This window comes from Penicillium soppii (assembly GCF_028829465.1).
Source record: "Penicillium soppii strain IBT 18220 chromosome Unknown utg000001l, whole genome shotgun sequence".
Classification (NCBI taxonomy): domain Eukaryota; kingdom Fungi; phylum Ascomycota; class Eurotiomycetes; order Eurotiales; family Aspergillaceae; genus Penicillium; species Penicillium soppii.
The window spans coordinates 1,087,885-2,160,564 of NW_026643231.1; the positions used below are offsets into that span (position 1 = coordinate 1,087,885).

A 1,072,680-nucleotide genomic window follows, 5' to 3' on the forward strand; every position below is an offset into this window, starting at 1 on the left:
GCTAATGACAGTATAGAGGAGTATAGGGATTTTGTTTGGAATGCGCAATGCCCAAGGAGTCCGAGGGGAGGCTTGGAATGCCAGGAGAGGGGAAGTATAATGAACTTTAGCACATACACGACAAGTATCAGGTAATCAGAGGTAATCAAAACTATAAACAGAGCCAAACAAACTTCCTATCGAGGAGTTCGGAACATCCAAGGTCCAGCCAGAGGGGATGAAGAGTCGCAAATTAACCCTATATACCAAGATAGGGATGGAACGAATCAACGTGTGGTTGTCAAATAGTAATATGACAATTGCTTCTAAGGGAAATTGAAGCAAGTGATACACTATTGAAGATCGCAGCAAGGACTGCAGAGATCCACGAACTGACAAGTGACGAAGGAGAAAGTTCCCCAATGAGGTCGGGGTACGCAAGGGCGGAAGGGATAATAAGAAATGCTAAGAATAGCTTTGCAATTGCCACCGGCAGCAATTATAATGGGTATAGCAAAGAGTGGAATATATAATTTCAAAATCGCTGAAGCAAAGAGAAAATCATGGAGAAGATGGAAAAAGAGGGAATTAAGTGGAATAACAGCTCTCTTCTAAGGTTGAATCTTCTTAGGACTCGATCGGGACGATCCACGCTCCACCATGTAATGGACCCGTATGGGTACTTATGATATAATGTGACGGGTATAATACAGAAAAGTACCTAAAAATGCTTTTTATTTATTTTGACATTTTTTCCTTTTTTATTTTTCTCTTTTTGGGGGGATTTATGAACTATCGGACTTATACTTCATGGATTTGCCCTAATTGAATGTTCATTACTATTTCATACATTTATATCTCATAACATATGACATTTGTGTTAATAGAAGACTATAAGATTACTTTATGACTTACAACATAGGAAAGAAAAGTATACCTTTTAAAAAAGAAAGGGGAAATGGGAAATGCCCCCCCATCTCCCGAGCAATTGGCCTGTGTACAATACTACAGGCCGTGAGCACCTACCACTAGTACCGACAAAGAAGGTACCTTAGTCACCTTGATTCAGGCTAGCAGGTACATCCTTCAAAGGTACCAAACTGGGTCTAGCACATCCACCTTGCATCTACCGAACGCACTTCGTTCCAGACCTCTCACTAAATATCCCCTCCCAAAGCGCAATGAATTCTCTATTTTAATTTGTTTAAAAATGAAAACCGCTTTCTATTTCAAACCAATCATATCACTGATCTAAAATAAATTCTGTGGGGTTAAACAGGCCATGTCTTAAGGCATTGACCGTCCTAATTGTGTTGTAGCCTGCAGGGGGGCGACTCGATCAATCATTAATATTAATTAATATATTAAAAGTGGCGAGGGGCAGAAAAATGAGGACTTTTACTCCTGTCAAAGCAATATCTCTCCGGGATGGGATCGACAGCGCAGCGACCGGCCCCCCAAACTGACAGCAGCCAAAAGTCTTTTTTACTATGACCGTTATGGTTTAATTTCGCCTTGTGATTTAATAGTCTCCCTCGGTACCTACAGTAGTTCCATATAATTTCAAAGCTATCTCGGAAATTCTCTGCTACCTCCCCCTCTTGTCCCCCTCCTCCCCTCCCCCGGGCTCCATCGCGAATTGCCAACCAGACCAACCTGAACTTCGTAACGAGATCCCCTCCATTTCGTTCTTTTTTTCCCGCGTGGGGCAGCCAAGGAAATAGATTCGCGTTGGCAAATAGGATCCACAGACGCGCCGGAGCTGTCAACTCCAACAAACACAGAGGCTACACGAGGCCTGCATATATAGTAGCGAGGCATTGGTGTACAATTGTAACAGAATGTACCAGAATGCAAACTTCAACCGATTTTCTAGACCCGCTCTTGTCTAAGACCTGAATGGAATAAAGATAGGTGCGAGGAAAAACCGCGAGATTGCTTGGCGAATGAAAAAGTTTTATGTACTTTTGCCCAAGATCCAGAATAGAACAGACTCCAACATGCAGCTACTATCTGCGAATAGTTTGAACCTTTATAAAAGTATAACTATATTTTACAAATGAGAGATTGACCAGTTCCCATTCAATGCAACAAGAGAGTCCATATTAGATCACTTAGATCATAGGCGAAGTCCCAAAAATGAAAATATGGATAATAGGGCTATTCCACCCACTACCACGATCTAGATTTGGAGTAATAGAGCAATTAGTAGTCCCAAAACGGGTATTGCGCAAAAAATGATCACTGTAGTTGCCCTCATGGTCATTCGCACGTCCTCCCGGCGCATCGACCAACAGTCTCGCAGAACTGCATGGCCTCGGTGATTCTGCAGTCGCCAGTCGAAATCCCAATGTCTGAAAACCCATACTTATTTCTCCTACGCATGCATCGCTCAATCGTCACATGTTCTGGAATATTTTCCTCGTCAGGGAAATACAGAACTACTAGTTTCTACCAACTAATGTGTGACTAATGTACGTCAGCAAACAAACCCCTCCAAATAGCCAACGAGAGGTCGACGTAGCGTTCTGTCAGCTCTTACGAATGCAACAATAAGCAAGAAGAAAACCCTCCGATGTCCCCTCGTGGCGATCCAATAGCTGTGGTTATATCTAATGCAAGCCCCCTCCGCCTTATCACATCGGGACGGGCGAGCATCCATAAAGTGCCAAATGCGATCTGCAGACCAAACAATGAATTGGTGGGAATTCCGTGCCGGCAAGTTCGAACCATGGACCAAGTCTCATATTACTTTACTTCTATTTGATTGTGTTTGATTGAAACTAATTGCTTTTCACGGTCGCATGGAAGTACTCCGTAGCTTGTCATGGTAATGCGATTGCTCAAATTTTAGGTTATGTTATGTGCTAAGTTGTATCTACAATTACTTAACCCTCGATGGAAAAGAAAGAGAGAGAAAAAAAACTAGAAAATGGGAGGAATGTCGCACAATGCAACCTGTAAAGTGATACCATTGACGGGCCAGCCCGCCAGTCTATCGGAAGCAAGTCTGTTTGCTTTTCTCATCGACATGGCCTACATACAAACAAACTTAGTGCCTTTCCCTGCTTCTCCCAATTCGCTTGGCTGTAAATCTCCTCGTCTGCGGCACACAAGCACATCGCGGCAAACCTGGAAACTCGTGCCCAAGGAGTGGGGCATGCACGTCCATTCTCCCAAAGGACTTTGGTCAAATATCTTTGTGACCATCATGCTGCAGGGCCCATCAACTTGACAAGAGATCGGCAGGAACGTGTGATTGTCACGTTTCGTTCATGCGCTCACCGCGGTTGAGAATGAAGCGTGCAAATTCCGTATTTGGTAGGAAATTCGCTAGGTCGAGACTTGGGCTGGATCGTCGACGTTGGCGATCGTGTGATAATTATGGGTTGGGCTTCTCGGAAGTGTCACTGATATCCTTTTGCTCAGAAATTAGGCATTATCCCTCGGATAATGCTCCAGCTGAAGATGTTTTCTTCTTCCTGAGGTTTTCAACACACACTAGTGTTCTAGCGGTAGCCATAGGTAGGGATACACGGCTCACCCGCGGGGTAGAGTGAACGAGACACCAAATTTTGGGTTGTTAGTGATGTACTCCGTACGGCATATCATTCAGTCTCATGTTGGCTTCAAATGCCGACCCAAGACAGGGAAAGCGAGCTGAAGATCTGAGCCGATGTCTTGAACTCGGGCCTTGGGTCAAGAAGACCGAGGTTGCTATCCGGGAGTCAGTAGAACGTGATGAGTAGCAGAGTATGCAGGAGACTTACCCAAAATACAGGCTTATTCTTGACTTTACATTTTCTTGGATATAGATTATGTCACAAGGAGGCGTGGTTGTGAGGCCAGTAAATATATCCACGAACACACGGTGATCTCGTGATTGGATACTGCGAATTACATGAAGCCTTGTATTAAACTCCGAATTATCGATCTCGTGCTGCTTAGCAATATGGTGAATATTTCTCTGGAGCATGTCTTCAAATTTCAAGACCATGCGGCTGTACGATATGAATTTCCAATGGCATGGGATTGGGCTATGCAGAACGTGGAAATATCAAAATGGAGAATCAAGGTGTCTATTCTAGCCAAGTCTTGGGTTCACGTTGTGTAGCCTCGTGGGCTTGATCTTGAAGTTTGATGCGGTGCGGTGTAGGTGAGGCTGATTTAAAACCGCAGGATTAGGTGCATATGCCAGCTCCGATTAGACCCCGGTAGCTTTGGTACCTGCATCGGCTGCAAGATCGCGCTCCGGTGCTAGGAACTCTAGGCTTTATCTCAATAAAGTCGGTCTGTTAAATCTGTGATTCAAGCTGCAGACGAATCCTTTATGTAATTCTCTGTATTATTTCCCTCACCGAGTCTTTAGTTTGAGTTGAATTTCAAACCTGCTGCTTGGTTCCTGGTGCCTGGTGCCTGGGTCTTCTTCCCCACGAGAGCGATCGTGTAACCACATTATTACACCATTCCAAACTCATAGCGTGAAGCTCGCCACATATCTGGTGTATAAGGTAACTATAAAAAATATTTTCACCATAGACTTTGACTTCAGTTCTTGTTCTGTGCAGTATATACTTACACATTTGCATATGTAATTTTACATGATATCCCGACTCTAAGCTTTCATTAAAATAATTGTCATAGTAGCATATAGAGTCGTGTTTTCTTTGGCCTCGAAGACAGTATACGTCATTCTATTGCGACACGTAGTAGAATGATATGGAAACCTGGAAAGAATTTTGGAAATTGAATATACATAGTGCAAGTTCATCCACGAAAATCACAGCAGCAGATGACGAAAGGGAACAGGGTCCATCTACCGTAGACATGGATATCAACACGTGGTCCAAAATCCAGATGCGTAAATAGTAGATAGGTACAGAAGATTCGAGCATGTGGATCTGGCCCCAATATATTAAAGTCGATAGACCCAATCAGCAGCCTATAGGGATCAGTCCAGTCGGTGAAAAAAGTACCATGCAAATCTGCACAAGGTACCCGGCCTCGTATGGTAATTCGCCAGATGGTAACAGTCAGTGATACATCTAGTGTATGAGCTCGCTTCCCTCGATACCATCTCATTACCTTGTAGGCTACGGCATGAAAGAGAACGGCACAGAAAATCTCTCCGATGGGGCGATATGGGCGCCATGGACAGATAAAGATACTGTACGGAGTACTACGTAGCTATCAAGATAGCTTCTCCACAATTCATTCTCCACAGTTCATTTCGCCCTAAGAGACAAAATAAGTAACGAAATTCTCGCCGCTAATCAATGTCCCAAGCCCTACTTAATCTCTCCTAAACCCATCCGCGACATATCTAGAAAGCCATCAGAAGGCAAAGTCGGATGCACGGCTGTCGGATTGGCTCGCACGTTCCCGCGCAACGGTCAAGCCGGTACTATATGATATGGTATTTTATGAAAGATTCCGTTCCGCCTCCTCCACATCTCCAAGCCCCATAATTCATCCTCTGACACCACCAAACCTTCGCATGACAGCTTGTATTACCTCTCGCGAAATCTGGGGCCCTAATGAGCGGCGCAGTGAGCTCACCGGCTGTATATTCCATGTCAGTGGAGAACGGCAATGGTACGCTGCAAAAGCGACCGGGATCTGGCGCCACGCACGAAGGATCTCTTTGTTACGTTTGTTCGGGATCTGAGATCATAATTTAGAGCGGGATTATTGAGTCCAGACGCGGTGAGGCACTGGTCCCAAAATTAGACCGCGTTTTTTATTGCCTTTCATTTTCGGTATAGCCTGGGAACTTTAGCGTGGGCGGAAAGTCTTCCGGTGCCAGAGATAAAAAAAATATTAGTTATGAAAGTGGACGTGTGAGTCTGGCAGACTCAAAGATTTGCATTGCGTCGCTCCATGCACAATGTGGTCATCAATCCACTTTGTGAAGTATAATTCAGATCATTATGTGAATAAATTGAAATTTTGTCGTGATATATTGTATGAGATAGTTGGATAATTGTTTAGAGCTTGTTTATCTTACCAGCTTGCTTTGCTTTGAAATCAATAGTTCAACGTTCTCTCTAATGCCGAAGAGGGCCTGTGCCGCAATTCTAGAGTTTCCTTAGAGTTTAGGGCGAGAGCGTATAACTTAGGAGTATTACATCGGTAAGCTAATTTAAAGATCATTTGGAGACGTGAATTGCTTTCGACCTGCGGCTGTTCGCGTTTTATTGTTCAATGATTCACGTGCTGGAACACTATGCGGGACTAATGTAGGAGTTGTCACTATCCTTGGAATGAATTTAGCTGTTGCGCAGTGAACAAGGGTCCAGATTGTGTGGGGAGGCTAGAAAAATAGTCTGACCTATTAAGAGAGATGATTGATGAGGGAAAATTATCACCAAAGAGTCTTGGGGAGTCGTGGACCAGAACATAGGTTGCTCAGAACAGGCGGAATAACAAGCTTCCATTCTGATAGTCCAGCGTGGTACTCCGTAGACCTATCGATTTCGTATGATAAGTACAAAATTCAATGAATAGCTAGATAAACGGTACATATACTATCGATAACCTTGTGTATCGCGTGCTTCCGGCCGTTGAAAGGATCAATAGTTTTCAATTTTCCAAGTTCCTGAATTACTTACTAGGGATGGAACCTCTCCACATATCCCGTGGTCTGTTCCATGGTTTGCTGGGACGGGATGAAAGGGGATTATGATAGGTTTCTTTGGACTTTTCCATCATCGTGTGGGACGGCACAATTAAAGATCAACCCTCTCACCCTTTGCCGACGTGATAGAGGCGTTAAGTCATTTTGGTCCTTGTCAATAATACTGTTCATTAAAGCCATTATTGGCATCGCACTGGCCTTAATATTGAGATTATTGAGAGGGATTATTGAACTGGAGATACCTCGGTGAATAGAAAAGGAGACATGTGTCTGGGGATTCAGGGGTGTTGATGTCACGTGTACTCATCAGACGTATACGTCTCTTGTACTTTATGAGTTCATAATAGTTATGAGAATTTAGTTGACTAGTTAACTATACAGAATTGAATTTACATTCAACGGTTCATTATTGGTTTGTTTTCCAATTAATCTACTAGGCTTACTCACTGAGAGAGATCCCATCAACTCCACCGTTTCCGAGAAACCCAGACGTTCAGTGTTCTATCTATAGCATGATTGGTAGCAATCATGAACGGTTATCGAGTTCTCAGCTACTACATCCGTTTGTGGGGACAGTCTTTGAAGTACAAGTCTCGAACCTCTGATTTCACATCAATACCTTCGTGCTCATTTCCATGACTAAGTTTACTTGCACTCAACTCAAACTCATAAGCTTCGTTTCAACGTTGTTCTAGCAACGATTTCGCTTAGCCGGAAATAAATTACGAACCTTCCTTTCAGTGGAGCAATGCATCGGCGATCGAGTAGTTCAATGATTCGAAGTCCGGCAAGTACTCCGTACGAGCATGTACTGACTTGGCGGGGCTTGGGGTTTTCCTTTTATTATATTAAACGGAAAAACGTGCTACTATTGTACTCCACTCTGTTTGCCGATCGTTTCTTGGCCGAGTCTCGGGTTATATTGGAGTGCTCATTTGCTGATAAAGAAGTGATGTGGCAGGGGACAGCGACATTTGAAATTTTGGAATCTGGAACAAAGAATATACATTATGTTTCGAAGTTCCCCGGACATGGTCCAAACAGGATAGCCAATCCGACTCTCGGGGATGCGACCCGAATCATTTCCACAAACACATACTCCCCACTTGGGTGATTACCTCATGCGGACATTTTCCGAGCGATCCTGATCCTCTGTCTGCGATAATATGAGAAACCTCAGGCCGACAACCAACAATTGGCCGCGGGAAAAGAAGCAAATGTGAAGAAAGGCAAAAGAAATGCCCTTAAGCAGCCCGGCTCCTGCTGAATTGAGTTCAAAGAATGAGTTCGAATATGAGATCGACAGATTCTAGGTTCTTCACTGCGCCAAATCTGGTCTTGAAACTATCACATCGTGCTGAACTCTGTCCCTCGCGGGCCAGTTTCCACCCTTTTGCATTTACACACGGTAGCGGACACCTCGTGTACTGGAGTGGAACGATTCCTGAATTCAGTTACCCACTGAGCAAAATCAGTCGTGAAGGTTCCATGTTGTCGGTGCACAACTTGCAGCATTTAGGCAATGATGTTCGTTGAGGAGAGCCCAGTCCTGCAGGTTGGCCTCGACTCGGGCCCATTACATTCCGTCATTTACGCTTGACTTTAATACTCGACGATCCGGTACAATCCAACTTTTAATCCTTTCGTCGGGGACCAGCAGCACATTCAAACGGGCGGAGGCTGTCCCTTCCTTAATGAGCGACCTTGTCGCGAAGACCCGATTAGGAAGGTGAGATAATGTGTCAATGCGGTGCGCCCCGGGAAATCTTCTCCAGTGCACGAACGATGCACGTTCTCGACGGCCGCTTGGTCCAGGTGCTGTAATCTTGTCACATTGTGGATACAGCCAGAAAACACCAACCTTGGATTAACTTATGAAATCAGCGACAAATATCTCAATGATTGATGTCGGCAACTGGCGCGCGACACTCGGTATTTGTGCTTGAAGAACCGACCTTGAAGTGACTACTTGCTATGACCAAACATTCCGCATATCCTTGGCATATATGCCAGGTCGTGCAAATCGCTTGTTTGTTCGGTCGGTCTTCGAAGGTACTGTCGACTATAACTACATGCCTGCATCATATCATGTGTATTTGCCAGCACCATTCACTTATCATTTTAATGTTCTGGTTGTTTTGAAGTAGACAAATGTTTTCATCTAAATCAGTTCGTATGGATATATATATATATGCGGAAGCCACGAGTATATCACACCAATTTGGCAGGGGTAAAATGTCAACAAAGGGCCTTGTTTTGGATTCGGTCATGGTTCTAGACCTTGACAACAACAAGGGCTTCCAAGGTTTATTCCAAACAAACCTTGAATCATTTTATGATAAACACCTAGGAAGGCAATGACCATGGCCAGAGCGCAGGATATTGATGGATCTACCTTGTGCCGAACTTCGGGAAGTTCCAAGGTTAGATGTCGTGAATAGATATTTGTAGTCATTGAGACCATTATGCATGCCAATCAAATCGACGGGTTTGCATTGCTTGTGTTATCTTGGTTAGTGTCACTTGAATGTATCCTTTTGTTGTGCTGATAGGAATTCCAGGGATATAGACTGACATCCCTTGCGTCATTGTGCCCTACAAGGTACCAACCGGCATTATATGTCACAGGAGGTATCTTTATCACTGATAGTAAGCTAGCAATGCCCTTTCAAACCACCAAAGCAAGAGAAATATCATATTAACGTACATACAAGACTGAAAAACAACAAAACTGTCCGAAGTATACATGAGTTGCTCATGTTTTTTGACCGTACACAGCATCAACGTGTTAGGCACGTCGCGTATCTTAAATTCCCCATGCCAAAGGAAAGAGTTTTCGCGAACTTTTCCACAGGAATGAACTAACACCGTGCTTGTGATACACTCTACGATAAAGGGCCTAGCCCAGGGCCAATGAACACACAAGGAGATGTATATAAAAGGGCGAGCCAGGCATGCACCCTGGAACAAAATCGCAAAAACCCACCCCCGATTCTTGAGTCCGCATCCCTCGCTATCTTCTCCGGCCCAAAAGTAAGAGCGGAACAAGTCGTTAATGAAATCTTAGGGACTGACATACTCACATGCATAGCACCAGTTGGTATTGCACAACACAAGAGCACTACGAAGCCGAGCCCAGTCTTTCAGATAATTCACCAAAATGAAGTTTACCACAATCCTTGCCGCTCTCACCTTCTCTTCTGCGGTAGTAGCAGCCCCTCTTTCGTTCAGCCCACGAAGGCTGCTTCCATCCCCAATGCAAGCCGTGGACGCACTTGTCCCTGGTTCGGGAATTCCCAAGCTTACAGGGAAGCTGATGGGCAAACTTGGTATTTGTATGTTCTTCATTATGATTGTGATAAGATGCCAGATCGCTAATGGATCTTTTACTGTCTCCAGGATGAAAGATTCGGATAATGAAATTGAGTACGGTTATATGGGACTCAACGTGTTATGTATGATGATGTCCTATTCTATTGATACTTCTTTGCGGGGAACTTTTTCGTGCAGCTATACTTCTAGACCCGTTGATAATATTATGAGATATAACATTCTAATACAGTGTGCGTTTCACCTCAATCCATGGACACTACATGTAGTTAATGGTCAATCGGATGCCGAGAATGCCTTTCAGGAAAGACTTATTTCTTCCGCCGTTCTTCTTATTCGTTGGCAGATGGTCATCGTTAATGCCGGGTTTTGCTTTTGCTTTTGCTTTTTCATCTTCAGTATGTAAACGAACAAACTTCAACATTATCTGCAACCTAATCGGACAAGAATCACACAGGAACGCCACAAAGCCAAAGGCCAAAGAAATAGATGCTATGCCAAATCGAAACAAAGCAAATCTATAGACACAACAAACTCACAAATCAAACAGATCATGCGATTTAAAACATCCCCTCCATATCCAGATCAAGGAACTCAGGGTTTCCAACCGCCATATCAGCGGCATTAAGCACATCATCAATAGCATCCATCCCGGCACCAGAATCAAGTCCCATATCCTGCCCAACCATGCCTCCATCCAAGCCACCATCCAAACCACCATCCATGCCCGCCGCAGCCGCAGCCGCAGCCGCATTATCAAGCATTTGATTGATATTATCCGAATCATCCTCAACCGTGTTACCCGCAACATCAGCAGCAGACGGCTCAAGGTCCATGCGATCGCCCTCGACACCAAGCGCCATATTCTGAATAATGTTGCTGACATCGATATTGGAGACCTGCGACGGCGGCGTAAGAAGCACGTTCACACGACGCGCAAGACGAACAATGACCTCTGCGCGTAGCGGATCCGTCTCAGAAGTCTTGGGAACATTCTCGTGCAACAGAGCCAAGGCATCGCGCAGCGTGAGGACCACGCAGCGCGGAACGGGTTTATCGGGGTGGTTGTTGTTTTGGTCTACGGCGAAAGATTCCGGCATGGGGGCGCAGATCATTGTTGTTGCGATATCGAGGGCGATGTGGCCGCTTCCGGATTCGGTTTGCTGCTTGACTTCGTCGACTAGGGCGGAGAGCACGCGGGTTGCGCCTAGCATCCGAATGCCGGTGATAATTTGTCGATGTGTGTATGTGTGCGGGGCCATGTTGATTTCTGGGTTCGAGGACCAGAGAACTAGGGCTTGGAAGGTTGTGCGGATACTGGCGAGGAGTCCACCGGTTGCGTGGGTGGTCCAGGTATCTAGTTCTGAGCGGTGGCTACTGCCAACGCGGCGGAAGGAGAGATAGGGCTCCAGTGCGTCCAGGATGGGTTTTATGTCTGTGCGGGATTGGTGTCTTGTGCGCACATTTTTGAGTTGTTCTTCTAGGGGGCGCGCAGTTATGTTCAGGACTGTTTGGTGGATGGCCTGGGCCTCACCGGAGATCGAGCTGGGTTTTATGAGAGAGTAGAGGGTTTTGAGAGGGATTGTTGGGTCGGTTTCGGATTCCCAGATATGGTTGCCCAGCCAGGTGAGGGCAACGACTAAAGATGGAAGGAGAAAGGGCTCGAGAAGATCTATGGATGTTAGCAAGATGGATGTGACTGGATAATCATACACTTACATTCAAACCCACCCTTCAGGGTGTCGAATTCTAGCTTTCCAGACTCGCATGCGCCCAGACTTTGATCAAACAACGTTGTCACGAGCATGTAAAACTCGTGTGGGCTGCAAGAAGACATTGTCTCTTCGCTGATGCCCTCAGCAATGAATAAAGCACCGATCCAAGCGCTGAGATCATTGTTCTGTTTCTCACTCAGGTCTGCTAGTTTCTGGCTGCAAGCGCCGCGGGTCAGAAGCTTCAACAAGAACGAGTCGTTGGTCGAGATACCCAAGTCGGAGGGGGTCAAGTCATAGCGATATTTGAATGCGAGTACAAGTAACAAGATACTGCCAAATTCATCATAGACGGGTTGGTTTTCGCCCTGGTCCTCGTCCCACTTCCAGGAATCAAGAACAGAACACAGAGGCTGCAGGACTTGTTTCGTAGTTCGGAACAGTAAGATGACATCCAGAGTCTGCGGGCGACGCGAGAGCGAGTTACAGATGTTCTTCAGCGTCATCGTCTCTTTCTGATGACACAGATTATGCATGACCTTTAATGGAATTAGCTGGATGCTTGAGACAGCAGTTGACGTTCCCACATACCTCGACCACCGCGCCGACTATTGCGCCTGCATTACCCTCCATCGACTCGATCTCACCAATGAGCTGCTCCGCCCGCTCATGATTATTATTGATCTGGGAGACAATGTCGTCTTTGACATAAGGACCGCCACTGGGCAGCGTCTGCATGGGGTTCTCTCCCAATAGTTGTTCAATGCTGGATTCCTGGATGAGCTTGTGTGATGCGCAGGCGAAGAGGAACTCCTGCCGAGCATCCGATAAGATGCTGCTACCTTGCATCGAAAACATTTGAGAAAATGAAGGGAAAGCATTCGGGTCGAGCCGGCTCAAGGCTTGACTGATGCACATCTCCATGGATATCGGCACCATAGATGCTGCAGAGATGGCAGCAAAGAATGCGGGGAGCTTGTTAACTAAAAATGATCGAAAAAGAAACATTGTTCTGCTGGATTCATTGCGGTAGACGCCATTCGATAAAACGTCAAAGGTGGCTGTGATGATTTCTTCAATGAGGACATCATTGTGGCCCTGACCAGTTTTAATAAAAAAAGTCTTTCGCAATACCAGGCTGTCTGAATGAAGCCGCGCAAGAAGTGAGTGTTAACTTACTTGATACCGGTTGGTGAGATAGTTGATCAGAATGGTATCGTCAACCAACGGACGTCCAACGACCTGCAACTAGTCAGCCATTAGCATAACGCAAAGGATGAGAATGACACACCATTGAGTTGATATAAATATAGAGTCCAGCTCTAGTATTGACAACGGGTCCATCCATAACAGACGCCTCAAACTGAAGCGCATTGACATTCACGCCATGGATAGCGGGCTCATCCAACGCCTTGGACAGTTGAACAGGATATAAATTAAACACCTTCTGTAGCTCTTCCAAGCGATGCCTCAGTGGTAGCGAAACGTCAACGCAGAGCGGCAAATAAGAGGACAAAGCCTGGCCCAGCTTCGATTTCAAACCTAGAAGCCCGTCAGCACTGAACAAAAGCCCCAACCACACCGCATCATTTACCTTGGTTAAAGTCACTAGATAAGACCTCAAGCCCCTTGTTCGTCCCCGAAAGTGCCGCAAGCAAAATACCAAGCGACTCAAATAGCGAAACCGCATCAGGCGAGCCCATTAGGCCACCCGTCTGCTGCGACCCATCAGCGCTATGATGATGCCAAGCAACAAAAGCGACAATCCAATCAACAGTAGCAGAGTAGATATCTGCCGCCTCAGCAGCAGTCTTGGGAATAGACCCAGTAGAAATGAACATCATAACATCTTGCACGACCTTAATATCAGTCATAAGAGTCAAAGGCCGGTCCGAGACTCGCCCCAGCTCAACGTCCTGAATGGAAGAATGTCTCAAGAGACCAGCAAGCGCAGAAGAACTCTTCACCCGCCCAGCCCTGCAAAGCCCATCAACATACAACGGTAGCAGCGGGTCCCAGGAAATGTTCGAGTCGTCCCGAGCCTGAAACAACAGATCGAGAATTTCGTGCTCTTTGACCGGTGCTCGCGCAAGTAATAGCTTAGACAGATCTGTGAACTCGTCGATGTCTATGCGATTGGCTAGACACTGGCGGAAGAAGGTCTTCCATTGTTCGAGGGCCTGCGCCGGCAACATCATCGCAACATACCACTGCGCCCGTTTAATAATTTCAAGGTCACCTAAAAACCACAATCTTGCACAAGGCTTCAAATGAATTGAATTGGGTATCGAATTTCGAGTTTGAGGCTGGAGTGATGGCTTTGCTTCAACGGGCAGCCGTGGAAAGCACTTACGTAATGCAAGCGTAGTCACGTGATCTTATGTCAGATACAAATGTCTCAGGCGATGATTGGATAGATGTACAAAATAACGTGGGGATGGATATTTTGTAAGATTTGACTGATTATATTTTATAGGACGCAGAAAGCAAGAGGAAAATAGGAATGAGTCAGGGTGGTGATATATCTAAGCCTCAACATGGTGTTTAGATAAAGCGACATGAAAGAGCCCGGTCAAACAAATTCAGCTCAAACATAATTCTACTTTGAAGTTTACTTAAGGGTACTTTAGGGGTGTGTATGGTAGAGACCAATGAGACCATTGGGGAAGTAGATTGCCCGACCGGGCGCACATTTTACATCCGTGAACGGTAAGTTTACATTTTCATACTTGTTACAGTTTAAAGCTTGAGAGTAAATATTTTAGGATCATTCATTCAATCTCATTATCGTGAATCCCAGCAGCACAAAAAACAGCTCAAGTGGGGATATCAATCAAATGCAGAAAAACCAGCGCCTCTATCCAAAACCCGCTCAAAAAGGGTAAAAAGTGAAAGCTATTTGACAAAAGAAGAAAATGCATCAAAGCCGGCTCAGAGAGCACGGAATCATCAAAGGAAGCGACTGATCTACCACCAGTCACCGTGGTCCTTCATAGCCTCAGCAACCTTGGTGAAGCCAGCAATGTTGGAACCAGCAACGAGGGAAGGCAGAGCGCCCTTGGAAGGAGTAGCGTACTCCTTAGCGGTAGCGAGACCGTTGTTGAAGCAGTCCTCCATAATTTTCTTAAGACGGGAGTCGACCTCCTCGCGGGTCCAGTTGACACGGGCGGAGTTCTGAGCCATCTCGAGACCGGAAACGGCAACACCACCGGCGTTGGCGGCCTTACCGGGGGCGTACCAGATAGCCTCGGACTTCTTGGTGTCACGGTCAGCCTCGAAGACATCGATGGCATCCTGGGTGGAGCCCATGTTGGAGCCCTCGGCGATGAACTTGCAGCCGGCGGCAATGAGAGCCTTGGCCTCGTCGCCGGAGACCTCGTTCTGGGTAGCGGAGGGAAGAGCAACGTCGATGCGGCCGACGATGTTGGTCCAGGGGCGGGCACCGGGGATGTACTTGAACTTGGAGCTGAAAGCCTCAGTGTTGGCGAGCTCGGAGATCTGCTTGCGCTCGACCTTGATGGCGGCAATAGTGTTAATTTCCTCCTCGGTGAAAGAGCCCTCCTCGCCCTTGAGGACAAGAGCACCCTGGGAGTCAGAGAGGGAGACAACGGATCCACCAAGCTCAATGACCTTGAGAGCAGCGTACTGGGCAACGTTTCCGGAGCCGGAAATAGCAACACGCTTGCCAGCGAAGGACTCCTTGCCCTGGGTGGCATACTTAATCATGTGCTCGACGTAGTAGACAACACCGTAACCAGTGGCCTCAGGACGGATGAGAGATCCACCCCAAGATCCACCCTTTCCGGTCAGGACACCCTCCCAGGAGTTGCGGATCTTCTTGTACTGGCCGAACATGAAACCGACCTCGCGACCAGTGACACCGATATCACCAGCGGGAACATCAGTGTCGGCACCGATGTGCTTGCACAGCTCGGTCATGAAAGAGACACAGAAGCGACGGATCTCGTTATCGGACTTGCCCTTGGGGTCGAAGTCGGAGCCACCCTTACCACCGCCCATGTTGAGGCCAGTCAGGGCATTCTTGAAGATCTGCTCGAAGCCGAGGAACTTGAGAATGGACAGGTTCACCGAAGGGTGGAACCGGAGTCCACCCTTGTAGGGGCCAAGGGCGGAGTTGAATTGGACGCGGAATCCACGGTTAATTTGGACCTAAGACGGGATTAGAATTTTTTCTTTCTTTCCTTGGGATCTGTGGCGATGCAGTGGCTTACCTGCTGGTTGTCATCTTCCCAGACAACGCGGAATTGAACAACGCGCTCGGGCACGGAGACGACCTGGAGGGCCTTGCGGTACTCAGGCTTCTTCTGGAAGAGAGTGGAGTTCTCGAGGGTGGAGGCGAGCTCTGTTTTCGGGATTAGCTTAGTCACGCCGAAATTATGGAGCCACAAGCCGAGGATGCCGATGGAAAAAGGATTAAGAATTGGAGGGGCTTGGAGGGGCTTGGAGGGGCAGATTTCGAGATGATATTGCACATACCCTTGTAGGCCTGCTCGAACTCGGGCTCGTAAGGAAGGTTGGACATTTTGGGAGATTTGTTGTGTGTAGTCTTGTTACTCTGCTTTAGGGTGAAGATAGATCAATGCTTGGCAAAGATCTAATATATATTATAGAAAAGTAGTAGATGCCCAAGAGCAGAGTGTAAGACAATTGGATTTAGAGTAGATGAAAGAAAGTTATTCGAGGGGGATTGAAGAATATTATATATACAAGTTTGGGAGATGGAAGAGTGGAGGGCCGGAGTCGGACGAGAGAGTCCGGACAACTACGGGGAAAAAGGGCAAGTTGCAACTGCCTTACAGTGTATACCAAGACTTGTAGGTTGTACGGATTGGGAGGAGTAGAATAGAGTGAAACACCAATGAATTCCGTGGGAAGAAAGTCCGAAGTTCGGGGGCCGGACAATGTTATCTTATGGATTAAGGTCACAGAATTGGTTTCTTATCTAGGGTGGCGGGACTACCCACTTCTTTCTATGCATTTAGCCATTCAACGTCGTACTGAGTCCAATTATTATTACTCGACATGCATTACTATATTTTATTCACTAGGCAATCAGGAGCTCTCATTTGCTTCCTAAATCTTCCTTTGCTTTTTTTTTTTGTTCCGACTTTATTTCGTAGATCCCATCGGATCGGTCCTCTCCGATACGACGGAACATATTGATTTTTAATGTAACATAGTTAAACTTGTAGAAACACCCCAGGCTGAGATCAATGAGTTTGGAGAGTAAAAATAATAAGAAATTGAAAACGCGTGATGCAACGAGAGTGTATAAGAATGTAATTCCACAGAGTATGCTACTAACTAGCTATAACTAATGATTCTAAAAATTAGAGGCAAAGGGGATCCGCCACCAACTGCCACCTTCGGCAAATTGGCTCGGCTGCAAGGAGAGTCACGTGCCTACTATACTGAAAACGGCGACTGAGCCAAAGAAAGTGGGACTTTTGCTCCACCGACCTTATCTGATCGACTGATTTCCTTTTCACATCGTTTTATTCATAACCTTACAACTGCTTTATCTCTGACCTTTTTGATCCCCCACCTTATAATGAGGGGTTAAGAGAGGGGAAATCTCAGGTCCTGAATCTTTAATTCCCTAAATGTTTGATGGAATTATATTTAAAAGCTACTCTTGTGCTACATTGTACATACATACATACATATAAGTAGTACCTTACAGTAAGTACCAAGACTGATTTACTTAGTACCATGTACTTTCTGCAGAACCCCGTAGGCACATAGATCGTCCAGTAACCTTGCCTCTAATAGTCATCTCAGTGGACTCGACCAGAATCTCAGGGGTCCTCTTCCCCGGGGGTTAGGCACAAATGCCGTGTGATGCCAAGAGCGGTTAACTGCCTTTGACTTTGGCCGATGGTCGGCCTACCAATTAGCCACCTATTACAACCTGAGTTCTAAGACCAAGCTGACGTTGCATGTTGTATACAATAATTCTAATAATTCTAATAACACTACAGCACTATTATACCAATGCTTGCTTATCTCCGTGGCGCATTCTTGACCATCAACCTTGATCATACAACGGAATAATATCGACGGCTACAGCGTCCACCTCCAACCTCGAAACCCAGCATTTTCTGTACATCCGATGTAGATATTTAACGTACAACGTAAGCAGGCTATGCAAGATGAACACCCCATACTGTAGACCAATTGCCCCATGTTTGGGGTGATCGTCCGCATACGACCAATCTGAGGTTGCAGCGGATCATCCAGAATGCAAGGATCCCCACTCCTTGCTGACTTGGCTTTAAGTTTCTGGGGGTGCGGGTTGCTCACCGGCTATCCGGATCCAGACGCAGGTTAAATGCACACGGGCCATGCTCCGTGCGTTTATTTTTTCGTATCTCCAGGTTTTGACAGTTGGTTATTACAAACGAGAGTTGGAAGTCACATGAAGTTTGGGCACGTGTTTTGCTGCATGTCATAGCTATGGAGTACAACGTACGGAGTACTATAAACTGATTTCCTTTTAGAGCGATGAGTCAAATCGATGAATCTTACACGTGTTCTTATCTTAGGCTGAGCTTTGACAGGAGCTAGTTGAACGTGCTTGCAGTACAATGTATTTGTTGCATGAAAATTCAACCATAGATCCAGTTCAGTTTCTATGTATGGTTAGGTTTTGGGTGGGCAATCTCTTGATGCTCTCCGATTGGTTATTTGTCTATAGGAATGGAGGCTCCGGCATAAGGACCAGTCCTTTGAATGTTTATTGAGAAAACTATGACGTGCTGTCTACACCGTACATATCAGCATACATACCTTACACTAGCTAGCCCTTCCACTAAAACGACTTTATTTCGACTCAAAGGGCCAAGAAGCCTTTGATCTGATATGATGAATTGCTCTTCAACAATACAAGAATGCGCGTAATCTCTGCTCAACTTTTTCCAGTCTACAATATACAGTCAACAGTCTTTTCATTTCTCCATTCCACCCCCTAGGTCTCGCTATATAGCTGGAATTCATGCATTTCTTTCGCTTATAAACTTTAGCGAAAATCTTAAATGGTACTTTCTACAAGCATTTTGCATATCGCTCTATCAAACCTCTTTCTATTCTATTCTTGGACCTATAGATATGCAACAGTTGAATACTCTCTGATAAAAAGATAGCAGATTACATGGCACGCGACCTTATTTCACTATGATGTCCAGTGCTACCCGGGTGGCTAGTGAGAGAGTGACACCAGTCCCAGTATCTCCCACTAAATAGGTGCATACATTTGTATGTAGTAGCATATCAGCAAGATCCAAAATCCATCAAGCTACTCCATCTGTGCCAGTAATCTACATCATTCCATTGTGATTTAGATCCCGAACAAATCTAGAAAGAGCCTCAAGCCACCGCCCCGCACTAACCTGGTCCACCTTGAATCCAAACAAAATCAATAAATAATAAAATGAATAATCAACAGATATTTACTACTTCACAATATTGTACTTTCCCATCTAGCGCCCCGTGAACCATAAACTCCACCCCGCCACCCCGCGCAAAAATGGAGATATCAACCCCAGGTCAGGCCATCGGCGGTCTCCGCAACTTGCACATCAACCCGGACAAATAGCGCGCTTCTCATTCGTCGCTGTCTTGTTTCCCTATCGATAAGTTTTATGACTTCTTTGTTTACTCGAGATCAAAGTACCGGCCGAGTGCTACATCGGTGTAAACTGTCCGGTTTATTCGCGTGGCGAAATGGGTTGGTTATGTTTATGCTTTTCGTTATTCCTGGAGTATTAATAATAGCTCAAGATGGAGAGGATGTGAATAAGTGAGTGTTTAGGCCAGTGGAAAGGGAGATGGTCATTTGTATAGGATCAATGTTTCGTTTGCTTTTTTGTCTGTGCATCCCATTCTGAGTACCCATCAATGTATGTAACATACACATGTACGTAAGCTCGAGTTAATGTCTGTTGGCTACAAAAGGACGTATACATGCAGATTGTGCTGGGGATTAGCTAACCCCATAGGAGAGGATTGGTAGATGATTCAGCTATCCATGACCGTTGGGCCGTCGCATATCTTCTCATCGGAACCATTGGTGTGCGATTATGGTCCCATCAAGACCAGTCCAGTTAGATGAGGTCCAAAAAGACTGCCATGCAGACACCCGTGTACTTGATGCCCCAGCTCATTGCAGCCCCTCAGTATGAGTGTATGAACAGCCGCTCTAAAGGCACAAGCCAAAGGGTGACTAAAACTGGTTACAATGGTATCTACACAAGCTTCAAAAGATAGGTCTTCTCAGACCTAATGTCGAAGCGAGGCTCAAATGCCTTCTTAATTATTTCAATAGGTTCCCTCTCCCCTACTTGACCAGAACCAATTTCCCGGGCACAGCTTAGGATGCTCCACGCCCTCTGCTAGACCGGGACTGGTCCCGGGATCCCTAAATAATCCCCCCTATCATACCAAATTCTAATTTATCCCATCCTAGGATGGGAGAGAAGTGCCCTAGATCAATAAATCCTCTTGCGTACCATTGAATGCATTGCATCCTTGTATTGTCTATGCCATAATCTCTGATAGGAAGCAGGCTATCTATAGGTAGGCAGAACAAGGGAAAATGGGAATTAATTGAAGCTAGATATGCGTAAATGTGGCCAGATTTTCTATACCCGGTATAGCATTACGCATATGCTACATATCACCATGGAGGGGGGGGGGCGGGTGAATCGAATTGAGTGGATTGGCATTTTATCTCGCTTCTTGTTTTGGCTAGGCTTGAGCTATCGTTTCTGATTTGTACTGCGACCTCGACGGTGAGCGCTACGCACTGTGGCCCGAAGCTTGCTGGCAAAGAGGGAGCTCTTCTTTCTGTCACTTGATGTGCTCTATTCTTTCGAATCCAGTGCAGAAAGCGAGAAATGAACCTTACCTCATTGGTTGACAGCCCCGTTCTTCGTCTGGTTAGTGATTTGGACCAGACATGCTGGCAAAGGATGCTAATGCACCTGAAAATTGCATTCACACCGAGCAACTGAAAATAATTTCCGGCCGCTGTGATTGCCAGGCTGACTTGGAGCTAGTATCATGTAGCTCGGCAGTTGGGCAGCCGTGAAGTTGATAGATCATGTTTGACACTCGGTTAGAAATAAGCGCCGACGATCAATTTGAAAGAGTTTAGGGTCCAACTTCTTCGCTTACACATCCAAAGCAAATCCGACTCATTGCCACAGTTGTGGGATGTGACGGATGGTGTTGGCAGAGAGATTTAGTAGCAGAGAAGTTCTGACACCGACCGAAGAGGGGGATTGTGTTTTCAACGACCAGGAAACGATTTGGATTCTTCGTTGCAGCTCGGACTCGGCGGTCAGGGGCAAACACATGGCTAGCGCAATATAAGTTGATCAGCATTACCGAGGGAAGTATAGTTCCCGCTTGACAGCGAGCACGGTCGCTGACTCGCTGCATCGCCTTGATACTCATTGACCACGCCCATGCATACCATCATAGAGCAACATAATCTCCATAGCGACCGGTTCGTTTCAAGTCGCGTGACCTACGACACAGCGCATCATTGGACAATGCGCGCAGATTCCCCAACGCACGGTCTGCCACGCCAACTTCCTAATCAGAGGTATTTAGAACCAAGTCACAGGCAGGTTGTATTCCAAGGTTGTGCGCATCGGGGTCAAGGAACGGGTCGGGCGACGCGCCCGCTTCGGGTACCACGATGCCAGTCCCCGAATTGCACAAGCCGGAGAAGATGGTGTAATTGCTTTTCGCGAGTCTGTTCAATCAACGGAGAAAGCAGAGCCTTGATGTACAGGGTGTTAAATTGCACTGAAAAAAAACCTTACATGCATCGGTCGTCGCTGCCTATAACGGAATCTTTGTGCGTGCCATCGACCTTGGCAAGAGCAAAAAATGACAGCCGCGATCGACTTCGTGCCGTAGTCAGTTGATAGTGTCGTGTTGCATTATCTTGTAGGGGTCCATTCGAACATCATTGAGCACTTCGGCGTCTTGACTGGTGGGTTGGCGCTGCAGGTTTGAGAGGCATGGCGACACAGGTCATATATATTTATACAACGTTTGCGCGAAAAACTGCCATCTATTAGAAATGAGTGGGCCTGAACTCTGCATGTGGCGAATTCCCAACTTCGGGGGGATGACGGAGAAAGAGAATGGAATCAGATGACTCGAATTCATATAATCATATAATATAGATTAACTCGTTCGGCTTGGCGACCTATTTCAAATTTGCAATCCCCGAGCCTAAAGGATTAAAATCAAGATATGTTAATAGAGAACTCGAGAACCCCCCTAGTGCGGCTGTGTTGATCCATAATCTAGAAAAGGAGACAAACAACCCTTTCGCGATTCGTTATCGGATCCGAATATGAAGACCGAACAGACGCGCATGCTCATTCTTTTAAAGATCGGCTCTGTCATTTCTTATCTTGGTGCGATCGGAGCTTGATCCCCGCTAAAGGGGGGGCTTTAGTTCTCACAGCTCGACAAGTGGCCCTAGCTCTAGCTATGGCCTTTTAGTGTCGAGATTCTAGTGACGCCATGTGTTCGAGAACGCGATTGTATCTTAACAGAGCCCCCTGAATATATCCGACGGGGTTGATTGGAGGCTGAAACAATACAAGATCAGCAAGGCATGGTTTTCGGCTTGTCATCGACAGCCGAAGTGGGTTTCGGGTCTTCTCGGTGCTGCACGCGATCTGAATATCCCGGTAGATGGGAGCTTGGCAAAGGAAGAAAGGGAGTATACAGGTCAATCGCAACATTCACAGACATTCCAGCCCACTATAAAAGCGCCACCACTGCTGTTATCATGACTTGCCGCTCGGATAGAATCGTCAGATTATTACAATATACGTGAGACCATGACAAAACCATGACTGCAGGGACGCATGGTCAATATATTAAGTAGAACTGACTAACTATTTGATAATCTACTCTTGGGAGTGGGCAGTGCTGACAATAGTAAAAATGTTTAGGCAGTTGTCCTCGTGGACTCAGATTCCAATCATGACTAGGATACCTTGCAGCGAAGAGACGGACTTGGGCTTAGATTGGTTGAGCACAAACCAGGAGGGCCCAGCCTTGAGGGACCCCCCTCCCCCTTTTTTTGGATCCTTTGGTCTCTTTTGATTCTTGATTTGGGTATGATCTGGTAAGTTCCTACGATGGGTGTCATAATGGTCGAATAGAATCAGCATATACGAAGGGAAAAAAGGAGAAAGTGTTATTAGTATCGACGCCATCCCGATTCCGACAGCCAATTAGATGTGACAAGTGGCCGATGAGATCTGTCTTAATATCATTAGTGCAAATTGAGCATGAGAACACAATCCTTACCTAGGATATAAGTTACCAGGTACTGGGGACTAAGGGACTGTATGATTATAAATATCATGAAATGTCAGGAAATGTCATAAATATATAAAAAAATTAATATATAAAACCCCATTTAAAAATAATAAAATAAAAACAGACGGGCCTCTTGCCTAGATTGATACTTGTACCCGCCTTCGACCCGTGGTCAAGTAGATCTCATATTAATTGGCCTGACCGGATAGACCCGTCGTGAGGGATCCGATTTAGAAAAAAAAAGCTCCGTATAACCCATAGGCTCTGAGGTGATGTCTTTCTTTATTAGACCAATCTCTCTCTTCTATGAACATTCCAGAACAAACTTGCAATTCTGAGGATCCATTATTTCTGTCTATTAATCTCTAATTCTTGTGACTTCTACTTCTTTTATCTTTTTACTTACTCCTTCTCTCTTCTCTATTCTCTTCTCTCTTCTCTCTTTTCTCTCCTTTTGGACAAAATCACATGTATGTCTAACGGTTCTTTTACTTCATAAATATACCCCCTCAATGGGTATTCCTCATTGAACAAATCCCCCACATCCTCAACCTCTCGATGGATCCCTAACAGATGTCCATGGATAAGCCTCAACCTCGTGGCGGACTTGGTACCATCAGAAATCTGTTTCGCTTTTCTACACCTTCCGCCTCCCCTTCACGGCGCCGAATATCTCATCTGGTCCGTCGAGGTAGGCATATTTTTTCCAAGTAACAATCCCTCCCCCGTTGTACCCCTCGAGTTCATCCCAATTCGGGGCGCAATTCGACCCCACTGAATTCCCAGAAACCGGGAAAAGAGACGCACCCCAAAAGAGACCGGAAAAACAAAAGAGAACACGAACTAAGCAAAGCCATTGGGAAAAATATAGCAGACCAGTAGCTCCTCCTACACCTTCACCTCCAACCTCAACTTCACCATCCATGAACTCCCGTCCCCAATTCGATCCGGCCACAATGATTGGCTTAGCCGGCGCTTCGCCAGGAAGAACCGACGACAACTTCGATATCTTTGAATGGTATCCACGCTATCAAAGCTGCCAACGCTACTTCCTAGACCACGCCCAACACAGCGTTCCCGTCCAAGCCCTCTCAGCATTCTTGAACATCCGCCTTCCCTTCCAACGCCAACCCTCAGTCGTGAACTCCTCGCCAACCTCCGCATCCCACACCCCACCAACAGGCACACAACCACCAGGCCCACCTTCCGTCTCATTGATCCCCTACATCCGCCGATTAGTCGCAACGGGAATGGATTTCCCAGGAGTTCTGCATGGGTTTTTTGGCGACGACTGGAGCAGCGGTGTTGGCCCACTTCACGAGCAAGAACGCCGCAATTACCTATTCGCCGCCAAGAGCGGCGGCTGGGCATCTGTCAAAAAGGACTACGACATGCCTCCGCTAGAGACTATTCCCTTCCTCCGACCTTTGCAGGGCCCGCTCGACGCCGAGATCGAGGCTGCGGAGCGCAGTTGGAGTGAATGGCTCGCTATGGAGGATTGGATGGTAGGGCCGCGGGCGCCGGATATTCTCCAAGACTCGTCTTCGCAAAATTCACGACCGCGGAGTGCACGCGGATAGCAGGGTTTTTTTTTTTGGCTCTCGGAGTTCGCGACACCTTGGAAACTTCTCATTCATACCGCGTTGGCGAGACGGCGTCTTGAAACCCCATCATCTTATTTTTTATAGCGATTTTTGTTTTGCTCTTTGTCTAGCGGCTTCATCTGGTCACAGCATTAATACGGAAATCTTGTTACGACTGTGCTGGCGAGTTCTGGGGGGTTTCCTCGCTCGGGGGTTTGTTTAGATCTATGCATATGGCACCTCTATACTGCATCTTACAATCACATTAATCTCTTACGAGATTTCGTTTCTCCAAGATGAGTTCATTTATTAAATAATCTCGGATCAGAAATGCGACTGCACAAAGCTGGGTCGCAACTATTGGGCCGTACCTTGAGCCGTTGGGGGAGAAAAAAGCGAAAAATGAATGATAAAAAATAATTACCCAATGGCCGGAGTAAAGCCGACGAATCCCACGGAACTGCGTAAGAAAATACGAGCCTTGGGGAGTATAATTGCAGCGCGTCATATTTTTCACCCTTTCCTTCCGACCGAGTTCAATTATCAAAAAAGAGAATGGCCAGCACTATTTTGCTAGTTGTCCCACGAACGTACTACATCAAGACAAAGACCCCCAACGTCCGTACCAACAAATGAACCGTGCCGTTATTTGTCTACAATTCCAGCCGATCGAACCACAATTCTTGTTCGACCCCACTAGTTTGCGCTCGTTCCGCTGTGGACTCCCCAGATCCAATCCGAGACTCGGCCATTGATGGAGGTCCCTTGGAATTGTGACTCCAAGGTGTAATTGTGCGCGTCTTTTTCATCGGTACTTATCGCCAAGAACTGTCGTCCATGGAACTAGGCCGGTAATCGAGATGGATATGAGATTAATGAGATTAACTAGATTAATTAGATGTAAGGATGAACGGTGGACTACCTGGACTAACTAGATAGTTGGTTGATAATCGGACATGTGAAAAATCCATGAATATCATGGAAGAATCAGGCAGGAGTCTAGAATCCACTTTGACGTCCATTACTACAATATATGGCAATATATGGATTGTAGTAGTGCACCAGTAGTTGGTTTCCCCCTATAACTTTCTTCTAGATGGTTTTGCTGCCCAATTTTAATAAGGCCGTGTTCTGTAAGGAGTAATAGTAAAAGACGGACTTAGTTATATCAGCCCCATAAATGCGTAGGATCACCATATCACCGATCTACTCCGAAAACGCCAACACTGTCCAATACGAGCACTGTCCAATACGAACACTAGAACAAATAAGGCGATTGTAGGGAAAAGAGCAAGGTTTGTCCAAAAGCCTGGAGTTGTTCAAGGTCCACCAGATTGGCATAGTTGTTTCGTTAGCTTTGCTAGCCCTATTTAGATGGCATGTCCGTGCCGCGAGAAATCTCGTGGCGTAGCTGAAACCGGGGACGCTAGCTTGCCCTTTCAGGCAATTCTCAGGCTGTCGCGCCTTTAGTTCGGTCTTTTAGTTCAAGGTTTGCTCCACTAGCCCTTTGCCCCTGCGGAGTCTGCGTTTTTTCCGCCCCCATGACTGGTGTCTATCAGAAAAATTCTCCGAGATCACCTTTTTTTTGACCTGCGATCGCCACCTCGGAGGCTCTGGCGGAGGTGCACTATTGGTTTTTATTTACGAGCTGTCTCTTTTCCCGCGTGGCTTTTTGATTTTTTTTTTTTTGGAAAAATGGAAAGCTTTCATTATTTGGGATAGGGAATAATGTGATAATATTGCCCCTGATGGTACCGGATACCATTTCCGTGAGGGTTTCCGGGTGTTCCTGAAACCCATCAGCGTACCAACTTTCGGTATATCATGCTCGTGCATGTAAATCAGTGGACTCTTGACTTTCAAAAGGGTGCAAATCCGGTTTAATGGCCCTATTATGTTCATTAGAGTTGGTGTTATACTTTCCTGCATTGCTCAGATTGGGGGCTACTTAGGATGTCACTTTCCGCCAGGGTTCGTATCGAGGCACGCCTCTCCGAGATCCTGCAGAACTTTCAAACAACACACATTGTCCAGATCGAATATCACTAGAAGATGGAGTTACAAACCATCAGAGTATTTTTTGTTTTTTCAGCGTACATTGAAAATCGTGTTCTTTTTTGGGAGAGCTAAGAAACAGGAAATCTGCCAACTCCCTGACAAACCCGTTTCTGTTCAAGTGGACCAAGGTCGCCACCACTGTCGAAATCTTGGGTCATTTAGGCCGGCTGCAGTATCAGTTCGTGGGATCAGCTCAACTTTGGTCCGGAAAATGAAGCGCCGGCCCTAGGTGGGTATGCGCTAAAGTAGATTGGCTAGTCGCAGACTCAACGGTGTTGATTGACGTGCTCGAACCATGGATTCCTGTCACGGCCGGGTTTCGTTCGCTGCGATTTTCGTTTATGAAACAGTGGAATTGTGTGATTATGTCGGCTGATGTGGGTAAAAGGTCTTGAACAAATTGGAGATTTGGGGGTGGAACTCGGGGTTTGAACATTTCCACCGGGTTGATATTTTTGAAGTGACCTATCAAGATGTGCAGTGCAGATTGGAAACATGCTAAAGAACCAGCTGTAGGGTTGGCGGGATCGACTGCATGCAGATTATGCACATTATTTGGAGCTAGCTGGCAAGCTAAAATATTCTTAGATCAGGCGCAATTCTGGTCACTTTCTCTTTCGAGATATTTCTCCGTGTGTGATCAACTAATTACTTGCACTACTTGGTCATGCTACGAAACGAGACTGTGTAAGGCTGGGCTGATTGAACACAGTTTAAAGATGTTTTCGACCGAGGCTGTCCACCGAAACCCAGGTTCCATTCATACAGAGTTTACCGGAATCTTCACTTAGATGCTCGTATGGTTGAGTTTTGATATATTGAGGGTTTCTCCACGAGCCTCCGGGCGGTTCCCGCAAGACTCTTCATTATGCCCATGTTGACAGCCTTGAGATGGCGAGCCGGCTAGACGCCAGAAATGGGTTTGAGATAGCGGACAGAAGGATCCATACGCTTTGTCTCCATACCTTTTGGACAGACTTTCGATGCTATGAATTGATGCAGCCATGAAATCGTACCCTTCAACTAGAGTATTGCAAGGCGATGAAGGTAAAGAAGAACTTTTTCCGATCATCACGTCACCTTAATCAGAGCAACAGAGGCACTTAATCTCGTTCATAAGTTATGTCCAACCGAGGCCTCTTTCCCGAGTTTTGTTCTCATTAGCCCGATTTTGGGGGGTCTATGATAATATCCAAAATTTCATATCAGTATACCCTTGGCCCTTTAGGGGCGTGCACTGTAGCCTTTGATGATTATGAGTTCTCGAACCATGGTCATATCATCCCTGGAACTATCAAGGACAAGCCCACTCTGATCACGCAGAGCAATTAATGAGACAAGACCACTGTCTGGACCGGGAGTACCTGTAGGTGGGGGTGAACAGTCGGTTGCCTGGCAATGTTTGAAAAGCATTTAAGATAATTATTGGAAGAATTGAATTGAGTAGTGATGGAATGTGAGCCCTACCTGGCCACCTAACGCCAAATGGGACGCTGACTGTGGGACAAGTTGTAAGTTTGCTCCACCCCAGCGCCAACTGACAGGTTTGGGGCTCGCATCTGAGAGGTGATGTAGGGCACTTCCACAACGGCCATGCGTTAATTTCATGTTAACATCAGCATCTGCTTGAACAACAGCTTCGACATTATCGGGATAATCAGCAGCAGTAGCAGCTAGGGGACTGCCATACTCTCCATGTTTCAACTGCATATTTGACATTACTACCCGCTCGAACAAGTGCTTGGATGTTTTGGACAGAATGAGCCGCAGCAAGAGCACTGCCATAAGTCCCCTTTGTCGGCCCCAAATTCACATCAGCTCCTCGACTGATCAGAAGGCGCATCATATCTGGGGCGAAAGTTGATTTGTATTGAGTAGCCACCTTAAGGGCCGTGCCAGATGGGCCCTCTTTCAACTGCATGTTGATATCTGCTCCCGCATCGAGTATGATTTCTATCATCTCCAGCCATTCAAAGGATACAGCGGCCGTAAGAGGGGAATAAGAACCCTGCGGACGACATAGTAACGCGTGTAATCACAATCAAGCCCACGCTTTATCGCATATACCATAGGACACGTTCTGTTTCACCTCTTCGAATGGCATTGTTAAAGGCCTGCGCTCGTTAGTTGCCAGGTAGTGGAGGCTCATTGGATTTCTTGGGAATAAAAACATAGACTCCCGACCTGCCTGAAACTATGTTCACAGCCACCAGTCAATGTATGCATAAATCCATCGGAACAGATTTGTTTTTTACGCTTACCTGCTGCAGCTTTTGTGGAGGATTTCTAGTCGGATCTTCCATCGCGTGGCCTGAGTCCTGGAAATGATACAGATTGCTTCTTTTGCAAGAATCCTGCCAGCTTGAAGGATCGTTTCCGTCATCCATAGTAAGGAAAGCCGGTGTAAATGATGAGAGGACAAATTGGCCAAGCCAAGCCTGCTTTCAAAAAAGATCAAGGAAATGCCGCTGAAGGTTTGAAGTGAAAAGGCGGGGTCTTTCGCATGAGGCTTAAAGAAGATGCCAGAACCAGATGAGTTGGCAAGATGGGTAGTGGTGGGTAAGGCAAGACTCATCATCCATTGAGTTGCCTCTACTGCAGTTGTGATTGGCGATCGTCGTTCGATGTCAGTGGAAAGGGAAAGCAGACAGATACATTATCGGAGTTCAGTAGTGAGACCAATGATCAGGCATAAAGATTTGATTTCATAAACAAGCCCAATCAATGTAGAGTGAGAATATTGTATATTATTAATGAATCGAAGTATTTTGGAGGGATAAGCAAGACGAATCACCAAGCTTTTGATGTAACACCATCGCTGAAATGCAGAAACAAAGGACTGTAGCCACCAAAAGTACACAGAGAAAGAAAATATACGCATAAAAAAACATCACAAGTCCTAAATGGATCCAAATGGGTATCTTAAATGATCGCAGTCAAGAGCGCGGTATGGCTGTCATCGAATGTCGGTATGAGTAAAAGAGAAAAATCCAAGCGTAGCTACAGCTAACTGCAGATACCCATGACTAGATCGAGAATCCCACCCAATGGTCATGAATTATTGCTTCGATCTGAGAATCGGTTTTTCGAGCTCAAATTCCTAGACTCAGTCGAGTCCCGACTGGAGCTGGAGCTTGATTTTCCACCGGGAAGATTATGGGCAAGGGAAGAGCGATGGATATCCTCTGGGAGGGGCAGATCGGGTAGATGGTCGGGATTCGAGACCAGACTGCGCGGGCGGGAGAAGACACCGCCGAGAGAGGGATTGTCCTTTTCACGCTGCATAGTGTCGACGTGTGTACGAGTTCTCCTCCGATGACGACGAAGATACTCATTCGGAACGGGGTCGACTTGTTTCTTGACGGCGGGGACGAAGTTTAGGTAAATGGGGAAGATAGCGCCGGCGGAGAAGAGCGCGACGAGAACGCAGAAGGAGTATGCTTCGCCACGGGATAAGTATGCGGCGTACTCGGCGAACGGGAAGTAAGTACCGCCACTGATGGCCATTGTCAAGAGGATGGCTGCGGTCTTCGTATGTTGTGCGGTGCCGCGGAGGGAGATGGCGAAGATGATACTGAATGTACCGCTTTCAAAAAGGTAGAGCAGCATTGCCATGACAATTGCCGCGGAGCCGCTGGTTTTCATACAGAGGACCCCGCAGACAATCATGCCGATGTAATTGACCATCAAAATCCAGCGGGGTTTCAAAAACCATTGAGCGAAAGCGGCGAGGAACCGGCCCACGGCGAAGACACTATGGCCGATTGTTAGGAAGTCGAAGGGTTTGAGGGAGGAGTCTGGGCGAGCGGCGAGGACGAAGCGGTTCAGAGTTGTTGCGAGGACTTCTTGGCCGGCACAGTAGAAGAATTGGGACCAAATTCCCAGGCCTAGGGTCAACCAGACGACGGGAATGCCGATGACTTTTGTCATGTTGTCTTCTCGGCGACGATTTGCTAATTCTTCGAGGTCTTCGTCTGAGGCTTCGGGGACCGGGAGGTAGTAGAAGGCCACTGCTAAAAGGACGTCGAAGAGGGCGATGCCGAGGTATGCCCATTGCACATCGACTAAAGATGCGACGTCCTGGACATCTTTGAAGAGAACTCTCTTGGCCAGAAGCGGTGACAAGACGCTGCCGACAGCTTGCACACCCTGCGAGATGTTTAATCTGATCTCCGAATTTTCCAGTGGTCCACAAAGGGCGATGAACGGGTTTGCCGCGGTTTCCAAAACAGCAAGACCAAACCCGACAATGAAGTTGGATAGAATGAAGGCAGGCGTCGAGGTGAGAACAGCAGAAGGCCAGAAAATAAGCGTACCGCAGGCATAGATGCAAAGGCCCGTCATGAATGTGGCTTTGAAGCCCCAAATTTTCAAAACGGGGCCACCAACACATAGAGGTCCCAACACATATCCACCAAAGTAGGCACCATGAAGACCCAATGAATGCCACGGGCCAAGGTGAACGATGGTCTGGAATCGAGAGTTCAAGATATCAAGCAAACCATATGCGAAACCCCACAGGAAGAAAAGGAGCGTGGTCAGGGCGATTGGCGCAATTGACTCCCTAGTGTTCAGCTTAAGCATACTTTCTGGGTTTTTCATGTTGACGAAGTCAAAGAAGGTGATATCCGGCGGGTAGCTCGTGCTAGTACGTGTGGCTGTTTCATTATCGAGGGGTGCTGGGCGACCAAGAAAGTCCAGTAAGTCCATGGGCTCTGACTCCCCGGAGCTTTGTCGCGCAGCAGAGAAAGTTCCAACATGATTTTGCAAAGCTTTGTCTCCTTCGCTGCCCGGTGACGCAGACGCAGACGCAGACGCAGGACCAGCTACTGCGGCGGGAGGGGGTACCACAATCGGACTTTCCCCAGCTCCATATCCAGCGGTTGTTGTATCATTGGTGTCTCTAATCAACTTCGGAACGAGACGAGTGACGAGCGGCTTGAGACTTGGAACACAACCGCAGATAATGGAGACGTTTACTTCGACCACAGACCACATGAAAGATAGCGATGCGTACCCTGTAAAAGTCCACGGTCAGCTCAATTCCAAATCCACACGTAGTATTTTTAGATGGGAGATTAGGGTCGTACAGCTAAAATCCACCCCGCCAATGTTTTGAATATGAATCGACTTGACCTCCAGTGAACGAGATATGGCAGCTTGTTGGAGGAATGCAATTCGAATCACATCCACCACAGCTACAAAGAAACCGAAGGAAAATGTCACGACCAATATTATTTTTTGCTTGAAAGGTAGGCGCATTTTCGTCAAGAGCGGCATCGGAAGAAAGAGGATTGCGAGGTCGGTAATGATATTCACCGGCGAGGAGGACAAGTAGAGAGTAACAATATCGGTACAATGCGCATAAGCGGGAATGTCGGAGAGAAACGCTGCGCCGATAGGACTGCATTGGAAAACATTTACTAATGTCAATGCAAGGCCTGCAGCATTTACGACAAACAGAGTGATATAGTTTGCGTAGCGAAAGACTTTTTGATTTCGTGTCAGGGTTAGGTAGAAGATAAGGATCGAGGTCTTGACGGCCATTAACGCCGGGTTCTGAAAGACTGTCAGTGCACCAATTCCGAAGTCACCAAGGGCAGTTTGAGACTGACGTAGAGAACCGTAAATGCATAATTGGCCTTGTTAAAAGCGAGCTCGTCTTCAGGTTTGATCTCGCTGGAATGTAATCCCAAACCTTTCTGCACAGAAAAGAAGAGTGAGAACGAGAAGCCAAAATCGATGATCTGTAACCTGATTAGCCTCCGAGCTTCAGCCAGAGCTTCCCAATCATGTTGCCAGGATGTTCTGATCGTGTCCATTGTCTCTCCAACTCCGGGTACATGCAGGGATCAAGCCGAGGAATCCTACATACCCATGCGACCAACATCAGCCAGTCGTGTAACCCAATTTTTCTGACCACGAATATTCGCGAAATGAACCGGAGCGCGACGAAGATGCTCGCGATTGTGAAGAAGGTGATTGAGACACCTAGTGTCGCTGGTTGTCGACCTTCCATCATGACAAGTGGACTGCCCTTCGGACAGCCCTGTTGTGAAAATCCCTAATTGCACGGTTTTTTCCAATTCCTAGTGTATCGCAGTTTGAGGCGGGCTAGGATGGCGCGTGTGCGGAGGCCCCATATCGTCTCGATCGCTATTCAAATTTTGTAAATTCGTATGGGCGACCGAGGGAAAATAAACGGAGGGAGAAGAGGTGAAGGAGAGAGAGGTGGGAAAAAGCAGCAGACAAAAAAGTAAGTGGGAATAAGAAGTCCAGAAGTTGAAGTTGGAAGAGAGAGCGGGGAGGAAAAAATTACTAGACAATCCGTTTTTACCCCGGTTTTTCTCCTTTTCAACTAACATTCCCCGCTGTTTTCATTATTTTACAGCGTTCTAAGTCACCTATGTCACTATTGCTCTCCTATTATTACAAGTACTACATGCTAATAGTCTGTGCAATAAACTCGCACTGTACAGATATGAATCATCTCAATTCATCCCCTACATAATCACATCCTGGTACATAAGATGAGGCAGACGCCACTTACCCACAAAATAATATGACTGGCCGTTCAACCAATTCGAACTCCCCCCTGAGATCGGATTACGTCCATAGTTCTGACTGCCTATATAGGCAATTCATCGTCCATCCACATCTCCCGTTTTTCCATTTGGCCGAGTTGCTAGAGTTTGCGTACGCGTGGCATCCAGTCTCGATGAGCATGAAGCGTGTCTTACCTCGAACCAGCTTTGAGGGATTTATTGAAAACCATATATTATAGGCTCAACAAGAGATGAACTAGCATGCTTGGGATCGACATTGATCTGCTGGGATCATGCACGGGACCAGGAATTACGGTCTGTGTCTACACCGCAACCTCTAGACACCAGTTTGAATCTCGAACTTATATTAGCCCTTTAGCGATCGCATTGAACTTCAACTCATCTTTTATGATCTCCAATTGGATGATTAGTCATGTTGGAATCTGGAAACACAAATATCCACCCTAAACCCTTCCCCTGCAGGCACAGAGCTTGGCATGTCAGATCGATGAACGCATCCACTAACAATGATCTGATCTACCATTTGATGAGCTGGATGGTCTGCATAAGCTTTTCACTGTTTGATTATAGCTAGACAATCTTATTTGAACATTGTCACACTGGTCTCAGATTTTGAAATCCTCCGAGTCTATGCGAGCTATGCCAAGAAGACCCCACGGCATATAATCAACCCCCGAGATCAACGGCTGTTGGGGTACAACGTTGCAGATGACAGCTTGCTAGTTGCTTGGCCACTCTGTTTCCAGTATACATTTGCGAGAATCCCTCTCGGTAGACCGATCGGTTGCTACCTAAGTCCGATGTCCACCCCGAGCTTTCTGACAGTCAATTTATGCAAATAATATGCAGAAAAAGTGGGCATCTCAGCCCGAGATGCGTTCTCAGTCAACAGAATTAGTACTATATCTTGCACTTATCACATGGCAATACGTCGCAAAAGCCGAGCTGAAGAAAATCCTCGCTACGCGAGATCCTACGTTCGTTCTAAGCGAGCTGCAAGACCTCCTCTAGCCTAAACGCTATCTATAGAGTAGGTTTTGACCTATGGTATAAGATGTAGTCTTCTCGGGTCTTACAATAAGTTCCTTAGGAAGGTACGGAGTTCCTAGACCGTTTGACTCCGGTTTAATCCTACCTTTCGGTATCGTCATCTCATCGACGTTTGTCAAGATGAGACTGGACATTCTGTTCGTCGCTTGTGGGCTCCTGGTATCTTTGCCGGATGTTCAAGCTCAAGCCACCCTTGAGAGCGCCATTTCCTCTATCTGGGAGGACTTTAAAAATGCCGTAGATTGCGGAAGTTGCCAGGTGGAACCCCCATCACAAGTACATTGTTTCATATGTACTTGAATGACTAACCTTACTGCATTGCCCAGGCTCTTCTCGGTGGTCTGAAATTTGTCTCAGGATTTGGGGAGAACTTTATGATCGATGTCTTGACTGGGTTGTGCGATATCAGCAAGGTACTGGTGAGCCCACGAACCCTTGAAGTTCCTAGCTGATTTTTCTATTTCACATAGGCTGAAGATTCCGATGTCTGTGAAGGGATCATCAAGAAGGAGGGACCTGCACTTCATGATGCTTTTCAAGCTTTGAAGATTGGGTCTCACTCCACCAAGACGATGTGCGCCAACCTGATTGGCCTTTGCCAGTATCCTGCAGTCCGGCCCCATACTCTTTCGTTTCCGTCGCCCAAACCAAAAGATATCATTCTGCCGTCTAGCGGCAAATCACCGATCAAGGTTGTCCATTTCAGCGATACACATGTGGATCTTTCGTACAAAACCGGCTCGAGCTATGAATGTTCCAAGCCTATCTGTTGCAGAGTTTTTGAAGACAAGGACGCCCCGGGGATCACAAAGACCCCTTGTGGACCATTTGGAAACCCTAAATGTGACCCGCCTCAGGCGCTCCAAGAGAGCATGCACGCTGCTATTGCAGAGATTAACCCAGAGTTCTCCATATACACAGGTGACGTGGTATCTCACGATGTCTGGTTAGTGGATCAGGCCGAGGCTCTGGAAAGTTTCAATTCTACATATGGTCAAATGGAAAAGTCGCTTGGTATGGTTTACGCCGCCATAGGCAATCATGACAGCGCACCTCTCAATCTATTCCCACCAAACACTATCCAAGACGGAAACAACCAATGGGCATACAATGCTCTCGCCGAAGACTGGGTCGCACTAACCGGAATCTCATCCGTACAATCTGCCGACGAGTACGGCTCGTATTCTGCTATCCACCCAAACAGCAACTTACGCATCATCTCCTACAACAGTATCTTCTACTACAAGTTCAACTTCTACATGTACCAAGAACCAATGGAAACAGACCCAAATGGCCAATTACAATGGCTCATCAAAGAACTCCAAGCAGCAGAAGATGCAGGCCAACGCGCATGGCTAATCTCACACATCCCATCCGGAGTCGCAGATCACTTCCACGACTACTCACAATACTTCGACCAAATCGTACAGCGATATGAAGCCACCATCGCAGGAATGTTCTACGGCCATACACACATGGATGAGTTTCAAATCGCATACTCGAACTACAATAATCGCAACTGGGAAACTGCTACTGCGATGGGATATATCGCTCCAGCAATGACGCCCACAGAAGGCCCGCCGTCTTTCCGTGTTTACGAGATCGATCCTGATACTTTCGGTGTCCTCGATTACACACAGTATATCGCCAATATCAGTGATCCGACGTATCAGACAAAGCCAAAATGGATCCCGTACTACTCCGCCAAAGCGGATTACGGATCGAAGCTTTCTCCTCCGGTTACAGACCCCAAGGCCGAGCTCACGCCGGCTTTCTGGCACAATGTCACTGTTACTATGGAACACGACCAATCTGTTTTCCAAGATTTCTGGGCGAGACGTGTGCGTGGCTATAATGTTACCGGATGCACTGGTGATTGCATGACAGCAGAAATTTGCACCCTTCGCGCTGCGGATGCGCAGTATAATTGTGTTAAGCCGAAGCCTGGACTCAACTTTTCTAAGCGTGATGGAGAGACTGTTGCTTTGCCGGAAGAGGAGTCGCAATCTCATTGCGATCATGCCGGATTGGCTTCTCTTTTGGGCAAGATCGCTTATCGGGCTAGAGTTGCGAAAAAATTGGAAGACGCTTGAGGGGATGTGAGAATTGTAGCTGCTTGATCCATGCACCAATGACAGAAACTACGTAGCTATATCTTTTCCAATCCAAGTTTCCTTACAAAGCACGCTTATAAAAAATCCGAAACGCCTGGACTTAGTTGATACTAGCCCAATCATACTACTTAGATATAGAGGGTAAGTTATCGCTCTAGATCCATAGTTTCAAGGGGACTGTGAAGAACTGTGCCAAGTGAACAAAGAGAAGACTATCAAACAACATTCACCTGTGTCGCCAATGATTCTCGGCTTGAGTAACATACATTCCTTGTGATTCAATTGCCTAAGCCACCGTGGAGCGCCTTAAAGATGGGTGACTTCATTGAATGGCGCCTAGATAATTTTAGAGCCTGATGAAATACCTGGGTATGCGGCTAGTCGAGCTGACTCCCTCGTGAGTTACATAAACTCCCCTCCATGCCAGAGACTCGAGCAGTCAAAGAGCCGCTTCCCAGAGAGTTTACAGCAATATAACCCTGCGGCACAGCGTGCTGCTTTCGATTATTTCTCGCTCATCACTCATTCCAACACAGCACTAAATGAACACACCATCCTTTTCGAGGGTTAACAGGCGATCACTTTGAACACCACCGCATTCCCACACCGGGAGGCGAATTTGCCCATTGCGCCGGTCTCGATTCACAAATCTGGAGATCAAAGGCTTAAGGCTGAAGCTGTCAATATGGTGAAAAGCTGCGTGAAATCATCTTTCAAGGAAGTAACCAGAAAGAAAACATAACTATGTTAATTATGCAGTCGGTAATGAAGGGCTGCGGGGTTGGTATGGGATGGAGTGAGAACGTTGAATGCGAAATAAGATTCGAATCATCGGCTTAATTCCTACTCACATTTTTTACGATGAAATCTGGGTGGGAAAATAAAAGGGTATTACTTACAGATCAAAAGACGACCATTTTGAGTCCATGGGTAGAGAACGCAGGGATGCGACCAATATACTCGGCCACATTTCTTGATAGGCTCGGTTCTGTCACAAAAAACAACAACAAACAGAGAAAGTAACCAAGCAATGCCCCCTATCAACAAAATCCTTTTTTACCCTTCTCGCCTACGATATGGCCGAGAATAGATTCATGGAATAATCTGATTATAATGAAACGGCCCAACTCTAATATCAGGTTAGACTTGCAGCCCTACAATGCGCTTAGCTGGGACGTAGCCACAGAATACAAAGATGCCGCCTGCGAACCTGGTCGTCAATTTATACCGATTTACCTTACGTGCGACTTGGATGTATGTATCCGGCGTGTCGACAGCACTGAGCGCGTTACAGGCAGGACTGAAAAGTAGACGGGCGTTAAGTCGCTCCGATCTTTACGTGGCAATTGCAAGCTCTTCTGTTTTGACTGCTGTCCCGGCTTCACCGTCGACTCTGCAAAGACGTTTCTTTTGGAAGCGGCCACGGAAACATTGTCACTCATTCAGGACGAAGAAAATGAATGGAAAGGAGAGGAATCTTGAGATATCTAGTTGGAAAATAGCGCGCGTAGACGGACTAGTGTTTCATAGATATTATAGTTAATGAAATGATTTATGTATACACTATTTCAACAGCGACCTATTTAGAACATATGTAACTCATAAAACCGTTAAGGGGATTGATTACCCGTATACATAACTCCATCATCCACCTCCATCTGAAGAAATGACAATTTTAGGCGGAGGCGTGGGTAGAGATTGGAGCCCAGGTGATGTTGTCGTCGGGCTAACATCGGAATTTGCTCGACTTCGACTCAACATTCCTCCACTAGACTGACTCAATTGCGGGGTCCATTCCCGAGATGGGCTCCTGGGGGACGGCGGACAATAGAGAGGAGAAGAATCGAGCAGCCCCCCTCCTGGGAGTGACCCCGAGTGATCTCGACCTGGGCGAGAACTTGCCCTTGGAAGAGATGAGACTGGTAACGATTCATGCCGTCGCGTTTGGCTCCGGGCCCTGTTGGGGGGATTAGAGGGACCTTCGCCATTGTCGAAGGAACCCCTACTGCTTCTGAAACTTGGGGCTATTGATGACCCTCTGTATCTCTCGATTTGTTTTTGTAGATGGGGATTCTTGTAACCTTCTCCTGGGGTTTCCGGGTAAGATGACGAGTCCCGTTTAAATCCCCCCTTTTCAATTTGCTTGTGTGCATGGGTGGCGAGCGCGGCACTAGCCCAATTGAGAAAGCGAGCAACCTTTCTTCTTCCACCTTCGTCTGTGGTCTGGTTGGTATGTGTTTGGTTGGTAGTGTGGCGGCGCATGCTCGCTGTTGTCATTTCGATTTCACTCACTGTGGCCTCGCCACTTGTATCAGACTGTCGTCGGGAACCGTCTTGTGTTTCTGATGCTGTGCACTCCACGCAACCTGGGCATTTTATCTCGGTATCCCCTTTGACCTCAGCATCCATGTCGGCTGCGAGCAGGAGATAGAGCGATCCTAACACAGCGAGACCGGTACCAACGATCGGTGCCCATTGACCTAAACGTTTGCCGGTCAGTTACTTGAGGACCCATTGATTTAGGCAGCACATCCACCTACCGATGCTTGTTATTGGTTCTGTTTGGTAATAGACTTGTGGACTCCAGAAGTTCCTCTCGCCCTGTATAAGAATTGCTAATACGGCTGCGGCCATGACTGGTACCTCGATCAGAGACATCCACTCTTTTATTTTCTCGCCAATTCCAGTCATATGGTTGATGGTAGCACCATTAGTTCCTTTAATAGGATCATCTGGCTTCACCTCTTTCTTGGAAAATCTCTCCCAATTATGGTCCAGAATTTTGATCCATGTCGACACCAGCGACAGGATTGCGGGGATGCAGCATGCAGCAGCGAGAAGCGTGGCGGTATTGAAGGATAGCTCACTAGGTGCTGGTACCACGTATATATTGTTCGTTGAACCTTGTCGTAAGCTTGATTGGGGACCGTTGTCAGTGGTACACGTGAGGCCGCAAGATTCGCCATACGAAAACACTTTTCCAGCGCTTGGACAAGGAATAGCCTCGAGGCGCATGAATTCCACGATCAAACTCAATAGTCCAGCAAGAAGTAGGACTGTCCAGATGAAGATGATATCCCGACCGGGATTGTTAAAATATGTTTGAGATATCTTTACGGTCGCCGGCGCTGTAAGAATACCGATTGCGCACAACTGGAATGCTCCATAAATATCCATGTCAACGGCACCTGCAGATTGTTAGAGCTTTGATCATTTGAAAAAGTCACACTTGGAGTCTTGGGTAACAAACTCACCCTCAACGTGGAGTACGGCAAGCGCAATCGCATGGAGGGCCGCGACAGCGGGGAAAAGTAACACGGCAGCTAGGCAGGCGTTCCGAATCCATTCCACTTTTCGAGCAACCACGCAAGCTGCAATCAAGAAATAGTACCTAGAGACTGTCAGAATATCATCGTAGTGTTGTTTTTTATCTGTGGGGAAACGTACAGGGCCCGTGTTCCTGGGCCATATTGACCGGAGACAGGCCAGGCGCAGATAACCTCAAGCGCCTTTTGGGTTGCAGCCGCAGTCACGTTTGGAGAAGCAAGGGTATCACGGTGCACAAGGGCATTTTCTAGGAAGGAGGTTGCAGAGGGAATTGCGGGCATTGCATGTTATCCGCCTCCGGTGACGGGAACTCTAGGATAAAGGAGCAGAAAAGGCATATATATTGAGGTGTTGTACTCTATCACTGACAGTCACTCCATATAATGCAACTTGATAACATGAATGACGAAGAGAGAAAGAGAGAGAGCAGCCCCGGGGACCGTCTTATTCGCGAAGAATACAATGGAAATCATCAACAAAGGGAACAGGGCACGCACCCGGGCGTGAAGATGGTTCGTCAGCAATACAGCCTCATTCTCGGATTCAGTTACATCAAGTACGTTCGGTCTACCCTGGGATTGGACAGTTTCAAGTCTTCACTCTTGCTTCAGCATCAGTCTCTCGAAGCAGGGAGTGCCCCCGTGATGATGATCTGGGCGGGCGCAGAAACCCAGGCGAAGAATACGAGACGGGGCGATACCATCTCCGCTGATTGGGTACTTTTAAGTCCGTACGGTGGCTGTGTCTGCAAAGTAATTTAATTGAACACGGCGAGGGATGAATATGGATGTTAGATAGCAGTCAGTAACATTCCACGAGAATCGCGGGAGAAAACGAGAATAGGATCCAATGTTGGCAAATCGTTGGTTAATATAGACCGGAACCATGGTCAACTTCACATAACAACGACCTTTCGCCAAGAAACATAAGTGCGGGGCTTTTGGTTCTTTCTTACAAGATTTTCATTGGCATTTCGTTGGCATTTCTTGTCCAAGCCTAACTCTAGGCTAATCACAGTGCCCTGACTTGTCTCGTGCATGCCTCGCTTTTTTTAAATTTTTTTTGATTTGGCGATTAAGACCCTTAGACCTCTTGGTATGAAATATTGATAAAATTCTCCCATGGTCTTCGCTTTCGCTTGGATGCGTGAGCAATATAGCGCGGAAGATTGTTTGCTTCGCCCTGCTTCTAGTTCAACTTTAATCACAGCATAACTAATACCCTACCACCTAGGTAATTCGCAGATCCCGCTTTCAACACGGAGTGCTAGCTTCCACAGCCTCACTGCCCTCGCTACTTCTTTTATAGAGTATCATTGCTCTTACTACTCTTCATTAAGGTTGGCCTCCTATATCTGCTCGCTCAAGCTAGTCACGCTCTTCTGAAACCGCCAGGATATCATGAGGGAGCGATAGTCCGTCCGGGTGACCCACATTCCTACTCTTTCTTGATTTCCCCAGGTCAAGTTGCGAAGCGATCACCGCGCAAATATCTTCGCTGCAAATCTTCGATCTACGGGAAATAGAAGGAAACAGTTCCGATCGTCCTCCCTTACGAATTACCGCGCGAAGGAAATGTATGCGCGATAAGTCTCTGGCAGAACCTGAATTTCTCTCTCTGCATTCCGGTATCTTATCCATCCATGCCTGACTGCGGCTGAAGCACGATACTGACGTGGTGCCTGATCATCGTAACAGAACCCAAGTACTCTGTGCATGTTTTTTTTTTTTTTTGTAGCAAAAATCTGAAGCTCAGCCGGCCCTCACAAACGTTGGAAGGAAGCACACCAAAATATTAAAAATGACGGAGAGTCTCGATACTTCGAAAATCAAAAGTTGGCGCTCAATCATTACTCTAATTGTTTTTGTCATAACTAGTAAGTGCGATTGCGCCTTGACAAAGATGTTAAGACTGACGCTCGCTTCCTTGCACCATTACAGATATCATCGTCCTTTTCCCCTTCCATGTCCCCGTATACCTGCCTCGATGGCTCGTCAACGGATTTCTGGACTTATTGAGTACCCTGCGCATAATGCCCCGTCGATCCCGTTCTCGATATAATACCAAAAAAAGCGCATTTGTGAAGCTAAGCTTCCCCCTGAACTTTGTGACCGTTCCGTTAATCGCGGATCTGTTTCTTCTTGCGATCATAGCTATCGGTCGACAAGAAGTGCACGATGGAACGCTTGGCGCAGACGGAATTGTACCCATCGATATCATGGCCTTCTTCCTCACACTTGCATACATCGCCATTTCGATCGATGCGTCGGGTCTGATCAGATTCTTGGCCTTCAAGGTCTTGCAAAAAGGAGGTAAGGTCGGTCACCGGCTCTTTTTCTACCTGTACGCCTTTTTCTTCGGGCTCGGCACTTTCATTGGAAATGATCCGATTATCTTGTCGGGTACCGCCTTCCTGGCCTACATGACTCGTGTGTCAAGCAATATCGTCCATCCTAGGGCCTGGATCCACAGCCAATTTGCTGTAGCTAACATTGCATCTGCAATTCTTGTGTCTTCTAATCCAACGAATCTGGTCCTCGCTGGTGCTTTTCAGATCAAGTTCATTGTCTACACTGCAAACATGATCGTCCCAGTAGTGGTGACTGCCATCGTCATTTTCCCTTTTCTGCTATACATCATTTTCGCCGATGAATCTCTCATACCTCTATCCATCGAGATGCATCAGCTCACTGAGGCAGAAAAAGCCAGAGCGCCAGTGAATCCCAACATTCCAAATGCCAGGGGAGTAGCGGAGGAAGAGGAGGAAAACGACGATGAGCAGGGAAAGCAACTCTCGCTAGAAGAGATCATGAACCCGTTTTTGGATAAGAAGGGTGCTGGATTCGGCGCATTTATCATGGCCGCCACCCTCATCACTGTCCTTGCTATGAACGCATCGAGCCAGAAAGACCACGAACGTCCCGTTTTTTGGGCAACAGTTCCCGCCGCGTTTGTGATGTTCTGTTGGGACGTTGGATTCGGCTGGTATCATCGCCATGATACCCGTGAGATTGCCGCAAAGGGCCGACAGGAACTTGAGGACGCACGGGCAGAAAAAGACATGCGCAAGAAAGAAGAACAAGAGCTCCAATCGGAAAAGTCAAGTCCCGAGATGATGGGACTTGATCGGTCGGAACAGTGTGATGCTTCAGACATGCGCCATCGCAGCGAGCACACTGACGATGACATGTCGCTTGGCGCTGCCGATAGTAGTTTAGACACCAGGACTCCTCACCATGACAGCGAAACACCCTTGTCGGGTTCTGTGCTCGTCGATAAAGAGAAGTTTCCTGAACTTCAACAACATGGTGTTATTGCGATGGACAGCAAGCAGCTGGCACTCACATCATCCCCGGAGGCATTGGACACAAGACAGACTACCGACACAACCGATGTGGAAAAGCGCGAGCATTCAGACCAAGAAGAAAACGGTCCGCGCACATTGTTTTCTCTTTCCGCAGACTTATACCGCTGGTTGCAGGAGACTTTCCCAACCGTGACGGTCGTTGTTTCGCACATGCCATTCCCACTGGTCCCCTTTGCCTTTGCTATGTTCGTTCTTGTTCAGGCACTCGTTACCAAAGGCTGGGTACCTGTCTTCGCGTATGGATGGAACCATTGGGTGAATAAGACCGGGACGGTGGGAGCTGTCGGGGGAATGGGATTCCTATCTGTGATCCTGTGCAACGTAAGTACTAAGCAATATTCGTACTGATCCTTCTTGATATCACCCAGACCTGCTAACTTGTCTCAATCAGTTTGCCGGCACAAACATCGGCACCACAATCCTTCTTTCCCGGGTGATTCAGGCTTGGGAACAAATATCCGTCGAGACAGGCATTCCAATCAGTGATCGCACATGGTGGGCGACTATCTACAGTATGGCCCTTGGTGTCAATTTCGGAGCATTCAGTACCGCGTTTAGTGCATCCCTAGCTGGCCTGTTATGGCGTGATATCTTGAGGAGGAAGCATATTCGTGTTGGCAGTCTGGAGTTTGCGCGCGTGAACCTTCCCATTATTGCAATCGCTATGGTGGTTGGGTGTGTTGTTCTCATTGGAGAGGTCTATCTTGTCAGAGGTACGCAGCCACATCAGCCTGTGTAAAGTATGACTTGCAAATTATCGTGGCGGCTTTGTTTTAGATGTTTATAGATTACTATGCAGAGTATGCTTGCACGAGGTGATCTACCTGTCGCCCAACAAGCAGATGAGGTTACGAAGTCAATGAACCATTTTCAAAGGATTGTTTTACCATCCGATCTCTGTAATCTGCGTTCTTTCAATACGCATTAGTATGGGATTGAAACCATCGTAGACATCATTTCTTTGGTGAGTCCAGGCGTGCTATCTGCTTCCATAGGCAAGGGATCTTGCTTGCTCCATGTCTATTATTGAGATTTATAGTTACTGTTACTTTGTATTTTGTAGGTCCTTATCTCGACACTCTTACCGACCGCCGAACACTGATATTTGAGACACTATGTTACAGCATAGCGATATATTACTGACTCGGCTTCGGCTTTTCCGGTACTAAACGCACTCGGTGCTCGGGGTGTGTGTCAGAATCGTGGGGTTTCCTAAGGCGGTGGTTTATGTAAACCTGCGCCCTGCTTATGGGCGCACCATAAGCGATCCTTCCAGGTCCATTGCCTATATATTGTGAAGATGACTCTGAAAGTTCTCCAAGTAAATAGAGATTGTACACAACATGCCATGGAGGTGCGTGTCTATACAAAAAATGACACCAGATCATTCTAATGAAGTCATGAGTCGGTAGCCTCCAACTTATCCCAGCAACTGCCTAGCGTTCTTGACCAATTTATCAGCCGACGAACGATCCAAATTTGCGAGGATCAAACTGAACATAATTGTTGTGGGTGCTGGAATCGGTGGGCTAGCTACAGCGATCGCTCTCGCGATTTCCGGCCATGAAGTAACAGTTTATGAACAAGCCCAAGAGCTCGGGGAAGTAAGCCGCCCCCTTGGTTTACTGCATGTTGTTGATATCGCCTAATGCATCTCAGGTCGGCGCTGGTATTCAAGTACCACCAAACTCAACTCGTATTCTGAGCAAACTAGGCTTAGATCCCTACTTGAAAGGGTACACGACCGAGCCCGAGTCCATCTCTTTGCGACGTTGGCAGACGGGAGATGTCATTGGTCTCACGCAGATAATCCCGAATATCAAGCGAACATTCGGCTCTCCGTACTACGTGATCCATCGCGCCAACTACCAGTCAGCTTTGTATAGGCGGGCGTTGGATGTAGGTGTCAAAATCAAATTCGCTTCGCGGGTTGTTGGGTACGATACTGAGGTACCGAGAATTGAGCTTGAAACAGGCATGTCTGTTCCAGCTGATTTGGTTGTTGCAGCAGATGGTATGTATCTCTAAACTATGCTGCGGACCGTGATAGTAACCTTTTCACAGGCGTCAAATCGGTTGCTCGGGGAATTCTTGATGACAGTGGCAAACCTGCTTTCCAAAAGACTGGGTTTGCAGCGTATCGGGCCACTGTGGACGTGGAACGCATTAGAGATGACCCGGAGCTTTCGTGGCTACTGGATCGACCGGCTATGAATATCTGGTGAGTTTAGTGGGCCGAATGTCCAGCTTTGTTTAACGTCCGGTAGGATCGGTGATCAGCGACATGTGATGACATATACCATCGGAGCTGGGAAGTCTTTCAATATGGTTCTCTCGCATCCAGATGACAGTGACCCTTCCACCTGGAATCCAGCGACGGCAATTACCGAGATGAGGCGCGAATTCATGGGATGGGACACCCAGTATGAGTATACCTGTTTTGTGCATATCACTTTTTGCTTACACGCCTCTAGACTCGAAAAGCTTGTTGGACTAATTGACAAAACGCTCAAGTGGCCGTTGATTAGTGGTGTCCCATTAACCCGCTGGGTAACTGGTAAAGTGTTGATTCTGGGAGATGCAGCACATTCAATGCTTCCCTACATGTCTCAAGGTAAGCGCCCTTATTCAAACTTACAATGTCAACATCCAAACCCCTCTAATTGTTGGCAATTGACAGGCGCAGCAATGGCCGTGGAAGACGGTATCGCACTAGCACGATCTCTGTCCGAGCTTTCGGATGCAGCAGATCTCTCCAAGGCCCTGCATATTTTCGAACAGGTTCGTAAGGAACGCGCAGAAAAAATGCAGGAAGCAAGTCTTCTGAATGGAAAGTTGTTACATTTTGCCGACGGACTACTTCAGCGAGCCCGTGATACAGGTATGAAACCGGAAACGCTGGGCCTGCAATTCCTCCATAGCCCTAATCAATGGAGTGATCCGGCCACTCAGATGTGGTGTTATGGATATGATGCTGAGCGAGAGATCGACCGAGCCTGGGAAAAGTGATATGCCATGGTTTTATCTAGATGTGTAAGGTTTTGTTATAGGAAGCATAATGTATTTAGTTGATTGCCTTTGCATTATACATTACGCGTATGGTCAATAGCGATACTCTTGAATCTAAATTACTGATTGTATCCTGGGCCCGGCTCGCCTGACTTTGACGGTGAGGGTTGGTTGCATATTTGGACTCGTATCCTGTGCAGTTGACTACTTCGGAAAAGGGTGGCGTAACTGTGACGAACCCTGGAGGACGCCTAGAGTGGGGCTTTTCTTTTCTTGTGCTGTTTGCTGATTGTTGGGTTTATTGGGGCCTGCGACTGCTATAGCCAAGGACATGCTACCAAGGCACGTTCAATGACTTGGTTAGTTCGTATTTGGTGCTGGCGCTGGTTTATGCCGCCAAAGTACCTTGCTCCTGGTCCACAGATGGATAGTTCCATTGATGGTATTTGCATTTGGGGAAACAATACTATGTTTGATTGATTTATTCGGCTACCTGGTCGTCGGTATTGAGAATCCCATTCACCTGCCGTGACTAGAATCATTATGGTAGATGCATAGGACAATAGCGTAACTTATCATCAGATCATTTTGTTTCTCAATGAGACATATCTAAGACCATGCTGCTAATTCTATACATAGCAGGGGTTCAAGGCCGAGATTTAGCATCCCAAGCAAAAACGAGGCGCAGCTGTCTCAAAGCATGGACCAATACATCTCACTAGCCTTGCCTCGTCGTCGCTCTTTTACTTCTTGCGGCAATTTTCGAGGCAAATCTCAAAAGTACAAAGGAGAAAACAGCGCTATCATAACAAAAGAGGCAAGAAAAAAACCAGTCGTAATCTTAAGGGACACTCGAAAATTACGGGCACACTTTATGTAGGAATTGAGAAGTAAACGAATTTCATTGCAAGACACGCGTTTGCGATACGCGATTCTTTTTGATTTTCGTCGAGCATAATCATCGTGATCATCATTCTCTGACGCATTAGCACGCGGGAATCTCATCAAGAGAATCGAACCAGTGCAATTGCCAGCATGCGCAGGAAGCTTTTATGGCCGAATGGGGTCCATCATAGGGTAGTATTGCACACAAGAAGAAAAATCTATCAACAGGGGTAAATGAAAAAGCGGCCCGCTAGGGGCTCGCAGAAATGGTAAAAATGTCGAAGGAGTGTAGACGAGATGGAAAAAAAGGGCCCAGTCTCAGACCGAAACCGGGAAAGAAGAATAAAAGATGAACCAAAGATGAACAAAAAAGGGAAGAGTCGTCAAGACCATATCCCGCATGTGCAATCTACCAGAGATGTTACCAAAACGCTTTAGTTGATGTACCACTTGGCACCGGAGACACGACCAGCGTCCATGGAGGCGAGCTGTCCGAACAGGTGGCGGGACAGATCGATGGAGCTGTCGTCGCAGCCCATGCACTTGTCGACGACGGTACCGGTGGCGGTCTGGCCGTTGTAGGTAATCGTGACAGTCTTGCCGCAGTCGCCGTCCTTCATGATACCGTGGGGCAGGGCAAGGACATTCTCGGTGGCGCCGTCGTTGGTGGTGCCGCAGGAGCTGGGGTTGGTGCTAGTAGTAGCAGTATCGTAGTAGGTGATCATGCCATCGCAAGGGCTGCCCTCAGAGCAGGCGCCGGAGTAACCGCTGCTGGCAGTGGACTCAGTGCTGGCAGAGCGGGTGTTGGCAGCGACGGCAGCGGTACTGGTTGAGGTGGTGGGGGCAGGGGCCGGAGCGACGGTAGCTTCGGTGGTGGTTGGAACAGGAGCGGGAGCTGCGGAAGAAGTCTCCGCCTCAACGGTGGGAGCGGGAGCGGCCTCGGTGGTGCTAGTGCTGGTGGTAGGCGCAGCCTCCTCCTCTTCCTCCTCGGGAGTCTCGGAGGGAGTGACGATGGCAGCAACGGCAGCAGCAGTGGTAGTAGGGACAGCAGGGGCGGCCACGGGGACAACGGTGGCGGTAGGAACCTGGTTGGGGTAGAGAGTGGTGGTGACATCGACGGTAGTCCAGACGATGTCAGTGACAGTCTCCCAGACGACAGCGCGCTTGGCGACTGGAGCGGCATAGCCGGTCATGGCGAAGAAAGCGCCAGCGAGGGCGAGAGTCTTGGTGATAGGGGCCATTGCGATTGAATCGGAATAGTGAAGATATTGAGATAAAAGATAATGAATGTGTATTCAAAGGACTGATCACTGCACAGCAGGAATATTCAATTGGGCAACTCTAAAAGGAGCGAGAGTGCGAAAAAGAAGAAATGGACCGTTGAGGCTGAAAGGGATGGGAGAAGAGAGAAGAGAAAGAGCGCTCGGGGAAGTCGAGACTATTAAATACCAGAGGAAAGATTTCAATACGCAAGAGTTCAAGAAAACCAAAGGAAACGCAAAAGTCTCCACAAAAAGAAGGCGCAATCCACTTTGACCAAACCCATGGTCGAGAGTAAGCCACATCCAAGATCCGGTTACAGAATTCTTTTACACACATCTCAAGCCCCCGTTTGATCCTCCATCCTATCCTATGGCTTGTGAGATATTACAATCACAACAGGTACCTGAACCGGACGCCCCCGGGATTGCAGTGGTTGAAAATAAACCAATCGAGTTACAGAAACACAGAAATAGGGGGTTTGTGCGCTGACTGGTCTCCTGGCGCTAATCTCCGTCGGGATTAGTCCGACGGCCCCTTCAGCCGATCTAACTGAGTTTATTGGGTCCGCTGGTACCTGACAGACACAGCCTATCACATTTGTGAACCTTCTGAAAAGCTGAAATACTCGTTTTGAGGGAAACCATATCCGCTTTCAGTCTTAGAATTTTAAAGAGATTTCTGCCGGTTTCTCATCTCCGATCAATTTGATACTTAGTCGCCTTGGGAATGACGTGTGCACTCGGCCGCAAGATCAAGGGACTGGTCAGATCCTTCTTGAGGTTGGGCTGCAGGTTACCTTTGCACTGTCTGACGTGTGTATTGCGGGTTGCCGGACATCACCATTTGATTGGACTTTGACACAGAGATCTTTTAAGTCAATTCAGCTTTTGTTTTACATTACTGTACAATGTAGTATTGGGTTATTCTGGAGGCGCTCCACTGAAACGGTCTGGACTTACAGTATTGTCTGACCGTTTTTTTAGTGGGAAGTAGTGCCGATCCTAGGCGATTTCAACACAATTTTGCGTGTTTAATTCCACCATATGAAAACTACCTACAATATCCACAGATATTCAAAGGTAGAGCTGTCAAAAGAACAATCTCAAAAACGACTCTCCCGTACTGTGCAGTATGAAAAGCCCAGTCCAATGTCACACCCAACCCCCAATTGCTCCCAGCCCTAATGCAGGGCACAGTAATACCCGCCCGAGATAATCTCTGTACTGTATTCCCGCCAACTCACCACCGCATCGATACCTGCTGCTGTACGGAATATGCTACATAAATATGTCTATACAAGTACCTGCCGGATTCCAGGCCCAACCGTCCCCTCTTTCAGTTCCCGAGCGGGGTATTGGACCCTGTCGCGATACATGGTACAACGACATTGGGAATTTGGATAGCATCCATAATTCCACATTTTTTCCCCGTTGTCCAGTCCGCTCTGCTCCGCTATGCCGATCCCGGATGAAATGGGGTCTGGTGTGCATGGTAGTATTGCATAACGAAGGATTTGCTTTTGTTGGGATTGGAGGGGTATTTTTGTGCCTTCTATAGTAAACGCGAAAGCTATTATTGTTTTAGAATACGGAGTATGCTTTACCTTGCATGAATCAAGGGAATCAATGACCATATCATTATGTAACGATCGTATGGTCATTGTATTTATCTAGCATCAAATATATGAGTGTCAAGAATGTGACAAAGTCTTGAAGTAACAATGTGGTCTATCAATGAGCAGTGCATCTGTAATTTGGATGTTGATACTGTGTGTTTGAATAATGGCGCTTATATGGGAATTGGAAATATTATTTTGAATATTGAAGCTAACGTCGTTTTGTTAGTTATGGGATGTTCTTGAAGGCAAAAGGCTATTCAAGGACGTTGATCGATTCGAAGTTCTAGAATGTGACGGGCTTAACCATCTTAGCCATATCTCTGCTCTAGGCCCTTCCTCTAGAGAAACTTCTAGACAAACGCACTGAAACTGATATCTTTACGAATCTGATGGTGGGTATATTAATGTCTTGCCAAAGTTAGCAAGTTTTCGCTGATTTGAATCATTAGGACAATCCCCACCTTGAAATCCAATCTCAAGAATGTGAGATCAAGTTAGTGCTTCCGATAGAAAATTTCTGTTCGCTAGATTAAGTTCACTGGAATGACACCAAGAGTAAAACCAAGAATTTAAAATTCGGAAATGACTCAATGATCGAGAGGTTCGTGGCAAAACCAATAGAACCTATGAAGCATGTGGCTTGCCAGGAACCCACAGTGTCGACCAGATGACGGATAACGGCGGCGTTTGAAAACCGTTTCAAGTTTCATTGATCCACATTCTTTTTTCCCGGGGGATAAAAGATTGGTTTTTTGTTTTTAGCATTTTGTCATTTTGCCATCAAACATCGCCGGATGGGGAAATGGTTCCATTTGGAGCTGCCGAGGCAAGGTGAGTTTTCGTTTGGACTCCAATTTTTTAAGAAAATTTGTGCAAAATCGTATGATTGTTCTGAGTTGGTTGTTATTGAAGCCCAAGGCCCAACGACTCTTGGTACTATCAACTCAGCAGAGCAGAGCGCGCTAGTCGTTGCTAGAGTTTACTGGCAATCTTCTCCTGTTCCCAGTATCAAATTCATGCCTATGAATATCTATTTGATAGTAAAACAAGAGCTCTATTTCCGTTTCAAAAACCATCAATTTCCACTAGGCACACTTTTGATAATATTTGTAATCCACAGGCAACTTGCAGATGGAGTGACAGGCATAGTACCTGATTCCAATAGACTCACATCCATGGCTTACATGATCTGCTCCGAGAATAGGCTGTTATGCAGCAATATTCATTGTCATTGTCGGTGTCGGTGAAAAGATATTCGCGATAGGCACTTTGGGGTCATATCCCGCATACGAGCGGGTGCTAGGATTGGATTCACATGTGAAGGCCTTGTTTTCAGTATGTCCCCGGAACGGATCACCAGAGTGACGGTGGCCTGCGCTGACTTTTGCGAGCTGGTCCAGGCCATCAGCCTGCATGAGACCTACTTTGTGGTACCACTCATCATGGTTATCGTCTGGTGAATCATCGATGTGCCAGAACGTATCTTAGATGAACAACGAAATAGAGGAATAAAATACCAAGAAGAGCAGATCCAGGAAGTGACTGATCAAAGCCGATGGGCTCATGATTCCTAGAAATACTCCTTGCTTGTACTATCACCATCTTCCACAATCAGTGGACCTGCTTCTTATCTTCCACCGGCTACTCCGATAGTCTGGGCATGGGAATCCATGACCTTGTCCACCCAGCCCTAAGTCAATTTGCACCAAGCAGAATGATGACAAGGCTTAAAGCCCGGTGGTAAACCGCTCCATACACCCCCAGCCATGAGGCACCAGTTTCCCACGCCTTCAGAGCTATAATCGACGTCGTATAGGTCTGGCCAGCCGAAGACGAGGTGGCACAGTTCATGAGCAGCCACGCCGATGGTGGCATCCTCTGGAGTTGTGAAAAAGGCAAAGATGCTAGTATCATTGAGAAGGATAGCATTTGGTATTGTCCATTTGAGGGACCAAATGTCGTCCTTACTGACCGTTTGCTCAGCACCCTGTCCGGCGTGCACCATAATAAAGGCATCAACATACCCATTACGGTCATTGTCATATTGATCAAGATTGACTTGACCTCTGAGAGCATCCAGTGCACCTACAGTCATGGTCTGAGCATTTGGTGTATCGTCGGTCATCCCGCTGTTACCATTTGCGTAGGCTGGTAGCGCACATGGCATACGTAGTGGGCTGATAACCTCGCCGTTGAGGCTGATCTTGCCACCGCTGATCTCATTATAATACTCAGTGACACTGCCAGTTCTGAATTTCTCAGTCGAGAAGAAGAGGTCCTCAAAAGGTTGGGCAGCGTCGGTTCCCATTTCGTTGACAAAATCGACTCCATCAGTAAGTCACTGTTAGCTAGGGAAAAGGCTCTCGCTCGTATATTGACCAATTTGCCTACCGAAATGTGCCACGCAGAGGATTTCTTTCCAATGCACCCCTGCTCAATTGATATTTTAAGACAGCACCATGATAATGAGATTCAGAAAAGATACATCCATCGTTCAAAACCGTGCGCGTTCCAGTCCTGGCACTGAAGGAGGCACTTCCGGCGGCATGTGTGGTGATTGAGGGCACAGTAACGAAAGCTGGCTCACGCCTGAGTCTTTTAAGAACGTCTGAGTGTGGGGGAACAGGGCAAGGTCTTTAGTCATCACATCCATGTGCCAAAGATATACTGACGTTGCTATGTTCACTTCTGTGTATGGGTTCGCAATAGGGTAGGTGTGGAGTGGATAAGAGATCAAATTCTTTTCTTGATGGAGGTTGTGAAACTCATGATGAAACACTTCTTCCAGCGACAGGGAAAATGAGTTTCCATCAAGGCGTGAAAGAGATATTGTTCCATGCATGCATCAAACTGGAGTTGGAAATGCTTGACCATTAGATTGTTTGCCACTTGCCTTAGCCTATCGGTATGGCCGGCGAGAGGAGCCTAGGGGTTCAAAATGCAGTTGAGGGAGATAAGTAAAGACAAGGCTCGGCGAGGACTATCCATAGAGCCCCGTTCTCTGACAAGCATAGCCAACCTGATCTCCATCTGGATGTTCTCGGATCGATTTTTCGGTGCGCTCAATCTTATGAGAGCCTCCTTGGCCAGGCAAAAATAAGGATTGTCCGAAGCTTTGCCGCATCGTGCCTCTTTTATAGAACCGGAAAATGAGGAGATGATATTGATGCTGAGTTTGTAAGTCTCATTGTGTCAGTCAAAGGCCGTTTAGTTGGGTCTTTTAAATTGCCGGTCAATCCTTGTATACTGTACTACCGCTGTAAGTATGATCAACGCGGTTCACATCACCAGAGTGTTAGCAGACTTTAGGAAGACATTTAGCCTATTATTGTGTGAATGACCTGTATATTTTCATCTAGTATGGCTTGGGTTCTTCAACGACCATCATGATTCAGCTGGCATATCAGAATCACTAGCTAATCACGATCGTGTTATGGAAAAGAGATTAAGTTGGTCGATCTCACAATCTTGTGGATCAAAGTAAATAAATCTGAGCACCCTAAATAAGATCCTAACCGAACTATAGAATTTAAGTGAGGAAGTACGTAGTACATACATACTGACCGAATATTTAATTATTGCTTAGTGATTACTCCGTAGTAGGTTACTTGTCACATTGTTACTTGTCACATTGTAGCCTGTCAACATGCTCTCTGTCTCTTCTTTTCGGTCTTCGCACATTATAGTGGCTCTCAGCAGGCCGCACTAATTTCCACGGCCATTAGAATCTCACGATGACCCGTGGCTAACTATAAAACCCACAGTGACGGGTTAGATCTGTACAAGATCAACAATCCCTGCCGATCTTTTCTCCTAAATGCCGATTCTTTTACGGAAGTGTTTCCTATACCACATTCCCCCCTTTTTTTCCCAGGAACAGTTCCCACAATAGTGTCTTGACGGCCTCCGAGGACCCGATGTATCGACGCTACGGAGTATATTGGTCAGACATGGTTGGGATACGAAATTGGTAGGTCGATCTCATAGTGGAAGTGAAAATTCAATGCTATAAGAGATTTACTTGCCCGGCTTCGATCAAATTGTTAAATTTACTTCACTGTCGCTCTTTCTCGTTAATTGTCACTCATTTCTTTGATACCACACTCATTATTGTCGCTCTTTTATAGTTTTTATAGACATGGTCTACTTGTGGCCATGGCTTGGTGCCTTAATGGCCCTGCCTCTCGCTCTTGCGGGAAAATCAGGCGATGCAGTGCCTAGTTCATATATCATCGAATTTAGCGGCGCTCATATTGTGAGACTGCATAATAGCATTTTGTTCTTTCTTAAGCTTACCTCTGCAGTCCGCCCAATCTTTCATCGACTCGCTCACTCATAGAGGCATTCCTGCCAATCTCAAACAAGACTTGTCCTTCTCCCTCTTCCATGGAGGATCATTCAGCCTGACAGGCAACCCGCAGAATGAAGATGCTACCATCAAGAGAATCTCTTCCTTGGCATCCGTAAAATTCGTTACACCCGTTCGCGAGCTTCATCTCCCTCCTCGTCAAGTCTCAACTGCCCATGATACTTCATTCCAGCGTCACCATGAAAATATTCTCAGCCGCCGTGGCCAGAGCTTCGCTGTTGGTAATAACGACTTCCCTCACGTCATGACTGGTGTCGACCGCCTGCGCGACGAGGGTTACCTTGGCAGTGGACTGAGAGTGGCCGTAGTGGATACTGGTATTGACTACAAGCATCCTGCACTTGGTGGCTGTTTCGGCGAGGGTTGCTTGGTCTCGTTTGGATGGAACCTTGTTGATAACACCACCGATCCTTACGATAATTGCGACGGCCATGGAACACACGTTTCCGGTTTGATTGCTGCCCAGTCAAACGCTTACAACTTCACTGGTGTCGCGCCTAATGTGACACTTGGTCATTATAAGGTCAACAAATGTAAGCAGGGTTCTTCCACCGACCAAATGATGCAAGCTTTCAGAATGGCCTTTGAGGATAAAGCCGACATTATCACCGCTTCTATTGGTAGCTACAGTGGTTGGTCAGAGGAGCCCTGAGGAGTCCTTATTTCTCGCATTGTCAAAGCTGGTGTCCCTTGTATGGTTGCAGTCGGAAACGACGGGGCGTATGGTATGTTCTATGCTTCAGACGGAGCAGATGGAAAGGGAGCTACAGGTGTTGGATCTGTTAACAACGTAATGGCTCCCATGCTGCTCAACAAGGCCACTTACTCGACAAAAAATGGAACTAATGAGTTTGGCTGGTCGCTTTCTGGAACTGCGGACTTCAAGAACGGGACCTATCAACTTTACCCTCTCAGCCTCAATTCGTCGATTGTGGGTGATGGTTGTGAAGCGCTGCCATCTAGCACCCCGGATCTCTCGAAAAAGATCGTTCTCATCAGACGCGGCGGCTGTGCCTTCTCCTTGAAGGCAGCCAATGCCGCCAATGCTGGCGCAAAGAACATTCTCTTCTACAACGATATCCCTGGCGTCGACCAGTTCTCTTTTACTAACGACAAACTGGTTGGTATCGGTATGGTCGTGCCCGAAAAACCACACCCTCTACTGTGGGTAATCATTGGCCTGCTGGATTTATCAAACGATGCCCAAATCTCTCTACTCGCCTCTCTCGGAAATACGACGATCAGAGAGCTCTTTCAGAATACCCTCGAATCATCAAACCATGGTTTGATTTGGTTCAAAAGACAATTGAAAAGTGGGGTATTGCTTTAGACGATATCTTCAACTTTGATGAGTCTGGTTTTGCTATGGGTATTGGCGCAACCCAAAAGATTATCACTTCAGCAGAATACCATGGGAAAAGAGCTCTTCTACAAGCTGGAAATCGTGAGTGGGTGACTACGATTGAGTGTATTAGAGCTTCTGGAAGTGTTCTCCCTCCGCTCTTTGTTTTTATAGGAAAGAAGTTTCCGGAGCATCTACGCCCCTATCTTCTTTCAAATCAAAAAGGAGCTCACCTTACTATGAGTGATAATGGCTGGACTACCAATACAATTGGTTTATAGTGGTTGAAACATCATTTTATCTCAAATATTGGGACAAGAGTGGGAAAATACTGCCTACTAGTCCTTAATGGTCATGGGAGTCATTTAACCCCTGAATTTGACCGACTTTGTGAAGAAAACCATATTATCGCAATCTGTATGCCTCCTCATGCTTCTCATCTTTTGCAACCTTTAGATGTGGGTTGTTTTTTGGTTTTGAAGAGGCTTTATAGTGGAGCGGTTTCAACTTTGATACGGAATGGAGTTAGCTCTATTGACAAAGAAGATTTCCTTGAATTGATTACAGATGCAAGAATGGGTGCTTTTAAGACTTCCACTATACAAAATAGCTTTTTAGCTACTGGATTAGCACCATTTGATGCTAATAAAGTCTTGGAAAAGCTAAATGTGCACCTGGATTCTCTTCCGCCTCTAGAGACCCTTTCCCAGCGGCCACTCTCTTTTGGCAGCGACAGTGATCCAAATACTCTTTAGACCCTCTCAAAATTCGCAAAATCGCAATCTCGGATTAAGAAAGGTCTAGAATTTTCTTCTTCAATCCTCTCTTCGCCAACAAAAAGAGAGCTTCAACGGACCTACGATATGACTATAAAAGTAGTCCACCACCACATTTTTCGCCAGCATCGCTGTACCTAATTGGAAGCTACTAATAAGAAACAGGCTAAAAAACGAGAGATAAAACACAAATTTATTACCTAAAAAGGTATCTTTGGGGGTCTAGAAGGTGGTGAAGATGATGTGGTTGTTAAGGATGAAGATATAAGCAAAGATATATCTTTACTAGAGATGCCTGTAAAAATAGTTACTAAGCCTACTTTACCTTCTATGCCGTTGGTTCGGCGGCAGGTGACATGTTCTAGCTGTGGGATAAAAGGACATACCTATTCTAAATGCCCTACACGTGTTCAATAGCTAGATTTATGGTGTTTTTGTTTAATAGTGGTTAAAAATTGAAGGTTTTTCAAAGTTGGGTGGGGTCGCTCGCGCAACCGGACTTCACGTTACGGACACAACAAATTGCTTACATAAGAAGATATATTACGTAATCTCGCATTTTCCATGAATTACTATAGCAACTGCATACACTCAATTATTATCCGTTATTATCCGTTATTTCCCACTTAGTGTTGAATATTAAGTTATTGATCAATCAGTTCATATATTTGACTATCTAAACACTCCCTTTACCACTCAATTTCAACCATGGCAACCCCATTTGATCAAGCGTACGATTCCCGCGAGGAAATGCTTACAACTCATTGCAGCTATGCAGTTTCTCAAGGTTACGCTATCACAACGATTAGTTCAAGTACCGGAAGGAATATCACTCTTGGATGCGATCGTGGAGGGCAGTATCACGATCGCATATATGCACTAGAGGGGGCAAAGCGCCGGAAAACTAGCACGAGGCGAATTGGATGCACCTTTCGTTTATATGGTAAGATCTCTAATGGTACAGTAGCTTGCAAAATCGCCTTGCGCTTTTACGCACTCTCTTTGTTTTCTAAATCCAGTTGCCAAGGCCACGCTAACCGTAATGGGGTTGACCCAGGAAAGGCCCTGGCTAGAATATTTTGACAGGTAGGGTAAGGAACAAGACCATGACAACACCGGCTGCGACCTGGGCGCCCCCCTCCCCCCCCCCCCTTTTGTCCCTTGCCATCTAAGGTCTTTCCACTCAACACCCACTGTTGATAGTACGAAAGATGGCTCCGAACTTATCCCCATCGAAGCGGCAGCTGATATGTGATATGATTGAGAGCAATATAAAAATTACTGATATCGCTAATGCAGCGGAATGCAGTAAACAGTCTGTTAGATATATTCGTTCTAATCTGCGGATGTTCGGCAGTCCCAAGGCGCCTTCAATCCCCCCCGGCCGACCAAAGAGAATCACACCACTTGTGCTTGAGGCTCTATGTTATCACCTTTCCGAAAACCCCGGGCTATACCTTGATGAGATGGCGTGTTCCTTCGGGAGGAATATGACGTCTGCGTGGCCAACTCTACCATCAGCCGGGCTCTGGCAGCAAAGGGCTGGTCTAAGAAGACAACACGGAATCAAGCGAAGGAGCGAAATGCGGATTTGCGAGACTACTATCTCCATAATCTGTCGGAGTTGAAGTCATATCACCTGGTCTATGTGGACGAATCTGGATGTGACAAGCGGATAGGGTATCGGCGAACAGGCTGGGCCCCCCGGTCCAAGTGGCCAAGTTTCATCGCGGCCAGCGATACCAGATCTTGCCGGCATATTGCCAGGATGGTGTACTGTTTTCTCGCGTCTTCCGAGGGTCGACTGATGCTTCTATATTTGAGAATTTCATTGGGGAGCTCCTTCATCACTGTGGCAGATGGCCGGAGCCTAAATCGGTATTGTTGATGGATAATGCATCATTCCACCACTCTGAGCGGATTAAATGCATGTGTGTCCAAGCTGGAGTTGAGCTGGTGTATCTTCCGCCTTATTTCCCTGATCTGAATCCCATCGAGGAATTTTTCGCGGAGCTCAAAGCTTTCATTAAACGCAACTGGCAGTTGTTTGAAGATGGCCCAGATGGAGATTTTGAAAAATTTCTGGAGTGGTGCATCGATATGGTGGGCGCAAGAGAAGAGAGTGCTGAAGGCCACTTTCGTCATTCGGGTCTGATAATTGAGCATTGTTGATTGACCTGTATAAATATATAGAGCTCGTATATTTCCGGCTTGTAATTCACTCCTTTAGTAGATTCTTTCATGTTCGTTTTTCTTTTTGCCAAATCACGTGGGACGCTCTCTGGTAGTTTCTGCCTTTTCACGTCGTCGGAAACGGCAAGTTCGATAATCCGGCTTCTTGCCATACCTTGTAGGCTGCTGGTTGGTTCTGCTGCTGCGCAATCACAACTTAGCACGCGGTATCTCCTGCGGGTCGACATCCTTATAAGCATAATGATTGGCTGGGTTACCTCATTCGTTGATGCGGGCGGGCGCTTAGGCCATGCACCCCATCACTCATATATTAAGCTGATGGCGAGTTGTCTCTGCGGTCGCATTCATCCCTCTTTAACCCTCCCCGTCCCTGATTTTGTTGAATGGCCGAGTCTACAGCCTACGGACACTTTTGAAGCCAAGCGATACACTTTATTACTGCCCATTCATTCTTATATTCGTGGCGGCGGCAGCGGCAGCTTATGCCAGACATGTGTTTTTCCATATGCCCATTGAAGAATTGAAACCGGTCCACGTGGCGAGCATGACATCCGCAATATCTTTTATGGGTTCAAATTCGGGGGCCCAGATAGGCGTGAGCCACGGCCCTGTCACTTACCACTTCCACGCGCCTATTACAGGAATGAACGAGACAGAAAATAAGCCTCGTAAGTCAATAGAAGCCCCAAGTACAACATTAGATACCCTAATACTCTCCAAGATGATCAGTTTGTAGTCCATTATGTCATTCCATCTTTGGAAAATCGACACTTTACTGGTCGTGAATCCACGCTGGATGAGCTTAAGGAGAAGCTATTTCTGGAACCGAATACGGAAAGACTAGCGCTATTTGGACTAGGTGGCATCGGCAAAACCCAAGTTGCTCTTCAGCTTGCCCGGTGGGTGAGGGCGCATATACCAGACTGCTCAATTTTCTGGGCTCCTGCCCTGAGTCTCGAGAGTTTTGAGCAGGCTTGTTCGCAAATCGCGAAAGAGCTGCAAATCCCTCCGAATGCAGACGGTGAAAGTGCGATGGAATCAGTACAGCGACAGCTAAGCTCTGATAAAGCTGGAAAGTGGCTTTTCATTGTCGATAATGCCGATGACGTGGACATGCTTTTCGATAAGCTTGATCAGTACTTCCCCGCTAGCAACAACGGCGTTACTTTGCTCACTACTCGTTCCCGCGAGGTGGCACTGTCATTCGCAGGAAGGGACATAGTTGAGCTCCAAAAGATGACAACAGAGGAAGGGATCGCTTTTCTTACTAGAATTGTAGGAGAAGACTCGCTTTGTGACCAGCAGTCCACAATACAATTATTAGAGGAGCTAAACTTCTTACCTCTAGCTATTGTACAGGCAGCTTACTATATTTGTCGAAATGGTGGAACGGCCACACGATATCTTCAGCTTATGCATAAAACCGAAAAAGATCGGATGCGTCTAGCGAGCAGGGAGTTCCACGATAGCACTCGATATCGTAGACTGGCAAACGCGGTGGCCACCACATGGCTTATCTCATTTAATCAGATTGAAGTCTCTGATCCCTCTGCTGCTGATTTATTAGGATTTATGTCTTACATTGAGCCAAAGGCAATCCCGCGATCTATTCTCCCCACCCTCGATTCAGAAGAGGAGATGGACTTTTCAATTGGTACGCTGTGTAGCTATGGATTTCTCACCAGGAGGGACGATGGAAATATGTTTGATGTGCATAGCCTAGTACAGCTATCAACTCGAATGTGGATAACAGACGCACGGAAGACACAACAAATCATCGCGACCTTGACGCGACATATGGACAAGCGTTTTCCATCTGATGAATACAAACATCGTGACACATGGAGAATATACCTACCACACGCTCTTGAGATTCTCAGACGAGAGGAAAGTCAAGATTTGAGTGAAAGATATACCTTACTTTCCAAAGTTGGAAAATGTCTTCTAGCCGATGGCCGAGCGAAAGAAGCGGTTAGTATTTTTGGGAATGTGTGTGCATGGAATGAAAGTCACTACGATGAAGAACATCCCTCTCGACTGGCATCTCAGCACGAGCTCGCAGGGGCATACGAATCCAACGGACAGATCAAGCAGGCCGTGGAGCTACTTGAGCATGTGGTCACAGTGCGAGAGAGAACGCTAGATGAAGAACATCCTGATCGACTGGCATCTCAGCACGCGCTCGCAGGGGCATACAAATCCAACGGACAGATCAAGCAGGCCGTGGAGCTGCTTGAGCACGTGGTCACGGTGCGAGAGAGAACGCTAGATGAAGAACATCCCTCTCGGCTGGCATCTCAGCACGCGCTTGCAGGGGCATACGAATCCAACGGGCAGATCAAGCGGGCCGTGGAGCTACTTGAGCACGTGGTCACGGTGGAAGAACGAACGCTGGATGAAGAACATCCTGATCGACTGGCATCTCAGCACGCGCTCGCAGGGGCATATGAATCCAACGGACAGATAAAGCAGGCCGTGGAGCTACTTGAGCACGTGGTCACGGTGCGAGAGAGAACGCTAGATGAAGAACATCCCTCTCGGCTGGCATCTCAGCACGAGCTCGCAGGGGCATACGAATCCAACGGACAGATAAAGCAGGCCGTGGAGCTACTTGAGCATGTGGTCACAGTGCGAGAGAGAACGCTAGATGAAGAACATCCCTCTCGACTGGTATCTCAGCACGCGCTCGCAGGGGCATACAAATCCAACGGACAGATCAAGCAGGCCGTGGAGCTGCTTGAGCACGTGGTCACGGTGCGAGAGAGAACGCTAGATGAAGAACATCCCTCTCGACTGGCATCTCAGCACGCGCTCGCAGGGGCATACGAATCCAACGGACAGATCAAGCAGGCCGTGGAGCTACTTGAGCACGTGGTCACGGTGGAAGAACGAACGCTGGATGAAGAACATCCCTCTCGACTGGCATCTCAGCACGCGCTCGCAGGGGCATACGAATCCAACGGACAGATCAAGCAGGCCGTGGAGCTACTTGAGCACGTGGTCACGGTGGAAGAACGAACGCTGGATGAAGAACATCCTGATCGACTGGCATCTCAGCAAGTACTCGCAGGGGCATACGAATCCAACGGACAGATAAAGCAGGCCGTGGAGCTACTTGAGCACGTGGTCGCGGTACAAGAGAGAACGTTGGATGAAGAACATCCCTCTCGACTGGCATCTCAGCACGCTCTCCAACGCATAAAGAAGTCGATCAAAGTCGCGACCATGGAGAACATATTCTCACCACCCCCCTTGGATATTGAGTATTAGTCAACCTGCTCTTCCTCGAACAATGTTATTGTATACAGTCTCACCAAACACCGACTTTTCGTTATATATGCCTCATGGCGGCATCTATAGTAAACAAAATTGAAGTAGCCGGGAGAGAGCTCATCTTGTAACGAACCATAATACAGTTTATGACAATACTATGTAATATACAGACCTAAGAATAGGTCAACAGCTAACTATATATGGTTAGAGCAGCTTGGCATTAACGGTCGAAAAAAAAGAGTGAATGCGAAAACGCAGGGCGATTTTGCAAGGTACTGTAAGTGGCATCTAAAAATCAGTAATCCGCACCATACCCACGAACTTGAAGATAATATGATTGCCCACCCAGCAGCGTATACGATTAATCAAGAGCAGCGGAATACTATTTGGAACCTTCTTGAGCAAGGCACCCCTCCACGGCAGATTATCGGATTGATCAAAAATAGCGATCCTATTGTTTTAATAACACTAAAAGATGTGTATAGTCTACATGTTCGAATCCGAAGAGGGTGAAGCTTGCTGCAAAGAACACAACAATTACTCTTCGCATGACAAGCAAAGCTCATTCTTCTTCTCTCTTCATCAGCGAGAAGAACAAAGTGGCAGGCGGCTACGTCAGTGACTTCTCCCAATGGGGTCTTACAAACGAACTCGTTGCGCTGCCTACCATCAGTGCCCCTGGTGGATTCATGCTGTCAACACACCCTCTAGCCCTGGGTGGCTACGCAGTTGAGTCCGGCACCTCCATGGCAACACCTTACTTCGCCGGCTGCATTGCTCTCCTCTTCGAAGCCCGCGGAAAGATCTCATCCTCAACCGTCCAGTCCCTCTTCGCAACAAACTCGAACCCCAATGTCTTCCACGACGGTGTCTCAGCTTATCCGTGGCTCGACTCTGTCGCCCAACAAGGCGCCGGTCTGATCAACGCATACGACGCTGTCCACGCAAAGACCGTCCTGAACGTAAGCAGCATCAGCTTCAACGACACCGAATATCTCACCCCGACCTCCTTTAGCCTCAAGAACACCGGCTCACAGGACGTGACCTACACCATCGACCAAGTGGGCAGTGGAACAGTCTACACGCTTGCCAACGACGGCACCACGATCCCCGTTTTCTTCGACGCAGGCGACTTCATGGAGACAACCGCCACCTACGCCTCGCTGAGCTTCAGCTCCAAGCGCGTGGTTGTTTCACCGGGACAGACGGCTGTTGTGCGAGTCTCCGCTGCGCCACCCAAGGGCTTGAACGCCAGCCGGATTCCTATCTACAGCGGATACGTGACTCTGAACGGAACGAACGGCGATTCTCTGTCAATCCCATACTTGGGCGCCGCAACTTCCATGCGCAACGTCACCATTCTGGATACCAAGCATGGCGACAACGTCCTGAAGTCCTCGGTCAGCAGCAAGCCCGTGACTGCAGGCCAGGTGTTCACTTTTGCTGGACCTCATGGCGCTGAGACTAACACTAGCTACCCGGTCTTCGATCTGCTTCTCTCCATGGGAACGCGTCTTCTAGAAATCGACGCTAAGTCGAGCAATGGAACTGTTCTAGGCTCTATTGCCCAATTCCCTCAGGAGTTCAAGAGTCGCTCTGCGACTGGTGCTTCTGGTGTCGAATGGCAAGGCTATATGGCTGACGGTTCCAATGTTCCTGCTGGCTCTTACTCTCTGCGTGTCAGAGCTCTGAAGATCTTTGGAGACCCTGCCAAGAATTCTGATTATGATGTTGTGGAGACGCCTTGGTTCAAGGTTCGCTATGTTGAGGGTGGTCTCACTCCCCATCGTTTGTAATTTTTTTCACCAATACAAGGTGACCACAAGACAGTGCATGTATAATATAGAGATGTTTTGATCATGACTACCAATCCAAGTCATAGATTGACAGAACATGCCCGATCTGTGTGATAGCTATTGAATTCACCTTGCATCCATGGACTAGTCAAAGGTCCGCCAGCCCTAGAAGGAGCAGCAACCCACGCTATTACGACTTCTATCACTGTGCTGAACTTCCCTCGGCGATCAAAGAGAGGAACGATGCAGACATGCAAAGGAGCCCAAGGCCTACCATACAAACTTGATGTAGTCGATACGAATACAGTCTACTGGGAAATATGAACAGCATAACATGTTGTTGAATTGTAAAAAGAAAATACAGAAAATCATGAACCACGCCGAAACACACGAACAAAGGAAAAAGACCATCACTATCATAATATGGGTACACGTGGAAACCACGACCATGCGAAAATACCGAAACCAAAAACATAATAAGAAATCACCGAACCATCTAGCCAGAGCACATGAGACAATCCTCCTTGTTCTCAATGCTGCATTGCAGAACAGCGTCGGAGTAGATATCAACCTCGGTTTTAGCATCGGCATCCTTAGGCTCGACCTCGGCCGGGACCTCAGCAGGGACAGCAGCTTCAACAACAACAGTGCGAGGAGCCTCCTGGATGGGGACAACAGAAGCGGGGACAGCCTCGGCGCGAGGAACAGCGGAGTAGGAAGCAGCGGCGTTGCCACCGACACGCTTCTTCGAGCGAGCGACATTGGTGTCCTCGACCTTAAGCTGCTCCTGGTCGACGGTGAACTGGATAGGGGCAGAAGCGGCCATGGTACGGAGGTAGTACATTCCAGTCTTGAGACCCATCTTCCAGCCGGCGAAGTGCATACTGGTGAGCTTGCCCATGGTAGGCTCCTTCAAGTGGATGTTGAGGGATTGAGACTGATCAATGAAGGCACCACGGTCAGCAGCCATCTGCAAGATGTTACGCTGGGAAATTTCCCAGACGGTCTTGTAAAGGGCCTTAATGTCGGCGGGGATGTTGGGAATGTTCTGGACGGAACCGCCGTCGGCGATGATGCGGTTCTTCATGTTGTCGGACCACAGACCGAGGTCGACGAGATCCTTGAGAAGCCAAGGGTTGACGACCTGGAACTCACCAGCCAGGACACGGCGGGAGTAAATGTTCGAGGTGTAGGGCTCGAAGCACTCGTTGAAGCCGAGGATCTGACTGGTGCTGGCTGTGGGCATGGGGGCAACGAGGAGACTGTTGCGGACACCGTGCTCGGCGATCTTGGCCTTGAGGGAGGCCCAGTCCCAGAGGTCGGTGGGGGTGCGGTCCCACATGTCGTACTGCAAGATGCCCTGCGAGACGGGAGATCCGGGGTAGGTCTCGTAGGTGCCGAGCTTCTTGGCGAGATCGCACGAGGCAGTGAGAGCACCGTGGTAGATGGTCTCGAAGATCTGGATGTTCAGCTGCCTGGCCTCGGGGGAATCGAAAGGCAGACGCAGAGCCAGGAAGGCATCGGCAAGACCGTTGACACCGAGAGCGATAGGACGGTGACGGAAGTTGCTCTTCTTTGCCTCAGGGACAGGGTAGTAGTTGACTTCGATGATCTTGTTCAAGTTGTGAACGAGAACTTGGACAACCTCGTGGAGCCTGCCGAAGTCAAACTCGCCACGGGCAGCATCAACGTAGGTGGGCAGGGCCAGGGAGGCCAAGTTGCAAACTGCCACCTCATCAGGGGCACTGTACTCGATGATCTCAGTGCACAGGTTGGAGCTGCGGATGGTGCCAAGGTTCTTCTGGTTGCTCTTCCTGTTGCAGGCATCCTTGTACAGCATGAACGGGTTACCAGTCTCAGTTTGGGCCTCCAGAATGGCGTACCAGAGCTTCTGAGCCTTGATGGTCTTGCGACCACGGCCCTCGCGCTCGTATTTCTCGTAGAGTGCCTCGAACTCGTCACCATAGACATCGGCCATGCCGGGAGCTTCGTGGGGACAGAAGAGGGTCCAGTCACCGTTCTGCTCAACACGCTTCATGAACAGATCGGGGGTCCACAAGGCATAGAAGAGATCGCGGGCACGAACTTCCTCCTTTCCGTGGTTCTTGCGGAGGTCGAGGAACTCGAACACATCGGCGTGCCACGGCTCAAGGTAGATGGCGAACGCACCAGGGCGCTTGTTACCACCCTGGTCGACGTATCGAGCGGTGTTGTTGTACACACGCAGCATAGGAACAATACCGTTGGAAGAACCGTTAGTTCCACCGATGTAAGAGCCGGTAGCACGGATGCGGTGGACGTTCAGACCGATACCACCAGCGGTCTTAGAGATCATGGCACAAGTCTTGAGAGTATCGTAGATACCCTCGATGCTGTCTGCACTCATATCGACCAAGAAGCAAGAAGCAAGCTGGGGCGAAGGAGTAGCGGCGTTGAAGAGGGTAGGGGATGCGTGTGTGAAGTACTTCTGGGACATCAAGTGGTAGGTCTCAATGGCCTTCTCGATATCTTCACCGTGAATTCCAACGGCAACACGCATCAGCAGGTGCTGAGGACGCTCGGCAACGGCACCGTTGATACGGAGAAGATATGAACGCTCCAGCGTCTTGAAACCGAAGAAGTTGTAGTTGAAATCGCGGTCGTACACGATGGCGGAGTTGAGCTCCTCGGCATGCTTCATGACAATCTCATAATGTTGCTTCGAGATCATGGGAGCAGCCTTGTTGTTCTTGGGGTTGACATAGTGGTAGAGATCAGAAATGACCATGGAAAATTGCTTTTTTGTCTGCTTGTGGAGGTTGGAAACGGCGATACGGGCAGCCAGGATAGCGTAGTCAGGGTGTGTGACGGTCATGTAGGCCGCAGTCTCGGCAGCCTGAAATTTTGTCGTCAGTGGCTGTCAAACAGAGGGACGAAGCACTGAAGTCAACATACCAAGTTATCCAACTCAATGGTACCGACACCCTGGTAGACACCAGAGATAACCTTCTGAGTGATAGCAGCAGCATCGACGTGCTCGGGATCAAGGCCGTAACAGAGCCTCGAGACACGTGCGGTAATTTTGTCGAACTGCACGCGTTCTTTGCGTCCATCTGTTTGTTCTTGCGTCAGCCTTTGATCAAACGTATGTGGCAAGACAAATTCTTTGGCAAGATGCATAGATCAAAGCACAAGCTATTGTGCCTCTCCGATGGTGTAGCAAAGTAGTGACTTACCTCTCTTGTAGACGAACATTTTGGATAGCGAGGTAGGGGGTTGAAAAGGGGAGAACAAAAAGTATGAACGGGGGTATCAGGTATTAAGATCACAGGTAACAGAATTGAGGTAGTATTAGAGGGGTATAGCACAGATGAATGCAAGAAAGATTCCCGAAGAGGGGTGTGAGAAGAAGAAAAGACCAGAGGGGCAGGAATCTTTGGTTGCCGAGCAGACGCGTTGCCAGGTCCCTCGCGTTGCCCGCGTTTTTTCTTAGCTTACCAACCGGATCCACTCCCCGGGCCAGTTTCTTTTGCCATTCTGCTGCGCAGAAAACTGTACATTTAACCACTTCTAGTTAGTGTGTCTGTGGAATTGAGATTAGCGTGGGGTAACTAGTGTACAATTGGGAAGGCGGTAGGAGTGACAAAAGAGGCGGTGAGTCTCGACCTGCAGGCGCGTATTGTCACGTGAACACGTGCGCATCGATAATCAATCGGCTCACGGCAATAGCATCGGAAGGATCACCGCCGAGCGGCCTCAAGTATTCCGGACTCGGATGATCTTATTTGTTTGTTTGTGGTTGTGTTTGTGTTTGACAATTTCGGACTGAATTTCTTCTGCTGGTCAACATCGTATACAACACAGATGCGGCTTGATCGCAGCCCTTGCTGCATCGCCGTGCATCAATGCGATAGATCTACGAATCAAGTGGCCAGATGGTGCAAGATGACCTCAAGAACATCATGATACAGGCATTGACCCTCCAACATGAAATGTGAGGTCAAGTCAAAGCATAGCAGGTTCTTTCGAGGGTGACGGTTGATAGGGTCAAAAATTTCCTACATCTATTGGAAGCTGAAGGGCGCAGAAATCAATGAGATTTTGGCAACTAAATAATAAGATCCAGGGACACAGGTATCGGTATGAGACGAGCAAACATATTAAAGAAGTCAAACCAGATCCCGGAATAGCGAATCAAATCAGATCGAAAGCAGCGATATCAGGGCCAATAATGTATGATTGCATCGATATTCGCATTTGAATGCCTTCAGAGCTTCTTACAGCAAGGCGGCAGCGCCCATGAAAACCGCAGCAAAGAGGGTGGTGACACCAAACTGGCGGTCGGACGAAGCAGCGTTGAAGGTCGAGGTAGGGGACGAAGCGCTACCAGAGGCAGAGCCAGTGCCAGTGTGAGAGCCAGCCGAGCCAGAACCAGAGGCAGAGCCGGAGGTGCCAGTGGCTTGAGCAGAGGAACCAGTCTGTGTAGCAGAGAGGCCGGACGAGGCAGCGGTAACGAAGCCGGAGGAAGTAGCAGCGCCCGAGGTGCCGGTAGCGGTTGACTTCTCGGTAGCGCTGGAAACCTCTGCAGAGATGATCATGATAAGTATCCGAGTAAATGATGTAACGAGATCGAGTGTCAATTCTTACCAACTTTGTGACCGAGCTGGGCGCAGTTGTTGGCGAAGAACTTCAGGGAAGCATCGCTGTCGGCACAGTTCTTGGAGATCTGGGACTGAATCTTGCTGGCGTCGGTGCCACAGATAGCCTTGGAGTCGGCAGGGTTGTCGGTGCCGCTGAGGGGGTTGGTTAATTATGGAACTTGCCGAACATTCCTCAACTCCTTCCATTCCTTCGAACTTACCCGATGATCTTGAGAACGCAGGCGGGGGTTTGGACATTGTTGCTAGCCGCGGCTGCGACGTTGGCGAGGGCCATGACGGCCACGGCGAGGATGGACTTGTTGAACAACATGGTGATTGAGGTTGAGATTTGATGGAAGGATTGGACAGATCGCACAGCGAATCAAGGTGCTTAAAGAGAGTGGGTTAAAGAGCGTAAAGTGAAAGACAAAGAGTGACGGAGTTGGGAAAGTTGATGAAGGTCTAAACCAAAGAAAAACAACGGAAGGAACTCGGGCGGTTTGGGTTCCCCAATTTCGGAAGCCGCGATGGGGTTCCAGTGGCACAGGGTCTGTAATATTACCTACCTACGTATTAGACCCTTTTTGGCAAGTACTTTTTTGCCTGATCTCGACATTAAATTAACTTTACAATACCTGTCATATTCATATACATTGTATTTTACCCCTAAGGCTTGTCACACCAATTTCCCCAAAGTGGAATAGCGTCAGGGACTTGTCCCCCAGATACTGACTGAACATGCTGAACATGTTGTACATGGAACAACGAAATCCATAGTCGAAGTAAATTGTATGTGACACAAGAGCTACACAAGAACTTAATTATGTATATATATATATATATATATTTCATCTCAAGGGCGGTATTAGGAAGATTTGAGGAGATTGTGGTGAGACTGGGACTTATTTTTTTATGTCTTGGATATATGGAGCCAGAAGGGGGGAAATTAGATATTGAACAGTCTCTCAAGATACTATTCCTACATAAGATGGCACCTTGTTACTCTAAAAAGAGATGTAAAAAGAGATATAAAGGAATAAAATTTTGATACGAAGGCTGAACGTCCAGTCTGTTTGGTCTAGTAAATAATAACGGACAGTGATTGGGTAAGAAATATGAGTCTAGGAAATACTGTTTTGAATTTCGAGACTCTATTTCTAAGTCTACTTTCTTCTACTACGGCAATGGCCGATGTCAATTGCGTGTGAAGATAGCATCCAAAGTTGATGGTTCCACGGTAATCTCTACAAATTTATAGATGCCTAAAGGGGACGCGTAGCTTCCCAACCTTGAGCAAGCACGAATGATATCAAGCATATAATATTGACGAAATTCGAAGATCGTACATGTCACAAAGCAGCCAAGCCACCCGTGGACATCACCTCTCCCAGACCGGGTCAAAGATACTAGAAACAACCTCCTGAACCGGCAACCGACAATCAACAATCTCCTTCCCATTGACCAAATCATTCTCCCTGGCCCTCTTATCCGCCTCGATCTCATCCCTTGCAATCCCCGCAATAACATGTCTAGCAACCAATCTCTTCCTCGCAACCTCAAAATCAACATCCACGAACCAGAGCTCATCCATCAACGCAGCAGCTGTGTTCCAAGGCTCCTTGTCCAAGCTCAAATAATTCCCCTCGAAGAACAAGACCCGACATTCAGCTGGAATGGCGATATCACCATCAACAGGATCCTTGACGGCGTGGTCGAAACTCGGAGCGTGGAGAGATCCAGTCTGGTTGGTTATTGGTGTCCGTAAGGCCCGAACAAGAGATAGGAATTTCTCTCCGTCGAATGTGAATGCTGCGCCGCGACGGGCTATCGCGAATGCCGGGTCTGGCATTGCTGCTAGCTGTGCGCGCGTGAGGTGGTAGCCGTCCATTGGGAGGGCGCTTGCTATAGGTGTAGGTGAGGTTGGGTTTTCTGAGGCGTAGATCTTGTTGATTCGGCTTGCGAGCATGTTTGCGAGGCCGGTTTTACCGCTGCCTGGGATGCCGCTGATTGCTATCATCAGGCGCGCGTCATCTGCTGTTGAGCAGAATTTTGCTGGAGGGCTGTTAGCTTTGGTTTTGACGCGTGTTCATGGAGGCTAAGGGTGAGGCTTCGGGTTTCGGTTTCATGAAGGCCCTGTCTGAGGTTTGGTTTATGTAGATGCGATACGATGTGATGCTTACCCCAGGTCTTGTTAACTAGGTGCTCTACCTGTCGATCCATGGCTGGTGCGACGCTCGTGGTCACGGTTGGCTCTGGTGCGCGTGACAGCGAATTGGATAGGTCTGAAGTGAAGTGAGAGGAAGATTCCTCTGGCTAATTGAGTTCTTGTGACTGTTGGTGGATTCGGAGGTATCTTGTGGTTGCGCAAAGTCTTGTAGTACAGAGTGTTTTGAGTGTCACGGGTGTCCGTTGCAATTGCGCACGTCAATTGTCCAGCGGATTTTTCGTTTGGTAGTAATTGTTGTCTTTTGGAGTTGTCTGCAACAATCAATTTCCTGATAACGATTTCGCGGGGCTTTGATTGAGTGGGGACTGCTGTACTCCGAGGCACCGAGGCATACGTCACTGTACCAGTCGCCGCAAAAATGTGTATACAAGCATTTCTTCGTGAATTGCAAGAGCTTCGAGTTATAACATATACAGTATCGGAATTTAGGAACATAACACTGGGCCAAATATATTGAGAAAACTTCCAAAAGCACTAAAGGATTGATTCTCAAGAGAGTAATGGGATATACTGGAAGAAGGTTGATGATGAGCTTGATTGGCCAACGAATTCACTATCCTTTGCCGTTGTCCCCTTTTGTTCAATGCAAGATACATGTCAGTCAACAGTACTAAATCAACAAATATGGATACAATAGAAGAAGGCCAATGCAACGCCTGAAATTGGTGGTGCAACCGGTGCAACACAGCCACGAAATAATTGAGCCCATGAAGAAAGATGTCAGAGATGATTCCAATCAACGCCCCCGAAGTCGCATCCCGATTAAAAAAAAATAGTCCAAAAGTCAAAAAATAGTCCAAAAAAAAAGAAAAAGGCCAGAGAGAACGCCATTACCATTAGTCGTGCTGTTCAGATTCATCAAAAGCTGTGCTCATGCTCAATGGCCGCCTGATCGGGAAGGGCCTTCAGTATCAGTGGAATCCATGCTAGCATTAAGACCACGATGAAGTGTGCGTGTAAGACCCACTGCCGCCCACAAATCGTCAGGAATGTCCTCACGGCGGGCAAGTCGATCCAGGATGACCTGCATCTGTTGAATTTCATCGCTTTGCCGGCGCTGGTCGGAAAGAGAGAGTGGGATTGGGAGGAGAGGAGGATGAACACTCAAAGTCGAGTTACGATCTTGGAAACGTCGAAGTGCCATAGCCCCGCCTGGGCCCATGAATGAGTGGTAGTTGGCAGGCGTATCGTCATCATCCGAAGAAGAGAAGTCGCAGGGGTTGAGGTGATCCGGATAGGGGTCAAGCACCGCATGTGCACGAGGGGCATGTCTATAACCCAACGCCGGGGGAGGGGAAGGTCTGGAAGCCGCAGAAGCTGAGGTCGAAGCGAAGGAAGTATCGGTCGAGGGAAGGTTGGCATCGGGGGTGATGGTCGACAACAAAGTTTCCCACGCATCAGCATCACCTTCGTATAAGGTTGGGCTGCGCTCGCGGTCACCCAGTCCATCCATGGCACCATCTGTGCCGGGCCCCCGATTTTGAGCATGAGAACTGGCGGACCGGTATTGGCGTACGTCCGGCGGCATGCTGGACTGCATCAAGGCGGCGTCATCGCCATGACTGTCGGTGCGAAGCAAAGGCGGAAGGCGAACGCTGCTGGAACGAGTAGCATTGGTATGGTATGCGAGAGCAGGGGCGAAACTGGGGGCGAATGAGCCGGTAATCGGGTTGATAGGTTCATAGCGATCGAGGAGATCTGTCAAGGCTTGATCGCGAGTACTCCTGTTCTGTCGGCTGGGGGCGTCCAATGCTCGGTGCATATGCACACGCGGAGGATGGGGAACCCGACCAAACGCCTCACGTCGACTTTGTTCCAAAGTCATTCCATCTTCACTGATGCCATTGGCCAAAATAGGAGACCGAGCAGGGGTTCGATCCGCACTTGCACTGGGGTTTAACGTAGTACCAGAAGTGCCGCCTCGGAGTTCATTGATTATTTGTGAGTGAAATGAAGATAGAACACCGGAGCGACGCGCTCGATAAGCACGTCCTCGGCGACCGATGGACGAGCGCGCAGCAGCGGAAGAGTCCTTTTCGATTGCAGTTTTGTTTGCCGTGGGAGGCTCACGCCACATCCTGTATTGATTAGATTGGCATAACGTGATGCAGTGGCGCATGCGACACGTCCAAGGAGCAGATGACTTACGGAATTCCCATTCTGATTTTGATGCGAAACAACTGGAAATACTGATAGTAAGGCAAGTAATGACAAACACAAAATGATTAAGAAAGTAGAACGCGACTAGGTGCGATAGCGCCGTTGTGGGGATGGACAGATGGAGACGGGGAGATTGGGGAATTTTCCAGGAGATTGGAGCCTGAGGCGTGAACGAATACGGCAAGTTTTAGCCGTAGGTCGGTAACCGCCTTGATCACCGCCTTATTATAGATTCGAGTGTTTCCCTTTGTAAAGTTTCATGTGAAAACACACACATGTATAGATAAAAAGAACATGTACAAGGTATATTGGAATCGACCAGTAGAAGAGAGGGGCAGAGGGCGAGGTTGTGCGAAAAGAAGTTCAAATTTCATCTTACAACGGTAGGAGCTGCAAGGTACTTCTGCCAGAAGAACGGCATATTTCCAAAAGGCCGCTAAACTCTTCTGTGATCAGTCACGTGTGCTCACCCGTAATCGTAAGCCTTAGGATCAACAATAGCCACATCTTTAGCTCTATTCTGTTTCCATCGTTAACTATGCAGCCTTGAAGCTCACTGTCACTCTTCGATTGATGTTGTCCTGACCATGTCATATTGACCATACACTTACATTACCTGTTATCTGGAAAAATGATCGAACTAGGATTGAGCCGGGTCGCAAGTCTGCTTCAGCAGACTCCGCTCACATGGAAGGCCATTCACATTGCTGGAACCAATGGCAAAGGCTCTATCAGCGCCTACCTATCTCATCTGCTATCTACCGGCGGAGTGCGTTGTGGAAGATTCACTTCCCCGCATTTGATCGATCGATGGGACTGCATTACAATCGGAGAGAAGGTGGTTCAGGAATCACTGTTTCGACAAATTGAAGACAAAGTCAAACTACGAGACCAAACACTAGGTATCGGAGCCTCCGAATTCGAGCTATTGACCGCAACGGCCTTCGAGATATTCAACCACGAGCGTGTCGAAGTGGGCGTCGTTGAGGTGGGAATGGGAGGGCGTCTTGATGCTACCAATGTCTTGAATAATGTTCTTGTGTCGGTAATATCAAAGATTGGGATGGATCACCAAGCTTTCCTTGGATCCACGATCGGGGAGATCGCGCGTGAAAAAGCGGGGATCCTGAAGCCTGGAGTTCCTTGCGTAGTGGACAACACAAATGATGCAGAAGTGATCGAAACTGTGAAGAGTCATATCCAGGAATTGGGGATTAATTCATCATTTGTCTCTCCTGTGCAGTGTGCCGAGCTTGCGCCTTTCTTTAAGGATTTGGATCTAGAGCCCCACCAACAGCAGAATATGTGCTGTGCCGTGTCCGCCCTCAACCTTGCCCTACCCCAGTTGAAACCTCAAATGGGGACTGCGGATGTTTTCTCGCTACTCCCACGTCTTGCCGATGTGAGATGGCCAGGCCGTTTGCAAAATCTTAGCCTTCGCCCTCTCATTGATCGCACAGCCCCTATTTTACTTGATGGTGCTCACAATGCGCAGTCTGCTGAAGTTCTCGGCAAGTATGTTGACCGCAGGATGCGTTCTCTAGAAAAACCTGTTACCTGGGTCGTTGCTGCGTCGAGTGGAAAAGACCTGGCTGGAGTCTTTGGCTCCATTATCCGCCCCCAGGACCGTGTAGCCACCACAGAGTTTGGTCCCGTCGATGGGATGCCCTGGGTGCAGTCAACCGATGCAGCAGAGCTTGCCTCTTCCATTCAGTCTATCCAAGATCTTAGAGAGGTGCAGAGTTTCGGAGGCGATTTACTCTCTGCTATCCGATGGGCCAGCGGTGAGGCCCAAGGAGGGCCTCTTGTCATCGCTGGGAGCTTGTATCTGGTCTCTGATGTGCTGCGCCTGCTCCGCGAGTCCCAAAAGTGATACCCTTTATAGATTGACTCTATGTTCACGATCTATAAAATTGTAAATAGACGAACACTTTATGTCAAAAATACAACTTTCCATTGTTTTTTTTCGATCTATAGTTGATTCTCTGCTATATCAGGGCTATGCATCAAAATCTAATATAAATTATCAATAGTAGAAAGATCTAAGGTAATATGACCATAGGGCTGATCGGCGATGCGATTGTCCAGCACAGCCGCGGCGGGTGGAGCACGAAAGTTCAAAACAACCATTTCGTTGCGGTCATCTCCCTTCACGCTTTATTGTCGCCTTTAGTGAATTGATAGTCAGCTGAATTGCTCATGGTAATTATCTGATAATCTTGCATGCGCCTCGATTCAACGTGGAAACGGCTCTCCAGGGCGTGAGAGCTGAATCCCTCCTGTAATGTCCGCTTGGTGAGATCCTGATCCCCAACATTCGTTTTGGAACGGTTCCAGTCCATCGTCGTTTGCGCTTTGATAAAATCAGCTTATTTAACGACATTCAGCTAGGACCTGCGGACATGACCTCTGAGACCGTTGCTATTAGCACTTGCCTCCTTCCCTAGCTTCCACCCCACCCTGTACCTGAAACCACATCTTGAGACCGACAGATCGCTTGAGCACGACCGGAGATACGCCGGACTTGAGTCTGTTCCAACATGGTCTCCCGATCCGCCGAAGGGAGCGAGGGACACACTCGCCCTCTCACCCCCTCGTCGAGAACACCCGGAACCCCGATAAAGCCGCGATTGCCACGAGTCGGAACGAGTCCGACGAAGCGGGATGAGAAAACAAAGGACGATAAGGTTTTGAAGTCGTCAGCGAAAGATGTTGCTGAGCTCAAGGACTATGTATGGACATTTCCCCGCATAATCAATGGGACAGGTGCTGACATTGTCCTTTGATATGGTAGCAATTGGGCGACTGCCTGGGGAAAGGAGCGTTTGGCTCTGTGTATCGTGCGTTGAACTGGAACACTGGAGAAACTGTCGCCGTCAAACAGATCAAGTTGACGGACCTCCCAAAAAGCGAATTACGCGTGATCATGGTACGGTATCGCATCGTACGCAGTCGTCTGATGTTGGCTAACACGGGGCTATAACAGCTTGAGATTGACCTCTTGAAAAATCTTGACGTGAGATACCCCGTCAAAACGCATCAAAACACATATTGATATCAATCGCAGCACCCCAACATTGTCAAGTACCACGGTTTTGTGAAGTCTGCGGAAACGCTCAACATCATTCTTGAGTAAGTTCATCCGATATCTGCCAGGGGAGCACGGAGGTTAATGATTCAAAGATATTGTGAAAATGGCTCCTTACATTCGATTGCAAAGAACTTTGGTCGTTTCCCCGAGAACCTCGTGGGTCTGTACATGTCCCAGGTTCTTCATGGCCTGCTCTACTTGCATGAACAGGGTGTCATCCACCGAGATATCAAAGGCGCCAACATTCTGACCACAAAGGAAGGCTTGGTTAAGCTCGCAGATTTCGGTGTGGCCAGCCGGACTACAGGTCTCAGCGAATCAAGTGTGGTTGGTACGCCATACTGGATGGCCCCTGAGGTAATCGAGCTTTCCGGTGCAACCACTGCTTCGGATATCTGGAGCTTAGGATGTACTGTCATCGAACTGCTCGAGGGAAATCCCCCTTATCACAATATGCAGCCAATGCCAGCATTGTTTCGTATCGTGAACGATGACCACCCTCCATTCTCACAGGGTGCTTCGCCGGTACAGTCTCCCAAGTTGCCCAATTTTATACGAAAACAACGCTAATTTTACTCAGGCTGTGAAAGATTTCTTGATGCAATGTTTCCAAAAGGATCCCAACCTTCGAGTTTCAGCACGCAAGTTGCTCAAACATCCATGGATTGTCAATGCCCGGAGAACTGAATCTGTCATCCCAAAGAAATCTACAGAATACGAAGAAGCCGTCAAGAGTGTTCAAGAATGGAACGAGGCATTGCGGTCACCCGAAACAGTGACTTCAAAAAGAAAGCCTAAACACGAAAACTCCAACAATGCAGGCCTGCCATCCACTAGAAACAACCCATTGGTCGATACCTTACCGTCACCAACTTCTATGAGGTCTGCAGATCGTTTCCGATCACCCACAGTTCCCGGCGAGGACAATTGGGACGATGACTTTGCGTCCGCAATATCCCCCAGCGCACTCAAGCTGCCGCATCTACAGCCCCAGGATAACTTCGGGGGCATGCTTTCTTCGGAGAAACTCAAGGCCTTTGCTTCACTTGATGGGACTATACTTAAAGCGGATGACAGCTTTGATAGCTTTGATGACGGCTCAGTGTTCTCGGACGATGTGCAAACGATCCGACCATATCCTACCAAGACTGCCGTGGCAGAGCCTTCAAAGTCTCAAAACCCCACACGCCCCCAGTCTATGTCTAGCACTCCAGTTTCTGCAACACAAAATGTTCCCATTCTTACTCAAAATCCCATGCCAAGAGGTTCTCGGCCATCTGCCCGTCCAGCTACTTTATTCAAAGAGAGCTCCGTCGACGATTATTCCGACCTTATTAAGGCCAATGAAGATGTACTAGATCAGAAACTAGGTGGCTACCAGGTAACTGATACTGCAATGCTTGTGGTTTTTTCTAATTCTAACATCTTATAGGAGTTTGAAGATGACCCATCATCACCTATTCATGAGAACATCGGATATAACCCGCCAGATGAACAGTTTGGCTTCTCTCAACCCCAGCTACGCAAACAGCTTTCTGTAAAGCGAGACCGCTCGGGAATCGAGATCCAGAGGTTTGCGGAGAATGAGAACGATGAGGACTTCTCCGACATTCTTGGGGCTGGTCAAACTGCCATTCATCAGACAAGTGATGACAGTGGCTCGGACCAAAATACATTGATGCTGAACTCGAAGCTTAATAGTAATGCATGGCTAGGAGATCAAGATGACGAAGATGATCCCTTCGCTCAACTGGAAGAGGCTTTCGATGAGGTTAATCTGGAGGAAAATATTGCGCGTGATAAGTATGCACGTCTTCGGAATCAAGTCGAGGGTCTTGTCGACTCTCTTAAGACATCCCAAGACGAAGAAGTCCTCGCGGAGATTTCTGAGCAGTTGTTCAACATCTTCTGTGATCTTCCGGAAACCAAGAACATTATCATCAGTGCTCACGGCATGCTACCGATTCTCGAGATTCTTGATACTACTCGACGACGCGACATTGTATTCTGTCTGCTGAGAGTCGTCAACGCAATCATCTATGATGATTATGAGGTCCAGGAAAATCTCTGCTTCGTTGGTGGTATCCCTATCATCAATGAGTTCGCATCGAAGAAGTACCCTCGCGAAATTCGACTCGAGGCTGCCGCTTTCGTGGAGCAGATGTACCAGACTTCTACTTTGACCCTCCAGATGTTCGTAAGTGCTGGAGGTTTGAACGTTCTGGTCGAGTTTTTAGAGGACGATTACGAAGACGAACGCGAGTTGGTCTTGATTGGTGTGAATGGAATTTGGAGTGTATTTGAGCTGCAAGTAAGTGTTTGGCTGCCATTGCCCCAAAGTTGCTATTATGATCTAACCGTGCTCTCTAGGGGTCCACCCCCAAAAACGATTTCTGTAGAATCTTGTCTCGCAACTCCGTTCTTGATCCATTGTCTCTAGTTCTGAGTCGCGCTCTGGATGAGGGTGGCGAGCTAGCGGAAGTTATTGAGGGTCGTATTGCCAATATCTTTTTTATATTCTCGCAGGCCGAGAATCATGTCAAGGAGATGGTTGCCGAGCGAACAGTCTTGCACAGTGAGGATTATCTTTACCAGACAACCTCTGTAAAGCTCTGTACTAATGAATTATCACAGGAGTTTTGAAAGAACTGCGGCGAATGAGCCCAGTCCACCAAATTACGATGTTAAAGTTCATCAAAAACCTGTCCATGCTTTCAACAACTCTTGATTCACTTCAGAACTCCAACGCAATCGATGTCCTGATTGATCTGCTCCGATCAAACTTCAAGCGAGTTTATTCCCGCGAGGTCTCGAATCAGATCCTAAACACCATCTACAACATGTGCCGTCTTAACAAGTCTCGACAAGAAGACGCCGCACTAAACGGCATAGTGCCACTTCTGCAAAAGATTACTAACACAGAGCGTCCTTTGAAAGAGTTCGCTCTCCCAATTCTCTGTGACATGGCACAGTCTGGAAAGGTCGGTCGTCGCGAGTTGTGGCGCAACAAGGGTCTAGCCTTCTACATCTCTTTGTTAGAAGATCCATACTGGCAGGTCACTGCTCTGGATGCTATTCATACCTGGTATGTATCCTGTGGAAAATCGTGAAGATTTATAATGCTGACAATAAACAACAGGCTTCAAGAAGAAACTGCCAAGGTCGAAGAGCACCTGCTGCAAGGTATCTTTAAAGATGGCAAGACATTTACTGATGCCGTCGTACAATGTTTGAAGCTTTCCAAAGCTAACGCATTCGAAAACACCCTTGAGCCTCTGCAAAAGCTCGTGCGTCTCAGCCCTCAGGTTGCATCCACATTTGTGCGATCCGACCTGTTCACAAGACTGAGGCAGAAGCTCCACCACAGCAAAGCTGCTGTTCGTCTTAATCTTCTACGCATAATTGCCAGTATTTGTGACTCCAATGAAGACCAAGGCGGGCTACTCGCAACATATGGTCTTCTTGATTCTATCCGAAATATGGAAAATGACCCCGCTATCCTGGTCAGAGATATGGCAGGCAAGCTGGTACGATCCAGCGAGGCATTTGTTGCCAAACGAAGACCGACTACGGCTCGGCGACAAAGCACATCTACCACCCCACCAATCTTATTCTCGGGCTCCTCTACCCCCTCCACTCCCTCGTCAAACCGCGCCGGTCAGTCCAGAGGGTATCTGGAAGGCCGCGAGACACCCCGACATCCACGCAACTCCCTTGGCGTATCCTCTCTGGCTATGAGACCTGGCAGCCGGGATGGAAGTAGCCCAGCCCTTGGGTCAGCCGTGAACTCGAGCAACGCGGCCGCAGCCAGGCCCAGATCTGCACGACCTCTCTCTAACCGAATGTCTCAAATTGAAATGCTGCGCGAGGAAGATGATAGTAGTACTCCGAGCTCCTTGAGCCGCCGGCCTTCGATCATCCCTCGACGCCGCCGTCCCACCCTGGCGGACTCTGAATGGACGTAATCTGACGCCTGGAAGAATCAAATGTCGGACTATATGTTTGTGTCATTGCATTCGCAATTTTCATTGTCCATCGGCCTATCATCATACTGACCCACATGGGAAACGGCGTTCTTGACAGGAGGACTCGGATTGATGGATTCTGGTGTTATATCTTTGTGTTTGTGTAAACCCCCTTTGTCATTGTGGAAGCACAAGTTGCTGCACATAGAGTACACTCAACCTTTTTTTTGTATCAAACATAATTATTTCTTCACTTTATTATTGGGCTTGGAGGCGTAGGCTAGACATGCACGTAAATTACCACTCTCGTCCATATACTTGTATATATATATGTATATATCATATCTCTGCATCACTCAACTCCATCCATAGCGAGTTCCATCCGGCCATAACTTCCAAATAATCAAGAATGTGAACTCCCTCTATTATGGGCCGATGATATAAATTGGGATCACGTGGAATGCCGAAGGCCGATTGGCGAGAACCTTGAAAAATCTCCATGGAGATCATACGATGAATTGAACCAAAAGACGTCTGACAGTACCAGGCCCCTTTTGCTTAACTTTTCTTTTTTTCTTTTGGCCGCAGGCCCTCGCTTCGGTATGACCGTAGCGCATCGCGTGCCGTGGCGGGCATCCAAGATTGATCCCCTCGCAGTGATCGGGAAAACAACTAAAGCCTCAACATTCGGTTCCTCGTTCGTTCTGCCGTCGAGTTCGCTGCTACGACCATCGCCACTATGTGCCGCATACAATGCTCCGTCATGGGCCTCGCACGGTCGTCGCTTCTTCTCCGTGAAGGCGCCTCTTTTGTCAGAGATTGGGCAACATCAGTCTAAAGAGAAAGCCAAGGCGGGATCACAACGGAAGTTGGTCAAGTGGTTGATTATTGCTGGTGTCATTGGTATGGGTGCTTTTGCGTTCTCCGAACAAGCAGGACATGTGTTTGGTGCGGCCAAGCGCAGTGGCCGTGTTGTTGGCACACTGGCTGTCTGTATCAACGAGTATGTTCAATGCCTTGGCTCCATATTGTGTCCATGTGCTTTACTTTGACGACGTCGCTAACATGGTACTGACTCGCAGCTATCGTGTCACCCTCAAACAAGACGCCTCCACCCCCGAAGAACACGCGGCACTGGTTCGCGCATGCCACAAACGCTGCGCCGAGCGCACCCTCCGAGTGCTAGAGAAAAACGGTTCAATCTTCATCAAGCTAGGCCAACATCTCAGCAGCATGGGCTACCTCCTTCCGATCGAATGGACCTCGACCTTCATCCCGCTCCAAGACCGATGCCCCGTCTCATCAATTGAGTCAATTGGCGATCTATTCCGCAAAGACACAGGCCAGAGCATAGACGAGCTATTTGACTCTTTTGAGCCGACACCCATCGGCGCCGCCTCCCTGGCCCAGGTACACATTGCCACTTTGAAAGAAACCGGACAGAAAGTCGCTGTGAAGGTCCAGCACCCCGCGCTGGACGAGTGGGTGCCGTTAGATCTCGCTTTGACCCGGTTCACTTTCTCCATGCTGAAACGCTTCTTCCCCGAGTATGATCTGGAATGGTTGTCCAAGGAGATGGATTTCTCGCTGCCTCAAGAACTGGACTTCCGCATGGAAGCGCAGAATGCGACTCACGCCAGCGAGTATTTTAAGAAGCACTCCAACGCCCCATTGGTGATTCCTGAAGGTACACATCTCTCCGTCGCATTCAACCTATAAAGCTAACAAAGTCTAGTGAAATGGTCCCAAAAACGCATTCTAGTAATGGAATACATCGCAGGCCGCCGCCCAGATGACCTCGCCTACCTAGACGCCAACAAAATCGACCGCGACGAAGTCTCAGCAGCCTTCGCACACATCTTCAACGAAATGATCTTTGGTGACAACGCCCCTCTTCACTGCGACCCTCATGGCGGCAACATCGCCATCCGACCTAACCACACACGCTCCCATCCAAACTTCGACATCATCCTCTACGACCACGGCCTATACCGCACCATCGACCGCGACCTGCGCCGCAACTACGCCAAGCTCTGGCTAGCAGTCATTGATGCGGACGTGCCGCGCATGCGCGAGTATGCACACAAAGTCGCCGGCGTGACAGACGAGCAGTTCCCGCTCTTCGCCAGTGCTATCACCGGGCGGGACTACAGCGTGCTCACGAAGCAGAGTGTTGTTTCTTCGCGGACGGCAGAAGAGAAGGATGAAATCTCGGGCGCATTGGGCGAGGGAATGTTGCAGCAGTTGGTTGTATTGCTTGGACAGGTTCCGCGGATTATACTGCTTATCTTGAAGACTAATGACCTCAGTACGTATTGCGATGACGAATTTGGTTTTACTGCAATTGCTAATATTCCTCCAGCACGCAGTCTAGATGAGAACCTCCATACCCGGCAGGGACCGATGCGCTCGTTCCTGATTTTGGCGCGGTATGCTACGCGCACTGTTTTCCAGGAACAGATGGAATTCATCAGAGAGTCTGGCGGTGTGTTTGCTAACTTCTTCCGCTTCTTGGGTGCCTATGCCAATTTCCTTCGCGTTGAGGTGAAACTGTCTGTATATGAAACTTTGCTGTCTCTCAAGACTCGCTTCGGGCTCCGGAGCGCCTAGAGGGTCTGTTTTGGTGCCTTTTCATTTTGTTAACATATATCCCTTGTTTTGGTTATGGGCACGGATTGTCTGAAGTGGTCCATCTGTGCATCGGCGATGGCGTTTTACCTTCGTTTTTCTTTCACTTCCATCTCTTTGCGATGACCTGGAAGTGTTGTTTTTCCGTTCTGAAAAGAAAAGATCCTATGTGGTTTTGTACAAATAGATAGATTGCAGATACACAATACATTAGACGGGATTATACATATTTATCTTCATTCTAGTTTACTTTGTTATTGAATTGGAGAGACATTCTGGTTTCATCGTTTCATTAGAAACTATCAAGGCGCTGCTTTTCATAAAATCAAGATGAGAGAGTATCGATCAAGGATCCCACCGAGGCGCCGTCACAGAAAACAGGAAAAAGAAAAAACGTATCGAAGAGTGAAAAGGAAAAGGGAATATGTACAATCAAACAAATCGGGCAATTTGCTTGTTTTCATCTCATCCATTGCCAACCGAGGCACACTCGGTGCCATCGGAAACAAGACAAATCCATTCCAAATTGGGGTTTGTCAAGTCTGTCTGACAAGCAAGACCATCCTTGATCAAAAGATTGTGTACTAAACAACCTCGAAGTCGCAGATTTCACAAACGAGTGAGTTGCGTACGGAAGCGGTATCCGTCGAGCGCACTGGGAAAAAAAGAGCAAACTTAGATAGCAGCAGGGCTGGAAGCAGTCTGCTCCATCTCGACCTTAACATCGGGAATAGAACCACCTGTTCCGGAAAGATCTGTGACGCGGGTGTTGGGGTTCTTGGTGTAGTAGTTGGCGATGGCAGACTTGATGGCATCCTCAGCGAGCATAGAGCAGTGGACTGAAAAGAAAGAACAGTTAGTATAACTATATCAAAACATCCACAGATAGTACGAAGGATAACATACGCTTGACGGGAGGCAAGCACAACTCTTTCGCCACATCGGTGTTCTTAATCTTGCCGGCCTCATCGAGAGTCATACCGCGAACAAGTTCGGTCAAATAACTCGATGAAGCGATCGCACTGCCACATCCGAAAGTCTTGAAGACAACATCGTCGATACGGCCGGAGTCCTTGTTCACGCGGATCTGCAACTTCATAACATCGCCACAAGCGGGGGCACCGACGAGACCAGTGCCAACATCCTGATCACCCTTCTGCATGGATCCCACATTGCGGGGGTTGTTGTAGTGATCGAGGACCTTCTCGTGGTATCCACGGCGCTGGACGGGAGCAGCAGTGCGGCGAATAGCGGGCTGGGTAGATTGCAGGCTGGCGAGAGGAGAGAGAGTGCTGCGAGTAGCAACAGAGCCCACGCGAGGGGCAACAGTGGCGAGACGCTTGAACATGTTGATATTATAGATTGTGTTATTTGGTGAGTTGAATGTGAGTAGTTGGGTAGCTGTGAGGCAAAATGATGGATCTGATAGGGAGAAAAAGTGATGAATTCATAAATAATCTGATCCATTAGATAAGCCACGCTATTCCTAATGGGGTAAAAGCTAGGTCCGGATTCGCCGGTCGTCGGAGATGACTTCATTTCCTTCTATCCTTTGCTATTCCTGTATTATTGTTCCGATGTTTTATGGCCAGAGTTCAGACTGATGCTTTAATTGGAGACTTCGTTCTGTATGCCAGTCAAATTACTTGTTGATGATATCAGTTATCAGGGGTGGCGACCCTGATGCACCACTCAAGTTGTCCGCGGTGGACTCTTCCGGCCATCGTCTTGTTTCCCGCGTCTCTATGACCAATTGTTGAGCGATGATATCAAATTGTGGAGTTGACTTGAATGGTAGTGATGGGCATTATTTCATCTCAATTCTTACTTCTTCTATTTGATAACTACTGTACATTGAATTACATGTGAAACTATTGAATATCATACACTCCATTTTGGCACCTCATGGCTTATCCCCGCGGAGCTTATCCCCGCGGAGATAGCAACTCGGAGACGGAAACAAGCCTCCGCTTGTTCGCCCGGACCGGGATATTCAAACCAAATCAAGAAATACAATATTGTAATTTCTTGTAGTTTACAACGTTGAAACGCTTTTAACCCCTCACTATTAAGCATGTGCATCTGCAAAGGTGCCCTAACGTCTAGACCGGCTTCTAAGAAGATGCTGAGCGGATACTATATTGGGGGGAACGGTTTCGTGGCCAAAATCCATAAAATTGACTCCATAGTTGCCTTTCTTTTAATAATATAGAGAGGAAACTGACTTCCTCTACTTTTACTTTCCCCTCCCTATACAAGATGCGCCTCACCTCCGAAGAGCTCTTCAATAAAACACCCGGGGTTACCTTTGCACGATACACAATTATACCAGAATACATGGGTCCTCCGAAGAGCTCTTCAATAGAACACCCGGAGTTACTTTTACACGATACAGATATACCAGAAGACATAGGCCCTCCTTCCAGAGCTCTAAGTCAAATCCACTAATACAACCAGAAAGATTAATAACCAATGTTGTAATTCATACTACTACACAGGTATCAACCAGTCCAATACAATGCAAAGCTAAACCAAACATGCCCATGCGACCTACAGAGCCTCCCGAACAGCAGACTTGAACTAAACAAACAAATCAGATTAGCAAACAGCAGCACACTAGCTCAACTCCCAACCTCATGGTTCCAACATACCGGAATAATCTGCGCATTCTCCATATCCCACACGCCAGAAGTGACGTAAATATCCTTGCTCAACAGCTCAAGAACCTGCTCCTTATTCTCCGCAACAGCCATCATCATACTACCCTTGAAAGAGGGAGTCTCTCCTTCAGCGGGGTGAGCATTGAGCATTGCGCCTAGTTAGAAGCATCAGGTATCAGCCGACCACCGCTCAAAGGCCACAGCGTCTCAATTCTCAATAGAGCACCACTTACCGCCAGCAACGATAGCGCCAGATGCGACGTGGGGTTTCACGCCCTCGAGATGCTGACTAGGAGAGGATGGATTAGCAATCAACACAGGCCACACGGCTCCGAGCCAGTACAAGGCACTCACGGGCGAACTTCCAGACGCTTGGCCTGCGCGCCGGGCTTGTCGGGCAGGATGCAGAGGAATTCCTTCTTGGCGGGTGAGGTGGACATTTTGCTAGTTTGGAGGGTGTATAGGGAGGATTGGGGGCGGATTGCAAAGGCTGAGGAGAGGTGTGGTGGGACGAATTGCCGAACGTGGGGGAAAGCGGGGAGATTGGTTGGTAGGCGGGCTAGACGGAGGACTGTCATTTTCTAGGGGATCCTCCAGAGGAATTGGGGGATTAAAGGGAAATTGGAGGGCAATTGAGGGTTCTTTATGGAATGCGGATGGGGGTAGGTTTGTTTGGCCGAGGTTTGATTTTGGGTGTCTGCCAAAGGGCGATATAGCCGTGGCCACCGGAGACTCCATCTACAATTATTGTACTACAATATTGTACACTGGTATGTGTACGTTCGGCAGAACCATATTGAAGCAATTTATTATATACATGTGAGTAGTTCTTTAACAAGGCAATGCTTATACAAAGCGGAAAAGGAGACCAGCAGAGCAGAATCGATACCAAATAGACTTGATAAGAAAAAAAAGACATGACAGTAATGTTCCGGATGTCGGTCCCTATGATTGCGTAAGAAACAAAACGGATGATGAAAGTAAAATCATTCCAGTGTACATACATGCCCGGACACACAATCCAGTTGGAAAGGGTCTCTCAGAGGCACAAATTCAGTATATCAAAAGGCCTGGAGAAAGAACTCTATAGACCTGCGACCCGCCAAACATTTTCCCCCGTAGCGCCAAGGTAACAAATACACACACTCCCTAACGCGAAGACACAGGATTAGGGAAATCATAAGGCTTTCCGTTGCGAACATCCCTCCAAGAGAAAGAGAAAGAGAGAAAGAGAGAAAGAGAAATGTGGGTCACAAGGGAAAGAAAGTGAAAGCCGCCGCAGTTTAGCCTGATGGCATTGGTCGGCGGTGGGAATGGAGATTGGATGTTCGAGAACGGGGCGGAATCAAAGATCGACTTGGATCCCAAGCGGTGAGATTTCCGACGGTCGAAATGACTGGAATCTAGAACGCTTTGCGGTCTCCCAAATTACCAGGTTTCTCCTCGGTATCGATGTGCCAGACCACGTAGTTGGGAAGTCCGATCACCTTGTAGCCAGCGCGCTTGGCCATGCGAGCGAATCCTTCCGTCTCGGCTTGGTTCTCGAAGGCGTAGGCCGGGAAGTTGATGCCTGAGCGGTGGACATCGGCCTTGACGAGGATGTTGACACCACCGATTCCATCAAGCTCCACTTCTTCGTCTTTGTTCTTGCGCCAGTCGCCCATGCTGACCAGGTAGGTACGGCCGGTGTTGTATTCCTTGTAGCCTTCGGCCAGAACGGTGTCGGTGGGCAGAGTTGCACGTAGGCGGCGGCCCTTGTCAGATTCAATCCATGAGTTGTAGTCGACTATAGAGGGCAAAGTTAGCAGGTTGCATGGCACGCAGGATTTCGGTGTAACTTACAGCGACCTTCGATGTCATGATTATCTATGTAACGGTGGAACCAGATGTCTGTGGATTGAATGTTAGCTGGTTTTTCGGCCCCAAATTCAGAGACAAGTCACATACTAGGCACAAGGATGTCTTTATCGTGGGCCATGAAGTCCTCCAAGATCCGCTCGGGGCAGTCTGTAATATCCACATCCCGCCAGTACACCCAAGAGTGATCGGGCTTCAGAGCGGAGTACAGGAGGTAGTTACGGGCACGGCCTATAGCTATGCGTCGCGGGCCCTGAGCGGCAAACGAGTGACGCTCAGCCACATCCATCTCAGTGCTGGCACCGAAATCCTTCCGGATAACGGTGGCACTGCGGAAGCGGACTTTTTCATCGGCGTGGTTCTGGATACGATCGAGTTCGGAGGCAAGATTGGCCAGGGTTTCGTCTTTGCAGTCACCGACGAGGAAGGCCAGATCAATCAATTCGTGGGGATAGGTCAGCTTGTACAAGAGGTCGAAATATTTGGCCAGATAAGGAGCGGCGTCGCGCAGAGGGGTCAAGATAAGGACACGTTCACGGTTCTTAACAGCTTGGATGGTAGACTTGATCGGGTTCAGGTCTACATCTTCGATAGAGGTGGAGTTGACTTCATAAGGTTCGTGACGGTTGAAGAGGACGGGGGTTTGGGCGTGCGCATTCCACTCAACCATTTCGTTGATGGACATTTCCATCGGTGATTTACTGGAGCCGTAGCAGTAGAAACTAGTGAGATCAGTATGAAAGTCTTCGAAGCCCTCGATTCGCAACGGTTCACTCACTTTTGCATCTCCGAAGCCGACTTGCTGACGCCGCGCCACATGAGGAAGAGCAGCCCGGTCAAGGCAATCGAGACCAGAAAGCGAGTCCTTGTTAATAGTATGACGACTGCCCTCCATGGTGGGAGTCTAGCCTTGGCCGACTTCCAATTTACACCACCCTTTGGCAACAACATGACGGAAACGCGTTTGAATTCAGGAGTAACAGGGCGATCCGGGGTGTCGAAGTTTGGCCCGTCGATTACCCCCCGACCGAACGAATGTGGCGAAGAGAGGGCGGGAGGACCACGGTGGTAAGAAGCAAAATGCGAAATATGAAGGGTTGATAGGGAGAGAAAAGAGGAGTGACGGGGATCGGGGGAAATGAATGCGCTGCCTTTTGCCAAGAGGGAACGGCTAAAATCAGAAAATCAGCAGCAATGCAAAAAACAACTACACTTCACTTTTTACTGGCATTTTTGTGAAGAACTTGATTGAATTATCTATTGGAATCAATTCTACGGTTTGAACTTATAACTTCAATATATCATAGCATATGTAGTCACTTCGATAGAATCTCAAAGCCGAATCCAGCCTTATTTCAATGGATTTTGACAGCCTCGAAGACCCTTTTTTTTATTTTATTTATAGTCTCAATGTCTCGTGTGATCGTCCAGATCTTTACTTACTAGAATTTGGTGGATTAATTCTAATCTGTAAAAAAAGATTCAATCACACAATATACATGTGTAGATTCTAAAATTTCAAAGAAAACGTGTATTGTGCGTGTGTACAAATTCCGCGTGTCAGTGTACACGCAATCCCGTAGAAAAAAGTACATAAAATATTGTATAAGGGGCTACGGGGCTACTCACAGTCACACATCACGGTGATACTGCGTGCTCAGCTTATTTATGTTCCCCTGCACAATTTGGTAATTTGCTTCATTGGATATTTGATTATAATTATGTCTAATAAATGTGTCCAAATTTAATTGGAAATCTAAGACTTTTATTGAGCACTGGAGGAAAAAGTGAGACAACTGCACGAATCTAGAGACCATATCGCTTTTCTATATATTCTTTGCATATGTAATTTAATACATACTTACATAGATAGCTATCAATATAGCTAATCTGATTCACATTCTACTTTGTTTTCAAAGGAGAACAAGCTGCATGCAAATTTACAAATATGAACCATGGAGACACTTGTCCATTTCAGCAGTCTCGACCGTCTCCACTGAGATCGACAAGCCCGTTGTTCATCGACGCCTGATTCGTCCATTCATCCTACATCTATTACATCGTACGTTGTATAATAGTTAGACATTCTGTGCAAGATTTGTTGAATTCCTATATAATTAGGTACTCCCAAAGAGTATATGTATACATAGGCTATAATGTGACGAATGTATCAACATATCCTTCTTAGCTTGGAGTAATATAGACATATAGACCTTATAGTAAGAGCGGATGGACGAACATACCAGGTAAAACTCCGGGTACGAGGAGCACTTCATTATGGAGATATTACCAGACTTACAATGTATACTGAAACTTGGATTGAACTTTGAAGTGTAATTAGGCTGAGGGGTCAAGACATACATATCGATGTTCATAGAGCAGCCTAAAACACCAACGGATTATATGCTGCAAAAATCCTGGATTGCTCTCATGATTCAATTAATTCTCTTCCTTTTAATACATTGCAAAACCAGGGTTTGCTTTTGATAGAGACTGGTGATTCAAGGTTCGTCTTAAGGACCGTCTTTTTTCACCAAGCTAACATGTATCTTTTAAACAGCGTAGTAAGCCAAGGAAAAGAAAGCAAGAATATCAGGTGGAAACAGATTGAGGTTACAACAATCCACTCTAAATATATGGCTCATATGCGTGTATTTAGTTATTCCACAAGGCTCTTGGTTGTCAGCGTTTGGGGCTCAGTCCAATGGATCCGGCTCAAAGTTGCGACAATCATCACCGAGGCTACCACATTCGTTAGGAAATGGATCGAGCCATAGGACCAACAAGTGCACATCGTTGTACACTATGTATTCGTCCAGCCAGTAAGTATTCTGAATCAAACCATACTGCGTAGAACCATATCAACCGGCGAGAAGGAAAAGAGGGAAGATTTGGTGACAAAGAGGCTGGGATTATGAATATGGCACGTCCATAGTAAAGGTTCTGCTGTTTCAGTATGCTCCCATTGCACAACCTGGGTGACCAGGCAGCCTGACTACCAACCAGAGGACACTTTATAATTTATTCACGGTAGGATGATCAGTGGAAAAGGTGCACCATGTTCACTTGAAAAAGATTCATTGAGTCGTAGCTATAGACATGAAAAAGTAAAAGTGACAAAAGAAAGATAAAAATAAACAGAAAACCAAAATATATCCAACGAATCATATATCCACACGGTCACTGACGCCAAAAGACAATAAAAATAAAACAAATACCCATTTTGTTGAAGCAAGAAAAGTGACAAAAGGAACCTGGCGGGCACCGAAAGCAATCAACAAAGGAAAAGGATTCGAGCAAAATGGGAACATTGCGTTTATCCCACAGACAAAAGCAATATTGTTACAATGCAGGCGCTAGATGCACATGGACGGAAGTATCGAGCTGAACGCAAGAGTAAGGGACCGCTGCCGCAAGGGATTCATGGAAAGTGGAGGGGATGGAGAAAGATAAAGTTAAAGAGGAAGGAGTCATGATATCATCAGAGCATCGGGCTCCATCGCGTTTCTATGGAGACCCGATGAGAGAGTGGCGACGAGGCCCAGAGGGAAATGTGAAGGAGGAAGCGTGGGAAGGAGGGAAGGCAGGCGAGGAAGGACCAGTCATGGGTGGAGTAGCAGTGAGGTAGGAGCTATTGAAAGACTGCGAGGTAGAGCTGGGCAAAGAGTCATGGTAGGCAACAGCGGATGAAGGCTCGGAGCCCATGTTGGCAGCAATCTCGCCACATAATACCCGAAGACCAGGGAGGCCGTTCTTCTTCTGGCGCTTGTGCTCCGGGAACTCGAGAACAGGGCCGGGGCTGGTGCTTTCAGCCTTGGGGGAGCGGAACATCTGCTCGTAGGACTTGAGCTGAAATTCAAGGGCGCGGTTGCGGTCAGCGAGCATCTCATTCTCGGCCTTGGTGGCCTTGAGCTGCTGCTGGGCGGTCTGGTTCTGTTGCTGCAGGGAGCTGACCAATTGCTGTAACTGCATGCAGCGGACCTGGGGCTGCAGCTTCTCTGAGAGCTGCGGTGTGACCTGTTCCTGGCGGATGAGGTGGACAATAATGGCAAGCATGAAGTCCACTAGGTAGATGGCTCCTTGCACAATGTGTTCCTTGGATTGAGTAAGGCTCTTGGAAGGGTTCCAGCCTGCACGCTCGAGGAAGAAGTCGTGGATGCGGCTGTCCAGCTGGCGGTGCAGCTCGCTGAGGTTGCTACGGCGATTGCCCTCGGCGATGCGGTGCTTCTCGCGCTGATCATCTTCGTTAGATTGAGCACTGCCCTTGCGCTTACGGCCACAGAGCTGCTGTAGTGGGGCTTTGCGGTTGAGGTTCTGCGGGGCCACAAGGGCCATGATCTCGTTCGGAGAGAGGTCATTGGGCCAGTCTCCTGCACCAGACTTTTGCATGGCAAAGGATTCTTGCCAGGAGCTTTCGGCCGAGTTAGCCGGTGAAGGAGGAGCGACAATGTGCTCGGCAGCTGCCCATGGTGACTTGAATTGGAAGGTATCCTGAGGCCCGGGGGTGGTGGGAACTAGGGCATCTTTGGCGTTGAATGGGTTGAAGGGACCACGGGAAGGAAGAGGCAAGATTTGAGGGAGGGGAGGCAGTCGACGCTCTTCACCCACGTCGGAGGATCCCATGCTAGTCATGCTGGTAGATGATTTGAGAGAACTTGAGACCATGTTAGATTTGACTGATATCAAAAGGATATCATGGAAACGGCTTACGGCAGAGAGCAGCGGCGAGGAATCTCTTCAGTCATGCGGGCCATCTCTTCATACATTGCTGGAAATATTCAAGTAATGGGCGATATATGCAATGCTGGATATGTCGGAGTGCACGAAGTATGGCGAGGAACTATATACTGGTAGATCAGGGCTGTTGGTAGTTCCTTGAATATATGTTCAGATGGGTCGTTGATGAGTCGTCGGTTATAGCAAGGGTCGAAGTGCAGATAAAACAATGGCGTTGTATATATGCACAATCAAGGTTATGAACAAAAGGGGAGTTATGGACAAAGAGGTGAAAGAATCAAAATCCACACGAGGCTGTATACAAGGAGTGAGACAAAACAAAACCATGCGGGCTGGGATGCATGTTTATATGTAAACGAGGAGGGTACTTTGGAGTAGACCAAACTCGTACCGCTGCAGACCTAGGAGAGGGGAACCGTGAACGATCAGGGCCGATCCTCTCTACAGAGACATCAAGCGCGGAATCGGGAATGTCATACAGACAGCAGACAGTGCATTGTCTGCCCCACCGGCATAAGAACGGGGAAGAAAGACGGGCATCCCGGGTGGATGCTCTGGACCATCTGCTAGTGCCCGCTTGGGCCCAGAAAGAAGCACCAGAGAACGATGCAAAAATATTTTGTATCACAGAATTATCTGTCACATCATGCACAGACCGAACCTCACATACAGTGCTCTCAGATCGACAAATCATAGCAGTTCGATCAAGCCCGAGTGAAAGGTTCATGATGAGGATCCAGGGCCCTTGATTTGTCACCGGGCTGTTGGGTTGTTGACGATCGACACGGGGAAGATTTTAGGGGCAACACTGTTAGGTCCTTGCATCAATAGTTATCCCAATTAATGACATGGGAGATCTTTGGAAATCATATTCTCCGGCCATTCTTGTGTTAGAGAACCTAAATACTCATAAATCGAATACAAAAGGATTAACAGATTTACTCAAACGGGTAAAAAGTAGAAGAAACTAAGATTTACACTATATTGTACATATGGACATATTCCAATGGATCTATATCGAACCGTCCCTACATACAACATGTAGTATCACATCCCCGCTTCGATCTTGGTCTTGAAACGCCCACTGCAGCAAAACTAAAGCATGCACCTCGATCTGTTGCATGGATATTCAGGAGAAGCTCCGGTGGCTATAGTAGAGTATCAAGGGGCTACAATAATAAACCAGACGATCCCCCTCGTAAGAACTTCTGGCAAATTCTAATTGACCCTAAAGTCGCTAGAATTAATAGAATCAAGCAAGGACCTCAAAGTGTCATCCTCCAACAATGCGAGGAGGTATCTAGCTCTATACAAAGTTGGGCACAAGAACGGATATACGAAACGTTACAAAGTGGCAAGGGTCAAGTTTGAACGTTATGGAATTAACGTCAAATTTCATTTAATCATTATCGTCGCATGTCAAACGAATCATTTGAAGTGAAGAGGCCCGACCGAAATGATCGCTCGAGGAAACCAGCAACTTGGGACAGCGATTGACCCAAGCACCGGGTACCTTTGCTGTCAGGCAGCGAATCATTAAGATAATTTGGAATTTCTCTCAACACACAGACGTTAAGGAAATAGACGAGTCAGAGGGGATGGATATTAGTTTTAAATTCGGAATAATTTGACTTAAGTTGTTAAAAGGTTAGCTTTATTGATTATTCTTAGCGAAGGCCCTAAAAATGACACGTTCCCCTTGTGGACATAGCCCTATGTTCTAGTGACCATCATCCTATTTTTTTGAGGGATTTCTCGATTAATTTCTGTACACTTGTATTTATTCTTAATCTCAAATACTTCCATAACTTGATATCTATCCCTTTATAACTTAACAACCCCATGCCGCGTTCTTTGTTAAGGACCAGAGTGGGTCATATAGAATTAGAGCTGTCATATTCTCCGTCCCGTCTTGAATCGAGTCTCATGTTAAGCCCCATCAAAGACACTAGTCCCACGTTCTGGTCTTCGTGTTCATAATATTCTGGTTCTTACTATTGAATCGTGGTTATTCAATGCCTTGACAGAAAAAAAACAATATAGAAATTAGTTGCCATTCCATGCATTCCATGCAGTGAGTCCACTCTATAGTTACCGGAAGAGATATCCCTCGTCTCTAGTCTCCTCTTTTATCTGCAGACCCCTATCAAAAACCTATTTCCCTGCCTTTCACGTTTTCTAGTTTGAATCTCACAGATGATCCCGATCTGGGTCTCCCACTAGGTTCCACGCCTGCACCTAAGAGCCATCTGCAGACGGCATGCAAAGAGTGCAGTAATTCGAGGGGAAACTATGTAGACACGAACCATTTTAGCTGGCTCCAACTTTACAGCTGTTCCGGTAGTTCCCCGGACCCATCTGGGCCCAGCGATCTTCACGCTTCAGATCTGTTTTCTGCCTCCCTACTTACCATTTCAAGTGACGTGCATCTAGTGTCTCCTCTCCGCATCTTCCGAATGGTAAATCAAAACATAAAGTTTATGAGATCAGAGATCACGCCCTACCACTGGGACCGGCTTATGCTCTTGAACTCACTTCGTGCTCGTCTTTTATGTGCCTGTGTGCGTGTCATTATGAACATATGCATCTATTATCCTTCATGTACCGAGATCAATCGTAAATTGCTTTTCAGTGGGCTCCAAACCTAGTCTCCTCTGCACAATCTAGGTGGTTGTATGTACATGACTAGGTGGCCACTCATTCTGTAACCACATTTCTCATATCATACTGAGTACAGCCTTTGCAATAGCCTCGGATGATACTTCCGTCCAGTGCGGCTATCAGGTGCAAGGAACCCAGCCACCTCGTCAGTCTGTCCAATTTAGACGCTTGATTACCACGGTGCTAATCAAAGCTAACGGTAGCCTCAGAGCCAATGATAGTGCTGGGTGTCCTCCTCGCGCCAACGCGCCAAATTATTCCCAATAGTAGTACTTAGTTGAGTCAGCCGCTCCCGTGCCGTCCCTGACCTGTCAAGTTTCATCTGTCGGCGGGGCAGTGTAACGACTATGGGATTTTAATTTTCTACACTACTGCATGTGTCCTATAGAAACGTCAAATATCTAATGATATGGCCATGATTTCAGATTGATTTCTATTCAGTTTGGGTATCACCGAGTGTGATTTAGAACGAAAATCATCTACATACAATATTGGCCTAGATCTACGCCAAGCCGTTAAAAGTACCGGTTCATGCATAATGCAAGATTCCATTCCCTGGTGGCAACAGGGTATAGGGAATTTGGTGCTAATTTACCTAGACGCATGAATATGGATCCCCCAGGTTGTAGCGTGCATGGCTGACTCTCTTCCCATTGTGCGTTGTTACTTATTATGTGCGATTCGATCGGGTTTCCCCAAATGCATGATCGACCTCTTTGCTTTTCCGTGTTTTTGGATTGGATGACTTGTTCCCCAACTTAATAACACGATACATAGAAAATTACTTTATTCACATTTTTCTCTTGCCCCTTTTATACACTGCACTCGGTACGTACGTGCTGTCTTCCCCCACGGGAAACGCAAATGAATACCACTTAAGCCGCTAGCATAAAATTGCAGGCTCCCGCTATACTGAGTGTCATTATATGAGCCATGACGGAGGAGGCTGTGTATACTTCCGGTCTAATTATTGGGGGAAGCCTATTACCGACAATTGCTGACCATCATGGCTTGCCCATGTACGAGCTAGGCAATAATTGTTCTCTCGTACATGGTATCAAAGAGGACAAGATTAGCAGCAAGGGCAATCATGATCCACGGTCCCAAAGCCATGTGGATCTTACGTCTTACCATTTCTCCTTGTACGACTTGACTTAGTGCACTGCCGACTGACTACCTAAACCGGTAGTGGGTTTTAAATGTGCAAAAGTACGTTAGAAAAATAAAAGCCAAAATATTCAAATGTTCACGAGGCGAGAACCACCCCAAACAAACTCGACGGCGATACTCTGATCCCTGCGCAGGTACAACCGATCTTCTGGGCAGGAATCTATTTCCCGACTGGTGCAGCCGCCACCAGCTCCTGCAAGGATAACTCCCTAGTATACAGATCTAGCAGGCGCCCGCGGTGCATAGTACGAAGTAACTATTCTTGGAACTCAAATTTGCCGCATCTGACAGGTCTCACTCGGAGGACTTCTGTCGTCCCCAGCATACATGTACATGCATACGCATACGGCTTGCCCGTGGAGTTCGCGATCGAATTTCTGTGAGGTACGAGGTTTTTTTGGATCTATTTTGCGATGGGATCGATCTACTTGGTGCAGTGATTTGCGCGCTCAGGTCTCGATTTCCCCATTACCAGGAACACTGGTTGCCTCCAATGCAAGGCGGATGTATACTTCGGTGGACGCGACCTTATTCAGGTACCGATTTTTTTTACCGCTATGCATCATATTATATTCGTGTGAGATTTGAGCTGACAACGATTCAATATAAAGTGGTGGACTTTTTGGTGGGATTGCTCCGTTGCCACAATCTCGTATGCTGCACATAATCTATACTACGGAGTTGCCAGCTCATCCCATGTCTTGCACTTACTATATCCACTTTCTTACGCACAGCAAAAATGAAGACCAGCCTGGACTCGGTGGAGAAGCAAATAATGACACACATACATTGCAGTACAATGGCTTATCTTCGTAATTTGACCCATATTTTCCTCTGTTTTTTGTCATGAAAAAAAAGGGTCAAGGTCAGTCTACTCTATTGTTCAACCCCGCAAACAATGTTCTCTGGGTAGTTCCCCGACTCCCCGAACTTACAATGCCGATGTAGATCTAGAGCACTAAGTAATATATAGATATCGATCAAGCGTTCCGACCAATTGAGCCTCGTTCGGTGCTATTCGGTGGATGTCAGACCCCGTCAAAGTCTATTATTTTGAGTAAATCAAATCCAAAGAGATCAAAAGAGCCAACATCTGTGAGAATCCATGATCCGAAACTCAAATAAGCATGTAAAATTGTACTCCATACTTCGTACTTTGTGCAGAAAAGAAATGTATATTTATATATATAAAAAGAAATATAAAATAAACGCCATGAGCAACCCGTGCATCCGAGTCGCCCCCAGCCCCATAGTTGATATATGTCTCTAATCCTCGGCTATACCTATATTTTTCCATAATACCCTTCGTCATTTATGATTTTTTGTGGGTTTCAGTCACGCAGGCACGGTCGATTCCTGTACATCGACACATGCGGCAATCTATATATGCACAGCACATAGCAAACCCTTTCCACAGTCGTCATAAATGCGCCATAATGTAGTTTAGTATTAGCTTTCACTTCTCAGATTCAGATCTTGTTCCTGTTCCTTGAATTTCCTAAGATTGAGTGTTCGTCTCACAAGATAAGATTCTCGCGACCGAGAACTAATGCATCCGGTTCGTCGAGATCCCCTCTTCCCAGCTCCCCGCTCCGTCTATACATTTTATAAAAACCAACTTTTGAGGTCATACCACAATAATTGAATGATTGAACATCCCAATAGTCTAGCTGGATAGATTTTTAGTACTCTGTAGAATGATTTGATATCATACTATAATAATAGTGCAAACATTTCTTTTTCTCATCTCTCACCCCTGATTGGTCTCACCACACCAGGAACTATGCGCGTCTACCTAGGTATCAAAATTTTCCAAGTCCTGCCCTTTCTTAACCCCACATCATAGAAGAACGAGGCTACCAATAACTAAATCGTGGTTCCTACTGGTCCCCGGGCCCTGTTTCAAGTTAGCCACCGCGCTCGAACCCTTCGTTCATACTTTTCGGAGAGGACGAACTTGACTAGGATTGCAAGAATGGGCCCGATGCTGTGGATTCGACATATCGATTTTCTCCCGACGGGCTGGGTTGGCTTTGTGGCTAGTTGGAATTTACACGCGAGACTCCCGATGTAAGGAAATATAATCCGTAAATAGGTCCTTTACTATTATTGGCAATATCATATTAATATTATTTCCCTAGCATTACATATGTACTTATCGCTATCTCAATATCGTTGTCAACTCACATACAGACACATGTTTTAACACTAAAATCTAGCATACCTCCTTTGGAAGTGAACATCGCAGATCGTACACGGTTGGCCCACATCCAATGCTAGTCACTTTCCCTCTATCTCTAAATTTCATCTCTAACCATCCCGATCTTGAGGACCCAGATCGGATCAAAAAAATCCACCACGAAAAACAACCCCCCCCCCACCGAACACCCCCACCGAATCCGCCTGGCATCGTTCATCCCACGGAACCAAACGAACCAACGGCTACAGCAGGCCGGAATCGACATCCTAGCTTCGGATACATGTTTCCCCTCTTTTGCCATGCCTTTCGGGGGATGTCGCAGGACGTTCCGATGAAACTTCATCCCGCTACTAAGGTAGCTAGTGGTTAGTACCTATCATGGACCAGCGCTCCTTCTGGTATCTGCTTTCTAGCGCGAGGGCTGCCAGCATATCTAATGGCGAGAATCCCCACATCGGGATTCAACATCGGGGTCTGCATTCGCAGGATGGTCGCAATGGGGGATTTGCGGTGATGCTGATCTCTGATCTCAGACTAGTACGAGGTGAGGGGATTATCAAAAAAATTGGATTTCATATTTTTATACTTTTGTTAGTACTGGTCTGGCAAGATTTCGTTCTACACAGGTGGATGCTTCGGGGTTTGTTTCGTAAGTGAAGTGGGAGGCTGGGTGTAGTGATTGAAGAGATGATGGGTGTTGCGGGGACGTGATTTTGGGATCCGATAGAATAATTTGAAGGCCTGCGTGATCAGGATATTCAGCTGCAATGGTAATAGAATATACTGAGCTGCTATGTACACAGTGATCGAAACCAAATCGGAAAAAAAGTTGAATAGATATATATAGTTACAAAAATTTACGAGACATGTTAAAAGCGTATCACAGACTGACAAATCGCCAGACTTCCTAGTTCTATGTCCGAATGTCGATTGAGTAAATGGATGAGTCTGTACAGAATAGTTGTGTAGCAATTTGTGTTTTCTATCGATATCGAATCGTAAGAATGAGCGGAATGGATCAACTGACAATGCGAATGGATACATATATATGTTTATCCTATACCACTTGAGCACTTTACCAAGTTCGGCGGAACCGACCAAAAACGTGGAATGGACATGGGCCTAGTATCATAGTCGACCTGCGGACAACCATTTAGTTGTTAAGACTTCATGGCACCGACGGAATGTGCTTACAAAGTGAGAAATAGTCTTACAACAGGCAACATCTGGGTAAATATATGAGATTACAATCATTAATCTGCGCGCATGAAACAAAAAGCAATATTACTACTAGCATAAGGGAAAGCTGGAAAGAGTGTTTACAAGAAATACAACGTGAGCAAAGATCCCAACCACAGGCCCGAAAAGCCTCGCCTCGCAGGATGAACAAGCAGGTTACAAAGTGCAACCGAATGCATTAGGACGCGATGAGCGCACCATAGAACATAACAAAACAAGTAGCACAAGGGTAAGAAAGACTCCTGCCTGTGAACAACGACGGAGGTGCGTTTTCCGAGGCCAGGATCCATATTGCGAATTTTCTCCACAAAAGACCGAATTATTATCATGACTGCAGTGTGGGACTTGGTAAAAATTTGTACAAATCCTCAAAGTCAATTGACTCCTCCACTAACCGACCCCTTACAGGAAAGAGGCGAGAGCGCCGAAGAAGGCGGCGATACCGACGACGGGGACGTTGGCGCCGGTGAAGAAGGCAGCACCGGAGGAGGTGCTGGAGGAGCCGCTACCGGTGGAGGTACCGGAGCCAGTGCCGGAGGTACCGTTGGCAGTGGTGGGGTTGTCGTTGGTGGCATTGCAGCTGAACTTGCCCTTGATGACGTCCTCAGTCTTGAGCTTCTTGAAGTCGGAGCAAGAGAAGTTGCCGTGGGTAGACTGCATGTTGAAGGCACCCTCAACATCCTTAAGAGCACCGAGAGAGACCCTGTTTCACGTTAATATTTGTGATTTCTGGTATTGCGATGTAGCTTTTACTTACTTGTTGAAGGTACCGCTGAAGTCAATGGCACCCTTGACAGTCTCGAGGTTGGACAGAGAGATGATGTTGAGCTCGTCATCACGGGCAATGGTGAAACCACCGTTGACGGTCTTCAGGACGGGCATAGAGATGTTGGACAGCTTGGTGTTGTCCTTGAAGATCAGGTCACCAGTCTGGGTCAGGTTAGGAGCGGAGAAAGTCTCGAACTTGGTACCCCAGAAGCCGAGCTGGCCGGTAAGCTTCTCGAGAGAAGGCAGGGAGACAGCAGAGATGTTCTGGAAGGTCATGCCAACACCAGTGCCAAGGTTGGGGAAGTTGACCTCGAGGGTGTCGTAGTTACCGGAGAAGCTGATAGACTTGGTGGCGTTCTTCAGGTTGTTGATGTTGATGGTCTTCAGGTCACGGTTGTTCTGGATGCTGAAGAGACCGACGGTCTGCAGGGAGATACCGTTCAGGTCGGTCAGACCAGTGTTGGTGATGCTGACATCACCGGCCTCGGTGACACCCTTGGCGAAGTTCAGGGACTGGAGCTTGGGGAGAGCATCCCAGTTGATGGAACCAACGCTGTCCAGCTGGGCGAAGTCGAGGAGGGTGAGGGTGGTGAGACCCTCAAGGTCGAAGGTCTTGCCGATGCTGGTGAGTTCGGAAGCGGTGATGGAGCTGACGTTGGCACCCTCGGAGCAAGAAAGACCACCGGTAATCTTTTCGATACCGCTGAGAATAAGGTCACCACTGTAGGACTCGTCGATGGTAATGTCACCGCTAATGGTGGAGCAAGTGTTGATGCCGTCAGCGTCGCTCTGAGTCTTGATCTTGGTATCACCGCAGTCGTCGGCTGTTAAGAAGTAGTGTTAAGTGACTGATTTATGACTGTTTCCAGGAGGTCAGAACTTACAGCTGGCGAAGACCATCTGGCTGGCGGCCAGCGCGGGGAGGATGTACTTGAGAGACATCATGAATTCTGCAGCGCGTCAGTAATGGAGATAATGATTTCACTGCGATGGAAGATGAACACGTACCGATTAAGGGATATGGAGTTTAGTGAATTCGCAATGAGTGGAAGAAGAAGAAGCGCTTCAAACGAAAGGGAAGCGGTAATACTGCCAAGGACTATAGGCAGGAACTCTCGAATGGTAAGAACGAATGGACAGGGTTGGAGGAGAATGAAGAAGAAGAAGGAAGAGGAAAGGGGAGTCAGTGGATGTGGTGGAGATTGTATCTTACCAAGGTACTGGACCACTTTTTTTCTTATATGTTTACTTTTCAAATCTTGGTATTGATACGAAGGGATGAGAAAAACACACACAGTACCGCATCCGGTGTTTATGGTAGTGCCTGGTATTTTATTGCCGCTTCCAGTCATACTTTTTGGCTGAAAAATACCACGACATTACAAGAATTATGACAAGTTGTCAAAATTACCCAAATTACCAGATTACCAGATTACCAGATCATTAAATTACTCTAAGCCAAACTCTGCCAAAAAAAAAGTTGAATCAAGAGTCAATTCCTGCTTTTGACTGGCGCTAGTGCCTACTCGTCCCACCCTACTCCCCGCCCGATTCGTCAACCCCCTTTCTACGTATCTAATTTTGGTATTCCTTACACACGTGTTATTCTATGCTTGTTTTGTTAATGCGGAAAACTATCATTGCAAATCAAACTATTTGATAGTTGGATGTTTCTTGCCTTGTAACTACAATCTAAGTTTCTGTTGCTTTCAATTTGGACGATGCAATCAGCAAGGTACACGGAAATTAGCTGTTGATCAGGTATTGCACATTGTATAGTTGTCACAAATAGTTGTTCAAATTGCAGTGCCACTTGTCTTGTATCTCGCTTCGGCCTATCAAATGTAATTGTGTAACCACGCTTGGTATCTTGGATATGCACTTGTGCCTTATAGAAAACAGTCTCGAGTATACAGGACCTAAGAATAATGCTTCATAAATACTAGCTTGTTACCAATGTTAGATGCAAATTAGAAGTAACCAGCTAGACCAATTTCCCACGGGCCCATCCTATCTATCACCTGTCAACGTCATCTATCTGTATAAGCTTGAGAACTCCCCTGTTGATCTCTAAGACAAATTTAGTTGATTGGATACAAATGCAGATAAACCCCCCCCCCTATATAAGTACTGAGTCAATCCAAATCTCATCTATCGGGTTCAATTCTACCAGAATAAGACGCAATCTTCAAAATGTATTTCGAGCTTCAATTGATAGCGGCCGATCTAAATTTGCGGGATTCCAAGCCTTCCATGGCCCCGCCCCCCTGCCGCTATCGTCGATTGCCCCCGGCATGCGCGACTTCTAATTGGCACGTTGGAATGACTCCTGGATTAGTGTTACTGGTTTTGAATTATTTTGAGGCAAAATGATCGCCCCTCGCGCGATATGCAAATGGTGTCAAAATAAAAATTCTATCCTTTAGGAGCCACGCGATCCCCTGAGCAACAAGCCCCTTTTTATGCATAAGTACAGTACAACGTAGTTAGCTGTTATACGCTGTACATCCAACGTATTCTGTATGTACGCTGCAAATACCCTTACTGGCTCTTCTATAGCAGATCGTCCACCGCGACTGCGAATCTTCGCTACATTCTGCGTCTAGAATTTCCATCGCCAATATTCCTTGCCTATAACGTATATAGTACCTGCACAAGGATGTCATAAGACGAACGCAATGGTCTGATATCTTTGATTGCTGTGCGTTATATGCCGTAATGAAAATTTCAGTGCACAGATTCAGAGCTCGGCTATAAGTTTGGCTCCGAGGTTGGAGCTCCTGTCACTGAAACCGCGACGATCAAGTCATGTCCAGAGCTTCATCGGCCCGAGTCTTAGGAAAACCGGGTCGCATCCCGCTTTTTCTAGATCCAGTGGAATCCTCAGAATCGAAAATTTTGAACCGATACGCAACTCACCTATTAATTGTACATTGTAACCAGTAAACATAGCGGCTTTTGTTTGGGTGGCAACAAAGTCATTAATGTCTTTAAGTGCCTAAACAACGTTACAGTGTAAATTTGGAAATGTTTCAGAACGGGGCCAACTGGCTCCGTACGCCTCGCTCCACTTTTTGTAACGGTCCACAAGTGATCGATATGTTTTTTTTTCAATCGCTTAGAATCATTCGAAAACTTGGTCGCTTCAACTTATTACCGAATGGCCGCGTTGCTTTGCAAAAAAACTACCGGTACAAAAACTCTGCAGTCACCACGATCACAAAAGCATCTGTTTTTCTGATACCGTCCTCGGACGCCACAAATATGGATACCGCGCGGCCTTAGCCTAAGTCTGTGCTGTCTAGTTAACCTTAGCCGTCACTTGTCACAGTACCAGAGACAGATGTACGAATCTTGCTCGTGGCATTCAGGTCGCATTCCTGACAGTCTAGGTCAAAGGGCTGAAGACTGGCCACACAGTGGAATGCGTGGCCCGGTTAAGTGCGGTAGTACTATTACATCTCAATCTACAATGTAGGGGCAAAAATGGCTACATTCCCGAGCGCACGAGACCACTGCCCAAACACAAACCACATGCCCAATGGTTTTTCCCGGCCACTCTGGGGTATGTACCTTTATACCTATTCCGCCGAGTTCTTTTGGGTAGACTGGGGCTGTAGTGCAAACTCATTTGCCTTGGGTATTGGCTGGTAACACAGACTAGGATTGATGCTTGTTTCGAGATAATCTAACTTGGTTCAACGCTTCGGGCTAAATGTTAATCTTTGTTCTTACTGGTTGACCAATTACACTAAATGAATGGTCGGTTCATCCCCACTGCATGCTTTTTTGCGATCAAGTAAACTGATTAGTGCAACATAGCTGATGGGGTTGATAAATGCGTAGCGTAGGACGCTGACGCAATCTCCGAAAAGTAGGTATCTCCATTTTTGTTCTGATGATCCATAATTGACTGTCTGATCTCGAAATTAATTTTGAGGCTCATGATATCTTTGTTTATCTTCGGTTTAAGCCGAATTTTTCATATTTGGTTTTGTATTGCTGTATTGCCACTTTACCATGGCTCTGATTCCAATCCCGGTGTTCTTAGGATCGTTCCTTGGAACTGTACTACAGCGGAGTATATCACATCCAATCGCACGGCTCTTCAATAAAGATCCAAGGAACATATATGTTCATGCTTGTCGTGTCATTGTTGATTCGCTGAATATGCTCGGTGCTTTGTGTTTGGTAGATTTGATTTCAACGGCCGAGTATTTATAGTAGCATGAAATCAAGGATTTCTGCGTACTTTTTTCGACATATCAACCATGAAAGTCTGAATTGTTGTATCCTCGTATTTTACTCTCTTTTCCTAGTAAAGTTCATTGCCGAGGGTCGTTTCTTGTTTTTTCGATGAGTGATTGGCTTTTATGTACCTACATATTTATTTATGTATCGAATGATCTGACCGCTCGAACAATAGGTGAAAAAGTTAACTCTAATGACCCACGTTATAAGTCTTAGGCTGAGCTAGCCCAAAGTAGGAGAGATCAAAAAGTAAGCCATGTAGCTCCACACAGGCTTAATGGAGAATTTACGCTCCGTTCTGGACCTCGGGTACCCTCGATACTGTAGAGCAGGTGCCGAAGGAGGAGAGTATACAGACCCGAAATCTCCAGCTCTCCACAATGAAAATCTCGCACTTGGGTCACTCTAAATTGGATTTATGTTAGCAATATAAATTTTCCTCACTTTGGAATGCTTTCTCTGGCGTGGTGAGATCCACCACAGAGGGTACCGGGATAAACTGAGCATCAAAACATAAATCAAGTATAAGATGGTTGAAACGATTTCAATCTTGCCGGACGGTCAGTGATTTTGCAAGCGAGAGTTGACAGAATCGAGACCCTCTAAAGAAGGGCTGCTAAGGTGCGCCGCGATCCGAGACTCGGCAGTGCCAGGAAAGGGAGCAGAGAACCTGATAGAGTGAGTCATGTTTATCCCCGAAAAATGTAGGCGATGATTCTATATAAGAGTCCAGATACAGGGAAGCCGAATCTATTATAAAGTGTTGGAAAATGGAAGTTTGAGAAACAAAAAGCTGTAGGCAGACCAAGCAACGGAAGCTATGTCTCGAAACTCTAGCGAGACTCTTTAATTTCACTTTATTGTCATCTTCTTATGAGCCCTTCATCTATACTTCTTTCTACTGATCTTCCCCGTAAATTCTTACCACATTTCCTCGATCTCTTTGCGTTTGAGGATTTGATAGTCTTGATAGCAACTATACATTTATCCTTCAACCTCAATATCAGCAGCTTCCAAGCCTTCTAGCGATTTTTTACTAGCTTGTTTCATGGATAGTATATTGGCAAAGTGTTACGATTTTCCAGTCGAATCCAGTCAAATCGATATGATTAGTTTTTTGGGTGTGACAACTTCAGAAGTCAAAGCCACCGGCTTCCACAGCTGTTATACCAAAAGCAATGATTTTTGTCAGATAAGAATAAAAGGCGCAGTATGCAAGTAAGCTTTCAAAGGGGGCTTTTAACAGGAAGGTCCTGCTTTTAGTAAAGTATTTATTGGCCGAACTAGCAATGTTTCATACTTTGAGGAGACACTCTGCGTTTATCGTGCCAGTGAACAAGGAACTATCGATGCAGACGACAATCTGTGAGTAGAAAATCTCAACCCCCGGCGGGAATGCACGGCAAATCCCAAGCAAGGCATATGGATTTGAGCTTGACATCGTGCCGAGGAAGTCTTAGCCTGTCAAGCCTTTCGGAGTTGCTGCCAATTGAGGAATGAAGAGCATTTGGTAATCGTCTCTTTAGGTGCCAAGAGTAAACCAGAAGTATGTCGCCATTTAAGCTCCGATATACAATTGCGATGTGATTATTACCAAGCCAGCTTAGCTAGCTTCCTCATTGACTTCAAATTACAGCTAAATTTTGGCAACGAGTGAATAATCAAATCACCTTAAACCAAACTCGACTAAGTCCTCCACCATGTCGAAATAATTTCTACTGGGAAGGCAAGGTGATTTATGACGCTCATGACTGATGTTCATGCGGGATGGTAATCTCTGGAAGCATGAAGCACGCAATGAAAGTCACGTATTAGGTTAACTGCCTATCTGACCACCATGCCGCTCTAGCACATCACAACATCCAGCGCTATCGCCATTTGAAAAATAACATAATGCGGGGGTTATGTCCCCAAAACGTCTTTTAAGTGGTGTGGTTTTCCTAGATTGCTACAGGTTTTGATGAGATACCTTATATGACAGCCGTGTCACCTGTAATATGAGTGCAATTAACGGAAAGACCACAATGACAGTGACCGATAACTTGCCTGAGCGCAAGAGATCATATGGCACTCTTGAGCCGCAGGGTGAGAACACTGATGCGGAAAATCCATTTCTAGACCCTGATATCGCGGCCCATTGGCGACTTGTGTACGAAAAGGCCCAATATGAATGTCGGCATGTGTTTGACCCTTCACTTAATTGGTCGGAAGAGGAAGAGAAACATCTGGTGCGAAAGCTAGACTGGAGGATTTGTCTGTGGGCTGTATATTTTGCTTCGCTGCCATTGCCCAAGAGCCGCTCGCTAACACCTAACTCTAGTGTGTCATGTTCTTTGCGCTTCAGGTTGATCGAGGAAATCTTGTTCAGGCAGTTTCGGATACATTTTTGACGGATTTGAATCTGACTACAAATGGTAACTCAGGTCTCTCCACAATTAGCTTCAAACCTTTCTTCTAATCGGTGTTATCTCCAGACTACAATTACGGCAACATTGTCTTTCGACTAGCATTTCTCATTGCGGAACTGCCCTCACAGCTAGTGTCTAAGAAACTCGGACCGGATCGGTGGATTCCCATTCAAATGGTGCTATGGTCTGTAGTGGCCATTTCACAGTGCGCCTTGACCGATCGCAGGACTTTTCTGGTCACGCGCGCCTTACTTGGTGTTCTCGAGGTTAGTTTCAGTACTAGGTACGAGAACCGTTTGCTAATATTGCAGGGTGGATTCATTCCCGACATTGTCCTCTGGCTCTCCTATTTCTATACTGCTCGTGAACTTCCCGTGCGCTTGAGGTATGTCTCATCTCTTCTGATATGTGGCTCTGCTAAGCTGGCTCTAGTTTCTTCTGGACTTCACTCTCTGTGACAACCATCGTGACCTCCCTCCTGGCCTTTGCGGTATTTCACTTGAGTGGAGTACACGGCTTAGCGGGTTGGAGATGGCTTTTCCTCATCGAGGGTCTTATCACCCTTGCCATAGGACTTGCTTCATTTTTCATGATGCCAGCATCAGTGGTACAAACAAAGACCTGGTTCAGACCCAACGGCTGGTTCACTGACCGTGAAATTGCCATTGTGGCAAACCGAGTCCTTCGTGATGACCCTTCTAAGGGCGACATGCACAATCGTCAAGCTATAACACCTACCAGACTCTGGGGCGCCATCAAAGACTACCATATGTGGCCCATCTACTTGATTGGAGTGGTTGCATACATCCCACAGTCACCAGTGAGCTCCTACATTACGCTTACTCTTCGTTCGGCTGGGTTCAACAAGTTCAACACGAATTTGCTTACAATCCCAGCCAGTGTCTTTCATATTTTCAATCTACTTCTGATCACATGGGTATCCAGTCGGCTGAACCAATGGTCGCTGGTTGCCATGTTTCAGGCCATCTGGACGTTACCCTGTTTACTTGCGTTGCGGTTCTGGCCGGGTGTGATTACAAATGCCTGGGGAACGTACGCTGTAGTGACGGTCTTGCTGAGCTATCCATATTGTCATGGTTCGTATACTCAACTGTCTTTCATAATTTGCAGAATACTGATTCCGAGTATAGCAATTGTAGTTGCTTGGGCATCAAGAAATGCTAACAACGTTGGAAACCGATCTGTTTCGGCTGCACTTTATAATGTTGGTCATCAAAAATCATATAGACAAAATGTTTATGCTAAAAACCTTCGCAGATGTCGGTCCAGGCGGGCGATATTGCTGCCTATTTCGTATACAGAGATGACGACAAACCGAAATATCGCAGAGGAAACACATCTCTCATTGCTATCAATATTCTTGCGATCATCATGTTTCTAGCAGCGAAAGCATACTATGTGCTTGAGAACCAAAGGCGGGAGAAAGTATGGAACGCCATGTCGGAATCAGAGCGAGCTGATTACATCAAGCAGACTCGGGAGCAAGGAAGCAAGAGATTAGATTTTAGATTTGCACACTAGGTGCGATTTTCTGGCCTACGAGTCATTTGGATTAACAGAACCGATGTTTATTCTAAGGCATATATGGCTTTCACTTACTCTGAATGTGATATTGACTCGCTGAGGGTCGCTGGTAATATGTCGAGCAGTATACATATAACATATAAGAGCATTGAATTCAACAGCTGGTGAAAATGTTATTAGCCAATATAGTACTCCGTAGAATACTCTGTAGAATATGTATAGGAAGCAGGTTCTCTTGGCATGTGGGTCCATATTTCCACCTCCGCACCTCCGCAAAGAGCCGCTTAGCCTGACCTTATCAACTTCCTCGGAGTCGAAAACAGCTCTTTTGTTTGAAAAGAATGTCACTTAGACGTTCAGCCCGACTGGGCTCTATCCCAACTACCAAACCACCAACCATATCGAGTAAAGCAAGAGTCGCAAAACCTCGCAAAGCAACAAAACCAAAAGCACAGCCAAAACCAGAAGCTTCCTACTGGTCTCCGGAGCCACTCGCAGCAGAAAAAGAAACAGACCAAAAACCCACGCCCACTAACCCCCCTCACTTCAGACCATCGACGCCTCCTCCTCTGGACCGCCCCGTCGACCCTCACCGAACCAACGCAACCCTCCTCACCCCGCACGGCTCAGCAGTAAACGCCTACCCTGCCCACATAGAAGATGCCTCGCCCACAAAAACAGGGCTCCCCCGACCCCTCGCTACAACGGGAACTATCCTCGATCAAGCAACCGCACATCTGATCGCCACAGATCCCCGCTTGGCAACAATAATCTCACAGCATCCCTGTCCACTCTTCTCGCCCGCTGGCCTGGCCGAGGAAATTGACCCTTTCAATAGCCTGACTAGCAGCATTATCGGCCAGCAAGTCTCGGGTGCAGCGGCGAAGTCTATTCGAAATAAGTTCCTTGCGTTGTTTGATTTGCCTGACGCTGTTGCGCCGGATGGACATCGTCATCCGAAGTTCCCGACTCCGGACCGGGTTGCTAAGTGTGATATTCCGACTTTGCGCTCGGCGGGTTTGTCGCAGCGGAAGGCAGAGTATATTCAAGGTCTCGCGGAGAAATTTGCGAATGGGGAGCTTGGAGCTAGGATGCTGGCTAGCGCGACTGACGAGGAGCTTTTTGATAAATTGATTGCCGTCAGGGGGTTGGGGAAGTGGTCTGTTGAGATGTTTGCTATCTTTGCGCTTAAGCGCATTGATGTCTTTTCTACTGGTGATTTAGGAGTGCAGTGAGTTGAGCCTAGCTTTTGCCCTCCATTTTACCCATGAATGTTTCTCTATGTACCTGGCATCTGTGATTTAGGGCATTGAATAGGGACTCGCTAACACTTTTTTAGACGAGGCTGTGCTGCCTTTGTTGGCCGTGATGTGAGCAAACTCAAAGGCAAAGGGGGTGGTAAATTTAAATACATGGCAGAGAAGGACATGTTGGAGCTTGCTGCCAAGTTTGCGCCTTATAGGTATGTCCCATGATTCATCTGCTTTTGCCTACCCAGGTAGATATGGCTGCTTACATGGTTGACGCAGGAGCTTGTTCATGTGGTATATGTGGCGGATTGAGAATGTCGATGTGGCAGTACTCAGTGGCTGAAAAGTATAAAAGATATGGGCTGCCGTCATTCAGGTCGTCATGATACATACGACGCGATATCATGCCCAGGTGCTGTTCATAGGAGGTGGGCCTTATATAGTTGATTAAATGAAATGAAGCACTTGCGGATATAAGTGTGTGACTAATGGGAATTGCCAAACCCCTTGGATGGTTCCCAGCTAGATACAAGTGTCATTAGGCGCCTGGTGCCCAAGCTGACTTGAGATCACAACCCGCATGAGCATTTTTCAAAACCAGGGGAATTACTGAGTACAACCATACATACATATGTACATGTACAACAAGCTAAGTGAAGCCCACTTGCTGTCTACGGTATCGAGCACATATAAAAAGCGCGAAGAAAATCGATTTGTACAATATCAGTACACTCAGGCTGCGTAACCAAGCCATGGGCTGCCGACGGCGCCCAATCCATTACGAAGAACACCAGGCGTCTATTTCATGTAAACAACATGCTCCCCCAATCCCTTTCCAGATCTATTGAAGCAAGCAGATACCGCTTACTTGCGGACAACAAGGTTGTCGAGGTCGGCACGCTCCTGGACCTCCTTCTCGATCTCGCGGATGATAGGGCTGAGGTACTCAACGTCCTATTCGATTGGTTTTATTAGCATTGTATTTGTTGTGGTGGGTATATGTAACCAAAGCGAGTCGGGGTGCAAGTGACAAATCCGTGCAACAGGATTGGCCGATATAGAGACTAATGCGGGGAGGGCGAAATTTGGATATTGGGGACTTACCTCCTCGGGCTTGATCTGCTCGTGGGCGGGAAGAAGAGTGTGAGAGATGGAGCACTGCAATTGACATCTTTGTTAGACTTTGCGCGGATCCGATATTGGGAAGGGGCTTGTCGAACCTGGAATGCACGGCGGATACGGAAGACACGGTCGTAGGCCTCCTTGGCAGGAAGACGCTTGATGGCCCGCTGGACGTTCTCGCTCTCCTCGGGGATCAAGTCATCGAACCTAAGTGACTGTTTAGTATGTGACTCAATCCAATCCTGTCGCGAGTGATATCCGCAGAACCGGGGGTCCGGGCAAATTCGACACAATTGTGATCGCATCCAAAAAAGGTGCCACCTGACTGTGACAAATTGGCCCAGCCAATCCCCAATCCTTGTTTCAATTGCTCGCGGTCGGGTCGTGGGTGGGCAATAATTACTTGAGACCGAGACGTCTGTAGCCGGCGGCATCGGTGTACCAGTGGGAGAGAGGAGTCAACCAACTCTTGAGCCATGGGCGCTTGACGATGTAACTGGCGAGCGAAGGGGCAGACATTTTGAATCCCGGGTATCACAATTGACGGTGAGGTGAAGGGTTGGAAGGGCTATCCGGCTGGAACACGAGATGACCCGATGTTGCGAAGTTGTGCAAATGAGCTAGAGCCACTAGTCCTGAAGCGGTATACTTACGCCTGAGGCGTAAGAAACACGTGATTATATGATCTGATGCCTCAGGCCACACTGAGTGGGAATGTGAATCGGTGCTCTCCACCTCACAGATGGGTTCCCTATGTCATACCTCCTTCTTGACCTTTTCACTTGTTTGAGGAGCTCGGATTTTGTTGGCTTTCAGATTCATCACCAATCCCTGCTTCTAATAAGAAGCTTGATTGTTCCGGCAACCCCGCTTACGTCCGTGCTGCACAGATAATAGGGCATTGCATCGAGAAACACCGGGTTCGGTAACCATCGGCTCCAGAAACTTCCCACTCAACCTTACAAATCGACTTTACTTCCCTCACACCATATCGAAGTCTTGAAAACTCAGACGAATCTACGCATTTTCCAGCCCATATTGAAATACGGTTCTTGGGTTCCGGATCGAGCACGATATGCTCGCGTCCGGGGGCCCTCGTTGATTCAATACGGTCTGACAAGCTACGTGAGCGCCGGCCACCAAGATGAACTCCAACGGCCGAAGCGCTTCGGGCAGCTCCCCAGACCAAACTCGGTCATACCATGTCGACAATGCTCCCCACATGCCCGCGCGGAGCTCCGATTTCCAGACTAGGCTGGAGATCTTTTCCACCAAGATACCCAATTTCTACATCGCACCTTTCTGCGGAGCCAGCGCTGGCGTGGCTTCCGGTATTGTCACATGCCCTCTCGATGTCATCAAAACAAAGCTACAAGCCCAGGGCGGGTTTCGGCGAGGGGGAGCACAAGAGGTTGCCTCCGGAGCACTGTACCGTGGAATGCTCGGCAGCGGTAGGAGGATTTGGCGGGAAGATGGTATTCGCGGTCTCTACCAAGGACTTGGTCCAATGTTACTTGGATACCTCCCCACCTGGGCTGTTTATCTAGCGGTTTACGATCGCAGTCGTGAATATTTCTATGATTCAACAGGTTGGTACTTCCCCTATATCTCAGAGGTCGGACTTTTAGCGAACTGACTTAGTCCCAGGAAGCTGGTGGTTATCCCGCGGCTATGCCTCGATCACTGCGGGCGCATGCTCCACGATTGTTACGAATCCCATATGGGTTATCAAAACAAGACTCATGTCGCAAAGTTTGAAACAAAACAGCGAAGGAGTCCGGGCCCCATGGCAATACTCAGGCACATGGGATGCTGCTCGCAAGATGTATCAAATTGAAGGTATTCGATCCTTTTACTCCGGTCTCACTCCAGCATTACTGGGGTTGACACATGTGGCAATCCAATTCCCACTCTACGAATACTTGAAAATGGCATTCACCGGCTACGGCATCGGCGAACATCCCGATACTGGCAGTTCACACTGGATTGGAATCTCAGTTGCTACATTCCTGAGCAAAATCTGCGCAAGCACAATCACATACCCCCATGAGGTCCTACGCACCCGACTTCAAACTCAGCAGCGGACGGCCCCAGCACCATCCCCCGAGCAAATTGCTTTCCGCGGCGGATTGAACCATCCGCATGATCGCGGCCGCTCTGGGGGTATTTCTTCATCTGACGGAATGCGCAGTCGCCCACGCTACAATGGTATGATTCGCACGTTCCAGACAATCCTTCAAGAAGAGGGTTGGCGTGCATTCTATGCAGGGATCGGCACGAACTTGTTCCGGGCTATCCCGGCGGCTATGACGACTATGCTCACATACGAATATTTGCGGAAGCAGATCAATACCTACCAACATGAGGGAACGTTGAAATTACAGATGGAAGCCGAAGCTCAGCTCTCTATTTGATACCCGTCATCCATCGAACAAGATGATCCATACTCCTCTCTCAACGCGTCTCAACTTCTCTATCGCTTCCGGTCATCAAGTCCTTTTTCCTTTTTTTCTCTCGTACTGTATAGACATGGATAAGGCGGTCTGCTCGAGATTTGCAGATACTCTTTTAGCGAGTTACCCTTGGCTTCTGCATACTGAAACCATCTGTCTCGGCATAGATGGCACCTCCATAATTTGAGGCCCGGACATGTGAAGATCCTATCACATGCATTCACGTGCTTACTCTGCCCTAAAGACTGTGGCTTCAAGCATATTTTCTCCTTTGCTTCTCAAACTGTTTACCATTTTACTGGCTTTTGCATGTTATTTCTGTACATACATTATTCTACATGTTCTCGTGAATACACTTGGAATACTGCAAGTCTCCATCTGGAAAAGGGCAGGCGGATGTAATGTCAACTCAGAACAAGAGATACTGGGCCACAAATTGTCATCTACGCGGTAACTAAAGTAACCAGAATTTTTTGGGTAATGATTGCATATATGCCACTTTTTTTCTTGCCGAGCTCTCTGGCATATGGCCGAGCATTTCAAGAAGGCAGATGGCATGTTGCATGTTGCAAGTCCATTGACCCTAGGCGGCAAGACGCAGTACCTTTTCTGGCAATTGAGATCTATTCTGCAAATTTTTTATGAAGAATCCTCATTTTCATTCTTGTCTTCTTATGTTGATTGACAGCCAGACCTTCGTACAGTATTGTATGCTTTGATATTGAAACGACTTGTAAAATCTGTGGGGCAGCCACGTGACACACTATTTAAATTTCCTTTCGCGCAATTTTTCATTTCGGCTTCTCTTAACATTTTCGACTCACTGTTACTTAAGTAACCCTTGAACTGGCTCATACCTGTTCTTCAAGTGTATTATGATGGCACTATGAGGATCAAATGATCCATTTCTTATTTCACACTAATCATCCCATCGAGTGAAGTTGATCGATTCATTTCGTCAGCTCTCTTGAATTGTTCAACATTTTGATGTTGCGCTAGACAAATATCTATGTCTATTCGAAACTCGAACAGATCTTCTTCCTATCTTCTCACATTTAGCGATTCCTCTATACCCAATTGGGCTCTTCTCTATTCGCATGATGAACAATTTCAAGATTGAACTGGGTTGTCAATACACTTGGACTCCCGGTGCATGATCATTCATACACTGAAAATTCTGATTGAATACGAAGATGCAAATCATGTCCCTGTTCACTTCCCGACTTTGATACTGTTTTTTATAACAGTAAATATACTTAAATGAGTTTCAAAATGAACAAATAATTTACATGCAATTGGTATCACAACCCTATCAAACCCCGATTTTATATATTCTCATGTAACACCAAAGCTTTTAATCATCTCCCCTTTCCTGAATTTTGTGCTCGACTCTCTTCAAGAGCCTGTTGTATCCAGGACTCGTCTTTCCTCTCAGATGGTAGGGGCCGCTGAGAAGATTTAGGTCCTGTTAGAGCTTTGGATTGCGCATCTCGTCGGGCAGCGTGGATTGAACTGAAACAATAGGAACAAAGAATGACTGCCATTGTAAAGGCTGCAATCGGGGCATGAAGTGACTTAATTAAGATCGGTGTCAGAAGAGCAATGTGATATTGATTTATAACTGCAAAGCTTGTTCAAGAAATCAAAGGGGCCAGATGCAGGTCACATACCCCTGATGGCTTGCCTAATGTCTTGGGATTTGGCTTTTGCGTCATTACGAATTTTGGAATTGTGTTGTCCAAAGTTGGATGTGGAGGGAGCTGTCGGGTAATGTGGAAGCTTCTGCTTTCCTACCTTCTGTATGCTTGAACTCTTGAGGTTGACAGCTTATTAGAGATGGTCGTCTTTATCTGGGTTTGGGCAGCAGTAAAAAGGTACAAAGCCCGGAATGAAAACAACGTAGGAGTAGCTCGGTGCGATGTGAAGTTCAAACATACGGACAAAGGTTCAGGTATATATAAGTTGTGTGAAGTACTTTTGAATACAAAGAGCTGCGTTAAGATACCTAAAGATACCTAAAGATACATTAAATCACCCCCCTTTGGGATTGGTATGCAAACTGATCAAACACCCTTATCGCATCGCATCGCCGTATCGAGGCTGACGTTCTCAGGCCGTCGACATCATTCATACACAGCAGCCATGGCTTCCGAATCGGCCTCCAAAGGGGGCCGCAAAGGTGGCATGTCACTTTATGCAAATTTACTTGGCGAATCTACAGATGCACCAGTAACGATCTCCCGCGCGCCGGTCGTCTTCAAGCAAAGCTCGGAGACCGAGCCGCCAGCCGACGACTCAGGCAAAAAACAACAACTCAATCCTGGTAAGTATCTTGAACTTGTTTGACCTAAGGAAGGCTTTTGATCTCACCTTCTCCTCACTGAGCAGCTACTCTCCGCTTTCAACCTACCAAAAGACCACAACTGTCAGCCCAAAAACCCAAGCCCAAACACACTTTGCCCAAGGCAGCGCCACAGCCAACAGCCAAGCAATCTTCAGTACCGGCAACAACTACCATGGCCGATTGGACTTCTAGAGGCGATGATGACCATGAGTACTACGCAGGAATCAAAAGGCAACGCGGTGGAAGGAAAAAGCGCAAGAAGAACCCCCATGAACAAGTTCGCATTGAAGAGAACTGGGATGCTGTCTATGACCCTACATTGCCAACCGGCTATCACGAATATCGGCATAGTGACGAGAAAATTCGTGAAGTCCGCGAGTGGAAGGACCGCTTGTATAGACATCGGATGAAACGTTCTCAGAGCAGAGATTCGGATGAGGATTATGACCGGCCAGCAAACCGTATGCTTTGCATAAACCACAACTGATAAACCAGAACTGACTGCTTTTACAGGACAATTCGCGCCCCCGAGCAACTTTGCACCGCCGCCAAACATCAACGATGCGCCCCCGCCCCCACCGGCTGCTGTTCAGGTCCTGAACGATGCATCCGGGGAGGATGCATTCGCTCGTCGCGCAGCCTTAGCACAACAGTCTACGCAACCCCCACCACCTCCACCACCTCCACCAGAGGAGCCAGCCCCGGGCCTGAACGACTCCATCGGCGAAGATGCACGCATGCGTCGCTTCCAAAACCCGCCAGCAGGACAAAACATACCCCCACCTCCTTCATCCCGCCCTCTCGACACCTTCCAGCCCAGCTCCGCAACTATTTCCCGTGCCCCAGTCCGATACACACTCCCACCACCCCCAGAAGACATACCTGCATCAGAAGCCGAACTCGAGGCCACGTTCGCCCAAGAAGAACAGGACGAAGAAGAACCAGACGAGGATGCCCCTCGCTCTCTCCGCCCTGGCCAAAAAGGCTTCGCAGAACGTTTGCTTTCCAAATATGGCTGGACCAAGGGTTCTGGGCTTGGTGCTACTGGTTCTGGCATGGTGAATCCTCTGCAAGTCCAAGTTGAGAAGCGCAAGAAACGACCTGACTCTGAAGGAGGTGGCTTTGTGACACCCGCCGGACGGGGCAAAATCATTGGCAGCAAGAAACCCGGTCAGTATGAAAGCAAGTTTGGTCCTATGTGTGAAGTCATCATTCTTCGGGGCATGCTGGATGGAATGGATATCGACTTGGAATTGGAGGGCAGTCAGGGTGGCGGTTTGATGCAGGAGATCGGAGAGGAATGTAACGAGAAGGTGAGCATCTTCTTCCTGCTGAAGCTTACTTTGGCCTTGTACTTACGATTTTACAGTATGGAACCGTGGAACGAGTTTATATTGCTCGTGACGCTGGTACCCCAGTCCCGGTCTTTGTGAAATTCGTCAGTCCGCTGTCTGCTCTACGGGTAAGTACTTGGAATTTACATCCTTCTACTTTGTGTATCTAACCTTCGGGTGTACTTTTAGGCTGTCAATGCTCTCGATGGCCGAGTTTTCAACGGCAATACTATCATGGCACGGTTTTTTGACCGAGAGAAATTTGACCAGGGTGTTTATGTCGAGTAACAGCTAAGGTCCATACACATTCGAACACGATGATGATAATGTCATTTCTGTTACCAGAACAAGCCTGCTATTTCCTTTCAGTAATGCTTCCAATGCCCAATGCAAGGCAAAAATACATCATACGATCAAATAATTCCATCATAATCTACTATCCTTTCACTCGCTTGCCAGAAAGGGGAAGTAAAGATTGAAACCCCGGGCGCTTCTTAGGCTCACTTTTAATCAAAGGGTCATTCTCCAACACATCATCCGCATTAACGGAAACCAATCTTTGGTAAGATCGTGCCTGTAACAATCTGGTGGGAAGAGGAATCCAAGAGCGCCAGCGTAAACCGCGCCTCACCTGAGCCTCTTGGACCACAGACTCGGGTTCTTCGTTCTCGTCCTCTTCCCCATCATCCTCGAGATCTTCAATAAGAGCATTATATGAAACAACAGGGGCTGTAGGAATAATTACTTCAGTCCTCCGAGCCAATCCATCATGGAGTTCAGCCCATTCCTCCAGCCTTTCAATGGTATCAGCTGAATTGGGAGGAGCAAAATTCCGGAATGCAGGCATATTCAAATCGATACCACTTTCACTCTCGGCCTCGCTGTCAGAGATTTCGTCTTCTTCACTATATTTTGCTTCATCGTTGATATTATCCAGTCGTTTCCTGGTCTTCAATGTGCGGAGGAGGTTCTGTCGACTCAAGAGTTTCTTAATTTTGCATTCTAGACATTGCCCGAACAATGGGAGGTTAAACTCGGTAGCATAACCGTCCATACATTCGTAACCTCTTCGAAGGGCTTTGTCACATGGGTTTTCTGAGCTTGAATCTGGTTCTTCGTGAAGACATTTGCTATAGTACCAGGTTATTGAATGACACATGGTTCTTATCGATGGTTGTGGATGTGGAGTATGTTTAAAATATTCAGCCTGCTGATTGAGATACTTGAATGAGATGAGTGGTGAATTTCATTTCTCAGGTGGGCACTAGTCTTTTATAATTTTGTCAGATTTAGCCTCGAGAAAAAGGACGCTTTATGCCGACAAACTTCCTTGGGATCTCACTCGCTGTTTCACAAAGTCACGGTCAAAGTAGTTGTAGCGCTGAATAAACAGTTCTCTTTGAGCTCTTTGTTTTATTGTCCAATTAATGACATTGTTTACAAGGGGTAGATGGACATTACCCAAGCTTCTTTACCTCCTTGGTGTACATCGTTGTTGAGGCACATCTAAACATAAGTTTGATACCTTCATGGCAGTTTGAAAATGGGTGATGGGCCACTCCGGGGCCTGGCAGCCGATTTGGACGTGACAGACTGCCGGTGACACCGCAGGTGGGGGATACTGAGTCGAGACTTTTGCAAGACATCTGTTCATCGCTTCCAGTGGCAGACTTGGTGCATGCAGTTATGATATTTATCTTCATCTAGACTTTTTGCTCAGTACAAGGTCTCTTGCCGATTTAAGGCTCGGTAACGGAGTCAATTTGTTGGGAATAGAATCCTCCGCCGCTATAGTTATGTTTCTCTTTCCACTATCGAACCACCAGCTACGGTACGCCAGACTATGAGTAGGGCGGCAAAGGATCATTAACTGCCAGTTCTTGTCTCCGGCACCTGGGCATCTCTTTCATTATCTTGATTCCACAAAAGCCCCGCCATGCAGCCACTCCTGTAGCTGACATTGTGGGGGTTTAACAGATAGGAACTAAAGCCAGTGGGTAAAGCCTTGGAATACACAAAATTGAGGCTGATCCACCATCATAGATCGAGAATTGTTGACGACATCGTGGGCTTTGGAACATGAAACTCTTCCACCACATCTATAATGCCGCATCAGCATGCTGGTTGCAATCTGCAAATTATCTGGATTCATTCAGAAATCTCTAGAATTATGCCGGTCTAATTGAGTGACAGACAAAATTTGGACGACGCGGTGCTTGGACATGGTGAGGTACCTTAACGCTTAACAGGTTGAAGCAATAAACATAATCAAAGACAATATGTCTGACCTGAAGTTTCCCAAATTGTATTTTTGAGTTGCTTGCTCAATGTGTTCGATAATCTCGAAGAGAGATTCGTGTAAAAACATAGTGACTAGAAGTATAATGACTAATTATGTAGAGCAGTACTAGAAGAGGTGTTAAAAATCTGAAAATTATGTAGGCAAACAGAAAACAAAGAAGGAAAAATCATTTTCAAGTAGTTGTGGTTGCTATTCCTACAAATGTGAGGCTCATCGCAGAAGGCCGTATATGTATTACGTAAGCAAGTTTGTAGGTGAATCCATTGCTCCAGATCACCTCCGGCTTTGACGATTGCCACCTTTAATTTCTTCCTTTCACACATCGTGTCACGGCTTCCTCTTCCACATTACACGGCGGCCACTTTGCTTGCTCTGGGACTCAGCTTTAAGTCGTAGGAGTTTTTTCTAGCTTCATAATCCGTACACCTTCCCGCAAGCCCACTTCTTTCTATCAGCTACACCCCGCCCAAATCACCCGAGATGTCTCTATGCCAGAACCGTCTTCAAGAAGAGCGGTAAGTGCCTTTTGCTTCCCGCAGAGTCTGAGATTATGCGCATCATTTGCGCCACGCTCTTACCTTGCGCTAACCCTTACGGATTCAAGAAAGCAGTGGCGTCGCGATCACCCATTCGGGTTTGTCGCAAAGCCCGCACGCACTAGCCAAGGTGGTCTTGACCTGAAGAATTGGGAATGTGCGATTCCTGGCAAGCCTAGCACCCTCTGGGAAGGTGGTCTTTTTAAAATGAGCGTGATTTTCCCTGATGGTGAGCGGCGCAATACATTCCATTCAGTCGACGATCCTTGTACTAATCAAGGTTTACCGCTCTTCTAGAATACCCTACCAAGCCGCCCAAGTGTATGTACTTCCCTCCCATGATCCAACTCCAGCCCCAAAATATTGTGCATGGCTTCAGTAGAGTCTTGCGCTAACTCCAAACTATCCAGGCAAATTCACACCTCCCTTGTTCCACCCCAACGTCTACCCCTCTGGAACAGTTTGCTTGTCGATTCTTAATGAGGAGGAGGATTGGCGTCCCGCAATCACCATCAAGCAGATCCTGCTCGGTATTCAGGCTCTGCTTGACGATCCGAACCCCGAGTCTCCTGCTCAGGCTGACGCCTATAACCTCTTTAAGAAGGACCGCCCTGCGTATGAGCGCAAAGTCCGCCAGGTCGTTCGAGACAATCCGAACAACTAAATGCGGGTGTGCCAAGCAGCATCAATGATGCTATATTGGTGATCACTTTCTTATTTATTTTGCAGCATGGATACCAGAGATATTGTGAGGAGATCATGCATTTACTTTTGGCGAGGGGAGCATCTTACGCTTTTTCTATCGCAAGCATGGCGTTTCTACATAACCCAATGGATGGCGTTTTCTGAATTAGGGTCAATCAGGATCAATGATATCACACCCCAAGCTCCCTATCCCGATAATTATTGTAAAAGCATACCATTGCGGAGGACTTTCATTGTTGAGAAACTTCTTGGGTCTGTAATTATGTTGTTCTACTCCATATTGGTCGTCAGTTCGACAAGGCGTTTTTTCTTCGGGAACCTTCCATACAACAGTCCCTACAGCATATAGTTATCACATTGACAATGACCTTGCAAAGCCAATTAACAATTGCCATGCTCAAGAACACCCAGATACTGGCCATTATGAGACTTCCGTTCTGCAATCTAAGCTCCGCCTCTCTTTCCCATTGGGCAGTATCTGTCAACTGATTTATTCCTACTATCCAAGCATCCTTCAGCTAAAGGAGTAAGGTTTTCAACACAATAGAAAACAAAGCAGGGCATCTAGTGGGGGACATCTCCAAAAATTCTCCTGAATCAAGCGACAAGCTCCTTAAACGCCATTGTTTTTACCGGCTCATATGTAGACTTGCAGGCACCAGCTTTAATCGTAGTGCAAGCCTTCCGAAACAAGACAAGGTCACACCCCTGCACCGGAATGTAAGTATCCGAGTCGTGCCTTGTCTATCGGGCGAAAAGCTCATTTCCCCAACTCACCTTAAAAACTGCCGTCAGCCCATCTGCCTCCTTGCTCATTCGTTCATGCCCAAAAACAATATTTGTTCTCCAAATATTTTACAACAAACATGGTGCATAATTTAGCCCATCCTTATTGGCCCCTCAATACCAATATTATCGATTATGTCCCCAATACAATGAGTGTTCCAGCACTCCTCGGCAGCTTTGCTCTGGCAACCTTCATTATAATAGGAGTCTCCACAATTGCCATGAAGAGGCTAAGTCCGATATTATCTCGTGGAGATAAGGTCTTGTTCGGGTGGTTTGTCTTCTGTGAGCCTTCCCATTATTTTGGTTATATATGTCGGTCTTGGATGAGCGCTGCTAATAAAATACCCTAATCTTGGCAGCCGGGTGTATACATCTGATTTTGGAAGGCTACTTTGTATACAACCACAAAACAATGCCCCGTATGCAAGATCTGCTTGGCCAGCTCTGGAAGGAATATGCTCAGGCAGATTCTCGATATTTGACCATAGAGCCATTTGTGCTTTGCATGGAATCAATCACAGCAGTATGTGTACACTCTTGTTATCTTGTGAAAAATATTTCGAGTCTGACATGTTTTGCAGTTTGGATGGGGGCCACTTTGCTATTTGACAGCTTGGATGATCGTCGTCAAGTCTCCATACCGCCATCCAACACAGATGATTGTCTCCATGGGTCAGATCTATGGAGATGTTCTGTATTATGGGACGAGTATGATGGAGGAATATTACCACGAGGTATCTTATTCTCGCCCTGAAACCTATTACTATTGGGGATACTTTATCTTCTTGAATGCATTCTGGATATTTATTCCAGCCTGTAAGAAATCACATTCCAGTGAGATGCTTCTTCTTGGCTCTTCCATGCTAACCTTTGTCATAGTATGCATCTATCAAAGCTACTCAGCAACCGTTAGGGCTTTTCGACAATCTTCAGCTGATTGTGTTAATAAGAAAAGATTGTGAAGAAAAAAGGAAGATCCATCATAGCGGATATCAAACTATGTGACATAAATCAAGGCTATCATATTGTTGAGATTAACTGCGAGCAACCAACCCGATTGATTATATGTAAGAAGGACAGAGAAAAGATTGAAACATATTAAATTCTATGCTATTATTCGATAAAATCATTCACAGTCAAAGTTTTGACACATAATTCGGCTTGAGCCACCTCATCAGGCCATCATTCTCAAGCCTTTCCATAAGTATTGGCTCCAAAGTGAGCCTTACTTCCCAAATCCCCGAACCGTCTTTCCCAGTGGCTGGAAGTATCCAGTTTACTGCATCGGATCGATCTTCTAGTAGATCAAATTCTTTTTTGGTCCAGGATTTGGTCCAAGATTGGGCCCAAAATTAAGCTCGTATACCTAATATGGCCGCAGCACTAAGAATGACACCAAACCACGCACGAATGAAGCAAAGCCATACTACAGCCATGGCAATAGTGTTGCTCGATACTTTTCGTTGTAGTAACTTCATACATGAATCTTTGAGCTATGCAAGCCTTTTCGCTTTCATGCCAAGTCTCCTAGATACTGGAGCTTGGGAATCATTTCCTGGCGCGGGATCCCAATCTTTGGAAACCCGCGGCTTTTGTGCTGAGAGAAGATGCAGCTTCAAATATCTCTCACTGGCATTTCGCTTCCTGCAAACTATCGATTTCGACCGACTTTAACTTTGGGCTCCTACAGCATGATGCAAGTGCCTTTGAGTAGTTGACTAAACTGACTGATTGACTGTGGCATAAATTAGCTTTAGGATTATGTATACAAAAATGTTGGACTTTGATAAGCAATCCCATGTGGTGTAGGGGTTATCATCGCTCGTTTTCATATTGGTTCTTTCCATAATTGATCCGTGCAGACCGGGGTTCGAATCCCCGCATGGGAGTTTTCTTTTTGATTATTGATTTTTGTTAATCAATAATAATATTAATAACCCTTTCTCTTTTCCATATACTTGCTCTCGTTTTTTTCTTTTATATTTAACTATAGAATATGGAGTAGGTAGTTATTATTATCATTGTTATTGTTATCATTGTTATTGATTAGCATTTAAGTATGGTCTGTTTTCTGATGTCTTCTGGATGTTTAGCTGTGATGTAAAGGTTTTGCTGATAATGTTGAACAAGTGCGAATTTCTATAATCACATCCCATGTGGTGTAGGGGTTATCATCGCTCGTTTTCAAATGGGAATTGTCCTATATTGTACCGTGCAGACCGGGGTTCGAATCCCCGCATGGGAGTTTATTTTTTATTTTTTTATGCATTCCAAATGCGTCCCTCAGTCACATTGTTTGATTTTTACTTTGACTTAAAAGACTTTCATTTTCCTGTTAGGCTTCCAACTTAAGTGGTGCTTTTTAAGTTTGTATGTATTGGTCTTTGTATGGGGTGCGGGTCAAATTCGGCCTTTGCTCGGTGCGCTCACTTACCTAGGTACTGATATGATAAGTTTGCATTGGGTAAGGGCTCTGTCTGATTGCTGTCTTGTTGTATATATTGGTCGGGTTTATTTGAGACTTCTGCTGTTTTGGGTACGGTGGCAAAAATATTGTGGAGGAGGTATTCAATGAGACATGGCGAGGAGATATATCTTTGCCTTGTATGTCAATTTAGAAAAAAGTACTGAACGATCATATTTACAAGTATATTGAGGAAGGTTAATCGAATACTAATCATAGTCTCAAATCCACCATCAATAAAACTTGTTTATATCCCTATATCAACCGTGTACCATGTTGAATGAATATATCGCAAGCGCAACCTTGGAATGCTTCAATGGCCGTGGCTGTATCATCTTTTACAACTGCTAGAAATGGAATGATCCCTTTAGATACAAATCTGAGTATCTGTATAATATTTCCAACTCACATTCACACCTAGGTACGTATGATATTTACAAAGTCATTTATTTAAAGCATACCCGACATACGGGCTACGGGCTTGGCCACTAGGGCTACGGAAAAGTATATTGAGGCCGATTACTGACGCGATCACGTGACGAGACCGACAGAGTTCTGCAGAAGCCCTATTCTCAGCAATTTAAACAGCTAAAAGACCGAAAGAAGAAGAAGAAGAAGAAGAAGAATTAAAGCCTACAGATATAGAGAATAGTTATAACTCGATATTATTCTACAATGTTTGTAAGTAGAAAACCTTTGAATGTTGGCGAATGTTGCTAATAGAGGTTATCTTATCGGTGAGTCAGTGACTGCCGACATCGCCCCGCCAAGTGCGGGCAAATTTGAAAAAAATCGCCGGGTCTTTCCCCATATAATTACGATTAGTCAATTGCTCTCCTTCTTCCTTTCCTTCCGATTCAATTGATCTTCATCCTTCACAGAATTATCAATTGCCCAACATGTGTGGAATTTTCGCGTGTTACAAGTGCGTTTTGCTCTTCTCTGCCCCGCCTCCATAGTGCGATATAACTATGGCGGGGCTCATTGAATGCATGCTAAGTGTCATACAGCCACCCCGATGTGCAGAAGTTCAAGCCCACCGCTCTGCGCATGGCCAAGGCGTGAGTATCCCAATTGCCTCATGTTTGATTGCTACAAAAACGCAATTTATACAATTGTCGCTGACCTGATAATAGTGTGCGTCACCGCGGCCCCGACTGGAGTGAGTCACACTTCGAGGCGCAAACTTGCGCGTTATACTTGGGAGACACAGAGTTAACAAAGGGTCTTTGATAGGTGGAAACTTCTGTGCCGAGAAAACCAGTGAGTTAATCACGCATTGAAATATAATGTCGGCCTCGCAATCTAACACATAAATCATAGTTCTGGCTCACGAGCGTCTGAGCATTGTCGGTGTCGGTAGGTGGTCCCTGTAGAAAAGTCACATTGGAAGATCCATGCGCTGATATGACTTACTATAGACTCTGGTGCTCAGCCCCTTGTCAACGATGATAGCACCCTCGCCCTCGCCGTCAACGGCGAGATCTACAACCACCGCATCATCCGCAAGAACCTTCACCACAAGTACAACTTCAAGACCCACTCTGACTGTGAAGTCATCATTCCCCTGGTACGTCTTCGATGATCCACACCGTTAGAACGTAAGTGCTGATATCGACTAGTACGAGGAGTACGGTCTTGATGCCCCCAAGCACCTCGATGGCATGTTCTCTTGGGTTCTCTGGGACAAGAAGCAGGACCGTGTTATTGCTGCCCGTGACCCCATTGGTATCACCAGCTTTTACCTTGGTCGTTCCTCCACTGCCCCCGGTGCTGTCTTCTTCGCCTCTGAGCTCAAGTCTCTGCACCCCGTCTGTGACAACATCATTGCCTTCCCCCCGGCCATGTCTACGACTCCAAGACCGATACCTTGACCCGCTACTTCGAGCCCAAGTGGTGGGATCCTGCCAACGTCCCCTCTACCCCCGTTGACTACAAGGTTATCCGCCACAGCCTGGAAAAGGCTGTCCGCAAGCGTTTGATGGCTGAGGTTCCTTACGGTGTTCTGCTGTCCGGTGGTCTGGACTCATCTCTGGTGGCTTCCATTGCCCAGCGTGAGACTCTCCGCATGGCCGAGGCTGCCCGCAAGGCGCCCCAGACCAACGAGGATGGAGAGCTTGTCGGTGTTGACGATGATAACGAACTGTCGAACGGCAGCGGTTTCAACAGCCAACTGCACTCATTCTCCATCGGTCTCCCCGGTGCCCCCGATACTGAGGCCGCCATCGAGGTTGCCCGCTTCCTGGGAACTAAGCACCACCCCTTCACTTTCACCGTCAAGGACGGTATCGATGCCCTCTCCGACGTGATTTACCACCTCGAGACCTACGATGTGACCACCATTCGTGCTTCTACCCCCATGTACCTTCTTTCCCGCAAGATCAAGGCCATGGGTGTCAAGATGGTTCTGAGTGGTGAGGGTTCCGACGAGATCTTCGGCGGTTACCTCTACTTCCACGCAGCCCCCAACAAGGAGGAGCTCCACAAGGAGACCGTCCGGCGTGTCAAGAACCTGCACTTGGCTGATTGCCTCCGTGCCAACAAGTCCACATCCGCTTGGGGTCTTGAGGCCCGTGTGCCCTTCCTCGACAAGGAGTTCCTCGAGACCTGCATGGGTGTTGACCCTAAGGACAAGATTATCACACCCGAGCGCATCGAGAAACACATGCTGCGCAAGGCTTTCGATACCACTGATGAGCCCGAGACCGCTGCCTACCTGCCCGACAAGATCCTCTGGCGCCAGAAGGAACAGTTCAGTGACGGTGTTGGCTACAGCTGGATCGACGGCCTGAAGGATGAGGCTGAGCGCCAGGTCACCGATGAGATGCTGAAGAACCCCAAGCCCGAATGGGGCACTGATGTCCCCGACACCAAGGAGGCGTATGTTCTCAAATTTTCCACACTCAAAAGACAATTGAAGGCTAACTTGAATATAGATACTGGTACCGTACCATGTTCGACGAGCACTTCCCTCCTTACTGTGCCGGCACTGTCGAGCGCTGGACCCCTACCTGGTCCAAGCAGACCGACCCCAGTGGAAGGTGAGCGATAAAAATATTCCATCCCATCTGCTGACTTGTTTCTAACATACTTGACAGAGCCATCTCCTACCACAACAAGAAGTACGATCAGGCTGAGTAAAACGTTGCACCGGAGCAGCACAAAAGGATCTGAACTTTATTCTCTGATTTAGCATTTTGTTTTGGGGATATAACACTGGATAGATTGTATATACCCCGATGGCGGTATCTGTCGGTATAATGTTATGATCTCTGTATTTCATTGAAGCAATAGAAGCAATAGAAGCACTAGTTTGATATACCGTGTCCGCCTCAGGCCTCAATGCTTACGTGATGCACCGGCGGGTTTTCCCGGCAGCCGAGCAACCGCCAATCACCGGGCTCCCACCAACCCGTGCTAAGCCCCTAGTTCCCCCCCCAACATCATCGCAAGTCTTCTTCCCTTTCCTTTGCTTCATCTCTCCATAGAACCACTCTTTCCTCCTCCATCTCCCAACGTTTAGAATTTTCTCTCCTCAATATGTCTGCCCCCGCTGCTTTCTCCGATATCGCCAAGGCGGCCAACGATGTACGCACATTCAGGAACAAAACTCGGTGCTCCCGAAATTTGGCTAATACCTTATTCCAATAGCTCCTGAACAAGGATTTCTACCACGCCGCTGCCGGTTCGTTTATCCACAGATGGCATTGTGCCAATTTACAAGCTTTGATAGCTAACTGAAGCTCTCTAGCCAACCTTGAGGTTAAGTCCAAGGCCCCCAACGGTGTCACCTTCACCGTCAAGGGAAAGTCTGCCCACGAGGGTCCCATTGCTGGCCAGGTTAGTTAGCTCTCATTTCATCCAAACATGCAGATTGTTAATTGATCCGCCCACAGCTCGAGGCCAAATACGTTGATGCGCCCACTGGTAAAGGCCCCTCATACAAAAAACCCCCCGATCCCGGCGCGCGCAAGGCCAGTCCAATGTCTTTGATGTTTGGATGTGGCCTTCCAATAGCGCGCCGGTTGAACATGTTTATTTTTTCGGATGCCGCTGTTCTCAGAACCAGGCTAATATATTTCCCCCGACCAGGCCTCACCCTCACCCAGGCGTGGACCACTGCCAACGCTCTCGACACCAAGCTCGAGCTTGACAACAACATTGCCAAGGGCCTCAAGGCTGAGATTCTCACTCAGTACCAGCCCGCTAAGCAGTCCAAGGGCGCCAAGCTCAACCTCTACTTCAAGCAGCCCAACCTGAACGCTCGTGCCTTCTTCGACCTCCTGAACGGCCCTACCGCCAACTTCGACGCTGTTCTCGGCCACGAGGGATTCCTCGTCGGCGCCGAGGGTGGCTACGACGTCAACAAGGCCGCTATTACCAAGTACTCCGCTGCCGTTGGCTACAGCGTTGCCCAGTACTCCGCTGCCATCACTGCCAGCAACAACCTGTCTCTCTTCTCCGCCAGCTACTACCACCGCGTCAACGCTCAGGTTGAGGCCGGTGCTAAGGCTTCTTGGGACTCCACCTCCGGCAACGCCGTCGGCCTCGAGGTCGCCAGCAAGTACCGCCTCGACCCCTCTTCCTTCGCCAAGGTATGTTTCAAGTTGAAGCTTTTCGAAAACTGGGTGGGAAATCACGACTAATCGCGCAATTTTCTCGCAATTTAGGCCAAGATCAACGACCGTGGTATTGCCGCTCTCGCTTACAACGTCCTCCTCCGCCCCGGTGTCACCCTTGGCCTCGGTGCCTCTTTCGATACCCAGAACCTCAACCAGGCTGCCCACAAGGTTGGCGCCAGCTTCACCTTCGAGGCTTAAGCGTCTGAATCTCTATCTTCCTCTAGGGATTCTGAGAGATGACATACTGCCTCTTGGGGAGATTTTGTAATTTTCTGTTGCTAGCTCAATTGTCTTGCTGATGTGTCAGAACGATGATTATGGTGGCGGGGATTTCGTCCAAGATAATAACCATGTGTGTGTCGTAGAGTTTCCTGCTCGATCACCCTTTGTATATCAAATCCAAATTTTTCCTTTGTTGATCATTGCGAATCGTTACTATAGATCTATGTTGTACTCGGTGCGCATAACCATAAAGTAAAGTGATAGTTATAATGTTCAAAAAGCTAAGTACATCAACCGGCAATGTACTCTAAGTATTTTACTCTACAAAACGTATTTGAGAAGCTACATACAAGCCTCCAAACCAATCAAGATATACTCTCCCTCCGCTGCCTCGCCATCTTCACCTCATCACGAGGTGTCGTCGAAGGCCACAGACCCGCCGAAGCACCCGCAAGAACCAAACAACCGGCAGAAACCAAAAACCGCGTAAACGACACCCCACTCCCAGCCCCAGGCTCCGGTCCCGGCCACTCAGCATCAGAAACACTCCCCCTCCAAGCCGTGCTAGCCCTCTCCCTCCTCCTCTTATCCTCCGCCGCCTGCGTCCGGAAATGTCCCCGCGCATTGAAATGATGCAACGGATTCCGCCGAATAAATCCCTCCCAGTCCTCCGGATCCGCATACCGCCCATTAGCAGCAGCGCCAGCCGCCGAGCCCGTACCAGACGCAGAAGGACCGGTTTTCCCAGCTGCAAACCCATCGCCCTGTCGACCGGTCGCACCATACCCGCCCTGATCGTAGAAACTAGGCGGCGGACCGTGGAACGCGGAGCGCCGCTTGCTGAGCCCGCTTGCTGGGCGCGACCCTGCGTAGCTGCTGTGGCTGCCCATTGGGTGGGCGTGGGTATGGCCGGGGCTGGAGGAGGCGTGGACTTGGTGGAAGCCGTTGTCGCGGTCGTAGACGGCGCGCTTGGAGGCGTTGCCTAGTACGTTGTAGGCTGCTGAGATGCGGGCGAAGCGTTGGCTAGCATTTGGGTCTTCGCGGTTGCGATCGGGATGGTGGCGCATGGAGAGGGCGTAGAATTGTCTGGTTTAGGTCAGATATGGCTTGTTGTGGGGGCTGTGGTGGGTTGCGGAGTACTTTTTGATTTCTGCTGCCGAAGCGGTGGTGGGGAGATCAAGGATTTCGTAGAAGTTTTGCTCGCGGGCTCGGACGTGGCTGGTGCTTGTGAATGGGCGCTTAGGGATCGTGGACTTGGAGTAGTAGGGTTTTTGGCGTGGCCTCGGACGGATGGGTTGGGATATGATGTGGTGGGTTGAGGGGGTCGCGTGCGGAGCGAGGCGAATGACTGTTACTCGGGGAGGCATGATGGTGTTTGTTACATGAAAAGAGGAGATGAAGGAGTTTATAAGTGTACAGGAGCTGAAAGTCTTGGTAGATGTGGATTGAGGGTGAGTGAATGAGGAAAGGAGTGGAATGCGGTCCCGGAGATGTGCGTGAGAGATGATCAGACGGGTGGCGTCACCGGTTTCGAGGCCAACATTATTTATGTGCACTCTACATACGGTGTTTTAAGCTGGATGTTTATGAAAATAGTTAGATATCATACATGAATATTTGAATATCCCCCTTTTCTTATATACCTTTTTTTCATGTCTTGATTTGATCTGTTCATTGTTGCAAGTCGATTTGGGAGCTGATGATCAGATAAGATAAAGCGATCCTGCGCCATGTCGGGCATCAACTCCCGAATCCACACCGCTAACAACTTATAGTACGGAGTAATCTATCACGTTATAGCAGATCTTCATAGCTCCAAATTGATGGGCTATATGTATATATTACAAGGTTATAACTCATCTGGTTTTCACTGAAAGATGTGCAGATTTGGGAGAATCCCAAATTTTGATGTCGACATTGACTAGCCTGGTTCATCGAATCTATGGACGCTCCTTGATATGCTTAAGCTGATAGATTGGTAGATCCATAGGTGTGGATCATTTAGATTTCTATTTGTGTATATGATTGGCTGGCATAATTGGCTAACATGCTTGACTAGCATGGTTAACTTTGATCGTATCAATAGAATTTTTATGTATAGGTTGATTCAGTAGAACAACGAATATACCAATATACAATCTAAAATTCAGTAAAACCTTCTCGCAAGTTCAATAGGGAGATGTCAGTGCTTTCCCTTCTCTTCCTCTCTACATCTCTTCACTCTTTTTTGATCTTCTCTCATGTGTTATTCTTCTCTTATATCTTGTCCTGCTCTCAGCTTTCTTTTGCTTCTTTCGATATACTGTCTTTGTTTCTATCTTAACTCTGTTTATGCATTGATCACAGAAGAGAGGTCTGCAAGGAAATAGCAGGTGGAGTCGTGGGCCTTCCAGGACTCCTGCCGTCGGCTTGCGAAAATCACAGCAGGGCGGCCAAAAACTAGAGGGCTGTGGTGGTACTCTCGCCGTGATCGGTGCACCATTATGATACCTGCTCGGGTTTAGTGCTTTTGGGTTGTCTCCTGTTTTGGCCTGCTCTCGTGTTATGACCTCCTTGTTTTTGTTTTCTCTGCTTGTCCTGTTTCTTCTACTTGTTCTGCATCTCAATTGGCAAATGGTATTTTCAGCTTTTGAGCTTCAGAATACAGGAGTCAAAAAGAATTTCCCTCTGAGCTCCCCGAGGGAAATCTCTTGGCGCATCTACTGCTCACCCTGGTCGGCAGCCCGTGATTCTGTGGTGCCAGCCCGTACGAACCGGGAAAGAAAAGCTGAGACGCCCCGTCAAGCAAATTTGCGGGTTTGCTCAGTCTCCATTGTTGGAGCCAGGTCACTCATGTACTGTTGAGATCTCCGTGACACCCGACTAACCCCCTCATCGGGGCCAGACTTTTCTGGATTTCTGACCTCGATGACAACCTGGTGAATCCATCACTCCCCCAAAGCTCCATATCTGCAATTTTCTGCACTTTTCATGAAACAGCCTCTGTTTCTATTCAGAAACCATCGATCTTAGGCTTGCCCTTCTTAGGTCATCTCTATCTTCACACCCCTAAGCTTAGGGGCTATGGTGATATATGGAAATGATGCTCGGCGTGAGTAGAGATATTGACCTTGGGACAAGGTGATAAAGGTTGATAAACCACAAGATCTTAGGCGAAGATCTGATAAAGACGATCACTATCTCGTGGCAGAGATATTACTGTGATTAAAAATGATCAAAACTCTTTGAGACGGGGCCTCATAACCTAATGAATAGTGGATACTACGATAGCTCATGGAAATGGAAGAACAATGGGGATGAAAAAACTATCTAAGATGGTGGCCTGGATGCACATTTTATATGAGCATGGCCGACATGGCAAACATCAACATGCTAGCATGACTTAACGTAGGTGCATAATGCATCACAATTAGCAAACGGCACATGAATAGAGAAACATCAATCTAAAGTGAACATTTGACGATCCTGATTAAGAGTCATCGCAACATTCCTTTGTTGACGTAAAGTACTTCACTAGAGGACAAAGGTTAGCATCCGATATCATTTCCGCTTCCTCTTCAGTCTTGCTCGGATTGGTCTAATTTATTGCGTGTGGCATTGATAGATATCCGTTTGGCACTGCAGCCCTCGGTACGAAGGGTTATTGGTGTTGCTGAAGGGTATCTCGCCCCGCGAACAAACAAATGCCGGAATGGAAATCTTGCGGCAAATATCTTTTTTATTTGCTCGCATGAAGCCCTCCCATCCTTTTTTATACATACAAAAGACCCAAGTAATTGTATCACCCATCGCCAAGTTTCTCTGTCCAGGGGCCCTGCTTCAAACCCTTACGCATGGGGTCTGAGCCTGGAGATTCTTTCTCACTCGCTCCATTCTTTTCGCCCCTAAAGACCACCTTGCAGACGGAGCTTTTTAAGAGACTCATAATCTTTCAACCGTAGTTCCTATGTCATATTAGGTAAAATTGAACTCTTTGAGGGGTTCGACATATTCCCACTTCATGAGACTCATTTGAGTATTTTGGGGAAAGTACTATACTAAAGTATCGATTGATCGTACCACTCGCGCTCGTCCTGTCTTTCTCTTCCATGAAAAAATCCCTGTCAAGTACACAGTTCGTATCAGCGAGCTGGTTCCAAGCACATATATTGCAGTTCGAGTATGTCGATTTAAATCGAGCTCTTGTAATACTAAAGATTTGGAAACGTAGACCAAAAAGAAAACAGAACTAAAGGAATAGCAAAGAATAATAATGAAAAGAATCACAAATTCAAAAGAGGACAAAAATAATTCCCTGATGTTTAAGACAATGAGAGAATTGTTCGGACCTACCGTTGAGAACTGTTGCTCGGTTGAGTGACCGGCACCGTATTCTCACCTTTGCGTTGAGGGTTCCCAGAAGTCAGAAACGAGAAAGGGTTTGGCTGATTTGAAGACGGCTTGCCTGAATCACCAATTGAAGACCCATTTGTGGCAGTACTCAAGTTGGGAGTTCTGGCCGGACCAAATAGTGATGATGTATTAGAAGAAGCTTCGCCTTTAACCCCGGACCCGCTGGAGCCAAATGGGCTACGACGCTTGGCATCCAGGTTATGAGCCCTACCATTCACGGGTTGCAAGCTCTTTGGAGTACCAAAGAGGCCCATGTTGCCAGTACTTGTGTTCGCGGTGAATCCCACCACGGGGGATGGAGTTAACGGCGCCCCTTGTCCAAACAAATTGAGGTGCGACCCAGGAAGGGCAGCTTGAGAAGCAAGCGCTGAGCTTGGTGCACTCGCACTGGTGGCTTCGCGGGCTATTCATATCAGATCATGTCCACTTCGGTGAAAATAGTGACTTACTCGACTTGGTCTGAGTGATCGAGTTGACAAGAGCGGGTTGCGCGACGACCTTCCGGATATTAAATTTGCTCAATGTCCGCGAGCCGGCTTGCAGCTTCTCCAACTCTCGAATCAGGCGTTCTCGCTCATCCAAGATAGAGGATGGCTCGGCTGCAAGGTCCTGAACCTGTTTATCCTCCAAATTGTTGATTGTCTGGCTTGTAAGAATGCTGCTGAGAGGATCAAGTAGACAATTTTCAATTCCAAGCGTGGCAACATTATCAATGAAAGTGATAATAGCAGTCTATTGTTATTAGCACTCAAGCCGGCGTATGATTGACCGATTAGTTGAGACGCGAACTCACATCATAATATGCTTGCATCTGATCGACAATATCTGCTGCTGCGAACTGATTGCTTGTCGATTCCAGCTCATGACTGGCTTGCCGAAGCCGCTCAATAGTAATAGAATCATCTCCGGAACGAGATCCTGATTGCAAAGTCTGTTGCAGTCTGTCGATTTGGCGATCACTCCTGGCTTTCTGGATTTTCGCAAGAAAGCCTTTGCCTAAAGGCAATGGATGGCCTCGCTTATTATATGCGGTCAACTCATCTAGCTTTGCCAGTAGACGATCCTTCATTTTCTCCAGCTCTGGATCAAGAACATTACCCAGCAAGAGGGAGTAGGTGTGGTCATTGGCGAGATATTGCAAGAGGAGGCTGATGAAATCTCTGGCAGAATCCCAAGACTTTATCAAGTGCTCTCGAGCAAGTTCTTCCCATGGCTTGGATTGTTCTCGAAACAGCTTTCCCACCAAAAGTTGATTGGCGCTTCCTGGAAGCTCAATTCCTCGATTTTGACGTGCTTGTACGCTGACGTCACTTTCGATTTCGGACCTGGTTATGTATTTCGGTGATTTGATATTTGTGTAGGGGTTTCCAAACATGGACAGCGGATATCTTTCACCATTGAGCTCGCGGATGTATTGATGGCACCCGACATTATCCATGGCATCGGCAAAGTATTCGTTCAGTGCACGGATAGTGGCACGAAGACGCCGAAGATCTTGATAGAGAGGCGGCTTTGTTCCATTATCTAAATCGCCAAAGAACTCATCTGTGTACATGCCATTCAATGCTTGAGCGGTGATGCGCTCGAATTTACTGCTGATATCGAGCAGGAATCCCTTCTGTTGCTGGAGAGTGCCTCGAGGCGGACCCAATTTGGCCAGCCTCGATTGTCGATCCAGCACTTTCTCATTGATATCAGCGAGGAGATCTGGGAGGTTGCGTTGAATGTGCTTCAGCAAAACATTGCTCAGTCGACGCCGCAAATTATCGATTCCCATACAATCTGCCACGTTCAAGCCCCAATTTCCTGCGGCAAAGAATTCCTTCTCTTTGCTATCTCTTTCGTCGTCCGATACTTTCCGAGTTTCAAAGGATCTATTTCGCAATGCATGCCACCCGAGCTTTAAAGGGACTTTCTCATTCTTAAGAATCCGCAACCAAGACGTTTCTTCATCTGAGTGAGCTTCAAGCGTGTCAGGCTGCGTGATTATTCCGATAGTGCGCGCTCGCGATCGATCGAATTCCTCTGCCATATTCAACACTGTTTGGTTGTGGTAGTCGTTCTTTGCCGAAACTACAGCCAGAATGATGCTGCGCTTGTTTGCCATGTAGCGTTTGGTAATATCATGGACAATCCTAATCCCCTGCTCATCCTGAGATGTGCTGTGGGATGTATAGAGGCCAGGCAGATCGACAAGTGTCAATTCTGGTTTGTCAGGTCCCGATATCTCGACTTTGAGAACGTCGTCGCTAAATCCCTCGCCAGTAATTCCCATACACTCCTTGGCTTTCTCAATCAGGGACTCCAACTGGTTACCGTTGGTGACCTCGGCTGGTGCGAATGCTTCGATCGTCTGACGACTTTCTTTGGTCGTCCGAGATGACCCAGGCTCGATAGACACTTTGAACCGGGGCGCTGGATGACGACGGAGAATGACCTCCGTCGGGAATCGAGTGCAAACATTACTCTTCACTGGGAAACGCACTCGAGAAATAGCCTCAAGAACAGAGCTTTTACCGCTGGATTGGTTTCCACAGACGATGAGCTGCGGCAACTCGACAAGTCCACCAACTCCAATCGTACGAAGTTCGTCAATCTTGTCAAGAAGAGGGCCTTGCTCTGTCTGCAGTTGAAGGAGGGCGATATCCTCTACCTCGGTCGAACCAGCCATGGTGATAAGAGTATCTTTATCAGGCAACTCAGAGTATAATCAGACAGTTTGCACTTGCGAACAAGCAGAAATCAGTTACTAGGGATTAATTTTCTTTCGAGTCACAAGCCCGTGATATTGGGGGCCGTTTCTTGCGGTGCAGTCACTTTGCATCGCGCTAAATACATCTAGTTATCTAGCTCGTTGAATCCCTGTTCCGCCCCCTTTCGATTGCACCATGGAGAGGCGAAAACCAATTAAATCACACCCAGAGAGATCAAATGTATATAAGAAGAGTCCGAGGAACTTCCAAATACAAGCAGGCGCTTATGAGGCCTTGAGTCCAAGGCCCCGCTCATCGCCCAAATGTGTACATCTTCGCACTTGCACCCGTAGCGTGCGAATAAAACACTCAAGTTGTCACGCCCTTCTGGGCTAATTAATTTCAATGTAGCTTTATGAGATGAGGACTGAAATGAGGATAGGTAAGAGGAAGGAACATCGGCCCTTACACCGTACTATTTGTCGAGTTCGTTTTCTCTGGTGTAGAAAAGACCTTCAACTTGGGTGGATCTCACTAGGGGACGTGGTAGTGAACCGCGTTTCGAATAGTCACTTCGTGCCCGGGTCAAGGCCAGAGACCGTGATCACGTGGTAAACAGATTACACCTCTGTGATACTTTAAGGATCAGATGGTTTTCATTGGATGCCCGAGGCACCGAGTATATAATAGTAAATTACATAATAATGCCAAGGCATCGCTTAGTGAGAAACCCAGTTTTACTTGTAGCAAGCAGTGCCTAAGGCATCAGAATGCCTTAGGCCCACTTCCGCTCTCAGGTTCTGCTGACACAGCAGAACCTGGAAACCTTAGGGGATCACACCTCGAGGTTTTGACAGTGAACTTCCTCAATAAACTGGTGTCTTTTCACAGCCCCCTCAAAATCACAAAGAATAGTTTTGTCACCTGCTGCAATTGCCTCATAAACGCGGGCCAAATTTCTGTTTATCGGACCCATTTCGGTAAAAGCCCCGTTCTTAAGCGCAATTTCCACAATTTCGTCGGTGGCAAAGTCGTGAAGCTGAATGCTGTTTGTACCGACAATCTCGATGAAAGCACTGGGACCTGTAATTCTGATCTCTCCTCTTTCGCCGTAGATGCTCCACTCAAGTCCAGGGGATCCCTTGAATGGTGCTCCGCCTCTAATCATAGCCGAAAGTACGGCACCTGACTTGAGCGAACCCTGGATCATAATATGATCTGGATTTGTCTTCTTGGCGTTCTTTTTGGCCACGGAGCCATCGACTTTGATAATTCTGACCACTGGTCGTTGGTTTGAAAGGAGAGATTGGAAGCTTGAGAATTCGCCAAGGACTGCGATCGATTAGCGACTGATGACAAGTTTCCTAACGTGTTGGGACCTAAGACAAACCTTCCTGAACGGTGTCGAGCAAATGTAAAGCTGGAATTGAGAGTAAAGAGCCACCACTTTCACGGTCAAGTAGGTAAGTTTGACTTTCAAGCTCTGTCTGTCCTGCAATCAATCCTTGACTAGTGATTGTAGTGCTTAGAACTTTGCCAATTCTTCCTTCTGCTAAGACGCCTTTCAAGGTTTCGACAATGGCATCAAACCGGCCTTGAAGGCCAACCGCAGCGAGCTTCACCCCATTTTCTTTTGCCACACCGAGGAGCTCCTTCGCTTCTTTTAGGCTCCCCCCAAGGGGCCACTCGACAAAGACATCCTTGCCAGCCTTTAGAGAAGGAAGAATAGACTTATAATGACGATCTACTCGCGTAGCGCAAACAACAAGGTCAATGTTTTTATCGTCGGCGATACCTTGTCATAGGAGTCAGATATTTCACTCTACTTAGGGAAATGCACATAGGGAGAATAATTTTGTTACTTACCTTGCACATTTCCATACGTCCTTACGTCACCTGGAAGCTTAAGTTCTTTGACGCTCCTCGCAGCACTTTCCACAGATGAATTGCAAACAGCCACAATTCTGAACTTTGAATCGGCGCTCTGCAGATATGGTAGATGAGCATTAGCTGCCCATGAACCAGGTGAAAGACCTATTATGCCAATGCGAATTAGGCCCATGGTGATGGTTCGATAATAAAAGAAAAATCGGTCGAGCAAGTATTTTTAAGTAATTGAATAACCCAGCATCCCCTCTCTTCAATTATATAGAAACTTTTGATAATCTGGATTCATTCCATCGTGACTAATCGTCCAAAGAATGTCAAAGAATGCCCACCCTACAATACTATTGTCATCGGTATCCCACCGGTATCCCACCGATACTGTTGGTAAGCTAATTGATGATGACAATTTGGGTACAGTTGTCCTAGAGATTGAGGTTTCAGTGACTTGAATCCCAAGTGAGAGTAACCCCGCGATTCCCGATGCGATCGAAAGCGGTTCAGCCATCGTGAAGTTGACTTCTCACTTACGATCAGAGAGATGTTAATAAGATGGATGAGAGAGTGACATTCTAGAGAGATGGAAAGAGAAAAAGGTATAGAAGGGAGAGGTTTCTGCATCAGCCTCATGGAGGTCGGGGCGGGCATTATTGATGCCCGACGTTGGTCGGCGTTTCAAACAGACGGAGCCTCAAAGCATGGTTATGGCTATGTTTCGTATGATTCAATACAATAAATGACGACAGGGATATATAGTAGAGCACTTCCAGAATAGACTAGCCTGTCTTGGCATTAGGGTTCGTGGAACAATCGAAAAGTATAGATGGTGACACCAATTTCTGGAAGTACTGTACTAGAGTTCAAAGGGATATCAGTGTCTGGGTGCTATAAGTCAGCAAGGTTATATAGATCAATCTATTAAAGTTAGCCACCAATTCCAAACCATATTTGGAAATCGAGCACAAACCCCTAGGAGCCAGTATACCTCTAGGTAGGTCGTTAGTTCAGTATAAGAGTTACAGGGAGAAAGAGTTTCCTGCCAGATCCTCCAGACGCGCTCTAGCTCTTTGTGTTTGATTTACTTGCACTTCAATGGATATTTCCAGCTACCATACCCATACAGATACAAGACATGATATCACCGTCTAGGCGGAATGAAATAAGGTAGAGATAATGATACAGGACTACCTATTTTCCACCCCTCTTCTTATCGAGTCTAGTTAATCCTGACATTAGGGTTACAGAAAGTATGAAAGAGTATAGGCGGTAACACCGAGTTCCGGAAATATTGTAGAACAACTTCTTTTTTTAGCGGACATTTGGGTGAATTTCCATCGATTTTCGCCCATCAATATGTACAATATGTACCTAAATGCCATTCTATTTACTTTAATATTTGAGACAACATCTGTTTAAATCCAAGGTGGTTGAAATCTTCGGTCTTCGGTCTTTGGTGCATTCGGTGTTTGATCGGTCCTAGAAGTACATCTATCCCCGAACTTCACACTCGCCATTCCACGACCTTAGTTACTACCACAATGTCTTCATTTGATACCCTCAAAAAGTACCTTCCATGGATTCAATCGCCTCTAATAGCAAACGCTCCTATGAGTGGTATCGCCAAAAGCAACCTCGCCACGGCTGTGACCCGCGCCGGCGGCCTCGGCCAAATTGGCTTCATGGATAGCCTCCAAGACCTCTCCAAAGAGCTTGAGACCGCAAAAGAAGCACTAGCGGATCTTGAATCACAAACATTACCAATTGGTCTTGGTGTTATAGTCTTCGGATCACCCATAGACGCCTGGATGACTCTGTTCGCAAAATACAAACCGGCAGTCGCGTGGCTATCCTTCGCTAGTGCCGACGAGCTTCAAATATGGACAGAAGAGATCCGGCGCTCTTCGCCGCAGACTCGTGTTTGGATCCAGCTGGGGAGTGTGCAAGCTGCTGTAGAAGTTGCGCGAGCGTGTCGGCCGGATGCGCTCGTCTTGCAAGGGATTGACGCTGGAGGCCATGGACACGAGGACGGGGCTAGTATTGTTTCACTAGTTCCCGAGATAGCGGACAAGCTTTCCGCGCTTGGTTTCACCATTCCTCTTATTGCCGCTGGTGGGATTGTCGATGGGAGGGGTTGCGCTGCGGCGTTGACTCTCGGCGCTTCGGGGGCGATTATGGGAACACGGTTCCTAGCTGCAGAAGAAACTGCCATCCCTACTTTCTATCTCAACGCAATACTTGAAGCGTCTGATGGAGGACAGGTGACCGCGAGATCGAGGGTATTCGATGAGATCTGGGGCCCGAACTTTTGGCCGGAAACTTATGATGGAAGGTGTTTGAAAAACACAGTATATGAAAAGTATAAGGCGGGGGGTAGTATCAAGGAGATTAGGTCTTGGCTTTCGACAAGGATGAATGACCCCGCTGCGGCTCTGCATGTCAAGGATATGGGGAGTGTTTGGGCTGGGACCGGCGTGGGCTTGGTTACAAAGCAGGGGACGGCGGCAAATATTATGCAGGAGGTTAGAGACGATACACGAAAACACCTGAATCGAGCGCGTCTCTCGTTGTGAATTGGTAGGATATTTGAGAGATCATCGGTAGCTTGCGCTCACGCTACTCGAACAAAGAAAACGTTCATCGATTCAATTTGATAGGCGTTCATATTCTGATCTCGAAATTAACTCTGCATAATTGCTCTTGAAACCCAGAATACCTTGCGAATGAAATTCGATCTCAAGAAAATAAAGCACCAGCAGACCTGCATGACGGATGTTTCAAGCATGACTCGTTATTTAGCTGCATGTGGCTGCATATGAAGGTACCCCTAAGCAGGCGTTTCTTAACCAGAGTCTATACAAGATTGCATTTTCTTTCAACCGAGGAACAATGTACCAGATCACAATGGCTAATTATATGTAGAGCCTTTATTTCTGGTCTTTGTACCAGAGTTTCGTACAAAGGGATCGCTTTCAAGTCTATCGCTTGGAGCCCCCAGAAACCAACATATATATCTCCCTTTCCCCAACAATAAACCACAATCAAATCAAACGAGATGTTTCTCTCTGACCTTCCAAACGAAATGCTGCTATGGATCTTTTCTAACCTCGACGAGTTGAGTGATATGAATGCCTTCTCTCAAGCTAGCCGGTACTTCTACAACCTCACAACCGACGATTTATACCGCATCTCCGAAAAACGCCATCCGGGACGAGCGATCCAATGGGCAGCAAAGGTAGGCAATTTAGCCAGTGCAAATAAATTGATCGAAAAGTGCAATAATTGTTTAAGCGCAGTTAAAGACAGACAACCCATCATCATTGCCGCAGAGAATGGGCACATGGAACTGGTTGAATTATTCCTCAGTCACAGCTTTCCGAATGACACTGCCAAAGAAGAAGATCAAGCCGAGGCAATTGCGTTCAGAAAATCAGTGATTGGAGCAGTCCGGTACTGTCATGAGAATGTGGTGAAGCTACTTTTGAAGTATAAACCCCACATCGCATTTTATAAGCGAAATTTCTTCGCCGCATTTCCTCTGTGCGCAGCCGCCAGATATAATCGACTCTCACTTGTGGAGCTCTTGATTAAATCTAAATGCGGCGCCAATGATCACCCAGTTGGAAAAAAGACACCACTAGCCCATACTGCCTCAATCAGACCCACAACTCCATCAGAGTCGAAGACTGTCTTCGAGATTGTTCGACTGTTAGTTCGCGCTGGCGCGAATGTCGATAACGATGGTGACTCCATGCTGGAAGTTATAAAATCGAGGAATATACCCCTACTCCAGCTCTTGATGGAAAATGGGTTCAGCCCACAGAATCTAAGTGCGGGCGATATCCTTAATGAGTTCTCGCGCACCAGACGCAAGGACCAAGAAATGGCTTCTCTGCTACTCAGCTGGCTTGATGTGGACGCCGTCATTGCATCGGGCAGTCACCAGCGGTGGAACCTTTTCAAAGGAGCGATTTTCCATGACTTGGATGAACTGACGAAGACATTGGTACAGGAGAAATATTTCCTCGATAAACGTTACCGGTCAGAACGAGCAGCGATAGGATGCTGTCCCATTAATCTGGCTGCTTGTTATGGCCGTGAAAAGACTATTCAACTATTAGTCGCTCATGGTGCCAGTCCCAACGGCGAATCACGGAACCAACGGGCGTTGGAATTGGCTTTAAACAGAAGGCCGAGTTTGGGGACCGCAAAGATTCTTCTTGATAGCGGGGCGAATGGTGCTTTGGCTTTGGAAAGCGCTATAAATAAAAAGATTCGGCCTGTGGTTGAATTGATCGCTCCATACGTTCCGACTATCGTTCTATGATGGGAGGAGAACCTTTCGGCAGGGGAAATTGTACTATGATACGAACAGCACTAGAGCATAGGATATCCAATGAAAATTGCGAGTGTCATTACCTTGTGTTCACCAGATATGCCCACGAATCTGCCCCAAAGCCACTCTGTATCAAGTGATATGCCTCGATATTCAACGTTTGCAACATATATATTCGCCAGTTGGTGTCTAAATTGTGGAGACGAATCTTCAATCCTTATCTTATCAGCAAAATTCTTTTCCCCGACATCCCGACAATATTCCCCTCTTTCGCCTTTCGACAAACCACTTGAATCGCCCTCGACTTCAATATGGCAGCACAGGCAGCAGAGAAGTTGGACCAGCTGGACCGTGAGAATTCCCATCAATTCGTGGCCTCATCTCACCCGTATCTGTGTGACTGATAAGATACCAGTGAATGTCCAAGCTGCCCCCACAACCAACCAGGCCCCCGCCGAAGCGGAGGAAGACTCAGACGATGGTCAAGAAGAAGGCACCCCAGAGGCTGGTGCTACTGGAGGTATGAAATCTGAAATTGATACCTTTCCTTTTACTTCGCCTTCCGAGTTTTCGCCACCCCGCAGAAGTAGATGACGCTAACTGAAAGCCGAACCAATATAGCCGACAAAAAGAAGAAGAAGAGAAAGCCCAAGAAGAAGAAGAAGGCCAGTGCTAAGGTGCAAAGTGAACCTCCCCGCGTTCCCGTCGCCAATCTCTTCCCCAATGGCAAATACCCCGAGGGCGAGATCGTCGAATACTTGAACGAAAATGCCTACCGTACCACCGACGAAGAGAAGCGCTACCTCGATCGCATGAACAATGACTTCCTGACGGAATATCGCCAGGGTGCTGAAGTCCACCGTCAAGTCCGCCAGTATGCGCAAAAGAACATTAAGCCCGGCCAGACCTTGACCGAGATCGCGGAGGGAATCGAGGATTCAGTGCGCGCATTGACAGGCCACTCAGGTCTTGAGGAGGGCGACAACATCAAGGGAGGCATGGGTTTCCCTTGTGGTTTGAGCATCAACCACTGCGCGGCGCATTATACCCCGAACGCTGGAAACAAGATGGTTTTGAACCAAGGAGATGTTATGAAGGTCGACTTTGGTGCCCAGCTCAATGGCCGGATTGTTGACAGTGCATTCACCATGTCTTTCGACCCTGTATACGACCCTCTTCTGGCGGCCGTCAAGGATGCCACCAACACTGGTATTCGGGTAAGTACCTTTCTGCGATATTCAAATTGAACGGAGCTGACTGTCTTTATAGGAAGCCGGAATTGATGTCCGCATGAGCGATATTGGTGCCGCTATTCAGGAAGCCATGGAGAGCTACGAAGTCGAACTCAATGGCACTATGCACCCTGTCAAGTGTATTCGCAATCTGAACGGTCATAACATTGATCAGCACATTATCCACGGAGGCAAGAGTGTGCCCATTGTCAAGAACACTGACCAGACCAAGATGGAGGAAGGTGAAGTCTTCGCTATTGAGACTTTCGGTAGTACCGGAAAGGGTTACGTGCGGGAGGAAGTAAGTTGATGTTGTGGCCTAACGAGGCTCAGAAAATTACTAACATTTCTCCAGATGGAAACTTCGCATTACGCGCTCTCTCAAGATGCCCCCAACGTCCCATTGCGTCTTTCTTCGGCCAAAAACTTGTTGAATGTCATTAACAAGAACTTCGGTACTCTTCCCTTCTGCCGCCGTTACCTCGACCGCCTCGGCCAAGATAAATACCTTCTGGGTGTAAGTGCACGGTCAAATCCATCCGTTTGAACTTTCTAGCTAACTTAAATCCAGTTGAACAACCTGGTTTCATCTGGAATTGTCCAGGATTACCCCCCTCTTTGCGATATCAAGGGCTCATACACTGCACAATATGAACATGTACGTGTTTCTCTTTTCGTCTTTTTAAATTATTCACTGACTTATCTCATCAGACCATTGTGTTGCGTCCTAACGTCAAGGAGGTTATTAGCCGCGGTGACGACTACTAGTCTAGGTACTTGTTATATAGTTATAAGCAAATACCGAAGGCAGCAAAATTCAAGAAATAATGATTATTTGTAATGCCTTCACCGCAAGTAGAAGAAACATTGATATCAATGGGTCGATCCTGCCAAGCCATAGGCCATCAAGCATGTGTGTCGCCCCACGTGGAACCACCATCCTCCGACTTTTTTTCTTTAATTTGGCCTCTTTTCTTGATGGCCTAAACTTCAACATATCATCAATTCATATTTACAATGACAGCGATCATTGAAACAGCTTCGCCGCACCTCCGGGTGTCAGCCGCCAAGGCATCCACCAAAAAGGAACCCGAATCAACAAGAATCCAGGCACCAGAGGCCCTGGTCGAGGACCACTTCTTCTGGACCTACACCGAAGAACCCCATCGTTCAAGACGGCAAGCAATTATCAAAGCTCATCCGGAGGTATGTAACACTGTTTTGCAAGCGCTCGTTGTGGACTAAGGGGCAATGCCATACTCCGTGCGGAGGTTTTGCGGAGATCCCCTGCGTTACCTGGCCACTTTTGAGGAGGGGCGGAGGACCTCAACAATTGCAATTGCAATGCTGATTTTCTGATCTTGTGAATATAGGTTACTAAACTATGTGGCCCCGAGCCTCTCACGAAATGGGTCGTTCTTGGTGTCGTCTCCTTGCAATTCACCTGCGCCTACCTCCTCCGCAACACCTCAATGCTCGACTGGCGGTTTCTGGCAACGGCATACGTGATTGGTGCAACTTGCAACCAGAATCTGTTCCTCGCAATTCATGAGATCTCACACAATCTGGCCTTCCGGTCCGCTATCGCCAACCGGTTGCTCGCCATCTTTGCCAATCTCCCCATCGGACTGCCGTATAGTGCTGCCTTCAGAGTATGTGCTCCGCCCTTATGTTGCACACAAGTCGAATATCACAGAGAAAGCAATCAACTAATACATAAAACCCTTAGCCCTACCATCTGACACACCACAAGTCCCTCGGCGTCACAGGCCTCGATACCGATCTCCCTACAGCAGTAGAAGCCTTCTTCCTGAACTCCCTCCTCGGCAAGACCTTCTTCTGCACCTTCCAAATCCTCTTCTACGCTGTGCGTCCGATGTTCATCTACAGCCCACCCTTCACCTACATCCACCTTCTGAATCTGGGCGTCCAACTGAGCGTCGACTACGCGCTGTCCCAATTCTGCGGCTCCTTCCAACCAGTCTTCTACTTCCTGATGAGCTCCTTCCTGGCAGGATCCCTGCACCCCTGCGCAGGCCACTTCATCGCGGAGCACTATTTCTTCTCGAACGTCGAGAACGGCGGCACCGAGTCTCTCACGCAGCTGAAGAACGGCGAGAAGACTAAGAAGCCACACCCGCTCGACTCCCTCCCTCCCCCGGAGACATACTCTTACTATGGTCCGCTCAACATACTCACTTACAACGTCGGCTTGCATAACGAGCACCATGATTTTCCTGCTATCCCGTGGACTAAGCTGCACAAGCTGCATGAGATCGCGAGTGACTTCTATGAGCCACTTCCCTGCCACCGCAGCTGGGTCTGGGTTATCTATACCTTTATTCTTGACAAGAATGTTGGGCCTTGGTGCCGCGTGAAGCGTGAGCAGGGCGGTCGTATTGTTGGTGGCGGAAAAAAGAGTGACGAGAAGGCTGCTGCTCAGCAGTGGACTGGTCGTGGTGGTGAGGGGATCTCGGCTGCGTCGGCGGGCCCGGCGGGTGAGGAGGGTGATGGTTGGAAGGAGAGTGAGATTCAGTGCTAGATTTTTGTTCTTCTGTTGGGTTTACGGTCTGGTGTTGATTTCAGCGGATCTATTCTATATTATGGGCGGAGTACTGGTCACAAATTTCAAATAAAATGCGTTCATTACTGTGAGAGTTCATGGTTTGCTGTAGTATATGTGTATGATTTGAATCATGTCTGATGTTTGCATATACAGATCCCAACTGCCTGGCGCTATTCACTCAACGTACAAGGGTGGGATATAGTTAAATATTGATAATCAATTACCAAAATTGAAAAGAAACAATCATCAGCTACGACAAGGTTCGATGGCAATGACCATGAAATATCTCGCAAGCTCGAGAATCATTTATGGGACAAAGAAAACCGAATCAACACGCTGAGTCTGTTCACCACGAAATGATATTAGACAAGACGGAAAAAATAGAAAGAAAAAAAAAACAAAGGGAAAGCGGCGACAGAGTAGGATGAGGCAGACGTCAGTCAGGCCTCAAGAGATTCGGAAACCCAGAGGGGGATGGTAGACAAGATATCGATACCGGGAAAAATCAAAGCAGACGCAGAAAAAGGCTGATGCTAGAACAGATAGAAAACGGCATGCTCTTCAAGAGAAAAAGAGTAAATGGGAATTTGGGGGCGTCAGCGACGTTAAACCGAAGGCATGAGCACGGCAAGCGTGCAGCCATATTAGACCGTTAAAAAGCGACAGAGAAGACCAGCTTAGAAAAAGAAGTAACCGATCAAGAAGCTCAGCAGACAGAGCATCGAGACAAATTGGATCGAAACTCCACCTTGTGTCTGCGCATGTGACTGCTGCATGGTGGTGGGTGCGGCGGAGCCAGCCTCGGCACCGGTCTTGCGCTGCCGCAGGCCTTGGTCTGCAAGTCGGTCCTTCAGGCGTTGAATCTGAGCGTTGGCTTCGGCCAACTGGGACTTCAAGTCTTCGCTTGAGGGCAGGGCATTGGCCACGGCAGACTTCGCGCTTGAGAGAACGGATGGGGCCTCGCGCTGAGGAGACTCGGTCTTGATCTTCTCGGAGAAATCGGGGCCGGGGATCGGGGAGGCTGGGTCAGAATCGAGCTTCTTGGGGGCAGGGGTCTGGAAGTTGGCGCCACTGGGAGAGGTGTATGCTGGGGGCTCTTCGTTAAGGACCTAGAAACGGTTAGATCGGCTGTATGAGAGTGGCATTGCCGCAAGACATACGGAATCATTGGCCTGGTCTGAGGAGTCATCTGATGCTAGGTAGACAACTCGGATCTTGCGCTCAACAACATCAGCCTTGGCAGTTTGGTCGAACTAGGAATGAATTGTTAGTGTGTTGTGCGAATGGTTGCGACTGGGCAGAACTTACAATCTGGGTAACGCTCGCATCTTCAAAACCAGAAGAGACTGTGACGGCCTGAACCAAGAACTTGTCCTTGCACTTGGCATTCGGAGCAGGCTCCTCCTTCAAAGCCTGGAGCAGTACTACGACAGACAATTAGCTTTGGTCTCTTTGAGTGGACTTGAATATCGACCCACCCTGAACTTCAACAGTCTGGCCTGGGTTGATGTGACCGGAATTAGGGCGCACACAGTAGCTAAAGTATCGTCAGACAACCAAATTTTACTATAGGAATTGCGCAAGGAATCTCCGAGACGTACTGCTTGGGAGCGGTGGTTTTGACCTAACACCGAGGACTGACGTTAGTACTGTTTGTGTTTCCGCGACAAGCGCCGAGAGAGAGCAAATATACCTTGAAAACAACGGCTTCTTGGTTCGAGTTGCTCAGGCGAAGGACCTGGCACACCTCATGATTGAAGGGGCCTATTACCGAAACATGAGCCTTGAATAAGCCAAGTTAGACGTTTGGCATCTAGCACTCACGCTTGAAGCCCAACTCAGAGGGCTCAATTTGGATACTCATCGTGCACGGGGTCAGAGTAAAAGAAGAGGGGAAGAAAGCAAAAAAGGCAGCAATACAGAAAACTTTGTGCGATCGGGTTGCGACTCGAAAATGGACGTGCGGGAGGGTTATCAAGTCCAAACAGGCCGCATTACCTCAGGAGTTTGATTACTGTCCACTTCGGGGGAGGCTTAGTCACCAGTCAGGTGATGTCACCGATCTATAACTCGAACAAGTACATCATTCACCTTAGTTGTCTTTTCTTTCTTGGCAGAGATGATTTGCTTTAATTGTTCTTATTGCTCTACTTGCTTCTTAAACAATAGTGGAATCTGTCCACTGGAGCTCCTCGTTTTCACAGTTCACGGACATCGCATCCTCGGATGTGTCCCACATGTGATGGATGATGTTTCAGTGGGGTCATCCCACTTTTTACATAGTTAGATGTATCTTTCATAGATCTTATTATGTTTGATCTTATATTTGTTAAAAAAATCCAAGCCTTTTTTGCTCACTACACGAATCCAAAAGAAAAAAGGATTTGAGTGAACTATGTGCTCATACACACCCTTCCAAGCCTCATTCATCCCTCGTGCCGATCCCAATGTACCACACACAGTACGTGAACATCCAGTATGTACAATTTTGTAATTTGAAATTATCATTGAATGTCCGACAGAAAATTGGTGGCTAAGTAGACCCATGTACAATCAACGTGGTGTCATCAAATATATCATATAACTAGCTGCAGTGTGTTCTGGCTTCCGCTTTTCTGTGCACATTACAGTGTTGGGCTTGTTATACTCATTCGGATCTATTTACGGCAGTAGGATGTATCCATTGGTTTCCTGCCACATTTCCCCAGGGTCCAGGATACCTTATGCATTGCGCACCTGTCTAGTCAAGTTACGTGCTTGTTAGGATCTATTGGTGAAATTGGCCTGAGCACCAGGACCAAGTATACATCAGCAGTCCAAGGCAAATACAAGTATAAGTAGATTGTGCCCCAATCAAGTCTGTTGTACTTCCAATTAAGCATGAATAGCACCATATATTCATTTAGAAGAACAATATTAACAGCTCCAAGCCACACAAACCCGGGGGAAGGTGAGTGGGCCTTATCGCTTGCCGCCTTTCTGATACGTCACCCACTCTTCGCGCGCCGCCTGAGCTCTTCACTTTCTCTCAATTTCAACTTACTGTGTGCACTTGTTTCCGGTGCTTTATATTACTCACTCCACTACTTATCATCATCATGGCATCAGACCTGGAACAGCTCATTGAGATGGGCTTTGACAAAGAGCGCGCCCAGATCGCAGTAACAAAAACCGGCGGCTGTCAGTATCTGCACTCGTCACCAATTTGAATATGTTCTGACAAATTTTATAGTGCAGGGTGCACTGCAGTGGCTCGAGGACAACCAAGACAAGACTTTGGAGGAGATTCAGGCACAGGCACAGGTACAAGACGAAGAGAACCCCGCACTTCAACCAGGCGAACAACCACGAAGCTTGGTGTGCAATGACTGTGGCAAGAAATTCCGAGGCCAGTCACAGGCCGAGTTCCATGCATCCAAGTCGGGCCACGTCGATTTTGCGGAGTCCACAGAGGAGATTGCTCCATTGACCGAAGAGCAGAAGAAGGAGAAATTGGCAGAGCTACGAGAGAAGCTTGCCGCGAAGCGGGCAGGAACATCTGAACAGGACAAAATCGACAAGAGGCGAAATGAGGTTTGTATCTTACTATTAGGTCTATTGACCAGTGACTGAAAGATGTGCTAAATTCTTCCCTAGGAAATCCGAAGGAAGAGCACCAAAGAGACCCAGGATGCGAAGGAGGACCTTGAGCGCAAACAGCAAATGAAGGAGGCAGCAAAGAAGAAGAAGGAGAAGCAGGACGAGATTGAGGCGAAGAAGCGCATCAAGGCGAAGATCGAGGCTGACAAGGAGGAGCGACGGTTAAAGGCCGAGCAGCAGCGAGCGGAGCGTGCCGGTGTGGCGGTTCCCCAGCCTGCTGCTCAAGCACCCGCCCCATCTAAGCCTGCTTCTGCCTACACTGAATCTCGTTTGCGATTTCAATCCTCCAAGGGTAACATCATGAAGACATTGCCCGTGGACACCACTTTGTTCGAAGTTGCTGCCGCCTTGAAGGAGCAGGATGGAATTGAGGTCCAGAGCTTCTTGCAGAACTTCCCCAAGAAAGTGTTTGATGCCGAATTCTTTGGCGAGACCTTGAAGGAGCTGGGACTTGTGCCCAGTGCCAGTCTCATCATTCAATGATCGAGCACTGTACTCTCCCAACATAGATAGATGCATTTAGCTTTTGCTTATTATGAATGAGACATGAGATATAAAATTGCATTGTGCATGCAATTTAACTTTTGCTTTATTTTCAACTGAAACCGACGAGCTTAGCCTAAATGAAAGTGTAGGGTCAATAACTGTTCCATTCATTCTGTTTACTTCCAAGACTCGAGTCCGAAATGGTTGATTATCTCTTATCTTATCATGTTATCATCATGTGATATCGTGATGAGCCGCGTCTTGGTGCCTGACGCGCTCGACACGAACATTACATCCAATACCAAACACGACACAACCCATTCAGGATATGCCAGCGTGAGACCCAATACCCATGATTCGGAAGTTTTGTTCCCCATGAAATCAACAACTGATAGTGATATTCCCAGCGTTGGTGATCAACACCGTGGCGGTGCGGGCTCAATCGTGATGCCGAACGCTACAGCCACCACAGCGAACCCATTTGAGGAGCCCCAACGCCGAATCAATGAATACACTGCACAGGAAATTGCAACATTACAAGTCCGTCTTGACAAAAAGTTGGGACCCGAATACATCTCTGCACGACCCGGTGCCGCGGGGCAAAAAGTACATTATCTCTCTGCAGATAAGTGCATTAACCTGGCAAACGAAGTGTTTGGATTCAATGGCTGGTCTAGTTCGATCCAGACTATCCAGATTGATTTTGTACGTTCGTTGCAAGTCTTTATCCGCCGAAGAGATTCACTGACGCTTCTCGATCAGGTTGAGGAGAACCAAAACACAGGCAGAGTCAGCTTAGGCTTATCAGTGATTATGAGAGTTACCCTGCGAGACGGAACCTTCCACGAGGTAAGACAGAGCAACAGTACATGGAACAGGAATGAACTCTTGTATTGATTGTAATCATTTGCCAGGATATTGGCTATGGGCACATCGAAAATTGCAAGGGCAAGGCCGCAGCCTTCGAAAAAGCCAAGAAGGAAGGCACAACAGATTCTTTGAAGCGTACTTTGAGGAACTTTGGCAATGTGCTGGGCAACTGCATCTATGATAAGGACTACGTTTCCAAGGTTACCAAAGTCAAGGCAGCGCCAGTAAGACACCTGACATTCTCCATCATGTGTCGAATTAACCACCGAAACAGGGCCGATGGGACGTGGATGATCTACATCGCCACCCAGATTTCGCACCAGCCGCCAAAAAGCAACCTCCTCCACCCAGACGTGAACCCGAAGATGAGGAGATGCCGCTTCCTCGTCCTATACAGCAAGCGAGAGGAAATAACACAGGGAAGTCGGGCTCTTTTGATGGCGAGGGAGAGTTTGGCAGTATGTCATGACGAAACAGCAAGAGCATTCTTAGATCTTGGCTAATCACACACAGGTGACCTTTTTGATGAAGCCGATTTTGGGGTAGCCGAGACGGGCAACCCGGACGAGATCGTAATAGACACAGAGTCCAACCAAAACCAACCTTCTGGACCAACAAACGTTCCGCCACAACCAGTACCACCTGTTCGGACACATATCAACCCGTCTGTCGTAACCCCTTCAAAACCGGAGCGATGGAACCCTACAGGTCCAGTTGCACGACCTCTTCCCCCGAATGCACGTCCAAACCCTGCAGTTGTTTCTGCAAATCCAGTGCTCGGCCGGCCAGTTGTTGGCCAAAGCCCCGCCCAAACCATCTCAAACCCCAGAGCATCAGTTCCACCACAGCAACCGGCTGGCCCGGTCGCCCCTCACAACAATATAGGTCAACCTCCGATCAAGAGAGAGAATGGCCCAATGGCGAACCAGGATATGAATCCTCCGCAGGGCACCCCGTCCGGGGGATTTTTCTCTGCCCGAGCAGTCGATCTCCTCCGCGAAAATCCAAACTCCATTCCGCCAGGGGCCCCTCAATTTGACCCTCACGCAGAGAGCCCGTCCATTCGCAAGACAGCGGGTGTAGACCACACCAAGAGTATTCCGATCTCCAGACCAATGCTATCATCTGCCTCCCCGGCACCCAAACCCAACAATCCTCGCGACTATGTCAACCCTGCAACAGATCTCCAACGCAGAGTCGGCGCCCCCGGCGGTGGAGTTGGCAGTCCCATTAACAGAGGCCAATCAGTGTCATCATATAAGCCATTAACACGGCCCAACCCCGATAAAAGGAGTGTTTCCAACCCAGTTACAGCGAACCGAGGCATTGTGCAACCCGACCAAAACATCAACGGAAAGCGGCCACCTTTGGTCGATGTCCCGAATAGCAATGATTCATCCGGCGCCCATCCCGGGGCCCCGGTTTCCGGCCCAAATGATCCAAAACGGCCCCGTGTGTCGGATGCGGACTCCTCGGGTCCTTCTTCGGGACCTCGTCCGCCTACCCAGTAATGAACATGATCTGATTTTCCTTTTGTCTACGTGGGCGCATATGACTCTTCAATTTTCAACCAGAAGCGTTTTGATTTCGTTCTTCAACTCGGGCCCACGGCCTATTTTGCATGTTTACCATTGAGAAGTATAGGAGGCGTTTCAGAGTCTGCAGAAACCAGGGTCCTCAGGATCCCTGGGGACACGTTGGCTAACCTCATCTTGATACATTTCATTCACATTGGCGTATTTTATTATTTTTAGTCCATGACGCAGCTGAACCACACTCAAGCTCAGACGTACATGACCAGACTAGACAGACATCCTACCATTAATCAAACAAGAGATTAATTATACCCAGGATGAATGCCTTGGGCAGTCAAATAATTACTAGATTTAGACATGAACCGTTCTGGTTGCCAAGATTCAACGACAAGGCAAGCGTCTGCCTAGGAACGATGTCTGATCTGCTCCTTCAAGACGGTCGCTGTGCCAAGATCTGCGAGAGGAGTGCCGTGTCCGAATCGAAGACCCCGGAACAGCCAACAAATCACGCAGGAATTGTTAAGCGTGGCGCTAAAATCTCCCGTTTCCCCCTGATTTGCAAATAGGCTTGATCCAAACAGACACACTATATACCACATCAGAGTATGCCAGAATATCTTTGTCCTCTCAAGGGCAAACAAATCCAGAATGAAGGCACTAAGAAATTGACCAACACATTCATTAACCCGTTTCTAGGTAGTCGTATATATGCCAAGGAGTATAGCGGCATAAAAGCTTATAGACTTGATGCTGGATATCAAATCTGTGGGTAAGGTAAGAAGAGACGAAAGAAAACATGATGAAAGAATAAATATATGTAGAAATGTACTTATTAAAGATGGGAATGTTTATATACATGGCATCGAACGGTGTAGAATAGGCCATCTTCAAGCATAGATCAAATGCATTTGACCCCTGGCCGCCATACACCTTTGCATATAAGACCAAAAATTACTGCTTTACAGCTAGGAAGCAAGTGACTACCAGTAAATCGACATTCAATTACACATTAAATCTAGACAAGATAGACATAAAGCACGTAACAAGCACAAAAAAGTCGTGGGTAAAATGAGTAGAATGCTAACCATTGCAGATGCCCCAAGGAACATCCAGAAAATCTGTGATGAGATTCATCACTTCAGGCGATTGGGATTAAATGGCTGGACGCCGATAACCTTCACCTTTGGCACATTATCATGTGGTTTTGTCCGTGTAGAATCAGAGGCCACATCGGCCCGGTTTTCCTTGGACTTGGATGCATAAATAGAGTCATTCAGACTCAGAGCTTTCTTGCTCACCGAACGAGATTGTGGGACCTCTTTGACCGGAACAGACGCCATTTTGGCAGGAGGTATGATAGTATTTGGACCGCGGGATATCGTTTCGCGATCGATGGGACCAAGAGTTTTATTTGCAACTTCCAGGGGCTTAACAGAGCGGACCCTTGAGACTGCCCGACCAGTATACCGATCCGCAAACTCCCGTTTATCATTGTTTGTCGGGACAGAAGCAGGAACGCGTGCCTTGGACTTCTTGACCGGAGACGGGTCAGGCGAAGACTCACTCGGAGGCCGTGAGGGGAAGCGGTGCTTGGTAAAGCTAGCTGTCCGGAGAACGTCTTGAATACGAGCGGCTTCACGGGGGTCAGCCTGCTTGAGCCATTCCTCGAAGTTGAGTCCTGTAATGCTGGGACTGCGCCGTTCTGGAACAACTTTCAATCTTTCCTCGATACCCTTGAGACGCTCGTCCAGCATATTTCGAAGATTTTCAACTTCAGAATCAATCGTCTTGGATGATTTGATTGAGGAAAGCTCGGTGCTATCGTCAATATCTTTGGCATACTTGTCTGAATAGAATTCAACGCCATCCAGATCAGCAATCGCTGGACTTGGAACCGGGATAAGAACATCGGATGCAGGACCAGGAATAGGAGGGTTGGCGGTATCAAGAAGAGAGCCGCTCCAGACGTTACTGTCGCCTTGTTTCTCTGGAACCACCACTGGATCTACCTTTGGAACGACCTGTGGCACGAAAGGAAGGGACTGCTTCGTTTCTTGCTTGGTTTCCTGCTCGGTTTCTTCAGGTTCGATTTCCTGATCGATAATTCGGCTTTTATTCCTTGGTGCCAAAGGTGTAATAGGCCCGGAAATCAATGTTTCCTTCTTCCGTGGATACTCGCCGGGAGAAACCTTCCACTTAATTTGCAAATCAGGAAAACCGACACCAAGAGGCTGAAGAGTCTTGATTGGAGTAGTTGGGGCCTTCAGCCTGGATTTCTTGAGCGGAAGGATCTTCCTGGGAGCGACCGAGCGAGCAGGGGGAGTAGGTGTTTCCACCGCGTAAGGTCTCATGTGGTCCACAACATTGTCAGATGCAGTGGACCTGGCGTTTGGCTTCGTAAATTGAGTGGTCTTCTCAGGAGGGACAGTGATAGACGATACACTTGGGGATTTAAATGGAGGCGATGCGTGGGTAGATGTCACCTTCTTCTCAGGCTTGGCAACAAGAAGAGGTGCTGGGGGTTCCGTAATTTTGGGTTGGACCGATGCATCAGTAGACGTTACATTTTTCTCCTCGGGTTTGGCCATAGGGAGAGGTGCTGGAGGCTTGGGGTCTTTAGGCTGCGCCGAGGCATGGCTAGAAGTCACCTTCTCAAGCTTGGTTACGGAAAGGGGTGCTAAAGCCTCGGGACTTTGGGTAGAGGCAACAGGGAATTCAACTGTCCTCCGGTAGGATGACATAAAGTTCGATGGGTCCACGATTTTTCTAGCAAAGTCAATGACAGGTCGCTGTGGTCGCTGTGGCTTCTGAGGCTGCCGAGCGGGAACGGGGCTGCGCTGCTGTGGACTCCCTCTCGCTCGTCCATTTCCACGATTGGCTTTTCCCCCTCTTCCGCGGACACGAGAATCGTCCTCACTCGGATCATTGTTGATGTTCAAAGCAGGGTCTAAGCCGAATGAATCCGTAGCTGAACGATGAGGTGGCCCAGCACGACCAGGCTTGGTAATTCCTCCAAAGCTTGTAGTTCTGTTTGAAGCTGAAGGGGCAACATGTCCCCTAGCCCCAAAGGGTTGACTCCCACGGACTGCGGATAGCATAGACTGAAGGCGATTACCATGATCTCCTCGCTGAGAGGATGCACCTTCACGTGCGCGCATCGCGGCATGCAAAGCAGCACGATGTGATTGACCAGATGCGATGTCGGGAAGATCTTCCATTTGACCGGTATCACCAACTCTTTTGTGCAAAGCTGCAAAACGAAAGTTAATCAAAGCAAAAAAAAACATTGGCATTTGAAAACGAACATTTCCACTGGCTCAAAGCAACCTCGTCAATCTTGGATTGACGCTGCGTACCGCTCCCTTGAACATGAATCAGTCTTTGAGATTCAAGTCTCTGCACATTTGCGAGAGCCTGTGAGGAATCGGCGGTCGTGCACATATCACGACGGGCCGTGCCCAAGTCAGCCTGTAGAAGTTGTGAGAGATGTGATAGAGAAAAAAAGGAATGAACGACAAAGTAATTCTCACCATCATAATAGCTCGTAGAACACGTTCACGCTCAGCCTCTGCCAAGTCTTTGGAACCAATTTCGGGAGCCATGGTAAATCGGGTTCAGTCTAAGCGATGTTCAAGTCAGCAAGAAGGGTGTAAGGAAGTGGTGGAGGAGGTCCACAGTGAAAAACTGTAGCCACCGATCAAATGTCAGAAGACTGCAGAGAACGATTGCGAGAGTGAAAGTTGGATTCACCTTTGTAGAAGTATTGAGTCCTTCTGCAAAGGAAAGTACAATTTGGAAAGAGGATGGACAGCCGTCTGGAGAGAGGTGTGGAGAAAGATATTAAAAGAGACTGAAAGGCCAAGAGGGCCAAAGCAGTAACCAGAAGGGACACAAAAGACTGTGCGGATACCTCAATACTGGTGGCTCCTAAGAGCCAAGAGCACTGGTGATCCAGAAAACAACCAGGCTTTGATGGACGTGATAAAAATCGATGAGAACAAGACGGAGTACAAATGTGAGGAAGTGGAGAGAATGAAGATTGGAAGATTGAAGAACTCGTAGACAAGATGGGATGAAAGAAATCATGTCTTAGTTCAAGTGTGTGAATGTGTACATGTAAACAAGATACACAATTGACTTAAGGCAACGACCTAGGATTAAGCTTACTGCAACAAGTCGGTCATACCTTCCTTCAAAGGCATTTGCAACTTATAAATGCATGCGATGCCCGAGACCTATCAAAGTAGAGAGAGACAGACTAAAAAGAAATGTAAGCAGAATATTATTCGAGACGTTCGGAATCTGCCAGAGCTAGCAGTGATTATAGATTATGTAGATGGAAATAGACAATGGGGGCATCAAGATCAGGAACTTACACCCCGAGCACAGATGAGATGGGCGAAGAGAACAAGGTGAGTTGTGAAGGGAAGAAGTACGCGTACTTTGTTTGCGCTTTAAAAAGGTTAGTAGTCAACCATGTACGAGCGACCTTAACGGAAACACCGCCATAATTGAAAACCGGAACGAGATTTATTGCAATCGATGACAACACTAATCTCCCCGCTATGTATATGTACATTTGATCTTGTTGATGAATACGCTATAGGCAATTTCAAGGATGAGTCGTCCATGTCTGGACGAAAGACACGGAAGTCTCCCCTCTTTCTATGGTGCACTGCATGAATGAGCTTCGCCGTCGTCTGCGAGAAAAACATCCGTTAGTATTGTATGTTGCACCCAAGTACATTGGACAGAGCTACTTACTTCGAATGATCTTAGCAACCGCCTGGACTACACTCACACCCATGACAATCACACCAAAGCAGACACACAGATACGCAGGGATCTTCTCCCGCCGTGAAGCGCTGCTGAGTTTGATATAACAAAGTGGAGGAAATATGTAGGCCAAAGCGGCAGCACTGGTTGCCCCAATGAGCTCAAACACACTTCCCAAATCACAGGTTATCAAGGACAACCCCAACGATGTCACAACTAGCGCTGTCGTAAATAGGATATGCCGAGCCGGGTTGTACGGTTCGTCTGGGAAGTAGTAAGTCGTCATGACGGAACGGCAGACGAAGGCCTCGAGCGGGAGAGTAGTGAGCATATTTAAGCCAAAGCAACTAGTCAAAGTCAGCAGAAGCCCCAATGTTGAGGTGAATGGTGAGGTCGTACAATCTGGCAATGTTGACAACAATATTGTCAGATGGGAAGTTATTCAGAACATTGCCTTGGGTCTTGGACCCGAAGGAGAGAAACCCTGCTATGCCCATGGCAAGACACATGACCAGAGATACTCCTGTCGAGTAATGCGTGACTCTGGTGAAACGGTCGAGGGTGGGCCTCTTCAAGGAGCCGTAGATGAGAAGGCTGTTGTGATCTGTGAGGATTAGCAATGAGCCATTGATCAAAGCTTGACATGAACATACGGCAAACAAATGCTGCGAAAATTGTCAGTGAATATTCCTATGGGTAGCAGAGAACAGTCGAAGCTCACCAAAGGATATAACGCCAACAGCTTGGAAAAAGCCAGAGTTGAATATAAGCTGGCTTTTGATCTCTCCGCGTGCTTCAGATGGGACCCGAAAGCCTTGAGTAATAACTGTGATCACAATGACGATCATGCTGACCAATGCTAATGCAGATGCTTTCGCCAACTAGCTCTCTGTTAGTCTAATGCAAATGACAACGGAGAAAAAAGACTCCCACCTTGGCAATGTCTCTATACAAAGAAAGTGGGTACGAAACACCCAAGACGAAGATAACGATAACAGCCCGGCGATCAGTGAGGAGCCACAAAAATGACATGTCTCGAAGAGCCGGGAACAAAGCTCCCAGGACATGCGGTATAGTGTCACCAACAATGATACAGAATGCCACCATGCCCCCAAACGCGAATGCCCACTGTGCGATCGAAATCGCAATGAGGCCACTCTTTCCGAAGCAATATTGCATGGTCGCCTGGAATGAATCTGCCCCACTCAATTTGGAGTTGATCACAATCAATCGAATGGTCCAGTCCACGGTAAAGGTCAAGGCGGCCAACAGCAAAATTCCCGTTGTCATACCAGCTTGACGAAGCGCATAAGGTTGGCCAATGATTCCAGCGCCAATAATGCTGTTGGCCATGTTCATGAATGCCATTTTCATGCCACTCCTTGGCCGCGCATCCTCTAGATGCTCTTCGGGGAAGAACTCGTCCGATGTCGCAAGAGTCACACTAGGCGCTTCAATGTTTGTGAGAAGAGGGATTGATTGTCCATTGTGGTGTGTTCCCGGGCCCCGATTTTCCAATTCGTAATCTTCATCATCGAGCCATATATCATCGTCTGGACTCGTAGCACGGTCAATGGAATGGCGTTCGGGGGTTTTAGGCTCCTCCTCCAAATCAAATCGAACTCGGTTCATGGTACGCGGTGTGCGGCGCTGTCCATTTAATGTGGGCTGGGAGATCGAGGAGTGGCGTTGGCTATTTGTCGCGTTGCGTGAGGGGATCGGCGACGGAACGGGCTTCGGTTGGAATGCTATGTCGTCCTCCTCCGCCGAAAGAAGGGATTGAGCTTCATGTTCCTCCTGACCATGCTGGGCAGACAGGTGATCCTCTGACGTCTCACCCCTGGGCATCGCTGAACGTGAATAGTTGCAAGTTGTCAGTTGCTTTCAGGCCACCTGAATGAAGCCGCACGTGAGATTACTGATAAGGCTTTGATCCGATAAGCGATAACAACAGCTCTTGTACACCACATACAAAGATGTATGTATGTACAACGTAGGTAGGTGCATATGAAATACTACCTGCATATAGGTAAAGTAATGTAACGAGTCAGATGTTAATCAAATCATATCAATGTGATTAAAGTGATTAAAGTGATGAAGTAATTGTTTTACCTTAGAGTGAGTTTTATAAAAGCTCACCACCCCTACCACCACCTAACTAAATCAAATCACCGATTGCCTGTTCTAATTTGTCTGTGATTTCTCATAGAGTAGTTTTCGAAAGCAGATTACCCCCGGTCACTCACGCTTTGTTTCTCAGCCCGTTACTCGAAACAACGCTAGGCCATATAAGGTTACTGTGAACACAACCCCTGCCTAAAGATATCGTTGTATAAAACGTATTAGGCTATAATATACTATGAGTCACTGTAAACTACCGTTAGTGTGTGTGTTATGTTATAGGTAGAGTGTTCAAACAGGGTGGGGGAATCTGGCGATCTGGCTAATCTCTGGCTCGTAGAACGCTTCTTTTAGTGCGAAGAGCAAATACTGTCTTGCAAGAAGGAAGCAACATGAGCAATTGCTGTACAAAAGGCTTTAAGTGGAAAGGAGAGTCTAAGGGTCGCGAAACGACTCTCTCGGACAATGCAGCGTACGTGACAGGCTCCAACAGCGAGGTTGCCATCCTCGTCATCCACGACCTGTTCGGCTAGACATTTCGCAATATCCGATTACTAGCAGACGCATACTCCGAAGAGGCCGACGCTACTGTCTATGTCCCAGACTTGTAAGCAGAATCGTGCTTTCTACTCACGATAAGGTTATTTACCAGTATCTCCAGTTTCGGAGGCTTGGTCCTCCCCTCCGACATTCTCTGCAAAGAACCCTCGGAATGGGGACCCCTCGATCTTCCTAATATGACAGCTCGCAATAGCAAGGACATACGAGAGCCTGAGATCTTCGCCTGTGCCAAAGCCCTGCGCGCACAGTACAAGCGCGTCGCGGCGATTGGGTTCTGCTACGGCGGCTGGGCAGTATTTCGTCTGGGTGCCAAAGCAAATAATGGATTGGTGGACTGCATATCGACTGCGCACCCATCTTGGCTCACAAAGGAAGAGATCCAGGAGATTGGCGTGCCAATACAGATAATGGCGCCAGATATCGATACTGTGTTCACGCTCGAGCTGAAAGAGTTCAGCAATCGCATTATCCCCTCGCTGGGGGTGGACTATGATTATCAGTATTTCCATGGCTTAGAGCACGCGTTTGCTGTTAGGGGGAATCGAGCGAATGGGGCTGAGATGAAGGGGTTGGAGAGGGCGAAGAATGCGGCAGTGTATTGGTTCAAGCAGTGGCTGCATTGAGAGCAGGAGTGGGCTTTGTAAGTCTCTTATTCCACCTTACAATGAATTTGTGTCAATTTGCCTAGAGAAATCCAAGCAAAAAGCTTGGAATAACGTATGCGCATGTGCGTTGGTCAAGGTTTTTCCTTCGCTTCCTTTTTGACATTTTCGAACGGCATGGTAGGGGAACATTCGTGAATACTATCATGACTGGAACCAACGATCAAGAAGTTGACCAGGTCAACCTTAATATGGATGGCCTTTTAGGACATCGGGCTCCAATTCTGAAAGAAGCTGTTTGTGGGGAGAGCATGGAATGTCCTGTGCAGACATTCAGCGAATGGACCATGGATTATACCTTTGATCTTGACGGCGCACTTCCTGCGGAGAAACCGAGACGAGATGGAAGCTTGTTGGGAATGGTAGTGGCGATGAAATTATTTGTGCAAATGTTCGATTGAAGATTGCTTCAGTCAGAGGATAGCCGTACGCTAGTGGTTGTGTTTCAGGCAGGGTGTTAGCCATAGAAAAATGGCGTACTCGAGTATAGCAAGTTAGGCCACAAACAAGAGTCGACATTTCGTCAGCGTGCATCTTTATCGGTGAAGAGACTTTGCGTTACAGATAACTCTCCGCTGCGGATCATGTCGTGTATAAGCTCATTCTTTGAAGCGGCTAGGTTGGGCGCTATCTTTGTGTAATTACCATGTTTAATAAGGAACGAAGACTTCCAAAGTGATGCATCGAGGTATTCCCGATTAGGCAAATATAGTTCCTACCTCAAAAAACAGTTTCACCTGCCAAAATCCAGCAACTAAGTGCCATTTTTTCTACATTCCGCCATAACAAGAGACCTCCAATATTCCCCCTCGGAATCAAGAATAAAGAATGATAGTAGTAAAAAGAGAAGAAGAAGCAAATACTAGCAATGTTGTCCCCACCTCTAGATTAGACTAACGCTCACCTTCATGACCCACTAAGCCAAGACATCAGAATAGCTAGGTGGGTCGTAAAGGCTCTACTACTGTGACTTCAGGGTATGAAAATATGTTAAAGAAGTGAGAACAATCAAATTTTTCTGTACAAGGAGGAGGGGGGGAACAAAAAGGTGGTGAAGCCTCTTTTAAGAGCTTCGAGCCGGGGACCAGCCAGTTGAGCACACCCACCGTGGGAAAGCACCGCAAGCAGTGTCCCAGTGACCGCGGTCACTCTGCTAGGCAGAGGATTCTGTCAAAATGGATCCCTTCAAGAAATATTATATGGACACTTCCTTACGTCAGCATATGCAAGAATCACATACAGATCTATATGCAAACAGAGGTGTATATACATAGGCTTGGGTATGGTCTACTCGTAGAAATACTATTCATCCAGCTTGATGACGTTCTGAACAAGCCTATCCAACCCAAGGATTCTTTATTCGAAATCTATTCTTGTCTATAGATTCATGCCACTGCTTCATACTGCGCTCTTTTCTAGACATAAAATATATGCTGATATCATCAAGAGCTTTGGGGGATCTGCTCGAGAGTCGGACAAGACAATGAGAGCAGCTAGTGAGAAGCCTCGTGAATGCAGGAGATCAGAATGGAATATCAATCGAGTTTTTAAACGGAGATCTTGTAATAGAAAAGACTTGCCGTTCTAGACTCATATAATGAATGGAAAGTCATGTGCGCACGAAACTATAGGGGCTGAGTCTTGAATCATGTGAATTCCCCATTTCGTTCTCCAGTCATCCCAAGACACCACGAACTTTTACTCAATTGACAACTATGATTTGGAAGCCAACTATGCGATGATTTGGCGATGAGATATCTCCCCAATGACGCAACTCGACTTGGGTCGAGCCACCCTCCGAATCCGGGGCTCAAAGCTGCAGCTTCACATCACCGCAACAGCTCACTTCAATCAATTACAGACCAACAGTAAGATAGAAAGACAAGAAAGCCTCTCCCAACCGTCTGATTTTGAAGGTATTTGGGTCACAGAGGCACCAGAGATGGAACTGCGCTTCTTCTTCAACAGTGACTGGACGCTGAAGGACACAGTCAACACATTCGTTTCTGAGCTGGAAAACAAGCTTTGTGGGCTGAAAGTATGTCTATGAGATGTCTACTATGATCTTGTACTGATTTCTTCATCTTTTAGGTTTGGTCGGACCTCGGATTCTCGGCTGGACTCAACGTTGAACATGGCGGGGGGATTGATACTTCAGGAACCCAGTGTCTCAAACTTGTCTTACGAAGAGAGCATAAGACACAAAGCCATAAAAGGGGTTGGAATTTGCCTATTGTGATGGCAAATCCCCCAGATGTGTGCCCACCTCCGGATGTGCTGTCGGCTACTTTGGTCTCAATTAATGTCTCTCTGGAGTATTGCCTTCAGGATGAGAACATGATACAAACCCAAGACTTTGTCGACTATGGGTTTGGAATTTCCCAAAGAAATTTGCCAGATCTTCTTACCTTTGAATCAAGCGCCGAGGCGACATTGCAGCCAGAAATCTCATCCTCGATGCCTGGAAATATTTGGCTCGATACAATGCACCACGAGACACTTTCTCAATCGCTCGAATCCCATATCTTTCATACATCGGGGAGCAGGCCAAACCCATCCTGTGATGACTTTTTTCAACTCTTCGAGCTCGGCATGCGAATGCTGGTTATCTCCAACCCAATAAAGGACCCCAAAACTCGCATCTTCAAGGATGCAACACTCAAATGTCTTCCAGATATAGCCCCTGCAGCGTTTAACGCTGGGCATCGAGAGGTAATTATTTCTTTCATCCGTGCCTGCGCTCATAGTACTGATGTTGTTTAGACAATCAATCAACGAGGAGTTACTATCCCAATTATCACAAAAGCAATCTCGATCATGCTCAATGGAAGCCAGAGCCGCTCCATCGAGGACAAATTGCCAAATCTTCTACTGTCTCCTCCCTCGTACGTTAGTTACCCCGCGACAAGCCCCCAAGTAGCAAGTTTAAGGGCTGCCATCCATTTTCGACTTTGGCGTATAGCCCAGGAAAATACACGCAAGTCGAAGCCCCTCCAAAGAAAGTCATTGAAGTTTCCTACTACTCCATCGGACAGAAATATGGATCCGCCACAGGATACTGCATGTCCTTGGTTTCTGGATCAGCAGAACCTTAACAGCTTGTCTGGTACATGTCCCAACTACCAAATTCGGCAAAGCGAGGAGAGTGAAGTCAACTTTGCGAGTATTTTCAGTCATTCCAGCTGCCAAACTGAGTCCGAGGGTCAGCTTTTGGACGATTGCAGTGAGACGAGTTTCACAGACATTGGTGAATCAACCCAAACATCTCTTGATACATTGTTCTCCGCAGCTTTATCTTCTCAGACTGCTGAGATTGATGATGAGAATATGCTGTTATCGAACTACAGGGGACTGGCAAAATATGGGGACGGACTTGTGACTGGCTCGTATTCTCGAGGGAAAATGGAGACCCATGATGCAGATATATTGATGTTGGATGGGTTTTAGGTTCATTGTGTGAGACTTCAATTGTCATATAGCATAATGCTTGATTTCATCGGGCTGGGATCGTTGCATTGTCTAGAGAAAAAGAAAAAGCCACTGTTGTGCAAGAATTATTCTTGGAATCATGATTATTTCATAATGTGAGAAACATATTTCCAGTTCAGTCTGTTTGCATGCCTCGGTCAATCAATTTGCGCGTACTTTTTTTCACGTCTTAAGATATTTTGGGCACCTCACAAACAGAAAGTACTCCGTTTGATCGCTTCTCACGCATGATCGAAGAACAAACATGCCAATATTGTCTAATGGGTGTACTTGCAAATCGTTTGCCAGTGAGTTTGGCAATAAACTCAGATTCTAGTCTAGCTAATCTCGAATCATGGCGACTCTTCGCCCAGTCCAAACATCCTGATCGAGTTATTCCAAGCACTGTCGTAGAAGAAGATAGTTAGCATAGCCAAACAGCGGACGGTGGTGGAATCTTACGCTTCGCAAACTTCCTCTACAGTAATACCCTTCACGCTAGCAATAACATGAGCAACGCGAGCGATAGCAACGGGCTCATTGCGTCCCTTCACCATACATCCCTTTTGCCATTTCTCCTTCTTAACCGCCTTGGGTAGATCAGGTGCGCCGTTGAGGTGCTTCGCGGACGCATGAGAAGGACGAATTTCACACTAGAAAGAGTCAGCCGATGCACAGCTAGTCTGGCGAAAGTACATACCCAAGGGCCGTCAGTTTCAATTTGAAGCCTGTCAAGCGGAATAGCTTTGACAACTTCCAAATTCTCCTCAGTCTTCATACTGCACCCGTTAACGCCAACGTCCAAACCTAACGCAACCATCCGATTCATCTCTTCCATTGTCCCCGTGAAGCTATGCACAAGCCCGCGCTTCGGAAGCTTAGCAAGTCTAGGAGCAAGAAGCCTTTCGAAGTCCTCGCTTGCAGCGCGAGAATGGAGGAAGAGTGGCATTTGAATCTCGACAGCCAGATCTAGTTGGGCTTCGAAATACTTGAGCTGGGGCTCTTTAGGACTCAAAAACAGACGGTCGTAGTCCAGACCAATTTCACCGAAGGCAACAGCGTGACCGGCTTGCTGTGATTCTGTCGCTAGAACGCGGAGCTCCTCTAGCATTTTTGATGGGCCACCAGGGTATTCGTCAAAGAGTTTTGCTTGGCATGGATGCACACCAACGGTTGCATAGCAGAAACCAGCTGTAAGAGCGTGTTAATAGAGTCTTAGGGGGATTTCTGGAAACGCGCTTACGGTATTTGCTGGCGATTTGCACGGCATGCTTTGATTCTTCGAGATCGGAGCCTGTTACCATAAATTTGGAACATCCAACATCTTTGGCGCGCTGGATAACATCGTCTGAATCGTCTTCGTGGGACTGTTTGCCATGGTAGTGACCACGGAACATGGGGTCACTTAGGTTGATACCGATCTGATATTCTAATTAGTCACTGGACTAGAACATATTGAAAGGCTGCAAAGTGGACAATCATACATCGACATATCGGAGAGGTTTAGATTCAGATTCAGCCATGTTTGATAAGGAGTTTTGTCTTCTTGTGGAGAAAGGCCTGCAACTTTGAGTAGATACTGGATGAGCAGCAGATAACCAAACCGAATCAGGTCTATTATTAGCGCCTGGAAATTTGATCAGCTCGGATTCTGGATCAACACATTGCTTTGCATAATCGAACTATCTATATTCTGGAACTCGAAACCAACCTAAAGAGACAGATCTATCAATCCCCTTAACTCTCACAGTTGAGGCAATATTGCGGCCAAGATGTTTCCAAACACTGCCCCAAGTAGCAAACTTTTGCATTAGATCAGTCAATCCAAAGCTCTTGCTGTTTCGTTGTCGATAAATCGCTTCAATTTCGACAAATATTTTGTGTTGACTCACGGTCGGAACGGATGAGCCACACCAGGGCTGAGGCATGTGGCTGATTAGATGTTGATGCCTCAGAAATAGGGCGCCATTAGAGACCCGCAACGGAGAGAAATCCGCAGTCCAGTCGGTGCAACGCCGATTCGTGACACTTCAGGGTTTGGATTGATGCAACTGATCGGCGCGGTACCAGCGCAATTGAAGATTGGCATCTTGTTTAGGCGGTTTATGTCGTCCTGATCTTCTAAACAACAACTAGCTGATCTGCTGAGATTGTCATGGACATGGCATCTATGCAATATCGGGCAATGTCAGTGCCAACAAAATAAGAATATAACCAATCAGTCATGGGAGATTGTATAGCAAAATGTTTCTGGAAGTCGAAGGTCTTGGGCCGTGCCATCTGGGGTAAGTCCGGGGACATTACCGAAGGTCTTCTCCGCCCGGACCCCTGCTGAGTATTTAACTTATCGTGGATGGCTGCTTTACCTCCTTGATCCCCAACATTGACGATTCCTGGTCTACATTAAACGCTCTGGGGTGGTGCTGTATATAATCAATTGCTGACGCCATAATTCGACGATCTCACACGATCTCACACGATCCCAAAATGGCAAAACAAAGGCTGTTATCTACACAACAGATATCAGAGCACAAAACGCCCGAGGATTGCTGGGTTGTAGTCGACAACCAAGTCTGGGATGTGACTGACTTTCTTGAAGAACATCCAGGCGGATCAGCAAGTACGCATTCGAGCAGGTTTCATCAAAGCAATATCTAACTATCTCCGCATCAGTTATCTTGAAGTATGCGGGCGGTGATGCAACAAAAGCCTACTCAGAAGTTCATGCACCAAGCGTTATGAAGAACAATCTCGATGCAAAGAAATTCAAGGGTGTCCTCGATGAATCTACAATCGATGCCGACTGGGCCAAGCCACCGCCAAATGAAAGCCCCAAGGTGATGCACGACAACGAGAAAGCACCACTCCACACCCTGATCAACTCGCACGATTTCGAGATAGTAGCCTCAAAGACGGCGAGCAAGAAGACATGGGCGTTTTACTCCAGCGCAGCTACAGATCTACTAACGCGCGATGCCAATAAAACATGCTTCGACCGGATATGGTTCCGGCCGCGGGTTCTCAAAAATGTCCGGTCAGTCGATGCTCGAACAAATATCCTCGGCGGGAGCTACAATCTCCCTCTGTTTGTCAGCCCAGCTGCAATGGCGAAGCTCATCCATCCGGACGGAGAGTGTGCCATCGCCAGAGCCTGTGCGAGCAAAGGCATAATGCAAGGTGTAAGGATTCCCAACTCGTTCCTAATCCCCAAACTGACTGGATAGATTTCAAATAACTCATCGTACACGATGGAGGAACTGCGCACAGCGGCACCAACGGCAGACTTCTTCTTCCAACTATACGTCAACCGGGACCGGGAGAAGTCTGCGGCGCTACTGCGCCAATGTTCCGCAAACCCGAACATTAAAGCGATTTTCGTAACGGTTGACGCCGCATGGCCCGGCAAGCGCGAGGCAGACGAGCGTGTCAAAGCAGACGAAAGCCTCTCCGTGCCCATGTCGCCGTCCAAAGCTCAAAACGACAAGAAAGGAGGCGGGCTTGGCCGCGTCATGGCGGGATTCATCGATCCCGGGCTGACGTGGGAGGATTTGAAATGGGTGAAACAGCACACGCACAAACCGGTGTGTTTGAAAGGTGTGATGTCAGCGGACGACGCGCTGCTCGCGATGAAAGCGGGGCTTGATGGAATCCTGCTCAGTAACCACGGCGGTCGCAATTTGGATACCAGTCCGCCGTCGATTATCACCCTGTTGGAGATTCACCGCCGGTGTCCGGAGGTATTCGACCACTTGGAGGTTTATGTTGATAGTGGGATTCGTCGCGGGACTGATATCCTCAAGGCGGTTTGTCTTGGTGCGACTGCTGTTGGTATGGGGAGGAGTATGCTCTTTGCTACGAATTATGGCCAGGAGGGTGTCGAGCATTTGATTGATAGTAAGTTGCCCGGCTGTACAGTTTAGGGTACTGTGCTTTGCTAAATCCACGCAGTCATGCAAGATGAATTGGAGACTTCGATGCGCAATGTTGGCATTACATCCCTGGCGGAGGCGACGCCTGATCTTGTCCACACTGGGGATGTCGACCACCTGGTTCCAGCATCGCGCGTGCACCCGTACGCTCGGACCATAGCTAAAGGACGGAGAACGGGATCGAAACTTTAAGTGTAGGAGTACGGGATACTTTATGGAAAGACGAGATATTGGTTGGGGTTGCATTGATCATTGGTCGCATAAAGCATAGCATGTGAGCTGTTTTGCTACTCCAATAGAAATTAACACATCAAGATATACCGCATACCGCGTATGCATGTAGAAGGTACCTTGATATTGATTACAGCAACAATAAGCGACCCTTTCCTAGGTTTGCCAGTGGACAATATTGTACGGAGTACGGAGTAGAGCTCAACCAAAACAAATTTCCCCGAAACGATACTCCTATCCCTAGATTCTGCAGGAAGAATTCAGGGGAACAGAATGCCAAGATTGATTAACAGCTAGGCCCTTACAGCTATCAAATGCCCCCCTTTAGCCACAATAGTTAGCACAGCCGTGTTAAGGTCTGCTGATCTCGATTTCGATCCGGAGCTTCCGCAGAGAGATTGCGGGGTTGCGAACAAGATTTTCAAGCATGAAATGATTTACAAATGGACACGTAGCACCATACAAAGTGTGGCAATCTAATGTGTGTACAAACCAATATGTACGTGCATATTGAATGTACGTATATAGGTGACGATGTATACCGTGTAGAGTAGAGAATAATAGAAGATCGGAAGGCGGACCCAACTCCGGTGTTCACCGCTCCACCCTTTTGTGGGGAATAGCTGCTCCTTGAGAGATCCCATGACTTAGAAATCTAAGAATAATCCAAGACCTCAACAAATTCTATGATCGGCATGCCCCAAAATTCATGCGTGGATGGCGCAAATAACTGACGTGTTGACCGACTTCCGAAAGGAGGCCCACTCAGGCCACTCACAATCAAAATATTGTAATCTTATGCACAACCCGTGGACGTTTCGCAGTCTCCGGGTCCGAACTCAGTTTCCCTAGGAGAATTAGGTACATAGAGGAGGGGAAAAGTAACTTACATGTATGTAAAGGAGGGTAGCAGTACGGAATAGGGCTACGGATAACGGGAAAGTACACCAATAATGGCTAATGCCTGTGATGGTGAATATTCAATTGGATGATCTACTGCCAAGAAGGTAATGATCACCAAGTTTCAGGAGAGGACTGAGGGGGCATGTCATCATGCTCAATTGTACATTTGTTACTCCGTCCGGAGTCACTTGGGTCGATTTAACTACAACTGTACAGTATTATGCCCGGGGGAAATGATGTACCGGGTACATCTTGTCACTCCTTGTTCTGGTGGATACGGGGTAGCTCACAGTCCCGACGGCTGGGTACCCGGTACTTACGCCGTAGATCTCCGAACGAGAAAGTGTTGAGGGAACCCTCTTCTCCCAGTTGGAAATATATAAAGAGAACAGGGGGGAACCAAGGTTCTTCTTTATCTTTTCTATCTCTTCTCTCTACGAATCATATTCTAAAGTTGTTCTATACAAAAAAAAAAAAGAAAGATAACGATCCATATTTTTCCAGTGTTGACGTCGTCTACTCCATACGTGCAACAGAACTATCGATAACGGGTCAAGACCGCCAAGCCCTGAAGTGCATAGCTCCCAACCCGTTTCAACTATAAAGTTCTCTGTCCTGTCATACCACTTTTTTTTTGTCAGACCTATTTCTTGTCAGCCTTCTTTTGATTCTACCTGAACCCCTTCCTCCCCCCCCCCCAACACACAGACCAGTATAGCTCAAAGCTCTATACATCCACACATCTACATCATGTCTGCTCCTCGTACATCACTCCGCGCTATTCGTGCTGTCTCCAAGCCTACTGCTGCCCCCTCTGCTCGCCGTAACCTACACATCACCGGCGTGCAATCAGCTCAACCCGCCAACGGAAGTGAAAAGGCCATCTCCAACCATGACCTCCTCCAATCCCGTGCCTTCAGCATCGCTATGCGCAGAATCAACGGCAGTGCCTTCTCAGAGTATGTATCCCATATCATCCCGTCTACATATACCCATCTATCCATCCCAACCAAGATCCAAATCTAACAACAACCCAGCTCCCCCTCCCCCCGCCAGTTTAACACATCTCGCGCCTCGAAGGCCCTGAACGACAGCTCGTCCGTTGACTTCGTCTACATGCCTTCCATGGCCGACCTCGACGTTCCCACTCTCCACCGCGGCATTCAAGTCCCGGTCCTCCCCGAACTCCCCTCAATCCGGGGCCACGCCTCACCCTCCGCCCCACCCATGAAGCCACAGATCTACACCGTGTCCGGCAGCGGCGCTGACGTCGCTGCCAGCGCGATGAGCGAGGTTGTTGACAACCACGCTGTCGATCTGGACCCGTTCTCGCTTACTGAGGCTGTGGGTCGCTCCCGTGTTGGCGAGGAGATGAAACGTCAAGAGAAAGGTCAGCCTGGTGCTTTCCGTGAGCTTTGGGCTGGTTTCCTTGATGATGTTATGGGACCCAAGGAGAGCTTGCAGAGGAAGTAGCTGCTCTTCGATTGTTATTGGCCTGTTGACGGGCTTATGATGTCTTTTTTTTTGTTTTATACTAGCGTTTCGATGTAACATTTATGGAGTGTGTACTTCGTACCTCCTTGTTGACCTGTCGGCTTCTTTTTCTACCAATTTTACTCATTGCAACTCAGTGTTGATGTTTGCCAATTGAACAATTCATTATTTCCAAACTCTGTTTCTATCTTCATGTTGTTAAGTTTGAATTGTCAAGCTGCCTTAGCCGCTTACTGTCAGATCTAACTGAATGCAGGTAAAAGGCCATTTGTGGTCGTCACCCACCACTCGGCCAAAAACAACCTAATTGCAATTATCTAGATCCCTTGGATAGTCCAAATGACTCACCCATCAATTGAAGAATTCATACCCGGAAAACACTAAAAAACACACAGTTTTCGTTGTGCCGAGGCAGTCGATCCGCAATACCCACAATGATCTACGACACGCAAAACAGATCTAGCGAGCACTCGGAATATCCTCCGACGAAGATTATTCCGAGGCTACCAAATCCCAACTGAAACATACATTATAGTCACCATCTCGCCTTCCTCACTAGAAGCATGTGAACCACACAACTACACTACTTATCCAGAACATGAACATCCATTCATATGATCCCGATCCCGACACACAGGCTAAATTCCTCTCGGCAAAACATGCTCGGCACGTCATCTGACCACGGAAACCGTACTATACCGAAAACAATCTGGCGAGAACCAGTCTACAAGTTCGCTTGTCCCGCTTCCACTTATGGGGTAATCTCTTTTGCTGGGAACCCGAGGTTTGAATTGGGTATGGGGTTCGAGGGGAGAAGGTCGGAGCCCGCTCGGGCTGTTTCGGGACGGTCTGGGGTTGATTATCTGATTGATTTATCAATCGCTTTGCAATTTGAAGGTTGGTACCTTGCGGATGTGCGTCACTGTGGCTTTTCTCGGTAATTGTTTGAGCGTTGGATATGTGGCTGGTGTAGTTTTGTTTTGCTGTAAGGGAGATGGCTAGATCTGTGTCGGTCTAATGATTTTCGTTTACTGCATGATGAGAGTTCTTGTAATTTGTTTGACATACACGGTAATGCAGGCTCAGTGGAAGAAATCTTGAAACAACTACACTGAGCCCAGGGCCTTTGTGTCCGCTGAATACAGATACGTATGCATCCGGGGATGTTTGCTACGCCTTCCCTAGCTACAGATAGATGGCGTTTCCTCTGAGATCATATATCTGTTTTTTTTTCCTTTCTCCTCATCTCTTGAACTCGTATTTTGACGTCGTCTGTCTCGCCCTTTGCCGCTAGGATACTGTCCTACCGACCTTGGCTTGGACTTGGGCCTGTTGATGCTAGAGATCATGGTCTCTTGCTGATCATATCGACAAGTCTCCATGGGTTTGTTCTGCATAGTCAAACACTAGTAGGCTCACAGGTGATTGGGAAAATACCGCAATCAGCTGATTTTGAAGCTACTCCGCTGCCCAGATGGTGTTTGAGGCTCAGCTTGTTTTTAGTCTGGCCCCCTTTGCTAGGCGGCTTACTACTTACAGTTACATCGCCGCTCTAAAGTCTCTTGGATATTTCATTTACGTCTATCTCAGATATGAGCCCTCCTCCATGCTGTGGTCAGCGAGATAGTATTGGAACTTAGTTAGGCTTGTATATAGTGTGCCTGTATAAGGCAAATTGAAGATATGTCAGTTGCTGAGAGTCCGTAGGTAGCCACCACAGATACCAGCTAGGGCTTCTGAGAGCTGTTCTTCCGATGGAGAGACTTGGACAATGCCTATCTAAAGAGATAGTATTTTGACACTCAGTTTCCGCTCCATCACCTGTCTTTGTTTGCTTTCCTTGGTCAGGTGCGCTGCTTTTTTACTAGTTGGCATGAATACCCAGGTACAACAATGAGAAATCTTCGTTCTCAGTCTCGATAGATGACAAGAGGAATGAAGTCGATTCCAAGATGTTTCGGTATTCACTGCGTATTTCGGTATAACCCGAGATTCCATTGCCACAGGCACCCTTTGAAAGCGTACAGTCCAAGGGTTTGTGTTACAGTACTGTTTTCATAGCATCTGCACTTGAGTAGAGAAAACATTGAATATACTCTGTTATCTCCTTGCTGGTGGTGAGCTTGGATCTATACTGAAACCACCAGAGATCGCTACAAACAAGTAGTCTTTCTCGATTGCGCGATACCCGCAATAACTACTATGCAGCCATGCATGTTCTGGACGTGTTCGATTTGAAGATTAAAAGTGTCCACAGTTCGTAAGAAGGAGTCGTGGGGCGTTCATGATCTGCATGATGGATCGAATTGTTTCAGGTGCCTGATATAATTACGCAACACGGTTTCTTTGACTTGGGCAGTTGGGATAGCTTGCTGAACGGTCGAAGGCTGTTTGATATATATAAATCTTAACAGTCTTACAGACATACGACGTAGTGACAAGTATGGGGTACTCAATTGTAGTACTATTGTGAAGTGACATGCCCTAAGTACTCAGGGTCTCGACCCATGTGGAGTCCGAGTTCTAGACCCTGTGTGGCTTTGGTATACATACTGCTGTTGTACACGGTCGCATTTACAAAATTTTACAAATGATTTCTCTCAAATAATTTAAAGCATGGTAGTGTACAAATTATGCGAACTTTTGAATTTCGAAATTTTGACATCGTGGTTCGACGCTATAGAATAGGGGTTGAAAAGTATAATCGACTCGTTTTTATGAAGCTGCTGCTACATACATACAGATGAAAATATGTACAATGTAGGTTCCTTCGACCGAATTGCCTCTATATTATACACACAAGCACAATCATTCAATAGTCAAGATAGAAATAGAAATAATAAAATGGATCTCTTCAAATGATCATCTTCAAAAATCAAGGTGGAAGTTCCCACTGGAGCATTGAGCTTGGTTTAGCGTCTATCTAGCCTGGACAGACAAGCCGATCAAGACTCGAATGAGCGTTAGAAATTGAAAAAAAGTGGATCATAGTTCCTGCCAGTGGCGAGCTAGACCCATAGTGGTTTAGCAACAACTGGAGTTAGTGACAGTTACCTCTCGTCAGGGGGAAGATTTCCCTCAACTCATATTATTTTAGTAGTGGACCCCCATGTCCGCCACCTTCTTCCCCCCTCACATCTTGCCAACCTCCACATCCTTTCGTTCTTTGTGTTATATCTTCTTCTGTTCTTAGTATCTGTGTTTCTTTGATTTATTTCAGTTCAATCGTTCAGCCATTCAGCCGTTCAATCGCTCAATCGTTTAGTCGTTCAATTCAGTCTCTCAACTCGTTCGAAATTCGCCGACTCCACATACAGCGAAACGTACGGCCATATCGAACAGACCAATTGAATCCGGATCAGTCCATCAAATGCAGGATCCTACCTTTTCTCGCAACTAAACCCCTCCGGGATTATGCATCTCTCACCATGTTTGGTCTTCATTGCCGGCATCACAGGCGTGCACGCCTTCTACCCATGGGAGCTGCGGGTGGAACTGCGCGACAATGACGACTCCCTTGAGCGTCGCTTTATGCCATGGAGCTTGATCGAAGCGAAGACCGATGACGATATCAAGCCTCCGACTCTCAACTTGAAGAAAATCCCCGTCCGCCGCGACGATGGCTACAAAATCGTCGAAGCTTATACGCCCTCATTGGCGAACAGTGCACCGCTAGACCAGGATGGAACAGACTACTCCTACTTCTCGTCTGTTCTGGTGGGTTCTCAAAAGCAAGAAATGTGGATGGCGCTTGATACCGGTGCGCCCAATACCTGGGTCTTTGACTCGGATTGTACCGAGACGGTCTGCACCAGTCATCACACTTTCGACACCTCCAAATCAACCAGCTATTCCACCGATGGCTCAACGTTCAGCCTTGGCTACGGTAGTGGGAATGTGATCGGAAAGCTGGGAACTGATTCCCTTTCGATTGCGGGTCTTGATGTTTCTCAGAAATTCGGACTGGCAAAAAACGCCTCCATGACCTTCAGAAATTACCCATTCGATGGAATCCTTGGCCTAGGTCGATCGCACACGAATGGATGGAATCTACCTTCGTTTATGGATCTTGTCGCTCAAAAGAAACTGCTCAAGTCAAACTTGGTCGGATTCAGTCTTTCCCGGGCAGCAGACGATGGCAAGGATGGGGAGGTCAACTTTGGTGGTGTCGATACAACAAAGTTCGATGGAACCATCTCTTACACTACCACCGACGCCGACATTTGGAGCATACCCGTGGATGATGCTTACGTGAATGGCCAGAGTTGCAAGTTTGTTGGGAAATCCGCCACCATCGACACCGGTACCACTTATCTCCTGATTCCTCCATCAGACGCTGCAACACTCTTTGCTCTAGTCCCCAATGCCTCGAAACAGGCAAGCAATTCCAACAACTACGTGCTTCCGTGCAACTCAACAGCAACCATTGAATTTGAGTTCTCAGGCGTCAAATATTCCATCTCCCCCAAAGACTATGTCGGAAGTACCGAAAAAGATGGCTCGGACTACTGCATCTCGACAATTGTCAGCTACGCGTCCAACGGTGCAAACTGGCTCGTCGGTGACGTCTTCTTAAAAAACGTCTATACCGTCTTCGATTTCGACAACGGTCAAATCGGCTTCGGCCAACTTGCCTCAGCCTCAAAATCGTCCACCAACTCTTCCTCAACTACCACATCTGCAGGAAATGGCACATTCACTGCACCACCAATCACTGCCACCGGCGCCTCTGCTGCAAGCGCTACCGGTGCCGCAGCAGACCCCACATCATCCTCTGCCATGGCCGCAGCCTCTGGCAGCTCCGCCTCGCACCTCACCCGCAGCATTAGCTGGTCTATGCTCCCAGTCATCCTCGGTGCCTTCGTTATCTAAGGTGCTATTCAGCGCCTCTTTCCTTTCTCGGCAGATTTGACTCGTCTTCATCCCTTGCTCCATGTATTAATTAATGTATACTCCCACCCACATCTGTCCGTGCATATTATAAATCGCTCTCTACGCACATCTTTCAATTATGTTCATACAACAGGGTACACATACGAAAACCCACCTTTCCAGCACATGTTGGCGGCATTTTGTCTGTCCGGTTTTTTTCAGCTGCATATATCACTCTTTCGTGCCGAACAACACGCACTACACATCCAGCTTGGACTCGATCTGGACATGACTTGCTAGAATTATCATTTATACTGAGAAAAGTCTTCTACAATACATTGGCAACATCACAGAATTTCTCGCTGTCAACAAATGTCACAATTTCATCGTATCGAACTCGATACGGCTCCCTGTAATAAGTAGACATTCACATTACTTCTTTTTACAACGTCTTCTGTGAAATGAGTGAATAGTTCTTCGGGTCCGACTCTGCAATTCAATTAGCAACTCATCTTTGAAAGACCCAGAGACCCAAACTACTCACCAAGCATAGTCTGATCAAACTCCTCAACCGAGTTGAACCCAGCAACACCCATCAGAATATCCAAATCTGCCAGCAAGGACTTCATGACATGCCTCACCCCATCTTCGCCATGAATACTCAATCCCCAAATCCAAAGCCTACCCACAAACACAAACTTCGCACCAAGCGCAAGCGCCTTAACAACATCACTCGCCCCCCTCACCCCCGAATCAAACATAACGAAGATCTTGTCACCAACGTCCTGAGCAATCCTCTCCAAAGCATCAAGACTAGCAACCGCCCCATCAACCTGTCGCCCAGCATGATTACTAACGACAATCCCATCCACCCCCAGCTCAACACACTTCCTCGCATCCCGCACCGACTGGATGCCCTTGATAGCAAACGGCCGCCCACCACTAATCCGCTTCCAGGTCTCCATCAACCAAGGAATCTTCTCCCAAGACCAAGCCCTTCCATGCCAAACAGAATCAATCCACTTTGCACTAGCAGCAACAACATCGACATCAGGATCGATTCCAGCCTCAGCGCATCTCTTCCTGAAAACAGGATCCGTAAGACCAAGATCCGCCCCAAACCCGCGGTAAAACGCATAATTCGACGACGCAACATCGTCATGTCGCCAGCCAAGCTGCCACGTATCCGTCGTGAGAATGAGGGCGTCGAACCCGTTTTCCCATGCGCGCGTCAGGAGCGAAACCGTAAGCTCGTCGTCATGCGGCATGTAGAGTTGGTAGAAGCGCGGTCCGGACCCGTTTGCTTCCGCCACTTTCTCGATCGAGGTGCTACCTGCCGTCGAGAGGCAGTAGGGCAGGTTTAGCTCCCCGGCGACTTTGGAGACGGCGGCTTCGCCGGAGGGGTGGTAGATCTTGTTGATTCCTATTGGGGCGAAGCCGATTGGTGCTGAGACTTTGTGGCCGAAGATTGTCGTTGTGGTGTCGCGGTTGTTAGTGTCGATGAGTTGGTTAGGGATTATACGGTGTCTGTAGAAGGCTTGTCGGTTTACCAGGTGGGTGTTGGACATTCCGGCATTGGAGGAGGCGTAGTACCTTTGTTGTTTTCTGTTAGGAGGTTTGTTGTTACATGTTATATAGGGGTTTAGGTATATACCAGCCGCCTTCGCTGAGCTTCTCTTTAGCTCTTTCTTCCATTTTTCGAGGGTCCGTATTGAATAATGGTGTTTTTCCTTCATTTTGTTTCCAGAATTGCTCGCGCTGGTAGAGACCCCATTGGGGTGTGGTGCGCTCTTTGATATGTGGGTTCGTGGGGTCACTCATGGTGGGCAAATTCCAATTTCGATTATTTGGATAAGTTTAATTGAATAAGAAAGAAGATACTTGAGGTTCAGTTTTGTTGCGGCTTTTTTATAGTTATAGATCAAGTATCTTATCAATGACTTCATTTTGACGCTGTCTGGCCGTTCTCGGGCGAGAGAACTTCGGATGGTCTGACTTCGGGCCAGGGGAGCTTAGTTTACCTTAATTGGACTTCATGCGAGATGGCAGGTTTTGGTTATGATCTTCACTGGCATTTGTGTTGAGCCAATGCTCTTACTGGCTTTACTGGTTGTGCCGTTGTGGTGTGTTGGCAATGCCAAGTCTGATTTCTGCGATGAGGTTCCATGTTCACTGCAGGAAGTGATTTGCGTATGTGACATTAATCTAGATTTAATCTTGTTCAGCAGATTATATCTGAGTCAGTTAGCCTTTCTAGGCGTGGTATCCCCGTTGTTTGCCCACTACTAAGATGGAATACAAGAACACGCTTTTTCGTGGAATTGGGAGTGTATTCATCGGGAACCCTAAGCGTTACTTGAAAGTTGGTCTTATTGACAAGAAGCAGATATTTCAATTACAGATAACATTTGTATAGAGATTTCGAGGCAACTTTGTCGCCATGAGCGCGCACGGTTGCGGTCGAAGAGCCAGCAGAGTACGCCATGGCCAATGATATTAATGAAGGCTAGTGATTGCATTGACAGACAGAGATTCTGATACAAGGCTTTCATTGGATTGAAAATAAATTCTCTGGAAATTCTGTGATGCACTCTTTTCATTCGATCGGTCTGATGGGTCAGGATCGTATACACCGACAATGAAACATAGACCTCTGCAATTAGTTTGCCATGAGTCTGGAATCTTGAACAGGGAATGGATAATTGCAGTGAAGAGGTGACCTTTTCGCCTGTTCTCTTCCTCTGTCTCCAGCTGCAAAGATTCAGGCTCGAAGAGTTCATTGTCGTATAAAAACATGGCGACGCTTAAATTGAATCTACAGACAAGAGATTGCTTGTAAGTGTTGGGTGCCATGTGTAAAAATTCTTTTCGATCCCTTTAAATTGCGGATATGAGATGATTTGGGGGTTCGAATGTATTGAAGTCGTCAACAACACTCGGAAGCGGTGACACATCTCGGCATTTATTTTCGTCGGCATCCGAGAATCCCCGCCGACCACGGGTGGACCCTCGGGACATCGTCATCTTTGCCGACTACATTTGTATCGCCTTCTTTTGTTTTACAGATTCTGTTCACATTCAGGATGTTTGGCATCAGAAGATCGGCGCTGGCGCGCTCAAAATGCCTGGCATCTAAGCTGCCCGCACGAACTGCAGTTGCAGCTAAGCCTTCATGTATCAATGCCCAGAGTTTCCACTCCACGACGGCGCAGGCGGGATCTCGAGCTACATGGATGCCTATGCGTGTTAAGACACCATGGATTGATGCTTTGACTCAAAGTCGCGAGGCCCAAAAAGCTGATGCACAGCAGAGTGGTCAGCAGAATATAAAGCCTGACCTGACGCCGAAGAAGATGTCTGACAGTTATTACAGCGCTGTACGTACATCTCGTTCCGATTAACGTCAGAAAAAGTTATATCTTGTGTTGATTCTGACTTTTCCTCAGGTCCTTCCTCTAGCCCAAGACAAATGGCTTCTAGACTCCTACCTCAACGCCGATGGGCATATCAGGTAAGTCTTAGATTCTAGACAGCAGGAACATGCCATTAACGATTTCGTTAGATTGGGATCATTACTGATGGACCTTGACGCCTTCTCCGGAGTCATTGCTTACCGCCATACAGGCGATGGAGTGTCAACTGTCACTGCTGCTTGTGACCGAATCACCATTGAGAACCCCCTAATGGAAATTTGTGATCTCGAGTTGAGCGGCCAGTGTACCTACGCTACGGGACGATCAAGTATGGAAATTTCGCTTCAAATCACCAAGGCCCGTCCGGAAGGAGTGGAAGCCAAGCCCGAAGATGTTCTGATCACCTGTGCGTTCACCATGGTGTCGCTGGATCCCGTCACCAAAACGTATGTTGTTTCTCGCCCTTTTCCCAGCAACAAAACTAACACAGCCAAATCAGTCCTGTTCCCGTGGCTCCACTTATTGTAGAGACTGAAGAAGAAAAGCGCCTTTACCAAAAGGGCGAGGAAAACTCAAAGGCCAAGAAAGCTCTGCGCACTCGCAGTCTCCTACAAAAGGCACCCGACGACGAGGAGAGCAACCTGATCCACTCAATGTGGACAAAAGAGATGTCCTACCTGAGTAAGTACCAACCAAGCCATCCAACCAACCAATTAGATAACCTAACAAAACCAGACCCCCAATCCGGAATCATACGCCCAGACAACCAAGTCTTCATGAGTGACACCGTCCTTAAATCTGCCATGATCATGCAACCCCAAGACCGCAACCGCCACAACTTCATGATCTTCGGTGGCTTCCTACTAAAGCAAACATTCGAGCTAGCCTTCTGCTGCGCAGCGTCGTTCGCGCACGCACGACCAAACTTCGTCGCACTAGACCCCAGCACCTTCGAGAACCCCGTTCCCGTCGGCAGCGTGCTCTACCTGCGCGCGACAGTCGCCTACACCGAGCCTGAGGAACGCGAGGGCGATAGTACCAAGTACACGAAGGTGCAGGTGCGCGTTGACTCCAAGGTTCGGGATGTTGAGCACGGCACGAAGAAGTCTACTGGCATGTTCAACTATACTTTCCTTGTTGAGAAGGATGTGCATGTCATGCCGAAGGGGTATGGTGAGTTTATGCTTTGGACTGATGCGCGTAGGAGGGCGCAGAACGCTGCTGCTATTGATCCTGCTCATAAGATGAGTGCTCTGAGGAGTATCAAGGATAGTGTTACTGAGTAGATGGATGGGTTTTCTTTTCTGTTTTATGCGGATATTTCCGTTGGTGCTTTGCATGAGTGAACATTTTTATGTCTCGGGGCATTTGGTCATAGATGCATGTATATGTACAAAACAGCATTTGATTCTGGAGAATGCATTCTCCTAACGCCTTAGATATCCCTAAATAGGCGCCTCGTACACTTTTTCTTCAACATCACTCCAATTTCACTTGTTATGTTACTGTAAGTCGTGGATGTCATTGAAAAGGTAAAATTTTATATAAGGCTACCATGCAAGAGATTTCTATATACAACGCCCTTCCATTTGCCACAGTTCCATCCATCTGTATAAAGCAGGGCGGGGAATATGTATAAAATATGAGCAGGGAGAACAGTAGAATAGAAACGCAGATATGTCATCCGGTCCGACCGGGCCTTAACCATGAAACCGACTCCATGTAAAAATGAGAACGAGAATGATCATGGTGATGATGACCGTATAAACCCTCCCAGGTCATTGCAATGCAACCGGGGTATACACATATTTTGATTCAAGATTCAACGCAAAAGAGATCCCTGTCCCGACGTAAACTCCCGTTTCCTCCCTCTCCAGTCCTTGGAAAAGGAATTGAAATTTCAAAATGTTCGTGGATATCATAATTTCGGGTTTTGTGCTTTTTGCTTTTTGAAGTGTGGCAACTTCGTTTTCTAGTGTTTTGTTTCTGGCGTTTGTCTGCTTGAGATTCGGGTATAGCCCGGTATGATGAGTATTGAGATAAAGGATGACGAGGATGAGGTGATAAGTGATGTGTGAGCTGGCAGAACTTGATCAACAGCAGAGAGTTGATTTTTCCGTCCAATGGTGGTGTAGAGGATTAGGATCAGATGCCCGAACAAGCGAAGCACGACAATTTGGTTGTCATTCTTCACTGAGGACTTCAGAAATAGCATTTGACGTCAATGACTTCGACCCATTCCCATTTCCACTCCTATCAATAGGTTCCGGCGGCTGCTCCTCCTTCATACAAGCATTCTCGAGGATATTGGTCCACTTGCCGCTGGTACCAGCATGGCTGTGCTTGAGATGCTGGCGGAAGTGGTCGGCGCGGAAGAACTTCTTGGCATTGTTGCACTCGCCGAATTTGTGCACCGTGGTCAAATGTTCGAACCGGCAATCCCAATCTGCCTGAGGGAAATTGGGGAATTCCTCGCCGCAGTAACCGCACGTATCGTGTGATGCCCCGGCGCTTGTTTGGCAAGTTTGGGCGCCTGATGCGTGGAATGCGGCTTGGTAATTCACCAGCGCGGCACAGGACCAGGAATGACGTCTAAGGTGGAGGGAGTTCTGGTGTCGTTCAGCTTCGTTTTTGTTCTTAAAGCGGTTGTTGCAATATGCGCATGCGTATTGCTTTTCCATCTCGTGCGCACTATGTTAGAGTTAGCTGAGGGGGTTCGTTAACCTGTATGATTGGAGACTCACCGTAAATCATCTTGGTTGTCAAACTTCTTGGGTTTCTTGGGACAACAATCGCAGATGAACAGTCCGCCAATCTTTGGCACTGCAGGCTTAGGTACGTTCAAAATGGTCGTCGGCACAGACAATTTTCCTGTGGCGTCCGTTGGAGGCGGTTCCAATGATGCTGGGCCAGGCAGTCTTGCAAGTACAGGCTGGATCACCGCAGCTGGAGAGCTGGGATTGAGAATCGACTTTTCGTGGAAGGTGTCGAGATCGGAGCTTGGCGAAAGACCCCCCGGGGATAGCCGGTCGTAGGGAGAAAGACTGGTCATACTGCTTCCTCCAATAGACAGCGTAGATGAATAAGATCCAGAGGTTCGAATGCTGAGGGATGATGCGGCAGATAATGTCCGCTGGCTTCTCGGATAGTTAGGGTTGACCGATAAGCTATTCGTGAACGGATGGCCGCTCAATCTTCTCTGCGACAGATCGCCATTGCTCGTAGCGACATGCAAAGTGTGTCTATCATCGCTCAACGGCTCGCGCGGTGGCGAAGATGCCCGTCTCTTCATACCATGTTGTGACTCCTGATAGGGTGGAGTGGGTTCTCGAAGGATGAACTGTCGCGGTGGCGCCGGCTCATCAGTCGAGAACTCGCCCTCAATATCTGAAAACACACCCTGGTCATAGCTCCCACGATTCGATCGACTTGGGAGACTGATGCTGTCCTCTCGTGAAGGCGTTGTTCCACGGTAGCGACGCCGGTTGACCTCCCGCAAAGACCCCTGGTCGTAATCGAGTGCTGATGACGGTGTGTTGCTCTCCACGCTTGGGCTTCGGCGTTCGCCATAATCTCTCCAACCAACCCTGGTTCTAGGGGAAACGCCTCCGGACTGAGGGCTGTTGTACCACTTCACATCGAGTGTTGATCCTTCCAACGGCCCTGGTGATGGCAAATTGCTTCGTGACGGAACAGTGAGAGCAGATAGTGAGTTTCGGTTTTCTGTTCCCAGACTGATGGACCCTCTTGGTGATACTGGCTTCGCGATTTGTGGTTTGCCGATTTTTGATAAGAGATGTTGATCGTAGGCATTTGATGAATCTTTAACGCTCCGCAATGAAAAGTCGCGCTCGCCACTCAAACTGTTAGAAAATTAGCGATCCATATAGACCTAATGAATGAAAAAAAGAAATTGCCAGGCTGCAGGCAATCGCAGATTTCGCGCATTAGGCGCTTACATTGAACCCGTAGGATTTGAATTGACAGCCATTGAATTTGGGAATCCGTCAGTAGCAGGTGGAGGCGGTTCAATCGTGATCTGAGTTTCGGGGCTTCGCGAAATCACACCGCTCTGCCTCCCTTCCAGTTCATCGATTTGCATTGGATCTCCTTGGGAGGCTGCTTCCAACCGTCGGTGATTTCCAAGCAGACTTGAGTTCGGGTTGATAGGTGGGAGAGAAGTCGATGGTTGCGAATTTGCGTGCTGCCAGCCTGCGTCATACCCCATATCCAAATCACGGATTCTGACAGGTGGCGGAAGTGGCGGAGGAGCAGTGTTCATGCTATTTCTTGAAGCTATGGGTAAAGGGCCGTGCGATGAGAATGAAAACTCGGGCATAGCGTGAATGGATCTTTCGGAATAACGGCGTCTATGTTCTCTGAAATTATGAAAGCTCGAAGAAAATCGAGATTCCATTCTAGAACTAGAGCCAGGATCGAAATCAATACGGGCCGGCTGTCCACATGAACCCCAAGCTGAGATGGGAAAGAACCACGAAAAGTGAAGGTTTTCCACTCTCTTTTTTTTTTTAAAAAAAAAAAGGCTGAGCTTGAAATCGGAAAGATAAGTCAGGTCAAATGAAGAACTTGTAGCAGCAGTAACCCAATCCAGTTGAGTGCAAACGTCGGTCGTGGAACCAGCGCGGATTCTTAAGCGGACCGTTATCCAGCCTCACGATGAAGAGTTCTCAGAAAGCCCAGCTTCTATATAGTTCAGGTGCGACAGTCACGAGAAGTATGCAGTGTAAGTCTATATTGCAAGTCAGATGGCGAACGGAGAGATAATTAAAGAGCTGGGGCAATAGGGCTGAAGACACCTACCTCGGGACCCTTGGGCGATTCGCCTCATAAGATGAAACGTTTCCCGCAATAGTCACACGGAGAACCGGGTTTGTGTCCCATAGAACTTGGCCTGCAATTCAGACGCGCGCGCACATAATTGAAATATAGTGGAAAATAGAACAGATGAATCACTAATGATTGTAGAAATTTTTGAAAAGGGATGGCGAATTTTAACATCAAAAGATGTATCAAGACGTTCTTCTAGTTCATTGGCTCCAAAAAAAAAGAGTGAAGCTGAAGTTGGGAAGCTGGAAGCTAAGAGAGCTGAAACTAAGATCAGTGAGGATTTGAAATGCGCGTAGAAATTCGGGCGGCGCAAGCGATTGGATCCAACCAAGTAGTAGTAGAGAGAGAGAGGGGGCAATTTAGGTGATCTCATCCTCACCCAAGGGAGAGAAGGAAAGGAAACGATGGAGAAGTTCAACTAATCAGAGGCAAAGAGGCAAAAAAAAAAGAAATTGAAACATACCACAGGTCTCGGACTTTTAATGAAAAAAGACTGACGTGGAAGTTGGGTATATGTGTATATGTATGTATCGTGTGTTTGTTTGGTAAAACAGATTACATACGAATACAGGGGTTATTTGAGTAACTGGGTATCTTTAGTATCTTTCTAATAGAAATATAATTAGGTATAATTATTATTTAAATCTTCTTCCAAGGTATAACCTAAATAAATAAATAATACCAATCACAATATATATCAAAAATAATGATACAACGTGGAAATATGCCACGTTGGGATCGAAAAAAAGGGCGTAGGGCACAAGGCTGGAAATCAAACCCTTTCAGCCTTAACGGACAACGCCGGCTCTCGGTAATTTTTTCTTCTCCAGTCGATCCATTGTTCCAGGTGCCGTGGTTTCGTTCAGCTCTTTACCTGGGTACCATAATAAAAACATCTAATTATTGTACAGCCCGTTAAGGCGAAAGGGACAAACTACATGGTCCAGCCCGCTGATCTATGTGACGCTCTCTACCCCATATGGAGTCTTCACGGTTGGTATGGACGGGAAGCCAACCAAAGCATCCCAGAAAAATGACCGTGCGGCCAACTTTAAGGGTGGGGGGTCTTTCGTATACGTTGGATTGGACGCCTCGCAAATATGATCGGGATAATAGGTGGTGAGTGAATGTCAACTAAAAATAAGTATACTAGTCATACACTTTACGATTGAACTACTCTTTCAATCCCCGTCCCAGTAACAAGTCGCATGCAATTAGATTGGTTTTTATTGGCGGTCTGCGAGGACCAAAGGTGCCGACAGAATAAGGGGCCTATGATTTTCGGTAAGTAAAAAAATACGGCTCGGTCTAAGTTGGACCAAGTAGAATTAGACCAAGTAGAAGCGACAAAGGCTACGAGGAACCATGGTTTGTGGGTCATGGTTATTATGGTTTGATGTAGATTCGGGCCAAGATGACCTTGAAACCCATAATCTTGTGCCAGAGAGGGGTATATGCGGAGTCACGCCTCACGCCTCTCCATGAGAATGAAGTATAGATTGGCAGGGCTTTGAGCAAAATTGTACCAAGTACAGTAGCCAGTGATAATATACACCGGAGGGCTTAGAGGGCTTGGCATTTAGGCTTAATATTTCCCGGGGGCGCATACGACATGAGGAACCCTGTTGATTGGATTGGGGGGGAGAGGTTGGATCCTGGCCTGAACTGCACAGATGATCATGCAATCTGGTAATCTGTAGCACAACGTACACCACCTAAAAGTCACTGAGTGTTCAAGAGCACAAATGTATATTGTGCGAGTATCAAACGAGATCTTGTGCAGCGTCGGAGGATTCGGCCCTACATTCAGAACATTCTTTTGCCTCCACAAAGAAAAGAGCGGACAATGCTGAGTCGTCGACCTTTGACCCACTGATTTGCTAGCGTACCCCACTTGGCGCTCTACATTGCATGCACTGCCACACTGTCGGTCCGCCTGTCATTTGGCCGCAGGGGGTGTGAATTTTGACTGGTGTAATCAAACATTCTAGGTCGAGTCAGACATGTAAGGCTTGAAGTCCCTACCCAAAAAAGGCTTCCCCAAAATGGGCTGATCTTGGATGAAAGGGAAGGAAAGGAATAAGAACGTTAGAACAACCTTGGAAACCCTGATGTGCCCAGGTGCCCAGAGGTGCAGGGGCAGGCTGAGTAATCGATTGTGACCCACATCAGCTTCGAGAACAAAAATCTCTGAGCCTTTTTTCCCAGAAAAATAAAATAATTTCTGGTGCCTCGGATACAACAGACTTGTTATTGTACACTCCAGGTTTGGGTCTACTACAATATTATACAACATTGTATGTAATAATGGGGTTTCAATGAGATGAACTCTATGGAACTTTATGGTTAGCCCTACACGTATGACTTCATACTACAGGTGGATATGAGCAATATTAGATCTCCTGATTCGAACACTTGGGATTTACTGCGTTTCCCTTGTCTCAAATATAGGCTATGATTATGCAGTGTGTTTAGGAGTCCACAATTGGCTCCGCAAGTCAGGTAGAACACTCAAAATCGGGAGTTGTGATAGCCGGGCAGTACAGCTTGGCAGACATTCTTGATTCAACTCATGGTGGATTCAAAAAGGTCTAGTTCAATAAAGTTTTGTGACTTCACACTGATCGTCGCCGTCAAGCACCCCGCTGGTGTTCCAGGAGCCGCCCTTGACTCATTTAGGCAGTATGACTGTGCTGGCTTTTGGTAGGTGAAAGCTACCCAGCAAAGTCATGGAACCCCATCACGGCGCGTGTTTCTGCACTTCGCTTAAAGAGGTGATCATCGTGATGACAGGCAATAAAAGTCCCTGGCGAATAGATGCCTAAGAAGAGGCGTCAGCAAGACCGAGGTTACGTAGTTCATCCCACTGATGACTTGGAAATTGCCTGGATGTCCGAAGGGCATTGTACACGAAAGTTTGTTGCATCACATCTGAGGCGCAGCCAGCCTTAAGCCCTAGAGGGCTGCAGCCTAGAAGCGCGTGTTACACTTTTTAATTAACAATGCAACGTGACACATGTCAGCCTCCTTTAACTAATTAGTTATAGTAGGGCGGTTGCTATAGCTTTATCCCCTCAATGCTCCATGGCCCATTTGGGAGTTCCCCGCGGTAAGTCTAAAACTTAATTGATTTGTTTCACTGGGATTCCCCCTTACAGCAAGTATGGCAAATCAGATCATCGGGTGGCGAGGTTAGTTGTCGGGACTAAACAACACTCGATATTGCGGCGTGTGTCGCCGCTCGGCTAGACTGGTCTTTGAGTTTGAATGTTATACATTCGGAACTACAGAATATGTACTTCTGTTTAATTCCAATCGCACATTACAACCCTAGATTAAAATAACTGGGGTGGGCGACCATCTGTGAATTGTGAAGGGTATGTTTCATAGCGGTGAGGAAGGGTACTGTAATTGCACCTGCAAGCGAAGGTCTAGCTGTTTCTAGGTGAGTCTCGACCTCAAATAATTATCCAAAGAATAGGGATTGTCTAAATTTGGTAGATGGCAAGTCTCAAGTTATTAACAGGGTGGTATTCTTCAACAAGCGTCACGCCTCACCATCTTGCATCTTGAATCGCCATGATCAGATCATAGGTCATCTCACTAATCCCGCTCGGACTATAATCGTTCATGCTCATGAAGGGCATGCTAACAAATTATGACACCGACAATGGACAGTGACAAAAGATGGTCATCATTCTGGAAGCTATTCAGACTCTCACATTGGGTCACATGACCTTTTCATGAGGTGAATTCTATATAACAGTGAATATGGATCAATTCAAATTTTCCGATCAAAACCTTTGCTGGATGCAATTGAACAAAATTTAGATTGTAACGTCAATTATTCTTTGCCTTAAAAACCATAGATAAAGTACAAGAAGCACATAAAAACTATATAATTGCCTGAGGCAGCAAAGTCACCTGCTTTGTCATACCCTTGCCCTATCAGACTTTTTGAGTTTGGCAGGTGCCGAGGCTCAACCTCCGCCTTTGGGATAGAAGAGTACAGTCAGTGAATACTTGGACCTCAAGCCTCAAAGATTTCGACTTCCAAGTTCCATTTTGTCTATCCTCACTGCCGAGTCGCAGTCAACCCAGTCCAGAATGGCCATGAATCAAATAAAAGGCCATAATATCTATATTGGAGGGTTGGTCACACTTCACTGATATCCATTACTGGGATGGTTATTGGATATAAATCGGACCAGCTCCATGTTTGGATGTACTTGTTGGTCTGTTGCTAACCTGCCATTTGTAGTATTTTCAGTCTCAAAAACCAAGCAGCATTGACACGTGCAGACATCTCGCATGTTCTGTCCGTGTTACATTTGAATGAAGCCGAAAAACAAGAGACATTTGAGCCATATCAGCATCTTTCCATAGGAGTCGATGATGTCGACGATGAAAATTTATTGGAACATTTTCCTGCCGCTATCAAGTTCATTCAGTCCGGTCTAGACAGCGGTAGAGGTGTACTTGTGCACTGGTAAGTCAAAACACAAGTTTTCTATGTTTTACTTGCCGAAAGTTTCTCTCGGCTCTTCGATTACTCTTTTTTCCTGTTTGACGCACACTTATCAGTGGCTTCATGCCCCCTACGTCATCATGTGTCTATCAATCATGATCTACACGATGCTGAGTTTCCCGCCTAATTTCTATAATCGTTGGACCCTGTTTTTGCTAGATATTTACTAGTCGTGCCTGGAATTGCCCAACAAGGAAAGATACGCAATGGCTGATATGATGGTCCAGTGCAATGGGGAAGTCCCGCTCCGCAACCATTTGCATCGCCTACTTGCTCCACCGACAGCCGGGGGCCCTCACACCGCAATCTGCCCTTGCCCTGGTCCGCGAAAGCCGGCCACTTTGTGAGCCCAACGATGGCTTTATGCAACAGCTTGAAGTATACCATGAAATGGGGTGTCCAGATGATGTCACTGATCACCCAGCATACAAGCGCTGGCTGTATCGCCGCGAGGTCGAAGAAAGTGTGGCCTGTGGCCGTGCCCCAGAGCTGAAGTCGGTTCGATTTGAAGACGAACAACCTATGCGTTCTCAAGAAAACACTGGTCAAACGGTCGAGATCAAGTGTCGCAAATGCAGGTTAGTCCCACAATTGCAGATCTGTATCCATACTTTCGAGACGAACACTAAATTTTCAATCCCGTCTAGATTCAAATTGGCAACTAGCGCATTCATCGTCCCGCATGAAGAAGAGAAAAAAGACACTGCCAAGACCTCTGCGACCGCCGAGTGCGGCCATGTATTCCTTCACCCCCTAAAATGGATGCGCTCAAGTCTCTTCCCATCTGAGGACGCCGAGGCTGACGCGGATGCAATCTACGGAGCGCATCCCGACGACGCTCCTCTCTCCGGGCGACTTACTTGCCCCAATCCTGTGTGCGGGTCCAATGTCGGCAAGTTCGCGTGGCAAGGCCTTCGATGCAGCTGTGGTGGTTGGGTCGTACCCGCCATCGGTCTGACCAAAGCCCGAGTCGATATCGCAAACCAAGTCAATGTGTCTCGGGGACCAAGGGCTAATCCTGCTATCCGCCTCCCTCCGGGCATGCGGGCTCCGGAAGTTGCCCATGACTCTGGACGTGGTAATCTTTGAGATGACAGGACATGAACGCCATGTATGCATAGTTAGATTTACGATTCATGAAAGCTTAATGTGCCAACTTGCGTTTCTTCACATTCTCATTCTGCTTATGGTTTATGTTTTGTTTATTTTTTTTTTCTTATGGTTTTTTGGTATCAAATAATCATGTGCCAGTCGAAAGCTTTCGCTGGGCTGGTTGCAATAGGGGTATACGTCCCAATTCGGGCCTGAAAACCCACACGGAGCGCACAGCCATATTGCCAAGTTTCGAGCAATTCTGTTGTACATTTCGCTAGTACCACGTGCATTATGTGGAGAGTGGGCATCATTGCGGAACGTAAGAATTATCCCTCTGGGTTCTAAATCTAGAATCAGCGAGAAAGGCGATCAGATAGCGTGGCTTTTGAAACACTGCCTCCTAGGCTTCCAGATCATCCCGAACCCGAGAGAAGGCTCCTTCCGTACGGAGTACTCTTGCCCAGGTACGATTAACAAGCCAAATTAGGCAGCAAATGGGCAATATGTTCCTGCCGATCCCTATTGCTTTGATGACACCAAGGCCGCCATGTCTCTCAACTCTAACCTCTGACGTGCTGCAAATAGAAAAACATACATCTTAACATAAGCTCAGAGACAGATATAGAGTAATACAGCATCGGCTGAACAAGACAAAAGTTCTATTTCGAACCCATAGTAGAATTGAAATCAGGTCCGGCTTATCCTAGGGCTGCACCGCATATCACATCTACATCCAATATATACTGACCGGAACAGATCCCGTCGAATAACCAACCCATGGCCAAAGAAGTGTGCCCATTACAAGATTTTATGGCACTTACAGTAGTCGCGCGGCAGGAGCGAGTTTCCCGAAGCTCAAAGATCCACCAAACACATACTCCACTCTTCTGTGCATACAAAATATTGTACTCTGTATTACTATTGTATATTGTATGTGAGAGTTTCTTAGCTGACCCACCGCTGTCAGGTCAAATTTCAAGGATCAGAGTCACGCTCAATGACGCCTTGGATTTCACTTCATTTCATTCCATCCTATTATTTTTTTTCCTTTTTCATTTTGTTTCTCCCTACCGACTCTTCCAAGGTTTGGAGCAGAAGGAGGCTGTGCAAAGCGGGTCTGTTTCCTATGCTTCCCGATTGGTCTGTATTAGTGTATTGGTTTTACCGGTATTCGGTTTGTTTGGATTTGTTACTGGGGTATTTTGGGTATCTTGCTCTTACTTTCAATATTTGTTACATGTACTAAAATGGAGTTTATATAGTCACAATAATGCTAGTTGATATACACTAGGCTACTTTAATTTACTCTTGGCATCACATCATTTATCACAATAATCAGAATATCAAAACATACATATGCACGTCGTACTCTAGATGTGATTGGCAATGACCCTTCCTAGTGGGGGTGGGGCAGTGCACTACCTTGCAGGGGGGAAGCTAACGGGTGGAGTTCCTATCTGGGCTGGCTTGGGACCGAACAATAATAACTTACTTACAATCCTTCAATCTGCATCGTTACATAGTTCATCAGGCCGTGATCGCCCGGTGTCGATCGCCAGCATCTCACTTTGTTTGAGGCTGTCTGGGATTAGGCTATGATCATTCGGTAATTGATGCTCTTGTATGGTAGACTTTTGTATAATATTGTAGTTCTCTTGACGGGAACATGCCTGCGACTAGACCTAATCACATTCGAATAACCCGAGAATGTCGTTTTGAATGCCTTTTTACTTGGAAATACGTAAGTTCATTATTTACTCGTGATGTTATATGACGGCCTGCTCCATGTAGAGTGAACTTTAGTGTTGAACAAGCCCTGCGGCCCAGTTCGACCTCTATCTAGCCGCTGGGCAATTAGCCAGCAGGCTATCACAGGTCAACAAAAATAGAATCTAAGTTACACTCAGTTCATATCTCTAAATTGAATGCCTGGGCAATGGACGCGCATATCATGCACCGTATACCGCATGCAGCCGTGAAATCAACAACAAAAATGGCATTAAACCCTATGGGTGCCTTGCTTCTCCTCTTAGCGGCTTAGCGTAGCGCTACGTCCTTTATATATGCATCTAGAGCATATAGAGTCAGTCTAATTTACCCCAGGTGCATTAGTGTAGAATCCTTTACCTTCTAAATCAGTTAGGCAGCACATTACTTTGGCTCAAAGCTTTGAGAAACAAGTACATACTTGATAGTGAATAACTAGTGAATAGTTACAGCTAATATAGATCGTGGCATTGCCAGGCAACCTGATTGTTCCTTGTGCCGCGTAAGGCAGACATGCAAGCTTTAAGTTGGAAATGGCAGCAAGGTTTAGTAGACATTCCATGCTGCTGACTATCAAATGCAATATACTCGGAAGAGTGTCACAGGCTGCTATGATGTCAACGATCTATCCTCCGCTCGCACATAGGCATCCAAATTGATAGGCAGTGCCCCAACCTAATCACAAGATCAGAGGCCAATAACCCTCAAGCATTTGAGATAAGTCAGGTATTGGTGATGAAATACGCTTGTATTAGTTGACAGAAGGCTAGGTTATAGCATGCTCCGGAAACATCGGGGGTAAGAATACCAGTGTTGTATTTTGAAGTCGTGTATATCCAGGTGTCTGTATACTACCAAGATAAGTCTGTGCGTCAATAGAGTCGGCCTAGTGCCGCATTAACTTCCATGGTTAGCGATTTCGTCGGAGAGGACAGGAACAGGGCAAGTAAGCAGCCCACTAAGGCTGATGTTGTCTTCAATAATGATGGATGCGTGAGCTTCGCCTCAGTCTTAGGCAGGACCCGCTTTAGTGCTTATCCTCCCCCGCCTTGTGACGACGGGCAGGTCATGCAATACGGTATTGTCGTGATAATAAACTATTTGTTTATAATAATGCTGACGGTTTCTTGTATCAAGGTATGTGTAATTGGGCAAAATACAGTCAAATATAGTTAGAGTAGAGTATGAAGGGAAAATAGATATTTCGCAAAGAGGCGGTTTGAAAGTTTGACTAATGGATCCTGCAGGATTAGCTACTTGGTTGAGAAATGAGTGATTTCTACTGTACATGGGACGTAGAGTTCGTGCCCGAGTCTACGGCGCCCTGTGCACGGATCGGGACCATACAACATCACGAGTTTGAGTTAATAATTCCCCGCTAGAAGTCGTATGACTCGAAAAGGTTCGCTCGGGAAATTTAATGAAAGTTAAGTTGTACAAAGAATCGAATCGAAAGGATACAAGGGTTTATACCTCGATTTGTCCCGCAAGGCTGCGGCACCATTTCCTGCGGCTTGATCTAAACAAACAGGGTTGGTAGATAATTGTCTGAGCATTGTAAGAGGCAGTGCTTGCCGTAGACATCGACTTCCAATTGAACCTTCATGGCTCTGCGGTACATTGTGGTTTCCACGAAGCCGAGCTGCCCAATGTCGACAAAGACACAGCCGAGCCAATATAACGGGTGTGTTCGGGCTTCTGATGTCAAGCCATGACTACACGAGAACAAAGGGAAAAAAGTGTTTAAGGGCTTCCTGATGGAACAGAGGGGAACAGTGAAGGGTTCTTCAATCTTTCCTGGTTCCGTTTGGCCATCTCAATATTGCGCAGCCGGTCGGTGCGCATCTGATAGAAGTTTCTGTGTCCATTAGAAATTGAGCCATGATAATTTCCAGCATACATACTTATGCAATGAGTAGATTCGAGGCGAATCATCTGGTTTTGTCTCCGTGCCATTATCCTTTCGAATGGAAGCAATCTGGTGAGGGTCAGTCAGCGGTTCGCGCAAGGATATGGTCTTTTATCGAATGCAATCACTCACTTTTTCATCTCGGTCTTTTTCATCATCTTTCTTTGCTTCGGTGCTAGCTTTGTCCTTGTCTTTAGATTCGTCTTTGTTCTTATCTTTATCCGCTTTATCGTCCTTGCTAGAGGCCTTCTCGCGCTCTTTCTTTCGACGCTGCTTTTCTTCGTATTCTTTTTTAACAATCTCGATCTCCTTAGCCACCGCCTCTTCCTTGAGACGTTTGGCTTGACCTTCTGTGTCGATGATTGGAGAGCAGAAGTGCCGGTCTTGAAGATGTGCGGGGCACACATAAAAGAAGTCCTAGGAGCTGAATTAGCCTCTTAACATACACAATAAATGAGAATTCGAGTAGAAATAGAGTAGAGCAATGGTCAGGTTCGGTTTGAAATATCACAAGCCACCATACCTTGTTATCCGGTGTGATCATCACAGTGGATGATGGCTTGTAGCAGATCATGCACGCCTTTGCGGATGTATCCGCGACGCGGCGCACATGGTAAACGTTGGTCAATGACATGATCTAAGGCAGAGGAAGCTATTTTATCCGCACAAACTCAGAAGCTGCTGTTGCTCTCCGGTCTACGTTAGAAGTGTAGATGGACTTGTTGAGTTAGCGTTAGTGTCATGTGACCCCAACTTGCGCGAGCAAAATATATAGACGTACTACACGAGGAAGGTATTGATGGAGACGTTGATGGAAATAAGGTATTGATTCACTAGATCTGGATTTAAACCAGCCAACACCCAACACCCATCTGAACAGAACGCCTGACCATGCATTTGTCCACCGAGACCAACCCCAATAGAAACTACAGATAACAATACATGAGGTGGTGTGAAAGAAGATCATGAAATATAGTAAGCGTTAAAGAACTTGAAGCAAACGGATCATAGCGGCAACTACTCTGATTCAATGCCAGCAGCTTCCTGCGCCAGCCTTAAATCTTTGCCGGCAACGCCGATATCCCGCAGATAGGGCTTGAAGGCTTTCAGCACATCGTTGAGACCGCCCCGAAGGGTAGCCAGCAAAATCTCCACATCGGGGACCCGACGAGCTTCTACCTGTGCTTCGGGATTGCTAGGTGACGGAAAATTGACATCCGTCCAATGAGCATCTAAGCCACCCTGGTGAACAAATGCATCCAAGGAAAGAATAGTTTCCGTAAGAAGTCGGACGGAAGACGGCACATCGGCCTGGACTTTACCATACGGGTCTTCGGTCAAGCTGGCAATAAGGAGTCGGGTCAAAGACTCCACAGCATCTACGACCGGTGACAAGGAAGACTCGGGTGTTCCAAAAACAATGGCACACAGGCGTTGGGAATATGTTTGCCGGAAAGGTTGACCAATGGGCGAGCGAAGAAATTGCACCAGAATAGGGTTGATGTCCTCGGGTTTATGAGTCGTAGAAGGACCGCCAGTAAGAAGCTTGAACTTTTGAGAGGAGCCAATAAGTTTCTGCTTCTGCTTCGGGCTCAGCATGGCTGACGATGCCCGGTCAAAGACATCACGGACTCGGGCCCGCGCAGTTGGGGTCCAGTCTTCAGACTGACCCAAGGATTTGGCCGTTGAGCTGAATGCATTGCCAAACTTATCTTGGCGTGAAGTGGCCTTTGGAGCAGTGGTAAATATGTTGTCATCCTTGATCGGATCGGATAGTCGCGGGAGATTGTGAAGGACAGGCTCTTGTTTCGCGGCCTGTGGCGCTGGTTTGGTAGGAGCAGGGTTCTTGCTTATCTCGATGCGAGTGTTGACAGCCCGGATAACCTCAGTGGTTGCAGCAAGGACTTGGGACCAGGCAGATCCATTCTCGCGATCAATTTCATTGAAAATGGTCTTCCGGCGATCGGGAATGCGCTGGCTGATCAAACCGAGTTCCCAGAGTGCGAAAGTCTTCACCACCTCCTTCTTTGCCTTGAGGCCATTGATTAGACTGCCATTGGGATCCTTGGCATCTGCTGTTAGTGGCTGGCCCCGCTTCAATGGCTCTTTTCCAAGGAAAACGGAATAGAAGAGGTTGGAGCTTTGCCAGCAAAGAACAAGCAACAATCCTGGTAGTAGAGTCCGGAAGAAGAAGTAGGGGAAAATTGTAGGAACAAAGCTCTGAGGTTCGGCTGCCGACCTTTGGAAGCTCCAAAACAGTTTGGCGAGGTACAAAGACCAGCCCCAGGCGATCCGCCTGAAGAAAATAGGGTATATCACGAGGGTGGCCGCCGCAACAGCGATACCTCGGAGAGCTCCATCCGCCAATTGTTGCGGCAAAACGTCCTGCAGATACTTGGAGGTTGGCCGCACTGGATGAGTACGTTCATCATTCGTGTTAGAGCTGCGCTCCGCGACAGGCACAGGCACACGGTCGTAGTCATAATACAAGTGGAAAACCGCCTGCACGCATGCGAGAATGATATGGAAGGAATGGAGGTAGATCGGGCGTTCGTTCAAGGTCGGGCGCTCGTGTGGCTTGCCGTGCTTCACAAGTTCGAGATTGGCATTCGGCGAAGATGACCACACGTAGATCAAGGTGAACCACCATGCCGAGAAAATGTACCAGCCGAAAGTTTGCGCAATTTGGAGTAGAGAGAAGGATCTGAAAATTCCGAACGATGATCCAGCTGTTCTCGAGCCAATATGCATTTGACTAACGCGAAGGACGAATATGGTAAGAGAGGAGATGAAGATCAGAGCAGTTCGAACACCGCAGCTACCGATGGGGAACCATGACCAAAAGACTAGAAAATGATAAAAATAAGTTCTCCGTTCGCCTTTTGGATTTCAGTTCTTGGGCGGGGCCCGGCGAACCAGACTCGGTTCAGTCCGACGAGGTTGCGAAATACTCACAGGATGATTTCTCCCCAATCGCAATTGCAATGATATAACACACCAAAAGAGAAAGCGTAGACGCATGAACAAATCTTCGGTGTAAGGCCGAGGTCAGGATTCGCCTATACGGCCGAGTCTGAGTGACAGCCATGATGCAAGCTTAGGAGTGGGATGCGCTCGTGAAAGAGAATGAGTTAAAGATTAGAGCATGATCAGAATGACCGTTGTAAAGAAAGCTTCGCGAGCTGTAGAACAGAATTGGTGGACCGGCGACAAGGTCGACGTAGGGTCGCGGCTGACAGCAGGTTGTAATGAGCTGGTCGGACAAAATCAATCGACGGTTTAGGTCAACGGGGAATATTTTGAGGTATCAAAACACATCAGCCACAACATATCATGTGACATGTGGCTTTTGTAAATCAGCGCCACACAACTTAGTCCCGATAAGGCCTAGCTCTTGACAAGATAACGTCATGTGAGGGCGGTCTGCAGTCGAATCATCCACACGGGTATCGAAGGCAGCAGGGACCTGCAGATAACTCGGTTCTTATTGATTTATCTTCTGCTTTTGTTTTTGACACTCGCTTACTTCTTCTTGAATCTACGCAAAATGTCATATGACCAACTAAACTCGCTGGAGTCCCAGCCTACCACTATGCGCAGGGATGAAGACCCGCAGTACCGTGACGATCCGGACTTTGATCATCTGGCCGAGCAGCTTTCTGATCAATTATTTACATTGACTTCAAACATATCTCGCCTATCCAACCAGATCGCTCTTCTTGGCACCAAGCGAGACACCGAACGTGTGCGCGAGCGAGTCCATAATCTTCTCGAAGAGACCCGTACGGGGTTTAGGGATGTAGGCGAAGGCATCAAGGAGATTCAAACATGGAAAGATGTCAATGTATGTTCTATCGATTACTTTCATATTGATGATGTCTTGCTAAATCTCGGTCCTACCAGCCCTCTCAGAAATGGACGCAGCAAAAGCTATCGTCTGAATTCAAGGCCACTTTAGACGAGTTCCAAACAATCCAGCGCCGTGCGCTTGAGAAACAACGTGCTTCAGCGGTTGCTGCACGTACCGCAATTGAAGATGGCGAACAACTAACTGGAGATAACGACCTACTGCTACAAGAGCAGCAGCTGGAAGAGCAACATCGCATGGCCAACCAAGGCGAAGTGGACTTCCAGGAATCCTTGATCATCGAACGTGAGGCAGAGATCCGAAATATTGAACAGAGCGTGGGAGAGTTAAACGAACTGTTCCGGGATGTTGCGCACATCGTCACAGAACAGGGTGGACAGTTGGACATCATTAGTGAGAATGTCCAGAATGTCACTCAAGATACTCGGGGTGCCAATGTTGAGTTGCGGAGTGCTAGTCGGTACCAGAAGAATGCACGCAACAGAGCATGCTGCCTGTTCGTGATTCTTGCTGTCATCCTACTCATCATTGTGCTCGCCATCGTCCTTGGATAGACGCTTGCTTCGACTCTTTTCAATTATGTTTACTGGAACACTGTGGCTTTTGTCTCTTTTTATGTCATGTATGCGCACTATATCCCTCTCGCATGATTTCACTTCATTTGTGAAGCATCCCGCCGTTTTCCTGTCTCACCCTCTTGCTGCTTACGCATTCAATGGCAATCTCAACTGTATATGGAATGGAGAACATTAATTCATCGCTATATCTCAATCACGTAGCACTATATCGTACAGAACAAATGTGTTATACATGCAAAATACACCCAATTGGGTCCCAAATTCCTAGCCATGCTCCGTTGTCGCCTTTCTATGTGCAGTGCGAAAGTATATCTAGCCAAAAGCCGATCTTTGTCGAATCTTATAGGCCCGTGAAACGATTAAAACGCAGCCTCCAACCTTCATAAGTGTTCAATTTGGGCCTCACGTCGAGGAAGAAGCTAAGTTTCCCAGGACCGGCATTGGCAGCCAGGCCCGAACCTGACTTGTCAGACGGCTTGCCCTGGTAGAAGTCGATCACGTATTCCACCCGCTCACCGCCACAGCGCTCCACAACCCAGTCGTGTCGATCGAACGGGTGCTGGTAACCGAGCCATCCATTGATGCGCGCACGCGGACTCAGGTACTGTGGATCGACACCGAGTCCTCGGAAGGAGTATAGTTTAGGGCCTCCGCACTTCTTGCTCCCAGGATCTGAAGAGGGGCCATTCTTCTCCCAATCGAGGATTTGGTCCCACGCGCGCTCATTGACGGCGTTGTGAATTGGGATGATGGAGGCTACAGATGTCGCGAGTTCGGAGGCGGTTTCAGTCGATCCAGGGGTGTTGCCTTTGCGCATCAGGGCCTCAAAGAACTGCTTTTCTGAGGGGTAGATCCAATTTCCAGTGGCTTCGTCACGGCCAGTCTCGGTTTCGGCGTTCGATGGGCCACCATGCGACGCAGCGTATGGGGATGGAGCAGCCTTGTTAGCCTCAGGGCAGGCGCTTGCTGAGCTGAAATCACCAGCCCGAGGAATACTGCTCACTTCCCGATCTGTTGATAGTGGTCGTTGTGACTTGACTGGTGGTGTTCCCTGTGCGGGTGCATCGGAATTCGGAGGATGAGGCGCTTTGCCATTCTGTTGCAGCCAAACCTCACGAGTCTTGTGGTCAACAGGACATGTTGCTGCAGGGGGTTCTGCAGAGGGTGCAGAGGGTTTACTTGCTCCGGCACCCATTGTTGAATAATTGGGGATCAATGACTGGAGGAGAATGATCGGCGCATCAACAAGAACTAGAGATAATTTTGCCCTCACCGCCTGGAATCAATATTAACACCCAACAAGGAAATCTCCCCTTTTGCTCTGCATTGGTTTGGAATTTGTTTACAATTTCTCTTTATATTTTCATTTGGAGCAAAAATGGCGTCTGCATCCACCAATACTGTTTACCGGGCCACCACCACTGCCCCGGTTAACATTGCTGTTATCAAGTAAGTCAATCTCAAGTTGCCCCTCATCCCCTTGATGCTCCTAGAGCTCCTGTTCTAACAGACATACTTTAGATACTGGGGCAAGCGTGATACTACTCTTAACCTTCCCACAAACTCTTCTCTTTCGGTCACCCTCTCTCAAAAATCTCTTCGTACCTTGACTACTGCCTCTTGCTCTGCCGAATACCCAACTACGGACACCCTCAACCTGAACGGCAAGCCCCAGGACATCCAGTCTTCTAAGCGTACTCTCGCTTGTATCTCCAACCTTCGTGCTCTGCGCAAGACTATTGAGGATGTTGACAGTTCGCTCCCCAAGCTTTCCACTCTCCCTCTCCGGATTGTCTCCGAGAACAACTTCCCCACCGCTGCGGGTCTGGCCAGTTCCGCTGCCGGTTTCGCAGCCCTAGTCCGTGCCGTTGCCGACCTGTACCAGCTGCCTCAGTCCCCTAAGGAGCTGAGCCGTATTGCTCGCCAGGGTTCCGGATCTGCCTGCCGTTCCCTGATGGGCGGATACGTTGCCTGGCGCACGGGCGAGCTCGCCGACGGAAGCGACAGTCTGGCCGAGGAAGTTGCTCCTGCGTCTCACTGGCCTGAGATGCGAGCTCTGGTTCTCGTCGTCAGTGCCGAGAAGAAGGATGTTCCTAGCACAGAGGGTATGCAAACCACCGTCGCCACCTCGGCTCTCTTCGCCGAGCGCGCCCAGAATGTTGTTCCCGGACGTATGGCCGCCATCGAGACCGCCATCCAAAACCGCAACTTCCATGACTTTGCTGAGATCACCATGCGTGACTCGAACACTTTCCACGCCACTTGCCTTGACTCGTGGCCTCCTATCTTCTACATGAACGACGTCTCTCGCGCGGCTGTTCGCCTTGTGCACGACATCAACAATGCTGTTGGCCGTACTGTCGCTGCCTACACCTTCGATGCAGGCCCCAATGCTGTCATCTATTATGAAGACAAGGACTCTGAGATTGTTGCGGCTACTGTCAAGGCCATCCTGGGCCCCAACTCTGAGGGTTGGGACGGTGCGTTCTACGACAGACTGGCCAACATCACTTCTCCTGGTGTCTCCCTGGACAAGATCGACTCTCGCGCCGTCGAGGTTCTGAAGGATGGCGTGAGCCGCGTCATCTTGACCGGTGTGGGAGAGGGCCCCATCTCGGTTGAGGATCACCTTGTCAGCGAGACTGGCGAGATCCTCAGCACCCTTTAAATTATTGGAACTGAGCAATTGGTATAGCCAAATTGGCCAACCTCGGAAGGTCCTACGACCCGAAAGATACCCCACCGTTCTCCTTGCATGGGACCAATTTTCCTTGGCCTTGCAACTTTGATGCAGATATTCTTTTCGCTGTATCTTTTTCGATTTCTGCGGATTTCTAGAACATAATAATACTATCGCAGCGCGATTTCAATGACCACTCCACGCGAAAGAGTACATTCCTTCCATTCATACCTCATACCTCATACCTCATATTCACGTGGTTGGCGAATTACTGGCGTAAGAATCACAAAAGCACACGCTTCAGAATCCAATAGTCCCCTCGACATACTTTGCAAGATTCTCCTAAGCATTCCCTCAACATAAATGACATTCATCGCATCGCATGAAGCCAAACCAAGCGTTCCGCAGTTCTCAATGAAGTTGGCTTGCTCACTACCTGCATAAATACAGCATTGCGAAAACCCCCAGCCGCCTTCATTGGATTTGCCCCAGTAGAACGGCATGCTGGACGACAATGTTTGGTAGTGCCGCTGCAAGCGCATTTGATAATTGATTAGTTCGCAATAAGGATGAGCATGGCCTGGAGATATCTCAATCGACTAGTTGATGTTAGCCCGCGGGCTGAGACTATGGAAATCTAATAGTACGCGCTTACTATTCAGTGAATTTATTGACCGAGGTATCTTCTGAGTATTCGTTTGTTGATCGCAACCTTGGAATTCTCGAGGGCCAAAGTCATAGTCAATTTTATACCCCAGCTTTGGATACCTGATAAACTGGCCATATAGGGAGTGAGTACAGCAGATCCACGTAACTTCTTTGTGCAACCAGGTGACAGCAGCGTGTCTATTGTACTACTTAGTTTCTCCAGATGCAGTAGATGGCTTCAATTATCCAGGCTGTTCCTAGTAATTTGGATTCAAGACGATACCAGAACGCTTGCTTCACACGGCCAGTAGCAGCTTTGCAAGTAGCACACTCAGCTCGTTGCTATAGGATGTGCACAATCAATAGTGATACTCAACCTCTCCCTCAATCTTCCAGAGCCAATGCTTAGGCCCGAGATCCGTGCCCTGTGCACACAAGCTTGAACCAGGCTCTTACCCAGAAGCTGCTGCAATTTGGAACTGCTCGACGAGTTTGAGCAGAGACATCGGGAAGAGGCGGAATTTGAAGAAGTCTGGCCTCAGCGCGCCGCCTCCCAACAAGAGACCCTGTATATCTTTTGTCATCTTATCTTTTCCAGTTCACCAACCTCATCCCACCTTTATCTCTTCTCTTTCTTCTTCTTCCTCTCCGTCCATCTTCTTTGTTCACATGCTTTTACCAACCAGCCCATAGCAATCCGTCGTTCTGCATTTCATATTTATTCAATTTATCGTCAAGCATTCCAAGTTACCTCAGCTAGAGATACAGTCTGTTACCCTTGCCTCACTTGTACCTCACCTCAACCTTAGTTCCCCTCAAACTTCTCCACCAATTTCTTTTACTTTCCTTATCACGTTGACTCCTCACACCGTTGACAACCTTTCAAATGGCTCCAAGGAAGTCGGCGAAAGGCAAAAAGGAGAAAGCCAAGGACTTACCGAAAGAAAAAGCTGAGAGGAGGTCAACCTTACGACCTAGCAAGTCAAAAAACGCTATAGCCAGCAAGGCTTTAGGCCACGACTCAAGGAAGGCTACCGCCGAGCTCAACCTGAAATGCGCTGACGGACTATGCGTTTCCTCCGAACTGTAAGAGATCGCAGAAGTTCTGTGCTCCTGCCAGGTCAATTCAGCCATTGATCGTCGAGCCACCCCGCACATGCCAGATCAGAAAGTTTGTTTGCCACTCCTAGCGCTTGTAATGGAGAATCATGAAGATATCATTGATAATGCCGGACTCTGGATGGACCCAGCCACCGCTCGACAGCTACGGAAAGTTTCTAATCCATCCTATTTTCTAAAGTTGAATTCCATCTCGGAGCGGTGGTCGCGTCAAATAAAATGCTCAGGAACTGTCATGAGATTCCGTTCGACGACAAGAACCGAAATTACACATATGCCCAGGACCTGTCAGAGATCGCCCGGGTCCTACAAGATTTCGGCGGACCATTTCAGCTAATGCCATTGTGGAAATTCTCCGTTTTACAACCCAGGACAGACGCCAAATCCAAGCCGATGTCTATCGAGAACTGGAGAGGAGGAGACTCACCAGTTCGGTGATAACCCAGCGCAGTACGATCCCGACTGGACAGCACAATCGGAGTTTACAGCTCCAAGCATCCGTGACAACTTTTCGTTCTTGCAAGGACAAAAATCTTACCAGAAACACGGAGAACACGAATAAAATGGGCATCTTGATCGACTGCTTTACTGCTGGTCTTAGAGCTTGAGTATAAGCAATTCATAGACGATCGTACCCAGCCCTTGGTTCTAGGATTACGATTACGATTACGATTGTGCCGCGATCTCTGTGGGTGGGATTGAGTTCATCTGTGTCATTATCTAGTCGTTCTGTATTATAGTAATGCACTCCCAGAGAGTTGATGTCAAGGCTGGGAGTCCCCGACAAAGAAACCTCGGGTTCAAGTGTAAAGGATAAGATCGAAGAACATGCTGCTGTGGATGACCATCCAATCCTACTTTAAGCGTCAGAAACGCTCGTAGAAACAACCATGAGCTTGTTATTTTTCAGATGCTTCGTATGAAATTAATAAGGAATGATAGAAGTCACCCACTACACTTGAAAGAGTACTTTATTGAGTTGTCGATCATAGTAGAAGCTATTCATGAATACAGGGATCTTTCCATGGAGGAGCTCTGTGTCAAAAGCTGAAAGTCCCTGGAGTTTGCTTTTTGAGTCATAAGGTTCGTTGGAAACAGTCGCGAGTACAGAAGAATTAGTGGTATGACCATTTCAGTTGGAATATATCGCCTTGGGGAATAGATTCTCGAACAAAAGCTGGAAGGCTGGCGGGGATGTGGTACAGAAAGCACCTAGTTGGTGAAGAGACTGGCGTGAATCGTCTAGCACTCCAGGGCTGCTTGGTCGGAGATCGATTATAAATAGTGCGAACGCATACCTGCAAGTTCATGGGGAAACAGAGGACGATACAATTGGGTGAGTCAATTTGAGTGTCGTAGCACTGTATGTAATTCTCCGTCCCATAACATCTCTTTGGGATCGGATTTCCATTTCCCAGTTCGCTATTACGTGCTTTCGAAAGGCGATAATGGAACAGAAACACTTTTTTATATTTCATGATAGTGGATATATGAACAAGGAATGCAAACTCTCCACCAGCTACCTATGCAAGCAGAGAAGATTTCTTCATCTCTTTGACGATAGGAATGTCCTTAACATGAGCAGTACCATTACCTTCAACAATGGCAATGCTCTCAGCCAAAGTATTTTCGCCTCTGCGAAGAGAAATAGTGGGCTGACCATCGTCATTTTCATCTTCCTCTTCTTCATCTGTCTTTGCCTTGGGAGGAGGAACCTCGAACACCTCGTCCCGGCAATCAGCACACATAGTCAAGACTTCCTGCAACGCCTTCTCGATGGCAGCAGCACGCTCGCGCATGCCCCGGCGCAGCAGGGCATCGACAAGGGTCTCAGTCTCCGCGACGCTGGAGTTAACTCGCTCAATGAGTCGTCGAGAACTGTTGACCAGGTACTCCTCTTCGTACACGGTGCCCTTCTTACCACGAGCCCGCTTACGCTCCTCGCGACGACGGGTCTTGGAAGTGTGTCGGGACATTCCAGTCTTGCCGGTTTTACCGGTGTTTCCTGTGTAGCGGGTGAACATAGAGCGGCCAGCGAGAGTGGATGCATCTGTAGGGGCCAGTGAGACGTTATCTGGGATATCAACGCCCCCTTCGCCGCCAGTGGGATCACCACCGTAGAATGCAAGCGGATCGGCAGCGCGGAGCTGACGGAGCTCACGGAGGCGTGGAACCTGGGCATTGAGCTGGGATCGGCAATCAGCAAGCAGATCGGTCATGTTGCCCATTGCTTCGGCAAGACCGGAGTCGACAATGTCGGCGACCATGTCTTGTTTGCCGTGAAGAGTCAGAAGGCGAGCGGCATCGGCGAATTTAGATCCCCGGCAGAGAAGCCGTGCAGCCGTGATATAATCTTTCAAGTGCTCGGCATAGATTGTTGCCGCTGAGACGTAATCTTTGTTCTCGTCAACGAGAGTGTTGATGAGGTTGTCAATGTGAGAAGTCAATTCCTCCTCCGGCAGAGATGCCAACATGGCACAATACAGCGACTCGCGCCATTTATGTGCCAGGTTGTAGCACTTATAAGCACTGTCATAGAGTGCGAGAGACTCATAAGCAATTGCCGCGTCCTTGTACTTGGACTGATCTTGGAGATAATCGGCATAAAGCTCGGTAACTTCCCGTTGTTGCTCGTTTTGGTATTTGTAGAGCTCTAGAGCTTCCTTGTACAAGACATGCTTGACAATATAGGCCCGGATCTCATCGTGGGCATTCAGAGTGTGAAGATGCTTCAAAGCCTTGGTAAAGCGAGAGAGATGGTTGTCAATCTCGAATTGACGTCGGGTCTCGGGGAGCTGTTGCAGTTTACGCAAGAATGGAAGGTATTCTCGAGGATCCATTTGAGCCTGCTGGGCAACCAACAGAGTGAGCTCAAGATCATATACACCCAGCGCGTGGGAATATAGACGGTGTGCATCAGTCAAGAAACACATGTGTTCAATGGCATCTTCAGCTCGCTCGGGATTTTGTGTTCTAAGACCTGCTGCAAGTGCCAATCCAGCCTCCATGTCCGGTGGGGACTTGCAAACATGCGCTGTGATCATGTTCTGCAGATTGGTATCGACGCGCGATTGGAGAGTCGCCAGGAATGCATCACAGATCTTGTTAATCTTGCTCCCAACTTTGCCTGACTTGGGTACTGGGGGACCTGCTGGGCCTTGCGACTGAGCAAAGGCTGCTGATACAGTCTGAGAGATTTTGAGTGTGTCTTTATACAGTGTCTGCGAGACATCGTCCTCAGACAGACGTGAAATAAAATCGTCAATGTAATCGATCCTCTTCACTTGATCAATGAACAGAGCGATATTTTCCATAAACTGTTCGGGGGCGTAATCATGTAGAATGTTAAGATCAACCATTTGACTGCGACAGGCAAGGAACGCAGATCGGTATTTCTTTTGGTCGATGAATGTACGAATTCCAGCCAAGACCAAGGCTCGGGGGTAGATGGTCTCAATGTTTCCTCGGGGAGCTTGGAGAACAACGGCAAAAATTGAAGGCATCACCGACACCAGCTTAGAGCCACGTTCGATGCTTCTGCAACGTTCGTCGGTCTCTGGTGTGTCATCTGGAACTTCCATCTCATCCACATGGTTCAAATGAACAAACTTCAAAAGGTGCTGAGAAGTGGTGAACAGAAGATGAGACGGTGTCACGAGGAAAGATGTGCAATTCCTTGCAAGGGCTCGTTTGTTCGCATACAAGCCACCCGTTCTCGTCATGGTGATCAAGACGCGCTCGTCGTCGGAGATAGAAACAGCGCGGGCCCAGTGACTATCAACATTAGGGCTCTCGGTCCAAGGGGCGACAACCACGCTCTCTGTTGAGGTTTCAATGCTAGAATAGCTGACAGGGCGAGTTGGCTGAATGACATGTGAGAACCAGAGAGTGTGGTGTCCAATACCAGCGAAGATCGACGCCAATTGCTCGGTTTCCGCTGCCTGGTACACAATTCCAGTGACTCGGGTCTCCAGATTGGTTCGCTCGATCTGACTAGAGTTTGGCCCGTTGTGCTTAAGCACATATACCTCGTTGTCATTCAGGAACGCAATCTGCCTTGGGCAACTTGCTGTGGCATCTGACAGGGGATAGCTCGACTCAAGAATAGGAGCTGGAACAGGCCGGCTCTTCAAAGACCAAAGGAAAATAGAGAATCTGGTTTTTTCGAGCACAGCAATCCGAGTTCCCGATTTACTGAACGCCACATCAATGACGTTGGACTCCAAAGCAAGCTCGTTATGCGCCATCGGAGGTGGTACACCGGCGAGTCGCAACGGGGTCAATTTAAGGTTCTCTAAGCTTTATGTCAATAAAATTCTCATTCAACTTGACATAAGAAACTTACTCCCATCGATGACAGCGGTAGCGCCGACATCGTCTGGAATGGAGGTAGATCCATGAGTGATATCAAATACATAATCCACATCCACGATCGAGCCTAGTACAATTAGCTGTTTGGTCATATGCTGTTCCTGTGATTTTATCATACCTGAAGAACCAGCGACCAATCGCAATGCTTTCTCTTGGTGCCACTCAAGAGAGTAAGGAAGCGAGAAATTCGGATCAACGGGGATGGGGATATCTTGTTTTAGATACCAATGATAGTTGCCTGTAGTCCAGAATTGTACACGATCTTGGAACTTAACAGCAAGTACGGTAGAGTCCACATTCCAAGCAAGCTGGATACGAGAAGCCCATGAATTCATCTCAGCCTCGGTCAAGCGAAGAGAGAACTCGCCGTGACGGAGTCCGTTCCGTTCAAAGAATACAACATCAATGCGGTTGTCAAGTCTTTGAATTCCTGCGATGAGACTTCCGGAAGGACGCCAGCTCAGAGCACTTTCCAATCCATCGACTGGCTCGCTCACGCTATCCAAAGTACCCTCTCTTGAGTACACTCTGATCACGCGGCGAGTGTTTGCTTCGATGCTGTTCACCGCAACGTAAGCACCATCTCCTCGCCAGCTGATCGTAGTGCTGCCATCATCATAGTTGCTCAGAATTCCTAGGTCGATCTTCTCTGGAACAGTTGGGTCTCGGAGAGCCTTGGCTCGCTTTCCTTGGAACTGAGTCTCTTTCTTTCCCCATCCAACGGACACGTGTTGCGATGCTTGCATATCTTTGGGGGTCAGATTAATATCGGCCACGTTCTCGAAGTCTCTAGTCATATACAAGAACGTCTGGGCTCTGGTGGTAAGGACCAACATTTCCTCGTCTGGTGACCATGCAGCAGCTGTGATTCCCACATCAACTGATCCGACAATTTCAATCTTGTCTTCACCGGGGAGGGCCTCCTCGCGAACGACAACGATATCGCCTCCTTCTAGCACCAAGCAAGTAGTCAAATTGTCCGCGAAGTAGTGCAGAGAAAGTATGCGGTCATATGCCAGGTCCGGCAGAGGGCATGGGGCATCCCAGGAAGCAATGCATTCGAATGCTTCGGGGGAGAGGGGATCCGTTGAGTTAATCTCGGGGCGCTTGCGCCGCACCTCTATAATTGGATTGTTCTCAGCGGGACCAAAGGTGCATACCACCGAGTCCGAGGAGGTGTCCCATGCTGTAGCAGTGAGAGGCAATTCGCCCTCAATCTGCGTCTCAACGAGGCGCACGTTTCTCAGGTTGCGCATCTTTCAGGAACGGGGTATCTTTTTTGAATGCTTCTTTTTTACCCCGCCATCAATCGATAAAGGGTATAATATTGTATGGAATCTCAAGGGCAAGAAAATAAATACCAATCTTGGAGAGCAGCTTTTTCTTCTTTGTAGAAAAAGCTGTCTCGTTACTTGAGAGTGGTTGTTGCGAACTGATATATGAATCGCGCTCGACCCAGAGAAATTTTGATTTTCCACACCCGCTCAGCCAATGACTTCATCCATATTTCAACGTCTTTTAAACTACGCATTCCGACAGCTACACAGCTACAATGGAGTTGTTGTGAGGCAGAGCCAATTGTCAATAATAATCTCTAGCTTTGTACATGATATCCGACTGCTTCGAACCCGTTCCATTTTGAACCATCCAGTCGCCCAGACTGTTACCGCAAAAATATAGCGTAAAGGGCAATCTATTTGGTCTTGTAGGTTTGCCAGACTAAAGAGATGTTAGATCGTTTGCATCATGAGAGGTTGAATGGGGTTATAACTCACCAGCAATGGCGAAGGGAGTACCGAAGCCGGTAACTAGACGATATCCAAATTAGTTGTGGCTCTGCGCATATGTCCAGTAGGGATCACAAACTCATGAAGGCCCAGTAGCGCCAGAAGAAGCGCTTGGTGAGAGGGTTGAAGGGGATGTTGGTGCGAGGACCCTCGGCATAGTGGTAGGGGCTGCCGAGCTGGGTGCGAGTGGTGGAGAAGCCACGACGGGCAGCAAAGGAGGTGGCCATACGGGCCCGGATAGCGGAGGTGTACATCTGCAGTTTGAAATGGACGTTAGCGGTTTCCACAAAGGCAATTGCGACAGGGGAAATCTACCTTGAGGGACTGGGAGGAGAGAGTGGACGATCGGAAAGGGACGGACGAAGCCAAATCGAACATCGCGAGGTGCGGAATGGGATGATCGAAATCACGTGATTATCGGAGAGGCTTGATCCGTATTGGGCTAGTGCTAGTTTGTGGAATCTCCACCGCTTACCCCATCAGGAACTTTCAAATTTCTCAACCAGAAAAAGTGCAGATCAGTATTCACATTGCTCATTCTTTTTCTGAGGTTGATTTACCGATCCCAACCCCGGAGATGGATGAGCTCTTCGATGTTTTTGAGGACAATCCTCAGGCGGTCAAACCGTCCGAGGCGGTCCCTAAGCGCTCCAGAAAAGACAAGAGCAAAAAACGACAGGTGAATGGCGACGTGAAGAAACCTGAAAACTCCCAGACTGAACAGAAGGAGGATACTTCGATGCCAGATGCACCGGCTATGAAATCGGAACCACTTGACACCGATGCCCCCGCGCCCACCGACCAAGCGACTACCGACCAAAATCAACCCGATGCGAAGCGGCCTCGTTTGGAGCAGGAACCCGAGGCAGTACTTGCCGACTCCTTCGAAACCGAACAAGAAGTGCAAATCAAGTCCTCTGGAGGACTCACAGACTCCACAGAAGACTCCAAAGTGGTTGTAGCTCACCAAGTGCGTCATCAAGTCGCGCTTCCTCCAAATTATCCATATGTACCTATTTCGGAGCACAAACCGCCAGCAGAGCCGGCAAAGACATGGCCGTTCACACTTGATCCCTTCCAGCAGCTGGCTGTTGCTTCGATTCAAAGAGAGGAGAGTGTGCTCGTTTCCGCCCACACCAGTGCAGGAAAGACTGTAGTGGCAGAATACGCCATTGCGCAAAGTTTGAAGCAAAACCAGCGAGTCATCTATACCAGTCCAATCAAGGCGCTGAGTAACCAGAAGTACCGTGAATTCGCTGCAGAGTTTGGCGATGTCGGACTCATGACTGGTGATGTGACAATTAATCCTACTGCTACCTGTCTTGTTATGACCACAGAGATTCTTCGTTCCATGTTGTACCGGGGCTCCGAGATCATGCGTGAAGTTCAATGGGTTGTATTTGACGAAATTCACTACATGCGAGATGTCAACCGTGGTGTGGTGTGGGAAGAGACCATCATCTTGCTGCCAGACAAGGTCCGTTACGTGTTCCTTTCTGCCACTATCCCGAACGCCATGCAGTTTGCCCATTGGATCGTGAAAATGCACCATCAGCCGTGTCACGTCGTTTACACCAATTACCGACCGACTCCACTACAGAACTACTTCTTCCCTGCTGGTGGAGAGGGAATACACCTCATTGTGGACGAGAAGGGCAATTTCCGCGAAGACAATTTCCAAAAGGCCATGAGCACTATCTCTGACAAGAAGGGAGATGACCCTAACGACGCTTTGGCTAAACGCAAGGGCAGAGGCAACGATAAGCAGCTGAACAAGGGCGGAAACAAGGGCCCGTCAGACATCTTCAAGATCGTGAGAATGATCATGATCAAGAACTACAACCCTGTCATTGTTTTCAGTTTCAGCAAGCGAGAGTGTGAATCGGGTGCTTTGCAGATGGCGAAGCTAGCCTTCAACGATGATTCCGAGAAAGAGATGGTGTCAAAGGTCTTCGAAAGCGCTATTGAAATGCTGTCCCCAGAAGACCAACAACTGCCTCAAATTCAAAACATGCTCCCTCTTTTGCGACGGGGTATCGGTGTTCACCACTCAGGATTGCTTCCCATCTTGAAGGAAACCATCGAGATTCTGTTCCAAGAGGGTCTCATCAAAGTTCTGTTCGCAACTGAAACTTTCTCCATCGGTCTCAACATGCCCGCGAAAACGGTAGTCTTCACCAGTGTTCGCAAGTTTGATGGAACCAGCCAGCGCTGGGTCACCCCATCTGAATTCATCCAGATGTCCGGTCGTGCCGGTCGTCGTGGTCTTGATGACCGGGGTATCGTGATCATGATGGTTGGCGAGGAGATGGACCCTGCAGTCGCAAAGGAGATTGTCCGTGGTGAGCAGGATAAACTCAACTCTGCATTCCATCTCGGTTACAATATGATCCTCAACTTGCTGCGTGTTGAGGGCATCTCGCCCGAATACATGCTTCGACAATGTTTCAAGCAGTTTCAGAACACAGGAAGCCTTGCGGGTTTGGAGAAGGATCTTGAGGAAATGGAGGAGAAACGTACCAACATGGTCATCTCTGATGAAGGGACTATCCGTGAATATTACGAGTTGCGGAAGCAACTGGACGCATTTGCCGATGATGTCCAGCATGTCATTACCCATCCGAATTACTCTTTGGCGTTTGTTCACCCTGGGCGGCTGGTCCATCTCAAATACAAGGATGCTGACTACGGATGGGGTGTGGTGATTAACCAAAAGCCACGTAAGCAAGCAAAGAATGCCACCGAGAAACTAATGCCTCACCAATCCCACATTGTCGACGTTTTGGTCAAACTTGCTGAAGGGTCAGCCATCGGCACTAAATCTTTCCAAGATATTCCATCTTCCATTCGCCCCGCCCAGGAGGGAGAAGCGTATCGCCATGAGGTTGTCCCAATGGTGCTAAGCTGTATCAGGGAGATTTCTCACATTCGCATCAAATTGCCGAATGATATCACCGGTCTGGACGCTCGAAATTCAATCATGAACAGTGTCGGCGAGGTGAAGAGGCGCTTCCCAGATGGTATTCCACTGGTTGACCCAATTGAGAACATGGAAATTAAGGATGACAGCTTCAAGAAGCTGCTTCGAGTAAGTGAACATCCTGTTGCGTAATATTTTGAACACAATGCTAACTGTAACAAAGAAAATCGAGGTTCTTGAGTCCCGTCTCCTGAGCAACCCTCTCCATAATTCGCCCCGATTGGCCGAATTATACGAGCAATATGTCGAGAAGGTGGAGCTTGGCGTCAAGATAAAAGACAAGAAGAAAGAGATCAACGAAATCATGACAGTACTGTTGCAGGATGAGCTAAAGAACCGGAAGCGTGTACTGCGTCGCTTCGCATTCATCGATGACAAAGATGTTGTGCAATTGAAAGCTCGAGTTGCTTGCGAGATCAGCACAGGTGATGAGTTGATGCTTAGCGAGTTGCTGTTCAACGGTTTCTTCAACAACTTGACTCCCGAACAGGTCGCTTCTATTATGAGTTGTTTCGTATTCGAGGAGAAGGTCAAGGAGGCCACCCCCGTGGCCAAAGAGGAATTGGCGAAACCATTGCGGGAGATCCAAACCCAAGCCCGTATCGTCGCCAAAGTGTCTCAGGAATGCAAGATGAAGGTCAACGAGGATGAATATGTTCAGAGCTTCCACTGGGAGCTGATGGAGGTTATTTACGAGTGGACTCAGGGCAAGTCCTTTGCGGATATCTGGTAAGCATCTATCCTCGACCATATCACCTCTATTAATATACTAACTATTTCTAGCAAAATGACTGATGTCTACGAGGGTAGCTTGATCCGTGTCTTCCGCCGGTTGGAAGAATGTTTGCGGCAGATGGCGCAAGCTGCCAAGGTCATGGGCAGCGAGGACCTGGAGAGCAAGTTCGAGGAGGCCTTGACCAAGGTCCGTCGTGACATTGTTGCTGCTCAGTCTCTGTACTTGTAGATACGATATCCCTTTGTTCATTTTCCTTTAGTCAAAAGCATACTTGATGACAGCCACGTTGATATCATTAAAAGCATCATGTTTTCTTTCAATAAAGATTCCTTGTTACATATGTCAATATCAATATACGCACCTGGAGCTTAACGTCCATGGGTGGATAGATTGTGGACACTCTCACCTTGAAAGAGACATTCAGAGCCCGCAGTTATTACCTCCTACATAGGTAGTTGCTCTTCTCTTCGTCTTCGGGCTCAAAAGGGAATTATAACGTGTTTTCTCTAGCGGCGTCTCGTTCTTATCTAGTATCATCATTCCGTCATGGATAGTATCAACCTACCGGTGCTCAACGCCCTGAACGTGACTTCTTCGATCCGAATACTTGGCGATCTACCCATCGCTGAGTAAACCCAGAAGATTGCCTGGCTTCAGTGTCCGCAAAGATCAACAACTTCGTTGTGGTATGGAATCAGACAGCCGAAACACGTCTTCTTGCGGTGGAAGTTTGGTTGCAACGCACCCACTTCGCCTTTCACCTTAACAACGACCAATATGACTACCAAATCGCTCATGAGCATTCTGTTATTCTGCCAGTCTACTTACTTCGCTTTTCTTCGAGAAGCTGCACCTGGAAGTTTTCACGATACCAGCGTCAAGACGTTTCCCTAGCAAAAAGAATCGCTATCTTGCATAACGCGAACGGCCATAATCCACTTCCCTTCCTCGAGGACCACACCAAAATTATCATTCACTACACACCTCGCTCTAATACGCACCACCCTGATGTTACGGAACAAGATATTTGACTGGACACAGTCACTCTCGTTCTTCCTCAGAACTGTACTTCTGGTGAATCTAATATATGCTCTTTCTATATTGCTCCACGTGCCTCTCGCATATCGTCAGTTAGTAATCTCTGCAGTTCGAGCTCCTATGAATCTACGTTATTATATGCGACTGAAGATTAGCCTATATGTCTCCATAGAACAGCCAGAGTCTAGTGTGCTCTTAAGAGCATATGGCGTGGTCCTAGGAACCGTCTCTTTGGTCTAGCACATGGTACTTCTCCTAGAGGCCTACGAGGCGTGTGCAATTCTACTCAGTGATCAAAAAGTGGCAAGATGTGAACACTAGCATAGAAAGGGAAAGCCAAGGAGTGGCAGAGGAAACCAAGTACCTGAGTAGAACAGAGAAAATGTTACGGAGTCGAGAAATCAATGTAGTAGATGATGCGGGTATCGTATAGAACACCCGAAAGCAGTGGAGAGAGTTCATCGTGACACAGTCGACATTCGACTTTTTCTCCCCTAGATTTGTATGAATGAAACATCAAAATTACATTGATTTGAAAGACTCAATTCTCTTCTTTAATTTTCTTTTTATAGCCCATATCAATAACTTATAATTATTTGGTCAATCTTCTTGAAACCTGCACAGAGGGACTGCGTTGCCGCCCGCAACGCCATACTTTTTCTCCACCGCTTCTCTGCTTCTTTACCTTTCTCTCCCCACTTCAAAACCGAGCAACCTTCTATCTCACTTCACTACTCTGCTCTTTCATTCTTTGGGGTTTCGAGTCCTTTGGACTCTCATACATCTTCTGCCATCTGGCTGTCATCATGAACAGTCTGGTGGCCACACCTCCTGTTCCTCCTCATTTCTACGAGAACCGATTCTCTCCCTCCCGTATGAGTAAGACATCCCTTTTTACGAACCTCTTTCCTCTTTTTCTGGCTCGATAAGAAATTTCTTCTTGGTACTTTCGTATACTAACAAAATTGCTAGTGTCTACACCTTCCTCTTCGTATTCGAACCGTAAACGGAAAGCCGACGATGATGGCAACGATCATGATGGACGCATGTCTGCGTCTCCCACCAACTCTCCTGCCTTCACTCCCCGACAGCTACCTCATAATTACCGCAACATGAAGCGTGCCCGGCCGAATGTCTCAGGTCGACCACTAGCTCTTCCTCGTCTCCTAGAGACCCTCGACACCGATGCTCTCCGCACGGTGGTACGGACCATGTGCGAGCGCCACCCTCAGCTCGCCGATGAGGTTGTGCACACCTCTCCACGTCCAAATGTGTCATCCACCCTCCAGGTTCTTCGAAACTACCAGGCGGCACTCCAGTCATCCTTCCCGTTGGGTGGCAACACCGAATCTGACTACGCCTACAACCGAGTTCGGCAGCCACTCACCAACCTTCTTGACGCTCTGAGCGACTTCACACCCAACTTCCTTCCCCCCAACGAATCTCAGGCATCCACATCCTTGAGCTACTTGGACGGGGCAACCGATATTATCCACGCACTGCCTCGCTGGGCCACGCCACAGAACAATATAGAACGAGACTCTGCCTACGACGAGATGTGCAAGGCATGGATTCTGGTAATCCGGGAAGCGGCCAAGCGTGGTGGCGGTATCCAGTTACAATATGGAGGCTGGGACCAAAAGCTAGCCAAGCACAACCAAAGCTCGGGAGGGAAACTCCAGGGAGCTGTCAATGAACTCGGCCAGAGTTTGGGATGGATGGGTGGACCTGACACACCTTCCCACGGAAATAACAACGATATGGGCTCTATCAGGGATCAGCTTTTCTCCGGCACATACGGGCTGGGAACTCCAGTCAAGGTTGGACCCTGGTGATAAATCAATCCACTCCGACCTCATTATGAACGACCACCATTAAACATCCACACCTGCGTGCCGGCCTCACGTCATCCATGCCGGCTCACGCTTAAGCTTGACACGGTCCATACCCCTTTCGACCGCCCAAATTTCGACGTATGTCACGATCACGAATACCTGCTGCATGACCTTAGAATCGACATGGTCTCAGATGGCGTTATATTACTCAAGGCGAACAACCTAACAGCTATTTCTTTTCTCCTTTATTTTTTCCTCGGTTGGAACGCTGGAAGACGAATGTTTTTATGTCTTGTTTGATCATCAATTTCTTCCAATGAGCACATTCTGATCCCAGTATACCGTTTCCTTTCCTCATCCTTTCTTTTCTCTCTTTTGTCTCGTCTCCATTCTGCTTTCTTACATTTAAATCTTTCTTTTTTCTACCTTGCTAGGTAAATCTTGGGCATCCGTGTATCTCATCCAAACTCCGATACTCTCATTTCATATCTTCCTTGCCCACACTGTCTTCCGCACTTTGTTTTCTTTTTGTATTTTCACGGCTGTTTCCGGTTGCCTATTTCGCCCTTTGGGGAGTTCAATCTCTAGCTTGTTCTTGTCATTCTGCTACTTGCATATTCTGCGTGTCAAAGGGGACTCATTGGGGTAATCCCGTCTCAGCCTTTGTGCTTTTGGGTTTGGAAAAGTTGGCGGGAGATTTGAGTCTGTTTCCACAATATGGAAGACTTCGCCATCCACCTCAGTCTACGGCTTACGCTTCATTCTGCCATCTCGTACAACATATCTCCCGTGTTGTGCATGTTTGGGAGGAATTTTCATTTACGCTAGTTATCTTGTGCATTGAAATCCAAACAATTTTTGAAGTATTGAATCAAGTAAATCGGGACTTTGTCCGGTAATACTTAGTAGATTTTGAGATTTTGACACTTGGTAGACACCACGTACATGAAGTCTAAGCTCTCTGTAAACTTAGCTGACGCTGAACACGAACGAAGATGATCAAGAGACAGTCATCAAGTGTCACCATAATTTATAGACGCAAAATATGTACTTGCATCCACGAACATTCTGGGAGATTAAGCTGAAAGTAGAGAACGCAAATCAAACAAAAGCTATGTACAGATAGTCTTGTAATGTAACCATCTCATGTAAATCGTAATTCATACCAATGCCCGCTTAACAACTCGGAACAACCACCCCGCATCTTCCCATCCACCCTGCACCCCAGGCTTCTCAACAGGACCCTCATCAGCAGTAGACTCATCAGCACGAGAGCCATCCCCATCCGAATCCTCCTCCTCAACAAGCGAAAGCGTATCTTGATCCCTCTCCCCAAGCGCGGGCTCCTCAAACGTAACAGTAGTAGTAGTATCAGCAGACCCAATCCTCGCCGCAGAACCAGCAGCAGGCACAGGCCACTCCTCAACACCAAACAAAGTCCACTCAACAAGCCGATCAATCCAAGACCCCAACCCGAAGCCCCTCTCTCGTGTCAACCGCTGTAGATCCGCCTCGTCAAACTCCTCCACTGACTCATCAGACACAACAGAACACTCATCCTCCTCATCCCCAAACCGCTCCCACAACGACACATCCTCACCAAACCGCTCCCGCTGAAGCGTCTCCATCTCAGCGCGGATCCGCTCGTCCACGAAATCGGGCACTAGGGCGCGGCCCCGCCCCTCGGGACTGTTAGTTCCCGTCGTGCCGGGACCCGTCGAGACTCGCTCTGTGTCCGGCGACGAAGACATACCGGGGATCGTGGTCATCGCCAAACCCACCCGGCTACCGCGTCTACTGGGTGCGCGAGAGCGGAACGGCGTCGACGCGCCCGACCGCGACATGCGTGACGCCCCGGATTTCGTCCGCTGGTGGTGGCGCGGTTTGTCGTCACTGAGCTCGGCTGCGAGGCTGGTCGAGCTTTCGCGCTTGTGCAGCCAGCTTTGGCCTTTTTCCTCGCGGGTTGAGGAGGCGAGCGCGATGCCTGCCCGGAGCATCCATTCTGCGTCGGTTTTGGTGCTTGGCGGGTCTGGGAGGGGCCGCCGGCCGTGGGACTGAGAGATGCTGGGGGCTTTTTTGGGGTGGATGTGGTGCAGTGGGTGGGTGAGGTCCCGGCTCTGGAGGTTTGTGTCGCTCAATGGGGCTGTCAAGGTTGAGCTTTTGCTGCGGTTGTGGTGGCGAGTGTGGGAGTTGCTGCGTGAGTGCGAGAGGATCGGGGGTGTGCTTGGGACGGAGATGCTGGATAAATAAGATGACGATTCATTGTAATGGTGGTCGAAGTAGTCTGTTGGGTCTGTGTCGTCGTCGATGGGGAACCGTGGGGTTAGTGGTGCTAGAGAGACATGGTTGAGATTTGGATATGAGCGGCGGGAGCGGAACCCTCCCGAAGTATTTGTGAACTATGGGGGTGTTAAATTTGTTATGCATTAATGGTTTGTAGTGTACTTACCTCCATGGTGAGGTTCAAAGGAGAAGAGAAACGAGGAAGAAGTTGAAATGCGGAGTTGCCCGTTCGGTTTACATGTGAAAGTGGCCGAGCGCCGAATTGATTTCTGATTTTTGTTTTTTTGTCGGGATGTAGTTGAGTATAGTGTGGTTATGTATGTGTTGAGATGAAATATACATAATTATAAATTCAGATCGTTGTATGTGGTTTAAATAAAAGTAAATCCTGTGAATACCAGTGAGCTCATTTCGATCTATAAAAGTCATCGTCAATCATACGACTGTGGCGTGACAATCAGAAGTAGAAGTAAACATAAACCCCTTTATACAGTAACCAAAACTGATCAAAATATATACAAATTCATATAACCTTCAGAGGCGTGAGTCATGGAAGCCCAAAACTCCCTCGCCGTTTCCCCGCAAGTCTTCCAAAACATTATATTCCATAATCCACTTCATGCGCTCCGTCAATGCCTCCGGGTTGAAGCTGTCGGTCATCTGATCAGGCGAGTCAGCACTAGCCAGCTTTCCAGCTTCATAGCTAGTTTGCGTAACACGGTCTGTCCGGGGCTTGCGGAGGCCTTGGTAGAACTTGAACGCTGCCTCGAGGTCATCAGTCTTCCAGTGGCGAAGAATGGTGGCAAGAGCAATTCCAGACTCAATAGCCATGCACGTTCCTTGGCCTAAAGTCATAATGTCAGTGAATGCCCCGAAATACAATCAAGTGAAATTATAGATCAGAGCTTACCTTGGTGAGGAAGGGTAGAGTGCGCCGAATCACCCAGCAGAATGATGCCTGCATCCTTCTGTCCATCCTTCATCTCATACCACTTATCGATCGGGTCACGCACATACAGTGCCTGCTTGAGCATCTTGCCGTCCTCCGAGCTCTTACGGAGACCAGCAATGATATCCTGCACCTGCGGGCACCAGTCACGGACATGCTCTTGCAGACTGTCAATATCAGAGCGGGACATCCAGCTCTCAGAGTCCCAGGACGCTAGCGACTCAGACATAAATCCAATAACGGCAGCGCGGTCAGTGCCAGTCTCCTGATTCCCAATAGGCAAGACTAGAACATGGCGCTTGGGACCACGGAAGTTCACTGTCTTGCGCAGCAACTGAGCCGTCTCCTTCGGGAGATCCTTGTAGTCAACGAAACCACGGTAAACCACCTGGCCCGAATAATTGGGATCATCGCCGAGACCCATATCCCGACGCACATTAGACTTTATACCGTCACAGCCAATAACGATATCCGCCTCGGCAGTGCTCCCGTCCTGGAAGCGGAGCGTGTACGGAGCAGCACCGGCAGCGGTATTGCGGTCCACGAATGCAAAGTGCTTGCCCAGGTTCAGACTTGATTGGGGAACGCGCTCCTTGAGCGAGTCCAGCAAGTGGGCGCGGTGCAGCAGGCGAGCGGGGGGTTTTGAGAACTCGCCGATCTCGCCGATGTACTCGCCAGTCTTATAATTGTGGTATTCCATATAGCAGGGGAGCTTGCCAGATGACTTGCGGGTCATGCTTTCTTGCAGACCGAAAGCGTCGAGGACGCGGTTTGCATTGGAGGTGATGTTCACTCCGGCACCGACTTCGGCGAATTGGGGTGCTTGCTCGTATAGTTGTACGTTTTTCAGGCCTGTGTAGAGTGCGGCGTTGAGGAAGGACATGCCTCCTAAGCCACCGCCCACGATGGCAACTCGCTTGTCTTTGAAGCCCATTGCGGATCTGAGGGGTGTTTTCTTATAGGAATATATAGATGACTAACCAATGGGGTATATGAGAAGATAAAGATGACTATTCCACGTTCTCGAGCAGGTTATATGTATGTTGGCTCATCGAGCTTTCCCCTGCCTGTACCTTTACGGTTCCGAACATTAATCGAACTGAATATGTCCTTTCGGACGCGGAGTAAGTGTGGGGAGAGGGTTAAGATGTCAGTGAAACTTCCGAGTGTTTTACTCCGGATTTCCCCCATTCACAATGGATTGCATAGATACATATAGTGATGCAAAGGTTGACTACACTGATCGAATACTATATTCGTCTACCTTACTCCTACAATTCATACAGTCAATATCTTATCCCCTCATGTTTCCACGATGATTGCGCTTGCAATAATACATTTAGGACAAATGCGAGACAATTTCAACCCGGGAATCGCACTAAATGTCGCTAGTAAAACAAATGACTAAAGTACTGGTTATAATAGCTATAACTACAATAATGTAGCTAGTACTAATAATTTTTTTACAAAATTTCCCGGTGATCTGCATTGCATAATCAGGTCACATACAACCAAGTACATCCATCGGAAGCGCAATGTTGGTGGTTGGGCATTGTGGTGATTGAACACTTCCGAAAACCCCCTCGGATTATCCGATGGGCATGTATTTATTACGTATCGCGGGCCCCGGAACCGGAGCCCTAAAGGTGGGATATGCGGGTGGCTCGGCTCTCTTAGATTAATTGTCGAATCATCATGTCTGTCATTGGTCGGATGCGGAACATAGAATTGAGCTTAATTTTGGATTGAAAAAAAAACTAGATTTTGGTCTAATATATACATGGGTTTCCTATGCCGAATTGCCGTAGAGCTTTACTCAGCAATCTTGCCCTTCTTCACGACGAAGCCTTCCAAAGCCGCAATAGCCGCCCACAGACGGTTTTCGGCCTCGGGGAAGACCAGAGAGCGCGGGCTGTAGAAGACCTCGTCGCTCACCTCCTCGGGGTGACGGGGCAGGCAGTGCATGAACTTCCAACCTTCATTGGCACCACCACGCTTGGCAAGATCAGCAGTGATCTGGAAGCCCTCGAAGGCCTTCATGCGTTTCTTGGCCTCCTCTTCCTGGCCCATGGAGACCCAGGTATCCGTAACCAGAATATCGGCGTTCTTAACCGCCTCCTCGGGGACATTGGTCTGGGTGAGTTTGCCGGCGTTGGGGACACCCTCACCAGCTCGCTGGATGATGTCAATCATATCAGCCGGGATCTCGTAGCCCTTGGGTGTAGCGACGGCCATGTCGACACCCATCTTAGTAGCACCGATAGCCAAATCGAACAGGACATTGTTAGCATCGCCAACCCAGGCGATCTTCAGACCCTCCAGGCCAAGACTGGAGAGCTTGTGCGCCTTTGCGGGGAAAGACTCGTAGATGGTGAGGAAGTCGGCGATGATCTGGAGGGGGTGGAATGAGTCACACAAGGCATTGATGACAGGCACGGTGGAGTGCTTGGCCAGGTCCGCGACGTCCGAGTGCTTCGCGACACGTGCGACGATGCAAGAGACCATGGAGGAAATCACAACGGAGGTGTCGTACAGCGACTCGTTGACACCGAGCTGGATGTCCTCTTTTCCGAGGAACATGGGGTGGCCACCCATCTGGACGGTAGCGGCTTCCGTTGATACACGGGTGCGAGTGCTGCGCTTGTTGAACATCATGGCCACGGTCTTTCCGGAGAGGGATCCTAGGAGGCTTTCGGGGATTGCGCCGGATTTGATGGCGCGCTTATGGGATGCAGCATTGCGAACCAAGGTGGCAAATTCCGTAGGGGTCAGGTCTGCAATGGAGAGAAGGTGACGGGGAGCGAAGGGTGAGGTAGGTGGTGTTGTAGATGTCTGGTGGGCAAATCGTCGAAGTCCATTAGCCTGGAGTGTTTGACGCAAAGAGGTAGAGCCGGCCAATTGAGTTACACTTTGGGTGCCATAACGGGCAGCAGCTGTAATACCACTAGCCATGATGGGCTGGAGGTTTAATATTGAATTGGGTGTGTTGAGGAAAGGAATTGGGAACGGGGAACTTTATACGGTGAAGAAGCGGGTAAGCGGGCAAATGACTCAATTAGTTGGAGGATGTGCGGATGCCTTGTTGCCTTGTTGCCTGACTCTATCTCTGACGCTGACTCAGGTGTCAATTTCTCCACACTTCCGCTATCATCGTGCTTATCGTCATTGATCGCCTCCTTGTATCTTGTTTCTCTCTCTCTCCCTCTCTCTCTGTCCATTATTTGTTCCGAGGTATTTTGTCGTTCTGATTTATCTTTCTTTTTTGGCATTTAGGTAACACCAGATTATAGCTTATCATTATTTATCAAACCATTCTGGGCCGTGATGCCTGATGAGGCGAACCAGCCTCTGTTGGATGGGCATTCCAGTGAATGGCCCACCGATAGATCATCTACCGACCAGCCTAGGCCACCACATGAATTCTCAACAACCATGTCGACAAATACTTCTCAAAGTCAAGATGGTTTGACGGTGTATAGTACCGAGCAAAGACTGTCGCGATCATCTTCAGGCCGGAGTTTGCCTGACGATACATTCCAGGCTGCAGTGGCTGACGAAGCTAATCGGCCCCTACTGGATGGGCAACCAACCACCGAACGACCTATGCTATCAGATGCATTATCATTGGGGTCAACCAAGATGTCGACACACTCTTCACACAGTCAAGATGAATTGACGGTCTACAGCTCGGAGCAACAATACTCGCGCTCTTCTTCGAGCGGGGTTGGGTCATCATCCCGGACAGTGGTTGCCGATGAACCAAATCAACACTCCGAAAGCGCATCCGCCGACAATTTCAGATCATCGTACCAACTGTCGTCGGAGTCAACACCTCTCCTACACCGCCGTAACGACGAATTGACGCCCTACGGGACCGAGCAAGTACTATCACGTCCCATTTCAATCAGATCGCAAATTCCACCCGAAGATGTCCCCCAAAAGCGAAGCCGTGTACCATGGGCGACGGTGACCTCCCTTGCCGTCCTAACGCTTACCGTTTTGTCGATACTGGTGCTTGCCTTCGCTGCCCCAGCAGCAGTACAAGAATATGGTCAGCAAGCTGCTGTCTTCAAACCGACGGCGGTCTCAATTGATTCCACGACGCCCAGCGGTATTAGAGCCCGTGTTCAAGGTGATTTTGTGATGGACTCTGCTCGCGTGAAGAACAAATCGGTTCGAGGCATTGGTCGATTTGCAACATGGATTGCCAGGGAAATCCAGACGAATCCGACCGAGGTTGAAGTTTATCTTCCGGAGTATGGAAATGTACTTGTTGGAACTGCCGCGGTACCCATCATCAAATTGAATATCCGAAACGGCCACCATACCACCGTCGACTTTCTCACCGATCTAGAAGCTGGTGACATCCGAGGGATTCACGCGGTTGCACTTGATTGGATTGAAGGGCGACTGGGCCGCCTCAGTATCAAGGCCAAGGCTAGAATCGAACTCAAATCGGGTTTAATTGCTTTGGGGTCTCAAATTTTGACACACAACGTCATTTTTGAAGGTATGATCTTGTTGTTGCTACTGTCTTGCTATATGACCTAACCCCTGCAGAAAACGATTTCCCTGCTTTGCCGGATATCACGATTCTAAAGTTGAATTTCCATGATTCCAAGAGTGGATCCATGGCAGTTGATGTTCTACTGGCATCATTGATTGATTCTCCTGTCGCTCTCACTGTCCCTGCCCTCGGGTTTGACGTTTTTGTGCCAAATTGCTCACCCGGAGATCCTTATATATTGGTCGCCAATGCGAAGACCAGCGAAGTACAGGTTCATCCTGGTCGGGCGACTCCACTTGGCGTCGAGGGCCTCATCAGACAATTACCTAACGAGCTGATCTCCAATTGCCCAGGGCAGGAGGGCTCCCCTCTGGATTTCTTGGTTTCCAGCTTCATGAAGGGGCTTGAGACAACCATTTACGTCCGTGGATCTGACGCACCATCGCCTGATACCCCGGCATGGATAGTTGATTTGCTACGCAGCGTGACCATGCCTTTGCCATTTACAGGGCATGCATTGGACAACCTGGTGAAAAACTTCACCATGTCTGATACTCATTTCTCTCTTCCCGATCCCTTCGCAGAACCAGATTCTCCAGACTCGCAACCCACAATATCTGCCTTGGTAAAGGTTCTCATTGCGCTGCCGGACGAGATGAATTTCCAAGTTGACGTTCCGGAAGTTCGCGCACTAGCGGACGTCTTCTACAAGGAAGAGAAGTTTGGGTATTTAAACATCAGCGAATGGCAAGACGCCAACTCCACCATTGTAGACGACAAAGATGGCTCTTCTGCACTTCTTGTGGAATTCGCTATGAAAGACGCGCCATTGGAAGTCACTGATGACGGACTGTTGTCGGAGGTCATCCAAGCAATGCTATTTGGTAGCAAAGGAGTCGAACTGCGAGTTGCTGCCACCGTAGATACAAAGGTCTCAACTGGCTTGGGCCGCTTCGCCGTGCGAGGTATTCCCGCAGAAGGGACGGTACCAATGAAGAGTATGTTCTCATGAATTAGATGATCTTAGTATAAATCAAGAACTTTGGCCATTGACCATATGATAGCCTCCTTCGGAAACCCCTTTGACCAACTGAATCCGCGTGTGGTATCATTGCAATTAGGAGATACGACTGAATCCTCAATGGTGGTATCTACACTGGTGAATTTCACCAACCCGACTCAGTACTCGGCCACAGTCCCCTTTATTGACCTTCTCATACTCTACAACGGCACCTCTGTGGCTCATATCGCTGCCCAGAACCTGTCTATTGTACCTGGCAACAATAGCTACGTTCCATTTGACTTCTTCTGGTCCCCACTAAGCTCTAGTGGAATAGATGGAGTCGAGGCTGGCCGCGCATTATTTTCATCGTATATATCCGGTCAGTATCGTATGAATGAACACCAACAGGTGATTCGGTCTAACATTTGTATACAGGTTTCAATACATCAATTGCCATCAAGACCCATCGAAACACGATTCCATCCCTCCCAAATCTGGGCGAAGCATTGTCCGCGCTCAACATCACAGTCCCAGTCCCTCGTATATCAATGCCTGGCTCCCCAGCAAGCGGCGACGAAGACAGCAAGCCACATTTCATTCAAGACGCAACAGTATCGCCCATTTTCTTTGACTATATCCCTCCGCTTACATAGCCTATAAAGACTTATACTAACAGCCAGACAAAATAGTTCTACCTCTGGTCTTCTTCAGCAGACTTCACTCTCGCTTCGCCCCTAACAGAAACCAACATTCTTATAACCTCAATCGACGCCACAGCCTTCTATGAGCAGAAAGAGCCCATTGGCCGCATCACAAACCGCGACCCCTTTGAAGTCCCACCTGGTATATCCCAGACCCCGCGCTTACCCGTCAATCTCAACATGGGCGGCGTTGGATATGATGCTTTGCGGAAAGCACTTGGTCAATCGTTAGAGATGGATGCCATTGCCAACGTTGGAATCCAGATAAAGAACTACGTGGACGTCGTATTCTACCATGGGAAGGGCATTGCGGCTAAAGTACGCTTTTAAAAGATGTTGGCCGGATATAGGTGTTTCGAAACCTGCTATACCCTGCAGGATGGTGATTTGAGTATCTTTATATGAGCTTATTGCTGCTGGATCGGCAATCCACGTTTTGAATAGGAAGTGTTCTGCTATACGGATATTAATATTTGATTGTCCTCATACTGCTGTGCTGTATCACACAAACCATGACTTATTTCGAACATATAGCAACGGTAAATTTTAGTTCAACCAGTGAGTAGTAATGTTTAGGTGGCAATTGGGAGCAAGCATTGTGGAGTACCTGCATGCTAGGGCTCCGATCTAGGCGACGCCATGGCAGATCAGAATCAATGTCTTGACGTACACCGCTAGTTATATCAAACGGGTTGCTATAGTACGCTCATTTGATCATTGGAAGGAGACGAAGCTATAGAGACTCCAGGTAAAAAGTATTTGTGCCATTTTACATACAAAGGCTAAGCCATTTGTTTCAAATTCGATCAACTCCACAGGAAAGCTAGAAAGACATAAAACCAAGAAAGTAATTCGATCCTATTCGGGTATGGACGTTTTTAAATTGGATATCCCATGTGAGAGATTAGCCAGGAGGCAGGGTGCTAGCATCGACAACGTCGGCGGCATCCTTCTCAATCTCCTCGCGGGGCTCACTAAGAGGAGAGCGGGGAAGGGCCATCAGACCAGTCCGGGTGGACTCAAGAATACCGAAAGGACCGATCAGCTTGAGGAAAGAATCAATACGGTTGGGCTTGGCGGACCTAGGAGAGCACAGATGAGTCAATTGTGATCGAAAAATGAGTCAGGGCATGGAATACTTACACCTCGACAATGCAGTTGTTGGTGCTGATGTCTAGGATCTTGCCACCGAACTGGTGAGTCAGGCGGGTGATAGCATCCAAATGCTCGTGCTTGTGGCGCAGGGCCTGACTCTGGGGAAGGTGGCGGGGGTGGTATTGCTGGGTAGAATGATCCTGGTGGGCGTTCTTGTCCAGGGAGTCGGGCGAGGTGGTGATCTCGCGGTGGTGCTGGAGAAGCTCCTCGAAGAACTCAGGACCAAGGATAGAGACCTTAGCCAGGAGCAACTCACGCTGCACAAGTGCAGATTCAGTATAGTCCAACACAGCCCAGACTGGGACAAGGTCGTCCAACTGGCGGCGAGCCTGCTCGACGACACCATCCTGGCCCTGCAGCACGATGGTCATGCGCGAGAGATCCTCAACCTCAGTGTTGCAAACGACCAGGCTGTCAATGTTGAAACCGCGGGCGGCCAAGATACCAGATACGCGGGACAACACACCGGGCTCGTTCTGAACGAGGCAGTTCAGGATGTGCCGCTTGGGCGGGTTGCTGGGAGCCACGGGAGTCTCGTAGAGAATGGACGAGACAGCGGTGGGAGCATCCCATTGAGGGGAGGCATCGGAGACCGGCAGGGGTAGGGGAGAACGACGGTGCAATGCCTTGTAAGCAAGTGCTGAGGTTGAGCTCGACGATGCACGAACAGAGGTGAATCGGGGGAGCACAGCAGCGGTGCGGGACCGAGCAGTAGCTGTGGTAGAGGACAGCAAGGACGCTGAGCCTGCGGCCTGCGTCAATGGGCGCCTGAAAGCCATGAGGAGTGCAGGTGTTTGAACAGGATGTGCGATGAATCACTCCAGATTTCGCCCCGGGGATATTCTTTTTGGTTGGCCGACCTCAGCGACAACTTGCTGACTCATATGGGCTAGTCCAAATGCGGCTTAGTTCCTATGTATATCCCAAATTCTATAACACGTGATCCCACGTGACTTTATCATTTACTACAACCTACCCATTTGCTGAAGAATGCCACCTGATATTTGGAATATATAATATTTCAGGATCATCTGTCTGCTCCCTGCTTTTCAATTCACTCAAAATCTACTAGGCTTGTCTTCGGTGGTTTTGTTGTGTTGTCCCGCTCGACCTCCGCCTCTAAAACTCCTACCCGCGAATCGATCTGGACATTTTGAGCTTCTCTTTCACGACTGATCCACAAATTTTTCAATTTATCTCATCATTCACCATGGCGGACGATGAGCCCCGTGCTAAGCGCTCGCGCTTTGACCAAACTGAGCCTGAGCCCCGACGCTCCCGTTTCGACCGCCGTTCGCGATCCCCATCCAACCGCCAGTCAGAGTCCGCTCGCACACGCAGCCCTCTGAGTCGCCCTTTGAGTCGCAGCCCCGGCGCAGATGCTCCATCGAAGCCAGCGGTATCCGACCCGGCCGCTGCCGCAGGTACGTGATACGAGGCCGCACGAATAAACCAGATACATGTTGCTAATGTTTCGGACTTTACAGCGGCTGCTGCTGCCAAGATCAATGCGCAGCTTCAGGCTAAGAAGGGCATCCAGCATGTTGATGTCCCTCCCATTCGCTCGGTGACTACGCGATCACTTCCAATTTGTCCCCATCCACGCCTAACATTTTTGACAGAACGACGGCCCCGCCGAGAACCCCGAAGGGCTTTCCACTGCTGAGGGCTCAGCCAAGTTGAATGCTGAAATCTACGTCGCGGACGGTGATTACATCAAGGATATTGAAATCAATGATTTGCGCAACCGCTACACCCTGACAAAGGGATCTACTCAGAAGATGGTAAATACTCCCAGTGACTTGCTGCTGATACTTGATCCTCACAGAAGATTCGGGCACCCTGAATTGTTTTTTTCTCAGCGTTCTGTTTCTTCTTTGTGGACCGGATGAAGCTTACCCGTCACTGAATTAGCATTCTTTTTACCCTCTGTTGCATCTGCTGACCTCCGCTGCGTGACTTTAGATTCAAGATGAGACTGGCGCCGGTACGCCTTCCTTTTACTTCCTTCTGTTTATCTAATTTCAGCGATGAAGATCTGACTCACTGTTTCTAAAGATGTTACCACCCGAGGAAACTACTACCCCGACAAGAATATGGCGACTGCTGCGGTAAGAAGTACTTTGAACGTTCATTCGGTCAGTTGCTGATATGTTGTTTCAGAGCCCTCCTCTCTACCTCCACGTCACAAGTACCAACAAGGATGGTCTTGAGAAAGCTGTCGCTATGATTAATGACCTTATGCAAAAGGAGCTTCCCAATCTTGTTGATGAGCGGCGTTTCCGTCGCCGGGAGCCGGAGCAACAAGTTGAGCGGGATGAGTATGGCCGCGTATGAGGCCCTTTGTCCTCGCTTTATAGTCTTTTTTACTAATGGTATGCAGCGCAAATGGCCGGATGAGCGTATTCCAATTGACCTCGAACCAATTCCCGGCTTTAACTTGCGCGCTCAGGTTGTTGGCCAGGGTGGTGCTTATGTGAAGCACATCCAGCAGCAGACTCGCTGCCGAGTGCAGATTAAGGGCCGTGGCTCTGGATTCATTGAGTCAAGCACTAACCGGGAGAGTGACGAGGCAATGTACCTCCATGTGGCGTGAGTTTTCTTCTTTCTTTCACTTGTAAGCTCCTATTGACAATCTCTCCAGTGGCCCTGATGCCAACGATGTCCAGCAGGCTAAAGAACTTTGCGAAGATCTGCTCAACAATGTGAAGGAGCAGTACCAGCGATTCAAAGAGAACCCGCCCCAGCACAACTACGGCGGGTACCGCGGCGGTGATCGCGGTGATCGCTACCAAGGCGGTGGCGGTGGTGGATACGGTGGTGGATACAACAATCGCCAGCAACAGCACCAGAACAACGGCTCCTCTGCTAGTCCATTGGGCCAAGCAGCCGCTGGGGCTGCTTCCCCCAATGCTGCTGGCACCCAGTCGGCCGCTGACTACAGTGCTCAGTATGCTCAGTACTACGGTACTGCAGACCCCTACGCCGCTTATGGCGGTTACCAGAACTACGTCGCCTACTACCAGTACTACCAACAGATGGCTGCCGCCCAACAGCAGCCGACTGATGGCTCTGCTGCTCCCCCGGCTCCTGCTGCGGAGGCAGCACCACCTCCACCTCCGGGGTCAGGATCACCACCTCCTGGTGGTGGTGGTGGCTACGGCGCGGTAAGCTAAATTCCTCCGAAAACCCTACGAGTACTGGCCACTGATCGCTTCATTGACAGGTCCCCCCGCCCCCTGGTCTTTAAGACAGGAGCTGTCGTAGCCAAATGATGCTATGTATGTGCTCTGCTCTACAGTTGCGATCTATCTGAAAAATTTCATGGTGAACAAAAGCACGTTTTCTAAATGGAGGAAGATACAGCGATTTGATTTCAGCAATCTTTGTGGGATATTTGTCTTTGCTAAAGAACCTTTCTAGCCGTGTGCCTTATTCTTAACCTTTTACATTGCGTATTTCTATTCACGGTAAACTTGAACATTGTGTCGATAATATTAGGCTCACCCATTACCAGTGGATCGTGAATTGTTTTTGAGACTGCCTACATATATGTAGGTAAATGTTGCATTGGGCACTAATCACTGAACAAGGCCACAATAGTCCGGTATACATATCTGACGCCATAAGACATGCAAGATACAAACAAAAATGCCTTCCCCTCAGGCTGACATCCAGAAAGCGAGGACAAACCCAAAGCTAACGCCTTTAACGATGTACAGGGAATCCCCAAAGGAAAAGTAAGATGACAGGGGAAAAAAAAACATTTCAGTGTAATCGCAGAGGCTAGGATCTCCTTTAGTCACAATCTGCGTACAGGACAGCCATCTGGGTTTCAGACGCCATCTTCTCCCGGCGCTTGGCCAATCCTGCACGGCCCTCTTTACAGAAATCGCACGCAAAGTCACAAGGTGACGAGCTCATAGGAACACCTCCCACAGAAGGCCGCTGTGATCCCATTTCTTCAAGCTCAAAATCGCCAAAGAACTCCTTAATGAGTTCGTGCCGACATCTTGTTATGCTTTCGCAGTATCTAATCACCTTGCCAAAGCTTTCGAGCTTGGCTTCTCGGTTTTGGGGTGCGTCCCGATAGATCATATTCTCGATGAAGTTCCTCTCTTGAATACCATAGTAAACAAGGGATATAGCAGCACGGCCGTCTCGGCCTGCACGGCCTGATTCTTGGACGAAGCTTTCGAAGCTTCGCGGTGGCGTCCAGTGCACGACAAAGCGGACATCCGGGTTGTCGATGCCCATGCCGAAGGCATTCGTTGCGACGATGATGGAGAACGTAGGGATTGGTCGGCCATCTGCTGGCTGGAAAGAATGAGATGATTTCCATGTAGACTGAATTTGCGAGCGTCTGCTGGCCTCAACGCCGGCGTGGTACGCCACGGCCATGATGGTCTCGTCTGAGGACAGTCTGTGTGCAAGATGTTCAGCCATTAAACGCTTTCCCACGTAGACGATACCTGACATTGGCGGTAGCTCGCTACCCTGCCGAGCCTCGCGTCGAAGTCGAATAGCCTTGAGCCAATTGAACAAGTTTAGAAGCTGACTGTTCTCGGCTTCGGCTTCGTCACCGCCGAAGTCTGGACGGTATCGAACCTCATAGTGGATGTTAGGCCGATCTGAAGGGGTATTGAAGAGTTTGAGTCGATTCAGGTCAAATCCAAGGATATTGATGATGTCCTCGCGGACTCGGGGTGTAGCAGTGGCTGTCACAGCCGTCATTGGGATAGTTGGATTGATCAAGTTCCTTCTAAACCAACCTAGCTCTTTGTATGCTTTGCGGAAATCATTTCCCCATTCACTGATGCAATGTGCTTCATCAATTGCAATACGAACGAGCTGGCCTTGCTCATGGACCTTGAGCAAGCGACGGCGAAAGTGATCTTGTTCACATAGCTCAGGCGTGACATAAAGAAGTCTGGTACTGGGGTGACCACAAAGCATATCCTCCTGTATCCATTTTTTCTCATCAAGGGTGGTATTGGAATTGAGCGTTGCCACTGATACACCGAGACCTTTCAGGGTATTGACTTGATCCGTCTACCAGGCATCAGCTGGTCACTTGTAAAGTAAAGTGAAAAAGTTAGATCTACTCACCATCAATGAGAGGAGTGGACAGATGACGATAGTCACTGTAAGTTCGAGTCAGCCTGGCTCACCTCCTTTTGATGACGAGCAATGAACACTCACATCCCCAATCCCTGAGAATCGCAGGTAGCTGGTAACACAAGCTCTTTCCAAATGAGGTTGAGGCTTGAAGAAATACATCATGCCCTTCAATGACAGCTATGATCACTTCTCGTTGGAGTGGACTGTGTAGTTGAGTAAGTGAACTAGCCCTTCTGTCTGAGATTATCAACCCACCGAAAATCGGGCTTTCTGAAAGTATTTCTCAGCAACCATCGCATGTTAGCCGTTTGGCGCGTGACGGCCGAAACGCGACTCATCTTCCTTCATAGCAATATTATGAGAATTCGAATGTGAGTGGGAAGTTTGAGTGCTATCAGAGCGAAGAGACAAAAGCGCGTTCCAAACGCGGTGTCACGTGGATTTCTTCTTGCTTTCCTATTTGGGTTTGATCAATGGATTGCAATTCGGAAAACAAAATGGAAATATACTATGAGTATTGCAGACTTGGTTTGAGATTGGTTATAGTGCAGAGGTATTTAAGGTGAAAATTGTAAGTAATACATTGGCGCCAAAGACACGCTAGAAATCGAGTCGGTATATGGCAGATCTATGTGATAAAAATAATGTACAAGTGTAAGATTCCTTCCCATCCATTCCTTCTGGTTTCATTCAACGCCTCCGAGGTGGATCCCTGGACATCTGCTTATCTAGCTCTTCCTTGACAGCAAGAACATCGATTGCTTTGCGCTGTTGTGGATGCCACAGTCGCTCAAGTTGAAGCCAAACCTCCAGGACCTCTTTGGGGCCACAGCATGTTCCGAATGCTTGCAAGATTGTGGTAATCATCCGACGCCCGATGAACAGGCCATTTTCAATACGCTGCTCAGGATCCCAGGGGATTTGTTCAGGCTCGTCGGAAAGTTCCGAGCGTGGGAAATCCGAGCTAGGACCAAAGACCTCGTTTGCATCAAGTTCCTCTATATCTGAGTATTCATCTTCTTCGTCCAACCGAGATTTTGAGCCTTCATCATCGAGGAGTGGGTCAATTGTGGTAGAGCTTTCTGCTGTTTCTTCGGCGCCTTGTTCTGTATTCGAGGCTGTGTCTTCTGACGGCAATGACACATACAGCCCGTTGGGAACATCGGTCACCGGAAGCTCATCGATTAAATCACTTGCCACGCTCTTGGCCAATGGATTTTCCCACTTTATCTTTTGGTTATTCAGATATAGGCCACGGAGTCTTGCATTTGAGTCACGCAAGGCTCGTATGTAAGCATGCCATGTCAGCCGGAGATTTTCCGCGCTCCATTGCTTCTTCCTCCGACCATGAAGAGCGAATCCTTCAAAGAGGAACATATAGATGATCGAGCGTGGGGGAACCACAAAGGTCTTTTCCATGTCCCGCATGACAGCCATGAAACTATCAAGCTGGCCAGTATTGTGTGCGTAGTGCCGTAGGAATATATGGAAAGTTCGTGTATCCGGCGTCATAGAGAGAGAATCTTGAAGAGCACGGTGGTATTCGGGGAACTTTTCCTTCAGTGCTGATGACTTCTTCAATACGCGGCCCAGCTTCCGGGCTCGTTGCCGATACCGGGGCATATCATAGCTCAAATTAGGTCCATCGATGTGATTGGATGAACCATCGTCAGAAGGCAAAATGTGTTTGTTCTTGCTTTGTTGCTGCTCCAGCATGCCGGAATAAAGCTGCTCTGCCGTTTGGATCTCACCGGCTCGGAGAAACGAGGCAATGAGACAGTTCATGACAACTGTATCAACAATTTCTCCAGATTTTATAAAGTCATCAAATGCGAATCGAATGCCTTCTGCATCTCGCAATAGTCCAAAGTAGTAAATTTTAGACACCTTTCCGCAGCGTGAAAACCCCATGCCCCTCTCAGTCATCTCCTCCTCCAGGTGATCAGCAACTTTGAATGCTCCGGCTTTGATTGCGATGTCAAACAAGATGTTGAAAACCACCTCGTCGGCCTTTACTCCTGCAACATGTTCCATCTTCTGCCATAGACCAACGGCTCTGATGAGATCTCGTCTCGAAACTTTGCCATTAGCCCGACCAGCAAGATGAATAGCGGAAGACCAAAGTGACCGGGATAGAGAGGAGTCTAGCCAAGACCATGTCATCCACCAATGCCAAGTAGCGACGAGCATCGACCCATCGTCGGTCACGAGGATGCGCAAACAAACGCAAAAGAGCACCGCGGGTGCGCTGTGAAAGCACTGCCACACCGGGTGCAGGGAGATCTCTGTAGAGTCTGAACAGGTATTGAGTAGAAGGGTCCGGTTCTCCCCACAGTGTTCTGACAAGCTCCGCCACTGACTCGATGTCTGTTTGATCGCGTGACGTGTCTTTCTGTGGTTTTGAGAAACGCGAATATGGAATCACAGCATTCACTGCTTCTTCCCAGTCATGATTGGCCAATGCTCGTTGGTACAGTTTTGAGATGGAGAGGTGCTTGTCTTTCTCGGGGTTCCGCCATGATGGAAAGGATTGGTGGGGAAGTTCTTGCTCCAATATGTCGACATCTGGTTTGGTATAATCTGATGGATGTATCCTCCGGTCCATATCATGTGTGAATGTGAAATCAAATCTTTCTGGTTGCTTTTCTGTTTCGGTGTCCGCATTCTCTGTCGGCCACAAGGGTATATAGTCGTCGTCTGTTTCCGTTTCCTCCCGCGGGTCGAATTCAATATTATCTTCCTCTGTATTATCGTCTTTCGTGCGTGCCAATCCATGGCTTATCAATCTTTTAGGTTGCGACACATGCAAACTGGAGCATGCATATTCTGGCGGTTGTCGGGGTGGTAAATGTCTGCGGCCAGGTGCCCCTTTGCTCCGCAATCTCTGTAGATTATAGGTTGAAGGGCTCCAGGCTACTGTACACATCCCTCGACGGTTCGGTGAGTGCTCATGGCAAAAACTTGCCAGGACCAACGAACCGACAAAAATATCTGCTATTGACGCGACGGATGGGCGAGGTCGACGGGAACAGAGTCTTCGGACGGAAGAGTTGTGGGAAGGGGGTGTCGTGAGAGGCATTGGGGGTTTTCGAGGGAGAGGAAGCCCATCCAAGGCCTGCTTGGGGTGATTTCGCAGGCTCGGCGAGCTGGGGGACCTATTTGGATGAGGCATGAGATAACAGACATTGTGGCATTGAATAGGCCTTGCGCATCCAAATAAGGGCCTTAAGCCACTCGCACAGTAGATATCTGTCAATCTCCAATATTAAAAGACAGAAAGAAAGAAAGGGAGAGACACAAGACTTGGAATCTTCGTAGGTGTGTTTTTCTGAAGATGAACGGCCTGCACTTTCTGGCCTGGCGGAGTCCACTCTCGTCCAATCGGAGCCGTGCTTTGCCAATCCCATCTTTTTCGCTCCCGCATCAACCAACTTCGTCCCTGCAGCGCTTTGTTCCCATTGTCTCTACGTAATCCCTCAGTCGCGTCTGAATTATTCTCCTCTGGGTTGCCTTTGCTAGCCACTGGCTGTGTTCGACTACCATGGGCAAATTGAATTTCACTGCCCTTCGGGTGCGACAGACAGCCATCTCACAATTCGCCAGTGGAAAGACCAGCAAACTGCCACAATGGGTCGACGTGATCGGCGAAATTCCTCCTGCTGAAACAATCATTCGTACCCGTGCTCCTCAGCACCAGCTTGTTCACCAGCGGATGAAGACCGTCGAAGGATCCTCGAAGCCGCAGGTCGTCTTCCAAGTCCAAGAGAAGCGCAGAAAACCAAAGAAGGCCAGCCGAATTTTCCAGCCCGTCGAGCTTAAATATGAAGAAGACCAATTGCGTACCGAGTTCTTCCGCGATCACCCCTGGGAACTTGCCCGACCCCGTGTGCTTCTTGAGAGTTCTGGCAAGGACTTTGAACACTACGATTGGAGCCGCCTTCAACAGCCAGGAAAGCGGTTAGATGGTGAAAAGTGAGTTCTTGACCCTTGTGTTCCTGGAATTTTCGTTGATTTCCCGCTGTGATTTCCAATGCTAACCATATGGCCTTTTTTACTCTAGTGTTGTCCAGCGACAGCTATGGCTTTTGAACAACGTCCCAGACATGACCAAGAGTAACGCCTACGATATTGCTCGTCGAGAGTTCTACCGAGTTCGATTGCAAGAGGACATTCAGCGTCGGGTCGCCGCGGAAGAAGCCTCGGCATATGGCGCAGAGTTTGGACCTTCATACTTGGATATTGGTATGAAGTTGGAAGATCAACAATACAACAAATGGGTTGCTTGGGCCCGTGAAACATCACAAGTTCAAGATCAGCGGAAGGCAGCTCTTGTGGGTGCTCCAGAGCTGGGAGATGACACAGTGGAACCATCTGAGCTCGAGGGTGAGAACGAGGAAGCCCAAGAGGAGACGAAGTAGGAGTATCCGCCACTGGAATGGGTTAGGATCAAGCTTTGATGTTACGACATCTATCGTTTTTCAATGGGAGGCTTTGATCTCCCAGTCTTTCATGTTGATCTATGTATATTATTTGAACCATTCTACTGGATGGTTTACCTCCCTAGCTCTATTTACGCGACAGCACATGCATTCTTTCTTATTTTGTCTTCTCCAGTATGTTCTTATCATTAAAAACAAGACGAATTTATATTGTTACTTACCTAAAGACAACAAATAACAACATACGACGAAGTAAGGGCGACAACAAATCGCCAAGTCGCGGAGCCGCAGGAAGTTGGACGTGTTTCATCCAATCAGAGGATTTCCAGCCTCGCCAACTTCAATGTGCCGATTTCCTTTCGAAGAATCCTAAGCCTCGCCCTTCACGAATTACATATTGAACAAGTATTCAGCCTTGCGAACTTGCCCTTGATCCATCGATAACGGCATTCCTCGGCTTGATTCCCATCGCCAATCTCTTTATCGTATCCGCGATTGACATCCGTGAGCATCATTGCACCGCGTTTCCCCTAGCCTTCTTCCAAGAAGTCTCCTCCGAGTCTTACAGCCCTATTTTGGCCGATTTATTGTTAAGCGACTCCGAATTTCGTCCTCCACCCCCAACCCCATCGAGAGGCCGCCTCGAACTCCGTTGTTAGTCCCCGGACGTCGAGATCGCCCCTCCGACATAACATCAGGCCAACCAACAATGCTTTGCGCAAGTGTCAGAAGTGCGTTCATATGGTAATGGTAGCTGTATCGATACAATTTGTCAGTATTGGCAGCGTATCAGTTGTTGCACGCAATTGCGGACTTGGGCTTCCTTGATCGACCTTTTGGCCTTTGTCCATCATGACATCTGCGATGACTCGACCGGAGGACACAGTGCGCGGGCCGCGCTTGTATCGCGGCGAGACAGATGAAGAAGAAGTAGAAATTGGAACGCCCGAATCAAGCAGCTTCCAGGCACTGTCGCAGAATTCGCAACAAGATGACTCTCTATACCCAGAGGAGGAAGAAAGCAGGCCAGGCACTGCTTTAGGGGATGCTCCAGCGAATGTTAGCAAGCAAACGGCCGGACCAAAGATGCTCACTCCCGAAGAAACCATCGAGCTAGCACGAAACGCTGTTGAGAGTGGAATACAAGATACCAAGCGTTCTTTGGCAGGCAGTGAAGCTGTCACAGACGTGGTCAAGCCGAAATTGACTATTGATCTTGGTCATTCGAACATTGCTCGCATACCCGAGCCAGTCGTGGACTTGATCAAAGATGAGGTTGAACGGTTAGTCGGTATCCGTTTTTGGACTGTTTCGTCCGAACCCTGCGCTGTGATCTTAATCCACAGCAGCACAGCTCCGAGCTATACTAACCATGACGAAGATTATCCCTATCCAACAATCAACTTTTCCATATTCCCTATCGATTCGCGGAATGCTCGCATTTACGTTATCTCAACATCAGAGCGAACAATTTCCGTGAATTTCCAAAAGGAGTATGTATGACGATACATCTTAGTGCTTTCATCACTGACCCTGCTAGGTTTACAAATTACCATTGCTCGAAATTCTGGATCTGAGCCGAAATAAGATCAAAGAATTGCCAAATGAGATTAGCAAATTGAAGTCGTTGCGGGTTCTGTCGGTGATGCAGAATCGTCTGAACGACCTTCCAATTGGCCTTGCTGAAATGCACAAGCTACAAATATTCAAATGTGCTGGCAATCCTCTTCGACAGCCACTTCGTGACATTTTGGAAGAAACCGAAAACGAAATGACACCATCGGGGTTGACCGATAATGAGAAAGAAGTTGCAGCCACTACCAAACTCAAGAGATTCTTCATGAAGTCTAGGCAGTCCGTGACTACGCCCGAACCAGAGGTGTACACCGATGCAAGGTATGTTCGCTAGGAGGTTTGAGGATAAACGTAAACTGATATTCCACACAGCGATGGTAGTTTCGAGGCCAAGCCGATCCCAACACCGGGACCTTCAAAGAGAAACCTGAGTGGCCGGTTTCCAGTAATACCCAGCACTGGCGATGGCTCAGCAGCCTCATCCCGGTCCCCATCAATATCGCGAGCGCCTCCAATCCCCGCCAAATCACATTTCCGGATGGCCTCCGGGCAACAAGGCGCTACTTATCATATGCCCGGTCTACAAAGGCCCCCCATTGCACCCCACAGCGTCAATGAGCGCAATCGAAGCAACAGCGAGGGCATCATTCAAGGATCATCTGCTGCGCGTAGCAAGAGGATGGGGCTGATAACTCGCAAAAACACTGATTTAGGCACGTTGGATGAAACACGCCCGTATCGAAACAGCCATTTGCGGGGTCTCAGTCACGGCTCTGTGCTACGAGCGCGTCAACCTCCTGCGCCAATGGCCACAAATGACAGTACTCCTCAGAGTCCCAGCAGCCCAAGAGAGCGTCGACGCCCCCGAGAGGGATGGGTCAATCGGATGTCTAGTCTCCCTGAACACAAAGGCGAGCGTGGATCTGATGACCCAATAATCAAAAGTGCGAAAGGAGTTTTATTTGCATTGTTCCAAGTTCATTCGCATATTGATACTTTGATCAACGTGATCAAGCATGATGACACAAGACGTCACAGTCTTGAGCTCGTCTTTTACAATGCTTCCTCGCATGTGGATCAACTGAATGATGTCCTTGAGAAAGCTGCATCCTCTTTATTCAATGACCCAGATTCGACCCATTCGGTCATAGAGACAGTTAAACGTGAATGCGAGACATGCATAGCGGCATATATTCACGTCGGCACGCAACTGCGCAATAGCGCTGCCAAAATAGTCTCTAACGGCGATCCACGCTATGTGCGCTCGTTGATGATGATGATTTATGGCAGCCTAGTGGAGCTACGCAATGCCTGCCTTATTCTCAGAGCACCACTTCAATTTTCCAGCAAACGCTTATCTGCTACAAAGCGCCTCGTTGGCCCAGCCAACCCATTGCCCTCGATCCCAGATGGATCCCAACTGCCGCTGGTCACCCCTACAAGGGAACCTGTTCCACCGACACGACGGATGCGAAGTGACACGACAATCCGGCATCCTCAATACCCTATGACCATGACGGCATCCAGCCAGACTGGTAGCAGCTCCCCCGGCTTCTCCACGCCGTATTCCCGTAGTCGCTCTAGCAGCAGGTCAAACTTGACCAACGTATCTGTGCCCCACGCGTTAGCAACCCCTCGCTCGGGCGAAAGTTTCCCTCCTATGCCCGTCTCTGGGGCTCCTCGGGTAAACACGTTGACTGGGCTGGATGAGAACGAAGAGGAGCGAATCTTCGAAAGAATCTTCCACCAGCTCAATTCTACACATACCGCTGCACATGGGGCACTCCCGCTCGCCCGTCGCCAGTTCATCAGATGTCTGGAAGTAGCTCAGCAATCCCGCGACTCGGAGGGGCTTCAGCTGCTTTGGAACAACCTCATCCGCCGAGCTCAAGTCTGCCAAGAGGTATCGGATGCTTTGGGGCAGCGACTCTCCACCATGAAAATCAAAGAACCAGGCGGTGGACTCCGCAACCAACGCGAATTCTGGCAACTATGCAAATCGTTCATGCAATCATTCGTCGATTTGGTGAACGAAATGCGCGAGGTGAGAAGCATGCAGCTTCTTCCCTCTGACATCATCATCCTCCTCCGGCCAGTCCAAAAGGCAAGCCGAGAAGCGGGCCGTTTAATCGAAGTATCCCCTTGGGCGTACCTCGCAGATCCAGACCGTCACCCCCATCCCAACGTCTTATACGGACCTCCACTGCAGCCCCCGTACTTGCAGCACCAAACATCTGCCTCTACATCCGCCATCACCAACCCCTCTTTCCAACATAACATGATGATGCCCCCACAATCCATCACCGTCCCTGCCACCCCACTGAGTGCGGCGCTCGGTCCTGCTGCGCAGGCCACAGTACCGTCCACGCCGGCGAGTGCATACAGTGACAAGTTCTTTGAGGGAGATGTGTTCCAGCGTGCTGACGCGCTCCTTTCGTCGAATCAAGCACCTTTCTTCCGTCGCTAGGCGACTCTGAATTGAATTACTTTGTCCTCTTTAAGAGAATATGTTTCTCTATGTGTCATGATCTACTCACATGCTCATGTTGCATCTTATGATTATGACTATGAACAGTATCTCGTGTCGCCATCGACGTTGCTCAAGCGAGGTGTGTCTTTGTGATACCACCTCCTTGTCCAGGCAGTTCGATGCTTTATTTGTATTGTTTTTACTTTTTATGAATTAGCGGGTTGATCTATTTCGCAATATTCGGGTATCACGGAATCTATCATGCATGTTATTGGATGTTCTTTGGTGAACTCGGAGCTGAAACACCATCTCATTCGTGTCTGGCAGTTCGGGCTGGTATGTGATATGATATGATCTTTGCCGAGTTCAAGGGTCAACTAGGCATCACACGAAATAAACTGTTTTTTGCAATCCACAGAGGTTGTTTGTAAATCTCTACATCTATGTAGTTTTCTCGCCTGGGTTACCGGTCCTTGGAAGAGTCTCTCAAATATACTCTGCGCCTAGTACTCATTGAATTAATATCTCGTAAGAAGGATGTATAAAAACAGCCCCAAGATCAAGATGCATGCCTACCCACTCATCTTGATGCATCATGAGTCATGTTGGCTCATAATGACCCCTCATCTACAAAGACCGACTAATCCCCGAGTAATCTAGACTTAACATTACACAAGAAATATACAGTTCGTATCATATTTTTTCATAATACTATGCTCATACTGTGGATATGCGGAGATCGGGGTCGTGTAGGACTCACGATGAATATCAAGTCCGCTCACATCTAATAAAAGATTTTTTTTGCTTTTCTAGCTTAGATATAAAGCAGATTGAAATGCACGAGCAGTAGGATCTATTAGAATCATGTCTACGAATCTCCAAAAATCAAAAACTAGAAATTCGAGTATATACCCTATTCAACAACGCGCACGCAGTAAGTTTGAATATCTGCTCTTTATTTCCCACCGGAAGCGGTCCTTCTTTAGGAGAAAACAGGCATGACGAAATCCTTCGCTGAATCATTGATCACCTTGCTTTTGGTGGATCTCCTAAGTGATGCAATAACTTTGTCGACATCGTCCGAAAGCCTGCCACATGGCTACAATCACAAAACAAGCCTGACACAAGAAAATCAAATGCTAACTTCTTGATTATATTCGATATAGATTGGGACTAACCCAAGAAAGAAATTGTAACCGAATGCCTACAAAATATGAACAACCCTAGCCAATTCTCCGCCTTGTCTCTCAACCAGCCCTCCGAGCAACGACCACATCTCGCACAAACGAAAACATCTCGCGCGGCTTATTCACAAACACGCTATGACCAGCCCCGCGGAAGAGATGATACGAGACACCACGCTCCTCACCCCATGTACCTGCAGCAGAAGCCGTAGCAGTCGCAGTCGCGAGAGTGGTAGCAGGTTTGGACTTCAACACCTTGGTCTTAGTTGGAGCTGCATTATCAGCATAGAATAACTGATTGGGTTTCTTTGCAAACCCCTGCGCACCACGCCACGTCATATTCTGCAGCGACAGCTCCGCGCCGAAGTGGTTGATCAGCATATCCCACTCACCGGAGTAGAGATGTAGCGAGATGTTGTATTCAGTAACCAGTGATGGCAGAATGGAGTATTCTGGTGGCACGGGGGAACTTACTGCAAGAAGAGTTTCCAAGATGGTTGAGTTGCAGGCGCTATAAGGTCCACTGTCCTGGACATGCAGGGCAGCCTGCACATCTGAACGGCTGAAGTACTCTGCCAGTAATGGCAGTGCGGAGATGGAACTGCAATCATGAGAGATGTCGTAGACATCGTAACAACCGCGAGTTGTGCTCGTGGTGGATATGGTGGTCATATGATCCATGGCTGTGGAGAAGGTAGCGCAAGGACCATAACAGGTTGAATTGAAGATTGAGGTACGAATTTCTTCTGGAGTCGTAGGTCCTATGTCGCACGTAGCATTGAGGGCGTTGGTCAAGTCCCGACGTTGACGTTTCAGGTTGAAGTATTCTGGGTTTCCCGGGATCTCAATCTTTCCCTGGGGAGGGTAGATGGCGGACTTTGCTAGTACGCCATTGAAGCCACAAGTTTCATCTGCTTCGGAGAAGACGGAGAGAACGTCCTCGGGGATTCGAAGGAGGGATGATTGTGACCTGAGGTACTGGCCCGTGGCGACGGAGGACATGGCTGCCCCATTTCCCCACGAGCCATCACCCAGGGACATTGAACGGATGTCGAACGGCACAGAGCTGTTGCTTTTGAGAAGCTGGGACGCAAAGTATGGTATATAAATTCCAGCATACGATTCACCCATAAGATGAATCTTCTTTGATCGTAGATGAGGGAACTTTTCGAAGAAATCGATCAACCAGGCAGCAAAGTCGGTTGTTACCTGGCCGTTGTCCTTAACAGGGTAAGGATTGCTGGCCGTTGAGAAGCCGGTACCGACAGGCTGGTCAACATACAGCACGTTGCCCAGGTGCGTCCAGGAGTGTGGATTGCGAACGAGGTTGGTCGAGTTGCCGTTAAACGAAAAGGGACCATTGCCTGTCGCCAGCCCTATCAAGGATGAACAGCCAGGACCGCCATTGAACCAAACTATACAGCGTTAGTAAACCACATCCTGTCCCTTTCCCCAATTCATACGTACTGATCAAATTTTCATCATATGTCAGCGTCTCTGATCCAAACAGCCAGAAGAAAATCTCATTCCCGCTCTCGGCTCCTGGAACTTGGAGGCGACCAGCCCAACTAGCCGGCAACGAGGCAATGCCTGGCAAGGAATCCACTTTGAATTGAGTATTTTTTTCAAGTCCTCGTGAGAAGACAACGCTGGGAGTAGCCCATAGCAAATTGAAGAAATAAAGGAATGCCGAGATATTCATGATTGAACTTCGCCGCGATCTGCACAACTATGAGGCTTTTTGCTCGCTCTTTCGGTAGATAAACGATACTCTCTGGAAACGAGACCGGGAAAACTCAGGATACAGATGCAGAACAAATTCCACATGGAATCCATGTTTCCTTTTTATCTTTTTCTTGTGGAGCATGGTGTGGAACATGGGACCCATTTGGTGTTATTGAGCGGGTGGTGGTTGATGCCGGATATGGGTGTGAATAAGATTGGGTGCCAATAACATACATGGGCTAGATCAAAGAGACGGACGGGAAGGGAGAAACACATGTGTGGGGTCTAGGACGTGAAAATCAATTGTGAGGAGCTTTTTGGTGAGCTTTTTTAGCGGCCTATTGAGTGGATGACCTATTGATGGGCGTTGCCAGTCAACTGTTCATCCATGCCGATTGCAGAAATAAGATTGGGATTGAGAACCTCAAAAAGATAACATGAAAGGCTTGTTTATATCAACAATTAAATAATACACCACAGCGCTACCCTGGACGCTGGTTTACCTAGGTGACCTCCCTTTTTGACCAAAACCCTAGTCATCACATCGTGACGTATTGACAGCGAACTGTCTACCTTACTAGGCAAACTTTTGATTGGCTTTAAATCATCTTTTGCCTCTTCTAATGGTCGATTTTCAAAGGTAGATTACCAAATACTCACTACAACTAGTATTTGTTTCCGCCGAAGCTAGATGGAGGCAGCGATTTCCTCGTACATATATAACTATGACCTCCTGTTTAAAATCCAAAGAATCGAAATTCGCATCAAAATTATCCCATGCACCAACGTAGCTTAATTACTAAGTCAATACCAGACCTGATATATCTATCAGACCGACGATCCTAAGATGCTTGCGACCAAAGACCGACCTCACCCCCGTCGCTGTACCATATACCACCGGCAGTGGTTGCCATGACGCTACTCCTTGTCTCCGTGCCATCGGTCCCATGATTTGTAGTACTGGCACCATTCCTAGTCGTAGTAGCCATGGCGATATAATCCATGGAGTGGACAGTGACAGTATATATATCCGTGCTGTAGGCCAACATAGCAATCAAAACTTGCTCGGCCAACAGGCATAGAAACAACATCCTTAGTGATACTAAGAGCTTTGATACCGCTCTGCAAAAATTCGCCAGGGTCCAGTTCCTAGGTATGCGCACCGCTAGCATTTTCTACCCTAATCTGGGAAATCCTTTTAGGTAGGTTCCCGATGCAATCGTAAGCGTCAATGTAAAGTGCACAATCAACCTTGTCCGGTATTCTACTAAATCAATCTGAAATTCAGAATCACTCTCAATCCAAAGCTCCCGGGGGCCTTCATGTGAGGCTTTCTGATATAGCATGAGCATCCATTTGGTGCATTCTGGCGGCGGCCAAAGGTGCACATCAGCAAGACACTACTTTTGGTGGAGAGCAAGGATCTTCTACAGTCTGCATTAATAGAAGCGGAGCGGGGGAATCTACCAGTCATCCCTTTTATACAAAGATCAAAAAAAGTCAAATTGGAAGCTACGGAGTAGACAAGAACAAAAAGTAGTCGCGCCCGGGATCGAACCGGGAACCGTCTCGGTGTGAGCGAGAAATCATAACCATTAGACCACGCGACTTGATTATTAATATTTTCTTAAGACATTGTTATATTACTGAGAAGAGGAGCAACCCTAGGAAAGGAAACCCATGATTTTAGAATTCCAGGATAGTACGTCCCGAAATTGGTGCGACCACTTCCACTCTTTCATTGATTCTCCAGCCACAACCCCAAGGCAAGCAAGTCTTTATTGGAAGTCTCATCGGACTATTGATATTCCTGTACTAATTTCGATCTAGTACTTTACCATAAGCACCATGACCGGTGTCGTAATTGCATCGACAGAAGTCCATACAGTCAGCCGGATTATGGGTTTTCCGTTATAGGGCAATATGCATGCCCGACGGAAGTAAAGCCTCGCACGGAATCAGTTTGTGCTATGAAAGTCAAATAATTCTAGCGTCTTAGCATTATTTGATTTATATAATTTTTAGAGGGTCTTAGAGTACGATTCTCAATTTGAAGATACAGTGGAATTCGAAAACAGTTTACCCCTCAGGCACATATGCTCTGTTTCTAGCAAATACGGAGCTTACCTGAATCTAGCGATGTTAATTTACCACTCATCTAAGTAGAGAGTATAGTTTTATCAGATACGAGCCGAGAAACAAAGCGCTTGCGTCTGAGGGCTAAACTGTTTCCAATTATATTGATATACACTTCTTATATGATTGATAGTTTAAGACACCAGGGCAGTTTATTATGCCGCATTAAGCCCATGACCTTTCCGACATTAGACACGACATTACCCGGCAATCTCACCGACTTTACTAGATAATGCTTGTGTGACCTGGGTGAAGACTAGATGCAGATTTCGCGCTCACCACCCCAATGATCACGTCACTCTGACTAAGTTCTCTCGAGATTTGTAGAATGTAACAAATACTAAATAGGAGAGATCGGCAACAACCCTGCTTCAATGATACCACGATTGATTGATTATATGGAAAAGATATAACAAAGTAGAAGTAAAAGTAAAACGAGCGGTTCAAGGAAGCTGACGGGAGACGTCTATACACAATGCGTATCACAAGTAGTCTTCGATAATCTCCCGCTTTGGGTAAATGCGGTGCGAGTAACACTCATGCCATTATAAATAGCCATCATGGACACTCCAGATATGTACGAATATCATCGCTTAAATTATTCTACTCTGCTGAATCACCAGTCCAAGGACACTAGCTATATTTTACAAGTACAACTGTGTCAATATGAAGGTACTGTCTCTTGCAATGGCTTTTGTCTTGGTCGCACTTGCGGTACCAGGATCTATGGATGAATCATCTGGCAATAAAGCAGTTGAAAGAGAGGTATGAATAGTCCATTTAGTGAACACTTCAAGTTACATTCAGGCGCTGACTGCGATGGACGTGAATAGTGTGAAAGTGACGACCTCCGACAATAGAGCGGTGAGTTTAAATATACAGTGCTAATTGCGATGGCCGTGAATAGTATGTGAGTGATGGCCCTTCACTAAAGATTTGAGTACCCAGTACTGAATGCGATGGACTTGAATAGCCCGTAAGTGATGATCTCTGACAATGGAGAGGTGACTTTGAATATACAGTACTGACTGAGGTGAACGTGAGTAGTGTGTAAGTGATGATCCTTGACTAAAGAGCGATGACTTTATATATAGTGCTGACTGCGATGGACTTGAATAGATTGTAAGTGATGACACTAGACTGAAGAGCGATGATATCAAGCATTAATTACTAACTGCGATGGACCTAAATAGCCCGTAAGTGATGACCCCTAACTGAAGAGCGATAACTATAAGTATAGTGCTAACTGCGATGGACGTGAATAGGTCGTAAGTGATGACCTCTGACAACAGAGAGGTGACTTTGAATATACAGAGTGCTAAATACGATGGCCGTGAATAGTATGTAAGTGATGACCCTTTACTAAAGAGCGATAACTTTAAGTACATAGTACTGACCACGATGGACGTGAATAGTCCGTAAGTGATGACCCTTAACTGAAGAGCGAATGACCTTGAGTACATATTGCTGGCTGCTATGGACTTGGATAGCGTAGATGATCTGGGCTGATAGAAGAGCGAAAACTTTGAGTGCACTATTCTCACCGCGTTGGACGTGAATAGGCTGTAAGTCGAGACTCTTGACCGACAAGCGTTGACTGAGTACACAGTGCTGACTCAAAGTGGCCTATGGGCTCTACCCTCGATTTATTTGCTCTTATTTTCTTTCAGTCTTGGTAAAGGTTTTCCCTTATTTAGGGTTTTCGCTACTGTTATGCGAATGCAAAGGCTTTATTCACAAATTTTCAACTAAAATTTCCTTTTGATTCACGTAGTAGGTATGATTCATGATGTCAAAACCTAGATACAAATATGAATTTAATAGAGTTGAGAACGATTTATTTGATAAATGTAACAAATGAGCAGTCATCATCAATCAGTCGCGTGGTCTAATGGTTATGATTTCTCGCTCACACCGAGACGGTTCCCGGTTCGATCCCGGGCGCGACTACTTTTTTTGTTTTTGCCTCGTTGCTAGCTGTCATTAATTTGATTTTCTCTACATACAGAACATCTCCATCAACGAAAATATACTCCATACTTTTTACTCCATACTAAACAAACCCTTCTCCATAGATAGCAGGAACAGCATTTAGGTTAGTTAGCATCTCACCTGTAAGTAAGCCTGACAGCCATCCGAGTCGCATTGACCGAATACATAAGTAGTTCTGCCTAGACCACTATTTCGTTTTCTTCTTCTGCCCAAGTGGCTTTTAGGCCTTAATGAGGCCCTTCTTAATTAGAGATACTGTCTTCGGGGATACTCGGTGATGCTGTATCCCAGAAAATCACAAACTCCCCTCTTAATTGGTTGAGGTTGCAGCTGTAAATTGTTGGCCAATTGGAGTCAGTTGGCACATGGTTGGAGTGTTGCATGATTCGTATTTCATCTGGTAAGATTATCTGTACCTGGTAGTCAGGTTGAGAGGTTCAAGATATGGCGCCTAGTTCCTCAGGCACAAAGGCATCAAGACCATCACCAAAACCAAACTTGAAATACATTCCGATCTCAACGAGTAGACACCCGAGTGCCTCACTCGAACATCTCGATGTAAATCCGTGGAGTTGCCAAGGTAATCTGCAAACCAGCTGCATCCAGTGGTTTCCCGAGCAAGGAGAACATTTCACGTGGCCAGTGCTGGTTTCAAAGCTCAAAGTGAGGCGGTTTTCCCCCCTTTTTTCATCGCACTGGAAACAAGAAAAAACAAGCTCAGATAAAATCGGATACCCCGAGATCGGATCAGGAATGGAAGCTCATGGTACAAGATCTCAACTGAAACGATCAAATGGTTCTTTCTGCTCGCGGGTAGCAGCAGTTGGAATGTGAGTCTGGTTGCGTCCACCCGAATCCGGAGGTAGATCTGGGGGATACACTCACTATATCAGTTCATCCCAGTCGTTTTACCAATTGCTCCTTTTCTTTTCTTTTTTTTCGTTTCTTGATTTGTTATCTGCACGACTTTTGGGTTTGTTTGCCCTGAGTAATCCGTATACCTTTCTTTTTTGGGAGAGAGTCTCTGTTTAATCACTTTTCTGAACAGACTCTTTGTTCCAATTATCTCCTTTTTATTGATTTCTTATACTTGTTTTTTGTTCTCTTTTGGACTATTATCCTATTATCCTATTACTTTTTCATATTAATTTTTTTAATATCTTAATTCCCCCTTTACCCTTCCCCTGGGAACCACGAGGCGAGACGCAGATCCAGGCAAATCCTCGGCTCCACTACAATTGACAGCTCACTTGCATCACTTTTTGGCGACTGCGGATTGGCCGAGGCAAACAGGGGGTTTTTTCTTCTTCTCGTGTGAGTTGCATATTCGCCTCATCTGGTGCCAAAAATCCTTCTTTATCTGACATCCTTAGCAGGAGAAGTTAGACATCGTCTCCTGGTGATGGATCTACAAGGTACAAAAGAAGCCCGAAAGGAGGAGGGCGAAGGTTCTCTCGAGGCATATGGTGCTGGGGGTAGTCGTTCGAAAGAGTATCACAAGAACGAGGGGCGGGATTCTCACAACCGCGATGACCGAACTTCTATTCATCCGCTTCGTCGACGTCAACCACCATTCGCCTATCCTCATGGATCTCAAAGAAACAATGCATCACCAGCCACCGCCGTGACTCGGCCTCGAGAGCCCTCGCCTTCACCGGAAGCTATCAGTATACCTCAAGCGTTGGGACTAAGCTCCCGCGACCAGCGACTACTGCGCAAGGCTCGGAGATCCCCACCGGTTACGAAGAAGACGCTCAGCGAACTTGACTTGCCATGTATCATGGGCAACATTAACTTACGCATGGACGCCAATTTCGACCGCGATTTGCACTTCAAGCCTGATCTAGATGGAGAAAAGGGCAAACGGAAGCGGAAAGAAGCTACAGACTATTGGGACTCATTGGCCTCAGAGATTGCTATTTACGCTTTCCGTGCTGCCAGTGCGGATATCGCTGTTGAGGAAGTCGAGTCGATTGACGGTACTCGACGCACTTTTGATCCCCGTTTGCCTGCCCTGTTCGAGACATTACAGGACGTCATCAAGACCCTCGTCCCAGAACGAGACCATCCGACTGTGATGCAGAATTTGGAAGTTCCCTTACTCATGCAACAAATCCGCAAAGGCGTTCTTGACATGCTTGCCCTGGCGACGTGGCTCGCTGCCCTGCTCAAAACACATTGCGCCCCGATGCGTGATGATTGGGCAGATTGTATGGTTAGCCAAATCGAAAAGGGTTCAAAATCGCAAGACCCGCGGGAGATTGTCAATGGTCTTCAGACACTTTTCGCCATCTTGGAAGCGATGAAGTTGGTACGTCACCTTCCAAAGTCTTCTCTAATTTCGCAAACTTACATTACTCTAGGACGTCGCTAACCACCAAATTCGAGCATTCCGCGTCCTGTTGATTGAAGATACAGTTCCATTCCTCCAAGAATACTTCCAGGGCAAAATGAATCGCGGCAGCTTCCAAGTTGAGCCCGCCCGCGAGTGGTATCTTACCGTGCGATCCCAAGCCCGTCAAGAAGACGAGACCGACCCCAAAGCCCAGACCGAAACAGAAGATACACTCAAACCCCTCGAAGCCCTCTTTCGCGGTATCTCCGACCAACTCCTCCAATTCTCTCCACCAAAGGATTTTCCCGAAACCTTCCTCTTCGACTCCGAGCGCCTTTGGCAACTCCGCTCCACCGTCCAAAACCTAATCAACCTCGACATCTCCTGGTACATATTTGAATCATATGTAAACAAGCACAAGCGGTATCTCTCAGCCCCGGAAGAAACCTACTCCACGTTCCGCTCGCGCATCTGGTCCCTAATGGAAGACGGCATGGATCTGGACAACCGCATCGCCGGAAACCCGGGCGACAACGACGACGACCCCGATCACCGCGGCGGAAAACGCTGGACCCAGAATATGCGCTGCATCGCGCTGGAAATTGCCCGGTTTGCTTGCGCGGCGCTGCAGCTTGACGCTGTCGTCGCGGATGAGGTTATCGCGCCCATTGAAGAGGCCCTCGAGTGGCATCTCTCCAATGAGTCTGATCTCTTTGCTTATTTCCAGGATAGCATGCGTGCTAAGGTCCTCGCTGCCACGTTGTCCGCAGCGAAACGGTACTTGCCCCTTTCGCCGCTGGCGATCTGTGAATCGCAGCGGGTACCGCCGACTGCGGCTTCTGGGCCAGTCAATACAGTTGCGGCTGGGTCAGGGTCTGGGCAGGCCTTGACGCCCCAGCAATCAGATATTGAGCGTATTGGTATGCGTCTTGCTCATATGGGTGTTTTGCACTGGCGTGTTTGGGCGCCGCTGTTATACCTTCGCGATGAAATTGCGATGGCGGAGCTTGAGCCGGCTTTGGTATAGTTTCTTGGTTTTTGCTTATGTGTTTTCTTTCGGATATTTTTGTTCTTTGCTTATTGATTCGTCTACAAGTGTTCTGCTCTTCAGCGCCATGCATATTATTCTTTGGGGGGGACTTTTGTTTAATTTTGGCGTTTACGGATACAAGAGCGTTGTCAGACGTCTCCACCGGATTATTGGTGTCTGGGAAATAGAAGGCGCATATAGTCTTTTTTTTTATTAATTCAGATGTATAAGACATCAACTATTCTAATATGATCAAGGCGAGATGTAGATTGTCGTCTAGAAAAACATACAAACTAAACGTTTCGATCAACCAGGGAATCCAATACCGGATCCATGGTAGACGCGAACGGAAATGGCCCGTGCGCCGACCAGGACTCTCGACATCGCCTCCCTTTCGAGATTCTATAAATACGTTGCACAAGATAGTAACCGTTGCAGATACAAGGGTTCCGACATCGGAATTTGGAATTGCACCCCGCACAGCAGCCCAAACACTCCCAATGCGTCTCTCCGCAGTCCTGTGTTCCCCCCACTGGCTTGCATGCTTGAAATCAGCACAATTGCAGCGCATAGCGCGCGCAACGGGCATCCAATCATCTGGACCAAAGGGCGCTCTGATTGAGCGCATTACAGCAGAGCTTGGGTTGCATTTGCCTCACAGTGATGGGGATGGCGTTGCAGGGGGGCTTACTGGTTCCAGTCCAAGTACCGACCCCAGTCAGCGTCAAGATCAACATGTCGACTGTAGGTCATCATCAAAAGACAATTGCTCGAGCAAGGGCCCGACCAAGACGAAGGGCTCGCTGAAGGCAAACACTCATGCAAAGACAAATGAAAAACCATGGAGCATTCTCAGCATCGACATGGGAATCCAGAACTTGGCATTTGCGCATCTACGCGTCCCCCGCTCTGCCCAAATTGACACGGCGAATCCGCCAATACCAGAGCTCACAGCCTGGCACAGACTTGCCGTATCCGACATCTCAAGTCTGAACCTAACAGGGTTAGGAGACACCATTGAAGCAAATTCGCAATTTACATTGGCACCATCAGATGCTCTTCCAAAGCAAGAACCTACAGAAACCAAGTCAAAGAAACTATCCAAATCCAAACCCACAAAAAAACAAGAATCGTTCTCCCCTGACCTCTACGCCGTAACGGCCTACAAGCTAATAACCTCCCTTTTAACCGCCTACCGCCCAACTCACATCCTAATCGAGCGCCAGCGCTTCCGCACAGGCGGCGCAAGCGCCGTACAAGAATGGACGCTGCGCGTCGGCGTCTTCGAAGGGATGCTGTATGCCATTCTGCACGCATTGCGCATGGAAAGGGGCGATGTGATGGCAATCCATGGCGTCGAGCCAAAAAGGGTGGTCAGGTATTGGCTTGAGCCGACGTCTAATAAAAACGAACCAGAGCAAGAAACAGTGAAGCTTAACTCTCGGGAAGTCAAAAAGGCTAAAATCGATATCGTGGGGAGATGGCTTGCTGCTGCATATGATGCAGAGACAAATGCTCGGAGCACGCTGGTGCCTGGAGTTGGTGCTTCTGATAAGATCTTGTTGGCGGATAGATCCGAGTCGCCTGTTTTACATGGCATTGCGGGTGCGTATATGCGGAAATGGGGCGGATCGCAGACTAAGAAGGGGGCTCGTGCTATGACGGGTCCGTCGGTATCGTCGTCGCCTGGCTCTCAATTAGCAGCGGAAGATGCGAATGTCGATATTGGGAAGCTGGATGATCTGGCGGATTGCTTGTTGCAAGGCGTGGCATGGGTTGAGTGGCAGATCATGCGGGAGCGCATTGCAAGGGAGGGAGTTGAGGCCTTGGGCGTGGATGAATTTTTAGAAATCAAGTCCAAACGCAAGTCTAAAACGTCGCCTGACAAATCGAGCACAACATTTCATGACCAATAGAAAGTATTTATCATAATGCTACAGATAATAGCTTCCGCAATTTGGGCATCCCTGGCGCGAACTGTGATCCAATCAAGCATGGGACATAGTACTTCTGCAGTTGAAGCCGGATAACTGTATAGTATTTTGACATCGACAAATAGATACTTGACGCAGATGATTGTGTATCCAAACTAGAGGTCAAGTCTCATCTAGTGTGATCCCTTCCTGCAGAAGATCGACAATGATCAACAGGCCTATACTTAAGCTTAATTTTTACCCAGGATGACATTATATAAGACTTCATTACAGCAGTGTCGTAACTTACGAGAAAAGCACTTGAAAGCACTTGAAAGCAAAATCCTCAAATCAAATCAATTCTTTCCCAGGGTTTACGGATACCGACATTCTCATCACCCATCGGCCTTCCACCTGGAGCAGAAGAGAAAAACAACGCAAGAGATCAACCAGATGAGAACATCCATAAAAGTAAGAATAAGTTTTTTAACCCAACAAGATGAAGGGACTCTACTTTCAAAGCAGAAGCGTCACCCATCAACACGATACGTAAGAAGATGTTCCGAGTGCAATGGAAATCGGTCGTATGAATGGATCCATTTCACATTGGATAAAAATGAAACGCAAGGAAATGACACGTCAGATGTGTAGAAAGTCGCTGTCCAGTTGAAAATGGGGTTGCAAATCCTAACACAGTCCAGCATGATAAATCCAGCGGAAGAATAGAAGTCGAAAGGAAGAAAGATGGCAAAAAAAATAGAGCGTAAATAAGAAGTGAAATCGAAACCGTTTGTACCGAAACTTGGCAAAAATAGGTACAGCACCAGCGCGCAACAGCGCGAGTAGAAGGAAGTCGGAGCTTTCTCTCAGATCGTCAACAGGCTCATAACTCACCGCTTAGAGGTAGCGTCCCTCTCACGCGAGCGATGTGTTTAGAAGAAGTGGCGCCTAGGCTTGCCACTGGGAATGCCGCTGGGAGCAGGCTTGCCGGCGGAAGTGGGGAGCGGCTTGATGCCGGCGGAAGAGGAAGGGGTGCGGGTCGCGAATCCACTGCTTGAGGGAGTGCGAGTGCGGGTGTGAGGGGTGTGGGTGTGGGCACCAGGGGCAGGGATACGAGTGGACACGCTGGTGGTAGCAGGGAGAGGAGCGACAGTCTCGGTGGAGGTGCTCTTGGAACCCTCACCGTTGCCTTCACCAGAACCGCTGCCATTACCGCCTCCCTGGTGGTTGACGGGAGCAGAGGTCTCGGTAGAGCCCTGTAGAGAAAAAAAAATCCAAAGTCAGTTTGCAATGTCAAAATTGGGAATTGGAAGCACATACAGCAGTCACAGTCTCAGTGACAGTGGCGGTAACAGTAACTGGCTTGCAGGCACCGGAGTCGCTGCCAGTGCCAGCCTCGCCAGAGGAGGTGGGAACCTCAACAAGAGTGACAGTCTCAGTCTTGGTGGAGTGGAGAGTAGAGGTGACAGTGTCGGTGGTGTCCTCAGTAGGCTTGGTAGCGGTAACTTGGGAGTCGGCGCCGGTCTCAGTCTGTGACAGTGTTAGTTTGCAGTCCAGAAGCATGAACTGCTGAGATAATACTCACGGCAGTGACGGTGTGTTCCTGGGTGTAAGTCTTGTAGATGGTGGTAGTAATGACGCTAGTCGAGGTGCCAGAGCCCACGGTGTAGGTAAGGGTGACAGCGCTGGTAGTCACAGAGCCTTCGCCAGGAGCGGCGGTGCCAGCAGGAGCAGACACGGTACTGCTCAAGCCAGAGGAGATACCCGAGGGACGGCCGGAAGGAGTACCAGAAGGCTTAGTACCAATGGGAGTGCGAGTGACAACAGGCTTGCTGGATGAAGCAAGAGAAATACTGGCAGAGGGAGAAACACTAGCGGAAGGACCAACAACAGTGCTACCGGGAGTGCTAACGGGAGCAACAGAAGCAATCACGCTGGGAGTGGAAGCGACTGAGGTGGCGCTGCTGGGAGCAACGACAGATGAAGAAGCACTGGATGGAGCCACGGAAGGAGCGCTAGGAACAACGCTGGGAGCGGAGCTAGGAGCAACGGGAGCCACAGACGGAGTAGAAACAACGGAAGGAGCAACAGAAGGCTCAACAGACGAGGACTCAGCGGGAGTAGCCACAACAGAAGTGGGGGCCTCCGGGGCCGGTGCAACAGGAGTAGGGATAACGAGAACGGTAGAGGTAGATTCCTCAACAGCGCTGACCGAACGGACCTGGTGGACACGACGAGCGTGGAGACCCTCGTGAGTAGCCTGGCCCATAGCAGCCAGAGCGGCCACAAGGGCAATGGAGACCTTGTTGATAACAACCATGATGGAACTTGGTAAAGACGGTGGTGGTTGCAAAAAGTAAAAAGTCAAGTTGAGATGAGCAATTCAAAGTAAGCGAGTGTGTACGTATGTGTGCGAAGTGAAGAAAGAGCGAAGTCAATTCGCAAGAAAGGAAGGAACGTAAGGCTTCTCACAGAGAGCGAAATAGAATCAAAGTCGAGCTACAAGCTTGAAGAAGTAAAGAAAAAGAAGAAGAAAGATGCCCAGGTGGAATTGACCAGGGTAATATTAACTCATTTCCTTAGATTAATTTGATATCGATAATATCAATAATTTTCAATTAGTTTAGTTTAGTTTGGTTACTTTAATCAAATTAATCCCGAAGGCTGTCTCGGTAATACCGGTGGATCTATAAACCTGTGTATACAAAGTAGATATCTTGTCGCAAGTACCCCTCGGATGGTAACGGTCGCTGGGAAAAGTGGAGTATGCGGTACGTGCAGGGTACCCACTGTCTCAGGCACCAGTATCCCATTGGTGTACGATTTATCTGTCAGGGGTCCCTGCCAATCAATCAGTGAAAAAACTAAGAAAAAAAGACCTTTAATCTCACGGGGAAAAAGAGACAATGTGTGATATCGGCGGCGCCCACGAGCCTCTCAGCGGCTTGAATTGAGGTATTAAGGTGGCGCCACTGGCGCCACCTGCTGACTCTGCTTAATACGCCCCTATTTTATAAGGCGATAGGAGGACTTCTAGCACTGACCTAATGTCGCTAAATGGTTTTGGAGGGGCACGGACACGTATACATGGTGGGACATTTGCAAACTACCCGGGTAGCACGGTCATTGTAGCACAGTGTAGAATATAATAGTAAATAGTAATCGAATTCTGTAAAAAAAATGTACTTACAAAATATGGTCTCTAGGTAGACAAAATATTCTAGACTGGAGAGATTCTTTCCCAAGGTTTACATTGTAGATCTAACGTTTCAAGTGCCTTTTGGTAATAATGATACATGTATACCAGCCCCGACAAGCCGATTGTTTCACATAAAACACCGCCACCGATATTTCGGCCCGCTTCTCCAAGCGGGATATAGATTACTTCAATAAGAATTTCGGCCATTTGAGATTCTGGACTTTGCTGATCGGGACACAGATGAGGTTCCATAAAATGAAATTCTTCTTTATATCTAAATGCCGTGTTGGTGGAGCATATTTATCAAATTTGGGCTTTCTTTATATCAATTAAGATGATTGAAACTATGACACTAGTTCTGACTTGGGAGCACGACCCCTGGGGTTTATCAATTTTGGGTTGTTTCATTTCCCTACTCCGTACAATATACAATATCGCATGAAATTAGGGCTGGGTCTTGAGCCATCTCTACCCCCTTCCCAGCCGTTTGTATTCCGCCAAGGGATAACATTTATGCCGCCATGTCTGACGGAAATCCCGCGATAGATTTCAAAATCTAAGCACTGGATTCTTTGGAATTATTAGGTAAATTGCATCATTGCCAGGGTCCCGGGGCACGGAGAAGCTTTCCAACATGAAACATCCGGGCCAAAATCCCAATTGCCTCTCTCCTCACCACCCTGCACCGATTGCTGATTGGTTTTCAGGTTCGCTTCTAAAATAACTCAACGAACCATCAATGATGAATCTTAGTGTGTCTGATATATTTCTTAGTGTGAAGCTTGGAAAGTATATTTCCGAGGTTCTCTTAGATATCAAGCCAAGGCGGTGACGATATATCTCTTATGGCGATGACAATTGACCACCTGGGCACGTACACCTGGGCGTTGTAACTACCATTGATAGATACGAACAATGACTTCATTTCAAGCCCTCCGTACCCAGTATGCCTCCCTACTGAAACGATTCCTCGCATCATCAAAAGAATTCGATGTTCTCACAACAATTCCACCCGACCACTCCGCGGAATCAGAGACGTTGTATGTCTTAGACTCCTCCTTCAATCCCCCCACCCGCGCCCACCTCCGCATAGCCAGCACTGCCCTTCTGGAAAACCCCAAGCCCCGTCCCCGCCTCCTACTCCTGCTCGCCACCCAAAATGCAGACAAACCATCCAATCCCGCCTCATTCGAGGACCGGCTCGCAATGATGGAGCTATTTGCACGCGATCTCCGCTCGCGCCTTGCGGAATCGCCAGCCTTCGCGGCATCGGGCCTCACACATGCCATTGAGTCTCTCCCTCTAGTCGATATTGGCGTCACGCGGAAGCCATATTTCGTTGATAAGGCCGCTGCTATTGAGGCGTCGGACTCGTATCCTGTCGCGCTGGAGCAGGTCCACCTTACTGGCTATGATACTTTGATTCGCATCTTTAATTCAAAATACTACCCCCCTGCACATACATTGCAGCCTCTGGAACCGTTCCTCGCGAAGCACCGCCTGCGTGTGACTATGCGGCCGAGCGATGAGTGGGGTGGTAAAGAGGAGCAAATTGGCTGGGTGGAGGCTCTTGCTAGAGGTGATCGGGATTCTGAGGGTGGGCGTCGTGAGTGGGCACAGCGCATTCAGCTGGTCGAGGGTAGGTCTCCTAGTGAGAGGCCTGTGAGTTCGACTTTGGCTAGGGAGGCACTGCAATCCGATCCCAAGAACCTGGAGTGGTTGGTCCCAGAACAGGTGCGGCAATTTGTTCTGTCGGAACGTCCGTATTCTGGAAATAGCAAGGTGTAGACATGGATATATCGTAGGGAGGAGCTATTGGAAGATCATATCCAGTTTACGGTATGTGTAAGTTAGGTTGGTATTGATAAAACATGAATTGCATGTATGCCACCGACGCCATACACGTCCTTCTGAATAAAGGCACAGCCGAACAACTTTTATAGACAATATATTACATGGCAGAGCGTGACGTCCGACAGCGTCACAGCCCTTCGTTCGTTATGAGTCGTCTCCATCACTCATCCTCCTCTTCCCTCTTTCCGAGGGTATAGGCCAGTCCACCACCAATCATGTTGACCAAAGCCAGACTCATCGTCGCGCCACGCACAACACCCCGAACACCGAACTTCTTCATGAACGGTTGGCGACGGCGAGCTGCAAGAAGCAGATACAATCCGGACCACGCCGCGCTAAGGCCGGCAGTGTCGGTCTTGAAGCCCTGCAGGTTCGCATAGCTGGTGAAGAGCAAGGCGGGAGGGAAGAGCATCGGGAAGAATTGGAAGGGCTTCATGTGCTGAGCGGCGATGAGGGAGGCGAGCAGTGTGGGCGGGAATGAGTTTTCTGGTTCAATATCAGAGAGTGCTCGTTTGCGGGCGGAGTATAGCTCTTGCTGAGGCCAACGGGCATGGGCTACTTACCACCCCAAGCGCGGAAGCGCTGGATCAGCGTCTGCTTCGCGTCCTCGACAGTAGAGTCGTCTGCCATATTGAGGTAGTGTGAGTGAGTGAGGGATGGAGGATTGAAGTCGGTTTGGTTTATAAAGACGGAAACGTCAGAGCTTTGACAGCCAAGGATTGCTGTTGCTGCAGGTATATTAGCAAGACTGCACGCAAAAAGATCTCTAAAAACAATTAATTCACTCACAATTGAAGTCTGCGCACTAAAACAAGGAATTTAAGCAGGGTTATCGGAGAAAATGAAGTTATGTACCTTATCGCAATGTCTAGTGCAACTGACGTTCCAACGCTTGGCAAAGACACCTAACACCACGCTTTTCCTTCGGTTCAAGCCTACCGAATCAGCCACACCTGTCGCTCATATTCCGCTTCATTTTCATAAGGCCGACATTCACTTGTGCCAGGCCATTTCATAGCACGTTTGATCTTTCTATCCCGCCCTCTTTACCGGGTTAGAACTGCCTCCGCAGTCCCACGCCACCCTGCGCCCTCCAGATTCTCTCCGCCCCCTCCTCTCTCTCACACCTCAAGCGCTGCTCAGAATCACGATTCCTCTCATATAAGCTGCCATGCCCTCAGACGCCAAAGGCGGCGCATCGCGCGACCACAAGCAGGGAAACCAGGATCGCAAATACACAGACGAGCAGAAGGCCGCCGTCCTTCGGATCAGAAAATGCCAGCCCACTGCCTTTTACGAGATTTTGCTAGTGGAGCGCTCATCGACAGATAATGAGATTAAGAAGGCATACCGCAAACAGAGTCTGTTGACGCACCCCGATAAGAACGGTTACGACGGTGCCGATGAGGCGTTCAAGAGTAAGTCGAGATGAGTCCCGGCGCGATGCCCAACCTAGGTCCATTCGATACTTACACGTAGCAGTGGTCTCGCGTGCTTTCCAGATTCTCTCCGATGAGGATAAGAAGTCCAAGTACGACAAATTTGGCGGCGATCCGGACAGCAGGTTCCAACCCGGGCCGAGCGCTGCAAGCGGTGGCTCTCCCTTCAGTGGGTTCGGCGGCGGTGGCGGTGGATTCCCCCGCGGAGGCGCAGGGTTTGACGAGGAGATCTCCGCCGAGGAGATGTTTAACCGGTTCTTCAATGGTGGATTTGGTGGAATGGGCGGTGGGTTCAGTCCTTTCGGTATTACTTTGCGCAGCGGTGATTCGGTCCAAGCGTACTAATTGTCTCATAATATAGGTGGACCGCAATTTGTTTTCAATATGGGAGGAGGTCCTGGGTTCCGCGTGCACCAGTTTGGAGGCCAACAACCGCGCCGTCGGCCTCGTGCAGCGGCTGGTGCACAGGAGACTCCGCTAGACGGCCGCAGTTTACTGCGTCAACTGCTCCCGCTCATTATTTTGTTCATTCTGCCGCTCCTTTCCTCTCTATTCTCTGGCTCCTCGACACCATCCGGTCCTACTTATCGATTTGATACCCCTGTCTCCCCGCATACATTGGGCCGTACGACCCCAAAGCTGAACCTGAACTACTTTGTGAACCCGCTTGATGTGGACAACTTCAGTGCGCGGAATTTCCGGGAGCTGGACAATCGTGTCGAGGTGGAGCATATTCGAACATTGCGAAACAAATGCGACGCCGAGGCACATGAGCGGGAACGCAGGTTGCAGGATGCGCAGGGGTGGATCTTCCCCGATGTCGAGAAGATGAAGAAGGCTCGGGCGATGGAGATGCCGGCTTGTCGGCAACTGGACTCGTTGAGGACCAAGGGGAGGTTCTAGATGGAGATTGTGGATTTAGATCACATCTTCTTGTGGCATCTTCAGTTGTCTGAGGCTTGCTTTGGAAACTACTCTAATATTATTAGCACACCCGGAGTTCGAACTTCATTTTGTACATTGATTGGACTTTGACTGGGATTTTGAATGCATCTCATACTGTGGTCACCTTGAGTTCTCCAAGCTTGTTCATTTTATTACTGGCCCGATTTGGGGTAATCTTTTTCTTCGAGGCTAGTCAATACTTAGTTCGACTTTCCATACAAGTTTGCTTCGGTAATATATAGATGCATACAGTGGTCTACTGCAAGAAGAAACAAGTATATTTGAACTCTACCTAACTTCCTTACTGGGTCTGCTGTAGGCTTGTGCATGATGTCTGGATTAGATATAGATATATAACTACTCCGTGAATTAATGAACATGACAGCATTGATTTTCAAGGAATAGACTTTTGAGGTACATTATTCACCGCGGACTCACCACCGGCTCTTAAGTACCTCGAATGTATTTCACCCCCCCCCCCCCCCCCCCCCAACTTTTTCCGCTTAGTCAAAAACCCCATGGCCAGTCAATCAGAACAAATACTGTAAATGATCGAAACGAATCTCGGCGATCACCACAGAATCGCCAGCTCCAACCCAGCTCCGCCTTACTTCTCCTTCAAAACTCTGGAACTCCCAGTAGTCTCCACTTCGATACTTTTGACCCTCGTTCCACTTTGACGCCTATGATTTCCACACGATTGAAATATTGATATTTTGCCGATATACCGTCGATATCCTCGATATCCTAAGGTTGTTTTGTCTTGACTTGAACGCAAGATGTCGGACACTCTCTCCGACGCGGACAAGGTTAGTAACTCGTTGCGTCCAGCACACGATCCCATTTTCCCCGCAGCGACTCGACAACTGACATGGCTATGTGATGTCAAGATCCGCAACAAGCGTCTAGCAAAGCTCTCAAATCCCATCCAACCCACCGGTGATGGAGCCTCAGAGTCAGCGCAGAGTTCGGCCAACACTTCCCCAGCACAATCACCTTTATCCGCACACCCACCGACAAGTCTTCACAACGCGCCACCCCCCCGCAGCAGTCAGAAGGGAAACGGATCAAGATCACACCCGCTGCTTCTACGCCTGAGCGACCGCGATCTGCCGCTCCTTCGGCCCCAAGTACACCCCCGCCACAAAAAATCGAGAGCATCGAGACTTTTGAGGACCGGACTTTGAGCGCTGTGTTCAGATTGACACTCAAGGAGGAAGGGCAACGTGATATTCACGGCAAGCGCACATACTTGCCCGGTCTGCGGAGCGAACTGCAGGATGAGGGCCAGGATCTGCGCATCCAGCTCGCGGTCTTGGACCAGGCTTTACTGGAAGCTGCCTCTATGGCTGAACGACAGCGTCCCCTAGATTATTTGCTGCCATGCTGGAAGCGCATCACAAAGTTGTCGAAGGGCTTGAGGCGGACCGGAGATGATGACCCGAAGTATCAGGTTTTGGTTGAGGCACGGCGGCTGTGCATGAGTTACTGTATTTTTGCGATTACGATGCCAGAGATGTTTGGGTGCGTTTTGCGAATATGCCGTTCTTATGTGTTGTGAATGCTGACGTATCGTGGTAAAGGAGCGAGTGGTCTGCAGACTCATCGCTAGCGTCGTACCTTCTCGTGGACCCCGAGGATGACAAGGGAATTGATTTCGAATTCATCAACGAGGCTGTCCGGAGATTCGACGAAGACGATACTGTCAAGCCAGCTTTCATTTCTGCCATCGAGCAGCTCAGTACACAGCTTGCCCAACTGGACGTCAATGACGATTATAAGCCCTACACTATTGTGCGTCAACCATCCTATTCCCCTCAGGACCGGCTCTAATGTTTAACTACCAGGCTCTTCGGAATCTTGTGCGTCACGGGTCAATTGCGACGGCAATCACAGAATCGTCTATCTTCAACCATTCCAAGGATCCTGCTCAATTTGAGAAAATCACTCTTATGGGCCCATGGTTCCGCTTGTCCCCCCTCCAGGCTAATGTTACCATGTCCTATTTCTCCAGTCCCAAAACCCGCGATCAGGCATACATTTCCAATGCCCAGCGGTCACTTCGTATGACACAACAGATGATCAGCTCTGACCTTCTCGATGTGATCAACCACCTGATTCGCGCCTCCAAGGAGGCTCGGGATCGTGTTCTGGATTGGTTTGCTGCTGCTATGAATATTAATCACAAACGGCGTGCCATGCAGGTCGACGCCGAACAAGTTTCTTCTGATGGATTCATGTTCAATCTTACAACTTGCCTTGATCAGCTATGTGAGCCGTTCATGGATGCAGCTTTCACCAAAATTGACAGAGTTGATGCGGATTATCTTCACCGAAGCTCTCGGGTCGAAATGCGTGATGAAACCAAAATCAATGCCGACCAGCATGTTTCGGATGCTTTCTATTCCAAGAAGGCCGAGGGGACATCTAACTTTATCACTGAAATATTTTTCCTGACTGTTGCCGCTCATCACTACGGTAGCGAATCATTGACTTCAAAATTGGAGCAACTTGAAAAGGACGTGCGACAGATGGAGTCCACAATCAATAAATTCGAGCTTGAGCGGGCCCGTTGGCTCAACAATCCAATTCAACTGCGCCAATTCGACCAGGCAGTTAAGAAATACAAAGACAAACTCGATCTGGGAATCGCTCTTAAGTACAGTCTCCAGGGTGTGCTATTTGATGACCAGTGGCAGGCCCGTTCTATGCTGTTTATGCGATACGTCACTGTGTGGCTGCTGAGACTTGTATCGGGCAAGAACTTCCCCAAGCAACCGCTTACACTCCCTCTACCGGAAGAACAGCCAGAAGTTTTCAAATGTCTACCAGAGTATTTCTTGGAAGATATTGTCAGCAACTTCAAATTCATCATGTGGTGCATGCCGCAAATCATCACCGCCACCCAGGGTGATGAGCTGGTAATGCTGTGCATCACATTCCTCGAGAGCTCTGCCTATATTAAGAACCCCTATCTGAAAGCCGGATTGATCTCCATCCTGTTCCGAGGCACCTGGAAACGCCCTGGTGGCGCCAGCGGTGTGTTGGTGGATCTGCTTAACTCGATGCCATTTGCCAACGAGCACCTCCTTCACGCAGTTATGAAGTTTTACATCGAGGCAGAGCACACAGGAGCACACACGCAATTCTATGACAAATTTAACATCCGTTACGAGATCTTCCAGATCATTAAGTGCATCTGGCCCAATACCCTTTACCGGGAGAAGCTGTCCATCCAAGCAAATCAGAACCTGGACTTCTTCGTTCGATTCGTCAACCTCCTCCTGAATGACGTGACCTACGTTCTCGATGAATCTTTCGGTGCCTTCAAGACCATCCACAGCACCCAGACAGAGCTCAACACTCAAGGACACACGATGGACGCCGCAACCCGCCAGCAGCACCAAGAGAATCTTGCATCAGCGCAGAGCAAAGCAAAGAGCTACATGCAACTGACCAATGAGACAGTTGCTATGTTGAAGCTTTTCACCGAGGCGCTCGCAGATTCCTTTACAATGCCCGAAATCGTACAGCGTCTCGCAGATATGTTGGACTACAACCTGGACGCAATGGTAGGCACCAAGAGCGCCACCCTACGTGTTGAAAACTTGCAGGAATATGGGTTCAATCCTCGTGCTCTTCTCAGTGAGATTGTCGATGTCTATCTTAATCTGATGGGCAAGGAGAACTTTATCTTGGCTGTCGCTCGTGATGGCCGATCATACAAGCCGGCCAACTTCGAGAAGGCGGCTGATATTATGAATAAGTGGTCGCTGAAGTCTCCTGAGGAGCTTCGCCGCTGGAGCCAGCTTCAGAAAAAGGTCATGGTTGCGAAGGAAGCCGATGACCAAGCTGAGGAGGACCTCGGCGAGATTCCAGACGAGTTCCTTGGTAAATTCTTCTTTGTAGACTCTGCATCTACGACATTTGCTAATCTCATCCAGATCCCCTTATGTATACTCTCATGGACGACCCTGTTATTCTTCCCAGCTCGCGGATTTCGATTGACCGCGCGACCATCCGTTCGCATCTTCTGAGTGACCCTCACGATCCGTTCAACCGTGTTCCTTTGAAGATGGAAGATGTTGTTGCTGATACCGATCTCAAAGCCAAGATCGAAGCATTCAAGACCGAGAAGTTGGCCGGTAAGCGGAGGGAGATGGTACAGAACCGAAGTGATTCAATGGACACATCCACCTAGTCGCATTCAGGAGTACCAAATTTTGCATGAATCAACTGCCTTAGGCATTTAGCGTCTCTGAGATAGATTGTCGTCAAATTAGTGATCAAATTGTCTGAATGACATGTGAATGTGACTTGACTAGAAACTGTCGTTTTTCGCATACATTGAAAGTTTATATCCTGGCAGATACCACTTGCCAAGATTGAAGATCCGACCTCCCATTGGATATTAATTACATGTAGCCCTAACGCACGCCACACTCCACCTAAGCACACCATGACCCCAATCACCCCAGACGAACGACACGACAACTGCCGACGGGGGGTTCGCTCATCTGTAGGCCTTTTTTCACCCATATGTAATGTGCATACTAGTCCACAGCAACGAGATCGTGGACCGAGGCATGAACGGTATGCGACACGCTGAATTCATCGTCATTGCCCAGATGCTAGAGAGCTACCCCAGATCTGCGCTCCAAGAAACAGATCTCTACGTCACAATTGAGCCGCGTATTATGTGTGCTTCGGCACTGGAGCAGTGCCAGATTCGAATTGTTTACTATGGGTGTGCGAATGATCGCTTTGGCGGCATTGGAAGGGGGAGGGGGTTATTTCTTTACATCAGAATCGCTCGATTGATCCTCCTTTCCGGTTATTAAGGGGGGGGGGGGGGGGGGGGCTTTGTTTGAAACTGAGGCCATTGACCTGTTGAGGAGGTTTTATGCGCTTGGGAATAAGAATGCTCCTCTGAACAAAGCGAGGAAGATCTCCAGGCCGATGGTGAGAGTGAAGCCAGTGATGAGTGAAATGAGTGAAGTGCAAGTGAAGAATATCTCGATCGATTACTCCTGATCGGGACCCACCGCCTTTTACGTCACTAGGTATAAGGTTTTCTTGTTTACTTCTTTCAATTCCGCAACCTTTTCCTCTTTGCAACCCTACAGAGCTACTCTCTACATTACTTCAATATGGGTACTATTTCTTCTACTCTCTGGCATGCTCTGCCTTCTAGTTCAGACCTTTCTCCACCAGCTCCGGGTATCTACACTGCCATCCTGGGCTATTTCCAATACTTTCCCCTGGTATGAACCCTTTAACCCCCACAAGATGTCAAAATTAAATGAACTCAGATATCAATTGTGCAATGGATTTTGTCATGGCATCCAGCAGGGAAAACATCCACACAGTCCATCTTCAACATCCCAGGCCGAATTGCCTGGTGTGCCATGGAGATAGTTGGCCCTATCAACTTGATCTACAACCTAATCACCCCATCAGCCCACTCGCCTTCTATTGCCAACCTCCCAGCATCCAACATTGTAGTCGCGTCTCTCTACTGCATTCACTATCTCAACCGCGCCATCATCTCCCCCTTTATCTCAGCACCAAGCATGTCCCCAATCCACGTCTTCATCATGTCTTCAGCAATGTTATTCAACTGGTTCAATTCCTCCTGCCTAAGCGGCTGGTTGCGCGGTTACGCAATCCCGACTATCCCAAGATTTGATCCAAGCACTACCCCCTCCCCAGTGGCAACTTTCCTCCCAATCGTAGGCGTCATCCTCTTCGCAATTGGAATGACAGGCAACATCTACTCTGAAACAGCACTTTTCCGACTCCGCCGAGAAGAAGCCGAAAAACGAACTAAAAAGACAGACGATGCACAGCCAAATAAGTTCCACAAAGTCTACGTCATCCCCCCTCCCCGTGGTGTCTTCCGCTACATCTTGTATCCGCACTATGTCTTTGAGTGGCTGGAGTGGATTGGTTTCGCTCTTGCCGGAACAGCTGTGGTTCCTTTGTATGCACTGCCATCGTCTGGTGCGGCTATCACTCCTCCCCTTCGTCTTGCCCCTTGGTTGGTCCCTGCTGCTTGGGCAGCTGGGAAACTCGCTGTGCCGCTTCCTCTTCCGGCAGTCATTTTTGTCGTCAATGCCGTTACGAATATGCTGCCTCATGCGCGTTGGGGAAGGGTTTGGTATGTGGAGAAGTTTGGAGAGAAGGCTGTTGCTGGAAGGGGTGCTGCTGTACCTGGGTGTGTGTGGATGTGATGATGGCCTTTTGTGTAATCTTTTTCGTGCGCTACCTTCAAAAAAATTGCTTATGGTTGTTGCCCTTTTGCTTCCTTTTCTTTTGCTGTGATATAATTCCTTGTCTTAGCGGCATACCTAAGACTTTTCTTTTTAATGTCCAAATATTCAATATGATCTACCCTTTTGACTGAGATTGAGTTCGTCGTTGATGAAAAATACATGCCTGGAACAGTAGAACTACAATCCTTATTACTTTTGTTAACGGCCAACTCGAATTTGAGCAAAAGCTGCAGTATTCAGGGCCACGTCGTGCGCATTCAAGGGATGACATTCGGCCACCGCTCAATCATTCTTTCTCGCTCAAAGTTTCGGAACAGAGTGAAACCCTTTTCTTAATATGGCAACAAGTATATTGTCCATGCAAGATACACTACCTGATGATATCCAAGCCGCAGTAGCTCCTGTTTGCATATCTACTGTTCCGGATCTGGAATTGAAGTCGTATTATAAAGACCAGAACTACGAAGTCGAAGGAAATCCCTAGCCCGACAGTCGCTCGCAGATAGTGATCTACCGTTTTCAAGAAAACAAATAGTGGGTCACAGTAGCCTTCAAGGGCGCGGTTTCGTTTTCTCCCCAAGAGCAAATTGTATCACAACGGGAACGACGAGCAGAATTTCAACAATCCGTCAAGCTGATTGATTATCATTCACCCTTCTGGTGATACCGTGACAGAGGTGGTCGTGAGCGAGGGCGAACAAGAACAGAACATCTCAATTGCGTAGCGAGTTGGATCATATAGCGGTGGCACTTTGGAAAGTGCGTTGAATGAAAGCCGTGTAATGGAATTCTCCTGGGACCGATGGGCGATCCAAAATGGGAATCCTATCGGTGCTACTCACGACGCGAAGAAGACCCATATGGATGCCAAGCCTGCAAATGTTGTTCTCGACGATGAAGGCAATGCAGTCCTTATTGATATCAGTTCAGTGGTATCGGTGGAGTGACGTATGGTTGGCGTGCTCCAAAGATATAGGACGAGATATCACTCTTCGACCTTCCATTCGAGACACGACAGTCAAAAGATACCTGGGCCTATGGCAAGCTTTTGAAGGAGATTGGGTCGGAAGCCGGGAACGGCCCTATTGTGAAAACTGTAGTGGGTTGCGGATTAGTTAGTTGACGAAGATGTGAACAGCCGGTGGACTATACCCGAAGCAATCTCTTATTTGAAACTTTTCAGCATCGTGATTGATTGGATTAATTTGAATAACTCAACTAAGACGGCTAGTTTTTGTGGATTTTCGTTGCAATTGAATCGTACTAGTAAAGTTGTTGCACCACAAGGTGGCGGTGAGCTCTCCGATAGGGCTGGCATCGCTGCTTCATATGTGATAGAATTTTTCCTCTCTCCCAATTAATCAAGACCCTCGATTCTTGATCTTCAGGGTTCGATGGACCGGCTTTCCTGATGTGCGATTGGCAAAAGTGGACGGCTTGTCCCGCCCAACCGTCGTGTTAGTGGAGAAAGCGGGACGTTAGCCGAAGCCCTGACTCGCCCTTACCTTCTAGCCTTGATCATTCTGGGATAACTTCGTCCGGACGGACACTGTCGGAGAAGGAAAGTGGCACCCATGCATTAGCTCAACTTAGGCATCCCTAATACAGGGTTCGTGCATCTGGGTCCCGCCTTAAAATCGACCATCATGCCCGGATTCATATTCGACCTCTGTCAATATTTTTCCTAATATCTTGGCGTGAACGTGCTGGGCTTCAATCATTGACAGGAGTTCCCACATTCACCTCGCCAAAATGGTTGCTTTTTCCGCTTTTGTCGTGGGAGCTTTATTTTCACAGACATGGGCTATGCCCGCTGTCTCTCAGAACGCAGCGGTGGGTTCAGCTGCGACTCCCACCGTTGCGTCCACTTCGCTGCCGGTCGCTGCGGCCCAACTCGACCAGCTCGCGGAGTTGGCCTACAAAACCACGACTGACAATGTCGCCGGCGATTCTGACCTTGAGAAGCGTAGTGGCTGCACGCTTGGAAATCTCCGAATTCGTCGTGATTGGAGGATTTTCTCTGCTAAGCAGAAAAAGTCCTACATCAGCTCTGTCGTCTGTCTCCAGAAGCTGCCGTCGCTGACTCCCCCAGAAGTGGCTCCCGGTGCGCGGTCTCGTTACGATGACTTTGTCGCAACGCATATCAACCAGACTCTGGGAATCCACTACACTGGAACCTTCCTGGCGTGGCACCGGTACTTCATTTGGAACTTTGAACAAGCCCTGCGCAACGAGTGTGGCTACACCGGCGACTATCCGTAAGTCCAAGATCTCCCCAATCAACAAGCAATACGATCGCTAACACAGCCACAGCTATTGGAACTGGGCTGCTGACGCCCACGACCTTGAAAGCTCCGAAGTGTTCGATGGCAGCGACACTTCGATGTCCGGCAACGGTGCCGCAACCAACACCACCGGCGACATCCAGCTCAGCCTGGGCACGTACCCAGTCATCCAATTGCCCACAGGCACAGGTGGTGGCTGCGTAACCAGCGGTCCATTCAAAGACTACAAAGTCAACCTTGGCCCGGTGGCATTGATGCTTCCGGGCGGCAAAACCAGCTCAGCAGCCAACCCGCTCGCGTACAACCCGCGCTGTCTGAGCCGTGACCTGACCACCGCAATTGTCCAAGCATATGCCAACTACACCTCAGTTGTGGATTTGATTCTGAGCAACGACGATATCTGGAACTTCGAAATGAACATGCAGGGTGTTCCCGGCAGTGGCTCGATCGGCGTGCACGGTGGCGGACACTACTCTATGGGCGGTGATCCGGCTCGCGATGTCTACGTGAGCCCTGGTGACCCTGCTTTCTGGCACCACCACGGTATGATTGATCGTACTTGGTGGATCTGGCAGAATTTGGACTTGGAGAAGCGCCAGAATGCTATCTCTGGCACTGGGACCTTCTTGAATATGCCCGAGTCGGCTAACACTACTCTTGATACCGTTGTTGATATTGGTTATGCTGGTGGTGAGCCTATTACCATGCGTGATCTCATGAGTACCACCTCTGGTCCATTCTGCTATGTTTACCTGTAAAGATAAGTGACGATTATACAAAGTGGGAACGGTTGGAAACTAGTTGGAGATTGGAAAGTTGACCTGGTTGTGATTATGCGAGTATAAAGACAAAGTTGTAAATAATCCGCGATCTAAAAGTGAGATGATTGATAAAGATGCTGTGTCTCCATTATCCAGGGATGCTAATAGCCAACCTACCTAAGTATGTATGAAGGAGCAAGGAGTGGCGTGATCCATATACGAGGCTTCAAGGGAATCCTTCCCTGTCAGATGCTAGTGGGTAGCTTACCTCGACACAATTTGCGGGAAAATCAACAATCGTAGTTCCTGGGTAAGGTACAACGGTATTATCGCGAGTATAAACCGCCCCTCCCCGGCCCCCAAACATGAAATTCTACCGCATGTGACTTTATTGGCAGACTCATGAAGAACCCTGGAAAGCCCATCCTACATAGAAAGCTTGGAAGGAAATAATCCTGTGTCAGTAGCAGGATATGAATAAAATTTCCACCCGGACACCATGATTGAATCATAAACGCCTATATCCATCCACAAGATACCAGAATCACATAATCCATCTCCAAAGCATCAAGAAAGGTACCCAAAGCCAAGAAAATGGCACCAAAGAAACATCGTTATGAACGCTGGGCCTGCCAACATTGCTGACAGCAGTATAAGGATCCTGCCCATAAGTCGTATTCAGCGTAACATGCGCCTGAACAGTCCCATCCTCCAACCGGATCCATGTCTGAGTATCCTCAGCAAGATTACCCTCATTCAGCAGAATCTGTCGTCCACCACGCGTCAGATCGCCATACCCACCATAGCCCGTATGCCGACCGTAGCACATATTAAGTCCGTTTCCAACTAAATTGTGATCGACGAGGGCACCGTCCCATTTAAAGCACCTGGTCGTTGTTAGAATCGGACCGGCCAAGGCTGAACATACCAGAGACTCGGGAGAACCTCTTACCAATCATTCTGGTGGTCATGGCCACTGAATCCTGCGATCAGTCCTTCGGTGTTGAGGAGCGCTTCCATGAACTTGACGTCTTGGCTATTATATTTCCATTCACCTGTTCCTTGAGGGTTGACGCGTTCGCGGTTCGCGCCTGGTGTACGGTGCGGGTCGAGACGGCCTCGCTCTTGGGCTTGGAGCATTGCGTGTGCGGGGATGTGGTAGAATGCTAGCGAGGGGATGACTTTGCCGTGTTTTTTGAGTAGCTTGGTGTTTGTTTCTGTGAACCATTCAACAACCTGTATGCGGTTAGTGCCCATGTGGAAGATTGGCTTGAACTTGCGTCGTGGCGTTCATACAGACTCGTCGATCCAGCTCGGTCTCTTGACCGATGGTCCCTCTTTTCCTTCTTGTTGATAGTAATGGCCACCCTTCGAATCGAAAAACCAAAGAAGGAGAGCGGGCGTGCTAGTATTCTTTGCTCCGTGAGAAAACACAGGTAGGTAGTAATTTGTGATGCCGGCCTTATCGCCAGAGATAGCGCTCTCGGTCAGGCTGTTGATGTACTTGTGTTCGGCTTCGTACATATCCTCTTTCGGATTGAGATTGACTTCACTGTCGTGGTTGCCATAAGTCGATGCCCAGCGGTACCCGCCATTGACGAGCGGAGAGACAACATCGGCGATGTATTTCTTCGAATCAGATTTGTGAGTTCTTTCACCTGAGACCAAGTCGCCATTGATCACTACGAAATCGATGTCTTCTTCGGACAGAATGTATGACATCACCCCCTTGGACTTCTTGTCCTTCTCTTCATCTGTGACGGGTTAGCCGAGTTCGCTCCACGAATGATGGACGCACCTTCGGCAAAATGCAGATCCTCGAAGACTCCAATATGGAAGCTGCCATCCTTTCTGAACCGTAGGGTTCGATCACTAGGTGGCTTGAGAACAGTTTGGCCTGACGCTCTGAGGATAGTTGCAGGTGCCATAGTGAAATGTGACAACAATTAAGTGCGGGGAGACCCTGCTTTATGATTTTTGCTTATTATTATTAAGCTCTCCAGGATGTGCACATGGGCAAGGCGTAGACCCCTAAGATCATTCACGTGCATTAGCTCCGTGGCTTCTCATTGGTCAATTTTGAAACAATCTGAAGTCGCACCTTCCCCGCTTAGTGGGACTATCCCCGAAGCGGTTACCCCAGTGCCAAGGCGCACATCCCTTGCTTCTCTCTTTCTTCTACGGAGAAATCCATACATGTATGTACATGTAGTCAACTATCACGCTCCAGCATGATTTGATTGCTGACATTAACTGCAGATGCTGTGTATCGCTGACTATATATATCTAGGTAATCTGACTTTCTGCCTGTGTCAAGGGACCCTGACTTTTTCCTCCGACTAAGCAAACTAAAAGAGGGGAATCCATAATATTACCTTGAAGCAAACGGGGCGGTTCCAACCCAAGATAGTCGCCAGGGCTAGCCAAGTCCAAACACTATATAAACGGATAACCCAACAAACGCCAATGTCACACCATATCACGTGGCCGCGCGATGGGTAACTATAACCGAGCCTATCTGACGCCAGAAGGCGCAACTTATATAGTAGTAGTCCAAAATATAGATATCTCATTTGAATCAGTTTAATTGCTCGGATCTCAAATCAAAAAGCAGAAGTGCCTTCCGCGTGAAAGATACACGGCTAGCTGAAGTTGATACTCCACGATTGGCGAGTAGATATCAGAGGTTTTCGCTCCAACAAACATCTCACACTCTTTCTGATGGCTTGTAGACCCATATCCCAGTAACTAGGGAAAATTTGAGGGCCACCAGATTGCGTACATTTGTGTATTGCTTTCAAAGTGACCACACACGAGCCACGAATGAATTTATACATGTTTAAAATTGGGAGAAAATGCCTGCCGGACCGAGTTTCATCTTGAAACGTATAAACGCGAAGGTTTGTCCGTTATGTGAAAGCCATTTTTGAGTTGTGCGACCATGGAAAGAGTGTCTGACAATAGACGCGATAATCGGAAAGAATTCCATTGACACTCTTGAATGCATAGCAAGATCCAACGGGGGTTTCTGCCATAATTCCCAAGCCCCAAAATAATCTCAAGTGCCTGCTTGAACTCACTCGAGTGTGAGCGGTAATCTTTCCCGTTCTCAGCCTGAGGAACTTGTTGCCTTATCCTCTCCCTTTTGTTGCCTTTCCTCGTAGGTTTTCATCACATATCGTACACTTCGATAGTACCTCAAAGTTACCGTGATCAAAACCAGAAGTGCACAGAAGGACACGATGCGTGCGACGTGTCTATGGCACGTGTCTTCATCACAGAATTTGCGACACGCAAAGAAATACATAAAAAAGAATGCCACCCAAGAGATCACGAACCTGGAGAATACCGTGTCAGTTGTGCTCGTTATAGTATCATGTCGTATGACTATACATAGGTTTATTGGTGTAGAAACCAAGCTTTTCTAGCACGCGTTCGGGATAACCAAAGTTGGGGTCCGCAGTTATAGCATCCTCTCGTTGAGACAAGGCCAATATTTCATTGGAAGAGGAAGTGTGTTTTAGGTCCATAGTGTAAGAATCACCTCGAAATTTACGAAGTGCACCGGATTTTTGCAGCTGTTTTGAAGATAGGCAGGTGTTGGTATTGGAGATTGGAGAATGGGAAGGGGGAAGTGCAGATGGGAGGAAAAACGCATCTCCACCCTATATTGTATAACATTTTATATTATTCCCCACACACCGCATAACTCAGCCTACCAGTGTGCTATTGATTTGGAATATACCAAATGGACCACGGTAAGACCCTGAGACTAGCTGCTCTGCCCTCAGCCCCACAGAACAGTAGAGGGTTGGAAAAATAAGGAAGACCAAGAATTTGAGACATTTTGAAAATTGGCACCCGCACAGCTCTTGATACATCAAGCTCCGGTAGTGGGACGAACTTGGGGGCCAAAATGCCCAGAAGATAGTATCAAGCCTCGTGAAAATTTAGGCAACTAAAATTGAGCAGCCCGTAGCGAGTTTAGCCCCCACCCAGGGGCCACGCTAAGCTTCCGGGAAAGACCGCCCCAAGCAAGCCAATATCGTGCCAAGAGGCATGATCTCGCAGCGGGCTTAGTCCCACCTGTAGGCTATTTTTTATGCATTTCAGCCACTCATAGACAATGAGAGATTGTCCACTCAGGGGCTCTTATCTAGATTTATGCCCTCGCGATTCTGTCCACTTTGGGTTAAGCTCAATATAGGGGGCGGTATTGTGGCCCCCGGAGTTACGGCACGATTAATGTATGCAATGAGAAAAATTCATGCTCATCCTGGCATGGGACCATATGGAAGGCAAGACAATAAAACAGCATCTTCTCGTTACTCCGGTGCGAAGTTTCTAATCTCTGCAAATTTGATCTAACTGTTGCCGAGTGATTTATGCTTCCCGTCTTTTACACTGTGCACGTTCTATGAATTCGTGGTACACCGAAATTGATATTTCGGGTTGTTACCCACTTGAAACCACATCATCGTTCACCAGAATAGGCTGATCGAATGCCCAAAGGGTCGCGTATACACTAGACGGGGCCCTTCAGCGCCCCACAATATCGTCCCTGGTTCTATAAGGTACCCACAACCACGCTTAACTACCTACAATGTAAAGCATATCTCGGCACCGCTTTCAACCATTCGTCCTTTAGTCAGGCCTTACAAGCCCAACCAATTTTGCATGTAGCCTGCTCAGCAGAGTGACTAAACAAAACCAACGTCTCAAAGACAGAACACCCATTGACACTAGCCATGTATAAGCTATGTACGTTGCATCAGCAATTATCCCGCACAGCCTTGCCCCTCCATCCCCCCGTCACAGAAAATGAAACTTCTATGCCCACAACACGGCCCCCGAAGCAGGAACTGATCCAATCAACTGAGTGTGGATGCGCATTAGTGCTTCGCCTGGCCGGATGTTAGCATGAAATTTGCTTAAACGCAATCTTTTCGGTACCCATCTGATGATATCCCATTTCTAAATCGGTAGATGACTGTAAATGGACCCCAATATCCAATATAATGACTGATTTTAGCTTGCATGAGGCTTTCGATATGAGGGATTTTTCAGGATCCAGGCTCGATATTGGTGTGCTCTACACGATTATTGGACAAAACCAAGTATACGACAGAGACAAGTGGAAACTGCTCTACCCAACACGATATGGAAATCAAATTTAGAGAATCATCAGTGCAATAGATCGAAAGGTATAAAATATATGTGTCTCTTCCTCCGTTACATCCTCATCAAGCATTGTTCTTTCCACTTCCAATTCCCTACCTCCTCAAAGATCTGCAACATGAAGGTTCTTTCAACTATTCTTCCTTTGCTTGCTCTCAACTCTGTTGCTTTAGCTGCTCCTACTGCCAACACAGTAGTCACATCCAACGAACATGAAATCAGTGCAATCAGTCACGAGCTGCAAGTTGCCAATCAAACTCCCCATATTGAAGGCCTCGCGCAAGCCGGGCTTGAGCAAAGAGATGTACTGCGACAGTGTAAAGCTGTGGTGATAGGAGTTGCTGCTACTATTACTGCTCAGGCCGCGTACGTGTTACCTTTGGTTTATCCTGTTCACTGGCTTTATACCTCAAAACTAACATTTATCTTGAATGATGATGCAGTGTTGCTTATGTCGATACCATAACGGATTTTGTTTCTATGGTCTGTCATGGCGAAGGTTATGAGAAATGCGCAAGATATACCAACTATGTCAGATTGGGTTTCCACATGCTCTTGAGTCTGAGCCACAAGGTCGATATCGCAGCGGGAGTAGACGCCTACCACGCCGCGATGAGAAATAGCGGCCGCCGCTCGATTGAGGGCAATGATCATTACTCTAACATGATTGATCTACTCAGCCAGGATATCTATAGCTTTGACTCTGTCCACAAGCTTGCCCTCCCTGCTGGTGAAGTCAAACGCGACAACCAGCCAGCATTGGCCTCTTCCATTGTGATCAAGAACCTCAGATTCCAGAATGAGACCGAAGGCCATGACTTTGCGCTCCATCATTGGGACAACGGAATGGGTCAGCTGCACCTTTCGCACGATGGATTTTCAAGCAACGGAACCAATGCTTCTCGCAACCACAAGCGATTTGATGGCAAGGGATTCAAGATTGCGTTCCACAAGGTTGCGAGCAATGTCCTTGACAGTGCTTTCGTTGACCAGGCCTCAATCGAGCTTTCCCGCCAATGGTACAGATATACCAAGTCAGGAGCTGATGAAGTCTTCGGTTTTGTCGAGGTCAAGAATCAGCCAGACTCTTATTTCCGAACTATTGCTGAGATTAAGGGCTTCGGTCTGAACTATGAGGATGTGAGTGTCTGCGGTGACATGTCGAAATATGTCGGAACATACTTGGGACCTAACTAGGTTCGAAATTGCGCATGTATATATTTATTTTTGAATGTCCATGCAAGATATGAGATTGAGAGCATTGTTCTGCAAGTGTTTCTAAAGATGGAGCAGAGGAAATCGAAGTTGAATGAACAATTGAGTGAAAACAGAGAGACAGGAATCTTGACTAAAGTTAGCACAACTCTGTGGGTTGACTTATTTAACTGAATTCTGAATATGGTGTTTTACTTGGCCTAGTATTTTTCTGGATTAGATAAAATAGGGAACATCATCATCTCATCATCGTGCATATACTTGTTGCTTTCAATGTGACCAATCACAAGCCACCACCATATAGACACACCTCTTTGGCATAAAAAGTCTAGATACTCAATATGATCTCCTTTTCTTCCAATAATTTACTTGTTTGATTAAATACAATTCCGGTCATCGCCTTGAGAATGTCTTTATCCGCCTCCAACCTCACTCAAACCTTCCACCATTCCACCACCACCCATGCATACCAGATTCGCTGGACATCCCTTGGCAGTCCAACCTCACCACCGCTGATTTTTATCCATGGTACTCCATGGTCCTCACGCGTCTGGCACACCCTCGCGCAGACCTTTGCAAACTACTTCCACGTCTACATATTCGACAACCCTGGATTCGGCGAAAGCCCCCTTGGCGAGCCACTTCCTACAGCACAGAAAGCGGGCCTCATTAGCAAAAAGCTTGCCTTGGATGCAGATCTCGCTCAACAGAGCGAAGTCTTCGCTGCGCTCTATGAATTCTGGTCGCAAAATTGGGCACCAGCAGTCAAGGCACATGTGATTGCGCATGACCATGGTGGTTTAATGAGTTTACGGGCTCATCTCATACACGGTTGTGACTTTGCAAGCTTGTGCCTGATCAATGTCGTTGCAATTGGGCCATTTGGACAGACCTTGTTCAAATTGGTAGCAGAGAATGAGGGTGTTTTCACTGCGTTGACGGGCCCGGTCTTCGAAGGAGTGGTCGAAGCTTATATTCGGGATGCAGCATTTAAAGAACTCAGCAAAGAAACGATGAATATGTTGAAGAGTCCATGGATTTCTACCGATGAAGGAAGACGGGGCTTCGTTCGACAAATGATTCAAGCAAATAGCCGGAGCACTGATGAGGTTGAGAGGAGATACCCGGAAGTTGGACAGAGGATGCCGGTGCAGATTATCTGGGGAACAGAAGATCAATGGATTCCTGTGGAGACGGCGGAGCGTTTGAAGGAGAAGTTGAATGCCCAGCGTGTTGTTCGCATTGAAGAGGCGGGACATCTGGTTATGTATGACCAGGAAGGAAAACTGGGGGCTGAACTCGGGTGGTGGCTAAGGTCTCATGTGTAAATCAAATATAAGCAGAGTCCTTCAAGACCCCCAGCGGAAATATCTCTTGGTTGTGTGCTGTTATTGTTGAGGCTGTCTCTACAGACACAAATTGAAGGTCATCTTAAGTTCACGAATTTTCTAATTTGTTACTTACACATTGACGACCTTCTTAGTTTGAACCTTCCACTGCAGACTCGAAGAGAAGACTAGGAGACAATTTGAGGCAAAATCGGCCTTAGCTCACCCGCCTTTGGGGCCAAGGCGGGGCTATTACACAGGGAAAGAGAGCCTAATACAAACTTCAACACTCTTTCACCACAAAGCACTCAACATGCATCTTATCACTTTACCTGATATCGATACCTGGGCAAAATTTGGTCGTGGTGGCGACCACGTGGATGACGAGCTTCAGCTCCTGATTAATCAGTTTGAGGGCGCGAACAGGGTATTTGGAGATTATAAGAAAGATGACGAATCTCGGTTTCTCACATCATTCTGGGGACACTGTGGCTCCCTCAAAGAAACTGTATCTCTGAGGTGTCGAGTATGGAAATCAGCCTCTTGCTTTACCTTGCCGAAGGTACTAGGGTTAACCCCGGAGGAGAGGGGCGAACAAACCTGTTTGTTAACCATCACGCATCCTTGAACCCTAGAGTAAACTATATTGTAAAGGGCAATGTAATGTTCGTCCAATTCTGCACGATCGTTGTTCTCAAGTTGTATAGAAGAACAGCTCTTCGTCTTTGGAACAATCCAATCTTTTTCTTGTCTAACATTCCATTTAACCCCAGAATAGATACTCCACAAGGTCCATAATAATCCATTTATCAATCCTTGGCCGGCCGATTACGATTGATATCCTTAAGAATAGCCTCAGCCCCAGCCCCAATCAACCTCTTGGCCATGTCCTCCCCAAGCGCCGTAGCCTCATCCTCACTCCTCACCGGCACCTCAACAACATCATCGACGCTCTGGGTCCCATCCAAGCTAACAACAATAGCAGCCATTCTCAAATCCCCAGACTCAACCCACTCCGTCTCAACCCCAATAGGAACACTGCAACCACCCTCCAGCGCCCTCATAAGCGCCCTCTCAGCAAGACAAGCAAGCGTCGACCTCTCATCACCCAACCCATCAAGTAATTCCCTCATTCCCTCATCACCCTTCCGAATCTCCAACCCCAAAGCACCCTGCCCAACAGCATGAAAAATACCCCCGTCCCTAGACCGCAGATACTGATTGATCCGCCCCTCCAATCCGAGACGCTCAAGTCCCGCCGCAGACATGATCATGCACGTGTACTCGCTCTCTGGGTTATCGACTTTCGCCATTCGAGTGTCCACATTCCCGCGCATATTCGCAAAGCGGAGACCTGGGTACAGACGGCGGAGCTGCGCCGATCGCCGCACTGACGATGTGCCTACTACTGCGCCTGCGGGGAGGTCTTTCAGGCTTGTGTAGGGCAGCCCGGACTTGACGATCAGTGCATCTTGGGGGTTGTCGCGCGGCGGGATTGCGGCCAGCTCGCAGGTGTCTGGGAGTGTGGTTGGCATATCTGGGGCTGTTAGTTTGGATGCGGAGGGGTGGGGTTAGGTTTGTTGACCTTTCAGGCAGTGCACGATTACGTCCAATTCGCCGGATACGAGCTTTTCCTCTAGCTCGGTTGTCCAGAGACTCTTGGCGTTGAAGTCGTATAGTGCTGTTGATTTGTCTCGGTCACCTAGTGTGTGCAGGGAGACGATTTCATAGGATCGGTGTGGTGCAATTTTCTTTAAATTATCGCGGATGCCCTCCGCTTGGACGATGGCTAGGTTTGATCGACGGGTGCCGATTCTCACTGGCTGCTGAGTGGGAGTAGAGTCTGCCATATTGAGAAAGTGTTTATATTGAGGGGAATGGAAAAAGATGTAAGTGGGCTATTAAAGAGATAGCAAAGTTTCGCAGTGAAATAAATACATGCAAGGTTTAGTGCTAATTTAGAGCCGTCGGTAATAACCGACGTTGCTACGTTTTCTGGTGGTTCTTCCGTCTTTTTCTACCAATCCTGGGCCCGAGAAATGAAATCTAGGGTGGGCAATGCGTAAAAAAGTGACGCCGCGAGGAAGCCCCGGACCCTGACCAGAGCGGCCCGGAAAGCGACCATCCGCCGGGCGATCGTGTGGGCTGACCTATACCCGCTCGCACTAGTCTGGGGATCGGGTTGCCAGAATGTTCCCAGGCTCAAAAAATTCACAGCTGGGTGTTAATAGAGCAAATAAGAGAGACGAGAAACTACGGCGGTGCATTGCTCAAGCACTATTACGCTGTTGTTACGAAAAGAAGTAGAGTAATGTGGAATAATAATATTGACAGCTGGTTCTATACGATCATAGAAACAGTAGACCGGATTTGGCAATGCAAATCCAGTCAAGCAAGGTTGTAGACCTCGCGCATGTGGAAAACCACACAATGTTGAAATAGTAAAACCAACACCACCCAGCTCCACAGCGGCAGTAGGCTGTGATGCAAGTGGTGCCAATTTGAAATCGTCAGTCATGTTGAAACTCCAGGCCCGCTTTTGGTATCCTCTAGAAACCGTTGAAACCCATATGTTGAACTTTTGGTATCATCGTCGTAACTCATCAGAAAACAAAACTCCTCAATCCCGAGGTGACAGGTTGATTGTCACCTCCTCATTAAAATAATGTATAGTTGAATGCATTTACTGCGCGTACTTCTGGCGGAAGAACTTGGCAGCGTTGACCATGTTGGTCAGGGCGGCCTTGGTCTCGGGCCAGCCACGGGTCTTAAGACCACAGTCGGGGTTGATGTTCAGCTGCTCAGGAGTGAGGTACTGGAGCATCTCCTCGATGCGGACCTTGATCTCATCCTCGGTGGGGACACGGGGAGAGTGGATGTCGTAGACACCAGGGCCGATGTGACGGGGGTACTTCTCGTCAACAAAGACGCGAAGCAGCTTGGCATCGGACTTGGAGTTCTCAATGGAGAGAACATCGGCATCGAGAGCGGCAATGGCGTGGAAGAAGTCCTGGAACTCCGAGTAGCAGAAGTGAGAGTGGATCTGAGTGCCGTCGGTGACACCGGCGGTGGACAGCTTGAAGGAGTCGACGGCCCACTTCAGGTAGGCGACGCGCTCGGAGCCAGAGCGGAGGGGAAGACCCTCACGGAGAGCAGGCTCATCGACCTGGATGACCTGGATGCCGGCGGCCTCGAGGTCAACAACCTCGTCACGGATGGCGAGGGCGAGCTGCTGAGCCTGGATGGACTGGTGGACATCGTCACGGGGGAAAGACCAGCGAAGACAGGTGATGGGACCAGTGAGCATGCCCTTCATGGGCTTGGGAGACACGGAGGCAGCGTACTTGGACTCCTTGACGGTCATGGCAGCGGGACGGGAGATGTCACCGACAATGATAGGGGGACGCACGCAACGGGAGCCGTAAGACTGAACCCAGGCGTGGGTGGTGAAGACGTAACCAGTGAGGCGCTCACCGAAGTACTGCACCATGTCGTTACGCTCGGGCTCTCCGTGGACGAAGACATCGAGGTCAAGCTCCTCCTGGATCTTGATGACATCACGGATCTCGCTCTCAATGAACTTCTCGTACTCCTCGGGGGTGATCTCGCCCTTGGTGAACTTGTTACGCTGGATACGGATCTCCTTGGTCTGGGGGAAGGAACCAATGGTGGTGGTGGGGAAGAGAGGGAGCTTGAGGGTCTTGGTCTGCTCAGCGAGACGCTGGGGGAACTCAGAGCGACGGTTGTGCATGTCATCAGTGACGGCGGCCTGGCGGGCCTTGACGGCGGGGTCGTTGGTGCGGGCAGATGAAGCACGAGCCTGGACAGACTTGGCGTTGGCCTCGAGCTGCTCCTTGACGGCGGCGGGGCCCTCGGTGACAGCCTTGGCGATCACAGTGACCTCAGTGGCCTTCTCAACAGCGAAGGAGAACCAGTCACGGACCTCAGCATCGAGGGTCTTCTCGCTGGCGAGGGTGTGGGGGACGTGAAGGAGGGAGCTGGAGGTGGCAACAATGACACGCTCCTTGCCGAGCTTCTGGATGGCGTTCTCGACCTTCTCGATGGCGGCCTTGAAGTTGGTCTTCCAGATGTTACGGCCGTCAACGACACCAGCGGAGAGGACCTGCTTGGGGCCGAGAGCGGCGACGACAGTGTCGAGCTGCTCGGGGTTGCGGACCAGGTCGACGTGGATGGAGTGAAGGTTCTGGAGGTTGGCGAGGACATCAATGTTGTGGACGATGTCACCGAAGTAGGTGGCAAGGGTGATGCGGGGAGCCTTGGCACCGAGGCTGCCGAGCTTCTCGTAAGCGGGCTTGAAGGCAGCCTTGTTCTTCTCAGCAAGGTCGAAGACGAGGACGGGCTCATCAATCTGAACATCCTCGGCACCGGCGGCCTTGAGCTGGGACAGAAGCTCAACGTAGAGGGGAAGGAGCTGGTCGAGCTGGGAGATGGGGTCGACGCTCTGGCCACGGTCGGCCTTGGCGAGGGTCAGGAAAGAGACGGGACCCAGGATGACGGGACGGGTGGTGATGCCAGCAGCCTTGGCCTCAAGGAACTCAGCAACGGGCTTGGGCTCAGCAGCGAGCTTGTACTGCTGGTTGTCCTGGAGAGTAGGCTTGACGTAGTGGTAGTTAGAGTCGAACCACTTCACCATCTCGAGAGCGGGAACATCGACACCCTCCTTCTGGAGACCACGGCCCATGGCGAAGTACTCATCGAGAGCGTGGAGGTTGTACTTGGAGTAACGCTCGGGGATGGTACCGAAGAGCTGGTGGTGGTCAAGGACCTGATCGTAGAAAGCGAAGTCGTTGCTAGGAATAACATCGACACCGGCATCCTGCTGGATCTTCCAGTGCTCCAGACGGAGACGCTTGCCCTCAGCGAGGAGCTCATCACGGGAGATCTTTCCACCCCAGTAAGCTTCAGTGGCCTTCTTGAGGTCACGGAGCTTACCCATGCGGGGGAAACCCAGAACAGATGATTGAACCATTCTGATGGATGTGTGTAAAAGAAGGAAGGGGGGGAGTTCTCAAGGGTAGAATTTTCACAAATCCAAGCCTTTGAGAGAGAATGAAGAAGGAGAAGAGAAGGGAAAGGAGGGAAAGCACGAAAAATAAATGGAGGGGGAATGCTATACGCTAATCCCAATGGGGAGTTACAGCATGGAGGGGCAATGTATTGTATGGAACATGGCTTGTACCAGTTTAATACCCGGGGTTCAACCAGTTATGCGGGTAATGCCGAAGTAACTATTTGGTGATCATGTAAATTACAGTACTAACAAAGTATCAACAGACCCTAGTAATCTCCGGGATCGGGCCCTTTTGGTCGATCACGCCATTGGAAGATGATCAACGATAAGTCAATTCAATACTTATTTCTGCGCTCAACATTATTTTATTACTTATACACCGTAATGTGTGTTTATTTCATAATAGTTCTCCTATTACGGTTATATTTACGTTTTATACTCAGTAGACACAATGTTAAATGAGCGGTCAGCATATCTCAAAATTGGCAAAGGCCTGGAACTAAGCTCAGGGAGCACGGGGCAACACTGTCAATTTGACCCCGCTACGTTAACCCCCGTACGGAGTACTTTGGACAAAACATGCCTGTAAGCTGCACTGCATGACTTCCAATATGGCTCACTGCATAATCTCATCCCTTGCGATAATGATACCAATCAATTTCTGCGCCTTCTAAAGTTTCTACCAATTTCTGCCAATTGCCAAATTCTGTCAAATTCCATCAGAAAACCTATGAGTCAATGGCTCCGAACAACCCCCCGGTCTCGGTGTCCGTTCGAGCAATAGATCGCCCCACGTGATATCGCGATATTGGAAAAAAGTTAATTCATGAAAAGTTTTTTTAGGGATTCGAAGAATTGGGTTGTCCAAGTGACTTTAAGTGACGTGCAAATCAGAACATGTCATCTATCATGGCATCCATCGACCCTGTTGCTGTCGAAACAGCCAAGAGCCAAGCTGCTCAGACTACCGATTATCAGGTCCAAAACTCCGACTCCGACGGAGTTTCTGTGACTAATGAAGATGATCACGACCTCCTCAAGCTTGGCTACCGCTCCGTATTGGCGCGTGGTTGGGGCACATTTGATAACTTCGCATGCTCCTTCTCAGCTCTGAATGTTATCGGTGGTATCCGTGTATTGTTCTATATCGCCCTGAGCGGTGGTGGTCCTACTGCCATGTATGTTAAACCATTTCGGTACCCGGTGTTCGGATATCGGCTACCGGGGAGTTGTTCGAACAAATAACTAACAATGTCTCAGATGGAGCTCTTGGGTCTCTGGTAGCATATTGTCCGTTATCACCGCCGCCTGTCTCGCTGAAGCCTGTTCGAGCTACCCCGCCGCAGGATCAATCTACTACTGGGCTTTCCGATCTTGGGGAGGTGGCAAAGTCGGACGGTTCGTCTCTTTCCTGGTTGCTGCGTGGACACTCGTTGCGTGGACAGCTTTCCTGGCCAGTGACTCGTTCGGCGTTGCCAACTACTTGATCTCGGAGGTTGTGGTCTTCGACCCGCAAACGAGCTTCCCCTATGAAACGTCTGATGTGCGCGCCCGCGCCGTCGCATGGGCTTTCTCCCTGCTCTTTTTGGCCATCGCTACTTCCTTGAACTTCCTGCCTCCACGCATGTACTCTTGGGTATTCCGCGCTGGTGTCACCGTGATCATCATCGATATGCTGCTCAACTTCATCTGGCTTCCTATCGGTGTGTCGAAAACGTACGGTTTCCAGACAGCTGAATATGTGTTCACATCCGAATACAACGGTGGCAATACTAGTCCTGGACTGAATTGGGTTCTTTCGTGGTTCATGGTTGCAAGCTGTCTCGTGGGACAGGATGCATCAGGCCATGTCGCAGAAGAGACCGTGTCTGCTAAGAAAGCAGCCGCCAAGGGCATCTTCTGGGCAACAGTTGCGTCTGCGCTGTGCGGTTTCCCGATTATCATTCTGTTCCTGTTCTGCATGCCTCCCATCGAGACCTTCTACGACACCAGCGTGCCCCAGCCGTTCATTAACATGTATGCCATGGCGCTCGGTCCCCATGCTCATATTGTGGCGACCATTGTTGCGATGATCGGCGCCATTCTGAACACCTCCATCTCCTTGGTTGCGGTTTCCCGCCTCGTCTTCGCCGTGGCCCGCGATGGCGTATTCCCCTTCAGCGATGTGCTGTCGCGGGTCTCGAAATCCAAGCAGCCCCACAACGCAGTAATCTTCATTTCGACCATCGCTGCGCTTCTGCTTTGCACCCAGCTCCCGTCCCAGGTTGCCTTCTCCAGTCTGATCTCCACCTCTGCTGCGGGCTCGCTTGCTGCGTACGGATTGGTTGGCGTCGGCCGTGCTTTCATCACACGCAAGACCTTCCGTCCCGGTTTCTGGGATCTTGGCCGCTTCGGTGTGGCCGCTGCTGTGGTTACATTCTTGTGGAACGGATTCGCGTTCGCTGTTCTGTGCGCACCGATGTACTCGAACAGTGAAATCGACGCGGACTCCAGCCTCTTCAATTATGCGATCGTCATAATGGGCGGCGTCACTATCATTGCAATTGCCGAGTGGTGGCGCAAGTCGAACGACATCTGGTTCTCCCACCTCAAGTTCGTCGACTCGGATACCGAGACAACCCATGCTGGTCAAGAGGAGAAGCCTGGTCTCCCGACGGGCGCGGTTTAGGCCGCAATCGGGCAGCTCTACGGGTAAATCGCTCTCTGGTAGTCATTGCGATTACTATGGAGACACTGTAAAAAAGGCGGTAATTTGGCATCCATATGGGGATGTGCTGGGTAAGTGTATCTTTGTTTTATGCAGCGCGCATGACGGGTGTTCGAGGTTTTGTGCTTTTGGTTCTCCAAAAGCACATGCCTCGTTCTGAGATATTACCGTTAAAACTTGATCTGGACAATACCAGCGAAAGGACATGCTTGCTTCATCCCTCTTCTCCTCTTTTAGTGTTGGCCTTGCGGATGCTATCTCAAGGCCGGTACTGCTGACTGCCTCTTTTGAGCTGTAGATGCGGTTTGCTACTGGCAGGTGAGTCTTGACAGTTGGCTCATTCATTGCTTGGGCTGGTTACACTCCTCGCAGTGAAGCGGGGCCTGCCATGACTTTGTCATACCGGACCCTTTTCCAACTGCTTTGAATTGCCTTGTCTGATTGCAAGGCAGTTCATGTCGGTTTATCAAGCTTTGCTGCGCCATGTCCACCCCCTTGGTGGTGAGATGTGGCAGTTTAGTCTGCAAGGATGACCCACTGTCTACTGGACCCCCTTGACTGGCGGTTCGGTTCTTGTAGTTGGTCAGTTTTAGCAAACCGCTCGTAAACTCGTAGATGTTAATCCAAATGGACCCTTGTACCTTTGACCAAGTGCTTAACTTTGTATATACAAGGGTTTGTTGATATACTGGATGGTGCATTCTGATTGGTTCGAGCTGTGATCAATTGAGTTTTGCTAATCCGATAAACGTATTTAAAGTATTGCCCTAAACTGAAAATGTGAACCAATGGGATTGGAACTTTTTCCCTTAAACATGAAGGGCAGAACAACCTTGTGGACGCCAAAGATATTCGTCTAATGCCAAGCCCGTCTGACGATCATTTCCGATTGCGTTTGGTTCCCCTCAATAGAGATATGGGGTAAATCAACTCCACACCTTCATCTTTTGACTGTCTTCTCCCATTCAAAAGATTCGAACTAAAGAAATTAGTTCGAAATATAAACTTGATAGACTCCATATGCAATGGCATTCACTCGCAGACTGGCCATTCTTCCTGGAGGCCTCGGTAAGAACAAGACATATGTTTGCAGTACACCAATATCTAATCTATCATCAAGGAGGTCTGGGAACCAGCATAGGCCAAAAGCTACGCCAACAAGGAGCCCGTCTCGCCATTCTTTACGCCCCATTCGAAGCAGCACGCCGTGATGAGCTCCTGGAATCAGGCTACGGCGCAAGCAGTAGCCTAGACGACATCCACACCTACGAATGCGACATAACTTCCCCAGACTCAGTCCAGTCGGCCTTCAACTCCCTCGAAAAGGAAATCGTAGAACCAACCTCATCACCCGAATCCGGACGGGCCTTTCCAAGCATCCTCATCAACACAGCCGGCTACGTATCTCTCAGCGACATGGAGCTCACTCCACCCGAAGAGACCCTCAAGCATCTAACAACTAACCTCTACGGCCCAATGCTCTGCTCACAAGCATTTGCACGGCTGTACTTCGCGGCCTCAAAAGCTGCCTCGGCATCACGGAGCCCGCCGCCCCCAGGAAGGATTGTTAGCATATCCTCCCAGGCGGCGCATGCTGCTCTGCACCGCCATGGCGCGTACTGTGCATCCAAGGCTGGATTGCTGGGTTTGACGCGCAGTATGGCTTCTGAGTGGGGTGGTAAAGGGATCACAGCTAATACAGTGTCTCCTACTGTTGCGTGGACGGAGCTGGGGAAGAAGGCTTGGGGGGAGGAGAAGGTTCGGAATGCTTTTTTGGAGGGTATTCCTACGGGCAAGTTTGCGCTTCCCGAAGAAGTTGCTGACTCTGTTCTGTTTCTTTGCCAGGTATGTTTTCGAAGGCGATGGTGATCTTGGTGAGTTTCTGACCTTTGAACAGGATTCTAGCGGTATGATTAATGGGGCGGATATTCGAGTTGATGGCGGATTTACTATTCGATAAGTTTAGACCTCAAGATTTAACCATGGGAGACATTTATATCCATTGGTCTGAAGCCAACATAGCTGAGATGGCTCCGTTTGTATATGCGCTTTTTGTTGAACTTCTTAATTCAATAATCAATTGTGCATATCATGTCTCTTCTACTGGAGCAGAACTTTGCATCAATCATCACTCATTATCAAAATGATCATAGCCTGTTTCTCCTCCCCGGATGGGAGGCCACGTATATCAGGGGGCAATCTGAGCCTCGGGAAATTTGAATGATCCATATGATCGCATATGAAGCTTCGGTCAATGCGAACTCTGTATATTTGGTCAGTGTGATTAGTTCAACACCTCGGTGAACGAATCAACTTACGACCGAGATATGTCCTGGGCCCTTCATGGAAGGACATGAACCCCCAGCCGACACAGTCTAGCTATGGACCAAGCCACCTTTCAGGCCGGAACTCGTTCGCATCCTCACCGTAGAAGCTCTTTAATCTGTGCATGCGGTAGACCGAGTATCCCACGCCCGTATTTTGGGGTATCAGCACCGGCGAGTTGCCATTCGGGTCTCCTCCAATGAGAAGGACTGTTGTTCGAGCAGCTATTCGGACGTTGAATGGTAGTTGGAACCATAGACGCTGGGCTGAAACGGAAAAGAGTGGTAGCTAGAAAAAGAAATGAAAGATATGTCCTGCGCCGAGTAAGCTTACTTTTATTGATCACGCAACGAAGATAGTTCATGTCGTCTGACTCATTTCAGATTACCCACTAGTGACATCTTGGATCTCGATGTGCAGTTTCACGAGCGCCTCGTGTTGTCACACGAGAAGAAAGAATGCCTAAGACAACAGACATGCTGTTGTATCCCTTCCGGCGTTAAGCACATGGACCAATTGATCCCCCAGGAGAGTTGCATCCTGCATGCCTCTATATAGGTCGATAATAAATGCGTATTTCTCGGAAGCCGCTTTCTCTCCATCTTCCTTCATATGCCCTTCTTTCAATCTCGCTGGCGCTAAATTACAAGCTTACGTTATTGATGGAGCAGATCCGAGAACAGGTGCTCCAGAACCCTTTCCGCTGCCTAGATTTAGCAGCCGAGGAAACCACAGCTGCTCTGGCTCGCGCTGATATTCGCTATGGCTTTATCGGCGGATATGCGACGTCCCTCATTGGTGGACCGAGGATGACGAGCCTTCCCTATATCTTTTGATCTTTGCCACGATCCTTCCGGCTGATCAGACTCAGGACATTGATATCATCGTTGATGCAGAACCAAGTGATACCCAAAACCTGCTACTTCAAGCTTTCTTTCAAATTCAGACAGTCCCGGACCAACCAACCTTTTTTTCACTCACGGGGACGATGCCGTTGTGATCGAGCTGCCCCGTGGTGGCCGCACTCGACAGTTGAAATTGCCCGACGTAAATTCGGTTTCTCTTCACTATGTCAACTTCCAGAACTTTGCTGGTGGATGGGCAACAACTTTGGTCAGCCGAACGTGGAGTGCACCTGAGACGGCGATCTTCGACTGTTCAGGCGCGTCGACAGTCTTTTTTGGCTTATTAGCCGGGCTTGCTTGTGCAGAGCTTTTTCGCTTTGCCATTGTGTTGAGTGAAAGTCAAGGTTAAGTGAAAGTCAAGGTTAAGTGAAAGTCAAGGTTAAGTGAAAGTCAAGGTTAAGTGAAAGTCAAGGTTAAGTGAAAGTCAAGGTTAAGTGAAAGTCAAGGTTAAGTGAAAGTCAAGGTTAAGTGAAAGTCAAGGTTAAGTGAAAGTCAAGGTTAAGTGAAAGTCAAGGTTAAGTGAAAGTCAAGGTTAAGTGAAAGTCAAGGTTAAGTGAAAGTCAAGGTTAAGTGAAAGTCAAGGTTAAGTGAAAGTCAAGGTTAAGTGAAAGTCAAGATCAAGTGAAAGTCAAGGTCAAGTGAAAGTCAAGGTCAAGTGAAAGAAAAGACGGGTTTGAGGTTGTGGAGGTAGGGAGAAAGTGAGAGAGACTTGTCTCAATTTGTCTCTGTCCAGTGTGTGCGAGGCAGCTAAATAAGGCGATGCGACTTTACGTTAAGTGAAAGATAGGCAAACTATCATGAAGGCTGCAAGAGATGAATAGAATTGAAGATACCTCTCATCACCATCGACATCATGGGTCCAAAGCGAAAGTCAGCGGATCCTCGTTCCAGCAAATAACCAGTTCGTAAGCAGCCGAAGCGAAGAGCTGCTGCCGTAGCGGAGATAGCCATGGCCACTGTAACCGAATCGGTGAAAAAAACAAAGTAAATGTTCAGACGACTTAAGAAAAAGTCTACCAAGGCAAAAAGTCCGACGGAATAAACAATTTTAATAAGTTCCCGATGAAGTTGAAATTAACAGCTGTCTGTGAGGCCGATTCTGTTTCTCAGTCGGATGTTGACAGGCCCAGAGCAAAATTATTGGCCGACAGAGCTTGAAGTCGCATGCGCATGTCTCGTATGGGTGTTACGGAAGGTTAGACCGATGATCGAGTCTACACCACCTGACAAGCCCGCTATCGTATTCACTCACCATAGTGCTACGGTGGGTATTTCCACTAGCACTTCGTTGAAATCAGTCGCCGTCGAGCGCCTAAATCTTCTGTGGGCCCGTTGTCTAAAGGGATGGTCGTCGGCACCTACTGGCGGGATGACCTAAATAACCACGGCCTCAGCAAAGAAGAGCGAGTACGCTGTCGACGACTGGTGATGGTCACCTTCGACGCCTACATGAAACACAAATAGGGCTCACTGCCTTAAAACATCCACGGAGAAGTCGTTAAGACCTCGGAAATCTGTCTACCACGACAGATGACCTTCAGAAATGAAGACATCGATTTCTTCGAGGAGTGGACGCGTTAGGTAACCATAGGAGTACGAGGAGATTCACTGAAGATCGTAAGGTTCTCTTTCACCGGACCATCTCCACATAATTCAATATGGGGTGGGCCCTCAATCCTCCGAGCACCGAGTATATGCTTGAAGAGCCTGGACGCATGCATACACGAGACGCCCGCCTCTTTCGACTGAAGGAAAATGACCTGCTTATCCCATACTTTGACAACATTTGTTTTCCTGATTCAGATGACGTCCAGAATGATCTTCTGAAGACGTACCACAAGCTCGACGGGCGCGCAATTTGCTATGATGCAGCAAATAGCCCGTCTAAGTGAGATCGTGAAGAAAGAAGGGCTTATTCCTCAGTGACTGCAAGATCGATTCCTGATGTTCTGTCAATCCTGCGATATTATGAACACCATACGTGATCAAGTGAGCGCCGCCTGCGGACATCACAGATTCCACACGAAGAAGGTCATTCGCAAATATCACGATAGAGTTCTTGTCGACGATCAGAAGGAAAGAGTGTCGGGGTTCATCTACACTACCGAGTCTACTATTCTGTCCGTGGTGGTAATGTAGGAGGAGAAAGAGAGCAGAAGGAAACCGGAAGGGGGAGGAGAATTTATAGTCGCATTGGGAAGGTGTGATAAGATACAGATATTTGTGATACAGGTCATAGATCTTCGGTCTGTTGTTTATTGTCTAGTTGTGGTATTCCTTGAACTTGAACTCTTTGATAAGTCCTTCGCAGCCCTCGACGTTGTCCTCTCAGATCCATTGGTCTTCCTTCGCCGATTTTCGACCCAAGGTACCCAGAAGACACCGACAGGTACGACGACGGGCAAATCCTCGCCAAAGAACGCCGTCCAGCCCCAGGGCGACCAAGGTCAGACGGTACGAGGAAACACACAATTTACTACCTGGCAAGATGGGCGGAAGAGTCTGTTTCTTCTGTATTCAATGGGATTAATTTTCAATTGGCGCGTTGGGTGGCTGGGTTATATGGGTGAGGGCAGCAGCGTGCCTATAATTTTTCTGCTAACGTTCGTGGAGTATGAGATCCACTAGTTTGAAGGAATCGCTTAGTGAGATATGGTTATTGTAATGAAAATTTGGCCGTTCGTCGAACAATAATTTTAACGACAGCCTCGGGGAACTCCGTATGTTGACACCCCTCAAATCAAGATATCGAGATAGATTCATCAAATTGCGAATTCGTTTGCAATAGAGCGGAATTAAGGTAAGTTCTCGACCTGCTCTTACTGAAAGAACGGGTACAAGAGATCGCACGGAGCCTGATGAATGTCGCCGAATTGGTTGGCCACTCACTACTTGCCGGTTCAATTTCGGATTTTGCCGTTTGAATAGAGATTTTCGGCATAACAAAAAGCTTCAATATGGCCGGCAGAGTGATATCCCACCCCTTGTACACCATTGATGGCACTAATCTACCATGTGGTTTTTCCCACCAATAGTTTCCTCAAATCAACAACGCGGAGAGAAACAGTCGATGCACCCCGAAGTTCCCCGCAATTTCCCCGCAACAATCTGGGTTCGCTTAGTGAGGAACATAGTGTGGAGATTGATCTTTGCCGGCATATCGCTTTGCCTGACCGAGCAGAGATCATTGCAAACCCCGCCCTAAGTGAAAATATGCTTGACCTCGCTATTATTTTCTCGATTTTTATGGTCAATGACAGCCATGAGTTTGATGACAGAGCGCTTTCCCGTCTCAAAGCATGGAGAAATCGAGATTCTGGGGAAATATATAAGGGACGCTATTGTCCACTGATTTTGACATACAAACATCTTTACCCATACCTCTTAGCTCTGGTCTCTGTCGCTTATGAAGATGAGATCTTTCAACATTGCCTTCTTGGCCGCAATACTCTCATTAGAAGCGCATGCTGTCCCCCATTCCAACAGAAAAGTCAGTGTGGGAACTGGTTTGCTAGTCGAAACCACCTCTGGAAATATCCAAGGCTTCATTAATCACACAGCTCCTGATGTGCGCCAATTTCTAGGTGTGCCATTTGCAGAGCCTCCTGTGGGACAACTTCGATTTGCCAAACCACAAGCCAAGCAACCCAATGGGACGGTTAAGGCGCTCACGCTTCCCAACTCTTGCATGCAGCAATTTGATTCTAGTAGCTCGACAATCTACACTGAATACGAAACTGGGTTCTTGGTCAGCGGGGGAAATTCTGAAGACTGTCTTTATCTCTCTATATGGGCACCGAAGGTTGAGAATATTCAATCACAACAAAGACCACTTCCTGTGCTTCTCTATATTCCTGGGGGCGGGTTTACCAGCGGAGGCCAAGCATCGCTTTACAAAATTCCGGACAAGTGGGTTCAGCGAACTCAATCTCATATTGTTGTTATTATGAAGTAAGCCGCCTTTTCGAGGTTTCTGTGAAGCTATTATTCTAACATGTTGATACCAGCTATCGTGTCAATCTGTTCGGTTTCCCGAATGCAAAGGGCCTAGAAGATCAGAATGTCGGGCTACTAGATCAAAGATTGGCGTACGTCAATTCAACCCTACCATCTACGCACTTGGAAAACTGACACATCAATAGTGTTGAATGGGTCAGAGACAATATCGGAAATTTCGGTGGCGACACGAAGAGGATAACACTATGGGGACAGTCTGCCGGAGCAGGCAGCGTTTCAGTCTATCCCTATGGATACCCAGAGGATCCAATTGTCGCAGGTCTTATCGCAGACTCAGGAGGTCCTGGAATCGTCAACTATGATTTAGCCCAAACAAACTTCACAACATTGGCTGGCCTTGTCGGATGCGATGGCCTGGGCTCCGAAGAGGAGCTAAGCTGCGTTCGGAAGGTGCCGGCCCAAACACTTGAAAACGCCCTGTCTTACTATTCTGGCAATGGTACATCACCATCAATGGCATTTAAGCCAGTAGTCGACAACAAGGTTGTGTTTTCGAACTGGACAGAGAGGCTCACGAATGGAAAGGTTGCCAAAACAGTCAGTTTCTTCTTCTTGATTCACGAGGTTCCAAACATCTGACAATTTTTTATTATAGCCAATGATTATCGGTAGCAACACGAATGAAGGTGCTGGCTTTGTATCTTTCACGCCCGAAGGTCCCGGAGACGAAGCATTGGCCGCAGCTACCAAGATAATCAGCTGTCCCGTCGCAGCAGAAGCACAGAATCGGTATATTGGAGACCTCCCCACGTATCGCTACCAATACGCTGGAAACTTCTCCAATATCTCACCACTGCCTTGGTTTGGTGCCTACCATAGCTCAGAGTTGCCTCTGCTTTTCGGTACACACTCGGAATATCGCAGTCAATCCACCAGCTTTGAGTGGGATGTAAGCTACGCAATGGAAGCCCTGTGGCTCAGCTTTGCTGAGGATCCCACGCGTGGCCCGGCACGTTTAGCTTTGGGAAACACCGCGGCGAACCCTAACAATGCTAGCTACTTTGCGTGGCCTAAATTCCAACAGGGGGCTTCTGATATGCTGCTAATTGCCGAGGGTGAAAAATTGATGCAGCTTGTATCATCGGAGAGTATTGATACGTCTTGCTCTGTTTGAAGTGTGATTTGGCACCCGAGGAAAGGGAATTAGGAATATGTTAAATATAAGTGACGCACGGGGGTGTATGCCTGAAAGCTGAAGGGGCATTGATGCCTTCGGCTGCAAGCCTCTGTCAGAACCAAAATGTATCGGCCAATCAGGACCGTTAAACACTCTGTATCTCCTTATTTCTGACAATTTATATAGGGATTCCTGATTACGATAAAAAAAAAACATAACAAAGAATATGAATGAGACAAACAACCTGACCAAACCGTACCGAGAGTTCCGACGGTCTCCCCCCTGCTGAGCGCTCAGAAGGGCGGTCATGTGTGGACACACCCTAAGCCGCATCCGCCTTGAGATGAAAACACATCTATCCACGGAATGTTTCGTCATCTTTACCATACCATCAAATGACCACCGTACTTACCAAAGAGTCCTACCATTTGAGTTGTATTGAATTTAGGTGACCGGAAAATGGAACCTCCACCCCAGAAAGAGACATCATCGCTACAACCTCATGCGCCCATCGCGAGGGTCGCTACGAGAGCTCTAGCTGAAAATAATATCCCTGTGGTGGAGTACGGGCAGCAGGTACAGTGGCGTAATGGAGACCCTGTGGTTCTTCTCGTAAGCAGCGAAACAATTTTCTGCTATTCGGCACTCTCGTTGTTGGGAACTACTAACTTCTGAGTCCTAGCTGGTCGAGTGGGCAGTCCCCGATGCACTGCTCTCACTTTCATCGCAGATACTATCAGACTATGGATTCCCCTGCGTTCCCCCATCCACAAGGGTCACTGACATGTTTGGAAAATGGGAGCGAGCTAACATCAGCCACAGGCTAGATGAGAGCGGTCCAGTATATCTCTACCCGCTGTCATTTGTCGGTCTTACGCTCCAGGACACTGTCGAAGTCACATCTACCTTTGATCGCATGCTAAATATCTTGACGCCCAAGCCTCACATGTATATGGTGTCGTTGATTCGTCATCTCCTAAATCACCCGGTTAGAGACACCTTCAGGCGTCGAGTAGAAGATGATCTACTGTCTTTCATATCCTTTCATATTATGCGAGACGAACCGCTGGATACCAAGGATCCTGGATGGAGTGAGAATGAAAACGAGAACGAGAGTGACGAAGATTTTCAAAAAAGACTTGAAGATGCAGTGAATGAAATGAAAACTTGGGATTGGAATGCTGTGGGAAATGAGTATCTGGATATTGCTCAATCTGTCGTTCGTGACTGTCATTCTATCGATCAGCTATCTAATTGTCAATGAGAGCAAAATCCTCCGCTTTCAAAGTATCCTTAAGCAAAGAGCGAATTGTAGTATGCATCTGGTGCAACTTGCGAACCACAGAGAGCAGATCCTCTTTTGGCTTTTCCGGGTAACCTTCAAAATCCACATGAAGATTGTTTCGAGCCAGCCAATCCAAGATCACCTCAATGTCCTGAACATCGCTTTTGGCCTTTCTGATGGTCTTGGGACGGGTGGATTCGGCTAAGATCGACCATCTTTTGATCTTCGTGATGACAAGAATAGAGGGTGCAACGATAGGAACTGCAGTCAGATGATTAGCAAAAGCTCACACTCCAATAGAGAAGAGAAAGGCGAAAAGGCACTAGCTTGGTGTATTTCCAACACGACCTGGTCGGTCGTTGGCAGTAACAGAGAGAAGAGAAACCGAATTTGCGTCGGGCAATTTCAACTGTCGAACGCGGCCGCCACGAACCAGCTCGATCATAGTGGTCTCACACACAGTGGACAGACACAAAGTGAGACAAGGCTCTCTCTTCTTCTCCCTACCTCCACAACCTCAAACCCGTCATTTCTTTCACTTAACCTTGACTTTCACTTGACTTTGACTTTCACTTGACCTTGACTTTCACTTGACCTTGACTTTCACTTGACTTTGACTTTCACTTGACCTTGACTTTCACTTGACCTTGACTTTCACTTGACTTTGACTTTCACTTGACCTTGACTTTCACTTGACCTTGACTTTCACTTGACCTTGACTTTCACTTGACCTTGACTTTCACTTGACCTTGACTTTCACTTGACCTTGACTTTCACTTGACCTTGACTTTCACTTGACCTTGACTTTCACTTGACCTTGACTTTCACTTGACCTTGACTTTCACTTGACCTTGACTTTCACTTGACCTTGACTTTCACTTGACCTTGACTTTCACTTGACCTTGACTTTCACTTGACCTTGACTTTCACTCAACACAATGGCAAAGCGAAAAAGCTCTGCACAAGTAAGCCCGGCCAATAAGTCAAACAAGACTGTCGACGCGCCTAAACAGTCGAAGATCGCCGTCTTAGGTGCACTCTACGTTCGGCTGACCAAAGTTGTTGCCCATCCACCAGCAAACTTCTGGGAGTTACATGATCCAAACTCAACGACTCCAACTTCCTTTGGCTTGGTGACAAGTTTCTCATCGTCGCTGTCGTAGGTCTGTCCTTCCGCGTGGGTGGCCGCTGGTCTAGTTGACGGGCCAACTGTTGACGGTCTAGCGGCTGGGGAGGTAGTGTCTGTCGGAATTGTATTGTGATGTTCTTTCTTCAGTGCCGACTTGAGCTTGTGTCTAGCCGCGAATTCCTCCCCACAGATATCTGCATCGGCTGGCTTGGCGCACCCAGGATGGTATCCTGGGTCTTCCAGAACGGAGAGACCGTCGGATCCATTCTGTCGCGTAGGTTTGGAATGTACGATAGATTCTCAGGGCGGATGACTAGCAAGTCAACGTTGTGAGCTTGAGCGTCGGCTTCGCGGGTAAATCTGCCATCTTTTCCGGGTTTCCCACTGTGGAAGATCGATTGTCTCATGAATGGGCGGGGCAGAGCGACAAATGCACGGAAGGGTATCGTATTTAATATGACTACGTAGAGAACCATCACACATCACACATGACAACACCATGTGTAGACTACACCCACTCCCGGGCCCGATATTCCCTACGCAGAAAAGTCTCCCAAAGTGCATTCCTGATATTTCCGCTTTCATAAACTCCTAAGCCATGCTAACCCGTGGTATCGTATCAAGTGCCGGTTCCGCATCTATTAGGCTGTTCCGCTGAGGGCGTCGAAGCAGCTGGCAGCGGGGAGCTTTGCGTGCTTGTTGGCGGCGTGCTCCATAAGACTATGACGAGAGAAGCATTAGTGAATGGTCAATACAAGGGAGATATGTAGGGTAAGGACCACGTACGCAGGGGCCTTGGTGGTCTGGAGGAAAGTCTGTTTGCAGATCTTGCACTGGATGTTCATGGCTTTCTCATTCTGGCAATTGTCAGCGTCGAGCACTTCATATGTACGAAGGATCCACTCACGCTGTCGCGCTGCGATCCAGCAGCCTTAGTGGTCTTGGTGTCCCGCTTGCGCTGGGTGAGGGTCTTGGCTCCCTGGATTTAACGTCAGTGTTAGGGTCGATCGAGACAAAGAAAAAGCGCAAGAGTGCCTTGTTGTGTCTGGGAGGGGTTTGGAATGACTTACGTTGCCCATTTTTGCGGTATTAGACTCGAGGTCGGGAATTAAAGAGGGTAGTAAGTGAAAAAAAAATGCAATGGGTTGAAGTGAAGATCTGTATTTTTTTGTAAAAAGAATTGGGTCAGCCCCACGGGCACGTGGGGCGCGGGATAAAAAAAATGACTAAGCAGATCTATATCCCGACTGTTTTGTTATCTCGGAGAATTACTGAAACTTTTAGGAAATATAGATTGAATGGGAGTGGATTGTTCACAGAAAGACTTGAAAATGAGGGATAGGACAAAGTGCAGAAATTATACAGGACAATTCGCAAACTACCTCGAGAAACTCTGGCATGGAAGAATGCGTTTATTGCTACCTAGAATCCAAGTCCAGAAGCTGAGCCAACCCAGAACTCACTTGATAGGCTGCATAATTTGAATAAAACATCTTGACAACTCCGTCGCTCCACTTGCTATCAATAAAACGGAAAACATCAAGACGCATAACCCGGGGTTGTGCCAACTTAAAGATAAAGCATCAGCGACCAAGTGATCGCCGCAACACAGATGTAGATCGCCGCAGCATAATGACCCCAATTAATTGCAGGTGGGGTATAGGTTGAAGCCGCTGCACCCTTTGATGTAGTTGCTGCTGGGATTCCCCCTCCGGTGACTTGTCCTGTCCCAGATACGCCGGCCTGACTCAAGAGCGATTTGCAATTTCCAGCCGGACCCTTCGCTGATTGAAGGGATGCAGCTCCACTGAAATCACACGCCTTTTTGTCTTTCTTCTGGTCCTGATAATAGCGATCAACGACATATGAAAGCTGGTCCTTGCTTGAACACACGCTAAACGCGCCGTACGTTCCACTGGCTGAATTATCCAGGATGCCATCACAGGCGCTCTTGTCGTTTCCGCACACCGTGCCAAACAGGTCACCATATTGCTTCGGTGTGACAGAGTCAGCGACCACACACGACAGACTGCTCACCATACAAGAACATAGGTCTTGGTTTGGGGAAGGGGGCAAGGGGCTTGATATAGCCCGCCACTTGTCATCGACAGTGGGACACGGACGGGGCGAGTTGCTGGGAGAATAAATGCCGCTGTTTATGCCGGTGGGCGTCGCGCTCTCGATCGCCTGGGAGTAGTAGTTGAAAGCGTCCTCGGTACTCACAGAGTTCCCGTCGACAGACACGAGACCATAGTCATTGGTGCTCTGGAAGTACATGTAGATGATGCCACCACTCCAGACATCGTTCATGTCAGAACCAAACAACACAGGCACGTCACTGAATTTGCGAGGCTTGACCGTATTGCATCCATACTCGGAGAAGAATACAGGAATAGAATAGTCTTTGATATCCTGGGTTCGGTTTTGGTACCCAGAAGCCTGGAATGTGTTGTCACCACACCACTCGTAGATATTGTAGGCGAAGAAGTCAATAGCACTCGACTGATCACCACAGTTGAGATAGTCCGAGAGCTCTGTCCGGAAAACAGGTGAATCGGTGGTTGCGTATCCAAATGACAATGATGTACGATATCCCTTGGCCTTGACATACGCTTTCATGTCTCGTGTTGCGGCTTTCACAAAGGCCGCCGCCGTGGTCTGGTTCCCATGGTTGACAACCTCATTTCCGGCAAAGAAGCCAATAACATTATCATACCCTTGGAATGCATCAACGACAGAGGTATACCTTTTGTAATGGTCGACGGTCCAAGCAGGCAGATCAGAGACGATAGAGACATCGGGGGACGCAAGATCGGCGATCACGTAGATGCCTGCATCCGCCAACTTGCCCATGCAATCATCGTGATTCTTCGACGGATCAACGGCGTAGGTGCGGATTACGTTGGTTCGTAGCTGTAAAAGATATGGGATGTCGCGCTCGCACTTGGAGCCGTCGGCCAAGGGATCTGTATAGTGTACGTCGCTCGATTGTCCAGTTCCGTTAGCTCCTCCGGCGTTGTAGTCCTCTGTGGTTAAGTTAGCTCTGGTGTGGAAAGAAATTTGGCCCAGCACGTGTACCCTGATAGGCAACACCGCGGATGTAGCTGGTTCTGGTCAGTGCCTGGTAGATTGTGGTCTGTGTAAGATAGAAAACTTACAACTGTGTTCCGTTGTTTGCGTAGAAGAACTTGGAGCCCTAATGACAAAAATGCTTGGTTAGATCTTCACAACCCTCGAGCAAGCAAAAACCTTGTATTTACTTGCCTTGATCTCGATCTGAGGAATGCTAGCCACTGCCGTTGCGGCCAGCAGGAATAGCCCTGCTAGAACAAAAATAGCGCGCATTAGAAAGTACAGTATCCGTTCAAGTTTGAATACAGAGAGATGGACGAAAGAGCAAGATTTAGAGATGAAGGGTGAATGTGAAATAAAGAAGGTCTGTGTGGCACTTCGAAGTCTTCAACTGTACACATATGTAAACAACACGGGGTGAGATTCCCTAAATGGAAAGAGCAATTACAACAAGTAACACACCGAATTTCTTTTCTTTGATTATTGCACATTGTATTGGTTATACATATAAATTTGTATGCCTAGTTGTAGCAGTCTGTTCAATTAATCCAAGGTTGCAATACATTCCATATACATACATTTCATGATACCATATGGTCTCACTTTTCCGTCGTCGCTGGTGGTGGTTTTGCTGTTGACTGTTCTTTCTGCTTCTTTCTCTCCTTTGCCTCTTGATCTTCCTTCTTCCATGAGCCCTCATAATGATGTGTGACAAGAACATCTCCCTGATCTGTGGGATTGCCATTCTGAAGCGCGGCAAAGGCATTTCCAGGCATGATCAGCACATCACCCACCAACTTAGGCTGTTTGATGCCTGAGAAATCACGATCATCAACAGGCCGATCAAGCAACTGTCCAAGACTCTTCAGGATCGCAACCGTCATAATCTTGGGACCTGTCACATCCACCACATCCGAGAGCATTTCAAGCGTAAGACCTTCGATATGGACACTGTTGGCCAGAGCTATCTCCTTCAATTTGGCGATCACAGTGTCGACAACTACTTGGAGATTGCGTGAAGACTTCCGTGCAACAAAGACCCAATTACAGAATTGAGATGCGACAGCCTTGCCTGGTCCTCGCCATTCAAAATCGAATTCTAGCCCGACGATCATGTCGATCGTTTGATTCTGGTACTCAAGAGGGACCCACTCGGTGACTTCTTTCTCACAAGTAACATCTAGATCACCCCAGATGCCACCCTCTGCAAGTAGAATTAAATAACGGAGAAGATCAGCCCGCAGAATCGGAATGGGGATCGCTTCATAGACTTCAACGATATCCGGTCGGGTTTCGTTGTAGTGAGCCCGAACAAACGTCTGCGCCGATCGGTCGGTCAGCAATTCTTGGCGGCAAAAGGGGTTCGTCTTTGTCCAGCTTCTGATTCTTTCACGTTGGGTTTCTGTGAGATTATCGAATTTCGCTGAGTGCCACACTTTATCGGGGTGTTGATAAATTAGCGCATCGTTGTAATGACTTTCATTGTCGCTGGACGGTTGTGGCGCCACAGAGGCTGGGTTTGGGTTTGTGCCGGTCGCAGTTGTCTCTGAAGACTGAGATAGTGTAATCTTGGGACTAATTGATGTTTCTGGTATCCAGTCTGTGTACAGATAGCAAAAAATAGAAAAGGGGATGATGAGGGCAAGCACTAAGCCAATGGGCCGCAAAGTCTTCAAGTTGGATAACATCGCAACCCAGAGAGAATGCCCCCAGCAGGGCTAGAGTATTTGGTGAGAGAATAGTGTCAAGATTAAAAACGAAACTGTGCATGATTGGGTACCTATGTGGCGTACTTCTGCAGCTTTGAGACAACGCAAATCCTTTTAGCGTGCGACTTGGCTGGAATTGAGGATTTTCTACGCCCCGCTAACGGTAGAGCTGCAGAGAATCAATCTACCTATCATCATGTCAAACTATTGTATACGATTCCAGATTCATTTGTCCGGATCAGTGGCCTTAATTGCCAAGTCAATGGGCAGAAAGCTGAGGATTCTTATTGGTAGCGCCATTTACTTCGGGTTCACCGGATATCCTGTGTATGGTGGGTTTTTAGGGGACACAGAAAGTATGCATAGGTATTTGCACATCCCTGTGTTACCGTGATTATGTATTATGTAAAGGCTTCAGTGAAGACTTACAAGATAATTTGCCAGAATGTAGAAAAATGCAACCTCCGATGATAATACCGCTACCTACACAGCTTGAGTGATCAAGTCCTTTCCTTCACTCCAAAACCGGAACCGTAAGCCTAAACACATTGTCTGGATCAAACCTCTTCTTTAGTTCTCTCACTTGCTCCGCCTTTGTTCCATACAACACCGTGAGTAACTCAGCCGGTGAAGCTGCTTGCCAGGTATTACACAATGAAATATAGCAAGTCGGCAACACATTACCCAGATCCGCTCGCATGATGTCTTCGAAGAGTCTCGCGGCCCAATTTTCAGACTCCTCTTTCAAACTCTCTCTCGTCGCAAATCCCAGCAACTCAACCATATAATGTGGTTCACGGGTGACAAATACGGATGGACGACTCTGCGGCGCTGCCGACGGCCCACGCAGCTGATGGATAGACAGCATGGCACCGGGATCCGCCGGCATGAGAGCAAAACTTCTTCCAATTGCCTCAGCCACAGCCGGGGTAATGGCTTTGATGTTGTGAGTGAAGGCAGAGCCGTAGACACTATCTGGGGTCAAGGCGCCATTGGCAGCTAGCCATTCTGGGATTGTAGTGACCGCGACTGTGTTCATGAGTGCTGGGGCTAGGTTGGCGATTTTGGTGCTCCAGCGCTGGCCTTCCTCGATATCGGCGCCACTCCACGTGAATTTGACACCGAAGAAACGGCCGTGTGGGGCGTTCACTACCAGTTGTTGGAGTGTTAATTCGGGGGGAATGTCCTCTGAGTCGATGAGACGTTGGTGGGCTGCGTTGAAGTCTACGAAGACTGTGGCGATGTCGGTGGAATCATAGAGTATGGTTCCTGCCAGAAGCTGGGGGGCTCGGATGGTAAGTTACGACGTATTTCAAAGTAAATCTGATTCTCTTACGCTGGCGAATGGGTAAACCTTGATGGTGAGGTCGATGATCACACCGAATAAGCCGCCTGCCCCTCGGATACCCTCTAGAAGAGATTCGTCGGCCGTGATTATCTCGCCATCGGGGTTGATAACGGTTGCACCAAGAATCTGATCCACTCCGAGTCCCCATTTCGAGGAGAAGGACCCATACCCGCCGTACAAGGCCCAACCCACATATCCCACAGTCGGAGTGGCTCCTATCGGGGTACAGAGACCCTCTGCCGAGAGCTTGGTGCCGAGCTCCTCTAATATGATGCCGCCTTGAACAGTGGCAGACTTACGGTCCGGGGATATGCTGACGTCTGTCAGCGTCCGCAAATCGATAAGCAGGGCCCCCTGGGCCACAGAGCGACCTTCTAGGTTGTGGCCGCCACATCGGAGAGTGAAGGGTATAGACTGCGATTTAGCATATTTCACAAGAGCAGCGACGTCAGAGGGAGACTGTGGTTGCACTATGGCCAGCGGGGTATCCCGGTTGGAGCTAATGAAGATTGTTCGGGCCGATGTATAGTCAGGAGAAGAGGGTTGTATGTATTTGACGGTGGGATAGGATTCAAGGAAAATCTCCAAGCTGGACAATTGAGTGTTCTCAGACATATTGTATTCAATGCTGTGGCTTCTATTGACGTGGGTGATATGTGTCCTTTTCATCGTGGAGATCAGAGTCTCCTTATATATGATTCACCTGCGGCTAGGTGAGTGACGTTAGTGCTGACGAGAATCGCAAAGCCACCCCCTATTAAAAGCGTATGTGCTCCATTCTTGCTTACTCTAGCCTTGTCTAGCCTTCCGTAGTAGGCTTGAGTTGCGATAGCTTCCTTTAGGGTGGAAGCTCCGGATCCCGGGGTGGCTCCGTACCCCGGGACACTCATTCTATTCGTTCATAGCAAATACACGAGCTTAGAAACCCCACTAGCATCACTGTAGTTATCCAGAGAAATGATCCTTCTGGGAGCAGAGAAGTGTGATTCATGAACAAAAAGTGGCAGGGCGGGTCAATAGTGGAGTCCTCGGGAAGATCCGAATACGCGCAGTCAACAACTCAGCCCCAAATACGGCCTCAGGAATCAGAGAGCTGAGATTGAAGTAAATAACGATCAGTTTGTGCAACGAATGAAATAAGATTTTGTGTCAAACGACTCCACACTCAGGTGTATAATCCATCAAGGTCATGTCGACAGTTTTTTTTTGAGAAGATCCACGGATATATGGAATAAAACGAGTGGAAATTTTGATCTCGCGTGGACAGAGCAATAGATAGAGAGATATCCGAAGAAGAAAACAACAACTATATATCCAGTCATAACTACAGATCCGATGCCATCGATAAAGTATGCTGCAGTCGGATCCAAAGTTCCTCTTTGTTTTCCAGCCCCGCAGAGATTCGCACAATTGTCTCTCGTAAGCCATGGCTCGCTGCCCATGGTTTCTCGCACTGCAACACCATATGCTCATATGACTGGGCTAACGGCATATTAGCAGCTATATAATGGTCTTTGTGAAAGTTGAGATGATTAAAAAAAAACTTGGCGGCGGCCTCCACGGTTCCAATTCTATTGTGAAAAGGCAACCCAACCCCGGGTGGAGGTCGTGGTTGGCTGTCGCATCTGCTGTGTGTAGCTGCTCATTGAGGGACTTCCATTTGGATAGAAGGGTTGCCGCCGCTCACAGGGTTATGCAAAAGTGGGCGAAGAAGATCGAGTACCTACCTAGGTACTCGGCCATCTCATTCATGATAGCTGAGCGTTTCATGAAGATTTGACTGCTGGTTTCCAATTGTATGGCGTCTTCAATATATAGTGTGTTAGTATAAGATGTACTGGGTAGACCTTTGTAACCGCCAATCCAATTTATCTAATAAATACGAGGCTCTATGTGGTCAACTGAGATGTTGGGCCAACAAGACTTGAGTAGGAGTCTGTCTCACCGACCTACTTTCTATCGCCAGGTGTTGTAAAAAGCAGTGAGTAGCGTCAAAATTACTCTAAGCTAAGATAGAGACTGCTTGGTTCCGATCCAAACCATGGATCTACTCTTATATACTCAATAGATGGCAAGAGATGGCAAACTGAAAGAGCTATTGACATTCCATGTTGCCTTCTGTTGTGCTCTTTCCTCGTACCAAAAGCAAAATCGTATAGCCATTAAGATCTTTTCCGCATCCTGCAACTATTCCAAAGTTCTGAGTCATGTTTTTATTCAATTGCCCCCGTCTTCGTAGTGGGCATCGGGCTGTTTCTCCCTCTGGCTTTGCGCAATCGTACCAAGAGGATCAAAATGGGAACGTGGATGGTCCTGGGGAGCAAGTTCACGGCAAGAGTCAACGTCACTCCTGATAGCACATCGTCACGATCTAACATTTAGTCTGAAGGGGTCACTCAGGCTCCACACAGAGAGAATCCAACTCCCGTTCAAAACCAAAGAGGTATCTCCGCAAGTTTCTCGCATCGCCTTCGCCGTCGATTCTCTCGAGAATCCCGACCGTCCACGGAGCACCGCATCGTCTTTCCTTTCTCTCTCAAGCCAAATCCAAGCACGCCAAAAACAGCCAAGGAGCTAGCCGTTTTTGAAGAAAACGGAAGCAGCTTGATGAATGCGCAAGGATATGACAGCGATGCCCGGTGTATCGGAACCCCACAGCGTATTGAGAACGTAAAAGGATCATCCAAGAGCCCAGCCTTCCGCAGAATGGGATTGAATGATATCATAGAGCGCAGTCGGGATTGCATCAACATGGAGAGCTGGGCGAGCGCCGGTGGTCAGGATCGATCTGAGACTCCGAGCGCTGGCTTTGGAATGCACTTCATTCCCACTCCACCAGGAAGTATAAGAGGTATCTCTGGTGCACGTCATGTCAAGCATGGAATCGAAAGCACAGGAGCCCGCTCTACGCCCGCATCTAACACATCGCTCCCCAATCAACGACCAGGAGAGCAAAGCAGCTTTGCGAAGTCTCTTCCAAGTCTCCATGTCAGTCAAGAAGAATTGGCTCGGCCCAAGCGGGAAAATCTTCAACCTCGAACTGTATTGACGGGTAGCAGTGGTGAGAATCTTCAGAATCTTGTGGTGGACTGGGCTCAATATATGGATGCAGATCACAATGAGTATGGAGCGGCATCTTCAGAATCGCTGACCAGGCAAACATCTGACATCATGGTCTCAAAAAGACGGCAGCCTACGAGCTCTCCTAGATCCCAGTCGGAAGGCAATCCGCCATACCTAGGCGGCGCCGATCTCTCATACAAAATTACGGGGCCTAACATAGCACGCGGACCACCGTCAGCCAATCCATCTGTCTCGGATCTCCCACGGGCAAACAGATATGGGGCGCCCATGATCTCCTTAGAAAACATTGGATCATGGGAGACATCTGATATCTCAACGATTGTTGGGACAGAGTCCCAGAAGCAAGCTATTATTCACAAACGAGACGTGTCTTCGTTCTATTCACGTCAAAGCGATGAAGCCTTGGGGACGGCCTCCCCTGCTGTTCATTCGCTCAGAGTTCATGCGGCGAATGTTCTGGATCATTTGCCTAACATTCGCGGAATGATGACTGGAGAGTATGCTTGCATTGAGGATGGACGAAGTCCTACGGATGAGGTCATCAAAAGCAAACTTGTCGACCAATTCGAAGCCGCTAACTCGAAATCCTTCTATACCCATTCCACACCGAATTCCAAGAATGGCATGAACGGCATGGGCTCACCCCGCAAGGTCAGTTCCGGGTGGATGACTGACGGTCGGCGAATGGGTTACGGCTATAGTTTGGTAAACGATGTCGACGAGTCCCCATCAAAGGGTGATGGGAATGACAATCCGCTTTTCAATAGAGGCTGGGATTGCCAATCCCCCTCGCCAACCACTGGTACCGCCCATGAAGCTGGAATGATTGGATCTGTCAAGCAGCGGAACAAGCTGGAACCTCAAGCTCAGCCAGTGACTCCCAGGGCATATTCCATGAGACCCGACAGCCGGTGTTCATCCACCAAGCTCCCGATCGATCTCAAGGGTGAGCCCATTCTAACACCAAGCATGTGGGCGAAGATCAAAAGCCACTCGGTTCGAGGCCATGGTCATGCCCCTCTAGCGGCGGACATGACAGGCGAGGCAATGTCCCCTTCAAACCTCCATAATGCAGGCTCAGTTTATGCGCAGTACAACCGATCTCCAACCCCTGCAACTGTCGATTATGTGGAGGACACGGATGGAAGATTTTTGCGTCGATGGTCAAGAGGCAGTCTGTCGCTGAAACAACAACCCCAGACAGATAAGAATGATGTTCTAAAGTCGCGGCGCAGTTCGTGTACTCCAGAGACTTCCCTAATTGCAGATCGCCGATTATCAATGGATCAGACAGACTGTCGTCCATCTGCTTACTTTGATCCGTCAAACGAAAGGAGCGCAGACAAATTAAACGGACAACCCTCGCGCTCTCGAAGTGGGCGTTGGGTTTTGAGATTCTCCAGAAACAGAGAGAGCAAGAAACGCTCATACATGCCTCCAAAAGAGCCGTCTGAAATCTCTCCGGTCCAGTACGAAGAGTGGCCGCCCAGTGTTGACCGAGAAAATTCTACCAGAAGTGACATAGCAGCTGAATTAGCGAATGATTATCAAGAATGCATTCAAATGCCCGGGTCTTTTTACGGCAGCGGTTGGGCGAGTCGAACAAGTCTGGTGGTGGAAGCAGAGTAATGGTGATCAGCAGCAAACTTTGAGCATGAAGAAATGGAGGAAATCCTGTTAGGTGCAAGCAAAGATGCAGTTTTATTCATGGCCCCAGGGCCAGTTTGCATGTATTTTTACCCGTGAGGATATCGAGTTAGTTCAATTATGAGTATGCCGCCCAGTCTGATGTCATTAATCGTACAAAACAATGGATAAAAAATCCCGAATACATCTTACACTTCTCGCGCACACTATTCCTCAGTAGATCGTCTACCTCCGCTGACGCTTGTTGCTCTTATCACTTACGCCACTAAGCACACTGGCAGAACGCTTATGATGAGCTTCTCCTTCATTGCTCGCTTCTTGCGCATTGGCATTTGGTGCACCCTGGCCATGTTGTGCCGCAGGAGCCGCAGAGTGCCCAGTTGCATGGGAAGCAGAAATGCCCGTGTCACCATCTTCAGCCTCCGTCTTCACCTCAGGATGAGGCAAAGCGGGTAGACCGGCAGCTTCACGTGCCTTACGCTCACGCTCGAACTTGGCAGCTTCGAGGACACGAACTTCGCTTTCGACTTTCTCCGAGATCTTCCGCGCGTCGAGAAGCATGTTGACGGCTTGTATGAGTTTCTCGAAGTCCTTGCACACACGCTCGGTAGGCATGAATAGGCGCACGGGGATCTCGAGTTCGGAGAGCGCGTTGGCCAGTTTTTGTGTCTGAACGTTGGACTTGGCTTGTGTGAGACGCTGGGCGCGATCGCTGCGGAATTGCACACCTGCGGAGACACGTTCGTGGTGTGTGACGCCGTACTTGGCTTCCTCGGCGGGTGTGAGGGTCCGAACGGCTTGATGGGTTTCTTTTGAGGCCGTGGACCCTTTTTTGTTGTTTGCCGCTTGGCTGACTGGTGTTTCAGCTCGGCCAAGACCGCCGGCTGTGGTTGGAGTTTGACCGGCGGGACTGGGGATGGCACCGTCGCCGAGGATGGAGCGGCGTTTCTTGGTCTTGTCGGCTTGTAGTAGGGTTTGCAGGAGCTGGGAGAGTCCTGCGCTGGACTGGTACATTGTTGTGTTTCCAACGCTGATGGGAACTTCGAGGCGAGAGTAAAGTTCGCGACGCTCGGTAATGAAGTTCTGCTCGTTGCTTGTGATACGCTTCAACTCTTCCAGTAACATTGCCTCCTCGCGCACTTCGTCTGCTGTCCGGTTGATTTGCAAGGCGGCCAAGTCTTTGCGGTCGCGCTCGCGATTGGGGTCGAATTTGAGCATTTTCTCGTGTAGTTCGAACTCCGCCTCGGACATCTCTGAAGGTGGGTGCTCTATTGAAAGCATCGTCGCAGCAACATAATAATAGCGCGCCTTCATTTGTTCCATCGTCCGATACTGCTTAGCTGGCACGAGCGCATTTCCATCAGGCTCGGTTTCCAGTGGCGGTTGATAGTCATAACGATCTACGATGATCACCCAACGAATATCATACTCTGTGACGATATCCATCAAGTAGTCTGTTTCCTCACGCGACCAGTCATCGCTTTTCAGAAGTCGAGCGTATTCGTCGTCCGTGTATCGACGCGGTAGGCGCGGTTTGACGTTGTACTTGGCGAAAGCGTAATCCTGCTCTACTGCTTTGGGAGCCTCTTCCTTCGCTTCTTCCTTCGCTTCTTCCTTCGGCTGATCCACATCCATTTGCGATTCTTCGATTGCTGGTGCGGCCACCGGCGGTCGTGCCGTTTCATACTTTCTCTGCCAGTGGTGCAAAACCAGGCCATCGGAACGAGCGCTGTTTGTAAAAGGTGCCATGCCCCTAAATAGGATTCAATATCAGCCTTCATCCATAGGCTCTTGATGTGAATTCAATAACATACCAGGGTCGAGGACGTTGCTTGTTCATCCATTTTGGACGCCCCTTATATTTATTCTCATTAATCGCGATTGGCGGCGCCCTTTCGCCCAGCAGCGCGTACAACTCACGGGTGATACCCTCTGCAACGATACTGTTAGTCAATCCCACCACTCCTGACAACGCGCATGACACCAACCTGGTCGTTTTTCAACCACTTTCTGCTTCTTGTGTGGTCTAGGCTGGCCTTCTGCGGGCAAATCCAACATGTCGCGAACATCGCCGGCGGATGCCATGATGGCAATTTGATAGATGAGATCGGCTCAAAATTTTCGATGTAGGGGAAATCAACCAATTAAAACTGCATCAGGGAGAAATGAACCGGCTTGTCTTTGATGATATAGAAACAGTGCAGTTGAAATTGAAGATCACCGTCGATAGAGGTTTCCGGTTGGAAAGGGAGGATTCCGTATACTGCAGGCGGTGAGGTGCGGTCCCTGGATGTTGACACCTTCACGGAGTACGTTGGACTTGATCGATTCTACAATTGCCCATATTCTTTTACTATGGCTTTCTCTAGGACCTCGTCGTCATGGCTGGCATCAGTCTTGACTCTGTTTTCCTTCTTTTCTCTTCTTCTCCCCGCCAATGCCCTTTACTTCTATATGGAGGGCCGGCAAACGAAGTGCTTCTTCGAAGACCTGCCCAAGGATACCCTAGTGGCCGGTAGGATCCAACCTGCGTTTTGGTTGATGAAACACAAGCTAACTCGATGTTAATGAACAATAGGTCGCTTTGAGACCGAAGTTCTCAATGCGCAGTCCGGTACTTACGCGATCGACCACAACATGCATGTCCTCATCACCGTCGAAGAGACCTTCGACAACGACCACCGCGTTGTGTCCAAGCGTGACAGCCACTCTGGCCGCTTCCACTTCTCTGCCGCCGACGCCGGCCAGCACAAAATCTGCTTCACACCCGAGACTGATGCTGCCTCCAACTGGTTGAGCACCTCCCGGGGCGCCGTCAAGGTCACCGTCGACCTTGCCATTGGCGAGACTAGCAAGATCGAGACCGAGGATAAGGATAAGATGAAGGATATTGTCCAGCGTGTCAAGGACTTGAACAGCAGGTTGCACGACATCCGTCGCGAACAGGTGTACCAGCGGGTAAGAATTGGCCACATGAAGCCTCTCGGGTGTTTGATAGCTTGAATCGGACGTATACTAATATTGTTTTATCAGGAGCGCGAATCCGAATTCCGTGATCAGTCCGAGACTACCAACTCCCGTGTTGTGCGCTGGACTGTGATCCAGCTCGTCGTTCTGTCCGCCGCTTGCGCCTGGCAGCTCTCGCATCTGCGGTCATTCTTCATCAAGCAGAAGTTGACCTAGATGGATTTTGTCTTGTTACCTACGGCTTACCTCATTTTAATGCTTTGCATCTTCCTCCTACCGGTCAAACATGCCGGTCTACGTGAATATTGATCAATGTTTCTTGCATGGAATTATACTATTTTCTTGGCGAACGGGAAACTTGCAAATGCTGGCCGGGAGTTCTCTGGGCCTCGCTCTTTTGATGGACCCCGCCAGCGTTTCAAATGAAAAGGATGCGGAGCGTTTGGAGCGAAGTCAGATGTCGATTTTGATAATGGATGTAATGATAGCTTTTCCTTCCAGTTTCGATTTCCTTGTATGCCGTTCTAGACGTATGCGTCCAGGTTTGTTAATTGATCACCACCAGGTTTTAGATAGACTCAATACCTTCAGCCTTAACGTCGTTAGGATTATTGCACTGTCCAATATTCCATTAAACATCAATTGGCGTCAAGCTCAGTTCCCGCAATCAGCTCCTCCACTCCCACCAGCTACAATGTAAGAGATTGAGCCAAATTCACTGTGTCTGATTCCATTGCATCGATTTTCGGTACAGCAATCTTCCTGTTATTGTTGAGTACTTCACCACTGGAAGAGGCGGAAACTACATATGTACGGGTTTGAATACTATCCTTAAATCCCTACATTGGCTGTTGCTACTGGAACCTCGAGTGCGTCTGTATATCCATGGAGTCGGCGTGCGCACAAACTTAGAGTAAGACTTGTCTCGAACTTCATTATATGTAGCCTGATTTTATTATTGGGATTTTATCATCACCCTTGTTCATTTCAATCCAAATCACTTTATATCATCACTTTGAGGGATGCAACCGGGTACGTCATGCAAGCTTGTTTCCCACGTGTTCTTCGTACTGGATTTGTTCCTTCTGCTCCACGATCTTCTCGCCCATCTGTTGTTTTTCGTCCTCTCCTTCAAAGAGATAAGCTAACTCTTCAAGGGTAGGGCCGGCCGTCTCAACGAAAAAGAAGTAGACCACGAGGAAGACGATAAGCACCCAGACACAGTAGTAGATGTAAAACTTCCACCCAAGAGCCTTCAATCCGATGGGGTTGACATAACTTCCGAAGATGGATGCCACCTGGATGGTGAGAAGAACAAATGCCCATGTTTTGGCGCGCATTTGAAGGGTTACAATCTCCAGTGGGTATGTCACAATCAGATTGGTCCAAGCAAGAGTATAAAATGCCTGGAAGACAAAGATGCATGCAATCACAACGCGGCCAGCGGCCAGTGAGCTATGTTCAAGATACTGCTGAGCGGCAATGGTCCAGACAACGAATACGACAACAACACCACCAGACCCAGTGAGGAAGAAGAACCGGCGGCGGAATTTGTCGATGACCAGTGCAACGAAGATTGCGACAATGTACTGCCAAAGAGTGACCATCCCGTTGATAAGAGTAATCTCATATTGCGTTTTCAACCCCGTGTCCTTGAGGATCTGAGTAAGATAGTTGGAGACAAGAAGGTTACCGGAGCTCTGGCTGAAAACGGCCGTGGCAAAGCAGAGGAAAAGACGCTTAAGGTTGGCTCGAGAAGAAAAGAAGTCCTTCCAGCTCATGTTGTTCTCTGCTTCTTTGTCAATGGCCTGTTGGATCTCGGCACACTCGACTTGGACCAATTCTGAATTGGGATCGCATTCGCCGTGGAATTTAATCAAAATCTGGCGAGCCTCCTGGTGACGACCCTTAGCGATCAGCCAACGAGGTGATTCTGGGCAGAACCAGATGAGACAGAATTGGTAGGCCGAGGGAACGATTTGAATCAAAGTTGGCAATCTCCACGACCATTGACTGCTAATTCTGTAGCAGCCAAAAGTTGCCCAAGCTCCAATCACATATCCCAGGACGATGGAGGTATTGTAAAAAGTGGTAACCTGCACACGCTCTTTCGGATGAGACAGCTCTGTGATCAAGACTGGTGCGCCCATTTGAATAAGAGAAGATCCTATTCCCAACACGATCTTTCCGCCGATATACATGTTCAATGAAGTAGCGAAGAACTCGACGATGACACCGGTGATGATGATAACCGACCCTAGAGCAGTGGGCAGACGACGGCCAAACTTATCCCCAATCCAGCTGAGGAAAATGAATGGGATCACGCCTCCAATTGCATTGGAAGCTCCAAAGAATCCCAACTTGGCACCTTCCGGATGTCCGAACCGATCTTGCCAAGATTCCAGAACTTGCATGCCGTTCGTCATGGACTGCAAAGACCTATTAGCGAAATACGATGCGTGGTTGGAGAGGAAAAACTTACTCCATCAATTCCGAGGGCAGCACTTGCCAACAGCGACGAAGTTAATAGAAAGTATAACAGAATACCATTTTTGCGTCGCCAAAAAGGTGGCATAGAATCCACATCAATGGATGACACAATGCCCTCGGTGGCGTGGGCAGCAGCAGGAGCCATGATTACAGAGAAACAACGACTCCAAATGAAAAAGAGAAGATAAGTGCAGTTAACTTCACTGCCAATTATCGAAAACCAAGGTCTCAGCTCAATGGCTTCCCTGCACCTCTTATAGAAGTGACAATTAAGTGGAGACGATGAGATTGATGCATGCCGACAACCCTAAAACTTCGCATATGCACACGTGGGAAAGGAAATTACTCGAAGTCTGCATTCTGCGGGGAATTGCCCCGTGGGGAAAGAGAAAGTTTCAAGGAAAAGTATCGGGGAATTGTCATCGGCCAAATCTGTATTTCCCCGAAATGTGCCTGGTGATCAATCTCCGACGGGACAACTCCAGGGCTCGCTTCGTGAATTATTTGAGCGCCACAATTTCCCGGAAGCTATAAGGCATAACTCTCAATCCTTCCAGTATCCAGTGTAGCTGGTCTTTGTATTCGATTGCAAGTTGTCTCCCGGTTCATCTTCTCTGTACTCAGTATGTCGACAATCTCACTGCCTTCGGATTTTGAATGGGGTTTTGCAACAGCATCATACCAAATTGAAGGCGCAGTAAATGAAGATGGGCGCGGCAAGTCTATCTGGGATATATTTTGCCATCTTGAACCTACAAGAACAAAAGGGGGCAAATGGAGATGTTGCTTGCGACCACTATAACCGATTTGAAGAAGACTTCGACAGTCTCTCTAAATACGGTGCAAAGGCGTACCGATTTTCAATCTCCTGGTCTCGAATCATTCCTTTAGGGGGTAGAGATGATCCGATCAATGAATCGGGTATTGCATTTTATAGCAAACTCATCGATTCCTTGCTCGCCAGAGGAATTACACCATGGGTTACTCTTTATCACTGGGATCTCCCTCAGGGTATTCATGACCGGTACGGAGGCTGGTTGGATGTGGAAGAGTCGCAGCTCGACTTTGAGCGATACGCGAAAGTCTGCTACGAGCGATTCGGAGATCGGGTCAAGAACTGGATCACACTCAATGAGCCATGGATCGTTTCTATATTTGTAGGTCATTTTTTCATTCATGCTTTACGCAATTTAGCTAATTGGTCTTTCAGGGATACGCCACTGGAGGCAATGCACCTGGAAGGAGCAGTACGAACCCTCAGTGTGCTGAGGGAAATACTGCCACAGAGCCTTGGACCGTCGGCAAAGCCTTGATCATGAGCCATGCTCGTGCCACAGCCCTGTATAACCGGCATTTCAAGGCTTCTCAAAAGGGGAAAATCGGGATTTCTCTGAATGGGGATTACTACGAGCCTTGGGACAGCCAGGACCAGCGCGACCAGCAAGCTGCAGAACGCAGGATGGAATTTCATATTGGATGGTTCGCCAATCCGGTTTGGTAGGTCTTCATTTATGTTTCGCTCACATACAATACTGTGCAGAGGAACATCGCTGACATTATGGCAGTCTAGCACAAGACTATCCAGAATGCATGAAAGAGCAGTTGGGGGACCGACTCCCTAGATTTACAGGCTCTGATTTTGCCCTGCTCAGAGAGGCCGATATGGACTTCTACGGAATGAACTATTACACCTCCCAATTTGCCCGGCACCGCAACGTGCCTGCCGCCGAAACTGATTTCTTGGGCAACGTGGATGAATTGCAAGAAAACAAGCAAGGTGTATCAATTGGAGAGAAAAGTGGAGTGCATTGGCTCCGGTCCACCCCCGATCTTTTCCGGAAGCATTTGACACGAGTCTATCGAAAGTATGGGAAGCCAATTTACATCACAGAGAATGGATGCCCGTGTCCTGGTGAAGACAAAATGACTTGCGAAGAGGCTGTCAACGATACATACCGAATTCAATACTTCGCAGATCATCTTGATGCGGTTGGTAGATCGCGCGAAGATGGGTCTGATATCAAAGGATATTTTGCGTGGTCTTTGATGGATAATTTGGGTATGTCTTCGTTGCAAACTTGATTATTTCGAAGCTAATTAATTTCCTTTAGAATGGTCCGATGGATACGGGGTTCGCTTTGGCGTTACCTTCACTGACTACAAAACTTTGGAACGGACTCCGAAGCGATCTGCCTTGCTTTTGAAAGGTATGTTCGAGGAACGTATGAATTTGGATACTTCCAACCCGCAATCTCGCGCAGGTGATATAGGTTCAGACGAGCCTAGGCCACATATTTGAATGATATTTCAGAACTGCTTTTAATTATCATTTACTTTTATTGCTCAGTGATATTCTTTTGTTTTCTTACTCCCAATATATTGGCGTTGTTTTATTCCAATTAATCCCGCATTAGGCCCTAATACAAGCTCTCGCATTATCAACTTTGACACATAATGACTTGTTGATCCAAATAAACCAATTTCTATCATGCGAAATCTTATACACGTGTTTTTTGCCTCTAGTACCCGGAATGCGGGGCCAGGACCGGGGAAACTGGAGTATTTGACCGAGGCCCATCCCCAACTTTTCAACACCGAGGAAATTCCCCGTTATCTCACCTTGTACCTAATGGCCACTTCCAGCCCTGCATCTGGCTCGCGATCATCTACTAGGGCATGCGATCGATGTCGTCGGAGAAAAGCAAAGGTATGACATGAAACGGTAAAAATCGACGAATCCAAAACTAAACTGCAGCGATTCAGTGTGATTGCTCCAGCCAATCGTCAACTTGCACCACTTGCCGTCTGGCTCGTTTGAACTGCACATTTGATTTGCCGATTGCAAGAAGAGGTCCCAAATCCAAGCGGCAAAGATCCCATGATGTGGTTTATCCGAATGTTTTGCAAAGTCCTTCAAATTCATCCCTGCAACTCTCGGAGCACGGCTCTGCATCTCAAAACGCATGCTCCTCTGTCCCGGCTGTGGTCTCACTAGATGTGTGGGACCCGGCCCTGTCGGTGCTTGATCCGGCTTTGTCCCCTGCAACAGTGCATACAGTTCAATCGTCTATCTCCAATCCGGCTTCTAACAGAGTCACCTCGGCTTTGCAACGATGGCATGGCTTAGAGCGAGACCTCGCCTTACAAGACCCGTCCACGAGCTTAGAGCAGACCGTCAATCATTGTTTCGAACTATTTTTCGAATATCTATACCCCTTAACTCCACTCGTTCATGAGCCCAGTCTCCGAGATGGACTAGGATTTTTCGTGACACAAGGACGAATCTCGAGATCCGATGGCCTCATCTATGGACTCAGCAGCCTCAAGTACCCAGATATGTGGCCTGATTTCACATTTACTTTAATCACAGCCGTCTGCGCAGAAGCGGCTTTTCTTCTTCCGAAGGATATTTTTCCAGAGGGTGAGAGAATTGCAGACCCATTCCTGCAAGCCTCTAGAAATTGCTTAGCCACTTATTTAGAGGCCGATCTCGAATACCCAAATGCTAATTCTGTTGCCATCCGATACTTCCATTCCAACTGCATGCATGCAGCTGGCAAGCCGAGACTATCATGGCACATATTCGGGGAAGCGACCCGATTGGCGCAAGTGATGCAAATGCATGAAGAGGAATCCTTACAAGGTCTCACTGTTCTCGAGGCAGAATTTCGCCGACGGGCATTCTGGATTGCCTACATCGGCGATAAATCAGCGGCCATATTGAATAATCGGCCGATCACGATTCATAAATATTCTTTTGAATCTGGTATCACCATTGGCTATCCGACCGGCATTGAAGACGAGGCAATATTAACACCGGGTAGTGCTGTTCCGGATGAGGAGGGGGTTCACAAGAGCTTCATTGCAGGTTTCAATGCCAACATTCGGCTCTGGCAAAGTGCTTCGGATTTGCTCTTGGAAATGCGACTATTAGACAGTCACAAAACTGGAAACTTACTTCCGCGTCAGCCACCCACATCTGAAGAATGTCATCGACTTGACCATCTTTATGTGCTTTTTGCAACGGCTTTGGATGATCTGCCTCCCTTCTTGCAATATGATCAGCTCATGGCAGGTTCCAATAAAGATAATCAACGGTTATCCAGATTGACTAGGCTGCATACCATACAAGCAACCAATGTATATGTCACATTGCATTGTCTGAAGATGGTGATCACACAGAAATTCGAGGAGTTAAACTATTATCCACCTGCACAAAGCGAAATGCTGCTTCTCAGGAAAACTGATATTGCACGCGATCTTTTGCGAGTAATTCGTGATGCCCCTTTCTGGGCCTTGCAGGTGAATGGCGAACCTTGCGTAGGTCATCCCCCGTTAATCTTGTCATGAATCACTGCTGATGTCTATACAGGTCGAAAAGATCAGACTAATTGGAGCTTGTCTCCTCGAGATCATTGATCAACATGAGACATCCCCTCTATTAGCTCGAGCGCGTAACGATCTGTCAGTTCTTCTTGATATACTGACCCGCCTCGATTCAAAAGCGTCGGATACTTTGCGGCGGCTATTGTGAAAAAAAGCGGCTACTTGTTTTATGATGAATGAAAATACTATATTACGGTTCAAATGTCTAGCGAATGTTTTCATTATCTCGTTTTCAATTGGCTTTCTATCATTCCTACTTCTGTATCTCTCTCTCTGTATCTTTTGCCGAGTTCCTATTTAGGTTCTAGATATAGTGCGGCGAATCATCGCTTAAATGAAGTGTTCAACCCTTTTAGCCACAATTCACCAAGAACGAATCTTGATAAATCAACTTTCACCCGAAAGCCAAAGTCCACATTAATATTTTTGACTCGGGGAAATTCCCCGCTTAATTCTTTATTTTCCCGATTCTCCGTCTCAGCCCACTCGGGTGTTGGGTAATTCTTCCTCAAATCCCGATGCAAGACCGAGCCCGAGGTCTAATCCCGCCTGAGTGGTCATTGATCTTGACAATTAAGCTTGCCAACTTCAATATCAAATCATTGGGCTAAAACATCATGCAGAAGAGAGGATGGGTGAACATATCTCAATCTCATTGGCCAACTAGTAAATCGCCAGGGGAAGTTTCTTAGCATGCGGGGACCCCAGATAAATTTCTTGGTGTTATGATTCGTGGACATGGACCTCGGACAAATGTACGATTCCCGCTATATGGTAGAGGAGCATAGTATTTATATGATCCACGACATCGCCTTCTCCGTGGTTTTATAGCCTTCAAATCGCTTTCATTGCTTAACTACAGCATCACAATATGCTCCTCGGTGAGAAACTCAGTCATGTCTTGACATGGGTATCCCTAGTCAAGGCTCTACCTTCATCGTCTGGCCAACACAGAGAGCCTTCATGCCGGTTCGCATGTCATTATTCCCAGAAGCAGGTTCTCCAAAACCCCAATGCCTTTGTGAACGACCTGTTGTACTGGGAGGGCAAGTTCCACCAGAACAATATCTCATACAACAGCAACAATGGCATATCCTATGATGGGACAAATATCGACTGGGTGACTGGTGAAGCAACAGCTAAGCACCCGTTCAGTGCAGCTAGCAAAGAGGTTGGCTTCTTTTTTCTGCATTATCGGACCATTGGCTAATTTTGTTCCAACAGTCACTTCAGATTATGCTCTATACGCATGCTATCAACGGGTCTCCAGGAGCTGCTCGGTTCCTTTCCCCTAGTAACACAGCAGCAGCACCTGAAATTGCCGCTTCCATCATGCAGACCAAGTTGCAGACATACCTCAAGTTCAATGAAACGTACCCCGGCTTTGGCGGCTTCTTGCCTTGGATCACAGCGGACTCTCAAGATCTGACTCCAACATTGGACTGGGTCAATCGCGTGCCCGCGCTGGACAATGGGTGAGTATTGATTTCTGGCTTCGGTGGCTCTCAGCTAACGCGAGTCTGTCTAGTGAACTCCTGTGGGCTGTATATGGGTTTATTCAGGCTCTAGAGAACACAGGTGATAAGTCTTATCTTGAACTCGCTCAAAAGTGGCAGGTCTGGATGGACTATACCAAAACTACTGCTGCCAAGGTACTTCAACTACTGTCCTTGTAACTATCCAGTCAGAGCAGTTGAACTAATCTGCTTCAAAATAGATATTTTATCACGGCAATGGCCATGTTTGTGCCGTCATAGATATCAAAGACCAAACTCTCGCAGTCAACCACCCAGACCAATCATACTTATGCGAAGGCGATGGTCTACTGAACGACCCTTTCGAGGGCGAGATCTTTACTTTCTGGCTCCAATTCTTTGGCGGCTTGTCAGATGCCGACAAGAAAGCTCTTTGGGAAGTCAAAAGACCGCAGCTCGTGAGCGTGGATTACCAAATGGGCAAATTCGGACCTATCACTGTGCAGAAGGGTTTGTCAATGACCAAAAAACCCCCGAATTAGCAATATCTAATACGAAACAGGATACTGGTTCTCCAGCCACGAGACTTGGAAAGTAATGGAAATGCCCTACTACGATGTTGACATTGTCCGGTATTTATAACGACGCAGACACGAGCTATCAAAAGCTAACATTTGCAACGCAGTCGCCTTTTCAAAAACGCTGAGCGAGTCCGAACTTGTAACTCAGTCGCCACTAAAGTACCAGGCATGTTCGCCTCAATCAATAACATCACCGACCCTTCGACGGGCGATGTGACAGGCTACATCTCCAATGCCGGCATCCCCTCGATCTCGAACCAAACCGTACAAGAACTGGATGTAATTACGCCATACAGTGTTTTCCCGACTATACTCATCGACAAGGCTGTTGGGTTGGCCTGGTGGAGGAATATGGTTGTTGCCAAGAAGATGCAGAGTTAGTGATAACCCCTATAACTTCTCGGCTTGATAGAGTGCTGTGGTACTAATTGCTATTTCAGATATCTATGGCAGCACTGAATCTACACGTGTTGATGGCACTGGTGTTTCTGCGCTTCTCACTTGGGATAGCAAGGTTACCACTGTGAATGCGGTTTTGGGGGGAGTGACTGATTTTGTTCGTCAAAAAATGAAGGCCGATGATATTTACACTGAGTTTGTGGATATTATTGAGGTTTGTTTTCTCTGCTTTCTTAAAATGGTTAAGTATGGGTGAATATCGCTGACTATTGGCTCGTAGGCTGAGTACTCTCGAGTCTTCACGCATCTCAAAGGAGAAAATGTGGAGTTGTGTCTTCCAACAGAGACTGTGCCTGATACAGGGTTGGTGGATTTCACAACGTGTAACTAGGGTGGATGTTTACAGCAGATGATAGTCATAGCCAGGAGCTCGTGGCCTTGATCCTTCTTGCTGAGTATAAGGGCTTTTTTTCAAGCTGAATGGCTACCAGAATGGAATTTCGGTATATCTTAACTAAATGATGTTCATTCCAAGGTTGCATGATGCTATGCAGTAACGGGTGATCGCTATATATATGTAGTGATCTATCATCAATCATTATATCCAGGATGGGGATAATAAACATAATAGGGATCAAAATGCCGATGATGGTATATGGCAGTAAATGTGAAGTGAAGACTGGGATAAGGTGCAGATGAGCAACAGCAGATTTTCCCGCTGAGCCATTGCATGGTCCATCTCAATAGGGCCAATGTGCAAAGCAATCAATAGCAGTATTAGTGCATGAGCAAAAGATCCACACCAACGGGTATATAATGGTCTTGGTGTGGATCCAGAAAGAAAATTCCATCGTCTGACGGCGGGCCCGCTATACTGGAAATGAGGCAACGGGCTTGCCGGCATCGCCACAGAATTCAAGAATCAGTCGTTCAAGGTCGGAGAGTTTGTAGGGTTTCGTCATGTAGCCTTTGATTCCAACCCTGGAAGCACGGTTCAATGCTTCGTCGGTGACGTCCGCACTGACGGCGAGGACGGTCGGAGGTGGTGGCGCACAGTAGGTATTAGGGGTTGAATCCATTTCCATGGAGTCGGGGCTGTTGCGGTTGGGCTCAAAGGCGGCGTGTTGATTGCGATTATCGTTGACCATTTGGAGAATGCGAGAGGTGGCTTCATATCCATCCATTTCAGGCATCCAGAGATCCATCAACACAACATCGATCGCTTTCATTTTTGGTGCTGGAGGGGCCTCGTTGATGACACCTTGCATTTTGTTCGAGGGGTTGGAGTCGACATCAACCTCATTAGAGGTCTTTGATGCAGATAGAATGCCTTCGACGATCTGGACAGCTTCTTTGCCATCTGCTGCTTCGAGGACATCTCGGTAGCCAAGTTTGCGTAACATGTTCACCAGCACACGCCGGTTGATTCGATTGTCTTCGGCGACAAGGAAACGCAACGGGTATTTCTCTCCGAGCTTCTTATCGTAAGCATCTCCGGAGATATGGGTCCGATGCAGACGGGGTTGGGATAATGGTCGTGGAGGTGTTGGGCTTTGAGACATGTTTTCGTCGCTAGAACTTGGGGTCGGTTGCTGCAGCTGGAAATTTTGGGGGAGGATGAATGGGGAACTGAAGGAGGGAGGATCGGACAAAAGGCTGCTGGTACTGCTATGTCGAGTTTGGTCATATGGGTTCTCGCCAGGTGTTGCGGGATGATGTTCCGCCTCGCGTTGGTTAACCGGGATTCGAATTCTGAATTCTGTGCCTCGCTGAGGACCCGAAGTCGACGAGCGAACACAGGTCAAGTCGCCACCCATTTTGCGAGAGAGACCTTTGGCTACGAGAAGGCCGAGGCCGAGGCCGTCTTTGCTCCTGGTGGTCGAAGCATCCTCACGGGCAAATGGCTTGAAAAGATTTGGTAAGAATGCAGCAGGAATTCCCGGGCCAGTATCGCGGACAAGAATAAGCACGTCGTTTCTTTGAGGGTCGATGGTTGCCCACACAGTGATAGTACCGTTGTTTGTGAACTTAATTGCGTTCAAGAAGACACAGGAGATCAGCTTGGCTAAATCACGGTCATCGGCAAGAAGAGTGTCGGGCAATGCTGGATCCACAGACCAGTCTACGACTTTGGTGAACAACTCGCCATTTGAGGATCGTGACCGGATCTCGATTCTCTCTCCATAGTCGGTTGCATTGCTAACGGCAGAATCTGGTCGGCCACCAACGTGAAGAGATTCGTTGATCACTAGGCGGAGAAGATCCCGCAATTTGGTGAAGCGCAAAGCAGAGCCCCGTAAGTTGACGTTGATACCTTCCAGGAGTAAGTGCGGTGCAGATCGACGTACAGCAATCGAAGGGCGTGGGTCGACCATGTTGGCCATGACAGCCTCGATCTGTCGGGCAGGCGTAGCATGGACAATCTGATCGCTTTCGTGCACAGCATTCTTGACTTCTTCGCTGCGAGGCGAAAGCTCCTGTCGTGACGAAGCAGCACGAAGTCTTTGTTTGCGTACAGGACGTGTATTCGTTTCCAGCGGTAAGCTTCGCCGCCGTTTGTATGGGTTTACAGCGATGTTGCTTCCTTCAATGAAGATGCTCGGGCGAGTTTCGGGACCATGGGTTTCGGGAACGTGGGTTTCAGGGATTTCAGGTGGGATTGCAGGTTGGCCCAGAATTTCAGCTTCCTCACGGAGCGGTGTTTTAGGAATCTGCATGTTGAGATCATACGCATGAACAACGTTGTCAGCCGCTTCGACGGCACGTCTCGCACTATCTTGGACCATCTCGATCCCTTCTTTGAGAGCTTGGAAAATCCCGCCCGACTTGATAGGTGTCTTGCTCTCCATAGCCTCTCGTACTGTGGCGTGCATGACATCGAGCATACCCACCACCCCTTGCATTGGGGTTCTGAGTTCATGGGACAAGCTTCTTGCATATGGTTTGAGGGGCTGTGAGGTGAAATCGGAGGGTTCATGGAAGGCGGCGGTGTGAGGGTTCTGGAAATCCGGGGTGTGCGTCATGGGTGAGATCAATTCATCTAGCATCATTTCTCCGGGTTGAAGTCGTTGTACGACGAGGTCTTCGAGTGCATGGAGGATCATCTCCAGAAAAGACCATGACAGGTTTCGATGCCGAAGGCCTTCTTTCGACCACATCAATCCGAGGTGCGCCAGGCACTTTCCAGCCGAAAAAAGCGGAATCGCCAGATATCCATCGGCGGCAAATGGTAATTGATCATCGCCGAACGAGACAAGTGAGCTGAGATTTTCGGGGATCAAACATGGTCGTTCATGATCCATATGCAACAAGGGGTTCCCGCCCGCAAAATACCTGTTCCGCTGCAGACCAACATTTTGGTAGCCATCATTGAAGTAGAAAGCCGTACCAAAAAGCGACGGGCGCCGCCCGTCTAGTTCTGGTAAAGGATCACTCCCATGAACTCTCCGAGCTACGAATCCATACTGGGCTTTTGTGATCGATGTGACATCCTCCATGAGCCGTTTCCAGAACAGCTCTGTGTCGGATATCCTCAACCCCTGTTTGAGTGTGACCAGTTGTTCAATGGCGGCGGTCTGGGCCCCATCGTTCCATGTTCCCGTGTCCAGTCTCACGTCTCCGTCATCACGAACGTTTAGTCCGTCACCGGGGATGCACTCGGATTTGCAGGAGGGGAAGGGCATGGTGGGACAAGGTTGTACAGGATTGGAGACATCCGGCTCGGGCGTGTCGGGCATAGTCCATGTGGCAAGTGAAGGTGATTGTTGATGTGTAAATTATGAGGTCGAGATGAAGTCGCTTTTCGAGGTTGATTTGAGTGTATTGATATGTTATGAGATGGCTCCTTTTGTCTCTTTATTCAAGGACAACGATCATAGCCTAGCAACTCTATGGTGGATGACGGTGGATGAATCGAAATGTCGAGGTACACCCACCCGATGGAAATATAGAAGAAAGAAACGAAAGCCAAAGCCAACGAATCCGAGAAGGAGGGGAGAGGGGATTTTCCGTTAGTTCAAATGGGGGCCGGGCGGTCTAGACACGGAACTTCTGAAACAGGAGGATTTCTATCAATTGATTTCACGAATGGAAAACAAAATTAGAAGCTAATTCTCTCTATGTATATTACATAGGAAGTTTGAGCTTCATTAGAGCTTGAAGTTTTTCCTTTTAAATCCTTTTCTTTGTGTGTTGCGGTTTTTTTATTTTTGCTTCAATCCCTGCGGAGGCGCACGGAGGTGCTGCAGGATCGGCGGATCTAGACTTCTAGACCAAGAAGGTACCGGGTACTTCGGATTGTCACGCGACAACACTGAATTAGTCAGGTACTCGGTACCTGAAGAGTCATAACAAAGCCTTGCCCTAGTTAGTATAACTTGCCCGGGTGCATGGCCACTCTTACTGTATCTACATATTTACATGTTTACATGGATGATCCATACTACATTTATTACCTTTACTTTTCTACTGAGTATTGAGTCTGTAAACAGTATTGTTATTCATGTGTTTAATACTTTCTTTTTCTGTTTTGAATTTGTTTTGAACTTGATCTTCAAACACACTTCAAGGTTCAACATATATATTACTGAGCCTTGACCAAGCATGGCCCACAATAAGCTTTATAACATACTATATTTGTCGTTCGATCTCAATATGAAACAGAATCTGATAAGTTTTCTTCTGTGGGTCTTCATCAAATGCAAACTCATCCATTTTCATGACGAAAGAGATGGACATTTTGATACATAGCAATTACACGGGTGATTGACAACCAAAAAAAAATAATTCTCTGAAATACTTTATGCTAGCGATGGTGGGTAATAACCCGTAGGCTTCTAATTATCATCATACGATAGTTAATCAAGATGTGGGTCGTTTTGTTAGCAACTGGAACAACGGTGCCACTCAGCCCATCTGTACGATTACTACGATGATATAGACTATAGACTCTCTTACCCAGTGAAAGTGCATCTGCGATCTTGTCCGGCTCTTGATGCCAACTGGTATGACTCGGACTTGCAGATTCAATGCAGCCTTCTGCAATTTGAACGGTGAAGTCTTCCCGTCTTATTTTACAGCACTACAACCATAGGATATAGAAGCCCCGGGGTTCGACTTATCTTTGGTTGATTGGATCAATTGCAGATTTATACTGAGTGCCTACCCAAGTAGGTAGTATCCTTGCTCGATATATACATGTAGTAACCATTGGAGTTGTCGAGAAAACTTCTCAAGTTGCACCAGAATACATACCTTCTGCCGTGAGATTCATACTTCATGCAGCCATTTTTTTGGCCGATTCGCGAGTACTCAATCGACGATTCAACTATTTGCCTCATGGCTACACCTAAATTCTTGATATTTTGTGCGATATGAGCCGTGAAACCGAGGTAAATATTTCTCCGCAATGGCCGATCATCACGGCATCGTGCAAAGGCCCAAGCGCGACTAGGGCAGTATAAATGCAACTATATCAAGACAACCAGCCTTGAAACGTGGATCAAAATTCTCCGACAAACGCATCTATGAGTTCTATCACCCCATACAAAATTGCCGTTCCAGACGAGCAGCTCCAGCAACTTCGCCAAAAATTGGAGCAGACCAACTTTCCTGATGAACTCGATGCTTCCGGGTGGGATATGGGTGTTCCTCTCCATGAGATCAAACGGCTTGCTGCCGTATGGCGTGATGAATTCAATTGGCGCGCGCAAGAATCAAAATTGAACGAAACTTTCAAGCAGGTGAACGTTCGAGTTGGCGTGGATGGTTTTGGAGACTTGGATATCCATGCTGTGCATCACAAAAGTGGAAATTCGAGGGCTATTCCATTACTATTTATCCATGGATGTATGGGCCTGAGATTATAAGTTTCAATCTCCAAAAAGCAAGAGCTGATTTTTTCTTTCTACGAAGGGCCTGGCAGCTTCCTGGAGGCAACCAAGCTGATCCCACTACTCACTAAAAGCGACGGAGACGGACCAGTATTCGATGTCGTAGCGCCTTCATTACCAAATTTTGGATTTTCCCAGGGTGTCAAAAAGGTACGCTGGAATCTGTATCACTGATCACGTCAATCATGCTAATACTTGAACTAGAGAGGATTCGGCCTGGCACAATATGCCGAAACTATCCACAAAGTAATGATAGCACTGGGTTACGACGAATACGGCAAGCGTCCCCTATTCTAGTCAAAACAACTCAACTAACATCTAGCAGTGATCCAAGGAGGGGACTGGGGCAGCATGATCGCACGCACCATAGCCCAGTTCTACTCTCAACACACGCAAGCCATTCACCTGAACTTCATACCCGTCACACCACCCTACCCATGGCGAAGCCCGTACCAGTTTATCAAATCGTTAATCTCAGTGCCCTTCTCGGCGAAAGATCGCGGCTTCATCGCCCGGTCAGTGGGATATCTCACGCGCGGCAATGCATATATGAAACAGCAGGAGACACGTCCCCAGACTCTGGGCTACGGGCTCCACGATAGTCCCATCGGGCTGCTGGCTTGGATATATGACAAAATGCACAGTTGGTCTGACGATTATCCCTGGACAGACGAGGAGATTTTGACTTGGGTGAGTGTGTATTACTTTTCGACGGCTGGGCCGATGGCTTCGACGAGAATTTACTATGAGGCTTCGGCGCCGAAAAGAGCGGATGATCATATGTCAGATGGGGGATCTCAGGTGGATCCACAGGAGAAGGTGGATTTGAAATATATGTCGCTTGCGCAGGTTCTTGGAGCTCGGGCTCCTCAGAGCGTACGCTTTGCGGTGGCGCAGTTCCGCGAGGAACTTGTTATGTGGCCCATGGCGTGGTATCGCTCTATTGGGAATGTTGTGCAAGAGAAAGAGTATGATCATGGTGGCCATTTTGCTGCTTGGGAGGTACCTGAGCTACTGGCTGCTGATCTCAAGGAGTTCCTGGGTAGAGAAGGGCCAGCATTTGGGGCAGTAGCTGACAGAGATGGATACTGAAGGAATCACTCAAATGGTCTTCGATCGAGTCCATAAGATTGAAAAGACTGAACTTCGACCCTGCAACATTTATGTATAAGAGGACCTTGTAGAGAATCAGTGCACCGAGCCTAAAAAGCTACAAAGAAAAAATGACCAGCCAATCTTCGGGATATGACTAGTGAATGTCCTGACTGACAAGTTAGGTGGAAGATAGAAGATGCAACATAGAACACTGCCGTGGCGTGACAACGGGGGCCTTTTATTATCGTGATAGGAGTAAGAGAAACATGGAGTCAAAGAACAAATTCGCCCTTTGGCTCAGGTATCGACCGCTCTCACGTTGATGTTGTGCTATCCCGTCCTCGATCGACCGTACACGACATGTATCATCCAGTGTGAAGACCGTAGACGCCGGGATTCGCCCTCAAACCAACGCAAAACCCAAAACAATCACTTCCCCAAATCTAATCCTGTCGTCCCTTCAATAGACGCTGGGTAACCTTGTCCTTCTCTATGATATAAACCTGGGCTCCCCAACCGGAGAGAGCGTCTCGGTCGACGGCACTGAGCAGCGCTTGTGAGATTGTCTCGAAGAGATCCTCGGGGGCCTGCAGCAACATCGGTATTAGCATTAAGCGGAGGTGTCGTAGATCTGCTTGTACATACCAGATCAGGCTCCCACAGACCCTCGCAGGTACCGAAGAGCTGGTCGCTTGCTGTTCCGCTAACGATGAAGTCCTTGGCGAAATCGATACAGCCAATGCTGTCAAAGCCGCAGATGAATGGCTTCCCCGTTGTTGGGTTGATACCAGCCAGCACGGGGCTGACGAAGTAGGGACCGAAGCGCTTCTCGTAAAGCGATGAGCTCACTAGGTTGGCGAAGGTCTGCGGTGCGATGTCGCGCTCCTCGCGCAGTCGGTACATATTGACCTTGTAGCGGAAGAGATCAGAGATGGTGTTCACATCGGTGGCCAGACCAGTCAGGCCGAGGTAGGTAGATGGAGCGTAGTTGAAGATCTTGGGGAAGTTGTTGGAGATAGTCAAGGCCTGCATGCCCAGGCGAAGGTCGCAGGCAATGGCGACGCAGTCCTTGCCCACCATGGCGACACAGGCACCGCCATCTAGAAAAAGATTAGTATTTCTGTTGATTAATCACAAGGATCGGGTTTCCGGCATACTGATGTCGAAGGGGTTGGACTATGATGGGAGAAGTCGGTCAGCCTTTGAGATCCAGAATACTGTAGCCGATCGGGGGAAGGGCGCTTGTTTCATACCATTATTGCGATATTTCAAAGCAATGTAATATGACAGGTAATTTCCAGAGCTAATTAACAAATAAAAAGAGGAAAGAAGGTGGTTGAGAAGGGGGTAGATTGGGGGAGGTGATGGAGGTGAGTTGATGACGGGGAAGCTCTGAGGTACGCGAGAGAGCTCAGATGACGCCCGCACCGCTGCCTGGTGTTTCGTATGCTTCGACTACCTTCTGCCCTCTTTCTCCCCGCATTCCTTTTTTTTTGAAACGTCTTTCAAGTTTCTCATTTTACACTTGTAATCTTGTATAGGGAATACTGAGATTACATTTTCTGTTTCATTTGAGCTTGTGCTAATAAGTCATAATGAGTTCCCACGTTGTGGTGATCGACGCGACAGCCAGGCGGGCAACGATCAAGACCACACCTACCAAACACTTGACTGATATACTGCAAGAAGCATGTTCAAAGCTTGGATATAACTCCAGTCAATATGGATTGAAGTGAGTGGATGCTTCCTACCTTACAAGGATGACAACTCTAACTGGGACTTTTCTACATCGCAACAGGCACAATCGCAAGCAGCTTGACCTTTCTCTATCTTTTCGTCTATCCGGTCTTAGCTCTGGCGCAAAACTCGAACTTGTACAAGCATCTCGTTCCCCGTCCGTTGTCACTGTCGGCCTACAACTCCCAGAGTCTGAAGCCCGCGGTGCCCCGAACGGCCGTATACTTGATAAATTCCCTAGCACCACAACGCTCTGGCTAGTACTACGCAAGTTTGAGGCTGGAGTTGCAGGCAGTGGCCTGACACGGAACTTTACTTCACGTGCGGTACCTGTTACCGATGACGGAGAAAGTTCGGGAAGTTTGTACTATGAAGCTCCTGTACTTCAGATCTTAGAGCGTAAGCTCTCAAGCTTCACAGATCTACAGAAGTCCCTGGCCCAGCTAGGATTCAATAGTGGAAATGTTCTCATTCGGCTCAGCTTCCGACGGACAGAACAGCGGATCGAAGAAGCAATGCTCGAAATTGGCGAGTTCTTCAAGTCTGAAGAGGACGATACGCCAGCGCAGGACAAAAGCGGCGCGCCCACGGTGGATCCTACCGAGGTCAAAACTGAGGAACCTGTTCAGCAGCTATCTGCTGCAACCCAGCCTGAGCCCTCTAGCGTCGCCGCCTCTGAACCAGTTACTCCTCCCCCAACTACCCTCGAGCCGGCCACTTCAACAACTGAATCTGGTCGGACTATCACCGTCTTCTCCCCTCCATCGGAAGACACACCTTCGTCAGCTCAAATAGCGTATAATGAGAACGACTACATACCCTCCATCGAGCACGCACAGCTGCACCAGCGATTGCTCAACGAATCATCTCGAAACCAACGCTTACCGACGCATGCGGAGATGGCCGCCAAGGCTAAGGAAGAAGAGGCGAAACAAGCAGCAATCCGCGAAGTCGATGTCAAAGTCCGCTTTCCAGACCAGAGCCAAGTGGTCGCTAAGTTCGGGACTTCGGACACCGGACAGTCGTTATATGAGTTCGTGCGCAGTTGCCTTGCTCCGCCATTTGCCAACGAGGACTTTAGCCTCACTGTTCACACTGCATCTCGCTCCCAACACACAAGCGCCATTCCTTCATCAGAAAAGAGACGGTTGATCAAGGATATAGGGTTGACCGGTCGTGTGCTAGTCAACTTCTCTTGGGCTGAGAACGCTGCCTCTTTCGTTCATGAACGCCGAACAGAGACGCTTCGCCCAGAGCTTCGAAGTCAGGCTCAACAGCTCAAAGTTGAACAGCCACCGGAGCCGAAGGAACAGGAGACAGTCCCGCAGCCTGGTCCAAGTAGCGCCCAAGGTGATGCGAAGCCCAGCGGGGCACGGAAAAGTGGTGCCGTGCCTAAGTGGCTGAAGCTGGGCAAGAAATGATTGAATCAAGAATGAACGACATGTCTCTCTGATGATCATGATTAACTACGTGGCGCATCTTTTGAATATCCGTGAGTTAAATTAGATGTGCGATTAGAACTGAATCACATGCTTCAAGCTTCATTTAGGAAGGAATATATAGTGGCGGGATCGAGGTTCTGTGCCAGTGTCATGGTAGACTAGTATGCTCGCCAAGCTCCCAATTGCCTAGAGGTAGTTGCAGGTAAAGAAGCTGCTCAGTTATACACATAGACTGTATCTCTTCTAGCTCAGCAATTGCTCTGCAACCGCTGATTTTCCATATATACGGGCAATTTCTCGGCTTAATAGCAAAGACGATAGAAAGAAAAATATCATGAAATGGTTGAGAAATTGTTTTCATTATGGTTTCACTAAAGGAATCCCATGTTTGCCTTCCCCTTCATGCACACCCCAGTGGCCACAAAACCCCCCTTTCCGATCCGAGAATCACGCTTTTTGTGCGTCGAGTCGTTAAAACGATAGAAAAACAGGAACGGGTTGAGACATTTAGTGAGCAGCCTGGGCGCGACGGGACTCAGCAATGACCTTCTGCATGCTCTCAACCTTGGCCTTGCCGCGGCCGAAAGTACCGAGCTAAATTTGAAGTCAGTAAATGTGCACTGAAGTATTTTGACAGTGATCTCTGGCTCCAATGAATCCATGTGGTTTCGAGCACGGGTTTGATCATTGAAATGTGCAACGGTGGTTGTAAAGGTCCATCCAAGTAGCGATCTGCATCAAATTTTGCCTGCAAAATCGACTCGCGGGACCCTTTCAACACCATCACACGTAGCAACACAACCAACCATATTCCAAAACCAATGTAATCCACGGAGCAGAATTTGTCTGAGCCGCAATAGAGAATATAAACATACGCGCTTCTTAGCGAGCTTGCGGGCACGCTTGTCCTGGGCGTTGCGCAGCAACTCAATGATGCGGCGCTCGTAGGGGGCGAGACCGACGACCTCCTGGGCGATTTCGCGAACGAAAGCGGTGCGACGGGAGCTCTTGCCCTTGGACCGGCTGATGCGGGTCTTGGGGGTGTTCAGGGCAGTCGTGGGCTATATCGAGGGCAGTCAGTACATGGTTCATTGAGTCATCAGTACAGAGGCCAAAAGGATCCAGAGTCTCTCCTGTTCAAGTCTGGAGTCGGTCTGTCGGTTCGTTCAAATGCGTAGTCGGATCAAAGGATTGGGTGAAAGTTGGGTGAAAGTCGTGTGTTTATTTCGTGTGCCGAAGATCGAATCCAAAAAGTTTCCCGTCATATCTCTAATTTTTTCTCCCGGCGTCCTTGATTTTGTCCCATTGTTTTGAGCAATTGCAATCCTTGTGTCGTGATATTTCGTGTTTTCGCGATAAACCGTGACCCGAATGGCCTTGAACGAACAGACAGACCGAACGAGAAAGAGACATTGGAGACCTTCAAAAGACCCAGCAGCATGAGGAAAGAGACAGGGATAAACGTACACGGCCGCTGTTAATGCCGACGACAATTCCGGAGCGTTGCTGCACCATCTCGGCGGTTGTTGATTGAAGGGGTTGGCGGAGGTTGTCGAAGAGGAGGTGAGGGAGCCGTGTGAAAATCGTCCCAGTTCTTTTGCCTGGAACCGCAAAAATGGGGTCTTGGCGCTGGTTGGTGCGGTAGGCGAAGGGCTAGGGCTAGGGCTGTGGACTAATTTAGGACTAGCGTGTCCGCAACTCGACACCTCAGGCTTAAACCTCTGGCGATCGCACGTGACACTTTATGCCCTTCTTAATTTTGACGTTCTTGAGGCTGCGTCGATTGATCAAAATCAATGCTTTGATGGATATGGTTTACATGTATTCTAGCTGTGGATGTTCATAGACACATGACTCATTTCGTACATTCCTTGACTCCCATCTTCAAAGTTTGGTAGCCAACACTCCATCAAGTGCCTCCTCCCAACTCTCCCTTAAGTCTCCGCAGAACACTTCGAGCGCAGAATCATCCATCATTTTTCTTAGGACATCTTGAAGGGGCTTCTCATATTCGTCAGCCGGATCACCTTGGTTGACAAGATCAATCAACGTGCTAAGAGTGGCCGATTCGCTAAGGCCCTGTTTCAAAGCTCGAGTGTTTGAGCGGATATCTTCGAAAACTTCACAAACAAGAGTATGCAATCGATTCAAGTGTTCAACTGGAAGCTTAGCAGTCTTGATTGTCTTACGAGAATCGAGATCAATTACCTTCCACATAGCCTTGAGGGTCTCGACAAGAGTCCAATTGGCGTGGAAGTATTCCCAGGTCGGTGCGCCTGTTGTACCTGGGACGAACTCGATGGCAGTCTCTGCGATGAAGGCAGACTTTTTTGTCTCATCCAAAGCTAGGCTCTGTCTCTTGTCCTTGAGCCAAACTTCCATTTCACCGAGTGCACTTTCAATTTGGGCAGTGGTATGAGCCTTGGATCCAGCCATGAACAGAGCGACCTTGAGCAATTTTGAGTGGATCTTAGTTGCATCCTTCTCAGCGGCTGTCTGATCAATCTCAGCCTCAGAAAGCGACAGATCACTGACAACAGGCAGCTCCAGGGCTAGGTCGACTGGCTTCTGAAGGCCGATGCTTGCGAGAACATTGAAAAGTTGGTCAGTAACCCGGGCTGATGAAAGCCAGTTTTCCTACATCGGAATTAGTATTTGTCCCTTAATCACTCCAGCAGAGATACTCACACTGGGAAGCGGGCCTACGCGCAATCGCTCCTCAAACGTGGGTTTATCATAACGTTCCAAGTTCATGAAAGCGTCATACTTACGCTGGTCTTGAGCCGACGAAGCAGTTTGGGCTGTGGAATAATTAGTATCCATATTTTTGGGATATGAATGGAGTCAGCAAACACATACCGACAACTTCATGGTGACTCAAGTGCTCCCCTCTCCTGAGTCTTTGCATTCGTCGTACATCGAGTGCCCACATTCTTCGGCAAATGCTGTCCTTGAGACGAGAGCGGAGTTCCATTGAGTCCTCCAAGTTGGCGTAACTCCCATCGCCGAGCCCTCTGATCAAAGAGTGGCTGATGGTAACATCGACAGAACGGTAGAAATCGAGCGCTTTAACAAATGCAGCTTGGGGATCAAATTCCTTGTAGTCTGCACCTTCAATTGGTGGCCCCGAATGTGGGTGAATCGAGGCGAAGCGGGTGAAAAGATTGTGGGCGACCGTTTCATACTGCATGTGTTTGACAGACAGCGTGCTGAATTTCTTCAGGGCAATCGAGCCGGCGCCGAGAAGAAGATAAATGCGGATCAACAACATAATCGCATTGGAGTTATGCGGAGAATCAATCAGCAGCTGCTCCAGAACGCCAGCGGCGCGAATCAGAGCGGTGTTGCTGACTCTACTAGATAATTCACAGACTTGGTTGGAGCGAATAATGCTCATAGCGGCAATGATGCAGAAGTCGTCTGTGGGACGACTTTCCATCGCGGAAGCACCATTGCCCTCGTCCTGTGACCCTGCATTCTGGGCCTTCGCAGCAAGCGTGAATTTGTTGTAAAGTTCAAGGCATTTGCAGACAAAGTCCTCAATGCTGGATTTGGACACTTTGCTGTTACCAGCAATTTGTTCATGATACTGTAGCTTGTATGCATTTATCAATGGAACGGCATCATCCTTCAATTCCATTAGCTTGAACTCATCGAATTAACCCAATCTTAACTTACTGGTTTGTCTTGGACGTTGTCCATGCAATACTGAGATACTCGTTGCACCACAGAAGCCTCACGGGTCTCTAAAACACCTCGCAAGTCCTGGAAAGCATAGAGTTTGGACTTGTGTTGGTCGAAGTAATTTTGTATGGCAGAAACCAGATCGTCTTCTGTGCGCTCACCCCGTTTCAGCCCGGTAAGGACTACGTCCAAGAGGGCAATATGCGCATTTCGAGATTTAGGGTCGAATTCAATAAACTTCTGGATATGTTGCTGCGCATCCGAAATCACTCTGCAAAGTAAGAAAGTTATCCGTAAGCCAATACTTCAACGGCGTTGGAAAAAAGAACTTACTCCTTGTCTTCGGTCAATTTTCGTGCAGCTGCGATGAGTAGGTTCCAGATCTTCCAATCATCCCGCTCCTTGAGAGCCTTGCGCCCTTCTTCATCTTCGGGTACAGCGAGGAGACCTTTCGCATATGAATAGCCTTCTTTCCAGAGGCCAGCAAGCCCAAGATTGTTAACTTTTGCTAACATCAAGAATCGGTCATTGTTGGCAATACGAGATCCAAGGCCAGTGTTCTCGCTGTCAAGTATCTGTACAGCCTCGGCCGAGCGGTTTTGTGATTCATATATCCGAATAAGAAAGAAGAGGTCCTCGCCAGATTGAAGAGCTCTTGCGTTGCTAGGCAACTCGGTCTGTAAAAGTCAATTTCAATCCAGTGAGTTGTCCATGTTGAAATTCCATTTTCGAGCTGCATCGTTTGTCTCCTGAGGTGTTCAAAAAGGGTAATTGCATACCTGGTTAGAAGGGACCTCGGCAGCCGCCTTCGATATCATACGGTAAGCAAGTGTCCCGAAAAGCTTGCGGTCCATTTCGGAACTAGTTGGATCTTGTGCAATGAGATGGCACAAAAAGATGGCCCAGAAATAATACTTTCGCTCTCGAGGGAAGTTTTTCTGAAGGCCCATTGCAGCCTAGAAGCACCATTCGTAATATTAGCAACCTGATTATTATTTGCCATGCCCATCTCATACAGGCCGCTCCACAACATACCTTCTGAGCGGATTTCCAGTCAGAGGCCTCAAACCCTAATGTGAACCATCTCATCTGAAGTGTGAGATCCTGCGGCTTAGCCTTCGCTGCTTTCTCCCATATGGCGCTCCGAAGCTCGGTGTGGTCGTCCATCTTCTGTAGCGTCCGGTGGAGTATGTCGAGAGTGTCTAGATCCGAAATGGCCGGTTCTGCATTGCACAGCTGTACGGTTTCCGCAATGCCTCGCTTTTTGTGGGTTTCATCCGCATGGTTGAAAAGAATATTGGCTTTCCAGACCTGTACGATCTCATGTGTTAGCGATTTTCAGGTAGCTTTCAACATGGCTGCGGGGTTGAATTATATGATCACTTGCCTTCAGAAACTGCGTATTTTCACCTTTCTTCATGCGCTTCTCAATGAGCTGCAGTGCCTGCTTCATATTCTGCGAGTCAATGGCATCTTGAACCTGGTTGTTGCGGCGCAAGAACACCGCGTCATTGCCGGAGCTCATCCTGAGGATATTGCGCGAAATTACCTAGTTGTCTTTAGATCCCCGTACTTGATATTATTTCTCGGTCACTGCGCGAGGCACAGCATATGCTTAAAAGGTACAAGGATCAGTTGGAGTTGAAATTGATCACCTTCGGCCACTTTTTTATTTGGCGGGGAAGAACGCGAAATGGGAGGCGGTCAGCAGCTCCCCGCAATATACTGCTGGCAAGAAACCAACATCTAAAATATGAGGCGTCATAGGTGTTTGTCGTGCATACAACTGAATTATCGCTGAAGAAACCAAACCCAAAAGCCATAGCAAGGTTTTTAGAGAAATATTAGTATATACGAAAAGTCTGAGTATCTTCTGATTGGAATATTAAGCCATTTTTTTGACATTTTGGACACATTGAATCTTTGTGATACCTCTTAGCTGATTGATATTCAATTCGATGCCTGAACAATATCTGGACTTCCTAGATGGTTTCTAGCGTCAGCGGGTACAATTTATATGAACAATCATGTCTGAGCCCTACGCTATTTGAAAAGAAGACCCAGAGATATGCCATACAAAAACATTGAACTTTAATATACAAGTGTGAGATCATCCAGGAAGTAACCCGGTGCGTCAAGTAGAAGCCACGGAAATAAACCCTAGAACATACGAATGACTTAATTTGTAAATCATTGCCAGACGATTAAGGGGTGCTGCCTAGTAGAATGTCGGTATCCAAAGCAGTCCGTGTGTTTCAAATGTCATTTGCAAATGCACATAAGAATGAATGCTTGTCGCTTTTGTGGATAGAAACTAATCATCAAATTGAGAAAACAAGTGTGAGATGATGGCATGCAACGCTCGTTTGAGTATATCAAGGAATATACCAATCAAGTCAGTCGATGATCACTGATCGCAATATTTCGGCATAAAGGTGACAGTTTATTTTTGAGGCGCAGACACAGAAACCTTCTTCTGGGTGAGCTATAATCATTGTTAGCAGTTGGAGGCACAGCGGGATGGGTCGAAATCCACGAAATCTGCAGACAAAGCAGACAATCAAGATAATGGGAAAGATTCACATCTTTGAACATACCCAGTTCTTTTTGCAATCACGATAGGCTCTAAAAACACCGTTAGTTCCGATGCTGAGTATGACCATAATGTAGAAGCTCGAAAGTTTATTGAAAGCCAAACGCATCAATTCGAAGACAAATCAAAAGGACTTTCAGCATTCATGAAGTTTTGAAACTTACTGGAAATAGTCATGGCACAATTCCCGGTCATAAGCATTCCGCTTCATACACTTCAGACTCCTATCCGCGAAATCTTGGCATGGATCGTAGTATTGACTGGCATGTTTGCTAACCCGTATATTAGTCATCGGGATAAGCAAGAAGTACAAGTATTTAGCTCATTCGATAAGTAAAAGCCTGCTCGGCCTATTTGCCTAGCATGGCTCTTCTCCGGAGACCCCATAGAATGAAGAGGAGTCCGTGGACCTCGACAACAATCATAGATCGGCGAGGATACGACAAAGCATATGTTTGAAGGGAAACAAAGCAAGGGGGATCTCAATATGAGGAAAGAAATGACTTCCTTAACATACTGTGTGAATTTCTTCTCCACCTTCTCCCACGCCTTGTCATGGCCGTCCCCTTGTGTTGACTCATCCGCCATGGTTGCGTGTTTGGAATTTTCTTGTATTGATCAACGATTATTGAAGGGAATTTCTCAATATATTTGATGGAGTAGAATGCCAAAGTTTTGCTTGAGATCGAAGGTCTGCTGAAGGTTGATTGGAGTAGAGAGTCGGCGTTGCCCAGGTGGAAGAATCGGGGATCCGCAGTCTTGGCGCGGAGATCTTCAAACATACCTGGGGTGGTAGTCGCCTCATCTGCATGATATTAAGATTTTTTGTAAATGAATCCCGAGATCATGACTCATATTATTCTAAGAGCGGAAAATAGAATCTCACTCTCGCAGAATGTTGGCTATATCGGAAATGACTTTACATATATTCTACAAGGCAATGTTCTTAGAACTAAATATATATTCTCATAGATTCATCCATTACAAAACTTTAAGTGTAAACATAATGAGATATACTGGAAGCCGGAAAGATGCAAACGAACTACGTATGTAGTTAAAGAAGTGGAAAATAAGCCAATGTGTGATCTCTGGTGCGATTCATCGTGGAATATCCAAGTCACACAACCACGGCCTCTTTAGGAGAACGAGGGTTATGATAGCCCTAAAGTAGTGACGGCTCCTCATATCTCAGGAAACACGAAGCTTTTAAAATTATCTTGAAGATTGCGACGCAAACCAACCGGAGAATATATAGAGAAAATATAGGGGCGTTTATAGGATTACTTGTGGACCGAGAGAGGAATAAAAATCATCACGAGAATAAGACTGACCATTCTAGTCATCAAGTTAAAAAATTCTTTAGGATATCAAAGTAAAAAGAAGTGCCAAGCGTGTCTCTAGAACAATACCCAAGCGCCGCGCTGAAGTTGAAGTCAAAGCAAAACATTAAAATAGACCCATAAAGGTAAACGCAGATTGAAAGTCAGTGGTAGGAAGATCTGACTCAATATGGGGAGAATCTCATATGCCGTCTGTGCGTGTTTCTTCTCACCGGGCCGACAGGCCCCTCGTCTGAATCGTCAAGAGTTATCGCATTTCCGGCCGTGTTTCCCGAAGCAATGGCGCGTCCAGCGGGCCGACGAGCGGGCGGCGAGATCTCGGATTCCGACTCTCCCGATATTTCCTCAACCTCATCATCCGAGTCAGGAATTGCCTGGGCCCTTGATCTTGCTGTGAGCCATGAAGCCTGGCTAGGGGGTTGGAAGAAATGAGACCGTGACGCAGTTTGTGGACGTCGAGGAGGCGGCCGGACTGCTTCATCTTCATCTTCAGAAGACTCAGCTGACTCTTCATCGATATCGATGTAAGGAGTGGTATCTCTCCATTGACGCAGCCCATCTGTGCTTGAAGTGTCACCGCCATGGATATCATCCACAACAGTACCAGTGGAAGGCTGTGAATCTGAGTGCTCGTCATACACCTCGCCACTCGTGTCGTGAAGCCCATTATCGATGAAAGAGCTTGTGGGCACATCGTTATTTTCATCATCAATGAAGGAGTCTGCCTCATCATACTCGTCTTCTTCATCTTCGTCATCGTCCTCTTCTTCATCTTCCTCGTCGTATGCATCCCCATTGGTATGAGCAGGTGCAGCGCGATACAATAGCCCGAGGTCGCTGTTGCCTTGTGGGACCATGTGATGCTGAGGGAAATAGGGCCGACCAGGAACATGGTGGTTCATGCGGTGCTGCCGAAACGCTTGCTGTTGCAAGGCTCGCATGGTGGGATTGTTACGCGCAAATTCCGCCCAAATAAGGTCCTGATCCGGAGTCCATCTTGGATAGTCGTCCTCTTCGGCAATGTTGTCAATGAGATCACCCTCCGTTGGTCCCGCTTCGTCCAAGCCATCGAATGAGTCTAGATCGTCTTCGCTGTAGTCATCTGACTCACTTCCATCAGAATCTCCGGCATTCGGTGGTTGTTGATAGCCGCATGATGGACAGTTTCCGTCTTCGAGTTCCCATCCACAATGAGGACATCGCGGTACATTGTCGTCAAAGTCATACAAAGGTTCCAGACGAGGAGGCTTGGGCTTGAAAAGTCCACCAAACAGACCACCTTTAGTTGGATGGTTATTCGCTTTGTCCTCCTCCAGCTCCTCTGCTGCTATCTTTTGATGTTTGGTGTGATCCTTGGTTGTTTCTCCTTTTTCCAACAGCTCTGCACGACCTGTGAGCATCTGCACCATGGCCCGGACCTACAACAACAAAAAAGAGTTAGACCCAATGAGTGGAATTGAAGGTAGTTCGTAAACTCACCAGGTAGGCTGGCGCCGGTTGTGTTTTGACACGCGCGCGACAATCTGGACATGTTCGTTTCGTTTGGAACCAACTTTTCAAGCACTGCGAAGAATTTTGGTCAGCATATATGATCAGAATCAAATGGGCGTGTAAGGACTCACTGAGTAGCAAAAGGTGTGGCCGCAGGCGAGGGTAAAAGGTTCGTAAAGGGCTAGGATGCAGACACCACACTGTACCAGAGTACGGATATCATGCACATGGTCTTGGAGAGTGTGAACAAGCTAAATCACTCGTCAGTTTTCAATGGTGCTTCCGAGTAGATGCGAGCCCTTAGCTTACTCCCGACGCCTCAGTTTTGAAGTCACTGGTGGATGCCATTATGTACTTGTTCTAACACCCGTCACGAGCTCGAGTATCGCAGGGGTAAGCCTGACCATCGACCAATCCGTGTTGAAGGTTTCTCCGGGTGAAGGCGCGAGTTCCGGTAGATGGGTGGGGGTCCGGAAAAGTAAAAGTTTGGTGTGGCAAGGCGAGCTCAAGAAGCTTCAATAGAAATAACGCTGATGAATCGGAGGATGGAGGACGTTTAGCGTTATTATGTGAGCAGTGAATAACAAAACAAGTAAAAGAATAGAGTGATCTAAATTATTTGAGGAAGGGCAGATATGTATTTTGTGGCCTCAGGCGGCAGTATCACATAATCACGCGCCCAAGGGCGTCAATATATGACCAGTCAGTTTACGCTTCGACTGATTATATCGGTTATTATTCGAGAATATTTATATATCTCATCACCTTAAGCTCCTATACCTAGGTATCGTAACCACTAACTGCCCTGTTGGTTGATTTTGGCTCTTTTTACCCGCCATACTTGCTGTTTAGGTATTTCGTCTTTCATCCTCTTTTATCTCTTTTTCTATATCGTTCCCATATTCCTTGAATTAGAATGGCCAATAATTGATCAATGTTGATGGAGCGCAATGAGCTCAATCTTTGAATGAACAAACTTCAGTCATCATAATGGTTCTCCGGGACTCTATGACTTTATACATCATTCATTCTGCGGTCAACGTGTTTCGGTTTCCGTCTTCGAACTAGAGAAGGAAACACCCTCCGCATAAGACAGTAACCGAAGAAGTGTAAGTAGGGAATTGTTGTTGCCCAGATCTTCAATTTCTATGGAATAGCCAACATCTACAGATCTACCATGACATTAGCTGCTTGGAAAAAGGATATAGTTGAATTCAATGCACCGAAGGAATCCGGTACATATGCAAAAATGGTAGAATTACACATATCTGACTCCAAATACACCTGACCCCGAGCAACGCTCCCCATTTTTATCCTCGACCAGTGAAGACCGGAAGATCAATTATGAACAAAATTTATACACCAGCCGCCACAGGATCATTAGTGGTGAATGGAACTTCAAACACGACAGCACCGTTGCGGCCGCCAGAAGTAGGCCCCTCATAGAAGGTATTGTCAAAACACTTCCAGCGAGCCAGGCGGTGTTCTTTGCCGACTGCGGCAACGATGGATACACCACGAGGTTCATTCTTGCAAGCCTCCTTAGATTTCGCATCGGCACCAGGCAGGTCAGATTCAGGGCGTCTTTCAAAGACAGCAATATCGTTGATAACACCCTTGATCAAAGGCTCTGGCTCCTTTTGTTCCAACTCTGGGGTGGCATCAAGTGCAAGGGTCTGGTTGAGTTGCTGGGATGGTGTGTCTGGAGTGACATCGCCAAGACGGCCTGCACCGATGGGGCCCAGAGGGATGATGCTTTTTTTATCGTCTGAGATGCGCCATGCGCGGATCCAACCGTCCCAGCTTCCACTGAGGACAACATCGGTACCAGGGAGAGTAGTGAGCGCGGTGATCCACCGGGGCGTGGGGCGCATGTGCCGCGCATTATGAGCAGCGATCTTCTCATCTAATTCGGGTGATAGAACATCCAGAGGGGGAACCGGGTCCAAGCCATGGGCCTGGCGGACAGTGTAAAGTGGCTTCTTCTTGTGAATTGACCAGAGCGAGATAGAGCCAGAGTCTGACCCAGTAACGAAGTGGTTGGGAGGAAGGGGGGCAATGCAATCGATATTGCTTTCATGGTAAGGGGCGCTTCTTGATGCACCACCACGGAACACAAGCTGTGTTTCGTCGACAACCTTCCACAATCGGGCTGTGCGATCCCGAGCACCGACACTGACACATTCATCGATGGTCATAGCAGCAACTCCAGTGACATGGTCCTGGTGACCGAATAGTGTTTCAACGTAGGCGTGGCCTGCTCCGCTGATAGACCAGGTTTTAATTGTGCGATCGTACGAACCAGAGAACAATTGCTCTCCAGAGCTCATGGTAGAGATATGGCGCGCAAAAGCGAGACTGCAAATTGAGTCCCTGTGTTGCAAAAATGTCCTGGTGGGGGTCAATGTCTCTGCATCCCAAATGACAAGTTTGTTGTCCGCTCCACCGGTGGCCACGAATTTTCCAGAAGGAGAGACAGCAACGGATAGAATGGAACCAGTGTGTCCCTGCTCTTCAGTTGATTCGCTCACTTTGCGCATACCCCGAGCATAGCTCACGCGCTTGGGCTTCTTCCGCTGGGGACGCGGGGGTCGCTTGGAGGTATCGTTATCACCGCTCGTTTCTTCTGCTGCCGGTACAGTGGGTGTAGCCAATTCCCATTTGGTCAAAGTCTTATCCTTAGAAACAGTGTAGACAAATGGGGGGTGAACTGCGATGTTGGTGGTTGACTGGGTATCGGAGCGGAAAAATGAATGGGACGCCGTGGGAATGGATAGTTTCGCAGCAATTTGACGAAACGTCCGCCCTTTGAACTCGTCAACGTCCTTCTTGAGTCGCTCTGCGATCAGGTCCCGATCAATATCTGCCGCATCGAAACCAGCTTCGTCGACTTCTCCTTTGATGTTGTCCAGGTAGCGTTCAGCGAGTTTCAATCTTCGATCCGCTGCGGTTTCGCCTTCCGAGTCCGATCCACTCTCGTCGCCTGACTCTGCCGAGTCGATTCCAGCAGCGTCATCCAAATCACTTCCAGAGATTGAATCTTCTCTCTCTTTCCGTCGACCGCTGTCGGTTTTGGCGTCCACGCCTCTCTTTTTCGATCCCGGTGGTGCAGCGCGGTCGTCTCTCTTCCGCTTGCGCTGGGAATTTGGGACAGTGAAAAACGACGACATTACGACTGATTGTCGAGTCTGTCACTTCCTGATCTCTGTAAAAAAGAGATGTATGGCGTTCGCAAAAGACTCGGGTTGCGGAGATCAAAACTTCAACTTTTTTTTGGCAGAAAAAAAAGCGCTCCAGGGCGGCGCTTACTCATCAAACTAAGCTGCCCACCCAGGTAGACGGGAGCTCCAGGCGTCAAGCTCACCGCGCGGCGCTCCTCACTTGACCACTACTCCCCTTCGTCTTCTCTAATCATCTAAATTGCTCATATTTTCTTGATTTATTAATCCATACCGCCAACATGTAAGTGTATTCATGATGATACCTGCTTATTTGAAAATGGCCATTGACGGTCTTTACCAGGGAGGTTCTTTTGGGTATCGCCGGCAAGGACTTCGTCATTCTTGCTGCATCCAAGGCTGCAATGAGAGGCCCGACAGTTCTCAAGGCCGAGGATGATAAGACACGACAGTTGAACAAGCACACACTCATGGCCTTCTCCGGCGAGTCTGGAGATACTGGTATGTAGACTGCTTCAAAGAGACAAACAAGATACTTACGAGCTTCCTTGACTAGTTCAATTCGCCGAATACATTCAAGCCAACGCTGCACTCTACAGTATGCGTAATGACACCGAACTCAGCCCCTCCGCAGTTGCCAATTTCGTGCGGGGCGAATTGGCGCGGAGCTTACGATCACGGAGTCCCTACACAGTGAACCTGCTGCTTGGTGGTATAGATCCGGTCACTGAAAAGCCTCATCTGTACTGGATTGATTACCTCGCGTCATTGGCACCCCTGCCGTACGCCGCTCATGGCTATGCACAGTATGTTTTATCGCCCTTTGATGTCGGATGATGCGAAGCTCCGGGTGAGACGATCGATACTGACTCTGCTAGATACTACTGCCTCTCCATCCTTGACAAACACCACAACCCCGACATCTCACTTGAGGAGGGTCTTAAACTCCTCACCCTGTGCACAGACGAGCTGAAGCGCAGACTACCCATTGACTACAAGGGAGTAAGTTTTCCGAACAAACGATCTTTCGGACCATATTCTGACTCAATTTTCTACAGGTCCTGGTCAAGGTGGTTACAAAGGATGGCGTACAGGAAATTCCTGTTGATAACGATAAGATTGTTCGGAGTGCTTAAAGGTCGACATACCACGGCGTTTTTATCACATCCTATGACGTTTTTATTTGATTCTGAGATAGTCCTCAAAACAGTCGGCATGATTTAGGCTGTAGCAAGTCAATTGAAGACTAGATTCTTAGGTGGCCTAGAGGATTATAATAAACAAATCTACCCAAAATCTCTCTCAAAAAGACCAAGGGAAGCTTGGAGATCGTTTTGTCTGCTGTCATAGTCGATGCTGCTGTTTGTCTTGTTTGCATTAGCGCATCTCGAGCTTTCGGAAACTCAAGAACTCCGTGATCGCCAATCTTTTATCGCAACCATATCACAATGTCCAAAAGGCCCGCAGAGCTTCCCCTGGAACGAGACTTTTCTGGCTCACCTGCTTCCAAAAAGGCCCGTGTCGAAGACAACGACGACGATTTTGGCGACAGTGCAGGGCTAACGAGCGACCAAAAGCCGACAGATCGCAATGGCGCGGATGTCGATCTCGAAGGGGCAGCTGAACTAGAAAAAGAGGAGCTCGAAGAGGGCGAAAATGACCAGTCAGGACTGTCGGATATTGACGAAGATGCGCCTGCGCTCAGTGCTCCGAAGCGACAAAGTGCTCCCATGGAAGGCTACGGCGACCTGTACCTTGACACGATCAATCGCGAGATCTTGGATTTCGATTTCGAAAAACTGTGCTCCGTCAGTCTGTCCAATATCAACGTGTACGCCTGTCTCGTCTGCGGCAAGTACTTTCAGGGTCGTGGTCCCAAATCCCATGCGTATTTTCACGCGCTTGAGGTCGGACATCACGTCTTTATCAACATCGGCACAAAAAAGGTCTACGTCTTGCCAGAAGGATACGAAGTCCAGAGCAAGAGTTTGGACGACATCAAATACGTGGTCGACCCGCACTACACCAAAAACGAGGTGGTCAAGCTTGACAAGGAAGTGCACGATGCCTGGGACCTTTCTGGAACCAAATATAGACCAGGTAAGAACTCACTGCACAATTCGAACTGGAGATGTCGAAAAACTAATGTTCATTTCGTAGGATTTGTCGGCATGAACAATATCAAGGCCAACGACTACGTCAACGTTGTAGCCCAACTACTGGCACATGTTCTGCCAATCCGCAATTTCTTCCTCCTCCACAACTTCCCTACACCTGGTACGCCAGAAATAGTTCTTCGCTTCAGCACACTAGTGCGAAAGCTATGGAACCCAAAGGCATTCCGGTCACATGTCTCTCCGCACGAGTTGCTACAGGAGGTCGCTTTGCGATCTTCGAAGCGCTTCACACTCACGAACCAGGCAGACCCGGTGGACTTCTTATCCTGGTTCTTGAACAGCCTGCACCTCGCTTTGGGAGGATCCAAAAAGCCCTCACCTGCCCCCACAAGTGTCGTGCACGCGGCGTTCCAAGGCCGCGTACGAATTGAAAGTCAAGCTATCACCGCTCATTCTGATACCCAGAATGCCCGCTTGGTATTTACCGAATCTGGTACAATCAAGAGCCAGGTCACACCTTTCCTTATCTTGACCTTGGATCTACCTCCTACGCCTCTCTTCCAGTCTGCCAACCGGGAATCAATCATCCCCCAGATTCCCTTAACCACCCTGTTGAACAAATATAACGGCTACACGGCTTCGGAGAAATTGGACCACCGTGTCCGACACCGTCTCCTCCACCCCCTTCCTCCTTATCTCTTCTTCCACATCAAGCGGTTCAGCAAGAATCGCTTCGTCTCCGAGCGAAACCCCACCATTGTTACTTTCCCCTCCCCTCGCTCTTTAGACATGTCCCCCTATGTCGAACCAAACCCCGATGTCTGTTCGCCTGGCGAGCCAATTTTGTATGATCTCGTGGCAAACGTCATTCTCGACCCCGCTATAGCTGCACCCGGTGAGATGGATGACGCCGCTGATAAGGGTGTCAAGGCTGCATCTGGAGCCGGCGGCTCTTCTACTGGTGCCGGTGGTGGCAGTGAGAAGGTCTCCTGGCTTGTCCAGCTTCACGACAAAGCTATGTCTGCCGAGAACACACGAACACAAAACGGAAATGCAACAGCACAGCAGCAGAAGGGTCCGGAGTGGCTCGAGATTCAAGACTTGTTTGTCAAGCGTGCGGAAACTGAGACACTTTTCACGCGTGAAGGATATCTCATGGTTTGGGAGCGGCGCAAGACCTCTGGACAAAAAGGCAAAGGTCGTGCATAAATGAAGATGGGTTAACCGAGGGACTTGATCTGGAGTTTAATCTTGATATCTTTTATATGCTTTTCCATCAAGAGCAGATCTGATGTACCAATAAACTTGACGAAATTATGTTGATTTATCTTCTTGGATTACTGTGGGATAGAAAAATAATTTGACTCATAGGCGGCAGGAAGAGTAGAGAGACCACCTGGGTACAGACAACCCCTTGAAAAGAAATACAGATCACAATTTCCCCCAACCGCAGAAATTCCTCCCAATTCTCATAGTCGATCCAACCAGGAATCCCCAAATTCCCGCCCTCATTGCAATTTGCATTCCTCTCATGAGCACCATCCGACCAGTATATACACCAATGTCGGACCATGTACTGCCTCCGAACCAAAGACCTAGAGGATGAAGATCCGAGAGACGAGTTGTAGAAGAAGGGTGTCTGATTAACCAAGACTGACTCAAGGAACGGAGGTAAAGTGCTTCAAGGGGCGCGAGTATGATGCCACTGAGGGCAGCCGCGAGATGGGATGCGAGTGCATCCACTGGGTAGGCCGAAAGAAGGGTAACCCGGTGAGATTGTGCTGGAGGGTTTGTCGATTGTCCAGGCATGAGAGAAGAAGGCAGAATTGGCTGGACAAGGGTGTCAGACTGGGCGTCATCATTATTATCTGCGAATGCGGCCGGAATTGGGTCGTTGGATGATTCATCGTCGTTTGGCTCTTCCACACCATCTGGAAGAACGTTCGGGGTGATCGCCTCTAGGGCCTCTTCGATGGATTCGAAGGGCGGCGACTCAACGGGTTGAGTGTCTTGGGTCATGTTTTCAGGCCCTGGCCCAGGGACACCCACGTCGTGGGGCGTTGGATTGGAAGCCCCGGCCGTGATGTTGGAGAGACCGTCAGCATCCGCCGCCGGGGGTGGGTTGAGTACCTGACGCTGTGCTTGACTCAAGATCAAAGCCTCGAGAAACTCAGCTATGGATCTTCTGTCCATGGCATCTGGGATCCGATTTGAGCCCGTCGAATCATTGCCGGCTAAAGCATTTAGCTGAGCAAGATTTGAGGCTGGTGTCTGCAGATTACGATTACGGTTACCCAGCAACTCAAGTTGCATCGTAATAATGTCAGAATTTTGGTGGATCAATGATGCTCTGACGCGCGGTGAAGTAGGTGGAGATGTTTCTGGTGAAGATGGGCGAGAGAAGAGTGTATTAGATCGTGAGTTTTGTCGGTCCATGGCAAAAGTCTCACCATTTTGCGATTCACTTGTTTGACCCTGTGGGTTTGAGGTAGTTGAAAGACCACTTGTTCGTCCAACAGTTGTTAGTTCAGAGAAGTAATCATTGCTCATTTCCCCCGGCGATTGAGACATGCGATTCTCATTTGTAAGCACTTGATGCAGCACCTCCTGGTTCATGTCTTCCAAGTTTGTGGGCCTATTTCTCTCCTGTGGCGGCGGCAATGGCGCAACCGGGGCATTTTGGGCCTCCAGGGTGATCCCCGGCGGACTAGGCGAGGGGCCACTTGGTTCCTCTGTGCGGACAATATTGAGTTCTGCTCCGTCAGGTTCATGTTGTAACATCTCGATGGAATTCAACATGGATTCAATCCTTTCCATCCTTTCCCTGTCTTGTTCTCTTGAAGTCCGCCGCATCCGTTCGATCCTTTCGTCTCTAAAAGACTGGAGAGCTTGCTGGTTTGCGGAGTTGCTCGATATAAGTCCAAAGAATGAGAAGATCCATCTTCGGAAAACCCCTATCTCACATTTGATATCTTCAATCAGCGTGAGCTTAGATCGATGCAATTCTTCATCCGACCTGCGCCCAAGTGTGGGCACCACCCACTCTATCAGATTTTCTTCAAAAGCCACCCGAACAGAAAGCTCATCCGGAACGTTTGACTTTGGAAGGCGTCGTCGGATCAACCGATAGATACGCTCTTCAAGCTGAGGTCTCAAGTAGTAGCCGTAAAGGAAAACTAGGGCACCGGGAGAAGTCAAAAGACCCACAAACGATGTGGCCAGCGAGTGAGGGGAAAGATCGGTGGGAAGTTGTGGCAGTCGCAACAGAGACTGTTCACCAAAGGGAAGCAGAAGACTGGCACTGGGGATGGAATAGGGAGATACAAGGCACAGTGACTGGAGTGTAGAGTACATATAGAACTCCAAAGACAGCATAAGTACATAGTTTCTCGCTCTACATTCATAGTCAGTTGGTGTTAGCCAATTTGACAGACGAACTACTCACACTGTATAAATCAACCCGAAGAGAGAACGGACTCCAAGTAATTCGCCAGTCAAAGACAGAGTGTAGTCTCGAAGAGAGACGAAAACACGTTTCAACGGAGTTTCACGAGCAATAGCCAATCCACTTGACATTGCCCATGCTGGAATACCTGCGAAATAGAAATTGAAAATGCCTGCGGAGTCTCTTTCAGACTGAATGACATTAATTAACGCAGAATGTGTATAGTGCTTGTAAGTCTGAACAATCATCCAATTGTTAGCTAGATGCATATCGAAAGTGGGTTAAATTTGATTACCTGGACACGACCAGTGAGTGATGAAGTCCACCAGGTACCGAAGAAAATGAACAATTGGTCAAGGGTCGTTATTACCAATCCAAAGTCGTTCTCACTCGCAATCTGGTTAATCTTTTGCAGTTCACTGGGTGAACCGGAATTTCGATCTTCTCTGCTGACGACAATCCCCATTGTTGAAAGAATGTCATTTTTTGCTCTTCGTAGCTCTTTCCCAAGAGCTCTGGACTCGGGGTTAATAGGGTGGCCACGAGCATCATATTGTTGCACGTAACTGTCTGCGTGCGCGGTGGATATCTGTTGGCAAGTGTTTGAGGTAGCCACTATCCCGCTATCAGGCGCTTCATATGGCGACCGGCCCTTGAAAGAAGTTAATATGACATTTCATTTCAAGACATTGAAAAAGATCTCATGAAACAAGGTGTTATCATGCCAGGGCTTTTGTATATTCATACGGAAACAATATGGTGGGGCCAAATAGTTGAAAGCTTTCACAGTCCAGATGATCATGGGCACTCTCTAGATCAGGAAGAACCTATTTCTTAAGATTCAGCCCGACCTAATAAGACCCTGGTACTTAATTGCAGATAAAAAGTGGGAGTGCGCTGGGCAACAGATGGGGCTTACCAAAGCGAGCCGGTTCAAATAAGCCTGTCGTCCCATATTTGAAAATCACTGAGCCAGTAATGCAGCTACATCACCATCATATTAAAAAGCAGTGAGAAGCCTAACAGAAACTGAGTATTCAACGATGTTCAAGAGTGAAACGAAGGTGGCGGCTACAGTTTGGCCTGAGGCACAGACCATATCTTATCATCAAACAAACAGTGCAAACATCAAAAAAAGTTGCCCGCTCAAGCTGCCGTTTTTTTGCGACGCAGTTTCTACGGCTCTTCGACTGGGCAATGGCGTGCTGAATTTTACTTTTTCACGCCGAGATATTATAGAGTCATGTCGAAAGCTATCGTCAAAACCACTTTTGAGGCGTCCCGCACGCTCCGCCCCATCTACACCGGCGGCAGCACGGCGCTGGATGCCAGTGGCCGCATCTTGCTGAGCTGCGTGGGCGAGGATGCATTGATTGTTGATTTGGAGACTGGCAACCAGCTTGCCAGTCTTGAAGGAGTAGGTTCCTTTCCAGTTGGATACAGGTTGTTTAATTGCAAAACGCTAATTGCATAAACACTACAGGATGGAGAAATTGTCACTGGTTTGGCTAGTAAGTATTTGAATTTGAATGTCCTCATTATCGCAATAATTTGCTGACAATTCTTCTAGTCACACCATCTGCCTCTCACGCTATTGTTTGCTCCCGTTCGATGTCTATGCGCATCTACTCTCTCACAACTTTCGACGAGTCTTCGCAAACAATTGAAGCGAACCTTCTCCGAACTCTCAAACCCCACACAGCTCCTGTTGTTACCATCTCAGTGGATCCTACCGGCACATTGCTTGCCACCGGTGGTGCTGATGGCTCGATCAAGGTTTGGGATATCAGAGGTGGTTTTGTCACACACACTTTCCATGGCCATGGTGGTGTTGTGTCTGCGCTTTGCTTTTTTGAGGTTCCTACCGCCGACAGCGAAACTAAGTCCTCCAAGAAGAACAAGTCGAAGCAAAAGACAACCGATGACGACGAAGATATGGAGGGTTCCGCTCCCACAGGTTCTACTGCAGGATTCCGCCTAGCATCCGGCAGTGAGGATGGCAAGATGCGCGTATGGGATTTGCACAAGAGAAAGTCTATCGCATCGCTTGAGTCACATGTCTCTCTTGTTCGGAGTTTGTCTTTCTCTCCGTCAGAGAACGCACTGATCTCAGCAAGTAGAGACAAGACAGTAATTGTCTGGGATGCACGCACTTGGAAAACTCGCCGCATTATCCCTGTTCTGGAGAGCGTGGAAGCCGCGGCCTTCATCGCGGACAGCCCTCTGTGTGTGATTGGTGGAGAGAATGGAAAGCTGCGAGTTTGGGACTGCAACCGCGGAAGCGAGGTTACAGAAGAACAAGAAGCCGGAGAGGAGTTTGAAAGTGTTGTTGCTATCCAATATTCAGCCGGCCTACCTTTCGTCCTCACTGTTCATGCAGATCAAACTCTGCGAGTTCACTCGCTGGAGGCACTGTCCGGCTATAAGCCAGGGTCAAGCTTGGAGCCCTTGACTGTCATTCGCCGTATCTCTGGAAATGACGATGAGATCATTGATTTGGCTTACGTTGGAGCTGATCGGTCCATGATTGCTTTGGCCACCAACACCGAGACCATTCGTGTGGTCTCAGTTGCCCCCTCTGAAGACCGACCTTCGAATCAAGGAGAGGAATACTTTGGTGCCGATGTCACACACCTTGAGGGTCACGAAGATATCATTATCTGCTTGGACGTCGACTGGTCAGGACACTGGCTTGCAACTGGTGCCAAAGACAACACAGCTCGTCTTTGGCGCATTGACCCGAAGACATCATCATATACTTGCTTCGCTATCTTCACCGGTCACGCGGAGTCTCTGGGAGCAATCGCCTTGCCGCGGGTGCCCCCGCCTGTTGGAAGCGCCGCTTATAATGACCCCGTGAACCACCCCCCGTCATTCTTGATCACTGGTTCCCAAGATCGCACAATCAAACGATGGGATACAAGCAAGCTTACCCCTTTGAAGGGAGAAAAGCCACACTCCCCCAAGGCAATCTACACCCGCAAGGCTCACGAGAAGGATATCAATGCCATTGATGTCGATTCTACATCTGAGTTGTTTGCCTCAGCATCACAAGATCGCACCGTGAAGATTTGGGCCGCCGATGAAGGTTCAGCGGTGGGTGTGTTGCGTGGTCACAAGCGAGGTGTTTGGTCTGTGCGATTCGCCCCTCAAGGTACACCGATCATCAACTCCGATTCGCGCACAAGCACGAGCCGTGGCCTGGCGGTCACAGGATCGGGTGACAAGACCGTCAAGCTCTGGAGCTTGTCTGACTACAGCTGTCTCCTTACGTTCGAGGGCCACACCAACAGTGTCCTCAAGGTTCTCTGGCTCCCTCCTCCCCAGGTATCCAACAGAGAAGATGATGACGAAGATGAAGAGGCTGCAGCGGCACGCAAGAACGAAGCCATCCAGGCCCGTCCCCTTGTTGCCTCCGCCGCCGCAGATGGTCTTGTCAAGATCTGGTCTCCCTACACCGGCGAGCTCGAAACAACTCTGGACAACCACATCGACCGAGTCTGGGCACTCGCCAGCCCAACTCCATCCGGCTCACGCTCAGATGTAAAGCAAATCTCCTCCAACCTCAACAGCACGCCCTACGCCCTCGCCTCCGGCTCCGCCGATGCAACAGTGACTTTCTGGACCGACACCACGTCAGCCACATACACAGCCGCCGTCCACGCCAACTCTGCTCGCGTCGAGCAAGACCAAGAGCTGCAGAACTACATCCGTGCTGGTGCCTACCGTGAAGCCATTACTCTGGCTCTCCAGCTCAACCACCCCGGTAGACTGCTCTCGCTCTTCAAGGCCGCAATTGACGCCGCAGACGACCCGACTTCCCCGGCCGAGGACCGCGAGCGTGCCGCAGCCAGTCTGTCAGGTAACCCTGCCATCGACGAGGTCCTGCAGAACTTGGACCCCGCGAACCTGCGCACTCTCCTGCTCCGTATCCGTGACTGGAACACCAATGCTCGCACCTCACGCGTTTCTCAGCGTATCCTTTATGCTCTGTTCCGCTCTTACCCTGCGTCCACTTTCGTGGAGCTCGCGACCCAGTCCGTCCGCGGAAAGAATGGTCGTGCTGCTGCGGGTATGAAGGATATTATGCAGGCTCTGGCCGCGTACACAGAGAGACACTATCGCCGGGTTGAGGAGCTGGTCGATGACAGCTACTTGGTTGAGTGGGTTCTTGGGGAGATGGATGGTGGTGTTGGGCTTGGTGGACTTCGCCATTTGACTGTGGGTGATGTCAGCGAGGAAGAGCATGAAAAGGATGTTATCATGTTGGAAGCATAATCTGGCCTCCAGTCTTTCTGTTTGTACATTGAATTTGGCGCTTTTGTTCTGGAGTACCATGGGTGGGAAGGATAAAAGCCAATCTTTTATAGAATTGAACAGTATATCGTGAACTTGTTCTTTGGCATAACCATATGAGTCTTATTGTTCGGGGTATCTTTATTTTGAAGCGAACTCGTAGTCAAATTGCCGGATGGAGTGACTGTGCAGCTCCAAGACACAGCGTTATCATATACAAATAGTGTGGATGTCCTTCCAATCCCTTGTTTCTATCTCTAATCGTCTCGTCGGCTTCGGCGTGAGTCACGATCACGCTCTCGGTCTCGGTCGTTTCGGGACGATTGAGACGAGTGCCTGGAACTGCTGTATCTGTCATCTCGGGACCGATAACTGCGATCCCTATCACGCTCCCGATCCCCATCTCTCCTTCGATCCTTGTCATCATCACGATCCCGACGACGATCCCGATCATAGTCTCGATCACGATAGGAACGGTCATCTCGTCTGCTCTTATCGGCATCATCGTATCGAGAAGAGCGACTAGAAGAGTGTCGGCCGCTAGACCGACTGCGGTCACGACGCGAAGAACCAGTCTTTCGACGAGAACGATCCTCCTCGTCATCGTAATCGCGTTTGCGGTATTCCCGGTCTTTGTCTCGGCCGCTCTTCTCGAGATTGCGATCTCTTCGCTCGCGCCAGTCGTCCTCCTGAGCGGGCTTAGACTCAGCCTCTTTTTTCTTTGCAGCAAGTTCCTCCTCGGTGAGGCGTTCGCCGGTCTTCTTGTTCCGCATCGTGACGGGCATGTAAACACCCTCAACCTTGTCGTCACCTTCACCCTGCTTCCTGGAGGCCTTGCGCATAGCCGATTTTCCCCAGGCACCGAGCTCGGTTTCAGCACCTTTGCCGCCGGAAGAGTCTTTCGCGCCAATACCGAGGAACCCAGGTCGTCGTTCTGGGATACGAGGCTTGTTGGCCTTCTCTGCAGCAGTTGCACTGCTATAGTCGCCTCGTCCGATAGACTGACCATCCTTCCAGCCCATTCCCCGTAGCAAGGCGGCACCGAATTCTTCAACAGGAATCGCATTGTAGGCGTCTAGAGTAGCAGATTCCGGCCGCGTTGCCACATCTGTACGGAAAGAGCTAGTTTCGGAGTGGTGGACCGGGGCTTCCTCGTCCTCCGCTTCGTCCTTGGCGGCGGCCTGGATAACAAGATCCGACCTTCGCTCGACTTCGCCCTTGCTTTCGCGAATTAGCGCCTGCATAGCAATCTGGTCATCGGTGAGAGGTGTGGTCTCCACAGGAGCCGCATCGGGCATGGACTGGTCTTCGTTCGTTGATTCAGCAATCTCTTGAGCTGCAGACTCCTGCGCGAAGCTCAAGCCGAATGCCATACTCGGCGCATCTGTCTCCACTGTGGGCTCTCCACCAGGTGCTTGTCCATTCCTTTCGGCTTCTTGCATAGCTTGTACTTCACGGGGAAGCAAGTTCTTCTTCCCCTTCTTCACGTTGAGACCTGCGCGGTCGCGCCAATTGTTCTTGCTTGTGACCGGAATTATTAGAGGTTTCTTGGCATCATCGACTGCCTGTCCGTCCATGGTGATAGCGCCACCGGTGTGGGTGTCGAAACCCGAGACTTCTTCGTGGACTGGAGGGACTTCGTCTTCGTCGGAGTCATCATCGTTTCCGAGCTGGTGAGGACGTCGAGGAAGAGACCGGCCGCTGGCTGGGGAGCCAGTAGGACGTCCGCGATTTGAAGATTGAATGTTAAAACCGGTCTTTTTGGGAAGACCATTTGATTTCGAGAGGGATAAGGAGATCGGCTTGGACGGAGGCTGCCCGGCCTCATCATTATCGCGTGACGACATCTCGACGGACTTATTTGAGACTAAACTGCACAGCAGAGAAAAGAAAGTTCGAAGAACTGATATCTCGAGATCTCAATGCGGGCGGTGGCAAAACCAGAAGCGCGCGCTTATTTCTTGGCGCCTTTCATATTAAGAGCGAAACGAACTACAACTCTATAAAGCTTCCCCATGAATTATCACAAATAGTTCAACTTCTATCGGCTAATGCATATGGCTTACAGCTTTATGGATTTTGCTTTTTGACAAATGACTGAAACAATGTTGCTATTTCGAAACAAATTTACGACCAACAAATCACAACCAGTGGTCAAATTGTGCTTGATCCTTCCTCAAATACAGTTGTCTACGAGTATAACATCTACTTGCTATAAAGGAACTTATACGAACAAGATCAACCAGATGTACACAAAGCGACCACAGATCCTTAGCGCCATATCGACATCATCGTGAAGACCTGGAAATGCTTCATCTGAGCACTTGAGAGTTATAACGGGCAAAACCATAGTTCTAGGCTCCCAAGTTAAGGCATGTTTTAGCTTTATGTTTGTCGGAAGTGCTGATCGATACTTGATAAGGAAAGCTTTTGCGCATTCGTATTGGTTTTCTTCCAGTGTCTCTAGCCTTAGATTTGGCGTCAATATCATTTTCTAACGGGGGAATCATCTCACAACAAACTGCATTTTGATCTGATGCAGCTCAACTCGAAAAGCAGGGAAGACTAGTTAGGGTGACTGACAGGCTTATCCCACCAGTACTTACTTAAGCTCAATGCGTATCGAAGCTCCAAATTGATGTATCACTTGCGTAATCTCAATTTTCATGATATGCGTATCTTGCCCGATATAAGTTGCCTATTTCCCTGGATCTTTATTTCTAAAAATATTCCAAAAAGTAGTAAAAAGGGCCCATGGAAGGCAAGAAAAGAAGCATAAACTACAAAGTTTGGGATTAAGTGGAGTCGGCTCCACCCAAACGTATTCGTTCACAAAATTTCCTAATTGGGAATCTAGAAATAGCACGCACTGATATCATGAAACTTCTTCAATACATATAAAGCTTGGCTGTACTCCCGTACTAGGACCTAGAATAAGAAGTTGAACATATATTCTCATTGCATCGAAAATGGATATTGTTTTTCACCCCGGCCAAAATGGATCTGATCCTTGGGTAGAATTCTATCCTTATACACCATCCGCAACAGCTGGATATGCCTTCATGGGTATTTTTGGTGTCACGACTCTGGCGCATATTGTTCTGATGTTTCCATTTCGTGCTGCCTATTTTATCCCCCTCATATTGGGTGGAATCTGTATGACTTTCTCTTCCGCATTCAATTTGAAATTAGGGCTGACGGTAAACCCAACCAGGCGAAACCTTCGGTTACTATGGTCGAGCATGGTCCCATGAGTCCCGATTCGAGATCAAGTCCTGGGCGCTTCAAGAGATGCTTATTCTCTGCGCACCACCCCTCGTTGCAGCTACAGTTTACATGGTCCTCGGCCGCATCATCCGCTCTTTCGGCGCCGAACATCTATCAAGTATGCGTGTCAAGTGGTTGACTTTTGTTTTCGTCATGAATGACGTGCTTTGCTTCTGTACACAATTAGGAGGTGCAGGTGTTCAAGTGACGGGTGACGAGCAAGTGATGAAGATCGGCAAGAAAGTTGTGCTGGCTGGCCTGATCTTTTCTTTGATCGTCTTCGCTTTCTTCATTTTGGTTGCGGCTAGCTTTCATCGACGTCTCAAACAACGACCTACACCTCTCCTTAATATTCATCCCGATCTTCCCTGGCAGCGATACATGTGGGCAATCTACGTCTCCTGCTTTGCGTTAATGCTGCGCAATCTGGTGCGGACTATACAATTTGGAGCAGGTCAGAAGACCGACGTGAACACTAAGGAGGTTTATATCTACGTGTTTGATGCTTTTTTGATGTTTTTCGCGATGCTGGTGCTAATCATCTATCATCCCGGTCGACTGATCAAGAAGGCTCGTCGGCTTACCAAAAATGGTATGTTCGATCAAAGTGGCATGGGAGATGGCAATTCTGCACATGTACTTTTGTCGGAATGTGAGATGGGAGAGCGTTTAACTAAATGATCTTGATATTCAATTTGTCACTGGAAGCTTTAACAGAGATGTCACTCGGTTCTCCTCTTTCTTCCTTCATTCACAGCAATCAAATACCATCAATGTTATCATCAGGGCCACACCTAGTTCCTAGATCAGGTAGTATACCGGTTTGAAAATACCTGCGGACATTTTTGGCTGTACATTCTGAGTCGAATGCAGGGGAGCAACGCTGTATGTAATGAATGCAACCAGAATTGTTTGATGATTAGGAATTAAGATAAAGTTTGTTCACTCACGCCTGCCGAGTCTTGTTCAAGAACAACCGAATTCGAGAATCTATCTGCCATTTCGTACGCACTTGATAAAATTCAGTATTTTATCACACATTAGATTTCAAAAGCTTACTTCCTGAGTGGCGTAGCTGGATCTAGAGTGTTTCCAATCCACAGGATGGGATGAGCCAGATTTCCTGCGATAGGCCCTGGAAATATGTAGTTAGCTGAATAGAAAAGAAACAAAGACGGGTCATGCCTTCAAATCTCCAAGGCGGACAGACGCTCGGGTCATCGTCTTCTGAACAAACAGACACCTGCTCCGTCCGTTTGATATTCGCCAGAACACTCCCATTCCCACGCGAGACACTTATCAGCACTTCTACCAGCACCGGAGAGTATTTGGCAGGACGATACATCGAATCCTTGATGAATCGCATAAAATCACTGCAAGTGATAGTCTCTGTATCAGCACCCGGCACGACCATTGGAGTGGCACTAGGGGACTCAAGAGTTTTAACGAGATTCTTCTTCATCTACAAGAGTGCTGCCAGCTGAAAGGACACAAATCTCCGGTCCAGCTTGAGAACAACTATCGAACAACTTTTCCATAATCAAATCAGTGTCCAATACCCGGAATACATGTTCAGGCTTCCAAGGTTCCAAGGTTGTCTTAGTACTCCAGTTCGAACGCTCAAATAGCTACTAGCTGCATGGTTGATGTACGATGTAACACAAGTTCCAAAGATAATCCACACGAGACCGAATTCAATGTTTCTATTTAAGGCACGCTGGAGATGACTTGGGACATTCGATCGGGAATACGCTTGCTTTTCAACTTCGTTTTCAATGAAAGGGCCGGTGGGCCTGCGACACCATCAGCTACAGATAATACCCTAGGGTTAGGATGAATGCTCTTGACTCTTGTTACTTTCCCCAGAACTCGTTCAAACCAGAGAATACAACTACAAGTGAAAGCACACACGTAAATCTTCAATGTAATTCAAAAGTTTACCCGTCTATCTACACCATACAAGAGAAAAAGAAAAAACATTAAAAAAACTCGAATCTAATCATACAATTCATATCAATTCCTAGAGTCCGTCCGTCCCAGTTTTCGCCTAATCCCATCAATAATACAAGTCCAAGCCCAGAAAAACAAGAGCGACACTGGTAAAAAGAGAGCCAGTGCAATCGAGTTCACAGAAGGTGAACGTCGTCGTTTTCAAAAACGTAGAACAAAATAGGAGCACGCGAGAGAGAAGGAGGTAGATGTAGTAGCGCGATAATCCGAATCAACGGATAAAAGACGGGGTGAAAAATAAAATCAGCGTAAAGGTGGGTGTAAGTATGTACAGACGAAAGTAAAAGGGGTTAGAAGAAATTGGTGCAAAGCGCTTGACGCTTAGCTGGTTGCGGTTTGGGCTGCCGCAGCGTGCGGGCTCTTGCTGGAGCCTTGAGCGGGCCCGGCTTGGGCGCTGCCGCTGCGCTGGTTTTGAGGAGTGGCGCTTCGGCTAGGTTGGTTCACGGCTCCGTTTAGGGCGGGCGAGCTGGTCGGTCCGACGCGGTTTGCTTGACCTGGTTGGGGGACACGCATCATGGGGGAGAAGCCTTGATTTTGAGGGACCTGCATTCCGGAACCGCCATTTGCCATATTGGGCGCTGACGGGGTCTGGAAGTTGGCGTCATGTGGAACTTGGTAGTTGGCCTGCACAGCATTCGCGTTGATGCTGCCAGCAGCGGCGTTCATGGCAGCTTGTTGGGACAAGCGCTGCTGTTGCTGCTGCTGGTACTGGTTTAGTCGATCAGTCGCCAACTTGGTCACCTGCTCAGGGGGCAAGTTGGGGTTTGTGCGCTGAATCTGGCTTTGAATGGTGCTGATTTGGGGCACAACACCACTTGACAGAGGGTTAGGCTGGCCCATACGGGGCGATGGTGTTGACACTCCTTGTGGCGTGTTACCATGGAACGATGGGCTTTGCATTCCCCCTTGGTTCTGCATGGCGGCGATCATAGCAGGATTGTTGGGAGTACCATTGACATTTGGCATGTTCATATTTGGTGAACCCTGCGAACCAAACTGTTGATTGTGGAACTGTTGCTGGCCCTGCTGGGGGTGAGGCTGGCCCTGCCGAGACTGGAGAAGACGTTGCTGCTCTTGCAATCTGTTGGCTTCTCGAATGACGCGTGTGTTATCAGGAGACGTCTGAATTGGCAGGCCAGGTCTTGCACCTGGGGTTTGCTGCATTTGGGCCTGTGGCATCATCTTCATAGGCATGCCATTAGGCATCTGGCCATTGGGCTGTGCTCCTCCAGGCATATTCTGCATGGGAAGAGGGCGGCCTTGGTTGACATTGGAGCCAGCAGGTAAACCATTAGTCAATCCATTTGGAGTACCACCTGGTAGGCCAGGGTTGGAGGTAGGAGGCATGTTGCTGTTGGGGCGACCCGGCACATTCATCGTTTGCTGATTCATAGCCTGCGTTTGGTTAGGCAATTGACCGGAACGTTGAGCCTGGAGACTAGCCTGGATGGGGAATTAGTCAAACGTTGTCTTAAAGACACGACGGAGCACTCACTCTTTGTTGCGCAATCATTTGCTGGCGGTACTGCTCCTGTCTTTCCTGGAGCTTCATCTCTCTATCATACTTCAACCGACTGAACTCGGCTGGAGATGAGATTGGAGGCTTAGGCTGGTTAGCCTCATTAGCCTTGCGCAACGAAGCCAGATGAGAAGCTAAAAAAACATAATGTCAGTAGTGACCTCGGTAGAAAGTATTCCAATATCTGTTCCCAACATACCATGCTGCTGTTTCTGAAGCATAGTCTCCCGCTTCTTGGCCAGCTTGCGCATGGCATCGAGCAAAGCAAGATGCTTGGACGACCGTCTCCGATCAACCCGAAGAGGCTGTGTTGTCCTCCGGCGTACAGGTGGCTGAGGTTGAGCATTGGCACCTTGCTGCTGCTGCTGTTGTTGCTGCTGTTGCTGAGCAGCCTGCTGCTGGGCCAAAACAGTACGTTGGGCAGTCTCAAGCCTCTGGTGGTAAGCTCGGAAATATTGAGTCTTGGACATATCCGCGGGAAGACCTTCCAATCCGACCCATCGCTCAAAGCATTCCCAAGGCGTCCGTCTTTCGGCGCCAGAAGTGAACAGTGATGACGGGGTCAGACAGCTAGATATCAGAGACCAATTGTAAGAATACTCCTTGACCAACCGACGAAGTTCATCGTCCTCGGCGTAAGTCCATTGCGAGGACGAACGGGATTCGAAGAAGCCGACAGATGGCATGGGGTATTCAGTTGGAGGGCGGAATGAATGTCCTGGGTGGATTCGATCACGAATTGGTTTGTTCTCTGGTCGGAAGAGCGCAACATTGGTCTGCTCAGGGGCCAATTCGGTGATCCGATGATCAGTTTCCTTGCCATACTGAGAGCAGTCGTAGCGGCTCCGCTTGCGTGGTCGCGCATCATTATGGAAGCTGATCTTTGTTGACGCAAACTTGGATACCGGCAGAAGGTCTGTCTTCCAAGTTGAATCGAGCGGAGCTTTAAAGGCCGGTAGGTTTGTTCCGGGGGCAATCTGGACTGTTCCATAGATTGGCAATTCATCCAACAGCTTTTCAGCAGCAGGGGTCATGTCAATTGAGAAGTTGAACTCGTCCGAGCCTAAGGAAAAGATGGCGGCAGGCGCAACAGTGTCGTGGAGCTCATGTCGAGGCTCGTCGTTGAAACCATCACTTACAGACTCCTCTTCTGCGGAGGGAATCAGATCTGGGGTTGGATGAGAAACACCACCAAACGACTCGTCGCTAGTGTCCTCAGAAGGTAGGCTTGGGACGGCCTTAGAGGCATCCTTTTCGGTCAAGTCTGGACTCGGAATCTTCACTTGAACACGAAGTACACTCCTATGCTCTTCGTCGCTATGCACATATTCTGCACACCAGTCGGCGCAGCTCTTTGCAGCAGCAATCTTCCACTTCCGCTCCTCCCGGAAGTCTGTCCGCATCCATTTCGCGTGATCTAGCACAACATCCCAATGTGTACCTTGACGAGGAGGCTCAACAGAACGCTTCAATTGCCGCAACGGCCATCGGTTTGCGTTCTGGAGAGCGTAGATGCGTCTGAGTGTACGAACATCCATCTGCTCTTGGTATTCAAGCAGGTGATTGCCGGTGCTCAAGGTCTTGTGGGCAGATGCCAAAAGTGTGTTAAGATTTGTGCCTCGGGGAGGTGCGTATGCTCGGTTCAGGAACAATGTGAAAAGGTAGTCTTGCTCCTCATTCAGCTTCGCAACCGCATCCATGTCTCTGTGCGTCAAATCCATAGCATCGGCCTTATCCTGCTGGGAAGCTGGCTGCTTCGGAAACACAACGGTTGAAAGTCGGCTTCTCTCCTTCTCCCGTTCCTTGCGGTCCTTGAAGCGCATTCTGGCAACGATATCAGGAGAGCCTTGTTCAGACGGTGTTGCGGGATGGCTTTTGTCATGACTCTTAGGGGTTTCTCCGAGGATTTCTGAAACTGATTTGTGTCGAAGAGCTCCCGAGGAAACCCGAGTGGTCATGCGTTCCGGTTGTGCTGATCCAGGTTGGGTAGATGGGATGGACACGGACTTCTTGGCCGGAGTCTCTAAGGTGGAATCCGCAGTAGCTTCAACAGGCGCCGTTGGTGATAATGATTCTCCCGCTGTTGGCGCAATTTCCTGTTGCGGTTTGTCTTCGGAATGATCCGGGGCAGGTTCCTGGTCGATATCCATTCGATCTGTGTCGTCTACTTGTTCCATGTTCTCCTCCTTCTCCTTTGATGGAGCCAGGCCACTCGCGCCATTTGTGGATTCGTCTTTCTGTGTCGATTGAGCTTCTTCAAGCCGTAATTGCTCATCTGGGGTCGACGGAACAAGACTCGATCGCGCATGAACCGATCGGTCATGTTTGTATCTCGAACGATCAATTGTCCCGGCATCCTCGGCGACCTCTTCCGCAGGACTTGTGTCGGGCGATGCAGCAATTGGCGCAGGTGTGTTATTATTGTATGGATCGATTGAGGAGGCGGGAGATGGTGGGTGATCGTGAGAGAGTCCTAAGGTAAGAGAAGGTCGTTTCTCGTGTTTCTTTCGAGGGTCGTGTGGGATCTCCAAAGAGGGGGCACTGCCCGTAGATGTCTTTGACACGTCAGGGGATATCGTCTGAGTTCCATCATGGTTTGTATTAAGTGGTGTTTCCAGCACGGGGACACTGCCATTCCGGTGAACACGGGGTGAGCTGGGTGACTGCGCTGCAGATAGTGGTACTTCTATATCCTGTGGCTGAGGGCTAGCTTGAACAGATGATCGACGGGGTCCAGTCGCATCAGTTGAAATAGGTTGGAGATTAGGTGTTGCGCGCTGTTGAGGCTCAGTCGCAGGCGGAACTTCAGTGGGTGAGGTTGCCCCAACAGGCTTCAAGACTGTCGGAGCATTTTTATTAGGTGAACGCGCGCGCGCATGGACTGGTGGTGGAAGAGTAGCTTCATTGAAATAGCGACCTCTGAAAAGATCAGTCAATAACCATTGGACAATTTGAATCATCAAATTAAACGGTATAGTTAAATCACAATAGAATAACTCTGTCAATGAACTTACTTTGAAAGATCATTGGCGTCGAGGAAGGTTTGTTCTTGCTGGTGGTATTGAGGGTCCTCGGTCGCGCCAAACCCGACCGTGGCTAGATACAATGCGCTGAGCTTGCGCTTTCTGCGCGACAAACAAGTTCTGAAAAAAATTAGTAAAAATTCACTTGACATGTTTCTGCATTAAAGACACATCGCGAATAGATTAATACTTACGCGATCTCATCATTTTTAGACCGAAGAAGCTCGTCGCGGAGCATGGAGTCTAGCTTCGGAACGCAGCATCCGATTAACGCGGGAACAAGGGGAATGGATTGAGCGAGGTCATCCAGATGGAAAAAATCGCTCGAACAAGATGGAAATGATGGGTGCGAGGTGGGAGGTGATGAAAAGCAGGATCTTTTTGAAGGGGTTGAAAATGAGGTAACGGAGCGTACGAAAAAATGTTTGGGAAAATGAAGGTGGTGCGGGAAAGATGGTGGTTTAGGTACAACCAGTACTCGTTCCTCTCATAAAAAATACACGGCTTGGCTAAGTACCTGGTACTTAGTAGGGAATCTTCTTTGACTGATAGTAATGAAAGAACTATTTAATCAGATATCAACTATTAATTTTTATTATACTTAATGAGTTTCTCATAGTTATTGTGTCTTTTGTTGCTGCCTTCTTAGTCTTTCATCAACTGGTAACATCAGCACTGTATGGAACTTGTAATGCGTAATTTGGTTTTTGGACATTCCCCAACTGCTTGCGGTGATATAGATACCTGAGGCATATATTGAAGAATAACAGTGACACCTTATTTTCAAGGCTGACTACCTTTTTAAACTTGGCTAGTTATCAGGCGGCAGATAAAATACCTCCGGCAGAAAATCAAAGAAAAAAAGTTGTCCGCCCTCCAGATCAAGCTTTTGACATCCAACTACAAATATCAGAATACTCAAGCAATCATGGTCAAACGCAAGAGAAATGACCTCCCTAAGGAGGACAAGACCGCTGGCAGTCCCCCAAAGACTACCAAATCCGCCCCTACCCCATCTGAAACTCCTGATGCAGCTATCACTATTCAAGTGATCACCGGTTCTTATGAGCGAATCCTCCATGGCTTTACAGCCGGAATTCCAGCTTCTCATCTCAAGGCAAAGACTGATGCCAACTTGCCCACCATCGATTGTGTCGACACTTTCCTGTTCGAGGCCCATGGATCTGCAATTCGTTGCCTGGCATTGTCGCCACTACCCAAACCAACCGACTCTCCTGATGCCCAAAAGGTGATGCTGGCTACTGGTAGTACAGATGAGCGTATCAACCTGTACTCCATCTCTGCCGCACCTCCTGCCGTGAATGAAGACTATCCTTCCGTGCCAACCCTTGCCGGAAACAAGATCCTCGAAAATCCCCGAAACCGTGAGCTAGGATCATTGCTGCACCACACCGCCAGCATTACCTCTTTGAGCTTCCCTTCACGGAGTAAGCTCCTCGCAGCTGGTGAAGACAACACAATTTCCATCTCTAAGACCCGTGACTGGACTGTCGTATCAAGCATCAAAGCGCCAAACCCCAAAGTACAAGGACGACCAAGTGGTGATACCGCACCCCCCGGAGCAGCTCCGTCTGGAGTAAATCACTTCGCGGTGCACCCTAGTATGAAGCTCATGCTCAGTATTGGACGGGGAGAAAAGTGCATGCGATTGTGGAACCTCGTGACCGGCAGAAAGGCTGGTGTGTTGAACTTCACCAGGGAGGTGCTACAGGGTGTCAAGGAGTCAAGGTGGAGCACTGGAGAAGGTCGGCGCATTTCATGGGACTCTGAAGGAGAGGAGTTTGCGGTTGCGTTTGAATGGGGCGCAGTTGTCTTTGGAATCGTAAGTCTTCTTCTTTTTTCTTAACATTATGATATTTCATCGATCAAATACTGATTATTGGCGCAGGACTCGGTTCCAAGGTGCAGACTCATCCCTGGTCCCCGGAGCAAGCTTCATCAAATGAAGTATGTTTCCCTACCTGTCAAGGGTGGCGAGAAAGAAGATTTCCTGGCCGTGTCCACAGAGGATGGCAGAGTGATCTTCTACTCGACCAAAGACACGAAGAAAGATGAAGAGGATACCGATTGCTCAATTCCCCATGCTACCCCTGTTGCTCAACTTGGCGGAAAGCAAGCTGGGTTCCCCGGTCGTATCAAGGATTTCGACATTTTGAGTCTCGAAGGACAGGCGAAGGAATACCGTAATGATGTCTTGGTTGTCACCGGTAACAGTGACGGCGTCGTGCGTGTATGGAAACTTGCTGATAAGGAGATTGCTTCTGCAAAGCAAGACAAGGAGACCACTCAGGTTGGAAAGCTCCTTAGCACCAATGAGACTGGAAACCGCATCACATGTCTGGCTTCTTTCGTCATGCTGCCTGCTGAGGACCCGTCTACACTGATTGACTCCGGAGATGATGAATCGGAAGAAGAAGAGGCAGAGTCATCTAGTGATAGCGACGATGAGTAATTTCTCCTCGTTCTAAAATGTTATACCCTTTGTACTGTCAATAACCGAGTGGCAAGCAATGTATCATGAGTATGAAAAAAATATTGCCTCAAAAAATAATCACGATTTTACTTTGAAGTATCCTTGTGTGCAGGCATTAGTTTACATGTAGGTAACGGCTTTCTTGCTGTCGCCCTTATCCGCGCCCTATATATGTCTTTCTACCGGTCAATTTTTATGTGATTCTTGATAAAATTGAAGCCTCTTCCTGGTCCCCTTTGAATTCAAATGCATCGTGGCTGACTGACTATCCTCTAGTGTTATTTAGTAGGCTAGCTTCAATATCGGCCGATTCTATACTTCTTGGACACTGTCCAGCTAAATTTGTAGTGTCAAAAATTTTGACTCACCCACAATAACCTCAACCAAGATGATTAACAACCTAGGTAATCAATAAGATAATTTAAACAAACAAAATCAATCGAAATATACATATTCCAAGTCAATATTTACATCAACTGGACATAAAGTTGAAGAAGTTGCCATCTAGACACCGCCCGGCTCTCCACTGCACACAATCCCCCACCTACATTCTTTCATTATCATATCGCCCGCAGGAAGCAATTTTCATCCGACCTTCCACCTTCCACCTTTCCCCCAGCTTCGCTCAACTTCACTTTCCGATCTACGCCGCCGCTGATCGCGAGTTGAATTCTTTTTTTCCTTTTCGCAACCATGGCTACCAACGGCGATTTCTCCGATGAGGGATCCCAGCCCGGCTCGCCTTCGCTCGACGCCCACAACCCCCACGGAGAGGTCGAGGATCACGAGCCTCTCGAGGAGAAGCCCATCAAGTCGGCTATGAAGAAGGCCGCTCCCCCTGTTTCTCAACCCCAGCGCCCAGTCCTCCCCGAACAGCCCGACCCGGAAACTCTCGATCTGTCAAAATTGACGCCTCTCACGCCTGAGATCATTGCCAGACAAGCAACCCAGAACATCGGTATGTGATTATTGGTCTTTGAAAAAGTTTGCGCTTTAAATCGCATACTATTTCTTGAGTTTCTGTTTTTTTTTTTCCCCCACCCGAGTCAACAAATTAACTAACGTAATATCAGGCACAATTGGACATGTCGCTCAGTTAGACTACCTACGCCTTCCTTCCCCGCTTGCAAACATACTAATGAATTTCTAGCGGCAAATCCACCGTTGTCAAGGCTATTTCCGAGGTGCAGACCGTCCGTTTCAAGAACGAACTCGAGCGTAACATTACCATTAAGCTTGGTTACGCCAACGCGAAGATTTACAAGTGTGACAATGAAGCCTGTCCCCGGCCTACATGCTACAAGAGTTTCAAGAGTGAGAAGGAAATTGACCCTCCTTGTGAGCGCGAAGGATGTGAAGGCACTTACCGCTTGCTGGTGTGTATCCCCATTCCCTTAGAACCATTTGAGATCCATTCAAAGGGTCTCTTTTCGTTGATCGTAAGCTAACCTCTGATATAGCGTCATCTCAGGTATCATAGATCCCAACCCGCCAGCAGTGGGCTCTTTCCTGCGGCTATAAGCGGCTATGAGCTAACAATTGTTCCCAATACAGTTTCGTCGATTGCCCCGGTCACGATATTCTCGTTAGTATTAACTTTCTTGCGCATTTTGGGAGCTATACTTGCTTCCAGGTTTTTTTTGGCTTCTATTTGAGCGATTATACTAACCAGTCTCGTGCAGATGAGCACTATGCTTTCAGGAGCCGCGGTCATGGTGAGTTTCATCATTCGCCTCAATATATCCCAATACCGAGGGGCTTGCAGAGAACTAACATCGTCTCCTAGGACGCCGCCCTCCTTCTGATTGCCGGAAACGAAACTTGCCCCCAGCCCCAGACCTCCGAGCATTTGGCCGCTATTGAGATCATGAAGCTCAGCCACATCGTTATTCTCCAAAATAAGGTCGATCTTATGCGCGAAGACAACGCTCTTGAGCACTACCAGTCGATCCTCAAGTTCATCCGTGGTACCGTCGCCGATGGCTCGCCCATTATCCCCATCTCCGCCCAGCTGAAGTACAACATCGACGCTGTCAACGAGGCCCTCGTCCACACCATCCCCATCCCTCCCCGTAACTTCGAGGCCACCCCTCACATGATGATCATTCGTTCGTTCGATGTCAACAAGCCCGGTGCCGAGATCGATGAGCTCAAGGGTGGTGTCGCTGGTGGATCCATTCTGACCGGTGTCGTGAAGCTGAACGATGAGATTGAGATCCGTCCCGGTCTCGTCACCAAGGACGAGCAGGGCAAGATTCAATGCCGTCCCATTTTCTCCCGCATTGTCTCTCTCTTCGCCGAGCACAACGACCTCAAGTTCGCCGTTCCCGGTGGTCTTATCGGTGTCGGTACCCGTGTCGACCCCACCCTCTGCCGTGCCGATCGTCTCGTCGGTTTCGTCCTCGGTCACCGTGGCCGCCTTCCCGCCATCTACACTGAGATCGAGGTCAACTACTTCCTTCTCCGTCGTCTGCTCGGTGTCAAAACCGCCGACGGCAAGCAGGCCAAGGTCGCTAAGCTTGCTAAGAACGAAGTTCTCATGGTTAACATCGGTTCCACTGCTACCGGTGCTAAGGTCATTGGTGTCAAGGCCGATGCCGCTAAGCTCAGCTTGACCAGCCCGGCTTGCACAGAAGTTGGCGAGAAGATCGCCATCAGTCGCAGAATTGAGAAGCACTGGCGTCTCATTGGATGGGCCAACATTGTTGCGTAAGTCAACAGGATTTGTGTATTACATTGATGACATATGCTGACTCTCTCACTACAGTGGTAACACCCTCGAGCCTGTGCAGCAGTAAAGCCATTCTTTGAACGATGTCCCAGTTCGAAACGGGGAGGTTCAGGATTGAGATCTGTTCCGGGGAAATTTGCACATAGCTCATGCTATATCCCTGGCCGACTGTCTCAACCCACCGACCCTCGAACACGAGTCTTGCGATCTTCGATCGCGGAAAAGTTTACGGTCATGACGAGTCGGAAAAGTAAAGACATAATTCAACTGATTCCCCCGGCTAAATAGAGAAGATGGGAGAGAAATGCAATCCTGCATTGTCGCCACCTTAATCAATCCACCTGCTTCCTCGGCGACCTTTGGTAGACGACGGACGGCATAGGGTTTGATCTGAGGGACGGAAGACGAACAGGATGCAGGTAACGTCGGCGAATAAGAGATGTGTTTGTTTTTCTTTCGTATGAGGGAGTTGTTTTCAAGAGGTTGCCTGTTCATTGCTCATTTTATGTCTGCATCATATCCTATGTAGATAGAGGCCTATATAGGTCTGTGGTTAACAAATGTAGGAAAGATCACAATTTGAGAGCTTTTGCTTTGCATTGATTAAATTAGAGTCGTCATCGTATGAAGCATATATCAAGTAACAGCGTAGGATGATTATATAGTTCTGCTTGAGCAAGTAAATATTTTCGACCATCCTTACCAGTAACATGTTCCATCAAAGGCTTATTATACTCCGCAACACTGCTAGAATTGATAACTGGATAGTGTTTGCTAGATATTGGACAATGTTGAAATACTTATGAATATACTCCCAAGGTTACTTGTACTAGTGTCAGTATGAACATTGCCCTAATTGAATATACCAACAGCAATGACATCAGCACCACCTCCAGGGCTAGGTAGAACTCCATGTTTGTTGCAATTGATTCAATGAATATGACCAGCTTATTTCGATAGCAACTTTCTAAATAGCAATGAATAAATAATTCTATTGCCAAAATGACGTTGTGTTTTGGCCCCGTCATGCATGCTAAGGTGCGATTCGAATCTGACTAAGGCTGCCGATAATAACAAAGTAGCAACTCTGTCCCTTGATCACCACTTTCCTTTTCGCCTAGTTGCGAGAATTCAAATCATGTATATCCTCGAGGTAAGTTAAATCTTTTGCTTTATTGTTCTTGGTACATAGCGAAACATGCTTTTCATCATGAACACCTTGCTAACCGGCTTTAGCAACTGGCGCGTTTGCTCGACCGCCCGCTCTTCCCATGGAAGAACGTGCTGGTAGGCTTTTCGTTGGGCCAGTTCGTCCTCGAAGGCTTCCTCTCACTCCGACAATACAAGTTTCTGCAACGCACGACTCCCCCTAAGGTTCTCGAGGGGGAGGTTACTCAAAAGGTCTATGACCAAAGCCAGGTATGAACAGGATGATGAAACACCGAATAAAAGCATACTCATGGGAATATAACCACAGGCATATGGTCGCGCAAAGGCCAAGTTCAGCTTCGTTTCCGGTCTCTACGGTCAAATCCAAAACCTCGCATTCATCTACGGTGATGTTCTCCCTAAGATCTGGGGCATCAGTGGCCTCGTCCTCGCGCGGTACCTTCCCGGTCGGTTCCAGGGTGAAATCTGTCAAACATTGGTATTCTTCTTCGGTTTCAACATTCTAAGCACTATCCTTTCGCTGCCTGTCTCGTACTACAACACTTTTGTGCTCGAGGAGAAGTTCGGCTTCAACAAGCAGACTGTCAAGCTTTGGATCACGGATATGCTCAAGGGTCAAATGCTCGGCGTTGTTCTCGGTGCTCCCATCATCAGCGCTGTGCTCAAGATTGTTCAGAAGTTCGACACCTCGTTCTTCTACTATCTCTGGCTCTTTGGAGTCTTCCTCCAAGTCTTTGCCATTACTATTTACCCTATTGTGATCCTGCCTCTGTTCAACAAGCTTTCGCCCCTCGAGCCCGGTGATCTCAAGACCGGTGTCGAGAAGCTGGCTGAGAAGCTCAAGTTCCCTCTCCAGGAGCTGCATGTCATTGACGGCAGCAAGCGCAGCGCCCACAGCAATGCTTACTTCTACGGTCTGCCATGGAAGAAGCACATTGTCATCTACGATACCCTGATTGAGAAGACCGAACCCGAGGAGGTTGTCGCTGTGCTGGGTCACGAGCTTGGCCACTGGAGCTTGAGCCACACCACCAAGCTGTTCGGTATTGCCCAGGTATGCATCCATTTAAATACTTCCAAATGCAAATTGTCGCTGACTATTGAAACTTAGGCCCACATGTTCTACATCTTCGCTCTGTTCTCCGTCTTCGTCAACAACAAGTCATTGTACCAGTCCTTCGGTTTCATCAAGGAACAGCCGATCATGATTGGTTTCCTGCTCTTCTCCGACGCCCTGGCTCCTTTGGATGCTGTCATGAAGCTGCTCATGAACATTCTCAGCCGGAAATTCGAATTTGAGGCCGGTAAGTTTCGTCTTATCGATTATACTCCCAAACTTAACTGACAGCGCTTTGAAGATGAATTTGCCCAGAACCTTGGATACTCCGACAAGCTTGCCTCTTCGCTCCTGAAGCTCCAGATCCAGAACCTGAGCACCATGGACGCTGACCCCATCTATGCTAGCTACCACTACTCGCACCCCATTCTCACCGAACGTCTCGCCGCGCTTGGCTGGAAGGGTGGCAAGGTCACTAGCAGCAAGGAGGAGGACAGCGAGAAGCCCATCAAAGCCTCAGACCGCGAGCTGTAGGTCCGATGGATGTGATGGCGATTCTGTCTTATTATCAAAGAAATGATTCTTTTGTTCCATTCAAGCAAGCTATAGCAAGTCTCAAAGAGCAGAAGCAAGACTTGGAAATGTTCCATCATGTATTGATCGGATTGTTCCCATCTAAAATCTAAATGACACTTTTTGTGCAGACATAAAATGCGAGTACTTTCGTGCATCCAAAAGCAAAACCAGTCCAGAGCTACAAAGTAACAGACCCAATAAAAAGACTCCGACCCAATGCAGCAACGCCAACAAATACATAACCAGCCACTAATCCGAGTTTTCAGCCTCAGCCTCAGCTTCAGCTTTAGCCTTAGCATTAGCCGCCTTCTTCTCCGCTTGCCGTCTCTCCTTCTTCTTGCGCTTGCGCGCCTCCTTATCAAGCCCGTCCTCCTGATCCGCAAACGCCGCATCCTCACCCCCAAACTCAGCGTCATCCATCACGAAGTCCCCATCCTCCTCCTGCTCCTCCTGGTTCTTCACAGCACCAGCCGCAACATCCAGGTAATCCTCGCCGGGATTCTGTTTAGCGACCGTCAAGTCACGACCGAGAAGTTCGCCGGCCAGACCGGCCTGCACACGCTTCAGGTTGTGCAGGATCAAATTCGGTGCTGCGGCGGTTGTGCGCGAGACGGGGCCGTGCTCGCTGATGCTGGCGTTTGGTTGCAGGGACGGGTCTGTGCCTGCACGGTCTAGGTAGGCTGCTAGAAACTCGTGGGCCTGGGCCTGGGTGATTGAGGTGGTGCTGTGCACTATTGTTGGAGGAAGGGCTTGGGGGCCTTGGGTTGCCATATTGGTAGATTTGGTCTTGTTCGCTTGGGATTTGTGGCGGTGGTCGCAATTGTTGTGGGAGTTTGACCGTTATGGGATTAAAGGGGTTGGGATGAGTGTTTGCCCCGATTTGAGTGTGACTTGGGAGCAGCACTGGGGGTTGGAGGGACTAAGTTGAGCGATTCGCATCTCGAGATCAAAAAAGTTTCGGTGACGCTAGTCCCGATCGGGCATATCTTCTTCATGGTATGCGCAAAAAGTGCTGTTGGGAATGTATCTATGAGAGACCATATTTCAAAACTAAATATATCTCTGATATCAGCAATTGACCTATATCCATCTTCAACATCTTTGTAGTCACTTCGCAGAAGACATACACCTGGCGGGTCCGTGCCTCGGCGGCTCCGCGCTTAATTTTCTGTCTCCCGACGCCGCGTCCTGTGGACATCTCCAACTCAACATCCCACTCTGTCCCAATTGCCTCACCAATTACCAGGCAAATTACCAGGCACCATGTTCTGCATCCGCCCAAGGGCCATGCCCTCCACCATTCGGACCACCATATCCGCGATCCCATTCCCAATGAACAGGTACGCATCCAAATCAACCTCCAGCAGCCAACGAACCATACGAACGTCCACTTAACAATGCTCTCTGGTCTAGGCTCTCACAAATACCCCGACAAAACACACCCTCAATGCTCTCATCCCGATCCTTCTCCTCTCTCCTCTCCACGCCAACCCGCTTCCAACCGCAATCATTCGGCCGCATCACAACCCCAACCACAGCCCTCTCTTCGCCGCTGTCATCCCTCCTCTCCCAGGCGCCCCAGCAAACCCGCTCTTTCTCTGCCAGTGCCTCTCTAGGCGTGCGTCGTGTGACATTCCGGCCATCGCGCCGGGTGCAGAAGCGCCGCCATGGATACTTGGCTCGCAAGAAGGATAGAAATGGGCGGAAGACGCTCGTGCGGAGGATTCTTAAGGGGCGGAAGGAACTCAGTTGGTGATTTACTTGGGTTTGCTTGGATTTGTTGTTTGGTGGGATGCGGTTATACCAATGTACGTACGGGGTGATGGGAAAGTTTAACCTACCCCGTACCCTTGGTAGGCAGATAGAAGGGAATTGCTGAGTACCTACTGTTGGGCATTGCCTTTCAGGTTGGACTCGGGTTCAAACAAGATGGGTATGTTTGGTCTTGTTTGGCGTGTACCATAATTACCTCTGCTTGAGGATGTGTGAGGCTACATTTTTCATATAGTGCGAATCATTTTGTTCAGCTTTTTTAAGATCAGATGTGAGATCAGCTTCGACTTATGTAAAGTTCAAGATGCAGTGGGTACAAGTCAAAGAGTAGATTCATCACCGAATAGAATATTGAGAGTCTGAGAGTCCGACAGTTTCCATCATCTATGTGATCTACCTAGGTATTGGGTTATCCGTATATAGATCGTGCATTGAACACTCAATCATCATCTTCATCTTCATCCTCATCATCCTCCTCCTCCTCGGAGCCAGTCTCGGAGTCCTCGTCATCTTCGTCGTCGTCGTCTTCATCCTCATCCTCATCCTCATCCTCGTTGCCAGCCTTCAGACCGTAGTCGTCTTCAAAGTCCTTAAGGGGCTGGACAGTGGGAGTGAAGCCTGATGCCTCGAAGCCCTGCTTAATGGGCTGGTTCCAACATTGTTAGTAATTCATCCATATAATTACAGGTCAAAGTACTCACCTCTTCCAGCACAGTCGCGCAAGTGACGACCAGATTCGCGGTCTTAGGAGAAAATATCGGCAAGAGAATATCACGCATAGCACCCTTGATTTGGTCAACAGTGATAGCGCGCACATTCTTAAGCATCTTCTCTTTGTAATCGCTAGGCAAGTTGCGCACGACCTGGCGGATGAAACTACCCTGCGCAGCATGGGCAGCGGTCATCTGCTCATTAGCATACTTAACCACGATACTGCTGATAGCACCCTCCAGCATCAAAGGGTCGAAAGTCGAAGCACCAGACAGATAGTCCTCAACAATCTTCTTGCTGGACTCGAAAGCCTTGTGTGCGTTAGGAGACCGGTACACATCGAAGTGGACCAAGCCAGTATCGATATTATGGTTGAAGTTGGTGCCGTACGCCAGACCAGTACCGCGGACAGCAACCCAGAGGGGCCCCTCGACTGAGTTCATATACGAGATTGCGACCATCAATGCGGGAAGGCTGGGGTGGTCGTAGGAGTCCAGGCCACGGCTGGTGGCGTAGGCAAAGGATGAGTCGACGGTTGGCATGGGCACGATGTAAGACTTGCCGCCGACAGTCTTGCCGACCTCGCTGAGGCGAGCACGTCGGTTGGTAATGGGATGTAGGTCAGTGCCGGTGCCGAGAGTCTCGGCGAAGGGCTGCCAGGCCGAAACGGGATTTTTGAGCTTCTCGAGGTCGGCAATGACGATAACGCGGACGTTGTTAGGCTGGAAGAGCGAGTTGCGGATCTCTTCCATGCGGCTGACGATTTCCTCGGGCTTGTCCTTGAGCAAACGCTTGACGCACTTGAGGTAACGGGCCTTGACCAGAGTGGAGCGGGCACGGATGATCGACTCCTCTGCGTAGTGAACCATCACATGGGCTGCAGCGAGCATGTCTTCACCGCTGCGCTTGGAGTCGGGCACATCAGCCAAAAGACGCGTGTTGATGGCCTTGAGTCTCTCCTCATCGAAGATGGACTTCCAACACAACTCTTTCAGCCAGGCGATGGCATTCTCATATTTCTCCAGCTCGACCTGGAAAGAGACGCACAGCATCTCGTTGTTTCCAAGACTACGGGCAGTATCCATCGAATACCCGACAGTATCTCGCTCCAACTCCACAACGACTTGCTCAAATTCGATTGTCTTGCCATCACGCTGGACGGGAATGTTGAAGAAGGCTTCGGTGTAAATAGACAGCAAAGGACGCAGCTGAACGGGTACGGAATCGGCCGAGATAAGAACGGAAAGCTGAACAAAGTTGCTAGGAATGTGCTCGAAGTGGATGAAGAGAGACGAGTCAGACTTGTCGGCATCAACCAGTGTCTGGATCTTGTTGTCAGGGCGTCCAGCCTTCAGAGCAGCACCCGAACGAGCTGTGATGGTGTCCATGAAATGAATTGACTCGGTTCCGGGGATTGCAAATTCCTCCAGCAACTTCTGTGGAATCTCCTTATCATTCTCTGCCTTGGCCTTTTCAAGCTTATCGGCAAGATCCTTCAAGCCCTTCTCGCCAAGGCGTTCCTTCTGAGCAGCAACGCGATGCTCTTCATCCTTCTTCAGTGTCTCGGACATTTTTTTGGAGGGGATTCCCAAGATAGTAACATGAGCGGCATCAGAAATATATTTCTTGATGAAGGCTCGCCATTGGTCCTCGGACCAGGTCTCGAGAACTTCATATTCCTTCAGAGTGGCGACGTCCATCATGGTGGAGCCGTCACGCTTTCCGTACAGGAAGTCAGAGATAACGTACTCTGCGAATGAGGAAGCAGAACTCTCAGTCGAGAACTTCCAGCTTCGGCGCTGACGATCGATGCACGCTTTCAAATACTCCATATCCAGTTCCTTGTCCATCGCTTCCCGGAGGATTTCGAAGAATCTCTTTTCAACCTTCTCCAGGCTTTCTGTCTCGACGCTGGTCAATGTGAATTTAATCTCCATGTTCGGGCGATCCTCGGTAGCATAGTAAACGGCACTCGCCAGTTCCTCCTTCTCAACAAGAATGTTTTCCAGGAGAGCTGCAGGTCCACCAGCCAGGTACAACAGGGACACATTAAGAGCTCCGGCTGTGATGGTGTGAGCGTGGAATCGAAAGGTTGAAGTTTGGGAACAAACGTACATTGAACGGAATCGGTGCAATCGGGTCCGATGAGACGGATCTCGATTTCACCGTATGATTCATCCTCCTCAGGAAACTCGACCTTCTGGATAATCGACTTCTCCAGGGGAGGGGCCTGCTTCGAATCCACCCAAGGTCTCTTAAAGGGTGCATCCGGACTGGGGATAACATCCAAGATAGTCTCTTCAAATTTGTCCAAGATTTCCAACATGTTGTTCTGGTCGACCTCTCCGGTGATAACCAAACACAAATTCTTAGGCTGATACATCTCACGGTGGAATTCACGGATCCGCTCTGCAGACAAAACACGAAGCTGTTCCATCATACCTCCAGTCTCATAGCGGAAGCCCACACCAGGTGGATAAAGCAGTCGCCGGGCTGCCAGATCGATCAGCTCAGAGGAATCGTTCTGCACACCCTGCATCTCGGAATACACGACACCAGCATCGTTTCCAGATCCATCGATATGGTGTACCTCAGTATAGCAGCCTTCGTCAGTCAAAGTAGGAGCAATCACATGCTCAAGATAGACTGGCAGAATACGCGCAAAGCCTTCCCAGCCTGCAGTCTCCAATGTGTAGGCAGTGTGATCAGTAGCGGTCCAGGCATTAGTATTGGAGTACACGCGGGTAGCCAGCTTGTCCAAGAAGCCCTTGTAGCGGTAGTTGCGCGAGCCCATGAAGCACAAATGCTCCAAAGTGTGAGGAGCACCTGAATCATCGCAAATCTCTGTAGCAAGCGCAAAGTAGCCGTCGACCTTGGGGCCAGGCTGGTCGATAACGACCACTCTCATTCCAGTACGCTGTGATTCATATTGAGTGAACTCACTCGACGAGTAATCAGGCTTGAACTGCTGAAGCAGCTTGAAGTGACTGTTCTTCATCGAGGACGACATATTGATCAATGGGGCAGACCCAATGAAGATACTTCGTCGGAAGCTTGAGTGTTTATTCTCTGTTAGCAAGGTTTATGAACGCTAGCATGTATGATGGCTAGCTAGCTGCCATGTCACTGCCATGTCACTGATGACATGGCGGGGCAGAGAATTTGGAGGGGCTGAAACAACGAGGAATTTTTTTTACTTACATAAAAATTGACCGATTCAGACAAATCGGACGGCTCAAGCGACTCAAGCTGAGAATTTGAGACACGATGAGATTTCGAGTAAAAGTATTGAAATGTCTCCAGGCGGAGTTTGGGTCCCGTTCCCTTACAAAGCGACCAACAGTTGGAAAGAGCGTTGGAAGTTGTGACAAAGAAAGATATATACTCTGAATCTATGTGAAATTATATGCAGCCAGTCATGTTCAAATAATATATTCAATGCTAATAGATTTGACTTTTTCTTACTTTTCATTTTTTTCTGATGTTAGAGAATCTTTGAATCGTACACGTGGGGCGGTGACGACCAAAGTCACGGGTTGTTGACAGCTCTTGTTCTCTGAGGCTCCGACGTTCTCTCTATTCTTTCTTGGAAATTGAAACATTGGCATAATGCCAGGAACTACTGACGAGGATCTGTGCCAGGCAGTGCTAGGCTTCGTCGCCGGAGGCACGTACCCTGACGAGAACGTAGTTGCGGGCAAGTTCCCAGCAGCTGCTCTCGCAAGGGAATTAGAGCTTATATCGAAAGCCCGTGAGCAGGTTGAGGTATGCAGTCACAAATTGTATGTTCGCTTGGTTCACTAATTAATATCTTTTGGTACCCTTAGAATGAGATTAGCTCCTTGAGTCGCGAGAACACCTTCGATGCCGATGATTGGATTATCCAAGCGAAACAGCTTCACGCCGATATTGAACGATCAAGGTTGACTGCACGAGAGATCGTCGCGCAGCATGAACATACCGAACCCCTACAGGCGAAGGTGGATGATGCGAAGGCCAAAGTCGCATTGGTGGAGACGGAGATTGCCTTCAATGAGGCCGTAGCAGGAACGCTGGAGGAGATGCAGCGCCTGTGCCAGCAGCTGGAAACCGGCCGAGTAGCTCTACGAAATGGCCAGATTACCACTGCTATTGAACACTTGGAGTCTACCCACGCAGCTGTGGGAAAGGATGCCTTCTTTACCAATACGAATGTGATGGGGATACTATCCGAAGAGGTGTCACTCCTGCGGTCGGAGATTGTTGAAGCACTTCAGAAACGCTGGGCTGATCAATTGAAGATCGATCGACCACGGGGGGAATTCCAGGTCTCCGAAGCCGGCGAGGAAACCCTCGAGAACACGATTGTGTCGCTTGCCCGACTGGAAATCCTCACTTCTGCCAATGAGAAGTTCCAGAAGGAATTCTTTTCTGCGATCATCAACCCGATATTGCTTCCCCGTCCTGATGGGACCAGCCAAGGTGTCGTGGTGACAAAGACGGGCATTCAAATTGAGCCCGAAGCGTCAACAGCAACGGCATCGGAGACTTTGGATCGCCTTTCCAGTGTCTTGGGATATTTGAAACAGAGTCTGCCAACATCGGTATCCACAGCTCTCTCTGACTCGTTCATCCCCAAGCTTTCTTCAAAGACAATCTCGGAGTGGCTGTCCCGTGCAATTCCCACTGATCTAGATGGCCTGGCCGATTTCGAGAACATTTTGGATCATGTCTTAGAATTTACCCAGAGGATTGAGTCCTGGGGTTGGACTGGCCAAGAAGAACTCGTCTCGTGGGTGAACCAAGCTCCACGTTTATGGTTGACTCGACGTCGGGTCGACTCACTAGATAGTGTCCGAAAGGTTCTTGCTGCTAGCCAAGGCACAACAAAGAAGGTCGAGCGAATTGAAAAGGAAAAGGTCTCCCAGGCCGACGGTGCTCTGTTGGAAAATGCCATTCATGATGACTGGGACGCAGATTGGGACGACGACAAAGAAGATAGTACTCCTGAGAAATTAGAAGCACCGAAATCCGAGGACGAAGAGGAAGACGTTAGTGCTTGGGGTCTCGATGATGGCGAGACCGAAGAGACTCAAAAGGATGCTACACCAGATTTGACTGCTCCTACGGAGGAGGATGATGCCGACGATGCTTGGGGCTGGGGTGACGATGATGATGATGGCCAGAAACCCGATGGTGCACCATCAAATTCCCAGAAAACTGCAACAGCAAACCCAACAAACAAGAAAAATGTAGCTGGAATTGCATCGCCCAAAGAAGTTACTCTGAAAGAAGTCTTCACAATCACTGATATACCTGAGTCGGTTCTCCAGGTCGTTCAGCAGCAAATTGCTGATTCAAAGGATATCTCGCAGCCTGCGTAAGTCAGACTGTTATTGCCCAAGCAATGCCCTTGAAATTAAACTAATGAACCTAGACATGCCAAATCCCGCGTCGCTTCTTCTGGCGCTGGTCTTCTTGCACTGCCAACCTTGATCCTCGCCATGTTCAAAGCTACATCATCAACATTCTACTCGCTGAAACTCAGTTCAGGGCAGATGTATCTTTACAACGACAGTCTCTACCTTGCTGATGAGATTCGGAAACTCGTTGAGGAACATAGTCTTTCCAGACTTGAACCCGATGTTGAAGCTCTGGAGAGATTCGGCAAGCTTGCCTATAGCAAAGAGATGCAAACCCAGCGTACAATTGTCACTGACCTGCTCGATGGAGCTCAAGGGTTCGGACAATGCTCCGAGCAGCCATTCCAATCAGACTGCGAGAATTCCGTCAGCGCAACTGTTGACAGAATTCGCGACGTTTACAAGGAATGGCAGCCGATCCTGTCTCACTCCGCGCTACTCCAGTCTGTCGGTTCCCTTTTGTCTACAGTGATCAACAAGGTGATCATTGATGTCGAAGATCTGGGTGACATCTCGGAAGATCAGTCGAAGCAACTGGTCTCTTTCTGTAATCGAATCTCCAAGTTGGAGGACCTCTTCCTGCCGGAGAATGGTGACGCAGAGGCTTTGCCTGTTACTGCCATCTATGTTCCGAGCTGGCTTCGTTTCCAATACTTGGTCAACATCTTGGAAAGCTCTCTCGCTGATATCAAGTTTCTTTGGCTCGAAGGTGAATTGGGCTTGGAGTTCTCTGTTGAGGAGGTGATTGACCTGATTGAGGCATTGTTTGCGGAGTCTGACTACCGGCGGCGTGCTATTGCGGAGATTAGAAGAGCGCCAAGAGGATGAGTGTACTTTAAACTAGCATCCAAGTCATTTATGTATAAGAAACATGACGTTCTAAATACATTGTTTTCTGGTTTTCACTTTGATATTTTTCGGGCTCTGTATCTCAGACTTTGAGCTCCAAGTCAAAGAACATACAAGTCAAATTCGTAATATACAGCCAGACACTCCAGGAACTACCGACAAATCTGTATGCATCCCCTCTGCAGTGTATAAAATAAGCGGAGCCATCTCCGCGCTCTGCGCAAGTGTGCCGCACAGGTCACCGTATTTTTTCCTCACCCGCCGAAAATGCGACAGCCACCAAAAAAGATTCCATCTGCAACATCGGCAGCAACTTGAACTTGATTTACAATGAGTGAAGACTTAAACACAGCTGCGGCTGAGTCTGCGCAGAGACAAGTCCGAGTGCAGCTTACCAGCCAGCAGGAGGATATTGCTCTGCCTGAAAGCACCGGCCCAATTCTTGTTCCCACTGGTAAGAGACCCATTGCCGATCAGGTATTCCAATTGGAAGTTTCAAGTACTAATTTGGTCTCAAAAAGGTCTTCGCCGATATGCGCTGTCGACACTGGTAAACAACCTTCTCTCGAGCGAAAAGCCAATCCCATTCGAGTTTTTGATCAATGGTCAATTTTTGCGGACCTCCATCGATGAATATCTGGTTTCCAATGGTATCTCTTCTGAGACAACTCTTGAGATTGAATATGTTCGAGCTTTGATTCCCCCTCTGCATATCGCATCATTCCAACATGATGATTGGGTCAGTGCTACGGATGTGCTTTCCAAGACTTCACCTGCTGCATCTTGGGCCTCAGGTGCGACTTTTACTCCAGGCCAAGAGCGAATCTTGTCAGGAAGTTATGACGGTCTACTTCGTATCTGGAACATGTCTTCTGAGACTATTGCGACATCTCCCGCTGCTGCCGATGGAGGCCACACTGCGTCTATCAGAGCCGCCAAGTTCGTTTCCCCGAACCAGATTGCCTCGGCTGGTCTTGATCGCACCGTCCGACTGTGGAAGTATACCGAAGAAGAGGGCGGTTTCGCTGGAAAGATCTCTCCCCAGCTGGAGCTGTACGGTCACAAGGCCGGAATCGAGTCACTGGCCGTGCACGCCAAATCCAATCGTCTGTTGACTGGTTCGTCAGACCACACTGTTGGATTCTGGTCAACCAAGAAGGCCGATGCCCCGGCCGCCCCCGACAGCTTGCTGCCATCCAGCCATGCCCGCAACAGCAAGCGACGTAAGCTGAACACATCCGTCAGCACACCACAGCGCGGTCCTCTGTCCCTGCTTTCAGGCCACACAGCACCCGTGTCTGCTGCTATCTTCGATGGAAAGGATGCTACCGTCGGTTACTCCGCCTCATGGGACCACTCGCTGCGTACCTGGGATCTGGTTACTGGTTCTCTCGTCGACACTCGCACAACCTCACACTCGCTACTCTCCCTTGAGCACCTCCCCGAACTCAGCCTCCTGGCTGCTGGTACCGCCGCCCGCCACATCACCTTGATTGACCCCCGTGCATCTGCCACCACTGTGGCCGCCATGACTCTCCGAGGCCACACCAACGCAGTTGTGAGCTTGGCTCGTGACCCGCACAGCGAATACGGTCTCATTAGCGGTAGCCACGATGGTACATGTCGCATCTGGGATATTCGGTCGACAAAGACCGACAAGGAAGGTGTTGTTGGTGAGAGCGTTTACTCGATTACCCGGAAGAGCCTCGAGGAGGAGGGCAAGTCCGATAGCAAGCGTGTTGGCGGTGAAGGTGTCAAGGTGTTCAGCGTGTGCTGGGACCAGACGGTTGGCATTGTCAGCGCGGGTGAGGACAAGCGGATTCAAATCAACCGCGGCGAAGGCGTGCTGTCTTCGAAGGCATGAGTGCACATATGGGCCTGGCGTTTAACACTTGGTTTAGGGCAAAAGTTTAGACTTAAATATATTTTTTTCTCTTTACCTTTTCATCTTTCGTACATCATTTGCTCTAAATTTGATGTGCATCAAATGGCAGTCTACCGTAATTAGGGGTTGTGGTCAGTCCATCAATTTTAAAGCTTTCAGAGTGTCTAGCCTATAATACATCCATAGAGGGGTTCCATTCACATACAACCTGGCAACGATCAAGTGCCAGAAACAAAATAAAAAACGCCAAATCCATGCCTCTCACGCAAAAATGTGAGACAATCCCATAATAGCAAAAATCGAGCACAACCAAAATTTACAGCCTGCGCTCCATGCGGTTCAACCTCACAGGAGTTTTGATCTGATGTAGTATTGTTAGCCGAGACTCTCCTGAGACACAAGCAGTATATCGACGCCAGCTGGTGCCAGAATATAGCGCCAGAAAAGAGCGTCAGAAGAAGGTAAACTCACTTGAGTCCGTGTACGCTGTCCCCTCACAGGCAAGCCGAGCGCATGACGGCGGCCGCGATAAGTTCCAGTCTCCTTCAGCCGCTTGATATCGTTCAAGACTTCTCGGCGCAAGTCGTTCTCGATCTTCATCTCAGACAGCACGGCTGTGAGGTCAAGGACCTGCTTGTTGGCTAGCTCGCCGACACGGCAGGTCGGGTGGATGTTGAAGCGGGCCATGAGGCGGCTCGAGACGTTTTCTCCGACTCCGAAGAAGGACTGGAGAGAGAACTGATGGAGGATTTCATGTTAGCCGAGAATCAATTGGGTTGATACGTAGGTTGCGGCGCAATCATTGGGGTTGGCTTGCCTTGAGCAGGTTCCGCTCGGGGAAGTTGACGCCTAGGATGAAAACCTGTGGGTAGATAGATTATTAGCGGGAATTTTTTGGTTAAAGACCCTTTTCCACGAGGTTGACGTACCATCTTAAATTGTTCTAGCTGGCTGGTGTCCTTGCAATTGAGTGGAGGCCGTCACTTGTTGCTCTTGTTGAACTCCGGGAGAAATCCTCCGGAATCAACCTTTTTCCGTGGATGATTTGCATAACGGGTCGTGTATTTGCACTACATAATGGCGTATTTATCGTAATAAACGTCCATTTCACACCTTATTATCAAATTGTATATTGAAAAATACCGTCACAAGGAGTGGAGTGTCCGTCCGCTCTCCGCACGCCATTGCAAGCTGGCCTTCTTCCTCTTTTCATTGCTTCGTCTTCCCCCTTCACTGTATTCTCCAAGAGCAGTGGCAATTAGCAAGCATGTATTTCCGCAGCCTTTTCTTGTCCCTTTTCGTGGTCTTTGCCGTGGGCTTCGCCCTGGTTCAGGCTGAAGATTCTAAGGAGCCTCGCGGCCCTAAGATCACTAGCAAGGTGAGTAACATATCCTGGATGGGTCTTTTTGGAAGCGTTTCTAATCGGTGACCGCAGGTCTACTTTGACATTCAGCATGGAGAAGAGTCTCTTGGTCGCATCGTGATGGGCTTGTACGGCAAGACTGTTCCTGAGGTTCGTATAGTTATATCTCCATGGAACGAGCATGAAGGATTATCGCTAACCGTTTGCTTCGAACAGACCGCTGAGAACTTCCGGTATGGCTAAAAGCTCTGTCTTGGACTTTTGACGTTTCTATTGCATATATTGACCCACTTTTAGCGCTCTGGCTACCGGCGAGAAGGGCTTTGGTTACCAGGACTCTACCTTCCATCGTGTGATCAAGGACTTTATGATCCAGGGTGGTGACTTCACCAAGGGCGACGGTTCGTCAGCTTCCGATCGCATTCAATTGTATGATACTAATATCATCCAGGCACTGGCGGCAAGTCGATCTACGGCAACAAGTTCAAGGATGAGAACTTCAAGCTGCGCCATACCAAGAAGGGTCAACTGAGTAAGTCTTTCACCTGCTGGATTATATCTCGCATATATCTGACTACAATTAGGCATGGCCAACGCTGGCAAGGACACCAACGGCTCTCAGTTCTTCATCACCACCGCTATTACCTCGTATGTAGCACGTCCATGCAGCCATATATTTGAGAAGGTCCCAACTAACACCACACAGATGGCTTGATGGCCGCCACGTCGTCTTCGGCGAGGTCCTAGAGGGCTACGACATTGTTGACAAGATCCAGAACGTTCCCAAGAACCCCGGTGACAAGCCCAAGGAGGCGGTCAAGATCGTCAAGAGCGGTGAGCTCGAGTTGGAGGCCGGAACCGAGGACGAAGGTAGCCGCGATGAACTCTAGACAGGTGACTACCTGCGCGCTGTTTTCTCTGCTGCAGGTCGGAAGTGGCTGATGATGCTGGATTTTTCAAGAACTCGACCAAGAATCGGCTTTTACCAATGAGGTCCCCGAGACCGTCACGCCATCTCACTCGTTGCAGCCCTTCGTAATTTTCTTCGTCCTCGTTGGCGCCGTTGGTATTTGGATTTCCCGTCGACGTGGCCAGCAGCAGCAACAAGAGGAAAAAGAGTACGATGCTTAAATTTAAGTGTTCATATTATAGATCAAATATATGACACTACTTGGATTTCTGACCTGGGAGAGATGCTCTCCAGACTGGGCATTTCCAATGGCCTTGATTCAGAGATCGTCAGAACTTACACATACGTTTTATAGATTATTGGTTACGTAGGTGACGACATATCCTTTTCAAGTGCACGGCCAGTAGTTTTGATATGTGATCCAATCACATCCTCATCTAATTATCTTAGTCAGACCCAGCGCCGAGACCACAGCCAACTGGCAAGTAAAAAATAAGAAATTTCTTCGTGGCGGTGAGTACCTGATCAATACATCAAATATACAGTAAACTCTGCCAAAAATGTAAGTTTCTCAAAGGTATCAAACGCCTCTTGTATCACTCCCATACCTTCTAGTACGATGGTACCGTGGGTCTACCTGCCAACACACAGGCCACACAGCACCGCAACCCTGTACCCAGGAAGTACTCCAACTTTTGCATGATTTGCCTCCTTCCCACAACCACCTCATCTGGGCAATCCACTTCTTCTTCCCTTGACCTAAACTTCATATCCCTTTTTTTTTCAATCATCCCTCTCTCTTTTTTTCTTCTCTTTGCCATAGAGTGTTTAGATTTGGGAGATTTGCATTTTCCATATTCTCTGTGGTTTCTCTAGGCTATTCTTGTTTGCCACTCAATCTTTTTTTTATTGAGTAAAACAGAAAAGCAACTTGATCTTTTCATCGTCTCTCTCTTCTTCTTTAAGGACATCTTTTAAGTGAGTTTCTTCCTTCCTGCAAGATATCTAGCCCAGATTCCTTGCGCCTTATCTCTACAACCCACGAACCTTTTTTTTCCGGCGAGCAGAAAAAAAAAACTGTCTCGCATTTCTTACCCCTGCTTCACTACTCCGCACAGCTACTAACTTTACCTCTTCTGGTCATAGAAATCAATCGCAAAAATGGCCGACGGTTTGCAAATGGGAAACCTTTCCCTCAACGAGTCTCAGCACGCCCCCCAGGGTAACGCCCCTGGCCAGGGTCGTGCCGCCTATATTCCTCCTCACCTCCGCCAGCGCGGCGGTCCCGCCGCCGCCGCTGGCCCTGGCTCCGCTGCTCAGGATCCTCTCCCCGGTGATAACTTTAACCCTCGGTACAATGTCCAAATCCTCGCATGTCAAGCTCCCACTAACCCCAATTTGATTCTCTAGGAATGGTCCCGGTGGTGGCAACTGGGCCAACGCAAATGCTCCTAACTTCAGCCCCCGTGGCCCTTCGAACGGTATGACCAACTGGACTCCTGGCGGAATGACCCGGCCCTTCGATCCCCATGCTTACGGACACCCAGGATCTTCTTACAGCGGTGGTGGTGGTAGTGGTGGTTCTTCTCAGCAAGCCCGTGGCTCAGGAGATGGCCAGTGGCGCGACGGCAAGCACATCCCTGGACCCGCCAATGCCCGCGTGGAGCGCGAGCTGTTTGGTGTCCCCAATGACCCCTCCAAGCAGCAGACTGGTATCAACTTCGCCAACTACGATGATATCCCCGTTGAGGCCTCCGGTAACGACGTTCCCGAGCCCGTTACTCAGTTCACCAACCCTCCTCTGGATGACCACCTGATCGCCAACATCAAGCTCGCCAGCTACATCATCCCCACCCCTGTGCAAAAGTACTCCGTGCCTATTGTCATGGGTGGCCGTGATCTGATGGCCTGTGCCCAGACTGGTTCCGGAAAGACCGGTGGTTTCTTGTTCCCCATCCTTTCCCAGGCCTTCCAGAACGGACCCTCTCCTACCCCTGCCCAGCCCGGTGGTGGTGGTCAGTTCTACGGCCGCCAGCGCAAGGCCTACCCCACCTCACTCATTCTTGCCCCCACCCGTGAGCTGGTTTCTCAGATCTTCGACGAGGCCCGCAAGTTTGCTTACCGTTCTTGGGTTCGTCCCTGTGTCGTGTACGGTGGTGCCGACATCGGTTCTCAGCTCCGCCAGATCGAGCGTGGTTGCGATCTTCTCGTTGCTACCCCTGGTCGTCTTGTTGATCTGATCGAGCGTGGCCGTATCTCCCTCGCTAACATCAAGTACCTTGTTCTCGATGAGGCTGACCGCATGCTGGACATGGGTTTCGAGCCCCAGATTCGCCGCATCGTCGAGGGTGAGGATATGCCTGGTGTCAATGACCGTCAGACTCTCATGTTCTCCGCTACTTTCCCTCGCGATATCCAGATGCTTGCACGTGATTTCCTGAAGGACTACATCTTCCTGTCCGTCGGTCGTGTTGGATCTACCTCTGAGAACATCACCCAGAAGGTTGAGTACGTCGAGGATGCTGACAAGCGCTCCGTTCTGCTTGATATCCTCCACACCCACGGTAGCACTGGTCTGACTCTGATCTTCGTCGAGACCAAGCGTATGGCCGACTCGCTCTCCGATTTCCTCATCAACCAGCGTTTCCCCGCCACTGCCATTCACGGTGATCGCACTCAGCGCGAGCGTGAGCGTGCCCTTGAGCTCTTCCGTAACGGTCGCTGCCCCATCCTGGTTGCTACTGCCGTTGCTGCCCGTGGTCTCGATATCCCCAACGTGACTCACGTTATCAACTACGATCTGCCCACTGACATCGATGACTACGTTCACCGCATTGGTCGTACCGGTCGTGCCGGTAACACCGGTATTGCCACTGCTTTCTTCAACCGTGGCAACCGTGGTGTTGTTCGTGACCTGCTCGAGCTCCTCAAGGAGGCTCACCAGGAGGTTCCCGCATTCCTCGAGAGCATCGCTCGCGAGGGCAGCGGATTCGGCGGTGGACGTGGTAGTTCCCGCGGCGGTCGTGGCCGTGGCACCACTGCTACCCGTGATGTGCGTCGCGTCCCCGGTGGCATGGGCATGGGCGGTGGCTCCTTCGGCGGCAGCGGCTACGGTGCCGGTGGTGCTGCTCCTTCCTACGGTGGTGCTGGCTACGGCGGTGCGGCTGCTCCCTCTTACGGTGGTGGTGGTGGTGGTTACGGCGGCGGTGGTAGCTACGGCAACCCCTCTGGCTCATCCGGCCCCTCGTCTTGGTGGTAAACGGTTGTGGTCTTTTGACGAGGCCGTCGGGTCTGATTGGCTCCATTGTTTTATTTCCTTGTGTCTCTCATTGACGGATACGATCAGAACGAGTCCCTGGGTTTCTCTTTTCCTGTTTTATCTCCCAGGGACGGCTTTGTCATGACTGCCACGACTTTCCTATGCTTGTTTAGATTTATGTTTTCCCTTTTGCGCATGTTTAATCTCTTTTTTCCTTTGCTGTTCCTCTCGCGCCTCCTCGATGTTCTATCATGGGCTTTTCTTCATCGCCTTGCATGGACGGGGCCAACGCGCAGTGCGGTCTTGATTTATTGCTTCGGGAGGACATCTCTCTACTGCAACTTATGATCGCCACTGCATGAACATCATAGAATGCGTTGTCTTGTTTTTTTTTCCTATGTCCGCTCTCGTCAGATACCCCTTATGTTCGAGCGTTCCCAATGGGGACACGTTCGAGTGACGCGCGTGCGCCGAGCGGAGAATGATGACTTTTTATCATCTCAAAAAGTTTTCGTTTTTCTATTCGCATCCATCTTCTCGGTGTTGTTATAGCTGCATTGATCGTGCAGCATAGACTTTTTACAGCGTCGGTATCTCATGGCGGACATTTCTTTCTGTTGCTGCCCTGCGTTCTGCGGTCCCTTTCTTTTTTTGAGAAAAAAAACTGTGCGCTTTCTTTCTCCGGCCTTTTTTTTGGATCTTGAATTCAAGAAGAAAAACAAGGCTTTCTTTGCATTCTGTATGGCGTTGGCTTGACGCATATCCTCTGCTTTCGGGTCCGTGGAGGCTGATTGTTTCCGAGTGGGAGCACTTTGCTTTTATTTCCTTGTCTGTTTCTATCATTTTTCTCGGACCTTGGAGGAGACGTCACCGCCGCTTTATGAATGAGTATGCTTCATGGTTTCTCGCATGTGTTCGAATTGGGAGGAAAAAAACGAACCAAGGCCAAATGGCGAGAAGGAAAGTTCTCTTATCCAATGCAATCTCGAAAAAGTATTTCAATTTTGGTGTCTTTCGTAGTTCTTGAGTTCCCAGTATGTATGGAGTATGGGGTACATAGATGTGCATAGATGGTAATGATTGGAGTATGGAGTTATATAACTAGCTCTACAAAGTGGGCACATGCCATTCTTGCCTACTACGTATGTATAAGTACATATATTGGCATGACTATTTTTCCATTCCATTCTAATAACTATTTCTTTCGTTCCTTTCCAGATGTTATTTATGGTCTTTTCCCAAGCACCTATGTATGTGGATATATAGACGAACTATCTCCTAATGTGAGCTATTTCTAGACTTCTTAGACATAAACTGATAGATATATAGCTGTATAATGACATGGAATCTGTAAAAGGTCATAAATATATTATGTACTATAATTATTCTAATATTAATATACATATGTATGCACATGTGTATATAAAAAAAAGTACAAAGTGCAAAGTAACATGTGTAGAATCTCACGGGTAGATATCCAGCTATACGGATTTTTGTCATTTGCCTTCATGGGACACTCGGCACTGCATTATTCCTCAGATTTTCCGAACTCTGACGACTTCAGTAATTTTCCCTTTTCCCTTTTCCCTTGGCACATGTCCTTTTCTCTGTTTTTCGTCCTTTATTCGTTTTATTCGCTTCCTTTCTTCTCTATAGTACTTCTGCCTCTTTCGTTTCGCGCCTCCTAGGGGGCACACCTCTACTACCTCCCAATTTCCGAATCTATCGCGAAACCCCCACAGCCCATCGTTAATAATAATAAGATGGCCGACATCGAAAATAGCATGATGGATGAGTCCTTTGCGGTCTCCGAAGCTGCGGACGATGGATCTGGCATGACCGCCAGCGCGACGGTCGGTACAAGGCGGCAAGCCAACGGTACAATTGGTTCTGTCTATTCGGGCAACAAGATTCGGCACCTGAAGAAAGAGGATGGCATACCTCTCTGGCGCAAAGATATCCAATACCAATTCCTTAAGTTGGTCTTTGAAGACAAAACGCCCGTTTTCACGCGGTGGCCTGATGGACAAAAGGGACTGGACTTTGCGGATGTCTATATCGATGCAATGGCCCGGAGCAGTAAGACCAGCAAGATCCTCAAGGATAAGCTGCAAAGCGACAAGCCTGCGGCCATCAACATGGCGATGGTCTGCTTGCTGGTCAATTTCGGTCGCATGAACACCACTCTGAATTGTACGTTTGGCACAACCTGCTATCCTTCTTTACAATGCTGATTGCAATTGCTTCTGCTTTATCTAGTCTTCCCTGAAATGCGCGCTCAACTACGAACCTACCACTCCATCCCCTCACTACAAGCGCGCCAGGACTCCAACGCCTACAAGCAGCTCCAGGACGCCCCGCGCCTCAAGTCGATTCTCAAGGGCGCTTCGGAAGATTATGAACAGCCGAATACCCTGGAAAAGATCAAGCGACTGAGTATACCTCGCACCAACCCGGTGAACCTGATATTCGTTCTGGCGCAGTACGCCCCCAAAGTGTCCGAAACACATTTCTTCCCCCCACGAGACTTCTTCGACCTTGTCATGCGATCTACGCTTAGTAGTCAAAGTCGCGCCAGGGCATTCCTCTGGTTGATGTGGTGGTATCTAGAGAGTGATTTCAGCCGTGAGGCTGCTCTGAACAATCCGTTCGGCGCGGGTATGGAGGGCGAGGGCTCTGAGGGACTACCTCTCAAAGTACCTGTCTTTGATATTTTAACCGATGAACAAGCCAACGAGGAGAATCAGGATACGCCCGAGGAACAGGAGTATGGGGAATCAAAGAGACTGGAACGCAAGCGTAAGTGTGCTAGGTTCTAATCCATTGTCAATGGTTGAATAACATCTGTGCAGGCATTCTGGAAGAAGAGGAGCCACTACCGCGCATTCCTAAGCGTCCTAAAAAAGGTGATAGTTATTTCAATGTTTTCTCACGATAAGCGCTTAATACTGACTGTTCTTCATAGAATATGGGTTTGACGAAGATTCATTCGCCGGCGACTACTCGGGTATGGGAGGTCATGGCTCTGCTATGTCCACTCCTCTGCACCCCTCTGCCAAGCGAAGTCTCGATGATGACGAGGATGAGCAGACTCCTGGCTATTCACGTCCCCGCCCTAAGCAGGCCAAGCGGGAATCTTCAATCAATCAAGCAATGGGCCACCAACGCCTCATCTTGAAAACCAGAATGGAGCACACACCCGATGCTTCTCCCGCGCCCCAGAGCCACCCCAACCAAGTACTAAATCGCTTCATTACTGAACCGTCGCTTTCCACGGCACCTGGTCGCCGACCACGACCCCTTACACAACATCAGATTGCCGTTGAGCAAAACCGACGACAAAGAATCGACTATCTACTTGCCAAGCGGAAATCCAATGCATACCGTGTTCTCCGTGCGAAACGAGAGAGTGAGATTCCTTTCGGACGCTACGGTCGCCTGCTCCAGGGTCTGCCCGAAGGGTATGATACAGATGATGAAGAAGTCTCATGGGGAAAGGGCGGCCTCTTCCCAAACCCAGAGGAAGAAGACGACTTTGGTGAATGCGCCAGTGTCTACCTCTCCGTAGTACGAAAAGCTGCACGCCGACTCGACCGGTGGGACTACGAGGAAGCCAACGGGCCTAAGAAAGATCGCAAACTCGAGCGCGAAGAACGTTACCAAGCCAAAGCAGCCCTGGAAGCCAATCTGCGCAACTCCAACAATCGATCCCGCCCTCGTGCTCGTCCTAATGCCGCCAAGCGCAAGTCCACCGGTGTCACAGGGACCCCTGGCACAGGAAAGAAACCCGCAGCATCTCGTGCGAAGAGCGCTCGCCCCGACGGCTTGGGCGCATCAGCGGTAGGTACGCCGAGCTGGTATCCCGAGCACGGACCCGATGATTACATGGAGGGAGAGCTTGACGATCTCGATCGTGAACTTCTTGGCGAAGGATCTGGTGATGAGGATGATGGCGGTGCTCCTCGAGTTGACGAGGAATTCTCCGATGACGACGAAGACGACGATGATAATTCGTCTGACGAAGGTGCCAATGGTTACGCACGACATGAGCCTTCGTCCCCTCCCCCACGGCCAATTGAACCACGGGAAGGTTATGCAGACGACGCGATGGAAGATTAATAGTGCTGGCGTTTTGTCCTTTTTTTTTTCTTCTACTTTCCCTTTTTCTTTTCATATGTTCTTTTCATACCTCACGATCTATTTTGGCTTGGGCGTTTTGTATACTTTTCGGAGATGTATTTCCTACTGCAAAGTAAAGTCAAAGTCACTGTTCCAATCTGTCTATTGTTTGAGTTGTAAGTGGCTGAAAGTCCGAATCGATATGCACTTTTCATGTGCTGTTTTGATATCAAAATGGACTGCATGTGATATTTCCCCTCTTTCTCCTCTTTTTCACTTCATATACTTCATTCAATACTTCATTCTGTAACTTCAACAAATCTCCCCCTTATAACCAAGTGAAGCCCACGCGGGACCTTGCCGAGAAGGTGTTTGTAACACCTGAGAACCACTATCCAATTTACACTTGGAAAGCATACTATCCGAACGGCGAATCATACCACCAGTGTTGGTTAGTCATAATTTGAAGCCAAATAGGTAATCAACCTTGGAACAGCACGGAACGGATTCCTCACGGTTTAATTCTGGCGAATTATTGAGGTCTTTACTGTCGTTTGACGTTATTTGATTCTCCTTTTTTTTTTTCAATCTATGCCACTCTCAGAACCCTTTAAATTGACCCGAGGTTGCATTCTTCCGAAGTTTTGGTCGCCCGCTCGCCGCCAAGTCGAAACCTCCTTTCCACAACTCGCCTCATAATTTACTCACGCGTCTTACTGGATTTGTTCCAATTCCCAACTATACATAGAAGTCTACCCTCATCAGACGCGTGGAACCAAGTTCAAATTTCAACCTGGTTCAGCTGCGCCGACAATCGGAGACTCCAGTTTTCTCCAGTCCAGCTCGCTCAAAACGAAAAGAAGCTCCCAGCACCACCTCCCCAACAAATCCCACAATGACAGAACAACCTCGCATCCTCCGGCCCCGTCCCAGACGAGTCTTTGATGTAACACCCGCATCAACCGAATCGTCTGGCCCCCCAACACCCTCCGAACCAATCACCACCGACTACCTCAATCCCCACGCCCCAGACACAGCCTCAAACTCAACGAGTGTGAGCCGCACCGGCTCAGTGATGAACCTGACCTCTTCAACCCTGTACGGCATTTACTCGCCGACCGCCTTCGATGGATTCCGTGACGAGTCCAGCCCTTGGGGCACGGAAGCCAACTCGCCAGCCGCCGAGTACCCGCCTGAGCCGTCGCAGCGAGCGGCCGAGAAATCGGCCATTTGGCCACGGCGACTTGCGCTGCGGCGCACGCGGTCACGACTGAGCCATGGCTTGTTCCGTGGCGTTATCTTGCCGCAGGCGTGGAGTTCGCTACTGCTGTTTGGGTTTGGGATTGCTTATGGTGTTATTACAGTGAATCTGCATGAGAATCATTGGATTACTCCGGTAAAGCTGGAGAATGTCCATTACTATGACTCGTGGCAGTACTTGGGTTTCTGGGGGTGGCCGGTATTGCGCTTGGCAATTTGCTTCCCTGGTTGGATCGCTGGCGCGAGGGTGAGGAGGGTGTTGATGCTAAGAATGATGGGTCTAATGAGGAGGAGAGTGAAGACCGCACGCCCTCGTGGGTGACTGTTGCTCGCAGTGTTGGTGCTTTTGTTGGAATTGCTTTCGCTATGGTGAGTTTGATCTGGGACTTTTTTTTTCTGTATTTCTGGACGCTGACATTTTTTTTTTTCTACAGCGGAGACTCCCTTGGCAGTCTACCACGCAAGCCTCGCTGACCCTCGCCCTCGCCAACCCCGTTCTATGGTACTTGATCGACCGCACCACAACCGGCTTCGTCCTCTCTTCGACAGTTGGTATGGCAGGCATGGGTATCGTTCTTGGCCTCAAGCCCGGGCTGGTCCCTGCGTCGACCACCCCGTCATTTGGCACCGGTGTTCTCAATGGAACGGGGTTGGAGAATGCGCTGGGCGCAGGAATTACACAGGAGAGCTTGGCTGTCCGTGTCTGGATCGCCAGTGTCATTTTCTGCGCTTGCGTGTGCTTTGGAAATATTGGCCGCCAGCTCGCCATCGGTGCTGGTCGCAGAGATACGCTGAAGCCCTAAAGGCTGAGGTTTGTCCTTTGGCTTGAGAAATCGAGTCGACACGGGGAATGCCTTGTGAGGGCACATGTTCATGTATACAGATAATTTACGTCTCGGTAGAGATATGTAATAAAAAGGCTCCGCTCCAGAGAATCCTGTTATATTTTTTCTATGCTAGGTTTCTCCACAGCAACTGGAGTGATGGTAGACTTTGTGGGTACATTTGAAATGTCTTGTCAGATAATACCGACTACGAGTTTACTATTAGAAGGATCGAGTGTTTTGTTCATAAAAGAAATAATATTTTGATAATTGGGTTGTAGAATCAATCATTGCAATCCCTACTATATGACCAAAGGTCAAGCAGGCACTGCACCCAAGATCGATACCTTTACCATTTGGTACTTGGTCTCCATTCTCTATACGATTTCCGTACTTCATCAGACGGTTGTCTTCGTAGGAACGCTTTTTGAGTAGAATGTGATTTTGCGTTGTTCATGAAGAAGAAAAAAAGAAAGAGAGACGGCGAAAAATTGAAAATCGTTATATAGGCCAAGGTCACGTGGCACGCTAAGCTCTTCTGCCAAATACTGCACTGTGATTGGTTAATAGCTGTTGGTAATGACTGCTGGTAATATACGTAATATAACCGTTTACATACCAGCCCCTCGCCGATTGCGGTGACCCCGCGGGACATCGATTCTGCGTTTTTTTTTTTACTTTTCGTCATCTCTATAGTCACTTGATTTAGGTAATTTGCTTCCTTTTCAATTGATTCAATTGGGATTTGTCCCGACTGGCTTTGCTAACAGCTGTAGTGTCGATTGTCAGATCCATCATGTCTCAAAAGTCCGGTAGGTCCTTGGCTCCATAGATCGAGCATTCCCCGGACTATGATATTGTTTGTCTCAAGTGATCCAAGGCCAACGCTGACATTTTCATCTTGTGTTGTGAACAGCTATCATCTCCGTCTATGACAAGACTGGTCTGCTTGACCTGGCCAAGGGCCTCGTCCAGCAGAATGTTCGTCTTCTCGCGTCTGGCGGTACCGCTAAGATGATCCGTGAGGCCGGATTCCCGGTCGAGTGAGTCACCTCTATCTTCCCAGCGCAGCAATACAATACAAGAAGCATGCTTCAACAAACAGTTCAGTCTCTGACTTCAATCACAGGGATGTCTCCGCCATTACTCACGCCCCCGAGATGCTTGGCGGCCGTGTCAAGACTCTCCACCCTGCTGTGCACGGTGGTATCCTCGCCCGTGACATTGAGTCCGACGAGAAGGACCTCGCCGAGCAGAAGATTTCCAAGGTTGACTACGTCGTCTGCAACCTGTACCCCTTCAAGGAGACCGTCGCCAAGGTCAACGTCACCATCGACGAGGCCGTGGAGGAGATCGATATCGGCGGTGTGACTCTGCTCCGCGCTGCGGCCAAGAACCACAAGCGTGTGACCATTCTGTCAGACCCTACTGACTACTCCGACTTCCTGAAGGAACTTGAGTCTGGCGAGATCAACGAGGCCAGCCGCAGGCAATACGCCCTCAAGGCGTTCGAGCAGACCGCCGACTACGACTCCGCCATCTCTGGCTTCTTCCGCAAGGAGTACTCCGGCAATGGTGTACAGCAGCTCTCTCTGCGTTACGGTACTAACCCTCACCAGAAGCCCGCTTCTGCCTACGCCGTCCAAGGCAAGTTGCCCTTCAAGGTCCTCAACGGCTCTCCTGGCTACGTTAACCTGCTCGATGCCCTGAACGCCTGGCCTCTGGTCAAGGAGCTCAAGCAGGCTCTCGGCTTCCCTGCCGCTGCTAGCTTCAAGCACGTTTCACCCGCCGGTGCCGCCATTGGTGTGCCCCTGAACGAGAAGGAGCGCAAGGTGTACATGGTGGACGACATTAAGGACATCGAGACCTCCGGTCTGGCCCAGGCCTACGCTCGTGCCCGCGGTGCCGACCGCATGTCTAGCTTCGGCGACATCCTGGCCCTCAGCGACATTGTCGATGTGCCCACCGCTAAGATCATCTCCCGCGAGGTGTCCGACGGTGTCATTGCCGCCGGCTACGAACCTGAGGCTCTCGCCATCCTCTCCAAGAAGAAGGGCGGCAAGTACCTCGTCCTCCAGATGGATGAGGACTATACCCCCGCTCCCGAGGAGACTCGCACCCTGTATGGCGTGCAGCTGACCCAGCACCGCAACGACGTCGTCATCTCCCCCAGCAAGACCTTCAACACCATCATCACCCCCAAGAGCACCACCGCTCTCCCCGAGGCTGCTCTCCGTGACTTGACCGTCGCCACCATCGCCCTCAAGTACACGCAGTCCAACTCCGTCTGCTACGCGCTGAACGGCCAGATCATCGGTCTGGGCGCCGGCCAGCAAAGCCGCATCCACTGCACCCGTCTGGCCGGCGACAAGGCCGACAACTGGTGGATGCGCTTCCACGAGCGCGTCATCGGCATCAAGTGGAAGCAAGGCACCAAGCGTGCTGACAAGTCCAACGCCATCGACCTGCTCTGCTCCGGCCAGACCCCTCGCAGCGAAGCCGAGACCATCGAGTACGAGCGTGTCTTCGAGGAAGTCCCTGCCCCCTTCACCGCTGAGGAGCGCGAGGCCTGGCTCCAGAAGCTCAGCGAGGTCGCTGTTTCTTCCGATGCCTTCGTGAGCATTCCCCTCCTATCTTTTGAGTATTTTAACATGTTGCTGACTACCGCTAGTTCCCCTTCATCGACAACGTCTTCCGTGCTGCCCGCTCAGGCGTCAAGTACATTGCCGCGCCTACTGGTAGCCAGAACGACACCCCTGTCTTCGAAACTGCTGAGAAGCTGGGCATTACCTTCGTCGAGCAGGGTATCCGTCTCTTCCATCACTAGGTTGTTGGCTAGTGGGTTGTCGTCTTTCGGTGTCTTTTTTCGCCTATCCCCCTTTACACTTTTTCTCGTAAAAAAAGATTCCATCGTTGGGCTTTCCACGGTTGGATATTCGATATGATGATGATAGCTTTTTCTTGTTTATGATTTAGAAATTTATACATATATTCCCGTATTACTGTTGGTTCTTTTGTAGGCTAAATATGACTGAAAACAAGACATTGGCTATATAAAAGCAACATGGCTTTCGCTTGTTCTAATATTAATTGCAATTTAATTTATGCCCAGAATGCATTGTTTCTTAAATGCATCAAGCTAGAGGCTACGGTCGGTTCAAGTAGCTTGTTTATTCGTTCTCTCCGCAATTTAATCTCCTCATTTCTTGCCAAGTTTAACTATAGTTACTCACCAGGCCGTTGTCGCGTCGTCACGACAATTCTCCGCCGGAGCTCCGATATCGTGAGGGGTGTTCGCCGGAGCAACACCGGCCTCCTGATAACCATTTGCATCTCGCAAAGCACCATGATAACACAGCTCAGATAACAAGGTGAAGAAATCTGCGGATATCTACCTCTGAAGATACAGATCTACATGGCAGTTGTGTTTTCGGAATATTCTGCACATACAATGCCGAAGCCAATCTGCCCGCTAGGGATATCGAGCCCTAGGGTGCTGAATCCCGGTTTAATGTCTCAAACAATATGCAGATACTAAGTGCCTACATCCAATCACATCCGTCAAAGTTAATTGGCTCTTGTTTACCATCTTAAATGAGGAATAGGGTTGCAATCACAACATTGTGACTGGGGTTGCCCGTGTCTATATCAGGGGGCATCCCCCGCTCCCAACACAATGGCTAAGTACAGTGCCCTGACTTTTCCTAGCCATGCTGGTCCGTCAAGTTTGTGTCGCTTTAGCGATTGCAGCTCTCTCCGGTGCCGTCCCGGCCCCAGTGAAGCATGTCTTGCATGAGAAACGGAACCTGCATGTCGACTGGGTAAAAGGCGACCGGGTTAAGCGTGACTCTGTGCTACCTGTGCGCATTGGTCTTACTCAAAACAATTTGGAAAAGGGCGAGGAGTATCTCATGGCAGTGTGAGTTGTTACATTCTTGCTCACTGGCTTTTGATACTAAATTTGCATAGCTCCGACCCAAGCTCTCCGAAATATGGACAGTATTGGTCGGCAGAGGAAGTGCATGATGCTTTTGCTCCCTCGAAAGATGCCGTTGAGTCCGTTCGTCGATGGCTTGAGTCCTCTGGCATTCATGAGTCCCGCATTGTTCACTCAGATAACAAAGGATGGCTGGCTTTTGATGCCTATGCACATGAAGTCGAGACGCTATTCAAGGCTGAGTTCTACGAACATCAGCATGCGAGCACCTCCAGCTTGAAAATTGGCTGTGATGAGTAAGATAGAATTCCTTCTGTTTACGGGTTCCTTGGAATCTCTATGGTGGGATATTCAATTAACAAGTCCAGATATCATGTCCCGGAACATATCCAAGGACACATTGACTACATGACGCCGGGAGTCAAGCTCAGCGCAATTGTCAAGAAGAGCACGCTGGCAAAGCGAGCGTCGCAATTGGCTCATTCTAAGGAAAGTGTCGAAACCGATTCCATCGCCGCAGCCAAGGTGATTCCCGCCAATGCTTTGACCCTTCCAGCAGAGCTTCAGTCCTGCGGATCCGACATGACTCCGGCTTGCATCAAGGCCTTATATGATATCCCAGATGCCACCAAGGCTCATAAGGACAACTCGCTCGGTCTCTACGAGCAGGGCGACTACTTCGCCAAGTCGGATATTGACCTCTATTATAAAGCCTACGCTCCTCATATCCCGCAGGGCACCTATCCCATTCCGGCCTTGATTGATGGTGCAAACTTCTCAGTGCCTGCGTATAGCTCGCTGAATACCGGTGAATCCAACATTGACATTGACATGGCGTGAGTTGAGCTTCGTATCTTTGTTTCTGGATCTCGCTAATACAGACCAAGTTATTCCCTGATCTATCCTCAATCTGTCACTCTGTACCAGGTCGATGACCAGGTCTATGAGCCGATCGAGGTTGCAACCACTAACTTGTTCAACACTTTTCTTGATGCTCTCGATGGCGTAGGTCATGTTGCCCAAGATAAATCCTCCTCCCTGCTGACACTCCCAGTCATACTGCACGTACAGTGCTTTCGGCGAAACTGGCAACAACCCAAAGATTGACCCAGTATATCCCAACCCGCATCCCGATGGATACAAAGGTAATACCGCCCCATTTGCATAGTCCATACTCAGAATTAACACAAAGAAAGGAAAACTCCAATGCGGCGTCTACAAGCCCACAAATGTAATCAGCGCCTCCTACGGCCAAGCCGAGGCCGACCTTCCAGTTGCCTACACAAAGCGGCAATGCAACGAGTTCCTTAAACTCGGCCTACAAGGCCACTCGATCCTCTTCGCCTCCGGCGACTACGGCGTAGCCTCCTTCCACGGCGACGGCTCCGAGAACGGCTGCCTCGGACCCGAAGGCAAGATTTTCAACCCCCAATACCCATCTAACTGTCCCTACGTGACCTCCGTCGGTGGTACGATGCTCTACAAAGACCAGACGGTCAAAGACGCCGAGAGCGTCATGCATGCAGACCTGGGTGGCAACGCTGCGAATTTCAGCAGCTCGGGCGGGTTCTCGAATTACTTCCCGCAGCCTGCATACCAGAAGTCTGCTGTGGAGAAGTACTTCAAGAAGGCCAAGCTAACGTACCCGCATTACTCGGAGATGGGCGTCAATCTCAACAAGACAAAGGGTCTTTACAATCGCATTGGGCGGGCTTATCCTGATGTGTCCGCTAACGGGGCGCTCTTCCCTGCGTATACGGGTGGAACGCTCCACCATTACTATGGTGCTAGTTTAGCTTCGCCTTTGTTTGCTTCTGTGCTGAGCTTGGTGAGTTCAGGCTTTGGTTTAGGTTTTGCTATTGCTGTTGCTAATCGAACTTGTTTATAGATTAACGAGGAGCGTCTTGCTAAGGGCAAGGGCCCTGTTGGGTTTGTGAACCCGGTGCTTTATGCCCACCCGGAGGTTCTCAATGATATCACCAATGGTACAAATGTTGGATGTGGCTCTGATGGGTTCAGTGCTATTGCGGGGTAAGTGCGGTCATCTGGTCTGGTTGGATGTTGCTAACAATGCGCACAGATGGGATCCAGCTACCGGATTGGGTACGCCGAACTACCCCAAGTTGAAGAAGCTGTTCCTTTCTCTGCCTTGAATGGGACAAGAGAAGGATATCGGCATCTTAGCTGGAATCCTGGATCACTACGGACAATCGTTGTCTTCGTGATTATTGTGCCCAGCCATAGCCCTTGTGATTTATGTCTATAGTTAAAAGAACACGTCAAATTTTGATATTTCGCAATGTAGAATAAAACAGTACTCGCAGCCACTTTTCAGGTGGGTAGATCATGGCTCAGCTCGTGCAAGTGCTATGCAATTTATTTGATACTTGAGACCACAAGCGGGGAGCAGATATCATTCCTTCATTCCTTCATTCCAATTGGTTTAGATCAGTGCAGGCTATGAGATAAATGTGGGTTGTACACTCTGTATAGCTTCAATAAATATTTCAAGTACCCTTGTACACTTGTGGTTCAGCACGCTAGCCCAACTAAACGGGAACCCAGGCAAATGAGGCCAGACATCGGGAGCGTCCAGCTTCTATTCTGAGATTGACTCAAGTGAAGAGCCTCATGACTCGGCTCTCAAGCGAGACTACTGAGTACATATATGTAATGATAGTATGGTGCCTCGGCACTCCTCTGCTCCAACCAATGCATCGGAACTATATATATGGCCCGTGCTTATTTTGATGAAGCATCAATTGTTCAAGAAGTGATAGCTTTTCAATTTTGATTTGGGGTTCTAAACATGCTATAATCTATGTATGATCTTGTGAGGTGACTGTCACTGGTCCGTAATTGAAACGATGTTGATGTTTTGTAAACCAATCGCTCAGTCCCATCAGAAGAAAGCTACTTCCCAACTTCACTTCACACAACCCCAGACACTTAACCAACACAATCCTCCATGGATACCCCAGTAAATAGCACAATCCCCGCAACCCCAATCTCAACTAACAACCCCCAGATCAGCCACGCATCCATCACACGCGATCCCTCCCTGACCAGACGAACCTACGTAGTCTACCTCACAGTCCACCACCGAGGCGAGCTCTCCCTCGATGAACACCGCCGCCGCCTCGGCTTCTCCGCCTACCACTGGGCAATCCTTATCACCCCAGCCAGCGGCGGACGAAGCTACGCCTTCGACACAACAAACGGCGCCACCACAGAACCCAGCTACCACGCCAACACCAACTCCGAGCACCAGTGGCGGTTTCGCTGGAAAGGCAATGTGAGACCGGGCAATAGCACGTCGCTGCTGATCCGGATGGCGATTGGCGAGGTACACGATGCGCCGCTGAGTATTTGCACGCTGCTGCAAAGCATCCAGCTTCCTATTGCGAATGCGTTGCCGCCGCAAAATTGTGTGGATTGGATCAGGGCTGCGCTGCTTCGGCTCAGGCTGTGTGGGTATGCAGCGAAGGTGACGGATCTGGAAATGCTTATGTTTAGGGCGCTGGCGCATGCGGATTTGAGAATGGAGGATCCCGAGAATGCGCCGTTTGTGCTTGACCATTTGGGGAATGAGCTGCTGCAGGGGGATTTCGTGTGAGTTGTGGGGAGGATTCGGCATGACTTTTTGTTGCTGGGGGTTCTGGTAGGGTTTCCACCAGTCTTGATTGTACGATATTCTGTATTTTGTATTTCAAATGTGATTCCTTGACTTGAAATGCCTCTTGGGGCTCGAGCGAAGACGTAGCCCTAAGCAGTCATGATTCGATCTAGGTCTCATTGCATTGAGGGATTTTTTTTCGCTTTTTGGTATCCGTAAAAGCAATCCTAAGCATTTAAGAGAAATTTCGCTTTGCTGGAAGTGTGCAGTTAGCACGCTGTTCGGATAGTCATTTGTTGCTGGAATTGGTGTCTCGCTGGTAGACCAGATAGTGCTATCGCAAATAGCCTTTTCGCCAGCATATCTTGAAACCAAACTCTGGCATTGGTCCAATTTGTTTCATTCGAGCTCAATTTCTTGCTCAGGGATAGGTGTAGTATGGACATCTCCCTGGTCCTTTGGGTGCTCGCAAACCTCCCAATGTCAAGCACCCCCAACGCCAAGACCTTTTATCTAGGAAAGAGAATGCATTTGCATGACGAATAGTTCAGGTATATCATATGCCATATATTATGAGAGCAATTGACTAATCAGAGACAGTTAGTATACCCAGGTGAGCCCAGACAATAATACCGCGAACCGTGCATCATGAACACAGCTCGCAGATCACTAGTGTCCTGCCAAGTACAGAGAGACCTTGAAAAGGAATCAAACATCTAAATGACGCATACCAAATTAAACGGCATCCAAAAAGCCATTGGAGAATTAAAGTAAACCGGAAGCCCAGGAACCGAAAGCAGAAAAGCACGCGCAGGGCGCAATACGCCCAAAAAAAAGACTCACGATAGCTTCACATCTGACTCACAGCCTAGCGTCCCAGCGCGGACGATTTCATCCGATGTGCCGCATACCCATAAGCCAGCTGAGCTAAACCTGACAGAACGACGATCCCGGGCGCCGGCGATGAAACCCCGAGAGCGAGTCAGAGTACCCACGCCCTGTGCGCCATTTGCACGTGTCGATCACCCGCGCTGCGATGGACGCAGATTATGCACAGGGAGTGGGTATGCACGGATTATCGTGAAGGAATCATAACAAAATGGGGCCAAGGCCTAACGGGAAATGGAGATACAGTACCTCCTCCGTATGAAGATCCGAGCATAAATTATGCACGAGCCAGCCGGAAACCGGAGACGGAGTTTGGTGTGGCCGATGGAGTTATGGTGGGTTGGGTTAGTGCCGAGAGTCGGAATCTGGATTAAGGGTCTACCTAGTTAGTTGGCGAGATGGTTCGTGTGGTATGTGGGTTGGTATTTAGGGCATCAGGTGTTCAGCGAACTATGTACATAGTAGTCAGCCTCATGCACCTGGGCAAATAATCTAGACAACCCAGATCGATTACAATAATTTTTGTAAGCGTTGAATGAATGGTTGTTACGCTCACCCGTTGGATTTAAATTCACCATTGGGTCGATAATTCCTCATTTCGACATTAACCACGGCCCAATGAGGAAAATGTCAACCTCATTCTTCATCCAGACTCGAAAAGAACACATTGCTCGGCCAACGGTAACGAATGGCCGATGAAGCCCAAGTCCTTGATGTCATTGACCTGTCAACAAGGTGGATCTCGGAAAATTATCAGCTAAACGCCGAGTTCCGAGATCAATTATTGGGCCCTCGATAGCCTTTTCCTCCGTGTAGCCATGGCTTTGTCGCCCGATGATCATTGTATTTGAAAACCTATGGATATCTGGGAACTAGATCAATCCGATTGTCTGTGATCTCGGCCTGTCAATTCGCTTCGGTTCCGAGAGGTGTATTTCATTTATTTTTAATTCACTATAATTAACAGTGATGAGCCATGGATGTCTGCCTAGGCAGGATTGGCATTGAACGAACGTTAGATATGCCTAAATAGCCTTACTCGGTAGTCAGCAAGATAAAACGTCAGAGATTTTCGTATTCGGCAAGGAGTGCGCCGTAGGGCTGGGGAAATAGAAGTGGAGCTATGCTGTTTCGAAAGGGAAAACCCTGCGAAACAACCAAACAGTCGCAAAGCCGCACCAGGGCTCGGATGCTTGGCTTCTCGGCGATATCCGCTGTGTAAGCCCTGTTTTGATTTAATACGCCTGCCTGAATTTTCTGCCATAGTATACGAGCTCGCAACTGAAACAACTGATTAGACGTTGCCTAGCGTGACGTACGCCAAACACGCTAATTATTCCAGGCTGGCCATGCTGCCAGCAAGGAATCATCATTGTACAGAAAAGGTATACCTCCAAGGTAATCTCTGTGCAACGGATTCGGAAAGGCACATTCCACAAGTGAAACCGAGAGCTGGCGCTGATTGGTCCCCACATCTGTGCTTGCTCTGTGGCCTGCAAGGAGTGTTAGATTAGGTATTGAGGTATTGTGCGGTGTAGGCAGAAAACTGCGAGATGAGGTCGTTGGCCTACAGGGATATGCGAATTGCGCTCATACCTACATACGTGGAGATAACTTTATTGTAATCGGGAAGCCTGAATCCTTGGTCACTTGGCTACCTGTTACTTGCATACCTAGATAGGTATAATCATGCGATGCTAGTTCCAGATCCCCACTACACAGCCTACTTGTGCATGGGTTCCTGGTCTATCTCTAAATTCTGGGGAATGCTGGATGTTGCCAAGGCTGATAGTACAATAAGTATTCTGTACGGCGCACGGAGGAACTAATGGTTGATCGCTGTCGCTGAGGAGACCACAATAGGAAAGTGATGCAGCCGCATGTATTAGGTGGTATTATATAATACGTGTGGCTTGGCTTGAGCCTCTGCCAGCTCATTTGTAAGATAGGAGATTGCGAATTCCATGTGCCAGCTGTAGCTTCAGCTCTCGGTCTAGCTCCATGTGAAGGGGTCATCGCTTCTGATGTGATTGATTAGAAATTGGAAATCGTATTGGAAATCAAAGTGCAGAAATCAATATTAAACCTTAGATTGAGAACCTTGGGAAATGACCAAGACACGATCACTAATCATTTTTGGATTTTCCGCCTAAGGAATTAGGATTTAAGGATTTAAGGGAAGTCAGAAGAAGAAATCAGAACAAATAAGAATACGAGGTTGAGTAATCGGAAGTCGATATGACCGATACTCCGTACGCTGTACAGGTAAAACGGACCACGGCACGGCGGATTGGTCATCCGAGTTCCCGTTTTTTATGTACGTGACTCATTATGAGGGAGAATTATGCGGTTTTGGATGATAGAGATTGTAGGAATTGTATTTACTGAATCACTACATACTGAGACGAATTGTATAGATACATATAGGTATACGGCTAATTTACAAAATCAGGTATCATATTGTAGCGGTGTGGAGGAAATAAGGAAATAAAGAGAGGACAGTGCATTACTCACGATTAGGTACTGTATGGATGTATTCATAAGCAAATAAATAATTATTTCTTCCGGTGGATACCTAGGAATCCGTAAACTCCGGTTCGGGGCGATCGGACTAAAGCGAAAAGAAAAAGAAAAAAAAAAAAAGAAAATAATAGTGAATGTGTCTTGTTAAATAAACCTCTTGTCTCTCGTCAATAAGACATTTTATTTCTACTAATCTATCTATCTATATCCATATCCATATCCATCTACACCGTTTCACTACATCACCCCTTGGAAACACGAATTCGATCTATCATACATATACTAGTACTACGCCAAGTATACTGTCTATCACACCGCCCAACACCCTATCCACTGTGACTGGATGACGCCTAATTGAGTCACCAACAAGAGTCATACCCCATTTTAATTATTTACTCAAAAAGCTGTCCTGGCCCACCATGGATTCAACTTTTACAACAACCTCCGCTGTTGCACCCAGCCCCTATTTTGATTCCCTCGTCCGTCGTCGTCAACAAAAGAAAATGAGCATTACACAAACATACTACCTGGCTCATACCGCCCGGAAGAAGCTCACCCGTGAAGCTTCCCGCGCAGACCACGATCTCCGCCTCCTCGTCGGTCACGCCAACCTCCTGGACTCTCTCATGTTTGATCTCGCCGACGCAGAACGTGAACAGGAACGCTGGTTCAACCAAACCGTCAATGGTGCAACAAAGTCCTCCCCTCCTTCATCCCGCCAACACATCCAATGGGCCTCTACGGTAGTCGAAGAGCCCGAAGAATGGGAACAGGAGGAAGAAGAAGCAGCCTCAGACTCCGACTCAGATGCAAGCGACAGCGACTCTGAATACGACGAGTCAGACTTCATAATCAACCCACCGCGGCGCCGGGCCCCGTCGCCCGTCGCTTTCTTCCACGAGGACCTACTTGAAGAAGACGAGGGCGAGGACACAGATTCAGACTTTGAATACGACGATGCAGAGGATCTGGACGAGCTGAGCCTGACTCGCTCGCCATCGCGCCAATCACCGCCCGAGCTCCTAGCCGATTCGGACAACGATTCGGACGATGACGCGGCGATGCCACCGTCCCCGCCTCAACCTCAACTTGAGGCATTCAATGAGAAGGCTTCTGCGGATATTACCCTCGCCGTGGACGACCAGCCTCATCTTTTTGAGCAGGGGTATTTTGGTGTGCGGGAGCAGATCATCGAGGCTTATTGATTAAGCGCTTGTGTCTGCTTCGGCCCTGTACCATCATCCATTCATTTATGATACCCTGATGCTTTTACGATTTCTGGTTTCCTGAGCGATTACATTTGCCATTTACACATTTCACATCTTTATTTACGGCGTTCTTTTCACTTGCTGGCGGCCATCTTGGATATTTCTCATTTTTACATACCCCTCTCATCTCCAGCTGCGATGTGCAGCCCAACAGTTCTCCCTATCAGGTCGAGACTGCTTTGGAACATTGGAACATTTCAATCCCAACTGGGACTTTGGATGTACATAGACGAAACATGTCTATGACCAAAAATATACTCAAATCAAATAAAAATTCAAAACGCAACACAAAACTTCCACGTAACTCCTTACTGCAATGCACACTACCTAGGTACACCAACCAACTCCTCTTAAAAGAATGCTAAGTAAGTAAACCAAAGACCGGCAGAATTTTGATCACCATCATCCACCCAACGGCGCATGTGACCCGTCGATCCGCGCCCTGAGCGCGCCCCAGCCAAATCACCTCCGCGCACGCCAGCACGCCATGCATTCTTCACCGCCGGATAAGAGCAGATAGATCAGAGATTAGTAGCAGCGATCACGCCCGAGCATCGCGGCTAAGTCGGCATAGTGCGTAATAATCCCAGAGCTATGCCTGATAGCGCCGCGAAGAGAAGACTAGTTCCGGCTAGTGCGAGAATCTCGCTCAGCGGAGACGGACAAATCTCTTGGAAAATCTCTGATCATCAATCCCTTTTTCTAGTGCCGTTCTTTCACAACCACTACTAGTTACTACGGATTAGGATATCCGTACGGCCGTGTGTGCTTGGTACTTTTCCTTGTTTGGGTTTGGCGCCGCGGTAGTTATGATATTAATATTGTAGGTGGATTCGGAGACTCCGCTGTGGAGTGCAAGGGTTTTTTTTCGCTTCGATTTGCTTCCAGTGGGTTTCTGGACGAGGCTCAGCTGGTATCGGTCGGGTAGAGGGTGGATGTTGGGCTTGTGGAAAATTCTGACGGGAGACTATCGACTATCAATACGGAGTAAGGGGGTTGGGTATATGCAATAGTATTACGGAGTATTTGCTGCTGATGCGAGGGTTTGGGCTGATTATTGGTTGGGCTTGGTTGATCTGCGCCCCCTATCTGCAATCGCGTTATCTGACACATGGGTTTTGAGCTGAGGGTTTATCCCATGCAGGATACATACACCGTAGCCCTGGAGATAGAGTTGGGTTAGTCATTGGTATGCATAAACATTTGAGGACGGGTAGGAGGGTTTAGTGCTGTGGCTTGATGTGTGGGCCGAGATATCAGCGAGTGGAGGCCGAGTTGTAATTCGACTTCACATGTGGAATTAGGTCGCACAAAGCTACAATAAGACTTTGTATACCTTGTGGAGATTTTAATGGTATCTGAAACATGTGAATCATGTCTGTTGCCATCCTTCTCGGGGCTGGCTTGTCCTCCGGTGGGTGGTAAATCTACCGGTATGGTGTGTATTATTCCATCTACTTCGAGACTGAGGTAATGGTAGGAACTAGTTCTGTTGTACAACTGATTATATATTTGGAGCAGATAGTGCTAAGCCTGGAAGATACTATTATGCATATATATACATAGACACATAGACTTGATTATGCAAAATTGGCAAGTCGGAAGATTTGGTCCCTTATCAACATAGAGACAGATATATAGTTAGACTATTGCTCAGGATAGATACACGAGTGTCAAAATCTCCATGATATGGTCAACCTACAGTAAACTAACTAATTATTTCTTCCATGAACAACACGATTAAAGCCAAATTTCCCTTTGATACACGCATGTAGGGCTGGCTCGGTCACGACCCCGGCCCCGGCCCCGGCCCCGGACCTCACGTAATCACCATCAGCTCTCTAGGCTAGTTATCGATAAGTGGTCACCGCCCTGACCCCTCGCTGCATCCGTCACTCCCTACAACAAGCAAGATGACTCGTGACTATTAACATTCCTATACTCCATTCCACACCCTCTTTCAAACCATGACATCGATTGCCCGCTTGGTCTTGTGGAACACCCAACAACCCCATGGCCGCTAATATTTGCTCCTAGCCATTGTCAACTACGTCAACACCTGAGGGAACCCAGCGAATACAGTATTCCCTGCAACAGTCCTCTCGAATTTATCCTGGAATGTCTGCACCGAATTCCCCCAAGCCCTCTTTCGAGTCTGAGGAGCAACCCGATTCCACAGATCATACGATCCCCGTTGTGGGGTCCGGACACACCCGCACCCTTTCCGGTGACGTGAAACCCAGAGATCGAAGTCCGCGACGGAGATCGATCCAGTTCAGCGTCGGAGCTGCACAGACTCGGCTGCCGAATCGGTCGCCGAGCATCAAGGATAAAAGGCTGTCATATGGAGATACCCCGACGAGGGAATTTGAAGAGAAGGAAAGGGAACAGAAGGCTGCGCAATTGAACAGAGGGCCGTCCCCTCCCCCACCAAAGTACGTTTCCCGCGAAGAATGGGATTTGAAATCGCGCATGCTAATCTATGACAGGACCTACGAACGAGGCGTCTCTTTCGACACATTTGATAATTTTGACGCCACCGATTTCTCCCTTACCCTGAACTACAAACACAAGGGATACCAGAGTACGCGTCGCAGCAGAACGTTTTTGTGCGGGACTGATCAAAATGACTACTCCGAGTTTGCACTTGAATGGCTCATCGACGAGTTGGTCGACGATGGCGACGAGATCGTCTGTCTGCGAGCGGTGGAGAAGGATTCGCGTATCGCCACCGACATTGCAATTGAAGAGCGGAAATACCGCGAGGAAGCCGAGAAGCTCTTTGAGCAGGTGATCCAGAAGAATAGCCAAGATGAGAAAGCTATCAGCTTGGTCTTAGAACTTGCCGTCGGCAAGGTCGAGAGCATCATCCAGCGCATGGTAAGCAGATGTGACCCATTAAAGCCTGGACCAGCCTAACATTCTTTAGATCCGCATATACGAGCCCGCAATGCTCGTCGTAGGCACGCGAGGCCGCAACATGAAAGGTGTGCAAAGTCTACTCCCAGGCTCTGTGTCCAAATATTGCCTGCAGCAATCACCGATCCCAGTGATTGTCGTCCGGCCATCCCAAAAGCGTGAGAAAAAGAAGAAAAAGCGCCGCGCAGACCCAACCCGGCGGAGCTACAACCACATTCTGGAACTGAGCGAGCAGCGCGGCAGCCGCATCTTCGGCGCGACCTCTAGCAACGACAGCAGTACCTCAAAACTGCCAGACGAAGAGGCCGCAGTCGCCGAGGCACTGGGTCTCCCGGCATCATACTCGAATATGAACTCCCGCAGCTCACTGTCCGTCTCGGACCGCAGCAGTATCAGCCACGATGACTCCGACTCAACGACTCCTGCGCGCAACTCGCTGGATGCTGTAATTATGAAGAGTCCGCTCGGCAGCCCGGCGGATAGTTCCCAGGAAAGCGTGGCGGGCGAGAGCCAGACAGCTCTCCTACTGGATGGGCCTGCTGAAAATGACTCTTCGTCTGATTCTTCCTCAACTACGGAAGGCGACAAGTCGGATAATGGGGCTCCAGTGCCTGTGTCTATTCCTTCGATTGAAGTTTCCGCTGATGATAATGACAAGAAGTCTTGAATTTGGCTTGCTTTTATATTCTTGGCGTTGCAGCATAGCATGCATGACATCGGACATCAGGCTTCTCATATATTCACGATGCATACGAATCATTCGGTCAGTTTTACTGCCTGCGACTTACTGACTTACTAGTCATTGGTCCCGGACTGCACTTATACCCTACCCATACCTATCGTTCCTCCACATATCGTTCTGAGCACTTCCTGTACCTTTTGCTTAGCTTGATGCTCAGTGCTTACACTTCCAATGAATACTTGCACTCGACAAGCTTGATCTTGACTTTGAGCCAGATTAGATACTGTATTTTATCTCTATATTATTTGTAGCGTAGTCTACAGCCAATTAAATTACCGGGATACTATCCAAACATCAATCTGTCCCTCTCGATGTTTGATTTCCCCTCTTGGAAAGACAAGAGCCTTCTGAAAGCTCACTGTAAAAAGTAAGTGAGCTTTAAGACATGACTAAGGGGATTCAACAATCTATATGACACAGTTTGGACCTCGATATGCAAAATATTTGAACAAGTGATTCGATACCAACAAAACACCATTATGAGGGTGATAATGATACATGAAGTATTAATAGATACAACTTATTTCAATCTATGGATTGGGCCCGTGCATGGCTTCGGCCTCTTCGTACTTGCCCTGGCTATCAAGGAATAAAACAAGGTTGCTGATGCTGGCGAGCGTGTCTGGATGTTCTGGCCCCAGCACCTTCTCATATCCTTCTACCGCCCGCTGGTGCATAGCTTCGGCCTCTTCGTACTTGCCCTGGCTATCAAGGAAAAAACCAAGGTTGCTAACGCTGGCGAGCGTATCTAGATGTTCTGGCCCTAGCACCTTCTCATATCCTTCTAACGCCCGCCGGTACATGGCTCCGGCCTCTTCGTACTTTTGCTGGTTAGAAAAGAATGAACCCAGGTTACTGACGCTAGTGAGCGTGTCTGGATGTTCTGGCCCTAGCACCTTCTCTCGGTCTTGTAACACCCGCCGGTGCATGGCTTCAGCCTCTTCGTACTTGCCCTGGCTATCAAGGACAAAGCCAAGGTTACTAACACTAGTGAGTGCGCGTAGACTTTCTGGCCCTAGCACCTTTTCATATCCCTCTAACGCTCGCCGGTGCATAGCTTCGGCCTCTTTGTACTTGCCCTGGCGGGAAAGGACCGAACCAAGGTTGCTAAAGCTAGTAAGCGTGTCGGGATGTTCTGACCCTAGCACCTTCTGTCGGTCTCGTAATGCCCGCCGGTGCATGGCTTCGGCCTCTTCATACTTGCTCTGGCTATCAAGGACTGAACCAAGCTTGCTGACACTAGTGAGCGTGTCTGGATGTTTTGGCCCCAGCACCTTTTCTTGGTCCTCTAACGCCCGCCTGTGCATGGTTTCGGCCAGCGTCGCCTGGAAATAGTTATCCTTCGGCTCGGGATGGGCGCCCCTCTCGAGCAGCAGTCTTACAACCGCCTCTTGGCCGTTTGTAGCCGCCAACGCCAGCGGCGTCTGGTCATGATTATCCGTCGCTTCGGAATCGGCGCCCCTCTCGAGCAGCAGACTTACGACCGCTTCGTGGCCGTTTGCAGCCGCCAATGCTAGCGGCGTCTGGCCATCATTATCCTTCGACTCGGGATCGGCGCCCCTTTCGAGCAGCAGTCTTACAACCGCCTCGTGGCCGTTTGTAGCCGCCCACGCCAGCGGCGTCTGGCCATGGTTACCCATCGACTCGGGATTGGCACCCTTGTCGAGCAGTAGCCTTACGACCGCGTCGTCCCCGATTCCTGCAGAGTCTAGTAGGGGGTTATCGATCTTGTGTACTGATACGTCACTCTCATCGCTGTCAAGGCTGCTATCACCGTCTGTGAAATATAGAGCAACGGAACGCAAAGAACCGGCTGATCTGATGCCTTCAGCTCTCCCAGAGTCCTCCTCTTCGTTACTGTCAAAGTTTCGTGGAATTGCAAAGGTTGCGAGTTGTTCCTGATGGAAAGCCACGTGATTGTAAAAGCCCTTAGCGAAAGGTCCAATCGAGTAGCAGAATGGGCACGTTTTTCGGTCATCGGCTACCGTCGTCTCGGCTATATCTAGGAGACTTTCGATCTGCTGCTGATCTAGACCTTTGTGGCAATCTAAAAAGTGTTGCAGCAAGCCTTTTTCCGATTTTGAGATGAAGGACCTGTGTTCGAAGCATCTCCATATGCGGCGGTGGACTAGTCGTTCATGTTCAAGCCACGTATGCCGACTGGCGTACATGCGGTGGGCCTCTGGGCATTTCTCGTAGGTACATACGTACGGCTGGAGATCTTGGCGGATATGCTCTCTAATATTCATTAGAACGATGCTCTTATCCTGCCAATGATCCTAGACACTTACTGCCATGCCTTTCCTTTTCCTTGTCTCGACGGACAAGCTATCCAGCAATAAGGACAAACGAACTCTGAATTATTGGCCGCATCGGGAGGAGGTGGAGGCAGTTCTGAGGAATTTCCGTCAACGTCATAGGCTGTAGTCGCGTAAGAAATCATGGTCTCTGTATCCAGCTGGTCGTCCAGTTCCCGGTTATACATGGAAAAATCGGTTCCTGACACCATGGTTTTTGGCCCTGGAGCCGGTATGAAATTGCCTGAGATAAGGGGTGTGGTTGGAGGTTCGGAAACAGGTTCCGCGGGCTTCACAAGAGCTGTGAAATTCTGCTGGGGGGCTAGCTCATCCGTAACATGTGAGAGCTTGAGAGCATGTCTCCGCCAATATGCAAAATACCTTCTCCGGTCGGTGATTGCTTTTGCCAAGCGATCTTGCAGAAAATTATCGCTATCTAGCAGGCGATCCCCGGCATCGAAAACATCCAAAAGACTGTGACTTGCGTCTCGTGCAGGTTCAGTAGCGAATTCCTTCAATGATGGGCGCAGGCGCAGATGATTGAGTGACTCTTGTACATGCCGACGATCGAAGATGGCATACGTCGAGAACAAGTCTTTCCCGGTTTGTGGATCCTTTTCTTCCATCAGAAGAGCTTTCTTGGTGAGAGAACGATATCTCGTATTGCGTATCTTGAACGAGAGCCTATACAGGTGCTCCATGATATCCTTGATTTCGTCTAGTCTCATAGCCAGTTCCTCGGTCTCCAAGTCACTACTGGTGTCACTGGTGTCACTGTCGTCTTCAATTTCTTCGTCGGGGCCATGTGTGACATCGCCACCCTGTTCGTACGGTAGACGAGAGCCTGTGGTGATCTCGGCACCTGGGCAATCACAGTCAGTAAGAAATTCCAACTGGATGGCAGGAAGCGCGACGCAACGTACTCTTGCTTAATGAGTCTTGCAGCTGACCCAAGAATTTGAGGACGGCTGCTCGTAGCACCACTGAGTCTCGTAATCTAGCGTCAAGAGAACTTCGACCTCTCTGTAAAGCGCCCGTATTGCCAGCCCAAATCTTAAAACGGGCATATTCATTATCAATTTCTATTGGCGTCATCTGCTTTTTGAACTCATCCGTAGACGTGCGCAGCGATCGTGTCAGAGTATTGAAGCAACTTGCACAAGAGGTAGAAAGGGCGCCGATATCGTCCATAGCTAAAGTTTCGATCTCAGAGGCATAGAAAATATCGTTTTGTAGACCTCGTGAGCTTCACTCTCATCATTTGTTGTTGATGAGTCGCAAACTCGTTAGAGTGGACTAGGGCCCAACAGAACCAAGAGTGTATCCACGCGGTTCGCGGAGATTCTTTCCAATGCCCGAGCACAATTAAATACCTCATCATAACGAAGGGATACTAGGGAATGGCAAAAGATCATTCGTAGAACTAGCGCCAAGAGCTGCACTTCAGCGGGGTCGATGCAACAAAAAAACGACGTGCGGCTGACATCTGGTCGAAGCCGGCGCGTCGGGAGGCTCCACGGGGACACATTTCATAGGGAAGGATTCCTTGGCTCGGCCGAGGTCGAGGGGAAGGGCCGTTGTTCTTTCGAGTTGTTTCATCTCGCCAACCGTCTCTCCAAAGTCAGTTGCGTTGATGTACCTCTCATTCCAAAATGGTGACAGGAGTGGAAGCAGCTGGACTCGTCCTAGGAGCCATTCCTCTCATTATATCTGCCCTCGAGAACTACGAGAACTTGGCAGCTCCCACAAAAGATTTTTTTCATTGGAAAAAGACCTTACAAAGGTTGATCTGGGAGCTTTATACAATACATACCTCTTACGACCAAGCCGTTCGTCTCCTACTAAAGCCATTTGCCGACCTCGCAGACCAAACCAAGATGATGGAGAATCCCCGACACGAATTGTGGAGAGAGGGAGACATTGCTGACAGTCTACGCGATAAGTTAGGATCGGTATACGACCCACTCATTCTCACCATAGATGAAGTGTCAGAGATCCTGGTCGAGACAGCGGCTTGCCTCAATATCCCTGGATCACAGCAGGTTCGTGCACCCCCTCTTAGAAGGTAGACTCAGCACTGATATCGGTAGGTTTTCACAAGTAAAACCCTCTTGCCAATCGTCTTCTTTAATTCGCAGATCGCGAATACTCCGTCTTTTCACAAAAATTCCAAATTCGGGCAGAGGATCAAGTTTACCATGAAGAAAAAGCGCGTGAAGGCAGCACTGGAGCGTTTGGAGGCTTGTACGAGGAAGATTGATGATTGGACAACTAGAGCCGACAGGCTGCAGGATGAGACACCGCAAAGTCGTCCAAAGCTGGAATTTTCTGCATCATTGGATACCATCCAAGAGAATGCGACCAAAGTACATCAAGGAATTTCACAAAATTGGTGTAACGACAACCCTGTGCATGTCGCACGTCTGCTCCTCGAGCAACGGCTGAGGAGGCCAAGGAAAACGAGGAGGCCTCATCAAGCAGCTAGCTTGAACTTGGTGGCGCAAGCGACTTGTTTCGAATTGAGCCTTCGTGGGGATTGCAATGCGTCTTCTCAGTGGTTGAATTCTGAGATAAGGATTGACGAACTCCCGTCGTGGTACGTACTGTTCAGTTCTCTCTTACTGTCATTTTGAGCTCTGATGGTGACGCTAAAGTAGCGCGGGGACTGTTCGCGTGACGATATCAGTTCCCGAGGACGACCACGACCCTGCAAATTTGCAGCATATCACAAGCTTATGCAAAGTTATTGGGCAGCCCCCGCATCCATTTGTGGTATTTTGCCTTAATGATAAGGGCTGTCTGAAATCACGCCCTTCCTTCAAAGAGACTGCTGTTGAATACGTTCAGCATTCTTTATCTCTCGAGGCTGTACTTCCGTGTTTTCAAACTAAGCTTCCTGTAGAAGAAGTGTATGGACTCGCTATCACCTTGATAGCGTCGATTTTTCAACTAAATCATACTCCATGGCTTGAAACTGAATGGAGTAAGAGGGACATCGTATTTGCAAGAGCGAACAGTAACAAGCCATTTTCTGTCGACCTAAAATATCCTTCCTTAGTGAAGAAATTCCATCGGGGTGCGTTGCTTCAAAATTTAACTTCGATATCATCGCAGCTAATATAGAATTTAGGAGCTGGTCCGCGACGGCCCGATTCTATACCCGTCAACAGAACCTGTTCGAACTTACTTGCCTTAGCGATTATGCTGCTTGAAATTAGTTCTGGACGGCCTGTTGAGCAAAGACTCGGAGATGATCAAATCACTAACCTCTTACTGAATGATCAATTGGGTCTCCAGCTAGCGGAGGGATGGCTCAAGGAGGAAAAGTCTCATGGGAGATTATCATGTGCCTTCTCCCAGGCTATTTTAACCTGCCTACAAGGATACCTCAACCCCGATGCAAATTTCGATGATAAAGAGTACTGCAACGCCTTCAAGGAAAGGGCTCTGTTACCGCTTGAAGAGGAAATGCAATTCTTACTCTTTGGACCTCCGAGGTAACTTTCGGTAGGAAGCATTACAATGAATGAGGCACGTGTATCAAAGAGCACCCAAACGTTCAACTTTTCTAGGATTGGAGGTGGCTCGTGTCAATGCGCCTCTTTGTCTCACGGTCCTAAGTTACTGATTTGAAACTTTCATATGTAAACCTAACACATAGGGTATATTTTTCCATGAACTAGTACAATCAAATCATCGCTCTATCAAGATGGAACTTGATAGAACTTACAAGGAACAGGATTCGAACGGAGAAATGTATTAGGGTTGCCACAGGGCCGTAAATTCAGCTGCATCGTACCGAGACTGCTCCGGGTATTGAGAGAGGACAAGAGCAAATGCAATAAAAAAAATCAAAAGACAAGGACAAAAATCAGCAAGAAAATCAGCAAACTCTTTCAGATCAGATCATGATCATCTCTCCATTGACCTTCGTACAACGATCGTATTCGTCAGACCACTCACCCGAAGTTCAACTTGGAACCGACAGAACGGAAAAATGTTCCACTACTGACGCATGGAAAAGAAAGACGAAACCGAATCAGAAAACGTGAAAAAACTGAGAAGCAAGCCCGCAAGCCCTACTATCAACCCAGTTCCAGATTCTCGCCGGAGCGAGAGAGAGAAAAAAAGCGCAGAGAAGTTGGGAGGAAAAGAATGAAGTAAAAAGATGTGAAGATTGTACACTATGAAGGGATCCGAACCGACGATCTTGATGAAGTCGTATCGAACCGCAAAAAGTAAAAATGAATCCTCGAACCGACCAGTCGGAAAAATGCATAATGGGAACAGCAGACGCGTCTCCGGGAGGAGATGGCAAACAAAGCAGGAACAAAAAAAAAATAAATGAAATGAAATCTTTTGTGAACCAGAAATGGAAAGCGTTGATCATTAACTCCTAAGAACTTTCTATGCTGTGGATTCGCCATCCTTGACAGACGGGGTTTTTGAGGGGCGACGTTCGGCTGCGGGCTGCGACTTGGTGAGCATCGGGGACGTGGGGTTCGATGGGGGTGAAGTCGCCATGTTGTCCCTGTCTTCGAGGGCGGCAAGCGCACTAAGAGCTGGTTGTTAGTATTTATTTCTCAGAAGGATGCATGAACAAGAACGAACCTGAAAGCATTCATGGAGGCGTCGTCCTTTTTGCTGGTAGGAGGAGTGCCGTTGCGTGAGCTGGCGGCGCTATCGTCACTGCCGCGGACTAGGTTGCCGCCAGGACCGAGGTTCTTGCGGCCGCTGTTGGTGCGCGAGCCAAGAAGGCTGGATGGGCCGAAAGACATCGGCTGATTGGTGTTGCGGGTCGCGCGGAGGCGGCGGAGATCGTCGCTGCCAACCTTGCTAGAGGCATAGTCGGGAGGAGGGGCCTGGTTGCCGTATCCGAAGCCACGGGCGTCACCGCGGCCCATGGGCATGCGGCCACCGTTTCCGCGGTTGCTACTCTGGCGTTGGCGCTCGGCCTCTGCGGCCTGGGCAGCACGGGCAGCGGCCTCACGGATCTCGACGATGGTCTGCGGACCCTTATCGGCCTCCTTGGAGTTCCAGCGGGCGGCACGCAGATCAATGATATCCTGAAAATTGGGTTAGTTGTTATTTTTATATTCAAGGAATAGAACTTGTAACTTACAAGAAGCATGAAGCGGAGACGACTAGGCAGGCCGGGAGTCTCAATCATGAGGTGGATGCGGGCGAAGTAAGCATCCATCATGGCGGGGCCCTTCTCAGAAGCATCGAGACTGGCACCGATGGTGCGGAGGAGAGAGGTCAAACTCTCAACCTCAGCCTCATCAGGAATACCCTCGTAGTCGACAAGCTTCTTGACACACTCGTGCATGATACGCTCAGTAAGCATGCCGAGCTTGTAAAGCTCACCAATGAACTTGACAAGTCCGAGACCACGACGCTTGGCGGCAGCGGCAATGTAGTATTCATCAGAAAGCATAGCAGCCTGTTGTGGGTAGTTAGTACGCAGGTGAGAAACTTTAGACTTGCAGATATGCATACCTCTTCAGTGGTGCCCTCAGGCTTCTCGGGCAGGTTGACCTTCCAACCACGCTCGAACTCTTCTTGACAACGGTTGAGCAAGTACTTGCGGAACAAGCTGCCACCAGCAACAACGGTGCCGTTGCGGTCACGAATGTTCTCATCCTTGATGTCGGCACTCATGCTCTCAAGCATGCTCTTGCAGAACTTGGCGTACATGGGAGCCCAGTGAGCCTCATCAGTAGCCTTCTCGAAAGTGAGTTGAATGACCTGGCGCAGGGTACGGCCGTCGGTCTCATCCTTGGACTGTGAGACAATCTCGAGAATTTGGCCAGCGATACGATCGAACTTCTCGGGTGTCATCTTGTTAAGAGCAGCCTTGACCTTGCGCTGCACGACATCGGGTGCCAAATAGCCATCGGTGCCACCAGGGGCAGGGCCAGCAGCGCCTTGGCCGACACTGCGAGGCTTCCATCCAGTTGCGGATGTTTGGATAGCCTTAAGGTCCATACCAGCGGTGAGGGGCATGGACTTGTTCTGCTCCTCATCCTTGCGGCCGTTGGTCTTGCTGCGGCCAGCCTTGCTATCATTGCGAGTACCCTTACTGCCAGTGCGAGCACTGACACCAGAGCCGGTAGAACGCATGTTGCCAACAGGAAGTCCATTTCGTCCAAAGCTGCTGAAGTTGGATGGGGTGCGGCCACCACCCATGGCGCCGCCCATAGGAGGCATTTGACCAGGTCGGCCACCAGGGGCTGAGGTGAAAGTGCCCATTGAGAAGGCAGGGTTAGGCATACCGCCGCGCGTTGAGTTGTTGCGGCTACCCATGGCGCTGCCGGGAGTGCGGGACGGGGTGCGGGAAGAGTCGTTGGGGTCACCAACAGTATCACGCAAACGAATGTCCCAGTCGACAGAGATCTTGTCCTTGAAAACGGCCTGGAACTGAATCAAGAAGTCACGGTCGTAGTGGAACTTGCGGCCTTCAGGAGCGGCATCGTTCAAGGCAGCGTTGGGAGGGGTAATGGAGTCGGGGTAAGTAATCTTGCTGAGATCGACAATGAACTTGGCGTTCTGCAGAGACTTCATGCCGGGAGTGGGCTGCAGGGGCTCAGTGGGCTTGGGAGTATCAAGCTTGAGGCCAGCAGGCTTCTTGGCGGCCGCGCTGGTAGGCTTGGCAGGAGGGCCCATGTCAGAGACGGGAGTGGCAGCGCCGCTGTCACCGGGAGTGGAAGTCTCAGTGGCACCGAGTCCACCCTTCTTGAGAGACTCAAACAGCTCCTTGTCGTTGGGCATGGGCTCACCACTAGCACGAGCAGCCTCGCGAGCAAGCTCACGGGCTTCAGCCTCAGCCTCGGCCTTCTTCATGTTGGCTTCGTAGTTCGCAAGGTCCTCACGTTCCTTGCGTTCAGCATCCGCCTTCTTCTCTGCCTTGACACGGTTGTAATCTTCTTCAGCGGCACGCTCCTTGGCCTCGATCTCGGCCATCTCGCGCTCAATAGCATCAAAGTCAATTTCGTCGTCGTCGGCAGGGGCGGGAGCGGGAGCGGGAGCCTTCTTGGGCTCCTCGGCGGGAGCAGCCTTCTTAGGCTCTTCGGCGGCAACAGACTTGGGCTCCTCGGCAGGAGCAGCCTTCTCCTTGATGGAGAGATCCTCAATGGCGGCACGAGCAGTCTCTGTATCATCCTTCTTGGCAGGGGTGGCCTCGGCCTCAGTGGCCTTTCGAGAAGCCTCATCAGCCAAACGCTGCTTTTGAGCAGCCTCGTCTTGCTGAATCTTCAGACGAACGGCATCCTTCAACTCCTGCTTCTTCTCTTCATCGGTCTTGGCAGCGGAAGCCTTGCTGTCGGAGCGAGTGTGCTCGGTGGCGCTAGCAGTGCGAGGAGGGGGGTGGCAGTGGGGGGAGGAGTGAACTTCACTGGAGAAGGAGTAGCGCGAGCAGGAGAGGCGGGGTTCTTTTCGAAGGTCTTGACTGAGCCGCTGTTGGGGTCCTTGATGATGATCGGGCTCTTCTTAGCCGAGGGAATGATGAAGTGTGGCTTGGGAGCGGGAGAATTGGAGGTTCGGCTGGCAGTGTGAGAGTGGCCGGGGGCGGCGGTAGGAGCTGATCCTTGGCCGAGGCTCGAACCTGGGCGATCAGTAGACATCTGGGAAGGAGTACGCGAGAGTGGAGCAGCCTGGGGCATCGGCGCAGAGTATTGCTGGCCCATGTACTGGGGGTTGTAAGGCATGCCAGCAGCACGGGGCTGAGGCGAAGGTGGAGTCATGTAGTAACCAGCCTGGTTGTAGTAACCAGCGTAGTTGGGATCGTAGCCACCGGCGTAAGTCTGTTGGGATTTCATCATAGTCAGATACTGTTCAAATTGTCCACTCTCAGGCGCAAGATCCACAGAATACGCGGGTGAGTACAACGGGGCTTGCTGCTGTTCCTTGCGTTTGACATTGCTGAACTTCCTGTGGTTTCCGCGGCGAGGGGCATTCTGGGGGTAACGGGGAAAAGAAGAAGGGGGGGATCTCACAGCTTGGGGACCCATGTGCTGGCCGTAACCGTAGGACTGGGGGGGCATCTGGGGGTGTGCCATTGGGGGCTGGTTCATCTGGGGAGTGGTAGGGTTAACATTGGCCAAGGCAGGGCTGCGGTTGGCTTGGTGAGGCGAGTTCGGGTAGCCCATTGGACGACCCTGGTTAGGTCCGTGGAATTGAGGTCCCATGTTGGGACCACCTCGGGGTTGGTTGGGGGTCTGACGGAAGCCCGGGTTGGGAGAGTAGGGAATCTGCTGTCCTTGGTAACCAGACTGAGAGTATCCGCGGCCACGGCCACCCTGGAAGCCAGAGCTGTGGGCAGACTGAGAAGACTCGCGACGCATGTGAGGAGGACCGTGGGCGATGGGAGCCTGTGAAATTGGACACATCTATGTTAGCAAAACTAGGCAATAACAATTATAAGGACTTCTGGAGGAGGAAAGTCGCGCACAAATGTGCCGCGCCTTGTGCAGTTGTGCAATAATTTTTTGGATGGTGAGGTTTTTTTTTTGTTTGCGCATCAAAATCGCTCACGAAGGAAGGGATTGAGAAACCTACATTAGCATCACCTGATTCCCCAAAGCTACCAAAGTTGGGCACATTTCCTTGTGCCTGGTAAGTTGATGGAGGAGGACGACCACCACTGGAGGCGGGCTGAGGAATAGGCGAAGGCGAAGTCTGAGGAGAAGTCACACGTGGGTTGGTAGAAGGCGCACCAAGACCAGCCTGAGCCTGGCTAGAGGCAGGCACAGCGGGGGCACCCATGTTAGGAGAGCTTTGTTGGTTGGCGAATCCAAACTGAAGACTGTTGGGACGACTGGCCGGGGCGCCGCCGTTAGGGATGAATCCGGAGGTCCCACTTGATGTGATGGTCACAGAGGGCTTGCGAGAGTGATCACCAGCAGCTGGAGCAGTGGGAGCCCCATTGACGATGGTCACACCCGAAGTGTTGGATGGTGGGTTATGCATGGGTTTTCCGTTCACAGAAGATACAGAACTCTGCCCATTATGCGCTGAGCCGCTCACGGTGGCGGAGGCGGCGGTCGAGTCCGTCGCGGACTTCTTGGTCGCGTTGGCGTAAGAGGTAGCCGCAGGAGTCGGCTGAGAGGATGCGGGCTGGGTCGAAGCGGAGGTAGCGGTGCTTTGTCCTTTGGGGCCCGACTGAGGAGAGTTCGAGCTCATTAGACAGGTTGGTTTCCGTCTAACTGCGCGAAGAGGGCGAAGATAGGTGTATATCGAAGTGAAGTCAAGACGCGGTAGAGGCGTAACAGTGCCACATCCAAACCTATCGCAGGTTAAAAGGGATGAGATAAGAAGAAAGGAAAAAAAAGGAAACGAAGTTCCAAATGCAATGAAGACCAGGTACGCAGCAAGTGAAGCGGCGTTTGGTCAACAGTGCAAGGGTATGTGTGGGTTGTTGAAGGGTTGATGAAGGTTAGTGGGAGGAAATGAAGAAAAAGTTGTTTCGGTGGAAAAAAATTCGGGGTTTGTGGAGAGAAAATGGAAGGGCGCTCTCACGAACAACTTTCAGACGAACTCACCTTCGAAGAAATTGAAATAAAGAATTCTCTTTGAGAATTCCAGAAATGATCTGAAGTTTAGGAATTTTTACAAGAGAAAAGTCAGAGTTATGTCTCTACGCCACCTATGACATGTGCGCCTACAAAGAGATTTACTACTGGACTATATGGATGTACGAACTAGTGCGGCTTAAGAGAATGAATGGTAGGCCTAAGAACATTACAAATTCGTTCAATTGGCTTAGAGATGACTCGTAAGTATCTCTGACTATTGAATTCTTATAATCTGGAACCTGATAGACCCCAGTTGTGCCCCATTTTCCCCATTTGCCACATCTCTATATAACTTGGGTTTATACATCGATGGATGTATTAGTATACAATATTGTACAAATGAAGCTACCTATTTTATATTATATTTTTATGGTCCTTGAACAAGTCTGAGAAGAGGTTACAAAGCATATGATAAAGATTGTTTGTAAAAATATATTAAAAAAGACCAGTTAAAAGACTCAAAAAAACTAGACAAGATGTTATATATAGAGCAAGTCCAACATATTGTACGTGTATCGATACACAAGTACATACATGTGTATGTACACATTGTACTTCAATCCAGCCAAGGCGTAGCTATTGTTCTCCTTTTGTTCTATTGATTCCTGCCTCTTCAACATAAAGGGATGCACCCCTACCTCAATAGTATCAGGAGGCATCTCAGATATCAAATACTTACGATCTCCCGTCCTTGCAGCACATCTGATTTCCCTCATGCATAATGACAATATTCCTCCGACCGGAGGGATTCGGATTGACATCCTCGGCTGTATACAAGCTATGTATAGCTATGTATACAAGAGAAAGAAGGTATTCGTCAATTCAAAATTCAATTCGGTCGCTATTCAGCAAGGTAAAAACAGCCATATATGCCTCCCAAGGCCCAGCCCTCCCATTCTCTGTCTCTCACCCAGCAAGAGTTAAATGTTGAAGTTCTATTTTGGTTTCTGTCATGTTCTACCCCTCCAAGAGCGGAATATCCCCGCCAACTCAAGACCGATCGTATCCGGTTGCGCGCGACCGGGCAATTTCATCAATGGCACGGGCCGCGAAGTCAGTCCCAGACGACCCGGAGGAATCTTGCTCGTTACCAAACCACCCAGTAGACCAGCCGCCACTAGTCTTACGCTCTGGCCGACGATTGAGATCCTCATTATCGACGACCTCGAACGAGTTCTCGCTTCGGTTCTTCCGCAAAGGCACGCCGTAGGCTAGATTATCGTCTTCACCTCGGGGAATGGCCTGTTCCTCGCGCGTCAGGGTTGAATGCAGATGATCCAGCAGCTCCCGCTGGGTGGAGATGAAGTGCGCCTTATCGGCTCCAGACATGGACTGCATCTGGCGCTGCAAGAGAGTGCCGCTAGCTGAGAGCTGCTCGTCCCGAGCTTCGCGAGACTTCCCAGTAGACGTGACCGTGCCCAAGGCGGAACTGAGAACCGAATACCAATCATTGGAGGCGGCAGCGGCTCCTGCGGCGGGGATGTTGAAGCGCGAGAGCAGCGATTGTGCATAGGAAGCGGGACCTGGTTGAGGGGGTGTTGCCGGGCGCTGTGGGGGTAGACCCAGAAGTTTTTCCCGGATCAACTCAATGGCTCGATAGAAGTATTGTAGGCCCAGAGTCTTGGCCCGTTCATGGGTGCGGCCGATCATTTCCTCGATCTCCTTTTCATGATGTGCCAAAAATGGATCGACGTAATCCTGGTACAGGAAGCGAGCCCCTTGCGTCTGGGGAAGAACGAGATAAGAGAGGAAGAAGAGGCGGATCCAGCTATAGAATGGGAACCTGGAAATCCATCGAGTCAGCTTGCGATTCTAGACCGAGCATTTGAGACTGTGTACCAGCCGATAATAAAAAATGTCCAGGACTCTGCCCATATGATGACCGAAAGTACCACCCAGTACATTAACCATGGTGCCAGTTGTGAGGGGTCAGATGAACGGAGGGCTTTAAAGGAAGCAAAGACGGGGAAGAAGATCGTGATGACCGAGCTATAAATGGATGTGTTAGCTTGATCCAACTGTTCAGTTCAACCTGGACAACTTGTATTGACGGCAACTCACGACATTATGTCCGCAAAGATTCCGAACATGGTGAAATTAAGGCCAAGGCCAAAGTGAGGTGTTTGTTAAAGGTAGAAAAATTCACGGAGACACTGTGGTTTTTAATCTCCAGTCAGCCCCGCCTGTCTTGGGATGAACTCCGAATGAACAAAAAAAATGGGGCTGAACAGGCAACAAAGATATAGAAAACGGTAAGAACATTCATAAGAAAAAAAATAGAACAGTAACAAAGGTCTTAAAATAAATCAATGAAGACATAGAATCACATCACGATAACAAGTTCATATCAGCTGGATAATCCGTCTTGACGTCACGAAGCACTTGTATTGTTGAAGATCATTTTACAGGTACGTATGTATATCTGCATATACTATGTAGTTATCCAGCATTTTGAAGAAGACTTGACATATATTTGCTTTCTATGACCTTGTCTATATTTCCCCGAGGATACAGCTGTGGCATGTTCCTACATTACTATGTTGTTATCTTGACTGAGCTCAAATCCATCATGATCCAGGTCGGCCCAATCACCCGATGTCTGAGTTCTGTACTAATAACGGACCACTTCTCCTCTCCCTTCTTCTCTCATAAATAATCTCTTTTCTTTTACCATTCGTCTTTCATACCCAGACGCTGTCCGATTCGACGTGAACAGGCTTCAATATTGCATTTATCCGTCATAGATCTGGTGGACCTCGGAACTGCAATAATGTGTATCGCATTGATCTCAACAGCCCACCCGTCATACTCTTTGATCGTAATTGACAACAGAGATGTAAATTATCTACACCATCTGGGCAGAATATATTCTTAAAACCAAGTTAACATATCCAGGAATTCCTCCACCGGCCAACATCCACACCAAATTGGTGGCCTGAGCCATCCCCGCACGTCCTCGGCTCACGCGACCTAGCTCGATCAACACACGGTACCTGGATGGGCGTCACCAAGCACGGAAAAATAGCAGTTCTCACCAACTATCGTGAAGACAAAGCTAGCGAAGCCATCGGGCTCTTCAGCCGAGGTGTCATCGTCAACAGCTGGCTCACCAGCCCCCCAAACAGAAAAGAAGCCACTCGAGAATTCGTACAAGCCATCGTGGCCAGCCCAGAAGCCAAGCAAGTGGGAGGATTCAGCCTGGTGTGTGGCCATATCAATGAACCCTTGGCCATAGTCTCCAACCGATCCTCCGACATGGACCACATCACCTGGGTAGCCACGGAGAAGAACCAGACCCGCGGACTGAGCAACACCAGCGTTGATGACAGAAGCTGGCCGAAGATCATTGACGGGGAGAAGCTAATGGAAGCTGCTATTGCCGAGCATGTGCGACAAGAAGAAGATGAAGATGTCTTGATTGATCGTCTGCTGCAGGTTCTCAGCACCGATACCCTGCCCCGACTGTCAGAAGAGAATGCAACCATTGATACATATACACATCACCTGCGCAAGAGTATCTTCATTCCCGTCATCGGCACTGCAAACGACCGCCACCAAGCTGCAGAGAAGGCTGCAGCCGCTCGGGTAGAAGATGAAGCAACTCCCACAAACGGCCCAGTGGATCAAAGTTATACATCTGGATCTTATGGAACCCAGAAGCAGACAGTCCTCCTGGCACAGCCGGACGGGCGAGTTCGGTATTTTGAGAGGACACTTTACGACAACGATGCTCAGGCCGTGCCTGTTGGGCAGGGTGACCACTCGTTTGAATTCAACACTACACACACTATAGCTCCAGTTCAGCTCTAGAAATTGAATAAGTAATATGCATTTCAACATTCAGTCACCCTCGCTCATCAATCATCATTCAATACATGTGGATCTTCAATTTGGTGTTCCTACTCCCTTGACACTGTATATGCACGGACCACGAACCGAGATCCAAACTAGAAAGCGGTACTATTCTGCCACAAAATGGGGGTTATAATGAACTTTAAGGTCCGTCTCTTCGCCCTTCGGGGCATTTGGTCAAATGAAAATATACAGAGAAGATTAGCATGGCCCCTGCACTAAGGATGACACGCTCAATCAAAGAGAAGCTACCAGTTTTTTTTTTCCTTACAGAAGCATATTGATGAAGTTGCCGTTTTTACAAGTACCGAGGTGCTTTTTGTCAATTACGCGATTGGGAAATCACGTGATATTTATCACAACTGAGATCGCCTGTTCGAATCCGCGGAGCTAGAAAAAAACAGTCCACTCTACGCCATCAAATTCGTCCCCTTATTCTTTCTAGAACTACCAAAAAGACATATTTAAAAGAAAAGTAAAATTAAGGTTAAAACGAACTTTGGGGTATTTCTCACATTCCTCTGGAGACCTGGGATTGCACAAACTCAGTAAGTATTCCTTCCCGCTTGCTCTGAACGATGACAAGATACACAAGGGCAGTTTTTTACAAACCGTTTTCTTACCGGAGTCTGGTTGGCGAGTTGCCTGTTTTGGGGGTCTAAAACCACCCAATTGCTTACCCAATGGGGAAACTTGCGGGTCCAACGTTGCGATATGAAACCAGGAGTCAACGATTTACTTTTTTGAACAACTTCATAACTTCCATTTCCTCGAGGATTAAAGCTTCAGCTTTGGATAAATTCACATGTACCTTTCATCTGATGCCAGATGGCTAATTAGGCAATCAATGGAAGGTCCATCAAACCTCCTGAAATTCAACTCAACTCATGCCCGGGACGACCATCCGTCTAAGGGCAGAGTAGTGGATGATCGAAGCATGGTCTCGATCTTATATGATCCAGCTCCAAATTAAACTTCATCTGCCATACAGGTTTGCAAAGGAGCCTCCGGATTCATTTAGGCAAATTATGCCGGGGATCGGTAACGGCTGTGATACTAAACGCGCCGTCGTGTTTCATCTTGAGCATCGCTCATTTACCCGTGCTTCTTTCTCGGCCACCCACCCAAGACGGGATAGTTCATTCCGGGAGTGTATCAGAATAATATCGGATTGATTAGTTTTTCTTTGACGGTGAGACTGGTCCAAATTAGTGGCGTGGAAACTAATACTGAGCGCCAGGCCCTGCAGTGTGATCTCATCTCCACTCTGGCTCCTATCCACAGAGCCAAGCCTTGCTGGCCAATCTCCCATATATTGGGTTCACTATGGAATATATTGACCTTTATACTAGACTTGACCGTTTCTGGTCGTCTGTGCTGGTTCCATTGGTTTCTGGGCAATGGGACCGTTCGTCTGGTTTCTCCGGTGGAGAGAGTCTGCGTCTAGAAGAAACGAATCCCGCTTTCCGGGTTAGTCGGGATCCTGCTCATCAAGCCGAGGATTCTCCAAGTGGCTCAGTTGGTGGTGTCGAACGGTGAATCCACTCTGTCCACACTCTCCGTTAGCTCACACTACTCGCTGTTTGACGAGGGTATATAACAGAAGGTCTCCGGGATATTTGTGAACTACATCCAATACATTCTTTTTCATTCAATCTTCAAGACTGGTTCTTGATTTTCGTTCTTTTTCTTTTCAATCCCACATTCCTTCGTCAAACTCGACAATCACCTTCTTTTATATTTCAAGATGAAGTTCACTAACATCGCCTTGGCTGCCAGTGCCGCAACTCTGGCCTGCGCATACCCTCGCGGACGGGAAGTTGTTAGCACCAAGCAGAGCGCTGCTGTCAGCAAGCGTGCCAATGGATTCACCTGGGTCGGCGTCAGCGAGTCTGGTGCTGAGTTCGGCCAGGGCAACATCCCCGGTACCCTTGGCACTGACTACACCTGGCCCGAGACCTCCAAGATCCAGGTCTTGAGAGATGCAGGCATGAACATCTTCCGTGTTCCTTTCTTGATGGAGCGCTTGGTGCCATCCAGCATGACCGGCACTGCGGATGCGACTTACCTGGCTGCTTTGAAGAAGGTGTGTTCGCGGCAATGAAAAATGTTTCAGAAAGATCTAACGACATTGCTCTATAGACAGTCACATTCATCACTGACAGCGGTGCCTACGCTGTTCTTGACCCCCACAACTACGGAAGATAGTAAGTGGCACCAGACCACAACTTTACCATGAATGATACTAATAATGAACCCACAGCGCTGGAAGCGTCATCACCTCCACTGATGACTTTAAGGCCTTCTGGAAGACCGTTGCTACTGAGTTTGCCTCCAACTCCAAGGTTGTCTTCGACACCAGTAAGCCATCCACCAACCTCCACGCAAACATTCACTAACACACTTCCAGACAACGAGTACCACGACATTGACCAGACCCTTGTCCTGAACCTGAACCAGGCCGCCATCAACGGTATCCGTGCTGCCGGCGCCACCTCCCAGTACATCTTCGTCGAAGGCAACGCCTGGAGCGGAGCCTGGTCCTGGACCGACAACAACGACAACCTGAAGGGTCTCACCGACACCGAAGACAAGATCGTCTACGAGATGCACCAGTACCTCGACGCCGACAGCTCCGGCACTTCCGAGACCTGCGTCAGCAGCACAATCGGCAAGGAGCGCCTCGAGTCCGCCACCGCCTGGCTGCAAACCAACAACCTGAAGGGCTTCATTGGCGAGTTCGCCGGCGGTGTCAACAGCGACTGCGAGGCTGCCGTCGAGGGCATGCTCTCCTACATGTCCGACAACACCGACGTCTGGATGGGCGCCGAGTGGTGGGCTGCTGGTCCTTGGTGGGGTTCTTACATGTACAGCTTGGAGCCCACCGACGGCCCTGCTTACTCGACCTACCTGCCCATCCTTGAGAAGTACTTCGTCGACGGTACTTCTTCTGCCTCCACCTCCACCTCCTCTTCTTCCTCTTCCACCTCCACCGCCAGCGCCACCAAGACCATCGCCCAGAGTTCTACCACCACCGCCGCGATCGAGGTCACCAGCACCCCCAGCAGCCAGGTCGAGATCGTCAGCTCTGTCGCTCCCGTCGCTGTCGAGTCTTCCTCCGCTCCCGTTGTTGCCCCTACCACCCTGACCTCCATCGCCGTTGAAGTCCCCACTGCCACCGCCACTGCCGCCCCTACTACTCTCGCCCCCTCTACTACCCAGGCTGCTACCCAGTCTGCCACACAGTCTGCCTGCAGCAACGGCAGCGCCTCTGCTAGCGGATCCGCCAAGAAGTACTACCAGTGCGGTGGTATCAACTGGACTGGTGCCACTTCTTGCGAATCTGGCTCCACTTGCGTCAAGCAGAACCCTTACTACTACCAGTGTCTTTAAGCGAGGTCTTGTCTTGTGAAACTGCATAGCTTAAAAGGGGAAATTTTTGTGCAGGGTGGTTTGGGGCTTTTCTTTCTGGATCGATGTCTTTTCAACACACTTCTATACTTAACCTTCTCTTCATTTTCTATTCTTCATATAAATTTATTTTGGTACTTGAGTTTTCTTCATACTCTTGTTTCGTATACCGGGGACAAGTAAACCCAGCTAACAACAACCTTAATGCCATATCATATGTCTACAGGTGATTTAGAGAACGATGCATGGCATGGGAAACATGTAAAATCATAATAAGAGATATCATTCTCATCGTTATCATAGGCGAATCGCCCGACCAAACTACACCAGTCAAGACCGATGCAAACTTATTACTAAATCAGACACAGGCCAGGGATTTTTCCAAGAACCCCACAATGCCTGCACATGCCACCCAAACAAAACAACGCCTCAATCTAAACATCCTCCGCCTGGTGCATGCGCACAGTAACCTTATCAGCCGGCGCACTGGTCAAAGTAAGACCGTACCGAATCTTCTGATCAGGGTAAACATCCTCGATACGATCAAAGCGCTGCAAAAGCCTAACAATAACATATCCGGCCTCAGTCAACGCAAACTGCTGCCCGATACAGATTCTCGGACCCCCATTGAAAGGAATATACTCCCAGCCAGCCTTGCGATTCGCCCAGCGCTCAGGCTTGAACTGATCAGCGTCAGGACCCCAGAGATCCTTGCGGCGCTGCATAACATGCGTCGTATAGATAACGGACTGGCCCTTGCGGACGTAGACGGGGTCTTGGCCGTCTGGGCCGCCGCCGCGGGGGATGGTGGTGTCACGGGTTGCGTTGCGGCGGTTGAAGGGGACAACGGGGTACAGGCGCAGGACCTCGTTCATGACGTACTGCAGGTACTGGCAGGATTTGAGGGCTGCGAAGGTGATGTTCTGCGTGGTGGAGTAGGGGCCGAAAGTGGAAAGAATTGTGGAGCGGAGGTGGGCGAAGACATCTGGGTTGCGGGCGAGCATGAGGGTTGTCCAGCTTAGGAGGGAAGCTGTTGTGTCGCGGCCTGCGAGGAGGATGTTGAGGAGTTGGGAGCGGAGCTCGATTGGGTCGCTGGTTACTTGGAGGAGGGCATCGAGGAAGACGTAGGAGGTTTTATCGGTTGGGGATTTCTTTTCGGATTGGTTCTGGGCGGAGAGGGCCGTTGCGACGACTTTGTCGACGAAGGCGTGCACTTGGGTGTCGGAGAATTTGGTTTCTTTGTTTTCGGCGAGGAAGGCGAGTTTTTCGAAGCGGGAGCGCTGCGCGCAGACCCATTGCGATTTGTCGAAGTAGGCGGCGAACGAGTCCTCTAGTCTGTTTAGGTTGTTTAGGGCGCCGAGTTGGCTCTCGACGCTTTCGCCGAAGAGGAATTCTGTCGCGGAGTCGATGGTCAGGCGGAAGAAGATGGATTGGATGTCTGTCGCGGCTGTCCAGCCGTTGGCTGCGACAGGCAGGGCCTGCATGGCCTTTTGGACATGCTCTTCTTCCAGATCCAATTGACTAATTTGTTCGCGGGTGAATTGAGGCCGTAACAGGCCGCGGGACCGACTCCATTCTTCTCCATCGGCGGTGAACTGTTTTAAGAAAGTTAGTGCTTCGGACTAAGTATTGGAGACTGAACCGATATTGCATGTGACTCACGATACCAGTGCCGAGCAAGGGGTGCAAGCTGGCGCGACGAACTGAGCCGAGCTCGAAATCCTTGAATTGGGTAGCCAGGAGAGCTTGAATGTTCTTGGGGTCGATCGTGAAGAGGTGGGTGCGGCCGAGATTGCGAATGGAGAATGTAGTGACGTAGCGGTTCTCCTGTTCACTAATGACTTGAATGCGCTTCTCGGCCAACTCGGGAACGACGTTCTCTTTGTCGGCTGCTAGGGATTGTTTTAAGTTGTCGATTCCAAAGGGGTCCTTGCAGGGGTACAATGGCACACTGCCACAGCCCAAGCTCTTAGCATTGCGCGAATGTTGCCAGGAGTTGACGAGCATGCGGATAACCTGCAGCACGATGGCCGCGGCCGCGAAGCCCAAAATGAAGGTCAGAGTCATTTTCTCTGATTTGGAGAATGTTATCGGCACATAGTTACACAGGACGAAGGTATTTAGTTTATATGAGAAAAAACCACACGCAGCCTCGGTCGATGTAAGAGTGGGGAAAAAACCCTCCGGAAACAAGATTCAATTTGAGGTCTGATCGTCGTTTCATGAACCAATGAACTATACCATGGAGGTCATGGTCGATCGGGGTTCGGATTTCACGCTGTTTTTTTCAAGCCCTTGACCGAGTTAATCTCGGCGCTGTTACTCGGTCTGTCATAGGGCCCGATGAACTTGACGATCTGCTTCACCGTGTCCGATCAGAGTCTCGGAGCTCCCGTCGACATTGCTCAATCTCCACATATTCTTTGACACCATCGCGGCACAGTCCGAATGCATCACCTGCCCTGACGGGTTAGACTAGGATACGAAGGGTCTGTGTGGCGTCAAAAACTCTAGAATGTGATTATGCAAATGCAAATGCATCCATATATGTCTATATGTATGTTATGCATAAAAACGTTGAAGTTGTTCCAGATATGCAATATCGACACTCTGCAGATTGTGGAGTTTCGGATCTCTTTAAGTGTTGTGCGTTGGCCGCTATTTAGTGCCGAGGTCGACTTTTACGATGAGTGATCAGGAAATTCAACAACGTTAACCTCGAAAATCGTCCACATGAATTTGATTTCTCTGATTACCAACATGCGAATGATCTGTGAATGAATTACATCCGAATAAACCTATAGCCCACGAATAATTTGTCATACTCAATGCAGAGATACGACTCGGAGATGCTATCAAACATGCTGTCTTCAAGATCCTACCTGGAACTATCAGACGAACAGCCTCAAGAAGAACAAGAAGAAAAAGCGCCCGCATCAGGAAGAAACAAGAAGAATTATATACAACCCATAGGGCAACCAAGCCCCGAGGTCAAAGATGAACCAGAGCGTCATCTAAGACCCCGAAAGAAGCCCACCACCCCCATAGCACCGGAGATCCCCGAGCAAGCCGAGAACACAGACTCAGCAGCTCCGGATCGACCCGCCCGGAAAAGAGGCCGACCGAGACGGGAAACCGTGAAAGATGCCGCAGCCATCGAGGTAGATCCCGCTGGCCCACCCATGATAGTCCCCAGAAAGCATACTAAGCTCCACAGGAACGCCGGCTCCAGATCCGGCGGGCACAACGCACCTACCGGCTAAAAAAAGAGGTCACGATCCAGACGCTACGATCTCGCGTCGACACCCTAGAGCAAACCCTAGAGAGCGTCTCAGCTCTCCTCCAAGATGCAGAAGCAGACAGCACCGCCACTCCGAGCGCGCATCTCTCCCGCGCCCAAGCCCTCATCCTCGCAGAGATAGCCAAGTCCATATCAACGGAGCAAACTCCGGAGCAACCAGAAAGGGACATATTCGGCTATCAAGTCTCGCACAGCTCCAACCCAACGCAAAGCAGCCGCACGAATGGCGCGCGCTCCCCATCCCCACTCCTCAACCGCATCCTCCCAACAGCAACAATCTACACTTACAGCCACCAAGAATCCGACCTCTCGCGGCGCCTGCACAGATTCAGCCTAGAGCATATCTACCGGTGGCTAACAGACGGCAATACGGCGCCTGCGCAGCTCACGCGCATCTTCGCGCTCGTCCCCTGCATCCACGACATGCCGGGTATACGGCGGACGTTCCGGCGCACGCTACGGTCCGAGATTGGGACCAGTCTTGAGGCTGTCAAGATGCCTTACTATACGCTCGGCGGGGCGGGGAGACATTTCCCGCGGTTGCAGGACGGCAGGCCTGTTTTCCCGGAGAATATGCGCCGACCGGGGAGGATATTGAGGCGGTTGGAGAGGATTCTGGAGCGGGGTGGGATTTGGGGGTGGGATGAGGATTGGAGGGAGGTTGGGGTTTGTGGAGACGGGATGGGGGAGAAGAGGATGAAGGAGTTGGAGCTTGATGGGGAGTGGTTTGATTGTCATGATGTGCAAGGGTATTTGGAGTCCAGGGGATTTGTGATTGATTCGGCTGTTAGGTTGAGGGTTCCTGGGGGGTTGGTTGCAGAGCTGTTTGGGGCGGCTGGGTATAAGAAAGCTCATACTCTTGATATGGAGTGCTTCTTTGATTGTGAGTATTTGTGCTTTTGGTTGCGTTTTGGTGCTTTTCTGACTACGACAGTGTTGCTCGCCAACCTCCGCATCCTAGGCCGCGCCCCGGGGTTCCGGGCATGGGATGTCGACGCTGCATTACGGGGCGCGATTTCCCGTCGACCGTTTGAAGGGGAAATTTTATAACTTGCAATGCAGAACGAACGGGACAGGTCTACGAAAGAGATTCAGCAAGATCGAAAAAGGAACTCCATCACTGGCATTGTTCTGGGGTATAGCGTATAAAAGAAACATGACATCAATGAACCGTCACCCAAGAAAAACATCAAAGACCGCCGATGCCGATCACGGCCCGTGGCCAGGTCTGGTGACCCGGCCATTGCGCATTGATCGTCTAGCAGCAGCACTCCAGGCACTCGCAGCAAGCAATACCGGCGCAGCTGGTTGATGTTAGTATTGCTTTGACCATATGGTTAAGAGGGTTGGAAAACGTACATTCCGCAGCAAACGCCGCCGCCACCACCACCGCGCAGCTGCATTTGCTCTTGGGTAGACTGTGCGATGTTAGTTTGGGATTGTGAATTATGATTTTGGATGATATTGCCATGAGCGATATGGTGAACATACGGGCTGCTCAGAGACGACGGCCTGGTTGCTTGAAGGGGCAGCGGGGCTGGTAGGTTGCATAGTGACGGTGTTGGCGTTCCAGTTATTGCCCTCGGTGTGCTGCTCCTCAGCGCCGGCAGACTTAAAGAAGTTGAAGTTAAACATTGTGATGGTAGAGTAACCTGAGGAGGTTGTATAGTGAAGTATGTAGTAGTGGTACAAAAACAAAACTAGAAGACGGGAGAAAGGGAACGTATATGTACTTTTTCCGAACTTTTTTTTTTCGCTCAATAATGTGGAGGATCGGCCTAAATTGATTATTGAATCGACTAGTACGGAGTAGTGGCTCAGGAATAGTGACCAAGGGACTGACGTTACAGATTTCACTTAATTTACGAGCATTCCGGGGCTGCGTCACGAATAGATGTGTACGTGTTGCTAAGTATAGCCGTCCGACTAATCAGAACGATGCTGCCTGCGGACTGACGAGAGTCTGCAGTGTGGCTTTGAAGTCCGCTATCCACCTTTCCCTAGGCCCTTTCTATATTTGTTTGTGCCAACAGTGGCTACCTAGGGATTTGCATACGTGCTGCGCCTCTTTGAGCTTATCTAGACTGCGCCATCTTGACCAGAATTGTGTTCTATCGTGAAAGGAATTCAGCCCTAATATCCCCTCAGCCCTGCGGGGCGCGCTGCCAAGACTCTTGGCGAAAAACACGCGTATTGGAGTGGTATTCCGTGGTTCGGGTATTACGGCAAGCCCGTGGCAATGATATGATTCCATGGGTATTCTAGGGCTGAGATTGGACATTTTAGGTATGAAATGTAGACAACAGACCGCAATTTCGTCATATGCGGATTACTTTATGAAGGTGCATAGAATCCTAACTACATAAGTTCATGATTGAATATTCAGTTCTGGGGTATCCCGGATACCAAAACAGGTCTGTGCCTGTGTGTCCTCACGAGATCCTTTATACGAAACAAGTCATTAGATGCGACAGCGAAAATGAAGAATAGCCATCGTTTCGGGTGTGCTATCTTGTTTTGACTTTTGGCACAAACATGAGCGACAGGAATAATTTGAGCCGATAAAAGGTGATAAGAGGCGATAACAAATTTGGAAGAGATAGCTCCGGAGTAGATAAGGAATATTTCTTTTCATCCCCACGCTAGCACTTCTCATAAACTGCGCATCTTGCAAGGCTAATTTTGCGGGCTTTCATCCTCTCTCACTGTTCTCTAGAGCAATAAGATAATGCACCTATTTACCGTTTAACTCATTATGATCAGTGAAAGTAGTTCAGCTGGTCAGTGATTCCACCGGTTCAGCCGATCGAACATAGACTAGGTTCAATTTTTACAACTCACGGAGAATGGAATGCTCATCTCAGAGTGGGTATCTCAACGTCGAAAAAGATGGCGTTAGAACCCTAGGAATTTTTCTTCATAGATGTTCGGACGCTGAGAGACAAGCCACATCCCATCTAGAAAGTATATTGACGCTCTGGTATGTCCCTTTATTGTCATATCCAGGGCTATACGTCTTGTGAGTGTCTTTTTATCGGTTCCTTCCCGTGTCTCTCCATTTAATCTTTCAAGTATTTTGCTCATCTGGTGTTAATTATCAATATATATCAAGCAGCTCACTCTTCCCTTCTATCAACCCAGTGGGTACCTTGATTACTACCTAGGTAGCTGTCTGTAAACTTTGCAGTCACCATATAGATCAGCGGGACCTAACAGGTTGCCTACAGGACGCTGCCGATAAGTGTCACTGGGCTTGAAAGGTACTATGCTCCGCGTGATGACGGCAAATCCGTGTACACCGTCGCAGCTCTTATTTTTTGATCCCTTTTAGAAGCTCGATGATAGACTGGATCTTCTGAGATAGACGTATTGCGAGTCTGGACACGCTGCTAGGAGTGAGTCCGCTGTCATGATCATAGCAGGCCCTAGATTCTTTAAAATGACCATACGTGTCTTCAAAGACAGGCATCGTATGTGTTGGCATCTGAGACAAACAAGCTGGTCCCCGCAGTTCAATAGATAGCAAGCCGCAGACGAACTATTGGTCCTTCTCTGACTTGGCAGGGGCATATTGGAATATATGCGCTTGATGGAGAGGCCAGATAGGCGTGTTGCTGTCCGAGAATTGCTTTAACCTTAATTAAATTAAGGCCGCAAGTGGGGGCTTTGTAGTCAAAGTAGCCAAAAAAACATTTAATGACCATGGTGATCCGACTGATTAGCTCCTTGGGGACGGACAGCCAAGTATGCACGATTTAGGCTGACCGATGAATCGCTTGGTTTGCAAAGTGGAACCCAGGAGAATTTGGGTCCGTTGCTGTCCACGGAGGCCCGAAGGCACCGTGCTTAACCAAATTACGTGGACAGGCCGCACTGTTGACCAGCGCCTTTCGAAAGCGCATCTCTCGCACTCCACAATGCGACACGAGAGGGTCAGAGAACTTCGGAGGACGCATACACAGCTTTGTAAATCGATAAAGATTCGATCAAGGTGGAACAGAAGTTAGTCAAGAAGCAAAAGAAGCCCAGTCACGCGTATCGCAATCGCGACTTTGACGCCGATTGACCTCGTACTGGGAGTGCATTGTCGATCTTAGGGGTTCGTAGCGACACCCGACCGGGTTTTAAATTGTCGGGAAGTCCACATAAATGGGTCCACACCAAGCGCTCGGTAATAAAATATCAGATAGGCAGGCGAGTTGGGCTTATAATTAAGCTGCGTCGTTGACATGAATATTGTACGTTGGAGGATATAAGTTTCTGTACCTCGTGCCCCTGAGTTGATGATCTCTCCACAAGCCCCTTTCTGTCCTCGGTCCGCTCCCGTTCGGTACAGACACCGATTTTCCGTTTATGGAGTAGGATTATCAATATCGGTTCTGTTGTGCACTTGGCACAAGGAACGATCCCTGACACCAGATGCTCCATCAGAATCTTGATAGGGCTAGGGGCACGGGTCTATGTGTTTTTTGTAGTTATATTGTATACAATCTGTTGTAGTGCAATTATATCAGGGGCGTATTTAGGTAGTTTGTTCCGGGGCCCTAAGTGCACATCACTAGTCAATCATCTAAGGCATGAGAAGTGACAGCTCGTATTCGGCAGGTAGGTGAAGAAATCTTCTCTAATCTCCCGGGTCTAGAAGCAGAATTTGATCGGGTCGCATAGCGGGAATGTGACCTATCGGAATCCCGCGAATTGTCCGACACGAATTGGTCTTGAATACATATGCTTTTCAAATAGTCGATTTAAAAAAAGAATTTGTTCTATTCTAGAACAAGATGACCCAACGTCTGAAAGATCTGCGCTTATTAGCGAAATTGGATACAGAATTAGACAGATTCCGCGAGTACCACGGAGCAGTATACGCCCCATCCCACAACAATAACTTTGTCTACAATCGATAGACCGTTTCCAAGGCTAATCTCCGACAGTAACCATAGAAATGCACTAGTCCTACTATAGGAAGATCATCGAGATCATCGGTTTTGTAGACCGCTTTCTAGGAGAGACTAGAATAGAACCAAACTACCTGTTAAAACAGTGGTTCCAGTGCTGTCAAAAACAGGTTCGTCAAATGGAGTCAAATGGACCCTTTGTGAACTATTCATTTAAAAGCAAACGGAAGTCGGACATACAAACCGGAAAAACCATTCTACGGCAATGGCCAATTCTTCTTCATTCCCGGAAACTTGGGAAACTTGGCTAGTTGCCCACTTACGGATGGTCTGTCCCGCGTCTGGTGGATATGCACCCCTCGCCAAACCACGCTATGTTGACACCGGTGGCTGTTAGCTTGATGCTCCTGAAGAAAATTTGCCGTTTTGGCACAATAATGTTTGCTGGGAATCCTGCTGTTTGTGGGTGGAGCGGGGCGTCAGACTCGACAGGCGAAAAATCTCCACACTGTCGGCATTTTGTTTAATTAACTGGAGGTGATCTTGTGTGCGGCTCCAGTTGGACCGTTTAGAACCTACTCTAGCGTTGTCCTTGTTGATCCCTTCCTGCCATTCGCTGGTATGAGGAGTTGGAGAAGTGCCTCGGCGCACCCAAAATTGCCCCTGACAGAAGTTAGTTTGGTTGATCTCCGCGTTGTCCACCTTTAAGAAAAAAAATTTCCTGCTTTGGAATCATCCCTCATGCAAACGTTTTTCTGAGACGCTTCATATTGCCTCTCATCATGGCCACCGATGAGGATTCAAGGAATATGGCCATTAAGGTCGTCGCCGGCCTGTTTATGTCACTAGCAACTGTGGCCGTTATGCTCCGATGTTATGTTCGCGGCTGGATCGTGAAGGCGTTCGGATGGGATGATGGTTCAATGGTCATGGCCATGGTCAGTCGTCTCATTTTGCTTACTGGACTCTACAGCAAACTTACCAATTTATAGGCGTGGTATGCAATGTTCTCCGGATCCATGATCGGAGCAGGAATACATGGAAATGGACGACACTGGTATAGTTTGGAACCAGAGGAGCGAGTAATCGCCATGAAGGTAAGCCGAGCCCAAATCTTCTAGGAACTCTCTCTGACTCTGATAGTACTGGTGGCTCTGCGAAATCGCATTCTGTTTTGCATCGATTTTCTGCAAGATCTCCATTTGCATTTTCTTGATGCGTATCTGCATCAAGCGAACTCATTTGTTGCTTCTGTATACCGTCATGGCCCTGACGGTCCTCGCTGGCCTGGTTTTTATGTTCCTGATGCTCTTGCAATGCAAGCCCTTGTCCTTCTTCTGGACCCGAATGGCGCATCACCCCGTTGTGAACATCGAAGGCGAAGGCTCCTGTATCAACATGGAAATCATTATCGCCATGACATACGTTTACAGTGCTTTTGCCGCAATGTGCGATTTCACTGTTGGTATTCTACCAATCTTCGTTGTGCACAAATTGCACATGAAGCGACAGACGAAGATGGCTGTAATTGGAATTTTGAGCATGGCTTGCATGTATGTGACTATTTCCCTCGGTTTTGCGAATACTTAACTAAACCCGTGCAGTGCATCCTCCGCCGTGATTGTTCGCATTCCATTTGTGAAGACGTTCGATGATCTAGACGACTTTTTATGTAAGCTTTTTTTCCCATCCTCGAAATTCCGCTTCGAACAAAGCTTACCCGCCTAAGATTCCACCGTCCAAATCGCCTACTGGTCAAACCTCGAAGCCGGCCTCGGTATTACTGCTGGCAGTCTCGCGACCCTCCGACCCCTCATTCGCCGCTGGCTCGGCTCACACGTAGATCCGTCCTATTCCGCCGGATTCCCCAAGGGATCTACGGGACGCCGCACAGGTGGTGCGAGTGCCGGGCGACCAGTGCCTCTGCAATCGATGAATGGAACCGAGCGGAGCGAATTGCGACCCGACAAGCTGGCTGTCATGGTGACTAACATTGAGAGTCATCGAGACTTGGAAAACTCATGGCCTCGCTCGTCTAGCTTGAGCAGCAGCGAGGAAAGGTTGACTTTGCCGCACCCAAACCTTCCTGGAAAGATCGAAGTGGGTGTTCATCAGACGTTCGAGGTTACGAGAACCGCAGCGGATGGTGATTATGGGGAAGGATCTCATCGCACCGAGAGAGAGCACGTATAAAAGCTATAAAAGTTATAAATTCCTTAATGATAGTCATAAATAAGTAATTCCTTTGATCTTGGTGTTCATATCTTGTTAGACCTAAAATTTATAGTCCTGTTATACGTTACGCTTTTCAAATTTACTTTTTAATCCGCTAAAATGATCTCCGAGACCTGCACGATGATCCACATGGAGCCAGAAAACATCACCAAGACATAAACAAAACGGCCGAGAACACATATTCAATGTCGTGGATCATTGAGTACGGACGAATCAGGGAATTTGCCCCCATTTTTGAATTTTGATGCTCAGACGGCCAGGGTGCGATGCAAGCCCTTCGGGGCTCCAGATATGTAGACTCCCTTAGCCTCTGATCTGGCAGGGACTAGAAATTACATCATTTATTTTTCTGTAGTCCCCGCCAAGTCTTTTGTAGTCCCGCTCAGTTGGAACCCGCTTTAAAACTATGAAAAGCCTATAATACCAAGAGACCTATTATCTAATTTACATAGATAGTATAACAATTTCCAATTCCTAAATCAAGCACTGCTGCTGGTAGGAAATCAACGTAAATAGTCATACAGACAGAACAGGAGTAAGTGACGGTATTTTATTGACATAAGTCATCTGTTTTATTATCCTAATCAGGTAAATTGCAGGAATTTTATGCATGGGGGGGGGGGGGGGGGGGGGTCACTGCCGGGTCTATAAGTCATCATGGCAGGATAGAACTTTTTGCAATAAAATGACTGAAGGGAAGAGAAAGTCCTCCTAATGAGATGAACGCTCAGTTGATTGCCCTTGTGCTAGCCGCCGCACTAGTCCTGGAGGACCTCGGGAGCGGGGCCAGCCACCCAGTTTATGTGACCAAACAGCGGCAGGGGGTAAGCACTAAAACGAAAAGGAAAAGCCATCTCGCGCGGCCTGAAATCCGATGCATATGCCAGCCTCATAAGCACCAATTGAAAAGAGGATGTTCATTCAAACTAGCGGCAGCCATAGTCTTGGCCTGCATGTCTATACTCAATTTAGCAACATTGTTTAAACGAGACAGGCTGAGTGCAGCAGAAGCAATTCTATTTATATATATGCCTTCAAGCCGCCTCATTCAGTTATTGTGTATCTTAAGCCCAACCTCATGTCCTAACTACAAGCAGCCCTGCTATCTCATCGGCATTGGTTTTAATGATGCAGACTTTTGACAGCAATTGTACTCTTCCTCCGGAGAGGGTTGCCTTTGTTTCTTCCCCAAACACTCGGGGAACCTTAGACATATTTTGGTCTTGTATCAGTGTTCTTGTCCTCTGCACTTGGTCTATCCTTCACCTCAACGTTCCATACGAGTCGACTCCAATCGGTAAACGCCAAGAATATTTACGAGAGCTCTTTCTAGTTGCTATGAAGCTCAAATGGATGCTTATCAACTTTGCTGCACCAGAATTCGCGGTAGGACAAGCTTGGAGCAATAGACGTTCAGTGGCTCTGCTCGAGGGCCAGTTTGCAAAGTATCAAAGGGAAGATGGTGTTCCATGGAGTCGCTCTCATATCTACTACGCAAATATGGGTGGATTTTCTATTCACTTTGATGAGCTGTTGAACAAGCCATGGCTTTTGCCAGATGCGGGACCCGGTTATACAACCAATTTGCGCAACCCGGAGCAGACTTACAGCGAATCATCGGACCCAAGACCACCTCCTTCCACCTCCCAATCAAACATCTCTCCAGCACGCCGAAGCCATTCCTTACCGGATTATACAACAGCAAAACAACGAATAAAGCCTAGCTTGCTGACCAGAAGCCAGACGTGCAATACGTCCAACCCTGTGTATATGGCATGGGATGCCGGCTACCCCCCGCATGGATTTCAGCCATTACCGCAGTATCTGCGACGCAACTTGGATGCTTTTATGAGCAGAGGTTATGCTTCTCCACGAGAAATCCATGATTCAGTGCAACAGATCTCCAATGCAATAGGAGTGATCAATTGGACACTAGACCTACATAATATTCAAGCCATAAAAAAGGCAATCAGTATAGTTTGTCCAGACCATTTCGTTGAAGAATGGGAGCGCGAGAAATTCCTTTCAAATCATTACGATTGGTTTCTAAATATTCGTATCCTGTGCGGGAATCTCTGGGTGCTGGATGCAAACCAGCTTCTCCTTGCACGCGAGCTTGGGATAATTGAAACACTACCTTCGTTGTCTCAAGCTTCCCTGAATGATCGCAACAAGGGCGACTTAATTGTCAAGATTCTAGCATTGGTTCAAATATCGTGGATGGTCATCCAGCTCATTTTACGCCTGGCTCAAAATGTTCCCTCGAGCCAACTAGAAATCTTCACCCTCTCCTTTGCAGTCTGCTCGGTGGTCACATACATCCTATTGATTGATAAGCCAAAGGACGTCCAAACATCATACACCATCAAAGCTGCTAAGCGCCCATCTGCAGAAGACTTGATCCTTATTGCCAACGCTGGCCCGATGATGTTTTGGGGCTCTCGTCTCAGCATATGTATTCCCAATACCGCCTTGAGCCGAGATTCGCACAGGTCAGATGGGTTATTCACGATGTACCTAGGATCCTCGCTTGCAATGATTGTATTTGGCGCCATCCATTGCCTTGCATGGGATTTCAAATTTCCTACAGAGGCAGAGAAACTATGTTGGCATATTAGTGCGGTTATAACGGCTGGTGCTTTGCCACTATTATGGGCTCTCAGTCATGCGAGGGTAAAAGTTCGCAAGTCGATTCGGATATCTGATAATCCAAGGCATCCAAACCTGAAGATTCTAGGATTTGTTGTGATAGTCTCGTGGTCGATTTCATTAGTGTTTGTGTTTTCGAGGCTGTTTATAACGGTCGAGGCTTTTCGCTCATTGGCCTTTCTTCCACCAGGCGCGTTTTTAGGTACCCCGTTAGCAGGTATACCGTACGTCGGTTAATCTTGGAGGTATATCGTGGGTTTCCTCAGGAGATTTGTCATAGGTAGAATTGTGAACTTGATTTTCTCAACTGGAAATTTCCCTCATAGAATTGCATGTCATCGAGATGGGATAAAGAACAAGGTTCAGCACAGGTGATATTATCTCGGACTTAAAGGATAAGCCACTAACATCGAAAAGGGAAAGTAGATCGCATCCGATCCACCCTAACAATAACGAAGTATCGAGCGCTGGTAGCCAGACATAATGGCACCACTGATCCTCCTGTTGGAGCGGCTAAACCGACATTGGTGGCTATGCTTACCTGCTCCTTTGAAGAGGTCGTTCATACTTTACGGTCGTTTGGTCGCAATGCTTCAGCGGGCAGAGTGACAGTGTGCTCTCACCAGGATTCCAGAGGATCTGCGCAAGAAACTCCGCAATTAATATGTGACTTAGACCTCGTAGGTGCGAGGTCATATAACCTAAGTGATCGAATTATTGATAGGACAACAAGATACAGTCCTGCAGGGATGAGTATCTTGGGAACAGCGGGAACTAGATTTAAATTTCTGAGTCAGGGTGAAGATTTGAACAAGTGTGATGGATCTGGTGATGAATCTGGTGCCGAATATATCTATATTCCAAATTTCATAGCTTTGCAAGAATGCCATCTGGCTGCAAAATGGACAGATAGCATTGTTGAATCTCGCTAATCGACCGGCACCTGTTTCCCATTAGAATGTCCCATTCTTCTTTTATTCATTTCAGAATGAGGAAACTTACCCGGCCAGTGCCATGGTGATCCTCAGCTCTTGGCGAAGAATCCGAATTGCCAGCTCTACTCCGTCTTGTCCATTATACTAGATACGTCAGTCCCATAATCAATACGCTCAAATTTGTTAAGAACTTACAGCAAGACCCCAGAACGGAATCCTTCCAATGAAACAGAAATCAGCTCCCAGAGCTAGGGCCTTGAAGATGTCCGAGCCTCGTCGGATCCCCCCATCAACAGTGATTGGGATACGCCCCTTGGCTATAGGTGCACAAACTCGTAGTGCGTCCAATGTTGATGGTGCACCGTCCAACTGTCGACCTCCGTGGTTTGAAACGACGACTCCGTCGACGCCATATTCAAGAGCGAGTTCAATGTCTTCGGGAGTGGTTACTGTTGGTCCATATGATTATTAGTGCATCCGAGCTTGCTTTCTGAAACTCCCTAAAAGCAAAACATACCACCCTTAAGCCAAATCGGCAGAGAAGTGTGTTCTCGCAACCAAGGAATTGTGCTCTCCCAGTCAAGGCTGGGGTCTATTTATTATCAGCCCATGTCAACAAACTGGATCCGACAAGAGATACCATAATCAGTGCGGTCCGAGTGATCACCTCCGTGACTAAGAATATTAGGCCACGACATATCTTCTGGGATAGTGTACTCGTGACGGTATTCATTCAATCTCTTCCCCAGAACAGGCACATCGACGGATAGAAATAGCGCCTTGTATCCTGCCTCTAAACGACAAAGTCAGCTCAGCTTGCAGAAACCAGCATGGAATGGCATACTTTCCGCTCGCTTCAAAAGCTGGATTGTAATCGCCCGATCCCGCAGAACACACATTTGCATCACGTATGGATTTCCCGCGCCCTGAGCGGCGACGTCCTCCAGCGCGTAATTTGAGTAAGAGGAGAGGCCCATGAAGAGGCCGTATTTTGCGGCTGCACGAGAAGTTGCCAGTTCTCCGTCTGAGTGGGCGAGTTTCATTGATGCGGCGGGACTGAAGCCGAAGGGGAGTGAGACCTGGAATCCATGTGTCAGGTGCTGCGCTGGATGTTCAATTTGGTGTACATACCTTGCTTCCGAGGATCTCGGTGGTTGTGTCGATCTTGTCGACATTGACTAAGATTCGCGGACGGATTTTATAACGATCATAAGCGGTTTCGTTCTCGTTAAGACTAGAAATAACGATGTAAGTCATTCCCAGAGCTGTGACCAGAGTGCGTACGTGATCAAATCCATAGCTCCTTCATTATAATAATCTGTTCAGATCAGCACAGCTCATCCAATCGTGAGTTCAAGTTAATCTACCTCTAACCATCGGTGCCAGCCGACTACTCCCCAATTTTTTCAAGTCAGCGATGCAGCATACATCTTTATGAAGAGTCTCCCCGCGGTGAGCCATGGTGTTGCTCTTTGTAACGGTGATCGAAAGTGATAGAGAAGTGGTAGTCAGGGAAAGGCAACGACGCGGTTCATATAAAAGGATTGGCGACGAATCCCCAAGAGTCAAAACTGAGGCAAACTAGTTACCAAATCCAGCTATGTACAATGACCTTCCCTTTTCTATACATTGTTTTCTTGGGTTGGCTTCCTATCGCGGGTTCCCCCACAGGCGGTCGTCGGAGTCGCTTGCCAGGTCAAGATACCACAACCGTGTCACGGCGCAAGAGGTTAGTCACATGGGACATATTTGGGTCTCACTTTCTCAAGTTGGATTGGGCTAGAAATTCAGTAGTATGATGTGGTGCACATGTATTGTGGACAAGAAGTGTTATGTTCATTCAATTATCAGCACCACTACTCCGTACTCCGCTCTACATTGGCGGCGATTTTCGTGTATGTCAAGATCAGGATAATCCTACTTCCAGATTTCAAAAGAGTCAATTTGAAGAGTAATCCGACGATCAGCTCCGACCATGATTCACCGGAGCTCCCCACAAAGAGTTGTTGACAGCTCCATTCTCGATCTCAGATTCATTTTTAATATCAGACGATGAGATTGGTTTGATGTTTCACAGCATGCAAAGGGCTGATCTTGCTCAATACCTCGTTAAATAAACCATCCAACAGCGGAAAATGTGCCCAATGTGCAATTGTCGGATTCAATCTCTGTAAAAGCCCTAGCATGAGCAAAGCTGCTGTGTTATCGAGTCATGTAAGCGTCCTGTGGGTTACAGATTCAGAGCAAAACTGACAACATGCATCACATATTGTCAACTAGAAACATATCGCTTCGATTACACATCTTTAGATCCCAATTAATCTGAGGTGTGACGAGGTGGAACAATCCAAGACTAGACGCTGATATGGGGAAGACGAAAATAGCAGGCGACTCCGAGCAGATAAGCAGATAAGAGCACAATTCTCAGGCCACTTGGACAATGTGTAGGAAGGCCAGCCGGTATGCTCGATTGCAGTCTTTCACGAAAAGCAGGGAAATGACCAAGCGAAACGATTTTCTCCTCATGGCACTGACGTCATTGGTGATCAAAACAAATTAGGGATGCATTTACGATGCGAGCCTCTACGAGGCCATTTGCACCTGCCCAGGACATCCGTCGCAACACGACTAAAAAAAGGCTTCTATGGCATGCGTTGAATGCTAGAAAAGGAAAAATAAGGCATGTGAACTTCTCACGAGAAAGTCCACCAGCTGACCTCTTCAAAGTGCCATGGAAGGATACCCGCATATCGTGTAGCCGAAAGGCTATGGATTGTATCATAAACGAACATGGCGATGACCGGCTAAACATAACCCACGAACGCGCAATCGCTACGTTAGAACAGAGACCCGGCCTTGCAAGTTCGGCTGGTGAAAAGTCTCCGCGACAGTAACACACATACTCTTTTATCTTGGTACCCCACTAGCACTTATCTCTGCTAGATAACATTCGGGTTTTCTATGGCTAACTGCATAAAATGGCCCCGAGACTTGCTACCTCAAAGCTCTATTTCATTCGTAACATACAAGAAAGTCAGCCTCTTACGATATCTCAAATAGCTAAAGGAGCCGATTGTAGCAAGCGTATAGCGATTAACTTGCAATTCGGAAGTAAACAGCAATAACAGTGCTACGAACTGCAACAAAAGGTCCTGGGAATGGGCCGTGGAACAAGGACTGACCAATACAATAGTGAATTCATGAGTAGCAAACTAGTGCTTAAGCCCAATCAAAATCTGTATCTTCAGTGGTGGCAATTCACCGACAATTAATTAGGGCCGAATAGAAGCATGTGATTTGCTCAACTCTGTACAGGTCCGTGCGCCGATACCAGATGGCCTCACATGCCCGATCGGGAAACATACAAGCATGAGGCTCTCAGTTGGAGATATGTAAATACCACACCGCGAGGCTAAAAGTGTCGTACTCGTATGGCGATAACTACGTAAGAATTTACGCATGAAACAAATAATATCCGTGAATGGAAAGAGGAAGAGCCAGAGAAATTTCTTCGCGGGGTATGGAGAACTCTCAAGGATAAGATATCGCCACGGGCGGAATCCCATGCTGTTCTCGAACTAATTCAATCTCAGCCTTGATGTTATCAACATTAACTTCATCAAAAGACATTGCCATCCCAGATTGGTCGCCTCTCTCAAGATACGACTTCCCGTTTTGAATATACCACGATAGGTGTTCCCTGAAGCTTCGCATTAACATAGGTAGCAAGAATCGATGGGCATGGCCATGAAGGAGGATATTTGAATGCAACAACTTCCTTTGTATGAACATCTGAACCAACAAATGAACTTCGACGGGGTGTGCAAGTCTCACGTTCTCCGAATCACGGAGTTGCGAGGTTATTGTGTCAAGAGTTTTCTGGTCCAGAGCCTCCTGCTTTTCAAGAAACCGGATGACATCCCATCTGATATTCTTGTCCTCATCATTAATTCGAGTGGCTAACAAATTCAGGTGATCATTTGTTGGGTCTGACTGCTGAATAAGGACATGAACAACAGCCTCTCGAACCTCTTTTTCGTCATCATTGATTCGCAACGCAATTGAATCAAGCCTTTTCTTTAAAACCGACTGGTCGCTAACACTGATAGCCCGTATGGAAGCTGCTATCACTCCTGGTGTGACTCCTACTTCAACTTTCGCGTCTGCTTGATCAATGTAGGTCGTGATTCTTCTCAGGGTTTCTAGCGAATCGAACAGATATCGCCGGCCGCTGAGAGCGTTGATGGCGGCTATCTTGATTTTGGCGTCCTGACTCTTCATGCAATTCGATATCCTGTCAAGGTCATTTTTCTCCAAATTGGGTTGATTTTTCAGCACTTCCAGGGCCGCCCGTTTAGTGAGATTGCGTCCATCAAGTCTGGCTACTATCTCATTGACAATTTCCGTGGATAAGAACGGCCTATAACTGAGGGTTTCAACAGCAGCCTCCCTAACGTGATTGCTGTCATGCCCAAGGTGTTTCACTATCTCGTTAAGAACATCGTCTGACAATTTTGGCTGCGCTTTTAATATTTGGAGAACCAGCTTTCTGGCACCGTGGGTTGTGGCGGGAGATATCAAATTCCTTTCTAAGACGCCAAGGGCTTCATTCGACAATTTTGAGTTTTTGCACCATCTGTCGAAGGAATCACCCCCCTTGAGCCAGATGTCATTCTTTAGTATAATCCCGCTTAACAGATCATCAAGGGGATTTGAAATCTGAGACAAAACATCGAAAACAGGTTTTATCAACTTTGTCTGTTCCAAAATAGTCGTCAATAATGGAAGAAGCCGCCCCGGCAGGTTTGATTGCCCATTGAGAGCCTTGAGTGTGGCCATTATGGTGCTATGATTCCCAGACTTGATATTCTCCTCCAGCAATGACAGCACTTCCGGCGACAGAGGTTGGTGGCGTAAAAATTGTGTACCGGCGTCTCTGACATCCGCAGATGAATCTGCTAACTTTTTGACAAAGTCGAGCAATATTTGCTGGCTCGGAACTGATTGGGCGCCTAGCGCAAAGCTGGCTTTCTTTCGGGCTCCTTTATCCATTTTCTCCAAGCCCTTTGCAATTTCACACCAAAGCGTCACTGGCAGATTGTTATTGCGTAGAGCTTGACTGGCATTCGTGTAAAGATTATTCCGAACATGAAATGCCCTAGAGCGAAACTTTCGCTCGGCTGATCCGGGACCGTATAGAGTAGTTGCGGCAGTGCAGTCCACTTTGCTCCAAAGCCGCGAGGCTATAGAGCGTAAAACGACGTCAGATAGCTTGTTCCTTGATCGTCCAAGCAGGCCAATTAGTGACAGTGCTGCATTATCAGATTCTTTGTCGAGAATTGAAATCAAATGCTCCATGAATTGGGATGGTATCTGGCCGAGCCATTTCATTGACTCGTAACCGATCGCCCTAACATCATCACATTCCTCCAAAAGTCCAGTCAAAGCTTGCTCGGGAAATTCTATCTCACTCGCCAATGTCTGGAATCTGTATTTCAAGGTGGAGTGGGCTTCGCTCAAGGGCTGCAATGATCTGCATTGGAATACCAACCACTTTGATAAATGGGTTTCAATCGTACTCCGAAGTGAAAAGGTAGACGCTGTCTCACTTAAGCAATGAATTACAAGCCGCTGGTGACAAGAACCCAACAGATCGAGTGGTTCGTAGTCGAGGGACTTGAAGAATGTCTCTAGCTCTTTTGGCTTCTCGCTTGAGCTAAATAGTCCAGCAACAAATCGCCATACTATATCATAGCGAGGATTGTATTTATTTTTCCCCAGGAACTCGACTGGTGAAATGATCGTCTTCTCCCCGCTTGATAGATTGAATAGCTCCACGTCTTGGTTGGCTTTCCACTGGCGCACAAGATGCAGCGCGGCAAAGTACTCCTGAAATGTCAAGTGGAGGAAGTGATAGGTTCTGTTTTCTTCACTCGAATGGGCCTTCAAAGAGAAGCCAGAGCTCCTCAAAAAGGAAAGCTTGCCAAGCGTCTCATTAATTGTGTTCGCCGCATCAAGTTTGAATCCTGCCAAAATCTTACTGCGGTGTCTTGTCTCAAAATTTATGACGTTGTTGTACATTCCAGTGAGAGCAAGGCGCTCTAGCATCAATGTTTCGATTTCAATATGATTGCGATGCTCGTCTGGCAGGGTCATATGCCTTTGGCTCCATCTTATCTTTTCCAGGTTCGCAAGATCCTTGTTCCAAAGCCGGGATTCGATAGCCTTGTAGATTTCAGTCATTGTTTGGGGCCGAGGGATCTGATCTTCCGGGTTGAAGTCCTTCCAAGTCCAACACAAGGCATCAAGCAGAATCGGGATGCGCATAAGACTCTCCATCAACTGGTGCTTTTTAAGGAACGACAAAATCTCCTCCGGGTCGATCGTATCAGTCTCAGTGACTTCAGAGTCCAGAAAATATTGTGAAACATAGCGTTCAACCTGATCGGGATGAAACCCAATGGTTTCCAACTCAAGATCAAACTTCTCCGTATCTCCTAGCCAAGTTGGAAGTGACATATGTGGGCGAGAAGTCACAATCACGTAGGGTAACTTCATGAGCTGTTTGATCATAACCTGACCATCATGCAATTTGTCTGAGACCTCATCCAAGCCATCAAGGACAAAAAGTGTTCTGTCATAGCCTGGCTTCAACGCACCCCATGCTTCGCGAGCGAGGTCTTCCTTTTCCTTTCCTGAGTCGTCAGAGATGTATTCATGGCAAAAAAGATTTTTCATATCTGTGAGCTTGGAGTTCCATTGGAGTTTCCGTAGAGGTAACCAAAAAATACGGTCAAAGTCTTTCTTCCAAAGATCAGCATGGATGAAATCATAGACCATCTTTTTGCACAATGTCGTCTTTCCAATACCAGCACGACCGCGAATCAATATCTTTCTTGGTGCTTGTCGTCCGTTTCGCCCTTTGAAGACATTTTGTAGCTCAACCTGAACGTTATCACCTAGGGTTTCTACTCCCACTCGAGTGGCGAGTGAAAAGAGCGAAGCTGCTTTTGCACCTCCAGCATTCTTTGAGATCCCAATTTTCTCAGTGGTTTGTTCCACGATAGTAAGATTGATGTAACATAGATCCATCGGCAACATCTTACCAGACAGGCGTTCAATCTTGAGTCTGTTGTCGGCCTCGTAGTATTTTTTCAATTCCTTGTCCATCATTTCGAGTGGCCTTCCCTCCCTTATTTTCAACAGACACTTTTGAACCCGATCGGCAACTTGCTTGTAGTCCGCCTCTTCAGAGTGAAGAAATTTATGCATCTTTGTGTGACGACGGTTAAGGGGTATCGGATTCTCTGCCATAGGAGGGACAGCAGACCCTTTATCAACAAGCTAAAAATGGATAAGTCTCTTTAATATCGTACAGCGATAAGCCACCCTGGGATAACTTACCAATTCATCCTTGGATAACCAACGGAGTGCCTGTGGAAGATATTTGGCCAGGAGATTTGTGGGCAGTGTCTCATAGAAGACAAAGATAGAATAGTCTTGATTGAGGCCAAGTTGGACGAACTTGTGAGTAAGGTTGGACACCTCCCACCTCCCACCCTCAACATAGTCATGACGTGGAGTCAATCGAGCACCTATCAGCCAAGCTTGGACTGATAGAATGGGATTTACCCAGTATGCTATCTTTCCAAATGATGTGCCACTGAATGGAGTGGCAAGAAAAATAACAGCGCGTGTAGATGACCGAATAGAATCAGCCTGAATTGAGTCTGTCAAGGCCTTCATCAAGATGACTCCACCTAAACAGGACGCAATAAAAAGAATAGGTCTATCTTTTTGATCACTTAGTGAACGCGCGTTGATACTGGCCACCAGTGGTCGAACAAGTTCTTCGGTATGTAATTGAGCCATCTCAGATGATTCAAATTGCTTGGCGGGCCAGTCGCATGTAAATATACGGGCATTTCCGACTCTGCTTGGGAGCATATCTTCATCTTTGAGCCAGTTTGATGGAGGTTTGCCGTCCTGTTTGTACTCCCAGGTGCCTGGTGACCTCGTATCTAAGCCATGAATCGCGATGATATCAATGTCAGTCTTGGTCTTCAGGTCAGGTGGATGAACCTGACGAAGACAAACAAATCTTTCTCCAGATTTCGGGCTCGTAGATTTTTCCAAGGACTCCGATCCAAATCGGTGCGAACGATATGAGAGAATCGAAATTGCAACTACCACCGCGCAAGATAGTGCATATATAGTATTTATGTCCATGGTGCACTATGAAGGATGATAAAAATCAACTCGACAGATCACAGAAAGAAGTGAGAGAAGAGCGGGGCGTGGCTTTTCGGTGAAGGAGGCCATGCAGCTGAGAGTCGGTCGCAATAAGGTGGCTATGCACATACACACCCGGGCAAACACCCTCATATGTTACTTACTGTATGCATATCGTACTTCACGAGTCCATAATAGAATACATGTACCGAAAAACAGCCCAAACATAACGAGGTTTTGCTTGGAAGAGCCATGATAATTCTTGAGACACCAAATTATATTTGAATTTTCATATCTTTATACTTATAGTTAGAGTGTACGCATTGATGTGACCAATAGGTCGCAAAACCACTCAGGTACGAAAGTGGCCTGCTGCGAGGGGAGATTAAAACACAAAACATCGCTCTGCTGATCGCCCACTGGTCTACTGCAAGGCTCAATGTCGATCCCCGACTGAGGGGAAATCCGCTTTTCCACCGGGGCAATGATTTATCAGCGAGTAGCTATGTGAGAAGCAATAAAGATAATAAGGAACATACAACGTAGATAAAGGTCAGTTATGGCAAGCATTATGTGTAAATGAATAACCCTACCTAGGTAAATTAGAACTACTCTCTCCGGTCACGTCATGGGCAGAATCGGTATTGTAATATTGTAACCTGTCTGTCCTTATATAAAAATTCGGATGTTATCAGAAAGAAAACCATGAGAAACACAAAAAAAGGCATGAAGTAACAATAAATAAGGATGTATACACAGCTTCGGACCAACTTACAATCAACTAAGACAAAATTCAATAGACATATCAATCCGACTCAAGAAAACTGTCTTCTAGGAATGTGCCTAACATTGAAAAAGGAACATTGTAAATACCTAGGTAGACGGGTTTCACGGACTGCTACCGGTCATCCTCAATCTGTGCTTCCTATGAAGATCCTTGAGTGCAAAGATAGTCTCACGCGAAGATCGAAAAATGAACATCGAGAGAAGAAATGCCGTAGCCAAAGCCACACCAACAATCGAAGATGTAGCGAATCCACGACAGGTATAAGCAAATACCACCCATGACCCATCATTGAGTGGTTGGCCAACTGCCAATGCCACTTGCATTGCAGAGAGCAAGACACTCAAGAGTGCGAAAATGAAGAGTAAAGGTCCGAAGAAACGTGCAAAGTACGCACTGTAGTACCCATGTACATTATGGTATGTGAAGTGTCCCAGGAAAATGGTGACCCAGAAGTTCAGGCGGGAAAGACGTAGTTCGCCGAATTTGTAACGCGAGGACACAGATTCGTCTGGTATATCTTTGAAATGCAGAATGAACTTGATGAAGGCGGAATGTTTTATCTTCTTCGGTAGAAGCCGATGATCGTCGTTAGTGGCAAGGTTGAAGTCCGATTTGTGACGTATAAGATAGGCGTATGAGCGCATAAATCCGAGAGCCGCCTTTTTGATCCCCTCTCGTTGATGCGCTGGAATCGTTGAATTTGGGTCGATGAGGTAGAACTGCCAGAAAGCATGCGATAAGAGATATTTCGGCATTGGTTTGATGAAGACTTTGTCGTAGATCCATACGAGGTGTAGGCCGGGATTTTCTGTTATGATGATGTTCCGCCCTCTCACAACCTGGTATGTGAGGGATGAGACATGAGCACTGTTTTGTGTCGCCACAAGCCAGAGGTACGGGGAAAGATCATCTAGGATCCCAGTCATGAATTCCGACCGAAGATATTCGGAGATGCCGTTGTCTTCCAGTTCTAATCTGGGTTCACCAGGGAGATGATCATTTTTCATCGAATTTTTAGTTGGCGAGACAGAAGATCTTCTCAGGAGGTGGCTATTGGCACCGATTATGAGCTTGTCGCAGAGTTGTTTATATTCGGGGAAGGGGGCCATAATAGTAGTCAGGCGTCAGAGTGAACTCGCCAACATATGTTTTTGGCATATTCCGGGATATACTCCGTAGCTATGTACAGAACGTAGCATAGCCTCGAATCTCTATCAAACGAAGATCGGCATGAAGATGAGTTGGCGGTTCCACACTTGCTTTGCTTTTTCCAGATTTCGGGTGGCAATACGAAGTACTAGTGAACAAATTCATGCAGGATACACCATCTTGCAGGAGGATGGCCACCCGGGCACCTGGGCACCTGGGCACATTCTTCGGCTGGCTGATCTCGCTCGTGGCTGTCATCAAGATATTGATGTCGTTCTATAGGGTTCGAAAGTAAGTATGAAATTGTAACTTTGAGTAGTTTGTATAACAAGGGATTCGTTGAATACTTAGAATGCAGGTAGGTCGGTTTTAAATAACGTATTCGGTAAGCGAGCTGTGCATGTAAGCCAGCTGCGCACCCAATTTGACTTATTAAATTTAAATGCATGTTTCTCAACCATAACGCCATTTAATTTAACAATTTAACTAACTAGGTCTATTTGGACATGAATTTTTCCTATGGCCCTGATTTCCACATCCCCCACACTTCGGTAAGGCCCTGGTTCGGGGCTGTAAAGGCCCCGAGATCTGCTCACGAACCTGAGCAATGCGCGCTATTTGGGCCTCAATGGGCTCTGATCGTAGCTCACGGACCTGTTTAACTGAGATATCACCTTCTTTAGGTATTTGCCTATTAGACTGATTGCGCTTTTGCTTCTTTTTCTCGTTTTCCGCCCGTAATTCCTTATTTTCTTTGGCTAATAAAAGAGAGCCTTGTATTGAGAGTTGGAAGCCCTTTATTAGCTGGTTTAATGCCGGGCTAGGGCTTTGAGATCTCGTACGAAGTAAAGCTTTTATCGACGAAGCTTGCCGACGTAGTTGTTTCTCAGTAAAGGGGGTTTTTGGCGTAAAATTCCGGCTTGATTCACTACCCCGGCTCGGAGGGGATGTTGGTGTTCGAAGACAAATATTGAGGTTTGAGATCACTCGATCGGGTAAAAAAGGCACTAAACCGGCTGCTCCGAAGCTATTTATAATATTCTCGGATTTGTATGCCTCGATTCGAGCGTGCGGGTATACCTCGAGGAAATCAAGTTTCTCGATAAAGTTCACCCCGAGGCGCATCTTCGTTTCGATAAGCCGACCATACGAGCGTTTTAACACCGCAAAACAACCGATATCGAGTGGCTGTAAAAGATGCGACGAGTGTGCGGGCATACAGATTGGTATAATGTTGTTTTTTTCGCAAATTTCGTCGAAATTTGGGGTTAAATGGCTGCCGTGACCATCGAGTATCAAAAGTCGATACCGACCCTTTAACCGCGAAGAAGTCGACGGAATAAAGAGGTTTTGGAGCCAACGAAGGCCAATTTCATCGGAGGTCCATCCATTTGGACTTAGCTCCAATCGCCAATCGTCGGGAAGGTTATCGAACCAAGATTCAATATACACTTTGCCTTTAAATATAATACACGGAGGTAGCGCCCACCCCGAAGCATTTATACATTCAATTGCGGTTACCCACTCGCGATTTCCGGGTTGTAAAAGCGATCGCCGACCGTAGTATTCAGCCCTCGTAACGACCTTTGCAGTCGCTATTAATCCTATCGCGAAACCAGTCTCGTCAAAGTTATAAACGTCGTCGGGGGTGATCCCAAATTGAAGAATCGTTTTTTGAACGAGATCAAACCACTCTCCGATAATCTTCGGGTCTTCGCACTTCGCACGTTCATAATTATAACGTCTCGAGAATCGGGTTGATAGCTCGGGATGCCTTTTTACGAAGTTGTAAACCCATTTTTCGCCGACTGTTTGAACCGGGGTAGTTCCGCGGGCTTGAAGAAGAAGATTCGCAGTTTCTCGTACAGTAGTAGGCCTAGGCGCTGCTCCACGATCATCAAGCGATAAGATCCATTTTTGAAGCGTTTCCTCTTCGAGTTCTGTTAATTTATGGCTGTTGGCGCGAGAAATCGCGCGGTGTTGAACCCCACGGAGGCGGGACCGAAGTGTTGATTCAGGTACATCAAAACAGCGTGCTGCTTTACGAACAGCGCTAATCTCTTGGTTCTTTATAGCCTGAATAGCTAATAACAGCCTACCCTCTTGCTCAATTGAATTTTTCGAAGTTTGGGGGCGAATTGGTGGCATAGTGGGTGGTTGAATTACTTAGGTTCTAATTCATGGACGCGTTTTGGGTGGGGTGCGCAGCTGGCTTACATGCGCAGCTCGCTTACCGAATACGTTAAGGCACCATTGGCACCCTGCAAAATCAGGCATTCAAGCTTTGGCCTGATTTCTTCCAATATCTCTTCCATCTCTTCGTTTCCTTTTCAATGATTCCAAAACTTGCTCGTAAATAACTATTCAGGGAGTATCAGCCTTTTAACTCGTCCTATCCGTATCAGAACTGGCCCTTCACATCTCTCCAAATCATTCTCCAAAACAATAAGCTCCTCACGCCTCCCGATTATGAAATCGAAGTACCATCCAAACGGGATTCCCGCCAAGCAAACATGCCTGAACGCGGCAGACAATCTCGAGCGGGAATTCCAAAAGATCGGATTCACAAAGTGGAGCTTCGTTATCTATCGCTGCACATATCAAAGCCAAGAAAACTGGGACAGATTTATGGACCTCTTCCTCCACACCGTCACAGATTATTTTGAATTTCACAAGGGTCTAGATACGCTAGAAAGATTCCGCCCGACAGTCTTTGAAGACCCCTCATTTGATGGTACGACCACCGCTCTTCTCCGCGCCCATTGCAGGAAGTGGTTAAGACTGCTAAGCGGCAGGAACAGGGTATTGATACTCTCTACACGTCGGGTCGCTTTTTATTTTTTGTCATGGTCGACCAGGAGGCGCTAGAGTCTGTCTTGAATTCGAAGGCTATGATCACAACCGGATTTGTTCGTCTGGTTTATGGAGACTGGGAACCGGCGGAGGTAAATGAAGATGGCGACGAGGATGAGGAGCTCTAGCCCATAGAGGAATGTACGCAGGAAGATGTCGGTTGGATGAAAATACCTTACGATGAGGTGCAGTCGATTGGAGCTGGAGGGTTGGCAATGTGTGATATGCATGATTGGGATATGTATTATGCTCGTCCTCCAGAAATGCAGGCCTTGGGTTGAGGGTTGACTTTAGAGTGTATATTACACACTTAGAATTATTTATGTTAGTATCACAAGAATTATATACCCTTAAGATTGGTAATAAGGTACACATATATTCATCTTTATATCCATTTATACTAGCTCCTATATATCTAGGCAGTGGAGCAATCACCTCCGATATCTATGACCGACCTCGAAAGTTTACATAGCTAAAGAGGGGGAAAGCTGGTTTGTTGTATACTCACTAAAAGAGGATAGGAATGGTTCTACATAATGAAGGGCAATTTGATGTACTATATACTACAAGCTTATTCCAAGGTTTCCGTCTTGTATACACTTAGAAGAAAATCATTCTCAATAGAGATCAACTGCAGTAAAATGGTTGTTTGCCTTGTGTTATATTATAAAGAAAATTAATGTTATTGAGAAGAGTGAGCTAAACCCGAGGAAAACGACCTATTGTGACGGATCAAGACTAAAGCCCCGAGCTGGTTCGGACATTGCAACGCCACACACTTTCAAGACTAAGAGCACATATATTATTCAAGATACCAAAGAGCATATCCAGGGATTCCAAACCATTGGTCGAAACTTACTCGCTTGTTCTAGACCCCCTTTCCCAGACCAAAAGCCGGCCGTACGGAGCTTTGCTCAAATCTTTTGTATCTGGCGTTCTCCGAGCCCATCGAAATCGACGCGTGAGCCAAGCAGCCAAGGAGAAGTGTGGAGAGCAAAGGAAGTCACATTTGATTTCTACCTCGGTCTGAGTAGCCAAGATTGATCAAGCCTTGCCCTCTGTTCTACCCGTCCCCCGAGAGCAAATGTTGACATCGACTGATGGTGTTCACGCAAAACACTCGAATATGAAGAAAATTGGAACTTAAAAGGAAGCTGCTGAAACAACCATTTAGATCTTTATCTAATGACATTTGAATAGGCTACAATGCCATCTTTTGGTTATTTATCTCCACAACCCCACACTCCACGCCCCGGCTGAGATTATACCCGGAGCTTTGTTGTCGACCAATTACGGCCTACAGATATGTTGGGAATTCATTTTTGACAGGATGCGTGGAGAAGATGCGTGTGCACTATCTTGCAAATCTTTGGGTCCATTCAGTACGGAGAGTCCACTTATCCCCACCCCCAGATCCCCGGACTTATGGAGTATGGGGAATACTCACGGGGAAGTATTGACTCTACTTAATACCTAGGCGATACTAGGGGTCTTTACTATAAGAAGGCGCTGAGCGAATCTCTCTTTTTATTTCACTCCTATTTTATTCTTCCATTCACCGAAAACTTGGATCCATATAAGTCTAAGATGGAGAAATCGGGCCAACACTTACACGTTGAAGGCGCCCCTTCTAGTCCCCAAGGTATGGAATCAGGCAAACATTCCGATTTCTACCTGGAAGACCGTGTCGCACATCTGTCCGAGAAACACCGCTAGTGTCAGGACCCAAGTACTAAGCAGGTCTGACGATATATACCTCGCAGTCTATGTGAGACTGCGAGATGGCCAGTTCGCACCTGCGGACTGGACCCAGGGCTGAGACCCGCAATGCGAGGGCTCATGACCTCACATGACCCCACATTTGTATATAAACAGTTCAGGGGCTGGAGTCTTGGACTCCAGCGATTAGTTCAGCATTAAGCCTGTCTACTGCTTTCTCCATTCTATTGCCCGAATCCACCTAAGTCCCAAGACCCTCATAACGGGGTCTTACACTCTATCTGGCCGATCATAGGGTTTCTGGCAGTTTCCTAGGAACAGCCGATAGATTTCGATGGCAAGATTCGTTGAATTATCATCTTTCCCTGCGAGGAGAGAGTTTAACGCATCATATGCTCTTATCGGGAGTGCGGTATATGTCATTGTTGCATCTTAGCGACAAACTTTACCAATAAGTACAATCCGCGAACCTTGTTCCCCTCATAAATCAGTCGGCCTCGTTCGCATTTTCCCACTCTTGCAATATTGGGCATCAGCAACCAGTTATATTACAGAGACTACCGGTTGGGCATAGTGGACATGCGGGCCACCCGTCGCGAGACCAAGCATCATCCAATGGACTTCGCTAAGCAAGCGCAATATCGTATTTTTCAATTACGCAGCTCTTGCCTTGGATAAGGGAGAGAAATAATATGCAGTTTATGGTAATATTGAGCCGTAGTGACTTTCACACCTACCAGAAAGGAATCTTGGGAAAGGAAGAGAATAGACTGGTTACCCGACTGCCCAGGCACAGGTCCGCTTCGGTTTGCCTTGTTTACAGCGGACCTTTGGGAAGGAGAAGTGTTTATAGAACAGATTCCAAATGGTGTTATGGTATAGTCCCGTCACAGACGATATGTTAAATAACAAACTAAGGAAATAAGCTCATAGTAGACTAGTTCCCCAAAGTGGCGCTGAGAAAGAGCGAAAGAGGGTAAATACTGTAGAAGCCGAACTTTTCAGCTACTGTATTGGTGAAAAAGCTTGTAACAATGAGTGGATGGTGCTGCAATTATTTCAAATTTACACAAAGCTTATGCTGAGACATCCAGACAACAGCAATTTCAGTTTGCCATTATATCCCCTCAACATGGCAGAGGTGATTGGCGCTACCTCTGCGGTCATTACCCTCATAGATACCTCGATTGGATCTTCGATTGAAATCTACGACAGTACTCAGGAGGACGTCAAATTACCGGCGACATTTGCAGTTGTTCGATGTCAGCTTCCTATCATTCTCCACACCCTTGATACATGTACTAAGAATGAACATGCTCCGGAGTTTAAAAAAATCTATCCCCGGTCATTTATACCGACATGATCGCACAATTAAGCGAGCTTTCTCATTGATGATTCGCATGGTGATATAGATTGCCAACGCATTGCTGATTAGTAAGTAGGTGGTAGCTGACTCTCGGGTGAGGGGCACGAACCGCTTACACTGAACGGGACGCCCGGGCCGTGCCCGCCACCCGAAAGTTAAGACCTGCAAGATCTATCACAAAATGCGTGATAAACCCAGGCCAGGCAGCTGCAGTCAATCGAGAGCACAAGGACGATAAGCCCAATTACATGGCAGGCCCTTGCTGTCCATCGGATATTTGATTATGGGGCGCACAGACGAAGAGCGTGGAATGGGTCCTATTCCCATGCAACTACTAGTCTTTTGGATTGGCCTCTCATACATAGTTAACGAAAGCCCAGCTCACTGGTATGTGGAAGTCCCACCCACATCCATGTGATAGTCTGTCGAGTTTCCCAAAGCAGTTTGGCTTTATTGGCTTTGGCCGTTTCGAGGGGCAAATATAGTAGTGACCAGAGCAAAAAGTGTGTAAACAGCATTTATCCGTGCACCTAAAGCGGCAGTTCGCATCCACCTAGACCAGAAACAGGTCGGTTTCTGGTGATGGCGTTTCCTATGCGTGATGGCTGAGTGAGTGAAGTAGATCGGCATCCCTTGGTTGATGCAGCCAGGCGTAGATCTACTTTTATGCGTTTTCTAACAGACACAAATATGTGACAGTGGTAGGCCCACATTCACCAATGAGCTGAACAACCTTGAAACCATGGTCCCAAGGCGCAACGAACGTAAGCCCATGAACCGGCCATCGTAGCCTAGGCAAGATCCGAGCACACGCTGCATATTTGCCTTACGATCTGCACCATTAGCCTATTATATGCAAAAGATAAACCTTGGAATCACATTTCGCATATGAATTAGTTTAGCTACTAACTAAATGACATGACTGCCGAAGCTGACTAACAAATGGGAACTGGAAAACGCTCACGGGTCTCCACTATATCCTGCGGAACTCTGTAACAACTCGGCAAACTATGACGATATCGTGCATGACCATGAATGAATTTTTGGCCAAGCAGATCCAAAGCGGATTCTAATATGAATGAACGACCTATTTAGGTAGATCGAGGAATCTGTTTTAGGGACTTTTGCGTATGCATCTATGAACGTCTAGAATAAGGATCATTGTTCTGTTAGCTAGCCACAGTGGTCTACCCCTCCTCTGAGACATTCATGCATGATTCACGTTGAGTATTCTGATAGGGAAGAATGCTTTGTTAATTGTATATTCTGATTTGAGTTTATAGAATAGATATATCAAACATACTGATACTCTAAGGTGATTTAGAGCTGTACCTATCGAAACATGACATGTGGTATAGGATGACCGGAAGTTGGGGCGGGGGTATGATTTGCAATTTCCACGGGGCGTGACTTCGGATGAAACCCCAGGGATAATGGCCAGGTCATGCAGCTCCTTAGGCCATGATGAGCTGGCTTGAAGGTGGAGAGACCAACGAGATGCCAATTCGTACGCACATCAATGCACACCAAACAAGGATGAGAATCTGTTAGACAATGCAAGACGAGCTGAAATGCACTGGTCTGAGCAAGTTTGAACCATCGAGGAGAGTTACATAAACTCCCACAATTCCAATCTTCCTTACGTTTTCCATCTTTTTTCCAGAGCAGAGAAAGCCAGAAATGCAAAGAGGCTCCATCATGTCTGAATCTACTACCTCTCTCACAGCTCATGCTGAGCGCGGCGAAGACCAAATCACCGACCAAAACATTATCAACAATTATTTCATCGGCCCACGTGGTGCCAATATGCCCGATTTCAGAGCAAACATCAACACCGTCCTAGATGAAATGCTTGAAACCAGACTAGATTATTACCCCGAGGATAATGTACTTCTTTTCCTCATTTTTCGCTGTGTCAACTTAGCTGACCTTTGAAAGAACCAAAAATTTGTTACAAAAGATGTGCGAAGATCAAAGGAGTTCCAAAAGGTCAGGGACAACTTTAGTGATGTCATCCGAAAGGTTGCCCAGCTCCTGGGAGAGCACTCGGTGCCTTTCTGGTCTCCCCGTTATGAAGCCCACATGTGTACCGACTTGACCATGCCTTCCCTGTTGGGATACTTCATGACGATGCTGTACAACCCTAACAATGTTGCCCTCGAAGCCAGTCCCTTGACCACCGTTGCGGAACTAAAAGTGGGAGAGCAACTTTCCGAGTTGTTCGGATATAAAACTCCTCACACTCCTGATCCTGATGGAGAGAGAAAGTGTGAGCCAGAGTCATGGGGCCATATTACCTGCGATGGTACCGTGGCCAATTTGGAATCCATTTGGGTTGGTACGTACTTTCCTTCGGGAGTCATACGGATCAAATACTGAAGCTGCGACTAGCACGAAACCTAAAGTTTTACCCATTGGCTCTCTCTCAGGCCATCAAGAAGGGAAACCTTAATTTCATCAAGGATCTATTCGAAGTTGAGACCTGTAAGGACGGAAAAAAGAATTTTGCGACCCTGGAAACTTGGGATCTGCTCAATCTGAAGCCTGAAACGGTCCTTGATCTGCCAGAGAAGCTGCACAAAGAGTTCGGCATTTCGAGTGACTACCTCAAGGATGCTCTGGACAAGTACAACATACAATCAGCGGGTCTAAATCCTGATGAAAACGACCAGCTCTACAAGAGTCTTAAGCCGATGAAGTATCTTCTGGCGAAGACTCGTCACTATTCATGGCCGAAGGGCCTTGGTATGCGGCCCTTCAACCCTAATATATGACACCAAAGAACGCAAAGCTAACTGTTTCAGCAATTGCCGGACTGGGCTCTGCAAATCTCCTGGAAGTCGATGTTGATGACGACGCACACATTGACATTGCGCAGTTGGAAGATAAGCTGAACGATTGTATCAAAAACAAAATTCCAGTCTATGCGGTTGTGGCCATTATTGGCTCCACTGAAGAGGGTGCTGTCGACCGACTGGAGGAGATTGTTGAGATGAGAGACAAAATGCAGAAGAAAGGTCTGTCTTTCCTCATTCATGCTGACGCTGCCTGGGGAGGCTACTTCGCCACGATGCTGCACCGAGGGTCAAATGGAAAGCCTAAACTTGGCGATGCCGACAAAGGTGCTGTGCCGGCCTTGACCCTGCGAAAGGAAACTGAAAGAGACCTTTTGGCACTTCACCGTGCGGATTCGATCACGGTTGACCCGCACAAGGCTGGTTATGTGCCATACCCTGCAGGAAGTCTGGTATACAAGGACGGTCGTATGAGACACCTAGTGACATGGTCCAGTCCTTATCTTTCCCAGGGGTCTTCGGAGAATATCGGTGTCTATGGTGTAGAGGGAAGGTGTGTTGTCTTGAAACTGCCTCAGCTCATGATTTGGCCTCTAACCACGACTGTTGTAGTAAACCTGGAGCTGCCGCCATGTCAACATGGCTTTCTAACCAGACCATTGGCCTGGACCCAGATGGATATGGAAAGCTGCTTGGTCAAGCATCTTTCACGAGTTCCAGAGTAGGATACTTGTTGTTCCAATAATTGACCCTCATCGCTGAAACATTGATAGTTATCTGTGCGCTATGCCGTTCTGAGCAACTTCAGTAAGGACCGGAAGGACCGGAAGAACTTTATTTGCGTCCCGTTCAACAGACTACCCAAGGAGAGACAAGGATATGCTTTCGATTCCGACGAAGTTGAAGAGGAACGCGACGAGATAAGAACGCTCATACTGGAACAGGATAACGAGAAACTGATGAAGAATCCCAAGGCAATGGACCTGCTGCGTCAGCTGGGCTCCGACACGAACATCAACGCCTTTGCCCTCAACTTCTATCTCGACAAAGAGAATACAAAACTTAACACCGACATTGAGGAAGCCAACTACCTGATGAAGAGAGTCGTGGACAGACTTTCAATCACCACTGCAAACACTGACCCAACAAAGATCCCGGTCTACCTGACCTCTACCAAGTTCGAGCCCAAGTTGTATGGAAAATGCGCAAAGACCTTCATGAAGAGACTCGGACTTACCGAAGTCGAGGAAGACCTGTTTGTCCTGCGCAATGTGGTCATGAGTCCATTCCCCACCAAGCATTACTTCATCGGCAAGCTCTGGGACGAATTTGAGAAGAAAGTGAACGAGGAGGTTGAATACGTCAGGGAACGGAACGATCCGACGGCACATAAAGTCCAATTCCTTTTGCAGGGCACTAAACCGACCGGAAAGACATTCCTGGTTCTACAAACTTCGTTCCACACTGCTACTCTTCGACAGCAGCTCATTGTCTCTGCAGACCTCGCAGACAATTTCAAGAAGGATTATCTTCGTTTAAAGGGCCAAAACCCAGAGGCGTCGCTCCTCTTGGTGTCTAAACAAAAGATCAATCTTGAGGATTGTATTAAAAGTCTTCCTGTGCAGCCTTTCAAGTTCAGCGCAGAAATTTTCAGCAAGGCACAATATCTTCACCACCAGGAGAAACTCAAGGAGAGCTCCGAGGAGAAGTATGTGGTTTCCTGTGTTGCTGAATGCTGAATATATGCTAATTACACTCTGCAGGCCCTTACCCCCGTTAGCTAACGGAGAGGTGACCATCTCAAAAGACGACATTATCAAGAGCCGACCCTTGAACACGATCAACCGAGACCATGAGTATCCCCAGAAAGACATGCCTTTTTACCTTTACGGCACTCCCGAACAGATGCACATTTCCCACGTGCTTCTTCGATCTCCCAACATCGCCCTCTCCGCTGCCAAGGTCACCTTATCAGCCAAGGATGAAAATTCGCCAAAGCCGAAAGAGCACATCCTTGCTGGCGATCTCTCCGGCGGATTGATCCTCGCCTTGACCGACCACCGAGAAGCTGCCATGCAGCCATTCCCAGAAAGGGTATCTGCGACAAACATAGATAAAACTCGCGACACCTTCTTCTTCAGCAATGGAAAGACGTTTTCTGTTGCAGTGTGGAAGGACCCAAAGAAGAACGCTGACAAGGGTCCAGACCTGCTGAAGAATATCGGACAGCCCTTTTGGAGTGGATTGTTGAGTCTCGGCCCGGATTTGGACTACGATTCTGTATGGCCCAATAAAGATCTCGCGGCTCATAAGAAACTCGATTGTAGTCACTGGCAGAGTGAGCTTTCGGGGATCCCCAACGTCCTCAATGACAAATACGAGGGCTAGAGAGGACTTTTGTTTGTTGAATAGATAGAGAGACATAACGGAATGTACTGTTAAGCTCACTCGTTTCTAGTCGAACTTGAATCTACTGCAGTCATATAGGGCTTATTTATGACACGTAGATATAACTTGCACCTTTACATATTTAGGATAAGCAGTCTTTATGGTGAAACCAAGCAAGTGAAATTATTATAGATAACGGCTTCGTATAACATGAGGTATTATTCAATGGTACAAAATACTGATTTTATGAAATGTACTGCCGGCAAAAATGCAATATGGCGCACCGGACGCTGGAGATTGCTGTACGGCGGGGCAATTTTTTGGAAAGTGATTCCGAGTTTTGCGGGGTTGAACATCTCCATATTTCGCGTTTCTGATATGGAAGCATTAGGAAGTTCAAGAGATTCCGTTCAAACAAGGATCATTAGATTTGTATAATTACTTATGAAAAATGGCGACTTCTAAACGATCACGGCCTCGCCGATCCCATTTACTCGGAGGCTGCAGCACATGCAGACGCCGGCATGTGAAATGCGACCAGAAACGGCCCGTCTGCCGAACATGTCGGGCACTTGGCGTGCCGTGCGAGGGATATTCCGATCAGGTCTTGTGGATGCGCTCTGATAGTAGCGAGAAGGTTGAGGGCACCCCACGTGGAACTCGACGACATCTCTATACAGGTAAGAGTTCAGACCATCCAAAAAGCAAAAGTCCCAAAATAATCGGAATTGTAGAACAATCGCGACTATCTATGAGCACGGCTCTAGGATCTAACTTGATATCCGGATCCATTGATGCGTCACTGGCAGAAGTTGACTCACGCTCACGAGATCCTGGTCGATCTGCGGAGGGCGATATTGTTATTGGACCTTTTGCAGTTCTGGATTTCTCGTCAGCACCAGACAAATCACCGTTGGAGTTGACCCCCGGAGTTAATCTCATCGAGCCAGATCTAAACTCGACGATTGAGACTCCTGATGCAGTGGTTCCCGAGGACGTGCAAAACCCCAGTGCCTCTTCAATAGTTGACTCTTTATCTCACATCGACGACTTCCTCCACTGGTCCGACTTGTTGAGCTTCAGTCCAGATTATACAGGAAATGAATCAACTGGAGCGTTGAATATACCCAATGATTTATCGTTTGATATGAGCCAGGAGATGGGCTTGTTGCCTGTTGGCTCGAACCACAATGACGACCTTCTACGAATGCTCACGTCGCGGCAAACTCCAGCAGAGCTTGTCACCGCAGATATAGATGCATTAAGAGATGCAACATGTCTCCTCAGACACTTTCAGGATATTGTCATTCCCCATATAATGGCCATTCCTTGTCGACAGAAATCACCTTGGAAAATTCTCAATGTGCCGGCGGCTGTTGTTACCTACGGCGACTTGACGTTTCTTGGCACCGAGAGAATAAGTCACGCTAGGTTGGCGAATCTGTATGGGTTGCTCGCCTGCTCAGCTATTCATCTTGTTCTGAGCTCGTCAGCAACACCGACCAAGCCGCCTGAGTATTGGTGGCAGGTTGCCAACCAAGCATACCAGGAGGCGAAGGATCACATGCAAACCTCTTTGAACTCAGAGACACAGGGTGTGAAAAGGGCGAAATACAAGGACCAGCTGATGGCTACATGTATCCTCATACAGTACACAGTAAGTTTTCCTTTGGGAATTGATTGAACGTCTCTTGACTCGTACAGATAATGTCAGGTCAGCAACAACATGCTCGGTGCTTCATGATTGATGCAGAGCGACTTTTACGCCTTCGAGGTCTGTCCAAAACAAGGATATCCAAGAAGGCACGGCTCTTGCATCACGTCTATACCTGGCTCCGTATAGTCGGGGAAAGCACCTTCGTTCTGCACGACTACAACCTCTCATCCTCCTCTCTCGAGGCACTCGGCTCTCGCTTTCGGTCTCGAACCACACGGAACTCAGACGAGACAGAGGTCTCCGAGCCAAACCCTCGCCTCGACGATTTCCTCCGCCTTGAAACACAGAATTCAGATAGTGACCTCAACATTGACGAGCCGAAGGACCAAGCTTCCGCACTCTACGATATCCATCTACAAGATTCACGAAGCCACCCCGAGACTTTATACAAGCAGATCTATGGGATCCCAGAGACGTGGCTAAGCCTTGTGTCACAAACAACAAGACTAGCTAATGTCTTGGAGACATTTCGCATTGCCAGGGAAGCAGATAAGAACGTGAGCCTAGAAGCATGGGAGACCCTCCAAAGACGCAGCATGCGTTTGGAAAACATGATATGCTCGTTTAGTCTTGGCCGCACAAGAGCCGGAGTACTCGAGCTTCATGCCGACTCTAAGTCCCACGGGCACATGGTTGAAGCATTGAATTCAGCACTGGTGATTTTCTTCTACAAAAGGATTCGACACACCCACCCCGCCGCTCTGCAGGGCCATGTTGATAGCGTGATTGCTGCTCTCGAGGCATGCGGCACGACAAGGACACAAGATGATCCAACGGGACCTGGAACGGCATGGCCGTTGTTCATTGCTGGATGTGAAGCGATTTCTGCTGCGCGGCGGGAGGCAATCATGGAATTGTTGGATAAGGCTAGCTCGACGTGTGGGTTTGCTGCTTTTGCGACTGCGAGGAATATTATTTCCGAGGTGTGGAGGAGGCAGGATGAGCATCTTACTGCTAATAGGGGTGATTCGATGCCGTCGTGGGTTGATGCTGTGAAGCAAGGACAGACATGGCCTTTGTTTTGTTGATCCCGGATACTCTTCTCATTTGTTGCTTCATTCTATTATGTCTCAGATACAGTTGTATATTACTATGAGGCAACGAGACAAGCTGTGCTTGATACCCACATTTGTAATCTAATGAATGAGTAATTTCGTTTCCAGGCGGAAGTGGATGGAATCAGGAAGAGCAATGTGGAGCACCGATAGCATTGTAGGGATAGAGTGATAATAATAGATCAATAAGACAATAGGGGAATATACCGATAGAATGAAGGTATTGATAGGAAGAGATCAAGAGAACAAAGAGAACAATAACAAACGGACCAACAGGATGAGAGGATCAAAAGAACGAAGAAATAGACCCACCTTCTCGATTAGGCCAACCCCATAGGTATAATCACTTCCTTCCCTTCGTTCCCAAATCTCCTCTCTTTTTTCACCAAGGACAGAGCTGGGCTGTGGAACACAATGTAGACACGAAGCATGTCTGCTCACGCTGAACTAGTGTGGGCAGACTTTGGTGCATACAATGTTAGGATACGAACATGGCCTGACCCCCGATCCTGCGCCGGAGCGTATACTCTGGGCATCACACTCCAGGGCTGTGACTAAACTTCTTGGCTCCAGAATTTGCTACGGCCCTAGTACGCTGGTTGAGTTTTTGCTGCCTGGATAGAGATCTGGCCATCGCGCCCTCGAAGATTCCAAGTGGTGCTGGCATCCACTCAAGGGGTTGCTGTCTTATGACGAACACGATTCCGAGGACTACTTTTCTTTCTTGCCGGCATGAAGAGAACTCTGCGGGAATTACAATAAACTATGCAAATTACATGAATTCTGCGGACATTGCAATACACGCTTTGAACTGTAGATACTTTCAACAAAATTTAAATTTTTCAAATCTTTGTCGCAATATAAATCTAAATAGTCTTTACACCAGCATTTTGCAATAATTTCTTAAGCTCTGCCTGCAACTCGGGCTTCAAAAGAGCAAAAGGCTTACGCAAACCACCAGTAGGTTGTCCAATCAGCTCAACACCAGTTTTAACAGCGGCAGCATAACTGTGCGACTCAAGGAATTTGCAAATTGGAAAAGCCTTAGACCAAAGCTCCCTTCCACGCTTTAAGTCCCCATCCACAGCAACCGCATTATAAAGCTCAACTGCCAACTCGGGGATAATATTCGCTGCACCCCAAACACCACCAGGCGCACCAGCAGCAAGACCATAGAAAGTCAACGTATCCCAGCCATTGAAAGAAGTAATCTGATCTGAAAGACTGAAGATAAGCTCCGTCAAAGCAGGCGCATCACCAGAGGTATCCTTGAGATACTTGACGCCAACCTTCGACAAGCCAGCAATCTCAGTAGGACTGAGCTTGAGACCCGACGCACTGGGGATATTATAAAAGACAATGGGGAGGTTGGAAGCCTTGTGTATCTCGTCCAGCAGCTCGTGTAGCTCATCGACGGAAACGGGGTCGTAGAATGGGGGCACGACCATGGTCGCTGCGGCACCGGCCTTGGCTGCGTGCACAGAGAGCTCAACTGCTTCGGCGGAAGAGAGACTGCCTGTTCCTGCGACGACGGGGACGCGACCATCGGCAAACTTCACGCATAGCTCTGTTAGCTGTTTGCGTTCAGCCACTGTCATTGTGGTAAATTCTCCTGTACTACCGCCTGGCACGAGACCGTGGACGCCGGCTTGGATGAGGTGCTCGATGTGTGCTTGCAGACGACTATCGTCGATGGCGGTCTTGTCGTCATTGAATGGGGTGATGAGGGCCACCAGGATGCCGTGGAGGGATGACATTTTGGAGGTGTTGATGAAGGGGTGGGAGATGTGGTTGTTTGTATATGGAGTTGGTAGAGCGGTTGAATTCGATTGTTACAAGTGAAGTGATGATGATCTAGATATAGTTGAATTGTTTTTGGAATCTCTTGCCATTTCTACATTTTCCCAACATGTTCTTGGTTCTATTTACGTCGAGTTGTAGATAGAGGAAACACTTACCTTTTCGGGATGGCTTTCCTAAAGAGGACTATAAATGAACTATCCAGAGAGGTACGCTTGCTTGACATTTGATACTAGTCAGTTGTACAACAGCAAAGAAAAAAAATTTGTACTCTTTATACAGATATGAACTGAGAGAAATTCATGCCCTGAAATTGGTTATTATTGGATACGCAATATTCACCTATTGCCGTAATTTATTTAGGGAGGTCTATTGTACATAAAGATACGTTTCTGCCCCCTTTATCAATAGCCTCGGACTAGATTCAAGAAATACTTCCGCGATGTCAGATGGCTGATAATGGATAACAATCAAATGCGTGGAATTGCTCTCTGAATTGGCCGGAGAATGCATCGGAAGGACTTGCCATATCGGGCTTAACGTCTTCTGCGACCTATCTTTCTTATATTAAACCCCACGCGCCTTCAGAGAGGCAAACTGAACTTTGTTCATGACAAAATGGATCTCTTCATTGATATTGTTACTCCCAACGGTCGGAGCTACCAACAGCCTACCGGTCTTTTCATCAACAACGAGTTTATCCCCGCAACTGGCGGCCAGACCATCACCTCTCTCGACCCCGCGTATGTCATGTTCGGAAATAATTAAGTTACACCACTGACTAGTCACATAGCACTGACAAGCCCATTGCGACCGTTCAAGCTGCCAGTGCCGAAGATGTTGATCGTGCCGTGAACGCAGCCAAGGCAGCTCTGGTCCACCCCTCGTGGAAGCAGCTCCCCGCCACAGAGCGGGGCCAGCTAATGGCCCGACTCGCCGATCTCATGGAAGAAAACCGAGAACTGTTGGCTTCTATTGATGCATGGGATAATGGTATGTTCGAATCGCACGCTTTTATAAACAAATTGCTCACTTATGTTAGGAAAACCCTATCATGTCGCCGTTGATGAAGATCTCACAGAGGCAATTAGCACCATTCGGTATTACAGTGGTTGGGCAGACAAGACCTTTGGACAGACTATCAATACAACCCCCCAAAAGTTCGCTTATACAATCCGTCAACCAATTGGTGTTGTAGCTCAAATCATCCCCTGGAACTACCCGTTGTCAATGGCCACCTGGAAGCTTGGCCCCGCACTGGCCTGTGGAAACACCGTCGTGTTGAAACCCGCCGAACAAACTCCCTTGAGTGCTCTCATTCTCGGTACTCTGATCAAAGAAGCTGGGTTCCCCCCGGGCGTGGTGAACATTGTCAATGGCTACGGACGCGAGGCCGGCGCCGCGCTCGCCTCGCACCCGTTAGTAGACAAAGTTGCATTCACAGGCTCAACAGCCACCGCCCGGGAGATCATGAAGATGGCAGCTGGCAACCTCAAAAACATCACACTCGAGACTGGTGGCAAGTCGCCACTTCTCGTTTTCCCAGATGCGGACCTGGACCAGGCCGTCAAATGGTCTCATGCCGGTATCATGTCCAACAAAGGCGAGATCTGCACCGCGACCTCGAGAATCTACGTCCACCGCGATATCCTCGACTCTTTCACTGCCAGCTACAAGACAGCCGTTGAGAGCGTGAAGATCGGTGACCAATGGGATGAGACGGTATTCCAGGGCCCACAGGTCACCCGCACCCAATATGACCGCATCCTCTCCTACTTCGAAATCGCCAAGAGTGAAGGTGCGACTATTCTCACAGGAGGTGCTGCATACAAGCCCACAGACGCGAAGAACACAAACGGATACTTCATACAGCCAACCGTCATTACAAACGCCACGGATTCCATGCGCATCGCCCGCGAAGAAATCTTTGGACCTGTCGTGGTGATCTTTCCCTTTGACGACGAGGATGAAGCTATTCGTCGTGCAAATGATACAACGTACGGTCTCGGTGCTTCTGTCTTCACGCGCGATTTGGAGCGCGCACACCGCGTCGCTGCAGAAATTGAGTCTGGTATGGTGTGGATTAACAGTAGCCAAGACTGCGATCCGCGCATTCCTTTCGGTGGCGTGAAGCAGAGTGGTATTGGGCGTGAGCTAGGAGAGGCTGGTCTTGAGGCGTATAGCCAAACCAAGGCTGTTCATGTGAACATGGGAACTAGGCTATGAACCTGTTGGTCGGACTTGGACTTTGGCTAGACGAAACAAATAAATTTTGATGTATATGCTGCTGCAAACCCTCTTAATCGGCCCCTATAAAGAGTCCTATATCTAACTACAACAGGACACTCCGCTACTTTAGCGCCGTTTTAGCGCCATTTCAATTAAATAGAAGTAGCCACCTTTTTCAACTCTTTCTTTTTCCACTACCATGCGATCCTAAATGTATCTCATCGATATGCACCACATTTCCTCCCCTTATATTTTGATTTCACTATGAATTTCCTTCGAGGATTATGGACTGCTCGCTTACCAGCACCTGAAACACCAGTCCAAAACCAGAACCCAAGCCGGCTTGCACCTTCTGAAGATCCCCCTTCAAAAAGAAGGTGTGTCGAGAAACCCCAGTGCAGCTTCACAGACTCAACGTGGTATGCATGGTTTTTAGTGTGTGAAACAGTAAGTCGATCCAAACGTCTTATGGTATTGAAACTCAACAAATTATAGATATGCCACCAGAGCGAAAGAGATTTGATCAGTCTCTGCCGCGTGTCAAAAGCCATGAATGATTTGGTCACTCCCTTTCTCTACCGTTCTCCTCACCTCCAACTATGGGGAGATACTCTGATAGAGAATGCCGATTGCCTTCTAGGCAGGCTGCTAGATACTTCTCACGACTCACCGCGGCGTTTGGTTCGAGAGATTACTATCAAACCCTATAGGAGGTTCAGATATTTGACAGAGGCAGATAAAAAGCCTGTATCACAGTTGATTGAGTGCCTCCCGGACCTGCGTCGAGTGAGGTATGGAATCCGTGATATTCAGGTAGATTTTCTATGCCTTGAGCGACTAACACCTGCAATAGACTCGAAGTACCGTGCAGTTTTGGCGACAAATATATGACAAGCATTGACGAGCACCCTCAAAAGCCGGAAATTCACTTACTCGCAGAGGACGGCGAAAAGCTCAGTCCTCATTCACTCCCACGAGTGACAGTACTCAGAGTTTGTATGCAGGATATCAGGTCATACTACAAGAGGTCCCGTTCTCCACTACACAGGAATAGCTTCTTAAATTTCATCACTTCCTGTCCCAACCTGAAGTCTTGTTCTTGGGCAGTGAGAGACCCCAATGAAAAACTTATTGGTAAAACATCTCCCGATTCTGAAGGATTCGGCATCCACAAACCTTTTCCTGTGCTCGAACATCTGGCCCTCGATGGATACTACATAGGTACCCAAATGTGGAAGGGCTGGCAAGATCATTTCAAGTGGTCAAATCTTTTGTCTCTCGAACTCGGCCCAAAGACGCTGTTTGTGCTTGAGAATCTCAATGCCATGACAGGGCGTGTAACAAATTTACGACACTTGAAAGTTACAGCCTGCAGGGGCGGAAGCGAAGAGCTTTGCCAAAGCCTCGAGAATTTCCTGGTGTCTTTTGGCACATTGGTGGATCTGGAATTGTTGAACTGCTTCGTTCCAATTCATGCTATTACTCGGCACACTCGTTTAGTCAACTTCTGTGTGCACATTGGCGAGACTTGGCAGTGTCTAGACTCTCGGGCTGTCTTCAAAAAAATTGACTTGGTTTCCTTGGATCAACTGTGTCCTCAACTGGAAAATCTGGAACTGGATATTGAGCGCGAGAATGGAAACCAGTGGGTACGTATATATCCTGGTCTTCTTAGGGACGATAGACTGATTATAATCTCAGCCTCAAGGTACTCTTGAAACCTTAGCCCGTGGGTTTTCAAAGCTCAAGACACTCGCGCTCCACTCAAGAGTAGGCAATCTAGTGTACCTATCGGATCCCCCCGGCGAGTGGAATGAACATTGCCATTCCTATGAGCCCAAGTTAACTTATAAGGCGGCAAAAGAGGTTGGCACCAATTTCTTTGCCACCCGACATCGGGAGTTGAACGCAAATTCCAAATCCAATGATATGACCAGGGCATTTGGAAGTCTCCAAAAAATAACATTGAAGGCAGGACTAAACAAAGGACTGGGAGAGTACGCAGAATACGCCACTTTGAACAGCTTTACTTTCGACATGCTACCACCTAAGACGATAGGCGAAGAACCTGAGCTCGTGCATTTGGAAAGGGAGCGTGAGGAGAAAAGGAGTCAACGTAGCTGGCAGGAGAACATGGAGGACCGTCTCTTGAAGATAATATCTATCGCCGAGGATGGCCCACGCGCTTTTTCCAGACCTTTTTGTGGCGCAACAACAAGCAATTGGTGTTTATTGCGTAGAAGCGGGCCTCGAGTATCTCGAGTACCAGGAGTTGGTGCTCGTAGGTCAGCGAGGCTTGCACAAGGCCGAGGTCGGGGGATGGAGTCAACGGGGGATTGAAGAATCGAGATTCGTTGTCAGGAGGGTGCCATGAGAATCAGGTTCATGTATCAAATTCCCACCAAGGCGTTTACATATTTTTACGCCTGTATTTATAGAATGCATAAATTTACAATCTAATAATATTAAAATTTTGAAGATGAGCGTAATTCAGCTACTGCCACGAATAGGTACCTCTAGAGCTAGGTGCTAGGGTGCCTACAGCGATATTCCAGATTAGATCATCCCACGTAGTCTCACGAATTGATTCCTGAACTCTACCTAGAAGCACGATAATTTAAATTTGCACAGCCTCCTTCCCTACACTGAAGTTATTTCCAGTGGAGCTTCCCGGCCTATTAGCGTGGTCTTAATTTAGGCCACGTTTTAGACGCATTCCCTCAAGGCTAAATCTTATTCATGACATAGAGAGCTAGTCACCCATTACAGTACCTCTCGAATAGCCAAGCAAGAAGTAAAGAGCCTATGATGAGATATATTTGGAAGTTGGACGAGTGTGTGTTAGGTTCCGTGATGGTGAAATAGATAGTTTCCGTGTCCAGTGAATCCTGAGGGTTCAAGTAATACTCTTGAGGCCGGGCGCTCCACGGCACTGATAAGGAATAACAAGACTTATCGTCATCCTTACAGCTGAATATGCTGCTCTTAATGGCATGACGATGCTGGATTGACCATAAGCTGAGGAGTTGAGACCGCGATTCTCTTGTTACCCGACGGAAATTGCGCATTGCAGCTGGCGGCCCCAAATAAAATGCGGAACGAGAGCACAATATTGCTGTAGCTTATGCTGTAGCTTAACTTCGAAAATCCGAATTCCAGCTTATCTACGGGCTAACTATAATAGTCTCCATGCATGTTTACGTGTACTCACTTATGGCCTCGGGGGGCCGAAGGCGGCGTCCCGATCAGGGCAAGCTCTTTCATCTGACCAAGTCCCGCATGTGATCTCACTACATTTCTACCCCAGGTAACCTTCTTAAACCAACAGGTGGCACTTATCTTTCAATAGTTACACATTTTGCAACATGTCGTGTCCCGAATGCTTCAAAGGTCATATCCATCAAGGTACACCGCGAGGTGAAGTCACCACCTTACATGGCTTAAACGCCTACACCACCAAACCATCTGACAATGTACCTCACCGTGGAATTATCATTATCGTCCCTGATGCCTTCGGATGGGAATTTGTAAACAATCGTATCCTGGCCGATCATTATGCCGACAAGGGAGGATACCTCGTCTACCTCCCCGACTTCATGAATGGTACGTAGTAGAGTCGTCAATATATCCCCAAAAACTCGCTGATCATTGTATCCCACTATCAGGACATTCTGCACCAATTGGCATGTTGTTCAACACAAAAGAGCTTCTCACAACCAGTGGACTGAAAACATGGCTCATGAAACCGTACGTCGCAACATAGTGCATCTGGCCTGCGGATATAATATCCAAGTGCTATCATAAGACTATACTAAATCAGTGTACAGATATTACCTGGCCATCACCATGCTTCAGTTTATCCCATTTAAATACCACAATTCTTTCCAGACCACCTGGCCAATTGTGAGAGACTTCATCAAGTCCGTTCGAGAAAACGAAGGCTCCGAGCTCCCTATCTATGCAGCCGGGTTCTGCTGGGGAGGAAAGCACGTTGTTAACCTAGGCTTCGGAGAAGACGTCGCTTCAAACGGGAAGCCTCTGATTAATGCTGGATTCACTGGACATCCCAGTTTCCTCGAGATCCCCAGCGAGATAGAGAAAATCAACATTCCTATTAGCTTTGCACTTGGTGATGCGGATCTGGTTGTGAAGGCTCCCCAAATCAAGCTGATTCAACAGGTCTTTGAGAATGAAGCTAAAGCTGATAAAGGAGAGGTGCAGATTTACGAAGGGGCCGGTCATGGGTTCTGTGTGCGGGCTGATCTCTTTTTAAAGGATGCAAACAAGCATGCTGAGGAGTCTGAGAAACAAGCACTGGCTTGGTTCGAAAGGCATCCAAGCGTTTGACTAACATGAATGATTTCTTACTCAAATGGACGTATCTCTCCTCATATGCACGCTATGTTTGTTTAGATATATTGTTCTGCCCATCTATTCTTCGTTTACTCGACTAATTGCCTTTGAACAGAAGTTCTCTAATACTATTGCTATTTATGTGCTTGTTGTCATCCAATAATCTCATTATGATTTTATAGATCTCCATTATTTTACTAATTAGAGTGAATGCGCCACAGAGCGTGTGGCTGTGCAAATATGGAAAAACAAAGTTGAAGATAAAAATAACATCCCTTTCGCCGCTTACTGGAGTCCCTTAAGTGGAGTAACGTAAGGCTGCATTTCGGAGACTCACCGCATTGCGGTCTCTTGGTCCACGCAGCCTAACTTTTTGCCAATATTTTCTTCTCAATAGACACTATTTAGGTGCCGTGCATCTCAAATTTGCGTATGCCTCATATCCCAAACACTCCAGAATCTTTGCTTCCTCGCTCAGATTCCCGAAATCCAGCGACAACATGTAGAGGAATTACCACACAAGGCCGGCCTTGTCGCCGCGCTTTAGCATCTCCTAAACCATCATCTGCTTCTAAACCTCGAAAGAGTGATCCTCGACAAGAAGCTATAGACAAGGCTTCTTTGTACTGCTGGCAGCACCGGGACCAAGATGTATCTGCAAACTCACCTGCGAATCCTGTCGATACCACCATTTCGGGAAAACCGAGGACGAGTATTGATACGTTAATGGATCGCCTGGGAGTGCTGGAGATAAACGACGACCCAGCGCTCAAAAAGCCTAATAGGAGGCGGCGAACAAACGAAAATGGCATTTATCAACGTCGACCCAAGAAGAAGAGCACATTTTGTTGTTTCACGATAGTGGAAGACAGCGATGACGAGAAACCCGTGCCGGCTCAAAAGCCTACAGCCCATCGCCCACAAAGCGGCGTGTCTTCTCAAACCCCGAATGGAAAGGTTCCACTACCTACCTCGACTGCACAACCGCAAAATGGGCGTGTTACCTCTCCCAAGAAGGGGAAATCGTCTGCATCCTGGCTTCCACCTACACTTCCCCCAGAAACAACCTCCACTCTTCTCGCGGAACTGCAAAAACCAATCTCTGAAGCCGACTTGGATGGCTATATCTACATGTTCTGGGTAACACCTCCTACCACCACAACACGGAGTATCGACGGTCCCACAACAAGCGACATAGCATCATCTCTTCTCCCGCAAGCCGAAGCCACAGAGAACAGCAGAGGCCTTCTCCGCCCACCACCACAATCTCGCAGCATCAGCGAAGCTCTCCGCGCAGCCCAAGATCTCAATGCCCTAAGCTCCAACCCAACGGCAACCAAGCCGGGGACGCTCCGGCTGAAAATCGGACGCACGAGCAACGTGCACCGCCGAATGGCCGAATGGACCCGACAGTGTTCCTACGACCTGACCCTTATCCGCTATTACCCTTATACCCATACTGTGTCTGGGTCTTCTTCTCCTGCTCGGGTGCCGTCGAAAAACGGCAAGAGTCAGCCTCTTGCTAAGATGGTGCCTGGGCGGAAGGTTCCGCATGTGCATCGGGTAGAACGCCTGATTCATCTTGAGTTGGATGCTCTACGGATTAGGGACTTGGGTCAGTGTCCTGAGTGTGGGAAGGAACATCAGGAATGGTTTGAGGTTGAGGCTGCGAAGGAGTCGTTGCGTAGTGTTGATGAGTGTATTCGGAGGTGGATTTCTTGGGCGGAGTCGATGAAATGATAGATGGAACTGATTATTTCCAATTTGCATAGCGCAGTGAGAGAGGTGTGTGTGTGTGTGTGCATTTTGTGCTCTATTTCTGAATCGCAAGGACTGAGATGTCCATGTAGCAAAGAAAAATAATATGGCGTGGGGTTAAAGTAAAGTCTTGAACCAATGAGACAATCAACCGCTTTACTCTGTTCCTTGGTTTTGTTTGGCGCTCCCTTTAGTCTTTGAGCTTATTTTTATGATCTGCGAATTCTTGTGCAGTACGCTTGAGACTGCTAATTCCTATCCAAAACCAACAAGGTTGAGGGCGAAAAGCCATTATTTCCTTGGGGGAATGACCATCTGCATATTTCAAATTTTCATATATATACAGCTAGCTTTTGACAACAATTGCAGATCACAACATTCTACACCTTCCTCTTAACCAGCCCACGGAAGAAGTCAAAGCTATTGCTATCACTTTGCAACTGCCAAACCCGGCCTGTTGGCCGATCATTCCACCCAAGCTCCTCAGCCAGCAAGAGACCATGATCACGAGTAATACCCTGAATACGAGCACGAGCGCCGCCTTCTTCCTCAAGGGTGACAATCTGGTGCATGTGCAGCCAGTCTTGGTAATACATAGCCTCGAATCCACGATCAAAGCCCGTCCGCAAGAAGCGGGTATACAGCCCCTCAAAAGTGGTCAGAATGCGGGCCAGAAGCTTCTCGAGTGTGACTGGTGACGCGCCGGGAGGTGCGTAGCGTGCAGCGAGGGTCGTTAGGGCGGTTGTTGGGGAGGCGTTCGTGGCGTTGATACCGATGCCGACGACGGAGATGTATTCGTTCGACATGAAATGGGAATTGATAAGAATACCGCAGATCTTAGTGTAGCGTTTCTGCTCAGGGTCGTCTGGATCTAATGCATCTGTAGAGGTTGTTAATCAGAGGCGGAATTGTATAAGAGGGCAAATATTGAAACGCAGAGGTTTGAGTGAGAAGGCATAGGTAGTTCGAACTCACAAATGTCGTTAGGCCATTTTAATTTAACTGGGATCTTGTCGTAGCCACTTGCGTAGTTCTTGATGCCTCGGACCACTGCCATGGCCGAGAGATACTGAAGGAAAATCACCGGTGCCGACTGGATCTTGTCGATTGGGTGCCGCACAACGGTTGAAAAGATAAGAGAACCTGCCGGTGAAACCCAGACATTGGATCCGCGTCCGCGGCCAGCGATTTGCGCTGTTGCTGTCGCCGTGAAGCCTTGTGGCAGCTGACGAAGCAATTTTGTGTTTCTGATGGACGTTAGAGATGCTCGTTATAGACGGAGTTTCATGCTTACTTTTCAAGGATAGTGTTCGTGCTGGTCACTACCTCTCCGTACAACAGATTGTTTCCAAAAGTTGAGGCGTCTCCCTTAGACTCGGCTTGATTTTGACGAAGATTAGAATAAAATGCATGATGGTTGAAATATGGGGTCAGTTTCGAGTCTGGAATATCGTCATGGAATACAAGACGCTTGGTGATAGTCTGGTAGTCAATAATACCCTCGGTAGATTGCGCGGCTGGAAGCGACTCTTCCAGATCGCCAAGGTTCCATGTTCCAGGCCGTTCAATGCGGAATTTATCGTGCTCGTCTTTGAGATACTCGGACTCCCCTTCTTTGGTCAATGTCGCTCCAAGACCCGATAGAATATCCATAGGACCATCAGCATTGACGCCAGACATATGCAATGACGACAAAGAAGGCACTGTTGACTCTTCCGTGACCTCAAGCCCAAGCTTGGATAGGCACACCTTCAAAAAGTCCGTACGTTCTTTGTCATCGGCAGCGAGTGCCGCCACCATTTCCGCATATTCGGGTCCACCAGCTTTGGGATCGAGATTAGCAGCCGCGAATCTATCGAAGTCGCCGAGTCAGCAGGTCAACCTTTCTATTAGTGAATCCATAGCATACTCAGGATGAGGCCCCGTCAAAATTGCTGCGCCACTACCGACTTTGCAGTAGACAACAGCAGCAGCTCCCTCCCCAGCATCGACATTCAATTTCTCCGTATAGTTCGCAAGAACCTCCACGCCTTTGTCCGCGAGCAACGGCGCGTCAACAAAGACTCCGCCGCCATTGTAGTACGACCGAAAGGTTGCGGGAACAGTACCAATGCTCAATGCTTCCTTGACAACGTCGATCCCTGCAGCGCGTGCGCCCGCCTCGCTATGATAAATGAAGCCTGGGAATGCCCCGCCCCGACAGATACCCGGGTAGAACGCCAGTTCGCGATCCCCAATGACCTCCATGGTCTTGTCGCCAACCTCGAATTCACATTTTTTGGATCCGTAGTACCCACCAGCACATAAACCGAGGTATCTCCCGCCATTGCGGACGAACTGCGCAATGCGCCGATTCCCCGCACCGTTGAGCGTGCGGCAGTATCCCAAGTCTGCGCCGCCGGGCATGACAAGCATTGCACATGTGGTCATCCATGGCTCCTTGAGGAGCATGTCGCCTGTTACGGGAATGACAGCATAGTGGGGAGCGAGGAGGCGGCGGAGTGTATAGAGGCAATGACGGACTGAGTCAACGGTAGTTCCAGTTCCTGTCGGGAAGTCGTCGGTCAGCAAACGGCTGAGTTGCCAGGCAGAGGAATGTGTAAGCGAACCAGAATAGACTAGAACATTGAGCCTTTTGCCATTAAAATTGGCATTGTTGCCCGTTGGGGTTGACATGGTTGTTTTGTTGAAGGGGAAATCAGTCCACGATAAGATAGTTGAATCGATCCGCCGAGGCAAGCCGCTCCGACTTTCCTGCACATATCGATCATGTCGAACAACTTGGAGAATAAGACAGCTGTCCCAGAGGAGGATGATGAGCCAGATGATTGGTGAGTTCTCTTTTCGATTGGCCTGCTTGGCGTACTAACTAAGTCGCAGGGACAAGCGCATCTTCAGCACCGGCTGCCACTGTAAGTCATTCCACAATTATGGGTTGGTTCGCAATACTGATAGCCATATTAGCTGAACAGGACAAAATGAATGACTGCTATTTTGCGAAGAAGGATTGGCGCGAATGCAAGCAAGAGGTAAGCTACAATGTCTGGGCATATATGATGCTAGGAGCTAGCCATTGGTCGCATGTCCTACAAGTGAAGCTCTACTAGCTGCCTAAATTACAGCATACCAGTGCAATAGCCGAAATGTTCATCTGGGTTATACTAACAGGCTGATCCAGATGGAAGCTTTCCGCGAGTGTTGGAAGCGTCAAGGCAACGATCAGCGAACGGAGACCAAAGACGCTTAATGTACTCTACCCGTCGAATTATACCATATGTACAATTAAACGCTTCTTCAGTTCTACTACATCTACACCAATTGCTTGCAACATCCCAATCCCAGGCATCTAACGAAGCTATCAAAATTAAATCACGTGACTTTGTGCTGCCTTCGTCTCAGTGGCCTCACCCTCCCTCTCAACATCACTCAGCATCCCCAAAAATGTCGGCTCCCCTCAGAATCCGCCCCTGGAAGGCAATTGAGACTTTACAACATGCCAGACAAGCATCATACACCTCAAGAGCCCCCAGCCTAAGAATCACCCAGCTCTCCACCTCAACCAAAAGAACAATCACGTACACCACCCAAAAGAGCAACAACCAAACACCCACGAAGCCCACCCCAGCCCCAGCAGCAGCAGCAGCCCCAAAGACCGCCCCCTCATCACCACCCAGCGCCGCATCACGAGTCTCATCCCCAACTCCCAGCCGCGCAACAACAGAAAATATCTCCAAAAGCGGGCTCTCGGACAAACCACTGGAGCTCGAAAGCCCAGCAGAAGAGAAAATCGACTGGACGCGCTCCTTCCACGGTCTTTCCGCAGCCCCCTTCCCTAAAGAAGCAGCCGACATCCTTCTCGCCGAGACAGACCCCCAAGAGGTCGAGATCAAGCCAGACGGCATCCTCTATCTACCAGAGATCAAGTACCGGCGAATCCTCAACCGCGCTTTCGGGCCCGGCGGGTGGGGTCTTGTTCCGCGCAGTGAGAGCATCGTTACTCCGAAGACGGTGACGAGGGAATATGCGCTTGTGTGTAATGGACGGTGAGTCCCTTTACTTTAATCTCGTCCGCAATATACATTGTTACATTGGGTTCTTGGCGGTCTGAAGCTGACATATCTATCGCATAAAGACTTGTATCTGTCGCGCGCGGCGAACAGGACTATTTCTCGCCGGACGGTATCCCCACTGCTACGGAGGGGTGCCGGTCTAATGCGCTTGTGCGCTGCTGTAAGGACCTGGGGATTGCCAGTGAGCTGTGGGATCCACGGTGGATCCGCAAGTACAAGGCACAGTATACGCGCGAGGTGTTTGTTGAGCATGTGGTTAACAAGCGGAAGACGAAGATCTGGACGCGCAAGGATGATCCCGTTGGGTATCCTTGGAAGGAGACTGGGAGTAAATAGATTCGGGTGATAGTCTTTTTGTCCTGTGAGCGATGCTCGCTGGTTTGTATCATAGGGTTTGGGTCTGGGTTGGATTGTAGGAATTGCATTTGTATCTCTACTCGTTGTTGGTGCTTTACGGCTGTTTCTTGGATGGTGAATGTATTATTATGGCTCGCCATAGAAAGCCGGGTTTTGGTCTTCGATGACGAAGTGGATATATTCGTTGTTATGATCGCAGAAGTTTGCCATTTTCACCGTTATGGCGTGCCAAATTGGAATGAATTGTAGAGAAATGATGAAGAGAAAAGAAAAGTAGATAGATTTTGAAAAGCTCCCAGATGGGGCAGATGGCATGAACAGATCATAGTCATACACCAGAAACAAAAAGGAAAGTTTTATGCAATGGCTTCGGAAACGCAGAGAGGAATATCTATGAACATCTCACACATAATATAAACAGCCCAAAGATGAGAACTGGGCGAGATCAGAAGATATCGAAGTGAGAAGAGAATGAAAGAAAATGAAATTGGCCGAAGAAAGATCAAGCCTCATGGTCACCATAAGGAGACTTATCCTTCCTCAAAGCCCTGGACGCAAACGAAGGACGACCGGCAGAGTCAGTCTCCTGCGTCGGCGTATGAGAGTTGAAGGAGTTGAGTCCAGCTTGCTGGGGCGGGTAGTAATTGCTGGCCGAAGGCGGCGAGACAGGATCATAGCGATCTGAGATCTCGTAGTTGCTGTGGGCCGTCATACCGGAGATATCGCGCTGGGGGGTATTCTCCGCGCTGTAGCCCGGAGGAACCTGATTATAGCCGGTGTCGTGGGAGTAGAAACCCTGGTAAGCGTTTGGATCAGGAGACCCGACTGCTTGGACGGTGGCCATCTGGCTCTGGCTTCCGTTGCCAGAAGAGTGGGGGCGAGGCTCGTAGCGGGCGCTGCCGCGAGAGCCGGGCTTAGGGGTTTCCAGGATGGGCACTTGGCTGGAGGAAGGGGTCATGCCTGCTGGGACGGGGGAGAGGGTGGCTGGGTAGGGAACGGCGGGGGCGGCGTTTTCGCTGAAGGAGGCGTGATCGCCGGCTTTGCGGTGGCCGGTTGAGAGACCGCGGGAGATGTTGCCAGTTACGCCGTTGTGCACGCTGAGCTGGTTGCCTTGGGTTGAGGTGTTGGTAGCGGTGCGGTGAAGGGCGTTGGCGTCATCACGGCCGACGTCGACGGCGGGGGAGCGGACGTTGAGCATTTCGACGATAGCGGCTTCGCGTTCGGCGTTGGTCTGGGTCGAGCCGCGGTGAGTGATGGTTCCGGAGCGGGCTTGGTCGAATCCAGTCGACTGGGCCGTGTTCTCGGAATTTAGAAATCCAGCACCGGTGGTAGCAGCAGCAACACCCGCACCAGCCTGCGCAGTCTTGTTGTCACCGGCGCCAGCATCGTCACCTTTGTCGTCGCCTTCTGCGGCGTCGGCGGTTTCTTCGGGGGCGGCAACACCTGGGGCGCGAATCTGGACCTTGCGGACGGCCAACACCAATGCACACATGAACTTGGAACGACGGGCAGCGCGGACAGTCTCGTTGGACCAGTTGGACTTGTGACGAATATCAACACGCAGCTGGAGCTTGTCCATGTCGCCAACACCGCCGAGTTCAATGTCAACATCGGGCTGGAAGTCACGGCAGTTCTCCTTGTCACGGACGAAAGCCTCCATCTCCTGACGCAGCTGCTGAACCTCAGCAAAGCTGGTATCAAAGGCAACGGGAATAGTGAGCTGTTCATGCATGGCATTGGCGCGGGTAAAGTTATCGACCCAGAGACTGTTCAGAATGTTGTTGGGGACCTGCGTGACACGGTGATCGGTGACGTTGCGGAAAACAGTGAAAAGAAGCGAGATACGATCAACAATGAAAGGCTTGTCGCTGACCTCAACGCGATCACCGATATCGAAGGGGTGCTTGACGAAGAGGAAGATGCAAGATCCCAGGACCTCCTGGGCGGTAACGGAGAAGACGAAACTGAGGGAAAGCAGCGAGGTGGCACCGGCAGCGATGACAGTACCGAATCCAGTGGTGACGAAAGAGATGAAGACCAAAACACCAACCAGGCCAGCAACACACATGAGCAGGTTATCCAAAACGCGAATAGCCTGGTCAACATCGTGCATGCTGTGGTTGAGAGCCTTGCGGTTACGACCGAATTCAGTGATGGTGAGCACCATCTCATCGAGACTGATATCGCCATTGCCATCCTTGTCCAGAGCCAAGAAGCACTCTTCAGCCTCGGCCTCGTGCTCCGCACCAAGGACCTCAACGATATCATCCATGTACAGAGACTCGCGGCCCTCAACGACAAACGACATCCAAATACGGCGGGCCAGCGCAGCAGCACAGCGCTTGCGCTCCAAAGCCTCAATCACCATGGTGTGAGTCGCAGTCGGGTTGAAGACTTGCTTACCAGTAAGCTCGGAAGCCACGTTACCAAAAGCAGCAGTGACCTTGTCGCCGACACGGCCAACGTTCTTGCCGACCTGGCGGAGCATGCGAAGGGGCATAGCAGACGATCGCTTGCCACCCTTCACACCTGCCTGGGCAAGAATGGAGTCGAAAATGAGTGAATCCTCCTCCTTGAACTCCTGGCAGTACACTGGGAACATATTACGGGAGGCCTCGAAGAGCAGAGTAACCAAGTAGATGTTCCGCTTGGAGATACGGATCTTGGCGTCGAACTGCTTGCGGTGGTAGCTAATGGAGATCAGCTGCACGAGGGCCTTCTCAGCGAGGTAGATGATTGAGCAGACGAGCAGGGCGAAGAGAATGTTTTTGACACTCTTCTCCCATGACTTGGGGGCGGTATCGCCACTGTCTTTCTTGCCGGGTGTGAGAGTCATCACAGGCAAAAAAGTCACCAACGAGATAATAGCCCACAGCAGAAGGGCGATGGGGGGTTTCGAGGGCGCGCAGAATAAGCGCATACTTGCGGGTACCGGAGCTGACGATACCGCAGAGGAACTGGAAGAAATAAGGAATATAGCGAGCGAAGATCTTGGACGTCCAGAGACTGAACCAGACAATTTCAATCCAAGTAAAGAACCAGTAGATGTGGACACCGCCAATTTTGGCGTATTGCGCAACAGTGGCGCCAACAATGATAGGAACCGCGATCAAAATCGCAATAGGAATAACATAGATGAGATAACGAGTGATAAGGGAGTAGTTCAGAACAGCCTGGTAGAAACGACCCATGCGATTGATGGTACCATCCTCGGGAGCCTCAGCACGTTTACCGTTCATCTCATTGATATCAGTATCTGTGCGACGCCTGCGACCAGGGCCTCTGTGATGAGGATGGCCTACGATGGGATTTTTCTCCGATGTATTGGTGGTGCTATCCAGGGGAGTAGTATTTGAGGCCCATTTCCGCGCACCCGTCTGACCACGACTAGTGGTCTCAGTCAGAGGGATGTCAATAGTGACATCGTTTGGATTCAATCCATTCCCATTCCCGTATTCCGGCATGTCATGCAACTGCTCAAACCGATGAGCCGTGAGTCGCCTAGTTGAAAGACTCGAGCGTCCCATTGCGGGCAGAACGGACCTTTATCTGCGTGTGTCGATCCGCCCCTAGAGCCTTGGTCGACTTCAATTGGCCTCGGTGTCTGCGGTGGAGAGTGGAGACGCGAAAAAAATAGTAGACCAACGGTTCGTATGTATGTGTGTTATTTTTCGCCTCCCCCTCGTCGGGTAAGGTAACAAATTTCCGTGGTTACGGATTCTGTCGTCACTGCTTGTGAAATTATGGGTGGCTCAGACTACCGGAACGGACTCGACCAGTGTGCATGAAGTTTGGAAGTTGATCATCAAACGTCAATGGCTCGCAAGTTGGTGGAGATGTGGATCGGCGTTGTTAATGTCTGAGACGATCCAGCTGAGAAGCGAATAAATGTAAATGAGTGGACGAATTTTTCTAAAAGGAGAGAAGAAAAATAGATGAACCAAGAATCCCAAGCATTGTATCTTGAAAGAAATATTCAAATACAAAAATTGTCAACGCGACAGATCGAATTATTATTAGAGCCGTGTTTCACTCCAGGGCTGTTGGGGGGAAACAGCAAAAATGTGAGACCGCCATGTTTGGTCCTGTGGAATCTGGCAATTCCCACTTTCTCCTTCTTCTCCTTCATTATTCGCTATGAGAATCCTCCTAGTCTCTATCTTTATTACCGATCGACTCTAGAATGGATCTCAGCCCCCCATTTTTTTCTAGCCTTGGTCTGGTCTGTAAGGTATCCATTTCGCCATCCACATCTAAAATACGTGGCCATGAATCTCCGACACCCCTGTGAAAAAGACACATGCAGGTCCACAATCCCCACACATCGATGCTGTCTGATCGTCCAATCAGTGCATACAATCAGCGGGTGGCTTGAGATCAATAAGGGGTTTACTCTCTGTACTTTCTTACGTGACTTCACTCAAGTGAGGAGACCAAAAGCACCCGCTCGCATTGCATAATGCATACCATCAATCATATGTATACAAAGTACCGAAAAAATGGGGCTCAAGCCCTCGAATCAATATGCATCTGCTCCAAAGCAGCAACAATCTCCTTCGTCTCCCAACCCCCCTCCAACCCCCCGCAAAACAATATCCTGCTCACTCTCCGGCGCCATCCCACTAGGCGCCGGCGGTCTCTGATCCAAATTCGTGGGGAAAGGATACCCCTCCGCAACAGCCTGCACAAGAGCCTTCAGCTCTCGCTGCTGCGCACTATACTCCTCGGGATCAAGCACAGTCGCAACCTTCCCAGCAACCCTATACCTCTCCCTCATAAACTCCCAAACCTTCGCAACAACAGGCACCGAATCGACCATCTCCATCGGCTTCCCAAAAGCACTACTAATCTGCAGCAGATTTGCCACACGCCGGAACCCATTTTCCTTATCCATCTCATTAGCCCCGGCGGCATGGAACAGCGCAGGATTGAAAAACACCCCATCCCCCAGCTCCAGCGGCAACGCCACATAATTCTCCTGGAAGAACTGCCTAAACTCCGGCTTCCGCCAGGCCAAATACCCGCTGTCGAACGTCTGGCTGAAAGGCAAGAAGCGCGTCGGCCCACTCTCAACCGGCATATCCGTGTGCGCGACGGCGCCCTGCAGAGTCAGGAACTGTGATGCGAGCTGGGTGGCTGCTGGGAAGCGGCTGCAGGCTGCTTCTTCCTGGAAGCCGAGGTGGTAGTCGCGGTGGGATTCCTGAGCTGCGCCGCCAGGGTGGACGGCGTTGACTTGTGCGGTGACGCGGTAGGCCGGGCCGAGCCAGGATTCGGCGACTGTTGCTAGCCAGGGGTTTGAGTAATAGTCTGCGAAAGAGGAGGGGTCTTGCAGGGCATGTTTGGAGAAGGAGTTCCAGATGCGGTCGTTTGTGCCGCCGGCGGCAAAGTGGTCGCCTTTTTTGGCGAGGGTTGCGCGCTCGTGGGCGATGATTGCGTTGAAGGCTTCATTTGTGGCGCTTAGGGTTTGCGCGTATTTTGTGGGCGCGTACATCTGTCGGAGGACGTAGACGCCTGGTCCTTTATGCAGGATGTGGTGCCATTCATCTTGGAGGGCGGAGAGGAGGGTTGTGGAGAGGGCTTGTTCGAGGGCGGAGAGGTCGTAGATTGGGATGTTGGAGACTATCTCGCTTGCGAGGGGGTAGGTTGATTTTTGGGTGGTTTGCGAGACGATGGCTTTGAATTCGGGGAATTGGGGGGTGGAGGGAGTGTAGAGGCGGGAGGAAACGGTGGGGTGGCCGTTTGCTTGTCCGTTCATTATGATGTGTAGATTGTAGACAAGGCTATGGTATGTTATGCAGATATCCCAATTGATGGTCCGGTGAAGCAATGTTAGGATGTTTAAATATCTCCAGGCCGGAATTCAATGTCCTTCGGCTCCCCGCATTCTCACGCTTTACCGAACTACAGACCCGCATTGACGTCTGTACAAGTGAGAGATTATGATCAAGGTATTGGCAACTCGGAAATGGGTTTCCGCATAGAAAAAAAGAAAAGAAACAGGAAATCCAAAAAGAAAAGAATAGAGAAGAGAAGAGCAAAAGATTTCTAGACCTAGATGGGTATCACAGCTATCAAGCAGTAAGTATAGTACAGGTCTACCGCTAGCCACTGTAGCATATATATATATAGAACGAAACAGAGTTCCAAGATAATTCGGTTCTCCAAAACGCCAACATAGAAGAACGCCAGGGGACAAAGCGGGAATCACTGAATGACCCCTGCAAAACCTGAAAAAAAAGCAAAAAGAACAGCCCATGCATAAAATGAAGGCCCCAAGGTGGCCATCCGTGAAACATCCCAAATCCAATCCAATATTCCAACCCACGCAAATCTATGCTTAAATTTCAAAAAAAGTCTTTTATACCGAACATAAAGCAAGTATTTCGTAAGGGCGTGACTGCGCATTTCATGCATTCATCATGACCGCTCCGAGATCAGAGGTAATGACAGGCTCGGAGGGCGCGGGGTCAGGTTGATTATCGGAGAGCACGAGCTGATGTTCGGACATAGTCTCAACGAGGGCGCTTGGGCGTCCAATTACGGTGAACAGAACCTTCAGTAGGAGCGTTGGACCTTGGCCGTTGAGACCACCTTGCGGCTGGCGGCGGGTGTGGGTGAGTAGGACGCGGACGAGTTCGCGGATTGCGCCATCGGTAGATGCGTCATGGATGGTGTCCAGGCCGTCGATTATGAAGACCAACAGGGGCGGGGCGGATTGTAGGAGAGTGTCGACTAGCGAGAGGGCGGCTTTCCAGCTAGTTAGGGTTCCGTCTAGTTGGCGGAACCGCTCTGCGCTGAGATCGAGCACGGCGTCACTGTCGACCACGGGTGGGAGCCAGTCGATTAGTTGCCGGATCACACTGTAGGTCAGTGCGATGAGACCTTGCTCTTGAAGGTTCAGGCCTATAACCTCTTTCGTTGGGAGGGCGCAGAAATGAGAGACGACTGGTAATCGGGCGTGGCGGGCGAACGAGGCATAGCAGGCTGAAATCATGGCTACGGGGCTGGGGGAATCGGTCGATTGAGTGCCGCCCACTGCTAGGGCTTGGGACCGTGGGCTGGTGGCCCACTGTTGTAAAGACGTAACGATACTGCTGTCGGCAACGACCTTAACATCCGGTTCGTAGTCACAAATCTGATCATCGCTGTCGAAGAAGTCCTGGAGATGTTTGGATGAACTTTGAATCTCGAGACGGGCGAGGCGGCGTTTGGATCCTCTGGACCATTCGAACGATGATGTATCTGTCACACAAGTTAGACGGTCCCCGATTACATCATATGGATGGCTTCCTACCTATATTAGGAGCGGGGGGCGTAGTCATGCAGACTATGCCACTACTTTGCTCGCTGACCGATTCCAGTTGCTCCCGCACAGAACTCAACGTCTCTGCCAGCAGCCTGTCCCGGCCTTCCCTGTACCTAGCACGTTCCTCTGCGTCTTGTTGAATTTCCCAGATAAGCCGACGGGTGATGGTGTTCTGTGCCGCTATCCGGCGGTCTTTCTTTTGTCGTCCTACTTGGCTGAGTCGAGACTCCTCCCAAAGTGCCCGGGGGCTGTAAGGGTCCGAGTCCTCCTCGTCGACATCCATGCTATCGTGTTGCCAAGGCAAATTCTGTGCCTGGTGTTGTATGTAGATGACCAGATGACGAAATTCCGAATACACGTCCTGGCTGTGGATATTGAGCAACTGGCACGTCGATCTCCGGACATACCAGTCCATAAACTCGGTGAGGAAGAAGAATATAAAAGCGTAGGTTCTCAAGATATGTTCGCCGGCGGTCGGAAGCTGACTGGGGTCACTGGGGAGACTTAAGGCGTCGTGAATATTTAACAAGGCTGTGGCTAACCCCTCCATTACTCGTGGGTAGTGTGACGATGCCTGAGTTGTTAGCTATGCGATGATACCGTTATATCTGATTCACCCACCTTGATTACTGACTGCAGCACACCATAAAAGAGAGGGGTATATGAAAGGGCGTCCGGGAGGGTGGATAAGAGACACTCGTGGGTGTCCATGGTTGGCAGGAGTCGATCGCACAAGTCCATAGAATCACTGAACACCCGTTGCCGTGGCCTGGACATCCAAAAAGCTTTGATATTTCCCAACAGGGTCTTCACGTCGGCCACGGTCTGTGGTCGCTCCTCCCACTCGACCTGATCCTGCGGGAGGAGCAGACTGACGAAGCGCTTCCAGGTGTGGGCCAACTCATTTCTTTCAATATCGAGGTCTGCGATCGCGGGGTTACTGCAGATATTATTAGGGAAAATTGACAAGGGGTTAAACTCCCAGGTTCTTTTTTTTTTCTTCTCGCTTACGGTGAGATAGGCTTCCCGTCAAAGCGGTGTTCCCAGGCCTCCCGACTCGGGCAATTAGCAGTCTCGGGCATTATTGCCACAAGGCTCTCAAGAGTTGATATAGACAAATTCAAGACTGTCGCGACATCAGAAAGGAGTGGAGATGGCCAGTGGAGTGCCGATCGGGGGTGGGAAAAGGAGGAGGAAGAGGACTTTTAAGAAGGGCGGGTTTTGCCGCTCAGGGAGGGGAAGGCTAAAAGGTGGTAAAGTACGATTAGAGAGAGAGAGAGAAGTAAAGTAGAGTAATTTTCTATTTTAAGTGAAATTCTAGATGTCTTGGAGTTTAACTTAAGTTTTTTTTTTCTTTACACTCTTTTCCTCCTTGTTTTCCTTTTTTTCTTTTTCTCGCGGGTTTTCCTCCATTGTTAACAAAAACACCGGTCGATGAGAGCCGAGGCCTTTTGTACACGGAGTTATTGAGTCTGGACTCTTTTTTTACTAGGCCATTTCTCTGGTCTCATCTGACCTATGTAAATGTAGAAGATACCTACCTGGGTAATATAAGGATATAATATATATAATATATAGATATCGCTGGGTAGATATAAAAATGAATCTAAATTGATATAACGTATAGTATAATAATAGGGTAGAACTACTGTAGACTATTTCTGCGGGGATAAAATTCTGACACAACATAATCGGATTTCGGGTGTTCGCGTCTCCAGATTTCAGTCCTAGCCCGAGTTCTATATTATGGGTATCAATCGCAGTGATGATAGCAATCACATCGCAGTACTCCGTACTCCAAATGAACTTAAAGTTCTAGTCCAATTCAACATCGGTTGTTTATCTCTTTTCTTTTCCTGGCTGATTTCCTTTAGGGTTATTAGATACACGGGCCATTTAGTGGTTCGTGTCGATCTATGACCTATCGCTGCGGGTGTGTCGTGCGACAATCATAATCAGAATAAGAAAGAAGAGTGTCAAGGTCAAGTGAAGATCAAATACCGGGATGATCAGATTGCAATATAAACACTACGGAGTATATAGTATATGTCTCGGAGAGGCGCGTGCAGACAACCCGAATCATCTGAAAGATTAAAATCAAAGGATCGAAAGGCTGGGACTAAAAGGGTAAATGGGCAAGTAGAGCGAGTGCCCAGCGAATACGAGAACGACATCTGGGGGAGGAGGCCAAAGATTAAATTTTTGGAGGTAAGTATACCCGGGCGAGAGGGAAAAGGAAGGGAAAAGGAGAGGAAAAGAGAAAAAAAGGGTATGACGAAGGATTGTCGGTGATATGTCCGACGATCCAAATTGTGTTTGATTATGCTGCTATTAGCCCCGGATTGACTATCACCGCTGATAATTAAAACTACAAATATACAGTGCACAATAGCGATATTATATCTATCTACAATCCATTTATGTATCTGTATAATATTGTGAACCATTAATATGCATATGTATATAATAGATCATATAATAGAATGACCCATGGAAAAGAGACAGTCTTATCGTCATCCGTGATCTTCCTGTTCCCTTTTGGCGCCTAGAAATTAGGGCCGATCTCCCCTCATTTTCCTCAAATTCCGGTTTCTCTCATATGCACCTCTCTCCACTTCTTTTTTTCTCTCTCTGCTCTCTTCTACTCTGACTAATGTAAATATCACCCCACACATATTCCCGCAGCCTCCCGCATTGATGGGGTTGTTCATCCTCTTCCTTCTGTTCATCGCTGTACAGGCCGATGTTGTTGCGAGGCCATCCAATCTGACATCTTACTCGAGCAACTTTCGCATTACCGGGAATCATCTCAATGAAACAGTCACTCCATTGACCACAGACCTAAGAACTGCGAGTGATAGTGAATTAAAGGTGGGTGGTCCCCATTCCCATTGTTGATGGCCATTGCTGACAGGCCTAAGACCTACAACGTCTCGGGCACTGCCACTCAAGTCATTCCTGGGAATTCCCTCGCTTTACAGGACACAGCAATCGCCTTGATATCTTGCGACCCGAACGACTACACCGGGAATATTGGCGTTGATGAAACAATCGCATACGTCACCTCTGCTCATTCGTCTCAGGCTATTCTGTTATACAGCAAATCTGCTACGCACTGCAACTTGACAATTGATGATACTACCGCTGCTCGATATCCCAATATCTTCACTTTGAACAGTAGACGCGCCTACTCTGAATTGCAGAGTATCTTAAAAGACTCAGACCCATCTATCAGTATCGTCTCCATGTCCCTTGTGAATGGGGTTCCAGCCGACTCTCCCGGAGACCCTCCCGGCTCTGGCGACAGTCCAAACACAGGTTGGTGCCATCGCTTCCACATGACATGATCCATCAATTAACCATTCTTCTAGCCATGATCATCCTGTACAGTATCACAGGCATCATCACGGCCCTGTTCCTGGGAATTATCATCACAGGTGCTGTGCGGGCTCATCGCCATCCGGAGCGCTACGGACCTCGCCGGATAGCCGGGCGAGTCCGGCAAAGCCGAGCAAGAGGTATAGCTCGAGCCATGCTAGATACAATACCGATTGTCAAGTATGATGACAAGAACGACGATGTGGAGGCCGCCAAGCGCGACGTCGAACTGTCCATGGAGGATCCCGCCCGCGAACACTCTGATGGCATCACATCCGCCCCGGTCTCTGAACCGCCAACCCCAGACGAAGAGAGACCCACTCCGGAAGCCAAGACCGACGCGGTGCCCGACTCTGGTAATTTCTCGTGTCCCATTTGCACGGATGATTTCATCAAGGGCCAAGACCTACGTGTCCTACCTTGCAACCACCAGTTCCACATGGAATGCATAGACCCATGGCTGGTGAATGTCTCCGGGACCTGTCCACTGTGGTAAGTCAACATTCTATCTTCACCTTCCAAGCGCAACCAATCCCATCAAGAAACCAAACTAACCCGCAACCTAGCCGCATTGATCTCAACCCAGCCCCAGAACCCGACGCAACAGAAGAACCCGCCCACCCCGACTCCGAAACACCAACACCAACACCAGAAACTCAAGCAGAAGAACCAACTCCCCAGACCCGCCCCCGCCGTCTAACAAACTACCTCCACGGCCCCCTCAACGCTCACCGCATGCACAACGCAACAGTCGAAGAGCGCCTCGCGACCCTCCGCCACATCCGCGCATCAAACCAGTCTTCGCCCGCCCCGCGCCGTCTCACAGCCCGACTGCGCGAGCGCTTCCGTATCCGGACCCGCGCTCACGACCCAGAGGCCGTGCCTACGCCTACTGCCGAGGCTCCTGCGCCCGAGCCCGTTGCGCCCCCACCCGTCCACATGTCTCCTCCTACTGCATGATTTCGTCACTTTTATTTAACCTGTGAATAGCCACTCCTTATGTTTGCACATATTATGATTATGATTTCGGTGTTGGGGCTTTACTATGTTGGGTTTACAATGTTGGCATGGCGTTGGCAAAGATTTGATTTCAGACTGTATATATTGAGATTTTTAAAATTTACTTATTGCCAAGGTTATGCGTACATATATCTTTGTGTATTATTGTCAAAGCAAAGCGATAGGATTTTGCTCGGTGCGTATCTTTATGGAGTCAGTGATGAGATCCTTTACGCTCTGTTCTGCGTATTCACGTTCACTTTCACATCCGTGGAGTTGAAAGATGCGTATACAATCACCAAGATCACGCGCAATATCAAGTCTAGACCGCGCCGACCTCCATCCCCGTTCCAGCTTACCTATGCGGCTGTGCTGGTCAGCAGGAGTGCGGACCATGGCACGATCGGGATCATCTCTTCGTTCTCGTTAATTAGTTATATAAGGGCATTCGAAACACGTTCGTATTGGCTATGATAATAGGGTTGCTGGTGTTGACGTACAATAGGTTATCTGTGCATACTATGCATACGTTGTACTCAATATGTCAGTTGCCGTACCCCGTACAACCCGGGTAGTTGGCTAAGATCGCCAGGGACGTGGCCGGGTAGGTGACTGGGTTCGGGCGCTGATCGGATTGCATCAGCGACTGACGAAACTTGGAAATCTGGTTTATGTATGGAGTATCGATGATATAAAATATAATATATAAAATGTATAGTTGGCGGTAGTAAATGGTATACGTTGTACATTATCATCAATAATCTCCTACTCCATAAAATATTTCATAAAACTATATTTAAAACAGCCTTATTGTCCAACATCGCATCACTAATATTATCCAACAGGCTACTTACGTACCAAGCAAGCCATTAATAATACACGCACCGAGACAGTCTCAGTGGACCCGGTTGGAGTCGGAGAAAGTCCGCCTTAATCGTTAATCCCCCGACGATTTTCGATTTCTGGAGTTGCCCCCTCATGTGGGGAGTTGGGGTTTAATCTTATAGCCCTGTCATAGGCAGGATCCGCCGTCTGGAAAGACTAGAATAGTATCGTCTGTACCTTGGGGTAATTGTCATGGATATTTTGGGTGTTTTTGTCAAGGAGAAAATTGCTCGGTCGGGATTGGAAGTGGTAATTGTCCCCCGCACTACTACGAGGCTGTGAATTATGACTTGCATGCTGTGAGGTATATGTCTCCATGCGGAGAATTCAAGGTAAATGTGGGATTAATTGGGTATAGGATTAGTACAATACTACAATACAAGTTGCACTTGCGAGCACGCCTAATTGTACAACATCGAATATAGCCCTGGAGGTAACTTGATAACACTTTGTTACATACATGGATAACCCTTGAGCCGAATCATGCAATGAGCATTCCAGTCTCCACAGTGCGTCTTTTTTTCTCCGTCGGCGTTGTATGACACACGGTTTCTAATCGGCGGGTGTGGCCTGTCGGAGGGGTTAGTTCGGAGGAAATTTAGTCATTGATCAGCTGGGGGGGGGAGAGAATTGAACGTAAAGAACTGGTGCTACAATTGTATGAAGTATGGAATACCTCTCCTATACATATATAGTTGTACTATGTAATTATATACTCTGCGTGTACCTTCTATTACTGGCATGTGAACTGAGTGGATGTTCCTCGGTAACATCTGCCGAGGGTATAAGTGAAGATAATAATAAGGAATATAAATAAGTAGACCAAGAGATATGATGCAAGGAGTCTGCATATTTAATTTCTCCAATACTACAAGTGTATGTGTTGATGATACTCCGTATTGTCTGTTCTTTTGTTACTCCCCCTCATCCGGTGAACGCAAGCAGATAAATCCCGTTTCGGTGTCAGATTCCGGGGAAATTTAACCGTATTTTATTAAAACGGGGTTATATAATTTGACCTACCCATTTTCAACATGACTTCACCTTCCTCCGCAAAAGATCGCCTTTCCAACATCTCCTCACACATCATGGCTTCCTCCAATCCCTCAGTATTCACTGCGGCCCTCGTGGCTGCCGCCCCCGAAGATCCTCTATTCGGACTCATGAAAGCCTATCGCGAAGACCCCTCCGATAAGAAGGTCGACCTGGGAATCGGTGCATACCGCGACAACAATGCGAAGCCCTGGATTCTGCCCGTCGTCAAGAAGGTGACTCCCAAGCTACGCCCTTCTATAATGGTAATCGCATTAACACGAACCAGGCCGATGACGCCATCCACAACGACCCCAGCCTGAACCACGAATATCTCTCAATCGGCGGCCTGGCAGACTTCACCAGCGCCGCACAAAAACTCATCGTGGGCGCCGACAGCCCCGCCATCAGGGAAAAGCGCGTACGTAAACCCAACCCTACCTTCCCCAGGACTAAATCGAAATAAACCCCCGCATCGACCTTCCCAAACTAACACCCCGCCTACAGATCTGCTCCCTGCAAACAATCTCGGGAACCGGCGCCGTCCACCTAGGCGGCCTCTTCCTCTCGAAATTCCACCCCAACAAGCCCTCAATCTACCTCTCTAACCCCACCTGGGCCAACCACAACCAGATCTTCACAAATGTCGGCCTAACCCTAGCAAAGTACCCCTACTTCTCCCCGCAGACCAAAGGCCTAGACTTCAGCGGCATGATCGCCGCGCTCGAAGCCGCCCCGCACGGCTCCGTGATCCTTTTGCACGCCTGCGCGCACAATCCCACAGGCGTAGACCCCACACAGGACCAGTGGAAGCAGATTGCATCGGTGATGCAGGCGCGCCGCCACTTCCCATTCTTCGACACGGCCTACCAGGGCTTTGCGTCTGGGGATTTGGTGCGCGACTCGTGGGCGATCCGGTACTTCGTGGAGCAGGGTTTCGAGCTGTGTGTTGCGCAGTCGTTTGCGAAGAATTTCGGGCTTTACGGCGAGCGGACGGGCGCGTTCCACTTTGTTTCTGCGCCTGGGCCGGACGCGGAGGTTTCGACTGCGCATGTTGCGTCGCAGTTGGCGATCTTGCAGCGCTCCGAGATCTCGAACCCGCCTGCTTACGGGGCTCGGATTGCGAGTCGGGTGCTTAATGACCCTGTGCTGTTTAAGGAGTGGGAGGATGATTTGCGGACTATGAGTGGGCGGATTGTGGAGATGAGGACTGGGTTGAGGGAGCGGTTGGAGGCTAAGGGCACGCCTGGTAATTGGGATCATATCACTTCGCAGATTGGAATGTTCAGCTTCACGGGCTTGACGGAGGAGCAGGTTTCGAGGCTGCGGTCGAAGTGGCATGTTTACATGGTATGTTTTCGTCCTTTCTTTTCTTTCGGGTTGGGTCTGTGTGTGGACGTTGTGTTGACTATTTTGCAGACGAAGAATGGTCGTATTTCTATGGCTGGCCTGAACACGAATAACATCGACTACTTCGCTGAGGCCGTTGATAGCGTTGTGCGTGAGTCTTCTTAGATACCTTGATACCTTGGATCTGGGTTTGATGCGGTGGAAACACCGAAGCCTGGGTTGGCGTTTTTGATTATCAATATTGTTTTCCTTTGCCACGGCTTCTTGGATACTGCGTTTCATCGTTCCTGTGGACATTTGAGTCCCATGTCATGTAAATCATATTAGAAACGGCATGGAAAATACTTGCAGGGCCATCTGTCTTTTACAGTGGCACGACTAGACTAGAAGTGATAATAGCCACCATTTATGGGAAACTAATTGAATACGAACCAAAAGATGATATGCTACATTTCAATGCAATAGACATGATGGTATCGTATACAAAACGGAGGCCCCCAGTGGAGCCATCCCCATGGCAGTCGAACACAAGTAAAGCCTAAAATATCAAATCCCAAGCCACAAGCCAAGTGCACAACCCAACAGTCCCCCAAAACACAGCCTGCGCCGTACTCCTGCGCTCCGTAGCACGCTTCAGCTCCCGATTTCCCTGCCCGACGTTCGTCTGCGTCGTATCCACATCCGAGACAAGCTGGGAGATATACTCCTCCTGCGTCGCAAGATGCGTAACGAGAGTCTCCTGCAACGACGAGATCTCCAGCAGCGATTTCTCGGCATTCCTGCAAACCCATCAGTCCACGCAGCCCAAAAAGAAAGAAAGAAAAAACATACTGCACCTTGCCCAGCGTATCCTCATAATGCCTAAGCATAGAATCATTCTCCTCCGCAAAAAGCTGCAACTGCTCCGGGCTCAGCTGCGCCTCGATGCGCGCCGTATCATCCTGGCTCAAGACCTGCGCACCAGGCGCCTCAAAGCCAACCCCGGCCCCCCCTCCACCCCAACCCTGTCTCTCCGTCTTGCTCACAGATGCAGATGAAGCCGAAGCCATCGCCGTCTTCCCCGCCGCAACCTTATAAAGCACACTCTTCTCCTTCTCCCTCACCCTCTCAATCCTCTTCTCCACCATTCCGCGCTGCACACCCACCGCGCCCTCCAACCCGCGCCTTAAGAACCACAACACCGCCTCGCGCACCGTAGCCATCGTCCGCGCCGATTCCTCCGCCCGCATTTGCTCAGCAGATTTCGCTGCCTCGCTGTTCCCGCCGGCCCAGCGGTACAGCGCCGCGCCGGCGGCGGAGTGGCCATATTTCTTGCGGAGGAGTGTTGTGGAGGTTTCCTGGCGGAGGGATTCTGCGGAAGACAAGTTGGCGATTGAGGTTGCTAGGTCGCGAAGGAGGAGGGCTGTAGATGTGTCGACCGCGTCGCGCTCGGGGTCTGTTAGGTTGGGGGTTGTTTCGTTTTGTGTTTGGGTTTGGGTTTGGGTTTGGGGGCGGCGCTGCGTTGTTGAGAGGTAGCTGTGGCGGATTGAGTGGAGGTATTTGAGGAGGGATGTTATGTGTGCGTTCTGGAGGTGTTAGATTGAAATGATTAAATAGATTGGATTTGGGATTGGGATTGGGGTGCGTTGGGCGCTTACGATTCTGTAGGCTTCTTTGAGGAACTCGTCGGCTGTTGCAGTGCTAGGTTTTCGGGGCGTTGAGCCCCTTTCCATGATGAGGCCATTGAGGGTGGGTGTGAGGTCGGTCATTGTTGTTTCTGGGAGTGAGTATGTGGTCTGTTACGGTGTATACTGTTGATCAACGTCACTGCGTGGTTAGTCTTTCCCGCTCTCCGTAGATCTATGCCCGAGGTTGATGGGAATTTACGGGGATTTGTAGAGACTCCAACTAATGAGTCAGTGTTTGTTTTAGATTAAAATTCTCACAGCTTTACTTGATCCATTGGATAGCAAATTTTATTTGTTCAGGACTGACACTCACTCAAATACCCGTATATTTTGTACATTCACCATGACAGTTGAAATCCATCTACTGCGAGTATTTTCTGCAGGCACAGGAGGTGGCAATCCCCTACCGGTCGTGCTCAATACCAAGCACATGTCGAATGCAGAGATGCAAGCGATCGCCACGCAGCACAGCTACGAAAGCGGGTTTGTCTTCCCCGCACCGGCAGACTCGCATTGCGACTATGAATATCGGTTCTGGACCCCCGGCCATGAGATGGAGATGTGTGGCCATGCGACACTAGGGATTTCCTGGCTGATGTCCAAGCGCGGCATGATCCCAGACAATCTTCGAATCTTGACCAAAAGTGGCATTGTGGATGTGAAGGTCACAAAGACTTCACATGGTGCAGATGACGAAATTTGGGTCGAAGTGTCCCAGCCTAAATACAAGGTCATGGACCGCGTGGAAAACCCCGTCCATGTGATTGAGATACTATCTGTTTTGGGGATCTCAAAAGGTGATTTGGCCCCTGGGTTGCATATCCTGAATGCTGCCACAAGCAGGGTGAAGACGCTGGTTCCGCTCAGATCGGTTCATGCGCTGCATGCTTTAAAACCAGACTTTCCTCGGGTAAAAGAACTCTGTCAGACAATTGGAAGTACTGGCCTCTACCCGTACGCTGTGTCCAACCTGGCATTACAGGAATACGAAGCAAGGCAATTTCCGCAGAACGTTGGATATCCCGAGGACGCTGCGACTGGAATTGCCGCTTCTGCTTTGGCATTTAGATTACTAGTCGATGGATCTGTGCATGACATGGATCGGGCTATTAAGGTCAGACAGGGCACAGCCATGGGGAAACCATCTGAGATCAGTGTTCGATTCAGAAAATCGGGGGATGACGTGGACGGTTGTTGGATAGGAGGTACTGCTATGTTCCAGACTGGTACAGAGACTCCATGATCCCGTTGTGAATATACAGGCCTGCAACGTTCTAAAGCAGGGTCTGGAATGATAGGAGCCAATCAAAACACATCAGACTTTTACTCCTCGTCTGATGATCCTAAATCAAGATACGAACAGACCCGGGGAATTCTGGCCTTACTTCCGTCTGATATAGCTAATCCTTGTAGTTCCATGCACAGTGGCGACTCTTTTCCAGCCTAAGCACTAGCGTCCCATGCCATAATGGGTCACAGCAACGCCTATTGGCCAGGATGCTAAGCTCTAGACAAACCAAAGCCCTGGAAGTAGAAAATTACTTTACAATGGGTAGGATATACCCATGTTAATAACCTAAAAGGCGCAATATTGTATTGTGTCAAGATAAGACAAGGGATCGGGCAGGTTTCAGATCTGTCGGTCAGACGTCACTAGAGTGACATGTCCAAGTTTGCCTCCTTCATCAGAGAGATATATATACCTTTGCTAATCCAGACCTAATGGTCTTCCTTTTTCAACAAAATTTTCACCAAAAATAAATTGAAGATGTCCCGACCGGCCCAAAACAAGCATCCAGCAGCGACTGCTATCAAGGTGCCCACCTTACGACTGGCCCCATCAATCAAGCGATCTACCACTTCATACTCCATGCTTCACCATGACGAATCCACACAGTCAGAAGCTGACCAAAAGACCTCTGCCATGAACAAAGAACTACGAGACTACCACCACCAAGTCAAGGCGACCCTCACAAACATCCTCAACGACGACCGAGTCAAGCACAACCCCAATGGCAGCCGCTGTGTACAAAAAATCCTCCTGGAGAACGAGCAGGATATGAGAAAACAACGAAAAGAATCCCTCAGCACACTGAATGCCAATCGAACCATGCGTTTATGAGAAATATACTATACGAGACCTGACCTATTTCCTGCGTTAATGCTTTTAATGCTTTAATGCTTCAATGCTTTTACCAAAACCAAATACCAGATTCACTCCTCCAACTCCCTCACAGACCTCTCCACGTCCCCAATCTTATGCTTCCCAAGCCCAAGCTTCTTCCTAAGGTTCAAAGCCCGCACACGGTATGCCCGCTTGCGCCTCCGCGGGGGATAATTCACCGGACTCTCCCCACCAGTAAAGATAGCCATGTCGTAGACCAGCGCGCCAAACAACGCACCACTGATATCCGCACACCACGGTCCCCAAACCCACCATGCATGCGTCTCCCTAAACAGGTGCCCCCCCCACCCAGCCATAACAGCCACAAGCCTGGGTCCAAAGTCGCGGGCGCAATTGAAGCACCTATACCAACCGTCAGCACCAACCAACCCACGAAAGAAAAGCAACGTAAAGCAAAAAGAAAGCACTCACCCTCCAGTGTTATACCCCAACGCAAGGATGATAATCGAAATCAAAATCCCCATAATAAAAGCCTGCATACCCGCACCAGGCGGCGCATTCGAGTCATCACCAAGCGCCAAAACAGCACCGAAAAGCAGCGCGCTACCAACAAACTCCGTAAAGAACGCCGTAGCAGGATGCACGAAGGGTTTAGGCGCAGTAATGAGCGCGGTCGCAGCGACGCTCTCGCCCTGCGAGACCCCTGCGGTCGCCGCGACGTTCACAATCGCATCGTGGTACAGCGCGTATGCGATGCCGCCGGCTGTGATCGCGCCCAGCAGCTGCGCGGCTATGTATATTACGCAGCGGCGCGCTGGGAACCCGCGGAACACGGATAGCGCGATTGTGATTGCGGGATTCATGTGCCCGCCGGAGATGCCACCGGTTGTGTAGATGGCGACCATGAAGCCGAAGCCCCAGGCTGCGCTTTGGGAGGTGTAGGTGCCTGCTTGGCTGGAGGAGGTGAAGTTGGACAGAGTGGCGCAGAGGCCGATTGTCATTGCGATTGTTGTCTGTCGAGGTGTTAGGTTTGGTTTAGGGCTGGGATTGTAGGGATAGGGTAGGAAGAGGACTTACGCCGAGCCATTCAGCCAGTGGTTCGCGGATGGAGTGTCTGATTTTGGACCAGGTGTTGAAGAAACCGTCTTCATTTGGGCCGTTGACTCTATTCATGCGGGACTCGTAGGAGCGCTGCTTTTTTGCTTCGGGGGATTCGTCCTCGCCGTTTTGGTGGGCCTCTTGGTCTTCTTTTCTGTCTTCTGGGAGGGCACCGTGGCGCATGCCTGGGCGCACGATGTGAGGCAGTGGCTGGGCGAGAGACCAGGTTGGTCCGTCATCCGGTTGGCCATATTGGGGGTTGTAGGATTGATAGTCTTGGTCTAGGTAGGGGGCTTGGTTGGTGTTGTTAGGGTTTGGGGCCCCGTTACCTGCTAGACTGAAGCTGGGGTTTGTTCCCAGGCCTTTGTTTCTGCTTGCTTTCTCTTGGGTGCCGCCTTGAGCTTCATATTCGGGTGTTTCGACGGTGTCTGGGGTTGTTAGTGCGGTATACTTTGAGATTTTGGTGATTTGAGATATACCTTTCACTTCGCCATTTTCGCGACTGTCCGATGCCATTTTGACAATGAATCGTATGCAGTTGAACCTGAATATAAGGTTTTGAATGCGAAACAAGCGTATTTAAGTCAAAAAAAAATACTGATCGCTCTAAGCTGTCAAAGCTTGTCGTCAAACCTTGGAATGTATGCTGCTCCACTCTTTCGTCACTATCCGAGTGAAGTTCCTTCGAAAGCAGGGAATCTGAGTCTTCCGGTGAGTCTTGACTCATTAGTCCAGACCCTTTCAATTGATTAAATTGACTTCGAGGAAATCTCATTGGTGGCTATGAACCCGCACCCTGCACGAACATGTCAATTTGCAGATCCTATGCCTATAGCTCCGGATAGAGCCACACACCCACTTATTCCGTTGTTCGATAACTGGTGGGAACCCGACCAGGGTTCACTCATTTTTTGTTCTTTTTGCTCACTCACAAAATGACCGTAAGATTGCTGAACTTGATCCCAATTAACTCGTTGGTATCTCTCATTGGTATATCTGCTAAACGCAAAGGGTATAAACAAAATCATGCTAAAAGCAATTATCCACAAATCAGAACATAGCCCGTTCTTCAACCCATATCTAATAAAACCTCGTCAGTAACATTGCCGAGCGAAGAGAAAATCAAGGAAAAAGAAAACTCACCTCTATCTTCCCCATCCCACTCCCCTCCCTATTCGCCACCTCCCGCGCCGAAATAATTAGCAAATCCAAATCCTCCTGATCAACCATCGTAATCATATCCCCATCATCTTGTACCTTCATCTTAAGCGGACACTTAAACCCAAACTTCTCACGGATCCGATTCTCAAATTCCCCAAACTCAACCGTCGGCCCAATCATGATATACCGCGTATCATCAGGGGCATGAACCTTCGTACGGAATTTTTGGATCTCAGCCCTGCGCGGATTGCCAGGTCGCGAGTACCGCGCAGGCGCGGGCGAAGGGTCTCGCCGTTGGCTTTGACCTGCACCAACAATCTCAAAGCCGTTGTTGAGGGTGTTGAGGGTCGAACCGTCGCATAGCTCGCTGGCGAATTCCTCTTCTTCTTCTTCGTCGATGTACTGCGGTGGTGGTTGGTAGCGGGGGCCGCGGCCCCAGCCTGCGCTGCGCCGGTTGGAGTACTCGTAAGAATCGGTGCTGTATTTTTGGTCTGGGTGCGGTGTTGCGTCGAGGTCTCGGCGGGGACCTGGACCTGCTGCGTGCCGGCTTGGTTCGGCGAAGGCTCGCGCGTTGGTTTTGGAGAAGGGGCGGGGCTCGGACGCTGTGCGGGTTGTGCCTATTCGCGGTTTTTCGGAGGATTCTCGGGGGTCTACGCTACTTGGGCGGTCTAGTTCGAGACGTGGGGGACGGACGCCTCGTAGAGGGGAGCGTAGAGAGGTGGAGCGTTTGTGGCCCAACTGAGTTCCTGAGGCTGTGCTGACGGATCGGTCGTCTGGGGGTGGTGTTGGGGGGAATACGTTGCGGGTTAGAGGTGGTTCAGATTGCTGGCGGGTGCGGCTGCTGAGGTTTTGGCGGACTAAATGGCTTGCTGCGAAGGAGACGCCTTCTCGGCCTTGCAGGGCTTCTTGGTCGATTATTGGTTGCCATTGGTGGTTTGAAGATTGATTGCGGTCTGATGCGGCAACGAGTCGGGCTTTGCCTAGGTAGTCTTTTGTCTTGAGATTCTTGACTTTGGCTGCATTTGGGCGATAGAGAACCCCGACGGGAATTGAGAAAACAGTGTATCCCTGTATCAAAATCAGTTGGGATCACAGACCACTAGTGGGTTCACATACATCTGCATTTTCGCGGATAGCATCGTCGATCACATCGTGGTCAGGTGTGACTTTTTCCTTTGCTGCATATTGAAGGTCTTCGATGCCAGGGTTCATTTGCCGAAGGTATATATAGCATAGACCTCGATTGAACAAGACTTCGCATGAATATAGTCGAAACAGAAGTCCCAGCTGCTCATAATCGATTGAGGTATTCCCTCGCAGATATAGCAAAGTATCATTGAAGTTGGCCAATGCTTCTTCAAAGTCACCAAGCAGGAAATTGGATACACCTTGCTGGAAATAGGCGATTGCCAGGTACTGATCTAGGCCGACAGCACGTTGGTAACAGACTACCTGCACAATGGTCAGTCATTTCCTGGGAATAGTATTCCATGTCCACGTACTGCGTTCTTATGCTCGCCCACCGTTGCATAGATCACGCCGCAATTGAACAGGATCTTTGATGTATCAGCAATATGTTCAAAGCAGCGCAAGGCCTCATCGAAGTTTTGACTATCGTAGGCATCAAGGGCCTGCACCCAAGTTTCGATTTCCTTTTTGAATCAAGTCAGCATGCATGATATTCCAGACCTAACCCATACATGTCCTTACTTGTTTGAGCGACATCGTCCTGATCAAGACGCAGAAATAGCCAGATTATACAATTCTCCTATGCCTAAACGACATAGACCGTAGAAAGACTCGATCAAACACTATATCCCATGCGACTCAATCTAGCGCACAAAATATACCGCGGGTTGTCGATTTGTCGATATGCAAATGCAATCCGAAACAAGTCACAACACCCCAGGCGAATGCCAGTATTATAATCGGCACCAATGGCTCAAGGTGTAGGTGTGACGAGCGACGAAAAAACCCCCCCGGGCGAGATAGGGGCAATCTGATCGTATGGGGCGGAACGAGCTGCGGGGAGACGGTGGGATGAGTGTTGATTGTGGATTAGGTCGATCGAGTCGATGCCTCCACAAGAAGCCCTGGAATGGCGTGAGAATTTATTAATAGAATCATGCGATCAAAAGGTATCCCGCCTCCCGATATAATTTTTTGGCAACGGTTCAACCTCCGATCGCGGTGAGGGAGGTTGGAACCAGCCACTTGGGACAAGGTGAAGAAGATAGTAGTGTCTTTTTGGATTGAAAATAGAGAGAAGAGGAAAAAGAGGATAAGAACAGACGACCGCAAATTGAAAAAAATGAAAATGAAAATATTAGCTGTAGCGTCGGGCAGAGGATAGGGCAGAAAGAGAGAGAACGAAAGAGACAGACAGAGCTACTAGGAAAGGCTAGTTAGACCGAGAGAAAGGTGATGGGATTAAAGCAACCAATAACCCGCTTTTGCTGCAGCATTTATGCACGATTGGATCAATCAGAACGTCGAACGAGGGTTTTCTCACTACGCGTCTATCACTGGATGGACTTTTCTCCAGTAACTCGCATATTTGTGGCACGCCATCAAACTTACTGGAGATTGCAGGCGTTTGGTCGAATTGGACCCTTGGATCGCGGTTAGTGCGGGGGATGTTGGCATTTGAATCTGGTCTATCGCGTGAAGATATTGGGAACTGTGCTTATTGGTGTTGAGAGAATCTTGGTCCTCGAGGTGTTCCCCGCCACGGCGCTTACAGTGCCTTATTTAGTTATAGGAGAGGGCCCGTGTGTATTTTCTTGACACCCTCGTTTAGAATGCCTGAAAAGAAAATAGATGAGTATCGTATCCAATAAAGGTTTAGGTCGTCATAAGGATAAGGGGAAAAGAAAAAAGACCCCACAAGGCTACATGGACGCTACAATTGCATATGCTTTAGTCTTGTTCTTAGTTCTAATTTTATTTCTGGAGTCAACTAGTATACTATCATGTACGAAGTAGGGTATGACTACATGAGCCCTGGCGGAGAGAATGCATTGCATGACATCGGAGTATACAGAACCAATGAACTTAACTCAAAACACCGTTTTGTCTGGGCCTTCCTAATGAAAACAAAAAATAGATTGATGACACTGTAATGGGGACATGCACTCGAACCATCTACACACACAGCTAGACACGGGAACTGAAGCTCGACATATGAACAGGGAAGTAAATCTATTTATATCAATGGAAAAATCAACTAATGCCGGTCACAGAGAGTACGGGTGTGATGACTTGACATGGTGGCTGGCAGTTCTAAGTATGCGCTCCACCAAAGCGCTTGTCTTACCTTGCGAGGGATATTTTCATCTAGAGGAGTATTATCGAGTACAATTCGAATGAGTTCAATCGGGAAAATCACCGAATCTGATTGTTCAACGCTGAAGACGACTATGTAGGAGGTATAGCATATAGGGAATCTGATTTACAGCTTAGCAACCATCTGGTTGCCCTTCTGGAGGAGAGCAGCGGCATCAGTGACGAGCTCGTCAACAATGGCCTTGGCGGATTTCTTCTCGTTAACAACGGCAGCAACCTTGCCCATCAAGAAGGGGCGAGCGTTGTCGAAGGCGTCATCATCAGCGTCATCGGGCATGTTCTCCATGTCGTGCTCGACGGGGATGACACCCTTGGAAGTAAGTTCCTTGATCTCCTCGTGGCGGTTCTCCTCCCAGTTGAGGATGTAAGCATTCTTACGAACACGGAGGGGACGTCCCTATAGTTTGTGTCAGTGATCTGCACAATTAATAAACATCAGGCCAAACATACAGTGAAGATAATAGTACGGATATTGTCCTCGAAGCCTGAAGTGCGGACAGCCTCCTGGTGAGCGGCAGGGGCACCGGCCTCATCAGACAGAATGAAGCGAGTACCGATCCAGACGGCAGAAGCACCGAGCATAAGAGCAGCAGCAACGGAGTTACCGTTGAACAGACCACCAGCCGCAATGACCTGCACGGGCTGGCCGGTCAGAGGGCTCTTCTTGCCCTCAACCAACTTGGCAACAGTAGGGATGAGAACGGTGGTCGGGACATCACCAGTGTGACCACCACCCTCACCACCCTGGGCGCAGATAATATCAACACCGACATCGAGACACTTTTGCACGTGCTTGGGGTGACCAATCATGTTCATGGTGAGGATACCGGCGCTGTGGAGCTTGTCGACAACGGCCTTGGGGGGAACGCCGACAGCGGAGACAAATAGGCTAGCCTTTTGCTCGATGATAATGTCGACGAGCTCACCGAGCTTGCCCTTGGTGTAATCATAGCTGATGGCGAGAAAAAAAAAGCAATTAGCGATGTGTCCATGGCGGAAAACTACCGCGGTCCACAGATTCTTACTTGGTCTTGCGGGCGCTGCCACCAACCTGGGGCAGGAGGAGGTCGACACCGAAAGGAGCGTTCTTATCGTTGAGGAAGCTCTTGAGCTCGGCGATTTGCTCGCGGAGCATGTCGGGGGTGTAACCAACACCACCGATCACACCGAGACCACCGGCGTTGGTGACAGCGGCGGCCAGCTTGGGTCCCGCAGCCACGTTCATGCCTGCCAGCAGGACGGGGTGGTTGATCTTGAGCAGATCAGTGATCGGGGTACGGATGCGTTCTATTCAGGGCCATTGTTAGCAGCCGTTTCAGTGTACGGGCCCACGTGCCGGTTGTGTCGGATCACATGGGCAGAAGGGCAAGGAGAGAAAATTTTGGTTTAAAGGTTCAACTTACGAGGAGAAGCCATGATGGATATTTATTTCAAGCGGAGCCTGCAGATGATGAAAAAAGAAAAGTCTGGGGAAGAGAGGCGGAGGTGGCCAGCCTATAAAGCAAAACAGCCTCGGTGGTTCACAGACTCGCGATAGAGCCTCGGTCCAAGAGGTTTGGCCGAGATTAGTCACGATGTAACACGGCCCCGGGAGTAGCTGCCGCGGGGTTGGACACCTGAGTCGCTAGGTGTCAAGGCAGTCATTGTCATGTGCATCCAACATTTTTTTCTCTTCTTTTTCCCCCTTTTACTCGTGAATATTTATAACATTATATAATTTGTTCCTTTTTAAACACATTCTAGCATTTCTTGTTATTTTATGCAGTCATGCTGCGTATTCTCGCTTGTAAGAAGCGATTGACAGTATTCACAGAACTTTATATACAAATCCGAGAGCAGTATCCAACGACTAGTTCAATACAGCCCAAGGCAGTATTGTTCCGGAACCAAATGAAACAAAACAAAACAAAACAAAATTCCATCGGCCCTGCCGAATTCAAGAAAATAAGAATAGAATTTATCCCAGAGTGAGAGTGAAACCGGAGCTCAGAGAGCAAGAGTAGGTGTTCACGTCATCAGGCTTCTGGTAAGCCTCGGAGCAGTTTGCGTCGCCAGCGGCACAGGTAGAGGAGCGGCAGCTCGAGTCACTAGGGGTGGCAGTGAAGCCAGCCTTAATGAAGTCGGAGCTGGAGTCGAGGTCAATAGATGACATATCCCAGTACAAGGTGTCACCGTCTTGGGTGTACTCGAACTGAAGAACGCTGTCCTCATCCTGGGTGGTGGACATCTTGATAGAGATACCGCCGCCGTTGGAGTTGGTATCCCAGGCTTCGCTGTGTTCACCACCTCCAGAGGTGAGGGTCTGCATGCTGCCGCTCTCGGCAGAGGTGCTCCACAAGTAGACGTCGGTACCCATGTTGTTGACGATCTGGATACCGCCGGAGCCGCGGGCTTCGATGCTGGACTCCCCGGAACGGGCCCAGTGGGGCTGGGGGAGGGCGGCGGCAGTGGCTGCGAGGAGGCCGGTAAGGAAGACGTTGAAAGTCATGATGGAAAGTTGTGGATTGTAGTGAAAGTGATATAGACAGAAGTTCGTCTGGTCAACAGAAGATACTAAAGTGACAGTAATTGAGGATTGACCTCGAAAGAATGAAAAAAGAGAATGAAAATGACTTCAAGAAGAGAGTGACTTGAAGATCAAAAGAATGTGTTTGAAGAAAAGAAAGAGAGACATTGCGAACTTCCAGCTTCTTATACTCCTCGGTGGAGTTTCCGGTATGAGAAAAACTTTCAACTCCAGAGAGAACCAGAAGGTGCGAGTTATGGATAGACTACAATTATAGATGTGGATTCCTTTCAATAAGGTTGACTTCCGACAGAGATCGACCAATCAGACTGTGCGGCTGAGGTTTCCACCATGGTCTCGAACACTCGTCATCGTCTTACGTGTGGAACATTCTGCGTAGGCTTCTAGAATTTCCATTCTGGTAGTTCGTCCCATGCAATGCCAGAGCTTGGTCCTCGAATGATACTCTAGACTCCAAAAGAGAAAATTCAAATTGGAGAATCTGACATCAGTTCTTTGTGGCTTAGTGACACGCGCAACCTACGCCAGTGGCGACTTGGGAAAATTCTAGCTGATTAACAATTGGATATTACTACTTTTCTATCGGCATTTTACGAGCCGAGACGATCTCCCGAGACAGTTTCTGTAGAATGGCTCCGCACCCCGCCACCCCAATCCTGTCATTTCAGCATCCAAAATCTATAATCTCGCTATAATTCGCTGACCCAGCCACTCGTTTGCCACTAACCCCAGCAGTTTGTCAGAGTTCTCGTGGCAAACTAGGGGAATTTGCCCTATACGTGTTCCTGGGTCTTTTCCTTGGGTGATTAATATCAAAAGCTAAGTTTCTTTCGCTATTTCGGTGAAGATCCGGTTGTAGTTCGGGTGGCGCATTCTAATTTCTAGCTGCTTCCATGTGGCATGCGCGTATTTCGTGCATTTGGGCTTTTTTCAAAGTCTAATATGGGTTGTGGTGTAAGGATCTGTGTTGGTTTGGGATGTGATTGTCATTTCCAAAGTCCGAGTCACGAGAGACAAGTGCGATAGTACATAACAATAAGATGGCTCTAATGCGACATAAAAGAATGGAATATATTTTGCAAATGCAGAACAGAAATTCAAGAAATGAATCTTTCTTCCTGCCTCCAAATGCTGCCTTCGATTCAACTCCCATACATTTTCTGGGCGGCTTTCTAAATATCCCTTTAAGTCTCTTTCTAACCTATTTTATTTCTCAATATTAAACAGCTTATAGTATTCTAACACGGACACAATGGAGCTCGTCAATACTAGCTCTCTTCGTATGTTGTTGACACCGAGTATGACCACGTATCTATTGGGCATTCACAGAGTTGGAGCCCCAGCACGGAAAGTACAGGCAGCAACATTTCAGCAACATTGAAAATCCAAAGATGTGTGCATTCTACAGTCCTTGACTACATAAAATACCTCAAGACACAACATCGGTGAGAGTAATGGATCTCCCCTACCCAAATTTCGGCTGTGCAAGCGATTGCAATGAGATTTTGGTTTGTTTTGCCATTTTCGAGTCGATATTAGATGTCTATTGAACCAAATAGCTGAAGGGATTGAGTTTGATAGTTCAGGGAGAAAAAGCCAAGACATCCAATGAAAGTTTACACTCTCCGAATTTCACCAAATTACCCTTAAGCCTCGCCTTGAGTTCCGTCATTCTTTGCTTGAAACTCTGCCATTGCAGTGGCCATCGACTTAAATTCCACGGCAAACTTCTTCTCAAACTCATCATCGGAGAGGGTGGATAATCCAACAAGCTCATTGTCCAAATTCTTGAATTCAGCCTCGAACTTTCCGCCCAATAGCGCAGCTTTCAGGAGTGCAAGCGTATTGAGAAGGTCCAGACCACTCGTCCTGATCCTTTCGAGAATATTCTCAACCTCAGCTTCGGCGTTCACCGGAGTAATGTTCCAATTGACATCAGGTGCAGAGTATCTCTTTGCCAAATCCAAGACTTTGTTCTGAGTCAACACGATATCATGGACACTGACCAAGCGGTTCTTGGTCGCTTCAGCGTTTCTCAGAGAACCTGCAACTGCTTTCCCGATGCTTAACACACTAGTTGAGCTAAAGGAATGCTCGCCATTGTCATACAGCCTGACTTCTTGGGTCATGACATCGGCCAAGAATGGCATAGACATGACAAATTCCAGGAAGGGCCCAACAGCGAATAGCGTGTACTCGATATCTCTGGAAAGCGCCTTTTCTTTGAGATATGCCTGGACGTCTATCCACGGTGCATTCAACGGGAGTGATTCTGCCCCGGGTCTGGTTGTGAGGGCTCCGAAGTCAGAAGGGATAAAACGTCTCACGCCAGCTTGGATGCTCGCGTCAATCATTATCTTCTGCCCACTGATTCCAGAGATACCAACAGTCGATACCACGGCATCGTGGTCCTGTAGAGCTGCCGCAAGACTGTCGATAGATGAATAGTCGACTTGCACAGTGCTGAAGTCTGCAGAGGATTCGTCAGATGAGCTTTTCTTGCGACTCAGAACTGTGACTTTGAAGCCAGATTTCACGAGCTGATCAAGAATTGCAGATCCTAGCAATCCTTTCTGTTTCAGAATGAGTCGGTCAGAAAACAATTGACATCGATTCATAATTATGAGACTCACCCCCAAAAGTGCAACTTTCTTGACGGGTACCATCGTTGATGTGAGATGTGCAAATGAATCTTATATAAGATGAAGAATATTAGACAGATGTTTGTATTATTGTATGAGAATGAGCAATATAAATCTTTCGCTGGGAATCTTCCATGCCTTTATAGACCATAAGAAATGCAATGATGAATAATTAGCCCCATGATTCTTGAAACCATAAAATTACTACATTTGGCAATCGAATCATCAAATAGGTAAAACATTTTGCAATTTGGAAGATGAGTCGGAAAATAGTGTCGGAGGTTCGGAGCGGATGCCCAGAATGTCGATCGACTCCAAAGAACCGAAATATGCACTAGTTCACTTTTGGTAAGTCAGTCATGAATTAGCGTCAAAGTGGATTCGGCGTATAGAAGTGTTTAGGGGCCGTTATGGCATTTCTCCACAACTACCGGTGAAGTGTGGATTTTACTCTATTGGCCGCAAGAGCCGACTTTACATTATTCTGTAAGCCGCCAAGAGATCCATGGATCCGTGGATCCTTAGACTAAGCGGCGATATTGCCCCATTAACAACAATCTTTGACTAGCAAAACACTCACTCCTCTTTCCTCATGGTTTCCATCAGAGCTAGTCCAGCATGCGGGAATTGCAGGTCCAGGAGAATCAAGGTTAGCCCGTAGTGGTCAATTTTCTTTGCCACACTAACCACTCCATAGTGCAATCTACTCAAACCAAGATGCAGCCAGTGCGCTCGAGCCGGTCTAGCCTGTAGTGGCTACAGGTCACAGTCCGAGCTACTCTTTCGAGATCAGACCAAATCCACCATGAATAAGGTGCAATCTACAGGCTCCCAGGGGGCCATGATGAACAATCATGTTATTAAATGGAGCCTATCATTGAGACCCACATTCAACATGGATGAACTCGCTCAAAAGGTTTTTTCTGACAACTTCCCCGTTCTGGGAAAGGGATGCAAGAGTTGGATGGAAAGTGGGGCGGAGAAGCCATCTTCGGTTACTATAAGTTTTGCATCAGTCGGTCTAGCTGCTCTCGCTGTTGTCCACAAAGACCCTCAAATGATGAACATGGCACGAAGAAAGTACAACTCTGCCATCAAGGCTCTTACAGCGGCCATCGTTCATCATGGGGAGACTGGATTGGAACAGTCCATCGCTACTAGTTTTATTCTATCGATATTCGAGGTCAGAGTTGTGCAGTTCGTCACTTTCAATTCAAGTGCTAACGGAGCTACAGATGATCACATGCGATAATTCCTCCGACTCAAATGCATGGCAAAAGCATGTATTCGGAGCCGCTGCATTCTTGGATCATTTATGTTCTAGTAATGGCCTGCCTGTTTCGCCGGTAAACGAAATTTTGGACATTTGTTTCACCACAGTAAGTCGGTTCGTCAAATTATACTTGTCTCTCACTCACTAACTTCAATTGAGACGCTTGCATGTCTCGTCAGTGACAGACCAATACCATCATTCCTATTGAAATTGCCAGATCGATTTGAACCATCTTCGAACTTCTCAAAAAATTGTGAGAACCCTTTAATGTCAGCAATGCGACTATTTGCTCTAATGGCCACGCTGGTAAATTTTCGTATTTTGGCAAATCACGACACATTTTTACCTAGCCAATTCGTTGCATTCGCCACGCAAAGCGATCAAGCCCTCCAAGAATGGGCCAATTCACTACCACGGGCATGGAAATATGATAGGCTCACGGCTAAACCGTACTATATCTACCAAAATTCTTGGTTTGCTCGAATTTGGAATTACTATCGCTTGGCACGCATACTGGCCAACCGGATAATTTTTGACAATCTTGACATTTTATTATCTCCAGCATTACCAGGCCAAGGCGTATCAACTGACAGCCTCAAATGGCACTATGAGCATTCATCTTCAGTGAGTTCATGCTTGTTGCAAGACATTTATGATACACTTCCTTCCATGTTTGACTCGGAGCATACTTCTGCTGACTCCCTCCCTCTCTCGGCAACACTTTTCTTTATAACAACTATCTTGCAATCATTGTTGAGGGTTACGGATAGATCTGCGTTGTTCTCAGACTGGTCAACTCCCGCGAGTGAGGTATTGGGTCAAAGATTTACTCTCACGAAAAGTGTCGTGATCAAAAATCTTCGATTTTGATGGGTTTATTTGGACTGATTTGTTGCCTGAGAGACACGTGCAGTGATGGTCTAACGATGTACATTATAAATAAAAGTCCAGCTGATTGAAATTTGGATATTGCTACTGTTACATCTCGCTTTTATGAGTCGAGACTGAGAGCCATCCCATAGTAGATACATTGTCAATATGGTAAGTCATAAGAAGCCTTGACTAAAGAGACAAACCGTCTCACCGATGAGAAAGCAATCGATTAGGATCCATCTCAGCCCCATAGTCCTCTTTCAAGTGCACTGATCCTGTCCTGATGAATCTCAATTGTATCCTGATTGCTCTTGATCGAAGCCCAATGATTGCTAAAGCACTGAGTCGCGGATTTGGGGGTCTCTCTGATTTCTTCGATTGGTTTCTTTTCTTTGTTGCCAAACATGTTGCGTAAGGAAAGAAAGAGTCCCAGTTATCTCGGTGAACGCAGGGCGGGGGAGACGAGGCGGGTGGTGTTGTCATTGCTTGTCGTTCTTCAGGGATTTCCTCTACCTCAAATATTAGAATTGGTCTTGTCCCCCATCTCCTACTGCTATGTCGGGCTTATGATCATGGTAGATCTTATGCTTGGTGGGGAAGTGGTCTTTCAACACGCTGGAAGACGCTCCCTTGTAGCATAGAACGAACCAGTCACAGTCATCCGAGTAGTTTGATTGGGATGTGGTGTGGGAGGTGTTGACTTACGGACTGCATTGTGGACTTCGGAGCATGATTCAATCACACGCTGTAACACCGGGAAGCTTTGCTTGTTTTGTTGACTTATATCGCCTCGTAATATTGTGTTAGTATGTGCCTCACAATGCTTTCGCCCTAATTTCCTAGATCTGTCATGTATGGCCTCTGCTATGCTCAGTGAACGTCTCTCCAAAACACTGAGAGACTGGCAAGCACAGAAGCCATAGACACAGGCCTATGGAGTAGAGTGTTGTGGAACTCATGACATACCAATCAATTCACCATTATCGGCACAGAACTTGCCGAAGCCGGTCAAAACACGCTTCTGGATTGGCTATTTATGGTGCTGCTGATGCTTACTTGAATGTGGTTGCGTGAAGACAAAGCGAAGACAAAGTGAAGAGAAAGTGAAAGGAAAATGAAAGGAAAGAAGGATTTATGGTATGAACAAAAAATTAGCTAAGACATAGATATATTAGCAGGTGCCATTACCTTTGGCAAGAGCGAAGCTATATACAGTATATTGACATGTAGAGAGGATGAACTATTCCGTATAAGATTTATGGCTCGGCATACTCATTTGAAGAAGGAACTTGTGGAAATACTGATGCAAATCCTCATTATACCAGATATAAATTGGTTGAAGTAGCACAGCGAAAAGAAAAACATGCCCAACGTCAGATACGGAAAGTCCATGATCCTGATCAGCGATTGATCGATCTAACGATGTTTGCTGAATAGATACCAAGTGTATTCATGTAATATGCTGGGTCGGTAGATCATGGATCTTTTGAATCGCTGATCTTTGAGAAAGGCGATGTTGCGAGACCGTAGGCTGTCCACTGACGCACTTTCGAAGCAGGCTCGAGCACTCGCTTTCACTGCACTAACGTTGCCTTTGTGTCGTTTAATAGGTGAGCTTTGTATTATGTTTCCAAATCCCATATTCATTTGTTTCTGCCATTGGGGGTCATCTGGGGTCAAACCAGCGCCTGGGTCAATCCACTTTGTGATCGCCAGAGCCAGTTCGTTTACGCATTCAAAGATCTCAACGAGAGCTTCGGTATCACAGCGGTCACAAGTAGAAGAGACAGAATGAGCTTTCTCTTCAGCACGATGAGCTCCCACAATCCCATTAACCAAGTTGTCAAGGCCTCGGTCACGATTATGATCGCAAATGGACATATTGTACGGAGGGCTCCGATCCCTTTTCCTCGATGGGTTTGGACAGCGATACAAAAGGTATCGCTTACGACGAGGAACTAATTGACTTCTTAGAATCAGACTAGGAGACGTAGAGCATATTTGTGCATCAACGGAAGAAAGTAAGGGGATTTGAGTGCCAGATTGGAAAGTGTAAAGTTGGACTTGTGTGTGAGAAATGTCCTCTGTGCTGATCCCATAATCTGGACCATAATAGAACATCCTCATAGCAAGCTGTAAGTGTAGGAAGAAAAAACAATAGCTAGGCGGCCAATTGGGAAGCCATATCTGGGCAGCGGGAAGCACAAGCCCAGTCGAGTTGCTTAAGCAACGAAGAGACACCCCGAGTAGAGGTCCGGCAAGGAATTCTTTTGAAGCATAGTACCTGTGGAGAACATTGCAGTGATAGCAAACGAAATAGCTGGGGAGATCCCGTCCCAGGCGAGTCAACAAGGGTAGCTTGTCTCGTCCTGTTAGTGGCCCAATATCATTCCTCCAAAGGTGAAAGATAGCAAAAAGTCGACGATTGCAGAGTGAGGTGCAAGTCACATCGTCGCGGGTGAGAAAGTCCGCTATTGACAATAAGACCTCAACCGGGAGTTCAGGGATGGTATTCTGTCTAGGTATCTCAGAGAGGGTGGTAGGATTTCCCCAGGATCGGGATATCAAGGAAGGGGGAAAGGCGGGGAGACACTGCATGTTAATCTAGACAAGTGTTTCTAAACGAAAAATTGTTGAGGCTACTGAAACTTCAAAGAACTGAGAAATGTATCCAATTGCAGAAGGAAAAGATTACGAAGGAAAATTGGACCAAACCACTGGGAGAGGCTGATGTCTGAGACACCCATCCATGGATGACAACAACAATGACTGAAAGGTGAGCTAACTATGATTCGTTCAAGACATGTCAGACTGGAACGCTATAACTTTGAAATATTTCTATTATTAGCCGTAGACTCTCGATCGTGTGAACGCAGTACAATCCTAATTAATGCTAGTCAACGTAATATCTACAAGGCAATATTGCTAGGTGCAGTAACGATGATCTCATCTAAGAAGGATCTTCTCGTGTAATAAATCATTTAAGATATAGCTCAGAAAAGATAAAAGGATGAAACGTTTTTAAGCAATGGAAAATTATGGTATTCGAGACATGAGACTGTATATAAAGAGAGGTCATGAATACTATCTGCAACAGTTCTCACCACTCTTTAATGACTACACCCATGATATCAATACCCTATAGTAATAGATCCTATTTTTATTCACTAGGTGGCCGGTACAAATGGCTAAAGGTCAAAGATCTCAACAACTTCCGTCAAGCTCTGATATCTCGTTTGGCGGTAACTCGGTGGGAGCAGAGCGTGCCGGAAGCTCATACCTCTGCGACGAGAATGTCTCTACAATTTGCGTAGAATCAGCTTCATTTCGAGGCTTTGCAGGGTCCTCCTGCTGCCCTTGTTTTCTTCGTCGGAACCAAAGAAGACTAGAGCAAGAATGATCAATGCGTTGAAACCGCGACCGTAGTCGTGTTTGGCACCCGATAGCTTTGATGTTTGATTGAATTTGAGAGGCATGGCCGTGACGAGAATTCAATTCGAGCCCATATGAAGTCATCACATTATAGCTCCTTTGTCTTCTCCATCAGCTCCCCTCGAGGTTCCCCGCAATTGGACTGAGATTATAGTGCGCTGGTACGGGTCACCTACGTTGGACAACAAGTTCCATAGGTCTCGGTTAAAGAATTGATGCTCTCCAATGAGGTTTCGGCAAGTGTGTAGCCGCTTGGGCATATGCCGGGTGATACATAAGAGGTAGGGGTCCAGCCGGGTGGGAAGCAATTCGAGTTATCTATGAATAACAATTCATAAAACAATGGAATGCGTTGACCCGTCGCCCCGTTGGTAACTGGATAGATGAAACGTGATATGGGAGCAATTTCACAAATCCAGCTGACGCATTGACGCCGAGCTCTGGTCTTTCCCCCGGCGCGAAAATAGAAATAGGAGTTGGCGTTTCTTTGGGTGTGACTTTTGCCATCCTCTTTGTTCTGGCCATATCTTGTATTCGAAGAAGACGCCATCGAAGCGAAGAGTTGCAATCTGCTGAATTGCCCGCATCGACAAAATTCACATCTGAGTTCGCGTCGGATCGCACGACGGTTCGCGCAGAACTCAATGGTTCAACGCCTACAGAGCTCGCTGGTACACGCCGTGCGGAGCTTGACGGCTCAACGCATACAGAGCTCAATACTTCAATGCCTGTGGAGCTTGGCACCATAAACATAAGATCAATGTCTGATGGAAAATGAAAAACATTGGATTTTAAATCAAGCGCAATACCTGCTGTTTATAATTTTTTAGCCCTAGCAATGCTGGGGCCACCGTCCGCACCAAGTGAGGCGACTTTCTACTATAGACTCTCAGTGGGAACCCAATGGGTAGGCAATAAGGATAAGTGGGCTGAACTGTGACCAAATATAGACGACTTCGGGATGTAGAGATGTCTGGATAAAGTTTATCTCGTACCTGCATATGTACGTAACTATGTACATGTGTAACTATGTAGGTAAGACCTTGGTCTTTATTGGCTTGGCGGAATGGTCCCAGCCGTCATTTTGTTTATGGATAATAAATGTATTTAGTGAACGAACAAACAACTACACGGTTGTGTAGTGTAGTTGGTTATCACTGCCGGTTCTGATCCGGCCGACCTCGGTTCGAATCCGGGCACGACCTCTTTTTTTTTTTTTTTGCCCGTCAATGGGGACGCCGTCTCACGGGGTGGACTCCGCGATAGGCACGCTGTGCATTCAGCACCTGAGTCGTTACCCCCCCCATCGATTGGAGTAAGGATCTAGTCGCGCTTGCGAGAATCCGAGATAAGCACGCTATTTGGCCGGCAGTCCTCCATTATTGTACAGACCGTGGCGCAGATTATAAGTGGTCTCCTACTGGCTTAGTTAGTCCCCTAGTAGCCGACACCGTCACGGAATGTATGCTTTCTATTCACAATATTTATATTCTGTCTTCCTTTGTACTCCGCGGCGTTTATTTGTTTGGTATTAGAAGCGGCACCCTATTCTGCTTTGCCTGGGCCGGTAGCATTTTATATGTAATCACAATTGATGATAGAGTGCTGCTTCTACTATACTAGGCCATTCATAGGCAAACTACGTTATCTACGGAGTAATGTAGCATATACATAGCAAAGGTGAAAGTTTAGAATTCAATAGTCATATGTTGACAACTATATTGTTGGTTTGTTTTATTGCTTGTCGACGGAAATTGGTGTATCTCTGGTATTACATATCAATTTCGATTGAATTAAAAACTTACATTGGTACAGTAGTACCGAAAATTACTTTGTTAAACCAAGTTCGGATATATATATCTCAACCATTATTTCACAAAAATTCTTAAAAAACTTAGTAGATAAAATAAAAATGATATAGATAACTATTGTTGAAATACTTGATATAATTCATTGCATTCCAATGTTCATTATACGTAGGGCAGCAAAAGACGGCCAACGGCCATTAAAAATAGTCTCCTTTGGAGAATGACAAAAAAGAGAGGTCGTGCCCGGATTCGAACCGAGGTCGGCCGGATCAGAACCGGCAGTGATAACCAACTACACTACACAACCATGTAATTGTTTATTAGCTCACCAAATATGTTTTATCAATCACCAACACCTGCTGGCGGGCAAAACTAGTTTTAGAATTTTTGGCATTCAGGCAACAATCAACAAGGCAACAAGGTGTCGAATTATGCCAAGAATCAGACGTAACCTCACGGCCTATCAGAACTCCTTCTACACTGTTTCTCGTCTTTTTTTGTATAGTGTTTGAAATCCAGCATGAGTGCCCGGGTATTGCAGAGAGCTCCTGAATTGGCATATTCGACCCAAACATATTGCGCACGATCATCCGCAAAGTTATTGAGTCTCCTGTCATTACCGTTAAACGCAACTGCATTGCACGACTCTCAATCATTGAATACAAGGTACACTTCAAATGAAGCATGAATTGACTTTAGTGAAACTAACAAGTTCGTTTCATATAGTTATAGACGGTTCTCAACAAAGTCTCCAAGTATGCACTCCCAGAGCCCCTCGCATGCTTATCGGCGTATCATCCCAAAAGGGAAAAATGGCAGCCCCGCTAAATTTTTTTGATCTGACATGCGTCTCCATTGAAACCAACTACTAATATTCGAAAAGGATCCGTACAAAGCACAAAACCAACAGCCAAAAACCCGGCTAGAAATGGACTTTATCGTTTAGAAACGTTGCATTTGCCCCCGCCTGCGAGAAATTTCGCCGCTGGGCAACCCGCTCGGTTCGATTCCAAGATGAATCTGATTTACAGCAGTCCAGATATTCACCGGGCTTTTATTGCCCTGGGGAGCAATGTAGGGGACCGAGTAGAAATGATTGAACAGGCCTGTCTTGAAATGGATAGAATTGGTATCAAAGTGAAAAGAACAAGTTCCCTGTTCGAGACTGCACCAATGTATGTGCTTGATCAAGACCCATTCATCAATGGTGTTTGCGAGGTATGCACTTGAGCCAAAATCGATTACATGTAGCTTTTCTAATGAATGCTAGGTGGAAACGACTCTCGCGCCTCTAGATCTTCTTGATGCTGTTCAATCCATTGAGATTGCATTGGGCAGAAAGAAGCTCATAGACAAAGGACCACGCTCCATTGATCTTGACATCCTACTCTATGATGAAGAGGTCTTCTCCCACGAGCGTCTTAACATTCCGCACAACTTGATGCTAGAGCGTGACTTTGTACTACGACCTCTCAGCCAGTACGTTCCCAATGGAACCATATACACCCCAAAAGCAACATAGACACTAACAATCAACCCAGATTAATCCCCAACGAATACCCTCCTCTCCCAGGAAAGGACTCAAAAACATACAGCGCACACCTAGCAGCGCTCCCCCCACCAGATCCAACCCCAATGTCAACAACCCCAATCTCACCCCAATTCCCCTCCCTCCACTCAACAGACTCAACCCGCCAAACCCACATAATGGCCATCCTAAATCTAACCCCGGACTCCTTCTCCGATGGCGGCAAACACTCCCCGACAGACCTCGAGCACCTAACAACAACCGTCCGGGCCTTCATCGCCTCCGGCGCCACAATAATCGACATAGGCGGCGAAAGCACCCGCCCAGGCTCAAAGCCCGTAGGTGCTGCCACAGAAATCGCCCGCGTAGTCCCCGCAATCCGCCACATCCGCTCGCTCCCTGAAGCCGCGCACATCGCCCTCAGCATCGACACTTACCGCGCGAGCGTCGCCGAAGCCGCCTGCGCCGCAGGCGCGGACATCGTCAACGATGTCTCGGCCGGCATGCTGGACCCTGATATGCTGCCTACGGTTGCGCGGCTCGGCAAGGCCGTCATCCTCATGCACATGCGCGGCACGCCGCAGACGATGACCACGCTGTGCGAGTACCCGGACGGTGTGATAGCGGGTATTGCAGGGGAGCTGGGGGAGCGGATTGCGGCGGCCGAAGAGGCGGGGGTGCGGCGGTGGCGGATGATTCTTGATCCTGGGCTTGGATTTGCGAAGGGGCAAAGGGAGGATTTGGAGGTCTTGAGGAGGTTGGAGACTTTGAGGGGGATGGATGGGTTGGAGTGTTTCCCTTGGTTGATGGGACCTAGTCGGAAGAGGTTCATTGGGAATATTACTGGGGTGAAGACTGCTGCGGAGAGGGTTTGGGGCACTGCGGCGACGGTTTCGGCGAGTGTTGCTGGGGGTGCGGACATTGTGCGTGTTCATGATGTGCGGGAGATGGGGCAGGTTGCGAAGGTTGCGGATGCGATTTATCGCGTGTGAGATGTGTTTTTCTGATACCCTTTGGCTGTGTATTCGGCCTTTTTTTGTATTCAACATTTGGGTGTTGTCTGTACTACTGTGGTCTCTTCATTCATCATGGGAGTTTTTTTTTCAGCGGTACAGAGCTTGGAGTTGAACTCTTGTTTGTATTACTTGCGAAGAAGCATTGTTGTCTATAATAAATATCAAATCATGAGTTTTTTTGATTATCTAGAACATTACCAACGAGACGAGTAAAAGAAAAGAGACCTCAAAATTCCTCCCACCATACTATATTGCCGCACTGAGGCAGGAAGCAAAAACAAAAACACATGAGATCTGATTATTTGACCGACTGCAGATACAATGGTTTTCGTGGAGTATTGTCAGGTTTTTGAGGAAGAGAATAGACACAATATAAGGGCAGGGGAAATGGGAAAGATGGGAAACGGGAGAAAAATGTGGCTTGCTAAGGGACTTAGAGGAATAGAAGGTGTAATATCTGATGGAAATGGGTAAATATGACACAAGCCTAGTTGTTCAGATAGTTGCGGATAGCGCCTGTGGAAGCTCAGTTAGCAGGGAGCTCTTATATGGACGATTCAGTGTGGGGTATATGCTTACCTTGCAGTTTAGTAGCACCTTCACCGACGAGATGCGAAAGATTTTCGATATCGTCTCCAGCGGTGATACCAAAGCGGCGGATGAAATCTTTGGCAGCAACCTCCATATCACCGTATCCATCGTCAAGTGCTGGGACCTCATCCTCGGACCGGCCGAAGTAGCTGTTGCTGGAGATAGCCGTAGCACCATCGAATTGGCGGAGACGTTCCTTAGCTTCCGTTTGAGCGGCGGGATCGTATCGATCCCGTCCAAAGAATTCATCGGAGGAGATACCCTTCTGGTTACCGAATCGGGACCTGTTCTGGTCGAGTTCCGCTTCTGTGTCGAGTGTCAGTGAACGTCTTGTCTATGCAAAGTATAAACCTTCGCAACTTACGATCCTCAACGCTGGGCTTAGCAGGACCAACAGAGCCAAAGGTTGGCTTCTTGGGGGCAGGAGGCTTTGAGACCTGGCCAAAGCCAAGTCTGCTCATCCCCATGCCTAGCTGCCCTACATCGCTCGAGTTGCGTTCAAGAGACTTGCCAGCAGGGCTAATTGGGGTAGGAGCAGCAATTGGTATAGCGGCAGCAGTCGTTGCTTTCTTGGCGTCAGCCTCTGCTTGTTCAGCCTCAGGGTCGTAGCCAAGCTTTTCAATGCGATCAGCCTCTTCCTTGGCCTTGCGCTCGGCCTCGTCGAAGTCAATAAGATCGGCAGCGGCAACCTTCTTGGCTCCAAGCTTCGGGGCCTTCTTAGCACCGAGCAAACTGCCCTTCTTGGCAGCGGGGGCTGCAGAGGTCTTGCGGGTAACAGTAGACCGAATGGCGCTTGGAGCGGGAGATGCGCTTTTCTCTTCGGAGGCGGACAGAGGAGATTTCGAGCGGGATCCGTTTGCGTTGGCACCGGCGTTCAGGAAAGGAGAGCCGGTACGGCTGACGACGGGCGGAGTACTGGTGCGCGATGGAGGGTTGCTCGGGCGCTTGATTGAGGGCTTGTCCCACGAGGAAAAAAAGTCGTCGTCCGCATCGCCAGCGGGAGTATTCGATCCATCCGAGGGAGTGCCGGCGGGGAGGTCCGTGATGATGACTTCCTCGGGATACCTAAAAGTAGTAACATTGGTCAGCTCCGAATCATGCGACTTCCACCGAGATAACGGGTTGCACTGACTGTTGCGCATCGAGCGCCGCGCGCTTCTTAAGCTCTTCCTTATACTTGACGGCTGCATTACATGTGTACTTGACCTTGGTATCCTTGCTAGCCAGCGCAGCGGAACCTCCGTGCGATTGGAAGTATTTGGTTGCGGACTCATTTCCGCCGACCTTCATCACTCGCAGCTGTTCCCATTGCCACTCTGCATGTACATGTCAGCCTTGAACTTCCAACTCGGAGTACAAGTAGAGGAATTGCGTCGCAGAGTACATACGGTCGAGGTTTGTTGATCGGACGAAGGAGATGTGCACACCGAGGTTGCGGTGGTGAGCAGAGCAATCCAGGCAAAGGTAAATGCCAAATGGCACCGAGGACCATGTCGGGTTCTTACTGCCGCAGTCGAAGCAGACCTGAGATACGCCAAAATATTAGCATCAAGTGCAGCAATCACACAGCGCTGTTCGGGGGTGGGGGTCTGCGCACCTTGTTTGCGGCCTTAAGCTTGACTTTCTCAAAAATCTTTTGAGACTGCGCCTTTGTGGCACTCATGATGACACAGTGGAGATATCACTCAGAAGTAAACAAGAGAAAAGGAAAAGGTGGGTGGATGAGAGAAGGGTTTAGGGAAAACAAAAGAAGCCATCGGGAACGGCGAACGTGGACTTCTGGAGACCCTGTGCCTGTAATCGTCATACGGCGCCCCCCATTTGGCCTGGCCCATTTCCGCCATCGGCTGTATTGTATTACCGTATGGTAATATCCGCACGTGATGCTCTTGTGAAGATCGATAGCGAACGGAGATACTTGAAGCATTCGACCTGACTATATTTGTAGAATACTCACGGTTGATATCGCTTCACAATGAACGCTCTTCAGCTACGCGCTATTCCTCGAGTCTCGCCCGCATCCCTTGGCCTCCGCCCCTCCCCCCACACACAGATCACTCGGTTCTACGCCACGCAGAGTAACCTAGGCACTGGTCCTAAAACTACTTCGTCAAGGAAAAAGAGCATTACAGTCTTGTCGGATGATGGGCGCGTCCAGTGGGGTGATTTGAGTAGGGGAGAAAAGGTTGCGCGGACAACGCAGCAGTCCTTTAACTTCATTATCGTGCTGGCCGGTGCAGTACTGACAGTATGGATTGTATCCAACTTCCAAGGATTGCCATACGGTTACTGACTATATGATATCGCTAGGGCGGAGTCTTCACACTTTTCTATCTCGAGGTGATCTCACCAAACAGTCGAACATGGCAATTTGAGAAAGCAGTTTCGCGCATTAAAGATGACCCTCAATGCATAAAGTTGCTCGGTGATCGGAGAGAGATTCAAGCATATGGCGAGAATACCCGCAGCAGATGGGCTCGGAACAGACCTATTGCGTGAGTTATATGGGTTGAGTTCCAATAAATCGTGTACTGACAAGGACCAGATCAAGGACCGAAAAGGATCGTTTAGGTCGTGAACACCTTCACATGCACTTCCATGTATGATTTGTTCCCCATTCTATGAAAACATGCGTACTAATCTTTCACTCTAGGTCGAGGGTCCTCTCAACTCTGGCGTGGTTGTCGTTCACATGATGAAGCCTCTGGACAAGAGCAATTTCGAGTACCAGCTTCTTGCGCTGGATGTCAAGGGTCATTCTCGCGTCATTCTTGAAAAAGCTTCAGAGAAGCCAAATGTGACTAGTGCCTTGAAGCTCTTTGGTATTCAATGGCGCTAATATGATGCTCACGCAAACCTCTTATTATACCCTTTTACCTCCAACCACAGTGGGATCTAAAAATTCTTTTCTGCCGACGAGCATTGAAGTCTTCAGGGTTGATCTTTGAACTTCTATTCTCGGGGTCTGTCTCAAGACTGGTCTTTCAATGCCAGTTAGGAGACAGGCTCCCTTGTACTTTTTTTTGGAATTGGGCCTATTACCCATTTACTCAGGCTCTGGTGACCTGACAATGTATCATAGTTTCATGGAGATCTAAATTTGATTTCTGATTATATCGCTATCAATCGGCGGTAGAAATATCCTCTGGATCTGGCCCCCTCGGTAAATGTCTACTAGCTTCATATTCAACAAAAACTCAAACATACGCGTTGTACCTTTTGCCTCCCCCATAGGCGTCGTGCTCCTGTAATCTGAGATATACATATCAGTCCCGTGCTCCAAAAGCAACCTTGCTTTGGTGACGGGGTCCCTCCCCCATTCACTTGCAGTCCAACGCAACGGCGTTTTTCAACCCTCATCCTTGACATTGACATCGGCACCAACAGAAATAAGTAGCTCCACCATGTCTGGGCTGCAGGACGGGGCTTGAACAGCTCCATGCAGAGCGGTCCAGCACGGTAGTTTTGGCTGGGCGCTTTTCCTATTCCTGGTCGGAATTTCCAAGTGCACACCGCGACTAATGAGCAGCTCACAAATCAGTCGTTGGTGCTCACGGCCTTGATGAATGGACTTTGTTGGATTTATTGCAATGGTTGTGTCCATTCCATATTCTAGGAGTGTCTGTGTTGTCGCCTGGTGATGTTGGCGTACGGTCTCCACCAAAGGATTGCCAAAAGGAAAAGCATCATGACCGAGCCTAATGCCGTTCTCGCAGAGGATTTAAATGATAGAGGCGTGGCCGTGAGATGCAGCATTGACCAGGGGCCGCTCATACAGTGGGTGATATCTGACGCTGAGCCCGCATCTAATAAAGCGCTGGAGATTGATTACCATTTCACTCTCGTAGACCAGTTGTAGACGGGATTTCCTGACTTTAGGCCTTGACAGTACATAAATCAATCAACAGATTGTCTAGATGTCAATTGGTTCTGATTAAAGCTGAAATCTCACCATTGCCGCAAACCTCTGCTGTCGAAAGGATCAACTCATTTGGCAGAGTAAGCAGGCCCTAAGTCGCGTGTTATAGATGACGCTAGATATGAAGTGAGGGGCTGAGTGCGCTGTCACCAATTATATGGCGGGGCCAAGCAAACCATGGCGGTCAATTGAGTTCTCAACATCCTCATTCTACCGGCTCCAAGGTCAGCCCTAAGATGTTGTGAAGTATGTATATATTGGGAAAGAATGTTAAATAGGATTGCTCATGTCTACTTGTCTTTACACTCTAACAAGGAGTGATAGTAAACACTGAGATATGATGTCTTCTGCGAGTGTGCGAGAAAAACGTATTGGAGGAGGTTGCTGGTCTCACTGAGATCCGAATCCGGGCTATAAATCGTGCCAGTTCCTTTCAGATTACTGAGAACTCAAATCATAACGGAACATACAAATACGAGCGGAAAGTAGGAACAGACAGATCAGCAAGCTCATGCCAGCCTAGGTGCTTATAGATATCGACAACGGCCTGCGCATTGGCCAGGTCATTCTGGCTGTGCAGGCAGCGGAGCTGTTTGCTACCACCTTTTTGTTGGTCCTCATTGTCGAAGACATAATACTTGTCCGGGTTGAAGTAGCCGGCAGGATGAACGAGCTCCTGAAATTTAGAAGTTGAGGCTGTCAATTTGGTATATTTATCGGATAGAGAGTATTGGAATTGAGTAAGGTAGGTTACATAGATAGATCACTAACTTTGAGCAGATCCACATCTTCGCCGGGTTGTTCTCATCAATGACCAAGTATAGTGACTGGAGGTAAGTTTTTACACCCCTATTGAGCTGGGTGAGGCTATAGGTGGTGTAAAACCTTATGTCCACTGACTATAATACTTCCACGCTGAGAATCTCATATCCAAGAATATAGTGGCAAATTTAACAAAGAGAATATGATTCCACTGTCCAAGTATGAATTTCTAATGGCCAAGCCAACATCCTCACCCAAATATCATCAGATCAAAACTCCCCGAAGCTGTTAAACAAAGGCTTCGGATATACCAATCAAGGGTTACGTCAGAATAGATTCAAGATTCTTTTCAATCTCCATGCACAGTCACTGCAGATGCATCACACACCACGAAACCGTCGCATCTCAACCCTTTTCCTTTCGTCCATTCTATATTCCTTGCATTAACAGGGCCACGCTTAGTATGCACATTGCATTGCTGGATGAATCCCAGAAGCCCAATCTTCCCGGTTATGATGATTCACTATTTCGCTACTTCCTGGACGCACACACTTTCAACTCCCAGGAGAGAGTCAAGGTGCAGGAGAAGGCCATTGAAGGAAGTCAGTTGACCTCGTAGGCGGATTTTGGATTTGATCTCAAGCCCGGAGGAGTCTCGGTCAAGGGTTACACCTTCCTAGCTATGAAATGCCACCTCAGCGGCGAGGCGTTTGGACCGTTCATGGCTGAACCTGTGAAGCCTCTCCTTGATCTGATAAGACCGCATCCCGGGTTTGACATGGTCACGGACTATCCTAAGAATACGAAAGGAGCCAGTCAATCTGCTTTCTGGTCCTTCGATTGTGTTGATCCTTCCCAGTCCCGCCTAAAGCTCTATAGCTCCAATGACAGCGTTGTGTGTCTAAGATCGAGGAGACATGGACCATGGGAGGATGTGTGAAGTCGCCCGTTGTCGACAAAGGCTTGAAATGCTGAGGGCCACCACGACTTTAGCGGTAGCTTCGACGATGGCGTGGATATAGTTTTAGCGTTGTTGGCCCCCTTACTTCGACACTGATCCATCGGGTGCTGATACTCCTTGCTGCCGAGATCTTTCAGGTATGCCATTACCCGCACCTGGCTAACTTCTACACGATCTGTCACAGGTTGTATGTATGATCAACCTATTTTGCATTATTTGAAGTCACAACCAATGACGTCGTCCACTTTGACTAGCCTGCAGTTTGATCAAAAAAAAAACATACAACAGTGAGGATTCGCTGGTGGTCACCCACCCAACTACTAACTCACCGGCGTGTGGCTTAAGTACGGCTGAGCGGACGGGAAGCCCTGTTTTCCACACCCTATGGTCGTATGTACTAGCTTTATAATAAAATCGTGCCTTTACGAGGCAATTCTAGTTTTGCCCCCTCCTTATACTCTCTTTCCAAAATTAGACCCAATATATGTGGGATTTGCGCCTCATAGACAAGCTTTAGATGCATTGAAATGTATGCATTCTAAAAAGCGCCCAATCAGGTTACGTTGCATGTACCGAAGAAAATCGTCTAGACTTATTGACTGACACTGGACACAATGAACAAGACATGCAATGAATTTTTATAAAGCTATTAAACATAAATACACATAAACACATGATTATCTATCAGACAACGTGGTCCCAATCTATACAACCCGAGGCCCATCAATGATACTCTTCGCCTCCTCAGATCTCCACCAACTCTTACCCTCCTTGCCAGGGAACTCAAATGCATCCATACTATCCGCCTTCATCTCAACACTATATCCTGGCTCCAAAGGTGTCACATAGTACCCATCCTGAACACTAGACGGGTGCACGAAGTGCTCATGCAGATGGTCCACGTACTCAAGCACACTCTTCTTGCCAGTAACGACGACATAGTCGATCGTGCTCAAGTGCTGTGTGTACTCGGGCAGACCAACACCACCAGAGTGAGGTACGATAGGGACGCCGAACTTGCGAGCCAGAAGCAAGATCGCAAGAACCTCGTTCACACCGCCAACACGGCACGCATCAGGCTGCAGAACCGTCAAGGCACCCGCTTGCAGAAGCTGCTTGAAGATAACGCGGTTCTGGCACATTTCGCCTGTGGCGACGCCGACAGTGCCGTGTGGCGTGTTCTCCAGCGCCTTGCGGATGGCCGCGTGGCCGAGGATATCATCGGGTGAGGTGGGCTCCTCAATGAACCAGGGCTTGAACTCGGCGAGTTCCTGCATCCAGGTGATAGCCTCTGGGACGGACCAGACCTTGTTTCACATGTTAGCTTGCCGCCGAAGCTGCTTGTTCTAAATCACAACCATATACATACCTGGTTGGCATCAACCATCAGAATGTTCCCCTGATCATACCCAATGGCCTCGCGAGCAATCCTCAAACGTGCCTTATCATCCTCCAAATCACCACCAACCTTAAGCTTGAAATGCTTATATCCCTGCGCAACACTCTCCTTCAACAAAAGCTTCAACTTATCCTGGCTATACCCCAGCCACCCAGCACTGGTAGTATAAGCAGGCACAGCCTTACTAGCCTCAGCCTCCTTAATGCGCTCCTGCTTACCAGGCTCGACCTCCTGCAGGAGACGGATCGCCTCCTCAGGCGTAATAGCATCAGTGATATAGCGGAAGTCGATGCAGCGCACGAATTCCTCGGGCGTCATATCAGCGACGATGCGCCAGACGGGCTTACCGAGGATCTTGGCCCACAGATCCCAGAGGGCGTTGACGACGGCGCCCAGCGCGAGGTGCATTACGCCCTTCTCCGGGCCGATCCAGCGCAGCTGGCTGTCGGAGACGAGGTACCGCCAGGTCTTGCCCCAGTCGGCGGTTAGCTCGTCCAGGTCTTTGCCGACGACCATTGGGGCGAGGAGAGAGATGGCTGCGCAGACGATCTCGTTGCCGCGGCCGATTGTGAAGGTCTTTGGTTTGTTAGTTGGGTTCGTGGGTGGGTGGGTTTCTGACGTACCATGCCATGTCCGGTGTATTCCGAGTCTGTGGTGATGATGCAGTATGCGGAAGAGTAGTCGCCTGCTGCGTTCATGGCGTCTGAGCCAGTCTTGTCGAGGGAGGTCTTGAGGCCGTTAGTAACTACTATGTAGGATGGTAATGGGTGAGGCAAGACGTACAGGGAACCGCACATCGCGTGTGCTGAAACCAGTGATCTTGACCATTTTGAAGAAGGTTTGCGACGGAAGAAATGAATTAGACAGTTGTCAATGACTAGCAGCAACGCTGGCGTAGATCAATTCCAAAATGCAAGGTGTATATTGTATAGTTCGGGGATGGATGAGCGCTTTTTCAAAGCAGCGCAACAGACACAAAGAATTGAAGAAGAAAATGTTCAGTGAGAAAAGAATCCAAGAATGCAACGAGATTGCGACCCGTATATAGAGCAAATATATTCCCCCGCGCCGTCACCAGGTTATCCCGCGCCCCTCCCTCGCCCTCAATCATTTACGGTAGACGCGATCCTATTGGCGGAGAATTGCGGACGGCGGGAAAATGCAGGATTCCACCAATCACGACAAAAGGAAGTATACTCGGAGTAGGTCCGCGATTTATCCTAAGCTACTCCGTGGGGTTGCATCTAGTCTAGGATTCGGAAAAAGTATTGGGGTTATCCGAGATTGAATAGTTCATTGATAGCTATTGTGTACAACGTACAGATCTTGGTATTTCGTACTTTGAGGTACATCAGCTAAAAAGGGTTTGGAATTGAGGGCCGTCAAGTCGACAAGCCTCGCTTCTCGCTCTCCGAGAAGAAAATGACCATACGCCACAGCTTGCGAACAAGCACCTCGGCTTCTTCATCCAATGCCTAAATAACGCGATGAGTAAGTTGCGAACAAGAATGGATGTATGGTAACTCACCTCTGCCAGCTGCTCTACCAATTCCTGAGGAGGCCCACGCTTCCGCAGATGCTCCTCCACCACGTCGACCAGCATTTGTTCCTGCACACCGAGATACTCGACGACCTTCTTCTCCACGAATGGCTTGAGCTGGTCGCTGAGGATAGCCTCGTCCACATACTCCCACTTGACAGGCCAGTTCCAGAGACCTTCCTTCTCTGTAGGGATCTCTGCGGCCAGTTGACGGGCAGCCTGGGCGCGTTCTTCTTCGGTGAGACCCGCAGCCTCAGCAGCGGAGTCGTACTTGATGGGAATAAGTTGGCGGCGAGTAGTAGTTTCAGTTTCTTCCTCGTCCTCCAACAGACCTTCAACATCAGCGACGGTGCGGCGGGTGGTCGCGGCTTGAGCTTTCTGGGCAGCCGCTCCAAGTGATAGCTTGAAGCGCTGGGGCTCGCGAGGCGCCTCCACGGTACGGGCCTGAAGTTCCTCTGCCTGGCGAGCGAGGAAGTCATCAGCCATGCCACGGGCCTGCTCTTGTTGCTTGGCAGATTGCACGCGCTCGCGATCCTCGGCGGCACGATCGGAATCATCAATGTTGACCTCACGCGAACGGAATGCTCCACGGTTGCGGAGCCAGGCACCACGGTCCGCGTAGTAATCGACCATCTTTCGGCTGTCCTCAACATCGTCATTCCAGGCACCAAGGCGAATTTCCATTTCGTCGTGGGCAGCTTGCAGCTTTGCATCTTCCGTATCCTCGCGCTTCTTCTCGCGCTCCAGGGCAGCAGTTCGGCTGCGCTCCCGGTTGAGCCAGCGGCGCTCTTGGTCCAAGAAGTACATCTCTTGTTCGCCATCTAGCTTTTCCTGGCGGCGGCGCTGAATTTCCTCATCGCTAGCATCGGAATCCTCGTCTGCGCGGTCAATCGAAACCCCATTGAGGGACCCGCCATTAACGAATGAGACTCCCTTCTGGTAGTCCTTGGGAATCTGCACACCAAATGCCTTTGGGCCAGAAGGTGCGTTCAGTACGTGACGATCCCGAGGGCCCAATGGAATACCGTTAGTACCAGCAGCAGGGCCACTTGGAGCCGAGGCTGGAGGAGAGCCATGTCGGTTGATCCGAGATCCAGAATTGCGTGCGCGCTCCATCGACTCGATCTCCTCCTCACGTCGGAGACGCTCGATATCGCGACGATTGCTTCGCTCACGGAATGCTGCAATCTCCTTGGCGACATTGGCACGCATCTCAGGCGGAATGTCGGCCAATTCATCTTCAATTGTAATGGGAATAGTGACCACCTCCCCATCCTTTGTAAGCTCGCCATCCTTCATCTCAAGGTCGCCTTCCCGGTCAACAGCGGACCCATCTTCCTTCTGGATAGGAGCTGTAGGGTGAAAGAGTTCCTTCAAGGCTCTGTCCAAGTTGTTGCGAGCAGCGCTGAAGCGTGCCTGACGATCCTCAGGGTCTTGCTCTGGGCGGCTCAGCCCATATTGCTCTAGGTAGGTGAGAGTGCCTTCATCCACCACGACCTATGGAAAAAAAGAAAGTCAGTTGTAACTCTGGAGCACAAAGAAGAAGATATGTACGTACCAAAAGAGTGCTCTTTTCAACCTCCTTTTCTTCTTCGCCTTCAGCGCGAGGTATCTGTCTCTTAACTGGCACCTCCACATTCTTCAGTGTCTCAACCGCAATCTCGAGACTCTCAGGGTCGTCATACTCGGCGAAACCAAATCGACAGGGCTTCTCGTCAGCATCGGTGGCGCGAATCCAGCGACGCAAAATACCAGCAGATCGTAGGATGCGCTCAATGCCATCATCACCACCCACACCCTCAGTAATATTAGCGACAAAGAGAGTGCGCACGACCTCATCGCGGGTAGGAGGGTGAAGCTGCATCATTGTGTCGCGGCCAGAGTGACGCTGGTTGTCCATGCCAGTCGATCCGAGACCACCACGACGACCAGGACCATCCGAGCCCCGCTCCCGGCCCATATCTGGTGTTGCAGCCTTGGCGGGACCGGAGGTTCCTAGACGAATCACCGGCGCAGAAAAGTTAATGTTGGGCATATTGGCGGGAGGTTGGAAGTTGGGCGGAAAACCTCGACCGGCCTGTTGGTTGTTGGCTTGCTGCATGCCGGGGGGAGCAGCAGTTCCTGGAGCAGCCATTCCGGGAGGTGCTGGGCCTAGTTAGTATTGGAAAAAATACAACATCGGAAGGAGCGACTCACCCATGCCCGGAGGAGCGCCGTAGGCACCGTAATCCGGAGCACCTCCATACATGCCCGGAGCTTCATGATAGTTAGCTTGATTCAGGGCGGATTCAAAGCTTCTTCGAAGGTCTTTGCGATAGCAAGAAAAAAGTTACTTACCTTGGTAAGGGTTGTACATCACGGCAATGACAGTACCTGGACTAGTTTGATGTGTTAAACAGAGCAAGGGTTAGTCAAGACTCAATTGAAATCGTACTCGTTTCAAATCCGACCCCGAGCCAAATGCCAAAAGAGCAATGACAGAAGAGAAACACGGGCATCGTGACGATGGCGAAAGGCGGTATGGTGGCACGTGCACCAATCCTTGGCAAAATCTGGGGGCGGTCGGCGCTTGGTGTAGGCGGTGTTGAGACCAAAGTGAGCCAGCCCAAAGGTTCTGAGATCATCTCTCTGCATTTCGGCATGTACTCCTAACATCATTTTTCCTGCTTTACTCCGTACTGTGTACCTAATTGGCACGGATTAATTAATCCGTCCATGTGTCACTCTCAATTGCACAATTATTTCCCTTTCTCTGAATTTCTGAAGCTTTCAAAGAGCTGTTACAATATGGAAATCTAATTAGGCACAAATAATATACAATCTTTTACCATGAGCATCAAAGTATGATCAGATGACTTTTCGGCTAAATTGAATACTGGACTATTCGAATTGACAACCGGAAAGCTATAGTTAGCCGTTGGCCGTTCTATTTCTAATGCCCCGCTATAGAGCTGGAACCGCCGAATTGGTCAGACCGGGCCAAGAAGAGTAATAACAATAGCCTATGGGATATATTTACCACGTCGAAAGTAATTACACTCACTAGACTAATTAGTATCTTCGGTGTCCACAGTCATCCAAGTGACAAGGTGCAGGTCTGTGCTATTTTGTACATATGTACGATAATAATACGCAGGACAATATGTAGCAAGGTACACTAAATGACCTCATAGCAAAACATTCAAAAGACCGACAAGATGTCCCAAATAGAGGTAATTAGCAAGTAGAATAAACTGTAGAGCAATTGCCAAAGAAAAATTGACAAGTAAATAGACCAATCTTGTAATAGAAACCAGTTCATGGAAAAAAAAAAACAGGCCGAATGCGGCAATGATGATGTTGCCCCACGACCCCTCGGACCCCAGCGCGCCGGGAACAACTGACGCCATTAGTTTTCTTTGCTTCTACACTTTTCTTTGTTTCTTCATCCTACCATACACACTCCTCATAATCCATCTGGTAAGTTCCCTATAACCAACATCCGGACGTTCCTTGTCATCGTCATCTCCGTTTGCCCCGCGCTGACTCTGTAGATCTCCAATCGCCATCATGCCTGGTTTCTCACAAGCTAGCGACCTTCCCGCCTGGAAGGAGCTCCAGGACCACCACAACACTCTCGGACGCCACCTTGTCCTGAAGGAGTACTTCCAGAAGGACCCTAAGCGTTTCGAGAAGTTCAGCCACAAGTTTGCCAACACTGTCGACAACACTGAGATTCTCTTCGACTTCTCCAAGAACTTCTTGACCGAGGAGACTGTGTCCCTGCTGGTCAAGCTTGCCAAGGAAGCTAATGTCGAGGAGCTCCGTGATTCCATGTTCCGTGGTGAGCACATTAACTTCACTGAGGACCGTGCTGTCTACCACGCTGCCCTGCGCAACGTCTCCGGGGAGCCCATGAAGGTTGATGGAAAGAGCGTTGTTGAGGATGTCAACGCTGTTTTAGAGCATATGAAGGAGTTCTCCGAGCAGGTTCGCAGCGGCGAGTGGAAGGGTTACACCGGCAAGAAGATCAACACCATTGTCAACATTGGTATCGGTGGTTCTGATCTGTAAGCATTTCCCCCCAGGCTGTCCTGAATTGTAACTGATCATTTATATAGCGGCCCCGTCATGGTCACCGAGGCCCTCAAGCCTTACGGCCACCCCGACATGAAGCTCCACTTCGTTTCCAACATTGACGGCACCCACATCGCCGAAGCCCTGAAGAACTCCGACCCTGAGACCACCCTCTTCCTGATTGCCTCCAAGACCTTCACCACCGCCGAGACCACCACCAACGCCACAACTGCTAAGAAATGGTTCCTCGAGACTGCCAAGAACGAGGAATTCGTTGCTAAGCACTTCGTTGCTCTCTCTACCAACGAGTCCGAGGTGACCAAGTTCGGCATTGACGCTAAGAACATGTTTGGGTTCGAGTCTTGGGTGGGTGGCCGTTACTCCGTCTGGAGTGCCATTGGTCTGTCCGTCGCTCTGTACATTGGTTACGACAATTTCCACCAGTTCCTGGCCGGTGCTCAGGCCATGGACAAGCACTTCCGCGAGACTCCTCTTGAGCAGAATATCCCCGCTCTTGGTGGTCTGCTGAGTGTCTGGTACAGCGACTTCTTTGGTGCCCAGACCCACCTTGTCGCTCCCTTCGACCAATACCTGCACCGTTTCCCTGCCTACCTGCAGCAGCTTTCCATGGAGAGCAACGGCAAGGCCATTACTCGCACCGGCGAGTACGTCAAGTACACCACCGGACCCATCCTTTTCGGTGAGCCTGCCACCAACGCCCAGCACAGCTTCTTCCAGCTTCTGCACCAGGGCACCAAGCTGATCCCGGCCGACTTCTTGATGGCTGCTGAGTCCCACAACCCCGTTGAGGGCGGCAAGCACCAGCGCATGCTGGCTGCTAACTTCCTGGCCCAGTCCGAGGCTCTGATGGTTGGCAAGACCCCTGACCAGGTCAAGGCTGAGGGCGCCCCCGAAGAACTTGTTTCTCACAAGACATTCCTCGGCAACCGTCCCACCACCTCTATTCTGGCCCAGAAGATCACCCCTTCCACTCTGGGTGCTCTGATCACCTACTACGAGCACGTCACCTTCACCGAGGGTGCTGTTTGGAACATCAACTCCTTCGACCAGTGGGGTGTCGAGCTGGGCAAGGCCCTCGCCAAGAACATCCAGAGCGAGCTGGAGACTTCCGGTGCCGGTGCTGACCACGACAGCTCCACCAGCGGCCTGCTGCTTGCTTTCAAGCAGAAGGCCAACCTGGCTTAAGAGTGTTCAATTCTTACTTGAACCTTTGAGCTGTTTTGACGAGCAACGAATGACATTTTCTCACACAGTTTCTAGTTTGGAAAAAGAAATGAATAATTTTTGAATCCATTGCGATCCGCCGTGTAATGTTACGTAGAAATTTGGTTTCAATTTCAGGACTTCAGGGTTAACATAGTCACCAACAAGGTAGAGTTACTTGTTTTTAAGCGCAAAAACCCACATTTTGTTGCGCCGCAACTCGGACTCCACAACCGCCGCGGCAGAACTCCGTCCTTGACCCCTGCGCATCATCGAAGTCCACAACCCGCCGACGCGGGGGTGCCTGAATTGCTACACCCCTTGGAAAAAGACAATAATGTCCCCAAGATCCCAATTTAGTTCATGCTCAGCGGCGGTGGCGCTGCTCTCTCTGACAGGCGCGCTGTGGCCAACCGGCGCACTTGCGGGGAGCAGCAATGGCAACAGCGAGGGATACAAGCTGAGAGAGGACATCCCAGTATCATGTTTGAATCGGACGCTGTGAGGCAATCCCCCAAACACATCTACAGCCCCATTGCTAACCGTATTCCTTTGACAGGGAAGGAGAACATGTAAGCCAGCGAGGCGCCAGACGCCCATGACACACAAACCACAACAGCATCGCTAACAGCAACGCGAACAGGTCACCGACAGTCTCGGCAAGCTCCAATACGTTCCATTCTACACTTGCAACGAGACATCTCGCCCGCTCTCCCTCCACTACGGCATCTCCGAAACAATAACCTGCACCATCCCCTCCCTCTCCGATGAGCTCTACCATCTCCTCGAATTCTACGTCCACTCAGACGTCCCCATGACCTGCCGCATCCCAACAGCACCGCTAACACCGTCTACCGCACACGCAGACAAAGCCAAAGACGAGAAGACAGGCGAAGCAGACTCTCTCTCCGCGCTGGCTGACAACGGCCCACCCTTTACACCGCTCACCATCGCGCTCCAGGGCACGCTGCAGCTGAGCCATCTGCACATCTGGACAGATATGAACGTCGTCATGCACAACATGGCTTCGGACGCGGCCGCAGAGCAGAAAACTAACAACGGGGCTCAGTCCGGGCAGCCTGGGTTCGTTGTTGGTGGGACTGCGTACTCGACTCCCGAGTTTGATAATACGGGAAAGATCGCCAAGCTCGATGAAGATGAGGAGCCGGTTGCTCTTGCGCAGGCTGCGCGTGAGCCTTGGACTGCGGGTCATGGTACCAAGGTTGTGCGCGGCGAACCGCTGACTTTCTCTTTCCATGTTGCGTGGTTGGAAGGCGGGGACAGTATTGGGTGGCCAGTGCGGCCGGCTACTGATTCTTGGTTGGCGTTGGCCACTGGGACTGGGAAGGGCTCTGGGTCTTTCTTTTCGAAATTGGTGTTCTTTGTTATGGCGGCCTCGGCTGGTGCTTTGGTTGCGCTGTATTGGGAGCGTAATGGTGGCCGTGGTCGTGCTGTTTGGCACGGGGATGGACTTTTGGGCGGCACTCCTGCTAGGGGAAAGAGTCCTGGTGTTACCTTTGGTAATGGTGGGAAGGCTAATGGGTATGGGGGATATGCTGGAGCTGGGACTGGGACTGGAAATGGTAACGGGGCTGGTGGTGGATATTCGTTCCCGAGTGGGAAAAGAGACTGAGTTGGCTTGGAAAGGTTTATATTTACGCCTAGGTATAAAGTGCCCTCTATGGCGCGTACAGTGTACCTAAACCCAGAGCCCTAAAATACTAGTGCTCTAAGTCTGTCCCGGTAATCTCATGACCGATACCTAACCGTGTTAATCAAATCCAATGCATTCCATATCTAATGCGAGAGCCAAATTCAACAAGAAAATCAAGTACCTAGATGATAATTGTACAAAGGAAAACACCAATTCTCAGGCCGCAACTCTGCCCCATTCCATCACCAGCATATATACACAAGCCGAGTAGCCAATCCCAAACGAAACAAACGAAACAGCATCAAACTACCAGCCCTGTGCCTGCATCCGCTGGATCTTCTGCACAGTCCCTTGGAACGAGAACTTGAAAAGCTTCTTCCAGCGAGCCATCTTCTTCTGCTTGCGAACCATACCCTTCCTGACGTGGAAGCGCTGCGCAGCAGCCTCCTGGCGAATTTTATTCTGTGCAATAGTAAGCTGCAGCTTGCGCAGAGCACCAGCAAGATCGGTGCCGCGCTCAGGCTCGACGTGGGCCTGTCGGCCGAGGGTAGGGCCGAGCTTCATTTCGACCTTGCGGACTGGAGGGAGCGTGCGAGACCGGTATCGAAGACCGCTCTGGGATCCGGTGCCGACGGCTCGGGAGAGGGAATCTGCGAAGATTCGGCGAGCGCCGGGGTTGGCCTGGGGCCGCTGGTTAAGGTCGAGCTTTTTAAGGATGTCGTCGAAGTCGGACGGCGGCGTGGTGGTTTCAGGTGTGCTTTCGGCTGTGGGTTTAGGTGGCGTTCTGTTTGGGAAGTTGGAGTTGTATCGCACGTTGGCGAGGGTGAATTGGGGGAGAGCTTGGGTTTGTTGCAGCCATGGTGTTGGTTTGGCGCGGAGGCCACGGGCCAGGAGGCGGACGTCCATTGTAGATGGACGAGCTTGTGTCAGGTTGGCAGGGTTGAAAGGTGGATTGGACTCTCTGTTGTATTTTTGAATTGAGGATTTGGTCTGGCGTGAGCCTGCAGGGTCAATCGGGGTGCTTGATCTTGCCGCGACGGAAAATCATCGTTCCCCAATTGGAAATGAAATTGTAGGTCACGTGGATCATGGTTCAAGGCACCTTTTCTACTCCGTAGAGTCCAAGAACATTGAAATATCTTGAACTTGCAAATTTCTCTCATTGTGCCTCTTAGGCTCTCCTGGATAAAAGTTAAAAACTTTTCGGTTTCAAAAAAACGATGTCTTCCATCTCAATTGCAACTCTCCCCCGCATGGGTCGCGATGCTCTAGCGGCCCTACTCTCAACTGGCGAGCCATCCAACCTAGCCATTGTTGATGTCAGAGACTCAGGTAAGAATCCATTTACTACAAAATAATTGAGATGATTTATTTAAAAATCCAAATAGACCACGTTGGCGGCCATATCCGCTCCTCAAACTGGGTTCCCAGCTCAACGCTAGATGTGCGCATGCCTGAGCTTATCCGCACTCTCAAAGACAAGAAAATGGTTGTCTTCCACTGTGCATTGAGCCAGCAGCGTGGTCCTTCTGCGGCTCTTCGCTATACGCGCCAGCGTGAAAGCACCCTTGGCGCGGAAGAGAGCCCAAAGCAGCAAGTTTTTGTGCTTGATGGTGGGTTTGTGGAGTGGCAGCAAAAGTATGGCAATGATACTCAGCTGACTGAGGCTTATGCTGCTGATGTCTGGGAGGAATATTGAGTTCGGTGCTCGAGATGAACCGCGCTTTGGTCTCTTTTGCGTCTGCATTTACTTTTTTATGTGATTTTATGAACTTGATATGAGATACCACTTAGATGCATTGATGAATTTCGTTGTTTCTAATTTTAGTTGGCTGAAGTATGAAGAACTTGAATAGACAGAGGAGTCCTCGTCTTCTGAAGCATAAATCGTAGCATGTCCAATGGATATTTCGTTCTTTAGTGTCGCATCCTGAACTTCATTCTAAAGGCATCGACTTTGACCTCATTTATCGGGTTTAAACAATGGAATCTCGACCTATGGTTTTCCACAGCCGTAGAATATTAACACGGAACCCTGTCAAAAAGGACCTGGTACTATAAGTTTGATATCTTCCACAGGCTCTAGGGATTTAAACAGCCGTCTGTACTAAACGGGGATGGATATAAAATGAAACACGATTAATCCAATAGCGAGGCAGCTCATGACTTGCGAATCGAAGGCAAAAAAATTTGGATCGATTAATCTTCAATTGCTCTTCTACCTCGTTATATTCTGGAAGGACTTGTTATAGAAATTTCGACCGAGAAACCCCTTCGCGGCCAAGTCCGGGCATGTAACTATGCAAATTGAAAGACCAGGCATCATCAATCGAAATACCACAGATCTAACTATTTCTCTCATCCTCCTCATCGTCTTTCTCTCTGGGGCTGAGTTCGATCGAGAACCCACAAAGTAAAGCCGTACATGCAAATCCCAACGCCAACCAAAATGCTCCATGAAGAGCGTTCAGATAGCAAGCATCTGTCAACTTACAGCTAAATCCATTCTTATTTTCAAACCGTTTAAGCCGGCCTTTGAATACGGCACCCGCAACAGACAACCCTACGGTCGCACCAACCGAGCGAAAGGCATACAGGGCGGAGGTAGCAGTGGCATGCGAGTCGTGCGAAACAGAATGCAGCATTGCAAGAAGCAACGTAGTCAGTCCTCCACCGACGCCGATCCCCTGACACACGAGATACAGCTCTGGTAGAATCCAAGGTGTGCTTTCCTTAGTTAACGAAAATCCGATCGTCGCAATGATCATAAACAACGGCGTGATGTACATGAAGACGCCGTATTTGCCAGTCATCCGAATAATGAGACCGATCAGGCATGAACCTGCTCCGGACGCGATAGGGTAGGGCAAAAGCCGGAAACCGACCTCGCTAGGGGAATGGCCCAGGGACCGCATATATAGCGGCACGTAATATAAAAGAATGTAGAACGACGAGGCAAGGAACCAAACCGTGAGACATGTGGCAACGACGCTGCGTCGACGGAAGAGCGACAGAGGAATGATAGGCTCCTTGGCCCAGCGCCATTCAATGAGAACAAATATCCCGAAAAGGGTGGCTCCGAGAGAAATGAGAACTATAAAACGAAGAGTGAGAATTTGATCACCCTCGTGGTTCAACCCGAGCAAAAGTGATACCAGGGATGCGACAAGGGTGATAGCGCCGGCAAAATCAACACGGCTGAGCATCTGGAGCAGGCCCTGGTTTCTATCCGCATGGTTCGGGACAAAAATGGCCACCAAAACGCAAGAGATAATGGGGATCGGGGCAATTCCAAGAAACGCCCATCGCCAGCCAAAGGCATCATTGACAGCGCCTCCAATCACTCCGCCTAGACCTATTCCCATCGTAAATACCACCGTAGACATGCCTTGCCATGTACCACGGCGCTTGAGAGGAATGTTGTCCGATACAATAAATGTAGCGATAGAAATGCAGCCCCCTCCTCCAATACCAGCGACCACTCGGGCCATGATAAGAACAGCCTTTGAGCGCGCGAAGCCACATATGGCATTCCCTATCATGAACATGCAAGCCGCGAAGCAAAAGCTGGCTCGCCGGCCAAAAATGTCGCTCAACTTCCCACTGAGGGGTTGAGTGACTGTGAGGCCAATGAGATATCCAGTTCCAAGCCATGAGATGATCGCCAAAGAGTTGAACTCATCTGCGATCGTGGACGAGAGTGTTGCGGTGATGGTCGTATCCGCGGCGGCCAGAAAAGTGGCGATCCAAGTAGAAAGTATTCCAGCCACAAATTTCGGCTGCACGCGTGCCTCCTGCCGCGGAAGGAGAGGGCTTTCTTCTGTCGCCATCGTGGCAGTATTGAACACGATTTGAAAGACTTGAATATTTCAAGCGTACGCAGCGGTGCGGGCCAGTCTCTCGCTTTTTAAGAGAGCCACCTGAGGGGTAGTCGATCAATGCAGGGGGCTCACCTTGCATGATATTGCTTGCAAGCGAATCTTCTCATCACCATATACCTGGTGTCAGCCAACGGAATGAACCCATGTAATTGCTAGGAAAAGTGATGCCAATTTCCAGGGTTCACAGAAGAAGAAAACAGATTTGAATGAAGCAACCATTTTAAGGCTATTGCCATTGGAAGTGCACGAAACTTTCACGGCCGCATAAACTCTTGTCTGCAGAGTTGCGGTTTATATTTGTATTAGCTGAACGATTATATAGCAATCCCCATTAGAGGTATAATAACCAGGCACATAACTTTACATTGAGATGCCACCTCCAAATCCAACAGGCCGTCTCTTTCCACCGTTCTCAGGAAGAATAGCCATGACCTTGTAGATCTGACCCATGGACCCGCCATTCTTCTCCACAAGACGCTTCCAGCCAGTCTCTAGCGTCTTTCTGTGCTCATCATCTGGCACTTTACGGAGGAGCTGGCGCATGCGCTCCTCAATACCCATAGCTCCTAGGAAATCACCCTGCTCAACAGGACCGTGAACCTCAACGCCATCACTACCTTCGATAGCAGCCTCAGCCAGCGAAGTGAAATCCACGTCCGCGCTGACATCCACCCGGCCTGGCTCTGAAAGCGGGGGCACCTTCTCGTGGCTCTTGATTCCGCGAAGCGAGTTAATGGGAATTGTTGACAATGTTCCATAGTCCATAATGAGAGCTGCGCCAGATGGTGTCTTTTTTTGGGATGGGGCGGGTGTGTTGGAAGGCGGATTCTTTTTCGAAGCAAGTGCGGAGGCAGAATCGCCACCAATCCGGCGTGCAAAGTCTGCAGCATAGATTCGGCTCTCTGGGCTGATTTCGATGGTCGAACCTGCCTGCGACTTGAGTGCTCGGTAGCGCTGGGAGATCTCTGGGATTACCAGAGATGAGGGCGTGGAAGCTTTGGCTTTAGTCAATTGGAACTCGGGTTCTCCTGCTATGTTCTCTTCAACGGCCTTCGGATTTAATGTGACCATCAACTCGCGCCACTGTGCGGTATTTGCGACCTTAGGCGGGGTGTGCAGTTCGGCTGGGCCGGTGGGGGTCATGATCTTCCTTGGCTCATTTGTCTGCTGGTTCTCTGGAGATGGAGGGACTGATTCAAATGCATGAATTGGAAGTGCATCGAAGAATTCATGTGCAAAAATGAAAGGCGTCTTGCCTTCCTCTGCATATCATCAATGTCTCTCGTCAATATCCGTCAAATCTATTTAGCGACCCTCGGGTTGATCACTCACCATGTGGCAGAAGACGAATATCCTCAACCCAGACGACAGGTACATCAAAGTACTTGCATTTACTCCGGTGACCGATATCAGTCTCTTCCATCGCAGCTTCCTCGCCACAAAGCAGTCGCTTCTGTACTTCCCTGAGCGTTCCACTAGCTTCGACAAGATAAATAGCTTCAACACTCGAGGAGAAGCTCTTGAAGTTTCGGAATGTCTATCCGATAACAAATCCTCTGGTCAGTTCACTGACTGTTCTATCCCCATTCTTCAGGGTTGACAAGCGCAATCGCAATCACTCACCCGCAGCATATCGTCCATCAAAGTACCCTTTCCTGGACCAACCTCCATCAATTGAACACCACTTCTGGTACGGCCCTGTGCCATCCATTCCGCGACAGTCCAAATACCAATCAACTCTCCAAAAACTTGTGAAATCTCAGGCGACGTGACGAAATCACCATTTTTGCCGAAAACGCCTCCGCCCTCGCCTCGTGTTGTATAATATCCACCATCGGGGGAGGTCAAGACTTGGCGCATGAATGCCGCAATTGGGACGGGACCGGTGACCTGAAGTCGGGAGGATTATTAGCAAATGTAGAATGAAGTAGGCAGATCTTGGTGCGTAACTACCTTCATGACGCTAGCCAGTTGTTTGGCTAGGGGTGTTGACCATTCTCGCTGTTCAAAGCTTGAGTTCCATCTTTTTTGGCATCTTGGAGCAGCTGGAAGGCGAGGTCTGCGGAGAAGATGCGAGGCTACGCGCCTGGCGGTTGGATTCATTTTTGGTTATTATCTTATTGTCGTCGCGATTTTTATTCACCGGAGTTGTCTCAAACAGATAAAACGACAAAATCGCAAGCCTAAATTGGCTTGCAACACAGAATGACCTGGGCCCAGCCAATTGTTCAAGTACACCAGATCGAGAGTTGATGTTTCTCTAAATCTCTCCGCAAAAGCTCCGCTACACGTGACCTTATCGTTATCGGTGTTTTCATCCACTAGTCCCAAAATGGGATAGTTCTAGTCATAGCCCTAAGTCGGAGTGACCTCTCCCCTTCTTTGTGTTATCTGCTAACGATTGCTAAAGATTTCCCAGATCCTGATTATCGGAAAAGGAAGAAAGATTGTTGATGTAAAAAAGGCAAAACCAAATATGGTTCATCTTCTGCTTCCTATCAACATCTAATCTATACTGCAGACGTCAACCCAGACTTGACTAATCGGAACCTACTTTAATAAGGAATTTCGTCCAAGCATACCGCAGAACTGCCATCACAACCTGCTATATCTGCGTGTTGCAAGCATCACCAAAGCACGCCCACCAGAAGAAAGGCATTTTCAAGCACAGCCAGCTTTTGCGAGTTCTGCCTTCCTTTCTGCCTTTTTGACCGCTCGATAACACAACGCACCTCTCTCTCTATTCCACGAAAAATATTTCATACCGCCTGCAACTTCGACTTTCCAGCCTTTCTGCTAGACTCAAGGGCAGCAGACAAGCCAAACTGGGATGCGATTCCATTGACACGGTGCGTGGCGTTCAAATTCTTGACCACCAGGATTTGGAAACAAGTAGCACTCCCTTGACGAGAAGCGATAACTGACCAGGCAAGAAAGAGTTCCCAAATCTGACATATGTTAGACCAATACGAACTTCACATTCAGGACAGCACTCACTCTAAACCACCGCTGACCATACTTAGCGTTGATAGTATGGATGTTGCCAAGCCAGTTACGATACCATCTCCAAAGTGTTCCAGAATAGTGAACCCCAACGGTATCAACACTATCGATTTCCATGTTTAGTCTTGCCTAAAATTTGATGCGCTTCTGGAACTCACCCTTTGATTTCGAATCCAGCTCGCTCCAATGATCTGACGTAATTCCAAAGAGGGGTGGAGGCGTCGGCACCACGGAAAATGTATTTATTCAAATACAAACCCCAGATAAAGTCCTCATACTGCCATGCTTGCCGGAGACCGGACAGCTGCACATACATGGCACCGTCATCTTTCAGCATATCATAGCATTGGCGGAAGAAGCCAGTCAATTTACGGATGCCAACATGCTCGCCCATTTCCAGCTGCGTGATCTTATCATACTTCATATGAGGAATGTCGCGGTAGTCCATGCAAAGAATACGGCTTTGGGATTCGGGGATACCGGCCTTTTGGAGAGCATCATTTCCCCATGCGGTCTGGTGGCGCGCAATAGTGAGGCCTGTCACATTTGCTCCATAGTTGAGGCTCGCGAACTTAGCCAATGTTCCCCACCCACAGCCGATGTCCAGCATAGTTTCCCCTTGTTTGAGTGCGAGCTTTTCGCATACAATCGCCATCTTGTTATCCTGCATTTCTTCCAGAGTCTCTTCCCGCTCTGTGTCAGAAATTATGCCGGAGGTGTAGATCATGCGAGGACCGAGGAACCAGGCATAGTGATCGTTGCCGCGGTCGTAGTTTGGACGGATCTGCTCTTCATCTTGGGACTTCGTATGGAACAAAACGTCCCTTGCAAAGGTTAGGAAAATGTATTTGAAGAGATCCCAGGTAAATCCGAAATGTGCCCAATCGTGCCGATATTCCAGGATGTCAAGACAATCTCCGTTGAAATCAACCGCGCCGTTCAGATACATTTCACAGAAGGTTTGCATGGGGATGCGGTTTCTTCCATGCCATTTGGCACGGTCTGCCTCGTTTTTGAACGTCACATAGTGTTCGATGGGTCGACCCGGCAATTTGACGTTGTCATTGGTGCGAGGACTAGAGGTTGATTTCCAGGCCCAGTAACCAATCAGAACAGGTAAGCTGGTAAGTAGGCCGAAGAAAATTGTCGTTTTCACACCTCCACCCAACCCGTAGGCCAGGAGAGCTGGAACTCCCACGAGAGCACCGATCAACAGGCGATTGGAAAAGCTCTCATTGCCAGCCCCTTCGGCCGGTAGAGGAGCATTGTGAATGGCTGGGGACTAGGGAGATTCAGCAATTTGTTCAATCAAGTGACGGTTCATTGAGAAACTGACATTTGTCAGTGGGATTTCACAGCTTTCATTTGTTCCGAAAGCTGAAGGCTTGGGTGCTGGAGTCTTTATAAAGTCAATGTCACTGTCAAGATTGACATTATTGATTTCTGTGGAGGCCATCCTAGCCACTTGTTGACAAGTGTTTTGCTACTATTGATAACAAACAAACTATTCGAAAATTTTTGAAGAGCTCAAACACAAGCCCCTTGTTTATTTCGTCATAGTGTCATACGAGACCTATTTATATCTTTAAGGGCTTGCTCGCTGCCCGCGGGCCCCTGGAGTGCAGATCCCTGCACTAAATAGATTGGTGGGTCTGGCTCGGGACCCGCGGACTCCGTTGAGACAGCACCTACTCAGATATACACATGTAGACCTGCGCAGAGAAACCAAACGACGGTCTAGAATAGCAAAGATGAGCGACGAGAGCCAAGCCATTAGACTTCAAGGCAGAGACAATAAGACTGTCCTCTTTCCTGAAAACTACTAGTCCTGGATCCTCCTCGTTTGTAGCCAGGTTAGTGTTCATATGCCCACCGAGGGTTGCAGTGAATATCGGTGAGTGCAGAGACGTTGAATGCGACTCTTTTAAAACCCAAGCAACTGGTAAAAAGTCGCAGCATATTAAGAAATGGCAAATCATTTCTCGAGAAGATAAGAAAACAAATAGAGTCAGCTGTGCCCTTTCAAAAACCTTTGTACCATAGCCTTTTTCTGGATCTTCCATAATGGCTCGGCCAGAGAAATCAATCTTTCACCAAATGACTCCATGATGTCTTCCATAGTTTCCTGGTTTTCTTCAATGTTATCCTCAGGCAGATTGACACCAAAATTCAGAACTGTGTATGTTCTCCATTTTCTTCTCATATCTTGTAGTAAATGATTAGCCCTCTCGCTTTGGGGGTCCACATTTTTGGCCACAAGATAGAATGAGCTCCGAAACGCATGGGTAGTTGTGGACTTAAATAGGGATATTTGAGAAAAGTTATCGAATGTCTCAAGAAGCCGTATGACATGAGGGCTGTAGGCTTGGTGTAAAAGCATAACCAAGGTCCCACCAGGCTTGATCCTTCGCAACGCGATAATAAGTTGTGCGGCACTGAGTCGGACAGCTTCCTTTTTGGACCCCTGCGCCCGTACGTGCGTGCGGAGAACCTGTCCGTCACAAAACACAAGATCAAACTTCTGCTCTTTAAAGGGTATATCATTGGAAAATGGGGATGGTTGTAGATTGCCTCCTTGAACTAAATCAGGAAAGCCGAGTTCCGCAGCAAGCATGGTAATGTCGGCAAACTGGATTTTAACCCGCTTATCTGTTTGCCAGCGTGGAAGAAGAACTTCATGTCCACCTTCGTTTATCGGTAGGCTGAGCCCAAACACTTTGGCATGAGAGTTGTACCTCAAGACAGTTGCGGAGTATCCTCCCGGTGCCATGCAGATATCGAGAGCCTGGAGATTTATAGTCTTGGAGGGAGGCAATATTATTTCTGTTTTGGCCTGCATCTGATTGCCAATCTTCGTCATCATCCAGAAGAAACCCTTTTTCTGCTTTTCATCAGGATCCGTGTCGTGTACATAGTGTTGATCTGCTTCACGGCTCGCCCAGACCTATCAAAGTTTCGTAGTCTGGTCAGGTTATCGAAAATTAAAGATCGAACTGAAGTTTGCTATCATCTTACCGATTCTTGGACCTTCATGAGCTCCTGAAATATCGTTGACCTAGCTTCCAAGAAGCCCTTCACCGTTGCATAGTCTTTATTTATTTGAGAAACAATTTCATCCTGGATCGTAGCCGTTGCTTCCATAATTGCGATTCTTCGGGAGAGAACTGCTGCAGGTGTGGACCAAAAAGATATGCCCAAACCATAGGGACTTGAAGGTATTATTAGTAGATGCGCCAGGGAAGTGACGTGTCAGGCGGGGTATATACATATATACATACCCGGCCCCCTAGTCTAACAACACCCCTACACATATGTAGCCTAATGCCGATCTTATGATTCAGTTCAGTAGCTTTTGTATGGGGTGCACATACTAAAGATACCGTGAGACAAGACTCACCAAAGTTTATACATCCTAGGTCGAACATCAGACATGAGGAAAATAAACGAAATGTGAAAGTACCTTGGTTATAGTTAAAAGAAAAGGTATGAATAGTACTAAAATATAGATAACTAGAAGGAGGGTAAATCACCATATGTTATAATATCTGGTGGGTATGTCTCGGGGCCCGCGGACGCCGTTGACATAGCGAATAGCCCATCACTTTTTTACCTGAAATTGGAATAAAATACTATACGAGTGGCCTGACTCGGCCTCCAGGAAGATATTGCATCTTTGACATTCTTATTGGCTTCAATTACTTCAGTCCGTCTTGGCAAGATTCTGTTCCAAATTTATATGCTTCTGCGTTTTCTATAAAGTCAACAAGAAGGAATCACAACTAACCCTCTTCACTTCTGCAAAAGATTACGCCTATACCCTTAAAATGGCGAGCCCGATTATGACTTCTCACAATTACTACCCGACTTCGATACAGTTGCCAGATTATGTTGCAAACGAAAGTTCAGTGCTTTCGTTGATCCTGCAATTTGGTATCCTGTGGGCAGCTGTTGTGGGTTTCTCTTTTACTCTCATATGCCGTATGCGGCCATCTTTGAGCCTGTCGGACCGAGTGGCTTTTACTTGGATGTGCTTGAGTATCGTTTCCCCTATCCTTTTGGACAAGGATCAAGAAATAAGTCCGCTAACGAGGACCAGCTGGATTCATCCACCTTTTCTTTGAAGCCCACTTCGTTCTCAACCATGCAGCACTCTCTGCTCGCCAGGGCTTGTTTGACCAGCTTTGGAAAGAATACTCCCTTTCTGATTCCCGATATCTGACATCCGATGCATTCTTGGTCAGCATGGAAGCAGTGACTGCGGTACGTGAAAGTATTCATTGATTTCCCGGGGAAAATGTCTGACAGGCTTCGGTTGTTCTAGTTTTGTTGGGGACCACTGGCCTTCCTCATCGCATATTGTATTGCGATAGAGCATCCCGTGCGACATGCTTTGCAGATCATCATATCTTTGGGCCAGGTCTACGGCGATGTGCTTTACTACGCCACGAGCTTGCTTGATATCTCATACTGTCGACCGGAAGGGTATTACTTCTGGTTTTATTACTTTTTCTTCAACTTTATCTGGATGGTAGTTGGATGCTGTACGTATGATTCATCTACACGTGAAATTGCCGCTAATGGAGCCCAGACTATGTGAAACAAAGTGCTACCGAAATTTGGAAGGCTTTCGAAAAGCTTCAGAGCCTCAGTGTGTTGCAGAAGACGAAATGAACACATGCATAGAACACTGAGGATTTGGAGGTAAATTCCACCCAAGGAAGCATAGAAGTGCCCCTTGGAAGTCAACGGGAAACCATTTTGGTAAATTTGAAGGCCGCCAAAATTTTAAGGTCTATATGCCTTTTAAATATGTCATCCTTGCTTGATTCTTTCATATAAGTTGATTGGAGATGATATTGGAGATCCATTAATGGAACGGGAGATTGCTTCTGCTGCAGCTCATAGAGTTGGAGAGATAGACGAAATTGTAGACAAGATCTTGTTCCTCATTTCTCCAAATAATGAGCTTCATTTATGGAACTGGTTTAATGGTTTACGGAGGGTACAGCTTATGAGCTGTGGATACCTGTGTACTTTGATCTTTGAATGACAATGCTAGCATACAACGATCTCTCGCTAGTCAATAAGAACTCGTGGCGTTTTCATAAGATTCTCCAAACTTTCCTGCTGTGATATCGTCGTAGAGGAATAATTTTCCACTCACCCATTTATCAAAGGAACAAGAGCCAATTATAGATGGTGCATATCATTCGATGGCCATGAAAACCCGTGGGCGCAACATGTCACCTCTACCATGATGTCAGCGCTACGGCAATTTAAAGTCACACAATTATACCTTCACGACGAGAAGGGCGTAATTAAAGGATTCTAAGAACATCTATCATTCTAGGTACCTTCAACAACTTTCGTACCAAATTTTGGCAATGGACCAACGCTATTATACGCTTGCTGAAGGTAATCCAAAGTCATGAAACTACAATGAGTTTGACCTAAAAAAAATTCACCCAGGATGTCCATACCCGAGTGCCTCCACGTCCGTGCAGTTTCGAAATAATGGTGGCGGCGGCCCTGGCTTGTTGCAGGATATTCAGCTCATTGAAACCCTGGCTCACTTTGCAAGAGAGAGAATCCCCGAGAGGTAAGTCATCCATTTTGTCACAGGAATTTGGTTCAAATTAATGTCTTTCTCTCGACAGAGTTGTCCACGCCAAAGCTGCTGGGTAAGTGTGTAAGAAAAACCCCAATGGAAGAGTTTCCGACTAATGGTTCTCTCAGAGCTTTTGGTGAATTCACAGTCACCGATGACTGCTCGGACATAACATCCGCGAGCTTCCTGAGCAAAGTAGACAAAAAGACACCGTTCCTGTTGCGCATTTCTACCGTTGGAGGAGAAGCTGGATCGGCAGATAGTTCGCGCGACGTGCATGGCTGGGCTATGAAGCTCTTCACAGATGAAGGAAACCTAGACTGGGTGTTCAATAACACGGTTTGCAGGCCTCTGTCCTATGATCTGATTAAGACAACTGACAGTTGACAAGCCTGTATTCTTTATCAGAGATCCAATCAAGTTCCCATCTTTGAACAGATCGCACAAGCGACACCCTCAGACTCATCTTCCTGATCCAAATATGGTAGGTTGTGCAAGTTTTTATCCATAGATCATCGTATCAATACTAATTGCATCTAGTTCTGGGAGTATGCACATTCCAGGCAAACCAGTACATCTGGCAAAGACTGATCAAACTCCTTTCTACCAATTAGTTTTCACGTCGGAAATCCTGAGAGTTTCCACGAACTGATGCACTTCTTCAGCGATAGAGGCACACCAGCATCTCTTCGGCATATGAATGCTTACAGCGGTCACACGTACAAGTTTACCAAAGAAGTGAGTCGGCAGCGCCTTCGCTTTATTCCAGATTTCTAACAGCCATCACTACTACAAGGATGGGTCATTCAACTATGTCAAAATCCAAATGAAAACCAGCGTCAAAAACCTGACCAAGGAGGAGTCTGTCAATATCGCCGGAGAGAACCCTGACTTCTTATTACAGGATCTTTTTGAAGCCATTGAAAAGGGCGACTACCCGACTTGGACTGTGTATGTCCAAGTTATGAGCCCCGAACAAGCGGAAAACTATAGATGGAACATCTTTGACATGACAAAAGTCTGGCCGCATAAGGATTTCCCGCTGAGACGTATTGGAAGCATAACGCTGGATCGTAACGTCAGTTTCCACCAGATCGAACGCCGTCATTGCATAACATTCGTGCAAAGTTGCTAACAGGTCATTGGAATCCATAGCCGCTTAACTACTTCACTGATATCGAGCAAGCTGCTTTCTCGCCGTCTACCATGGTGCCTGGTTTTGCTCCGTCCGCTGATCCAGGTTAGTATAAGAGCACAAGATACAAACGCCGCACCTAACGAAAAGTTAACACACATGTCCTAGTTCTCCAAGCAAGACTATTTTCCTACCCAGATGCAGCCCGGTATCGACTAGGAGTAAACTACCAGCAGCTCCCCACAAACGCCCCGAAAGCACCCGTATACTGTCCATTCCAGCGTGACGGCCTCATGAATTTTTCAAACGACTACGGCGCAGATCCAAACTACGTCGGCTCCTCACTCCAGCCAACCAAGTTCTACCAAGACGTCAAAGGTGTCAAGGCAAGCGCCCTGAGCACGTTCACGGAGCACGAGAAATGGACAGGGGAGGTATGCACTTTCCAATCGCATGTCACAGACGAGGATTTTGTCCAGCCCGCTGCTCTGTGGGACGTTATTGGGCGAGAGGCTGGTCATCAGCAGAGATTCTTCGGGAATGTTGCTATTCACCTTTGTCAGGTGAAGCACCCTTCGCTTCGTCAGGCTGTTTACGGTGGGTGCTATGGTGATATCAATGGGTGGAGGGTTTTGTATATGAATTGCAGGCTGACTTGTGCTAGATCTCTTCTCGCGTGTCAATCCGGATTTGGGAGCTGGTGTCAAGAAAGAAACCGAGGCTTTGGTATCTCACTAAACCAATCAGATATCTCATTGCTTTGTTGACCGAGTAGTGTATTTTCAAATGAAGTTATTTGTGTCCTGAACTTGATGAGATCTGTGTACGTTTCTCGATTTTGTTTGTAATAGGATTAATGGAAATAAGTTCTGCTCGGTTGCTCTGCTGACTGCTTTGAATAGTTGGCGGAGCTCGAGCTGCGGGCGATTTCGCCTTCGAATTCGTCGACTGGGTTCAGCTCGGTGGTGTGGACGTTTATGCCTAGTTCTTCGAGGGTCTTGGCTAGTCCGTAGGTTTGGATTCGATGGGGCCCATTGCCGACGCGGTTATTGCTCCGGATGATACGCAAAAGAATCTCAACGCACTTGCTCAATATCATACATTTCATCAGAGAACATATCGAATTCTCTCAAACCATCTCGCATAGTAACACTGGTTAATCCCAAATATCGTTCCTCGCATAGACCTCATCGGCGTCCCCTGCGTTGGTTGTTCTTCTTCTGGGTGTTCTGCGCTGGTGCATCAACCACCATTTCATCGCTATAGAGACCAGAGTGCGCGTTTTTCGATGTCTGTGCCAGCAGGTCGTCTTGACCTTGGCCGCGGCGAGCCCGGACGCGCTCCCGATCAGCTTGTGCTCGGAGTTTGGTGAAGTGATCTTGGTTCTTGGGCTGAGCCGGGGTGTTTGCTGATTTGAGGTTCATGGTGAGGATTCGTCCGTCGGCCTAGAGAGTGCACGTCAGCATCCATCTGTTCTGCCTATCAAAAGAGGCATCACTTACCCGCTGGTTGTGGTAGTTGGCGACGACCAACTCAGCCGCCGATTTCTCCGCATATGCAAATTCCGCAACGACGTTCGGGCTGCTCGCAATTATTCGACAGCTGAGCATGGGCCCCGTCACTGGCTCCAGGGCGGATTGAATATCGGCAGCCGTTGTTCCAGGTGCAAAGTTTTGTCCAACAACGACGAATGGCCCCGAAGCGCCCTTGATGGAGATGTTGTTACGGGTGTTGCCACCCGGAGCAGAGGCGCGTGGCTGGGCAATCACATTCCCATTGTCTGACTGAAGAGCTTTCCAGACCTGATCTGGATTGATGCGATCCTTCTTTCCATTGTTTCCGCGCGATCGGCCATTGGTGACGGGTGCTGGCTTGGTGGGCTTCGCGGTCGCAGACACAGAACGCTGCAGGTTGAAGACGAGAGGTGAGTCGACAATTTCCTTCAATGCGGATATATCCACTGTCGCATACTGGGGTCGTTCATACCTTGGCTACTCCGATCCTGCTTGCTAAACTGCCGGGCTTCGCGGTCTGTGTTTTGTCCTGTCCTTTCCTGCCGGCGCCTGAGCCAGATCCGGGAGCGCTCGACCTGCGGTTCTTTCCTAGGAGTTGGTTTGCAAGATCTTCTTGCTTCTTCTTTTGGCGATCTGGATGTGGAAGAGAAAATAATCAGGTTTGACCACATGGGTTGGAGCGCCGGGTCTTACCAGCCTGGATGATAGAATCAAATGAAATGGACTTGGATTTGGATTTTTCGTTGGCCATGGTGAGATGTCAAATTGAATGTGAGGAGGTGAGGGGAAATTTCGAATGAGAAAAGTAATGAATCAGTCACAATAAGTCAATACGTGACTGGAGCAGAAGAATTGCGGAGGGCTGAAGGGGGAAAAGAAGGCCGTAGCTCGGAGGTCGGAGATCGGATCAGAGTTGAGGCTGAGCTGATTGTATCACCGCCCTAGTAGGGAGTATATCGACCACATCTATATATATTTTTTTGGTTGAATTGAATGAATGGAATTATTCAATATGTCAATTGAAAGCTCTTGAATGTTGTGGCGCATTCTATTTAATCGATTGAAACTGTGCTCGCTATTTTTGAACTTGAGGTTGAAACATTCAATAAAAAGCAGACTATAAAACCGACACTTAGTATAAAGCTGATTGAGATGAGCGTATGTATCTCTCACCTTGGACATATAAGAGCTATGAGCATACATATTCATGTATGTATGCCATAGAGGAGATGGAATATCTTAGATTGTTTATATAGTACATCTTGATGTTGATATCTCGATGTATATGGATAACGGAAAGAACGACCATCATGTACTGAGTAGGTCACGCGCCTTCGACTTCGCATTTGCTTCTTGTTTAACTGCCTTTGCTTTGAACCTCGTGGAGCTTTTGTTTTTCTTTTGGATATCTTGGTTTGCTTCCAACTCACTAGTCTAAACATGGATTGCACAGAAAAGACAGACACTGGCACGCGTCGCCAACCATTTCCATTATCTCTGATCTTTCATCAGAAGAAAGACAGAACTAGGTAACTTCATAAGCAAGCATGAAAGAAATATTCTGCTGATTCAGAGTGAAGCTGCCTCCCAAATCCAAATGAGCCAACATGCCAGGAAAAGGCACATTACCCAGTTTTCAACCCTCGAGACCCTCGTCACAATCCTGATGCTTTAATTTTCCCTTGGCGTCGTCAAGAGCCGTCCAGTTCTTCCTCAGAGTCGCATAGACCAATCAACTGGGTTTCTAGCATCTCAAAACGTTCTTTCCACCGTGCAAGGTCAGGACTATTGGCGTTGAGAGCAGGTATCCTTCACCGATCTACTGTTGGAAATGAATTTGGAATGACTTCAGATTCCCCAAGTTTTATGAGCCCTGCCGATCTCAGGCGTGAAAGAAAAGGACGGTATCGCTCATCGGGGAACTATACTTCGACTACACAAGAGGACTTGCATTTTGGCATTGAGATGTACCGAATGGGCGCTCCGCCCCCATGGCCGATTAATGACACACACACTCTGTCTACTTTCTCACTAACAAATAATAACCGTGTGCCTAACAAGCCGGGAAGCCCTAGCAGACTTTCTGCAATTATAAGTGCCTCTGAGATGGAGAACTCAATCGACCATGCCAGCACACAGGATCATATTCTTTCTCAATTGTCTCAGGGAGCAGAGCCAGCTACAGAAATCACTACCTTGAACCTACGTTCGGACAGCCATGTTGCTCCTACCACTTCCGAATCGACAGACCGCAATTTGATGGAATCTCCCATGGGCAATCCAACCTCTACTGCTCTACAAGACGTTGATTTCGCAGATCCCCAATCTGTTTGGGCAGAACCCAGCGGGGGACACATTCACAAATCAGCTCCTTTAACTTCTTCGCCTGGAGTTCGAAGTCTACACAGTTCGGAGTCAGGTCGCAATCGACATTCAGAGCAAGGTCAACAACGAGAATCACAGAGACGCAACTCTTCTGCGCTCCCCCAAACAATCTCAAGGTCCCACAGATCCCATAATATCACAAACACCACCGATGATGAAATCTCGGAAACCTCTGCTGAAGTTTCATTCGCCTTTCCGGGTATCTATCAAGAGGTAATGGAACAGTGGGCGAGGGAGAGACGAGAGAGACAAGACGGAACGACACGGGCTCCTCGAGTAAAAGAGCAGCCTGACTGCATTGTTCTTCGGGAAGCATCGTACAGCGACCCCCCTTCTTACCATGAAGCAGTGGAATCCTATGGATATGGTGGGCATATTATTGGCACAAACCACTCAGAGATCTCGGATAATCAACACCTTGCAGCCCATGACATGCTGGATACGGACGAGGAGCAGCCGCTGATTAGATCTACTTCAGCCGATGCCGAGATATATGATGTTCACTTTGACGAGAAATCCTCCCATTCTGAGGTATCAGTGGCAGATGAATCAAAATCTGAGGTCGAACACCTGTCAGATATTGGCATGCCCCCGCTATCTGTAAGTACCACAACAAGTTTGGTAGACAGACTTGTTGATTTCTGACTGACCTATCAGCATATTGAGCAACCCGACATGCAACCCAATCTCAGGGACTATGGAACGTTTTCTTTTACTCGCCAAGCGGCGACCATGCCTGTACGGACTTCCTTTGAATATTCAGAACGTGGCACCGTTGAATATCTATGCAATAATCATCAAAACCCGTTTTATTCGCCCGACGACTCCACCTCTCCAGGGATTATCTCACCAGAGATTCCATCAACAGAAAGGACCTCAGTCACACCGAGATCGACTATAATTTGGTCTCCGGTCGAATCTGACATTCTTTTCCCAATTCCAGTGACCGAGCAAAACGAATACTTCTTTGCGGATGGCAAGACCAGCGGCCAATACCCAGACCAAGGAAACCAGCCAGTCAAAATGACACCGCATATCAGCGATGATGGCCATATGAACAACCAAAGCCCATATCCGATTGTAGATCAGAGGACTCAAGGTTTAAACAACTTGATTTCTCCGGGCATGCTTTCCCGGGAGATACCTTCCAATAGTATTGATCAGGCCGTGATGAGTTTTGAGGACGATTTTACAGACGATGAGTTTTACCCAGGAGTGGGTGCGCCACAGGGACAGTTTCAGTGATTGTAAATCGAGATTTGGCCTTCGAGGGCTGTTCGCCCGGACTTCCCGTTTTGAACTGCGCTTTTGGTTGGAAGTGATCAAACTTGCTGTTCATATTCTCCGCGGAGCTAATGCTTGAAATAATTGTATTTTTATGGACCCTGTCTGGAGCTAGGTTGCGTTAAGTGGCTTTCAGTATTAATTCATTTTCTTGTAACAGTTTCTCATCCCTTCAGCTTCTCATTGAGGCGTGTTTTAACGTCGTGAGGGGATTCTTTGGGTCTTGGATTCCATAGTCTCTTTTTGTTGTATGCCGTACCTACATATGTACTCAATAAGTACGTGATTAACCATGGTAACGTCGTGCTTTTATTCATAATCATATCGAAACGCTGCAACACCTCGTGGGGAGATGCAGTGGACGTAGTACATGGAACCGTACCGAATCTCACTGCTACAAACCACCATGCCACCCCAACACCACGCTATCAAAAGTAAAACCCACTCAAGCCATGCCCCTACCAACCTGCTCCTGGCGCTCCTGCCAGACATTCTTACCCGAACACGAACAAACCATCTTATCGTTATCCCAGACTCCCGCACTGCGCGCAATAACACCAACAAGGGTATTTTCATCCTCACGCCGGAAAGGACCCTCAGTACCCTTCGACAAGACCATACTACGCCCAATCATCTCCCAGATCGCAACAGGCTGCTGCATGAAAACACTACCACGACCGTTCTCACCGACATCCACAGTGCCAAAAAGACCACGCGCCTTTCCGCTGTCAGTGCCAGTAAGCTTGTCCTTCAGAGCTTCCCAGATACCGCCAGTAGACTCAGCGCCACGGGAAATATCGCCCGCTTCGCGCACTGTCGCGGAGTACTGGCCCGGAGCGAGGCCGTTGATAGTCAAGTCGACGAGTGTCATGTTGGACGAGACTTGGACCATGCGCGCGAGGCCGCGAACCTGGTTGGGGACGGTTGTCGCGTGTGTTTCGAGAATACAGACGGCAGAGCCTGGGTGATGTTAGATAATGATTTGTTCATTGTTTGGTGTATTGGAGTATGAGTCCGGGGATCCCGTACTGTCTGTGTTGCCACTGCCGCGGAGGATAGCGTCGCGGCCGGTGCCTTCGATTGCGGTGACAATTTCACTAGGGGCGGCGGTGCCTTCGACGAAGACGAGCTGATCCTTTAGGTTTGCGTCGACTTTGTTGATACCTGTCGCGGGGTTAGATCGGTGGAATGCGCCGGGCTGTTTCTGGGTGGATTTACCTGTGATGGCGTGCAGAGCGTTGGAGATTGACTTAATACACCCTTCGCAGGTCATTGGGACCGAGAAGGTCGTCTATAAACGTGGAAATTATTAGCATTGGGTCTTCAGATGCGCTTGGATGTGCTCACCTGGAATGGTTCGATCATGGTGGGGAAGTCAGGGTAGATCTGCTGGGAGTCGCAAGGGGGAGAGAAGGAGGTGTAAAGGTTGAAGATCGAAAGAAGAGAAAAGAAATAAGAGCAGAAATGTTCAGAACTAAGACGTGCTACATCGTTGAAGTACAATTTGGAAGCGGGGCCCCGTTCGGATTTCAAATCGTTGGAACTCGGCAACTCTTTTCGATAAAGGAAAAAAACGTCATCCCGAACCCTCTCTCTCCTCAACAACCACTTCGACCATGTCCTCCAAATCCAGATGGGCAAACGATGATCCAGAAACGGAGGCAATAATTGCTCGACAAAAACACGAAAAGGAACAAAAACGACGCGCCAAGGCGGAGAAACAACGACAGCTCGAGGAAGCCAAGGCTCAACAAGCTCGTCAGCAAGATGCAAACAACACACAAGGCCCCAATGGCGAATCAGGTCCCCCGACAAAACGACGACGACTCTCGAATGACCGCAACATCCCCGAAGCTAAGGTAGCCAACGTCGACAAAGAGGAGAGAAAGCAGTCGGCATTGTTGCGCTTCCCGGTTGGAGAATGGGGCCCTTGCCGGCATGTGGACAACTTCGAGAAACTGAATCATATCGAAGAGGGCTCCTATGGATGGGTGTCGCGCGCGAAGGATATCTCAACAGGAGAGATTGTTGCGTTGAAAAAGCTGAAGCTCGAGAACTCGCCGGACGGGTTCCCAGTCACCGGCCTACGGGAGATCCAGACACTCTTGGAGGCACGACATCAGAATGTCGTCTACCTGCGCGAGGTAGTCATGGGCAATAAAATGAGCGAGTGAGTTTCCCCCCAAAAATATACCCTGTCATCAATGCGCTAATAAATCGGTTGCTGCAGTGTATATTTAGTGATGGATTTCCACGAACACGACCTCAAAGCCCTTCTAGACGAAATGCGCGAACCGTTCCTTCCCTCGGAGATCAAAACCGTCCTTCTGCAGGTAGTAGGCGGACTCGAATTTCTACACTCGCAATGGATCATGCACCGCGACCTTAAAACCTCCAACCTCTTAATGAACAACCGCGGCGAGCTCAAAATCGCCGACTTCGGCATGGCCCGGTACTACGGCGACCCACCACCTAAACTGACCCAACTCGTCGTAACATTATGGTACCGCGCCCCGGAACTCCTCCTCGGCGCAGATAAATACGGCACAGAAATCGACATGTGGAGCATCGGCTGTATCTTCGGCGAGCTCCTGACCAAAGAACCCCTTCTCCAAGGCAAAAACGAAGTCGACCAAGTATCCAAGATCTTCGCCCTGACAGGCCCGCCAAATTCCCAAACATGGCCCGGCTTCCGGTCACTGCCTAATGCCAAATCCTTGAAGATACCATCTTCCTCCGCGTCCGTCTCAGCAGGAACCCCGCCTCTCCTGCCTCGCTCCCGATTCCCATACCTCACAAATGCAGGCCTGGGCCTTTTGTCTGAGCTCTTGGCACTCAACCCTGCCTCGCGACCTACGGCAAAACAGTGTCTTCAACATCCTTATTTCAGGGAAGATCCTCGACCGAAACCACGCGAGATGTTCCCTACTTTCCCGTCTAAGGCCGGTATGGAGAAGCAGAGACGTCACCGTACTCCTGAGGCGCCTAGGCGCGGCCAAGAGGCGCCAGCATTGGATTTTGCGGGCGTCTTTGGTGGTGCTGCTGGTGGAGATGCGGGCGAAGCGGGTGCTGGTTTTACGCTTCGTTTGGGATAATAGGATTCACTTACGTATAAACTAATAGACAAACCAAACTCTGTCTTCGCATGCTGATTTAAATCTCGTAACTTAGTAGACAGCAAATTCGTAACCTGCGGACATTGCCCTAGACGCCTATTTACAAGGCTACGTATAAGGTTTCGGGCTAGGCCCAATTTAGGAGCGGCTCTTACCTAGGTAGTGTCATGCCTTCTACGTTCTTTTTCTTCCTCTTCTTTTCTTTTTCTCCTTCACCTCGAATCTCTACCCTGTTCAGCACTTTCAACCAGCGGGATCGGTGTATAACATGGCTGAAAAGGCAAGATTGTCGCCTGTAAGCAACTATGCAGCACCAGCACTAGTAAATGGGAAAGTCATCGCGGACTCTATTATGGCGACGGTTATGGTAGACTGTTCTTCAAAACTGAAATTTTCGTGGATGTTATCCTGGCCGAATATCTTCTCTGTGAAATCGTTCAACGCCAAGAATTCGTCACTTGCAAGATTCTGGTTTCCAAAAAGATAGCGGCCGACGGACATGACGACAAAGAAGCAGAGTCTCACCAAGAGCTTGCAAATTTACTTCGTCAATATAGCCAGGCCGAGTATAGGCTATACGTTGCTCAAAGAATGCTTCCTGATGGGCCTATAAAAGCGGACCATGATATCCTCCGACAAACTCCAAATTGGTTTCTCCGGAAAGAGCTTGTCGAGGACTGTGAAAAAAAGAGGTGGCTGCTGTAGCCGAAGATGTGGATGCTGTCAGACTCGCCACGAACGAGCAACAAGAAACAAAGGGATTGGACACTGTACACCTAGCTGTGGGTGTTGTTCGAGTGAACGAGGATTCGAGTATACGGCAGAAGAGAGAGAGGGAATTGCCGATGAATTTAAAAAGAATCTTGATGACGATAACCCGATCTTTATGGTTCGGATGGCAGAGGCTTTCTTTTTGTTGCCGCCAATGAAACTCGAGGAGAAGAATCTTCTCAACGAGGAATCCCATAAGGTCAAACGGCGATGGTGGAAACGGAATTGAAAGGTCGAAAGGGGTTGCATGGTAGAGCCACGTTGGTTATTGCTTGATGGTATCGGGATGATCTTAGTCTGGTTGATTCTATTGCTGAACCGAAATACCTCCAAAATGGCTTTCACACGTACATCCTGTCCGGTCTAGAAATTCTGAACCTATCATATTTAGGTATACTTTTTGAGGCCCTCTACACGTTTTTTTAGTAGTGGTTTCATCATGACAAATCGCTGACTTTAGTTTTGAAGTGTTGGGGAGTATTGTCCACGGGCTAAGAGATATATACCTAGGTATGCAGACGTACAAGTTTAAAATTCATTTCTACAAGATATACCTAGAATACAATTCAAGTCGGGTTTGACGCCGAAAATGTAGTTCTACGGCTGCACAATAAGGTTTCGAGCTAGGCCCAACTTGGAATCGGCTCTGATTTTGTTATACTTATCTCCTTCTTTCTTCTTCTTCTTCTTTTCATTTCTGTGAATGTACTTGTTCGGCTCGTGACTAAAAAGATGAAATATTCGCAAAGACCTCGGGGGTGGAAAATGCTCATTCAATTGAACAAGGCGACGAAAAATTTGCTATATCTATGAATAGATGTCGAGGTCATAATGCTCTTTTTAATATTCCTATTCCTTACATTGAATGGGTGTAGTGTAGCAAAGTCAACCTTCAGTTGAGATACTACTACAATCTGCAGGACCAAGTCAGAATCGAGCTGAAACCCTTAGATGGCTACGGTAATTCTCTACTCGCCTCTGCCTTCAATTAATTTTTCAACTTGTTGTGACATGATATATAACCCCTGGCCCCTCCTCTTTTGGACTAACCACAATCCTTCACTCAGTCAGATCACTAGCTAAGAAAGCCAATAATTAGCTGATTTTAGAGGTAGAATTGTATTTATATCTTACTTATCATTAAGCCATAGAGGAGGTAGCATGCATTAATCATTTTATCTTCTTGTTATATATACCACACTTCTTTACAGCTCTACGAGAAATCTAGTCTCAACGTAGAATGAAACCGAACATTCAAAATAAAAATAAAAATTACACTCATTATCTCCTATCTCATAATTGTCTTCATGCCTTCCAAGAATTTCGGCGTGATGATACTGGTAGTTTGGAACAATTTTGTTTACCCCGTCACGTACAACACAAAGACAAGCTTCCAATCATGGATGATGTCCCAGAAGCCATATCAGAAGCTAAGGATCCCCTACGATTGGCTTTGCTCAAAGAAATCAGTCTGATCAGTGAGACTCGCTACGTTGATCCTTCTTTGCATGCTATCCTCTGGTTGTCAGACCTAGACTACCTGAAATCGATCGTTGATGGTGCCCGCGAGAGGCCTTGGACTAGCAGTCTGCATCTCCTGGGGCACCAAATGTGGATCTTCAATCAGAAACTGCGTAGGTCACAGTTATATATACTTTGTAATATGCTCGACGCGCTCACTGATACTGTCCAGGGACCACCCACCCAACGCACCCAGAGCAAACCTCCCCTCAAGCACCAGGGACATCTACCACCGGGAGATCAAGATATTGGTGGATCAGCACTTCTACTCCTCCAAAGTATCCTCCCTGTCGGACATCTTCAGGGGCGCCTGAGTATCGGCCCTCTGGCGTGATCCAGGTCGTGCCCATTCTCACCACCTCCGAAAATGATTGCATCGCTCCAGCCACCCCTGATGTTACCGAGAGCAAGATTTGTTCTGGGGAATCAATACGCTCACAACGGAGGATCCGGAGAATGTGCTGCTGCCGTCGGAGAAGTTGCTGGAGATGCAGTGGGTTTGAATAGGGAGTTGGCTTTGAGTGGGGTGGCTGAGTTGAGGGGTTGAGTGATGGTCAGCATGATCATTCTGATGAGGGTTATGTGTCTGAGGAAGAAAGGGAGATGGTGGCGATGTAGCTGGTGGAGAGAAATCTGGACGATAGGGAGAGAAAAAGGCCGCGAATTTGGGATTTGGCATGAGTTAGCATAAACAGTCAAAGCTAATGAGCTCCAAATGCGTGGTTACCTGGTTGAGAGAAATGCCAGTGAGAGGTTTTGCTTCCAATTCGAATAGCAAGGCGAATCAATCAAGAGCAATTTTGAACACCTTTTTAAATACGGTGGCATCTCAGCAGCTTGTTCTTTCTGTATGTTCCTATCTGTGGATTTGACATGCGCCTGGGTTGTATCGGGTGTGGAACGGGTGTTGATTTCAATGCTGCATCCGTCGTCATGGTATAGCGCAGCAGAGCAGTAGGCATATGGAGAGGAAGGGTTGATGGATGATTCCGAGTGTTGCGAGGAGAAAAATGTTGCGAGGAAAAGGCTGGAACGTACTTTGGGGAATTGACGAAAGGGACTATCGTAGCTTACGTGCTCAATGTGATTGGTAGAACAGGGAGGAAAGCACAATACAGTAACTGTGGCATTTCAGAGCTTCGTTCGTCCACAGCGAAGTCTAACTACCGTGCAAAGATCGGATTAGTCGCATAATTTGACATCCCTGGATGCATTCATCGAACGTTGCGGTCGAAACCCAAAGTTGGTTCACCGAACATGTCCGAGATCTAGCATTATAGCCATAGATAGCAGTCCCCCGCCATTTCGGACCGTCCCGAATTTCGATGCCATCAATAGCAGCGAGCAAAATACAAACGAGACTCACGAGTAGATCATTATCGTTCAATGCCATTGACCCCAGGTATAATGATGTAAATCAATATCCCCTTCCCGGCAGCCAATGGTCAAGTCAATGATTTACATCGGGCCGACATACGGACTAGATAGAATCAAGTATAGATCACGGAGGTAGATTTCCATGATCGGGTCTGTCAACAGATCTGGTCCGCTCCCGAGTCCATGCACCAATGATATGCAGCACGGTGATCTCCGCAAATGATTTGGATAGTAATCCTACACATGTAGTTATCTAAACTAAATTGATTGATTGTGGAAAGAAGATGTGAAAGATATGACAGACAAGACAGACATGTCTAATACTTTGAAGATAATCAGGGATATGCACAATCGATCGGCTCTACCTTCTAGATTGAGGCTTGTAGCCACTGTATGCACTTTGCAGCGAACTACTACATGTAATGTACGTATTGATAGCATCATAGTCACGTCAAATAAGTAAGTCATCCTTGGATATGTAGTCATAAATAGAGTATAGTTCATAATACATCTGGGGTAGAGCATATTTCCCCGCACATCACCACGTGCCAAGTTGATGGAAAGGCTTCATATATCAAGCTTTCCAAGGTTTTGTGTTTCACGCATATCGGCGTATTCCGTCTGACGAGCACAAAGCTTGATTTAAGACACCGACAATAGTGACACGGTGACATTGATACGGGGATTGACCAGTGGAAAGGGGGTAATTTGATGAATGAACCGACCAGAACTGAAATGATAAGGGTGTGTACAAGATGACCAGGTACACTTTGTATATCCAATCAGTAGAAAAGGTACCTGAAACCTTAACAGTGAAGCCAACAGTCATTATCGGAGTCGGGAGTCCTTATCTTCTTCCGACGGGGTCCGAGCAACTCCACTCTTAGACCGTTTCGCACACAAATTAACCAATCGCGTCGTTTTTCAGACGCGACCGAAGCAAGCGAACACAGATTCCTCTGGATTGTGATAAGCTAAGGCCTCTTTGAATGTTTTGATTGGGCAGAGTCCGCCATGAGTGGGACCCGAAGGCTTGTTATTTGCTTCTTTTTCTGGAGTGGAATTTTCACGCCCACGCGAGCAAGGGCTATCTTTGCCACGGTGGGGCCGAGAACGCGCAAAGAATTCTCGCGACACTATATTAACAGCTCCTCCCCGGCAGTGGAGCAAAGAAAAAAAGAAAAAAAAGATGTGTATTCATTTCTCTTTCTTATCCTGATTATCCTGATTTGGATCTCGCTGAGCTTAGCTCTTCGATTCATTCCTCTTTATATACCTTCCCTTCTTCGCCTTCACTGGTGAGGACTAACACGACAATGCTTCCTAAATTCACAAAAGCATTCCGTGGGGCGGAAGAAGACCTCGAAAAGGCGCCCCGTGTGAACAATGGCTCCGAAACAAATAGCAATGAGCAATACGATACCGCTAGCGACAATGCTGTGCCCGGCGAGAGCTTCGAGTACGGCAATTCCACCTACGCCAAGATCCAGCGCTTCGCCGGAAAGTTCAACATCGAACAGCGTGGTGTCGAACGCGTCCCGGATTCCGAGCGAAACGATGACTCGTTCCTCAACATTGGCAGCATGGTGTGTTTCTATACCGGCATAATCGTGGAGAGGGACATAAACTGACCGAACCTAGTGGTTGGCCGCAAACATGGTAGTCAGTTCCTTTGCCATTGGTGTTCTTGGAAAGTCCGCTTTCGACATGGGCTTCCTCGATGCTATCCTAGTGTGCCTCTTTTTCAACCTCCTCGGTGTGATGACCGTATGCTTCTTCTCGTGCTTCGGTCCCGCATTTGGTCTGCGCCAGATGGTGCTGTCACGATTCTGGTTTGGATGGTGGGCTGTGAAATTCAGTAAGTCACTTGATATGCACGCGTGCATAAAACGGTATAACTGACCTGGTTCTTTCCAGTCGCCGTCCTCAACGTCATCGCATGTGTCGGTTGGTCCGCTGCCAACGCCATCGTCGGCGCGCAGCTCCTCAACGCCGTCAACGGCGACGTCCCCGGATTCGCCGGTATCCTGATCATCACCTTCTGCACACTCTTCATCACCTTCGCCGGATATAAGTTCGTGCACGCCTATGAGTACTGGAGCTGGATCCCGACCTGCATCGTGTTCTTCATCGTGCTAGGCATGTTCGCGCACTCAGGCGACTTCGTCAACATCCCCATGGGCGTGGGAAAATCCGAAATGGGCTCCTGCCTCTCTTTCGGCTCAACCGTCTACGGCTTCGCAACTGGCTGGACCAGCTACGCAGCCGACTACACCGTCTACCAGCCCAAGACGCAAAGCCGGCGTCTGGTCTTTTTCTCCGCCTGGCTGGGCCTGATCGTCCCACTGATCTTCACCCAATTCCTCGGCATCGCCGTCATGTCCGCGACTGATATCGGCGACGGCGTCCACAACAAGTACATGGAAGGCTTCCAGGCATCCTCTAACGGCGGCCTGCTGGCAGCTGTGCTCGATCCTCTGGGCGGCTTTGGAAAATTCTGCCTCGTTGTTCTCGCTCTGTCCATTATCGCAAACAACTGCCCCAACATCTACTCTGTCTCCCTGACCCTGCAGGTCCTGGGCCGGGTCACCCAGCGCGTGCCCCGCTTTATCTGGACTTTCCTCGCCTCGTGTGTCTCCCTCGCGATCGCCATTCCGGGCTACTCGCACTTCGAAGTCGTCCTTGAGAACTTCATGAATCTTATCGCGTACTGGCTGGCCATTTACTCTGGCATTGCGATCGCCGATCACTTCATCTTCCGTCGTGGGTTTGCCGGCTACCGTCCCGAAGATTACGACAAGGCTGATAAGCTGCCTGTCGGCATTGCTGCCTCGGTTGCCTTCGCCTTTGGCGTTGCTGGTGTTGTTGTGGGAATGAGCCAATCGTGGTGGACTGGTCCTATTGCAAAGCATGCTAGTGGTGGTGATGTTGGCTTCGAGCTTGGCTTTGCATTTGCTTCTACGACGTATTGCGTCTTCCGACCGATCGAGATTCGTTACTTTGGCCGGTAGTTTTTTTTTTTTCTTTTTTGATTTTTATGGTACATAGCTTGGGATGTGGTGTACATATTGGTTGACTTCACTCGGGTGGCTATTTTGCGATTTCATCGACTTTGAGTATTGTCATTGCTGCATTAATCGCATATCAATTTAACATGATTGAAACATACCTCTTTTCTGAACTCGTAAAAACGTAAGCCTAGTAGTGGTTTCTCCAAGGAAAAAATTCGAAAGAAACCAAAGTTGATGACTGGAACAGCAGTGTCTGACTCAGATGAGTCAAAAAAGGACTACCTAAATGCGCGTTAGAAAACATGATAACTATAAGGCAAAGGAACGGCATGGGCATTGGAGGGCTCGCAAATTATGGCATTTGATTGGCTGCCATCAGCTACTGTGGATCCAACAGGTGTGTTGCCCTAATTTGGATACATATCATTTGAGCAAGGGATCCGGAAATCCCGCATCTCTCAATAAAAGCAGTGCTCTCGAGCTGAGTACAATGCTCGAGATTTATTCTTGTGTTCGAAACAATCAGCTAGTTATCTTCTATATTGACTGCCATACTGCCCTTATAACACTTAGCCCTAAATCCATACAACATGCCTATTTACGACCCAGAAAGGGATATCCCCGACCTGACAGGGAAAACTATCTTCATCACAGGAGGTAAGTCTTCCAAACCACACCACTCACACATTCAATCACAAATTAACCTCATTCCCAGGAACCGGCGGCCTAGGCGCAGCATCAGCCCTCCACCTAGCAAAACACAACCCAGAACACATCTACATAAGCGGCCGCAACGCTGCCGCCGCCAAAGCTATCATCCAACAAATCCACGAAACAAACTCTATCACCTCAGTAACATTCATACAATGCGACCTGGCCTCCCTCACCTCCGTCTCACAAGCCGCAACAACCTTCATAGCTCAACCTCAAGTCCAAAAACTCGATATCCTAATCTGCAACGCAGGAATAATGGCCCATACCCCAGCCCTAACAACAGACGGCTATGAGATTCAATTCGGCACCAACCACCTAGGCCATGCCCTGCTAATCAAAAAACTCCTCCCCCTCCTCACCGCCTCCCCAGATCCACGCACCGTCCTTTTAACCTCCCAAGGCTGGGCGCTACACCCCAGTGGCGGCATCATATTTCCAGATCTGCGCACAACACAATCTTTCCCCTTCGGCGGGCCGTGGCGGCGGTACGGACAAAGCAAGCTTGCGAACCTGATTTGGGCGCGGGAGCTGGCACGCCGCGTGCCGGGGTTGACGGCTGTTTCTGTTCATCCGGGTGTTGTGGGAACTGGGCTTTTCCATGGCTTGGGGCTTAAGGATAAACTGCTTATTTATGCGACTGCTTGGTGGAAGTTTGTTTCTGTGCAGGAGGGTGCGTGGAATCAGGTTTGGGCTGCTACGGTTGATAAGAAGGAGGTTGTTAATGGCGGGTATTATGAGCCTGTTGGGAGGTTGAAGGATGGGCGGCTTGATGGGGATGCGAGGGATGAGGGACTTGGGGAGAGGCTTTGGAATTGGACCGAGGAGGCTTTGGAGGGGTTGTGAGGTTTTTGTTGGCGTTTTGATATAGTTCGGGTTGATATCTTAAATGAGAGTTTTGATCTGTTCGAATTTATCGTTCGGTGTTCTATCAATCTTTTTGGTGTATCTCTTTGAGTCAAAAAGCAAATATTCCATAATGCTATTGCATTGGAAGATTGTTGAAACACCATGTACTGTAACTTCAAATACATGTTGGCATGGGGGCCCCGGGGCATGACAGGACAGCTTATCTGTAGCTGACGAGTCCATTCTTGATTTGATAACCATTATGGACTGTCTAGTCTGTGGCATGATGCGAAACTTGAGCGAACGACCTTAGGCCAATCCGCCAACCAGATACCTAGGTACATCCATGGATGTATGGATGCTCAGCTTCTACGCTGTGGGGAGCTATATGGTCAATGTTGTCCCTTGGTTTGTGTAGAAGCCCTGGAGGGTATATCACTCTTGTGCGGTCAAGACAAATTGCCTTATAGGCAAAATTGACCGCTGTTTACTTATACTGGATTCAAACATCTTTCACTGGGAAATAGAGTGCCGCTGAAACAAAAAGAAACGGAGTAGGTGTCAAATCTTTCAAGTTACAGGCTGAATTCGCACATTCCTGGAGCTCTAAATTAAGTCACAAGCATGCATTGAGTAAACACCGAAAATAAAAGAAAATTTTGCAAGTTGGTAAACCTAGCAAGCCCCTGGCTATCACGAAAATTCTCGAACAAACGTTTTTTCCCAGTTCAAATTTCACCCTCCTTCAAACGAACTCCACGCAATCAAATCAGAAAAGTCAAAGCGATCCCTATCCATTTTCTTCTTTCTGCCATACCTCGAATCTAGTTCTCTGTTCTTTTTCCCTCTCTCTGTCTTCCTTTCAATCTTCACTGGCGGTGTGAAGATGTCCTTGTCCTTGAGCTCGCATTAAGACCAATGGTCATGTCATTGCCCTCTTTTTTTGATAAGCGGCTCTTTTTTTACTCGCGGGCTTCGAGCATTGTTTGGCGCAACCATCTCCAAACTTCGTTCCCGCTTGCATGCCGGTTTTGGTTGTGAAAGCTCGATCATGACCTTGGGCTTTGATAACTATGTTCTTCTCGCCATCTTGTCCTTGACCAACGAGACCGGGAAAAATCATCATCAAGTATGTTCCAACTGCTCCATTGTCTGGTAAATTGCGAATTTTCGCTGAGGTGACTAGGCCATGTGTGTGAAGATCAACACAATCGAATTTGTTGAAGTCTTGCTTTTCAATTTTCTCCCCAGGAAATGACCAATCCTAGCTATACTCATCGGGTGAGCATTTCATCTTCATAGCAAGATCTGCTGTAGGGTTCAAGACGTAGTCCTGGAGTCTGATCAGTTGCTCGGGCCAATCAATCTCATTACGAAACCGAAATCGTGCGAGGGACTCGCGAACAAAGTGAACGGCACTTCTCATCCCAAGTTGGACCTCTTCTACTTCCGGACTGTTTGCGATTACTTGTATGGTATCTGCTCTCCATCTGTTTGCAGCTTTGGAGTCGAGAACGTAGATATGAGCGACCTTTTTCTCCCTTTCGTGACAATGGCCTTTGGAGATACATACCCTTCTGTGTCCTCTGAGCAGCCATTTGGTCCATGATGAAATTGAGATCAGACCCAAGAGTACCGTGAAGGAAGCCCAGAAAAGGAAAGAAGCAACAGTCCCATAAGAATGCGAAGACGTCGGACACTAGTATTTCTGTCATTGCTTCGCGAACATTCTCCGGGGACAATGATAGCAATTCGCAACAGCCAGAAACATCATGTCCAAGCAGTTGCGCGTGAACCCGTGGCCAGGTTTTGGCAAAGGCATTGATCTCCGGGAGCCCGCCGATCCAGTTGAATAGGCCCTCGTGAATAGCTATCAGCTCTGATGAGACCCAGCGGTCGCTCACTTGGGAGGTGCTGATATGTTGGAAGACTTGTTGTTTGCATCGACTCAGTTCGTTTTGCAGTTGTTCGATTTGTGATCTTTGTTGTTGGATTTCTGATTGTAGTTGCGTGATGCTGATTTCCAGATTGCGAGTAGTTATGCGGCCTCTGTTGAAGACCTGGCTCAGGGAGTAGAGAAGTGTTGCAATTGACGGGGAATGCTCACTTGGAGGTGGCCGTTGCGAAGACATTGCGGGGCTAAAATGCAGTCCAGTGTCATTCAATTGGTCAGTCGATGGATTTTACGCTGGAGTCTTGCCTAAAGACGATGTCATAAAAGGGAAGGATGAGGATACTCACAAGAATCCTGAGATAAATCTGAGTGAAAGACTAAAAATGAAGGTTGATGACAGAACGAAAGATTTCAAAGAAAATTTTGCCTAAGAAAAAGCCTGGAGAAAACAACAATGATTCTATCAAACCCAACTGCCTATGTCTGTAGTAAAGTGTATGTGTCAATTTTAGAAGATCCCTTACTGAACTTTCACTCAAGGTGATTTAGGTACATATGTACCTACTTATCTTCCTTTCACGGCCTCTCTCTTTCTCTTGTATCTTCATCTTCATTTTGATCTTTATCTTCACCGTTTGTCTTCATCATCTACACAAACATGCCATTGAGTCCCTGCTGTCTAAACTTCTGCTCGCTATCTCCCTCTTGAGACCTTAAGTATCACGTCAAAATCTCCTCCTACCAAGGGTTTGAGCTCTCGCTCCAGGGCTAGCTCAAGCTCTTGGGAAGTTTCTTTTCCCCCTTATCCTATTTTAATCCTGATTTTACTTAAAGTACAAAATCCAACGACATTGGTGGCAACTTCTCCCTCTTGCAGGTATTCTTACATGGATACATTGCACTTCTAAAGTGCCAGCAGTGAAACCAGGCTTCTGTCTCTACCCAAACTTGTTTCCTTTTCATTTCTGATACTCGAAGGATTGCAAAACCTTACTCCACCATCATGGCACCTGGGAAACCATGTCTTCATCAGCCAGAGATATTGTTGTCGCGGTTGATTTCGGGACCACCTTTTCCGGGGTTGCTTGGGCACAAGTGGGCAACGTGAGCAACACTTCTCCAGTTTTTGTTCCATGATCAATCGACTGACATTTACAAGCCAGATAGAATTCATCATATCAAACAATGGCCATACAGCAACACTAATTCGATAGATGGGGCAACAAGTGAAAAGGTACCTTCAGAACTCGCGTACACTTATGACAATAATGTCACTGCTCCAATCTGTGGGTTCCAAATTCCAGAGAATATGCCACGTCTGCAATTCATGAAGCTTACCTTGGACAAGGATGGAAAACATCACCTCGATTCTACTCTTTCAGCCAACCATCGAGATAGGCGTCGTATGGATTACCCACATCACGCGACCCCTGAGAGTGCCTTGGTGGATTACCTGAGTGCTCTTAAAAGGCACATCGACAAAGTCCTCAAAATCCAGATTGGAGATGGTTTTACAGACATGACCTTTGCATACGTGATCACTGTGCCTGCAATCTGGTCTGAAAAAGCCAAATTTCAAACACTTGAATGTGCAGAAAAAGCTGGCTTTGGTAAAGCATCGGAAATTCAAATAATATCCGAGCCCGAAGCTGCTGCTGTCCACGCTATGACGGTAAGTAACCCACACTCCCTGAAGGTCAATGACACTATCGTCATTTGTGATGCAGGAGGTGGGACCGTAGACTGTATTACGTTCACAATCGTTGAGCTCCAGCCCCGACTTCGCCTCTGGGAGTCTGCAAGAGGTAGTGGAAGACTGTGTGGTGGCGCTTACCTCAATTATCTATTCGAAGAATTTGTCCTCGGGCGAATAGGTGATTGCGAAGGCTGGGGGGATGATACCCTGGAGCCCGCGATGTTGTTATTCGAAATGGTGGTCAAGAGAAAGTTCAATGGCAACCCGAAGGAAACATTTGCATTTTCAGTGCCAGGCATTCCAGACAACGAGGATCTGAGTGTTCGTCGAGGCCGCCTTCATGTCACAGGTCAAGAAATAGTGGACTTGTCGACCCCCGTTCTACGAGAGACTCGCGAACTTGTGGAGCATCAAATAAGAGTCTCCAAAAATCGCGTCAAATCTATCTTCCTAGTCGGTGGGTTTGGCCAAAGTCCGCTCTTGCTCAATTTTCTTCGCGATTCCTTGCCATCTGAAATCACAATCCCCGCGCCTGTTGATGGATAGACTGCCGTCGTCAGAGGAGCTTGCGCAAAGGTGCTGGCAGATACGTGTTCATCAGCGCCTTCTGTCTCCATTGAGTCTCGAATGGCTCGAAAGAACTATGGGTTAATCATGTCTTTTCGCTATGACCCTTTCATCCACAAAGTCAAGAAAGGGTAAATAACCCGCAATAGTGATTGAGAATCTTGCTGACGGGAACAGGTACTGGTGCGACTTCTGGGGCCATTACCGCATTAACGTAATGAGCTGGTTCATCAACAAGGTCAGTATCGATACAAATCCAAAGATCTTCGCTAAAGCATCACGCCTTATTGACTAGAATAGGGTGACGATATCAAAGACTCTGAGCCGACTATTACCGACTGGCGGCGTCATGCCCTTAGAAGTCACGGAGAGGCTGACTCAATCCGTCTTCAGCTCTACGAGCTGGATACCGCTGAAGGCGAGGAGGCACCATTGTATTTTAATCGCAGTAAGTGCATGCCTGATAAAAACCATGGAAAGAAACTAAACTTTGGTTGCTGGAAGATATCAAAACACACGCCATTCTCCACCCGGCACTTGACCGAATCGATAAAGCGAGTATCCCAACTGTACGCGGTCACGATAGAGAAAGATACTACGAGGTTAATTTCCAGATAGAGGCAACTTATTACTCGGCCCATTGCGAATATTCACTTTGGTTCAGGGGCAAGAACCATGGCAGTGTGAGGGTTGACTATGTCTAAAACACCACTAAACTTTGACGGATAATGGACAGGACGGAATGACTGAGGCAGATGAGCGCAAAGAGGAAAATTGAGGGAAAATAGAAAACAAATGGGGAGAGAGATAGGAGAAAGGTAAATGGGGCTTTCAAAGGGGTATGGGTGTTTATGAACCGGCATCTAGTCATTAGACATGCTATAGAGCAAAGAATGAAAATAATGTTTGCTTTAAATTATGTCTCTTGTTGTGGTTGAAAGCATAGTCAGTCAACTACTGTAGTCAGGACACATCAAATGGGGCTATCACCGCCCCACGTGATTCTGCCACCAGCCACACCTGCGCCACTGTAAATTATTAAATCCACAACGGATTCGCCTTTGAAAGAAATCCAGAAATTCAGCTCCAGCCTCAATAACACCACAACGCACAATATGTCTCAACTTGGGAAGTGAGTAACTACTCAGTCAACCCTCAGTGATAACTGCTCTAACCATTTCTCTTTTCCAGCCGTGCCAACTGGGCCGACGACGAAGAATTCGATGACCCCTCCGCGCTCCCCGCGCAACAAGTGATCGCGAACAAGGACGGCACCAAGACTGTCATCTCCTACCGCTTCAACGATGACGGCAAGAAAGTGAAGGTCACCCGCCGAATTAAGACCACCGTCGTCCGCGAACACGTCAACCCCCAAGTCGCCGAACGCCGCAAATGGGAAAAGTTCGGACTCGAGAAGGGCCACGCCCCCGGTCCCACCTTCGACACTACCTCCGTCGGCGAGAACATCGTCTTCCGCCCGCAAGTTAACTGGAAGGCAAATGCCAAGGAGGCCGAGAAGGAGGGCCCCGAGAAGGGCAGCATGAAGGACCAGCTCAAGGACAAGAAGGTCAAGTGTCGTATTTGCAGCGGAGAGCATTTCACCGCTCGCTGTCCCTTCAAGGACACCATGGCCCCCGTCGAGGAGGGCACTGGTGCTGGTGCTGGCGGCGTCGAGGAGGAGGAAGACAAGGGTGGTCTTGGTGCTGGAAACTCCAGCTACGTTCCTCCTCACATGCGGAAGGGCGGTAATGCTGGTGGTGAGAAGATGGGCGGTCGCTTCGAGAAGGACGATTTGGCGACTCTCAGAGTTACAAACGTATGTTTTGGCTCTTTTCTACCTGCTCCGGGGGTTACGATTGTTTGTTTTGGGTTGGTACTGATTTTTTTTTTCTTCTTCTACAGGTCAGCGAGTTGGCAGAGGAAAACGAGTTGCGGGATCTGTTCGAGCGTTTCGGTCGTGTTACCAGAGTCTTCCTTGCCCGGGACCGGGAAACCCAGAGAGCCAAGGGCTTTGCTTTCATCAGCTATGCGGATCGTGGCGACGCACAACTGGCTTGCGAGAAGGTGGATGGCTGTATGTTATTCTCCCGCTTTGCGGTCTTTTCTATATGGGTCTACGGGACACTAACATTTTCTCCTTCTAGTCGGTTACCGCCACCTCATTCTCCGCGTCGAGTTCGCCAAGCGTACTACTTAAATGTGTTTTCCGGTTTTCTTTTACGACTTTTTGAATGGAACCTTTCCTTCTTCTCAGGCAGGCCTACTTTAGGGCTGAAGCTCTTTTCCTTGTATTGTAGGATCTGGTTGATAATGATTACCAAAAAGACATCCACCATGTCAATTACTTGCATTCGTCAGTCTATACAAAAGCAAGGGGTTAGAGAAATTTTAGACATTCTGCATGATTCTTCTATTCACACACCTTCCAGCTGAACTTTGATAGAAGTGGTGCTTCGAGCTATTGATATTTCATCGTTGCCTAATAAAGCATTTCTATAATTGCTTCATGGCAACCATGGAACTCCTCAGGGGCCCATGGCACCTCTATCACGTGGTTCTTTAACCCAACGTCTTTCGCATTCCAAGCTAGAGTAGAGTCTACTTTGGTAGCTCAGCCTCGGTAATTCGGTGTTCTTTGACGTGTAGATCCGTTCGATGGGCGTCCGTTGCCGGGCTTCATCCACCGTCCACTTAACATGATTCATGTGTCACCAGATTTAGTAAGATACAAGGTTCAAAATGACTCAACAGAGAAAGTGGGAGCAAGACAAGCTGCTAACCAGCAGATTCCTTCCTGTTGCAGCCATTCTGGCGTCGATCTCGCCACAGACAGAACCTTGGAAGGTAATTGGTCATAACACTCTCGATAAAAACGATCTGGTGCCGGACCCGGCTGACAATCCCCAACCTCGTGGGCGAAGCTGTCATCTGGGAATAGAGAATGCAGGTCTCGACTGCTCGATTCTCAAAATGTTTCAGGGATCTCATGTCTCCCTCTTCGCATGACAGTGGAGATGACATCGGAAGGAAATCGAGCTCCGGCAGCAGTACCTTTTTTTCCTCTTTTGTTCTAGTTACAATTCGATACATACTAGCTACGCCCACGGGTGGCAGATCTCGGGCTCAATTACCGAAGTGCAATGTACAGATCGACAGGGGGTTTCTACGAGCCAAAACCCAGACTTAGCCTCGCCGGCAAAAGTTGATTTCTCGATTTCCCGGTAACGGGCTTGGGTTGCATCACGTCGCATCCGTGTTTTTTTTAGGAAAGAGACTTGGACCGGGGTAAAAGGTTCACCTCGGAGTTCGGCATCTCGTCCAAATCCCCATTTAGCCAATACGAGCTATCTGACCAAGCAAGAGCGGAGAACACGAGACTACTCCCTGTCGCTATAGTTATCCAGAAACGCCCTCTAGGCCACTGCGTTCTGATCTCTGCTCCGCTGTAGTGGCATCTAGTATGACAAGAAGACACATGTGAAAGGAATTCGTGACTCCGCCAGATCCTAGTAACATCGCGGGGAACATCGGTGCCAAACACCGTGGTCTTGCTGTCATTGGTTACGGGAGTTTGACCAGAAGGGCTGTCCTTCACCGAGAACGTTTCGGCACCGTGCCGCCGTGCAAGATTTTCATGGTTGATGCTTCCCGTGTTACGCTGGCGCGGCTTAGGGTTGGCTGAGGGATGCTAGGGATGGCCGCCAAAGCTGATGTTTATTGCCACGGGGAGGCGAAAACGGCTAACAGATGAGCTGTTTGATGGAGAAGAGTCTTCATCTGGTCTGCATCCAGCGCCATCCAAAGCATATTGCCCGCCTGACAAGCTTCATCCAGAATAATTGGGGGCGGCGAGCCAATGAGGGACCCTTCATTCCGTCGGAACCCTCTACTTGAGGCTTTCTGCCTTTCCATCCATGCCGACAGGTTCGAATACTTCTGGCCTTGGGGAGCTTTTTGCCGGGAGCTTCGTTTTGGTGGGACGATTGGTCGTTTTGAGCTGTAGATCCATGGTGATCAAGGTTTGGAATGACAGTACGGGGCAACTGCCCATTGTAATAGGCTACCAGTGCTTAGGTCCACTTACCATAGGAAGTAGCCTTTAATCTCGCAAGAAGTGATACACAAGTAACCCATCACAGAACCTTGTGTCCAGGCAATCTGATGCCATCAATTGTGGGGCCACTGGGTCTAGATAGGCTTCAATTTGCGATTTATGAGGTCCAAATTGGTTCCAAATTATGCCATTGGGATCAATGTCTGCGTTTTTCCTAATGGAGCATGAGACTCGACATTGTACCAAAAGATACTTTAGTGGATCAACTCGCCCGGCCAAGCCCGGTGGATGTCTCGGGATGGAATGACTCAGCCTTTGCGCATAAGTAAAACCTTAATGTAAGGTCTCAGTCAACAAAGCGCTTCAAAAAATTATCAAGGAAATGCTAGTCCGACTGTTTCCATACTTGGTTGTCATTGTCCAGGAATATCTCCCCGAGACGTGAGATTTTGCCCCCTAGACCTATTCGGCTAGGGTGTGTTGACTGGGGAATTGAACAAGATGGGTCTATTGAGCGTTTCGATATCCTAGATCAACAGGCATTTGACGCTAGATTAACAGGGGGACAACGGTCTAGGATAGCACTAGGGCCTGGTCCTTTTGATTTGCGCCCAGGTTAAACCGTCCCCAGCCAATGAGTAATTTTCTTGAGTTTAGTTTTGTTTTTGTTGTCATTCTGAAAATCAAAACTCTCAAATGTCACGGTAGAGACCGTCATCCCGATTCCGGGATCAAAACATACCTCAATTTGGACCGTTGCCTGGTTGCCGAGTAGTAGTTTTCAAACCCCTGTCGTGAGGTCGAACACCTGGCCGAATGCAACCAACTAAACGGGCATGGAGTCAACCATGGACATTGCCATTGATTTGCAGCATGTAATTGTCACACAAAATTTATTTCTCGCGTTGGGTTGTCAATCGTTGGGATAGTAATGGCACGTGCCTGAAACAGAGACAGGGTCTTGAAAAGGACTCATGATAGATTGAGACAGTTGCAACGTCTAAAGTTTTTTTTCATGATTCAAGGTTCTAGGGTCCAAAGCCATTTAAATGATATCCATGGTTAGATTGATGAGTTTATGCAAGTTTAGGCCCTAAGAAAGTCAAAATCCTTATGAAAGATTTCATGTACCTGCAGTGAGTCCGTGTTTAATGGTATCCGCGTATCGGGCAATTTCTAATCAATAGTTCTCTTGATGTATATCTACATGCATCCAATAGTGACATGTACCCGATCGCCACAATGTGATCTAACGCCGAAATTTTGTCTTTTTGAATTTTGTGGAGCTCACGGGCAACTAAGTGGGCCGATATGATGCCTTTAGCTGCATTTAACAAATAACCCTAACATGGTTTGAGATGTCCGTCTAAACAACCTAAAACCTAGATGTCCAAAGTATTTAATGCATGTATCTACATGAGGGGAAGTAGAGCACTCATTTCCAAGTTCAGTATCTTCTACATGTTCAATGCATTAATTAGTTCTTTGATCTACTCGTCTTTCCTACATCTTCTGCAAAGTTGTTTAGTTGTCAGTTCACCGCCCCTGCACGTGCCAACCCCATGACGATAGGGGCTCTGAAAATCTCAACTTCAGTTTCATTGTACATTGGTATCTTTTGTATATTTCGGGCCCGACTCTGGTGTTGTATTGTTGATCAGTACACACTAATGCCCAAATGTGGCTAAACCCTGCTCCTAGTGCCGATTTTGGTACCAGCACGGCTATTATGTGTGGTCAGTGGGGGCGAAGAGCTGCACAACATATACTGACCACTCACTGGACTCCGCTGAAATCACATCAACATTTCCGTCTGACCAATTATGATTCGGCGGATGCTTTCCACCATACCTCTTCGCCATCTTACCCAGCTAGTTCGTACACAGCTAGTCTCTCCTGCAGGATAGCCGATCTTCAAGCCACTAATGCAGTTATGTCGACGAGATCAGGACCTGATCCAGAGTTTTTGATTGAATCCGTCTACGCTATTGCCAGTTTCATTCTACGGATCTGAATTTGACTGTGGGTTCTGGAAAAAGCTGCCGGGTACGGACCGCACTATTGCATCTGTTGGCCCCATTTCAGCTCTTATTTAGCTTTTTGTGGTGGGGTTCCCGTCCCGGTAGGGTATCTTATTTCCACGCCAGTACAATATTGTGAAGAGCCAGGTTCGACAGAGCTTGGTCTTTGCTCTCTTAGCCTGGGTGAAATAAAGAGTAATTAAGGGGAATATCCTCACCATACCACGTTTATTTCGCTACCGGGTTTGTCGGTGAACCCTGCCAACATGAATAATGCACCTAGCTAAATGGAAAACTGCCGATCGCATGATATTCCTCAATTCTTCATGCAAGAATCGCTGCTCGTGCCTCGAGCCTCCTAAAGTCAAACCAACAGAAATAAATTGAATATGGCCGGGACTGCTCCGACAGGCCTTTCAGACCATAATAATTAAAAAGAAGGAGAACACGGACCATGGCGAAAGATCTCTATTCCCTGTCTGTTTATTTCCCACCACCACTGACTGCTTTTTTTTCTTTCCCTGCGTCATTGGTTTGTGGATCCCCCAAGGTCGGATACATCAATCACTCTTGTCATGGGACTGGGGTCTTGTCTGCACGGGTATCCCGGAGGTTGATCATCTCCTCTATCCTTTCTAGTTTCATCTTATTTCGTTCTCCTGCAGCAACCCGTCTATTCGGGTGTTCGCGCTGGAATGTCATATTTCATTGGAAGTCTGATGCAAGGAAAATACATCCTGCCAACATTACTCATGAGCCGTGTACTGTATTGTGCCATACCCTAATATCGATCACGGTCCGTGCAGCCGGTCTCGGGTCCCAGGGCAACATGGAGGGTGTTTCGACCAATGTTCATGCTCCTTGAACAATTAAACCGTCTTGAGGTTGAAGCTGATGATTCGACGGTACGGGCTCTGCTATGGAGACATGCAAGCATATACTTTAGGCTCTGTTGCCGCGGCAAGAGATGGAAAAGAAAGGAATGACAAATTGAATCCAACTAGGAAAAAGAATTCCGTCCACTCTCCCTCCACCCTCAATCTCATTTAAATAAAGAAATTTTCGGGCCTTCATGTCCGGATCTAATTAGACCCCGATGCGAAAGAAGTCATTGCCGTCTATTATTTTGTAGCCTTGCCGAATACAACGTGTTCTGCCCTGGTGTTTCCCGATTCATGGGATCGGTCGCCTCTCGGCTACATTACTAGTGAATTTGTATAGAACCCTTGACAGGGTCCACTAAACATTTTCTTATAGGGCAAGCAATGATTATAACAACGGCTTTTCAAAACCACACATCGTAATACGTCTGTCAAATTAACGTAAATGTCAATTGTATCCAACTTACATGAAAACTGTTAGAGATTCTAATATCAATTACATACACACCGTCTGCTTCAATTTCACTAATGTTGTCTATACATCTAACTACTCCATACTTCAGGTAAGCCACAAACCATAGATCTTGCACTCTGCCAAAAGAAAACATGCCCCAGGATCTGAGGATTCGGCAGTTCCATTTTTCTTTCTCTCTCTCCATACCTCAAGCCAGGGTTGGCGATTAGATGTAGCATACCTATTTGGCAATACATGCAAGATACTTATAGCTAAGCCCTAGTCTTTCATTTGCTGTTCACGCTGTCACACTAGATTACATCAGTAACTCTTTTTCCAAAGCTTTTCCACTTCTGGACCCTATTTCGTTTAATGTTTTTTTTTAAATTATTCTTGCCCCTCCGTTGGCTGTGATTGCTATTATCTAATTTATGGGCTTAATTTGCCATTTGTATTTCTTTTTATTAAAAAAAAAACAGAAATACATTAATGTTAAACTATTATTTCTTTGCCCCGATCTGCCAATCTGCCAATCTGCTTCCTACCCTCCTCTACCTTTCTTAGATCTTGGTCTGTGAGAACTGTAGAGCCTGGTCCCATCTATTCTCCAGCTCTTTCCCTTTTTTGTCAAAGGTATATGGCTATGTCAGGGTTCCCAATCAGGAAATCATGTCTATCAGCAACCTGGTGACGCACTCTTCTGGCTCCCGGACATTCATACGTCTGCGTTCATTCTGGCAACGTCTGGCTTAAAAAAAGGAACTATCGTTCGTTCTTTTGGGCATGCTATTACCCTCACGCTCACCTTTATAATCCCGGGATTCTGCTGCCATTTATTCGCTCTTTACCACCAAACCTTTAGTCTCCTCCATCTTGCTTACAATCTTTCTGTATTTACGTCTTCTCAATCGCCCTACTGTCCTCAGGTTGCCTTACATGTCTATTTGACACCCATTCGGCGCACGTCTCTATTGCATTTGTCATATTCAACCCACGTTTCTCATAGGCTCCGCACGCTCCAATAGCCCGCATTACGCTTTTTGCGGATTTGCAAGTACTTCCTACGCTACGAGGTATCAATCGAGCATTGTGAGGGAATTCAACAAAGTTGAAGCGTTTTGAGGTCTGTTCTCTAACTTCCGCACCGTTCTAGACATCACCTTCTTGCCACCCAAGACCTCAAGGGCCAGTCGACGGCTTTTGCGTCTCGCCGGTGTTACCTCAGTCAAACCAAAACGTCAGGGTCTTCGAGGCACCTGGCATCAGCACGCTTAGGATGAATCCCTGTAAGCTTCATTCCTTTCTGCTCCCTGTTTTATCTGTCATGCGATTGCTTCGTCATTCCTGATTCTATTTATTTCTCTATAATCCCCCTGGTCTTGCTAACCTATGAATCCCCCAGCTCTGCTTTCCGAATCGTACTCATTGAGTGATCCTGTAACTTCGGAGGGCGACTATATCAACCCTCATTTGACAGGGTTTGCCGACGACGACGACAATAGCCAGCGAGTCGGAGGTCTCATCTCCATACCTGACACCAACGGCGTGAGGTACCACGCACAGCAGCCTGCAGTGCAGGATTTGCAGTAAGTTATTTCTACTCTTTCAATCCGGACTGCACTGGCGATCCACTCGGTCAGCCTCTCGACCCCTTGTCACTGCGCTTCCTCCGGGTCCGGACAGCTTGGACTTCAGTCCAGCCTGTTTCTGTACCTTCCATACCGATCTGCTGCCTGCATGTCTTTCTTCCGATGTTTTGTCCTTTTTATCTGAACTCGTGCCGTGGCCTTGAGGTCCTTGCCTCTTTTGCGCCCGTTTCGATTGTCTTCTTACATACATCATGGTTTCTGTGCTGCGCCCGGACTCATATGATACCTGCTGGGCTGCTTTAATTCCAGCCGATCGCTCGTGGTTTCTTTTATGGCTATGTGCTTTGACTAAATGATTTCTCACTCTAGATATACCGGCTCGAATCCTCTTGCTATGACCCCACCAGACTCCTGTCCTGGTAAGCCCTCTTTCCAATACTTATAGTTTTAATAAGGCCTGCTTTGACTGACGATTGAGCTTGTGAAGACTCCTTCCCCCCCACATCTGGCCCTATCTTCCCACATATCTCTCGAATTCAGCTTCCCGTTGATAGGATGACAGACTATCAACGAGTGCCAGCTCTGTAAGCCTTGCTCCACTACGATATTAGCTGAACACTGGATACCTAACCTTCTATCAATACAGTCAACCACCTAGTGGCATGCCAATGGGTATGCAGAGCTCAGGGCACGGTATGAACTCCATTCCAGCTCTCATGGGGCGCAATAATGCCTATGGATCGTATGCTTTACAACGTGGAATTGGCAATATGAACTTGTCGCTTGCGGGAATGGGCGATATCTCGCGCAACCATGGATATTCGGGTACCCCTCGTGCGTTAGACGGGAACCTAGATCGATCTCAAAATGCTTTGTATCAGCAGCCGATTGTGGAATCCTCGCAACGCTCACAGACGCAGGTTGAAGCTCCGCCGTTTGAAGACACGACTTATCTTGAAACGATTGTTGCAGAGTTCGGTGGACAGTATCAAACGGTGACACCAGACGTCCAAGCAAAGATGGGGCGAGGATTTTTTCCATGTGACAAAAAATGGACTTGCTACCGGCGCAACTACTTCGCTGTGACCTGTGCCTTTGGTTTCCATCCATGGCCGCTAGGTGCCCCCCTCTACGTCCGCTATCATGATCAATCTCTCGAGCCGATCCGTGGCTTTGCAATGGGCATTTCCGCAATTGTCAATGGGCAATACAACGAGACCAGAGAACTGGTTCAGCATACCCCAAAGCGCGACAAGCAGTCCGAACGCAAGCCAGTCCGTGTCGTCCTTCAGCCCTCACCCCCGCCTTCATTCTCATCAACCTCGACAGTAAATGGAAACCTGGCAGGTTTCGGTCTCGGCTCCCAATCCATGGACTACAACTCTACATTCCCAGGAGCACCTCAGCCAAGCCAGCCCCCGACATCTCACATGTTTGAGCGCATTCAATTCCAAAAGGCAACCGCGAACAATGGCAAGCGTCGCGCTCAGCAGCAAACTTACAATCTGGTCGTTGAGCTTTTCGCTGAGATTGCTAGCTCGGTTCCGGGTGAAACCCAGTGGGTACCAATCGCCCGCCGCCACTCACAACCCATGGTGGTCCGCGGACGCTCCCCTGGCCACTACAAAGACGGACGCCGCAGCAGCACCAGCAGCATGGGCCCAGATGGTGCTGGCGGCGATGGCAATGGAAGCATTCTCCCCCATGGACTGGGCCATACAAACCACAACCATCATATGATGTACGACGCATCCCATCGAGCCGGTCTTTCTTACGGCAGGGCCGATCACCGGCAGATGACTATAAATGATCATTCCCCGCTCAGCGACAGCCCTCTTATTTCCTCTTCATCCTCTTCTGGGTTCGAGTTGTCGATGATCGATACTATGGACCCTATGGACACCATCAAGTCTGATCCCTACCTCAGATCAAACCCCTATCAGGATACAACCTATGCAGGGGTCCCTGGCCACCAGCACCGCCAGTCGAGTACCGGTGGATACGATCCTGTTTACTCAACGGCTTATAGTCGTTACGATCCTATCCAGAACCATGGTCTATGCACCTAGACTGCGATTTCTTGCTTTGCTTTTTGCTTACTTTTTGTTTACTTCTTCTTTTTTTGTTTTATCTTTCTACCTTTTCTCGATGTGATCAACGAAATGGGACTTATGAACTGGTGCTGGGTGGCGTGCGTGGGAGGTCAACCATGAAGCAATTGCAATTCGCTATTTGCTTTTTTAATCTTTTCCCCCGTTTCGTGCGTGGGCTAGTGAACTTAGGACCTCAAACTATGACTGTGTATGATTGCTGGTCTTTCGTTTTCAATTCAAATAGTTAATTTCTTCTTTTTTCTTGGACTATTTCCTCGCTCCCATTTCTATCATATTATCTGCCATTCAAAAAGAAAATACAGAATGCCCTTGAAGACTGCGCTCACAAACAAATGATAGAACCTCCTGTCAGCCGAAGGCAATCCGCCGTGGAATTAAGATCTGGACTTGACTAGATTATAGCAATCTAGACGGTAGGGGGGGGGGGAGGGGGAGGTGATCCACTGAATGCTCCTGAAAACAACAAGTAATTCCATAAAAAGTGTATTCCCAGAATACACCGTACGCAAATTGAGATTCACTAGTCACTAGTAGGTTTGTCTTTGGCCATATTGGCCATTGAAACAAGGCCATATGTAAACAACCCTGCCATGCATCAAAAGCTAAAGCTTACAGTGCTTTGAGAAATCCACTAAAACTAATCCTTCCGATCCATTGCCTGCTGCTCTGAGATTTTAATTCCCCGATTTGCTCTGGTAGATAGCCAGGAACCGTTATTTGACGCAGACCTGGTCCCAGTCTCCATCGGTTGCAGGGCTCGCGGTCTCATTTGCAATGGGCATGGGCTTATGCGGTCTTGCCTTCTTACTTTTTTACCTTTTCGTCTGTTTCTCTTTTTTCAGCTGACGGTCCTCTATATTTGTGTTTATTCTCGTTGTCGTTTTGCCATCCAATCATGTGCGAAGCATGCAACGGTCAACGGTAATTTGCTTCCAGGGCTCTTTCGTATCCGATGACTACATGGACTGATGGCCTTAAAGTAAGCATGGGTTACTACCTTATTGTAATTGGGTCACATCAATTACCAGTCCATGCAAAATTAAAGGGCTTGGTGTGGCGTATATCTGTTTTTCCTTCCTGTTGTTGGTTCTAAAGTTTTTACATTTTGCTTTTTTTTACGTTTCTAGGAGGCTCCGTGGTATTAAAACCAAACGAAACATGGGAATACCGTATATTGTATACTGCAAGACAGGGAGGATGGATGCAGATTTGATAGATCAAAGCCAATCAGATAGTTCAGCAGCAGCCTATTTGGGTAGAGTTCTGGGGCTGGAGTTTGGCTTTATTTTTATTTATTCTTTTGCTTTCGTTCTAGGCAGCGAAGATCGCCTTGTGGGTAATAATTGTTAAAAATTCAATATAGTCAGCTTGTACTATGACTAATGTACTTATGTCCCATGTATCATGTACTAGGGTTTGAGAATCAGGTGCAGATCATGATCGACATTACATATGTGCAGGTGATGCTTTATTGCATGTCAGCTCAGCCCTGTTTGGCTACCACAGTACAGGAACCGTTCACATACTCTACCGGCTTGGGTACTTAGCCACGTAGGTATCTTGGTCTAAGTATATGAAGTGGAACAAAAACAGGCTCCTCGTGTGACCCTGGCATCAATCGAGTAAGTACAAGATGAATCTGGATATGTACTTACAAGATCTATATGTGGTATAATCTATTTCTTGCCACTGAATTCACTCATGGTTTTATTCGGATAAGAAAGGATCTTCATACTGTCCAAGCCCCCCTGCACCTCGGCATATTCCGATGTTTTAAACACTTTGATCCTTGCCAATAGCACCCCCTGCTAAGAACCGGGGTAGTAACATCCGCTTGCGGCAAGAGAGTCGAAGACCTTCAAAACTAGGGATTCATTGTTAGGATCAGACTATTTTTGACTTTCATCTGAAACAGGTCAGTTCAAGTCAAAGTTACCAGTATTGTTAGTATGTTTGCCACCGGGGGAGTGCATTACCACTCCGATCAAAATGGAACATTTGGTATATTGAAAATTTATCATTGCCATATACAAATATACAAAGCAAAGCGCTCAGATAGTTGATCTTGGGGTAAGGTGACCCTGATTGGCCGCTGCATTTTCTCATAGCCGGTTGGATATGTACTTCTGCACGTCGTACAAGGGAAGTCGGGCAGAAGGTCAATCCTAGGCGCTTTGAACTTGACTAAATCTTGATTCGAGTGCTGTAATGGCTTTTTTTTTTCTGGTTTTAGACTATTTGCCTTCACTTAGTTTTGTGGTCTATGTCTCGTTGTCTTCCATATCCTGATTTATGGACTTTGCAGTCTAACACGTTGTATTTCCTGCTGTATTCTGAAAGTATACGTATGTACTTGGTGACCATAATTCTATTAATTCATAATTTTGTAAAAATTGCAATGTGACCAACTTTGCTCACTAAATCACTTTTTGCTCAAGGGTCGCCTCCTTCAACATCGCCTCCACCGGGCTGTTTACCATTAACAAAAAAATGAAGATACACTAGCACCCATATGATGGTATAAGCTAGGACCATTATCAACGAGCCTTGTTGATTACATCGGCTTCGACACCAAGGTACTAGCTCACAACGAATGACCCTCTAACAAGCTATGCAGTCTCAATATACCACAGCGTTTTTCAGCCCTGTCTTTGGCATCTGGCCAACCGGACAGACAGTCATGATCACCCGATAGCACATTCAGCCCATATACTCACCATGCAATTTGCTTTGCTGCCTACCAGATCAAAGCCCTATCCCTGGTGTAGCTCAGATGAATCACCGTCGGAGTCAAATAGCTGCATGCCCTATGTAGTGCGAGCAGATAATCAATCCTGGATATGGTGGGTCATATTTTAGGATATCGAGGTCTGTCCTTGTATTGGATTGCTTTTTAAGATCGGGATTTGGATTTGAATATGTCCGAATATCTGTTGACCTGATCTTCTGCGCTAAAAAGGGAGATTGGCAGAGACTCTTTCTCCGGGGTTCCACCTTAACGGCCTCCGAGCATTGTGCTATCTTTGTCCTACTGCAAATGCCACATGATCAATTCACGGATCTATACAACGTGGTTCGTTGCGTTGGGTATCCCTGGTCTGGATGGCACGTTGGGTAGGAGGATGTGCGTTTGGTGTTGATTCTTGATGCAAATATCGAAAAGCGAGGACTGTACCCTGTAAGTCGTGTATGTATTTGGAATCTTTGGCTCAGTAGGAGGCATGAAAGCGCCTCGTGCCTTCCGTCTAGGAGAGTCTAACGACACTCTACCTAAGTAAAATAACATGTTATTGCCGCTCCTTTCGATATATCTTTCTGTCAGTCTCCTTTCGGGTCTTTCTTTACATATCTTAGATTTTGTTTCCAATTCCCTTCCAATTGTAGATGTATAGCGGCAAACTATCTCTTGTATGTACCTGCTAGATATATCTGCTAATAGAAGGATACCCTTCCAAGGTTAGTTGAAGTTTACATGACAAGCCCCGAGGTCCACATGGTACTCTCCGATCTCAGGGATACACAATGCTCTTTTCAAGGCCCAAGGGTCTCTTGTGCTACAATATCAACGCATTGAGTTTCGGAACAAAGTAAAGCACAGAGTATGAACAGCTCAATGTCCAGTCAATACCAGCTAATTACTTGGCATCTACCTGATGCACTATCATTGTGACTTTCCGAGTCGTTGTAGCCAAATCCATTAGCTATGCGGAATTACAAGTCTAAAATCAAGGATGTACAAAGACACCCAAGTCAACCGATTAGGGCTACCTAAAACAGATATTCAAAATCTCTAAACGCCCAAGAATTAAACCAACACCAACCCAACCACCCGACCTGCCCCTCGCATCACATTCCCAATCGGACAAAAGACAAACCTCGGAAAATAAAACCACCCCCTGATTGGCCTCTCGCACAAGGAACTAACATCTCACGATCCAGACCAGGCTAAGCACCGATCCACCCTTCAGCCGCAGCAATTATTCCGAGCCCCAAACCCAACAAAACCCATGTCCCCGAAAAAATGGAAGAAATGCAAAAAAAAAAAAAAAAACGTCCGCTGGATGAGCGGGGGAGGGGCCCGCTGCCCGCTGCCCGCAGCCCCCTGTTCCTGCGAACAGCGGCTGGAGCCGGGGTCGTTTCGCCGCATGGACGGCCGCGAACAGGGCAAAACTCCCATCACCCATCAGGCCACTCCTCGCGACCTTTCCGATGACGGCGACACGGCATGGCGATCAGACTTACATCTGCGATGGTTTCTGGCCGGCAAACAGTGCTATGACCGTCGCGAGGCTTGACAGGGTCATTTTTGAATTTGAATCCCCGATCCGGATCCGAAGTATGGATCAAAGCATATAGACGTGTTTGACAAAAGTTCAGCACTCAAACTCGCAATCGCAATCGCAATTCCAATATTGATTCTGCCATCTAACAAAACCTTCCCTCTCACGCCCGACTCCCCAACCCCGCCAACCAGTCACGTCCAAGCCGTGCCTTCCGAATGCCGTGCTTTCCGCTTCCGCATCTTCGATCACATGGTCTTGCGTCGCGCCCTGTCCTCTCTCTCGTCTCTGAGAGCTAACACAACACCTCAATGCTATGCTCATTTCGACTGGCTATCTTTATCTCCTCCGACGCGCGACACGCGCAGCGCCAGCTTGCGGTCTAGCGCATCCTGCTCTTCTTGTGAGGGCTGCATGCCCAGCGCGGTTTCGACTTGCGGTGAGGTCCACAGCCCGATGCCTGCCCAGGCCATGACGCCGATGCCGAACAAGGCGCGGGTTTTGGGCGTGAGGCCGCGGTAGGAACTGTGTTTGTTAGTTTGGTTTTTTGCAAGATTTGCGTGCGGGATTGGAATTGGGTGGTGTGGCGTTGGCGTACCTCCAGAGAGACATTTTGGGTTGGGGTGCTGTCGCGTGCTGTAGTAGTGACTGGGAAGAGGTACTTGCTGCTGGTGTCACGTGCTTGCAGATCACGGGGTGTGAAGTGTACCTGAGGCTAGTGAACTCTATGGACTTCGATTGTACAAGTGCTACGGGTTCGAGCGTGTGCTCTTTTAGGCAGGGCTTAGTTCCGCGCAAGTACATGCACAACCTGGGTACTTGTGGATTGATGAGGGAGTGGTGTAACTGTGGCTGACCGGTGAGGTACCGGGGTACTTTGGCCGGAGGCACTGGCCAAGCCCTTCTGTGTATATGATGATTACAGACTACGAAAGGAGAAATCAATGAGGAATAGAACAAGGGACAGAATAGAATCTAGTAATAGATTCACGATGTCACTTCGTCCGCATCCATCACTACCTCGACTACATCATGGGAGGCAGGAGACGTGCCATATCAAGCAATATCCACAAGAGCAATCAATAGTTGCAAGGTAAATTGATTAAAATCAACAGAACGAAGAGGGTCTCAGAGCGCAAGAAAACAAGCACAAAAATAAGGGAAGAAAAAGATAAGATATTCAAATGAAGCTCGACGTGCTTCTTTTATTTCTTGCCGTACGCCTTGTTGATCTCATTCTCGTACTGGTTGAGGATCTTCTTGCGCTGAAGCTTCTGAGCAGCGGTCATGAATCCCTATTCTATCGTTAGCTAGATTCATAGGCCATGTATACAAGGAGCAACTTACGTTTTGCGGGGTCCACTCCTCATCGGACAGCACAACACCGTCGATGATCTCCATACCCTTCAGACCACCAGCACGGCCGGCAGCTTGCAGTTGTTTGAGGACGATGCCGTTAAGTTTGTCATTGTGGACGAGAGTTTCGAGAGTGTCACCCTCGATGCCGTTATCCTGAGCAATCTTCTTCAAAGCCACCTCGACGGGAACAATAATAGCAATGGGCTTGTACTGGTCCTCAGCTGCGTAGACGCAGATGTTGCCAACAACGGGAGACGAGCGGTAGACCGACTCAAGCTTCTCCAAAGCGATGTATTCGCCGTTCAGGGTCTTGACCAGGTTCTTCTTGCGGTCAATGATGTTGAGGTGACCGTTGCTGTCGAACTCGCCAATATCACCGGTCATGAACCAGCCATCCTCGGTAATAGCAGCCTTCGTCTCCTCCTCGTTCTCGTAATAGCCCGAGGTCACACTGCCACCGCGAATGAAGATCTCACCCTGGGGTGGCTTGTTTGTGGTCAAGTAGCCAGCATCGGGGAAGTCAACGAGCTTGATCTCCACGCAAGCAGGTATTTCACCCAGAGCATTGGGGTTCCAGGCCAAAGGGTCGTTCAGGGCACCCATGGCAGAAGTCTCGGTCAAACCGTAGCCGCTGATCATAGGGGCGACGGCCATGGACAGGAACTTCTGGGTTTCCTTGGAGACGGGGCCACCGCCGTTCATCACGATGCGGAGGTTGCCACCAGTTGCCTCCTTCAGCTTCTTGAAAACGATAGCGTCCAGGATCGAGGCACCGATGCCCGAGCCGGGAATGCCAGTAGTCAGCAGGAAGTTCTTGGCCGACATGGCACCCCAGAACATGCCCTTGACGATGAAGCTGCTCTTGTTCAGGTTGTTCAAGACTCCCTTCTTCACGGACTCCCACACGGCCGGGACACCAACCAGAATAGTAGGTTTGAATTCCTTGATATCGCCCAGGCAGTTGCGCATGGACGCATCGGACAATGTGCGGGGGTTACCGTAACCCATGGTACCACCCCAGAACAAGCAAAGGTTCTCGAACATGAATTCCAAGATGTGAGATTGGGGGAGGTAGGTCAGCAGCGAGTCCTTGTGGTTAATATAGGGACCGACGATTACGTTTATACCGGCGGCTATTGCGAAAGATTAGCTGGATGGATTATAGTTCCGGGTTTCCAATTCGACTTACTGGCAGCAATCACGTTGGCGTGGGTCAAGGGGACACCCTTTGGTGGGCCTGTTGAGCCCGAGGTGTACATGATGCAGCAAAGGTCCTCCGGCTTAGGAGGAACAGGCTCCACATTGTTCTCTTCACCCTGCTTGCGCAAGTCCTCAATGCTCAACACGTTGAGGTGAATGAATTCGCTGTGCAGCTGGTCAAGCAGCTTCTGGTCGACCTCGTCGTCGGTGTTATAGATAATGTGCTTGAGTGAGGGTACGCTCCGGAGGATGTTAATGAGCGACTTCAGCAGGGAGGGGTCGAGGAAGATAGCAGTGCTACCAGTTTGAACCAGAGAGTGCTTCAGGCCCTCTTCGCCCAGGGTATCATAAGCGGTCACGATGGTCACGGACTGAGAGGCAGCACCTGTAGCAGTATGTTAGCAAATTGGTGGCGCATTCGGCAAAGAGTGAACAAACCGTGAGACATTGCCAGCCAGTGCGCACTATCAAAATACAATCAAAGGTCAGTTGTTTTGGTCCCAACTCGGCCAGGAGCGCATGTATCTTCTTACCTCGTTGCGCCGTACAAGTGGATTCTGCTATCCTTCTCAAGGCCAAGCTTGCGGAGACCGCAACCAAGCTCCAGACAAAGCTTCTCATACTCCAGGAAGGACTTGTAGGTGTAACCGCTTTTTTCAAAGTAAGTCCATTGCTTGTCGACCTCGGTCTCAACACCGTCGACGATCTTCTTGACTTTCTTGTTCTCGGTATGGAGCTTGATTAACTTGCGAGTACCGACTGCTCTGGAGTTACCAAAGACACGGGCGGACCGGCGGAAGTTCTCGTAGGTAGTTGTGACGTCTTCGGACGGGCGCAGGATGAGGCCGTCCTTGGCCGCGGGGTGCCGACGGGGGATTGTCTCACCGGCGACGGGTTCATAGCCGGACGCTTCGACAGTGAAGGGGCCCTTCTTGACCATGCGCGGCTGAATGTGCTGGTCGCGTTTCGACATAATGGAGTAGCGCGCTCAGCAGGAAACGGAGGGGAGATTGAGGGGAATAATAGTCTTCGAACGGGTAGTCGAAGAAAAGTTTCCTGTGTTTGGGGCGGAAGTTTAGCTAGTGCGAATTGGAAACCTGGTAAAGGGCAGAAAGTGAGTGGTTGAAGAAGCTTACCGGTCACTCAATGATTATCAATATTTGATTGATACTCGAGTGAAAGGAAAAAGTCGATATAAGAAGGTCAGAAGGAGGTGCCTGAGCTTGCGGAGATATGGTGGCTGGGCTCCGGGCAAATGACGCATCAAACCAACGTCTTGGTGTTTCTCCTACTGCTTTGCTGTTCTTTATATTTCACTTATCTCCTACCCTGTCTCTTTTTCTTTTAATTTCATAATGTCTTAGCCCTATCGAATTTTTCGAATCCCTGTTCATATCCATAACCGCGGCATAATTCAAGGGGCTGTGCTTCATTTCGTAAATTGAAGCTATTACTAGTACGGTAGGGTCTGCACTTGTTTTTGCCGTAGTATTGCCGTAGTTTGTGTAGTTTTCCTAGTGTTTGCGTTTAACCGCGGATCAATTCCTAATTTTCTTATTTTGTTCTGTTGGGTTCCCAACAGAATTATTTCCGCTACTTTGATGCTTCCATTTAACTATGTAAACCAGAATTGTTTTATAGAAACAGCAATACATCCATATCTGTCCCTGCATCAAAGTCCCGTGATCCCCGTAGATCAAAAAAAAAATTGAAATTGTTCCACTCTCAGATAACCTCAGAACAGAGATTATCATAAATCATCACCATGGAAGAAATCACCGAGCTCCTCAATATTATTGGCGAAGAAGTCCTTGACGTGGAAGAGGGTACGCCACGACCACATACCAAGCAGCAATACGAACTCACAAGCCCATAGAAACATTCCTCCTTTTCGCCCAAGATGTCGAGAGCAACAATTTGGGCATGGTTGATCCCCGCGCCCCATCAATAGAGCTCACAATCAACCACAACGAATACACAATCCATCAATCACCATCTTTACTATCCTCCCATCGAGCCGGAGGCACTACAGGCGCTGGTATGTACGATCTGCATAACTCCTCCGCACGGACTCCCCGCAAGTGTGTCCAGGCCCGAGTATCTCTATAGCTCCGGTGCCTCGGCTATGCAATATAAATGTCTTTCACTTGAGTCGTATTCACGAGTGTTTCCCCTTTCCTATTCGGCGTCTTTGTCCTCGGACACAAGGGCTCCAACAATCACCTGCCACTGCTATCTCTTGGCTGTTATCCACTTGGCCTGGTTTCGTTTCTCACTGCAACTTCATGCAAACTACATAGCTAGCTCCTGCGTACATACGTATACAATCACATACTAACACATCCACCCACCCAGTCCTCTGGAAAATCACCCCCCTCTTCGCAGAATGGATCATAAACCCCCAAAAACCCCCTCTGGACCTCGACAGTCCTCAATCCAAGCTCCACAGTCGCCGAACTAGGAACCGGCATTTCAGCCCTCCTAGCCCTAACCCTGTCCCCCAAAATCAATCACTACATCGCTACAGACCAAGAATACGTGCAGAAGCTATTCCGCGCAAATCTCGAAGCCAATGCACCCGCATCAACAACAGCAACTAACAAAAAGCCCAAATCCCAAAAATCAAAATCAACCCCGAAACAGCCCCCAAAATCCAATATCTCCTTCACAACCCTCGACTGGGAAACTGACCAGGCCGCCTCGCTGAGAGAGGAATGTCTGGGCCCAGACCCGGACGAAGATAAAGGCTTTGATCTCCTCATCTCGTGCGACTGTATCTACAACGAAGCGCTGGTTGCGCCGTTCGTGCGCACCTGCGCGGAGATATGTCGGCTCAGGCCGGGCTATGAGAAGGAGGGTGGCGATGCGCGCAGGCCGACGGTTTGTATCATTGCGCAGCAGCAACGGTCGCCAGATGTGTTTGAAGGGTGGTTGAGGGAGACGCTGAGGGAGTTTAGGGTTTGGAGGATTGGGGATGAGGTGCTTGGGGAGGGGTTGAGGGGTGGGTCGGGGTATCTGGTACATTTGTTGTTGGTTAGATAGGGGCTTCTTGAGCTTGTGGTCTCCGTTCGTGTCCTGTGTTTAGCATGGAAATATATTATCCGAATAATCAGCTGGAGTGGATATGAAGGTTCGAAATAAGAGCCGAAGGCACTCCAATCCTGCATTTGAGCTACTGCAACAACTTTTTGATCCAAATATAGATATTTATATGCAATTAGCTATAGACAATGCTTATTTAACAGACACCAAGAACACCGGAACCACCCGAACACAGGATATGCAAAGGGGTAAACACATGTACGAGCTACCCCCAAAACAAGGATAATAGTGACATATGCAATTGATTATCATATCTGGGCCGCTGCCGCGCCCCAGAAAGAATTATATATATAAAAGCCGGAACGGAACCCAACACTACTCCGCGCGATCAGGCTCCGCGTTTTCCTTATCGGGCGAGTACTCAAACTTCCTCTTAGACGGGACAGCAGACTCGCCCGCGCCCTGAGCGTCAACAGAAGCCAGCGCGGAAAGCGCCTCGCGATCCCCAAACGCAGCCAACCTCACGCTGTCCGTCTCCGGCGTGCGGTCAATAATCGACATAATAGACTGTTTAGTTGAGGCAGCGGGCTTGGGCGGGGTCGTCTCCGTCGGCGTCCCTTCAGCATCAGACATAAAGCGGTCCGTTGTTTCCGTTTTGACGCGGTAGTCTGTCTCGTTCTCATCGGAGTCGGAGTCCATTTCCTCGTCGTTGTCCATGGGGTTCGATCCCAATGGGCTGCCGTCTGCTGAACCGCGGTGGTTCATTGGCGGGAGGGGCGCGTTGGGGTCGTAGACGACGCCACAGACTTCCAGGGCGCGGCTTTGGCTGCCCAGCGTGCGGTCTTTGTGTTTCTTTGTCAGGTGGCACATGAAGCCGTGCAGCGTTACGAAGTCTGATTTGCCGCAGCCGTGAATTGGGCAGGTTAGGTACACTAGGCTGTTGTCTGAGGGGCGCTTCCAAAGGGCTCGGCCGGAGGGGTCGTGGGCTGCTGGTCGGCCGTGGCGCTCGCCCCAGGCCTCGACGTTTTTGATGGTGTATTTTTGTTTGCGGCGGATGGAGCCCGCGCTGTGTAGTGAGTCGTGGGAGACGATTGGGTGGGATTGAGGGGGTGGTTGGTGGTGTGGTTGGGGTTGGGCGTGCATGTGTGGTGGTGGCGGCATTGGTGTTTGGGATGTTGGTGGGTGAGGTGCTTGGCGGGGCTCGGGGGGACTTTGCTGTTTGAAGAAGGCCAGTGTTGTTGCTGCGCTGGTTTCTGATAGTCGGCGGGGTGGTGTTGGACGGAGAGGCGGCGAGTCTGATGCGGCGTTGAGCCCTAAGCCCATGGACTCTCTTTTGATTTTTTTACGTTGCCTTCGAAGATCCTGTGGAAGCTTTAGCATTTGTGCTTATTTCAAATTTTTTTTGGGCAGATATCAATCCGGCTTACCTCTTCTTCGGCCTCGGCTCGCTCTGTCATTGCTCGAAACTCCTCGTCCTCGTGCTTGCGCATTGCCAGAATGCGGCTTCGGGTTGCGTTCCGGGCCATTTCTTCATGCTCTAGATGCCGAAGCCGAGCTTCGATATGTTCCAGGCTTGCTGGGCTGTGTACTGGAGGGACTCCTTGTGGATGTTGCTCATGCATTGGTGTAAAGTGGTGACGATAGTGGTGGTTTTGCACCATGTCTGGATGTGGCATGTGAGGTGGTGGATTAGGATTCATAGCGATAGGATGATAGCGAGGAAGATGGTTGACGAGATGACCGGGTAACCCATTCCCACCCTCGCCATGGTGCACCGGTTGTGCAGTAGTCATGATAGCGGTGATATTACAAAAGAAGCTTGGAAGAAAGTAAAAGCTGAAGAAGGGAAAAAAATACGAAATAAGAAAAGAAAAAAAACAGGATGAGACAAGGATCGAAAGGGAAGACCCATATCCGATCTATGGGTCGAGGGTATGGAAAGGATTGACATTCAGACCTTAAGCTAACTGTATCGGAATTATAGTCTACGAATTTATATCTATAGGTATAGTTATAGGTAATATTGTAATATTGTATGTATTATAGATTAATATATTCTACCACCATGGATCACTACATCTATAATAATAGAAGCATCGAAACATCGAGCACTAAAACGAAAGAAAGCAAAGAAAAAATAAGAAATGACTTCCACTAGCGTGACCCTGCACCCCCGTTATCGTGAAAATTCCCGTAACGGCGTAAGGGGATCTCAGGGGAGAGATGTGATTGATCATCCTTGATGACTGGAGTACAATATTAGACTATTGATATATCTATATTGTAGATTAATGAAAGTTTCATGTATGGTTTATTATCATATTTATATAATGAATTAGATTCAACATACTATCTAGTATCACTATCGTTACTCTGTACTCAAGTTATAGTATTGACTATGACTATTATTATTGTACAATGTTTTTAATTTTCCTTAGTGGATACAACCACTCATGGAATTGGTTGAACGCTAGCATGTATTTCTTTTTTCCCTTCATTTTTTTCTCCGTTTGATTTCATTTCCTTTGGATCAAAATGGGGCTTAATCTACTGAGCCAATGATCGTCATCCCCAAAAACTATTTAAATACAAAAAAAAACAAAACAAATAAAAAAAACATTAAGTCACTTGACTTCCATCCTTCAGGGGCCCTAATAATCCCTAAACATGATGTGTCTAAAAATTTGTTCGTTTGTTCCAAGTCCTAATTCCATACCTAGAACCGTTTTCGGTAATTTCAAGGGGATGTCCCCTGTCAATAAATCTGACAATATTGTACAATATTGTACTACTACTTAGGTCCTTTTAACCTTCCCCGGAGACAGTAGGACACTTCCGATTCATATCATAGTTTGACTGGTAAAATTCAATTAAACAAATCAAAACTCAAAAACAAAACAAAAAACAAAAAATAAAATTAAGCTAAAAGGATAGTCTAAAGCCTCGAATCAGAGCCTCCCCGATTAAAATTTCCAGTTGTTTCCTACTTCCGGGTCTCACGGTCCAATTACAAGCAATAGATCTACTCAATTCTTCTAAAGTCACTGCCAAGCCGACTGCGGAGATCATTATGTAAGTGACAACTTGTTCCTGAAAAGTTCCATGGTACCGAGTGTACAAAGCACAGAAGCGGGAAGAATCCTCAAGATTTACTTATTTACTTGAATCTGGACATTTTCATTTATACACTATGTCATTCAATATTAATGTATCCAGTAGTGACTCTTAGCTATCTCCGCATATTATTGTCTGCCAATCTATTTTGATTTCTTATGTATCTACACTGCCATTCCACTCCTACATTGACAGAGTACGGAGTACAAAGTACGGTGACACTATGTTTAATGGTACATATGTATATAGGTATATGTACAAATGTACGCAGTAGTTATATTGTATTCACAATGCGCGGTCATAAGCTTATATTTCAATTATCTAATCGCCCACCGTGCTGGGATTGACAATCAAGAATCACAAAAACTAGTGCCAGAAAATGTACTCGGTAGCCAGGTTTAGTGACTTCAGGGCTGAACTTGGAATAGAACGGGCAAAAAAGGGAAAAGAGCAAGCATGACAGAGTGGAGAAATGGAAACTAATCAGACGTACTAGGGGCGCGCTAACGTAGATGGTCTCGCACAAGTGATCGACGAATGGGAACTGAGGTGGGCGTTTGAATTTTTTTGTTCGGGTTTTCCCATATTGTATACTTGTAGTCATTCGGTATGTGTTCTCTACGGAGTAGAGCAATCTTGGTGAAAGGTGCTTGTTTGGTCGCTCTTCATATTCTCTTCTGTACATTATGCGATGAATGCTACTTGTATCTATGTAGGTAATTGCAAAACAAACAAAAGTAAAATCAATAACCTTGGAATTAATACATTAGATTATTGTTCACGTCATTGCAAGACCCACCTGTGGACAGCAGCCCAACCGGTGTGTACAACGATGATTCGCTACTCGACCGAACTCTGCACGCTTCTCTCGAGTCCAGATTGCTCGGAAAGTAGGTTAACATTGTGTCTTTCTTTCCCTTCCATGATTTGTCCACAGACTCCAAGTGCAGCTTCAAGCATCAAATAGTAACACAATAGCCAACCCCAATATATACAGTACAACAATATTATATCCTTAAACAGCATATCCCTTCACTTGACCCCTAAACCCAGTCCAGTCCCTAGTGAATAACCTACACTCAGAACTGCCCTTCATGCAAAGCAAGGATAAAATATAGAGACGAGAGACGAGAGTTCAACGTGTTGACAACTACCCGTGCACCGCTGGAGCTCCCGGCCTATCATCGTTGTCGGCTGTCCAGATGCTGGTGTTGGCGTTGGCCGCAATCCCTGGTTAGTCCAATAACATGCTTGCGTGGGGATGGACTAATAATAACGGCAACGGTCTACTAATGTACTATATACATATGCACGGATACAAGACTTTGATGCATGGTCGTGCTATTGGTTTCATTTGCTATCGTTACGATGTACTCTCCATATACTGCTGTCCCTTGATCTTACTCATAGACGATATTGTAGATGAAGGGTGTAGTGGCTGCAGAGTACGAAACTGGGAAAGCATATCATATTGCACTCAGAAACAAGTTGTTGCTGATGGGCTGGCCTGGATTCGTCTGTATCAAGTAGAGTTGGATGCTGATAGGCTGGAAGTAACTTCAGATGCATCCGCGAGGCAGCGAATGTTCCAACCGCCCGTGCCACCAGGAAATACCAGGGTACTGGTCTACATGCATACTGCGCAGTGGTTTGATAATGTTCTTACAGCGAATTTAGAGTGAAAGTATTGTGAAGAGAGAGGAGAATTGTCCGATTTCTATTGTCACATGCCCCATAAAAGCCAAAGTTTACCACATCCTTTTTTGGTGGCCCCCCTTGCCGTAATGTCATTAGATACAATTGCAGACAATCCCGGGTATGACCTTGGACAGACGATGCTGGTCCAAGGCACGAGGGCATAAAAGAAGAGAATAGATCATACAGAGTGGTAGTAAAACACCGATACACCAGGAAACAAAATGGGGTAAAAAAGGGCCTTAAAAGTATGTGTACAGGATGCGAAAAAAAGGAGATGCCAAATAGGGAGATTCTAACACAAAGGGTAAAAAAAAGAAAAGAGAAATAGTAGAAAATACAGGAACCATTCATGGTTCAGGCGTGGCAGTTAGGACAGAAAAGCATTTACTGCTTGTTCTCACCCTGCTGCTCACCACCCTGCTGCTGCTGTTGCTGCTGCTCGTTGTTGGCCTTGTGCATCTTGTCGAAGAGGGTCAAGCTGGCGGTCTGGAGCTCATCGACCTTCTCCTTGAGCTCCTCAGCAGTGGTAGTGGCCTCGCCAGACTGGCTCTTGACGACGAACTCACGGAGAGTGGCGATCTTCTCCTTGATGGTCTCAGCCTCGGTCTTGTCGAGACGGTCCTCGAAGTCCTTAAGGGCCTTCTCGGTATCGTTCAGGACGCTGTCGGCGCGGTTGGCGGCCTCAATGGCAGCCTTGCGCTCCTTATCAGCCTCAGCGTACTTCTCGGAGTCCTCAACCATGGATTGAATCTCGGCATCGGAGAGACCGGAGCCGGAGGCAATGGTGATGGACTGATCCTTGTTGGTAGACTTGTCCTTGGCGTTGACGTGAACAATGGAGTCAGCGTCAATGTCGAAGGTGACCTCGATCTGGGGAACACCACGGTGGGCAGGGGGGATGCCGACGAGCTGGAAGTTGCCGAGCATCTTGTTGTCACGGACAAGCTCACGCTCACCCTGGTAGACCTTGATCTCGACAGCGGTCTGCATATCAGCAGCGGTGGAGAAAGTCTGGGACTTCTTGGTAGGGATGGTGGTGTTGCGGTTGATCAGGCGGGTGAAGACACCGCCGAGGGTCTCGATACCGAGGGAAAGAGGAGTGACATCGAGCAGGAGAACATCAGTGACCTCACCAGCAAGGACAGCACCCTGGATAGCGGCACCAATGGCGACAGCCTCATCGGGGTTGACGGACTTGGAGGGCTCACGGCCGAAGATGGACTTGACGGACTCGGTGACCTTGGGCATACGGGTCATACCACCGACAAGGATGATATCCTGGATGTCGCCGGACTGGAGGTTGGCATCCTTGAGGGCCTTGCGGACGGGCTCGGTGGTGCGGGCAATGAGGGGGTCGACGAGAGCCTCAAGCTGAGAGCGGGTCAGCTTGGTGGCAACGTGCATGGCACCCTGGGGACCAGCAGAGATGAAAGGCAAGCTGATCTCGGTCTGGAGGGAAGAGGACAGCTCAATCTTGGCCTTCTCGGCGGCCTCACGGACACGCTGAATGGCCATGCGGTCACCGGACAGATCGACACCAGACTCCTTCTTGAACTCGTTGACGATGTGACGGACGAGGTGGATATCGAAGTCCTCACCACCAAGGTGAGTGTCACCGTTGGTGGACTTGACCTCGAAGACACCCTTCTGGATCTCGAGAACGGAGATATCGAAGGTACCACCACCAAGATCGTAGACGGCGACAACACGGTCGGCCTCCTTCTCCATACCGTAGGCAAGGGCAGCAGCAGTGGGCTCGTTGACGACACGGAGGACATTCAGGCCGGCAATCTGACCAGCATCCTTAGTGGCCTGACGCTGGGAGTCGTTGAAGTAGGCAGGGACAGTAACGACGGCGTTCTTAACGGGCTTGCTGAGGTAGGCCTCGGCGGTCTCCTTCATCTTGTTGAGGACGAAGCCACCAACCTGGGAAGGAGAGTACTTCTGGCCACGGGCCTCAACCCAGGCGTCACCGTTGGTGTGCTGGACGATCTTGTAGGGAACCTCCTTAATGTCACGCTGGACCTCAGCGTCGGTGTACTTGCGACCAATCAGACGCTTGGTAGCGAAGAGAGTGTTCTCAGGGTTGACAACGGCCTGACGCTTGGCGGCAATACCGACGAGACGCTCGCCATCCTGGGCGAAGCCGACAACGGAGGGAGTAGTGCGAGCACCTGTATTCAGTTAATATGGATATTCGATGTCATCGGTTCAAGGGCAGAGGTCTCCTGGATTTTGAGCTCCGAAGCTCTGGCCACTTGTCCGATTAATTTTTTTTCTGGACACGTACCTTCGGCGTTCTCAATGATCTTAGGGGTCTTTCCCTCCATAACAGCGACAGCAGAGTTGGTGGTACCTAAAATTAAAGATGTTAGACTTTTATGCAATCGAAGGTTGATGGAAGTTGCGCTGTGAACTCACCAAGATCAATACCGATGACCTGGCCCTTGACCTTCTCCTCACCACCTTCCGTAGAGTTCCATCGGCGGAATGTGGAAGGGAGTCTGGAGGCAGGAGTGCGAGCGAACGCAGAGCGCGGGAGCTGTAAAAGATTTGAGTCAGTGTCGTGCGACGCGCGATTTTATTTTTTTTTCCCTCGGGAAAGAAAGGGAGGCTTACAGCGCGTGTGATGGTGCGAGGAAGCATTGTGAGGATATTAATTAATACAATAAAAAGAGAAAAACACTCCAACGAGTCAATCGCAGAGTGATAAGGAAAGGGCAAAAAAGGATGAAGAGATGGAGATGGAGAAAGAGGATTCCGGAATCAAGAAGAAGGGGGATAGAAATTGCACCGGCGAGCTTCGGCCCGACGGTGATTGGCCAGATCCCGTGATTCTATTCACTTCGATGGGGCGCTTCCTAGGTAACCGAGCTCACCGCCTCGGGTTCACTGCCGTCTATGCGGTCATTTGTATAGACTGGAGAGAAGATCCATGGATGTTGTCGAAAAAACCTACATTGGAGGAAAATAGACTTAAAATATAGGTCTATAACGAAAGTTACTTCATATTCATCAATATTCATCAATATTCAACTTCAATGGTATTTGACTGCTATAGCGTGGATATTAAACCCGGAGCAAGCTCGCGACCCCTTATATAAGTCCTCGGGTATACTCCCACACTTAGGTACACATGTACGCTGCATTCAAATGCATATAAATGCAATTCACATAGTAAAACTGAGCTGTTGCAATAAGCATTCCACTCCAAGGTGATACTTACGATGATGTTTACTCAGTGGATGAACCTGTCATACTTGTAACATGTCGTGTGACCGGTCGACAAACTACCCTTAGCTGACGATTTGAATAATCTGAGATATTGTTGGGAAAGAACCAGTATACCTCTATATCTAGCTGAGGAGTGGAGGTCCACGGGTTCATGTGCTTTGGGAGGTGAATGAAGACCTGGTCCAAATCATTGAGACAGTAACCTACGGTGGCAAGATGAAGATATATTTATTGCACATAAGAATATCATCCGATAGCACGTTAGGTAGTAGATGACTCAAACTAGAATCACACAAACAGACATATCAAAAATGCGCATACGAAAAAAGACAGAGAGCAATAGAAACCACTAAGATAAAACTACTATCAAAACATTTACTCTATAGATTAACACCGATTCCGGAGATCAACCGCATTCGTTGGAACTGACCCCGGCTTTTTTTTAAGTCTTACGTCATCCGTTTTCAAAGTGATGCGTTTCAACTTTCAACAGAGCACATACTTCTGTTCTGTAAAAGAACTTAGTCCAAAAAGAAAAGTTGCGTTGCCTGCGACTTACTGCCCATAATCAATCAAAGACTTGGGGGGGACGTTGGGTTTCTCTTCTTCGAAACTTCCCCGCTCGAACAATGTCACCTCTGGCTTAGCTCCTCCCATCATGACCTCGGACTCGACTTTGCTGTAAGTCGTTTACATCCTGTTATCAGAACAGTCATTAAACATTATCTTAGACATCGCCCAACCGAGGCTCTCATCCTTCCGACCAAACGACGCTTCTTCCCGTTTAAGATCCCCAATTTGTTCGTTGATTCCTCTTATCTTCCGTGCGAAAACCTAATAAGAGCTATTTTTTTAGTCACACCCAGCTTCGTAACTACATCAGTACCGCTGATCCCGATCGCATCTATGTCGTCGTCGAGAGGATCGTATACGCTATAACCATATCGGCGCAAAGGCGAGCGAGTGTAGCTGTCATTCCATTTGAGCCGCGCTGTTTGGCCGCCGGACATGGGTGGATCGCTGTGGGTGGCCCTGAGAATGGGGAATGCGCATTCATTCGGATCGGCGACCGGGGTATGCAAGCACATGGTGATGCGCCTTCATTCCAGACAGCGGCTGTGGACAGTGCGCTACCACTCGATCTCGATCCACCATCAGGAGTGACATCACCCGATTCAAATGGTCACTCTATACCAGCACGTTATCGCACCAGCAGACTACTACCCGAAGTCGAGCTTCACAAATTCGGTGGGAGCATTGTCAATTCAGTGACGATTCATCGGTTATATGGTGGCGGGGATGGCTTGGCCGATGAAGATATTGCGGTCCTGAGGTTGGTATTGGCTGCAAAATCTATAACCGGCAATGCTGACTTCCGCGAATAGTAACAACGACCGAACAGTCACAGTATACTCACTAACCCGCGCGAAAGTTCTCAAGATTCTTCATCACTCGACATGCATGAACTATGCGACGATTTCCCCAGACGCCAAACTGCTCACCGCAGTCGGAGATGAGAACAATGCTTACTTCTATGAAATCGCCCGCGACCTGGAATCAGCTGGAACGACTGAATCTGGAGAGAAGCTCACGGGATGGGAATGGGAGCTCGTTGATCAAGTGGCGATGGACATTGGCCCGCGGGTGGAGGATGCGTGCTGCTTCACCGTCGCCTTCTCGCCATCCAGTCGACTATGCGCCATAGGTTCTCAGTCTGGAATGATCACGATCATCAATGTTGAGTCGGTATATCGGAGCTATGGCGACAAAGACAACTCCCCGATTCTTTGTCAATTTCCGGCTTCAAGGTCGTGTGCCGAGGGTGGAGCTGTGCGATGTATGGCATTTTCGCCTGAGCCATGGGATCTTCTGGTATGGCTAGAGGGTCATGGAAGAGCTGGGATTGCCGATGTTCGCCAAAACTTTCTGCGTAGACAGATCATTCAGCTCGATGCCGGCGATCCGAAAATGGAGGAGGTGTTCACAGACTTTGTGACAGAAAGCTTTGAACGCCAACGCGTGGATGCAGATTTCTTAGAGGGTACATCACGAGCAAGGCTTGACAGCAGTGATTCTCCGACAGAGCCTAATGAAGAGGACACAGAACGCTCTTCACTGCGAGAGTCTTTGATTCAAGATCTTAGCGAGAGAGAAAGGTTGATCATGGAATTTCTGAATACGGCACGCTGGACGTCGCGGCTGGAAGAAGGACTAACAGAGCGACCAGATCGTCCAGCTAGGGCAAATGTTCACCCTCAGCCAGTCACCAGACCGCGAAATCATGGTTCCACAGATGGTGCCACTCGCAACCACCGTCCCACTCCACCCCTGCATTACTACAATTCTTCTGATGTTTCTCGGGATAGCCATTCGGGCCGTGCTGTATCCAATCCAAGACGCCAGAGCTCGGTTGTGTTATCACAAGGGAACCGCCCCTCAGAAGGCACATCTTCTCACCATGATGACCCGTCAAACATCACTCTCAGTTACTCAACTTCACCCCCCGAGCTCCCATCTCTAACATCAGAACTCTTCTCTCGGGCCGGTGCAGACCCCGAAACGTCCAGCGACGCCCGACACGCAACCGACCCAAACAACACAAGTCTTGGCGTCAATGGCTCGAACCGTCGTTCACAGCGAGCAGCAGAGCTCGCTCGTCGCGTTGAACGACTGTCTTCGGGAGCAGAAAGATCATACGACCCCTCCCGCCTCACCACATACGAAATCCGCGCCAATGCTGCCGCTGAGCGGCTCCGACGTCAGCGTCAGATTGCCAATGAGGTACACAGCCGCTCCTTTGAGAGGGAACAACGACATCGCCAACAACTGCTTGGTTTCGAGCAGACACATTCCCCCCGTTGGATCAGGAATATAATAAATGACCTGCCTGATCGAAGTTTAATGCACGGTCCCGGTGCCGAGGAACCGGACTCCACTGCTGGTGTGGGCTGGGGCGCCGACGGACGTACATTGTGAGTATTGTGCAGCGAATATTGCATTGCCACCCTATCTAACAACCAACCACAGGTATATCGCTACACTGGAGGGAATCTTCGAGTTCCAACTCAACATCCATGACCGAAAAACCTTTCCCATTTTCTCGTGCCGTTAAACTTTGCGCCTGGCGTTATGTGGCTTTCAGGCTTGGTCTGCAATTCATGAATCCCTTTTCTCTCTTTCTCTCTCTTTTCTGATAATCCAGGTTTCAAATCTTCAGCTCCAATCGCTTCTTGAATCAACCCCAACAGACTCATTTCCAAATAGGATGGTCTACTGAACAAAACATAGTATCTCCTTAAACTATTTTTAAAAATTTTGTCGTGCTAACCACTGCAAGTATTGGTTTGGGGTCGTCACTGCGTTGCATAGTTGTCTGGCGCAAGAGGCGCGCATCATCCTATTTCTCTCATTTGTTGTTATTCTACATCCACTTTTCTTCTTGTATGACTGTTCGAGGTACAAAAAGTCTGGTCACATATTCTATCTCTCTAATATGAAATTTTTTCTATTCTGTCACACAACTAATCTAGGTTCCGTTTGGCAAGTCTGGATGACAGGTATCAATATATAAAGGAACACCTTTCTTCCTCTAGTTGGATATGTCTCATTTCGACCGAGTAATGCATCTCCTAGTCAAGAGATATGCGTCGTAGTACATACAGTTCGCCCAAATTGGAAATCGTGAGGCGGTATCAAAGGCGGTAAAAAGTATTGGCTATTCGACGTCATGAAAACTGCTACGTTAGACCGCCATTATTGTTTCGTAGTTGCGAGTATCTGGGTCGTTTTGACCTTTTCTTTTGATTTAATTGTTTTTCCCTCAAAGTCCATCAACTTCGGTTTGTGAATCATCTTGAGACTATTTGCTCTCAATCCACTTGCCAATTGCTAGTGGTTATCGTGATTGGATTAACTTCGAGATCAGTGTGGGGGCGGCCATTACCGAGTTAAACATTGCTTCAATTTCAGGTTGGCTCGCAAGCTCTCACCTTGCCACCAGAATGTCGCCATCACTCGACGATTCGATGGCAAATCTCAGCCTAGATTCCCACAACATCGATCCTGCGGTCTTTGCAGCCCGCCTGGAAGCCGAAGAGAATGGTTTGATCAAGGATATTCAACCGCGTAAAAGAGCTCGCCAGAACGCGGAGGACCTGCTATCTGAGCTAGAGAACAACTTCCTTGAGCCCTCAGACCAATTCAGCACCAGGTGGCTGAATGCATTGCAAAAGTCAGTATCCTGATTCCGTTAGCGGGGTAGCTTCTAACAGCTTTTGCAGACGATGGGATGTTTCGACGGACCACACAGACCTCTTCGAACTCGCCCCGACCCAAACTCGAACCGTCACTCGATTCACACGAGAAGGATTAGAAGGTCGGGTTACCGGTTACCATGAAGTCACGGTTCCCGCTGCAAGCGCAAACGCTAAGAATTCCACCTCACTTCTCCGCCGACCTGCTGGTCGTGCCGACTTTGTCAGAGGAGCTGCAGGATTCTTCCCTTTTGCGCCTGGAGGCTTAGAGGCTGTTGAGGCATTGGCAGCCTTGGAAGCCGAGGAACAGTCCACAGAACAGTCGCGCAATGGCAAGAAATCGGGACTTGATCGCGTCATCAATTTTGGCACTGAAGGCGGCCTTCTAACAACACCCCCTGGCTTCGATCGCGGCTTGAATTTCGACGAGGTCAAGTCTAAGGATGTCGAGGGTGACCAAGAAGTTGAAGAAGCCCTCCAAGAGGAGAGCGACTTGAAAGTAGATCAATCAGAGGGCACACCAGATACCGAGTCAGCAGCGAAGGTGGACGCTGAAGCTGATGCCAGTGATGACGACGGGGAAGAAGACATTGACGCCTTGCTCCCCGTTGAATTTCCTGCGTTGGAACCTCGCAATCAGTTGCTTGCAGGTGTCCAGAAGCACAAGGGCAGAGAATGGGCCCACGTTGTCGATGTCAATAAAGATATTCCGAACTTCCATGAGCTGGTTCCAGACATGGCCCGTGAATGGCCCTTCGAGCTCGACACCTTCCAGAAAGAGGCCGTGTACCATCTCGAGAATGGCGACTCGGTGTTTGTTGCCGCTCATACTTCGGCAGGCAAAACAGTCGTTGCCGAGTATGCTATCGCTCTGGCTGCTAAGCATATGACAAAGGCGATTTACACATCTCCTATCAAAGCGCTGAGCAACCAGAAATACCGTGATTTCAGGACTGAATTTGATGATGTTGGTATTCTGACTGGTGATGTTCAAATCAACCCGGAAGCCAGCTGTCTCATCATGACCACTGAAATTCTGCGAAGTATGCTGTACCGCGGTGCAGATCTCATTCGCGACGTTGAGTTCGTTATTTTTGACGAGGTACATTACGTGAACGACCTCGAAAGAGGAGTCGTGTGGGAAGAAGTCATCATTATGCTTCCCGAGCATGTCACTTTGATTCTTCTCTCAGCCACTGTCCCTAACACTCAAGAGTTCGCATCCTGGGTGGGTCGCACGAAAAAGAAGGACATTTATGTTATTTCGACTCACAAGCGGCCTGTCCCGCTAGAGCATTATCTTTGGGCTGGAAAGAGCAAGCACAAGATTGTTGATTCGAACAAACGATTCCTTGAAAGTGGTTGGAAGGAAGCAAACGATATTTTGTCTGGTAAAGATAAAGCCATCGCCAAGAAGGAGGCCGAGGCACAGGCACAGTCTGCGCAGGCCAAATCCTCAAATGCTCAAGGGAACCAGGGTCGGGGCCGAGGTGGGGGCCGCGGTGGCCCACAGCGTGGAGGAGCTCCTCAGCGAGGCCGCGGCGGGGGTGCCGGTCCCAATCGGGGACAACACTCCAACCGGGGAACAGGTAACATTGCCCGCACAGGTCGCGGAGGCGGTAGGACGAGTGCTGCGCAAGACAGAAACACCTGGGTGCACCTTGTGTCGCATCTTCGCAAAGAAGACTTGCTGCCGGGATGTGTTTTCGTTTTCTCTAAAAAGCGATGTGAAGAGAATGCCGATTCATTGTCAAACCAGGACTTCAATAATGCTACTGAGAAAAGTTTGACTCACATGTTCATCGAGAAGTCACTTACTCGCCTCAAGCCTGAGGACCGCACGCTTCCACAAATTCTCCGCCTTCGCGAGCTGCTCAGTAGGGGTATTGCTGTGCACCATGGTGGTCTACTCCCCATCATGAAGGAAGTCGTGGAGATTCTATTTGCCAGATCACTGGTCAAAGTTTTGTTCGCCACGGAAACGTTTGCGATGGGTCTGAACCTTCCCACCCGAACAGTCGTATTCTCTGGGTTCCGCAAGCATGATGGAAAAGGTTTCCGTGATCTTCTGCCCGGTGAATACACGCAAATGGCTGGACGTGCAGGTCGTAGAGGTCTCGACACAGTGGGATACGTGATCGTCAGCAATGGCGGGAAAGACGAGGCCCCAGCTGCTGGTTCGTTGAAGCAGATGATTCTCGGCGACCCAACAAAGCTGAGGTCTCAGTTCCGACTCACCTATAATATGATATTGAACCTGCTGCGTGTGGAAGCCTTGAAGATTGAAGAGATGATCAAGCGGAGTTTCAGTGAGAATGCCACCCAGGCCCTCTTGCCAGAACACGAGAAACAAGTCCAGGTATCTGAAGCCAGTCTTGCTAAAATCAAACGTGAGCCATGTACGACTTGCGACGTGGATTTGTTAGCTTGTCATGACGCTGCGATGGAGTACCGGAAGCTCACAACTGAGTTCCATACTGAGCTTCTTTCATCGCCTATTGGCAAGCGCCTCTTCACAACGAAGAGGCTGGTTGTGTTCCGAAAGGTAAGTTCGCGATTTGATGTGATAACACGTGTGGGGCCGAATGTTGACATGAAGTGTGATAGGACGGACTCCGTACCGCTGGTATTCTTGTTCGTGATGGAATCGCCGGAGGCATGGGAGGAATCGCACCTTGCATCCACGTACTTGAGATCGGAACCATGAGTCTCAAGCGTCACCCCACCGATATTCTTCCCTTCTTGCCTCATATGCGGCCTTTGTTCCAACCACTTCCTCATAACACCGCCGATATGACTCTCCGCTCATCCAGAATTCCATTGACGGACTTGGAGTGCGTAACGAACACCATGGTCAAATTCTCAGGACCCATCTGGTACCTGAACGTCAAGAAAGGTAAGAACAATTTTGTGTTCTCCTATGTATGCATGGAACAAGTCTAACTTTATATAAAGAATCTATCAAATGGGCAGAGATAGAATTGACTAAATACACCAAGTCTTGGGTTGACCCTGCCTGGGACGAGGTGGACTGGCAGCGTCTTAAAGAGCTGCAAGTCCGTGAAATTATGCAAAAGCGACAGGTCCAGGCGGACATTGTTCAGTCATCTCACTGTCTGCAATGTCCTGACTTTGTGAAACACGTGAGTAGTCAGTGTCTGTCTTGACCCAAATAAATGCTAACGTCTAATAGTTTGAGATGCAACACGACGAATGGCAAGTCAAGGAAAACATCACCCAACTGAAACAATTGATGTCCGACCAAAACCTTCAACTCCTTCCGGACTATGAACAGCGCATTCAGGTGTTGAGAGAGCTTGGCTTCATCGACGATCAATCCCGCGTTCAATTGAAGGGCAAGGTGGCATGCGAGATCCACTCCGCCGACGAGCTAGTTCTGACTGAATTGGTTCTTGAGAACGTCCTTGCTGAGTACGAACCGGAGGAGATTGTTGCACTGCTGTCCGCATTTGTCTTCCAAGAGAAGACAGACAGCGTTCCCACGCTCACCCCTCGTTTAGAAAAGGGAACCAAGGAGATTATCGCCATCGCCGAAAAGGTGAATGATTTCCAGATCCAGCATCAGGTTATCCAGTCTAGTGAAGATTCCAACGACTTCGCTAGTAAGCCACGCTTTGGTCTCGCCGAGGTTGTCTATGAGTGGGCCAAGGGCATGTCTTTCAACCGCATTACAGATCTTACAGACGTTATGGAGGGTACCATTGTCCGAGTTATTACCCGACTCGACGAGACTTGTCGTGAAGTTAAGAATGCGGCCAAATTGGTCGGTGACCCAACACTTCACCTCAAGATGCAACAGGCTCAAGACTTGATCAAGCGCGACGTCATTTTCGCCGCCTCTCTTTACATGTGAACGTGTCTCTTTCGAGTACATATATGTACCTTGTAGGTATGGTTCAAATACCTCTGGTGCTATTGGGCCGTGAACCTCTCCACACATTGAACATTAAACAAATTTTATGTAGAGTAAGATGAATAAATGAATATGAACATGAATATGCCAATTGTTTCTATTCTCTAAACAAACATGCAAATGTTCATATTTCCATATACTTAATGTATCAAAATCAGTAAACAAGAGTCCAAATGTATAGTAAAAATCGTTGTGCGGAACTTTGATTAGCTGAGACCGCCCAGAGGGGAAAATCGAAAAAAAGATAATTCTTCCGCCCCTCTTCAACTTCTCCCCTATACAAGATCCACAAGATCTCTCTAGGACATTCTCGTCCTTCCATTGACTAGTTCTCTCAGGCCTTCATCCTTCGCCGGTTCGCGTTTTCCCCGGGGGTTTCTTTATTTGGAGATTTCTTGTCTATTGTGGTGCTGGGGGATTGTTGCGCGATGGATGTCACTGCCCTCCGAGACCGCATTCAGTCTACTCTAGACGCGAATGCGGATATTCGCCGGCAAGCAGAGGTTGATTTGAAATACGTACGTGCTAGGTCGACTGGCGGAGTTCAGAACCTTAGGCTAACACGTGGTTGCCCACATCTAGGCCGAGACTCAGCCTGGTTTTGTCAATGCACTTTTGGATATTCTACAGGGCGAGCAGAACAATGCTGTCCAGCTCTCTGGTATGCTTGACAGGGTCCATGTTTGCCCACCGAGGGACTTGCCTTTGATTGACCCCGCTTTTTCTCTACAGCTGGTGTATACCTGAAGAACCGCATTACTCGTGGATGGGCCCCCGTTGAAGATAACCCGCAACGCTCGCCAATTCCCGAAGATGAGAAGCCCTCTTTCAGGGAGAGACTCATTCCTGCACTGGCCTCGACCCCGCCAAATGTCCGCAACCAGCTGGTTCCCCTCCTTCAGAAGATTCTGCAAAATGATTTCCCAGAGCAGTGGCCTGGATTCTTGGATCTGACTCTGCAGCTTCTCGGTACCAATGATGCGAGCACGGTTTATGCGGGTCTGCAGTGCCTTTTGGCTATCTGTCGGGTTTATAGGTTCAAGGCCGGTGAAAAGAGAGAGGAGTTTGATAAGATTGTGGAGCACTCGTTTCCCCAGCTGCTCAGTATCGGATCGAAGCTCGTCGATGAGGAAAGTCTGGAGGCTGCGGAGATGCTCCGCATTGTGGTGAAGGCTTTCAAGCATGCAATCTACGTTGGTTATCCTAATCCTAAAGTGTGGGCTAGCAGGCCGTGAGTACTGACCGCATCGCAATATATAGTTCGAGCTTTCTCCAGCTCTCCAGACCCACCAGGCCACCGTGGATTGGTGCACACTATTCTTGCGTATTGTCGCGAAGACGCCCCCCGCGAACGCGATGGGAGATTCGAAGGAGGAGAGAGAAATGAACCACTGGTGGAAGTGCAAGAAGTGGTCATATGCCAACCTGAACCGACTATTTATCAGATACGGCAACCCCACCACGATCACGAAATCCTCTACCCCCGACTACACACCCTATGCAAAGACCTTCATTTCCACATTTGCTCCTGAAATTCTCAAGGGATACCTGACTGAGATCGACAAGTGGGTTTCTAAGACACAATGGCTCAGCAACTCCGCGCTTTCATATACCCTGGTCTTCATGGAGGAGTGCGTCAAGCCTAAGGCCATGTGGGATCACCTGAAGGCGCACATGGATAACTTGATCGCTCACTTCGTCTTCCCTATATTATGTCAATCTGATGAGGACATCGAACTCTTCGAAGAAGATCCTTCTGAATATCTCCACCGCAAGCTGAACTTCTACGAGGAAGTGTCGGCTCCTGATGTTGCGGCAACAAACTTCTTGGTCTCCCTCACCAAGAACCGCAAGAAGCAGACCTTCTCAATTCTCACCTTCGTGAACAGCGTCGTGAGCAAGTACGAGGCCGCGCCAGAAGACCAGAAGCAACCCCGGGAGAAGGAGGGTGCTTTGAGAATGATTGGCTCGCTCGCTTCAGTGATCCTGGGTAAGAAGAGCCCTATCGCCGACCAGGTCGAGTACTTCTTCGTCCGCCACGTCTTCCCCGAGTTCCGCAGTCCTCACGGCTTCCTCCGTGCTCGTGCCTGTGATACCCTAGAGAAATTCGAGCAGCTCGACTTCAAGGACCCCAACAACCTCATGGTAATTTACCGCAACATCCTGGAATCCATGACCGACTCCGAGCTTCCCGTGCGCGTTGAGGCCGCTCTTGCTCTGCAGCCTCTCATTCGCCACGATGTCATCCGCACATCGATGCAGCAAAACATCCCCCAAATTATGCAGCAGCTCCTTAAGTTGGCCAACGAGGTCGACGTGGATGCTCTGGCCAACGTCATGGAGGACTTCGTTGAGGTTTTCTCTGCCGAGCTTACTCCCTTCGCTGTGGCCCTGAGCGAGCAGCTTCGTGATACTTATATGCGTATTGTCGGTGAGCTTTTGGAGCGCAACGCCGCCAAGGGTGGTGAGGAGGACGCCTACGGCGATTTCTTGGATGACAAGAGCATCACTGCCTTGGGTGTGTTGCAGACTATTGGCACTCTCATCCTCACTCTCGAGAGCACCCCTGACGTTCTCCTGCACCTTGAGACCATTCTGATGCCCGTCATCAGCATCACCCTGGAGAACAAGCTCTACGATCTCTACAACGAGGTTTTCGAGATTATCGACAGCTGCACCTTCGCCTCCAAGACCATCTCCCCATCTATGTGGCAAGCCTTTGAGCTCATCCACAAGACCTTCAAGGCTGGCGCCGAGCTGTACCTCGAGGACATGCTCCCCGCCCTTGACAACTATATCGCTTATGGCTCCGACATGTTGGTCCAGAACCCAGCTTACCTTAACGCTATGGTCGGTATGGTGCAGGACATCTTCGCTGACGAGAAGGTTGGTGGCGTTGACCGCATCTGCGGCTGCAAACTTGCCGAAACCCTGATGCTCAACCTCCGGGGTTCCGTCGACCAATATATCCCCATGTTTATTGAGATGGCCATGCGGGTCATCGACGCCGGTGAGGCACGAACGAAGTCTTACCGCATTCACCTGATGGAGATGGTCATCAACGCCATCTACTACAATGCCGCCCTCAGTCTCCAGGTCATGGAGGCCAAGGGTTGGACCAACAAGTTCTTCAGCACTTGGTTCGCTAACATCGACAACTTCCGACGTGTGCACGATAAGAAGCTGTCGATTGCGGCAATCAGCGCTCTTCTTACTCTGAAGGCTGGGGATGTTCCCGTCAGCGTCCAGCAGGGTTGGCCGAGACTGTTGCAGGGTGTAACAAGGTTGTTCCAAACCCTGCCTGCTGCTCTCAAGCGTATGTTTCTTCCATTTGTTTCATAATACTCCCAGGCTAACAAATTCTCTAGAACGCGAGGATGCTACTAAGGAATCCGACTTCACCCTCGACGACGAGGACGATGAGGATGATGAGGACAACGACTGGGATGGAGATGTGGAGTGGGATGAGAACGAAGTTGAGGCAGCCCTTGACGACGATGTCGCTGACGAGAGTGCCGCCTACCTCGACTTCCTCAACCAAGAGGCGCAAAAGTTCGGCTCATTCGCCGATGATGATGATGACGATATGGATGAGGAGAGCCTCCTGGAGACCCCCCTTGACAAAATAGAGCCCTACGGCATGTTCAAGCATGTCCTGCTGAGTATGTGACCTCCACAACTAATCCCCTTTAAAGAACTGCCCACTAACATCCATCTTAGGCCTTCAACAAGAGCAGCCCCAGCTCTACGAGAGCTTGACCAAGGTCCTCGGCCCCGAAGAGCAGCAGGTCATCCAAGGTGTCTTCCACGAGGCTGACGCCAAGGCCATGGCTGCCGCCGCCAACGCAGAAGCCGCCGCCGCAGCGGGCATGCAGGCTAACGGCAACTAAGGGACAACTGAGATGGAATGAAACAAAAGATTTCTGGAAAAGTCTCAACGTCGCGTTTCTGTTCATTTGCCTTTTTCCTCACGAGACCATATGCCCTTTTCATGTCTTTCCCTCTTCCTTAGATCATGCCCCCTTTGCTTTTCGTATTTTATCTCATTTTCTTTGCCTGTCATCCCCCGCTGATGTACTCTAAAAGTCCTTTCCCTTGGACATTCTTTCTCGAGGCTTCTCCCCCTCCCCCTTCTTATAATCTTCGATGCACAGATTCCCCAGAAGACATCCTCATGACATAGTACATCCATGCTACAAATGTTGGACCAGGCTCACTCACACTGTAGCGTAACTACTCTCCAAGGTCTATTATCTTTTATTGTATGCACTGTGCACTATTGTGGATTCGAGCAGTACATATCAAAAGAACTACATTTGTAAATTGTATGCAGAGATAATATCCAATGACGTCATACATCCCAACGCCTCGAAACAGAAAGCAAACATAGAAACAAGGTTGATCTGCATACCTGCATACATTAATAAATTCACATTGTAGACCGCTGGGATATTTTACTTGTCAATGCCCAGATATGATATAGATCCACAGAATTTCATGGAGACACATTGCCCCCACGTCATGATGATGAACCATGACCGGTTTAAGCGGGTAACGTCAGTTGAGATTCGGAAATAAAAGAGTACCGAAGCTCTCAATTCTATATTTTATCTAACACACATACTCTCCATTGTACATCAATATTCAGCTCCAACATACCAACCAACTGGAAGGTTCGTTCCAAAACACCCCTTCCATCTATACTTCATACATCACAAACAATAAACTCACACTTCCCAGCACACCACACCACCACACAAACCAATCCAACCCAACCAAAATGTCCGCCCCCAACCCCGGCCGCCAATCCCCAGAGCCAGAGACCCAATCCGGCGCCCAGCAGCAAGACACACCCGGCACAGGCAGAACCTCTGTCGGCACGCACCCTTCGCCCGGGCACTCAGCTCACGAATCGGAGAAGACCAAGAGCACTCTCGAGAGTAACCCCGCACACCGGCTTGCGGAGATCGAGGCGGAGAAGTATGGGAATGAGAAGAACAAGCATGATTGATTTGTATACTAGATTTTGATTTTGAATACTGTTCGACTTCGGTAATGATATCATGAATGTTTATGATTTTGACTACATTTGTTAAAGGTTTCGATTGGAACAACGTAAGATACTTGAAGGATGTTAATTTTTACGATTGGAAGAGAATTAGGAAGTTGCCCCAGAGAACGTTGAAGATTACCGTAAAGATGATAAATAGAAGATTTAAAGCATGGAGAGCATACCTGCCGTAGAATGTGACATGTCGCCAAACTTTCTAGAAATACAGTAGAGGTGCAAGATTATGGAACTGTTTCATATTTCCCAGTTACATCCATGGATGTCTCATTACAGTACCAATTCAAACGACAGGGAAAACAAAAGATTCAAAAGTAATCACAGGCAGACAAAACATCAACTATGGACACTTCATGGCTTCATGAGTACTAAAAGTAACGACAGAACACGCCCAGCGCGATTCAATCAAATATCAAACCATCCTAACTAAGCCTTAGGGTTGGCCGGTTCGGCAGCAGCTTCAGCAGGGGCAGTCGCAGACTCCGCAGTAGTGGGGTGCTTCTGCTTCAGATCCGCCAAACGCCTAGCCTCATTATGAATATCACGAATCTGCTTATCAGTCTGGGTATAGAATTCGACAAGCTTCTGACCAGAAGGATGCTCGAGCGCCTTCTCAAAGTACGAGCTCAGTCCCTTCCACCCGCTCACTGCCTTGTTGGTGATCTGGTAGTTTGAGTCGAGGTCCTTAGCGCGCTCAGTCGCATTGAGCTTCTTGTCGAAGGTGTTCAGCGCGGATGTGAAACGGTTCGAGAAGCCGTGCTTCTGGTCCAGTTCGATCGCCTTGGTGATGGCGTTGTCGCTGACGACGTAGCCGTGGGCCAGGTATTCGGCGAAGATGCGCGAGCGCGGCTTGTCTTCTTGGTCGATGTCGTGCTCATCTTCTTTGGCTTCGACTTCGGCGGCGGAGGGGCCAGCCAGATCGTCGATTGTCGAGGCTGCTTCGACGTGGACGGCAGAGGTGCCGAGTTGGGTCTGGTCGAGGAGGAGGGCGGTTTTGGCCGCGCTGCGTGGTTGTTAGATTGGTTGGGATTGGGGGGTTGATGGTAAGGTGCGGGGTAGTAGCTTACGCTTCCTTTTCAAAGGTTACGGTTGCAGACTTGGGGGCGTCGGCTTCGCTGGAGACTGGGGTGATGGAGAGGGTGACGATCTTGCCGCTGGATGGGGAGGTTAGCTTGCGTCGTTTGGGATCTGCGATGTGCATATGTACCAGAAGCTGAAGAAGTCGCGGACCTCCTTCTCGGAGGTTGCAGGCGAGATGCCGGAAACGTGGACGGTAGAGTGAGACATGGTGTAATGTGGTTGTTAAGAGTTTACAAAGAGCAATGAAAGGGGAATGGATGGAGTAAAGGAAAGCAAGAGATCATGACGAAGCGCCTATTTATCTGACGATATCGACTGCGCCACAAGTGACGTATAGCGGGGCTCTACGCCTCAAAATAGATTTCTTGTTTCTTTTTTTATTTTCACCTTCTATTCATTCTATTCTGTTCGCCGTTCGCTAACAGAGCTGCCTGGAAAAGGAATATCCAAATAGAATAGCTTAATGTGTTTGCCTGCAAACGTAAAGAAAAAATTGTTGGACAATGCAGTGGCAATGCAAAAGAATGGATATCAGGCATCGATGATCCCATCCGGGGTTTCTCTCGAAGCCTGCTCTTTTTGCTTTTTCAGAGTCTGCTCCAGTTCCCAAACACGCTTCCTCAGCTGCTCGTTCTCCCGCTTGGTATGCTCAAGCTCTGACCTGTGCTGCACAGCTTCCTCGAACCGCGACCACGAAGCGCCAGGCGAATACCCCACGTGGGTCTGCGACGGCGAGTTGCGGTGTGGGTAAACGCTGCTGTTGCTATGGGAGAAAGTCGATAATGACCCGGTAGAGGGTCGGCGGGATGTGAGGGATGGCTCACGGCTGCGGACGGTGCGGTGGTCAGCTCGAGATGGATGGCTTGTTTCTCGTGACGGCGCGATGCCATTTATGCTTCCTGTCTGTTGCTGAGTTGAAGCGTGGGAGCTGAGGCTTGAGTTTGAGCGATTCCGGCGGGCTGATTGGGAGCGGGTTGAGCTGCTGAAGGTCGGGGATGCTCGGGCTTCTGATTCATTGACGTTGGAGGTGGAGGATGCTGTTGATGCTACCGATGCGGTTTGTTGGCGGAGGATGGAAAGCTCTCGGGTCAACCGATTCACCTATAGATGGTTGCGTTAATCTCTGGCAGTATAGCTCAGGGGGTAGTCATCTTACCATCGCTTCCTGCTCTTTCTCAAGCACTAAATGGAGGTCCGAAGGCGTCAGCGGCTGAGGGTGACGCAATGGGCCTTGCTCTGTTAGTCGGGCTCAACGAGGTGACGCCTGTCACTATAGACTTACCCTGGGCGGTGCTTGTGATACCATAATCTCCCGTTCCTAGCGGTGGACTTCCTGGGAGTATTGAAGTGTGGGGGCCTTGTCCTGGCTGGCGGGGTGTCGGCGACTGTGATGCCATGGCTGGCAAGACTGTTGTTGCGGCGCGAGGTCGTGACATATTCGAGGAACTTAAAGTAGGAGCAGCCCCTGGGGTTGAAAGGTACAAGGTACTTGAAGTTTGGGTTTAAACTGCGGGAATACTGAACTATAACCGTTTAAAGCTGTAAACAATGCCGGGGAAATAAACGTCAGATATCAAAACACCCCTTGATAGGAATTCCAGGAGAAAACTTGAAACACACCAGTTATGGAGGGGTTGAGTAACTCCTTTAAAGAGGGAAGTTCAAGAAATATCCCGAGGTAACGGGATAAAATATCTCTTTGGGCTCTTCTGCGAGTTGGTTTCTTTGATTGGGCCGTGGGCATAGTCTGACCAGGTGTATGTATCTATGTACTCAGGTACTCAGGTCCTTTGTATTCTTCCTGTACATATGTACATTGTAAGTGTATAGCCTGAGTATTTATATCACAGGTTCTGATATATTGTGTCATTGGCATTCCAATCGAACTGAGATTAAATGGAAAAACGAACATATGCCTCCAACACCTTTTAGGCACAATATTGTAGGATCTCAACATTATTGATTAATATCTGTCGATCTACTGCTTGTATACAATGCAGGGCTCAGGCCCCTTCCAGGTATATTGGATGTCTCAATCGGAGCTATCGACATATGTAGTGAATTGGGCAGAAGACAAGGTTGCCTTACCATTAACATAAGCCTGTGAAACACCATAACATCATAACATCATAACCCTCCAGGGCTGGAGAAGCTATCGAGAATCAAAACAGTAAGCTCCCCCTTAGGCTGTCGATCAGGTTACATAATCATAAAAGAGCACCGTGAAACTTCGACGCAATTGTGGTGATTACAGGACCTATCAGGGTCTTGGCTTGTCTTTGAATAATCCCCATCACCATTGTGTTCAATGAAACCATGGCCCGAGCCAATCCCTCTCATGACGTTACCCACATTCCACCCGTCGTGAAACAGCTAGCTCCTTACGTCAAGTCCCGCCAGGAAGCTCTCCAGATCCGCCAGGCATTGACCTCTTATCTACGCTCCTTTATCGTATTCAAAGACCAGCCAATTGATCCTACTCAATCCCACCTCACCCTGTGCGCGCCCACCGATGCCGTCGCGGACGTCAACCGCATCCCTGCCGATCTCCCTGGGCTGCGAAAGGATTACCTGAAGGCACTGGCTGCCAACGTCGCCGCTCGCAAAGAGTTCGCCTCCGCCTCTGAGAATGTCGCGTCTCTGAGGCGCCAAAGAACCCCCCCGAACCGCCCCAATGACGATCTGCAAGAACCCAGCGCTGAACTTCGTGATTACCTTGCCCTCTTGCGTGATCGCCGTCGACATGCAAAGCTCCAGGTGTTTCAGCAGTACCTTGAAGAAATCAAATCGCGAGATACGGGTGACCTGGGGGATATTGGAATCGAGGGGGAGCAAACAGTGTTACCAGAGGCGGATGCAGAGGGGCAGAACGGCACCGGGACAGAATTGGATGAACTTGTTCATAGTCTTGAGAGAGCGGTGGTTCGCGCCAAAACTCAATTGGATCGTCAAAAGCAGCTGTTTGAAAAGACCAAAGCGCAGCACGACTCTCGGCCCGAGAGCCAGACCCAAGTTTCACCGGACGCCAAAGCTCAAGCTCTACAAAGGACCCGGGACGAGCTGGTCCAGTGGGTGGAGGAACGACTAGTTGGCCAAGGAGATCCGGACGAAAGTCTCCTCCATGAGCTTCCACCCGAGGAAATCGAAGCAGCCCAGCAAGAGCTAGAAGACCGCAAGGCCCAGATTGCAGGTCAGTATACAGCATATCTACAAGCTCGGCGCGAGCTCCTCGACGCCGCCTCAAGAGCCTGCCAACCCGTCAACGTGGCCCCCAAACCCTCCTCTCGACCAGCCAGCAAGCCCGACCTCGTTCCCGCAGAAGTCCCCTCGCTCGCCCCAATCGACGTCTTGTCCTACGCGAACGAAAACCTACTCCCGCTATCCAAGAGCCAGAAGTCCCTCTCTCTCCAAAAATCATATCTATCGGGCCTCCTCTCCAAAGAAAAATCCACAACGCTCCGCGCTCTCAATCGCCTGAGCGATGAGTCCCATCTTCTGCCCGAGTACCCCATCCAAGCACCGCGCGCTAAGCACCCCCGAGCCCAGCCTCAGCCCGAGCAGAATGACGAGGTCGTCGGTCTTGCTGAAGCATGGGCATTCGCTTCTGCTGCCGCTGATGCCAATGGACGAGAATATGTGCAGCAGAAACTTGCGCTGGGCACGGAGGTTACCCGGGATGCGCGGCAGACTCTAGTTGATGTTTATGGGACTCTTAATCAGGAGCTTGATGAAGCCATAGACGGGCAGAGTCGGGATGCGCCTATCTCCACACGAGGGTTGAGGGGTGGGTCTCGAGTTGAGAAGCGGTTAAGGGGTCCTTGGGCGAGGTTGGATGGGGAGATTGGTTTAGAGTAGGGATAATTACATATGTATGGTGTAGCTTGGTTTAAAAAGCTTGGTTTAATGTATATTCTGAATTATTTCGGTCAATATCCATGATGGTTGGTATGTTTATACAAAGTTAGGTTTTTCTCCGATTCTCGGCAGACGTACTACATCATAGAAGATGGAGTACCATTGTACAATGTTGTAGATCAACGTGCATCAAACTCAATTCCCTACCTTGTGCGTTGTGCAGTTCTTCAATTTTTAGAAGATGGTCTGTTCGCTAGTGGTTAAAAGCTTGTTAAATTAAATCGATCTACGTCAATTGATTTACTCCGTGGTTTTGGTATGTCTACCTACCTACGTAACATTTTTAGGGTGTCGTACTTCCCAGGTGTGACCAAATATATAGTTGCAATATTTTTCATATTTGCTTTTTCATCTCATCATTTTTTCTCTTTAGCGTATATCGCTAAAACACCTATGCCTTAGACCATGGCACTAGTACACCATCACCAACTACAAATGTATATGTGTAATTGCAGGGCACTTGTAATTCGAAGTTGATAGATAAGGGAGATCCACAACACTATACCTTGGAGTCCGGCATCGGCGTGCAGATCGCGCACAACAGACCTGCAGGCTAGAACTGGCGTTGGGTTTGCCTAGAGACCCTAGAACTTGACATTTTGATCAACAACATGGTTATAGGAGCATACGACTATAAAGTATAACTATCCCTACAGAGCGAGGATAACTACTTAAGTAATATATAATTAATATAATAAAGTGATCAAGAGTATAGTCTCCCCGTACCCACTTCTGATTGACTCATACAGCAAGAAGAAAAAACCAAAAAACCAAGAATGCCCTAGGGACCTCTTTAAATTGTGAAATTGGTATGAATCTGATCCTCCAACCTTGACAATTCTTAATACAACCCTCTTTTAATTCTCTTCTCAACCTTTCCTAACGGTTGTACAGCAATCAACTTCCCCGTCATTTCCTCGCAAAAAGTGGAGCCGTATACGGTGAGGGCAACGGACCAATTAGCGAATCCGTGGGGGGAAAAAAAGAAAGAATTCCGGGAAAGCGTAGACTCATCCTTCTACACACCTCTCAACAAGCAATTGAACCCCCCAATCTCCGCTAAAGCGGTAGTGCGCAATGGTTCTTGCTGCTCGATGTGGCCAGGCGGCGGCTCTGCTGCGCCAGCGTTGCCTCGCTGAGACTCGCCCGGCACTCTCCCTGCGCGCATTCTCCTCCCAGCCCGTCCGCTCGGCGGTTCTGCGTCAGAAGTTCCCCACGGCTCGCTCTAACCAGCTCCGTTCTTTCTCCAGCACTCTTAACCGCCTTGCTGCTGAGAAACCCCCCGCTGCTGAGTCTTATCTCGCTAGCGGTGCTGTCAAGACTGGCAGCAACCTCGTCGATGTCAAGAAGGTCCTTGTCATTGGCTCCGGTGGTCTGAGTATTGGTCAGGCTGGAGAATTTGATTACTCTGGTAAGTTCAATCAAGTTGGAGTTTGTCCATTGCAACCGAATTTCCATTGTTGTACTTCATGGGGGTTGTATATGGGAAGCTCTTCTGCGGAGAATGGAGAGCTTGGAAGAGTGCTCCAAAAACCAATTCAGACGTAGTCACTAATTCGTGGTTTATCTGCATCGAATAGGTTCCCAGGCTCTGAAGGCTCTCAAGGAAGCTGGTGTCCACTCGGTCCTGATTAACCCCAACATCGCGACCATTCAGACCGATCACAAGCTTGCTGATGAAGTCTACTACCTCCCCGTCACCCCCGAATATGTTACCCACGTCATTGAGCGCGAGCGCCCCGATGGTATCCTGCTTACCTTCGGTGGTCAGACTGGTCTGAACCTGGGTGTGCAGATGAACCGTATGGGTATCTTCGAGCGCTACGGTGTCAAGGTTCTCGGTACCAGCATCAAGACCCTGGAGACCAGTGAGGACCGTGAGCTCTTCTCCCAGGCCTTGAACGAGATTAACATCCCTATCGCTGAATCGATCGCCGTCGAGACTGTCGATGATGCGCTCAAGGCTGCCGAGACCGTTGGCTACCCCATCATTGTCCGTTCCGCCTACGCCCTCGGTGGTCTGGGCTCTGGCTTCGCTGCCAACCCCGATGAGCTCCGTGATCTGTCTTCGCGCTCTCTCTCCCTTGCTCCCCAGATTCTGGTCGAGAAGTCCCTCAAGGGCTGGAAGGAAGTTGAGTACGAGGTCGTCCGTGACGCTGCCAACAACTGTATCACTGTTTGCAACATGGAGAACTTCGATCCTCTCGGTGTTCACACCGGTGACAGTATCGTTGTTGCCCCGAGTCAGACTCTGTCTGACGAGGAGTACCACATGCTCCGCACTGCTGCTATCAAGATTGTCCGCCACTTGGGTGTCGTTGGTGAGTGCAACGTTCAGTACGCTCTGCAGCCCGATGGACTCGACTACCGTGTCATCGAGGTCAACGCTCGTCTGTCTCGTTCGTCTGCTCTGGCTTCCAAGGCCACCGGTTACCCTCTTGCGTACACCGCGGCTAAGATTGGTCTGGGACACACTCTCCCCGAGCTCCCTAACGCCGTTACCAAGACTACCACCGCCAACTTCGAGCCCAGTCTGGACTACGTTGTCACCAAGATTCCCCGGTGGGATCTGAGCAAGTTCCAGCACGTTAACCGAGACATTGGCTCTGCCATGAAGTCGGTTGGTGAGGTCATGGCTATTGGCCGTACCTGGGAGGAGTCTCTGCAGAAGGCTATCCGCCAGGTCGACCCTAAGTACCTTGGTCTCCAGGGTGATCACTTCGAGGATCTCGACGAGGTTCTCCGCAACCCCACTGACCGCCGCTGGTTGGCTGTTGGCCAGGCTATGCTCCACGAGAACTACTCTGTCGAGAAGGTCCACGAGCTGACCAAGATCGACAAGTGGTTCTTGTACAAGATCCAGAACATTGTTGACTGCAACAACGAACTTAAGGAGATTGGCAGCCTCTTTGGCCTCAAGAAGGAGATCCTGCTGAAGGCTAAGAAGCTCGGATTCTCTGACAAGCAGATTGCTCTCCTTGTCGGTTCTTCCGAGGACGATGTCCGTGCCCGCCGTAAGTCCTTCGGCATCACCCCTTGGGTTAAGAAGATCGATACTCTAGCTGCCGAGTTTCCCGCCGACACCAACTACCTCTACACCACCTACAACGCTTCTTCACATGATGTTACCTTCGATGACCACGGAACCATCATTCTGGGCAGCGGTGTGTACCGTATTGGTAGCTCCGTCGAGTTCGATTGGTGCGCTGTTAACGCCACTCTTTCCCTCCGCAACATGGGCAAGAAGACCGTTATGATCAACTACAACCCCGAGACCTACTCTACTGACTTCGATACCGCCGACAAGCTGTACTTCGAGGAGCTCAGCTACGAGCGTGTCATGGACATCTACGAGCTCGAGGCCGCTAGCGGTGTCGTTGTCTCTGTCGGTGGTCAGCTGCCTCAGAACATCGCTCTCCGTCTGCAGGAGACTGGTGGCGCTACCATTCTCGGTACCAACCCTCTGGACATTGACAAGGCCGAGGATCGTCACAAGTTCTCCTCCATCCTCGACAGCATTGGTGTCGATCAGCCTGCCTGGAAGGAACTGACCTCCGTCGCTGAGGCTGAGAACTTCGCCGACGCTGTTGGTTACCCCGTCCTGGTTCGTCCCTCTTACGTCCTGTCCGGTGCCGCCATGAACGTCATCTACAGCGTCGACGAGCTCAAGGAGAAGCTCCTCAACGCCGCTGCCGTTTCCCCCGACCACCCCGTTGTCATCACCAAGTTCATTGAGGGTGCCGAGGAAATTGATGTCGATGCTGTTGCTTCCAACGGTAAGCTTTTGGTCCACGCCGTCTCCGAGCACGTCGAGCCCGCTGGTGTCCACTCCGGCGATGCCACCCTCGTTCTGCCCCCTGCCAACCTCGAGGAGCCCATCATGGCCCGCGTCAAGGAGATCGCCGAGAAGGTCGCTAAGGCCTGGAACATCACCGGTCCCTTCAACATGCAGATCATCAAGGCCGACCAGGAGGGTGCCGAGCCCGCACTGAAGGTCATCGAGTGCAACTTGCGTGCCTCCCGCTCCTTCCCCTTCGTCAGCAAGGTCCTGGGTACCAACTTCATCGACGTCGCCACCAAGGCTCTCGTTGGCCGTGACGTCCCCGAGCCCGTCGACCTCATGAAGGAGAAGCGCGACTACCTCGCCACCAAGGTGCCTCAGTTCTCCTGGACCCGTCTTGCCGGCGCCGACCCCTTCCTGGGCGTCGAGATGTCCTCCACCGGTGAGATTGCTTGCTTCGGTAAGGATCTGATCGAGGCCTACTGGGCCTCCCTCCAGTCCACCATGAACTTCCGCATGCCCGAGCAGGGCGAGGGTATCCTCCTCGGCGGTGATATCACCCAGCCCTACTTGGCCAAGATCGTCGAGTACCTCAACCCTCTCGGTTACAAGTTCTTCGCCGTCAACCCTGCCGTCAAGGAGCACCTCGAGTCCACCGCTAAGGACACTGTCTCCGTCCAGCTGATTGAGTTCCCCAAGAAGGACAAGCGCGCTCTCCGCGAGGTCTTCCAGAAGTACGACATCCGCGGCTGCTTCAACCTCGCCAAGACCCGTGGCAAGACCCAGCTCGACGAGGACTATGTCATGCGCCGTAACGCTGTCGACTTCAGTGTTCCCCTCTTTATGGAGCCCAAGGTATGTTCAAGCCCCATCGTCCCAAATTAAATTATAACCCTGTTTACCTTACCTTACTAACCCATCCCCCTCCAGACTGCCCAGCTCTTCGCACAGTGCATGAGCGAGAAGCTGCCCCGCAGCGGCGAGATCCCCTCCGAAGTCCGCACCTGGTCCGACTTCGTCGGCGGCAAGGCTCTGTAAATTGTCAAATAGCAGAAAAAGTAAAAAGCCCATGTCGCAGAGAGTTGCCCACTTGGGCAGTCCTCCTCTCTCGATCTCCCCTATGATATCAGGTTCGATCTATCCCTTCATGATCTGTCACCGCCTGGCTCGTTGGTATAGTGGGTAGGGTAATCTTGTTGATAGATGGCGTGCATCGTTTGGTTGTTTTTAATTGTTGTACTCTCGGATTGGAATGTTGTCTTTTCTCGCTACTGTACCGTAGCGCTTATATGTCTTGATCTCAATATGAATTCGGTCTATTTATGCTTCGGGCTTTGGTAGTGTGATCTGTAGGGCTGTTCGATCTGGATTCGTAGCGTTGAGCTGAGTGTCTACAAGCTTTCGCTCGATCTCTTACCTGACCCCAGATATCTCAACCTCTACAAGGTTGTTGCTCGTCTTTGTCCCTTAGAGATAGAGAGCAATATAGTAAGAGACTGGCATAGTGCTTTTTCATATTTCTTCATCCTTGCGTACTACCTCTATAAAAAGTCCCATGAAAAGCACATATAAGACGTAATGATAATCATATAGGAGTAACGCCAAGACACCTTACTTAGGCACCTGGGCAAATCCCCAAGATGACTAATATATATCCCCACGCCTGGACATTGAATTTCTGATCGCTAGATTGTTAAACTATACCTCCTTACATATCCATCTACATAAAAAATGGCATCAAGAACTGCATTGCCATCAGTAACGACGAAGACAGTCCCGCGCCCTACCCCGGATGGCATGGGCAATGGCCTGTTTGCAACGGCCGACATCAACTCGGGCGAAAATGTCCTACACATCAAAACGCCCTTTGTGGCAGTTCTCGATTCGCCCCGTTTGGAGGACACCTGCTCCTACTGTCTCGGGAAGAGACAGCTGGAAACCGGCAATAAGCTGAGTGCTTGCATGGGATGCCGAGTTGTGAAGTATTGTGATCGGGTGAGTCGTCATGGCAATGCGATGGAGATTGAGATGTAATGGTTGTTATTTTTGACACTGTTATACAAATTCTCTTCATCCGAGTTTTCTGGATTTGACTTGTTTTGCTAATGTCGGCACTAGAAATGTCAATCGAGGGATTGGAAGTTTGCCCATGGGCTTGAGTGTAAAATTTTCGCAAAACTCAAGCCTATGGTGCTTCCTAATAATGCTCGTGCTTTGCTGCGCATTGTGTTGCGTTCTACGAACAATAAGTATGATCCTGAGGAGCTTAAGGTCTTTGAGGGGCTCGAGACTCATATCAATGAGATCTCCGAGAGCCAAGGCCAGCTTGATAGGATCACCTTGACTGCAAGAGCCGTCAAGAACTACTCCGGGACCGATTTGGAGGAAGGGACTATTTCTTCGTATGCTGCGAAGGTGAGTATAATTGTTGCCCTTAAAACGTGGAATCTATAATTAATCCCTATTTAGCTTGATCTGAACTCTTTCAACCTCACCACGTCGATGTACGACCGAATCGGTCTGTACATGCACCCTTATGCCGGTCTGATCAATCACAGCTGCGACTATAACTCCACTGTTGGGTTTGACGGCGAAGAGCTCTATGTCAAAGCCATGCGTCCTATCAAGCAGGATGAACAAATCTTCATCTCATACATTGACACCACAACCCCATACGACATCCGGCGGAACGAACTGAAAGAGCGCTACTTTTTTGATTGCCAGTGCACAAAGTGCCAAAAGGGAACAGACACACTTGAAGACCAGTTTTCATCCACGCCTGAGGACACGACACTCCTGGAAACAGCAGAGCGAGAAGCCCTAGAACTCATGCAGACGGCCACTGCATCTAGCACGGAGGCCCCAGAAGCAATTGCAAAATTGGAAGCTGCCATGCACAAACTCCATGAAACAGGTGCCTGGCCGCTCACTCGCCAGCCCTACGCATCTCTACGGGATAAGTTGATCATCTCCCTGCTTACAGCGGGAAATTTCACTCGGGCATTCATTCATGCGGCTATCAGGTATCTGCGAATTGATCCCATTGTTTACGACAAGGCCCATCCAATCCGTCACGTTCATGCGTGGAGCCTGGTCAGGCTTACCGTATTTCTGTCCCAGGAGGGCTTCCAGCCTGACCCTAAAGACCCCGTGCAGATCCATGAGTTCAAGCTGAACTTCCATTACTTGATTTGGTATATTCTGGCTGAGCTGGCGAGCACTCAGCTGGAGAGTTGTACTGTGCCTAGCTTTAGAAAGTTGGTGGGAAATCAGTTTGTGCAGGTTCACAATGAATTTAAGGCAAATGGCCTTGATCCAAGTACATCCAAAGGTATTCTAGCTGCTGAGTGGCAGAAGCTAGAGCGTCTTGTTACCAAGGCTTTGGAAAAAGAGTGAAAAATGAATGACATGCTATCATTATAGCTATCAGTTGGGCATCAAGGGATCACTTATGAAGAAAACTCTTATAGATTTATAGACAAATAACAAAAACCTATGTCACGAGATCTCTCCCCATCTAGCAGGAGCGATGGGACCAGTACGCCCCATGAATCGGGGGCGCGTTCTTTCCAAATCGGCATACTCTCAACCCGAAATTGTATACATTTCATCCCCAATTGATTTCCTTCCCTCTTTCTCTCTCTTCTCCCCATTCGCATCAATTTTCTATTCTTTCACAACAAGTTTTGAATTCTACCTCCATTCTATCACAACTCACTATTTCGTCCTTTTGCCAGCATTACAGTTGCTTCTCGGGTCCGCTCTGCCGTTCATGGAACGGTGTGACCCTATGAACGCAATCACAAGAAACTCCGTGCAAACTATGTATCAAAAATGTAATACGACAAACGGAGCACAGCACCATTTCTAATGCAAATAAAGCTCTATAAGCCACGGGGCAAAACCTCGATACCAGTGCCTTTCTGCCATCCCCCATCTTGAGGTGTCCCAACCTGAGATCCGCCCTGCTTCTGGATGGTCTTCTAGACGCCGTAGACGATCTGCACCTGGACGTTGAGTATTGTATGTTCCATCCATTTCCTAGTTGCTGCCAACCTCCATTCATAGCCAGCATCTTCCGTTCTTCCGTTCTGGTGGCCCCGAAGCGTGAACACTGGATCCTAGCAGGTTTGGCCATCTGCCTTTATCCCATCCATGTTTAAATGCTAGTTTTCACGAAGCTCCTGCCTTGCATTCCGACATGCGTGCTGGTCATTCGCCTCCGTCCCCTATCCGGGTACTGGCGTCATGAAGCTCAAACCTTGAATTCTAACGCACCTGACCACCTGCCTCATTGATGGCGTCACGAAAACCCGTATATTTGCTATATTATGAGCTTGCTCCGTTGCTTTGTTTCGAAGGATAGACTATTGGTTTTCCGGGGTTCAGACAAGATCAGTATAGAGAGATACTTCCAAATCTCGTCAAGCTGTGCTGATGCACAGAGGCATCGCGGCCGCTTCTCGCGGAGATTCTCTCCCCTATCCCGACCCACTATCCCGATGCGAGATATTCTCTGCGCCTATATAGGCGATTGGCCGAAGACATTGAGTCCTCTTTGCGCTGGTCTTCCTGTGCTGGTCTCTTTCCATCGTCTTTTCGTGGTTATGATTGGCTAGTCCCTACTCAACTTGCTGTTTCAATGATTTATCAAGATTATGCTTCCTTTTGAATGTATCTTTAGTGGTCTGACGGATAGTACCGCTCATGACAAGCTCTTGACATCCAATTGTAGATTTCCCCGAGTGCTTCCCTTTACTCTCTTAATCGATGACCCACGTTCAAAATACACGTTCTTCAGGTATGCTTCCATTGGTCTTATAGTATATTGTACTGGTGATCTCCAAATGTTTAAACGTGTACTGAAAAGTTGCGTAATAGATGAAGAAGAGTGTAGCTTTAGAAAATGTAGAGATACGGAGATTTAGATGAATGATAACATGTCCAGTTTCTAATACCAATAAGTACAGTTAAAGAAGACGGGGAATCCAACGAGGATGCAACCCAGTTCATATATACAGTATACAAAATCCTCAACTTCATGCATGCACATCACATCAGACTAGTCCGTCCCCCAATCTCATTAGCAGCTTCACCGTTAGGCATTTCGCCGTTGCGTCCAGCCACAAACTCCCGGTAAATCCCCTGCAGACGTCTGCGCTCAGGCGGACTGAGAGAAGAGCGTGTAGTGTTCAAGGAGCGTTCGACATGCTCCCAGCGGACGATAATGTCTTCGCGCAATTCGTCGGCAGCCGGCTCGGTGCCGTTAGTCGTTGAGGCAGCGGCATTACCACCAGAAGACCCTTGCTCGAGTTGGCGTTGGCGGCGCCGCGAGTTCTTGATTGCTTCCAGTTTGGCGGAGATCACCGCCGGCGGTGGCATGGAGACGGACCCGGATGCTTCCTCGGATGAGGAGTAAAGGAATTGGATGAAGGATTTGGTGGACGCACTGGCGGAGTCTTTGCCAGACTTGGCGCCGGGCTTGGCTGTTTCAGTTGTGCGGTCGCCTAGAGCATCGTGGACGGCTTCGAGGTGGGCGTTGTACACGACTGCTTGCAAGTCTGCGCCGGAGAAGCCCTCGGTCGCGGCGGCGATGTCATCAAGGCGGGAGGCGACCTCGTCGCTCATCTTCAGTTTATCGCTTACTGAGCGGATGATATCGGCGCGGTCTTCGTGGTTGGGCATGTCGCACAGTAGGGACTTGTCGAGACGACCAGGACGCAGGAGCGCGGGATCAATCAAGTCTGGGCGTGATGTTGCTGCTAGGACATAAACACCCGAGAGACCTTCTGCACCGTCCATCTGGGTTAGCAGCTGGTTGACAACACGATCTGTGACACCGGTGGAGTCATGACCACGCTTAGGCGCGATACTGTCAAACTCATCGAAGAAGAGAACGCAGGGACGAGCGGCCTGGGCTCGCTCAAACAAATCACGGACACTCTTTTCACTGGCTCCAATGTATTTGTTCAGGATCTCGGGACCCTTCACACTGATGAAGTTCAACCCACACTCGCCAGCAACTGCACTGGCGAGCATCGTCTTACCACAACCAGGGAATCCATAGAGGAGCAAACCAGATCGAAGTCGCAATGGACACTGTGCGAAAATCGGGGCATACTTCGTAGGATACTGCAATGTTTCCAAAAGCATCTTGCGAGTTTCAAACAGACCACCAACAGAGGAAAATGTAGTTGTTGAGGATGTAAGGGTGACGTTGCGAAGGGATGCAGGAGTGAAGTCTTTCAAGGCGCTTTCAAAATCCTGCAATCCGAGTGTGATCATCTTTGATGTTGATGTCAAATCGGAAACGGAGCGGATGAGGGCCTCGTTGCGCGCACGAGCAACGAGAAGAACAAGATCGCCGGGCATATACCCGTCAGTCTTGCCAGCCAGCTCCAGATACTCCACGTCTCGCCCAATGACAAAGCCATCGCCACCAGAAGAACTTGGGCGGCTCCCGGGATTCGAAGGGTCTAGCCAGGAGTCCTGTGTCGAAGAGCTTTCAGCTCTCGCATGCCCGTTCTGCGCCTCGGTGGGTTTATCTTGGCTAGTAAGCTTTTCCAAAACCCTGCGGCGCCCTTCCTTGTCGGGGGCTCTCATGCTGATAATTTCACGAACGATATGGCCGCCAATTATAACATTATTCAGAGACTCCTTGGCCTGGGCAGTGGCGAGTAGCACCACCGATGAGTTCAAAGCGCAGAATTCTCGAACCATAGAGCAGATAACCTCACTGTTTTGTCGGCTACGGCCATTGTCACCGCCCACTTGCAACTCGGTCTCCATTGGACAAAGCTTGTCCAGATCATCGAGAATCACGACTGACTGGCCGCCAAGACGCGCGCACCATGCCGCGGACATGAAAAGGCGGTTCAAAGTCTCTTTGATGTTAGAAATTCGCGTTTCATCGGTAACGAGCTTGCGACACGAGAAATACTTGACGTTAGAGAGATGGTCACGCCTCATGCGATGACCCAAGAGCTGAGCGAGGGCTGTTTTACCAGCACCAAGACCACCAGTGAGAAGGATAGAAGAGGATTTGGTTAAGTTGTTCAATGCCTGTTCAATGATAGAATCAATTCCGACCAGTTGAGGGGCAGTCTCTGGAAGAGGGTCTTCCAAAGGCAACACAGACGAAGTAGTGTCGAATGGCTTTGGGATTTCAGCTTGAATCTCAAGATTTATCTTGGCTTCCGAGCCCAGTAGCCATCCGAACATCGACTTTGTTTCATCAGCACCGGTTTTCAAAAGGGGATCAAATCGGACAATAGCGCCATCGAATGAAGAGACTGAAGGATGATACTCGGATTTTGGTAAAACCATTCCATCAGTCAAAGGCCCGGAGAATAACCCAATGTCTGAGCCTGTACTACCGTAAATTACTTTAAGGCGCTCAGCTAGGGCATCCCGGGATGCCGCAGTATCGGCGCCAAATTTCAGCCCATCTTTCTTCTTCGAGGCATCCCCGATGAATGGATAGACTTTGAGAGTTTTTACTGCTGATCGATGCAACTGTGGGGGTGCTGCCTCGACTCGGACGATCCCACCAACCATATTTTCCGCACCAAGGGCCGTGCACAGTAAGGTGGACATCGCCGCATGCCGATTGTCCGGGGCTTCTTCCCATGGAAGCAATTTAGCCACGAGTTTGGTCGAAGGAGATCCAGCATCATTGGACTTTTGCTGTTCGGCTTGAGCAAGCTGTTGTTGAGGATCTGGTGGGGGTTTGAGACCGGATGGTTGAACAACTGAAACACATGCCCAGGTTGCTCCGCGAAGCTCATAGCTTGCTAGAAGATCAGGATCAACCCACACGCGAAGGCCTTCATTTGCATCGTCGTCTATCTCGTCATCAAAGTGCTGAGTGGTCGCTGCGCGATCAACGCCTCTCAGATAGAGGGAGCCTCGGGTGCTGGAGTCGGACCGTCCACTCTTCGGACGAACTGTGCTTGAGCCGCTTCTTCCCCCGGCGCTCTTCCTACTATTCCCAGACGCACTGCGACTGTCAGCGCGCGAGGTCTTGCTTGTTTTTGGTCGGACTTTCGGAGCCACGATGACTTCGGCATCGGGCGCAATCTTGGCGAAAGGAGACGTGTTTGAGGGTACGGGTGTAAGGGAAGTGACGACAATATTCGCAGTAGATGTGGGAGATAGATGTAATGCGAGCGGGTGCATATGCTCTGTTTGCGCTGCATTGTATGTAGGGTTCGGTAATGCGCGAATTTGTGACAGAAGATTGAGTTCCAGGAATGTGGCGTGGAGTTCGATGACTATAGCGAAGCGGGATTAGCAACATGCATATTACTGAAGTTTTGCTTTCACACACTTTCCCAGTCCTCCGGTGTCAATGGTTCAATGTTAATTGTATGCGCTACGGGAGGATCGAGATGGATGAACAATCCAACCTGCAAGTGTTAGCATCCCACGTGGATAATGACGCACGAGGAGTATATACCTTCTGGCCTTCAGTGAGACCAAGGAGTCGTCCGAAAGTAGTATCAAGCTCAACAGTGGATATCTCCTGTTCTCTGGAAGAACCACTGTTAATGCCGTCCCTTCCAACAACTGGCGCAAGCCTGCGCTTGCTCGGCATACCCGTCCAACCGAGGAAGCATGATTGCTGCGGAGGAGCTCCATTGGCCTTTGTAGAGCTCGACTTGTATTGTAATTCAATAATCACATTTTGAGCAGTCTGGTGTATGGTCACATGTTAGCCGGAAAGTGTCCATTGGGTCATAGCAGCTAGTATACTGACTGTGTTTGCATTGACCAGTAGAGAGACTAGCGACGGCGGTAGATTGACAAGACAGTTCTTGAGAGGAATAAGGGCAATTTCAGCCGTCGCAGCAGGCTTCTTTGGTGCCATATTGAAGCACTGATTTATTGTAGACTCAGAAAGTATAAGAAGGAGAGGGGGGAACGTGAATTCGGAGAGTCACGACCCCGGACTCCACAGTACCTCACTTCCTCTCTTTCGCCTCGGCCCGATGACAAGTCATGTGACTCGATATCACTTCTGATAACGAAAACGGCGTAACTATTAATCCGATATAATTGACACTTTTCCTAATCAGGTTAGTAGCATTCTCAGCGCGTCTTTTCGTCGCGTTCGCGTTTCCCAGCGAATTTGGTAGGGGCTTGCTCGGATAGCCACTAGACCCTCCTTCTTTATTTCTCCCTATCCCACTATCTCCATTTGCGCTTGCTGCCAATTGAGCGCTTTTTTAACCCACCATGTCTCTCCTTCAATATCCCCCACCGGTGGATTATAGCGCACAGCTTACTGGCTTCAAGGATTTCTTGAAGGGTTTTAAAACCTTCCAATCGTCCTCGGAAGCAGCGGCGACCGAAGCTTTGGAGGATTTGAACATTGATGAAGGCCGGACCAGTGATGAATATGACTTCATGGATGATGTCGATGATGAGGGAGCAAACACCAGAGGAGCAAGGAGGCGCCGGGAGCCGAAGCTCAAGTACATGCAGGTTCTGCAAGATATCGCAAATCGCGATAAGTCTCATATCCTGATCGAGTTGGATGACCTTGCCACCGTGAGTATCCCAAGCGAATACTTGGCTCCGGTATAAAGCGGTTGCTTACAATATTTATAAAAGTTCGAGAAATCCTTGCCCGAGGGAGAAGATCTCAAGCTCGTCGAATCTATCGAAAAGAATGCACGGCGGTATATCGATGTTGTCTCCCAGGCAGTGGACTCGATTATGCCCAAGGAAACGAAGGATATCACGTAAGTCACGTTGGCCGGCTGCAAAAACTCAGCTAAACTAATTATTTCACAGATACAAGGATGACGTGCTGGATGTGATCATGTCTCAGCGCGAGAAGCGCAACGATGCTATGGAAACCGCAATGGAGGCTGACATGGAGGCCGCTGCTACTGCTCCATCCATGTTCCCCGCAGAACTCACTCGCAGATATACCCTTAACTTCAAGCCCATCACGCCTTCAGGGTCCAGCACCGAGCGCAACTCCAAGGCCCTCGCCGTCCGAAGCGTGCGTGGTGAGCACCTCGGTAGCTTGATTACGGTTCGTGGTATTACAACCCGTGTCTCGGATGTCAAGCCAGCTGTCCAGATCAATGCCTATACTTGCGATCGCTGCGGTTGTGAAGTTTTCCAGCCCATCACCACCAAGCAATTCATGCCTTTGTCCGAGTGTCTGTCGGAAGAGTGCAAAAAGAACAACTCCAAGGGCCAGCTCTTCTTGTCAACCCGTGCGTCGAAGTTCGTACCCTTCCAGGAGGTCAAGATCCAGGAAATGGCCGACCAGGTGCCTGTGGGTCACATTCCTCGCACTCTGACCATCCACTGCCACGGCGCCCTCACCCGTCAGCTGAACCCAGGTGACGTTATCGATGTTGCAGGCATCTTTTTGCCCACACCTTACACCGGTTTCCGTGCCATCCGTGCTGGACTTTTAACCGACACCTACCTTGAGGCTCAGCATATCACTCAACACAAGAAGTCCTACAACGATATGGGCATGGACAGCAATACTCTGCGCAAGATTGAACAGCACCAACGTTCCGGTAACATGTACGAGTACCTCTCACGGTCGATCGCTCCCGAAATTTATGGACATCTCGATGTCAAGAAAGCATTGCTCTTGCTCTTGATTGGCGGTGTTACGAAAGAAATGGGTGATGGTATGCACATCCGTGGTGACATCAACATTTGCTTGATGGGTGACCCCGGTGTGGCCAAATCTCAGCTTCTTCGATACATCACCAAGGTTGCTCCTCGTGGCGTGTACACCACTGGACGAGGAAGCAGTGGCGTCGGTCTTACTGCTGCAGTTATGAGGGATCCGGTAACTGACGAGATGGTGCTGGAGGGAGGTGCACTTGTTCTGGCTGACAACGGTATCTGCTGTATTGATGAGTTCGACAAGATGGAGGACTCGGACCGTACTGCCATTCACGAAGTGATGGAACAGCAGACCATCTCAATCTCCAAGGCCGGTATTTCTACGACTCTCAACGCACGTACTTCTATCCTGGCAGCGGCCAACCCGCTGTATGGACGCTACAACCCCCGTGTGTCACCCGTTGAGAACATCAACTTGCCCGCCGCTTTGCTCTCTCGTTTCGATGTGATGTTCCTGCTTTTGGACACCCCCTCCCGTGAAGGCGATGAAGAACTCGCCAACCACGTTACCTACGTTCACATGCACAACAAGCACCCGGAGAATGAAGAAGCAGGTGTGATGTTCACCCCCCACGAGGTCCGTCAATACATTGCCAAGGCACGCACATACCGCCCTACTGTTCCCAGCAGTGTTTCCGACTACATGGTTGGTGCGTACGTGGCCATGCGCAAGAGACAGAAGATCGATGAGTCCAAGCAGCGCCAGTTCTCCCACGTCACCCCCCGTACCTTGCTTGGTATTGTCCGTCTGTCCCAGGCCCTAGCTCGCCTTCGATTCAGCCATGAGGTTGTTCGCGAGGATGTTGACGAGGCTCTGCGTCTTATTGAAGTCAGCAAGGCTTCTCTGTACAACGATGGCGAGCATGGCGCCGACAACACTCCCTCTAGCAAGATCTACAACTTGATCCGCAGCATGAAGGAGAGTGGTGCCGCTGCCGTCGGAGATGGCGAGGAGGGTGAGATGAGCATGAGACGTATTCGTGAGCGTGTCTTGGCCCGAGGCTTCACTGAAGATAACCTCACCATGACTATTGATGAATATGCTGAAATGAACGTACGTTCTGATTCTTCCCTGCTATTGTGTTCCATAACTGACATTCTCTACAGCTTTGGCAAGTCACTGGCAACGGCACCCGTCTACTCTTTACTGAGGTTGACGGTGATATGGACATGTAATTTTGAAAGTCTCTTTATTCTTGTTCCCTCTCTTTTTATATGTCGACTGGGCTTTTGCGTGTTGAAAATGCATGTTGAACAGGCTGAAATTAAGGCGACGGGTGTTTTGGTGTATTCTTGGGAATATGGAGCCGGTCATGATTTTGTAGGGTCAATCAAAAGATCTTCCCAATCTACTCTTTTTAATCTTCATCTAAATGTCTTTCGAAATCCCAGGTAAAAGCCATGTTCGATTAATGAGTAGATATTGGTACTTGGTGAGCAACTCCGAAGACCATCCTACGTATATGGATCCATCTCATAACCATCATTGCCAGTCCCTCGCATTTATTGCAATACATTTATCCAAGAGATTAACTTCTCACAGCTTCCTCCTCCTCCTCCTCCTCCTCTCCTTCTGGCCATTCTGACTACAGCCACTCAACAATACCCTAAGCCGGACACTGGTTGTAAAGCGGAACCTCCTGGCAGAGCTGCGAAGCAGGAGCCATGCGATTGTCGCAAAGGGTATTGCAAGGCGTATTCTCCGGCACAAAGACAAGGAACTCATAGTTCGGCACTGGCAAGCGGAACTGCTGGTTCACATTGTTATTTTGCGAAGACGCTTTGTAGCCAGCACGGCAAGCACAGTGGAATGAAGTCCCGGTGTTGATGCACGACGTGGTAACGTCACAGCGGTTTTGGCCAGACACCGGGTTGCAGGTGCCGCAAGGGGGCTTGGGGTTGGGATTCGCGGCTGCCAGAGTGGCGCTGGCGACCAGCACTGTGAGCATGGCGAAACGCATAATTGTTGATCGGTTGGAAGTTGAAATTGAGTATAGGCTAGCGACTAGGTCTTGGGGCTTGTCCTCGCGGATTGGTCTGTGATGGTGTTATCGGGGATTCTCGACATCTTATATACCTGTTTTCTTGTGCGGTCTCGTATTTATGGAGTTTGTCTTGCGGATATGCTATCCACCTCGTTCTCGGCGAGGCTCAGTAGCGTCGTATCACGCGGTCATCTTTTGCTTGGGGTTCCTCGTATAGCATATACCCAATATGGTGATATACGGTACCGTGGCTTCAATATCATCTTCTGAGACCTGGATATGCTTTTCCAAAAACTGGTAGGGCGGGGATCACAGCGATCGAGGTTGGGATTGGGTGAGGCGTGAATACGAGAGCTGAGTCTCGAGACACCAATAATTATGGAAGGTCGTGTCAATGGCTTGACAGCTCGGAAGTAGTTTTGACAAACACGACTGACTGTTATGAGATGTCTATTCTGCATTGGAAGGCTTCAGGCGGGGCATGTCTCAATGCCAATATCCTCAGTATCCATGTATAAAAAAGAGGGAAATGCGGGAAATAATTTGACCTGTCTTTGCAGGTGGCTCAAACCGCTTGAAGCCTTTAGGTATGATATGGGCACTCTTCGATCCGATGTTGAGGTTGTTCTCGGTAAGTGATACCGTTTTGCTTATGCAGGCTCTGGAACCTGACGAAAGGCAAGTGGGAACAAGCGAGAGGTTGGAAATTGGCTATTAGTATTGGTTGCTTTGCGGAGGTGGGATTGTGAGACTTGATTGTTTGTTGAAGCAAAGATTCTGCTCGTCATCGAGAGCAAGGGCCTGGAACGTTGATCCAATCCACTACATTTGAATCTCAGGCCCAATCAAACCCAATTATCCGAGTCTACATGCCATCAATTAAATTTTATTGGTACTTCTTTGTCATGGATTCTCGTGTTGTACTTGGAACGCCTCCATGATGCCCGAACTAATAGCATCGACGCTGAGACCGATTTCGACCTTGAAGAGAACTCAATACTTGAACGCCGAGGCTCTTCGTGAACCTTGGGCACATTTCACTTTTGGACCATGCAGCAAATCATGCCTTGTGTTACAATGGAGTACCTCGTACACGGTAAGCGCGGCTGAGAGTACAATATTGAACTAGGATTGCTGCTCAGTAGATACATGTATTGAGGCCAAACCCCTTTCCTTGATCTCTGCAGATACCACCGCATTACTAGTGGGGAGTTTTATGAGATTAGATGATGATCCTTTGTTTGATGATCGTTTGCCCTCAGCTGGAGTTCAAGTTTGAGACGCCAAGATATGCCCCAATGCATTCTGTAGCCAATGTTCTCGTGCTATGCAGAGAATTAGGGATAGTACATTTCAGTTGGTAGCCTAGAGATGTGTCTTAGTTTCCTCGGGCTCTCCAACCAGCCTCAAAAAGGCCCCATGTACTTCATCAGTCAGGTCGCTAGCTTGCATACTCCGCCCCTTGGCCTCAAAGGCCCGCCGAGAGCACTCTCTCGTAATACTACTTCCTGCCCAAGCAGCCAGCAGCAAGCTCGTCGCCGGAGACATGCGCTTGCCCTCAGAAACGAGCTCTGCCTGAACTTCGTCCTTGCTCTGCGCCTCCTTCTCGTTATCCTTTTCACCCGAGTCCCACATTTTGTCGTGGTAAGCCGCTCGCCAAGCGAGGAAGGTTCCCAGCGACCCCGTCAGGGTATCTCCCTGACCACCGCTGCGCTTCAAGCCTCCCTTGATATCGGAAATGATACTGGTAATCCCGTTGGAGATAAAATCGTGAGGACCCTTTTGAATTATCGTCACACCACCCAGAGCCCGAGAAAGCTTCTCACAGGCTTCTGATTCCTTTTCAATGGCTTCGTTGCCGCCGCTTTGCGCAATCTCAGCAGGACTGGTTACCTCGATGCCAAGGGCTTTAGCTAGGCGCCCGAATTCAACCACGTTAGGCGTGAGAATACAGTTCTTGTATCCCTTGACCAGGTCTGGGTCTTCCGTTACGATTAGCAGTCCATCGGCGTCCAGCACAAATGGGATCGACCTTGACCGGGCCTCTCGAATAACTTCCGCGACGACCTTGAGCGTCACACTGTCGCGGCCAAGACCTGGCCCTATCACAAGTGCGTGCAGACGAGAGAGCATCCCGATAATCGGACCTGCCAGTGATGGAGCATCGATTGACTTGGGATCCTTGACTGTCTCGCTGCTTGGCAGTAGTGGATGTACCATTAAATTGGGGGAATATCCCTTGATGACCTGTCCATATGCCATGTTTAGTCTGAATCATCTATGTTGGTTGTGAACTTACCGGTCCTGCAGATCGTTCACAGAGGACGTGGCTCTGGTTATTGTTAGTCATTGTCGCGAAACTCGGTGTGAACCTTTACTCATACCATGTCACAGCCTGTGGTTCAAATGTCAGTACCGATTGGATTTCACAAAAGTGATAGGACATACCAAGTCTTGCAGAGGCCATGGCTGAGAAGTATGGAGCGCCGGTGTAGCTTATCTCAGTTAGCAAGATTTCTCCTGAGCTGCATAGTTCAGGTGGGAGTCATACTCAGCGCATCCCCCAACAACGGCTACACGACCAAGTTGCCCTGTTTGGATAGTTAGATTGAGTTTCCATTGCATTGGTTATGGTCGATCACCCGATATAGCTTACCTTTGTGGAATTTTTCGAGCATTGGGGGAACAATCTTGCGCACTTTACTGAGAAGCATTTTCGATGATGCCGATATATGGTGGGTAGACTCCATGGTGATCTGCAAAATTGATGTAGAAGGAAACATGTTGAATACAGAGAGAGAGAGAGTATTTAGATGGTCAAGTGATGTCACCGCCAAGTGGGGCTTACGATCAAGATTGTGAGACTTCCATTATGGATGACTTCAATATGAAATGCTGACTACTCATATGTATGAAGATAATTAAATGTAGAAAAGCAAGTTGGTATTGGAATGACGCCCGCTAGATATGGTGCTTTCAAAACAAAAATGCACCCCGTCTATGGACACCCCGAACGCTCATGATGCGGGTGTAAAAAAAAAGACCGACCAAAACAAAGGAGATCAAGGCAAAAATGATCGTAACAAGTAGGCGATGTTCAAACGAAAAAGAATCGAAAAGGTCAAAAGACTCATCGCTTTCTAGAAGAAGCAAGAGCAGCCAATTTACGCTGACGCTCAAGCTTCTGCTTTTTAGCTGCCATCTCCCGTCGCAGCTCTTCTTCATCTTCTCGCTTTGCAAATTTCAACGCAGCCGCTTCTTCGCGGTCCACGTCATCCATTCCAGCCTCCATGTCGGATGATGCATCCGAGTAATAATCATCATAGCCACCGTAGTCACCCTCGTCTTCCTCGTCAGTGCCGAGGTATTCATTTTGTCGTCCATTACGAGACTGGTGTCGGCGGTCGTGTCCACCACGCCGGGACGGCAAGCCCAGCGTGCCGCGATATGCAGGCGGCTCAGGTGTCTGGGTCGGTTTGGCGGTGCCCTTGTAAGACGGTCCCTCGGTATCACGCTGGCGGGCAGGCCTGTCCTTGCTGGGGCCTCCAGGCACGGGCTTTTTGCCCGATCGCGCTTCTTTTTGTTTCGCCAGTTCCTCCTCCATCCGTCGTTTGCGCTCAAGTTTGCTGAGTCTTTCTTTGGGACAGGCTTGGTGCTTCAGCATGCCCACCTGTACGGGTGCCTTGGACTGAGCGGCCTTTGCTTGCGCCATGATCGCCGCAAAAGATCCCTTGGGTGGTGGTTTGGATTGCACAGGCGCGACTGAGGGGGTCGGCTTGGCGGGGACTTTCTGGGGGGGTGTCGCTTTTGTCGCCGCAGATGCCGCAGATGTGCTGCTTTTGATAGTAGGCTTTGGGGGGACCGGCTTGGGACTGGCAGCCAAGACGGGCTTTTGCAACGCCTTTGGTATCGCAGGAGCAACAGTTGGCTTGGTCGCAACCGTTGGCTTCATGACTGCGGGCTTGCTCGTCATTTTGGTTTCAGGTTTGGGGGGCCGGGGTAGCGAGTCCTCGGCCTTTCGCTTCACTCCAACATTTGCACTGGTTGGAGGCACTGGTCGCTCATCGAGCGATTTTCGTTCCACCTTCTTGGGAACTGCAGCTGGTGCGGGCGAAGCTGGCGCTTGAGACAGTGGGGATTGTGAGGGTTTACCCGTCTGGATAGACGAGAGAATAGAATCGAGAAACTGTTCGCGATGTTAGCTAGCGAAACCTATACAAAAAGATAGATACAGATAACCATACACTCATTTTGGGACTGTAGGAGAAATGACCCGAAGGGTGTAGTCTGTGAGGAGTTGTACAGAAGAAGTCACGCTCACCGTCGATATTTGGTACGACTAGGTAACTTCATGACTCCGAGCCGAATAGATCTCTGGCTTAGTTCGCTCAGGGATATTCTGTTACTCAAAGAGAACAGAAGCGAGGGGAAGGTCGCGAGCCCGTCTTGACCCAGAAGTTTTGTGAGGTATGGATGAGGCCCCTCAAGAAGACAAGAAGGCGGGGAGGTTTCCAGGTTTGTAGATAGGCCAACATTCAATTACCAAAGCTGGACCCAGAATGGCAAAAGCTTACACGTGACCCTTGGATTTCATGCGCCACACCAACTCGCTTAGAAGAGTTCCCGGCACTAGCCACACCAAATCGCACCACCTTTTTTTTCTTAAGATTCTGGCGCTTCGGTTAATCCTTCGTCAACCAACCCTCTTCCACCAGAACTCGACGTTGCAGTCTCCGCCCAATTCGCGGTTAAATCGATTGTTTCTCCTGTTCAGAAAATAATCATCAAACGTATGTTCACCTTGCTTCTGAATCTACCTGGCGATATCTACACTCCATCAAACGTGTGATCGCATCCAATCTTCAACTCGCGATACTAACAAGAATTTCTTTTGGAACAGTCATTTCAAAATGAAGTACCTCGCTGCCTACCTCCTCCTCGCCCTTGCCGGCAACGAGGCCCCCTCCTCCGCCGACATCAAGGCCGTTCTCTCCTCCGTCGGCATCGACGCTGAGGGTGACCGTCTCGAGAAGGTCATCTCTGAGCTCCAGGGCAAGGACCTCCAGGAGGTTAGTGATATCCGCATTTTTCGCACCACTACTTTGATTTGAACAGTTTGCTAACTCTCTCTTCCAGCTCATTGCTGAGGGTTCCACCAAGCTCGCCTCCGTTCCCTCCGGTGGTGCTGGTGCTGCCCCCGCTGCCGCTGCCGCTTCCGGTGGTGCCGCTGCCGCTCCCGCTGAGGAGAAGGCTGAGGAGAAGGAGGAGGAGTCCGATGAGGACATGGGCTTCGGTCTCTTCGACTAAGCGCCTTATTCTCCAAGGTCTCAAAAATTACGGTTCTGGGGAACAGATGTTTGGTTGGTTTGTCAATCCGGGCAAAACTTGCGCCGGTTGGCTTCCAAAGTGTTTATGGTTAAGACTGTTTTGATACAGTTGCGACTTCTCATGTGAGCTGGAATAAGCTCCTAGCCAATACATTCCATCTGGATTCCACTACAGTTTCTTAGACGTAGTCCATTCGAGCGATCTTAGCTGATCGCCGGGACCTCTAGGTTTAAAAGTGATAGCGTGTAGCCAAATCTGCTTTTAGAATCGTTAATCTAATATTCTTGCCGTGTTACTATGTGAACTACCCAAGGCGCGGTCATGCTCAGAATCAACAATGTCTTATCCTGTCCAAACTTCACGGTCGGATTGAGTAGGTAATTCTAATACCATTATATTACACTTAAGGTACACGATAAGAGAACAATCTTCCATGTAAACATGAGTAAATCCTAATTACAAAGAGTCCATTACAATTGAATACCAATGTTTCGAAATAAATTACATATGTCCCAAAATGGTATAGTGCATAGGGCTTGAACCTACCCGTCGCTTAACGAGCGGCGCCCACTCCCAAACCCAGCGTACTAGCAGCCCGACCGCTCAGCGACACGACAATTTCCGACAACCCATCTTCCTTCGCTTTTCGTACGTTCGAGAAGCGAGCTAACAGGAATATCTGCAAAAATGGCTGACATCGAATACGTGAGTTTTTTTTCTTCTTCGTCCGAGCGCTTACGATGTACTAATATGATTTTCATATAGAACGCCGAGGAGGCTGCCGGTACGTTATGAATTCAACTCCCTACCCATCGCCCATGAACAGAAGGATCGACCCAGGAGAGAAAGGATGTTTATTTCGGTCGACTATGTGATGGGAATGATGGAATCTACACGTTGGCGGGGCAAAACTTTTGAACATGGATGGAAGGGACACGACATTGAAATCGCAGCCGCTGACTGAATTCCTGCCGAACAGAGATCAAGAAGAGAAGACAATTCCGCAAGTTTTCTTACCGCGGCATTGACCTCGAACAGTACGTTTCCACTAAATCATCGAACCCCTCGGAATCCGTTCGCAGCCAGCACCTCGTGATACAGGAATGAAGAATTCCTTGCGATATGCCCTCACGGATATCGCATATCGCATGTCGTGCTTTCTTTCTGGTCTACTTGGTGCTGCGCTGCGACTGAATCCATGTGGAATATGAAGGACACCAATCTGACAGAAAATTCTACAGGCTCCTCGACCTTTCCTCCGAGCAGCTCCGTGATGTCGTTCACGCTCGTGCCCGCAGACGCTTCAACCGCGGTCTGAAGCGCAAGCCCATGGGTCTCATCAAGAAGCTCCGCAAGGCCAAGCAGGAGGCCAAGCCCAACGAGAAGCCCGATCTCGTCAAGACCCACCTCCGTGACATGATCGTCGTCCCCGAGATGATCGGCTCCGTCGTCGGTATCTACTCCGGTAAGGAGTTCAACCAGGTTGAGATCAAGCCCGAGATGGTTGGCCACTACCTGGCTGAGTTCTCTATCTCTTAGTATGTGTCCTTCCACTCCTGTTCTTTATTGATGGCAGCACACTAACAACCTCCCAGCAAGCCCGTCAAGCACGGTCGTCCCGGTATCGGTGCCACCCACTCTTCCCGTTTCATTCCCCTCAAGTAAACGATTTCAAACGATTCCCCTTGGAGTGGCGTGTGGAGGAAATGGTGCTGGGAAATCAAAAATGGAATTCAGCAATTTTCGCAACTGGGTTCTTTTTTCAGCATGTATTTCCAGTTCGGGTCAGCTGTGTCCTGCTCAATTTAAGATCTTGTCGGCATGAAATCATTTTGGGATCTTGATTCGGTTCCTCGCCCCATCTGGCGAGGTAAAAAAAGATACTCTTTCCTTGGTTGGTACTAGGGAAGGCGTTTAATCTAACGACACTACAACTTCATCGATGTGCTATATTGTAGTCTGTAATATTGCCGATCTGAAAACGCAACGGCATAGTTTTGAGGTACAAAATGTCTAGACTTCATATTTTAACGAGGCTAGCCCCAAGGGTCTTAGACATCAGTGTTCTCAGGCAGTAGTATATGCACGTTTCGCTGGGAAAGCGGAGACCATGTTTAATATTGACAAGTACCTAGCTCCACCTACATATTTTTGTACAGGCAAAATTTGCAGTGACCCGGATCAACAGTATCACTACCATATTTGATCACTTTGAATAATATATATTTATTTCCAAAGTCGTTGTGTTCACGACAACATCTCAAAATTTCGACCGTTTGATTACATCATCTCCGCCGAGGCTGTCAAAGAAACCGCCGAAATCACCGAGCGACGATCCCAACGGGTATACTATCCCCAACGCTCGCAACAAATTCAAGCGCACCGAGACTCAACGGCGACGCTTTGGGAGATATTATTGTATCTCATATGATCCTGCTTGGGTTTCAATGGTTCTAATTGAAGATATATGAAGCAAAAACGAGCCTTCTTACATCCAAATGTGGAGTAAACGTTCGGGTATTAGTTTGAACCCCAACCAATGTAACGATGGGCCGAGGCAACCCGCGAACCGAGACTGCGGAGAAAGCCATCTCATAAGTACTCGGTCACTCGTAGAATTCCTATCCTCTTTCATCTGACAGAGATACTCCCAAAGCGGTTTGCCGACTACCTCACTTGAGCCTCAAATTCCCCGGATCGGCCCTTGGCTCTCCCCGCAATTATGCCCGTCTCCTCCAACTACCCCCCAATCGACATCCCAGCCGTAGACCTGTGGACATTCCTCTTCGAACGCAAAGACAGACCTTACCCCGACGAAAAGAGTACGTCATACCCATTGACCTGCTAGCAGCATTCTTCTTCCCCCAAGCCCTAACCCCAGCTAGTCCTCTACCAAGATGCCGAAACCAAGCGCCACTACACCTACAAATCGCTCCGCGAGGCCTCGCTAGACTTCGGCAAGGGCCTGCGCGCCGTCTACGACTGGAAAAAAGGTGACGTGCTTGCCCTCTTCACGCCAAACAGCATCGACACTCCCGTCCTAATGTGGGGCACGCTTTGGGCCGGCGGCGTCATCTCCCCCGCAAATCCGGCTTACACGGTCGACGAGCTGGCATTTCAGCTGAAGAACTCCGGTGCGAAGGGTCTCGCGACGCAGGCGTCTGTCTTGGCTGTTGCCAAGCAGGCCGCGAAGAAGGCCGGCATGTCGGAGGATCGTATTATCTTGATTGGGGAGCAGCGGGATCCAGATGCCCGCATAAAGCATTTCACTTCTGTGCGTAATATTTCGGGTGCTACGCGCTACCGGAAACAGAAGGTTGCGCCGGAGAAGGATGTTGCGTTCTTAGTTTATTCTTCTGGGACGACCGGCGTGCCGAAGGGTGTGATGTTATCCCATCGGAATATCGTGGCCAATATCTTGCAGCAGGTTACTGGTGAGGGGGGAAACTTGAGCTGGGATGGGGGTCCTGATGGGAAGGGGGATCGGGTTCTGGCGTTTTTGCCGTTCTATCACATCTATGGTATGGCTTTCTGATCTGAACTAAGTGCGGCAAGATACTAACGCCGAGTTTGCAGGGTTGACTTGTTTAATTACTCAAGCCCTATACAAGGGTTACCACCTTGTTGTCATGGCCAAATTTGACATTGAGAAGTGGTGCGCTCACGTGCAGAACTACCGCTGCACATTCAGTTATATCGTCCCTCCCGTGGTGCTGCTATTGGGCAAGCACCCGGTAGTTGACAAGTATGACCTGTCGAGCCTGCGCATGATGAACTCCGGCGCTGCCCCGCTTACACAGGAATTGGTGGAGGCAGTCTACTCGCGCATCAAGGTCGGCATCAAGCAAGGCTACGGACTCAGCGAGACCAGCCCCACCACCCACTCGCAGCAGTGGGGGGATTGGCGCGAAGCTATTGGTTCCGTCGGCCGTTTGATGCCTAACATGCAAGCCAAGTACATGACCATGCCTGAGGATGGCTCTGAGCCAAAGGAAGTTCCGGTGGGCGAGGTGGGCGAGCTATACTTGAGTGGCCCTAACGTTTTCCTCGGCTACCATCAGAACCCGGAGGCAACCAGGGGTTGTCTTTCTGAAGATGGCTGGTTCCAGACTGGTGACGTTGGTTTCCAGGATGTGAAGGGCAACTTTTTCATTACCGATCGTGTTAAGGAGCTTATCAAGTACAAGGGCTTCCAGGTGCCTCCTGCCGAGCTGGAGGGACTTCTGGTTGACAGTGACGCCATCGATGATGTTGCTGTCATTGGTATTGAGAGTGAAGCGCACGGCTCAGAGGTTCCTTTGGCTTGTGTTGTTCGCAGCGCAAAGAGCAAGTCGTCTGGTGCGAACGAAAAAGACGAAGCGGAGAAAATCATCAAGTGGCTGGATAGCAAGGTCGCCCACCACAAGCATCTACGTGGTGGTGTACAGTTTGTCGATGAGATCCCCAAGAACCCAAGCGGAAAGATCCTGCGTCGTGTGCTGAAGCAGAAGTTCAAGGACATAGCCAATGCACCCAAGGCCAAGCTTTAGATATGATTCGTGACATAGAAGCAAAATATATTTTAGACATATGCATGACCATGTTCATATTGAATATATATCCGAAGAGTAACCGAAAATTTTCTCACCCGCCTTTCTTACCGTTTCCTAAACTTGGACCTTGTAATAATTCGAAGCCTAGAATTTCAACCCAGCCTCAGGAAAAAACCTCTTAACCATCCCCTCCACATCCTCCCCAACAACAGCATCGACCTTCTCCCTCGCAACCCTCTCAACAGCTCCCTCAACCCCCTCCTCTCCATTAACAAGATCAATCCAACCCTCCGTATCACTCCTAGCAAGCAACAAATCTGCAACAATAGCAACATCCTCCCGCGTAACACTCCCCCTACCCTTAGGCGTGATACCCAGATCGACCATCCGCGTCGCAGGCTCATCTGTCAGAGTCCCAGGACGCAGATTGATAGCCTGGAACCGGGAGGCATTGGGATCCCGCTTCCGCACCTCCGCCAGCGCAGTCAGGTACTCGTCTGCTTCTTGCTTGGCTTTCGCGTAGGTCGGCAGGATCTCCGTGTTGACCTTTACCACGCCCGCCCATTCGGAGTCCGACATCCAGCTTGGCTGTTTCTTGCGGCTGCCTAGATACGAGACCATCAAAAATTTGCTTACGCCCGGGCTGGCGAAGGAGGCGGTCATGAAGTGTTTGGCGGCTTCTTGGTCGATGGCAATTGTGGCTGATGGGCCACCTTTCCCGCCGGCGCCTGGGGGTTGTTAGTTTTATTTAGTGTCAATATTCATTTATTTGTTGGGCATCTGGTGGGCATGTTTGGTGTTGATCTTTTGATGTTTCAAACTATGTAGATGTCGTATATTGTGTACAGTGGGGTGTTTCGATAAGGTGAGGGGTGAGGGGAACTTCTTACCAGCCGACCAGACCACATAGTCGGGGGAAACTGTATCAATGATCTTTTGGGCATCGGCGGCACTCTTCACATCCGCTAGACTTGAGAGAAGGACATTGAGATTGCCCTTGAGACCCTTTCCTAGAGCGAGAATCTCGCTTTCGTGATCAGGGTTGCGGATCACGCTGGTAACGTTCCAGCCGCGTTTGAGGAGGAGCGGGGTGAGGTGGAGGGCGACTTTGCCGTGGCCACCGAGTAGAAGAATTTGCATGGTGATTTATTTTGTTCGTCAGAGATGTATGTGCAAGTTGAGAATGTTTCGAAGGCTTTTTACCTCAATTGATGGTATTTATGTTGTTTCTGCGGATCATTGCGTCACCAACTCTGCAGTGATTTCTAATCCCTAAACCTACTACGTCCAATGTCTACTACTCCATACATTCATACATGTATGATATCTGCGTTCTCACCAATATTTAGCCTAGTTTATCTCCTCTTTTTTCTATTGCCCGCTCGAATCCCGGGAGCATGAGGGTTTCCCGGAATTAATCAATCAAAATTCCTGGATTTTATAAACATCATTGGTATATGGGTTATTGCAGCGTGGAGGCTCCTCTGACTGGAATACTTAGTAGAACGATGATCATGGCCTGTGACACACTTTGAAGAGAGAAATGTTGATGAGCGATATATCGCAACGGTTATTAGGAGTTGACTCAACAATGCTTTCCACGACACATCAGTAGAATAAACGAAAACCTCAACGACTAGCCGATAAATGGAGAAAACATGAGGGTCAATGGGGAAGCAAACGTGCAGCCTGCGACTAAATCAATTAATTGGTTGTCTTGAAAATCTGACTACAGCATGGTAGAAAACAATAGATAATCGGATTCATTCATTCATTTTCTCGTCAGACGCAGGCAAAGAAGTAGGTGTTTATGAATATAATTGGCCAGACAACAGTCTCCACCTCAACCCGCGGACATTTCCTAAATACCTAGGCAATCCCACAAATCTACGGCAAGAATTGATTTCACCCTGCTGCCCAAGTTCGATATCCTCTGAGACAAGTACGTGACATGTCCACTTTTCTGCCATATTCCCTAGGCCCCTAACCCAAGCCTTCTCCTCGTACTTCGTACGGAGTACATTGTTGGCTAATACAGTAACAATTCCCCACTATAATTGATTGAAGCTATGTTTTAAACCTCACAGCTTAAAGGTTTTCTTGAAACTTCACGAGGGCTTTCTATCAACGTATATACGGGCTTATTCATACATATGCAGTAGAAGTTAGAAGTTGCCGTCTCTACGACGGTGAATTACACACGCGATAAACAGACCACATACAGTGTGTATCATAAGTATTTGACCTCCGGTACTTTGACCTAAGACCCACTATTTTATCCTGCCGTACTGAAACCTCCGAAACTTCAGTTTCAGTCTAATAGCTAGTAGGGTGTCCCTCATAATTAATGACATCAGCCACTGCCCCCTACCCTGCGTATCAAAGACATGTTCAAACACAAGAATGCGAGAGTCGTATTAGAACGCGTTGGAATATAGCGTGTATGCTATCATGTCGAGACGCTATTGCTACAAAGGATGTGATAGTTGATATGTTGGGGTGCCACACATTCTCCGGCATGGATCTATGTGGTTGATGGGTATAAAATTTAGTCTCAGAGACCACTGCACCGAGGGTCAGGTTGGGCTGAGCTGGGCTGGAACTCTTCGACGTGTTGGTCTGCAAGACGCAAGGAAAATGCAGGCACTATTCGGCAGGAAACAGACGGCTGATAGAGGATTGAGGGAGGCTAAAGCACTTGGTAGCAAGCGCCGTGAACAGTGCGGCGAAACATTCGACAGATAAATCGATGACTATCCATGTGATAGAAAAAGGTCCCAAAGACCATGGAAGCCCCATTCACCCACCTTTCCCTCACCCTGAACCGTCATGACTCTAGGCCACATTCTGGCCATCCCAGTGGCTCTTCTAGTGGTCTATATCTGCATTCGAATCGGTTCTATCCGGAGGCAGTTTCGCGACCTGGTATGGCCTCCATTTGTGCACCCCCTCCCCCGAGTCCTAAGACTGACAAGATACATATGTGCTATTTACAGCCTAAACCACCCCACCATGCGTTTCTGGGCCACTTCCCCGTCCTCTTGCGTGAGCTCTGGACCTTACCCAAAGATATCTTTCCCCCGTTAGTGGTGGATCTGGTTCGGCGCAAATTTGATCTACCGGCGGTTTTCTTTCTCGACTTGTACCCCCTCTTCAATCCTATCGTGTTTATCAGCGACCCCGGCCTCGCGCGAAAGGTAACGCAGGAAGATCGATCGCTGCGATATCCGGGTATTTTTGAGACGCTGTATCCGGCCATTCCAACCCGATGGTTTCGCACCGTAGCGGATCGGACATGGACCAAATCGCATCCTGTGGTCGGCGTCTCCTTTACGGCTACGCACTTCGTCCAGATGGTGCCACAGATGGCCGAGGACCTGCGAGGTATGTTGGATCAACTGAACGACTGGTCCGACCGGGACCAGATCTTTTGCATGGAGCGCGTGGCCACCGATGCCATCCTCGCCATGACTGGACGAGCGTATTTTGGTATGGAGCTGGACTGTTTCGCCCCGAAAAGCCAGTGGACGTCGGCCTTCCGGGCTGCTACCATACCAATATCAGCAGCGAGGAACCCTTTGTGGAAGCCATTTGTGTTGCCGTTGTGGAAGAGACATGCCCGAAATTTCCATGCGATGATTCGGGAGAAAGTCCAGCATGCGTTCGATAAGGATGAAGATCATGGAGCCGGGGTTCCCTCGTTACTAGTATCCTCCTTCGCTGTCTATCGGAAGAACGGATTCCCCGGGTTTCCTCGGGTCTCCGAAGAAGTCCTTTCCACGGAGTATCTAGAAGAGCTGACCTCTACGTAAGGTCCCTCCCTTAAATCGACGATGTGGGCTAACGAACGTAGTGGTGCAGCCTTCTTGATCGGAGCCACGAGTGGTGCATCCGTGATCAGTGTAAGATGTCCTGGCTCTGATCCTCTGAGGGAGAATGCTGATCGTTTCGGACACGGTAGTATGCCTTTCTGCTCCTCCACCAGCATCCAGACATACTGGAAGACCTTCGTAGAGAGTACGGGCGGGTGTGCGGATTCAACCGACAGTCCATCCTCCTTGCATTACAGAGTCGCCCTCGTCTGCTGAACGACTTAAAGCTGACCCACGCAGTGTTGAAGGAGACGCTCCGGCTCTTTCCGATGGGTCCTGTTCTGCGCAAGTGCCCTAGGTATTTCGTTTCAAGTCCGTTGAGTTCTACGATGCTAATGAGAATTCCTAGCGAGACCATGGAAAATGAGGGCAGGACATATGATATTCGGAATCATATCGTAAGTCTCGTTACCTCTCATGCTCTCTCTGTTCGATCTTGACCGGAGTAGGTCGCTATCTCGCACAACTTCCTCCATCGCCGCTCCGACCTTTTCCCCGACCCCGATGCTTTCAATCCATACCGGTTTCTGCCCGGTGCCGTCGTTCCCATCCCCGCCGACGCCTGGCGCCCATTCGAAAAGGGGAACGGATACTGCGTGGGACAGGAGCTGGCTATGATCCAAATGAAGGTCATGTTGCTGTTGACTTTAACCGAGTTCGATTTTCAGCCAAAGTACGCGCCAAAAGCTGCTAGGGGCCCAGATATCTACGGCGGATACGCCTACACAACTGGCTCAGGCATCGGACCGACGCCGGCTGGAGGACTACCTATGCGTGTGGACAAACGAGTGAAGTAGAGAAAGCTTTCATATGTAGCCTGGTGCCGGGCTCTTATATTGTACTTGACTTTCCATTTGGCATCATTGCATTCATCTCGTCTAGCCTAAATCTGTAACTACAGTTTAAATGGAAACGAGGCACTGGCAAGATAGTAGCAGTTCACATACACGCCGCTCTTTTCTGTGTAAGAAAAGGCAATCCATGTATGCAACGTGGTCGAGTCCTTGGGGTCTTGCTTGGGGCTGCGGATCATTTAGCACAGCAGTCTAGTCACCGGGGGAGAGAAGCACCTACAACATTGAGAACAAGCGATCTGTATACTGGTCGCCCAGGTCCGACCATCCTACCCGTTTAAAGAAAGCTGACAATCCATCGGCCACCTTCTTATCGTTGAGACAGTGACCAGGGATGTAGATCCGGGGCGATGGGACCTTGTCACCAGGGCGAATTTCGTAAGCCCATAGCATGGGGGGATTCTGCACAGCCTGCTCAGGCAGCGTCTCGAAGTTCTGAATGGGCAGCAGATCCCAGAGCTCCTTAAGATAGGCAAGACCTTTCATAGTGACTGCGTCCGTGTAGCGGCCGCCGACGGTCCACAGGTCCTCGGCCCGGCCCCAGGTGGTGTGGAAATCCGAGCCGTAGATCTTGATGCGCGACTGGCTGCGCGGGATGCAGTCGAACGAGAACCAGGTGGCATCGTTGAAGTTGCTGGTGCTATCCAAATAGTTGATCACGGTGGCCAGCGTCTCGCGATCAATCGTGTCGCGATAAATGGCGTGGATGGACCCCGTCAGCAGCTCCTTCAGGGGGGTCCCTGAGGCGCGTGCCTTCATATTGGGAATCAGGTAGATCTTGACGATCACCTCGTCGTCACAAAAGTCGAATCCCATCGAGTGTTGCATCTTCGCAATGGAGAAGGACTCGGGCAGCGTGCGCGTCTGGTCGAGAAACGCCTCCTCTTCGCGACTTGTGCACAGAGCGCTGGAGAAGTGCCGCCATAGCTCAAGGTCAAAGGACTTGAGTGCCTTGACTTGCGACAGCTGGTTCAGCGTGTCCCAGATCTTGTAGTGACTGTATGGATCACGAGCAGTGCCCGCGAACTGGCTGATTGGCTCAACGCCAACGCGGACCATTGCATTTGCGTCAATGTTTCGCCAATTGATGCTGTATTCCAAGGGCAGTCCACTGGGGGTAATCCCCGTGTTCCATGCCCGGCCGGGCACATCATAGGGTCGATACCACGAGAAGTTGGGGATGACATGCTCATAGAAAAATTGCAGGAACTCATATTGTTGGTCAGGGGTGGCCTTGGTCCACTTGATAAAATCGGCCAACGTGGAAGCTGCATGATCCCACCAGAACTCCTCATCGGGACTAGGGAACTTCTTATATTTGGAAAGCACCTGATAAGGGGTGAGGCAGCTTGGAGACGAAAGAGAGCCCATAATGCCGGCGATGAGATCCAAATTTAATCTTAATAAAAGTGAACTACATAGCTGCTGGGGGTCTCCCATTCTTTATCGTTGACGATTTTCATCTATACCTGTCTCAACTCCCTTGAGGGGGGACAACACATCATGCAGCAGGCCTGCATTGTGACCGCATGTGCATGTTTGATCACTCCCACTCTATGCAATAGAAATGCACGGCGAGAAAGTCCCAAGCAGGGAAGAAGAAGAACCAGTGAAACATGGCGTGGAACATTGCATTACGGCACGTCCTTTATTGTAGCAACATAATATGACCCACAGTCAATGGCCGGCTGTGCCTGATAGCTGAGCTCTTTCTTTTCAGGGCTGGCCAGATCGTCCATTGGCCTCCCATCGAGTTTTTGTCGTGTCACCATGATTACTGTCACCTTCTTCTGGGTTGGAATTGCTCTGAGCGCCGTATGGACGCTATACAGGGTCGTCCTGTACCCCTATTGCGTGTCGCCGTTGAGGACTCTACCTCAAGCCGAGGTAGGCACTCCCACCCAGATCTCCTAGGATGAGTGGCTGAAAGAGTGCAGCGCGGCCACTGGCTATGGGATCATGCCTTTTCCGAGTTCCTCCAACCCATTGGCCAATTGCACGCGGAGCTCTTGTTGCACATACCCAATGACGGTATGATCTGTCTACGTGGCCTGTTTGGCGCGCCCAAGATCTTGCTCACGTCCCCCAAGAGCCTGGCCGATGTTCTTGTACACCAGGCAGATGACTTCGAGAAGCTCCCAGGCGAGCGGAAGATCCTCCGCGCTGTGGTTGGTGATGGCCTGGTTACGGCCGAAGGTGATGTGCATCACCAGCAGAAACGAAAGCTGCTGGCTGCCTTCACGCCGCCGCAGATCCGTGCTCTCTATCCAGTCTTGTGGAAAGAGGCGACCGCGCTGACCCAGCAGATCAAACGAACCCTGACCCATGATGGGTCCGGGACCTATACAGGGACCACAGACATGGTCTACTGGGCACCACGAGTCAGCATGGATATGATGGGAGCAGCCGGCTTTGGCCAGTCTTTTCATTGCGTGCGCGACGCGGACAGCGAGATCATCCACTGCTATGAGAAAGCCTTCGCGATCGGAGTAGGACATCTGGTGTGTGTCTTCGCCGACACCCTGCTTCCACGGATCATCCTACAATGGCTACCATGGCCCCGATGGCGGCAATTCCGCCATAACATCGACTGCATCCGAGACTTCTGTCATCAATGGGTGACCGATGCAAAGGCGACGAGTGCCCTCGGGGATGGCATACCAAGCAATCTGCTAGCGAATATGATCCATACCGGCGAATATACATTTCAGGAGTTAATTGAACAGGTCCGGACCTTCCTAGCGGCCGGGTATACATTTACCTCGATTCTGATTTCTCCGTTTTGTATACTGATTGAGTGCCACAGACATGAAAACACCTCCTCGGTGGTGATGTGGGTCATGCTGTCCCTCGCCTCCAATTCTGAGCTGCAATCTCGCCTCCGTCAGGAGTTGCAGGCGAACCTCCCAAAACGTGAGTTAGATGAGGTCGATCCGGCGATCCTCGAACAGCTGCCTCTTCTGAATGCCGTCGTGAGTGAGGCCATTCGGATGTTTCCCCCGTTACCGATTGGCAACCGCATCGCCATTCGAGATACCACCGTCATGAACCATCCGATTCCCAAAGGGACGCCGTTTTTGATCGTACCAAGAGCCATCAACCGGTCCTTCGAACTCTGGGGTCCCGATGCCGATCGATTCAATGCGGACCGATGGATCAATCCCGACACGGGTCGTTTCAACAACCACGGTGGTGCGAGCAGCAACTATTCCTTTCTCTCATTTTTCCACGGACCCCATAACTGTATTGGACAACAATTTGCGCGGGCCGAACTCCGGACGGTCGTCGCTGCGGTCATTCAGTCGTTTGATATGGCCCTTGACAATCCCGCGGCCGATGTCTCCCCCGTGGGCTGGTTCACCCCACGGCCAGCAGACGGGGTCAAAGTGAAGCTGCGCTCGCTGGTGTGATTGATGTTCGAGGCTTTGCACTCTGGGGCCAGGATGACATCTGCCAATGGTTTACCAGTTGTTCAAATGCATATGTTGGAGCTTAAAGGTATGATATACTAAAGTCAAGACAACATGGTATATGGTACCAAAACCATTGACTACATTTCACAAGTTTCTCATTTAGCCCGAAATATGTTATGTAGCCTAGTTTCGATACATGAAATTCAAGAAATTCCACGATATATGACTTTGAATATCGAGGGAGTAGGTTATTTACGGTTGCCTCACAATTGTCGACCTACTATTAAGATACCACGATACTTTTTCTAGATGGCCGTGAAAAAAACATTATCCATTAAGCGACAATCTACGTGTATGGCATTAGAGGGTAAACCCTAAATTAATCCCAGACTAAATCATGCGCCGACCCTGGTGTGAACCATCACGGGCATTCCCTTATTCACATGAGGCCCAATGTGGAACTCAGGATACCCTTCGCCACCCAGGTATTCTGCCGCTCGGGGGGCACCTTTGGGAAACACAGGAACCAAGTCAAACTCGCGGCTAGTGGTTAAGAGCAGCAAAATCAGCGATTTTAAAGCCAGAGTTTGCCCCGGGCAACTCAGTAGGCCTTTCTCAAAAGGACGAAAAGCGTCAGCAGGAATGGGGGGATTGGCCTCAGGGAGGAAGCGATGAGGCCGGAAGGAATCGGGATCAGGGAACAGGTCCGCACGACGACCCATGGCCAAGTGACAGATAAAGGCCTGGAAATCATCAGTATAGAGCTATACGATGCATGGAATGAGGGAATCGGAAGCACCGAAGCACCTACCACGTTGCACACCACCGGATATTCCTTGCCTTCGCTCTCGATGAACTCCCTAGAAGGCTTTCAATATTGGTTCTTTCCCGTATCTCAGGGCAGCCTACCCTGGTTTCAGTTTCTTAAACACCCCACCAACACCAATCAGGCGCAGGGTTTCCTTGACGACAGCCAGGGTAAAGGGTAATGAATTAATTCGGTGTGGCTCCTTCTGCAACAGCTCCCATGTCTGGGTTCTGTCGGGGGAAAAGACACGATCATGTTCTTCCCGCATCTCCCGCAAGCAGTCGGGATGCTTATGCAGGAACAGATAACAGTACTAGATTGACATAGGTTAGCTGTGACTGCGGTAGAATGTAGTATAGTATCCAGAATACATACCGAGGCCGCCCCTGCTGTGACAACCGAAGCCAGAATGATCACCTTCAATCTGCGTGGACTCAGTTAGAGCGATTCTCCTAGGAAGACAGCTGCATACGTGTCAACCAGATAGGCGATTGATTCTGCATGATCCATTCGACCGCTTGCCAATTGTTCCACATGGGCCAAGTAGATCGGTGATTGGCTCATCATGCCAGATTCCCCTGTTTGCACCGCGTTTTGGACACTTGCAACAAGAACCCCGTTGAGACAGTCTGTACGCTGTTTTGCTTCCTTCGAGCAGATATATCGCTTGACGGGATTCCATCTCATCGTATCCAACGACCGCTTAATAATGGGATCCAAGGTACTTGTCTCGGCCAGCAGATCGAAGGACCCGCCTAGCTGTATGACGCATCCGACCTCAATGATATACGAAATCAACAGGTCTTTGATAGGATAATGCTGCCCACTTTGGGATATTGAGTGTAGGCGGGAGCGTAACGAATGCAGGCTGGGGAACAGCAAGGATGTGGCTTCGTTCACGCGTGTCGATGTGAGGGCCGCATTCAGGGCCGGGTTCTCCTTCTTCCAATTCTTCTGTTCCACAGCCAGGATAAATTCGGCAGTCAACAGCGGACTGAAAAGATTTGGCGAAAATCGCTCGCGTGGCTGGGGCTTGATTTGCGTCATGTGCTTGGCGACGGCCGGTTCGGCGACGACCATGATCGAGGGTAGGATCGGCCAGAGGTCAAGATAGAAGACCGAGGGCATGTTGTACTTACGTCGGATGTTCTCAACACAGAATAGATGGAAAAACCCCTCGGGCGATGCTAGAATCTCGGCTAGCACGACCCCCAGATTCCCCAGTAGCATATTATGCGGAGGCGTTGGCTACAGTGAGGATAGAAACCAATTAACCTCACATATTACATTGGGGTTGTCTAAGGGAGAAGGAGAGTGCCTACTAATCCATGATACCGCCGTCGATGCTTCACTGTCTGGATCACGGAGAGACTCAAGAGAAGCCCGACAGTCAGGAGAGTGAAGGTTCCGAATGGTCCTAGGGGATCGCGCATCATGGCAATGGGTGCAGACTGGAGCAGAGTTGAAGACATATTCTGCTTCTCGGGATCGGGTCGTCTCCAAAATGAAACTCGATTTGAGATTTTAGTGGGAAGGGCCCTGGCAATATGGGAAATGACAGCCTTCTGTTAACTGCTTAATCCCTCGGCAAATTATTTCCGGGCATTCCATCATGGTACACTGTTGTTCGATCGCTCATATATATAATTTTAGCCTTCTGAACATGAGTTGAATAACGGTGTGCGGAACAGATGCATAACACCGTACATGCGCGTTGCTCAACTGGCCTCAATATGCAGCAGTTTTCTTCGACTGACATTTGCTTTCTCAAATAGGGTTAGGATCAAGTGGGATCAGTGTCACTCTGCATGCAGCCGCTGAGTTGCAATAATGCGCAACCTTGCATGTTGGCGGTGATACCTATCGCCATTGGAACGTCGTGTGCCTGTGGGGTTCAATGGGGTGATCCGTATTTTTGAAGGTAAGTGAATACGTAAAATTCCGTGATTTTTAACGAGAAGGGAAGCCATCCTTCTCAGTAGTGCAAAGGTTTGAATCCCTTTCCATTTTGCATAGCAGCTTACCTCGACAATAAAAATGAGGCATACTCTCCCAGCCGATCTTGCCACTCTATGGCGGGATAGTCCAGGATATGAATTGGCACGCAGCAGGGCTTTCAATAAGCGAATCCCGCCAGAATTACCCCATGCGATTGTGAGGCCAAAGAATGTGGAGCAAATCCAGCATGCGGTGCAGCTCGCCATTGACCTTGACAAGCAAATCCGCGTCCGATCCGGAGGCCATAGCCTAGCGGGTTGGACGTTGTGCGCGGATTGTATTCTCATCGATTTGGTCGACTTCAGGCATATGGAGTACGATACCACGACCACCATTGTCAGTGCCTCTCCCAGTACCACGAGCGCCCAGCTGAACGAGCTGCTGGTCGCCCATGGGCGCTTTATGCCGTTCGGCCACTGTGGAGATGTCGGACTGGGTGGGTACCTTCTCCAAGGTGGGATGGGATTTAATTGTCGGGTAAGTTGGGGATTTGCAAACCTCAGGATCCATTGCATGCACATTAACAGAACGAGTAGAGCTATGGGTGGGCATGCGAGTACCTGGTCGGCATTGATTTGATTACGGCCGACGGCGAATACAAACATTGTAGTGAAAGTGAAAATGAGGACCTATTCTGGGCAGCTCGAGGCGCTGGTCCAGGTACCTCTACCATCCTATCACTTCCCTCCATGCGTCTAACGAACTACCTCGGTAGAATTCCCCGCAATTGTGACCCGGTTTTTTATCCAGACGCGACCGGCAGCCGCAGAATACGAGAAGAGCACCTTCATCTGGCCCGCAGCCTGTTCGGACGCGGTGGTATCGTGGATTTTGAAGGTATGGACCCCCTCTCTAAGTCAACACTCAGCCATACTGAGGCTGGATCCGGCACGCAGATTCTCCCCGAACTACACGCCGACATTGAACCACTCGTGATAAGTACCATTATCCCTGGACCCAACGTCGCTGCCATTCTGGTGCAGTTTCTGGTCTTTTTGGGCACCAATGAAACCGGCGCAGAGAAGCTGAAGCTCTCTCTGACGGCCATGCCAGATGGAACCCTCATGGAGTTCAAGGGCGAACCCACCAGCATTCAACAGGAATATGCGTCCCAGGAACGCACCATGCCTCGGGATTCTCGCTACATCTGTGACAGTGTGTGGTTCAAAGATGGGATTGACTTTGTCGCCGTCACCCGACGAATGTTCCGTGAATTTCCTCGGGATCAATCAATGGTCTACTGGGAGCCTCTATATCCAACGAGTCGGAGAAAGTTACCAGACATGGCTTTTAGTCTCCAGGCAGATCAATACCTCGCCCTGTACGCGATCTTCGAAGACTCCCAGCAAGATGAAGAACAGAGTACTCGTATCCAAGAGTTTATTCAAGAGATTAAGCCCTATGTTCTGGGAACCTTCGCTGCTGACGGGGTGCCTGAGGTGCGCAAATCTCAGTACTGGTCGGCAGACGTCATCGAGAGACTGTACTCAGTGTGCCAGAGATGGGATCCTGCCCACCGACTCGGATGCACTCTGCTGGATCCAACGCGGAAGATGAAATTTTAGCGAGTCTGTGTCACTGTGCAACTGAAGCACGTACTTTGCTATGTCGCTGGGATGAGCAATGAGTGGGGGGGGGGGGGGGGTCATTCGCCATGCAGTACGCGTACTGCTGGAAGGGCACCACTTCTCCTCCACTGGCCATTAAAAGAAGCAATGATGATAAAGCAGAGGATGCGCAACCTATCACGGCTGGCAGGCAGTTTAGCCAGTCAGGTGACGAGTAATTCGAGTGAGGACTGACTCGTTCACGAACTAGGGTATATGTATGATCTGAGAGACATTACTACAGCTACGTTGTAGATATTTTCCAACTGATTCAATTGAGATGACTCGGACAATTATATCTTAATCGTTATAAACTGTTTACAGTAGTATCATCAATTGCACGGCATTTGCTACCTTGTCCTCAGAAATGCCAAAATCCCATGGATTCCTTTCGAGGGGCCCAACAACATCTCCAAAGCCCGGAAAATCTCATTTGCTTCTTGCAGGTACATGTCAAGCTTTTCCCGGCAATAAAGGAAGCTACCAGTGGACTCCATATAGCGCACCGCATAGTGCTTAATCGCTTCGTCGCTGGTCTTCAACTTGAGGATTTGGATGAGCTGTGGGTTGTTGGGTGCAGCATGGATGCTGTGGATGATGGGAAATCCGAATTTCCCCTCCGTCAGATCCTCACTGAACCCCTTGGTCTTGGTCATAGTTCCACTTTGAAGGTTCATATAGTCATCACGAATCTGGAAGATGATGCCCAGGAGATTGATGAAGCTCGAAAAGTCCCTGTTGCGTGTCAGTTAGTGTGTTTCGGTTGAATGAGAGAGGGACGTGAGCATACACTGTTACCTCGCTGCTCAGTTGCATCAACTGCACTGCCAAATAGAACAGGCCTCCTGTTTTGTAGGAGACCATCTCGACGTATTCTTCTTCTGTGGGACATATTAAATTGTCTCTCCAGTACAATTCCATGCCCTGCCCCCGATGGAGCTTGAGCAGCCCCTTTGTAAAGATGTGAAAAGCGCGGCTGTCATTGAGGTCCTCTAGCTTCTCCTGGGCCAAGAAATAGGCGTAGTTCGCTGAGTTGATTGTCTGTGCAACACCGAAGATTCTATGCGCCACAGGGTTTCCCCTTCGGAGTTGGGATGAATCTTGAATGTCATCAATCCTGGAAGTAGTCGAGATTAGCTCTACTTTCTCTCCATCAGTGAATTGTTGCCTCACAGTAAAGATGCTGTGTGCAGTATTGAAATGATCTCTTTAATAGTACCCAGTTTATCCTCCGGGACCCTGAACCACTCATTCAAAGCGTCGATCATCTTCCCTCGGATGTCCTTGCCCGGAAGAGAGAGCAGGTAGTTCAAGGGACCTCGAATAATCTTATTTTCCCCGGCTCATCAGCAATGGTGCTGGACATCGAGAGAGGCCCTCAGACTCACCTCTTCATTCCGTTCTTCTCTCCCACCGGCCGTCTCAATTGACACCCTTGAGGGTGGCTGAACTGATGCAGGGTTAGGGATTGGGGAAGCCTTGAGGTCAAGAAAGCTATACGCTCCCTCCTTCATGGCTTGTGCGAAATCGATGGCGACTGTAACAGGAGTAGCCACATGGGGGAATATGTATCCTGGAGCAAGAAATAACATCTTTTCCCAACAAAAGAATCCGCCGGTTTCGATAGCTCAAGTGACAGACTGCGATGGGGCCGAAGCTGAGCACTGACTATTCCCAGCTACCTCTGAAGACACAACGAGAATGGCTCTTCAGTAGGGCAGTCCGATCTTTTAACATCTTCCAAAGTCTAGGCCATGAAGGGCACCCCACATTGCAATAGGCTAGCAAGTGCTGCATTCTAGTTCCCATATTCGTAGCTTGCAGGGACATAATGAATGGCTGATAGAAGGACAACAACACCAACATACACAAGCTGAAGCGGCCGAGACTACTGTAGCCACATAAGCCTCGTGTATAACACACAATAGGATGCGTCCCTGGAATGACAGCATCTACGCTGCAACAGGGCACATGGCGTTTCTACTATTGGCGTGTATGCTAGTAATCTGTATGAGTAGCATGTGACATATCACATTGGACAAGTTTGAGGGGTGCTGCATCATGTTACATCTATCCCGCACGTGCATGACACTTGATTATGCATGACACTTGATTATGCATCATGGGAGGAAATGCAGGCAGCCGTCTCATGATGGTGGATCCTAAGCTGTAATGATACAATAGAATCCGTAATAAATGGTAATTTATGAAAGGGGCCACTGAGTTGGCTAAACGTCGTGGAGTTTGCACGCCAAGTCTGTCATGTTCCTTTTATGGACGTCCAGTTGATCAACCGCATATAGTGGGAATGGCGGCATGCATTACTATCATTTTAGTCACATCATGACCCCCTAGTTTAGCATGAAGTCGGTCCGCCTGCTAAGTCTCAATTGAGTCTATGTTTGTCTATCGATCCTAGACAAAGGGGCGGTTCTCACGAGGATCCAAAAACAAGGTAGCGGCAAACAAATGAGGATGACCCTGGCAATCAGGTAGTCAGATATCGTAAGGCAATCTGTTTAAGGTAGCGGGTGGCGTTTAGGGCACCTTTAAAAAAGCACTTAAAATAGCAGAAGCGAAAATAAACGCGTTGGAATAGAGAAATGAAGGACAGGCTCAAGGTAGACCAGTTTGTATAAAATTCTAATCCAGTCCTACTCCTTGCAGAAGGTAAATTGCGATGAGAAAAAGCCCTGTTCATGGCTGAAACCACCAATCGCCTACTAACCTCCCCCGGTCGGAATCTAACTAGCCTTGGGCATTCCTGCACATTTTCCTCGCCATTGCTGACACTGTCGTTCTGATCCCAGAGTCTGTTTGGGCATAAGAAAGACGGCAGTGGGCAAGACGAGCCAAGCACCAACCTTCACACAATGCCGGACAGTGGAAACATCCAGCTGGATACACTCCAGCACCAAGACCGTTCGCAACAGGCCGCCTCTCGGTATGGGGAACGATTGCAATCGCCGGAACAAGAAGAGGGTTCTGTGGAGTATCCCAGTCTCTTTCGCGTGATTCTGATCACCCTGGGAGTCGCGCTCTGCTCCTTCTGTGTTGGACTCGTGAGTTGAATTGTTGTTCCAGGCGACCTGGTCCATCCGCTGACTGCGATGGTTCCTTATTGATATTCGAACTAGGATAATACGATCCTGGCAACGGCGATTCCTAAGATCACCTCCGAGTTCAACTCCCTCGAAGACATGAGCTGGTATGTCAGCGCCTATATGCTGGTCACGTCCGCCTTCACCCTCTCCTTTGGCAAGATTTACACCTACTACTCCGTCAAATTTACCTACTTAATCTCTCTCGGGTTGTTCGAACTGGGGTCGCTGATCTGCGCCGTTACCCCATCCTCGGCAGGATTGATCGTAGGCAGAGCTATCGCGGGCTTCGGATCCGCTGGGCTCTTTCCTGGCTCGGTGATCATCTTGAGCCGCATCGCGCCTCTGCACCAGCGGCCGCTATTGATTGCTTTCATTGGCATCATGTCGGGCATTGCCACGGTAACTGGACCTCTGTGAGTCAGTCCTATCCCGTTGGCGTCTATTGACTAAACGTCTTCAGACTAGGCGGTGTCTTCACCGATCGACTGTCATGGCGATGGTGCTTTTACATTAACCTTCCTATTGGTGGTGTCACCGCAGTCGTGGTTTTCCTCTTCCTGAAAAACAGTAAGGTGAAGGAGAATGTACCCACCAGTCAGAAAATCAAGGGGTTAGACTGGATCGGCACTGTGGTCTTCATCCCGGCGATTGTTTCGCTGCTCCTGGCGCTTCAGTGGGCTGGCGCACGATATAACTGGCAGAACGTGCGGATCATCATGCTATTCATTATTGCCGGAGTGCTGGGGATGATGTGGGTGTTGATCCAACGCTGGAAGCAGGAGGAGGCCACTATTCCCCCGAGACTGATGCAGCGGCGGAGCATGGTTGGCACCTGTATCTACACTGTCCCCTTCGTTGGCTGCGTGATAGTATTCGGATACTACGTATGTCAGTCTCCACCGTGGCATGGAACGGAACTAACGCAAGACATAACAGCTCCCCATATGGTTCCAGTCTGTCAAGGGCGTGTCGGCCTCCCAGTCCGGCATTATGAATCTGCCTACCGTGGTTGGAATGATTGTGGTCGGCCTTCTATCTAGCTTGTTAATATCGAAGGTTGGATACATGGTGCCCTTCCTGGTCTTGGGATCAGCCATGCTGGCTGTAGGTGCCGGTCTCTGCTCGACCTTTCAGCGCAGCTCGGGATCTTCTGCATGGATTGGATATCAGGCAATGATTGGAATGGGATCTGGCTTGGGATACCAGCTACCTCTGCTGGTCATCCAGGCCGACATCCCTACAGCCGATGTTCCAGTAGCTACGGCGGTCGTGATCTTCATGCAGAACCTCGCGGGCTCCATCTTCAGTGCCATTGCCCAAAATGTCTTCCAGAATCAATTGGCAAAAAGCGTGCAGACCTTGGCTCCCTCCGTGAATCCGAAGTCGGTTCTTGATGGTGGCACCTATGCTCTGTCCGACCGATTCCCCTCGGATGTGCTGCCGTCAATCCTGCAAGCGTACAACACCGCTGTCACCCATACATTTTATGTTGGAGTGGCTGCAGCCTCTCTGTCCGTATTTGGGGCGTTCATTGTGCGATGGAACGTGTCGGTCAAGAAGAAGGTACCCCCAGAGCCGCCGGTGCCAGGAAGTTCTCATTCTGGTGCGGAGAGAGATAACAAGGGCAGCACCTAGCATTTATCTGGGCGAGTGTGAAGGATATAATGAATATTTACTGATTTAGGACGTAAGTTGTTGATTGGCTAGACTATAGATGTTGTGTTCACTGTCCCCCGAGTCACTGTTTCCAGCAACAGCACATGTCAGATATATGAACCGATCGAGTCAGTACAATGAACAACTTCTTTAATATCCAAGCAATCTCTTCTCATTCCATATAAAAATTGAAGTCCCATCATCCATCCCGGCAGTGTGATGGGGGATTTCCCGCCGTATATCGCGCCCACACAGGGTCTGCAATGAGTCGCTTCATTGTGTCCTGGTGGATAGTAACATGAATCTCCCAGCAAGCGTCTTTGGTCTGCCTTCGAGGTAAAATGTAAAACATGCCGTCGACCATCCCATCTGGTACTCGCATGTCGCTGGGATGGCCCATGTGGCCACCGAAATCAGCCTCGTAGACGCCAATGTCCCGCCAGCTGCTGATGTGGTAGTCTGTCTGGCCAAACGCCACAGTGGACAGGTCCGGCACGTCCTCCAGATAGGAGATAACACTGCGCACGTAGCTCTCGTTTATGGTGTTTAGCTTGCGGCGGATGGCTAGGGCGATGCGCACCAGGGCTGCTTCCCACGCTTCTCGGCCTAGCTGTTTTGCTGTTTCGTAACATAGGGCGCCCAGGGGATCATCGTGGCCCAGTTTATGCAGAAAAGTGTTCATGCCAAGGCTCTCCCGGAGAAGGACGATGGCGTTGCCAACATATCCTGGATCAATGGGCGGGTGCATACGCTCTCGAATATTCACGGCCATGCAGACCGAGGAATCGGATGGGGGAATGACGTTGGTATTCTCTGCAGGATACCGAACGCGGTTTAAACACAGCCACAACAGCGAAACCACCAGATCGTTGCTTGAAACCCATGGATTCTCCCCCTCGTCCCTGAACGCTGGTGATTCCCGAAGCATCTGATTGCAGATTTCCTTTAGCGCATTGACCAGGCTGGCAGGGATGCGGAAATACTGCGTCGACATGAGACGAGCCGTCTGGATCAAGACCTGCTTCATGCCTTCGAGGTCGGCGGGCAGAGACGCCACGAGAGGGTACTCCCTATCGTGGTCAAACCGCGGATCGGGAGGTCCTCCACAGTGTCTCAGCTTCTCTCGAGAGTCGTGCTGAAACTCCAGACTGATTTCAAGGGGACTGTCATCAGGGCCACGGCAGCATCTGGCAAAGTCCCGGACGATGGTGCCAATCCCGGTGGCATCGATCACGCTATGGTGGAAGGAAAAGCCCAGAATAATGCCATCCGTCATGGCATTCACCTTGACCCGGAAGATGGGCACCGGCTTGTCTAGCTCCGGGAAGAAAGAAACCGGGAGGTAGTTCTCGTTGGCGGTGCCCAGCTGCTCCGTTTTCGATGTCGCACTGGAACCTGTGAGACAGGGGTTCGAGTGATGTGCGACGAGACAGACAGGTCTCCTTTCCCCAGCGGGAGGTCGAATCTCGAGCTGCCCTGGGCGTGCGCCGGGGGTCTCGCATGGAGCCAAATATCCGGCCAAGAAAGGAAGTCTCTCGATGAGATTGTCAGCTCCCTTTTGCAGCTGCTTGACAGCCAATGCCACATCCGGCAAGGGGAAAGTTAGAAAGAAGCGAACATAACATGGAGGAATCGTATGATCAAGCCCGGCGAGAGAATACGCTTCGAATGAGGGCTTGGACATAATGGCAGCACAGCTGGATGTTTGATTTTGTTCCGAGCGGATGTGTTCAGGTTGCTTTTGTGGGATACGAGAGCTAGCTTAAAACATAGGAGGGTCGAGTAAGCATATATACCAGCGATGTGGGTATTCCCAGCCAGTAATGTTTCCGTGGGATTCATTTATGCATTGTAGTGGGGGCACCGCGAACTTGGTGATATTAATAACTAAACGTTCGGCCAACCAGGGCCGCTGCCAAACTGCAGATAGGTTCATTCTTCAGATTGGACAACAATCAAGGGTCAAATTTATTTTGATGATCTCCCAATGTTATGTTTAATATATTTTCCCAGAGGCGCTCATAAATACAGCATGTTGATCACCTCGTTAGCCTTAGTGCCTGCATGCGTCTAGATCAGTGTTGTCGGTTGTTGTTGCTCTCGACCCGCCAACAGCATTTAACTGCCATCGCGGCTTTCCCTCCTTAGCATATGCGTGCATATTGTAGTGGCGAGATGCGGTGTTAAATTCTATGATAGTTACATGGCTGTAAATGTTCCCTGCTTCTATGGTAGTAAGAACTCTAGGTACTGAATACGCACTCTTTGTACCCGAATTTTAGCTGTGTACATGCTTTTATAATATTTCTGGGTTTGACTGTGACCAAACCTGTGCTAGCAGTGGATTCGCCCACGAACGCTCCCTATTTCAATTTATAGATTATTGTACTGCCAGAGCATCTCTGACACTGAGTCTGCAAGATACACCTGCAGCCGACACATGTCAGTGCAGTATACTGTCCGTTGCTATCACCAAAGAAGCTACAATCTAAACGTAATAAGTAAAAGTCTGCATCCCCTTAGCTAATTCCGGCCATTTTCACCGTGACCAGGTCCTAATTCCCACGATTAGCATGAACTAGTGCCATTGGGAACATCTCCAGTGGCGCTTACCCTTAAGAAGCGAGGCATAAGGGCCACCACCCAGTAAGCAAAAGACGCCATTTGACCACGGTAGGTAATGCCTCCTCGGCGATTCAAGATATCACCCACCACTCGTTCGGCGTACACGGGTGCTGACATGCGGGACGCCTGCTCACTCCCCTCTGCCTGCGCGGCGATCTGCTTCTCCCACGCCACGTACGCGGAGTCGGGTGGAAGCCGGTAGTTTTCTTGAAAGATCATTGTCTGCACTGCTCCCGTCATGACGGAGAGTACCTGGACTCCGAACGGTTTCAATTCCAAGCGCAGGGTCTCACTGAGGGCGAGCAATGCAGCCTTCGAGCTGGAATAGATACCTATTGGTGGTTGGTGAGATATTGGGTGTGAGGAGTTCTGAATCACGTACCAAGCCATAGGGGCAGTGTCTCGCTGGCAACCGAGTTGATGTTAACAATGGTCCCACGAGCCGCAATCAAGAGAGGAGAGAATTCTTGGATCATTCGCAGGGGACCCCAGAAGTTGACGTCGAAGATCTGTCGGCCATGGACTTGATCGCAATCCAGCACCGGAATAATGTACCCATCCCCGGCATTGTTTACCAGATAGTCCAGTGTCCCTCCGGTGTGCTTCTGGACCAATTCAAGCGCCGCAATTATCTGGGATTCCTGAGTGACATCCAAAGGGATCAGCGTCATCCGAGCTAAATAACTCAAATGCTTCATCTTCTCCGTCTTGCGGGCGGTTGCAAACACATGAAATCCCCTTTGGTGGAACGCCTCCGCCAGGGCAGACCCGATGCCACCATGACTACATCCGGTGATGAGCACTGTACGACGCTCCATGTGCGGAAAAGTTGATAAATAGCTACGTTTTGGTCCCGATGGTTCTTTGATATAGCGATGGGCCGCAACGGGATTCCATCTACTGCTAGAGCTTCTTACGGCGTATTGGCTTGGCGCTTTACCACAAGTTTAAACATCCTACGTGCACAGGACTCCGTATCCTACAGATAGCTGCAAAGAAGTACATTGATCACTTAGCTCTCACATGTAGGTGGGGTTACCACCGCCAAGACTCTATGCAAAGGACGGAATATGAGACGTGTCGAATGCAACATATCCACAGCTGTTGCATTACAGACCTCGGTAGCATGAGCATTATGCAACACACTTGCATACTATCCCATCACTCTTGTATTCAGGACATCTCCAACCGGGCCTTGACTGCATTGAGATAGTCGTTGTGCATGTCGGTATCGGCAAAGTCGGCTTTTTGCTCTGGAGTGGCGTCGGCATTGGTACAGTTGATCATGGTACGAATAAAGCGTGTCTGATTGTCCCCGATGGGGTCGAAGATGTAGGTGATGATGGTGTTATAGACTGGAGGCAGAATGAAATCGGTGGGCAGACTGAACTCGAAGTACTGGTTCTTGACCATTTTCCGCACCTCCCAGTGACATTGGAAGACCCAGCCACGTACATCGATTGTCTCGGTGAATTTGAGGCCGACAGTAGCCTCTTTGTCCAGACCATCGTCGCCTTCAATTCCCTTACAGGCTGGGTGGATCCCGATCCAGTTCGAGACGGTGGTCACAAAGTCATAGACCACATGGGCGGGCTTGTCAATGATGATTTCACACTGGCTCTTGAATGAGGACATAGTTGCGGAGTATGGAGGAAGGTATAGGTGTCAAAAGAGCAATGGAGATTTACAATCTTGAGCGCGGGCACTGGGGCAGTTTGATGTTGACTATCGCTCACTGCTGGGTTATTTATCTGTTGTGATGGTAACTTGACCGTGGTAGACCAGGATGCTCTATCAGACATAACTATCGAGAGACAATTCATGCAACTAAAAGACAAGGAGATGCAACCGGGGAGCCCGAGCAAGTAAGAAGCAGCAGCCTGTGAGTTATCACAAAAAGAGCCACCCTATGCGAGTGGAAATGATGCAAGATGGACACAAGCCTGTATCTCCCCTTCGGGTGATTGTAACTCAACTACCGTTTGGTCGCCTGTACACCATGCAGATGTCTATCTGTTTGTGTATCCAGATGATGGTCTGGAGCAAAGAAGGAGCATATGGCACGGATGCATATAGACCAATCACAAAAGTAGCACGGCACATTCGTCACACCTATACTAGTCATAACTAAGGTTAACATATTTTGAGATTATTTTTCAATCAGCCAGGTAATCAGCCAGGCACTTGATGATTGATTGGCCAAATAATGACCAGGATGCTACCAAGGCTTAGAGAGAAAGAAGGTTACATCTTTTCTATTTAGGTATCCACCTTTTTTGCTGCGTGGTGAATATTGACCCGTCGTCAACACGAATTAATTACACTTACTCCACCACAACCCGGCCATTATCGAGAATACATCTAGATTACCGTATTTCAAAGCCATACTCTTTGATTACATAGATTGCAACCGTGTGGCGTTGGGTTTCCAGGTCAATGTCAACAAAAGGTACGTCCGAACTTGTTAAAACCGAAACGGATGTGCAGTGGTGTTCCATGAGTATTTGACCTTGGTACATTGGGCCCAGGACACACTTTTTGATATTGCCTGGCAGAAACCTCGGAACTCGATGTTCAATTAAATAGCTAGTATGCCATCCCTCAGATTTACTAACATCAGCCATGTTGATATAGTAGGTGGTCTGTGGTAACGGTCAGACCGTAAGGTAGGGCCTAATGTACCCATGATCAAATACTCATGGATCACTATCGCATAGAAAAAAGGCCTGTTTCGTGACCGCTGGGCCCAAAAGGTGCATACATTTTTGGCTTAGCTAAGTACGGTCTATTCATGCGTATTCTTGCGTTGACAAACAACACTGTACCTGATCGCGTGATGGTAGTACAGTATGCAATGCACCATGTCAATATAACCACTGCAAAAATGCTGTAGTCCCATTGGAGGAAGTGTTTGACCCCGTGCTTGATGTCTGCCACCTGCTCAGCTGCCCAGAAGAGCCTGGGCATAACGAGGGGTTTCCACGCCAAGTTGGACGAACGGCCGCCAATGATGATCAGCGTAAGGTGCAGGAGATGTGAGCAGCTGCAAGACAGCGACCGAGAGTGAGACATAGATCGACCAACCGTGCCACAGCGCGATCCATTGCTGCTTCATGCGAACCATTACACAGTCTGGGTCGGCCCGTGAGGCGAGAAAAAGCGGCACGGCGTAAAACATGACGACGGGCAAAAAGATCCAATAGCATGGGGTCCTGCAGCGTGTCCCCTTCATGTGTCACAACCTTGGAACCGACCTCTCATGCCGGGTATATATCGGAAAGGGTGGCAATTCCCTTCAGCACGCATAGATCTTGACATCTACTGACCATGAAAGTTGCGGTCATTGGAGGCGGGCCATCGGGTCTCGTTACCCTCAAATACTTGCTGGCCGCACACCACTTCCAGCCGGTCGACCCGATCGAAGTACAGCTGTTTGAATCAGAAGATCGAGTGGGAGGCACCTTTTCCTACCGCACCTACGATAAGGCCGAGGTAATGTCAACCCTGCTCATTGGAGTCAACCGCTAAATGAGGCATAGCTCGTCTCGTCCGCCCAGTTGACCACTTTCTCTGACTATCGCTGGCACGACAAATCCGTCGACTATCTGTCTGCAGTGGAGTACGTTGAGTACCTGGAGGGATACTGTGATCGGTTCGGGCTCTGGCCACATATCCACCTCTTGACACAGGTCGAGAAGGTCGAACGGACGGCCAAGGGGGGACACCGAGTCACTGTCTCACACGGAGGGCAGACACGGACCTGGGACTGCGATGCCGTCGCGGTGTGCTCCGGACTGCACGTCAAGCCCAATGTACCGTCCATCCCCGGGCTGGACCGCGTGCCGGTGGTCTTTCACTCGTCCGAATACAAACATGTGCGGCAGCTGGGCCAGAATACTAATGTGATGGTGCTAGGGACTGGGGAGACGGGGATGGACATCGCATACTTCTCGGTGACGGCTGACTCGACCAAATCCACGACTGTATGTCACCGCAATGGATTCGTGATTGGGCCCAAGGTTAGTCGGTGACCGCGTACGCTCCTTCTGGACGCTGACCCGCAGCATATAGAGATTGCCTGAGATCAAACTGTTCGGCCGGGTAATCTGCAAGACGCCCGGGAAGGCCCTTCCTGTTGATCTCAGTCGGCCCTACCTCTTCGTGAACTCGTATGTCCACCGCAAGGTCCGTGGAGCCCTTCAGACCAAGCTGTCCCGATGGACAGTCAAGGCTGGCTCCTGGCTGGTGACTGGGACCACCCGGGGGTTCGATCAATGGGTCGGCAGTCTGTCGAAGGAGAAATATGATGAATCCCATTGTACGTTCGATCGGGAAGGGTATTACTGGCGGAGAGAAAGAGCCCACCACTAATACATCTACTAGACTTCTATTGCAAGTCCACCAAGGCCATGCCGTACATCAGTGCTCCCTACCGATCGAGCAGCTGGGTCCACCGTCTGCGATCCAACATCGTTCAGGCCGTCCTGCCCGATACAGGGTCCCGGAAGATTGACCTGGCGCCCTGGCCCAAGTATATCGATGAGGACGGGGTGGTGCACTTCGAGAAGACCAGCCGCCCGGAGAGCAAGGTATTACTTCAGGAGCGGCGCTGCAAGCCCGATGTGCTGGTGCTGGCGACTGGGTACACTCAGTCATTTCCCTTCCTGAGCTCAGAGTATTGCACTCCCGATCACGCCGATCAGCGCGGCATCTGGCGGACGGGCGATGCATCCGTCGGCTACATTGGCTTTGTGCGGCCCAGCTTCGGTAGGACAACAATCCTTTCCCCCCATTCATCACCGGGTGATTAACGTGTAATTGATCAACAGGTGCTATTCCACCCCTGGCTGAGATGCAAGCCCAGGTCTGGGTGTTGGAACTCATTGACCGTCTGCCCGGTCCTCTGGTCGCGGACGATTCCTATCGTCTTTTCAGCAACCCAAGCGGCCGCATTGGATATGGAGTCGACCACGATCTGTTTGCCCACCGACTGGCTTTGGATATCGGTGCGGCCCCCTCGTTCTTCCAAGCCCTCGCCCATGGGTGGAAGGTGATCGTGTTCTGGGCCATGGGGGGCACTCTGAACACCAAGTTTCGTCTGGCCGGTCCGTGGGCATGGTCCGGTGCGCCAAGAATCATCCGTGATGAGCTTCTGGACACTGTCACGGGTCGGAGATCGACCATCGGTAAGTGCTACCCGCGCTACCCACGCTGATGCATGCTAAAGCTACCTAGAATTAGTTGTCCAGCTTATCACGACCATGATTCTATGCGGCATCCCGAGCCTTCTGCTATGCCTGGCAGATCTGCTAGTGGCCCTCTGCATCCAGGCTAGTTCCGTAGTAGTGTCTTTTCGACCCTCAAAAGGAGATTCCGAAGTAATAGAGAACAGCGCCTAGCGTAATTTGTCGAATTATGTGGAGTATTAACTTCCCTCCTAGAAGGGGCTGATTCATTCAGTGCCCAATTTTCCTGAGTTATGTTTCTGTATATAACTCTGGATCACTCTTAGCAGGAGACCCCTTAACTTTACTATTATCATCTATCAATCTGACCATCATCGTGGTCCTATTAGATATCTTTAATACTAGGCTATATAGATAGTGCTAGATGCGAAACAGTTCACTAGTGAGTCGCCCACTCCAAAACACTTAGAGACTGGTATCTCAACAAACACCCCTTTGATTTATTCTGGTATTGATATACCAATATTAAATAAGCATACTCTATGATATAGCACTGATTAGCCTTGAAACGTCCTGTGTCTCACCGCGTAATGCCCTCGAGGGCTCATACTTTTGGAAAGAGCATCCCATTCTCATTTTTCTTTTGGTGCGAGATCGCATGTAGGGAAATGTAAATTACACCAATACTAATAATAAGCTAGTATGTGAAAGCACGAAGCCCTAAAGAGAGAGAGAAAACACCCCATTAAATGCCGAATATCAAAACTTATGACAATGAACTTTTTGGGTATATGTAGAAAACTTTCAGTGATGTAACCGTGTCTTACAATTTCCGGTAAAAATTGTAAGGCCGGGTTCGATGATGAACACAGAGACGATGCCATCGGTTTGACAGAGCATGGGATATGTAAGATGCCAAAGAGCGGTGTGACAGTACAACATATTTCGATGTTGCATGCCACTAACGTATTCAGAAGGTAAGAAAGTCACAATTGACGTATGCGCGGATTTATGCGGTCGATTTTGAAATCAATCAGCATGACAAATAAAAACAAGGTGCTGTCCTGAACTGTGTTGATCCATAATCCATATCAGTTCTCTTTATGCTTCTGAGCCCAAATTACCACCATGACCAACACTTTGTTAACTATCGGTGACATGGTTCGAGGAATCGAATTGCCTAATGCAGACCAGCAGTTCTGGTGGGACTCATTAGCGCCCATTCTGAGCCGAATGCTTCAGTGTTCTAAGTACTCGGTCGAAAGCCAAGCGAATATTCTCTCTTTCTTCAAAGATTCTATTGTACCATCCTACGGGCCACGACCCTCAATTAACGGCGAATTCTTCTGGAAGAGCTATGTAACATACAACCATACTCCAGGTCAGGTTAGCTTCAATTTTCACAAAGACAAATGCACGGTACGTCTCAGCAATGTGCCAACGGGTGCTCTGGCCGGCACGGCATCCGACCCATTCAACCAGAGAGGCGTCGTGCAGACAATCAAGCAGATACAAAAAGCACTGCCCTGCATGGATGTGACTCTCTTCGACTACTTCAGCGAAGCTTTCCTTGTCGCCGATGAAGATACCGTTGGCCTTGACGCTAGAAAGCCCGTGCCACAGTACAACCAGCTGGTTGTTGCGTCGATGTTGGGTTATGATTTCGAACCTGTACCCCGGGTTAAAGTGTACTTCAACCCGCGATGGAAGGCCCTCCAGATGAACATCGAGAACCATGAATTGATCTGGACAGCGATCAATAATCTAGGATCCCAGATAAAGCCATATAAGAGAGCTCTGAACCTTCTCGAGGAATGCGGAAACCCCAGACAGCCGGGTGGATGGATTTTTCAACCGGAATTTATCAGCTTTGACTTGGCCGAGAATATGGCAAATACCGCAAGACTGAAGCTGTATGGCTTTACGACCAAAACCTGTTGGTCCCATATTGAGAAAATTTACACGCTGGACGGGCGGCTTAATGATGCCGAGACTCAAAAGGGACTGGCGGTGCTGAAGAGGCTATGGCATCTTGTTCTTTCGATCGCAGATGATCATGATGAGAGCCAGGATCTCCCCCCATGCCCCCATCTGACTGCCGGGGTCATTTACAACTACGAACTGCGGGAGAGCAGTGTCAAACCCGAGGCTAAGATATACATCCCTGTGAAGTTCTACGGTTCGGGAGACGGGAAGGTCATGGAAGGGTTAGTGGAATTTTTCAAGAGTGAGGGCTGGGATGAGCTCGCCAGCTCATACCAAAAAGACTTTGTGTCTGTTTTGTAAGTTTTCCTGACCTGTAACTTCATCTCAGATTCTCTGTATAGAGATACTGACGATTTCTTTGGTCAGCTCCACCCCGGATGGGAAGATGGTTGGAGAACATCACGATATTTCCTTTTCCTACAAGAATGATTACCCGTACATTACCGCCTATTATCGACCAGAGCTGATCAGACCAATGGAGCGTCACATAGTCTAGACAATAGCTAGCTACTTGCTAAATAATAGCCCTTTTCCTGGATTTCCTACTGGCACCATTGGCAGAATGGTAGGGTAAAATGATACATCAAAAGTAATCCAGTGCACTCGAGCTTGACCAGTAGCTGACGATGTTTTCAGCCATGCCCCGAGATGTATATTAAGTATCACGTTCCAGCGTCTGCTGTCATTGGAGAATGGAAAATGGGACGAGAGGTGCCTCCAATTGTTTCACTTATGTAGGCCCTGTTTTGTAAGACTTAACAAGCGTAAACATGGACGAATAAACACCTCGCTGGCCCTAGAGTCTTTGGCTGTAGAGAGGACACTATGGGTGGCCTTTACACTTAGCCATCATTCAAACAACACCGAGAGACGATACGGGCCACCCTTCGGTCTTAATCATCAGTTGTAGCCATGAGGCTATTGGATTCGCATTGCCGCAGGTACTGCAGCAACAAAATTCTTCGTTTTCGCCATAGCGAGAGACCCCAAAGAACGCAGCGTTGATGTCTGTATCTCACTAGCATATACATGATCTAATGCACTATCATTTGTAGAATATAGCTACAAGGCTGGAGCTGAGTCTACTATAGCAGATAAAGAGAAATTCCTTCCTTGGCAAAACCTATCTCTCCTTTACATGCTCGCTCTTCATCAAATTCTTAGAAAATGCTGCCCAGTAGAGTGCAAGTGCTACACTGCAAGGACCAAACACCAGACTCATTGTAGCTATTCGACATGAAAGAGAGAAAAAGACGATCCACCCCTTGCCTCTCATTTTGTCTTCCCAATACACATCATAGCACCACAGCAGAGACCCCATGGATGATATACTATAGTCCCAGTGTAGAAATCTAAGGACTCCAGGCTCTAGCAATGTGATTTTCACCTCCTGCCATGGAAATCTGGGGATCAAGAGGCTCCGTGGGTGAAGGTCTGCCGAGTGCAGTGACAAGAAAGGGCTCTTATGAGATATCGAAAGGAATGAAATCGAAAGAAGACCAACGTGGCTGATGACGGAACACGCAAGGGCAAATGCATAAGCATGTCTGAACAGTTGCTGTGGGCGACTTCGCCTATAACGATGCCTTAAGGAGTGTGCGATTCCAACGGCAAGTGAAATATAAAGGGGCCATCCCTGCCAAATGGCAATAAATAATTGCTTAGAAGAAACAGGTATACTTGCAGGTGCTGGAAGACTGCTCAAACCTAAAGGCAGTATATAACAGACGACCACTGACAGTGGAAGATCATTTGGCCCCAATTTAGATACCGCTGGTATACCGGAGATGGCAAACTCTTTCATGGATGTATTTCTCGTTGCTAGTAGAACACACATCATGAGCCCTGGACCGATTCCTTGCACCAGGAGACCGGCAAGGGCATTTCTAATTTTGGAATATTAGTATTACGCTATACGATATGAGCCCACACATACATCATGACTATTTCCACAATTGAGCTCTTCACGCACGTATGCATGAGGAGGATCAGCCACATCGGGATCATGGAGCCTGCGAATGCAATCGCATAGAGGGATAGGGCAGGTGAGGTACCATGAAAAATAGGCCAGAAGAAAACATTGCATGCCTTTAGGAATCCATCAAGTGGGCCCAAGCCAGTATAATGTGACCGGAGACCACCTTGAATTCCAGCAAGAGAGCCCTGAGAGCCCATAGTCGACAGAAGATCAATGAAGCCATTTTGAAAAGATAAATAATACTTTGTATATAGGGCCACGGATGCGAGAATGATCAATACAGGTCGTATGACACGAGACATTCCGATCACTTTCTCTAAGAAAATAGATCGACGATAGAGTGGTAGTGGTTTTCAATTTGAAAGATGGCGAAAAAGATAGGAGAAGATCCGGATGGGAGATAGACGGCTTTGATCAGTGTCGCGGGGTCTAGAGCGACTGTACGGATATTACCGAAAAAGGCGGTGTCTAGCGAGTTGCAATTCTCATGCAGCTACTCCTATGCAGTGTGCAGCTGGCGCTTCCTTCTTCTTTCCATTTTTGCGGTTGATTTTATTCCCTATCTAGATGTATTCCTAGCTCCCCAAAGCCCCGCAAAAGGTACTTTATGCAGTTTGCGTCGCATGATCCTATTTAAAGAAAGTGGTTATATCTTCCCCAAGAGTCGAACTGTGTTTAATCAAAAATTAACAGATTCGACTCTTGACCATGGACTATGTGGCCCAGTCTCCGTGGATAGCGACCTTTATTGTAGCAGCAGCCACTTACTGTACCCTGAGGTGGGTTCAATATTGGCGCTCCTGGGTGTGTTGTTGCTGTGAGATCCAAATACATATACATAAAAGTCACTGACATATATTCAGGTTAATGTGCCAGTGGTGGGCCGACCGGGCTTTCTAGGGTCTTGGATCAGCGCAATTCTCTGGACATGGGAAGCACGTAGTTGCATCCAGAAAGGATACGAAAAGGTATTCCAAGAGCTTTGACCCGGACCAGTATGTTAATGATAAGACTCTAGAATAGGGATTTTGCGTTCCAGGTTTCTACGCCGAATGGATGGGAGGTCTGTATATGCAATAATGACATGATCAAGGAATACAAGAACTTGATGGATGATCAGATGTCAGCTCTGGCTGTTACATCCGAGGTATCCGCACTCCAGCCCTTCTATACCAACCTCCTTGATTCAGATCTTTAATGTTTACCTCTTAGACCTTTCAAGCCAAGTATACCCTGCCTGGAGCAGACTGGGGTGCAGTGCACAAACTGGTTCCTCAACCTGCGCTGGCCAAGTCATTAATGTGGCTGAGGAATCGCGCTGCCAACGACACTGATCCCTATTTTCCCGACTTTGTGAAGACATTCCAACGGGCATTTAAGATGGAAATCAAGGTTGAACAAGACGGTGCAGTCGAGATTTTCCGATAAAACCAGGCAGAGCCTAACCTGTATTCTCCAGGCCCATTCGAATGGCAGTCCTTCCCTTGCTTCCCGCGGTACTCGCGCGTCGTCGCGGCCCTGACGGTCAAAGCCCTTCTAGGATCGTTGGCAAACAGGCCCGAATTGATTGATCTCTTATGTGAATACGCCGAGGCCATTCCGCTGGATGGGTTCTTTATTGCCCTTTTCCCGACAGTCCTGAAACCGTGAGCAAAACATAGGTCCATCACCGAGGGACGATGTGATTGATCGGAATTAGGATTGTAGCGCGCTTCTGCAAAGCTCCTCGACTCTCAGGCCGATTGGTGAAAGTCCTCACAGAAGAAATTGCTAGGCGAGAACTGGAGAATAGACACAGGCTTCCTCAGGACATGACAGATTGGATGGCCCAATGGGTCAAAAACAACCCCGGTTATTCCATTGAATCCGCCGTCGTCCGAGTTATCGCGACATTCTTTGGGGGGATCCATACCACTACCCAGGTTGGTGCTGTACACTGAGGAATTGAGGACATATCTCTCATTTATCGTATGTTAGCTTACGGTTCATACCCTGCTTGAAATTGCAATCCGCCCCGAGTACGTGGATCCCCTGCGAGAGGAGATCACAACTGCCCTCAAAGCCCATGGTGGATGGACTAAGAGTGCTATTGAGTCAATGACCAAGCTCGATAGCTTTATCAAGGAGGCTCAAAGATTCAATCCTTTAGATGCAGGTAAGCTCCCTTTCACACTGACCTGCGTGAGTGATGGTACTGTCATCCCAGTCTAACCGACACTTAGCATCGTTGGCACGCCAGGCCACTCGGGACTTTCAATTCTCAAATGGCTTGAAATTACCCAAGGGGACTTGGGTGTTCGCACCCAATGGACCAATGCTGTTCGACGAGAGACTTTACCCAGCTGGTAGTCAGTTTGATGGGCTGCGGTTCTGGAAGTTAGCACAGCAGACCCAAAGGCCTCATGACTACCGACTGGCCACAGCGAGTTCCACATATCTACAATTTGGTGATGGAAGGCACACTTGGCATGTACCCTACCACCTTGTGGCTGCTTCAAATGCTAACTCTTCGTCTACCGACAGCCCCGGGCGCTTCATGGCAGCCGATGAAATCCGACTGATCGTCGCCCACACCTTATTTCATTTTGATATTGCCATCAAGAACCATGGGTCTCGTCCCAGAAATACAACTTTCAAGAAGATATGTTTCCCTGATATGTCAGCAGAGATCATGCTCAGACCCAGAAACCTGCATGGCTCTCAAGGGAATTGATCACCTACTTCATAAATTTCGTATTTAATTGTTTTCAAAAGAGCGCCTATAGGCTAGTTCAGTTGTAGAACAGGCCAAGTCTATGGTTACTCTAAGAAAAGAGAAGGTAGGGGTAGTAATGGAGTGGAAGAGGTCTCTGAGTTGCTGTCACAAGCGATAGCTCCCAAGGCAATATAATTGGTACACAATAATCCTTAGTAAACCATTTTAAACAGCTCTGGGGCTATCTCCACCGCACCGAATGTATCAATCATAGTAGCGAGGCTATTCCAGTAGAAGGTAGAATCTTCAAAATGACAACCACCTCAAACTTTTCTTCATGCATCATAAAAATTACATGTACGCCATCCGAGAGAATGTACATTTTTACCATGATTTAGTGCGACGAACCTAGCCCATCTCCTATCTCCTATCTTTTCATAGCAACTCTCTGTGACAGCTCCATGATTATATCCCTGTTCCCCACGCAACTCCACGTCAAAGCCGATAGGAGAAGCGCCAGGACACACCACACAATCCCCATCCTGCCAAGCCCGCTATTTTTATACTTATCCCATCCGTAACAACAACGGTTGGGAGAGGGAAGATAGGCACACAATTCACCGTCAGCGATGGTCTTGGAGGCCATATCAGCTGGGAGATCGCCTGCATGAGGTGCATAGTAACGTCCAAAGAGGGTGTTGAAGATCCCGTCTCGAGCCTGGAATCGGACCAAAAATCGCGAAGTTTTATAGATAGAGTTGACTCGAGGATATCGAACCTTGCGATACTGGGCCAGGAGTCTTTCAATCTGTGCGTTGGTCGGAGGCTGTGTCTGCCTTTTCTGCAGCAAAGCACTCAACAGGCTGCTCAAGACCGCTGCGTCTTCAATGGCCATATTGGCCCCTTGTCCGATATTTGGTGTCATCTGTGGACCAATGAGGAGAGTTAGCCTTCGCAAATCATGATGGCTTATTAGTGGCGAAGCCCTACCTTGTGGGCACTATCGCCCATCAAAACCATTCGACCATGGTACCAGGTGTCAAACACGTTCTCCTCCAACGCCGTCATGGAAGCTGTCTCTCGGCTGTCCCAGAGCTGCCCGAATGTGATATCTTTGAAGAATCTGACCTCTCTCAGAAGATTGGCGATGGGTCCGATTTCTTTGGCCGTAAAGCGAGGGCATTGGGGATAGGTATATTTCCGGTCGAGCTTCTGGATTACGAACCAATAGACTCGACCTTCTTTGCCATGGATCGTCACGATTGTGAGATGATCAAAGAAGGCATTCACCTGTTCCCCCACAACCAATCCTTTGATGGGGGCAGAGATGCCAAAAATACAGCTGTATTCTACCGTCATGCCTAAAATAAATGCCATGATTCAGTAAGGATCATGCATTGGACGTCATCCGAGGGTCAATGACTCACTTCTCTGCTCTCTCTTTGTGACCAAGTCAGGTTTAGTTCTCTGTGCAGCCTTCCACATCTCTGAGCGAACTCTGCTATGGACGCCGTCGGCACCGACGATAAGATGGCCCTTGTAGATCGTCCCATCTTCCATGGTTACCGTGCTATCGATGGCGGAGCTCTCAATGCTGACGACTCTTGCGGCCAGCCGAATTCTACTCTTGTCTGGGTAGTGCTGGTAGAGGATTTGGAGCAGCTTCTGTCGGTCGAGAAAGGCTATGGGAAATCCGAACCTATATGGCATTTTAGGGACAGTATCAGCGATGCAACTCGATATTTGCGCAAGCAGCGGAGCCAAACCTCTCGTTCACCAGTTTAGGATAGGAACTACTGAAGCTGAAGCCATCCGGGTAGCCGATGGTTGCCGTTTCCAGCGGTTCGATATAGTTTTCGATGGTCTCATACAGTTGCAGTTGATCGAGCACTCGAGCGCCATTCGGCAAAATACCAACTGAGGCCCCAATTTGGGGTGCTGGTTCGCTGGCCTTCTCGAGCACAACATGACTAATTCCCGCCCGATGTAGACAATGAGCTAAAGTGAGTCCAGCAATTGAGCCACCAACAATAATGACGTGGAATTGATCTTTGTTCATGTTTCTTTGATTGAAACTCACAGGAAGGCTAACGCAAGTAGAAGGTGGTGGAAATCAACATACAACGACGGATGGGGTAATAAGCTTGAGACCCGCCATGGCAACGAGCCTGCACAGATCGGGAAGGAAGACTATAGATAACTGTGGCCGAGGAGACATGTACCCTGCATGGACCAATGGGAGGCATGTGTAATAATGTGTATCCTCGTGTAATAATGTACATCCTCGCGACACTACATACATATGAATTCACATTATGCTATATACCATCATGACCCACCCACCCCATATGCAATTACCTCCATCCAACATCTTACTTCAATTTGCGCCCTTCAACTTCCTTAAGAGACAATTCGTATTGGCGAACGTACCAGTAGCAGAGCCCGTAGGAACCATCGATCGTGAGGAAAACCGCCAGGCTCCACAAAACCAGAGGGCTATTGAGCCAGGAAAAAGACTCGGGCCAGTACATCCAACGCAAGGATGCAAAAACCACGGTGCATGACGAACCGAGGAAGCGAGAAAGCCTAGAACGAATATTTAGAATTGACATATGCCAAAGGCCCTCGATGATTACATACCATAACGTATACGAGGCCCCGCGCGTGCTTCCCCGACATAATAGCTGGCAGATTCCACCCACGCTGAGGAGCAGCTGGCATACCACAGCACCCCACGAGTATGCAAGAGAGTGGCCAATCTCTGCGGCGAGAGCGAGATGCCCGGTGAGAAATCCCAGGGTAGCCAGGAAGAAAATGAGGGGCAGATTGCGCATGACCAGTGGGGCATGGCTCCATTCCTTGGGGGCGAATTTGATTGCTGCGTACATGACGCCAATATTGATGGAGAGACCGGCGATGAATACACCTTGTTCCATAAGACTTTTGGACGGATATATCAAACTATACACGACCTCCCAGGCGATATTGCAACACAGAGGCATTATGGCCATCCCATAAGTCTCGTCCTTAAATGATTGGTAAATCATTCCGACATAGTTGATCAGCCACCCGAGCCCCATTCCCAGGACAAAAAGGTCGGCAATGGGCTCCACGGCCCGATATTCGGGTGGAGCTTGGGAAACATCAAATCCATCCATGATTGAAATGAAGATAGTTAGTTATTTTGGTGCGTTATGGTCCTCTGATGCTAGTGGTAAACCGGAATTGCCCGGACAGGCTGTGCTGCTACTTCTTATTCCGTGCGGTGGAGGACACGATTGACGCTTCATGCGGTGATTGAGTGATTGCACGCAGGAGGTCATATGCAGTGATTCGTGCATGCATTTCCGTTGCAACCTCGGGGATATGCAAGACAGTCCCCCATGCAGGAGTTATGTTCCATGTGGGCGTATTAACGCGGATACACAGACTATTTCTGTCTCTTACTTCAACTTATAGACCAGAGCAGTGATTTCGTTTACTTTCCGGACGTGGTTTATGTTGAGGCGCCCATTCAGGAAGCCCACTATATGCAACCTGTCGTCCATCACACCGCAATTTCGATCTAAATCGCCTGCATGAGAAGTACTTTCTGAATACTCATAACGGCTCCTCGAACAACCTCCAGTGCCTATCAACTCCCATTTCTTGCTTTGTGTCACACCATTCAAATTCTGCGAGATCTCTCTACGTTACTTCCCCTTGACTCGATTCCCAGGCCCAGTTTAATATGACCACTATGCAAATGAACCCTCTGAGTGGATGGTCGCAGCCCTCGCTGTCGTATCTGACTCTAACGATGGGTGTTCTGGCACCGATTTTTGTTCTCTATATCTCCATCGACCGCTTCCCTGCGCCGCGGTGGTTGTCGAAAAAAGCCCAATTGATCGGTCAGAAGGACCCAGCAAGCACAACATCTTTAGAATGTCCGTATAGCTATATTCGCCAGCTATATGGCCACTATCATTGGGCTCCTTTCGTGCACAAGTTGTCTCCAACTCTCCAATATGATGATGCAGCCAAGTACAAGATGGTGCTGGAGATCATGGATGCCATCCACCTCTGTTTGATGCTGGTTGATGACGTACGTACCATGCCTCTGAGGATACCGACGCACCCCCAATTCTAACACTCCCAGATCTCTGACGGCAGTGACTTCCGTAAGGGGCGCCCAGCTGCCCACCGCATCTACGGCCCGTCGGAAACTGCCAACCGCGCCTACTTTCGAGTCACTCAAATTTTGAATCAGACGACAATTAATTTCCCGCATCTCGCTCCCTGGCTGATGCAAGACCTCGAGAGTATCCTCGAAGGCCAGGACCTATCACTCGTGTGGCGCCGGGACGGCCTCAAGAACTTCCCGACCACTCCCTTAGAGCGAGCCGCCGCCTATCAGCGGATGGCGTCTCTTAAGACAGGCTCACTCTTCCGACTGCTCGGCCACCTCGTGCTAGAGGACCGGTCGATGGATGAGACCATGACCCTAGTCGCGTATGTGCCTGCCCCCATCCTTCTCCTGCGGTGTCACTCCCTTACTGATGCTTGCTAGCTGGTACTCCCAGCTCCAAAACGATTGCAAGAATGTTTATTCAACTGAATATGCCAAGATGAAAGGGGCTGTGGCGGAGGACCTCTGCAATGGTGAATTGACCTACCCTATCGTGCTGGCCATGAACGCCCCCGATGGCCACTGGGTAGAGCTTGCGCTGCAGTCCCCTTCCCCCCGGAACGTGCGAAATGCCCTGCGGGTGATCCGCAGCGACAAGGTGTATCAGATGTGCAAGGATGAACTGGCCGAATCTAGCTCATCCATTCAAGACTGGCTGGCTCTATGGAACAGGAAAGAAAAGCTGGACTTGAAGTCGGTGTAACCAAAGAATGGCATTTTGAATTAGCTGGAGAATCTGTCGACGGAATGATTTTGGGATACCCAGCATTCAAGCATTCTATTGCATACATGGAACTTGGCAAATTTTCTACTACGCAGAAATGCGTAAGTTTCTGACAGGTCGAGTCCTGGGCTGGTCGCGAGACCGCAGGTGATTCTGCCCGGTCATGTACAGTAATACCGCAAAAGTCTCCGCGCTCCGGTCCCTATCATAAATTGGATATATATTCAACCACTGTTATTTAAACCACCATACCACACCTAATGTTTAAAATATATCTTAGTAAAATCCACACATTCTGAAGAAATGACCCCTGAATTCAGTAATGCTATTTTTAAACACTAAAATTTAGTATTCCACCCCTCAGCAGCAATGACAGCCTTAACCCTTTCATCATACTTCCAATCAACCCATCAATGTAAACCTGTGATATCTCCCTTCAGGCCTTAGTAATTAATTCAGAAAAATGCGCAATCAATTGCTATTTGGTGCCTTTAAGTTTATCAAGGTTCGGGTCTAGGCTATCAATGATTCTTTTGAGTGTGGCCTATACATGTTCAATAGGGTATAAGTCTGGTGAATACGGCGGCCAGTCCATCGAGTCAATTCCATTTTCCCACAAGTAATAACGAATAATAAATGCAGTGTGTATCGGGGAATTATCTTGCATGAAAATCCGCGTCGAATCCATACATAATCGAGGTAAATCTTCTTCGAGAACCGCAAGATATAATTAAGGTGTGGAGCCCGGAGCGCGGAGACTTCTGCGGTCCGAGTGTAACCCGAGGAAGGGTAAACCTCAACAATTGCGTATTCAGTTTTTTGTTCGTCGTGCTAATGAAAGATATCGATTTCCTATCTACAGTTTCATAATTGCTCATCTTCTCTGCTCATCTAATCGAATCTTATACCGGTCATAGCTTTTCCAGTGAACCATGAGAGGAAGAGTGAAGAGTCCCGTGGTCGGGCCCATCAATCAAAGTTCAATTAACCTGTTGCAGTCTAACTAGATGCGCATGACTATGCAGGCGCATGAATTTGGCCACGTAGCGGGTGGCTTGCGGGTGCCCGTGGTCGGGTCGGGTCGGATCGCAGAGGCGATCAGTGGACACCGAGACTGCGACCAGTTTCTACTGATTCAATCAATAAGGTCAGATCATTCTAACTATGAAAACAAGCCCAGATTCAGGCAAATTCGTGCCAAAGAGTCTACAAATCTTTAAAAAATGGATGAATGCATCGCTTTAAATATATTGATCAATTCATGCAATATATTGGGGTGAGCAAGGCGACTATTAGTCAAAAACCAGGGTGTGATTACGACCATTTTCCCGTGTTTGTTTCCTGTTTTTACTCTCAATTTTTAATTGGGGTTCGGGGACTTTTGCCATCTCGGGGACCTTGTTAGGTACCTCAGCTCACTTTTCTTTTGATCTGATCTATCATGTCTCATATCAATTTTACATGGATCAGATTGTCCTTTAATCCGAAGCGTAGTGTATCTTTACCAGTGTCAGAGCGGGTGGTCCCCTACATTACAGGTAATGCGCGGTGCTTGGATAGGAATCAGATGTCGATTGATTAGACCTCCTGGATTGTATTTTTAGTTATTTTGTTTCGACAGTCAGTTAATGCCCCATGAAATAAGCCCCCATGCGTTGTGCTGCCAGCTTCGAGCGGACTCCATTAACCATTAGTTCGCTTGTACAGGCTGGAAACTTGGATATCGATGTCCATGGTCAACTTGTATTCACTCTAGGCGTCAGGAATCGTGGTCTAAGACCACGTCCCGCTTGTTTGGCCATGATAACTCTAAATACTCTTGACGTATATATAACTGCACACGACACAAAATCTAGCAAATGAATACCCTAACAACCCGGGAAGATCAAAGGGGTCGTGATGTGGTTCTTTTCCTGATGAAAATCGGAGTGGACACATTTGGGACGATCTTGTCCCCGATCACCATATTCTTGGGGCGTTCTTTCTGATCGGGAGCAAATCGAAAGTCATAGTCGGCAAGGAATCGGCTAAGGATCGCCTTCATGACAAAGGCGGCGAAGAACCGGCCGGGACAGGCATAGCGGCCAAGCCCAAAATGCAGATTGGGGACGCCGGTGCTGACAAAGCCCGAGGTTGGTCGATTCTCCTTGACGAAGCGGAAGGCATCGAACGCGTCCGGGTCCGATATCACATCGGGATCCCGCGAGATGGGTCCCGCCGCCATGCAAATGTGCGTGCCTTTGGGGAGGAATAGACCATCTGAAAGGGTCAGATCATGCTTGACCACACGGTGAAAAGAGACTGCCGGGTTCTGCGTCAATATCATATCATCCCCAAATGGTCGTCGGGACGGTTGACTTACGCTCCCCTGGCGGATTGAATCGTTGTGATTCCTTCAGAAAGCTGTCCATGCCCTTAAGTTCAATGAGGTGTGCCTGCGTGGTGCTGTGCCAATCGGGGTTGACCTGCTGGATCTCGTCGCGGAGAGGCTGAAGCCATTGTGGCATGACCAGCAGGTCGTATAGGCTATGCGTGAGACTCATGGCGCTCGTGTGGACAACCGCCATACTGGTGATTCCGAGAAGTCGCTGGGCCAGGTTATGTGGATGTGACTCCTGCTCTGTCTTGGCAAGGTCCATCATCCACTGCAGAAAATCGTCAGGTTTTTCATAATTGGGGTCCCCTGACGATTCCATCGCCCGGCGCTGCTCAATGAGGGGACCCAGGAATTCATTCTTGATATAGGCAAGCTGATGATTCAAACTTCGACTGCTGGGTAATACTCGCCCAACCAAGGGTTGGAGAAACCCAGGAACTGGCCGCAACAGCCCAATGGTCACGAAGATGTTCTTGGTGTAATCGATCGAGGCCTTTAGCCATTGTTCATCCCGGCATAGCGTCTCTCCGATGAAAACACGAGCACCAACCCTGGCTACGAGACGCAAGAAGAGTTCGTATGGGTTAATTGCCACCCACTTGCCTCTCGTCCCAGTACAGTTAGTCCAATGCGGATACTTACGGCGTGCGTTATCATCTGGACATACCGTCACATTCGGGCAATTCCACCTCGTACGCGTGGTCAAGCTCAGAGATAATACGAGGGATTAGTCGGCCTGCGACAGGGGTTAGCGATCGGTCTTCCTGACATCCACCGGGCTCCTACCGATTGCCGGGGTCAACCGCTTTTGGATGGTCTCAGTGTGCAGGTGGCTGTCGGTAAGAATGGTCGTGTAATCACCGACATGATCCTGGTGCCATTTCGTTCAATGTCGTGCGAACATCAAGGGAATGGGCGTGGCGCTCTTACTGTAAAGGTGGCCTCGAGGGCATTTAGAGTCGATGCAGGCAATTGCCGTAGCTCCTCGGCGTACCGGGTCGAGAGGACTACGAGATCGCCATCGGCCTTAAGCACCTTATATGCTTTCTTCTTGTACTATATGGGCATTAATACCCATGATGAACCCACGCCTTTCTTCCCACTTACCTGCTTGTAACCGTCATAGATCACTGAGGCTGCCTTGGTATTAAAGAACAGACGGTCCACCTGATCGGGTATCCAGCCTCCCAGATACCTTACCGTCGGGACTTTGACATTGGTGCGGTAGGTTGGGTTGGGGAGGATCAAGTAAGCCAGGAGGACCAAGGCCACGGGGATCCAGATGACCGGGACCTCACCGCGGACAATTTGCCCGATACACTCAATTTGGAATACCATAACTGTTACGATGATATGGGAGAAGTAAATTCAAGTCGGGACGGAAGGGAGAGGGTTCGTGGGTCGGAACAAGTTACTGTTGGCGCTTGAAGTATCGATTCGGATAGCGGATCCTCATGGGTACTTCGATTCCATCAGTACTCGGTCACATGCAAGGCATTAAATCACCCTAATTACTGTATGCAAGAAGTCGCAGTCTAGTGCCTCGCCCGCAGTAGTTTTCCTGTATGTCTCAATAGTTCCGAATGGCCAGCTTCAGCCGGTACTCACAAGATTTCAAAGTTACATTCATTATTTATGTCTCCACCACCATAATGGAGAAATCAGATAGATGCCTCATTGGCTTTCTTTGCACAGCCCTTCTTGCATGAGCCGTGGTAAGCGTCCATCCTGCCGCAGCATGTGCACTGCATTCGACTAGAGTACCATATCTGGTGGAGTAAGGATACATTATTGGAAGGAGGTGTTTTCTCGTTTCTAAATCTAGCTGTGAAGTACCTCACATCCGGCCAATTGATCCCTCTTACTTATGAGAAACAGCTAGCCGTATTACCATATGACCGACGCGCGCGACCGTGCATTGGTCTGTTTCCCCTTTTGCAAGATTGTCACCTAATGCAATGCACATTTTTTAACCTTGGAAGTATCCTTGTATGTGGCTTACATATCAAAGATACTTAATAGTACATATCAAGCATCCTCGAATATCTTGTAACATAAGGTAGATAGAAGTATATAAATTCAGCTATGATTATGTTTGCTATACTATAATTTTAATTATAATAGTTCTAGAGTATAGGACGAATATCGCGATGTTACGAATTTGATGCGAGATGTATGCCATGGTTTTTTTGACGTTTTGCCGATCTTTCACTATTTTCTCTTTTTAATTTTTCTTTTCTTTCATCTTTTTGTTTCCCGATATCTACGCCTTCTTGGTTTTCCTTTTGTTCTGCTTCTCATTGGATCTATATTCATCCTGTTCCTGTTCAGGATCATACCCCGGTCTGCATGCTTCTGTGATGTGTACATACGTTCTTCTTTCAGAGCGATAGATTTTGGTCCACAAAGGCTATTTAGTGAAATAGTGAATATAACTTCAGAAGTACTATAAATCCATGAAGTGGTCATCATTGAGATAGTTGACATCATTTACACAGATTTTTGGTCTCCAAGGTATCTGGGAGACATTTTTAAATCTCCTGAACTGGCATTTGACGTTAAAAATAAAATGGAAGGCGAATTAGGGATGTAGTACGAGTGTCTACGCCACACAATCTTGAGTCTGTGGCACCACTTGGGCTTACATACTATCGAATGGCTGGCGGAATAATGAACAATATCATGACAGAGATGAATAGAGGTCTATATAAAAAGTGGTGCGTAAAGGGAGGCGAACTATTTCTGAGCAGCTATATGGACAGATCACGCAGCAAACTCTCGTGCAAACCAAGCGCGAACGGTCTTCAAAGAGAACGATTGCTGCGATTCTTTATAATTCCAAACAGCCCTCACTTTGAGATTTTTGGAAACCTGATCATCTGTAGCTTCTCGACCAAAGTAGTGCCCTTGGGTCTCTTGAGTAAATCCGAACATGGATTTCACATCCTCAAATCCGTGGTTTCCCGAGGCATCAAACGCTTTCCAGGTTGGTAGTACCGGCTGGAACCGTGTTTTCTTACCAGTCACTAGGCGTTGCGAGCATGTCAGCCTGATGTAGAGCATCTAAGGGTCGTATGCGCTTACCTTGTGCGAACGCCTCTGTCATTTTCTGGTAATTCGTGATCTCGCTCATAGCTTGCACTACCTGAAGATGATACTCTGACGGGGAGATGAGGATGCCGTGAACAATATCGCCGAAGTCATCCGCAACGCTGAGGAAGGGGATTCGCTCATCACCACCCCAGTACGGTACCTTCCATGTCAAATATCCCTCCACATCGGTCTCCCATGGGAACCCCCCCATGATGGATGCGCCCTGCTTGAAAAGGAAATTCTCTAGAAAGTATCCCGGGATGATGGGAACAAGATTTTCAAAGGCCCCCATGGAGCGAGCATACATCTCAATCTGGTTCTTCGCTGGGAGATTGTTAGCTGTCATGACGGGATCCAAGACAACTTGACTAAACGGAGCCTCCTACTGTCAAGATGTCGGAGAGAAACCGTGCCCTTGGTTAGCTCTGTACAGGCCGCTCCGGTGCTGTAGATCAAAGTCCTCACACCAGCCATGATGGCACTGTCTATGATTCTTTTGCCGTAATCAAACTCGGTGGGACCGCTAGGATCCCAAAAGACCTGAGGAACATCCTTTCAGCTTTACAATTAGGAGCATATAGTTACCGAAATCCACTTACCGGGTCGTCCGAATTGATATTTAGGAAAACCGCCCACGATCCGTGAAAAGCCTCGGTCATCTGGTTACTCTGGGACCCATCCGCCTGGACAAGACTAGCTCCCAAAGTAGAGAGTTCCTGTGCTGCAACGGAGTTGGGATTTCGAGTGATTGCCCGCACTTCAAAGGAATCTGGAGCGCGGAGCAAAGATCTCACCACCGACCGGCCTTGGTTACCGGTGGCTCCATACACCGTGACCAGCTTTCGTGTCTGGACCATGAAGAAAAAAGTGCGCGGGGTTCCTGAGAGTGAAAATTTACTGGTTTGGTCTCTGGCAGTGATAGGCACTCGTTGCAGTACCTCAAAGTGGGTCGTAATTTACTCGTGAAAATAGTAGCTCACGGATATCCAGGAATTTCTGCTATAGGAAAAACAATGCTAAGACTGAAAGAAGAGGGCTAGGCCAGCTCTATATCCGTTCTGTCACCCCCTGCAATAGGGTATCAAGTTGGGCTGGATACTACCTTTACACTCCTCGCGACTCGACAATACTTCAACTGGCAGGCGCCAGATGAGTAGTATTCCGCCAGCAACAACTGAATCATCTTTTCTACGATATTTTACCACTATATAAAATTATAAAAAGTAGAAACAAGAGATGATCCCTAAAAGGTAAACCACAAGAACGCTAAATAGTCCGTGGAAGGCCCTATTATCTCTGACTTGCTGGAAGCTTACCGCCTTGGTAGGGGTGTGCCGAAGGCGACAAACAATTGCGGGATGCACCGACTAGCTGACTGGCGATGAAGAAGCATCTTGCATACCAATCCTTAGACCTGAGACGAATGCATAATGCGTTTTCTCTAGTCGACGCATCTAGTCGACACATCAGATCGTTCCAACGACTAGCTGACTGCGGTGAAGAAGGACCTTGTTTGCCAATTGTTTGCTAATCCTTAGACCTAAGACGAATGCATAATGCATTCTCCCTAATCGGCCTATCAGCTTGGCTGGATGATGCGGAACCTGAGCATACAAGTGATCACTGATTCGGAAGTACCTGAGATGCATCATCAAGGATACGAGATTGGTATCGCACACATGCAAATGTTTCCAAGCGTCTCATGTATGTGAAAATGTGTGCTTTGTCCAAAATACACTGCATATCGAATTTCCCCTCACTGGTTTGCTGGGCTGGATTCACCGATGGCGGCTTAGATCACACGGTTCCATTCACGATGCAGATGTAGACACTAGCGAAGGTCGACCCTGAACAGACGGAAGTGGCCGTAAAAAACCACTAGATGCTCTTGATCCCTACGATTAAGGCTGAAGTGGTATTCCACGTCGTTCAGATATTTCAGGCGTCTCAAATTAAAGGACCGAGACCGGAGTTACTCCTGGCTCTTCTAGTGAAGGCTATTACCATCACTGAAGGTAGAATTCTCTCCCCTCAAAATAAGCAGAGGTATTCGCTGTGATGATGCCCGATGTCAATGCCTGGTGGGTGGGCGGATCCCTGCTACTGGGGATTTGGGCCGTCGTCGTATTCTTTTCTCCCGATCCCTTGGCTCAGTATCCATTCATCAATAGCAGGCGACCGGGAGAACTGTTCTACACGCAATCCAAGATTCGCTTCATTACCCAGGCGCGCAGCCTGCTGAATGAGGGTCTCTCCAAGGTGCACTCCCTTTCCCATCGCCGTGGTCTTGGCTGATGTATTAATATTACTCGTTCACGATAGACGGACAACGCTTTTCGTCTGGTAACAAACAACCGGATCCTCCTCGTACTCCATTCCAAGTATCGGAATGAGCTTCGTGATCACAAGAGCCTTAACAATGCGAAGCCGCCCGAGGATGTACGTGTAACTTTCCGTAACTTCCCAGGCAATTAGTATGCGGTAGCCCTAATTCAACAGGATTTCTTCGGCTGGCTTCAAGGATTCGAACCCTTCAACCATGAGAAGACAAACCCCAAAGTCTTTGCAGCCATGGTACGAACCAAACTGACTTCCGCCATTGGTGAGTTCATTCGGTTCAGTTTGGGATATTGGAGTGAACAAAAGTTAATGGCGTATTGCCTAGGCGCGGTGGGTATCCCGCTCTCCGAGGAGACAGACTTTGTTCTCCAACAGCAGCTCACGGATAGCCCAGGTGAGATTCTTGAAGAAATTGGTCTCGGAGAACTGGATAGACCTAACTGTAGTAGAATGGCATTCGATCAATGTGAAGGAGACTTCCCTACAGCTGGTGGCTCGCCTTTCCGCAAGGATCTTCCTGGGCCCCCAAGTCTGCCGGAACCCAGCCTGGATAGGAATCATGATTAACTACACTATCGAGGCATTTATGACCGCCGAGAAACTTCGAATGTGGCCTCACTGGTTACTCTGGCTGGTTCATTGGTTTCTGCCCTCCTGCAAGAAGCTACGCAGCCAAGTCCAGGAGGCGCGCGGCATTATCTCACAAGTTCTACAGCAACGAGAGCGAAACCGGAAAAGCGCCTCTCTTGAAACGGAAACAAGCGATGGGGTAGACACCGTCCAATGGTTGGAGGACTGTGCTAAGGGAGGCTACTATGATCCAGCCCTGCTTCAGATGGGTCTGGCAGTCGTGGCGACTCATACGAGCGCGGACCTTTTATCACAGGTTATCTTTGACCTCTGCGAACATCCTGAGCTACTTCAGCCACTACGAGAAGAGATTGTCATGGTCATTTCCCAGCACGGTTGGAGTAAGAATGCAATCTTCAACCTCAAGCTTCTAGATAGCGTCCTGAAAGAAAGCCAACGCATGAAGCCAATGCAGATCGGTCCGTATACCCGTTCCCCACCTTAAAAATGATGTGACTGAAATTGGATCTCGGAGTTAGTATCACTGTACCGGTATGTGACGGCAGACATTACACTGAGTGACGGGACCCTGATTCCCAAAGGAACCTTTATCGCCATGGTCGATGACCACTCCCTGGACCCGAACTCTTCTTACACCAATGGGGATCAGTATGATGGCTATCGGTTCATCAACATGCGCAAGGTGCCAGAGCGAGCTCATCAGACGCAGCTGGTCTCAGTCTCATCGGATCACACCGGCTTCGGCTTTGGCAATCATGCTTGCCCTGGACGATTCTTTGCGGCTACGGAATTAAAGATTGCCCTCTGTCATCTGCTACTCAAGTATGACCTGAAGCTTGGTGATCAGAAGCCGCAAGCCATGACGTATGGGTTTGGGCTTTCCAGCGACCCGTTTACGCAAATCAGCGTTCGCCGCCGCCAGGAGGAGATCTCATTGGCGGTCGGTGAAAGTTGATAAAAACAAGAGCGAGAGCCTGTATTCAAAGTCACACGCGGAGGTATTAGTGGGTACCTCAGGGATGGCCCCAGATATTTGGCTGTAGTGAACTGGACGTCCTATCGGCTGAACGTTGCCTCATTTCCTGTAGTGGATATAGTTATTTGGATCACCTGCTTGAGAAACCCAATTTATACCTTTATGTGATGGAACTGTTCTGGCTGGATACATTCGACATATCCATACCTAGGTCCACGATCAGCGACGCCCTGCATCGTAAAGGGTGGTCAAAGAAGACGACTCGACAAAAAGCTAGGGAGCGAAATGAGGATTTACGTGGTGATTACTGTCATCTGATCTCGGAGTTTTGCTTATACCACCCCGTCTACGTAGATAAGTTTGGGTGTGATGAGTGAAGAAGGTTCAGACGGACCGGCTGGTCTCTTGGTATAGCACCAGTCCAAGTGTCCAAATTCCATCATGATCTACAATATCAGATACTGTCTGCATTTGTACGTATCTACTTCTCTTCTATAAGAATCTGTTCATGTATTAATTTATTCTACTATTTCGAGCCTCTGACCCATCCCAGATCTCATCTCTTACCTGAACGATAGGTGTGCTAACCCTGTACAAGTACATTGTGACACGCGAATGGGGATGTTGCTTTACCTCACCAAAGGCTCTTAAACAGGTAATAGCTTGCAGTAGTCCAAAGTTTGCTACGGGATCGCATATCAGAATGCCACATGCTCTCCTCATCTGAAAATCTGGCCTCGCGAGTGAAACTTAGGGGCAAGATGCAGGGTCGGTGTAAAACAGTACCAGATTGGCTTGCTCTAGTCTTACTTCTCGTCCGCTTCTGCAAGAAGGTCGAAATCCAAATACATATTGAATATTTAGGATATGCCTGCCTGGTATAGGCTCGGCGGGTGCTGCCCGCCAGGTAGGTGCACTGAATTTCTCGGTGAAGTAATGTGTCTCGTGCACCACAAGTTCGCGAGCAAACCGCATAATGGAGACTGAATATGTTGGTACTCCGTCATAGGTGATGATGCACTCGCTCACCCATAGATGGCCGTCGCCTGAGATCCGTAGCACGGTGAAATGCCGGTCAGCCGGGTGTCCACCACGCTGTGCAGAAATTGCCGCACGACCTTTGAAACGCTCCCCTGATTGCGGGTAGTCGAGTATCGCGTCTACGGCATAGATGGAGTATTCGGCTTCGGTATCACTGTCATCCGATACCCGCCAGTGTTCCTCGACTGACTTACCTGCTGGCTTAGCTATGCCCTTTGCTTAGGTCACTCTCAGTAAGTCAGAGCGGTCAGGTCACGCTCAGTGAGTGGGATCGGGTTGCTCAGTGAGGGATCATCTGGCTTACATACGGGTCAGGTGATGCTCAGTGAGCGAAAACAATGCTTATATAATACTCAGGGGTGTGCTCAGTTTTACTCAGTGAGCAAAAACCGGCAAAGGTGAGCACTAAAACGGAAAGGGAAAGCCAAGACTTGTCAGACATTATCCTGTCTATATGCCCTCCAGAATGCAAGGGCTTTAATATTGAACAACGCGACTGCGTGGTCTACCATGACTGCCAGTCCCACAAGGACTGCTCTGGTGGAGAGCACATCTTCACCGCAGGCCCACTCAATACTAGCTCGGAACAGAACCGGTTCGGCGAAGCAGAGCGTTGAAGTCGGCATGTCAAAAGATGAGGCATACAATCTGTTGTAGCTAGAGTGCTTGCTTGTGGCTTTAATTAAGCATTAGTAGTCAACGGTTGAACGAGATAGTCAGCATCGGGGAAATTCCAAGGCATACGATGAGAAGCTATTTAGCTCGTTTTCTCGAGGTTGAAGGATCGTGGGAAAGCTGAGGAGACGGGCTGATTTACCAGTTATTCGTGGATGTATTAGGATCTAGCTTCACTTAGTGCGAGCATTGGCCAGACAGAACTCAAAGCTATTTTACAATATCGAAATGGAGCCTCAACCGATCTGCAACAAACTTGACAATCTGCAGATCAAAATCCAAGAACTAGACCAACGATCTAGCAAGAGGCACCAGAAGGCACGTTCTTACACTTGCTGCTAGTCTTACCACCAGAGATCTTGTTACCAGCCCAGGTCCAGTCAGAGCAAGAGCCAGAGCCGCACAGGATGTAGACATCGGTAGCGCTGCTCTTAACAGTTCCGGAAACCTTCTCGACAGTGAGGCCAGTGATGGGGACACCGGTGGTGGGGGTGCCAGTGGGGCTGCCGTTCTCGTAGTCCTGCTCGATGACGATACCGTACTTGGCGATGTTGGACAGCGCGATGTTAGAGAAGGTCACGTCCGCGACCTGGCCGGTAGCCTTGTAGATGGTCTTGACACGGATGCCGTTATCGGAGTTGGTGACGGTCGAGTCGGAAATGGTCACGTTCTTGACGGTGTTGTCGTCGCGGCCGCCAACGGAGCCGATGGAGAGACCGTGGCCGCCGGAGCAGGTGCCGCCGGTGAAGATGATGTTCTGTTTTGTGTGAGATGAGTGTATTCCTTAGAGTATGGATATGTTAGGTTCTTACCTCGCCGGAATTGATGGCCAGGCAGTCGTCCTGGTTCTTGATGTTGGCGTTGCTGATGGTGATGTAGGTGGACTTGCCGACATCGAAGGCATCGGTGTTGTGGCCACCGCCGCTGTCACCGGCGGAGTTGTCGATGGTGATGCGGTCGAGGGTCAGGTAGTCGGCTTGCACGCTGAAGCCCTGGACCGGGGTGTTCTTGACGTTCAGGCCGGAAATGGTTGAGTGGTCCAGAGAGTGGGCGTAGAAGAACTTGGGCTTTTTCTTGCCGCCGTTGGTTCCCTTGCCGTCCCACCAGCTGGCACCGCCGCCGTTGATGACATGGCCGGACGCACCGGTCACCTCAATGTTCGTGCCGGAAACGCTGATGAGGGGACCGGTCCACTCCTTGTACCCGAAGGTGGTCTCACCCTTGAAGGTGACCTGGACAAAACAATTAGATATATGATTCCAAGAACGCAATGTTGTAGGAGCCTACCTTGGTGCCAGCCTTCAAGTTGGTGAGGTCGAGGGTCTGGCCGGCAGGGACCTTGATGTTGTCCAGGACAATGTTGGAGCAAGACTTCTTGCCAGCCTTGGCACTAGCAGCGGAGGTGAAGGTGCAAGTCGAGGAAGAACGCTCAACAAGCTCGGAAACGGCAGAAGGAGTTGGGGCAGCAGAGACGGCAGCGGCGCCGAGTGCCAGTATGGCAACGAAAGAGGTACGCATTTTGAAGAAAAAGTCCGATCAACAGACAATTAAAGAGAGTGGATTATTTAGGACTAGCCTAAATGAAGTTGAAATATGAAAAGAAGGAATGAATGGATTGGTTTGAACAAGCTATGCCATGCCCTTGGCCCTGGTATTTAAACCCTCCAGTCTACAGGGTTTCCGCATCCTACCCCTGCACTAGCACCACGGTGAAACAAAGTCAATATCATCTGCTATCATGTCGACCCATGCTATCCACCGGCATGACTATTGGTGGATAAACCCGGTCTCTCGGTATGCAGGGACAACCTTCTAGATTCTTTAATAGATTAACCTAAGGCTAAATCCAGAAATGGCAATCCTCCGAAACTACGCAGATCCACACAATACGGAGTACACACAACGAAGCCGAAGGGGATTAAACATAAGACTCGGGATATAATCGGGTAAACTAGGTCCGGGACCAGCTACTAGTTTCGGCTTGGAATGAACTATTGATTTGTCCAATAGGAATCCACCGCTGTTGACATCTACACACTATAATTCGCGCCGTTAAAAGCTATGTGGACCCTTCTCGAGCTTGTGTTTCAAGAATTGGATCTTCGATTTTGCACTTAGGGCTTCGGTCCAATACACTCGTGGCGCTGAAACACATCCACTCTCTAATGTGCTTTATAGATTAATTCTTGCAAGATTTTGGCAATGTGATAAAAGGGCATTAGAAATCAAGTCTACAGTCTTCTCACCTGTACTCTGTAGATTCCCGAACAATCTACAATACACTTATATATAAAGAACTGGGTAAATGTATAGTCTCTGGGTTAATCGAAATGGAAATGTTCAGCCAGTCGACAAGCATTGGGAGGTATAGTTCCAGGGCCAGATCAGGATTCACAAACAAACCAAGGACCACAATCAGCCACCGAAAAGTACAACAAAAGTACTCGTTTATGCATATTAAGGGGAACCCTGAGATAATCAATTAAGTATAGGCAGCCATAAAGTAGGGTCTATACGAATACGGTCATCCGGGAATATAATTCTTGCATCTACATACTCCTAGGCCGAATTGACATCAATATGCCAGCATTACCTAACCGGAGGTCTGCGGAGACCCCTGGTCTACTTGGAAGATATTCTTTCAAAGGTTTTTTGACCTGTTCTAGACCGAATCCTCGCAACCTCGACTCCTGAAGTATTAGGATGCTGAATATATCTTGGCCTGAGGCATCCAATCGATTGTATCCACAGCTTATGTAGTTCAGCATCTAATAATGTTATTGTCGAAGAGATGCAAAGAAACCCAAAACAAACACAAAAAATTATTCATCTCGCAAATACTTCGATTGAGGTAGCTCATCATGTGTTCGCGTGAATTGCCGAGGTCGGATTACTCCGCGCCAATCTGAAGCGGAGACCCTCGACCCCCTTCTTATCCCCAGACTTCGATGCTCACAGTTGGCTCGCATCAACAAACACCATGTCCACCGCGGACAGCCCTCCAGTCCCCGTGGACTCAACCCTCCCACCACCAGCAATACGGGACGTTCTCCGCCTGTGTCTCAGCGCCAAAGAATACCGATTCCTCCACGAATCAGCGCTGAAACGCGCCCCGGCAGTGCAAAGCAAGTTCCCATCGCCATCTCGCTTCGATGCCATCGTCCGCCCGAAGAACAGACACAGCGAGGCCGCCCTGCGCGCCTCGCTCCGCGTCTTCGTCGGCTCAGGAGTCGCGCTGAAGTTGGCGGATCTCCTGATGGCCCGTTTCCAAGGCGCTGCTACAGAGTACGATCACGTCGAATAATATGATTATAGTTATTCCAAAATACGTACTAATGCTAGACCCAACAGGAAAAACACTCGAACTTCCCTCCTCCGCTCTCCCAAGTTTCGCCTTTCCATCTCCTTGTCCCTCCTCCTCTTCATCCACCGTCTCCTCTACCGCTTCCTCGTTCGACTGCGGGCAAATCTCCGCACAGAAGATGCGCAGCCCTTCAGAGAGCGCAACCCGCGCGTTTCCCAGGCCCTAACTTCCCGCTATGCGCCAGCCATCGGTGCAAGTCTTGCGGGCTTTGCCCTGGGCATCGCTCCACAGGACCAGCTCCGATTAACTGCGGTGATCTATACCGCCATGCGCAGCTTAGAGTTCTCATTTAATGTTTTGGATTCGAAGGGGTGGCTGGGAAAGCGCCCGAAATGGTTTGGCAGCTGGCTGTTGATGCCTGTTGCGCTCGCGCAGCTTTTCCATGCCTTTGTTTTTGATCGCGATACTACGCCTAAGGTTTGTGTTCGGTAATTGTGGCGTTGCTTGTACGGTCGCTGACTTATGTAGTGGTTTGCAAATGTTGTCCTCAGACTCTCGCCGAGTTATATCCAGAGCCGACCGGAGTCGCTGCCGGATAACATTGCTTGGCCGGAGAAGGAGGAGATTGTGAACTCTCTCGCATCTATTGCGGATCTCCGCTGGCCGTGAGTTGTTCCAAGGGCTTTTTTTTCTCGAGCGCAGGCTTGCTAACACCACCCAGGGCATTCGTTTCTCCCATTCTACACCCCGGTGACTCTAACACGTTGCCGTCAGCGGTGTCTTCTATTTCGCCAATTACTGGACCAGCACATCCCGCGATTACGAGTCTATCATGCGCTCTCTTGCACCCCAACCTGCCGAACTGCGGCACGGCATTCCTGCATCAAATTCTCCTTTCAGTGCCGATGCTTGCGCGATTCTTAACAACTGTCACGCTGGCGCTCTCAATCCCCAAACTCAAGAGAATCATGCTCCAGCCTCTGTCATCGGTTAACAGCATGTCGAAACGCATAATTACCATAACAGCGGTTCTCTCAGCTGCCATTGGCTCAACCTGGGGCAGTGTCTGTCTTTTGGACAAGAATCTGCCTCGCTCCACGCTCCCTACCAAGCGTTTCTTTATCAGTGGAGCATTGGGTGGTCTACCATTTATGTTCCTGGGCAACAGCCGCACAACCTTTCTCTATTTTTTCCGGTCCGCTATCATGTCGGCGTACAAAACTGGAATCAAGCGCGGACTGTGGAAGGGCCGAAGAGGCGGTGAGTTGTTGTTATTTGTTTCATCCTGGGCGTTGATGGGGTCGATCCTTGAGGCGAACCCTGCAGCCGTGCAGGGCGGCGGTCTGCGAAAGGGCTTGGCTTGGTTAAGAGGTGATGGATTTACGGATCCAGTGGATGTTGCTGCGAAGCGTAAATTGCGACGGGAAAAGAAGACCAACGAGCAGGAATAATTTCTCATTGCTAAATAATAACGAAATCAAAGGAAGTCAAAGGGAGTTGTGTCGGAGTTCAACTGGAATTCACTTTCCGACCCCACGTTTGCGGAGTAGATCATCGGAGACTGGCCTCCGCATTTGTACTTCCGACTCAACTTTATAAGAAATTCTCTGTGTACATTGTCAATTGCATTTCACGATCAATTTAATTCTCTTCTCTACCCTTTATACCTATAACATCATGTCTGCCCAAAGATTGAAGATCGGCTGTGCCGGTCTAGGCCGCATGGGCAAGCGTCACGCCCTGAACTTCTTGGAGCGTACTCCCCGAGCTGAGCTGGTGGCTGCCAGCTCTCCAGACCCCGTCGAGCTCGAATGGGCCAAGGTTCACCTCGAGCCCTTCGGTGTGCGCCTGTACCAGAACTATGACGATATGCTCAAGCATGAAGGTCTTGTTGCTGTGGTGGTTGCATCCGCAACTGCAGTACACGCCGAACAAGCAATCAAGGCTATTGAGGCGGACAAGCATGTTCTCTGCGAGAAGCCCATCTCTACCAATGTCGAAATCGTAAGTCAAGTTTCAATCCCAGCCAACTACCTCTATTGTTTCAGTCTATGATATATCCCTATATCTCTACCAACAGAACAGAACAAACTAACAACAACCCCTTCGCTACAGTCCCAATCAGTCGTCGACGCAGCAGCCAAAAAGCCTCACCTGAAGGTGATGTGTGGCTTCTCCCGGCGCTTCGACAAGTCCTACCGCGACGCCTACGAAAAGATGAAATCCGGCGCCATCGGCACAGCCTCCGTGCTGCGCAGCCAAACCTGCGACAAGCTCGACCCGAGCGGCTTCTTCGTCGCCTACGCCGAGTTCTCTGGCGGCATTTTCGTCGACTGCTCCATTCACGACATCGACCTCACACTGTGGTTCTTCGGCGACGACTCAAAAGTCAAGTCTGTCTCCGCAGTCGGCATCACAGCCGTCGAGCCAGACCTGCGCAAGCACAACGACCGCGATAACGCAGTCGGCCTCGTCGAGTTCTGGGACGGCCGCATGGCCTTCTTCTATGCTTCGCGAATGATGGCTGCCGGCCAGGAAGACGTTACTGAGATCATTGGTACTAAGGGCAAGCTTGCGGTCAATACCCAGCCTGCGCTTAACCATGTTAACATCTATGACGAGACGGGTATTCGTCGTGAGATCCCGCAGAATTACTATGATCGCTTTGAGTATGCGTTTGTTACGGAGGCTAATGAGTTCTCTGCGGCTTGTTTGGATAACTCGGCGCTGCCGATTGATATTAACAATGCTGTTAAGGCGGTGCGGATTGGTGCGGCGCTGCAGGAGTCGTTGATTACCCAGCAGAAGATCTTCTTCGATCAAAATGGGAACCGGACGGAGCTCTCGCGTCTGTAAATTATGTGTGATGTGTGATGATTGGGGTTTGCATATACTTTCATGTTATTAGCGATACCTAGGTAGATCATTATATCAATTGATATGAATTAGCTATGACTGGTGTTGTATACAGCGTACATAGATAGACAGCAGTTGAATTAGTAAAGAAAGGTATAAATGTGCAATGTGAACAAGGGCCATAGCTTCCAAAGCACAGACTACCTTTCTAAACAGGATTTCCTTGTCCGATATGTTGTTACTTGATATTTACCGAAAAAGGACTGGATTTGATTTGGGTCTGGTTGGATATTATTCTGATGTTGCAGGAGAAGTCAAATATTCCGCTCTGGGGTGCGTAAATTGACGACTTTAAACCGAACGAATGCATCACTACAAGGGTAATTTGCCAAAACAATACATGGTGGGGGCAAGATATTCAAAGGCAGGCAGACGTGGAAGCCATTATTGTGGACACGGCCAAGATAAGCGAAATACATGATTTTAGTAGACAAGTTCTTTCCCGAGGTTCATAACTAACAAGATTTGTAAAAGCGAATACTGTATTGGTTTACTTGGAATATTCAAAAGCCTGGAATGAAAGGAAATTGTAATTCTAAAACAAAAAACAACGCTTAATTTATGTCATGATGATATGTATCGTCGATATTTTCATGGAACCAACAGGTTCAAAAGGGGAATCATAAGAAGAGGTGAGAGGCATCAAGATCAAGTAGTAGATATCTACCACCTAAGGACCTTGGTGGGGAAGTACTCGTCGATGAGCTCCATATAGTAAGGCTATGAGACAGTTAGAATTTGCTCCAAATACCGGTAACAGTAGAACATACCTTGAGCTCAGTGATGCTGGGAATACCATCACTCTTGCTGTACAAGTCGTAAGGGTTGAAAGCCTTGACAGCGCGCAGCATATCACGGTCATGCTCGTTCATCAGCTCGTGGTAGGCGCCCTGGTTGTGCCAGGGGTAGAAAGAGTGATAGCGAATCATGGCGAGCGCCTCGTCAGGGAGAGTCGACTGCTCCTTAGCGATGTGGTAGAGGTACTCGTCATGGCCCCAAGAAAGCATGACTTTATCGAGACCACAGCCGGGGCTGTAAATGCCGAACTTGGTATCGTAGATCTTGTGCTGGTAATCCTCGTTGTCGACGAACGACTCCCGGCCGTAGATGATCTTCTCGTCGAAGCCACAGCCCACGGGGAACGTGTCGCCGACAACATCCCACTGGCCCTCGGCATCGAAGAAGAAGAGCAGCTTGCCCAGATCGTGGATCAGGCCTGTCAGTTGCATCCAGCGCGGCTTGCCGTCGCGGCGGATGGCTTCCGCAGACTGGAGCAGGTGTTCGATCTGCGAGAGGCTGGTGTCGGGGTCGGACTCGTCGATCAGCGTGTTGAGCTTCTCCATGGCTTCCCAGACGGTCATCTCGGCGCGGGTCTTGCTGTGGAAGTCGTGGCGGGCCTTCAGGTTGTAGGCTACCGTTTGCTTGGTGTGCTGTTCTTTGTAGAAGTTCTTGACACGATCGCAGGCGTCTTCGTATTGGCGGAAGTTGGTCTTGTCCTTCTCCTTGTCAAACTCGGACTCTTCGTATAGACCCTTGTCGGCGGCGGCCTTCTCGGCTTCTCGTTTCTTCATGTCCTTCAGGACGTTGACCTCGTCGATGGCATCGGATAGGTCCTCGAGTGCCTGGCCATCCCGCTTGTTAAAGACGGGGGAGGCTTGGGGGAAGACGGCAACGGGTGCCATATTGAATGTATGGAGAAGATATGTACTTGGAAAATTTTTAATTTTTGCTGAATCTTGTCAAATGAGATTCAATGTTTAACAAAGGCTTAAAGAACGGAAGATGATCCCAGGATTGCTAAGTGTATATATAGGCTTAGGGCTCCAAGGATAGTCCATCATTTTAGAACATCGCGTCTAGATTTCCGATCTCAGCGATTGTGCGCTCATAATTTCCCCAGATAATGCATGATTTGCCTTTCTTGTGCGGGACAAGAATCATCACCGTGAAACATCACGGATTCTGGCTTCCGCGCCGATGGAAGGTTTGGTATGCCCTGGAAAGGAATGACGATGATTGGCAGCCCGCGTCACCCAAGACTTCGATGTGGAGAGTCTGATGTCAGGTGGATCAATTTTCAGTCGCAGACAATCTGATGGAAGACGGTTTCCGCTGCTGACTGATCGTTTGTTGAGTCCACCGGGTAATGCGGGGAGATTTACTCTGTTCTCTCAGAGCGGGCGCGGTTACTGCTTTAAGGGAATCACCTCTTGTAGAGAATAATCGAGAATAACCGGATAAACATTGAAAGGAAATACTCGCAAGGAAAAGGTAGTAAGGCGAAAAGGTGATTGATGGAAAAAAGCCCGATTTCCGAGCGCGGGGTGACTTGGAGCCCCGCGTGGGGGAACACCCTCGGGGTCCTTTGTAACGAGAGTATCTCCCCTCATTTCTTCTCGACATTTTCAAGTTGCTTCTGTAAATAATCTTGATTCTTTTCCGAAAAAAAGACCAATCACATATTCACTCACTCACAATGGCTGCCTGCGATACCCGTTTCAAGCTCAACACCGGCGCTGAGATCCCTGCCCTCGGTCTGGGAACATGGCAGTCCCAGCCCGGCGAGGTTGCGCGCGCCGTTGCCCACGCCATCAAGTCTGGTTACCGTCACATTGATGCCGCTCTGTGCTACGGCAATGAGAACGAGGTCGGCCAGGGTATCAAGGAGGCAATTGACTCCGGAATCGTCAAGCGCGAGGACCTCTTCGTTACCACCAAGCTGTGGTGCTCTTACCACGCCCGTGTCGAGGAGGGTCTCCAACAGAGTCTGACTGACCTTGGACTTGACTATGTCGACCTCTACCTGATGCATTGGCCCCTGGCTATGAACCCTAAGGGTGAGTTTGGCTCTTTCAAACAATGACATACAAAGCGCTAACCAGTTCCCTACAGGTAACCACAACATTTTCCCCAAGCTCGCTGATGGCTCGCGGGATATTGATCACAGCCACTCCCACGTCACTACCTGGAAGAGCATGGAGAAGCTCGTCGGCACCGGCAAGGTCAGGGCCATCGGTGTCTCCAACTACAGTGTCCGGTACCTTGAGCAGCTCCTGCCCGAGGCTACTATTGTTCCCGCTGTCAACCAGATTGAGAACCACCCCTCCCTGCCCCAGCAGGAGATTGTCGACTTCTGTAACAAGGCCGGCATCCATATCACAGCCTACAGCCCGCTGGGCAGCACCGGCAGCCCCATGTTCACTGCGGAGCCCATTGTGGCCATTGCCAAGAAGCGTGGCGTTACCCCCGCCGCTGTTCTCCTCAGCTATCACAGTAAGCAATTCTCCAGCATGTACCACTTCAATTGAGAATTCTCAGCTAACAGATCAATTTAAGTTGCCCGTGGATCCTCAGTCTTGGCCAAGTCCGTGACCCCAGCCCGTATCGAGGCCAACCGTGCCGACTTGATCAACCTGGATGCCGAGGATATTGCTACCCTACGCAAGTACAGCGACGATCTCCAGGCAGAGGGCAAGCTCCAGCGCTTTGTCTACCCTCCCTTCGGTGTCAACTTTGGTTTCCCTGACAAGCAGTAGAGAGTCGGATGTACAGTGCTATATTGGTCGATAGAATTGCTTCATGTATAGATGGATGCGTTTGTGTTTGATGAACTAGATACCACAAGGAAAATTTATGATTTCATGAAGAACAACTTGGTTTGCAATGGCGAGATTGTAATGTGATCCCTGTGGAAGTTTTGGATGCATTGCCTTCGCCGCCCTCAAGATGAGGGAGAAGCATCTTCCAGCTCTTCTCTCATTTTACTTTTCTTCTTCTTCTTCTTCTTCTTCTTCGTCGTCGTCTTCTTCTCTGCTCCTTCTTGTCTCATTGTTCCGCTGCGTCCTTTTCTGTCCAAATGGCCCCGTCACCCTCCCGCATCGCGGGAGACCCCAAAGACGCATTCATAGAACCCCCTGCCATCAGACGCCAGCGTTTAGTCAACGCCATGGCAAAGCAAAAAGAGCAGCTCTGGCAGAACAACAATCCCGGCATTCCTCCCATTCCAAAAACAAGACCGTCCCACGCTGATATTTCCAAGGAGATCGTCCAAACAATCAACTGGATCCACCGGCACTTCAACCACCCTAACCCTTTTGCGGTGTCACCAGAAGCCGAGACGAACAAAGTGCACGACGACAATGCCAAAGAGTATGACCGGCTCATCCGCGACATTCAAGTCCAGCAGTTCAACCTCGGACTACTTGTGCTTGGAGATAGTCCGCAGAGCTTTTTTGCCCAGTCCATGTCGACGCTCGCGTGTATTAAACACTGTCAGCTCGCGCTTGGACAAACTACCTTCCAAGATACCCCGTGTGTCTTTCAATACCCGGGACTGGGGCAGTATGGAAATTTTGAACCCACAGATGACAATTTGGAGGAACTTCGACATGCTGTTCATTGGTTCAAGAGGGCTGAGGTCTATATGGAACCCTGCGCAGCGGTATTCCGTGTGATTTGGTTTGAGTCTTCGCAGAAAGTGGACACCGCTGTGAGAATTGACTGGGTTGAGGGGTTGGGGCTTATTGATTGAATGAAGCTAATTTTTATGCTGATTACTTTAGACTAATGTCATTCCGGATGATGACTCCAGGAATACTGACACTGGCCAGAAGATCCCGCAGAAACTGGGCACTGCTGTGAGTTATTGACGGGGTTTAGGGGCTATGGATTATTGGTTAACACTGCTAATCTGTGTGTATATTGCTTTAGAGTATTGTCATTCCGGATATCGGGCCAAAGAATACTGACATTGGCCTGGAGACCCTGCAGGAAGAAAGCGGACGACTGGACCAAAAGATAGAACACGGTGAGATTGGCCTAGCTACTATGCTTTTCATGTTTCTCTTCCTCGCTCTAGATATCTTCACCCTAATGCGAGCACTCCTCATCGAACTTTTGGCTGTTGGCCTGCATCTTTTCACTAGGATGTTCAACATGGAAACATAGGAGATAAATGGAATCTGGTCAAGCGGTTAAGTCGCACATGATTGCACACTGAACAACATACACAGAGTTTGTGGAAAAATGAAGCCAGATCTTGTCATCGTTGCCTGCCAGACTGTAGCATTGTGATCCGTATCTAGTCCTTCTAGATACTCAAGAATAGGCCCTTTTCCTGCGTCCTTCCAAGATTACCATCGCATTGACGAATATAATTTACACGTCTCGATGGGCTGAAAGCAATGATACTTAGTCAATTGCGGATATATGTACTAGTAACTTTCAAGGTGGTTAGTACTGACAAGTCATTGCTACAGCCTAAATTTGAGACAAAACATACTGTGCATAGGGATCCTTCGAGTGTCGATGCGCAGCGGAGCTGAGTCCCTTCAAAGGGATGGGCTGATTCTCAACTGGGTTCTGGGTGCTATGGGGTAAAGAGACATGACAAACTTATGGAATATAACAAGATAGAGCATATTGGTCCTATACATTTGGTCAAAGTATCAATCTTTCAATGATCTTCTGTACCTGACCTAATGGGAAGACCGCCTAGCCAGAGGTAACAATTTGATTGTGGTGACGCACGGGGTCATTCATATGTCTGAAAGCCGATCGAATCTTGATGTTCAAGGTACCGAGTGACCCTAGCCCCCCATCCGGGGAAGGAGGAAGATTCCCTTTTTTTTGCCTTATATTGATTATATCCCTTCCAAATTATACCTTTAAATCAGGCTGTGTTATAGCAAGAGCCAGTCGCTACATTAAAGCACAAAACGACCCCGTTACTCCACGATGGAGAATATAAAGTCAGTCTTTAAACATACATTGTGTAGCTTTGAGAGTGAGGGTGACTTGATGGATAGACAGAAAGTGTATGTCCTCGCGAAGTATAGCCTCTCTCTTGATAGGTGATCGTGAGCCTAAACAAACGGAAGTGGAACCGCCATCGCACTCATAATCACTATCATTATCCTTGAAGAGATTGCAGAGGACTGGTCCATGCCCATTACGGATGTCCTTAAAAAAGTGTGTTAGTTAGCACCCGCAAGCAGCGCTAATCTACTTACTTTATCACTTACTTTGGGCCCTTTTCATATCCAATGTCAAAGATCGCTTAAAGAAACTTGATTTCAGTGCCATGAGCCTCTGGCCAGCACTCGCGATTGCTCTGTATACAAGCAACACGAGGAAAGTGCCACCTCAGTCCCACAAGTTCCACCGAGGGTAGTGGTCATTCGTTCTTATCGTCAGGTATTACCCTGAAAATATAGCCCGAGGGAATTGTAACTCTCGTCTTCATGGGGAAAACGACGTTATCTAAGCTCACATAATTGGATACGACGTCCCTATATTCTTATATCAAGTGAATACACTCAGTCGTGTCGTCTATCGATACCCACATTGAGATATGACCGGAAGAAAGAGGCTGGTTCCCGAAACATGGAGACTGTTCAGTGATCAGAATTCGTCATTTTACCATGCTATCTTAAATATACCACGTTTCTTCTAACTAGAGCAGCTAGCCTATAGATATTAATGATATCTCCTGTCCATCAATTGAATCTGTATCTATATCGGTACACATAGGACCTGATGATTCTAGGTGAATACAAACATGTCTCAAAATCTTCATGGTTGGACGAAATGATATTTAGAGCTCTGTAGCATTTGCAGGCGAACCCCAAAAGAAATTATCAGGAACATTACCAGAATACACAAATGGCACCGCATTTGCTTGAAGCCAGAGGCCAAGAAATACACTTTGCTAGTTGGCACCTATATTGACTTGGAGCAAATGCCCTGGTTTTCTCGCCAAGGGGGAGAAGAAGCCGTATAAACACATTGTCGCTCTATTGATACGTAATGCCTACTTGAGCACAACAAGCCCATTGAGACCAGGCTTCCATCACACCGGGCTCACGCGGAAACCCGGGTACCCATGCTTGGCGAGTATAAAATCAATATATAGATACACGGAATTCATTCGGATCAGATAAAGACGCCACCTAACGCTAACAGAAACCGGGACCAATAGCCTAATCTAATCAGATGATCAGAAAATTATCAGATTGACCCATTCGGACCATTTCCAGTGAAATTCTACTGCCTGAAAGGACGAAGACCGTTGAGCGCGCGGCCATCTCCACCCGTGAAGAAATACAAGCTCGGTCGAGTCTTCCGTGGACAGAAGGTCTCAAGAAAATCAATCACCCTTGGTCCCGCTGCTCGCTACTGCTTTGCTAATGGAAACGGTCTGTGGGTCGAGACTGTCGGCCACGTGTGACTCGCGGCGGTTTAAGCCGAGAGAAAGGGGCATTTTCGACGCAATTGTCGAAACGCACCCGAAGAAAAAAAGTTATCAGATCCTTCTGGTCCCTGACTCCACCCCGAGGTGGAGGCCTCGGGTCAGACACGTGGATCAGTATCAAATGTCACCGGAGTCTGTGGCCTACAACGGTAGGTATCTACTTGGGTTTCACATAGGACTTCTTTTGATACATACATAATGGTATTTTATAATTCATAAATTACCTAAAATACATACGACTCATACTAGCGGTATGCCTGTGTAATTTATAAATATCATACGATGGACATTTGTATCCACCAAACAACATCCCACTTTCCTCGCGGCAATTGAAAAATTCTTTCCAACCGAGCTGCACGTCGCTGAAAATCGGCGTGCGCTCGAAGTGCAATTCCTTGGCATGTCAGAGGACTTCCGCGTCTGTTTGATGTTGAAGTCTTGGCATTTCAGACATGAAGCTTGCTGTTGAATTAACGTAGGCCTGGTCTCATGTACCCCAGCTCGTCTATGGATGACTACGACTTGATTATTATTTCGTTAGTTTCAATGATAATAACATTCTGCATTCAGATCGTTATGTATATAATTAGATGATAAGGTTCGAAGAGTAAAAGTAGTAGATGCAGCTGAAAGATTGCTGATCGCATTTTATAATGGTGGGAGATGGCTCAAAAACAGTAGTGTTGATACATGATTCCCAGGGTATAATTGAGTACCTTAGAAGACAACACCCTTGACCTGGGCAACCTTCCTCAGGTCGATGTTTCTGATCATGAGAGCCCAGAAGATGCTCAGACCCATGATACCAGTTCCAACAGCAAGCATTCTTGTCTGTGAGTATCCGTAGGCCTCCTGGATAGCAATTCTGGCGGGGGATCCGACAGGGTAGCCGACTTGAATGTCAAGGTTCTCGTAGATGTTATCAATGTCACCAATAGCAGACTCCGGCAGTCTGCTCTGAAGGGCGCCGTAGAAGGTGTTGGTCCAGATTGCCGCGCAGATGGTGGAACCAGCAGCATCACCGACAGTGCCGACGACGTTCAGAAGAGCAAGAACAGTAGCAACATGCTGGTGGTCGGCAGCGGCCAAGATAGCAAGCTGCTCGACGATGATGAACACAGATCCACCAATAGAGATGAAGATCTGGCACATAACAAGGTAGCCAACAGACTGGTTAGGACGGCGGAAGTAGATCATCAGTCCCTGAGCGAAGATGTACAGAGGAACGGCAATGTAGAGAAGCCACTTGAAGCGACCAGTGCGGCGAATCAGGAAACCAACACCGAGCAACAAGAATCCGGAGACCACGTCGAAGGTGTTGCTGACGTATCCAGCCTCGGCGATGGTGAGATCGTTGACCACCTGCAAGAAGGACGTGTAGTAGTTGTTCCAGCAGTAGTAAGACAATTGGTAGGTTGCGTCAAGCAAGCAAGCACCAATGATAGTGCGGTCTGTCAACAGACTGAAATTGAACATAGGCGTGGGAGCGAACTTGAACTCCCAAGTAATAAAGACGATAAGCATAACGAACCCAACAACGATCATGGCGATGATGTAGCCGGATGCCCAGCCATTGGGAGCGTAGGTGGCAATGCTGAATGGAAGAAGGAAGACAGTGAGGCCGATGGAGAACACGAGGACACCAAACACTGGAACATATTAGAGTTTTATAAAACGAGAAGACTGGTGGGCGGTTCACTCACGATCAAACTCCTTTGAATAATGCCAAATGCTTTGGAAGAGGTTGCGGCCGCTGGGCACCTTTTCCAGAAGTCCCGTCTGCTTGGCCTTCCTCAGGTTGCTCTTGAGGATGAAGAACAGAGGAGAAGCCACAATAGGGAAAATGATGGAGAATGTACCAAAGGCCCATCGCCAGCTGATATCCTCGTAAAAGCCCTCGGCGGCCTTGGGGCCAGCGAATGCCGTGATAATGTAGGGAGAGGAGGTGAAGGCGTATGCCAATCCTCGATTCTTCAACTTGGAAATATCAGCGGTAATGACATCAACACAGTATGTCATTCCTCCGAAACCAATGCTATAGAAGACGTAGGCAGCGCAGAAAGTGGGCAGGTTGCTGCACGCAGCCATCAGGATCAGACCGAGCGTAGCAAACACGGTCATGACCAGGAAACCTTCAGCACGGCCCCAAACGTCCATGGCCTTGGCAGTAGGAATGTATACGGCGGCTGTCATGGCGTTTGCGACAATGTAAATGACGTTAAGTAGCGAGTGGCTTTCGAAGTCACTGGTGACATAGCCGAGCAAACTTCCACAGATAGATGATTGCATAGCATTAACGAAGTAGAGAAACCAGATGCTATTGAGAGATTTGTTAGTGACCAAGGTCAATTATACGAGTCGATCACCCGTCTGCACAGGTGCAAGAGAAAGGCTTACTTGGCGAAGACAGCAATCAGCATGCCCTTGGTCCAACTCAAAGTCACAGCCTCGACATCTTTGACACCCTGCTGGATATCTTCGGTAGGAACGTTCGGGTTGTCTGCGGTAGCTGGCATGGCAGTCTCCGGATCGGTGGGAAGCTCGCCATTCTTTTCACCAACTGTATTCACAGCGACGGGAGTAACACTCTCCTGGGTCGAGGACCGCCGGAAGGCAGATCGGAGCCTAGCAATGCCCATGTTGATCTGTGTCAGAGAAGATAGGATGGAGGAACTCAAAAAAGCTTTAGATCAGAAGGGAAGCCTCTGCCCTTATAGGGAATATTGAGTTGCTAGCGCTCCCGATACAGCACTTAATCAATCACCGAGCTCGGCAGCTTGGTACAATCTTAGTCTTGGAAGACTAATGCACGCCACGCGGTGGAAGGGAACCAGCAGGGCGAGCCTTGGCGATGTCTCAACGTTCATTCGCTAGTCTCCAAGTAACCGAGTTTTTCGCTTGCTCTGTTTGGGGCTCTTTTGCCAAGCTGGGAAGTCAAGGCGTTGGCAGCCCACTCGAGTGCATGGCCAGAATCCTGAACCGGACATTCCGAGGGCTGAATCTAATCTGATTTCATTGATGGCGTGGTTATTATGCTGTAGGGATGAATTAAAAGGCAAGGCCAACCGGGGATGGATCCGCTTCAAGCTTTGGGCGAGCTCGTGGATGCATCCTTTTGAGGTAATCAATATAGTAAATGTGCTTGGCAAACCTTGGCAGTCTTGGCATCTATAATAAATTCTTGTTCGCCGCGACAAGAGCCGGAAAAAAGATATCGAGGAATGGAATACTAAGATCGGACAGTATGATGGGCCTTGGGGGCCAATACTCAAGTCCGCAAGTCGAGATCCGTGCGATTTCGCCCGAGAGTATTGATTGGTACTAGCGGTATGGTGCATATATAGTGTATTGTATGCGGTTGTAATTATTGTATCATGTGCATATTAGTGGAACACGTTTATCATAAGGACTGTTTCGGATAATCAGAGTGAGTTCTGATATGGGGTTCATTGTATCTACTGATGTGATGAAAATTTGAAATGCCTTTTCAGTCGCTTAGAGTGCTTACAGGTGCATTTTGCTGTGAAATCAACATGGAATATTTGTTCGAACACTAAATACAATATACTAAATTACCAAAATTCCAGAATTGAAAAATTAGATAAAATTTACGTTACAATCTGATAAGTAGTGGATCCACAACGGACCATGGAATGCCCATTTGACCATGTAAACCAAATTACGCCATTTAATCTGATTAATTTAAAATTTTTCTGACCTTTCACAGCTTCGAGTTTTTCCAGTTTGGAGAACGCTTCTCCACAAATGCCTGGATACCTTCGGCAAAATTAGGACCACCAACCAACCGAGGATACCACTGATCCGCTAGGTCTGTAACAGTATCTTCCACACTGCCAGCTTCCCAGCTCATCCGGACGCCTAGTCGACCAACAATCAGCGCATCGGGGCTGTTCTTGCACATGACTTCAGCAACATCAACTGCTGCGCGGACGACATCGGACGATGAATCCACCACTTGACTGACAAGGCCCCATTCGTGGAGCGTGGTGGCGTTCACGTTCCTACCGGTAAGCACAAGATCCATCGTGCGTTGTAGACCAATGGTGCGGGTCAATCGCGGCAAACATCCGGCGACTGGCACGATTCCTCGTTTCACTTCCGGAAGAGCGAAAATAGCGGAGGACGAGGCCAAGATAAGATCGCAATTTGCCACCATCTCGAACCCTCCGCCCATGCAGAGGCCGTTCACGGCGGCGATGATCGGCTTCTTGCCTGTTCGACGAGGTAGACCCGCCAGACCTGGCGCAGACATGTCATTGACGACACCTGCTTTGTTCATAGCGTTCCATTCTGTTCAATTGTGTCAATTTTTGTTTTGCTTTGAGTAGATAGAAAATAATATACCTCCTAAGTCGGCCCCAGTACAGAACGCTCGCCCAACGCCGGTGATAATGGCAACCCATAGACTTTCATCTTCATCAAACTGCTCCCAGATCTTTGCAATTTCTCGACTTGTAGTTTTGTCGATACAATTTAACTTGTCAGGTCTGTTGATCGTCACCTGGACAACCCGCTCGTGTGGAAAAGAAATATAAAAATTGTCATGATTCAAGGGCCCTGATCGCAAAGACATGATTGAGAAATAGAAAAATATACAGGACTAATTTGGTCAAGTTTGTTATATTTTGTCTGGTCGGGTCCTAAACGGTTATGTATCGTTTAGTGTCGCAGCGGAACCTCGGAACTTGCATCTCAAGAATGCGAGCGGCACATATGTACCAACTTTAGAAAAGCCCCATAAGGTGAGAATTATGGATTCGCTTAGCGTTTCCGAAACAAAACTTCTCCTTTGGGATCTGACAATTGAGCAGAATCTCGGCCTCGGTTACTAAATCCTTGCCTTGATCATCCTCTGCCTTTTCAGGGTCTCTCATACATATAATCCAATTGCCTAGGGCGGAGAGCTGTTTCTTTTATTTCTCTAATCTTTTTTCCGAAGCTCTTATATACTCAGAAATACACCATGGCTTCCAATTCACACCAATACCCGTTGGTTAAGCTACCACACCCTTATCTGACCTCATATCGCGTGAACACCGATGGGTCGACACCCGCAAAGCGCAGCTTGATCCTCGATGAGCAACCCGCAAAGGGTCGATCCTTGCCCGAACCGCTGCACTCGGATACCCTCTCATGGCTCGACTTGACCTTTATTCCCAAGACCGAACAACCACCGATCTCAGATAACACACCCTGGGGTCGCGCACGTCGCAGTCCCCAGACCGTTTTCCAATGGTCAGGAAACAGTGCGCCCTCTCTAGGCCAGATTTGGAATACCGTCCACGCCATTTACCTCGGTCACCCAACAATTGAGTACTTCCGACTTACTCTGTCCGGAACAGGAAAGGAAGTCATTCAAAACGAGCTCCTGACCACCGGCCTGGCAATCAAGCACCCGAAGAACCTCCGAGATAGAGACAACAAGGCCCTTGAATTCGACGAGTTACTGATTCTCCGAAGCGCCTTTTGGCAAGGCGCTGCTTCCCCAATGGGCCCGCGTCCAATTTGGGTCGTGGGCGATGGCACAGACGGACCCATGCGCGAACCTCTATCCCAGTACCCCATCATGCCGGAAAATTACCAGATCACAAACAAGTTCCCCGAGGAGCCGGTGTATACGCGTCACCCAACCCGTCGCCCCAAGCCACACCCAGGATCAATTGCGTACAGTCGCTACATCCCCGAGATCAACGAGCACTTTTCGCTTGAAGTTGTTGACTGGGAGAGTGCGGAGCATGTCCAGTTGTTCAACAAGTGGCAGAATGACCCGCGTGTGGCCGCGGGCTGGAACGAAACTGGCACCATCGCCGAGCACACTGAGTACCTACGCAAGCTGCACTTCGATCCCCATGTGCTGTGCTTGTTTGGACGTTTCGATGATACCCGCTTCTCCTATTATGAGCTGTACTGGTCGAAGGTATGTTCATGTTTCGTCCTAATTACTTTTCTTCTTCCCGGAATCGGTGCTAACACTCTTGCAGGAGGACCACTACGGAGCGCATTACGATGCTGGAGATTACGATCGCGGTCGCCACTCCCTTGTCGGCGACTCGAGTTTCCGAGGCGCTCGCCGCGTAAACGCCTGGTACTCTAGTTGCATTCACTACGTCTTCCTGGACGATCCCCGAACTGTCAATGCCGTCGGCGAGCCCAAGGCCACCGGCGCGACCATCCTGTCGTATGAGAACGCGCAAGGTCTGACTATTGGCAAGTACGTCGACCTCGGACACAAGCGCTCGGTGCATTCCATCGCCAGTCGCGAAAAGTGGTTTCAATTGTGTCCTATCTTCTGGGACGGGCGCGAGCGGCCTTTGGAATCTGCCGATCGCGCCGCATGGAATGCCAAGCTGTAATTCTACTTGTCGTTCCTTGTGGTTAGCTTATCTCAGGTCATATTTGCTGCGCATCAATGTACAAAAGTTTCATGACATATCTTTTCTTCTATGTATTGCCGATAATCTCCACATCCAAGACATGTGGGGGCTTGTAGCTCGTGTTACTCCATCCCATGATGCATCATCATTTCCTGAGATCCATTTATCCATTTTTTTTACACCCCACATTGCTCCAATCAATCAGATAATCTTTTGATATTTTCCTTGAATTCCTCTACGTATTTAAGCCCCACTATTAAAATTCGGAGTCTTAGTTGGTTCCGCGTAATATTCAAATTTGATTATTTCGTGTTGTCCCTCGAGGCAATTTTGCAATGGCCAGCAAAGCACACAGGACTATTTACTGGTTTAGACATCTGGGTATGTACAAGATATTGAAAAAGATCACAGCACAGAAGGAGCTTACTCCCTTTCCAGCCAAAGTGCTGGGCTATAAATCTCACGCAAATATAATTTAATAGCATCCACTGAGTACAACAACAAGCCCGTAATTATAGTATTGTAGGTATTATATTCAAGTGTAAATTTCGAAACTAGTATACAATACACTCGTAACTAACGAGCATACGCGTATGGACACTAGTGCGAGACCACGGTACACAAGACCCACTTTGATCAGATAACCCCCGTCCGTAGAATTGAAATTCTTCAGGTGAGTGGGTTGCATCTTCGGAGATCAAATGTCAAAACCGATGTCGGCTGATGGAAAATTCAGTTCGGCTTGTAAAACATCCGGGAACCCCCTTTGGATTTTTCAACTTCATACTTGGCAAATATTTATCCAAGGTTGGGCTTCATTATAACCGCCAAAGCCGTTTCACCGAATGGACTCACGCTAAGGGGTGGATGCCTTTTTTTTATGGTGACGCCACTTTCGAGCTAGTCAAGCGATAAATCGGACTCTTCCGAGAACTTACCTTCTTCAAACCTCGAACGACAACGAGAAAGGCGCCCAACACGCCTTTTTATAGTCATCATGGGCTTCGGGAAGCTCGCTAGCTACCCCAAGCTGCTCGTGGCCGCCAATCCCTCGCGCCTCGAGCTGGGTACGCTTTTTGTTGGTCTGGCATCTTCGATTGCGTCCGGTGTTCCTTTCCCAATTATTGGTATCATCTTCGGTCAACTGCTCGACGATTTCAACGCCGCAACATGCAGTGAATCCGAGGGCTCGGGGGCCTCGACCTCCAGCGAGCAATCCGGTATTAACAGCAAGATTCTCCTGATCGTTTACCTTGGTATTGCCCAGTTTGTTTTGATCTATCTGCACTTGACCTGCTGGACTATGACTGGTGCGCGTCTGGCGCAGCGACTCCGCGAAAAATACCTCGAGAACCTGTTGCGACAAGAACCCTCATTCTTCGATAACCTGCCCGCTGGAGAAGTCGCCTCCAGGTTGAACACCGATATCCAAACAATTCGCTCCGGTACAGCTGAGAAGGTCGGAATCTGTATTTCGAGTTTCTCCTTCTTCGTCACTGCATACATTGTCGCCTTTATTAAAGATTATATTTTGGCCGCAATGTTGCTTTCTTTGATCCCCGCCTACTTCTTGATGTCATTCACTGGAAGTCATTATATTGAGAAATATTCCGGGCGGATGTCGGACTATGCGGCTTCCGCAGCGTCGATTGCTTCAGAGGCGCTTAACAACATTGTCGTTGTGCATGCCTTTGGCGCAAATGACCGTCTGGAAGAGAAGTTTTCCAAGGCGCTGAAGGACTCCGAGACCGAGGGACTCAAGAAAGCCGGTGCCACTGGTATTCAAGCCGGTGTCTTATATTTCATTGCCTATGGCGCGAACGGTCTTGCATTCTGGCAAGGAAGTAAGCGTATCGCCGACTCCGTGCGCGCAGGCACTTCGGGAGCCACCGTTGGATCTACCTTCACTGTTATCTTTGTCTTGGTCGAAGGTCAGTTTGATTGTAGTGTTTACTTGAAAAGTCTACTGACAAAATTATAGCTACTCTTCTCCTGAGTCAAGTCGCACCTTTCATTCACTTGTTTACACAGGCTGTTGCTTCTTATCACAAGCTGCGCGACGATATCGACCGCCCATCGTTGATCGACGGGTCCTCCGACGCGGGTATTCGCATCTCTCAGGCAGAAGGCGGATTCGAGTTCAACAATGTCTCTTTCATTTACCCCTCCCGACCCGAGATCACTGTGCTCAACAGCATCAATCTTTCTATCGCTCCTAAGAAGCATACCGCCATCGTTGGTCTTTCTGGAAGTGGAAAGTCTACCATTGCTGGTCTGGTCACCCGTTTGTATGATGCCACTGAAGGTAACATTACCTTTGACGGTCAAAACCTTCGCGACTTGAACACCCGTGACTTGAGAGGATTCCTCAGTCTAGTGCAACAGGAGCCATCTCTTCTCGACCGTTCCCTTTTGGAAAACATTGCCCACGGCTTGATGAACTCGAGCAACCCGGCCCATGCGCATCTGAAGACTACCCTACTCGGAACCTCCCTCAATGACCTTGCCAACGACATCAGGGAGGGTCAAGATCTTACCGCCGCAGCTGAGGCGCGGGGTGCTGAGGTTGTCGAAATCGTCCAATTGGTCCGAAAGGCTGCTGCTCTTGCCGATGCCGATGGTTTCATCGAGGCCTTGCAATATGGATACGCTACGATGGTCGGTTCGAGTGGTCGTTTAATCAGTGGTGGACAGAAGCAACGAGTCTCTCTTGCTAGAGCCCTTGTTAAGGACCCCGCCGTTCTCATTCTGGACGAAGCCACTGCTGCTCTGGATTCACGAAGTGAGCAGCGCATCCAGCGTGCTATCAACAATATCTCCACCGGCCGAACTGTCATTACCATTGCTCACCGTCTTTCAACCATTACCAATGCAGATAAGATTGTCTGTATGCACAAGGGAGATATCCTGGAGCAGGGAACTCACACAGAATTGATGGCCCAGAATGGACCTTACTCCGACCTCGTCAAGTTACAGACTCTTGGAGCTGCGTCTGCTTCTAAGAACGATACAACTGTCAGCATTGAGAGCGTTAGCAAGTCTGATGCTACTTCTATTACAGATATCGAAAATGAGAAGGGTAGCGTTTCAAACGATATTGATAATGCCAAGGATACACACGTCTCAACGACCGAAAAGCCAACTACCGATTCGGCCGAGGAAGAGGAGGCAGAGCCTGAGACCCCACAAAAGTCGATCTGGGCTCTTTGCAAGGGATACTCTCCGGCCTTGAGACCCCATCTCCTCGTGATTTTCGCTGCGCTATTCGGCGCCAGCATGGTTGGCGGAGCCTTTTCTGGTGAAGCCGTTATTTTCGGAAACACCGTTGGAAGCTTGAACCCTTGCAAGGGTGCGGCTGAGATTATGAACCGGGGTAATTTCTATGGTCTGATGTTCTTCGTGCTTGCCCTCATTGAGTTCTTTGCCAATGTTATCAGCTGGGGAGGATTTGGCTTTGTTTCAGAGAAGATTGTCTACAAAGTCAGAGTTTTGTCCTTCCGGTCTTTGTTTGAACAGGATCTTCAGTGGCACCAGTCTAACGGTCGATCGCCTGCTCTGCTTCTTTCGTACATCACGAGAGACGGAAATGCGTTGGCTGGCCTGAGTGGCTCAGTTATTGGTACCCTGTTCTCCATCACTGTCAATCTCATCGCCGCCATCATTTTGACTCACATTATTGCCTGGAGAATTGCTCTGGTCTGTCTCGCCTTGGTCCCTCTTCTGCTTGGAGCTGGTCTCATGGAGCTGATGGTCCTCGGCAAGTTCGAGGAGCGTCATGAAAATGCCTACACCAAGTCTGTTGACATTGGCGTTGAGGCAATCACCTCAATCAAAACGATTGCTTCTCTTTCCCTGGAAGATAACACACTGCAGACCTACCGTCGCTCCTTGAAGGGACCTCGCCAAGAGACCTTTATGGTTACCTTGCAAGCAAGTTTCTGGCAGGCCATGACTTACTTCCTTGGCAACATGGTCAACGCACTTGCCTACTGGTGGGGTTCTAAGCAGATTCTCAACGGTAATTACACCCAGACACAATTCCTTATTGTTGTCTTCTCTCCCTTCTGGTCAGCGCCTTGCTTTGGAGTCAGATGTTCGCTCTGGCGCCCGAACTTTCTGCCGCACGATCTGCAATGGCCAGAATCTTGGGCCTGATTGAGATCGGCAAGGACAAGATGAATGGAAAGGTCAATCCCTCCAAGGGCAAGGATGTGGAGGCCATCGAAGAAAAGCCCTCTTACGACTCTGGCAACAAGGCCTCGAGCGTGCAGCTTCGTGATGTCCACTTCTCCTACCCCGCCCGACCGGATATGAAGGTTTTGAAGGGCTTGAACGTTGATATCCGCCCCGGCAAGTTCTGCGCACTGGTTGGCCCCAGTGGTGCTGGAAAATCGACCATCATCTCCCTGGTCGAGCGCCTGTACACCCCCGAATCTGGATCGATCATCATTGACGGTGTCGACGTGACAAAAACCTCTGATATCTCCTTCCGCGACTGGGTTTCCCTAGTGCCACAGGACAGTGTACTCTTCGAGGGCAGCATCGAGTTCAACGTCGGTCTCGGTGCCCGTCCCGGCCACAATGTGAGCCTCGAAGATATTCAGGAGGCTTGCAAGCTTGCCAACATCCACGATGTTATCATGTCTTTGCCTGAGGGTTACCAGACCCTCTGCGGACCCAGTGGCAACCAGTTTTCTGGAGGTCAGAAGCAGCGACTCTCAATTGCTCGTGCTCTTGTCCGCAAGCCCAAGCTTTTGATTCTTGACGAATCGACTAGTGCCTTGGACGCTGAGTCTGAGAAGCTCTTGCAAGATGGTCTTGAGAAGGCTGCTCGAGGAATCACTGTCATTGCCATTGCTCATCGCCTTTACACTATCCGCAAGGCAGATGTTATTTTCTTGATTGATGGCGGTGTGTGCACTGATTCTGGATCGCACGACGAATTGCTCGAGCGGTCCGACAGCTACAGGGCCAACGTCATGCACCAGACAGTGGCAACCTGATAAAATTTAGATTTATTATATATTCCTATACTTGTTTAATTCGAAATATTATATTCTCACGATATACATCATTCTATCTCATTACTTTTGTCTTGTTCTCGTAAAATTCCCCTTAGGCCCTTTATAATGCAGCGCGGATAACTGGAACCTCAAGAGTTCACTGCAAAACATAGGAAGCAGAAGGAATATAGTTATTAATAGGAGACTTGAACCTTGGAATGATTAATAGAAATCCTACAAGTGAAGAGGTCAATGTGTAGGACTAACATTCGCAGGCGCGGAATGTTGATTACAGCGAAGGGATGATATAACAAAAACGGAATGCAATAAAATTCTTGACTAAACCAACCTATCTGCTTGAACACCATGATAAATCACCCCACATGTACTTAATTCAAGCGTCAAGGACCAAAGGCTCGGAACGGCACTTTGACAGCTCTTGTACAGCCGCAGCCAGCTCGTCAAGGGTAGCATCCACAAAGGTCGCATCCCTCTCACTTGCAACGAAACCAACGTGCATCTTTCCGCTCTTGACAAAGGAAACGGCCTTGAGAGGATAGGCAGCATCACCATGAGGATTTGAAATATCAACCTTGGCAGATGATCCAGCGAAAGGCATATCATCGAAATCTTCCCAATCCTGGTGATGGACGATGGAGTCAAATGAGCACATCTCAGGTGACCAGTGCGCGCATTGCTTTGAGATCTTGTCAAACCCAAGGAAATCATGGGCCGCGGATTCAGCGCATTGCTTCTGCACAAAGCGCAAAAGGTCCATTGCTGTCCACTGGGACTCGAACTTCACTCTAACGGGGGTGAGCTGATAGCAAGGGCCCACCACGTTCTCCACGTTTGTAAGGTCAATTGTTCGGCCAGAAGTTACTGTGCCGAATGTAACGTCTTGCTTGCTGAGGCGGCGGGCGAGGACTAATGCCCAGGCTGCGGTGAGCACATTGGCCGTGGTGATCTCTGGCACAGGTTGGAAGTTTTCAACAGTCTTATCGTGGAAGATGGCCTTGTCTGAAAGCTGGGGGGCTGTAGTTCCATCGAGAATAGACAAAGATGAGTCCTGGAGCAGGTTGCTCCAGTAGTTGACCGCTTGGGTTTGGAGGCGTCCGTCGGAAATGCGGGCCATGTACGAAGCAAATGGCTCGAAGTCGACAACCTTACCTCCGGCGTACAATGTCTCCAGGTCTTGAAGGAGCTTTGGTAGCGAGACACCATCGTACTGGGCGTGCGAGAGTCCTAGGACAAGGCAATGCTTTCCATCGTCGCCTTCGACGTGGAAGAGCTTGAAGAATGGTGATCCGAGCTCGAAATCTGATTCGATGTCGGCCGTGCAGAGGTCAGCGACGTACGTCTCAATCTCTTTGTTTGCCTTGTGCATGGATACGGGTGCATACGCTTCTTCCAACACAACCTGAAGGAAGCTTGACTCGTGTTCAATGAACACGGTGCGCAGAATATCGTGGGTCTTGGTCAAGTCATTGCAAGCACGCAACAACTGCTCGGAGTTGATTCTCTGGTCAAAGTATAGCATTGTGTATTGATATGATGTGCGCGATGCTCCAATGGTTGCCCTAACATCGAGTGCTTGGGAATCCGTGACTGGAGAGACGTCCTGAACTGGCCACCCGGGGTTCGCAAGCTTGGGCCGCACAGTCGAGGTCAAAAACATCTTGACGTCTAGATTGCTCAGGGCAGCGAAAGGCTTGTAAGGCTGTACACTTTCCTTCGCCTGGTCAACCTTCAGCACCTTGGCAGCATCGCCCAGCCGCATGTACTGGAAAATATCGGCCACTGACAGGCCATGTCCTTCTGTTCGGAGGCTTGACACCAGCTTCATTGCCAAGACAGAGTCGCCTCCCAGACGGAAGAAGTTGTCGTCAACATCAATCTGTTCAGGGCTCAATCGAAGGATTTTTGCCCAAGCGGACTGCAGGATTTTCTCGGTGGGCGAAAGATTTGTCTGTGCCAACCCCTTTATCCATGCCTCCTTGAAGCCTTCACGAAGCTGATCAAGAACGCTTTGGGGGATTTTTGTAGCAAATTGGTTGAGCAAAGTGTGGTCAAGTTGCTCCAAACCAGCAGGCAACTTGTCAACCACAACATAGGCAGAGGGAGCCATGTACGAAGGCAACGAGTCTCGAATGTATTTGTCGAGCTTCTTGAGTGAGACAGCAAGAGTAACAGAGACGGTATCACAGATAATTGTTCCTTCACCGGCTATTTCATGCTTCTCTCCCATGACTTTGACATTATCCTCCTGGGACGGCTGGCTCTCGACGAAGACGACAAGCTCTTGTTCTGTCACCTTTTGATTTCCATCCCTCAACGGCTGGAATACCGATGCAGCGGCGCGAGTTGATGGTGGGAGGTGCTTTGCGAAATGGCTTTCAAGGTCCGCGATATCCACGGCGTGGCCCTGGAGCGGCACAACATTCTCCTTTCGGCCAACAAAGATCAGACTGCCATCGTCTTGTAGTTGAACCATATCGCCTGTGGGCTGAACCTTACCTGTTCGACCGGCACATCCAGAGCTTCCAGCCACGAGCCAGGCTGGAGACTCAAATGTCTCACCGGAAAGACAGGCACCCTCAAGCCAAAGCTCCCCAACGCTACCAATTGGGGACAGAAGAGCTGGGTTTCGTGCGTTACACACCCAAGGAATCACAGCACGAGGATAGACCAATCCTTGCTTGACGCTCACGTGGGCCCGGAGATTGCCAGATGACTCGTCAACAGACAGAGGAGGAGCCTGGTTCCATTGCCAGATCTGGTCCACCTCAGTCTCAGGAAGACAGGAGATTTCATCAACCCTCTTGTCGAGGCCGCGAGAGAGCTGCACACAGGCGGTTTCCAATTGGGCAAGAATCCGCTGCATCTGCGAACCTTCGATCAGGCTGCTGTCAAAGCTTGCGCAGACTCTGAGACCACCCTTGCGAATGCCAAATGCCACCATGAGCGGGTATGGATTAAAGTGGAGAGCTTCACGCACAACATCTCCAAGTTCAAATCCAAGTTCACTACCCACGTATTCAGGGTCAGGCTGAATGACTAGGCCTGTACCGGCTTCACATGCATACTGGGCATCTTGGCTGACCTTCCTGATGTTCTGCATTCCCATATGCTGGTAGGGTGTACGGGCCAAGACGGCTTGCTGAACAGTCTGCAGATAATCTTCAACCGAGCTTGAACGGCGGACCTGGACTCGGATGGGGATTGTCGCGATGAGTGGTCCGACAATACTCTCGACACCTGGTAGAGGAATATCACGACCAGTGAGAGTCTCGCCAAATACGACATCGTCACTGCCCGTGTACTGCGATGCGACCAAGGCCCAAGCACCGCGGATCAAAGTTGCCATTGTGAAGGGTGATCCGGCACCCGCCTCGAGAGCAATTTGATGTTCAATTAGACCGCTAGGCGTTGGCATGAAGTCTCGTGATGGTAGACGGGGGAATTGGGGACCAACAGCACCTTTCAGTTCCCGTCGCCAGAACTCGTGCATGGCAGTCTCATTTGTATCGCGCACATATTTGACGAAGTTGCGCATCTGTGCCTGGATCTCGACAGACTGGTTTTGAAGGGCATCGCTGACCTGTTTCAGGACAATCGGCTCTGACCATCCATCGTAGAGGACGTGGTGAACAGTCCAGATCATGTATCGCTTGCCATCAGTTACGCTGGTCACAATGCCGTACCGGGCCAAGCTTTGGCCAAGGTTCATTCGCTCGCTTCGATCGTTCGCCAGATACTGCTCCAGGTCTGTAGCGTATCTCCAAGAGATGCCTTCTTTCAAGACAATTTGCTGAAGGCCTGGATCCTGGAGCGGTGCCAGACGGGAGCGCAAGATGGGGCTTGCTGTGACCACCATCTCCCATGCCTTCTTCCAGTCATCGGTTTCAATGTGGGGAGGTATACATGCGACTCTCTGGGCAATGTATGCCTTGTTCGATTTGAGCGAGAAGGTGAACAATGATTCCTGCGTGGGGGTACAGAGGTAGATATCTTCAACATCGGCCTGATCCACTCCACAGGCCTGTGCTGCTTCGAGACGGGCGCTCTCAACCGATTGAGAGATCAATGAGAATGATGGAATTTCTACGTCCGTCTCCGAGCTGCAAGGCTGAACGATGTTTGCCATCGCTGAAAGAGTGGGGTTTCCAAAAGTACTAATGACAGAGAGATCGAGCTCTTGTGTTCTGCAAACAGACACAAGTTTCATTGCTGCCAAAGAGTCACCGCCCAATGCAAAGAAGTTGTCATCGGGGCGAATGGCCTCAGCTTCAAGCTTGAGTACCTCGGCCCAGGCTCGTCGAAGACGCTGTTCTAGCTCAGTCAGCTCACGAGACGCAGTGCTTGCTGCGCCTTGATCGAGCTGGCGCAGATCCACTGTTGCGCCAAATGCTCTGAGCTGCTTGCGATCAGTCTTGCCTGAAATCAACACGGGGATCAGGTTAACCGGGATGTAAGTCGTTGGCACCATGTAGCGCGGCAAAGTCTTTGCCACTTCCACATTGGCATTTGACAATGTGCTACTCAACTCGCTTGAAATTTCATCCAAGGCAAGCTCTGTTTGTCCATGTCCCTTGGGTTGGAATGCAACAAATGCAACCAGCATTGCCTGGCCACCATAGTCTTTAGGCGTAATCACTTCGGCAATGACATTAGCTTCAGAAGGCAGCACAGCACTGAGTTGACTTTCGATCTCGCCAAGCTCAACGCGCTGTCCACGGAGTTTGACCTGGGTATCTTTTCGTCCAACGAAGACAATACCACCCAGTCCATCGGGGTCATATCTTCCCAGATCTCCAGTCTTGTACAGACGGCCCCGACGACCAGCGTATTCTTTGTGGCCTGCAACCAACCATGGAGGATCATTGACGAAAGCAGCAGCAGTCTTCTCGGGATCATTCAAGTAGCCTTGTCCGACAATTGGGCCTTCGACAAGCAGCTCGCCCACGGCACCGACCGGCACAAGCTCATTATGGTCGTTGGGGTTGGCGATCCAAATGGCTGCTCCATTGCCAGGACCAATAGAGAGATAGTCTCTGCCAGTTGCAGCGCTGCTGTTGACTGTACAACCGATGGTGCATTCGCAAGGGCCGTAACCAATGATAATCCTTGTTTCCTTTCCCCAGTGGTTGGCATCCCTTGCCGAGACTGCCTCACCTCCTAAGCCGAGACCACTGAGTGATGCAATGACATCCGCATCCAGGATTCGGCCCACTGAGGGAGTCAGACCTGCGTAGTTGATCCGCATCTTTCTGATGACCTCGTTGATATCGTTGAGACGATCCTCATCAGAGGGAATGCAAAGACAGCCGCCGTTTCCGAGGGTCAGAAGCATACTATCAATGCTAACGTCGAAAGCGTAGGAAGCAAAATCGAGTACTCTCGATTCCGGGGTGTATCCAACTGCCTTCGCTCTAGGAATTGCACTGCTGGTATATGTTTCGTGAGAGATCTTCACTCCCTTTGGTGTGCCTGTGCTGCCAGAGGTGAAGATAATGTACATGAGAGCGGATGATGGTACAGCGGGGAGATCTGAGATTGGTAGGGAGCTAGGGAGGTTTGTGAATGCCTCTGCCTCAACAACAAAGTGCTTGCCATTTGGCAGAATCGTCAATGACAGCTCGTATTGATTGCGGGATGCGACCATCGACTTTGCGCCGACCTGTACCGCCATGTTCTGCAGACGAGCAAGCGGGAGGGTTGGGTCCATGAGTGCAAGAGTTGCACCTGCCTTCATTACTCCAAGTACGGCGACAATTGTCCACCTGGATTTCTCGAAGCAGACGGGAAGGACATCGTGTAGTTCGACGCCCATTTCTTTTAGGGACAACGCGACGGAGTTGGACCACGTATCGACCTCGCCGTAAGTCAGGCTGCCATCCCACGAATCAATTGCGACCTTATCTGGGTATTCGCGAGCTCGTTCGGCAACCATATCTTGCATGCAGAAGTTGTATGTAGGTGGTAATTGGTTGTTCCAGCTCCAAATGTCGTTCAGATCACTTGCAGTTGGCCGGAGGCACTGCTCAATGGTTGCATCAGGATTTATGAGACATACCCTGACAGTGTCTGCCAATGCCTCAACATGGTGGTTCACTGTGTACGGCAGCATGTTCTCTGTTTGCCACACCGGGCGAATCTCGAGATTGGAATTAATGAAGCGAACTTCCAGATGAATAGCGCCCTTTCGATTACAGTTAGCAAACTCTCGATACTCATGATCAAACCAACACTCACTTCATCTTTAACTACTTCGGAAGTCCGCGAAAGTGCACTTGTGCTAAGAATAATCGAGGCACCAGTTGAGGCACCTGTCGGAAGATTTTGAGAAATTGCAGTTGCCACTTCTCCGACATTACTTTGTAATCCTTTCATTACTTCATTCATCGACAGTTTGTTCACAGCTTCTTGCTTAATGCCATCTGTGCCCCCCACGTAAGACCAGTCGTAGGATATTTGGCTGTCTTCCCGGCTTCTTAGAAGTACCATGAGCCACGATAGCAAAACAATCTCTTCCTTCATGCCGGTTGGGGTGGTGTTTTGGTCCATGGCAAGGTGCGCAACTTCAAAAGAGCTGAAGCTACTGGGATTTGTCTCTTTTGGCGCAATTTCGAATGCATTGATTGGCGCATTAGGAAGAAGTGCATCTTCCATAGGTATGAAGCCCATTATGACGACAGACCAGCGTCGCTGGTCTTGGTATCCTTGAAGTGATGTGAAGGACTTGGAATACGGTCTTCTATTAAATCCGGAGCTTTGCGCGGATCGACGGAAGTGGTATGGCCACTATATAACCAGCTAGCCACGGTTCTGTTGCATTCGGCTCCACTCGCATGCAAGCTCTGAAGCATCAGACTGTTCCCTGCAGGTATTTTGCATATCATGACCGAAATCGGCTATTGCGGGGTGAAGACTTTTAGCACGCGCGCTCTTTGTGAGGCCAAATACCAAATCGGAGCTTGTGGCCGTTACGCTGTACTTGCCCCTCGAGTCAGAATGAGCAATCTAGTCCCATACATGGCCATACATCTTGATACGCCTCATACTGTACAGTACCATACAGTGTCCACAGACTCCACATTAAATTCGGGTAAAACATTAAACCACAAACTGGCCTAAAAAAATATCGAGAAAAAAGAAGATCAAATTGTATACCAGGAAAGGCATGCTGAAATTGCACAGCAAATGAGTACAGTCCATCTTTGAAATCGGCATTAAATTTTGCAAGCAGCAGATATAAACGAGTCGTACATTCTAGTTAAGTGATCTCACTTCAAACTGAAAGGAACTGTTTTCCGATGTTTCGGAGGTCAACCGCTCGGCAGACCCATTGTTGTGCGTTTCAGTCGGAAATTCCCGATGAATGGAAGCGAAAAGCAAGAGGGTCTGAGATATTATTTTGTCGTTCCGAGACCCACTTCCAAAATCGTGTACTCACAATAATAATTTTCTCACAAAATTGATCCCGAAAAATAATAAATAAATAGGCCGCATCGGCCGCAACAAGCGTGATATAATAAAAGCAAAATAAAATGCCTTCGTGCACGTTCCTAAGTTTATGTCTTGGCTCGCTTGCAGAAAGCCTTAGTTGGATACTGTACGTAGGTACTTCCGAGCGCCACATACTATCCATCCACTGGTCATTACAACAATGTAGTGTTTACTTGGTCTGACGGACTTTGCATACATGAATTAGTCTCGGGGCTTATGCCCTGCCTCGTAGTCTAATCCGAAATGTGCAGATGGCCAAGAGATATCTTTGTAGGCAATGATCATCGCACATAAAGCCTGGTAAGGCTGACAATCGACACACCAAGCATCCCCAAGCCTTTCAAAACAAAGTCTTGACCTGTGTAGGTACAACATCAGATGTAAGGATCGATATGCAGGTTTTGACGAAATTTGCTCGCTAGCCCACAATAGAGTTTTCTCAAGGCGGGGCTATCTAATCAGATTCTCCTGTTTCTAGCCAATCAATCTAATCTGATCCGTTGATCTTACCAATATCGGCTAGTGTATCTAGCGTGCGTGCGCACCGAAACTTTAGCGCTTGCTGCGGAGCTTAACTGACCAATCCTTTCTTTCCATGGAAACCTTGTGGAATCTTTGGTCATACTAGCCAAAACACGGTGAAATTTTCACCGTTTTGGTATTTTGCTATACGTCGTATAGGAAAAACCAGTACACATCATACACGTGTAATACATCCCAAGCACCCCTGGGGAAAAAAGTTGTATTCTATGATAATTCCCCTCGTATTCCAAGGTTGTCTTCAAGTGAGACTTCTTACCTAATAATTTTTCGGTTTGACACGGGATTAATCTGATAAGATTGCTGAGACATGGTTCTGGTGGATCGCGTCACTCTCGGTTCCAACTTACCGCGGATGTCCACACTGTCGTCACGGAAAGACACACAACCGGTCCCGGCAAATCGTTTGATTAAAGAAAAACACCCCTCCCCAATACGTTTACTCGAGTTTTTCAAACTGTTCCTAAGCAATTGACACTATTCGCATTGACATAGTACCCTTTCACAAACATCATGTCTAAATTCTGGCCCAAGGGAGGCCTTCCCGGTATTCTGCACCACTACGTAAGTCCAATACCATGCGTCAACAAGCTAAAGGAGAAACTGACCTCAATTGCTCATATAGACCGAAACTCTCGTCGCATTCGAATATGCATCCAGCACCGTCCGTCAACCCCACAGTCTCCTCTTCGTAGGAGGTCTCGGCGACGGTCTCGCGACAACATCCTACATGGCCGATCTCGCACGCGCATTGCAAAACTCAGAATGGTCCCTTTTCACTCTGAACCTCACATCTTCCTACCAATCATGGGGTCTTGGACATCTCGACCGTGATACAAACGAGATCGCCCAATGTCTGGAATACATCAAGAGCTACAAGGCCGACAAATTCGGCGGTGGCAAGCTTGCCATGATGGGTCATTCAACTGGTAGCCAGTGTGTGTTACATTATCTATCCCAATCAAACCCCCACACCGATATTCCAGCGTTCGACTCGGGCATCGAGCACATTAAACGCCCCGCCCTCGACGGAGCAATCATGCAAGCACCGGTTTCTGACCGCGAGGCTATCTTCTGGGTCTTGAAGTGGGGTATTGGTGACACAACACCTGAAAAGGCACGTGCTGTATACGACGAGATGGAGAAGCTGGCTAGGGAATCTGTGGCTGAGAACAAGCCCCACGATGACATGCTGCCTCTATCTTTGACTTCTATGATCTATCCTGCCAATACACCAATTAGCTGTCGCAGATTCCTGAGCCTTGTCAGCCCGGAGAGTCCTCAATCACCTCAGGAGGATGACTTATTCAGTTCCGATCTGAGCGATGACCACTTTGGAACCACGTTCGGCATGATCCAGAAACAGGGTCTGTTGAACCATAAGTTGATGGTGTTGATTTCTGGGAAAGATCAGTCCATCCCTGATTGGGTTGATAAGGAGAAGATGTTGGCCCGGTGGAAGAAGGCCACTGATCACGATGGCAAATATCAGATTTGGGATGACAAGCACACTGGTATCATTCCCAATGCTTCTCATGCATTGAGTAATGATGACCAAGCCGAGCCGCGAAAGTTCCTTGTTGAAAGGGTGCTGGGATATTTGAAGACTGCAGAAGAAAAGGCATAAATACTTGGAGGAAAATATATGATACCTAAGTTAGACGAGAATATACCAGCGAATACACTTTACACTCTTTCAAGGCTGACACGGCGCATGGTTGAATGAACATCAAAATCGACAGAATGAAAGGCATCCTCAATAATCCTCTTGCGATCAGGTGAGCGAACGATGAACGACGCCTCCAAAGAAGCTGGTCCCGTCAAAGCACTTTGAAGAAGATCTGACGGGTCGATATCGCGTATGTTACCATCCGCGCCAACTGCTTCCGAAATATCAAAAGCCCAAAGAATACGACTAGCCACGATGAAAAGTGAGCGGCGCCCAAGATGCTGGCCTGGACAAATTCGCTTGCCGAAACCAAAAGCATTCAGTGGAAGATTGGCATCTTGCAGCCATCTCTCTGGGCGGAAATCCTCCGGCTGGTCGTAGACTTCTGGATCAAAGTTCATGCTCCAGTTATTCGGGAGAACCATTGCGCCTTTTGGAATGTGATAGCCGTGATACTCGTCATCTTGCACGACAGCATGCGGCATTCCAAGCGGAGTAATGGGCCGCCAACGCATGACTTCCTGAACAAAGGCATTTACGTACGGGAGACTAGGCGCATCATCGAAGTTTGGAAGTCTATTAGGGCCAACCACGCTTTCGAGCTCTTTCTGTGCACAATGCACCGCTTGCTTGTGGAGCACACATGCCATTACGAAGAACTCAAGCACTTTATCGGTTGTATCGCTAGCCTCTAGCAGTGATCCAAGCATGAAGGCAAGCTCTCGCCGTGAAAGGTGGTAACGACGCTCGTCGTTCAATCGCGTGGTGGCCTTTGCCCAGTTCCACGAGCGTTGCAAAATTCCATAGTGTAGAAGTTCTTCAAAAAGTTCAAGAGATTCAGCAAATAAGTGATCTCCCTCCACTCTCCACGTTGCTAGCATTCTAGGCAGCCATTTCAGCGCGGGAATTACATCCACCATCAATGATGTAGGCTTGTGGATGTTTTCAGCAACACTGGTCCCTAAATGGTTGATTCGCCGGATCAAGTCCTCACTTGAGGTAGCGAGGCGTCTTCCATATGCCAATGTAAGCGTGACACTGTATGTGTATCTGTGAGCCAGAGCTTGGAACCCAACTTTGCTGGGGGAAGGGCAAAGGAGCTCATGTAAAAGCTGACAGCTTTCAATGTCCTGCAAGTACTGATAGTCTTGCACTATTCGGGGACAAAGAACGGCTGTAAGTAGAGCTTGGTGTACACGTAGACGATCACCATATGGAAGTAAGGCTGTGTGGAGCCCTTGGTTGATGCGATTTGCAGCGGAAAACTGAGGTCGTGAGCTGTATATACTACTTCTTTTGTTGAGAAGATCCTTGGCCACCTTGAAGGATCCGATGCTTATCACTGCCAGCTGTCCAAATTGCGTGTAGATGAGCGGCCCGAAGCTTTGATGCCAACTTTGATAAACCTTCCATATATTTTTCTTTGGGATCTGATGGATATTACCGAGTATTGGTAACTTTGATGGTCCAGGGGGAGTCAGATCTGTCGCTGGAACGTGGCGACGAAGATATAGAGTCAAAGCAAGACACAGCAGGGCCAACACCACACCGATATAGGAAACTTGGCAAATCCTCACCGAATCAAGATTTTGCACTGAAAAGAGATAACATGCCATCCTATCATAGGCTGAATTATTTCACGCGGTAAACCCGAGCCATTTATTGCTTTCAAGCTAAATTGTCATATTTCGCAACTCCAGAATAGCATTCTAGTGGAGCTTGATGACACATTGGGAGGGTTACTTATGGGAATAGGGAGACAGGTCAAGTGCAAAGATCTGTACGCTAACGCACCTTCGTCATCACTGGGCATCCTCCGTGCTCTCCATGCTTGCTTAAAAGCGAATGGCTATAAACAGTGGCACAATGTCTTCCCGGTCCAAGCTACCTTCATCTGGCCTTGGGTACAAAAAGAATGGTATGACCACTCATCTTTGAACGCTTTGGTCAAGGTTAGACTAGCTCTCTAATACCTAATATTTGGTCATGCAGCATCCAACCCGTGTGCTTGTAGATGCCGTAAACAAGCATCTACTCTTTTATCTTCACATGCAAGTGTAACCCCATGCAGCAGAAGTTTTCGGGAGGGATATTTTCCTACTTCCATATACTCAAAAGGTCGCACTACTATAATTAGCACATACTCGAGCGGCGTATAGCCTAGTTCCTCCTCAGATCCGAGAGGCCGAAGAACCAGAATTCATATTCCTAGGATGGCATCATGGTAGCACAGGTGATAGGTGATGCCCGGATCTTCGATTGCGAGAACTAGTCTGGCTAATCCTGTGGAACCTTAAGGTGCAATACCGAACTGGAGCACATAATCATAAGAAAGGATTTCGATAGAAATTATAGTACTGGCGGATACACCCATAGAAGCTCTATTTATAAGCAATACCCGCAACTTCCAGGTTTCGCCGTCGTACCCCAAAACTGTTTGGCAAAGCACATCTTGAGAGTATATAACAAGCCTCGAGTGTGAACTTCTGTAACTAGTTTGCGGCAGTCAAATTTCTGGTGGCGAGTAAATATGAAAAACGGCGTTCACACGATCTCTTCGGTCAAAGGTACTATACCTCTAGGAAAAGCTCTCCTAACTCTGCACGTGTTCACCATCACTCATGTGAGAAGAACAGCTCTCGTCGCCAGCCGACTACGATCATCAATTCCCGGTTCATTATGCGTATGACTATCTCGACGGTGGGGTTGCGTATCTCAAACTTCCATTTCTACGCCTGAATGACTACATCTCTTCCAGACAATTCCTGCGCATGGGCAAAGACCTTCCAAATTATTCAAAATCCCGGGAGCGGGGATACCATGCCATTGACATCTCACCCAGCAAGGCAGGAATTTCTTGGGCATCAGGAATTCTGTCATGTCGCCAGAACAAGCACTGGCAGTGGACACTTGACACGACGAGAATGTTCCTGGCGTTATTTGCGGTCGATGATTCTACGCCTAGAATGATCAAGTCGGGTTATTCGATTGCAGAAATCTCATGCAGGGAGCTGAGCTCAATATGGAGGAGGGTTGGGTGAAGTTTCCGGTCTACTTGTTTGCGGAGGCTGATTCGCAGCGGGCTCGTTTGTTAGCTATTGTAAATGTTTTCATTTTCGTCTTCGACGGCTAGTTGATTGCTGTCTATTATGGGGTTACCCTGTGAACTGCTCGAAAACTCACTTTTCTTCCGCAGACTTTTGGGAAATGCACGACATGAAATCAATTTGAATGGATGGAGGAAGTATGTTTTGATAGGCTGGAGCTAATTGCGTCTCTAGTTTACCTCCGTGCACAAGGAATTTGTGTCCCGTATGAAACCCGGTTTCGGTGCCAGCGACAAACCTAAAAACGTCTTGCAATCAAGCATTGATCAGGCAATTCAGGAAATTCTGAAGCTAGATCGTGACTGTGGGAACAATGCTGGGCAAGATATGATTGACCTGATGATTCGCTTCTTCACTCGGCCTCCGCCACCAGCAACATACAATATTATGGAGGAATTTCTACTATATCGGCATGAAGACGCTGCTGTTCCGTAAGCTACTATCTAATTACTGTGTCTTGTAGTGATATGTTGATTGGCTTGATACAGATACGTCTTGGGTTGCACAAAGTTTGCGCTCAACTCTTCTGTCGATTTAGAGAGCCCCCGTCTGTCCCGCTATCTGCGTCTCTTCAAGCACCACGTATCTGTGGCCAATGATCTTGGCTCATGGGCAAAGGAAAAGCGAGCATATGAAACTGGCCAAGTTCTCTACCTGATTAATGCAGTGGACGTTGTGAAGAAACTTTTCAATCTTTCAATGGACCGAGCGGCCGTTGCCATGACCGAAGCTCTCCAGCTACAGATAGAGGTTGATATAGACGTGGATATTCAGCGCATGATTCAAGAGAATGTGTTGACAGCAGAGGAATGGCGCTTTGTGGATGCTACTATTCATGTCATGAGTGGCAATGTCTTCGTGTCGTCTGTTATGTCTCGCTATGGTGGAGAAGCATTCAGATTGGTTTAATGCATCTTCTAGCTACATTATCAATGTTTTGGAGATACAATTTATTTTAAGTACATACCACGAGGTAGATATATATGTCACAAATGGACCCATTCCCCAATACATTGCTCCCCGTGTAACGTTAGACTGTGCGTAGCCAGTCAATTGTGTCTCTAGATTTCAACCAGGTGCAACCTTGGAAGGCAGCACAATAAACACGCGTGAGGGATTGTGGTTTATACTTCTACTGTCTTATTCCATGTATGCCAACCAGCCATCTACCTAGGTATAGGCACAGAGATAACTGGCGTGCGACTGGCGAGATAAGCAAATTTCATCGGTGGCGCAATCTTCCGATGTCGATTATCATAAAGCTTTAGAGAATCATTTTGGTGGGCAAGCTAAAAGAACGTATCCTTCGGTATATTTAATGAAAGGTCTCATTACTTGATATTTCTGCGGCCTAGATGAGCTACAATAATAACAAACCCCAGAACTAAAAGGGCTTTCAGTCCACTTTACCTCGAAATACTCTGTGCTACGTGATACACATCTATGATGATAGCCCGATTTTTTTCCCTCTTCTCATATGAACGATTTAAACGGTAAGATAATCAATATTTGACCTCAGTCGACATGTAGCTAGCTTGGAGAAGCTGATACTGCTATCTAAGAAAAACCCACGCTACATCTTCAGACTAAGTTACTTCTAGGTAGTAATAGAAGATGGGCTATCCGTCAACCCGGCCGGTGAGTTCCAGCACAAATAGCAAGGTCTTCCCTAGAAATGATACTGAATGTGAGTTTTCTAGATAACCTGTTTATACACCATATACGCCAGACCGAAGAAAAATCGCATTTCTAAACCCATCCAACTATCTTACTATGTTCAATCTCAAGCAAACGATATTGCGCGAATCAGAACGAACGGGCCATGTAAACAATCGCCTGCCTTTATCCAAGCTGACAACCACACGAATACAAATTCATTGCTGGCCTATCTCAATGATATCCTACTATTCCTCCTCCCGTTATCATCAAATCTGCCACCCGTCAGCCCCACCCTATCCCCAGAGACACTCGCCCAGCACTACCGAGACAACCACCGTGGATTCCGAGCCGGGGTAGTTTTCACACTTTTAAGCGCAATAATCTACCCCTTTTACGAAATCGGCGTGAGCAGAATCTTCTCCCCAATCCCCAACAGCGACCCAGTAATCATGATGACCCAAGCTGCGGCGGGTGTGGTATGTGGTCTTTCATTCATTAATTGCGGGATATTTTTCGCCGTGATTACATTCCGGCTGGATCGCGATGCAGCGGTGACTCAGGCTTTGAGCGATCTTGCGTGGTTATATTTTACTCTATTAGTACCGATGTTGGTTTTCCAGGATCTTCTGGTTGGGATGCTGGTGAGAGGGGACCGGAGAGAAAGACCGGTTGTTCCTACCTGGTCAGGGTGGGCGAATTGGGTTTTACCAATTGGGTGGTTTGGTGCTTGGGGGTCTCATTGTGTACACAATGGTCCTTTTGCTTGGGATGGTGCTATCACTTTTTGGCTGACTGTTGTGTTCTATCTGGTTCAGATTACCTTGAACACTGTTTATCTTTGGGTTGCGGCAGGAGAATGTGATTTGTAAAACGTATACTATTTCCTGTCATCTTGTTGATTGAACATTACTCATTGCGGCTTCTGTGGCTTGTACGAAGAATTTCAGAAAAGTGATGAAGCAGTCTGTCTTTTGGCCATCGCGCCGGACACGCGCAAGTCGGAACACGGACCGAGCCGAGACCCACATATATTTCATTGGTCGAGCTTCGAACACGTTCAAACACCCACATGAATCATATTGGGGCTTTGGACAATAGGACAGGGTTATATTGAGAGTCAATTCAAATATAGCAGCGATCTGATAGATTTTATAAATGCAAACAGGTGGAGGAAGAAGTATTGACCGAACAATGAGAAAAAGAATGAGTGTCACGTGACTTGGACAAGTGGGCATATCAACAAGAGCAGATCCACTGTTTCTCACTGCTGAAGGCATGGTATGGTGGGAAGGTCCATCTCAAGGTGGCTTACAAGAGTGAATCGTAAATCGCCAGTGATTCATCACACAAGCATTTGGCTTCCTAGTGCCTAATGCTCGGGTCGATTCCCCATTGGGTGACTTGGCTTAGGCAGCCTCTCTTTTTTCTCCTCTCTAAAACAAGAGACAGAAAAATGATGTTACTCTAACAGTCTAACAACCTATTATTGGGACCATAAAATAGAGGCTATTAAAGCAGTCAATATTAGGCCCGGTACCGTATATTGGGGGGAAGGGCGGCACACGTCTTTTATATATGCCTTTTTGTTTCGTAAGCTCTCATTCCTTCCTTTGCCTTCTTTACCTTAATTGCCTTCATATCCATGGATCCTCTCATTGTATACCAAACTAAATTCCAACAATATCTGCTCTTTATGGTTGAACATTTGACCCCCATATGTCAAGTAACGTAATAAAGCTAATGTTTTGTAAATGAGACCAACGGATTATAAACTGCCCAAAGGTTTAGCAACAAGATCTCAAAGTGAAATTAACAGCTTAGTACCCTATGACAAGCAAATAACTTCATAAAAGAGGGAGTTTTACGACGTTTACGGCCATCCATTCACTGCAATCAAGTCTGCTTGACACAGCGTGATCAATCTAAACCAGAAACCCACAATCATCTATGTGCCAATTAACTTTGATAACTAGTACTGTCAATTCTTATGGCTACATGTACTAGACTTATGCCTTTGATTTTCTATTATATCCTGCAATTCATGCCATTTCGCGTCACTGAGTATTCCACAGCCCCCAGATTGGCCCCCAGCTTGGCCCCCAACTTTAGGCTATGATCGGCGCACAATGTCCACAACTACGGCACAAGGCAGTGTGCACTGCCCGAGCGCTACAGCGCACGGTCTCGTCCAGGTTTATCATGGGCCGTTTCCCGACATCTCCAGCCAAACTTCCCAACCTATCAACCTATGCATTCGGGACTCGACATGGACCGACTGAGGCTGGGTTCCAGACTCCGCGAAGAGGGAATCGCCGAGCAGAAACAGCCTTTCGTCGAGCATTCGCTAAACAATGAACAACAGTGCGAACCGACTATCGATGCGGCGAGCAGTACCAGAACCTGCTGCATCGCCGCCGTAGCGACAGGCGCGGTCCTCGCCCTTTTCTGCTTAATATCGGGCATTTACATACTATGCACCAAGCCGACAACACTGGGCGTTTCAATTTCCATATCGCCTTCCGCACAAGAAGTCTTAGCCCTAGCCATCAACATCCTACTAGCGCTCTGCACAGACGGCATGATGTTCGTGCATTCCGTCTCGCTGCGCTGGGCACTCTACCGCGAGGGCCGGCTGGAGTTCAACACGAACATCCGGCTCCTCACCAGCTCGCGGAAATTCGGCCCCAATAGATGGTACATCAACTTAGTGGCCCTGGCGTGTCTGGTGCTCACATACGCCTCTTCGTCTGTTCTGTTTCTTTCCGATCTTACCGTCCCGAAATTCGAGACCGATGCCTCCCCACCACAGCATCGCCCGGTCCTGATCAACGGCACCGCTCTTGTAGCGCTAGGCCTGGGACTCACCGGCCAAGCCGCCATCGCCATATGGTGTCTCGCGTCCAGCTGTAGATCCATACCAACATGGAGCTCGAACCCACTCAACACCGCGCTTGCCGTATCCCAAAAAGGCGATCTTGTCCGCCGTCCCGGGAGATGCATGCTATCGGTTCACCAGAGACACATGTCCAGCGAAGAGACATATCCTCTGAAGCGACAGGGGAATATGCTGCGCGTACAGGGCGCAGTGCGATACATTCTCGCCTTATTGTGGTCGCTTGCTCTGCTAGCCATCGCATGGCCCATCGCCATCGCGACCGTCTCTAGAAGAATCGGCAACGACAGTGCCGCAGGGCAAGGCGAGCAATCATCGTGCTGGCGATCAAGCTTTGACTGGACGGCAAGCGAAGGCGCCTGTTCTCGGAACGACGTGACGCTGGCGTTCTCCCCGTATGCGAATAGCCGCAATCTTGGAGCCGCCGAATTCTCGTATGCAGCCGAGGCTGTCCTCTGCGTGCTCTTCGTCTGCCTCATCCAGGCTAGCCAGACTATTGCGCTTCACTGTATAGAGCTGCTGGTTAGTTTGTCCAGAGACGAGGGCGTCTGGCGCCAGGCGTACAGCGAGAAAGGAAAAGGAGAAGCGCCGGGGACGCAGCTGGCGACGAATGCGGTTCGGGCGGCTGTCTCGAGCTGGGAGAATGCTGCGCAGTTTGTTGCGAAGGCGCTGCTGCATTGGATTATCGGGCAGAGCTTGCTTGCGTCTGTTGCGATTGAGGATACTAAATATGGGCCGGAGGTGGACTCTGATAGCGTGGTGTTCAAGCGCGGATTCCAGTTTGATATGGTGTACTCGCGGCTGATTGTCTATGGCGTGCTGGCTGTTCTCGTGGCTGTGTTTGCGACGTACTTGGCTCTCAACAGGCCCCGGGGCTGTCAGCCTGCTGCACTGGGACATCTGCAGACTCTTATTGATCTGGTTGATGATTGGAAGACGGACGAGGATGGTCGGATGTGGTGGGGGGACAAGACTCGACCGGAAGATAGTAGTCGGGTGAGACATGCTGGGACGGCCTGTGACAAGGCTGTGCTTGGCCCGATATGTACTTCTAGATATGCCGGTTAGCTTGGGGAGGTGATTTTGTGGATTTCAACTTGGAGGTTGTAATAATAGTAAGAGGGTGGGAGTCTTGTTTAATCGCAGACGGCAAAAGACAAGTCCCGTATGAATCATGCCAGTTACGATCGGATGAAAATGGGTTGTAGATGGTGACAATTGATGAAGATCTCTACATTGTAAAACCGAAGAGTTGAATACTGTTGTGTATCTTTTGGAATTCAGAAAGTAGAGTACATGAGTATCACGCCGATTTCTGAGATATAGAGATATAAGGACACCAAGGAAAAAGAAAGAACGGGAGCATGAAGACGCTCAAATGCACCGAGTGGTATCTAATCGTCAACGAAAACAAAGAACAGTCCAAAAAGAAAAAGGAGAATGCCCGGAATGGGATATGTGTAGAAGGCAGAAGAGAGAGAAAGGTGCTGACAAAAAGGAAAGCGTAAGCCTAAGGTGGGTATACGGATCGATGTTGAAAGAATGGAGGAAGAGATCGAATGTTCAGAACATGCCCCCTTCAACAGGAATAGACGGAGGCGGGTATTGAGGGATAGCCGGTGGGGTACCGGTCATTGATTCCTGGCGCGCCCGGGCGTGCAGGTTCCCACCGTCGCTGGAAGTCTTGTGGAGACGGTTGCGAGACTGAGGGCGCTTCTCTTCGTCTGGGAAGATACTGTGTTCTTCGTTCGTGCTGAACGCGGGAGAGGAGACGCGCGACTCGGACTTGTCGCTCTTGAACGCGTTCAGGATGGTTTGCGTGGCTGTTCCGCGTCGGCGTCGCGGGTTCATGGGAGGCAAGGGAGGCGCGGTGCTAGGCGAAGACTGGGCGGATCCTGGAGGAAGGCCGATGAGAGGAACGTTTGATGTTGATGAGACGAAGGTTGGCTCGGAGATCTGCTTCTTGTTGACTGTGCGCTTGAGGAGGGAGCCGCTGCCTGTGCCGCGCTCGGGGATCGCGTGAGACTGGGGGTTGCTGGCTGTGGAAACCAGGGATGTGGACGAAATGTCTGGTGGCATTTCGGTTAGGGGAGGTGTGGTGTTGGTGGAGTAGGCTGGGGTAGCGGGTGGGGCCCGGGGCGAAGCACCGATGATTGAAGATGTGTTGGACTGCGAGAACTGGAATGGTCGTTCGTACTGGTAGCCCGGAGTGCCGGATTGGCTCGTGCTGCGTTGTCTGGCGGACGAGGTGGACGGGGCACGGTCGACGTTCGGCTCGGTCATCTCGATTGAAGGACGGGTCGAGCCAGGGCGCGACATGGGCATGGGGGGCTCGAAGCCCTCAGGGCCTACAAAGTTATCATGCGCAATGACTGAGCCTTCGTCCACAGTCTGTAGATCATCCCGCTCGCGAAGTCTGGTTCGGCTCTTGGAACGACCTGATGCATCAGAGCCCGCACGGTCTCTCTGGGATCGGAAGGGAGAGTGATTGCGGCTGCGGCTGGACTCGCGCGAGTCTTCGTTGCTGCTGTTCCGGCTGAGAGTTGGCAGCCGGGACCTAAGCGAACGCTCGGATCCAATATGGGGAGAGCTGGAATTGGAGTGGCGTCCGAAGCTGAAAGAGGGACGCTCCTCCTCGCGCCAAGAGTCATCAGAAGGAAGGGCAGGTGTGGACGAGTTGGCATTGCCATAACCAAAGATTTTCTTCTGATCCTGCTTTGGGCCAGCCTGCCTGTTAGACTTTTGCTTCAGCATAGCAAATGCGTTGCCAGTACGAGAGAAGTCTGGCGTTGAGCGGCCTGGGGTTGGACTGGCTGAGCGACTTTCACACTCAGCAACACTGCGCAGCTTTTCCTGTACCTTTCGACGTCTTTCTGCAAGCTCGATTGCAAACTCCTCCCGCTCCCTCTGGGTTTCAGTGCTTCCGTGACGACGGTGGTGTTGTTCCAGTTCCTCTCTCCACGACAAACCATTCGAGGCTGAAGCTGTGTCGGGGGTGGAAGCATGGGCAGATGAATCTTCGCTGGACCGTGAGCGTGTTCCCTCTGCAGAATGTCCAGAGGGAGCCAGGGAGCTGGATGTCCCAGGGCGATGGGCTGATGCCGGCCTAGCTTCTTCGCGGGCCTGCTCTTCCGTGGATGTATTAGTCTGCTGCGGGAAGAGCGGCTCATGTGGTTCGATGCTGGGAAGAAGCGATTCCTTGCCCTCCGGGAAACGAGGCGAGGGAGGAGGGAAAATGGACGATTTATCACTCTGCTGGCGCAAGTGAGATCGGACCAATCCACCCATATCCCCGAGACCTTGATCCGGCTGCAAAGTAGGCGAATCAGGTCTTTTAGGAGTATCATCACTAATGTCATGCGAAACGGCATCGAGCTCGTTTTCATCAATGGGCTTAAGATCACCAAGATCCGAGTATCTCACTTCGGGGAGCGTCTCGAGGTGGTCTTTTGTCGGAGTCGGCGGTTTGCTAGATGCTACCCCATTATGGTGAAGCGATTGGCCGTTTTCCGTAGCCAGGGAGGTTGTAGAGGAGAGCTCATGTGAACGATGGTCATCTCCCTCATCACCCGATTCACTGTTGATCGACGCAGCATAGAAAGTTCCCATTCCCGGTTTGAAGGGAGAAGCCTCGACACTGGATGCGCGAGAATAGTCAACACCACGGTGCGCATCACTGCTGTAGTGTGACGAAGCAGACTCTGCCCGGGAGCGATAACTTGACTTGGAAAGTCCCCTTGCGCGGCCGGCGGGTTCGGCGGGTAGAGGTCGACGCGGGGGCGACGCACGTCGCGGAGGTGGGGTCTCTCGCCCTTGGTGCATCTGGAGTTGACGGCGGGAGAATGCCTGCTCGTCGAAACCAGTTGCCGGTCGGTTGAACAGGCCCATTGCAGTGGCCTTGCCATGATCTTCTGGGTGGATTGATGCAGCCAACAATGAAGCTACATCATCATTTTCGCTTGTGGGTGGGCTCAACGGGGGAGCACCTCCGAATGTCGCTGCCGTAGGGGACAGGCGATCCCTCAGTGCCGACTCTCCGGAAACCCGGGGCTTGGGGGAGGTCGCGGAGGAAGGAGGGCTGGTTGGATGGGATGTCGAAGCCGGCTCGACAATCGCAAGCTTTTGCAAGCGGTCACGGAGGTTTGTTGCGCTCCGGGAATAGTTACGATTCAAGGAGGGCAGGTCTGGAGTGCCGGCGCGTTGGCGACTCAAACTCTCCAAGCGGTGCAAGGTTGATGATTGCTGGCTTTGTGCAGCTTGGGTCAATCCTTGTCCGTAGAGACGGCGATTGCGAATCGAACCATTCCGTGGGGTAGACATGGCTGACCCCGGTCGAGAGGCTTCGGCGACAGTTTCGGGAAAGGGATACCCATTCGCGGGGCCTTGAGATGTGTTTAATGGCGATTCGTCGACCGAGGTGGGTGCAGTCGACGTGCTGCCGTTTGTCAGGGGAACAGACGCTGTGGAGGAGCATGTGGCTCTACTATTATTAGATGAGGCCGTGGAAGCAGCATATCCAGATTCCCTAGCGGCCGCTTCGCGCATCGCCTCCGCCGCTCTCTCCTCCTTCTCCTTGAGGCGCAGGCGCTGGAACGCAGAGAGGTTCAGGTCGTGATCGTAGACAGGTTTCCCCATCCCCCGGCGAGCAGCCTCCGTCGCATCGGGTGGTCCTGCCGGGGATCGGACCGGGATCTTATAAACCTTCTGGCGCCCTCCAAACAAATTATTGCCGTCCGCTCGACGGGCTCGGCTCATCATGCTCCCCGCTTGGGATCGATCATCGTCTGTGCCATATCCATCCCCGCCGGAAGCAAATGAATCGGTTCGGCCAAGTGCGAGGGAGGGCCTGCTGCCGTCATTGGAGGAACATTCGTCGATATCCGCCAGCATGGCTGGATTGTGACCGAATAAGTTGAGGCGCGAGGCACGCTTGGGGAACAGCACGCTGTCATCACTGGCCTTTCCAATCAAGGAGAGGGGGTCGTCCTGTTCCTTCAGCATGCTAAAGCGGGCGGATAACTTGGGCATTAAAAGACTGGTGCGGAAGTTGTCTGTTGAGGGGAGTGCGTCGGAGAGATCGAAGTTTAGTTCTTGTTCCGGCTCCTGTTCCTTCTTCTTTGGTGTTTTCAGGCTGAATGCTGGTGATCCCCCTTCTGAATCCTCCATGGCCTCCTTGGCCTTTTTGCTTTTTCGAAATCGGTTCATCATTTTGGGTTTTGAGGCGCTCCGGGGCCTCGTAGTTCGTTAGGGAATGAATGTAGCTGGAATCGAGTTGCGGATGAGCGAGTGTAGGATAGTATGGCTTGACGGGTCAGTATTCTGTCGACACCAATGCTTTCCAAATGACTCACTGGACGTGCTTATCCAGAGAATGAAGATAGCGGCATGGCCAAGTGGAATGAATGGAATGAGTGGAACGAATGTTGAGATCGAATGTCTCCTGAAGAGAATTGATGCGATCAAAAGCGATTCCCAATGTCAAATCAATTGGATAGATCACAACATTCGAGATAATGAAAGGATTGAGAACCAGTTAATGGAAATATAAGAGAGTGACGCGAAGAATGTCAAGAGAGGGAGAGAGGGAGATTTGGAATGGATCCAGAACTCTTGATTTCCGTTTAGCCCCATAACATTATTTTCCTAATAAAAAAAAAAGGATCGTCTTGAAATGAGTCCACCGTTCGAGAACAATAATATTAATTCCAATACGGAGGACATTATTGTACATTATTACTCCCGTTTACTAGTATTTCCTCTCTACCTTTGTAGACCTTATATACTATGATACTCCAAATACAATCTAAAGTAGACACAGGTACATACTTGCTTTGTTTATTGTCTTATCCCCTTCCCGAGTCAATCCATGGAACAGAACAGCTTACTTAAGATTACTGTAGAGTGTACTACTTATTACTCTGCACTCCGTACAAGTATAATATCGGGTCTTTCGCTCCCTTGCTTCATTTAATAGAAATGATACATCTTCGACCCTCTCCCCTCTCTCTCTCTCTGATTCTCACTCGCCTCTTTCGCTTCGCCTGTACGGCATGTGGAACCTGGGGCTGAACGCCACCCTTAGTTGACTGCGGGACAGGTCACCCTGGACATGTCTACAATATAAGTGAGAAATGGTCCAATGATTTCAAGACAATCCTGAAATATCAACCCTAAGCTTCGTCTCGCATGCTGACCATATTATACCAAAGCTGAAACTGTAAAAAGTAAAAATAAAATTCCACCAGGAATATCCAGTTAAATCTCTTTCACACTAGTTTCCTCCGAGGGCCTGGACACGGGAAACGAGATCGTCGTTCCATTACTTCATTCCACACGATCGGATCAGATTTTTCCTACGAAGTATAATCGATACTTTGGGATCTGGTAGTTCGTGACCGGGTTTTCTTTTCTCATATCAGATAGGGGCGGATCCTACGGAGTACCATATTGTACGTGGTACAATCTAGGTAGGCTACATACTATTGAACTCCTTACTCCTTACGTCGGGACATTCTCCCCATATTGCTATTGCCACGCCGTAATAGGGTTAATGGAGATTCGTCTCGATCACAATCTGCAATATGTACACGGTAGAGCAATATATTAGATATGGCTTAGATTGGAAGACAATGACATGCAGGACCAGCCACAATCTATATGGACTAATCGGCACCGTGATATCAAGAATAGGCACAATTGCACAACTAGTACTTCGTACTCCGTCCTCGGTAAGCCAAGCCCAGACTACAGGCTACCACTCTACAATGTTCCGACTCTGCAGCGCCTCCTGCATCGTGCAGGACGATGGTGTGACGCATGAGCACGGAGACTCGATACACAACGTATGAGGCTGCTGTCGAGCATGTGCCACACATTGGATAACTAACTAGTATTTAGTATGTGACATGCTAGAATGGTTCCCTTCACGTGGATCCATAACAACACGATATAGACCTGAACCATGGATGCCCCGAAAATGGAGACCGGCATCTTAAGAATCCACTCGATCGGAGATGAATAGTCTTTTTACTCTTATTATGCCCATATGGTGATTGTGTAGCTGAATTATGTATTTACAAGTTACATCATTGCCGAAAAAAGAAAGTCGAGGCAACACCCTTTGTGTGGAACCCATGAGATCATGAACAACTGTACAATATTGTAGCCGAGAAAGGCCCGGTGGAAAAAGCCGGCGATGAAGCCTGGAACGGGGTAAAAGGGAGCAAAGTAAAACCAGCTTTTTTTTTTTTCTTTTCGGTGAGGCTTGACAGCCGTTGTCCCGCTTAACAACGTACGGGCAAGCTTTTCAGACTTCCGAGATTATCTGAAAGGAGTTAGCGATTTTTTTTAGAGAGGGGCGGAAGAGATGTTCCTAGATTGTAGATTCCTAGCGATTCCTAGAGTGGGAAGGTCGATAGACTCAGAAAGTCCACCAACTATAAATTAGTACCCCTGACTAGTCCCAATTAGGGCTTTAATTTAAAATCTGGTTACTCAACTTTCAATTATTTCTTATTACTATTTCTTGTTTTCATATTTTAATATCGTCAAAAACTGGAGAGCTGGACACTGGATATTCAATTGATGTCATTAATATAACTTTAACATTGGTAGTGTATACAATATAGGTGATATATGTGATATATTGTAGAAGAAATACATCGGGACTTGGCCAAACTCTCCAGGGCTCTCTCAACCAAACAATAGCCCAGAATACCAGTTTTCTATTAATTTCCCTTCGACTTGTCACTCGTTGTTCAAAAGCACCCGCATATTACAATCCATTCCTGCTACATCTACGGAGTACTCCGTACTCCGTAGATGTTCCCTACCTATATCGCACTATAATATAATTCGTATATTATACTAAATTCACCATACAATCGATATCTCTAACTACAACGTACGTTGATCCAGCTAAACTCAACGCATGACGATCAGACCGGATTTCAGTAACCGATCGATCGCGAATATCCGGACGATACAGCCGGTCGAGATCCCTGCACGAACACGGTACACGAAAAGAAAAGCCCCGGAACTCGCAAAGCGAAATGAACTCCATCGCCAACTCTTATAATTGGAGCACTCTTCCCCCTCCGTAATCCAATCCACTCATTTGTTGGGTGAGGGGTTGAGACCGGGGGCTGCCCCAGTCTCGATGCTCTCCGTAGCAAGTGGGTTCCATGTAGACCGTCGTTTCAGGGATGGGATTTCGCGTTGGTCCTTTTTTTTGTTTGCATTTGAATGTGTTAGGTTGGAGTTCGTGTGAGCCTGGTTGTGGGTTTGGCTTTGATTTACGGATTCTTTGGGACTGTGATAAAACGCTCGCGACAACGGGTTTTGTGGGTGGGGCCGGCGGTTGAATGTCCCTAAATTGTTGTCGTTTCGATCCGTTAATTAGAGAAGGTTTGTTAGCTTTACTGTGATTTCGTGTTAATATATCTCAGACCGGGCGTAGGGTTCTAGAACGCTGGAGTTAACCTAAAGGCTCAGCTCTTACCTCCGAACACACGATTTGGCGATGTTTGTTTCGATGTTGAATAGCATGAATAAACAAGATTAAAGAGTCGGTGGTGCTGTTGAATGTCATCTAGGAACTAGTTGTTGAATTCCACATATACTACAGTAAATCCACACCATAGACGTAAAGTAGATTCAAGAATAGTATCTAAGTCTGCTGATAGAATAGAATCATGCAAGATGAACCATTGACATAGAAAGACAAAAAAGGTGCACGCTCAACTCTCAAAATCACCATCTCACATTATTAGCACACCGCAAGCCGATGATTCGATGATTCACACAAGAGGTCAGACAAGGCAGAAGAAAACAATATAAGAGAAAGGAGAAAGGAGGCTCCTTTCCATTCATACATGAACCCACCCAATCTAGGACAGGGAAAAAAAGTAACAAAAGAAAGGGTCATCTGCTCATAGTGCAATAGCTGCAACAAAAGGGTTGGTTCTCGTGGAATCACGCCAACCTACGACTTATTGGATTCCCAACCGACCCAGCTACGGGGCATCACACGCCAGACCTTGCATTCGCCACTGCGGAGGTCGTTCAGCTTGAAGCTCTCCATCTTGACCTTCTTGCTCTCGCGACCTTGCTCCCAGGCTCGGATCTTCTTCTTTGTGCCGTCCCAGTCCACAACGACGCCCACGTGGTCTGGCTTGCCGACCTCGGCGCTATACTTCTGGTGCATGGTGCCGCGGTGTCCTTGGAAGCGGGCATTGCGGAAGCTGACAATGTCACCGGCACGGATCTCATCATTCTGGGACACGGAGGCATTTGCCAGGTTGGAGTAAACGGAAGCGCCGTATCCTCGGGTGCCGACAGGGAGCAGCGCCTCGGAAAGAGGGTTGAGTAGGTGCTGGACCAATCCGAACGGAGTGCCGTCTCCAACAGTAGAGTTCTGGATCGAGTTGACAGCTTCTGAGATTCGGGTACCAAGTTGGATGTGGGCTTGCTCAAGCTGATCTTGACGAGGCTGGAGTGGCGGGGGTTCGTGGCGCTGCTCAAGAGAAGCATCGGCAGGATTCCTAGGGTCGAATTGCACGTTCACAACTGTCTGAGAGTAATCGAGGAACAGGATATAGATATCCTTCGAGACAATTGACTTTCCACCCCGCTTGGTAGAAGCAGATTCCTCGACCTCGAAGAGAAGATCGCTGCGGTTTTGGAACACCGGGGGAGGAGTGTTGGATTGAGTCCACCAAAGGGTGTGTTCGGCAAAATCAACGTCTGTGGCGATGTAGCCTTGATCCACCGAGGGACGAGAAACATCCATCGACCGGCGAATGTTGGGCTGGCCTCGAAGAAGATCCATAGATGCGCGTTGGCTTCGAGCTACGGATGGGGATGGCAAAGCTGGGGATGGCAAAGCCGGAGCTTGACTTTGAGGAGGAAGAGGTGCCAATGAAAGTCGCTTTTCATATGAGGCAGTCGGTCTTTCGTTCACTGCGCTCGGTGCTGGGGGAGCATCATACAAATCATCGTATTCCGCCTCGGCGGCTTTTTGTGGCGGGAAGGGAGGTGGAATCTCTGAGCGACCATGCGGAAGTGGTGGGGGTGTAGGCAGACCATGCTGAGGAGCGGAGTAGTTGAATGGATCATACTCTTCATCGTCGTCACTGGCGGGTTCTCTGTTTGGCGGAGGGGGAGGGGGTCCTCGGGGTATGTCGATTGATGCACGAGCGTTCCGGGGAGGCTGGCTTGGGGGAGGAGGCGGAACTGCCCTGGGAGCGATCGGGGGGAGAGGAGGGGGTTGCCGAGATACCGGGGGGCTAGGAGGAGATTGAATAGAATGGTCGTCGGTGATAGTACCCTCGTCAAAGCTGGAGTCGCGTTCATGGGCCTTCAGGGCATCCTTATGCTTTACCCCCGATGCGATATCAGTATCGTAGTCCCCGTCGTACTCAGTAACCTCCCCTTCAGCTTCTTCTCCAGCTTGTCGGGGAGGAGAAGTCGTACTCTTGCGATTATCAACGGTGGACCGGCGTCGAAGTTGGTCGGGAGGGGGTGGAGGAGGGGCGCGTCCCTGCGACGGTGGTATGGGCATATTGCTTGGAACAGGTGGCGGTGGACGACTAGCTCTCTGTTCAACTGCAGGGGTCGAAGCCGTTGAAGATTCTGGCCCGTATGCCGAGGAACGACGAGAGTCAATCTGATCAGGAATCGCAGGTGCAGGCACAGCCGGTGGAGCAACCGAAGTGTTCAACGACGGAGCAGACTCGAGGACCGAAAGTTCATCGTCGGACTCCTCGCCCCTGTCCGCAGTGGTTGGCCGAGGGGGGACTGGTCGGCCTACGTATCAAAGTCAGCTTTGGAACCAAGTCAGTTACGTTAGATATTCACTTACTTCCAGGGACTGGTGGAGGAGAACCCGGCGCCTGTTCAACAGGTCGCGACTCCCGGGGAGGCGGGGGAGGCGCCGAACGGTCTGGGTCAATTAGCAAATCTGAAATCACACACCAGGTCGCCGAGGAATGTGTTGTACCTTGAGACGAGAGAGCCGGAGGTGGACGATCAACCGAGGTGCGACGCACTGGACCTTCGTGGACCACCTCTTCCACGTCTGGAATCTCGTGCGCCGAGTGCTGTTCAGTAATAGGCGTGGCCAGAGGCTGCTCCTCATCCTTTTCCACCTCGGTGGGAGCCACTGGCTTGGTAGCCAGGTTCATTCCAGGAAGAGGAACCATGGGAACTGGAGGTGCATGGGCAGGTGAAGTGGGTTCAACTTCGGGCTCTGCAAGTCTCTTTTCCGACTCGCTGGGGGTCTTTGGTGGCTTGCGAGTACCAGCACCAGACATGCCAGGCATTCCTCCGGCGGGTGGTCCAAACAGACCCATCATGCCCATACCACCGCTCATCTTGGCCATGCGCTCTCGCAGCTCCATTCGGCGCTTTGTTTCGGGGTCCACTTCCTCCTCCTCTTCCTCTTCTTCTTCGTTCTCCTCCTCGAAAGGCTGTTCGGTTGGTCGAGCGGACGGTCGACGTTGAGAGCTTGGGCGAGGAGCTTGATCACCGTCGTCATCCCTGCTAGTGGATGTTTCACCGGCATCTTCGGAGTCAGTCGGGGCAGAATCATCGGCATCATTGGCATCGCTCGCGGCTTCTTGAGTGGGTGAGAATGGCACAGGAGGCTGGGAAGGGGGCGCAGTTCTCAATGTATCGATACTAGGATCCCTAGCAGACGCCATTGCATCGACAGGAGACTCTTGTTCCTCCTCGGGGGCTGCAGGGACTGCGGGGGCTACAGGAGCCACAGACTCATCTATAGACCTCCTCGGGGGAGCGCGCGGGGGCTTCTCCTTCTTTTGAGCTGCTTCTGCATGACGTTGGGCCTGTTCCATCTGCTGCTTCTGGAGCAAAGCAATCCGTTCTTTCAGACTAGTCGGTTTGGGTTGATCTTCAGCAGACTCTTCGCCTCCTTCTGTAGGAACGGGAGCGGGAGAGGGTCGGCTTTCTGAAACAGGAAGCTCACGTGCGACTTGTTCCTTCAGTTCCGGGTCCTCATCTCTCTTGTAGACCTTAGGTGCAGGCTCCCTTGGTGGTGGCTTATAGGCATCTCGGCTGGGGGGCGGCGCGACGAAGGGCTTCTTGATGAAGGATGGCTGAGAACCACTTGGCTTGAAAGGTGTAACTGGCGCGGCGGCAGGCTTGTTGAAGGCGGCAATACGGTCGCGGAATGAAGAAGCTGTAGGCTTCTCGGCGACAGCTGGAGGAGCGGGCTTGGACGGAGGAGGTGCCTTGGCTACAGGTTCGACTTGGGCCTCGGGAGCAGCGGGAACGGGCGCCTTTGCCGGTTGGGGAGGAGAAGCTGCAACTTCCGCTACAGGGGCACTCGCAGGTAGATGGGACTGGGACACAGGTGACTGTGGCGACACGATCTCATGTGCCTCCTCCGCAGGCAGCACCTCGGGCTCGGGCTGGGCTCTAGTTGCGGCAACAGGGGATTCCACTGGCACTGTCTCGGAGTCCTTCTTTGGTCTAGGTCGAGATGGTCGTGGGGGAGCTGGAGGTTCGTACTTCTCGACAAAGTTTTTCGGAAAGATACCCTCGTGTTTGGCCCCCGAGGCGTCTGAGTATTCACCGTAGTACCAATCGTCGTCCTCTAGAGCGGTGACCGTCACGATTTGACCGATCGGGAATTTCAGGTCGTCATCGTGCTCCGAAGCATATTCGAAGACTGCCCGAACTGTGAAGGGAGGGCCAGACATCTGGCAATTCGAGACCGAGGTTCAGACTTGACAATCGGTGTGGAGAGGAAGGTTGAACGGGGGTGAGCTTTGCTGGCAATGACGCTAGGATAAATGTACAGAGCAAGTCGCCAGCTTCTATATCTCTGACATACAGTGAGATATGAGTTGGCACAACGAATCAATTCCTTTGTGGCAGAATTAGCTCAGAAGTGACAATGAGTGGTGCCTGCTAGGAAATGAGGGGGAGGGGGGAAACCTGTGGAAGGCACTCACGTATGTGTAGAACCGAGCACCCTCACCAGGGCCAGTAAAAACAATCGATGCAAGATGAAAAATGGGGAAGTTGATCGGAGGAAAAAGACCAAAACAAACGATGAACAGGAGATGAGGTAAAGAGAGAGAGGTCGTCACTTGGCGGGATGAGGGAAATGGCTCCACTGGGCGATCGGCGGCTAACAGTAACCAGGGAACACACAACACATGGGGAAAATGTGGTCAATAGCGACTTGCTATTAAGGGTAGGCAGTCATATTGGGTTGTTATGTATATATTAAATTCATGTCATGTTCTGGTAGATATGTAGATTGATGTAGCCGTAAAGTTACTTATACTCAAACCTACATGTATGGACATATTTGAAGTATAAACCACAAGAATATTTTTTATAAAATAACAGTTACAAAAGGAATAGATATACCAATCTAAATCTGTATACCTTTTCTTTACAACTGGAACCACTGAAGTACAAGTGTATATCGGTACCTTAGAATCGTGAACTCCAAAAAAAAAAAGTTGCCCAAGCGCTACGTCAGCACGAGGTCTTTCAATATTGGAAACACCGCCTTGGTCACCGCCTGATAAGGGTTTGATATAGCTGGAGGATTTCTGATATTTTAGTAGTACTGTATGCAGCTTACATTCCAAGGTTAGCTTTATGACTCTCTTGGTCATACCATAATTTTCCGTGCAAAGGTCTACAGAATGGAATTGATGTGGTGTATTTCGCAACCAGTGAGAGATAATATTACCCAGAAACGCCATGAAGTCAGTTCATAAGCGGGTTCTAGTTATAGAGACTGTGGAAAAATACTGTAAGACATGTGAGCAGGATACAAATAAACTGTGAAAGTGATATAATTACCCTAATCAAAATAAAGTATCTACATATGTGGCATATATGCACCATAAACCATAATCAAGAACAAATCCAACACCCTTTTGACAACACTGGTGCATTTTGAGCTAGTCACCTCTTTACAGATTACTCACCCGAATACGGATATCAATGATATAACTGCAGCTCATTATGCATAATCAATACCGGGGATACTTATGTGCACGTAGTCATCATTGAAAGCAATCTTCCCAACAGCGTCGATTCTCGACGTGCCATCACCATAGTATCGTTGGTTGAAGCTATTCCAAACACTGACAATTGTATTTGCGGGCAGCCTGATAGCCCCGGCTTCGTCGAGGCGGTAAACTAGCTGTGATCTATCGATGTCGTTAGCAAATAGCCCTAAAACCCGCGATAGAAATGACCGGAACTCACATAAAGTCTCTGCAACCAAGTAAATCCTCACTTGTAGAAGTATATCCCACGGGAAGTAAGTTAGTATCGTCAATCACACGGAAGAAGTCCCTGGCCGTCTTATTTCCGCGCACGGGTAATTGCAAGGTGTGAAGCGCCCGTATATGCGGACCCTGATATGTGATGGTATTAATCCTCAGCTCAGCGTCAATTAGATTATCATCAACATTACCCACGGGCTGAATGTCAAATAAAAGGCCCCTGGTTCCAGCAGGGGCATATGGAGAATTCTGCTGCTGTAGATGTTCGAAAAGGATTCGGAGGATGGTGTGGTTGGGCATGTCCACACCAAGCCCGACGTCCAAAAAATCGATAAAGCAGCTATTGATCTTCTTGGATTTGAGAGAAATAGGGACTCCGTCGTACTTATACTCCTGGTTTGTTGTCACATTAGCTCTCTGAACAGCTTGGCGCTTTGGGGGTGGTGGAGGACTGTCTCGAACTGTTCCGGAGCGAAGCGTGCGCTCTATATATATGATCAGCTTATTAAGTCGGTCGATGATAAGACGGATTTGTTTTCTGTGATTACTTACTGGCCGACATTTTGAGAGTGACTATCAAAGTATATTGACTGCTGTTGGAATTGAATGTTAATACTGACTTGGGATCGTGCTGATGATTCTTGATGTTCTGAATCTACTGTATGGAAAATATCTTCAGTTTTATATGCTAGCAGATATTAGCAAATAGTCATTGTTGGAAGCCTGAACCAACATGAAAGGATACTCAAAATGATGTAGATCCTCTATATTGGTTATGAGTTATAATAAGCCTGCTCTTCAATGAGATACAAAGGAAGTTGAAAGAGGAGGGGCGAATATAAACTCCGAAAGCGCTGCATTTGACCCGGTTGATCAAAGACAACCTTTGGAAGAGTTTGGTGGCGAAGAGATCAAGACGCATGTTGATACAAAGAGCGTCGAATAGCTTTGTCCTTGAAAGAGATATTCCAAGGAAACATCCGCGAAGCATAAACAAAGAGCTGGCATTGTGAGAGGGATGCTTGATATAGCATCAAAGGTAGTATCTAAGGCATCAAAGAACACTCGATATGGTATCAAGAATAGCCAGCCGCTCTTGGCCGATTTAGCGCTGCTATCTTGATGATCTGAACATAGCATCATAAATTTCACGAGCATGATATTCTATTGAAATACAGAATGTGTAGTACGATAGTAAGAAGAAGTATAAAAGACTCTACAATTCGAGTCTAGAGCTGATTTTCTGCCAGGCAAAATGACCACGAAACCGCAAGTAGAAATCCGGGGGGTTTTGCCTCCGCTTTGGGGCCCAAATTATCACGCTAATTTTTTTTATCGTCGCTTGCTGCCCCTTTGATCTCACCCTATTTATGAATCTCATTGAGCTGAATTATACAATATGGACACACAGCAAGGGCAACATGCCCTGAAGACTTCTCTGCCAGAAACATATGCCGCCATAAATGCTCAACAACCCCCACCTTCATATCTGCATCCTTCACAAGAACAACAAGACAAATATCTACAAGGCAGACCCGGTGCAACCCAACAGCACCTCGAAATTGCACTCCAACATGCACAGCAAATCCAGACCCAAAAGGACGCAGAGGAAGTCATTCTGACCCGCATTCTTGAGCTCCTCGAGCTCCCCTCCTCCCCCTCAGCTGATCCTGCCTCACCATCCGAGGAAGATACCAACAAATTCAAATATGCGCTAGCTCCTTTCCGACCCAGTGACTACGACAATCTCATTTTGGAGCGCAACTACGAAGACTCCTGTGGATACACGCTCTGCCCCCGCAAGCACCGCAAACAAAAGCACGGCCCTGGCGGTGGGTTCCAGTTCAAATACGGGCCCAAGGGAAGCGGCCCGGGCGGCCGAGGACGCAGCGTAGATATCGTGCCCCAAGACCAGGTTGAAAAGTGGTGTTCGGACGCGTGTGCGGAGCGCGCGCTTTGGATTAGAGTGCAGCTCTCCGAGGAGCCGGTATGGCAGCGACGAGCTGACGCTACCCGCGGCATCAATATCATGCTTCTTGAGGAAGCACGTGCTAAACGTCTCAAGGCGCCTGCGGCTACGGGAACGGTTTCGTCCGTCGTGGATGACATGAATAGTCTGATGCTTGGGAACACGGACACGAACACTGATCGGTCTCGGACGCTTGCGATGGAACGTGGCGATACCAGCTCCGTTCGTCGGGATGGACGGGTGCCCGTTACCCTGAGAGAGAATGATCTTGGTGATCAACGTATGGCTGGAGCTCCACAGATGCGTCCGGAGGATATGACCGGAGGCTCAATTGAAGGCTATGTTCCCAGACAGGACGATAGATCTGTGGACCAGGATGGGGACATAGATGTACTCGATCAAATCTGATCATATAGCATAAAAATGCTATGGCATTTTACGGGATTTGGGCGTTCTACAAATTTGATACCCATGATTGTCCATTGGACAACACGAAGCAATAAATCTACAAATAGACCATATATATGGCTTAGGACTGGCCAGCAAGACTTAAACCTGAGTAGGTAGAAATCCATGCATAACTCAGACCACCAAAGGTCTTGAGTCTCTTGAACCAAGGTGACAAGGTTCAAGAACTCCTACGTAGTCCAACCTGGAGGGTGAACTCTCAGGCAGACACGAGGGGAAAAAATGGCAATCAAGCGTCATCTCCGTGAGGAGAATCGGCGACACCTTTCTCAAAGAGAATCATGTTTATTCATTCCTCATCCAGGAATAGCCTTCCACTAAGCTAAACCATGCTAGCGGGGCGAAAAGCCAGCCAGAACAAGCATCGTCGAAACGCCTGGAATCGACCGACCAGACATGAACTTTTTATTCCGTTATTTCGGGCGCTGGATTTAGCGGGGACCGAAGCGACGGGGGCGCTCAGCCTGCTGCTGCTGAGTGACGGCAACGACGTTGACCTTGAGGTTGTCGAACTGTGATGGCGTTAGAGATAGAATTTCTCGAAATTTTGGAACGGTAAAAACTTACGCCCATGGACTTGAGAAGGTCCTTGGTGTCGGCATCAACATCGAGCTGGCCGGACTCGGTCTGGGAGACGTCGAGAGCGGAGACCTCGGGGACGTACTGGTCCTTGCGCTCACGCTCCTCCTCCTGGAGCTTGAAGGAGATACCGCGGACGGGACCACGCTGGATGCGCTTCATCAAGTGGGTGGTGTAACCAGCAATCTATAGGCAAAGCAGTCAGTATTTGAAAGCATATTGCGATTGCGATTATTGTAAAATCTCACCTTGTTGCGGAGACGCTTGGAAGCAATGATGGCGATCTCATCACAGATACGCTTGTTGGTCTCGAAGTCGAGGGTCAACTTGGGGTAGTAACGCTCGATGATGACCTTAGCGGAGCGCTTGACTGTCTTGGTACGGACGCGACCCATTTTGGCGGTTGTTGGCTGGCGGGATGGATGTTCAGGAGACCGAAAGTTGCCGTTGCGATGTGAATTGACTTGAAGGAGTTTCGCTTAGTCTGTGTGGATCCAATCCTTGCCCTAGGCCCTAATCTCAATATCACGTGATATGAGACTTTGGATTATGTCATCGCAATCGGATCCAACATTTCCCTTTTAGGATAATAGCAAACGTAGCAAACACATCAAGAACAGCTCAATCTGCGGGCGTGCACTTGAATTGGGAATGGTTTATAAAGTTGGCCTATGTATGAAGAGATCGCTGAGAGAATAATTTGATATTGATGAATCAGATTTATATGACTATGACACAGCCAGAAAAGAAAATTGAGAGTAGCTTTACACAAGCACCAGTTCTATCATACATTGTACAATTATTTGCACACCCACTCACTCACACCTCACTCCTTATGACTTAGAGTTGAGGTTGTCGAGAAGGCTGCGGGCGATATCCTCTGTTCCCCTAATTGGCCCCCTTGGCTGCCTATCACTGGCAGGGTTGAACCGAGGCTGACCGAAGGGCTGTCTGTCCAATCGTGGGACCGTCTGAGATGAAGAATCGGCAACGTCCGAGATGAAAATGGGGTACTCCTTCTTGTGCTCTTCAATTCCGTAAGGCGCCTTGGCAGTGGCGCTGGCGCGGTAAGATGAAAGGCTAATCCGGCCGTTGGAATCGATGGCTGCGCGAATGGGAGACACCCAGTATTTGCCGCCACCTGGAATGGACGCGTCGAAGGAAGTAAGACCAGGAGGTGTGCCCTGCTCAACGAATGCCATGGCGTTCAAGTCTTCCACGGCAATACCACCGATACCTGCGATGGCACGAGACATCTTACCCTTGAAACGGCCCTTGGGGCGCAGGATTCTTGCCTCCACGGGGCGCTGGTAGGCCTGGGGACCGAACTTGGGATGGTTCTGAATCAGAGCGTGTGATCGCGCGTAGGACAGACCGGCAGACGGGTGGGTCTTAGGAGGTCCAGAAATGGCGTATTCGGATGAGGCCAGATTGGTTGGGGGAGCTTGGTAGTACTTGTGTCCAATACGCTCACTGGGAACGGCTGGGGGCGAAGAGAGGTCAAGCAGATCGAAAACAACCGGGCCAAGAGCAAATGGATCATTGCGCAAAGTTTTGATATAAGTGTTGAACTCCTCATCGGTGATTTTCATGGGTCCAGCGGCAAAGTCCTCTCCGTTGTCCTGTGCCTGTTTGCGAAGCTCAGCAGAACGCTTGGCAACGAATTGTTCACGAAGCTTCTGGAGAAGCTCGGGCTTCCTGTTAGACACTTGTTTCAGGTAAGAAGCGAACTCCGCGTCCGTTTGTCCGGCGAGCCAAGGACCGGTGTGTCTGAATTGTTTGGCACCAGTTTCCTTGAGACCCTGGCTCGTCTCGGTGTTATCAAGGTGGGTTTCGAATGGACTCTGGTGTCTGGGGACCACGTTTGTCGCATAGTTGACTCTGGAGGGAAGAGACATGGGCATGTGCAACTCCTGGAACTTCTCGAGGGTCATCGTGTGATCCGCGGCGGATTCGAAGTCGGTGACATGTTCGAATGTGTCGAGAGCGTGGACCCTGACAACAGGTCTCGAGGATTTCTCTGAGGTTGCTTTAGCAGGTAGAGGTCGCTTGAGACCCCAATCGCCTCGGGCTAATGATGAACCCGGGGTAACGATGGAGGCTCGAATCGGGTGAGGCAGAGTTGCGGAGTCGGAATCGTAAACAGCTCTCGACGTCGCTTGGTCCGCGGGAACCTTGAGAGACTTAGGAAGTGCGAATAAACGCGACTTGCGCAGTAGGTTCGCCGTTGGCGATAGCCTGGCGGATGCCATCTTGTTCAATTGACTTTGATCTTTGGGTTGCTGGCTCAAGAAAAGTTGACCGGAGAACACGGGCCAAAGCCGTACGGCGGGCCACAAGTGCCCTACCCGCACTTCTGCTATCTATATGATGAACCATCCAGGTCTTCTCTGTTTCACATCAAGAGTAAATTTTAAAACAGATCTTTTAGTTCTCTGCACTGCTGATATTAGAATTTTAAACCCCAAAACGATTATCAAGCCGACGGCTAAAAATATTTCTTGATTCAAGGTTATTTCTATACTAATATCTCTAGATCTATAGACTTTTTGACCCTAGCAGTTAAGCGCCAACAGCTAGAAGAGCGTCGACAGTATCTATGACCGTTTGTTTAAATGGGCGATATTCTAGGCCCAAAACCCTCTGTGACTTGTTGTTATCGTACTCGAAAATGTTTGCCGGAAAGTCGTCAGGGGCGTTCACAGGTGGCAGTTTGGACTCCAACTCGGGGCGAGCCTCACGGATAATGTCTGCAATTTTCTTATTCGAAAAGAAGCCAGCAGTGACGAAGAATCTCTCCCCTCCGGCCTCAGGGACCTCAATTGCTCTGACATGGGCAAGAGCAACATCACGTACATCCACCCAGAGAAAATTACCCGTCGGGGCTATTTTCTCTTTCATCTCACCCTGGATCAAATTTCTGAAGCGCTGGTTTGAGGTGTTGACGGACTCAAGAGTGTTTAGATAGTGGACCACTGGGCCGAATACCAACGGTGGGTTAATGGTAGCAATGTCGAAGTTTGGTTTCTCTTTCTCGACAAAGTCCCAAGCTGCTTTCTCAGCAAATGTCTGACGTGCAATGATGGTTTAGCTTTTATCTTAACCTTGTCAATGGAACGAGATGGCTTACCTTGCTGGCCCGATAAACCTGTGAGTGGTCCATTGCCTCCTCCCATGTCACTGGGTTCCATTCCTTCTCACTGTAGACCTTGGGGTGCTGCTTGCCGTTCACAATAGCAGCGAAAGAAGATGTGATCACTACTCGCTTCACACTAGGAGCGTAGGCTTTGATGGCCTTCAAGATACCCGTGGTCCCCTTAATGGCAGGGTCGAGGAAGTCCTTCACGGGATCCTGAACGTTGAAGTGGAAGGGGGATGCGGTATGCAGAACATAGTCAAATGGCGGATTTGATTTGACGGCCTGTTTCTTCTTCGTTAATTATTGATACTAGCAACCAAACATTTCTTACTGACCTCATCGAATGCACCGTCCTTGGCTACATCCGTAACAATCACATACGAAAGCTTCTCCTTGGGTGTATTGGGATGAGCCTCGAGGATTTGTTTGCCCTTTTCTTCTGATCGGACTGTCACGACTGTATCAAAGCTAAAGTACAAATGTCAATGATTGATATATTTCCTTTGCAGGGGTGTGTTTTCATACCCGTGCTGCAGTAGAATGTCGACAATGTGGGCGGCGATGAAGCCACTGCCTCCTAGTACCCTGTTAGTCTAGTGTGAGATATGATATTTGAAGCACATGAGCGTACCGGTCAATAGCACTTTAACCATTCTGAGAAGAAAGAAGAAGAATGTATGTATGTATGTATTGAATATTCGAAAGAGAGTACTGTGTACGAGGTAAAGAGAGATATCAGAGCGAGAACCTTGGGCTTTTATGGTTCCTTAAACTCATCGATCCCGTCATCCTTCCCCGCCTCGGCCCGGATACAACAAACTTGGAAGATTACAAATGAAAGTCTTGACAGGGTTTAGCGGATTTAACATTGAGTGTTAAAGTAGGATTTCATGGGGTTTGCGGTGTAAACGGAGCTAAGCTATCGGGCTTATGGCCCCTCTCCCCCGGGGGCCGCTCGGGCGAGCTTCTTCCTGTATCTGTGGACAGCAGGACCACTTTGATGGACCCACATAAGACAGAGGCTTAGCCCTAGGATTCTTTACAAGGGTTTGGTAGTAAGAACGACCACGAGTCTAGCAATGGCTAGACAGCCCATACCCCATTTACCTAGATACGCACCTATATATCATTCATTACATTGTAAGAAAAAAGCGCTGGGTCTAGCCGCAAGGGGTCTATGGAGTATGTTCTAAGGACAAGCCCGGTAGCACTTGAATGAATGGTGGTGATATAAGAAACCTCATCATACCGTACAATTCTTCAGACAGCACAGAACAAGTAAGTGATTTACCAAAAAAAATCAAATAAAAGAAGAATGGGATGTTGACAACCCATGAGTCATTCACCTTGTTCGCAAATCGCAAAGTGTTATTGCCCACCATTCACTTAAGTCCGGAATTGTGCTTCTAGATCATCCCGTTCGGACATTCGACATGATACCTCGGGCTTGAACACAAACGATCCACGAGTGGGAGACGTGCTCAACTTGATCCGGGCCTTCGAGATTCTACAGCCAGCAGACCCAAAGCCAGAGTCGTGCAAAACGATTTCCTGGTTGTTGAAGGTTGCCCTCTTAGCGCTTGGTTTAGGGAAGTGGTTCTGAACACAGCTCTCGTGGGTATGCGTAAAGTGGGATGTCAGGCAAGGAATAGGAAAATCAGGGTCAGGAGGACCTGGGAAGTGAAGACTACAAGAAATGGCGTCGCAGCAGTAATGAAGGAGCACTAGCGCTGTCCAAAACCACAGACACAGCATAGAACTTGCGTTGCAATTTGTAGAAATTGTTGCGTATTCGGTATTACATACATTTATTCATGCTTCGGAATTTCTATAGATATTGGTACGTTCAGCATCCTCATGCCATATGGTTCCAATGTGTTCCATGCTTCTGTCGAATATGGAGCTTAAAGTGGAAGAAAGGTTAGAATAAGTTCTACTCATGACTCCATTGACTCCATCTAGCTCTTCGTCGACTCTAGGGGCTGATAATATTTCTTTCAGCGATCAGAAGACACATTGTGACAATTGTAGGCTCCGAGGGCCGAATGGATATCAATGATTATCAAAACTACTGCCAACGCTAAAAATAAATAGACAGAGAAATCGTGAGATGAGAATACCACAGCTGCAGAGACACATGACAGGGAAGAGCCTAGTCCATATAACCCTCACGCTCTCAGTCCTCTTCCATCTTCGAAAGTCCTCCGCGGCTCCGACGAATGCGCTCATCAAGGCTATCCTCCTGCACTCGCTTGTTGACATCAGACATGAACCTGCCACGATCAGAACGCTGCCGATCATCCGCTTCTTGCTGCTGCTGTTCCTTGGCAGATAGATCTGTGATTCGCCGAAGACGCTCCGATTCCATATCTGCAGCATTGGATTGCATTTCTGCTAGTTTGCGCTGGCGTTCCTCTTCCTCTTCCTTGGGATCAGGCTTAGGCACTGAGGGACGCGCAGAGGCTGATCCTTGGTTCCGGCCAGAGTCGTTCCGGCCAGAGTCGCGCCGGTTATTGTAATCGCGCCGGGGGTAGTCACGACGTCGGTCGTCGTTCACGGGTCGTTCTTTGCGATCGCTCGCCGGACGTGGAGAGCGGGAGTACCGGCGCGGCGAGCGGTCACGGTCACGGTCTCCTCTGTCGTCACGGTCTTGGTGTCGGCTGGTGTGTGTATCTTTCTTGTCTTGGTAGTCGCGACGATCGCGGCCTCGATCTCTATCATCACGGCGAGTTTGAGTGTCGTCGCTTCTCCGGTCACGTTTATCTGAGCGGTGTTCGTCGTCGCGGCGATCACGGTCCCGGCCACTTCTGTATCTGCGGGAGGATCGATCAGGCGAAGCAGGGGATCGGGATCGGGATCTGTGTCGACGAGGCGAAGATCTCCGGTGGCGATCGCGGCGGTCATCGCCTGCATCATCGCTATACCGTCTGCGCTTGGAGTCGTGGGTGCGATGGCGGCGTTCGCGGTCCTTGTCCTTCCCTCCGTTACGGCTCTCGCGTTTTTGCTCCCGTTCTTTGCGTTTAATAGCCTCCTTCACCATCGCCTCATATGCAGCTTGTTCTCTCTTCTTGACCTCGAGCAGCGGGTCCGCCATAACCTTCGCCATGGTATCGCGCTGGGAGCCGACAGATGGTCCGGCGGCGGCACCATTGCCTACTACCTCCGAACCCTTCTCTAGCTTCTTGGTGTCGGGGTCGTTCTTGAGCAAAACTCCGTCAATGCGTCGCTTTCCAAGTAGATATCCCTCCATCTCTTCCGAGTAGTGTCCGGTCGCGCTTGAGGGTGCCTGGTACATCCAATCGACACGGGTTTGTTGCCTTGACTTTCCAGAGGCTTCTTGGAGTCGCTGAATCTCCTGCATTTGTCGCTCTTCATCTCGCTCGCGTCGCAGTTGCTCGATCTGCTTGCGCTCCTCGAGTGCGCGCTGCTCCTGCTGCCATACCCGCTCCTGATTTTTGAACAGGCCCGGGTGCCATGACCTTGTTGTCTAGTCAGTATGGTTATACTCAATATTGTGGGATTATTGAATGAGTTTAAAGTGCATGACTTACTTTTTCAAATTCAAATCTCCGCCCATGATGTCTGAAGCTCAGGTAGAGCAAACAAAATGTGATATGATCAAGTTGATCAAGCAAGTTCGATGCCCGAACGATTGTCCGACTTTGAGATCCGCCACCGATCACGTGTCAATCTATATCAGACCTTCACTGACTGGAGGTCGAGCAGTTGCGGAATATTTGTGTGTAGATGTTTGTTAAAAGTCGATTCAATTATTGTCCTCGTCATGCAAAAAATACTGGTCGAGGAATTGTTTGTACACCTATCACTACTTCATCCAACTACCGATAAAAAAAGAGACGAATAGTGTAAAAGTATGAGCCAGAGATATTAAGCAGCTCAAAAAGTTCAAAATAAAATCCAAAAGAACGAGTAATGGGGTGACTCTAAGTATAGTAGTGTGAAAAGGAATAACAAAACGCATCGTATCATATCATCATCCACGCCGCGGAACTCCGGAAGCCAAAGCCAGGTTACCAGAAACTACACCATCCGATCCAGTGTTGACAGATATTCTCAACGTTGGTCGCCTGTGCAAGAAGCTTATCCACTTGGTCGCTGACACTCAGCTCGTTGCTGTGTTTGAAGTCTCGTCCAGTAAGCTTCTCCTTGACTCGTGCAAGAACTTGGAGAGCACGGGCATTCTGCGCCTCTCGGGCTTCTTGTGGAACACCCTCAGGGGCATCGAGGATACCACCTTCAAGGATGGAGGGGCGACGGCGACGGGAGAAGTCACCTGGTTGGATACTGTGCTCAAAGTTTACACCTTCGATGATGGACTGGCGGCGTTCTGTGGTGAGAGATACTCGTTCAGGAGACTCTTGTGCACCCAGACGCCAGTTGATCAAAGGATCATGAATGAACTGCGACGCAAATTAGCGATCATCGTTGAAAGAAAAAAAAATGGGATGTTAGGTCACTTACAGCTTCAAGTACAGCCATCAAGGAGTCTTTGTTCTCGCGTAGAACACGCATGACGGCCTCGCAAGTAATACGGTAGCTTCCCTCGATGTTGCTTACTTCCATAGCGAAGGTCAACATGCGGGTGAGACGGAACGGTACTCGCTCCGGGAACTTCTCTCTGTGCATTGCGATCTCGAAACAGTCACCGAAATCAATATGAACGACTCGGCCATTGCCACGATCCAACAGCAAGTTGGACGGATGTCGGTCTCCAAGACCAAGGATGTAGCCCACCATGGACATAACACCGAGTGAACGAGTGTAGTTGGTTCGTCGTTCCAGCCAAGCTTCGGAGCTCTTACTCTTAAGCCAAAGGACCCGGTACAGATCTTTGCCGGTTGTGTTGTCCATAGCGTAGCCAAAGACCTCGACCTTCTGCATGAGAGTGAGACTATCGTAGTCAGGCGCCATTTGCAACATGATCCGGTGCTCAATATTGAGCAGAATGCGGCGACTTTCTCGGTATTCCTTGATCACGGCATGTAGAGTGTCACTGTTAGACACCCATCCTAGCAGACCGGAGCTTTGAGACAAAGGAATGGCGGGGAAGCGTTGGACTGTCAAGTGTCGCTTGAAACTCTCACCATCGTTATCCAGCAAGGTGTTACACAGTCCAAACAGCTGCATGACTCTCTCATCTTGTCGCATGTCTTCGTGACCTTTGACAAGGTACATGTAAGAGCTTCCATTACTGCCCTTGAGTGTCATGCGACGCGGTCGTTTCTTGGTCTGCAAGACAAGCAAGATTGGGTCAAAGCTCATGATTCGGATGATTGGCTTGCCACTTTGGTATGTTCCCGGCACGGCAAGGTCAAGGTCTGAGCAGTCCTTGAGTCGAGGGGACACATATTTGAGGTCAAGTGTCGATAATTGTGGTAGTTGCCTGCTGATCTTTCTGAACACAGTGTAATACAAGTCCCAGGCTTGGTTGAGATCGCCAATTTCTTCCGATTCACGATACATCATGCAGTAATGCTTGGCCTCGGCCAAATCACGCCCGAAAGCTTGCGCGAATGACACCTCGCGAAGGGTCTCGGCACCCTTGTCCAGCATATCATGGAAAGGAGCAAGCGTTGAGAACATACCCTCGACATTGTGATCGCCGAAGTAAAGACGAGAAGCTTCTTCCAGACCCTCGTGCCAGAGTTCATGCCACAGAACCGCAACTCGAATCAGCTCATGACTGACAAGATCTGCCTGCTCGACAAGCTTGGCACTATGTTGCCGCATGCTTTCCATAATGTTGCTGGCAGACTGAGAGCGACGTGTGACGTTCGATTTCATTGCCACCGTCAGTGGGTAAACCAGGGCTTGAGGATGGGCTTTTCCGACCTCGGCAAGTAGCCTGTGGACAGCACCCCGTACCCTGATGTTAGGCTGATTGATTCGAGCGATCAATTGAGGGGTAACAGTAAGCCAGGTGTCAATGTTCACAGCGGCGAATCCTTCTGTGACAACATTGTTTACTTCATGATCTCCACCATGCGTGAACCACAGAGTAAGCAACCTCAGAGTATCTTGCAATGAAGATGTCAAAGACAGGGCAATGGAACGGATGAAACCACGCATAGCAGGGATCACATGCTCTGCAATGATGTGGGCGGGAACTGGCGAGGGAGAACCCTCACGATTATTAGCTTGGTTTGAGATGGTCGTAACAACTTCAAAGTTTGCAAGTGCCCAGGAGTGCCAGGCCTTGTACGAATCACGGTTGTACTGGGTTGCTGCAGAGTAGGCATTCAGGACCTCACGAACGTGTTCCGGTCTCCAATCACCATTCTGGAGGGTTGTCTGCCACTCTCCCTGTCTAAGATAACTCTTAGACAGAAGCTTTCGGAATTTGTTGACATCTCCAATCCGTTCACGTAAGCTGTCGGCATCCAGATGGTTTTGGTCAGGTACCCCGTTGACTCCATTAACTCCATGATGTTCAGGGTTTGTTGCCACGAGTGTGTTGTACCTGGAGAAATCATCGGTCAAACCAGAAGTAAATTCCTTCAGCATTTCGAGGGATTCTTGTTGATGGCCATTTGCCCAACTGAACTTCAACCTAGCGTATGTGACCTCGGGGGGTGCGATAGTTCGCATGCCATTGGCATCTGCTACTACCGTCTCTAGAGACGCAAGAGATCGTTCTGCAAGGCCCATGCGGTTGGATTTGCGGCAAAGATTGGCGAACTTGATCGACATATCGAGGTTCTCGCGCGGGGCAGTGACAAGAGCTCGAACCTTGAGCATGCGCTGCCACACTTCCACATTCTGTTGACACCCAAGCAGCCTTTGATTCCAGGTTTTACGCATGGCATCTTGCTTTTCGGGGTCACCAATGTTTTGCTTGTATGTGATGATCTCTTCGAGCTCAGCGAGCATCTGAACCCTGACAACAACGTTATAGGCACGGTTGTATGATTCTCCAAGGAGAGCAGACAACTCTGTGTCGAGACCATTTCGTGCCTTCTCGATGTACATATTGGCCTCCTCGAATTGGTTACGATGGATTGCCAAGATTGCACCGAAGAATGAGCGATCGGGGGACTGTTCTTTCATGACACCAAGGTAAGAGTCCATCAGCTCCCACTGGCCCCGACCCCAGGCGGCGGCGGCTGCGAGAGGTGCAATAGCTCGGCGATGCTCCAATGATGCTAGGTTCCACTTTTCTTGGGCAAGGTCCGAGAGAACCTTCCACTCACCAAGAGCGTGAAGACAGCGCATCTTACCCATTGTGATACCAAAGGAGTCTGGGTCGGACTTTTCGCGTCGTTTGTACGCAGCAAGAGCTTCTTCCCACCGTTGGAGCTTCTCGAACCATGTTTCTTTGAGCTCTACATCACGATACGCCTGCGCTTTGCGGAGGATACCAATAGCAGCGTCAGACTGTTGAAGTTGGTTGTTGATGGTAATCAAGGCCTCGACAGCACCCGAGTTCTGGTCTTGCTCAAACTCGAGTTCTTTGTAGTGAAGAGCTTTGGCGAATGCATGACACTTCGCTGCGTATTTTCCAAGAGTGCGAATATCGATGGGAAGAGCCTTGTCATCATGCTCCATAAATTCGGCCAAATTCAGAAGGATCTGCAAGATCTCCGGTGAGATATTGGAAGAAGTGAGAGCCTTCTCAATCGAGCGAACGAGCTCCTCTTGGTATTGGTCATACAACTCGGTCCAGCATGATACGAACGCGGCGTTGAAAAGGTCTCTGGCTAAGGGTTGGTAAATTCCAGCCAAACTGGCACAGGCACGCAGCGCTGGCGATGGAGATTCCTTCAAAAGCTCGATGCTGAAGCGACGAATCCATTCCTGCCAATCTTCTCGAGTGGACTTTTGTGAAGCGTCCCAGGCGTTCTTCAGATGTTGCTGGTTCACCACGATCTTCTTTTGTCCAATTTCCGCAAAGTTGGTATCGTCGGCAGGGAAAGAGTATGCCTCTTCCGGGCTGAGATCCTGTGGGAGTGGGTCGCCATTTTGGAGTTTCGTCACCAAGATTTGATAGTTGACATGTGTGATTTGATTGGTTTTCATGACCTTGTTGAGGAGATGAATGTAGTGCGTGAAATCCTGGCCCAGCTGGAAGATCAGAGCACAAATGCAGTCCAGCGCGGCTTGACGCAGAACACGATCACCGCTAGCCACAACGCGGGAAAGGGAGTGGACCATGAGGGATGCAAAGTCAGAAACATTGACTTGCCGCGATAACTTGGTCAAGCTATCGATAGCAGACTTGCGGATATTCTGGGGATTCTGTGGACGATCAAACAGACGCACAATAGAAGGAATGATGAGGTGCATGTATTCCTCTCCACTTGTACCAAAAATCAGAAGGGCATTGAGAATTTTCTCAGATGGCTGGCGACGAGGACTCGTGTCTTGGTCAAGTGAACCGAGCATCAATGGAATCAAACCAGCGAGATATTTTCTGAACTCCCCTTCCAATGAGCGAGCAATGGCCTCAACCAGGGACAAAATAGTACCCTGGATTTGAGATGATGCATCCCAGAAGTCTCTGATTACTTCGATGATCTCTGGCAGGAAGGCGCGAATGTGTTGTCGCACAATGTTCACCAAGATTGCCATCTGGTTGAAATATGACTCGAGGCGACTAGCAGGGGAACTTCTGATAACCAAGATGAATCCAGGAATGATTTGTCCAAGGAACGGAACACATTTCAGGCCCATGGTCTTGAAAATCGTGACGATTGCGTCAATCACAGCTGAGTGGTATTGTGCCAACGAGTTCTCTCGCAGAATGTTCTGCAGCAAAGTGTGGATGACCACAGTAGGGTAGTATTCCTCATTGGATGGTGTCAGACCTTGCATGATGAGCGCCACATCAGAAACTTTCTGGATTTCGTTAATGTGGTGTACATCTGGTTCAATCTCGCTGATCTGTTGATACTTGTAGGGGTCGAGAGCACCGAGAACACCAAGAAGCTTGATGGTCTCCTTTCGTAGAGAGCCCGTCTGTTCTGTCTTGATGATGTTGATGAGTACGGCGAGAAGATGAGGGTATTCAAGGAAAGGCTCGATAACGTAACCCGAGTTGCTGGCCAGTTGTCCCAATGTCCGAAGCGCAGCTTCTCGTTTGGTGTGCGATGAGAGGTCCTGAAGCGAGTCCAAAATTATAGGCATGATCTGCGGCAAGTATCGTCTCATTTCGTGACCACCGACATTGGCAAGCTCGCCAACTGCCTTCAAAGTAGTGGCGGCGACGCCGGGATTGATGTCTGTTGATTTCGGCAACAATGCTGTCACCATGGGGTCTACATACGACCTGATTAATTTCGTCGCGTTCGAAACAAACAAACTGATGAGTTGAGCTGTTTCCTCTTTTTGACGAGCGGAATTTGCGAATCCAAGTCCAGTCAGGAGGTTGACCAGGAGTTTTCGTAGTGGTGGGAAAACATAAGCAGGGTTAACGCTGGAAAGTCGACCGATGATGCAGATTGCTGCTTCTTTGACATCAAAAATTTCGTCATTGACAGCCAAGAACAAGCATCTGATGTTCTCTGGTCGTGCCAAGTGACGATCAAACTTGCGATCCAGCGACCACAAAACTGTGCGTCGAATTTCCGGGTCGGGATCTCCCACACCAACAGTCAAAAGCTTGTCAATGACCTCGCTGACAACCTGGATCGAGTGTCCGCTAGTCTGGTTGATGATTGGATCGTGAACGAACAGCTGACAACATGTAAGAGCTGAAGCTTTTCGGATTTCAGGATTGTCATTTTCCACGTAGTTGATGGCAACGTCCCGCACAAACTCGTTCAGTACGTGTCCAGAAAAGTCAAAGCTGCCCAGGGTATGAAGAGCTAAGGCAATATCGGAGTCAGAGTGAATCTCATGAGGCGCAAAGTCTTTAGCGAAGGATGGCATTGGAGGGAGTCGGTTTTCAGGACAGCCGAGGGGTCGGAATGGCGTTCCACAAAGGATGATACTCAGCATATCAAGGAGCTTTTCTTGGATCATGGGTTTGATAGGAGGAATGTAATGAGCCATATCGACTAGAGCCTGCGTCAATGATTTGCTAAGCCCGCAGGCGAAGATCTGATCTAGAAGAACCTCCATATACTTTGCGAGGGCCTGTCCGACAGCTAGTGAGAGCATACTGATACACTCGAACATCGGTGCCTCGTTGACGCCCGGTCGGTTTCTTGCTTTCATCGCAAGGCCCTCTCGGATGTAGATTATAATGCCATCAAGATATTGACCGATGGCAGGGCCGACTGCATTGGCGATCTTGCCAATAGCAATGAAGGCGGCGTTTCGCTCTTTGTCTCGCTTCAATTGAGCCTGAAGATAGATCATGAAACGATGAAGATAAATCTCAATGAAATCGGTAGGGGAGTAGGAGGCGAGAATGGGGATGGTGGTAACGACTTCGGTGCGAATCTTTGGGTCACGGTGGTCCTTGAGACGGAGAATAATTTCACATGCATTTCGATAATGTTCTTTCATGAACATCGTACCCTTCAAAATCAGCTCTTTGAGGATCAAGAGGGAACCGTGGATCCAATCGATGTTGTGGGACTTTAAGCCTAGGAGTGCTTCGTCGTGGATACGTGCAAACCATGACTGCCGAACTTGAGAGTCACGAGCCACGATGATCTCGAAGCACTCACCCACGGCCTCGGCAGCAGTCTCCCGGATGAGAACCTTTGGATCTCTGATGGCAACCCAAACGAGCTCAAAGACCTGTGGAACGAACCCATAGAGAAGTGTTGGTGAGCCCTTGGCAAGTTCCCGGATCACAAGCACTGCTGCGAAGCGCCGACTCTCCTGTCGCTCTGATTGTAACCATTCCAATGCTGATTGGATCTCACTTTCCACTAGTTCTGCGGTGAGAGCACCGCCGGGCTTCGCAAGGCGGCCCAGCGATCGGGCCGCATAAACTAACACCACATTGTCATTACTGCGCAAGGCGGATCGAAGATAGCTGGCGAATCTAGTTGTTTTTTGGGCGGCGTCAACACCGTCAAAATCAATCAATCGGTCGAGTGCTAATAATCCACCGATTCTCTCGTTGGCATCACTCCCGTTCACGACAAGTTGGGCGATCCGTTGGCTGACCGCATTGTAAAACTCGACAAACTTCTCGTTGGGCCAATCTATGAGAACGATTGTCAGATTATGCGTACAGATTCCCGAGCTTCAAAAGTGCAACCATACCTCTGGAGACAGAGAGGACGTTGTCATAGAGCTCATAGGCAGCTCTGGCCCTGGCCTCCTCATTCTTCGACTTGAGCTCCACGAATAGTCGTTGCGTCACGTCTGTCATTGCACCTGCTTGGGCCATATTTGCAAACCACACCCCAGGGTGGACATTGGATAGCAAAGTCTAGGCCATAAAATAACGAAACGCGGAGCGCATCAAGTTGGAAGAGGGATGGTCATGTGTGAGGCTTGGAGAAGGTCGAGGGGTGCACGGGCCAGTTTGGAGTTCCCGACTCGGAGTCCAACTTGTCCATTTACAACCCCTCCATATTTAATCATTACACACTTATATTTATAGGATATTTTTGCTGTGCTTTGTTTAACCTTAGGCTATATAAGTGCCAGCATATTTGGATATTTATCTATTATCAGTGGACATCTATTTCGATGTGAGAGTACTGTTATACTATCCCTAGTAAACAGAATACGTCACCTAAGATTCATACATATTGTTCCTATTGACGATCTAGATTGCTCAAATTTGAAAGTACAACTTATCAATCATGTGGACCTATCAATATGCAGGTAGTACGGATGATCTAACTAGATCCTTGTTGGAGGCTTCTGATACCCTGGGTTGAACAAGAAAGACAGCCAACACCGCTGAAAGCCATGAGATAGGCCACAAGCATATCGGAGTATAGATTGCTTGCATTTAGGCAGCCTCACACCGGTCAAATTCCACGTGAATAGAGTGTAGACATTACACAAATAGGATCAAATCTCTCAGAACACGAGAGGTGCCGAAAGCGAATTGCTATTCATAGTCGTTACCTCCCTACATATTGCTAGGGAGGAAGGTCAAACAAGGATAGCAAGCAGGCACACAAACAAGCAACGCCTTTAACTGATGCCGTATTCAGGGCCGTGATAGAACTGTTTCATAACTTGTTGAAGATGAAGAAACGAAAACCGAGATGTGATGAGGAAGAACCTGTCGTGGGTGCGCAGAATGAAATCAGTACTCCTTGCCTGAGCACCCGGACAAGGTACGCGACAATTAGGCTCGACCCATGGGTCTGATGGTTCAAGGACTTTCAATTTCGACTCCTCAACCCGATGCAAAACAAAGCAGAAATGGCAGAAATAGTAGTGTGGGTGATCAAGCTCCAGCTTTGACAGAAACTATAGCTTGTCCAGGTCCCTAAGTGAGGCTTCCATCGGTTCCAAATAATTGTGAAGAGCTGATGATTGCAGAGTGTTAGACAAACGATAGCTTCAATGAGGAGAAACTCCATGATAAGTAAGACCATCTCAACAGAAAGGTCGACCAGAGTCTTCATAAGGTTGTTAGACTGAAGACGGGGTAAGAGCTTGCGCAGCTGCAGCGAGTGGTCGTTGAAGGTCAACGCAACACGAAATTTGCTTCGAGGTGGAAGTAAATACCTTTGAGAATTACCAGTTCATTCTATTGAGCTTGGCTCAAATGATTTCCAACTTACTTTCACTAAAACTGCTCACTTGGTTCGAGGGGAGCAGATATTTCTTCCATATCTCCCTTCGATTGCACATTATTTTCGTCAACATATATATATATATTGGGGCCCAGAACCTCTGATATGCTTTTATATGCTTTGGAAAGTTTGTGATACTAAGCTCCTGTAGAATTGTTTAATCAAAACCACCAGACAGCCATGATGTATAGTCAGAGACACCTGGACAGCTGCCAAGCTATGACAGGGCATTGGTTTCACTCTTGTTTTATACAAAATTTGTTTATTAGCCTCGATTTACATCGATGAATGTAAATATACACTGTACCAAGTTCCATGGCTACGGAAAGATGAATCTTGTGGTTTGCTAATATAGCCAATGGTACGGAGGATAGATATGCAAGAGAAGAGGGGTATAGCATGCAATTATCTATCTTTCCAAAGTGCAGAATGTAATATGATGTACATGAGAGAATGAAAGAAAAAGGAGAAAATATCCTATGACTCTGTATGGATGACTCTTGATCAATCACTGACATCGAAACTCGTTCCGCAACCGCAATTACTTGTTGCACGTGGGTTATCCACGATTTTGAACTGGCTTCCAATCAACTCAGTGGTATAATCCACAGTGCTTCCATGGAGCAACTCAAGAGATGGCTCATCCATGACAACCTTGGCTTCTCCGGCTGCGGGCCCCGAGGCATCTGCTTCTCCCTCGAAGATAGTGTCTTCTTCTGGGTCAATTTTTGAAGCCCCTTCAAGAGACATCATATATTGGAAACCATGACACCCGCCACTGGTTACTGTGATACGGAGATGGTGGTATGGATTCTCTTCTTTGATGGCGGAGGGAGAAGATGATGGGTCTGTGATGTCGCGGAGACGCTGGGTCAAGTTAGCCTCGATACTAGAAGAAGAACAACCGCGAGAAGGTAGCATTTCTCAACAACAAAAGCGAAAACAAAAAAGAAAGAGAAAAAAACAAATACATGCAACAGTGAGGATTCGCTGGTGGTCACCCACCCAACTACTAACTCACCGGCGTGTGGCTTAAGTACGGCTGAGCGGACGGGAAGCCCTGTTTTCCACACCCTATGGTCGCATGTACTCGAAAGAGAAGTTGAAGGGACCATATGACGGCGGATGAGTCGTCCACTTTCTTCCATCTGAAGCAAACCGGTCCCAGTACCCCCGGTGTTCGTCTCCCGATGCGGTCCAGGTAGCTTCCCGTTCGCCCCAGCACAGCCTCATGATAGCAAATCAAACAGAAAACGCAAGAGCTGTAATTGCAAAGAAACCAGTATCAACTCACCTCTACAGCCCGTGGCGATATAGAAATCATAAGAGACTCGCCATCATCTCCGGTTCTCGGATTTTGCGTAACCTTGGTAGCCGAGCGAACGGACGATGAAGAGAAATTGACAAAGCGTTGGCGAGTATAAGCAGAAGGGGAAACTTTTGGGATTGAGCGGTTGAAAAGCGTGGCGCCACTTGCGACGGCGCAGCGGCGAGTATTGAGTTGGCCGTCGGGGAATGCGGAGAGACGCAGAGCCCGGGAAGTTGAGAAGAATCGGCAGGCTGGGGCTTGGGTGAGCTGGCGGGTAGCTGTTAACGATAACAAAGGACGCGACATGGTTGGTATGTAGACAAGATCAAGATCAAGATCGAAAGATAAATTGTGGAAAACACAGCTGGGCAAGTCGGTTTGCTTAGATATCAAATCGTCCGATTCCGATTACATATGCTGGCCAATTTGGAATTTGATTGGTCGAATAAGGGCGGGAATACCGGACAGAATAATTGTCCTAATCAGGAAGTGATAGGCAGATGGCGGGGGGAAACTTGCAGATGCGTTGTATGCAGATGTACTATTGACTCTTCTGGCGTTTGGATCTGCTAGGTTTCTCGACTTTGCGATTATATATCTGTTGTACCTTGGCTATCAGTCAGATCTGATCTTGTTGTCATGGGCTCCCGCCAGCATATCCGGGACATTCAAAGTGGTCCCCCGCTTCCCTATTCGGATGATATCAGGGCTTACAAGAAAGAATATGCCGAAGCTTTAGATGCTCAAGATCCGCTTCGGTCATTCCGGGATGAGTTTATTATTCCATCCAAGAAGGATCTGAAGCGAACCACCCTGGCAGCAGATGAATGTGCGTATCGGAGTTCTTTCATACTCGGGCGGTCATTCTAACCTTGAATCTTGGAATTTCCTACCAGACAGCGACGCATCTGATCCAAGAAGCATTTACTTCTGTGGTAACTCATTGGGTGTTCAGCCTCGCAGTACCCAGAAGTACATTGAACAGTACCTGCGAACTTGGGCAACCAAAGGCGTGACCGGGCACTTTGTGCCGCATGAAGACCAACTCCTTCCTCCTTTTGTCGATGTTGATACATCAGGCTCTAAGCTTATGGCACCTATTGTGGGTGCTTCCCAGAGTGAAGTGGCAGTGATGGGTACCCTGACAGCCAACTTGCACTTGCTAATGGCAAGCTTCTACCGGCCGACTAAGGAGAAATATAAGATCATTTTGGAAGGCAAGGCCTTCCCCAGTGACCATGTATGTTATAAAAGTCATCTGATTACCCGAGCATGTTTTTCTATCTGAATGTGTGCTGACGCGTGTGTAACCAAGTATGCGGTTGAGTCTCAACTTCGTCATCACAACTTTGACCCGAAAGACGGCATGGTCTTGATCGAGCCAGAGAATCTAGACAAGCCTACCCTCAGTACGGAGCAGATCATCAAGGTAATTGATGAAAATGCTTCCAGCACTGCCTTGGTACTTCTCTCGGCTATCCAATTCTACACCGGACAGTATTTTGATATTGAGCGGATCACAGCCCACGCTCACTCAAAAGATATCTTGATCGGCTGGGACTGTGCCCATGCTGCTGGCAATGTTGACTTGCGTCTTCATGATTGGAATGTGGATTTCGCAGCCTGGTGCAACTACAAGTATCTCAACAGCGGACCGGGTGGAATCGCCGGTCTATTTGTCCACGAACGCCACGGGCGTGTAGATGAAAAACAGTCCGACAGCGAAGAGACATTTCGCCCCCGACTCTCAGGCTGGTGGGGTAGTGATCTCAAAACGCGCTTCAACATGGACAATAGTAAGTGGCAATCTGATTTACTGACAAGCAATACTGACAATTGTAGAATTCCTACCCCAAATCGGTGCCGCTGGTTTCCAGCTGTCCAACCCTTCTGTCTTAGACATCAACGCCGTCATTGCATCCCTTGAAATATTCAATCGAGCTACAATGAAGGAAATCCGCCAAAAATCTCTCGAACTCACGGGATATTTGGAACATCTTCTTTTGAAGTACCCTCTTGATGCTTCCGCGCAAGACAAGCCCTTTACCCTCATCACCCCATCAAACCCAGCCGAGCGAGGTGCCCAGCTCAGTATACGTCTCCAGCCGGGATTATTGGATCACGTTCTGCATTCTTTGGAAGAGAATGGTGTGGTCATCGATGAGAGGAAACCTGATGTGGTTCGAGTCGCCCCTGCGCCGTTGTATAATACATATACGGAGGTTTGGGAATTCTGTCAGATCTTCTTGCAGGCGTGTAAAGATGCGGTCAAGATGCGCTGATCAAATTGTAATAATTATTGTGAATGTCCTGTTCAGTTGCTGGATTAAGAATAACATATTGTCTTGGGATAGTATCATAGTATCACATTCAACTTCCTCGAAATGCTTATCTTAGAAAAGCTTTGCTGCGTTCGGCTTCTCGGCATTTCGTCTCCGCAAATTTGTCGGCCGAGCGCAATATCCTTATGGACCCTCTTCCCAATAACGGATTAGTGAGAAAAATGAACAATCTCACCTGGTTTGTTCGTGCTTCTCAGGTGTTTCCAGACACTGGTTGGCCTCGCCCTTGTCAGTCACTATGGCAGAAGAAAAGTCTGTGTCGGACCCTGAATCAGTTCTGGTGAACGCGGGTACTGGAAGTCGGGATGTTGCCGATGTGGACTACTCAGTCTTCACAGACAATCAGCGCAGGTATATCGTCTTTATGGCATCCTGGGCGGGGTTTTTCTCGCCTGTCTCTTCTCAGATTTACTTTCCCGCTCTGAATACTTTGGCGAAAGATCTTCACGTCTCAAATTCATTGATTAATCTGACTTTAACGAGTTATATGGTAAGTCTTGGAGAGAGTATGTTTAGCTTTGCATTTTCACTCATCAAACTATAGATTTTTCAAGGTCTGTCGCCTATGTTCATTGGTGATTTCGCAGACAAAGCTGGGCGACGACCTGCATACATTCTGTGTTTTGCTATTTACATTGCAGCCAATATCGGACTCGCCCTCCAAAACAACTATGCTGCTCTTTTCGTTCTCAGATGCCTGCAAAGTGCAGGGAGCAGCACAACTATTGCTCTCTCGTCTGGTGTGGTCGCTGATGTAGCCACTGCTTCCCAACGAGGATCCTATATGGGATTTGTCACAGCAGGTTCTCTTATGGGACCTTCTGTTGGTCCAGTTATTGGAGGTCTGCTTTCTCAATATCTGGGTTGGAGGGCTATCTTTTGGTTTCTGACAATCTTCGCTGGAGCCTTCATGGTTCCGTTCCTGATCTTCTTCCCAGAAACAGCCCGAGGTATCGTTGGTGATGGTTCACTGCCGCCGCAGAAATGGAATATGTCCTTGATCAGCTACCTAAAGTCCCGAAAGGCTCGTGAGGAGGGCGTTGTTTCTCCGGCCAATGCACCCAAGCAGAAACTCAAGTTTCCTAATCCCTTCCAGACTCTTGCTATTGTATTTCAGAAAGATACTAGTCTTATTCTCTTCTGCAACGCTATTCTTTTCGCCGGATTCTACGACGTGAGCGCAACCATTCCTTCCATCTACAACGAACTCTACGGTCTGGACGATCTCCAGGTTGGTCTATGCTATATTCCGTTTGGTCTTGGTGCCACCATTGCTTCTATTGGGAACGGGAAATTTCTAGACTACAACTACCGCCGGCTTGCAAAGCAGCTGAACTTCCCATTGACCAAGAACCGCCACACTGACCTGCGAAAATTCCCCATTGAGAAAGCTCGTCTTCAGATCGCATTTCCTCTTCTCGCTCTGGGAAGCCTTAGTGTTCTTGCATTTGGTTGGTTCCTGAACTATGGAATCCATCTTGCCGCGCCAACATGCATCTTGTTCCTCATGGGATTGACCTTAACGGGAGCATTCAATACCATCAGCACACTGCTGGTAGATCTATACCCAACCCAAGCGGCCAAAGCTACTGCCGCTAACAATTTTGGGCGATGCTTACTGGGAGCGGGTGCAACGGCGCTCATTGATCCCATGCTTTCGGCCATGGGGCGTGGCTGGTGTTTCACTTTCATTGCACTCGTGATGCTGGCCACGACACCACTGCTTTTGATTGTGATTCGAAAGGGTCCCGATTGGAGAGAAGCACGTCGCCTGAAAGAGGAATCCAAGAAGGCTGGACAAGAGAGAAGTGACCAATAATTATTTATGCCACAACTTGACGACCTTCATGAATCAAAATTTTCTGATGCAACCTGTTAAGAGATATATTCTTAGGGCAAACGAATGCATGCTTAGGAGCTTAATCAATAATACAAGGCCAATTCCCACTGCCACGATACACTGGATTTCTGATTGAGGCTATCATTCATGGTCAAGCCTGCCTCTTTCCACCATTATTCCACCAATTAAAGTATATTTGTATCTGATCACCTGAAAGCAAAATGAGCACTCTCCAGTGGCTGCCGTTCCGACTCCCACGCGAGCCAATCCGATCTCGTAGTTCTGGTTAAATGTTTTAGCGATAAACCATGTCAAAAGTGACAGGAAGCAGACATACGGCAATAGACCCATCGCATTAACCTTCCAGATACCAAGTCCTAGTAATACCAGCTGCATTGCCATGTAGACCACCTTGACTCCAAGAAGGCGCGAATGTGTCGAGGGAGTTTCGTATTTGGCGAACGCCGCATTGGTATTGATGATGCCCTGGATGGGACCCTTGAACAGCATGAGAACCATCATAATACTGAAGATCTGAAGACTGTTGCCAGACATGTACATCATGATGGCGTTCATTGGGATCTGCTTTGAGGGGGCGATAGCGATCTCCCATGCTTTCTTCATCTTGAGCGCGTCGGTATCTTCGATTTTCTTGGTGCTGGCTTGCTGCTGCTGTTGCTGGCGCTGCATCATTCCATATTAGCACCTTTACTCGGACTGTGGGCATGTGACGGATGTATTCCCACCTGCTTGCCTCCCCGACTACTTGAGAAGCCTGGCGGGTCCGGGATGCTGGATGCAGCCTTTGAGGGGCGCGGCATCGGGGAGTTCAACGAAACAACCCATTGCGGTGGAGGTGGTGGTGGCAGACGTGCTTGCGACATTATGGGAACTTGATAGACGTTGTGTGGGGAGATGATCTCAGAACTGAGAACGGGGTCGAAGTTGCTAGGGAGGTTGTTCCGCAGTGTCCACTCCGCCTTCAACTCTCCTTTTCTCTACCAACTCCAATTCTCCAATTCTTTATTTCGATTCTCGATTACAGGTTGTTTTCATTAAAGGACCATGTCCACTTTCATTATCTGATTCGTCTCCGAGTATCCCGAACGCACAGTGTGCAGTGAATACACACCTGTCTCACCCTTTTCCTCCGGACCCTCCCCAAATCCTCCGACGGCCTGGACGCTTTCGAGTCAACTTTGCGCTGTTTCTCTACGTCTTGTCACGATTTTCTGCTCGATATCGCCTGTGATCGCTCGCACGGTCACTAGAAACGAATCCTAGCCCGAAACTGCGCCTCAAGGAATCGCGCCTATCAGTGCCCAATCGCTATTCGTCCACGCCGCAGCCATGAGTTCTGGAGGAGATGCGAAGCTGTTCGCTAGGGTAAGTTGACTCAGCTCTTTTCTCTGATCGCATGATTATCCACGCAGTATTCTTGGCCCTTACCCCCCTTCCCCGCATTCCACTCTGTATCTTCACCTCTCCTCGTTTTGCTACTTGCTTTGGCAGCTTGCTTTGGCATTCGGAGGCATATGCTTGCTCTGTTCTTACCTCAGCCCAAAATCTCACTTCATTTTATTACCCATGTTCATTGGTATTGCTCCTATTGTTCCATCACATGGCTTACGCTCGCGGAATCCACAGGGGAAGGTTGCAGAGCTACGGCAGGAGCTCAATAGCGGCGGCAAGAAAGACAAGAACTACTCCGCCAAAAAGATCGCCCTCAAGAAGATTGTCGCAAACATGACCATGAGCAACAACGACATGATTGCGCTTTTCCCAGATGTTATCGATTGCATGAACCTGCCTAGCTTGGAGATCAAGAAGATGTATGTCTACACAAAATGCGCGAGCTGGCAAACGAATCCGGGCGAATACTGATATTGAACCCAGGTGCTTCTTGTTCCTGGTTAATTACTCAAGGATGAAACCCGAGGTTGCATTGAAGGCGTTGCCAATATTGGTTGATGTACGGCCCCGATTCCCTGCATGAAGCTTCCAAGCGTTTAACACAGATGCGCAGGATATGACAGATAACAACCCACTCGTGCGCGCACTGGCACTACGGACCATTTCTTATGTACACGTGCGCGAATTTGTCGAAGCGACATTCCAGCCTGTCAAACGCCTTATGCAAGACAACGATCCATATGTCCGCAAGACGGCCGCTTTCTGCGTTGCTAAGCTATATGAGCATGATAAGAAGATGGTGGAAAATTCGGATCTGATTGATCGACTTAATCGCATGTTGAAAGACGAAAACCCGACTGTTGTGTCGAGCGTTCTAGCATCGCTGGTCGATATTTGGGGCCGAAGTGAATCGATTTCTCTTACCATCGACTATGTCAGCGCCTCGAAGTTGGTTTCGATTTTGGCAGACTGCTCTGAGTATGATTCCTTAACTCTCGTGTATCGACTAATGTGCTAACGTTTAAATAGATGGGGCCAAACTTACATTTTGGAGGCGTTGATGTCCTATGTGCCTCAAGATGCTGCCGAGGCACTTCTGCTAGCAGAGCGAATTGCTCCACGACTTTCACATCAAAATTCCGCCGTCGTTCTTACTTCATGTCGAGTTATTCTTTATCTCATGAACTACATTGCGGGTGAAAAGCATATCACCTCATTATGCAAAAAGCTATCCCCACCTCTCGTCACACTCCTTTCAAAGCCCCCAGAGGTCCAATATCTGGCTCTGCGAAACGCTATCCTAATTCTCCAGAAGAGACCGGAGGTCTTACGGAATGATATCCGGGTGTTCTTCTGCAATTACAATGACCCAATTTACGTCAAAGTGACTAAGCTGGAACTCATGTTTATGCTGACCACGAAGGAAAACATCTCCGTTGTATTGGCAGAGCTCCGAGAGTAGGTGCTTATTACTTCATTTGCCTCGAAGATGTACTGACTTGATGCACAGATATGCCACTGAGATTGACGTTCACTTTGTGCGCAAGGCCGTTCGGGCTATTGGCAAATTGGCCATCAAAATCGAATCCTCTGCGAAGCAGTGTATTGATACACTCTTGGAGCTGGTGGACGCCAAGATCCCATATATTGTCCAAGAAGCAACAGTGGTGATCCGCAACATTTTCCGCAAATACCCCAACCAGTACGAAAGTATAATCAGCCACGTTATTCGGAACATCGACGATCTGGATGAACCCGAGGCCAAGGCAGCCGTTATTTGGATCATTGGCCAGTATGCGGATCGCATTGATAATTCAGATGGCCTCCTCCAAGATTACTTGTCTACTTTCCACGACGAAACGGTCGAAGTGCAGCTGGCCCTGCTCACGGCTACTGTCAAGCTATTTATCCAGCGACCCACCAAGGGCCAGCAACTTGTACCGCAAGTACTTAAATGGTGCACTGAAGAAACAGATGATCCCGATCTTCGCGACCGTGGCTACATGTACTGGCGACTGTTGTCCACAGACCCAGCAACTGCCAAACAGGTGGTCATGGGTCAAAAACCTCCAATTACCGCAGAGAGCGAAAAGCTGGACCCTCGCACGCTCGAGGAACTGTGTCTGAACGTGGGTACTCTGGCTACGGTATACCTGAAACCCATCCATCAAGTCTTCCGTGCTGCCCGCCCACGACGTCTGTTACCCAGCCCGGCTTTGCAACGCCCCCCAGTTGAGGACGGCACAGGCAATATGCTGGAATACAACCCTCCCTCCGCCAATATGGCCTCTGCGTCAACTAGTAACAGTGGCCTAGCCACCATCACCACGACGGGAAATCCAATCACACCGATCAACGCGCCGCCTACACCCAATCTCCCGGTTGGTCCCGGGCCCAACACCGCATACACAGGGCCCAGCAACATGAACGAGGCTGCTGATGCAGCAGACGCCTACTTCAGCGGAATTGGCTCTCAGCAAATGGCTTCCTTGGACCTGGATGGTACCGGTGGTGGAGGTGCGCCTCAGACGCAATATGTCGTGACGCAAAATCAACAGCAGGGGTATCAGCCACAGCTAGCGGGTGGAGCTGCCACTGGTGAGCTGTTGTTGTTATAATCCAAGCCCGGGGGCGTAATTGTACATGTAGATAAAAAGTGGGGTTCATGCAGTCTAGGCCTAGTAATCACAGAATGCCTTCATTCATTGAATTGATGCCAGTCCTTAGAGGTTTTGTAGTCCAAGTCCAATACCTGACCATGTACAAGCATCTCGCACTTCACCGTACACTCATAGATAGAAGAGGGCTGAAATATGTAGAGTATCTCTCGTTGATCTATTGCTTTCATCAAGTAACTGCTTTTCTTTTCTACCTGGCATAAATAATCTCCAAGGTGTGTGAACAAACTGCTTTCAAAGCAGCGACAACAGCTCAGAGCAACACATGAAACAGCGGACGCCCACCAAAAAAAATCGAGACAATCCTTGATTTTGAACTGACCAGGAAGCCTTAAACTTCCTCGATCTACGGACGGAAACACTCGAAAAATAAAATGAAAAAAGGAAACAAGAAACAGGAGGGGAAAAGGGGAAAGGGCAGTGAGTATAATATGGAAAATGAAAACAAAGTAGGCAGAGAAAAAGAAAATTCATCTCAAGTCATGTCCGTTCCTCTTCTTGTAAGCAGAAGACTCTCTCCACTCTTCTCTTTTTGCTTTTCAACTCTCGGCACACTTATGAGACACACGCCATTTAGTAGACGCGGGCAAGGTTGCGAAGGTACCAGTCGACCAGGCGGCGACCAGCCTTGGTCTCGCTGACGTGGATCAGGTCGTCCTCAAGAGCGTAGTCAAGGTCGTTGGCGATGGCAGGCTCACCATCCAGCAGGCCACCCTCGACCCAGCGGATCTGGCGGCTGCGCTGCTTGTTAACGAGCAGCCAGGAGCGGAGCTGCTCGGGGGACACCTCCAGGAAACCGGCAAGCTTCTTGAGGTCCATGGTGGTGTAGAGCTTGAGGTAAGAGCGGATGGTGGGGTTGAAGAGGGTGTTCTTGACCTCGTCCATGAAGATGGCGGTGTGGTGGTCGACGGGGTCGACGTTGGAGGCGGGGTTGTCGAAGTCGGGAGGGGTGGGGTTGATGAACTTGGGGCAGGAGGAGCGGAAAAGCTCCTCGAAGACAGGGAGGGCCTCGGGGCCACCCTTCTGCATGCGGTAGAACTGCTCGCCGTACTTCTCGCGGACGGCGGAGTGGATGGTGTCATCCAGACGGGTGGGGTGGAGAGCGACACAGATGGCAATCAGGGCGTACATCTGGTCGTTCTTCTTGGCGATGGCATCGTAGTTGTTGCCGCCCTTCTGGAAGTTCTTCGTCCGAGACACATACACGAGGATGTGGCTGAACATGCGGATGGCATCGCCGTAGCGGCGCATCATCATGTAGGAGAAGCCCACGTAGTAGTAGGTGGTGAAGTGGGCGGCCATCACGCGGGCGAACATGGCCTTCTTGTTCATCTCAACGTCGTCGAGGATCTTCAGGGCAAGACTGAAGTCACCGAGCAGGCAGTGCACGCGCAGCAGTCCGATGATCGAGAAGTAGCCGAGCATCTTGTAGAGAGGGCGGGAACCGTACTCGCCGGCGACGGCCAAAGGATCCTCTCCCCGCTTGGTGGCGTTCAATTGCTCGCTGATCTGGGAACGCTGGATGAGAGAGTAGAGCACGTTCAGGACAGAGTAGCAGCCCCATGTGTTCGGGTTCTCGCGGAGCAGCTGGGTCTCCTCCTCGTTGAATCCACCGCGAGCAACACGGTTGCGGTAGCGGCAGAATGACTCGAATTGGTAGATGAACTCATCGATGACTTCCCAGGCCCAGTAGTACTGACAGTGAGAAAAAAGATGTTAGTTTTTTGTACATCCTTTTGATATGAATCGATCTTTGCTGGATCCACGGATGCCAAGATTTTCCTTTTCATTCACGGTATTCAATATTACGTCGTTTGGGGGGCGAACACCTACCGAGGGAACTTCCAAGTCGACGGGACCATCGGAGTTCAGGATGTAGTGGAAGAGACTGCAGTAGTTGTCGTAGCTGGCGAATTTGGTCTCGAGAGTAGCCTGGTATTCCAGCGGGGTAGCGGCTGCGGCCAGCTGGGCCTGGAGGTCCTGGGTGGCACCGCCTTGGGATGTAATCCGGTCCAATTCACTCATTCCATCTTCGAAGGTGACCTGTTCGCGGTAGTCGTTGGCCATAGTCTCCTCCTCGACATCGGACTCGTCGTTCAGGTTTGGGCGCGCATTGGCGCGGTCGTCGTACGACATTTTGGGTAGGATGGGAGGAAGTGTGAAGATATTGAAAAATACAGCAGGATGCCGAGATGAAACGGCAGAGAGGGCGCTGGAAAGGCGAGGTGGGGAGGGAGGACTAGCGTCGGCGTGTGCGATTTGCCAAAGAAGTCGAATTTTGAGGGTTTTCGCTTGGTGTTTGTGCTTATCTTATCGCATGTTGCTGACTCAGCAGGGTTCGACCATAGCTGTGTACTAGATACCTAGATTTGACGCTTGGTTGGGGTTAGATTTCCTATAATATCTACTTCTCGTGATTGCTTTCAATGTCAGCAAGGCGGTGGCTACTCCAGGGCTATACATACTTCCAAATTCCAAATGCTCAAACACTGTTAAAGACTTCTCACTTGTGAGAATATGGGACTGTGTTATGCCTGACTGACTACTGAGCGTATGAGTCCTAGGTTCCGTACAGGATTCATTTGGGAAGAAAGCTCCTAGTAGAAAGAAGAAATATGTTGAAGCTCTTTCGTATATGGATAGCCGGATTCTTAAGGCTACTGTACTTGTTGACGCTTCTAGTCTTTCTTCGGCAGATCTTAAAGCTTTCGTTGGGGACCAAGTCATACATTGTCGCCATTGGGACACTTCAGTAGGCTTATCGATTCGACATTTCTAGCTACATATTGTTTGGGAGCTGTTCGGGTCGATAGGATCCAACATCTATGCTCTCCACTGGCATGCTTCTTGGGCAGAAATGTCGCCTGCATCTTTGAATTCGTAGAACCTCGCCAGAATTGTTGAAATTGGATCCAGGTTGAAGTAAAAGTGTCTAGATACAGGATCACCATAGATTGAACGTTCCCTTGGTGTTGATGAGGGAAATAAAGGATTTCAGCCATCGTTAAACCGATCTGAAATGCCCAACTTTGAGATGATGTGATAGATAATCTTTCTCAAGCCTCATGAAACACTGACAGATGTGCACATGATATGGAAGCATCGGCGGATGGGAGCCAACAGATAGAAATATAGTTGATTCAAAGAGGTAATCAAGTGCCTTTTTACTGATAACAATATCTCTAGAACCTATTTCTTTTGTCAGCATTAAACAATAATCAATTAAAGAATGATACCCTATTTTACGTATTTGTGTCCTGAAGGGACAAGGGGGATAATATCTCCGGCTACTTTGGATAATGGTAAGTGGCCCCAAAGTCGCACACACACTCTGTCGCTCTCTCTCTCTCTCTCTCTCTCTCTCTCTCTCTCTTGAGTATTCTGCCCTCTCCTTTCGATCTGCATGCCCCCCGTGTTCGTTTTGCGTCCCCCTTTTTTTTTGATATTCCACATGTCTTTAACCTGATTGTCGAAAGCAGTCATGTCACTGCTCGGTGCTAATTAGGCAAATGCCGTTGTTTACCCGCACAGCTGCTTTCCAGAAAATAGCAGCAACTCACTCTCCCTTCACCAAAACCGAACCTCCACGTCTGAACGTCTACCAATCCAGCGATGGCCTCGGCTAACACAACCACTTGTTTGTGGCCCGAGCCTCCAGCGAGACAGATGACCTACCCGGACTTCACGACTCGTAACCCTTGTCCTCAAGGATTGCAATGGCCTCGGCAGGCAATTGAAGTTGCACCGCGCTGTTTCTGATTTCATGGACCACATTGGCAGTCTGTTTGAGCGTATAACTGAAAGCCATTCCAAAGCGACAGAGCTCCATAAAGGCCTGTCTTGATTCGTCACTGTCTTGAATCTGGTGGGCCAAGACCTGAAGGCCTCTCTGAGTGGCATCAGCCATCTCACTGGGTATGTATTTGAGACCATAAGCCTGACGGTGGACGCGGAAGCACTGCGCCATTTCATAAGCGGACTTGGTCTGATAATATCGGGCTTGTTGTGCGAATTGTGGTTGATTGGGGTCGTTCAACTCCTCAAAGAGAGACACAATAGCCTGAAGACATTTGATTCGCAAGAGAAGGATTTGAGGGACCGGATCTGTTTGCATCTCAGACACGGTGGGCCAGCGTTGGAGCCAGTCAGTCAACCGATCATAGGGACCTTGTGCCTTTGTCCACAGCTCATCGAAGCTCGTGCCTCTTTGTCTCTCGGATATAAGCTTTTGAACATCACTCATCATTTTTGTGACCTCAACTAGTCCTTGCCGGACTTCTGGCAGACGAGCTGGCTTCTTATGGTAGGTGATCTTGTTGGACCGAGGGTATGGAGTCCAATCGAAGTCATCGTTACCACAAAGGGTGATGTCTGACATAGGAAACGCCAAAGAACCAATTCTCCTCTGTTCAACTGACATTTGCCTGCTGAGATATCAGTGGCTGTGGGTTCAAGTTGTCATATCTTAAGTGGTACTTACGAGCTCAAGTTGAAGATACCCCAGGCAGTAATTGTGCGAACACGCTCCATTTCCGACAATGGCCTATCTTGAGATATCGGAGCATCAAAGAGTCTCATTTCTTGGGCCAACTGGGCAGCTTGCCCAAGCATAGCCCAGCTTTGAACAGCTCGGCCCTGGAATTTGAACCTGCAAACTGAATCAGCTTTCAGAAAATACGTGAAAAATTGGCTATAACAACCCAGGGGCTTACATACACGCAACACATCAACAAAAGTGCTTGAATGTTGGGCAAACTGATTTCCTCTTCAGCTTGCCACAGTCTTTGTGCTTCATCAAAAAAGCGTTGGCCCCTTGAGAAAGCGTTGTCGGGGCTTGAAAGCACATCGGGGCTATCTGAGTGTGTCTATCAAAGTTAGTTATTGACCTTGACACAAGAAACCTGAGGTTATAACATACGCTGGCCAGTGATAAAAGACTATTAACAAGAATCGGCGTGCAGAATTCGGATTTTGAGCCCCCCTTTTGTTTCATATGCGTGAGGAAAGTGCGTTGATCAAGAAACTGCGAGCACGGATGGTCCCAGGTAAAATAGAGTGACACAAGGTGTGATACCAGATAGTCGTCATCTGTGACCTCTGTCCACGGCCTCGCCGGTACTTCAAATAGAGGTATATCACAGAGACTTTCCAGCGTAATACGTGCATAAGGACTGACAGTTGGCCGTTGAAGGTTCATTGGTTGAACCTCGTCTGGGGAGCTTGCGGTACTGCCAGCGTCGGATGTTCGTCTAGCGTCAGAGCTTCGTCCTGCCTCGGATCTCGAAACCTCCAAAGGCTGGTCCCCATACTCTGCTATAGCTAACTTGCTGGCAGCTGACAGCTCACTGGGGTCTCCGAACTTTGTCTCAGGGCCTCCGACAGCGAGAGAGAGTTCTTCAAACGTAACCTTTCTCTGAATCATATCCCAAATCTTATCAACCTCAATTTTGTCGGCCGACTCGACAGTGCCTAATAAAGATATCAACAGGTCTTTGTACTTTGTGAGTTCGTGAATCGTCCGCTTGACGGCGACCTTGCGTCGAAGGTCTCGACTCGGATCAAAATGGCACAAGGTGTTGGCGGCTCGACAGGCCTTACAAGGTGCATCGGGCCCAGAACACTGTTGAGGGTAGCGGGTATTAGCCTTTGTTCTCTCTGCAAATTGTGGATGATATGGAAAAAAATTTTGCACCGACTTGCCTTCCTTTTAGCTGCCTTGCATGCCAGACAAGCCGTCGAGTTCTTCTTTGGCTTTGTGACAGCCGTCGACATTTGTGGTGCGAACATACGCGGCGGGCCTGGAGCCAACGCCGGGAAGTGCCTTGCGTTATTGGGATGGCTCATCATGTCCATCTGATCGAGTTTGTGCACTATTATGTCCGGATTTGGCTATCGAGGATTCGAATGAGATGGAATACCTCTTGGATAGGGTATAGGCACGATTTGATCTTTGAAGGTAAGTGCCAACGTCTTTGCGCTTCTTTATATTCCTTTTGCGAAAACCGCCGGCATTCAGGGCGTCAGAAGGGAGATGATGGTCATGTTGTGGATGCGGGTGTCAAGGTACAGGCGGCTGCTTTAAGTACGCATCAAGGTGGGACACGGTCCAAACATCTATTCTGGAACCATTTGAAGCGATCAGAGCCTACCTGCGGGTGACAAGATACTAAATTCGGGCTGCTTTGACAAACAAGAAGAAGGGGGGCTCGATGCCTGTCATACAGCCGGGGTAGCCCGGTAGCCCAAACTGGAATGCAGTAGTTATGAGCTAACGAATCAGCAGTTTGCCAAACATTTAAGAATACATATGTATCATGCAGCATATAGCGAGCGGCCGAGTTGAGACTAACCTGAAATATGGTAAAACTCGGAAGTCCCAAGGGGCAATCATCCAAAGTGGAATTCCTAACACTAGCTCAAACCTCCGGAATACCACCAATAAAACAAAGAATTGATGATAAGCAGGACAAAACAAGAAAAGAAAAAAGAACGTGGAGCCAAACAAAAAAAAGAAAACTGTACGGCACATCAAGACAAGGGACATCATATGGACAACGTCCCAAATACTCTCTTGACTGCAGCAGAGCGCGACCGATTTGCAGCCAATCCAATCTCATTCGACTCCACATATTGCTTCATCCTTGACCATCTGGTTAAGGTTTTGCTTTCTCGGTTTGTTTGCCTGCCTATGGTACAGATTGTACTCCACTTGCATATCCGAAACTACAAGAGGAAACTCCTTAAGTCGCCAAATATTCAAATATTCAAACACCCGCAACCCCCACAACCTCTCCGCCTTCATCTGATAGGTATCATGTACTCTGTACGGAGTACATTAAGCATCATCTATGTTAAGCTTGCGACTCGTGAACCCACATCAATATTGTCTTGGTAGTAAGCATTTGCCATTGATAAACAGTGGTCACTCTGACCAGCCGCCCCCTTCCCCCTAATCACTTATTGCATAGTTCTCTTACAATATTAGGAAACATGAAATCTTTGATTTCGACCTGGACGGACCCTAGGAAAAATGATCCAAAGTTCGGGGTTTGCAAGGGGCCAGATTCCAACACACTGGTTGACCAAGACATGTTGCTATATTACCTACGGCTCAAAAAGTCCCGGTTGTACTTTGTCCTTCGAATCCACGGGTCATGGAACATCTCAGCCTATCATCTTTGTCTCCACCGTGACCCTCGGTATTTGCTAACAGGGCTAGGAAAATAAATCCATATATCGGAAGCCCACAGCGGCGGATCTACACGGTGATTGCCAGCCGGTATTAGCAGCATGAAACATAATTCGCTACCCGCTCATCCCTCATCCTTCGTTTCTTTGTGTGGTACATATGCCCATAGGATCTGGAATCATTCGATCCTCCGAACCACCATTCAATTCTTACTTGGCCTCGAGACGAACCCCTTGGGAAGCAGATTTGCCTGGAGCTGTAATACCTCCACAATAATCTTCCAACGATTCTTATTGGACGGTTAAAACATCAACCAATCAAATTCGACTGCTTTCTTTTTTTGGCAATTCTTACCTTGGCGTGTTCTCGGTTCAGCCAGCTACGGTCAATCCATACTTATGTACAGGAACATAGGCATAGGTAAGTATAGCCATAATATTGCAATATATTATACTTATTGGCCACATTACACGAGTGATGATGTCAGTTATATATAACCTATTATCTAACGTTGTATATCGACTTAATCTGCTGTGAGATATGACTAGGGTGCTCGGGGGTCTGTGGTGCCCCGGTGTTATAAATCCGGCACTAACCCATGCAAGCCCGTTTCGTAGCCTTGTTGTCATAAACTATCGGCCGCATTTACTCCGTAAGGATACGGTATTTCCCCCTCCAAAAATGCAAAAGTCTGAATGAAAATTTTTAAACATACGAAAGGACTTTTACAGTCAAATTACCTACTAGTGTCGCATACTCCCGCCCTACCGTCAAGTCTAGTTCGCGCTCGGCCGATAACATCATGCCCCCGTCCTATCGCTTTGGCTGGAACTACACAAACCCCGCACAACAAAGCTCCAGTTATAGTCCTCCGTACTAGGATCAAGATCCAATATCCAATAGGGGGCCATGCGGCTGAGATTCCATTCCTCCTTTAGGCAACTACACAGTTCCCAACAATCCCTGCAAGTTGACCAATAGCTTTTACTGCAATGTAACAGGAATTACGAATTGATGCTATACCTGCATGTACTCCGTACGGATACGGCGTTCGGAGATATGAACGCTAGAAGCCCGGGGAGTGGTTACTTCTTTGGGATACAGCAGAAACCACTCAAAAACCAGAAGAAAGCAATACGATATACAATATACAATATACCGAGATTTGCCGATCTATGGAATCTCATCAGACCATGTCCCCTGTCCCAATGGGTCCGCCCTTGCGTGTTTGCGATCTGTAATCATGTATCTCGGAGCTACATATGTACTTTTTTTTATGGCGATCGGTGAGTGGCTGGCAATGATACGGAGAAAATAGCCGGACTTGTTTGATTGGTTGGATGATTTTGCCGTCCATACTTCGTGTACTATTGTACATATGGTACTTTGTTCTTTATGAAGTGGGCCTGTTTGCTTTTCTTTTCTTTCGTACTTCGCTCGATAAGATGGTTTTCCTTTCCCCACATTTCATATAACAATGTTTGAAAATTATGAAAAGATCGAAAGATACTAAAATTTTTGGCCACCATGTATAACTATGCTATACTTTCCACTATTCTTGTGCAAAATCGTATAGCCTCTATTTTTATTTTATGATATAGCACACTGAACGGGCCGCCATTGCATTGCAGCCCCTAAGATTAGCGGAATACCTAAATACCTAATCCCAACGTCGAAACCTAAATAGACCACAAGTCTTGACCTGGAGTTGTTTTCCTCGAACAGGCCTATAAGTTGGTCATTTTTGACACCTGTGGTGTCACCTCTAGCACCGCTTACTAACCTACGAGCCACTTAGGTTCTTTAGTGGATGATCGACAAGGTTCATACCGCAATACAATGTGAGCTGATTATCTATTTACCCGGGATCAAACATTGTTGAATATCATGTGCTGGATCGAGTCATGGTTAAGGACTTATGTTGGTTCTCTACCCAATTGTCGGTCTACCCAAGAGGCTTATGACTTCACCTCACATGGGTGTGATATATTCGACATACTAAGATCGCTTTGTGTCAGATCTCCCACGTCAGCCAATCTGGGTGAGAGGCAAATGGTTTGCTAGTTACTAGTAAATACATTTTGTGGATTTTATATTATTATTAATTAGACTGGGCATCATTTCTTCTTTGTTTGATTCGTTCGCATCGACTAATATCATGTCGGCATTCGTGATAAGAGGCAATGTTCCGGTAGCGTAAATGACGTATTCGCCATCTGTGATCGACAGATGGCCTTGCTAACCGAGATAGATTGGCAGATATGATGATGAGGCTGGGGCAAACTTGGAAATACTTGTCTGTGGGGTATGAGGTTATTCCAGGGTTTCTGTATTGAATGAGGCAAATAAAAAAAAGGGAGGAAGAGCGAATCAACCTAGTAAAATGCTCTATAACGATAACCTCGGGAACACTTTTGGATTACTATAGATGACTTATATGTCTCAGAAAACCCCCAACGTATAGCGATCAAATGATACAGACGAAGAAGCTTGACACGAAGGGAGCAATTTACATCGACTTTAAAACACTTCAACATCTCAAATTTACAAAAAAATGGCGTCGTGTCTTCGAGATCAACTGCTGTCTTCATTTTAAAATATTGTACTATGAACATGAGGTCTGTGCTTTTCCCATAGACTATAAGCTTAATGCTACGAGCCCACTTAATCAAATGAGTATAACCTTCTTTGCACCTCTCAAATAATAGAAGTGCTGGTACAGATCAGAAATGTTTCATAATGCCATAAGATTGGTTTCTAGTTCGTTCCGTCGAACTTCAGAATAACATTTTTGCGTCTAAGCTTTCAAGACAAGGCGTACTGCATCAAACAATTCGATCAAAAGGCAATAAGGCCAACCCAAAACAATGTCCGTAACCCCCCGCAAGTCCATATCTACTTCCATACATATGCTAAATTTACGAGGTTAGATAAACACCACCCAATCCCTTAAACCATCAGCACCCAGCTTTCGACAATATGTTCCAGGCATCGCCCAAGAAAGACTCACATCAGATTTCTTCGGCTCAACAAAGAGCGCCTGAGCGTCCGCAAGGAGCGTCGAACACGCACCGCCAGCTTCCAACGTCTCAACCCGACCTTCCAACCAAGCCTTACGCTCTTCCATCTTGACAATCTCCGCATTCACCACAACATACGAGTCAGCCATAGCTGGTGCCCGATAATTGACACTCAAGTTGGCCGTCACGCCCACCCTCTTCGGGAAACGAGGAAGGCAGCACCACGCAAAAGTCTCGTCCAGCAGTGTGGCCAGAAGTCCGCCGTGGACTACGCCGGGATGACTGCAGACATCGCTCCCGAGGTGCATTATAATCACGCATTTGCCGCCCCCGCGTTTTCTGAAAACGTACGGTGGCACGGTTATTTTCTCGGATCCTGCTAGCGATCCGCCCATGAGCGTCTCCGCTCGTAGTAGCCCCGGAGCATGGAGGTGGGGCCGTGACTCGATGAATGTGCGGTTTGCTCGGAGGGAGTGCGTCAGTGGGTGGGTTTGGATGAATGTATCTGCTGTCTTTGCTGGGCTTTGGGTCGTAAAGAGGCGTCGGGGGACTTTCAACATTTTGAGACGGTAGGTATAGATTTTTTGTGCGTGGAGCTTGCAATTTGCATGAGATAAGGGTTAAATAAAACCTTGGAATCTGTACCTTGCTCTTTCGGATAGGAGGTAGTTTATATATGTTTTGATATATGTTGTGTGTACTTGGAGGCCTACTTCTCATCTAGTCTGCAAGGTCCATGCTACTCGATACCAGGCTGCATAGATCTTTTCACGATGACCCAATCACATAACACCTGGAGTACATCGTCATTGTTGTGGCATTGAACATTGTAGTGTGTATAGGGACACGCACTTAGAGGACATCGCGATAATTAGCATAGGTGTGCTACGCCTTTCAGGCTCGACACCGATTTGAGCGGAAAGATCACCCATCCGTTTGTGATTGGATCATTGCTTGGAAGATTGGTGATTGAGTTTGCAATGTTCGATCGATGGCATGCACATACTGAACGGTGACCTCATTTGCCCCTTTCGTGTTACTCTTCAAACCTTGAGCGAACATTTGGGGATGGACAAAGATGCATGCAGCCTAAAAGGATCATATCGCCTACTCCAGTGGCAGATTCACTCAATGCCAGTAGATTGACTACTGTATCAGTAGATCTATGTACACCAATTGGCTGGATTTGAGAGATTCCATTCGCCGAGTTTCCCTCGTATATAGGCCACACTCTTATGACTAGATATGCGTTTTTATCGAGCAGATAGCATCAATATCAGAACATATCGGCAAGAACGGCCAACGAGCGACGGCTACCCTCGGAGATGTCAACCGGGCCGAGTGGGTCTATAGATCGATAACTGTATCATGTTCGACCCCTCCTAAGGCGTAAGGCGCAAGGCGCAAGGCGTACAGGACTTTGGAGTCGCACAATGAATGATGGAAGATTCATCATAGTATGCAGAAAAGCTCATGTTTGGCAATGGATGTTCACTTAGGAGTGGCAATTATAAGTTGAAAAGTGAAAAGTGAAAAGTGAAAAGTGAAAAGTGAAAAGTTGGAGAGGCGACTCCCGCTCGGCGTTGAAAACTTTTTTTCTTGGGATCCGCCCTGATACCAAAGGGACATTCCCGGGGCAAACCGCGTAACTTTATAAGACAATTCAATTCCTCTTTTGTGATTTCAACATTGTAAACATATTCAATTAGAGAACAACAAAAAGGTTGGTTGCCTGTCTGAATCTTGCATTCTCCCAACAAAGACCATCGGTTAACAGGTCATCTGCCCAGTGACTCATCAAAATTCCCATCAAAGAGGGATAACAAGAACTATAACATATCCACTCAATTGACCCAACTAAATCATTCATCATGGGTTCTGTTGCTCCTCACGTTGCTGAGCTCGATGGCTCAAAATTTAACATCACTCGCTCCACCAACCTACGCGATGTGCCTCTGCCCGGTTCCCCCGAGGAGCTGAGCCACTCTCACTGCACCGACCACATGGTCACTGTGCGATGGACTGCCGAAAAGGGCTGGGAAACCCCCGAGATCAAGCCCTACCAGAATCTCAGCATCCCACCTACAGCCTCCGTCCTGCACTATGCCACCGAGTGCTTCGAGGGCATGAAGGTGTACCGCGGATACGACGGCAAGCTGCGTCTATTTCGTCCCGACTGCAACGGCGAGCGATTGAACAGCAGCTCCCAGCGTTCATCTCTGCCTGGTTTCAAGTACGACGAGCTGAAGAAGCTTGTTGCCAAGCTCTTGCAGATTGACGGCCCCCGTAAGTCCGACGTTACGTCCCGAGCTCTCCCTGCTCGCGATAAATAATCAATCCACTAACAATACCATCTAGGCTGGCTCCCTAACCCGGGCTCATTCCTTTACATCCGCCCCTCCGTCATCGGCAACGGACCCCACCTGGGCGTCCAAGTGCCCAAGGAAGCCCTCATGTTCATCATTGCCGTCCCCTGGCCCGACTTTACCAAGATGAAGAAGGACCCCACAGAAGCCCCCAAGAAGGGCCTGAAGCTCTTCGCCTCCTCGCCGGATACCATCCGCGCCTGGCCCGGCGGTTTCGGCTACGCCAAGCTCGGCGCCAACTACGGCCCTTCCCTGCAGGCCCACGGCCAGGCCCAGGTCCAGGGCTTCGATCAGATCTTGTGGCTTTTCGGACAGGATCGCCAGGTCACAGAGGCTGGCGCCAGTAACTTCTTCATTATCTGGAAAAATGCAGACACCGGCAAGTTGGAGCTTGTTACCGCTCCCCTGGGCAACCAGCTTATTCTGCCTGGTGTTACCCGCCGCAGTGTATTGGAGCTTGTGCGCGAGAGAATGGCTGAGAACTTCGTCGGCAAGCTTGCGCCGCTGGAGGTTGTGGAGCGCACTTTCACTGTCGATGAGATTGAGAAGGCTTCGAAGGAGGGCCGTATCGTCGAGTCTTTCGTCTCGGGCACTGCTGTGAGTGGCTTTTGTTCTGTTTGAATAATGCGTGCATGCTGACTGTTTATTTTAGTACTTTATTACCCCTGTTGCCATGATCCGCAATGAGAACACCGATATCAGCACCCTGGGCGTGGATGGCGAGCCTGCTGGCTATGCTGCGCAGATCAAGTCCTGGCTCGAGGTTATCATGTTCGGAAAGGAGGAGCATGAATGGGCCTACACTATCGAGGAGGAGAAATAGACGGGATAAAAACATTTGCATAGACTGCCTACAATACACATATAAACCGGAATTTAGGCCTCCGCGAACATGATTTTCTCTTTCCGCTTCAGTGCTTACCTCTTGTTGCTTTTTGCTCATTGACCAAAATTAAGCACTCTAGTAAACTCGCTCAATGAGCGGTACGGGTCTTGATCTGCGCACCATGGATCATGAGCTTTACTGCCCAGGTCGCGCACCATCATCATCCATGGACGTCAGCATTGCTCACAGAGCACTAATTCTCACACCTGAAAGGCATATTATATACCAGAATCCCTAAAGATCCCTCAATTCCCGTATTTAAACCCACCTTTATATACGCGTGGTCCCGTTATACTTTCCCCTAAATACAAAGACAAAGTTAGGCCTCGTGTGCTTCCCTCGATCAAGAAAGATAGCCCCTCTAGGCAATTGGGCTGAATGATAACTTGATCATTTCGGACCATCTACTTAGGTCGTGACACACAAAGCTAGCTCATCGAACATTTACCAGTCAAATGCAGCCCAAAGCCGTCAGTTGCCCTTGAGATGGCAATGCATATGCTCCAATTCCCGTTCATATGTGATATATCAGGGCAGTTGCCATACTGTCGGGGTTTTCATTTCTCGCGGTGCATACGATCTGAGGATCCAAGATAAGCATTGGACAGATTAATTCGCCGATGGCTTGAAAACCTAGCAAAAGGAACGAGGTCTATGCTGTCTACCAAGGCCATGTCGATAAGCCTACCATGTATTCGTCTCGGTAAGATTGGATCGAACATGGCAAGTGAAATTTGAACATGAGAAGCTTGGTACACTCGCGAAGGCCCGCAAGGCAATGGAAGAAAGAGGCTCGAAGAATGAGCTTTGATGGCCAAAAATGCAGCTAGAACCAAAGCCACCTTGTCGCCAAAAGGCAAATACTATGCCGATGCAGGTGGCGGGAAGACTGAAGTTCTCACAGACTGGGAGGAAGGCTTCCTGTTGTGATAGTCAAACACAGATAACTCATATATCACAGGGAGACAAAGCAAGCGATCAATGGAACTACTGCGTGCCAGAAAGCAGCGGAAGCTATTACACGCGAAATCCTCATGTCCAAGGGCAAATGTATTTCGTCTTATCGCTGAACAAATAGCCATAACACTAGGTTGCCATTCAAAATCAATAGCCATGCAGTAGAAATGCCTCTGGGTTAATAAAAGGTAGATCCAAGTGATGATAACTTGATAGATATTATATATGCCCTTGAAAGATGATGCCCGTTACGATTATGAATGAAGTTCACCGAGAGAAAGAAATAAACGCCATCAAATGCTAACAAGCTAGATATATAGTAGTCGTCGTTAAGTAGTTTACACGGTTTGTGAACGCCCAGACATAGAACCAGAGCCAATGCCTGACCCCGGCTCACATATCAACAATCACTGGAGCATACTCTCCAGTCTCCTCCTCTTCATCATTTCCATCCCAATCCATCTCAACCTCTTCGCCGTCTTCCAGTTGAAGCATACCATGACGAACAACCGACCCGCGATGCAGATCCCAGTCATATTCCGCTTTCACCCATTCTTCAAGTTCGTCGAGTTGCTGTTTGACCATAGAACCCGCCTCATCGTCAAACAGGTCATCGACCGACTGACGAAGCTTCATGAGCAGATTGCGGACGAAAGAACCACCCTCATCGCCATCGATTTCAAACAGCCCACCCTCAACATCATCACATCGTTGCAATTGTAACGACAAAATTTGAAGAGCCTCGCTCACAAACTCCTCCCTGTCCACGATTGCCGCCCGGGATGTGAGAACAAGCTCAAGAAGCCGTTTCCACTGCTGAAGACACGAGTAATTCATCATAGTCAGCACCATGAGGAAAGTGAACTGCAACTCTCCAAGCAGCTGGTTCTCCCCAGAAGCCTCTCCCGCGTACCGGTCGATCAGATCTCCCAGAGCCCAAGAACGGTCCTGAGCGGCTTCCGTTCTCTCACGCCCAACAGCGCCTTCTCTCCACGTCCGCTTCAGGTCAATTGGAACGAACCCAAATTCTCGTTCCGGTTCCTCGCCCGTCCCCGGCTCGTTGGTTTCTGCCGGTGAATCAACGCCGGGAATATGATCCGCATCACGATTGGCCGTCGAAGCAGACGTCAATAGCCATCGTGGATGACCATCAACGTCAATCTCCGGGCTCCCAATGATGCGCGATAACAAACTAGGCGATATCCGGTTCGTCAACCCAGACCAATCCCTCCGTCCACTTTCTTCAGTTTCGCCATCATCCTCCGTCTGGACCCGCGCTTCGATTTGGGGCTGGGGTTGGTCTTCCTTGTCTTTTTGATCTTCTTCAGTTGACGCAGACTTGACGAGCATAGAAGGCGCAATTCGGCTGCGGTATTTGAAGAGCCCTCCACTTTGCCATACAGCGCCCAGATTCGCCTTGTAGCGCATAGCTTCCTGACGAGCTGTATCGCTTTCCTCACCCAGTGAAACAAGTGTCTCGGTATCTACGCTCCATTTCCAAATGTAGATCTCCGGCCCTGGTGTGCCCTGGCTTTTGGTCGGAGCTTGCGCGACGAGCGCAGTGTCGTCCAGTCCCTTCCCTGCGGTGTTGATGTCACCGATGTAGAACCATGCGCCGCTGCGGAGCGATAGGGTTTCTGTTGCGCCGGTGTAGAGGAAGTGCCATCCTGGGGAGAGGTCGCGTATTCCATGGAAGTTGGCGGTTGATGTGAAGGTTATTAGGTCAATACCGACGAGGGTCTTTGGCGGGAGGTGTGGGAGGAGGATTGTTGGCGTTGGCTGGTGCGTCGACATTGTGTCTATTGATGAGTCCTTCCAAGTTGCCTAGGGGGCTCTGGTATTTGGTTGAGTGGCGCAAGTCTGCACTTGGGGGAGCGCGGGTGGAAAATCGAAGGTGCGGAGTTGGCTGAGCTCCAACCGGGAAGATGAACGCGCGAGTCTAACAGTCTAATGCGAAATGATGCAGAACGGTGCGATTCAACTGGAGAATTATAAAAGATAGAGCAGTGGAGGGTGAGTTGGAGGTTCGGTAGTGGCGAGAAGAGCTGGGACAGAGGATCTATCTTTTTATCGGCCCCGCCAAAGCTCCCCGCGGATGATTGAATCCGCAGGTGATACCGCAGCTAGATGCGACAAACAATCGACTCTACGAATCAAATAAACTAAGATTTTACAAGGGACAAGATATGGATCAAGATGTTGCTTCAGATGTCAAAAAGCTACCTAACACAACAGCATGACCCGAGAGAGTAATTTTCAGCGTATGAAAAAAATTGAAGACCAGGCGATCAATGCCGTTCCTCGCGTTTATTCCATCCACAGATGCAGGAGAAGCCCGCAAATAGCCTCCAATCCAGCCATGCAATGATCTTGCAAGGGGAAGGGAAAGACGCAGCCGCAAGCGCACACGCTTACAGACGACGACCACGGCGACCACCCTTGCGACGAGTAGAGTCGGAGGGAGTGGGGGTGACGTCCTCAATACGGCCAATGCGCATGCCGGAACGGGCAAGAGCACGGAGAGCGGACTGGGCACCGGGACCGGGGGTCTTGGTGCCGTTACCACCAGTGGCACGGATCTTGATGTGGAGGGCGTTGATGCCGAGCTCCTTGCAGCGGACAGCGACGTCCTGAGCAGCCAACATGGCGGCGTAGGGGGAGGACTCGTCACGATCAGCCTTGACCTTCATACCACCGGTGACACGGCAGATGGTTTCGCGACCGCTGTGAACAAGGACTAGTCAGTTATCATTCTCGGGATGGTGTTGTCTCGGCTTCAATGGTAATTGGCGCGCTAGAGACTCGTTGATTATGGGAGACTCACGAAAGATCGGTAACGTGAACGAAGGTATCGTTGAAGGAGGCGAAGATGCGGGCAACGCCGAAAACGAGCTTGCCTGTCGCGATTGTCAGTCCTCATGTTCCTGACTGCTTTAAATTTTCAAACCTACCATCACCGGCGAGGGGGCCGAGGGAGACGTTCTCCTTGGCGGCAGCGGGAGCCTTAGTCTTGGGGGCCATTGCGACTGTTGTTGGTGGATGTGGATGGAATACGAACAGGAAGAAAAAGTCGGATCACGATCCCACTTGGATGAGAAAAAGTGGGTGTGTGCCCTAGAGAATTTCTGTACTGTGATTGGCTGTTACCAAGCGAGTTGATACCTGAATCTTTAGGTTTCAAGTACTTTCGCCGGCATCTTTATCGGCCCGACGGGCGGTGAAGCCGCTAGCTCCAGTGCCTATTTAAAAAAATCTTTCGCTGCTGACGGTTTGTTCCCAACACTGCAATTGATCTTCCCAAATTCAAGTGGCACAACTTCGAGTTTGCGTCTTCAATTGAGCAGAACGTTTTACAAGTAACCTTCATTGGCTACCAGTGTTACCAGGCACAAGAGCCTCATATTAGCAGTGACTGCTTCCCGGAATGGGTCGCACCAAAGAAGATGCCTCGATTGGCATCATCGGTATGGGTGACATGGGCAAAATGTATGCCCAGCGCCTGAGTGCCGCAGGATGGAGGTAACTGGTTATCCCCCTATTCATTCAACATGCGCCCACAAAATGCTTTACAAGGTAAGCTTTCCGGTCTCTTCTCAACACATTTTCACACCTTCCCCCTCGAATGATGACATGAGTGCATTTGGCTCGAGTACTGTGTGGTTGGCGCCGCTACGCCATTCTGGCTGGTGGCTCACCAACCCGCCGTCGATGATGTTAAACCCACGCTACCTTATTTTTTTTGTCTGATTCTGTTCAATAATCACCATTATTGCTTCACTTCAATTGTTTGAATCACTCGCTAACAACTGAAAAGATTTTACAGATTTGCATCGGGCCTTGACAAACTAATTTTATAGACTTGGGATCACTAACGTGGTATTTTGATATCAAGGATAAACGCCTGTGACAGACCTGAGAATTTTGAATCTTTAAAACAAGAGTTCGCTTCTCAAGTACGTCTGGTTATACCACAAAAAAAAGCTCAAGAAGCTCATCGTATATAGAAAGGAGTCACCATACTCGCCAATGGACATTTCGTTTCAAGAATTAGCGATTACATTCTGTACAGTGTAGAAGCCGGAGCCATCGACAAAGTCGTGGAACAGTACGGGCCGTGTATGTGTCGACCAAAAGCCACTGGTTTCTTCCCAGTCCAAGTATATTCTGACTCGCATGCATAGCAACCAAGCTTGGTGCCATCGTTGGTGGTCAAACGTCCTGCAAGGCCCCGGAGCTTGCTGCATTCGAAAAACACCTGCCTACCGATGTAGAGATCATATCTTGTCATTCGCTACACGGTCCCAAAGTCAACACACAGGGCCAGCCTTTGGTATGGCTCACCTTGTGCTTGATTCTAAATCAGCCCGAACGTCTGTTAGTAACACAGTGTGATATAGGTTCTAATTCAACACCGCGCCTCCGACGAAAGCCTCGAATTTGTCAACAACGTCCTTTCCTGCTTCGGATCCACACATGTCTATCTCACCGGCGAGATGCACGACCGCATTACTGCGGATACACAGGCCGTCACCCACGCGGCTTTCTTGAGCATGGGAACCGCATGGCAGGCCAACAATCAGTTCCCCTGGGAGCTTGGTCGATGGGTCGGCGGTATCGAGAACGTCAAGATCAACATCACCTTGCGCATCTACTCTAACAAATGGCACGTCTATGCCGGCCTCGCCATCCTCAACCCGGCGGCTAAGCAGCAGATTCGCCAGTACGCCGAGTCAGTCACTGAACTGTACAAGCTCATGATCGGAGGACACCGGGAGGAGCTCAAGAGTCGAGTGAAGGCTGCAGGCGCTTCGGTCTTCAGAGTTGGAACTGAAAAGCAGGATCTCTTGCTGAAGGACGAAGTGCTGGATCGATTCTCTCTGTCCAACCGGCCACGCGAGAAGGCGCCGCCCAACAGTCATCTCAGTTTGCTTGCCATTGTTGACTGTTGGTCGAAGCTTGGCATCGTTCCTTATGATCATATGATCTGCTCCACACCTGTATGTAACAAATTATGAAGATATGATCCTTGGATCATCTTACTGACATCTTGCAGCTCTTCCGTCTCTGGTTGGGTGTGACCGAATACTTGTTCCGGAACCAGGACCTTCTCGATGAGGCCCTGGATACTGCAATCGACGACAACACCTTCCGCTCCGACGACCTGGAATTCACATTTGCTGCACGGGTATGTTCCAGTCAATAGTCCTGACATTTGTGTCGTGTTATTTGCATCTGCTAACATGGTGAACCAGGCGTGGTCTGACTGTGTCTCCTTTGGTGACTTTGAGTCCTACCGTCACCGTTTCGAGCGGATTGCAGAGTATTTTGCGCCGCGTTTCCCCGAAGCTGCCACGCTTGGTAATGAGATGATGAAGACCATTCTTGAGAAGACCACTTCCAACAACTAATGAACTGTTAACGGTGTATGATATTCTTGCTGGTTTGCGTCGGCGTATGATGATAGCAGAAAGATTTCTCCAAAGATGGAACAAAAATCGACATATTGACTGTCTAGTCTACATATTGACTGGCAATCTTGACTTTAAATCATGTATGATCTCAGTTTGATGGCGGAAAAGAAAATTGGGATGATTCCAATCTCCGTTGTAAACACACGCAGTATAGATCTGTGGACATTGCAATTTTAGGCAGTGTTCTGAAGGAAATTCTTTTGTATCACGTCGAGTAGAAGGCCGTTTGGCAATGTTTCAAACCCTGGTGGTAACAAGGGCCCCTAGAGAAAAAAGAAACCAAACAGAAAAAGGCTCAGGTCGTACAATATAAATGAGCTGTCGACATCCAGCCCTGGAGATGGCGGGCGCATGATAAACTCTTAGTAAGCTAGCCTCTATTTGTTTGAGGTCTCCAAGCTCGTCCAGATCTGGATGAATCAAGTATCTTTTAAGACAACAAGAGAATTTGAGCCATCACTGGTGTGTCCATTCTAAAACTTGATTATTCTGACAGGTAGGCATGGCCGCTACCTTCTTCTGATCAACACCCGTGACCGCGCCCCTCACGCTTCCCCATACTGCCCTTGCTCCGCTCAACCCTCCCTCTGAAACAAGTCGACCTCAATGCAGCCACCTGATACCCAGAACACTTGCGATAGGTGATAGCGAAGCCGTCACGGCTAAATGGAGCTCGATGGCTTCCGGGCACAACTCAGCATACTCCGCGTCAACCCAACACCGTCCATTGGGTGACGGGCGCTCTTCGTTCAGCCAGGATGGCGGCTCCGCTGATGGCAGCTGGCAAGATGGCATCCCACAGACTGGAAGGAATGGGCGATCGGGATCGGGAGGTAGCAGTAACATGGGCGCACGAGGAGGGTCATTGGCACCGTCATTTGGCGGGCCAGGTAGCTTCAGTGCGGAGCTGAGGAGCATGCACTCCCGCAACGTGACCCCCCGACCGGACGGCGCATACAACAGACGGGCGAGCAGATCGATCGGCGAGGAGGATTTACACACAACCGAGGAGCGCCAGGCCTATCTTCGTGATAGGATCGCAAGGGAAATGAAGATCAAGAGCGGGACCGAGAACATGTTGGAGGCGCTGCTGGCAAAACCACCGAAACAAACCAAGGAACAGCGACTCAAAGTGGAGTCGGAATTGAGCTCTTCCAACCGCAAATTGGTTGAACTACAGCATGAGTTGGAGGAGGAGATATTACGTGCACAGGCGCCGGCATCGACACCCCCGCGCAGCAGCCGACTTTCGAGCCTCTTTCGAGCCAGTCCCATGCGCTCGCCATCTCGGAACAAAGAAGCCACTAGTTCATTAAATGGGGACAGTGAAGAAAATGGCGAAGGAGAGATGGAATCGCCCACCTATGTTCTCTCGGAAACACTGCAAGCGTTGGAAGTGGAGGGAATGTCTCCCGATTTCTACGTTGAACGAGCGAACAGTTTGGTTGAATTATTTAAGCGACATCCGACATTGAAGTACGACCTCGCATGGCCCGTTTTCGGGCTACGAGTCCAAGTCATGCTTTTAAGTGACAACAAAGAAGTGGTAGCTGCTGGCTATCGGCTAACACGCTACGCCATTGCGGATCGCAAATCCCTACAAACAATCCGTTCCTTACACACCGATGAACTGGTGATACTTTCCCTGGTCAAAGATACCAAAGCAAGCATTGAACGGGAACAAGCACTGAAATTTGTCAGAGGCTTCCTAGATGTCAAAGACGGAGTCCGAGAGATATCGCGGGCTGTTGTTCGAACCATCGTGGCCGTGGCCGAGCATCATGAAGACCGTCTCCGCAATATATCAATAATGACTCTGGCTGAGATGTTGGTAAAAGACCCTGAAATGGTTGCAACTGCTGGCGGATTTGCTGCCCTGCATGATGCACTTGCAGAGGGTACATTCGGCGCTTCTGAGAGCTTGATCTCAAGTTTTCTGCATGTTGTGGACACTCCACGCAGCCGAAAGTTTCTCCAGGGATCGGAACTGGAAGCCGTCCTCACGCCGTTTACCGACTCATTGTCAGATTCGCTGCGCAGCGGGCGTTTAAAGTCTGCGGCCAAGGCAATTTCCGCGATGCTGAAAACCTGGCCTGGTCTGGTGATCCTCGCAAGACACGACTCACAGCCTTTGCGTTCACTTCTTGACTCGCTTCATTATGATGACCCGACAGCCCGAGATCTGATCATGGAGCTTTTATTCGACGCCCTGCGAATCAAGCCACCGTCGTGGTCGTCATCCTTCCTTGCGGGCAGACGACTCACAACCTACGGCAGGGTCTCGAATCTCCGCTCCGAAGCCGAATCATCAAAGCTCCTTCGCAACTTCCACGACACCAATAGCAACAGATTCGATCTAACTTCACATTTCTCTACTCTCATATTGGCAGGGTTGGTTGAAGCAGGTATCGCAAAGGTATGCATCCATTTACCATACACATTGTCGGGATGGGCAAGGGAACTAACAAAATGCAGACTCTCTCCGATGTCATCGAGGATGAATCTGATCTTTCTCTCCGGCGTAAGGCAACCTTGCTGTTGACCGAAGTGCTCAAGCTGGCCCACCATTCCTTGCCCCAAGCGGTCAGCGCCAACCTCCAAGTCCTTCCACACCTAATTTCTCCAGCAATCGATTTTGAGACCGAAAACCATGATCTCTCAACGGCAACTATCTTCCAAATCGATAGTATCAATCGAACATTGGCGCGTTCCGGGGCGTATCCAAGTGGACAGAGTCGGTACAACATGGAAACAGACTTATCAATACCGTTACTTCCCAATGAACAGGGCAAAGATAAGATGAGCCCTGCTATGGACGAGACCCAGTTTCGCAATGCCATTTTGGAGACTCATGTCCTCAACACCGTCAACTATACCAAATGGAAATGGGATATCATTCATCGTCTGGTCGAGGGTCCTCTCACAAACTCGAAAAGAATGGACGAGGCAATCAAAGGCTCCAAGTTTATGAAACGACTCATTGGCTTTTACCGACCTTTCAAGTATCGCTTTGCCATGGTCTCAAACACAAAAGCGAATCAGCGATATGTGCGAACTGGATGTGTCCTCATGCGCACTCTCGTCATGACCCCCGAGGGTACCAAGTATCTGGCAGAGAACAAATTCCTTCGCCAGGTTGCAGAATGCTTGGCTCAGCTGGACCGCATGAGTGGGCTGACGTCTGAATCGCCCCTGTTTTCACGTGAGCAGATGGCCAGCACATTAAGTGGAGGCTATTTTGCTATGTTGGGAACATTGAGCGCTGATGCTAACGGCCTGTCCATGATGGAGCGGTGGCACATGCTCAACATGTTTTATCACATTATTGAACTGCGAGACCGGAACGATCTCATCCAGACTTTGCTAGGAAATATGGATTACAGTCGCGAGAGTCATCTCCGAGTAATACTTTCCAAGGCCCTGACAATTGGTTCTAAGGAAATCCGGATCTTTGCAACAAGACTTTTGCGCAAATATGCCGTCGGTGATGTATCGCTTTCTCCTCACGTCGCGATTGGTAATGCGGAATGGGTCGTCAAGCTCCTCGTAACTCAGCTATATGATCCAGAGGTCACGGTCTGCCAGGTCGCCGTGAAGATTCTCGAAGAGGCATGCAATCAGCGAGATTATCTCGAGTTTGTGGTCAAATGCAGACCCTCTCTCGATCACTTGGGTGAGATCGGCGCACCACTACTTCTCCGGTTCCTGTCAACCTCAGTGGGCTATCATTACTTGGATGGACTTGACTATATCACACAAGAAATGGACGACTGGTTCCTTGGTCGCAATGATAGCTATGTTGGTCTTGTTGAGGCTTCTCTCTCCCGTGCTTATGTCGAGCAACCACGACGTGGCAGCCTTGCCCCCGAAGATTTGGTGGACCTCCAAGACATTGGCTTGGTACCACCTCATTTCTATCGAGAACTTGCACGAACTGCCGAGGGATGTAAGCTGTTAGAGCAGTCCGGTCACTTCAGTGAGTTTGCCTGGACCATCCGCGACTTCAAGCTAGACGAAGAAGACAACGAACTGCTTCTCAAGACCAAAGGATGTCTCTGGGCTGTCGGAAATGTTGGCTCGATGGAACTTGGCGCACCATTCCTTGATGCTGAGATCATTGAGCAGATTGTGGCGATAGCAACGAGTGCTGGAGTGCTCACGATGCGAGGCACTGCCTTCTTTGTTCTGGGTTTGATCTCCCGCAGTCGACATGGACTCCGAGTTTTGCGAGGGTTGGGCTGGGACTCTGGTGTTGATCAGAAAGGAGACTCATTGGGCCTTTGCCTTCCTACCGATTTCCGGAAGTTGTTTTGGGTGAGTATCATTATCTTTTTCCTCGTCCTTATTGCTTATTCGTCTAGATTTCTTTCCCTGGCTTTGATTCGAAATCGAAGCGCACTCCCAAGGAGAAGATCAAGGAAGCCACCACAGATTCCGATCCCGGCAATCAACGTATTCTGAAGGCGATTGTTGACATGGGCAACACTGTGCTTGCCAAACGAGCCGCCTCGGAACTTCATAAGTAGGCTCTCCGTTCTCCTCGTTCTACATCTATGATCTTTGGCATTTACTTACAATTCTCAACCACAGCTTGAAATCAAGACAACCTGAGCGATTTCGCCAAGTTCATCTCTTCCGCAAAACACTGTGCATCATGGAAAGCCATCATTTCCGACTACCTGCACGTCGCTTTGCTCTGGACTTATTCGACAAAAGCGTGATGCGACGAATCGTCCTGGACGAAGATTCCGACTCGGACTTGGAGTCTTCTGCCAGCTCCCAATCAGAGTAAACTTCTTTCTTTGTCGTTTTCTTGTTAGCTATCCAGTGCTGCTCATATACCCTGGAAGACGTAACGGTTGGTCGGGTGTTTGGATTTTTGTATTCTGAGCGATGATTTATGCATTCCAATCTATGATTCTTAAAATTCTGGGTGTGCCTTGCTTGATTGGCGCCATTATCCATTATCGATTTTATAAGGTGCTTTTCCCTTTTTCCCTTTGTATCTTGACATCGCATGGGGCTTAAGAAATGAGATATGATTTATTGTTAAGCATGGTATAGCTTAGACATAGATCTACGTAGAGTAATATCTAGCGTAGACCAGATCATAATATTCTTCCAACATAATGTTGATATCAAAGTACATGTAGATATGAAGTGTGAACCTCGGCCTGTCACTGATCTGATTATCTAAAGTTGACCCGCAATTGTGCCCGCCACTCTGCAGATAGCGGATCCTCAACTCCGAGCTCTCCAGGTATATCCACCGCTTGTTCAGAATTCTTCGCCTTTCATTCCTGTAATAGCTGCCAAATGGCCATGGAAGATGCCGAGTCTTCGAACCCGACGCAACTGAATACCAATATCCCGACCGCAATGGACAGCGCAGATCTCTCTAGCTCAGAAGACCATGTGTCTAGCCATACAGCGAATCTCCCACATCTTATCGTGAGATTGATCCAGTGTAAACAGTGTTCACGCCCTTTGCGCATCCCACTCCGGCTACCTTGCGGGAATACCGTGTGTCGTGAGTGTTTACCCCCCCGCGCGCCCACGGACGGGTATCACCTACCCCGTGGCGGAGGGCAGAGACCAGGAGTTCACCTGTCCATGGGAAGGAAGTGAGGGTTGTTCCGGGGTTCATTGCGTTGGGGATTGTGGCACTGATGTTCTGCTTGGAAAGCTGGTTACGATTTTTGGAGAATTACTGGCGGGCGCGGACACAGACAATATGCCTCATTCTGACGATGGTAACGTTGTTCGATGGAAAACAGACGAAGAAGGCTGTCAGTCGCAAAGCGCACAATTGGAGCGAATTGGCTGGCTCGAGGGCCTCTACAGATTGGCATCGGCAGGCCGTTTCCCCCACAATGCCGAAGAAGTCATTTATGAAGGCTCCAACGCCCCAACTGAGCAAATAGAACAGCATGATGTTGTTCAAATTCAGTCATTATGGGATAGTCTTCGCGCCGAGCTGGATTGTCAAGTCTGCTATGCACTCCTTCTGGATCCGATGACCACACCTTGCGGCCACACCTTCTGCCGAAAATGTGTTGCTCGAGTTTTAGATCACACTGATCTTTGCCCTATTTGTCGCCGCAAGCTAGGCATGCCGACTACCCTACAAGCGGAGCCCATAAACAAGACCGTGGGGCGGTTGATTGACTACTTTTTCCCCGAACAGAACGCAGCCAGAAGGGATGCTGTCGCCCAGGATGAGACAAGCCCAGATAATGAGAAAAGGCTACCACTTTTCGTGTGTACGCTCTCTTTTCCGACGATGCCAACTTTTCTTCACATCTTTGAGCCCCGATATCGGCTCATGATACGCCGGGCCGTCGAAAGCGGGGATGGCAAATTCGGCATGGTGATGTATAACCGGCGCGGCCCCTTACAACTAGGTCAGGACGACGATTCAACTTTCATGAAACACGGAACCCTCTTAATGATAGAGCGGTATGAGCTTCTTCCCGATGGCCGGAGTCTCGTTGTGGCGACTGGCGTGTCGCGGTTCAAAATTATCGACTCGGCAATGCTAGATGGGTACCACGTTGCCAAAACAGAACGCGTGGATGATATATCTCTGGCAGAGGAGGAGCGGCTTGAGTCCCTGGAGACCTCTATTAGCCCGGAAAATGTGTTGTCAGAAGGTGATCCGTCTGACCCTCCATTGGACTCGATGTCAACTCAGCAACTCCTCCTCTCCGCGAGAGAATTCATAAACAACCAGCGTCAATCCGGTGCTCCCTGGTTGCACCCGCGTGTCATGCTCGCGTACGGGCCGATTCCTGTAGACGCAGACCGCTTTCCTTGGTGGTTTGCAAGCATCTTGCCCATCTCCGAAGACGAAAAATACCCCATACTCGCTTCGACAAGTGTTCGAGAGAGGTTGAAGATCTCGGCCAGATGGGCCAGGCAACTCGAGGCTCGAGACTGGTAGGTTCATCAACTTTTTCCAATATGCTCCGCTCCATCTCTGACACATTCAAAAACAGGTCTACTCGTTCATCCCTCTACTCTGCCTTATGACTATCTGTTCCCCTCCTTATCTTCTGCATTATCCCTCTAGTATTGAGACCTTTATCAGGACTATTCACCTCGATATCACCGAATGGCTTCACGGCGTTTACATCATTCACGCCATTCTCATTTTCGATCTCCGTTTCATTCGGTGGCTCGGGACTCTCATTCCCTGGGAGTGACTCGCACCCTCTCCATGAATCTGAACAACGCCGCGATATAAACGAAGATCAAACGAACGAGACGCATATTCCTCATGTATTTGTGATCGGTGCATTTTTTGCAATATTCTTCGCACAAGTTGGTGTCAATTTCTTGCATGCCCTACGAAACGGACGGCGAAGACGCCGGTTTTTGGAAATGCAATTCCCACACCCCTTGCCCCAGCGAGATCGCAATCTGGATCTTGTATTGAATGGAGAGCCTGGAATCAATTCGAATGCCGGAGAGGAAAATGCAGATGATGCGGAGGGACGCCCCCCGAAAATGTGCCCGCTGTTGGATAGCGGGCCCGGGTCTCATATCTTTTGGTACTTAAAATGCCTCACTGGAAATTTGCTATCTACAAATTGCCATCTGAGAAGCATTATACCCTCTTTTAACGAAGTCAAACGATTATTTCCTTTTTTTTTTTACATCCATCTCGTATATAGTATTTCGGAATGAAAATTGTTATATAACCCACCTCGTGGCTAAATTGTCTGGGAGCAGCTTAAAGCATACATCTTCTGCTATAGATGTAGAATATAGAGGGAACTGAAACTAGGCCCGAAAGATTGTACAAAGTGACCCCGAAAAGGGCCGATACAACATCCAGATAATCATTTCCAACAGTATCCCAATCCCAAGTTTTCATCTCCTTCCCTGCCTCATCAACTCTTTCCTGAAAAGCTTCTTCACTCTCATTCTCGTGCTGATTCTCGCTCCATCCAGAACCCTTGGTATTCAGCAATTTGTTGTGCATAACATATAACGATACGAAAGACAGGGTATCATCTTGTACTCGAAGCTAGTAATGTCCAGCGACTAGAACACGATAACAGAAATGGGGTTTTGCTACTTACGAAAAGTACCACAGGGCCTCCATGATGCCACTATGTCTGCTACCCGCACTCAACCACAGAGGTCTTATCATAAGGCTAGACGCGATCTTTATGATGGGGGCATTAGGTCGTAGCGGTCGTGTCTCTTCCTGGGATGGTGTTTGTAGCGGTGTTATCTCTTCCTGAGGTGCTTCCACCTTGAGATCACTTCAAATCAATGTAGCTCAAAGTGATATCTGGGAAGTATGAGTTTTTGAGAGGATGGTGATCTTCGAAAGAATAGTGGTGTTCGAATGAATGATAGAAGGAAACAGTGAATTTGTATAGTTCACAGGTGGACCCACTCCAAGGCTTTGTATAGCGCTGATGTAATCACGTTTGTCCGCGTCTTCTCCAATAGCGCGTCCTGAGCCCAATTTACTGATTTACTAAGGGAATCGATCCATGCAGGTGGCAGCTATTACTCCATTCCGTTGATATTGGACAGACTGAACGCAGCCATGACATCTCTCATTTTATCCCTGGATCCGCCAGCCTTAGTCAAGCTCCACGATGCATTGATATGCCTAGCCAAGTTCAGCGACACAGTCGCTATCGAAGCCGAGCCAACCATTGTAAGCTACTCTGTGTTGCAATTTCCAGCTCAATTTGAAAACCGAAAACCAATCAATGACGTACTTGGACTAACACTACTCCTTAGTTGCGCCTCAGTGCCCTTAATTCTACCAAAACGGGGTTTGCCTCCTTTGCATTTGAAAAAGAGGTATTCTTTGAGTCATATTCTTTCCATTCTGCCAGTGATGGCCGGAGTGGGAATGTTTCAATGGATCGATTCTTCTGTCAAATCTACCTCAAGGTGAGTAGATATATAACCCTGTCAAAATTTCCATCTCTGGGCTTTTCTGCTGTATGATTCCTCTTGGCACATGCTGATGCTGGATCTAGGCACTTCTCTCTATTTTCCGCGGGAGAATAGAAAAGAACAAAGACACGGCTGTTGAACGCTGTGATATGGAACTGCATGAAGATCCGCAGCAGGCCGAATGCAGACTGACAGTGAAGATGATCTGCGGGCTTGGTAAGATTCATTTCTATGCCGTGGTCCTTGTGCTTTAAATTTGTGTCTCTGACGAAGAAGATTAGGGGTTATTAAGTCATATAAACTTACCTACGAACCGGCGGCAATCCAGCATGCCGTGTTCGACAAATCTAGGGCTACCAGCATGTGGATTGCTGATCCGCGGTTCCTCAAGCAGGTCATTGAACACTTCAGTCTATCTGCTGAACAGCTAGATATGTACTCTGATTCCGGCAAAGCGGTGTTTACAAGTTTTACGACAAAGGTCACTGAAGGCAAAGGTATGAATAACTCCATCTCTATCGTCGAGCTCCGACTTGCTAACTCTAATACAGAGGTATTGAAACACCCCGTGCACACATCCGTAGCAGCAGACAAACGCGACTTCCAAGAGTATAATGTCGAAGAAAACATGCACGTGGCAATCAATCTCAAAGACTTCAAAGCTGTAGTGGGACACGCAGAAACGGCCAACGCCACCGTGACAGCACGATACACCCGGCCCTGCAAACCACTGCAATTGGAGTACCACTTCGAAGGCGTCAACGCAGAATTTACAGTCATGACCCGCGGCCAGGCGGACGACAATGTCCCGATGTCATCACGAGCGACAATTCCACGGCAAACGCCTGCGCCAATCCCTGTCGCAACAAACAGGTCTCGTGAGACGCAGCCGTCTGTAGCACCCAGTCCGCAGATGCCACCTCCGCCACCGCGGAGCCGGAGCCGGTCAATTCGTCCTCTTAATGGATCATCTACGCAGGAGAATTTGAGTCAGAGAGCTGGCGCGGATCGGCCTCTGGCATCTGGGCTTTCGATGGATTTCGATAGTCTCTTTGTTCCTGCGGATGATGATAGACAATGGGATGAGATGAATGAAGAAGAGGAGCCGCAGGATATTCTGGGGTGGGATGCGTCGGGGACTCAGGTACGTGGCTGTTCAGCTCGGTGGAGAAGGGATGCTAAACACGAGTTCCAGGACGCGTTCGGGGCATCTGTCCGCGATGCAGAGCCTGCTTTCAATGGCGGGTCTCGGGCCGATGAGCAAGACGATGAAATGGGTCTTCCGCCGACTCAGCGTTTGTCCCAGGTATGTAATTTTCTTCCGAGACTAGCGATGGACACTGACGGCTGTAGGTTCGCCAATATGGTCTTTTCGACTGAGCATATCTCCCCAGTGGATATGCTATGGACATCTCAGTGCGCAATTGGGCGAAGGGTTCAAGTCACGATCATCCAGCTAGTTGCGCATCCCGCTCCAACCCCGACAACTTTTCCATCTGTCGCGATTTCAGGAAGCGAGACCACATTGTACGTGCCAGATACATTTCCCTTTGAATCTGTATCTGGCCCGCAGTTTCCATGCTCTCCCCATCCAAACGCAGCCACCTGGCCATCCCCCAAAAGCGCAAGAACATGCTCACTACCAACAGCAAGCATGACAGGCGTGGGAAGGTCTGAAGGTGGAAGTTGACCGCGATCATTCCGGCCCCAAGCAATGAGGGAGCCAGATCCAGATCCAGATCCAGATCCAGATCCAGATTCGGTATCATTGACCAATGCATGAGAGCCGGCAGATGCCGCTTCTAGCCCCGGCGCAGCATGTACATAAACCCCATGCCAGCTAGCTCCAATGCTCGTATACGGATACCGAACCAAGCCCCTAGACCCGCCACCTTCCTCCCCTCGTAAATCATCCCGACCTGCACCCAGCTCAGAATCTGAAAGCAAAGACGGCACACGCAAGACACCCCACCGATTCCCCACGTCCCCAAGAACAACAAACTTCCCCTTCCCCTCAACAACCGTAAACTCCCTCCCACAAGCAACGCTCTCCGCAAAAAAGGGCACCTCAACCTTCACAGGCAGCACCCTCGCAGCCCGATTCCGCGCCCCAAGCTGCCCCTTCCTCGCAGCGCCCCAGCCATAAACCTCCCCGGTAGAAAGCACAGCCACAGAATGTGCCATTCCGCTCGCAAGCGCCACGACGCTCGCACCCTCCGGCGGGAAATCTGGGATCCTCGACCCCAGCGCAACGACATCAGTAGGCAAGCCCAGCTCGCCTTTAGGGTTTGAGCCGAGGACGTAGACTGCATCGCGGTCGGTTTGACCAGAGACAACAATGGAGCCTTCCCAGGTTGCGGAGACGAGTTTGAAGCAGTCGATCTTCGCGCCTGAACTCGCGTCACAGAGACTGAGGCGGTGGAAGGTGGGGAGAAGCTCGTCTTCTTGTGCTCCGCAACGGCTGTCGGTGTTGCAGCCTGCTGCGTAGACGGCGCCGGTTTTTGTCAGTAGTAGGGTGTGATTGCCGCCTGCTGCTATGTGGGTGATTTCGTCGTTTAATTGCTGGGTTTTTTGGAGCTCTGGTTCTTGCTTGGGCTGGGAGAAGAGACATTGTGTGGGGTTGGAGACGTCTTCTTGGTGGCCGATCCCTAGTTGACCGGAGCCGTTTGAGCCGAAGGCAAAGAGGCGCATTTTGGGGTCTTTTTTCTTTGTCTTGTTTACTTGAAGTTATGTATTGGATTTCACAGAATGTGAAGTCGATCGAGCCCATATGTTGATGCCCACTCCCAGGCCCTGGGGTGGAGAAGATTTTAGTCAGCGTTTCTGCCTGAGGTCTTAGGTCGGGCTTTAAATTGCTGTTTTTTGGGTTAAGTCTATGGAAGTCTACTGAAGAGTCTATTTGATTCAAGGTATTCAATAATGATATGTAGCAAAATGTCCATTCGGAACTGAGGGTATGTGGTATCAACATCTAATTACAAGGCAACATCCCCGCTCCATGCATCAAGCAAAGTTATGCATCAGATCATATAGCAAGGCAGGCTTTCAAAACAAATCAGTGTATATGCATGACACTTTTGGCCAATAAAAAAGAACAGAAAAGGGAATTATTTATATACTGAAAAGCAACACAGCTAGTGCTTCTCGTTTTCGGTGTCTTCGTTCTCACTCTCCGCAGGCGGAGGCAAGGTGAAGTTGTCCTGCTTGGCAGTGACGTTCTTCTCCATACCCTTGAACATGGGGCTGGTACGGTGGAAGTAAGTGTGAACGTGACCCTCGAGGAGAGACTCGTCAGTGTCAAAGTTAGCATCGGCAGTCTCCTTCTCGGCAGTCTTGGCAGCCATGGCAGACTCCCACTCAGCACGGTACTCCTCAACCTTCTGTTGGTAGTCGAGCTCGGCGTCGTAGAAGCGGCACTTGCGCAGGACGTAGCGTTCGTACCAAGACAAGTGCTTGGGGTGGACGGCGGGACCGTGGTAGTCCTCTTCCTTGCCCTGGCGCAGGTACTCCCAGCGGCGCTCCTGCTCCTTGAGATCGAGACCGGTGGTATCGGGGAGGAAGAAGGCGGTGATAATGGCACCGGCCAGACCGAACCAAGGAACAACGTAGAACTTGGTCTGGGTGTCGATGTAGTTGTACAGGACGGCGGCCAAAAGGGCACCAGCCTTACCCCAGGCAGCGGACATACCGTGAGCGGAGGCACGGATAGGAGTGGGGAAGACCTCGGCGGCAACCAGGAAGGAAACAGAGTTGGGACCGAACTGGTTGAAGAAGGAGGAAAGGAAGTACATGGTCTGGAAAGACTTGATGTTCTCCGGGCGCGTATAGTACTCGAAGTTGAAAGCGGGGACGATGAAGAGAATGAAGCAAAGCAGGAAACCGATGATCTGCATCCACTTGCGGCCATACAGCTTGTTGTCGATCAGGAAAGAGGCCATGTAGTATCCGCACAGCGAGACACCGACGTTGCACAAGTTCCACAACCAAGTAGGCATGACAGAGCTGGTGTGGGGGCTAATGACACTGATGAACTCGCTCTGGAAAAGCTTGTTACCGTAGAAGAAGACATCGTTGGCGAACCAGCCACCGGCAGTGGCGAAGATGCGGAATCCAAAGTAGCGGAAGGTCAGCTTCAAAGACTGAGCATCGTATCCAGTAACGGAAGACTTCTTCTTGGCGGCGTCGAGCTGCTTGCTGGCGGCCTTCATGTGGTAGGCACGGTAGTAGACGAGCCAGAGAGTACCAACGGCAGGGATAGCGAAGGAAACACGGTAGGTCCACTGGACAGCAACGGCGGAGTAAGGGTTGTTGCCGCTGCCGTGGTGGAAGCATAGCAGAAGGATGATAAGAAGGACTTGGTTGAAGAACTGACCCCAACCTTGCATCAGGAAGGCACTGGTGACCTTGCGACCACGGTGGAGACGATCCTCCTTGGTAGAGATCTTTCCAGAGCCGACAGCGTTCTCCATACCACTGGTGGCGGTCATGGGGTACTCGCCACCAACACCGATACCGTAAATGAACAGAGACCAAGCGTAGCAAATGACCCAGCCATTCTCAGTGACACCCCAAGCGGCTGTCAACATGATAAGACCGAGCAACATGATAGTAGCATCCTGAATCAAACCCCAACGACGACCAATCCTGAGATTCGGCGTTAGTATAATGAAATCTTCCGGAGACACTTTGTATTGATGGCTTACCAGTCACCCAGAATTCCAACCAAAATTTGACCAACAATGATACCGATGATTTCGAGATAATCGATGGCGTATATCCACTGCTGACTGCAGGTTTTGGCGGACTTCCAGCAGTCGGGGAAAGCCTTCTGGAAGAGCGGCTTGATGTTACCAATGGAGAAAAGCACATAACCCTCCAGACCGAGACCAGCACCGGGCAGGACCATGTTGCGGAAGTAGTAAGAGACAGGCGAGAGAGGGTCCTCCTTCATCATGGCCCAAATGCCACTGATCTCTCGCTTAGCCTCCTGGTTGTTGTAGGAGCTGACGAAACCGATCTTCTTCATGAGGGGCAGATCAGCCCAGTAGGTACCCTCGGGGGTGTAGCTGTCATCGGGCCGGATTAGGGAATCGAAAGCTCCCTTCTCGTTGATGTCCATATCCTCCAACGGGTTGTGAGTTCCCGACATGTCAGGCCCATGAGGGGCGCGAGGTCCAAAGTCGGTCATTGTGTGAGATCGAGGTTTCCTCAAATGTCGCGTGAGCAAGTTTTTCTTGGCCTAGATAGGTCAATTCCACTTGGGAAAGGAAGGAAGGGTCGAGGGTGACCACGAGGGTTGTGGATGGACAGTTCCAAATTCAGTGGCGATCAACTTTCCTTATATACGATGAGGGATTGAGAGGGATTGGGAAAAAGAAGGAAGGACCGGAACAAGCGAGAAGACACATGCATTGGCGGCCATCGCTGATAAGTCGGTGACAATGGGGTCCACTCCGATCCCAGGAAAAAAAAAAAAAAACTGCTTCCTCCGAAGGCAAAAAAAGAAAAGAAAAAAAAGAAATGGATTTCGGCCGCTGGGGAACCCAGACTGGGTCGTTAGTCTCTTCTGGAGTTCAGAAATTGCTGATTTTGATTACCGAAAACGGAATTTCTGGGTTTCAGTGGATCGGAGTGGAGTCAGGTGGAGTTAAACTGGAGCTGCCGGGAGCCAATCAACTATGCACGTGGTGGCAGAATTCAAATGCAGATCGCCACAATCAGTAGGCGGTAGATAAATGTTAGCAGATCTTCGCGGGGGCGATGGTCTAATTTGGTCCTTTGTGCAATGTGTTGTTCAACTCTCTGGCCATTCTTGCATCGATAGTATTGCTCACTATAATAAAATAGTAATGTCCGAATACTACATCGGTTGTTTTACATATCCTGGCATTTCTCATGGTAATTAGTCTCAACCCTTCCTACAATGGAGAGCTGCACTGTTCCCAGGTACGAATACCAATGGGTTGCCTCCGGCCAAAGTGGCAACCGAATCCAATGCCATGTCTGACCAAGGGACTATTCCATTTCCCGCATTGACAGAGTTTCCGCGTGGATGAATGACCATCCAGTCCGATAGGTTCAAACAAAATGTAAGAAACAATGGCAATTCCAATAAATCAAGTAAATTGATTTTTAAAAAGACAAAGTTCCTTTAAAGATCCAAAGTCTAAACGGGCCGCTCTGGCCCATTTGACGTAGTGGCTTAACCAGATTCCACGCTAAGAGGTCGGGGATATGCATGATCTCTGACCACTCACAGTCCAGTATCTTCCCATGTGTTCATCCTCAAGCTTCCCCAATCTCCATCTTCGACCAACACGTGGGATCGCGTCGCGTGTCAGTCACAGTCAAATCTCCCAATTCAACGTTCTACAATGTATATTTCTGGTCGAGAATATTATTGGCAAGACTTACTCGGTGAACTCGTTCAGATATAGAACAAATCCGTAACCAAATGCATTATCAACCATGGAAACAACCAATAACATATCAATCATGAATACATGCGACCACCAATGCGCCGAGCATCTTACGGTATCTTGGCTAATGCTTGCTTCTCGGCCCCCCTTGTCCGGGTCAGCCCAGCCAAAACCTACAGCTAGTCAAGCAACGGGCGTCTCTAGCGAGGCGTCGCCAAGTGAGCTTCACCAATGCTTGGTCTTGCCAGAGCCGTGGCGCGCACGTGCTCATATCCCGCGTCTATCGCTGGTTACTCTTGCCCAAGGCAATGATGGTCTGCCCATTTGATGTCTCGGCTGACTCGCTACTTCGGGTTGAGAAAAGAAATGTATAGTTACTTGCAACTTTAGTATGTACCCACCCTCTGCAAGTGCCCTTGCGTATGACATGCTGCCCGCCTGCATGGGCCCAGTGCGCTATTTCTTTTTTCGTTTTCTTTTCAGGGGCGTATATGCTTTGCGTGGATACTGGACGATCTCGGTTTGCTGCACTGGCCCGAATCGACTATATTGGTCTTGCATCGACCCACCGGCCAATGACTGCCGCTGGATGACATTCTTGTTGGCTGTCTTTGTTTCACAGCTCATTCTCGTGTTCCATCATCCTGTCACCTTGCATCTTGGCTGGGACTCGGCCCCTTTCGAGACGTGGCTGCCTTCTAGAAGCCAAGGTTTTTGGAAGATTGCCCTGCGTGTTTCACACTGCGTAGTACCCACAGAGAAACTCACTTCTCAGTACCGATTCTTGGCCCGTCTTTTTAAAATGCTTGTCGGCTAGGTGGCGCTGATCGGTAGGAACTACTTGAATTGTCTAGATAGGTAGGTAGATAAAGTGACCATTTCCCTCGGTAGTTACAACACTGTATGTCCGGATGGATTCGATAGCTACTGGCTCCTTGGGCGGTTCTAATTGGTCCATTATCAGTAAGAATGCATCAGGGTTCCTCGTGTTCACATCGTGGCGTTTCATCTGCTTCGGGGCGCACCTCCTTGCTCTCCATCGCTAAGGCCTCTACTAGCCAGAGCTATTGAAAAGGCGTTCGGCTTTCAGCCCTCTTTCATAACCGCACTAAGCGCACTCGGATCTCTAATATCAGGAAGCTACCAGTTTGTAGTGGCTTTTGCTTGTATTATTAATTATTGAGCTTATGTCCTGTCCTGGGTGGGCGTGTTTGTATCGCCGTTTGCTATAGGGCTGTTCCTCGGACTCACTATAATTGTCCAAAAATATATTGTGGCCTACTTACCATGATTGGTAGTTGTCTCAGATCTAAATCCGTGTTCTACCTTCGCCCATTCTTCGGTTACTGTCCTGGTGGATGATTGTCTGACATTCAAGCAGTCTGCTGTGAAAGCCAATCAACGCCCATCATTGTTAGTATTTATCTGCGCTGATATATTAGCGGCAGTCTATGAAATGATTAACAAGTTTATATACGTTAAGCGGATTTTAGGGGTAAGTTTACTACTGTTAATTGATAGAGGATCTAATTGATTTGAGATAATCACAGAGAGACATGCCGGAAACAATACAGCTTCAAGGAACACTCAATATGAGAGGGAAGGCTACGTCAGCGTAGGGAGCATACAACATACTCAATCAAGTACAAAACATTATTGTTGAGCGCGCTTAGTTGAAGGTAACAAAAAGCAACTGGAGGGTAGGCTGGCAGTAAATTTTGACAAGAACAATAATTGGGGAACAAAAAAAACATACAACAGTGAGGATTCGCTGGTGGTCACCCACCCAACTACTAACTCACCGGCGTGTGGCTTAAGTACGGCTGAGCGGACGGGAAGCCCTGTTTTCCACACCCTATGGTCGTATGTGCTAGAAGAGTCATGGAAAGAATTTATATAGGTCCCGTTCAAAAATTGTCTTTTGCTCTTGTCTCTGCATACCCCATGGGTAAATATGGGAAAATAACCAAAATATCAAAATGGTTCTGGGTCAAGGGCCGACTATAAGAAGGGTCGATCCCCCTTCACTCCACCCCAATCCCTCTTTCCTGCTGCCCCGAGTAAAGTACCATCAGCCCATGTCGGTCAAAGCGAATCTTTCAAGACAGGATGAGCACCATCGAGCAGTGTCCTGCTGAGACAATCGACAATATCGTCTCGTTTCTCAACTTGCGCGATATTTGCAATCTCCGCCTCACGAGCCGCGGCCTGGCACTCAGGGTCTCCGTAGCCCCGTCTCTCGGATCCTACCTGGAGCAAAGACAGGTCGACGTTACAGAGCGCAGCCTCCGGGCCGTAGCAGAGGCAACAGCAAAGCCCGGCCGACTAGGTTGTTTCATTGACGACTTGGTACTGGTCGGCGTGGTGAACAACACCAAATTCCTCACGCAAGAGGTCAAGTATGCTGCAGAGGGCACAGGGCAGCGCGCAAAGGCGCAGCAGGACTTCGGGATCCTGACTCGACGGCAAACAGAGTATTAAACCCTACATGCATCTCGCGGTGATGTTCTCCTGCTGAGTCAGATATTCCGCAACCTCATGGCCCATGGTAGGCGCCGGGGTCTCCGCTCCTTATCCCTGGCAGTCGTGGTGTATCGTGAGGACGCGCAGACGAGACTGGACCCCCGCCGACGGGGGCGGCTAGACCCTGATCTGGCAAGCTGCCGCCGACACGTTCCTTACGGCGCTAGCGGCGTTCGCGGCAAGTTGGATCGCGGTGCAGCGGCTCGACGTCTACAACGGTGTAGAGCGGTGCAGCCTGGCGTGCAACGAGCCTAGTGCCATGAACTTTGAATTCAACACGCTAGTAACGTCACTCGTATCGCTGAAGACACTCGCCGTAAGCTTCTTGGATCGGGTCATCAATCCAAGGACAGAGGATTTCGGCCTGACAGGCGACTCAGCGGATGAGTGGGACGAGTATTAGAAAGATGAGTTGAGGGAACCTGAAGATATAGAGCATGAGTTGTATCAGGATTCGACGTTTAGTGGCCTCACCGCCCTAGTACAACGCTGCCGGGGGCTCGAGAGTCTAGAACTCCATCATTATCAACTTAAGGATCTGATATTCTCGGATCTCAACCGGCATCGTGAACGATCCTTCCCGTACATAGCCGAGATGATCCCGCTACCTCCCTAAAAGCGCGTCGTTCTCCGCGGATTACGGGTGAGATCAGCAGATGTACTAGCTTTTCTACAGAGGCTACAGCCAACTTTGAGCGAGCTATCGCTGCGGAACCTGATTCTCCTCGACGGGGCAAAGTTCGAGACTATCTTCGGCTACTGCATATCTGAGGAGGCTGGCTTGGAGCGGTTGTATTTGGACCATTTGCTGGAGCCAGTAGTGAGTGCCAGTGGCGCGTACAGCTGCCGTCGACTGGTCTGCTTTACCGGGGAACCTAACCAGGAGCCTAAGCTCCGGCGCAAGGACCTCCCACATCGCGGTAGTAACACAGTGGATAGGATAGGTGCAGCACAGATCAGGCGGCCTATTCCGTACTTCTTGGTCTCTGGCCCATTGAGAGAAAGTGGCAGTACGCCTGCCTTTTCTCCGACCATCAGGGCTCCCTATCCTCTGTGTCTTTACGGGTAGCAGGATTTTGGACCCCTATGAGTCGGTACAGTGATGTGGCATGTGTATATGTAGATAGATAGTCGATTGTTTTGATAGAGCACTTCAGGGCAGTATCAATCTCAGCAAGGGCTATAAAGATATAGGATTGTTTCTCAGTGGTGTGCTATAGAGGTTTAGACGTAGACTATCGACGTACTAAGTCAGCGCCACGGGAAGTGTCTTTCTCATTAAAACGGCTAGGCAGTTTCACATAAGCTTAAGGCTTTGGAGATATACAACGAAGCACTCTGACGCTTTAGTATAGTTAATAGTTTGGGCTTTCTTTGTGTACTCATATATGCTATATAGTAGCGTGGGATTTTCCTACGTAGAACAGAATAGGATTCCAGTTACTAAAGGAATGCCATAAAAACTCTCTTGGGTGGGACCAAATAGCTCTTTATATCTCACGTCTAGACTTCCGCACGCACCAGAAATGGGTCGAAGGTCCGACCCAGCACCGGACCCAACTGCCGGTGCCTCAACAACCCAGTAATAACCCAATTGGACTCAACTTCCCTCGTTTTGATCACACAGAGAAAGACTTCAATATTTGGTAAAATAGTAATTGAAACTTTATGAAAAATGTTAGCTTATTAGTATAGGAGGTCTGGTTTAATATTGATTACTTCATAGGATATAATATTCCGATGAAATTATGCTTAATTCAGTGATACTAACATACAGTAGAAATATATATTTACAAAATATAGTTCCAGTATACCAAGGTAGATTGTAGAACACTATAGGATTACTCAAAGGTATAGTGTAACCTTCTATTTTCCTTGACATTAATTTTTTAAAGAGTAGTCTCTAGTTAGAAGAAGCTTTATAAAGCTTAGAACTTATTATATATACTCTATATCCCCTTGGTTTTGAAGTAGAATAAGAATTATACTAATAATCTTTCGATCTATCTATAAGAAATATATCTAGACGGGAGATGAAGTGGAATATGTTACTTAGTATTTACTTATAGAAAATGGAAAGCTCCTATCACTGACTTATAATATATTTTTGAACTGTTACAGCGTGTTTCAATAAGTTGATAAAATTACCACTTAACATAGAGTATATTGATTAGAACTTTCCTCTAAGTCGTATCGTGTATATTCTAATTTTTCATATACCAAGATATTACAATCAAATTTATACATATAATAGATCAAAACCGAGCTTTTACATGGAGTTAGCAAAACAGGTGTAAATAGCAGTTACTTATTCTGCCAAGTCAGCGAGTTATGCGTCCATTCTGGGTGACTTTATGCAATGGTGGGCATGGTGGGCATGCCCGTGGGCGATGGGCGTTGCGAACGGGCACTCGAAGATCTAAATTGCCCATGGACGGGCAATGTCGCAGTCTAGGTGGAGGTGCGAGGGAACCTTTGCGCTTAAAGTGACCAGCCTTCGCCTTGCCATGATGGCATTGTACTGCTCTAGAGTGTATGCCTGTGGGTTCACTGACCACCCCATGTCCTAGGCGGATCACTCCAGAATCTGTCTTTATCGGTACACCGCCTTCAATCCTAGCCTTTTCACGGGATAAAGTGGAGACAATCACAGGCCTACCAGGTAAGGCTCAAAGTTCACCTTTCAGGAAGTTTTGGAACAATCTCATTGGAACACACAATCATGTATTTACACAATAGTGGTAGCCTGCATATTGCTAATTGGCTGGCTTATAAACCACAACCCACTAGGCTAGGTACGGATTCGATTTTAGTCTATTCGGGAAATCAACCTAATTGCAAGGGGTCAGGGTAAATGAAATCCATCCATCCTTCCATCCATACTGTACTAGTGAACCATAGGAGAAGGGAGTTCAAGTTCTCCGGTCCCGCCCGAGTGCTCGGAATGGAGCGGAGGTGGCCCTTGCGAGCAGGTTGAAATAATTTCTTATCAGAGACCTAGGGGGTACGAGGGTATTGTGAAATGCACGGACCTACACTTTAGGTGGGGAAGAGGCTCCCAGTTTGCTTTCTTTACACGTTGGCGCTAAGTGGGTTTAGTGTTGGCACTTGCTGGAGCACCCATATCTATAGTATTGTCCTGTCACCCTGATACGCACCACCCATGCATTAGGGTATATCTATGTAACCACCTAGCGTGCCGATCCTCATTGCTCATAGTCAACGGAATTTCCGCATGTGTGTGTGTCTACGGGCGCACACACCAATCGACGCAAATTTGGGTAAAATGCCGTGTTCTTCATCTTGGCCCCCTCAAATTTTCGCACATGGTTTTCCTCTCAATCATTTTCTTGAATGGTACCTCCGGCCTCAATAGACACGGTAACGATGAATAGAATGGACACGATATTGATATGCCATCCGTCCGACTTCTCAGCATTCATCGTGCCATCTCACATATTTTGAAATTCAGTGGCGCGGGTGAGTATATCGAGCAGATTCTCCGAGACTTAGAGCAGGTGACGGTGGAAACGGATGGATCAACCAACTTATGTGATAATTGAGGCTATGATTTGACGGTTGGATTAACCAATCAACCGTATTGTAATAAGATGAAGCTATGTGTTCGTGACTGTTTCTATTTCGGCCCGTGAATGTCAACTGACCCAGAATGTCTCCAGCTTTGACCTCTTGCTCTTACCACTCGTACTGACAAGTAGGAAAATCTTAAGGGGCCTCCTAGTGATTGCTCGCATAACGTCGTCTCGCTTCATATCATCTCTACCTGCAGCTGAATTACAGCATATTTCAGGGTCAATTCACGCTTATATATCATGTTTCTTTGATCTTCTCCAGAGGTCCTGTCGACCTTTTCATTCGAGACCCATGTTTTCAAAATTAATGTCATTACAGAATGCCGACCTCGGCTATCGGTTTCATCTACAAATCAATGAACCTCTGCGATGAAGAATCCACCTCACTGCGTAAATGCACCTCGCTGTTCGACAAAACCGAGGAATGCCCTCAAAACTAATGGCAGTGGGACACCCACACCTGAGAAGGATGGGTGTTTCCCGTGACACGACTAATTGTTTGCGAGCATGTCACAGAGGTTTATTGTTCCATGTACAGGTTGCCACGTGTCAAGCATATTTCCAAAGCTTGGTTGCTGATGAAAGAGACAGAATTTGGTACAGACTAAAGTATAGATAGTGTTGTTCGAGTATGCAGATCGATTATTTTGGTACTGAACTAAAGCTTACCCTAGTTGTATACAAGACCAAGCCTTCTACAAGTAGGAAGCTGACCTACTTGGCACCCAAAATAGCACCCTTTCTCGATACCTCTACAGGGCGAGCCTGTACAGGGCCTAAATTACTGGGCCATAGTACATTTGCGAGTAGATTGTTGAGACACTACGGAGTTAAGGCAAATAAGTGACACGTCAGCATCGCGTAACAAAATTGTGCTTATAAATGAATAGTCGCCTTACAAACAAATCATCTTTCCACATATTCATGTCATTCTGCCTGTCAATATTTCTTTCCACTTGTTGGAGAAGGTCTCATGGAGGGTATATTATCTATCACGAAGGCAGCTCATGTGGACGCGAAGCACCATCTATCTCCGGTTTCAACACGTAGACCCCAGGCATCTCAATCTCTGCTGGATACTGATACTTAGGCGCTGGTCCGTCCACCTGACCGTGGTTGGGAGAGCCAGGAGACCGAGTCTTCTTCTGTTTCTTGTAAAGCATAAAGGCAAGAACAGCAATGATGCTGAGGCCGACCACGCCACCGACCACTCCACCCGCGATCGCTCCAACGGGCGTGGAGGAGCTAGATCTGGAATCCGAAGATTTCGTGGCTGCCGTACTTCCGTCTGACGCTGACGAGGATGAAGTTTCACTTGGCGCCGAGGATGAAGTTGCACTTGGCGCCGAGGATGAAGTTGCACTTGGCGCCGAGGATGAAGTTACACTTGGCGCCGAGCTTGTCGTAGAGGTAGTATTTAGAGAGGAAGAGTCGGTGATATTGAAGTAATGTGCGGTGAATCCATAGTTGGTATCATAGACTGCGGCGATGTAGTAAATATCCGACAATAACATGTCCATTCGATTGACGACCCACGGAAGTGAGCCATTGTTTGGGATATTTTCTAGAAGACGTAAAAAAAATTCGTTAGATTTCCAAGAGGTTATACAACGCACGGTTATAAATGATAAGGGGTGAGAGACATACGCGCAATTCTACCACATAACCTGCTATAGCTCAGGGGGCAGCCGTTTCCATCACCTGCAGTATCCTGGAGCAGCCAGAAGTCGACAGTGGAGTCATATTCCAGTGTCCATTTCAATGATATCTCTTGGCCAACGGTGAAGACTAAATCAGAGATATATTCGCCTGTATCACCGGCCCTGGGAGGATATGTGAAGCCATTTTTTGCAGCGGCTAAAGGCAGAGTGAGAAAAGACAACAGAAGAAAAAAGGTTGACAGATTCTGGTAAGCCATGTTCTAGTAGGACATATTCTGGGAGGGCTGCAAATGACGGAGGAAAATTTTTGGGAAAATTGGTATGGTAGTTCGCTATGAACCTATATGCTCACTTAAAAAGAGAACGAGGGCTCTTGGCGGGTCATATACGGGGCATTTATGTTTATAATAATCTCTTGGGACATCCTGATACACACTAAGCATGCATTAGGGTTAGATTAGCATCCATATCACTGAGTTGTCATTGACTAGTCTCAGGTGGCAATAGTAGCTGTGTGTAGATGCCAAAGACGGAGTAGACAGCGGAATCAAGACGACTCAGTAGTGTCACATAGTTGCCTCACTGAGGTCAGTGTGGCGGTCGTGCGAAGAATTGTGATTTTTACCCATCCAGCTTCTCACCTTAGCGTATTCAGTAAGCGAGCAACACACCCACCATACATTAGTGGTTTAATAACTCCCTCTAGCTGCATAATTGATACTGAGACTTGCAAAACCGACAAGCCCTCGGCCGAGGGTACCTCCATTTGAGATCTAGTCCGCTTCTGCTTACCTTTCTCATTAGCGGTGCGTAGTTCACTATTTTCTTTCGGTGAATTAATAGCACTTTACAACGCGAGTCAGCAGCTTGTAATAAGTTGATTTATCGCGCGGTCTGACGGGCTCGGTAGACTTCGAGATCTCGTACAAAGTAAAGCTCTGATTAATTCAGCTTGCCAATGTAGTTGTTTGTAAGTTATCGGGGTTTCTGGTGTGAGATAACGGCTTGATTCACTACCCCAGCTCGGGGGGATGTCGCGGTTCGAAGGTAGTTATTAAGCTTGAAAAGGACGCGATCGAGGTGAAAACGTACTAAACCGGCTGCACCGAAATTATTTCTAAGATTTGTCTGATTAGGATAGGGGGTAGGTAGTATCAATTTAAATAGGGCACAGAAAGGGCATGTGGTCTATGTTATATCCACTTAATATGCGACACTGTAAGCTGTTTAATTCAGCCTGTTTTTATCAGCTTCGGTGCATCTAGCCCCTAAATTGCCATGCGGGTACTATCACTAGCGAATTTAGAGCTGCAGTAGCACGAGTTGATGATCATACCGGCATTCTCGGTCTTTGTTGTCCTCGGCCATAATAGCGCACTGTAGGTTGAGGTATATCCCGAATGTGAACTAGTAACTGTGTAAACGAGGTATAAAACATGCTATACATTAAAGCTCCTAGGGTCGTTTACCGATTGCGTTATTGTTGAACCTACTTTAACCACGCTGTACGCCGGAAACAATACACCTATAACGAACACTCAATATGAGAGGGAAGGTTACGTCAGCGTAGGGAGCATACAACATACTCAATCAAGTACAAAACATTATTGCTGAGCGCGCTCAGTTGAAGGTAACAAAAAGCAACTGAAGGCTAGGCCGGCAGTAAATTTCGATAAGGACAAAAATTGGGTAACAAAAAAAACATACAACAGTGAGGATTCGCTGGTGGTCACCCACCCAACTACTAACTCACCGGCGTGTGGCTTAAGTACGGCTGAGCGGACGGGAAGCCCTGTTTTCCACACCCTATGGTCGTATGTGCTAGAAGAGTGATGGAAAGAATTTATATAGGTCCCGTTCAAAAATTGTCTTTTGCTCTTGTCTCTGCATACCCCATGGGTAAATATGGGAAAATAACTAAAATAGCAAAATGGTTCTGGGTCAATGTCAAAGGCTGCCGCCGACGAGTCCGGCGGCGGATATTGGTAAGGGATTGGTACAGAGACATGACCTAGAGTTTTGGCCTACCATTCCAGATCGACTCTTTCCTCAGATGCGATGGCGAATATCCCTTGGCCACAACTTAGAGCGGCACATATATTAGAGTGTGAAACCATTATTTCGCACAGGATATTTTCCTCGGAAGGCCATATGCGATGCCCCCTACAGGAGACCTGCGCTTTAGCATACCGCATCCGAACAACGTTTCATGGGACGGATGGAAGAACATTCAGGCTTATGGGCCTTACTACCTTTCCTATGGTTTTACTACTCCTTTGCAGGTGTTATTTACCCCCAGTGAAGGCTAAAACTATAGGGACTTCACCGCCCGGGTTGAGTTCCCAGCAAGCTTACATTCAACTGACACACCGGGCGAATTGCGTTGGAGCTGAGGACACACTGCAATGCCTACGCAATATGCCTTTCGACAAGCTTGATTGTTAAATCGAAAAGGTTTCTGGTGATGATCCTCTGACGCTAGACGCGCTTTGCTCGCCTGCATTGGATGGATATATAATCAAAGTATTTCCTAGCTTACAACTTCAGACCGCAAGCTTCATACGACTTCCGATAATCATCGGCACAACAACAAATGAAGAGAGCCCATTCGCTCCTGGTGGACTGGAGAACCCTGGTCGACTTGAGAAATACTTAGCCGGTGAGTAATCAGTTTCAAACTTCAAACTTGAATCGCTTTGTGCTGAGATAAAGCAAGGCGCATGACAGCATCCTGAAAATATAGTTTGAATTTTACTTTTTTAGTATTCTTTGCCAGACAACGAGACCGAAAGCTCCCGCTTTGTCGCAGGGTTGCATGATGACATATTTTTCCAGGCCGCGGCTCCAATTGGGACCCTAGAATTGATATAAGCGCACCAGTTCACTTGCGAATCCTTTGCCTGGTATGCCAGCTGTTTCTCATTTCGGTTCGATGCTATGCCCTTAGGTGGGCACCAAGTCAGGCAAAATACAAACACCAAAGGTCGTACGATCTCGTCAGATGCACGAGTGGACATGGTATTCATTTTCTTGTTCCGCGGAACTATTGATATAAGTTAGCTGAGCTGATACAAAACATATCAAATGATAACCTTGGAGCCAAGACCGCTGCCGGACTCGTCGGCGGCGGCGTTTGACATTGACCCAGAACCATTTTGATATTTTGGTTATTTTCCCATATTTACCCATGGAGTATGCAAAGACAAGAGCAAAAGACAATTTTTGAACGGGACCTATATAAATTCTTTCCATGATTCATCTGGTACATACGACCATAGGGTGTGGAAAACAGGGCTTCCCGTCCGCTCAGCCGTACTTAAGCCACACGCCGGTGAGTTAGTAGTTGGGTGGGTGACCACCAGCGAATCCTCACTGTTGTATGTTTTTTTGTTCCCCAATTATTGTTCTTGTCAAAATGAAAGATTTTCGGCGAACAAACGCTTCGCGCGTGCAGGAAGTGATGAAGGCGCAATCTGACGAATGAATGATAACATATGTCTTTATCTCACACAAGACAAACGATTTTAAACGCTTGCTTATCTCTGTTAATTTCGGCGAGATGAATGCGCTTACCCATAGAATAGTGAGAGATTACAGTACACTAGCGCGGCGACCGTGTTGCTGACCATACAGCAAAGCCCCTGTCGCAATTTTTGCGCGAGCGGGCTTGCCGTGAAAGCTTACAAAGTCTTCATTGAAGACAGGCCAGATTTACTGAGAGGAATTTGGAATCCCTAGGCGTTGCTGATTTCTCTGAGCACCTTCTTATACGTGTATGTTCCCCCACTGTATCCAATTAGCGCCATATCTCTGTAAGGCTTTTCAAAATCCTAGAACCTTACATCTGACACGGCGGAAAGAAACATTTTAGAGCAGGTTGCTAGGCCTGAAATCAAATCTTCGAGCATGGGTTCCCAGTTGTCGTCAAACGGCCAACCGGGATCAATCATACTGTCACTGATTTTGCTCCTTTGTTTACTACAACGCATCTGTTATTACCGGAAGCCAGAGAGGAAGCTAGTCATCTCACGAAACAGAAAGAAATTAGTTGGTTGCTACTAAAGAAATTGCATGTTGATTGCACCTTGTTGACGTATTACAGGCATTGCCGGTGGCCCTTTTTATGACCCACTTGGCATGTCTTTGGTGTCTCATGTTGAATGACTACTATCTTACGAGTGTCGTCACTCTGATTGACTCTACTCTATCACTCGTGGCCGCGGCTGCGGCCCTCTCGCTCTGCGTGCTCGAACAGAGCAGGGGAATAAGATCATCGGGTGTCATTCTGGCCTACCTTATATGCTCGTTGACAAGAGATGTTCTAGAGCTACAAGTCGTAGGCTGCTCAGGCATCAGCTCCTATCACTTCATCAGATCTAGGATATTTGTGGAGGGAATCTGGCTGACTTCGCATCTATGGGTCAATGATTTTATCTCGCATCGTTCACAACGATTCAATTCCACCCCGGAAGAAGCAGCAGGGGTTTTTGGTCGAGTGTTCTTCCGGTGGATGCATCCGGTTCTAAGGAAAGGGTACAGTGCTAGGTTGAATCTCGCGAGTTTACCGGAGATTGACCCACGACTTCTGTCCAAAGGCTTACGAAAGCGAGTTTTGGCATACTGGACCTTAGAATGTAGGTCATTCAAGCGTTCTTAACCCGAAGCGCAATGCTAATGTATAGTTTAGCCAATCTTCACACGAAATGGACGCTTCCATATGTATTAGCGAGGTGTCTCAAGGGTCCACTTCTGTTACCAATACTTCCACGCGTATTTCTCATCTTATTCACATACTTGCAGCCCATCCTCATTGGAACAGCGATCCGGTCTGTCAATGGCGCAACTCAGACCATTCTCGGTGGAGATAGTGGCCTCCGATTGGTGCTTTTTGCTACAGTGGTTTATATGGGAAAAGCGGTACGATACTCATAAGTCGTGCCAATCTTTCTAAAGATCTAACAATATGCGCTCTAGGTATCGGCAGCAATTTACCAACATCAAGTGAATAGGCTGCGGGTTATGGTTCGGGGAGCTTTGATAGGTCTCATTCACCATCAGTCTCTTCATTTGCCAAATGAGAATTCTCAAGGCTCAACCGCATTAGCTTTGACTAGCTCAGATATTGACAGCATCGAATCTGTGGGTCAGATTCTCCACGAGACTTGGGCCCGGCTTGCAGAGGTAGCTATTGGAGTTGTGCTCTTGGCCGCTCAGATCCAATGGTTCGCATTTCTACCATTGGTGATAATCTTCGGTATCTATATATCTAGGAAGAAGGGTTTGGGGTTTGAATTGTGCTAATTTCCGCCCTAAGCCTGTTCACGGATGAGTGCTTATGTTGCAAAGCACTTGGAGAATCGCCAGAAAAGCTGGAACGTGGCAACGCAGAACCGGCTTGCCGCAACAACCGCAGCTATAGAAGGAATGAAGAGCTTGAAGATGATGGGCATGGAGGATGCAATTCAGTTTCAGGTATTGCATTTGCGAACCAATGAGATCCAAAAGTCAAAGCGCCTACGGTGGATTCTGGTCGCCTACAATGCAAGTGGTATGTATTAGGTCAGATTGACAAATATCACCCCCATGATTCTAACTGCAAAATTTAGCAAATGCACTTGGGATCCTCGCTCCAGTCTTGACCCTCATTCTCTTCCTCTGGTCCTCTCAAGGCGATCGAATGCAGGCCGACCAGACCTTTACATCTCTTGCACTTCTAGCCATGGTTACACATCCAGCCAACATGGTCATGACTCTTATTCCGCAGGCAATTTCTGTTATGGCAAACTTTGACCGTGTTCAGACCTTCGTTGACCAAAGTTCCATTCAAGACGCGCGAGAAGTCTCTCAGGGCGGCAGTGCTCAACAATTCGTTTCAATGCAAAATGTAACAGTAGCGCCTCCTCCGGTACCCCATCCTATACTCTGCGGTGTTGATTTAGCAATCACAAGAGGGGAAATTGTGATTTGCGCTGGCACCGTTGGAAGTGGGAAATCAACTTTAGCAATGGCTGTTCTCGGAGAAGCCACTGCTACCACTGGTTCGATATGCCTACCTTCTAAGGAGATTGCATATTGCGCTCAAGAGCCGTGGTTGCCTAGCGTCACTATCCGTGAAGCTATATCAGGACATATCGTTGGCCTGGATATCGAATGGTATAATACTGTGATCGAAGCATGCGGTTTGGTGCCAGACTTCGATTCATTTGTCGCTGGTGACATGGCACTGATAGAGAACAATGGAATGAATCTCTCTGGGGGGCAAAAACAGCGTATAGTACGAACTTTGTGACTTTGCTTGTGATGGCTCCTCAGTATCGTTTTGCTGACTAACCCACCAAAGGCTCTGGCCCGAGCAGTTTACTCGAAATATAGAATGCTTGTCCTAGACGATCCGTTCAGTGCTCTTGATGAAGCTGTGACAGGTCACATTGTGCGAAGGCTGTTGGGCCCCCGAGGTCTATTTCGAAAAATGGCGACTACAGTGCTTTTAGTCAGCAACTCCAGTGGGTTCATACATCTGGCGATCAGAGTGTGTTCCTTCTCTGACATCAAAGATTGAATAGGAGAGATATTTTCGATTTCAGACCGAGTGTTGCTCCTACAGGATTCAAGGCTACATCACCATATCCACCTTGAAGATTCGAAAACCTCTTTCGGAGATCTTGCATTGCCTACAAAGGTCTCACACAGCCCTAATCGACCAAAGGAGGTTAGAGCTTTTGCGAAGAGCCGGAATCTACATCTAGGCGATGCTGAAGATGATAGCTTCCGGAGGACTGGGGACCGAGCCGTATATGGTATATTTGTGCCCACAGCCTGTCTCCCAGATTTACTGACCTCAGGAAGGGTATTATATCAACGCAATCGGCCAGTCAAATATTCTTCTTTTGATTAGTTGTACGGCTGTCTATTCATTTTGCTCTACATTTGCTCAGTATGTTCTCAAATGGGCGACAGAGTCTCCCCCAGACAGATTGAAGATTAATATGTCCTTTTATGCCGCACTATCGTTCTTGGGATGGGTGGCAACTAGTGGGACCGTGTGGTAAGACCATAGTGGCGCTGTCGAAAACGGTCATTGCTAATCATCGCCAGGGCCACTCAAATGAAAGTTGCTGTCAGTTCAGGAGAATTTTTACACGCACAGCTTCTTGATCGAATCCTGCAGTGTGTTTCCAACCTCGGCGTGTCAACCTTTTTAAAGTACTGATCGTTCTAAATTAGGGCGCCTCTGTCTTACTTCACTGGAACTGATATCGGTGTTATTGTCAACAGGTCTGGAGTATACTCCTGTGTTGAGAATATGCATGCATTACTGTTGTGCTAATTTCTGACATTCAGGTTTGGGCAAGACATAAACCTCGTGGATAAGCAACTTCCCACAACGCTGGCAGATCTCAATACCCGTCTGCTTGTCATAATCTTCACTTTTGATCTCTCTACTGACAATCACTATCAGAAATCTTCAAGCTGTTGATGCAGTTGGCGCTACTTTTGAAGATCCGACCAATGATGACTCTCACTTTGCCCGTCTGCGCCATATGCGTTTATTTCATCCAACGGATATATCTTCGGACATCTCGACAACTACGCTTCCTTGAGCTAGAGTCAAAATCACTTTTGTTCACGAACTTTCTAGACACGGTATGTGATCTGCCACAATATTCGATATTTTGCATTACTGAAATGAACGTAGGCGAATGGCATTGTTACAATTCGAGCCTTTGGATGGAAAGAGAAATTCGAGAACGACAATTCGAAAGCCTTGGACCTGTCTCAAAAGCCATTCTATCTTCTTCTTTGTCTACAGTGCTGGCTAAGGATGATATTAGATTGTGTTATCACGGGTTTTGCAGTTATTCTGATTGCTTTCACAATCTTTTATCGAAGCACTACAGCCGGTGCCGATCTTGGTTTGGCTCTAAACTTGATAATTGTCGCAAACACCACGCTACTAAAGCTTGTGCAGTCCTGGACATCGCTTGAGACTTCTTTAGGGGCCATTGCTCGATTGAAAAGCATACAAGAACATCTGCCAACTGAAGATAGCACTAGTCATACTCTGAATCCTGGACCGCGATGGCCCTCTTTTGGAAACCTGCAGGTCAACGAAATGTCAGTAGGTTATTCGAAGACCTCGCCACTTGCCCTACAAAATATTTGCCTCAACGTCAAGCCTGGCCAAAAGACCATCGTTGTGGGCCGAACGGGAAGGTATGACAATCATTCAAGTCTGATTGATTTATTTTGAAAGTATTTGACTAATTACGGTGTCTCAATAGCGGTAAAAGCACATTGATGCTTTCTTTGTTACAACTTCTCGGGCCTAGTCAGGGATCTACATCGATCGACGATATCAACGTCACCCGTCTATCCCAGAGAACTGTGCGAAAACGTGGGTTCATTGCAGTGCCACAAGACGGGCTGATAATTTCAACGGCAAGTCTACGCTTCAATCTAGATCCTTATCACACCAGCTCAGAGCAGGAAATATCCCTGAGTCTCCAAAGGACAGGTCTTTGGGAGAAGATCCATTCAATAGCCGGTTCGGCTGATAAGGCAGGCGCGAGTCTCCCAATTCGAAGCCTGCTCGATCTTCCTATGTCATCATTTCTGCCACTCTCAGCTGGACAACTTCAATTGTTTGCCTTAAGCCGAACACTGCTACGGATATGGTGTTCCGCACCACACAAGCCGATTGTTGTCTTGGATGAAGTCAGCTCTTCGTTAGACTCAAAAACAGAGTCTATTCTGATAGATATTCTTCGACATGATCTCCAAGATTATACTGTGATTATTATTACACACCGTGTTGCTGGTATCATGGGTGCTATGAGACCTGGAATTGATGCAATTGCAACCATGCAAGATGGCAGACTCCAAACTGTGTCCATTATCGGCAGTTCTGGTTGATTGAGAACTCCACCTGATCGTCTTGTGGGGTAGTTGAACATGAGTTGGTAGAGCTTAGCTATAGGTCCGTTGCCGAATACGTGTTGCCGGGCAGGCCTAAAACTAAGGGTGGAAGGGTAGCCGGTTTTGACGAGCAGAGGTCAATTTCGGCATCCTATGGTCGCATGTGCCAGGGTCGCATGTGCCAGGTTGGGCATGGAACGAATTTATAGAGTTTGTATAGGTCAAGTTCAAAAATTGTCTTTTGCTCTTAAATTTGTATACCCCATGGGTCAATATCAAACGCCGCCGCCGACGAATCCAGCGGCGATCTTGGTTCCAAGGTTATCATTTGGTATGTTTTGTATCAGCTCAGCTAACTTGTATCAATAGTTTCACGGAGCAAGAAAATAGATAACATGTTCACTTGGGCATCTGACGAGATCGCACGACCTTTGGTATTCGTGTTTTGCCTGATTCGGTGCCGTATTTGCTATAGATCCAATGAACGTAACACAACTAACTACAGTGGAGATGGAGTCCCAAAGATCGCTTTCTTGTGCTCCTCAATATTGATCACGTTATGTTGTTCTTTATGGCAAGAGATGAAATGGTCGCGTCACTGATCTATATAGAGAGGGATGATCCGAAGCCTCCTATCAATTAGGCCACACTATTTGGCTCGCTGGAAGTTTCGAACCTGCCAACTCTTTTTGTTTTTCTGTGAATTGAGGGTAAATATCACTTCAACGTCTAGATTAAAAAAGATAGACATGTTGATTGATGTCTGCCACCGGGCTTAGAAACACAAGAAGCCTGTCTCCAAAGTGCCTCTTCGACAATGAGAGATTTGGCTTGTGATCGAAATACGAATACAACATACTCTGCACGGTCCAGAAGCCTACTACCTGTTTCAGGAAAGCATAATACTTACTAGGTGCGGATTAATTGCCATGGGCCAATTGTCAACCTCCGACATTTGCAATCATTCCATCGTCTCGCACAAATATAACAAAATTGGAAGGTGCAAACGCATTTGGTATATATCAGTTTTGATCTAGGAAAGCTCGAACAAGAATTAGCGAATGACCCTTATCTAGTATGATCACAGCCTGATTCGCGCTCAATCAACCGATTGCAATTGGGGCATTGTTGTCAGCCCTTGCACTTTGCCAGCTTTTTAACAAGTTTATCGAGGGCACAAAGGGCATCGAGCGCATTGACACAGCTACCCTTGTGGACTCGTCTTTTACATTTCCTGCAGGTGTATACACCGCAGGTATGGCACAAGCAAACCGAGCACATGTTTTGTGGGATATACCGAGCACAATTTGGGTCACAGCAGTATGTCTTGTCCGGATCATCGAACTCAATGGCTTTCAGCGTGTGCTGTTGGTATAATTCCGGTCCTATCATGTCCTCCGATGCTGCTATTGGTTTGCGGCAGCATCGAGGAGGAAATAGGGATCCGTCGTGCAGGGAAATCTCAAATAGCCGAATCAAGCATGGTTTGCAGAAGAAGTGTGAGCACGACGTTCTCGTCATCTAGCTTGGTAGTTGGCTCTCTAGACAGCATACGCATTCTTGTTGCATTTCTAGGTGTCCCACCAAGGTCGAGATCTCTGTGCCGAAATCATCGAGCGAGACTCGAAGCTGTGAATAACAGTTTCTAAGCTTTTGGATGGTGGTAGAAAGTGACCCAGTTGATGAAACATCTCTTTCATGATGAGTTGAAGCATTTTCTGCCCTTGGTCTCATTGACATATCTGTGTCCATTGCTCAAGTCGACTCTGTCTTCGGATTTAGGAATCTCACCTCTGCAGCGTGAATTATGACCGTGTTTGTAACTTGCGGTTCTTCAATGATAAGCTGAGTCATTGACACATTAATATGTAATAGGTCAACGTTTCAAATAGAGCCAAGTATAATTGACTTTTTTTGTTGCAGGAACTGCCTTTGTACCACAGATGAAGTCCCTTTCATGTATCTACAATGTATATACATAGCTAGGTACACAGCTGCACAAGACCACCCTCGTCCCGGTCTTTGAAATGCTAATGACGATCTATATGTCGTTATAACGCGGGCTATGAATTGCAGCAGTGTGACTTCATAGTTGCGCTTCAATGGCACTTCGGCCCTCCCTCGACCAAAGTGGCCGGCAACTGGATCATCGTGGTCAAAACTAGGATATGAATGCACCATTTCGAAAAATAATAACGGTCTACGATGAACAAGGTAGCGTCAGTAACGTTTCCCTTCCAGATCAATGCTGGCAATCCTAGCGGTTTATCCGCGTGGATTCTATCGTTTGGTACACTATGCATAACCTGACACACTTGTCCCGAGGTCAACATCTGCCGATATCTTCCAAGGTTTGTCTGGTGATACTGGCGGCTTAGGAGCTCCCCGGCTCTGGCTTTCCGGAACCAGCTTGCCACGGTATCATCGTTGTGCATCTCCAGCAGCTTGCTGCGCATTCCCTGCTTCCCAGGTGCGTGCTTGTCCGTCTCTTGAACCAAGTCAAGAACAAAGGCCTCATAAAATGAGACCCACGAAGGTGTTCGGTGAGAGACTGTGCTTTGTTGGGACAAAAAGGACAGAAAGCGATCTACCTCATCTATCGGTAGGAATAAAGAGAGATATGTAGGGCAGGAGAGAAGAATATATTCGTAAAATAGCGAACGTAAGCTTGCATATCGGAAAACGAAAGAGAAATGAAAGTATCAGGCAAAGCCCTCGAGTGAGTCATTCTGGACTAAGTTTAATTTATGACGAGGGGATGTCGATGGAGCTGGTTGGAACTATAAAAAGTTTTTCAACACGCCAACTAATTTCTCCAAAAGTTGAATATGACTGACCCCTTTGAAGGGGGCTTTTGCTACATAAAGGTCAGTAATCAGTCAGTAGATCTACCTGGGTATCGTTATGTATATATAACTAACCTCCGATCCCTGACGTCAAATTTTAGAACAGATTCATGTTTTCCCCTGTAAACGTTTCTGCAAATTTAGACCTTTTGAGATGAAATCAGTCAAATTCTTCTCGCTTATACTAAGTATTTTTGTTTCAAGTTCTTTTGAGGAAACCCCGTTCCTCGTCGGCTTGCAAGACCATCCGTGGCTGGCAACATTCCTCAGCATTCCTGGCGCGGGCAAGACATCGACTCCCTCTCTTGTACCTGTCTGTGCTCGGTATGTACCTGTCAAATAAATCAGAGACTGCCTGTCAGATGATGTGCGGAGTGCACCTACATGCCACAACTAACTCAAACTCGATATTCTATGTTCCAGATTACCTATGCTCCAACCCCTTTTGGCATCCCAACTCAGGAATGAAGATATCGCGAGAAATCTAGGTCGCGACCTATTCTGCGTCTCATATGGTATATAAAGATTATGACGATCCAGAATCACAGATTCCGAATCCACCGATTAAACATTGACTTCTCGTATCATCCGCTGTGGTCATACCGCTCTACTAATAGCACCACCGAAAGTGATCATTGCACTGCACATACACTGCATTCACATTTAATTCAAAGCGCATCTGCATAATACATACATACAGCAATGGCCAATCCGGATATCAAGGGTCTATTCCCAACGGTGACGGTATTCATCGCATTTATACTCACCTTCCTGTGTCTCTTCGCAGGGACACAAAGGAGCTTCCTCAATGGCGCCGATATCCTAACGGTTAGTTCTATCATCCACAATTTCCATCTCCAATGATAGACCCCACATCGACTAATCCGGTCTCTGATTAGCTATACACCCCGGAAGGCAGCACCGACAGTGCAGCGCGCGATTTCTATTCCATCCACGTCATGTCCTACTGCCAGGGAACACTGGGGACAACCGACCCTAGCGCGGGAGTCACGCGCAACGTGACCGAGTGCTCGCACCGCACAATACTCTTCTCGTTCGACCCGACGCAAGACTGGCCGAAGGTCACCCACGGCCCGGCGCTGGAGTGGCCGCGCGTGATCAGCGACGACTTCCATGCGTTTAGAACAACCACCCGGTCCATGGCCGTGTTATACTGCATCGGCGTTGGCGCGATGGGCGCGGCCCTCCTCGTAAGATTATGGACGACAGCTACTCCCCGGGCCGGACAGGGCTTGCTAGAATTTGGATTCATGGTGGTGAGTACGACGCGTTCTGGGATCACAAACTGTTGTTTTTTTCCCCGCGCATAAACTCTGCCTTCGGGAGACGTCTGTGCCGTGCAGGTCAGCACGGCGTTTCCCCGGAATACGACAGTGGCTGACGTGAACCATTTTCAGCTCGGATCTTTCAGTATCAACATCGCTTCTATTATTGCGACGGTCATCGCCTTTGAGTTCGTTGCGTTGATTAATGCCCATGGCGAGGGTTCAAACGTGTCAGCAAAGTATGGCGAGAAATTCCTCGGGATGACTTGGGCCGCGGCGGGGCTGTTACTTGCAGGTAGTGTTGCTTGCTTTGCGAATGTGTTTGTTCGGCAGGCTGCACCTGCACCTGCACCCGTCGAAAAGGACATAGAGGGGTAATGGGGCAGTTCACCATAAAGGGGGTGTTAGCCAGTCGGAGAACGTTTAAAGACTCAGACGGAGGGGGTTGTCGGAGAAACTAGGACATATTTCACTGGAGTGATTAAATCCCATATAGAGATAGAAACCGATATGAATTCAACGATGTTACCCCTTCAAATGAGACCAGACTATACGTCCGTCTAGCCAATAGGACAATAAAACAATCTCACTACACGCGCACTGTTTCAAGCGAAATGACTAAAGTTGCGAATTCGGCCACTTGCTTTTGCGGGAGATCTGAGGGTTGCATAGTGCGGCCAATAACCGGGATGACTAGAGAAATTAGGCCCTTTTCTTTAGATATGCCCCCTCTGGGCGCACCTCCGGGCAGTGCATGCAAGTTTCAGGCAACACTTTACATCAACTAACTAACCAGTTCACAATGAGCGTCGACCACGTCGGGCATGGAAATGGATGGATGAGATTCGAATAAACCTCGGGCTGGGAGTTCGGGGCCGCGACTAGAACAGGAAAAAATGGGTCTGGCTGCCAACCCGTTCATCCGACGTCATCACATGTGGAGATGGAGGACAGTCTGAGGTCTAGATTTGAAGGAAAATGATATACAATTATCTTCCTCGTGGATGAGGCTACACATTCTACTATGAGAAAATCCCGCATTATACCTCAAACCCAATATAGGGTCAGCAGAGGCACGAGGTTAGGGCTTAGAGCTTAGGACTACTGTCCTCCGGCTATACGTTTTCCGGTTTATCGGCTGTTCTTCTCCGGCGACGGAATCCAAAATTCAAATCCTCTTGAACTAAGCCCAGACTTGCCAAGGTTTCCGTCTTTCCTGTCAAAGCGTCAGGAATGTGGAGGAAGTATTGGTGACGACTTTGCGACGGGTTTCCCCGATATTCTTTGTCGTTCCGGTGAGTGGATTCGGGCCCGATTGTAACGACGAATGAAATTAGAACTCAACTAACTCCTCTCTCGGTGGAAGCATAGTGGTCTACAATACACTACTAAAGAGGAAGATAGTGGGGGATGAGTTATCACTACTGCACGGTAATTGATTCGTGGCGGGTTGGGTAGTATCAGGGTGCACACGTACAAAGCGAGGGGGGTAAATAAAAAGTGTAACGCGAATATGTCGAAGATAATACAATAATACAAGAATAATAATGCGATATTACATAGATTAGATTACAATAGTCGAGAATGTTCACGATGTCCTCATAAGTTGGAAACAAGGCGGAGCCTAGTTCCGTCAACTGTCTATGAAGTCATCGTGGCCTGGGAACATGGTCAACCACCATCATTGGCAACATACTATGTATTTTGATTTTATTAGGTTCCAATGTTCTCGTCCCCCTCTCTTTCCTCTGCTTTTCTCTATTATTTAAATACCAGTGCTTTTCCCCGAGTTTGGAAAGTGCCAATTATACATCCTTCCTCAATCTAGAACTCTACTTTTACTTCTACTTCTACTCCTTCCCCTTCTACTTCTACTTCTACTCCTACTCCAACCCACCCCATCTATTCTACTTTCTCTTCAACTCCACCCTTCATATAACTCATCCTCATCTAAACATGGAGAAGAAGGCTGTTCACTTTGGCGGTGGCAACATCGGCCGTGGCTTCGTTGCCGAGTTCCTCCACACGGCAGGTTATGAGGTTGTCTTCGTTGATGTCATGGACAAGATCATTGAGGCTCTCCAAACCACCAAGTCCTACGAAGTCACTGAAGTCAGCGATGAGGGCGAGTCAACCAAGACCATCACCAACTACCGTGCAATCAACTCCAAGACTCATGAGGCCGATGTCATCAAGGAGATCGCAACTGCTGATGTGGTTACCTGCGCCGTGGGCCCTAACATCCTGAAGTTCATCGCCCCTGTCATTGCCAAGGGTATTGACGCTCGTACCAACACTACCCCATTGGCTGTGATTGCTTGTGAGAACGCCATCGGTGCCACCGATACCCTCCACGGATTCATCAAAGACAACACCGACGCGGACCGTGTTGAATCTATGCAAGACCGAGCTCGATTCGCCAACTCTGCTATCGACCGCATTGTTCCTGCTCAACCCGCGGACAGCGGTCTCAACGTTCGCATCGAGAAGTTTTACGAGTGGGCCGTCGAGTCAACACCCTTCGGCGAGTATGGTCCTCCGAAAATCGATGCCATTCACTGGGTTAGCAACCTAGAGCCTTACATTGAGCGCAAACTGTTCACCGTCAACACCGGACATGCCACCGCAGCCTACTATGGATACCACGCCGGCAAGAAGACTATCGCCGAAGCCCTGCAGGATAAGTACATTCGCGGCATTGTTCGGGATGTGCTTCAGGAGACTGCCGCACTTATTGTCGACAAGCACGAAATCAGTGCCACCGAGCAGCAAGAATACGTCGAGACCATCATCGCCCGAATCTCCAACCACTATCTGGAAGACAGCGTGGAGCGTGTGGGTCGTGCCCCGGTGCGCAAACTCTCCCGCAAGGAGCGATTCATCGGTCCGGCTGCACAACTAGCTGAGCGCGGTGGAAAGTTCGATTCACTGATGGGATCTGTTGAAATGGCCCTGCGATTCCAGAATGTGGAAGGTGATGAGGAGAGTGTGGAGCTGGCCAAGATCCTCAAGGAGAATTCGCCTGCCGACGCTGCTGTCCGATTAACCGGCTTGGACCGAGACCACCCTCTCTTCCCCCATGTGGTCAAGGTCGTGGACGGTGTACAATCTGACGCAAAGTAGGCCCCTCTCTTTCCCTTCTGCCAACCTCACAACATCCTAACATCACCCAAAGAGAGGCAGGCCAACCACGCATCTGATTTCGCATTGAATTGAACTCGCATGGATTATGGCGAATACTAGGTATCGGCGCGATGGAGAACGGATTCTGGGATTATTTGTTTTTTTACATGACTTAACGAACTGTAGTATGAATAGCGAATGAACGATTCACACAAGTGATATTTACTTCCAATCCTATATACACGTAGTAACTCACAGTTTACTATCAGCCCAAACAGGCTTTCTCTTCTCCACAAACGCCAGGAGTCCCTCCTTGATATTCTCCCCCTCATACAACCTTTTAACCCAAGTCTCATTCAACATGGCCGTCGCCTCATCAGCCCCAATCCCCTCCCATCCCAGCTTCACTCCCTCCCGACTAACAAGCACCGCATCAGGACTATTCCCCGCAATCTCCCCAGCAATCTCCAAAGCCTTCTCCACAACAAGCCTCGAAACAGCCTCATCCGCCTCATCCCCCTTCCCAGGCTTCCCAACATCAACAACGCAATTAACAAGCCCCCACTTCTCCGCCTCAGCAGCCCCAACCATCCGCCCCGTAAGAACCATCTCCATAGCCCGCTGCTTCCCCACAGTCCTCACAAGCCTCGGCAAAGCCCCAGCAAGCGCAACAACACCCCTCTTCACCTCCGGCAACCCAAACACAGCCCGCGACGCAGCAACAACAAGATCACTATTAATGATCATCTCCGTGCCCCCACCCAGACAGATCCCGTTCACCGCACAAATCACCGGCTTGCGGCCCTTGCGCCGCGCCAGCCCGCCAAACCCGCTATTCGGCATCGGCGTCGTCGCGCTAGACCCGCTGCTTTCAGACGTGCGGCTGTTCCATTCTGCTGTGGGCGTTAGTATAAACCGTAAAATGGGGGGTTTGGGTGTCAATCGCTGTGTAATACGGACCCTTGAGGTCGGCGCCGGCGCAGAACGCGCGCCCTTTGCCTGTCAGCACGCCGACGCGCAGGCTCGGCTCGGTGTCTAGCCATTCCCAGAGGGCGTGTAGGTCTGCGTGGCCTTGGGCGCTTATGCAGTTTAGGTCGCGGGGTCGGTTGAGCGTTACTAGGAGGATGTGCGGTGATGGGTAGCTGAGTGTTGCGTCGGCGGGGGTTGGGGGCTGGGTTTTGAAGAGTGACATTTTTGATTGAGTCGTTCTTTGTGGATATTTGAGGATGGTTGGGCTGAGAGAGAATGGTAATAAATAGGTGGATGGGAGTTGGAGTTGGGTTATTTGTAGATGCGGAGAAGATACCGAGGGCCGATGGGGTGTGGATCACTTCCATCTCAATGCCACTAACTAGGTGGTGGTATAGTGTATTGGGTCTACATTTGTTTTGCGTCTTCTTTGTTGAATAATTTGCAATGCAGTGAACATTTATTTATTCTGCTCGCTTATAGTGACGATGACTGTTCTGAATTCCGAACTCGTCATCTCAATATCCCAGAGGCTCCGCACCAGCCATTTGTATTAACGCCAATAAAACAATCGCTCCCTGAGACAAAATCGAAGTGTATTTGGATATCAATGGACTAGAGAGAAGTAATTGCAAGCATATATCATCGATGGCGCACCTACGCCTTGTTGATCCAACCACTATGCACCATGAAATCGTAAATGCGGCTGGTTTTAGTTCCCTCGATCTAGCGATCAAGTCAGTAAAGGGCCGCCAAGAGAGCGGGGGAGGGGAGAACACATACCTTGCAGATCGTCCGTGCGTCTTTCTTCTTCAAGCTGCCGCCCTGCTTCATTGCTTCTTTCAACAGTGTCTCCTTGACGACCAGGTACGGTTTCGGCATGATGCGTAGGACGTTGCAGACCTCCGTCTCTTCTTTGGTCAAGAGATGCAGGTCGGCAGCGGTGTCATTATTCAGTTTCCACGCAGGCATCCCGCTCAGTGGAGGCACGACGTATTTCGTCTTTGCCGGTTGTGGGGGAGGCGCGTCGCCGTCGACAGCGAAGGCGCGATCGAAATCATTCAATACTTCGTCGGTAGAATCTGGCGGTGCATTGGAGTTGCCGGCTTTCTGTAAACGCAATGGAAGTTCAGGGGTCGTCAACTGAATCGCCGCCGCTGGGGTCTCTGTCAATTGGGTCTGCTTGGGGCGAGTGCTGGCAAAGCGATCAAAGGAGCCCGTGGGAATTAATCGCTGCACACGCTGTTGCTTATCCTGCTCATACTTTTCGCCTGCTTTCAGGTCACCAATGCCCATCGAGCGCCATTCTTGGAGCTGGGCAATGGCTAGGCGGAGATTATGCTCGTACTCCAGACCCTTATTAATATCTTCAAAGTCCTTGCGATTCATCATGCGTGCCAACGGCTTTGCTTTATTCAACAAGTCTCGCTCTTCTTTGGACCGCTTCTTATCCAGGGCAGTGTTCTTTCGGTATTCGAGGAGGTTGTGTTCGAAGAGGATCTTCTTACGCTCTGTGCGCGCTGTGAGGCGGGAATTGTAGATATCGACAACCGTCATCTTGAGTTCTGTCTCTGCATCCGGTTCGCCATTTTCATTGAGTCCAGCTCCAGGCTCAAAGGTCATGTGTTGCACTGCTTCCTCAGCATCGTTCAAGAACTCAGTCTCAAACTCCAATCGTCCTGGCATGTAGCCCTGCACTTCATGACATGCAGGTACACTAGCAGTCGGCTTCTGTTTCGGTGTTGTCGGGGGTGCTGCTTTGGCTGCGTCCTTGCGCTCTTCGATACGCCGCTTCTTGCGCGTTTGGAATTCTTCTTTGGATATCGAATCTTGCAGACTCCTGTCGTCTGGGTCTGCGCGTTCTGCGAGCGGGAAGTGCTTGCTCTTCAAGTATGTATCATAATAATGATCGCGGACCTCGTCCTTGGTTCGGTAGCCTCCAATGTGGTCTGCAATATCTGCCCATGAACCCAGTCCGTAGATTTCGGCACCTTCCAACAACAGCAGTTCTTCGTCGGCGCCCCAGTCCGCTTGGAAGATCGGGACCGAATTTTGCTCAATCACTTGGAACGGATGTGTTGCGGGATCATGGTTTTTTGAGCATTGTCCATCTGCAAAGCAGGGAACGCAAAGGTCGTATTCGGGGCAGGCGGGATGTGCACATGAAATGCGAACCTACATGACGGAGTCGCGTGAGCTCTGGACATATGGAAACCCCCTAAGCATATCGGCATAGATGAATTATCATGACTTACTGTTGACGTGACATCAATTGAGCATACATCGCAGTGAAACTTAGTGCCTGCCTCGGTGCCGCGCGAGGCGGTCTTCTTGCGTATCACACCCATTGGCCCTCCACCCCTTTCATCCCCAGATTATGTGAAACAGTTTCGAAGGACCAAAACAGACCCACTAGGAGTCTTGAATGGATGATCAAAGGTAAACAAATTCAAGTGTGCTATGATCAAGGTGAGATGAGATCTTCCGGGGTAGTTGGTCTCCGCACTTCGGAGCGGGGAATGTTCCGAAGCTTAAGAGATCTGTTGTGAGATAAGATATTGTAACAATCCACAGCTAATAGAAACAAACAATCAAGATTTGTAGTTCCGTTGGACTTGTGCTTAATCGTCAAAGTGGGAAGTTGTTGAATTGGAGGTTCAACCCTTGGGGCGGAGTCGTGGCTGAGTTAGTGGCTGAGTATTATATATTGATGCCTGAGGCTCCAAATTACAGGAATTACAGCCCTACCGGCATTAAATGTTACTGGTTCAACCAGCCATATGGGTAATTTATGTATTTCAATTACAGGGGTTTCCCCTCTCTCTCTCCCTCTAAATCCAATTTCTTAACTTCTTCCACCTTTTTTCTTCTTATTCCTATTAGTTGTGCTTCCATTCGGATAAATCTAGTGGTGGTTGTTTCACTGAATACACCTCCTTTTGCTCTGTGTGTGTGTGCTTATATTGTGTGCATGTTTCTGAGTGGCTCTCCAGGTTTATTTTGGGGCCCTTTGCATGTTGTTAGGTGATTCTAACACTCTCTGCACAATTGTATCTTGGAAACTTCGATCTCTTCTTTTCCTTGATTCAACACACATCAACCGCCACTATGTCCTGGAAGCTCACTAAAAGTATGTTTAGTGGCAGTTGGTCTCCCTCTCTCTCCTCTTAAAATGCCCACAACCCCTCTCTGCTCTGCAGTGAAATCCATATCATTTGGAGGAGGGCAATCGCTAATAAATCCGATGCAGAATTGAAGGAGACACACCTGTCTCCTCTGAGCTCATCCTTCGGACGGTCATCTTCTACTTCGACAATCAAGGGTGACTCGAATGGTGACGAGGCTACAACACCTGTGGCCTCAAACCCGCCCAGCATCGCCTCCGCCACCCCGTCAACAAATGGAATTTGTATGCAATATTCCTACAATCCGAATCTCGATCCAGGAACTAATCGTCTCATCCGTATTATAGTGGCGTCCGAGTCCCTCGTATCTCCTCCTGTGGCTACTGTGAACCCAGGTATTCTCATTGTCACCCTTCATGAAGGGCGCGATTTTTCACTGTCCCCTCATTTCCAACAAATCTTCAACTCGCATTTCCAAAATAACTCTTACGCGCCTTCCTCCTTACGTCCAAGCACCTCCTCCTCGTCTCACTCGGCTCAGAACCAAGCGGGTTCGTTTGTGCAGTCAGGCCGACCACAATCTACAAGTGGGGGAATCAACGCCGCCCCCACTATCCACGGTCGCTATTCCACCAAGTACCTTCCTTATGCCCTACTCGATTTCGAAAAGAACCAGGTCTTCGTGGATGCTGTGTCAGGCACTCCGGAGAGCCCACTGTGGGCCGGCGATAACACAGCATTCAAATTCGATGTGTCCCGGAAGACCGAGTTGAACGTACAGTTGTACCTGCGCAACCCCGCAGCCCGGCCTGGTGCTGGGCGCAGTGAGGATATCTTCTTGGGCGCATGCAAGGTTAACCCTCGCTTCGAGGAAGCCCAGCCTTATGTGGAAGACCCGAAACTCAGCAAGAAGGATAACCAGAAAGCCGCTCTGGCTCACGAACAGCAAGGGCGCCAGCTGGGTCAACATGGAACCGATTGGCTGGACCTTCAATTCGGAGCTGGTTCTATCAAGATTGGTATCTCATTCGTGGAGAACAAGCAGCGCAGTCTCAAACTAGAAGACTTTGACTTGCTCAAGGTCGTGGGCAAGGGTAGTTTCGGCAAGGTCATGCAGGTCATGAAGAAGGATACCGGTCGAATTTACGCTCTCAAGACCATTCGCAAGGCTCACATTATCTCGAGATCAGAAGTCACGCACACACTCGCCGAGCGATCAGTGCTTGCCCAGATTAACAACCCGTTCATTGTTCCCCTCAAGTTCTCCTTCCAATCACCGGAGAAGTTGTACTTCGTGCTGGCGTTTGTGAACGGTGGAGAGTTGTTCCACCATCTGCAAAGGGAACAGCGATTCGATATCAACCGAGCTCGATTCTACACCGCTGAGTTGCTGTGCGCTCTCGAGTGTCTGCATGGGTTTAAGGTTATCTACCGAGATCTCAAGCCTGAGAACATTCTTCTCGATTACACTGGACATATTGCTCTCTGCGACTTTGGTCTCTGTAAACTGGACATGAAGGATGAGGACCGGACCAACAGTGAGATTCCCCTGACACGTCATGTCCCCCTCACAACTAACTGTTTATCTTTCTAGCATTCTGTGGAACTCCCGAATATCTCGCCCCCGAACTTTTGCTTGGCAACGGTTACACCAAGACCGTGGATTGGTGGACTCTGGGCGTCCTGCTCTACGAGATGCTGACAGGACTTCCTCCATTCTACGATGAGAACACCAACGAGATGTATCGCAAGATCTTGCAAGAGCCCCTCACTTTCCCCAACAGTGATATTGTCCCACCTGCTGCCCGGGATCTTCTCACGCGACTCCTTGACCGGGATCCCGTGCGCCGACTGGGTGCCAACGGTGCCGCTGAGATCAAATCGCACCACTTCTTTGCCAATATTGACTGGCGCAAGCTTCTTCAGAGGAAGTACGAGCCCAGCTTCCGACCAAACGTGGTATGTAACTCTTTCGCCTACTGATATATTGAAACCTCGATAACTAACATCAATAAGGTTGATGCTCGGGATACGGAAAACTTTGATCGCGAGTTTACCTCCGAGGTACCCAAGGACTCATTCGTCGATGGGCCTGTTCTGTCGCAGACGATGCAGCAACAATTCGCCGGCTTCTCATACAACCGACCAATTGCTGGCCTCGGCGATGCGGGTGGCAGTGTCAAAGACCCGTCCTTCGGAAGCATCCCGGAGTAAATATTGTTTTCGCAGTGCCAAATTACATCGAATATTGATCTGTGTGCAAGAGCGAGAGATCAAGGGCTCATAGACGATTTCCCTTTTTAACTGCCTGTATGTCTTTCATTCACATATCAATTTTGATCTGCTGTTCCATTTTTTGTGGCTGTCCACATTGTTTGATTTTCCCATCCCAAAGGAGTCTTGTGGCATCTTGATATCGGAGCTTCTCTCACTCCCTGGTTCTGGAGACGACATTCTTCTCCTTTCATCCGTTGAGCGCTTTGATTTGATTTTCTTATCTTGCTCGGTCATCTCCTTTCCATTTCAAGTGTTCATTCTCTCTAGGCAGGTTCCTTTCTTATCCTTGTTCTGTTGGTTTTCTCAAGCGGTCATTGTCTGCCCTTGTTTTGTATCTCAATAAAACTTCAATGGACAATGCCATACACCTTCAGATTCTACCTAACTCTTGTTCGTAAATTTGGCTAGTATGTCCTAGCTGGTACGATCTGAAACTACTTTTTTTATTGCCCATCCTAGCAGGTTTGGCTGTCGAAGCAACGCTAATTATCATTTTTGATGATACATGTAATGGCCCATCAGACATAGACTTACACAAGGATAAGCTTGAATCCATCAAAATGAAATGTACACATATACTATGATCTATGTAGGAAGATCCTCCTCCAAAAAACCGACAGAGAAAAACATGTGCTGTTATTGTATCTAGACATACATGGCAGCAGAATTACAAATAAGAAAATGAAAAGTCGGACACACGTTAAGACGCCGCTCGCAATCAAGCATCAGCTGACTTGTCAGCCGGAAAACAAACGATCTACCTAACTCTCCTCGAAAGTCACCAAAAAGAACCCGGTGCTTTTGTTCGTTTACTCAGCCTCGGCAGCATCGGCCTCATTCACTGCAGCCTCTTCGGCCGTCTCGGTCTCTTCACTCTCTTCTGCTTCGGATGCGCCGTTGATCGCGCTAGCTGGCTCCTCGTCCTCAACCTCATTGACATCAATCAAGGATTCGGACGAAGCAGGTTCGGGAACAACACTCTCCTTCTCAAGCTGGATGTACTCTTCCCATTCAGGGAAGAGGTCATCGTCAGCAGCGACATCGGGGGCACCAGGAGGCACACCAATAAGGCGGGCAACCTTGGTCTTGCCGGCTTGATCAAGAGATTCCTTCCATTGAACAACTAGCTTGGCAGCACGCGAGGGCTTGTAAGTTTGGGCAAAGAGGACTGCCTCTGCAATGCGGTTGGTTTGGACAAGAAGAGCGATGCAGCCATCGATATCTCCGAGGGACCAGAGAGTGGAGAAAGCGACGTTGTGGAGGCCTGATTCCGAGGCTTGGGCGGCCAGGGACTTGAGACCTTCGCGGTTACTGCTGGCAGTATGCAGCAGCAGGAGTGATCCCACATCCTTAGCGTTGGTGAAGCACTCCTGAGCCAAAGTGAGGTTCCAGGCAGTCAGGGCAGCGTCACCAACAATCTTCCATTTGTGCTCAACGTCAGCCTCTCGGGCGATCTGAAGTGCGGTCTCGAGGTCGCTGAGCGCAAGGGCCAACTCGAAGCGGTGCTCGGGGTCTGTGGCGACTTCCAGAGCCAACTCCTTATAACCTTGTCCCTCGAGGAAGCGGGCGACCTTGTTCATCTGGTCTTGCGGTACATCCTTAAGAAGTTCAGATGCCATATCCATGTCGCCACGCAGCACCACTGTCTGGTACTCAACCATGCTAAGAGAAAGGCCAAAGGAGACAGCGTTGACATCCTTGTCGGCAAGGTAGATACGGCCATCCCTGGGCAGGTAGCCTAGGACGTACATTGGCTGGTCAAAGTGAGAGATTGTATAAGTCTGATCACCGACAAGATAGTTCAAGCGGTTCGTGGAGTTGGTGTAAATGAAGCAATCCCCAACCCACTGACCCGTCCGGACGGACTCATTGATTGTGGCAACCAATTCAACAGCGGCCTCTACTCCATCCTCATCGACCTCGCCAGCATTCAGACCGTTGATATATTCTTCGCGTGAGTAGCGCAGAACATAGAAATCTTCCTCACAGGCAAGCGTAACTAGCTCGCCGGATTCAGACCAGAAGACCTGTGAAAATGTTAATCATCAAGGATTGCAATAAAACTTGTCAGCACACAAGACTTACGGATTTCGGGTCAGCTTCGATTCTGCGAACCAGACTACCAGTCTCCCAGTCGAAGAATCCAATACCACCCTGGCCCTTCACACCCAAAAGAACACCATCGGACAGACCCTCGGCTTGGAATCCAACATCGAGACCGGCGCTCTGTTCCTTAAAGTTTCTGAAAATCTTGACACTTGTCGATGATTCCCGGATAGCATAGTCGTTGCTGTTGTCTTTCGCACCCCAGGCAAAGTCAAGAGCCTGGCCAAAGGCTTTGTTTCTCCACGCCAATGCGGTGTAAATAATGTATTCTCCATCGCCACAAACAGACACAAATCTTCCATTGGGAGAGTGTGACAAAGTCTGTGGGTACACCTCGCATTGCCCCAAATCCTTCGTCGGTAGTGAAAGGGGCTCACCATCCTTGATGCTGGCATCGCCACCCTTAATCACTGATGAGACAACCTCACTGTGTCTGGCCCAGATGAGCTTACCAGATCCATCCATGGATACGGCAGGCTCTTCCCGGCCCATCTTCACCACCACGGCACCATCGTCGAAACCCATGGCAATTCCCTGTCTGCCCCGCTGGTAGGAAACACACCATGCCCGTTCTAGGCCATAGCTTAATGACTGCTCCAGGCGGTAGGTGTTGGCATGCCAGATCTTAATGGTACCGTCCTCGGAACCTGAAATAATCACAGGCAATTCGGGATGGTAGCAAGCAAAGGAAACATTGCTTGTGTGACCCTCAAGGGTTGCAATGAGAGCCTTTGTGGTGTAATCCCAGATCTTGACGGTCTTGTCGTCGGAAGTGGTGAGAAGGTATGGCTTATCAGCCTGCGGGTAATAATCGACATGGTTGACACCTTTCGTCTCGTGGGCTTCGAGGGTGAAGTTGGCATGGGGGGAACCGAGGTTCCAGATCTTAACGGTGCGGTCCAAACAAGCGGATGCAAAAGTGTTGGTGTCCTTGGGGTTGATTGACATTCCCATTACATAGTGGCTGTGACCTTCAAAGATCTGGACACACTTCCAGCCTTTCTCCCAATCCCAAAGCTTAATTGTCATGTCATCGGAGGCTGTGAGCACAAATGGCTGAGTAGGATGGACGGCAATGGAACGGATATAATCCGGGTGTGCTTCGAAAGACGTGATTTTTTCGGAAGTGTTGTAATTGTAGACACGGAGTTGGAAGTCATCCGAACCGCATACAATCCAGTTCTTCCGCGCAATGAATCGACCGGCACGGACGGGGACATCGGTGAGTTCGAATGTTTTGATGATAGACTAGAGTGCACAGAGGTGAGATGGAGGCAAAAAGCAACGCGAGCCAAGGTCAGATCTTACCTGTGATTCATAAGACCAAATGTAGACATGACCTGGACCAAAAAGTGATTAGCGCATTCGATCTTTTGCAGACTGCCCCTCTATCCACCTACCACTGTACAAGGTTGTCAAAATCTAAGAATTTGTTAGTTTGAGCACCGGTATGAGATGATATTGTATGAGCTTACCCATGGCTCTGTAGGGTGGAAATCAATCCCCTTTACCCGCTCGGAACGGGCAAATAGCTGCCTCTGTGACATTTCTTGTCAGTACTATTTCCAGCTTTACCTGTGGAAACACGACATACGTCTGCCGAAGGCAGAGCATGTGCCACATCATATCATCGCATAATCTGCAATTGCGTACCTTGACGTCGAGCCGCATGTTGTGTGGGGGATGAGTGGTGTGTTTGTGTGATGCGGCGTTGGGCCTGACAGCGAGGGAGGTTTCCGGGAGCCGCTCAGACAGCCCAGGTGGTAGGGGGAGCGATCCTCGTGACAGAGTATAAATTGGAGGAGTTAAAGGAGGATCGAGATGGAGGAGAGCTATAGGGAGAGCACTTCGTTCAGGGACAGCAATGTATGTGTCCACAAGGGATTCCCGCCTGTACTCACCGCCTTCCCTCTCCTTCCGCTATACAATAAGACTTGAGTCTATACAATTCTAGACCAACATTTAGCTGGTTTTTATAATTACCAATGGCCCCAACAAGAATATTGACATACAATTGAATCCTGTGTCAGTACTTGGCTTCGGGACCAAGGCAGAAGATGAAATATTGGCGATGTACTACCGCGTGGATACCCAGTCGAGGTATACATATAAAATCTGGGGATGGACATCCTTGCGACTTCAAACCAATCAATACATCATCAGAATATTCCACGTACGTGAGACAATGTGCAAACAACTAGGTATACTCGCCTATATAGAAGATGATATGTTGACTGTGTCGTCATTTTCACAGGCATTAAATCATTGAATCTTCAAAACATGTATTCAAACAAGGCGACCTCTAGTATTTAGGTAGTTACAGAGATAAAAATTCCACAGCCATTCCAGGTTTGCCATTTAGTTGCCACGCTCAAAGTAGGACCACTGGCCGGGTTGGGGCTTCTCCTCGAGTTCCTCCCAACTACAATATTGTCAGTAATATGTCCAGACCCATGAATTCATTTTCACTTACACCTTGGCCTTAGCCAACTCATCCACAAGCTTGAGCTCCGCCTCAGCGACCTGGATAACTTCCTCAATAAGACCAGCACCAATCTGCTGCTCAACGTGAGAGATCCTGCACCAACAGTTTAGTAATTTATCACCTGGTTTTCGATGGGTAAATTGAATAGATCCAGGCACACATACTGGTCGGCAGTGAGAGCAGGCTCGCTCTCCCACTTCATTTCTTGGTGGTAGAAATCGTGCTCGGCCTTTTCAGTGGTCTCGCTGGCCTCGGCCATGATTTGGGCCCATTCGGCTTGTTCTTGAGGGGTACGGGGACCACCACCGGGGACTGGGGGTCCTTCGCCATCCCATTCCTCACCACGAGGATTGTCGCTTCCATCCTTTTGTTGAGCAGCGGCATGGGTGAAGCCACCCTCGGTGCGCTGTACCTTCGAGTACCGCTCAGGCTCGGCTCCCACGGTCTTGCGCACGCGCTCTAACCAGGCATCGAATCCAGCGGGTTTCTGTGATTCAATAATTTGCAAACGGTTGCGGGTCAATGCCTCGACGGACTGGCGGTAGGCGGAGGCCTCGGGGAATGCCTGAAGCTTTTGCAGAGTGGTCGAGTAAAGGTAGATTAGGGTAGGGCGAGGACTGGGGTGTGTGAAAAGTCCAGTCAAGCCGGTCGGAGCAAAAGGCTCCAAGTACCGGGGCTTAACATTGGCCAGTAGCCGAAGTGTAGAGCGCATTGTGAATGTGATTGAAGTTGTATGGCGGTCGCACTACTCAGGGAGATTGAAGTGTTGAAGTCGGACCGGAGCGGATTAACCCGATGTTCCACCCCAAACGGTAGGGGGAGCGAAGGCAACTCACCTTTTCCTCTGCCACCAAAGCATTACGATCCTCTTCGGGCTGTGTGCAGTTCTTATTTACTTTCAGCTTTCGGGCGCTATAGTCGCTAAGTGCTGTCTTCTTGCGACGTGCCGACCAGTGCCCTCCCGAGTCGCCAGTCTTCACCCCCGTTCAATGTGCCACCTGTGACATTTCGCGATTCTCCTTATTTCGACCAGAGTCCCTCGTTTTGCTCAACTGTGACATTGTGAACTCATTTATACTTTCTTTCAATTGCACGATATTTGTTTTCAGTCTTCCACCAAAATGAAATCATCTTTGCTGAGGTGGTCCCTCCTATCACTGTTGGCAGTGCCTGCTTTGGCCACACCTTCAGATGCTTTCCCAGACCAGGAATCTGGGGACGCACTCGTCAAGAGGTGGGGTGAATTGGTGGATTCCGATCAACCCACAACGTTCAATGGGATTGAGGTGCCTCCTTTGACACAGTTGACCCCGGCGAATTTCGATGAAGTCACAAAAGACGGTTACTGGTGCGAAACAGCCTCTTACCCCTCAAAATTCAATCGCGCTTGGTGCTAAATAAACCAGGATGGTCAAACATTACTCTCCTCAGTGCCCGCACTGCAAGACGGCTGCCCCGATCTACCAGACTCTGTATGAGTACTACTACGTGAGTATTCATCCAATTTGTCCTGATAATATGATACCTGGTTCTGATTTACGATAGACTTCAAATCCCCTGTTCTATTCCACAGCGAAGCTCGACGAGCCGGAATCTCTGAAGTCCTTTACCGATTACTACAATCTCCATTTCGGGTCTATCAACTGCCTGGCCTACATGGACTTTTGTACAGAAAAGAAGGTGGATGCCTTCCCCGAGTGGGCGTTCTACGATATGGGTGTTCAAAAGAACCCTCCCCTCGGTGCCAAGAAGATGTCGAATATCGCTCAAATGATTGAAGAGAAACTTGAGTCGATCAAGCCCGGGTCTCGGCCTTCGCAGGGTGTTGAGTTGCCCAAAGTCAACGCCAGGAGCATGGAAATGATCGCCAAACCTGAAGGTGCCAAGACTGGCGAGAAGACCGCCGTTGAGAAAGAGAGTATCAAGACCGCAGAGTTGGAAGGCTCCAGTCCCGACGCCGTGAAGGCCAAGCTGCAGGGACGGCCCGCCAATCCGCAGGGCGTTTCTATTCCACTCACCGCAGAGAGTTTCCAAAAGCTTGTAACCACCACTCATGACCCCTGGATTATTAAATTTTATGTTCCGTGGTGTGGTCATTGCCAGGCTTTGGCTCCAAGCTGGAACTCGATGGCCAAGGAGTTGAAGGACACTCTCAATGTCGGCGAGGTGAACTGTGAACTTGAGAAGAGGCTCTGCGAAGATGCCCGCGTGGCTGCTTATCCAACGATCTACTTCTTCAGAGGCGGGGAGAGAGTCGAGTACACCGGTCTCCGTGGCTTGGGAGATCTCATTTCGTACACCAGCAAAGCTGTTGGTGTCGGTTCAAGCATCCAGGATGTCGATGCTACTACTTTCAAGGAGCTGGAAAAGACCGAAGAGGTTTTGTTCTTGTATCTCTACGACCACGCGACGACATCTGAAGATTTCGAGGCCATGAACCGCCTTACTCTCAGTCTTGTGGGACACGCTCGCATGGTCAAGTCTAACAGCGCTGTCTTATCCGAACGCTTTAAGATCTCGACTTGGCCTCGTCTTCTGGTCGTCCGTGACGGACGGCCCAACTACTACAATGCCCTTGCTCCCAAGGATATGAGAGATTTCCGCCAAATTCTTTCTTGGATGCAAACAGTCTGGCTTCCTATTGTGCCCGAACTCACCGCATCTAACGCCCAAGAAATCATGGACGGAAAGTTCGTGGTTCTTGGACTGCTCAGTCGCCGTCGTAGCGATGATTTCAAGCAGTCGAAGCGCGAGTTGAAGGAAGCTGCTCTTGAGTGGATGGACAAGCAGGTTCAGTTGTTCCGCCTTGAGCGTGCTGAACTTCGTGATGCCAAGCAACTGCGGATCGAGGAAGCGGATGACCGCAACGACCAGCGCGCCTTACGAGCTGCGAAGAATATGCGTATTACAATCCGCGAGGACGACAAGAAACAAGTCACCTTTGCCTGGGTCGACGGTGACTTCTGGGCGCGCTGGCTGCGCACTACCTATGGTATTTCTGTGGAGACTGGTGACCGTGTGATTATCAACGATCAAGATGTAAGTTGAACTCTTGGACATTGCTATACATTGCTAGGGCAATCTAACTGATTTTGTAGAACCGCCGCTACTGGGATACTGCTTCAAGCGGAGCTCCTATCATGGCCTCCCGCACCTCCATTCTCGAGACGATTCCTCTCGTCATTGCTTCTCCCTCGAAGCTGTCGCCTAAATCCACCATTGGCACCTTCGAGACCATCTTCTTCTTCGCTCGAACCCTTCTCAGCAGCCATCCCATCCTCTTTTTCATCATTTTGGGTGCCGTGATCGCTTTGGCTACTGCCTTCGGGCGTGGACGTCTTCGCAGAAGCGTGCCCCGTGGCGGTATTATTGGTAACGCCAACAACGGTGGCTTCTTCCACTTGGATGGCAAGGAGGGCTTCCTGAATGGCGGCTCGACTGACAAAGTCGACTAATGAGACAAATGTACAGTTAGGGTGTTTGGCTGCGCTTTTTTATAATTTTCTGTTTCCATTGTATCTGATTGATGCTACTCTCCTTTCATGCAATTGTCTGTCCGATCCATCCTGTCTCATTTGAATCTTTTGCATGTCAGATCAAAGGGGCTTTTTGAAGCACATATCTCTTTGTTTCAGTTCTTACTCCACTATCACACGTAATATTGGAGTTCAGGCGTATTAAATTCTTGAGAGCTATTTCATTAGATCGAGATTCTGAAGTATCATATCAGCATACGCAATACCACATATATTGATAAGCATTTACGGTCATTCGAGTGGTTTTGTTTGTTCCATCATAGCAATAGTTCACTTGGTGCGTTCTCCGGGATTTTCGATAAGTCTTTTATCTTCTTCGAGACCTGCAGTCGGTACAAGCAACAGTGAAAGCATCAAGTAATGGATATACAAGATCAAGACCTGCTGTTCTACGATTGTTGATATGTGTAATCCCTACTCCGTACTCGACCTAACAACAATTACAACTCATCTGATTGGCCGGCGGCTTTGAAGTCACGTGTACGCTCGGGCACTCCCGGTTTTCGTCGACACCAAGTGCCAGCTCCTGTCTCCTAGCAATTGTCCCACCAAATCTCCCCGGTGTCATTCACAATGGTAAGTGATATCCTGTCCAATTGATAATGAAAAACCTGGTGTCTTGCTCCGGAACACCCTTTTGGCTAGGGAAAAATCGGGTACCTCTCACAACCGGTCTTCCGAGCCAGCGGGATGACAAAAGAGAAGATGCCGCCTCAAATCTATCAACTGCTAACATATGACTTATAGTTCGCCTCTACTGCTCGCCGCGCTGCGGCCCAGGCCTCCGCCTACGCGCCCAAGTAAGACGTCTCCAGACCCAACTCTCTCGACCCCCGAACGGTACACTTTGGCCGTTGGTGATGAAAGCGTTTGATCTGAGGAAGATACATATCTCTCACGCAATGTCCTGCGCATCTTCTCGAACTTCGGCCACTTTTGTGTCTGCTTTCGTAGCAGAGCTCACTGGGTGTCCGGCATTCGTAGGGAAGGAGCAAGAGAACCATCACGGACTCCGACAGAAGCCGGACGATCAAGAAAGAGCACACCAGGCGCAAGAAGATGGCCAAGCTAACAGTCATGAATTTGAAGGTACTACATTCCCCGCACTGCTGCCGGTATGACCCTGGGCACCGCCATCAACGCGTGAGTAATCCTCCATAGCCACAACTGGTCCTCGGGTTGGACATCTAGATACTAACTGTTTCAGTGGCTCCATCGCTGCCGGATTCGGTGTCGCTCTCGGCACCGGCGCTCTCTTCATCTTCGGTGAGGTTCCCCGTGTGCGCAACGACATCCTCCGCCAGCTTCCTTTCTTCGACACCTACTACGACCGCACCATTGCCCCTGAGGACAACGTAAGTTAAATTCTTTTATCTTGAGTTGGGTTCGCCTGTCGCTGACGTTTTTCTAGCCCTTCTAAATTATCTTGCGAGGGTATATACCGGTCTTCCCTTTGGATCAAATGACCCAGATGGGTGATGGGTGATGGGCTGGTGCTGTACTGTGTAGAATACCAACGAAAGTCTTTTTCTGTTCTTAATAAAACATGGAAATAATTGTTTCCAATCCAATATTACCTGGCCGCTGTGCTGGTTCAAGATATATTCCGCCTAGAATCAACATTCAAGGTTATAGCTTGAATCTTTGCTTTTACCTGCATGGTACATGTCGAAATGACAAACTCCCCTCTCCCATCAACGACAACCCTCGAAGGTTTGAAATAGCGAGAGTTGCCGGCTTTCAAGCTTTCAAGGGACATTCTAACCTAAGAAGAGCCTATGCCAAGGCCATCAAAACACAAGCTTATTATCCAACGGGGCAAGTCCAACAGAGATAACAAGCCTCGAATGAGAATCGAAATAAAATAGCACTTCGTGTACGACGTAAGTCCATATCATTCAGAAGTCATAAGTAATGGCCCTTATCTCCTGTTGCTTATCAAACGGTGATAAGAGTTCCGAGGTCCTCCAGGGCTGCATTCAAAGCACAGCGCTAGGCACTTGCGGCAGAGACCCCGTGAGGTCCAACGCCTGGAACTTCCTTGATGGGACTGGATCTTTGCCAAGATTAGTACAGCACGGATCATCGAAGGCTCTCTTCAGATGAAGACTAGTTGACCACTCCCGTCTCTACGAATCAGAGACAACATAGATGTGCGGAGAAACCACTCGGATTCGATTTTACTTTGTACTTGGCTCAATCATATCTATTATTGACTTTATTAACACTCCGGCGTCATCTACTTCCTGGTGGGTATCATATGTTCTTATCGCCCCCAGATTACTCGAGTTGCGAGTAGTTCTATCGCCCCTTGTCTGTGCTCTTTGGTGTCGGTATGTCGGCTCGTCCGACATATATGTCTGGCTCGACTCTATCACTGCTAATTTAGACGATTCAGACACATATCAGGTTAGTACTCATGATAATCTATATGCGGGGCAGAGCGCCACCTGCAACACGCATAGATAACATGTCGTGCTACCCCCTGGCGACCGGCTTCACAGATCATTTCCCTGGGTCTTCTTTTATTATAATCTAAATCCCTTAGTTTTGGGGGCTTAAAACATTCTTGTCCACTTTTTACCCCCTTGCATGGTGGTTGTTCTATTTTGTTCGTATATATATCTCTCTCATAGCAGTGCTATCAGTACTCCACTGCTATAGCTATGGGCGTAAGCATGGAAACCAAGACTTCGATCTCAGGGTTCTCCAAGCCTCATCATGAGGTTGAACATGCTCAAGTCACGTCTGTACTTCCAGATGGCGATGTTCCCTATACGGATCATGACATGGATGCGGACGAGAGGGTAATAACCGCGCTGGGCTACAAGCAAGAATTCAAGCGCGAATTCTCACTTTGGACAACTTTCTGCGTCAGTTTTGCAGTTTTGGGTCTGCTGCCCTCATTTGCGAGTACTCTGTACTATGGTAAGTGCTCCCATATCTATATGCACTGGGTCGAGTATCGAAAATTGATGTTATCACAGGAATGGGATATGCTGGAACAGCAGGTATGGTTTGGGGCTGGATCATCGCCATGATATTTATTCAATGCATTGCAATGTCCATGGCAGAGCTATGTTCAGCAATGCCCACAAGGTTTGACCCTCGCGCGATATCAAGCTCAGAGTTAGGGCTTCAAGGCTGATTCGCGAAATCTATACAGTGGCGGACTATATTATGCCGCAGCAGTCCTCGCGCCTCCTGGATATGGACCATTTGCCGCCTGGATAACCGGATGGTCCAATTGGATTGGCCAGATCACAGCAGCACCGTCTGTCGACTACGCCCTCAGCGCCATGATCCTAGCAGCGGCTTCGATCAGCAACCCCGACTATGTCCCAACAACATGGCAGACCTTCCTGCTAACAACATTCATAATGATACTGCACGCGGGAATAAGCAGTATGCCAACGAAGCGCGTAGCACAATTCAACTCGTGGGGCTCAACCTTCAACTTCATCGCGCTGATCGCGGTCCTGATCCTCATCCCCGCCAACACCAAAAACAGCCCAAAGTTCAACTCCAGCAAAGAAGTCTGGGGCCACATAACCAACCTAACCGACTTCCCGGACGGTGTCGCTGTCCTCATGACCTTCGTCGGCGTGATCTGGACAATGTCAGGCTACGACTCGCCCTTCCACTTGAGCGAAGAGTGCTCGAACGCGAACATCGCCTCGCCGCGCGCAATCGTCCTCACCTCCGGCGTGGGCGGGCTAATGGGCTGGTTCCTGCAGCTGGTCGTTGCATACACGGTCATGGACATCGAGGGCGTGATTGATTCCGAACTCGGTCAGCCCTGGGCTTCGTATTTGCTGCAGGTCATGCCGCAGAAAACTGCTATGGCTATCTTGGCGCTTACCGTTGTCTGTGGCTTCTCCATGGGTCAGGGGTGTATGGTTGCTGCATCGAGGGTCACGTATGCGTACGCGCGTGATGATTGCTTTCCGCTATCGAGATATTGGAAGCAAGTTAACTCGTCTACGCAAACGCCTGTCAATGCGGTGATTTTGAATGCTGTGCTTGGAATTTTGATGTGTCTGCTCATCCTTGCTGGTGAAGTTGCCATTGGGGCGCTGTTTTCCATCGGCGCTATTGCGCAGTTCTTCGCTTTTGCTATTCCTATCACTATTCGGGTGTTCTTTGTTGGGAATCGGTTCCGCAAAGGACCATGGCATCTAGGGCCATTTGGACCCTATATTGGTGCCATTGGTGTTTCATTTGTGTTTTTGATGGTGCCCATTCTGTGTTTGCCCAGTTCTACTGGCAACGACTTGACACCCGATCTGATGAACTGGACCTGTCTCGTTTGGGGAGCTCCAATGCTGGCGGTCACAATCTGGTGGTGGGTTGATGCGCACCGTTGGTTTACCGGCCCGGTTGTCAATGTCGAGCATGCTATCTATGCAATCGAGCAGGAGCCTGTTATCAGCGAGGGAATCGAGCCCGAAACACAAAGAGCAGAGACAGATGCTTTGCCACGCAAGTTCGATGATCCAGATAACCCTATCTAGGTCGATAGGTCTTGAAAGTAATCGGAGGCAGACAATATCGGTTTGCCAATGTAGGATTTGCTGCTTATACCGGCACTTTATATTCATATAATTTACGAGAAGTGACACTCATCTTTAGATGGCATCTAGGTCTTCGTCAAGTTCTTTTGTACCAGTTTCTTCTCTTAATGGACAGGCTTAAACCACAAGCAAACCGTAAAACCCCAAAAAAGCTGCTCATCAATTGCTATAATTTTATCAGATATCTGCCTTCATGTGGAATCTAAAGGTTCTAAATATAAAGGCTACCCTAGAGTAGATGTAGATACCACCACAATTATAAGCATTCGCCACATGCATGTCAGAAAGCAGGGCATCATTTGACTCCATAATATGGATCAATCTGACAGCAGCCACATGGAGCCCGACCCGGCGCCCCTCCTGATTCGATTTTCGGGGCCGTGATGGATATGTGGCTCCAGGCGATGGAGCAAGCCCACTGCTCCACCAGTTCCATTTCATGAGATAAGGCTGCATGCGGACCATGTGGGATTGCATGTGGACAAATAGATAAGTAACAATATTCTTGTTTACGGTGTTACCTCAGTGCTTGGAAAAACGGGTTGGGGGCAGTCTTGAGCGAGTATGTATATGGTTTTAGGGTTAATTATAGTATGGTACCCATGCCCCTGAAGCCTAGGAGAGTTACTTGGAAAAGAAAGAAATAAACACCAACGAATTAAAAAAATATATAATAAAAGATAAGCTCGTATATGTTGGGTAACTCGACATGCATCAAATACACCCTGCAGAACAGTTTTGGAATCATGTAAATCGCTGATCGTTTCTTAGCATTGTACAAGGTACCTCCGGGGGAAGTGAAAGTCTATATACCACCACCAAATAAAGCAACAAACAGCCCAATTAGAGCTCCATATTTGAGCAGGCATGCCCAGAGAGATTGATTACAACCTAAACTGCAATTTAAACACCAAAGGACCGAGCCCAACATGGCATATCTTAGTATAGCCAAGTACCCTGTACAACGTAACTTGCGCTGGGATCCCCGGGAAGATTCCTAAGATCCACCACCCCCTGAGACCCCACCGGCGCTGGTGGACACTGGACATGGATGCAACGGAGAAAAAAAAGTTGGGACAGAGATATGCTTAATCTGACTCCAGATGGAGAGCATCCACCACCCCCTACCACGAGGCCGTCCCTGTACACAGGCCCACAACGCTGTTCCGATCAATTTATCGCGGATATGTATTTCCAGACAAATAAACCTTCTAGTGTCTAATAGTACGTGGCGCCTATCGAATTGATAGTCCAAAACTCACGATGATCAGACAATGAAACGAGCATTGTCAAAAGTATAATAAAAGTCAAACCTTTGGACCGAATGGTCCAACCATATTAGCCGATTCTCCCATTCCCATACTCTTGGGACGATAATGCGTACATACGGATGTACAATAATACTAAACGCGCAACCCCAAAACGTGTTGGGGTTATTTCCTCTTCGCCCGCTCCCGCCTAGGTATCCGCACGCAGTTCCGATCGTCACTGTCAGGGGTTACGAGTGGACTGCCGAAAGATGAGTCCAGGAACAGCCGACGATCGGCCACTTTTACGTCATGAGGAATCGTCCATTATTATATCTACAACGGACAAGATTGTTCACTTAGTGAGGTAGTACTGAGGTAGTATATATCTTAGACTAGATATTGGACCTAATTAGTTGGTAATATGTTCAGAAATAGCGGTCAGTCCCGATATTATTACAACAACAAAAACAAAAAATGAGGTTGAAGAAAAAAAAAGCCAAGTGGCTGTTTTTGCGTCGGGGGGGAGCCGAGTTTACAATACGTTACCATCCCGAATCGGGATACCATTTTGCATTTTTTACAATCGTCGGTATTATTGCTTTTGCAATTTATGGTATTCTTCTGCTTTGCATTTGATACAACATTGCATAGTTGCATCTATATTGTAATTGTGCATCTTTAATGATTAATCCATTATGAGATTGATCAACTCAACTGGTCTCATTTTACTGCAAACAGCCATGACTATAAGGCATGACTATGCCCAGGTAACTTTCTAGAGACATGGTTCGCTACCATAGTCTGTGAATCGAGGAACCCAGGGCTTCTTACGGTTGCCTCTGGCTTGTTTAGGTTCTTTCCCCAAGCATAAATTTAGATTTTATAGAGACATGGTAGCGAAGTGGCCATTGAATGGAATGTCATCAGAACAAATATCAATAGTAGGCGAATCACACTGGTGCAGCCATCTGTTCAACATTGAAGTCTATCCGAAACCAATGACGCGTCCGACCAGGGGAAAATCTCCCTCGGTACACGTTTGTGTTTCCAAGGCCACGGTAACAGCAACTCTTGGTTCCAACATGGAGGCAAATTAGAGATGTCTAATATAGAAAGATGAAGAATATAGAATGGAGTTGGTAATTATATGTTCCTGGACTGTCAAAACTGACATTTGCCTCAATACCCATATATTCGAGAAAATGATCCACAGAACACATGGGGAACTGGAGCAGATGGAGAATTCTGCTCTGACATCGTCAACCTCATCAAAGTCAATTCTAAAGTCAACATCAAACCTTCTTTTGCAAATACCAATACCATCCACGGAGTAAATAAAAATAAAATAAAACAATGCAAGTAAGATCTCCGAGGACCTTGCGGAAGCGCGCTACTCCCCTCTGGGCCTTGACTACATAAGTCGGCAGCCTATGAGGTCGGTGGCGGTGCGATCCTCTCACCTAATGGAGCATGTGCAGGCCTCTGATTGGCTCCAGGGATTCCTGAAACTCGACGATCCGGACTTGGCTTTGATGTATTTCCGGCCTGTGCCGGGATGGCTACCTTCCATCGGATGTTGACGAGAGCTGTGTTGGGTAGGTTGGCCCGTAGAGATCGTGTAGACTACCATCTCGGGATATGCTTTTTTTGTTTTGTTAGTCAACCTGCGTGGTACTTTTACTATCATTATTTATTCATTATTCATTTCTGATTCAAATTGTATATTGTTCGTTATGCTATATTTCGTACCACGTGAGATCCTACCAGTTCTGCAGGGATGGAGACTGGGGCGGGATCTACGTGATCTTGCGCGCTCTATCTTGCTCCTACGCATCTGGGTTGCTAATTCTGTCTCTTTTATAAGCATAGGGAAAAATTTAGCCTTATTGGCGGGCCCCATCTCAGTCGGCAGTGGGTTTCCTTGTATATGTATTGTACTATTGTAATTCGAACACTTGATCAAGGCCAAGCTTTCTACAGGAAAAAGAATATATCTTCAGATCTTGAGCACTGGGCAGTACTAGCTAATCACACTCGATAGTAACAATAGCTTTAGTATCTACAGTGTAAGTCTCAGTCACGTCCAATTCCACACAAACTGAAATGACCCCTGATCTGGTTCAAAATTCAGAGACTCGGCAAAAGCCTCACCGTACTTTGCGAACCGTTTCGGGGGCCGGTGTGGGGGTCATTAATTCCCGGGACTGATGCCGAGTAAAGAAAATTATTAGTATTCGAGGTATTTTTTTGCATTTTGTTAGAAGAACGACCTGCCACTTTGAACACACCGCGTGTAATGGCGTTAAGCCACAATATCTACCTGGGTAAAATTTTCCCGGGATTGAATATATATTACATAGAATGAGAAGGAATAAGAAAGTCCATACAATATACAACATGCAGCTAATTTGTTCTAATGAAAAGGTACATGAATCGGTGTCTAGGTACGATTGATTGTGTGATACACAGTATTGAAGGATCGGTATCTGTACTTGATCGGTGTGTATACATGCCGAGGTGAGACAAAATGGAAGGTTAAGCGAGCGAGTGGCCTGCCTGTTATGTCGTAGCTTGGATTTGGATTCATTCTCGCCCCCTTGGCGGAATTTTATTTCAATTCTCACAATAATAATGTTACACTTTTTGACAACATCGTGAGAGAAAAAAAAAAGGTGAAGTCAGGTGGTCAGATCAATATTTCTGCAGAACCCTGGTCGAAGCCTTCCAGGTCCACAATCGAAGCGGGAGAAGCTCTTGCGAAGGGGTGGAGAAAGAGGGGCATGGATATTGCGGAATACAGATCATCTCCGAGATAAAAGGTACATTATACAATATCGTATATATATCTACAGATGTAGGTATATAGTTTCAAATCGCTATCTACCTAATGTACCTAATGCAGTTATAAGATCGGATATATTTGACCACGTAGTGGGATGACCCTGATCTGAAACCATTTAGGTATTGTACTCCGTACCATAATAATATATAATAAAATCCCGTTACTCGGTCGAGATCTCGGATTAATAATAATAAGAAATCTGCATGCAAAAGTACGCAAACCTGCATCAGCCTATGTCAGGCCACGGAAGTAGCCACGTCCAATAGGGGAAACCCCCTGAATGCCAATTTTGTCCAGAGCATTCCTGTTTCTTTGATGTACCTGGTACAATAATAACATAAACCAGTTGAACGCGCCGAAGACCTAGGCAGCAATAGTACTCCATAGGACTCGACAAAATAGACTTAGACTATTATTGGATCAACAAGCTAAGTTCAATACTGCGGTTTCACAATTACGACTTAGCTCCAACTCAGTGCGGAATTGAGTGCGGAACATCAGGCGGCTACAGCGCATCCACCAAAGTATGTAGGGCAACAATGCATGGCCGTTAGTTAGTTACAGAAGTACGGTCGGACATCTCTAGGCGGGCCTGAGAACCAACCCCTCCTCTTTCTCTCCCTCGATGTGCAATATACATCCGGGCTGCATGCAGGAGCAGCCATGCGGCAGTCAAATGCATGTTGAGGTCTTGCTATCACGGAGCTCGATGTGACGGGGCTCATCCCGAACTTCTAGGATGACGTGATTTAAGAGATCAATGCAATGTCTGACGTCGACTAAACTATAGATAGTTTGTAAGTATAATCAAGAGTGATGTCCTCTCTTAACTATAGTATTCTCTACTATTATTATTGATAGTTATCTAAGATCTCATCTCATGTCACTTGCGGGGCTTGTCAGCCACTGCGGAGCCCAACAAAGGGAGAGCCAGGGTCACCGATAATCCACCCTCGGGGAGATGGCTCCATCCCCCAAATATCAAAAGATCGACTCCAACATCCAGTATCCAATATATGTTGCAAGGTCAAAATGAGTTCAGCTTGAAATGTACAACACATTCATTTAGCTTTGGGATGTTCGGCCAATCGATTTCCGGTAACCGCCGCGATCGGAGGCATCTGGCCAAGAATTGGGCCCTGAATGCAGCATGTGGCAGTGAGCCTGCATTTTCATGTTTGATTACAGGTAATAATCTGATAGCATATATTATGATTTACGAGTTCAATTGGTGCATTGATGCATTATAATATAGGGATTATTATAATATTGTATTCTACCATTACATTATTACTATTGAACTACGTATACCAACCTCTCCGTACTGTTCGGGGCTTTATTATCATCCGTATACTTCGGTAGTGCGTCATCACTAGACGCGTAGGGAATAAAGGGAATTCAATTATGCCAACATGTTCATATGTAGGTATATTTAGGTACATATGTAATTGATCATGACCGCTTGCAATTGAAACTATTAAGCCAACGCATTGAAAAGCACAAACTAAAAGTTAACTACTATATCCTATTTCATTCTAGAATGTACGGAGTATCGTACCGCTATCGGGTGTCTGAGTTCGGAAGACGGCCGTAAGAAGCCAAAATATGGAAATGAAAAAAACCAATTACGTATTGAAACAACGATACAATCAAATACACTCCAATATTGGGGGGTTTTTTTTCTCACTTTCTTTTTTTTGAATTTTATTTTACACTATTTTCATTTTTTTTACAATTTTTTTCATTTTATAATTTTTTTTCTTACTTGTCGCCTCTTGCCTCCCCGAGGAACGATCGTCTTTTTTTTTATTTCACTCAAACCCGGTCTTCCGCCTTGAAATTTTCGTTTCTTCTCTTTTCGTGGTTCCCCTTTCCATATCTCTCAACTTGTGAATTACTTCCAATCTCTTCATCCGTTCTTTTACTATTTCCCTCTGTCAGAACGTCCAAAAGAAATTCACGTCTTCCAAATCTCAAGGATTATCATATCCTTGACGCGAAGCAGATCTCGGACTAGTTGTTTTTGTGCTGCGAGAGACCCACTTACACGCCCGCTTCTTCGGTGGATACAGAACCATCGACGCTGACAACGTGCGGATAAATCACCATCCAATTCTCTGGTGGGTGACCGTGGGGAATCTTTTTCAATTAAGCATTCTTCTCTTTCCTCTTCTCTAACACTTCCTCTTTCGTGTGGAGTCCAGTTGAATCCGAGACCCTGTGGTAACACCTCATTCCGCCTCGAAAAAAAAAAGATCTCGTCAAACAAGGAGCTTCCTCAAATTTCTCAAAGAAGAAAAAAAAAGAAGAAAAAAAGAACTTGACGAAAGTGAATTTTGAAGTTCGATGATTGAGTTACCGTGAACAATTTCCTCTTCTTCTACATCTCTACATCGATCTTCTCCCTGTCCACAATGGATCCCAGAAATCACCCTTCCCGTCCTCCCTCCACCAACAGTCTGCCTCCAGGCTCCACGCCCATGTCTTCGACTCCCATCTCGAGCATGCATATGCCACAATACTCGATGCAGCCTCAGTATCCGGTCTCGCAGCCGCACACCCCTCCCTCCTCTGCAGCCTCATCACGCTCAGTCGCCCGCGCCACACCACTACATGGGCCAGCCGTACCGACCCGATCTGTCGCGGTACCCTCCGTCAACTCACGATGTCTACGGGGCCTCGCAGGCCCCTATGATGCCGCACACGACTGTCGGTAGCCTTCCGCCATCGTCTCTGTTGAACCTTCCTAACCCTCAAACACAGGCGCATCAGCAGTACCCCCCTCCTCCCTCGAGCGTGCTTCCGCCCGCATCCACCGCTCAGAGCTACCCTCAGCCGATCGCCCCGGCACCCCCACGCGACCGTCGCCCGGATTTCAATGGCCTCCCCTCCGGTGCTTTTAGTTACTCCGATGGTAAGGGTTGGGGTATGACTCCTGATGTGAATGGCGCCAACGGTTCGCCCTACGCGAAGGAACAGCCACGCACGCAGGTCGTGGGCTCTCAGGGCCGTCGTGGCATCTTGCCGAGTGTCCCGGGCCGCGCGACTCCGGTCACCAATGGTGTCAATGGCACCGCGAAGAGCACCACTATTCCGGCCAAGGATGCGGATGGAAAATTCCCCTGCCCTCATTGCAACAAGACCTACCTCCATGCGAAGCACTTGAAACGCCACCTGTTGAGACGTGAGTTCACACAAACAAAAAAGGATTCTATTGGGATTTTCTTTCCCCTCACTATGAAATTTTCTGGCTAACCGACGCGTTTTTTTTGGCGTCTTTTAACAGACACTGGTGACCGCCCCTACATGTGTGTTCTTTGCAAAGATACTTTCTCCCGCAGTGATATCTTGAAGCGTCACTTCCAAAAGTGCTCGATCCGTCGTGGTAACCCCACCGGCGCGACTCACTTGTCGCACCCCCAGGCCCATTTGAAGCGGTCTCAGCAGCAAGCAGCTGCGGCTGCCGCGGCAAACCCTCCCAAGCCGCTTCAGGATGAAGTCAGTAATCCCGTCCCCCACTCCAATGGCGGTATGGGTACGCATTTCGATGGGGCCGTGAATGGCAATGGAATGGCTCATGGCCGTCCTGGCTACACGGAGCAGCAGCCGCTGGGCTTCACGATGCAGTCTGTCAATGGCATGAACGGTCGTCCCGGCGATGACGCGTTCTCCGCTGGCCAGGCGCACGCGAGAGCCTCGTGGATGGCTGCACCCAAGCAGAATCCGTATCTCATGCAGCCTGGTGTCGATGCCCATGGCCAGCAGCTGACGGTTGATCGTCCCCTTGAACAGGTAAAGCCCCACCATGACCACAAACCGGTTATGCATGGTCCCCCTTCACATCAACCGGGTGTTGACTGGAATTCGGTGTTTCAGCACGGTCCCTCCGACGGTTACATTAACCCGGTTTTCCCTCACTCCATGGCTGCCGGCCAGGAGCCGATCCACGCCCCCGTCGACCACGACCGCAAGTTCTACCCTGCCTCGACCGGCCCGGATAGCGGTATGAACGGACTGTACCTTGCTTCGACTACGCTGAGCGGAGACGGTTAGTTTTGACTCAGCTTTTTTTTTCTTTATTGGAATCCATCCTAACAATGATTACAGGTACCGTGCAGCCCGCGAGACAGTAGACGGGTTGAATTTGATCAAAAAGCCAGATGAATAACGAGACACGAGACTAAAAAAGCGATCCTGCGAGTTAAGGATAATCGACCCAAAAGGGGGGGTTTCTTCTTCTCCACGCCGTGGGTAGGACTATTGTTCTCCGCCTTCTCTTCAAGTGTTTCTAGGCCCATAGCTTCTCTGCTGGTGTCAAATCCACTTTTCGATTCTTTTCGATTCCAGCAACATACGCTTCCGTCAGTATTGACTCGCCCGGCGTTTCATGCTTCCATCCGGTTTCTTCTTCAATATGTCTATCCAATTTCTTTCTTATGATCCCATCCGGTGTGGGTGTGCATTCTTAAACAGTTGATTGCGAGTGTTGATTTTTGATTTTTCCCTGTTGAGGGCAGATGGTATGGTGGGTGGTTTGTTCGGCGTCCACAACAATAGACTTGGGCATGTGTTCATCTTTTTACAAGTTCGACAGCAGAAAGAAGAAAAGCACTTTTTTTATCATCTTTTTATGGGAAGGCTGTTGTCGAGTTTCTTTCCTTTCTTTTTCTTGCAGTTCATTCTTACCATGTCCTTTTATTTTGTCCTTTTTGTCCTATTTGTTTCTCTCTTGTCTGGTGTGTGCATTGCATGGCCTCTTCTGTAAAGTCGGCATGGCACGAACATATGTGTGCTTTGGGAATCCTTGAGGTGTGATTTAGGGTGTTACTTGTTTTTTGAGGGTTTTGACTGGAAAAGCAGCTAGAAATAGACTTATGATTGACCAGTTACGAGAGTGAGGGACCTCGGGAGTATTGTAAGGAAATTGTAAGAGAGATGAATCATTTGCGGGGAAACCCCATAGTCGAGTCAAAGATTAAAGTACATTGAGGACTAACTAAGTACATCATGTACACTAACGTTAAGTAGCGGAGAAAAGGAAGTAAAAAGACCATACACTATATACACTATGTATGCATATGTTAAAAACACCCGGGAACTTCCTGTATGAACGTCATGTCCATAATCCGTCAACTGTGATTGGAGCGTCTGCGGCATCGGGAACTTTCAAGGTTGAAATCGGGATCTTCTCACTCATTTACGTTCATCATCACTTATATCCACTTTCCCCATTGTAATTTCCCCAGCATCACCACAAAATGACCAGCAACCGCCCCTTCTTCTCCAACTTCCTAGCGGCCTTCCGCGCCCAGTCAACCTACAAGCCCTCAGCGCCAGCCCCACAAACTCTCACAACAGCCCAAATCTCCCAGAGCGCCCGCGCCATCGCAACAAAAGCCGCCAACTCCCAAGGTCCAACACATCCCACATCCACCTCACCCTCAACCTCCTCCCACCACCACCAACACCACCACACACACTCATCCACGCAAGCAACACCCGCAGGCCCTGTCCAAGGCCCGTCCCAAACCCAACACTACCACGCCGAACAATCCCAGACTTCCACATCCACATCCACCCCGATCCCGATCCGCAGCCCCGCTGATCGCCAGCGTCGCGGGAGCGACTCCTCCAGTGGGTCGGGTGGATTCCGCGATGCTATCGGCCCTGAGAAGTGGTATATTGGCGGCCGGACGCCGGCGGGCGAAGAGCGCTTCTATCGTCTCGGTATGGTTACGAAGGGGGGTGGACGGCTGGGTGGGTCGGGCAGGGTCGGCAGCATCGATCAGTTGAGCCTGTGATGGTTGTCAACAGCGGTCCTGGTGTTTTGCTGACTGGTTGCTGGCTCTGAGGGCTACGACCGGAGCTGAGTGGTTTGGGCCCTGCTGTGCTGTGATTCATCGCTTTTCTTCTCTTTTCTTCTCTCTTTTGTCTGGCGCATGGCATTACCGGGGGTCACTGGGATGGCGTTATTCTACTTTCTTTTGATACCTGGGTTGACCTGGGTTGGAAGTGAGAATCTGGGGTTTTTCTCTCCTTGGGGCTTTGATACAAAAGAAGCTCAAAAAAAGACATACATTTTACACTATGCTCTACATGATTTATGATCTGCTTGGGAACTGGGGGTTTGTTTCTTTTTCGACTTCTTGCTTTCTTCTCTCATCACTTTTCTCTGTCTATCTTTCATACTTCTTCAATACTTCCGGGCTTGTAGCCCGGGCTCGATAGCAAAATCAACATCACATGCTGTCAATTTACTCCGAGGATCGGCTCATTGCTACTATGTACTCTTAGATGTATAGTGCCAGTTTGGCCACCCATTTATGCTCGTTCTGTAGCCTCATTATAAGGTACTTTGAAGGCTTAGAGGTAGATACTATTGAAAAGTAATGATAGCGCTAGTATTGGAAAAAAGTATCAAGGATCAGTAGTTCTCTAACTTGCATCACAGAACCTGCTGCGTGACACAATGCAGCACACCCCCAGTCCTCGGCAAAGCGTTAACATCAACCTGCTTGACCTCTCTCTCAGGAACCAAGCTCTTGATCAATTCAAATGCCGCTGCATCCGCCTCAACATCCCCAAATGCAGGCATCACCAACCCACCATTAACAAAGTAGAAGTTCACATATGAAGCCGCCGGCGCCTCTTCCTCGCCCTCAAGGTCTCCCTTGACTAACTTCGGATCCGGCTCAACAACATCATGCACCTCAAAGCTGCGCCCGCGCGCATCAGTAGATTTCTCCAAAACCTCTCGAATCTCCTCGTAGATCTCCCATTCCACCTTCTCAGCATCAGGATGCGGCCGACAAACAACAACCACCCCAGGCCGAATAAACCTCGCCTCAGCATCAACATGCACGTCCGTAACATCAAGCCCAATGCGACCGGGGAACCAAACAAATGCACTAACACCCAGCAACCTGCTCAGCTCAGCTTCGATCTCCGCCTTCCCAAGACCGGGATTGCGCGCATCACCAATAATACTACTCTCCGTCGCCATGAACGTTCCCTCGCCATCGACCTCGATTCCGCCGCCTTCGAGCTTGAGATGCGTCTGCACCCGCGTAACAGGGTCATCGGTGCTTTCATTCTCGATAGCGAGCACCGCAGCCGCAAACGCCGTGTTCTCTTTCGTTGCGGCCTCGTCCATCACCGGCCAATCGGCATGCTGCGGGGACCTTTCCAGCGCAGCTGCCGCCGCAGCGGAGTTCGCACTCCCGTAGATACGTTCATCAGTCTTGTGGCCCCACTCGCAGAACTGGAAGTCGATTGCGTAGCGCGCCGTGTCCGCGGAATCCGCGCTGCGCACGTATACCGGGCCGGTGTCGCGGATCCAGCAGTGGTTTGTTGGTGCCGGGATGAGCGCTATGTTTGCTAGGTGGGCTGCGGGTGTGTGGGCCTTGCACTCGGAGAGGAGGGCCTCGGCGCTGGGGAGATCTTCTGGTCTGGTGTGGAGGCGGACGGGCTCAAAGGCGGCGATTGTGGTTGCCAGGTTGATTATCTCTTTTCTGGTTTTGAGGTGTAGTTCTGGGAAGGTGGAGCGGGCGGAGGGGAAACTGAGGAGGGTTGCTTTGTGGGGGCTGGTTTCTGATGGGTATATGTATTTCTGGTCCATTTTTAGGGCTTCTTGGTGTTTGATATGATAGATGTTGTTGGTTGGAGGCATTGTTGAGAAGAAGTTGGATATAGAATGTTGATAGTTTGGCATGTGACGTCGGATTGAGCTCTTGATTGTGTTAGATCACATGTGTGGAATTATAGCTCGGAGGGTATAGTTATACTTACGGTGATAGATGCAAGTCTTGGAGAAAGAGAAGTTGTCATGGCAAAAAGATATCAAGAGATTTGGGAGGTATTTATGTTAAAGAGCAAGATAGAAAATAGACGTGTACAAATACAAATATGGTGAATAGAAGGAGAGCTACATATGAGGTTAAAGAAGTGAGTGTCGTCTGTTCCTTCCTAAAACGGAAGCTCAAGTGCAGAAAGTCTATAGCGGTGGGCCAACCGTTTAATGCCTACATCGGTATAGCTTAGGTATATCTACATATGTAGATAGGTAGGACTAATACAATTAGGAATAGAATATGTAAATGTGTCTTTCCTCTTTTATCAAGTATATTGCTAATTGTAATTTTTTTTTTCTAATATTGAAACTTTAGATGATGTATTAGCAAACGGCCAATGGATCAGCATGTTGGTTGACCTAGTATCGGGAAATACCTGAATCATGAGCAATTACCTAACTAACCGGGCCTTACATTTTTTAGTAAAAGATAACGAACCCTCCGATAGATACCTTTATTAAAAATGTAAGGCCCGGTTAACTATTTGGTAAATTGCTCTGCAGCTGCTGATAATTTTCTTGTTTCAGTTATAATTCACTAAACCAAAAATGTTTTCACCAACTTAGCATGTTAGCTCAGAGGAACGAGCGTCGGGCTCATAACCCGAAGGTACGATTATCTGCCGTAATCACCATAAATTTCAAATAACTAACTTAAACAGGTCCCTGGATCGACACCAGGACATGCTATTGCTTTCCTTTTTTTTTTTTCGTAAAATCTTTTTGATCAATTATCATCACATATTTAGAGATTTTTTGAATTAGTTTACCGTTATATTTCTCGATTGAAGGGATTTTAGAGTCATCGAGTATTTCATTCAATTTTTTATAACCATGCTAGTGCTAGCGTGATGGTTGTTTCGATGCAGTAGGTTAGAACTGGCCTTGTAATACCGTACATTTTTCAGTAGTTAACTAATTGCTTCATGATGAAGGATCTCATTTCGCATGTACCTACCTAGATACAAATTTACTTGCTTTTTTGGCTTTAATAATAGTATTGCTCATTTGTTTCTACGATGTCTTTCTAAATATACATTATGCTAGCCTTCTTCTCGATCATCTCTACTCCCGGCATCAACATTACTGTGACTCGATGTAACTAGCTATTGAAGTGTGGTGCTAGTAGCCTCGATGACTCTCCTCATTTAGCACTAAGTCGGCAAAATTCTACCCTCTTCTAGCATATTAGCTCAGGGGAACGAGCGTCGGGCTCATAACCCGAAGGTACGATTATTTGCCTCAATTGCCATAATTTTCAATTAACTAACTTGACCAGGTCCCTGGATCGAAACCAGGATATGCTATGTATTCTTTTTTTTGTTTTTTCTTTTTTAACAAAAAAACTGGTCCTTTGTTCTACACACTTATATATAACCAGTAGAGAGTAATTTTATTTTACAATATTTTTGCTGGCTTTATTATTTAGTCTACATAATAATTCAAATACTCTTAAACATCTTATAGCTAATATAGATTATAGTAGAGTAATTGAATTAGCCTATAATATCAAAGTGGAATTCCTTGTATCTTTCAATACACCAAAAATCGATGTTTTTCTAATATTAAGTATGCTTCAATATCTTAATTTAGAAAGTTGAAAAGAGCTTCCAAAAAGGATCTACTTTTAAAAACAATAACAATTTTGTATTGTATACTCTAGAACCAATATAATAAGTAGCTTTTATATAACGTATTCGGTAAGCGAGTCGCCATTGTAAGCCAGTCGCCATCTTCAAAACACATAGTAAAAGCAATAAATTACAGTTCGATATCTTAACAACGGTAGTATATAGGGACTTTTCCTTACAGTCTAATACTTTTAAAGTGATAAATAGCCTCTTCAGGGAGTTTGAATAATTTTTTCAAACTAGTTATTAAGATATTTATATATCTAGATCACAACATTGTAATTTTCAGTAATATTTGAAATTTTAGTCACATCACTTCTCTATTGCCCTGAACTTATGTATAGAGCTGATAGTGCTTATCAATAGCTATCGACAAATAACAAAGTAGAATAGAAACGTGGCTGTTGAGGTCGAAATGCAGCATATACCGAGTATACTATGTGGTTGTGAGATGGCGACTGGCTTACAATGGCGACTCGCTTACCGAATACGTTACAAACCTCATACGAAAAATACCTGAAATCCGTATTTCATTTAAGGTGAGAAAATTGCCTGAGGTGAGAGACTAATGTGCGGAAGCGGGATTAGTCATATGGTAAGACCGCTATCTGGCCCTTTCGAAGATCTTTCTCGTAGAATTGTATGGTTTATGCTTGCACCGTCTTCACTCATCTAGCATATTAGCTCAGAGGAACGAGCGTCGGGCTCATAACCCGAAGGTACGATAGTCTGCCTCAATCTAGAAGACATAATCAACTAACTTAACCAGGTCCCTGGATCGAAACTAGGATATGCTATGTCTTTTCTTTTTCTTTTTTAAAAATTGGTCCCTTAATTTATACCTTTGTTTTTGAAACTGCCAGAGGGTTTTATTATTATGTTTGATATAAAGGACTGTCTAGGACCCTTGAAACGAAGTAGGGGGCCAATTTAAACTATGTATATATACGGCCGCTGGAAGATCTTTCTCCTAGAATTGTGCGCTAAGTACTAGTACAATCTGAGTGCTAAAACTCCTTATCAGGAGCTTTCCTTTCACCCGTCTAGCATATTAGCTCAGAGGAACGAGCGTCGGGCTCATAACCCGAAGGTACGATAATCTGCTTCATGAACCCACAAAAACAATTAACTAACTTGACCAGGTCCCTGGATCGAAACTAGGATATGCTATGTCTTTCTTTTTTTTTGTTTTTTTCTTACAAAAAATTAGTGCCCAAAAATCGGTCCCTCATTCTATACCCTTCTATTGACACAGCTGGAAGGTTTTGTTGCATTCAATATGAAGAAAGTCATATTTGAGACATTTGAAAAAAAGTAGGGGCCAATTTGAACTATGTATACACATGGCCTCTCGAAGATCTTTCTCCTGGAATCTTGCGCTTTATGTGCCAGCGCCTCTTAAATGTTAGACTCTCTTTTCGGGAGCATCCCTCCAGTACGTCCACAAGGGAGTTCATTTTTTTAACATTCAACTCTCCACCAGTAGTCAGCCATCCGAAGAAATCTCCGCTTGTGTTGTGACCCTTGACAGAGATGGCAAAGCGACTGGCAGGGTCATCTCTCCGCGCGTTGCAAGCATAGGCATGTGGATGAGGAGTTGCAGTCAATTCAAACCGAACAAAGACTTCGTCTCCATCATTGACCTTCAGCCCGAGCTTTCGAGAGATTGTAAATTGGTAACTTCCAATCCTTATCGTGCTGAGTTCCCCGTAGTGGCTTTCCCCGACAGTGGCCTTCTTACCAGACAAGTATGCTTGCAATTTGTCAGACTTCTTCTTCTCCCACGTTTGCTGTGTGTGCTGCTGTCGTATCTGATGAAGATCTCGATAGTATTGGCGAAGCTCAGGATCAGGCGAGTTGCGAATATCGTTGAAAGCATCACGATGATTCTCGGCCCATTGCCGCACGAGCGGATTCTCATGGAACAGAAATTCTTGAAAAGCGAGCCTCCCACCCATCGCGTCTGCGTTAGCAACTGCAGTGAAACCTTGCCACAATGGCAATGCGACATTGAGGTGACTGCCTGCCCAGAGATTGACGATACCTTCAGGAAGGAACTCTTCCAAGTGAACTCCTCTCAGTGTTTGGAAGACCAAACTCATTTACATTTCTTGCAGGTTCAGGAGGAGTTGGTCTTCTATGGTGGTAACAGCATCATGGACAGCCAGCGTAACAAAAACTGATTCCGTCTCAGCATCGGAGTTCCAAATCGTATAATGGAGCGAGGGTTGGCGTTTCGGACGATAGGGATTGTTGTGAATAACGATTCGCACGCAGAGCTCCATGGCTTGACCGACATACAGCCAGAAACAATCGGGCACGTTTCGTCGCCAAAGAATGTGCAAGTAGACCCCAGAATCTTTGGAATCTTCAAGGTTACCTCCTATCTCGATCATACTTGGAGTAGAATATTAATGCCCATTCAACTTTCCATATTCTGAAGGCATACCTTGAAAGGGTAAACTTTCCATTCTCGCAGATCTCTCTCACAGCCGGGGACAAGCTGCTCTCTAGGACAGATTCCAAGTCGCTTAAATCAAGTACTTTTGCATATCTTTCCCTGTATTTGAATTTAACCCGAGAAATAAGATGCCGTAAAATCAATGCACGATCGACAACCCCAAGGTTTTTGAGTTGAATGGGAGGAGTAGAAGGCCCAGTAGCCGCGACGCATGTAGAAGCTTGATCATAAAAAGGTGAGAGTCAGCAAGTGGCGCATTAACGCAAGCAATAAACAGCAAGATTAAGGATAACAAACCTGAGTGATAGGCTCTGAAGTTGTCAAGCAACTGTTGTCACGTAGCACAAATACAAACGTAGTTTGTAGCTGACAAACTACAGGTATGTGCCCATATTCATTCAATGGATACTCATTGACCGCATGTCTTTCGTTACACCAGAGGCACATGACTCGTGTGCAATTATCGCGAGAGTGACCGAAATTCCCACATTGTGTGCAAAAAGAGCAGAGACACTCATCATATCCCTCTCGTGCACAGTTATCGCATCCTGCATGTAGCTCGGTCATTGTAACCGTTTGTCATATGGGTGATTAAAGTACTCAATATCATAGTTGGACAGAGAATATTTTGAGTTGCTTGATTGGCAGTCCGATGGCACAGAAGAGAGCTCAAGATACTTTGAATAAAAAGTGCTGCCTAACTGAGTAACCTTTACCTCATTAAAGTCTTCTATCTTCCTCAATTTCACCTAACCACAACATCGGTATCGCAGTGATGGCTACCAAAACTCCCAAAGTGCCTGTCATCGCCCCCCATCCAAATCGATATTCTACGAATCCACCCCAAAGTGGTCCGAAGAAAACTCCTGCGAACTGGCACATGCTTTGCAATCCAAATCCCTGAGCTATTGCACCTTTAGGGCCCAGTACTCCAGGATTCTTGAGCTCCATTGCCGTGAGTGCCATTTGTGTCTCTACATACATTGCCGGTGCGCAGGCATGGATGAAAATGCCAGTGAGGAAAAGCAGTGCGACCAACAGAGCAATCTGCTGATTGGAATTATGTCCGACAAACCGCAGGCAGATGAGTGTCGGCGAGAGAAGAACAAAGCAACCGAATGATGCGTACCGAGCACCGAATCGGTCCGTGATAAAGCCGAACAAGGGCTCGAAGAAGGCTGGGACTGCCATCGGCAGGAAAATCAATCCCATGCCCAGAGCATTCCAGCCAAATGTCGTCTCGACAAAGATAGGGAGTGTCTGAAAATGATGATCAGCTCGTTCTTCTTCCGGCGTTGGGCCTAACATACCGCATCAAATGCAGAGAGCAAAAGGCCTTGGACTAGAAGTGCCCATGATGAGATCAGGACTCGGCGCTGCTTGAGCATTCGGAAGATAACAAAGCCTTTCCTTCGGACCTGTGGCTCACACGGCTCAACATGTGGAATGCGCGGCTCTGTTTCCACGTCCGACTCCAGGTCCCCATTCGTCTCGATCCACTGAGCAGCAACCTTCTTCTCGATCAACACCAGCCGCATCACTAAGTCGAGTACAAGAATGGGATACGCAAACCAGAATACGGCATCATACCCACCAGCGTTGTACACAATGCCTCCTAGGAACGGGCCTAGCAGGAACCCCGACGCAATTGCCGATCCCAAGTATCCTATCGTTTGACCAAGGCGTTCTTGCGGTACGGCATCACCGATGAGAGCAAAGGCTGCAACCACTACCAAAGCGCCCGCAATGCCTTGAAGCAGACGGGCTGTAACGAACCCGGCTATTGAATGCGATAATTGCAGGATCACCATGCAGCCAGCTAGCATGATCAGTGCTCCGATGAAAGGGAGTCGGCGCGTGCGGCCGCGGTCCACCAGGTAGCCGAAAAAGGAGCATAGCAACAAAGACGTGCCGGCCTCACACATGAGTAGTACACTGACCCAATATTCACCTGTTCAAGGCGTTAGTGAGAGTAGTAGATAATCCGCTCATAGGATCATACGGTGACTGTAGTCGATTCCGGCTCGCGTGACGAGCGCTGTCGGCATGACGGGAACTATCTGTCAAACGTTAATTCCGGCTCCAATTCGCAAAAAGCATACAAAGCTCACCATTGCATACAGCAGAAATTCCTGGTTCGGCCGACGTCAGTTGCGCGCTCACGATATAAGGACCGTACTTACTGTGAAGGTTGACATCCACACTGCTCCAACGATGAAGGTCGTTGAGGAACGTAGCTTCAACAGCCACGGGCGCCGCTTGCTCCTCGGGGTTCTCTTAAATTTTTGCAAGTCGAGCATAGTCGCGGTGGGTGATAACCAGACTGAATACTGATGACGACGCGAAAATTTACTGACAAGGATATTTCGTTCAGTCGATTTCGAGTTGAAATAATTCAATCCCTTCAAAGCATGGAGATAAAACAAGATCAGGTCTCATATGCCAGATAACATAACACCCAGGTAGGCAGGTGGAAGATCTTTTGATAAACAAGGAAGTCCTCTGTCAGCCCATTCTTTCTTGGGAACCAGCAAACACTCGCCTGATCTTCGCTCTATGAATCCTCTGCCCAATCATGGGATATCATGCACATGGCGTAGGGCTTGAAAATTGCGCACAGCATATAAGATTCGTCAGACCGACGTTGCAGCATGGCACCAGCCTCGGCCTCCGATTCGAGGGTTGCCATCCAAGCCGGAGATCGAGCTGCTTGGCGAGCCTTCTTATGTTTAACTTCCTTGCTCGGCATTCTCGAACAGGGAAATGATCAAATCTGCGGCCTACTTTTCGTCGTTCACGGTATCTGGCTTTTATGGAACTTAGGTTTCATAGTCTAGATCGGTCGAAATAGTATAAAAGCCCTTCTGTATTACCCGGGCATAGAAAACCGACTTTGTACCCTGGAGATCTTGTTTCTTGGCTACCCAGACGTGGTGGCGGTGCGGCTGGTCTCATGAGAGGTCTCGGACAATATTGCAACTCGTGTAGGGGCGACTAGAGTCCATCATAAGCAGTCAATTGACCATAAGATTAGTCAGTGTGTACTACTATTCTATGTCCGCATATGCGGTGACAGGATGCGTGGACTTGCATTTCCCCGTCGCAGCGTGTACCTACAACAGACAATTGTGTTTTCCATGTGTTCTGAGGCGCTTCTTCTACCGAACATCGGTAAAGATATCAGCATACCTCCGGGCGCTGATAATAAGAAGTGGCTCCCCCCGAGTAGAACGACATTCTTTAATGTATGGCATATCAGGATCGTGCGTCCACAAACTTGTTTGAAAAGCGCGCAAGATGTTGATCAGCCTTCGGAATTGTGATAGTGACAACCTTAACTCCGAAGTATGCTCGGGGTAGGAAGTACGTATGAGAACCACATAGGTACCACAAAGAAGACAATACTCGTATTCAGGACGAGTCAACGTACAGGATGTCACGTTTTCTCCCCGCACTGTATCACCAGCCGCGAGAGGCTGCATGTTCTCGTCATGTTCTCACAAGGTCAAATGGCAGTAAGCAGAAGCATTCATTGTCAGCGGTGAAATCTCAAGTTGGCGCAACTCTCCGCGCCGGGTCCATAGTGGAGGTCGCCGGGCTGGCACAAGTGGGGAGTTCGGGATTTCAAAATACACATATAACCACCAGATCATAAGTTAAAGGGATTTGAAGAAGTTGGGGGTTGAGGTTATTATGCTCGGACGTCGGTAATTCGGGATTCGGACATGGAATGTTAATCATACAGAATGGTAAATCTCCACACGCGGTGCGGCTCATGGCCCGAAGTCTGGGGATGCCAAGGGGATTGCATTTTTCGTTTCTTTTAGGGAAGATGAAACGATAGGATGAAACGAGGGTGTATGTGTTATGTGTTGTGTGTTAGGGCCTGGAAGTGCCCAGGTCTGTAAGGTGTGCAAGTGTCAGGCCATCTATCGCAGATAAGATCGGGATTTGGAGAAGGCGGCCACTCGCGGCCATCGGAGGTGCCCGACAGCTATTCTTCATTCCACATAAATAAGACTGCTCCTGTTTAGCTGGTAGTTTTGAAAATTCTCTAGTTCTCCAGTTCTCCATCTAACTTCAAAGACTACCTCTTCCCCCATTTACTCTCTTAAATCACATTTCATCATGAGCTCATTGGCAGCTGCGCGCTACGGCAAGGACAATGTCCGCGTCTACAAGGTTCACCGCGATGAAAAGACCGGTGTTCAGACTGTCGTGGAAATGACCGTCTGCGTTCTTCTGGAGGGCGACATTGAGACCTCGTAAGCTTTCAAAACCCTTATCGCACCCAAACTTGAAGCTAATCCGAACTTCCCCACAGCTACACCAAGGCCGATAACAGCGTTGTCGTCGCAACAGACTCGATCAAGAACACAATCTACATCACAGCGAAGCAGAACCCCGTAACTCCCCCGGAGTTGTTCGGCTCAATCCTGGGTACACACTTTGTCGAGAAGTACAGCCACATCCACGCGGCCCACGTTAAGATCGTGACCCACCGCTGGGTGCGCATGGACGTCGACGGCAAGCCTCACCCGCACTCCTTTGTCAAGCCGGGCTCTGAGACCCGCGACGTCCAGGTCGACGTCATTGAGGGCAAGGGTATTGATATCACCTCCTCTATCAACGGTCTCACCGTGCTGAAGAGCACCGGCTCCCAGTTCTGGGGCTTCCTGCGCGACGAGTACACTACCCTCAAGGAGACTTGGGACCGTATTCTTAGCACCGATGTCGCGGCCAACTGGCAGTGGCGCCGCTTCACTGGCCTCTCTGAGGTCAAGGCGCACTTCCAAAAGTTCAATGCTGCCTGGGAAGCTGCCCGCGCCATCACCCTCAAGACCTTCGCCGAGGAGAACAGCCCTTCAGTCCAAGCGACCATGTACAAGATGGGAGAGCAGATTCTGGCTGCCGCGCCTTTCGTGGAGACTGTTGAATATTCGCTGCCCAATAACCACTACTTTGAAGTTGGTATGTTTGACCCTTCCCCCTTCCGTTCACAGCATTCGTGGACCTGGACTAATCGCTGCATTTGTAGATCTCAGCTGGCACAAGGGCCTCAAGAACACCGGCAAGGATGCCGAGGTTTACGCGCCCCAGTCTAATCCCAACGGCCTTATCAAGTGCACTGTTGCCCGCGCTGGCCAGAAGGCTAAGCTGTGAATGCTCTCCACTCGGACTCTCGGAGAGCTCCGAAAAGAGCGTCAGCATAGTTATTTTCATTCCTGTACATATATCTACCTCTTATACCTCTGGGATAAGACTCCCTCCATCTCGAATCCAATGCGGTACAGCTATTTGCATAAAAGAACGATCCAGTGACCTGATTAGTAGAATATAATACGTGGTATTGTGATTGTATGTGCTATAAGTACATTTCAAGAGAAAGAACCGCATGCTCAAAAGTTGAAAAGTCTGGCCAATCAACATCGTAGATAATCAAAAGCAATATCCCAAATGGACTCCGCACCAATGCGCTTTTGCGGTTGGATCATAACATCGCAGGTGAATAGAATACAGACAGACACGGACCCGGTTGAGGTCGGTCTTGTAAAAAGACGACAGAATAGTAAAGAAGGGAATATGCTCTATGCAGTGGGCTTGGTAGCGGCCACCTTGAATGCCTCCTGCACTTCGGGTAGGTTGCCGATCACCGATTGGTTTCCGAACTTGACGATGTTCTCCTTGTAGGGGTGGGCAACGCCTTCGAAAGCTGTGCGATATGCTGTTAGTTGGGGTCAAGACCGAGACAGGTGAATGGTGAGAATGAAGTAGTCATGTAAAGTTCCTCGGAGGAATTGAACGATACATCCATCAATTCCACATGACCGGGAAGCAAATAACGTGCAGCACTTACTCTTCAAGCGAGCTAGGCGGGAATCCTGAAGACGGTTCTTGGGCAGCATGCCCCTGACAGCGCGACGCAGGACTTCACCACCACCCCATTTAGCAAACATCTGATCCATCGTCATGCTCTTCAAGCTACCGGGCCGCGTGTTATGAGTGTAGTACTTCTTCTGGAATCGCTTCTTTCCTGTCGTCTTGAGGTCATGGCATCCGACAACTACCACGTAGTCACCACAATCTGTCGAGGGATCGTAGATGGGCTTGTTCTTGCCCATGAGGACGAGGGCGATCGACGAGGCCAGACGGCCGAGGGAGCGTTCATCAGAACCGGCGTCGACATAGTGCCATGTGCGCGAGTAGGCGAGACGGGTCTGATGAGTGATTTGTTAGAGTTGGGGTTGCCCCGGAAGACTCCGCATTCAAGCTATTTACCTTGCCGACAAGTTGCGACATCTTGTTGATGCGGCGGAAAGAGGTATAGGTATCGGGGTGAGGTAGATTGAAGCAGTAACGATAGTGGAGTATTCAATTGAGAAAATCAGACGTGAAAAAGAGACAACACCCAAGTCCGACCGAGATAAATGATGATCTCAGCGTTCTCTGTCTTTTGCTTGTAGTCCCCAACCCGCGCCATCGAAGTTCTCCGGGTCATGTGACCAAGCCCTAAGTCTCGTGCCACACTAACCCCAAAGCGGAATTAGCGGCGCACACTAAGCGAAACCCGCACGGAAGGGCAAATCAGTGTGTATTGGGAATTCAGTGATCTCTTTTTCCATCTCCCTCGACAACACACTCCCTCCCCCACGACAACAAGGGCCATTTTATCCACCATGGCTTCCGTCCCGAGTGTGCAATGCTTCGGCAAGAAGAAGACGGGTAAGCTCTTTTTTTTGGGCGACATTTGAAGACTGATAGAATCCGTGCGCTAACATTTAATTTTCAATAGCCACCGCTGTCGCCCACTGCAAGGTATGATGACGCCTCTACCCCCCTCGGTCCCAATACGTTGTTTCGAAATATCTGGAAGGAAATCAGTCGACAAGGAATTGTGCAAAGGAGGAAAGAATCGGACATCGAAATTGAAATTTTTGGAAGGATATATACGAAACAACTCATTGCGCGACCATGGGGGTTAGACACATATTGAAATGGACAACATGCTGAGTGTTTATAACAGCAAGGCAAGGGCCTCGTCAAGGTTAACGGCCAGCCCCTCTCCCTGGTCCAGCCCGAGATCCTCCGCTTCAAGGTACGCACACGCTCTATCAACTTCCGCACCGCCAACGACAACGTGTATCCGCATCGAACTGCAAGCAACAATGGCAACGGGAGAAGCAACAAACGGAAATAATTTCTGACGATACATGTTCGAATTTTTTAGGTCTACGAGCCCCTCCTGATCGTCGGCGTTGACAAGTTCGCTGGTGTCGACATCCGTGTCCGTGTCACCGGTGGTGGTCACACTTCCCAGGTCTACGCCATCCGTCAGGCCATCGCCAAGTCCATCGTCGCCTACTACCAGAAGTACGTCGATGAGCACTCCAAGAACCAGCTCAAGCAGGCTCTTGCTCAGTACGACCGCACACTCCTCGTTGCCGACAACCGTCGCGCCGAGCCCAAGAAGTTCGGTGGTCGCGGTGCTCGCTCCCGCTACCAGAAGTCCTACCGTTAAATTTTTCTTCTCTTTTATACCTTATTACGCGGCGAAAAGGAAAAGAAAAGTTTACAACGGCAACGGGAAGGAAATGGAATATGGCTGTCTTCATCTGTTTTTTTACGACTCATTTCCATGACTTCTTGGTGGACTGGGGACTTCGGGAGGTGCCGGGGATGATATGTATTGAGCGGTTTTGGTTCGGTATGACCGCTCGTGCATGAGATCAGAGGACCGGGCTAGAGGTCTTTATGAATATGGCCTCTAGTCGTTGTGTTGGTGCCTTGTGTTGAGGATGGATATCCTATGTTTTTCACTGGCGCTGTCCTGCACGGCTGGAAAAAATACCTAGCATAGCCAGGAAAATCTACTCAATGATACTGGGTTTTATCTTGTTCAAATCTTTCTGTATGGAATATTCTAACGACAATATTGCTTTTTACCTCGACAGTGTCTGGTCAGTTAAGTGCGTCCATGTATGCTCCGAATATAAGCCCAACAGTCCAACAAATTAAGCGGCAATTTGACGGACATAGCAGACATCAAAAGACTAATCTTAGTGCAGGATTATGCATTATGATTTAACTGGTCTTTTCTACATTCTTGTACAAGAGTGAAACAATTTTGGCACTAGGCAAGGTGATTTGTTTTGAGTCTCGCCCGGGTGATACACATATCTTTCAATAATCTTGCTTCCCAGGTTCTTTCTTTTCATCTGTTCCTTGAGGTCCAGCCTTCCTATCGTCACAAAAATAGGACCAACTCCATCCCAGCTTCATCCCAACTGCATTCCAATTCCTTTCCAACTCCATGACCTTGTTCACACCAAGGCAAAATCCTCAATTCAAATCTTCCATTTGAACAATCCCTCTACAGCCGCGGAATTGAACTCAATTAGCATCAGATGTTCTTCAAACTTCGTCATTGGCCTCGGCTTCGGATTTATTCTGGCAGGTGTAGTTAATGGCTGACATAATATGCTATATTTAAGGTATTACCAACGCTTACATTGGTGCTACGAGTCTCCGTGCGGCTGTAAGCAAGCACAGGAGTCAAGGTCACACGTTCCTATGAAAACACTTTGAAAATTTAGCTTACTATATACGAGGTATTAGGGCGAGGAGGATGGCTTAGCTTTGAATTACTGTAGAATATTGTCAGCTAGAATCAGGACGAAAGTATACTTGTGAGATTGACCAGCACTCTTGTTCTGCAGTTGATCGATTCCCTCTGGAGCTGTGAATTTGCACTTAAAAAGCATCAGATGTTCTTTTTTCTCGTCATAGGCTGAAGCCTCAGATCAAGCTCTATGCAGTATGCAATTGAACCATCATGTAGCTATATATGAGATGTTGCCAACGCCCACACATGTGCTAAGAGTCGCCGCGTAGTTGTATTCAACCACCGGACTGAAAGGCACATGATCCTCGAGCACACTTTGAAAAGTTAGTGGGGTACATACGCAAAGGGAGTGGGGTTACTTAGCTAGATTCAGGACATGTATGGTAGTAATATTGACTGCACTGTTGTTTCGCAGTTGGTCGATCCTCTCTGGAGCACTGAAGATGAACTCAAATTACATCAGATTTTCTTTGTTTTCGTCATAGGCCGAAGCCTTGGATTTTGATCAAATGTAGGCCACAATTGAATCATCATATAGCTATAATTGGGATGTTACCAACGCTCACATATGTGCTAGGAGCCCCCGCACGGTTATAATCAACCACCGGACCTAAGCGAGACGGGAAAGGCTAGCAAAGTACATATAGAACATTGATTTGGGATGAAGTACCTTTGAATCAATCTAGAATAGCGACGGCCAGATCCAAGACGAATATATAGTCGTAATGTTGACCAGCGCTGCTGTTTCCTGCCGTGGATCGATCACACATCGTATTTCCTTGAATAAGCTCCATTGACCATGTTTTTCGTTCAAAGAGGTGTAAAAGAATGTCGCTATCTTGCAAGATGCTTTAATTTTGATAAAGAGACCAAGAAAACGTGCTCGAAAATGCACAAGACAGGAGAACGCGGGCCTTCATGGAACAATAAAAAGAGTTAGCATCAATCTTCCAAGAGTAGTATAAAAACAACCTGTTAGTCGATTGATGGGGTTTCCATTCTCTTCAGTCTCGAATCAACATGCAAATGTGTGAAGCACATGTACTCGAGACCACGGATAATGCTGCCCAATTGATCTCGCACTCGGATATTGTTTTCTTGTATTGTGACCAAGGGCCCAGGTCACTTAACATGAGGTGATGATCATCATTGGTCAGTTGTTGAATTGGCCCAGTACTAGGATTCAGATAAGGGAATGCAAGAAAATCATACCTGTATAACTATAGCACTGAAATAAACGCTGATGATGTGTGACCTAGATTGAGTGATTGATGCAAGCGTCAGCACATGGTATCCTTTATGATTCTGTAACAAAAGCCTTGAAATTAGCCTCGAATTTAAGCTCCCCTTGCCCATTCGTTGAATCTTGCATCATATTGCTTTTCTCTTTTCACTGTGTTCTTCGGTCTCATGGAGCTTCCGATAATCACTCAAAGAGTAGTATCTAAGTAATCATTCAAGGTCCATATACATCGATTGGGTCCGTGAGGCTCCATGGCAGTCATCTCAAGACATACCTTAGTGTGATACATCTAGATATATCGACAGTGTCGGCAAAAGGTTTTCAGCACTAGAATCACGAGATCTATCAGATCCCACTGCATCTAGGTGATTTGTGAATGTTTCCTCAGCATGGATGCTTGTTCAAGTTTTCAAGGCCTTTTTTTCAGTCAGGCTCTCGACAGTCGCTTCAAAGCTGTTTATTTTGGATGCTCGAGGTAGTAACACCCAACTCGCATTGAGACTGGGAATTGAACGGTCAGCAACATAGTTCAAAGAGCCACGTGAGGAAAGCGATGTGATAATGTCAAAAATTCGATGAGTCTTCTCTTGCCTCCGATAAAGTAGTAGTTATCTCATTGTGTCCCATCTGGCTTTGATTTCCAGAGGGTCACTTCGACTTGTTCTGATCTCTCTTCATGTGCGATTGATAATACACTAAATTTTGGTTGATTCCATGATAGATAAGGATCTCAAGTCTTACCTGTGTATGAAAATGAAAGGCACTGAACACTCCAAAGGTATTAGCGAGGAAGTTCAACTGTAGCCAAAAACAAATCGAACCGTGAGATCAATGGAAGCATAATATATGCTCCATGCGGTGTTGCATATGCCGTATGCTCATTCTTTTCGGATTATTTACCTGTAGTGCAATTAAGTGTCACAGTTTGAGTTCTTGGATCCATCAGACATAGATTGGGCTCTTGGGGGCCCAGAAACCCATTTAAAATCGTACCTCTGTTGCTGAACAAGCAAATTTCCCGATATAAGTGTGTCCGAATGATCGATGGATAGGAATTATTGTCGGATATTTAGCTAGAAACCCAGTAAGTTGTAATTGTATCGAGGCATCTTCATGTGAACAGTCTGAAGCTATAGTCGAAAGCGAAGATGAGACGAAAGTCCTGTGTATTGTTTAATAGTTAGCGGCAGATCTTCAATGATAATGTCACAGGGGCATACCCTCATCTAACATTGTACCGAACAAGGGTTTGTTGGAACGACGAACCTCGCGGATCGTCAACGAAAGCTCACAACAAGTGTGCAGAGGCATTCAATAGCACTGTCTTGGTGAACCAAGCATATTTTGCCTCATTTCACATCAGACGGAGTGTTCTCAGCCCTATGAACCTTGCGGTTTTCTTAGCAGCACGTGAAGAAGTCATCATTTGTGAGATTGCGAATCCACCTTGTTGTAGGTATGTTTGTAGAGACACTCGGTTGTACTGAATCATGACCTATCATAGTAATCAGGGCCTAAATAATATGGAACTGTCAGTAAATAAAGCCACTAATAGCCTTGAAACCAAGGGCCATGGGGATTAGTAGTCTTTAATCGTCACATCAGGTAGACTCGGTTTCTTCGCGGATAATTCAGATTCTCAAACAATCATCACTTGTGACTCCCATATGTGTAGACTGCAAATGTGTAGTTGCAAACCTGAATCGAATTGTGTGGAGTCATATCTAAGCGTAGAGCCGATGTGAGCTGTATAGATATCGGGGATTGTTAGCAATGCCTTCATGTCACCGGGCTGGAAAGCTAGGGTACTGTTGTATGGCTCACATGAGATAACTTCATGCCCAGTAAGATGAATAAGGAACTATAGTTGTATGTTTGTCCCCGAGGTTCAACCGAGCGTTTTCAACTTCACACTAACCACTCAATCTAGCGCAAAAGGATATTTGTGAAGATCTGCGGCGGCTATGTACAGTCATGTATATGTATGAGGCTGCGGTAATCCTGTGGTATCAAACAACTGTTAGCCATTGAGACACCAATAGATCCCTGGTAGGAAAGAATCTGTATAAGTATTCCTCTCATTCTTGTTTATTGCGACTAACATAGAGTTGAATTCATATGTATAAAACCAGTTCCAAGAGACAGAGATAGACTGAAAACACGTACCAAGTGAGCAATGAAGCGATTGACAAAATTCTGGCGTAGGACGATGTGCGGCTAGTCGAGACAATAAAGGAAACATCATGTACCTTGCGAAATTAATTCAACAAAAATTCAGAAACAAGAGATAATAGAATCGAGGAAGCAGTAGTGGATTTGGGGACTCAAATGGGATAAATTGAAGCATGGTAGTGTCGGCGAAAGTTGACGTGACAGGAGTGGAATTTCCATATTAAGAGTTATAAAAAGTATGAAGGCACCTAGGTGGGCCATCTCTCAGTCGACGACATAAGCGATGGATGCTGTGCCGCGGGGCCTACTAGGTAACATTAGAACCAGTTCTAAGGCTGACCCGCGTCTGATGGAGATCTCTACATGGTGGCTAAGTAGATGCAAGAAAGACGACTGGAAAAACAAATATTCTTAAAAATAACGAGACTGTCTAAGGCAATGTGACAAAATATAGATGATGATAAATTATACTTCAAATTCCTGTACAATATGTGGAATATCAAAAAGGGCCCAGCGGTACTATATAGAGCACGATATGGCCGTAAGTGAGCTACAATGAGACGCAAGAAAGGTCAGAAGAACAACAACCAATGTTATGTCAACACTAAGACATCTGGCAGTGCTGATCTTGGCTCTTGATGACCATTTGAATCTCTAGATTGTTGCAATGGGGCGATCAACTACATCGACCGATGTGAAGGCGGGGGCTACTAGCTTCCAGGCTGCAAGCAGTTTATAAAATTCAGCAGTAGTTTCAGCTGTCTCAGTTTATGACTGATATCTTGGATGAAAAGCTCCAATCCAAGATCCTGCAGAGCAAGTTTAAACCCTGGTGGCTAGTGGTTATAATAGGTCTTCCAATCTGAGGAGTGCACCCCAGGAACGGATTATCTACCCTAACAGTGAGATTTGAAAAAGATCAAACGGCTCACTGTGAGATTGTCTATTCTTTTCTCTGCTGCATTTGTCCCACTTAGTATGTATAGTTAGCGTGGCGAGAGCAAAGGAGGACAAGGATAGGGGAACAGAGCTGGAAAATAAGTAGGAAATAATATTGCCAGAGGAAGTACAGTGTATTAAGCTATCACCAATATTCAACTTGGTATATGGTTTCTTTGGAACAACAAATATCAAACTTTTGAATTGTACAAGTTTTACAATATTAATTAGTCACGAAATCCAGCAGGAAATCCAGCATCTATCCGATTTTTGGGCGTTTGGTGGATTATTATCATACCCCATCTACATATATAGGCTAATGGATGGCTTTTCATTTTTGACATATATCTATATATGTAGCTTTATAGATCAATGAAATGTATCATTATAGTCAATACATACATACATGTATGTATGTTAATTAGGGCACGATATTGTCGCCTAAGGCGCCCAGAATTAAATTGGCTGACATAACCATATGTGACCAATGAGCGCCAACGCGATGCAACGCGTGGTTGCGCGCGCCTGGATTAATTGAGCGCCGATTCTCTCCCTCCCTTTCCCCGCAACAAGTATCGTTCCGATCCAGTTTTCTCTGCCCACACAACTATCTTTGTTGGGCAGTGGTCTCTAATACAAATCACAATGCCTACAGCCCGCGAGAGATTGGCTGAGCTGAGGGCCCTCCGTGCCTCCGGAAAGAAGCGAATTTCCACATACGAAGTCGAGGACCAAGGTGACATCTACGACGAAGTCGACGATGACGGCTACAAAAAAGTCATCCGGAATCGTCTGGACCAGGACGACTTCGTTGTCGATGATAATGGTGCCGGATATGCGGACGACGGCCGCGAAGTATGGAACGAGCAGACAGCCGAGTACGCCAGCGACGAAAGCGACGAATTACCCACACGAGGAAAGGCCGCGAAGCGGAAAAGAGAGGAGGAGCAACAACGGAAAGAAAAGATAAACAGTGGCATTTCAAAGTATTTTAACAAAGGACAAACCGCTGCTGCGGCCGCGAAGCCCAAGGTAAGGCTTTGTCTGATGTGACGGAGTGCTTGGTGCTGACTTGAATTTGTTTAGCCCGTTGCCACTGCAGAGGACGACGCTTTTATGAATGATCTTCTCGGAGAGGTCGACACCAACGTGGTCTCGCATCATGCTCCCACACGAAATATCGTCAAGTCAGAGGCCCGGCGCAAAGTTCGCGTTCTCTCCCCACCATTGTCCGAGAAGCGTCGGAGCCAAAAGGGTCACATGAGAGATGAAAATGATATGCCAAGCTCACCGATGAAAGCCCAAGCCCTCCATTCTGATGACCTTGATGATGGCCCCTTACCAATGCCCGACGACGACGTTCCCATGAGCGATATTCTGCCTTCATCTCCCATCACAAAAGCAGTGGAGCGCAGGAATATCGGTGTGATCAAACCCGAAGAGCTGGAAGACGATGATATAGACCTGATGGACGTTGCAGAGGTCACCGGAGACTCTGGTATCAAGGCAGAAACCATCAACATGACTGGTAGTAGGCCGCCCCCGAAGATCAAGCCCGAGACTATTCAGGCACCGGCAAGCTCTTCCCCAGTCAAATCAATGCCAGAAGTGATGGATGCTTCTTGGAATGACGTGCGGAACAAGTTGAACGTTCTCAGCAGTCCAGCTCCAGAGATGCGATCCTTTGGAAAGCTGCGTGCCCAAGATGTCGTTGAAGAAGATGGCAGTCTGCGGATGTTCTGGCTGGACTACACAGAAGTCAACGGTAGTCTTTGCCTTTTTGGAAAAGTGAAGAACAAGCAGAATGGGACCTACACCAGTGCGTTTGTTAAAGTCGACAACATCTTGCGAAAGCTTTACTTCCTCCCCCGTGAGTACCGACACAAGCACGGGCGAGCGACAGAAGAGGAGGTTGGTATGCAAGATGTATACTCGGAGGTCGATGAGATGATGTCGAAGCTTAAGGTCGGTATGCACAAGATCAAGCCCTCCAAGCGCAAGTACGCATTTGAGATGCCTGGCGTGCCGAAAGAGGAGACGGAGTATCTGAAGCTGCTGTACCCCTACGACAAAGCCGCCTTGCCAATGGAGACCAAGGGAGAGACCTTTTCAAATGTTTTTGGCACGAACACCTCGCTTTTCGAGCAATTCGTTCTGTGGAAAAATATCATGGGCCCATGCTGGCTCAAGATCGACCAGGCTGACTTTGCTGCTGTCACAAACGCCTCTTGGTGCAAATTCGAATGCCAGGCCACCAAACCGGCGCTCATCACCCCCGTTTCAGACTCCGAAAACCTGGACGCCCCGCCCTTGACCTTTATGAGTCTTGCCTTCCGCACCCAGCTTAACGTCAAAGAGAACAAGCAGGAGATTCTCGTTGCGAGTGCCAGAGTTTACGAGGATATCTCCCTCACCGATACCACTCCCCCGGAGAAGCTTCCGTGTAAGACATTCACCATCATGCGTCCTGCTGGTGCATCATACCCCATGCATTTCGAAGCCGAAGCAAAGAAGCAGCGGGGTACCATCATACTTGAAAGGACCGAGCAATTCTTGCTCAGCAAGTTCTTGGCATTGTTCGAAAAAATGGATCCTGATGTGATCATGGGCCACCAGCTGCAAGATGTCGACCTGGGTATTCTTCTCAGCCGAATGCGTGAGAAGAAGACGCCCGGTTGGCACCGCATTGGCCGACTCAGGCGTGGAGATTGGCCCAAGCATTTCAACAAGGGCGGAAACTTCTTTGCCGAAAGACAATTAATCGCTGGAAGATTGATGTGTGATATTGCCAATGATATGGGCAAGTCTCTCATGATGAAGTGTCAGTCGTGGAGTTTGACCGAGATGTGCCAGCTCTATCTTGGTCAAGGCAACTCCCGGCAGGAACTGGACGTTGAAGCAGCGCTGAAGACGTGGGCCACCACCAAAGAAGGCCTCATGAACTTTGTCAATCACTGTGATACAGACACGTATTTCGTTGCGGCATTGGTTTTACGTCTTCAGATGCTGCCCCTGACCAAGGTCTTGACAAACATTGCCGGTAACTCGTGGGCACGCACACTAAGCGGTACGCGTGCTGAGAGAAACGAGTACATTCTGCTGCATGAATTCCACCGCAACAAGTACATCTGCCCGGACAAGTATTCTTCCCATCTGCAGAAGACAGAGGAGAAGATGCAGGAAGGAGAGGATGAATCTGTGGACAAGAAGAAGAAAGACAAGTTCAAGGGTGGTCTCGTCTTCGAACCCGAAAAGGGTCTTTACGACAAGTTCGTCCTTGTCATGGATTTCAACAGTCTGTATCCCAGCATTATCCAGGAGTACAACATCTGTTTCACCACTGTTGACCGAACTGCCACGGTGAGTACCTCAATTCTTTGTATTTGCTATTATTCTAACATGTATCAGGCCGAAAATGAGAATGAAGAGAAAGTGCCCGATGTCCCGTCCCCAGAGCAAGAGCAGGGTGTTCTTCCTCGCCTGATCGCAACGCTGGTCAGTCGTCGTCGTGAAGTGAAGAAATTGATGAAAGACAAGCGCGCCACACCTGAACAACTAGCGTTGTGGGACACTAAGCAGATGGCCTTTAAATTGACTGCTAACTCCATGTACGGATGTCTGGGATTCGCGCAGAGTCGATTCTACGCTCGACCCCTCGCGATGCTCACGACCTTTAAAGGACGTGAGATTCTGAGAAACACGAAGGAGCTGGCTGAAAGCCAGCAATTGAGGGTCATCTACGGTGACACCGATTCCGTCATGATCAACACGAACATGGACAATATGAGTGACGCTCTCAAGGTTGGCGAGGAGTTCAAGAAGTCGGTCAATGAGCGCTACCGACTGCTGGAGATTGATGTTGACAATGTATTCCGTCGACTCCTGCTGCATGCCAAAAAGAAGTACGCTGCTGTCAACCTCACCGAGGTAGATGGCAAGTACATTGAGAAGCTCGAGGTCAAGGGACTTGACATGAAGCGACGTGAATACTGCGCCCTCTCCAAAGAGGTGTCATCAAAGCTACTCAACGAGATCTTGTCCGGGGAAGACCAGGAAATCGTTCTGAACAAGGTCCACGAATATCTGCGTGAACTTGCAGAGAGGATGAAGGAAAATACGATCCCTGTCCAAAAATACGTGATCTACACGGTGGGTGATCCTAACCACAAGAAAATTATATACGTCGCTAACTCGAACAGAAACTCTCAAAAAGACCCCAGGAGTACCCCAATAAGGAAAGCATGCCTCCTGCTCAAGTCGCTCTGCGGGACATTGCCCGGGGCAAGACTGTTCGGCCCAACGACGTGATCTCATACATTGTGACCAATGGAGATTCAGAAACCTCCTCTCTGGCGCCTGCGAAGCGATCATACAGCCCGCAGGATGTGATGAAGGCCGACTCAGGATTAAAGCCAGATGTTGAGTTTTACCTTCTCAAACAAATTTTCCCTCCCATCGAGCGTCTCTGCGCCCCGATTCCTGGAACCGATGCCGTTCGCCTTGCCGAATGTTTGGGTCTCGACACTCGCAAGTATCAGATCAACACTTCCAGCTCCAACACTCAAGAGAATGCAGAGGTTACCCCGCTCGAGTCCCAGATCCCAGACTCGGTGCGATTTGCCAATTCCACACGGCTGTCCTTGAGATGCCGGTTCTGCAAAGAACGATCTGTGTTTGAGGGTCTGGTGACTTCATCCCACATGTGCACCGCTCACGGCATTGTTTGCCCGAACCAAGCCTGCCAAAAACCGTTCTCGGTGCTGACTATTGTTGCTCAACTTGAAAACCAAATACGCGAACAGACATCGCGCTATTACGAAGGCTGGTTAGTGTGTGATGATTCTTCGTGTGGAAACCGTACACGACAGACCAGTGTGTACGGACACCGCTGTCTCGGTCCTCGGGGACGAGCGGAAGGCTGTCTAGGCCGTATGTCGTACGAATACTCAGAGAAGGAGATATACAACCAGCTTCTGTACTTTGCTGGTCTCTGGGATGTCGACAAGGCCAAGGCCTTGGCGGAGAAAGAGACCGGAGAAAAGAAAGACAGCGTTGTCGCCCTTGTTGAGTTTAATCGGACGAGGTTTGGCACGCTAAAGGGTGTGGTTGATGCATACTTGAAAAAATGTGGTCGGCAATGGGTTGAGATGGATGGTCTGTTCCGCTTTATGTTACAGTAAATGCCCCGGTGGTTCTGTTTTGCTTTTTTTTTCTTTCTGTATATACCTTGGGATACTAGGATTCGGGAATGCATTGTCACTATCAATTGAACAGCATAATTTATCTTAAGTCTTCAATACTCTCTCAATTGCTCACTACGGTGTAATATTTTGATACAAAATCTCTTATCTTATCGAGAACCCCCTCCGGCATATTTCCACCCCACTCGTCAACCTCACTTTATTTGCCGAAATACACCTGTGTATATATATGACTCTTCAAATGTCGGCCAAACGAGTCCTGGTAATTGCAGGATCCGATAGCTCAGGAGGGGCGTGAGTTCTTCCCCATCCTCCAAGACAACCCCATCTCCGGGGTTTCAATTCTTTTTATCCTAAATTTGTTTTATTGACTATCATAGTGGTCTCGAGGCTGACCAAAGGGTCCTTGCAGCCCATGGCTGTTATGCTCTCACTGCTACAACTGGATTGACGGCTCAAAACACATTGGGTGTGCAGGACATCTTCGTTGTGCCCTCGGAGTTTGTGCGAAAGCAGATCAACGCTGGTCTCGAGGATGTTGGTGCAGATGTAGTCAAACTTGGTAGGTCACTTGGGGGCTTTTTATGACAGCTACTGATGTTTTAGGCATGCTTTCCTCTACTGAGACCATTGATGTCATCGCAGAGACATTGCAGGTTCACAAAGTTCCTATTGTTGTGCTTGATCCGGTAAGATGTTTCCTTGCTCTCAATCTGATAATACTAATGAAATAGGTCATGGTTTCCACTAGTGGATCACAATTACTACCAGAGAGAGCAGTCAAGGAATTAAGAGCAAAGTTACTTCCCCTTACTACCATTTTGACACCCAACATTCCAGAGGCCCTGCTTTTGTTGAAGGACGCTGGTGCAGAGGTCCCCGAGCCAACAGACCTCGATGAAATGATCGAACTTGCCAAGAAAATTTGCTCTTTGGGTCCTCAGGCGGTACTTTTGAAGGGCGGTCATCTTCCTCTGACAAAGGATCATAAGATATCCCATGATCCGAGAGAGGCGACTAATGTGGTCGATATTCTTTTTGACGGAAAGACAGCGACCTTGTTTGAAACTGAGTTTTTGACATCTAAGAATACCCATGGCACAGGCTGCTCGCTTGCTTCCGCCATTGCTGCTAACCTGGCATCCGGAAAGGACCTGATCAGATCTGTTCGCAATGCCGTACGATTTGTCGAGGTAGGAATAAAGACAAGCATTGACATGGGCAAGGGAAGTGGCCCGATCAATCATTTCCATTCCACCTACACAATGCCCTTTGCGCCGTATGTATCCTCCTCCCGTCAGGTTTGGTTCACTCTAATGATATCAGTGGCCGTTTTATCGAGTACACATTGGACCGCCCAGATGTGCAACGAGTATGGCAGGAGTTCACTCACCATGACTTTGTCAAGGGTATGGGTCAAGGTGATCTGCCTCTCGAACACTTCAAGGCCTATCTCGTGCAAGATTACCTCTATCTGGTAAGTTATAATTAAACAGAAACCGGTCTTTGCTCATCATGACACAGGTTCAATTTGCCCGAAGCAATGCACTAGCATCATACAAGGCGAAAAACATGGATTCAATTGCAGCAGTGAGTATTATTTATTCATTTGCGACTTATAACATCAGGCTAACGCTATTCAGTCGGCCCAAATCGTCCTTCATATTCAGCGGGAAATGGCATTGCACATTGACTACTGTACCTCTTTTGGTCTTTCAAAGCAGGAGATGGAAGACACACCCGAGACCATCGGTAGCTAACCTTCCTTGCATAATAAAAAAGCGTCTACTAACTTCGTTAGCATGCACCGCGTACAGTCGATACATCTTGGATGTAGGCCAATCCGAAGATTGGCTGGCCCTTCAAATGGCCCTTGCACCATGCTTGATCGGATACGGCGCTATTGCCAAGCGACTTCATAGCGAAGAAGGTACTCTGCGACAAGGAAACAAGTACTGGAAATGGATCGAAAACTATGTCGCGGAAGATTACACAGAAGCCGTACGGTTGGGTTCAGGTAAGTCAACGCATGAGTATTGAGTGAACCCTACTGATTTGTCTCATATTGTAGAATTGCTGGAGAAGCATATGCAGCACGTCTCGCCTAGTCGTATGGAAGAACTGATCAAGATCTTCCTCCGGGCTACGGAGTTGGAGATTCGGTTCTGGGACATGGGGCTCGGAGAGAGATAGATCTAAAATATTCAGGTTTTGATCTAACAATCATTCGTCCTATTTGACTATGTACTGTAACCATCTCAGTACTATATTCCAAGGTTCTCAGATACAGTTCCTAACTTTGGTTTATCTGCACTTCAGTATTCTAGAGGCGAAATCAGTATTTGCCACTGAAAATATCTCTTTGTTTTGCCTCTAAGAAAAGTTTCTGCCGGTATTTGAACCAATCAAATCAATCAAAATGAAAAAATACAAAACGGCAAAACGAAAAATTCAACGAATTTACAAAGATTAGCATAAGCTAAGCCTTTATAGGAAGGCGGTTTGAAAGGTACCTGATCCAGGCCCCATCACGTGATAGAGAACATAGGAACGCTAAACCCGATAAAGTCACTTATCTTTTTTTTTTTTTCCTCGCGCCTTCTCCCCTGTTCCTTTTCTTCTTCTTCATCCTTCCGTTCTTTCCAGTTCTCGACAACTTTTCTTGAACTCGACTGTTTTCTTCATTCTTTCACTTCCCCTCAACTCTCTTGTCTCTTCCTCCTTTATTTCCTCCCCTTTTAAAGAAAACACGTTCTCACAGACTTAATTATGTCGTACGGTGGCGGCTACTCGCGCGGCGGCGGTGGTGGTGGTGACTCTTACCGGTACGTTATCCTATTCAGATAATGCAGCTCACGACTGCAACTTTCATTTCAAGGCAAACATGCTAACGTTGCACAGCTCCCGCGGTGGTGACAATGGCTACTCTGGCGGCGGTGGTGGTGGTTACGGTGGTGGCCGTGGAGGCGGCGGTGGCTACGGCGGTGGTGGTTACGGCGGTGGTGGTGGTTACGGCGGCGGCGGCGGCTTCGGCGGTGGTGCCGGTGGTGACCGCATGTCCAACCTCGGCGCTGGCCTCAAGGTCCAAGAATGGGGTGAGTTTTTGTTTCCCGAAAATAATTTGAAGTGTAATTTATTGACCGACCCTCCCAGATATCAACACTATGCCCAAGTTTGAGAAGTCATTCTACAAGGAGCACCCCGATGTTTCTGCGCGCTCCGAAGAGGATGTCATTGCCTTCCGTAAGGAGAAGGTGATGGCTGTCCAGGGTACCAACGTCCCCCGCCCCGTCGAGACCTTCGATGAGGCTGGTTTCCCCGCATACGTTCTGTCTGAGGTCAAGGCCCAGGGCTTCGAGCGTCCCACTGCTATCCAGTCCCAGGGCTGGCCCATGGCTCTCTCCGGTCGTGATGTTGTCGGTATCGCCGAGACCGGTTCCGGAAAGACTCTGAGCTACTGTCTTCCTGCTATTGTTCACATCAACGCCCAGCCTCTCCTTTCCCCCGGCGATGGCCCCATTGTCCTTGTTCTGGCTCCCACTCGTGAGTTGGCCGTTCAAATCCAGGCCGAAATCACCAAGTTCGGAAAGTCCTCTCGTATTCGCAACACCTGTGTCTACGGTGGTGTCCCCAAGGGTCCTCAAATTCGTGACCTCTCCCGTGGTGTTGAGGTTTGCATTGCTACCCCCGGTCGTCTGATCGATATGCTCGAGGCTGGCCGTACCAACCTCCGCCGTGTCACCTACCTTGTTCTTGACGAGGCTGATCGCATGCTTGACATGGGTTTCGAGCCCCAGATTCGCAAGATCATTGGCCAGATTCGCCCTGACCGTCAAACTTGCATGTGGTCCGCTACTTGGCCCAAGGAAGTTCGTCAGCTCGCCTCTGACTTCCTGAACGACTATATTCAAGTTAACGTTGGCTCCACTGATCTCTCCGCCAACCACCGTATTCACCAGATTGTCGAGGTTGTCTCTGACTTTGAGAAGCGTGATAAGATGATCAAGCATCTTGAGAAGATTATGGAGGACCGCTCCAACAAGTGCCTCATTTTCACTGGTACCAAGCGTGTCGCTGACGAGATTACCCGCTTCCTCCGCCAAGACGGATGGCCTGCGCTTTGTACGTTCCCCTCCATTCACTACCTTTCGTTCATAACTAACCTTTTCAGCCATCCACGGTGACAAGCAGCAGAACGAGCGTGACTGGGTCTTGAACGAGTTCAAGCAGGGCAAGAGCCCCATCATGGTGGCCACTGATGTGGCTTCCCGTGGTATCGGTATGAACAAACTACATCCCCCTTCCCCATTCCCCCCTTCCCGTATATATCTCCCCCCCTTGTGGGGCCCTTAAAAACACTCACCCGTGTTGACGTTGTGTGATACAATGGCACGGTGCTCAACTCTCTCGAAGCACGTTGGTACACGCCGCGTTTAGGCGTATCTGGTCATCCCTAGGTGGTTTTCATGCCCACAGGACCTTGGACTCACAGTGCAGCACAGCAGCAGACATTTTTTGTCTTGACTTGGATCTCAAAAAACTTTTGACAGACCAGAAGATCTTTAAACGTTGTTGAAGGCTGCATTCCAAGGTTAATCTAGGACCACGATAACGCGATCCTATGGATTCGCTTCCCTTGGGATTTTCTACCCATTATGAGAGCAGTGATGCATCAAGTCCTGCACGACGGAGGGTCCTTTATGGCCATATACTCCTCATAAAATCACTAATGCGCTGTTTGCTAACGAACCCTCCTTAAAGATGTGAAAGATATTACTCACGTGCTGAACTACGACTACCCCAACAACTCGGAGGACTATGTCCACCGTATTGGTCGTACTGCTCGTGCCGGTGCCACGGGTACCGCCATTACCTTCTTCACCACTGACAGTAAGTTTGTTCCTATTTTTTCCGTTGTTATGTATTGTCTAACATGTCTGCAGACTCCAAGCAGGCTCGCGACTTGGTCACTATCTTGACCGAGGCCAAGCAGCAGATTGATCCCCGTCTTGCCGAGATGGTTCGCTACGGTGGTGGCGGTGGTGGTCGCTGGGGTGGTGGCCGTGGCCGTGGTGGCTGGGGAGGTCGTGGTCGCGGTGGTGGTGGTGGTGGCTTCACTGCTTCCAACGCTGCTCCTGTTGGTGGCAACCGTCGCTGGTAGACGTCTCGCTGCTGCATCTGCAGTTCTCTCGAGCTTGTATTGCCTTCTCCCGGTAGACCCTTTCTCATTCTTTCGACTTCTTGCGTAACTCGGTTCGGTATGGCGTTATCCTCGATGTCATAGATATTCTTTTATTTGTTTTTACCGGCCTGGACCCGATTTTTCCGGGTCTGATATTCGCTTGGGTCTGATTTTTACGACGCCTACATGTTGATTAGTTCAAAAGTTTCATATTCCAGAGCTCGCAGGGTCTGCCCTGTAATAATGATCATTCTCATTCTTCTTCAACTATTACTGTCTTAACCATCTCTCTATCTGCCCTGCTAGAACCTCGTGCACATGACTCGTCAGATGGCCTGAATTAAACCAGAAATACTCCTTCAATGGCGTCGGACATCCATAATTCTGGTAATTCACCGCTATATCCGGCTGGTCATACCCAGGACAGAAGTTGGTTGTATTGACAATCCCATACTCGTGCGGCTCATCCAGTATAGCCCCGAGCCTGGAATGCGCATCAAAGAGCATCACATGTGCATCGCGGTGATTATCAGAAAATTCTGCAGCATGATCCGCCAATGCTGCATTGTACCAAGCAATCTGCGTGGCATTAGGGCTTGGGTCGCTCTTCGCCAGGTTTCCGGGTGTACGGTCCAAGGGTGGAAGGTTCATAAAAAGGTATGATCGGTAGCCTAGCCCGTAAAGTTGCTCGACGGAGGCAAACAGTGTGTCTGTGAGACTTTTGTAGAAAGTTGGAAAGTCGACCGCGTATGCAGCGCTGTCGTTGATGTCGTTTATGCCAATCCAGAGCGCGATCAGAGTTTGGGCTTGTTTGAACTTGCGGACTTTCTGCGTGAGGACTGGGTGGCCGTATTGCTTGAACTGGTTGATTTGGTTTACCAGGGAGACGGTGAAGTTGTGATGGAGGGGTGTGCTTCTATAGTTAGTACGAATGCAAGTGAGGGTCTCGAATTGATTTACTATTCCGTTGAAATGTCGGCTCCAGCAAATGCAAAGTCCCAGAGTTGCTTTTTGCAGCTCTGGGGTGAGGTCAGGCCTTCCTCAGTTCCGCATCCTGTGAGATATTCAACCCAATTAGGACCGCCCTCTGCAGTTCCTGTCTGGGGTCTGTGTTAGTATCACTATTTCGGGCGAGTGCTTTATACTTACTTGATTCTGAACTATCTTGTTGTCAAGCAGATCTTCAGGTTTATAGGCAAGATTGAATTGGTCTCCAATGAAACTGAAGTTCTGGTGGCCGTGAGTTCCCTGGACATAGGTATAGGAGTCCCCAAATGCAATTCTTCAGTGGTTAGCTATCATGCATCCTATTTGTTGAGGCACTTACAAAGCTTTGGTTGATGACCAGTCAAATTTCGCTGATTTTGGTAGAGGGCCTCCTCTGACCAGAGGAATTGCGGCTGTTATTAGAATATATGCTGCTAGAATGAACATGTTTATTGGTTTGGTTATGTGTGTTAGCCAAGATATGCCGATCTAAGATATATAGATCTCTGGACTAGGATCTTGACCCCGCAATGTAGAAGCCGGGATATTCTTGTGACGGGATTTATTTTTCCACCGGTGGTTTCCTGGAGACATTTAGGCTAATTTATTGAGATGTACGAGCTGCGAAAAGCGAAGGAAAAGACAAACCCAATCATTAGGACAGTGAATCCCATCGTGGTGAGGAGATATATACCTTCCCCTCGGCAAAGAAAGGCCGCAAACTGATATATGACTTCCAATGAAAAGCAAGGTTGGAGATAATAGAGACATGTTGACCAACATTGACTCGTGTTCTTGTAATTACAACCAGTTTCGATTTCTTCACTACCCCAGAGATATAGAGAGAAATAAGCTAAACTGAGTAGCATGTAGTCATCAAACATTGATGAACTAGCACCGCTCGCCTTGGAGCACGGGCTTTCAGCACGTTTACTAGGTGGGGAGAGCCTGGCAGATCTACCTCTCGATCATCTATGTGAAAGGCCTCTCCCTGAGTGGCATGGTTTTCTTCTGTAGACTCAAGATCAGCCGAGATCTTCGCATCTAGTTCAGTCAAGCTTTATGCAACAATCTGCAGCGAGGCTGCTTAGTAGATTATAGCGTTTCACGGTCTGAACTACCGCTAGAAGCTTGCGAGGAACAGGTCATTGCTCTTTCACAATGGCATTGGCCTTTTGCTTGCAAGTACAGTAAATTGAATATATATGAGGCTTTTAATCAACCGTTATGACAAGATGTTTCATGACAGATCCAAGAAAGAGTTATGCGTCATTTACACGCCACTGCATATTAATAATAATAGACCTACAACGCATATGTCTATATATTGATGCATGCATGTGTCCACCAAATCTTGAAGTAACCCTGGGCAAAAATTACACCGAAAACCTTCGTACCTAGGTACACGATCCGCGGAAACCTAAGACAGCGACGTGCAGTAGCGTGACCAAAGAATAGAGTCAAATGCAATGCACAAGCGCCTCCGACGTCTAAGGGCCGCCATACCAAGAACGGCAAGCACACTTCAGCCGACGATGCACGTCGGAGACGAGGCAAAACTCATGCTTCTGGCCCAGATTCAACCTTGGAACCGGACAACGTCCTGGCCAACAGGAGGCTAGCCCGGACCCATGATGCGCTAGTAAAAATCCATAATAAAAAAACAACGTTTGCCGTTCGCCTGTCAGACAACGCGCCAGGCCCCAAAAGGAGTAAAAAGCACAGATATATAAGATACATTGGTTTGCCTCCTTTCCGTTTTTGGGCGCTATCTAGAGCAGACGTAGAACATGCATGGAAAATGTAACTCTGCGGGATAGTTGGCCTTTGGGCGTTGACCCTAGGGGGGTTTTTCCCTCCTTTATCTTACATACAATAACCACTTGGCAAAAAAAAAAAAAAAAACATGGTTTTTACGTATCAAGATTTTTCAGGCCTTAGACATGATCTTCAACAAGTGTCATTTTGTCATTTCCCCTCAAAAGTGATTTTGCCGGACTTTATTACGCCACTGTCTCGGGATTCGTACCCCTGTAGAAACCAGTCTCAGGCATTGGCTTGATTTATATCTCTGTTCGATATCCAAATCACTTTCAATGTGATTCAATGCGATTCAATGTTAAATAGTCATTCTATCAACCGCGGAAATGGTCAGTGATCATCATCCGGGGTGTGCTGATCTCTCCAACGCGATCTGCCGAAGCATTAGCGGGTATGACTTACTCTGTCTGGCGTAGTCTACCAAGTTATCACCGCACAGGCCAATTGTGGAGTTAGGAGAGATTGCGTATTTTTGGTCTCTATCTCGGCCCTGAGAGCACGGACGCTGAATGGCAATCCTAGAGCTCGGCAAGCTCGTGGGTCGTTAACTTCAAGCTACGGTATGTACATAAAACCGCTACTAGACTCTCGTCTATCTCTCTCTATCTCTCTAGTGCTTGGACCAGGTAAAGTGTGACAGCTTCCCGGTTTCAGCGATCATCCTGTACCAAATGTATCATAACCAAGGCACAGTTACAACGAATTTGCATAACCGCGGGGAAAGAGAAGGATCGATTTTCCTTGTTGTATGATCGCCCCCTGAACAACAACAAAATAATGACCGAAGAATAGCCGTCGGCTCGACCAGACCCATTGTGGGAAAGGTTTCCGCCGCTTTTTTTTTCTTACACATCAATTAGTCACTTCGTTTAGAACGTTTAATGTTAAAATAATATAACGAGATTATGACACAAGATTAAAACAACATTAAACCTGTAGAAAATGGGCCCACGTGCATCAAGTGGCACGGTGAACACCTGCAGGTTGCCTACAATGAGACATTTAAACCATACCTTACAGAAGAAGCATGTATTCTTACCGAACAGCCGCGAAGGCTCACGATACTTTGTAACAAGTATGATAGAGCCATGCCAAGATCGACTCCAACAATGCCTTTCTCTGATTCGATCAACTAGCATACTACCTTGGCGGAAAATGCAACAGAAAAACTGGGGACAACTGGAGCCAACTTTGGGTTGATCATCCGGAGTTACAGTATTTAAATTGCTGTTGGTTGTGAGCGGCTGCGGCGTCCAATGACTGACGCGCCATATGGATTTGATATTGATCATCCCGGTACGACCTCGACTCGGATATCCCGCACCTATGTGTTGTTCGGAGTCCGCCGCCAAGTCTTGGAATTCAACATCACCCTTTTGAGAGTCCATAGGACTCGAATCGTAAGCGCAACTCATGCAAAAAAAAAATAGTGCTGTGTATTGCTGTAACTTGCTGCACAGAATCAATTTAGATAACCTGCACTTGCTTTTCCTTCACCGGCACTGGAGGAACATTTTCCGCCTGCGGGGTGAGTCAAAAAGCACCAATCAACGATCGAAGGCAGCAGGCCTTGCATCTGGATTTATTCCCTGGTTTCTCCCGTGTTATTCCTATCAAGCGCGTATTTAGCCAGGTGGGGTTGTTAACCAAAGAAAAATCTCCACTTTGTCGGATTGCGAGGCTGAAAGGTGAGCATTTTGATGAGAATAACGGGTCTATACGTATCGTAAGAATGAGACTGCCCTACGATATCAATTAGCATTGTACATACAATATTGTACCATGATCATACCGGACAGCCGCCGAGCCTCCGCTCACAGCGCAATTTGATTAGGAAGATGGTGACCAATTGACGGCCGGCAAGGCCACGGGAAACCCGCTGGAAAATGGCCCCCTATTTTTTCTCCCACATGATAATTATAGACAAACATTGTGTGGAACCGTGGAAGATGTAGATACTGAATGTCGCAATTTATATAGCGATGAATAAAATAATGAAAGTCAGGAGATACTCGGTCACCGGACTCCCCACTCACGCGTTTGATACGGTTACTGTACTGTACGCGAGAGCATGACTCGTGAAGAAAAAGCTTCGTGACTACTTCGCTGTCCAACGTACAGTGTACAATATGATATATTGACAATCTGATACATTGTCAGTGATCGCTGATTCCCATTTGAGCCCAACAATTGAACCATTGCATAATTGTATGCAAGTAATAGGCACATGTCATCACAGTGCAACCTCCTTTTTCTTTTTTTTCCTTTTCCCAGAAGAAGCTATCACCGGATCCAACCGCCTCGGCTTTGAACCTTTGTGGTAGGCAGAGTTTAGGGCTAAGCCCAAAGAGGTCAGGCCTATCCAGAAACTCCAGTTTGGCCCCACCCCTTTCTATCCTTTTTTCCTATTGGTTCACAGCTACGTTGAGTCAACCACACACCGTCCACACTAGCCCCTGGTCCTCCCGAGTATCCATCGCTTCTACTTCCCCCGACTTGCGCTACACCCGTTTCTGCCTTAGTTCCCTTTCTGCTGGTCGGCCTATACCCCTTTCAGTCTCGTTTCCCTCTCTCGGTTGAAGGTTCCTCGGGCACGCCATTCCTAGCGCCCACCTTCTTGGTTCAAAACTCAGGACCTCCCCTGGCTTCCCCTCTCTGACATCTTGGTTAGTACCCACGGGCCCTACACGCTAGGTTCTCCTCCGGGTAGACTAAGAGACCTCCAGTTGGGAACCTAAGCAGTAGTCTTTAGCAAAAAACAACGACACCTTTATCCAGATCAGTATATATCTAGATCTGCTACGATCAATGATCGGTCAACGATAGGGAAATATTCAAGAAAATTGTTGTCACTGCTTCCCATAGATGGTTCCGCTTTTTCATTATTTTTTCTCTTTGGAAAAAATCAAAAAAAAAAAAAAACAGGTGTTATCACACGCACATGGAAAGCTTAGCCGGGAAAAAAAGAAGGCACTGAGGGGAAAGGGGCCAAGTTAAATATCGGAGTATTGTGTGGAAATGGGAATGGTCCGAGATAATACGATGTCTTTCTCCTCGGACATCGCTTATAGATCGAATACTGTTATGTTGGCGGTTCAGAGTCCATTTTCACATTTAATGAATACAATGTATATATCAAATCGATGATTGCGATTGCGTAGAATTGACCATGTGTGAGGGAAAAAAAGACGCAAGAAAAGAAAAAGAAAAGAAATCCAGAAAATCAAAAACAAAATCGCAAAAATCCCCAATACAAAGTAAAAACGATATAACCAAAATTACACACTCCACCCGGGTCCACTACAGCATCCTCGGATCCCAGACCATTTCCTGCCATTTCCTCCCTAATCGTCTCACCTTTTAGGTCGCTCCAAGTCTCAGTTGAACTGATCTTTTTCTTTAGTTTCCGTCACTAGTTTCCTCGTGCTTACCGCCTGCAAGGCATCTCAAAAGCGAACTAAGATTAAGCATCTTAGTATCAACTACTTAAGTCTTTTTTTTATCTTTTTTTTATGCGCTTTGACCTTTACAAATTGAATTCACTTTGAATTCACTTTTTCACGTTTTCACTTTGTCAACCATCTTCGATTGTTGAAGGGTCGCATCAGTTCACAAGCCAATTCAATTCAATTCAAAAAATCCCATCAAGGTACGCGATCCCAGATCTAGGTCAGCCACGATTCCAACGTGGCGACCTAGTCTCCCGTCCCTTGCTTGCAACGTGTCGGACCGACTCGTCAATTTTCCCCGAACTTCTCAACTCATCAAGACGCGTCTCCACAGACTCGGCATCCTTGTGTGCAATCGTTTTTTATGGACAACCGGCCCACTTCCGAGTACGCACAGCCAGGTTCGAACCACCAACTTCCGCCTGTCGACGCACCTTCTGAACAAAAACCTGCAGACCACGCTGCTGCTGCTCACTACACCCCGCAACCCGAAGTTCGCCCTACTCCCCATTACACGCCGCAGCCAGAGGTGCGACCCAACATCCCCTCGTCAAATACGCCTCAATCGGACTACGGTCTGAACCCTCCGCCCACCGCCCGCTCGCCCGCATACCAGGACTATCTTCACCGTCCCTCCTACGCTCCCAACTCTCAACCCGGTGGTGGCGCAGGTATGGCCCAAGCAACAAGTCCGTTCAACCAGCCTGCGGGCCCGCGCAGTCCGAACGTTAAGTCTGACGCGCCCGTTCCTATAGATCCTTCTCTTCCGGCAAACAGCCCCACCTACCCTCCTGCCTACTCTCCCTACCAACCTCAGGGGCACGAGATGGCGCAGTACCAGGGCCATCCACCTCCACCTCAGCACATGTATGCGCGTCCGGATTGGCCGCATAGCTATGGACAACAGCATCATGGATTACCGGGACCTTATGCCTCCCCGGCCACAACGGTTGGTCCCCCCTCCCTTGTTCCCGCGACGGCCGAGTCGCGTCCAGGACAAGTATGATTTTTCTGATGATTGAATTCCTGGGAGTATCTTGACAAGCTGAGGCTTGTTCAGGACTCCAGGTATCATTAAAAACTGCTTGTCTTTAACCCCCAATCGCTTGATTGGGGAAATTATTCAATCCATTGGGTTTGGATCAAAGCTGATGATTGCTGGTTGATTAGGTCTACTCATTTGTCCCCATTCCCGGCGCACAGCAGCACAAGCGCCCACGTCGTCGCTACGAGGAAATTGAGCGCATGTACAAGTGTGGATGGAATGGTTGCGAAAAGGCGTATGGTACTTTGAATCACTTGAACGCACACGTGACTATGCAGTCACACGGCGCGAAGCGCACTCCTGAAGGTAGGCCCATCTTTTTCCTTTTGTTTGGTGTCAATGCGACGGAGATATTCAATCTTTTGTCGCAAATGGCTGGATTGGGTTAGCGCCGGCTGCTGGACGCTAGTGAGTTACACTAGATGTCGCGGGGCCCGCAGTAGCGTGGCCACGGCGTGAGGTTAAGTCCTCATCCCTTGCTAGTCCACGCTATACTCATTTTGGCTAACGCTCATTGTTGCCCAAACTCACTGCTGACTTTGTCTCTTTCTAGAATTCAAGGAAATCCGCAAGGAATGGAAAGCTCGCAAGAAGGAAGAAGATGCTCAGCGTAAGGCCGTCGAGGAGCGTGAGCGCGCTGCCGCTCAGGCTGTCCAGGCCAACCAGGTTGAAGCTTCCAACCCCTCTGACCCATCTCACGGTCAGCCACCTGCCTACGGCGGCGGTGTCCGTCCTCAGCTCCCTCCTATCGGATACCAGCCCGCCGACAACCAGGTCTCCAGCCAATACGGTGGACCCCCCGGCAGTGGAATGGTGTACCAGAACAACGGACAGATGGCCTATCCCCCTCCCAACTATCCTCACTCTCCATACCAGAGCGGACCGGGGTACCCGCAACGTGAGTAATGTCGCCATCTCAGGATCGACCCTCTGGACCCTTTTTTCGACAAGGTCACCTCATCCTCACCGGACCTGTCCGCTGATTCAATCGCTACGGCTTCCAGAGACCCAATCCGCCAACTACCAATAATCATGTCCCAATAATCTTCTTTCTGTTATGGACCTTACACGGACGGAACTGCATTTGCTTTTTCTAATCACGATATCCCTCGTCCTTGACTAATGTTCTCGTCTTGGACTCGACTCCCTTCCCCATCCACCCCAAAGTCTTTCGTGCTATGATACCATCCTCTGCGGCTTCTAATTTCGATCTACTACCTAAGAGTAGATTTCCGGCTTTGTTCTATACCTGTGTGTTTCCTTGTGTTAGAGTGCATTCAGCTGAGAGGCTTTTCTTATGTCCTGTTCTCGAAATTTGATGGGTGTATCCTTATCTCCTGCAGTTCTGGCTCCAAGGATGGGGCGGTGGATTCTTTGCATCTGTTTTTCTTTTTATTTTGACAGCATTCTCCCAAAACTGCTTTCCTGGGGGCTTTTTGTTCTAGTTTTGCTTGTCTGTTGTTTCCTTATCTTGTCTCAACTTTGCTCTGTGCAAGTGTTCCCTCCTCTCTTCTACTTAACGTACATTATGCTCTATGGAATTCTTCAATCGGCTCCAAATACCTTGATGGTTCTAATTGTTTTCATATACTTGGTCACATTTGAAATATCTGATTGCAACAGCGAATCAACATGTTTGATCACCCAAGTCCAGGTCTTTTGCTGGATTGATTACAAGTAACTTGATTAAAAGTAACAAGGACCAGGCAAGGGCCAGCTATTTGATTGCCTCGACCGGGGCAAGTAATGTTGAATTTAGAGTAATCCAATCAGCTACGCAAGAGCGTGCTTGTGTCTGATAGGACGCTTTGGGGGAAGTGGAATGACAGCCAGAATGTGTGCATCTCCAAGTCTGTACAAAATACGAAGGTAAAGCCACCTCTGTTGTTATTCGCTGGAATTGACCGTTAATAGTACATTGCATGTACATGGAACCAAGCTGTTTACGGGGGATACTTTCTGTACTAGAGTGCAACGGGGCTAGGGTACATATGTACCTAGGTACCTGTAAGTCATTTCTGGTTTGGTACAAGTCTACCTGGTACACACTAACCCGAAACTAGGAAATCTGTCCACGGGTGGAGACGAGGCTACATAAGCAGTTGTGTGACATGTCACGAATAAGGAATAAGGTAGAAGCTAGAAACGACTAAGAATAACTCTAAAAGCAAAATTACCGGCCTGACCGATGATATCGGTGGCTGATACTAATTCCTCCCCCACGTGCACTTAACTGTACTAGTTAATGTTGGATGCATAATTCTTTTCTTTATCTGCTCTAGTCACACGCAGTATGTGCCTGCTGCAGTGGTTCGTTACTTTCGTTACTCGGCCCGTGTGTGCCGAAATTGCAACCCTAATCATGCTTCTAGTCAGGTATCATAAGTGTTGGGACTTGAAATATCGGGATTGGAATCTAATCGATATACAGGACTTGATTTAGCTGTTTGCGTCCAATTTCTCGACAGAACCTGCTGCTATTCTACAGGGCTGCTGATGCCAATGCATAAGGCACCTGTCTTCCTGGTTCACTGTTGCTAGAGGGCCTTCATATTCTTTGCCGGAAGACTCGGTATCACGCAGGGCTTCAGATCAACAAGTTTTAAGAGTGCCTTTGTTTCCAACTCTTTACCATTGAAACATTTTTTTCCTCTTCCTCTCTCCCTGTCCATAGTTATCCCCAACATAAGCCTAAAAGTGCCCATCAAAGCGGCCCGCCGATGTCTTGCTAAGTATAATGACACGTTGTCGATCATAAAGTACGGAAACACTCCATGTTCATAAGGCTTTCTAGCGGTCTTTTCTTCGGGTATTTTCTTCGGCTTCTTTGAGGTCTCTTGCCAAATTTCTTCTAATCAACATTTATATTATGTGCAATTATCTACATCAACCTTTTGACGAACTACAAAGGATTTATTATTGCATCCCTGGCCTTGAAACAAACGGGGCTAAGTCGATCGCACCTATCACACGAAATCCCCTTTGACCATCATTTGCCATCCAAACGGCTTGTTCGGGAACACAACACAGCTTTTAGTGACTGACATACACTGGTGGATTTGAACTCCGACGACAAAGCCGGAGTCATGACCAACTAGTCCTTCCAGCAAATACAGAAGCGCCAAGTTGTCATAGAGGCCTTCTATCTCTAATCTACAAATGCTAGTCTCGTGTGGGACGCAAGCTGATGCCGAGGATACTCTCCCCTCTTCCCAAGCAGACCCTCTCATGGAACGACGGTCTCAATTGTCACGAAGGGTCATTGTTACCCAGAAAGAAGCCGAGGACACTCCTCAGGAACTTAAATTGGAATTAATTCTTGCCGGAAGCCTGCTACTCGCCAAGAGAAGGAAATTTGTTGTTCACGAAGACCAACCTTGTTAAGGCTTGCCGCCACTTCTATCCAATTTAGGCATTAACATGACTAAATTGGATGCTGCTGGTAAAATTGATGGTTAAGACAATTAATGTCAAAGGACGGATGTGTAGATTGCCAATATCTAATTGATATAATGTACCCGTTTCCTGTGCCCTTTATGCCCTTGAAACATACTTGTACTATTCACAAATAGATAGTATTTGCCAATAAGTTGATAGATCAATTATTCTTGGTTTCCCCTCCTCCTCGTAGATCGGTCAGTTCTAGAAGAAAATTTCAGATGCAAACAAAATAATCTTACGAGATGCAAGAGGTCAGTTGTTTATTCATATTCCGCTGGGAAAGATCAGTCTATGGGTGGGAATCATATGTGAGTCCTTTGCTTCTATTGCGTTTTAATCGTATAGACGAAGTGCTATATAATCGCTTCAAAGATTAATTCGGATTGGTGTGCAATAGGTCAAGCTAATAGTAAGTGCATCGGTGACTTCTTTTTGACCTATCCTGATAGAGGTGATTCATGGTGAGAACGGCAATATTTGTGTGCGTTATAAGCTGTATTTTTGCCACCACGAGTTAATGGTCTAGATAAGACGGGTAAACAAGAACGTTCTCAGCTAGCAAGAGAGAGTTGTTTTGATACACTTGTGGCGGATATGATGAAAGTTGACACCTCAGGCATAAGCACCTGAATTAATAGGGATGGATCTAGTCTAGACCTGATATGGACTAGCGTTGAGTTTCAATCTGCGAAATTATTTCGAGATTCAACCTCCCGGAGGACAGAACAACATATTTTTTTTTCATTCTTTTTGAAATTTCATTCGTTGTCAAGTTTGTGTCTTCATTGCAGCAGACACAATTGACTCTAGTCTGGAGATCACAACCCGGTCATGACCCTCCGGCTCCCGGGGTCGCTCGTCAACAGAGCTTTGCGCAGCCGACTTCTCTCTGCGCAACAACACCGTGCTGCAACTGCGGCCCAACAACTTCCACAGACATGGATCGCATTAAAAAACAGCAGAGCTGCTTCTACCACCTCCGAATGGAATAGACCTCGCCGCCCTGAAGGCTCCGAACGCTCCGAACGCTCCGAACGTCCTAAACGCCCCGAACGCCGCGATCGCAGCGAATATCCTGACAAGCGTGGCCAAAAGCATCTTAAAAATAAGCAGGGCCCTAGGCGGGTATATCAAGATGTGAATACGGCGAGGTCAAAGGACCTACTCATGGCTATCGCGTCGGGTTCGCCTACTGCGCATTACAATAATGACAGCGAGATTGCTGAGAGTGAAGCTCTGGACAAGGATCTCACAGAAAACGATGTCGCGGACGACGATATTTCAGAGAAAGGACTCTCCCAGGACGAGAATCTTGAAGGCAAGGCCACAAAGAGTGAGACTGGCGATAGCGAGACTGTCGAAACCGAAAGATATCGCGGCCCTCCTCAAGGAGGAAGCAAGATCACCCCGAAGATCGTCAATATGGAGTTGAAATGGTTAAATGACCCCCACAAAATGGCGGACCGAATTGCACGTATCTTGCACAGCGGTGATCCAGCCTTGGCGGCGGCGATAGTTCGTGCCGGAACCAAACAGGGAATGAGATGTGATGCTGCTTGGAATCACATCTTGCAGTATTGCATGGATCAAAAGAACCCGCAGGCTGCGTTCAAGTTTTATAATGATGTAAGTCCCCTCCAAGTTTTGTGGCATGGTCACAATCATGCTCAGAGTTGAGTTCCTGAACTGGCATGCTAACATATGTCTCCCTCAGATGAAAAAGCGCGGCAGAAGACCGAGCCCAAGGACATATACTATCATGCTGAAGGGTTTCAGTGCAGCCCCGATGTCATTGGCCCTCGTCAAGACTGCCGCCGCCGTCTATCGTTCGATTGCCTCGCCGAATTCCGGCGTCAAGCTTGATATCATTCACACAAATGCGATGCTTACAGTTTGTCATCGTCATGGTGATATGGACCGACTGTGGAAGATTGCCGGTGAGCTGCCCGAGGAAGGACACGGGGCCGCCGACGCTACCACATACACCATCATCTTGACCGCTGTGCAATTTGCGGCCCGCAGAGACATCCAAAGCATGTCTCCTGATCAGATTGAAAAAATTCTGGAGCGGAAATCTCAGGCCATCACCGAAGGCAAACGGATTTGGGCGGATGTTATCTATCGGTGGAAGAATCAAACATTGGAAATCGACAATGACCTTGTGAACGGCATGGCAAGCTTGCTTTTGGACGGTGCTAGTGATATTGATTGCTACAATGTTATGGAATTGTACAAGCAAACCATGGGCATTCCTATCTTGCAAAAACGGCCCACCGAGAATTCGAAAACAACCCGTCGCAGGATCACTCATGAGGAAAACCAGTCCATTGAAGTGTCTGAGTCTAAGCGGCAACAAGCTATGGAAGATGTTCCGTTTGTGGATGAAAACAACCAACCACTGGAGGCAACAAAGCCGGCCGAGGAAGACGAACAATTTGTCGAAGAGGTGGCGAAGGTCGAGGAGGAACCAGAAGAGGAGGAGTCATTTGAAGACCTTTTCAAGCCCGTGGTTCCAGAGGTGGAGGAGCTAGCATTCCTCCGACCCAACAGCAAAGAACTGACACTTCTGTTGGATGCGTGCTTTACCATGACTCAAGGAACTGAAGGTGGCCTTGCCTACTGGAAACACTTGACAATGGATGACACCCACTATCGAATTAAGCCCGACACTTTCACGTACATCCAATATTTCCGTCTGCTCCGCATCTCCCGGTCCAGCAAAATCAGTGTTAAAACCATGAAGGAGCAAATGGTTCCTTCCGGCCAAGCAACTGGAACAGCATTTCACGTTGCTCTCAGCGTCTGTCGCCGTGATCGCCGCAACCACTCAATGCTTTTACACGCAAATGAGCTGATTTCTCTTATGGACAAAGCGTTGATTCTACCAGACATTCGCGTCCTGGACGGCTACCTTGAAACAATCCAAATTCTTTCCACCAACCCAGCCGTTCTTCTGAACCTGAGAGGCCTCGGTACAGACGAGGACTCGAAAGGCCGCAGACTGCAAGACCTTGGAAGGAAACTTCAAGCGAAGCTGCGGCTTACTGCCCTCACCACGTTGCGTCCCTATGTCGCTCAGCTCCACGAGGCAATGGAGAACGGCAGACCCGAGTCAAAAACTCGATGGAGTGCCATCCAAAACCAACTTTCTGATTCCGCCTCTGCTCCAGCGGCCGTGAAGTTCATGTCGCGGGTTCGTCTGGTTGTCGACGATACACTGAAGGACGATTATAAGGCGTTCATTTCAAAGGCGGAGCGCAAGTCTCTGGAAGCTGAATCGCAGATGCTGAAGAAATACTCCGACAGGCAGGTCATTGAACACTTCAAGAACAAGATTGTCTACCCTACGTCTGATCAGAAGGAGGAGGCTAGGGAGCGTATCGCCAAGTACAGGGAAGAGTTCCGTTTTGGAAATATGAGTGAGTTGGATCCACAGCCTTAGACCAGAATGTGGATCCTCTACAGCAGTAGGCAAAGGCTGAGGCCTAAGTCTTTGATCTGTAGTTTCGAAGATCGAGTGAGGTCTCGATTGTATAATGCTTGTATATCACATATCTTCGGGAGTTATAGATGGCGTTGCATATTTGCATCATGTACATAATACCATAGGTACATTCTCTACTATTATATAAAAGATTAAAATACATATGAAGGTACATTTGAAAGGATTGATACACCCGCACCCCCCTGCTTCAACTTTCAGACATCATCATATTTCTGCTATACTTTATTTCTAAAGGTATGAATTCTAGCTTACATAGTAGAAAGATGCATCTTCCTTATCAGAATTTGATAATTAAGTACTTTTCTCTGTAATTCATTGACTTCTATTCCTATATAACCTTCCTTTCTTCATTTCTTCATAAAGCACCCTTAACTTCAGTTCCTACCTCGCTTATATCCGCAGAATTAAAGGTTAATTCCGTCGATCTGACTAGTAGTTATGGTAGTAGACTTGGCTCGGTGGACGAGTTTGGGTTGGGCTTCGGAATCCTAGTCTGATAGATATGCAAGGCCTAGGGAGGCTATATTGATAGGTAAATAACGATAACAATATGGAGAAGACGCGAAGAAAATAGTGTAGAAAACGGTATAGGAAAGGTACAGAAAACTATGTGGAAATTGGTGTAGAAAATGTTTAATCCTCGTCTCATTTGTCGCAATATGTGTAAGAGCTAGTTTTCAGCACGCAATCACCGTCTCCAGTGGCATCTTGCATCTTGGCTCAACATCCTAAAACATACAGTATACTTCTCGGCTGATCACCGAGCGCTATATATATATGGTTATAACTAAAGTCTCCTATAAATGGTTTCGTAATTCCTGTTTATCGGGAACCAGAACACGCAAAGATGGCCCTTCCCCAACAACGGCGGAAATGGTGGAAGCTGCAATGGTTTGCAGACCAGGACACCAAAGAAGAAAGAAAGCTCATCCTCAAGCTGGACTTACTGATTGTTCCTTATGCTTTCCTTGCATACTGGACTAAATACATCGACCAGGCCAATATCAGTAAGAAGGCCCTCCGACAAGGTATTGAGTCAATTCTAACAATATTTAGACAATGCCTATGTCTCTGGCCTTAAGGATGACCTGGGTCTACATGGAAACGAGCTTGTTCAGCTGCAAACAATGTACACTATAGGAGCAGTGGTTGGCCAGCTTCCTTTTATCTTCCTCTTCACCAAACTTCCTATGTCCTGGATGATTCCTTTTATGGATGTTGCGTGGGGAATCTTCACGTTGGTGCAGTATCGGGCAAATTCTTATGCAGAGCTTGCTGCATATCGCTTCCTTGTGGGTTGGTTCGAAGTAAGTATCCAACCAAGTCTTCCATTGGTGAGGAATCAAAGTATACTAACAGGTACCAGGCGGGTTTCTTCCCGGGAATGCATTACATATTTGGTAATTATTCACTTGATTTCCATCTTGAGATGTTCCAAGCTCATACATTCTAGGCTCATGGTACCGCAGCGACGAAATTGCCCGTCGAGGAGGATGCTTTTACGTCGGTCTGACCTTCGGCACTTTAACAGCCAGTCTAATCCAAGCGGGCGCCTCAAGCCGATTGGACGGCGTCAACGGACTCGCAGGATGGCGCTGGATGTACATCATTTGCGCAATTATTACACTTCCAGTTGCAATCCTCGGCTACTTCATTCTCCCCGGTTCACCTGACAAGCCGAACAAATTCGTGTTGAAAGAGAAAGACGTCCAGCTCGCCAAAGCCCGATTAGCGCGAGTCGCACACGAAACGAAAGAGAGTACCCTCTCTTGGCGCACAGTGCTCAGAGTTGGCAGTAATTGGAAGTTCTGGGCCCTCCTTCTACTGGACATCTTCTTCTGGAACGCATGTCTGAATACCAATGCCGGTGGATACCAGCTGTGGCTCAAGAGTCTGGATAAATATCCCACTAGTCGTTTGAATGAGTTGGCTGCTATCTCCCCTGCTCTGGGTATATTCTACACACTGTTCATCTGCTTTTCGTCAGACCTACTATTTGGGCCTGCTTGGGCGATTACGATTGCTCATATATGGAACATCGTCGGGCTGATAATTCTTGTCGTTTGGGAACTCTCAGAGTCAACTCTATGGTTTGCTTTCCTGACTACATATTCTTCCGTTGCAATGTCCAGTGTTCTCTATGGCTGGATCAATAGCCAGCTCCGAGCCTCTCCAGTTGAGCGTGCCCTGACACTGATCATTGTCAATACAATTGCCCAGTCCACCACGGCATGGACCCCTCTTTTGGTATTCAAAACTGTCGAGGGCCCGCGATTTACAAAGGGCTACTCCTTTGTTCTTGCCAACGCTATATGCTTGATTCTGCTCGCGCATGTGATTCAATACTTCATTTCACGAGAAGAGTGAGTCCTCACCATGTTTATACCGTAAGGATGATCTAACAATTCTGATTTAGGAAGAATATGTCAAACCGGGAGAGCCTTTCCGATTCAGAAAGCGCAGGTGTTGCGAGTAGCTTCGAACCGGGTGTTCAAAGCGATACGCTGCAAGGGAAAGTTGATACTCATTGATAAAATGATGCACTAGGTAGATAAAGGCCATGTCTGGATATAGATCTTAAGAGATATTATAAATTGGCATTGTCATTGATTAAACTATCATCAATAGAATTCTTCAAGTGCTCTATAGTATGAAAGTGTCACGCAACCTGACAGCTAATGATGAGATACATCATTTCGCTCACTTCTCTTGAATATGTAAACATTTATTACCATAGCTTTAATCCACAATGCGCCAAGATTGGCGAATGTTTCATATACCGCACGACATATGCTTTACTACCTTCTTGAAGAAGAAAGAATGAGCGTTCGGAGGTTTTCCGTTCCCCTCACATTATCGATGGCGTGAGATATACGTGCGATGTGCGAATATTAGATGACGCGGGGGAAATACAAATCCCTCCGAGAGGGACATTGTTCCTTTTTTTGTCTTTTTATAGAAGTTCCAATTGTCTTTTCTAAGATTCTGTGAGTTCAAAAGCGCAGATAGATTTACATGATCATGGGAGACACCAATTCAGCAAGCCAGAACGGCTCTGCCGATGGCAAGAAGCAAATTTTACTCAATGCTTTTGATATGTCGACAGTGGGACACTTGTCCCCTGGTCAATGGAGGGTTAGTCCAATGATCAAGGTTGTAGAGTGTATGCTAATCACTACATAGAACCCCAAAGACAAGTCCGCGACCAAGCGAACACTGGACTATTGGGTAGAGCTAGCGAAGCTGTTGGAGCGCGGAGGTATCAATGCATTGTTCCTGGCGGATACAACGGGAGGTCATGATACCTATGAGGGCAAAGTGGATGAGTGTATTCGTCGTGCAGCGCAATGGCCGGTGACAGACCCGACTATTGTAAGTGTGACTACGAAGCATTGGCTCGGAGGGTTTTCTGACTCAAGAGGTATAGCCAATTTCTGCAATGGCTGCTGTGACCAAGAATCTGGCGTTTGGAATCACTGCCTCTACTTCATTTGAACAACCTTTTCTGTTGGCCAAGCGCTTTTCCACCTTAGATCATTTGACCAATGGTCGCCTGGGTTGGAACATCGTGACCTCATATAAGAAGGCGGCCTTCAAAGCCATTGGACTGGATACTCCAATTGAGCATGATGAACGGTACCGCCAGGCAGATGAGTACTTGAGGGTTCTTTATAAGTAGGTTGCACGAAAGCTTCCCGCCTAAACCAGTTCTTCACATTGACTTGTCGGTTGCTGCCATTAGACTCTGGGAGGGTTCCTGGGCCCCCGATGCGCTGTCGCCTGACCCTGAAGCGGACTCATACATCAATCCAGACAAAGTCCGCCAAATCAACCACAAGGGCAAGTACTTTGCGTTGAACACACGGCACATCGTCGATCCCTCTCCGCAGCGAACACCATTCCTATTCCAGGCAGGAACATCGCCTGCAGGGTCAGATTTTGCTGCGACTCATGCAGAGGCTATTTTTGTGTCCTCCCATTCGCCAGAGGTGTTGCGCCCTAAGATCGCACACATCCGCAAGCTAGCCGCAGAGCGAGGCCGTGATCCTCAGTCCATCAAATTCTTCGGCACGTTCACACCTATTGTGGGCGAGACTGACGAAGAGGCGTGGGCCAAGTACGAGGAGCTGAAGAAGTATGCTTCGGTCATTGGAGGCTTAGTCCTTTTCAGCGGATGGACAGGCATCGATATTTCTAAGATCCCATTGGACCAGGATCTTACAGCTGCAGACTCCTTAGAAGCAGGTAAGGTGACCAGCTTGCTTGACTCGTTACTCAAGACTAGCAAAGATATTCCTCGCTGGACGCCTCGCATTGTTGCCGAGAAGGCTGCAATAGGTGGTCTTGGCCCCGTTTCGATCGGAAGTCCTGCTACTGTGGCCGATGAAATGGAACGTTGGATTCGAGAGGCAGATCTTGATGGTTTCAATGTTGCCTATGTCACCACGCCAGGTACCTTTGAGGATGTGGTGGACTTGCTCATTCCAGAGCTGAGACAACGTGGTCTATACCCAGAGCTTCCAGATCCTTCAGAACCATCTCTTACTGCACGGGAGAAGGTGTTTGGCAAGGGCCAAAAAGAGCTTAGGGCTGACCATGAGGGAAGCAAGTACAAATATGATGTTTATCAGGAAGAAGAGCCGTATGTTGACGGTACAAAGGCAGATGCATGATTCTTAGCTCGAGAATAATTGAATGAAATCTCAACTTGCAAAACAGAGAAAAATAAAATTAGAAAACACGAAGCCGAATGTATGTATATATCTATAGATGTTCTGCATGGAACGTGCCTGAACAGCTGGGCGGTGACCTCAAGGGCGGTGACCCCGGGGCCTCGTAATGCCACTCTAGCCTTGGGACAGCTCGTTTCAACTTGTATTTCATATTTGACCTGGTAAAATTTGCCTGCCCAAAGGAATAAGGGACGCGATACTCTTGCGTTAGTATCTGGCACTATTAAAAACATACTAAACCGAACATGGCCACTGTACACCACGGCCAGCCCCATGGGGAGCCCCGTGATGACGACTCCCTCTTTGGTGATGATCTGATTGAAGCTGATGATGGTGAGTACTTTTTCCTATTTATTAATCTCTTAAAGAGCTCTAGTCAGGTCTCTAATATGATCTTACACTAGCCATCGACGCTGATGACCCTCTGCGCGACACCTCTGACACGGCCCCTCTACGAGGCAACATCCAATCCGATTCAGGCAGCCGAGGCAATACTTCGGGCTATGGCAACTACTTGTCATCCTCTATTGGTGGTGAAGATCGCCGCGCCACACAAAACACTATCGATGAGAGTGTGTGGGACACATTGTCACGCGATCTAGTTGCCGTGTGGGAGAAGATGCGCCAGGTGCTCTGGCCAAAGTATCTCCTTGGAGGAATGCTTCAGCGCGGAGGAAGTGGTATCGCTGATGCTGAACAAGGTGGAATGTCAGGATTCGGTCGTAACATTCGAGGACTCGTCGGCCGCTGGCCGGATGCCGATGTGGTCTTGCAGAGTGGGATGAGCGATGGGCTGCGGGACTGGGATCTCTGGTATGAAATGCGCTGTATATTTCTGCACTGGCAGGTTGACTAACCCTTGTGTTTTTTTTTTCTTTAGGGGACCGCTTGTGTTTTGTCTTGTCCTAAGTTTGTTCCTGTCTATCGCAAAGGGTGACCAATCATCAGTGGTATTTTCCGGTGTCTTCTGTATTGTTTGGATTGGAGAGGCAGCTGTGACCCTCCAGATCAAGCTTCTTGGTGGCAAGATGTAAGACATTACCATAGCCTCTTACAACATTATTGTGATTTACTGACATGGTCGTCCTAGCTCTTTCTTCCAGTCGATTTGCATAATCGGTTATACACTATTCCCCTTGGTCATTGCAGCAATGCTGAGTGCATTGGGACTTCCTACAATTGCACGGATACCGGTTTATCTCGTATTGGTGGCATGGTCTCTAGCAGCAGGAGTGAGCATCTTAGGAGGCTCTGGAGTGGTTCGAAACCGAGTTGGCATTGCAGTTTACCCATTGTTTGTGTTCTACATTGCAATTGGGTGTCTCTGTTTCATCAGTTAAAAGCTCTGACGCTCTGCTATTGAGCATGAGTTGAGAACATGTGCTTATCACATCAATAGGCTGCATTGAAAGGTCTCAACAAAGAGGCACTGTATTAGAATTGATGTGAATACGGGTATATTCACAATTGAATTGATTTTTAAGTGTAATGTTCTGATTTTTAGCAATAGTCATTTTGAATGAGAGCCCATTGTATCTATAACTGCATGTGCCTCTTCAATACGCCGTTTGTTGGCCCCGCACCCGGCGGTCAAAGTTATAAGGACCGGCAAGCTAGATTTCCTCCCATCTTCTACCTTTTCACCTCTTTTCTTTACCTTGTTTCTCTGTTCGCAAAGCCTCGTTCGCAAAAGCTTCATATTCTTCTTCGATTCGGCTGGTCCAAATCGACTGACATCATCACTGTGATCCTCGTGGTTCAATACCCCCAAATCCCCTTTTCAAGATATCTGGTAATTAGTTGTACCTGTGACAAATTTGTCTTCAGTTTAACTATTCAGTAATATTCAAGTCTTCAAGCCATGACTTCTGCTGCACGTGAGCAGAGCCCCTCGGCTGGTATGTCATCATTGTTTGGGCGCAAAGTCTCAAAATTTCCCCACGTTGAAACAGTTTTGCTAACAATTACAAGCTCCGGCAACCGAGCCAAAGATGGAGAAGGAAGAAGGTGAGTAAAAATCAATTGTTTGGTCTTTGTTCCTGTGATTTCCTCTTTGATGCTGCTATTTGCACACTTCCTTTGTGTCTCGGAGCTTCTTTCCAACCGTTCATGGGAGCTGACATTGTTTTCAGTGACCGCGCAGTCACCACCCTCCGACAACGACGGCGGCGAACGCCCCATGCGCCAGCAGCTCAAGAATACCAACATCGACTCTGTCAATAGCTCCGCCCAAATCAGTCGAAAGCGCTCACTCGAAGACGCCGATGCGGCCGCCGACGAACATCCCACGAAGCGATCGCGAGAGGGAACCCCGGAACCCACCTCTCAGACTGCTCCCGCCAGCGAGGAACCTGTTGCTTCCACCACCCAAGAAACCGAAAATGGCCCTACTGTGAGTGAATCTGAGCTTGCCGATTATGAATCCGATCCACCTGAAACCCCACTGGAATCCGACACCCAACCTCACATGCAAAGCCCCTCTGGAACAAGCAACCGGAACGCCGATGGAAAATGGTCTTGTGCGCCGATCTCCACGAATGTCTCTCTCCCTTTGGAGGTTGCAATCACAATTACCTGTGCCGGGGTGCAGACCACCCGGCACTTGTCAATTCCACTAGAAGTCAAGATCGATCTTCCCTCGGTTGAAACAGTGCGTGCTGCTTCCTCTGTGTCTGGAGAAGCCAAGAGCCACATTTCTATTCCCTCGGGCTCGTCCTCTGCCTCTGTTCCATCCGAAAAAGGATATTCCCAATATTTCCAACGCGATCCTGACAACGCTCGCGAGCCTGATGTTCCTCGTGCTTCTTCCTACCCACACGTTCCTCCCTACCCCCAGGTTTCTCCCTACCCTCGTGCCTCTTCCTACCCTCAAGTTTCTGCCTACCCTCAAAATTCTGCCCACCCTCAGGCTTCTCTATACCGTCGTGCTCCCCAATACCCCAGTCCTGCAAATTACAAGACCGTTCCCGCATATTCCAGCGCTGCGAGTTACAGGCACGATTCTGACAACAAGACCCAACAGAAGCCCCCCATTTCGGACGACAAAACCCAGGATAAGGCTTTGAACACCTCGAAGAAAGAGCCGAGCACGGATCAGGTGAGTTTGCTTCTTCAATATCTCTATCTTTTCTCCAATTTCCCAATTAACAGTCTTAATTGGAACAGGCTTTCACCGCGAGTGCCTTCGGAAAAGCTTCTGCTGGCTCACCATTTGCTTTGAATAACGCAAACTCGGCCGCTTCGCCTTTCGCAACAAGCAAGTTAAACTCCACCGCTTCACCTTTCGCAAGCTCCGCTTTCAATGCCACCTCTGCCACCTCGCCTTTCGCCCTCGGCGGTGCTTCGACTTCCGGGTTTGGGTCTCTTGGATCTGGTACGTCTTCATTTGGCAGCGCATTCGCCGCCAAGACTGGCAAAGTCACGAGTTTCGCATCTCCCGATGCCCCTGCTACCTTCGGTGATTCCAAATCCAAGAGCAAGGTACTTGGTGCCACCAAATCCGACAATGAAGAAAGTGACAACGAATCAGAAGCTGAGCCCAACGACACCTTTGTGGCTGAGAAGACAGATGAGCGTTTCCACGAAAAAACTGGTATGGACCCCCGGATCTCCCCTCCCTCCGTCCCTGATTTGACGAGTCGCTCACCTGAACCCCCAGTGGAAACCGGCGAGGAAAACGAGACCAACAAGTTCTCCGCCAAGGGTAAACTTTACTACTTTGACGACAAAAAGTGGAAGGAGCGTGGCTCTGGTACCTTCAAGGTCAACACAAAGACAGATTCGGATGGAAATATTTCCGGCCGCATGATCATGCGCGCGGACGGTGCCCTACGTGTCATGTTGAACACTGCCATCTTCAAGGACATGCACCATGGAGACACGCTCGGTAAAAGACCAACCACGAAGGACATCCACTTGGCCAGCAACGAAGAGGGCAAGATCGGACATCTGCTTCTCCGTGTAAGCTTACTCTCGATTTCTCTTTTCCATATTTTCTTCGAAATGATGCTAATAAATGTACACAGCTCGGCAATGAAGATCAAGCCGCTGGGCTATACGATGTTCTTGAGGATATTCTAAAGGATTTGAAGAAGTAATCAAGTGAGAAGATATTAAATGCTAAAGAAGAGAAAACAAAAAAGACAAAAAAAAGGTTACACTGGAGATCGGAGATGGATCATGATGTGGGCGGCTGGAGTTTTTATTGTTGCATTGTTGCGAGGATGCGACAGCCCATCTTCTTATTCTTGTGATTAGCGATCCTCAATACATATGTTTGATTACTGTAACCTCTTCCTCAAAGATCCTAAAATGGATCTCCCACTGATTCATTGACTAGGAGCTGTGGTGAGTAGCCATGGATAGATCTGGACAACTGCATCATGATAGTCAAAAGCAGTCTATGAGATCAGATCGAGCTTGTAGAGCAGTTTTCTATCGAGAATTTCAGGTCTTGATCTTACAAGGTTTTCTTTCCCATCGTCTAATTGTCTATGTGATTGATTAAATGTCGTTCTTGAGTCAGGTGGGAACTGAGACGAAAAGAGATATCTAACCAAGTAGATGCTTTTGCTTGAATCAAAGAATTACGATGCTGATATGAAGAAAATTCCACAACAACGAAGTCAAAGTAGCTCTCTTCTCTGACACTTATCCTCGTAGTTCATAGGTATACTTCTCTTCTAGGTCATATTGTACACGTGATCTCTTCGGCACTGTAGTCGCGGCTATTTTACCGACGTCAAGGTTCACGCGCTGGAGTTCGAGATGGCAAGATCACCATCAAAACAAATTCCAGATGCATCGCTCAAAAGAAAACGAACTCATGAGCTGAGCGATCGTGGCTCTGAGTCTGCCGCACCTTCACCAAACGCGTTATCGCCAGGCCTTTCCTCAGCTCTTCCAAAACCCACCACACCTAAGACCGAACCAATCGACCAAACGATTGGCAATAGCACACGCAAAGGGAAAAAGCCAGCCTCCAGGGCTGGATCCAAGCCCCCGAAGCGCACCCCATCTGCGCCTTTGCCAGATGCCTTCAAGCGTCTTTCGCAAACCCACCGCGCTTTGAATCTTGTTTATACATTCTGCTCCACGCGAAAGCAATTCGCTACCACATTTGACAATATAAAAAAGGCAGTGCAGGCCCAACTTGGCCCAGGACGAGAACTTACCCTCGAAGATGTCGCACGGGTGAAGGTCATAGTGCCTGGAGCAGTCCGGTTCGAGTATGTGGACGAAGCCAAACTAGAAGTCATGACTGTTGGCGATCAAGAGATAGCCCAGTATGGGAAACAAAAGCGAAATAGCTTGCCAGACGTGGCCGACCTGGACCCAGCAGAAGACGGCGATGGCGAAGTTGACTGCCTAGGTGGCACCAAACATGTCCTACTGTTTGAATTTGTAGATGGCGATCTGAAGCGCGAAGTTTCGCATCCAAAGACTGGGGAACCTACCAAGCCTAAGCGTCGGATGAAAGACGAGGATCTGAAGATGCCCGTCTACAGCCAAAAGCAGATGCTAGGTTTGATCGAAAAGCGAAATTCTAAATTCTTGGACGCTATGAACGCGTTCTTGGTACAGTGCGAGGATAATGAGACAGATCCAGTTGAGTCACTCGACCAACAAAAAAACGCTTTCGTGCCCACCCCTCCCAACAGCGCAGGGAACACCCCTGCTCTTGCAGCACAAGCACCAGCAACAATTCCCAAGGAGCGAAAGTCCATTGGGGAAATTTTAGCGGAAATTCGGGAGATGGAGTGGTATTATGCGCAGATTGTGCCGGAAGGCCATCGTGTATTTGAAGCTCAGTCTTCTGTCTATGGCGACTTGATATTTCAGCTGTCGCAGGACCTTGTGAATGCTCTCTATAACACAAAAGGCATCACTCAACTTTATGCACATCAGGCAGAAGCGATCAATCATCTGTGGGAAGGCCATAATGTGATTGTGTCAACCTCGACAAGCTCAGGAAAGTCCCTGATTTATCAAATACCCATGCTTCACGAGCTGGAAAACGATTCAGAAAGCAGGGGAATGTATATTTTTCCGACGAAAGCTCTGGCGCAAGATCAACGACGCAGCATGGTGGAATTGCTGCAGTGTATGAATGGACTACAGCACACTATGGTTGAAACTTTCGACGGGGACACGCCAATGAGCAGCCGAAACTTGATCCGTGATGAGGCACGCATTATTTTCACAAACCCTGATATGTTGCATATTACAATTCTGCCACAGGAGGGCTCCTGGCGAACCTTTCTGAAGAATCTGAAGTTTGTTGTCGTTGACGAGTTACATGTTTACAATGGCCTATTCGGATCACATGTCGCTTTTATCATGCGACGACTTCGCAGGATATGTGCTGCCGTAGGTAATCGGCATGTCAAATTCATATCTTGCTCTGCAACCGTTGCAAACCCCGAAGAGCACATGAAATCTGTCTTTGGGGTTCAAGATGTGAAGTTGATTGATTTTGATGGCTCTCCCTCTGGGCGCAAGGAGTTTGTTTGCTGGAATCCCCCTTTTAAAGATCCCAAGGATCCTACTTCTGGACGAAGTGATATCGTTATCGAGACTGCCCGGCTGTTTTGCCAGCTGATCCTGAGGGGCGTCAGAGTTATAGCTTTCTGCCGGATCAGAAAACTATGTGAAGTACTCTTACAGGCTGTACGGGCTGAGTTCAATAGCCTTGAACGTGCCGAGATCGGAAAAATGGTGATGGGTTACCGAGGCGGATATAGTCCTCAAGATCGCCGTCAAATTGAGAAAGAAATGTTCGAGGGAAAGTTGATGGGAATCGTTGCAACAAACGCTCTGGAATTGGGTGTTGATATTGGCTCTCTGGATGCAGTAATCACCATGGGATTCCCCTACTCTATCTCTAACTTGCGTCAACAAAGCGGCCGTGCTGGACGGCGTAACAAAGACTCTCTTTCGGTGCTAGTCGGAGACAGATATCCAACCGATCAACACTACATGCAAAATCCAGACGAAATTTTCACGCGGCCGAATTGCGAGCTGCAGGTAGATCTAACCAACGAGCTTATCCTTGAAGGCCACGTTCAGTGCGCCGCATTTGAGATGCCCATCCGCCCCGAGGAAGACAGCATCTATTTCGGCCATCAACTCCTCGCCCTGGCTCCAACCCGCCTCACAAAAGATCCTCTCGGCTTTTACCATTGTCACCCCCGATTCCGGCCCCAGCCCTCCCGCTGCGTCTCAATTCGCGATACAGAAGAGGAACACTTCGCAGTCATAGACACAACTGATAATCGTAATATCGTCTTGGAAGAAGTCGAAGCCTCGCGCGCTTTCTTCACAATCTATGAAGGTGGTATCTTCCTCCACCAAGGCACAACCTATATCGTCAAAGAACTCAATACAGAAATGAAGCTCGCCCGCGTTGTCCGCGTCCGCGTCGACTGGAGCACAATGCAGCGCGACTACACCGATATTGATCCCATAGAAACCGAAGCCATGCGCATAGTCAGCAACGACCCATCTGCCTCGCGCGCCTGTTTCGGTGCAATCAAAATCCACGCCGTCGTCTACGGCTTCTTCAAAATCGACAAGCGCGGCCGCGTCCTCGATGCCGTCGCCGTCGATAACCCGCCCATCGACCGCCTCACTCGAGGCATGTGGCTTGACGTCCCTACTCGCGCTATGGAGATCCTGCAATCCCACAGACTGAATGTTGCAGCGGCCATTCATGCCGCTGAACACGCTGTCCTCTCCCTACTACCTTCTTTTGTCGTCTCATCGCCCGGTGATGTCCGCACCGAATGTAAAGTTGCGAAGAAGGAGCTCGGTCGTCCGCTGCGCCGCGCGAACATGCCCAGTGAATTTGAGGACAAGCTCAAGCCGCCTTCCCGGCAACGGCCTGCTCGGCTTACATTCTACGATGCTAAGGGCGGGTCCTGTGGCTCGGGAATCGCTAGCAAGGCCTTTGAGTTTATTGGGCTGCTTCTTCGGCGTGCGGTTGCACGCATAGAAGCTTGTTCTTGTCTCTCGCCGCAGGGGTGCGTGGAATGTGTTTGTGATGAGCGGTGTAAAGAGATGAATGTGGTTATGAGCAAAGCTGGTGCGGAGGTTATTCTGCGGTGTCTGCTGGGTTGGGAAGTTGATGTCGATGCCTTGCCATGGGGAGAGGATGTCAATGGAGAGGAGTTTGGGGTTGGTGGTGGGGAGTTGGCAGGAGGGTTAGAGACTGTGGTGATAGCCGAGGAGGTTCCGTGGAAGTCTGGGTGTCGGGCAGGGGAGATGTAAATCCATGTCTGATATACTCTATCGTGTCTTAAGAACTTTGGGGATGCCCCATCTATTCTTATCGTAAAGTTAGACCCAATGAACAAAAAATTTGAGAAACAATTAGAGTTATAAAGTGCATCCAGCGAATACCATCTAGTCGCTGGACTTTGTAGTAAGTCGATCTTTTGGGTATAATAAAGTACATCAAGTCATGATCAAGATCGAGGGGTATTTTAGAAGCGTCTAATTTTGACTCAGGGCGTGTCATCCATGTTGAGCCTCCCAAATAATGTCTTCATATCACGGACGTTTTCACGGAGCTCATCCCGCGGCTGGGCTAAGCGTTCTGCGGTGAGTTCCCGAATCTCACGGACGATATCTGTGTATCCTTGATCATCGGGAAGCCACCAGTTATTGACCTCTGGCGTCTGCCAGATGGCTGCGAGGGCCATGCGGAAGCGGGGGGCAATAATGTACCTAGGGGGGATAATAGTTAGCTTTGCTCTAAATCATTGACGAGGCGACTCTCACCCATTCTGCTCCATCAAGGCGAGTTTGCGACGAGACCACATCTGATGCTTGTGGTCTTTTGGGAGGAACATGCTAGCCATGCCGATGCTGTTTTTGAACATAATGCAATGTCCGTTTTCCTTCTGAGGCCAGCGATCCATCGACTCAATCAAGCGGCACTGCTCCTGGGCTAAATTGTGCAAGTCCTCAAGTAGAGGCTGCTGGAGGACTTGCATGGTCTGGAATTTGTACATTGTTTCCGTGGAGAGAATGTCGATCCAGGCATAATTGAAATCCCACAAGGCACCGCGATGCAAGCCACCTGGCATATATGGATCCACAATGTCATCCTCAGTCAAGGGTTGTTGGTGTGGGTATTCCTGCACTTTGTATTCGTAGTCATCGAATCCACTCAGGATTGTCTTGGCTTGCTCTATCCATTGGCCCAGCTGTTCGTTCTGAATGGCGAATTGTTCCATCGAAACCATACCGCGGGACAACTTTGCGTATAGGGAAGCCATGTCCAAGCCAAAACGTCGATTGATCGATCCCACAAGCTCGAGTTGTTTAGATGGGTCATCGGGATAGAGAGCGGCTTGTTCGGCGTCGTATTCTTCCTTTGCAAGATACCAATCTCGACTGAGAACGGTTTCGGTGCCAGCCAAAATTCCCACGACGACATCAAAGCGTGCGTACCATAAGAATATGTTGGTATGTAATTCTTTAGCATTGGCAGACTCTGGTGTCAACAACTCTTGCATCAGCGCATGTGCTGCTCGGTGGTGGTCGATCAAATTCATCCAGTCGCCGATGTATTCCTATACAAGTAAGAAAGTAAGAAAGATGTCGCGGAAACCTAGCCAGGCCGCGGGGGAAAAGAAGAAGAAAGAAAACGTACCTCAATGGTGGTTAAAACCAAAACAGTGCAAAGTGTAGCTTCGGTGTGCTGTTCTCCAGAACCAAGTGACTTCCGTAGGAGGATCAATGCTTTGTTATAATATTTCAAAAATGTATAAAGCTTGCCTCCGGGGATGTGCAAAGCATGATGATAGGCCGCGAAGCCCACCAAAGCGTGGAGCAGAGGCTCATACTGTAAAGCAAGTTCGACCAAACTGTGATGAATAAAATGAGAGCAGCTTTGTCTCAAAAAGAAATGTGGAGTAGTCATAAAGTCTTGGTGGAAATTTAAATAAAAACGCAGATCATCGGGTAGACGCGCATTGCTGAGCATGTCTGTTGTGGAATGTCCGATGCTGCCCGAGCGCACGCTCATCGACTCCAACCGCGACGATTCATTTGACGGAGAACTACTCTGCTCTTTAATGAATGAACTGGTGTCCCATTGTCGGACACTGGGAGACTGCGCGCTCTGACTCTGACTTTTGTGTGATCTGGTATCGCCTGGCGACGGTCGCGACTCCGATACGGCACTTTCCGGTTCCTCCTCATCGAGAATGGGCTCCAAGGGGCTGAGAGCCTCGACCTCTACCTTTCCAGATGAATCACTGCTTTGCGACTGATGACGATTGGCGCGCGATTTGCCTGCAGTTCGTGCGCCGGGTTTGGAAGACGAGGATGGTGTCGGATAAACACAATCGCGGCTGCCTTTCCTACACCGTTCACAGGTGGGACGGTTCTCGTCACATTTGATCCGGCGTGAACGGCAGGTAAAGCAACCACTCCGGGTCCGCTTGTGTTTCTTGTGGTCTGCGAGAGGTAACAGGGCTTTCTGGGACTGTGTATATGAAGGCGCCACTGTCATTGTCGGTGCAGAGGGATCATGCCAGAATGCAACGCTCTCTGGGTATTGAGTCGGACCAAACAAGGAATATGCGGATGCGCTTGAATCTTGCATTGAGTCAAGGAAGCCCGACAAGGCGGCCTGTGATGATTGATATGAATTTGCCATGTTGCAAATTCTTAGTTTCCATGAATTTCAGTCATAATTAAGCTAAATGGAAATATATGAAGGAATTAAAGTCATATATAAGAAAGTCAAGAAAGAGTGAGAGATGTGAAGTTAGTGGGGGACCCAAACTAATGGAACCCGGGACGTGCGGAGATTAAAAAAGATTACTTACATAGTACGGAGTAAGTATAACTAGTTATTGTACTATATAACCAAATAACCGGGCCTTACCTTTTCTAATAAAAAATTACAGACCCTCCTTCGTAGGGTCTGACAACCCAACCACAAAGAATTCACCATCTCGAATTTTAAGCTTAATATTAGGCATATATATATAAACCAACCCATTTCGAATGAGAATGAATACAAAATCTATTAATTTATATGAATTTAATAGCTACAACCCGCCCCTATCTCATTCACATACGCCTATACCTTCTACTTGATATATGAACCTTAGCCTATATCAATATTACCGGTAGTATAGACCCTTGCCCAGGAAGTATTATAACTAGCGTAGCGGGTAGCTATAGTAGCAAAGAATTTTCTAATTCGGACTATAATATAGTTCTATACTAAGATTTTAGCACTGTTTACGATTTTTGTAAGTATGTTTTATAATAGGAAGAACAAATCTAATATTTATCAAGCGCTAAGCTTGGTTTATACATTTTTAGTAGTTCTAAGCGCATTAAAGTCTATATAAACTGAGCTATCGATTAATGATATCGATAATCGTTAGTAAGGATTATAATTTATAACTATTATATCGGAGCACCTACTTCATCGAAGTAATCGATAAACTAATATAAGTAGATTCTTTAATAGAACTAAGCTTACGACGATTAGGTCAACGTCAATATAAGGATTTTCTACCTTTCTAAACGATTCCGAAGCCGGTCATTAAGCACGTTCAACTCACGCGTAGTTTTTAAGATATCGGGCCAAGATTACTACAATAGGCCATCTATTACCTAAGTAATTGGAACCTTGAATATAGCGTTCTCTGCAGGTATGATGATGGAAATATTGATAATTTTGGTTGTATTATAGTTTGGTTGTCGATTCCTCCTTCGCAAGGTCTGTAATTTTGTGTAAAAAATGTAAGGCCCGGTTATACACAATATTCTAGTAAATCGACTAAATGTAAGAATTTCTTCTAATTTCTTTCTATTCTATTTTGGTATCGGCCCAGCCTCCGGTCATAATCAGAAGCCAAAGCGTGAGATCTGCGACCGACAGGTATTCCGTATCCAATACGAGCTCCCTACATCCTAGAATGGAATACAAAGTGGAATCTATACTATGGGCTGATTTTCGGAAAGTAGTTTTCCGAAAATAATGTATATATATAATTCCTACTCCGTACATAAAACAAGTACGTTGTAATATAAAAGCTCAATCCAAGGGTTCTATAGCGGAGTCCAGCGGAGCTGATGGGCCTTGGTATAAAATGTAGTAAGTAGTCTACAGAACAAGTCATAGCTCAATTAAACTAATGATTTTGATGTGTACCTCGGCTTGTATATACTACATGGTAAATGCTCCATTGAGACTTGTCATTACTCCTATTCTCTGAAGATCAAGCGGATCCAAAGCATCTTGAACGTCATTTATTTTTATCATACATACAGAGCTGATCTCCGCGGATGAGTCTCGGGTCTCGGCGTAAGAGAATAATATTTTAAGAGTGTAAAACCGAAAAAAAAAAAAAAAAGAAATAAAGGGGGGCGAGGTCAGGGCGACGATCCTCAAGCCACATGACATCCAAGCAATTCAAGTTAGGGCTCCGGGTCTATGCATAAGGATATCATAGCGTCTGTCAACTGGATCTGTCCCGGACTCCCCGAGTCATTTTTTTTGGCTTCAATATAAGCTAAGTATTCGTACTCGGATAAACCAAATTTTTTTTTCCTTTTTTGGGGGGTTACAACAACTTGTTCATGAGTCTTCCAAGACATCTGTTATGCAATATCGTAGAGATGGTTTTTTTCCATCTTTAAATTTTCTCAAATTTTTTGTCTTGTATATTCTACTAGTAGTAGTAAAAACATAATCAGATCTGATTCAAATCCGAGATAATAACCAAGTACGGAGTAGGTATGTCAAGATCAAAATGATCCGCAAATCAGCAATATCTGTCATCCATGAATAATAAGACGGAGAGTCCCACAAGTCACTTCACTCGGCAATTCTGAAACCTTCCAGGACGCCAACGCAGATGAAAAATGCCGAAAACGTTCTGGTGATGAAGATCGGTTCCGAGTGGAGGCAGCTAACGCTGATTGTGGGAACTGGAGGCCCTCATTCGGGGATTGGACAAACGATAGTTCTGCACTATGATTCATGGTGGGTAATTCGTTTTTTTTCCTTCCTTTTTTCATTTTTCATTCTTCTTCTAGGTAATTTTAGCAATTGATGTTCTATCTGCGGAATAACTGGTTCTTTTTATGTGGTATATTGGCCATCTATTGGAATATTCGTTATATTATCCCCTATTATCTTAATACAAAGTTATTATCTGACCAGGGGGTTCGACCGGCAATGTGCCTGATCGACGATGGTTTGACAGAGGAGGGTGGACCTGGTAGATCGAAAAATGACACTAAGACTCAAAGCCTTGGATCGACTCCAGTATCGGCTTAAATATCTCAATCCAGTTGGTAGCTCCGTCATTAAAGGCGCATGATCTATAATTCGACTTGTAACATTAGTTTGATACGATATACCTGAATAGCTGGAGAGAGACAAAACAAGATTAAGACCACGCATGATTGGTTATAATGTGATAATGTACAGAATAATAACCCCGGAGCAACCCAAAAATTCACATGGATACTACATATACCATACCATATATAGAAATGTATGGCTGGACCGTGCACTATCTCCATGTGGGTGAGAGATAACCCGGAGTACAACGGCGCTAAAGAAAACTTACAGCGAATCAGCTTGACCTGTTTATGACTGCGCGCCCACATTGGTGGTTTTTTTAATGGCTCTGAGGCTCCTTGGAATATTGTGTCTATCTTTTAACTCTTTTAGTACATTCATAATTATGCAGGAAGCTGGTATAGGAAGTATCTCCGCAAGTTTGTTGTAGTTTCAACGCTTGTGGCAGACAATACTATCCCCATCAGGCACCATGCCTAATTAGGTAAATTTCGAGAGCAACAAGGTTCCAGGGGCTGTCGACGAGTCGGATCATCGTTATACTGGTGGCTCTCTAGTGGACTTATTGAAGATCATATGGCGTTGGGATTTGCAAGGTACGTGCGGTGATCATGAAATTGGAGTTTTATATACTGCAACGATCGTCTCTGTCTTGGACCTCAGCCCTGCTAATTGCTTAGAAAATAACAAAAAGAGATTTTATTAGATTGTTCGATCAACTTACTCCGTACAGCATATATGAACAAAAGCATTTGATTGACTGCCGCTGGCCCTAAGATTATCTCGGCCCGCAATCCCACAAGCCCTTAATTGGTTGGCAGACCGGGTTAAATGTACTGAGCCTTGTTCTTTAACACTAACCATGGACAGCAATAGTCTACACTAGTATGACCTGGTGGATATTATTGACAGTACGGAATAGATTGCGAATTTATACAGAAAATCATCAGTCTCAGCCTTCACGGCAGTCGGGACTTATTGCCCCGACTTCATAACTAATTCAAATATCAATCAAGTAAGGATCATCACACGAAACATTCAGCCTATACAATCTCGAAGAACCAAATTAATAATGACTCAAGAGTAGCCCCCACCGGAACAGATCCCAGTCCTCGCCCAAAGGGGTCATGGCATCGGCCGATCCTGACGGAAAACCCTTTAATTGAGTTGACGCCGGTGAAGTCGGGGGGCCAAAAAGCAATCCGCAAACCCACAGATTCCGGTGGAGCCCTTGGAGAACCAAGACTTTGGGAATTGGGTTTGATCTGTCACCTTGGCGCAACGATCATAGGCTCAACGGCTCAGCGTTGCAGCGCTTCTGATTGCCGACTTTCGCTCGTGGTTGCACTGCATGGACCACGCAAACCTTTCCCGTTTGGTTCTAGGCGTTGAACTTTCTCTATCGCTTTAGCTTCCATCGGGGTTGCGGTCTGCAGTTTGTGGTTTGTGGTCTGGGATCAGAACAAGGGGGGTGTACACGTGTAGGATGTGTCGCGTGGCTCCGAATCATTGCCTAGAACGCACAAGAGACGCAGTCAGATTGCTGCCTGTCTTTTCCTTGTTAAAGCATCGACCATTCCAGGATAATGATAGGGGAGAACTAAGGTGCGACTACCGTGCTTGGCATGTGATGAGAACTTGACCGGTGAGATGATTGCAATTTCATACCCCCTTGTTCATTGTCCGTATGGGTTTTGCGTTAGACCCATCTGGCCCTAGGCGCCATCGTTTTATGCTTCTCCATATCTCATTTCCGAGTGTCTAATTACCAGACCAACATGAACGAAGGGTGTTTTGGATCCTGGGCCGTCTCGGCATAAGTTGAGATTTGCATTCTTGGCTTCCCTCGGCTGTTTGTGCGAGTCTTGATTTTGTCTCAATGCATGGCGCACGACTCCGATCTCATATTGAGAGATACAACAGCAAGTACCAAGTACATGTAACTCATCTCTTCTTGTTTTTCTGGAATCATACATGATATATAGTCATAAATCGTCAACAGACCAGACGAGACACAGTGGATTCAAGTGCTCGCAGCCCGATCACAGGTCGAACATGACGCAGATCAAGAAGCGCATTATCCTTTCGTCCGGTTTCCAGTATCGCGTCATCCAAGACACAAGGGGTATTCATGCATTCGAGCCTTTTTGTTTTTGAGCTTCTAGTTCCTTCAGCACCAAGTCCACTCCCTCAATGACAACCCCCACTCAGTTTCATGGACTCGAGTTTCGAATGCCTCAAGATTCTCATCCTGACCCTTTCGGAAGGGGATCTCCCGGACCAAGATTGGTGTACCCATATCCACCTCGGAAATGACATCGTGCATCATAACGCCAGTTTTGTCGATCTTGCCCTCCAACCACGCAGCATGAGCACGATCAATCGCGTTCTAACAAGAGTGTAACGATTAGCATATTCGTATCAGCTAATTGACACTAGTCTCATGACTTACAACACCATTAAATGCCCCCGGCAGTGCGGGGTGCAAATTAATAATCCTCGTCTTAGCAGCCTCTAAAGGCTCCAAGAACTGTGGTGAGAGAATGTGCATGAAGCCGAGACAGACCACTAGCTCCGGCGCGTCGGCAAGAATCAGCCTCGCGAGCTCGGCATCATATTCTTCGCGCGCAAGCTGTATGCCCTCTGCTGTCGCGGGGTGCTGTTTCTTGTACTTCACGAGATTGTGATAATGGGTCGGGATGTTTGCTTTGCTTGCACGTTCGAGACCAAATGCAGTCTTGCGGTTGGAGATTACACGGACAATTGTTGCGTTGAGCTGACCGGCGGAGATTTTGTCGATCACGGCTTGCAGGTTCGAGCCATTACCGGAAATGAGAACTGTGACACGAATTGGGGAGGTCATGGTGGAGTTGAATGTACAAGTATAGTTGTGAGGTTTGGGGGGGGGGGACGCTGGAGTTCGGTTCGATTTTGCGGACTTCGACTGGAAGTAAAGGGTAGTTTCTTATCGATCAAAATTTGGTTGTTTTTCGGCTTCAGTAAGGTCAATTTTGGTGCTATCGCTTGAAATGAGCCTGTTATTCTATCCTCAAAGCTTCGAGGATCAGTGAACTAGGACAAATTGCTGTTCAAAAACCAAATCAATCAAGTGTCCTGCCCACAGGCGCCCAAGGGGGGTTTTTTTGCTGAGTCATCCGCGGGGCACGCCCGCCGGCCTCGGAGGCCATGTATATTACTCCGTGTGTATGGAGAGGAAGTAAGAGAATAATTTATCCTACTCAAGATACCAAGAAACAGATTTAGCCTAACAATTGATACCTAAATATGTACCCGCCATGAATGGTCATTATGTCTTGGGTATGGAGGCTCAAAAGAGCAAGAGTTATAGTTTCCCAAGCTCTTGAGTGTAAGCTTCCAATAACCCGAACATGATAAAAGCACCCAAAAGTTGATGCGCAAGACTGAAATGCAAAGGGGATATCCATGAAAAAGAGTTGTTAAAAGCTCTAAGCAGACGCTTCATGCTAAAAGGGAAAGAAGAAAGGGTACAAAGGTCGGAATCGGGGGGAAGGTTCACGTAACAGCCAGGTTGGCAATGCTTTGGGTGGAAATCTTCAGACGGCCGTTCCAGTTGGGGGTGGAGCTGGGGCTGGAGGCGGAGCAGAATCAGATGCTGAGTTTTCGTGAACACCTTGACCCCGGCATAGAGGGCAAGAGTTTCGCCCAGTGGTTAACCACTAAGTAATAGTTAGCATGATTGAAAAGACCGAGACAAAGTTGGACAGGGTAACAAACCTGGTCTATGCACTCCTTATGGTAGATATGCTTGCATTTTCCAAGCTCTCGAACTTCTTCGGCCACCTCATAATCACTTAAGCAGATCAAGCAGCGCTCCCCGTCCTGAATTTGAATGGCGCCAGCACCTTCCACAGCTTCTGCTACCAAGGAGCCACCATACTCTACAAGACGGAACAATCCGCCTGCGGAGTTAATGTCAGTTTGCGAGGCAACAGGAGGTTTTGCTGGACCCAACAAGGACGAAAGGAGGATCATGTCTTCATAAGTTGGGTTCTGTGTTATCGTCAATAATGCGTCTGAATGACGATCAATGGGAATTCTTACATCTGTGAAAAGACTTGGGGTGGTCAAAGCAGGATGATTCTCCGAGAGATTAGTTCCAACCACATAGATTAACCAGCTGCGACCTCCGCTTGGTGGAGGCTGGTCGGGTTCAACCATTCCATTGCGTCGAATGGAACCGGATCCAAGTCCTCGGTGGCGAGCATACTCAGAATCACTTCGCCGTCGCTGATGGGCAGTATTGAATACCGGGGGCGGGCCAGTGGACTCCGTCGTTGGCTGCACTATTTGACCCTCGCGAAGATGGGGAAGAAGATCTGACGCAATCGCAGAAGCGGATGATGGCCTACGACTCGGGGTGGAAGTGCCCGAGGATACGGCAGATGCACCTTGTTCCGCTGGAGTTGATGGTGGCGGGCGAGGTCCTGGAGGACTTTCGGATAATGCAGACAGATGGGGCCCGGTATCTGACAGCCGCCTAGAAGCACTAGGGATTGATGGACGCACAAATTCCGGAGCTCCAGCGGATGGATGAGGTGCTCCTGCATGGCTTGAGTGACGAGGGACGTGGAATCTGGATTGTCCATCACCCCGCTGCGCAGAATTAAGGGGAAGTTCCTGGGGTCGCGGTATAGCATTAGGCGGCAGAAATGGCAAACCAAGCAAAGCATCTAAACCAGGGCCTCCAGGGCCTGCATGCTGTGGCTGCTCATTGTTTCCTCCATTGCCAGCAGGAACAGAGCGAACTCCAACGACTACCAGTGTTACGGTCCGTCCTTCGCCATCGCCATCAACGTCCATGGTATCCGCTGCGTGTTCAGGTGCACCGTGTGTGTTCTCCCCTGGAACACCTGAGCCTGCAGGTGTTTCCGAGTTGGCGAATCGAAACACACGCAAAAAGTTGACGGGTTGCGCAGGTGCTTCGTTGTTGGCAGCATTGCTCGGTCCCTCTCCTGGCGCTGTCGGTTGGGCCTGACCAGATGTCGCGTGCTGTAAACTCTGAATGAAATTCTCCAGAGAGCCATCAATTCCATCGTTCCCCAATGCTTGGATGTTGGGCAAGGCAGGGCCGGCAGTGCCAGATAGCTGAGCCGCAATTGCGGCCGCGGCAAGTTGAAGAACTCTTGAAAGAGGGGTCTGTTCCTCTCGTCGTAGTACTCTGGTTGATCTCGCTCTGATGATACCCGGAAGACGGCGCATCAAGGCGGGACTTGGTTGGCCAGGGATTGACGACTCACCAGGCTGTATGGCCGGTTCCACTGAATCAAGCTCATGAGGCAGCTCACCAAGATCCATATGAGTGTCCATGGCTCTCTCCTCAAGCGACTGATCTAACATCGCGGGTGCCAAATTTTCGTGCAAGTTTATTTGTGGTTGACCGAACATGTGAGAGATAGGAGATGAGATTGAGTGGCGCATACGGTTCAGCCGAACACTGCGACGCCAGGAAGCCCTTGTAGGCTCCGGTATTTGATCTGCAGGATCAACGAACGGCAAATTTGTCGGACCATCTGGAGCCCCAACGGATTCCGCACGCGGGGGAATAAAATAAGGCGCCCGAGCCGACCGTCGTCGAGTAATTCCTCTAGAGCTAAACGGACTAAATCGACCAGTGGTCTCAACTCTTGGGATAGTTCTGTTCAATAGCCCATGCCGGTGTGCATGGCCCTCAGCCGGAGTCTCCTCTTGACTGTTGAAAAGATTGCGAATGACTGTGTCGGGGAGTATCCTAGAACCCAGCCTTGACATTGTCGATTGTCTTCGCGCTGCCATTCGAGCGAACGCTGCATTGCGCATTTCACGTGATGGCATCTCATACTCGTGGCCGCCATCCTCCTCTTCGATACTCCGCATGGGTCGCGAGAATCGTGTGGATTGTTGCCACGCTTCTTGGCTCTCATTTGGATGGTCCGACGCCATATTGTCCGACGCCATGTTGTGTTCGCCCCCGCTGGGTCTGTCCGAATAATCACCTCCTCCGTCGTGTTCAGCCGCCTGTCTATGATTCATGTCTTCATCCCTCGTGTTCGCGCCACGTGAAGGTTCAAGGTGTGTCGGATAGCCGGTGTTAGGTGGGTCACGTTGTGTAGAAGAGGACTGTCCCATAGTAGTTGTGGCAATTGAGATCGCTGCAGGATGTCAGGCGTTCACTGCCATCGAAGCATATGGCTAGCGGCGGCGACTGTATGAATACTAGGTACAGCGATGGAAGCGATGGTGGTCAGGATTCAAAGGGAAATAATGGGCTGGTTGTTGGGATCGGTAGGGTCGAGGCAGTTGGTTTCTCGGCTGGGGTTCTAAAGTCCGTGTCGGGCCGTAGGAACAAAGGATTGGTAATATGACAGAGATTTTGATCGTATTGCTTGCAAGTACGAGACGTGTAAGACAATTAGTTTCACCAATACGAACAATAGCAGTCAAGATGATCAAAATGTCTCGAGCTGTCTGACCACTCCCAGGGACAGCCCACTCCGAGTGGTATAACCGCCGAGAGCCTTTAAACTCGGAGCTAAGGTGGCTGCACTCACAGAGGTGAAGCCGCTTGGGAAGTCAACAGGAGACAGAATAGAAACGAATAAAAGGGGGGGAAGAGTAATCAGATGTAAGGGAATAAGAAAAAAGGAGGATGTGATATGGCCTCTGGGCGGATGTGTCTACCTGATAGAAGATAAGTGATTGTGCTCCGATATGATTTGCCTCAGGCATCGTTTCTTCCGCCATCTTCCATCCGCAAAATCGCAAAATTGGTAAAGGTCCTTATACAGCTCCCACCTATTTTGGTGTGTATGGAAGACCCATCCTGATGGCGTCTACGCCTTCGGCTTCGGTTTTCTCCCTTCCACTACCGCCCTGGCTTCAACAATCCGGTTCCCGCACGTCTCAGTATGATCGCAAACGCAAGAGCGTGGCGAGTGAAGACGGCCTGGATGGCGAAACAACCGATGCTGCATCGGGCACAGAATATGAGCCTGCGGGCCCTTCCTTGGTACTGACACCAAACGAATCCCATCAATATCGAATCGCTGGTTTCCCTTCTCATCAAGAATTACCACAAGGGCACTTCCCACATGGGCCACTTAAAGATAAAGGCATAAGAAGGAATACCACCGCACGCCAAATAAAAGCCCTAGCGGACTTATCCACTCCAATCTACCCTCCTCAGTCAGTTCAGCAAGGCAACATTCGCTTCCAACATCTCGGGGCGCTGACGGCCATCCTACATCGATGCATGCTCCAAGGAGACTACGTTCGAGCCGGAAGAGCCTGGGGCTTGATCCTGCGTGAAAATTACAGAGGCTTCCAAATGGATGTCCGCAACGAAACAAGGTGGGGTATTGGTGCTGAGATCCTGCTGCGCCGAGATCAACAGGAAACATCCGCCAGTTTCGGCAACACGCCAGATGAGGCGGATAACACACCCTTGAATTTTACAGCAAAGGGCTTTGCGGAAGCCAGAGAGTACTATGAACGACTTATTCTCAATCATCCGTTCTCTAAATCTTCGCCTCAGTCAGTTTCTGCATTGCATTTCTATCCTGCAATGTTTGGATTGTGGATTTATGTCACCCAGAACGAAAGCAAAAAGGCCAGGAAAGATGCTGCTATCCGCCAAGAAGAAGAGTCCGAAGAGTTTACTGAGGACGAAGGTTCGGAGTCTGAATCCTGGCAGCATCGAAAGCAGCAAAGCAAGATAGATGCTGCCATCAGCTCAATCAGAGCACAAGAGCTAGAACAGGCGCAGCAGATTGCTACGCGCATGGACCAGCTTCTTGCATCTCCACCATACTCCGATTCACCTGAATTGCTTGAACTCAGAGGAATGGTCTCTCTTTGGATTGGCGATTTGTCATTCTCCGCGCTCTCATTGCCAGTTGACTTTGATGGAGACTACAGCAATGATCAAATGCTTATCGATGGAGCTCCAGGCTATTTAGAGGTAAGGCGAGGACATAGGCTTGCGACTGAAAGAAAAGCGGCCGAGCTCCAGAAAGCGGCCGAGCTCTTCGAGAAAGCTAAGAAACGCGGCAGGAGTGTCGCATACAACCTAGAGAATCTTCATATTGATGACACTTCCAGCTAGAACGAAACTGGTTCCCAATATACCCCATATCAGCTACACATCAAATCGATCAGTAACAGCTCTAGTTAAAGTCTCTGCAGTATCTGAGCAAAAATATAGTTCAAACAGAAGAACAAGATTATCGGGCTGTGTATATTGTCACATAATCATGGGCACGTGACCACGCGGTGATATCGCGTTTGCCCGACGATCGTTGCTTTTCACTGATCACCGTAAAATTGTCAACACAATTTGAGAGCAATTCATCTCCCCTTGACTTTCGGCTTTTAGTAGCCATGGGGGTGGGTGATTATGTCCACTCGAAAGAAGGTGGGCAGCCTCGCGGAGCCCCCAGCACACTTACGGCCCAGTCGCGCCAGCAACGTGCAGATTTGGCCAGAGTTGAAGTACCCCCCATGCATTTCGGTCCAGGTACTACGGCCAGCAATGGCAGAGGCGGACCGCTAGAATCCCATGTGGTGTCTCAATTCCCAAACCAGCCCCGCACAATTACTCCGCATGGAGAAATTCGGGACAGGGGTGTGTTTGATACTGATGTGGAGGCAATCGATGATTCAACCGTTGCAGGTACAAGCGTCTATGGATTTGAGGACAACAAATCCCAGGCAGCATCGAGCAGCAATGCAGCTTACACCAACCATGATTCGCAGCCCATGTACCAGCCCCGACCTGGACGGCAAACCTACGGGTCCAACTGGTATGAAGGCCTGGGTGGCCAACCCAAGCACGAGGGCTTCGGTTCAGATGGTATCGAAGATTTCGGAAGTCCAATTACTTCGTCTCTTGGTGGAGATGGCGGAGATGATGAAAAGACCGACGAAGCAGCCAGCTGGCAAGTGTCGCACAAGCCGCGTACGACCGAGGAGCCACTGAGCAAGCGCCTAGAAAATTTTTGGTCTGCAAGCAGAAAGCGAAACTCGTCCCGGCAGCCCATCACTATTGACTCTGACCCGGAGCCCCAAGTCGCCGATCCTCAGCCCAAGGCCAAGCCTCGGAAACTGGGTCAAATGCTTCCTCCTACTGGGCCTAGGAAGGTTGTTCTCCCTCAAAACATGTCAGCGACTCCCAGGACACGTTTCAGTCCACCCAAACCCTCTCTTCTTGAACAACTTGACAAGAGACTCGATATATCACCTACTCGCCACCACTCCCAGCCCCCGCCAGACCTTAGTCGGCCGCCCAGCGTCATAGCCTACCGGGACCACACCGACAGTGACGGTGGGAGTGATGATGGCCTGGACCCCACCATCCGCGCGGATGATAGACGAGAAATCAGTCACTCAACCAATCCCTTTGACATGACCAGCCTAACCGAACTGGATGTCGATGACACCATGCAGGATCCATTTTTTGCGCAAAAATCGCATGAGCACTCAGCCCGAGGCCGCCGCAACACTGTCATTCATAACAAAAAGCGACCGCTGGAAGCAGATTATCCCCCAGAAGTGCTCTATCAAAAGTCTTTTTCCGAGCTGCAAGCCGAGCCATTTGACAAGTCCCCCACACCTCCTCCCGTCAAATCACCCTCCCTGCCGCCAAACCCACCACATTTTGTCCCAGATACCCACGAGCCAAAGAACGCTGTCTCTCATCTCCTGGCTTTGACCGAACAAGAACGCCAAATCTATTTGTCTCATATGTCCATGGATGAATGGGAGGAGTGCGGTGATCAAATGATAGACCGTTTTACCCATCTTCTCTCGGAAATGAAAAATCTTAGACGCGCTCGCCGCCACACAGCTGCTGTGTTTGAAGGCGAAGTCAAGCGCCGCCATGATCAGATTGAAACTCAGAGTTCGGAGTTGACGAACAAATTAACCGAGATGAGAAGTGGAGGTGCAGAGGTTCTTCGCGGACGACACCCCTAGAGTCATTAGTACTGATTCTCTGAAAAGAGCCCCGTGTTAACCAGCCGCGAGACTTGACTATTATTCTTGCTCAATACCCCTTTTACGCCTGACTTTTCTTTAATTTTTCTTATGCTTCTACGCAGGAAGAATACCACGTTTTAATTATATCATGCTCAAATATGTCTTGTATGCACAATACACGAATAAGCCAAACTATGTATGCTATCTAAAGTTTGTTCGTCAACAAGAAATGGAATATCAGATGCCTTTAATAACGCCGCCAGCCCATGATGCAGAAAGACATTTACTTTCCAAAGTTGTGAAAAAAAGGGAGACCGAGACAAAAATGAATCTGTCCGCCCGGGATTACGGTTTGGAGAGAGCTGCGGCAAGTCTCTTATAATCTTCTAGCAGAAGAGCCACATCCCCGATACGGAGATCGCGCACGTCTTGTGTCTCAAGGAAACGCTGAATTGGAGGATCGATCTTCAATGAAGAATTAGGGAGCGGGCTGGCTGCGCTACTGGCGCCTTCAGTCAAAGCAGGCGATGGTTTAAACCGGTCAAGCCCAGAAGGGGATACGGAGTTACCCGTGGGAGTCTCTGGCATGTTGCGGCTAAAGCTCTTCATCATGCCCGGAATGTGGTTCAGAGGGTTGAGCGTGTTGCCAAAGCTTCGCATTGATTCTAGGGGGGTTGGGCTGATCGGCGAATTATTTGCAAACTCTTCGCGCAGCGATGTAGTGATGGACTTTTTGCCGCTGCCCTGGGTTCGGGTACTGTCCACACTCCGGTCACGAGGGGTAGGACCACCGCTGGAGGGCTCTGTGAGCCTTGAGCTGCTGCGCAGAGGCGTGCTTTCGTCCACAGAAACAGAGTTGATCGCTGCCAATTCTCCCTGTGTCAGAATTTGGTTGGTTGCAGAAGCAGGCGGCAGGGTCACTAGACGACGAGCTTCGGCCAATGTCTTTGGAAGCACAGGCCCATTTCCCTCCAGTGGTTGGTTACTTTGCATTTCCTTTAAACGACCAAAAAGAAAGTTGAAACTGCTGTCCAAGGTAGCACCGATGTTTTTCAAACCTTGATCCGCAGTGGTTCGAACGGCATCATTTGCAGCCCCGAGTACTTTGGCAGGGGGCTGGAAAAGGTTGCTGAGACGTCGTTGCTGTGGCGTGGTAGCGAGGCGGGGTCTGGGTAATGTCGACGCGGTAGGCTCTTTAATTTCTGGCTTTGACAATTCCGGCGATGCAGATACAATTGTTAAAGATGATGTTGCAGTCTCTTTGGATGGCCGGAAAGGATCAACATGTTCTGAAGAGGGCGTTGTTGTTTCGGGGGTTTTGAGAGGGCCATCCTGCAGTTCATCGGCGCGCAATGTAGAAAGATCGACGTTTTCTAAAAAGCTTATCGCGGCTTCGAGGTTGGTCAAGCAATAAGCGGTCTCTCCATCAACTTTGCTTGATGACCTGAACCGCTGGATGAATACTAGATTGCTGATAATGTTTATTCCTTCAGGGGGGCAAGTCACAAGTAAATAGATCAAAGTTGGTAGGATCTCATCTGCGGACGAAGAAGACGGCAGGAGCTTAGTGAGTGCGTCAACGATAGCCTTGTGGGCCGCTGCAAGCTGTTGAAGCTTTCCAAGAGGGTATTTATAATCGTTCATCTTGGTGAGATATACTCGAGCTTGAGCAAGAAACTCGTTCGCCTCGTCTTGCTTCTGTTCATCGATTGATTCGAGATCTAGATCGATCCCGAGATCTTTCAAGTTAATTCCAACCAAGAGCAAAGCCGCGGTTTTGGACCGCAACTTTTCATCCCGCACATCATCCAGTGTGCTTCCGTGTCTCCAGATCTTGTCGTAAACTAGCTCGCAGACCCTTCGTTCTGCGGCCTCCTCCAAGGCACTTCGTTTGCTTTCAAGATCCTTACGAGCCTTCCGCCTTTCAGCTACTTCCGACGCGGTCAACATTTGGCGACCTGAGCCCGCTTGCTTGACATCATCCTGAGAAGGTTTGCTGCTTAATTTTGACAGGGGATTTCCCCGCGTAGGTTTTGCAGGGAGCTGAGGCAAAAGCTCCCGGTTGATACGAGTGGCAAGGGCAGATATGTGGGTGCCGATGTGGGACTCGGCGCGGCTATAGAAGACTTGAAATAGCTCGGAAATCTTATCGATCGTGGGAGGCGAGTTGTGTACTTTGGCGCTCAGTGACTTAACAAACCTGAGGAAGAGCACCAGTTAGATAAAAATGCTTTTCTTTGGAATGATCAGACTTACCGATCTGCGAGACTGACTAGTTCAATCGGAAGCTCCTCCGAGGGATCATGCAGGCTGCGTGAAAGGACAAACCCTTCGTCTGTCTGCCCATCGCCTGCAGTGCTCGAGTCTGCGGAACCCCGTCTTTCGAACACATCAGGTCCATTTACCTGCCCCTCATTGACTGGTGACGACAGAGGTGGCTTCGAATCCTCAACAGAGATTTTCACATCTGAGCTGTCCATTCTGGTAAATGACCGCGTAGAATGCAGATGAGGCTGAAAGACATTTTCAGAAGGGCCAGACATTTTAAGGCCAGGGGCGATGGGGTTCTATAAGGCACTAATTGCGTGTCTCCGCTTCGGGATGCAGCTGATAGGCCTATGCCGATCAATGTCCAAACTCCACAATTTCGACCTGGCTATCCAGGAATTCCAGAGTCAAAAGACCCAAGTAGATCGCGGTTGATCAAGACCAGTGCATTGCCTTGGATATTCCGAATATTTCACCGAGAGAAAGAAAGGATAAAAAAGGGAGCAGAGACGAGGAATTATGGAATCGCGTCACTTGTCACTCGTCACGTGAAGATCGTCTCCGCACTGCGTCACTTGATAAGTGAACTCGCCGATAACCGTTAACCTTGATAGAGTCATCTCCTTTGATCTCACAACATCATGTCCCGAACAAGTTCATGGTGTGAACTTATTGTTCATAGCCTTTTCTTATCAACTGCCATACTGTCAGGGGTTGTCTCTGCTTCGGCCTACAACTTACCCCAACAAGTTCCCATCATCCCGCCACAGGTACCCTTGAACGGGCCGGAAGCTACACTAGATACTCATGAGTTTGTAAGATGTCCTAATGCAGAGTGTGTTACAAGTAAACGACTTGTTAATAATCGTCTTTTAGTCCTTACGTCACATCTTTCACCGAGCTACCTATGAAGAAACCGACTTCCATGCGAGGCTCGACATTCAGCCAGACACTCGCCTCCGAGCTATATCTGAAGATGGCTACGAAACAGAATATATTGCATCGGAGTCACCTCTACTCGCTTCATCTAGTCCTTTGACAATACAGCGATTAGCTGATCGACGACTTCCCGTGATTGAAGCACACTTAGCAGCCGCGCGGACTTCGGGCTCTGCAACTGCCTTATCTCCACCTGAATGGGTCATGGACACTTTAACAGGACCGAACATCACGGATAAACAGACAATTTTGACTTTTGCCCAAATGACCGCCAACGACTACATTCAAGAACCTGGAACAGGAGAGTGGCACACCATCCATGGACAATTTAACTATTCGGGAAGCTTTGGATGGCAGAAAGATGGACTCAGAGGACATATCTACTCGGATAAGACCAACAACACTGTTATCATTTCCTTGAAGGGTACTTCGCCCGCGCTCTTCGACGGCGCTGGTACCACCACCAACGACAAAGTCAACGACAATCTGTTTTTTAGTTGTTGCTGTGGCCAAGGAGGCTCGTATTTATGGAGGCAATCATGCGATTGTCAGAGTACGACGTTCACCGCAAATCTAACCTGCATTGTCGAGTCTATGACGGATGAAAACCGCTACTATCGACAAGCCATCGATCTTTACTCCAACGTCACTGATATCTATCCGGACGCAAATATCTGGATGACTGGCCATTCTTTGGGCGGTGCAATGACCAGCCTGGTTGGGTTGACATTTGGATTGCCCGTGGTCACTTTTGAGGCCGTTCCGGAAGCATTACCTGCTGCTCGGCTTGGTCTGCCGAGTCCGCCTGGACTTGACCCACGACTCCCGCAGTCGCGACAATACACCGGAGCCTACCATTTTGGACATACGGCGGATCCAATCTACATGGGAACCTGCAATGGAATCAACTCGATCTGCACATGGGGCGGTTACGCCATGGAGTCGGCATGCCACACTGGTCAGGTGTGTACATACGACACTGTAGCAGACAAGGGCTGGCGTGTCGGTCTTGGTACTCACAAGATTGAGAACGTGATATCTGACGTCATCTTGAAATACGACACGGTCCCATCCTGTATCGCAGAGGAAGAATGTTATGACTGCGAGCTGTGGAAATTCTTCCGAAGCAATGGATCTGAGATCACAACGACGACCTCTACGACGACCACCACCTCTCTCACTAGGACATCTACTTGCAAAACTCCCGGGTGGTGGGGCTGTCTGGATGAAAGTACCACCGCCACAACTATCACGACATCCCCAACAAGCACAGCTACTACCACAACATGCAAGACTCCTGGTTGGTTCGGATGCAATGACCCCACCACCACGACAGCTGCCCCAGCACCAACGATGACGACCAATCTACCCACCGTGACTGCAACAACCAGCTGCCACGACCCAGGGTGGTTTGGTTGTCGTGATGCCACAAGTACAGTACCGTCGACCACGGCCGGCTCTGTTTCGACGCCTACTTCCGCGACCTGTCTTACTCCTGGCCTAATGTGGGGATGCCGTGATCAGTCGACTAGCACTCCCATTATTACCTCGGCGCCCACAGCCACTAACTCAAGCATCTAATCATTTCAATATATGCAAGCCTGCATGCGCTAACTATACCCATTTACATATCACGATTTGTTTTCAATTTCGTTTCGCTTTTGACTTTCCTTTTTCCCTTGCACTGTGCAAGATATATGATTGGCATGTGAGCGAGCATTCTGTCTCTATTGGCTTTCTTTCCATGATCCCCAGGTGGCATGGACTCACTGGGTATATCTTTGAGGAAGGCGTTTGAATTTTTCTCCCACACTGCCGAGGCAGCACCGTCAATTATTGTGCACCCAACTGTAGGTGGAATCCCACCGATGGTTTGAGTGACTGTTTTGAGGGGACTGACCTTTGGTCTTTTTTTAAAATTTCCTAGCTAGACTCAGCAATAAACTTTGAGCTTTTGGGGCATGGAACCATAACAAAATTGCAGGAACCCTCATTCAGATATGAAGGCCACCTCCGATCTCCGAAATTCCGCAGGGCAGACTCGGAGACCAGAGCTTTCCGAAATTTGCCCCGATGGAAAGAAGGTAGCTAGTAACGGAAATACATCCAAACTGGGCTGCGAAAAAAATGAGCCGTTCTCTGATTGTCGTCTTGATTTTCCAGTAGATTTAATGGCACTCTGAATCCCCCTCGGATCCGCAGCTTCTGTTCTACGACACCTCTTCATCCACCAGCCAATGTATGGATCAGAGTCGAGATGAGTAGACCTGCCCCTGAGAATGGGCCATCTGTACGATCTGTCATCGACATCGTCTTATATGTTATACTGAATGAAGTCATCCCATACCCAGGCCCAGAGTTCGACCCATGGCCCTTGAATCTGCAGATGGAGAGACCCCGCTTGTCTATCTTCCTGTTATTCATAATGGGAAACCCCAGAGAGCATCTGGGAACTGCGACTATACACTCTGGTACGGTGTTTATGTGCCGATCATAGGGCTAGTGCTGCAAACCTTCATCATCGTTTAGGGATATTTTCTACCACATTGACAGTGGACCATTGGATTAAAGCGCTATCCACATAATTCTTTTCGATACCCTGTCTACCACATACGACCATAGGGTGTGGAAAACAGGGCTTCCCGTCCGCTCAGCCGTACTTAAGCCACACGCCGGTGAGTTAGTAGTTGGGTGGGTGACCACCAGCGAATCCTCACTGTTGTATGTTTTTGCTTTTTTATTTATTTTGGAGAACGCCCTTGTCCTCCCTCATCTAAGGATTAGAACTCGATATTTGGCTTCATGGTCTAACAAAGGCCTTTGATCTTATGCCAATTGAAGCTAAAAGAGAAGGGGGGATGAGCGCGGGAGCGTTCTAAGCGCTGTGATATATAGGTAAGTATTTATTCAATCTACACTAGGGAAGCTTGAAAATTCATAGCTATCCGTGGTATTTCTTTCTAGCAATTCTTTACTAAGAGTATAAGGCTTCCCGTGATAATAGGACCGCTATAGTCTATGATGTCTCGATAGATAGAGGAGATTTTGTGTTTTTACGGATAAACAGGGACAGCGAGATACAGTAACGAAACCTTTGACCCTTCAAGAGAACCTTAAGCTAGTTAACTCGTTTAAAGTACTACTATTTTACTCTGAGCAAACACGGCCTGGAAAATTAGACTTTAATCACTTCGCTACAAGCGTTCATCATGCGAGAGGCAATGTCCCTATTCCCGGATGCATCGAAGAACACGTCTAAGGGCCGCTCCATGGAAGAGACCCATTCACTAGCCAAACGCATTTTATGTAGCTTTTCCTGGTTTCTCGTTTAATGGCTATATAGCTAACCGACGAAGTTCCCACACCCTTTTATGTTTAGGCAAATCTTTAGAAACCGGACTAATCTCGGGATTCTATGAAGTTAGGTCTAGCTTCCAGAATGAGCTCAACAGCATCACAATTAGCATATGATTCTTCGAATATGACTAACACCTAGGTAATCAGTGTACCGTCTATTAGACTCAGTCATAGCCTGCACCCAACGTGGCACGCTCTCTGATAGACTTTCTCGGATACTCAAGTCAAGTTGCTGCCAGGCCTCCTTCGCAGTAACTATGAACCAACTAATAGGATAGCATGCCTACTTCAGCCTAGCAGCACTTGAACGACGTTGAGGGAGTCCTAATTCATTAGTCATGTTGAGATCCCTCTAAATTGCCAGGATCAGGGATAACAAAATACACAGTCTTTCACACATTCTTATTGGCTAGGTCAAAACAGCATCCGTCAGATTACGCGAGGCATTCAGTGGCACGGACCGGTAATGATCATCACCCTGCATATTGAAGCCTGCATATTGACGCCTGTGTATTGACGCCTGCAGAACGATGCCAGCCACATGAACACCCAGCCTCGTAATCTCAAAAATGTATGGTTTCACAGCATTATTTTCAATCCATCTTAACAAATTCTGGAAGCCGCTCCACCTAACTAGTTTCCGTCACTTGATCAATCGTATGGAGTCGTAAGGGCGATTCATCCAAATCATCCCCACTGGGTCTCTCGGTGTACGGAGTCAATAATCAATCCTACCCCTTACCTGATGTTACATTCGATCTGCAGCAAAATTGGGGAATGAGAAGGGAGGACAGTAATTCCCATCTCGAACGTATAGAATATAAGTGTACTAGGTGCCGAACCCTTCGAAAACCTCTCGACAATTGAATCAGTTCTTGCCCACTCCCAAACTGCATTAAGCTGAGGGTGTATCAACCATGATGGACGCCAACAAATCACCATGTGGCGAACCCGACCATCATAGCTTGACAAATTCACTAGACGCACTGCCCAAGGAGATGGTCGACAGTAAAGGTGAAGAAAAAGCAGCTGTGTCTGATGACTCCGAAGATAAAACGCACTATCCGTCCACGTGGAAACTCATTCCGATCACAGCGGGACTCTGTTGTTCGGTTTTTTGTACCGGTCTAGTATGATGCTGTCTATCCCACCCCCTAGCCATCACTCCGCTAACATTCTCCCCTTGCAAGGATAATACAATCGTGGCAACGGCCATCCCGAGAATCACCGCTGAATTCGATTCGCTGGATGACATGGGCTGGTATGGTAGCGCTTACATGTTGACCACATGTGCCGTGACCCTCACTTTTGGCAAGCTTTACACCTACTATTCGGTCAAATGGGTATACACGGCGGCGCTGTTCTTGTTCGAGCTCGGATCCCTTGTCTGTGGCGCTACTCCATCCTCGACGGGTCTGATAATTGGGCGAGCAATAGCGGGAGTCGGAGCTGGAGGCCTTTTTTCGGGCGCTATGCTTGTCGTTGCAAGTTCTGTACCGCTGCACAAACGCGCGATCTTCATCGGGCTGATTGGGGCTGTGTTTGGAGTTTCTAGCGTGGCCGGTCCGTTGTAAGACAACCCTCTTTCTATTTGCCATTTTATGGCTGGTGATATTCTCTCTTACGATATACTGATGACATCTTACACCACACCAGGATAGGAGGCGCTCTTACAGACCATGTCAGCTGGAGATGGTGTTTTTATATCAATCTACCATTTGGAGCTTTCACAGCTCTTGTGGTTATACTTTTCTTCCATGAAGAACCAACCAAGACCCAAATCACAGGCCGTGACAAGCTGCGGAGCTTGGATTTAATTGGCACAGCCATCTTCTTACCGAGTCTTATTTGTCTGCTACTTGCTTTGCAATGGGGAGGTCAAAAATACAACTGGTCCAATGTGCGAATCATTGTGCTGTTTGTGCTATTTGGGGTGGGACTTTGCGTTTGGATCTACATTCAATATCGAAAGCAGGATCGAGCCACAGTGCCGCCTCGGATAATCAAGAATCGCAACGTGTTTGGTACAATGATGTACAGCTCTTTGATCGGCGGTGCATTCTTCGTCATGGTATACTATGTATGTGGTTTCTGTTCGAGTCGTGAATTACTGCTAACTGTATGGGCCAGCTTCCTCTTTGGTTCCAGGCAATCAAAGGGGCCAGTGCTACTGCCTCTGGCGTGATGAATCTACCGTTGATCTTAGGAGTGAGTGTTTTCGGGATAGTTGCAGCCGTACTAGTGACGGTTTCGGGATACTACAATCCTTTCATGCTAGCCTCGTCTGTGATTTTCAGCGTTGGCATTGGCCTTCTCACAACATTGAAATCTGATTCCGGGCTTGGTAAGTCCATTGGTTATCAAACAATGGCCGGTATTGGAGCAGGCTTGGGCATGCAGCTGTCAACGATCGTTGTGCAGGCAGCAGTTACGGAAACTGATATCCCCGTCGCGACCTCATTGGTCGTATTCAGCCAATTGCTGTCTGGAGCCGTGTTTATTTCCATTGCCCAGAATGTTTTTGAGAATCGACTGGTGGCAAATGTTCGGAAAATGGCTCCAATGCTTGATCCAGCACTGGTGGTCCAAGCAGGAGCAACGAGACTGCGGGAATCCTTCCCAAGAAATCTCGATATAGTTCTGCAAGCGTACAATGGTGCTATCACGCAGACGTTTTATATCGCAGTTGCAACCAGTGCCCTTTCAATTTTTGGGGTTCTGTGCCTACAATGGATATCAGTTAAACAGAAGAAGGTGGTCACGGCCATTTGAGGGAGGGGCTGAAGGAGAGACAATGTGAATAATCCAATTCTATAGATCAAGTCATTGTAATATATGTAGCGAATGAATATCTATTCGTTATTACCTAAATATCTTACTGCTGAATGTTACAAGCAAAACTTGCATACTTCATGTTATAATGGCCTTAAGCGTGTTTTCTGTGTTTATAATTTAAGCTAGGACCCCAGATCCAGTACCGGGTCAGACATTACTATAACGCGGAATAGTGATGCGGAAGTCTAGTCACCCGCGGGTCTGGGCCAGGTCTATTCTAACGATCAATGGGAAGGGAGAGGGCTCGCCTACAGGGGTAATGCTACTTCATCGGTGACGCTTGATTTCATCCTCAAATAAATTAATCACAGATTAACCATGGTTCGCATCTGACAGTAGGTATCGTTTGGATAACATGTGACTGTTTGCAATTTATAAACCCCCCTGATCCTTCCTCGTTGACCTGCAAAGCCTTGATGTCGATATCAAGCCGTAACTCATCAAATTCGGTTAGCTTGAGTTCAACACTGCCCTTTACCAGGCTCATATCGAGATTTATTTTCAACAGTCGATCAAGCCTTCCTTGAAAGATACCCAAGTTCATTCCGTAGATCGTCAGTTCGAGGTCGGTTTCCAGGGTCTGTATATTTAAAGAACCGGACACCTGCTCCGAGACCACTAGGTTAGAGCAAATACAAGAAACTTCCCACATGAGTTTGCTTACGGCGAGAATGCCACCACTGAATTCAAAATAGATACGGCTCTTGCTCCTTGGATCAGATAGCGGCGACGTAGAGTCGTTGCTGTCAACTTGCTTTATGTGATATGAGCCAAGTTCATCCCTAGACTTCCGGAATAGAAGAGCTTTGTATCTTTAGCAACCACTAGACTTTGGAGTGGGGAATTCAAAAGTAGGTTGAAGTGGCCTCACCAGTAGAGTACATTATGGGAGCGTATTGTTATCCACAACTCAATGGGCTAATAACCTTGAAGTGAACGCATGAGAGATGTTGAGACGGTAAAGAGACTGGAAGAGTCACGAAAGGGCTCAATTTAAATTTGGCCGGAAGCCAGCGACCTGGCATTGCTTTGGCACAAACATCCTTGAATAGGGGCACATGCACTGTAGATCAGTAAAGAGATCAGAAAACCGCTGCGCTGAGCGCAGTGAGAGTATAGCTGCAGCTCGGCCGTAAGTACATTGCGTCATAGCACAGCTTTTTATTGAATTGATGCTTCAGCAATCGCCCGAAAAAGGAGTCGATCGGGTCTCGAGGTCTAGCGGTCAATACGGCCGACTTTGAGTGGCACTACCAAGATATCCTGCAGGTCGACTCATCGTCGACTTTTCTGGATACAATATGCAATTGAGAAATTGTACAAGTCTTTCCAGTTTCGGTCCCCGATCGACACTGCGGCTGAGCCGACCCAATGCAGACTGATCGTTCTGCAAGTCTTTGTCACCCTCTGTCTATTTTCAATAACCTCCCTTGCGTCCTTGACTCGATGATTCACCTCTCCCCTCGCGGCCTAGACATCAAAATGGACCTTGGATAAAAGGAGACCGAAAAAACAGTCAATGGATGGTAACATATACGTGTGATATATATTTTTTTATTTATGCTTCAAATGAATTTCATGATAATCATATCGAAATCCGAAGGTATTGACCGTGAACAGAAAAGAAGCGTCGGTCGGGCTGGGTATCGTCTAATCTCGCCTGTATTCTAGTACAATGTTTATCCTTGGGACTAGCTTCATTGCGTATACTGTGTATGTGATCTCTGCCTAGTTCTGTCGTGACTTGGTTACTAAGTGGCTACCTGGAGGTGCTGCACCCTCCTGCATCTATCCAGTAGCGAAAATACCTCAGTCGACAATCCGCACTCTCAGGATTCTGTTAGAAATTGGTGGCCTAGATCTCGGAAGCCAAGAATTCTGTTTTCATCACTGGGACCAGCAAAGGCGCAATTCTGAAACGGAATAATTGTCCCACTTATGGGCATCTCTACCACAACGGGGGCGACAGTGATACAGCATTACTAGGTACTGAGTAGAAAGACTACCTTCCTTTGCAGAGAGAGAGAGTGTGTTTGAAGAAGAAAGTGAACTTCTGCGAAAGAATCAGTCTTCTGATAGAGCGCATCACAACCATATGTATTTTCAATCCTATTGCGTTTACTCTGTACAGATAATTGACGAGGAACATATTCCACACAAGAAAGCATCATCATACATGGACATCATCCAGCAGTATCTCAGGCTGGCTTGCGAAAATAGTGATCACGGTCGCGAGATCCTTGACCCACAATCTGGCTGTTTCCAGCGACATGAACGCCCCCGACGTACAAAGCATAATCTGTAACTTGGAGTCCTGCGGCGAGGTCAATATCCACATCCCGGATTGCGGGATGAAATGTGCCCAGCCAGACGAGGTACACTCAACGTCAGGTAATGGGAGAGTGGAAGTCTGTGCAACATTCTGATGTTGAATAATACAGGGAAGATAACTATCCTGCGGCCAGTCTGTGCTGGTACGGACAATATCTGCGAGATCCACGTAGTCATGCGCAAACGTCGCGGAGCATTGCTTCTGAACGTGCTGCAAAAGATCGAGAGCACTCCACCTGGGCTGCAGCTGTAACCGGAATGGAATGGTGTTCAGACACGGACCGAGCATCTTCTCGATGCCTCCGATGGGCATGCTGCGCCCGGACACTGTTTGGCCCAGGACGATATCGTGTTGACGGGTATCCCGGGCGAAGAGCCAGCCTGCAGCGGCCTTGACAAGGCTTGCGACGGTCTGGCCTGCCGAAAGACTGGGCATGGGGACACTCTGTCCAGCGGTTATGCGGGAAGAGCTGGAGACATTGTTCGGGCTCTGAGGTGGGGCGTTTGTGGAAATGTCCCATGGGCGTACGGATGAGTTGAGCAGATACTGACGCCAGAAGTGGAATGCCCCTGTATGATCATGTAATGAGCGAAGGTGCATATAGCTGGCAAAATCAATTATTGCCTCCGGTGTACGCCCTGTGTACGCCTCTGCCAGGGCATTCATCAAGGTTGGCAGCGAAATGCCATCGTACTGGGCGTGGGAGATACGGAGGATAAAAGCGTGCTCAGTTGCAGAGCGCGACACAAGCGTGAAACGAAGGGGCGCAGTGTTAACAGTGGATGATATCTCTGAGTTGCTCTGCCATATCGAATCGCAGTAGGTCAGCAGGTCATCCGTCGTGGTGACCTGATGAAATGGTAGGTCAATGTCCTGAAGGACTGCCTGGAGCAAACCGTGATGTGTTTGTACAAAGGCAGTGCGAAGAATGCTATGAGCTGACATAACAGCTTGACAAGCATGACGGAGGCGTCTCCCATCAACAAACCCAGTTAAAAAGTAGCAGGCAAGGAATGGGGTCCACTGGGTGAGGAAAAACTGCTGACTTTCAGTCACTGGCAGGACATCAGCAATATGCGATTCCTGCTTCACAATTTGCAGCTCTAATAGCGCACGTGTGGCCTCTGCTCGAAGCCCTTCGTTAACCAGCGCAAAAGGCTTAATATCAGCACTGCTGTAGGCATTGGAATTTCCAGCAAAGGAGCTATTGTGGCATGCTACATGACTGGCCAACGCTGACAAGCGAGGATTTTCCAGAATATCAACCACACTTATTGCAACTCCGTCTTTACGGGCTTCTGCCACCATATACATCGCACTGATGGAGTCGCCGCCGAGTTGAAGGAAGTTGTCGTCGAGGCTAACCTCTTCGCATGGGATCTGCAAGGCTGTGGCACAGAATTTCTGAATATTCTTTTCCATCTCGGTGGCTGCACCACGCCTTTTCCCAATTGTGGCGCGGAACTGCTTGAGCTCTTTGTCTGGCAACTCAGCCAATGATTTTCGTAGGTATTTCCGGTCTACTTTGCCGCTAGCAGTGTGTGGCATGTGTGCGAGATTGATCATCATCGACGGGATCATGAAGCGAGGCAGCCGGTCACGAAGCAAGGCCAGAGCATTGGCTTCCCGCTCCTGAAAATCTTGTTCCGGTTGGTAGAAGGCGTGGCAGCTTGCAATTGTCGCTCCGGCGTCCGCAGTGGGGCCTTGGCCGCCTTCGACGGGGAAATAGATAAAAGCTGCGAGAAAGGGTGCTCCATGGCCTTCTGGCGAGACGAGCTCGACCACGACCTGGACAGGAGAGGAGAAACACCTCGCCAGATGAGTCTCGATGTCGGCCAACTCTATTCGCTGGCCACGGATCTTGACCTGGGAATCCATTCGCCCGACGAAACTCAGCGATCCATCAACATTGTATCGCATCAGGTCACCGGTCCTATACACGCGACTTGGGCCGTGACGGAGCTCTCGGACGTAACTGGGCGCCACGATGAAGGCTTCCTGGGTTTTTGTCGGGTCATGCATATATCCCGGTCCAACAAAGGAACCCTCCAGGAACAACTCGCCCACAGCGCCGATTGGAAGGAGCTTTTCCGGGTCCCCAGGGGCCGCCAGCCAGGAGGCACCCCCTGTTGGGAAGCCGACGGAGTTGTACGGGTCGTTGGGACTCTCACCGAAGTACCGAAGGTGAGTCACACCGCACTCGGCTGGTCCATATCCGATCATCAGATTCATGTAAGGGCTCCAGGCGGCAAGTTCCGATGGCTGCGTTGGCTCACCACCCAGCATGAGCGCTCGGAGCGATGGAAGGTCCTTAGGATCAAGTGAGCGCATGAAGGAGGGCGTGAGGACAGCATGAGTCGGACGGAAGGTGGTTACGGTGTCAACAAAGTTGTCCAAGCGCTGTGTATCAGATAGCACGCATATACAACCACCGCCCAACAATGTCCACAGAGTTTCATTCACGCTCATGTCGAATGCATAGGAGGAAAACTGGAGCCATCGGACCGTCCCGTCTATCCCCATCTTCCTCATGATAGGAAGAGAGTAACTGAGGAATGATTGATGGTCCGCCATGGCCGCTTTTGGCACGCCTGTGGACCCCGAAGTAAACACGGCGAACAAAGGCCGTTCCGGTTGGATTATTGGCAGTAATATGCCTGCTCTGGCTGGATATGGATCATCCGCGAGGACGACTTTGGCCACCAGCTCGAGGGCAAGTGGAAGGGTTCCAGTCGTCGTGAGAACCAGCTTGGCCAAGGCTTGCTGGCAGCTAGCAGCCAGTCGCTGTTTCGGGACAGCCGGATCAAGCAGAATAAACGCAGCCCCGATTTTGATCGTGGCGAGCATGCAGACAATCGTCCAACCAGATTTTTCTGTGCAGATGGGCACGAAATCACCGGCTATTATTCCCATCGCCACCAAGTGTTTGGCTAGATGAGTGGAGAGCTCATCGAGGGCTTTGTATGTGAACTGCACATCCCATCCGTCCACTGCCAGTCGGTCTGGATGCGCCACGCACTGCTGGTGGAACAGTGCGTCAACACCCTTTTCGGGCAAGGCAGGAATCGGCTGGTTCCATGCACAGATTTCGTCGGCGTCACTCGGGCTCACAGTCATGCAGTCACTCACCGTCGAAGCGGGGTCTTTTGAAATGGCTTGAACCACATGCTTGAGTTGGCGGAGGATACGATGGACCTGCCGCTCTGGCACGATCTTAGGATCGAACCAGGCCTTCAGCTCTACCGGGTCCGAGTTGAGATTACAGACCAGAGTGAGAGAGTAAGTGCAAAAGGCAGCAAAACTGGTTTCATGAGGCTCAGCTCCCAACAGACTGTACCCTGTGGTACTGTCAATGTGCTGAATGACCAGGAGTGTCTGGAATTCGCACGCGGCGGCGACATCTCCGCCCCACTTTCGCATGTTCTGCAGTCCTGTCTGCTCATGGGGAATGCTGCGGATAGTCTGGGCAACTAGATTGTCCAGTGCCTTCTCGACTGATGCGGCCGGATCCAGCTGCACCCGGAATGGTATCGTGGCCACTGTCGGGGAGGTCATTGTCAAGATGCCCGGGACGGGAGCATTGCGTCCGGATACGGTGAGTCCATAAACAATGTCATTGTTTCCTTGATATTGAGACTGCACCATCGCCCAGGCGAGTCGTAAAATCGCCGAACGTGTGAATCGTCCGGGGGTAAAGGCCGCCAGCGGAAGCCAGTCTGTTGCTTCTCCCATGGGGCATGGCTCATACGCCACGGGCAAGATGGCAGGGAAGACCTCTGCATTGAGGCCTGAGAAATAGTCCGTCCAATATGTCTTGTGGTCTGGAAGCTGGCTGAGATAGTGGACGAACGTAGCGAACGGGGGTGACGCTGGCAGGGCCTCCCCATGGTAAACCGCTTCTACCTGATCCAGGATCTTGCGGAAACACCATCCATCAATCACCGAGTGGTGCATAGTGAGTGCTAGCTGAACGCAATCGGCAGTGTCGTTCCGGTGGATGGAAATTTGGGCCAATGGGTGGCCAGACTCAACGAGCAGGTCGGGCTTATCGTCCCGCTCGTCCCGATGAAAGAGAGTGCTCGACTCCTGCCAGACAGACTGGCCTCGGAGCAGGACTTGATACATGCGCTGGGACGGAGAGGCTATAATACGTGTCCTTAGAGGGGCGCTATCTTCCAGCACACTAAGCCAGGCGTCTTTCAGGCGCTGTAAATCCGCCTCGCACATCTGCTGAAACTCAAACACCCAGCGAGCGACATAACCACCCGCTTGTTTCCTGCCCAGGGCAAACATCCCCTCCTGAAGAGGCGTGCAGGGGTAAATATCCTCAATGATGTCAGGCTCCACGTGGCACTGCTTGCAGGCTTCCCGGATGACCTCTTCCTTGCTTTCAGACTTGAACAATTGGGAGAAAGGTACAACAGCTCCGTTCATTTCTTGAGCAACTTTTGTCCCAGGCACCACGGTGGCTAATTGAGAGACCGTTGGATAAGTGATGATTTCGCCCACTGTGATCTTTAGCCCGTACTTCGAATTCGCCTGGCCAACAAGAGTCATGGCCCTGAGTGAATCGCCCCCAAGGTGGAAGAAATTATCGTCGACGCCAATTTTCTCCACAGAAGATTTGAGAGAGTGGGCGAAGAGCGAAAGCAGTATTGTCTCCATCTCTGTCGCCGGTGCGCGACGCGACCCATCCTCATGGTCTTTGCCGAGGAGCTGGTGGCGCGTAAGCCGGTTCGCGTAGTTGCAGAGACGCCGGCGGTCGAGCTTTCCACTGACCGTAAGGGGAATGTCCCTGAGGCGGAGGAAGAGGTCGGGAATCATGTACCGGGGCAGTTGGAGTGACAGGGCCTCGCGCGTGGCGTTGATACGATCTTGCAAGACCATGCCGACGGGGGCAAACCAGTTCTCGCCATCACAGCTGGTGGCATTTGACCCAGCTCCTGGTTGATCGAGCTGAACAAAGGCCGCCAACACCGAGCTGGACCCTGAATCTTGATCATATGGGCAAATGACTTCCGCAAATACCCGCACGGCCTCGGGAAAGCAATGTCTGATGTGGTACTCGACCTCTGTGATCTCAACCCGCTGTCCTCGGACCTTCCGCTGCATGTCTTTTCGTTCGAGGTGTTGAATACTCCCATCACACATGTAGCGCACGAGATCTCCAGTCCTGTAGAGTTTCCGTGGGCCAGAGATAGTCGGAAATAACGGCTCGTGTCCCCATCCCGGGTGCGAAATGAATGCCTTAGATGACCTGTCAGGGTCGTTAAGATAGCCCTGTGCAAGACACGTTCCCTCAATACATAGCTCGGCGACAGCACCAACGGGGGCAAGAAAGTTTGCATTATTCGGATCGACAAGCCATGCTCGTGCATGCGACATTGGCTTGCCGACCACTCCCAAGCAAGAGGTTGAGGTGATGCGAGGCGAGATACAACATGTTCCAGCCCACTCTGTCAAGCCTAATGCCTGATGAAGACTGACTGCATCTGCCCAGGTCATGATCTGACCCTTCTGTAAGGGCTCGCCGCCTGTGACGATTGTTTTAAGACAGGGAACCTCCTTTGGATGTAGAGAGCCGACCATCGTCGGAGTCATGAAGGTCCAGTTCACGTTGACTCGGGTGATCGCACGCGCTAGGTTACTGATTCCTGCACAATCCTCACTAGAAACCACACAGACAGTGCCTCCAGTGCCGAGCGTGCAGTAGATCTCGATGATGGAGATGCCAAAGGAATAGGAGGCGAATTGAAGACTGCGCGACCTCTCGCTGAGATGCACGGTCGTACCCTGTTGGCTAATCCCTGCAAACGCGCGTTGGCTGATAATGCACCCTTTGGGGGTCCCAGAGCTTCCAGAGGTAAAAAGGCAGTAGCCAGGATCCTCCATGGAGACTTCGGACGGCAACAGTGCATCCGCCGGCGGAAAATTAGCCATGACCTGTGGATTGATAATGACCGGAGTGACAGACGAGCTCTCAAATCGTGGCTTCTGCATGGATGAAACAGCCACGAATTTGCTCCCGGCCAAGGCCACGATCTTTTCAATTCGCTGCATGGGCAAGGCTGGATCCAAAGGAACAAATGCGGCACCAGTCTTATGGACACCGATGGTCGCAACAATCGACCAGATGGACTTCTCAAAACAAACTGGGACCATCATCCGCGGGCCTATCCCGAGGGCCTGCAAGTGAGCAGCGACCCGGGACGAGAATTCGTCGAGCTCCTCATAGGTAACTACGCCATCCCATCCATCGATCGCTACCTTATCACGCCTGCCTGCCTGCTCAAATACGGACCGCTTGAGTTCATCCCACCAGGGAGAGCTGGGTGGCATGCTCAGGGCCGAAGATGGCCTCTGGAAGTCTTCTATATGGCTTTGGTGTCGGCTTGTGAAAAGGGACAGATTGATGATTGGTTCTGAAAGAGAACCTAATCCGCTGATTATAGCTTGCTGGACGGTACTGAGTACATTTTCCGCGGCAGTCGAAGATAGCAGACTATCTTTATACCGAAGCGACATGCGCAGTTGGTCTACATCGATGTACACCTGCAAAGCCACTTCACAACCCTGGTTCATAGCCATATCCAGTCAGATGTCAAATAGATTTTATCGGGCGGAGACACCACTTACAGAGGGCCAGTCATCAAATCTATTTTCGTCTTCGTGTGTGGTCGGACAGTCAATAACGACAGGTTTTTGAAATATTATGCCAACATTGCAAGGAGCATGTCCCGGTCGATGGAGATGTGTCATTGTCCACTTTGTGTACTGACAGAGGCTTTTCAGTGAACTCTCAGATTCAATTGGAATGGAAAGAAGATCTATCAATCCGTCCAGACTGGTGTTGGAGAGTGCCTCGATGCCATTTCCTACCCAAAGCTGTGCAGTTTGACATTCGGTGAAACACCGCAGAGTGACAGCCCATGCCACCAAGACGAAGGAGCTTATGGTGATACCTTCGCCCTCAAGTACCTTATCAATACAAGCGATAGGAATTTCCACCAGGTCTGTTTGATGGTGGACGGCACCATAGCCTTCCGTTTTGCTGAGCTGGGGAAAGATACAGACACGAGCATCTGCCCCTTCTGGTTGTTGGAAAGGCTGGCTCCTGGTCATCGTCATCTGCCGGTGCTCTAATATTTGTAGAATCGTCTGTTCTTTCCTCTGTCTCTCCCTCTTTATATGTGTGAGGACAAGAGTGATAATGATCAGCAGGTGTTGTCCGTGTGGCGGATGGCAAATTCTGATGCTGGGTACGGAATAGTGGTGTCGGAAATGATGAAGTGATTTCTATCTTGATTCTGGACCATTCCCACTCATGGGACTCTTTGGGAGTGAGTTGCGTTCCCTCAGATGCCTCACATGCACAGAGACTCTCATTACTTATTGCTCCGCACTCTACAGAATGCAAGGCAAAGAAAAGCAGATCTATCACCTATGAACGGATATATCGTGTGTAAAATCAATAAAATGCAGACCTTTGCTGGGATCGTCTGCCTTGCAGGCGATCTATTGATGCAAGGGGCGCGATCATTGATTTGCTTTCAGCCGCTCTATATGCTGCACATGGCAAGTGCTCAAATACAATGTGGATTGTCAAGGCGGTATAGTGCCGTGGTACAGGTACTTTATGCTTGAAACTCGTCACTTTTCTCTGTCTATCCAACATCGTCACTATCACGATCCCTCCTTTCCCATGCATACGTTTGAGCGGTGAGTAGACACCCACATACAGGTGTTCGTATTTGAGGCCTCCAGCAATATCAGGCTATGGACCTTGGTACTTACCATGAGTGGGTGGGAAAGCACATCTATACGGTCCTTCGGTAGGCTAGTCTTTTTTCTTATCCATATATCTCAACCGCACTAGGTGAACCCATTATTTGGAATATTAGTTACTCCACCAGATTTGATGTTGGAATAATAGAAAAACTAGTGATGCGTAGTGCAATAGCTACATTATCAGAACGTCATTTCAATCTTTAGTACAGTATCTCCTTGCAGCCGATACAGCCTCAAACTAGCTGAAGTAGAGTGGGGCCTCTGCCTTCTTGCACGGAAACTTCTGCAGAGTGATTATATCTTGGCCCGACGCGCATAATGATATATTATTTCATTCCCAGTAGCTTAAGGACTGTGCGGTGTACTGATTGACCCAGGTCGATATCTATTCCTCGCTGGAACTATAGCCCACATACACTTGCATCACAAATCTCGATTCCCAGCTCCTCAGTCCAACTACCATTGGAAAAATGACTAGAACGGTTTTATCCGAACGAAGAGACGCTCTGTCTGGTGAGAGTTGTTTCTTTCCTCCGCTACACCAGATCCCAGTGAGCGCTGCACAGTGGGGTAGTGCCGAAGCACCCCAGATAGTAGGAGCCAATATTACCCGGATGAGAGCGGAAAGCCAGCAGGAGTCACACCTTGTCCTGGGGGCCCTATGGTCCGTCATTCTCCGCCGTTATGTCGAAAGTCCCGTCACCCAACTTTGGCTGAGTAGTCCAGGACAAGATCGCTCCGAACGGTCACTTCCTGAGATAATGACCGTCAACATCAAGGAGGATATGGAATTTGCAAACCTATTGGAGACTACAGCGTGGACTCCTGCCACGCTTGACGCTTCTGAACCACCAAATACTGGTATCATCTTTGTTCAGGATGTACACTCACATACATGGGACGACGAGTTGGTACAGCACCATTCGCAAGAACTTTCCGAGGTAAGAACCCTCTTTATCCAACCAATCTTGCCAATCTAATAACATGTTTCCGATATGATACAGGCGTGTGACGTCCTTCTCGTCCTATACCAAAGTCGAGACGAGCTCCGAGTAGTCATGACATACCGCAAGTCCACCATGTTGACGATGCATGCGTCAAGTATATTGCAACAATTGGAGGATATCACAGTCAAACTCTGTCAAAGAACCACACAAACAGTGCGTGACCTGTGGGCTACTTCTGGTTGTGATCGCTGGAGGATGCAGAGATGGAATGCGCTTGGGTCCGTTGAGACAGCTGACCTGTTGATGCACGAGATCATTCATCAACAAGCCCTTGAAATGCCACACAAACCTGCATTAGAGTCGTGGGATGGCACCTTAACGTACTTTCAGCTTGACTATCTCTCATCTCGACTAGCCTCCCATCTGATTTATAGCGGCGTCGGACCAAATATCTTTGTTCCTATCAGCTTCCAGAAGTCTGTCTGGGCTATCGTTGCCATGCTTGCAGTCAACAAGTGCGGAGCAGCATTTGTCCCCGTGGATCCAAAGGTGCCGTCAGATCGCCTCTCAAGCATTTTGCGCCAGACAAACGCCCGTGTAGCATTAGCCTGCAATGAACAGGCTGGCATACTACACGATGCGGGTATATCGGTTATCACAGTCGGGGACAAGCACGAGCATGAATGGTGCGATAGAGTCGGATCGAACTCTATATACCCGGGCCGTGATTCACCGGCGTATTGCCTGTTCACATCGGGCAGTACGGGTGAACCCAAGGGCTGTGTCGTGGGACATGCCGCTTTCGCCAAAATTGCCAGTCACTGCTCCCCTCTCTATCTACAGTCAGACAGCCGAGTTCTCCAGTTCGCCTCCCTTGGGTTTGGCATGGCTCTGATCGAGGTCTTTTGCACCCTCAGCCGTGGTGCGACGCTGTGTATCCCGTCGGACACAGGCCGCATGAATTCGTTGACCAAGGCTATCAGCGACATGGACGTGGACTGGGTGGTGCTCTCTCCAACCACGCTAAGTACCATATCCCCGACTGATCTGGGATGTCTGAAAACGATTGTTCTTGGAGGAGAGCCTGTCCAGGAGAGCCATATTCTCGACTGGGGGCGACGTGCTCGACTTATCCAGATATACGGACTCACCGAGTGCGCGGGGATCTTTGCAGCCTCCGACCCCATCTTCTGCGATCCATCCCAGCGAACAGTTGGATATCCAGTCAATGGGCGCTGTTGGATTGTAGATCCTCAGGACCACAAGCAGTTGCGAGGCGTTGGAGCAGTGGGAGAGCTTCTCATCGATACTTCCAATCTTGCCCAAGGCTACCTTAATGATCCACAACGAACAGCGTTGTCATTTGTCTCTCCGCCCTCCTGGATGGAGCACCAGGTGCCTGCTCGTCAGAATCGTCCAACCGTGCTTTACAAGACTGGTGACCTAGCCCGATTCAATCCTGATGGGAGCATCTCCCACATGGGCCGGAAAGACCATCAGGTCAAGGTGCGCGGTCAACGGGTAGAATCCAGCGAGATAGAGCATCGTATCCGCGAGCTATTTTCGAGAGTTGCCGACATCGTAGTAGATGTGGTAATTCCAAAAAAGTCAAATCATGTTTCCTCTCTTGCGGCCTTCATTCTCCAGCCGGACGGACCTACCGAGGATGACCGTCTCTTTGCATATGCGAGCGAAGCTTTCCTCGCGGAGGTTCAATCCGTGAAGTTGAGTCTAGCCAAGATCTTTCCGGGATATATGGTTCCTACTCTCTTTCTTCAACTGAAGAAAATGCCTAAGACCATCTCTGGGAAAAAGGACCGGCGTCGACTGCGCCAGGAAGTTGCCCAGATGACTTGGGATCAGATGAAGGCATATACCATGGTGCAAGACGGCAGTAGGAACGACCCCGCTATACTAGAGTCCAACGCGGAGCGGACCCTTGCTCAAATCTGGGCCACCCTTCTTCACCTGGACCCGAATCAACTGGGACCTGATGACGATTTCCTAGCCCTGGGGGGTGACTCCATCGTCGCCATGCGGGTCGTTGCAATGGCTCGCGTCAAAGGATTGAATCTGACGGTAGCAGACATCTTTACAACCCCAAATCTGCGCGAAATGGCCCGGAGCGCCAGAGTTTTGAACAACGCCCCAGTTACTCAACGAAAGCTGATTCGCCTGGTAGATGATGAGGTCCATACAGCCTGTCTCTCCTATCTCCGTGAGCACACCTCATTGTTGGACTCCTGCTCTGAGACACCATTGATTCTTCCAGCCAGCGATATTCAAGAGTTTTTCATTGATCGCAGTTGCTTTGACTGGTTCGCCTATATCTTGGAAGGCAGTTTGGATCTTGGCCGCCTGCAAGCCGCGTGCGACATGGTAGTGAAGAAACACAGCATGCTGCGAACCTTCTTCACTCAGAAGGACCATCGCATTCTTCAGGTTACTCTACCACATATGGAAACACCCCTACACCATATTACAACCGCTCGCAAGGTGTCAGCGGTAGCCGAGAAGCTCTGGAGCCATTCTTCTTTCGAATCGCTACCGATGGATGTTCTCCCCGTTCGGTTCATTCTTATCTCCAATACCGAGGCGAATGAACATGCTTTAATTTTACGGCTGTCTCATGCCCAATACGATGGCCTTTCTTTGCCAATTCTCACTGAGGACCTCGCCGTTGCATACGGTGAAGGCGCTCTGTCTTTCGGCCTACAGTTCTCTGACTACCTCCAGTGTCGTGCCCAGCAAGATAATACGACCGGCTACACCTTTTGGCGCACTTACCTGGAAGGGTCTACTATGACAAACCTACAGGACTGCACATTCGATACTAAAGACCGAACAAAGGAACAGGGGACTTTCGAAGCAGTAGATGCAAAAGCACTTATCACGTCCCCTTGTGAGCCTCCGGAAGGGATCACCATGGCCACGTTGATCAAAGCAGCGGGGGCCCTAGTGCTTGGACAATTGACTCACAAGAAAGAGATTGTTTTCGGCCAAACAGTCAGTGGACGCAGTGGGCTTCCTCTTCCTGGAATTGAAAGCATTCTGGGGGCTTGTCTCAATTTTACTCCCATCCGCATCGACATACAACCAACATGGCCAACAGCCTATTATCTCCAGCACGTACAAGCGCAACATATCCAGACTACACCTCACGACTACTTGGCTCTTGCCGATATTGTCGAGAACTGCACATCATGGAGGCCGCAAACAGCGTTGGGGGCCATCTTCCACCACCAGGATCTAGATACGAAGATGGCGATATCACTGCCTGGACTGAGCAATCCCCGGACATTACACCATATCACAGGGTCTTATATGCATCAGCTGATGCGGTCAGAAGTATGGGTGTTTTCTATGGCTGGGAAAGATGGTCTGGAGATATCTATCCGCGCTCCAGCCCACGTACTACAGATTGCAGAGGCAGACGAACTGGCGCGCAAAATCGCTACAGCAGTTCAATTAATGGCGCGACAACCTGATAGCACTCTCGCAGACATCATGCCCGCCTAATGGGACGTGATGAGGCTTGCAGTACTGCGGATTAGCATTTTCTGATTGTCAGTTAAAGCATGTAAACAGATTAATCCGAGTATCTCCGAATCCGCAATTTCCCGTAATACCTCGTCAATCGCAGGAATATCTGTATCACATGCATATGACCTTGACGTTCCAAAAGTTTCTCCCTAGTGACTGCAAATGCAAAGATATGACTGCCTTATCGCCCCTTTGCCGGGATTTTGGCCCGAGAAATGTTACCAATTGTCTTCAACGCGTCCATCAGGCAAGGAGATTGGGCCGCAATTCTGCCAAATGATACTCAATCAACTATCAAGCTGCCTCTAGTCAACCCCTTGGCATGGGCTTGACTGCAGGAGTTGTTCATCTCCTGCATATATTGCGCGATGCCGATTTAGTTGCTTCTACGGTGCATGTCAACAATGAGAGGTCACGCACGCCTCAGAATCGTTCTTGCTAATTCAGTCCTTGAAGCATACGTTTTAACCATGTCTTTTCTAGAGAAGGGTTTCTCATGAATTTAATTCCAAATCTAGACAAAAGAAAAACTCTGTCTAAAATATTAAAAGTCCGTTTTGCGTGTTCAGGAAATAGCTCATTAAGACAGAAACTTGGCAATTAGAGGTGTGACAGTGGCGGCTCCCCCAGGCATACACATACACTTTTGCTATAATGCATTGTCAATCCGGCCCTCTATACACCAGCATACAAGTGGTAGAAATCTGCACTTGGTCAGTCCATTTTCAACTCGGGTGGGGGGGTTATAACGATATGAACTTACAATACAGCCCAGCACAGTCTCCCCAAGCGTGGTTCATCTGCAACCCAGCGGCCGAGGCAACCTCAAACATGAGCTTTCTTCCCCATTTTCCGCTGCAAATCGCGCGGATTCGATGCCCTTTGCTAAAGTGATACGTCTCTCCATCCGCTCCATTCACCGTTACATCCCGAAGCGGAGTATAGTAGACTTCTAGCTGGCTCTTCTCCGGGTCAAACTCCGACTCGCACGACCAATCCTCGAGGTGGAAGACGGTGTCTCCCATCAGATCGTTGACATGAGACAGGCCGTTCAGAATGAAGGCCTTCAGCGCGGCAGTTTGACAATCGTAGGCATCCTGAACCATATCGGCATCCTCACATGCATCCGCGGCGATGAGGAACTGGGAACGCAGGCTGAAAGCTTCAGACGCCTGTTTGAATTTTGAAAGTAATGCGCTGGCATCAGAGGGCTTTTCCATATTACTGATGCTATTGCCCATCCAGAGGAAGGTGATAGTAGAAGTTTCGACTGGATCCTGGCCCGACGGCGTTGATATCCAGCTCACACAATCATCATATGTGCCCCAGAGACCGATGATTTCCACCAAACTTGGATTGCTGAGCTCCTTGTAGAGTTGACCCACGCTACTGGTCAGTCCCTGGAGCGATACATCCAAAGCGTAGTAGCGAATGGACTTTCCCTGTTTCTCCAAAGCGCGGAGGAGTTGGCCCGTCTTCTGTAAGCTCCTGCGTTCTCCGTCAGCGTCGAAGAGAATTCGTATCGCACGCGGTAGTGCACACTCACCCACATCCAAGCTCCACAAGAATACTGCCAGTGGGCACTACGGCAGCTATCTCACAGCTCCGTCTCTGCAGGATCTCCAGCTCCTTGTCGTGGAGGTAGTATGAAGGCGTATGAGCAAATTTATCGAATCGTCGCAGTCCCTCCTCGTTCCATAGCAGGAGAGAAGGCAATGACGGAGGCTTCGATGAAAGGCCATAATTGATCTCCCCGCAAAGGTCAATTGAGCCCTGTCCCTGTTGCCGAATGTCGTACACTCGGCAGTCGCACGTGTTGTGAATCTCAATTCCAGGCATGCTTCGTTCCACGTCTTTCCTGATAATCACAGATGGAGGCAGATAGAATTCTTTGCTCGCAGCGGCTATCAGTGAGGAGTATCAACGTATCGGAGGATAGAACAGTATTGGCTATTTAAAAAGAAGAATACACACCGCTAAAAGCACAGCCTCGGAGCTAAATGGTCCTTGCAGACAATATCCATCCTTCGCCTCTTTAAAATGCAGAGCCAGTCAGGGTGCATAATCAAGCATGAAAGGGCCATGAAGAAAGAAGGATGCACACCGTCAATAGCACAATCTCGGAGCTGAATGTTCCTTGCAGATAAATTTTGGATGTGTCTTACTGAGCTATCGAGTCAAAGTGGATAATCGGGCATGATATGGCCATAAATGAAAGAAGGATATACACCGCTAACAGCACTGTTCACCATTGCTATTTTCCAACTGCTCTATACACGAAATTGAGAGCAACAAACGCAATGGTTATCCAGCTTCCTTCGACCCCCGCCGGCTGGCTCTTTGCCGGCCTCGCTCTTCTCGATATCCCCATCCAATCCTGTCAAATCATCAATCCCAAAGATAATGTGCGGAACTTTGAAGTCAGTCCCATTCTTGGCAAGGCTCTTGGTACGTCCATATACTCTTGACCAGTTCATCCAGGGAACGATCGGTGATCGGCCTGATACTGACAGGTAAAATAACAGCCGTGCTTTTGGTAGCAATGAACGCATACGACCTCACTTCGGCTGTCAACAATAACCTGACATTCCTGTGGATCTCGTTTGCCGCAAGGGTTACGATGGTCCTCGTGTTTCTTCAGGCGGGCGGGGCGTGGCGGAAGCGTGCTGTGATGCCAGGGGTATTGACAAGTCTGATCTTCGTGGCGCTCTGCATGTCCTAGCATCATCTCCTCATCTGCTACCGCATTTACTAAGGTATGCAAGGGGCCAATATTTGCACAAATGTTCTTTGTGTCCCCTTTGTGTTGGGGGCCCGCGGAGTTTTCCCACGTCTGGCGGTGTCGGCACGGATACCATGCTCCGTATATTGTATATTACCACGCCTCTGGTGCGAGAAAACTAGCCTTTGAATACAGCAACATTCACACACCTAGAGCCGGTCACGTACGGAGTAACCTAACCATCGTTCCTTCTAGGTACTCTGTCAGAGCAGCAGTAGCCATGGAATATCTTCCGCTGCCCTCTTCCTTAGCCGGATGGCCCTTTGCTATTCTTGCTGGCATCAGCCTACCCATGCACGCTCGTCAGCTGTTCAACCCTCAACAAGCCATGAAACAATACGAAGTGAATAGCGTCGTGGCACGACTACTCGGTATCATCTCATCCTTTAGACCTCACTTTTTTTTCATTCCTTATGGCTTACATGATACGGTCCAGCTGTCATCCTCGCTTCTGTCAACACATGCGATCTGATCGCTTCAATACACGACAATCTATTCTACGTGTCCATATCCTATACCGCGAGAATCATGGTGCTCTCTCTATTCGCCATGGAGGGGGGTAAGTGGCGAACAGCTGCCAAGTTCGAAGGCATCCTAGTCATAAGTGTGGTGTTGTTGGCGGTGTTTCTTTCGACCTTATAGCATGCTGAACAGCTATCGGGGTATTCCCGAATGTATTGGTCCACGCGGTCTTCCATGATGACAAAGGCTGAAGTCGCCATGATGGTCTCAGTTAACCAAGTGGGACGATTCAAGAACGGAAGGAATGCTAGGACGAGAATACATGGCTTTCTCTGGTGGACTGGGTTGCGTGAGCAACTGCCCAGCCTCACGAAAGGCTCTTACTCTGGATGAAGCATACGATGTATCATATTCTTTTGGACGGAATCGATCAGTTGTACGGAGTAGTACGAAAGGCAACCCTTCTGGCCCCTAATGTAGAGAAAGCAGCTTTTTCATGCATGCAGGTCAGCCACTAGCGCACTGTGCTGCATGGTAAATAGACTATTCAGAAATAAATCAATAATTTGCTATTCTCCTATCTTCTATGATCAAATAGATTATATGAATTCAGCATTGTAGAAAGATATAAACCGGAATGATGGATTTATTTAGCTTGAATTGACTTTGTTTCTTGATATCAAAATGATGCTTCCATACATCTGAAGAATCATATTATCGGTCGGGATGTGGCTGGCTGTGGCTGGCTGGGGGGTGCATACTAGATCCACAAACTTCTATGGACTAATCTAATCTCCTACTAAAATTGTTAGATGTATATTAGAGATTTTCATATGCTGTGAGCTGGTAGGTGTACTCTACTAATTCAATGTTAGATCAATCACGTCAAGTCACATTAGCATATGTACCTGGCCAACTAAACTTACAAAACCAAAGTTCACACTTACTGAGACCAAACGGCGGGTCGGGACCGAACGTGAGTGGAAAGTCAATGGTTCCCGTTGGTACATGCTCTCTAGGCCTAGAATAGCTTAGTAGTGTTTAAAGTTTCTCCTCACACCCTACGCCATGCACAGTGGCATCAGAGGTATCAACCCCTAGTCGATTGACGATCTGCTGGCCTCGTGCCGATCTATTGATGTACTAATTTCCTGCCGCTAGCTAAATGATCGGTATAATCGCCTGGCCGTCGATCTTAGCACCTCCACTACGGCGACATAATCCAAAACTCATTCAGTAAGTCGCTAAGTTCTTGTATCGAGATAGTCGAAATCATTCCCGCTCTAGTCATCTGATATTTTCGGCAATATGACTCGCCTACATTGCTATATGTGTCAGCTACAACTGCCCTGCAGCCAGCTCCACTCCCAATACCCGACCAACATGCTGGAATGCATTAGTCGTAGCCAAGACCCATCAGCAACACAAATGACCGGGTCTTAATTGACGCCGCGCAGGACTGGAGGCAACGTATGCGGTCTCTCGCCTCGCTCCCTGCACTATCGACCACTTGCATCTCCGACCAGTCCGGTGACGTTGATCTACCCGCAAACAACTGGTTCGGAACATCATCGAGGACACCTATGCAACTGTCGATCATGATCGAACTGGTCAACTGGTAGTATTATAGTGTATTTGTGATTTCAACCTGATGGATAGACAAGAACTAGCATGCCGGTATGGGCGTTTCTCTATCCACTGTATCTTGTAAAACCTAAGTTATTATCGTTTCTGGGCGAGTGCTTTCTCTGCATCGACTTACCCAATAGGCGATGTCACCTACGAACCGCCGGGTGGCACCTAATCCCACACCATGCATGACGAAGAAATCTAGATCTTGATCCTCATACACCTGCATGAGGTCTAGGCAGTTTTCGTGAGTCACATCGCGTACTTTGGCGATATTGTCCCTGAGAGTCTCATTGCTCATCCGTAACTGCTGCTATTCGGTATATTCCCCTACGGCTACATTAAGCAGCCCGTGAACGGTGATTGGTTCCCAAAAACCCCATTTATCTTACCATCAGTAATACAGTGGATCAGTGGCGTTCCTCTATATAGGTGTTACTGCAGTCATGACTACTGGTGATACTTCACTTATTGACCATCTATCCTTGCAGAAATGATCACGCAAGTGGTATCCAACACATTTTGTACCTCCTATACACATTCAGTCATAGAATCTCTTTTCCAGCTAAGGGGGTGGCTATCAGCGACGGTGCCATCTACAGTAAGATACATCTACCGTATTACAGTGCAACAGACATTTCCATACAAATGTACTCTCTTTCAATGCCCTCGTGTACGACTTCGTAGAACCATCTTCTGTGCACGTCATTGATACTTTTTGAGATCTCATCCCAACGCAGCGATTCATAGGCATTGATATTGCCTGATTCAGTCAGACATCCTTCCTATACATAAATACTGATAATCGCGACACCTAATACAGGGGATATTAGTCATATGAGGGTTGATTAGGTAGAATGCAAAGAGAAATACTCGTAGAAAACATATAGATTCTTGCGAATGGGACATAAAACATAATTAATTCTTCAAAGGAAATGATAAAGACAAGAATAGAGGAAAGCAGAGCATGCATGTATGCATAAATTTCTGAGAGAAATGATGCATATGATTTTGTAACAGGCCGGGTATTCCTTATGGAGGGTCCAAGCGAACAAGGGATGGATAACTAGCTTGAGTAGTACACCTGCTTGCTTAATTATCAACTTAGGTGCTTATAAGGTCTTTTCCTTTGGTTACCCATCGTTTTTCGTCAAAGACATCATTTGATTCACCCTTCTTCCATTCTTGCACGACTCTGTGTGCTGCGCACAATGGACACTGCGTACAGGATCGATGCATTGTTACCACTTGGCTTTGTAGCCATCGGCAGTCTGATAGCTTTTCTTCTATCCTTCAAGCCAAATGATCGTCTTCCTCTTCAAAATGGCAAAGCCCCCATGGAGCTCTTCTTTAATAACGCCAAGAAGCGGTTCCTAATGGGCGCCCCAGACATGTTGAAGTCTGGCATTGCTAAGGTAATACTGTTTCACTGGTTCACTGGCTCGGATTGAACAGATAGAGGACTGATTCGTGCATATTTGGCTTCGCTCAATTAGACAGGAAAGACTTTTTTATTAATGACTGACATGGGTCCTCGATACATTGTACCACCGGAATATGCGCAAGACCTCCAGAACCACCGCAACCTCACCACCGATGGCATTATTGACGAGCTTCTCCATGCCCATCTCCCTGGACTAGAAGTGTTCCGATTCAATGGGTACCATGGCCAATTGATGAGACGTACGATTCGAAAGAAGCTATGGGGACCTGCACTAGGTATAAATTTATTCATTTAGTCCATGTGATAGCCATTATGTTCCGAGGGTATTCAATGAGACTGACCATGGTTTTCGATCTTTAGACAAGCTCACCGAACCATTGAATCGAGAGACATCTCTGGCATTTGCGGAAATTTGTACCGATAACCCAGGTAACTGCATGAGCCTGGAATAGTCCTAGATGGGTTGGACTAATCAAGAAGGCAGATTGGCATGAGATACGGGTGAAGGAGACCGTTCTTAAGATTCTTACTCGTTCCTTTACCGGTACATTCCTCGGGGAGGAGTTAGCTAGCAATCCAAAATGGTTTCAGAGCTTCGAGGATTATTCAGCCTCGGCCTCTTTGGCGGCTGGAGATCTCCGGGTGTGGCCTAAGCCTTTGCATTCACTCGTTCACTGGTTTCTGCCAAAATTCCAAAAGTTACGTGCGGACTTGGCTGAGTCATGTCGTCTGATCGCGGCTACTCTTGGGGACAACAAGGAAGCGCTTCGGATGGGCACTCGAGCAGATGAGCACTCTCGTTTCCCTATGGTCGAATGGCTTCAAGAATTAAGTGGTGGCAAAACGCATGATCCAACCATAATTCATATGAGCATGTTTGTTGTGGGCCTTCACACCACCACTGATATGTTGACCCAGCTGGTGTATGATCTTAGTGGTCGCGAAGAGCTCGTTCAGCAGCTCCGTCAGGAGATCCTTTCCGTGATTGCCGAAGATGGAGGCTTGCAGAAAGGGTCTTTGGATAAGCTCAAGCTTCTGGACAGTGTGATGAAGGAGAGCCAACGGCTCAAGCCAGCCAACATAGGTACCTCAGACCTGAAACTCTGTGAGAAGTACGCAGTTTTGCTGATAATCTCATTTTTTAGCACCCATGGGGCGTACGGCCACTAAGGACTTCAATCTCCCAGATGGGACCAAAATTGCTAAAGGAGATACGCTTTTGGTTCCCGCCTACCGGATGTGGGATGAGTCGGTCTATCCCAACGCCGATCAATTCGTGCCGGATAGGTTTTTCAAGATGCGGCAGACCCAGGGATCGGAAGCCAACCACCAGTGCGCTTCAACCAGCCCCATTCATATGGGCTTTGGCCATGGAGTTCATGCGTGTCCGGGTCGGTTTTTTGCTGTTCAAGCCCAAAAGATTACCCTATGTCACCTTCTGCTGAAGTACGACTTGCAGCTGGTGGACGGAAGGCCAAGTCCCCAACCGTTTGGGATGATGATGATTGCTAACATGGTTGGGAAAGTTTCCATGCGGCGACGCCAGGAGAGTTCTCCTCTCTGAAGAGAACAACCAGTTCTCCAGAGGAAATGCAGGGCGGCTGTCAGGGTCAAGACTATGGTGCTCCGTGTATAGTGGAGTGCTTGGATTTATCTAGATTAGATACGTTTCTGGACTGCGATACAGTGAGAATGAATGAATATAATTTGCCCCCAATATCTATCTTCTCCCCCATAACCCACAAGAAAGCGATGGCTACATGATACACAGCATCTACACCACAGCAGTCTTTCCCAGTGGACCCTACGTGCAGAGGCTATTCAATTCCCATTCCCCAACCCAATAGAGTTTCCCTCGTTCAACGATTCTCTTCATCAGGAGGAACTGGTCAACTCCATGCCAAAATGCACCGTAGGAGAGAGATCCTATGTTTATTACTTATTTACTATAATCTAGGATCTGTTACAATAAGGATGTATATAATATATTATTAGTATAAGACGTGTACTCCTTCATTTTATTTATAAAGTATAATAGTACTAATAACTTATTAGCCCTCGTAATATTAATTGTTGGTAAGTTTCCAGAGAGTATCCTCTGTTTATTTGTAATTCCATAGTCATTTTAGATCCCTATAAATTGCCAGAACCAGGATCAGAAGGATGCAAAGCCATGAAATACCTGTCAAGAAGTCCCAGCGTATTATAAAAGGAGCCTCTAAGTCCCCATTGTCATCAATCGCAATTAATTCTAGGGTTCAGCAACGCCTCACAAAGGAATCAAGGATAGATTTACGGCAAGAGATTGGTAATGCCAGTATTCGAGACCACTGGCATGGGGCCAACCAAGCTCTCAAAGAAAAAGAAGCGGCAGTAGGAGGTAGAGATTATCTTGATGTTGATGATGAACTATTTAGATTTGTAAATACAGATGGTATAGTGGCCGAGAAATAGGCCTGAAATTGAAAGGTTGCATTTCTTGGGTTTAGGCCTTGACTCGCGTACACATGGGAAAGGGTGTAGGTGAGTGCTAAGTTACAATTAGTTTCCCACTAACGTGGATTGTCAGAGCAAGAACACGCACAAATACACCGTACTTAAGCCTAGCTAAGGAGGTATGCACTTTTTTGGCCTAGCAATCACCATGGATCCTTGTTACTCTGGCCACCCGCAAAATAAAATATATCCCGTAGCAACGTATGTTCTTGAACATCAAGAATTCCCCTAATTCGCTCTCAAAAAGCTCAAAAATTGGTTGAACAGGAGGGCCGCCTTGTTTTACCCATTAAAGCGATAGAAAATGGGAAACAAACCTCTATTAAAGCTGCTGCCGAAGCTTTCACTGTGCCGCGATCAACGTTACAAGATCGGATGAAGGATCATGAAAGTCGGGTTGTACGCCGCCACCATCGCTATAAATTCTCTGAACCTGAAGGAAAATCGATAGAAGAGTAGCTGCTCTCTATGGACTCTCGAGGGTTTGCCCTTACATATGCTATATGTCGGGATATAGCTAATTTACTACTTCGTGCCTGTGAATTAACCCCCTCCCAGACCCCTCTAAAAGTTGGCAAAAACTGGGTTACAGACTTTATTAAAAGCTATGATTATCTTGCCTCCTATCTCTTTCGTCGATATAACTATAAGAGAGCTCTATCCGAAGACCCTAAACTTACAAAAGGGTAGTTTGATCTCGTCCGAAATACTATTAGAAAATATAGTATCATTCCGGCTGATATTTAGAACTTTAATAAGACGGTATTCGCGATAGGTCTTACCTCTTTATAATATATCATACGTTCTGCGGAATACTATAGTAAACGAAAGATTCTATATGTAGGAAATCGTGAATAGGTTACTGTAAGGGTAACTAAGGCTCTGGACTTGATTATCGAACAAGGAATATTCTTAAACGCGTATTTACCAAAAAGACCACTTATGACAATCGATCAGATTGTCATACCAGAGTTCCCACTATATACTACCCAGGGTCACCTGACTGGGTATCCGAGATATAACTTAGTGTACTATTGGAATGGACCTTCCATTACACCTCTTTAAAGGAGTTTTAGACTTCTCAATACCCTTATCATTAAAGAACACTAGCACGAGCCGGCAACGAACGTTTTAATCAGGCTTATACTACACCTATTTCACTACCAACAATGGTAGCAAGGTCCATAATCTCTAGTTAATCATTTGCTTCTTCGATTTCCCCCTCTTTTTAATCTGCTTTCTGTTCCCCTCTGTAAACGCTTGATTTCATCCCCCATCAAGATGTGCTCGTGAACTAGTGTGCCCTGGGCGGTCGGGCCAGCGGTGCAGAGAATATGGGTATAGGAGACGACAGATTATTGGATCAGGGGGTTTTGGCCGCTGGCCGCTGTCGTCCGCCATACCCCTTTGGCAGAAACGGCCGCCTCAGCAATTGCAAATTGTTACGCGAGGCCAAGTTACGACTACAAGGAACTAAAGAGTATGAGCTTGAAACGGACAGCGGCCTTGGCAACAGCCCCTTCAAAGTCTCAGCGATTGGACTAGTCCAGATTGGCCTGATCAGATACTCCGCCACTGCAGTACATATCCTCAATAACGTCTGCATAGTCAGCAATGACGTATCTTCGCTGAGTTGACCCTTTCGTAGTTGTTCGAAATGGCATGCTTCTCGAAGATACCCAAACATGAGATTTTGCAATTTTTCCATAAGAAGGGGCAAACATGTTTGCCGCGACAACAGTCGACCATATTTTATCAATCAAGACGGTGTTAACATCGGTTTGTCCCCCCTCAAAATTCCAATCTGGTTCGACAAGTAACACAGCCTGAGGCCTGTTCTGTCCGGCAATGAGAGCTCGAGGCACGAAGGGATGGTCCTTAATCATCTTTTTCATCAAGACAGGATTCATCTTCCCCCTGTCCGGAATGTGATCATGTCTTCCAGGCGTCCGTGAAACTTCCACAATCCAGGTTTGTGTGGGTGACGGGTGTATGTGTCCTTACTTTTCCACTCTTCTTTATCAGGTAAAGAATGGAAAATGGCATGATAGTCGCGCAATGCGGCTGTTCTAGATATGACGAGCTCGTCAAGGTCGTCATCCATTGCTCGCATGGTTAAGCCATATGTAGGCACCCACTCGAAATAGGCCCAGTCTTTGTTATCTAATGGTATGAGGGTCGGAAAAACCGAGCCTTCGCTGGTGCCAATCATTCCACAAACCTTTTTTAGTTGGCTCAGCCGATCGCCCATCTCTGGAGAGAGAGGGGCGCCACTGTACAAGACCATTTCCAGCCTGGCAACTTCATCCAAGAAGGACTGTGAATAGCTCATTTTCCGGAGAATAGATGGCGGGAAAAAAGCTGCCTTTGGGCGCGTAGTTGCCAAAATAGATGCCAATCGCTTGGCCGTCATCGGTTGATTGGGGCAGAGAACGAAAGGTCTCCTGTGGAATATCGAAGACAGAACAACAAGAATTCCGACTACATGAAAGAAGGGGAACGTCGAGAAAATAGAGCCCTCGTTATACACGTCCCCATGAAAGATATGCGTCGCCCCGGGGGTGTTGGAAGACTGGGGATTTTGGCAACTGTGGTCAAATAATCGTTGGTTAAGTGGACCGGTTTCGGGAATCCTGCCCAAAAGCAATGTTATTAGATAAACTCTTTTTGTACATCGGGCTTAGAATGAGAGATTACCAGTAGTTCCTGAGCTGCAGATCGTCATGACAATATCATCTGTACAATCAAGATAGGTCTCTTGACCCAGGCCATTCAGTAATTTCTGATCGTGTAGCATGCTTTCCAAGGAATCAAAACTCCAAGTTTGGAGGTCAGCCCTTCTACTCACAAGTACTGCTTTCATGTCGCGATATTCCTCGGTGTGAACCAGTTTAATGCAGTCGGACTGCTTCAATATAAGGTCCAAAGCCTCGGCTGAACTTTGTGGCGATAGTAGTCAAACCTGGAGGAGATTAGTGATACCGATCTCGACACCTACGCCGAGGATTCTTCTGTACCTTGTAATTGGTCTTCATACATGCCAGAAGAATCGCTGCATAGCGAATATCGTTGCTCCCAATATAGGCCAAATACTCTGTCCTGGCAGGCACTCGTACATTTCGTTGAATCCAGCAACCCGTATACTTTACAGCCCGGATCAGATCACGAAAGCTAATGTCCCTCCATTGCAGAGATGAGCCCAATGCAACAACGGCAAATAATCGCTCTGGGTCATGATTTGCAATATGGTCGACTGATTTTGGCAGCGAGAAACTCTCAATGTTTCTTGGGGCGTTCTCCATCTGCGGCAAATAAAAAGTTCGGCTTTCAGTATTGATGGAAAGAAAGTTCACTGAAGGTCTTACATTAAGCAGTCAATAAGAGGCGGGAATGATGGCTTTATAGGGGCATTTAGCAGGTGTTATACCGGCAGCAGGATCCACCGTGCTGTAAACCTTTATCATCGTTCAGGGATAGTTTCTACCACATTGACAGTGAACCATTAAATTAACGTGCTATCTACATAGTCCTTTTCAATGAGAAATGAAGCACATACGACCATAGGGTGTGGAAAACAGGGCTTCCCGTCCGCTCAGCCGTACTTAAGCCACACGCCGGTGAGTTAGTAGTTGGGTGGGTGACCACCAGCGAATCCTCACTGTTGTATGTTTTTGCATTTTCTATAAAATTTTTTATATTGGTAAATGCCCTTACCCTCCCTCATTCAAGGATTAGGACTCAACATTTGGCTTGATGGTCTAGGAAAGGCCTTTAATCCTATGCTGATAGAAGATAAAAGAGAAGGGGGGATAAGCACGGGAGCGTTCTAAGCGCTGTGATATATAGGTAAGTATTTATTCAATCTACACTAAGCTTGAAAATTTATAGCTATCCGTGGAATTTCTCTCTAGTAATTCTTTACTAGGAGCGTAAGGCTTCCCGTGATCATAGGACCGTTATAGTCTATAGTGTCTCGATAGATAGACGGGATTTTGGATTTTTGCGGATAAAAGGCGATAGAGAGGTATAGTAACGAAACCTTTGACCCTTAAAGGGAACCCTTAAGCTAGCTAACTCGTTAAAAGTACTACCGGTTTACTCTAAGTAAACGCGGCCTAGAAAATTAGACTTTAATCACTTCGCTACTAGCGTTCATTATACGAGAGGTAATGTCCCTATTCCCGGATTGCATCGAAGAATACGTTTAAGGACCGCTCTATAGAATAGATCCATTCACTAGCTAAATGCATTTTCTGTGGATTTTCCTGGCTTCTCCTTTATTCAATTATTATTAGTGTTAATGGCTATTTAGCTAACCTACGACGTCCTACACCCTATTATGTTTGGGCAAATCTTTGAAAACCGGACTAAACCCTAGATTCTATCAAGTTAGGTCTAGCTTCTAGAATGAGCTCAATAACATCACAAGTTCTATTTTCAGCCGCAAGGTATATAGCTATATCGTTGTCAAAATTTTGGGCATCTTCGATCCCAGATCGGCCATCGTTGAACAGATACAGATTATATCAAAGTCCAGTACTACGATATCTTCCTACACATTGAAATATCTCAGGTACATATAGGTACTTGTGTTCTTATCAAAACTGAGTACCTGGTGTTCCTGGTGAGTCCCCACAGTCTTCGGATCGACCTGCTAAATTGGAACAACAGGAATAACATGTCCTGAAACGTATACCAAACGCGCGAATGCCCTGGTCTGGCCACAGTCCACTGACAAACCTATTATTCATACCTATATACGCTGTACAAGGGAGATTCGATTACTCCGCACATTATATTACAAAATACATTATAAAAGGGAGACAGGTTGGCAGTGGATTCCAACGAAAACCACGACAGCCAATGAATAGCGAATGATTCCATATCAAAATCACCAGTGGGTCCAAAAGCTTCAATTGGATTTTTTCTTTCTTCTTCTCTCTTTGTTTTTGTTGACTATATAAACATAGTCCGAATATCTCCTCGGGATTTTATTCGTACCAGAAGAAATTCCAAAGTTGTCCATCATGGGTCAAGACAACGAGCCTAGTACGTTCACATACCCGCAAAATCAAAACATCGACTAATGATTCCTTTTCCAGAAACCTACCGCTACAAGGAGACTCCCGTCTACACGGCCTCCAATGGCTGCCCAGTACGCTCTCTTCACTGTCTATTCCTGGATCGCCAGAGTCTAATCGTATATACCTAGGTCATGGACCCCCAGGCCGCCCAGCGCATTGGTCCTAATGGTCCTCTCCTGCTACAGGATTTCCATTTGATTGACCTGTTGGCGCACTTTGACCGCGAGCGCATTCCTGAGCGCGTAGTCCATGCCAAGGGTGCTGGCGCCTACGGTGAGTTTGAGGTCACCGACGACATTAGCGATATCGTAAGTCAGCGGCACGTATGCACATACGGGAAATGCTTACCGGGAATAGACCACTATTGATATGCTCAAAACCGTTGGCAAAAAGACCAAAATGCTCACCCGCTTCTCGACCGTTGGTGGTGAAAAGGGATCCCCTGATAGTGCCCGTGATCCCCGTGGCTTCGCCATGAAGTTCTATACCGACGAGGGCAACTGGGATTGGGTGTTCAACAACACGCCTGTGTTTTTCCTGCGTGACCCTGCCAAATTCCCCATTTTCATCCACACCCAAAAGCGCAACCCACAGACCAACCTGAAGGATGCCACCGCATTCTGGGATTATCTGTCCACCCACCACGAGGCCGTCCACCAGGTGATGCACCTGTTCAGTGACCGTGGTACTCCCTTCTCTTACCGCCACATGAACGGCTACTCAGGCCACACCTATAAGTGGATCAAACCGGATGGCACCTTCAACTATGTCCAGATCCACTGCAAAACTGACCAGGGCAATAAGACCTTCACCAATGACGAGGCAACCAAGCTGTCTGCGGAGAACCCCGACTGGCACACCCAGGACCTGTTCGAAGCTATCCAGCGCGGCGAGAACCCATCCTGGACCTGCTACGTTCAAGTTCTGAGCCCCGAGCAGGCCGAGAAGTTCCGCTGGAACGTCTTCGATCTGACCAAGGTCTGGCCACAGAACGAGGTGCCTCTGCGCCGCTTCGGCCGCTTCACTTTGAACCAAAATCCGCAGAACTACTTCGCGGAAATCGAGCAGGCCGCCTTCTCCCCCTCGCACATGGTCCCCGGCGTTGAGCCCTCCGCCGACCCCGTTCTCCAATCCCGCCTTTTCTCCTACCCAGACACTCAACGCCACCGTCTCGGCGGCAATTACGACCAGATCCCTGTCAACTGCCCGCTCAAGGCCTTCAACCCTACCCATCGCGATGGCGCCATGAACGTCAACGGCAACTACGGCGCCAACCCCAACTACCCCTCCACCTTCCGCCCCCTCGCCTACCAGCCCGTCAAGGCCAGCCAAGAGCACGAGAAATGGACCGGCGCTGTTCTTGCCGAGCAGTACCCTGTTACCTCGGAGGACTATGTCCAGGCCAACGGCCTGTGGCAGGTTCTTGGCCGTACCCCGGGCCAACAGGAGAGCTTTGTGGGCAACATCTCCGGCCACCTCTGTGGCGCCCACGAGCGTGTTCGCAAGGCTACGTATGAGATGTTCCGTCGTGTCAATGCGGATCTTGGCGCCCGGATCCAGTCTGCTACCGAAGCTCATGTCACCGGTGCGCCACCAGCGCGTCTGTAGTTCAATATACTCAACATCATGGATTTAGCACTGCATATATCTCATTGGAATATGATTCACGAATTATTCTAAATTTCCGTCAGATGATAGACTGGGCATAGTTGGAGGGGGTTTGGAATCCCATCAACATGAGTGGTCTCTAATCCCTGCAAGTATTAAGTGCTTATGCTGAGAAACTTAACTTGATTGTCTTACCCCACCTGTCGCCTTATACCAATTCATGTCCATGGATTATGTATGTAGATAAAAGACATATATTCAAGGGCCTTTAGACAATTAAATGAAGCATTAAATTGATCAACATTCTTCACCTGCAAGGGATCCGGAGAATATCAGGGTTTTCCCCACGTGGGGGGTTATACCTCTGCATGAACTTCTTATAGATCAGCAATTATTTTATCCTGAACAGACTAAAACACTACACTGTTGTACAGTAAGTCTAGACTGAAAACGAATCATAAATAATCCATCAATAAGAATCAGAAAGTCATTGCCCCATCATTTGCCCCATCCGGTCGCCAAGCTTCCTATCCCGCGAAAATTTGCGCTTGGAGGCTTCGAGACCGTCAAAAATCCCCCGTTTCACCCCCGCCAATTCGTTTCTTTAATCCTCTTTCCGATAAACTCTCTTTTGTCCAATCCAATCTCCTTTCTCTTCCTTACCCTCGGCTTCAAGGGAGTTTTCGCTGCCCTGGGGTGCTCGCGTGCGATGTTGCCAGCACTGTGGGTACTCTGATTTTTTTCTCCCCTGACTTCCGACTTCCCGAACTTCCAATCTCATATTAAAATATTGTACTCTTCCTCTTTGTCTTTTCCACCAGCGTTCTCGGCTTGTATTCGCCATGGTTGTTCCCAAGGCACCCGACACCATCACGCCGGTGGATGGCGTCCCTCCCGACTATGGATACCCCGCTGGTCCTGCCTCCGACTCTTCCACTACGAAAGTCATTCAAAATGCAAAGGCTGCAGCAGATAAGGAACGTGCTATGACTTTGATTCAGGGAATTAAGTTGTACCCCAAGGCCGTTCTGTGGAGTGTGCTCATCTCGACGTGTATTGCCATGGAGGGCTACGACATCAGTTTGGTCAACAACTTTTACGCCTTCCCACAATTCAACCGCAAGTATGGCTCAAGGCTGGCTAATGGAACATATCAAGTGTCTGCAGCGGTAAGTCTAATCATCGAATTCAACTGGAGTCTACCACCCTGATTTGCCTCTCGAGTGATAACTGACGGTTCTCTCTGTACAGTGGCAAGCAGGTCTGAGCAACGGTGCCTACTGTGGCGAGATCATCGGTCTATTCATCAATGGCTGGGCCTCTGAACGCTTCGGTTACCGATATACTATTATGACCTGTCTCATCCTCGTCAGTGCATGGACGGCCATCTTCTTCACAGCCAAAAACGTACAGTCCCTGCTTGTTGCGGAGATCCTTTGCGGTATTCCATGGGGTGTATTCCAGACCTTGACCATCACCTATGCCTCGGAGGTGTGCCCCGTGGCGCTGCGAGGATATTTGACCACATACGTCAACTTCTGTTGGGGTCTTGGCCAGCTGATTGGTATCGGTGTGATTAAGGGTATGCTGAATCGGGATGACCAATGGGCATACCGGATTCCATATGGACTACAATGGATGTGGCCGCTGCCGCTCTTCATTGGTATCTGGCTTGCGCCTGAATCTCCGTGGTGGTTGGTCCGAAAAGGGCGCACTGAAGATGCGAAGCGCGCACTGGTGCGGTTGACCAGCAAGGGCCAAGAGGACGAGTTCGACCCTGATGAGACGGTTGCAATGATGGTGCACACCACCGCCCTCGAGGCCAAAATCACCAGCGGTGCCAGCTACCTCGACTGCTTCCGGGGTACCGATCTGCGCCGTACAGAGATTGTCTGTATGGTCTGGGCAATCCAGAATTTGAGTGGAAACTCTTTCTCCAACTATTCCACCTACTTCTTGGAGCAGGCTGGATTAAGCTCCAGCAACTCCTATTCATTTGCCATGGGCCAGTATGGCATTAACATGGTCGGTGTCTTCGGAGCGTGGTTCCTCATGACACTTGGAATCGGCCGACGCACCCTATGCCTGTACGGTCTCTGTGGACTCTGCACCATGCTTTTCATCATGGGATTCCTCGGTCTTGTCCCGAAAGAGCACAAAGACCAAGCATCCCTGGCCACAGGAGCGATGATGCTTATCTGGGCCCTCTTCTACCAGCTGACAGTGGGAACTGTCTGCTACTCTCTCGTGGCGGAGCTTTCAACCCGTCGTCTGCAAATCAAGACGGTCGTCCTGGGTCGCAACCTGTACAACATTGTCGCCATCGTATGCGGCGTGTTAACCCCTTACATGTTGAACCCGAGCGCCTGGAACTGGGGCAACTACGCCGGATTCTTCTGGGGCAGCATCTGTTTCCTGTGTATCATTTACACCTACTTCCGCGTGCCTGAACCTCGCGGTCGCACCTTTGCCGAGCTGGACCTGCTCTTTGAGCGTGGTGTTAGCGCCCGCAAATTCGCAACCACTGAAGTGGACGTTTTCGACGAGACTATCGAGGGACATGTCATCAATAATTATCAAGCTGAGAAAAACAACAGAGATCCAAGTCAATTGGAGAAAAATGATGGCATATGATGGCATGCGATGGCATATGATGGTGTTTTATGGTGTTTAATGACTGCATTTCCTTTACTTGTACATAGGTAGCATTAATACAACGATTAAATTAATATAATGAAATGAACAATTGAACAATTGTACAACATTGTACCTGGAAATGGCCCACAAAACTTGTTTCAAGCTCCGCTCAGCCGCTGTCAGTTGAAACCTAGCCCCCTTCGTCATTTTTTTCTTTTCTCTTCTTTTCTCCACTTCTTTTGAAATCCTTCAGCTGTACAATATTCTACTCCATACGGAGTACGTAAGTACAGTAGTATTTAAATTCTTCATTGACGCGGGGTTAGTGCGGTTCCACTTCTCTGCAGATACCGCAAATGGATACTACCTTCATTACCATCCATGGCAAGTCTTGACTGGTGCGATCCGTACCCATCGAAATATAATTTTCGATCGAACGCTTGGATTTTATGCACCTTCAACTGACCCCTCACTAGATCTCACCCGGGATGCCTCCATTCGATATGCTTCAGACAGCATAACGGTGGTACTGGGCTACCAACCTCATGAGGTCCTGGATCGTTCATGCTGGGAATACTTCCACCCCCAGGAACTGCCTTTTGCGCGATCAGTCCATGGACGGGGCGTGCGCCTGGATAAGGCTGCTGTCTTGAATTATTGTTCTATTCGGCATAAGAATGGATCGTGGGTTGGGTGTGAGTGCGTCTTCACAGTTGTGTATGATGTCTTGATAGCGAGTACAACGGTCTATGGTCCCGGGAGAGGCAGTCAAAGTGAGTTTTATTTCGAGATGCAGGCGTTCGATGTTTTGGTTTTACTGATCCTGTGAAGAACGTGCCGTTGATGCGCCCATTGTTCGCCAACTCTTCAACTCTTCGCCGAATGACCCCCGCTACCACATGCTTACCTGGATCTCGAACAAGTTCTCACAGCGCTTGACTGAGCCTCTTCACGAGACTCGTGCAGCCATGTTCGTCAACCGGTTCACTCGAACCGCTACGATCATGTATGCCACCAGCGGCGTCTCAGATATTCTAGGCGTGCACCCAAACCAGCTTATCTCCCAGAGCTTTTACTACTGCATAAAAGAAGAATGTCTTCGAGATGCAGTCAGATGTCTCGAGGGTGCAAAAGCCAATGACTCCATTGCCTATCTGCGATTTTGGTTCCGGAATCCGCTCCAAAACGCGAACGACAATGCCTCAAATACAGCCACCGAGACGCCCCCGATCGAGCTGGAGGCTGTTGTCTCTTGCACGTCCGATGGTCTCGTTGTGATTCTGCGTCGCGCTCGTGCTCCAATCCCTACTACAATTGCCGCAACTCCCCAACCAGCGCCGATTTACACCAGCGGTGTCTTTGCGGCACCCTGGGCCCCCGAGCCGGTCTTCTCCTACGGGGCTCCTTCCCAAGCTCCTTCTCATGCTCCCCTACATGCACCGGGCTTTGCGACTGCCTACCCAGAGCACCGGTCTACTTTATGCCGGGATGACCTGGCATCTGGTTCGGCTGTCCCCCAAGCTGCCCAGCCTGAGGTGAAAACTACTCTTTGCCGAGAGGGCATGGAAACCAGCTCTGGAAGCGCCTCGGATTCTGTGTACGGCTCTGAGAAGCAGGCAGCCGGTGGGCCAGGAGAGACCGGCCCCCACTCATATCGCCTAATGGACACCATTCGCGAGGTCGCTGTCTTTGCATGGGGAATTGTGGGAATCAATCGCGGCTTGGAACAGTACAAATGTGGAACACCGACCGGCAATGCTCATCCGGGAGATGCGATGGACGTGGATTATATCAAGCAGGAGTCGCCGGATGGTAGATGGCAGTAATTTAGTTGATATTGTCTTATGTCACTCTTCTAAATTACCATGAATGACACACGATGAAAAGAGCCAGCTTCTTCGTTTTATACTTACTCATGAGACCACTCGGCCTTCTTCTTCTCGGCAAATGCAGTCATTCCTAGAAGAATGTTAACAATATTCCAATCACTCAGCTGAGAGACTTACCAATTTTCTGGTCCTTGCTCCCGAACAGAGCATGGAACAGCCGTCGCTCGTACTCGACTCCTTCCTTGAGGGACAGCTCCTGACTCTTGTTGACAACCTCCTTGCCAGCAACAACCGCAACACGGCTGTACGACGCAATAGTCTCTGCCGTCTTGAAAGCCGCCTCCAACAGCTGTTCCTGACCACCTTCAACCACCTTCGCCGCCACACCCCACTCGCCAGCCTCCTTACCGCTGAAGTTCTTGCCAGTGAGTATAAGCTCCATGGCCTTGCTCTTGCCAACCGCACGGGTCAATCGCTGAGAACCACCGGCGCCGGGGATAGTGCCCAATTTGATCTCTGGCTGGCCGAATGTTGCGTTCTCGCTGCAGTACAGGATGTCGCACATCAAGGCCAGCTCACATCCTCCACCGAGGGCGTAGCCGGAGACTGCGGCGATGACGGGAGTTCGAATTGTGTTGGCGAGGTGGGACCATGGAGCGATGAAGTTCTCACTGTATGCGGCCGAGAAGCTGAGGGGTGCCATTTCTTTAATGTCCGCGCCGGCTGGAGTAGGTGGTGGTTAGTACGTAGCCGGGTCAAGGCAGGATAGGATCACATACCGGCAAATGCCTTCTCGCTTCCAGTGATGACAATTGCACCGATGCTCTTGTCGTTGTCATAGTTGCTTAGAGCTTCGTTGAGCTCCTTGAAGAGAGGAGTGCAAAGCGCATTGAGAGCTTTAGGTCGGTTGAGGGTAACTAGACAAATTGTCAGTTTGGTTTACAAGTAATTTATTCTTGGCTCTACATACTCAATCCAACTCCTGGCTTCGGGGTTGATGTGAGGATGTGCTCGTAGCTCCCGGCAGCTGAAGAATAACCCCGGACTCGGGCTAGATACGAGGTCAAAGGGACAGCCGTCCGGGAGTTGGCAAGACGAGTGCATTGACGGGCAAACATTGTTAGATATGTGTGAGACGAATCGCTTTCAAAGTGAGAAATGGGAGCAAAGGAGTTGCAAATGGCAATTTGATAACATCATACTCCGTTTCCCCGCGACCGACGGAACGCCGAAGTTAACCGTCCCGAGGTAATTTTCACGTGACATTACATAAGCGGGGTCCGAAAGGGGCTAGTGTATTATTTGCACTGCCACACGTCACATGCCCCTGGGTGGCTGGTGGTGTCTTTTATGATTGGTCCATGCGCAGTGGACACTTTTCGCTCCTGAAGTGCCTGTCCTGGAATGTCAGTGTCTGGTTTCAGCTTATCATAATCAACGCATTTGCCTTTCTTTTTTTCCCTTCTCTTCTCGGTGGTTCAGCCTTGTGCTTTCCTCCCTATCTAATACTTTCGCCATGGATGTCCCTGAGCCCGAACAGTCACCTTTCACGGCCGTGTCCGTCCACACGTCGAAAATCACTCGGGTGAGTGTTTATGAGGGGCTAGGCCATTGCGCAAAGCCCTCAGATCTTTCAATTCTAGGAACTATCGGAAAAAGGGAACAATTAGCTAACCTGACCATCATCACAGCAATACCAAGCGTACCTCGATGCCTCGACCCCATACACAACCTACCGCTGGGTAGGCTCCGGTGTGCTTTTGTTCCTCTTCTTCCTGCGCATTGTCTTTGCGCAGGGCTGGTATATCGGTACGTTCAAGAAATCCTCCCGAGAGACGGAAATGGGAAGGCGATACACAAGCGCCGTCAAATTCAGCGACATCCATCGTAAGCGCCGCCGATAAACAAATCGCTAACCTTCGCATGCAGTGGCCTATACTCTCGGAATCTACCTTCTGAACCTCTTCCTTGCTTTCCTGACCCCCAAGTTCGACCCCTCCCTTACCCAAGATGAGGGTCTTGAGGATGGTGAATCTGGATCCCCGACTCTCCCCACCAAGAAGGACGAGGAGTTCCGACCCTTCATCCGCCGTCTGCCGGAGTTCAAGTTCTGGCACTCCGCCACCCGCGCCATTGCCATCGGTTTCGTCTGCTCCTGGTTGGCCGTCTTCGATATCCCCGTGTTCTGGCCGGTGTTGGTTGTTTACTGGATCATTCTGTTTGTGTTGACCAGTAAGTTTTCTTATCACATTGAATCCAAATTTTGGATACCTGAATTGCGTGTACTCGGATTGCTAACCTGTCTTTAGTGCGCCGACAAATTCAGCACATGATCAAGTACCGTTACGTGCCCTTCTCGTTCGGTAAGGCACGCTACGGCCGCTCATGAGAATTGATTTCTTAATTTCCTTTCTGTCTCTATATTCACGATTGTTCGCATGTGCATGCTTTGTTATGCGCGCCTTTGCTTTATGAGCACAGACATGGTACGATAAGAGGTGACAGTGTCGGGCTCTCGAGCATTTATGAATTTTCCAGACTTTTTTTAATCACTTAGAGGATCGTTCTTCACCTGTGAAATATGATTAGACTTGAAGTCAATGAGTAAACTGACTTGCAATATATTATTATTTTTCTTGAAAACAGCATAGAGTTTTGAGTGTTAGAGTCATCTGATTGCACGTATAAATTTAGAAAAGTATCATCGCTTCATCTGAGACATGCGGGGATTTGCGTCGAATTCAAGTTAATTTACGGAATAGAGACATCATTAAACCAACACATCTGCAATGATAAAAGAGCAAAGTCCATCCATCTTACCTGTTGAGTTTGTGGGTACACTTTCACAATTAGCATAACGCATAACTAATGATACATGGCATCCTCAAGCTCACATACACATACACCTTCGAGTGAGAGCTCCACGACCATGGGCAGTGATACGAATATGCCAGCAGTATTCTCAATATCGACCAGGATCACAGTTCTCTTCACAGGCTGGACAACCTCTACCACGACTCAATACATCCTGACGCTGGTATTCCTCTTCCTGCTCGCGATCTTCAATCGTTTCCTCGGCGCTTTCAAGTTCCAGCTCGAGCAATCCTGGGCTCACAATGACTCGACCCCAGCTCTGAATCTTGCCCCAGGTCACCGGAAAATCCCAAAAGCAAAGCTCAGCCCTCTGCCTACCTACATGCGTGTGAATAAAGACGAAGACGAAGACCCTGAAGAACCGTCTAGTTTGATGGATGACACCGATAAAAGCACTCCCAATCTTTTGGTAACTCGCTCACGAAAATGCGTGTCTGTCAGACATCTGTTCTCGTGGAAGGCGAATGGGTATTGGAGTCTCCAGAAAGATGGAACACGTTCGTTGATCGAGACTGTTAGGGCTTTGATTGGTTACCTGCTGTGGGTAGTATGGAAGTTCTGAAATCTATGCTCTGCTAACTCTTGATACCACCAGAATGCTAGCCGTAATGACATTCAACGTTGGTGTCTTTCTTACTGTGCTGTGTGGTGTTATGGTGGGAGAATTATTCCTGGGAAGGTTCTCTCAGGGAACCTCTGGGTGGCAGGAAGGGACTTGTCACGGATGAGTTGTCCCAGGTTGCAATTGCTATATTCAGAATACAAGCTCATGGATAAAGAGATATTTCTGTATGATCTCTCCACTCTTGACTCTTGTGAGAGGTGCATTTTATTTGTAATATGATAATACGAGGCTGGCATCTTCAAATAACTACTGATGTACCCATCAGAATCATGTTCAGGATAGAACCCAATTCACTGTTCGTTATTTGGATATATTCCCGCAATGACCATAAGTCCTGGTTTCTCTCGATGTCTTCTCATGTCTTCATATTGAGTCACATGGTTGCCTAGTTGTGGAAGGGAAGCTATGATGCCGTGTGAGTATAACCCCCGGTTCGTTTTCCATTCCCCTCATTTTCTTCATCCCTGATTAACGCAAGATCGTATAGCACCGTAACTCAAAGCCTTTGAGTTTTAACTCAGTCTCATAATCTCACAACCTCAGTACATCTAGCCATCATCGATTGCAGATTATCCATAATTTCGGCATTGGGTCTCTCTCCCCGAGTTGAAAACCGAGCGATCGGGCTGTTTTTGTTTTATTGGCTGTACCCTGCATTCCGGTCTGCACACTGTGGAACCTGAGTAACCAGACGTTATCAGGATAAAGCACCTCCATATTCTGGTTGTTCATAGCATACCTGGCGCAAGCGGGACCATGACTGCCCACACCTCACGGCAATTGCAATCAACACCATTGAGATGAGTGCATTTTGTCAATGGCCTTCCAGCTTTGCGGATTCGCTTCATGGGCCGGTCGTAGTGGGCGCATTTTGACGAACGGTGCCCTCGAATACATGATGTGCTTTTTGGTGTAAGCATGAACACAGCGTGGGATATAGACAGAGACAAGATTCGGTACCGACTTACCAGGACCATTTATCGCCTTGTGAATCAAACGGCATTACTCAATTCGGGAGAAAATGTATTTCGGTAGAGAGAAACTCCGAAGCAATTGGTTAGGTGGGATCAATTCGCAATACTCAATGAAGCTGGGGATGGACGTTATATCGGGTTCTATCAACTCACGAGCATAGGAAAAGGACAGTTGAAACATACTTCTGTGTACAGATTCGAATTCAACGCAAATGTGCTCAAACTAGCGCCGGATGATTGGCCGCTTCATCGCCTTTTATGGGGGATCGACGTGATCTGCAGGGATCGGCACTTGCCTGCAGCATGGTCGATTATCTACCGCTTCACGAGCCGCCCTTGCATGAATATGATATGCAAATTTTAGCAGAGCTCCTTTTTGCAGCAAAAACTAAAGTTCTAAAGACGGTGTATCTCATTAGGAACAAATTGATGACAGCCTCCAGAACTTTCGTAGTGAAACGAGATGTATTTTGCATATTCCCTCCGAAGGTGTCTAGCGGTCAGGAATCAATTGCGCTTATATACTCAGAAACTGAGATACATAACTTACTATCACGGATGCCTCAATATGCAAAGTACATATATACACTAAGTTTAAAATATTAAAGCTATTCCCACCATTCAATTCTACGATTTTACCACTAGTACTATAGCGAAACCAAAGCTTATGAAATTAAATGGAATATCGAATTTCTGATAGACGTAAAAAGATGTGTAAAAGGAGATGCAAGGATGGAACAGTATGGCATTGAGCGGTCTAGAATAGGGCATATTCGCATCAATTCTAGAGATCAAATGCATTTGACACCTAACCACTATAGACCTTCGTACTCCCGGTCCCACGCTTTTGAGGCAAGAATTCGAACCCCTCTTTAACTCCTCGTAGGTATCATCAATGAATGTTCAGCAAAATTCTAAAACACAGTAAACACGGAAAAAGAACTCAGAGTTGCAGATCCTCTACGCTGCCTGACCTCTTGGCCTGAATAGCACTATCAGGCAATGAAAGAGCCGACATCTTGCGGTCTGTCATTCCAGTGCATAGATCTTCGGTCTTGGTGCAGATCCAGGTGGATGCATACATATTTACACTGTCTTTATAAGCTTTGTTCGGGATAGATGCGCAAAGGGAAACTCACCGATCAATGCATGTGCCTGGGAACCGGGCTCCCACACGACGAGCAGAGAAGCCGTTCTCCTCAAAGTGCTTGATGTACCATGGGTCAATACTGGCGGAGCGGAGCAGGATGCGGCCACCCTTCTTCAGGGCGTGGTTGAAGGTTCGGGCCTGCGCTGGAGCTGAGTCCTCCGCGGGATCAAACCAGTCCATGGAGTCCATGACCTACTCAGATTAGCTTCGTACTTGGCAGTTGCTGACTGTACTTACCACGGCAATAGTCAGAGTTCCCGGAGTGATGCGGTTGATCACCTCGTTGATCTCATCGGTGTGGATGCGAAGACCATCAAATGCACCAGGAGTGGAGAGCTTGACGTGGGCTTGCGGCGATAGATAAGTCGGGTGACATCTATCGGGTTTAGTACAGGAGTCCTTGAACAGAAGAAGTACACGAACCTCCGGGAGAATTTTCCTTGCACGCAAAGGAAGTAGAAGTAGTTGTCGTTGCTGATGAGGGTATCATTGACAACAGGGTCAAGGGTGTCGACAACATATTCCCAGATCGACTGACCGCTGACATCTTTACCTTTCTTCATATCCTCAGTTAGGCCGTTGCGGCGGAAGAAATCATCAACAATCATGTTCCGTTGGTTGCGCGGCACACCAGCGGCTTTCCAGGCAAACCATTCCGTACTCACGATGGCCCAATGTAGCGGACGGCTCATCAATACACGACGAATGCGAGGCCAGATCTCCCGCTGTTCAGCAAGACTCTGAGCCTCGCATAACTTGCGAACTTCTCCCTGCAGTCCGAAAATGTTGAAAAGCCAACGAACCATGCGAATGGCATGACGAGAGCCACCGGTTTCATACAGTCCATGCCCAGATTTAGAAGTGAAGGTCTGGGTATGCTCGAGCCAATATTGGAAAGCCTGACTTGATAGATGAGGGCTAAGTTTGGAGATGAGAAGCTCACGGAATTGAGCGTGCTTTCCGTCACCAAATATCTTCCACATATCACGGTGGCCCAGGGCGGTATAAGATGCAACCTTCAACTCGAGGAGATGGTTCTGATTGGGGTTCAGATCCACTGCGTGCACCCGGCGGGGGTTCTTCTGTAGATAGTCGAGGATGTTGTCGCCAGCACTAGTGATAGCTAGGATCACGTCGTCTTTACCAATGTTCAATAGCCGGTGATCAACTCTGGGGTCTTCCCATGTGAAAGCATAGATGTACTCGTTCTGGAATTGAGTGTGCTTTGGGAGCATGTCGTTGTAGTGAATGCGGTAGTGGTGGTTCTGGTAGAAAGACGACGGAAGAGGAAGATTGGCACTCAGATTGATAACAGCCGACTCATAAGCCTTCGAGCGAATTTCATGGGTGCTTTTAACCACTGCGTGATCCATTTCCTGCTTGTGGTTGGCTGGTAGCAGATATGGAGACTCGGTGAACGAAGCGTCCAACTTTTCGATAGATTGGCTCGATGGTGTTGATTGCACTTCTTTGGGGCATCCAACAAAGATATAGTATGGAATACCACCGAGAAGATAGTTTCGCTCACTGGCCGAAATCACAGTTCCAAACTTATATTCGAGGTAGTCACGGCGGGCAGCCTCCAGGCTGACTCGATCGAAATCAAACCAAGCTCTCCAGAACATACGTCCCAGCCAGTTGACATGACGGTTGAAGGCACCACCGGTGTAGTTGCGGCAGGATACGTCGACAATGCTTTGGACTATATTGATTTAGCACAGAATGTTAAAAGATATAGCGTGGATGCATACCATAGAAATCACACACGCCCAAAATGCCAGTGGACTTTAAGCGGGAGGTCAAGGAATCCACAACGCTGTAGTAGTCTGAGACAGTCAGCAAAAGTCATTCAAGGGGCCTCTAGATACTCACCAGGAATCATGGATAAACTGTAGCTCATTGTGATCAAGTCCACTCCATCATTGGTTGAATTTGCAGACTGGGGAGCAGAGACCATCTCTGGGAGACTGAATGAGCGCGCATCTTGGCAGAGAACAGTAACATTCTTCCACCCCAGACGCTCGAAGCGTTTGCGGGCAACATCGCAGAGGGATGGTGAGAGATCGACCAGGTAAACGTGCTTGAAGAACTTGTCTACTGGAAGGAATGTCGCCATTGCTTCAATGTTGTATCTTGTCGAGTCAGTTTTGATATCATGATCGGTTCAGAAAGCTTACCCGGTGCCACCACCAATCTGAAGGGTATTAGCACACTGTTATAGCAATGACAATAATCACAACGAGCACTCACATCCACCCAAACAGCTTTGCCGGCCTTGATTTGCTTATTTTCGATCTTGTGTTTCAATTGCGCTCCCACGAGCCCAAGCATATCCTCGCGGCCACAGAGAAGACGACGACGAGTGGCATCGTAGACGGCGGCCTGTCAATGTCAATTGGATATCCTCCCTATTTGGGGCCATATAGTTGTACCTGTGTCTTATAAAAGCTCTCCAGTGCATCCTGCTGGCCCCCAATCTTCTTATCATGCGGTTTGATGAAATTGGCCCAGATGAACTTCAGGTATGGACCGGCGCGGGTATTGACGAACTTGATCTGCTGTGAGGACACGAGGAGAACCAAGCCGACCAGGGCGAACACCAGGACGGCAGACCCGGTGATATAGACGTGCATCCAATCCATGTTTTTTTGGCGAAAAGAACGAAAAGTGATACAACGAGCGAGGCGCAAAGAGCGAATTCAAATACAAATCAAATGATGTTGAGCTTGACCACATGTGCCTCTCATGAGGGGAATACCGCATTCTCCTCGTCCTATCAGAGAAACACATGGGTGGGGGGAAGGTTATAGACGATAAGATGGCTAGGGTACGGAAGGTACTATGGACATGATCTACGGGCAATATCAATGCGCAGGGAGAAAGTAGATTATACTTGATCTATAGTAGATCATTAAGTCCTAAAACGTGCACGTAAATGTACTCCAGAGTCAACTTTAAGCGCAATTGGGTTCATCTGCAGCAATTAAAAAAAGAGAATTGAACCACTCACAGCTAAGTCCGTTCCCATGTGTTGTTCTCAAAGGTCTTGGCGGGATCGCTGACATCCCGTAGACTTACAACGTTGTAGTCCGTGGGGGTAATCCTGGGCGCTAATAGGGCCAACGATCCCCAAATCGCCCCCAATCATATTCCCCGTCGCCTGCACATTGAGACTCACAACGTATGTAGATCATTGGGGGATAGTTAAGTTCATTCCTAATCAATTGATAAGTTATTACTATTTCCTTTATCTAACCCATTTCTTTGCCAAGATTGTCATATCCAATGTGTACTTAGAAATTCATAATACAGGATGGATCGAATTCAGGTTCACAAATTTTACTCTCATAGTTACCATTCCAGCAATGTTACAGAACAGGATAGAGTGTCCGCATGAGTCGCGCGGGCCGCGGTGGGGAGCTGTAGAAGACCCAGTCATGGTTCATTCCGAAATGCGCTATCTCACATTTTTGTGCCATCTCAATTGCTATTGAGCTTTTGGATAACTCGATTAAGACTCAGGGATTCTTTTAAAGCCATTCGCCAGCATTTTTCACTACTATCGCCATCACCAGTCCTTGGTGGTACACATATATAGCAGTAAGCGAGAAGCTTATCTTTATCTAGCCTAGGCTACGCGCCAAGCGGAACAAGGCTAGCGGTGGTCAAGCTATAAGATATACAATATATAAGATATACAATATATAATATATACAATATAAGCGATTGGGCTGATCATGAATCGAAGTCGATTCATATTTTCAGAGACAAACGGATAGGCAGATACAAGTGCCAGGAGTCAAAGAGACAGAAGAAGGTGGAACGATCACTTGCGGTCACGACAAGATCTATATAGCATCGCCAAGATGCTTCTTCAGGAATGGCAGAACCTTATCAAGCGCAGCTTTGACAGCCTTCGGCTCGTCATAAAGCTGGTAGTGCGACACGCCGGGGAGCACAACAAGCTCCTTCTCCTTAGAAGCGGCACGACCATAAATCTCATTGCCGTCACGATAGGCGCCAAAGCCACCAGGAATGGCGCCAATAACGGCGATGAATGGACGAGTCATGATGACCTCCGCATGATTGAAAGCATCCCATGCAAGGGCGGCGCTATTGAATGAGAAAAGGCCGCTCGTGGTACCACATGGTTTCTGGCCGCGGCTGGTCTTATAATATTCTGTCGCCTCGACGATATCAGGATCCGAAGTCATCTTCTTAGCCTCGTCGACTGTCGGGGGAAGGAATGGGAAGATATAACGATCGGCACCCTGGGCTTCGAGGGTGCGCTGTTTGGCCATTTTCTCAAGAGAACCGACCGGATCGAAGCCAGCGAGGGATTCCCGGGCCAGCCGGCCAAAGTTCGCCGCTGTGATGCCGACGCAGCACTTGAGGCGGTAGTCGGTCATGGTAGCGTTGAAAGCATAGCCACCGCCGCCACAAACACCCAGCACGCCGATACGCTCTGGGTCGACATACGGCAGTGTTTGGATATAGTCGACCACGTAACGAAAGTCGGAGACGCGAAATTCGGGGTTCTCCATGAGCCGCGGCTCTCCGCCCGAGGCACCTTGGAAAGATGCGTCAAAAGCGACAACCACAAAGCCGGCTTCAGCCATTGCCTTGCCATAGACATTGCCCGAGGTCTGCTCTTTGCAAGAGCCAATCGGATGGGCCGACAATACCGCTGGGTATTTCTTTGTCTTGTCAAAGTTTGGTGGGAAGTGTATGTCGGCGGCGATATCCCACGCAACGCCGGGGATTTTGACAGGCTTGATGGTCTCCGACATAATGGCAGTCGTCTGGGGCAAATGATAGCGTATAAAGTACGGTCAAGATCTCTCAGATGGTTGTAACTGTTTTGTTGCTGTATCAATAAATCGGCCCGTCGCATCTTTTATAAGACGCTAGGTGCTAGGGTGGGGGAGGAGCTTCATTTTGGATGACGCACCCCGAAGAATTATGGATCAGCCGAAGGTCTTCGGGTTGGAGCTATCATTAGAGTTGGCGAATCAGGATGGCGAGTCACCCGACTATTCAGCAGGCGGCCCACTTCGGATATGCTTCATCTGTGAGGGACCATGATGTGTGATGTGCTGACTCCGAAGATCTTCGCTTACACTTGGATATCTCGGGGATAAAGCAATCCGCCGATTTGCGCAAATTTAATTAAGTCCGTCGTTTCATTTGCCGTTACCTCAATCGTTGGTTCAGTTCATTTGATCATACCGAATTGTGATGCCGGATTCAAGCAAGTGGAGACGCCAGCTGACAGTTGTGCCTCTCATTTCTTGTGGTGCTTGTCTATAACGAAAGAAAATTGACGAACCTCCTGTCATAACCTTGCACCCTGATGGTTTCAGTAAAGAACAGGGAGAATCTGATGGGAACCCGACCCCGCGGCCGGCGGAGAAAGAAACGCATTTTTTTCTTTCTACCCAGATTCATAATATACTACCGCGTATTGGATCCCGCTTGAATTCATAAATCTCTCTGTTCCATTTGAACCTTCATCATTTGACACAATATCTACACCTATGAAAACCACCATCCCGTCTTTCATGCTGCAAATGAAGGACGAGAAACAAGCGAACGCCCGCGGGAGGCATACCGGATTCGCAGGCGACTTCATGAAGAAATTGCAAGCACACATCAAAGGTGAAAGATAAGCAGCGACGAGAAGCGCCTTTTCCATGTCTCGAGACACCGACGCAATGATTATGATACCATCACTGAATCCATTCAGATGGGCCGTGAGAGATCGCTGAGGGCTATTGATCGAAATTGATACTGATTTATAGATGAGCTGATATAAATTACTGGATTGAACAGCCAAATCGTCAACAGATGTAAAGAAATGGACCATCTGGGACGTGCTGATCGATCCACGATGGAGAATTATTTCAATATCACCATCTAAATAACCATTTAAATACTGGATTTGTCGCGCAAATAAGCTCGATAATGAAATTTCTGCTCCTGCTGTCTAATAGCTTGCAACTTGTGTTCGAAAGTGTGTTGCAATAGTGTTTTAGTTCTCAATTTCTCCAGTCTGCTGTGCCCTATATTGTCCTCTTTTTATTGTCAGCTCTTTTCAACCAGTTTTTTCTGAACATCTTCAATTAAAGGTTAAAATAACGCCTATGGCTAGAAGATTTACCACCTAATGTTTTCCGTGAGATCATTGAAGCTCTAGCTAATGTTGCATAGTTCGAACATCTTGTCGTGGCGATTGTGACATTTCACAAGTCCAACAACCAGTTTTCGTACGGTTGCCCAGCAGACTCACACGGGCCATCAACATGATGAATATTTATGTCAAAATTTTACCGACTACATTTATAGGAAATCACCATGAACCTGTGCAAGTTGGCTGAGTGGCAGGTTAGAGATATAGACACACGTGATCTGCTGACATAATTGGCGCTACTGCGGTGGAATAAAAGTCTTCGATCCGCTTTCTCTTTTCCTTTTTTTCTTCACTTCAAAACATATACACGGTCCCCAACACACTCTTGTCGATGGAAAATCCTCACTCTATCTACATATTTTAGCTTTGGGACCCAGACCGAAGAATGCTCGTTCTAATCCCGCCCCCTGACTTTCAACCAGAGGGGAACGGGTTCGCTTTTGAGCCAACATACCTTTTCAATCTTGTGATTTGTGTATAACAGTCATTTTGTCAAGTCAATGTCTACAGGGGCTAGTCATGGCTGCCACTGAACCCTTAATGTTGAGGTTCAGCCCTGCAAGACGACTTCTTGTTCATATTCTCCAAAAAGGATTGATCATTCATTCACTAACCAACAGCTTATCTAGACGTATAATCTGGCAACTTCGAAGTCTTGTTTGTCATACCTATGATGTTCGAGGTCAAAAAGTTGCCCATACTGAGTTCTTACAGTTGGACAAGTCCTTCTGAAGACTCCCACGTGTTACGTCCGCTCCCTTCATGGGGCTGTGCGTGTCAAAGTAGGGAGATACATTCCTTGTAAACAAATACAAATTTTTGAAACTTGATTCGTTCGGAGGCTGAAGAGGCTTGCTGTAGACAGGCGCCGCCTCGTGATATCGGACAAAACACCGCGCAATGCTCCGTGTTGGAATGTTGGCAGGGTTGATCTACATCTCCCAGCGGTCCCCAACCCTGCGCTCTATCCCTACCTACAATGTATGGCTGCTGTTCCTGCAATAAGGGAAATTTATTAATTGTAATCTGACCAGTCCAAAACCTCAAGGGTGGTTTGTCAAGTCAGCCATTCGTTATAACCAGGGAAAGAGTTGCATTCGATGCAGTTTAGAACGTGGAATGTGTTGATTTATCAAGGCCCCACGCAGCGCAGAGTGATTGACTTGCCTCTCTGGACTACTATGCATCCCTTGATTGCTACAGTGATGATGATTTGCTGCCATCTATGTTCAAGCTTGGAGGCAACTGCGCCCATACTTGAGATGTTACAAGTTGGAGGGTTTTCTCTGCCTCCAACCACCGAGAATAGCAAATAAAAATACCATTAAAGATTATCTCGATTGATTCAAAATACCATGTGAAGACGCGATATCATCGGCCATTCTCCCTAGCCTCCCTTTGGCTTCCATTCCCACTGTGACATGAACGAAGGGGTTGATATAAATCCCACATAACTGCCCGCAGGGCCCTGCGCTCTGTTTACTATTGTTTTTACAGCCACTCACTCATTTTCGGATTCCCTCACCACATCCACTCGTTAAGACACACTCTTTGAACATATATTCCTTCTCTTGATCTATATCTTCACAACATACACACAATGGCTCGTCTCAGTCTCTCTTTCCTTTCCGTCCTGCTCGTTCTGGCAGCGCTGGCCCTCTCTATGCCCGTCAAGCGTGAAGCCCCTGGGCTCAGCCTCGACAGTGCTCTTGGCCCACTACAGGTAAGCCAAAGCCTTGGGGTTATCTTCCAAAATTTACTAACAAGACAGGGTGCTACCAAGCTTCTCCCTGGTCTTGGCGGCGACGACAAGAACAAATTGTCCCCCGAGGAGCAGAAGAAGAAGGATCAGGAGAAGAAGAAGAAAGAGCAGGAGGAGAAAGAGCAGCAGAAGAAGGATGACGACGCGGCAATTGCCAAGGCTAATAAGAAGATTGCTGAGGCCAATGGGGAAATCAAGCCTACTCCCACTGCCTCCTACAAGAACAGGCTGTCTTCCGGTAATTTTGCTACCCCCACTGCTACTGCCACCCACAAGCCCAAGTCCAAGCCCAACGAGTTGAGCAAAATCCCTCTCGTTGGTGGTCTTCTCAGCGGAGCTGGAGCCGGCCTCTAAGCAGTTGGCCCAGCTGGTAATTTGGAAGATGTATTCTTACTTTATTTGGAAACCCGCACATGATGTTTCATTTTGGCCGTGTACTTTCAACTTTTTTATGTGATTTCATGACATTGCTCAATAGATGACCAAGTCGACAGGTCTCGCAAAAAATTGAAATCCATTGACGCGCACCCTATGCTAGAAAACTCGTTGATGCAAATGAGATTCCTCTGTAGTGGACTTGGCCTGTCAGTTGTTCAGGTCTTGCCTTGGGTTGCCTGTTGCTGGCCTTCGTGTAGTCCGGTATAGTAGCCAGCATAGTACCACGACATCATGAGGTTCTTCAGAGCTTCATCTTTGACTGAATACAATTAGTAAACGTACAAATCATGGACGTGGTACATACTGTTGGCCATAACTGGGTGGGGCATAGCACCTGTTGAAACCTCGGTGGAAGTCGCCACGGGCTGAGAGACCTGCTCAATTTTAGTCAATATCCCAAAGAGAGTATTAACTGTAATGTACCTTAGGAGCAGACTCCGAAGTTGATTCCTCGATGACCATGGCGACATCCTCGCTCTCAGGGTTGGCATCCTTCTCTGCGACACTCTCGGCTTCTTCTTCGACATTCTTAGTCTCGGCAGCAGTACCATTCTCCTCTGCCGACTTCAAGACATCTTCGATATTCTCACCCTTGGCGTGAATACTATGATAGAGCTGCCATTGAGTTAGATATAGATCACGTGAACCGGGGCTTGACTGACTTGATATTCCTCAACAGCATCATCCCAAGACTGTACAAGGGCAGAATCGTCCCAAATTTCCTCGTGTGTCAAAGACACATTCTTGTTTTTCCCCATGTCCGTAGACCATTTGGGTTGATAAGCAGGGTCGTAGTAGATTGAAGACATATTGGGCAATCGGTGGTCCGCGCTCACCGCCTTCCAAGCAAATCAGAGAAGAAAAAAAAGTTTCCGGATAATCGAGCAGCGTTCAGTATTCATTTCTACACAACGGAACGTCAAAATGGCCCCTAATACGAGAACTTCAAAGCGCAAGGGTATGCGAAACCTCAATTGCTTTTTGAATTTCATTTGACTAACGCTATTACAGCTGCGCCTGTTGCCGCCGACTCGCCCGCCAAAAAAACCAAACAGGCCGAGGCCAAGGCTGAAGCCCCCAAGGAGGCTGCTCCTAAGTCTATCCTGAAGAAGAAGGAGACTGCCGCCAAGCCAAAGGCAGAGAAGATCGAGAAGAAGACCGCCGAGCCTACTCGTCAAGCCAAGCCCCGCAAGCGCGCTGCCGATTTCCTTACTGATGAGGAGACCGAAGAGACTGCTGCGCCCGTGAAGACCGACAAGAAGACTGAGAAGAAGCCTGCTGAGAAGCCCGCCAACAAGAAGTCCAAGAAGGAGGAGGCTGCTGCCGCTCCCACTCCCAAGAAGGCCGCCCCCAAGAAGGCTGCCGTCAAAAAGACTGAGAAGAAGCCCGAGCCCGTCGTTGAGTCCGAAGATGAGGAAGATGTCCCCACAGCCATTGTTGAAAGCGAGTCCGAGGCCGAGGATGACCAAACCGCCGATCTCATCAAGGGCTTTGAGAGTAGTGACGATGAAGAGTCCGGCGAGGGTTACAAAGAGGGCGAGCCCATCCCCCAGGTCCCCGACACCAAGAAGGCTGAGCGCAAGCTTGCCAAGCAGCTCGCAAAGGAGCTGAAGAAGAACGGCCCCCCGAGGAGCCTGGCACTGTCTACATTGGGTGAGTTTCAAATTTCGAATCATTCGTCTATTTTCAAATCTAACCTTATCAGACGCATTCCCCACGGTTTCTACGAGCACCAGATGAAAGCCTACTTCTCTCAATTTGGTGAAATTACCCGTCTTCGTATCTCTCGCAACCGTCTCACCGGTCGCTCCAAGCACTACGCCTTCATCGAATTCTCTTCCACCACAGTCGCCAAGATCGTCGCCGAGACAATGGACAACTACCTTATGTACGGCCACATTGTCAAGTGCAAGTTTGTTCCCAAGGAACAGCTCCACCCCGAGGTTTGGAAGGGTGCCAACCGCCGCTTCAAGGTCACTCCCTGGAACCGCATTGAGAAGAAGCGTCTCGAGAAGGGCAAGACCCGCGAGCAATGGTCCAAGAGCATTGAGTCCGAGCAGAAGAAGAGATTGTCCAAGGCCAAGAAGCTCAAGGCTCTGGGCTACGAGATCGACCTTCCCCAGCTGAAGAGCGTCGAGGACGTCCCCGTCCAGGAGGCTCCCAAGGCTGTTGAGGGTGAGACTACCGAGGCCATCGAGCCCGCTACCGAGGAGCCCAAGGCTGTCGAGGCCCCTAAGGCTGTTGAAGCCCCTGCTTCTACCGATGATACCCCCAAGAAGACCAAGAAGGGAAAGAAGACAGAGGAGACTCCTAAGGAGGCTGTTGCAGAGTCACCGGCTGTCAAGTCGCCTGCTGCTAAAAAGGGAAAGGCCACCAAGAAGGCCACCAAGACCAAGGCCAAGGCGTAAATGGGATCATGTAAAAATCGTTTGTAATTTCATTCATATAGCCATTTTTGTCAAATGCATTCTTTTTTTGGTTCAACTTTTATATAAAGATTAGAGTAAATGACTGAGAGAGTAGGTAGGCAAAACAGCAGACTGAGTACTACGTTGTAATATCAATATCAATCAGTTGCATTTGTTGATGGATTTGAACATTGAAAATCCCCACAATGCCCTCTCGAGTATCAAAAGCTCTAGTCTGGATTGTTATGTGGGCGAAGTTGCGGTTGGTTCGACTCACGCGGAGCGGTTTGGAGAAGAGGATGGCTCGAAATTGTGAGGTCTGGGGAGAATTGGGAGATACAAGAAGGAAAATCAACAAGTAAAGAGAATTCCAAAGTCCAATTCAGGTACAGAGTACTCCGTATGGAGTACAGAGAAGAGAGATAAGACTCGGCGAAAGAGGACGCTAGGGCTCTTTGGGTTTCGGCGCCTCAGGAAGAAACGAAACTAGTTCTCATTGGGGTCGAAAGGAACGGGTTACATAATGCAGGGCTAACGAATTGGTCCCAAAAAGGTTAGACATCACATGACCGCTACGCATCCACTCAAAAAATAAAAACCCCAACTGCAGCCTCTTCCTTCTTCCAACTCCTCGTTCAAAGAATCGCATTCAAAGCTCACACACAGAAGGCATTGTCTTCTAATCTCGCTTTGGGAGAAAGTCCCCGGACACCCTGCGCTTTGGGCAACCAAAGTACCAAGCCAGGCACTGCGGAAACGCGCCGCCATAGAAGCAATTCGATAGCGGCTCATTGCCCATTCCCTACCCGTCCTCCTGCACCACCCAACACCGTCTCTGACGATGGAAACAATGGGGTGACTGCGTTGGTCGGGGGAGGGGGAGAACTTCGGTCCTCGTATCGGGTTGCCTTTCGTCAAGTTCGATAGTCATGCGATTGCTCGCGCTCACCCGCGAGTAACTCAATGGGGCTCATTCTTGAGGCGAGGAGTTCAAATATTTTCGAGTCTGTAGCTTATGGCAAAGCGGCACGAGTTCTGCTCGTTGCAGATACCCTTTCGAAGGGGTCGGACTCTTTGTCTAAAGGCTGTTCGCGTGATGATATACCAATCATAGAGTCAAGCACAGAGTCCCAAAGGGGCGTTGACGATAAACGATTTAAAATTATCTGATGAACTTCAAGCCTGTTTTATATATCTCAATGCAATTGAATTTTATATTTCATGACTATATCGTAGCACTCACTTCATATAATACAAAATCTGCATAAGTTGTGCTCGTCTACTGTGCCTTCTCGCCTTCGCTGACGGGTACCTTTTCCTTCTGGCCTATAACCTGCACCAGCAAAGCGCCCACGATCTCCGCAGCGAGCGCAATCGCCGCCGCACAGACGTTGCTCCAAACCTGGATGCTGACGGAGCCCAGCGGTGCGCGAGGGAACGACACAATCCATTCCACGTAGTAAGGGAACCAGCCAGCTGGGAGCGGGAACACGGGTGTCTTCGAGTACCAGAACTGGAGGAAGACTTTCAGGCCGTTTGTGCTGAGCCAGCGAGCGATCTTGACGGTCCAGTCGAAGGAGGATTTGTGCGATGTGAGGGCTTTGTCTGGGGGGTGTTAGTTGTTTGACATGACCTCCTGTGGTTCAACGTACTCAACGCCTCATATTCCTCCATGGTCTTGTCGTGGCGTCTCCGCAATTTCGCCCATTTCGCAAACTCATCCTGCGAGCTCGTGTTGTTCATTTCGCGCTTTTGTTCGAGGACCGCGCGCTTCAGCTCCTGCTGCTTGCGGGCTGTTCGGGAGGTCGGTGTAGGCAGTCGAAGGTAAAGTAGCCATAACTGATGTAGGTGTCAGCTCGGTTCAGGGTAGACCTTTGCGCACAATTATAGATACATACCAAACTGTCAACAGTGCTTGCACCGATCGTATTAACGAGGTAGATTGCGACGTGCACAAAGAACACCGTGAGGATGAGGGACAACATCGTGGCGGGTGTCGAGGTCAGTAGGATGCGATGGCACAGGCTGAGCCTGTATGAAAGCGGCCGGTCAGACTTGTCGAATGGGGAAAGTAGGGAGCGATTTGGTCGAAGTTGTTGAAGGTTGGATGACGTCCCTTGTGGAAGGAAATAATGCGGACTTGGCCTTTCCGCCTTCACACCATCTACGTCTGCGGCTATATTTTATTTACAACAACAATTTTAAATTGACAAATAACAATGAGGCATTGATTTACACCTGATTATCCTTCAAATGTCCAGTCCAGAGCATGCATTTCAAGAACTCGCCAATATCTTCGCATCTAGAGACAACAAAGTCCTTGAAATCGAGATCATCCCACCAAGTCTAGGCGCCGCATTCCTCCAAGATGGATGCGCTATTGGCACAACCAAGAAAACATTAATTCAGGCCTATACGGTGGCCCGACAACTCTTCTTCGACCGTCTACAGCCTATGACCGAAGATGACCTCAAAGCCATCCACCAGTCCGATACGGTCATCACAGAGATAATGCTTCTCTTCGACTGCGAGCATCTCACTGCTTGTAACTGGCGCAAGCGCAGACTCTGCACAGCCATGGCTAGTTCCGTCGCAGCTACCACGCTGTTACTGTTCCAAACTGAGCTCACGCTCATGTCGAGCTATCAGTGCTCGCCGCTGCATCGCCACACCAAATCGCCCACTTTGTGGCATCATCGGCTGTGGGTGCTGGGCCATTTACTGCGGATGCAGACTTGGAGCACACCGGAGCTGTTGAGTCTTCAGCGCTCAGAATTGGATGTTGTTCTTCGCGCTGGAGAATTGCACCCCAAGAACTACTACGCCTTTAGCTACATGCGACAGTTGGGTGTAGTGTTGACTGATGCGGCTGAGGATGAGGACTGGAATACTGAATCCGCACGCTCCGTTGTTGACCGGGTTATCGATTGGTGCCTGGCCAATCCGCGCGATATATCGGGTTGGAGCTTCGCTGTTCATGTGTTGGAGGATATACCAAGCGAAGATATCCAAGTGCAGGCACTTGGGAAAGTTACTCGGTTTGCGCTTAGTGTTGGATGGGAAGGGGAGAGCCTGTGGACGTTTGTCGCGCAAGCGGCGAGCCAATTCGGCCTTGAAGACACGGTGAATGCGATAATGATTCCCCTTGGGAGGAATGTTTCCGCCCAAGGTTCGCAGAAGCGATGGCACACCTGGCTGGGTTTGGCGAGAGCATATTGGGCTCAAAATGGGAATGGCTGAGACTAATGTGGCTATGAATATACACAGCACCGATTTACGATTACAACCAAAATAGCACCTCCGTGTTATTTCTCAAATATCGTTGTCGCGTTTGATTAAAAACGGTATACACGCTTCAGCTAATATGATAAACGCCAATGAGTGTCAAAACGACTCGCTAGATCCATGTTGTAGGCCATGAGTTTTTTTGTCCAGGTATCCAGTCCAATATACCGTCCTTTGTTGTTCTTGCAAAGTTCGGACGATTGTATTGTGAGAAAGGGCGTGGCATTGAATGGGATCGGCTTATTTGTTCCCTGCTTTGCGATTTCGGCTGCCTGTTCCTCGTCAGATGCCTGTTGCTCGCCGGCTGCTCATTGTGCCTCGGCGGCCCGTTTCTGCTCGGCGGCCCGTTTCTCCTCAGCTGCCCGTTTCTCCTCGGCTGCTCGTTTCTTATCTGCTGCTTTTTGTTCCTCGAGTGCTCGTTTCTCATCGGCTGCTCGTTTCGCCTCTGCTGCTCGTTTCTCATCGGCTGTATCGGAGCGGTCAGTAATCTTTGCTCGGTATTCCAGATTATGCCAACATACCTTTCCTCTGCTTCTCACGCATGGTAGCAGCAACATCTTCCTGGCCCTTTTTGAACTGGGTACCGGTCTGGGTGTTCTTCTTGGCCTGTGGAAAAGTTAGTCGCAAGGAAGCGAGTAAGGAATTTGAGGACGCACCGAATTGCCGGCCTTCTTTAGGGCCTTCGCCCGATCATTTTCACGCTGGTTACCGCGGGTCATATTGAAGAGAATTGGACGGGAAAGGTGAATGGAGCGAAAATGGCGCAAAGTTGTTAGGAGGAAAAAGTTGGAGGGGTCGAGGGGCGCCGGCAATAATCATAGAGCGGACCCGGGTCCAGAGTTAGAAGGCCCAATATTCTCGCCCCATAGACAATTTTGTACTCACTCCACAATCTGTAGTGATGGCTTAGGGTTCTATTTTCAAGCAAGCATTGACGCTCATTGTTATGAACTTTTATCGTCAGGTATTTTACACCGACAGTGACTACGCCCTTCCGGCGACTGTACCTCTGCCTGGCCCAATTCGCCGTCTTCATTGCGTACCTATACATATGTACCTATTCTTTTTGTTGAATCTACCATCTCATGGCTCTCCTATAGCCTTTCAAAGAATGAAGTCCTAGATAATTTTGACGCAGCCAATAAGAATGTGCAAAAAACTCTGCAATCGATTAACCCCAACTCTGGCAATTTATATCGGTGTACACATGACTAATGAATGACATAACAAAATAGTGCAACCTTAATAAGACCTACATTAGCGGGGGGATGTGAATTAGGACTCGGACGATAGATCAATGTATGACCGTAGTTTTTGTCATTTTATTGTTCGGAAGTTTGCTTACCTCTTTTGTTGTATAGATCACCAGTGAATGTGAAGAACAACAGTTTTGGACATGTGTGAAAAAGGTGGTCTCCTGTACCGACCTACATATGTAAACAACCAGGTAATGTATCTACAGTAGCTATTGAACACTAGAATGTATGCAACGAACCTACAATCTTGTCCTTAATATGAATGCAGGCATTGTTACCCAGTTGATAATCTGCTGAAGTCTAAGCGGCTACATTCTGCCACTGATTGGACAGGTTGTTTGCATGGCATCGGTTTCATCTCTTACTTTCCCCTGGCGCTTCTGAAAGAACACTGTCATTATCTTTCAAACTTTCTCAATCACTTTACATATATCATCTGGTATGGTTCGGTATCATCTGGTCCCAACAGTAGTCGAGCTGGAATCTATGTCTAAGGCATGCGGAGATGGGTACCTGAAAGTGACCAGTTGTAGCCGCCAGGGTCGTTTCACCACTACCCAGTTTTGGCGACTAATATCCAATCCTTTCGACAGATCAGAAACTAGTTGAGATTGGAATAGTTGAGGCGTTGAAGACCATACTCAGTTGGGCCTGATCTCTGCGCTTAGCTCTATCACTGCGACAATGAAACATTCATACTCCGTAGAGTTCTACCTTTTGGGGCTCTAAATAAAAACCCTTTGAGTTTCAAGTCTATTCATAGATCGTGCCCTGTTGCCATTGAGCTCTGTTGTTACATGTCAATAGCCTTTCTTCATTCTTTCTTCTCGTCAATCCCATTTACCAACTGTCATTTCCTTTGTATCTCTATTCTTACCCTCGAGTTGATCTCGTTCTTTTTTCATTGTTCAGAGGGACATCAAGCTTTCTGCTGGACAGTCGGCTTCTTTCCCATCTTTTAATCCCATCGTCGTCCCTCCATCTGCAAGCAGATATCCATACGTTGATATCAACCTTTTTTTTAAACATCATGATGGGTCGCTTGCGTAAGTCCCTGGCTGGTCCAGGATATGTGATCCTGAATGCGATTCGCGTTCTCAATATTATCACTTTTCTCGATCTCATCGCGGCTTGTGTGGTCATGCTCGTCAAAACCAACATGCTGAACAACTTCTTTTTCTTCGAGGCTGTGACCCATGCGGTGGTGGCTTTGATTAGCAGTAAGTATACAGATATCCTTTCCCCTGTGATCCTCTACTAACACATTTAAGTCTTTTTGATCATCTCCGAGCTCCCAATCCTACAAAACTACTTCGACCACCACTGGCCAATGCTCGGTCAAAATTCGGGGTTCTACTCTCTTGCTGGAATCATGATGATCCTGGGCATCTCGACACTTGGCAATCTGAACACAAACGCAATGACCCAGGAGAAAATCGGCATGGCGTTCTGGCGTATCATCACTTCGGCTGGAGTCCTGGCAATGATTGTCAGCGTTCTGAATGTCCTCGCAGTAAGTCAATCCCAATTCAATTCCCTTTGGTTCCATATACTAACTTCCTCCAGAGCTATATCTTCAGTGACCCCGAAACAGGCTTCAGTGCTCGCCAAGTCCGGGTCGACGGCGCTGTCGCTCCGCAAAAAGCAATGAGCCGAACAAGCAGCCATCGCACCCTCCACCTGAATACGACGCGTGAGGAAGTTCTTCCCACTTATACCCCAAACCCCATCAAGCGCGCTACTAGGCGCCTGACCGGTCGATTCCCACTCAAGATCTCAAAGCCTATAAGCCCGCCTTTTGTTGCGGAGAATGATGCTGCTTCTTCGAAGTATTCCCGCGATTCGGCTGAGATTCGTCCTCCTGACTTGGCGCACCACCCTGCCTTGTACACTGGTCAGTATGTTTGAGCTAGACTCCATAGGAAACGGCTGAGAGAAACTCGCGATATTGAATTTGCGTTCTTGCGATGGCGCTTTTGGCGCTGTTAAATCTTCTTTTTTTGAGTGTTTTATGCAATGGATTAGTGCTTTTGATCTTTTCAGAATTGAGCTTCGTAAACGTCGGTGCGTAGTTATGTGGTTAAGTCAACACTTCACAGTGCATAGCAATAGTAATTTAAGTCGATGAAAGATCTGGTTGTGATCAAAAACAAAACAAAGCGCGGAAAAGCGGACCCCGGCGCGAATTCAAAGGAGTAGTAGTTGACTAGATGACAACTTAAATAGCATTCGACAACTTGTCAACTCAACACTCAACACTCAACACCCAAAACTTCCAATACCCAATTCATCCCGATGAGGTAGAATATCCCTCCTCATAGCTGCAAATATGGCTACATTTTCGGTCTCTTGGGGAACGTAAGTTTTGAATCTCCCGCATGCTCGTTCAACCCTAACCGTGAATAGTGTCAAATCCCTCCTCATATTCTTTGGTCCGGTCATCCTTCCACGTCTGATAACTGCATACCGAAGCCTGCGCGTATCCATCGCAAGTCGTCCACCACCACAACCTCTCCCTGCTGCCCCCGGGCGCGCATTGAACATCCTCTTTGGCGGCATTGTCTTCTTCCTCCTCCTCAGTCTTCCTTTCAACCCACACGCCCCCGAGCCAAACATCTTCTCTCTGACTCGATCCCGTCTCAATACACCTACCGATGTCATCTTTAACCGCCTTGCTCGGTTCCGACCTGATAACCTCCTCACCGACTCCGACACTCTCCTCCAATCCAGGTTGACCTCCCTTGGCGCCCGCAAGGTCTATCTGACCTTTGGCCCAGATGCTCTGGTCTCATGTCAGTTCTGCTCCTTCGACAACCTCACCACATACCTCATGTACTACCTCCCCTTCCACGTGTTGTTTCCGCACCTCGCACACCTGATGCTCCTAGGCATCGCAACCTCAGCCCCCATCGCTGGCCGCGAAGCTTCCCGCTGGCGCACAAAGTTCACAATGGCTGGTTTGGCTCTCGCCGCTATCGATATCTACATTGTGGCCACGTATGACGCCATCCAAGGTGCTCCGCTCTCCGTCCGCGCAGGCCAGAAACCGCCCACCAGCCTCTACAACCAAATTACGCTTCTGCGACCGCTGGCGATCGTGATCTGCGATGTGATTTGTTCTACCGTGATCTGGTTGTCGGCGACCAACCGGTTCTTCTTCAAACCGCCTTCCACGGTGGAGCAGATTGACGGGGCAGTTTCGATGGCTGTGCAGGCCTTGACGGGTGCCAATACTAAGCTTCATGCTAGTAGTGTCACGCGGAATGCGGTGGTCAGGGACAAGACACTCAAGAGTCGTGATGACTTGTATTGGCAGACTATGGTGGCTTCGGAGAACCCCACTCACACTGGGGAAGGAGAGATCCTCAACAACATTTGGGAACAAGAAGAGGTTGCTAGGGCTGTATCACAAGCTATGGCTGGACAAGGAGGAATTGATTTAGCTCAATTGGGAGTTAAGGCTAATGATTTTGTACGAGGAGTGACGGAGGATATGTAAATATAGCATAGTCCACATTGAATATCACTGCGGAGTACAACACGTATAGCACACACAAATGCCAAGATGCCGAATTCCCCCGGAAATGGTATTCTGTTGATTGCCACTCACACATCCAAAGTAAAAAGTAAACCCTAGTCAGCCAAGATGTAAATTACGTAGCTTCCTGCGAATTTCATGCAGCTCATTATATCCAATCAACGACATCAATATCGTCACATTTCTTTGACAAATTGACGAGGCGGTGAAGTGTAGAGTGATCGTCGTGTAGAATTGAAACAGATGAAACCAATTTCACCTTTCCCCTCCTCTCTTCTAATTGCATCTTTTTTTTCTCTTGTTCTTCTTATTCACATAGAGGGATTTGATTGACAATTAAACTTGACACTTGGTCGAACGAAGTCCAGACCGAAGTAAATAAGGTGGATGAGGCAGGTCCACACCTAGCGGCACATTAATTATTTCTCGACTCTCGACCCTTCTTCTTCGAATTTCCCCCCAACTTTCTCACACAATGGCAGACACCATGCCGGTCCAGCCATTAGAGCGCAAGGAGCGCAATGCATACGTTTCGTCTGGAGCGCGACCGGCCAAGGAGACCACGTTCCGTGAATGGGTGGTCACCAACCAAATCGGTACGAGAGACACCATTGCATAACATCGATGATAATCAGTCACTCTGAATAGACTCACGATGATTATTCTCGCATTCGGAAACCTTTTTCAAAAGGCTAACATGCAATTCCCGCAGGAATCTCCTTGACTACCCTGGCTATGTTGCTGGCTCTTCATAACCTCTACCCCTCCCTCCGCCCATATACCCAACCCTTCTTCCAATTGTCCTACTATGACGAAGCCTCGAATTCCTACGTACAAGGATGGGACGATGTCTACTTCGTTCTCAGTGCCACCATCGCTCTCACCGGTATCCGCGCCATTGCGATTGAATGGGTGATGCAGCCAATCGCTCGGGCTTCAGGGCTGAAGCGCAAGAATGCCGTTCGTATTGCTGAGCAGGGTTGGATGGCGATGTACTATGGCTTCATTTGGGTGGTTGGACTGGTGAGTTTGCCCGAGGTCTTGGGGGGATAATAGCTGATACCGTGCAGTACCTCTGGAAGACTTCCTACTACTGGGGTGATTTCGCCGCCATGTGGTCGCAGTGGCCCGCTCGCCCTTTGTCCGGATTGATGAAGTGGTATCTTCTCGTTGAGTTGGCGTTCCTGATGCAGCAGATCTTCGTGATCCACGTGGAAGAGAGACGGAAGGATCACGTCCAGATGCTGTCCCACCACATTATCACCAGTGCTCTGCTTGGTTCGGCCTATATCTACGCCATGTACAATGTTTCTAACGTTGTGCTGTGTCTTATGGACATTGTGGACGTTTTGTTGCCAGTATGTGTACCCTGAACCCCGATTCCTGAGTTCGCAGCAACTAACCCTTGGGCAGAGTGCCAAAATACTCAAGTACCTCAAGTACGAGACCGCCTGCAACATTGGCTTCGGCCTCTTCATGAGTACCTGGCTCCTTACCCGCCACATGATCTACCCCGTCGTGTGCTGGTCGGTATATCACCAGCTGCCCCTCAACCTCAACTATGGCTGCTACAGCGGCTCTACCAGCGAATTCATCTCAGCCGAGCCCCCGAATTCCTTCGCATACATGCTCGGCCCATACTTCAGTCTGGACAACCCCATCTGCTTCAACCCCACGCTCAAGTGGATCTTCCTGGGCTTACTGTTGGTTATCGAGAGTCTATCCATTGTGTGGTTCAGCATGATTGTCCGCGTTGCCTACGGCGTGATCTGTGGCGGTAATGCCGAAGACTCCCGCAGTGACGAGGAGGACGAGGTCGAAGTCCCAAGCTACTCTGCATCACACGCCCCGTTGCACCTGGCCGCAAAGGACGGGGTCACTGTTGAACTGGTTGAGGGCGAAGAAGCCCCCGGTCTGGACCGCCGGCGGTCCAACGGCACTGCTTCGGTTCGTGCACGGGGCCGCGGACGCGTTCCCTTCGACCAGAGTGATCGCAAAGCCCTCCTTGGCCGCATTGGGTGTGAAAAGCCCACGTAAATTGCGTCTGCTTATTTTCTTTTTCTCTTGATCAAAATTTGACGAATCTCATTTCGACTTACTCTGCCTGTCTACCCTCGTTTTATCGCGGTTAGAGCCATGCGGGTGTTCGAATTACGATGAACTGCGATTTCCAAAGTTTGTTTCCGGCATATCGTTTTCCAGTCTGCTTGCCGGGTCTTATATCCACCTCGTTTTTGCTTAATTCCTTTTTATTCTCATTCTCATTGTCGCCGCTTGCCGGCCGGGGCCGGGAGGGCTGTGCTCTGCTTTTTGTTGCCGTGATCTTTGCGGACATTGTTCGTACTGGTCCCAATAATACCCAATGGAAGCATTTGACTTTGTACATGTATCATAGTGGTCTGTTTAGCCTATCGATATCGGGCGAACCAATATAGTATTGTCCTTGAACCTCAATATAGAATGGGTCTAAAAAGTCCGAAACCGGCGTCCCCTTATCAGAGTATATTGAACTGCCACAGACTTGTAAGAGTGTTAAGGGTGAAAAAGAATCACGGAAGAAGACTAGTTATACAATTGGCAATTGATTGCTCCAGATTCTCTAGAATTGTGCTGGTAATAGATATTGAGTTTATATGTATATTCGCACAACAGACTCTTTCACTTTCTTGCCTTTTTATAGACATAGTCCTTGAGTTTCGGCTCTTGACCACCCCCTTGACCCCTATATAACAAAACATCAATCGGCCCCAAGACATCCGCAACTGCCTCCGTTCCCAGAAAGTCACTAACCCTCAGCCCAGGCGCCAAGGAGTCCTTACAAACCCCCATAGTAACTCTCTCCATTCTCCCAGGCCCCTCATAACTTAAAGCATCCACAAAAAGCGCATAAGTCAAAGGATTCACCAGCATCGCAGAATGCGAATAAAAACCCCCAGCCGGCCTCCCAGCACAAGCAACTTGAATCTGCGTATTCGAAGCACCAACGCCACGCACATCTTTCAATGCCCCAGACGCATTATCTCCACTCTGAGGCTGTACCACGAAATCAACACCGGAATATACGTTCGTCGTCGGCACATACGCCGAATCCCCATCTTCCTCTCTCAGCGCATGAATGAATGCGGACTCATACCCCTGCTGCTGAATAGAAGGTGTGCAAAGCGGCTCATCGAGCATGCAAAGCGTTTGAAGTAGCGTCCCGTGGAAGTCTGGACTGACGGCCATAAAATCAGATACTGAGGTTCGCGTCGAGGGCCAGTATTTCAGTGCCCATTGAACGTCGAGACTGCCCTGTGACCAGGATAGAACCCCGATTGGGCGGCTGCAGAGTGCGGATATGTAGTTTATCGCGTAGGCTACGTATTCGGCGTTGTCTTGAATGTCGGATAATGAGTTGCCAGGGATATTGACCCATACTGGGCTCGTGGAATTAGTTTCAAATAGCTTGCCGTAGCTGAAGTAGAAGGTGCTGCCGGCTGGATCGGCGGTACCGGGGATTAGGAGGATGGAAATTTTGGTGCAGGTGAAGGACTGTGGGATAAAGATTGAGCTGAGGAGGTCGGATTCTAGGATGTCGTAAGGGGCATCGGTGGGAGATTTGGGGTATATATTGACTGGGGGCTCGGTATTATTGTTACTGTGTGAGTTTATTGAGTTGTTTTTGATCCCATTCAGAATGTCGAGGATGTTGGGTGGGACTAAGCCGGCGGATACTATTGAGATGGCTCTTTGGAGGACTGTGGCGCTCGTTGGAATTGCGGAAAGTGCTAAAAGACCTTCTTGAACAGTTTGGATTGGAGTGACTTTTCCGGTTGTGATCTCTGATATTCGGTCTGCGAGTTGGGATAGTTGTTGTTTTAGGCCTCTGCCCGCGTAGGCGAAGCCTGTAGCTGTTTCAAGCAGCTTGGTGAATAGTTCTGGAGCATCTTGGACATCTCTTTCATATAGCACTGGACTGCTAAATGCTGTGGATAGAAAGAAACATAAGTGAAACAGCTTGTTGCAGCACATTGTGATTTTGGCACCTTAAAGGTTAGGGCTAGAGTAAATTACAACTACAGCGGACTAGGCTACGACGGATTATAACAAAGATTGACACATCCCTATGTAACGCAAAATCCACTCTTTTGTCATATGCCATATTTTGCTGGATCTGAGTTTGGATTTATCACTTGGTATGCAGATCGCATTCCTACCATCGAAGAAAAACACCACCGCCGAGCATTCAAGAGACTCCGAGGATACAACTTTAAATTGGGTGTCGTGAGACCAATATACTAGCCTGTACATATAAGTTTATCCTGTACCTACTGTATTCCCAGCAAGGCGCGCCGTATTTTTGAGACGTGGAGCCCTCCATGATCCATCGTCGTCTTAATAACATCCGAGCCCCGAGGTGTTTTCTACGCCTGTGTATCCCGAGACATATCCAATGCGCCTAAGAAACGAAGTTTGTAACCTCATATTGAACTATTGATTGGCACCCTTGAGCCCTCTAATTGCCCAATCACAATAAAAAACAATTAAAACAGAAAGTGAAAAATCAAAAGAAACATATCCCTCGCCAAGGCCCCGTGAGTGAATCAATCCATGTCGACCGAGTTGACCTAATATGAAATGAAATGAACGGGTCGTAATTTTCGATCCCATGCATTGAGCTGTACCAGACTGTTTCTCCGCCTCTTCATTGGAGGGCTCCCACGAGCCGGATGTCCATTTTATGCTAGGACTTTCACAGCTAGAGAATCCCAGATGATCTTGCCAATGCTACTCCCGACACTAACCGCCGCACTCTCAATATAAAGTATGTAGCCTTATGTAGGCGGAAAGCCTATTCAGGAGCCATGTAACATTATCGTTATCAAAAGAGAATTCTCTTTGCGGCAGCTAGGTCTTCCTTTTGTCTTGAATATAAGTGCTTATCTTTCGAACCAGTGAGGCTCTCAATGTGCCCTAACTATTATGCCATCCGCGTCGCACAGGCGATGACCATGTCCTACGATGACCAGAATTCTTTGTATTATGCCAGTTAATCTTGGAATAACTCGAGAGCTCACCTCCGAGATTGATTGATCGCAAGTATCACTAATGACTGACAATGAGCTCCAAGTCAATCACTATAGTAGACAGATACCGGCCATGGCCAGTGATCTGGGAGGTGTCCAGCTGCGGAATCCGGCCATGAATAATTGATTCTGATCCTTCGCCCATCTGGGGATCCCCAAGACCCTCTTAATTGGAATGGCAGTAGTACTTTCACTCGGTTATATCTCGCTAACGGGGGCAATTCGCATTCTAGACGAAGAAACTTCCAGCTTCTCATTGTATCTATTTCTACGAAGCGAAACAGAGGAAAGCGGGAACCTGAGATGAGACTACCAAACTTAGCTCTCTCTACCGTCTGTTGCCAATTGTCCTTGATATTATGGGAAATTGGAATCTCATCTGGCTCACACTGGATTGTGCCTGTTCTGGGCTTAGGTCTTGGTAAGTGTTACCCACTATTGTTTTGTTTTGTTCTGAAAAAAAGTAAACTTGACCTATCTTAGCGAGTTTCTCCATTTCACAGCTCTAGAACAACTATATATCTTCTAAAATAGGATATCCGTGCAAGAAATAACAAGATCTACATCCATGGATCCTTTAGCCCTGGAAACCTCAGGCACAAACAAGCTTAGTCATTGGCCCTCGAAATCTAGCCAAGGCCCACCGATGATCTTCGTACTTCGTGATCGCCCAACCTCCAATTTCTACACACCGAGGCATTCTAGCTCGAGCAGTTTAGAATGCTTCAAATATGCCTGACTACCCAGACCCATCCAGGCGCCGTATCAGGGTGAGCCCGAGGTCGAGATTAGGATGCAAAACTTGCAAGTATGTGTCTCCTTTTCATGCGGTGGGTTTGATATTAAATGCATCGTAGAATCCGACGGGTCAAATGTGGAGAAGAAAAGCCAAGTTGTCTTCGATGCACCAGTACAGGCCGGAAGTGTGATTTCGAAGACACACAACCAGTCCCAGTGCTTGTCAACTCCCTATCATTATCACCAAACACAGTATCACGGGAACGACGCGCATTTGCCTACTACTTTGAATTTGCAGCTTCATCTGTGGGTGGTGGGCTTGATCTTGATTTCTGGCGCACTGTTGTTCCTCAGGTTTGCCGCAACGAACCTGCCGTGTGGGATGCTATCATCTCCATCGGTGCTCTCTTTGAGTGTTCTAAAGAAGGGTCCAATCTTTTCATCCAGCACCAGGGGAATCACAAAGCCCTTGATCAGAATCATCAAGATGTCTTGGCTTGGTACTCACGATCCGTGTCTGCCATTCGTCAGCGCATCGACTGTGGCAGCGTAGACGCCTTTGTCGGACTGATTAGTTGCATGCTTTTCATCTGCATTGAAGCCCTTCAAGGTGATGCTGGTGGGGCCTTGAAGCTGTTTATACAAGGCGTGCGACTTATCCTTGCTTTGCGCCCCCAAATAGATTCAGGGGCTATACCGCCGAGCAAAGCTGCATTGCTAGAAGACACAATTATCCCAATATTCGTCCGTCTGGCGGCTGGTGTTCTAGCTATTGATGGAATCCCAGTGAATTCTTTACTACGAGACACTGGAACAACAACACTGATGTTTGATTCAGTCAAATCCGCTCGGGCAGCGATTGTTTCGCTATCTATAGAAATCGGGCTTTTTGAAACTAAATGCATGGATCATCTGCGACAAGATGTCTCTGATATACCTCAGGAGATCATTTCCCAGAAACTTGTCCTGGAAACCAAACTAAGGAGTTGGCACACTGCCTTTGCTGCTTTGACAGAAGTGTTGTGCCACAAAAACATCTCACCAGAACACATTGGCACAGCGGCCCTCCTCTCAGCCTATCACGAAATGCTTCATGTCATACTGGAGACTTGTACATCTTTGTCTCTCACCAACTTTGATGCCTTCATACCAAATTTCCAAAATATTGTTGAACAATCTGCCATCGCACTGAAAGCATCAAGACGACCAGATGGAACACAGCCCCCCTTCACGTTTGAGATTGGTGTTGGTATCCCACTTTGGTTTGCTAGTCTCCGATGCCGTCACCCAAGAACTCGGCGTGCAGCACTGACTCTGCTCCGCCAGGCCCCTCCAGTTCAAGGGTTTTACCAATGCTCCATAGGGACAGCCGTGGGTGAAAGGATCATGGAACTCGAAGAGTCGTATGGGATGAACATGAATGCAACTCAACAAAATACCATTACAACAGTACCCCCTGCAGGCCTTCAACTTACTGGACCCTCACATTCTCCTCCTGTCGAAGTCGGATTTCGTGCAAAAACAACAGGGTTTATTCCAGAAGAGGCGCGAATTGGGCCAATCGCCATTTTTAGGCCGCGGGACGGCTTGCCTTTGGGAACAACACAAGAAGATATTGCAGAGTGGAATCGAGGTTCCAGTCAAGTCTATTTGCGGTTCTCCCGAAACGAGCGCGGTCTGGCTGATGATTCTTGGCGAATGGTGTATAAATATGTTCCCTTTGATTATCCTATGCCGAGTCTGTCCTTTGAGGTGGCTTCTGTTGAATCAATACAGTAACGTTCAGGTAGACGAGTATTCGGCCATATAATGCTCGATCTGTGAAGTATATAATTGAAAAATCAAATCATCTTATCTCATCTATTGCGATCAATGCATGTCTATCATAACGGCGGCCAGCACAGCAAGTCATTATGAGGTATCTGGGTCGTGATGTATGCGAAAACTAGAGTAGACGGAGATAATCAATTCAACCCGTATGGAGTTGCCGGAGTGGCGGAGTACATTTAATGGCTCGATGGCCAGGCAAAATGATACACGCAACCAGAGACGAATGGGTATACCCAACAGTTTTGGTCCAAAGCAGGACATGGGACATGATACTCGGCGTGTTTGTACCTCAATAGCATCACTGCTCTGTCCAGCCCATTATAGAGAGATCATGACTCTTTGGAGAAGGATATTGCTGGCACAGGGGTAGCGTGGGCATCCCCAAATGACAGCTGGGCCATCTACATGTGTGCAGTTTTAGCGGTATTTAGAGCAAGACAACTGTCCTTCAACTGCCGTTATCTCTCAACCGCGCAAGTGCCGCCGTGATGCCTTCACTCAGTTCTTCAGGCTGCTGGTCAGCCCTAGGACCACTGGCATTTGCAGCCTCCGAGACCGCTGTTTTCCGACTTTCTTCTAATACAGCGCGCAGGATAGCTTCCTCTTCATCGTCCTCATCTACATCCTGAGGGGATGTGTCGTCCACAGGGAGCGGTTGACGGCGCTGTGGAGCAGTGGCGGAGGCTTTCTTCGAGCCCTCAACTCTAAAGTCTTCCCGGACAGCACTGCACCACTGCTGAACCTTCTTCTCTCCCCAGCCTGGCACAGCGCTGATCTGCTCCGGTTGCGCATTGATTGCATTCTGCAAGCTGCCAAATGTGGAGATCAAACTTGCGGCATCGGACTTGTTGATGCTGCGTGGAACTGTTACAAACTCGACAAGCGATTCTTTATATGACTGCGGTTGTTGCGTGCGGATCGCTGTTGGCTGTGCATTTTCTGAAGACTTGTAGAGCTCGAGATAATGCGCTGCCTCTGGTGCGGACCAGCATAAGATCAAGGTCAAATTGTTGATTATGGATGTCTTTGACAGTTCTCTGAGACTATCTTCGTGGTTTTGAATGTCGACCATGACCAGTACCAGGCGTAGGTTGTATTTGCCAGCCAGTTGCTTGACTCGGGCGTAAATGTATTCTGGATGTAGGCGGTGGTATTTCAACGATAGAAACATGGCGCATGTTGTGGTGCCAACGACATAGTCTGCGGGGATGTCTGCATATTCCCAGGGTAGGAGTTTGATATGGTTCAGGATTGGATTGCCCTTTTGTCGCGTGGACACGAGAATCGCAGAAGGGCCGGAGCGATTGCCGAGTGCTTGGGGCTTCGGTTGTTGGACTTTGGGTCTTGCTGGCGTACCTAAAGCTGATGAGCCCAAGGATCGAGACGGTAGACTATCCTCAGGTCGTTGAGAGTCCATCGTGGCCAAAGTTGTCGTTATTAATGATGGAGCATCGACTGGAGAGTCGATAAGTTGATAAAGCTTATCGGCGTGGGTCACACCGCCCAGCTCCAATCTGGCTCAATTTTCTGCCGCCAATTTTTTTGTTCTTCCTCGACAGACCAACTTCAGTCGCAACATAGCCACCATGGTTGAATTAAATAAAAAACGGCGTTTCTCAGACACTGAGAGCCCCGAAATCAAAGTCGAAGCCACTGCGACCCCCGCCGAAACCCCAGCTGCCCCCCAGAACAGGAGAACTCTCTTCGTCCGCTCACTGCCCGAGTCGGCCACTACGGAGAGCCTGGCTGAATACTTCTCGCAATCCTACATTATCAAGCATGCCGTTGTTGTTTTTGACAAGGAAACGAAAAAGTCAAAGCAATTCGGTTTCGTTACATTCGCCGACGCCGAGGATGCCGACAGCGCTTTGAAGGAACTCAATGGGTCCAAATTTGATGGGAAAATTATTCGCGTCGACTATGCTGAGCAGCGTAAGCGTGAGATCGATGAGAAGGTTGGACGCAGTGTACCTACTGCTGCGTCTCTTGAGTTGAAGAAAAAGAAGGAAGAGGAGAGAGGTCAAGGCCTGCCGCCCAAGCTGATTGTCCGCAATTTGCCATGGAGTATCAAAGAGCCCCAGGATCTTTCTGTTCTGTTCCGCAGCTTCGGAAAGGTTAAGTTTGTCACTCTTCCCAAGAAGAACGGCAAGCTCGCTGGTTTTGGTTTTGTTACCCTGCGCGGCAGGAAAAATGCCGAGAAGGCTCTTCAGACCATCAACGGCAAAGAGATCGATGGTCGCCAATTGGCCGTTGATTGGGCTGTTGAGAAGGATGTCTGGGAAACTACAAAGAAGGATGATGAGGAAGAGGAGAAGGAGGAAGAGAAGGAATCGGAGGATGTCAAGATGGAGGATGCCGGAGGTCCTTTGGAAGAGCCCTCAGATGACGAGACCTCTTCTGATGAAGATGATGAGGACGACGATGAAGACCTCGATGACGATGAGCTTGACGACCTGGACGACGAGGACGAAAATAAAGAGGATGACCGTAACAACTCCACAATCTTCCTTCGCAACCTTCCCTTCACCGCCACAGACGACTCTCTCTACGAACACTTTGCCCAATTCGGACCTCTACGTTACGCTCGTGTTGTCCTAGACCACGAGACCGAGCGTCCTCGTGGCACCGGCTTCGTATGCTTCTGGAAAGTCGAGGATGCTAACACTTGCGTCCGCGAAGCCCCTCGCGGAACTGAAATGATGGCACCCAACAAGGACAAGCCCAAGTCCAACACCGCGATGAAGCACTCCGTTCTCCAGGACGAGAACTCCGACCCCAGCGGCCGCTACACCCTCGAAGGCCGTGTCCTGCAGGTCGCCCGCGCTGTAAGCAAGGGCCAAGCCGCGAAGCTGGAAGAAGAAGGTGTCTCCCGCCGCATGGTCCGCGACACTGACAAGCGCCGCCTCTACCTCCTCAACGAAGGAACCATTCCTTCCAACTCTCCCTTGTACAAGAAGCTCTCGCCTTCTGAAGTAAAGATGCGCGAGGACTCCTACAAGCAGCGCGAAACCTTCATCAAGAAGAACCCAGCTCTCCACCTCAGTCTCACTCGTCTCGCTATTCGTAACCTCCCCCGTCACATCGGCTCCAAGGACTTGAAACAGCTCGCCAGAGAGTCTGTTGTGAACTTCGCCAAGGACGTCAAGAAGGGCGTGCGCCAGCCTCTTTCCAGAGAAGAGCAGCAACGCTCCCGCGACACCATGAAGGAGCTCGAACAGCTGCGCAAGCAGCAGAAGAAGGGTATCGTGCGACAAGCCAAGGTTGTCTTTGAGACCCGTGAGGGAACAAAGGTCTCCGAGAAGACTGGTGGTGGCCGTAGTCGTGGCTACGGATTCATTGAGTACTTCACTCATCGCCATGCGCTGATGGGTCTGCGCTGGCTCAACTGCCATTCCATGGTTGTGCCTCCCTCTGCGCAGGACCCGGATGATAAGGACAAGAAGAAGAGTCTTGTTGTCGAGTTTGCTATTGAGAACGCGCAGGTTGTTAAGCGTCGCAATGAATTGCAAGCTAAGTCCCGTGAGCCAAGGCCCAAGCGTGATCGTGAGGACGACGATGATGGTGATAAGAAGGACTTCAAGAGGAAGCGTTCTGATTCTCGGGGCAAGAATGATGGCCGTGATGGGAAGGATGCTAAGCGTGGGAAGCCTTCTAAGCCTTCCAAGGGCGAGGAGAAGAACGACGAAGAGGAAGACAAGGCTGCGAAGCGCAATCGCATCATCGGACAGAAGCGCATGAAGCGCAAGTCCCGAAAGGGGAAATAAGGGATTTTAATGTACAGCTCTCTTTTTTAAAAAACTTGTACCTACGCGATACCACTTAAAATGAAAAGCTTTGTGGATTTGAATGGCCTGGGTATATGGATATCTCGTACACTGAACGCGGACATATTGTATCTAAGTGTTTTTGGCACCCTCGACCTTGCCGACGATGTTGTACCGCTTGCTGAAGAAGGTGAACCATTCGTTCAGTACGGTCTTCTCCTTGTCATCGAGATCATACCACTCTGGTACACATTGTTCGGGCTTGAGGGAAGAGCATGCGAGGGCACGAGAAGCGTCCTTACCGGCGAAGACTATTATTGTCAGCTTATGTGAATTGATCCAAACATACAAGCCATTTCCTTACCTCGGTATGAACCCTGGGCGCCGTACGCAGCGTTCTTACTCACGTCGAAAACGACTCCCTTGATAGCGACCAGAGTCGGACGGTTAGGATCGGTGCCTACAATGAATCAGCATTTTAACTAGAGATTTTGCGGGATATGGCGGGGATGAGGGGTAAACTCATACCGTCGCATTTGGCCAGTTCCTCTAGGGAAATGGGGTCATCCTTGGGCGGATCGAGCTCAACAGGCACCTTGGGTTCAAAACGCTTCTTCTCTTCTCTTGTTTCCGTCATTTTGTGTGCAATTGGGGGAGGATGTTGAGGGGAAGTTGGAATTTGGCGGGGTTTCGGCACCAAATCCGCTTACTATCCTCGGCTCTCTAATTGATCGAGTCCCATATTTATTACTTTGTTCTTTTTATTTGGTTGGTATCAAAATTCAAACAATTTTCATGTTTAACAATAAATGTATCATTTAGATTTTGATCGAATAAGTCAGTATTTCTATAAGTCAGTATTTCATTATATGTTGGATGTTCTACTCATTACTGTAGATTGACCAAGTCAAACCCTAGATTGTAACGTATATGTTATGTTATCTTAGGACCAAGCCCTATGTACTTTGTAAAGATACGATTCCTATCCAGTCGCAAGTCTCACTTTATCAATTCGTGACTGATTGCTTGTTCAGGACGATATAGATCTTGAATGATGCCTCGAGTCCTCTCATTTTGCCCATATTAGGCTAGAAGAAGATGTAAAGTTCACGATCCGAACAAATAGTATAGATTGAATACACTCATTGGTATGTAAATTGTATATTGTGAATCGTACATGATATAACTAAGCAGTTCTTGATATAGAATATACCATGACGTCAAATCAAATCAGATGACACCTGACGTCTCAACTTCAACTTCAACTTATTTTTACCTTGAAGGTGTTTAGTCCTAATCGAATATCTACTTCGCTTTTGCTGTCAATAATACATCTTTCCCAAGTCGCAGACATTAAACACAAAATGTCATACGCAAATCCGCGTCCCTTGAGTAATATCTCAACCAAGCCTCAAGACGATCAGGATCATCAGAGCCCCACAGAGTCCGAGGTCCACCGCCTCTATTTCGAAGACAACGGCGGTTTCTTTCCTCCTAGTTGGATGGGAAAAGACAAAGATACCCGCAGACCCTCCACCGAAAGCAAGGAGAGTAATGATTCCCAAGACAGGGAGACTGAAACCACTAAAACCCCAAGTGGTTAAGAGGCTAGAACATCTCCAGGAATATGGCTTATATTCAATCAATCTCATGCACATCTATGCTTACACATGTAACTATGTTTTGATGTACATTCAAACACAACATTGTACCTTCTACGACATGCGCATCGGAGGACTCCATTCTCCGTGAACCTCGGCAAGGTTAGGGCTCCACACGGGATCTTTTGATATTTTGTATAATCTCGCTCTTTTCCAACTTCTTTCCATATAATTGCAAAATATTTGAAGTCAGAGTGCTTATTTGTACTTATTTGTCGATCAAACTCTTAGTATGGAAATACGAACCGTCCAATAAGCGTATAGCAGGGGTCACAACAGATAAAAGCCAAACTTCCCCTCCCCCTTGTCCCCCCAGGACCCATGTGGGGGACATGTGGGCGATTTAGAGCGGAGACAACGGTCTCTGATTTGTTCTCAAAGTCCGTCCAGACTTGCCAGTGAGTTATTTCGGACTATGCCGATTGCACGAGACCGAGATTTGCATAATATTTTTTTTTCTTCTCTCTTCAAACTAAACAAGGAAACTACTGCCCAGCTAGGGAAAAATTTCTCACTCTCATTTCTGACGGTCTTTTTATCATTTTTGTTCAGATCAACTTGTGTTGTATATTTATTAATGTTCGTGCTTCCCTCTTGCCTGACATAACAATCATGTCGTCTTCCGCGGAGCATGTCTCCCACACCCCAACGTCCGCCGCTATCCAAAGCGCAGAGCATCCTCGCATTGCAGACCCCGAATCAAAGGCTATGAAGGTGAATAAACTGGAGATATCTGAGAAAGACTCCTCAAGCGGCAAGCGCGCACAGTCTGTCGACAGCGGGTCAATGCAATCCACCTACGACCACACCCATCGCAAGCTCAAGCCCCGCCATGTCCAATTGATCGGTATTGGAGGTACAATCGGCACGGCCTTGTATGTCCAAATTGGCTCGGGTCTGCGAACCAGTGGTCCCGCTAGTTTATTCATTGGTTTCAGTCTTTGGTAAGTTTTGTCCTCGTTGAATTGCCTTGTTGGCTCTTTTGGGTTCTCGACTTGGGTTGTCCAGCGATATCAAGCAATGCCATGGTAAGTAGGGAATGACAGAAATATTCCCAAAGCAAAGAAGAGAAACAGATCATGTACAAACAAAACATCAGGATTCCTACCAGGAACTCCCACTTCAGTTTTCCAGGATGTAAAAACTCCTCTGTATGAATCTCGACCTTCGACATTAGTTTCTATCAACCAGTCGGACACCCATGAACCCAAAGTCATCGTGCCTTCTGCTTCTCTTGAAGGCCTAATCTTATATTATTCTCTAGGAGTTGTGTGATCTTGATCATCACCGTCTGTACGAATGCCCCCCAGCCCTTTGCATCCTTGTTTTCGAACTCCAAATGCGCCAACAGTTCGGTTTCTTGCCCTTGCGTCTATTGCAAAATTGCAATCTCATTCTGTTCCCGGGTCGCGTAGTATAATATTCAAACTCACCATTATTTCTAGGCCTGGCGGAAATGGTAACCTACCTCCCCATCTCTTCGCCATTCATCCGATTCGCCGGCCGCTATGTCGATGAAGCACTAGGTGTTGCCGCCGGATATAATTTCTTCGTGTTCGAAGCTGCATTGGTGCCTTTCGAAATTGTGGCCGTCAGTCTGATTGTCAGATACTGGACCAATGTGATCCCCGTTGCAGCCATGAATGTCATTGTCCTCGTACTCTATGGGTTTGTCTTCTTGCCTGTGTATCTAATATACAAACTGACACTCTATGTAGAGCACTCAATCTATTCGCTGTCAAATGGTACGGCGAAGCAGAGTTCTGGCTCTCACTAGGCAAGGTCCTGTTGAGTATAGGCCTGATTCTTTACACCTTCATCGTCATGCTAGGCGGGAATCCGCTGGGAGATAGATTTGGCTTCCGATACTGGAACGAGCCCGGTGCGTTCAATGAATATTACAAAACAGGCGATACGGGCCGGTTCCTCGGTGTCTTGGCTGCACTCATCACAGCCAGTTTCACCATCGCGGGCCCTGACTATGTCTCCATGGCTGCTGGAGAGACCATTAATCCGCGCAAGGTGCTGCCCAAAGCCTTCAATGGTGTTTTCTATCGCCTCACAGCGTTTTTTGTTCTGGGAGTTCTTTGCGTCGGAATTCTGGTTCCATACAATGATCAGACCATGGCCGATGCCTTTGACAACGATAAGCCTGGTGCTGCGGCTTCGCCATATGTCATCTCTATGGACCGCTTGAAGATTCCTGTCTTACCAGATATTGTCAATGCCGTCGTTCTCACGGCCTCGTTCAGCGCCGGTAACAGTTACGTGTACTGCGCTAGTCGCAGTCTCTACGGCCTCGCACTGGAAGGCAAGGCCCCGAAATTCTTGACCAAATGTACCAGCCGCGGCGTGCCAGTATACTGCGTCTGCGTTGTCCTCGTCGTGGCCCTTCTGAGCTTCCTGCAAGTCTCCAATAGTGCAGCAGTTGTGCTGAACTGGTTTGTTAACCTGGTATGACCAATCCGGCACTAAGTCCTCTTCCAGACTGAAAATATCTAATGAACATCCCAGGTCACCGCTTCCCAACTTATCAACTTCTCTGTTGTCACATTCACCTTCATCCGATTCAAGAAGGCCATGGACGCCCAAGGAATCTCCCGAGATTCTCTGCCATATACAAGTTGGTTCCAGCCGTATATTGCTTACGTCGCCTGTACCTGTACCACGATTATGGCTTTCGTCGGTGGCTACACTGTCTTCTTACCCGGTAACTGGTCTATTCCGACATTCCTCTTCTCATACACCATGATTGGCGTCTTTCCGATTCTATACTTTGGTTGGAAATTCTTCCACAAGACTAAATTCCTCAAGCCCGAGGAGGTCGATTTGGTTTCTGGTGTTGTTGAGATCGAGGAGTATACGAGGGATTTCGTAACTCCGCCGCCGAAGTAAGTATTGCGTCCCACCTGGGCATACTGAGTTGAGTTTATGCTGACTGATATAGGTCGGTGTTCCATAAGTGGTTCAATGTGCTTTTTGAGTGAGATTGTGTGGTCCGATACACATGAAAATACTTGGCTCGAATGATCTCAACCATAATTGCATGCATTGGACGGCTTGTGTCAATTACTCTGTAGAGTTTAGCTGATATTAGCATCAATGATACCCACGGCTATTGACATTACTGCGTGTCAGTACATATGTATGTAGGGTTGGTCAATTCTTGCCAATTAACTATGTGGAATATCTCAATATACAACACTGCCTAGTAAAGTCTCCCAATCTGATGATACAACCCACACACCAACTCCTTGTAACCCAAAGTTATCACTGTCCCTCCTTCTCCTTCTCCCGAAGCGCCTCCAACCTCTTCTGATTCCTCTTGCCGATGATCCGCAACGTGTTTTGTTGCTCCCCCTCAGTCATCTGCTGCCAATTTCCAATCTGCGATAACGTCCCGTCCACATTCACAACCATCGGGCCTAGATGATCAAGCTTCACTGCTGTGTCGCCGCCACTCATGTCAAGTTTGATCCCACCCGAGCCTTGTGCCTGGTGTGCTGCAGTGCCATCACTTTCGGGTAGGTAGAGAGTAGCTTTGTCATTTTGCTCTGGTTCTTGGGTATCAAGGCTTTGAATCGGGGCAGCAGAAGGGTTGGAGGGTTTTGAGGAGTCGGACATGGTGCGGAGTTGGCTTTTGTCGAGTTTGAAGGTCGCGCACTGTGGGAAGAGGATGCTGTGAAGGCGCGGGTTTGGGGCACTGAGAGATGGCCAGGTTGTTCCTATCGAGGCGCGGACCAGGAATGGATGGACGGAGAGGTGGAGGAGGGCGGCGCGATAGATGGTGCGGGAAACTTGCATTCTTTCAGGTGAATTTTTGAAGATGGAAGAGGGTTGAGGAGAAAATTAAACATTGCGGAGATCCCGTTCTGGATCCGATCCACCACTTTTTTGGGTACTTGTCGTCTGATTTTGTTTATACAATTCTGGTTCACATTTTACAATCTTTATTGACATACAACTACAGATCATATATTATACACATCGGCCATGACTATCTAAACCACCAATTAACCTGCCACTGTTAGCGCTTGACATCAGAAAGAAGAAGAAAGAACTCACTGAACCAGTAACACCCTCACCAATCCCCTTAATACTATGCCACCACCCCTTAGGAATAAACAGCCCATCGCCGGCACCGAGCCTCGCCTCAAAGCCCGATTCAGCAGCCTTTCCCCAAACCATCTCATCGAGCAGTGCCCTCTCATCACCTTGCATCATCTCCTCTCCCCGGAAAGCGGCCGCCTCTTGACTGCCACTCTTCCCCAACTGTCCCCGCACAGCCGCAAAAATAGCGTGTCCCTCCTTCGGCGCAAGCAACCGCACAACCTTCTGTCCAGCCAGCTGGACAAACATGTTCGGATTCGGATCCTTGTGAAGAGGTGTATACGTCGGGGGATGTCCAATCCACACATTTGTGTCATACACGTCACCCTTGCCGGCACGTGAGACGAGTGAGGGCGTCGGGAAGTCGGCGCGCAGGATCGGTGGGAGATCGAGGAGCTGGCATTGTGCTAGATAGAGGCGCGTGGTTGGCGTTGTTTCCGTGTCTATCCAATCGAGGAATAAACTGAGGGGCGCGTGGAAGGCGCGGAAGCTCTGTCCCTCTGTCGCGGACTCGGTGAGTTCAAGGGGGACGAAGGCATCGGCGCCATGTTCCCGGAGGTAGGAGGTGTTGAGACTCGAGTTATTTGTCGGAGACGGTTTGAACCATCGGTTTATTGCGGGGAGATCGGTAAATGTAGCGCGGGGGAGGATTGCGGGTTGCTCGGGTTGGAAGCATTGCTTTTGGAAGGTCTCGAGGGTGCCATTTTCAAGACTATTCAGGGACTTGTAGTGACGGTGCGTCGTTGTGCAGTATCTGCGACCTTGTGCTCGGGCATCACGGAGTCGCGCCCGGGGTATTGACCATTGCAGCTTCATTCAGGTGTTGGAAAGTGGAAGTTCCGTGAGAAAATGTGGATCCGATTCATCTCATTTTGATTGTTGGATATAACTGACTATACGCCGGATTTCTTACATACATCTAACTATTTGGGTGTACCTAGGTACTACTGTAATGTCCTCTAAGCTCATTAAGTGATTATGATTCACCAAGGGCGTTGGTTTTTTATCTTATAAATACACCCCTTCCTGAAGTCGGGAATTTTAGCATGCATTAGCTCTAGAATTACCACAGGTATTCATGTAGTAAGGTACTGTCAAATAAACGATAATTGATTTGATGAGCCATTCGCAGCTTCGCAGTACAAGTTGCTCATACTTAGACATGCATGACTTGATCATTGAGACAAGCATATGACTACTGGCAGAATCAACCAGGTAACTCATTGGCAAGGTGTCCCGAGGGGCGCACGAGGCGCCCGGTCGCTGCGGCACCCCCAGCGGACCGGGAGGACGTAGACGACCATCCAATTGCCCCCACTAAGCCCCTCAGCGCCAGTCCGGGCATGCCGACGAACGATTCCGCCCCGCACTACTTATCAATAGTTATTAATATCTTGCCAGCAAATACATCCTGTCTAGAAAATCTGGCGACATTATGCTCGCAAGTGCTTGCTATTCTTTGGATTATAGGCCAATTGTCACCAAAGATCAATTGCATTGGAAGATCTCTAATCTAAACAACTATACTGCCTCTTGTTCCTGGATACATCACAGGTGTAAGAAACTAGGGAATGCACTTCATGGTGTAGGATTTTGGGCTGGACTCACGCGATTCATGTGTAAGGATTTTCGGCAAGTAATCTGCTGTGTAATATTCATGAAACGGCACAAAAGTACGATCCGAGTTCGGCAAAACAGCATATGTACCTGTCATGCACCTCACAAGTACTATAGTACTTATGTAGTTGTTTAGACGTTTAAAAAAGGAGTATGAAGCCGACTGGGGCCGAGGTTGCCAAGCGCCCCCTCAGAGTGGAGAGCTGAATGCTGCCCCCCATATGATCACTGGAGATTTCTGTTTTCCTTTCGACTCACAATACAATATACATACAGATCACCGCCGGCGCATCTTACCAGTGTGCGACAAGATATACCCGGAACTCGCTTATCGTGTTCACACTTTACAAGCTTCGGCTACAATCTTGGAAAGTTCCCAACTGTGTCATTGCGAAGCTACACGATGCCTGCATCATTTGCCAGAATCCACAAGCGGCATGCCTACAGTAAAGAGGGCCACACATACTATCCGGTCCTAGTAGTAGGCGCCGGAGAGTCAGGGATAGCCATGGGTTGTCGCTTAAAAGAGGTTCTGGGAACAGACCAGTTTCGAATCTTTGAACGTCAGTCAGGCATCGGGGGTACTTGGTGGATCAATCGGTATCCAGGGGTTGCTTGCGACATGTATGTGATATAATTCAGCTTCGATCTACAATACTGACCTAGATCCAGCCCAGCTGCGTTTTACTCATTCTCTTTTTGTCAAAAGAAAGACTGGTCCACGCTGCATCCCACCGGCTCAGAACTGGCACAGTACTTGGCGGATGTCTGTGAAAAGTATGAGATCGTGGACAAGATTCAATTTAACACCGATGTCAAGGAACTTCGATGGATCGAAGAAGACGAGGAGTGGGAAGTTACACTCTTACATCTTGTCCCTGGAACCGGTGATTTAGCCCAACATGAAAAAGATCGCATCGCAAACGAGGAAGGCCAGCACGCCGTCTACGTGAAGAAGGAGATTGTTCGAGCTAAAGTGGTTGTCAGTGGTGTTGGCGGCCTGGTTGAACCCAACAAGACACCGAAAGACATCCCTGGGTTCGAAAACTTTGAAGGTGAAATAATGCACACGGCTCGCTGGAACGACCAAATAGATCTCCGCAACAAGGATGTTATCATTGTTGGCTCTGGCTGCAGTGCCGCGCAGGTCGTGCCCGAACTAGCTAAACCAGAAGCGAATGTCCGATCCATCACCCAACTCATGCGCACTCCCCCATGGGTCCAGCCCGATCTGATTCCTCCCAAATTCCTCGCTACGTACGAGAAATGGTCTCCCAGATTAATGACCCGCGTGCCCGGACTATCAAATCTAATGCGCGGTGCTCTTTTCCTAATGCTCGAGAAGACCTTCTTCGATTTATTCGCCGACTCAGCCTGGAGCAGACGGTCGCGACCGAAGATGGAGAAGGCCTTTTTGGAACATATGCAGGCCACTGCGCCGAAGGAATACCATGAGGTTCTAACGCCCAACTACAGTCTCGGCTGTAAGAGACGCATTATTGACGGTACCTGGTATCGTGCTCTCAATGCGCCAAATGTAGAATTGACTACCCAATCTCTGACCCATGTCCACGCAAAAAGCGTAACTATTGGACCGGGAAGCCATTACCCGTCCAACAAGTCTGAAACAGAGGAGGCCAGGGAGATTCCCGCAGATGTGATCATTATGGCCAATGGGTTCGAAACCAATCGATGGCTGCACCCGCTGAAGGTCATCGGCCGACAAGGCAAGGATCTGGAAGAGATCTGGGCTGAGCGTGGAGGTGCGCAGGCCTATCAGGGTATAGCGATGGATTCATTCCCGAATTTCTTCATGATCTTCGGCCCCAACACGGCGACTGGGCACACAAGTGTGATTTTCGCAACAGAGAATGCTGTCAACTATTCGTTGAGATTTATAAAGCCAATTTTGAGTGGCCGCGTCAGTTCGTATGAGGTTACTGAGAAAGCTGAGCGTGAATGGACCCGTCAGGTGCAGGATACGTTGCAGAAGACGGCGTTCCGGCGTGGGCTGTGCTCAAGTTGGTATATCACTGATGATGGTTGGAACTCAACCGCCTATCCGTGAGTCTTTTTGTTTATCTGCTCGTGGCTTGTACTGATTTTTCTGGTTCTTCATCTAGATATACTCAGTTTCACTACTGGTTCCGGTGCAAATTCCCTGTCTGGGGACATTGGAGTGCAAAGCTCACTCGGAAGGGACGGGTTCTGCGGGGTATCCGGAAGACACTCCGGGCTTCAGTGCTGGTGGCTTTCATTGCAGGCTTTAGTTGGTTGCATAAGAACCCTCAGCACAAAATTCAATTGGTGCAGTCGTTGGTTGCTGGCAAAGAATACCTGGTCTCGGCTGTGCGGCAATTGGCGTCTCGCTGAAGTGTCTTATTGCCATGCTTAAATGTCTATTTGGCTATCCTTTTTGATCATGGACTTTTCTGTTTCTTCTGCGATTACAGTAAATGATTGTGTTGACAGTCAGTATTATGATAACATAGCGTTCCATATTGATCTATATCAGCATCTCTTTCTACATTGAGTTGTACAAAAGTAAAGTGTCGTGTCCAAGTAACTAAGTGACCAAGGAGCCACGTCTCATGTCAAAAATTATTTCAATTCTCATTATAATTATAATATCTATGAGTTCTCCAACTGATTGCCATAACAGAAAGAAGAATAGATCATTTATCCGCAAGGCAGCCAATCATCTTTGCGGTAAAGCGATGAGATAAGCAATCTGGGGAAAACTGGACGGGAAACCCCGCGACAGAGGAATTTCTCCGCACTTCGTCGGTGTTTCCGATTCATGACCCAGGTTTCTGTAAATCATGGCTTCAGAATCGCCCCAAATGGACAGGACGCCACCGACAGACCTCCGCGATCAGTCTATCGGAGCATCCGATTCCACCAAGAGGAAAGCGGAACAAGGCAACGGAACGCAGACGCGCACAAAGCGGAATCGCTACATCTCTATTGCATGGTATGATATGGTCTGATCCGGGATATTTCCTTTCCGCGTTTCAATTTCCAGCCGTTCCGTTGGTCATGATCATTGATGCATTGTCATACGACCTTGCGTTTTACTCGCGGCTCTTTTTCTTTTTGGTTGCATAGAGCTAACAAGTGTTTTCAGCAATGAATGCAAACGTCGCAAGATTAAGTGCAATGGGCAGGTCCCTTGCCAACGCTGTGGTCATTTGAATCTGGAATGTATGTTACTATCAACCTTACTGTGTGCTTTGGCAATGGATTGCGCATCAGTTTTGTATAGCCTAGCCCAGGGTCTCACACGCTGACCTCCTCACCAGGTCGCTACGCACCCAATTGTTGTAATAACAATTTCAAGGACTCGGAGTAAGTTCCGGAATATGGATCAACCCCATGTGGCACTCATGCTGATAGCCGCACTAGTGAGTTCCGGTCGATGACCGATCAGATCACCTCTTTGCAAGATCAGGTCAATAGTTTGTTCACGAATCTCAATGATCTTCGCACCCAAAGACCCGCATTTGAGTCACCATCATTTGATCCTCTTTCAAGGGATGTCTCTCAGGTCTTTACTCCCATGCCGCCAGGACTAGGAAAGCCCCGAGCCCGCCACCCTCGTTTTCACGGGCCAACAAGCTCGGCTTTTAACTTTGACGTTGCCAAATCTAGTCTACAGAACATGGGCATTACACCCGCAGAAGATGGAATCACAGATGACTTGACCACCGCACATGTGACTCCGGCGGGATCACCGCCTCCCAATCTGGGCCAGCTTCTTCCTACCATACATCCGACGAAGGATCCAATATGGACCATTCGACGCGAAGAGGCATTGCGTCTCTGTAAAGTCTATGAGGAAGAAATTGGGATCATGTATCCTGTGGTGGATATAGCCAAGATTACCAGCCAGGCTAATCTGCTCTACACATTCATAGAGGCTGCTACCAGGACGGGTTTTGCACAACGGGGTTTTCCGGGCTCTGATGGTCTTCATGACGAAGCCTCAATTATCTTGAAATTGATTCTAGCCACCACGCTGGTCGTGGAAGGGGGCGGACAAAGTGACCTTGGACGGCGGCTTTACTTGAGTGTGAAGCCTTTTATTGAATCAAAATTGTGGGAACCACATAGCATCAAAACTATTCAACTCTTCGCTATTGTGGTGAGTAGTGTTCATATTTATGCTGTGGTGTACAACGCTAACATCTAGCTCATACAAGGCTACATATCATTTCCATACCGATGACGATGCTATGGCCTATCGAGTCATCGGATTGGCAGCTCGAATGTGCCTAGAGATGGGGCTGCACCGACGGGATGCGTTGGTCAAATCTTTTCCCAACGAAGAACACTGGGACAAGATCACCCGACTATTTTGGTCAGTCTACAGCTTGGACAGACGGTGGAGCTTGGGAACGGGATTGCCTTTTGTCATTCAAGATGAGGACATCGACCCCAATTTGCCCGAGCCGGTAAGTCTACATCTCGTTGAATAAGCAATTGAAGCGACTAAAACCTAAGAAGGATGCATCGCTTCCATACCTACGCTGTATGATCCTGTACAACCGTATCAGTTCGAAAATATGGTACTCGGGCCTTGGTTCCGAAGGTACAACCGACATTCGACGCGATGAAATCGGCTATCTCGATTACCAAATCCTGCAGTGGTACAAGCAAGTACCCGACGAACTAAAATTCTATCCCGTCGAGTCCCCCAAGAACGGTGAAACCGTTAGCAGAGGCATGAGGCGCCTCCGAGTCCTGCTCTACCTTCGAATGAACCAGCTCCGAATCCTAATTTACCGTCCAGTCTTGCATTCATCATCTAGCATTGCCGAGGACCGTGGCCACGCCCAGACTGTTGTCGACGTAGCCAAAGACACGGTCCGCGTTCTCACCCGACTCAACCAAATGTCCGATATTTACCGCACCCAGCAAATCACTTTCAACTACTTCCTTGTGGCTGCACTGGCTGTTTTGTTTCTGGCAGTCTCTCACGCCCCCGCAGATTTCAATCGCCAAGTCCGCGATGAATTCTACATGGCTCTCGATCTGATCAACGGGTTCAGCACCAAGTCCTATGTCTCCAAGCGCCTCTGGAAAACAATCAAAGGTCTGCGAAAGATCGGAGAAAGGCTCGGGGTTCTGGCCCGTCCTTTCGGCTCGGATTCTGCCGATCCGCATTCCAGTGCTGCTGTCGCTATGGCTGGCCTTGCAGGTCATCCCATTGAAGATTTATCTATGTATGGGCCTGTTAATGGTGGAAATGAGCTTGGAAATAGTCCCCTTAATGGACTGCAGATGAGCCATGAGTTGACCAACCTGTTTGAAGCTATTGGTGCTTTTGGGAATTTCATGCCTGGAACGGGTGATGGTATGAGCGGGTTTGTTGGACCGGATGGGGATATACAGAATACCGGGGAGGGATTGTCTGGAGTTTTGGATGACGAAGGGGAATTTGCAAGAGCCATTAGGGATTTATTCTGAGCTTTAGACAAGACCATAGTATCTTTAGCTTCTGTATGATAACTCCAGGCCTCACACGTTGTACCCAGGGGCCGGTAGTTTTGCATGAATGTAAATTTCAAGGAGATGAGAGCATTTAAATCATATCTTCTTTCGCTGGTTGTTTTATGTGAAGAGACATACAAAGACTTTGAATATCACGATATGCTGAAGCTGAAGCCCAAAGCTTGGACAGTCAGCCGCACGTGACGCTGATTTTCAGCGATTTGACGTCTGAACAACTCTGATCGATCAAATTGACGTCTGAGAAGTCAAGAAGATCATTTCGCCATAACAGCGATATTGATCGACTTGTTTGCTTGTTCAGAATCTCCATCCCGAGTTTTTGACCCACACACACTAACCTTCGACTCGATCATTTACAATAATTCACCCCACCAAGCATCGACCATTTTGCACGGTCGAACTACAACGCCCATTTTACTCAATCTATCCTCTTCCTTCTCACCATACCTTGTACAAAACTCTTCGTGACGAAATCACTTCGTCCCAACCTCCCCGAACCCCTCACCCCCCAGCTCGGCAACGTGTCGAGAGAGACAGGTTCGGCGTTGGCCGACGGCCTCGACAGGCTGGATTTGAGTCAACTGTCTGAATCAACATTATCATCATCGGTGTCCGCCTCGCTCGATATGTCGTCCTCGGAAGGTGCACCGGAATCCTGGATTTCCTCTTTCTGTTCGCTGATGGGCCATGAGTTTTTCGCTGAGGTGTCGGAGGACTTCATCGAGGATGATTTCAACCTCACTGGTCTGCAGTCGCAGGTGCCCATGTACAAGGAGGCGCTGGAGATGATTCTCGACGTGGAGCCTGAGGAGGATGAGGAAGAAGAAGACGAAGAGGAGGAAGAGGAAGACGAGGATGATGCGCTGGGTGATCAGCCTGCATACCGAAGAGCCGGCGATCGGCGACATGCGCGTGTTGCCAGCGATTTGAGCGTCATTGAGAGCTCTGCAGAGCTCCTGTACGGCTTGATCCACCAGCGGTACATCACCTCCCGACCCGGTATCCAACAAATGCTCGAAAAGTACGAGATGCAGCACTTTGGCACCTGTCCTCGAGTCAACTGCAATGGCTGCAAAGTTCTCCCTGTGGGCCGGTCTGATACTCCTGGTCAAGAAACAGTCAAGCTCTTCTGCCCCGGTTGCCAGGACATTTACACACCCCCCAATAGCCGGTTCCACTCCGTGGATGGCGCATTCTTCGGCACAACCTTCGGCTGTCTATTCTTCATGACCTTCCCAGATCTCGACATTGGCCCCCGCCTCGATGCTTCCCTCTCCGTTATGTCGCCCCGAAACGCGCCCAACCAGTCTCGCACCGGCTCTGCGACCCGCTCCCCCGCCGCGCGCCAACCGACCTCGCCCACTCCTGAAAACCAACCGCTGGAGATCAACGGTGTTCGAACCCCTAATCTCTGCCCCGGTCTGGGTAAGGGCAAGATCTACGATCCCCGTATCTACGGATTCAAGGTGTCGGAGGTGTCGCGGGTCGGCCCGCGCATGAAATGGCTGCGCTCCAAACCCCAAAATGTGATCGAGCTAGATGAGGCTTGGAACCATGAGCAGAACCACTCTCCGCAGACTGATGATAAGGATGGTGATACCGAAATGAATCAGCAACAATCACAGAATGCGGCGATTGCGAACCGCAAGAAGGCTCCCATGCGTCGACGGAGGAACCTTGGCGAGACGGCGACAGATCCGATGGACGTGCACGGTCGATGAATTGGGATAAATGCATTGAGGGTTTTTGATATCTAGGGGAAGATGCCCGAAATTATTAGTTCAACTGATGACGATGATGACAGATGTTTAGCTTGGTTTTCTGTTTTTGAATGGGATCGTATTTTCTTTTTTCTTTATTCTTCTTCTTCTTCTTTTCTTTGTCATCTATTCTACATCTTCTCTCTGACATTGGAATCTCTCATGTTGGGTTTCTGTTAGAATACCAATATGAATGGGACTGCAGTTCACGAGATATTTGACAATACTGCGCTCCCACTCATATGTACACATATGACATCAATAACCCCACAGATACCAAATAATATACACCTGTGCAAGTACCTTAAGAGCCTCAACCATGCTCGGCCTTGATCAGCCTTGACACGTAACTCTCCCGTGGATCTGCAAGAGGCTCCAAATGCAGTCGTCTTCGTATATCGGCCTCCCCGACAATACTTACCAAACTCAAAACAGACAGACGACCATTGCCTGTTTCCGTCTACATAGTGCTTCATATTCCTTTTCAAGCTTCAATCAAAAGTCCATCGGCGTCCCCGAAAATAAAGAAGAAAAAGAGTCACGAAAAAAAAGACTTTGTGCAACCTCATACAACAGTCTCATAATGGGCCGGTGCCTTACCTGTTGCTAATTCCGCATATTTCTAATCACAACAGACAGACAGATTAAATTTATATTTATAAAAATTAAAGCAACAAAGTCCCAAAGCCCCCCACTTCCCAAAAGAAAATAGCGTGGAGTTAACCGATTTATCATTGAGGGCCATATTATAAGAATACTATAAGAATACTATAGAATATTGTCATTGGGGAGTTATAGTGTTGAAATTAAATTAGTCTCCCATATTTGCTAACGCATTCCTTGCCGCCAGTTCCAATATCCCGGGAACCAATCATCCAAAGCGCCCCCAACTTCAGCGGAACGGCGGAGGAGGATTCCACCTGTGGAATACCCATTAAAGCCTTAGCGTATCTGCGTGCGTATGTATATGCATACCTATATGCAAGCGCATGGACACTTCTCCATTGGCGCGTAAATTACCTGAATGGGTTGTTCTACGGGGTATACGGGGGACTTGTTTGCTGGGTGCGAATCGCTGTCACATGTGTCGGTTTTAGCGGGTTTTGTGGTTTTTGTGGTTGGCTTAGTTCTTTGTTTGATAGGTATGGTATTGGGAACGGTTCATAGCTAGGTAGTGGGGTCAGGGTTGAGGTGTTGGGGCAGCGTTGGGCTTTTGAGAGTTGCAGGATATTGCCACGCTTTTGATTGGTATTGGATTATTGATTATTTGATTGTTGGATTATTGGATTATTTGATTGTTGGAAGGGTTTCTTTATTATTGTTTCTATTTTTTTGATTGCTATTGGACTCGGACTTGCTGGCATTTCCTGCATGGATAAATCCCTATCATCTTCACTCCGTTGGAGCTCGTAAACATTTCCGACGGTCTCATCTGATACAGCTAATTATCACCCTGTTACAATATGCTCTCACTTCTGTTCTATATTTCCATCCTTTTCAAGAAGATAGGATAGAGATCGTTGAGGTTGTCAGACCTTAAATTCAGATGGCCCTGCATAATCTTACATCTTGGCAAGGGACACTATATATCAAATACGAGCCTCATGATATTTGTCCCTCCGAAGCACTGTTGTCCTGTTCCAGTATCATGTGTCCTAGGGAGTACATGCTCACTGTTGGCATCAAATAAATAACGCCAAACGGGAGCAGGAAATGCCTGCGTTATCCACAAGGCTTCAAAGGCTTCCTGGTCTTCCAGTGATATGCTGGTAAATAATACCCTGCAATCTCCTCAATACAGACCAGGATCCCCAACAATAAAAGCCTAGATCGTGATCAAATAATCTTTCCTGGAGAGATAATCAAATATAGCAGCCCTGGAGACAAATGTCAAATACTAGATGATCCAAGTTCAAGGAAATCAAGCTAGAACGAAATAATTGAGATGCACGTTCAACACTCGGTAAGAACCCGAGCCTAAATGCTAAATGTTAAAATGCTATTACCCCATTGTTTCAGAAGTCGTCTATTTATTGTACGGAGTAGTATGGGCCCACCTGGCACATGGTCGATGTGATGTACCGAATTCCTAGTGCCACGCACTAGGAATCATTTCGTTAATTCTCATAGCCTCTGATAGCCCCCAAATTACGTTTGAATTCTACAAATCCATCCCAAAATAGTCCTGCCTATGTACCCAGGTATCACGTATCAACGTCTTGACGTTCCCAAGGCTCTGGCCTCCCGCGCTGACTGCGGCCAGCCCCGCTGCAGAATGTGGAGTTTGATGGATGGGTTAGTAGTGATCTCACAACTAGGCTGTAGAACTAGGCGTCCCAACGTTGTGTACGATGATAGGTGGACAGAAATCTTTATCAAGATCGCTCAAACGAGCTTTATAACGGGTTATTGTTTTACGTTCGAATTTCCCTCAGAGGTGGAGCATGCCTTGCCCTTGCTTGTCGCCTTTTTTTTATTTCTGAAAAAATATTCCAATTTTTAAAACTCCGAAAATTTGGTTCCTTTACTCGTGACGAGTTGGAATGTACACGTATACTTGAGGCTATTTTCGGTGTATCTGATTTGTCATTGTCCGAATCATTTTGGACCGGAATAGGCCTTGTTGACTCGGACCTAATGGGATATCCTCCGCTCTCGCCATACTGAAGAGGGTGAAATCATGAGTTGGCAGAGCCAAGACTAAGGCTGAGACCCTTTTTTACTTTGTGTTTCATGCACCTTTACTCGCTTACCGTTCTGATTCTATAATATTGCTACATCCCCTCGGTTATATTGACCGATTTGAACGTTTTCCCTTTTGGCTTTCGGCATAGATAAGGTTGGGAACAATGCAGGTGAATCACTGCAGTCTGCAAGTCTGCAACGTGCAACGAGGGGAAGATCGTGGTTTTGGGTAATAATTGATTGGAAACAAAAGACAGAGAAAAACGAAAGCCCCATTCTAGAGAATCAACTCACTCATGAATCACCTTCCGCTTTAGAGTTCTACAAGCACCGACCTATTAGCCTCCCCACCTTGTCCCCATCTTATGGGACTGCAGACCAGAGCCGCCAACCCTGATAAGAAAAGCCCCCAAGCTAACCAGTAAAGGAAAAAGCAGAATAACGAAATAGCGGAGTTGCGGAAGCACATTGCGCTATTAACCATCTAGCCCTTTACCCTCCTTGAGAACTGTGGGTTCCAACGGTGAAAAGACTAAGGTTGTATGCTAAACATCCCTGATTTTCCGGCCCAGGTGGTTTCTCTGATTTCTCAGCCCCAAATCTACAACGGATTTTCCGGCCGAAAATCTTGGTGCAAAGGGAGGGAGAGGACCGTGCAGATTTTGCCTCTTCTTTGTTTTGATTTATTGCATATCGCACTGTATGTGATAACGAAGTCTTCATTGGATAACACCTAGGTATATTGATTTGGTCCAGAGCGCGGCTCTTCGAAATTGTTTCGGATTATCGGATCAGCTATGAGATGTTTAATATGTTGGGACAAGCTCTTTCGTCGAAATATCGCTCACGAGGAACTTTGTATCGTTATTGGTTTCAATGTAGTTTCTTCCTAGCCTCGTAGTCTTCCTTTCATGCAGTTATCAGGAAGGAATTTCCAAAGAGGGAGGGGGGAGGGGATCTCGGGGCATCTCCGTACCCAGTTACTCTGTAGTAGGTACTAACTACACTATATACGGAGTAGGTACGGGTAAACGGGCAAAGGGATAATGGGAAGTGCAGATTACTAGATTGCATCATCGGTGAATTAGTTAGCCGGTTTTCACTTTAGAAAGTACATAATTAGAGGCCGGTTTGCTAGTGCTAGTCTAAAAACCGATAATCGTCGCGAAACAAAGTCGGATAAATACCGAGTCCCACGGGGTGCCTTCTTTTCTGCAAGGATCGGGTTTCCAATGGTCCTGTAGCTGTGAAATTCGTCCGGATTTACCATGAGTCATGTGTGTGCACTTGCCCAGGTGTCTTCCGTTTCAAGAAATTGGTCTGTGTTGGCCCCTCAGCTGCGCCTCACTGTACTTTAGGGCTACCATGCGAAGTGCAAAGTCAACCCCTAAATGGGAAAGTGTACTATGTAGATCGGGGCATTTGACGGTTAATCATTTTCTAAGTCTTGGATCAAAGTAAACCTGGTTTCGATCGTTTTGAGCAAATATTATCCAATGGCAATAAAAAATCTCGCACGGGTGTTTGGGGGCCACAAAGGGCACTATTGCAGGACATTGTTATAGGTTATTCTTCTAATACTAAATGATCAAATTTGCCATCTGTGCTCCGTATATCTGAATTTAATCAAAACATTACAACAAATCCAGAGAAAACCAAAAAAAAAACACAAATACTTTCAATAGCTAATATCTCATCCCGATTCCGTTAAACACCACGCTACCAATAGAACAAAAAATTCAACGCCAATTATCATGCAGCTATCTCGTCACACATATTCATATTGAAATCAAACGGGCTTTGACAAATGAATGACTCAAGTGGAGAGAATATAGAAAAAGAAAAAGAAAAAGAAGAAAAAAACGTGGTTTCGATCGGCTCTCGGGGTCCGCTTTAGGGCCTGGAAGGGGCGGAAATACCCGCAATTCGGGCTTTTGCGTTACCTTCTCCGATCGCCTTACGGCCGTAGATCATAGTCATAGAATCCAGGCATCGAGCGAGGAGAAAGATGTTCATGTTCTGGCGTGGGTGGAATTGTGAAGATAGATGCCTCTGGGGACGTCGATGGTGCTCGCTGATCCTCTGAGTAGCTGTATGCAAGCGATGGCACCTGGAAACCCAGTTCATTAGCTGCTGGTCGGGAGATGTGCTGCTTTTTCCCAAAAAGAAAAAGGAAAAAAAAATCACTCAGCGAGGGATATGTACCGGAAGGCCTTCTGGATGGGAGTGTGCTTGTGCCTGTTGTTGGCACAAGTCGATGCCCGCCATTGTTGCGTAGCTCATGCTGAAGGGACTGATCAGATCTTCATCGTAGGCGAGTTTACGCTGCATTGACGGTAGCAAGGGAACCAGCGAGGGTACGGGCGAGCCGTAGTCTGCTTGGTAGGAAATTTCACTATAGGCGTTCGGCGCAGCGTGGTAGAGAGGAGATTGGGTGTAGGTTGACTGTCGGTAGGCATCATATGGTGACATGGATGGATACGAGAAGACTGGTGGGGGTGAAGCTGAGAGTTGCCGAGTACATTGTTGAGCAAACATAGCTGATCGGTCCTCGGGATTATGGTAGTCGTAGAGTCGGTCTGATTGCAAGTGAGATTTCACATCCATGGGCTTAGATGCTCGCGGCTTTCGAGTCTTGGGTGGAGATGATATCTTTGGAGACACGGGCACTTCATGTGACTCTTCTGCGGAATCGGATGTTGCGGCTCGTCTCTCCAGGTCCTCCAGACGGCGCTTGAGTTTCTTGCCTATGGCGTTTGAACTAGGTTAGGAATCTATCCGAACGACTAGTGGATGTAGACTACTTACGATAGTTCCGCTGGGCAATACGATTTTGAATGCGCCGACGCTCTGCTAGATCGGAGATTTTGGTCCAGTCTTCGTTTGGGTTGGCGTTAGGACTGAACGCGCTGCTGTTGCTGTGACTTCCCCGAGAGCCTGAACGGCCATCGTATGAAGCAGAACGATGCATAGTGAATAGAATAAACAACAACTAATAAAGTTACAATAGATGGAGACAGTCCGGTTCACAAGAGTAAGAAAAGTTGGGTCGGTGAACAGTTTGCAGAGCGTAGTATGAGCAAGAAAGGATGGAATAGTTAGGGCCAAGACAATGAAGGAAGTGGATAAGTTATGATTATATACCTAATTGATCAGCTGGAATTGGATTTCGGAGTGCAGATTGCTAAGCCCGTCGCGATAAACCGTGCAGGCCGTGGAAATCACTTTTTTAGACTCGACTTGCCATGTGCACAAAGTCCGTTTTAATTCTTTTTAATTCTTATTATATATTATTATTATATTAATATTATTCCGATTATCGTGGTTTTATTATTTCAATTATCTGGATTTAAATTATATTCGATTTTTACCAGGATCCTCGTTCAGCCTCTCAGTACCGTGCGCATTGAACTTGCATACTGCAATACATCTACAGCCATGGATACAGACATATGGATGTACAGAGTGATTCGGCCCTTCCCTGATACCGCGATCGTGCTCTCCTCTCTTCGTCTTTCTTTTCCAGAAACACCGACAGACCGGTCAGTTACGGTTCGGTGGGATCTCAGATCTAACATGTAGTACTAAAGTGGTACGAAGTATGATCGAATCCAAGACGGTAGGATGAATTATTGGAGTTGGGCCGGGACACGCTAACCAGACGTTCGCTTGGAGGCGATCCTCATTCGACCTGACTGGCCCGAGACACGATATGTCCAGGGATGAAACGGGATGCGTGGATTTTGGGGTTACACCTTGTTTGTTTTTGAATTTACATGGTTTTATTTCTTTTTATTTTCTCACGTGGAAGTTGATTTCCCTCTGTAGACCGGAGTGTCACTCTCTCCCAGTGAAGCGCACGGTCATTAAGACCACGTTTTTCGTTGTGTCTTTGAATCTTGGCAACGGACTAAGGGGATAAAGATCTTACTCTTTGGCGGATCTTTATTTGGTAACATTCCAATACTCATGAGAGTACGGCGTACGGAGTATGGTAGTGATTCACTGTGTGGTAGTAATTTCGTATTGCAGAATATGACCAAGTCACATTCAACGTAAGTTCAATTAAAAGCAATAAATCGAGTCCAAGATGTCTAGGGGTATCCAGGTGGAGAGAAATAACATGAGTTCTAGGCGCCTGGAATGTTGGGCCTGTATCGCCTACCAGTTCCCTATGAGCGATAATTGGATAGTTCGTATACTGACTCAACCCTATACCTGTCATGGAATAAAGTCACTTTCCCCCATTACACACGGTAATCACTAGAATGGTTCTTTGCTTTTTTTGATAATTTTAATCTCTCATATTATTTGAACTGTTGATTTTTTGGGTATTTTAGGTTTGGGTTTTTAATTTTTGTTTTGGCCCTATACCGCGATTTATTTTTATACTTCCTCTCATTTCCATAGGTTTATGGACGCGCTTGCTTTGGTTGCCTGATTGGCCCTGCGTACGGGATACCAAAGAAGGTATTCGGTGCGCAATATCCACTTGTTGCCTAGCCCCCCGGACGATACGCTCAGGCTTTTGAGTGGCTTAACTCCGACCCAAATACATCATCACCTCCTTGGACCAGACAGGGTTTAGAGCTGGGGGACGGGAAGTAAAAAAAGCGAACACGCCAAAGAGGCTCTGTTCAGGTAAGACAAGCTATGAATAGGTGGCCTTGCAGGGCTTATTGGCCAATCCGGATCCTAGTTAGGAGCAGGATGCGCGGCGGCCATTCTGGCCTAACTCCGTCAGTGCGTCACCAAAGTGCTATTGTCTCTCGTGTAGGGCTGAGCTGTACAGCCTCGAGCCTTCTTATTCCTGTTCGAGGATGTCGGAGGGATCTCATGACTTTAGTAACACGCTGGTTGAACACAACAGCTCAGGTACCCGGTACATCAATTATTGCTTGCTTCACCGCTCATGCTGTTCAAGCCTCCAGTTGGAATTCCAAGAATTGCACAGCCATCCTTGACCAAAACCTACCTCCTGCAGGGATTGTAGCCATTCATAATCCATATTTATCCCCGGATGCTTGGTTGGGTTGCATTTTGAGCCTTCTAGTAACAATCTAGAAGAATGTTCCTGGCGGTGGACTTTACTGCAGCCCCGGCCTTGTTGTTGGAGATGCATATTCCCATGACCACACACACACGCACACCCACGCACACCCACTCACGTCTGTAGAGCTCTCGCGTTATTCTCGTTTTCCCCCCTTATCCCTTGCCCTCTCTTGCAATTCCGGTGTCACTCAATTGAATCGATGACGGCAATCTCCGAGCCTCTTGGACACGTTGTCGCTCTCGCAGACATCCACTTGAGATGTTACACTAAACATGTAAATAGACCGAGTGCAGAGGGCATCCACGCACACCTACTGGATATGCCAACTTCAAAGTCCTCGTAAATAGAATCGCCCAAAAGGTCGGACAAGGCGTCCAGTGCTGGAAACAATACAATCTCGGAGACTTGCAAGTTTGCGCAAAACGAACATGGTCAAAGGAGTGATCTATTTCTCGAGTGACACCTGCAACATCGGGTGCGGCATTTGGCGGCTTTTGGCTTTATTTTACTTTTTTACTATCTTTATCCTCGAACAAAAAGTCCGGCCCATAATTATAGTTGCTCGCTTCGGGGGTATCCCAAGATAAGAAGCTGACCTCAGTTCAAGCCACACCCCGAACCCGGCTATTCCCCCGTGCGCAAATCAATCACTTTTTCTCACTGCAACCCCCGAAAGCGCCGACTAGATTTCGACCTATGACCATTCTTAACCATGCGGGACATCCTGAAACGCATGTTGTGGTCCGCCGTATTTCTAAAATCTGCAGTTCTATATGCAGCCGAAGGGAGTACAGACCCAGCCTGAAACCACTTCTAGATGAAGCCGACCAGTGTGGTCTCTTTTTTTTTCATTTCGCTTCCGCTTCCCTTGTCGAGTCTGGGCTTAGCCTCATTCCACGTGGTCCACGTGCGGCGTGTCGCCTATCTTACCTTATTTTAGCTCTACATGTACCGGGAAGAAAGATATCCTAGACACTTTTGGCTTGGATATTTGTATTATTCACCGGGACCTAGTATTGATTCGGGTGATGCAGAATTCTTGGTCGCTTGATCCTATGACTGGTGCATTTCTATTACGGCGCATATTCCTCTTGCGTCGTATCGGAATCTGTCGCACTATTTGAAGCGGAGCTTCTTGAAAAATTAGTGGGGTCTGAATACGGGTGGCTGGGGGTTGTCAGCACTGTGTTTGTGTGAGGCCGAGATGTAGATTTGACTTCATATGGATATTCCCGTATTTTGTGTCTTGGTCTGTTTCATTTTATAGAGACTTCGAATCTCTATGTTCTTGTTGTTGAAACATGGGCAACTAGATACCAGACCTTGGAATGCTCACTTGGTTGTGGGCTTTGTTGAAATTGCCTGCTGTGACTCACGTACTTTGGTACGTGCCCAGGTTTATTCAAGTCCTCGTGTATGGTCAATACGTTGGAAAGTCTAACTCCCCAGGAATCTATTTCAGTAGCTGGAGTTACATTGTCTATTGACCTCATTACTTCCTTGTAACATCTTCTTTGGTTAAGATGGCACCAGCGACCCAAATGATCCATATATATATATACATATCTGCCAAATGCAACAGGCGACGATACCGTCGCAACCAGAGAGTTCAGATTCCTTCCGAATAAAAAGAAACACCAACAGAACCGATCATGTAGAGGTTAAGGTCAGATGTAAACGAAAAAAACAGAAAAAAATGCGGGACACTACAAATCTTGCGAATTTCCAGGATTACCTAGCTAGGTAGTGGCTTCAATTGGTCAACATGGGGTCTGAATCAAACATTGCAAATGATTTAGACTTGTATAGAAAAACGATTCTGTAACTACATATTTATAAAACACTGTGGATTTTGTTTCTTTTGTTTCAATTTAAACTAATTCAATTATAGTTGTCTCAACATGTCCTTCAATCGCATCGCTGTTTATGGCCACCGGGAATGGGCAAGTTCTGGGATAGTTGAGAGCCCATGCCTCCTCCAATGCCTACATTCGGGTTCTACATCGCAATGGCGCCGATATCTCAAGTTTACCCCAGAATATTGACACGGTGGAGATTGATCTCTCCGATCGTGAACTCTGGTCGCTAGTTCGAAAGATATTGATATCGTGATGTGAGTCAAGTGTACTACAGTACGTATTGGCAGTGTTCAGTTAATTCCCCAATTTCCTCTAGCTCCTTAATTGGTCACGATGGTATCACGCTTCAGCACCAACTTATCAATGTGATTTCGAAGACAGATGTCCGTTTGATTGTTCCATCGAAGTTTGGGTCCCAATACAATGACCAGGGAGACCTCATTACAGTCAACCACGAAAAGATCGAGGTCAGCGAGCGGCTCAAAAAGCTGGAGTTTCCATAACTATCGTTCTTCTACGCAATTTTGCCGACTTTGCATTGAATCCAACCTAAGTGTGCATGAATAGTTTGCTTGGAACAGCATCTTGCAAATTGTCTCATGTAGCGTTATGGGTATCAACTCTGCCAATACCAGATCCTATTCAACGATGAGAGCTCAATCAAGCCTGTCAATTTTTGGTATGTCGATATCCTGTTTCTGTTTGGCAACGAAGATGTTTACTAACGCCCTCGCAGCACTGGGTTCTATGTCGCAGAAGCACATGCATCTATTTTCGCCTTTACAGAATTTGATGAGCTCAAGAACCGGTTCATAAGTCTATCGGAACTTCAACCGACCGGAAACAATATTTTCAATGCTCTGTCCAAAAAGTTCAACGCACCCCCGGCCGCGGGGCTAGTACCAGCCACATTGGTCTCGCCACAGATCGATCAGCTTTCGGAAGAAGAAAGCCCACTTGCGCTCGCCTATTATTGTCACAAGATCTGGAGAACCGGTCAGCAGATCACAATAATTGGTAGTGATGTCTGGGAGATGCCTGGACATTACAAGTCCATACACACTGAACTCATTGTTGGCTGAAAGTTACCCCAGTATCGTGAGATGCCAGCTGCTGTCAGATCTCTCCTTTTGTCTCCATTGGCATATTGCAATAAATGCTACTTCTTTCATGGAATATATCATTTTTAAATATGTCTGTATTTGTTGGAATTTGACTCAAGACAACAACCATGGATGGATTTTATTTGTTCCTCGCGGATACGTACATTATGCCAGGTTATGGATGAATTGAAGCTTTCTCAAAGTTAATACTGGGAGATCTAAATCCTCTCTTTGCTCATTATTTGCAGGATAGCGGTTGATTGCTCGAGAGTAATCGATATAAAAGAAATCCTTGCCGTACATCAACCTATCTCCTGTGCCACACAAGGATGTCAATTATCCGATTCAGACATACCTAACTGGATCCCAAAGACCCATCCTAAATCACATTCCGCTATTGATAAGGGAAAGTTGGCTTGGTATCTTGGGTTTGGCTTTGCCCCCTTGATATTTGCTATTATGATATCATTACCCATCTATTGCGCAACAAAATCTGGGAATCTCGGTAAGACCTCGGGTTTCTCTTTCATATTTGTTAATATGCAAAGTGGAGATCGAGAAATACCCCAATGATTGTGTCGAATAGGGTTGGGTCTTGCGTGGATAGTCGGTAGTTTGACTCTGATGAAGAGGGGAAATAGATGATCGGCGAACAAATTACCATATAATTCATGTCACTAACCTTGAAAAAGCTTAGTTAATGCTTGATTTTCCAAGCTTTTGCCCGAATCTTTATCTAAATGGACTTCCCGACGAGCGAATATGTATTCCATTTGCCCCCCACATTCCCCAGATCCACCCCCACGCATGTCAGTCTCGGGGGCAAATACCTCATACTTGAAAGGCCCGGTGGTATTGCGTGGTATTGATGATGATCCCTTCTGGAATAAAGAGATAGACAATATCCCCCATGTGTTTCTTTTCGCTATTCCATATGCCCTCTCATTGATCTCTCAATATCCTAACATGGCCGACAAGACAGGGCTGGGTGCTCTCAAAGGCGCCCCGCTAGTTGGAGCTATCACTTCTGTGTGTGCTTCCTCGTTTCTGCTTTTTGGATATGATCAAGGTGTCATGTCTGGGGTGGTCATCTCTGAAGATTGGCTTGATGCGATGGGACAGCCCAGTACCGTGATGACCGGTACAATCACTGCTCTATATGATATTGGCGGGGTTCTTGGTGCAATTGGCGCTGCATTGTGGGTTGAAGATCTTGGTCGAAAAAGAGGTTTATTGGTTGGAGCAGCTTTGATCGTTATCGGTGCTATATTGATGGGTAGTTGTGCTGAGAGAATTCAGTTCATCGTGGGAAGGATTGTCACAGGCTTAGGTATGTCAAAGAAGTCCTTGTAGTTATCTAAAAAGAGATTGATCTTGGGTGAAATTCTATCAGGCATTGGATTTCTCACCTCTGTCGCCCCTGTATATCAAAGTGAAATCTGCCTACCGAGCCAACGTGGATGGCATTTATCTTGCCAGTTAACTATGATGTTATTCGGGTTGATGCTCGCCTACTGGATCAACTATGCGTTCTATTTCCACTCAGGAGCGGTGCAATGGCGGTTTCCTATATTATTCCAGGCTGTCTTCGCGATTTATATCCTCGTCGTGGCACCGTTCTTACCCGATACACCACGCTGGCTCATGTTGCATGAGTCCACACCGGAGAGAGGAACGATTGTTTTGTCAAAATTGCGCAACAAGCCAATCGAAGATACCGCTGTGCAGAAAGAGAAGAATGAGATTGGGGCAGCAATCAGTATCGAAGCCGAAGAGGAAGGGTCCTGGAAATCACTCTTATCGGATGGGGGCTGCGCTGCAAACAAGCGGCTTTTCCTGGCACTGGGCATTCAATTTATGCAGCAGACTTCTGGTTAGTATTCACTCTCTTTCGGCTTAGTTTGGATCCGACTGATAAACCCAGGTATCAATATTGTAACTTACTACGCACCCACCTTGTTAAAGAGCTCATTGGGCATGACACAGGAGCGAGCTCTTTTTGTCAGCTGTTTTTTGCAAGTCTGGTATATTGTAGCATCGTTGCTTACGGTGTGTTGATTTGTTTTTTCTATGATGTCCATGTGCGTGCTAATTTCCATAGTGGTATATGATCGATGCCGTTGGGAGAAGACGATTATATATCAGCATGTCTATTGGAATGGGCGTTGTGTTGGCTTGCGAGGCTATCACTGTTGCCATTGACAACCAGCAGTCTGCTATTGCAGCAGTTTTCTTTATCTTTGCCTTTGAGGCTTGCTTTACATGGGGTGAATCCAGTTCCCTTTGTTCTGACCCTTCCTTACCCAATACTAAATCCTCATATAGGTTGGATGGCCACGGTATGGGTATACCCAGCGGAAATTCTTCCTCTAAGAATTCGGTCAAAAGGAGCTGCTCTTGCAGCCGCAGCCGATTTTCTGGGAAATTTTCTCGTGAGTGCAAATAGCTATGCTCACATCTTCCTCGCAACCTAACACTCAAGCTCAACTTTTAGGTTGTGGAAATCACACCTCCAGCCCTCGAAAATATCGGCTACAAAACCTACATTATTTTTGCTGTCTTGAATATCGTGGCGGCATTTCTTGTATATTGTTTCTACCCCGAAACGTCGTACCTGAACTTGGAATCTGTTGATTTGCTATTCCTGCCCGACGAGGACCGAGACCAGCAGATTATGTCAAAGCAGACCTTCTACCAAAAAGCTTTACAATGGAATGTTGTGCCAAGGGCAAGAATGGCAGTCAATGAAGCCAAAGCAAGGCAAAAGGCCGGGTCGGAGATAGCTCCAAGTGATGAGCATAGTGATGTTGTGGCCGGTTTGAAGAAGGGTTTGGGCGCTTACCATGTTGAGTTCAAGGAATGAAACTCGGGGACCTAGAGGCCTGGTGGCATGTTGCGCAGCGCCTGTGCTGTTCGGTTCTGGGCCTCACGGTGTGTGTTTTTATGGTGTATGTTGCAATGTCTTCATACATAGCAGCTAGAGCCCAGGCAATTTATCAATGGCCTCGACATATGATCGCTGGAGACATTTCTAGAAGCAGGGAAGCAAGTATATCAGCAAAGTGATGGTAGAAATCTTATATATGACGTGGTAAGCCATCAATGAGCCCTGGAGATAAATTGTCACAAGTTGAACTTTTGGATTTGAGATATATCGCGCAATCAGATCGCGAGCTTGTCACAGAGACCAGTTTGACTACCTAGTATCTTTATATGTTTGAGATCTGGTTGATACCAAGTCTCTGTGGCAGGAAGACAAACATCAAGTGATTGGTCAGTGATGAATACTCCAACATTGTTTGGTAGCTAAAGAGCGTAGTCCAATCAGTTATCAGGAACTTCCCTTATACGACAAGATATAGTACTGCTGTCCCTAAAAGGTCTTCGTAATAGAGTGATCTGCTCAGAACAGCCCTGGAGGACATTGCTATACCATCGGCACATCTCCAGAAGGGCTCGTTTGAATGAAAGAACCGAAAATGATGAAAAAATTGCAGAGGAGCTCTCTATGTAAACAACTGAGCTCCAGTTGATATATATAATGTAACCACTCAGTCCAGGTAACGAGGTTGCGTCAGTAAACTATCCAGAAAAATGCAAAATTAATAAACCAAAATGAAGTTCTAGGGCATGGAATTTGGAAGCTTCCGCAAGAATATAACAAAGCTTGGGTACAGAAGCCCTTTCATATGATTTATATGGCTTAGATCACCACACTATCAACCAGTTAGTCTGTGATTGTCCAAATATCAAAGATTGGCACTTACCTCCAGGGGTTCTTCTCATCACCATATTGGATACCCTCAATCCAGTTCTTCATCTGGAGAGCGATCTCACCAGCCTCCTCGTCCTTCTTGAGGCCACAATCGACCATCTTACCCCGGTAGCTGATGTTGCGGACAGGGCTGACAATAGCTGCAGTGCCTGCACCGAAGACTTCAATCATACGGCCCTCCGCAGAAGCCTCAGCCACCTCAGACATCCGGATCTTTTCTTCCTTGATGGCCCAGCCCAGGGGCTCAAGTCTCTCGCGGGCAAGGGTCAAGACGGAGTCACGAGTGACTCCCTCCAGGATAGTACCGTCAAGAGGAGCAGTGATAAGCTCTTTCTGTCCAGTCTCCTTGTTCCTCAGAGCGATGAAGAGGTTCATAGTCCCGACCTCGGTAACGTATTCCTCCTCGCCGAAGAGCCACAGATTCTGCTGGAAGCCACGGGAAGCCGCCTCGAGTTGGGGAAGGATACAAGGAGCGTAGTTGGCTCCGAGCTTCTTGTCTCCAACACCACCGGGCCAGGCGCGGACGGCGTAATCAGTGGCCTCCAAGGAGATGGCCTTGAAGCCAGTTGGGTAGTAAGGACCGACGGGACTGGCAATGACAAACAGTAGTGCGGATCCTGGTGGGCCAACGCCCAGGGTCTTCTGTGTGCCGATCATGGTAGGGCGCAGGTACAGGGAGTAGCCACGAGCACTGGGAGAGTTAGCGTTTCCGTACGTCGAACTATAATTGTTATACTAACTCGGGGATGAATCTACTGTCAAGCTTGACAAATTCACCAATAATCTTTGTCAAAGCTTCACCATCCACGGTAGGTAGGGCAATACGCGCAGAAGACTTGTTCAGACGCTCCATGTTCTTGTTAGGACGGAACAAACGAATACCGCCGTTGCTGTCCTTGTATGCCTTCATTCCCTCAAAACATTCAAACGCATAGTGAAACACGCAAGTTGAGGGATCCAAACTTAGGTTCTGGTAAGGGACAATTTTGGGTGCGTGCCACCCGTCGGTAGCGGTCCACTCCACGGAAAGCATATGATCTATAGGTTTCCTCTAGTGAGCGCTTATCAAGCTTGGAAAATCCTGTCCGGCTTACCTGTGAAGTACTTGCCAAAGACAAGATCCTTCGAGTCCATAGGCTCCTTGGGAGTGGTGGTCTTGGTGACAGTCAACTTCGAAGGGTCGAGACCAGGGAGCTGTGAAGCAGCCGGCGCAGAAGCACTGAAGGCTCTCTGCCATGTCCGGCTGGCAGCAATGTTCTGGGTGGACAGGACGCGGGGCATTGCGAGGCCGGTCAATGCCTGCCGGCGGGCCAATTGATGAATTGACTTCATAACTGCGACAATGTCAGGAACAATTCGAGAGACGGCAGATCTAGAGTGGAGATTGAAGATTGGACTGTCAATTTAGTCCTAGAAAGAAACCTATACACACCTAAAGCACGGAATTCAATGGTCCTTATATATCCGAAGCAGTAGAATGACTCCTCGTCAGAATTGCAATGAATGTCTCTGCGGAGGTCGATCAGAACTCCGGTTATTCGGCCTGCAGCGGGCAATGAAGACTCACCGCCCCATAAACAGGGCGTGAGTCAGCGGATATGGACAAAATTGGCCAATCAGTGGTATTTGTTTAGAGAGGCCCGCCGACTTCGGCTTGTGTCGGCGATAAACAGCTTTCGCCTGAGGCACCAGAATGGGGAGCTGTTGACTCACGTGCGGGCGGTCGCGATACCAACACAGTTGGTTGTGCGAAACCATTGAAGCTCAATTTATTCCGCCTTTTGGGTGACTTGCTGTATTTCTTCTCTGGCATTTGAGGCTCAATTGGTGGAGTAAGTTACCTGTCTTACCGATCTCCACACTCAATGTGACCGTATGCCAAATAGTCATGTCTTTTGTTAGCACCGTGACGACACTGTGAAACGAGCACCCCTTACCTCATTCCGCCTGCCTAGCAGATCAAATTGTGATTGAAGACTCACTATGTTTACCTCTGCGCTGAAGTCATTCAGCTCGAACATCTCCGCCAATTACCAAATCTCACCAAACCCCACTGTTTATTCCGGCCCCTGGAAAATCCACGATGCAAAGAAAAAGTCCACCGGAACTACAGCATCGGTATTCATCTTTGATCGCAAGTCACTTGAGACGCGTCCCGGAGGGCTTGGAAGAAGTTCCGGGTCCTCCAACAAAAAGCTGCAAGAGGATGTGATCGAACGGCTCAAGCGTGAAGCGAGCAATCTCGCTCGCCTACGGCACCCATCTATTCTTCAAGTCCTTGAGCCTGTGGAAGAAACCCGGAACGGTGGTCTCATGTTTGCGACCGAACACATTACTGCTTCCCTTTCTGGTCTACTTTTGGAGAAAGATGACCAGGAGAATACTACACGTTCAGGTTCACGAACAGGTCGGTACATGGCTGGGGAGGCGGACGGGACAAGGAGGAGAACAGATGTGGAAATTGATGAGTTGGAGATTCAAAAAGGCCTCCTGCAAGTTGCCAAGGGTCTTGAGTTTCTCCATGAGTCTGCGGGCTTGGTGCATGGAAACTTGAACCCGGAAGCTATCTATATCAATGCCAAATCAGATTGGAAGATCTCTGGTCTGGGATTTGCAGGACCTCCAGACTCCTCTGAAACTCGATCATCGCTTCCACCGTTGGCTGTGTCTGAAGTTCTCTACCAAGATCCGAGACTCCCAGCCTCAGTACAATTGAACCTCGACTACACTTCGCCTGACTTTGCCCTGGACTCCAATGTGTCCTCGGCGGCCGATCTATTCTCTCTGGGTCTCATCATCGTCTCTCTATACAACTCTCCGCACTCCTCACCTCTACAAACAAACGCAAATTTAACCACATATAAGAAGTTGCTGAGCTCTCCATCTTCCACGCCCTCTCAAGGGAACAACTTTCTCTGCTCCAAACCGATCCCCAGGGATGTACTTTCTCATGTATTGCCAAAGCTTATTACCAGAAGACCTGCTCAACGAATGAATGCTCGGGAGTTCCAGCAGTCCCAATACTTCGACAATGTGCTGGTTTCCACCATTCGGTTCCTGGAATCACTGCCAGCCAAAAGCCCCAATGAGAAGTCTCAGTTCTTGCGTGGTCTGCAGCGAGTGTTACCCGAATTTCCTGTCTCTGTGTTAGAGAGAAAGTTGCTGGGGGCCCTAATGGATGAATTGAAGGATCGGGAACTACTTCCGCTAATTCTCCAAAATGTGTTCGGCATTTTGCAACGAATTCCCAATGGACGCCGTGTGTTCCCTGAAAAGATAATCCCTCGCCTGAAAGAAGTCTTTGGGACTGGCTCAGGCAAAGCGGCTGCTGAACGAGACTCTAAGAAGGATGCCGGTCTCATGGTTGTGCTTGAAAACATGAAGGCTATTGCCAACAACTGTTCGGGGATGGAATTCAAAGATGGTAAGACTGATTTATTAATGTGTCTCAATTCGCATCTGACGTATTTTGATAGATATTTTACCTCTCATTCGGCTCGGTCTGGATTCACCAACACACTCTTTGGTCGATGCCTCTATCAAATGCCTCCCCGTGGTGCTCCCAGTTCTCGATTTCAGCACTGTCAAGAATGAAGTGTTTCCCCCTATTGCCACCACTTTCAGTCGCACCAGTAGCCTTGCCATCAAGGTTCGCAGTCTGGAGGCATTCAGTGTGCTGTGTGGAGCACCTGTCGAAGAGTACGATGGGTTGGATGATGATTTGACTGGGGTTCAGACCAACAAAACTAAAGCGACAAAGTCTTCCATCTTAGACAAGTACACCATCCAAGAGAAGCTCGTTCCATCTCTCAAGGTGATCAAAACGAAAGAGCCATCAGTAATGATGGCAGCACTCAAGGTTTTCCGGCAAGTGGGACTTGTTGCAGATACTGAATTCCTGGCTTTGGAAGTTATACCGGTCCTTTGGAGCTTCAGCCTTGGACCTCTATTGAGTCTGAATCAATTCAATGACTTTATGGCCCTGATCAAGACTCTTTCAACTCGAATTGAGCAGGAACAAAGCAGGAAACTACAAGAGCTTTCCTCAGGCACTGAATCAACTGGTTTCCAGAATAGGGCCAATGAATTTTCGCAGTCCGCTACGGGCCTTAGTTCGCCCGATACCGACGTCGCTGGCAGCTTTGAGCGTCTGGTGCTTGGAAAGAAGCCTTCTGCGAATGGTGAAACCATAGACATGTGGGGTGGAATGGAGCTAGCGCCAGCCAAAGCTGCTCCTCCAAGCATGTCGCCTTCATTCTCGTGGTCTTCAAACAACGCAGGTATGACAAACCAGGCCAGTGCTCTGAGCCAGCAGTCAAACCTCGGTTTCCGCTCCATTACTCCCGATCAGAAGTTGGGTTCCTTCCCGTCACTGGCCCCTGCTCGACAAACTTCGCCAGTTACTCAGCCAATTACTCAGCCTATTACCTCGGCCTTCCCTGCCATGCAGCCTCAATCTTCATCTTCTTCCATCTGGGGAACCCCAGTAAATGTCAATCTACGACCACAGGTGGGCGCACCTAGTCCTTCTTTGGCGTCCATGTCGACCATGACACCCTCAAATTATTTGTCCGGGTCAACAACGGCGGGATTGGGTAACCAATCATTCTCGATTCCTCCTCCTCCTCCTGGCGGGAGCATGAGCCCGACCAACACCATGAGGAACACAAATATGAGATCAACGTCTTTCCAAGGCACAAGTCAGACCCAACAAACGGCAACTCAAAAGCAAGGATTGGATAAATACGAGAGTTTGATATAAGGACGGTACTAACTGTTGTTTGTTTATTGACCGATACCCCGATTTGAGTTGTGTTCCTCGTAGTTCAACAGATTTTAAATGCAACAATTGTAAATTACCAAAAGAAAGCAGAACCATTCCACACAACAATAGGTACAATATTGTAATGTAAAATACATGTACATATACGATGTTCTTTATGCCAAGCAATGTAGATCGGACCTCCATCGGTGATCCGAGCGCGAACAGATAACCACGTATCTGATTGGGTGATATGTCATAGCTCTACCACACCGTCAAAAGCCCCTCATGTACTTAATGCGCATTGCGCCGCACTTGTTCCGACGTTTTGTGTCACCTCCATTACCCCGCCAATTTGCTGGACTGTCCGCTTCCAAACGTGTAAACACCTTCGCTTCATATTCTCGTCTTAACGCTATGGACGACAGCGTCAAGCAACACTATCTGGCTGATTCGCCTCCTACGGTAGTCAGGTTGGAAATCAAGACTCACTTTGACACTCTCAAAGACCAAAACCTCCGAAAATATGCACACTTCATGAGCAGGTATGGGTGACCCCATGCGCTTGCAAATCGCGCAGTGCTCTACCCTCTCAAGAGCTACGATGAGCTGACTTTTGTTGTTATATAGAGCTGCGTTCGAGGGCACCCGTGTGACTCTACGCCAAGTCTCCCCCGAATCCGAGCCCATCTACGACCTGATTCTTTCCCTTTATCACGCTTCCAATGGCGACTGGAACGACCTCGCCCAGAAGACACATGTTAGCACCGAAGACCTCCGCTTCTTCCTCGAATATGCGGGTCAATTCCTGGGCAATTGTGGAAACTACAAGGGCTTCGGTGACTCGAAGTTCATTCCTCGACTCTCGCCATCCGCATTCGAAGCCCTAGCCTCTGCTACCACGGAGACAAAGGCAGCTTTCCAGAAGGCTAACGCCGCTGGAGGCGGTATATACGAAACAAGCGAGCAGTCCATGATGCACCTCGGATATCCCAAGAGCGGTCACATGACCGCCTACTACCCCGATTCGCCCACGATTTCGCAGGAAGAAATCACGGCAGTCGGTGATTTGATGGAGAAGAAGGGACTCGCTCTGGAGAACACCAGAATCCGGAAGACATCCTCCGGTGACTTTGAGCTTTTGATCGCGTCTGGCGTTTCGTCTCCACCCGCCAGGGACCGCGACCTTGGCGACGCGGACACTTTTGAGCTTGAGGGTGACTTGAAGGGAAAGACCCTGCGTCTTGTCTTCGGTGACCACCAGGAGGAAATGGCTAAAATTGCCCATTCTATCAAGCAGGCTAAACTTGTTGCTGCGAATGACAAGCAGAAGCGTATGCTGGATGCCTATGCTCTTTCGTTCGGTGCTGGCTCCATCGAGGCTTTCAAGGAGAGCCAGCGCATTTGGGTGCAGGACCAGAAGCCTGTCCTTGAGACGAACATCGGATTTGTTGAAACCTACAGAGACCCCCATGGTGTGCGAGGAGAGTGGGAGGGCTTTGTTGCCTTGGTATAGTCAAATTCCTCGAGCAATAATACATCATTTTGCTAACAGTGCGAAGGTTAACCTTGAGCGTACTCGTGCCTTTGGTACGCTGGTGGATTCTGCCGAGAGCATGATTCCCAAGCTGCCCTGGGGTAGGGACTTTGAGAAGGATAAGTTCCTCAGCCCTGACTTCACATCATTGGAGGTGTTGAGCTTTGCCTGCTCAGGTCTACCAGCTGGTATTAATCTGCCCAACTATGATGATATTCGCCAAAACTTGGGCTTTAAGAACGTGTCTCTGGGCAATGTCTTGAGTGCCAAGGCTCCTAATGAGGCCATTCCCTTCATTGCGGAAAGGGACCAAGAGGTATACCGTGGATTCCGTGACCCGGCCTTTGAGGTCCAAGTTGGCATTCACGAGCTTTTGGGTCACGGAACTGGTAAACTGTTACAGGAAACAGCCCCAGGAGAGTATAACTTTGACATCAAGAACCCGCCTATCAGCCCTGTCACCAACAAGCCTGTATCCACCTGGTACAAGCCAGGACAAACATGGAGCTCTGTCTTTGGTTCCATTGCTTCATCATATGAAGAGTGCCGCGCTGAGTGTGTTGCAATGGTGCTAGGCTGTGACTTTGGTATTTTGAAGATCTTCGGTTTCGGTGATGGCAAGGAAAACCTGGCTGGTGAAGCGGGAGACGTTCTATTCGCGGCCTACTTGTCCATGGCTCGCGCCGGTCTGGTCGCCCTCGAGTTCTGGGATCCCAAGACCCAGAAGTGGGGCCAAGCTCATATGCAGGCTCGTTACAGTATTCTGCGTACCTTCCTTGATGCCGGTGACGACTTCGTCAAGCTGTCATACAGCAAGGAGGATCTGTCTGATCTCGAGATTCATCTTGACCGGTCGAAGATTCTAACCCATGGCCGCCCCGCCGTGGAGAAATATCTTCAGAAGCTGCATGTCTACAAGAGCACTGCGGATGTTGAAGCTGGCAAGGGATTATATGATGATATCACTTCTGTTGACAGTTGGTGGGGAACCACTGTACGTGAGGTTGTTTTGAAGAACAAGGTTCCTCGCAAGATCTTTGTACAGGCCAACACCATCCTTGAGGGTGACCAAGTCAGTTTGAAGGAGTATGAACCGACTCTTGAGGGTTTGATTCAGAGCTTTGCTGAGCGTAAGGTCTGAATCCTCATATGTTCATAAATCAAACTACAATCTATATATCCATGTAACATGCCCCTTTTTCTTCATTGATAAATCCAGGCTTATGGGCTCATCATTACTTTTAATCTATCATAGGATAAAAGATCCAATATAGGCAAATTCTCAAATATTAATACAATACAACCTTGAAAAGCCATTGGATAGGAGGCCAGATCTCACCCATTGGACGACTCATATATCTCCTCTACTGCAAATAAATGTATTTAATAGATCTCAAATATCATATCTGCATTGAATGACCAAAGCACAAGTGAAGGATAAAACCATTAAATAACTAGCAATTATATTCAGTGAACATACAAATTGTTCAAGGATCAGGGGCGGCACAATGCCAAGATATGGCGCTCGGACTTACCGCCGTCGTTGATCTACGCATTCCCCAACCTAAGCGCTTCCAACATTCCAAGGTCGTCTGTCATCTCTGCTTTTTTAACACTCACAATCATCACCAGGTGAATATATATCCGTACTGGTTGATGTGATACCATATTTTGATTCATACGAGTGTCAATCTGGGAAGCAACTCCCTGACAGCGGAACAGACATCACCTTGGACCTGACTAGGATTAATCACATCGCTAGGCCACCAAGACCGATCATCTTGGGTCGCGTAGATCGACCGGCCTGAGTAGATTCAGGCAACCTATAACACGGTGTCGCAAGAAACGTCACCGTCGGACCACTCAATCACGGCGTGCCCGTCTCATTCAACGGACTCCTTAGAGGAGGACTACTACACTGCACCCCCACTACTTGCCCCTGCAGCCTCGGCTTCAAGTTCCTCGTCCGCGCATCCTCCACCGTTTTCATCCCTCTTCTTCTCATCGTCGCCCGACGCCAATCCTTCATACAAAGTTACTGAACCCGGACCCGCTTGCCTTCCAGCCTTAGCGCCTCCGGCACCTGTCGAGGAGTCCCTCGAGCCGGCCCCTTCTTCGGCGCCTGTTGCTGATACCAAGGCATCTTTCTCTGAACCAAAAAACGAAGGTTCTTCCGACGACGGTGAACCTCCGCCGCCTTATACCGAAGGATACAGCCCGCTTGAGTCGTTTACCTACGTGATGGCTGCTGCAGGAGGTGCTTCGAGCATCATCACCCAGGTCTCTCAGACAGGGGGCCCTCCAATTAACACCCTTGGTGGTATGCTTCATACAAAAGCTTATTCAATTCTGGGGTGCATGCTGACAGAACGCTCGTGATAGATATTGGTGGCGACGAACACATTGGTCTTGACCTACGGTAGGACTGCACATTAATTCGCCTTTCCATATACTTTGTATCTAATCGGTGTGCAGGAACACTCGGTTCACTCTTTCGCGGGATGAATTGCTAACTTTGCCGGAATTCGTTCTTTTATCCCTTTTCCCCAACGGTCTACTCCCCGATGGCCATGCGACCACAAATGGCTTCCATGATGGCGACGTCTATCCCGTTGATGTGAGTGGAGCTATATCTTAAGTAAAGTGTAACATTGCTAACGTCAGTCATATAGTATGATCCAGCGGCACTGCAATATATGCTGGATTTCTTCCGAAGTGTTGCCCAGACGATACCTTCCTCTCTCCCTTCTAACTCTACCTCGCCTGAGGTGGAGCTGGCTGACCCAATGCATGGCTCTGCCCGTGACATGCTGCAAGACCGTGCCGGAATCATTGTTCTCAGAGAGGACCTTGACTTCTATGTCATCCCCCCTCGCCCTGACATCGGCCATGATGAGATGTTAGAGGTGAAACGGGCAGCTGGCCGATCCCTCCTGAAACAAGATGGAATATTTTCCGGGCTGAGAAAGAGCGAGGAGATTGGATCAACTGAGCAACATCTGATCGAAATGTTAACTGCTGGGTTAGTGAATTGCGAGGATTCAAAAAGAGACCAAATGCTAATCTCTGATAAAGTGGGTTTGATCGCGAAGATCAATGGGGTCATCGTGCTGCAGAGCCCAACAAGGCAGTTATCTGCAGTCTTGCCCTGGCCAAACTCCGCACTGATATTCGTGGAGACTTGTCCAACAACAATTCCGTGGGCATGGCCCAAAAGCTCCTTCTATTCTGGCGTAAACCTGCTCGCCGCTGTTGGTGGGAAGGCATTGAGTTGGACGACGTGGAGGGTGTCGAAGGCCAGGTCAAGGTCTGGATTCGGCGTGTATGGACATTGGAGATGGTACGATACAAACCCCGATCCCTTAACACATTTTATCTTCGACATCTAACCCTTTGCAGAGTGTTATTGGTCTCCGGTGATTTTTCCCCTCTCTTCCTTCTACTTCTATTCTTTGCATCTGTACTGCGACTATCATTCCCCCGGCCTTGCGCCTCGATGTTTCGTCTGTTCTTTTCTAGGGTTGCATTTACAATGTCCCGCAACTCAAATATCCTACTCTTTATCTCACCGACAGCAGAGCTGGCGTACTCAGCAATTTGGGTGTCTTCATTCATTTCAGTATATTGATTTCCTAGTCAAATTTGGTCAAAATTTTTGGGTACATTAGTGATTTTGGCTGTGAACTTCTATTGAATATATGGTGTAAGGATTGTCATTTTGGCAACTGTTGCTTCACCTTCCTCAATATCTGTTTGCTTCTATTCAGGTATGATGTATTGAGTACAAGTAATAATTCCATGTAAGCATACAAGCTCATCGAGGATTGTCAAAGATGATTTATTTTAATGTCTAGATTATTGCCGCCTGTGGCATGAGCCATCACGTGCTATAATCTCGCCTGAAATACCTGGCACAAATAATGCACGTGATATACTTGAATGGGACTAGCGCCAAAATGGGCAAAGCGCGACTGGACATTGCGCAGAATATCGATCACGGAGCCAATCTCACCAGCTGGATCCTATCTCGAACCCCTCGACGCGATCTTGATATTTGTTCACTTTCCAGCTTTTGCTGTTGAACCTTTCGAGGCTCCCTTGCTATCACTCTTTGCGCTCGGGCCATTTATAATCGTGTCTTGAGTCCAGTGATCAGCCCTTCGAACATCGAGTTAATCAACAGATCGCAAGCTCTCTTTTTCTTCCACCACACCCTCGAAGGGGCATGTTATTGTGCAATTGAATCGCCAACATGTCCCCTCTCCGAGGTTACATCACTTCGTACCCTCCGCGCATGCGCCAGTATGGAAACGCGTTGCTCACACCCATCAACCCTCCGTCGCAGGCCGGTCCGACACCGCGCACTACCAAGCGTGGCACAACAGCAATCAACTACGCCGAGGATGGCTACGACGATGAGGACTTCGATGAGACCGACGGCCCCCGCCGGCCGACAGGGCTAAGGAGCCTTCGGCGCGAAGAGGCGAGCGTCGACAAGGTGTTATATTCAGAGAAGCTGGGCAAGGAAGTGCATGCGCCAGTGGAAGTTCAGGGTCTTTTCCGCGAATGGATGATCAAGCGAATGCTGCGACCAGCGTATGTTCCCCACTGGCAAGACTAATTTGGCTATGGCAGTAGCCTCTGTCTTTCCATCTGTCCATAAACCTGGCTAACATACAGCGTGGTGATTCTAGATGTGCCGACCAACTACAGATCCAGGCTCAACTCCCGTTGACCCTGGTGCCCATTCGGATTGATGTGGAAGTCCTTTCCCATCAACCCCTCGAACCTTTCCCTCTCCCTCGCAACTCTGCGGACCCTGCTATCAACCAGACCCTCCCTGCGTATCGCCGACCCGACCCATTACCTCCGTTCCGCATCAAGGACACTTTTCTATGGAATCTCCATGAGTCGCTCTCGACTCCAGAAGAATTCGCTATCGGGTTCGTGCGCGATCTCGATCTACCCAATCCCCAAGCTACAACAATGACCATCAGCAACCAAATTCGCCAGCAGCTGGAGGAATACGCCGGTGTGGCTCTTCACCCACTTTTCCAAAGCACGGAATCAGGCGCGGCACCCAGTCTTCCTCGGCAAACTGATCCATCACGAGATACTTCGATGACACCAGCTGCCGCAACTGCTGCGACACCTGATTCCCGACCAATTGTCACAGCCACCGTGGCACCTACCAAAGAGGCATTTGTCAATGACAGTCTCCTCAACCCCGATGATGCCTACCGGTGTCTGATCACTCTCAACATCAATTTGCAGAACAAGCTGTACACAGATAGATTCGAGTGGTCTCTTTTACATCCACCTGGCTTGGCTGAGGAATTTGCGCGCGTCACTTGCGCAGATCTAAGTCTCGGTGGTGAATGGGTCACCGCTCTTGCGCATGCCATTTACGAAGCTGTGTTGAAATTCAAGAAGGAAGTCTGCGAAAGTGGTGCCCTTATTAGCGGCATTAACGGCTACGGTAACGATATTGACAACCTTTCTGCCAACGGGGTGGAGGCCGGTTGGCGCTACGACCCCGAAACAATTTGTGACGAGTGGCAGCCTTCGGTTGAGACACTGTCCAAGGAAGAAATTGAACGTCGGGAGGGTGACCGTGAACGCCAGATTCGTCGTTTGCGACGAGAGACGGCTAGATTCTCATCAACCACAGGTATCACACCTGATCTTCAAAGACAAAATAGTAGTCACTTTGAAGTTGATGGTGAAACGCCGCTGGGTCGGGGTGAGAGGAATAAGCGCAAGCGCCGATTCCGCAGTTTGAGCCCTAATGGTAGAAGTGGGACCCCTGGCGGTCGTGGTACGCCTGATGGTGGATCAGGTGCTGGTTATGGCGGCGGTGGTGGTACACTCTCTGAATGGTATGTTGCCGCTAAGTCCAGCAGTTTTGAATATACTAATACTTTTCACCCAGGGAGCGTCAAAGCTGGAGATGCAAGAACTGTGCAGTATGGGGCACAGCGGTTTGGGCTGTACGAGATGGTCCAGAAGGCCCACGGGTAAGTCGTCTTTGCGAGATCAATTCTGGACTATATCTGAACAAATATGATGCAGACACTCTGCCACAACTGTGGTCTACTCTACGAGCGCGATAAGGTCGTACCAGATTGGTCCAAGGACCTTCATCGGCACGATGTCCCCGTCGGCAGATTTGGCTAACTCAACGATAAATTCTCAAATTTTGCACCTTAATGTACTATTAAGCTTCAATGACCTACTTGACGCCATCTACTTCACCACGTTCTTCAAAATCCTTTAATTCGCCACTGCATCTTGTACGTTAAATCTCGGCGCCACGGCGCAGGGTCTTTTGTTTTTGCAGACTTTTTGTCAATTCTGCTGGCAAGATCATGAGGGCTTTATCTTTGTTACTACAATTCAATCAATATCTATCTCATTCATATTACATATTGAGTGTGTTAGAATGTCGTTCAAGGCGGACAGTAAATGTTCAGCAGGCATAATGAGATTGCACTTGATGCCAAGGAAAATTGCAGTCAATTATTGCCTCTAGGTATATCCACATGTCTGGTACCTACTTGTACTGGCTTTCTCAAATAGTGAAAGCCTGCGTATATGGAGCTCTGCAGCGATAGATGTAAGAAATGTGGTAGGAGTCTTGAATGCATATACTGTAAACCTGTTGAACAGTCTTATAAAATGTCGAACTTGCAGAAGATAGCCTTGTGGCACAACTTAAAGCCCATTAAGCTTAGGCGAGAGACGAGGGCGTATAATAATGGGGAAAAAACACTGGATACTAAGTAGAATATATAGGAATCAGAAATTGACCCTTTGTTGCCTCATCTGGCTGCTCTTTTTAACCCCAGAGCCATGTGTTGAATACAGTATGGCAGCTATAATGGTATTAAAGAATGGCACTGATCGAGTTCAACAGAGTACCCATTATGCTTGGACACTCTCAAATGTCGTCTCTAAAATCGATTCTTAAGCACTGCCTACCTAAAGCTAGGAGTCTAGCCACTTTTACGCTTTTGAACACGCCGTTTCATTGTATTGTTGCATGTCTGATAAGTACATCCATATGGGGCTCAAGTCTATTATAATAATTCATTGTTATATATCATTCTTAGCGTATAGATGAGCATCTTTTCGTTATATATAAATCAGCTTGCTTCGTTAAATATGAACTTCTTCATCTCTATGAGTATTATATATTGCGAACAGGTAGAAAGCAACTACGTAGGTAGACTCATCGTTCTTATAAGAAAAGGGCCTACGAGGTGACCTAGTATCACTCGATGATCACTGGGTAGAATTGCAAATTAACAAATATTCAGAAAAAAGAACAGAAGCAACGAGGCTTTGACTGTTCGCCAAATTACTACAAACCTCCATTTTGTTCTACTCTTCACCTCCCTCTTCTTCATTCCCCTTACCAATGCCTATCAGATCTTTCTATCTTTTCAAAAGAATGCAACAGATTGATTTCAAGCCATCAACCATGCTCAGTGGACTACCATTCACGCGACAGGACTTGGTGAGATGTTCTCATCAATGTCCACTATGTCTACACGATGTAATTTGTCTGTGAGCCAGAATCCTACCATACACCGCAAGTTGGGGCTTCAGGGACTTATCTTGTGAAAAAGCTCATTTACCTACCATAGTAACGGGATTACACATCAAATCCATCTTGATGCCCTTCGTTCATCGTCCTATCCTTCGCCCATGCCGTATGCATGCCCTGACACCGGTAATTTGTTCGGTGTTTGGCTTTTACACCTGCGATATCGAAGAGTTGTTAGTGACCCGTGCCATCAGTTTGTTCACCTGTTGGTAAAGTCAGTTGAGCCGACATTTCATCATAGCTCGCCTACGTTGGCGAGCGAAAATAGAGCTTTCTATTCCTCGCAGCCTTCACAGCATCTGCAACAAAATGCACAGCCTTTAACCTGGCCAGGTATCCAACGAAGCGTTGGAATGACACTCAAAATTGAAGGCTTGATTGAGCATTACGACATTGGCCGGTTACAGTTCATCATGAGAGCTGCATCTTACCTGAAGAATGCAAATGTTGACTCTTTCCTTAATCTTACCAACAGTCACTACCAGCAATCATATCACAAGCGATTGAATCTCAACCTCCCGATAATTCGAGTCCACATTGCCCATAGCTTGGAGCCTGGTTGTTAGGTCCATTCCACTTCAATAAAGCCGAAACTAGGGGACCGTATTACCTCAGATTCTCCTAACCTCCTACAAAAGTCAAGTTCGTGTTTTGTTTACCTGACGTACACGAAGCGTTCCAGATGCTATCCAAACTGATTCAGGTACGCAATTTGCCTCACAAATCAACCTTTCTTGACTCCGTATGATTTGAGTTTTGATATTGACGGCCAATGGACACCTTTACTGCCATATTTTGCGGTCATTGACAGGCAGCAGATCGTGGAAAACGCTTTAGGGATTTGAATAGGAAGAGGGGGGACAAAGGGGCTTCACATTGGCGCTTTAGTATCAGGTAATAAGAGTCTTGTCAATAGAGGAGCAGCTATGATGATCATGACAGTGATAGGCGAATGGCAGGCCTCTTTTACTTTGGAGACCTCATGATAAGATGATATTGTTTACTCTTGTTCCCTTGCCATAATACTCTAGCTTCGGATATCAGTTTCTAACGAAAATAATAAGCAGACTCAAATTGGCACGCTGAGCCATCAGCTAAAAGATTTCATATTTTACAATATTGTAAAGATATTTGACAAATGATAGTCACTCATGTGGAGTATGAACTTCGCCCGGGTGCATTAGTATATGGGGCTATAGTTCAGCCATAATGCCCTAAACCACTTATAGACTTCTCACGTCAGACAAACCCACAGATAGCCAACCGCATTAAGAGAAGATATCTCAGCCCACAATCCAAGTTTGAAACGAATTTGCGGGGAAAGGTTCCGTTACCGCCGAGCCATGACTATAAACAGGTACTTTCTCATGACCCAGAGACAGACTAGATCAGAAATAGCCAATCACCACAAGAAAAAGAATTCCAGTCCGCATTTCAAGTATGAAATTACCGGGGAGGGTTTCCGCTGGGCCGCCTAATTTTTTCGAAGAATCATTACTATACCGGAAGAACACAAGGATTTTCGCAATCTGCAGGACGACAGTTTGTGCCACAGACTCCATACAAGCACACTATTTACCAACAATTGATTATAAAGAGGATGGTCTACGTCGCGACATCAGCTTGGCACGGGCCGGCCCGAGCATCATCCATGGGTCTGAGTAGAGGTTTTGATCCGCGCACCACACTTTGTACATAAGCATTGCTGACAAGTTACTGATTTTCACCTGGGCATACTTGAAAGCCGTATTCATATACCAGAGTCCCTGAAGATCCCTAAACGCCCTAATGCCGCAAGTCCCTAAGCCTCTTTAATCCCTAAACCGACCCTAATATAAGAGCACTAAGGCAAAAACTCTGGATTGGTCAGCAATGCTACTATAAATTTGTGTGTTGCGCGGACTATAACCCTCTGAGTAGGCCATCAAAGTGTATTGATCAAATCATATTCCGATATCAATTTCCCATAGTATCAACTAAAAGTTGGATTTTGAGAGAAAACTACGACATCGGGGAAGAAAGATGGCCTATAATCATCTTTATATGATGAGTGCTCTGCATTCCTCTCTACATTAACATAAGCTGCATTTCATGTTGGGGTCTCGGCTTCAAATAGGCCCTGTGGCCTGATAGCAAGATATCTCATTTCTTATCAAAAAAAAATTGATGGTACCAGCAATGACTGGAACTTCTCAGAACCTGTGGTGTTTTTTAAATTTTTTAAAACCCATTCCTAGTCAGCTTTGAGTTTCTTCTGTTATCGTGATATCACGTTGCTCTACACATGTTTAGATCATACACAGCCAATAGGCCTCGAAAAAGCACTTCTTCTACTAAAATTTCGTCTTTGGACCCATACACAGGATCGCCTGTATGCCTGTGATGTCTGTCAGAAGAGTGATTGTGATCACCACAAAAGAATTCATATGGAAGTGAGAGACTGGGTTTGTGAAGGTTGGCGGGTGTCCTTTACTCGGGCAGATATGCTCAACAATCACCATCGCACGCCTATAGGTCAAGCCTGTCTTGTCAGGATCCAAAGAGAAGCACAGGCACAGATACAGACGCAATCTCAAATGCAAATGGAAATGCAGAATACGCAGAAGTAGACGCAGGGATATGTCAGTGTTCAAAATGGATTTCCGAGGCCATCATCATTTATGCCATGAGCTTGTACTAATTTATGCTTTCGATTAGATTTTTGCTGTTCTTGAAAAGATGTGTATTAGAGAAACGAGATTTTCAGAGTGTTCAAACTACTTTCATGTGGATTGCTATGGAAGTTTCCGTATATCTGTTTGAACACTTTCGGTGTTCTACTTCCTCGGCCAGGGCCAAGTCCAGTTACGAATATATTCGGGATCAAGACCGTTGTTGAAGGCTTCGGCTTTGCCAGCAAGCTGTTCATTGATCAGCCTTTCCCTCAAACCAGATGCAGTGTTTCCAAGTGACTGGACCAAGTCGATGGCGTCAATAGCGAGACTATATCGATCAGTCTGGTTGCGCACAGCCAGCTCAAATGGAGTGTCAATGTTGCCCTTCTCCTTATAACCCCTCACATGTAGATTGTGTTGACCGGGTCGCTTATAGGTGAGGCGGTGGATGAGCCAAGGGTAGGAGTGGAAGTTGAAGATGATAGGCTTGTCGGTGGTAAAGATAGCCTTCCACCTCTTATCAGACAAGCCGTGTGGATGGTGAAGAGTGGAGATGAGTCGGAAGAGATCAACTACATTCACAAACCGGACTTTCAGTTGCGGGAGATGTTCCCGCAGTAGAGCGGTCGCGGCGAGGGCTTCATGGGTTGAGACATCACCGCAGGACGCGATCACGACATCGGGCTCTACGCCTTGATCATTGCTAGCCCAGTCCCAGATTCCAAGACCTTTGGTGCAGTGTTCAATGGCTTCATCCATGTTGAGGAACTGAATGTGATCTTGTTTGTCGGCAACTACGACGTTCACATAATTCACACTGCGGAGACAGTGATCCATGACCGAAAGGAGAGTGTTGCCATCTGGCGGGAGATAGATGCGGACAACTTCAGGGCTCTTGTTGGCGACAACATCAAGGAAGCCAGGGTCTTGATGCGTGAAGCCATTGTGATCTTGTCTCCAGACGGTCGCTGTGATGAGAATATTGAGAGAGGCAACGCGAGCTCTCCATTCCACTTCAAGGCACTTCTCAATCCATTTGCAATGTTGGTTGACCATAGAGTCAATAACGTGGATGAAAGGCTCGTAGCTATTGAGAAGTCCGTGGCGCCCGGAAAGAATGTAGCCTTCCAGCCATCCCTCGCAGGTATGTTCACTGAGAATTTCCATCACACGGCCGTCGGGGGCCAGGTTGCCCCCATCCTTATCTTCTTCGAAATATTCTCCCATCCAGACTTTTTTGCCTGCTTTGTAAACTTCAGCGAGTTTGTTGGATTCAGTCTCATCAGGACCGAATAGGCGGAAATTCTTCATGTTCTGAGCGATCACATCGCGGAGGAACTTGGCCATGTTGGCCATGCCCCCCTTGATCGTTGTACCCGGATCTATATCCTTCAAACCGTAGTCTCGGAAATCGGGCATGTTTAGCGGTCGGCGTAAAAGACCACCATTGCCAACAGGATTGGCACTTATCCGCGAATTACCCGACGGAGCTAGCTCCTTGAGTTCCGGAATCAAGGTGCCATTCTTGTCAAAAAGCTCTTCTGGTTTGTAGCCTTTCATCCACTGCTCTAGAAGCTTGAGATGAGGAGGATTAGTGCGGACATCAGTGATCGGAATTTGATGCGCACGCCAGAATCCCTCAAGAAGATGGCCATCAACTTCCCGGGGAGCTGACCACCCTTTGGGGGTACGAAGAACGATCATGGGCCAACGGGGCCTGAAAGGTGTCTTGGAGTCTCGGGCCTTTTTCTGGTACTGTTTAATCTCCACGACACATTGTTCAAGTGTGGCTGCCATGGCTTGATGCATGCTGTCAAAATCACTTCCCTCCACAAAGTATGGCTTCCATCCATATCCGACGAGCAAAGAAGATAGCTCCTCGTGGCTAACACGTGCGAGCACCGTCGGGTTATTGATTTTGTATCCATTCAGGTGGAGAACAGGTAGAACCGCACCATCAACGATGGGGTTCAGAAATTTCGTGCTGTGCCAACTCGTCGCAAGAGGGCCGGTCTCAGACTCGCCGTCACCGACCATGGTTAAGGTAATGAGGTTAGGGTTGTCAAATACCGAGCCGAAAGCATGGGAGAGTGAATATCCTAGCTCACCACCCTCGTGGATACTACCAGGTGTCTCGGGGGTTGCATGGCTTCCAATACCACCGGGAAAGGAGAATTGTTTGAAAAACTTCTTCATGCCCTCTGTATCTTCTGCTTTTTCCGGGTAGACTTCCGAGTAGACTCCCTCGAGGTAAGACTGGGAGAGGATTCCAGGAGCACCATGTCCAGGGCCGGAAACAAAGAGTACATCAAGGTCGTACTTCTTGATGAGTCGATTCATGTGCATCCAGGTGAAGGATTGTCCAGCATCAGACCCCCAATGACCTAGAAGCCGGGCTTTGAGATGCTCCAGCTTGAGAGGTTCCGTGAGCAAGGGGTTGTCGCGAAGATAAAGCATGCCTAAACATAGGTACATGCTAGCACGAAAATAGGCATTCATTTTTCGGACCGTCTCGGCATCAAGAGGCTTGCCCTCCAACGTCGAGCGAGCCTCTCCATATGCGGAGATGCTCTTGCCATCGGCATTCGATGCCATGCTGTGTGATGGTAATTTTGAGATGTCCCACAGCTGTTAACTGAAATACCTCGGTGTGGCTACTCCGGGGATTCCGTAGAGATAAAGTGTGTAAATGCGTAAGCCAAAATTGCAAAGAGAAAAGTGATTGAGAATGAAGTAAAGTCCAGAAAATTTCATTAAATATCAATAGGAGAATGATTCCCTAGCTTGTCTGACAAGTCAATGACGTATAGTTAATAACCGTACCACCAACATACGGTAGTGCAATGTTTGGTTGCATTGCATGATTCATGACCTTGACGCATTGCATGAATCATGACATTAACGCCACCAAGATTTGCTCGGCTAATATTGACCTGTTATGTTCATCTTTTAGAAACGTACTCCGTAGATGCTCCATGTTCAATGCCGGAACCCGTTCAAGGCCTTCTTTTGTGGCTGCGGCGACAGTTCTTGGCGTTGACACCTGAGGCCGGAATTTATGGACATAAACCTGGTATATCTCTAGCATATCTTTGCTCTAGCGTTGAACTACATTTATTGATTCTATTGATTCTCCAATTACGCGTACAACTCAAGTTCAATTAGATTGAAGCAAGATAAATATCAATTTCTTATTCAATATCACAGTTGCTTTGTTTTTTTTTGTTTTTGTTTTTTTCATGGCTTCAAAAACCATAAGAAGATTTAAATCCCACGAGCCTCCAATACACCTCGCAAGATCTTCTGGAACTCAAACACATGCTCGGGCAACAGCATTGTGTAATGTCTTCCGGGAACTTCGTAGAATCCAGTTTCAGCTCTTGAAAAATCTTGCCACTTACTAAGATGATCATTTAGCCATTCTTCTTTGGTTGCTGCCGCTATGGCCAACGGGGTGCAATAAAACACATCAACACTGGCTACGGATTCCTCCGGATCATAATCGACTGCCATACTATGCAGTACATATGCAAGGGAAGCCCATCTCACCAAGCTGGACTTTGAGAATGAAAGTTCTGCCAGGCGAGCCGGACATGCGTTTCTCATCATCCCGTCGAACACTTCTTCCTCTGAAAGACCTTTGAGCTCCAATGCGAGCTCCCTCGATCGCTCTTCGCTCATCAGACTTAAGAAGTAGGCTAGGTGAAGCAAACACTCTCTATAATCGAGGTCGCGCATTCGCAATTTGATATGCGGAGGAAGATTGAAAGCCCCGACAAACTTCACTTCATCGCCATTCTTTTCAAGAAGCTTTCCCAACTCAAACGCAATCATAGCGCCGTAACAATATCCAGCCAATGCATATGGCCCATGGGGCTGTTGCATTTTTATGGCACCATAATAGCTGAGGACTGTTTCTTTGATCGTGGAGAAAGGTGTTTCGCCTTCGTTAAATCCTCGTGCGCGCAAAGCATACACTGGTCGGTCCTTCATATATTTTGCCAAATTAAGGAAGACGAGAACCTCGCCTGCGCCAGGGTGGACTAGCCAAAGGGGAGCCTTGTTGCCTTTATCTTGCAGGATAACCAAAGGGCTATACGCTCGAGGGGATTGGAGCTCATGTAGCACGTTTCTCAGGTCACGAACCGTCGAGCTTGTCATCACAGCGGTCAATGGTATTTCCCGGCCCATGTCCGCCTTTTCTTCAAGGTCTCTCTTAAGTTTTATGAGCTCCATGGAGGTGATTCCAACGTCGAATATTGGTGTTTCCACACCGAATTCCTCCTCGCAGAGCCCGAGCGATTCAATATAAACGGCGAGAATACTTCGCTCAAGCTCATCCTTCGGGGGAGCTCGTACTGCTTTGTAATAAAGCCTTAGCATCTCGCTATTTATATCTTGGTAGTATTTGTATTCGCCATTCTCATAACTTGTCTTGATCTTCTGACGAGAGAGCTTGCCAAGGGCCGACTGTTGCAAAATAGATTCATTCAATGGAATGATCTCTGGACGTGAGCCAGTAGCCATCATGACAATCCTGGAAATGGCTTCGGTTGTTCGCACTCGGGTCACCATATCTTCTGGCTTATAGGTTGGCAGATAAACTAAACAGATCACTTCTGTATCTGCACCAGAGGGAAAATAGGAGAAACAGCAGTTGAAGCTAGGTGTGAGACCTATGATCTCTGACTGATCGAGCAGGCTTTCAATCCCGAAGGGACTGTAGTGGACCCCATTGATGATCATTGTCTCTTTGAGTCGTCCTGTCAAAGTTAAATAGCCGGTGTTTTGATCAATAAAACCCCGGTCGCCGGTTTTAAACCACCCATCGCTGGTGAATGAGTTTGCTGTTGATTGGGGATCGTTGAAATAGTTCTTGAAAACTACTGAGCCCTTGAGCTCGAGATTACCCGTTCCCCCTGGCGCGAGACGGGTATTGCTGCTTGAGTCATCTGAGATCCTCATCTCAATTCCAGGCATACAAGTTCCAACGGAGGTAAACACCATCTTGTGCGCAATATCATATTGCGGGCATCGAGTGTTAAATATCGCACCAGCGCAGGTCTCTGTCATTCCAAATCCAGGAACTATGACATGTGGCGGAGCTCCATATTGAGAAAGCAACGCCGAAACTTGATTGCATGTTTTGGTCACATTTGCTTCTCCTCCTGATGCCACGTAGTTCAAGCAACTGAGATCCCAGTGATGAGAGGCACCGTTTGTGGAGGAGCCATTTGTAGAAGCACCGTTTGTCTTTTCAAGTGCATTTGGTTTATCAGAGAGTGCGGTTCGAAGCTTAGCCAAGAAGGAATTCGGGGCAAAAGTTCTGGTAACTCTGTGCTTATCGATGAGATCAATGAAATTGATGGGATTCGACAGGACATCGGCGCTGTGAACATGAACCTGATCCTTCTGGGCCAATATGGCTTGCAAATGGATTTCAATAAGAGAGGCAGCATGGTCGAGCCGAATCCAGTTCAGAAAGCTCTCCCCGTGGAGATCCACAACGGACATCTTCCCCTCTAGAGCAGCCAAAATCTGACCATGGCTGAGGCAAACAGCTTTGGACTTCCCCGTGCTGCCCGAGGTCAGCATCATGACTGCCGTGTCACTCAATTTAGACTTGGTGAAATCTTCCATAGCAAGAACGGTCTGGTGATCAAGTGAATCGACTCCCATTATTTTTGTGAATCCTTGCCGGCTAAACTCGGATACCAAGTCTTTCTGAGTTAGGCATAGAGGGTCCATTAATGTATTTGACAAATGAGTCAAATGTGCCGTTCGAAGTGACGAGTTATTCGGAAGCGTGGTAGATATGACAGGCACGCACCCTGCAAGGATCACAGCCCAAAACCACACAACGTTGTCCCAGTGAGACTCCAAGTGCAAAAGAACAGGAGAGCCAGGTTGCAGATCAGAGTCGATGGATCTCGCACGAAGTGACCAAGAGGCGTGTTGCGCATGTTGTAGGAGTTGTTTGTACGTACAGGTCGTAGGCTCGTCAGTGCATCCCAATGGATAATAGATAAATCTTCTATTGGGTTCCTGAGATGAGCTTTCCTGAAGCAGGTGCTGAAGATTTTTGAAAGCCATGTTTGAAAAGGCAGGTTGAATCAAAGACTTTGTCCGAGACAGGCAAGAAAGTCAAAAGCTTGGTCAGAACTAGATGTGATCAAGAGCTTTGGAGGCAGTCGATCTTGAGCTTTTATGGCTTGTTATATAATTCAACCCGAGACCTGTTGTCCAACTTCGGCCAAATCCTTGGATGCAACGGTAGTCAACAAAGGGCCTGGCACATGAATTCATCTCTAGACAACTACGTTTTGTTAATCTCTCAAGCAGCTTGATACTAGTACTTTTGTGCAAGAGCTTGCATATGCAGGGTTGCTCTAACGATGTGAAACAGCCCAAGACCTTTTCACAGCGAATATAAATTGTTCCAGACCCTGGTACACTCGATAGAATTTACACAAATCTGACTCCCACCCGTAAGAATGACACCTAGAACATGGCATTTTTGACAGCAAGGCTTCTCATCCGATTTCGACAATGCAGCGCACTTTTACCCTGAAGCATTGGCGGGTTGGTGGCCAAGAAAAGGATTGTGCGCTGTGAAACCCAAGCAGCAGCCTTTCGAAGGCTCTACCTCGTATCCATTATGAATCGCTGACAACACTGTTGCCTAGTAGTTTGATGACTTTTAATAGTTCTTCAGAATAAACCTCTTGGTCTCTCTAAAGCTCAGTACCATTCGAGTATCTTCGGTTTCATCATGGTCGAGATAGACTAATATCAGATGCCCAAAGCTTATTTGATCAGGGTTACTACTGCATCTGAGGTATCTAGCAGTACTTACATGGGCATTCCAGGAGATCCTTCCTCGTGTTTATCGTAGTTATATAGTGTACCTAGCCGTGTTGCCATGACTATTGGCCTACCCGCTCATTAGTCTTTTTCGTCCAATACAAAGTGTATATTTTATTAGATCTTTTTAGATCTTTAACTAGTCATCTCTCCATATAATATTATTTGACATAGGGCTCAATGGCCTCGGGCCTCTCCCAGATGCCAATAGCCTTGTTTAGAATGCGTTTTCTTCATTATCTCTTTACAGCCAGGCGGCTTGCTCGGCAATTAGGGTTTTTTCATGCCGAGCAATTTGAAGAATGCGCCTGCGAGAATCCTTATTACTCCGCGAAGTTATTGAATTTTACGCAGTAGCTAGACCTAACGGGGTGCGGTTCAATGTGTTTACCGCTTGTTTGTTTTTAGATGCGTTTGCCCTAGCTTTGTGTAACAAAGCCTTCTTCAAATCCGAGTCCGCTTTTAAGTCTTTAACTTAATAACACATTTCTAATATTTACTGCGTTGAATATGCTTTTGCATACTTTCTAGTGGCTTTTAAAACTTTGAACCTCTTTAGCAATGCTTATATGCAATTTGTTAACCCGGGCCGTTGAAATAGGTAGTGAACTAGTCGCTGAACTGGAAGGTGAGGGGGAGGGGGTATTGAAACCCGAAAGATTAAGGTTCTCCTCATTTGCTAGCAAAGGTTTAATCACTAAGTTCGTATTTATAGGGTAAAAGCCTTTTGATTTAAACGAGGTAATAATTCTATAATCGCTAACGAACATCGCTAATCATCCGGAAAAAGTTACGATTGTAAGACGCACTTCTACCCCACATAAATTCTTTGTTATAAGTGCTTTTGGTCTAATCTTTTAGGAGTCTAAAATGCCTAGCTATGGAGGAGTTACACGAGGTAGGGAGTATACGGAATGAAGTGATATAGAATAATAAAATTCACTTTGTAGTATTCGGAAATTCGAACGTATAATGAGAATGATAGTTATCTATTAACAAAAGCCTCGGCCGGCGCCTTTGAATTAGGGTTTTCTGGGCTTCGTCAGACGGAATAAGCTATTCTAATGCTACAGTATCGTTAATCTAGCCGTTATCGGTAGGTCGGATCGGGAATTCATCGATATTGATTAACATATACTATTCTTCTTAGTATCGGGCTCCCTTAATATGAAACTATAGCAACATTAATGTAATCTATAAGAGGGCTGCGCATATAAGCGAGCTGCGTAGTTTAGATTATGTAGTAAATATAAGATATTCAATGGTTATATCTTAATAACCATGCTCTTGGTTTATTTCATCTCTTGTCGATCGAAATTGATAAATATCTGTAGATCATATGTTAATTTCGAGTTATATAAAAACCTAAATTGTTATAATACCGAGAATTATGTTGGAAAACCTCAAAAAAAATATATACGTATACATCCCACTCACTGTTTTTGCCAAGTTTACTAGAGCTCTGCAAGTGGCTTGATATCTTATAAACAGCATCCCTGTATAAAAGGAAGTTTATATAAACTTTTTTTTGAGATACAGAGGTGTAAATTATCGCACTCACTATGTATTTTGGACTGCGCAGCTCGCTTGCGTGCGCAGGCCGGTTATGAAATGCGTTAACCAACCACTCACCGATATGAATCCATTCAATATAAGTAATTAGTTTAGCTTAACAATTCTTAGTCAGGTAAATCCGCAGTTAGACTCTTTAAAGCAACCTTCCGAGGCTTACCCTAGCCAGTAACAAAGCCAGTCTTATCCTAAATAAAGATTTCGTGCGGAAGAAAATCAATGCTTGTTAGTAGTTCACTATAATAATAAAACTACTATATAATTGTACCAGTATACTCACTCTCGAACCGCCTTTTTTCTTAAGCCTTTGTGTAATATTATAGAATTAGGGGGGTAGTCGGCGAATAAACGGTAAACCTAAGATTTACCAAGAGCCCGATCTTCTCCGGAGCGTTATCAAATAAGATTTATAGTGCGTTGAATCAATTCCGGATAGAGATCAGTATAAGCTCATAAAGGAAATTAATCCATCTAATCAATGCCTTCTCTTAGATTGCATTTAATGCTCCGATTAGTTGCTAGATAGCAGTTCTACTGCTAGCGCCCTCAAACCGACCGTACAATGTATAGTATAGAATATTAAATTCCCAGCTAATGGCTACGAGGTTGTGTTTCGTTTCGGCATAGCATCTAGCTAATGTATTTAGCATTGTTTCTTTACAAACTGGGTTTTTTTATAGGGATGTTTTGGTGTAGTTATTTGTATATGAAGATGGTGATGATGGTAAAAGTTTTTGTTAGGTGAAACAGACCAATGGAAGGGTAGGCCATTTCTGCTACACATGATGCTATTGTTGAAGCGTTGTCTGGTGATCTTTGGTTTGGACGAGATGTTGATGTGTGCAATCTTCAACTTCAACTTAGCTGACTTTCTGACCCTCGGAAATTCAATTGTTACAATATACTTCTGTACTGGAATGTGTGGCTAGCTGATATATATGTGGCGAGCTGACATCAATCTCTTAATGCGAGCAGTCAATAAAGTTGGTTATTGCTGTGTACCAAAACGCTCACTCTAGTGACACCATACAACACCTGGGCACACGGTCAGCGTGACTCAGTCCGTATAGGTAGGTCTGTGCCCCTCGTGAAGATGCTTTCCTTCCATGACAAGAGCCGTAATTTCTAGACGAGCATATGTTGTGTGGAGCGGATAGTAGAAAGTCAATAATTTTAGGATATTTGGTAATTGACAGCGGTTTCATCACGTTGCTGTAGCTCGAGACTGATTACCCTGTTACATTATGCTGGAATGTCAGACTTACTGCGGTATCCTGAGTCTGAATATTGCTTGTCAGACTTCCTTATTCATCTCAGTTCTCATGCATTTTGAAGTTTCTTTGATGTAGCAATATAACCGTATACATAATACAAGTCATTCGACCAAGTGAACTACACTAACCAACCAAAGCGTGTTTACACTAATCTAAGTCTCCAATCACCTAACTGGAAATAATCAGAGCTGGCCAATTTTGGAATCCGAAGATATATGCCTTGCACCCATCGTGTTCCGATTTCGGAGTATTGTTCAATGTGGAGAGAAGGGCACCAATCTTGGTTAACCGATTCTTGACTCTTCATTTCTCGGGGTAAGCTGAGTCGCTGCAAAGATGGGATCTGCATGTTTAAAAATTAGTTTGAATTTCGCAATTGGAATTTGCCGTGTCTTCTGTATATGACTTCGTTGTAATGTATTCTAGCAGGAAGACTTTCGTCGCCGAGAAAATAATATGGCGGATATAACCTGTCGGATCACTCGGCCTGTCCCAATTCTCACAAATAGATCTCTCAGTGAGAACGAGTCACACCAATTTCTGTCACCTTTGTTCACCAATATCAATTGTTATCATCTTAAAGCTAACAAGTAGGGAGTTTCTATCCTCGATGTGGACTTTCTTCGTTCTCTTTGGGCTAACACATGCATCATTGATATCAAGGCCTGTGATTAAGGCTCATTATTGTGACAAAAGCTTCATATGTTTAAAACAAAAGAGATTAGCCAAATCCGCGATGGATTCAATTGCCTCGAGTAGCTCTTAGCCAATGCTACTATCTATGGCCGTCACAATATCCAATTTTCAATGACAACCAATCTACACTTCATCTCAGACGAATCTTATAATCCTTGGCCTTGGCTTTATTGCTTCTTCGAATCTCTCTCTTTGTCTGTTTGTAGTAGTACACATGTCTACAACTTAGCCAGGAAGGTATGAAATAGGCCCCATCTGTGAGTGCTTTTCCTTCATCTGACAAAAGAACTGCAACAACCGAGAACAGTGCTATCGCAAACTTAAAACAGAATGTCGCTTCGATTGAAGATTCGACCACAGAGGGCTGCCCCGTTTCACTGTCAATTCTCAAACTCAACCAACTGATGCAATTTCAACGATTCAAAGCTGAACTCGCAGTCAGGCCTCGGCTTCTAGTGCACATCGATGATGACCATTTCGACGAACTAAAAACATCGAAACCAGAGAGTGGCGAGTGGAAGAGATTCCCTGTCGAAAAGTTGCACGAAAGTTTTGACCGCGAGACAGAATTTGACAAGCATAAGGTCAACAACTGGATTGGACAAGTTGTTCCCAGATCACGTCTTCTTCGGCTCTCGCTCTTTCGTTTTCTTTCTTGGCTGTTTTGACCCTAGCTTCTAGCAGAAGCAGCGCCAGTTTTTAAAGTTCTTCATATTTTTTTTCGTTGGTCGGTACTTGTTGGCGTGGTTGGGATGGGGATCGAGTGAGATCGATACGGTAGTAGACTCCTCTTTTAGGTAGGGGTTTATTACCAAGTGATGTAAATCTTGGCTTGCTCGAATCATTGAGCCGGAGACCGTTTTGGTATTTTGCTTAGACACACACTGAGGGATGATCTCGGGGCTGGAGTCATGGTTCGTTTCAAATTTCACACATGGTTTGGCGCCTCGAAAAGACTCGAATCTTTTCTTTTAGAATCTCAGTGTTTTTCATTTTTCATTGAGTCATGATATGAGCTGCCTATCTGCCCAGGTGGTCAAGATGTATGATCACAGACTTGATGGTTTGTGGAAGGAGCATCTCTCTTGCTATACCTACATATTTTACATAACTGTGCATTATGTACAGGTAGATAGTCTTAGTTACATATATAGTCACCGGAAATGAAGTAGATTGTGAGAAAGCATTGTAAATCAAAATATTGGTCAACAATTGCTTAGAGGCTGAACCAAATAGACCTCTGACCTTCTTTCCTCTCTGGCTCTATTTCTCTTTCAACTATAACAGCTATCACATACCTAGTGGACTATCGGGCTTTTTACTTATATAGTCTATGGAATTGACGATGAATCATCTGTAAAACGCCTTTGCTTCTTGATGATGTCAGTGGTATCTTTGCTTGTGACGTTTTCAACATTCGCCTGATCCCACGTAAGTATGGTATGTCGAATCTACAGATACGAATGGTGAACATATATTGAAGCTTGCAGATTACCAATCAAATCACACGTCATCTCCAGGGTTCTTCCAAGCCAAAATTTCAATTCGCTCAGAGGTCCCGCAGTAATTGCGTCATATATACATCTATCCATCGACAACTAGGTCGTGCTAGCCGCAGAACTCATATAATTTGCCCCCTTGCGAGACTTGACCCCGGCCCTCCACCAATCCAACCCAGAAAAGTCCATGTCATTCTCCGTCGTAGTCTTCCCATAACCCATCCCCCGCAAATATGGACTGTTTAACGTCTTCCAAGGCAACTTGTCCGTTGGACGTACAAAATATAGTAATCCTAAACGATCAAGATGAACTTGGTCACTTGGAGGTGCTATAACCCGATGCAATCCACTTTTCAAATACCCGTTCGTGAGAAATCGAAGCGTATCGGCAATGTTGACAGCCACAGAACCAGCAGGAATCCGTAGATATTCCCACTCTGCGTCCTTCAACTGTTGAACTTGCAACGCAGCTATTGGCTGATGGAATTGGAATGTCAATGTTCCTTTGTCAGTGTGTCCGCGGAAGTAAACATTGTCGAAATTTTGATTTTCCTTCTGCGACCGGGCATGATACAACATATATCGTATAGAACTGTCGCATTCATCTTCATAGCGATTGCCGTCAACAAATTGATCTTCTGGTAGCTCAAGCATGATTGCCAATATGCGTAGTATTCTGAATGAAACGTTTTCATGCATGTACCTAGAGAATTTCTCAATCTCTCGAGAGTACTGATTGATAATTTCGGGATGTGATCGTTGACTTTGGGGAATGAACTTGAAAATGCTGTAGAATTCCAATGTGTCTTGCATTCCTGGGGACAGATTCAATGCCCCTAAAGGTCGATAGCCATTGTAGCTACCTTCTTCCAACGGTGCGCGGTGTCTGAGGCGCTCCTTTTCGGGAAGTTGAAAAATTGCTTTTGCAATCGCAAATTGAAGATCAATGACTTCTTGGGAAAGCCCAATGTTGGTGATGTAAAAGAAACCTTTCGTTGTGTCAATATTTCTTTTTCCACTTGTTAACTATGAGTACATACCAGCTTGGTGCACATGTTGCTTAAATTGTTGGGCTAGTCTCTCTTTACCTCCCGGGAGATCGTACTCAGCAAGATCAAAAGTAACAATATCCGCATATTTTACTGCAGAAGGAAGAATGTCAGTTTCTCACTGTTATACCCGGATCAGTCTTACCTACGTGGATATTTAGTCTCGGAAGGATGCTCATACTTCGGCAAGGGGGTTTGAACCCCGATGTCAGGCCAGGTATTTACTTGCGAACTCATGATTGTAATCACGATACTTGTATGATGTAGGAGGAATGGAGGGACGATAAACAAGAAACAAAATTGACCAGCTTAATTCCCCAGATAATACAAAATCGCCACTTTGTAGCTTTCTCCATCACACAGTGGATTAGTTCCACCTTTAGCGCTAACTAGACAGTTTCAATATGATCCACTTACTGCGGAGTACTAAAGACTTCGTAACATGATCATGATGCATCCTGCATTTGCTTCTATTCTTTGAGTAGGAGACCCCGCTTAAATCTGCATCAATCAACACTCCTCACCGCTAGTTGATTAAAGAAAATAGTTGTCAGTTTATATGAAGCCTAGCATATTCGATAGATTATATTCGATCAAGCCAACCAATGTGCCTTTTCGAATGGGAGAATGTATTCACTTGACTACAATAAACGATAGGGCTCAGTTTTGTGGAATTGCATTCCCCTCCTTCTACTCCGTACTTGATAATCATAACTTTGGATAGCACCATATATAGTAGTATTGTTGTGTCTGTGGTTGAGTGAACTTTTCTAGAATTGCTTAAAATGAAGTTCAAATATCCAAATTCCTATAATTATTGCATCGATGTTATCTCCCAAAGCGATATTTAGCCAAGGGTGTGAATTCCAATCCTTTAAAAGTGGAAGGTAGGGCGATACTGTAAAAGCGCACATGTAACTAGTGCTTAGCGGGCTGGCATTGATTATCCTCGATCAAATTTTGTGTCTATCTCTATCTAATTCGTGGCGATTCATTTCGAAATGTTACGCTCGGTTACAAAAGAAAAAGAAGAGAGGGTCCTCGCTAAATGAAAAGGAGTCATGATTCATAATAGAGCTATTATGGGTCAAATCGTCTTATGTATAACGGACACCCCAGGGTATCAACCTAGCGCTACCAATGTGAAAAAAAAAAAACCTCCAAGAAACAAAATGAAATCAGGCGCAAAGCGAACGCAAATACGGAGAAAGCAGACCTAGCATCAACAGCAAAGAGATCGAAAATTCCAAAGAGCTAAAGGAAGAAAGAGCAATACCAATCTTGCCATGAGCGCACCTCTCCTTCAGGACATGCGGCGCCGGCGACCAGCCGGAGGGGATTCTGGAGGCACCTAGATTAACCAAATCA

General features: G+C 48.3%; 407 protein-coding genes across 407 annotated transcripts in view; 220 read left to right on the forward strand and 187 right to left on the reverse strand.

Annotated features, from left to right (window-relative positions):
* Positions 1 to 10,506: 10,506 nt before the first annotated feature.
* Positions 10,507 to 13,856, reverse strand: nut1 (putative RNA polymerase II mediator complex subunit Nut1; the record flags this gene model as incomplete). Its single annotated transcript, XM_057235945.1, has 6 exons — positions 10,507 to 11,618; positions 11,666 to 12,197; positions 12,250 to 12,756; positions 12,838 to 12,900; positions 12,950 to 13,200; positions 13,253 to 13,856. 6 exons carry the CDS (start codon positions 13,854 to 13,856, stop codon positions 10,507 to 10,509), a joined length of 3,069 nt encoding a protein of 1,022 aa, XP_057102748.1.
* Positions 13,857 to 14,625: 769 nt separating this feature from the next.
* N7529_000415 (glutamate dehydrogenase) lies at positions 14,626 to 16,201 on the reverse strand (the record flags this gene model as incomplete). Its single annotated transcript, XM_057235946.1, has 3 exons — positions 14,626 to 15,828; positions 15,891 to 16,021; positions 16,156 to 16,201. The coding sequence occupies 3 exons, from the start codon at positions 16,199 to 16,201 to the stop codon at positions 14,626 to 14,628; spliced, it is 1,380 nt and encodes a 459-aa protein (XP_057102749.1).
* A 5,032-nt stretch (positions 16,202 to 21,233) lies between these two features.
* On the forward strand, positions 21,234 to 21,471 carry N7529_000416 (uncharacterized protein; the record flags this gene model as incomplete). The annotated part of the gene is made up of 2 exons (XM_057235947.1): positions 21,234 to 21,286; positions 21,312 to 21,471. 2 exons carry the CDS (start codon positions 21,234 to 21,236, stop codon positions 21,469 to 21,471), a joined length of 213 nt encoding a protein of 70 aa, XP_057102750.1.
* A 2,486-nt stretch (positions 21,472 to 23,957) lies between these two features.
* Positions 23,958 to 24,614, forward strand: N7529_000417 (uncharacterized protein; the record flags this gene model as incomplete). Its single annotated transcript, XM_057235948.1, has 1 exon — positions 23,958 to 24,614. The coding sequence occupies one exon, from the start codon at positions 23,958 to 23,960 to the stop codon at positions 24,612 to 24,614; it is 657 nt and encodes a 218-aa protein (XP_057102751.1).
* A 3,285-nt stretch (positions 24,615 to 27,899) lies between these two features.
* On the reverse strand, positions 27,900 to 28,596 carry N7529_000418 (uncharacterized protein; the record flags this gene model as incomplete). The annotated part of the gene is made up of 3 exons (XM_057235949.1): positions 27,900 to 28,067; positions 28,143 to 28,364; positions 28,393 to 28,596. 3 exons carry the CDS (start codon positions 28,594 to 28,596, stop codon positions 27,900 to 27,902), a joined length of 594 nt encoding a protein of 197 aa, XP_057102752.1.
* Positions 28,597 to 29,726: 1,130 nt separating this feature from the next.
* On the reverse strand, positions 29,727 to 32,694 carry N7529_000419 (putative MFS monosaccharide transporter; the record flags this gene model as incomplete). Its single annotated transcript, XM_057235950.1, has 4 exons — positions 29,727 to 31,693; positions 31,766 to 32,234; positions 32,291 to 32,422; positions 32,551 to 32,694. The coding sequence occupies 4 exons, from the start codon at positions 32,692 to 32,694 to the stop codon at positions 29,727 to 29,729; spliced, it is 2,712 nt and encodes a 903-aa protein (XP_057102753.1).
* Positions 32,695 to 34,411: 1,717 nt separating this feature from the next.
* Positions 34,412 to 36,384, forward strand: N7529_000420 (PPN1 endopolyphosphatase family protein; the record flags this gene model as incomplete). Its single annotated transcript, XM_057235951.1, has 3 exons — positions 34,412 to 34,567; positions 34,618 to 34,710; positions 34,762 to 36,384. The coding sequence occupies 3 exons, from the start codon at positions 34,412 to 34,414 to the stop codon at positions 36,382 to 36,384; spliced, it is 1,872 nt and encodes a 623-aa protein (XP_057102754.1).
* A 1,665-nt stretch (positions 36,385 to 38,049) lies between these two features.
* On the reverse strand, positions 38,050 to 40,013 carry N7529_000421 (uncharacterized protein; the record flags this gene model as incomplete). Its single annotated transcript, XM_057235952.1, has 4 exons — positions 38,050 to 38,885; positions 38,946 to 39,593; positions 39,660 to 39,796; positions 39,853 to 40,013. The coding sequence occupies 4 exons, from the start codon at positions 40,011 to 40,013 to the stop codon at positions 38,050 to 38,052; spliced, it is 1,782 nt and encodes a 593-aa protein (XP_057102755.1).
* A 117-nt stretch (positions 40,014 to 40,130) lies between these two features.
* On the forward strand, positions 40,131 to 40,493 carry N7529_000422 (uncharacterized protein; the record flags this gene model as incomplete). Its single annotated transcript, XM_057235953.1, has 1 exon — positions 40,131 to 40,493. The coding sequence occupies one exon, from the start codon at positions 40,131 to 40,133 to the stop codon at positions 40,491 to 40,493; it is 363 nt and encodes a 120-aa protein (XP_057102756.1).
* A 1,039-nt stretch (positions 40,494 to 41,532) lies between these two features.
* N7529_000423 (putative arsenite efflux transporter ArsB-like) lies at positions 41,533 to 43,838 on the forward strand (the record flags this gene model as incomplete). Its single annotated transcript, XM_057235954.1, has 3 exons — positions 41,533 to 41,608; positions 41,673 to 43,420; positions 43,491 to 43,838. 3 exons carry the CDS (start codon positions 41,533 to 41,535, stop codon positions 43,836 to 43,838), a joined length of 2,172 nt encoding a protein of 723 aa, XP_057102757.1.
* A 609-nt stretch (positions 43,839 to 44,447) lies between these two features.
* N7529_000424 (uncharacterized protein) lies at positions 44,448 to 46,108 on the forward strand (the record flags this gene model as incomplete). The annotated part of the gene is made up of 7 exons (XM_057235955.1): positions 44,448 to 44,453; positions 44,512 to 44,703; positions 44,759 to 45,113; positions 45,164 to 45,320; positions 45,367 to 45,522; positions 45,574 to 45,713; positions 45,780 to 46,108. 7 exons carry the CDS (start codon positions 44,448 to 44,450, stop codon positions 46,106 to 46,108), a joined length of 1,335 nt encoding a protein of 444 aa, XP_057102758.1.
* Positions 46,109 to 47,427: 1,319 nt separating this feature from the next.
* On the reverse strand, positions 47,428 to 48,234 carry N7529_000425 (RlpA-like double-psi beta-barrel domain-containing protein; the record flags this gene model as incomplete). The annotated part of the gene is made up of 1 exon (XM_057235956.1): positions 47,428 to 48,234. The coding sequence occupies one exon, from the start codon at positions 48,232 to 48,234 to the stop codon at positions 47,428 to 47,430; it is 807 nt and encodes a 268-aa protein (XP_057102759.1).
* Positions 48,235 to 51,082: 2,848 nt separating this feature from the next.
* On the reverse strand, positions 51,083 to 51,476 carry N7529_000426 (uncharacterized protein; the record flags this gene model as incomplete). Its single annotated transcript, XM_057235957.1, has 2 exons — positions 51,083 to 51,327; positions 51,392 to 51,476. 2 exons carry the CDS (start codon positions 51,474 to 51,476, stop codon positions 51,083 to 51,085), a joined length of 330 nt encoding a protein of 109 aa, XP_057102760.1.
* An 88-nt stretch (positions 51,477 to 51,564) lies between these two features.
* Positions 51,565 to 52,182, reverse strand: N7529_000427 (M6 family metalloprotease domain-containing protein; the record flags this gene model as incomplete). Its single annotated transcript, XM_057235958.1, has 1 exon — positions 51,565 to 52,182. One exon carries the CDS (start codon positions 52,180 to 52,182, stop codon positions 51,565 to 51,567), a length of 618 nt encoding a protein of 205 aa, XP_057102761.1.
* A 1,830-nt stretch (positions 52,183 to 54,012) lies between these two features.
* On the forward strand, positions 54,013 to 56,340 carry N7529_000428 (uncharacterized protein; the record flags this gene model as incomplete). Its single annotated transcript, XM_057235959.1, has 4 exons — positions 54,013 to 54,129; positions 54,179 to 54,875; positions 54,948 to 55,373; positions 56,282 to 56,340. The coding sequence occupies 4 exons, from the start codon at positions 54,013 to 54,015 to the stop codon at positions 56,338 to 56,340; spliced, it is 1,299 nt and encodes a 432-aa protein (XP_057102762.1).
* A 2,857-nt stretch (positions 56,341 to 59,197) lies between these two features.
* On the forward strand, positions 59,198 to 61,824 carry N7529_000429 (uncharacterized protein; the record flags this gene model as incomplete). Its single annotated transcript, XM_057235960.1, has 2 exons — positions 59,198 to 59,222; positions 59,276 to 61,824. The coding sequence occupies 2 exons, from the start codon at positions 59,198 to 59,200 to the stop codon at positions 61,822 to 61,824; spliced, it is 2,574 nt and encodes an 857-aa protein (XP_057102763.1).
* Positions 61,825 to 62,375: 551 nt separating this feature from the next.
* Positions 62,376 to 63,623, forward strand: N7529_000430 (uncharacterized protein; the record flags this gene model as incomplete). The annotated part of the gene is made up of 1 exon (XM_057235961.1): positions 62,376 to 63,623. One exon carries the CDS (start codon positions 62,376 to 62,378, stop codon positions 63,621 to 63,623), a length of 1,248 nt encoding a protein of 415 aa, XP_057102764.1.
* A 496-nt stretch (positions 63,624 to 64,119) lies between these two features.
* N7529_000431 (ribonucleotide-diphosphate reductase subunit RNR1) lies at positions 64,120 to 66,857 on the reverse strand (the record flags this gene model as incomplete). Its single annotated transcript, XM_057235962.1, has 3 exons — positions 64,120 to 66,498; positions 66,558 to 66,715; positions 66,839 to 66,857. 3 exons carry the CDS (start codon positions 66,855 to 66,857, stop codon positions 64,120 to 64,122), a joined length of 2,556 nt encoding a protein of 851 aa, XP_057102765.1.
* A 1,022-nt stretch (positions 66,858 to 67,879) lies between these two features.
* On the reverse strand, positions 67,880 to 68,573 carry N7529_000432 (putative GPI anchored cell wall protein; the record flags this gene model as incomplete). The annotated part of the gene is made up of 3 exons (XM_057235963.1): positions 67,880 to 68,184; positions 68,250 to 68,395; positions 68,464 to 68,573. The coding sequence occupies 3 exons, from the start codon at positions 68,571 to 68,573 to the stop codon at positions 67,880 to 67,882; spliced, it is 561 nt and encodes a 186-aa protein (XP_057102766.1).
* Positions 68,574 to 69,620: 1,047 nt separating this feature from the next.
* Positions 69,621 to 70,462, reverse strand: N7529_000433 (kinase-related protein; the record flags this gene model as incomplete). Its single annotated transcript, XM_057235964.1, has 2 exons — positions 69,621 to 70,294; positions 70,423 to 70,462. 2 exons carry the CDS (start codon positions 70,460 to 70,462, stop codon positions 69,621 to 69,623), a joined length of 714 nt encoding a protein of 237 aa, XP_057102767.1.
* An 884-nt stretch (positions 70,463 to 71,346) lies between these two features.
* N7529_000434 (uncharacterized protein) lies at positions 71,347 to 72,546 on the reverse strand (the record flags this gene model as incomplete). Its single annotated transcript, XM_057235965.1, has 1 exon — positions 71,347 to 72,546. The coding sequence occupies one exon, from the start codon at positions 72,544 to 72,546 to the stop codon at positions 71,347 to 71,349; it is 1,200 nt and encodes a 399-aa protein (XP_057102768.1).
* Positions 72,547 to 73,260: 714 nt separating this feature from the next.
* N7529_000435 (dihydrofolate synthase) lies at positions 73,261 to 74,502 on the forward strand (the record flags this gene model as incomplete). Its single annotated transcript, XM_057235966.1, has 1 exon — positions 73,261 to 74,502. One exon carries the CDS (start codon positions 73,261 to 73,263, stop codon positions 74,500 to 74,502), a length of 1,242 nt encoding a protein of 413 aa, XP_057102769.1.
* Positions 74,503 to 74,779: 277 nt separating this feature from the next.
* N7529_000436 (uncharacterized protein) lies at positions 74,780 to 74,971 on the reverse strand (the record flags this gene model as incomplete). Its single annotated transcript, XM_057235967.1, has 1 exon — positions 74,780 to 74,971. The coding sequence occupies one exon, from the start codon at positions 74,969 to 74,971 to the stop codon at positions 74,780 to 74,782; it is 192 nt and encodes a 63-aa protein (XP_057102770.1).
* A 198-nt stretch (positions 74,972 to 75,169) lies between these two features.
* Positions 75,170 to 79,685, forward strand: N7529_000437 (serine/threonine-protein kinase; the record flags this gene model as incomplete). The annotated part of the gene is made up of 10 exons (XM_057235968.1): positions 75,170 to 75,361; positions 75,424 to 75,558; positions 75,616 to 75,645; positions 75,697 to 75,761; positions 75,813 to 76,245; positions 76,301 to 77,101; positions 77,153 to 78,031; positions 78,091 to 78,295; positions 78,355 to 78,805; positions 78,860 to 79,685. 10 exons carry the CDS (start codon positions 75,170 to 75,172, stop codon positions 79,683 to 79,685), a joined length of 4,017 nt encoding a protein of 1,338 aa, XP_057102771.1.
* Positions 79,686 to 80,287: 602 nt separating this feature from the next.
* N7529_000438 (ABC1 kinase family protein) lies at positions 80,288 to 82,295 on the forward strand (the record flags this gene model as incomplete). The annotated part of the gene is made up of 4 exons (XM_057235969.1): positions 80,288 to 80,688; positions 80,768 to 81,372; positions 81,421 to 81,993; positions 82,048 to 82,295. The coding sequence occupies 4 exons, from the start codon at positions 80,288 to 80,290 to the stop codon at positions 82,293 to 82,295; spliced, it is 1,827 nt and encodes a 608-aa protein (XP_057102772.1).
* A 693-nt stretch (positions 82,296 to 82,988) lies between these two features.
* Positions 82,989 to 83,661, reverse strand: N7529_000439 (iron-sulfur cluster assembly scaffold protein; the record flags this gene model as incomplete). Its single annotated transcript, XM_057235970.1, has 2 exons — positions 82,989 to 83,152; positions 83,220 to 83,661. 2 exons carry the CDS (start codon positions 83,659 to 83,661, stop codon positions 82,989 to 82,991), a joined length of 606 nt encoding a protein of 201 aa, XP_057102773.1.
* A 1,202-nt stretch (positions 83,662 to 84,863) lies between these two features.
* On the reverse strand, positions 84,864 to 85,413 carry N7529_000440 (uncharacterized protein; the record flags this gene model as incomplete). The annotated part of the gene is made up of 4 exons (XM_057235971.1): positions 84,864 to 84,893; positions 84,965 to 85,128; positions 85,207 to 85,262; positions 85,328 to 85,413. The coding sequence occupies 4 exons, from the start codon at positions 85,411 to 85,413 to the stop codon at positions 84,864 to 84,866; spliced, it is 336 nt and encodes a 111-aa protein (XP_057102774.1).
* A 963-nt stretch (positions 85,414 to 86,376) lies between these two features.
* N7529_000441 (ANP1/MMN9/VAN1 family protein) lies at positions 86,377 to 87,725 on the reverse strand (the record flags this gene model as incomplete). Its single annotated transcript, XM_057235972.1, has 3 exons — positions 86,377 to 86,759; positions 86,816 to 86,863; positions 86,921 to 87,725. 3 exons carry the CDS (start codon positions 87,723 to 87,725, stop codon positions 86,377 to 86,379), a joined length of 1,236 nt encoding a protein of 411 aa, XP_057102775.1.
* A 2,612-nt stretch (positions 87,726 to 90,337) lies between these two features.
* Positions 90,338 to 91,596, reverse strand: N7529_000442 (putative HLH DNA binding domain protein; the record flags this gene model as incomplete). The annotated part of the gene is made up of 2 exons (XM_057235973.1): positions 90,338 to 91,484; positions 91,541 to 91,596. 2 exons carry the CDS (start codon positions 91,594 to 91,596, stop codon positions 90,338 to 90,340), a joined length of 1,203 nt encoding a protein of 400 aa, XP_057102776.1.
* Positions 91,597 to 97,976: 6,380 nt separating this feature from the next.
* On the forward strand, positions 97,977 to 98,274 carry N7529_000443 (uncharacterized protein; the record flags this gene model as incomplete). Its single annotated transcript, XM_057235974.1, has 2 exons — positions 97,977 to 98,135; positions 98,194 to 98,274. 2 exons carry the CDS (start codon positions 97,977 to 97,979, stop codon positions 98,272 to 98,274), a joined length of 240 nt encoding a protein of 79 aa, XP_057102777.1.
* A 965-nt stretch (positions 98,275 to 99,239) lies between these two features.
* ecm33 (GPI-anchored protein Ecm33) lies at positions 99,240 to 100,550 on the reverse strand (the record flags this gene model as incomplete). Its single annotated transcript, XM_057235975.1, has 3 exons — positions 99,240 to 99,540; positions 99,595 to 100,429; positions 100,490 to 100,550. The coding sequence occupies 3 exons, from the start codon at positions 100,548 to 100,550 to the stop codon at positions 99,240 to 99,242; spliced, it is 1,197 nt and encodes a 398-aa protein (XP_057102778.1).
* A 5,330-nt stretch (positions 100,551 to 105,880) lies between these two features.
* N7529_000445 (pantothenate transporter) lies at positions 105,881 to 107,806 on the forward strand (the record flags this gene model as incomplete). Its single annotated transcript, XM_057235976.1, has 7 exons — positions 105,881 to 106,084; positions 106,177 to 106,270; positions 106,331 to 106,530; positions 106,576 to 106,649; positions 106,697 to 107,361; positions 107,416 to 107,489; positions 107,543 to 107,806. The coding sequence occupies 7 exons, from the start codon at positions 105,881 to 105,883 to the stop codon at positions 107,804 to 107,806; spliced, it is 1,575 nt and encodes a 524-aa protein (XP_057102779.1).
* A 344-nt stretch (positions 107,807 to 108,150) lies between these two features.
* Positions 108,151 to 109,402, forward strand: alkA (DNA-3-methyladenine glycosylase II; the record flags this gene model as incomplete). The annotated part of the gene is made up of 3 exons (XM_057235977.1): positions 108,151 to 109,040; positions 109,149 to 109,271; positions 109,339 to 109,402. 3 exons carry the CDS (start codon positions 108,151 to 108,153, stop codon positions 109,400 to 109,402), a joined length of 1,077 nt encoding a protein of 358 aa, XP_057102780.1.
* Positions 109,403 to 109,923: 521 nt separating this feature from the next.
* N7529_000447 (ubiquinol--cytochrome-c reductase subunit 7) lies at positions 109,924 to 110,700 on the reverse strand (the record flags this gene model as incomplete). The annotated part of the gene is made up of 4 exons (XM_057235978.1): positions 109,924 to 110,013; positions 110,164 to 110,217; positions 110,280 to 110,388; positions 110,585 to 110,700. The coding sequence occupies 4 exons, from the start codon at positions 110,698 to 110,700 to the stop codon at positions 109,924 to 109,926; spliced, it is 369 nt and encodes a 122-aa protein (XP_057102781.1).
* A 625-nt stretch (positions 110,701 to 111,325) lies between these two features.
* On the forward strand, positions 111,326 to 112,595 carry N7529_000448 (uncharacterized protein; the record flags this gene model as incomplete). The annotated part of the gene is made up of 2 exons (XM_057235979.1): positions 111,326 to 111,770; positions 111,829 to 112,595. The coding sequence occupies 2 exons, from the start codon at positions 111,326 to 111,328 to the stop codon at positions 112,593 to 112,595; spliced, it is 1,212 nt and encodes a 403-aa protein (XP_057102782.1).
* Positions 112,596 to 114,776: 2,181 nt separating this feature from the next.
* On the forward strand, positions 114,777 to 116,600 carry N7529_000449 (uncharacterized protein; the record flags this gene model as incomplete). Its single annotated transcript, XM_057235980.1, has 5 exons — positions 114,777 to 114,957; positions 115,023 to 115,439; positions 115,492 to 116,291; positions 116,348 to 116,440; positions 116,502 to 116,600. 5 exons carry the CDS (start codon positions 114,777 to 114,779, stop codon positions 116,598 to 116,600), a joined length of 1,590 nt encoding a protein of 529 aa, XP_057102783.1.
* A 148-nt stretch (positions 116,601 to 116,748) lies between these two features.
* N7529_000450 (uncharacterized protein) lies at positions 116,749 to 117,471 on the reverse strand (the record flags this gene model as incomplete). The annotated part of the gene is made up of 1 exon (XM_057235981.1): positions 116,749 to 117,471. The coding sequence occupies one exon, from the start codon at positions 117,469 to 117,471 to the stop codon at positions 116,749 to 116,751; it is 723 nt and encodes a 240-aa protein (XP_057102784.1).
* Positions 117,472 to 119,094: 1,623 nt separating this feature from the next.
* Positions 119,095 to 119,814, forward strand: N7529_000451 (E2 SUMO-conjugating protein UBC9; the record flags this gene model as incomplete). The annotated part of the gene is made up of 4 exons (XM_057235982.1): positions 119,095 to 119,129; positions 119,219 to 119,379; positions 119,448 to 119,471; positions 119,561 to 119,814. 4 exons carry the CDS (start codon positions 119,095 to 119,097, stop codon positions 119,812 to 119,814), a joined length of 474 nt encoding a protein of 157 aa, XP_057102785.1.
* Positions 119,815 to 120,721: 907 nt separating this feature from the next.
* Positions 120,722 to 121,557, forward strand: N7529_000452 (EXPERA domain-containing protein; the record flags this gene model as incomplete). The annotated part of the gene is given in 4 exon segments (XM_057235983.1): positions 120,722 to 120,947; positions 121,004 to 121,167; positions 121,226 to 121,522; positions 121,540 to 121,557. The coding sequence occupies 4 exon segments, from the start codon at positions 120,722 to 120,724 to the stop codon at positions 121,555 to 121,557; spliced, it is 705 nt and encodes a 234-aa protein (XP_057102786.1).
* A 2,450-nt stretch (positions 121,558 to 124,007) lies between these two features.
* N7529_000453 (asparagine synthetase B) lies at positions 124,008 to 126,249 on the forward strand (the record flags this gene model as incomplete). The annotated part of the gene is made up of 10 exons (XM_057235984.1): positions 124,008 to 124,033; positions 124,119 to 124,169; positions 124,245 to 124,270; positions 124,345 to 124,371; positions 124,432 to 124,467; positions 124,530 to 124,678; positions 124,731 to 124,919; positions 124,970 to 125,988; positions 126,045 to 126,149; positions 126,207 to 126,249. 10 exons carry the CDS (start codon positions 124,008 to 124,010, stop codon positions 126,247 to 126,249), a joined length of 1,671 nt encoding a protein of 556 aa, XP_057102787.1.
* A 399-nt stretch (positions 126,250 to 126,648) lies between these two features.
* N7529_000454 (porin) lies at positions 126,649 to 127,928 on the forward strand (the record flags this gene model as incomplete). The annotated part of the gene is made up of 6 exons (XM_057235985.1): positions 126,649 to 126,696; positions 126,760 to 126,793; positions 126,860 to 126,948; positions 127,005 to 127,035; positions 127,201 to 127,703; positions 127,779 to 127,928. 6 exons carry the CDS (start codon positions 126,649 to 126,651, stop codon positions 127,926 to 127,928), a joined length of 855 nt encoding a protein of 284 aa, XP_057102788.1.
* A 389-nt stretch (positions 127,929 to 128,317) lies between these two features.
* N7529_000455 (uncharacterized protein) lies at positions 128,318 to 129,319 on the reverse strand (the record flags this gene model as incomplete). Its single annotated transcript, XM_057235986.1, has 2 exons — positions 128,318 to 129,038; positions 129,093 to 129,319. The coding sequence occupies 2 exons, from the start codon at positions 129,317 to 129,319 to the stop codon at positions 128,318 to 128,320; spliced, it is 948 nt and encodes a 315-aa protein (XP_057102789.1).
* Positions 129,320 to 132,280: 2,961 nt separating this feature from the next.
* On the reverse strand, positions 132,281 to 135,015 carry N7529_000456 (uncharacterized protein; the record flags this gene model as incomplete). Its single annotated transcript, XM_057235987.1, has 3 exons — positions 132,281 to 132,747; positions 132,794 to 133,076; positions 133,138 to 135,015. 3 exons carry the CDS (start codon positions 135,013 to 135,015, stop codon positions 132,281 to 132,283), a joined length of 2,628 nt encoding a protein of 875 aa, XP_057102790.1.
* An 857-nt stretch (positions 135,016 to 135,872) lies between these two features.
* N7529_000457 (Gfo/Idh/MocA family protein) lies at positions 135,873 to 137,099 on the reverse strand (the record flags this gene model as incomplete). Its single annotated transcript, XM_057235988.1, has 3 exons — positions 135,873 to 136,369; positions 136,428 to 136,832; positions 136,904 to 137,099. The coding sequence occupies 3 exons, from the start codon at positions 137,097 to 137,099 to the stop codon at positions 135,873 to 135,875; spliced, it is 1,098 nt and encodes a 365-aa protein (XP_057102791.1).
* A 1,360-nt stretch (positions 137,100 to 138,459) lies between these two features.
* N7529_000458 (NAD(P)H-dependent flavin oxidoreductase) lies at positions 138,460 to 139,491 on the forward strand (the record flags this gene model as incomplete). Its single annotated transcript, XM_057235989.1, has 1 exon — positions 138,460 to 139,491. One exon carries the CDS (start codon positions 138,460 to 138,462, stop codon positions 139,489 to 139,491), a length of 1,032 nt encoding a protein of 343 aa, XP_057102792.1.
* A 482-nt stretch (positions 139,492 to 139,973) lies between these two features.
* N7529_000459 (uncharacterized protein) lies at positions 139,974 to 141,245 on the forward strand (the record flags this gene model as incomplete). Its single annotated transcript, XM_057235990.1, has 1 exon — positions 139,974 to 141,245. The coding sequence occupies one exon, from the start codon at positions 139,974 to 139,976 to the stop codon at positions 141,243 to 141,245; it is 1,272 nt and encodes a 423-aa protein (XP_057102793.1).
* Positions 141,246 to 141,565: 320 nt separating this feature from the next.
* On the forward strand, positions 141,566 to 143,254 carry N7529_000460 (methionine aminopeptidase 2; the record flags this gene model as incomplete). Its single annotated transcript, XM_057235991.1, has 7 exons — positions 141,566 to 141,605; positions 141,670 to 141,774; positions 141,876 to 142,471; positions 142,524 to 142,787; positions 142,842 to 143,003; positions 143,058 to 143,144; positions 143,198 to 143,254. 7 exons carry the CDS (start codon positions 141,566 to 141,568, stop codon positions 143,252 to 143,254), a joined length of 1,311 nt encoding a protein of 436 aa, XP_057102794.1.
* A 249-nt stretch (positions 143,255 to 143,503) lies between these two features.
* Positions 143,504 to 145,028, forward strand: N7529_000461 (sphingolipid delta(4)-desaturase family protein; the record flags this gene model as incomplete). Its single annotated transcript, XM_057235992.1, has 3 exons — positions 143,504 to 143,692; positions 143,860 to 144,138; positions 144,216 to 145,028. The coding sequence occupies 3 exons, from the start codon at positions 143,504 to 143,506 to the stop codon at positions 145,026 to 145,028; spliced, it is 1,281 nt and encodes a 426-aa protein (XP_057102795.1).
* A 701-nt stretch (positions 145,029 to 145,729) lies between these two features.
* Positions 145,730 to 146,916, reverse strand: N7529_000462 (uncharacterized protein; the record flags this gene model as incomplete). The annotated part of the gene is made up of 7 exons (XM_057235993.1): positions 145,730 to 146,161; positions 146,213 to 146,305; positions 146,361 to 146,476; positions 146,531 to 146,589; positions 146,654 to 146,676; positions 146,746 to 146,816; positions 146,877 to 146,916. The coding sequence occupies 7 exons, from the start codon at positions 146,914 to 146,916 to the stop codon at positions 145,730 to 145,732; spliced, it is 834 nt and encodes a 277-aa protein (XP_057102796.1).
* Positions 146,917 to 148,150: 1,234 nt separating this feature from the next.
* Positions 148,151 to 149,174, forward strand: N7529_000463 (UBA and UBX domain-containing protein; the record flags this gene model as incomplete). Its single annotated transcript, XM_057235994.1, has 3 exons — positions 148,151 to 148,232; positions 148,285 to 148,625; positions 148,689 to 149,174. 3 exons carry the CDS (start codon positions 148,151 to 148,153, stop codon positions 149,172 to 149,174), a joined length of 909 nt encoding a protein of 302 aa, XP_057102797.1.
* A 252-nt stretch (positions 149,175 to 149,426) lies between these two features.
* Positions 149,427 to 151,558, forward strand: N7529_000464 (RAD52 DNA repair protein RADC; the record flags this gene model as incomplete). Its single annotated transcript, XM_057235995.1, has 5 exons — positions 149,427 to 149,882; positions 149,940 to 150,026; positions 150,092 to 150,271; positions 150,322 to 150,505; positions 150,561 to 151,558. 5 exons carry the CDS (start codon positions 149,427 to 149,429, stop codon positions 151,556 to 151,558), a joined length of 1,905 nt encoding a protein of 634 aa, XP_057102798.1.
* A 1,157-nt stretch (positions 151,559 to 152,715) lies between these two features.
* Positions 152,716 to 155,184, reverse strand: N7529_000465 (uncharacterized protein; the record flags this gene model as incomplete). Its single annotated transcript, XM_057235996.1, has 3 exons — positions 152,716 to 154,832; positions 154,888 to 155,050; positions 155,113 to 155,184. 3 exons carry the CDS (start codon positions 155,182 to 155,184, stop codon positions 152,716 to 152,718), a joined length of 2,352 nt encoding a protein of 783 aa, XP_057102799.1.
* Positions 155,185 to 156,247: 1,063 nt separating this feature from the next.
* Positions 156,248 to 158,206, reverse strand: N7529_000466 (putative amino acid transporter; the record flags this gene model as incomplete). Its single annotated transcript, XM_057235997.1, has 6 exons — positions 156,248 to 156,282; positions 156,347 to 156,705; positions 156,758 to 156,962; positions 157,012 to 157,023; positions 157,080 to 157,239; positions 157,292 to 158,206. 6 exons carry the CDS (start codon positions 158,204 to 158,206, stop codon positions 156,248 to 156,250), a joined length of 1,686 nt encoding a protein of 561 aa, XP_057102800.1.
* Positions 158,207 to 159,216: 1,010 nt separating this feature from the next.
* On the forward strand, positions 159,217 to 159,663 carry N7529_000467 (dienelactone hydrolase family protein; the record flags this gene model as incomplete). The annotated part of the gene is made up of 1 exon (XM_057235998.1): positions 159,217 to 159,663. The coding sequence occupies one exon, from the start codon at positions 159,217 to 159,219 to the stop codon at positions 159,661 to 159,663; it is 447 nt and encodes a 148-aa protein (XP_057102801.1).
* Positions 159,664 to 159,848: 185 nt separating this feature from the next.
* On the forward strand, positions 159,849 to 160,103 carry N7529_000468 (uncharacterized protein; the record flags this gene model as incomplete). Its single annotated transcript, XM_057235999.1, has 1 exon — positions 159,849 to 160,103. One exon carries the CDS (start codon positions 159,849 to 159,851, stop codon positions 160,101 to 160,103), a length of 255 nt encoding a protein of 84 aa, XP_057102802.1.
* Positions 160,104 to 161,467: 1,364 nt separating this feature from the next.
* N7529_000469 (uncharacterized protein) lies at positions 161,468 to 163,149 on the forward strand (the record flags this gene model as incomplete). Its single annotated transcript, XM_057236000.1, has 3 exons — positions 161,468 to 161,740; positions 161,794 to 162,414; positions 162,466 to 163,149. 3 exons carry the CDS (start codon positions 161,468 to 161,470, stop codon positions 163,147 to 163,149), a joined length of 1,578 nt encoding a protein of 525 aa, XP_057102803.1.
* A 374-nt stretch (positions 163,150 to 163,523) lies between these two features.
* On the reverse strand, positions 163,524 to 164,693 carry N7529_000470 (3'-5'-exodeoxyribonuclease; the record flags this gene model as incomplete). Its single annotated transcript, XM_057236001.1, has 5 exons — positions 163,524 to 163,575; positions 163,633 to 163,823; positions 163,871 to 164,361; positions 164,414 to 164,591; positions 164,655 to 164,693. 5 exons carry the CDS (start codon positions 164,691 to 164,693, stop codon positions 163,524 to 163,526), a joined length of 951 nt encoding a protein of 316 aa, XP_057102804.1.
* Positions 164,694 to 165,657: 964 nt separating this feature from the next.
* N7529_000471 (FMN-dependent alpha-hydroxy acid dehydrogenase) lies at positions 165,658 to 167,291 on the forward strand (the record flags this gene model as incomplete). Its single annotated transcript, XM_057236002.1, has 4 exons — positions 165,658 to 165,790; positions 165,844 to 166,349; positions 166,395 to 167,064; positions 167,119 to 167,291. 4 exons carry the CDS (start codon positions 165,658 to 165,660, stop codon positions 167,289 to 167,291), a joined length of 1,482 nt encoding a protein of 493 aa, XP_057102805.1.
* A 1,692-nt stretch (positions 167,292 to 168,983) lies between these two features.
* N7529_000472 (uncharacterized protein) lies at positions 168,984 to 169,706 on the forward strand (the record flags this gene model as incomplete). Its single annotated transcript, XM_057236003.1, has 2 exons — positions 168,984 to 169,192; positions 169,271 to 169,706. The coding sequence occupies 2 exons, from the start codon at positions 168,984 to 168,986 to the stop codon at positions 169,704 to 169,706; spliced, it is 645 nt and encodes a 214-aa protein (XP_057102806.1).
* A 3,435-nt stretch (positions 169,707 to 173,141) lies between these two features.
* N7529_000473 (Peptidase aspartic catalytic) lies at positions 173,142 to 174,599 on the forward strand (the record flags this gene model as incomplete). The annotated part of the gene is made up of 1 exon (XM_057236004.1): positions 173,142 to 174,599. The coding sequence occupies one exon, from the start codon at positions 173,142 to 173,144 to the stop codon at positions 174,597 to 174,599; it is 1,458 nt and encodes a 485-aa protein (XP_057102807.1).
* A 442-nt stretch (positions 174,600 to 175,041) lies between these two features.
* On the reverse strand, positions 175,042 to 176,420 carry N7529_000474 (uncharacterized protein; the record flags this gene model as incomplete). The annotated part of the gene is made up of 3 exons (XM_057236005.1): positions 175,042 to 175,088; positions 175,144 to 176,192; positions 176,254 to 176,420. 3 exons carry the CDS (start codon positions 176,418 to 176,420, stop codon positions 175,042 to 175,044), a joined length of 1,263 nt encoding a protein of 420 aa, XP_057102808.1.
* A 1,262-nt stretch (positions 176,421 to 177,682) lies between these two features.
* Positions 177,683 to 179,298, forward strand: N7529_000475 (putative acyl-CoA thioester hydrolase; the record flags this gene model as incomplete). Its single annotated transcript, XM_057236006.1, has 5 exons — positions 177,683 to 177,976; positions 178,046 to 178,110; positions 178,162 to 178,458; positions 178,512 to 178,693; positions 178,748 to 179,298. 5 exons carry the CDS (start codon positions 177,683 to 177,685, stop codon positions 179,296 to 179,298), a joined length of 1,389 nt encoding a protein of 462 aa, XP_057102809.1.
* Positions 179,299 to 180,195: 897 nt separating this feature from the next.
* znfA (putative C2H2 finger domain protein) lies at positions 180,196 to 182,429 on the reverse strand (the record flags this gene model as incomplete). Its single annotated transcript, XM_057236007.1, has 3 exons — positions 180,196 to 180,703; positions 180,757 to 181,875; positions 181,972 to 182,429. 3 exons carry the CDS (start codon positions 182,427 to 182,429, stop codon positions 180,196 to 180,198), a joined length of 2,085 nt encoding a protein of 694 aa, XP_057102810.1.
* Positions 182,430 to 186,967: 4,538 nt separating this feature from the next.
* On the forward strand, positions 186,968 to 188,477 carry dspC (dual specificity phosphatase YVH1; the record flags this gene model as incomplete). The annotated part of the gene is made up of 4 exons (XM_057236008.1): positions 186,968 to 187,011; positions 187,122 to 187,349; positions 187,616 to 187,966; positions 188,036 to 188,477. The coding sequence occupies 4 exons, from the start codon at positions 186,968 to 186,970 to the stop codon at positions 188,475 to 188,477; spliced, it is 1,065 nt and encodes a 354-aa protein (XP_057102811.1).
* Positions 188,478 to 191,993: 3,516 nt separating this feature from the next.
* On the reverse strand, positions 191,994 to 192,793 carry N7529_000478 (AAA-ATPase Vps4-associated 1 family protein; the record flags this gene model as incomplete). The annotated part of the gene is made up of 4 exons (XM_057236009.1): positions 191,994 to 192,108; positions 192,155 to 192,228; positions 192,292 to 192,576; positions 192,683 to 192,793. 4 exons carry the CDS (start codon positions 192,791 to 192,793, stop codon positions 191,994 to 191,996), a joined length of 585 nt encoding a protein of 194 aa, XP_057102812.1.
* A 383-nt stretch (positions 192,794 to 193,176) lies between these two features.
* On the reverse strand, positions 193,177 to 194,910 carry N7529_000479 (nucleoporin NDC1; the record flags this gene model as incomplete). The annotated part of the gene is made up of 1 exon (XM_057236010.1): positions 193,177 to 194,910. One exon carries the CDS (start codon positions 194,908 to 194,910, stop codon positions 193,177 to 193,179), a length of 1,734 nt encoding a protein of 577 aa, XP_057102813.1.
* A 796-nt stretch (positions 194,911 to 195,706) lies between these two features.
* N7529_000480 (SNAP receptor PEP12) lies at positions 195,707 to 196,581 on the forward strand (the record flags this gene model as incomplete). The annotated part of the gene is made up of 2 exons (XM_057236011.1): positions 195,707 to 196,003; positions 196,063 to 196,581. The coding sequence occupies 2 exons, from the start codon at positions 195,707 to 195,709 to the stop codon at positions 196,579 to 196,581; spliced, it is 816 nt and encodes a 271-aa protein (XP_057102814.1).
* A 364-nt stretch (positions 196,582 to 196,945) lies between these two features.
* On the reverse strand, positions 196,946 to 197,800 carry N7529_000481 (cytochrome c1 heme lyase CYT2; the record flags this gene model as incomplete). The annotated part of the gene is made up of 1 exon (XM_057236012.1): positions 196,946 to 197,800. The coding sequence occupies one exon, from the start codon at positions 197,798 to 197,800 to the stop codon at positions 196,946 to 196,948; it is 855 nt and encodes a 284-aa protein (XP_057102815.1).
* A 183-nt stretch (positions 197,801 to 197,983) lies between these two features.
* On the forward strand, positions 197,984 to 199,273 carry mvd1 (diphosphomevalonate decarboxylase MVD1; the record flags this gene model as incomplete). The annotated part of the gene is made up of 2 exons (XM_057236013.1): positions 197,984 to 198,054; positions 198,127 to 199,273. The coding sequence occupies 2 exons, from the start codon at positions 197,984 to 197,986 to the stop codon at positions 199,271 to 199,273; spliced, it is 1,218 nt and encodes a 405-aa protein (XP_057102816.1).
* A 1,546-nt stretch (positions 199,274 to 200,819) lies between these two features.
* N7529_000483 (uncharacterized protein) lies at positions 200,820 to 201,023 on the forward strand (the record flags this gene model as incomplete). Its single annotated transcript, XM_057236014.1, has 1 exon — positions 200,820 to 201,023. The coding sequence occupies one exon, from the start codon at positions 200,820 to 200,822 to the stop codon at positions 201,021 to 201,023; it is 204 nt and encodes a 67-aa protein (XP_057102817.1).
* A 248-nt stretch (positions 201,024 to 201,271) lies between these two features.
* N7529_000484 (uncharacterized protein) lies at positions 201,272 to 201,490 on the forward strand (the record flags this gene model as incomplete). The annotated part of the gene is made up of 1 exon (XM_057236015.1): positions 201,272 to 201,490. One exon carries the CDS (start codon positions 201,272 to 201,274, stop codon positions 201,488 to 201,490), a length of 219 nt encoding a protein of 72 aa, XP_057102818.1.
* Positions 201,491 to 202,575: 1,085 nt separating this feature from the next.
* N7529_000485 (Elongator subunit IKI3) lies at positions 202,576 to 206,679 on the reverse strand (the record flags this gene model as incomplete). Its single annotated transcript, XM_057236016.1, has 3 exons — positions 202,576 to 205,346; positions 205,398 to 205,490; positions 205,542 to 206,679. The coding sequence occupies 3 exons, from the start codon at positions 206,677 to 206,679 to the stop codon at positions 202,576 to 202,578; spliced, it is 4,002 nt and encodes a 1,333-aa protein (XP_057102819.1).
* Positions 206,680 to 207,116: 437 nt separating this feature from the next.
* Positions 207,117 to 207,437, reverse strand: N7529_000486 (cytochrome c oxidase VIIc family protein; the record flags this gene model as incomplete). The annotated part of the gene is made up of 3 exons (XM_057236017.1): positions 207,117 to 207,142; positions 207,199 to 207,231; positions 207,290 to 207,437. 3 exons carry the CDS (start codon positions 207,435 to 207,437, stop codon positions 207,117 to 207,119), a joined length of 207 nt encoding a protein of 68 aa, XP_057102820.1.
* Positions 207,438 to 207,787: 350 nt separating this feature from the next.
* On the forward strand, positions 207,788 to 211,154 carry N7529_000487 (ATP-dependent RNA helicase MTR4; the record flags this gene model as incomplete). The annotated part of the gene is made up of 3 exons (XM_057236018.1): positions 207,788 to 210,298; positions 210,354 to 210,919; positions 210,974 to 211,154. The coding sequence occupies 3 exons, from the start codon at positions 207,788 to 207,790 to the stop codon at positions 211,152 to 211,154; spliced, it is 3,258 nt and encodes a 1,085-aa protein (XP_057102821.1).
* A 318-nt stretch (positions 211,155 to 211,472) lies between these two features.
* On the forward strand, positions 211,473 to 211,957 carry N7529_000488 (uncharacterized protein; the record flags this gene model as incomplete). Its single annotated transcript, XM_057236019.1, has 2 exons — positions 211,473 to 211,511; positions 211,595 to 211,957. 2 exons carry the CDS (start codon positions 211,473 to 211,475, stop codon positions 211,955 to 211,957), a joined length of 402 nt encoding a protein of 133 aa, XP_057102822.1.
* Positions 211,958 to 212,770: 813 nt separating this feature from the next.
* Positions 212,771 to 213,799, forward strand: N7529_000489 (cut8/STS1 family protein; the record flags this gene model as incomplete). Its single annotated transcript, XM_057236020.1, has 2 exons — positions 212,771 to 212,843; positions 212,937 to 213,799. 2 exons carry the CDS (start codon positions 212,771 to 212,773, stop codon positions 213,797 to 213,799), a joined length of 936 nt encoding a protein of 311 aa, XP_057102823.1.
* A 1,160-nt stretch (positions 213,800 to 214,959) lies between these two features.
* Positions 214,960 to 216,254, reverse strand: N7529_000490 (DUF3984 domain-containing protein; the record flags this gene model as incomplete). Its single annotated transcript, XM_057236021.1, has 2 exons — positions 214,960 to 216,198; positions 216,249 to 216,254. 2 exons carry the CDS (start codon positions 216,252 to 216,254, stop codon positions 214,960 to 214,962), a joined length of 1,245 nt encoding a protein of 414 aa, XP_057102824.1.
* A 362-nt stretch (positions 216,255 to 216,616) lies between these two features.
* Positions 216,617 to 217,965, reverse strand: N7529_000491 (uncharacterized protein; the record flags this gene model as incomplete). The annotated part of the gene is made up of 2 exons (XM_057236022.1): positions 216,617 to 216,927; positions 216,993 to 217,965. The coding sequence occupies 2 exons, from the start codon at positions 217,963 to 217,965 to the stop codon at positions 216,617 to 216,619; spliced, it is 1,284 nt and encodes a 427-aa protein (XP_057102825.1).
* An 878-nt stretch (positions 217,966 to 218,843) lies between these two features.
* argB (ornithine carbamoyltransferase) lies at positions 218,844 to 219,983 on the reverse strand (the record flags this gene model as incomplete). Its single annotated transcript, XM_057236023.1, has 1 exon — positions 218,844 to 219,983. One exon carries the CDS (start codon positions 219,981 to 219,983, stop codon positions 218,844 to 218,846), a length of 1,140 nt encoding a protein of 379 aa, XP_057102826.1.
* Positions 219,984 to 220,355: 372 nt separating this feature from the next.
* On the forward strand, positions 220,356 to 223,572 carry N7529_000493 (uncharacterized protein; the record flags this gene model as incomplete). Its single annotated transcript, XM_057236024.1, has 5 exons — positions 220,356 to 221,541; positions 221,592 to 222,536; positions 222,603 to 222,920; positions 222,977 to 223,152; positions 223,231 to 223,572. 5 exons carry the CDS (start codon positions 220,356 to 220,358, stop codon positions 223,570 to 223,572), a joined length of 2,967 nt encoding a protein of 988 aa, XP_057102827.1.
* A 574-nt stretch (positions 223,573 to 224,146) lies between these two features.
* N7529_000494 (acetolactate synthase regulatory subunit) lies at positions 224,147 to 225,176 on the reverse strand (the record flags this gene model as incomplete). The annotated part of the gene is made up of 2 exons (XM_057236025.1): positions 224,147 to 224,324; positions 224,386 to 225,176. 2 exons carry the CDS (start codon positions 225,174 to 225,176, stop codon positions 224,147 to 224,149), a joined length of 969 nt encoding a protein of 322 aa, XP_057102828.1.
* Positions 225,177 to 225,607: 431 nt separating this feature from the next.
* On the forward strand, positions 225,608 to 227,647 carry N7529_000495 (KH domain-containing protein; the record flags this gene model as incomplete). Its single annotated transcript, XM_057236026.1, has 9 exons — positions 225,608 to 225,821; positions 225,885 to 225,964; positions 226,020 to 226,181; positions 226,363 to 226,384; positions 226,456 to 226,508; positions 226,561 to 226,728; positions 226,781 to 226,989; positions 227,042 to 227,564; positions 227,624 to 227,647. The coding sequence occupies 9 exons, from the start codon at positions 225,608 to 225,610 to the stop codon at positions 227,645 to 227,647; spliced, it is 1,455 nt and encodes a 484-aa protein (XP_057102829.1).
* Positions 227,648 to 228,195: 548 nt separating this feature from the next.
* On the reverse strand, positions 228,196 to 229,856 carry N7529_000496 (putative RecQ family helicase RecQ; the record flags this gene model as incomplete). Its single annotated transcript, XM_057236027.1, is given in 5 exon segments — positions 228,196 to 229,449; positions 229,507 to 229,541; positions 229,569 to 229,662; positions 229,676 to 229,721; positions 229,774 to 229,856. The coding sequence occupies 5 exon segments, from the start codon at positions 229,854 to 229,856 to the stop codon at positions 228,196 to 228,198; spliced, it is 1,512 nt and encodes a 503-aa protein (XP_057102830.1).
* Positions 229,857 to 230,208: 352 nt separating this feature from the next.
* Positions 230,209 to 231,552, reverse strand: N7529_000497 (pentatricopeptide repeat protein; the record flags this gene model as incomplete). Its single annotated transcript, XM_057236028.1, has 1 exon — positions 230,209 to 231,552. The coding sequence occupies one exon, from the start codon at positions 231,550 to 231,552 to the stop codon at positions 230,209 to 230,211; it is 1,344 nt and encodes a 447-aa protein (XP_057102831.1).
* A 52-nt stretch (positions 231,553 to 231,604) lies between these two features.
* N7529_000498 (uncharacterized protein) lies at positions 231,605 to 232,597 on the reverse strand (the record flags this gene model as incomplete). The annotated part of the gene is made up of 1 exon (XM_057236029.1): positions 231,605 to 232,597. The coding sequence occupies one exon, from the start codon at positions 232,595 to 232,597 to the stop codon at positions 231,605 to 231,607; it is 993 nt and encodes a 330-aa protein (XP_057102832.1).
* Positions 232,598 to 233,059: 462 nt separating this feature from the next.
* On the forward strand, positions 233,060 to 233,936 carry rsm25 (mitochondrial 37S ribosomal protein mS23; the record flags this gene model as incomplete). Its single annotated transcript, XM_057236030.1, has 2 exons — positions 233,060 to 233,490; positions 233,579 to 233,936. The coding sequence occupies 2 exons, from the start codon at positions 233,060 to 233,062 to the stop codon at positions 233,934 to 233,936; spliced, it is 789 nt and encodes a 262-aa protein (XP_057102833.1).
* An 873-nt stretch (positions 233,937 to 234,809) lies between these two features.
* On the forward strand, positions 234,810 to 237,999 carry N7529_000500 (uncharacterized protein; the record flags this gene model as incomplete). The annotated part of the gene is made up of 4 exons (XM_057236031.1): positions 234,810 to 235,240; positions 235,304 to 235,454; positions 235,498 to 235,853; positions 235,905 to 237,999. 4 exons carry the CDS (start codon positions 234,810 to 234,812, stop codon positions 237,997 to 237,999), a joined length of 3,033 nt encoding a protein of 1,010 aa, XP_057102834.1.
* Positions 238,000 to 239,249: 1,250 nt separating this feature from the next.
* On the reverse strand, positions 239,250 to 240,888 carry cp9 (putative serine carboxypeptidase; the record flags this gene model as incomplete). The annotated part of the gene is made up of 2 exons (XM_057236032.1): positions 239,250 to 240,601; positions 240,654 to 240,888. The coding sequence occupies 2 exons, from the start codon at positions 240,886 to 240,888 to the stop codon at positions 239,250 to 239,252; spliced, it is 1,587 nt and encodes a 528-aa protein (XP_057102835.1).
* A 5,553-nt stretch (positions 240,889 to 246,441) lies between these two features.
* On the forward strand, positions 246,442 to 248,401 carry N7529_000502 (TCP11 family protein; the record flags this gene model as incomplete). The annotated part of the gene is made up of 2 exons (XM_057236033.1): positions 246,442 to 247,350; positions 247,403 to 248,401. The coding sequence occupies 2 exons, from the start codon at positions 246,442 to 246,444 to the stop codon at positions 248,399 to 248,401; spliced, it is 1,908 nt and encodes a 635-aa protein (XP_057102836.1).
* A 503-nt stretch (positions 248,402 to 248,904) lies between these two features.
* Positions 248,905 to 250,320, forward strand: N7529_000503 (uncharacterized protein; the record flags this gene model as incomplete). Its single annotated transcript, XM_057236034.1, has 1 exon — positions 248,905 to 250,320. The coding sequence occupies one exon, from the start codon at positions 248,905 to 248,907 to the stop codon at positions 250,318 to 250,320; it is 1,416 nt and encodes a 471-aa protein (XP_057102837.1).
* Positions 250,321 to 251,249: 929 nt separating this feature from the next.
* On the reverse strand, positions 251,250 to 252,637 carry N7529_000504 (uncharacterized protein; the record flags this gene model as incomplete). Its single annotated transcript, XM_057236035.1, has 3 exons — positions 251,250 to 251,573; positions 251,638 to 251,847; positions 251,903 to 252,637. 3 exons carry the CDS (start codon positions 252,635 to 252,637, stop codon positions 251,250 to 251,252), a joined length of 1,269 nt encoding a protein of 422 aa, XP_057102838.1.
* Positions 252,638 to 254,431: 1,794 nt separating this feature from the next.
* Positions 254,432 to 255,304, forward strand: N7529_000505 (uncharacterized protein; the record flags this gene model as incomplete). Its single annotated transcript, XM_057236036.1, has 1 exon — positions 254,432 to 255,304. The coding sequence occupies one exon, from the start codon at positions 254,432 to 254,434 to the stop codon at positions 255,302 to 255,304; it is 873 nt and encodes a 290-aa protein (XP_057102839.1).
* A 226-nt stretch (positions 255,305 to 255,530) lies between these two features.
* Positions 255,531 to 256,000, reverse strand: N7529_000506 (uncharacterized protein; the record flags this gene model as incomplete). Its single annotated transcript, XM_057236037.1, has 2 exons — positions 255,531 to 255,856; positions 255,934 to 256,000. 2 exons carry the CDS (start codon positions 255,998 to 256,000, stop codon positions 255,531 to 255,533), a joined length of 393 nt encoding a protein of 130 aa, XP_057102840.1.
* A 541-nt stretch (positions 256,001 to 256,541) lies between these two features.
* N7529_000507 (J domain-containing protein) lies at positions 256,542 to 257,712 on the forward strand (the record flags this gene model as incomplete). The annotated part of the gene is made up of 3 exons (XM_057236038.1): positions 256,542 to 256,788; positions 256,853 to 257,113; positions 257,171 to 257,712. 3 exons carry the CDS (start codon positions 256,542 to 256,544, stop codon positions 257,710 to 257,712), a joined length of 1,050 nt encoding a protein of 349 aa, XP_057102841.1.
* Positions 257,713 to 258,533: 821 nt separating this feature from the next.
* Positions 258,534 to 261,955, forward strand: N7529_000508 (ubiquitin-ubiquitin ligase UFD2; the record flags this gene model as incomplete). The annotated part of the gene is made up of 5 exons (XM_057236039.1): positions 258,534 to 258,709; positions 258,742 to 259,278; positions 259,338 to 259,548; positions 259,602 to 261,645; positions 261,699 to 261,955. The coding sequence occupies 5 exons, from the start codon at positions 258,534 to 258,536 to the stop codon at positions 261,953 to 261,955; spliced, it is 3,225 nt and encodes a 1,074-aa protein (XP_057102842.1).
* Positions 261,956 to 262,298: 343 nt separating this feature from the next.
* On the forward strand, positions 262,299 to 262,595 carry N7529_000509 (uncharacterized protein; the record flags this gene model as incomplete). Its single annotated transcript, XM_057236040.1, has 1 exon — positions 262,299 to 262,595. The coding sequence occupies one exon, from the start codon at positions 262,299 to 262,301 to the stop codon at positions 262,593 to 262,595; it is 297 nt and encodes a 98-aa protein (XP_057102843.1).
* Positions 262,596 to 262,904: 309 nt separating this feature from the next.
* On the forward strand, positions 262,905 to 263,987 carry N7529_000510 (3-oxo-5-alpha-steroid 4-dehydrogenase family protein; the record flags this gene model as incomplete). Its single annotated transcript, XM_057236041.1, has 2 exons — positions 262,905 to 263,018; positions 263,067 to 263,987. The coding sequence occupies 2 exons, from the start codon at positions 262,905 to 262,907 to the stop codon at positions 263,985 to 263,987; spliced, it is 1,035 nt and encodes a 344-aa protein (XP_057102844.1).
* Positions 263,988 to 264,366: 379 nt separating this feature from the next.
* Positions 264,367 to 265,152, forward strand: N7529_000511 (uncharacterized protein; the record flags this gene model as incomplete). The annotated part of the gene is made up of 4 exons (XM_057236042.1): positions 264,367 to 264,495; positions 264,565 to 264,657; positions 264,755 to 264,961; positions 265,006 to 265,152. The coding sequence occupies 4 exons, from the start codon at positions 264,367 to 264,369 to the stop codon at positions 265,150 to 265,152; spliced, it is 576 nt and encodes a 191-aa protein (XP_057102845.1).
* Positions 265,153 to 265,781: 629 nt separating this feature from the next.
* On the forward strand, positions 265,782 to 267,072 carry N7529_000512 (tyrosinase family protein; the record flags this gene model as incomplete). Its single annotated transcript, XM_057236043.1, has 2 exons — positions 265,782 to 266,287; positions 266,343 to 267,072. 2 exons carry the CDS (start codon positions 265,782 to 265,784, stop codon positions 267,070 to 267,072), a joined length of 1,236 nt encoding a protein of 411 aa, XP_057102846.1.
* Positions 267,073 to 267,619: 547 nt separating this feature from the next.
* N7529_000513 (metallophosphoesterase family protein) lies at positions 267,620 to 269,003 on the reverse strand (the record flags this gene model as incomplete). Its single annotated transcript, XM_057236044.1, has 4 exons — positions 267,620 to 267,962; positions 268,028 to 268,311; positions 268,372 to 268,829; positions 268,874 to 269,003. 4 exons carry the CDS (start codon positions 269,001 to 269,003, stop codon positions 267,620 to 267,622), a joined length of 1,215 nt encoding a protein of 404 aa, XP_057102847.1.
* Positions 269,004 to 272,371: 3,368 nt separating this feature from the next.
* On the forward strand, positions 272,372 to 273,450 carry N7529_000514 (uncharacterized protein; the record flags this gene model as incomplete). Its single annotated transcript, XM_057236045.1, has 2 exons — positions 272,372 to 272,619; positions 272,697 to 273,450. 2 exons carry the CDS (start codon positions 272,372 to 272,374, stop codon positions 273,448 to 273,450), a joined length of 1,002 nt encoding a protein of 333 aa, XP_057102848.1.
* Positions 273,451 to 273,875: 425 nt separating this feature from the next.
* N7529_000515 (alpha/beta fold hydrolase) lies at positions 273,876 to 274,796 on the forward strand (the record flags this gene model as incomplete). The annotated part of the gene is made up of 1 exon (XM_057236046.1): positions 273,876 to 274,796. One exon carries the CDS (start codon positions 273,876 to 273,878, stop codon positions 274,794 to 274,796), a length of 921 nt encoding a protein of 306 aa, XP_057102849.1.
* Positions 274,797 to 275,605: 809 nt separating this feature from the next.
* N7529_000516 (porphobilinogen deaminase) lies at positions 275,606 to 276,646 on the reverse strand (the record flags this gene model as incomplete). Its single annotated transcript, XM_057236047.1, has 2 exons — positions 275,606 to 276,333; positions 276,382 to 276,646. 2 exons carry the CDS (start codon positions 276,644 to 276,646, stop codon positions 275,606 to 275,608), a joined length of 993 nt encoding a protein of 330 aa, XP_057102850.1.
* Positions 276,647 to 277,479: 833 nt separating this feature from the next.
* N7529_000517 (5-methyltetrahydropteroyltriglutamate--homocysteine S-methyltransferase) lies at positions 277,480 to 279,786 on the reverse strand (the record flags this gene model as incomplete). The annotated part of the gene is made up of 1 exon (XM_057236048.1): positions 277,480 to 279,786. One exon carries the CDS (start codon positions 279,784 to 279,786, stop codon positions 277,480 to 277,482), a length of 2,307 nt encoding a protein of 768 aa, XP_057102851.1.
* A 951-nt stretch (positions 279,787 to 280,737) lies between these two features.
* Positions 280,738 to 282,496, forward strand: N7529_000518 (uncharacterized protein; the record flags this gene model as incomplete). The annotated part of the gene is made up of 2 exons (XM_057236049.1): positions 280,738 to 281,006; positions 281,089 to 282,496. 2 exons carry the CDS (start codon positions 280,738 to 280,740, stop codon positions 282,494 to 282,496), a joined length of 1,677 nt encoding a protein of 558 aa, XP_057102852.1.
* A 1,064-nt stretch (positions 282,497 to 283,560) lies between these two features.
* N7529_000519 (putative short-chain dehydrogenase/reductase) lies at positions 283,561 to 284,495 on the forward strand (the record flags this gene model as incomplete). The annotated part of the gene is made up of 3 exons (XM_057236050.1): positions 283,561 to 283,603; positions 283,656 to 284,380; positions 284,433 to 284,495. The coding sequence occupies 3 exons, from the start codon at positions 283,561 to 283,563 to the stop codon at positions 284,493 to 284,495; spliced, it is 831 nt and encodes a 276-aa protein (XP_057102853.1).
* A 419-nt stretch (positions 284,496 to 284,914) lies between these two features.
* Positions 284,915 to 285,261, reverse strand: N7529_000520 (Cytochrome P450 E-class CYP52; the record flags this gene model as incomplete). Its single annotated transcript, XM_057236051.1, has 2 exons — positions 284,915 to 285,148; positions 285,253 to 285,261. 2 exons carry the CDS (start codon positions 285,259 to 285,261, stop codon positions 284,915 to 284,917), a joined length of 243 nt encoding a protein of 80 aa, XP_057102854.1.
* Positions 285,262 to 285,522: 261 nt separating this feature from the next.
* N7529_000521 (uncharacterized protein) lies at positions 285,523 to 286,114 on the forward strand (the record flags this gene model as incomplete). Its single annotated transcript, XM_057236052.1, has 2 exons — positions 285,523 to 285,658; positions 285,807 to 286,114. The coding sequence occupies 2 exons, from the start codon at positions 285,523 to 285,525 to the stop codon at positions 286,112 to 286,114; spliced, it is 444 nt and encodes a 147-aa protein (XP_057102855.1).
* Positions 286,115 to 287,423: 1,309 nt separating this feature from the next.
* Positions 287,424 to 287,657, forward strand: N7529_000522 (uncharacterized protein; the record flags this gene model as incomplete). Its single annotated transcript, XM_057236053.1, has 1 exon — positions 287,424 to 287,657. The coding sequence occupies one exon, from the start codon at positions 287,424 to 287,426 to the stop codon at positions 287,655 to 287,657; it is 234 nt and encodes a 77-aa protein (XP_057102856.1).
* A 1,520-nt stretch (positions 287,658 to 289,177) lies between these two features.
* Positions 289,178 to 290,896, forward strand: N7529_000523 (uncharacterized protein; the record flags this gene model as incomplete). Its single annotated transcript, XM_057236054.1, has 4 exons — positions 289,178 to 289,716; positions 289,773 to 289,853; positions 289,908 to 290,319; positions 290,378 to 290,896. 4 exons carry the CDS (start codon positions 289,178 to 289,180, stop codon positions 290,894 to 290,896), a joined length of 1,551 nt encoding a protein of 516 aa, XP_057102857.1.
* Positions 290,897 to 291,358: 462 nt separating this feature from the next.
* Positions 291,359 to 292,163, forward strand: N7529_000524 (uncharacterized protein; the record flags this gene model as incomplete). Its single annotated transcript, XM_057236055.1, has 2 exons — positions 291,359 to 291,511; positions 291,582 to 292,163. 2 exons carry the CDS (start codon positions 291,359 to 291,361, stop codon positions 292,161 to 292,163), a joined length of 735 nt encoding a protein of 244 aa, XP_057102858.1.
* On the reverse strand, positions 292,150 to 292,629 carry N7529_000525 (uncharacterized protein; the record flags this gene model as incomplete). The annotated part of the gene is made up of 2 exons (XM_057236056.1): positions 292,150 to 292,445; positions 292,530 to 292,629. 2 exons carry the CDS (start codon positions 292,627 to 292,629, stop codon positions 292,150 to 292,152), a joined length of 396 nt encoding a protein of 131 aa, XP_057102859.1.
* Positions 292,630 to 293,122: 493 nt separating this feature from the next.
* On the forward strand, positions 293,123 to 293,347 carry N7529_000526 (uncharacterized protein; the record flags this gene model as incomplete). Its single annotated transcript, XM_057236057.1, has 1 exon — positions 293,123 to 293,347. The coding sequence occupies one exon, from the start codon at positions 293,123 to 293,125 to the stop codon at positions 293,345 to 293,347; it is 225 nt and encodes a 74-aa protein (XP_057102860.1).
* A 607-nt stretch (positions 293,348 to 293,954) lies between these two features.
* On the reverse strand, positions 293,955 to 294,392 carry N7529_000527 (uncharacterized protein; the record flags this gene model as incomplete). Its single annotated transcript, XM_057236058.1, has 4 exons — positions 293,955 to 294,033; positions 294,100 to 294,170; positions 294,221 to 294,292; positions 294,384 to 294,392. 4 exons carry the CDS (start codon positions 294,390 to 294,392, stop codon positions 293,955 to 293,957), a joined length of 231 nt encoding a protein of 76 aa, XP_057102861.1.
* A 490-nt stretch (positions 294,393 to 294,882) lies between these two features.
* N7529_000528 (glycoside hydrolase family 72 protein) lies at positions 294,883 to 296,658 on the reverse strand (the record flags this gene model as incomplete). The annotated part of the gene is made up of 4 exons (XM_057236059.1): positions 294,883 to 296,339; positions 296,392 to 296,417; positions 296,472 to 296,509; positions 296,563 to 296,658. The coding sequence occupies 4 exons, from the start codon at positions 296,656 to 296,658 to the stop codon at positions 294,883 to 294,885; spliced, it is 1,617 nt and encodes a 538-aa protein (XP_057102862.1).
* A 326-nt stretch (positions 296,659 to 296,984) lies between these two features.
* On the reverse strand, positions 296,985 to 298,073 carry N7529_000529 (uncharacterized protein; the record flags this gene model as incomplete). The annotated part of the gene is made up of 1 exon (XM_057236060.1): positions 296,985 to 298,073. One exon carries the CDS (start codon positions 298,071 to 298,073, stop codon positions 296,985 to 296,987), a length of 1,089 nt encoding a protein of 362 aa, XP_057102863.1.
* Positions 298,074 to 298,608: 535 nt separating this feature from the next.
* On the reverse strand, positions 298,609 to 300,057 carry N7529_000530 (FAD-binding oxidoreductase; the record flags this gene model as incomplete). The annotated part of the gene is made up of 2 exons (XM_057236061.1): positions 298,609 to 299,373; positions 299,431 to 300,057. 2 exons carry the CDS (start codon positions 300,055 to 300,057, stop codon positions 298,609 to 298,611), a joined length of 1,392 nt encoding a protein of 463 aa, XP_057102864.1.
* Positions 300,058 to 302,049: 1,992 nt separating this feature from the next.
* N7529_000531 (uncharacterized protein) lies at positions 302,050 to 304,155 on the forward strand (the record flags this gene model as incomplete). Its single annotated transcript, XM_057236062.1, has 1 exon — positions 302,050 to 304,155. The coding sequence occupies one exon, from the start codon at positions 302,050 to 302,052 to the stop codon at positions 304,153 to 304,155; it is 2,106 nt and encodes a 701-aa protein (XP_057102865.1).
* A 243-nt stretch (positions 304,156 to 304,398) lies between these two features.
* On the reverse strand, positions 304,399 to 306,258 carry N7529_000532 (SANT/Myb-like DNA-binding domain-containing protein; the record flags this gene model as incomplete). Its single annotated transcript, XM_057236063.1, has 3 exons — positions 304,399 to 305,926; positions 305,988 to 306,105; positions 306,162 to 306,258. The coding sequence occupies 3 exons, from the start codon at positions 306,256 to 306,258 to the stop codon at positions 304,399 to 304,401; spliced, it is 1,743 nt and encodes a 580-aa protein (XP_057102866.1).
* Positions 306,259 to 306,528: 270 nt separating this feature from the next.
* On the forward strand, positions 306,529 to 307,356 carry N7529_000533 (p24 family protein; the record flags this gene model as incomplete). Its single annotated transcript, XM_057236064.1, has 3 exons — positions 306,529 to 306,688; positions 306,752 to 307,131; positions 307,207 to 307,356. The coding sequence occupies 3 exons, from the start codon at positions 306,529 to 306,531 to the stop codon at positions 307,354 to 307,356; spliced, it is 690 nt and encodes a 229-aa protein (XP_057102867.1).
* Positions 307,357 to 308,177: 821 nt separating this feature from the next.
* Positions 308,178 to 309,775, reverse strand: N7529_000534 (putative MFS hexose transporter; the record flags this gene model as incomplete). Its single annotated transcript, XM_057236065.1, has 2 exons — positions 308,178 to 309,569; positions 309,623 to 309,775. 2 exons carry the CDS (start codon positions 309,773 to 309,775, stop codon positions 308,178 to 308,180), a joined length of 1,545 nt encoding a protein of 514 aa, XP_057102868.1.
* Positions 309,776 to 310,255: 480 nt separating this feature from the next.
* Positions 310,256 to 311,929, forward strand: N7529_000535 (glycoside hydrolase family 1 protein; the record flags this gene model as incomplete). Its single annotated transcript, XM_057236066.1, is given in 5 exon segments — positions 310,256 to 310,327; positions 310,338 to 310,787; positions 310,841 to 311,122; positions 311,233 to 311,689; positions 311,742 to 311,929. 5 exon segments carry the CDS (start codon positions 310,256 to 310,258, stop codon positions 311,927 to 311,929), a joined length of 1,449 nt encoding a protein of 482 aa, XP_057102869.1.
* Positions 311,930 to 312,315: 386 nt separating this feature from the next.
* N7529_000536 (transcription factor domain-containing protein) lies at positions 312,316 to 314,164 on the forward strand (the record flags this gene model as incomplete). The annotated part of the gene is made up of 3 exons (XM_057236067.1): positions 312,316 to 312,337; positions 312,386 to 313,950; positions 314,003 to 314,164. 3 exons carry the CDS (start codon positions 312,316 to 312,318, stop codon positions 314,162 to 314,164), a joined length of 1,749 nt encoding a protein of 582 aa, XP_057102870.1.
* A 723-nt stretch (positions 314,165 to 314,887) lies between these two features.
* On the forward strand, positions 314,888 to 316,862 carry N7529_000537 (endo-beta-1,2-glucanase; the record flags this gene model as incomplete). The annotated part of the gene is made up of 8 exons (XM_057236068.1): positions 314,888 to 315,187; positions 315,241 to 315,491; positions 315,545 to 315,668; positions 315,734 to 316,001; positions 316,054 to 316,123; positions 316,177 to 316,448; positions 316,513 to 316,685; positions 316,752 to 316,862. The coding sequence occupies 8 exons, from the start codon at positions 314,888 to 314,890 to the stop codon at positions 316,860 to 316,862; spliced, it is 1,569 nt and encodes a 522-aa protein (XP_057102871.1).
* A 478-nt stretch (positions 316,863 to 317,340) lies between these two features.
* Positions 317,341 to 320,208, reverse strand: N7529_000538 (hybrid sensor histidine kinase/response regulator; the record flags this gene model as incomplete). Its single annotated transcript, XM_057236069.1, has 1 exon — positions 317,341 to 320,208. One exon carries the CDS (start codon positions 320,206 to 320,208, stop codon positions 317,341 to 317,343), a length of 2,868 nt encoding a protein of 955 aa, XP_057102872.1.
* Positions 320,209 to 321,996: 1,788 nt separating this feature from the next.
* Positions 321,997 to 323,454, forward strand: N7529_000539 (epoxide hydrolase; the record flags this gene model as incomplete). Its single annotated transcript, XM_057236070.1, has 4 exons — positions 321,997 to 322,318; positions 322,385 to 322,512; positions 322,567 to 322,645; positions 322,685 to 323,454. The coding sequence occupies 4 exons, from the start codon at positions 321,997 to 321,999 to the stop codon at positions 323,452 to 323,454; spliced, it is 1,299 nt and encodes a 432-aa protein (XP_057102873.1).
* A 446-nt stretch (positions 323,455 to 323,900) lies between these two features.
* pup3 (proteasome core particle subunit beta 3) lies at positions 323,901 to 324,713 on the reverse strand (the record flags this gene model as incomplete). Its single annotated transcript, XM_057236071.1, has 4 exons — positions 323,901 to 324,044; positions 324,103 to 324,557; positions 324,615 to 324,633; positions 324,711 to 324,713. The coding sequence occupies 4 exons, from the start codon at positions 324,711 to 324,713 to the stop codon at positions 323,901 to 323,903; spliced, it is 621 nt and encodes a 206-aa protein (XP_057102874.1).
* A 339-nt stretch (positions 324,714 to 325,052) lies between these two features.
* On the forward strand, positions 325,053 to 326,615 carry N7529_000541 (putative UBX domain protein; the record flags this gene model as incomplete). The annotated part of the gene is made up of 2 exons (XM_057236072.1): positions 325,053 to 325,189; positions 325,256 to 326,615. The coding sequence occupies 2 exons, from the start codon at positions 325,053 to 325,055 to the stop codon at positions 326,613 to 326,615; spliced, it is 1,497 nt and encodes a 498-aa protein (XP_057102875.1).
* Positions 326,616 to 327,143: 528 nt separating this feature from the next.
* On the reverse strand, positions 327,144 to 328,151 carry N7529_000542 (60S ribosomal protein eL36; the record flags this gene model as incomplete). The annotated part of the gene is made up of 3 exons (XM_057236073.1): positions 327,144 to 327,230; positions 327,512 to 327,697; positions 328,104 to 328,151. 3 exons carry the CDS (start codon positions 328,149 to 328,151, stop codon positions 327,144 to 327,146), a joined length of 321 nt encoding a protein of 106 aa, XP_057102876.1.
* A 369-nt stretch (positions 328,152 to 328,520) lies between these two features.
* Positions 328,521 to 331,845, reverse strand: N7529_000543 (MDM20/NAA25 family protein; the record flags this gene model as incomplete). The annotated part of the gene is made up of 8 exons (XM_057236074.1): positions 328,521 to 329,273; positions 329,325 to 329,437; positions 329,496 to 330,264; positions 330,315 to 330,591; positions 330,654 to 330,997; positions 331,100 to 331,276; positions 331,356 to 331,631; positions 331,675 to 331,845. The coding sequence occupies 8 exons, from the start codon at positions 331,843 to 331,845 to the stop codon at positions 328,521 to 328,523; spliced, it is 2,880 nt and encodes a 959-aa protein (XP_057102877.1).
* Positions 331,846 to 332,763: 918 nt separating this feature from the next.
* Positions 332,764 to 333,501, reverse strand: N7529_000544 (coiled-coil-helix-coiled-coil-helix domain-containing protein; the record flags this gene model as incomplete). The annotated part of the gene is made up of 4 exons (XM_057236075.1): positions 332,764 to 332,805; positions 332,918 to 332,945; positions 333,078 to 333,185; positions 333,431 to 333,501. The coding sequence occupies 4 exons, from the start codon at positions 333,499 to 333,501 to the stop codon at positions 332,764 to 332,766; spliced, it is 249 nt and encodes an 82-aa protein (XP_057102878.1).
* Positions 333,502 to 334,417: 916 nt separating this feature from the next.
* On the reverse strand, positions 334,418 to 336,092 carry N7529_000545 (uncharacterized protein; the record flags this gene model as incomplete). Its single annotated transcript, XM_057236076.1, has 4 exons — positions 334,418 to 335,671; positions 335,733 to 335,816; positions 335,876 to 335,995; positions 336,054 to 336,092. The coding sequence occupies 4 exons, from the start codon at positions 336,090 to 336,092 to the stop codon at positions 334,418 to 334,420; spliced, it is 1,497 nt and encodes a 498-aa protein (XP_057102879.1).
* A 1,007-nt stretch (positions 336,093 to 337,099) lies between these two features.
* Positions 337,100 to 338,914, reverse strand: N7529_000546 (ribosomal RNA-processing protein RRP9; the record flags this gene model as incomplete). Its single annotated transcript, XM_057236077.1, has 1 exon — positions 337,100 to 338,914. One exon carries the CDS (start codon positions 338,912 to 338,914, stop codon positions 337,100 to 337,102), a length of 1,815 nt encoding a protein of 604 aa, XP_057102880.1.
* A 413-nt stretch (positions 338,915 to 339,327) lies between these two features.
* pre1 (proteasome core particle subunit beta 4) lies at positions 339,328 to 340,059 on the forward strand (the record flags this gene model as incomplete). Its single annotated transcript, XM_057236078.1, has 4 exons — positions 339,328 to 339,424; positions 339,480 to 339,729; positions 339,802 to 339,925; positions 339,982 to 340,059. 4 exons carry the CDS (start codon positions 339,328 to 339,330, stop codon positions 340,057 to 340,059), a joined length of 549 nt encoding a protein of 182 aa, XP_057102881.1.
* Positions 340,060 to 340,371: 312 nt separating this feature from the next.
* Positions 340,372 to 342,249, forward strand: N7529_000548 (ubiquitin carboxyl-terminal hydrolase family protein; the record flags this gene model as incomplete). Its single annotated transcript, XM_057236079.1, has 2 exons — positions 340,372 to 341,023; positions 341,084 to 342,249. 2 exons carry the CDS (start codon positions 340,372 to 340,374, stop codon positions 342,247 to 342,249), a joined length of 1,818 nt encoding a protein of 605 aa, XP_057102882.1.
* A 222-nt stretch (positions 342,250 to 342,471) lies between these two features.
* On the reverse strand, positions 342,472 to 345,440 carry N7529_000549 (uncharacterized protein; the record flags this gene model as incomplete). Its single annotated transcript, XM_057236080.1, has 4 exons — positions 342,472 to 344,434; positions 344,486 to 344,721; positions 344,781 to 345,137; positions 345,405 to 345,440. 4 exons carry the CDS (start codon positions 345,438 to 345,440, stop codon positions 342,472 to 342,474), a joined length of 2,592 nt encoding a protein of 863 aa, XP_057102883.1.
* Positions 345,441 to 345,728: 288 nt separating this feature from the next.
* On the forward strand, positions 345,729 to 348,763 carry N7529_000550 (U3 snoRNA-associated protein UTP13; the record flags this gene model as incomplete). Its single annotated transcript, XM_057236081.1, has 3 exons — positions 345,729 to 345,902; positions 345,969 to 345,996; positions 346,056 to 348,763. 3 exons carry the CDS (start codon positions 345,729 to 345,731, stop codon positions 348,761 to 348,763), a joined length of 2,910 nt encoding a protein of 969 aa, XP_057102884.1.
* A 275-nt stretch (positions 348,764 to 349,038) lies between these two features.
* spp2 (spliceosome ATPase-activating subunit SPP2) lies at positions 349,039 to 350,628 on the reverse strand (the record flags this gene model as incomplete). The annotated part of the gene is made up of 1 exon (XM_057236082.1): positions 349,039 to 350,628. The coding sequence occupies one exon, from the start codon at positions 350,626 to 350,628 to the stop codon at positions 349,039 to 349,041; it is 1,590 nt and encodes a 529-aa protein (XP_057102885.1).
* Positions 350,629 to 351,750: 1,122 nt separating this feature from the next.
* On the forward strand, positions 351,751 to 352,729 carry N7529_000552 (RTA1 domain-containing protein; the record flags this gene model as incomplete). Its single annotated transcript, XM_057236083.1, has 2 exons — positions 351,751 to 351,937; positions 351,996 to 352,729. 2 exons carry the CDS (start codon positions 351,751 to 351,753, stop codon positions 352,727 to 352,729), a joined length of 921 nt encoding a protein of 306 aa, XP_057102886.1.
* Positions 352,730 to 354,379: 1,650 nt separating this feature from the next.
* Positions 354,380 to 358,838, reverse strand: eaf1 (MYB and HSA domain protein; the record flags this gene model as incomplete). Its single annotated transcript, XM_057236084.1, has 5 exons — positions 354,380 to 355,501; positions 355,554 to 355,711; positions 355,777 to 358,496; positions 358,592 to 358,720; positions 358,795 to 358,838. The coding sequence occupies 5 exons, from the start codon at positions 358,836 to 358,838 to the stop codon at positions 354,380 to 354,382; spliced, it is 4,173 nt and encodes a 1,390-aa protein (XP_057102887.1).
* Positions 358,839 to 359,528: 690 nt separating this feature from the next.
* N7529_000554 (putative 60S ribosome biogenesis protein Mak11) lies at positions 359,529 to 361,073 on the forward strand (the record flags this gene model as incomplete). The annotated part of the gene is made up of 2 exons (XM_057236085.1): positions 359,529 to 360,443; positions 360,510 to 361,073. 2 exons carry the CDS (start codon positions 359,529 to 359,531, stop codon positions 361,071 to 361,073), a joined length of 1,479 nt encoding a protein of 492 aa, XP_057102888.1.
* A 714-nt stretch (positions 361,074 to 361,787) lies between these two features.
* On the forward strand, positions 361,788 to 363,892 carry N7529_000555 (translation initiation factor eIF2 subunit gamma; the record flags this gene model as incomplete). The annotated part of the gene is made up of 6 exons (XM_057236086.1): positions 361,788 to 362,052; positions 362,168 to 362,189; positions 362,245 to 362,470; positions 362,777 to 362,809; positions 362,881 to 363,803; positions 363,862 to 363,892. 6 exons carry the CDS (start codon positions 361,788 to 361,790, stop codon positions 363,890 to 363,892), a joined length of 1,500 nt encoding a protein of 499 aa, XP_057102889.1.
* Positions 363,893 to 364,963: 1,071 nt separating this feature from the next.
* On the forward strand, positions 364,964 to 366,586 carry N7529_000556 (zinc metalloprotease; the record flags this gene model as incomplete). The annotated part of the gene is made up of 5 exons (XM_057236087.1): positions 364,964 to 364,978; positions 365,062 to 365,244; positions 365,303 to 366,049; positions 366,107 to 366,299; positions 366,354 to 366,586. The coding sequence occupies 5 exons, from the start codon at positions 364,964 to 364,966 to the stop codon at positions 366,584 to 366,586; spliced, it is 1,371 nt and encodes a 456-aa protein (XP_057102890.1).
* Positions 366,587 to 366,877: 291 nt separating this feature from the next.
* N7529_000557 (uncharacterized protein) lies at positions 366,878 to 367,399 on the reverse strand (the record flags this gene model as incomplete). The annotated part of the gene is made up of 1 exon (XM_057236088.1): positions 366,878 to 367,399. The coding sequence occupies one exon, from the start codon at positions 367,397 to 367,399 to the stop codon at positions 366,878 to 366,880; it is 522 nt and encodes a 173-aa protein (XP_057102891.1).
* Positions 367,400 to 367,891: 492 nt separating this feature from the next.
* Positions 367,892 to 368,384, forward strand: N7529_000558 (mitochondrial 54S ribosomal protein bL34m; the record flags this gene model as incomplete). The annotated part of the gene is made up of 2 exons (XM_057236089.1): positions 367,892 to 367,968; positions 368,042 to 368,384. 2 exons carry the CDS (start codon positions 367,892 to 367,894, stop codon positions 368,382 to 368,384), a joined length of 420 nt encoding a protein of 139 aa, XP_057102892.1.
* A 456-nt stretch (positions 368,385 to 368,840) lies between these two features.
* On the reverse strand, positions 368,841 to 372,122 carry N7529_000559 (putative zinc metalloprotease; the record flags this gene model as incomplete). Its single annotated transcript, XM_057236090.1, has 3 exons — positions 368,841 to 369,047; positions 369,103 to 371,174; positions 371,228 to 372,122. The coding sequence occupies 3 exons, from the start codon at positions 372,120 to 372,122 to the stop codon at positions 368,841 to 368,843; spliced, it is 3,174 nt and encodes a 1,057-aa protein (XP_057102893.1).
* A 599-nt stretch (positions 372,123 to 372,721) lies between these two features.
* Positions 372,722 to 377,227, forward strand: N7529_000560 (uncharacterized protein; the record flags this gene model as incomplete). The annotated part of the gene is given in 7 exon segments (XM_057236091.1): positions 372,722 to 372,877; positions 372,940 to 373,681; positions 373,706 to 374,471; positions 374,529 to 374,982; positions 374,995 to 375,304; positions 375,704 to 375,817; positions 375,885 to 377,227. 7 exon segments carry the CDS (start codon positions 372,722 to 372,724, stop codon positions 377,225 to 377,227), a joined length of 3,885 nt encoding a protein of 1,294 aa, XP_057102894.1.
* A 337-nt stretch (positions 377,228 to 377,564) lies between these two features.
* N7529_000561 (mitochondrial 37S ribosomal protein uS13m) lies at positions 377,565 to 377,986 on the reverse strand (the record flags this gene model as incomplete). Its single annotated transcript, XM_057236092.1, has 2 exons — positions 377,565 to 377,609; positions 377,720 to 377,986. Coding segments are annotated over 2 exons (312 nt in total), but the record flags the coding sequence as incomplete, so codon positions are not given.
* Positions 377,987 to 378,515: 529 nt separating this feature from the next.
* Positions 378,516 to 379,742, forward strand: N7529_000562 (uncharacterized protein; the record flags this gene model as incomplete). The annotated part of the gene is made up of 8 exons (XM_057236093.1): positions 378,516 to 378,626; positions 378,684 to 378,761; positions 378,828 to 378,844; positions 378,909 to 379,012; positions 379,063 to 379,143; positions 379,196 to 379,259; positions 379,318 to 379,481; positions 379,573 to 379,742. 8 exons carry the CDS (start codon positions 378,516 to 378,518, stop codon positions 379,740 to 379,742), a joined length of 789 nt encoding a protein of 262 aa, XP_057102896.1.
* A 940-nt stretch (positions 379,743 to 380,682) lies between these two features.
* Positions 380,683 to 382,780, forward strand: N7529_000563 (DEAD/DEAH box helicase; the record flags this gene model as incomplete). Its single annotated transcript, XM_057236094.1, has 2 exons — positions 380,683 to 380,873; positions 380,932 to 382,780. The coding sequence occupies 2 exons, from the start codon at positions 380,683 to 380,685 to the stop codon at positions 382,778 to 382,780; spliced, it is 2,040 nt and encodes a 679-aa protein (XP_057102897.1).
* Positions 382,781 to 384,543: 1,763 nt separating this feature from the next.
* Positions 384,544 to 386,899, forward strand: N7529_000564 (uncharacterized protein; the record flags this gene model as incomplete). Its single annotated transcript, XM_057236095.1, has 4 exons — positions 384,544 to 384,973; positions 385,040 to 385,579; positions 385,633 to 385,686; positions 385,746 to 386,899. The coding sequence occupies 4 exons, from the start codon at positions 384,544 to 384,546 to the stop codon at positions 386,897 to 386,899; spliced, it is 2,178 nt and encodes a 725-aa protein (XP_057102898.1).
* An 895-nt stretch (positions 386,900 to 387,794) lies between these two features.
* On the forward strand, positions 387,795 to 388,962 carry N7529_000565 (INSIG family protein; the record flags this gene model as incomplete). Its single annotated transcript, XM_057236096.1, has 3 exons — positions 387,795 to 388,251; positions 388,335 to 388,528; positions 388,594 to 388,962. 3 exons carry the CDS (start codon positions 387,795 to 387,797, stop codon positions 388,960 to 388,962), a joined length of 1,020 nt encoding a protein of 339 aa, XP_057102899.1.
* An 817-nt stretch (positions 388,963 to 389,779) lies between these two features.
* On the forward strand, positions 389,780 to 391,810 carry N7529_000566 (phosphoribosylaminoimidazolecarboxamide formyltransferase/IMP cyclohydrolase; the record flags this gene model as incomplete). The annotated part of the gene is made up of 4 exons (XM_057236097.1): positions 389,780 to 389,795; positions 389,900 to 390,026; positions 390,113 to 391,598; positions 391,655 to 391,810. 4 exons carry the CDS (start codon positions 389,780 to 389,782, stop codon positions 391,808 to 391,810), a joined length of 1,785 nt encoding a protein of 594 aa, XP_057102900.1.
* An 883-nt stretch (positions 391,811 to 392,693) lies between these two features.
* N7529_000567 (S53 family peptidase) lies at positions 392,694 to 395,073 on the forward strand (the record flags this gene model as incomplete). Its single annotated transcript, XM_057236098.1, has 8 exons — positions 392,694 to 392,902; positions 392,953 to 393,216; positions 393,289 to 393,756; positions 393,808 to 393,925; positions 393,975 to 394,065; positions 394,117 to 394,748; positions 394,809 to 394,951; positions 395,001 to 395,073. 8 exons carry the CDS (start codon positions 392,694 to 392,696, stop codon positions 395,071 to 395,073), a joined length of 1,998 nt encoding a protein of 665 aa, XP_057102901.1.
* Positions 395,074 to 395,888: 815 nt separating this feature from the next.
* Positions 395,889 to 396,536, forward strand: N7529_000568 (uncharacterized protein; the record flags this gene model as incomplete). Its single annotated transcript, XM_057236099.1, has 1 exon — positions 395,889 to 396,536. The coding sequence occupies one exon, from the start codon at positions 395,889 to 395,891 to the stop codon at positions 396,534 to 396,536; it is 648 nt and encodes a 215-aa protein (XP_057102902.1).
* Positions 396,537 to 400,366: 3,830 nt separating this feature from the next.
* N7529_000569 (uncharacterized protein) lies at positions 400,367 to 401,152 on the forward strand (the record flags this gene model as incomplete). The annotated part of the gene is made up of 1 exon (XM_057236100.1): positions 400,367 to 401,152. The coding sequence occupies one exon, from the start codon at positions 400,367 to 400,369 to the stop codon at positions 401,150 to 401,152; it is 786 nt and encodes a 261-aa protein (XP_057102903.1).
* Positions 401,153 to 403,333: 2,181 nt separating this feature from the next.
* Positions 403,334 to 404,801, forward strand: N7529_000570 (universal stress protein; the record flags this gene model as incomplete). The annotated part of the gene is made up of 3 exons (XM_057236101.1): positions 403,334 to 403,650; positions 403,705 to 404,095; positions 404,145 to 404,801. 3 exons carry the CDS (start codon positions 403,334 to 403,336, stop codon positions 404,799 to 404,801), a joined length of 1,365 nt encoding a protein of 454 aa, XP_057102904.1.
* Positions 404,802 to 405,406: 605 nt separating this feature from the next.
* N7529_000571 (ankyrin repeat domain-containing protein) lies at positions 405,407 to 407,125 on the reverse strand (the record flags this gene model as incomplete). Its single annotated transcript, XM_057236102.1, has 1 exon — positions 405,407 to 407,125. The coding sequence occupies one exon, from the start codon at positions 407,123 to 407,125 to the stop codon at positions 405,407 to 405,409; it is 1,719 nt and encodes a 572-aa protein (XP_057102905.1).
* A 38-nt stretch (positions 407,126 to 407,163) lies between these two features.
* N7529_000572 (uncharacterized protein) lies at positions 407,164 to 408,364 on the reverse strand (the record flags this gene model as incomplete). Its single annotated transcript, XM_057236103.1, has 2 exons — positions 407,164 to 408,035; positions 408,097 to 408,364. 2 exons carry the CDS (start codon positions 408,362 to 408,364, stop codon positions 407,164 to 407,166), a joined length of 1,140 nt encoding a protein of 379 aa, XP_057102906.1.
* A 461-nt stretch (positions 408,365 to 408,825) lies between these two features.
* N7529_000573 (uncharacterized protein) lies at positions 408,826 to 410,674 on the forward strand (the record flags this gene model as incomplete). The annotated part of the gene is made up of 5 exons (XM_057236104.1): positions 408,826 to 409,215; positions 409,264 to 409,769; positions 409,831 to 409,945; positions 410,304 to 410,335; positions 410,392 to 410,674. 5 exons carry the CDS (start codon positions 408,826 to 408,828, stop codon positions 410,672 to 410,674), a joined length of 1,326 nt encoding a protein of 441 aa, XP_057102907.1.
* Positions 410,675 to 411,580: 906 nt separating this feature from the next.
* On the reverse strand, positions 411,581 to 416,353 carry N7529_000574 (putative eukaryotic translation initiation factor subunit eIF-4F; the record flags this gene model as incomplete). The annotated part of the gene is made up of 6 exons (XM_057236105.1): positions 411,581 to 411,728; positions 411,785 to 412,239; positions 412,296 to 412,616; positions 412,673 to 414,518; positions 414,563 to 415,542; positions 415,730 to 416,353. The coding sequence occupies 6 exons, from the start codon at positions 416,351 to 416,353 to the stop codon at positions 411,581 to 411,583; spliced, it is 4,374 nt and encodes a 1,457-aa protein (XP_057102908.1).
* A 1,382-nt stretch (positions 416,354 to 417,735) lies between these two features.
* On the reverse strand, positions 417,736 to 418,835 carry N7529_000575 (HVA22/TB2/DP1 family protein; the record flags this gene model as incomplete). The annotated part of the gene is made up of 3 exons (XM_057236106.1): positions 417,736 to 418,528; positions 418,585 to 418,734; positions 418,807 to 418,835. 3 exons carry the CDS (start codon positions 418,833 to 418,835, stop codon positions 417,736 to 417,738), a joined length of 972 nt encoding a protein of 323 aa, XP_057102909.1.
* Positions 418,836 to 419,515: 680 nt separating this feature from the next.
* On the forward strand, positions 419,516 to 420,555 carry N7529_000576 (NRDE family protein; the record flags this gene model as incomplete). Its single annotated transcript, XM_057236107.1, has 2 exons — positions 419,516 to 419,581; positions 419,641 to 420,555. The coding sequence occupies 2 exons, from the start codon at positions 419,516 to 419,518 to the stop codon at positions 420,553 to 420,555; spliced, it is 981 nt and encodes a 326-aa protein (XP_057102910.1).
* Positions 420,556 to 421,923: 1,368 nt separating this feature from the next.
* N7529_000577 (uncharacterized protein) lies at positions 421,924 to 422,136 on the forward strand (the record flags this gene model as incomplete). The annotated part of the gene is made up of 1 exon (XM_057236108.1): positions 421,924 to 422,136. One exon carries the CDS (start codon positions 421,924 to 421,926, stop codon positions 422,134 to 422,136), a length of 213 nt encoding a protein of 70 aa, XP_057102911.1.
* Positions 422,137 to 422,344: 208 nt separating this feature from the next.
* Positions 422,345 to 423,990, forward strand: egl3 (putative extracellular endoglucanase/cellulase; the record flags this gene model as incomplete). Its single annotated transcript, XM_057236109.1, has 4 exons — positions 422,345 to 422,683; positions 422,740 to 422,804; positions 422,861 to 422,958; positions 423,008 to 423,990. The coding sequence occupies 4 exons, from the start codon at positions 422,345 to 422,347 to the stop codon at positions 423,988 to 423,990; spliced, it is 1,485 nt and encodes a 494-aa protein (XP_057102912.1).
* A 452-nt stretch (positions 423,991 to 424,442) lies between these two features.
* Positions 424,443 to 426,075, reverse strand: N7529_000579 (cytochrome P450; the record flags this gene model as incomplete). Its single annotated transcript, XM_057236110.1, has 2 exons — positions 424,443 to 425,603; positions 425,671 to 426,075. 2 exons carry the CDS (start codon positions 426,073 to 426,075, stop codon positions 424,443 to 424,445), a joined length of 1,566 nt encoding a protein of 521 aa, XP_057102913.1.
* A 761-nt stretch (positions 426,076 to 426,836) lies between these two features.
* Positions 426,837 to 428,359, forward strand: N7529_000580 (uncharacterized protein; the record flags this gene model as incomplete). The annotated part of the gene is made up of 3 exons (XM_057236111.1): positions 426,837 to 427,169; positions 427,226 to 428,192; positions 428,244 to 428,359. 3 exons carry the CDS (start codon positions 426,837 to 426,839, stop codon positions 428,357 to 428,359), a joined length of 1,416 nt encoding a protein of 471 aa, XP_057102914.1.
* Positions 428,360 to 428,567: 208 nt separating this feature from the next.
* N7529_000581 (uncharacterized protein) lies at positions 428,568 to 428,944 on the reverse strand (the record flags this gene model as incomplete). Its single annotated transcript, XM_057236112.1, has 3 exons — positions 428,568 to 428,613; positions 428,669 to 428,727; positions 428,801 to 428,944. 3 exons carry the CDS (start codon positions 428,942 to 428,944, stop codon positions 428,568 to 428,570), a joined length of 249 nt encoding a protein of 82 aa, XP_057102915.1.
* A 4,045-nt stretch (positions 428,945 to 432,989) lies between these two features.
* On the forward strand, positions 432,990 to 434,400 carry N7529_000582 (uncharacterized protein; the record flags this gene model as incomplete). Its single annotated transcript, XM_057236113.1, has 5 exons — positions 432,990 to 433,145; positions 433,200 to 433,304; positions 433,351 to 433,760; positions 433,812 to 433,879; positions 433,937 to 434,400. 5 exons carry the CDS (start codon positions 432,990 to 432,992, stop codon positions 434,398 to 434,400), a joined length of 1,203 nt encoding a protein of 400 aa, XP_057102916.1.
* Positions 434,401 to 435,780: 1,380 nt separating this feature from the next.
* On the forward strand, positions 435,781 to 437,328 carry N7529_000583 (uncharacterized protein; the record flags this gene model as incomplete). The annotated part of the gene is made up of 1 exon (XM_057236114.1): positions 435,781 to 437,328. The coding sequence occupies one exon, from the start codon at positions 435,781 to 435,783 to the stop codon at positions 437,326 to 437,328; it is 1,548 nt and encodes a 515-aa protein (XP_057102917.1).
* Positions 437,329 to 437,958: 630 nt separating this feature from the next.
* N7529_000584 (alpha-hydroxy acid oxidase) lies at positions 437,959 to 439,487 on the reverse strand (the record flags this gene model as incomplete). Its single annotated transcript, XM_057236115.1, has 9 exons — positions 437,959 to 438,034; positions 438,094 to 438,170; positions 438,222 to 438,475; positions 438,544 to 438,618; positions 438,667 to 438,819; positions 438,871 to 439,105; positions 439,158 to 439,260; positions 439,311 to 439,344; positions 439,394 to 439,487. 9 exons carry the CDS (start codon positions 439,485 to 439,487, stop codon positions 437,959 to 437,961), a joined length of 1,101 nt encoding a protein of 366 aa, XP_057102918.1.
* Positions 439,488 to 441,557: 2,070 nt separating this feature from the next.
* Positions 441,558 to 445,772, reverse strand: N7529_000585 (uncharacterized protein; the record flags this gene model as incomplete). Its single annotated transcript, XM_057236116.1, has 3 exons — positions 441,558 to 443,549; positions 443,652 to 445,370; positions 445,431 to 445,772. 3 exons carry the CDS (start codon positions 445,770 to 445,772, stop codon positions 441,558 to 441,560), a joined length of 4,053 nt encoding a protein of 1,350 aa, XP_057102919.1.
* Positions 445,773 to 447,146: 1,374 nt separating this feature from the next.
* On the reverse strand, positions 447,147 to 448,052 carry N7529_000586 (uncharacterized protein; the record flags this gene model as incomplete). The annotated part of the gene is made up of 1 exon (XM_057236117.1): positions 447,147 to 448,052. One exon carries the CDS (start codon positions 448,050 to 448,052, stop codon positions 447,147 to 447,149), a length of 906 nt encoding a protein of 301 aa, XP_057102920.1.
* A 2,611-nt stretch (positions 448,053 to 450,663) lies between these two features.
* Positions 450,664 to 451,175, forward strand: N7529_000587 (uncharacterized protein; the record flags this gene model as incomplete). The annotated part of the gene is made up of 2 exons (XM_057236118.1): positions 450,664 to 450,928; positions 450,967 to 451,175. The coding sequence occupies 2 exons, from the start codon at positions 450,664 to 450,666 to the stop codon at positions 451,173 to 451,175; spliced, it is 474 nt and encodes a 157-aa protein (XP_057102921.1).
* Positions 451,176 to 455,830: 4,655 nt separating this feature from the next.
* On the forward strand, positions 455,831 to 459,315 carry N7529_000588 (pyridoxal phosphate-dependent decarboxylase family protein; the record flags this gene model as incomplete). Its single annotated transcript, XM_057236119.1, has 7 exons — positions 455,831 to 456,019; positions 456,071 to 456,470; positions 456,524 to 456,877; positions 456,937 to 457,480; positions 457,540 to 457,648; positions 457,701 to 458,635; positions 458,691 to 459,315. 7 exons carry the CDS (start codon positions 455,831 to 455,833, stop codon positions 459,313 to 459,315), a joined length of 3,156 nt encoding a protein of 1,051 aa, XP_057102922.1.
* A 451-nt stretch (positions 459,316 to 459,766) lies between these two features.
* On the forward strand, positions 459,767 to 462,060 carry N7529_000589 (Zn(II)2Cys6 transcription factor; the record flags this gene model as incomplete). Its single annotated transcript, XM_057236120.1, has 3 exons — positions 459,767 to 459,995; positions 460,050 to 460,972; positions 461,020 to 462,060. 3 exons carry the CDS (start codon positions 459,767 to 459,769, stop codon positions 462,058 to 462,060), a joined length of 2,193 nt encoding a protein of 730 aa, XP_057102923.1.
* An 893-nt stretch (positions 462,061 to 462,953) lies between these two features.
* Positions 462,954 to 463,844, reverse strand: N7529_000590 (dihydrodipicolinate synthase family protein; the record flags this gene model as incomplete). Its single annotated transcript, XM_057236121.1, has 1 exon — positions 462,954 to 463,844. The coding sequence occupies one exon, from the start codon at positions 463,842 to 463,844 to the stop codon at positions 462,954 to 462,956; it is 891 nt and encodes a 296-aa protein (XP_057102924.1).
* A 661-nt stretch (positions 463,845 to 464,505) lies between these two features.
* N7529_000591 (aldehyde dehydrogenase ALDH) lies at positions 464,506 to 466,113 on the forward strand (the record flags this gene model as incomplete). Its single annotated transcript, XM_057236122.1, has 3 exons — positions 464,506 to 464,630; positions 464,681 to 464,880; positions 464,930 to 466,113. The coding sequence occupies 3 exons, from the start codon at positions 464,506 to 464,508 to the stop codon at positions 466,111 to 466,113; spliced, it is 1,509 nt and encodes a 502-aa protein (XP_057102925.1).
* Positions 466,114 to 469,481: 3,368 nt separating this feature from the next.
* On the forward strand, positions 469,482 to 470,463 carry N7529_000592 (dienelactone hydrolase family protein; the record flags this gene model as incomplete). Its single annotated transcript, XM_057236123.1, has 3 exons — positions 469,482 to 469,719; positions 469,782 to 469,863; positions 469,944 to 470,463. 3 exons carry the CDS (start codon positions 469,482 to 469,484, stop codon positions 470,461 to 470,463), a joined length of 840 nt encoding a protein of 279 aa, XP_057102926.1.
* A 438-nt stretch (positions 470,464 to 470,901) lies between these two features.
* Positions 470,902 to 472,209, forward strand: N7529_000593 (uncharacterized protein; the record flags this gene model as incomplete). Its single annotated transcript, XM_057236124.1, has 1 exon — positions 470,902 to 472,209. One exon carries the CDS (start codon positions 470,902 to 470,904, stop codon positions 472,207 to 472,209), a length of 1,308 nt encoding a protein of 435 aa, XP_057102927.1.
* A 398-nt stretch (positions 472,210 to 472,607) lies between these two features.
* N7529_000594 (biotin--[acetyl-CoA-carboxylase] ligase BPL1) lies at positions 472,608 to 474,903 on the reverse strand (the record flags this gene model as incomplete). Its single annotated transcript, XM_057236125.1, has 4 exons — positions 472,608 to 473,107; positions 473,203 to 473,474; positions 473,522 to 474,079; positions 474,137 to 474,903. The coding sequence occupies 4 exons, from the start codon at positions 474,901 to 474,903 to the stop codon at positions 472,608 to 472,610; spliced, it is 2,097 nt and encodes a 698-aa protein (XP_057102928.1).
* A 93-nt stretch (positions 474,904 to 474,996) lies between these two features.
* On the forward strand, positions 474,997 to 475,474 carry N7529_000595 (uncharacterized protein; the record flags this gene model as incomplete). The annotated part of the gene is made up of 4 exons (XM_057236126.1): positions 474,997 to 475,058; positions 475,115 to 475,139; positions 475,200 to 475,256; positions 475,406 to 475,474. 4 exons carry the CDS (start codon positions 474,997 to 474,999, stop codon positions 475,472 to 475,474), a joined length of 213 nt encoding a protein of 70 aa, XP_057102929.1.
* A 194-nt stretch (positions 475,475 to 475,668) lies between these two features.
* Positions 475,669 to 476,633, forward strand: N7529_000596 (putative mitochondrial genome maintenance protein Mgm101; the record flags this gene model as incomplete). The annotated part of the gene is made up of 2 exons (XM_057236127.1): positions 475,669 to 476,270; positions 476,360 to 476,633. The coding sequence occupies 2 exons, from the start codon at positions 475,669 to 475,671 to the stop codon at positions 476,631 to 476,633; spliced, it is 876 nt and encodes a 291-aa protein (XP_057102930.1).
* Positions 476,634 to 477,156: 523 nt separating this feature from the next.
* Positions 477,157 to 480,181, reverse strand: N7529_000597 (serine/threonine protein kinase; the record flags this gene model as incomplete). The annotated part of the gene is made up of 2 exons (XM_057236128.1): positions 477,157 to 479,469; positions 479,528 to 480,181. 2 exons carry the CDS (start codon positions 480,179 to 480,181, stop codon positions 477,157 to 477,159), a joined length of 2,967 nt encoding a protein of 988 aa, XP_057102931.1.
* Positions 480,182 to 481,173: 992 nt separating this feature from the next.
* N7529_000598 (phytanoyl-CoA dioxygenase family protein) lies at positions 481,174 to 482,409 on the reverse strand (the record flags this gene model as incomplete). Its single annotated transcript, XM_057236129.1, has 1 exon — positions 481,174 to 482,409. The coding sequence occupies one exon, from the start codon at positions 482,407 to 482,409 to the stop codon at positions 481,174 to 481,176; it is 1,236 nt and encodes a 411-aa protein (XP_057102932.1).
* A 651-nt stretch (positions 482,410 to 483,060) lies between these two features.
* N7529_000599 (uncharacterized protein) lies at positions 483,061 to 485,084 on the reverse strand (the record flags this gene model as incomplete). The annotated part of the gene is made up of 4 exons (XM_057236130.1): positions 483,061 to 483,896; positions 483,949 to 484,534; positions 484,582 to 484,900; positions 484,972 to 485,084. The coding sequence occupies 4 exons, from the start codon at positions 485,082 to 485,084 to the stop codon at positions 483,061 to 483,063; spliced, it is 1,854 nt and encodes a 617-aa protein (XP_057102933.1).
* A 1,573-nt stretch (positions 485,085 to 486,657) lies between these two features.
* On the forward strand, positions 486,658 to 488,298 carry N7529_000600 (RING-H2 finger protein; the record flags this gene model as incomplete). The annotated part of the gene is made up of 4 exons (XM_057236131.1): positions 486,658 to 486,831; positions 486,882 to 487,278; positions 487,332 to 487,830; positions 487,905 to 488,298. The coding sequence occupies 4 exons, from the start codon at positions 486,658 to 486,660 to the stop codon at positions 488,296 to 488,298; spliced, it is 1,464 nt and encodes a 487-aa protein (XP_057102934.1).
* A 1,958-nt stretch (positions 488,299 to 490,256) lies between these two features.
* Positions 490,257 to 491,769, forward strand: N7529_000601 (aspartate aminotransferase; the record flags this gene model as incomplete). Its single annotated transcript, XM_057236132.1, has 4 exons — positions 490,257 to 490,490; positions 490,544 to 490,675; positions 490,762 to 491,604; positions 491,674 to 491,769. The coding sequence occupies 4 exons, from the start codon at positions 490,257 to 490,259 to the stop codon at positions 491,767 to 491,769; spliced, it is 1,305 nt and encodes a 434-aa protein (XP_057102935.1).
* Positions 491,770 to 492,142: 373 nt separating this feature from the next.
* Positions 492,143 to 493,352, reverse strand: N7529_000602 (uncharacterized protein; the record flags this gene model as incomplete). Its single annotated transcript, XM_057236133.1, has 3 exons — positions 492,143 to 492,383; positions 492,436 to 493,169; positions 493,242 to 493,352. The coding sequence occupies 3 exons, from the start codon at positions 493,350 to 493,352 to the stop codon at positions 492,143 to 492,145; spliced, it is 1,086 nt and encodes a 361-aa protein (XP_057102936.1).
* A 262-nt stretch (positions 493,353 to 493,614) lies between these two features.
* On the forward strand, positions 493,615 to 494,514 carry N7529_000603 (PhzF family phenazine biosynthesis protein; the record flags this gene model as incomplete). Its single annotated transcript, XM_057236134.1, has 1 exon — positions 493,615 to 494,514. The coding sequence occupies one exon, from the start codon at positions 493,615 to 493,617 to the stop codon at positions 494,512 to 494,514; it is 900 nt and encodes a 299-aa protein (XP_057102937.1).
* A 525-nt stretch (positions 494,515 to 495,039) lies between these two features.
* Positions 495,040 to 495,393, forward strand: N7529_000604 (uncharacterized protein; the record flags this gene model as incomplete). The annotated part of the gene is made up of 1 exon (XM_057236135.1): positions 495,040 to 495,393. One exon carries the CDS (start codon positions 495,040 to 495,042, stop codon positions 495,391 to 495,393), a length of 354 nt encoding a protein of 117 aa, XP_057102938.1.
* Positions 495,394 to 495,485: 92 nt separating this feature from the next.
* Positions 495,486 to 497,010, reverse strand: N7529_000605 (MIP/aquaporin family protein; the record flags this gene model as incomplete). Its single annotated transcript, XM_057236136.1, has 4 exons — positions 495,486 to 495,798; positions 495,868 to 496,409; positions 496,474 to 496,922; positions 496,974 to 497,010. The coding sequence occupies 4 exons, from the start codon at positions 497,008 to 497,010 to the stop codon at positions 495,486 to 495,488; spliced, it is 1,341 nt and encodes a 446-aa protein (XP_057102939.1).
* A 534-nt stretch (positions 497,011 to 497,544) lies between these two features.
* On the reverse strand, positions 497,545 to 499,380 carry N7529_000606 (putative PB1 domain protein; the record flags this gene model as incomplete). Its single annotated transcript, XM_057236137.1, has 5 exons — positions 497,545 to 497,574; positions 497,638 to 498,723; positions 498,772 to 499,107; positions 499,158 to 499,307; positions 499,366 to 499,380. 5 exons carry the CDS (start codon positions 499,378 to 499,380, stop codon positions 497,545 to 497,547), a joined length of 1,617 nt encoding a protein of 538 aa, XP_057102940.1.
* A 1,726-nt stretch (positions 499,381 to 501,106) lies between these two features.
* N7529_000607 (NAD(P)H-dependent flavin oxidoreductase) lies at positions 501,107 to 502,416 on the reverse strand (the record flags this gene model as incomplete). The annotated part of the gene is made up of 4 exons (XM_057236138.1): positions 501,107 to 501,397; positions 501,451 to 501,952; positions 502,026 to 502,287; positions 502,404 to 502,416. 4 exons carry the CDS (start codon positions 502,414 to 502,416, stop codon positions 501,107 to 501,109), a joined length of 1,068 nt encoding a protein of 355 aa, XP_057102941.1.
* A 541-nt stretch (positions 502,417 to 502,957) lies between these two features.
* N7529_000608 (uncharacterized protein) lies at positions 502,958 to 503,488 on the reverse strand (the record flags this gene model as incomplete). Its single annotated transcript, XM_057236139.1, has 1 exon — positions 502,958 to 503,488. One exon carries the CDS (start codon positions 503,486 to 503,488, stop codon positions 502,958 to 502,960), a length of 531 nt encoding a protein of 176 aa, XP_057102942.1.
* A 1,685-nt stretch (positions 503,489 to 505,173) lies between these two features.
* On the reverse strand, positions 505,174 to 506,193 carry N7529_000609 (uncharacterized protein; the record flags this gene model as incomplete). Its single annotated transcript, XM_057236140.1, has 2 exons — positions 505,174 to 506,100; positions 506,161 to 506,193. The coding sequence occupies 2 exons, from the start codon at positions 506,191 to 506,193 to the stop codon at positions 505,174 to 505,176; spliced, it is 960 nt and encodes a 319-aa protein (XP_057102943.1).
* Positions 506,194 to 507,064: 871 nt separating this feature from the next.
* Positions 507,065 to 507,421, forward strand: N7529_000610 (uncharacterized protein; the record flags this gene model as incomplete). Its single annotated transcript, XM_057236141.1, has 1 exon — positions 507,065 to 507,421. The coding sequence occupies one exon, from the start codon at positions 507,065 to 507,067 to the stop codon at positions 507,419 to 507,421; it is 357 nt and encodes a 118-aa protein (XP_057102944.1).
* Positions 507,422 to 509,731: 2,310 nt separating this feature from the next.
* On the reverse strand, positions 509,732 to 510,196 carry N7529_000611 (uncharacterized protein; the record flags this gene model as incomplete). The annotated part of the gene is made up of 1 exon (XM_057236142.1): positions 509,732 to 510,196. One exon carries the CDS (start codon positions 510,194 to 510,196, stop codon positions 509,732 to 509,734), a length of 465 nt encoding a protein of 154 aa, XP_057102945.1.
* A 4,244-nt stretch (positions 510,197 to 514,440) lies between these two features.
* On the forward strand, positions 514,441 to 516,075 carry N7529_000612 (folic acid synthesis protein; the record flags this gene model as incomplete). The annotated part of the gene is made up of 3 exons (XM_057236143.1): positions 514,441 to 514,773; positions 514,826 to 515,034; positions 515,097 to 516,075. Coding segments are annotated over 3 exons (1,521 nt in total), but the record flags the coding sequence as incomplete, so codon positions are not given.
* A 511-nt stretch (positions 516,076 to 516,586) lies between these two features.
* N7529_000613 (ADP-ribosylation factor GTPase-activating protein) lies at positions 516,587 to 518,353 on the reverse strand (the record flags this gene model as incomplete). Its single annotated transcript, XM_057236144.1, has 6 exons — positions 516,587 to 516,615; positions 516,679 to 516,996; positions 517,055 to 517,755; positions 517,823 to 518,006; positions 518,079 to 518,214; positions 518,288 to 518,353. The coding sequence occupies 6 exons, from the start codon at positions 518,351 to 518,353 to the stop codon at positions 516,587 to 516,589; spliced, it is 1,434 nt and encodes a 477-aa protein (XP_057102947.1).
* A 312-nt stretch (positions 518,354 to 518,665) lies between these two features.
* Positions 518,666 to 519,529, forward strand: tim21 (the record flags this gene model as incomplete). The annotated part of the gene is made up of 4 exons (XM_057236145.1): positions 518,666 to 518,938; positions 519,001 to 519,185; positions 519,236 to 519,290; positions 519,344 to 519,529. 4 exons carry the CDS (start codon positions 518,666 to 518,668, stop codon positions 519,527 to 519,529), a joined length of 699 nt encoding a protein of 232 aa, XP_057102948.1.
* Positions 519,530 to 521,063: 1,534 nt separating this feature from the next.
* N7529_000615 (uncharacterized protein) lies at positions 521,064 to 521,397 on the reverse strand (the record flags this gene model as incomplete). Its single annotated transcript, XM_057236146.1, has 2 exons — positions 521,064 to 521,285; positions 521,377 to 521,397. 2 exons carry the CDS (start codon positions 521,395 to 521,397, stop codon positions 521,064 to 521,066), a joined length of 243 nt encoding a protein of 80 aa, XP_057102949.1.
* Positions 521,398 to 521,419: 22 nt separating this feature from the next.
* On the forward strand, positions 521,420 to 521,990 carry N7529_000616 (Aromatic prenyltransferase DMATS type; the record flags this gene model as incomplete). The annotated part of the gene is made up of 2 exons (XM_057236147.1): positions 521,420 to 521,442; positions 521,822 to 521,990. The coding sequence occupies 2 exons, from the start codon at positions 521,420 to 521,422 to the stop codon at positions 521,988 to 521,990; spliced, it is 192 nt and encodes a 63-aa protein (XP_057102950.1).
* Positions 521,991 to 523,036: 1,046 nt separating this feature from the next.
* On the reverse strand, positions 523,037 to 524,559 carry N7529_000617 (L-fuconate dehydratase; the record flags this gene model as incomplete). Its single annotated transcript, XM_057236148.1, has 4 exons — positions 523,037 to 523,639; positions 523,702 to 524,307; positions 524,355 to 524,459; positions 524,515 to 524,559. 4 exons carry the CDS (start codon positions 524,557 to 524,559, stop codon positions 523,037 to 523,039), a joined length of 1,359 nt encoding a protein of 452 aa, XP_057102951.1.
* A 554-nt stretch (positions 524,560 to 525,113) lies between these two features.
* On the reverse strand, positions 525,114 to 527,627 carry N7529_000618 (uncharacterized protein; the record flags this gene model as incomplete). Its single annotated transcript, XM_057236149.1, has 5 exons — positions 525,114 to 525,206; positions 525,260 to 526,768; positions 526,830 to 527,416; positions 527,468 to 527,542; positions 527,609 to 527,627. 5 exons carry the CDS (start codon positions 527,625 to 527,627, stop codon positions 525,114 to 525,116), a joined length of 2,283 nt encoding a protein of 760 aa, XP_057102952.1.
* Positions 527,628 to 528,820: 1,193 nt separating this feature from the next.
* On the forward strand, positions 528,821 to 530,533 carry N7529_000619 (glucose-6-phosphate isomerase; the record flags this gene model as incomplete). The annotated part of the gene is made up of 2 exons (XM_057236150.1): positions 528,821 to 529,320; positions 529,372 to 530,533. 2 exons carry the CDS (start codon positions 528,821 to 528,823, stop codon positions 530,531 to 530,533), a joined length of 1,662 nt encoding a protein of 553 aa, XP_057102953.1.
* Positions 530,534 to 530,888: 355 nt separating this feature from the next.
* On the forward strand, positions 530,889 to 532,184 carry N7529_000620 (uncharacterized protein; the record flags this gene model as incomplete). Its single annotated transcript, XM_057236151.1, has 2 exons — positions 530,889 to 531,029; positions 531,183 to 532,184. The coding sequence occupies 2 exons, from the start codon at positions 530,889 to 530,891 to the stop codon at positions 532,182 to 532,184; spliced, it is 1,143 nt and encodes a 380-aa protein (XP_057102954.1).
* A 327-nt stretch (positions 532,185 to 532,511) lies between these two features.
* Positions 532,512 to 533,111, reverse strand: N7529_000621 (mitochondrial 37S ribosomal protein bS21m; the record flags this gene model as incomplete). Its single annotated transcript, XM_057236152.1, has 1 exon — positions 532,512 to 533,111. One exon carries the CDS (start codon positions 533,109 to 533,111, stop codon positions 532,512 to 532,514), a length of 600 nt encoding a protein of 199 aa, XP_057102955.1.
* Positions 533,112 to 533,425: 314 nt separating this feature from the next.
* Positions 533,426 to 533,904, forward strand: N7529_000622 (phosphatase YCH1; the record flags this gene model as incomplete). Its single annotated transcript, XM_057236153.1, has 2 exons — positions 533,426 to 533,537; positions 533,594 to 533,904. The coding sequence occupies 2 exons, from the start codon at positions 533,426 to 533,428 to the stop codon at positions 533,902 to 533,904; spliced, it is 423 nt and encodes a 140-aa protein (XP_057102956.1).
* Positions 533,905 to 534,550: 646 nt separating this feature from the next.
* On the reverse strand, positions 534,551 to 536,035 carry N7529_000623 (Major facilitator superfamily domain general substrate transporter; the record flags this gene model as incomplete). Its single annotated transcript, XM_057236154.1, has 1 exon — positions 534,551 to 536,035. The coding sequence occupies one exon, from the start codon at positions 536,033 to 536,035 to the stop codon at positions 534,551 to 534,553; it is 1,485 nt and encodes a 494-aa protein (XP_057102957.1).
* A 411-nt stretch (positions 536,036 to 536,446) lies between these two features.
* On the reverse strand, positions 536,447 to 538,189 carry N7529_000624 (S-adenosyl-L-methionine-dependent methyltransferase MidA; the record flags this gene model as incomplete). Its single annotated transcript, XM_057236155.1, has 4 exons — positions 536,447 to 537,348; positions 537,419 to 537,623; positions 537,710 to 537,976; positions 538,040 to 538,189. 4 exons carry the CDS (start codon positions 538,187 to 538,189, stop codon positions 536,447 to 536,449), a joined length of 1,524 nt encoding a protein of 507 aa, XP_057102958.1.
* A 656-nt stretch (positions 538,190 to 538,845) lies between these two features.
* N7529_000625 (uncharacterized protein) lies at positions 538,846 to 540,545 on the reverse strand (the record flags this gene model as incomplete). The annotated part of the gene is made up of 4 exons (XM_057236156.1): positions 538,846 to 539,034; positions 539,084 to 539,192; positions 539,248 to 540,371; positions 540,426 to 540,545. The coding sequence occupies 4 exons, from the start codon at positions 540,543 to 540,545 to the stop codon at positions 538,846 to 538,848; spliced, it is 1,542 nt and encodes a 513-aa protein (XP_057102959.1).
* Positions 540,546 to 541,097: 552 nt separating this feature from the next.
* N7529_000626 (uncharacterized protein) lies at positions 541,098 to 542,230 on the reverse strand (the record flags this gene model as incomplete). Its single annotated transcript, XM_057236157.1, has 2 exons — positions 541,098 to 542,033; positions 542,105 to 542,230. The coding sequence occupies 2 exons, from the start codon at positions 542,228 to 542,230 to the stop codon at positions 541,098 to 541,100; spliced, it is 1,062 nt and encodes a 353-aa protein (XP_057102960.1).
* A 683-nt stretch (positions 542,231 to 542,913) lies between these two features.
* Positions 542,914 to 543,760, forward strand: N7529_000627 (EXPERA domain-containing protein; the record flags this gene model as incomplete). The annotated part of the gene is given in 4 exon segments (XM_057236158.1): positions 542,914 to 543,166; positions 543,186 to 543,349; positions 543,411 to 543,630; positions 543,678 to 543,760. 4 exon segments carry the CDS (start codon positions 542,914 to 542,916, stop codon positions 543,758 to 543,760), a joined length of 720 nt encoding a protein of 239 aa, XP_057102961.1.
* Positions 543,761 to 544,473: 713 nt separating this feature from the next.
* On the forward strand, positions 544,474 to 546,570 carry N7529_000628 (catalase; the record flags this gene model as incomplete). Its single annotated transcript, XM_057236159.1, has 11 exons — positions 544,474 to 544,504; positions 544,559 to 544,688; positions 544,747 to 544,770; positions 544,826 to 545,036; positions 545,089 to 545,181; positions 545,238 to 545,245; positions 545,312 to 545,435; positions 545,494 to 545,775; positions 545,853 to 545,937; positions 546,001 to 546,429; positions 546,497 to 546,570. 11 exons carry the CDS (start codon positions 544,474 to 544,476, stop codon positions 546,568 to 546,570), a joined length of 1,491 nt encoding a protein of 496 aa, XP_057102962.1.
* Positions 546,571 to 547,019: 449 nt separating this feature from the next.
* Positions 547,020 to 548,097, reverse strand: N7529_000629 (RNA recognition motif domain-containing protein; the record flags this gene model as incomplete). Its single annotated transcript, XM_057236160.1, has 4 exons — positions 547,020 to 547,277; positions 547,335 to 547,736; positions 547,819 to 547,979; positions 548,040 to 548,097. 4 exons carry the CDS (start codon positions 548,095 to 548,097, stop codon positions 547,020 to 547,022), a joined length of 879 nt encoding a protein of 292 aa, XP_057102963.1.
* A 1,355-nt stretch (positions 548,098 to 549,452) lies between these two features.
* N7529_000630 (uncharacterized protein) lies at positions 549,453 to 550,976 on the forward strand (the record flags this gene model as incomplete). The annotated part of the gene is made up of 2 exons (XM_057236161.1): positions 549,453 to 550,331; positions 550,398 to 550,976. 2 exons carry the CDS (start codon positions 549,453 to 549,455, stop codon positions 550,974 to 550,976), a joined length of 1,458 nt encoding a protein of 485 aa, XP_057102964.1.
* A 484-nt stretch (positions 550,977 to 551,460) lies between these two features.
* On the reverse strand, positions 551,461 to 552,288 carry N7529_000631 (copper chaperone CCS1; the record flags this gene model as incomplete). The annotated part of the gene is made up of 3 exons (XM_057236162.1): positions 551,461 to 551,975; positions 552,045 to 552,179; positions 552,234 to 552,288. 3 exons carry the CDS (start codon positions 552,286 to 552,288, stop codon positions 551,461 to 551,463), a joined length of 705 nt encoding a protein of 234 aa, XP_057102965.1.
* Positions 552,289 to 552,631: 343 nt separating this feature from the next.
* Positions 552,632 to 554,110, forward strand: N7529_000632 (uncharacterized protein; the record flags this gene model as incomplete). The annotated part of the gene is made up of 2 exons (XM_057236163.1): positions 552,632 to 553,185; positions 553,246 to 554,110. 2 exons carry the CDS (start codon positions 552,632 to 552,634, stop codon positions 554,108 to 554,110), a joined length of 1,419 nt encoding a protein of 472 aa, XP_057102966.1.
* A 324-nt stretch (positions 554,111 to 554,434) lies between these two features.
* Positions 554,435 to 554,632, reverse strand: N7529_000633 (uncharacterized protein; the record flags this gene model as incomplete). Its single annotated transcript, XM_057236164.1, has 1 exon — positions 554,435 to 554,632. One exon carries the CDS (start codon positions 554,630 to 554,632, stop codon positions 554,435 to 554,437), a length of 198 nt encoding a protein of 65 aa, XP_057102967.1.
* A 210-nt stretch (positions 554,633 to 554,842) lies between these two features.
* N7529_000634 (uncharacterized protein) lies at positions 554,843 to 555,131 on the forward strand (the record flags this gene model as incomplete). The annotated part of the gene is given in 2 exon segments (XM_057236165.1): positions 554,843 to 554,901; positions 554,912 to 555,131. 2 exon segments carry the CDS (start codon positions 554,843 to 554,845, stop codon positions 555,129 to 555,131), a joined length of 279 nt encoding a protein of 92 aa, XP_057102968.1.
* A 1,170-nt stretch (positions 555,132 to 556,301) lies between these two features.
* On the forward strand, positions 556,302 to 556,757 carry N7529_000635 (uncharacterized protein; the record flags this gene model as incomplete). The annotated part of the gene is made up of 1 exon (XM_057236166.1): positions 556,302 to 556,757. One exon carries the CDS (start codon positions 556,302 to 556,304, stop codon positions 556,755 to 556,757), a length of 456 nt encoding a protein of 151 aa, XP_057102969.1.
* Positions 556,758 to 559,116: 2,359 nt separating this feature from the next.
* N7529_000636 (cytosine permease) lies at positions 559,117 to 560,811 on the forward strand (the record flags this gene model as incomplete). Its single annotated transcript, XM_057236167.1, has 3 exons — positions 559,117 to 559,386; positions 559,442 to 559,658; positions 559,718 to 560,811. The coding sequence occupies 3 exons, from the start codon at positions 559,117 to 559,119 to the stop codon at positions 560,809 to 560,811; spliced, it is 1,581 nt and encodes a 526-aa protein (XP_057102970.1).
* A 590-nt stretch (positions 560,812 to 561,401) lies between these two features.
* On the forward strand, positions 561,402 to 562,368 carry N7529_000637 (oxidoreductase, short-chain dehydrogenase/reductase family; the record flags this gene model as incomplete). The annotated part of the gene is made up of 2 exons (XM_057236168.1): positions 561,402 to 561,468; positions 561,527 to 562,368. The coding sequence occupies 2 exons, from the start codon at positions 561,402 to 561,404 to the stop codon at positions 562,366 to 562,368; spliced, it is 909 nt and encodes a 302-aa protein (XP_057102971.1).
* Positions 562,369 to 563,635: 1,267 nt separating this feature from the next.
* N7529_000638 (uncharacterized protein) lies at positions 563,636 to 564,503 on the reverse strand (the record flags this gene model as incomplete). Its single annotated transcript, XM_057236169.1, has 2 exons — positions 563,636 to 563,811; positions 563,945 to 564,503. The coding sequence occupies 2 exons, from the start codon at positions 564,501 to 564,503 to the stop codon at positions 563,636 to 563,638; spliced, it is 735 nt and encodes a 244-aa protein (XP_057102972.1).
* A 740-nt stretch (positions 564,504 to 565,243) lies between these two features.
* N7529_000639 (Hsp70 family protein) lies at positions 565,244 to 567,232 on the forward strand (the record flags this gene model as incomplete). The annotated part of the gene is made up of 6 exons (XM_057236170.1): positions 565,244 to 565,369; positions 565,425 to 566,418; positions 566,563 to 566,659; positions 566,706 to 566,766; positions 566,829 to 566,976; positions 567,033 to 567,232. Coding segments are annotated over 6 exons (1,626 nt in total), but the record flags the coding sequence as incomplete, so codon positions are not given.
* A 411-nt stretch (positions 567,233 to 567,643) lies between these two features.
* tif35 (translation initiation factor eIF3 core subunit g) lies at positions 567,644 to 568,725 on the forward strand (the record flags this gene model as incomplete). Its single annotated transcript, XM_057236171.1, has 4 exons — positions 567,644 to 567,660; positions 567,720 to 568,344; positions 568,431 to 568,602; positions 568,673 to 568,725. 4 exons carry the CDS (start codon positions 567,644 to 567,646, stop codon positions 568,723 to 568,725), a joined length of 867 nt encoding a protein of 288 aa, XP_057102974.1.
* A 542-nt stretch (positions 568,726 to 569,267) lies between these two features.
* N7529_000641 (uncharacterized protein) lies at positions 569,268 to 569,534 on the forward strand (the record flags this gene model as incomplete). Its single annotated transcript, XM_057236172.1, has 1 exon — positions 569,268 to 569,534. One exon carries the CDS (start codon positions 569,268 to 569,270, stop codon positions 569,532 to 569,534), a length of 267 nt encoding a protein of 88 aa, XP_057102975.1.
* A 5,793-nt stretch (positions 569,535 to 575,327) lies between these two features.
* On the forward strand, positions 575,328 to 577,596 carry N7529_000642 (uncharacterized protein; the record flags this gene model as incomplete). The annotated part of the gene is made up of 4 exons (XM_057236173.1): positions 575,328 to 575,524; positions 575,897 to 575,946; positions 576,006 to 576,111; positions 576,174 to 577,596. The coding sequence occupies 4 exons, from the start codon at positions 575,328 to 575,330 to the stop codon at positions 577,594 to 577,596; spliced, it is 1,776 nt and encodes a 591-aa protein (XP_057102976.1).
* A 4,106-nt stretch (positions 577,597 to 581,702) lies between these two features.
* N7529_000643 (uncharacterized protein) lies at positions 581,703 to 581,936 on the forward strand (the record flags this gene model as incomplete). The annotated part of the gene is made up of 1 exon (XM_057236174.1): positions 581,703 to 581,936. One exon carries the CDS (start codon positions 581,703 to 581,705, stop codon positions 581,934 to 581,936), a length of 234 nt encoding a protein of 77 aa, XP_057102977.1.
* Positions 581,937 to 582,241: 305 nt separating this feature from the next.
* On the reverse strand, positions 582,242 to 582,533 carry N7529_000644 (uncharacterized protein; the record flags this gene model as incomplete). Its single annotated transcript, XM_057236175.1, has 2 exons — positions 582,242 to 582,446; positions 582,520 to 582,533. 2 exons carry the CDS (start codon positions 582,531 to 582,533, stop codon positions 582,242 to 582,244), a joined length of 219 nt encoding a protein of 72 aa, XP_057102978.1.
* Positions 582,534 to 583,126: 593 nt separating this feature from the next.
* Positions 583,127 to 585,453, reverse strand: faa4 (long-chain fatty acid-CoA ligase FAA1; the record flags this gene model as incomplete). The annotated part of the gene is made up of 5 exons (XM_057236176.1): positions 583,127 to 583,216; positions 583,269 to 584,413; positions 584,470 to 584,865; positions 584,919 to 584,944; positions 585,014 to 585,453. The coding sequence occupies 5 exons, from the start codon at positions 585,451 to 585,453 to the stop codon at positions 583,127 to 583,129; spliced, it is 2,097 nt and encodes a 698-aa protein (XP_057102979.1).
* Positions 585,454 to 586,245: 792 nt separating this feature from the next.
* On the forward strand, positions 586,246 to 587,808 carry N7529_000646 (S-adenosylmethionine-dependent methyltransferase; the record flags this gene model as incomplete). The annotated part of the gene is made up of 4 exons (XM_057236177.1): positions 586,246 to 586,306; positions 586,357 to 586,563; positions 586,909 to 587,481; positions 587,726 to 587,808. The coding sequence occupies 4 exons, from the start codon at positions 586,246 to 586,248 to the stop codon at positions 587,806 to 587,808; spliced, it is 924 nt and encodes a 307-aa protein (XP_057102980.1).
* An 89-nt stretch (positions 587,809 to 587,897) lies between these two features.
* N7529_000647 (uncharacterized protein) lies at positions 587,898 to 589,315 on the reverse strand (the record flags this gene model as incomplete). The annotated part of the gene is made up of 2 exons (XM_057236178.1): positions 587,898 to 588,884; positions 588,950 to 589,315. 2 exons carry the CDS (start codon positions 589,313 to 589,315, stop codon positions 587,898 to 587,900), a joined length of 1,353 nt encoding a protein of 450 aa, XP_057102981.1.
* Positions 589,316 to 592,718: 3,403 nt separating this feature from the next.
* On the reverse strand, positions 592,719 to 594,980 carry N7529_000648 (Hsp70 family protein; the record flags this gene model as incomplete). The annotated part of the gene is made up of 4 exons (XM_057236179.1): positions 592,719 to 594,508; positions 594,625 to 594,690; positions 594,756 to 594,876; positions 594,954 to 594,980. 4 exons carry the CDS (start codon positions 594,978 to 594,980, stop codon positions 592,719 to 592,721), a joined length of 2,004 nt encoding a protein of 667 aa, XP_057102982.1.
* Positions 594,981 to 596,226: 1,246 nt separating this feature from the next.
* Positions 596,227 to 598,680, forward strand: N7529_000649 (uncharacterized protein; the record flags this gene model as incomplete). The annotated part of the gene is made up of 5 exons (XM_057236180.1): positions 596,227 to 596,249; positions 596,300 to 596,368; positions 596,425 to 596,901; positions 596,954 to 598,540; positions 598,596 to 598,680. 5 exons carry the CDS (start codon positions 596,227 to 596,229, stop codon positions 598,678 to 598,680), a joined length of 2,241 nt encoding a protein of 746 aa, XP_057102983.1.
* An 889-nt stretch (positions 598,681 to 599,569) lies between these two features.
* N7529_000650 (SKI complex RNA helicase subunit SKI2) lies at positions 599,570 to 603,695 on the forward strand (the record flags this gene model as incomplete). The annotated part of the gene is made up of 5 exons (XM_057236181.1): positions 599,570 to 599,799; positions 599,849 to 602,366; positions 602,429 to 602,717; positions 602,777 to 602,964; positions 603,015 to 603,695. 5 exons carry the CDS (start codon positions 599,570 to 599,572, stop codon positions 603,693 to 603,695), a joined length of 3,906 nt encoding a protein of 1,301 aa, XP_057102984.1.
* A 488-nt stretch (positions 603,696 to 604,183) lies between these two features.
* Positions 604,184 to 607,645, forward strand: N7529_000651 (putative nonsense-mediated mRNA decay protein (Nmd5); the record flags this gene model as incomplete). Its single annotated transcript, XM_057236182.1, has 6 exons — positions 604,184 to 604,273; positions 604,338 to 604,416; positions 604,488 to 604,948; positions 605,016 to 607,071; positions 607,124 to 607,417; positions 607,476 to 607,645. The coding sequence occupies 6 exons, from the start codon at positions 604,184 to 604,186 to the stop codon at positions 607,643 to 607,645; spliced, it is 3,150 nt and encodes a 1,049-aa protein (XP_057102985.1).
* An 890-nt stretch (positions 607,646 to 608,535) lies between these two features.
* Positions 608,536 to 608,766, forward strand: N7529_000652 (uncharacterized protein; the record flags this gene model as incomplete). The annotated part of the gene is made up of 1 exon (XM_057236183.1): positions 608,536 to 608,766. The coding sequence occupies one exon, from the start codon at positions 608,536 to 608,538 to the stop codon at positions 608,764 to 608,766; it is 231 nt and encodes a 76-aa protein (XP_057102986.1).
* A 483-nt stretch (positions 608,767 to 609,249) lies between these two features.
* vip1 (putative actin cytoskeleton protein (VIP1)) lies at positions 609,250 to 610,110 on the reverse strand (the record flags this gene model as incomplete). The annotated part of the gene is made up of 3 exons (XM_057236184.1): positions 609,250 to 609,826; positions 609,891 to 609,977; positions 610,031 to 610,110. 3 exons carry the CDS (start codon positions 610,108 to 610,110, stop codon positions 609,250 to 609,252), a joined length of 744 nt encoding a protein of 247 aa, XP_057102987.1.
* Positions 610,111 to 610,434: 324 nt separating this feature from the next.
* On the reverse strand, positions 610,435 to 611,366 carry N7529_000654 (uncharacterized protein; the record flags this gene model as incomplete). The annotated part of the gene is made up of 3 exons (XM_057236185.1): positions 610,435 to 611,004; positions 611,060 to 611,133; positions 611,186 to 611,366. Coding segments are annotated over 3 exons (825 nt in total), but the record flags the coding sequence as incomplete, so codon positions are not given.
* Positions 611,367 to 612,219: 853 nt separating this feature from the next.
* Positions 612,220 to 613,758, forward strand: N7529_000655 (uncharacterized protein; the record flags this gene model as incomplete). Its single annotated transcript, XM_057236186.1, has 1 exon — positions 612,220 to 613,758. The coding sequence occupies one exon, from the start codon at positions 612,220 to 612,222 to the stop codon at positions 613,756 to 613,758; it is 1,539 nt and encodes a 512-aa protein (XP_057102989.1).
* Positions 613,759 to 614,895: 1,137 nt separating this feature from the next.
* On the forward strand, positions 614,896 to 618,637 carry N7529_000656 (carbamoyl-phosphate synthase (glutamine-hydrolyzing) CPA2; the record flags this gene model as incomplete). Its single annotated transcript, XM_057236187.1, has 3 exons — positions 614,896 to 615,229; positions 615,399 to 618,454; positions 618,530 to 618,637. 3 exons carry the CDS (start codon positions 614,896 to 614,898, stop codon positions 618,635 to 618,637), a joined length of 3,498 nt encoding a protein of 1,165 aa, XP_057102990.1.
* A 693-nt stretch (positions 618,638 to 619,330) lies between these two features.
* N7529_000657 (S-adenosylmethionine-dependent methyltransferase) lies at positions 619,331 to 620,995 on the forward strand (the record flags this gene model as incomplete). The annotated part of the gene is made up of 3 exons (XM_057236188.1): positions 619,331 to 619,594; positions 619,718 to 620,014; positions 620,069 to 620,995. 3 exons carry the CDS (start codon positions 619,331 to 619,333, stop codon positions 620,993 to 620,995), a joined length of 1,488 nt encoding a protein of 495 aa, XP_057102991.1.
* A 1,656-nt stretch (positions 620,996 to 622,651) lies between these two features.
* On the reverse strand, positions 622,652 to 626,468 carry pex1 (AAA family ATPase peroxin 1; the record flags this gene model as incomplete). The annotated part of the gene is made up of 4 exons (XM_057236189.1): positions 622,652 to 625,872; positions 625,929 to 626,007; positions 626,058 to 626,294; positions 626,358 to 626,468. 4 exons carry the CDS (start codon positions 626,466 to 626,468, stop codon positions 622,652 to 622,654), a joined length of 3,648 nt encoding a protein of 1,215 aa, XP_057102992.1.
* A 368-nt stretch (positions 626,469 to 626,836) lies between these two features.
* On the forward strand, positions 626,837 to 629,440 carry N7529_000659 (DNA replication licensing factor MCM7; the record flags this gene model as incomplete). The annotated part of the gene is made up of 4 exons (XM_057236190.1): positions 626,837 to 627,151; positions 627,215 to 627,345; positions 627,398 to 629,318; positions 629,372 to 629,440. The coding sequence occupies 4 exons, from the start codon at positions 626,837 to 626,839 to the stop codon at positions 629,438 to 629,440; spliced, it is 2,436 nt and encodes an 811-aa protein (XP_057102993.1).
* Positions 629,441 to 629,871: 431 nt separating this feature from the next.
* On the reverse strand, positions 629,872 to 630,225 carry N7529_000660 (putative adhesin; the record flags this gene model as incomplete). Its single annotated transcript, XM_057236191.1, has 1 exon — positions 629,872 to 630,225. One exon carries the CDS (start codon positions 630,223 to 630,225, stop codon positions 629,872 to 629,874), a length of 354 nt encoding a protein of 117 aa, XP_057102994.1.
* A 1,389-nt stretch (positions 630,226 to 631,614) lies between these two features.
* Positions 631,615 to 632,999, reverse strand: N7529_000661 (ATP-dependent (S)-NAD(P)H-hydrate dehydratase; the record flags this gene model as incomplete). The annotated part of the gene is made up of 6 exons (XM_057236192.1): positions 631,615 to 632,496; positions 632,549 to 632,581; positions 632,634 to 632,644; positions 632,698 to 632,744; positions 632,801 to 632,840; positions 632,906 to 632,999. The coding sequence occupies 6 exons, from the start codon at positions 632,997 to 632,999 to the stop codon at positions 631,615 to 631,617; spliced, it is 1,107 nt and encodes a 368-aa protein (XP_057102995.1).
* Positions 633,000 to 633,379: 380 nt separating this feature from the next.
* N7529_000662 (uncharacterized protein) lies at positions 633,380 to 634,499 on the reverse strand (the record flags this gene model as incomplete). The annotated part of the gene is made up of 2 exons (XM_057236193.1): positions 633,380 to 634,435; positions 634,494 to 634,499. 2 exons carry the CDS (start codon positions 634,497 to 634,499, stop codon positions 633,380 to 633,382), a joined length of 1,062 nt encoding a protein of 353 aa, XP_057102996.1.
* Positions 634,500 to 634,918: 419 nt separating this feature from the next.
* aspf8 (ribosomal P2 domain-containing protein) lies at positions 634,919 to 635,556 on the forward strand (the record flags this gene model as incomplete). Its single annotated transcript, XM_057236194.1, has 3 exons — positions 634,919 to 635,094; positions 635,150 to 635,318; positions 635,386 to 635,556. Coding segments are annotated over 3 exons (516 nt in total), but the record flags the coding sequence as incomplete, so codon positions are not given.
* A 708-nt stretch (positions 635,557 to 636,264) lies between these two features.
* N7529_000664 (40S ribosomal protein uS19) lies at positions 636,265 to 637,242 on the forward strand (the record flags this gene model as incomplete). The annotated part of the gene is made up of 5 exons (XM_057236195.1): positions 636,265 to 636,282; positions 636,343 to 636,361; positions 636,557 to 636,614; positions 636,819 to 637,115; positions 637,173 to 637,242. The coding sequence occupies 5 exons, from the start codon at positions 636,265 to 636,267 to the stop codon at positions 637,240 to 637,242; spliced, it is 462 nt and encodes a 153-aa protein (XP_057102998.1).
* A 1,057-nt stretch (positions 637,243 to 638,299) lies between these two features.
* N7529_000665 (acyl--CoA ligase) lies at positions 638,300 to 640,106 on the forward strand (the record flags this gene model as incomplete). The annotated part of the gene is made up of 3 exons (XM_057236196.1): positions 638,300 to 638,399; positions 638,463 to 639,098; positions 639,154 to 640,106. The coding sequence occupies 3 exons, from the start codon at positions 638,300 to 638,302 to the stop codon at positions 640,104 to 640,106; spliced, it is 1,689 nt and encodes a 562-aa protein (XP_057102999.1).
* A 147-nt stretch (positions 640,107 to 640,253) lies between these two features.
* On the reverse strand, positions 640,254 to 641,249 carry N7529_000666 (uncharacterized protein; the record flags this gene model as incomplete). Its single annotated transcript, XM_057236197.1, has 2 exons — positions 640,254 to 640,837; positions 641,000 to 641,249. The coding sequence occupies 2 exons, from the start codon at positions 641,247 to 641,249 to the stop codon at positions 640,254 to 640,256; spliced, it is 834 nt and encodes a 277-aa protein (XP_057103000.1).
* A 1,689-nt stretch (positions 641,250 to 642,938) lies between these two features.
* On the forward strand, positions 642,939 to 644,778 carry N7529_000667 (cytochrome P450; the record flags this gene model as incomplete). Its single annotated transcript, XM_057236198.1, has 6 exons — positions 642,939 to 643,034; positions 643,106 to 643,917; positions 643,963 to 644,011; positions 644,071 to 644,279; positions 644,331 to 644,379; positions 644,431 to 644,778. The coding sequence occupies 6 exons, from the start codon at positions 642,939 to 642,941 to the stop codon at positions 644,776 to 644,778; spliced, it is 1,563 nt and encodes a 520-aa protein (XP_057103001.1).
* A 98-nt stretch (positions 644,779 to 644,876) lies between these two features.
* Positions 644,877 to 646,206, reverse strand: N7529_000668 (uncharacterized protein; the record flags this gene model as incomplete). Its single annotated transcript, XM_057236199.1, has 2 exons — positions 644,877 to 645,003; positions 645,056 to 646,206. The coding sequence occupies 2 exons, from the start codon at positions 646,204 to 646,206 to the stop codon at positions 644,877 to 644,879; spliced, it is 1,278 nt and encodes a 425-aa protein (XP_057103002.1).
* Positions 646,207 to 646,605: 399 nt separating this feature from the next.
* N7529_000669 (cytochrome P450) lies at positions 646,606 to 648,245 on the forward strand (the record flags this gene model as incomplete). Its single annotated transcript, XM_057236200.1, has 3 exons — positions 646,606 to 646,722; positions 646,773 to 647,584; positions 647,642 to 648,245. The coding sequence occupies 3 exons, from the start codon at positions 646,606 to 646,608 to the stop codon at positions 648,243 to 648,245; spliced, it is 1,533 nt and encodes a 510-aa protein (XP_057103003.1).
* Positions 648,246 to 648,643: 398 nt separating this feature from the next.
* N7529_000670 (cytochrome P450) lies at positions 648,644 to 650,528 on the reverse strand (the record flags this gene model as incomplete). Its single annotated transcript, XM_057236201.1, has 6 exons — positions 648,644 to 648,991; positions 649,060 to 649,108; positions 649,158 to 649,369; positions 649,432 to 649,480; positions 649,529 to 650,304; positions 650,379 to 650,528. 6 exons carry the CDS (start codon positions 650,526 to 650,528, stop codon positions 648,644 to 648,646), a joined length of 1,584 nt encoding a protein of 527 aa, XP_057103004.1.
* A 565-nt stretch (positions 650,529 to 651,093) lies between these two features.
* N7529_000671 (FAD-binding oxidoreductase) lies at positions 651,094 to 652,619 on the forward strand (the record flags this gene model as incomplete). The annotated part of the gene is made up of 2 exons (XM_057236202.1): positions 651,094 to 651,531; positions 651,591 to 652,619. The coding sequence occupies 2 exons, from the start codon at positions 651,094 to 651,096 to the stop codon at positions 652,617 to 652,619; spliced, it is 1,467 nt and encodes a 488-aa protein (XP_057103005.1).
* A 392-nt stretch (positions 652,620 to 653,011) lies between these two features.
* Positions 653,012 to 654,253, reverse strand: N7529_000672 (FPP/GGPP synthase family protein; the record flags this gene model as incomplete). The annotated part of the gene is made up of 4 exons (XM_057236203.1): positions 653,012 to 653,396; positions 653,452 to 653,778; positions 653,835 to 653,989; positions 654,050 to 654,253. The coding sequence occupies 4 exons, from the start codon at positions 654,251 to 654,253 to the stop codon at positions 653,012 to 653,014; spliced, it is 1,071 nt and encodes a 356-aa protein (XP_057103006.1).
* Positions 654,254 to 655,534: 1,281 nt separating this feature from the next.
* N7529_000673 (MDR family MFS transporter) lies at positions 655,535 to 657,400 on the forward strand (the record flags this gene model as incomplete). The annotated part of the gene is made up of 4 exons (XM_057236204.1): positions 655,535 to 655,723; positions 655,799 to 656,178; positions 656,226 to 656,649; positions 656,702 to 657,400. 4 exons carry the CDS (start codon positions 655,535 to 655,537, stop codon positions 657,398 to 657,400), a joined length of 1,692 nt encoding a protein of 563 aa, XP_057103007.1.
* Positions 657,401 to 657,620: 220 nt separating this feature from the next.
* Positions 657,621 to 659,105, reverse strand: N7529_000674 (transferase family-domain-containing protein; the record flags this gene model as incomplete). The annotated part of the gene is made up of 1 exon (XM_057236205.1): positions 657,621 to 659,105. The coding sequence occupies one exon, from the start codon at positions 659,103 to 659,105 to the stop codon at positions 657,621 to 657,623; it is 1,485 nt and encodes a 494-aa protein (XP_057103008.1).
* Positions 659,106 to 659,940: 835 nt separating this feature from the next.
* N7529_000675 (uncharacterized protein) lies at positions 659,941 to 660,864 on the reverse strand (the record flags this gene model as incomplete). The annotated part of the gene is made up of 3 exons (XM_057236206.1): positions 659,941 to 659,976; positions 660,035 to 660,378; positions 660,429 to 660,864. The coding sequence occupies 3 exons, from the start codon at positions 660,862 to 660,864 to the stop codon at positions 659,941 to 659,943; spliced, it is 816 nt and encodes a 271-aa protein (XP_057103009.1).
* A 355-nt stretch (positions 660,865 to 661,219) lies between these two features.
* Positions 661,220 to 661,681, reverse strand: N7529_000676 (SRPBCC family protein; the record flags this gene model as incomplete). Its single annotated transcript, XM_057236207.1, has 1 exon — positions 661,220 to 661,681. One exon carries the CDS (start codon positions 661,679 to 661,681, stop codon positions 661,220 to 661,222), a length of 462 nt encoding a protein of 153 aa, XP_057103010.1.
* Positions 661,682 to 662,987: 1,306 nt separating this feature from the next.
* On the reverse strand, positions 662,988 to 663,224 carry N7529_000677 (uncharacterized protein; the record flags this gene model as incomplete). The annotated part of the gene is made up of 1 exon (XM_057236208.1): positions 662,988 to 663,224. One exon carries the CDS (start codon positions 663,222 to 663,224, stop codon positions 662,988 to 662,990), a length of 237 nt encoding a protein of 78 aa, XP_057103011.1.
* Positions 663,225 to 663,373: 149 nt separating this feature from the next.
* N7529_000678 (dimethylaniline monooxygenase) lies at positions 663,374 to 665,261 on the forward strand (the record flags this gene model as incomplete). Its single annotated transcript, XM_057236209.1, has 5 exons — positions 663,374 to 663,538; positions 663,586 to 664,065; positions 664,118 to 664,364; positions 664,430 to 664,813; positions 664,876 to 665,261. The coding sequence occupies 5 exons, from the start codon at positions 663,374 to 663,376 to the stop codon at positions 665,259 to 665,261; spliced, it is 1,662 nt and encodes a 553-aa protein (XP_057103012.1).
* Positions 665,262 to 666,360: 1,099 nt separating this feature from the next.
* On the forward strand, positions 666,361 to 667,714 carry N7529_000679 (aromatic prenyltransferase; the record flags this gene model as incomplete). Its single annotated transcript, XM_057236210.1, has 2 exons — positions 666,361 to 667,514; positions 667,585 to 667,714. 2 exons carry the CDS (start codon positions 666,361 to 666,363, stop codon positions 667,712 to 667,714), a joined length of 1,284 nt encoding a protein of 427 aa, XP_057103013.1.
* Positions 667,715 to 669,904: 2,190 nt separating this feature from the next.
* N7529_000680 (cytochrome P450) lies at positions 669,905 to 671,909 on the forward strand (the record flags this gene model as incomplete). Its single annotated transcript, XM_057236211.1, has 8 exons — positions 669,905 to 670,000; positions 670,060 to 670,164; positions 670,215 to 670,343; positions 670,409 to 670,601; positions 670,656 to 670,842; positions 670,896 to 671,118; positions 671,174 to 671,351; positions 671,419 to 671,909. The coding sequence occupies 8 exons, from the start codon at positions 669,905 to 669,907 to the stop codon at positions 671,907 to 671,909; spliced, it is 1,602 nt and encodes a 533-aa protein (XP_057103014.1).
* Positions 671,910 to 672,318: 409 nt separating this feature from the next.
* N7529_000681 (FAD-dependent oxidoreductase) lies at positions 672,319 to 673,950 on the reverse strand (the record flags this gene model as incomplete). The annotated part of the gene is made up of 4 exons (XM_057236212.1): positions 672,319 to 672,816; positions 672,882 to 673,252; positions 673,319 to 673,590; positions 673,658 to 673,950. 4 exons carry the CDS (start codon positions 673,948 to 673,950, stop codon positions 672,319 to 672,321), a joined length of 1,434 nt encoding a protein of 477 aa, XP_057103015.1.
* Positions 673,951 to 674,263: 313 nt separating this feature from the next.
* pyr4 (meroterpenoid cyclase pyr4) lies at positions 674,264 to 675,049 on the reverse strand (the record flags this gene model as incomplete). The annotated part of the gene is made up of 1 exon (XM_057236213.1): positions 674,264 to 675,049. The coding sequence occupies one exon, from the start codon at positions 675,047 to 675,049 to the stop codon at positions 674,264 to 674,266; it is 786 nt and encodes a 261-aa protein (XP_057103016.1).
* Positions 675,050 to 675,621: 572 nt separating this feature from the next.
* N7529_000683 (terpene cyclase) lies at positions 675,622 to 676,762 on the forward strand (the record flags this gene model as incomplete). The annotated part of the gene is made up of 3 exons (XM_057236214.1): positions 675,622 to 675,975; positions 676,030 to 676,382; positions 676,441 to 676,762. 3 exons carry the CDS (start codon positions 675,622 to 675,624, stop codon positions 676,760 to 676,762), a joined length of 1,029 nt encoding a protein of 342 aa, XP_057103017.1.
* A 1,906-nt stretch (positions 676,763 to 678,668) lies between these two features.
* Positions 678,669 to 680,498, reverse strand: N7529_000684 (cytochrome P450; the record flags this gene model as incomplete). Its single annotated transcript, XM_057236215.1, has 6 exons — positions 678,669 to 679,084; positions 679,146 to 679,763; positions 679,828 to 679,896; positions 679,947 to 680,031; positions 680,091 to 680,216; positions 680,268 to 680,498. 6 exons carry the CDS (start codon positions 680,496 to 680,498, stop codon positions 678,669 to 678,671), a joined length of 1,545 nt encoding a protein of 514 aa, XP_057103018.1.
* Positions 680,499 to 681,923: 1,425 nt separating this feature from the next.
* On the reverse strand, positions 681,924 to 683,110 carry N7529_000685 (NmrA/HSCARG family protein; the record flags this gene model as incomplete). The annotated part of the gene is made up of 4 exons (XM_057236216.1): positions 681,924 to 682,186; positions 682,245 to 682,577; positions 682,640 to 682,793; positions 682,853 to 683,110. 4 exons carry the CDS (start codon positions 683,108 to 683,110, stop codon positions 681,924 to 681,926), a joined length of 1,008 nt encoding a protein of 335 aa, XP_057103019.1.
* Positions 683,111 to 684,311: 1,201 nt separating this feature from the next.
* On the forward strand, positions 684,312 to 686,139 carry N7529_000686 (cytochrome P450; the record flags this gene model as incomplete). The annotated part of the gene is made up of 6 exons (XM_057236217.1): positions 684,312 to 684,512; positions 684,576 to 684,692; positions 684,753 to 684,855; positions 684,919 to 684,987; positions 685,043 to 685,642; positions 685,703 to 686,139. 6 exons carry the CDS (start codon positions 684,312 to 684,314, stop codon positions 686,137 to 686,139), a joined length of 1,527 nt encoding a protein of 508 aa, XP_057103020.1.
* Positions 686,140 to 688,174: 2,035 nt separating this feature from the next.
* Positions 688,175 to 689,394, reverse strand: N7529_000687 (glycoside hydrolase family 28 protein; the record flags this gene model as incomplete). Its single annotated transcript, XM_057236218.1, has 3 exons — positions 688,175 to 688,633; positions 688,689 to 689,108; positions 689,164 to 689,394. 3 exons carry the CDS (start codon positions 689,392 to 689,394, stop codon positions 688,175 to 688,177), a joined length of 1,110 nt encoding a protein of 369 aa, XP_057103021.1.
* Positions 689,395 to 690,856: 1,462 nt separating this feature from the next.
* On the forward strand, positions 690,857 to 692,631 carry N7529_000688 (uncharacterized protein; the record flags this gene model as incomplete). The annotated part of the gene is made up of 4 exons (XM_057236219.1): positions 690,857 to 691,161; positions 691,228 to 691,657; positions 691,709 to 691,845; positions 691,902 to 692,631. 4 exons carry the CDS (start codon positions 690,857 to 690,859, stop codon positions 692,629 to 692,631), a joined length of 1,602 nt encoding a protein of 533 aa, XP_057103022.1.
* A 226-nt stretch (positions 692,632 to 692,857) lies between these two features.
* Positions 692,858 to 694,036, forward strand: N7529_000689 (putative NAD binding Rossmann fold oxidoreductase; the record flags this gene model as incomplete). Its single annotated transcript, XM_057236220.1, has 2 exons — positions 692,858 to 693,184; positions 693,296 to 694,036. 2 exons carry the CDS (start codon positions 692,858 to 692,860, stop codon positions 694,034 to 694,036), a joined length of 1,068 nt encoding a protein of 355 aa, XP_057103023.1.
* Positions 694,037 to 694,759: 723 nt separating this feature from the next.
* On the reverse strand, positions 694,760 to 695,778 carry N7529_000690 (inositol oxygenase; the record flags this gene model as incomplete). The annotated part of the gene is made up of 2 exons (XM_057236221.1): positions 694,760 to 694,816; positions 694,867 to 695,778. 2 exons carry the CDS (start codon positions 695,776 to 695,778, stop codon positions 694,760 to 694,762), a joined length of 969 nt encoding a protein of 322 aa, XP_057103024.1.
* A 794-nt stretch (positions 695,779 to 696,572) lies between these two features.
* Positions 696,573 to 697,632, forward strand: N7529_000691 (putative glycerol dehydrogenase; the record flags this gene model as incomplete). Its single annotated transcript, XM_057236222.1, has 3 exons — positions 696,573 to 696,933; positions 696,989 to 697,369; positions 697,433 to 697,632. The coding sequence occupies 3 exons, from the start codon at positions 696,573 to 696,575 to the stop codon at positions 697,630 to 697,632; spliced, it is 942 nt and encodes a 313-aa protein (XP_057103025.1).
* A 320-nt stretch (positions 697,633 to 697,952) lies between these two features.
* N7529_000692 (uncharacterized protein) lies at positions 697,953 to 698,627 on the forward strand (the record flags this gene model as incomplete). The annotated part of the gene is made up of 1 exon (XM_057236223.1): positions 697,953 to 698,627. The coding sequence occupies one exon, from the start codon at positions 697,953 to 697,955 to the stop codon at positions 698,625 to 698,627; it is 675 nt and encodes a 224-aa protein (XP_057103026.1).
* Positions 698,628 to 702,065: 3,438 nt separating this feature from the next.
* Positions 702,066 to 703,987, reverse strand: mirD (putative MFS siderophore iron transporter; the record flags this gene model as incomplete). Its single annotated transcript, XM_057236224.1, has 3 exons — positions 702,066 to 702,997; positions 703,052 to 703,665; positions 703,746 to 703,987. The coding sequence occupies 3 exons, from the start codon at positions 703,985 to 703,987 to the stop codon at positions 702,066 to 702,068; spliced, it is 1,788 nt and encodes a 595-aa protein (XP_057103027.1).
* Positions 703,988 to 705,069: 1,082 nt separating this feature from the next.
* sidH (enoyl-CoA hydratase/isomerase family protein) lies at positions 705,070 to 705,942 on the reverse strand (the record flags this gene model as incomplete). The annotated part of the gene is made up of 2 exons (XM_057236225.1): positions 705,070 to 705,659; positions 705,714 to 705,942. 2 exons carry the CDS (start codon positions 705,940 to 705,942, stop codon positions 705,070 to 705,072), a joined length of 819 nt encoding a protein of 272 aa, XP_057103028.1.
* Positions 705,943 to 706,332: 390 nt separating this feature from the next.
* Positions 706,333 to 707,722, forward strand: N7529_000695 (GNAT family N-acetyltransferase; the record flags this gene model as incomplete). The annotated part of the gene is made up of 2 exons (XM_057236226.1): positions 706,333 to 707,286; positions 707,351 to 707,722. The coding sequence occupies 2 exons, from the start codon at positions 706,333 to 706,335 to the stop codon at positions 707,720 to 707,722; spliced, it is 1,326 nt and encodes a 441-aa protein (XP_057103029.1).
* A 1,018-nt stretch (positions 707,723 to 708,740) lies between these two features.
* Positions 708,741 to 712,746, forward strand: N7529_000696 (ABC transporter ATP-binding protein; the record flags this gene model as incomplete). The annotated part of the gene is given in 3 exon segments (XM_057236227.1): positions 708,741 to 709,674; positions 709,725 to 711,761; positions 711,776 to 712,746. The coding sequence occupies 3 exon segments, from the start codon at positions 708,741 to 708,743 to the stop codon at positions 712,744 to 712,746; spliced, it is 3,942 nt and encodes a 1,313-aa protein (XP_057103030.1).
* Positions 712,747 to 713,140: 394 nt separating this feature from the next.
* Positions 713,141 to 719,433, reverse strand: sidD (nonribosomal peptide synthase SidD; the record flags this gene model as incomplete). Its single annotated transcript, XM_057236228.1, has 2 exons — positions 713,141 to 718,948; positions 719,002 to 719,433. 2 exons carry the CDS (start codon positions 719,431 to 719,433, stop codon positions 713,141 to 713,143), a joined length of 6,240 nt encoding a protein of 2,079 aa, XP_057103031.1.
* Positions 719,434 to 721,308: 1,875 nt separating this feature from the next.
* On the forward strand, positions 721,309 to 722,422 carry sidJ (putative siderophore biosynthesis lipase/esterase; the record flags this gene model as incomplete). The annotated part of the gene is made up of 2 exons (XM_057236229.1): positions 721,309 to 721,359; positions 721,421 to 722,422. The coding sequence occupies 2 exons, from the start codon at positions 721,309 to 721,311 to the stop codon at positions 722,420 to 722,422; spliced, it is 1,053 nt and encodes a 350-aa protein (XP_057103032.1).
* Positions 722,423 to 722,481: 59 nt separating this feature from the next.
* N7529_000699 (cytochrome P450) lies at positions 722,482 to 724,080 on the reverse strand (the record flags this gene model as incomplete). The annotated part of the gene is made up of 1 exon (XM_057236230.1): positions 722,482 to 724,080. The coding sequence occupies one exon, from the start codon at positions 724,078 to 724,080 to the stop codon at positions 722,482 to 722,484; it is 1,599 nt and encodes a 532-aa protein (XP_057103033.1).
* Positions 724,081 to 725,699: 1,619 nt separating this feature from the next.
* N7529_000700 (terpene synthase family protein) lies at positions 725,700 to 726,480 on the forward strand (the record flags this gene model as incomplete). Its single annotated transcript, XM_057236231.1, has 3 exons — positions 725,700 to 725,708; positions 725,746 to 726,002; positions 726,060 to 726,480. 3 exons carry the CDS (start codon positions 725,700 to 725,702, stop codon positions 726,478 to 726,480), a joined length of 687 nt encoding a protein of 228 aa, XP_057103034.1.
* A 705-nt stretch (positions 726,481 to 727,185) lies between these two features.
* Positions 727,186 to 728,099, forward strand: N7529_000701 (uncharacterized protein; the record flags this gene model as incomplete). Its single annotated transcript, XM_057236232.1, has 2 exons — positions 727,186 to 727,209; positions 727,272 to 728,099. The coding sequence occupies 2 exons, from the start codon at positions 727,186 to 727,188 to the stop codon at positions 728,097 to 728,099; spliced, it is 852 nt and encodes a 283-aa protein (XP_057103035.1).
* A 2,351-nt stretch (positions 728,100 to 730,450) lies between these two features.
* Positions 730,451 to 731,128, reverse strand: N7529_000702 (uncharacterized protein; the record flags this gene model as incomplete). The annotated part of the gene is made up of 1 exon (XM_057236233.1): positions 730,451 to 731,128. The coding sequence occupies one exon, from the start codon at positions 731,126 to 731,128 to the stop codon at positions 730,451 to 730,453; it is 678 nt and encodes a 225-aa protein (XP_057103036.1).
* Positions 731,129 to 731,686: 558 nt separating this feature from the next.
* On the reverse strand, positions 731,687 to 735,331 carry N7529_000703 (uncharacterized protein; the record flags this gene model as incomplete). Its single annotated transcript, XM_057236234.1, has 1 exon — positions 731,687 to 735,331. The coding sequence occupies one exon, from the start codon at positions 735,329 to 735,331 to the stop codon at positions 731,687 to 731,689; it is 3,645 nt and encodes a 1,214-aa protein (XP_057103037.1).
* Positions 735,332 to 739,106: 3,775 nt separating this feature from the next.
* N7529_000704 (SH3 domain protein) lies at positions 739,107 to 742,845 on the reverse strand (the record flags this gene model as incomplete). The annotated part of the gene is made up of 3 exons (XM_057236235.1): positions 739,107 to 740,929; positions 740,985 to 741,065; positions 741,123 to 742,845. 3 exons carry the CDS (start codon positions 742,843 to 742,845, stop codon positions 739,107 to 739,109), a joined length of 3,627 nt encoding a protein of 1,208 aa, XP_057103038.1.
* A 1,286-nt stretch (positions 742,846 to 744,131) lies between these two features.
* Positions 744,132 to 744,961, reverse strand: N7529_000705 (uncharacterized protein; the record flags this gene model as incomplete). The annotated part of the gene is made up of 3 exons (XM_057236236.1): positions 744,132 to 744,321; positions 744,380 to 744,884; positions 744,952 to 744,961. The coding sequence occupies 3 exons, from the start codon at positions 744,959 to 744,961 to the stop codon at positions 744,132 to 744,134; spliced, it is 705 nt and encodes a 234-aa protein (XP_057103039.1).
* An 837-nt stretch (positions 744,962 to 745,798) lies between these two features.
* On the forward strand, positions 745,799 to 746,776 carry N7529_000706 (Rtr1/RPAP2 family protein phosphatase; the record flags this gene model as incomplete). The annotated part of the gene is made up of 1 exon (XM_057236237.1): positions 745,799 to 746,776. One exon carries the CDS (start codon positions 745,799 to 745,801, stop codon positions 746,774 to 746,776), a length of 978 nt encoding a protein of 325 aa, XP_057103040.1.
* A 491-nt stretch (positions 746,777 to 747,267) lies between these two features.
* On the reverse strand, positions 747,268 to 747,810 carry N7529_000707 (40S ribosomal protein eS17; the record flags this gene model as incomplete). Its single annotated transcript, XM_057236238.1, has 3 exons — positions 747,268 to 747,348; positions 747,404 to 747,601; positions 747,664 to 747,810. 3 exons carry the CDS (start codon positions 747,808 to 747,810, stop codon positions 747,268 to 747,270), a joined length of 426 nt encoding a protein of 141 aa, XP_057103041.1.
* Positions 747,811 to 748,248: 438 nt separating this feature from the next.
* On the reverse strand, positions 748,249 to 749,667 carry N7529_000708 (mitochondrial 37S ribosomal protein bS1m; the record flags this gene model as incomplete). Its single annotated transcript, XM_057236239.1, has 1 exon — positions 748,249 to 749,667. The coding sequence occupies one exon, from the start codon at positions 749,665 to 749,667 to the stop codon at positions 748,249 to 748,251; it is 1,419 nt and encodes a 472-aa protein (XP_057103042.1).
* Positions 749,668 to 749,977: 310 nt separating this feature from the next.
* Positions 749,978 to 751,207, reverse strand: N7529_000709 (SDR family oxidoreductase; the record flags this gene model as incomplete). The annotated part of the gene is made up of 5 exons (XM_057236240.1): positions 749,978 to 750,484; positions 750,546 to 750,845; positions 750,890 to 751,022; positions 751,080 to 751,131; positions 751,186 to 751,207. 5 exons carry the CDS (start codon positions 751,205 to 751,207, stop codon positions 749,978 to 749,980), a joined length of 1,014 nt encoding a protein of 337 aa, XP_057103043.1.
* A 1,523-nt stretch (positions 751,208 to 752,730) lies between these two features.
* cwc25 (U2-type spliceosomal complex subunit CWC25) lies at positions 752,731 to 754,131 on the reverse strand (the record flags this gene model as incomplete). Its single annotated transcript, XM_057236241.1, has 2 exons — positions 752,731 to 754,033; positions 754,106 to 754,131. The coding sequence occupies 2 exons, from the start codon at positions 754,129 to 754,131 to the stop codon at positions 752,731 to 752,733; spliced, it is 1,329 nt and encodes a 442-aa protein (XP_057103044.1).
* Positions 754,132 to 754,585: 454 nt separating this feature from the next.
* Positions 754,586 to 761,862, reverse strand: tor (putative TOR pathway phosphatidylinositol 3-kinase TorA; the record flags this gene model as incomplete). Its single annotated transcript, XM_057236242.1, has 3 exons — positions 754,586 to 754,975; positions 755,037 to 761,674; positions 761,736 to 761,862. 3 exons carry the CDS (start codon positions 761,860 to 761,862, stop codon positions 754,586 to 754,588), a joined length of 7,155 nt encoding a protein of 2,384 aa, XP_057103045.1.
* Positions 761,863 to 763,738: 1,876 nt separating this feature from the next.
* Positions 763,739 to 764,849, reverse strand: N7529_000712 (HesB/IscA family protein; the record flags this gene model as incomplete). The annotated part of the gene is made up of 2 exons (XM_057236243.1): positions 763,739 to 764,101; positions 764,529 to 764,849. 2 exons carry the CDS (start codon positions 764,847 to 764,849, stop codon positions 763,739 to 763,741), a joined length of 684 nt encoding a protein of 227 aa, XP_057103046.1.
* Positions 764,850 to 765,182: 333 nt separating this feature from the next.
* Positions 765,183 to 766,825, forward strand: bna5-1 (kynureninase; the record flags this gene model as incomplete). The annotated part of the gene is made up of 4 exons (XM_057236244.1): positions 765,183 to 765,372; positions 765,440 to 765,783; positions 765,859 to 766,339; positions 766,386 to 766,825. 4 exons carry the CDS (start codon positions 765,183 to 765,185, stop codon positions 766,823 to 766,825), a joined length of 1,455 nt encoding a protein of 484 aa, XP_057103047.1.
* A 298-nt stretch (positions 766,826 to 767,123) lies between these two features.
* N7529_000714 (MFS transporter) lies at positions 767,124 to 768,704 on the forward strand (the record flags this gene model as incomplete). The annotated part of the gene is made up of 2 exons (XM_057236245.1): positions 767,124 to 767,375; positions 767,430 to 768,704. The coding sequence occupies 2 exons, from the start codon at positions 767,124 to 767,126 to the stop codon at positions 768,702 to 768,704; spliced, it is 1,527 nt and encodes a 508-aa protein (XP_057103048.1).
* A 227-nt stretch (positions 768,705 to 768,931) lies between these two features.
* On the reverse strand, positions 768,932 to 769,609 carry N7529_000715 (ER membrane protein complex subunit 4; the record flags this gene model as incomplete). Its single annotated transcript, XM_057236246.1, has 3 exons — positions 768,932 to 769,007; positions 769,063 to 769,409; positions 769,472 to 769,609. The coding sequence occupies 3 exons, from the start codon at positions 769,607 to 769,609 to the stop codon at positions 768,932 to 768,934; spliced, it is 561 nt and encodes a 186-aa protein (XP_057103049.1).
* Positions 769,610 to 770,312: 703 nt separating this feature from the next.
* On the forward strand, positions 770,313 to 772,756 carry N7529_000716 (putative AP-2 adaptor complex subunit beta; the record flags this gene model as incomplete). The annotated part of the gene is made up of 5 exons (XM_057236247.1): positions 770,313 to 770,557; positions 770,622 to 770,697; positions 770,752 to 771,116; positions 771,168 to 771,596; positions 771,649 to 772,756. The coding sequence occupies 5 exons, from the start codon at positions 770,313 to 770,315 to the stop codon at positions 772,754 to 772,756; spliced, it is 2,223 nt and encodes a 740-aa protein (XP_057103050.1).
* A 633-nt stretch (positions 772,757 to 773,389) lies between these two features.
* N7529_000717 (putative eukaryotic translation initiation factor 3 subunit EifCl) lies at positions 773,390 to 774,952 on the reverse strand (the record flags this gene model as incomplete). The annotated part of the gene is made up of 2 exons (XM_057236248.1): positions 773,390 to 774,511; positions 774,650 to 774,952. The coding sequence occupies 2 exons, from the start codon at positions 774,950 to 774,952 to the stop codon at positions 773,390 to 773,392; spliced, it is 1,425 nt and encodes a 474-aa protein (XP_057103051.1).
* Positions 774,953 to 776,498: 1,546 nt separating this feature from the next.
* On the reverse strand, positions 776,499 to 778,669 carry N7529_000718 (putative C6 transcription factor; the record flags this gene model as incomplete). Its single annotated transcript, XM_057236249.1, has 5 exons — positions 776,499 to 777,240; positions 777,297 to 777,464; positions 777,533 to 777,681; positions 777,735 to 778,471; positions 778,513 to 778,669. The coding sequence occupies 5 exons, from the start codon at positions 778,667 to 778,669 to the stop codon at positions 776,499 to 776,501; spliced, it is 1,953 nt and encodes a 650-aa protein (XP_057103052.1).
* Positions 778,670 to 782,923: 4,254 nt separating this feature from the next.
* Positions 782,924 to 783,585, reverse strand: N7529_000719 (PaaI family thioesterase; the record flags this gene model as incomplete). The annotated part of the gene is made up of 2 exons (XM_057236250.1): positions 782,924 to 782,953; positions 783,016 to 783,585. 2 exons carry the CDS (start codon positions 783,583 to 783,585, stop codon positions 782,924 to 782,926), a joined length of 600 nt encoding a protein of 199 aa, XP_057103053.1.
* A 1,311-nt stretch (positions 783,586 to 784,896) lies between these two features.
* Positions 784,897 to 786,214, forward strand: N7529_000720 (branched-chain amino acid aminotransferase, cytosolic; the record flags this gene model as incomplete). Its single annotated transcript, XM_057236251.1, has 3 exons — positions 784,897 to 785,311; positions 785,384 to 785,988; positions 786,044 to 786,214. 3 exons carry the CDS (start codon positions 784,897 to 784,899, stop codon positions 786,212 to 786,214), a joined length of 1,191 nt encoding a protein of 396 aa, XP_057103054.1.
* Positions 786,215 to 787,627: 1,413 nt separating this feature from the next.
* Positions 787,628 to 789,028, reverse strand: N7529_000721 (AAR2 splicing factor family protein; the record flags this gene model as incomplete). Its single annotated transcript, XM_057236252.1, has 1 exon — positions 787,628 to 789,028. One exon carries the CDS (start codon positions 789,026 to 789,028, stop codon positions 787,628 to 787,630), a length of 1,401 nt encoding a protein of 466 aa, XP_057103055.1.
* Positions 789,029 to 789,631: 603 nt separating this feature from the next.
* N7529_000722 (40S ribosomal protein uS11) lies at positions 789,632 to 790,285 on the reverse strand. Its single transcript, XM_057236253.1, has 3 exons — positions 790,186 to 790,285; positions 790,059 to 790,131; positions 789,632 to 789,958 (listed from the first exon to the last, which is right to left on the reverse strand). Exons 1-3 carry the CDS (start codon positions 790,253 to 790,255, stop codon positions 789,646 to 789,648), a joined length of 456 nt encoding a protein of 151 aa, XP_057103056.1. The 5' UTR covers positions 790,256 to 790,285; the 3' UTR covers positions 789,632 to 789,645.
* A 373-nt stretch (positions 790,286 to 790,658) lies between these two features.
* Positions 790,659 to 792,642, forward strand: N7529_000723 (prephenate dehydrogenase (NADP(+)); the record flags this gene model as incomplete). The annotated part of the gene is made up of 7 exons (XM_057236254.1): positions 790,659 to 790,753; positions 791,145 to 791,187; positions 791,239 to 791,350; positions 791,416 to 791,564; positions 791,632 to 792,231; positions 792,288 to 792,419; positions 792,487 to 792,642. The coding sequence occupies 7 exons, from the start codon at positions 790,659 to 790,661 to the stop codon at positions 792,640 to 792,642; spliced, it is 1,287 nt and encodes a 428-aa protein (XP_057103057.1).
* A 739-nt stretch (positions 792,643 to 793,381) lies between these two features.
* N7529_000724 (putative cytosolic regulator Pianissimo) lies at positions 793,382 to 797,497 on the forward strand (the record flags this gene model as incomplete). Its single annotated transcript, XM_057236255.1, has 4 exons — positions 793,382 to 795,121; positions 795,181 to 797,019; positions 797,067 to 797,227; positions 797,296 to 797,497. 4 exons carry the CDS (start codon positions 793,382 to 793,384, stop codon positions 797,495 to 797,497), a joined length of 3,942 nt encoding a protein of 1,313 aa, XP_057103058.1.
* A 524-nt stretch (positions 797,498 to 798,021) lies between these two features.
* Positions 798,022 to 799,648, forward strand: N7529_000725 (uncharacterized protein; the record flags this gene model as incomplete). The annotated part of the gene is made up of 2 exons (XM_057236256.1): positions 798,022 to 798,122; positions 798,181 to 799,648. The coding sequence occupies 2 exons, from the start codon at positions 798,022 to 798,024 to the stop codon at positions 799,646 to 799,648; spliced, it is 1,569 nt and encodes a 522-aa protein (XP_057103059.1).
* Positions 799,649 to 801,271: 1,623 nt separating this feature from the next.
* Positions 801,272 to 803,013, forward strand: N7529_000726 (uncharacterized protein; the record flags this gene model as incomplete). Its single annotated transcript, XM_057236257.1, has 7 exons — positions 801,272 to 801,385; positions 801,472 to 801,627; positions 801,717 to 801,849; positions 801,915 to 802,130; positions 802,185 to 802,777; positions 802,829 to 802,939; positions 802,987 to 803,013. The coding sequence occupies 7 exons, from the start codon at positions 801,272 to 801,274 to the stop codon at positions 803,011 to 803,013; spliced, it is 1,350 nt and encodes a 449-aa protein (XP_057103060.1).
* A 57-nt stretch (positions 803,014 to 803,070) lies between these two features.
* N7529_000727 (RCC1 domain-containing protein) lies at positions 803,071 to 804,324 on the reverse strand (the record flags this gene model as incomplete). Its single annotated transcript, XM_057236258.1, has 1 exon — positions 803,071 to 804,324. The coding sequence occupies one exon, from the start codon at positions 804,322 to 804,324 to the stop codon at positions 803,071 to 803,073; it is 1,254 nt and encodes a 417-aa protein (XP_057103061.1).
* A 443-nt stretch (positions 804,325 to 804,767) lies between these two features.
* On the reverse strand, positions 804,768 to 806,821 carry N7529_000728 (putative MFS phosphate transporter; the record flags this gene model as incomplete). The annotated part of the gene is made up of 2 exons (XM_057236259.1): positions 804,768 to 806,277; positions 806,337 to 806,821. The coding sequence occupies 2 exons, from the start codon at positions 806,819 to 806,821 to the stop codon at positions 804,768 to 804,770; spliced, it is 1,995 nt and encodes a 664-aa protein (XP_057103062.1).
* Positions 806,822 to 810,161: 3,340 nt separating this feature from the next.
* Positions 810,162 to 810,978, forward strand: N7529_000729 (F-box domain protein; the record flags this gene model as incomplete). The annotated part of the gene is made up of 3 exons (XM_057236260.1): positions 810,162 to 810,526; positions 810,605 to 810,648; positions 810,713 to 810,978. 3 exons carry the CDS (start codon positions 810,162 to 810,164, stop codon positions 810,976 to 810,978), a joined length of 675 nt encoding a protein of 224 aa, XP_057103063.1.
* Positions 810,979 to 811,275: 297 nt separating this feature from the next.
* On the reverse strand, positions 811,276 to 811,491 carry N7529_000730 (uncharacterized protein; the record flags this gene model as incomplete). The annotated part of the gene is made up of 1 exon (XM_057236261.1): positions 811,276 to 811,491. The coding sequence occupies one exon, from the start codon at positions 811,489 to 811,491 to the stop codon at positions 811,276 to 811,278; it is 216 nt and encodes a 71-aa protein (XP_057103064.1).
* Positions 811,492 to 815,160: 3,669 nt separating this feature from the next.
* N7529_000731 (uncharacterized protein) lies at positions 815,161 to 815,688 on the reverse strand (the record flags this gene model as incomplete). The annotated part of the gene is made up of 1 exon (XM_057236262.1): positions 815,161 to 815,688. One exon carries the CDS (start codon positions 815,686 to 815,688, stop codon positions 815,161 to 815,163), a length of 528 nt encoding a protein of 175 aa, XP_057103065.1.
* A 4,941-nt stretch (positions 815,689 to 820,629) lies between these two features.
* Positions 820,630 to 824,742, forward strand: N7529_000732 (uncharacterized protein; the record flags this gene model as incomplete). Its single annotated transcript, XM_057236263.1, has 13 exons — positions 820,630 to 820,746; positions 820,804 to 820,972; positions 821,144 to 821,377; positions 821,436 to 822,103; positions 822,170 to 822,358; positions 822,398 to 822,626; positions 822,676 to 822,874; positions 822,925 to 822,996; positions 823,054 to 823,096; positions 823,300 to 823,473; positions 823,526 to 823,883; positions 823,953 to 824,043; positions 824,112 to 824,742. Coding segments are annotated over 13 exons (3,174 nt in total), but the record flags the coding sequence as incomplete, so codon positions are not given.
* Positions 824,743 to 828,293: 3,551 nt separating this feature from the next.
* N7529_000733 (SUR7/PalI family protein) lies at positions 828,294 to 829,255 on the forward strand (the record flags this gene model as incomplete). The annotated part of the gene is made up of 3 exons (XM_057236264.1): positions 828,294 to 828,419; positions 828,491 to 828,868; positions 828,956 to 829,255. The coding sequence occupies 3 exons, from the start codon at positions 828,294 to 828,296 to the stop codon at positions 829,253 to 829,255; spliced, it is 804 nt and encodes a 267-aa protein (XP_057103067.1).
* A 1,578-nt stretch (positions 829,256 to 830,833) lies between these two features.
* Positions 830,834 to 832,000, forward strand: N7529_000734 (mannitol-1-phosphate 5-dehydrogenase; the record flags this gene model as incomplete). The annotated part of the gene is made up of 1 exon (XM_057236265.1): positions 830,834 to 832,000. The coding sequence occupies one exon, from the start codon at positions 830,834 to 830,836 to the stop codon at positions 831,998 to 832,000; it is 1,167 nt and encodes a 388-aa protein (XP_057103068.1).
* A 252-nt stretch (positions 832,001 to 832,252) lies between these two features.
* On the reverse strand, positions 832,253 to 833,192 carry N7529_000735 (enoyl-CoA hydratase/isomerase family protein; the record flags this gene model as incomplete). The annotated part of the gene is made up of 2 exons (XM_057236266.1): positions 832,253 to 832,893; positions 832,961 to 833,192. The coding sequence occupies 2 exons, from the start codon at positions 833,190 to 833,192 to the stop codon at positions 832,253 to 832,255; spliced, it is 873 nt and encodes a 290-aa protein (XP_057103069.1).
* Positions 833,193 to 833,626: 434 nt separating this feature from the next.
* On the reverse strand, positions 833,627 to 835,317 carry adaB (chromatin-binding transcription regulator ADA2; the record flags this gene model as incomplete). The annotated part of the gene is made up of 3 exons (XM_057236267.1): positions 833,627 to 833,695; positions 833,753 to 835,144; positions 835,225 to 835,317. The coding sequence occupies 3 exons, from the start codon at positions 835,315 to 835,317 to the stop codon at positions 833,627 to 833,629; spliced, it is 1,554 nt and encodes a 517-aa protein (XP_057103070.1).
* Positions 835,318 to 836,077: 760 nt separating this feature from the next.
* Positions 836,078 to 838,308, forward strand: N7529_000737 (serine/threonine-protein kinase; the record flags this gene model as incomplete). The annotated part of the gene is made up of 4 exons (XM_057236268.1): positions 836,078 to 836,099; positions 836,220 to 837,632; positions 837,689 to 838,053; positions 838,111 to 838,308. The coding sequence occupies 4 exons, from the start codon at positions 836,078 to 836,080 to the stop codon at positions 838,306 to 838,308; spliced, it is 1,998 nt and encodes a 665-aa protein (XP_057103071.1).
* Positions 838,309 to 839,180: 872 nt separating this feature from the next.
* On the reverse strand, positions 839,181 to 842,148 carry N7529_000738 (coatomer subunit beta'; the record flags this gene model as incomplete). The annotated part of the gene is made up of 6 exons (XM_057236269.1): positions 839,181 to 840,398; positions 840,457 to 841,725; positions 841,786 to 841,817; positions 841,878 to 841,899; positions 841,953 to 842,015; positions 842,131 to 842,148. 6 exons carry the CDS (start codon positions 842,146 to 842,148, stop codon positions 839,181 to 839,183), a joined length of 2,622 nt encoding a protein of 873 aa, XP_057103072.1.
* Positions 842,149 to 842,835: 687 nt separating this feature from the next.
* Positions 842,836 to 843,674, reverse strand: N7529_000739 (complex I NDUFA5 subunit family protein; the record flags this gene model as incomplete). The annotated part of the gene is made up of 3 exons (XM_057236270.1): positions 842,836 to 842,899; positions 842,951 to 843,055; positions 843,127 to 843,674. The coding sequence occupies 3 exons, from the start codon at positions 843,672 to 843,674 to the stop codon at positions 842,836 to 842,838; spliced, it is 717 nt and encodes a 238-aa protein (XP_057103073.1).
* Positions 843,675 to 844,083: 409 nt separating this feature from the next.
* On the forward strand, positions 844,084 to 846,417 carry N7529_000740 (putative disulfide isomerase; the record flags this gene model as incomplete). Its single annotated transcript, XM_057236271.1, has 4 exons — positions 844,084 to 844,310; positions 844,369 to 844,450; positions 844,508 to 846,001; positions 846,061 to 846,417. The coding sequence occupies 4 exons, from the start codon at positions 844,084 to 844,086 to the stop codon at positions 846,415 to 846,417; spliced, it is 2,160 nt and encodes a 719-aa protein (XP_057103074.1).
* Positions 846,418 to 847,071: 654 nt separating this feature from the next.
* On the forward strand, positions 847,072 to 847,918 carry N7529_000741 (cytochrome b-c1 complex subunit 10; the record flags this gene model as incomplete). The annotated part of the gene is made up of 5 exons (XM_057236272.1): positions 847,072 to 847,074; positions 847,246 to 847,298; positions 847,588 to 847,641; positions 847,706 to 847,853; positions 847,910 to 847,918. The coding sequence occupies 5 exons, from the start codon at positions 847,072 to 847,074 to the stop codon at positions 847,916 to 847,918; spliced, it is 267 nt and encodes an 88-aa protein (XP_057103075.1).
* Positions 847,919 to 849,164: 1,246 nt separating this feature from the next.
* On the forward strand, positions 849,165 to 851,012 carry N7529_000742 (amino acid permease; the record flags this gene model as incomplete). Its single annotated transcript, XM_057236273.1, has 3 exons — positions 849,165 to 849,426; positions 849,486 to 849,597; positions 849,665 to 851,012. 3 exons carry the CDS (start codon positions 849,165 to 849,167, stop codon positions 851,010 to 851,012), a joined length of 1,722 nt encoding a protein of 573 aa, XP_057103076.1.
* A 6,566-nt stretch (positions 851,013 to 857,578) lies between these two features.
* N7529_000743 (C2H2-type zinc finger protein) lies at positions 857,579 to 859,217 on the forward strand (the record flags this gene model as incomplete). The annotated part of the gene is made up of 3 exons (XM_057236274.1): positions 857,579 to 857,646; positions 857,696 to 858,348; positions 858,451 to 859,217. 3 exons carry the CDS (start codon positions 857,579 to 857,581, stop codon positions 859,215 to 859,217), a joined length of 1,488 nt encoding a protein of 495 aa, XP_057103077.1.
* Positions 859,218 to 860,422: 1,205 nt separating this feature from the next.
* On the forward strand, positions 860,423 to 860,965 carry N7529_000744 (uncharacterized protein; the record flags this gene model as incomplete). Its single annotated transcript, XM_057236275.1, has 1 exon — positions 860,423 to 860,965. The coding sequence occupies one exon, from the start codon at positions 860,423 to 860,425 to the stop codon at positions 860,963 to 860,965; it is 543 nt and encodes a 180-aa protein (XP_057103078.1).
* Positions 860,966 to 861,609: 644 nt separating this feature from the next.
* On the reverse strand, positions 861,610 to 862,833 carry N7529_000745 (agmatine deiminase family protein; the record flags this gene model as incomplete). The annotated part of the gene is made up of 1 exon (XM_057236276.1): positions 861,610 to 862,833. The coding sequence occupies one exon, from the start codon at positions 862,831 to 862,833 to the stop codon at positions 861,610 to 861,612; it is 1,224 nt and encodes a 407-aa protein (XP_057103079.1).
* A 3,142-nt stretch (positions 862,834 to 865,975) lies between these two features.
* Positions 865,976 to 866,746, reverse strand: N7529_000746 (uncharacterized protein; the record flags this gene model as incomplete). The annotated part of the gene is made up of 1 exon (XM_057236277.1): positions 865,976 to 866,746. One exon carries the CDS (start codon positions 866,744 to 866,746, stop codon positions 865,976 to 865,978), a length of 771 nt encoding a protein of 256 aa, XP_057103080.1.
* Positions 866,747 to 867,825: 1,079 nt separating this feature from the next.
* On the reverse strand, positions 867,826 to 869,405 carry N7529_000747 (MFS transporter; the record flags this gene model as incomplete). The annotated part of the gene is made up of 4 exons (XM_057236278.1): positions 867,826 to 868,365; positions 868,416 to 869,056; positions 869,108 to 869,165; positions 869,289 to 869,405. The coding sequence occupies 4 exons, from the start codon at positions 869,403 to 869,405 to the stop codon at positions 867,826 to 867,828; spliced, it is 1,356 nt and encodes a 451-aa protein (XP_057103081.1).
* A 254-nt stretch (positions 869,406 to 869,659) lies between these two features.
* N7529_000748 (uncharacterized protein) lies at positions 869,660 to 869,854 on the reverse strand (the record flags this gene model as incomplete). Its single annotated transcript, XM_057236279.1, has 1 exon — positions 869,660 to 869,854. One exon carries the CDS (start codon positions 869,852 to 869,854, stop codon positions 869,660 to 869,662), a length of 195 nt encoding a protein of 64 aa, XP_057103082.1.
* A 1,379-nt stretch (positions 869,855 to 871,233) lies between these two features.
* On the forward strand, positions 871,234 to 872,268 carry N7529_000749 (urate oxidase; the record flags this gene model as incomplete). The annotated part of the gene is made up of 3 exons (XM_057236280.1): positions 871,234 to 871,370; positions 871,430 to 872,076; positions 872,144 to 872,268. The coding sequence occupies 3 exons, from the start codon at positions 871,234 to 871,236 to the stop codon at positions 872,266 to 872,268; spliced, it is 909 nt and encodes a 302-aa protein (XP_057103083.1).
* Positions 872,269 to 872,693: 425 nt separating this feature from the next.
* On the reverse strand, positions 872,694 to 873,405 carry N7529_000750 (mitochondrial 54S ribosomal protein uL13m; the record flags this gene model as incomplete). Its single annotated transcript, XM_057236281.1, has 3 exons — positions 872,694 to 872,818; positions 872,963 to 873,323; positions 873,385 to 873,405. The coding sequence occupies 3 exons, from the start codon at positions 873,403 to 873,405 to the stop codon at positions 872,694 to 872,696; spliced, it is 507 nt and encodes a 168-aa protein (XP_057103084.1).
* Positions 873,406 to 873,782: 377 nt separating this feature from the next.
* On the forward strand, positions 873,783 to 874,624 carry N7529_000751 (40S ribosomal protein uS9; the record flags this gene model as incomplete). Its single annotated transcript, XM_057236282.1, has 4 exons — positions 873,783 to 873,828; positions 873,899 to 873,921; positions 874,130 to 874,201; positions 874,334 to 874,624. The coding sequence occupies 4 exons, from the start codon at positions 873,783 to 873,785 to the stop codon at positions 874,622 to 874,624; spliced, it is 432 nt and encodes a 143-aa protein (XP_057103085.1).
* A 6,103-nt stretch (positions 874,625 to 880,727) lies between these two features.
* Positions 880,728 to 885,262, forward strand: N7529_000752 (DNA-directed DNA polymerase alpha catalytic subunit POL1; the record flags this gene model as incomplete). Its single annotated transcript, XM_057236283.1, has 3 exons — positions 880,728 to 881,114; positions 881,169 to 884,231; positions 884,282 to 885,262. The coding sequence occupies 3 exons, from the start codon at positions 880,728 to 880,730 to the stop codon at positions 885,260 to 885,262; spliced, it is 4,431 nt and encodes a 1,476-aa protein (XP_057103086.1).
* Positions 885,263 to 885,891: 629 nt separating this feature from the next.
* Positions 885,892 to 887,043, forward strand: N7529_000753 (uncharacterized protein; the record flags this gene model as incomplete). Its single annotated transcript, XM_057236284.1, has 4 exons — positions 885,892 to 885,972; positions 886,018 to 886,476; positions 886,626 to 886,760; positions 886,927 to 887,043. 4 exons carry the CDS (start codon positions 885,892 to 885,894, stop codon positions 887,041 to 887,043), a joined length of 792 nt encoding a protein of 263 aa, XP_057103087.1.
* Positions 887,044 to 888,052: 1,009 nt separating this feature from the next.
* On the forward strand, positions 888,053 to 890,444 carry N7529_000754 (DEAD-box ATP-dependent RNA helicase DBP2; the record flags this gene model as incomplete). Its single annotated transcript, XM_057236285.1, has 6 exons — positions 888,053 to 888,108; positions 888,185 to 888,378; positions 888,437 to 889,405; positions 889,455 to 889,562; positions 890,045 to 890,173; positions 890,227 to 890,444. The coding sequence occupies 6 exons, from the start codon at positions 888,053 to 888,055 to the stop codon at positions 890,442 to 890,444; spliced, it is 1,674 nt and encodes a 557-aa protein (XP_057103088.1).
* Positions 890,445 to 890,735: 291 nt separating this feature from the next.
* On the reverse strand, positions 890,736 to 891,899 carry N7529_000755 (SGNH/GDSL hydrolase family protein; the record flags this gene model as incomplete). Its single annotated transcript, XM_057236286.1, has 4 exons — positions 890,736 to 891,378; positions 891,426 to 891,565; positions 891,615 to 891,747; positions 891,793 to 891,899. The coding sequence occupies 4 exons, from the start codon at positions 891,897 to 891,899 to the stop codon at positions 890,736 to 890,738; spliced, it is 1,023 nt and encodes a 340-aa protein (XP_057103089.1).
* A 5,187-nt stretch (positions 891,900 to 897,086) lies between these two features.
* Positions 897,087 to 898,673, forward strand: N7529_000756 (putative C2H2 transcription factor (Con7); the record flags this gene model as incomplete). The annotated part of the gene is made up of 3 exons (XM_057236287.1): positions 897,087 to 897,722; positions 897,893 to 898,073; positions 898,321 to 898,673. 3 exons carry the CDS (start codon positions 897,087 to 897,089, stop codon positions 898,671 to 898,673), a joined length of 1,170 nt encoding a protein of 389 aa, XP_057103090.1.
* A 3,366-nt stretch (positions 898,674 to 902,039) lies between these two features.
* On the forward strand, positions 902,040 to 904,650 carry N7529_000757 (pentatricopeptide repeat-containing protein; the record flags this gene model as incomplete). The annotated part of the gene is made up of 2 exons (XM_057236288.1): positions 902,040 to 902,834; positions 902,923 to 904,650. 2 exons carry the CDS (start codon positions 902,040 to 902,042, stop codon positions 904,648 to 904,650), a joined length of 2,523 nt encoding a protein of 840 aa, XP_057103091.1.
* Positions 904,651 to 905,560: 910 nt separating this feature from the next.
* N7529_000758 (putative MFS transporter Seo1) lies at positions 905,561 to 907,244 on the forward strand (the record flags this gene model as incomplete). Its single annotated transcript, XM_057236289.1, has 5 exons — positions 905,561 to 905,720; positions 905,770 to 906,020; positions 906,080 to 906,113; positions 906,167 to 907,076; positions 907,130 to 907,244. The coding sequence occupies 5 exons, from the start codon at positions 905,561 to 905,563 to the stop codon at positions 907,242 to 907,244; spliced, it is 1,470 nt and encodes a 489-aa protein (XP_057103092.1).
* Positions 907,245 to 907,734: 490 nt separating this feature from the next.
* On the forward strand, positions 907,735 to 909,386 carry N7529_000759 (xenobiotic compound monooxygenase, DszA family; the record flags this gene model as incomplete). The annotated part of the gene is made up of 4 exons (XM_057236290.1): positions 907,735 to 907,848; positions 907,897 to 908,085; positions 908,141 to 908,388; positions 908,456 to 909,386. 4 exons carry the CDS (start codon positions 907,735 to 907,737, stop codon positions 909,384 to 909,386), a joined length of 1,482 nt encoding a protein of 493 aa, XP_057103093.1.
* A 305-nt stretch (positions 909,387 to 909,691) lies between these two features.
* N7529_000760 (Yip1 domain protein) lies at positions 909,692 to 910,786 on the forward strand (the record flags this gene model as incomplete). Its single annotated transcript, XM_057236291.1, has 4 exons — positions 909,692 to 909,779; positions 909,851 to 910,259; positions 910,327 to 910,476; positions 910,537 to 910,786. 4 exons carry the CDS (start codon positions 909,692 to 909,694, stop codon positions 910,784 to 910,786), a joined length of 897 nt encoding a protein of 298 aa, XP_057103094.1.
* A 716-nt stretch (positions 910,787 to 911,502) lies between these two features.
* N7529_000761 (uncharacterized protein) lies at positions 911,503 to 913,543 on the forward strand (the record flags this gene model as incomplete). The annotated part of the gene is made up of 3 exons (XM_057236292.1): positions 911,503 to 912,543; positions 912,612 to 913,406; positions 913,472 to 913,543. The coding sequence occupies 3 exons, from the start codon at positions 911,503 to 911,505 to the stop codon at positions 913,541 to 913,543; spliced, it is 1,908 nt and encodes a 635-aa protein (XP_057103095.1).
* Positions 913,544 to 914,213: 670 nt separating this feature from the next.
* On the forward strand, positions 914,214 to 917,714 carry N7529_000762 (ATP-dependent 3'-5' DNA helicase; the record flags this gene model as incomplete). Its single annotated transcript, XM_057236293.1, has 1 exon — positions 914,214 to 917,714. The coding sequence occupies one exon, from the start codon at positions 914,214 to 914,216 to the stop codon at positions 917,712 to 917,714; it is 3,501 nt and encodes a 1,166-aa protein (XP_057103096.1).
* Positions 917,715 to 917,950: 236 nt separating this feature from the next.
* Positions 917,951 to 920,124, reverse strand: N7529_000763 (Zn(II)2Cys6 transcription factor; the record flags this gene model as incomplete). Its single annotated transcript, XM_057236294.1, has 3 exons — positions 917,951 to 918,173; positions 918,228 to 919,024; positions 919,105 to 920,124. Coding segments are annotated over 3 exons (2,040 nt in total), but the record flags the coding sequence as incomplete, so codon positions are not given.
* Positions 920,125 to 924,958: 4,834 nt separating this feature from the next.
* On the reverse strand, positions 924,959 to 925,651 carry N7529_000764 (phosphoribosylglycinamide formyltransferase; the record flags this gene model as incomplete). Its single annotated transcript, XM_057236295.1, has 2 exons — positions 924,959 to 925,177; positions 925,241 to 925,651. 2 exons carry the CDS (start codon positions 925,649 to 925,651, stop codon positions 924,959 to 924,961), a joined length of 630 nt encoding a protein of 209 aa, XP_057103098.1.
* Positions 925,652 to 926,363: 712 nt separating this feature from the next.
* N7529_000765 (RING-H2 finger protein) lies at positions 926,364 to 928,935 on the reverse strand (the record flags this gene model as incomplete). Its single annotated transcript, XM_057236296.1, has 2 exons — positions 926,364 to 926,486; positions 926,545 to 928,935. The coding sequence occupies 2 exons, from the start codon at positions 928,933 to 928,935 to the stop codon at positions 926,364 to 926,366; spliced, it is 2,514 nt and encodes an 837-aa protein (XP_057103099.1).
* Positions 928,936 to 929,632: 697 nt separating this feature from the next.
* Positions 929,633 to 930,910, forward strand: N7529_000766 (uncharacterized protein; the record flags this gene model as incomplete). Its single annotated transcript, XM_057236297.1, has 1 exon — positions 929,633 to 930,910. One exon carries the CDS (start codon positions 929,633 to 929,635, stop codon positions 930,908 to 930,910), a length of 1,278 nt encoding a protein of 425 aa, XP_057103100.1.
* A 275-nt stretch (positions 930,911 to 931,185) lies between these two features.
* N7529_000767 (uncharacterized protein) lies at positions 931,186 to 932,778 on the forward strand (the record flags this gene model as incomplete). The annotated part of the gene is made up of 1 exon (XM_057236298.1): positions 931,186 to 932,778. One exon carries the CDS (start codon positions 931,186 to 931,188, stop codon positions 932,776 to 932,778), a length of 1,593 nt encoding a protein of 530 aa, XP_057103101.1.
* Positions 932,779 to 933,126: 348 nt separating this feature from the next.
* N7529_000768 (VPS9 domain-containing protein) lies at positions 933,127 to 935,324 on the reverse strand (the record flags this gene model as incomplete). Its single annotated transcript, XM_057236299.1, has 2 exons — positions 933,127 to 934,981; positions 935,038 to 935,324. 2 exons carry the CDS (start codon positions 935,322 to 935,324, stop codon positions 933,127 to 933,129), a joined length of 2,142 nt encoding a protein of 713 aa, XP_057103102.1.
* A 366-nt stretch (positions 935,325 to 935,690) lies between these two features.
* On the forward strand, positions 935,691 to 937,569 carry atg15 (triglyceride lipase ATG15; the record flags this gene model as incomplete). The annotated part of the gene is made up of 2 exons (XM_057236300.1): positions 935,691 to 935,864; positions 935,926 to 937,569. 2 exons carry the CDS (start codon positions 935,691 to 935,693, stop codon positions 937,567 to 937,569), a joined length of 1,818 nt encoding a protein of 605 aa, XP_057103103.1.
* Positions 937,570 to 940,262: 2,693 nt separating this feature from the next.
* On the forward strand, positions 940,263 to 942,117 carry N7529_000770 (MDR family MFS transporter; the record flags this gene model as incomplete). Its single annotated transcript, XM_057236301.1, has 4 exons — positions 940,263 to 940,449; positions 940,504 to 940,915; positions 941,002 to 941,425; positions 941,476 to 942,117. 4 exons carry the CDS (start codon positions 940,263 to 940,265, stop codon positions 942,115 to 942,117), a joined length of 1,665 nt encoding a protein of 554 aa, XP_057103104.1.
* Positions 942,118 to 944,350: 2,233 nt separating this feature from the next.
* On the reverse strand, positions 944,351 to 950,851 carry N7529_000771 (nonribosomal peptide synthase; the record flags this gene model as incomplete). Its single annotated transcript, XM_057236302.1, has 1 exon — positions 944,351 to 950,851. The coding sequence occupies one exon, from the start codon at positions 950,849 to 950,851 to the stop codon at positions 944,351 to 944,353; it is 6,501 nt and encodes a 2,166-aa protein (XP_057103105.1).
* Positions 950,852 to 951,124: 273 nt separating this feature from the next.
* On the reverse strand, positions 951,125 to 951,634 carry N7529_000772 (nonribosomal peptide synthase; the record flags this gene model as incomplete). The annotated part of the gene is made up of 1 exon (XM_057236303.1): positions 951,125 to 951,634. The coding sequence occupies one exon, from the start codon at positions 951,632 to 951,634 to the stop codon at positions 951,125 to 951,127; it is 510 nt and encodes a 169-aa protein (XP_057103106.1).
* A 1,280-nt stretch (positions 951,635 to 952,914) lies between these two features.
* N7529_000773 (non-ribosomal peptide synthetase) lies at positions 952,915 to 956,766 on the forward strand (the record flags this gene model as incomplete). Its single annotated transcript, XM_057236304.1, has 2 exons — positions 952,915 to 953,241; positions 953,305 to 956,766. The coding sequence occupies 2 exons, from the start codon at positions 952,915 to 952,917 to the stop codon at positions 956,764 to 956,766; spliced, it is 3,789 nt and encodes a 1,262-aa protein (XP_057103107.1).
* A 767-nt stretch (positions 956,767 to 957,533) lies between these two features.
* On the reverse strand, positions 957,534 to 958,629 carry N7529_000774 (uncharacterized protein; the record flags this gene model as incomplete). Its single annotated transcript, XM_057236305.1, has 2 exons — positions 957,534 to 958,278; positions 958,337 to 958,629. 2 exons carry the CDS (start codon positions 958,627 to 958,629, stop codon positions 957,534 to 957,536), a joined length of 1,038 nt encoding a protein of 345 aa, XP_057103108.1.
* Positions 958,630 to 959,090: 461 nt separating this feature from the next.
* On the forward strand, positions 959,091 to 959,512 carry N7529_000775 (uncharacterized protein; the record flags this gene model as incomplete). The annotated part of the gene is made up of 2 exons (XM_057236306.1): positions 959,091 to 959,238; positions 959,316 to 959,512. 2 exons carry the CDS (start codon positions 959,091 to 959,093, stop codon positions 959,510 to 959,512), a joined length of 345 nt encoding a protein of 114 aa, XP_057103109.1.
* A 572-nt stretch (positions 959,513 to 960,084) lies between these two features.
* Positions 960,085 to 960,294, reverse strand: N7529_000776 (uncharacterized protein; the record flags this gene model as incomplete). The annotated part of the gene is made up of 1 exon (XM_057236307.1): positions 960,085 to 960,294. One exon carries the CDS (start codon positions 960,292 to 960,294, stop codon positions 960,085 to 960,087), a length of 210 nt encoding a protein of 69 aa, XP_057103110.1.
* Positions 960,295 to 960,853: 559 nt separating this feature from the next.
* On the reverse strand, positions 960,854 to 961,964 carry N7529_000777 (uncharacterized protein; the record flags this gene model as incomplete). The annotated part of the gene is made up of 5 exons (XM_057236308.1): positions 960,854 to 960,894; positions 960,982 to 961,055; positions 961,409 to 961,420; positions 961,468 to 961,649; positions 961,797 to 961,964. The coding sequence occupies 5 exons, from the start codon at positions 961,962 to 961,964 to the stop codon at positions 960,854 to 960,856; spliced, it is 477 nt and encodes a 158-aa protein (XP_057103111.1).
* A 910-nt stretch (positions 961,965 to 962,874) lies between these two features.
* Positions 962,875 to 964,671, forward strand: N7529_000778 (cytochrome P450; the record flags this gene model as incomplete). Its single annotated transcript, XM_057236309.1, has 5 exons — positions 962,875 to 963,078; positions 963,160 to 963,382; positions 963,468 to 963,536; positions 963,592 to 964,191; positions 964,253 to 964,671. The coding sequence occupies 5 exons, from the start codon at positions 962,875 to 962,877 to the stop codon at positions 964,669 to 964,671; spliced, it is 1,515 nt and encodes a 504-aa protein (XP_057103112.1).
* Positions 964,672 to 970,630: 5,959 nt separating this feature from the next.
* Positions 970,631 to 972,295, forward strand: N7529_000779 (catalase; the record flags this gene model as incomplete). Its single annotated transcript, XM_057236310.1, has 4 exons — positions 970,631 to 970,652; positions 970,706 to 970,758; positions 970,816 to 970,995; positions 971,045 to 972,295. 4 exons carry the CDS (start codon positions 970,631 to 970,633, stop codon positions 972,293 to 972,295), a joined length of 1,506 nt encoding a protein of 501 aa, XP_057103113.1.
* An 842-nt stretch (positions 972,296 to 973,137) lies between these two features.
* Positions 973,138 to 974,929, forward strand: N7529_000780 (putative MFS alpha-glucoside transporter; the record flags this gene model as incomplete). Its single annotated transcript, XM_057236311.1, has 2 exons — positions 973,138 to 973,464; positions 973,547 to 974,929. The coding sequence occupies 2 exons, from the start codon at positions 973,138 to 973,140 to the stop codon at positions 974,927 to 974,929; spliced, it is 1,710 nt and encodes a 569-aa protein (XP_057103114.1).
* A 902-nt stretch (positions 974,930 to 975,831) lies between these two features.
* N7529_000781 (uncharacterized protein) lies at positions 975,832 to 976,758 on the forward strand (the record flags this gene model as incomplete). Its single annotated transcript, XM_057236312.1, has 1 exon — positions 975,832 to 976,758. The coding sequence occupies one exon, from the start codon at positions 975,832 to 975,834 to the stop codon at positions 976,756 to 976,758; it is 927 nt and encodes a 308-aa protein (XP_057103115.1).
* An 83-nt stretch (positions 976,759 to 976,841) lies between these two features.
* echA (enoyl-CoA hydratase echA) lies at positions 976,842 to 977,879 on the reverse strand (the record flags this gene model as incomplete). Its single annotated transcript, XM_057236313.1, has 4 exons — positions 976,842 to 976,891; positions 976,939 to 977,484; positions 977,541 to 977,678; positions 977,732 to 977,879. The coding sequence occupies 4 exons, from the start codon at positions 977,877 to 977,879 to the stop codon at positions 976,842 to 976,844; spliced, it is 882 nt and encodes a 293-aa protein (XP_057103116.1).
* A 398-nt stretch (positions 977,880 to 978,277) lies between these two features.
* Positions 978,278 to 980,363, forward strand: N7529_000783 (Retrieval of early ER protein Rer1; the record flags this gene model as incomplete). The annotated part of the gene is made up of 6 exons (XM_057236314.1): positions 978,278 to 978,346; positions 978,453 to 978,648; positions 978,691 to 978,993; positions 979,071 to 979,119; positions 979,675 to 980,175; positions 980,231 to 980,363. 6 exons carry the CDS (start codon positions 978,278 to 978,280, stop codon positions 980,361 to 980,363), a joined length of 1,251 nt encoding a protein of 416 aa, XP_057103117.1.
* Positions 980,364 to 982,177: 1,814 nt separating this feature from the next.
* Positions 982,178 to 985,026, reverse strand: N7529_000784 (class I SAM-dependent methyltransferase; the record flags this gene model as incomplete). The annotated part of the gene is made up of 9 exons (XM_057236315.1): positions 982,178 to 982,325; positions 982,374 to 982,576; positions 982,622 to 982,760; positions 982,808 to 984,086; positions 984,136 to 984,210; positions 984,257 to 984,516; positions 984,562 to 984,578; positions 984,635 to 984,766; positions 984,817 to 985,026. 9 exons carry the CDS (start codon positions 985,024 to 985,026, stop codon positions 982,178 to 982,180), a joined length of 2,463 nt encoding a protein of 820 aa, XP_057103118.1.
* A 1,206-nt stretch (positions 985,027 to 986,232) lies between these two features.
* N7529_000785 (alpha/beta hydrolase) lies at positions 986,233 to 987,174 on the reverse strand (the record flags this gene model as incomplete). Its single annotated transcript, XM_057236316.1, has 1 exon — positions 986,233 to 987,174. One exon carries the CDS (start codon positions 987,172 to 987,174, stop codon positions 986,233 to 986,235), a length of 942 nt encoding a protein of 313 aa, XP_057103119.1.
* A 3,000-nt stretch (positions 987,175 to 990,174) lies between these two features.
* On the forward strand, positions 990,175 to 990,690 carry N7529_000786 (uncharacterized protein; the record flags this gene model as incomplete). Its single annotated transcript, XM_057236317.1, has 2 exons — positions 990,175 to 990,297; positions 990,346 to 990,690. The coding sequence occupies 2 exons, from the start codon at positions 990,175 to 990,177 to the stop codon at positions 990,688 to 990,690; spliced, it is 468 nt and encodes a 155-aa protein (XP_057103120.1).
* A 239-nt stretch (positions 990,691 to 990,929) lies between these two features.
* N7529_000787 (uncharacterized protein) lies at positions 990,930 to 991,583 on the reverse strand (the record flags this gene model as incomplete). The annotated part of the gene is made up of 4 exons (XM_057236318.1): positions 990,930 to 991,033; positions 991,079 to 991,148; positions 991,198 to 991,389; positions 991,437 to 991,583. 4 exons carry the CDS (start codon positions 991,581 to 991,583, stop codon positions 990,930 to 990,932), a joined length of 513 nt encoding a protein of 170 aa, XP_057103121.1.
* A 115-nt stretch (positions 991,584 to 991,698) lies between these two features.
* N7529_000788 (RNA-binding protein) lies at positions 991,699 to 993,182 on the forward strand (the record flags this gene model as incomplete). Its single annotated transcript, XM_057236319.1, has 2 exons — positions 991,699 to 991,732; positions 991,786 to 993,182. 2 exons carry the CDS (start codon positions 991,699 to 991,701, stop codon positions 993,180 to 993,182), a joined length of 1,431 nt encoding a protein of 476 aa, XP_057103122.1.
* A 561-nt stretch (positions 993,183 to 993,743) lies between these two features.
* Positions 993,744 to 994,156, reverse strand: N7529_000789 (uncharacterized protein; the record flags this gene model as incomplete). The annotated part of the gene is made up of 2 exons (XM_057236320.1): positions 993,744 to 994,090; positions 994,132 to 994,156. 2 exons carry the CDS (start codon positions 994,154 to 994,156, stop codon positions 993,744 to 993,746), a joined length of 372 nt encoding a protein of 123 aa, XP_057103123.1.
* A 305-nt stretch (positions 994,157 to 994,461) lies between these two features.
* Positions 994,462 to 995,167, reverse strand: N7529_000790 (guided entry of tail-anchored proteins factor 1; the record flags this gene model as incomplete). Its single annotated transcript, XM_057236321.1, has 3 exons — positions 994,462 to 994,787; positions 994,835 to 995,021; positions 995,081 to 995,167. 3 exons carry the CDS (start codon positions 995,165 to 995,167, stop codon positions 994,462 to 994,464), a joined length of 600 nt encoding a protein of 199 aa, XP_057103124.1.
* Positions 995,168 to 995,435: 268 nt separating this feature from the next.
* Positions 995,436 to 996,422, forward strand: N7529_000791 (uncharacterized protein; the record flags this gene model as incomplete). The annotated part of the gene is made up of 1 exon (XM_057236322.1): positions 995,436 to 996,422. One exon carries the CDS (start codon positions 995,436 to 995,438, stop codon positions 996,420 to 996,422), a length of 987 nt encoding a protein of 328 aa, XP_057103125.1.
* Positions 996,423 to 996,775: 353 nt separating this feature from the next.
* Positions 996,776 to 997,186, reverse strand: N7529_000792 (4F5 domain protein; the record flags this gene model as incomplete). The annotated part of the gene is made up of 3 exons (XM_057236323.1): positions 996,776 to 996,933; positions 996,989 to 997,073; positions 997,124 to 997,186. 3 exons carry the CDS (start codon positions 997,184 to 997,186, stop codon positions 996,776 to 996,778), a joined length of 306 nt encoding a protein of 101 aa, XP_057103126.1.
* A 1,567-nt stretch (positions 997,187 to 998,753) lies between these two features.
* On the forward strand, positions 998,754 to 999,631 carry N7529_000793 (uncharacterized protein; the record flags this gene model as incomplete). The annotated part of the gene is made up of 2 exons (XM_057236324.1): positions 998,754 to 998,943; positions 999,015 to 999,631. 2 exons carry the CDS (start codon positions 998,754 to 998,756, stop codon positions 999,629 to 999,631), a joined length of 807 nt encoding a protein of 268 aa, XP_057103127.1.
* Positions 999,632 to 1,000,052: 421 nt separating this feature from the next.
* Positions 1,000,053 to 1,001,222, forward strand: N7529_000794 (uncharacterized protein; the record flags this gene model as incomplete). The annotated part of the gene is made up of 2 exons (XM_057236325.1): positions 1,000,053 to 1,000,081; positions 1,000,130 to 1,001,222. 2 exons carry the CDS (start codon positions 1,000,053 to 1,000,055, stop codon positions 1,001,220 to 1,001,222), a joined length of 1,122 nt encoding a protein of 373 aa, XP_057103128.1.
* Positions 1,001,223 to 1,001,736: 514 nt separating this feature from the next.
* N7529_000795 (uncharacterized protein) lies at positions 1,001,737 to 1,003,298 on the forward strand (the record flags this gene model as incomplete). Its single annotated transcript, XM_057236326.1, has 4 exons — positions 1,001,737 to 1,001,857; positions 1,001,974 to 1,002,284; positions 1,002,332 to 1,002,619; positions 1,002,675 to 1,003,298. The coding sequence occupies 4 exons, from the start codon at positions 1,001,737 to 1,001,739 to the stop codon at positions 1,003,296 to 1,003,298; spliced, it is 1,344 nt and encodes a 447-aa protein (XP_057103129.1).
* Positions 1,003,299 to 1,003,919: 621 nt separating this feature from the next.
* N7529_000796 (uncharacterized protein) lies at positions 1,003,920 to 1,005,272 on the reverse strand (the record flags this gene model as incomplete). The annotated part of the gene is made up of 1 exon (XM_057236327.1): positions 1,003,920 to 1,005,272. One exon carries the CDS (start codon positions 1,005,270 to 1,005,272, stop codon positions 1,003,920 to 1,003,922), a length of 1,353 nt encoding a protein of 450 aa, XP_057103130.1.
* A 1,786-nt stretch (positions 1,005,273 to 1,007,058) lies between these two features.
* Positions 1,007,059 to 1,008,844, forward strand: N7529_000797 (Zn(II)2Cys6 transcription factor; the record flags this gene model as incomplete). The annotated part of the gene is made up of 2 exons (XM_057236328.1): positions 1,007,059 to 1,007,135; positions 1,007,185 to 1,008,844. 2 exons carry the CDS (start codon positions 1,007,059 to 1,007,061, stop codon positions 1,008,842 to 1,008,844), a joined length of 1,737 nt encoding a protein of 578 aa, XP_057103131.1.
* A 499-nt stretch (positions 1,008,845 to 1,009,343) lies between these two features.
* On the reverse strand, positions 1,009,344 to 1,010,312 carry N7529_000798 (DNA repair protein RAD10; the record flags this gene model as incomplete). Its single annotated transcript, XM_057236329.1, has 1 exon — positions 1,009,344 to 1,010,312. One exon carries the CDS (start codon positions 1,010,310 to 1,010,312, stop codon positions 1,009,344 to 1,009,346), a length of 969 nt encoding a protein of 322 aa, XP_057103132.1.
* A 169-nt stretch (positions 1,010,313 to 1,010,481) lies between these two features.
* On the forward strand, positions 1,010,482 to 1,012,659 carry N7529_000799 (mRNA-binding ribosome biosynthesis protein NOP4; the record flags this gene model as incomplete). Its single annotated transcript, XM_057236330.1, has 1 exon — positions 1,010,482 to 1,012,659. One exon carries the CDS (start codon positions 1,010,482 to 1,010,484, stop codon positions 1,012,657 to 1,012,659), a length of 2,178 nt encoding a protein of 725 aa, XP_057103133.1.
* A 132-nt stretch (positions 1,012,660 to 1,012,791) lies between these two features.
* Positions 1,012,792 to 1,013,296, reverse strand: N7529_000800 (putative progesterone binding protein; the record flags this gene model as incomplete). The annotated part of the gene is made up of 3 exons (XM_057236331.1): positions 1,012,792 to 1,012,970; positions 1,013,024 to 1,013,119; positions 1,013,188 to 1,013,296. The coding sequence occupies 3 exons, from the start codon at positions 1,013,294 to 1,013,296 to the stop codon at positions 1,012,792 to 1,012,794; spliced, it is 384 nt and encodes a 127-aa protein (XP_057103134.1).
* Positions 1,013,297 to 1,014,023: 727 nt separating this feature from the next.
* N7529_000801 (uncharacterized protein) lies at positions 1,014,024 to 1,014,263 on the forward strand (the record flags this gene model as incomplete). The annotated part of the gene is made up of 1 exon (XM_057236332.1): positions 1,014,024 to 1,014,263. One exon carries the CDS (start codon positions 1,014,024 to 1,014,026, stop codon positions 1,014,261 to 1,014,263), a length of 240 nt encoding a protein of 79 aa, XP_057103135.1.
* Positions 1,014,264 to 1,014,932: 669 nt separating this feature from the next.
* On the forward strand, positions 1,014,933 to 1,017,307 carry N7529_000802 (putative general amino acid permease (Agp2); the record flags this gene model as incomplete). Its single annotated transcript, XM_057236333.1, has 6 exons — positions 1,014,933 to 1,015,264; positions 1,015,329 to 1,015,348; positions 1,015,766 to 1,015,988; positions 1,016,039 to 1,016,774; positions 1,016,835 to 1,017,211; positions 1,017,268 to 1,017,307. The coding sequence occupies 6 exons, from the start codon at positions 1,014,933 to 1,014,935 to the stop codon at positions 1,017,305 to 1,017,307; spliced, it is 1,728 nt and encodes a 575-aa protein (XP_057103136.1).
* Positions 1,017,308 to 1,017,590: 283 nt separating this feature from the next.
* Positions 1,017,591 to 1,018,124, reverse strand: N7529_000803 (uncharacterized protein; the record flags this gene model as incomplete). Its single annotated transcript, XM_057236334.1, has 1 exon — positions 1,017,591 to 1,018,124. One exon carries the CDS (start codon positions 1,018,122 to 1,018,124, stop codon positions 1,017,591 to 1,017,593), a length of 534 nt encoding a protein of 177 aa, XP_057103137.1.
* Positions 1,018,125 to 1,018,317: 193 nt separating this feature from the next.
* Positions 1,018,318 to 1,019,246, reverse strand: N7529_000804 (putative JmjC domain protein; the record flags this gene model as incomplete). The annotated part of the gene is made up of 2 exons (XM_057236335.1): positions 1,018,318 to 1,018,338; positions 1,018,386 to 1,019,246. The coding sequence occupies 2 exons, from the start codon at positions 1,019,244 to 1,019,246 to the stop codon at positions 1,018,318 to 1,018,320; spliced, it is 882 nt and encodes a 293-aa protein (XP_057103138.1).
* A 1,204-nt stretch (positions 1,019,247 to 1,020,450) lies between these two features.
* Positions 1,020,451 to 1,022,115, forward strand: N7529_000805 (flavin-containing monooxygenase; the record flags this gene model as incomplete). Its single annotated transcript, XM_057236336.1, has 2 exons — positions 1,020,451 to 1,020,671; positions 1,020,720 to 1,022,115. 2 exons carry the CDS (start codon positions 1,020,451 to 1,020,453, stop codon positions 1,022,113 to 1,022,115), a joined length of 1,617 nt encoding a protein of 538 aa, XP_057103139.1.
* Positions 1,022,116 to 1,023,465: 1,350 nt separating this feature from the next.
* N7529_000806 (transcription factor domain-containing protein) lies at positions 1,023,466 to 1,025,516 on the forward strand (the record flags this gene model as incomplete). Its single annotated transcript, XM_057236337.1, has 3 exons — positions 1,023,466 to 1,024,191; positions 1,024,250 to 1,024,501; positions 1,024,551 to 1,025,516. The coding sequence occupies 3 exons, from the start codon at positions 1,023,466 to 1,023,468 to the stop codon at positions 1,025,514 to 1,025,516; spliced, it is 1,944 nt and encodes a 647-aa protein (XP_057103140.1).
* A 671-nt stretch (positions 1,025,517 to 1,026,187) lies between these two features.
* N7529_000807 (casein kinase II subunit beta) lies at positions 1,026,188 to 1,027,282 on the forward strand (the record flags this gene model as incomplete). The annotated part of the gene is made up of 1 exon (XM_057236338.1): positions 1,026,188 to 1,027,282. The coding sequence occupies one exon, from the start codon at positions 1,026,188 to 1,026,190 to the stop codon at positions 1,027,280 to 1,027,282; it is 1,095 nt and encodes a 364-aa protein (XP_057103141.1).
* Positions 1,027,283 to 1,031,963: 4,681 nt separating this feature from the next.
* N7529_000808 (bZIP transcription factor) lies at positions 1,031,964 to 1,032,977 on the reverse strand (the record flags this gene model as incomplete). The annotated part of the gene is made up of 3 exons (XM_057236339.1): positions 1,031,964 to 1,032,116; positions 1,032,212 to 1,032,753; positions 1,032,815 to 1,032,977. 3 exons carry the CDS (start codon positions 1,032,975 to 1,032,977, stop codon positions 1,031,964 to 1,031,966), a joined length of 858 nt encoding a protein of 285 aa, XP_057103142.1.
* A 4,090-nt stretch (positions 1,032,978 to 1,037,067) lies between these two features.
* On the forward strand, positions 1,037,068 to 1,037,421 carry N7529_000809 (uncharacterized protein; the record flags this gene model as incomplete). Its single annotated transcript, XM_057236340.1, has 2 exons — positions 1,037,068 to 1,037,147; positions 1,037,235 to 1,037,421. The coding sequence occupies 2 exons, from the start codon at positions 1,037,068 to 1,037,070 to the stop codon at positions 1,037,419 to 1,037,421; spliced, it is 267 nt and encodes an 88-aa protein (XP_057103143.1).
* A 145-nt stretch (positions 1,037,422 to 1,037,566) lies between these two features.
* N7529_000810 (uncharacterized protein) lies at positions 1,037,567 to 1,038,000 on the forward strand (the record flags this gene model as incomplete). Its single annotated transcript, XM_057236341.1, has 2 exons — positions 1,037,567 to 1,037,597; positions 1,037,705 to 1,038,000. The coding sequence occupies 2 exons, from the start codon at positions 1,037,567 to 1,037,569 to the stop codon at positions 1,037,998 to 1,038,000; spliced, it is 327 nt and encodes a 108-aa protein (XP_057103144.1).
* An 828-nt stretch (positions 1,038,001 to 1,038,828) lies between these two features.
* On the forward strand, positions 1,038,829 to 1,040,884 carry N7529_000811 (uncharacterized protein; the record flags this gene model as incomplete). Its single annotated transcript, XM_057236342.1, has 6 exons — positions 1,038,829 to 1,039,351; positions 1,039,568 to 1,039,894; positions 1,039,946 to 1,040,070; positions 1,040,123 to 1,040,288; positions 1,040,347 to 1,040,453; positions 1,040,516 to 1,040,884. 6 exons carry the CDS (start codon positions 1,038,829 to 1,038,831, stop codon positions 1,040,882 to 1,040,884), a joined length of 1,617 nt encoding a protein of 538 aa, XP_057103145.1.
* An 840-nt stretch (positions 1,040,885 to 1,041,724) lies between these two features.
* On the reverse strand, positions 1,041,725 to 1,043,191 carry N7529_000812 (branched-chain amino acid aminotransferase, cytosolic; the record flags this gene model as incomplete). Its single annotated transcript, XM_057236343.1, has 4 exons — positions 1,041,725 to 1,041,737; positions 1,041,789 to 1,042,487; positions 1,042,537 to 1,042,834; positions 1,042,891 to 1,043,191. Coding segments are annotated over 4 exons (1,311 nt in total), but the record flags the coding sequence as incomplete, so codon positions are not given.
* Positions 1,043,192 to 1,043,779: 588 nt separating this feature from the next.
* On the forward strand, positions 1,043,780 to 1,046,558 carry N7529_000813 (putative protein kinase Scy1; the record flags this gene model as incomplete). The annotated part of the gene is made up of 2 exons (XM_057236344.1): positions 1,043,780 to 1,045,220; positions 1,045,273 to 1,046,558. The coding sequence occupies 2 exons, from the start codon at positions 1,043,780 to 1,043,782 to the stop codon at positions 1,046,556 to 1,046,558; spliced, it is 2,727 nt and encodes a 908-aa protein (XP_057103147.1).
* Positions 1,046,559 to 1,046,846: 288 nt separating this feature from the next.
* On the forward strand, positions 1,046,847 to 1,049,236 carry N7529_000814 (dipeptidyl-peptidase III; the record flags this gene model as incomplete). Its single annotated transcript, XM_057236345.1, has 3 exons — positions 1,046,847 to 1,047,103; positions 1,047,189 to 1,048,068; positions 1,048,121 to 1,049,236. 3 exons carry the CDS (start codon positions 1,046,847 to 1,046,849, stop codon positions 1,049,234 to 1,049,236), a joined length of 2,253 nt encoding a protein of 750 aa, XP_057103148.1.
* Positions 1,049,237 to 1,049,940: 704 nt separating this feature from the next.
* Positions 1,049,941 to 1,051,515, forward strand: N7529_000815 (putative general stress response protein Whi2; the record flags this gene model as incomplete). The annotated part of the gene is made up of 6 exons (XM_057236346.1): positions 1,049,941 to 1,050,415; positions 1,050,478 to 1,050,514; positions 1,050,571 to 1,050,712; positions 1,050,768 to 1,051,117; positions 1,051,171 to 1,051,435; positions 1,051,495 to 1,051,515. Coding segments are annotated over 6 exons (1,290 nt in total), but the record flags the coding sequence as incomplete, so codon positions are not given.
* Positions 1,051,516 to 1,052,347: 832 nt separating this feature from the next.
* Positions 1,052,348 to 1,054,272, forward strand: N7529_000816 (putative RSC complex subunit Sfh1; the record flags this gene model as incomplete). The annotated part of the gene is made up of 4 exons (XM_057236347.1): positions 1,052,348 to 1,052,691; positions 1,052,790 to 1,053,974; positions 1,054,028 to 1,054,112; positions 1,054,168 to 1,054,272. The coding sequence occupies 4 exons, from the start codon at positions 1,052,348 to 1,052,350 to the stop codon at positions 1,054,270 to 1,054,272; spliced, it is 1,719 nt and encodes a 572-aa protein (XP_057103150.1).
* Positions 1,054,273 to 1,058,520: 4,248 nt separating this feature from the next.
* N7529_000817 (phosphoketolase family protein) lies at positions 1,058,521 to 1,060,953 on the reverse strand (the record flags this gene model as incomplete). The annotated part of the gene is made up of 1 exon (XM_057236348.1): positions 1,058,521 to 1,060,953. One exon carries the CDS (start codon positions 1,060,951 to 1,060,953, stop codon positions 1,058,521 to 1,058,523), a length of 2,433 nt encoding a protein of 810 aa, XP_057103151.1.
* Positions 1,060,954 to 1,061,622: 669 nt separating this feature from the next.
* N7529_000818 (non-ribosomal peptide synthetase) lies at positions 1,061,623 to 1,064,451 on the reverse strand (the record flags this gene model as incomplete). The annotated part of the gene is made up of 1 exon (XM_057236349.1): positions 1,061,623 to 1,064,451. One exon carries the CDS (start codon positions 1,064,449 to 1,064,451, stop codon positions 1,061,623 to 1,061,625), a length of 2,829 nt encoding a protein of 942 aa, XP_057103152.1.
* Positions 1,064,452 to 1,070,362: 5,911 nt separating this feature from the next.
* On the reverse strand, positions 1,070,363 to 1,071,549 carry N7529_000819 (uncharacterized protein; the record flags this gene model as incomplete). Its single annotated transcript, XM_057236350.1, has 3 exons — positions 1,070,363 to 1,071,252; positions 1,071,304 to 1,071,405; positions 1,071,462 to 1,071,549. The coding sequence occupies 3 exons, from the start codon at positions 1,071,547 to 1,071,549 to the stop codon at positions 1,070,363 to 1,070,365; spliced, it is 1,080 nt and encodes a 359-aa protein (XP_057103153.1).
* A 1,066-nt stretch (positions 1,071,550 to 1,072,615) lies between these two features.
* N7529_000820 (uncharacterized protein) overlaps positions 1,072,616 to 1,072,680 on the reverse strand; it is a gene marked incomplete at both ends in the record, with an annotated part of 650 nt that continues 585 nt past the window's right edge. Inside the window, one exon of the mRNA XM_057236351.1 lies at positions 1,072,616 to 1,072,663. Within this exon, the coding sequence (XP_057103154.1) occupies positions 1,072,616 to 1,072,663 (48 nt within the window). The remainder of the gene's footprint in view (positions 1,072,664 to 1,072,680) is intronic.

Coding starts and splice junctions, on each gene's coding strand:
- N7529_000722 (XM_057236253.1), bottom strand. CDS start 790,255: ATGGCCCCCAAGACTAAGGCTCCCGCTGCCGCCAAGGAGAACGTCTCC. Junction 790,132..790,185: donor CGGCCCCCTCGCCGGTGATG/GTAGGTTTGAAA, acceptor CAATCGCGACAG/GCAAGCTCGTTTTCGGCGTT. Junction 789,959..790,058: donor GTTCACGTTACCGATCTTTC/GTGAGTCTCCCA, acceptor CCTTGTTCACAG/CGGTCGCGAAACCATCTGCC.